Raw genomic sequence first — 896,273 nt, 5'->3', positions numbered from 1 at the left:
TGATCAAACTGGGGTCCACAGAGATGCGCAGATCTCTGCCAGTCAAGCCTCCGTACCGTGAGTCCACCCCAGATCTGCCCACCTTTCCCAGGTGATCTAGGTCCCTAGGGGAGAGAGGATTTTTTGTTTGCTTGCTTGCTTGCTTGCTTGTTTTAACATAGGCTCCATGCCCAGCACAAAGCCCAACGTGGAGTTTGAACTCAACTTGAGAACCGAGCTGAAATCAAGAGTCAAACACTTAACCAAATGTACCACCCAGGTGTCCCCGAGAGCATTTTTTAAAATTCTACCTTCAGATAAATATTATGAAAGAATCTGGACTGAGAAGAAATACAATGGGTGTTGGAAAGATAAATAGATCCTGCGTCTCCAAGTTATGCATATTTGTTAAAATAGCCTGTACCCCAGGATCTTTATTTATGATTTTGAAAAGCAAACTGTTTGGAAAGCTATAATAACTTTAACTACAGCATAAAGGAAGGTACTATGTAGCATGATTTGCCTGCCATTATGTTATTTGTACTGTATAGATACAAATTTTCAGAATCAGATGTTTTATGGGAAATCATTACAATTCTGAAAATGTGACTGAACTTTTCCTAAACGTATCAAAACTAGAACAGCTTGTGAGCATACATAATTGACAACAAAGTTTATGAGGCAGTAGATGTCTACAAATATCAACAGAAATTTAACAGAACTATGTCGAAATTTGTTTTGTATATTACAGTCAGAAAAACAAATGCTCTCCGGCATGTATCTACCATTCACGTAGTTGGTGGCAATGAGCCCATTCGCAGAAGGGTAAAATTATTGGATGAGATCTCTGGGGCTTGACACTGATGGGGCTGCCATGGACAGCCATGCAGGTTGTGCACTGAACAACTGCAGGAGACCGCTGGGACATAAAGAATGACGTAAAAGGCGTTCCTGGAACTGCATGGTGCACAGCCCACACAGCGGCAGAGTTCATGAGTCGTGTTGAGGGAGAAGCAGGATCCACTCGTGTGCCCCCCGAAGAACACAAGCAAGAAAGAAGGCAAACTTGCACTCCTATTAAAAACAAAAAACCAAAACAACTCCCTAAACCCTTGTGCACTGTCCGTGGGAATGTAAATTGGTGCAGCCACTATGGAAAACAGCGTGGAGGTTCCTCAAAAAATTAAAAATAGGCCTATCATATGATCCGGCATCCTACTTCTGTGTATATATTTGAGGAAAAGAAAAACACCGACTCTGAATGGGTCACGCACGCGTGCCCGCTGCAGCATTACTTACTGCGCCAAGACATGGAAACAGCCTTGGAGTCTGCTGCTGGATGAACAGGTAAAGAAACTGTACCTGTACAAACACCTGTATACACCCACACATGGTGGGATGTTACTCAGCTGTGAAAACAAATAAAATCTTGCGCTTTGCAACCACATGAATGGGCCTTGAGGCTTTATGCTGAATGAAATAAGTCAGAGAAAAACAAATACTATTTGATCTCACTTGTGTGTACAATCTTACCCAAAAAAGCCAAGCTCGTAGATACAGAGAACAGACTGATGATTTCCAGAAGTGGGGGTTGGAAGAGTGAAAGGAGTGAAGGAAGTCAAAAGGTACAAATTTCTGATTATTAAAAAAAAAAGGAGGGGGGCATCTGGGTGGCTCAGAGATTGAGTTTCTGCCTTTGGCTCAGGTGTGATCCTGGGGTCCTGGGATCGAGTCCCACCTCCGGCTCCTTGCAGGGAGCCTGCTTCTCCCTTGGCCTCTGCCTCTCTCTGTGTGTCTCTCATAAATAAATAACTAAAACTTTACAAAAGAAAAAAAAAAAAGAAGGGGCACCAGGGTGGCTCAGTAGGTGAAGCATCTACCTTCAGCTCAGGTCATGATCCCGGGGTCCTGGGACAGAGCCTTGCATCAGACGGAGCCCGCTTCTCCCTCTCCCTCTGCCTACCACTCCCCCTGCTTATGCTCTCTTGCTCTCTCTCTCTCAAATAAATAAATAAAATATTTTTTTAAAAAAAGAAAATGGATTTGGATCCCTGGGTGACTCAGCGGTTTAGTGCCTGCCTTTGGTCCAGGGCGTGATCCTGGAGACCCAGGATCGAGTTCCACATCAGGATCCCTGCATGGAGCCTGCTTCTCCCTCTGCCTGTGTCTCTGCCTCTCTCTCTCTCTCTCTCTCTCTCTCTGTCTCTCATGAATGAATAAATAAATAAAATATTTTTAAATGGATAAAGAAAAAGATTCCTTACCAATCAGAACCACCTTCAATTCATTCATTCACCGATTCACTTGTTCATTCAGCTCTTAAATATTTGCACTCGTGCACATGCACACACACACACACACACACACTGATACCCAGGGTATCTGCATCTACCAGAGAACACTACTCCTTGGTCTGCTCTCACTCTGGGATCCATGATCTCACCCGCAAACCAAGTATTTTTCATCCTGTGGTCCTGCTCCTGGGTGCAGCTTTCTTTGCCCCCAGGGTTTGTGAGTTGGAACCCGTTGCCTTCTAACAACTGGGAAGGTTTTGTTTGCCTGTTTCAGGTTTGCATTTGAGAAAAGTCTCAAGCACACCCCCGGCCCCCGTCGCATGAGATGTGTTAGTAACTCTACCCAGCAGAACATGAAATGGTTTCTCGAGAGCTGCTCATGATAATAACCTAGAACAATTCCATGAGACATGATCCCGCTTTAGGCCCAGCAAGACCAATTGCATTCCAACAAATGATTTAGAGCTGGCCAAAAAAATCTCTCATAAATAAAATGGAAATGAATAAGCAATGAATTGGCATCTGTTATGGCTTTTGAAAATGTCCAGTTGGCTATGGATAGACTCTGGAGCTACTAACGTTTGTAGTACTTAGGACATCTCCTCGAGGACCACCCCCCACACACACACTCTGGAATTGGGTTCATTTAGCACTGGAAATTTCTTTGCTGAGTCTTTCCTGCCTAACTAGTATTTAATACTATCCCACACATCAACACACATTGAATAACTGCAAGAACTTGAGTCTCCTCTGGAGAAAAGAAGCTCAGGTAATTTACGAGTTAGAAAATGAGACCAAAGCAGAAAACAGTTGATGGAATTGGGACAATTTCACCCAGGGAAGAAACAGACTACACGATGGGTCACTAATTCTGGCAAGTTTATTAAAAGTTATTTCATGTGGGGCACTGACCATCTGGTTTCCCTTTCCTGAGCACTGAGAGGAAATGACTTGCAATTGCATCAGGAAGGATTTTGGTTGGAAAATAAGGAAGGATTTCCAGATGCTTAAGGTTATTAAATACTGGCTGCTGAGAGGCTATAGCATCACCTTCTGGAAATGATTCAGGGAACGACAACTGCTATCAGCCCAGGCCGTTTTAGGAGCAGTCTGAGCAGAGGACGCGGGACAAGTGAGGTGATCTCTCTGAAATGCCTTCCAGAGTTCTTCCTTGTGCTGAAAGTGCCTCTTGCAGGAGGGTACATAATGCCCAGGCTTCCAAAACATTCTTGCTGTTGGATTGCAGAGACCCTTCCTAGGGGCAGAAGGGGGGAGTTATCCGGCCCTGGCCCCACGTCTGTTGTGGGTGAGTCATGGGACCTGTAACATTATCAGGGTCTCTGTGCCCCCTTTGCTCTTTCTGAGCTTCTTAGCAGTGGTCAGGTAAGCCCTCCAGTGAGCCCCACCTGCTGTATGCATCAGTAGCCATTTCTGACCCCCTGGCATTTCCTCCCCTGCACCTGGATCTACTATTCTGCCTCCCTAATTGCAGGGGATGGCACCCACTCCAGGTCGCCATCCCCTGTCCCCTGTCCCTTGCCCACTGTGACTGTTCTAGTGTTGCCTTCAGCTCAAGTCATGATCCCGGGGTCTTGGGAAGGAGCCTTGCATCAGACGGAGCCCAGGGCAGGCCAATCAGAACTTTGCCCAGACTGTTCTACCCAAGGGTGCTGCTTCCTTTGTGGAGACAAGGATGGGGTCCCTGATGCCTGAAGCCATGTCTCCACTACCTGGAGAAAGCTGTTTTCAGAAGAATCCCAGGAGCTGGGAGGTAGAAAGGATGAATATGGAGAAAACTTTGCCAAGCCTCCAGGTCAGCCTGTCGGCCAGCCTCTCCTGCTTTTTCCTTTTAGGTTTCTCGAGTCAAAGAATACTCTCTTTTTCCCCTGAAGCTAATTTGAGTTGGCTTTCTGTTGTTTGCAACCCAAAAGTCCTGATGAATATGGAGTAGGAATGAGGTCCCCAGGATGTGGGTGTTAGCAAGAGCCAAGGGCATTGAAGATAGGGCCATGCTGTTCTGTATTAGAAATGTCCATCAGTGGGGCACCTGGATGGCTCAGTGGTCGAGCATCTGCCTACGGCTCAGGTCATGATCCCCAGGTCCTGGGATTGAGTCCTGCATCAGGCTCCCTGCAGAGAGCCTGCTTCTCTCTCAGCCTAGTCTGGGCCTCTCTCTCTATGTGTTCCTCATGAATAAATAAATAAAATCTTTTTTAAAAAACAGAATCCATCAGAAGTGTCCATTCATCTCTGGAGAGAAGAAGGAAAGGATAGAAAGAAGAGGGAGAAGCAAGGAGTCAAGAGGGCCGACTGCAGGTCACCACCCTGACTGAACTTGCAGAGGATCCAGCGTGCTCCCAAGAGCAGCAGGAGGTGACGCAGGATTTCCAAAAGCTTGCTGCGTGCTGGGGAAGTGAATATTCCCTTGACCCACAAACTTTTGGAGAAAGTTCCACTACGTGCAAGCGGCCTATATTCATGGCAGTCGGAAGGTGGGCAATGAATTCAAAAGAAGGAGTGTCGGGCTGCAGTTGGGCTCACCATCAGGTGAAAATAAAAGGCAACCCCCTAAGAGGCAGAACCTGGAAGGAGAACTCTTTAAGGCAGGAAATCAAGAATTCTGGTCTGACTTCCACCACGGTAAGCTGTGGACCATTTGCAGACAGCTAAGGGGTGGGCTTTTGATTTCCGTGGGGCCCAGAAGAAGTATTTGAGTCATTTGAGTCGCTGTTATCTAGATGCCATGGGACCTAGGGGCCCTGGAAGTAAATAAAATGCTTTCCTCTGGTAATAAGGTCACAGTGATTTAGGATCTATACCTGAGCAGCCCTTAAGCCAGACCCGGTCCCATTTGCATGGGGCATTTTATTTTTTTATTTATTTTTTATTTTTTTATTTTATTTATTTATTTATTTATTTATTTATTTATTTATTTATTTATTTATTTATTTATTTATTTTGCGTGGGGCATTTTATAAGCAAAGGGCGGATGGGGAGCAAGCAAGAAAGGTTTTCCCAAGTCTTTGGGGAGCTGAGCAGGAGGCAGCATCAGAAAGAAATTGTGACCAAGACAGTGTCAGTCAAGCCAACACAATTATCGCCCCTAAATTGTGAAATGGAAGGCAGTAGCTTTTGGAATGACATTGATCTGGGCGAAAATTACCCAGAACACTGTTTTAAGGAACAAGCTACCTTTTTCGACAGTGCTAAGCTGATGCCCAGACTACCTTACCATTACCCTTTAACAAAGAAGATTTAATGTGAGAGAAGCTAAACTTCCATTAAGTCATTTCAAACACCCCGATTCATATTTACTAATAACGATGATTTCCAAAAGCTCATTCCTGCAACCGAGCGGGCGGCGCAGCAGGCCAACGCTGCGCACGGAGTAATCTCCGTGAATAATTGCCTGTCAGCGTTGCATATTAAAGAGAAAACAGCAAGCTTACGAGACAACGCTTTGGTCTGATTTCTAACTTGAAGACACAAAGCAGAAAACTCAGCTTGAGGAAAATGCTTTTAGACTTTCAAGTTTACATGACATTTGGGAGTCTCAGCCCCATAGGAAGGGACTTAGAGCCATCGACGGATGCCCTGAAACTCAGCATTGGATTTCTTTTCTGCATGCCTGTATTGTGAGCCTTTTCTAGGAAGAGGGTTGATAGAAGGAATACGACCCCCAAACATTTTAGAAACACTGAATAAATGGACCTCTACTGGTGCTGCCCAGTAGAATTTTCTGGAATGATGGGAATATTTTCTGTCTGCGCCGTCCAGAATGGTAGCCGTCAGCCACATGTCGCTATTGAGCGCATGAAATATGGCTGGTGCAACTGACCAACTGAATCCTTTATTTTGTATAATTTTAATTAATTTAAATCCTGAAAGGCGAAATTATAGAAATACAAAACAGATGGTTGTGAGGGACTTGGGGTTGATAGAAGGTTGACCACCAAGGAGCAACCCAAGGGGATATTTTATTTTATTATTTTTTTTTTCAAGGGGATATTTTAAAGTGAACAAACTCTTCTGGGTCTTCAGGGTGGTGGTGGTTACTTGACTCTATGCAATTGTCAAAGCCAAGGAACCGTGCATGAAAAATACTGCATGTAGGGAATTTGTTGTATGTGAATTGAAAATAAAAATTTTAAAGATTTAATTGGCTGCAGTGGTTAGTGGCTACCAAACTGGATGTGCAGCTCTAGACTGTCGCTTGAAAAGGCCTACACGTGCTGCCTTCAGCTAAGATCGTGATCGCGGGGTCCTGGGATCGAGGCCCTAGTTGGGTTCCCTGCTCAACAGTGACCCTGCTTCTCCCTCTCCCTCTGCCTGCCACTCCCCTGCTCATGCCCCCTCTCTCTCTCTCTGTCAAATAAATAAAATCTTTGGGGAAAAAAAAGGCCTACATGTACGTGCATCAGCCATGATGTACCTGAGCTCACCTGACCAACAGATTCATTAGCTTAGAAATTGTTGCCCAAACCATCACTGTAATAAAGTGCATTCCTGCCTCACTGACAAGGGCAACAGGCTGAGCACAGGATGTTGACTCCTGTCCCAATCCCTCCATCTCTGCTGAGTGGGCCCAACCCGCCTTGGCTACCACAAAGTCCAGCAAAGCAATCTCGTCGTACGTCTACTGCCACCGTCCCAGGTTCCAGTCTCTCGCCAGTGTTGGGGCTGAGCTCCTGCGTTTGCACCATCCACAGAGTCCTGCAGGCAGAGAATAGGCACGTGGCCTGAACACGCAGTGAGAGCCTGCGGAACCTCCCCTGGCAACAACAGGCATCTTCCCCAGAAGCAATCCCACGACCCTGGCGGACACAGCCCTGGCTCTTTCCCAGGTGAGCCTGCATTTGTTTCCTGGAACCTCCCTGACAAAGTCCTGAAAACCTAGTGGCTTAAAACAATAGAAATGGATTGTCCTGTGGAGGCTAGCAGTTTGAAATCAAGGTGTGGGCAAGGATGGCATATTCTTGAGTGTCCCAAGGGAGACTACACGCCACGGCTCCCTTGTAGCTTCTGGAGGGTTCCAGATGTCCTCATTGTTTATTGGCTTGTGGCCACAGCACTCGGGTCTCTGATTCCACTTCCCCCTTCACATGGCATTCTCTCAGCTGTGTCTCTCTGAATCTCTGTGCCCAAATTTCCCTTTTCTTATGAGGACACTAGAAATTGGTGTTGGGCCCCTCCTAATTCATATACTCTCATCTTAATGACATCTGCAAAGATCCTCTTTCCAAAAAAGGTCATAACCCCAGATAACAGGACTTCAATGTATCCCTTTCACAACTGAAACCTAAGAGATCCCAACCATTGTTGGGACACAGTCCCTTTCCCAGGGTGGAATATTCCAGACCAGATACGGCTTCACCTGACTATCTTTCATTTCATTTGCTTGTGTGTGCACGTGTGTTTTCCACTGCAGTGCTTTTGCCATAATGTGAGTGTCCTGTTCAGGGCAAAGTGGGGTGGTGCCAGGCCAGTGTCTATCCTTAAAATTCGGTGGAAACTTCCCTTTGTTAACCAAAGGGCAGGCCCCTGAGGCATAGGCATGGCCTCTCCTGAGTCAGGGGCCCTTGAGCTGATTGGCCCAACTCTGGCCACCTGAGCAACTGTGGCCAGAGCAACTGTGATGCAATAGACCAGAGAAACTGGGATTGATTGATTGATTCTAACACATGCTTCCTACCACAGGTGACGTTGAGTTAGTTCACTTTTGAGCCTTCTTACAGGTAAAACATTGTGCGTCTCTTTGTTTATTGCTCTCAGAAATGTTATAAGGAGTACAAGTACGTCTTAAGTCCACTCTGAAAACGATCACTTCCTAATTTCTTCTTTCTTTTTTTTTTTTTAAGATTTTATTTATTTATTCATGAGAGATTCAGAGAGAGGCAGAGACACAGGCAGAGGGAGAAGTAGGCTCCACGCAGGGAGCCCGATGTGGGACTCGATCCCGGGACCCCAGTATCATGCCCTGGGCCGAAGGCAGGTGCTAAGCCACTGAGCCACCCAGGGATCCCCTAATTTCTCCTTTCTTTTTCTTCATTAGTCATGTGTACATATAATGCCTACTTCTTGGGCGGTTTCACTCATTGGATAATATACATACTGAGCACCTAGTGGCTAACTGGTAAACATTACCTTCCTGACTTTTTTGCTTTCACTCTTCCACACACATAGGGGCCTTAAAAAACAATTTTTATTTAATATAAAAATGAAGACAAATATAAAGAGTAAATTAAAATATCTGTAATTCCCTCACCCAGATATAATTATTGTTTAAATGCTTATGTATTTTCCTTACAGTCTTTGTTAACGCAAATGTTTACACACACTATTTCTGCCAACTTGGTTTCATTCTGTACATATTTGTTTTGCGACCTCTCTCACTTAACAAGACAGTACATTTTCATATTTAATTAAGTGGTCTTCTAAAGCATGGTTTATAAAGGCTGCAGAGTAATCCGTCGTGGATATAACATACTTCTTCAATGCGTAACCTTTCGTCAGCAATGTTGGCTGTTCCCAATTTTTTACTATTTTGAAGAATATCGTCAGAGGCATTCTTACAGGTGGAGCATTGTGCACCTCTTTGTTTATTCTTCTTAGAAATGTTATAAGGAGGGACACCTGGGCGGCTCAGGGGTTGAGCGTCTGCCTTTGGCTCAGGGCATGATCCCAGGGTCCAGGATCGAGTCCCACATCGTGCTCCCTACAGGGGTCTGCTTGTGTCCCTGTCTCTCTCTCTCTGTGTCTCTCATGAATAAATAAATAAATAAATCTTTAAAAAAAAAAGAAATGTTATAAGGAGCAGAGATATGTCTTAAGTCCATTCTGAAAATGATCACTTCTGAATTTGTCCTTTCTTCTTCCTTCTTTTTTCCCTTCTTTTCATCTCAGCCAGTAACCTGCCCTCTGTGTCCCACTGAGCAAGCAGAAGCCGTCAGAACAAAGTTCAGTTCTTCCGCTGGGGCACTGGGACCTGACCTCCCTGCTACTCAGGGATGCTGCTCCTAGAACCTTCCTTCCTCTCCTGCATCCCCAGATCTCTACTGGATCTGGATCATCCCCAATACCGTGCAAACATGCTGACTGCCCTCCTATACTCATCTTCTGTACCTGCTATAACAAATCACTGCAAACTTTCTGGCTTAAAGTAACACAAATATATTATCTTACTGTCTTGGAGGTCAGAAGTCCAAAATGGGACTTCACTGGGTGAAAATCAAGGTATCAGGGGTTGCATTCCTTTGGAAGCTCTGGGGAAGAATCCATCTCCTTGCCATTTTCAGCTTTGACAGGCTTCTCATATTCCTTAGCTCATGGTCTTTCCTTCCATCTTCAAAGTGAGCAACATATCATGTTCAAATCTCTCTCTGGCTGACCCTTCTGCCTCTCCCTTATAAAGATCCTGTGATGGGACACCTGGGTGGCTTAGTGGTTGAGCATCTGCCTTTGGCTCAGGTCATGATCCAAGGGTCATAGGATCAAGTCCCATATCGGGCTCCCTGCATAGAGCCTGCTTCTCCCTCTGCCTGTGTCTCCACCTCTCTCTATGTCTCTCATGAATAAATACATAAAAACTTAAAAAAAAAGACCCTGTGATTACATTGAGCCCACCCAGATAATCCAGGATAATTTCATCATCTCAAAATCCTTCACTTAATCACATCTGCAATGGTACCTTCTGGCATGTAAGGTGAACTACTCAAATATATGGACATCTTTGGGAAATATTATCCTGCCAACATCTACCATCTTACTCCCAGAACCCACTCCAGTTGGACCTTTACCCCCACCCACAAGTGTCCTGCTCCTGCCAGGTCACCTGTGATCTCCATGGTGCCACATCCAGGGGTCCAGGTCTCCTGTGCTCTGATGTCTCTGCTACATTTGATTAACTGATCATTCTTTCCTGCATGGAACATCTTTTAGCTTTTAGGATGCCAGGATTTCTTGGCTTTCCCCTTATTTCACTGGTGGCACCTTCTCAATCTCTCTAACTAAATCCTTCCCCTCCCCTTGACCATTGTGTACCTCAGGATGCAAAATCTTTATCTGCACTGACTCCTGGGGTGACCTCATTTGGTCCTATGATGTGGAACATTACCTACTTACTGATGGTGCCCAAATCCGTATTCCCAGTCCTACCTCTCCTCTGAGCTTGCAGACTCAGAAAGTTCCCTTTGAAACAATAGATGTTGGTGAGGATGTGGAGAAGAGGAACCCTCGTATGCTGTTGGTAGGAATGCAAGCTGATGCAGCCACTCTAGAAAACAGTATGGATATTCCTCAAAAAAGTTGAAAATAGAGCTACCCTCTGACCCTACAATTGCACTACTGGGTAGTTACCCCAAAGATACAAATGTAGTGCTCTGAAGGGATACCTGCACCCCAATGTTTATAACAGCAATGTCCACAATAGCCAAACTATGGAAAGAGCCTAGATGTCCATCGACAGATGAATGGATAAAAAAGATGTGAGAGATACACAGACAGACACACACACATACACACACACACACACCATGGAGTACTACTCAGCCATCAAAAAAGAAATCTTGCCATTTGCAACAACATGGATGGAACTAGAGGGTTGTATGCCAAGCAAAATAAGTCAGTCAGAGAAAGACAATTATTATATGATCTCACTCATATGTGAAATTTAAGAAACAAAACAGAATCATAAGAGGGGAGAGAAAAAATAAAACAAGACAAAATCAGAGAAGAAGACAAATCATAAGAGATTCTTAATCCTAGGAAACAAACTGAGGGTTGCAGGGCAGGTGGATGGGGTAACTGGGTGATGGGCATTAAAGAGGGCATGTAGGGATCCCTGGGTGGCTCAGTGGTTTAGCGCCTGCCTTCAGCTCAGGGCATGATCCTGGAGTCCCGGGATCGAGTCCCAAGTCAGGCTCCCTGCATGGAGCCTGCTTCTCCCTCTGCCTGTGTCTCTGCCTCTCTTTCTCTCTCTCTCTCTCTCTCTCTCTCTCTGTCTCTCATGAATAAATAAAATATTTTTTAAAAAAACATAAAAAGGAAAATTAAATAAACATATTTAAATATATCTCAAAAAATACATATATTTAGAAGAGCCCCAGTGAGTGGGCCAGGCAGTGGTTCTGAGACTGGGCTTGCAGCAGAAGCAGCTCAAGACAGTTTTGACAATATCAATGCCTGGATCCTCCCCAGATTGCAAATCAGAACCTCTGGGACACGAGGTGCCAGGATCAGTACATTTTATTTTATTTTTTTAAGACTTTATTTATTCATGAGAGACACAGAGAGAGAGAGAGGCAGAGACACAGGCAGAGGGAGAAGCAGGCTCCATGCAGGGAGCCTGATGTGGGACTCGATCCCAAGTCTCCAGGATCAGGCCCTGGGCTGCAGGTGGCACTAAACCGCTGACCACCCGGGCTGCCCAGATCAGTACATTTTGAAAGTTCTCCAAATGATTCTGCTATCAGGACTGAGAACCACTAGTCAAGTGTAGGAACATGGATAAGGTGAGAAGGAAAAGATACAGAGGCATGAGCCCAAGCTGTCCAGTGATCATTTATGTGGATACTGAAGTATCCACATGGATACTATACGGAGACAGAGCTACAGAGCAAAGAAATCCAGTTCTAAGTACAGATGCTTTCCTGGTCTGGTCTCCTGGGTGTTTTATTGAGATAAGATGGACAGCTCGTGAGGGGTAGTTGGGAGTGTGATCTGACCAGGGGCATGTGAGCCTCTTAGGCTTTCCCTCAAATTCTTCTGTGGCTGGGGTTGAGGCCCAGGAGTGGGATGATCTAAATAAGATCACTCTGAGGTTGAGGCCTCTCTTGTGTCTCTGGTAGGCAGAATAATGGCCCCGTGTAGTGAGTTAGATGGTGTCTCCCCCCAAATCCATGTCTACCCTGAAACTCAGGAAGAGATTCTTTGGAAATAGGGTCTCTGCAGTGAAATTAAGATCATACTGGGTCAGGGTGGCCCTTAACTCCGATGACCAGTGTCTTGATGAGAAGAAAGGACATGAGAGAGGGTACCCATGTGAAGACCATGGCCAAGATTGAAGTGATAAAGCTTCAAGCAAGGAACACCAAAGATTGCTGTAGCCACCCAAAACTAGAAGCAGGAAAGGGGGCACCTGGGTGGCTCAGTGATTGAGTGTCTGCCTTTGGCTCAGGTTGTGATCCCGGGGTCCTGGGATTGAGTCCCACATCAGGCTCCTTGCCAGGAGCCTGCTTCTCCCTCTGCCTCTGTCTCTGCCTTTCTCTCTCTGTCTCTCATGAATAAATAAATAAAATCTTTTAAAAAATAAAATAAAAGGAAGAAGCAGGAAAGGATTCTTCCATAGAAACTTTAGAGGGAGCATAGCCATAGGGACACCCATTAGTCTCTAGAACTGTGAGAGAATAAATTTCTGTTTTTTAAGCCACCCAATTTTTGGCACTTTGTTATAGCATCCCTAGGGCCCCCAAAGATGTCCACATCTGAGTCCCCAGGTCCTATAAATGCATTATGTTTCATGGCAAGGGGGAAATAAGATTGCAGATGGAATTAAGGCTGCTAATCATCTGAGTTTAAACTAGGGAGATTATTCTGGATTATCCAGGTGATCTCATTGTAGTCATAAGGGTCCTTACAAGTGGCAGAGGAAGACAGAGGATTCAGTATCATAAGGATATGATTTTGGAAAGACTCAATTGATCATTGGCTTCAAAGATGAAGATCTGATGAGAGGTTTAGATGTCACATTTCCAAAGAACGTAAACACATATATGCAAAATTTTGCCTTGATTACAAACCTGCTGCAAGGTCAAGCCTGCTGCAATTTCTTATGGTGGAGAGCATGAAGAAGACACCTTATTTCAAAAAGGGATTCTTGTCCCACTAACATGTCCCATAAACAAAAATTTCAAATACATAATGGAAGGCCTTTTTATTCCCTCAGGATGAAGATTTCACCTCTGGGAAAGAAGGGAAGAAATCTCTTTTTAAAAAAATGGATCTAGGTATATGCCCAAAACAGTCAAATGCAAAGACTCAGAGTCTTATACACAGTGTCCACAGCATGATTCACAATAGCCAGAAGGTTCCAAGGAAACAACTGAAATGTCCATTGACTGAGGCACAGATAAACAAAACGTGGTCCTTCCATACAACGGAATATTATCCCTCCTTAAACAGGAACAAAATACTGACACTGGCTACGACATGGCTGGACTCGAAAACATTATGCTAAGAAAAATATACACACCAGACACAGAAGAACAAATATTATATGATTCCACTTATATGCTGTGTCTGAACTAAAAAAAAATTTATAGAGACAAAAAGTAGAACAGAGGAGAAAGAGAAAATCAAGAGTAATTGTTGAAGGCGTGCAGAGTGTTCACTGGGAATGAAAAAGTTCTGAACACGAGTAGTAGGGGCAGCTGAACAACAGTGTGAACGTGAATAAAGCCAAGTAACTATACACTTAAAACAGTTAAAGAACTATTTTATGTTGTGTACACTTTACCATAAGAATAAATAGTCCTCCTCCCAGGACTATTTCCTGGAAGGACTTTCCCAGGAAGCCCTGGGTGGAGAGCCCAGCAAAGACCTAGAAGAACTGTCCACATTAGTATGTAATATAATTTTAAAAGAGAACAAAAGTAATAGGACTAAAAAAATTCTTTGCAAATAAAAACACAAAATGACGACTGACACTCAGCTGCTCTGGGCTGCTCACCTGTAGATCTATTATTCACTCAGTTGACCACTATTTACTAAGGTTTCACACCTGCCGCAGCCGCGCTAGCCGGGGTAGGCAACCGCGCACGAGTGTACCCACTCCTCCCTACCGGTGGCTGGAGGCTGGGTGCCAGCTACGCCGCCAGGTCCCCTTCACAACCAAGTCACTCTCTCTCCCACCTGCCGGGAGTGGGGGCCGTCAGCTGAGTCTCCCCCCAAGTATCACAGAGGCTGTCACCAGGCAAAGATCATGCCTCCCACCTGGGGGCAGCCGCATCCGGGGGCCAGTCTGTGATGGGTGATGGGGTATGAAGGTCAGGCTGAGGGGGCCACCCCACTCCCTCGCCCCACGTGATGGGCGGAGGCCAGTGTCTGGCCCGAGTCCCAGCTCAGAGCCTTCCTTTGCCAAATCCTGCTTCGCCTGCCCCGCACCCCCTCCACCCTGTAAGAGGTTGAAGGCTTCTGGCCCAAAAGCTTCCTGCCCACAAATCTCCTTCACAGGACCCGTTTCTCAGAACTCGACCTCAGACACAGGGGAAGCAACCCCAGATCGTCAACCATGAGAAGACCAACCCCCAGTGCTCCTCACTACAAGGAGAGAGAAAAGTGTCTCCCTGGATGGTCAGGTTGGTCTTGTTTGGGGCGGTGGGGGTGGATTTCATCTGAGATGTGAAGGATGGAAAGGACTTCTGGTGGCCACAGGTGGGAAGGCATTGCCCCAAATGGGACATGTGTGGGCAAAGATGAGAAGTGTGGGAAGGCAGGGCGTGTCCCCCAGGCGGTGGAGAGCCTGCTGGGGCCTGGGGCTGCCGGGGCAGCAGCGAGGGGAGGCGCGAGCCTGGCTGACCTGTCCCTGACCTCACCCCTGTTCAGGCCCAGAGGCCCCTCCCTGATGAGTCAAGAAGGAGTTACCTGCGAACAAGTCAAGGAAGATGTTAGAACCAGAGGAGCATCAGGACCTTGTGATAAAAGAGCTCAGAGAAATTATATATGCACTGAATATGGATGTCTGAGAGGTGGGGAAGATTCCTTGGGGAGATAAATGGTTAAAGGAATCGTAACATCTTGTTCCGAATGCTTCCTTTTATCCGTTCCGTGTAGATACGTACAATGACCTGCAGGAAAAGATGGCAGGTGTTATTGCTAACACCTCTTTTTATAGATGATGATTCAGACAGAGACAGAGAGAGAGAGAGATTAAGCAATTTGTCTAAGGTCAATGACTTGTAGAATTCTGTTCTTGCAGGGCCGTAGGGAAGTAGAGCAGCATACTTAACGCTAACATTAGTAGAATTTATGAATATAGACGCTTCTGGGAGCTTAAAAGTAACCCACACCATTCGTGTAACAAACAAGAACACTGAGATCCAAGGAGGTCAACTAGCCCGTCCAAGACCACAGAGCTCTTAGAATTAGACTGGATCCCAATTCATGAAAATCCTTAGGACGGAGCAGCTATGGAAAATTCTGCCCACAACATGGTGGGATTTGGTGTTGAAGCCTCCTTTGGCTTCCCACCAGCTGTATGAGCAGCCCAACAGACACGCACTTGGCTAGGTCCCTATGACTGGTGAGCAGGAGCTCTAGACATTATTACTTCTGTGTGCTCCACTGAGATCCAGAAAGCTCTCAATGTGTTCCACTAGGCAGTGAGATGACATCAAAGTACAACTTTTACGATGTGATGTCTTGTGGCTGGAGGCCCTTGCTATAGCATGTGGGCCTGTCAGGATGCCAGTTCACTCAGCTGTCTAGCCTTATGTCACCTTATTCTATTCAACTTGCCTGGGCCCCAGCAGCATGGACGCCCCACACCGCCCCCCTGAGCCTACCGTGTTGTCATGATCTAGCACCTCTACACACACGGTGCTCATTTTCTGGTCTCTGCTTTCCTCTGCTATGCCAGGAAAATCTTACTTCTTCAAGACTCATTTTTTTCTTAAAAATTTTTTTGTGGTGTGCCTGGGTGGCTCAGTCAGTCAAGTATCTGCTTTCAGCTCAGGTCATGATCTCAGAGTCCTGGGATCCAGTCCCATGTCCTGGTCCCTGCTCAGTGGGGAGTATGCTTCTCCTTCTCCCTCTCCATCTGCCCACTTATGCTCTCTCTCTCTCTCTCTCTTTCATGTGGATGAATAAAATCTTTTAAAAAAAATTTTGCGCTCATGTTTATAGCAACAATAGTCACTACAGTGAAGAGGAGGAAACAATACATATGCCCATCCAAGAATGCATGGATAAACAAAATGTGGCCTATTCATACAACAGAATATTATTCTGCCTTAAAAAGGAAGGAAATAGGGGATCCCTCGGTGGCTCAGTGGTTTAGCACCTGCCTTTGGCCCAGGGCATGATCCTGGAGTCCCTGGATTGAGTCCCACGTCGGGCTCCCTGCATGAAGCCTGCTTCTCTCTCTGCCTGTGTCTCTGCCTCTCTCTCTCTCTCTCTCTCTCTCTGTGTGTGTGTAGCTCTCATGAATTAATTAATTAATTAATTAAAGGAAGGAAATTCTGACACAATGCTACAATGTGGATGAACTTTGAAGACGTTATGCTAAGTGAAATAAGCCAGCCATTAAAGACAAATACCACGTGATTCCATATCTGTGAGGTCCCTAGAGTCATCAAATCCACAGAGTCAGAAGGTTGAATGGTTGCCAGGGACTGGTGGGAGGGAGAATTATTATTTCATAGGTGCAGCTTAGGAAGATGAAAAGTTTCTGCAGACTGATTGCACAACAATGTGAATATACTTAACAATCCTGAGCTGTGCACTCAGACATGGTTAAAATGGTAAATTGCATGTTATATGTATTTTGAAATACAAAAAATTTGAATACAAATACAATTTGGGAAAAAAAAAAGCCTATCCTCTGCAAAGTATTCCTTGAGTCCCCACATGGGTGATCCACTCCCACCCAGGTCTCTCCAGGGTTCTCTGGACACACTTCCATTGATGTGCTGGTACTGCTACCGTGTAATTACTTACTGATGTGCTTCCTTCCACCAACTAAGGGATCTATTAAGAAAAGGATGGCCTGATTGCTTTGGTCTCTGTAGCCACAGCCCCTATGCAGTTGCCTGTACATGGCCAGGGCTCAGCCAGTGTTTGCTGATCAATTAGGACCCTAAGTAGGATGTTACCATGAGGTGTCAAGCCGTCCCAGCTCTTTGATATGATCATAGGTCCGTGGAGACACAACCTGGTGCTTCTACAACTGACAAGTCATTTATAAAGAATTGGCTTGACAGATTGAACACTTTCCCCTTGAAAAATGGAGATGAATAAGAAAATATTGAGCATCCTGAAGCAATTGGATGATTTACAGCGACATTAACGAGAGCTGAGCCCTGCCCAGCTCAACTTTGCTTTGTTGGCATCTAATGCACCTCCATAGCCTTCCTCCCCTTATCGAGATCTGCAATCCACAAGCCTATAAATATTGTAGTAGCATATGACCAGGGGTGTCAGAGATGTCAGCCGTGGTGATAAAAGTGTCTATCGAAGAAGCTTGAGGGTGCATCGCGGTGAAGGATGGACTGGAGACAGTCCATGGTGAATGTTAATTACAGGGCTGGGTTTGGGATCCAGGCAGAGAGGCTGCGGTGGAGGGTGGGAGGAAGGGGGGACCAGGGCCAAGGGCTGTCCTGGGTCGTTCCTCATTCCTCCACCCCGAGTTGTTTGCTGCCTCAGTGCTCGCGCTTCGGGCCCAGTTTTGAGGTGTTATTGGGTCTCCACGTAGGTCCCGCATGTTTTCATAGTTCCCCAGTTCTTACACCATCTCCACCTCATCCCTGTGGTCAGCCTCTGGCCTTGGCTGTGAAGAGGAACCAGCTGGCTGGGGCAGGTGCCCCTCAGATGGGTGAGCCGTAATCCCAGGGGTCATCAGTGGGAATGGGGTGAAGGGGTGGGAGCTGATTGGAAATGTGTCTCAGAGTCAAGATCACCCAGATGGTCCGGAACGATTCATGCAAGAACCTCTGGGGAATAAGGGTTTGAAAGGGGTCTGAAAGCAAACAGCAATGCCTGCCCACAACCGAAGGCTTCGCTGACAGCAATAACAGTCATAACTTACACTGGCTGAACTTACTTCGTTCGGTCTAACAGTAATAACCTACATCGGCTCAGTGGTAAGCACTGCGCTACGCGTTTTTAATGGACTATCTCATTGAGTCCTCCAATAACTCCATAGAGCATATTCATTAGCTCCACTTTCCTGTTAAGGAAACCGAGGAACTGAGAGGCCAGGTGACCTGCTCTAGGACCTGTGTGATGCCTGGATGGGGACCAGCTTGGGGAGGCTGGACAGAACCATCATAAATCAGGATAAAGAGCCGCAACCCTGGGGCTGGGTCGCTGTGAAAACACACGCTGGAGATGTGCCAGTGATTGTAGGCAGATGGTCAGATGCTGTGACTAAAATACCATCCAGGTGCCAAGCATTCATATTAATCAGAGGGTAGGTTGATATTTCAGTAAAGGGGCCATAGAGAAAGAGGCTACAGAGACAGTCCCCACCCGAGACAGTGAGTTCCAGGTAGTGAGACCACCTGGCTGCACACAATGTCCGAGTGACCCAGAGCAGCTGTGCCAGCAGGGAAGGCAGGCTCCTACCCCTGGGGTTCACTCACACACACTCCAGCAAGACCTTGGCTGCACACATGGGGTGTCCCGATCTGATGATTCATAGACATTCAATCCTCAGAGGAAAGAAGGCAGGTCCTTGGCAAGAATCCTCAACCTGCCCCTTCTTCAGAATCTGTAATGAAATCTGCCTGAAATTACAGACTTAATTTTTAACGATCACTCGGTAGAACTTGAAAAAGACCAAGGCGCGTTCCCAGTAGATACTGGGGGAGATACATTCACTGGGATGACTTGAGATGGGCCACGTGAGTGGAACCCATACTATGTTTCACGCTCGGCACATATTTAGTTGACCCTGCGTATGCCAGGTGCTGGGCTGGGTCCTGGGGCTACCCGATCAAATAAGACGTGGGCTCAGTTTCAGTAACAGGTCAGTCAGCTGTGAGGTTGCAAGAAGCCCCGTCATGGGAAGTGATGGGAATCCACGTGGAGCTCTGCGGGATCATAGCAGAGCTGCCACTTGGTTTGGGGGCGCCTGGAAGCCGATGGTGAGGCTGGGGGCTACTTGGGAGGCGTGAAGCGTGCAGGCAGGGGAGTGGGGAATAAGACAAAGAGAGGAAAGCACGGATGATCCTGCACTCTTGAGCCAGCTACGCTGTGGGATGAAGGTGCTTCACCCTGCGTGGGGAGCCAGGAGCCTGTGTACAATGCCCCCCTGTGAGCTGTCCCAGGGAGGACGAGACGGACGAGCATTTATGTATCATCTCCCAGCCTTCATCTGCTAAGGCTGCTCCCAAGGGCTTTAATTCTCTGGCACCTCTGACCTGCCACACAGGTGACAGCTCGAGTGGCAAGGAGAACCCCTTGGGGGCAGCGGAGGAGGAGCGTATGCTGGCGCTGGGACTCCAGCCAGTCTGCACTGCAGTGGCAAAGGTGAGGGCACGCGGCTGGCACACTCGGTGTCCATCCAAGGGTCACGCCTCTCCCAATGGTTATTTTTAAGGCGTTCATCTGGCCTCTCAAACTAAAACATAAACCTGTCCAAAGACAAAGGCCATTGCTCTGCCTCTTGGCATCCATTCCCACAATATTGCCACCTGCTTGACCCTGTGCCCTGCGTCAGACCTGGCCGGTATAATTCATAATTCCCCCTAAGGATTCCGCTATGAGGTCATCAGCTGTTTTCCAGAGAAGGAAACGGAGTCAGGGCTTCTGCCTGTGGCCTGTGGGGGTTGTGCACAGTACACCTAGGGGCTGCTATTCGTGCAGACTTCTATATGAATGGAGCCTTCTAGAGTTGAGCAGTGTGTAGCCTGTGCAACATGTTCAGGAGCCCTGTCTGAGAAAGGTTAAGCTGCTTGCCAAGCATCCTACTACTAGGAATAGGCCGCTCCAAAGCCCCAGCTCCTAGTCCCTGTCTCTTCCTGGGGAAGGCACGTCATAAATGCCCCACGACAGCACAGGGCTCCCATGGAAAACCCACCTTAACTCTTTCAGTCCCTCCAGAAGCCGCTGAGTCATCCAGCAAGGATATGTCATTGGTCAAGGGCGGAAGGAGGAGGAGCCGGCACCGGGAGCTGGGAAGGAGCACCCAAAAGATCAGAAGGGAACCCCGAAAGAGTGGGCTCCCAGAAGGCAGAAGAAGGGGGTGTTTCAGCAGGAAAGAGCAGCCCACTGTGAGGACCTCCAAGAAGCTGTATGTGCACAAAGGGGAGCCCATTTGCTTGGAATATGGAGCTCCTGTGTGACCCCAACACAGGTACCATTACTGGGGGGTACACAGGTACCATTATGTGAGGCCTGTGTGCAGTGAGGTCAGGAATGGGAGAGACAGCATAGACGTTTATTTCAAGTGCAGGTTTGCAGGTTGACGGGGAAGAAAGTGGTGGAGCAGGGGATGGGGTGCAGGAGCCCAGCCCTTACTGTGACCAGGGTGCTGGGGCCCAGAGCCCCGGGACTCTTTACTGAATTGGGAGGAAACCCCCGAGAATGTGGCTCCTAGAAGCCAGGAGCACAGTGGGAGCAGGGGGGTGGGTGTGGCATGAGCTCAGATGCAGGACTGGATGGTTTAAGGGAGACCTTTCAGGAGTCCCAGGAGGGTCACCTGTAATCCAGTCCAACATCTACAGGCTGGGAATATGTCCCTCTTCTCGCCTGGGTGCACGCTCTCTTGCAGGGTTCTGTTTTCAGAGCCCCCCTGACTTATTTCCATGTTACTTCAGGGGACCCTCCTGAAGCAACAGTGCTCCCAGCTGATGGGGGGCTGGATGTGGATCATTCAGGTAGTTTACCAAGAGTTACAGGAAGGAGGGACTGTGTTGGTCTGCCCTTCTTTCTGCACTCTCTCCCAGACGACGGCACTGGGCTCCAGGCTCTAAATGCTGTGTGTTTGACGCCCTCTCCTCCTGTCCATATCTCTTGCCCTCAACACCTCCAGAAATTCCAGCCCCCAGATCCGACAGCCGATGGCATGGCTCTTGGATGCCTTGGAATAATCTCAGCCTTCACAGGGAAAACAGAATTTGTATTTCCTACAGTTATGCACCATCCACACCTTCCTGTATCCCTTCCGTCTCTGTATCCCATCCCACCCCACCCAGATTTTCAAGCCAACTATCTAGGAATCCTCGTGGAGATCCCCTCCATTCCTCACTCCCTCTCTGCCTGCAGCCCAGTACAGGTCCTGCCATAACCCCCACTACCAGTGAGACCAGGACACCCTGATCCCCAGAGATCTTCAGCACCTCCTAGTGGGTCTTCCTGCCTGGACTCTTGGACCCTCTTCAATTTATTCACAGTAGAGCTGCTGGTGGATTTTTAAAGAACATTAAACCTGTCACTACTCTTCAGCCTAAACACACAAGGCTGCCTATGACATCTAGAATGAAACTCAGCCCTGTCTCCCTCTCAGGCCTGATCTGCCCCGTCCTCCACTGTTAATTCTTTGCCAGCCATATGGCTGTGCCTCTTCCTTGAACACACCAAGCCCATCCTTCCTGCTGGCTCTGGGCTCTCCACAGTCCCGTTCCTCAGAATGTGCTACCCCACCTAGGCACTGGGGAGTCGTGTCTTAAAGGTCCTTCGGGATCTCTTTTATGTCCCCACCACCACCATCACAACCGTGTAACTCTCTGCAAAGCCCTTAACCCATCTGCTTGGTTTCTTGTTTATATTGTGTGTTTATTATCTGTTCCCTCCCTGCCTTGCTCACCACAGTCATACCCGTGCTTGGGGTCTTGACTGAGCATGATGGTCTCAAGAACCACTTGAAGGGTTAAGATAGAATGGATATCTGAACTGACCCAAACAGAGGGGAACCAGACTGTGAAGTCTCTTTCAAAAATGGCCATCCCCAAGATGAGAACAAGCCATCTACAGGCCAATGAGGTCATCGTTCTTCTAATCCCCAAAGAACAAAGATTAATGAAAGTCATGCCTGCAAGTCCAGACAAGGACCCTTCCTTCTAATTCCTCCTTGAAATCAATCTCATCATTGTAATGAGCACATTTAACATTATGGCCAACTTGAGCTTGATGGTAAATCAATAACACGAGGAATCACAGAGAAGAACGAGCCCATGGTATAATCTGTAGGCTCAAAACTTCAAAGAAATGTTACTGCTACTTTCACCCTTGGCTCTTGGAGCTGGCCGCTGGGGGCTGTGCAATGAGTAATAGCCTCATAATTGTGCCATGGATCAACCGTCTGTGTTCTCTTTCACTGGGATTCGGATTTTGATCTGTCATATTTTAGTAATTACAATTCAGGATTATATTTCAGGAAGAAAATGTGTTTGAAGCCAAAAGTATAGATCTTAAGTTTAGTCATTAAAAAAAAATGCACCAACCCAAGAGAGGTTTTGTGAACCTCTATGGGATAACAATCTAGAAGCCAGAGTGGCCTATAGCTGGGCCAAGTCAAAATTTAATGCTATTCCTATTCAAATGGACGAGTTCTTTGGATGTTGTTTGTGAAAGGGAGATAAATGCAAAAAGACCTCCGAAGGCCAAGGAGCCATATGACCAAGGAAGAGGGCAGGAAGTCCAGCTTGACAAGAAGTGGTTTCTGAAGGGGACATAGGGATGACAGAAGCATGTCGTAGGCTGCCCCAAGACAGTAAATCACCACGCCCCACATCTTGTGTTAGACCCGCTTTTATCATCCTGGAGGTTGGCAACTAGGTGCTCTTAGCCCTCTCTTCAGAGCAGATCAGGATAGCAGGCCCGAGGGTGTCCTTAAGGATGTGGTTAGACAAAAAGAGAGACTGAGGGAAGGGGTCTGTGCTCTAGAAGGCTCCAGATCACAGAGCAGTCATCACGGCGGGTTTGACCAAAGTAGCCCCAGATGTGAAAAGAAGACAGTATAATAAGAACGACTAGGGTTTATTAACAAAAAATATGCAGGGCTTTTTCTCCGGGGGGTCCATTTTGCCCTTTGGCACAGTTGGCATTCTCAGACTCCATACGACAAATAGCTATAGGCTTTCATCTTAAAATTCTGATGTTAAGATCTTTTTTTGGTGGGAGCAGGGCTGAGTGGCTCAGTTGAAGTGTCTGCCTTCAGCTCAGGGTCCTGGGCTCCCTGCTCAGGGGGGAGTCTACTTTTCCCTCTGCCCCTCCCCCACCTTGTGCACTCTCTCTCTTGCTCTGTCTTAAATAAATAAATAAATAAATAAATAAAATCTTTTAAAAAAAATTTTTTTTTAAAGTAGGCTTCATGCCCACCATGGAGCTCAACACAGGGCTCAAACTCACACCATGAGATCAAGACCTGAACAGAGAACAAGAGTTGGACACTCAACCAACTGAGCTACCTAGGTGCTCCTGATTTTAAAATCTTCATGCATTTTCTAGTATGTGCTGGCTTAAAGCCTGAGGAGAATAGCATTATTCGTGTTGTCTTAAGTTCTAATAGTCAACTCAATATCTTTGTATTCTAGGTGTTGGTTCTGTGACTTAGAGATGTGGGTTGGATGGAGTGACCCCTCCTTACCCACCGTGTGAATCCTGCTTTAGGATCCATTCAACAGCCAGAGATCTAGGTAAAGGATCTTGGCTTTTGTGTAGTCTCTTATCTCCCATGTGTTCTACAAATTCCTATCCTTCTTCCCTGTCTGGGGTCAGGCTTTCAGCACTTCTTACCTGGTGAGAATCACCTGCTTCACTGCTCAGACTCCTTGTCCTCCAGACTGGCATCTTCAGTCCAGCCTTCCATTGCAGCCCCTGCTTCTGTTCTAAGGTACAAATACAGGGACACCGGGGTGGCTCAGTTGGCTAGGCATCTTACTTCTTTTTTTTTTTTTTTTTTTTGCATCCTACTCTTGATTTCATCTCAGGTCATGATCTTAGGGTTGTGAGATCAAGCCCTGCATCCAGCTCTGTGTTGAGCAAGGAACCAGCCTAAGATTCTCTCTCTGCCCTACCACCTTCCTCTCCAAAAAAGTAAATAAGGTACAAATACACTCATGCTGATACTCACTCAACATGGAGGGGTGCCTCTAGGGGAATCGTTAGAATGAGAGACTGAATCTGCCATGATTGTCGCCTTTCCCACCTTGACCTTCACCCTTCTACGCTTCCAGTTCCATTTCATGGCTCCCTACCCTTCTGGGTCATCCACATTCCACCTCTGCTAGACCACAGGTGGCTTTGTGGCTATAATCACATTCACGTTTTCTCTTCTGGAAGGGTGTTTCCTCCTCTGTCCAGTTCACTTTTACTCATCCCCCAAGGGGTAGTGTTACCTCTGCTGGGGAGTCATGGATTCTCAGACTTGACTCCAGGTCTCTTCTCAGTGTGCCCATCATCCCCAGAGCATACAATATGCTCCCAATGAACAATTCACTGGTTCACGTGCGGCACTTAACTGTGATCTCTCAGAGGGCAGGGCAGGGTGTTTCCTGGCACATAGCAGCCATTCAACACATGCTGGTTGAATGACTGTGGAGTGGATGAATGGCTGGGACAAGATCTGTTCTTATGGTTATTGCCAAAAGCTTTTTTGCAAAATGACAGTGCCTGTCACCTGGGCCAAGAGAAACCAGAAAAGAAGCCAGTGTCCCAGCCTGGAGGGCAGAAAATTAGAGGGCAGGTGGATGCACTTGTAGGGGCCATCAAGGAGGTGGCCACAGGAATCAAAGGGAGAAACTGTCCTTAAGATACAAACATGGGAGGCTCTAACTCGGGTTTTAGCCTTTAGTTTTCTCAACATGGACATTTGCTCCAAGACACCATAAATAGAAACAAAGAAAAGGATTGGAAAAGGAATTTGAGACAAAGATTTAAAGAACTTTGGTATTTAAAAAGAATAACCAAATTAAAGGAGAGGCCCTGAGGTAAATAAAGAACGTGTTCATTCAACACAGGACTGATGGGGAGACATCCAGGGACTCTGCAGTGCCATTTCCCTGAGCAGGCATCGACACTAGGAGCCGGAGGGAGTGGGATTCCCTCTGGAGGAGTGACAAGAGGAATCTCCATCCATCTAGTTTGCCTTCGTGCCGTCCTGAGGATCAACAAATCACTGACATCTCAAAATTTCTGCTGTAAGAGCAAAGGCAGGCCAGAACTATCACCAGAAAGCCACTAAACATCCCCACTGCACCTGGAAGGGGCACAAGCCAGATATGCTCTGGCTGACGTCCCCATGTGCCAGGTCCTGGACAGCAACACTGCAGGTCCAGAAGCTGAACCTAGGATTGATCGGACATAGAAACACACTCACATTAACAAAATTTCCAAGAGGTATATGTATAGATCAGAACAACCTGAGAAATAAAGTGCTAAGAAATAAAATGCTAAGTAGCCCATAATCCTCATGCCTACAGATCTGTGTACACTCCCTCTAAAGTCACACTGCCAAGTGAGGGGCACTGGGGGACACGGAGTCTAGCAAAGGCTACTGGTTTGGTGACCCTAAGCCTAATGCCAGGGGACTCTGCTAGCCAACAGCCTTGTCTCCACAGTAAGGTGGGATCTCAGCTACTCAGCAGAGACTTGGATTTGGGAGTATCTGGATGGCTCAGTCAGTTAAATGTCTGACTCTTGATTTTGGCTCAGATTATGATCTCAGGATCAGGTTGTGAGATCCAGCCCTTCATTGGGCTCCACATGCTCAGCCTGCTTGAGATTCTCTCTCTCCCTCTCCCTCAGCCACTCTGTCTCCTTCTTTTCCTCCCCCTGTATGCTTGGAGAAATGTTCTCTCTCTCTCTCTCTTTCTCTCTCTCTCTCTCTCTCTCTCTCTCGAAGAAGAAGAAGAAGAAGAAGAAGAAGAAGAAGGAAAAGAAAAAAGAAACTTGCATTTGAATGGACTTTTTTAATTTAATTTAATTTTTTTTTTTTTTGCTTTCTGTCTATACCTCTTCTGGCCCCTCTCTTCCTCAGAAAGGACGTAGGGGATTAGGTTTAAGACTTTTGGAAATAATACCCAAACTAGTTGATGTCATAGTTTGGAGCTCCCAAAAGCAGATACTGTGATAAAGACTTGGGTGAAGATAGTTTTTTGGAAGATGATCCCAGGAAGCACAAGGGAGGACATGAGGAAAGGGAGCCAAGGAAGGGAGAAAAGTCAAAGGTTCATTAATGATCAGGATGCTCCTTGTTCCTCACTAGGGCCCATCTGAGATACCATGGGAAGCAAGCCCAGTAAAGTATACTTCCACTAATTCCCTTCTCCATTGGTTGAAGCTTATTCCTGGAGGCATTTACTATCCCCCGTACCTCCAAGCTATGCTTCAAGTACCAAACAAAGCCTTCAAGCAGAGGGGAAGAGAGAGAAACCAGAGTCCATGGATGCTTGGAATCATCTGTAAGTGCCTAGGAATTCACAGGCACCCACTCGGACTGTGCTGTAGCTGACACCTCCCCGGCCACTGCTCTGGGATCGTGGTCCCACAGCATTCAGCCCAAGAATTCAAGCCCAAGAATGGAAATGATACTCATTGAAAAGGTTGTTCTTTTTTTCCCCAATGGTTTCATTTACTGTGAACTATAAATGATTCATAATTTGATTTTCCCCACTTGTCACAAAATGTGAATTTTCAGTTCATTTTAAAGATTAATTTTTAAACTTAAACCAACCCCTAAAAAAGTAGTGATATTTAAAATCATCTTTCAGTTCATTTCTATTTTAATATAGAAATTAACAGACCTACTCAAGATTTAAGATTCTGTCTTTTTATTCAATTAATAGCTTACAATTAAACATTTATTATTGCTATTAAGGACAACTAAAAAATTATTAATTGTGCCTAAATTACAATCAAGTCAAAATTTTCCAAATGAAGATATAATACTAAAACATTTACCCTCCTTTCTGCTTATGATATAATTACAGAGACAGTCAACCTACTATTTATCTAAAGTATTTATTCAACCACATTATAAACCATTAATTTTTAGAGGAAGTTTAGTTACCAAACACTCTTGGCTTATGCTTGAGTGTCTAGAGTATAATCTTTATTGTTCTTCCAACTGTGATAGTGAGTGGCAGTGACAAAATTTCTGATATCTGCCACTTGTAGCTGAAGTGCTATGATGGAAGAAGTGTACCATGATTTAAAGCCAACAAAAAAAAAAAAAAAAAAAAAAAGCCAACAAAAAAGCAAAGGCATAGGAGAATTCCAAGAACAGTATTTGAAACCTGCAGCGGTATATGCCCCTTCCAACAGATAGTGAACACAGGGGCTTCAGGGAAGAAGGTTGGAAGGGCTGTAGCAGCTCGAGCCCTAGGAATGCTCCAAATGGCCCTGCTGGGATTTGCTTCTAGAACAGGGCACACACAGAGGAGAAACCTCAGGAAATGAATCAAAACTGTCCAGGACGGGCAATAGAGACAAATGTGAAGAGAAGATCCAGACCACAGTGGGGAAGGGGACTGGATCCAGGAAAGTTTGCTCAGAAAGCAAGGCACCGTATGTTTGAACAATATGCAAAAACAACAGAGTGGGGAGCTCTCTAGATTTAGAAAAGCTTTTCTGAACACTTCTTCAATTGGAAAGTTCGGGAGAACCAATTCTACTTAAAAACGAGTAACAGATGTGCTTATTTTAGCAGCACATATACTAAAATTGGAACGATGCAGAGAAGATTAGCATGGCCTCTGTGCAAGGAAGACACTCAAATCTGTGAAGCATTCCATATTAAAAAGAGAGAGAGAAACAGAAAATATTGAGGTCAAATCCCATACAAAATGACTATAATAGAGTAAGAAGCAGAATAAACATTCATACAGACAATCAAAGCATGCCAGAAAGATGTGGCAACGGAACAGATCTGAATTAACCTATTATCTCAAAATAAGCTAAAATGATATAACATATGGGTAAACAATACTTAGGAAGACCCAGAAATGAGATAACAAACTCACAAAACAATTAGAAGTCAAAGAAAAGTTTATATCAAAATGAAGCCTAAATTAGAAGGAACATAGTAGTGAATAGACAAAAATCGTTCCTGAAAAGAAATAGCTGATTAAAAAAAAAAGAAGAATAAGAAGAAGAAATTTAAATCAGAAATAAATTTTAAAAGGGTGCCCGGTAACCCAGTAGATTGGGTGTTTGACTCTTGGTTTCAGCTCAGGTCATGATCTCAGGGTCATGAAATTGAGCCCCACCTTAGGCTTTGCACTTAGAGCGGAGTCTGCTGGAGATTTTCCCTCTTCCTCTGCCTCTCCTCCCATTCCTGCTCCTGTTATCTCTCTCTAGAATAAATAACAAATAAATCTTTTAAAAAAAATTTTTTTAAACCTTTGAGAAAAAATAATGAGTATTGAAAATAGGCAAAGAAGATTAAACATGCAGATAATAGGAGTCCCTTAAAAAGATAATAGAAGCAAGGGAAGAAAGATATTAAAAACATAATTCAAAAAAATTCCTAGAAATTAAAAAAAGGATATGAGAGTCCAAATTGAAACAGCATAGTGCAAACCTGAGACCACTGACCTCAAATAACCAACAGCAAGATACGAAAGTTTAGTAAAATTACTGAGTTTAAAAAGTCAAAATAATAAAAAAAAAACCACTTTGGGCCTTTAGAAAAAAGGACATGGGACTTGTAAGGAAAAATAAATGAGATTACCCTCAGACTTTTTACTGGAATGATTTCATCCAGAAGAAAATACAGCTCATATTTAAGAAACTCAAGGAAAGGAATTATAAGTCAAGGATTTTATATCCAGAGAAACTGACTCTCAGATATAAAATTATTATGGACAAGCAAGAGATCCAGGAATGCTCAGTCATCAGCTTATAAAGATAGTTGATGAGCATGGAATATACAGTTACCTGTAGAAGTAAGCAAGGATGAAGAGCAAGAGGTCAGAGTAAGTCACAAGGGTGTATTGTGACAACACAGATAAAGACAACTGTTTTTCTAATTAGGGAAAAGAGAATGTGGTGAATATTTGCATAAAAAATGTCTTAAATATATTTGTGGTAGTATTAGTACTTTTATTCTGAGGCTGCTGTGTACTCAATATGGGATAAAACAAATGTGTGATTATGGGCTGTATTAATTCTATCATCCCTTGTGTCCTTGAGAACCAGGAATCTTGGTATCAAAGAAAGTACATGTATAATAGAAAAGAACTATAAGAAAAATTACATCAAATTCTAAGTCTTTTTTTTTTTTAAGATTTTATTCATTTATTCATGAGAGACACAGAGAGAGGCAGAGACATAGGCAGAGGGAGAAGCACACTCCATGCAGGTAGCCTGATGTGGGACTCGATTCTGGGACTCCAGGATCATGCCCTGGGCCAAAGGCAGATGCTCAACCACTGAGCCACCCTGGCATCCCAAATTCTAGACTCTTAAATCAATATGAAAAAAAAAAAAAGAAATCAGTATGAAGGGACACCTTGGTGGCTCAGTGGTTGAGTGTCTGCCTTTGGCTCAGAGCATGATCTTGGAGTCCTGGGATTGAGTCCAATGTCGGCCTCCTTGCATCTCCAGCCTGCTTCTCCTGTCTCTGCCTCTCTCTGTGTCTCTCATGAATAAGTAAATAAAATCATTTATTTTATATGCATATGTATGTATATATATACACACATATGATCAAAAGCTATAAGCTTCCAGTTATAAGATACGTAAGTACCAGGGATGAACAATTTGATAACTACAGTTACCATTGCTACATGATATGTGGGAAAGGTCTTAAGGGAGTTAATCCTAAGTGTTGTCATCACAAGAAACATTTTTTTTGGGAAGATATTTATGTATTCCTGAAAAACACTCACAGAGAGAGGTAGAGACACAGGCAGAGGAAGAAGCAGGTTCCATGCAGGAAGCTCCATGTAGGGTTTGATCCTGGGACCCCGGTATCACACCCTGAGCCAAAGACAGATGCTTGACTGCTGAGCCACCCAGGTGTTCCAATTAACATTTTTTTTCATATCTTTTTATTATGTCAGTATGAGATAATGGATGTCAACTAACCTTACTGTGGTAATCAATCATGACGTGTTAATCACACCTTTATTCTGTACACCTTAAACTCACCCTGTGATACATGTCAATTATAGCTCAATAAAACTGGAAAAATATTTTATTTTATTTTATTTTTTTGGAAAATATTTTAAATAAAAAGAAAAACGTTAAAATTATTGCTTCATATATTAAAAATACATTGCTGAAAAGGCTGAGAAATAATAACTAATCCGATTAAAGTGAGCATCTCCAGAGCTCAATATGTCATCTAAAAGAGTTTCTCACTGAAAGAAACTGGTGCTTCTTGGAGAAATTGATTCCAGGCCTAGAGCAGGAAACATATAGGTGACCTGAAACATCTTTTAATGCCAGATGGAGGCTATCTTAGATGACTAGGGTCATGTCAAAAGGACCCAGGAGGCAACATGAAATGCCTCCCTCAGGCCAAAGATGGGACAATGAGCTTCTATAAAGCTAATAACTGCTATTGAGTGAAATACCCCCGTCCCCAATCTACAACTTCAAAAGTTATTACCGAGAAAGGATTATATTTGAAAGATGACAGAGAAAGGATTCATGATCTTGAAAACAGGTGACTACAGAAGAGTCAAGCATTGTTCTACCTTATTCATGTAAGAATCATCCCACTGGGGAACCAAATAGTAGATGAAGGGAGGCATCTCTTTAAAATTGTATTCCAGCTCATAAATGAAAAATGAAATGGCGGAATTAGAATATCACCATTTAGCAATCCCCAATAATTGAACACAGAAAGGCATGAAGGATCAAAGCCTGCTAACATGACAAAGAAAGAGAGACAGCTAATTAAGTGCCTCCTATAATCTGGCCAAAAGGACCTAACCTGAATCTGATCCAGTCTCTGGATCCAGCTACAAATTTTCAGGAGATACAAGGACAAAGGAACACGTTAAACTATACATAAGTGTGCAATCGGCAAAGGACAGACTGTGGGAAATTTTACAGGTCAAAGGTCCTTCAACAGATTAACCTGGAAGAGAACAAAAGGATGGAAAAGGAGCCAAGAGATTAAAAGAGACTTGGAAGATAGACATTTTTTAAGCAAGTTCAATGCCCAAAGGTGGGACTTGAGCTCACAACTCCAAGGTCAAGAGTCGCATGTTCCACTGGTTGAGCCAGCCAGGTGCCCCAAAGATAAGCATTTTTTAATGTAAGACAGTGATTATGACATAACAAAAAATATGTATCTGGTCTCTGCCCATTCTCGGCACAGAGTTTCTAAGACCCTTGGCATCTTCTGAGTACTAGGAGTGTCTGGTATACTAACGAGATGTCTCTAGGCTAGAGGGTCTCTAGTTAGACTCCATGTGGAGGCTGGTTGCCAGGGGAACCAGTCCTGTGATTAGAGGGTTGGAATTTCAACCCCTTACCATGGCCCTTTCACCCCCACCCTGCCCGCTCCCACCAAATCTCCAGGGAGGCAGGAGGGCTAGAGATAGACTCAATCACTGCTGCCAACAATTGAATCAATCGTGCCTACATAGTAGAACCTCCACAAAATCCTTAAATGATGAGGTGTGGAGAGCTTCTGGGTTGGTGAATACATCTGTGTGCCCAGGAGGATGGTACATACCAAATTCCAATGGGTCAGAAGCTTCTGTGTTTGGTACCCTCCCAGACCTTGCTCTCTATGCTTCTTCACCTGGCTGTTCATTTCAATCTTTTACTAAATCCTCTATAATAACAGTAAATAAAGTGTGTCCCTGAGCTCTGTGAGTCGATAAAGCAAATTACTCAAATTGTAGCCAAGTCAGAAGTGTAAGTGACCTGGGGACCCGCCACTTACAATTGGCTTCTGGGGTGAGGTTAACTTTAGTGGGACTGAGCCCTTTACCTGTGGGGTTGGTACTCACACTGGGTGGTTAGGGTCAGAACTGAATTAAATTGTAGGCTCCCTAGGTGGAGTCCAAGAATTGGTGAATTGCTTGATGTGGAAAATCTGCACATTTGGTGGCAGATGTGTTGCGTGAGAGAAACAGTTTTCCTTTCATCGTGGGTGGGGATGCATGTTTGGGTGATAAAGATGCATTTTAAAAAAGCCCAAGAAATATACCACTGTAACAGTCCACACAATGGTTGCCTATGGGGCCACGGGAGAGGTTGTGGCTGGGACAGGGCCTTGTGATTGCATGGGGCTTCGGGGCGGCTGGCCAAGTTGCGGTTCTTCACCTGATGGCGTTTGCTTTGAAATAATTCGCTAAGCCGAAGGTTTGATTTGTGAAGTTTTCTATATTTGTGATTTATTTTACAAGAAAAGGATTTTAAGAAGCAAAACAAAAGCTTATCCCATGAGGACGATTTCCTTTTTGAAAGCTAAAACCTGATCTGTCCTGTGTGCTTCTCTATACATTATGAAATAACTGTTTCGATAAAACAAAGCAGTGTTTTTAAAGCCTCTCCAGGAATTTGTACCTCGTATCTGAATGAACACAGAATTTTCCTCTTGCTTAGTTTCACAAGGCTTAGAGTGGCTTTTCTAGTCTGCAGAATAGAGAAATTCACCTGCACAACTCCCGCTTTCAGTACGGGATTAAGTCACTTTTCTTCAATAGAACAAAAACATACTTCTCTATCATCTCTGCTTGAGAGTGAACAAGGGACATTCTGAGATTCTGTATTTTCCCTGGAAAAGTGTAGCCCAGTTTGGGCACTTAATGTCACCCGGGCCGGGTGCCCCTTTGAACTTCAGCTGGCCGAGGGCTCCCTGCCTCAAACTAATGAAAGGATCCAGGAAGCTACAGCATAGATTGCATTCCGAGGAGGTCTTGGCTCAGCCTGAGCCTCCCTCTCATGCCCTTCGGCTTGATGCTTCCATTTGCACCTTGTTCAGAAGTTTCTAGAGTCAGTCACTTAGCAAACACAGCCCCCAGTGCTCTTGGGAGGCTGGGCTTGAATTTTGACTCCATAACCTCACTGCTGAAGTCAAAAACTTCCCCGTGCATTGCTCAAGGAAAACGAACCAGCTGGAAGGCATGATGAAGATCTGCCCTGCCCATAGCCCCTCCTGCAGTTGTGCTAACCTACACTCATCAAGGTAGATCCTAGTGGTACCTAGTCAGGTGAACTCACCTGCCAGGGCAGTCAGCCCCAGTTACTAGGGGTCTGACGTGAACTTTAAATAAGAGCTCTCGGGACGCCTCGGTGGCTCAGTAGTTGAGCACTTGCCTTTGGCCCAGGGCGTGATCCTGGAGTCCCAGGATAGAGTCCCACATCGGGCTCCCTGCATGGAGCCTGCTTCTCCCTCTACCTGTGTCTCTGCCTCTCATGAATAAATAAAATCTTTAAAAAATAAATAAATAATAAAATAAATACATATGAGCTCTCTAAAGGTTTCTAGAAAGTGGAACTATACCTTTAAGATGCCCCACACAAAGCCTGGGGTGCCGGGTTCAGGGAGCTCCCCCAGAGCCAAAAAGGTTTCCTGCCCTCCCAGCCCCCAGCCTGCACCGCAAACCCAGCACAGCAGAGATCTTTGCAGAAGATAATAGACAATAATAAATATTTACACTATATGAGGTATATGAAGTACACTAAAGCACTCATCTAAATAAATGATCACACATAATACTAAGTAACTTTAGGGTACAGTTTCTGCCCTGGGCAGAGGGTGTATGTTGGGTTGACAAGACTCACACAAAATCAGAAGCAACTAAAAGCGCAACTATACCACCTGCCGCCTCCCTACCATTTCCACTGCACCGCCTACCACCTCGCCTCAAACTAATACTCCATGGGTCTTCGGATCCTAGCCCTCGGACCTTTGTATTTGCCATTTCCTCAATTCTATTTATGCTGCTCCCAGATTTTTGAAAAAAGAAAGAAAAAAATTCAGGTCTTAGCTCACACGTCCTCCTCTCGCAGAGGCTTTCCTGAAAGCCCATTATCCACCTGATTTATTTGCTTGCTGGTTTATTTGCCTCCCTAACTATCAGCCCCATCAGAGCAGGAATCCTTGTCACTTGTGTATCCTGAGCACCTAGCACACCACCTGACTCCAAGAGTGTTCCGGAGACCAGAAGGTGAGGGGTGGCTCCTGGCCTTCGGGGTCACCGTCACCACGTCAGGACCCATCAACCCCTCACCTGGCAGGTAGCCTCACGCTGGAGGTCCTGCACCCCTAGGCCTCTTCTCCATCTGGAGGACAGCCCTTCTGTCCCTGCTCTACACACAACCTCTTGTCTCCCTCGAATCCAGGACACTGGCTTCTGTCTTTAACAAATGCCTTGGACCTACTACACCTGAGGTGGGGAGCCCTGCTTGGTGGCGCTCTGCAAGGGGGTCATGTCAGGAACTGCCATGGTGGGGCGGTCGGGGGGAAGCAGGGGACGGAGGGGACCAGTTCCGGCCTCCTCCCGAGGGGGCTGTGGCAGGAACTGCGCCACAGACGTCCTGCTCAGAGATGTAAGGTCAGCATTTGGAGCCTCTGTGTCTGGGCCTGTGGGTCATTGACCCCAGTCTGGGCAGGGGGGGGCTCCTGGCTCCCACCAGGGCAGGGGGTGGGGGGAGGGCAGCAAGGGGCAACCAGTACTCACAGCCACTGCAAGTAAGGTCACCTGGCTCTTGACCTCCAGCAGCCTCTGCTTCCTGGCCTTGGAGTCCCCAGTGGGGAGCATCACGGGGAGGCCTGCACCCTGCCCTGATGGAGAATGCAAGGACCCTGCACGGAAGAACCCAAATCCACAAGTCAACCCTCACGCCCTGAGGCAAGTGCTCCGTCCAGGTGAGCGCTGGGCTGTAGGTGTGCCACCTGCTGCAGACAGCAAGGCCGCAGTGCCCTCTACCCTTCCAAGGGGCCCACGTGGCCTCTGTGGCCGTGCCTGCTGGGTGGCATGGAGAGCGGGGTGGGGGCGACGCCGTCCCCCACAGCTCCTCTGCCCGAGTCACCTCCTTCAATAGTTTCTTTCACCAGCCCTGGGGGAGCCCCGAGCTACAGGTTTTATAGCCCCAGGAGGTTCCATTCAAGCCGCCCTGTTCCTGCAGAATTTCTCCATGGCTCTCCGCACTTGAGGAAAGGAAAGAAGAAAATCAAGGATGCCTAAAATACACCAAAAGCATCTGTTGCTTAAAACTCTTTCATTCTGCTGATTAAAAAATAAATAAATAAAAAGGAATGAACTTCAGAAAACGAAGATCTCACCCGAAATAGGAATTCCATGCATGTCGCTCCTTAAATTAAACTAAAATAGCTTCAAGCTTAAAGTTTCTATAACATGATAAAAAGCAGGCAGGTCAACCCTGGAAGACACTCACGTGTCCACCGTGGCCCGGAGGTGAGGGAAGTGGTCTTTGCATCTCAGGGCTCAAGTGGAGTGTGGTAGGTGCACAAAGAACTCTTCCTGAACCAATGCCTGCACGAGCGAGCGCGCCTTACCTGGCCTCCCTCTTGTCCGGGGCCTCCCCCCTGCCTGCCCCCTACTCTGGGGCCTGCCCCCCTCCTGTCTGGAGCACCAGCCTCTTTCCAGGACAACCTGCAGCCGGGCAGGGGGGAGCTAGGGGCCAGGAGGGCCCAGCAACAGGCCTTCACCATACTTGTCTGCCAACACCTTGGTCTTGGACTTCCAGCCTCCAGAACTTTGAGAAACGGTGTCTGTTGTTTAGAAGTCACTCAGTATGGTATCCTATCACAGCAGGCCGAATAGACTAAGACAGTTCCCTTCGGGGATCCTAGACTGTGGGGACTTGTAGTGAACACACACACACACACACACACACACACACACACATGCACATGCACTCGGCCCCAGAGGCTTCCCGCTGCCCCTGTGGCCTCTGCTCCCCCTGCTAGTAGGTTCCTCTCTTCCTACCACAGCTTCTCTCTCCAACTCATGGGTTCCCTCTGCTGCCCCCTCACTGCTGCAGGGCTGTGCCCCTCCTGCAAAGCCACTTGCTCCTGGAAACCCTTCCCCTGTCCCCGCTGCCCCTCAGCCCTGCCTCTTCTTGTGGGGGGGGGGGGGCGGGGGGGGGAGGCTGCAGGGAGCACAGAGTGTCCCACAGTGTGGGATGGGAGGGGATTTGAAGTAGTCACACGAATGAACACTTCTTCCTTAAGGTACTTAGGCCTTTATTTTTAGTTACTTTCTACTTATGGCAAGAGATACTGATTCTCCTTTTCAAAAACATCTTCCTTTTTTAAACATCTTGTATTTTTTTAATATTTTTTAAAAAGATTTTATTTATTTGTTTATTTGAGAGAGAGAGAGACAGAGAGAGAGAGAGCATGAGCAAGGAGAGGGAGGGGCAGAGGGAGAGGGAGAAGCAGGCTCCCCACTGAGCAGGGCGCCCACACAGAGCTTGATCTCTGGACCCTGAGATCATGACCTGAGCTGAGGACAGATGCTTAACCGACTGAGCCACCCAGGTGCCCCTTAAATTTTTTTATTAAAAATATATAAGCAGAGCACCCGGGTGGCTCAGTCGGTTGGGGGTCCAGTTGGGTCAGCTCAGGTCACCATCTCAGAGGTGTGGGATGGAGCCATGTTTTGGGCTCTGGTCTCAGTGGGCAGTCTGCTTATTCCTCTCCCTTCCCTGCTTGCTCTCTCTCTCTGTCTCTCTCTGTCTCTGTCTCTCTCTCTCTCAGATAAATACATAAATAAAATGTTTAAAAAATATTAAGCCCATGACGGCACAAGTGGTGGTGGGTGTGGCAAAAGTCCTCAGAGTGGCAGGACAGGGAGTGGTTTTAGAACCCGTGGCCCCAGTTTCACCCTCTCTTACCACTTATGCCTTTCTCTGGAGCTGTTTCCCAGTCTGTTGTCCTCCAGACTGTGCGGCCCTGGGAGTGGGGACAGCTCTTGGCCATTGCTGTGTGCGTCCAGGACCTGTGCTGTGCCTGGCAGGCAGTGGGTACACCACGCACACTTCCTGCCCCGAGCAGAGTCCTGCAGGCTCCCAGACCCTCTGCTGGGCCTAGGATACATCTGGCTTGGCCCAGAAGCCACTTCCTCATTGCCCATGGTCCTGGCCCCTGGATGCTGGCCAAGGGACAGGGTGTGTGTGCCTGCCTGCATCGGGCTATGGCCCGCCTCCGAGGTCCTCACCCACTTATGGCTGAATTCTGCTCTCCCCGTGGCTCTGCAGAGCCTGCTCCTGCACTCAGGAGTGAAGAGTGCTTGTTGCTGAACGTGTTTGTGGGTCTCAGGCTTGTCCTCTTCTGGGGAGAGGGTCTGGGACTGGGCCTTCCATGATGCTGAACACTGGGTGGCTTGTGCAAGTTCAAGAAAAGGCTAATTGAAAAAAAAAAAAAGAAAAGGCTAATTGGGATTGGTCCTGACCCCAGGGTCACTCAACTGCACCCTTGCACAAGCCAGATGGGTTGGTCCACAGGTCAGGGACACGAGTTTGTATTGCTCTAACAGTCCCTGCTGTAAGTGACTCCTGCAGCACCCAGAAGAGAGGCTGGCTGAGTCACCCACGTAGTCACTCACCCATTCATTCATTCGACAAACATCTGTTAATAATAATAGCTAACAGGTTTTTAAAGATTTATTTATTTGAGAGGCAGAGAAAGAGCGTGCACGTGAGCAGCAGGAGGGGCAGAGGGAGAGAGAATCTGAAGCAGACTGAGTGCTGAGCGTGGAGCCTGACGCAGGGCCTGATCTCACAGCCCTGAGAACAGAACTGACCAAGAGTCGGTTGATTAACGGATTATGCCACCCAAGGGCCCCAACAGTAGCAAACATTGACTCGTTATGTTCCAGACAGCGAACAAAATGCTTGCCATACGGGTATCTGCCAATGAGAGGCTGTAATTAAGTGAGATAATGCCTGAGCTCAATGAGGGCTGTCTGTATTATTACTCTCAGCTCACTACTAGTAGCCGCAAGGGCCAGGGTCTGCACAGAGGATGCAGAAGGCTCCCTCCCAGGCTGAGGGGCAGTCGCAGATAATTACAGGGTCACGTAAGTCCAAGTAAATGCTGTCTCAGATGGAAGGGCTTCTGTGAGTACTACTGAGGGGGTGACCAACTGCCTGGGGAGTGGAATCCTCACCTGGCTGCCCTCTGACCTGGGCTGGGCTGGCGTTAGCCCCAGCCAGAATGAGAAATGTGTGGGGATGCAGTATTGGCTGAGGAAGGCTTCAGTTGAGGGGGACTCTCTCTGTGCTTGAGGCACATCTGTGTCCAGGGACCTGGAGAGAGTAGGTGTGGCTGGAGCCAAGTAGAGAATAGTGTGGACCCTGGGAGCCCAGGTTAACACAGTGCTTATTGGGGCGGTGGGGGGCAGGTAGGCTGATGTGTGCCCGTGGGGTGGATAGTGAGCTGGGAGGGATAGTCTGGGTGCAGAGGCAGCCCCAGCAGGGGTGTCCTGGGCCCAGGCCACACCAGGCTGAGAAGAGCCAGCGGATGCCTCTGCCTGGATCTCCATCCAGTCATGGCACCGGGGCACTGACCACTGGTCTCTTCAGGAAGTTTGAATTTCACTATGAAGACACATGCAACTGTGTCTAACCCCTTCCAACAGGACAGGGATGTCCAGGTGGCCCTTATCTGGTCTGGGCGATGGGAGTCCACTGGCTTCATTGTGTACCTTTGGGCTGTTCGGACCTGGAAGCAGGGAGATCCCAGGAGCACCGGTCCCTGAGGGCTAGAAGTCTCAGGTCAGGCCCTGGCTGCAGCCCCTGACAGCCTCCTGGTCTGCAAGGTCAGCATTAGAACAAGGCCTGGCATATCCACGTAGCTTGGCTGCCATAGTCGGTCACATAGTTGAAGTCTGGGGTCTGACATTGGAATGATCGGGTTTAGTCTTGACTCTACTGCTTTCTAGCCGTGTGAACTCTGAGCAAGTGACCGAGAATCTTTAGGAGGCTGAGGTTCTTTTTCTAGACGTTGGGGATAACCGTAGCACATAACGCATAGGTTAGCGCGAGGATTAAATGCTCTTGGGGCATTAGTGGGAACATTCTCAGTAAATTGGCTGTTACCGTGCATGTGTTTAATCGGTGAATGTCGAAACTGTAAAAGACTTTCCAAATTCATCCCCTCCCCCTTTCATCGTAATTTGTTCTCTAGATCCAGTTTGTCCTCTCCCTAGTCCATGTGTCCCAAGCTCACCAGAGTGAGCTTCCTAAGGCACAGATTGGATCATGCTGGCCCCCTGGCTTAGCAGTCGCGGCCCTTCCCCGCAGACCCCATATCCCTCCACCACTCTTCACCGCACCCCCATCCTGCAGTCCCAGGCACGGAGCACCTTCCCTGCCTGGGTTACATCTCACGCAGTTCCTTTTTGCCCAGAATGACATGTCACCATCCTATCTCAGCTTCTCCCCAGACTGTCACCTCTTTGTCCACTTCCTCTGATTCCTCCAGGTAGTACAGATTTCTTTCTTCCAGACATACCCCCAAGCCTCTAGAGGCAGGAGCGTGGGGTGGTGTGTGTGTCTGAGCCCTGGACTGGCATCCCCAGAGCCTGCCCACAGCGGGCCTCCTGCAGGCTGGCTCTCACCGGGACTCCCCCGAGGCGGCTGAGAAGGAACCTCTGGGCCAAGGGATCCAGCTGTGGGGCTCAGAAGAGAAAGTGCTGCCTCTGCTGTTTGAATGTCAGGTGGCAAGAGCCAGGTCCTGGAGTGGGTCCTGCTGTCAGGGCTGCGGCCCACATGCTGTCCCTGGCTTTCCGGGTGACCCCGGGTGACCATGGAAGTTGGTGGGAAGCCTCCTTAGCTTCTGCACAGGTGACCACCACCAGCCAGGGATGAGACACTTATTCTCACAGTTCTGGAAGCTGCAAATCTGAGGTCAAGCTGTCTGCAGGTCGGGTTCTCCCTGAGGCCTCTCTCCATGGCCACTGTCGTGGCCTTCCCTCTGTGCACATGCATCCCTCATGTCCGTCTGTGTGTCCAGATCTCCTCCTCCGGGAAGGACACCAATCAGGTTGGATCGGGGCCATCCCTAATGGCCTCAATTAACTTAATCATCGGTTAATGGATTGATTGAAGTATAATTAGTTTCAGGTGTACAGTGTAATGATTCACCAATTCTATATATTTCTCACTGTTCATCATCATCGGTGTCCTCTTGATCTCCTTGACGGATTTCACCCGTCCCCCTGCCCACCCGCCCTCTGGCAATCACCAGTTTGTTCTCTGTATTTAAGCATCTGTTTTTTGTCTCTTTTTTTTTTTTTCTTTGTGTGTTTCTTTTCTTTTTTAGGATTTTTATTTTTTAGGAATCTCTACACCCAATGTGGGGCTCGAACTTGCAACCCCGAGATGAATGGTCACATTAATGACATTAATGGCCACTGCACCAGTCAGGCGCCCCCATGTTTTGTTTCTTAAATTCCAAGCGTGTGTGAAATCATACAGTATTTGTCTTTCCCTGACTTATTTAAGTTAGCTTTATTCTCTCTAGATCCATCACATTGTTGCAATGGCAAGATTTCATTCCTTTTTTTTTTTTTTTGCCTGAGTAATATTCCATTATGTATACACTGCATCTTCTTTTTTCCATTCATCAGTCAATGAACACTTGGGCTGCTTCCACATCTTGGCTATTGTAGATAATGCTGCAATAAACACAGGGGTGCACATATCCTTTTGAATTAGTGTTTTCTTTCTTTTTTTTTTTTTTTGGATAAATACCCAGTAATGGAATTACTGGATCATATGATATTTCTATTTTTAATTTTTTGAAGAACCCTGACACTGTTTTCCACAGTGGCTGAACCAGTTTGCATTCCCACCGACAGTGCACGAGGATTCCTTTTTCTCCACATCCTTGCCAACACTTGTTATTTAGCCATTCTGACAGGTGTGAGTTGGCATCTTGTCATGGTTTTGATTTGCATTTGCCTGATGATGAGTGACGTTGAGCATCTTTTCATGTGTTTGTTGTTCATCGTGTGTCTTCTCTGGAAAAAAGCCTATTCAGGCCCTCTATTTGTAATGGAATTATTTTTTTTTGGTTGTTGCTTTTTTGTTGTTGAGTTGTATAAGTTCTTTTATAGTTTGAATATTAACCCCTTATTAGATAGATCATTTGCAAATATCTTCTCCCATTCAGTAGTTTGCCTTTTTTTTTTTTTTTTTTTGTTATTGATGGTTTCCTTTGCTGTGCAAAAGCTTTTTATTTTGGTATAGTCCCAATAGTTTAATCTTGCTTTTGTTTCCCTTGCCCCAGGAGACATATCTAGAAAAATGTTGCTAAGGGCAATGTCAGAGAAATTACTGCCCATGTTTTCTCCTAGAAGTTTTATGGTTTCAGGTATCACATGCAGGTCTTAAATCCATCTTGTGTTTGTTTTTGTGTATGGTATAAGAAAGTTTCATTCTTCAGCATGTGGCTGTTCAGTTTTTTCCCAGTGCCATTTGTTGAAGACTCAATCACCTTTTCACAAGCCTTATCTCCAAATAAAGTCACATTCTGAGGTACTAGGGGTTAGGGTTTCAACATATGAATTTTAGGGGATGCACAGCAGTGCCTAACAGCGAGTGCCCAAAGGATAACCAGGATGGTGTTGTCCAAAGAAGTAAGGGGGGGGGGGGAGACAAACCCAACAAATGCCCACTCTAACTCCTGACTACCTCTTCATGGAGCCATGAAGCCTATGACCCATGCCCACAGCAGTGAGCATGTGCAGAACCAGAGACAGGAAGGGTCTCATCTGAATAAGTTTAAAAGGAAGAGGCTAAGAGAATCTCAGAATTTCCCAGATGGAATAGGCTACCTTAGAGAGATCTACCACCAAACCCACCATGACAGGAACAGCTCCCAGTTCTAGGCACTTAACTCTGATTTTATGATCTCCGTTTTTTTCCCCTCAATATTTTTTGTGTTTCCCTCTACCATTTGGGGTATACGGAGCATATTGATAATACTGCTTTAAGGTCCTTGTATCTGTGTCTGTTTCTACTGATCGATATTTTCCCCCTGGTTATGGGCCATATTTTCCTGTATCTCTGCACACCTGGTCACTTTTGGTAGGATGCCTGACATCATGCCCTTTTACATTGTCGGGGGCTAGATTTTATTGTATTCTTTTAGATAGCATTGGACTTTGTCCTAGAGCTATTAAGTTACTGGGACTCAGTTTCATTCTTTTGAGCTTGTTTTTCAGCTTATTGTTGTCTAGAGCAGCCTTGGGTTTGGGGATAATGTAGCCTCACTGCAAAGGTGTGATCCTTTGGAGGACCATCCCTGTCCCACTCTATATTTTGAGCTCTTTGCACCCTGCGCGGAGGGATCATTAAGTACTGTGTGAGCTCTGGGAATTATGTGGGGCCTGCTACTTTCTGGTATTTTTTTTATGAAGTTTTAATCCATATATGCATAGTATTCTAAGACTCAGGGCAGCCCATTTGCAGATCTCTGGGATTCTCTGTGTGGGCAGGCCCATCCTCCTGGGGACTCTGCCCTGCAAGTCCTAGCAGCTGTGACTTCTTTGAACTCCAATTTCCATCTCCAGTGAGTGACCTGCCCCCAGGCTTGGTAGAGTACTGTTCCCTGGGCTGCAACCCCAAAACTGCCTCTAGGAAGCGAGTAACTGTACAGCACACTCCATTCATTCACCTACTATCAGGGATCATAGTTGGGGACAGCCTAATATCTGGTGCCTGAAAACCGTTCATTTATGTGGAGCCCACACCATCATTAGGCTCTGCTACCATTATCTCATTAAATCTTCACAACACCTTAAAAATCAGACTATTTTAAAGAGTGGCCAGGTACCTTTCCCAGAATCAGACAGCTGCTGAGGTCTTGGCCATGATGTCTGGTAGATTCTACGACCACTGTCCTGCACCATCAGAGGACCTTGAGGTTCACGGGGTGGGGGGCACTCCACTTGTGAGGGCATCCAGCCTCTAAGGGCAAGACCTCGATGGCCTTGACACCCAGATCTAGGGCTCCTTTGATTTCAGGACACTCGATCTCCTGCAGGTACCCTGTCCCCTGGCTCCGGAGCTCATTTCTTTGTATACTCAGTGTGGGAAGGACTGCTTGGTGTGCATTTATATTCACAGTCACATTAGCCCACAAGGTACACTGGTACAGGAGGCAGCATCCTCTACTGACCTACATATTTGCTTTATGGCGCTGGTTGAAGTTTAACATCCGGGGTCGGCCTTCATAATCTTCCTGGAGGATGCTGAGCAGTGGGAGGTGAGGCAGAGGCTGAGCTGTCAGAGCGAGGTCAGTCCAGGCTACTGTTGGGTTTTAAATCTCCGACCCTTCCTTTCTCCCATTTTTATTTTATTTTATTTTATTTTATTATTATTTTTTTTTTATAAATTTTTTTTAAATTTTTATTTATTTATGATAGTCACAGAGAGAGAGAGAGGCAGAGACACAGGCAGAGGGAGAAGCAGGCTCCATGCACCGGGAGCCCGACGTGGGATTCGATCCCGGGTCTCCAGGATCGCGCCCTGGGCCAAAGGCAGGCGCCAAACCGCTGCGCCACCCAGGGATCCCTTTATTTTATTTTATAAAAAATTTCAAACATATAAAAAGTAGAGGTGAAACACTCATAGACCTTCCACCTAGATTGAACAATTTCATTTTTTTTTTTTTGCTTTCGTTGCGATATTTTAAAGTGTACGTGACGAGCACAATGACAGTTCACTTCTAAACACTTCAGCAGTCACCTCAACAGTAGAAGGGCACTTTTTGACACAACCACAATAATACCACAATCACCTTTGATAAAATAAATAATAATTTAAAAATATCATCTAAGACTGGTTCATAGTTAACATCTCTCTTGTCTTTAACATCTTTTAGCGTGTGTTTTAAAAAAGTAGCAGGCGGTCAACAGCTGTACTTCGCATTTGAGTGTCATATTTCTTAAGTCTTTCGAAATCTACAATGGTTCTTTCCTATCCGTCCATTTTTTTTTTTTTCTGTAAGATTTTCTTGTTGATGACATCAGACCGGGGTCCTGTAGAAGGTCCCACCTTGTATCTTTGTCTGAGTGTATTTCATGTTATGTCATTTAACTTGTTTCTTGATCATCTCTGTAAACTGAATGTTAGATGTAAAATCTTGAGGATACCTTTTTTTGTGCTAGGTCACCTTGTGTACTGTGCCCACACACCTGGTCATCTAATATGACAGGATATCTGTCATTGGCTCAAAGGGGCAGCAGCTAGATGCCTCACTGCAAGACCATGTTCCTCCCCAGCCTGTAGTCACGCCCCTTTGTTGAGGTGTATAAAAAACCCCATATCCAGGTCCTGTTCTCCTCTATATCACCCACTGCCAATAATTTTTTTTAAAGATTTTATTTATTTATTCATGAGAGATACGGAGAGAGGCAGAGACAGGCAGGCAGAGGGAGAAAGAGGCTCCCCACAGGGAATCCCAACGTGGGACTTGATCCAGGGGCCCTGGAATCATGCCCTGAGCTGAAGGCAGACGCTCAACCACTGAGCCACCCAGGAATCCCCACCCACTGCAAATAATTATTTCTCCCTAATGACTGGCATCTGCAGTGGGCAAGATTTTGCTGAACATACCTCCTGAATTTGTACTGTAAATAAGGAAGTTTTTTCAAATTGAAAACAAACAATTTTCAAAATTTAAAACTGTAATATAGATTATGCCTTTTTCACGGCTCCATCTCAAGATTCTGCGGTATCTTGAGGAGGTCACTAGTCTGAACTCCCACTGATGCTTAGGAGTGGGACATTTGGGAACTCCAGAGCTCTTGGACAGATCACACCCACAAGCACAGCATACACCTAAGTCCTGCACGAGGCCTGGCAGGTGTGGCTGAGATCTGTGGCCCGGGCTTGTGGACTCAGGAGTTAAAAATGCCAACTGGCCACAACACGCGAGACTCCCGGAACTGGAGATGTAGCCAGTCCCGAGCTCATGTAACCGTGGGGCCAGGAGCCAGGGCCATGGACTTGATTTAGAACCACTGCTGGAGTCGGCCAGGGAATGCTGACAAACCTCAGAGCTGCAAAAACCGTGGCCACATGCACAAGATCTCAGCCAAGCTCGGGCATACTTTTCAATAATGGGACCAAAGGCTTCGTGTCTCAGGCACACAGTCCATGGTCCATCTGGAGTTTTAAAGATCCGATTTAGAAATTCATTTATATGACAGTCTTACAACCATATGCAAGTATGTATTTGTTTATATATTTGGTGGGTCACCTTTATCAGAGTGCCAGTGGCCACTGTTCTAGAATGTGGACCATGAAGTTATTAGGCAAAGAACCTAGAGGTAGCATGCGAGGGGGAAGCCAACCATAGTCACGGTGTCTTATGTGTGCAGCCGGTCTCCTGTGATCCTCAGAAGAGCCCCCATGAGGTTGGCATCATTACCCCTAGTTTCTATGTAGGGAGCTCAGAACAGAATGATCAGAAATGAAGACAGAATGGCCACCCTGCTGCAGCGCAGGCCCAGGCCTCCTGAGTGTGTGTGTGTGTGACTCTGTGACTGTGAAGCCTCTGGGCTTTCACTTTATCGCTCATCTTCCCCAATGTGTAGCCGCACAAGCAAAACTGAAATTGGTCATAGAAGATAAGGTAAGTACCACCAAAATTTGTTTGCCAGGTGTTCTCTGCAGAATCAGAATTCCTAGCAAGACCCTTCCTCTGCAGGCTCATTTTGTGTCCCTTTTCTCATTTTTTTTCCCCAGATGCTTCAGTCGTTCAGTTCCTTGAAGGAGATGTGTTCCTTTCCACCCCAGGGCCTTTGTACATGCTGTTCCCTCAGCAGTTCACCTAGTTAGTTTCTGCTTGTCCTTAAAGTTTGGGCTTGTGTTGCTTTCTCCCGGAAGCCCTTCCTGACCCGGATGGAGGTCAGGCCACCATGCCACCTGTCTTGGGGCACCCTTCTTCTCTTGGACAGCCCCTTTACAGTTGCTTCTCTTTCAGTGGTCAGAGTCACAGGCCGTGTGTTCAGGGCCTGAGCCCCTGAGGTTTCTCTTTCTCCACAGGGGCTTCGAGTGCATGCAGGAGCCCAGGTGCCTTTCCTCTGTGGGATTCAAGTTCCTTACTAGTAGAATAAGGACCGTAACTTTCTGTGCATCTGTGGTTGACACCCCCCGGACTCTCAAGTCACACCTCATCCTCTCCTATGCAGCAGGTTCTCTCCCCCACGCAGACTGAAAAGCTCCTAGGGCTTCCAAAGTGTATTTAGTCTGCATCCTGGGTGGGATGCTGAGATTTCCCCGGCTCAGAGTAGCCCCAAGGGCAGGCAAGGGCACCCTCTACAGCAGAACGGTGGCCCGCCTGGCTTTCCCCAGGCCCTTGTGGCGCCCTCCCCCCCAGCTCTGCCACCCTATGCCCTTCCTACCCCGTGGAGCCTTTCGTCCTTTTACCTAACCCTTCCTCCAAGCCTTGAAGACTCCCAGCCCCAGGGTCATTGTCATGGTTCTTGGCAGGAGAGGACAACCAGTTAATACGATTCCGAATTAACTCCACGTACTGAGCTGCCTGTATTCTGAGGATTTCTCCTTTCTCTGTTTCTTGGTTTTAACTTCTTGTTCTTTCCTGAAATCATGGTGAAAAATAGAGACGTGTATTTTAAGTTTTTTTTTTTTTTTTTTAAGATTTTATTTATTCATGAGAGGCACACACACAGAGAGGCAGAGACACAGGCAGAGGGAGAAGCAGGCTCCCCGTGGGGGGCCCGACGCAGGACTCGATCCCAGGACCCCGGGGTCACGCCCTGAGCCAAAGGAAGACCTTCAACCCCTGAGCCACCCAGGCGCCCCTGTTTGAAGTTTTTCCTTGGAGAAGTGTGAAGCCCCATTATTTATTGGTGTGGACACGGCCAGGGTGTGAGAACCCGCCTGCAGGGTGAAGGCCCCTTTCCACAGAGCCCCTGCGCGTCTGCTCTGGCTCCTCTCCCGCTTCCTCAGTTTCCCTCCTGCACACACTCGCACTCGTGTCTGCGAGCCCAAGGAGGACGGGGTCGCTGGGCCTCGGCGAGGCTTCTCTGGGTCACTGCCCTCATTCCACACGCAAGCGAGGGGTCACGTCCCTGGGAAGCCCCCGCGACCAGCCCCGCGCCCCCCCTTCCCGCCCCGAGCTCGGAGCTCCCCTTCCCACCCGCGGCTCCTCCGCGCCTCCTCCTCCCCCAACGGGCAGGTGCTCACTCTGAGTTCAGAGTGGGGGGACCCTGTGCGCCGCTCCGGGAGGCCCCCCTCGCGGTCCCCGTGCCCGTGCGGGGAGGACCCCAAGCCCCGCAGATCGCCCCCTTGTCGCTGCCCCCCCACCCCCCCACCCCGCCCAGGGCGCCCCCCTGTCGTGCTGGGACCGCCTGGCCCCCAGGAGGCCTCCGGGACCCGGGGTGCCCGCGGGTCGGGGTCGACGTACCCGTGGGTCGGGGTGCGGGTCCCCGTGGGTCGGGGTGCGGGTCCCCGTGGGTCGGGGTGGCGGTCGGGGTCCCCGCGGGTCGGGTCGAGGTGGGGGTCGGGGTGGGGGTCCCCGCGGGTCGGGGCAGGGGGTCCCCGTGGGTCGGGGCCGGGGTGGGGGGTCCCCGCGGTCGGGGTGGGGGTGGGGGTGGGGGCGGGGGGGTCCTCGCGGGTCCAGGTGGGGGTGGGGGCGGGGTCTGGGCGGGGTATCCCCGCGGGTCGGGGCCGGGGTGGGGTCGGGGGGTCCCAGCGGGTCGGGGTGGTGGTCGGTGTCGAGGTCCCCGCGGGTCGGGGTCGGGGTGGGGGTCAGGGTCGAGGTCCCCGCGGGTCGGGGTGGGGGTCGGGGCTGGGGGTCTCCGCGGGTCGGGGTCCGAGTGGGGTTGGGGTCGGGGCGGGGGGGTCCCCGCGGTCGGGGTGGGGGTGGGGGTGGGGGCGGGGGGGTCCTCGCGGGTCCAGGTGGGGTCGGGGTGGGGGTGGGGGCGGGGTCTGGGCGGGGTATCCCCGCGGTCGGGGTCGGGGTGGGGGCGGGGGGTCCCCGCGGTCGGGGTCGGGTCGGGGGGTCCCCGCGGTCGGGGTGGGGGCGGGGTCGGGGTCGGGTCGGGGGGTCCCCGCGGTCGGGGTGGGGGCGGGGTCGGGGTCGGGTCGGGGGGTCCCCGCGGTCGGGGTGGGGGCGGGGTCGGGGTCGGGTCGGGGGGTCCCCGCGGTCGGGGTGGGGGCGGGGGGTCCCCGCGGTCGGGGTCGGGTCGGGGGGTCCCCGCGGTCGGGGTGGGGTCGGGGTCGGGTCGGGGGGTCCCCGCGCAGGGCCGGGGCTCGGGGCCGCAGCCCCGCCGCCTCCCGCGGGCGCTCCCGGCCGTTCCCATCCGGCCCGCGACGCCCCGCCCGCCCCGTCCCACATGACGCCGCCTCCGCCGCAAACTTTTTCCTCCCATCCTGGGGCGGCTCGGAGGGAATGGAAGATGGCGGCCTAGGCGCGGAGTTTCCTGCCGGGCGGCGGCTGCGGCGGCGCCATGACGCGCTGGGTGCCCACCAAGCGGGAGGAGAAATACGGCGTCGGTGAGCGGGGGCGGCGGGGGGGGCGCCCCGAGCGGCTGCCGGCGGCCCCAGAGCGCGGGAGGCGGCCGGGACACGCGCCCCGGTCCCCCCGGTCCCCCCGGTCCCCCCGGTCCCCCCCGTCCCCCCGGCCCCGCGCACCGGCCGGCGGCGCAGCCCTGCAGCCTCGGGGCCCCGCGGGGCGCGCTCGCACCCCCCGCCCGGCCGCATCCTTGGGGGGCTCTGCGGGGCTGCGCCCGAGGGCTCGCTCGGGGAGGGCGGCGGCTGCAAGCGGCGGGCGGGGGGGGGCGGGAGCTGCGGGCCCGCGGCGGGACAGCCTGGGCTCGCCGCCCTCTGGGGTCCCCGCAGCGCCGGGGCAGTCGGGCGGCGGGTCGCGGGGGAGCGAGCGAGGCCGCCCCGACGGCGCCCTCCCCCTCCCCCCTCCCCTCCCCCCTCCCGGGGGCTGCCCCCCCCCCCCACGCCTGACTTTGGTGACCTCGGTCCCTCCCGGGGCCCCTGTCGCCCGCTCCCGGGGCGCCAGGCCTGGCCCCACAGCTGGGCTGCTCCGACCTGGGGAAGCCTCCGGGCGGCCCTGGCCCTCGGGGCCCTCAGTGACCGGCTTGTCCCCACCCCCAGCTGTGGACAGTGCCGCGGTGGGCCCCGATCCACCTGCTCCACCTGCGGGGCCGCGGGAGGGGAGGGGAGGGGGCCCTCCGCCTCGCTCCAGGGACCCCTGTGGCCGGGCTCTCTTCCCTCCCCGTTTGTAGCGACGAGGAGGCGGAGGCTCAGGGGCACAGAGGTCAGCGGCACGGGTGGCCTTTAGGGCTCCGAGTGTGTAAGCAGCGCCCTGGGTGCCTCCGTGTGGCTTCGTCTCAGCCGTCCTGATAGACACGTCAGGTCCCTCTGCAGCTCACGGAGGAGGTGTGGGGTGCACATTCTGTCCGTCCAGGACTGCTTCAAGGTGTGGTGGCCCTGGGGGTCCCCGCCGTGGAGAGCTCGCCGGAGGTGTGTGAGGAGTGAGCCGAGGACGGGGACACGGCAGGGACAGGTGGAGGGGGGCCTGGAGTGCAGGGGCAGGGAGCAGAGGAGCCCGACCGCAGACAGCCCTGTGGAGGAGGCAGGCAGCAGCTCTAGCTCTGGCCAAGGGCTTGCCTCCCCCCTCCCTGTGTGCACTGGGACACTGCAAGTGTCAAGTGTCAAGTGCCACTCCCACTTGACAGGGGCAGAGAGAAACTCCAGTGTTCACACCTCTGCTGAGTGCTACTTCTGGGATGGGACTCTGGCTGGGGAACTTAGGCCATCGCCCGGAGGCCAGGAGATGGGGAGGGGCTTCTCCCTGGAGCACAACATTTTTGATACCTGACACCTTTCCTTGGCTCCCAGGGTGACCTGCTGGTGTCAGGGAGGACACTGTAGGTGTGGCACCTGTTGAGCTGCATGACTGTCCCGTGGAGAGGACCAAAGGGAGCACCCCGTGACAGAGTGAGCGGGGTCTCCTTGCTGGGGAGGTGACCCTGGGCAAGAACATGGCTGTGTCCCCTCCCCACGAACCTCCTCCCACAACTTCCAGAAGTTTCGCTAGCGTTCACTGTGGTAACTTCTGACATCACACCTTTGGCTAATTGTGGTTTTAAGAAAAGTCTGTGCTGGAAAGTTTCCAAAGGACAGCGTCCTGGATGGTTTTGCCAGGCAATGCGAGGAACCAGGTGCGCACGGCAGTCTGGTGGAGGAGAGAGTGGCCCGCTAGGCTTGGTTTCACCAGGGCAGAGCCCAGGCAGCCGAAGGCACTAGAAGGCCCTAGAAGGGACAGGACAGCACAGCACAGCGTGTTCAGCATCAGAAGGAGCTTTCAGTGACCAGAGTCCCGTCAGGCAACTCCTGATTCTGGGCAGAAGGCAAGGCGAGCGGGGATGCGCACATCCGGGTCAGCCCAAGCTCTTCACTGTTCTGGGAGTTGGCACTGGGGGGTCCCATTGGTTCGCCGGAAGGGAAGCCAGCAGTGCTGGGGGGCAGGGACTCATTCGCATTAGCTAACAGGCTGTTTCCGCCCAAGGGAAAAGTACTGGCCATCCCCCTTACCAACCACAGCGTTTTTTGGGGGAGCCTAACAACAGGGCTGTGTTTCCTCCGAGGGCTGTGGCGGGTCGTGGGTGGGCCTTGCTTCCACTCCGGCCACTGGATTGGCGGCATGAATGAATCACGAGGGGAAAGAAAATGATAAAACTCCATCTCATTTGGAAACATGAATCACAGCTCATTGTTTGCATGTACTTGGAATCTGTCAGAAGCATTGTTTGTAAATGAGACACTTTATTTTTTTGCAAAATGGGGAAAAGAGTAAACAGCTGATCTGTTGCTTCCTCAGCAAGGCAGGAACTGCTGGTCTCTCCCCAGGCCCCCCATTTATTCCAGTGTGGGTTGGGGTTGCCCCCAGGAAATTTTCCAGCCTGTTAATGGCTCCCCCTGGGCTTGAGTTGAGTGGGTCAGTGTTTACAGATTTGGTTAATTAACACAGGGAGGAATTTTGACTTGCCTTCACGGGAGTGCGGTGGTGGTGGTGGGGGGAAGCTTGGCACAGGTGAACTTTTCCATCATCCCCCAGCTAGGCAGAGTCTGAGGTCTCAACGCTAATAAAACTATTATTGGTCCTGTTCCTAAAATGAGGTAAAAAGATGCAGTGTGTTTTAGAGTCACACCTGAGAATGGTGCGCTCACCTCTCTTGGTGTGAAGGTCAGAATAACGGCCCTCAAAATGTCCATGCCCTAACCCCCAGACCGCGTAAATGCGTTCTGTGACATGGCCGAAAGGGCTTTGCAGATGGGGTTAACGTAATGAAACAGAGTTGGAGAGATGACGTTGCATTAGCTACATGGGCCCCCAAAGCAGAGAACTTTTCTCTGGCTGGTCACAGAAGAGTGGAGTAAGAGGTTCCAAGCCTGGGCAGGGTCCCACGCAAGGTTGCTGGCCCTGAGATGTAAGAGCTTGCTTGCAGGGACCAGAGGAAGCCCAGGGAGCTCAGGGCAGCCCCCCAGCTGGCAACCAGCAAGGAAATGTGGACCTCAGCCCTGCAGGTACAACCGGATCCTGCTCGCACCCCGACTGAGCCTGAAAAGGGATCCATCCCTTCCTGAGCTCCCGACGAGAGCCCAGCTGGCCAACAGCTGGACTTGGAGACCCAGAGCCACTGAGTGTCTGACCTGGGGAGCTGTGAGATTATCCCTGGGGACCCTTTGAAGCTGCTCAGGGAGTGGTGGTTAAGACGGCAATAGAAAAACCAGCAGAGGGATCCCTGGGTGGCGCAGCGGTTTGGCGCCTGCCTTTGGCCCAGGGCGCGATCCTGGAGACCCGGGATCGAATCCCACGTCGGGCTCCCGGTGCATGGAGCCTGCTTCTCTCTCTGCCTGTGTCTCTGCCTTCTCTCTCTCTCTCTGTGACTATCATAAATAAATAAAACTTTAAAAAAAAAAAAAAAAAAAAAAAGAAAAACCAGCAGAAGCGTGGGAGAGTGAGGTTTGTTATGGAGGAGGTGGAACCCCAGTGGATCCAATGTGGGTGCTTAATTCTGGCCTTTCGACGGAGAGCTCAAACGGGAGGTGGGTGTTGGTGCTGCAGACACTTTAGCTCCTGGCTCTTACTCCTTCTGTGGCCCCTAAGCCCCTTCCTGTTTCCCCATCTGGAAGGTGGAGCTAAGCCTGCCTACCACAAAGACTGAGGACGATGATGCCTTGAGATGATGATGTTGGCAGAGCAGGGGGGCATCATGTTTGAGATCAGCCAAGCGCTCAATGGCGCGTTGCTTTTATTAATTTTTTATTTAATAAAGTGCGGTTCAGAAATGTAGTGACAACTGATTTTGGATTTGACAGGCACGGTTGCTGCAAGAATACTTTTCTTCAAAAGTTGATTTCTTAGTGGTGTGTTCTGCCCCTCTATTGGGGGAAAGGCGCGTGTGCTTGGTGCTGGGGAGCATGACTTGTGTGTATTTAGATTAGTTCTGAGTGATGATAACTGCTAGCTAGGAGTAGTGTAATATCCAAATAAATTTGGGAGTGTGGGAGTTGTGGAGAGATCTCTTTTGTTATCTGGAGTAGCAAGCAAGCTGCTACTTTGGGGAAAAAAAATTAGATTTGATTGTAAGTAAATAGAAATGCAGGCATTTTCATTCACTGGAGTTGCAGAAAAACCAAATTAGGGCATATTATATTTCCTACAAACCCTATTTTGCTTTGGAAACATTATAAAAAATTTAAATTTATTGTGCCAATGTTTGCCTCGAATATCACATCTTATCAGGGCTGTCTAGGATTTGTGAATAGTTCCTTGTTACCTTTCTTCCATCTATGAGTACTTCCTTATCTTTTTATTTATTTCTTCTTTAATGCTGTATTTTCAGATAATTATAAGCACATACCTTTTTAAAGAAATAATACAACTGGGACGCCTGGGTGGCTTACTGGTTGAGTATCTGCCTTTGGCCCAGGGAATGATCTTGGATTCCCCGGGATCGAGTCTTACATCGGGCTCCTTGCATGGAGCCTGCTTCTCCTCCATCTGCCCGTGTCTCTGCCTCTCTCTGTCTTTGATGAATGAATAAAATCTTAAAAAAAAAAAAAAAGAAATAATACAACAGAGACCCCATAGACCCCATTACCAGTTTCCCCCAAACCAGAGCCCAGGATATTGACCTGGATGCAATCCAGGTACAGAGCATTGCCATCCCCCAGGACCCTCTTCTTGTCCTTTCATAGTCACACCCACCTCGCCCCTCCTTCTTGCATAAACCCTGGCCACTAGTAGTCTCTTCTCTATTTCTTTAGTTTTATCATTTCAAGAATGTTCCACAAGTGGAATCCTACCGTATAAAGCCTCTTTGGATTATTTTTTTCCACGCCACATAATTCTCTCGACATGCATCAGGTGGTTGTGTGTATCCGCAGGTGGTTCCTTTTCAACGCCGAGTGGTGTTCCGTGGCATGGATGTACCACAGATGGATTAACCATTCACCTGTTGAAGGACATCTGGGTTTTGGCTGTTATGAATAAAGCCACTATGAACATTTATGCACAGGTTTTCATGTGAACACAAGTCTTCCTTTTCTGGGATAAGTGCCCAGGAGTGCCATTGCTGAGATGTATGTGGTTGCGTGTTTGGATTTTTAAACTGCCAAACTATTGCAGACTAGTTGCAGCATTTTGCGTTCCCACTGGCAACATATGGTTCTCCCTGCCAGACTTCCTTGTTGTCCCTCTTGTCTATTTTAGCCAGTCTGATCCAGTGTGGTCGTACATCGTTGTGGTTTGCATTTGCATTTCCCTCTTTGCAGCCCCTCCTTGAAGAGTGTCTTGGTGTAATTTGGGAGATGGGCCTGTGGGCTGCTGCATGAGCTGCGCTGCTGGGGGAGGCTGCTGACAGAGGAGGTGCTTGCAGAGGTGCAGAAGGAGCGGGGCCACCACGCTGTGCAGTTGTCCAACATGTTAGGGAGCTGAGTTCTGTTGGAAGAGGAGATCATGGGGTGGGAGGCCAGTAGGGCTGTCCAACAGTGTGGACATAGAAACACTGCCTTAGGGCAGCTCTGGTGGCTCAGCGGTTTAGCGCTACCTTCAGCCCAGGGCATGATCCTGGAGACCCTGGATCAAGTCTCACATCAGGCTCCCTGTATGGAGCCTGCTTCTCCCTCTGCCTGTGTCTCTGCCTCTCTCTGTGTCTCTCATGAATAAATAAATAAAATCTTAAAAAAAAAAAAAAAGAAAGAAACACTGCCTTACACCGCTGGCTGATCGCCAGGCACGGTGTTCAGACTCCTCCTGGGTGTCTGGAGAAGGTCTCTGAGAGGTAAGCCCTGAGGAGGGGACCCAGAATTTGAGTTTTAGCCGTGGTGTGGCCACTCTTTGTTGATGTGACCTGGGGCATTGTCTTTGAGGCTCTCCTGGCTGGTTCCAAGTTTTCAAAATGGAAGGATGATGCTTGGCCTTGTCTGTAAGGTCAGGCTGATGGGAGGTCCCAGGAGCTAAAGACCTTAAGGCTCCTTGGAAACATTGTTACACCAATAGCAGCAGCATTGTTCCTAAGTTTGCTCTTATTTATAAGGTGGGAAGTGCTTTGGGACCCTCCCTCAAGTCCACATATAAAATGTGTATTAGTTGGCTGCCGGATCAAAGTACTGCTCTGAGGGGCTTAGGCAGGAATTTATTTTCTCAGTTCTGGAGGCTGGGAGTCCAAGGTGTTGGTGGGGTAGCTTCCCTCAGACCTTTCTGTGGTGTGTGGATGGCTGCCTTCAGTGGGCCCTCACGGGGTCTTCTCCGTGGGGTCTGTGTCCTCACCCCCTCTTCTTGGATGAGGGCCCACCCTCATGACTTCCTTACCTTCATCATCTCTTTATTTTTATTATTTATTTATTTATAGATTTTATTTATTTTCATGAGAGACACAGAGATAGAGGCAGAGACACAGGCAGAGGCTGATGCAGGACTTGATTCCAGGACCGCGGGATCATGAACTGAGCCAAAGGCAGACGCTCAACCACTGAGCCACCCAGGCATCCCTTCATCATCTCATTAAAGACCCTATTTGCGATACATTCTGGGTTAATGGTGGGGGTGGAACTAAAGCGTTTGAATTTTGGGCGACATAACCCATAACAGGATTGTCACAAGTCAGACTTTCCCTCTGAATCTTAGTGATGCTTTTGGTGGTCACCATCTGAGTGAATTTGTTTTTTTCTTCTGCAGGGTTGTGGGTCCCCAGTTCCTTGGGGATGCCTGGAAGAAGGGAGGAGGGAGCTGGGAGCTTGGAGCTCCCAGTGTAAACCCTGCCCCCCCCCCCCCCCCCCCCCAAGGCTCACAGAATCTAATTTAAAGAATCGAATTAGTGTCTGTGTTCAGCCCTGGAAATTTCTTGTAATCAAATTACTGACAGAATGATACAGCCAGGGAGTTTGAGACCTACACAGGAAGTGGAACAGGTTTTAAGTGTGGTCACTCACAGGGAGGGCACACCTGGGGAAAGGCTCTCCCTCTCCCTCGGGCTGTGGGGCTGTGCCGTCACACCCCACCTGCTTGTGCTCACCTGCCTTTAGCTTTAGGAGGCAGAGACCTCCAGCTGGGACGTGTTTCCAGTTTCTCATCACTTGTCTTGGGATGTTGTCGTTTTGGCATGTGGGTGGGGTGGCCCGGCTCCCTGTGGTTCTGGAATGCCAGTTGTCCAGCGATGGCAAGGAGCACCTCTGGCTGTGGCATCACATGCTCATTGTTGGGCCAAGTGCACAGCTCCAGGGGGTGCTCCTCACTTTGTGGGCCTGAAGCGGGCTCCTGCACCCCCTGTTACACCTGCACGGTCTGCAGGGGTCATGGGCAGTCACGGGAGTGCTTTAACTTCGGTAGCTGATGGGGCGAGGGCAGGTGTTGACATGTGACAAATAGGTGGCCGCATGCTTCTTGCTGATCACTCAGAGGCACAGGGTTAGCAGGGCACTGGGCAGCCCCCCCACATCCCCGCATGCACCTCATTCCACGTTGAAATTTTGGGCACTGTCTGTGAAGCAGGGGAGCTGGGTTCTTGTTTCACGGAGTCGAATCTCGGGGACCAAGAGTGAATAAAACGATAGTTTATTAAGCAAGGATCCAGAGAAAGCTCTCTGGGGTGAGAGGGGTCCCCACAGGGTTGCCACTGGGGGCTTGCAGGGTTCATCTCTTATGGAAAGCCAACCAGGGAACTTAAATCCTTTTAACATCTCTATGGATAGCATCAGTGAGTAAGAACTAGTGCCCTTTTTAGGGTCCTGGTAAACTTTGTTGGTCACAAGTAGCTGTTCTAACAAGACCCCACCTCTGATGCCTGGAGGCCTGGCTTGTTTATCTCTGGTTCCTTACACCTCCACATTTTTGGAATTTTATGAGCCTGATCCCGTAGCCCCTACTTGTCTCCCTACCTAGCCGCGCCTCTCCCTTACTCATCTGTCCTTTACTCATCTGCTTAAATATATGTGTATATATACATATATATAAATAAAAAAAGATTTTATTTATTTAAGAGAGTAGAGTGAGAGCAGAATGCAAGAGCATGAGCCTGGGAACGGGGCAGAGGGAGGAGGGAGAAGCAGACTCCCCGCTGAGCAGGGAGCCCTCCAGGGAGCTAGATCCTAGGACCCTGGGATCATGACCTGGGCTGAGCCACCTGGGCACCCCAGGCACTCTCTGCTCTTTGTCAGGATCCCCTCAGCCCCTCAGTCTGACCGTGTGCCACGGGGTCCCATTACCTCTGCAGCCTTGCAGCCACTGTGCGTTGTAAGGGAGGGTCCCAGATGGGGAGAGATGTTTGATGCCTTTGCTAGAATTTTAGTGTTCACCCTGAAGTCCTATCAGGGGTTGAAGTTCCCACAGATCCCAGAGCTCCTGAGGGGACCTGGTGAAGGGAGCCCTCTAAAGCTTACGTGGAGAAATCTTCTCACCAGAAGTCTTTGTCCTGGTGGGATTGCTGTTCTGGGTTGCAGTTTGTTGCAGGAATGTGACACCAAATTCCTGTGCCATCTTGAGTGATTCTGTTTAACTGGCCTTGTAAGGAATGCTTTTATATGTAAATATTCCTATTGTGATTGCTTTTCTGAATCAGGGTTGGCTGGCTGCTGTAACACACAGCCCCAACGTTTCCGTGGCTTCCTACAGTGCAGGTTTGCTATTTGTTTATGCCGCAGTCCAAGCGGCTGGTGGGAGGGGGTGCAGACGCTCTGCTGCCTCTAGCCATCTGGGAGCTCAGGTTCCTTCTGTCCTGTGGCCCTGCCCTCCACTAGGCTCTTTGCCTTTCAACTTGTGGATAAGGAAAGAAAGAGACAGAGGACAGTTTACAGCCAGGGCTGGGGGTGGGTGCGCCTCCCTCCATCCTTTGCCCAGAGCTCAGTACCTGGCCAGACCTGACAGCAGCACCTGGGCTTGGGAATAGAGTCTGACTGTGTGCCCTGCAAGAAGAGGGGGATGTGCACATTGGGTCTCCTCCACCGGTTCCCATCGACACCTGCTTTCTCCTAATCAGGAGGAATTAGAACCTTCAGCTTCATTGGCCTCAAACACAGAGATTGTAAGTTATAAACACCATTTTGTCCCTGAGAGTCACTTGACAGCCGATGTCCAGATCTCTCCAAATACATGAAGAGCTGCAGATGAGAACAGGTGCTGCCTTTTCCTGGGCCTGTTTTCAGCTCCTTTATGTTCTCTGGATTCCGGGATGTCCTTCACTGTAGACCTGGCCCAGAGAGTACTCCTTGTGGGGCGGGGTAGCCCCCGCGAGTCTAAGGGAGGCTGCCTTCTAAGTGAGTCATCTTCCTATTTGTCTGGCAGTTCCTATTCTCGCCATCCTGAAACATATGCGGCACCCCCGGATCCCATTCCTGTGTCTTTTGAATTCTTTTGGCCTCAGAAAAGGGTGCACCAAACCCTGCTAATTAGATCTGTGTCTAAGCGTTGGTTTTTGTTTATTAGAACGGAATCTTTAATCTTTATGATTAAGCCAGGCACCGAAAAAAGGCTGCCCTAGTAAATCAGTCACAGCTATAGTAACTTAAATTTTGGGTGGGGGGTGGCATTGTGGTATAGGGTGAAGAGCACTGGACTGAGAGTCAGAATGCCTGGAATCCAGGCTAGGGCACCACTCCTCTGCTTTATCTACCCTCCCCAGCCTCAGGCCCTTGGAGATGGGGAAATAGTGTCCTGTTTGCCGAGGTGCCTGGGGGAGCTAGCAAGATGACACATACGGTAGAGCTTCCGCAAGGAGAAAGTACTACTTTCTGTTATTTCCCCTTTCAGAAGGAGAAAGTACTACTTTGTACTGTTGATGTTAACCTGTTACAGAAAAGATATGCGATTTCTGGTGATGGTTTAAATCATTTACTGGAAAAGGGTACTGTGGCAGCAGGAGCTTGATTTTTCCCAAGGTTTTGTAATTTTCGTTTTATCACTAGACAAGTTGGGTAGTCATTGATGAACGCTGCGAGCCGGAGAGCCCATGATGCGTGGGGTGGAGAGTGATGAAGGCGAGTGTGCCCCAGCTTCCCTGAGCACCATAGTTGTGAGCCACTGAGGAGTGATAGAGCGAAGAGAACTGTGCCTTCAGATAACCCTCCTTTCTTCCAGTTTTCTTGCTGGCGTTGTTCTTAGACGTTGGGGATCCAGAGCCGCCCTCCTGGTAAGTGTATGTTGTGGTACAAGTCAGTCTCCTATGTGACATTCTTGGAGATAGTGGTGTTTCTGAATTCAGGTTTGTCTTGATGTAGAGGAGAAGATGGTCCCCGTGCAGACGACCCACACCCCCAACCGCACACCCCTGGCAGGTCTGAGGACCCCCCGCCCCCCAGTCACATGTGCTGATGAGACCGCGGGGAGTGTAGGGTCTCTCCCCGTGTAAGGGAGGTGACCTGTGATGAGCGTACTACTCTCATTCAGGCTCAGTTTTTGCCATTAAATGAATAATAAAAAACTCCTTTAAAAAAAAGATTGTTTCAAAGAAGAAGAAAGAGAGAGAGAGAGAGAGAGAGCGCGCGCACAAGCTGGGGGGAATGGCAGGGAGAGGGTGAGGGAGAAGCAGGAGAGCCTGATGTAGGTCTCAACCAAGGACCCTGGGATTGTGACCCGAGCTGAAGGCAGATGCTCCACTGATTGAACCGCCCAGATGCCCCCCAAAACTCTGTTTTTTTGAGCTTTGGGTGATTGCAGGGACATGGATGTGTTGGATTTTTTTTTTTTTTTTTTTGGTGGCGAAACCAACACATTTAGCGCTTGTCAGTCCTGGGCTCTCAGGTTCTCTCAGAGTTTTCAGACTGTGGTGGCTGCTGGCTGCTTGGAAACCCTTTAAAAAATGCCCTTCAGAGCCGTCTGGCCTCATTTCCTGCTGTCCTATCCATCTGGGGGTCCGGCTGGACCCAGTCTGTGATTTGCCCATTCCTGCCTTAGCTTCTTAGGACTTGTGCCCAGGGCTGCAGCATTGTAGGCCTTGTCCTCCCTGCCTCCTGACCCCTTCTGGAAGAAACGGCCTCTCTGTTCCTAACCCGGGTTGTGGGGACAAGTGTGTGAGGGCTGAGGGCCTAGCAGGAATGACTGAATCCCCAGGGCCTGGGAGTCTTGAGGCAGAAGGAGGGTAAGGGGGGAAGGGTAGAGAGAGAGCCAGGGGATGGGGCAGGTGCACCCCAGGGTCAGGGCGTCAGGGTTGAGGAGCGGCCTGCCTTCCCTCAGAGCTCACAGCATTGAGGTTTTCCCTTCTTAATTGCCGTAGCCAGAGTCTCCGGATGCAGGTTCTGGGCTGATGTAGCTGTATGGCCAGGAGGCTGAGCTCTAGGCAGTGGTGCGCCGCACGGGGCCTGGGGCAGCTGGCCCTGAATTTGGGTGAGAGAGGCCCAGCTCAACCCACTGGTCCTGGTGGTCATACCTGAGAAGTGACCTGTTTGAGGCTCAGTGCCTTCTCCTTGTGAATATTCGAGGGCATCACTGCTGTGGGGGCTCCCCGGGCAAAGCCAGGACCAGTGCCCAGGTTGGGATGTATGCATGGGGGACTCTGCACCCCTTCTGGGCCCCAGTTGGCTCACTTGTCGACTGTGAACAACAGTAGTTGCTGCCTTGCAGAATTGTTTGAGAGTGAAATGAGCTAATTCAAGCAAAACTGGGTTTCTGGACCCATGTACAACTGACATTCTGGGTCGGATAATTTTTGCTTGCGCGGGGCTGCCTGGTGCATTGTTGAGTGCTCAGCAGCTTCCCTGGCTTCCACACTAGATCTGAGTAGCGCTCCCCTTCCCTCAGTGTGACAACCTGTGTAGCTGCAGACGTGGCCCCATATTCCCTGTGGGCAGGATGGTTCATCTGCTGGAACCACTGGTATGACGTGCAGGGGTGAAGCTGGACTCACGGGTGACACCCCCTGGCTGTTGGCATCACAGTGATGTCTCCTGCATACCTGGGCAGGCCAGCTGGAGCCCTATAGGACTGACTGACTGCTGGACGGTGTGCTGGGGGAGGCAAGGGGGAGGCAGGGGGGAGGGAGGGGGGAGGGGTACAGCCTCTGGCCCGGTATGGCTGTAGGAAGGTGGTCAGGAGCCAGCTGTGTTTCTTCTCCCTTCTCCCTTCTGAGAGACACCTGTGAGGTCAGGTCCTAGACAGATGTGCCGATCCCCAGGGGAATCACGGACTCTTCCCCACGTCCTTCCTGAGGGGTCAGGCTGCCCCCAGACCTCCAGAAATACTGGAGCTCAGGCGTTCGCTGCTGGAATTGTATTTGCTGGAATAAAGGCCTTCTCAGGACTTCGTGTCCCCCCCCCCCCCCGAAAATAATAACTTATTTTCTTTAACATAATTGACTTTTCCAGGGGCAAATAATGATTTAGCAAGGAGGGAAATGTGATTATTTTTCTTCCAAATTGCTGTGCTTCTATTAACTTCGCAAGATTTATTTTCAAGTCCTTCTAACGTCATGTGTGTTCTGCTGCCTATTTTTCAAAGGCAGGAATGCGTCTTGGTCCTCCAGGCACTGTGGCCAGGCTGCCAAGTTTCTTTAGATGTTTCTCGGGGAGTGTTTTGGAGGATCAGCCTGGAGCGGCCAAGGGGAGGGGGAGGTGGGGATGGGGAACCGATACCGGGGACTCCCCCATACACAAAGGATGGATGGGACTTAGTCCGGCTGACCTCCTTGATGTCCGGTGGTATTTCTTTACCCAACTTCAGTCACCGCTGCGTGTCGTGGCAGTGCCACAGTGCCTTTGCATGTGTTCTTCTCTTTGTCTGTCAATAGTCTTATTTACTTTCCACCTCCAGGGCCCCTTCATCTTGTAAACCTTTCCCAACTCATCCAGGCTGCACGGGGCCCTCCCCGATGCTGCTCTCTGCAGTTCTGTCACCTGTGGGAGCCGTGGGGGCACCTTACCCATGTCCCCTGCTGGACAGAGGGCCCTGGAGGACATGGGCTGCGTTGTGTTCCTTTCTCTGTTCCCTGTGCCCAGTGTGACCCCCGGCATACCTGTTGAATGAAGGCAAAGGTACAGAAGGCTTTTATCTCAGCCAGGTGTTGGGAGCTAACTTGAAAGCCGCAAATCTCCTGGTGGCAGAGAGTCATGACCCTGGGTGTGCGGCCCCTTCTGGGACGTGTGGTAGGAGCGCTCAGGAATCCAGTGCAGGGTCGGGTCAACTGGACGTACAGCTCCCCCACCCTGACTGTGGGTGGCTCCCTGAGATGGGGCTCTGTCCTGGATGGAAGTGGGTACCCAGTGCCCTGCTGCTTACAAACTTGGTGACCAGACAGCTCAACCGGACCTCAGATAATGGGGGGCATCACCAGCATGTTGTTCCTAGATCTACCCCCCTGCCAAGCTTTCCCTTCCTAATGTGATGCTCCAATAACCTGCTTTCTCAGTTTAGTGGTTGGGGTCAAGGGCAGGGACTAGATGAGCAGGAGGACAGGAGAAGGAAGACCCAGGTTGCAAAGGAAGGTGGCAGGGGGAGCCCCGGCTCAGGGTCCTGGTGGCCGTGGAACCCCAGGGAGGCTCCGGGCAGCTTCTGGGGCCTGAGATCATCTGTAAAGTGGGGATCCTGCCGCAGTGTCCCCTGCCATGCAGCATGGTGGTGAGAGGCCAGTGAAATCAAAGGGGATCGTATGCGCAAAGTACTTGGTGCCTGCAGAGCAGCAAAGAGCTGAAAGGAACCTCCAGACATTTCTGTTTAGAAGAGAGATCTGGGGCAGCCCGGTGGTTTAGCAGTTTAGCGCTGCCTTCAGCTCAGGGCCTGATCCTGGGGACCTGGGATCGAGTCCCACGTCGGGCTCCCTGCATGGAGCCTGCTTCTTCCTCTGCCTGCGTCTCTGCCTCTCTCTCTCTCTCTCTCTCTCTCTCTCTCTCTGTCTCTCATGAGTAAATAAATAAAATCTTAAAAAAAAAATAATAGAAGAGATACCTGTAGCCTTTTTTCTGTCGAGGTCCAGGTAATAAATAACTTAGGTTTTGTACCCCCCGAACCCCCTGAAGGCAAAACGGAGGGTGCCATGTGGGTATTTATATAATTGTTAAAAACATGGGACCCCCCCCGCAGGGCGCCCGGGTTGCTCAGTGGGTTAAGCTAAGTCTGACTCTTTTCTCAGGTCTTGATTGACCTCAGTGTTGTGAATTCAGGCCCTGCATTGGGCTCCCCATTGGGCATGGAGCCTCCTTAAAGAAACAAACAGTGGAACCACTCAAAAGTGTGTAAGAATCAGAAGACAGTTTGGCAGTGCCTCAGAAAGTTTTAATTAAACACACACCTACCATATCACTCAGGGATTCCATTTCTATGTCTGTTCCCTGAAAAGCTGCAAATGGGCATTGCATAAAAACTTGCATATAAACGTCCACTGTGTAGTATTTACCATATGAGACACATGGAAACCGTCCACATGTCCATCAGCAGATGAGTGCGTAAATAAAATATGGCGCATCCACACAACGGAGGGTTATTCAGCCACAAAACGGAACACCAACCCAACACTACAACATGGGTGAACCTAGAAAACATTATGCAGACTGAAAGAAGCCAGTCACAAAGGGACATATATCTTAGGATTCTCTGCATAGGAGATGTCCAGAATAGGCAAATCCATAGACCCGGAAAGCAGATTACTGGCTGCTGGGGGTTGGGGGAGAGGGAATGGGGAGTGAATACCATAAGGGGCATGGGGTTTCTTTTGCAGGAGACGAGAATATTTTAGAACTAGAACTGCATAGAGTTGGTGGTTGCACGACATTGTGAATGTACTATATGCTACCAAATTGTACACTCACTTGATTTATTTATATATTCATTTACTTTACTCCTACAACCTTCCTGGGAAGGGAGTACTATTTTTGGTCTCTATTTTGCAGAGGAGACCAAGGCACTGAATATTTTGTTAATGAATTGTTTTAACCAAATCATACACTTTAAAATGGTTAATTTGGGGGCACCTGGGGGGCTCAGTCGGTGAAGTGTCTGCCTTCGTCTCGGGTCATGATCCTGGGGTCCTGGGATCCAGCCCCACGGGCTCCCTGCTCAGCGGGGAGTCTGCTTCTCCCTCCCCCTCAACCTGCTGCTCTCCCTGCTTGTGCTCCCACTCTCCCTCTCTCTATCAAATAAATAAATAAAATCTTAAAACAAAATAAAATGATTAATTTTATGTTACCTGAGTTTGACCTCATTAAAAGAATGGTGGAAAGCATTCTCCGTGTACAGGCCGAACAAAGCCGGGCTGTCCGTGGCCGGATTGGGTCTGCGGGCTGTGCTTTGCCAGCCCCTGGCTCAGAGTCTTAACGATCCTTTCCCTTTAGGATAATGGCTATTTTGTCAGTGTTCTGTACTAATGAGAGAAGGATGCAAGCTTTACGAAAGGGAGAAATCTGCCCGAAGCTTATCTCTAAATAGCGTACCTTTCAGAAATGTCCACCCTTCTAAGCCTATGTGTTCCTGTGTTGCATGTGGGCAGAAAAACGGGAGATCCGTCGACTCTTGAGGCTGAAAGGACACCCAGCCCCCCGGTGTTTTGGATCGAGTTGCTGGGGGGTGGTGGAGGCTGAGCGGGGACCCTCTCTGGCACCCCATCCAGAGCCTTAGTGAACGCGGAGTGGGGGAGGGCCACTCCAAGTGATTTAACAGGAATCCCAAATCTTTAGGGTCCCTGCCCCTTCAACCGTGTTGCTTCCAGTGGAACAGAAAATAAAATCTCCATTTTGCACTTCATCCGACCAGCAGTTACCAGTGGGGACCGGATGTGGTCAAGGGCCGTGAAACCTGTGTCTGCACCATTTCCCGCCTTGATCGCTGTGATTTATAGGGCGGCCCTTAGAGGTGGGATTACCGCGGAATGGGCCTTCAGAGTGAAGAATCTAAGCCCCCGGACGTGAAGGAGTGGATGAAAGTGTTTCTTGAGGACAAAGTTTTAATAATCGTGGCATAAACAATATTCCGTCAGTGCTTCTATTTTTAAAGTCGATGTTTTATTTACCTGCCAACGTCCGCTGCTTACCCGCAGGTCCATGCAGCAGCTTTGCGAATTTTCTGGGTCAGCCTGCAACATTCTCTCTTCCCTCCCTCCCTCCCTCCCTCCCTCCCTCCCTCCCTCCCTCCTTGCTTTCTTTTCCTTTTCTCCTTCCTTTCCTCCTTTCCTTCCTCCTCCTTCCTCTTTCCTTCCTCCTTCTTCCTTTCCTTCCTTTCCTTCCTTCCTTCTTCCCAGCCTCCCGCAGCTCCCTTCCTTCCACGTTTCCTCTGGCCTCCACCTCTCAGTGACCCGCGAAGGATCCCCCCGCGGCTGGGAAGGCGCCGCAAGCCCGAAGGAACCGGATGGTTCGCAGTTTCTAGAACGGTTCTTGTTTCACACAGCCCGCCGGGCTGGGCAGGAGGCCTGAGCGGCCTTGCGCTGGTGTTCTGAAGTACCCTTAATTGTGTGTGTGTGTGTGTGTGTGTGTGTGTGTGCGCGCGCACGCGCGTGTGCACGTCGTTGGAGCCGCGTGAAATCCTGGCCCCCCTAGTCCTGCTGCTTCCTTCCCTCTACCCACGGTCTCTCACACCCGGGGGCTCGCGGGGATGGCTCCAGAGTACACCCCTTGCAGAGGGGCCTGGCCGCATCCCTACGGACAAACCCCAGACCTCGGGACGGCTGAGGCCCAAGTTATTAGAAATTATTAGTTATTAGAAAGCCTTTCCTGTGATATGTCGAGAGAATGGAAGCTTCTGGTTTCTCCCTCTTCTGAGAAGATAAGTCAGGGGAATATGTAGAATGTCAAGTAGAGTTTTTTTTTTTTTTTTTAGATTTTATTTATTTATTTGAGCTAGAAGGAGTGAGGGGGAGAGCATGAGCCGGGAGCAGAGGGAGGGGAGAAGCGGGCCCCCCACTGAGCAGGGAGCCCGACCTGGGGCCCCGGACCCCGGACCCTGAGATCACGACCTGAGCCGAAGGCCGACGCTTCACCGGCTGGGCCCCTGGCGCCCCGAGATCGCTCTTAATGATGGAATCAGCCTTCCTGGGCGGCCGGGGTTGGTCAGTGACGTGACCGTCGTCTTCATCACGGCGGCAGAGGGCCTGAGGAGCCTGCGCTGAGCACCACACAGGTGGCCGGCTTTGCCCTTTGCGGCCGCCGCGCCTCGGGAGGCCGCCGGTGGCACGGGGAGCTCTGGGACGGGCCGCTCTGTGGCATTTTGAGTCAAAGGTTAAAAAGTTATCAGTGACCTGTGATACCCAGGGGAGTGTGAGGGCTGCTGAGGAGTTAGCCTGGCGGGTTGTCGTGGGGTGACCGCGGTGTGTCAGGGGGGCCCTGGTGGGGTGACTGCGGTGCGTCAGGGGGGCCCTGGTGTGGTGACCGCGGTGTGTCAGGGGGGCCCTGGTGGGGTGACTGCGGTGCGTCAGGGGGGCCCTGGTGTGGGGACCGCAGTGTGTCAGGGGGCCCTGGTGTGGTGACCGCAGTGTGTCAGGGGGGCCCTGGTGGGGTGACCGCAGTGTGTCAGGGGGCCCTGATGTGGTGACTGCAGTGTGTCAGGGGGACCCTGGTGTGGTGACTGCGGTGTGTCAGGGGGCCCTGGTGGGTGACTGCAGTGCGTCAGGGGGGCCCTGGTGGGTGACTGCAGTGTGTCAGGCTGGTGCTGGCGTGACTGTGGTGTTTGAACAGACTAAACAGCACAATGTGTGTATGGTGTTTAGTGTAATGCCTGGCACCTCGTCAGCACTCGGTACTTGGAACACCGTCACTGGCATAGCGTCAGCCTGAAAATCCATCCCTGGTGACAAAGCAGCCTAAGTTTAGTGTACTTCTGTCTTCCGTTAAAAAATTAAAAAAAGATTAGAGGGCTGTTAAGTAGAATCGTTGGATTTCCACAAAAGTTCCTTGATGTTTGTTCCCCTAAGTTCAAAATTACTTACAAGCTTTGGTCTGAATTTAGAGACCCAGGAAAAGTAGACAAAAGAAAAAAAAAAGCTGTGAAAAACAACATTTTCACATACGTATTTGCATATATTTACATGTTAACTTGAAGGAAAAGACAGTTCTTGATGATTCTAATATCTTGAGTGGATCATTTAATAAATATGATAGACAATGGAGATGTTTTGGGTTACATATCTCTACCCTCCCCCCAAAAAAAGGTAGGTTGGAACCCCTGTGCCTCAGAATGTGACCTCATTAGAAAATTGGGGACATTGCAGATATAGTTAAGATGAGATCATTCTGGATTATCGCAGGCCTTTAATTCTGTGTGACTGTTGCCGTTAGGAGAAACGAGACTCATGAGGAGGAGGCCATGTGAGGACAAAGGTGGAAGTTCTGCTTCCAGAAGCCACTGTGCCCTAGGGCCACCTACAGCTACGGGGAGCTAGAGGACCCAGGGAAGGAGCCTCTTCTAGAGGGGGAGCATGGCCTTGCCTACACCCTGGTTTCAGATTTCTGGCCTCCAACACTGTGAGGCACTGAGTGTTGTCCTGGGTCACCAAGTTTGGTGGCAGGTCATTGCTTATGGCAGCCCAAAGACAGAGGGTGAGGGCAGAAATGCGTTTGAGGAACAGGTGAAGAGGGCCAGTGGAGAGAGAAGATTGTGACCTTGGAGCGGCCCACTCAAGACCCTGCACCTGTCTCCATTCAGTGAGCCGCAGCCTCCTGACCCTCAGAGGTCGTGCTCCAGTCTTTCGTGTTCTTAGAGAGTTCTCTGGAATCCGAGGTGGTTAACTATGTGGCAGGTACGGGATACTGTTAAGTGATGTCAGTTTTCTTTGTTGTGAAAGTTTATGGACCAGAACTTGAGGTGAATAGGAGATGCTTAATTAACTGCCATCCCTGCAAAGGGGTCAGGCACCGAAGCGTACACTGGAGATTCTTCTGGAGCTGTTAACTTGGTGCTTAGTATATGAGTAGATGGTCTCTCCTTCCCTCCCTCTGTCGGTGGCTTACTACTTCCACCTTCATGCAGCAGATACTGCGTCACAGAGGCCTCCGTGGCTGACGCCCTCCTCGGGGTTGGGGAGCCAGGGAAGAACGGGGCAGCCTGGGTGCGGCCCTTGGGTTGCCCGCCGTCTAGTGGGAGACACTGGCTTGGGAGCTGGTGGTTATGATGCTCAGAGTGCGCGCTCTCTCAGGACGGGGACACCTGACGCGCAGGTGAGGGCCACCGACTCGGGTCGGACGCTCGGGTAATGCTGTCCCGAGCAAGGATCCTTTACAGACACCTGCGGCGCCTCCAGAAGAGACCCCGGGGCGATGGGGTGACGAGCTCTTGGTGGAGGGAACTCTGTGTCTTGAGGTTTGGGGTTCAGAGGAGTGGCTTGTTGGAGAACGTGAAAGAATAAAACACAAACTGAGTAAGAATTCCCCGGATACAGAATATAAAACCTGAGCGAGACGGAGGACTCAGAGCCCTCCGGGTTTCCTGGGAGGGCCTGAGGAAGAGCGAGGGAGCGTCAGACCCATGTCCCTGGTGCGTCCTGCTCCATAGCAGGCTTCGTCCTGGCTCTCAGCCCTGATTAATTCTGGAGAGCCGTGTCCTGGCCTGGTGGCCGGGCCCTGTCCCCTGGGGGCCTCAGCTGAGCCCGCAGCCTGACTGGTAAACTTGGCCGGCATTATTAAGTCTCCCAACTTCCAATTTAGCTGAAACTAAGGAGAAATGGGCTTTCGTGCTTCCATTTATAAGCGTTATTTTGCACAATTGCCGCACAGGCAGTATTGCCCTGAGCCAGAAGGGCTGATGTATTGAGTCTAGACTGGAATTACGGTTAAGTATTTAATCAGGTCATTTCAGAAGCTTGGCCGTGGGCATTTAATCTCTTGAGGCATTTTCATATGTCTTGTTTGAGGATGGCATCTCTGTCCAGGAGACTGCAGGGAAGAAAATACGCTAACCGTGAAAGCTGCCATGATCCGGGGAGGCAGAAAGAACCGGGGCTTACAGCCACATATAGATCTATTTAGGTACAGATGAAAACCCATGCAAGTTTATTTGTGTCCGAATTGATTCTGCAACTCGTTGTCAGGTCCTGTTACGGGCTGGATAGTTACTGGCCTGGATCCCACAGGGTTCGGGGATGGTGTGTAGTTGCCCCAAACTGGGGGTGAGGCCGGTTGGGAAGTATTTGGAATTAACCTCCCCCTCCGCGCTGTGGTTTGCTCATCTGCAAACTGTGGATGATACTGGTTGCTGCCCCTTGGTGTTGCCATGGATTACAGGCCGACACCCAGGGCACGATGTCATTTATTGGCCTCGCTGTCAAGAGTCTAGTGGAGAAACGTACTGTCCAGGGTGATGGTTGCAAGCCTGGGGATGCAGAGCGATGCTGGTCGTCTGAGAAGGTGTCCTGGCTCAGTTGTAGGTGGTGGGCTGTCTGGGGAGCCTGGAAGGATGCTAGGATGAGAGGGGAAGCACAGAGGGACCCCCCGATGGCGGGGAGCCCACAGGAGGCCCTGGCTGGGCTGTTGCATGGGACATGGGGACATCACTGCAGAGTAAAACCCATCGAGCAGTCCCCGCTCCCTCTGAGGAGGCCCGGGCAAGCAGTAGCCTATGCTCTGACTCCACGGATTTATCCCCTGTGGATGGTTCATATAAAAGGAGTCAGACAATATGTGGCCTCTGTTGACCGGCTTCTTTCACTTAGCGTAATGTTGAGATCCTTTTACGATGTGTACCATGTGCCAGTGCTTCACTCCTTTTTATGGCTGAATAATTTTCCACAGTGTGGACGCAGATACAATTTATCCATTTAGCTGTTGATGGACATTTGGGTTGTTTCCACGTTTTGGGTATTGTGAATAGTGCTGTGAGCATTCAAAGACAAATGTTTGTTTGAACACCTGTTTCGGTTTGTTTGGGTACAGGCCTAGACGTGGAATTGTGGGGCCATATGGTAGTTACATGGGGTCTGGGACGCATCAGTGGATGCCTGCTGCGCGATAAAGGTGCATCTCCCCTGCTGCGACATCGCTGACATCAGAGAGTCATAGAGTCCAGAGGTCAGTTTTGGAGTTCGGTGTTCTCTCGAGTCAGCTACCACACACCCCCTGCTGAGCAAGGTCTCTGGGTCTCTCGGTGGTCCCGGAGCCCTGCTCTGCCTGGTGCCCTGGGAGTCAGCGGCTCTGACATTCTGGACGGGGGAGGAGTGGCCGTGGCTTCCAGTAATTGAAGAGGAAAAATGACTTGGGAGAAGGATGAGGGTAGTACTGGGTCTCAGTTTTCAGACCAGTGCTTGGAGCAGATATGTCAGCTGATGTTTGTGCACCCTCCCCCGGGTATCACAGACTCTGGGGTGCCAGCACTCAAATTGCAAGAGGGACGAGTTGATGAAGGGAGGGAGGACTTGAGTCTGCACCCCACCTTTACTGTACTCTAGCTAAGTGGTTGTGGGTGAGTGACAAGTCCCCGAGCAGTGTGATTAGGAACCTGCCTTGTAGGGTCATGGAAGGGATGATGTGAGCTAATGGGTGTAAAGTACATGGACATTGCCTGCCACATGGTAAGTGTGTGATTGATTAATGGTGGCTATTGTCTTCGCTTCCTGCCGTTGTAACAGGCCAGGCGGCTTCAACCAACTGAAGTATATTATCTCAGTTCTAAGGACTGGAAGTCTGAAATCGAGGTGCTGTGGATTGGTTCCTTCTGGAGGCTCAGAGGGGTTATCTGTTCTTTGCCTCTCTCCTAGCTTCTGGTGGCTTCTGGGAATCCTTGGGGTTCCTTGGCTAGTGGTAGCAACATTCCAGTCTCTGCCTGTGCCTTGGCTTGGTGTGCTTTCTGTGTCTGAATCTTTGTGTCCAGATTTCTCTCTTTTTATAAGGACACCAGTCGTTGGCTGAGGGACCACTCTAATCTTAACTTGATGACATCTGCAAAGACCCTTTTTACAAATAAGGTCACATTCACAGGTACCAAGGGTTAGATAGCTGGATGTAACTTTTGGGGGATAAAATTTCACCCACAACAGCTTCTCATTATGAACATCTCAAAATAAATGGATCTAACCAAGGGCTGTAGAAGGTGTGGAAGGCTGTAAACGTGGGCGAGCCCTGATTCCCTGGAGGGAATGTGCTCCTGAGTGACAGTGCCTTCCTAAAGCGCATTGGGGAGCAGGCCTGGGCAGCAAGTTCCCAAACTCTTGACTTTCTGGGCTGACAGCTGTAGCTCCCAGGTGTTAGGGGGACCAGTGAAGGGGAAGAGCTATTTGGATCCTAGTAAAGTGAAAGTGGGTATGGCTGGGACCAGGGAGATACTGACCTTCATCCCACAGGTCATACCTGCCAAAGGAGCCAATCAGGGATTCCAGGAAAAGGATATGAACAGCTTCAAAGATGAGACGGGCATAAACTTGTAATAAAGGCTCTGAAAGATCCAGTGATCCCAGAGGGATTGGAGATCCTCAGAAGTCAGACGTAGACAGTGTATTCTCAGATGACCCTTCAGGGGAGAAGGTCAGCAGTGTGTCTTCACGGGGCACCTCTCATGGCTCCAACACGGAGAGCTATGGATGGAAGTCGAAGGGAGGAGCCTTTGTCCTGGCATGGGTCACTCCTGCTTCTGGTTCCTCATCTGTTGAATGGGATGGTTGGCTCATCTGCAGTTTTCTCCGGTTCTGTTTTTCTGTGTTTTTTTTGTGGAAGCCAATGTGAAGTGGGAGCTGGTCCAGCACAATTTATGCATTCAGGCTGTGGAGTAAGACAGTCCTTATCTCTAGGAACTAAGCATTTTCATCTATCAGCTCACGATGGGCATGGATCCTACCTTCCCTAGCCAGTGGGGGACTCAGTGAGAGAATGGATGGAAAGTGCTCAGTGGGGTACCTGGGACACAGTAACTGGTATTCCTGTTGGTGAAGGCAGCTCAGATTCAGTGCCCTTTTTCAGAAAGTTGTAAGAAAGGTAAAGGGATTATCAGATCTTAAAATGGCATTAGGTCTTTGTTTAACAAGATAGAGGAAAGGTGGGGACATGTTCTTAGGGGCTGGAATGACCATTTTTAGAGTATTGATGGATAGATGATGATTCTCTGGAGATCCTGCCTCTTGGGTTCTAGAAGGTCCAGTCTAAGCTGAGTGACAGGTCAGCATTCCCAGAGGTCTTGACTGTCCAGGGCCACAGGCCTGAGCACATTGGATGGACGCTTGCCAGACCAAAGTTGGAGTCTTACAGTTAGGGCACAAATCTGACAAGACAGGCAGTGTGGGGTCTTCGAAAGCCGCCTCCTAGGGAGACCTGGAGAGTGCTCCTCAGTGAACTCCACCACCGGGGGGTGTGTGTGAGGGGGTGTTGCGGACACGGGACGAGATTCCTCGGAAAGCAAAATTCACTGCATTCCAGGCCGCCCGGAGAAGCAGATGAATGACGTGTAGCTGGAAGGTTTGGAGGAGAGATCTGAGGATCTGTGGCTGATTCCTTGTATGGAAGTGTGTCCAGGAGCCCCAGATGGAGTCTGGTGTGTGACACCAGAGGAGGTGCCAGGCCCAGGGACGCAGGTTGAAGGAGCCAGAGCCTTGCTGAGTCCTGGGAAGCTCTTCTGGCGGATTGGGGGTGGACTGTCCCCTGGAGTTCACGAACCCGCCACGGATGCCTGTACGCCTATGATGCATGGAGTGGTTGTGACTCCAGAAGTCCAGGGACCGGGGGAGGATGGAATCAGGTCTCTTAAGTTTCTCTCTCCTGGGATGTACTTCAATTACTGCTGGTCTTGGGGGGAGCTTTTTATAACAGCAGGTGCCTGGGGTGAGGTCACAGCACAGTATCATCATGGGCAGCCTTTCTCCTTTCCTGTATTTAACATCTGTCCTGTGGCCTGTTCTCCATGGGCTGACTGGGGTGGATACTGAGGCAGCCTGTAGGCACTTTGTGGCTGGTCAAGGCAGCCAGTGAGGGCTTTGCCTTTGGACAGGTGGACGAGCAGAATGCCCAGTCACCTGACCTGTTGCAATAAATTGGAACAAGCCTGGGCAGCCACTTCAAATCCACTTTGCAGGTCTTTAGACTTTTATTTCTGCTTAAAAGATGGATGTCAACTTTATTTTCCTACCCTCTGTGAGTTGACTTCTTTGTGGCTCAACACCATGGCTGGCCATGACCTATTTGGAATTTGTGGGTTTTTATTTTTAATTTTTGTCTTGTCTATTTAGAGGGAGAGGGTGACAATAAGGATTATGAAAAGTATGAAACTTTTCCTTTGGAACATGGACTGTTCCATCATAGCCATGGAAAAAGCCCCAATTGGGATGTTACTGATTTTGATCTAGAATTTTCTACCGAGAATGTCATGAAGTTTGAAGAGTAGTTGTGATATTGGTGCATTTCATTGGTTCGTGATCAGGGATCGTGTGGTTTTATCAAGACAACCACTCAGTGTGTGGTGGCTGTGTACACCCCACTGGAATAGGGCGGGAAGCTGGAGCTCATAGCTCTACTGCCCACTGGGACAGGGTGGTTCCCAGAGGAATTCTGGCTGCTGTGTGGATGAAGGACCTGCCAGGGGATGCAGACTGGCGGCTGGTTCTTTACAGAGTTAGCAGGGCTTTTCTGGGCTTGCCCTGGCCTCTGTGGCTGCCCCGGCATGCCTTGCCATTGTTCTCCGGCCCAGCTGAGCTCTGTCCTTGCAGCTGTCACTAAGCAAATGTATCCTGTTCTCTCACCCTCCTTACCTCTCCTGCACTTCCTCCTTCCTCCTGCCCTCCCCATTCCTCTCTCTGCCTGATTTCTCTCTGATCTTCTCTCGGGGTTGGGGGCCTTCACGGCTGCCCACAGCACCAGTGCATTCGGGCCCAAGGTGGCAGGCTGTGTTGTGACCACCTGGTTACTGCACCGTTTCTGCCGTGAAACCAGAAACTCTGTGGGGTCAGGGACTGCGTCTGGCAGCCCTTCTTTATGTCCCTGGTATCTGCTGCTGTCCTTGGCACAGAGCCGGTGCTTGGTCAATATTTGTTGAACGTACAAAGTTGGAATGTTTAAAGTTCTGGAAACCTTTTGATAATTTGTGGGAGCAGCGTTGCAGAACATTTGCATTTGGGGCTGCTTGAGAAAGAGTTGGTGAACTTTTTTTTTTTTTTTTTTTTTTTTTTTGCTAAAGGCCAGAAAGTACATATTTTAGGCTTTGTGGACTACACAGCCTCTGATGCTACTTCTCATTTCTCCAGTTTTAGCCCCAAAGCAGCCACAGATGAGGCATCAGTGTCTGAGTGTGCTATATTCTAATGAAACTGTGTTTCTGGACAACCAGATTTGAATTCTGTATAATTATCGCATGCCACGAAATATTCTTATTTTTATTTTTTCCCCCAACCATTAAAAAAGGTAAAAACTGGAGAGCCTGGGTGGCTCAGTCAGTTAAGCATCTGCCTTTGGCTCAGGTCAGGATCTCAGGGTCCTGGGATAGAGCCTCATGTCAGGCTTCCTGATCTCCAGGGAGCCTGCTTCTCTCTCTCCTTCTGCTCCTTTCCCCTGCTGTGTTCTCTCCCTCTCTCTCTCTTAAAAAAAAAAAAAAATCTTAACAAAAATGTAAAAGCTATTTTGGAATCATGGCCATGCCAAAACTGGTGGTGGACCAGATTTGGCTGGGGGAGGCAGTTTGCAGTTTGCAGACCGCAGATACATGTGGATACTAGAGATTAGGATCGTGCTCACAATGTCGCCTGACAAAAGCAGAATTCCCAATTAAAAATGTCAAAAAAGGGATCCCTGGGTGGCTCAGTGGTTTAGCGCCGCCATCGGCCCAGGGCACGATCCTGGAGTCCTGGGGTCGAGTCCCACGTCGGGCTCCCTGCATGGAGCCTGCCTCTCCCTCTGCCTGTGTCTCTGCCTCTCGTTCTCTCTGTGTCTCTCATGAATGAATAAATAAAATCTTAAAAAAAAAAAGTCAAAAAACATTAGTGTAAAATCAAAGAGAAATGAGTAAATCTACCGGGTCCGGTGTGTTCCTCAAACTTTCCATGGCATGCTTCTTTACTGACTTTTGCTTGTGTGTATTTTGCCCCAGTAAGTGGAACTGTGATTCATTTCTAGTTAGGTTCGTATATGGTGTTAGGCAAGGATCCAGCTCTGCTGTTTTGCATGTGTATATCCACTTTTTCCAGCAGTTCTTGTTGACAAGACTGTCCTTTACCCATTGAATGGTTTGGCTCTCTAATTGAACAGCATTTGACCATAGATGTGAGGGATTGTTTTTGGGCTCTCTTTTCTATTGCCTTGGTCTATATGTGTACAGTTTTTATGGTGGTACCACACTGTTTTTTTAAAAAATTAGTTTATTGTTACTATTTTAGTAAAGTCAGTGCCCAATGTGGGGCTCAAACTCATAATCCAGAAATCAGAAGTTGTATGGTTGAGGCACCTGGCTGGCTCTATTGACTAAGCCAGCCAGGTGCCTCAACCATACTGTTTTGATTATTGTAGCTTTGTAGTAAGTTTTGACATCAGGAAATGTGAGACCTGTGGCTTTGTTCTTTTTTCAAGATTGTTTTGGCTATTCTGGGTCCCTTGAGGTTCCTTATGAATTTTTGGATAATTTTTTCTATTTTTTCACCACTGATTACTTTAGCTATGTCTCCTGTGCTGATAGTTTAATGGACATCGGTGTTTCTATTTATTGTATTTTAAATGTATTTATCTTTTAATTTTTCCTCATTGGTTGTGGCTTGATTCAGTAATAATTCACCCTCAGTCTTACCAGATTAGTGTTCTGTGATGGACCAGCCCAGGCAGGAACCTGGATTTGGTGTAGCTGCTGTCATTCTTCCAAGGATGCTTTGGTTTGGTATCTGATAAACCCAACATTCATAGTATTTCTGTATTTGGATCCCTTTCCTGGTGGCCACAAGTGCATGCCCCTGAGTGAAGGGGATGGCCTTATTTGGAGCCTGTGTCCCCTGGGGGCCCCTCCACCGGGGGAGCTGGTGGCTGGCCCTAGCACAGGGTCAGGCCTGGAGTGACAGTGTCTTCCTGTCCTATGGACAGATTTAGAGGAGGAGCAAGAGAGAGAAGAAAGTAGGCACGATTTATGTTTCCTCCCAAATGTTCCTTTCTAACCTTTGAAAAGTCTGCTTGTCTAAATTAGAGGCAACAATAGCATGTTTCTATGTAGTTTCTATAACCAACAAGAAATTGACGCAGTGAATTACGCATGGTTTACGTGAATGGTGGCGGACCAAGGGGCATTTGAGGACTCGGAGACTTGCTTTGTTTTATAATTTTGGTTAATTTGTTGGGAGTTGCTTGAGAATGATTTAGAATAAACCTGTCCTAGGAGGAGGAGGAGATCCATGCAACCATTCTGCTTATTCTTTCAAACCAGGGTGATTTTCCAAATTAGATAACAGAGGGAATCTGGGGCATTTCATACTCAATATAATTTTTCAAAGTACCTATTTCAGTAAACAAACTCATCACTCCAAATAACTCAGAGTGCCAACTTTTATAGTTGGCCAGGGTTTGTTTAATGAGGGTATCAAGTAAAAATTTGAATCGTATTGACAAGAACTGGAGTGGTGATAACAAACAGTAATTGCTGACTCTTTATCTTATCAGGGAAATCAGAAGTGTCTATTGAATTATGGTGACTCTATTATGTTGCTCTGTGAACTTACCAAGATAATCCTTTTGAGGGTGATTAAATGTAATCATGAAACCATATATATGAGAAAGCAAACAGATGGATAAACAGCCAAAGTAATTATCAGTTATACAATTACATTTTTCCATCACAATATTTCAGGGGCCCGCTGGTCCAGAGTAACCTGTTGGGTCAGTGTCTGTAAGGATAGTCTTCATAATGTTGCCTGATTGATTTATCTGCCCTGAGATCTGATGAGAGGGCATATTAGCAGTTTAACCTCCCAGATACTGTTTGGAACTTCACGCTTGTCTTGGTATTTAGTGGACAGAGAGGAAGAGAAAGTTTGATATAGTATGTATTTCTGTGCTTATGAAAGGAGATGCTGTATTGTATAAAGAAGTCCACCTGAAAGAAAGAGATAAAATAGATTACATTTTATAGGTATATTATACCTACCTAGATCCTGATGAAATTTTTCACTTTATGGTGCCAGTTTTGACTCCAGTCATCCTTTAAAACCTAAACACAAAGTAAATCATTCAGCCAAAAACGGTTACAACAACAGAAATGTGGTAAAGTCATAGTCAAACAATTTGTGGGTTTTACTTGTCCGAGTAATGTTTAATTGCCTTTCCTGGAAACTTTCTCCTTTCCCACTCAGCCTTTGCAGGTGGGGTGCCAAGAGTTCAAAATCCCTTGTGAAGATATTGTTTGCCTGTGGTTCTCTGTTAGGGCCTTTAATTGAAGCATGGTCGACATATACTATTGTATTAGTTTCAGGTGTGCAGCAGAATGATTCAATATTTGTATACATTAGGAAGTGATCATCCCATAAATCATCTGTCACCCTATAGAGTTGTTACTGGTTATTAATTATATTAACTACATTCCCTGTGCTGTACATTGTATCTCTGTGATTTATTTTGTAACTAAAATTTTATATCTTTTAATACCCTTCTATTTGCCTCTCTCCTGCTGCTTCTCCCCTCCTGCAGCCACCTTATTGTTCTGTGTACCTGTGAATGTTTTGTTTTGTTTGTTCATTTGTTTCGCTTATAGATGCTACATGTAAGTGAGCTCACATGGTATTTGTTTTTCTCTGTCTGACTTATTTCACTTAGTGTAAGACCCTCTAGATCCATCCAAGTTGTTGCAGATGGCAAGATTTCATTCTTTTTTCATGACTGAGTAATCTTCCATTCTGTATGTATATGTGTATATGATTATATATGTGCATGTTATATATATAATGTATCATTTGCACATCTAATTGATCCATTCATTCATTGGTCAGTGGCAACTTGGGTTGCTTCCATATCTTAGCAATTGTAAATAATGTTGCAGTGAACGTAGGGTACATCTATCTTTTTGAATTAGTGTTTTCTTCTTTGGATAAATGCCCATGAGTGGAAATATGATAGTTCTTTTTTTTTTATTTTAAAGATTTTATTTATTTATTCATGAGAGACACAGAGAGAGAGGCAGAGACACAGGCAGAGGGAGAAGTAGGCTCCCTGTGGGGAGCCCGATGTGGGACCCCATCCCAGGACCCCAGGATCACGACCTGAGCTGAAGGCAGATGCTCAACCACTGAGTCACCCAGGTGTCCCGAAATATGATAGTTCTATTTTACATTTTTTGAGGAATTTCATACTCCTTTCCTCAGTAGCCGCACTATTTTACATTCCTACCAGCGGTGTACAGCGGTTCCTTTTTCTCCACCTCCTCACCAATACCTGTTGTTTCTTGCCTGCATGTCTTTTGAGCTGCTCTGTTTCGGGTATTCTAGGATGTGGATGGAAGCTCGCATGCTGAGGAGCTGAGGGCCAGAGGGTATGGGTATGTGCTGGCGCTCTAATGTTTGATCATTGTCCCAGTCCTTCTTGCACCCTAAGTAATAGACACAGGGAGAGTGAGATCAGCTCCTTTCTCCTTAGTTTTTTAGTGGAATGAAGATTACTTTCTATTTCATGTTGAAACTGTGCACTGAATTCATTGGGGAGTGGATTGCCTGATGTTACAGGAGGAGTAAATCTTGAAAGACCTATGGACATTGGACTCAGGGTAATAGATGAATCTGCTCCTTGTTTCTGATTTGCAGGAAGCTGCCTTAAGGGAGTGAACTGGCCTCCAGGGACCTGCCATCTCTGGGAACCTGGGACCTATGATGAAGCAGAGAAATATCCTGCTTGTTTTTACTGTAAATACACTCATCGTTATACAAATTGATTAAGAGATAACCACGATCTCTCCTTTTGGGAAGCTTGTAATGGAAAGGGGGGGATAGCTGATGATTCCTCTGGCTGGCTGTTTATTTACAAGGCGTTTCTTTCCAGAAAATACGTATATAGATTACGTGTTTCACAACCTCAATATAGACTCTTTTACTTTTCATGAGCACTTGTGATTTTAATTACTATCCTAAAAAATATTGATTTCCCTTCGTTTTTCATCTAGAAATGATCATTAAAATGAACAAACAAAAGTTTAAGAGTTTCTTTGGACCTTACTGCCTTACTTTCTTTGAAGGGCTAATGCGCTTGTAATCAGGAGTTGCACACTCATGGAGCCAGACTGCCCAGGATCAAATCCCAGCCCTGCCAGACTGCTGGTTGACCTCAGGAGGGTCAACCTGTGCATGCCTCAGTTTCTTTTTCTGTAGAGCGGAGATGGTGATAGTGGTCTTGGCATAGAGCTGAGGTGATGGTTAAAGGAGTTAGAGTATGTAAGCATCTACCAAATGTTATTTATTTATTTTTTTAAGGTTTTATTCATTTATTCATGAGAGACACACAGAGAAAGACAGAGACACAGGCAGAGGGAGAAGCAGGCTCCATGCAGGGAGCCTGACGTGGGACTCAATCCCGGGACCCCAGGATAAGGCCCTGGGCTGCAGGCGGCGCTAAACTGCTGAGCCACCCGGGCTGCCCATACCAAATGTTATTTAAGCTTGCAGTCACTGAGTGGATTTTGGCTAAAGACGTACGTTCAGGAAATAATTTCCAAGTGCCTACATAATGCCAGTTACTGGGTGAGGCTGTGAGATACAGTGTGGACTGTAGAGGTAGAGCTGCAGGGATGGCAGGTAAGTAGACAGCCATACAACAGAGTGGTGGATAGTAGGAGGGAGAAAGGCCTATCATGGAAGGCTTCCTGGAGGAAGTGACATCTCAGTGGGTGATTTGAACAATCAGTATGAATTAATGAGATGAAGAAAGGCAGGTGGGAGTCACGTAAATATATCCAAAGGCCCAGAGGCATGAGAGTGCCTGGGACATTGATGTTCACTCTGGATCATTCTGAGGGTGGGTGGAGGATGGAGCAAAGTGCAAGGTGGGCAGGATGGCTAGACTGGTTCATAAGCTTTACTGAGGGATCCGAGTTGATCTTTAGATCAATGAGTAGTTATTAGAGGGTTTCTAGAAAGATCCCATGGGTAGTTTGAAGAACAAGAAGGAGGAAGGAGAGGGGATGAGGGGTTAGGCAGCTCAGGCAACAGTCCAGCTAAGAGGTGGCGGTGGCCTGAGTGACAGCCATGGCAGGAGGAGTGGGAGAAGCCAGGGGATTTGACAGACATGGGGGGATCCACGGCGCAGTGTGGTGAGTGTCATGAGGGGAGCGGCAAGAGAGGCATGTAGATAGGGTGGGCGGTGCAGCCGCTGTCTGGGATGGGTAGTCCCGGAGAAGGGTAAACTCCATGAGGGCACAGGGCCTTGCCCGTGGCAGACATTCAGGAAGATGTGGCTGCTTTATTTGATGAGCAGCGGCCCTGTTTGGAAAGACTGAGCGTGATGTGCCTTCACACCTCGAGTGTCGGTTGCCAGGGGATGTCTGTGTTCATGGGGGTGGGTGGGGGGGAGTTGCAGAGGTGAAGTGAGCTGGAGCCTCAGTGGGTGGCGTGGGGTCAGAGGTCCAAGCTGCGGGAAGGAAGAGCACTGAGTGAGTAGCTGGAGGGAGGCGTGTGCGTAGGGGATGCTTTGGGGCTCGAGGTGGGAGGCTGCTGGTCTGAAGAAAGCAGAGAACAAAGCCCAGTTTTGCCAGGTCGTCCGTATTCGTTATTAGCTGCTGCGTAACAAATGACACCAGACTTGGTGGCTTAAACAATGTTTATCATCTCACGGTTTCTGTGGGTCCAGAATGTGTGCACAGCTTTGCTGGGTCTTCCAGCTCAGGCTGTCTCACGAGGCTGCAGTCAAGGTGAGGTCATGTCACGGTTCAGCCGGGGTGGGGTCCATGTCCGTGGGCACAGAGCAGTTTTGGCAGGATTCCTCAGTGGCTCTTAGCTGACGGCCACCTGCAGTTCCTTGCCACCTAGGCCTCTCCGTAGGGCGGCTCACAACACAGCAGTTGGTTTTATCAAAATGCATAAGCTCTGAGAAGGAAACACAGACAAGCCAGAGTCCTCTATGTGACCTAATCATGGAAGTGACATCCCGTTACCTGCTGCATTCTGTTGGCTAAAAATGAGCCAGTAGGTTGAGCCCACACTCAAATGGAGGGCACCACCAGGGCATGAGCACCAGGAGACGGGGATCATAGTAGCCGTTTTGGAAGTCTGTCCATCTGGTCTTTGAGTTTTGGGTCCTTGGGCTTGAGATGCCTTGGTGACCTCATGACCTCACCCCATCTGGCTGTCAAGGGTCCCCAGCACAGGCCCTCCACAGCACTGCGATGACTGTACAGGAAGCTTTGGTTCCCTGTTGGGGTCCCCTATCGAAAAGGTGCAAACACTGACCCGAATTGCACAGGGGCTGTGATCGAGGGATGTCCCCTTGGAAAAAGAAAACTCCGCTTCACGGAATTCAGTCTCTTTTATTTTTATTTTTTCCCTTTCTTGTCCTAGTCTTTTATTTGTTGAACAGTAATCTTTAACAATAAATGCCAAAGAAAAACCGCAAACAAAAGCAGGGGATTTGCATGGTGGATGGGAAATGGCTGTAAGCCCTGGCCCGACCAGAAGGTCCTGTTTGGTTCTGTGGGGCCAGGAGTCTACAGTGTGGCTTGTTCATCTTCTCCCCCTCACCCCAACAAAGGTCGGGAACAGCTTAGATGGGATGGTGAACGCGATGACTGGTCCTGAGTTTTGCTCTTCAACCATTTTTCTTGCTTTTGCTCTTACTCTCTGACTCCGTACATTCCAGATTGTTCAGTGGGTTTGTCATAAACTTGCAGTTTGAAGGGAAATTTCTTGCTCATTGTTTGCCCGAGATCTTGGCTTGTGTTCATCTTATTAAACAAAAAATATGCTCCAAAAGTGCCCAACAGTTCAACTACTAATACTCCCTTACAGATCTTTGCCAGGGGCTCCATAGTGTGGCCCATCCTATAACCAACAGGCACGGGTTGGGTGCAAAGGGAGAGCTGTTCTGCTGTTTACGGTGCTGTACTGGACGTGCTTACATGCCAGTCTCTCTTTTATAAACTATCTTACGTTGAATGGGGTTAGTATTTGGAGAGCGTGAATCACGGACCCTTCGTGGGGCTCAGGTGAGGGCCATCCTTGCTCCAGGATGAGTTGGGTGTGTTTCTCAGGAGCATCGTGCCCATCCCGACCTGTCGGCAGGAACCTGGAGGGTGTGGTGGGGAGGGATGGAGATGCTCCCTGGATGAGGATGTGGGTGTAGGATGTCCCCAGGGCCCATCAGCTGTACTGTTCTAGGAGTCCTGGAGCATTTGGGGCAATGACTCAGTTGTCTTCTTACACTGTAAAAAAATAAAACTTTATTTGTACAAATAGGCATCAGGCCAGATTGGCCTACAGGCTGTGGCTGCTGACTCCTCAATGGAACAAGCAAATAAAATGCCTCAAGTGCTTTTCACTGACAGTCATTGATATACATTTATAGTTTTATGTTGTATTTTATTGTCCACATTACAGTGTGTGCACACTGGGCTTGTGGAGATTGGATAGGAACCTTTGAGAGACGCTGGGGAAGCGATGCTGAAGGCTTTGCTTTCCTGACATGGCTGCTTCTAAGCTTTGGGACCTCATACAAATAACCTGGGTTTATTTTAAAAAATCGAGCTCTCGGGATGCCTGGGTGGCTCAGCGGTTGGGCCTCTACCTTCGGCTCAGGGTGTGATCCCGGGGTCCTGGGATCGGGTCCTGGGATCGAATCCTCCATCGAGGTCCCCATGGGGATCCTGTTTCTCCCTCTGCCTGTGTCTCTGCCTCTCTCTCTGTGTCTCTCATGAATAAATAAATAAAACCTTAAAAAGAAAAAACAATCGAGCCCTTGCTCACTCTCTCTCTTCCTTCCCCCTCCCCATTCCCCATTTCTCTCTGAAGTCCTCTCCATCTGTAGCTGAACTTTCTCTTGCCTTGGGAAGCTGAACAAGGTAGATTCTCCCTGGCGAAGTTTATTGCCGTCGCCCCTTTGTCAGGAGTATTCCCACTCTGAAATTGGTAGCTTAAGAAGCAGAGCCTGAGACTGCATCTTTGTTTAAGTGCTTGACCAAGGAGGCTCTCGGGAGAAAGCTGTAGGGGAAGTGACAGGGACAGGATGGGGAGGAAGCCTCAGCCTGACCCCACCGGGAGCTCTGCAGCCCGAAGAGCATCTGGGTTTTGATCCCCCCTAGGAATGGAGCCTGGCCTTCTGTGCTCTTGTCCCAGTGAGTCACAGGCTGTGGGTCATGCTCGGTGCAACCCCTGGGTATTTCCCGGCAAGGATGTGCCTGGGGGAAAGGTACCTGGCACAGCTGGGGATGTAACAGCTCACAAGGTACAGGCTCTGTAAGACCCCCTCCCCAACACTGCTTTGCTCACTAACTTCCATGTCAGGCTCTAGGGTGGGGACCACACAGCCATGTGAGGGTCCTTTGCCCCTTCCCAGAATGCCACGGAACCCCTGTATTTCCTGAAAAGATGAGGTGCTATGGAAACCCCTCTTCCCTCCATGCAGAGAGCTGGGCCAACCCCAAGGACATTCCTCCCAGGATAGATCAGAGGATGATCAAAAATGAAAAGAAATCTTTAATTTTGAATGCAGGTTTTTTTTTTTTTTTTGGGGGGGGTGTGTGTGTGTATTCTTTAAAGATGTAAACATTTATTTATTTTAGGGAGAGAGAGAGAGTGAGCACAGAGCATGGGGAAGAGCAGAGGGAGAGGGAGAGAATCTCAAGCCGACTCTGCACTGAGTGTAAAGCCCTACATGGGGCTCTATCCCACCACCCTGAGATCATGACCTAAGCTGAAACCAAGAATTGGGTGCTCAACCCACTGAGCCACCCAGGCTCCCCTGGCTGTGTTCTCAAACAGCCGGGTGCAGATCACACTTGGATCACGATGTTCGAATGGGTTCTCTGGGAAAACACATGTATGAATGAAACACTCCTTAAAACCGGCCTTGCTGAGCTGTGCCCTGGGTCCCCTCTGCTCTATCTTCCTTTCTGGTCCTGAGAAGCCCGTTGGTCAAGCCGTCCTGAGTGCAGATTGAGGCTGTGCCGCTGGTGCTTTGTGTTCTATTGGCCGTGGGAGGCAGTTTCTTGGAAGCCCTGCTGGTCTGCTGGTGGAGGCAGCCCAGTGTCGGGGTGGCTGTGCACAAAGGGTCATCAGCCAGTCACTGTGATGTCTCAGCGATTGCTGGTGAAGTTTCGTGGGCTGGACCGCCTGCTGGACGGGGCGACCACCTACATACTCTGTTGTTCTTAAATAGCTTTATGGAGATATTATTCACATATCATGCATTTCACTTATTTGAAGTGTGCAGTGGGATGGTTTTGGTGCATTACATTATTCATTCTTAAATGTTGGTGGCATCTGTGTACTGAACCTTTCCTCCTTGCAGCGGGCTCAGGGATGGAGTGCAGAAGGAGGCCTTCCAGGCCTGAGCTGGAGCCAGGAGATTGCAGTGCCAGGTCAGCAGGTCAGCGCACTGGACCAGAGGCTCTGCTTCCCCAGAGTCTTGGCCTCATAGGAGACCATGATTTGTGTATTCAGCTATTAACCTATGATTAACCCCAAACTTCCCATCCCTGCCAGTGTGTCTGAGTGACCCTAGTCCCTTGGGCTTGATTTTCCATCCTCTCCCTCACAAGGGACCCTTGCACCTTTCTGCCCTCTCTAGGTGGGGGATGTGTGCTGGCGTGCCTCGTGTTCACCTGCCCTCCCAGGCACCCAAGGCAGCACTGGAGCAGGTGGGGAGGCTGGCCAGCTCGGCGTGTTTGCCAGCAAGCTGGCATCATTCTCTTCTCACCCAGGCCTTCCACCCTGCACATTTTTACTCTCGATCTTTCTCCCTTTATAACCACCTTTTTCCCTTTGCCCCAGGACTCTGGGCACCTGTTTGGGTCCTGCCCACCCTTCCTGGGTGGTGGCAGGTCTCAATGGGGTGGGAGGGCTCTCCGAACTCCAGGGTTCCACCTGAATGGATCCTTCGCTGCCCAATTCCGGCTGAGCCTTGAAGATGTATAGGTCCCATGTGCATGGTGTGCTGGGCCCCAGGTACAAGGAGGTAATAGCTCCTCACTCCTGCGCTCCTGTAGGCCTGGACGGGGAGTGGGGTGGGGGGAGGGGGGCTTCAGAAGCTCCTGAGCCACATGCTACCTTTGTAACTTATAGAAAGGCACCCCCTTGGGGTGGGCATACTACTTGGCAAGCACAGGAGCCTGGGTTTCATTTCCTATTTGCCCCTGAGTATTTTTGGTGTAGTCAACAACCTACCTGACAGTACACAGGACAGTCCTGAGCCCTGAGCGTGGGTGGGTGAAGGTCGTTTGCATGACAGGGCTCATCCTTGCAAACCCTTTCTCTCCCCGGGGCATGGGTATTTCCTCTGTTTTAGTTCAGAGGAGCAGGACACAGAGCTGGGACATGGATGGATTTCTCTGTGCGATCCTGTTTCAGGAGCATGGGGTATTGAATGTCCTTTTCGTGCAGTAACGATAAATTCGTGTTAGACAGGAAAATGTAGGAGTTTGACGGATGCAGGAAGGATCTGCAGCGGAAAAGTATTAGTAGAGAATATTTCACCTAAAAAGGACTTGGTGACAAGGTTTGCTTGTGACAGTCCTGGTGTGATATTAGATGATATTTTGTGTGACTTTTGTTTTGACGTCTTTTCGCCTGGTTTTATGGGAGCTATTTAGGAAGCGCCAGAGGGAGAGGAGCCAGGAAGGAAGAGCCCTGGCCAGCCGCCGGTGGGGGGCAGCGCTCCTTTGGAATTCAGGTCGGGTGTTTGTGGCAGCTCGCGTAGGACACGGGCTCCCACGCCTGAGCTTCCCGGCCTTCCAGACCTGGGACTTTGAGAAGGCAGCTTTCAATCTCTAAGCCTCATTTTTTTGTTTTAAAGATTTTTATTTATTTATCTGAAAGAGAGAAAGGGTATGAATGGGATGCTGGGGAGCAAAGGGGGTTGAAGCAGACTCCCCCTTGAGTAGGGAGTCCCACGGGGGGAGGGGCTCGATCCCAGGATCCAGGGATCATGACCCGAGCCGAAGCCAGACGCTTAACCCACTGAGCCACCCAGGCGCCCATCGAAGCCTCATTTCTTGACCTGTGAGATGGGAATGGTGGCAGTCATAGCACCCCAGGAAAGTTGTGATTATCGCATTGGATCGTGCTCAGGAAGCACGCAGCCGTGGCCATTACACGCTAAGGGCTTCGTAGCCCTCGTTGTCCTTTGGAGGGTCCAGGGGCAGTGTGTCTGTAGCAGATCTGTCTCTGCTTTTTGGACGGAGGGAGATCGTCTGAGCTCTGAGCTGTCTTGAGGGTAAGAGTCTGGTCTTGTGAGTCTCCAGCCGCTCTCTCGGCGCTCACCTGGGGGCTTGGGTGGTACCTGCTGCTCCTTTGCGGGGCTGGGTCCGCCGATGGTCGTAGAGGCTCCGGTGAGCTCGGCCAGATGTGACGCAGAGAGGCAGTTTCGCGTCTGGACTGGGCTTCCCCTCGTGAGATTAATGGATTTGTTACTTCACTATGTCTCAAGGGCTTCCTAGGGGGAGGGATGGGGGCCTTTGACACTGTTCACCACTGTCACAGCCCCTTTGAAGCACCAGGGAGCTGGCTCTGGAGGAGGCACTGCAGCCCTGGTTTGTGAGGAGCAGCAGCATAGCTGCTCTTTGTTTGGGAGGCCAGAGGGCTGGTCTCCCAGCCAGAGGTCACATGATGCCCGCGGCTGCCCCAGCAGCTCAGCCTCCTTCCCCGGTTCTTGGCTCAGCTTTCTGTGCAGAAACGGCCCGATGCTCTTAGGACCCACATCATGGGGCTAGTAGGGGATGAAACGAGGAGATACACGAAGTCTTTAGTGGAGTGTCTGGTCTTAGTAAGCACAGAATGGAAGGTAGCTATGATTATTACCGTGGCGATGGTGATGGTGTCCTCACTGGTGTTGGTAGCAGTGGTGGTCATGGTGGTGGTGGTGATGATGATGCCGGTGGTGCTACTGGTGGTGGTGGTAGTGGCGATGGTGGCAGCATTGTCGGTGATGATGGGGGTGATGGTGAGCCCCCTATCTTTCTCCCTGTATGCCTTTGTGGCAAAGGCCTCATGGGAACAGCGTGAGAAGATTGTCCCTGGTTTGTGGTTGGGATTTTTTTTTTTTTCTCCCCCAGGAAACTGGTTTGGTGGAGGAAATATTGTCTACGTGTGTTGGGGTTGGAGGCTGCTGTGGCTTCTCAGTGGTCAGCTGCAGTGTTATCTAGAGCATGCTGTGTGCAAGTCGGATGGAACAACAGGGAATTATAGGGAAATCAGCGTTTTCCACTGTCAGGCTTCTAAAAGTTAAAATGAAGCAAACAGTTGAGACGTATTCAATGGTTTGCTCGGTGCATTAAGAAAAAAATACCCAGTGGATCTTGTCTATGGAGTATCATGGCGGACACACTGTTGCATGCATTTTCTGGGATGGATTCTCTTTTGCCTTCCTTTTATCCTCTTCTGCTTTTGTCCTGTTCAGCAGCGACTCTATAAGCAAGCAAATAGGTTTTTATGGCCTCTTGCTAAGTATTTCTCATCTCTTGCTAAGTATTTCTACCACGGTGCAAAAGCAATTTTGTTATGTGATGCTGTATTTTTATAGTCAATTGAAATGACTATTAAAATATAACATAGCTCGTCAGGTTCACAGTAGCTCTGCTGGTGAAGCACTGCCCTTGCAAGATGGGGCAGCAGCTGCTTAGAAAGACAGACCTTCTGGGAGCCAGAGCCCGAGACCTGGGCATGGACCTGAGCAGTCAAATCATGGGCCTGAGACCTGTGTGGTCACATAGGACCGTGCACTTAATTTTTTTTTTTTTATTATGGCAAAATATACATAACATACAGTTTTCAGTTTTCAGTGTGTCATTTAATGGCATTAAAGACATTCACGTGGCTGTTCAGCCATCACCACCATCCATCTCCAGAACTTTTTCATCTTGCCAGACTGGCACTCTGGCCCCACGAAACACGAGCTCCCCAGTCGCCCTCCCTCTGCCGACCACCATTCTATGTTCATCTCTATGAGTTTGACTATTGTAGGTACCTCATGTAAGTGGAATCATCTAGTATTTGTCTTCTTGTGATTGGCTTATCTCACCGAACATAAGGCCTTCAGGGTTGATCCATGTTGTAGCAGGAGTCAAAATTTCCTTCCTTTTCAAGGCTGAATAATATTCTGTTGTAAGGATGGCTCTTATTTTGTTTATCCATTCGTCTGTCCACGGGCACTTGGGTTGCTTCCATCTTCTGCCTCTTGTGAGGGCTGCTGTTGTGAACCTGGCTGTACAAATATCTGTTCGAGTTCCTGTTATCTATTCTTCTAGATATCTACCCAGAAGAGGAGTTGCTGGGTTGTGTATCATATTTAATTTTTTTTTTAAGGGACCACCAAAGTGTTTTCTGTGGCCACTAGACCACTTCACATTCCCATCAGCAGAGCACAGGGGGGGCCAGTTTTTCCACATCCTTATCAACACTTGTTATTTTGTTCTTATTTTTTCTCGAATAGTGGCCATTCTAATTATCTTGAATTTTTAAATAACTTTTGAGCAAAGGATTTTGCACTTTCACTTGCACTGGGGCCCTGAAAATCATGTAGCCAGTCCTACTGGGGACTGCTGTTGCCTTGCGCTCGCTGCAGCCACATTTAAGAGTGTTAAGGTCTAGCCACGCATGGGTTTAGCAACCCAGTGCAGAGGACAGAGGCTCATGCTGTTCAAGCCTATTCCTGGCTGGCCTGGGTCTGGGCGGAGTAGCATTTTGAGACATGGAGAGGCAGGCAAAACAAGACTGCTGGCATCTGTTGGGTTGCTTAACGTCTCGACTTAGGTCTGTATTCAGGCCTGGGTGTCCACGGTCCATAATGTTTGTGAGCAGAGCCCGTGGCCTGCTCTGTAAAGGGCAGCCCATCTGCCAGCACCCCTCTCCATTAACCCACACTGTCTTCTCCCATCTTTGGGCATTGCCTGTGGAAGGCAGATCTATCCAGTGCTTCACTGAGGAGGGCTTTGCCTTGTGTCCTCTGGGAACTTGCAGGGCATGCCAGGTGGTTCAGACAGGATGCTGGAGGAGGCTTCTGGGTCACACTTGTCCACACGCCTTGTGAAACAGAGAAGGTAGCACCACATAGGTGTGCGTGAGATACACAGGGGGGAGCCACCCAGCTGAGGCTAGCCCCTAACACGTGTACTGTAAGCGTCAGCCTCGCTTTTGAAAGGGTTCAAGTGCAAAGTGACAATCTGCTTTCCTCCAGCTGCAGTGCATGTGGGGAGCAAAATGAGCGCTCTCTGGCCATCTTCCAGGAGGCATCCAAGCCATCCGCCCCTTCCCGCTCCCTGCCCTCCTCTTCCTTCTCTGTCATTGGCCCCTTTCACAGAGAGAGAAATGGAGCCTCATAGAATTTGTGTTACTTGCTCAAGGGTTGGAGCTGGGGTTTGGAGTTGAGCCCCAGTTTCGATGCTGGGGTCTGAGTGCCCTGCTCAGAGGAAATGGCTGGCTGGTCTGCAGAGGTCAAGAGAGTGTGACCTGATGCACTGAGGGGTCAGCCAGCCTTGAAGACGGGCCTGTGCAACAGGACAGGGGGCGTGAGCTGCCCTAGGGTTGGGGTCCTGGGTTGGGAGGTGTTGGGTGGGGGGCCCTTTACTTCTCAGGTACATCATACAGGTCTGTCTCCTTACACGTATCTGTGAAATGGGGTCGTAGCGCAGGACTGGCTGTGCTGTCTGTCCTGTGGGAGGGGCAGGTCAGAGCACAGCGGAGGCCTAGTGCTTTGTCACCTGAGACCCTCCTATGTGGGAGGGGATGGTGGCTGTTCCCTGGAGCACATGTCTGGAAATGCAGGGCTGCAGGGGGCTCCCCTCTAGCAGTGCCTGCTGCAGTTCCTTCATAAACACCCCATGTGTGCTCAGCTTTATTGTTTTTTCCTCGAAGAGTGCTTGATTGTTTTTTAATCTTCAAATTTATATTTTATCAAAGCTAAGTAATGTAGCACTCAGGAGGAAAAAGTGCAACAAACTACAAAGGAGCCAAATGTTTCCTTGGTGCTAAGTGCGCCTTCCCTGGGAGTTCCAGCACCGAGGTGGGTGCCCGCCCTCCATGCCTGCCGGCACCTGCTGGGCCTGGGGGGCTGCTCGCAGGTGCTGGATGCTTTTCAGAGAGCAGGGGCACCTCTAATCAAGCCTGAAATTCCCATTGGTAGAAAACACGGCCACTAAAAGATTCATGAGGGAAGGTTCAGTGCAGCCTTTTTTAAAAAATAAATACCTGCAAATGGGAAATAAATAACCCAAATGTCCATCTTCAGGAGAATGGATCAATACATTGGGACATGTTGATACCATGGAAGACTATATACCATTAAAAAAAAAACAACCCACTTCTGAGAGGGCACTGTGGATCAATCTGAAAATGTTGAGCCATAGAGGGCTGCTGGCATAAGGGAGTACGTGTAATATAATTGCCCTTACAGCCAAGAACCGACCACATTCATTGGTGCTTTTAGATTCCATTAAATCCAAGAGTTGTCAGAATTGGTCTATGGTGAGACAAATCTGAGAAAGTGGTGTTGTGGGAGGAAAATTGCCTAGAGGCAGGCACGGGAGTACTTTCTGGAGCTCTTATGTTGGATTTCTGTATAGAAAGATCTTACACTCACTGAGCTGATGACCTGGGATTGTGCAGTCTCTCACGTTCCTTAAAATGTAGATGCGGTGAGGGCCCCTCTGCAGATAGGTGAGCGTATTCTCATTTGCTGTGGGGCTCCCTGCACTCATTTTGTTGTGTGTTTAGAGATTCCGGATGCCACTGTGTTCATGCAGTGCCCAGGGATATTGCTTCTTTTACACGTGGCTTTAAGCCCCCTGTGGCTTCCGAAGGACAGGTTGAAAGGAGGGAGTGGCTTGTGGGGACCACCCGTGGGGCTTTGTCGTTCGACACTTGGCGCAGTAGGTTTTTCCATGTCTCTGCAGAAGCCCATCATGGGGTGATGAGGATGCCTTGACTTAGGAGACAGGAAGATGGAGAGTATGCAGATGATGTTGGAGGTGCAGGGCCCTGTTAGAAAAAGCAGGTGGTTAGTTCTCAAGAAGTCTGGAGTAATTTGGGGACCAGCGTATTTGTGCCCTGGAATATTTGCCACTCAACGCCGGTGACTTCATCCTGATTTTAGTGGTTTTTCCTTGTCAGGTTGGTGCAGCTCAGCTCCTGCAGGTCTTCCCCACCCAGCTCTCCTTGTGGAGGGTCACCAGGGAGTGGTCAGGGCAAGGGAGACCATCAGTGGGGGTGCAGGGCAGCATCTCTCCCAGCAGAAGCCCGCTCGGAGTGGACTCCACTCCGTCTCTGCCCCCCTTGGAGCCCCTCATGGTTGTGTGGTTTGCCAGCGAGGCTGAGCGTGTGCAGGTGCCCGGGTGGGATCTTGGCACCACTTGTCCAAGTGAAACTGTGCTTTATTTCTGGGCAGATGGCTGGACCCCATGACGTGCCTCCCAGGTTTGGCTGTCAAAACGGAGGTGCAGGGAGCTGGCTCTGCGGAGACCCTGGTCTGGTCTTCGATTTTTTAATGTGACACAAGTGAAAACACAACTGCAGTGTTTTCCAGTGGATTTAAGATTCAAGTAATAGTTTGGCCGCCTTGGATTCTTCCTATGTTGATTTGTTAAGCGATTCACTCAGTCAACGCTTGTGTCACTCTGGGTGCCGGGCGCTGCAAAACCTGGAAGCAAAGGTGGAGAAGATGCAGGGCAGGTGTGAGAGGAGATGGGTAGCAGAGCTGTGGGGGTGAACCGGTCTCCGGTGTTTCAGAAGGACTGCTTGCAGGATGGGAAGCTAGAGGAGGGAGGCCCTCTTCACGGCTCCGTTTGACCCACGTCGGGCACCGGTGATGTGATGGGCGCATCAGCATGAGTAGCAAGTGGGCAGTTCTCTTCTGGCGTTTGGTCAGGGTGGGCAGGGGTGCCGTGGAGCGCCGTGCATGCCCCCTGAACTTCCTGGGTGCGTGGAGGTGACAGGAAAGCTTTTCCCCTAGGTATAGGTGAGCTGCAGGGCCCAGCCCCACAGGAGGGGGAGAAAGGGCATTCCAGACGGAAGTAAGCTTTTAGACAGAGACCTGGGGTAGGTATGGGGCGCCTGGGGTTCAGTTCCTTGGGAACACCTGCTTACATTCACAGAATGACAAAGGCTTCTTCCAACTTGATTGCTACCTTTATTTGTGACTTTCATATATAATATGAATAATATGTAAATGTGTGTATTTCTATATATGTTTATAAATACATATGAAATATACATTTACACACATGCACATATTTTTTTTGAGAAGAACAAAATTGTTTTTTGAGATAAACAAATTAACAAGGAATGTTCTGTATGTCCTTCCCTTTCTTTCTTTGTCACTACTAATATTAGAGTGTTGTGAAAACAGGAGAAGTGGCCTTATTCTACAGAAGAAATCACCTGAGACTTTCCACTGAAGCCCAGTAAGAGGAATTTGGGGATGTGACAAAGTGTCGTTATCCTTTAGTATCACAGAAAAATGGATCCTGGCCCATTTTTTTCTCTTCCTTCCTCTCCCCCTCATTGCCTCTGCCCCTGATGCCCTTGGGCCTGGGCGTGTTTTCAGGGCGCCCTTTTTAGGTGGAACCTGTTGGACCAGTCAGGGATGGCAGTGGGGGGTGGGCAGGGGGGCATGTCTGGCCAGGTCTGCAGCACTGAAGCTGAGCCCTGTGTCCAGTCAGACACTGGAGAGGTCCTGGCGGCACATGGTCCCATCAGGAAGCTCTCTGGGACCAGTCCCTGGTTGTGGAGTCCACTGGGGTTTGCCCAGCCCCGTAGGGTTGGGTGAGGTCCTTGTCAAGCCCCTATGGTCAGGGGTAACAGCTGGGCTCTTAGGTCTCTAGCATATATTTTCCTAGGCAGCAGTAACCTTTCTGTCTTGGAGAAGGATGATTAAAGAGATGGAATCTTTCCCCCATCTTGTCTCTATCCCTCTTTGCTGCTGAGCAGAGTGAAATGCAAAAATAGATAGTTTTCAGGTCAGCCCGTCTTTGCTTATTTGTGGGTAGATTTGCAAAGACTGCCCCGTAATGATGTCAGTGGTTTTTCTCTCCTGGCACCGAGTTTATGAGAGACAAAAGGATTGAAAAGTGGACTCTTGATTTTTCCTGTCAGGACAAAACAGTAAAGCCAACACCCCTCCACACGCCAGTGTCTTTCCTCAGAAACCCGTGTATTGTGGACACTGTGACCTCCTGGGCCGGAGAGAAGCCAGGCGGTCGCTGGCTCGCTGTGGGCCAGGCGCACGGTGACATTTCATTCTGAGAAAGACATTAAAATATCTCTGAATTGTGTCTGTCAGTTCCATTAGAATTTGAGAAAGGACTCTTTTGTACGTTTCTTCTCGCACTCTTATCTTCACCATCCCTCCCACCTGTTTCCATCCAGAAGGCAAGAAGAAATCCTGAATAGCAAACAACAGGTCCTTTATCTTGCTGTGCCCCTGCTCTGTCTTGTAATTATTTAGATGAATTCCTTGATTCTGTTATTCAAACGTTGCAGGAAATCCTGCCATGGGGGATTTTCTTGGCTGAGAAACAATCTCTGTTCCTAAGAAGGAAAGAAAGGAACCCAAAAGAAGTAACTCTGTGACTTTGAAACTTTGAAAGTGGTATCCTTTTTAGAAATGTAGTGCTCTCTCTCTCTCTCCCTCTCTCTCTCCTCTCACATACACACACACCTGGAGGTGTTCTTTGATCTTGAGCCCATCACCCCTAATTTCTCCTTGCTTCTCCTTCCGGTTGAACCTCATGTGTGGAACAGGTAAGGGAGGGAAGCCGCTACACCCTCAGGGACCTTGTAGGTGCAGCCACTGGACCCACTGAATATTTCACAGCTCCCAGTAATGGGAGATGCTAAATCCACTAGGAACCTTCTCATTCTCTCTAGCAGCCTTTCCTTTTATTCTTTACATCCTTTAAAAATTATAATGGTAAACTATATGTAACATAAATATACCATTTTAACCACTTTCAGGTGTGCAGTTCTGTGGCATGAAGTACATTTGCATTGTGGTGCAACCACCACCACCATCACCACCCATCCATCCATCCCCAGAACTTTCCCGTCTTCCCCAGCTGAAACTCTCTCCTCCTTAAACACCAACATCGCACCCCCTCCCCCCGCCAGTCCCTTATGTAGGTGCAATTATGCCCCATTTGTCCTCTTGTATCTGGCTTATTTCTCTTAGCATCATGTCTCAAGGTTCATCCCTGTGACAGCTGGTGTCAGAACTTCTGTCCGTTTTAAGACTGAATAATATTGTTATATGGACAGAGCACATTTTGCCTATCCATTCGTCCCTGGGTGGACACTTGGGTTGCTCCCACACTTTAGCTATTCTGAGTAGGGCTGCTGTGAACGTGGCTGTACATATTATCTCTTCAAGTTTCTGCTTTCAGGTCTTTTGGCTATATACCTGGAAGTGTAATTGCTGGGCCATATGGTAATTCTAAGTTTAATTTTTTGAGAAACAACTAGACTGTTTTTCACAATGGCTGTACCAACGTACAGCTCGACAAACAATGCACAGGATTTCCCATTTCTCTACAACTTTATCAACACTTGTTGTTTTCTTGTTTTTTAATACCAGTCATCCAGCGAGTGTGACGTGCTACCTTATTGACTTGACTGGTGGGTGATGTGGAGCATCCTAACGTGTGCCTGTTGGCCATTGGTATATTTTCTTTGGAGAAAGGTCTATTCAGGTGCTTTGCCCATTTTTTAATTGTGTTGTTTGTTTTTTGTTGTAGTTGTTGAATTGTGAGAACTCCTTAAATATCTTGATGATCAGTTCCTTTTCAGATATAGGATTTGCACATATTTTCTCCTATTCTGTGGGTATCTTTTCACTCTGTTGATAATTTCCTTTGGTGCACCAACATTTAAGATTTTGATGAAGTTCAACATCTATTTTGTCTTTTGTTGCCTCTGTTTTTGGTGTCCTATCCAAGAAACCATGGTGAAATCCAAGGCCATGAAGTTTCTCTCCTGTGTTTTCTTCTAAGAGTTTTATTGTTGTAGCTTTTATGTTTAGGTCTTTCATCTATTTTCATCTTCCCTCCCTACTTCCTCCCTCCCTCCCTCCCTTCCTTCCTTCCTTCCTTCCTTCCTTCCTTCCTTCCATCCATCCATCCATCCATCCATCCATTTTAAAGGTCCTGCTGTTGCCAGGTACTTTTAGCTGCTTGGGAAAATGAAGACTATTGGCAAAAGCAGTGTTCTGATTCAGTATGTTTCAGGGCTCTGGAAAACTCTAACCTTGCCTGAATGATATGCTTCCAAATCGGAGTGGGGGGCCGGGGTGGGGACTGGCTTAATGGCCATAGAAACTAGTAATGGTGTGGCTGCCAGTGTCTTTTTGAAGAAGTAATTTAGGAAACCTAGTCCCCAGTTCCAATACAGACTTTGGATACAGGGCTGGTCTCTGTCCAGAGTGAAATTCAAAGGAAATATATACAATGATGTTCTGGTTCTTTATGCACTAGATATTCTAAATGGGCCTAGCATATCTCTCAAACCCCAGCATGGTTTGAGACCATGCTCTCGGTGCTAGACCAGAGCAGGAGTCCTCTAGCGTCTTGGGAAATACCAAGTGTATATGTTTGGCATGGACTAGACAGCGGATGGATGGCCCTTTAGAATGAAGCCCTGTAGCAGGCAGACGGGCCCCTTGCCCCTGTCTCCTTAAGGATATGGTTTGCATTTCCCCCAGCTCTGAGAAGCATGCCAGTGAACATTTATTTTTCCAACTGAAGGCAAGACAAAGGGAATGAGATCAAAAACAGAGCAATTAATTTTCACAAATTGACTTTTTAAAAGAATTAATTAACTTTTAAATTGCTACTTGAAATCTTGAAGTCATATTTCAAGGAGACCCTGTAGGATAGAAAGAGCTGAGCAGATTTTAGAAGTAATGTGTGGTCAGGCCCATACCTTGGATGCTTTAAGGAGGCTTTGCATCTGAGCACTGATGGTGAGTTCTCTCATTAGATGCAAAGAGACCCAAAGCAAAAACAGGAAAGCTAACGCTGTGTCTCTCTTTCTTAGTGATTGAATAAGTTTTGGGCTCCTAGATCTTTCTGTAGAGGGCAGGGTTTTTGCTCTCACTCTATGGCAGACCATACAAGAAGGAATACATGGTGATCTGGTTTAATTCTGTGAATTTTTTATTGAGTTACCTGCAAGGCATGGTATTAACCACTGTGGGAAATCCAGTGATTAATAAATGTTTACTTTCCTCAAGGAAATCTGGTCTGGAGGGAGAGACAGATACAGATAAGCATTCCTGCAAGGCCATGGGATGTCAGAGAGCTTGTAGGAAAAAGTTGTGGAACAAGCAATTAATTGAGGTATGCACATACCTTTTTTTGGTCAACGGAGAAAGTCAGAATTCAGGAAGGATCTGGAGAAGGATATGAAATGAAACACGGGCCTTGTAGACAAGGAGCCTTCAGACATAGAGGGAGGGAGGAAGGCATTTCCAGAGGCAGAGCAGCTTTCAGAAGGCCCCAGGGGGTGACATGGGGTGGGGGGTGGGGAGCTGGAGGAGTGTGAGTGGGGAGATGAGATTGGAAAGGTAAGTTCAAATCCCATCCCTCAGGCTTTGGATGATGGAGACTTTACCCATTATTCACAAAGCCAAGGGAAACAGTACAGTGTTTTGGAGTAAGATTTCAGGAAGGTAACTGGTGATAGAAGAAATGAGAGCTTATATAAGGAGATCAGCTAAAATATTATTTTTCATTGTGGGGAGAGGTGGAGAAGGCTTGGGTCAGCCTTCCAGCCTTCCAGCTGGAGACAGTCTGGAAGGGACACCATAGGGTCTCAGGGCTGTCATCAATCCCTGCGTCACCTGGAGCAAGTCAGAACTTCTCTGTAGGGTTCTGTGTTTTTATCTGTTAAATTGGTTGATGGATGTAGTAGTTTTTTTCCCTAATGCCAGATTAGTCAAGTTGGTTTTTTGTTTTTCCCTGAATAGGAATTACATTTCCTCAGCTGCTTTTTCTGTACCAATTGGGGTGGTCCTGTGACTGTTCATCCTTCACTCTGTTAATGTGATGAATTACCTTGATCGGTTTTTGGATATTACACCAACCTTGCATTACTGGAATTACCTCAACTTGAGTTCTTCTTTGTAAGGAATTAGAAGTCCATTAGCAGGATGCTTTGGACATTGGTGGACCTCAGAAATGCGCAGGCATGTTTGCCTGTCTGGGAACTGCAGGCTGGATGTTGTGATTTGCAGGGGAGCTACCAGGAGGGCAATCTGAGGCCCAGGGAGGGCTGTGGTTGACACTGGCCAGGGATTGAGGAAGAGTCTGTGCAGGTGTTGGCACGGAGGTCCTTCATTCAGGCTGGCCTTGGCCCTGTACAGCCCCTCCAGGGGCTGCTCAGACATAGCAGACTCCAAGCTGCTGTAAGCTCTGATGAAAGAAATAGAAAAATTCTATTTCCCCCTCATAGGACTGTTGTGAGGGTGAAATGAGTCTGAACATGTGAAGCTCCTTGTCTATTGTCTAGCTCATAGAATATAATCAGTTAATGTCAGCCAGAATCAGCAGCAGCATTGTCACCATCAATACCACTGTCACCACTGTCACCACCACCACCACCACCACCACCATTATTGTCATCACCATTGTCACTAACACCACCGGCACTACCATTAGCACCACCACTGCCACCATCACCACCACCACCATCACTGTCACCATGATCACCAATATCACCATGATCACCACTATCCCCACCAGCATCACCATCGTCCTCATCACCACCTTCATCACTATCATCACAAGCATCACCACCAGCACCGTCGTCACCATCGTCACCACCGTTGCCATGATCATGATCATGATTCAAGGTATCCCAGTGTTGTACCATCAGCAGCAGCAGCAGCTTCATCCACAGCATCATTGCTGTTAGCATTAGGAGTGATATGGGTGTAGGTGGAAGCCTTCTGTCATTTATGAGCTACATTTCCTTCCTTCTATCCCCAAGCAGCCATTTTTAGGGTGATTAGGAGATTGAGCAGAGGTGATGACTTTGCCTTTTCGTGTCTCTCTGATCCATTCAAACTAAGTGAGGCACAGACCAGTGTGCTAATTTTTAATTTTGGGAAAAAAGACCCATATGGTTACTCACTCTGGGCTGCTGCTGACTCTTCCAGAAAAAGAAAAAACCCCGCCATTCTGGGGAAGAACCTTCATGCTGGGTTCATCTCTGCATCTTTCTCATTTCACATGAGCAGCGTAGCAAGCCGTTGCACTGGGCTCCACAGTCCAGGATTGAGAAATTCTGCTGAACGTGCGCGTATACCCAGTGACAGCCGGCTTTAGCCAGGCTATTAAAAAAGGCAAATGGGTTTGAGGAGGAGGAATATATTAAGTACACGGCCCACCAGCCAGATGAGGGTGGATGCAAAGATATGAGTGGACGCGGGATGACCACATTCTCTTGTGGAATCATTCCCAGATCTTAACAGATCCGAAAAATAAGACAAATGGGCAACTTGCAAAGAGGTTGCCTTTGTGCTTCTATCAAGTAAAGACATTTTAAAACCCAGATGTCTTCCGTCATTGTCATACTAATAAAGGAGAAGACGTTCCTCCTCTTTCTCAGCCTGCTCTACCCCTCAAAGAGGGACCGCTTTAAAGGTCAAAGAACCAGAATTCGGAATAGTCTCTTGTCTTGAATACTTCTGGGTTTAAGAAAAATTCACTGCATTGTATTCATTTTTCCATCACCCAAGAATTGGGGAACCGTAGCCACGGGCTGGTCAGGTTCAGATGCTTGCAGCTGGGACCTCTGCCCCAGCTGCCTTCGGCAGTGAATAAATTAGCCACAAAACACTCCTTTTACATTGTCCTGCACATACCTCCCTCTGTGTTTCGCATGGCTGTTGTAACCAATTACCACACACCCAGGAGCTTAAAACAATATGTATTTATGATATTGCAGCTCTGGAGGTCAGAAGTCCTAAAATCAAGGTGTGGGCTGTGTTTCTTCTGGAGGGTCCTGGGGGATTCCACTTCCTTGCCTTTCCTGGCTGCCAGGGTTCACCTGTGTTCCGGGGGGTTTGTGGCTCCTTCCTTGACCACTGTAACCTTTGCTGCATCATATCTTCTGACTCAGGCTCTCCTGCCTCCCTCACACGGACCCCTCTGATTGTACTGGTCCCACCTGGATAATCCAGGATTAGCATCCCCACTTGAAATACTTACCCTGGACAATCCTGCAAGGGCCCCCTTTGCCAATGTAAGGTAACACCTCACAGGTTCCAGGGATTCAGATGTGGATGTCTTTTGGGGGGACATCATTCTATCTACCACACTTCTCCCTCCCTCCCACTCCTTTGGCCAATAATCTTACGTAGTAAAGTGTTTCAGTTTGCCTTTGAAAGATTTTTAAGGCTGTGATAGTAAGAGCAAAGGGCCAGAGGCTGCGCAGCCACTATAGTGGTCTTAGCTCTTCTGTGTCTTTTGGGGCCCCAGGCATGAACCTTCAGAGGCCTTTTCCCCTTTCATCTATAAAATCGGGTCTTTAAGGCTCATTTCATAGTTAAATTTGAAGTTCCTCTTCCCACAACTGGTTTTGTCTGCCTTTTTCAGAGAGGAAGAGGGCAGGTACTTAGAGATTTTTATGTATGTGCCTTACAAATTCACATGAGCCTGGATGTGTTTATAGTGGACGTGTTCATTTTGCTTTATTTTTATTATTTTTGATGTGTTTATTTTTTGCACATCTCTAACAGAATAGGCATGCTGGCAGGGATGCTGTTAAGAACTGTGAGAAACGCATTTATGACTCCTAAAGGCTTAGGAATATAGTTATGCTGAACCAGGAAAGGCTGGCATATGCTCCGAGCTTCCTTTACCTAATGCAGTTATTTCTCGTTAAACTTCACCATAAAATGCTAAATAAACTTAATAACTACTAATAGCCATTTATGTCAGTTGAGGACATTTAAATTTTATGAATTTTGGTGGAAATAGAGGAAAATACCTATGAAAATAGAATTTTCTACATGCATGTTTTTTGATGTTTTAGGATTTTCCTGATCGTGTGTTTATCTCCTCGCTTTGGCTTTTTAAAAAGGATTCTGATAGTGTTAGAAGTCTTTATTGCAGTAACAGCAAAATGCTCCCAACCACAATTAGAGTCTTTATTATTTACTAAGTGTTCACTGCAGGACACCCAGTGTTCCAATCACCAAATCTGCCAGTGGCATCATTGTCTTTAAGACACAAAATGCACATGGTCATGCAAGGTGTAGATATCAAGAGGCTTATTTCATGGGGAAAGGTGAATATGGAGAGGATAGGTCATTTGCTGGAGGTCCCTCGGATCTTCAGGCATAGAAACGTTACCTGTGTATTTTGTCTGCCGGGTGGACATGGGAACCAGGGAAGGTACCTAGGCCTACACTGCCTTCCTAGCCACGGGTAGCTCAGGTATGGGGCAGACAGCAGCAGGTGTGCTGTGGTGGAGACGTTTGGAGAAGGGGTTGATGAGAGAAACATAGTGAGCCTGGCTTTCTGAACAGGTGCACCTGGTTGGAAGACCGGTCGATGGTGGTGGTGGGGGGTAAGTTGGCCCATACAGGTGTGGGACAGGCTGGTTACTGTCGTTCAGGGAGAAGAAGCAGGGACAGGGACCCTCCTAAGGCCCATACTGTGTGGTTGGTGGAAGGCACACCATGCTTGCTGGAGGAGTTTGCACATGCTATGATCAAGGAGAATTTTAGAGATGGACACAGTGAGAATAACTTCATCTGGTAGGGTGTTCAAGATGGATGGATGAGACGATCAGAATTTTGAAGATGAGTTTTACATTTGGTCTGCTTTCTTTTTAAGTAAGATCCATTGGAAAGGAGGAGCATCACTGTATCACTGTATTTTTCTTTCTTTGTTTCTTTTTGTTTTAATGACTGGAAGTTTGTACCTCTTAGTTGTACCTCTTTCTTCTTTCTTTCTTTCTTTTTCTTTTTCTTTTTTTTTAAAAAATTTTTTTAAATTTTTATTTATTTATGATAGTCACAGAGAGAGAGAGAGAGAGGCAGAGACATAGGCAGAGGGAGAAGCAGGCTCCATGCACCGGGAGCCTGATGTGGGATTCGATCCCGGGTCTCCAGGATCGCGCCCTGGGCCAAAGGCAGGCGCCAAACCGCTGCGCCACCCAGGGATCCCTCTTTTTCTTTTTTAAATATTTCATTTATTCATTCATCAGAGACACAGAGAGAGAGGCAGAGACATAGGCAGAGAGAGAAGTAGGTTCCCTGCGGGGAGCCCGATGTGGGACTCGATCCCAGGACCCTGGGATCATGACCTGAGCCATAGGCAGACGCTCAACCACTGAACCACACTGGTGCCCATTAATTGTACCTGTTTCAACCATCCTGCATCCAGCTCCTCTCTGGCAACCTCTGTATTTATGCATCTGTTTTTTAGTTTCTTTGTTCATTTGTTTCGTCTTTTAGATTCAACATAGAAGTGAAATCTTGTGGTATTTGTCTTTGTCTGGCTTATTTCACTTAGCATAATACCCTCTAGGTCCATCCATGTTGTTGCAAATGGAAGGGATCTCATTCTTTTTTATGGATGAGCAATATTCCATTGTGTATATATAGTGCATCTTCTTTATCCATTCACGTATTGATGAAAACTTGGGCTGCTTCTGTATCTTGGCTGTTGTAAATAATGCTGTTTATTTTTCTAATAAACACAGGGGTGCATATATTCTTTTGAATTAGTGCTTTCATTTTCTTTGGGTAATACCCAGTAGTGGAATTGCTGGATATGATTTTTTTTTTTTTTAAGATTCTATTTATTTATTCATGAGAGACATAGAAAGAGAGGCAGAGACACAGGCAGAGGGGGAAGCAGGCTCCTCACAGGGAGCCTCATGAGGGATTCGGTCCCAGGACCCCGGGATCATGCCTTGAGCCAAAGGCAGATGCTCGACCACTGAGCCATCTAGCCGCCCCATGATGTTTATATTTTAAGTTTTTTGAGAACCCTCCATATTATTTTCCACAGTGGATGCAATTTACATCACAACCAACACTGCACAAAAGTTCCTTTTCCTCTACATCTTCCCAGCATGTGTTACGTCTTGTCTCTTTGATTCTAGCTGTTCTGATTGGTATAAGGTGATATTTTATTGTGGTTCTGATTTGCATTTCCCTGATGATGAGGGTTGTTCAGCATCTTTTCATGTATTCGTTGGGCATCTGTATGTCCTCTTTGGGAAAAAAAAAATATAAGTTCTCTGCCCATTTTTTCTTTGGATTTTTTTTTTTTTTGTATTGAGATGTATAAGTTTATAGTATATTTTGGATACCATCCTCTTAACCAGATGTGTCATTGGCAAATATCTTCTCCTATTCAGTAGTTTGTCTTTCTGTTTTGTTGATAATTTCCTTCACCGTGCAGAAGTTTTTTTTTTAGTCTCAGTAGTTGATTTTTGCTTTTGTTTCTCATGCCTCAAGAGACATATCTAGAAATGTGTTTTTATGGCCGATGTCAGAGAAATTACTGCCTGTGCTCTCTTCCGGGAGTTTTATGGTTTTAAGTTTCACATGTAGGTCCTTTATCTATTTGAGTTTATTTTTGTCTGTGGTTCCAGAAAGTGGTCCAGTTTTCCCAGCACCATTTGTTGAAAAGACTGTTTTTTCTCCCGTTGCATATTCTTTCCTTCTTTGTTGTTGGCTAATTGACCATATAAGCATGGATTTATTTCTAGGCTCTCCATACTTTTCCACTGACCTATGTGTCTGTGTGCCAGCACCATACTGGTTTGATGACTACAGCTTTGTTATTCTTTCTCCAGTATTTTCTTTCTTTTCTTACTTTTTTTTTTTTTTTTAAGAGAGTAGACTACTTGAGTATTTTAGCATCTTAAACACTTCCTAATGTCCTTTTTCCACTGTGATAGTTACCTTTATCTCATCATGCTTGAGCAAAAGTGTGGTCTCCATTTAATGGTATTACTTTTTTAGGTGCTTATCTGAAAGGAATAGGAACTGCTTTATGTCAGGATACGCATTGGTGATTTCAGAGATTTGTTGAGTTATTGCCAGTTTAAAGAATTTCTTACAATGTTGGACATATTTTTGCCTATTTGATTGTAATGTAAGCTTTTTGGCTTAGTATCAGCATTGGTTATACGATTATTTTATTTTTCTTGTAAAATTTATTTATTTTTTTGTTATATGATAATTTAAAAAATCAGGTTGGTTTCTAAAGTTATTCAGCCCACGTGTAATTGATTCATAGTTAGAAAGTATTTCATGAAATGTATTTTTCTTTTAAGATTTTATTTATTTATTCATGAGAGACACACAGAGAGAGGTAGAGACACAGGCAGAGGGAGAAGCAGGCTCCCTGTGGGGCGCCCGATGCAGGACTTGATCCTAGGACTCCGGGATCACTCCCTGAGCCAAAGGGAGATGCTCAACCACTGTGCAACCCCGGTACCCCTCAGGAAGTGCATTAATGGAAAATACAGTGTATGAAGTGATAATTAAAATGTTAACAGTATCACTTTTCTTTCTATTATAAACATTATTCAGCTATAAAAAGGAACAAAGTTCTGATACATGGTGTAGCATGCCCAAACCTTCAAGTATTAGGTCAAGGAAACCAGATAGGAAAAAGGACACTATAGTTTGATGGTGTTCCTATGAAGCAGGTAGAGCAGACCTGTTCCTAGGGACACAAAATGGATAGAGGTCGTCCTCGGGCTGCGGGGAAGGGACGGGGGTCCTTGCTCCGTGGGTGTGAAGTTGCTCTTTGGAGGGATGAAGAAGGTGTGGAAGGTGACAGTGGTGATGGTTGTACAACGTTCTCAATGCTGCTGCCGCCGCGCTGGACACTTAAAGCTACTTAAAACGGCAGATTTCCCATCATCTCTATTGACCATGTCAGTGTGGGTTTATTTCCAGGCTCTGCGCCGTGTTCTCTTGGTCTGTGTCTGTTTCTGTGCCACCACCACACTGTGTTGATCCACTAGAGTGCTTCAGGGCCACACTTAAAAAACAAACAAACAAATCCCAGTTGCATGGTGTTCCGAACTTCGTCTACTTGAAGAAATATTTGTGTCTTGAAAGAAAAGGCTACTATAGGTTATCAGAGAGGCTGATCTAGGCAGAGTGAATGTGTTTCAGCATGAAAAACAAGCAGACACAAGCCAGCAAAGTCACTTCGACCTCTACTAATGTCTTCTTACCTCTGTTTCTCCTTCGCAGCATTTTATAACTACGATGCCAGGGGAGCGGATGAGCTTTCTTTGCAAATAGGAGACACTGTGCACATCTTGGAAACATACGAAGGTGCGTATAACTTTGGTGTCTTACCATTTTGGGCAGTTTGCACGTTTTCAGGTGTTTCAGAAATAGGTGTCCTCGTGACTCTTGTGCCTGTGATCCGTCTTCCTGTGTGAGGGATGCCATTTCTGGGGAGGGCTGTGGCGAGGTCTCTTCATTGTTCGAATAATATACTCAAGATGAAATTAAAGCTAAAAATTCTAATTTTTCACCTCTAAAGTTTTCTGTGGAAATAGCTGTTTTCATTAAAAAACAACAACACTTTGGTTCCTTTGTTGCAAACGTATGTGGATCTTGATTGTAACTGACCACTTGGAAAACTATGAAAAAAATACATTTAAGACATTTTCGTGTTTAAGTTACTGTTTTGATGTGTTTAATGCAGGTGGTGAGACTTCTTACTTTCTCACTTAGATTTGTTAACAGAGGAACCAAAACTGTTTCTTTTTTTCTTTGACCCCATTTTCTTAGGGGTGAACAGACATTGTGACAACTGTGTGGGATGTGGGCCAGCGAAGCAATCATTGTCCAATAGGTTAGAAATCTAGTAAGTACACTATTGTGATGGTAGTTTCTCAGTGTCTTTGGATTTTCACACAACTTTTTTTTCAAATTGTTTTTTTTAAAGGCTTTATTTGAGAAGGAGAGAGAGAGCGAGAGAGCGCGCATGAGACTGGGGTGGGGGCAGAGGGAGAGGGAGAAGCAGACTCCCCGCTGAGCAGGGTATCTGATGCAAGACTCGATCCCAGGACCCTGAGATCATGACCTGAGCCCAAGACAGCTGCTTAATCGACTGAGCCACCCAGGCACTCCATGCAATCAGTTTTTATCTTTAGTGTTTTGGATAGCATTAGAACGGCCCACCCTTCCTTTTTACCCTGTGGTTATTGTGGCACATACAGAAGGGAAGCAATGATGGGCTTGATTTCTGAGACTCCGCGGATCTGGAAGTTTTGTAAAATTGTGTAATTAGCGTTGGTGGCTTTATTTCCTGCTGGAAAGGGTGACTCCCATATAGCAGATGAATGAAAAGAACTGATTAAAATGGATCGTTTCAATAGAAAAATTGCTTTGAGGGTGGTAATTTAGCTAAACCCTTCCAGTAGGAGGTGGGGCTAGGAGAGGAGAGTGCAGCCATCCCACAGTGATTGGCAAACTGGACTTCACACTCAGTCTGCAGAATCTACTTTGCGCACGAGTGAAGCAGCCGTGAGCCTCCGTGCACTAGGCAGGCTGCAGCTTGTTCCTCTGGTACTCCTCCCAGACACCTCCGGGAAGCACAAACCTATTAAAACACCCATGGCCATGTCCCTTACTTCCCCTTGTGTTGTGTTCAGACTTAGAATTCCAGTCCATTTGCATCTTCAACCCTAAAATCTTCCTACTGGGGAAAAAAAAATCAGCTTTAGTGGCGTATGCCTGGAAGCAGATGTAACTCTGCAAAAACAGACCCTGTCCTTAAGTGAATGAGTAGTTGTGATGGGTGCCTTCTGCTTGTTTTCAATTTTTATAGCTGACAGTTGGATTGCCTTATCTGCTCTCAGTATATATTGCCAATGTTTGAGAGGAAACAGAGAAATTAAGTAGAGGTTAAGGATCAGACCTCTCATCTCAGACGCTTTACTGATCTGAAGGGAAAAATGCTCTTACATCTTTTTTATGTTTGCCCTCTCTCAGTTGAAGTTGAAATCCTGGTTAATAAACACTGGGCAATGACGTCATTCCCGAATAGATAGCAATTTCCGGTTGGCCTGGGTATGTGGGGACTGTCATCTCTTGTTCTTTGCTTCCTAAGGAGAATGTACTCTTTAAGCAGTGGGATCCTAGGATGAGCCAGTGATCCTTGCATACATTTGACTTAAAAAAAAATTGCATAGGGAGCATCACGGTAGAGGCTTCCTCATTGAGCATTTAGTTTCCGGGCTAGTCAGTCTTCCAGATTCTGATTAAACTATTCCAGTCTTTGTAGAGACCTTCTAACGCAAAACAAATTCCTTTTCTTTGACAACTGTCATTTTGGTTTTAATCAGAATCTGATCAGAGAAAGGCCTGTGGGAAAGTAGTTTTGACTTTGGGAGACTTGGTGTCTTTATTCATCAAATAAAAGTGGAATAATTGTTTTTCTGCTCTTTCCTTTTGTTCTATTTTAGTTTCACGGCTCATATCTGAGTTTGGCCTTTTTTTTTTTTTTCTCCTCTCCCCTCCTACGTTTCCTCTAAGAAAATGTATTTCTGTTTGTCAAACTTAATTTTCCTTTTCTGTGTGATCCTTTTCAGGATATTACTTGGCTTTCTGCAGAGAATATAAATTCTAGATGATCACTCTTTATAGTAAGGTTCAAAGAACAAATTTACCTTTAAGTTATGGTTAATTTCCCTCTCGCAGGCTCATGAAGGCCTGGAGCAGAGGACAAAGAAGAAGCAGTGTCCAGGTCACTGTGGGGGTGGAAGGAGCATGGAGGGGTCACTGAGGGCACGTCCCTGCCATTAAGCAGTGTCCTGGCTCAACCAGACAGGAGAGGTGAGCCAAGATCCCGTGTTTATAAAGTGACTCTTGAGTGGCCGAGGGCATGTGCCGATCCTGCCACCTGCTTGTTTCCACGCTGGGTGCTAGATGCCATACGTCAGGGATCTTGCAGGCAATGTGCAAAGATTAGGAAGTTAATCTTTTGATTCAGCCACTACACTGGAACTGAAAATATCTGTATTTTTTAAGGGGGGTAATGATGTGTTTTCTTACAAAACGCACCTCACTTCTTTTTTTTTTTTTAAAGATTGTATTTTTATTTATTTTTTATTTATTCATGAGAGACACACAGAAAGAGGCAGAGACACTGGCAGACAGAGAAGCAGGCTCCCTACGGGGAGCCCGATGTGGGACTTGATCCCAGGACCCCCCAGGATCACTCCCTAAGCCAAATGGAGATGCTCAACCACTGAGCCACCCAGGTGCCCCGTACCTCACTTCCTTTTTGTGTCTCAGCATCTGTTAACTGAAGGTCTTGTGAGATAGCGTGAGTTTCCTGGGGCATCTATAACAAAGGACCACACTGGGCAGCCTCAACGGCAGAGGCGTGGTCTCTCCGGGTTCTAGAGGCCAGTCATCTGCAATCATGGCATCTGCAGGGTTGCTTCTCCTTTTTTTTTTTTTTTTTTTTAAGATTTTATTTATTTATTCATGACAGACAGAGATAGAGAGAGAGAGAGGCAGAGACACAGGCAGAGGGAGAAGCAGGTTCCATGCAGGGAGCCTGACATGGGACTCGATCCTGGGACTCCAGGGTCATACCCCAGGCCGAAGGCGGTGATAAACTGCTGGGCCACCGGGGCTGCCCAGGGTTGCTTTTCCTGAAGGGCTTTGAGGGAGGTGCTGTTCCTTACGTCTCCCCAGCTTCTGGCAGCTTGCCAACAGTCTCTGGTGGCTTTTATTTTATTTTATTTTATTTTATTTTATTTTATTTTATTTTATTTATTATTTTATTTATTTTATTTTTTCTGGTGGCATTTAGATTGTAGATACAGCACTCTCATTTCTGTGGCAGTCTCCCTGTGTCTCTGCTTTCCCTGTGTACGTGGACACCGGTCATTTTGGTTTGTGGCCTGCTGTAATGAATTCATTTTAACCTGATCGTCTGCAGAGACCTTATTTCCAAATAAGTTCATGTTCGCAGATACAGTGAGGACGTCGACATCTATTTTGAGGGACACAGTTTAACCCATGACAGATTGGAAGAGGCAGTCAAATTGATAAGGTTCACATTTCTTTGAGGACCTGTGAGCCCTCCAGCCCGGCCTCCACTCAGCAAGCATCCCTGTGACTGGTCGCAGCTGACTGGCCACCTGGCCCTGGCCCAATGGAAGGGCCCCGTAGCTGTGGTTACTGTCTACCTGAGTGTGGTCATGTTGCTTCCAGAGCCTCCAGCTGTGGGGCTGGGTCTGCCCCTGTGGTGCCTGCAAAATGTTACATGCAGGACACCTGTTGGTTCTTTCTCCAGAATGCCCACCGTGCACGTGGATGCTGTCCTTCAGGACAGGATTTGGTCGCCTCTGGAGTTGGCTCTCTTGCCGTTCAGTACTTAGGGCACAGGGCACAGGACACCGTACACCTGACACAAATGAACGTCCTGTCCATCTTCAGGCAGCTACTTGTGAACTGGGCAGATCCCAGGACCCGGTGATGTGGTCCTCACCTGTCCATCCTTGAAGAAAGTCCAGCTGCTTCCTCGTGCATGTCTGGGTTTGCTGCCTGGTTTCTCAGGGCGCAGTGAATGCACCTGTCCACACGCTGCTGTGCCTGGCGTGACTCCACCCTCCTCCATCTGACTGACCACAAGTCCTCCTTGAAGACCCAGTCCAAGCTCACCTGTCTGGGTGACAGCTCCTTGCTGCCTGCCTCCGGCCTCCCTCGCTCGGCCTGGTCTGTCCCCTCCTGGCACCACCCCTGGACATGGATGTGCGTGTGTTCCTCCTGTTGTTCTGCTGAGAACGCTGTATGGGGCTCGCTGACTTGGTTTCCATTTTCCTGTGGTGGATTCTGTGCCCCCTGAGTTTCAGGGCTGTGTCTTGCCCATCCTTACCTGTCTCTGAGGTGCGGGACTCTTGCTGGGAGCATGCCAGTTGACTCCATAGAGACCATCTGTGAGCCCTGCCTGGGAGAAGTACTGCTACTGACTGACCGTGGACCCTCCTGCTCCTAGCCTCACCCCCTCTTGCTCATTCCCCTTAGAGCAGCCAGGACTATGTTCTCTTAGATCCCCTCCCTCCCCTGTGAGAGACCAGGGCAGGGATGTCCTCTCTCCTTCATGCTGACATCTCTGCCCTGCAACGTGGTTTGGCCCCTGCTTGTCTTAGGGGGTCTTCCCATTTGTGAGCTCACGGAGGGCAGAGACTGGGTCCCATCTCTTTCTCTAGTTTGCTCTGTCCAGTGCAGTCTCTGGCACACAGTGTGTGGGCTCAGTTGGTTGAAGGAAGAATGTAATGCAAATAATCTTGGGGAGGAACAGGATAGATTTTCATTTTGCCTAGGAAGGCAATTAAAAAAGAAACTCCCTCTATTATTAAAACATTAAAAAACCAAAAGGACTTCCTACCTTTTATTCCCGTGGCTCATCTCTCTCTCCTCCCTCTTCCCACAGAAAACCGTTTAACTTGTGTTTTAAGTGGATTTTTTTGTTTGCCTGTGTTGTACTGTGTGGCATGCCTGTGTACTTTTCATGCATATAGATGTGGGTGTAGCTCTATGTGTGTTTGTTACTTTGTTATTCTGAGCTATATTCTAAGATGCACCCCTGTGTATTTTTAGTATATGTTTAGGTCACAGCTCCCACTACTGTGTGTGCGCCCCCTGTGTTTTACCCACAGCCTTCTCAGTTCTGGGCACTTGGATTTCCTCCACTTGCAACCCTCTGCGTCCTGCTGCCGTGAGCCTTGTGCATCCATCCCGCCGTGCACAGATGGGTGTGCGCATGTCTTCCCCAGGGATGCATTCCCAGGTTGGGGGTGCTGGTTGCAAGCTGTGTGGACGGATAGTTCTGATAGGTAGGGATGGCTGCTGCCTTTCGGTTGCTGTTGGCTCCACTCTCCCCCAGCGCCCAGGGCTGTGCCTATATCCTACATCATTACCATTTTTACCACTAAAATTTGTGCAGTAAAATTGTATTTGATTATTATTAGGTTGGAGCCGTCTCTTCATACGTGGTAAGCCCTTGGACTCCTTTTGTACACTGTTGATAAGTATGACTCTTTTTTACTTGGCTTCTGTCTTTTTCTTGTTTCTGTGCAGTCTTTCCATATACGTTCTAGAACATCCATCCCTTGTCAGTTTCAGAAAAGAAAGGGCACGATCATAATGAAGATGTGGGAAGGCTATAATGACGGGATGGAAGACCGTCCTTAAAACCGAGTAACTATAGCTTTGGTTTGGCTCTAGATGTGGGCTGGTGACTGCATCGACTTCCCCTCTTTCTCTGTTGCAATGTCTGTGAACGCCGCCCTAGATGAACGCAGGTTCTGGGCCGGCACGCAGGAGCCAGCGAGGTTTAGACAGCATGGCTCTCAGAGATCATCTCCACATGTGCAGCAGAGATCTAGACACTTAGCATCTGCAGGGCTCCCAGTCGATCTCTGAGTCCCATTGTCAAGAAAGCCAAGCGGTCACCATTAGGTCTTTGCAAGGATCCTGGGAATGTCCATCTCCTGTTCTGAATGCTTAGAAAGCATCTGTTAATAATCCCTTGAGGACTTTGCTCATTTCCACTGCATCACTTTCTGGTCTGTGATCACCCTCCCTGCCCCGGGTTGGTAACATGATTTGCTCTCTAGTGGGGCAATCTTCTGAGCTCACTCAGACATCGCTAGCTTCTGAGCTTTGAGTTTCTGATACTGTGTAAGACTCTAATATTTGGTTATTCTCTGGGAATTTACCCAACTTGCACTTTTGGGGTGCTCCTGAAATTCTCAGACCGGGTCCTTGTGTTCCTGTGGGCAGAGTTAGAATGTGTCTGAGCTTTGGATTGACTTTTCTGAGCAAGGTGGCCAGGGTGACTTGGGAGTGTAAGGAAGCAGCCACGACGTCACGTGAGATGGGGCTATTGGGAGGCTGGTCACTGGCCCTGCACCCCCAGAGCTCCTGCAGGGACAGTTTCTGCCCTTGACTTGATGGGAGGTGCCAAGGGAGCTGCTCTGCCGTCAAATGGTCCCTTCCGGTTAGCATTTATATCGTGCTAGCTATTATAGAAAGCCTGGCTTTAGCTTCCTCCCCACATGGAGGCAGTGAGAACTTGAGTCTAGGCCAGATCCCAGGGGCTAGGTGGGTTCATGTTTCTGGGCCTGGTGCTTCCTGCGGAGGGCTTAGTCTTTGCCACAGAAGCTCTCTGTGAGATCACAGGCTGCTCCGGGACACAGCGTCTCTGGGTTGAGGAGGGAGGAAGTTAGCGCTCAATAGATGCTCTGTTGTGGGGCACTTGATGATCTGGGGATGCTGGTATGTGCACTTGGCAGGGACCCCTCTCCTTATCACTTAGAGGGAGAGATAGGGCAGTGTATCCCCAAGGAGCCCACTCCGGGATGAGTGGTCCCTAGGACGATGTTCCCTCCTGGGACTGTGCTGCTTAACTTCAGATTGACCGCTTCGGGATCTCTAGCAGCCGACGGAGATGAGAGAGCTGGCGGTGTGTTTGGGAAGGCCACTAGCCTGGCGGTTTCGAGACCCATTCTGGAACCTCCCAGTCTATTTCCACAGTGTTAGGGTTACTGAATACTGGTGACAAAGTGATCTCCCTGGATCTGCAAGGCAGTGAATTCTGCAGGACAGGAAGGTATTGTGGGGGCCCTGTGATGTCTCCTCCTTCTCTAACTGTTGCAACTTTGTGTTTGTTTAGGGTGGTACAGAGGTTACACCTTACGAAAAAAGTCTAAAAAGGTAAGTCCTTTTGCTGAACCCCAGTGCCTTTCTATTCATTCTCCACACTGTGAAAGGAGATCATTCCCATCTCATTTGTGTCTACGGGGTTTCCTTATATATCTCCTTCTCTGAACCTAAAACGCTTGTGGGCTGACATGTGGGCTACCCCGAATTGTTTTTTGTTTGAACAATACATGTACCCAGGATGGAGCCGCTGGGCTGCGGTGCATTGCTGACCTGTCATCACGAATGGTGCAATCTTCTTTTCCTGGTACAACATCAGGTCCTCTTTAAGTGTGGGAGGCAGGAGAGAATGACCTGGTATTATGACTTCAGAAAAAAAAAATACTCATGATTTTCAGTCTTAGTATTATCCTTGATGACAACAGGTTTGCAAAGCTCACGCATGCTGGTTTTCCTCTTGGGTATGACTATTTTCAAACTAAGTCACCTGCAAAAGAAAGGTTCTGCTTTCCAGGGCAGTATGCGTGCGTGCGTGCGTGGTGGTTTGAACTCCTGAAGCCAGGACCTGCAATTACACCTCGATCCTTGTGGTGGACACTCCCACACACAGTTCTGTGGTGGCTTCTCCGTTCTTAGCTTCACATAGCCTAATTATGGCCCTTCTGTTTTATTCCATGGTTTTGAAATAATGTCCAGTCGAAAGCTGTGATTAGGCTCTGTCCACGTTAACTTACACACTTTAATATCTACTTAGGCTTGACAAGATGGTTCATTTTACTTCTATTTCTTAACGTTGCCTCTCATGGTCTCCTTACTGGGCTGGACTCCTCATGTGGTCCTGGGCCTGGAACTTAAGGCTTCCAAAGTCTAAGTGGCTCAAGCATGGGACCTGCCTGCCCTGCTTCCCCCAGAAACCCTGCAGCCAGGCCCTGCTGGGCAAGTCGTTTAGGAAGGGCCCAGGTTGCGCTGCAGGGCAGCCCTCCTCTGGCATAGTGCTGTGGTGTTCTTATAGGAGAGACGCAGTTAGGAGTATTGGCAAGGCAGATTCACACATTGGAGCAAGGACCTCCTACCCTGCCCTGCCGGCCTCAGACTGGGCTGTGGGTCTTACACATCCAATGACCTAGAGACCTGAGGTTTGAACAAGGTGGATTCGAACCACGTGGGTGGTGGGATAGATTTCTCCAGGGAAAGTTCTATTTTCACACCGATCTCCTCTCCTGTAATGAATATATTCCCCCCCCCCTTTTTTAAGATTTTATTTATTTATTCATGAGAGACACACAGAGAGGCAGAGACACAGGCAGAGGGAGAAGCAGGCTCCCAGCAGGGAGCCCGATGCGAGACTTGATCCTGGGACCCTGGGATCACGACCTGAGCTGAAGGCAGGTGCTCAACCACTGAACCACCCGGGCATCCTAAAGAATGTTTTCCTGCAGATGAAACTCTACTTTTATATGAGAAAGCCACAGTTGAGGATTTTATTATAAAGAGAGGAGGTTCTTGACACTGTCTCCCTCCATAGCCACACAGCATAGCTGGAGCTCCACGTGCTGGGCTCGCCCCAGGCAAACTGTTCACTTTCCTTTGATGCTTATTTGGTGTTTGGTACCACCTTCCTCAGCTTGGGATCCTTTCTACCATCGTCATCGTGTCCCTGCCATGCCTCCCTGAACTGCTGTCCTTCCTGCCCTTCACTGGGGTTCCCCGGCTTTACAACTCATTGGTGCAGTACAGCTGGGTGGGGCTGTATTCATTTCTTCTTCTAAAATCCTCATTGGAAGATGAGGCAGTTGTGAAGCCCTTAAAGATAGTATGATTTTTTAAAAAGGATTTTTATTTATTTTTTCATGAGAGACACAGAGAGAGAGAGAGAGAGAGAGAGAGAATGGCAGAGACACAGGCAGAGGGAGAAGCAGGCTCTCTTAAGGAGCCTAATGCGGGACTGGATCCCAGATCCCGGGATCACGATCTCAGCTGAAGGCAGCCACCCAACCGCTGAGCCACCCAGTTGTCCCCATAGTATGATTTTTGTAGTGGGCTCTGTCCAGGCAATGCAGAGAAGGGACTTGGCCCCCAGTAATCCAGGCTCCCAACTGTTCTGGAACCATCCCCTGTATAGCTATTCACACAGATGTCGTTCATCTGGACCAGTTTTAAACTGCCCCAGCTGGAGAGATTGCTCATTTCAAGCCTCCACGTGTGTCCTCGCTCTGCCTTCTACTTTTCCTTCCCTGGCTTTGTGCTGCCCCAGAGCAGGTTTACTGAGATGGAGGGGTATCTTTGCTTCTGGACATGGACGAGGCTGGCATATTTGTTTTCTTCCCCCCTCCATCCGAGTGCAGATGTTGACATCACATGTGCTGCTCCTGGAGGCATCCTGGGGATTTGGAGGTGTCCGAAACAACTGGGACCTGGTGAAGCTCCCAGCTTTGGGACCCTTTGGCCCCTTTTGTTGCTCATAGACAGTGGCCACTGTCTTTCTGTACAACTGTTGCCATCTCTGTGATAATTCTTCTTTATGTGAAATTCAGGCTTTCCTAGTAGGCAGGAGGAACATGAATCCGTGGTACCCATGCCCCTCCTGAACATGGTTAGTAGTTGTGGTTTCTGGTCCACCTGTGTAAATCCTTTGGGGCCAGATGCCAGGGAAACGCAATCAGAAGTTCCTGTTCACACAACAGGTGCCTGGAAACCACCAATGCCACTGAGTAGATTTCTGCTGCATGCACTAAATCCCATACAGGAAACTCTGGCTGGCTGTGCTGTGCTGTCCAGGGTCCCAGCACCTCCTGCCCCACTGCCCGCTTTCAGATGCTCATTTCTGCCTCATGTCACAAAGGGAGCTGTTTTGCTTGCTCAGGAAGCAGGACAGAAAGTCTTGGTAAAGCTGCTAGCACTTTACGGACCGTGCCTGACACTGAACTTGCCCTTGAGAAACTGCCTGGCACACCATGCTGCTAGGCCCCAAGTGAGCTGCACTTGGGCAGTGCAGAGCTCTGTGTTAACGGAAGCTGGTGTCTAGTAGTCTTGCGAATTTGGGCAAAATTTGCCCACTTTCTGCATTTTCTCAGATGGTCCCTCTGTTGAGACCCACGTCTTGCGAATTTGGGCAAAATTTGCCCACTTTCTGTGTTTTCTCAGATGGTCCCTCTGTTGGGAGATTGATGAGAAATCTGTGGGTCAGGTAAGTAGTCTTACATGCATACGTGACGATAAATGATGGTGGAAGTCAACTTTTGATGGCCATTTTAGATTTTTTGAAAGAAAGAACTGTCAAAGACCATCATCAGAGATTGTTTTAGGCATCCGCTGGTTTTTGATTTGCCCATGTCAAGGGCAGCCCTGGATACAAGGTGCGTCCTATGGAGAAGACAAAGCCCTGTGCGCTTCTTTCCTTGCACACAGATTGCTTCTGTTTTCTTCCTTTTGAGATGTCTGTAGTCTCCATGAAACAAAAACAGGCTGAGTTTAAACAAAAACAGGAATGTTTTCCCCACTATGTTGTATATGAGACTTTACTGTAAGACTCGCTGAATTAATAGTGGTCCACCCATCCCTATCCACATGTTTTCGGGGTGGTTTTTGATTTTTGGTTGGGATTCAAGTTGATAATAAAACTATTGTTTTTTTTCCTCCAAAGGGTATATTTCCTGCTTCATATATTCATCTTAAAGAAGCCATAGTTGAAGGAAAAGGGTGAGTCTGGTCTTAATGTTTAAGTAAAGAAACGTGATGATTGTATTTGGCTTTGCTGCTCGTCTGTATGGCAGGGCCTGTCAGGGTTGGATGCGGGCGTGAGTGACCGTGATGGGACAGGAGTTCTGGGGTGAAAAAGGGGACTTGGAATGGAGACGTATGTACAAAATGGCCTTCAACCTTTGAAAAGTCTGAAGTCAGCACTGTACCTGCAGTCGTGCTCTTTATACCCAATGTCGATTTTGGGTAGCGTTGGTCCAGTGCTCTCTGCTTCTCCATGAGCAGTCCCACCCGGTAGAGCCTCCAGCCCCCAACTCCGAGTCCGTTTTTCTGGAAAACTTTGCAGGCTGTGACACAAATGGAGTTTAGGGTGAAGCAACAGGTGGTAAATTGGGACGTGTGTGAATTTACATTTTGTCTAATTGTGATGTATGTTTCTTAGAGGTCATAAAACTGATGTATAAGATCATTAAAAGGACTTTTATAGAACGAGAACCCATTAGGCAGGAATGGCAAATGAATAGCCAGGTGTGAACTTGGAAGAAGGAGCATTAAAATGTTTTCCTTTTTTGTCTCTTCTACATCTTCACCCTCAGTTAAATATGTAAATTATAAAATTACTAATCATATGATTACTGCATAATGACATCTCTTTGGCTGATTACAAAATTGCCTTCCCAAGCACTGTACTTTTAACATATGAAAAGGACTAGCTCAGGTTCTGTAGTTGCATGATGCATAATTAAAATGAAGAAAAAAAATAAAATGAAGAAAATAATTTAGAGGCCTAGATGGTGATGACCTGTAATACAGTATATATATATTTTTATATAGATTAGATGTTTTGTGTGCAGAGTTTTAAAGGGAAGGAAAGAAAAAAGGAGAGTTTTGACTCTTGTGGAAATAATGAAATAAAGTATGCATTGATTGTATTTTACATTTCTCCATATCAGAATCGATATAGAAGTCAGACTGTGATTAATGTTTGTTAGAAAGCACCCTGAGTATACAAAAGAATATATGGAGAATCTAATTGTGAAGCATCATACTAATGTGGACGGGAGGTTATTTTGATTCTCAATGAGTGGAGTCACTCCCATGCAGGCAGACAGACAGACAGACAGACACTGGTTCCCATTACTGGGGCTCCTGGAGATGCCCTGGGGTGAGCGAGTGAATGGTGTACTGGGGACATGAGCACTTCAAAAACGCATTCCTGCTGATGCTTTGGGGCTCCCTGTGTTTGCTCTGCTGCTGCTCCCGCCCATGCCAGCTGCCCTCTGCCTCCCTCCTTGTAAAGACCCTCCTGCCTTCAGACTTGACAGGTGGTCTCACTGCTCCTCCTTTCCTCTGGAGATCTGTGGACCTTCCCCTCCCCTGCTCTCCGCTCCCCTCCCCTTCCCTCTCTTCCCCTCCCCTGGGTCCTTCCTCCTCTATGGGGCAGGCCACTCTGTCATCTCACCCCACCTGCCTCCTTGCTCTCCAGGGTTATTACTCCAACTCTTTTGCAGGGTTTCTTCTTTCTGTGCTCCCTTCGCTTTCAGACATCCCACATCATTGCTGTGTGCCAGCTGCCAGTGATTCCTTTTCTCCCTCTAGCCAAGGCAGTTCCCATTTGTCCCCTCTCCCACGCTCCCATGGCTGCAAGTGCCTCCTGATTTCCAAGCTTCCAGTGTCAGGGCTGCTCTTCTGGCTCTTACCTACAGTCTTGGACACATGGCTGTCCCCTTCACTGAAGCTCCTTGTCTATTTCTGTTGCTGCCATTATAACCTATGTCCCCCCTGCCCACTGCTCCCAGGGGGCTCTCCTTGCCTGTGTCCTAGCCTTCTGTTGCCCTTCCGTTTGAGGGTGCCTATGTTGTTGTGTTTCCTCTCTGTGGGTGATGCTCAGATCAGGGCCTCCAGCCCTGACTTGTTCCCCCCTTGATCATTTAGAGCCAAGTAACTAAGGAGCCACCACCATTGGCCGAGTGTCTGCTGTGTCCTGGCCTTTCTTCCATGTGCCCTGTATGATGTTCTCTCCGTAGGTCTTACTGAGACAGCTGTTGTTGGGTTTGTACATTGCTGACTGCTTGCAGGTAGTGAGGTGGTTACAGAGATGATAATATAACACAGCCAGATCAGATACATTAGAGCCGGTTGGCATGTTAGTTCCAGGGACAGATCAGGCCTGCAAAGAGGGAGGAAGTGAGAAGGATCCAGAACTGAGACCAGGACACGGGATGAGCATTGAGGCCCTCTAGTCATAGTGCAAGCAGGGCCATCTCGTTGAGCTCCAAGCTTCTGCAAGCCAGTGTAAGAGCCCAGTGGACTCAGCATGAAACAGGATCTGGAGGACAGAAGCATCGCAGTTGCTGACACATATGCTCACCCTGTGAGAGAAGAGAAATCCTCCCAGAGGCTTTCTAAGGATGGTATTGCAGAGTGTAATGAACCACATTTTCATCAGGATCCTTACTGGGAACCTTGGTGACAGGCTTGGCAGGGCTGCTGTAATGACCACATTCTGTAATAGACACTGATAATGTCCCATGAGAGGGAAATTCCTAAAAGGGTGTGTGTGGGGGGTCTCATATGCACCCCTGCCTCAGACATCTGATTCCTGTTGCTCCAGGTGCTACATGTGGCCAGCCCTGTCCACAGAGACTGATTTTCTCTCAAGGACTTCACGGTTTCTTCCTTTGAGAGTCCCCACCATCAGTGGGCTATTGCAGGCCTAAACCCCAATGTGAGCCAAACCAAGAGTCCTACCCACTGATCTCAGCTCCAGCCAAATCAAGATATGTAGGTAGAACCTGTCTCGGAATCCCAGGACATTCCATGCTGGTTGGAGTCCTATCTGTTTGGGACCTCTGGGGCCAGGTGGCCTAATTTTACAACCCACCTTTCAATCTCTTACTTGGTCTCAAGGATTCTGAGTCTTCTTCATCATCGGGCCTGATGCAGAGCATGTGACCAGAAAACAATGGCTGATATGATTAAAAAAAAAAGCATAAATAGATAGCAAGTTAAGAATAAGTCAAGGGTTCACCTTTCCAGGTGCAGAGAAAAGGGAAAGGATAATCCAAGTGTTGGGATCAGATAAAGTGTTGGGATCAGATAAAGTATCTCTGGACATTTGAGAGCATTTGAGAGCTGTCGCCTCATTTGTATTTCACCAAGGATAACTGCTTCATGTATTACCATATAATGAGTTTTATGCATGATGGAAATGTAAAAATCATCTTAACTCAAACCTGCGTTTTAATGCCACACAGATTGGTTATAATTTATGGCATCTATAAGATAGATGGGTACACATATTACGAATGTACTCTCAGACCTTGACGTTTTGAAGACTTTCAGTGGGATATTATTTGCCTCCTTCATCTTACCTTGACACATGAGGTAGACGCCTTTACTTGTAGGATAATACATGAACACACTCAGGTTCTGTACAAATATTACCTGTCGTTCTTAGAGGTGTGTGTATTCCTATGTGTGGACACAGTCTTCCTTGTATATTTTCTCTCCATTGGCTTAAATATTTAATTCTGTGGACTAGATTTGGAATTTACAAGGTACAACTTGCAGACTCCATTGAAACCATGAACTTGGCTGTCCTTTCCTCCTTCTCCTTAGGCAACATGAAACGGTCATCCCAGGCGACCTCCCACTCATACAGGAAGTCACCACGACACTCCGAGAGTGGTCCACCATCTGGAGACAGCTCTACGTGGTGAGCAAACGGGATGTTGCATCCAAGCTCAAAAATAGCGAATGGTCTTTTTGGACCTTGCTGTACCGATGGCATATTTTTTTCCCCTTTCCCTGGGAACCTCAAAAGCAGAACACCTCGGACTGAGTCATAATCAAGGCAAAGAAAGCAGCATGGCCCATTATTCTGGCCACCCTGGGTGGGGGGCATTGTACTCTTGGACCTGCTTTGTGTTGGGGTACAGCCATGCTCACTGTGACAAAGCAGTGACTGGTAAAAGGAAGGGCCAAGAATTTCACCCTCCTTGTGCTAAAACAGGAGAAGGGCTGCTTGAGTGCTTTGGAAGACAGGATTAGGGAGTCTGCACTGATATAACCCCCAGCGTTTACATTTTGATCATGAAAACTAAAATCTGCTTTTAAGCTGTAAGGAGTGCTCATTTATGGATGCAGTAGAGAGCAATTGCTGTTTACTTTTTTTTTTTTTTTTTTTGCATTGTCTGTCTCTTATTGTTGGAGTAAAACCACATAGTCTTCTAGACCTAAGTGTGCCTGTTACAGAGGTAGGGAAGGCATTTACATCTTGGCTCCGTTGTGCAACTGTCCGGTTCTCCCAATCATAGAAGAAGCCTTATTAACGCAGGGAGGTTGAGACTCTGACATCTTCCATTTTCTATTCCCTCTGGGCATTTCTTTGCACATAAATTCATATTTGCAGAAGATTACCTTTTGTTAAGCCCGTATTTCTATTCAGAGTGTTGATTTCTCATATGCTAATGTTGTCAGCACAAAGCAAGGGCTCTGGAGGGAAGTCACTGCATCGATTTCTTGGGAACACAGAAAACTTGCAAAAGTCCCACAGCTGCTCTCTGGGCAGGCTTGTTGTTTTTGATTATACAGTGGTTTCTTGTAAATGCACAGTAATAAGCAGTTGCAGTAATTGGTCATCAAATGTTCTCAAAAACCGAAAAGCGTAAAGTTAGCCATGAATGTTTTGTGTAAATCTGAGCAATTTTGTAGTCGGTCTTTCATGTTCAACTTAGCAATTTTTAAACAAAAATATGGCAGCAAAACAAACAGGACTGATGCTGACTGATCCGTTAGTGGGCATGGTGCTAGCCTTTCCGCTTGGGATAGGCATGCCCGGCCGGCGGTCACCTTGGTTTCCTTTTTAGAAATGTAGGTTTGCCTCTTGTGGATTTGCATTGTTGGATTTGCACAAAGCTAGAAGAAGAAACCCCTTACGGTATCTTTCTGTGAATTGTTTTTTTGCTATGCTCTGTGATTGTAGACAAGTTAGCAAAATATTACGGAGCTTAGATATTTGATAGGCTTTAGAAAAATGAATTAGTAAGAGGAAACAAACCTAGTTGTGAAATAAACCATTACGTTTGGCTATTTGCTTGTTACTTAAGAAATTAACATGAGGATGATGCTATAAAGAGGAGCTTGTGGGGTGCAGAAGAGTCTTTTGGGTGTTCTATGACAGGTTGGTGGTAGGGATCTTAGAAATTGCTAGAAAAAAGGTCACATGCTAGAAATAGTGGGATGAAAGGTTCACATATATGTACAGCAGAAGTTATTTTTTAAAGATTTTATTTATTTGAGAGAGAGACAGATAGCAAGAGAGAGAGCACAACAGGGAGGAGGGGGAGAAACAGATTCCCTGCTGACTTGGGTGCCCAACTTGGGGCCGATCCCAGGACCCTGAGATCATGACCTGAGCCAAATGCAGATGCTTAACCAACTGAGCCACACAGGCACCCCAAGCAGAAGTTATTTTAAAAAGCAGCAATGGCCACATTTTAATATTTGTAGCGGCCATGTTTAGAATTTTGTCAATTAAGTGTCCCCTAGATTTCTTTTTATAGAGGGAACCACTGGCTTCTTTTAGGAGTTAAGGGGTAATCCCTAATTCCCTTGATGAATTGTACTCTCAGCTGTTGCAAAACTGTTGCTTTTTGTTTTTTGTTGTTTTTTTTTTATACCATCAGCTCCCTTAAAATATATAGAGAGTGATAAAAATGTGAATTTTTCATGTTTTCCTTTTGAGGTAAATGCACGGAGAGCTTGTAGATTGAGATTTTACTCCTAGCAGAACTGCTGTGTGTGCACTGAAAAAAGCACAGTGTGTGTGGGGGCCCAGTGTGATGCTGTTCCCTACAGCTCAGCTGACAATACACCCAGTTGCCTGGTATGCGAAGGATGGCACAGGGCACAGTCTTCAGTAGTGAAGACTCCATGGCAAGATCTGTAGGCTCACGCTGATTCTGTGGGAGTTTCAGAGTTGCCTATCCACGGGCTACCTACTAGAAGCTCATGGGCTGTGTTTGCAGCTCCACATCCAGACCCTGCTCTGGTTAACTTCTTGATTCAGTGGCACATACTCTGGAATGTCAGATGGAGTATTGAAGATTGTGCATTACTTCTTATATTTCTGATCTTTTAGTGCCTGATAGGAATCAGACTCCATATCATGTGTTCCCGTTCCATGCTAAAAACATCTTCTGATATTGATTGAATCCCATCATATAAAGTATATACTACATGTGTATTTGAAAAACAGTCTACAGTGCTTTTTTTATACCAAAAGCTTTATACTTGGCATTTCTGCCCTCTGTGTAGCAAGACAACAGGGAGATGTTTCGAAGTGTGCGGCACATGATCTACGACCTTATCGAATGGCGATCACAGATTCTATCTGGAACTCTGCCGCAGGATGAGCTCAAAGAGCTGAAGAAGAAGGTCACTGCCAAAATTGATTATGGAAACAGGTTTGTTTATGTGAAAGATGATTTCATGCTTAAGTTATCCAATATAATAACATTACTGTAAGCCTCGAGGAGGCTAAAATCATATTTTATCATAAAAAAATGTCTAACATCAAAATAAGGGCATAGTTTTCATTTTTAAAAGGATAGGTTATTTTCTATTGGATTCTAAAAATCAGTTTTCAGAGTCATTGTTGAAACTTGTTCTTGTCTCCAAGGAGCTGGGGCAGTCTGTCATTTTCACTCTTCCGTTGGTGACAGTGCCGTGACTCCCCTTTCCCTCTCCCCCGACAAGGGATTTTTATTTTCTGCTCACAGTACTTGTCTTCGAGTCCAGTCGTGGTGGTACTTTGTGCAATAACAAGCACCAGGTTTCTCTGTGGAATCGTAAGTTCTAAGAATTGGAAGGGACATCAGAGGTCACCTTGAAACTTAGCCACCAGGGCAGGGGTGCCAGGTGTGGCACACCAAAATCCAGCCGGCTAAATCTGAATCTCAGACAAATAACACATAATGTGCCTTGTGTAAGGATGTCTTTTTGCAAAAGTTCCCATCTACAGCGAGCCTCCACTGAGCTCTGCTTGACTGCCCTCGGCAGTGGTGCACTCCCTTCCCCACAGCACCATGAGTTCCAGTGTTCGGAAGCCTTCCTCAGGCCGAGCAGGGGTGAACTGCTTCATTCTGATTATGCCAAGTCTGTAACCGGAGTGAAGCCACGCCCTTTCCCACGGGATAACGATTTGGTTATTCATGTAACGTCAGAGCTGCAAGAAGCCTTAAAAATTATCCTGGTCACATGATTCCCAGATGCTGGTCTATATCAAAATCACTTGGAGAGCTTTCAAAATAATAGATCTGTGGGACCCACTCCTTATGATTCTGATTTCTAATATGGGGAATGCTGGCAGGAAATCTCAGTTTTTAAAAATAGGGTTGGACCATGCTGGACAGCAGATTGGGGAAACTTCTGGGTTAGTCCAAACCTCTCATTTTACATGTTAGGATGGTATGCAGAGAATGGGAGAGGTTTGCTCCTAGCCATTCAGCTGAAGGATGCCCTGGGTAAACTAGAGAACCTTTCTGTACAATCAGAGTTACAATATAATTTTACTTTTTAGTACTTCATCCTTTCTAATATGGAAAGTCTCTAGAAACAACATTAGTTAGATGTAGTATTTGAATTAAAAAGGCTATAGGTGTCCCCCTCCCCCCACCTCGAAATTTAGAGACTTCTGGGTGTAGGTTATTAGATATGTTGCAGGGAAACCCATTTCATGAGCACCTGCTTATTAAAATACCAGATTTTTAGAGCTTTTGATTCTGTTTTCTATTGGACTATTGTATTTTGAACTTATGTTCAGAAACCACCTGCCCACACAAGGGAGGCTTCCTCCCTGCCTCATTAGCATTGGCCACGCCCACACCCGGCAGGGCCCCACCCACACAGCAGGGCCCTGCCCACACAGGGGAGGCTTCCTCCCTGCCTCATTAGCATTGACCCCGCCCATACCAGCACTGACTCCTCCCCAGGGACAGGTTCAGGGCTTCTATGAGCAATAAAATTTGGGAGGGGGCTTTACCTTATTAGAGAAATATGTTACAGAAACAACTGATGAGAGCCTAAAAGGCTTTAAAAAAATGTCTTTCTTTTGCTCTTGCGGCACCCCACAATCATTGCAACTACTGAGCTGTTTTCATGCAGAGCGAAAAGCCTCTGACTATTTGTTTAAAAGCCTGTTTACCCTCATGTTGCTGACAGGCCCAGTTGGCTCTGCCTCGCCATCAGTGGATTTGTTCAATAGATATTCACAGGGAAAAAACAAGGTCTTTGTGACTGCTTTGCAAATGGTGCAGTGGCCCAGCATATCTCTCAGAATGAATCCTGTGTGACAGGGCATCAGACTCCTATCCAGTGTTAAGGTGTGTGACCTTCAGGGAAGAGAAGTCAGGGACGAGTTTGTCTGGTTGGAGTCTTTATTACCAAGTCAACTTTCTTAAAATTGTAACCGCTAAAGGCATTATTTAATTGAAATTTATCTTTCTTTCAGCAGACTCTTTACGTTGCCGAATGGTTAAAAAAAAAAAAAACTGAAAGTTTCCTGCTTCTATAGACTTGTTAATTGCAGGAAGAAAATCCCAAAGGCAAAGTATAAGCCATCGGTGGTTAAGATCCTCATATCTTATTAAAAAGAAAACCATAACACATCAGATAGCACAGCTCCTGGTTTCTTTCTTTACATAATGGTCTTTGTTTATTCTTTAAATAAAAATTGTGCTAAAAATCACTTAACGATTTTGTTGGATTTGGGGAAACAGAGAATGTTGCTAAAAAAACATTTCCAGATTTAGATGGACAGATTTATTAGACAGATGCTGCTCGTGTTTTAAGTTGGCTACTACATCTAGCCATCTGGCCAGAAAGTTGCTTAATGTTATTGTGGATAACATCCACATGTTTGGTGTCGAAACACAATAAAATGTCTTTATTGAAGAACTTCTGATGGACTAATTTTAGGATTAGAACTGACTGCAGGTAGAAGAAAAGCTATGTGATAGAATTTACCAGAACGGAAGGGTGGGGATGCCCATGCTCCAGCTCTAACCCCCTTCCTCTTCTCCCCAGCTCAGTGATGATGTCACAACCACCAATTTTAAGTATTTGGGCACATGTGTTTGTATGTTTGTATGTGTTTGTATGTATGTATGTTTGTATATATGTATGTCATACATATATATATGTATGTGTGTGTATATATACATATATGTGTGTATGTATATTCAATCTATATATGCTATACATATACACACACACACACACACATACACACCCCTCCCCCAAATATGTATAGCATGTGTATGCTTTAAACTGTCCATGCTGTTCACATAATAGTAACATACATTTCTTTGGGTTGTGTACATCTGTGAAAGTTCTAACTTGAAGACAAAGTCATTACTGCAAAAGAAGTAAAAATTGAGTAATTTTTTTTTTTAAGATTCTATTTTTAAGTAATTTCTACACCCAATGTGGGGCTCACACAACCCTGAGATCGAGAGTCACATGCTCTACTGGCTGAGCCTGCCAGGAGCCCAAGTGATTTTTCTTTTTTTTTAATTCCATTGGAATATGTTTTTAAGTTAAAGTAAGTGGTGCATAATATCTCTGGTGATCCTGACTTTCTATGATGTTTTCAACTGTGCTCAGTTGCTGGGACCAAAATTGTGTCAAGGAATCAAGGAATTCAAAGCCTATGAAGTTCTGAATTCTTGTTCTAGAATTCTCGATCTGGACTTGGTGGTGAGAGATGAAGATGGGAACATTTTGGATCCAGAACTAACTAGCACGATTAGTCTCTTTAGAGCTCATGAAATAGCTTCTAAACAAGTGGAGGAAAGATTGCAAGAAGAAAAAGTAAGTTCTGTTTTTTCTGTAACGTGCCATTGACTTTTGGAGTATCTTTGCTCAGAAACTGTTTTCAACATTAATAAAACACCAGTGAAGCCCAGAATTTGCACTAGAAACCCCCCCAAAAGGCACAACTAAACCATATATTTCATACAGTGATGAATGGAAAGGAGCCCGGCATCAAAACATGCTGCTGAGGGCCAGAATGGATTTCATTCCTTGATGGGGGAGGGTTGTATGGCACTCTGCTTTGTCCTAGGAGGCAAGATCTTAATGACATTGACTTTGTGTTCTCATCTCCTGGGAAACAGTACTTGATTCTGCATTTCCTCTTTGATAGGAGCCCAGGGAGCAACATATTCTAAGCTTGATGAGGGCAGGGAACAAATGTCTTATTGATCTTTTTTATCTTCCCTGGTCTTTAATGGGATCTTCTGTAGAACAGATACTCAGAAATCGATTGATTGAGTCAGCCATTCATTCAGCAGGTCTTTATTGAGCACCTGCTGTGTGCCACAGACTGAGGACATAACGATGAATAAGACAGAAATATCCTCGGAGGATTTAGCCTAATGGAGAAACAAAAATTAAGCAGCTATGCATGTAAACACTATTGTGATTGATTGATTAGACACTTGAGTATCTGAAGTCAGTACTCAGTACAAACTCTTTCGGGATTGCGACCTTTGCCCTGGGTGTAGTTACTTTCAGCTGGGTGCATGCATGTGCTGAGAACTCCCGAGTGGGACAGGGAAGTAAGTGACTTGTGGCATTGCTGTGTTATGCCAACTGGTTGCAGGGTTTCCTATTCTGTTGAGAACAAAGAAAGTGAGGGTTAGTGGGGAGTATTGCTCATGTCAACTTTCTGTTTTATTTCTACTTACAGTCCCAAAAGCAGAACATAGATATTAACAGACAAGCTAAGTTTGCTGCCACCCCTTCTCTGGCCTTGTTTGTCAACCTCAAAAATGTGGTTTGTAAAATCGGAGAAGATGCTGAAGTGCTCATGTCTCTCTATGACCCTGTGGAGTCCAAATTTATCAGGTCAGTGACGTTTCCCTGTTGCTGCCTTTCCTCTCTGGTTAATGTCAGGAAAATGGTACTGGAGTCACCGCAGATCTTGCTCTCACAGAGAGCAGAGAGGTGATCAGCTGGCCAGGCTTCCCCCAGCAGCTGACCCCCGTACTGTTTTGGGACGGTGTGATGGCAGGGCTTGGGCTCTGGGCCAGGGTCTGCTTTTCCACATGCACACAGGTATTTGAATGTAGGGTTTTTTGTCTGGTAACATTTCAAGGACCTGGCAACTAAAGATTGAAGTGATTGTTTCCTATGATGTCTTCATAGAGTTTTATGTTTCCAGACTCCCACCCCCCTAAATATTATCACTCTTGTCTTAATCTTGCTTTTTCAAACTTCTGTTTTTTGTCAATGTCATATTTGCAGGTTTGGCCTGTTGTTATTTCTGCAACATGACTGGCTGGAAAGTGGCATCTGGACCAGTGCCTGCTACATAAAGGCTCTCACTTTATTTGTTGAATAAAATATTATAAATCTTGTCTCTGCCATTTCTGTCATTTCTAATGTGGCTTCTTTCTTAGTTCTTGCTTTTGTCTCTCAGTAGAACTTTCTATTTATCCAGATGGAAAAATTATGGTTAGATTTTGTGTGAAGTGTGTGTATGTATGTGTGTGCTTGTTTAAAACTGAAATATCTTCATTTTATTATTCAAAAAATTTTTTTAACCGAGATTGAGAGAGGCATGTGCTTGCGAGGGTGGGGAAGGGCAGAGAGAGAATCTTTTTTTTTTTTTTTTAAAGATTTTATTTATTTATTCATGAGAGACACACGGAGAAAGACAGGGACATAGAGGGAGAAGCAGGCCCCCTGTGGGGAGCCCCATGTGGGACTTGATCCCGGGACCCTGGAATGACGACCTGAGCCAAAGGTAGATGCTCAACTACTGAGCCATCCAGGTGCCCCAGAGAGAATCTTAAGCAGATTCCACGCTCAGTGCATAGTCTGGAGTGGGGCTCAATCTCATGAGCTTGAGGTCTTGACCTGAGCTGAAATCAAGAGTCAGACACTTTAAAAAAAAAAAAAAAAAAAAAGAGAGACACCTAACCGATTGAGCCCCCCAGGTGCCCCTATATCATCCAAAATTTTAAAAGTTAATATGTAAGTTAATATGTGACAGAAAACAGAACAAATGGATGAATTTCATCCTCACTTCTGATATGGACTTAACTTCTTAGGATTCATTTTGTGTATTTGACATGTTTGCTTGTTCTAGGCTCTGAAATAGATGTGCAGTGTTTCTTTTATACTATACAGGAATGAATGGTGAATTTTAGATTATAGTCAATCTAAATAAAACAATGCTTTTAAAATAATAAACCTTGAAATGACATTTGCAAATGATTCCACTGCAGTTGTAACCCTAGACATCCAAAATTACAACCTCTCAAGGGTTTTGTACTGACCGTTCTCTACTGTTACCTTGTGTGGAGATGACTTACGTTTTAATGGAAGAGCAGCTCTGTGTGGCTTGGCTGACATTTCTGAGCTCGTATAGTTCCTGCGTCCTGGACCTTCGTGGTGGTCATCATAAATCAGTGTGGGTGTCTGTTTAGTACCCCGCTGTATTTGGAAAATGAATCTGCTTTTATTTCTTTTGTTTTCAAGTGAAAACTACCTGGTTCGCTGGTCAAGTTCAGGATTGCCTAAAGATATAGACCGATTGCATAATTTGCGGGCTGTCTTTACTGTAAGTACACCCAAAGATGTTCATTTGAATCATTCACCATTCTAATGATTATTTTTAATGACCTCCGTCTGTCTTTTCTCCCTACTAGAGCATGGATCCTTGGGATGCCTGTAATCCATGTGAATTCAGTAATAATAAAACGCCTTCCCAGAACTGTTCTGGGTCTCTCACTTCCCTCTGCATCCCCCTGAAGGAGATTTACCTGGCACTCTCTTAAACTCCTATCTGAAGTTTGCTTATTGTTAATTGACTATTGTTACCGGGTTCCTTTTTGTTATGTGAATGACTTATTAAAATGCTAAAAACTGGTCAGAGAAGAGTCTCAATCCATCTTTTTACTATCTATTTCAATTGAACCTGCGTTGAGTAATGGTTCTCCGAAATAATTTATGGAAATTAATATTTCCAGGACCTCGGAAGCAAAGACCTGAAAAGGGACAAAATCAGTTTTGTTTGTCAGATCGTTCGAGTGGGTCGCATGGAGCTGAGAGACAACAACACCAGGAAGCTGACCTCGGGCTTGCGGCGGCCTTTTGGAGTGGCCGGTAATCCATTTCTCTCCTTTTCCTGGGAGTTTCAAGATCATCACATTCACTCTGAATTCGAGCTGCTGCTGAATATTGGACAGTGGGCTGCTTTGATTTATAAGCTCTTCTGTTAGGAAAAAAAAAAATCTCTTAGTTCTTTTCTGTGTGGTTCCTGTGGACGTGCAGCTCAGGATGCTTCAGCCTGCAGGTTTCAGATGTAAATCATACATTTGGTTTTAAAGCAGATCACATCTCCTGAGGGAGACCCTGACCCACATTCTCAGCCTGGAAGAAAGCCAGTCATTGGAAGTTTTCAGTGTTTCTGGACTTGGTGATTCATTGATTTAGGAGTAAATTTGCCCTAAAGAGTCAAAGTGATGAAGAGGTAGAAGGAGAACGGACCATGAGGAGGACACGGTTATCTTGAAATAGGTGGCATTTGTCCTCCATATTTGTGTTCTGCTATTTTGGTGACAGCCCAAGAAAAGGGAGAGATTAGTCACATCGCCAGGGAAGGTGAGGGCGTCCCCCCTCAGTCTGCTGGGGAAGGTGAGGGTATCCCCCCTGGTCTGCTGGGGGAAGGTGAGGGTGTCTCCCCTGGTCTGCCGGGGGAAGGTGAGGGCGTCCCCCCTCAATCTGCTGGGGGAGGTGAGGGTATCCCCCCTGGTCTGCCAGGGGAAGGTGAGGGCATCCCCCCTCAGTCTGCTGGGGAAGGTGAGGTTGTCCCCTCCTGGTCTGCTGGGGGAAGGTGAGGGCGTCAGTCTGCTGGGAAAGATGAAGGCATTCCCCCCTGGTCTGTTGGGGAAGGTAAGGGCGTCCCCCCTCAGTATGCTGGGGAGGTGAGGGCATCCCCCTTGTTCTGCCGGGGAAGGTGAGGGCGTCCCCCCGGTCTGCTGGGGAAGGTGAGGGCGTCCCCCCTTGTCTGCTGGGGGAGGTGAAGGTGGTTCTATGTTTTTGATGCAAAAGGTAAATGTTTTATCATAGTGATTCTCGCGCCTAACTGTAGATGAGAACGGTTGGGGAAGTATTAAAACATATATTCTTGCCTAGCTCCCACAGCCTGCCAATTAAATTAGAATTGCTTCTTTCACCAACATCACCTGTGAGCCACTGTGGGCCACGTGGCGCCTGGCGGGACGCTGCCGTCAGACTGCCTTCCTCCTCGTGTTCCTCCTGCTCGTGGCACCGAGCAGGCCCATGGGACTGTGTTGCTTAGTGTGCGCCTCTAATCTTCTCAGGACCTCCTCTGACCTGCTCTTCTCTTTCTGGTCAGAAAGGATACCTACCTCTCCACCTCAGAAGGTTGATCCCCCTCTTTTGGTAATCAGCTTCTGCCCCTTCTGGTGCAATTGCAGTTCCCACATCTGAACTTAATTTTGAGGTTTTGTCCAGAATAACTTCTGCATGTTTGTGTCGACAGAGCTCAGATGAACAATGTGTTCATGGACTTTTAAGCTTACATTTCTCAGCTTCCTATGGAAAATATTATGTCACGTTTCTTTTTTAATAGACTGTAACAGCGGGGATATAAAAACTATGAAAAAACCAGCGTAATTAACACATACGTCATTCATAATTTTGTGTAGCCGGGCTCGTGCCAGAGCCCCAACCGGAGCAAGAACTTCCTTGGCACGGGCTGCTGTGCCGCCGAGCAGCCCTAGAGGGAGTTTCCCTGCAAAAGCTGTCCGCATTGTTGCAGCCTTCACCTCCCAGGATCCGGGTGGTGGTGGCCCTGGGAGGGCTGTTGCTTCCAGGATCTTAGAGGATTAAGGCTGCCTTCTCCCAACTGGTGCTTGGATGCGACTTGCATTACCTGCTCCCTTGCTGCCTTCCTGCGAGACTCTGCTGGGCTCCTGATGGGTTCCCGGGGCCAAGTACTGGGGTTGTACGACCAGGGAGAGACACTCCACTGGTGGGGTGAGCCCCACGACAGAGGAGACAGCTGTGCAGACACACAGGCAGGCTGTCTGTTGTGGCCTGTGGGTGACAGGTGTTGTCTGAGGCTCAGACTCACCTTGCCGTGGCCCAGAGCCACATGGTTCTGAACTGGTGGTGGACGTGTGGTCTTGGGCATAGGTGCACCTTAATAGGCACGTCTCGTGCTCATCAGGTGCCCCTAAGGATACTTAAAGCTGGAAGCATCCTCTAGTAGGTGGAGACTGCAGTCCAGGCCATGCGTTTCAGAGCACCCACAACCTCATGTTCAGGTTCACTTGTGATTCTTTGACCTGCATGTCTAAACACATGCATGGGCTCTTTGCTCTGTGGGGAGCGCTGGTTCCGCAGAGTGTGTGTTGGGGGCATACTCCCTCAGGACACACTCAGGAGGCTGCGTGGGATCTCTGCAACCAACCAGGAGGTGGCATTGCTTATCCTGGTCCTACGGAGCCCTCCCCCTTTTGTGGGGGCAGGTGGTAGAAATGGAAATTGCCCACATTTTTAGTATATGACCATAGTCATCGAGGAAGAGAGAATCAGGCACGTTGCTCACCTCTCTTGGGTTAAGGGTGGCAATTGAGCAGAGACCGAGTAAGTGTCCAGGGCTGTTCTTGGGGTTTCTGACTGTGTTGGTCAAAGCTTGAGCATCAGAGACTTTCTGGCTGACTTGGGGCAAGGTCATTCGATTGTGTCCTTGAGCCTGAATTTCCTCAGTTGTGCAGAAGGTGATTGTGAGGATTAGCTGTCTGGTATCCCTTGAGAGAGTGTTTGTCTCCAGATACCGGCACGGGGCAGGTAGGTGGCGGCAGCGACTTGATTATTGTGATGTCACTTGGAGGAATGTGGCAGGAACTTACAGATGACCCAGAGCAGTGCCGAACAGTGCCAACCAGTGCAGTCGGCCCTGGCCACATGTGGCTATTATGTAAATGAATGCAATCAAAGGAAAAATTCAGTTCCACCACCACGGTCCAGGTGCTTGTGGTTCCAGAACATTACATCATCAAACGATGTTCTATTGGGGAGTGCAGGTCTAAACTGTCCGTGGCATCCTAAGCAAAAGAATTTACTTTAAAAAAAAAATTAAAAAAGATTTTGAGAGAGAGAGCGAGAGAGGGAGAGCGAGCAGAGGGGAGGGGCAGACGGAGAGGGAGAAGCAGATTCCCCACTGAGGTGGCAGCCCGACCTGGGGCTCGATCCCAGGACTCTGGGATCTTGGCATCACGACCTGAGCTGAAGGCAGACACTTAACTGACTCAGCCATGCAGGTGCCCCCAGGCAAAGGGATTTATGAAGTAGAACTCTACCATTTGAACCCCACTCCAATTTGGGCCAGCATTTTCAGATAATTTCATTTTTCTTTTGAACATGAAAATGCTTTAAACTTGGATATTAAAAAAAAAATGCCACCGTGCAGTTTATGCTGTTGTTTTGTTAGAAGACAATCTGGTGTTCCTCTGTTTGTTTGTTTTCTCTGATTATAGCACTTAAACAATGTCTGTTTTTTTCTTGTCCCTAGTGATGGATGTAACGGATATAATAAATGGAAAAGTAGACGATGAGGATAAGCAGCATTTCATCCCCTTTCAGCCGTAAGTATGGAGCAATCAGAGCACTTAACTAGATAGACTATGGAAAACGTGTGTAATAATTCTCTACAAAATTAAGTTTATGAATTCAGCACAGAGTTTGGTTCTTTTATAATAATGACAAATCTGTGTAGTCACTGCATTTTTGTAGCCGCATGAATCTGAGGTTAAAGTTGCTTTATGGTCTTAGACGTAGAAGATTTTCCATGTGATTCAGGGGAATCACCTTATCATATAGGACACGCAGAAGTACCATTCCACTCTGAGCATGCATATTTCTTTGCATAATTGATTTATTCTAGTAGCTATTCACATATTCAAAATACAGCACTTTGAAATTCATCACGGGAGGTTGCTCTTTTTAAAATAGAAAACCAAACAAAATAATGAGGCCTTCTTTTGTAAAGCGAGAAGTAAGGCTTGAAGCAAATAATCATGCTGCTGACTTTCTGCCTCTGGTTGCTCAGAGTGGACTGGGTCTGTGCTCCCCATTCTTCGGGTTTATGTAGTTCTGAAGCCAGGTGTATGGAGAGGTGTGGGAAGCTTGGAAAACATTTGGAGAAGATTTGTCAAATTGATCCTCTGATTGGAAAGCAGATCCCGTGGAAAAGGTCGGAAGAATTGGCGTTACTTCCTTGGGGATTAAAGCGAGAGAGTACCTACATAACATCTCTGGCCACTTCACCAGGCACTTCTCCATCTCAGGCAGCCGTGGAGAGACAGAAAGGGGTTGGAGTGGTTTAGGTAATCAGAAGAGATAGTTTCCTCCTGGGGGTGTGAAATCTTAGAGGAGAAGACCATAAGGTGTGTTAGAATGACCTGTCACAGTGCTCTGCCTTCTGCCTCTTCTCATTTCTGTTTTTACTTAAGTGGTTCCAGGCTTGAAACGAATTTTATTTTAGGAATTTTACATTGTCTTCAGGTGTCAGTCGTGGAGGTTTGGAGGCTGGGGTTACTCAGGAGGTGGCTGAAGGAGTCTCTGGGGCACGGTGGGCAGGAGCTGTGAGCTTGGCTTCCCTTTGCATCACCCATTCTTGCATGGGGGATCTCCTCACTCAGCCCCAGGCTTGAGAGCCACTTGGTCAGGATGGGGTCAGAGTGATCAGAGTGGTTTTCTTTGCAGGCGGGTGATCTAGTCAGATAGCATCCTAAAGCGTGGCTCAGTGGAAATTTTTCTAATCCTCCCCGTGTGTGAGAATAACAGAAAACCCTGCATTAACCAGCTTGAAATGGGTATCTCACCACACAAAACCGGAGGCTAACAGGTCTTCTGTGGCTTCATTTTGGTAGGGTTGCTCTTCTGTCCAATATGGTAGCCTCTGTCCAATGTGGTAACCATGAGCTACACGTGGCTATTTAAATTAGGGAAGATTAAATAAAATTAAATACTTAGTTCTTCGATCGCATTTAAAGTGTGTTCAGTACCTCAGGTCAGTGAGGTCAGTGAGGATCTAGAACATTCCCACCAATGCAGAACGTCCCGTTGGTTAGTGCTGTCTCGGAATCACACCTGGTGAAGATAGTTACAAAGGAAGCACAGTTCTGCAGAATCTGGAAGTTTCCTCAGTAAACAAGGGAAACATCATCTTTGAACATGGGTAGATATTGAGGTAATGAATAAAATATACCCTTATAAAATGATAATACTAAGTTGCTTCTTTTGCCCGTGAGAAATAATGTAGCCCAGTGCTGTTTTGAATGCTGTTTTATATATTAGACCTCAGAGTTTCTTTGATGCCCTAATGTACTACTGACTTGAAATTACCTGTTGCCTGTTAGTATCTTCTGGGAAAAGTCAAGGAGAAAAAACAAAACAAAACAAACCTGTGGGTTATTGTTTTGAAAAGTTAGGGGAGTTATTAGTTTTAGATTCACTAGTCTAAATTTCACTGGGTTGTGTTAGGAGCTGCCTGAGATAGCATATTGTCACCATCTTTTTCTGTCTTATCGCAAAACACCCGTTTTAAAAAATATTATTACGTGTTTGACTCTTATTATAATTTGTGATTCCTTGCTCCATTAAAAGAAGGCTAATACTCAGATTAATATTTCGAGTGTTTGTAACAAAAGAGCAGCATGATTTTAATAGCAAAATAAGCAATGAAAGCAGTTCTTTGGGAAATGCCATGCTAATGAAACCGTTTTTTGCTCCATTAAAACTGATTTATTATATCGCAGGATAAGTTTTAGGGAAGCTAACACAGTGTACATCTTTTTCTTTCTGTCTTTTTTAACTTGGTGAAGTAAATTAAAGTAGTCCTCAGCTCTCTTGAGTAATGTGGGCTCAAGTGATGAATAATACTTGGCCTTGGTTCTGGAAATGATTTTAAACATTATGTACATGACGTACATTTTCTCGCTTATTGCATATTGTGCTTTGTTTTGCTATGTGGTATTTCTCTTTGCACATGTTGCCTGTTTGTACTCTTGGTCTTAGTATAGCTTTTATGAAAAAAACTCATGATCCATGGGACCCTCAAATATTGATGATTTACATTCATAATTGTGTTGTCACAGTCTCACTTCTCAGACATAGTAGTATGTTCTCCAAAGACTTTGCCATTCTTCTCGTACTTAATTATCTGAGGCTACACTGAATATATAATCTGATGGAGTAGAGTGGTCACCACCCAAGTTCCCCAAGCAGTTAGGTTCTAGGGATCCCTTTTTGGTCTTGATTTTGCTTTTCCCTTCACACCACCTGCCTCTTGACCTATGCTATGGTCAGGAATTATTAAAATTGAAGAAATGGACATAAACATTCCTTGTGATTAAATGCTGTCCAAACACATTGTTTTCAGATAAGTGTCCTTTTTTTATTATCTGATAGAAATGGAGTGGAGGCTTGGTGCATGTTTATTTCCTGGGGATTGGGTCAACCTCGTTTGCTTTACTTCTCTTGTGTGGTTCAGCATTTTCCTGATCAATGCTCTTCCCTGTCTCTCTTGTCATCTATCCTGTCCTTTGTCGTGCGTTGACTCATGATGACTCTCTCGCATTCGGTGACGATGATCTCTTGTGTTCCCTTGTTACCGTGACCTCTGGGTCTCTGTGCCCCTTTGTCTCCTGTGGTCTTGGTCGTCCCGTGCCCTCCAGGCTCGCGTTGGACGACGCCATTCGACACAAGCCGCTGAACATGTCATCCCGTTTTTCACCCAGGGTGGCAGGGGAGAATGACTTCCTTCAGACTGTTATAAACAAAGTCATTGCTGCCAAAGAAGTCAACCACAAGGGCCAGGGTATGTATTCTTTTGTTTTATTTCTACACATGTTCAGTTATTACATGAACTTGAGACAATGCTGTATGGTTTGCATTTTAGTTTGATGATGATGATAATGGTGGTGGTGATGATGTTGATGGTGATGATAATGGTGATGATGGTGATGCTACTGATGATGATGGTGGTGGTAGTGGTGGTGATGTTGGTGATGAGGATGGTGATGATGCTGATGGTGATGACGAGAATGAGTATGATGATGGTGGAGATGGTGATGCTGCTGATGGTGATGGTGATGCTGGCAGTGTTGGATCACAATCTACATGTACGGTGTATGTACAGTATATAAAGGGTTTCTTGTTGATCTCCCTTGTCAGCATTGCTGAGCCCCAAGCCCCTGGATGAGTAGGGGAGGCTGTGTGGGACACAATGAAATGTTTGCAAAGAGCCCAGTGTTGAGACTAGAAGCAACTCATTTGTTTGCTTTCCTGAGTCTTCTGCAGCCCTCCCTTCTTCTCCTAGCCATTTTTGAAAGCACTTGAAGGACTTTACAAGAGAATACGGTCACTGTCCACTGGCTGTTACTTCACTTTTGCTGCTCAGAGAATTGCGGAGACATTCGGCACAGCCTGGCTCCCTGTGTTCCTTACTCTCTTCCTTGTCCGTGTCGCACACTCAATGCTGGCACGGTTTGCTGGGGCTCCCCTTCCTCTCTTTGAGGAAGTGGCTTCGTTTTGCAGATGGATCTCTCTTCAGTTTTGTAATGGAAGGGATTTCTCCTCCTGACTCCACGTCTTGCACTCCTCATTTTTAATCCCCCGCTGACAGGTTTCCCAGCAGCTGACCTTCTGTTGGCAGAGGCAATGAATCAGTCACCCCAGGCTGGTGACAGTTGGCACTCGGGCTGGCCAGGACCGCTGCCAGAACACAGCTGCTTACGGAGGCCTCCAGCTCGAGGGGAAGTCACCTTCACAACGTCTCCCACCTAAGGCTGTTTTTTGCGCCAGTGGGAGAACCCACTTTTCAGCCCCTGATTAGATGGCGACTTATCATAAAGTCGGTAGAGCTTAAGTGGAGCGACTTCTCTCATTGTCTAGTTACCTTATGTCACTATCCTTTTAAGACACAATTCTCTTGACTCATTTTCCATTGTTATAAAGGGCAGTGTGAATTGAGTTTGAAGAATGTTCGGGAGGAGTGAGTAGCTTTTGGTGTTCTGCGTTGTGAACTAGCCAGCTCTGTCCCTGGCAAACAACAACAAAACAAAAACCCCGACCCAAAGCGTTAATGAACCGTGGCCTCTGTAGACAGAGCAGTTTAAGCTGACCCAGGACCCACCTTCTCATCAATTACCAGCTCTCTGATTTACACTTAATTGAAAACCACAGGGAGATCCAATTAAAGCTGTTTTGATTGGAGCCACTCTTAGACTGGGAGTGCCAGTCCCCAGACCCCAGGCTCCTGTTGGATGGAGTCTCTCTGGCAGAGCCATTGGATTTTGATAAACTTCTATCACGGAGTCACACAGGAGAAGTGGAGATTGGTGTCAGGCCAGCAGGAGGACCCACAGCCTGCCTCTGTCAGGCTCCCTGGTGTTGGGGCGCAAATGTGTGTCACCAGAGGCCATGGGACTCATACCAGGGGGCCCAGGTCCTTGGTCTCCAGGAGACGGATGGGGTGTTTTAGGTCACAGTGAGAACTGAGAGACTAGAGCATCTTTTCTCAAGGGGACCACAGGTGCCTTCCTGAACTGCGGTGCCCCCAAGCAATGTCACTAGCTGGGTTTTTTTTTTTTTCCTCCCCGAAGGAGCATTTCTGAAGTGAACATTTCTCTGGGCCTCATTGCATCAGTTGCCTGCAAGGCCTGTGGGTTGGCCCAGTGGAGCTCTGTGTTTCCCCAGGTGGTGACCCAGGCTCACCCCGGTGATGTCTGCTTGCCTGTCAAGCCATGGTGAAGAGTACGGGCTGGTGGGAGGGACGTGGAAGCCTGGGAAGTCTTCACTCCGGACCAGGGTGTTTCCTGTGCTCATCTGTTCTGAGCTCCTCTCTAGGCGCTGGCCTGTTTGGGGTTTAATGTCCACATGTTTACTTGTCCCAGTTGACATTTTTTGTATTTAGCCCAAATTATTCTGCACCCTGAACCCAGAGGTGCTGGGTGTTGTATGCGGACAGTGAAGCCCCAGACACCCCCGGACATCTGTTCTCTATTGTTTGAGATAGAATGTGTGCTAATCTCTTTTGTTTTTAGCTACTCTGGTTAAGCAAAAGTCAACCTAAAATACCCTTTTTCTTTGGAAATGGGCCTCATTTTCTCTTTTGAGGAAAGTGTTTTAAACCCGGTGTAATCAGGAAAGCTTAATCTCCGTGTTTAAATCGCTTTCTAACAAATTGAATTGTGTCATTAAGTTACTTGTTTATGAACTAAGATCGTTGAGTGAGCTGGTATTTGTGAGAAAGGAAAGGTGTTGGGAAGGCGGCAGGGTTTTAGAATGGTGTTAAACGTTTTTCTGCCTCTGACCTCTGTACATGATCACCACGTCTTGCAGGTCCTTGAAAAATGTCTTGGAGTCACATTCCTTCTGGGGACAGTCATTCCTTTGGCAGGTTTTGGGGACCTGAGTGAGAATTGAGAGCCCATCAGCGGTGCCTGGGTATCCCCAGGAGGGACCACGTCTGTTTGTGTCACCTGCAGTGATAATCTCCCCTTGCACTTCTGCAGGCGTCTCTCTTACTTGGTCTGCTCTACTGGAGGCCACAGCCATGGGTTAGGTGCCTGGCCCTTCAAGGGACCTTGCCTGCAGGTCCAGAGCAACACCAGCCTGTGGTGCCTTTGTGTTACTTAGAGAAAGGGTGCCCATCCTCTGGGTGAGTGAGGACATGCAGGCAGGGCCTGGGCACACGGCTCGGTGAGCAGAGTGTGAGCTGGGTTTGGCTCTCACTTGCCTTTCTTTGCCAGGGCTTTGTGCAGTGCGCATTCTGAGCAATGATACACATGCCCCCGGTTGGGTGTCACCTGCTGACATCTCTTTAGGGACCTCTTGTTACTGGTTATGCTTCTCTCCTCCTTCTTCAGACTCTCCCTCTCATGATTTGGAGTTTTATATCTTGAAAAGAAAGAGAAAGGAAAAAAATATCAAAGTAAAGAAAAAGGAAAGTACTATGCATAAAACAATCTACCTTAGATAATACATCTGTCTCTGTTTATTAACATTTTCTTTGCAGAGGACAGATGTTTCTAGGCCAGCTGAGAGGAGATGGGAAGCTCGAGGAAAAAGGTGTGAGGTGTGGGGTTTCATCAAGCAGGGTGGCTCTGGGCAGGAGCCACGTGGGTGGCCCTCCGTGTGGGAGCGTCGGGGGTGTCCCAGTTCTGCTGGGAGTGCACGTTTGTGGACAATGTCTGTGGTTTACCCATCTGCCTTCTACTGAAGGCTGAGCTAAGCAGTGGTGAATGGTCCCTGTGTCCTGGGGGAGGAATGGCTGGACAGACACACACTAGTAGTGTTAGAGCAAATATTTTTATATTCTGATGGGCACTTGGGGTCCTGCAGGGCTGAGTGACCAGGGAGCAAGCCAGCCAGGCCCCCAGGGTCCCAGGGACAGAGACCCGGACGTGTCAGCTGACAGTGACAACTTCCCTTCCCTGGGAGAAAGGTCCTGTTTTCAGAGTGGCCACGAGTGCCAGGCAACTCATTTATCTCCCGCCTTTGGTTTCATTACAAAGTGTCTTTTATTTTTATTTCCTGTTTGCTTGCTGCCCAAGAGTATTTTACACAAAATGCAACTGTCCATCAGCTTTGTGGAGCGAGAGGATGGTACACACGCTCAGCTCTCAGGTGCTAGAAAGTTTCCCATGTTTTGTCCATGGAAGCCCTTCCGTCTTGCTCAGAGGGTTTCAGGGTCTTCGCTTTCTCCCCCTTTGGAGGCAAGAGCCAAGTGATGGCCAGAGCATTTATTTCTCCTTTGCTGTGACGTCGTGAAACATAGGGACCAGGCTGCCCTGGCTGTGCGGACTGGCCTGGCGCTGTGCTGCCCACTTGAGAAGCTTCCTGGGTCAGAGGAGCTGTGAATTTACCTCCCGAGCCCTCTGGTGTGGTCATCCTTCTGGGAAGAATGGAAAAGGATAGCTTTCTCAATCACTCCTAGAAAAATGCTTCTTCCTGATTTATCTTAAATGCCTATCAGAGGAGTCATTGGTTCTGCACAGCTCTGCTAATGTGCATTCACCTGGGCATTAGGCACCTCCGGGGCAGGGTTTGTATCCCAGCTAGTCAGACACAGGTGACTCACCTGTGCCAGGTACTTTTCTGGGCCTCTCTCTTTCTCACACACCCACATTTTCTCTTAAGTTGTTGGTTTGTCAATTAACAGTTGCTCCTTCGTTGAGGTTGGTTTCCTGAAATTATCTTTCAGAAATGAAGCTAAAACATGACTCATGTATCCATTGTTTTCCTAGGTTTGTGGGTAACCCTGAAATTACTTCCTGGAGATATCCATCAGATTAGAAAAGAATTTCCTCATTTAGTGGACAGGACCACAGCGGTGGCTCGGAAAACGGGGTTTCCGGAGATAATCATGCCTGGTAAGAATTGTCCGTCCACACTTCCGAGTGTGGTGTGGATGTGGCCAGCGTTTGGGGCATTTGGCTCGCCGGCCACCATGAGCAGTGCGGGGACAGTAGCCTGTAGGAACTCTGGCCAGCAGAGGGTGGAGCTTGTGGTAGGTGGTGTGTAAACCCCAGCGTGGTTACGGATCATCCGTGTAGGCAGGAGCTGTGGCCAGAGTGAGAGCTGACCACCTAGGTTCAGGCTGCGGGGAGGTGGCTTCTCTTGGTTGTAATAACCTGCTGGTGGGAGTGGCTTCTGGCAGCATGGTAATAAGGACAAGCCGGTGAAACAAGCATTTCCAGAAACCCAGCCCTAAGGGCTTGAGATGGGTTTCCACCCCGGCTTGAGTGAACAACGGCTTGAGTGAACAACGTCCTCTTCATTGTAAGCAAACCCTTTACTGTCACATGTTCTATTTTTTAAAAAATATTTTATTTATTTATTTGACAGAAAAAGAGAGCATAGGCAGGGGGAGCATCAGGCAGAGGGAGAGGGAGAAGCAGGCTCCCCGCTGAGCAGGGAGCTTGACTTGGGGCTGGATCCCAGGACCTCAGGATCATGACCTGAGCCGAAGGCAGATGCTTAACTGAGCCCCCCAGGTGCCCCTCCTGTATTCCATTGTCACCCTTAATCTAGAAGCCTTGCACTTTGTCTCTGCCCCACATCATGTGGTGGAAAGGAAGAACGGGACTTAGACATTCCACCAACCCTGGCCACACGGACTGTGTTTGCTGCGTGGGGTAATACGTATAATGTGATTAAGGGCTGTGGAGCGTGGGGCATAATGTGATTAAGGGCTGTGGAGCGTGGGGCTGTTTCAAGGGCCATGTGGGATTCACTTTTGGTTCTGATCAACGGCTCAGTCATGGTTGGTTCCCTCTAGGATGAAGGCAGCTCTTTTATGATGGTAACATAGGTTCACAATGAAGATCCATTAACAGCTCTGGAATCATCCAGAATGTGTTCAAAGTTAAGGGGGCATGATTTAGGTAAATGGACCCTACTATGTTCCAGGCTTAAAAAAAATGGCCCTTAGGGTGGGTTGTCTCTTCACCACAGTGGTCCCCAGCCTGGAAGCCCAGCCTTCAGCCCTAGAAGTGAGAACATGGGACCCCGAATCTGTCCTGTGTTTGGAGTTGCGCCACAGCTCCTCTGTGACCTCGCTTGGCTGTGGTCTGCTGCTCTGAAGAATGAGTGGTGATAATCTCTACCTGTGGGGCGGGTTAGAGCTGGGATGCTGTAGGGGGTAAAGTGATGGAGAATGCAAGCCCCACTCGCTCGAATGGCCAAATGGCCGAACCCTGAGGATACCCATCAGCTCAGGCACCCGAGCGGCAGAGACAGCAAGCTTCTGAGTTCCCCGGGGAACCTGCTCTGTTTTTGCACAGTGACCTCTGCTGGGTTGTCTCCTGTGCATATTGACTTCATCCCCTAGGTAAGGCCCTTTGATGTCTCCCGTCTTCTTCCCAGACGTCAGTGTCCTGAAGAAGATGGCTTGCTTTTGACCCAGTGTTTCCCAGCAAGGAGCCTGAGCATCGTCCAGACCGACCTGCTCAGTCCGCTGCCCTGCGGCCCCCGGACAGTGAAGGGCTGGGTGGTGCAACGTTGCACATTAGCCACCTAGACGTCAGCTCTTCCCTCCTAGTGCAAGGGTGGTATGAGGGAGATGTGGACACCTGACAAATGTTTGGATAGACATCTGCTCAAAACAAGGAAGGAAGGGCAGAAAGTGAATGTTTACACCTGGTACCTGCACGGTTCATATTACTTAGTATCGCTCCGGCCTGATAATGGATTTTAAGCTTATTAAACCAATAATGGAATTCCATGTTACGATTAATCTCATGTTTACATAATACTTTTCAGTTTCCAAATAACGTTCTTATTAATAATCTGATTTGATCCTCACGAGATCTTGGGCAAGCACGTTAATATTTATCCTTTATATCTGTGGGATACTTTCTGGTTTGCAGATAATGCTCACATTAATAATGTGGCTTGATCCATCTGAGGATCTCGGAAGCCCACACATTGGTGTTGAACTAATTGTGATCAAAATTAAGCCACAACCTGAAGTTACACAGCTAATGAGCAGTAGAAATGGGGCCAAACCACCCTCCCCTTGGCGTGGGTGAGATTCCCCGTGGCGTCCCTTTATCGGGCTCCACGGTACACTCGCAGGAAGAGGTATCTGCTCATTGTGTGTGTTGTCAGAATTACTGCTTTGTTTATTTTAGGGCAGGTGGGGAATGTTCTTTCTGCTACCTCTATCTTTCAGGGCTGTTGTGGGTCACTGTATATTCTCACTGGTGAATTAATGGGAAAGACATCGCAGATTGGTTAGGCTGGGTCATAGTGGCTCACCCGTAGGGGAAGAAAGCATGATCTCCAGCGCGCTGCACAACCTTGGGATGTCTTCTATGGGCAGGAGTCAAGTCTGTGTGCAGCAAACTAATTTGGAGCTCTTCGTGGGTATATTGCTTGCACGTGAGCTTGAGATGAAATTTATAGATTAGGATGACATTGTGCATTCATCTTGGGTAGCCTTAGGATGGCCTCATGTTCAAAGGGAGACCCAGAAATCTAGCTTGTACTGGTCGTGTTTCCTTCTTTAATTGGTCAACTTAAAAGGTAAGGCTAGACCTCTAAAATAACCTCCTAATGGATTCCCGGGGAAGCCATACAGCTGACCGTTGTTCCCGCAGGTTCTGTGTGCTAAAGTTGGGGGTCAGGGTTCCTGTAGCATGGGATTCCAGCTATAGTTGAGTCACCTTGTTCTCTCTGGCCGGGGGATCACTAACAGGCTGTGGGCGCCGCTTTACACCCTCTGGGGTGGGGGTGGGGATGGAGATGAGACAGCCTGGGGTGTTTTCACTCAGATCTCATGGCCTTCAGTTTGGTAGAACTGTGCATTGTTCCATCTTGTCTCATCTTATGGAGATGCTTTTTCCAGAGACGTGCACCTCTTTTGCGCAGTGGGAGAGCCCGCTGTGTCACCTGTGCCAGCGGCTTTTCTACCTTTCTGTGAGCTGCTGGAAATCCTGCAGTTTTTCTGAAGGATCCTGGTGGGGAAGCAGAGTTTTCCTCTGAGCTGAAGGAGGCTGGAGGCTTGTGTGAGTCCATCCATGTCTGCTTCTAGTTCTTCTCTCCCCAGAATGAGGACCCTGTAGCCCTGCAGGCATCCACGGAGGGCACTCTTGTGAGTGTGCGTCTGTGGGGTCTATCTACTGCAAGTAAGGTCTTACATCTGGGATGGCCCTGAGTATGGATGTCTAGGCCAGTAGGAGAGTAAGACCATGGGGTTCTCTACCTCCCTGCCCCCAGCGTGGGATGGCATCTGGCTCGTGAGGCCTTTGTGACGCTCTTGCAGCCCTGTTTTGATTATTGCTTTTGTGCTTTGGCGGAATGTGCAGGCTGAGGGCTCATACACACTACCCTGCCTTATCGATGAGGCTGTTTAGCTGTGGGTGGCGTGGGAGGTTAAGTGACTTGTCTGCGGTCACACAGGGATTGGTGGCAGGTGCTGGCCTGGCAGCTGTGCCTCCCGCCCCGGCCCTGGGCTCTATCACTCTTAGCTTCTTGCACGGTCGGTATTACTGACTGCAGCCGTGCTTCCTCTCCCAGGAGCGACTGTGGCTGTGGTAGCAACCCCCTGGGATTATTACAATAATGACTTTTAAATGAAACCTTAATTTAATAGTTGGATACATTAAAAGCCAGAGTAGAGCAGTTAAAAGAAAGAAAGAAAGAATGAAGGAAAGAAAAAGCAAGAAAGCAAGGGGACTTGTTCTTGACCCACGTGGACCTTTCACTGCTCTTGATGGACCGGTTTCTCACATCCCCTGTGGGAGAGCAGGGGGGGTCAGACGTGGGACGTGACCAGACAGACAGCAGAGGAGCAGTCACTGGGTAGTGATGCTTGCTCTAAATCATGCTGCTAATGAAGCTTGCTAAGTTTTCCCAGTCGGACCATTACCAGGGGCCTCACATGCTCTCAGCAGGAAGGAGCGTCTTGAGTTTATTTGTTGTGTATGGGTTTTGTTTTGGTTTTGGTTTCTCCCAACTTATGGCCTGTCTCACTTTGAAATGCATGGGTCTGTTGCTCCGAACAGAACAGAACGGAATGGGTCTGTTGTGATTGTGACAGCTGCTCACCAGGAGGAGAGGAGATCCATGCAGAAGGCTTCTCTCTTGACTCACTCCTAGTCCCTGATCCCGGACATCACCTCGGAACATTGCCTGTGGTTCTAATTCTCAAATCAGCTTTTTGTTCAACTCCTTAGAAAAATGTAGAGGAAGCCAATATTGCCAGTTGTTACCCTAGGTATGCCATTTCATGTTGTGATGTTCTTCGGCTACTCAGACTCCGAGAACACAGCCCATGGTCCGCCGTGAGACAGTGATGTGAGTCCCGATGGGCCGTGGACACTGGAGAGGAGATGGTCACTGCAGATCCATCGACAGCATTCAAGTCCCCGTGGGCGTGGGCTACCCACTGGGGAGAAGACCGTGCACATAACTAAAGGCCTTGAAGTTTTTCCTCCTTGTCGTACTCTTAATGGTTATAATGCTGAAAACTGCTTTTGTCATGTCTTTAAAGGCTGCGACTGTTTCGTAGAAAATATATTGTAATCATCTGTACCGTATTTGTAATCCTCTGCTCGGAGAGGTACCAGTTTAGACAGTGTTGGAGAATTCCCCGTTACATTATGAATAATGGATTGGTTTTAAAGGTATAATTTTTTTTCCCCCAGGTGATGTTCGAAATGATATCTACGTAACATTAGTTCAAGGAGATTTCGATAAAGGAAGCAAAACCACAGCAAAGAACGTGGAGGTTACAGTGTCTGTTTACGATGAAGACGGGAAACGGCTGGAGGTATTTATGGTTGCAAAGCTTAATCTGTGGTGTTGAAACTTTATTTTCCAAGTGTGTCCTTGACTCTGCTGCAGGATAGGGAAGCCTATAGCTGGGGCTGCGCGATCCTGTTTCTGAGAACCCCCTCTGTTTCCCGGCCCTGTCACAGGGCCTCCTTTGCCAGCATAGACCCAGGGCTCAGAGGTCTGATGGTCACACAAGAAGTTCAGACGTCATTATTATCGCTGTCTGTGAGATGGGGAAACTGAGGCCCAGGGAAGTCTTGTACAGGGTCAGAGAGCTAGTGGGAAGTGGAACTAGGGTTTGAATCTGGGCATCTAACCTCATGCTCTGCTGGGTGGTGGGGGTTACCAAGACCTCCCCCTGCATGGCCACAGCAGCCTGGCAGTGCTCGGGGATGGTGGCCAAGCCAAGAGCAGGTATCCCTGGCAGCTACCACTCTGGACCATGGGTGACAGGCTGGGCTCCCCTGAGCCCACAAATCTGAGAGTGGTGCCCTATGTGTGCACCTAGGCTCAGCTGTATGGGTGGCCCGTGTGTAGAGTCCTTGCCCCGCAGTGCTGCCCTCACCACTTGGGCTTTACCAGCATTGCTTCCGCTGGAGTCGAGCGGTCAGTGTTTGTGGCTGGTGGAATGGGAAGGAGTCCCGCCACCCCCTCCTTAGCCTGTAGCTCTTTATTCTGGACCTACTGAGTGGATCAGGCATTCTTCCCGCAGCTCTTAATGTTAAAGCTGTTCGGGGTGAGGGCACGAAGGATGGACAGAAGCATCCCTCTACTGATAACCATCAAGATGCTTAAATGTCTGCGAGCAAGATTGTACGCTGGCCGCGCTTTCTCCAGATGAATCCGTCCTTCCATTGCTGGGAGCATATTCCATTTGTGATGGGGTTTATTGGCATTCCTGTAGTGCTCTGCTTAGCTCATCTACTGGGGGCGGGAAGTGGGGAGATGGATGCAGTGTCAAGCTCTATGAGGTCTGATGCGAACCCTTTATGCCTTCTTTTAAAGCATGTGATTTTCCCGGGTGCTGGTGACGAAGCGATTTCAGAGTACAAGTCTGTGATTTACTACCAAGTAAAACAGCCACGTTGGTTTGAGACCGTTAAGGTATCATTTACATGGTCATTTTATCCCACAGGGTTGATTATGAAATGCTCATTTGTATCCCAAGGAAGTCCCCAGCTCCCACCCGACCGGGGGCTGCTCGCCAGCGGGCACCCTAGGCAGGCAGAGGAGCTCTCCCAACAAAGTCGTTCAAGGTTGCTAAGGAACCATGCCGGCATTCCGTGGAATACATTTACTCTCATCTCCTTTTGGACATAAAAATAGGACTTTCATGGAGACAAATGACAGAGTCCTTTAAAGATAGCTATTATCTTTCTCTTCTTGGGTCTGTTTTATGTGTGGCATGCTGTCTTTACACCAAATGGGAAAAAATAGAGGTGACAATATATGGAGGACATTGCTGGGGAGACAGGTCCCGGGCCATGGTGTGGCACTCTGCTCTCCTGGTGCGTCAGGTGGATGTCACCCCGGCAGCCCACTGTGGCACACACACCCCAATCCCTGAGCCAGCAAGGGCTTGAATGTTGGAGAACCCATCTTGGGGTTGGCCTTAGACTACAGATGTGAGATAGGAGAATTTGGGGCCATCTTAGCTTAACGGCAGCATGGGGCGGGGGGTATCTTCTTTGACTGAATGTCACACCTGGAAAGCTTAGTTCCTGTTGCCGAGGGCAGGTCCCCGCGGCTGCGGCGGGACCATGGATACCGCCGCCAAGGGCTAGCCTGAAAATGGCAACTTGTGAAAATAGGCTCTTAAGAGCGAGGATGTGAAACGTCTACGAAAACTTCTGTGGGCTTGCCGAGTCGGTTTGACGTCCCTTGCAACATTGTCTTATTTAAATTTTCCAAAAGCATTTCTGCCTTTGGGAAAGTCCTACAGGGGGTTAGGCCTACGTGTTTTCATCCCTGCAGGGAGGAAGGGTGTACAGTTGCACAGCATCTCCAGGTAAACGAACCATTAACGTGAGTACTGGGTACCCGTGCTGAAACTTCCTCTTTCAACTGTGCAGGTGGCCATTCCCATTGAGGACGTCAACCGCAGTCACCTTCGATTTACCTTCCGCCATCGGTCGTCCCAGGATTGTGAGTAATCCCTTCATTTTGGCCCATGTCATTTGCGAGGGAAAACTGGGGGAAAGCTCAGCAGGCTGCTCTTGCCACTTGCTCTGGATTGTTCTCAGTTGTTCTGGATCGTTCTAGAACTCGGTTATCCTAACACAGTGCGGTCTTAGTCCTTTAGCTCATTCCTGCATTGACCTGTTTCCGGAAAATGTTATTGACTCTCATGGAACTGATTACAGGAGATCTTCATTTTCTTCTTGAATTTTTCCTGCTGCTGCTTCCTGTTCTTCCTTTCTGTTTCCTCTCTTCCGTGTGACTTGTAACGCTGTTCTGTCCATCAGAAAAGTCACTGAGACACGAGTAGGTTTCAGAAATTGGCCCTTACTGCCCTTTGTGTTGGAATGGAAAACCTCGAGATCCATTTTGTCTTGGTGGGCAGCCCCTGATGTCTGGCTTCAGGCCACGCTTCTCTCAAAGGAGATCTTACTATAGTGCTGAGTGATGCTGAGAAGCTGGGAGGAAGGGACTGGGGTTCGAATCCCTCCCCTTTCAAAAGAGTTCTTTATTGGTGACTGGAGTTTGTCTTGTCACCCTTGTTATTGTCTATAAGGACGTAGCCCTGTGCTAGACGCTAAGACATCATGACAGGCAGCTATATCCTTGCCCTTGGTGGTCTGTATCCACTGGGGAGGGAGCTGAGATTTGGGGAAATAAGGAGAAGATTGGCTGCATTGTGTGTGCTGTAGCTTTGAGGGAAGGGGTGGTCTGGGGGCCCATATTTGTCACAGATAGCCCCATGGAGGTTGGGGCTGCTTGGGTGGGGATCCTCAGCCCTGGCTCTCTGTGTCCGCAATACTCTCTCTGGAGGATAAGAGTCCCTAAGGGTCTTGACCAAGTAGTATGGAGGCTGCTGAACCTGTGGCACGATGCCCGGTGTAGGGCAGGGGCTCCTTAGAAGCCACTGCAGTGTGGTTACGTGTCTATCCTTCGTACTCTTTCTGCCCAGGGGCCTGCCTACCTGGGCCCTTTTCTCAGATGTGGCACCTGCAGTGGTAGGGGTGCCGGAGAGCGAGTACCTGTGCAACGGCCTGATGCTGGGTGAATGTAGACTCCTCTGTGGGTCTGGTGAGGAGGCAGGTGGACCCTGCTGGTCTTCAGAAGCGTTGGGGAGGCATGTTCATGCAGTTTGTAGGGCTGGTGTGGAGAACGTGTATCAGCCCGAAGATGTGCACAAAGGGTGGGCTGAGGCCACTGAAGAGGTTGAACCAAGGGATCTAGATGGCCCAGGGGCATCATTCCACTTTCACTCCTGTCCCACTGTTGAAGCATAGCAGTGATCTAGCTAACAACGGGTTGGGGTTCCAGGGCTAGGCAGCATGGAAAGTGGTACCTGGCCACTGCATGCTTGCCTGAGGACCAAAGCCAGCCCACCCGGTGGCAGATGGAGGTCTACTAGGTGTGCATGGCACCCCTTGATGGCCAGAACTTTGGGGTTAGAGCATCTCATGTATTAGCTACCATTCACACGCTCTTACCGTGCTCCTGGCACGAGCAGTTTTACCATGCCATCTGGATGAGTGTTCATGACAGTCCCCTATGCCATCACCGTGGTCATCCCTCTACACTTTACTGTGGAGGAGCCTGAGGCTCACAGACCCCACCTCAGTGGCCCAGAGTCACCCAGTTCGTCAGTGGGAGGGCTCTGGTTCCAGCCTAGTCTACGTGCCCAAGTGTCCCACTCCCATGCCTTGTAGGCACGGCGAGGCCACCTCTGTCTACACCTATCTGCTCTTAGTTTAGCACCTGCTGTCTACACCTCACCTAGAAGGTTCTCGGAACTTCAGTTTGAGTTGAGGTGTGAGGTCAGTCTCAGAGTATCATGGAGAGGATGGAGCAGGGTGTGTTGTTGGAGACACTCAGGGCAGGTCTGTCCTCCGTCAGGGGGCATGTGGGGAGCGTGGAACAGTTGGGGTGGGAATGGGCCGCAGCGGGGGAGGTGGGAGCACTGGAGGGGCAAGGACAGAGTTCTGGGGTCAACAGAGGACTGTATCAAAGGCACGTTCCCCGTCTCCAGAAGGCTTCTTCTCTCTGGTTAATAAATTGCATTAATGCAGAGGGATATCTTCTGTAGCATTTTAATTTTCAAAATCCTTGTTTTTCTAGTTAGTTTTAAGTACTCATCATAGACAAGATGCTGTCACCCGACAAACCACCACACATTTGCATAATTAATGAAGCTCCGTGGCCATGGCTTGTGTGGTCTTGGAACCATGTTGAGCATCAAGAGTGTGAGGCTGATGCAGTCCTGAGCTGTCTGCTGCGGGAGTGACAGCAGCCACTGGGACCTCCGCAGGCTCCCGGAATGTGGACACGCAGGGTCCGGAGATAGGACATGTCTCCTGTGCAGGCCCCCATGTCCCCCAGGCCAGATGAGCTGTTTTTCCCCTGGAGGGAGGTGAGCATAGGGCCCAAATCCTGGGCTTTCTCAGGCTGGGATCCATCCCTTGGGGTGTGAAGTTTGGTGCTGATGTGACACACAGTCCAGAATGTCATTGGTCATTCCAGATGCATCTGCTCCTATTTTACCCGGACTCGAGAATCTGTGCGGCTCCGGGTCCAGCCGGCCAGGGCCTGGGTTTCCCTTGGTCATAGGGGGCCTGCCTGGGTCTGGCAGCCCTGTCCCCCATGCCCTGGGCATCCTGTAAACTTACTATCTGCTCACAGTGGCTGCTAATGAGCATGTAATAAGTGAGTCCGTGGCCTTGATGTAAACGGTAGGATGTTAATAAAGGTGCTTGCTGTTGTACTACTTAATAGTAGGATCAGGGGAAGCCGGGTGCTAACGGGGATGCTCATGTGTCCTCTTGAACCATGGCTGCTTTCACGAAGACACGTTTATGTGTTTTCCACATGAGCTCAAACCTAGAAGGATCTGTTCTTTGTCACCTGAACATGGAGATAGTTTACGTTTTGTGAGGCCCTTTTGCAAAGTTATTTTTTTCCCCAATTCCTAGGATACATGTTTTTTTTTGCCTTCATCCTTCTCTTTATTTTGATTGTTCAATCATTCCTTCATTTATCTAATGAGCTCTCATTTCTTGAGCACCTACTGTGTGCCAGGCACTGCTGGACACCAGGACTGCAGAGGTTAACGAGATACGTTACCTTGTGCAGTGGTGGTGACTCAGGGAAGATATTTTGAGCCCCTGACTCAAGGTGGGTGGATGTGCTCCTTTCTACATTGACCTCTGTCTTTTCATCTCTCTCTTTTTTAAAGATTTCATTTGAGAGAAATGAGAGAGCATGAGCGAGTAAGCGAGCACAAGGAGGGGGAAGGGGAGAGGCAGAGGGAGAAGCAGACTCTGTGCTGAGCGGGGAGCCTGACATGGGGCTGGATCCCAGGACCCACCCTGAGGTCATGACCTGAGCCGAAGTCAGAGACTCAAGTGACTGAGCCGCCCAGGCGCTCCTCTGTCTTTTCATCTAAAAAGAGAATGTGGGATGTATAATTTTAAAGATTACAGCTCTGAAACTCGTTTCCATGCCGTACTCAGTTACATCTTGCGGAATCCATGCCGAATCTCCTTCTTCAGTGGAGACTCCTTATCCGTCCCTCCTACGCTGGCCCCTGCCCCGCTACTTCCCAGCCAATTGGCCCTCTACCCTCCGACAGGCCAAGCCTGGGTCCACTTAGGGACTCTGCATTTGGCCATGACTGTCCCCGGAAGGTTTGCACACTGGCTCCCGTGTTGTCCGTCTTCTCAGAGACTGTGCCCGCCCATCCAGCCACTCATCCCTGTTCCCATCATTCCCCTTTCACACGTCACTGGCAGCAAGTGAGAGAACCAGTTGGTTGGCATGTCCCCAACTAGGACAGATGTTTACAGAGTGCCTAATAGATGGCAGGCACTGGGGAAATAGCGGTGACAAGTGTGCAGTGTCCCTTTCCTTCCAGAGGCCTGCAGATGAAACTTAACGAAAAGCAGCGGTTTCTCTCTCTCTCTCTCTCTCTCTCTCTCTCTCTCTCTCTCTCTCTCACACACACACACACACACAAACACACACACACACACGTGAACCTGGCGGGGATAAGGACTGTCGTCTTGGTTTCCTCCGGCCACCCTAACAGAATAGTCCAGGGGGCTTGAAACAACATAAATGTGTTTCCTCACAGGTCTGGGGGCTTAAGTCTCAGAGAGTACCAGGGCTACAGCACCCTGGGGTCTGGTGGGGATGCTCTTCTAGGTTGTGAACTCACACAACGAGGAGAGCTCTGCTGTCTCTTTTTTTTTTTTTTAATTTATTTATTTATTCATGATAGACATAGAGAGAGAGAAAGGCCAGAGACACAGGCAGAGGGAGAAGCAGGCTCCATGCCGGGAGCCCGATGTGGGACTCGATCCCGGGACTCCAGGATCACGCCCTGGGCCAAAGGCAGGCGCTAAACCGCTGAGCCACCCAGGGATCCCCTCTTTCTTTGTTTTTGAAGGGCACTGGTTCCATAGGCTCAGCACTCCCCTCTTATGACCTCACTAACCTTAAGCCCCTTCCTACAGGCTTCATGGCCACTGTGGTCACATGGGGGCAGGATTTGGGGCTCCAGCACCAGACTGCAGGGGACACCATTCAGTCCATAGCACTTAGGAAGAAAAACGCATCAGGGCATCAGGGGAAGGGAGAGAGTGTGACCAGGTTATAATTTACTGTGTTAGATGGGCTGGTCACCAAGGAGCAGGTGATCCGTCAGCCGAGACTTTGAGTGAGGGAGGGAATGAGTCTCACATGCAGGTATCCGGGGAGGAGCGTTCTTGACAGAGAACGAAATTTCACATCCGTGTGTTCACTCCACTTGGATTTATATTCGTGGATGCCACGAGGAATCTGTTTTTTCATACCGAGAGCCAGTTTTCTTAGGGAATCATCTGTCCCAACTGGCCTGTCCTTCGTCGTGTGTTTCCAGACCCTGTGGCTCCCTCTTCTCTGCGTGTCCCATTGTTAAGCTGCACTGTGGTCTTTGTGGTCATTTCCAGTCACTGCTGGTTTCTAGGGTTGCAACCTATCCCCCGCCTGGGCTCTCCTTCAGCATCATCCTGCTGCTCTTGACCGTGGGAATCTGTTGTGTTCATGACAAAATTCTTCCATGAGATTTTGATTGGAATTCCTTGGAATTTGCAGATCAGTTGGAGCACCGGTGGTCCCTTTGGGAGGAGTCTTTCTTCTGGTGAACACTGTCCATTTTTCCATTTCCTTATATTTCCTTTGATTCAATGCGGTTTTGTCATGTTTTCACAAAGGTAGCCTTTTAATGTGATATTGCCATGACGGCAGTTAAAGATGATTGATTTCTCTTGCAGCCAAGGATAAGTCTGAGAAAATATTTGCACTAGCCTTTGTAAAGCTGATGAGATACGATGGGACCACGCTGAGGGACGGGGAGCATGATCTCATCGTCTATAAGGTACACACCGCTTGCTTGGAGCAATATTGCTGGTATGGACTGCTTCGCTCCTCTCTGGGCTTCCTGGCCTCAGCTGACTGTTGCCCGTCTTTGAGAGAAAGCATCTCTTTAGCTGCAGTCGGTTATGCAAATGCCCGTTTCAGATGACCAGCCTTTTTGCTGATCTGATGAGAGAGGATAGTGTGCAATAAATGTTAACCTGAGTGAATCTACACGACTAAGGGAAATCGTTAAAATAAACAGTTTAGCAAATGATAAAGAGCAAACATCATGATGGTTAAAAGGATAAAGGATAGCAAGGGAGAGAGGAAAGCATCAGGCGGCGTTGATTTTGTGACTTGCTTTCGACGTGCGTGTCATCAAACCCACAGGCGGAGGCCAAGAAGCTGGAGGACGCCGCCACGTACTTGAGCCTGCCCTCCACCAAGGCAGAGTTAGAGGAAAAGGCGCACTCGGCCACGGGCAGGAGCATGCAGAGTCTTGGGAGCTGCACCATCAGCAAAGACTCTTTCCAGATTTCCACGCTTGTGTGCTCCACCAAGCTGACTCAGAATGGTGAGTGTGGGGACGGAGCCTTGTTCACCCGCAGCTTTCCTTCTTCAGCCCCGTCCTTTCCATGCTCCCTGTCAAGGAGTGGAAGTCCTGCAGGTGGTGGAGTGGGTGCTGGCCCGTGTGGGTGTCCACGGACCAGAAGGGGGCCTGGCATCCACTGCACTTTAAAATTCGCTACAATCGAGTCCCACATCAGGCTCCCTGCAAGGAGCCTGCTTCTCCCTCTGCCTGTGTCTCTGCCTCTCTCACTCTCTGTATCTCTCATGAATAAATAAGTAAAAAACAAAAACAAAAACAAAAAACACTACAATTTTGGTCTAATGATTAAACTTAAAGCGAGGTAAACCAGTGGGGTTGCTGTAAAAGAAAGGTTTTTGGCCACAGGAAGGTGGCATGGTATAAGGGAAGACACACGGGATTTGGAGCCAGACTGAGGACCGGGTATTGAGCCCTTGAAAATGTAACCCTGGAAGTGACCTTGAACCGAGGCCCTGTGAAACTGTTTGAACCTCATTTCCCTCATCTCTGCACCCATGTAGGTGTAATGTGTGCCTCAGACGGCTCCGTGAGGATGTGAGCGTTAGGCAAACTGTATGATCTGAGGCGCCCACTCTGTGTACGTCTTCCCATCTCCCAGCTATTCACTGACATAATTACCACTTATCTTTACTTTTAAAGGTTGGTTTTAATGCTATTTCTGGTTCCCCTGGCCGTGAGATAAGGCACCTGGCTGATGGAATCACACCGAAGCTCAGTGTCAGGTGGTGCCTGCTCGGCCTGTGCTCGGCCAGCCAGGCTGCCTTGACTTGTTAGCACTGCTTGCAGACTCCCCAGCAACGTGACTGTGTGGCCAGGGGCACTTCTCATTCACAGCACACTGTCTGGACGCAACAGAGGCTCCTCTGCACACTTCCTACGTTTAAAAATTGCATCCCCCAAATGTGACCATATCACGGCTGTGCAGAGTGACTTACTTTATGCTCTCTCGAAACTCAGCTTGAAAATCCAATTGTTTTCCTCTTAGCAACCCAATATGGATTTCGATTATTAATGTTTGTTGGTATCTTGAATTGTGTCCCTGGGGATTGTCCGTAAATCTTGGTGGTAGTCTTGGATTTGCCTGAGGAACGGTCATTGTTTGCACTGTAACAGGATAAATGCAGCACAGAGTAACCTCATCATCGGGAAGCCATGGCTTTGGAGTGGAGAGCAGGCCTGGTGCTCGGTGCGCAGGGCCTGTTCACGTTTTCCGTGTCTGCCTTCTCCCCTTTGCTGTACAAACTGTGCGTCCTCACTGCTTGTCTTGTGAGTCAGCTGTGGGGAGGAACGTGTCTCTCAAACGCATGAAGACCATTTGGACACATCTCTCTGATGCTACTTCATCATCATGGTTTGCCCGAAGCATTATGAGTTACCCTTAGCTGGTGGTGTGCAGTAATCTCCATAAACAGACTCGAACCCTTCCCTCAGCATCGGGTTCTGTGCAAGCAGGGAGAGGGCTGCAGAATGCCCAGGGAGCACGTGGTCAGCAAGGCAGGTGCTGGTATGGAAAAAAGGGGGACTCCACAGGTCAAACGTTATTCTCTGGATATGGCTCTACTAGTTTGCTAGCCTGACAGCTACACGATCCAGGGCCTCACTAAACTCAGGGTAATGGCATCCTCTCTGGTGAGTCGCTGCCCTGTATATGTGGCGCTTCAGCTTTTCGTTATGTGCCAAGACAAATGAGAGCGGCTGTGTATTGCCATTGTCTCTACAGGCAATACACAGGATGGGTAGGAAGCCACCCATCTTATGCATCGGTCATGCTCCAGAAGTATGTTTGGAAGTTGTTATTTGGGGCTTGAACATATTTTCCCATCAAAACAATGTTCCAAAGAACAGTTAGGTTGGGAGGCCCACCCACGGAAGTCTCAAGCCATATATTGCTAGAGAAGGGGACAGTGAACCAGAAATCTCCCAGGAGTGTGATGTCGACCCTCCTCGCACCTCCTGGCTCCTTGGCTGTCACCAGTGACAGGGTGGTTTCCTCCCTGGAACCGAGGGAGCGAGTGCCCAGCTCTTGGCAGCAGCTGTTGCTGGGCAACAAGGAGATTCCGGGGTGATCCTGCTCATCGAGAGCGAAGGGGACATCTTTTGGCTTTCATCGCACACCAGCCAATGATCCCTCTTTTCGGGATGGTGGTGTGGCAGGTGGTACACAAGATGGAGCTGCCCCGCTTGGCATCTGAGCACTGAGTCCCAGATTCTCATTCCGGGAGTCATTTTTTCTGTGACCATGATTTGTTCCATGGGAGTTCCATCACTTGGGGGAAAGCGGTGGCTGAATTATTCATCGAGGTTTATATTAAACATCTCTGTTCTCAGCACTACCGGATGCTTTCGGGGATAAAAAGAGAAGTATAGGATGGGATTCCTCTTCTCAATTGGCTTCCTATGTAATTAGAAGTCACGAAACACAAGATGACCATGGGCCAAACTATGGGTGGCTTTGGGGGAACAAGGGCTGGGACGAGGAGGTGTGCCGGGCTGACCCGGGTACTGGGGCCACCACTCACCTCTGTTTTCTTAAAATGTGCTCCCCCTCCTCAGAGGCCTTCTTCCACTGTTCACTTCCCAGTTGTTCCTTTTCTCAGATTTATAGTACAGAGGTCAGCCTCCGCCTTCCTCCTACCTAAGGCACCACTAAACTTTGCATGAATGGAATCCAGATTATTATCTACTTTCCATGAAAGGAAACTCTTCTGACATGGAAATCTCCCTTAACCCTGGGACCAAGAGCATGTCCAGGCAGGATGTGGCCTTTGTCATCACTTCACCATCCTTTAGAAAGGACGATGACTCGTTACCTTTCATTTAGAAATGAGAACACGTTAACTTTTACCATGGGTGGCTAAAATCTTCACATCCAGATCCTCTTGTTGACCGACCGGTGTTGTCTGTCTTCATGCTGGGCCTCTTGCTGAGCATGTTCGCTACACGACACCATTTAATTCTGGCACCAGTCCTGCAATTTGGCAACATTGTACCCCGTCGTTCAGATAGGTAAACTGAGGTAAGGTTGCATGCCCAAGGTCAGGGAGTGGTAGCGTTGCCTGGTGGGCATTTGAATTCTACTTACACATGGCACGGTGCTTCAAGTTCTGTCCTCTCTTCATGTCCACGGGTCCCCTTGTCAGCTGTACTTGGGGGTGAGGGCAAATAAATGAAAACAAATGTTTGGTGCTCATCATGTGAATAATGCCTTTTGTGTGGTTCAGCCCTCAAATAAGTATTTTGTGTTCCCGGAAATCCTACCTATTGCCAAAATTGTGTGTTTCTCCTCAGTATTAATCAGGGTTTTTTTTGTTTTGTTTTGCTTTGTATTTATGGAGACACTCTGTGTAGCTAAAGTTTGTTCCCATTGAGTATAAAAGGTAAATTGGATACACTTGCTAATTGTGTTATTTTCTTCACATAATGGGATATTAATATAAGTTCAAGTGAAGATTGTGTGGGCACATGTTCTTTCCTAGAGATGCTTTGGCTTCTGTCTTTATGCCTTAAGAACGTCTTGCTGCCTTAAACAAAATCATTTCTGGACATTGTCTTCCACATTTAGTCTATAAAAATCCATCTATTCAGCCCGTGTTTTTTTCTATTAGAAAACAACAAAAATTCAACCATCAGAAACAAACAGCCATGGAAGGCCAGGCCAGGGTGAGGGCAGCAGTTGCCCTGCAGTTCAGGCTTCCTGTCACCTTACAGTTTCTGTACCTGAATGCACATTTCTTATTGTATGTTATTTAATTAAAAGAAAAAAAAAGCCATGTTCTCAAGTAGGAAAAATCCACTTGGTAGAGGATTTCAGGGCAGGACTTTATGCGTGAGCAGCCTTCTTCCAGACTCTCTGCTGGGCAGAGTTTACCTTCTTGCAGATTGGAAAGGCCAGCCCTTTTTTCTTAAGCTCCCCAATGTATTTTTGTTTTTTATTTTTTTGAAAGATTTTATTTATTCATGAGAGACACATAGAGAGAGGCAGAGACAGAGGGAGAAGCCAGCTCCTCACAGGGAACCTGACTTGGGACTTGATCCCCGGACCCAGGATCATGCCCTGAGCCAAAGGCAGATGCTTAACCACTGAGCCACCCCACCCAGGTATCCCTCCCCAGTGCATTTAAAAAAAAAAAAAAAGATTTATTTATTTGCGAGAGAGGGAGCGAGAGAGAATCATTGTGAGCACTTGTGAGTGAGAGGAGGAGCAGAGGGGTTGAGAGAGAGCATCTCAAGCAGACTCCCCACTGAGCGAGGAGACTGACCTGGGGCTTGATCCTCACACCCTGAGATCCTGATCTGAGCCGAAATCAAGAGTCACTACCCAACCGCCTGAGTCACCCAGGTGCCCCACCAGATGCATTTTTAAGCATCACTGTGGAAATAATTTCACGGGAAATGCAGTTTCAAATAATGAATTCAGCCATACCAGGTGTCAAGCATGTTCTAGAAGGTTATGAAGTCTTAAGTGAGCAAATGTTTCCAAATAGGGCTGATTTTTTTCTGTTTCAAAATTGTGTCGAGACCCTCCCCTGATAGGTGACTAAGGGAGCTGAAGCTCTTTGCTAAAACTTGTTCTGTGTTTTCAGTGGACCTGCTGGGGCTCTTGAAGTGGCGTTCCAACACCAGCTTGCTGCAGCAGAACTTGAGACAGCTGATGAAGGTGGATGGCGGTGAAGTGGTGAAGGTAACACAGACCAGGGGTTGCTTGTTATGTTTTTCTTCCACGTGTTAACAGATCTGGGCACTCCCTCCATGGTAGCATGGGGTTCTGGTTATAATCCCTCCAATGGATGTTAACCCACACCTGTAAATGGACAGACTCTGGCTTGGATTCCAGTTGAGGGGGCTGACTGGCTTCACAGTGAAGGAAATGGGCTCTGGGATCAACCCAGTCTTGGGTTCTGGCTCCTCTTCTAGTGGGTCCTCAGTATGGGACGGAGGAAGGTGAGATCACCTCATCCAGGCTTACTTTCTCTTGCTGTATAATGGAGACAGCAGTAATACCTGCTCATAGGGTCGTTTGGAGGTTAGTGAGACACGTAGCCTGGATCTGGTACACAGGGGGCGCTCAGGCAGTGTTCAGTTCTCTTGTTACCATCTTACCAGTGTCGTTACCCATTCCCAGTATCAGCCCAGGCTCATGATTCACCCAGAACTTCTGCAGTTGACCTGGAGAGATGGGTGGTGTGTCAGGAAGGTCACAGCCTTGAGAGTCTTGTCTTGGCCGTTTCTTTCCCCCATGTGATCTGGGACGCATAGCCTCACACAGAGCAGGCTCTGCAGAAATGTCAGGTACCCTCTTGATTCCTTATCTGCCTGATAGGACAGTCAGACCACCGGGGTGATCTGCGATCCCTTGGAGCACTCCAGTTCTGTAATTCTTCATTAGGGAAACGTTGCTTCTCATATTAGACCGTTCTTGTCTCTCATTGGCTCCAAGGACTTTTCCTTTTATTTATTTAGTTTTTAAGATTTACTTATTTATTTGAGAGAGAGAGATGCAGGAGCAGGAGGGGCAGAAGGAGAGGGGGAGAGAATATCAAGCCGATTATTCACTGAGTCGGGAGCTCGATCCCAAGACCCTGAGATCCTGACCTGAGCTGAAACCAAGAGCCTCAAGCGACTGGGCCACCCATGTGTCCTTTATCTTTCATGTAAGGAAACCTGTTTCCAAATTTAGCATGTCCCATTTGGCCTGCAGACGATAAGCTGGTCCCCACTGGTGGTGTTCTGTGAACGAGGTGTCTACAGCCCGGTCTGTCTGTCCCTGGCTCAGTCCTTTGCTCTCCATGAGAGATGCTTGCAGAAGGATACTGCCTTATCTCTGTAAAAATTAATTACTTAAAATGGCCTTAATTAAGCAGCAATGTGGTTAACTTCAGTATAAATTAATTTGGTTGCACCACTTTCTGAAATTCATTGTATAACCATTCAAACATATCCTTGCTAATCTTCTAATTTTAATCATCTTTTGAGGTTCTTGTCTGCTACCTCTGGCTCGGACAATGTTAATTGCATTTTAAACTTCCCTAGGTTCTGGAACTTCCCTGATCCGGATGGAAACTGAGTGAATAAGTTAATGTAACTTTAGAAGATACACAGTTAATGAGAGTTTTGTCCTTTTTCATTTTTAAATCCCTGTATCACATCAGGAATTAGCTGTATTTCTGTTGGCCTGTTGTTACACGAAAGGAGAGGACCCAGAACCATCTTGTCTTCTGGTTGTCCTTCACTCCCCTTACCTCATCTGTTACCAGATCCTGTTGTTCAGCCCTGGAAATGTTTTTCACCAACCTGCCTCCTTCCAGTGCACTCGTACCCCAGGTCTGGATGGCTGGTCTGTCCATCACTGGCGCATCTTGTGTACCCAGTAGGTCTAGAAAGAAGGGACTTGCCTAAGGCCGCACGGCTGCTACTGGGAGCCAGTGCTGGAGGGATTCCTAGCCTGCATGGGGCTCCTTTTTACTCTTTGAGGGTGCTGTAGACTGAGCTTATTCCATTCATTCAAACCCCCTCCCCTGTATATATTTTTGACTGATAGTAGAGAGATGACATTGATTGGTGATGAACAGTATTTGCTTAATTAGTAAAAGATACAGTTGCCCATTTTGATGGAAAATGAAAATGATGATTTGGGGCCTCCATTGGCTAGTCTTAGAGAGCGGGCGGGTGTCCGAAGAAACGCGTTTATGGCTCTGTGTGAGGGGCCTCCTTCAGGATGTGGTGTCCCTGTGCCTCTGAGGCTTGAGAGCCAGGTCGGGGAGGCTCCAGCTCTCTGCCACCATGTTTCTGTGCTCCTGATGATGTCATTGGTCTGGCTGGGATGGGGAGACCTACTGCAGGGGCTCTGTGTGAAGCGAAATGAGCCAGGGGTTGGCACCTGGTGAGTCCATTGGTAGTAATGTTGGGCAATTAGCAGATGGCGTAAAGTTTTGACCTTTGCAAAGATTTTACAAACTGTACATGATGGGAGATAATACAAAAGTGATGAGCTGGTATGGGCCCCAATGATTGAGGGCTTGGTAAAGCCCTTGATGTTTAGACCAGAGCACCTGCTGGATGAGGTGGTTTCATTTCCCCGCTGCTTGACTGTGATGATGACACTTCCTGGATAAAGTAGGTGGTGGGTGGTGGGTGGCACAGATGAGGGTTTGGGGAGCCTGGCTGGCCCAGTCCGAGGAGCCTGTGACTTCATAAAATGCACTCTTAATTCGCTCAGGTCCATGGTGGTAGTATATTCTAGAGCTGTGCAACCATCTTCACTGTCTGATTCCAGAACATTTCCGTCACAAGAAAAAATAACCCTGTAACCTGTCATCAGTTACTCCCTACTGTCCCTGCAACCATAATTTACTTTCTGTTTCTATGGTTTTTACTATTTTTGGTTATTTTATATCAATCAAATTATACAATATATAGCCTTTTGTGACTGCCTTCTTCCAGTTAGTACAATGCTTGGATTTCAGAGCATGACGTGGCATGTATCAGAACTTCATTCCTTTCTATGGCAGAGTAATAAATATTCCAGTGTATGGATACGCCAGTTTGTTCTTCCGTGGACATTTGGGTCCCACAAAATGTTTCCCACATTTTGATGTTTATGAGTAAAGCTGCCATGAATATTTGTGTACAAGGTTTTGTGTGGACACAGGTTTTCCATTCATTTGGCTACATGCCTTCGCATGATTGCTCACGGGGCAAATGTACATTTAACCCTTTGAGGAATTGTCACAGTGTTTTCCGACACCATTGCACTGTTTTACATTTTCACCGGTGACATGGAAGGGCTCTGGTCCCCCCCCCCCCCCATCCTTGCCCACACCTTCTGTGCTACTTGCATCTTGATGATAGCTGCTCAGTGGGTGTGAAGTGCTACCTCACTGTGGTTTCGATTTGCAGATCCCTAATGACTAATGATTTATGTATAGTTTATTCTCTTTTGGGGCCATTGTTCTGTCACGGGGCATTCTGTGTATTCTTGAACTCCTCCACCAACGGGGAACTCATTCCCTCCAAGATAGTCTTTCTTGGTCTTTCGCTTCTTTCAGGGGAAGGTGGAGGTGAAAAACTTGGAAGCTGATTTCTGGGTGTGACATACCTTTGGAGTCTCCTAATTTTTTCTTTCCTTAATTAATTCCTGATGGTTTGTCATTCTGTATTCTCATATTTATTTGGTGAGTTATCGTAGGCTATACAGGGAATTTCTAAATTACTCTTGAATGCCATGTGCTTCCTGGTGTCCTGCTGGGTGCCCCAGTTTCAGAGTCCCACACCTCCTCCATCTATGGGCATCTGGGTCTGTGGAAGGTCCTTTATTATCCTCAGCTGGAGGTTTGTCCCTGTGTGGCTTCTGTCCCCTCCTGAGCTCAGGTCCTAGACTCAGCATTCGGGAGGAGACAAGGCCAGTCTTCCTAGAGCTGTTATTGAGCTGTTTGTCACCAGACTGGTGAAGACCAGAGAAATGGTTGGAGGAGTCTTATGGGGAAGGGACCATAGGGCATGTCCCTGTTACAAGTCCTCCTCTGCTCGGCTCAGGGTGCCGTGTCTTTGGTTCTGAGTTCACTCATCTCAGTTTTCATCCTGTGTGTCTAATGGCTGGGAACAGTCTCTAAAGTGCACAGCTTCATTGGTGACATTTGGGAAAGGTGGGTGCCTGGGGTATGGCCACACCCCACGTGTGATAGTTATTCTAGGTTGGGGGACAGTGAGGTGAGTTTACTTTGTCTGCTGACATTTGGTGTGTCTGCAGTTCCTCCAGGACACCTTGGATGCCCTCTTCAACATCATGATGGAGAACTCCGAGAGCGAGACGTTTGATACACTGGTGTTTGATGCTCTGGTAAGAGGCCTCTACTTTTTTTCTGCTCAGATGTTGAGGTGCTTTTCATGATGCAGCCTTTGAAGCCAGGGGAGAGGATCCCTCCCAGTCACCTTGGAAGTGTTTTCCACACTTCCAGTGCAGATGATTCAGAGGAGGCTTGCAGTATTTTACTAATGAAAATATTGATTAATTGAACAGGTGTTTATCATTGGACTAATTGCTGACAGGAAATTTCAGCATTTTAATCCTGTTCTGGAAACCTACATTAAGAAACACTTCAGTGCAACATTAGCCTACACGTAAGTTCATTTTTGTTGTTTTAAAACCAATACTTCATTTTCTGTGTTTGTTATTAAGTGCCTTTTTCTTTTCTTTTTTAAGATTTTATTTATTTATTCATGAGAGACACAGAGAGAGAGGCAGAGACACAGGCAGAGGGAGAGGCAGGCTCCCTGTAGGTAGCCCAATGTGGAACTCCATCCCAGGACTCTGGGATCATGCCCTAAATCAAAGGCAGACGCTCAGTCCCTGAGCCACTCAGGCATCCCGAAGTGCCTTTTTCATATACTTTTGTCTCTGGTTGTATATTCGCCCCGCCACTCCGCCCTCCCCCCCCCCCCCCCCGCCCCCAGTCCCCCAACTCTGAATTTACTGGGATAATTTTTATTATTGTTTCCCTGTTAACAGATCTGAAAATCTTGCTGAAAGGTGGTATGTGATAGATTATCCTAACACTCTGAAATAAATTCTTGTCCTCCTCTATACCTTCCATTTGTCTTTGAAATTTTCAGTTTTTGTTCCATGAAACTGATGTAGGCCTCACTGCAGCTTCCCAACCAGCTTTTGGCAAATGAGTAAATGGATATGTTCCTGATTTGAGATTATTGGTTGTTTAGTGTGAATAAAATTCAGTTCTGTACTTCTCAGTGTATCTTTTTGCTCTTTAAAGAGGTCCTTCCTTTTTGTTCTAGATGCTTCCGCTGCAACTCACTTGGATTCTAACTGCCCACCCAGGTGTTCTTGACCTGTGCCCGTAGCCCCATTCCTGTCCCCGGGTGTCTATTAGCAGCCGGAGCAAGTGTGGGATTTCCGGGACTGAGAAGTGGCTTGCCTGTTGTTGACCAGCACAGTCTAGGAACCAGCTTCCCCTACAGCTCTGTCACTTAAAAGTTTAAGTTTCTTAACCTCTCTCGGCCTCAGCCTTCTTATCAGTAAGATGGGCATGGTCTTAGGGTTTGTTGAGAATTTTCCTTATTAAAAAAAAAAATTTGTTCTTAAAGATTTTATTTATTTGCGAGAGAGTGAGAGAGAGCATGAGTTGGGGAAATAGCAGAGGAAGAAGGAGAAGCAGACTCCCTGCTGAGCAGAGAGCCCAATGCGGGGCTCAATCCCAGGACCCTGGGATCATGACCTGAACCAAAGGCAGACGCTTCACTGACTGAGCCAGCCAAGCCTCCCCTTTCTTGAGAATTTTAATGAGTTATTACATGTTAAGTGTTTGGAGTAAATCTTGGCACTTAGAAAGCACGAAGCAATTGTTAGGTTTCATTATTATTAGAACGATTAGGATGAGTTCCCTTGTGCCTCTCTCACAGTGGGATTTATTGGCGTTTATTCCAACTTTGAGATGTGAGAGTTGCAATGAAAAAAGATTTATTTATTTATTTTTTATTTTTATTTTTTGAAAAAAGATTTAAATAATTTCCTTAAGAACATCCTCCCTTAGAATCACTGGAAATGGTGTGTCTTGACCATATTCAAGTCAGAATCTGTTTCCTTGCCTGTATCCAGCCACGAGGCTCAGGGTCAGAGGTCTGATGATGCCTGCTATGTGTGTGATGTCTGTCATCCTGTCCTGGGGCTCTTTCCATGCCTGCCTCTGGTGCACATCTATGCAAGTCGGTGGGTAGAGCCCCAAGTGGGCAGAGAGCTTTGTGCTTGCTAATAAATGTTTGTTTAAAAAGATTTGTTCTTTTAGTGGAGACGTCCAGTTTGCACTTGGGACAGGTCCTTTGAGACCCCAGGGAGGGCGGACCACATGGCGTCCTCTTGCTTTGGCAACCAAGCGGGGTTTCCTGGAGTGGCCTGTGAGCTGCTCCTAATGAGGCGCAATCGCCAGCCGAGTCATGTTCACATTTCTGCGTCTTTGTTGAAATGTGGCCAAACAGCTCTTCTCAGATTATCTCTTGTATTTGAAATTCAGAAAATAAGCACAGTAAGTAAGCTTGCCCTGCTGTTTTCCAGACCTTCGGTTGGCACTGCTCTTTCTGTGCCTTTGTCACATGGGGCGAAGGGAAGGTTGGGGACTCTTTGGCAAGTTCCTGAACGGAAGAAACAAAAAAGTGCTGTGTATCTTTCAGATAGGATGAGACTGGGTTGAGAATCCGTATCCTCCCATCCGGCCACTGTAATCTGCAGAAAAGGAGATTCGTTTTGGAAAATAACTGTTTTTACCATGTTTTGATAAAGTCGCCAGCCCCAAGCGGTTCCTGGGCATGTGAGTCTGATAGTTAAGCCATGGCATGCCAAAGGAGGTAACTGTGATTCATGCAGCACTAGCCTAATTGTGGAAGATCCTCTGCGCTGATGGAGTGCTCACGGTGGTCTCTGGGCCGGGGACTCTCCTCATGGAGGGCCTCCCAGCCACTGCCCCGTAGAAGCCTCGGCAGGCATGGACCTAGGCTTGACTCTCTCCCACATAGTTTATCTCTTTCCTCTGATGCTGTTGAGATCATCAGCCTTTCTTCACAGAGGACTCTAGGAGAAGAACTAAAAGATGCCTGGGCCGCAGCCGCGACCTCCCGGTTCTGTTCTCTGGCTCCCTGCATGGGTGGCCCAGGTGCTGGAGCCCCAGCGGAGGGACCAGCGCCCAGCCAGGCGAGAAGGGAGGGAGGCATTAGCTTTGGGGACCCTTCTTTCAAAAGACCAGCCGGAACGGGCTCCTTTCTGTCCACAGAGCTTGTTTTCCTAGAGCTGGTTTAGGGCTTGCCTCCACTTAAGTGATGCTCCATTCTGTCTGTTCCTCTCAGTTAGTGCCAGGGGGAGGCTCGATCTTTCTGCCATTACAGACGGCCTGGCTCATGCGGATCTGGGTCTTTGGACTTCCTCATTAATTTCCTGGGCCTGGGTCATTGTCTTTGCAGATCATTCCTTCTGAATTCTATTATCTGTCTCTCTCTCTATCATCTATTTATGTATTTTTGATTAATCTGTTGGGAAAATACCTAAGACGTGTTCTATGGAGTATATATTTATTGGGATATCCATGGGTTTAATAAGAAATTGTGTCTGCTCAGTAAGTATGAGAAAATAAGTTAAATCAGGTGAAACAGCTTTTATGGGAGGGCTTCGGATGCTCTACTGTGCCTTGAGAACCACCAGAAGACCTGTGTGGTGAGCTGCCCTTCCCAACAGGGGAGCCAGGGGAGCCTCAGGGGAGAGTGCCCTTCTGGCCGGGCTTCTTCCCAACCACCTTGCAGGGAGGCTCTTCTGGAAGTGTCAGATTTCTTTGCTAGGGTTCTGCAATGTGATGAGTCTTAGAAATGACTTCATGTCCCCTTGGTCACCCAGAAAGCTTATTGTTGTGATTTATCAGGACAGTGGTCATGCTCAGGACTGTTGTGGGGTCATCCCTAATGCCAGTTACAGTAGCTCTTAACAGGTATCTTAACAGTAGTTTCAACTAACAGTCTGGTGTATACGGGCTCACGACTTAGCTGGAAATGCTGGCATTGCCCTACCAGGTTATTTTTATGAGCATAATGAATATTTAAAAAGCCACAGTGAGTTCTTGTTGATGCCTTGAAAAGTTGGGGATCAGAGAAGTTTGCTTAAAGGGGTAATCTTGTTGGTTGTTGTCATATAGACTGCACATAGGGGGCTAGTTTTTGGAGAATAATAGTGCAGCCCAGTACCCTAAAACCAGAAACTGTATTATAGTTCATTTAGCTGTTATTATATGATTTAGAAGCATTGCTTGAGGGTCAGCCTTATAAATAATAGACAACGATTATTAGTTTATGGGCCAGTAATAGTAGAAAATGTAGAAGTTTCTGCAGAATTAAAAGTCATTTATTGTCATCACTGCCTCTGTCATTGGAAAATAATACATGCTTGATGTCAAAAAAAAAAAAAAACATCACAAAACGGGTATGGCTATGAAGAGAACCTCTTCAATTTTATGTAGCTGTTTATCTGTCTAAGCCTGGGCTTCATCACTTGTAAATTAGGGATAATATACCTGCTCTTATACCCAATTATTATTGTTATATTCTAAAGTAAAATTGTTGTGTTGTTGTGAAGGTTAGATTTAAATGTAACTTAAATTACATTTAAATGCTTAGAACAGCAACTAAAACTTAGAAAAACACTTTTTCTCTGTTCAGATCTCGCTCCTCTGAGTGTTACCTCATGGCTCCCTTTTAATCCGTTTCCAATATGTTTTATAAATATTCATCTACTGACAAGTGTGAAGCAAAATAACAATAATCCACTTGTGTATTTCTGCCCCAGTGAAGAACTTGAGATACCGTAATCTTCTGAACATATTAATTAATTTGTGATCCCATTGTGAATAGGAAGCTGACCAAAGTTTTAAGGAACTATGTGGACAATGCCGAGAAGCCGGGAATAAACGAGCAGCTGTACAAAGCTATGAAGGCTTTGGAGTATATCTTCAAATTCATCGTGCGCTCCAGGATCCTGTTCAACCAGTAAGTGTTGCCCATGCCGGGCCTCTGAGAGGATCTTAGGACATCTTTTCCTTCCTTCCTTTTCGTTCTCTCTTCCCCTCCCTCCTTCCCTTCCTCTCTTCTTTTTCCTCCCTTGCCTTGCTTTCCAGAGTGGCAGAACAATAATAGATAGCTGTTCCATGTTGGGGTTGCCCACTTGTAGTGTCACTACTCCCCGTGCCGTGAAACGTAAGCACAGGTTTGAGTAGCAAGCCCTGTTCCTGAGCCTGAAATGTGTGCATGTGAGTAAATCACTGACCACTGGGAGGTATTCCATATTCACCAGAGGTAGTGCAGGGTGTATACCGAGGGCTCTGAAGTTCGTTTCAGTATATCTTCCTCCAGAGAAAAGCCTTGAAAATGCAAACAATTAAAATAAGCATCAACAAGAGGCCAGGGATCCCTGGGTGGCGCAGCGGTTTAGCGCCTGCCTTTGGCCCAGGGCGCGATCCTGGAGACCCGGGATCGAATCCCACGTCGGGCTCCCGGTGCATGGAGCCTGCTTCTCCCTCTGCCTGTGTCTCTGCCTCTCTCTCTCTCTCTCTCTCTGTGTGACTATCATAAATTAAAAAAAAAAAAAAAGTTCAACAAGAGGCCAAAACCAAGTTAAATTGCCTCACTCGGGAAGACTGGGGGGCTTCCTCTCTTTCCTTCCTTCAACCAGAATAATATTTTGTTTCTAGAGAGACGGTCTCATGTGTGGAATTGCCAGGTGAATGGACACTTAGTTGATTAGCTCAGTGACTTCTTTTTCATCCTATCTGGATGAATTTAGGAATTGTTTTTGAACCTGAAAGTGGCTTGGGGTGTTGATAACTTTGTTATTTTATAGAGAACATTAATATGTTTCCAGGTATCTGTGATTAAGAGCTGTGCTAAAACCAGAGCTTCCTGGTGGCCCACAATATGTAATTGTATGAATGAAGAGATGTGGAAACGGGAGAGATTGAGTGTTGAGTGTTGAAGTGGACTCTGCTTTTTTTCTGTGGGAGGACAGCTAGCTGCATTGGGTGACCTACTGTGAGTGATGCTGGTGCACGTTGATTATTCAAGGTTGATGTTCTTGTCGTGAGGTCTACACACAGAGATGGAGTTATACAAACCGACGTCCCTCTCATTTAGACAGCACACATCATCTTTTTAAAAGCACGATGCTCTTGAAATGTCTGAGTGAGAACTGGTCATTGAACCAGTGTCTAGACCCAAATTAGCCCCTCATTATTCCTCTTTATCATTGTTGCCCTGAGCTTGCCTTTTCCAGAAGCTCTCAGAAGGAAGGGAGGGTATTCAGAATCCAATCTTGTGTACACCGTGGTGCAAATAAAGCCAGAGGAGCAAGTTATTGACTATGTGTAGATCTGGAAAAGTCATACACAGGGTAGGACCCATGTTGATTACAGTGGTGATCAGTGGTTACAGCCTCTATGTTATTGGTTAAGGCTTATTGTCCTTGTGTTCTCTCTGAAGTTGACATGATGTAGACAACAATCTCTACACATTCACACATTGTGTGAAGACACAATGGTTTGAGGTCACATGCTGTCATCCTTGACTCAGGCATCCAAGGCATGCTCTTCTATTTTGCTAATTCTGGGTAGGCATGAATCTGGCTGTAGACCGAGCTTTCTCTTTGCTTTCTTTTTTCTTTTTTCTTTTTTATTTTTTTTTATTTATTTTTTATTTTTTTTTAAAATTTTTATTTATTTATGATAGTCACACAGAGAGAGAGAGAGAGGCAGAGACATAGGCAGAAGGAGAAGCAGGCTCCATGCACCGGGAGCCCGACGTGGGATTCGATCCCGGGTCTCCAGGATCGCGCCCTGGGCCAAAGGCAGGCGCCAAACCGCTGCGCCACCCAGGGATCCCTTTGCTTTCTTTTTTAAAAGATTTTGTTTATTTCACAAAGAGAGAGAGCATAAGCAGTTGGGGGGAAGCAGTGGGAGAGGGAAAAGCCCACTCCCCGCTGAGCTGGGAGCCTGACGTGCACAGGGCTCAATCCCAACCTCAAGACCATGACCTGAGTTGAAGCCGCTTAACTGACTGAGCCACCCAGGTGCTTCTGAGCTTTCTCTTTTCTTAAGGTCAAAGCCATTAATGATTTTTCCACTGTCAGTTGTGAAAGCTGACCAAGTAAAGTAGGTTTGTTTTCCTGGATTTAATTTTTCTTCCAATAAAATTAATTCTATGAAAATGCACTTCTTGACACCCTCTTTTTTTTTTTTTTTAAAGATTTTATTTATTTATTCATGAGAGACAGAGAGAGAGAGGCAGAGACACAAGCAGAGGGAGAAGCAGGCTCCCTGCAGGGAGCCCATTGCAGGACTCGATCCCAGGACCCCAGGATCATGCCCTGAGCCAAAGGTGGACGCTCAGCCACTGAGGCACCCAGGCACCCCAACACCCTCTATCTTGCTTTTGTGTATTTCCCCACTAACTTTAAATCATTAATTACTCTAAACCAAAACCTACAGTGAGGTGAGAGCATGAACTTGAAAGAACAGAATAGTTAGGGGATATGGATAGATTTTTCATGTTTTGTTGGAAGAATCTTAATCTTGTACAATTTATAATCAGTGTGACATTGAGTCTGGGGTTTGATGATGGTCATTTCCGTCTTGAGCACACTGGCTGACTTTCCTTCTCATTCGGAGACTAGGAATCAAAAGAAATCAAAAGAAATTTCAAAAGAAATTATGCATTGATAATCTGTGTTCTTATTATTGTAGTAAACGCTGTAATCTTGTACAAAATCATGCAGCTAGAGAAGACTGGTGTCACCCAAATGGACCAGTGGCAACGTTATATCTTATTCTTGATCTCTTTCAGTCTCCAGCTACAAATGACATACCTTAGACCCATGGTCCATAAATGTTGTTGAATTTGATCACTCTTAGAGAGGTTAGGACTAGGATTGCCTGCTGTTACAGAAAAACCTAGCTTAACATGGCTTAACCAGATGAGCTTCACTTCTCCCCACCAGCATACATAACATGGGGTCCAGAGGAAGATCCTGGAGTTCATGCACTTGATCCCTGGTTTCCCCATGTCCTTGGTTCCTTTTTCCCTTCTGTTCCACCACCCTTAGGGTCTGTGTCTGTGTCTTATGGTTTCAAGGACCGCATTCCAAGCAGCATAGAGGGGAATGTCTGGTGGAAACAGCCTTCCAGTTACTCCCCTCTTAAAGAACTTTCTCAGTCCCTATGAAGTGTCATATGCTCTCATCTCAGAACTATGTCATATGACCACTCTAGATGCAAGGAGGTTGGTAAGGAGTTTTAGATGGGCTTAGTGATGCTTTCAACAAAATCAAAGTTCTTTTAGTAAAGGAGTAAGGGAGAAATACCTATTGGATAGGTGATTAACATTCTCTTCTCATGCTTTTAGCCTGAGTTTCTGTTACCTGACAGCTCAGAACGCCCCTCGCTTACTCTGGGTTCCAAAGTCCTACTTAATTAGGCCACTGAGAGCTTCTCTCCCTGTTAGTTTGGGGGTCAATTTCTGAGACTCCTGTCACTAGAGTCTCTTTGGCTTTAAATCACTGGAGCCCTATGTGACCCAAAGATGTGGTTCGGTCTTACTGTGCTACGCAGAAGTGGAGTGAAATGCTCAATTGATCGTTGCCTGCGACCCAGGGAAGCGTTTATGTTTGATGTCCTTAGGAATGCCTTTGCTTTGGCACTTGGCAGCATGGTGTTGGCACAGACCGTGGTCCTGCTTGCCTGCCTTTGTTCTGGAGTGGCCCCTGCAGGAGCCATGGCCTGATGGCCAAAGGAGTCCTTTGCTGGGATAACTTATTTGTCAAGAGCTGACACTGTCCAGGACAAAAGTGCAAAGAGGTCATAAGGCAAGTAGCAGCAGTTGCCAAAGGGCAGTGAGGCTTCCTAAGGCTTCCAGGGCCCGTGTCTGGGCATTTCAGACCTCATCTGAATACTGTAGGGAACACAGAGATTTTGATGATGAGGTCCCCTCCCTCCCCCCTTCCTCCCTTGTCCCTTACTTCTCCTTTCCATAAGTACTTAATGAGCTTTGGAGTCCTGACTGTATCCCAGACTTTAATAGTTTATTGACCTTATTTTTTTCCTAATTGCTTCCTAAATGTGTATCTTGGCTGCCTTCTATGATTCCTGAGGGCAGAGAGGAACATATGTTTCCTTTAAAATTTAGAACACAGTTGCAGCCACATTATGTAGATAAGAGAATATTTCTTAAATTTAAATCCGTAGTCTAAAACTGCTGAGAACCCAGATTCTGAGGGGGGAAAAATCATAGCCTTCAACTCATGGACTACAGGACTAAAGACTTAAGAAGGGTTTTATTCTGCTCACCCCCACTCCCTGTTGTCCCACTGTATGTTTCAGTAGCTCTTCAGCTGTGATACCAGAGGGATGAATTTTAGATGAAATAATATTCCTGTTTCGTAGAGGCTGCTTAAAGAGAGAGCGGTCCTGTGTCCTACATGGGTGTCGGGAGTGTTTGCTCCTTAACAAGTTCTGAGCAGCTCTCCTGTGTGGTGTTTGCAGAGCTGGGGGAAAAAGCAAGCAAGGGCTCCCATATTCTTACCTGCACCACATTTATTAGCTTGGGAGAAAGACAATTGTGCTCACAGCTGGAGTTGACAAGAGTTGTTTTTCTCTTTGCAGTTGGAATAAACGTTAGAGTTCTTTATTTTCCTTCTCTTTTCAAAATGGTGTGCTGTGTTTTCAGGTGATGTAGTAGCTTTGTAAAATTCCCAGATAATTGACAGTCATTATTCTTCCAAAGAACAAAGAGGTGAAATGTTGGAGATGAAGATATGGAAGCTTATCCCACTATCTTTCTCACTATGCAAATCCATACTTTCTGTTTTGTTTAGAAGGCTCGTTTTGTTTTGAAGTGAGAACAGCAATTTTAAAACTCTGGCCCAAAGACATTGGTTCAGAACCCACAGAAAGATTCCTGACAGCCAGGGGCACTTCTCCGCTGGTTTTTGTTGTTTGTCTGTGTTTTCTGTGTGGGTGGATCACATTAACTGGAAAGCCAGAAAACAGACACATCCTGCATCAGACCTTCTGAAGTAAATTACTGAAGCTAGTTATTGCTGTGTTCTTCTTCTGTCTTCCGGTGCTTTCTGGAGGCTTTGCCTGTCATCTGGTGTTAGCTTTGTGCATAATTAGTTATTGATCATGAATAAGTTGTTGCAGATCTGTCATTCTGCCATCATTTCCTGGGTCACAAAAATAGAATGTAGTTAATAGACAACAATCTTGTCATTCCCTGATAATGAAAACTTACCATGTGTAAATAGAGCAAGGAATGATAACTAGGTCTTACTCATCTATCTATTTACTGATATCCCTCTGAGTTCTTTCCTCACCCCTTCCTTCACCTCAAGGTGGGTCAAACAAGTGACTGTTCTTGGTGTATGTGATAAAACCAAGAGGTGAGACTCTAGAGGCGTCCCTTTCATTACAGAAAGGTGCATCAGTGGGAGTGCTGTAAAATACCAACCATTTCTGTGTTTTAAGCATGTTGATTGGCAGCAGAGAAACTAATCATTAAATTTTCATCTTTGAGGGATTCTTGGTAGAAATTTCGATATAATGAAGACTCATGCCTCACACCTTACAGATTTTGAAACTGTGTTATTGGAGGCATATGGATTTAGGATTGTGATCTCTCTCTTGTGGATTTACAGGCACAGCTCACTTTATTGCTCTTTGCTTTATTGCACTTTGCAGATACTGTGGTTTTTATAAGTGGAAGGTTTGTGGCAATCCTGCATTATGCAAGTCTGTTGGCACCATTTTTCCAAAAGCATTTGGTCACTTCCTGTCTGTGTTGTGCTTTGGTAATTCTTGCAATATTTCAAACTTTGTTTATTATTGTATTTTTTATGATGCTCTGTGATTAGCAATTATCAGTGGCTGAAACCCCAGGTGATTTTTAACATTTTTTAGCAATAAAGCATTTTTGTAAATGAAGGGATGTACTCTTTTTTTTTTTTTTTTAAGATTTTTATTTATTTATTTATGAGAGACACAGAGAGAATGAGAGAGAGAGAGAGAGAGAGAGGCAGAGACACAGGCAGAGGTAGAAGCAGGCTCCATGCAGGGAGCCCAACACGGGACTTGATCATGGGTACCCGGGATCACGCCCTGAGCCGAAGGTGGCACTAAACTGCCGAGCCACCTGGGCCGCCCCCCCCTTTTTAATATATATATATATATAAAATGCTGTCACACATTTAATAGACTGCACTACAGTGTAAATATATTTTTCATATGTACTGGGAAACCAGAAAATTAATTTGACTCTATTGCCACACTCATTTAATTGTGATGGTCTGGAGACCAAACCTGCAGTGTCTCCCAGGGATGCTTGTACCCCTTTATCTATATGAAAACTTTCCCTTTATCTTTTGGTTAATATTTGCATGGAATATCTCTTCTCTTTTCCTTTTAAGCTTTCTTTGTCCTTATATTTAAGGTCTGTCTCTTGCACACAAAAACATAGCTGTATCTTTTATTTTATCCGGTCTAAAACTCCTTTTAACTGAAGTTATAGTTTATTTGTATGTGATGGGTTTACACCTATTGTCCCTTCTGTTCATTTTCTCTTTTACCCATCTATATTACGCTGTCCTTCTTTGTGTTCTTTTGTACCAAGCACGATTTTCTTTTTATTGTCTCATTTTTCTCCTCTTTTAACATGTTAGTGACACATTCTTCTACTATTCTTTTAATGATTATCTTACACATGACAACACGTGTGTTTGAATTCTTTTTTTTTTTAAAGATTTTATTTATTTATTCATGAGTGTCATAGAGAGAGAATGAGGCAGAGACACAGGCAGGGGAGAAGCAGGCTCCGTGCAGGGAGCCTGACTTGGGATTTGATCCTGGGTCAAACGCGGGAATTGATCACGGGTCCCCAGGATCAGGATCTGGGCTGAAGGTGATGCTAAACTGCTGAGCCACCTGGGCTGCCCATGTGTTTGAATTCTTACAGAATAATTGAAATTATTACTTTTGCCACCCTTCACATAATACCAGATGTGACTAGAATAGAACACTCCATCTCCACATGAAATCTCTTTTTTTATTGTTATTGTTATACATTTCAATATACTTGTATTTTATGCCTTGTAAGACACAACTGTTGGTATCTTGTATAGTTAGTATTCATTCAATATGTTTTATATTTATTCTTGTTTTTTTTTCATTTTTCTTTCAATTCCTTGTTTCTTTATGGCTTAAGTTTCCTTCTGCCCCCCAAAAAACTCCTTGTATAATTTCTTTTAATAAAAGTCAGCTACAGGTTTTGTTTATATGAATATCCTTTATTTTCTCCTTGTTTTTAAAGGATATTTTTATTTAATAATAGAATTCTAGTTTGACAGTTCTTCTTCCAGATACTATTTTCTTCTCTTGTTTTCCCTCAATTTCTTGTGAGAAGTTGGCTTTCAGACTTCTTGTTACATCTTTGAAGGTGATAGTGTGTTTTTTTGCTTGTTTTTCCTCTAGGTGCTTTTACAATTTGCTGTTTCTTTGGTTAGGAGCGGTTTTACTATGGATTGTGTAGGAATGCTTTGGTTTCTACTTATCCTATATTGGATTTTCAGAGCTTCTTGGACTTTGGGTTGATTTCTCTATTCATTTTGACAAATTTATGGTCGTTAACTATTCTAGTGTTGTATTTGCCACATTGTGTCTCTCATTTTCTTCTGGAACTTCAATTACACGTGTATTTGACCTCTTTATTATACCTTATGTCTAACACATTTTTCTGTGTTCTGTCTCTGTGCTTATTTATTTTCCTGTTGATCATCTTCCACTTCACTAATTCTGCCTTTTACTTGGTCTAATTTTAGTTTACCCATGTAATGAATTCTAAATTTTATATATTATATTTTTTAGTTTTAAATTTTCATCTGATTATTTTCTGTAGATTTATTTCTCTACTAAACGTTCGCATTTTACCTTCTGTTTTCTTCATCTATTTCATATTTTCATCTTTTTTCTCTATTTTTCCCCTGTTTTAAAACATAATAATTGTATTTATGTTGACGTTCTTGCTAGCTAACTTCAATATCTTGACCACCTGTGGTTCTGTTTTTGTTGTCTTTTTTTTTTTTTAATTTTTTCACTTGGCCATGTGGTCTGTTCTTTTCTATGTTTAGTTAATTTTTATTTAAATGTAGCTTCAGATGATGTGTTCTTCTTTCAGAGATGATTCATCTTTTCCTCTTCTAGGCAGAGACAGTGGGGGTGACCTTTTACTCCACAGAAGCTGTGCTGAGTCAAGGCTGTATTTACTGAGCCTCCATGTATATCTGGTTTGCTCTTGCTTCTCCAGGGTTTTCAATTGCAAGTCTGCTGTGTCATTTGGGACCTGTCTCCCTGGCATTTTCTAATTCATTATCATTCATTATCTTTGGAGACTGATTAAAAACCCACTCTACCAACATTTTCAGCCTCCTACCCCACGTAGTTCTAGGAATTGGCATATGTCCTGAGGAGGAGACCAACTGCATGCTTGAAGCCTTCCCAAGTGTTTGGACCAGTCTGTAAAACATTGATCTGTTGCTTTGTGTTACCTGCAAGCAGAAGTTCATGACTCCATATTTTTGATTGTTTGCTATGCACCATTTAAACAAACTCCTATTGAATAAAATCCTTTATGAAACAGACACACTAGGTTGCAATCTCCCAATTTAGACAGAATTTGTTGGTTTACAATGGAACTCATTTAAATATAAGATTATCTCTAGGGTAATTAATTATCACTTAGTTTATAACATTTTCCATTGTACACAAGTTTTCAGGTATGGTATACTTTTAATTAGGCAGAAAACTAGTCTATATTAAGAAAACATCTGCGTTGCAACATTTTAAAATGCAAATGCATTGCTTTTTAGTAACACAGCAACTTGAAGTAACTGCTAATAAATAATTTATACTTGAAACTTATTTATAATTAGCAACATATATTTGTATACATGTAACCAATGTACAACTTCCTTATTACCCATTTATTGAACAAATGCTCCGCCTCTCGAAGATTTTCCCATTCCCATCAATTCTGTGATGAATACATTTATATAGTGTCATTATTCTGAAATAAAGTAATTTCGAATTTACTTTTTTTCTAAAGATTTTATTTATTTATTCATGAGACACACACACAGAGGCAGAGACAGAAGCAGGCTCCATGCAGGGAGCCCGATGTGGGACTTGATCCCGGGTCTCTAGGATCAGGCCCTGGGCTGAAGGCGGCGCTAAACCACTAAGCCACCCAGGCTGCCCGAATTTACTCTTCTTTCATTTTCAAATGGCTACAAGATCGTGTTAAATTCAGGAAATTAAATTTATCTTAATTATGTGACACCGTGGGTTTAAAAAAACACTGGCAAGAAATACACCAAAATACTAATGGTGTCATTTCCGTAGGTAGGATGAATTTCTCTGTTCCTCCTTCCTCTGTTCCTTTCTTCCTCTTTCTCTCCTTCTTTCCCTTTCTATACATTTCTGTGTTTTTCATTTATAAAATGTTATGTTATGTTACAATGAAAAAGGCAATAGATGGTGTGGTTAAAAACCAGCCTCTTGAGCGTGAGGACATCTCTCCCTAGCCCTGTGGTCCAGATGAACCCCATTTCTGAGCTGCCTCCTGTGTTCCATGGACGTGGAGGATCTTCCCCCACATTCTCACCTGCCACTCAGGCAACACCTCTCATGGCTGTTGATGTAGGAGCCAGGAGTGGTGAGGCCCTGTCTGGCAGGTGCCAGAGAGTCTTTTGTGCTCCTTTGCAGACTGTACGAAGACAAAGGAGAGGCGGACTTCATGGAGTCTCTGCTGCAGCTATTCCGATCCATCAGCGACATGATGAGCAGCGTGTCGGACCAGACTGTCAGGGTGAAGGTAGGCCCGCTGTGAGCTGCAGGGCTCCCTGGGAGGGATGAGAGTGGCAGAGGCTCTGCTTCCTCCAGGCGTGAGCTTGGGGGACAGCCCAGGGCTGGCCCTTGCGGTTGCTCCTTGGCCAGGAGACGTTCTGAATGGACTCTTCGTAAATGTGAGGATGCCAATGAGAATAATGTTTGCACGTCACTGTTCAGGGTGTCTCCGGGTCTGGACAGAGGGTAGGTGTCCAGGCATCAGTCGAGTTACCTTGTGGGAATGGTCATAATGTCTTCGTCCTGCTGCGAGGCTTTGGCTTGCACAGAAGAGCGAGGATCCAGCATTTCCCTGGTCCCACTGTTCTCACCACTGGGATCATTTGTTCTCACCCTTATTGCCCCGTGGAAGAAAGATGCCTTCATCTCCTGTGAGGTCTGCTGGTCCGTGGGTTTGGAGTGTGGAAATGCTGGGAGGCGGAGCATGGGGAGGGCCCCTGGAGCAGCCCCAGGGCCGTGTGTGCTCTTCGGCTTTAGCCCTTCTGGAAGTTTCCATGGGGCCAACCAACTGCAGTCAGGTATGGTGTGCAGTTGGCAGCCCAAGCTGATTCCCGCAGAGGACAAGAGTCTTCTGAGTGATTAACTCTCAGCTTTCACACAAGTGCTCGCCATAGCTGTCTTTGCTACTCTCTTTCCTTCATGCTCTCTTAATGCGTGATTTCAGAAAACATCTTTATGGCTTTTGTCTTGAAGATGTTTTGGGAGTGATTTCCGTTTCAAGCTTAACCATTCAGTCTGGAACGAAGACGTCCATGTGTCAGGTGTGTCTGATGGTTGCTGTGACCAGGGGAACCCACATAACTCAGCCTGGCGGAGCCCCACTGGCCCTTTGATCTCATTGCTGCTGGAGCCTTCAGTGGAATTGCTTGATCTTATGTGAATTTCTTGTAAAAAAAAAAAAAAAAACAAAACCCTGGTGATCTATACAGGAAGCGATGTGGTTCATATATTGAAGGTTTAGGTCGACTGTTTTGGCGCCTTGGTGCTGCCCCACGCTTCCGTATGGCAGCAGGGTTAAAATTAGCAATGTGTTGGGGACTTTTACTACGACATCCTGTGGCATTTTAGAAAACCAGGCGCGGCGGGTGTAAGAATAGATAAAAATTACAGGAAGTTTGAGCCCAGCAGTAATTTTAGATTTCCAAATATACCCTTAAATGTTATTAAATTTGATTGGGCTTGACTTTTGTCTGCCTGCCTCCCTCTGTGTCAAATTAGTGACTGAAGTCTTGCAAGACCTTCCTTCCAGTGGGTGTTTTATTGTGAGGCGGAAGTGAATTCAGGGATGTTCATGTGTGGATGCCAACTTTACATCTGCGAGACGGGTGACGGAGTCTTGTTCCAAACGTTACCTCCCTTGCTGCTAATTTTGTACTTTGTTCTTGCACAATAGGTGCTCTCTCTATGGGTGAGATTGAAAGACTCCCATCCCAGGACCATGATTTTTGCATTGTTCAGCCTCTTTACGTTTTGCTCTGTGGAAACAAATATAGTTGTGAATCATCTTCTACAGAGAAAATATGGAAAAGCTAAGCGGCGTTTCGTAGGGGTTACATGTTGTTTCTCAAAGGGTGGCCCTTGGCGGCCGTTTTGCTTTTTGAGATGATCTGTGTGCCCTTCTCTGTGACTGAGATGTCAGTGGGCTCTCGTGCCTTCTTGGCATCATGTGGGGTGAGCCGATGGGCTTGGTGGGTGGGGGTGGCGACGGGCTGCCCTGTCCACCGGAGCCCGCACCCTGCAGTCACCTGCCCAAAACTGCAGCCACCACCTCCATCCACCTGGCAGATTAGAGTCAGCTCCCATATTTCATGCCTCAAGGGAGAGAGGCAAGAGGAGTTTGGGGCAATAATTAACTGCAGGACGAACTTGGTGTCTATGTAGTTGTCAGCCGCGCTGCCTTCCATTTGACTCCGGAGCAGACGTTGTACGTGAGTGGTTGAATGAATGTAAGTGAGCATGTGTACGAAGGGGACAGTATGTTTTTATTATGTGGGAGAGAAACCTGCGGGGTTCAGGGCTGTGCTGCGCTGTCCTTCCCTCTTCTGCTGGGGGCCGTGGATGCCTGTGCTTCTGGACCGTGCTCTGGGGCATCTGTGTATTTCTGGAGACAGACTCACCTTTGTGCTGCTTCACTGTCCCTCAGTGAATGCCCCTGACCTCAGGGCTGCTGCCAGACCCTTAAATTTTTTTTTTTATTATGGTAATGAACTTAAAAATGACCATCTTAACCATTTTCAAGAATTCAGTTCTGTGGCATTAAGCGCATTCACACTGTTGTGCAGCCATCGCCACCATCTATCTCTAGAACTTACTTCATCTCTCCAAACAGAAACCCTGTCCTCGTTCAAGAATGACTCCCTGTTCTTTCCCTCCCTCAGTCCCTGGCATCCACCATCCTATTCTCTGTCTCTGCAAACATTCATATTCGGGGTTCCTCATGTAAGTGGAATCATACAGTGTTTGTCTCTTTGTGACTGGCTTCAGGACTCTTCCATGGAGTGTGTATCAGGTGTCCAAGCCCCTTCCCCTGCGTCTCCTGGACTCTTCCATGGTGTGTGTAGCAGGTGTCTGAGCCCCTTCCCCTGCGTCTCCTGGACTCTTCCATGGAGTGTGTAGCAGGTGTCCGAGCCCCTTCACCTGCGTCTTCTGGACTCTTCCATGGTGTGTGTAGAGGTGTCCGAGCCCCTTCCCCTGCATCTCCTGGACTCTTCCATGGTGTGTGTAGCAGGTGTCCGAGCCCCTTCCCCTGTGTCTCCTGGACTCTTCCATGGTGTGTGTAGCAGGTGTCCGAGCCCCTTCCCCTGCGTCTTCTGGACTCTTCCATGGTGTGTGTAGAGGTGTCCGAGCCCCTTCCCCTGCATCTCCTGGACTCTTCCATGGTGTGTGTAGCAGGTGTCTGAGCCCCTTCCCCTGCATCTCCTGGACTCTTCTATGGTGTGTGTAGCAGGTGTCTTGAGCCCCTTCCCCTGCGTCTCCTGGAGTCTTCCATGGAGTGTGTAGCAGGTGTCTGAGCCCCTTCTCCTGCGTCTCCTGGACTCTTCCATGGAGTGTGTGGCAGATGTCTGAGCCCCTTCCCCTGTGAGGCAGAATTGTATTCCCTCCTATTTGTAGACCACACTGTGTTTATTTATGCGTCCACGGACGGACAGTATGAATAATACTATTCATTGTGAATAATGCTGTGAACATGAGTTTACAGATCACTGTTTGAGTCTCTGCTTTCACTTGTTTTGGGTGTATGTCAGATGTGGAAATGCTGGGTCATACAGTAATACTATTTATTATTTGAGGAATTTCCATATTCCTTTCCATCACAACCATATCAGTTTACTAAAAAAAAATTTTTTTTAATGTTGAAATTCCTTAGTGAATTTACCTTAGCAGCTATTTCCGGCAACTTCTCAAGCTTGAGGTTTATCACCAACCCCCTGCCACCACCTTCAGCAAATGATTGTAGTCTGTCTGCTTTGCTGAAAAGATCCTCTGCGATCTGTCTAGTGTCACCTTACCTTTCTCACTTCCTGTCCTGCTACCTGAAACTAACCTTCCACCTGTGCGGAGGTCCTCCCCACCCATCTCTGCCTCTGGGGTTCTGATCAATCCCTTATGCATCCTCTCAGTCTAGAACCTTCTGTCTGTATATCAGATTGCTTTTTCCCTTTGTCTATGATCATGCCTAGACATTCTCAACCCTCAGCAGGTGCTTGTGGGACCCTTCACTGCCATCACACTTCTCTCCTTCCCATCCTATCCTACAGGAGGGGCCTTGTATCGTTGCCAGGGCCCTCTGGTTCTCTCTCTGCTCTCGCCTGAGTGATCGTGGTCCACCTCTCCTTCACGTATGACTCAGTGGCACTCAGATGTGGCTTCTGCGAAGCCAGATGTGGCCATTCTTCCTTTTCTTCTCCTTGGCTCTAATATCACACATGTGTTTGCTCATTCCACAGTTATTCTTGATAAAATTCTGCGGAAAGTTTCTTAACTCTACTCCCTTGGTGCCGTACCTGTCCTTTCTTATTTCCTGACTGTGTGTCAGTGTTTTCCTAAAACTCACATCTGGTGGTGGCCTTCTTTTTCTCAGAAAGCTGTGATGTTTTCCAGCTGCCTGGAGAAATGGGTCGGATTCCAGTTTCTGCCTTTCAGAAATCTTCTTGGCCGACCCAACCAATTCTCCTTTAATTCTTAGAGACTCAAGTAGAGTGCCTCCCCTAGAGAACACGAAACATCTGGATGTTGGGAAGCCTCCTTGAATTAATTCCGATAGTTGATAGAAAAAAATCATGAGCTCCACGTGCTAGAATAGCAACAGCTGATATTCATTGATCACTTTCTGTCCTAAGTGCTTTACATGTATCAGCTTATTGGATCCTTATGATGAAGCTATTAAATAGGGACTATCATTGCTTTCAGATGCAAACAAACAGAAATATTAGCTAACTTGTCCAAGGCCACATGGCTAGCATGGGGCCAAGTGACCGTTGAGGCCTAGGCTTGCCTGGTTCCAGAGCCACATTACTTTGTCTTCAACTTCTCTGGAGAATGCTGCTAAGCACCGGTCATTGACAGTATTCAGAAACAGAGCCCACATGGTCTTCCCCTTCGGTGGACAGCAGTTCTGTGTCTGATGCTTTGGAGCCGTAAAGTCATAAAAACCCTCTGGTGGACCTTTCCATCTAAGTGGACGTACTATATGTTCCTGTGTAAAGCAGTTAAAAAATAACTTTGACCAGGGGCACCTGGGTAGCTCAGTCGGTTGAGCATCCAACTCTTGATTTCGGCTCAGGTCATGATCTCGTGGTTGTGAGATCAAGCCCTGCACTGGGCTGCATGCTGGGTTCTCCTTCTGCCTCTCTGTCTGCCTCTCCCCCTAAAGAAACAAAAACAACTTTGACCAAATGCCTCTAAATTGAGTGTGTTTGAGGGGAGTAAAGGACGTTTGATGGGGCTGGTCATGCAGTTTTTGGGGAGGACAGGATCTCGGTCATGATCCCTCTGTGATGGCAGCGGGTGGTTCTCTTTCTTGACCACTCGTGGGTAGCAGTGCTACGTTTGGGGTGTTTGGGGCTTTACAATTAGAGTTAACACAGGCTTTGCTGTTTTCACTGAATTGCAAAGATACTACTAACATTATTAGCTCTATGGACTAATCTTAGAGATTAGTCCACCTTGCTTCTGAGGCATAGTCTGCTGGTGTGTCTGGGGCTGAGAAATCCAGAATTTTCTGTAGAGGGAAACTCTGACCATGATCCACAATAAGAAATAGATTCTTGGGTGTGGGTGTGTGTGTGTGAAGCTGAAAGATGTTTCACGAGAAGGTTCTTACCTTTATTCCATGTAATACCCTCTGGCATTTTCTGTTCTAATACCTCTGGTCTATTCTGAACTAATGTATTTCAATAAAAACAAAAGAAAACAACCAAACTGCATCTTGACAGGCACTACGGTGTTTTTCCTGAACGGCGAGTGTATCTCACCCCACATTTAAAAACGCGCTGTCCCTCATTCTTGAGGTTTCATCTCCTGTATCTCCTGCTCAGTGTAGGGTGAGAATAGGGTTCGTGTTCTGTGTCTCCCGCGTCTCATACAGCCTCGGGCCCCTGCAGCTCAGCAGACTGCACGGGGGTGGAGGGGGCCCGAAATCGAGGTCCTCGGGCTGAGGTTGGCACCCAGATGCGAGAGGTTGGCACCCAGATGCGGGAGGCTTTGTCTTCCTTGCCGGGGGCTGCTCCCTCATCATTCGTGGTGCTGCTTCGTCTGGCCTTCTCTGGAAGGGACCATGCTTGTGCTCAATGCCGTTTGGGCGGGGGGGGGGGGGGACTTTTGTCCTCCGAGAAGCACCGTTTCAGTTCCTTAAACCCCATGTCCTGACTTGAAACGAGCATCACTCACTCACCGTACGGCTTGTCTAAACTCCTTCCTCATCAGAAGACTTCGTTGCTACTTGTCCATTTCTAAGCTAGTGTCTGGGGGCCACACCACCTGTCACAGGTTGGGAGTTTAGAATTTTTGGTCCCCAGGAAGCATTGTCTCAGTGTATTGAGGATGATGCCAAATCGGGGTCAGGAGTCATCAGACTCTTGATGTCAGGTTCACGGGGGGCTCCTGACCTCCCAGGGCCTCGGTGACGGAAATTGCTGCTTCTTGTGCTGGGTGCGAGATTTTGAGATTTCCAAAGGATGTCATCTTACTGGTTCTCTTAAACAAAGCAGCATTTTATTATGTCCTTGCCCTCGGTTTTAAATGTAATTGCGATCTTGTTAGAAAAGTGGAAAATGCCAAACATTGATTAAGAAAAATAAGACTCATTTATCTTTCATCTCCCGTGGATTAATTACACTATTTAGCATGTTCATCTTTTATTTTTTTTAGCATGTTTGTCTTTATAATGGTGTGCTTTTTCTCCTTATCTCCTTAGTGTCATCAGATATACTTGAGCTTATGTGATATATGTGATCTGTACATACACGAACATTGACAGATACGTACGTGCATCTACACATGCTTTTACAACCTTCATTTTTTTCCATATATATTTCCCTACGTCCTGTACTATTTTTCAAGAACATCGTTCTTAAGGTTGCGTATGACCTTGTGGTTTTGTCATCCCTGGTTGAACCAGTTTTCTGTGTTTGGGAACTTGGATTGTTTCTCGTTTTTGACTCCATAAACAGTGCTTTCGTAAGCCTCCCTGGCTGGCCCTCTCTGTGTGGCAAAGCCCTGGTTCCATCTGGTTTACTGGGGGGCAGCCAGATTTCCTAATGCTTGGAAGGCCTGTGAAAGTCCTCACCAGAGCTGTGAGGACACGCCCCCGGGTTATGAATCTGTGGGCCTCTCGTCTGCTTGGTTGTGTTCAATGCCACTGTCTGGCCTTGCTTTTCACTAGAGCCCTGGTTCTCCCTGTGATTGCACATCACTGCCCACCTCGCGGGACCAGCCTCTCAAGTTCAGTGTTGTGTGGCTGCAGAGCCATTCTGCCCACGGGAGCCACCTGCTTCTGTAGCGTCTGTTGGTACGGGGATTAGTGGCTGCGTCGGGCAAGGATAATCTGTGCTAACCACCCAAACTAAGACAAGCACCCAGAAGGGACACTGAGGAAATAAATTTCTGTCTTAAGAGGCCACGTTTGTGGTATTTCGGTACAGCGGTCCTTGGAGACTGTCACCACTTCCAGGCATGGCACATTCCTACAGCGCCTGAATCCCAGTCCTCCCCTCTCCTCTCTGTGTCAGCAGAACTCTCTAGAAGGCCTGGCTCGTTGCTGATTCTCAATCAAATGTAAACCTTCCCTTTGTGCTGGCTTCTCCTGGGCTGCAGACCCTCAGCACCCAAATGTTATGGTTCAACAGGGTTTCCCCCCAAAGCAGACAGTATGACCCAGAAGGTCACCACCCAAACCACCCACCCCCCCATCCTTGTCCACATGGGTGACGAGAGACAGGCAAGCAAAGCCCTGACTCGTATCTCTGGAACTCTTGGATTAATCAACACAATCAATAACCATCCCTAACCGGAAAAGGGAAAAGGAAAAGGAAAAGGAAAAAGAAATAGAAAACAATGTTTCATTGTTTGCTGTTAGTACACCTTCCTGGCTTGGGTGCTACCAATTTCTGTAAGCTGCATACTGGTCCCTCATCTCCGTGGCCAGTACCCTCATGACCCAAAATCATCTGGATTGAAGAGCTCTCATCTCCTTGCCCTACTGAGGATGCCAGTGGCTGAGGAAGGGCTAGAGGGGTAGCGCCCAGGCCTCAGTGTGTGCCCACAGATCGCCTGCAGGTCTTATTAAAATGCAGATTCTCACACAGAAATTCTGGAGAGGCTGCCCAAGATCATTCATGTCTAATCAGTGTGGGGTTAATGCTGACGGTGTTGACCCCTGGGCGACATGTGGAATTGGAAGTGGCCAGGGCTGCCCTCGTGTAGAGAGCATTCCGGCTGCCGTGTGAGCACCAGTAGGAGGGGACACATGGAAGTCGGGCTTGGGCAGGTATCCCTGCAGGGCTGGCTTCACCCGGGCTTGCAGCCCTCATCTGCCTCATGTTCTGGGTTGTTCTGATTGTGCGAGCTTTCCCTGTACACAGATGACGAGACGCTTGGAGGTGAAGTCATGACTCATGTCAAAAAAGAAAGCAGCAAAAACAAAGCCACAGAAAGGTGAAGAAAATATTTTATGACTTGTTCTTAGTAAACCTTCACCTCCAAGTACTTTCAATTTCCTCATGCTGCTTTGTGGTCCGTGGCTTCCAGACTCTGCAGAGAGTTCCGCAGTCTGGCGGAGGGATTTGAACACATCAGACTCCTAGCTTCTGCCAGAGTGGTTGGTACTCAGGAGAGCATTTGCCTAACCTTGGATTTCTGGGGTCTCTTCTGGCCTCCGTGCCTTTCAGGGCAATTCCACCGTCTTCTTGGCTGCTCCCCTAGGATGCTTGAGGTACTGCCCACAGGGCAAGACATTATCTGAAGCTGCCTGTGTGGATATACTTGCCCCCTTAAGCCCCTCCCCATGTCCAGCACAGCACATTGTAACAGTAGCAGAAATGAAAAGATGATAAGTCCTTTCTGTCGCTGCTCTGCTTCAGCAAACCAACCATTTGTATTGGTTTTCCACCAGTTGTGGTGCATGGTCGTGAGCATTTTGATAGTTCCAACAGAGATGCCATTGGGTTTCCTGCTCCTGTATCATTAGATCACAAGCATCTTTCCATATTAATGAGCAGTCATGATTATGATTGTGATGGCTCTATGCCAGTTCAGAACATGGACCTGAATTGATGTGCATTCATTTACCTAATCAAGTGATTTTTCATCATATTAATTTTTCCATTGTTGAATACTAGCAGTTTGCTTTTAGCATTTTAAGCCTGCGGTAAATGATTTCATTGATAAGTAGTTGTTGGCATTTATCTTTTCAAAAATTCCGTGGCAGGTTTCCTTTGTCCTGATTACCCCTATGTTCCTATCTGTGTCAGAGGACAAGCCTTTAATTTGGGATTGCAGAATTCCGGGCATTTCCTGGCCATCCCCTCTGTCCTGTCCTCCTTATGATGCTCACTGAGGGGGAAAGTGCTGCTTTGAATTTGTGGCTCCAGCAAATTCCTTCTCTCCATCCCTGACCTTGACCTTCAGAGGTCTCTCCCTCAGCTCCCCTCCCCCATCTGTGGCCTCTGCCTCTGGGTCTCCCCCCCATATACCTTCTGCCAATGGGCATGGTGTCATCTGGCCTTCCATCCTCTATCACAGTCAGGGTTTATTCAATGTCCCTGTGAGTGTCAGCAGGCCTCATGGATAGGTTTATGACTAGCACCTCATCCTTCATTTATTTGGTCATGTATTTTTAAAATGCACTTAATAATATGTTCATTCTGTGTGCCAGGCACTGGGCACAAATAACAGAGATATGGCTTTTGTTCTCATGGTGATTGCATTGAAGAATGAGCCAGAAACTAACCAAATAACTACACCCATAAACATAGTTATAGATGGCAATACATGATTTTAAGCAAAATAGGCATAAGCCTCTAATTTTAGATTATAATGTTTTTTTGGGAAAAGTAAGAGATAGAATGACAACGTATATCAGGGTGGGGATTGGAAATAGTTGAGGCGTTCAAGGATGGTTCCAAGGAGGAGCTGGTTAAAGAAAGTACAAAATGGGGGAAGTCCCAGGTAGAGGCAGCAGACAGGCAGGTATTTGTTGCTGTTGTGAAATGCAAGATGAATTGTGGGTGTGGCTGGATAGAGTGGGAACGGGAAGGCCAGGACTGTGAGGAGAGGAGGGACAGGTGGGTGTGGACATATTGGGCCGAGCCCTGTGGCCCTGTTAAGGGTCCAGAGAGCCACTCAGGTGCCCTGGCGAGGGTTTGGTCAGATCAGATTTGGCTTTTTAGAGGATCACCTTAGCTGCCATCCGCAGGATGGATTGGAGCAGCTGAGAGAGGAAGCAGTGGGGTGAAAGGCTCTCGTGGAATCCAGGTGAGAGACCATGGTACTGGGGCCAGAGCAGCATTCTCCACCTCAGCACTCTTGACCTTTGGGGCTGAAAGTTCTTGGTCCTAGGGGCTCTCTTGTGCAGTGGAACATGTTTAGCAGCTACATGCATGCCGTAGCATAGACAACCAACAGTATCTCCAGACGTCCTGCCAAATGCCTCCTGGGCTTTGGAGGGCACAATTGCTCCTGGACGAGAACCATGCAGTACTGGTGATGAGTTTCGAGAAGGAGATGGAGAACCGCTGGTATAATTTGCAGGCCATGGTAGGAGATCTGATACAGGAAGTGAGGAAGATGAAGGGAGGGGTCATAATCACCTACCAAATTTTTGGCTTTAAGCATATGAGTGATGGAAGTATGTGTAGAAGCAGGTGGAGGTTGTAGGGGGCCTAGACTTTGAGCATATGGGCTTCTCCTGAGACCCCGCTGGATGCCTCTTTTTGGAAATTGCTGTGTTAATGACTCTGCTCACTCTGTCATGGGAACGTCTTTATTTACTCCTTGTGGCACATTCTAGGTATCTTCCTCATGTGTGTCCTCCTGCCATTTCTGACTGCATTGCTATGTTTTAGGATTAGGTTTTCATTTCCTTTTCTCTTTGGACAGCGTCCTGTTTCCTCCCAAAATCCAATGTCTGCTTACTGGTGCTGCTGGCCGGTTGGCTGTTGGTAATTATGCAGATACAGAGCTTGTTGCTACTGGATGCTTGGTTACATAACGCAGTGGAGGGAGATACCAATCCCAGACTCCCATCTGGTGTGGAGGGAATTTATTTGCTGCTTTTGTCCAGCTGGATTGTGGAGCGTGAAATAATCGTAATCCTTCGTATTTGTGGCACTCTCACTTATCAAAGCCTTTGGATGCCTGCCATCTCTCTGATCCTCCTGGTGCCATGCAATGTCCGTTAGAAGTAATAATGGAAAAACTTTCACAAGGGATGGGCAGGAAGCATAATCATGTAAAAAGTCTATATTTTAGGAGCTGAGTTGTTGAGGGAAACCTTTATATCCCATGTCCACTGGCTCTTCTCTGTCATCTTCAAGGTGAAGCTGCCCCATGAACCCCCTTCCCAGAGATTTATTTCTAAGAAGGATGAGGGGGCCTTCTTAGAAAGACCATTTTAAAATGGTCTAAAAACTGTCCAGTCAATCCTAAACAAAATCTTCTCAAGTGAAAGGAAGAGACAGGATCTCCAAAGGCTTATTATGTGCAGGTCACTTGTGGAATGGTATTTATAAATGCATTTGCTGTAGGTTTGTAGATTTATTTATAAATGCATTTGCTGTGTGTTCATTTTTGTATTTTGATTTTCTGTGGTGAGGCCTCTTTTACTGCAAATTGCATAAGCTTCAAACAAGAGGTAAATAAATGGGAAGTTACCCCAGCATATGGGTAAAAGGACTCAATACTGTTAAGATGTCAGTTCTTCCCAGCTTGATCTATTCATTCATTGTAATCTCAGTAGAAATCTTAGTTGATTCTGATTTGTGCAGAGTCAGAGGACCCAGAATAACCAGCCCAACGTGGAGGGAGGACAGTGTCACAGCCCTGCCACTACTTGACTTCAGGTCTTAAAGGTCTTACTGTAAAGCTGCAGTAATCCAATTGCATACACCCAACTCAAATTAGGTCCAGAAGGAAGGAGAATAATTGATTCATGGAGCTGGGGAGTCCAAGGCATGAGGCAGGCACGGCCGTGCCCAGGGGTTAGAATATCTCCTCCCTCGGCTCAGTTGTCTGTGCGAGGGGCGAATGGCCACCCGTAGTCAGAGGCTCGTATTTTCATATTGTTTATAATCCTAGAAAACGCAGAGGGCCCGTCGCTCTCTTTAGATCCATAACAACTCTCAGAATGAACCCTTGCCAACCTTCTTGATGTGAAGGAGTGACCATTCCTGGAAGGAGCAGACTCGGAGAAATTGAAAAGAAAAATAGCTTCGTGATGCAGAGTGTGCAGTGAGGGAGCTGGAAGGGCCAGCAGGACGGAGGAGGGCCCGTGTGACGTTTGTAAATGTAGCTGAGGCCAATTCAGATTTGTCACTTTGTGCAATGGGCCCTGCAGCTCTGCCCTGGACTTGTCCACTGGCGGATGGAAAGATTATTTAATGCCTTCATGTAGGATTGGTGTTCCAGCCGGCATGCCAAGTAGCCCAAGCTGAGACCAGAGAAAAGACCAGATCTTAAATATGCCCAGCAAGAAATTTATTTCTTGTTGGCTGGTTGCTCTTGCATAAGCAAGTGTGAAAAAGGAGTGTATCCTACGTGTGCTTAAAAAAATCATCAGCTCCATCATAGCGAATAATTACGAATTTCATTAAAACTATTGGGCAGAACTTATGGTGGAAAGAATTATTTTTTGTATATGTACCGGTGAAATCATGGACTTTATGTGGAGTATGTGGAGTCCAGTTTCAAAAGCATTCAAGTAGGTAACACTGTGGGATCGGGGAGCGGGAAAGTCACACCTAGAGCTGTTGTCACTCACGCAGGAATAGAGTGGTTCCCGTGAGGGAGGGTCAGCCTGCAGTTTAACGTCTCTCAGCCCAGTGCTCTTCTCACGACATCCTGAGTCAGATAATAAGTTTGTACATTACGCTGGCTTTATTTAGAATCCTGTGCTAGGCAGTATAATTTTGATGAGAACCTGAGCAGTATTATTCTCTATGAACTGTGAATGTGACACTTTTATAATTCAAGCAGAATTATTTTTCCCTTGGGAAATCCTATGCATTCAATATGGTACATTGAATTAGAGAAGAGGTAAAGGGGGAAAAAAAGCTATAAAAGGTGCATCTTATTAAAACAAAGCAGGTTTTATTCTTGCCTGCGTAACCTTTAGATACGGTGATTGATTCTTAGAGACACTTTTTTTTTTTTCTTTTTAAAGCATAAATTCTCTTCTCTCTAGTTTAATGATTGAGGAAGAATAACAGTCCTCATCGTCTGGTGAGGTGGAACATAACAAAAGTGTAATCAAAATTTGAAAATGATATTTTTATAACATTTCATATCATGGTGACATTATACATTTTGTGTGGTCACCGCTCAAGATTACACGCAGAGTTGCTGTGTTTGAGAGGTTAGGTGTCTGGCAAGTCCTTTCATTGTTTTTCTTTTAAATGATTCATTTTATATTAAGGTAGAAGAAAATACTATTCCTCCTGCCATTTGTCAGGCCCGTCTTCTTCTCTGATAATTCCTTGGTAGGTCATGATTCTGCTTACATGTTCTCATCAGTGAATCCTTCAGAGAAGTAGCTTTGTGGATCTGTCACCCCTTCAAAGGAGTAGCTTTGTGGATCCTTTACCCCTGGAAGTCACCTTGCTGATGTATGTGGTCTACCAGTTGGCCCCTTCTTCCTTCTGCTGCTCTATTTTTCCAGGTCCATATAGTGGGTGCAACAGCAAACCACTGGTTCAGCAGGATGTCGGTGCGCTCCAGGTTATACAATTGCATTTCCCCTTTGGGTGGGTCTATTATGTGTCGGGGACTTAGTGTCGTCACCTTCCAACTGCAGCCAGAGTTACTCTGCCCACGGAGCAGTGGGCAGCCGTGTGTGGCAGCAAGCTGAGGTAAGTGCTCAGTGTTCTTTGTGGTTCATTATTAAAACTTTGCCTATCACCAAATCTCGATCCAACAAAACCGGTAGGAGGACTATTTTAATTTTAATTTTAATTTTATTTTTATTCAAGATTTTATTTATTTGAGAGAGACAGGGACCGTGAGAGAAAGCATGAGTGAGAGATCATGAACAGGGGTTAGGGGTAGAGCAGACTTCCCGCTGAGCAGGGAGCCCAATGTGGAACTCGATCCCAGGACCCTGGGATCATGATCTGAGCTGAAGGCAGATGCTTAACCCACTGAGCCATCGAGGTCCCCTTTGTCCTGAGAGTGGGGGGTTGCAGGAGTCCATTGGTTTTTTTTGGAAGACTGGAACCTAGGGGCTGGAGTGGAGAGTTGCACCAGGAGCAGGAAGCATGGGGTGGGGGCGTTCTTGGTCCTCCGCTGCGTCCTCAGAGCTGGGAAGGGGAGCATGATGTATTCCCAATCATCAGATGTAATATCTGAGATTCCAGGTGGACTGAGAACTGAACTATGGGTTTATGTTTTTAATCTAAAATTACATTTTTAGAAAAGGACAGGATCTCCCAGAGAAGAAATGGGGTGGGGTGGGGGGATGGTGGGCAGGGAGGAAATGGACTTTTTCTCCAGGGATCTCTCAATATGAAAATTACATGAGTTCTTAGAAATGTTATCTTATGATGTTCTTTATTAGTTCTTTTATTTTTGTCCTGGGATAACTATTTTCATTTACATTTTTAAGTAAAATATGTTTTTAATTGAAGAAAGTTCTCCTGGAATCGGGCAAGTTCCCTTTTGGAGTTTTGTGCCTGTCCTTAGGAGCGCCTTCTTGGGGTGCATGGCCAGCAGGTGCCCTGCCAGGGACTTCCGATAACCTATCCCTAGGAAGCCACTTCGGGGGATCTGTGGGGCTGGCACTGTTTTCACGCAGGGCGCCCTGATCAGCGGAAGAGGTGTTAAAACATACAAGTGACATGCTGCGTTTGTGGAAGGTATTTGTAGAAGACCGCGATCATTTTCTAAGTGTGTCCATCGTTTTCTCTGGAGGGTCTGGTGTGGCCTGAGTCACCACTGTCCGACATGAAGATGGCTCCGTCCCCTGCACTGGCTTCCCATCACTTGTGGGATTCTTGGTGCTCCTTAGCCTGCCCTGTGGGCTCTCCACTCTCCTTCCACACCTCCTCCTGCTTCTCTGCCAAGCTTCCTTCTTGGCAGGGTGGAAGGAGCACTGGATCAGGGCATGGGACCCCGGGAGAGTCCTTTCCTCACAATTTCATCTGGGAAATATGTGCAAATGGTGTTAACCAAGGCATGAAGGGTTTGATGACTTCCAATCCACTAAATCACCCGCTTCTGTTCGTTGTTGTGGAGCATCTCCTTCCTCCAATGTTTCCTCGTCCCTTTGTTTGAGGACAGCATGTTGTAAGCAGCGTATTGCTGCTGTTTTTCCCAAGCTGACAACCTTTGTCTTTCGTTTGGAATATTTAATCTGTGTGCTTTAAACATTTTTAAGATCCCTTTATTAAAAAGCTGAATTTTAAATTGTGGGGATAATTGATACGCATTGAAATGCCTAAATGGGATGCTTGTGGCCTACTTGGTTTTGTCAGATGCTTACATCACGTGCTCCCCCGCCCCCACCCCCCACCCCCGCCATCAAAGCGTAGAACTTGCTCACCGCTGGTCCCTGGGCTTTGGCTTGTCGGGGGGCACCTCTTCTGATCTTCGGCCTGGAATCTGAGTCTCTGAATCCCAGTTCCTTCAGACAGAAACTTTCTACTCCACTGAATTTGCTTGTTCTCTGTCTGTAGAATAAAGGAAAGGGTTTTAGACTGTATTGTGAGGCTCTCTCTCTGCATTTACGCTCTGTGATCCGCTCTCTAGAAAGGAAGCGGTCACCTCTTTAAAATAGACAGTGAACAGCAAAAGAAACTTTGCATAGGCTGAAAAGGATAAAGATGCCATCATTTGCTTGCACTGGGAAGTAATTGTTTTAAAGTGTGCACAGAGACAGATTTTTAAAAGAAATCTGTTGAGTGTGTAATGCAGTAGTCAATCCTGTAAACGTGATGTGTCTTTGTTTTAAACTAATTGTAGCTCCCAAAATTAGCACACCAGCTGTGTGATACTTCAAATCTTTTCCCTAGTTTTTTTTTTTTTTTTTTTTTTTTGACACTGTGCTAAGTTCAGTGGAGCATAGTTTCATTCACACCCCCACTTATTTATAATTTGGGATAATTATTGTAGTGGCTCTGCTGCCATTCACCTCTCTGGTTAGGAAAGTGAGGCTTTGCCTGACAGATACGCAGCATAAGTGGGGTTCAGTCGTTGCTGGCGCTCTTAGACCTGAGGTGTCCTAGACTCTAGGAGGTGGACTCAAGTCTTATTTCCACCAGGTCACTTCCAGGGAGTTCAGAAGTAATGGATTTCTAGTAACCCACCCCCCCACCCCCGCTCAGAAATTCTCAGTTCTTGCCAATACCATGCTAAGCCAGGTTGTTAATTTCTTTTAAAAACTTGAAAGTGACAGCATTTCATCGTTTTGAAAATTTAACGCTCTCACTTCCCAGACTTTCTACTACCTCCCCCCCCCCACCCCGGGTTTGATTGATGATTGCTTTTGTATTATACTTACTACTTAATATCCAGCCATCATGAGGTTTTTTCCCTTCACTGCAGCTTCTTTCCATTGGATTGGGGAGTGTGGTGTCATCTGGAGATGCTCGGGTTGCTGTGTTTGTCCTCTGAGTTTTTGCTGGCACCTCTGGCTGCTGGCATCTCAGAGCTGAACGAGCATATTCCTCCTGGAAGGAGCCCTCAGTGGGTTCTTACGTATCACAGTTGACACCGAGTCTGTCTCTACCAGCCTGTCGTTAATGCCAGGCTATTAAAAATTGGTTTTATTTATTCTGTTTGAATTTGGAGTTTCCTACCCAATAATTTAATATTTTTTAAATGACACCTTTGGTGTTTTACTTGTCATGAGCGAGGATAGAGTTAGCCAGCCTGCAATTTGCCTCTCGCCTTCCCAGTGTCTACTCATTAGCTTCCTAATTGTTTTCATAACCTCCTCTGAGTCTGGTGTGAGCTCACTCTCAACCTTTGTCGCCCCTAAGGTAGTTAAGTGAGGTTTTGCTGTCTCTATGAATTAAATATTTCATCTCTTTTTGAATGTTCCTGAACCCGTGGGCTATATTTTGGCAAATAAGTACTATTTTCAGAGAATTAAAAAGCCCATCCATTTATATTTCCTTTCATTAGGAGAAATCATGGTTTCATAGCCATGGAACTATCAGCTGGTGTTCTCTTGGGCGGCTTTGGGATCCGCATGTGTGACGATTCTTGCTCACGGATTTGCGCTTGGGTGGACTCTAACCGTGGGGTGTATTTGCTCATTTGAGACTTTTACCTTGAGGGGTAGATAATGACTTTTCACACTGCGTGCTGCCTCGTGGTCCCCAGAGCTGAGCAGGGGTGCCCCTGGGTGCTCTCCTTACATCCCACCAAACCCAAGGGGTCAGCGTAGTTTTTGTCTCCTCACTGACTTTGCTCCCTGTCTTCTGCTCTCATCTCTTCTCTGGTAGGTCTCTGCACTGTGACATGGAGATAGATCGCTGTGGTTGCCACCTGCCAGTGACAGCCATTCCTCCCCAGCCACCTGGGGAGGAATGCCTGGGTCCTGGTTCAGAATTTTCGGTAGTCTCTTCACTCTGTCCTCCCCCGGACCAGCAGAATCAGAGTCCCGATGGGTTCCTTTTAAAATCAAGTTTATAGAGGTTTTATAAGTGCAGCCTCTCCTCACAGCCCAGCCCACAGTCCAAGCATCTCAGGACCCGCTCCTCCCCGCTCCCCCTGCCCTGTGGCTGGGCTCACAATGCTTCTTCACAGAAATGCACCTGAACCCAAAGAGGGTGATGAGTGCCCCAATCTCTCTTCCCTTTGTCTTCTACTGTGAGCCTTGTCTAAGCCACAGGGTTTTGTTTCTTAAAGATTTTATTCATTTGACAGAGAGAGAGCATGGACAAGCAGGGGGAGAAGCAGGCTCCCTGCTGAGGGGCTCGATTCCAGGACCCAGGGATCGTGACCTGAGCGAGATCATGACCCGAGTCAAAGGCTGAGGCTGAGGCATCACCTACTGAGCCCCCCAGGTGCCCCCCTGGGGTTTTATTGCTTGAGTTCCTCTCCTCTCCATGACCCAGAGGGGCTGCTGACACCTCAGGCAGGGGGTGGTTAGTTGTAGAAACGAGGAGGAGAGCCTTCCCACCAGGCATCAGTTCTCACCCCAGACACAGGAACGTGCCTTTCTCCTTCTCCAGGTGTAAAGCGAGTGGTACCCAGCCCTCCTACACCTGGGAGGCTGGTGTCCGCCTGGGTCTGCTTGTAGGGAGGGGACAGATAGAGGCTTCCACGGGGGAATAGGAAGTGACAGCTCTGTCGTGCTCTGGAACGTGCCCTGGGCTCCTTCCCCTGGGCTCCTTCCCCTTGGCCCATGCATGTCCCCTCCTGAGTGGCCCCAACACCCATCAGCGTCAGCTACCCTCCTCCCTTGCTTTCTGTTTGCTCCCTCGTCTTTCCACACGTGGCCCCAGAAGACTGTTCATTTCCTGCCTGCTGTGCTTTTTGCCTGTCCTGCTGTCTTTGCGTGCAGAGGCCTCTCTCCCTGGAATGCATCCTCCCCACGTCTCTCCAGGGGCCCTGCTCGGTGTGGAAGCCGCTGGTGGAGGATTGCCCGGGCATCCTGCGTGTCGTGCTGTTGGCTCCCAGAGTCCTCTGCAAAGGACTCTCCGTTTGTAACTGAACTGCGGTGAGCAGGTGTGTTGGCCATGGCCGTTTGCACGGCCGCTTCTCCAGCAGACCAGGTCTCTTGGCGGTTGAACACTGGGCCTGGCATGCCGTGGGCGCCAGTTCCTTATGAACAAATGAGTAAGTTGGAGATCAGGAAAGTACTCTGAAAATGCACCTGCTGCTGGCATTCAAGGAGAGGTAAAACACCTGGTGCCTCATCCCCGAATACCTTGAGGTGGCCTGGGTGGCGCCGGCCCTGCGCCGTGCTTCCTCCTCGCGTGGCGGGGTGCCGACTCCTTACTTGACTGCACAGATTGGAGAAACGCTTTGGGTATTAAAATAGGAGTTAATCATACCAGAAACTCACTAACTGAACGTCCTGGTGAGGAAGTATGCTTCCTGTTGATAGATAATAAAACAGAGTGGAATAATTTGAATTCTTTATAATGGATGTGATTATAAATGATTTCCCTATTTACTCATATAAAAGGCTAAATGGAAGATGATTAGTGAGTTCTGTTTTCTGTTTTTTCCTAAGGTGATTTCTTAATCTTCCAAACAAATACCTGTGATAACATGGAAGAAAAAGAAAAACCCATTAAAAGTTACTTAGAATCTTTAAGAAGCTTTTAAAAGCTTTAGAACGGAGTCGTCTTTCTGTCCTTTGCTATGTTATGACACAGGAGAGAAGATATATTCTCAGCAACCATGTTGCTGTGCTTCATTAACCTGGGGTCAAAATTGCTGGTGTTCTTCTGATCACAATATTGGGCTGCTGGCTCTGGTCATCAGAGGAATGATGAGATTTTAGATACAGCGGATATTTATACTTTTCCCTCTTTTATTGTCCTGCTCCTAAGATATTAGTATTCCTCATGAATCTAAATCTTTTTTAAAAAATATTTTATTTATTTATTCATGAGAGATACAGAGAGAGGGGCAGAGACACAGGCAGAGGGAGAAGCAGACTCCCTGCGGGGAGACCCTGATGCTAGACTCTATCCCAGGACCCCGAGATCATGCCCTGAGCCAAAGGCAGATGCTCAACTGCTGAGCCGCCCAGGTGCCCTGAATCTTAAATCTTTTTAAACCTCATTACTTAATATTGTCTCGTCATTGGGTGACCATAGGATGCTGTTTTCTTTTTAACCTTCCTTATCCCTAAATCCTTCCTCCAGTAACCTCCTGGCCATTTCGTGGGTGTTTCTTAACTTGTAATTAATTAGTTCTTCGTTGACGAGTGATGGTTGCACATTGTGATTAGGAAGATAATATATAAAGCAATGACAAGCTAAGTATGTGAACGTTCTCCACCATGTTTGGGTTCCAGAGGCGTCTGGTTGCCTCATTATAATTATCTCCTGTTTTATTTTTGTTAAGCATAGGTATCTGGTTCACAGTGTCTCTCACTAGCATGGCAAGCCATTAACTTGAATTTTGGTATAGAAGACGGTCTCCCTAGATGGGCCTCCGAGGAATAATGAAGTTAGGGCCATCCTCTTGGTGTCCAGCACCTTCTCCCTGGGAGCCCAAACGGAAACAGAAATGGTGGGGAGGCCCCCATGGGTGCAGTGTTGCAGGACTGCCTCCCTGACATGGTGAGGTGGGCAGTGTACCACCTTCCTGTTTCCTATGGCATGTGTCAGTGAGAACAAAACACAAGTTACTATTGCATCAAAATACTAGTTTGCTATATCTTTCAATGAGTCTTCATAAGGAATTCCATATTTAAGAGGTAGAGCTCAAATGTTACTGTACTGTGCAAAGTCCATGTGCCCTCAGGGATGCTCTGTGGTTTTCCGTGGCACACCCACCGTGGGGATACAGAATCTTGCAAAGGTGAGGAAGAGGGTGAGGTAGTGCTCAATCGGGGATTGCTTCTGAGAAAGGCAGTGGTCAGAGGCACCCTACCTCATGGAGACCTGGGGACGTGTGAACCGGAGGCAGCTGATGAGGGAGGGCAGAGAGCTCCTTAGCCCAAGCTGGGATGCAGGACTAAAACCCACTGCCTTTTGATTTCCTGGTTTGTTCATCATCTTCTATTCCAGTCTCTGGATTTTTGCCCAAACCTAATTCTTACTCAACCTCTGCAGTATGGAGAGAAGCCTTGGGCCTAGAGTTTGGGGAAGGATGAAGGAAGAAAGGGAGCTTAAGAACCCTTCTTACCCTCTGGCCATCTGTACTGTGTGGGCTTTCTGGGTCTTCTTACACAACCTTCAGCAGTTGCTCTTAGGCCAGTGAGAACAAATGGTCACCAACAAAAAAAATTGTATTCATGAGATATGTTTGAGCCCTTCTGTATTTGCCAGGCACTGTTCTAGGTGTGGAGGTCTGTCAGTGGTTCAGAGCATGCAGAGGAAGGCGTGTGAGCTGAGGGGTTATGTTCTTTTTGTCATGGAGACAATGATGTCATCCATCTGCTGGTGATCATTGGCAATAAAGATTAACTACTGTTTATCATCACTATCATTTTATTAAGAACTTCCTCATCTTAGAGTGAGAGGAAGCCAATTTCATAATAGAGAGCAGGTCTAAATTTTTAAAACTTCTGGCTCTTATAAAATTACTTCTTTTCCTTCATTTTTCTTATATTATCACAGTCCAGTGGGGAAACTCTGCTCGATCATCCTGTGTCACACACGGGTGATTGGGACTCATGACTCTGTGTTGCTCAGATTTCACCTCTAGGTACTATGCCCTTTCTTTCTTCTTTTTTAAAGTGTTTTAGTCATTTTGTGCATACATGGTTCATTCTGCAAATGTTTCCTAGCACCAGCTCAAGGCCAGATACTATGGAAGGTTCTGTGGATATGGAAAGATGATTAGTTTCAGCTCTTGGGGAGGTCCCGAGTGAGCAAAGTGATGCAGGAGGACCCCCCCACTGAGAAGGACACGGGGTTCCACAGTCCTGGGGCCTGCAGAAGTTGGAAATTGTTGTCATGTCTTACCTCCCAGGTCTGGAGGAGCCCGCGTATGCAGGGAGGGAGACTCGACCTGAACTCTATGAGGTAACAGCCCAATTCTTGTACACACCATGGTTGCCTCCCACAGTAGGCATGCACAACTATGCGGCCTTTTCTTTGAGACCTTATGAACTTCTTTCTCAATATTTTTTGTTAAACCCCACTAAAACACATTAGCTTAAAAACGTGATGTTAGTTTGCCATGATTTTAGAGGTTACCTAGCAGAATTGATGAAAAGGACTAAAGAAATACAACATACTTTTGACAATTTCCTGCTTACATGAACACAAGTGTTAGATGTCATTATAATAAACCTTTCCAAGATCATTTTTTTTTAAAGATTTTATTTATTTATTCATGAGAGACACACAGAGGCAGAGACATAGGCAGAGGGAGAAACAGGATCCCTGTGGAGAGCTTGATGCGGGTCTCAATCCCAGGACCCTGGGATCATGACCTGAGCTGAAGGCAGATGCTCAACTACTGAGCCATCCAGCCGTCCCTCCAAGATTATTTTAAATAAAATAATTGGTCACATTGCAGAGATCATGAAAGATCGTGAATGTGAACCTAACATAAAGTAAAACCCTGCTAATATTATATATGTGGGGACTTGTGGCTTGGGAAGTAATTTACCATAGTTCATAAAAAGTGCCATCTTGTAAATATTTTAGATGGTTGTAAAATGATGATCAAGAACTGGGTGTTGGTGGTAATTAAGGTAATGATATCAAAGGTGCATGTAAAAAAATAGCATAATTTTTTTACATGGGTAAAAATATTTCTAAATTAATATTCATATACTATGATGTTAAATAGGAATGTATAGTTACATTAGCGAAGTATTGTGAGTGGGCTCTTGGCTTTTATCTGTATTTATCCAAGTAGATAGATTTGAAGTGGACAGATGTAAAATTCTCTCACTCGGAAAATGAGGGACTGTTGTATGTCCAGGGTCACCTGATTGATAGGGACAGAAGGCAGCTGGGTAGGTGGGAGCAGATGTGGCAAGAGATATTTGTGATGGTCTTTAGAACGTTCCAGAAGGTTCCAGAAGGTGAAGGTACATGATGGCGTTTGGGTGGAAGGAAAGGCACTCAGCAGATTGTACTTAGAACAGTATCCATTACACAAGGGCTTTTGTGTATGCTGTGTGTGTGCTTAGAGTCACACCACACTTGTCAAAGTAATGAGAGTTTTCAGAATATGGGCTTGTAATTTCCTAAGCAGAGCATATGACACATTGACTTCTCAAGTGGATGCAGAGAATTTCTGCAGTGTTCAGAGATGGGTCATTGCTTTATAAGATTTAACCTGGCGTTGACCAAGTTCCAGAAGTTCATGCTGAGCTCAGTGCCTGGTAGTCATGTGGTGGGGGAGGGGGGCTGCTCCATGGACCCACCCTGGGGAGACTGTTGAGTGTGGGGTTGATCCCTGGGGCTATTAGGATGCATTGTGGTCCAGGGGGTCCCTGAGAAATCTGGTCACTCTCCCAGAAACCAGGCAAGGGTTAACCTTGGGTAGGAATGAGGACTTCTCAAGTGTGAGGGCTTTGAAAGAATGTTAGTTCACAGACTTCGTTCTCAAGAAACATTGCATGTCCTCTCTCCTATTTGTCAAATATTCTGTGGGGTTTTGGATTGCAGTAAACCTCTTCGAGGTTACTCTGATGGAATGCTAGGAATTTGCATCCTTCAGGGCCATCTATATAAAGTAGAATCGAAATAATATTGATGTTGGTCTTCAAAGAGATAAATGATGCTTTAGTTAAAATATAAATGTTGGGAATAAATGAGGAATCTCATCCTGAGCTTTTTCTTTTTGTTTGTTTTTACTTAAATTTTAATTAGATAACAGTGTAGTAAGGTTTCACCTGAGCTTTTTCTCCACAGCTTTATTGTTTTATACACTGTTATGTTTACGAAATTCTAGACTTTCCCAGATCCTGAGGTGAATTGTTGAGCGTTCTCAGATGATCACGTCATTTCATTTTCCAACAAATAGAATTATTTTCTTGCCATTGCTTTCGAAATTTCAGAGTTTTCTCAGATTCACTCTGATTTATCCTTTACAAATGCAGAGTCAGAGCTAGCTGGCTTTCTAGCGTGATGGTGGCAATTATAAGTGTCGTTGTAAAATTCATCCCAAATTTTATTTCACTCGATAACCAGTTAGCTGCCATCATGTACCTCAGATTTTTTCTTTGTCCTATGGTCAGGCATTTTGTGTGGAGTCTTCAAATAACAAATCTTTTATAAATTGGAAGTTGGTGCTTTTGTCCTTTTCGCTTATTATTGTGGTGTTTGCTGTCATTTCCTCTGACATTTGCTCTATCCTTCCCACAATTGTGGGAGTAGCATCGTGTTCCTCTGGAGCAAAATACCACATTTCCCCCAGATTGCAAACAGGGTCTCCAAGCTCATGTCTGTGCTAAACATACTCATCAGAAATTATTAAGAGCTATTAAGTTGACTACTGTTGATGTGCACAGTAGACACCTCAACATTGTTTTTTTTATTTGCTCTGATTTTATGCCTTCATAGGAACTCTCGTTTTATTTAGTTGAAAATAATCTTTCGTTTCTGTCCTTGCTTCCGAACGTGACAGTGATGATGGCGTTTTCCAAATAACTCACTATTTATTTGAGTTGTGTCTAGGAAAGGAAGCACGAGAGGTACATTTTATTCCTTTTAGTGTCACTGGCAAAACATACTTGAAGCCAGGTTTTGGGAGAAGTCAATTTGAATGAATTTGTGTTGCCTTTTCTGTGATTCTCATGTTTGTCCACGGCGTGCTCTCGAGGCACTCGGGCCCGAAGGGGACTGCTGAGTGGTCAATGACTGCACCTCGGAACTTTTATTAAAAAGCAAAAGAAAACCCCTGTGTTTGGCTATAGATGGTCTCGTGTGTCAGGGAAGGAAGCCAGGACTTGGGCCTCTTGGGGTTGCCGTCCCCGAGGCCCTTAGCAGGTTGGTGACTGGGCTTGTCAGGTGGATCTCTCTGTAGGGCTGTGGCAGCTGTAGCCACACGGAGCACACAGCCAGCCTTTCAGGGCCTTGCAGGCAGTATAGCACCTGCTCCCTGTACCCCTGCCTCTGTACCCTGGAGGAGTGTGGAGGGTGGTGGGTGGGGGACACACGGAGCACATGAGGTGTTGATGGCAGAGGAGTCTGGGAAGGAAGAAGCCTGTACCTGGAAGCAGTGTGCCCACATGTGCGGGGGTGGCCTGGGCGCAAGAGAAGGTGGGCTTTGAAGGAAGCTAGTCTCAGCTCGTGAGGTCCATGAGCTAGCGTGGAGGGCAGAGGGGAGGCTTGTGAGGGGAACAGTGGGCTGAGCGTGGGTCGGGTGGCCGGGGCTGGGCACGGAGGCATTTCCTTATCCACGGCCCATCCGTGCTGGACCTGCCCTGTACGCCGCCGCAGAACAAGACAGCGCAAGCCAGAGCCCTTCCATGTGGCCCACACATCCGAGTGCCTTGACTTGCTGCCTGTAAATGGGAACGTATAGCTCTCTTGATTTGTAGCTTCCTGTCAGCATGCTCTGGGCTTCATTCTTTCTTTCTCCAGCAGCCACCGAGAACTGAACAAAACACCCAACACGACAGTCTTTTATGAGTCATTCCACAGACGTTTGTTGACCTTCCCTGCCTGCCAGGTGCTGGGAGTGGTGTGGCAGGTGGCATCCCCAATACGAGCAGGGTCTCTGCCCTCAGGACGCTGAGTCTAACGTCTCAGAACCGGTAGGTTCTAGTTGCCAAGTACTGATTCCCTGGATCGTTCAGAGGAGTCGTTGCCTGTGTCGGTCAGTCGGTAGGAGGTCTGTGTGTCCTCACGGGAGCCCATCTTCTCTGTGGCTGAGGGTGGTGATGTTTGGGGAAGGAACTTTTGAAAGAAGTTTTGTTGGCAGAATCTGAACTTTCCCTTGTAGTTGCCTTTCCTTCAAAGGACCCCTTTTCAGTGGTCTACATGGAAATAATTTATAACAGCGAGAATGCCATCGCATAGAAGAAAAATATCTCTTTTATTAATCCATGCATTTGCGTAAAGGAGGGAGCCCGGGGAACAGCTGTGTTATGGGTTGAATTGCATCCCCCAGATTCCTATGTTGCCTCATCCGAGTCCCTCCGAATGTGATTGTGTTTGGAGATAAGGCTTTTTGAGAGGTAATGAAGTTTTTGTGAGGTCATTAGAGAGATCTCCGATCCAGTCTGACTGGTGTCCTTTTAAGAGGAGATTAAAGAGACCATGTGAGGACCCAGGGAGAAGGAGGCCATCTACAAGCCAAGAGGAGAAGACTCAGAAGGAACCGACCCTTGGCCTTGGGCTTTTAGAAGCCGCCTGGTCTGTGAATGTTGGAGCACCTCCAGCAGACTGCTGCAATGGTTACAACAAAACCCAGTGAGTTGCCTAAACTTGGGTTTGACTTCCAGGCCTAACCTCTTCTCATCACCTGCCCTGGCCACCGCCCAGGGAAGGGGACCCTGCCCACCTGGCCAGACCTTGATAGAAAGAAGCCCTAGTCCTTGGCCTCCCCCAGTGACTCAGCCCTGCTGGCATTTCCTTGCTGTTTTACATCACTGGTGCCAGACTCTGGGGGCTTCTCCCCCTGCACCTGTTCCTTGTGTGCTCAGAGCCCCTCCCTGGGGCCTCTTTCCCGTCGTTGCTCCTCTCCTTTCTCCTCTGCTCCCTCATCCTCTGTGCCTCCCTGGGTTTCCTTCCGTTCTTTTGCTCTCTCAGCCTCCCCCATGCCTTCCTGCTTTGGGGGACCACAGGATAACAGAGGATTCGGACCCTGACATCTAGGACAATAGGATAGAAAACCCCACTCAGGAGCAGCTGCCTTGGAGTCTCGACCCCGGGCCGGGTTTGCCTTTGCAGGTGTGGGATCTGTGGGGTCAGGGGCGCCCTGGGAGTGAGGCACAGATGTTGCCGGGGGCTAGTGTCTGGGCTCTGTGATAATTTGTCTTCCTGACCAGCTTTTCCTGTGGAGGAGAAGAGGCTGACCCATGGAAGTATTTTTAATTGCCTAACTGAAGGTTTTTCTTTTTTTTTGGCAACATTTATAATGTTCTGTGTCTCTGAGTACATTTTTCAAAAGTTGTGAATTTGGATGTTCATGTTTTAAATCCTCTGACCTACGTGGCAAATGTTTGCTGAGGCACAAATCAGAGATACAACTATAGAACCGAATGAAAGGGCATTTAGGGGTGACATTTGGGACAATGATGGGTATTGGGGACATTTGGGTAGCTCTCCTTTTTGGTTTCCTTGGATTTCTACCTTGGTAGATTGTATTACATCTTGCTTAATTAAAACATTGGCATTGATAGTGGCTTGCTTCAGGCGAGTTGTAGCTGTCCCAGTGAACCAGTGACAGTGGGATCATTATTATGATGACTAATTTCATGCCTCATTTTAGAAATAGTTGGAGGCACCATGCTGTTTCCAAGCTGTTGGTCTGTCACCACTAGAAACCGTCGTGTGGGTCAGTCACACGTGTTACAGTGATTCGGAGCTGCTAAGAGCAGTCCTGTGATTATTTTAATGAAAAGTGCCATTTGATAGTTGAGGGCAGGACTTTATTTTTTAAAATAATTAAATTTTTGTGGTGAAATAAATTTTTGTGGTGAAATATACATACACGTAATTCGTCTCAACCATTTTAAAGTGACCATTTGGTACTTTCACCGTATTTTGCAACCATCACCATTATCTGGTTCCTAAACAATTTTGTCATCCCAAAAGGAGGCTCTTTTACAGTCCTGTTACAGTCACTCTCCAGAACTTTCTCCTGTGGCCTCTGGCATCATTCATCTGTTTTCTGTTTCTGTGATTTTGCCTGTCTTGGATATGTCATATCCGTGATGGCATAAAATACCTGGCCTTTTGTGTCTGGCTTCTTGTAGCACATTTTCAGGGTTCATCTGTATTAATAGCATGTGTCGGCACTGAGGGGGGGCACTTGATGGGATGAGCACTGGGTGTTATGCTATACGTTGGCAAATTGAACTCCAATTAAAAAAATATTAAATAAGTGAAAAAGATTGCTCAATAAAGACAGAGTGCTTTTATTTTTTTAAAACTTTATTTAAATTCAATTTGCCAGCTGTATGGGACAAAGAGCTTTTAAATGTAAAAATCATTGGAATAGAAGTCAGTATTTCTTGAAAAAAAAAATAGCATGTGTCAGTCAGTACTTCTTCTTGTTTTATAGGGAATCACAGTCCTGTGAATGAGCATCGTATTCCATGTGTACAGTTTGTGTATCCATTCATCAGTTGATGGACGTTTGGGTTGTTCCCATTTCATGAGTATTGTCGATAATGCTGCTGTGAACATTTGTGTAGATGTTTTTCTTTGAACACCTGCTCTCCATGGTTTGGGTATGGACCTAGGAGTGGAACCAGAGGGTCCTGTGGCTCTTGTCTTAATTGATCGAGGAATAGACACTCTTGTTGCTTTATTTGCATAGACTCCTGAATTGCACATGCAAGTTGGTCTGTAAAGATTCCCCTCCTCCTCTTTTTATATTAAACCTTCCTCTGTAAGGCAGTTGGAGGACTGTATATTATATTTTCACGTATCTAGGGCCTTCCCTGTGTCAAGATTCAAGGAATCCAACCTCCTGCTATGGTGTTCTCTGAGCAGGAGAGAGGGCTGTCTAGCAGGAAGAGAAGAACACTTAGGGTCGGAGTCCTGGGATGGCAAATCCATCTTGAGATTTTAGAAACTGTGATAGATATGCACCTTTTCCAGGAGTATTTTATGTCAAAATACAGCATTCCTAATACAGCAAAATCAGTGTTTGTTTATAATCTAAACTGTTGAACCTGTGACACAGAAGAGTCTTAGGATGGCTAAGAAGACTCAGATTGTGTCCTCAAGGAAGTGATTGAGCACCAACTGTATGCCAGACCCCTCCCTGCAGTGTCCCCGTTAATTCTCACAAGATGTGTCTTCCAGCAGAAGCTGAGAAATCAGCACCAGTGAACCTGAGGGTTCAGGGACCCACTTCGGTGAAATGAACGGACAGCAGAATGCTGCTACGGCCTATATTCTAGATCTGCATTAGTCTACTTAGATTTAGGTCCTTTCCAATTAAATAAAGCTAAACCTTCTGCTTCTCTGTCCCCTTAGCCATATTTCCTATGCGGAACAGACCCAAGTACCAAGGGCCTACTGTACTGGACACAATGGCGGTAGAATGTTGCCATGGGTGCAGGCAGTTCTATTGGCCAGGCCTGGCCAGACCATAAATACCAGAGTGACCGCAGCAGTTGTTGATGCTCCGGGGCAGAGGGTGGGAGGGGTGGGCGTTGGGTGGGGAAACAGGTGTCAGGATTTGATCCTAGAAGGGTGGAGTCATAATTCTGGTTCCGAGCTCTCTGATCAAGGAAGGCATATTTCTACCCCCGGGGCCTCCCCCAGTGTCTCAGCTGCTGCGGGCCTGGAACGTGCTGCTGTTTCTGCCACTGCGAGTAGGTGGTCTCTGGCCCTCGCCTGTGCAAGGATGCTTGTTCTTCCTCCCTAGTGAGATCAAGGCAGGCCTTGACAGTAAACGCTTAGTGACTTACATGTGAATTTGACACCACTATGGCTTCTGAGTGGCATTTCAGCCCATTAGAAACTATTTTTATTGTATTTATAAAGCTCTTGGTTGGGAAGAGATGGAAAATGAAAGCAGAGCTTCATCTCTGCCTGTGGGTAGTGGGAGGACCCTGCCTTTTGGTCCTGGGACAGGGGCGCTGTGCATCGGTTTCCCAGGCACCTGTAAAGAGTGAACACAGTCTGGATGCCTTCAAACAGCAGGGATTTATTCTCTCTCTGCTCTGGTGGTGTTGGTAGGGCTGTGCCCTCTTTGAAGGCTCCAGGGGAGGATCATTTCCCGTCTCTTCCAGCTTCTGATGGCTGCTGGTGGTCCTTGGCATCCTCGGTTGGCACCCTGCCCTGCATCACACGTCTGTGCCTCTGTGCCCCATCTCCCCACTTCTTTTATAAAGCTACCGACAGTGGATTCCAGGCCCGTCCTCATAGTATGACCTCTTCTTAATTTGGTTTCATCTACAAAGACCCTCTTTCCAATTAAGTTCATAATCACTGGGACCTGGGATTAGGACTTGAACACATTTTGGGGGAATACACAGTTCCACACACTATGGGAGGAAAGTATTTGGGATGCTGGGCAGCCACCATGCCCGGGGCTTGGGGTTGAGGTCGGAGTGGGGAGCTGGGCCCCCCTTTGCTTTCACTGCGTCTCTCCCCAGAGGGTCCTTCTTCACCCCGTCCAGCCGCCTCTGCCTGTTGAGTGTCTTCCCCCCGCCTTGACCTTCATCTCCAATGCTTTGAGGGTTGGTGTGTACCAAGCACAGGAGCAGTGGGCAGTGGAGGGGGGCGCTGAGGCCTGCCTGTGCTCCCCCTTTTCCTCCTGTATCTTTGTCCTTCTTCCCTCCTCTACACTGGCCCTTCAGCACCTCTCGTTGCTCCACACCTACTCCATTTTGTGAGATCATTCAGACCAGGAGGAAAACACAAGTGTGTTGTGTTGTATTCTCTAGCTGCTGATTTCCAAAGTGCTTCACTGCAGGTCAGGCCGTTAAGGTGCTTCCAAGCTGGACCATTTTCCTGTATATGTCAACCCCTGCATTTCAAGTGATTTTTAAAAAATAGCCATTATTTGTAACTTAACGCTTTGCTTCTTGGAAGCTGTCTAGACGGGTAACCAATTTTTGCCAATTTGGAGCTGTGGAGACCTGTTCAGAGGATCGCTCCCCTTCTCCCCGTCTCCCTGAGCCTTTTAGGTACGCGGCTGTGCTGGTAAAGTATGACAAAAAAAGTTGAGTGATTTAATTCAAATTTGTTCTTGCCTAGATTACGGTTAATACCCCTTTTTAGCATGACTTAATTCCTGACAAATGGATTTCCAGAGGTTGAGGAGAGCACGGTGGTTCCAAAGAAGAGGGTTTATCCTCGTGTGTGTCGTGGGTTAATTTGTCCCTTTCTCATTCTTTGTCTTGCACTTTTTGCTACATGATCCTGCTCCCTAGCTGCAGGTCTGCAGGCACCTGTGTTGTGTCCTCACTCCCTGAGTCATGGTGGCTCCACTCTGGGCCCTTTATTGTCTTATATTTCATTCTGTTCATGACCAGAGTCCGTCTTGGTATCCTGTGTGCCCAGTGTTGGATAATGAGGGATGAAACAGGTGCGGGTTTCAGACCCTTGTGGTGACATGGAGAGAGGAGGTAGCCCAGAGACTGGTTGTTGCTGGTTAGTGAGGCTTCTTGTGACCTGAGCAGACCTAGGGGCCCAGGTCAGGCCAGGCTGACCCAAGGGCTGAGGGCTCCTGCCTGCTGGGGACCTGACGGTAGCACAACTACCCGGCCGGGAAGGTTCTTGTCTATCCTGGTGGTTCTCAGCCAGGGGCTGTTTGGGAATTTCAGGGGCATCATTTGCTTGTGACAGTGACTCTGTGTATGTATGTGTGTGTGTGTTGTGTGTTTACAGGGGAGTTACCTCTGACATTTGATGGGCAGGCACCAGTGGTGCGGCTGTGCTAAGAGCAGTCTGCCCAGGGTAGACCCTTACCTGACAGTGGTGGTATCTCCAACGGAGGGAGAACAAATTGTTTTGTGGATCTGTTTGTTTCTCATTGTGGTCAAAGCCACGTATTAGAACATCCCCTGAACAGTTTTTACAGTTCGGTAGAGTTAACTGTATTCATGTTGTTGTGGAACACCTCCAGAACTTTTGTCTTGTGCGACTTAAACTTTGTCCCCACTAAACTATAATTTCCCATTCCCCGAAGCCTGGAACCCCTGGTGCCTACCCGTCCTGCAACCCCCCCCCCCGCCCCCAGCTTTTGTGTGTCTGTGATTGTGACTGCTTCAGATTTTTTGTGCAAGTGGAATCATGCAGACTCTGTCTGTTTGTGACTGGCCTGTTTCACAGAGTATAACCTCAAGGTTCATCTCTGCTGCGGCATATGTCAGAATTTCTTTCTTTCTTAAGGCTGCATTCCATTCCATTCCATGTGTGTACCACCTTTTCTTTTTTTCTTCATCCACTGATGGACATTGGGTTGCTCTTACCTCTTGGGTATTGTGAATAGTGCTACAGTGAACAGGATCCTGTTCCATTGCCTTTGGGTATATTCCCAGAAGTGAGATGGCCGGATCATATGATGATTCTATTTTTGATGTTTGAGGACCGTCCTTACCGTTTTCCTTGACGGCTTTACCAGTTTCCATTCCCACTAACAGTGTACAAGGGTTCTAGTTCTTTGAGTCTTTGCCAACACCCCTTCCTTCCTTCCTTCCTTCCTTCCTTCCTTCCTTCCTTCCTTCCTTCCTTCCTTCTTTCCTTCCTTCCTTCCTTCCTTCCTTCCTTCCTTCCTTCCTTCCTTCCTTCCTTCCTTCCTTCCTGGCAGCTATTTTAATGGATATAAGGTGATATCTCATTGTGGTTTGATTGAGTTAATGATTAGTGCATTGTCTCATATGTTTGTTGGCTGTAACATGGATCTTTAAACGTAAGGAGCTTATATTGGATTTATTGAAGAATCTTAGTAAGTGTGTACTTTCAGTATTTTTTTGGTTTAGACTTCATGATGCTTAACCATGAAACTACTCCTAGGAATGATTTCTTTCAACTGCCAAGCTGTCAGTTGGGATTGAATGAACCAGCGTTGGTGGTAGAGATGGGGATGCTATTTTAAAGACCAGTGTCTGCTTAAAGGAAGCTTGATTATAAAGAGAAGAGTTATTTTTAGATTTAAGATACATTAGATGTAAGTAGTCTTTTTTAATAACAGAGTATAAGGAGTAGAAACACTCACTGTCATCATCTATTTTGTTGTTCTGGATTCCTGCAACCTGTAAGGCAGAGTTCTTCTCTCCAGAGTGCTCCCTGTTTCTTCCATTCCCCCCGAAAGGCACAAGCTCAGTCTAGGGCCACCTGTTGGCTAGACTGGTCTGGCTCCACTTTCCGGATCAGAATGCTCTGGTTCTTCTGCAGCTGTTTGGTTGTGCCCTGAGTCTTCCAAAGATGGAACTTTTAAGTTTGAAAGGAGAATTTGTGGCCCATATATATTTTAGCTCAAAACCTCCAAATGGAATCATTTTAATATGCGTTTTCTTGAGAAATATGTAAATTAATAATTGCTTCATACATTATTCAAGGAAAACTTATTTTGTATCACCAATAGCTCTTGTAATCTTATATAAAGATATGCTAATGGATTTAATTAAAATAATTATACTGAATAATGTAGCCTGAACTTTACCCTAAAATAGTGTCTATTAATCATCATCAGTAGTAACAGTTTTAGCCAGAGAGACACTTACAACATTAAACTGATACTGGGTAGAAGGTACATTTTCTGTTTTGTTTTATGGCTTGGATTAAGTTGGCATTCTCGTGAGCTGCATGATGATTAAATTTGCTTAGAGAAGAGTATACAATCTATTTAATTTCTTCAACCTGAACTATTTCAGTGGTTAGAAAACTTTTAGCATTTTCTGCCACTTCAAAATCCTTCCTATGTATTTAATTTTCTTTTCCCCCTCCAAGCTGTGGCTCCAGTATGCTTCTTGTCCATTTGATTCAGGTCTGACCTTACCTTCCTCCCCCAGAGCTGCGATCGCTGGACATCAGGAGTTCTCGATTGCCAGGATGGTGGGCGATGGACTCACTTTTAGGAGGGGCCCTCAGCAACTTGCCTATTCAATAGGCAAGTTCTTTTCTATTTAATAGAAATAGAAATCACTGGGACGCCCGGGTGGCTCAGCGGTTAAGCGCCTGCCTTCGGCCCAGGATTGAGTCCCCCGTCCCACATCAGGCTCCCTGCATGGAGCCTGCATCTCCCTCTGCCTGTGTCTCTGCCTCTCTCTCTGTGTCTCTCTTGAATACATAAATAAAACCTTAAAAAAAAAAAAAAAAAAGAAATAGAAATAGCTTTCTTTACCGCCGGCCGAGATTCTCTCTAATTTTGTTTCTGGTATCTTTCTGCCGCTCGCTGGCTTTCAATCAGTGCTCAGTGGTGGGGAGCCCTTTGTTTTGGGGGGTGATTTCCGTTTCATGTGCCACGGTGTGCTGGGGACTCAGGTGGGCGTCCCCAGCAGGCCAGTGTCCACGTGTCCACCGCCCAGAGGCCCAAGTGCATTTAGAATTGGACCGGTCCATCCGCAGGTGGGCAGATGAAAGCTTTGCCAAGTTCAAAGAGAAAAACAAGCTAGGACTTAAAATGCCTTTACATTAATTTGCTTAGGTTTACAGTCAAACCTGAAGAAATAACTTTCTTAGAAAGCAAGCATTGGTTTGATCATCACAGTTAAGTCTTAAAACACAGGAGATGAGTAAACAAAGCTAAACACTGCGAAGTCCTCTAAATCCCTGTATTGTGCCGCTCTCTTTCTGGTGAGGCGTGTCAGAGAGGGGGTGGTCTGATGGATTATATGGCCCCTTGTGGCCCAAGGCCCACGGCCCCAGGAGGACCAAGGGAGGGGGCCCCACTCCACATGCTGCTCTGTCTTGCTCTTTCTTAAAAGATTTTAATTAGTTAGTTAATTGAGAGAGAGTGCATGCACGAGCAGGGAGACAGGGAGACAGGGAGAGGAAGAGAGGGAATCTCAGGTGGACGCAGCGCTCAGTGCAGAGCCCGAGGTGGGTCCCCATCTCATGACCTTGGGGTCGTGACCTGAGCCAAAATCAAGACCTGGATGCTTAACGGCTGAGCCACCAGGCGCCCCTCAGCTCTGTCTCTTGATGCGTCCTGCTGGCCTGTGCCCTTCCCACTCCCGCCGCGCAGGCCACACCCTGGAGAACTAACTGATGGGTGATTGTCACCCTGGCGCGCAGAACCCACCCAAGGCACCGTAAGCACGGGGCTGCAGACATGCCGCCCTTGCGTAGCCTGAACAAGATTTTGCTTAAATAACAAGACAATTATACAGAATAATAAACAAAATAATAAAAACATAATAATAAACATAGGACAAACGAAAATAATAAACATAGGACAAAAAAAAAAAAAGGAAAATAAGAAAACCCTCCTCAGATCCCTCCCATTCCTGTTATCCTGAATTCTGTGATTTGGCAAATTCTTCTACTCCACGTTTACCACATCATATAGGATAGGATGCGATAAACGAAAGCTTCCACTGAATTGCGGGGTCACGTCTGAGAGTTTGGCACATTCAAGAGAGTTTCCGTGCCACCGTTTGCACACATCCCACGGTCTCCCACCACGTCCTGGCGGCAGCACTGGCCACCGTGTGTTGAACACCCGTGATGTGCTTGGGGTGGCACGCTGAGCGTGGCACGTACACTGCGTCTTTCCACCCTGCCGGCAGTGTCTGGACGCCGGTGCGCTCCCCCGGCCGGTTCACCAGCGGGAACCCCTGAGCACATGCCATCTTCCTGGGTTCACGCAGCGAGTGGTGGACACGAGCTCTGGATGCAGACAGCGAGGCCCTGGAGCGTGTGTCCCGTGTCCCCCTTGTGGCACCGCACCCGTGCGTCCTGCCGCCGTGGCTTCTCTTGCCTGCACCCGGGCCTTCCTGTTCTGGAAGTGTCTTTCTGCAGAGACGATCCCACCCGGCACTGTCCTGTGCTCTGCGTCTTGGGAAGCCCTCGAGCCAGCTGCTCCTTGTACTCGGAAGCGACCTGAGTTGAGTGAAGCAGCCCGACTCCACAGGGAAAATGAAGCCTTTTGCGGCAAGCAGGAGCAGAAACCAAAACACTTGAGGTTCTTGACAAATCACCCCTATTAGAAGCGGGCAGAGCTTGCTTTTTCCTGGTTAGGAGAGTTAGAGCCTGCGGGAGCGGGAGCGTCCGAGTCCCTGGCTCTTCTGGCGGCTCACCAGGCTGTTCTCTTGGCTGAGGATGGGGATTTCTGCGGGTCCAAAGCAAAGACGTGGAGTGTCTCTTGAGAATTAAGAGGTGGTTTTGTAGAGAGCTCCGTCAGTCCGATGTCTTGGAGTGTGTGTTGTGTCTGAGAACCTCCAGGGCCTCAGGGAGCCCGGAGCGAAGGGCTAGCCCTATGTGGCGCACGGGCTCTGGTGTGTGGCACTCGGACACGGCCCAGAGCAGGAGCCTCTCCAGACGCCCAACCCGAGGTCCCTGTGTCTTGAAGAACATGATGTCTTAGCTAAGGACCCGGGCGTGATTGGGGGTTAACTCTTGGGTGTTTGGGGCAACAGCCGGCGTGCGTGGCGTGCAGGGAAGCAGTGGCCCAGGAAGACGGAAGACAGGTGCACCTGCTGGTGAAAGAGGCTCCACTGGTGGGAGAGCCTCCTGCAGGGGGAGGTGGGGGCCGCCGAGCTCAGACACTGGGGAGGAGGAGCCCGAGCCTCTGAGGGCGCCGGCTAGTTGGATTGGTACCCCAGGAGTCGGGCAATGCCTCCAAAGCATCCATGTTAGGTTTGCCTCTTGTTTCAGGACAGGCACTCTGGCTGCCGCCTGGGGTGCGGACTTGAAGGGGTCCGTGTGGAGGCGGGAGGTCCGTCAGGAGGCTGCGGCAGCGGTGCCAGCTGGGGACAGAGGCACCCAGACCTGGTGGTAGAAGCTGTAGAGACCGAGAAGGTGGTAGAACCAGGGGCAGTTCATAGTGAGGCTCCACCCGCTTGAAGAAGAGGGAGCAGGGAGGCTGTGACCTGGGGACGGGGCCGTGCGGCACCCTGAGCCGAGGTGTCCCCGGGGAGGTCAGGTGTCGGGCTGGCCTGTGGCGGGTGGGGTCTGCAGCGCCCCTGGGCCAGCAGGGCTGCCGCGTGTGGGTGGGACGCCCACCTCTACCCGGGAGCAAGGTGAGCCTGGGCAGTGGGCACTAGGGCTCCGCGGCCCGGCGGAAGGGTGGGCTCCCTGAGGGGCATGTGGAGGAAGGGGAGAAGCCTAGAATGGGACTCCAAGGACACCCATCTTTAAGGGGTGGTGGGCACAGGGCCCTGCGCAGGCAGCTGGGGAGGGGTGGGTGCAGAGGAAGGCAGCAGGTGAGGGCTCGCAGCTGGGTCATGAGAAGGGGCACCTAGGGAGAGGCCTGGGGCCTCTGCAGGACCCGAGCCAGGGTGCGGCTGGAGAGGTGACAGAGGGCAAAGCCGGGAGCATGCTGGGCAGCGGGCACCGTGAGAGCCCCCAGCCTGGACACTGCCCGTGCGCCTGGGCCGGGGCATTTCCCTCTTGAGAGACAAGCGTGGGCTCCCACGCGGAGGGAAAGAGTGGCTGGGGTGAGGACCCAGTCACCCGGAGGGAGGAGGGGTGACAGAGGGCACAGGGTCCCTGCCGAGCCCAGGCGCGGGATGCCGTCCTTGGGAGCTGGGTGCTCCCCCTCTCCGCCTGGACCTTCTGGTGCCTCCGCTCCTTCTCCTGGTGGATTTTGTTTTTCTCCAGCGTAGGAGCTGAGGTGGGTGGGGAGGGCTGAGGTCCCAGGCAGGCTCCAGGAGAACCATGGAAGAGCCCCATGGGAAGCAGGGATGGGCAGCAGGTGCAAGAGGTGGCTCCTTGCTTGTCCTGTTCTCTTTGTTCCATCGGCTCTGTCCTCTGTTCCCAAGCTGAGCCAGGGTTGGTGGCAGGTGCGTGAACCCCTCTGTTCTCTCCAAACCCCATGTGCTATAAATTCTGTGTTAGGCAGCATTTTGGGGTTCTGGTGGGCACATGCCCCTTTCTGTGGGCATCGCTGTGACCTCTGGATGGGCGGAGGCCCTAGGGACCCCTGGCCCGGTGTGGCTGTCTGTGTGCCTGGTTAACGCAGCGCCCGGAGGCCCCCGGGGAACAAGCGCAAGGCGGGCCATAGAGGCCTGTCTTGTTTGTCACCTGTCTGCTTCATCCTTGCGAAATGGGGGTAACCTGCAGTAACTTGATAAATTCCAAAGTTGAATTGCCGAGGAGGTAATTGGGATCCCTTGATCTGGCTGGTGTGGGAGGACAGGGCCCACCCCTAGGAAACAAGCCTCAGTGATTGTGCGGCGCAGAACACTGCTGCCCTGCCTGTCTCATCCGGACCGAGCCGCACTGAGAGAGACAGGGACAACTAGTGTGCTCACCGTGGGCGTGCACAGCCTTGCTCCACATCTCAGCAGCATGAGTCTGGACACATGACTTCGCTGCATGCCTCTACTGTGTCATCTGTGAATGGGGATAAGAGATCTTTCTCATGTTGTCCTGCGGATGTATTGTGTCCATAGAGTCCAGCACCCAGGAGATCCTCAGGCATGGACATAATATTCCCAAGCTATAGATTAGGAAACTTGAACTCATTTGAAGTGACTGGAATCGACCACGTACCTCTTAGGCACCAGCGTTGAGATTCAGGAACATTCTCTAAGGTTTTTCCAGGCCCGTCTGTCTAGGACTTATGTTTTTATTCATTCTGAGAATTAAGGTACAGATTGAGTACAGTCATGTAGTAGGGTGCCATCACCCCTCCCCTGCGTTCCTCTTTCCCTCAGTGTACACAAGCTCCCCCTCCTCCACCCACAGAGGTGGTCTCCATCCCTATAGCTGTGCCTTTTCTGGAATGTCTTAAAGATGGAATCACATAGTACGAAGCCTTTCGAGTTTGTCTTGTTTTACTGCTCCGAGCACATTTGAGATCATCCATGTTGTGTGTAACACGGGATCGATTTTTTTTTTTTTTTTTTTTAATTACTGAGTAGTGTTCCATTGTATGGATTCACCTCTTGAGGGACTTTTGAGTTGTTTCTAGTTTTTGACGATTGCAAAGAAAGCTACTGTCAACATTTACATGCAGGGTTTTGTGTGCGCATCAAGTTTGCATATCATCGAGTCCAGACTCAGGAGTACAATTGCTGGGCTGTATGGAGAATGCATGTCTCACTTCATGAGAAATCGTCTTGTGCTTTTCCACAGTTGTTCCTGACCTTGTTTTGCATTCAGCCCAGCAGCATTTGCAACAGCACTTGATATTGTCAGGTGGCAGGGTTGGTTTTTTTTTTTTTTTTTTTTTTCCTTTCTAATAGGTGTTAGTGATATTTCACTGTGGTTTTAATTTGCATTTCCCTGGTGACTAATGATGCTGAGCATCTTTTCAAGTGCTTATTTGCCATCCATATATCTTCTTTGGAAAACTGTCTTTTCAAATCTTTGGCCTATTTGGAGGGAAGATTGTTTTCTCATTATTGAGTTTTAAGTGTTCTTTGGATATGCTGGATACAAATCTTGATCAGATAACGATTTGCAATTATTTTCTCCTAGAGTGTGACTCATCTTTTATTATCTTAGCAGTAAGTTTTAAAAGTGCAGAAGTTTTTATTTTGATGAACCACAATTTATTGATTTTTTTTTTCTTTTACGGATTAAGCTTTTGGTATCTTATCTAAGAAATCATTGCTTAGCCCATCACAAATGTCTTCTGGAAATTGTGTAGTTTAAAGTTTTATGTTTAAGATTTATGAACCACTTAAAGTTAATTTTTGTATAGGGCGTGAGGTATGGAACTAGTTTCATTCGGTGGTGAGGTGGCGGGGCCTGTGTTCCATTATTGCAAATTTGTGGACCATGTATATTCAGGGTATTATGTTAAAGTGAGCTTTTGCTGTTAAAGAATAAAATTCAACTCAGTAAATTTGAAGATCTAATAGGCTTTATTCGATGATTCATGAATTGGGCAGCATCCCAATCTAGCAAGTAGAAAGGAGCTCTGAAGAGCTGGACAAAATGAGACTTTTATAGGCAGCAGGGGGCAAGGACAAGGGACGAGCAGGCTACTTCTTTCTTTGAGGGTTGGAAGAGGTCTATCAGGTGGATTACTTCAGTAGTGCTGCCCAGGGAGTTCCAGATTGAGTAGTTTTTTTTTTTTTTTTTTTTTAAGATTTTATTTATTTGACAGAGAGGGAGAATGAAAGAGCACAAGCAGGGGGTTGGGAGAGGGAGAGGGATAAGCAGACCCTCCCACTGAGCAGGGAGCCCTACAGGAGGCTCAATCCCAGGATCCCGAGATCATGACCTGAACTGAAGGCAATTGTTTCACCGATGGAGCCACCCAGGTGCCCCTCCAGATTGAGTAGTTCAATCTTATGTTCCTGAGAGAAGCTGAAACTGCAATTAGTTTAGGTGTGAAGCCTTGGTTTGCTGACATGGAGTTTAGCACAGGTGACTCCATTTTGGTTTTTTGTTGTTGGTTGTTGAAACACCACTCTTGCTTTTGGAAAATAATGTTAACAATTGTTTATGCAATAAGTGCAGTATTTTCCAGCGTTCAAAGCATTATCCTGTTCTCTTTTCAGCTTGAGTTTGAACTTTAATGTAACCTCTCATGTCCTTAGCATCAGCATTATTTCCCCCATTTCATTTTGGGAAGGGGAGCCCAACCTGGCAGGAGGAGTTACATAGAGTCACAGATAGAGGGGGAGGCCCACCATAGTCAGAACACTGAAAATCTATTAACTTTTCCCGTCAGGCTGTGTAGCTGAGGGTGCTGGGGCTCTGGCTGCCCACAGAACTGGGTTTTGATTCTGTCTTTGTTCAGGTCTAGCGGTCTGATCAGGGGCGGAGTAATTAGCGTCTCCATTGCAGTTCCCTGGCTGTCCAACACAGCCAGCTCTCTGTCGGAGGTCTATTGGAATGAAAGATAAAATATATACAAGGTCCCAGTGCAGCACATAGCATGTAGTACGATCTGTCATGATAAGCATCACTCTTATTTTTTTGAGAGTGTGGATTTTCTGGAAAATGCAAAATAGGAATATAAGAGATAAGGCTACTACTGAAGAAACAACAGATTCCTAATTAAGGGATATACAGATATACAGAAATAGTTTTGGAATGGAACAAAGACAGTCATTTTAGATGTTGAATGTGAAGCAACTGCAGGATTTGAATGGTAGGGGATTCTTCTGAGGGACACGGGGTCTTCCTGTGTCCACTATAGCTTCATTAGGGTTAAGGAGAAAATCACACAAAAACTTAGTGCACTATAGGCATTTGGTCCCCAGGCAATAACTGTAGGCCTCTGTTAAATTATTATGTGTCAAGAAAACCATCTAACAAATCACCATTGTTTGTGGATCAGAGGCTTTTTTTCTTTGCTCTATTTTTGTTGTGTTTGATGATCTCATCTTCTCGTCTAGAAAGCTATCTTTCTCTTCTTGGTATGTCTGTGGTTCTTCATAGTAATTACAGATTTGTGTTAACATTTGCCAGACTGCATTAGGCTCAGCATTCTTTGCTCTTGGTTTGCAGGGGGCGGCGTTGAAGTACTTGCCAACTATTGTCAACGATGTGAAATTGGTGTTCGATCCCAAAGAGCTCAGGTAAGGAAGCACCTGAGGGGCAGGCTTCCCATGTCCTTCACTTTGCCTCCTTTCTGTGCATGGAGGTTATGAGACTCAAGGTTCAGTCTCATATTGGCAGGCGTCAGTGCCCTGGATCATTCCTGAAGACATGCTGGTTGTCGTATCTGGGATACTTCCCTAACGATGACTTTATATTGAAAAGACCCCATCGGATGGTGTCTTTTGACCAACAGTCAAAGTATTTTCTTTAGCAGTTTGTTAAACACTCAGGGGACACATGGGGTAGATCATACAAATTTGACATTTTGCATTCCTTCGAGAGATTGAATTTCACTATGTAGTGGTTGGGTTTTTGTTTTGTTTTTGGCACCTAAAATATCTGACACAGGAGATTTACTATTCACTCCTCTCCCCTGCACGTGCACAACTGCTCATCGTGAGCTCCTCCTGACAGACTGCAAGCCTCAGGCAGGATGGTTAGGAGTTGTCACCTAAGATAACATTAACACAATCAAAGCAACCTCAAGGAAGCTGGTTGTTGGGCTTTCAGACCAAGGAGTGAGGCTGAGGACTGACCGAATCCTTCCTTTTTCCACCTGTTTTTCCCTCCTTGGTTGCTGAGTCCAGGTCTACTTGTGAAATCTGTAGACGCCCTGGGTTCTGCATGACTGTTGAGAGCCACTGGGATGTGCAGCCTTTCTAACCTCAGACACCTAAAGCACCGCCCTTGTCTGCATTTGATTGTGGTTTTGATTTAACATTTGACATCATAAACTACCTGCAGGAGATGGGACTGTTTTTAGCAGCTGAAAAGCCCATTTAAATATTAGTAAAGGTCCATGTGTCCCCCGAGTGTTTAAACTGAATAAACAATGTTCATCCTCCCCTTTCTTTGTGTCTACTTTAGCTTGCTCATGCCTGGGAGGTGAAGGGTGAGGGGCTTTCTGGAGGAGGGGGGTGTACTCTCCTCCACGAATCACCAGGTTTCTGAAATGCCTGAGGATTTAGTGTCCTCCATGGACACATTTATTTTCTGCCCCCCAGCACCGACAACACTGGGCATAGCTTAGCACACCCTCAATGAGAAGAGGAGATGTGAAGGGGCCATGTCTGCCCTGTCTAGGGAGTGTGTCCCATCCCTACGGCATACACAGAAGGTATCAGCAGCCCCTGCGGCCTTGTCAGAAAATGCTGAATCTCAGGCTCCTTCCCAGGTCTCCCCAGTTAGAAATAGGGCCTGGGGCCCAGCCCTTGGGTTTCAGTGAACCTTCTGGGTGCTTTCAGTGAGACTTTTGTTGGAGAGCTTCAGGTCTGGAGAATAGGAGAAGTGGGGCAAGCTGTGGTTGGGTGGCCCATGGGCATACTCTGGGATTGTGCTTCTCTCGAGGCACAGGGGTCAGACTCTAACCAACTAGTGGGGCCGCATCCACGTTCACAGTGGGTGCTTGCATCAGTGCTTGGAGAGCCAAGGGAGACCCCCTCTCTGGAGCCAGCCCCGTCTGCTCTTGATCCCTTGTCTCTTGATGCATGCCTGTGTGCTGCTTCAACACCTTATCTACTGATATTTCATATATTTTTTAAAGATTTATTTATTTATTAGAGACAGAGTAAGGAGAGGGCAGAGGGAAAGAATCTTGCAAGCAGATTCTCCACTGAGCCAGGAGCCTGATACAGGGCTTGATCTCACAACCCATGAAATCATGACCTGAGTCGAAACCAAGAATCAGTTGCTTACCCATCTGAGCCCCACCCAGGCACCCCACCTTATCTACTGATTTTTTTTTACATGACCTTGTAAATCATGTAAGTATTGTATCCTTTTTAGAAAACTGATTGATGTTTTGATGATACAGAAGAGACCACAGAGGAGAATAGATCAAACTTAATTCCACTGCCTAAAAATAACTGAAAGGATGTGGATTTGCACACATGCACAAATATTCACATGCATATGTGAACACATATTTCCTAAAAAAATTCAACACAATTATTCTTTATTTTACAGGCAGTTTCTGCATGTAAGACATTTTGTTTTCCCACATTGGGGAGTAGTCTTCTACATCATAATTTTTAATAACTTCCATGGTGTTCGATCCTATGTTGGCCCATCATTTATTTAAGTAGCAACAGTAGGCACTGACATCGATTATGTGCTTTCTCCATATAGAAGAGGCTTCACGCAAAGCACTTTCTATGTATTGTTCAATTAATCTTTCCAACAGTGGTATGACATCGGTTCTGTTATTAGCCTACTTTTATGCTAAGTAACTTGTCCCTGATAACTGAGCTGGTCAGTGGTGGTGCTTCAAGGCCAACCCAGGCTTTCTGACTACAGCAAAACAGGCCACTGTGCTATAGTGATGGGTACTGGGTTCTGTTCGGTTTTTATTCTTATAAAATATGCTAGGATACATGTTTTTGTAGCTTAACTGTAGGATCTTGCCCTTATGTATATCATTAGCAGAAACAGTGAAAAACAGTGAAGTGGGATTACCATGTGTTATATTTTCTTTTTTTGCATTTTCTTAAAAGATTTTTAACAAATACTACTCAGTTGCTCTCTAAAGGTCAAAGCAACTTTCTACTAAAGTATGTTGGTGTCTGTCTTCCCAAACTTTGCCGGTACTTGAAATTATTATTTTATAGAACCTTTGTTATGATTGGTGAAAGACTTTTCTTTGTTACTAACAAGAACCCTTCGTCTAAGACCCCTTCATAGTTTTATCAACTGTTTGTAAAAGTAATGTTTAAAAAGAAATTTCTAGTGAGATGTAAGTTGCATCCTATAAAGTGTGCCAGTTTTAGAGTATTTAATTAAAGGGCATTCAGTATTTTTACGGAGTTGTGTGCCCGTCATCGTAATCCAGTTGTAGGGAAGTTTCATCACCCCTTTCAGATCCCTGGTGCTCATTAATAATCTGTCCCTACCCCAGCCCAAGGCAACCACGAATCTCCTTCCTGTGTCTACAGATCTGCCTTTTCCAGGCATTTTATACGAAGGAAATTATATAATATGTGGCCTTTTGTGCCTGGCTTCTTTTACTTGGCATAATATTTTCAAAGTCTATCTGTGTTGTAGCCTTTGTAAGAACTTCATTCCTTGTTAGGGATGAATTCTATGGGTATATGTTGTTTGTCTGCTCCTGAGGTGATGGACATCTGGGTTTTTCTCCTACTGAATATGAAGAATAATACTGCTATGATTCATGTGTCAAGGTTTGTGTTGGATATGTATTTTCATTTCTCTTGGGTATATACCTGGGAGTGGGTCCTTAAGTAACCGGTTTAACATTTTCAGGAAACGCCAAGCAGTTTTCCAAAGTGGCTGCACCAACTTACATTCCCATCAACGTGATATGAGGGTTCCAGTTTCTTCATATCCTAGCCAACACTTGTTATTGTCTCTCTTTTGGATTATAGCCATTTGAGTGGGCATGAAGTGAAAAATAACATTTTAAAGCATCATTTCGTTGGGTGAGATTTTGGTCTCTATTATGGGCAGTATCCAACGTTCTGGTAGAGCTTAATCACCATTTAATGACCTTGCATCTCAGTATCATCTTGAACACAGTGGCTCATTTTGCTGTTATATTCCTAAACTCTTCACTTGTGTTTTTCATTATAGCAAAATGTTTACTGATTTCATCCTAAATGTTCCCATGGGTTTGCTGACCATTCAGAAGCTATATTGCTTGATTGAAATCATTCACAGTGACCTCTTCACACAGCACGGTGAGTGGAACCCTGAGAATCATTAAATTGTCCCATTATTCATTGTCTATAGGCCTTGTCCCTTCTGAATTCTCTCCTCTATGCCAAAAGGAGCGGAGGTTGCAACCAATTAAGACAGCTCCATTACAAGACAGGAAGATTTAGTCCTTACAAGAGAATGGTAATTGATGTACAGTGGAGTGATAGATCATTGAAAGATGAAGGGGAAAGCCTCGTAGTTTGTAATTTAGGTATACACTAAAGCCCTAAGATAATCAGCGTACATTGTAGCCTTTAAGATGTGTGATTGTCTATCCTGGGGAGGCAATCACCTGCCTCCATTCAGATGATTGCAAAGAAAAATGTCAAGTTTTCTTTAAATTTAGAAATAATGGTACTGTCTTTTCCTGAACTTTGCATTCTTTGACAGGGCTTCCTCAAACCCTGCTCAAAGTAATAAGAATTTTAATGATTCCTCAACTCATTTATCCTGAGGAACACCTTCTATTTCCCCACGTTATCTCCCTACCCTTTTTATTAATCATTTTCTTTCTATTTGGACAGATTGAATTAATATTTTACACTTGTCAAGCAGTTTTATTGAAAGCTTAAAACCTTTGCATAATTCCACAACCTTTCTCATTTAGTGGAGGCAGATGTGGGGACCGTTGAGTGACATTCTGACCGAGAGGCACAGATCTCTACTCTTCTGTTTGTGTCCAGACATTTGGCTGTTCCATTCATTTTCTTTTGTCCTCGAGTGTGGCGTTTTAGGGACGGAGCAGCCCTGGCTGGGGGTGTCCTATTGGGCTCCTGGCTGCATCTAGAACTCAGTGTATGTCCAGATTAGTCTTTCGTAACTTCTGGGCTCCTGGAGCCTCTGTATTCCTGCTGGCTTTAACCTGATTTCTTGATCGAACTTTATCATTGCACTGGAGTCTACACTTACAATGAAGGTTTATGTTAAGAGAAAATGCCAAGACTTCACTTGAGTGGGAATGTTCTTTTTGAGAGGAAACATCAAACTAAGAAGTGAATGGGTTTCTGCAGCCCCTCCAAACATTTCTATCTGGGCCACAAGCCCATAGCTGACTTGCATAATTGAAAGGCAGCTCCGTTGCCATTGTTTGGGATTCAAAGCACAGGAATCTCCTTCAGCTAGCAATCCCGACTGTCCATACTTCAGGGCCTCATTGGAGGGCTGGGTCTTGAATTACTCATTCCTCAGGTGTCTTCTAAAGCTTGGTGAAACTATGGGGTTCAGGAGGGCGTGATGATGAGGTGATGGGTGGGGACCACTGCATCATTGTTTCTTTCTGTATCGACTACATTTTATACCAGAGCAAGTAAAACCCCCCAAAAGTTTTCTATTTGGATTATATTAGGAGAGTTACTGATGTCCCTTCTCCTAACCCTCCAACCCAAGGATGCACACACCACCACCAGCACCGACCTACACCACTTCGTTGAATGAACAATTACCAATGAATAGCAATTGTCGATGGATTGATTGTACTTTTATTGACTGTTGACATCGGGATGACCTCCTTCCCTATGTCACATAATTTCTATTACAAAACTCTGTACCACCTATCACATAGCTCTCTTTGAATGAGGACCTAAAATATAAAAGGTTCGATTAAAAATATTTAAAATAGAAATTCTTCTAAGAATACATTTCAAGGGAGTGTTTTCTTCTATTGAAGCGTAACTTTATTTCCTTAGCTAGTAGAAAGCTGGAAGGGACTCTTCGTATTTATTTTTGGTAATTCCGTCAGCCTGGGAGTCTGGCGATTCTGATTTTCTTCCTTCCTGCACCGTTTCTCCTTTCGCTCTTGTTCTGTAAGTCTTGTATTAAAGACCGCCTCAAGGCCTGTTGTGGAAGTTTTGCAACATGCTGTTAATTATTAACCTAAAATCTTAAGTACAAAGTTAGGGACTTAATTTTCATAGCAAGCTGCACCAACATGGAAAATGAGGTCATGTGAAATAATGTGAATCGAGACTGACTTTGTGCTACAAGAGCCACAGCTCGCCTGAAGCCTCCTGTCTTAGAAGCAGCTCCCCAGCTACCCAGTCAGTGGGCCTTGTCTTAAACCAGCATTGGCTGCCCACATGTGCTTCCAGATGCTCACAGGCCGTCTGGAAATGTTTCAGAATACACCGTCCCATGTCCAGTGTGAAGAAGGAGGACCCCCTGTCCCGTCATACAGGCTTTGAGCATTAAGAAACTTTCTGCGAAGGGATAGCAAAGACAACCCTGATTTTTCTCATCTGTGGGCCGCCTGCTTTTTCAAGGCAGCCTACAGCCATCTCACCTCCTTCTCAGGAAAGACTAATCAGCGGAAGTCTTCAGATATCATTACTTTTGCAAAATATTCTGTACCATGTTTGGTATAAATCGTTGAAGTCAAAGTATTTTCTGATGTGATGGGATGGCCCTGATTTTCCTGCTTTGTTCCAGTTTTTATTAGTTTGTGATGGTCCTGGTCTGTGTGCTTTTCCTGATCCCAGTGGAACCAGTCAGATGAGCGCCCCACATGTCCAGAGTTCTAGAACTGTACAGAACTGAAGTTGTGTGGTCAGGGTACATCACCGTGTGGCTCCTCTAGGTTCCCCAGTGGGGACTCCAGGGCCTGTCTTTGCTCACCAGCATGTGGGTTGCCTGGCTCCTAGAAGGGATTCACTGAGTTACTTTGCTCTAAAACATTGCTTTCCTCCTCACCACCCCGCCACCCCCCATATTGAATACGTTCCATAGTTTTAAGAATCTCCGTTCAGTGGGAGTGACAAGATGATCTGGGTGCAGCAAGGCTAGGCATACTGAACTGGAATTGTTTCTCTGCAGAGAGGCCTGCCTTTGCCAAGTTGGGTCCCGGTAGGCTGAGGCTTGCTGTGTCCTGTCGTTGCAGCCTTGTTTTCCTGATTGCTGCTTCTCTGTCTTCTGAAGGACCCGGAAACTGAGGTCGTATCCAGCTGAGTGTGCGAGGCCATCGCAGGGGATGTGTGTTTTGGCAGAGAGGGTTGTTTGACCCTGTTGGTGTGGAAACTGTGGCTCCTGTCGCTGCTTACTCACGGGTGTCCCAGCTGCCGTGCTTCCTCTGGGTCTGGGCTGTGCTATCCTGCTGCTTCTGTGGCCACTACCCTGGTGGAGGGAAATGGGAGTTCTTCATAGAGCTGTCCCGCCCACTGCTTGTTTCTAGTTGCATCAGAGCTCCTTGGCAGGACCTGCCTTCCAGGTGCAAGAGTGCCTGTGGACTTGTTCTGACTTCTGTACTGGGGAGGCACAGCTTGTCATATGGAGATCTCTCCCAGGTATAAGAAGGCTTTTCAGGAGCTGAGATGGACCTGGTGGCCATGGTGGGTGCCTGCCACATGGTCTGCCAATAAAGCCTGGGTACCAGGCCCTCTGGAGACTCGACTACTCACAGTAAGCACCACTGAGTGCATGAGCCTCTCCTTTAACTGTGATTTGTTTAAAAAGGAAAAAAAAAATAATGGTTTGTGTCATTTCTCCTACAAATTATTTTACTTCCTCATTAAGAAAGAACTATGTATTTCTGGAGGCCTGTCTGTGATGAGGCAGGGTAGGACACAGCAGGACTGAATGTGTGGGTTTTATGATCAGACTACCTGTGTTCAAATCCTACCTCTATCACCTGCTATCTCAGTGACCTTCAACAAGTTACCCTCCTGGCTTCAGCTTTCTCACTGCCTTGTTCTTGTTTCCTCCATCATGCATTTTGTTTTTTGTTTTTTTTTATTTTATTTTTTTTTTCTCCATCATGCATTTTGAAGATGAAAGTATGTATAGTGCTGAGATTTTCATCTCACGTCTAAGGCACAGTCAATCAGCATTAGCCATGTCTCTCATTTTTACAGAGGATTCAGTAGAGAATGGCAGATAAGATCCTGCCCTCATCGAGGAGGGTAATTATCATGTCAAATATGAGCTAAAAGATAGTAAACTTGGATCAAAGAGAGAAAAGAGAGAAAAGTGTTATAGGGAGTTTCCTCTGAGAGGTACTCTGATCACCCTGCATGGAATACCCCCAGCCCCAGTGCCCCAGGCCTGACACTCCCCACTACCTGAAATCATTGCCTATTTTTTCTTCTTTGGCTTGCTTACCTGTGGTCTCTCCCTAAAATGAGAGCTCCCTAAATATGGCTTTCTTTATGCTGTTGCTGCTTGATTGCTGGCTCCTAGGACAGTGTGCTTGTCCACAGTACGGACTTATTGCACAAACAAAAATGGCCGTGGATTTCTGAATACAGCACTTCATTTCTCAGGGGGCAGCAGAGAGGAGGAGGAGGCGTGACCAGCTGCATACATACGTAGTTCACTAGATTCAGGGGAGGAGAGGTTTTGTGTTTGTACAGAGAAACTGGCTGGCTCTCTTCCCTTAGCCCTGTATGGATTGATCATGGAAGAGGAAGGAGAGATGGGAAACAAAGACTTAGGAGTGGCTGAAGCTGTGGAGGGTCATCCATGAACAGTTTTATAAAATTAGGATCACCTTTTTGCTTCTGATTTAGTTCTTCCTCAGTTTTGTGGACATGTGAGGTGGGAAAGGAGTACAGTTCAACTCTACCTCTGGATTCAAGGTAGCTTTTTGTTAAGATTATGGTAAGTTTTATCCCAGCCGCCATAGCATGCCATTAGGATGTCTTTTCACAAGTTTGGTGGTATTCAAAGAGTGAATGACTTTTTTTCGGGAAAGGGAGGATGCACAGAGGGGCTGGTTACCAGTCTGGTGTCTCCACTCCACCTTGGATGTTCCCGCTCCTGCTCCTGAGCTGAGGCGAAGGGCGTTTGACTCCTTAGCATGCTGTGCACGGGAGCCAATGAATGGGCGGTAATGGCTTCCAAGCGTTGTCTCGCGATGTGACTTGACTACTTGAAAGCTGGTTAAATAGATTATGTGCTTCACAAAAAGATGACTCTTGCATATAATCTGTGGTGTGGAGTGAGCAGATTTTCAAAGCAAGATGCAAAGAGACAGAAAGGTCAGAGCTTCATAATTTGTGCATTTGTAGCTTTGTTCCCCTGTGATTATATTGTTGCCCACATATCTGACAAAAGCTGCGAAAATTAAAGCTTAAACCCTATTATAGAAATGAAAAGTTTCAATGTAATTTAATTAAAATAAACACTAGGACACGAAGGTTTAGGATTTATGCCCACAAAAATGTTTTACATTAATGTTACAGCAATTGGGTAAAAAAGGAGTCAACCTGAGATTGCATTCAATTTCAAATTAGTCAGGAGCATTGGACATACTTGCAAGATGCCTTTGAGTGAAGGTGAGAGAGCTTCTGGAACACATGCTCTCATCCACATGGGCTCCTTTCCACCGTGGATCTGAACCTGAGAACTTTGGGAATCCTCAGTCCGGGTAACACTGCATCTTTTCAGGAACTGACCTTTCCATATTTCCATATTGAAAATGACCAAACCACCTGACAGATTTTCTTTAGAGCCCACAGTGTACTTACCATTGTGTCTTAAGTTTTTTTTTTGCTTCTGGAAGGTAGCATAAGATTTGAAGAGTAAAGATTTGAAGACTTAGTAGCAAGATAATCCCTTTATAGTCTTGACAGTAGTTTAATACTCTTGGTGGATTACGTTGTTTAAGCTCACTATTCATTGGCATCCATTTGTTTGTTTTTCATTTTTGGGTTTGTCTTTTTCCCCTGATGGTTGGAATCTAGCAGTGAGTATGAATGGGAAATGTGCCATTCCCTCATTTTCTGGCCATTCCCATGGCTCTTTCTTTCAATATAGCAAACAGGCTCCTTTTAAACAGTGTTCGTCAGCCTCATAAAACTTCATTTGTGTTCCATTTTTGAACAATACAGAGCTTCTTCAAAATGTAGGCCTAGAGAGCTTAAATTATTTTCCTCATTCTTATTTTCAAGGTGAATGATTCTTCCAGTTATCAAGCAGAGTGAAACTCTCCTTTTTAATGGTAGAAACATTAGTTACAGCAGCCCTTTGAAATCTGAGGGCAAAGGCTCAGATACCAATGGGACTAGCTATTAGGAAATATTGAAGTCAGATTTCCAGACTGTTTTTGTTGTGATTAATCCCAGTTCTAAAATTTATATTTCTTAAGATCACTCTATCAATCAGCCTCTACTTTAAATTGTAGAAAGAATAGCTATATGTTTAATATAGATTAAATTTATCATTTAATAATAGATTTATTAATAAAATATACCTTCTTAATGCTTCGATCCATAAACAAATCAAAATAAAAACTCTTGAGCTTCTCTACTGTTGGAAGTGGAGAGAGATTTGTCTTTATTGAAGGGATCTTAAACCCAGAGCTACTCTACAGTAATTTTGTTAACTTGAGGGATATTGTACAGGAAGCAAAATTGGAGTTGAGTGCCACGGTCATGTAACATACCACGCATATCTCATTCCAGGATGCTTTAATTAGGTGGTTGTGTGATGATTTCTAAAGAATGTTACTTACTGGCTTTGAACCCGAAAGACCCATTCTTGAAATAATGGTGGAATGTGAAATCATTTTCTCCTATTCTTGAGAAAATTTTAATCTTTATCTGTAAAGTACTGTACCTTTTTCATACCTCATTCTGTATATCACTCTATATCATTCATTATATGAGTGTTTGAAAAGAGTATTTGTTAAAAGAATGCAGCCTTTCAGAGAGGGCTTACTGAGTCTAGGAGAGTGAACTCAATTTCAGTTTCTCAATTATATCCATTTCCATTCCATTATAATTTGGTAAGCACCTGTCATGTGCTCAGGACTCTTGGTTAGCACATTTGATTCCTCTGAGAAGCTTCAGAGCCATCAGCTTAAAAATATATAATTGGAAAAGCATAATTCTCTTAATTTCCAGATAAGGGCCCAGGGGTTAAACAGCAAGTCCTACCAATCAGCGAGGAGAATCCCGGGCAGGGTGCTGTCCACCACTGTGGTGCTGATTAAGGAGCTGTCTTGTTAGAAATCCATCACCCCACTCTGTTCTTAAAACTATTTCACACCCCACTCTATGAGTAATACATTCTGAATACTGAATTCACTTCAAATGCCATATGGAACAAGATAAAATACAAATATATGAATAAACTAAAACAAATGTAAACAGACTAGGCAAAAATAAGCAAAAATGTAGTGTTATGCTCATGGTGTTTTCATACTTTTTTTTTTGTTGTGTGTGTGTGGACTCTTAAGTGTGATCACATTGGTAGTGCCAGTAGTTCCTCAGGGTGTAGTTGGTCCTACCTTTATCATAGTCTGTTGATCCCTTGTTCTGTACCCACCTCTGGGTGGGCTCCTATCCCTATTGCTTAATGTTGGGAGCAAGAAGAGCAGCTTTAGAAGAGGCTGCCTCGATTGCCCTGTATCTAGTCATGCTCACACAGGGCACGAGGACTGCAGGTAAGTCTCCCCAGTTCATGATTCCTTCCAAGCCCTATGAGATAAGCTCTGTACCTCCATGATATGTTACTTGCCTGGGACAGTTGGAGGAGCACCAGGTCAGTCTGTCTTCTTTCAGATTCTCCTTGAAGACTCCTTTTTTTTTTTTTTTTTTTCCTGTTGTATAAACCGTTTCCTGAGTGCATCGACCATCCCTCAAGATGGAGTGGACTGGACCATATAGTTTTTACATTGTTTTTAACATATACATTTTATTGTCAGGGGAGTCAGGAATTTGTAGGCTTTTTGTTGTTATTTTTTGTGGGTTTTTAAAAAATCTTAGCTGGTCAATTCAATCTTGGAAGCCAATTTATTTACAAAGAATCTACCACCATGAAAAAACATTGATGAAAATCTTAATCAGTAGAAAGCCGAGAACCCCCACTTAGGTACAACAAACATAGCTATGATGCTAAGCAACTCTAGTCTTTTCCATAAAGTGAATAAGATATAAGTTTGACAGAGCATAGTAATCCTTGATGCAGCAATCCTCAGATTTCAGTATGGTCCTGTATATTTTTAAATAAGCAAGGCTAGAATGAGCTATAGAGGTTTTAGGTTTTAGGAATGTATTGAGTGACAGATGGCAGTTACATCAAGTGATTGCAGCAGACATCCATAGTAAAAAAAAACACTGTATTTGCTGGACTACATTGACCAAGACCTACTTTTTTGTCTACCTTCACCCTCCTGGTTAAAAAAATGCATACCACACCCAAGCCCTGTATATTGTCTTTTTGTTTTCTCATCCTCCACGTGGTAAGATTCTGGCCAAGGACTTGGAGACCTGTAGCATTCTTTCCGAACTTACCAAACCACCTCCTTAATGCACTTCATTTCTGGCCTGACTGGCTGTTCCCACATAGACTTCCCCAGGATTTTGCTTGACTCCTTAATTTTTTCATCTGCTTGTAAATGAGACTCATTTGTGATTCTTCCCTGTTGATGGTTCTTTCATTTCTTTCTTCTGAAAAATTCTTTTTTTAAAAAATATTTTATTTATTTATTCGTGATAGACCTAGAGAGAGAGAGAGAGAGGCAGAGACACAGGCAGAGGGAGAAGCACGCTCCACGCTGGGAGCCCAATGCGGGACTCGATCCCGGGTCTCCAGGATCACGCCCTGGGCCAAAGGCAGGCGCTAAACCACTGAGCCACCCAGGGATCCCCTGAAAAAGTCTTTATTACTACAATACTAATGAGTGTTTAACTTAATTATTAAACATTTCAAGACTGGGGGATACAACATATTTGCTGTCCCATCCCTTCTTCCAAAAAGATGACACCTATTTTACTAGGTCCAGTGGCTTCATCTAGAAGATATCTTTGATCAGCTTCTTTTCACATTGCCATACAGTATATATCCTGTCGTGTCCTTCCAATTTCCAAGGTTCTTTTAATTTCTTTTTTTTAAGGTTTTATTTATTTGAGAGAGATAATAGAGACAGCATGTGCAAGAGGGGCAGAGAGAGAGGTAGAAAGAGCATCCCAAGCAGGCTTCGTGAGTGTAGAGCCCAGCGTGGGGCTTGCTCCCACAACCCTAAGATGATGACCTGTGCCAAAACCAAGAATTGGACGCTCAGCCAACTGCACAACCCAGGTGTCCATGGATTCTTTAAATTTCAATGTCATCTTATCAATTAAAATTCTATGGCATTGCATACCTCAAAGCTGACATGCATATTATCTCATTTCTGATCATTTCAGCACTCAGCTGAGTGGCACTGAGGAGTTTCTGACCAAAATACTTATGAAGGTGTTACCAGGTAATAGAAATAGAAACATGGTGCAGGGCAGTTGTTTTTACTTCATTTCACAAAGAGAAAATGGAGAAGAAAATCAAAAAGGAAAAGTGACATACTTAGGGTTACTCAATATGAATTGATTCTCCTGGTACTACCAGTGAGTATGACTTGTTGCATTTAAATGATACTTGGAAAAATGTAATCTGCATTTGACATGTAAAGATACCTGAACCACATGTAGTCGCATGCATGGGTCATTTATTTTAAGGAGTGCTGGCTTCAGAATCAGGCACCTAATTCTGGCTTGGGTGCTTAGTGGCGCAATCCCCATACATCCCTGGTACCCCATCTGTCAATCTGGACATAAGTACATGGCTCCTGTGATCCCTTACAGTGCTGACTACATTTCCTGCATTTCTGTTGTTTGAAGACTTGAGGGAGAAAATCATTCGAACAAATTGAATCATGTGGGTACAGAGTTCTTAGATAGTTGAAAAATAAGATGAGTGTCTATAACAAATGAGTAACAAGCATCCCCCATTTATATAGCTCCTACTGTTTAATTCTCATTAAAAATGTTAATCTGGATCTCAGTTCTTTGTAACAGGCTCAAGGTTATTAAATGCACTTTATGGATCATTTGTTTAATGTGACCAAACTAAAAATTAAGCAGCACATTACTCAGTGTTCATAAAACGAATGTTTTAAATGGACAAATTCATTCTCGTATTTGCATCTTGCCTTAATGTAGAGCTGTAATGGGGTTATAGACGGATATTCTATTTGGACATTTATAAGCTGATGATGCCTGTTGAATACCTTTTATAAAGATTAATATTTTTTACTTTGTGCCCATTACCAGGGCATTAATCATCATGGCTTCAGCCTGCACAGCTGAGCATGAACAGATGTCGAATTATTGCTGTCTGTAATCATAGTGGATCACACTGGGAGAGGGGCTTGTGGAAGGGTGGCTGGGACCTCTGATCCCCATAGCTCATTTGTGTGAATCTGGATCCCCTGGGCTGCCTGCCCCTTCCTGGCTGCCTGTGCCGGGCTGCCTGCATTTCCCTCATACAATGGGAAAAATCAGGAGAACTGTGCAAGCTTCCCTTGCACAACTGTTCTGGCTTCCCTGTGGGTCCTGTCTCTGCCTCGACTCACACTAACCCGGCGCTCACAAGCCTGGTGGTCACATCCATGTGAAGAGAGATCTGATAGGAGAGATCTGCTGTGGCCTTGATTCTCCTTCCAGGGCTGAACACCAGTTCATTAAAATGAGAAACCACACAGGAGGTCTTTAACATCTGTTTCCTAGTGTACTTTGAGACCATGCTGTCCAACACAAATACAGTGTAAGCCACAGGCACACTTTATAATTTTCTAGAGACTACATTAAAAACAAAGGACAAAGCAATTGCTGAAATTAATTTTAATGATTTATCTAAAATATCTCAACACAACTTCAATCTAAATATTACTAATGACATGGTTTCCATTCATTTTTTTTTTTTCCATACTGGGTCTCTGAAATCCAGTGTATTTTTGACACCCAACAGCACATCTAAATTTTTATCATACATACTTAATCTGGATTTTGAACATTTAATAAAATTTACCACTGAAAAGTAAGTTTGCATACCTGAATTGTTCCATTACAGTGTTTCCAGTAAGCAAGTATAATTTTTTTTTACTTTTATGTTTTAATGTCTTAAAAATTAACTGAATTTGAAAATTCTGTTCCTCAGTGGTACCAGCTCTACTTCAAGTGTTCACTGGCTGCCCTGTTGGGCAGTGCAGCTCTGAGGCATTCCTCTTTATGTACCTCTGTTGAAAAAGCTGACTTTGTATAATGATATTATTTCTATTACTGTTATTGGCAGCTCCCATTTATTGAATGCACAAATTATATCATCTGATTCTTGCAGGGAAACTCAAAGGTAAAGACACAGCCCCATTTGGCAGATAAAGGCTTATAGAGTATAGGTAACTTGCCCAAGATCCAAAGAAAATTGTAAGCAGGGTGGATTTCATCATTTCCTAATGTGGTGGGTAAACTGAACCATCGTGAGAGTAAAATCTTTCTCAAGATTGAAGATTGACCCAGGTTCCTAGGCTTCAGTCAGATATTTATTGTAGCTATTTTCCAAGTGGTTATGTGGGGCTAGTTTATTTAAAATGAGTTTTCTGTTAAAAATGCAAAGGTTTATTTGTTTGTTTGTTTTGGGGGGGGGGATTTTCGGTTTCCCAGGCCATCTGTCATGAACTTAATTCTTAATTGGACTATTGGCGTCGATCATGGTAGAGAAATGGCACTCTGTTCATGGCGAAGGGTATTCAGGACATTGAGCTGGGACATTCAGAATATGACAGGAGATTCTTCTTTCTCAGCTGCCAGAGATGGCATTTGATGCTTTAAAATTCTGCATTGCAGGTATGAATGTGTGTTTGGTGTGTGTGCATGTAGTGTGTAAGTATGTGTTGTGTAGTGTATGTATGTGATGTGTATGGTGAGCTGTGTAGTGAGTCGTGTGTGTTTGTGGTGCGAGTGTGTGTGGTATACTTTCTTCTGTGCTCTACGTTTTTTGTTTCTACTTGATGGTAAAATTTGAGAGACCTGGGTGTCACTAGACCTTGTGCTCCATGACTTCTTGAAGAAGTTGGAAGTCACTGAAATGTGGAGTAAGTGACGGTCTTTGAGAGATGACGTTGGGGAACTTGTGTCACTTGTGCCCTGGCGGGGGCGGTTAAACAGCTTGGGCAGCACTGGGAGGCAGACTGGCTTCCCGCTGCACATCTGTCACTCCATACTGTGCACCTGGAATTGCACGTGACCCACACCAGCTCTTGTATATGAGTCTGCATGTGCGCGTGCATCCCTGCACACTCCTGTCCAACTGCTTTGGACACTGTCCTGTGAAAAGGGAGAGAGAACTTGTTATGATGCTGTCTTCCCTCTGATGTCTTCCTAGGACAGGACAGGGTGGCTTGGACCAGGTCCCTCCTTACCACCACACAGGAGCCACGTGCTGTGGTTTATAGACCACGAACAAGTCCTATGTATGACAGCTGTCCTGCTAGGAGGAGCTCACATGCACACACAGTCAGGTCTTAGTTTACATGTGGGAGCTCCTCTCCTTGAATGGGAGCAAGACCTCTGCTCTCATGGAGATTGCATCCCAGCAAGGACCGTAGAACCAGTCATCATGGATGGTGGTCCATGCACCAGGCATCTGGGGCCCTTCTGCGTGCAGATCTGTCTCAGGGCCATGTTGGGGCCTGCAGATCACAGGTCACCAACAAGATGTGCTGATTGCTTTGCCTCCAGCTTTGGTCCTCCTGGCCTCTCAAGGTCTCTGGAGCATTGCCTTTCTTCCTGGGACCTGGGGCCGTGTTTCTGAAGCGTGCTGCTGCCCTGTGACCCTCTGTTCTTGGGAGCCTGCATGAGATGCCTGGTGAGGTCAGCGAGGTCTGAGGAAAGCCTAGGCACCTTGGCAGCCTGTCTCTGGAGCTCTGCTCTGGGGCTGGGAGGTGGTGGTCCTTTACATTGGAGTGTCGGGCTGCTTTCATAAAGTCCTTCTGCCAGCATTGACTCCTTCTATCCTCCTTCCAAGGAAGTGTGCTACTCCCCATTCCCCACTTTACCGTTACCAGCCTTGGGTGGGGAGGGTGACGAAGGATAGATGAGCTACGGTTCTCCTGGATACCGGAAACGTCCAACTTGAGGTTGCGGGTCCATCAGGACGTATTTTTGTGTTCTTGGGGGGAGCTAAGGCAATGAAATGTCTTTCTGTGTGACAAAATGGTAATGAAGTTTCCAAAAAGTTTTGTCATTTCTTATCAAGAGAAGCTGGATAACAAACAAGTGCAGCTAACACACGGACCCCTGGTTTGGGGAGAAGGTGGGCGTTCCCGCCAGGTAGCTGAAGATGGCTGACAGCATCTCCTGCCGAAGATGAACAGGGCAGCTGTCACTTCTTCACCCTGGAGTAATTCTGACAAATGACACTAACACACTCAATTACCTCTGGGAACGGTGAAGTCAACAACTGCCTGTCCAGGATGACAGATAAATGGGGTGGCAAGAGATCGATTTTGGCCAGGGCATCTGGGTCCCAGAGTCTGGAGGGACATGTCTGCTATCTCTGAGTCCAGAACTGTGTTCCTCTGATTTTCTAAGACTGTTCACAGACACACTCCTCCTCCCAACCCGGACTGGCCTTCTACCTCTGTTGGGTTCCTCTTATGCTTGTTTTGCCCAGCGACATTTGTTTTCCTTTATCGTATTGTTAGGGTCCAGGGCTTCATAGCCCCAACTTCTCCCTCTGATCTAGATGTCTTGGAAATCTGACCTACCTCCAAGATGGTGGCAGTGATAGGGATGACCCAGTGAGCAGGGGTGACCCAGTGAACAGGCTTGCCCTCCAGGTGAGGGTTGTCAAGCTGGGTGATGTGTTTCAGCAGAAGGGATTGAAGACCGTCATCCTGGAGATGTCCTGCCAAAGGCTGTGAGGATGGACGCAGGCATGATTGGACCCGAACAGGATTGCCAGGAGATCTTCCCAGCCTGTTGGATTCTAGGAGGTTGCTGTGTAGTCTTTATGCTGGATGTGGTCTTGTGGTTCAGGTTAGCATGTCAAGAGCTACTGAGGGCAAATGTCATTTGTGAGCATTGGGTTTCTGTAGAAAAGACACTGGGCTTGGGGTGCTTGTAGGATTCATGTGTTTGGTGGGTCAGCATTTGGAACTGATGCATTTTCAGGCTGGCTTCGCTGCCATGGGTAATTTTCTTGTGGCATTTCCCTTGGAATGTTTTGGTTCTTCATGCTCCTACACCGACGGCAGGTCTCGGCTCTTTGGAGCACTTCCCTTGTGAGTTTATGGGGATGTGGTATTTGGGGAGATGCTCTCCATGGGAATCTGACTTCATCCATTGGCATCACAGGGAGGGTTGGCTGAGTAGGTAAGGGAATCACATGAGGGCACTTGACATCCATAAACACAGACATGGAGGGCCATGATATCCATAGGATAGGACCTCTTCATGTGTTCTGTGTCTCCCTCCCTGACCACTGTTAATTCCTGATATTAAGCCATAAGGTGAGCCTGGCCTCCATCCAGAAGATGCACAGCATGTCAGCACCTCATGCATTAAATATTGGCTATTCTAATTGTCAGAAGTAAAATCATTGAATCACTGAACAAAACTTTCTGGAAAAATGGAATTGCTATTAGTCTTTTTCAGAGGATAAGTCAAAAGGGGTTTGAAAAAGCCTTGGTATGAGCTTCCCATATGTGGTTCCCTGGAAGTAGGTGGAACAGAAGGGTTTGTGCTATTTCAGCATCCTTGTGGCTCCCACCTGCAGTCCTGGACCTTTATTACTGTGTGGTCCTTGGGGAAGTCTTCTAACTAAGTGGGTATCAGCATGCCTGCAAGAACCATTTCAATGTTGCATGCTCCATTTTTTCCTACATTAAAAAAAATTCAGGAAACATTAGTGCAAAACATGCTTTTATGTGTCATTAACGTAAGCCCTAAAATGTAAAATCTAAAAACAAGCTAAGTATATCTAATGTTTCAGAGCTCTGCCGTCTTCTCTCTCGTGCTCTGCATTTTAAAGGGAGCAGTGGTGGCTGGGCCGGTTTTGCCAGCAGAACTATGGTGGTAAGAACAGATAGTTCATGTTAGAGGGAGGATGATACTGGAGTCAAATGGGATTTCCCAACTGGAAGAGACCATTAGTAATTGCATTTTTGTCTTTAGTCTCCTTTGTGTTTGTTTCCTTATTGCTCTTTAATTTTCTGAACATTCTTTTCTCTGCTCCTATCTAAAAAACAAACAAAAACCTGGTAGTTCTTTGGTCCTTACACTCCAGTCCCCACCCCCGCCCCGTTACACGGCCATGCTCCCGGGGGCTACGTCTATGTCCCTTATATCCATTTTTCACCCCTGCTCACTCAGCCACTCCTGGAAGCCGCCTCATGGAGCCTGTGTGCCTCTAACTACCACATCCCAAACCTGTTCTGTTTCATCCATTCTCGCTGCCATGTTTGGCCATGTTGTCCACTGTCCTCCCTTATTTGGGTAACGTCACTTGTCTCTGCCTCCACATCCCTGATCCCTCCACCTTTCTGTCCCATGCATCTCCTGTTCTAGTACCTACATTCTGATGGTCACAAGCTTTCTTCTTATTTTTCACATTCCTTTTGATGGTCCTTTTGGCTTTCATTACTGCCTTGAGGCTGATGATTCTTTAATCTGTTTTTCTAAGCCAGAAATAATGTGTAGAACCCTTCTTCCATTTGCCTAGTAGAGGGGGCTACTTGGGCGTCCAGCCAACAACTCAAAACTCATCGTGTCCAAAACAATCCGGATCCTTTTCTCCTCCTGTTTAAAATACACTTGTTTTTCTCATTTCCTTTCTGTGGGTAGCATCACATGGCTCCTTGGCTCTTAGGATGCTGGGCATTGGGTTTGATTCTCCCTTTTCTGCCACCTTCCAGCCTCAAGCGCCATGTCCATCCACCTGCCTCTGGTATTGCCTGTTCAAGGCCTCTTTCAAACTCACCATTGCACATGAAGTCAGGCCTTTGCTTTTTCTCACCTGGACGATCACTGGAGCTAACTGGTTTCTCTGCCTCCTGTCCCCACTGCCATCCCCATGCACCATCCCAGAGGGTCTCTAGCCTTTTCAGTCTGATCACATCTCTTCCCCATCAGCATGTCTGATTTCTCAGCTTCCTACAACCTCAGCCACCATGTTCATGCTGGTATCCAAATGCCTGTATTGCCTTTTATCCTGCCCCTCGCCTTGCCCCCACCCCCTGCAGCAGTGCGTGTGCCTCTCGAATGTGCCATAGGTTCCTGCCTGCCTGATTTTGTGTACAGATTTTCCATTCTTTCACTGCCTGCCCCATGTGCAAAATTGTGATTCCTCTTGCTAGCAGGTGAAGGAGGCCTTCCTGACTCTCCTCTCCTGGCTCAGTGCTTGTTCACCACGGCTCCCTCCTTTACACGCCTGTGCAGTAATTAGGATAGGGGTCTGAGAAGCCAGAGAGGCTGTGGCTCCTCACTTGGATTTGTGTTACGTCATAAGAGCAAGTACCTTGTCCTGAGCATCTAACTAGGCCCAGGTCTTTGTTACTTAACCTTGTAGGAGTACGTTGTACCGCAAACCTGTGGGTAGCTAATGCCATGTGTCCATGAGCACATGGCACATTAAGGATGAGCAATCGGAGAGCTAACATGAGCTGTTCACAATGGCCGTGCAAGTGGGGAATTGAGTTGGTTATGACTTGGCTTGAGCTCAGAAACCTTTACTAGGCATATGGAAATAGAAGGAAGCCATGCTTTGGTCCTCCTGTGGAAAAACAAGAGTAGCTGCAATTAAAATACTTTTTGTTATAACTAGTGTTTCTTTTAAAGCTATAAATCGAATTTATAATTCAGCACACAAAACTAGTCAAAAGCCCCCAACATGTACATTTGTGTTTATATCTACGTGCATACTCTGTGTGCAGCGTGCTGATGCATGTCTGTGGATTATCATTGTATATTGTATTTGCAAGGAGAAACACACCTAGATGTGTGCTTGTGTATAACGAATTCACAGAGCAGGATAAGTGATTTCCGCACATCCAGCCTTCTGACCCCCTCCAGCTGTCAGTTTCACATTTGGAGGAAAGTAAATGTAACATGCTTGAAAACAAGGTAACGTGCTAAGAACACAAGCTTCTAGCAAGTAGAGTTGTGTCTTGGTGGGTCTCCTGCTGACTGGCAGCCCCATGTCCCCTGCAGACTGCAGAGAGATCCTGCTTCCCATGATGACGGATCAGCTCAAGTACCATCTAGAGAGACAGGAAGACCTGGAGGCCTGTTGCCAGCTGCTCAGCAACATCCTGGAGGTTCTGTACAGGAAGGATGTGGTGAGTGAGGGCTGTGTTTGCTCAGGCTGCCTCTGCGGGCCCGGCGGGGGGTGGTGGTGGTCCCCTTATGATCCACAAGAGCCCCCGCCTCACTGCACAGAGGTGCATTGGATTCAAAAGGAATGATCTTAATTTTAAAGGTTAGCGCCTCTCTCTCTCTCTGCTGAGTGGTACCCTTAAACTGTTTTTTATTTATGTATAAAGTATCATTCTAATACTAAAATGTCTATTCTTCCAAGTTAAAAATCTGTAAGTTTTTCCTGTGCCTTCTCAAGTGAATGCCTCCCTGGGACAGATTTTGGTCCTTAAGGTCAGAAAAATCACTTTGATGACCAGAATTAAAAGTAAACAAATGGAGGCTAATTATCTACATTCTTTATTGTCAATGCTTATTTTACTTTATTTTTATTGTCAATGCTTATTTTACTTTATTTTTTAAAAATTTTATTTATTCGAGTGTGAGCGAGCTTGAGAGAGAGAGAGAGCAAGCAAGCATGCACATAAGAGTGGCGTGGGGAGCAGCAGAGGGGGAGGGAGAAGTAGATTGACTCCCTGCTGAGTGCAGAGCCAGATGCAGGACTCGATCCCAGGTCTCTGAGATCATGATCTGAGCTGAAAGCAGACTCTTAACTGACTGAACCACCCAGGTGCTCTCAATTCTTATTTTAATATAAAGTAAAATATGCACAGTTTTTTTGTTTGTTTTAAGTTTTTCGTATTTCTGAGTTTTGAGAAAAATGGCTCTTCCTCTTTTCCCACGTTCCTCTCCCCACAGGCAATTTCCCTCTGTGCTTTTTTACCTAGTTTTTTTTTTTTTCTTTTTCTTTTTCTTTTCCTCTTTTAAAAAATATTTTTTAAATTTATTCATAAGAGACACAGAGAGAGAGGCAGAGACATAGGAAGAGGGAGAAGCAGGCTTCCTTCGAGGAGCCTGATGGGGAATTTGATTCTAGGACCCTGGTATCACAGTCTGTCCAAAAGCAGATGCTCAGTGACTGAACCACGCAGGCACCCCTTTTTTTTCATTTTATTTTATTTTATTTTATTTTATTTTATTTTATTTTATTTTATTTTTTTATTTTATTTTATTTTATTTATTTTAATTTAATTTAATTTAATTTTATTTTTTTTTAAAGTCACATGAATTTTTCTTTTAAAGATTTTATTTATTTATTCATGAGAATACACAGAGAGAGAGAGAAGCAGAGACACAGGCAGAGGGAGAAGCAGGCTCCATGCAGGGAGCCTGATGTGGGACTCGATCCCAGGTCTCCAGGATCACACCCTGGGCTGAAGGCGGCGCTAAACCGCTGAGCCACCGGGGCTGCCCCTTTTTTTTCCTTTTAAATGGTATTTCCTTTTGTATTGTAAATTTTATGTTGAGTCCATTAACCTTTTTTCTTAATCAGAAGTTGTTATAAGTGCATATGGAACATCTGACCTTATGGCTTCCCATCCCCATATGCCCCTCATACACATTTGTCCACACTTGTGCACATGTGCAAACATGCGTGAACTCACTGATTCTCCAGGTGTGTCTGGAACGGCGTACAGATCCTTGTCCATCTACCTGTACCTCCAGCAGAAAACACATGGGCCAGGTTTTTAAGGTCAATAGGACTTACTCTTTGCTCTGCCCTGCATGGTCTCTGGATACCTTCCCAGTCAACACGCCCATGCCTGTCCTTCCCACTTCCTTCCCGCATGGGCACAGTCTCTCAGAGCCTGGTTAGTACCATCAAAGAAAGAGATTGTATTAAATCACTTCCTAGCAAAGGTGGCTGGGTGCATCGGCTCTTCCAGGGGAGTTGCCTTTGAAAGGTGTTAGAAGCCTTAATCCAACAGCCGGTCCGCGTGGCCCCATGGCAGGGCTTTCCCTTTCTATGAAGGGGTGAAGTTTGGGAGTGAAGTGGTGGTAGGGCCCATCCTCGTGGTGGAGGTGGTGCCTGCCCGGGCCAGTGTGTGAGCATCTAGAGAACATATTGAACAAGTTCCAAGTTCATGAAGAAGAATCAAGAATCCCATCACATTCAAAATAAAAGAGCAAGTTTTTACTGCTGGAAAAATCTGTGGCGCTGTGAATTTGTCCTGAAAAAAATATATTGTATTCCCAGCGATTATTCCCCAGGTTATTCAGACTTGAAATGCAGAACAATCTACGGTTGCTCTCTGCCTGCTTTCCATTTACAAATGGACAAGTGTCTCTAGGAAACTAATTGGTGGGCTAATCAGGGATCATAAACATTATATTGTTTAAACAAATTTGTTTTATTTTTAAGGTTTGCTTAAATTAAATTACTGTGATTACATAACAAATTATCATTAATGGACTATAATTAATAAGATGCCTTGTGTTTTCTTTGTGAAGGCTTTTGCCTTTGACAAGGGCCATTCTTCATCTCGTTAAGGGTTATAATTGATTTACTTTTTACAGGGTAAATGGATTCAGTGACAACCACCAGGGCTTGCATGTTAATGATTGTCTTAGGTGTTGGTTTTCACTGATGTGTCTTCCTCCAGGGGCCAACTCAGAGGCATGTCCAGATAATCATGGAGAAACTTCTCCGGACAGTGAACCGAACCGTCATTTCCATGGGGCGGGATTCCGAACTCATTGTAAGTGCTCAGTGACGTACGCTTGGGTGTGTGAATGTGGCTGACAGCATCTTTCTCAGGCATGTCACTTAGTCTGATGCTTGAAAATCCACCTGGTCCCTTTCCAACTGCCTTTTGACAGTAAACTTATTTTACTACTTTGTAGCATGCAGCTAATGTGCATTTATTTACAATCTGGTATATAAAATATATGCTGATTTTTTCCCCACGATTCTAGAAGCAAGTATCAAAGTTGAAGTGTCAGCAAACGAACATTTTGGAGACAGAAACATTTGATTCTAGTTTACTCATAATTTACTTTTAGCAAAGGATATGTATTTTCTTCTCAGTCTTTTATTCTTCTGGCAGTTTAGTTCTACGTATTTACATTTAAGATGCCGTTAATAAAATTTTATGAAGGACCTTAAAAAGTAATTGAGGTGCTCCAACCCAGCTATTTTACTGTCTACTCTGATATATAGTTCATGTTTCCTTTCTACAGATATGACTGAGGCTTGCAATGACATTTGTGATTTCTTTTTTTCCAAGAACGTTGTAATAATAATTTAGACAGTTTTTCAAGTTTTGTATTATAAGGCTCTTCTCCACCCCCCAGAGTTTTCCAACTCTCCCTCCCTACCATTATTCTTAAGTTCGGTTTTTTTCGACAAAAGATGCACACATAGATCCCTCTTAATTCTTTTCATTTCTAGTGTACGTTACCATGTCACTAAGTTTGGTTGATGGCATTTCCAGAAAGATTTTTTTTTTTTCAAATCCAGGAACAAACCATCCAGTTAAAGAGTTTTCACTGGTAACTAGACTAGCTACACTGGTCCTCCTTGTGGGACCACAGTTCTCCCTACATATCCTGGGAAGGGGACGAGGAAGGTGACACATGTGTCTGTTCAGGCAGCAGGGCAGGAACATAGGTAGCACTGGAACTGTTTGGTTTTTGTGGCTGGCCTCAGTAAAGGATGCGGTTTTAGGTGAAATCACAGATGGGTAGCACAGAAGTGGGACAGTGGCTGCCTTACTATTTTCCCATCCAGTAAAACAGCCTACTTTATACTTCAGAGTTTCAGCATGTGTTATGTTCAGATTTTTCCTTTTTAAGGTATGTCTCACTTAGGTTTGGACGATCACATGTATGAATTAGGAAATAAGATATTTTCCTTGTAAGTTGGCTTTATTTGCAGTGGACTTTTCCATTTTTCTGCCATAGTGGATTTGTCTACCTTATCATGTGCTTTTCTGTAATCTTAACACCTTTGTACAGGTGGGTGGAGACTGGGCCCCATGGAGTAAGATGTGAGGTATCTCCAGGATCACCCCTAGGGGCTGGTGTTCCTGACTTCTTGTGGTGTTACCTGGGTGTCCTTGGACCACTCTCATGTTGTGAAATGCTGTGGGACTCTGAGGTGGGATGGATGATGTGTGGCTTGAAGTTGAATCAGGTTTGGTGCCATCCTCTTAAGATGACCCCTATTGGAATGGGCTGGAGTACGGAGGTGGGGGTGAAATGATGGCATTGTTGGGTTTTAGGGAGTTAGTGATGGGCACTGGTAATGCAGTGTCCAGTGTGGGGAACTGTGTGGTTCCAGTGTGTGGTGAACTGAGGAGATAGTTCTAGGGTTAGAAGTCTAACCCTAACATAGTGTTGACTTGGGTCATCCCCTGCTGGGAAACTGGGTTGAGGAGGACAAGGAGGAACTCATACAATTTTGGATGGTGCTTGGAATGTGGAGAGATTGTAAGGTGTTCTAGAAGAAGGTAGACCAGAGCGTGTGGAGTGGGGTGTCTTCTCTCAGACCATGTGGTCCCCAGATGCCTTTGGGAAAGTTCTCCTCTCAGGCGTGATGCCCATAGTGGTAATCATGATGGCAGCACGTTACCAAGTACATATTTCTGTGTGGCCACTGTGCAATGAGTGAGAAGATTCTTGTTTAATTCTCAACTTTACCATGCATTTGCAATTGCAGAAGATGTCCTGCAGAGGCGTAAGATGTGGTTCTAGATCTCAGCACTGGCATGGAAGCTATGATTTGGTGCCTTGGTTTGGTGCCACAGCTGGTTCTCCTAGACTTTTTTGTAATACTGATACTCATGCTACTGATCTCAGTGGTGTTCAGGAGGTACCAAAGGGGACTGTGAATTGCTTCTAGGTTTTCATCCCTACCATCCCTAACTAGGGAGGCAGCTGTCCAGAGAAGTAGGTAAGCAGCTTTCAATTTAAGACCTTTCCATGATCTCTATGGGCCACACGCTGGGATCTCCTGGAGATAGAAGGGAGGATTAGGTGCCCCTTTCCTGATGGACTTGGAGGAACCCTTAGGAGTTCCTGAGGAAGAGCCCATGTTCTAAGAAGAGGGTGTGTGACAGTGATGACCCACACTCAGTCTTACCCAGCAGTCAGCAGGGGTTCAAGGCACTGTGTGGGAATGGGGATACAGAGCATGTCCAGGCCCATTTCCCACCATCCCGACTTTGTCCTACAGAAGTCTCTAGAAGTGGAAGGGGATTTAGGTCCTAAGCTGATTGCTCCCAGTTCCAACATCTTCAAAATCTATAAAAGGAGTTCAGAGATTCCTTTTGTACAACCGACGAGGCTGTCATGGAAAGAATCTCAAAAGAAAAAAAAAAAAAGATTCTGAATAAGCTGTAATTACTCAGTGAGCAACAACAACAGCATCAAGATGTTTTTATGAAGGACGATTACCTTTTAAAATGAATTACCTAGAAGAATCTTTAAGTCATCAAGGAGCCCTTGTGATGTCCACAGAGTGGGAAGACGGAAATGCTGCTCTGCTTGGTGTGCTAACCTTGCCTTTCCGATTTGCTCAGATGTAGATTTATGCCTTAGCTTCTTAATGTCACTGTTGTTGCTCTGTGAATTTAGATTAGAGGAAGATCTGGGGAAAAAATGTCTCTGACAAGGTGGAGAACAAACTCAATCAGTGGACCTTCTAGAGTAGAAGAAGAGTGGAGAATGGTCTACAGACCCGCCCCGGGTAAGCGGTGATAGCGCAGTGCAGCACAGAGATTACAGTCCCTCTGTGCTTGCTGCTCGTTGTTGCATAAATGGAATGGGAATTGTGTAACTATGAATCAGCTTAAGGATTCTGAGTAATCACTGGAAATGGCTTTAAAAATTAAAGTGATTAAAAAATGTTGAATAGTTATGCTTCATGTAATGATCTATTCCACGATTTTGTCAACAATCATATCCGGAATGTGGCCTCTCCTTCCATCGGAATGTTATTAGTTGGGAATGCTCTTGTGGGCTGACAGTTTTCCTATCTATTTATGTACGGAATTGAGAAATGAGGGACTTACCATGTCATTGGAGAAGCTGTGATGTACAGTGTGAGCCTTGTCTTTTTTGTAATATTTAATTAATTTCTTTATTTGAGAGAGCACGAGCAGGGGAGCGGCAGGCAGCGGGAGAGGGAGAAGCAGACTCCCTGCTGAGCAGGGAGCCCGATGCAGGGCTCCATCCAGGACCCTGAGATCATGACCTGAGCTGAAGGCAGATGCTTAACCAACTGAGCCACCCAGGCGCCCCAAGCCTTTTCTTTTATCTGTATCTGTGGTATTTCCTAAACACTGTACAGTTGATTGTATATTGTTTGTTTTAGTTCATTTTATACCTTTCAGCATTCTGTGTGAAATGAGCTATTGAAATGCATCTCATGCATAGGATAAAAATGTGCCATAATCCTAAGTGTCATACTTTTTTAACAAATAAAATTGCATCTGGCAAGTATAGAATCATAGATCTTGTGAATGCCTGAAACAGGCCCTAACCCAGAAGCCTCGTGGTAACCTTGCCACAGCGTTGAGATGCCATTTTATCTTCATTCCATTGTGATGTAGTACTCAGGAATAATTGAGTGAAATGCTTAGTTTTATATTGTCCGTTTTCAGAATCTATGTTTCTCTTCTCTTTTGGAAATTTTCAAGTTCTTTGTTATGGAAAATGGTTCTGAGCCGGTTCGGAGTCGTTCTGGGTTAGCTGGTCTTGTCTTGTGTACAGATGGCATGACCTGCCTTCTGGTGGGTGACCCCCTGCCCCTCCCCCCCATGCATGTGTCTTTGCTGGAATAAAGCAACTGTTTACAAAGCTGGGTTGAGAGAAGACCACATGAGTAATCCACAGGGATGTGCCTTCTCCTGTGATATTAGGTGCTGCTGCTTCTCCCAAGTGATGAGATTCACATTCTGTTAACGGGTCCTTTAAAAATGTAATCGAGTGATAAGGCCTTTTAAAGATTTTTCTATGGCCTGAATACCCACCAGAAGACTGGCAATTGCTCATTCACTAAAATGAAAATGTGGGCCTTTTCTAAGGAAAGGTTCCCTTTGGAAAATTCACCAGGAGGGCTTAGGAAAGGGGAAGATGGTGCCTGGACTGTCTCCTTGCTCTTGTGACCAGCACATCTCCTGATTCACTACACCCATGTGACGGAAGTTACTCTGTCTCCACTCTGAGCACCAGCTGTGGGGGACATTCATGGGCCGGGGGTGCGTTTCATCGTGAGAGCAGCATCACTGGTGGGACAGATGCTCTTAGTGAGAACCCAGTGCTTTCTTTGAGCCTTCGTAATTTATAAGAACCTGACACGTTTCTTCACCTGGAAAAGAGTGTAATAGAACTGGCCTCCCAGTATCGAGAGCCCGTTTTACCAAGACTGCTGACCAGTTATTTTCCCAAAGCTGTAATGAACATTCATTTTTGTGATGTTTATTCTAATGGAGTTGAGGTATGAATATGCTTTAAAAAAAATTCTATCCTTAATCTTCCATTTGCAAAAGAAATTAATACATTATAAAAGTTTCAAATGGACGGTGTCTGCGTCTTCTCTATGAGTATCATAAAAAGTGTCTCTAATGGTATGTTTGCTAATAAATCTGCCTAGAAGACTTGTGGCTTGTAGGAAAGCATAGCCTAACAGGCATGCGTGTGTGAGCTGTGATGGCTTTATATATGTTCATTTTTATTTGGTATCGGTACAGCAACACCAACCCTTTTCAAGGTTGGTCACTGACTGTGGATTTACTGCAGAGGAAAGAAACACCACATCATGCCTGAGTAAAATATGTGTGCAGTTCTTGCATATTCATACTAAACCACAAAGGTATCTTAAGTTAATTATCGAGCTACTTAAAAGGCAATGTGCTGCTTTCATAGGACCTTCTCATCTGCCAAAATGTATGCTGCACACCACAGCATGATTAGTTAATACCAATTCACAAAATGGAATGCACTTTCTGAATCCTATAGCTCCTCCAGTAAATAAATTGGCCGCACACTTATCTCATGCCAAATGTGCCAGTGATAGAGTTTTTCTAGATAAAAGGAGATATATCAGTACGGAAAGCAGCTGCTGTGATCTTTAGGTGACACTGCGCCAATGAAACCGCCTTGCTTAGTAATCAAGTCAAATTTTACTTGCTGATAAAAACGCTCCCGAGGGCCAGTCCACTCGCGGTGGCTTCATCCATGCGCCGTGCTGTTCCAGATGGCGTGGAATGGACACGCTCACAACCCGGTTCTTGTTGGTTTCATCTCCTCTCTTCTACAAAAGGCACAAAGCAGGCACTTTGATTTGATGCTGTGTCGTCTGAGTTGTAATCCAGGATTGTGTACCTCAGCTCTGCTGTGCCTACGATCCCCCGCGCAGGGAGAATGGCTTTTTCAGGCAGCTCTTGGTTACTGTCTGAGGCTGGAGGCAGCGTGGTGCTCCTGAGCTTCCAGAATTCTGACCGCATGTAAGCCCCACCCCAGGTCTCCCCAGCCAGGGACACCTCGCCAACCCTGCCCACATCCTACACCCTTTGCGGATTAGAAAGGTTTTCCCACACCTTGATTCCCTCCCCATTTACACTCCATGGGGGTTGGGGGAGGACCTGGGATCCAAGGAGCAGATGCAGAGGCCCTGGGACCTCTCCTTGTATGCCAGTCGCAACCAGTCACTTGGAAAGTATGCACGAGGCAGGATGCCCCTTCCTGTATCTAGTTAGTAAGGGGAGACCTCTGAGGCAGCACCAGTAGGTGGTTCAGAGTGAGTATAGAATGAGACCTGGAGAATTATTATTTCCCAGATGCTTCAGGCTGGAGCACGGGGTCTTCCTCCCTACCCTGCACGCAGGTTACTAACACCCATCCCTTCTTTCCTTTCCCTGGTGAGTGTATGAGGGCAGCAGAGCCTCTGTCTCAGCTTCACTGGTCCTACCATCCTATTAGTGCAGACAGCAGGAAAGGGGGTGGTGACGTCCTCTGGCTTCCAGGCAGACCCCTGTTTTGGGAGAGGGCATGAGTATTGAGCTGGTCTTTGCCAAAGAGTGGGTGCTCAGCCCAACTGGGGTGTAGGTCTTTTACCCACACTCCCCACCTCCCCTCAAAGAAGAAGAAGGAGATGGCCCATCCCCTGGGGCTGGGAGCCTGCTTAGTGGCTGATTTAGAGAGAAGCTGTCTCCATGGGGCCATTACAAGATTTGGCATGGGTACACTGATGAGTTCCCTTGTCTCTCTGAGGTTCTTTAAAAATTGCACGGAGTTAGCCAGATCCTGCTGTGAGCCGCTATGGTACTTTGTGCCCTTAAAAAGTCTCCCTGTCCTCCTGGTGGCTGAAGCCTCTGTCAGGATCCATGGTCTGGTAATTCCAGCCCTGCCCCCTCCCGCCAGGCCTGGTGAGCCTGCAGCTGCCTGACCATCATCTTGAAGATTGGAGAAAGCTCTTTTAAGCCCCAACATCCTCCTTTATTATTCTTTTCTGAGATTACTTCTACTGATTCCCAAATTCTCGAGACCATGAAATGAGTTTAAGAGCCACACAAAACATTACCTTTGATTTTTTATTTAAAAATTAATAAAGAACTTAGTGACAAGTATCATAATTTAATCTCTATACGTAATGCCATGTGTACATCTACATATGAGGGAACACTGTACTTTTTACCTCGGTTTTGTATCAAAGTTTTTTACTTAAATCTTTCTAAGAGAAGAATCGGCATCTGTTAGTGACACATTGCAATTAAACTATGAAATGATTTTGAAAATATTTTTTTTTCTATTCTGAAGATACTCTTATTTTTAAATAGGGATTAGGTTATCTTCAGTTTTCATTTTGACTCTGAAAATTTTATTTATTTTTTTGGTCTAGACTGCTTTCAAACAGTGATGTCAGTTTACTAGGATGCCCTCTTGTTGAGACAGATTTATAGCACTAATTGGAAAGCTGCTAACACCCTTATTTCAATTCACTGAGATAGTCGGGATTCTTAAAACACAAGGGGATATAACTTGTTGCAAACAGTTTTATAACTTCAGTTAAAAACAGTATAAAATACATGAAACACATTTTTTTTGAATTTTTGTCTACATGAAACAATTGCACTTCCTTCAAGGTACAGGATCAACGTGTCTAGCCTTTTCCTCGCACAAAAATATTTCTCAATTCTGTTTAACTAATATTCAAGGATTTCTATCCTCATGTAGTGTTTCCACAAAAGATGTGTGTTTTTCTTTTAATTAAAGCATACATCTGCAGTATAGTGTGAGTAACCCCCAAAGGATGCTTACATGATACACTCTTCATTTTTATCAAGTCCAGGTCTGACTGCTGATCACCAGGTCCTCGTAGAATCAAAACACTTAGAACTAAAATAGATTTGCTGTTGAGTCAGGAGGAAAACACATGGCAAGAAATAGCTCCAATGTGAAAAATGCAGGTAGAGATCCTTTTACCAAGGGCAGCCACTTTGTTTTTGGCATCTAATCAATGAGATGTGCATGTCAGCACTAGATTAGATGTGAGACTTCTGGACAGAAACGTGAAGACTGCATTTCCTGGTATGTTCACAAACTATTCAAAATTTAAGTCATACAAAAAAAAGGCAAAATAAAATTCCCTATCTCTTATAATGTAAAGCAGAAAGTTGATAGACCAAGTCATTTGTAGATGAGGGGCTTTTGATTTCTATAAAAAGATACTTGCAAAGGTGCAAAAGAATGAGTGGAAAAATAAAGGAACTAAGATTTATATTGCAATGTGTAATCAAAAGAACTCTAAGTGTCACTGTTTATTTAAAAAATACCTAAAAACGTTTGATTCACAGCTTTCCCCTAGGTATGTCATTGAGTACAACTTACTAATACGTTAAATGTAGGTGACGTTAAGTTTGTTTGTTGGTAGCAGCTAAACTAAACACGCGGTTTCTCTTTGAGATGGTCGGGTCTTCCACAGTTGTTTCAGAGCAGAACAGGTTGTATCAAACGTCCGGTCGTGCTTTTCGTGATGAACCGTGTCTCAAAGATTGATCCACAGAAACACTTTCCGGTGGCAGAGAACACCTGTGATTTATTGGTGACTGTATTAACCATTGTGTATCTCTATGTGTGTTTTCAAATTCTTGCCAGAATTTATCATTTGGCCTTTGGGTACCAAAAGATTAAAAATGAGATCTAAGAAAGCTTAGTGTCCAATAGCTCTGACCCTGTCAACTTGCAGTGATTAAAGGCATGTCCTGACTTTGGGGGACTCCTGGCTGCTGGCCATTTGGAAAATGAGCAGTAAACATGTCGCAGGTCTGGAGATGAAGAGAATGCTGTTTGAGGTGTCAATGTGACACTGAGATGTGGTCACTTGGCTTAGCGCTACAGCACATGAAGGCAAATATACATATAGTCACATTTTAGAGATTATTTATGGTCTCCGACCACTTGAAAAAATTGTGCTTTCTCCAGAATTTGATGTGCTGAAAATTGCACTCGCCCCCTGCTTATTTGCAAAATTAAACATAAAAATGAAGTCCTTTGCAAACATAAGGCTTGCTTTTTCTTCTCATTATTTAAAAAAAAAAAAGGCTTGAAAATAATTATGAGTTTTAGCTGTGTACAGAGTGACAGCCCACCCTCTCGTGAGCTGATAACGTAACACTTGCCGATCTGGGGGGTGGGGTGGGGGCATAGAATTTTTTTTTTTTACTTATCATCTTTGACTATATAAGCTTCATTTCAGAGTTTACATCCCACATCCGTGAACTGCAAAGAACAGCTGGCAAGGTGTGACCTTTACTACCTTGCTTCTGAAGGTCATTATCTGTTGGTACAAAGGCCTTTTTGGTAAGCAGGGTGGGAAGTGGGAGGCGCCCGAGCCAGCCATGGCTCACTCGATCCTGTTCATTTTGGAAAAGGATTTACTTAACTCCAGTGGGTTTTAAAGACGGCCTTTAGACTCCACACGCCATGAGTTTTAAAGAAACCAGAGTTTCCATCTTCCGTGCTTTTTAGATTCGGGTTTGGATTTTTGCTTGGGAGTAGCGGAGTAGGGCTCCTGAGAGTAAGGCGAAGGTGCAACCTGAGTCTCCTCAAAAGGATGGAGTTTCTTCAGAACTGGCTGGAGCTTGTCTTCTTGCTGCTTAAAGTCCAGCTCCACACTGGGAAGAAGAGAGAGGGGAGAATTTAGTGCTTGATCTTTCATATATAAAGATCCCTCTTAGTGACTGCAAAATGTGGCAACATCCTACCAGGGTGATGATCGTATGCATTGTGTTTATTATGAAATTTTATGGCTCAGTTGTAAGTAGTCAGCTCTGATCTGTTTGAGCTCTGTGTCACTGTGAACCATCTCAGATAGGTTCATTTTCTTTGAGAATAACTTACTTGGCTTTCGTGGAGAGCCTTTGAAGTTTTATTTAATGTATTCAGTTGGTGTCAGAGTATATAATGTGTTTGTTGTAATGAAAAAGATGACATCCGAATAGCCCTTTTGCTTGTCCGTAGACTGCACACACGTGCTTCACAGAATAAACAGGTAACCAAAAGTATGAGTGTTCAGGGGCCGTCCAGACACAGATAGAGCAGGGGTGGGAAAGCCCTGTGCCCGTGCACCTTTTCACAAGATCAGAGAAATCCACGGATCTCACCTCAGACGGTTGTGGCATGACATGACCTTGGGTTATGTTCTTATGAAATCTCATTGCCTACCAAAATGGTAAGAGCCACGATATCCAACCTCAGGGAGATTAGCGTGTTTATAGAGTCAGTGCCATTGAACATCACTCAGTTGTGATCAGAGACAGGTTTTTAAGCAAGAACACAGTGTTTGGTGAAAATAACCAAACATCGTAATGACATTGCTGAAGCCAAAGTGTGCAGACATGTAGCCATGTGGAAGGACCTTCAGCAGTAGTGATGATGTTTGTGTTAGAATGGCAGGATTCAAGGCAATTTTTTTCTTATGAAATTTCTCCATAGAATACTGCAGCTTGCCTGGTGTCCTTCCTGTTCTTCGTGGCCCATTGTTGGATCCCCTAACTTCTAGAGGGTCCCCTTGGCCTTTGGGATGGAACACCCTGGTCCAATGACACTTTCTGTGATGGTCCCTGTAGTGATGAGCCTTGCCTCCCTTCTTACCACCCCCATTCCCTGGTTATTTGAACATGAGCGCTGCATCACACCAGGCCTCCAGAGAATTCCGCCCTGTGTTCCTTCCATGTCTGGTCTGGATGCCGACTAAATGTCAGTAGATTTCAGTAAAGGCTCAGCAGTGATGATAATACATGAGCTCATAACATTTTATATCTAGTAGAACCGTAAACCATTTATAAACATGAAATCCTATTGATTTAGAGAACCATTAATCCTAGCCAAATTTTGACATTTTGGAAAGACAAAACAGCAAAGCTGTATTATCCGGAGTTTTAAAAACAAGTTCAAGACCCATCTAATGGACCATTTTATGTCTGAAATCCACTGTTCCATTTTTCTTATCATCGAAGACTATAATAGTACTGGAAAAATTAAAAATATTGTCAGAGAAGTTTATGGCTAGTTAACCCCTGCTCCCAAAACAAGAATTATTTTTTTTCCCCTTCATTTCAAAGGGCCTTTTTGAGTTATGCTGCAGTTTATAGGAGGCAGAATGAAAACCTCGTGAACTCGTGCCTTGCTAATCGAGAACACGTGATCACGCAGGCACAGTTCCCCTGCAGGGGAGTTGCAGACGGTGGAAACCTGCATGTATGAACCACGAGCACAGTTACGCGGTGCGGTGGGAGGGACAAGGACCCACGCTGCCTTTCTTCTTGTTTCTCTGGGGGGCTGTGGGGGCTCTGACAAGTCCCTGCCCCTTTCTTAACGTTCAGGGTCCCTAACTTCAAGGGGTATAATAATGACTGGCCTGATGATCTCCCTGAATTATGGTGAGGATTTCCGACCCCCACTCCCCGCTAAGAAAAATCAGTGAAAAACTTTATACTAAACTATAAGATGCAGTTCACATATTACTTAAGCCTTATTATCTGTTGATCACTCACCCTGTAATGGGAGCAAGAGCTAGCAGTGATAAAGATGCCTATGGAGGAATTCTTCTGCTTGGACCCTTAACGAGGAGAACCAAGGACCTTGCAGTCAAGTTTGTGAGACATTGTGGTAGCCACCACGGTAGGGTAGGTACCAAAGGGTAATTTTATCAGGTGCTTGGTTAATCCTGGAAGCGTGCTTTCCAGATCATAACCACCGCAACAGTTCCAGGTAGGTTTTGAGTTATTAGATTGGCAGGCGGGTGCTGGCGTTTCCTAGGCTAACAGTACAATTCTGGGTACCTGTAATTATTGAATTCCCATTAAGCCGCTACATTGGGAATCCTGTTATTAACCAATTTATCACACCGCGGAACCATGTAATCACAGAGTAATCTAATCTGAGTTCTTGTTAACAAAATGACTCGACTCTGTCTGTCGAGTTGATTCTTGTTTGCCCTCCCCCGTTACTGAGAAGCTGCCCTCAGGAGCAGCAGTAGGAGCAGGCTTCTTTATGGCAGGAGTGTGTATGGGCCACCATTGCCCGTGGGACAGCCCCTGCTGGGGCTGGCAGTGACCTTGAGCCATGTCCCTCCCTCCCCTCCTGTCACTCACAAGTGCCAGTGCATCTGCCTGTGAGACGTGTGCCCCGGCTGTCAGACACATGATGTGTATCACTGTGTACACTCTTTTCCTCTGGGGGCCTTTGGTCATTATGGAAGGAACACACCAAGTCACCGGGTTGATTGGAAGCAGACAACTGGCTGGAGAGGGCAGTGTCTGAAGGTTAGTAGTCTGGCCAACTCTGGCAGACACAGAGCAAAGGTCCCTTTAGTTAAGAAAGGAGCACCTGCTGTCCTGGCTAGAGCAGAGGACTGGGACGGAAGCTACCACTGGACACAGGGCGCTTTGACTCTATGCACAGACCCCTTCGTCCCCCGAGTTACCCAAACAGCGCCAGGGGAGGCTGCCCTCACTCTGGGCTCTGCCGCCGATGCTTGCGTGACACTAGGTATGGGGCGAGGGCCCAAGCATGCTGCCTGGCAGCGGTGTAGTGGGGAAGTGGTCGCCACTGCTGCTGTCTTTGTGGCTCTTACCTTTCTCCCTGCCTGAAACACCTGTCCTTGCTGCTGGCGTGACTGGCCACTCCTCATCCCTTTGTCCCCCTAGGTACCCATTTTTTCCTCATTCTCTAGCCACCTTCTGACAGATCCTCTAGCACCATGCCTTTCTTTTCGCCTTCTCTGCCTCACCACGAATAATTATTTGTTTCTGTATTATTTTGCCTCCATCCCTCAAATGCAGGTGCCGGGATTGGCGGGCGGGATATTGTCCCACCCCCATTCCTAGGACTTACACAGAGCTTGGATCATGGCAGTTGACTCTGTAATATTTACTGAATTAAACAAATGAGCACAGAGCCTTAAAAGACAGATTCTCCTTGGCTTTGGTCCCACTTGCCCTGGGCTGCTCTGGTCGGCGCCATAGCCCATGCCCTCTCTCTCTTCCCATGCTGAGCCCACTCCTTAGCCCAGACAAACAAGGCTTCTCCTGGAAGAAGTTGGTGGGCCCACTCCAGGTGGAATCTGGCCCAGCTCCATTCTATCAACTTAATTGAAGAAGATGGTAAAACATTTTCTGCAGCACACACAGACCAGGATCTTTTTGGAGCTTGGTCCCTGTACTTCCAGTTCCTACTTCTATTTTTCTGGAAGAGTCTGCAGTAGGATCTTGGAAGGACTGGATAGGATCGGTAGGGGGCTCATGAGTGGCCAGCTGTTTGCAAACTCTGCTCAGGGGAACTTAGGAGTGGCATTTTATTCTTCCCGTGGGCTGGAGGCCCTGGTGGTGTCTTCCCCTCTGTCAAAGGTGACTTGCCTCCACCATGCAGTTTGGTTCTGCTTCCCCAGCTCAGAGACTTCTCCTCTGGTGGACCGAACAGATGAGAAGGTTTGTATTGCAAGTCTGAGCTGTAGACCTCATGACCCTTCAGGACCTGTGGGGGTTTAAACAGCTCCCCGTACCCTCCAGGGCCTGTGTGCCCAGCAGCACACACGAGGCCGGACGCTGCTGATGCCGCCACCCATCTCCTGCAGGCGGGGGCTGGTGTTCGTGATGCACTGTCGTGGGGAGACGTGCATGATGCTGAATGCTGTGTGTCAGGAGGATAAGCAGCCTGGAAAAAGTCCTGACTCTTGAGTTTCAAGACCGAAAGGGGCCGGAGCCAGGCCAGCCTTACCTGTGCTCCGTGTTCTTAAATGCCTGAACAAAACACAGGCTGCAGCTTGTGCTGGGAGACACACGATGCCCAGAAGTCCCGGGGCTGCATAGGAGGCATAGCTCCCCAGGAGCTCCTGTTACTTACCTTGACGTCTCTCCTTTCCCTGCATCCCCTTCTCCCTTCAGACAACCAAACCATTTGACCGAATGCTTTGTGTTGAGAACACCCTGTGAGCTGAAGGCGCGCCACGGTGCTATTGCAAAGCCATTTGCCGAACTCCCCGTGACTCACTGTGGTAAACAATTAAAGCGGCGGGCCGTAGATTCAATTTCTTGGGTTAGTCTTTTTCTCTTTTAAAAATGGGAGTCTTAGGATGGAGACTTTTTTTGCAAAATTATTATTCAGTACATTTCCAAAGAAATAAAAATCTGTCCTCAGTCTCAGGCTGCTCCGTCAGCTGGCACCCCAGCTTTGTTCTCTTCCTGGAGGCTCTGCTAAGGCTTTATAGTAACACCTCGTCCCCTCCTCTTCCCCCACTCGCTTTGCCTTTGCAGAGGAGTGTGGTTGTAGCTTCTCCAGTCGGTGCTCTGCTCGCTTGATGCTCCTATAAATACTTGGACCCTGCCACAGTTTCTTTAGCACGCTGTCGCCAACTCCTCAAGTTAATTTAAGGGGAATGTAGTTAAAACATCCCTTTCTTCAGTCCTCTGTGTGCAGCCGTTAGGAGTTAAAAAGCAAGTGAGTTGGGCTCCCAAGCACTTGTGTTTTCCGCAGTGGAGGAAAACCTGGAACCTCAGATTTCTCCAGCTTCGGCCACCTCGGCGGGCTCTGTAGATTGCAGAGCAGGAACGTCTGTTTTTAATTCTCCCTGAATTGGATCACTGAGTTCCCCCGGCGCTCTCTGTGGCTCTGACTGACTCACGCTCGGCCACTGTGGATAAATCATCTCACCTATGGGGACCTGAGCTTGCTGGGTCGTGAAACAATAGTGGAGATATGCTCTTCCCCCACATGGGGGTTCTGCGGCACATCCTCGAGTGCAGGGAAACAGCACAGCGTGGGGTGCGGTGGCTCTTGCTGTGTAGATCTAGGTGGGACAGACCGAGTTCCCCGAGGTTCAGCGCTCCGTGTCTAGGGCTGGAACCTGGCCGGCTCCGTGTCAGCACCACGGACAGCTCCACCGCTCCGAGGGACCCTAAGGTTAGGCTCCGAGTTGGAGGCTGGCTGTTGCCCTTGCAAGCTGGGTGAACTGAGGCAAGTCTCTTCCTCCTGGGCTTTGATTTCTGTACATGACCCTGCCCATGCCTCCAGGTAGTTGAAGAACTGGGACCCCAGACAGCCATCATACTCTTCCCAAATCCATCTCCACTTGAATATTTGAGGGGCACCATACATCCAGCTTGTCTCCAATCAAATCTTTCCTTGGGCCCGCTGCCCTGTCCTCCCAAACGCAGCCAACATTCGTCCAGGTGGCCAAGCTTGCACCTTGGCATCAAGCTCCACCAGTTCTTTTTGCTCGATCCCACCACCCGCATCGGGGGATTTGCCCTCTGCAGGCTCCAGCATCCTTCCTCTTGGGCCAGCCACCACTACCCTTTTCGAAACCTTCAGAAGTTAGTCCTCTGACCACTCAAACAGCCCAGCAGTAGGCCTGCTTTCTCCCTCTCCCCCTCCTCTGTCTCCTCGCTCTCCCCTTCATTCTCTCCCCTCATCCCCATCATTCTCTCCCCTCTTCCTCCCTGTCTCTCCCCTCTCCCCCCTTTCCCTCCTCCTCATCTTTCCCCCTCCCTCCCTGTCTCTCCCTCCTCCCTGTCTCTCTCCCCTCCCCTTCATTCTCTCCCCTCTCCCTTTCCCTCTTCTCCTGCTGTCTCCACCCCTCCATCTTTCCCCTCCATCTCTTTTCCCCCCTCTCCCCTCTCTAACCCATCTCCCAGTTACCTTCCAGAGTCACCTTTGGAAATCCTGAAACTCCTTGGCACAGTCCTGCTCATCCTCCAGCCTAGCTCAGGTCACCTCTTTCTGTGGCGTTTCCAGAATAACCACACCTGCCCGCTCTCTGTCCTGTCCAGACTCTCCTCATGCATGGTTGTCTCCCCATCTTTACTAGAGCGAGTCTATCTCACATTGGATTGTAGCTGTTTTTTCTCATGACTGTGAACTCATTGAGGGACAGACCCTATTCTTCTGTTCAAGATGCAATGAATAGTGTCCGGCTCAGAACTTGCTTTGTTACTGAACTGAAATAAACAGATGAACTGGACCCAAACCCCCTCACTTCTTATCTCTGCAGAATGCTGTTCTTTTATTTTATATTTTACCATCAAAATGAATATACGTATATAAAATATGTCTATGTATTATATACCTATGTTATGTATTATCTGTGGATCCCATTCCACTAGTTTCAAATAGTAATAATTTGTATTACCAGCTTTTAACACTTTGAACATAGAAATGATTCATCATAACTTTAGATCCTTCTCTCACCATTATTTCACATAGTAGGTGCATAATTCAAGTTTATGGAATCACTATAAGATATAAAATACCAGAAGTAGATGAGTATTCAATAATATTAATGCCCAGACTATAAGATCTCTCCCCCTTCCCTGCTATGCTATGGCAAGGAAATTATGATTACAGTTATAAAAACCAATACACTAGCCTGTTGTTGTAGCTATAATTACATTGTTATTGTTATTAGTTAGTGACTTTTCTGAACGGTTATATATCCTGACCACACTGGAGAACAGTCCTCCTCTTTGGTGCTTGGCTAAGCTCCATCCTTGGTCTCCATCTTATCTTTGAGTTCCTCTGGAATACAAATAACTAGTCTGGCACCCACGCCTTCTCGAAGTGCCTGAGTTTGTGGGCTGGCCAGATGCACCAGGATCAAGGAACCACGTGTTAGCTTCCCATAAATTGTACCGCAGAGAGGTGAAAGTGGAAAAGACTTCAGCTCTATTTATAACCTCCACCCATAATAATTTCTTGAGTAGGAAAGGGACCGGATCACTAACAAGAGTGTCACATGTGTATTAAGCATCTCCTATGCCACACTCCTGGCCAGCCACAAAGAAGCTACATAGTAATTACAAGAGTACAATAACTATTAAATGCAGCCTGCCACTGTGCTGCTGTCTCTGGCCCCACCGAAGGCCATGAGTTTTTTGTTTTTTTGTTTTTTTTTAATCTTTGGGCAAGGAGTGCATTGGAACTGCAGTTAAAAGGAGAAAATAAAAAACTCTTCAAAATTGGTTGTAGTGAGTCCGGCAAGTGCCGGAATGGACCACTAGGTTAGGTTACTGAGGGTTGGCCAACACCTTGGACTGTCACTTCATCTGCTCTTACCATTTTCAGGATGGGCACAATTCTGCTAGGAGGCAAATGACTTCCTAGGGTCATAGTGCTGGAGGTAATATGCAAAGCAGCCCGACCCCCTGGGCCACCAACCCAGGACTTGAATTCTAGATGCTCCAAGGAGCTCTCCCTCTATTGATCTGAGCTGAGCTATGCCATCTGTGCTGATAGGAAGCAATGAGAGTCGCATCACTCAGACCGGAAAACCATTAGCTTCTTGTGCGAGTCCTCTGGTGTCACCAGTGACCATGTAAATCCTGGGCTCCCCACTCAACCCCCAGGGATGTGGTGTGTAAGAGAGGAGCTCTTTCAAGAGGGCTGATGGGAGAGTCTGTCGTGTGGTCTTAGCAACCAATATCCTCTCTAATCGCCACGTTCCCTGTGGAATTTCAAATGATCTAACTCAGGCATTGTGGTAGGAACCAAGTCCTGCATCTGGCCCCTAAAAAAAAAAACAACACTTCGTATTCATGTAAAAATGAATTACATCCATTTTCTCATGATACTGACAGTGCAACCTCCTCCCAAAGGTTTGGGACATCGGTGATGCCTCCTTAATTATTACCTCTGGGTATAACCAAGGGTGAGGGTTCTAAGAGGAGGGTGATCAGTGTAATCAACCTTTCTTTGCTGAATACATTTTAACTAATTGCTTAAAAACAATATGTTGAGATAAGTAGTTGGTTTTCAGTTTTCTAATCTCTAATACATATCAGAGTTCCATGTTAGAATGAAGGTGTTGGTATTACAAAAGCCTAAATCCTTGTATATTGGGGAAAAAGAAATAATGTATTTTACAAATTCTGATGGAATGGGAAAAAACTCTGATTATTGGCTTTGGGAATTTTCAAGGAGAATTCTGAGGTCTGTTAAATCTTCTGTTCTGACTTTTAATTTACTTTATTAAAAAAAAAAATACTTCCTTATGCCAGAGTCATACTATGTAAGGTATTACCCTGGGACTCCTTCCTGTCATCTTCCTCCCATACCATCATTCACTGTAAATACAAAGAACAGAACACTAAATATTAGACAAAAGGCTAATTTCCTCCACATCAGTTCATGTTGTTAAAGAACTTAATATGCACAAGTGGCAGTAATTAGAGCAGGACTGGAAAGAGCACTTCCACTAAGAGATAATCACTAAATGACAAAGGCTGCAGAGATCTCACTCCAAGTGGGCTCTGGACAGGCTAGACTTGGCACCATTTCTGCATACAAATGCAATTACCTCTCTTAACAATAAGACTTCATTAGTCGTGAGGCTTTCAGTGCTGGTGGCTGTCCTGATCATGCGTCACCCTCACCAGCTCTTTGCAGTTTGTGCACTACACCAGAATCGGTAAAATTTCCATGCACAGTTTTATTTAGAATCTTTGCATCCTTATATTCTGTGCTCTTAATGGCGATGCAATGAATTACCAAGGACGATATGAGGAAGTGCCACCCGTTACTTCTGTGGATTCCTCCTACCATCTCATATAAGGGTAATTGATTCATCTTCCCTGAAATCCTCCAGTCATTTTGGAAACAAACGTGCAGAATTTAGGAACTTCCTGCCAGATGAGCAGTCAGGGATCGTGAGGTCCCAGAAGGTTCCCAGATGCTGTAAAGATGAGTGTGCACATGCGGTGAGGCATCCCCTTCCGCCCCTGGGGAAAGTCTGGCTGTTTCTCTCCTTGGTTCCTGCCCCTTGTTCCTGACTCTGTAGCCTGGGGGATGGGGGTGGGCTCTAGAGCACATGACTGAACCCTCCCCAGCATGCTGTCCTTCCCAGATGATCCCACCACCTGTGAGTTGGCCCCCTCCCAGGTCAGGCATCCCTGCTTCCTTCAACTTTATCTGTCTTTTGTCCTTGTGTCTGTGGCACACACCATTCCAGCAGAAGGTTCTCCTTTGTCAGAGCTCTGCTGTTGCAGAGTCATAGGGTAGCGGGTGTACGTGGGGTTATCTTCAGCCAGATTACCGACTTCTTTCCATCTCCCAGTGACTGGGGTGAAGCCTCCCATTTCCTAGGCATCCTAGTGAAAATGCTTGCTGCAGAAATGCCTATAAGCACCGCATGGAAAGGGCTTGGGTATTTAATCAAAATGATTGGTTGAAATCCTGCCCATGCTTGACCATCAGTGGATCATATCAAATGACAAAAATAGGACATAGACAACATGGCCTTAAGATCCCCCTCCCTCAGTGGGACTGAAAGCAAAGCAGACCCTCAACATTCCTGTCCATACAGATTCCTGTCCCTTTCCTGGTCCCCCACATAATTAGTGTACCTGGAGGCCAGCTGTGTGGTGGCCTTGATGTGTGGAAATGGAGCATGTGTAGGCAGCGTCCTCCTGGAGGGAACAGTAGCATCAGGGCTTCTGACTAATGGTGGGAATTCTAACACAGGGAAATTTTAAATTCTGGTAAAGATCCTATTTAATGAATCCAAATCAGCATCATTATTACCTTTTAATTTTGCTCTCATTCTCAAAAGCCTTAGAATTGAGGTTGGCACGTGCTGTTTTCATAAAAACGTACAGATTTGAATTCAAGCCATTTTGTTGTGGTATTATTTTACGAATTAACCACTTCAATAAAGGAGGGAAATGGTGTATTTCATTGTTCCTTTCTGAAACACAATCTGAAAAGGTGAATCATCAGTAGTGTGACTCATCAGATTCGTCTGACAAGAGAATTAACCAAGATAGGCTGGGTACAAAGCATCTGAACTGCTTATGAGCAAATATTATATTAGTAATTTATCCTTAAAACATTTTCTGAAATAATTACAGCATATTGTGACAGGAAATATGGATGATTAGCCAGAAAAGTTTTACTAAAGAAAACTGAAACCTGTATTTCTGTTAATCTTTTTTCATGCCAAGATGGTCTTTCATTAGAAATTCATTGTTGGTCCAGATCACAATCCAAGGGATGTCATCTTAGGAAAAAATGTAATCATGTCAACCACTTCAAAATTCCCGATTATGGGAAGTGTTACTTTTGATGTTGGAGGTTTTAGTGGACCAGCGAGCAGGGCCAGCTATTGGCTGCCCAGGAATGGTTGTTGGGCTCTACATAAATCTGATTTGCTAACGCAGGGATGGATGTTACTTGGTTGAGAAATGCCTTGTGACTGTCCACACTTTTCCTTCCATGTATACTTTCTGTGGAAGCTCAGAGTCCTGCAGTAAATCGCTTGTAAATCACTCAGTCAGCAAGCTTTCAGAGCTGGAAGGGACCTATCTGATCCTTGTGTGCTGTTGTTCCACGTGACTTTAGAGATTTAGTGGCCACCCTGACAAAGAGAGAGAGGGTGGGGGTACCTCTGGGGCACCTGGTGCCTGAGCAGCAGGCTCTCGTAGGCTGATGGTACCAACCTTTGGCTTGTGGTACTGGCAGCCTTTTCCCCTGAAATTGCTTCAAGACCTTTTGTCCTTTTGATGTTTCTTCCAAGTTTTGTATATTTCCACGACAGACTTATTTTTTACAGAGAAATATGTACCGCCGCCCATGGCAAAGGTACACATTTATTATAGGACCGTGTTGATAAAACTGCAGGCAGCCAGGTCTTGAACACGGCACCCTTTGCATCTCCCTGGGCCAAGTGTTACTGGAAACACAGTGGATTTTTATGCTGTTCGGAGAGGGTAATTGGGTTTTGAGTGAAAAGTGGTGTGTACATGCAGGACAGGGAGGGTCAAATTCATTGACCTCCAGGGCTCTCTGCCTACCAGCGAACAGGCACGACAAATTGCAACATGTGGCTATAGCAGCCATGATGGCCTCTTGTGTGCTCTCAGTTTCTGGGATAACCACTGTCTTTTGGGATCTAAAAATTTCTTTATTTTGAAACTCCTTTAACCTGTTCAGTCTGGAGGTTCGCGAGGCACCTCATGGGAAAGACCAAGAACAGTGGCTGAGATGGTGGTATGGGGACTGAGGTCTAGGATGCAGGCGCTGGTATCTGAGAGCTCGGGTGCCAGAGCCACACTTGGAACCCGCTGCAAGGACCCTGTCCTTGAGCTACCTCGGTGATGGGGCCCTCTCTCTACACAGTTGTGTGCAGGAACTGAAGGAGGATTTGCTTGCAAGTTTCCTTGGTGAGAAGAAATGGCCTTAATAAATCATAAAGCCTCTGAAATCTGTGCCCTCCCTTTGTCTCACTTCTCAGATATTATGGCTGCCCATGTGCACTGTGACCGGGTCCCCCGAACAGGTGATCTCTCCTGCATAAGGACTATGAGTTCTGAATGCTTTTCTACCAAAGAAACCTCTGTTCTTCATGAAGCATTTGGCATTTGAGGATTAAATCATAGGGCTGACCGGAAACTGAGAAGCCACCTAGCTGAATTCCTCCTTGATGTCCTTTCTCTTTTGACAAAAGGGAACCCTCCAATAGGGAAGTCATGTATCAACCATTGCCAGCCATCAGGGCAGTCTCGGAGAGATGCGAGTCTTCAAGGAGCCAGACCAGTATCCTTTTATCATTGTAGGTTACTCTTTGGTATTCAGACAGTATGACGGAAGCCCCCTTGGTGGCTGTCCTGAGTTAACTACAGAGAAATATGTGGTTCCCCCGTGACACAACTGATGCCCACACAGGCCATTGCTCCTGCTGAACAGGCTTCCTGTAGGTGACTTCCTGTAGGGTCGCCTACAAACCCTTTATTCTTATTCTGCTGCTGAATGCTCACCAAGAGGATCTTGTGTTTGGATCTGTTTAGGTCATTTGTGCCTATCACTGAAATGATATCATTTATTTGAATGTTGCATAAATCAACGTCATAGGACATAAACCAACAACGTAGAACTTAGGCAAGAGAGAATTATTTCTGTGAGTTAGGTGCTTTGAACAGAGTAGGGTGTGACCAGATATCAAGTGTGAAAAAGGTACAGGCAGTCAGGATCTAGAAGTGTGAAATCAGATTCCCCCAGCAAGGTGGTTCATGGAAAATCCCTTGGAACTTGAGTGGGGTGCCCATATTCATAGAAAACATCTGGGTTGCCCTTCAAAAGCCTGGCATAACTTTAAATCAGCTAATTGTTAGATCTCAATCTATATGAGTCAGATTAAATTAATAGGTTAAGTGTGTGATGTCCCTTTTGACTGGCTTTTCAGTGAGTTGACTGGAAGTGAGCTCTCACCTGACTTACCATCCATGAAGCTCAGAAAACTTGGGTCCAGGGTCAATAACCAGCGTACCGAGTGTTACATTTTTTGTTGACCTGCAACCTTGTGTGAGTTAGTAACAGTTAAATTTTAGTGATTACTAATGTAAAGTGACTAAAAATTGGGAACGGAGCTTGATGAGCTGTGGTGTTCAACTTGGTAGTGATACTGAGATCCTTATTAATGGCTGGAAGTCTAGAGGCAGCGGGAGTCCAGCTGAGATGTTGTTCTTAAGCCCTTCTAGAATAACATCTGTTTGCAGCACAAGTTTGGGGGTTGGGGAGTTGGTGTTGCCATCACTCTGACAGGAGAGATTTTAAAATGCTTTCCTGAACAAGGGATCTCACATTCCAGTTTTTCTAGTACCACCTCTCCAGGGATGTTTGCCTCATTTAGAGAAGGGGCTGGTGGGGGGGGGGAGGGGGTGTGCCTGGCTCTGGAGGGTCCTCTGGGGCAGCTCCTGAAGATGCACACCAGCACTCTAGCAATCCCTGCAGTCGCAGATCTGACGACAAGGTCACTGTGAGGGGACGTGCATTGTCCTTGTTTTGCAAGAGGTAACCAAAATGATCACTGTGGCCCAGTCCCTCTCACTGGTGAGTCTTTGCTCAATTTGGGCAATTTCCTGTGGTTCTGAGACATTCACAGATCTTTCAGAAAGTGGGCCAGGAGCTGGTGTACTGGGGTTCGTGCAGAATGTTGGTTGAGCCAATTCTAAATTGCAAGCACTCAAAGCTAATTCCTGAAAAAGACAAATTTCTGTCCTTCACGGGCTTGTTAAATCACTTTTAATATCACTTTTAATGTAAGTTACTTCTGGATTTAGAGCTAAATTTACTTAAATTACTTCAGTTACACTGGAGAGTGCCCTAATAAATTCTTTTTTCAATCACCCACAAAATGTTAAATGGGTTTGTGCTCATCAAGCTCACTGTGAACCTTCTCTGAAAATCTTGGTGCACTTCTGCTCTGTTGCATTAAAAGGCTGGGTGAACCACGGCTCCCAGAGTAACAGAAGCTAAATAAATAGTGAGGGTATATGCCAGGCCCTTTACGGTCTTCACTTCTTTTCCTAATGACTTATATTAGCGAAGGGTTATCTTGAGTCAGAGTTACATCCCCTCACTGTTGATTCTTAGTTCTCTTCCACAATATGAATTTAGTGAAAATATTCCTACTAAGCAACTTCTCTGATAAGTAGATGTCTCTGAGGAGGTGATTTGCAATTTGTGGGAGTTCTTGACAAAACTTGCCTGGGCGCTTGCTTTTCACCTCTTCTTTGTTAAAGGTGGGAGGATAATCCAGCAGCTTGGTATGCTGGGCCGGGGCTCCTGCCGGGGTCCAGGCTGCCTGCGTACTGCCAGGAGGCGGTAGCAGCTGGCGTGTGCCTTTTACAGACCTTAACCTGGTGATGGTTCCAGCAGGGCGGGCTTTGTCAGTCTCAGAGGGATCAACAATTTGGACGGGATGAATTCCTGTGGTGGGGCTGTCCTGTGCTTTACAGGATGTTAGCAGCGCCTCTGGCCTCTACCTACTAGATGCCAGTGGCACCCCCCTAGTTGTGACAGCTAAAAACGTCTCCCTCCAGACCTTGTCAGATGTCCCCTGGAGGCTAAATTGCCCTTTGTTGAGAACTTCCACAGTAAGGAATGTGCTAGTGTGACACCTGGTGCTCATGTCTGCCTTGACCCAGAAGATGTCACCAAGTGACCCAACTCTGCTTTTAAACAGTCTAAGTCCCATCCTGGATGTTCTGCTGGGCTGGAGATGTGTGATGAGCCCAAGAATGTGTCAAGCTTTTTGCTACATTGAAGACATTTACACCCTCTCCCTGTCTCTACCTTGTTGATCAGAGAAAGGGGACTTTGAAGATCTTTTTAGAAGGTGTATTTTGTTGGGCATGGGTCGGGGGAGAGGAGCGATGGGAGGTCTTTTATCCATTTCTAGATATAGAACTATGCAGTGAGAATTGTTTTTGATAATTGGGTAAGTCAACTGTAATTGTCCTTCAGCCTTAGGTTTTAAGCAGCGAACTAAATCATAGCATCTCTTAACTGCTCTCGTGTGGTTTTGTGAAAATTATATTTCCGAAAAGAAAACAGGCAGTCACCTCCCTGAAAGTTGTGACAATATCTGAAAATCCTAAATTTCCACAAGAAGCCCAATGTGGTTTTTCCCTATTGAAAGTTTGTGCTGAATTCTTGTTGATGCAAGCAATCTAAACAAACTTTAAATTAAAAAAAACAAAAACAAAAACGTGATGAACAACAGCTGTAGGGATTCTAGACTGGGGATTATGTCCCAAGGGATGCCAGTGCCACAGTCTTTGTGAGTTCCTAAGGAAATAAATTACACGTTTGGTCCAAGCAGCCTGGGTTCTTCCGTGGTATTCCTAGTGCATCCAGTGTGGTTTGCAGTCTTTGATCTATACCATCTGAAGGACTTAGCTTTCATAGCTTTGCTAGAACACACAGTACAGTGCTCATGGCTATCGATTCTGAGAAAACAAGCCATCAAACTTATACCGGTTTTTGAAACCACTAAGATGCATTTGCAAGATAAATGAGTTCAAGCTCTCCCTCATCCTGGGATCATACACCTGGGGTTGAGTATTTAGGAGTAGCTTAGAATTATGGTCAAGTAAAGCCCTTTACTTTGTGTCTGATATAATCATCCCAGCATGGCCCCCAATGATTCTTGCATCCGTGGGTAAACATCATTTGTCACTCATAATAGAAAAGTGGGAGGAGGAGAACGTTAACATACCTATAGATAATACATGCACTGTTCCTGCATGTGTCACAATTAGCTGTGTCTTGCCCAGTCCGATATGAAAGCCTACAAGATAAGAACAGGAGAGCATTACAAGTGGTGGCTGGTGGTCGCTGGCTGTTATAGAGCAGACACCTCACATCAGATGCTTTCCCAATGCCATTGCTTGTCATGGTGATGGAAACTGATTAATGTGTGTTTCCCATTTTGCTCCTGTCTGCATTTATCATACAAAACCAATGCAACGTCTACAGCTAAGATGATATTTAAAATAAATCCAGAATGTGAACGTAAGCTACTGGATGAAATAGATAATCTGATTTTGCTAAAAGAGAACTTGGGATGTTTCAGTGAAGCTCTGTGTTTATGGTATTTTGAAGACACTTTGAGGGAAGACCAATGCCAGATATGTTGACTCCCTGGCTTAACTTTGCCCTACAACCTCTCACTGCAGGTGAGAGTACATGTCTGCAAACTTCAGTTCATGGGCTGAATCCTATCCCTCATTCTGACTTTGTCCCCCAAGAATGGATTTTACATTTTAAATGGTTGGGGAAAAAGGGAGAAAGGATAATAATATTTGGAAACTGTGTGCATTAATGAAATTTAAATTACAGCGTCCTTAAATATTTTGAGAGTAAAAAATATATTGAACATTTTTTTCATAAATATCTACACATGGTATCTTCCATTTTTGCTTCTTGGTTTCCAGATTCCAGATATTTATTCTCTGACTCTAGAAAGAAAACAATTTGCTCAGCCTTGTGGCAGAGAATCCTAGTGCTGCTGTTATGCCTTCCACTGACCTTGTCTGGCTCTATTATCTGTGAGATCTATCAGTCCTATGAGGCCACACAGGTTTGCTTTTTGGGGGGAGTGGGTGGCAAGGTTACTTTCTTCCTCCTTAAAAAATAACCTTAGAGTATTTTTTGGAGCATACTGTGGAAGGTTGAGTACCCTAAAACGTTTGACTATTTCTTGGCCCTCTTGCCTCAAGAAATTAGCATTAGAGGTGGTTTTATGCTCTTTCTTCTAACGACTTCAGCTGACCTTTCTTCCCTGATATTTTTAACAGCCAGGCATAGTTTTTCCGAATATTACTTTGTACCCAGGGGCAAACATGATAACCACAGTCTGTTAAATTTGTGGCAGAAGAAAAGCTTCCATCTGAATTGGCTTATGTACACTGAGGGGATAAATTTACATTTACATAGAATCACTCAACATAGTAATAGTGTGCACAGAAGGTTTTCCGTCAACATCAATAGTCAGTATTTTTATCACCTTCACTGTGTAAACTTTTCTGGTATGCATCATGGATTTCGAATTGAAAATAACTTTTGTTTTCCTCATTATATTTTGTTACATAAACATTTGACAAAAAGATTTCCCACTCAATGTCATGTTGTCTCAGTGAGCTTTGGTAAACTCAGGACTTGACCTTTGAATTCTGTGCATTTTACTTAATCAAGTGACCATATCCTGCCTTAAGGTGCTGCTGATCATCGCCTGTGACCTTAGTGTATTTGGGTGAGGATTGGAATCGTGGTGTGGCGGCTTGTGTGTTGATCTTTGTCCACTATCACTCTCTGCATTGGGCTCCTTTGGAAATGCACGTCTCGCATTTTACTCTTCCCTTGGCTTAGTCAGTAGAGAGGAACAGCCAAGAGCTTGTGCATCACAACCTCCCCTTTCTCTTCACTGGACATGGCCACTTTTTTCCTTAGACTTTTCCTCTTGTTGACAGACCCCCAAGAGTCTCATGTACCTTCCCACCTGGCTCCAGATTTGTCAGACCCATTCCAGGGTTCCCCTGTGTCATGACATCGACCATTTTCCATTCTTCCATGCCTTACATATGTACAAAGGGACTTTCTCCATTTGGCATATTCTCCCAAAGCTTGCCCTAAGCTCCTTTCTGACTGAGGTCATTTTTGTACAATATCATGCACAACATGTGAGCCCGTGTCTTAGCAGTGACTAGGCTGGTGCAAAACATGTCACACTGTTAGGCTGGGTTGCAGATGAGGTAGTGTTTTGCTTTTGTGTTGCATGAGCATGTGCTAACCACCTACCAGGACAGCTGTTTATAGGTGCTAGTCACATTCCAAAGGTGAGGCTTTTAAAAGAAAGCAGGTAGCATCAGAGACATTTCTTAGCCCTTATCTGAGGGTCACTCTTTCTGGAGTCTGAGGAGAATATGAATTTCAAACTTGTAGAACCTTCCCGTCTTAGACCTCAGGACAGAGCTCTATTAAGCCTCATCAACACCAACACTCCTTACTTGCCCAATATCCTAGAGTTCCCAAGTGTCTCACATTAGAGCCTTGAGCCTTCAAATTAATTATGGTATCCTCATTTTAAAGAGAAGAATACAGTAACATTTCAGGGCCAGGATCTCATTATTCTTAGACCCCAGGCTTCTGATTCTCTGTGATGCCTGCCTTCTACCTTGGGATTCGTATTCGGCACTATGTATAATTGGCAGCTTGGGCTAGTCAATGAATCCAGCAATGACAGGACAAGGGCTTTAGGTACCAGAAATGCACAAGAGGACTTTCTTTACAGGACCTTGGCATTTTTCAGTTAGAAATTGCTTTTTAAAAGCATTTTCTGAAAAGACTCTATTCTAATCCCCATCTAAACACACACACACACACATATTTTTTAACACTATTACAGTCAGTAAGTAAATAGCTATTAAGTGCCTATTAAGTGTTAGACATTATTTGGCTACCGAGGAGACATTTTTGAATAAGACACAGTCTTTGTCCTCACAAAGCTTGCAGTAGAGTGGCAGAGGCAGACAAGCAACACATGAACACATGGATGGATGCATTGGATGAATGGGATGGGCAGATGGATGAATTTTGATAACATTGTGTTAAGGAAGGGTTGTGGAGAGGTGGCTTTAGCTAGCAGACTGAGGACCCGGATTCTGAAGCATGACCTTGATGATAATAAAAGAAGTGAGTCATCTGAAGATCCAGGGTGGAGTGGTGCAAGCAGGAGGACCATCACATGTGAACATCTTGCAATGGGAATGATGTTGGCATGTTTGCATGACAGAAAAAAAGGCTGGCATGGCTAGAACAGATGTTGCATAATGGAGTTGCGGGAGATGAGATGAGATCATGTAAAATACGAAACTCTTTGGATATTAATAAATTTAATCTGGAAAGCCATTCCAGAGTTTTTCTTACACTTGGATGAAAGAGTGGTGCGGAAATCACTTCTTGACTTAACTCTCCCCCATGGCTCCAACATCACTTTCATTCAGTTCCCTTTCTCTTGCTTCTTTTATTTACAACTCAACCTAATTCACTTACTCAATCCTGAGATATAGTATGGTTTGACTGATGTTTATTGATAAGAGGCAATAAACATGAGACATCATACCTACTTTATATGGAGACATATTTGTGGTCACTGGTTTTTAGCTAATTTAAAAGAAAAACAAACATGTGGTCAGTCGTATTTCTACAGTGTCTGGGAAGTTTTAATTTCTCATTGCCATGAACTTTTCTTAGAGACCCCTCAGTATGTTTCTAAGATTTTTTTAAAAAAGATCTTTCTTTTGTTTAAAGGATCCAAGAGTTTGGTGTCCATAAAGGTGGCTTATAGAAATAGAGGTCAATGAGAAATTAATTTGCAGATAAAATTTAAAATGTTGCCCTTGGGTCATGTGGTTAAGTCACAGGCTGCCTCCAGCAGCTAATATGAATCAAGGTATACCTGCTAAAGTTTTATTAAGCATGAGGGTGTTTTCAGTAGAGGGCTTAAACTATGTAATCCATTGTGCTTATTGCTTTGATAATCCATCTAATTGTCCTTGGAGCTTTCAAGCTGTAGGGTTTGGCTTCACTGATAATTTTATGGTCACATTAATAATTGTGTTACAGCATCTGAATGAATGTGTTCTCTAAATATAGATGAAACAGATAAATTCTTTCTATAGGACAGGGAACACAAAGTGCTTATGGAATTTCCCTAATTTTTCCTTCTCACTTGGAAACAAGTCATAAAACCAATACTTGGAATGATTATCTTTCTAGATAGCCATTGCTGTGAAGAAGAGCAATCCAAAAACGTTGGGCTGCTGGAGCAGAGACTTCTCCAGTGACAGTAGGGCTAGAGATCTTTTGTGATTATAAGTTTGGAGAAGAGAGAGTTTACGTTATTGATGTAAAAGCTATGAGGAAGAATATCTTGACCAAAAATTGTGTTTTCTGTCTTGCAAGTTAATTTCTCTTTTTGTAAAGCTCTCTTTCCTTTTGAGGAGTTACACCGTATATAGGTTTATAATTCTATGCCTGTCACAATGCCCGGTACACTGAGTATTTGGTTAATATTAACGTGACCAAATAATAGAATCATTCTTTTGGTTCTCATATTGAAGTTCAGTAATAGACAAATCTAATGAAAAAATTCCAACCAAGTGCAAAAAGCAACCAAAAAGCATACATGTGAAAAGCTCTGGTCCCCACTTTTTTCCCAGCAGGAACTCCTTTGGACTCCAATAATTAGCATGCTCATTGTAAATAGGATTTTTAATACACTTATATTTGTAGCACTCACTATTGTCCATTGCAATTAGTTGCCATTTGTCAGTATTTTCTGTTATTAACTTGGAAAGAACACAGCAGTCAGCACCAAGGACAACGCCAAGCACCAAGCTGTCTTGGGTACTTGTTTTTCTCCTCTTCCCTTGATTCTCTTGCCTCCATCCCTCCAGAGCATAGTTCTAACCAAGGAATGAATTCCAGAACCTGGAACCTCTCCTCATTTGATACCTCTTTGACACTTATGGTCAGGGAGGGTTTTGCTGAAACCTAAAGGAGACTAGACATGAGTCATGAAATGAGTAGTGATGTAAAGAGCATGGACATGGAGGAGGACTTGCTCCAGATTTGCTAAAGCAGAGGGATGAGGACAAGTTTATTTTAAAATGTAGTTTTGGTGGAGTCCAGGTGTAGAGCCATTTCTACTTCTGCTTTGTGGATTTCTTTACAAGACCTTGCTCTACTTTCAAGAAAGCAAGATAAGTACCATTTACAGAAGATAGTGTGGATCTCTAGTTGGGGCACCTCCATTCAAACACAACACTGGGGCCTCCTTCCTGGAGTGGCCTTGAGTTCTCCAGGTTAACCCTGTATATGCAGTTCACCAGTTTCTCCAGCTATCTTAGGCTTCTGCAGTAACCTGCTCTAATTTTTAATTATCAGTTTCAAAAATTCCTGTGTATAAAAGTATACTTTTGTATGCCTATACAAAAAGGAGAAAAATGGTGACAAATTTGGGGGTTTGCAAGTCTTTGGTCATTTCTGCTGATCAACAAAAGGTAACGGAATGTAGAATTGACAATGAGCAACAAAGGGGGTAAGGCACATGGCAGAGCCAGTGTGGCAGTTGTTATAACAACGCCATGGGGATGATGAAGGAAGGATGGCTGCTGGTGTCAGCCTGAGCTATGTCCTGGGATGCAGGGGTCCAAGAGCAGGGGTGGCCATGACAGGCAGCATCTGCTTTCTCGAGAATGCATCACAGGGAGATCTAAGATAGCAAGGCCCTAGGTGGTAGGAAAGGGTGCTGAGAAATGTCATAGAAAGGTCATGAAAGCTTTCTTCCTGGCCACATATCCAAGCTGCTCAGTGTCTCTGAGACCTTGAAGATAAAGCCTGAGAAGCAGGACAAACAACTCTGATCCTCCCCCCAACCCCTCCCCCAAATTAATTGTTTGGTTAAAAGGTCAGGAAAGGAAAGAAAAATGCCTCTCACTGTGCCTATTATCAGAAGCAAAGTCCAACAAAAGTCATAAGCACCTCAGAGAAGAAAGGCTGGCAAGTAGAAATTAATCCTCTGATTTAGTAGTAATTACTAGCACTATATTATTGGATTGACTCACACCATGCTCTTCCTACTGCCACATCCCACAATGCGATTTTCTCCACAAGGTCTTAATTTCCCAATTGAAAATTTTTTCCCTTCATTCCTGGATGACCGTGAATGGGTTTTGACTTCAGAAGAGCATTCTCCTCTCAAGCAACGTCACAAGTGCATTAGCACGTGGCATGCTGTGGGCCTGTCCCCCAGAGCTCGGCATTGCCACACAGTATAGCTGACCCTGTTGCTAAACTGCTGGTCTCTTAAATGGCAAAGTGATTTTCAGCAAGTTCAGAATTTCTGGCATGCAAGCAGATGGTGTCTCAGGTGATGCTAAACTCAGGGCATGATCCTTTAATTGTGGTCTTCAAAACACGTACATTACAGAGGGTATTGGAATGGTCACTTTGAGTTAACTCAAAGGTATGTAATGGGCCCTTTGTTAGAGATGGCGGCTGCTTTAGAAAAAAATGGCACGATCTCTATTCTCAGTGATAATTTTATGCACTTGTTTAATTTATTCTTATTCCGATCTCTCTTGTTCTTTTGGCTTTCTCACTGGGTGCCAAGAAGTGTTTTTTCTATCACATTCTAGCCCAGGTTTGTGCTCCAGCTGTCCCTTCTTGATAACTGAGCCATCACTTATGTCAGCATCTTAAAGGGCTTTTTCACTTAATAGTCTCAAAGTGACTGTAATTAGAAGCATAAAGTGATACCACAACTATTGTTGGGAGAAACTAAACTTCAAAAAAATAGTCAAAGGCAGCTGTTTTCAGTGACCCCCTATGATGTTTTAAGACCACCCCTGGCAGGGGTTTTGGCTCATTCCTAAGGCTGAGTTGTCACTAGGAATTTGCCAGATCATGCCCTGGAAGTGCAGTTGCTTCCTATGTTAGCTGTTCCATACTGAGAGTGAAACTAGACTTTCCCATATAGATCCATGTAATCTCAACTATATCTGTGTTTTGCATCTAAGCTATTAAATGCCAGGATCTGGGGAACGTCCTGTTTAAGTTTGTTAAAAGAATGTGAAGTCAGGGGCACTTGGGTGACTCAGTCCATTGGGCAGCTGCCTTTGGCTTGGGTCGTGATCCCAGGGTCCTGGGATCAAGCCCCACACCAGGCTCCCTGCACAGTGAGAAGTCTGGTTCTCCCTCCTTCTCTTCCTCTGCCGCCACCCTGCTTGTGCGCTAGTGTGTGCTCTTTTGTGGATAAATAAAATCTTTTAAAAAAGTCGATTTTCCCAACAAACTCCCAAGATCATCTGTTGATCAGTAAAAGGCAGTGCTGGCTTTCCCTGGCAGTGGTATGACTGTTTCCTCTTCCCCAGAAGCTGAGACGAGCCGTCTGTTAGCCAGAGGCCAGCTTCCTATGTTAGGCTGTGTCCATCAGTGGCCTGGGATCCCCAGCTGACTAAGCATTTTGTGTCTTTTAGAAAGTGAGGTGGTGTTTTAAAGAACACAAAATAAGTGACCACAACTCTTTGTGGCACCCCCATTTCCTCCTGCCATAGGGGGTGTCTAAGAGGGCTGACTGGTTGGAAGCCTTCTTAGTTTCTATAGGAACAGCACAGTCATCTGCACCCAGGTGCCTTTGGGCAGGTCCTAGTACCCTTCCTCTACCACAACGTCTCCCATTTGGTATTATCTTGGTACGCTTCATAGTCTCCTTTGTTTGCCCGGCTTGCAACGTGCACAAGAGTCATGGGAGAGGTGGCCATAAAAGTTTCCACCACGAATGGAAGAGCAAATAACAAAATTAATTGGGAAGGTAACTTTGCTTCAGTAGATCTATGAGGGTTGGATTGATCTCAGTCCTGGTGAAATTTAGCAGCTCTTACCTCATTTAAATAAAACTCAGACTCCTGTCCACGTTTTCTATTCTGTATCTTGAATATGGTATAACCGCTGAGTTATTTGTGTTTTAAGAATTTTAACCAGCAAATATTTGTTAATTATATAACCCTGGTTTCTCTCTTTTCCTGTTCTTATGCCAAATAGGACATTAGTAGGTATTGGTTTTAGTATTAGTTCAGGTAATAAGGCCAAACGCCTTCACTCCTGCTTTCCTCTCTTCACCTAGAACTTCTTTTTGGAGAAAAAAGGTCTCGTTGATGAAGAACATCAAACTCTTCTTTTCCACACATACTCATGTGATCCTTCTGAAAAGAATGTGTATGTTCCAAACATCCTTTGTGTAAAAAATAGAGTTGTCCTGGCTGACTCCCCAAGGGTGATCTATTTTTTGGGTTCCACATTAGAATAGAGGAGGGATATCCTATTACCAACATGATGGTTAGATTTTGTAGCACTCTCTAGTTGAGTTGCAGTACAGCTGAAAAAACCTGGAGGGCTAGCCTGGGAACCCCAACACCATGTAGAAGTTAGGCTAGCTGGGAATTATGTTGTGGTCCAACAGATTCCTTAGATACGATGTTTTATAGCACAACCCATTTGGAGGTTAAAGTAGTTCTTTCTTCTTCCCATTTGTCTTAACCTTAACTAACTTTTTTCCTACCGGAGGGTAAAGTTCTCAAAGTTGTTCATAGCCTGTTCTCCCAGAGCCAGGAATTGAGATGTTGATCCTTGAAGAATTAGCTCCACATGCAAGCCCCATGGCATCTTACAAAACACATCCAGTAACCTAATCCTGGTTATTTCCACCTTGTGTTCTAGTTAGGAGACCTCTATTTAGGATTTGGCTGTGGATTAGCCCAAACAACTAGCTGGCCTTCAGTATGCTTGCATTTCATGGTTCGTGGAGTGCTTCCTCGGCGTCAGCTTGGTGCTTGGCCTCTTCCTGGGGAGCAGTTGCTTGGGTGAATAAATCACAGTCCTTGCCTTCAAGGCACTAAAAATCTAGAGGACATATGTCTCCAGTATGAAAGAGCTGCTTCTGCGCGGACTGAGTAGAGCTGTAGAACTTTGAAGAGTTGTGCTACTTCTCGGGACAGTTTCTACACTCATTCAAATGTACATGCTTGCTCTGGCCCAGATGCTCTGTTCCCTCGTGGGCAGCTCAGCGTATCTTCTGGCAGATTCCCAGTACCTGTTTGGGTGCTTACAACCTTGTGACCTTGTGACCATTTTTTGGTGCATGTTGATGATGTGATTAAGGGTCTTTGCCCCACATGCCTGAGAGCATCTTGGTGGCCACGGATCCATCTTCCCAGTCCTGGCTCAGAAGTCACAAGAGCTTTCCCTGTAGTAGGGCTTGAGGTATATATTGTAAATATCTGTTTCTCCTGTGACTCACAGAGAGTGAGTGCTGTACTTCTCTGCTTTCACCGTCGGCCACAGTGCTTATCAGCGTGGAACATACCGTACGTTTTTGTTATTATTTTGCCTTCTGTCTGCCCCCCGTCCCTCCGAGAATGTCAGCCCCACTAGGGCAGAGATTTTTATCTGTTTTTTCCCTGATGAACACTCACTGCTCACATTGGGGCGTGAAGGATGGTGGACGCTCAAGAAACAGTTTTTGAATAATGAATGAGGAAATGAGTGAATGAATGAGTGAAGAATCCATGTGAGGATCCTGGTGGGTTAACTGACATCATACCCTGTGCTTTGGATATGAAAACAGGACGGTCGGCACTCTGCTATTCCCATCCAGATCAGGTGAGAACATCTGTCTCGAAGTATTAACATGATCCTATCTTAAATTTTCCCCACAAGTGGAAAAGGTCAGTCATCTTCTGCTTCCCGCACCCAGATATTCAAATAGATGGTTCAGCCTGTACCTGACCCGGCCCCCTCCTCTTCCAGGGGAAATGCCATCTCTCTATCCCAGAAGCAGTCCTGGTGAACGAGCTTCAGTGAGAAACAAAGACCTTATTAATAATGAATGCAGGTGCTTTCTTTATATGATGTTGACAAATGAGATTGTATTGGCCTAGCAGCTCCCCAGATGTGGTGACCCTCTAATTCTCAGGAGGCTCTGGCTCTTAGGGCAGCTTGCAGTGCTTGTTTTCATTATAAAGGGAAACAAAATGGTGGCCATTGGCGGAGCATGGCAGCCCGGGGGACACTTCAAGGGCGCGGGAGTCCATGGGGGCCAGCAGGTGTCCCCTGCTTCTCCCTCCACCCTCTGCCTCACCTCCAGCAGTGCTTCCCTGCTCTCCCTAAGGATCTGCCTCATTTCCTTGCTCACTTCCCTTTACACGGAGCCATGCATGATGAAGAAACAGGAATTTATTATTATTGTTATTGTTCCAGATACATTATTATGACTGTCAGAAATAGGGTGGGCAGCACGATACTGCCCTCGTGGTGCTCTCTCCTCTGACTCGGACAGAGATGGACACAGAAGTAAACACTATTATTAGGGCAGGACTTTTCAGAGTTTTATAATCAGATTTCCATAATATAAAATCATAGTATGTAGGAATTAGGGAAGATAGTACTTCTTATTTTGTGTGTGGATGGTCCGGTTACATTACCAACAGGGCAAAGCTTGCATTTTCTTTCTTACGTTCCTAAGCTGCAAAATGATAACCGTGATGACAAACAAGTCGCTCACCCCAAAGGGCATCAGGAGTAGCTATTAATAAGGAAAACAACTTTTTAGGGCTGAGCTGAGGCTCAGTTGATTAACTTGTTTTCCTGGAAGACAGATAAAGCTTAAGCTATACCTTATTGAAAATTAATGAAAATGAATTATGGTGGCAGTGGCTACCAAACTAGAATGAGAATAGGCATCGGGGTATGTTGCACTGAAGCAGGTTTTCCTTGGCTTGCCAAGTTTCCCTAGCACTAGTACTGCTACATGGAGTCTGACTTAACAGAGGTTTTAATTTGAAAGCATTAATGTGCATTTGCTAGTATAGTTCTGATCATAAATATCCACAGAGCCCTTCATTTTTCATTTACAATTTCTTTTGATGTGTTTTTTTAGAGCAGTTTAGTTCATTTTAAGTCAGAACCTCCTCTTTGTGAAGCGTTTGTGCTTTGTTTCAAAAGTCTGACCTCGTGCTTGTTTTTTTAAACAACCGCTTCAGAGCTCTTGCAGTTGAAGATTAAAATCTTGAACGTGTAGTGTCATCATTTATGAGATTCTTGATGTCCATTTATGAGACTTTTATCTGGGGAGATAGTCTAGTGCCATAACCAATGAGACCGCGATAGAAAAAAAAATTTATTCTGTTTTTGGTGCCTAGGACCTCCATTCCCATAAATGTCCTTTCAAATCCGGCCGTTAGAATACACACATGCTTGTTTTGGTTGCATTGAAAACTTTCCACCAACCTGTTGTTCACATGAATTGAGACGTACATTCGAGGAAGGTAGAGCCAGCTGGGCCTGTGGCGGTCACTCACAGAGCCACTGATGTGACACATGCAATAGGAAGACCTTGGAGGGTTCTCCCCAGGATGGTTGCCTCTGGATAGATTTTTGTACTCGGCACTTAGGTCCCCCGACTTCAGAAGGTCAATGGCTCTGATTTTTTTTTTTTTTAAATTACCTCACGGAGGACATTCCTCTTACTGATTATGAATCCTTAAAAGCATGTGCCAGAAAAAAAAAAAAAAAAAAAAAAAGCATGTGCCAGTACTGGCATCCCTTTATACGGTGCTTTCTGCTTTCTCCATTACGTAAGTTTGCAAAGATCTCGCCACTTCTAGGCCCAAGAGCCTCTTCGTCCCTTCAAGAAAAAGGAAGAATCCAGATTTGCAGTAGCAACAAGAATGCCTGCTATTTAATTCTCTGTAAACATACCAGGTTTGCCATTTTCAGAGGATGAGAGAGCAGGTGCTCAGGCCTGACATATCTAGATGTGAAGTCTTACTTTGCCATTCTCACCAGCCTTCTGGCATTGGGGATGTCACCTGCATAGCCAGGCTTTGGTTTTCTGGTGCAGATAATTCTTACCTTCAGTGTTATTTTGAGAATTCAGTGCCACAATGCAGAATGCTCACATGTTGGAGGGGCTCAGAATCGATGGGCTTTATGGGCATTTTGCCCAGAGATACTCACTTCCTTGAACTCTTGCAACATCCAGTGGGCAACAGAGCTCATGCCATTTTTGCATAGCTTTAGCAGAAATAGAATGGGATTTTAAAAAGTATTTGAAAACTAGAACTTGCATTTCATCTCTTTAAAAAAAAAAAAACCACCTGAATTCTGGGACACAAATCCATAAATTCCATAAATGTTCATGTCATGCCTTGAATTGCTCATTTTATCTGCAAATGGGGTATCTGGATTGCCTAGTAGCTCTGTGGTGAGGCATTTATTCACCTACCAACTTAAAAGGCCGGGGAGGTATTTGAAATCTATTTTGGCATTCTGCACAGGGAGATTATTTAAATTACATTTTCGAGTATGTGTGATACCTACATGAAGCCCAAAGCAAGAATTTGGAATGTGTTTTATATTCTTACAAATATATTTGCTTCATTTTTCATATTAAGGATGGAAAGACATTATTTTTCAAGAACTTAAAAAAAGTGTTTACAAAGTTACATACACACAAGCTGTAGCAAAGACTCACCCCGGCCCTGTGCATTAAGGGAAGAGAAAGCTGGATAGTCTGTGATGGGTGCTTCTGTTGCAGAATCACAAAACATAATTTCTACTTGGGACTTGAAACTTGAATGTTTGATCACAAATATATAAAAGCCATTAGTTGTAACAGAAAAAGAAAACAGAAAGGTGTTCCGGAAATCTGTTCGGAGGATGGAAGCCAATTCGAGCATGTGTAGCAGGTGAAGAGATAAGTACTAAAGTGTCAAGAGATAAGAAAATACGACGGTGGGATCCCTGAACGCATTTATTGCGGAACGTTCGTAGAGAGGGCTCTCCTGCTTTATTCTCTCTTTCTCCCTCTCTGTAAACTTTTATATGTATTTGAAGGCAGTGGCTGAAATGACGATGTTGTTAAGCCTCTCTGGAGGATTTGTGTCTCGAGCCGAAAGGAGCTGTGGGGTCCCTTGTGTCATCGGGACTGTCCTCTCAGAAGGGACCATGTAGCTGGGAGAGGCTTGGCCGGGGTGTTCCCGACCCCGCACCCCGCCTTGTCCGAGACACCGGATCCAAGTGGCCTGTTTGCGTCTCTGAAAACGGAATCAGAGCTGATGTCCCCCTTCGTAATCCTCCCTCCCTCCTAATCTTTGGAAAGAAACCAGCCTGTCTAATAAAGCAGGAAAGTCTCTCTTGACAGTGTTTATTTCCGCTCGCCTCCTTGCTTAACCTCCCGGCACTTTTGTACTTGGAAGGCTTCTTCTCAATAACAGAGTAATTTGGAAGGAGGTAACTGGTACTGTGTGCAAACACCAGCCTGGATTGAGAGCCTCGTCCTCCGTCTTCCATTTAATCTGCAAGAGAAGTCCACGAGGCAGGTGCTCTTAGCTGTCTGTTACAGAGACAGAAGCTGAAGCTCAGAAGAGGTTCATCGCTGTGCCTAAGCACAGCTGGGGGAGAGGGGGGCAGAGCAAAGTCGCCAACTCAGGACCGGCTGACTGCCGAGCCCTGGTGGTTCCACTCCCCTCCCCTCCTGGATCTCCTTCCCAGAAAATGGAAAAATGAAGGGAGCGGGAGGCAGACCTCGGCCGGCTGGCTGGAATGCCTGGGTGACGACAAATATGCAGAGGCACCGAAACTGATTTATCAAGAAGATTAGAAAATGAAGTGCTGACATTTTCATCCTGCTCGGGTAGGGAGTGCAGAGGGATAGGAGTGCATTTGGCAGGGAATGAGGAGCTTTGTGCTCCTGATCTCGATGCCGGGTGCTGCGTTCCCTCTGCTGCTCACAGTGGCCCGCTCTTCTGTGATGCATCGTGCCAGGCGCCGGAAGGCGACACACAGGACTCATTCCAGAGGAGACCCACAAGGGTTGTCTGCGGAACCTCTAACGGCCACCCACCTCCCGTCTTCGAAATGCGGCCATTCCAGCTAACCAGGTGGAAGGTTTCCATCTCAATAGGTGGGTGGGTTTGGCAAGAGCAAGCCCAGCCCGTCCAGAGGATGCCCAGTCCCGTGGAGCCGGGACTGCCTTCCTGTGCCCAGCTTCTCCCTTGGCTCTTGGCAGGGGCTCTCGGATGTTCCGAGTCAGTCTCACGCTGAGACTCGGTGGTTCTGTGTTCATGTCCTGGCTGCCGCGGGGGTGCACGGATTCCCATGTTGGCCCATCCTGCTCTGTGACTTCAGCTGTCCCCTTATGCTTCCCCTGTAATTGTGAGGCAGTATTTATTTATTCTGTTTGGGCATGGATAATGAAGGGAACTTCGGAGAGATTTCTCATCCCCTGACAGGTCCTTCTGAAGAGTGCCTGATTCTGAGGGATTTGTCAATACAGGGACATAAGAGAAAGCAAGGATATCACTTCTGTCCATCTAGCATCGATATCCAGGTGAAAGCACGCCACGGCACACAAACATGTGCTGGGATGACCTCTTATTCCTGCTGGTGGGACGGTGACACCTTCACGTTTTAAACAAATGCTGTCATGTATGTAAACGTGCAAATTACGTGCAAATTATATATACATGAATGACCTACACACACGGAGTTCGCAAGCAGAACCCTGCAGGTTGCATGGGCTGATGATGAACAGTCAAGCGTAGGCTTGGAACAAACTGACCAGCAGTGGCCTGGGGATGCTTCCGCCGCGAGCCTGAGCTCATCGGACTTGTTTCCTCTCCTTGCCTGGTCCATGGCTCAGCGGGTAGGAGACTCTTGGTCGAGGCCTTCCGAACATGCAATGAATGGTACGCCTGTCCGTCTGCTAGTCACACCCCTGGCGTTGTCCCTCACCCGTCTTCTGACCTGGTTTTCAGCTGAGTAAATGTGGTCCTTCCGTTTACAAGACCATGTGGCAAACTGTGCTTATGGCCCAGATCCGGCTACTGGCTGTTACGTGCCTAGTTACACGGGAACACAGCCACCCTCATTTGTATACATACTGCCTGTGACTGCTTTCATGATACTGTGGCAGAGCTGAATCGTTTGAACAGAGACGGCTGTGGCCTTCAAAGCCAAAAATATTTACTATCTGGCCCTTTGTAGGAAAAGTGTGCCAACATCTGCCAGGTCGAAAGGTGACTCCGAGGTCTTCAAATAAACATAGATCCTGAAAGCCTGATTTTTTTTTTTCCTCCCCCTCTAGATGTGAGTAGCTGCACATACCTTCACCCGCTGTGTGGCCGGCCTCCTTGCTTTAGTGATTAAAAGCAAAGCAAAGCTGGACCAACAACACAGGATTCCACGCTGGGTTTGCATTAACTTGTTGCTGCCCTCAGGTCTTTATTCCTACCTGTTTTGTCTTCAAAGCCACCGTGAGCACTGCCCTCAAAGGGTCCCTGGTCTCAGGGGGATTCCCTTGGCTTATTTTTTCCTTGCTCTCCCCGTGTGCCCTGGACCTCCCGTCACAGAGAAAGACTCTTTCTCGGTGAGGCTGACCCGGCTGGACAGGGCCCCGAGAGTGGTAGCAGGGATGAACGGGAGACTGGGTCACTGGGTTTACAGCCCTCCCTGCAAGCTGCTGGAGTCCTTGGGCTGGTTTGTTATTTAGGATTTTCTTCTTTAAAGTGATGGTCTCACATTTGCTCTGACTCAGTACAGCTGCAAAGCCTCCGGGCTTCAAGATTTCATCTCTGCCTATCCATCACATTTGACGGCCCGGAATGGCCCGGGTTCTGCTCTCTCCTTTTTTGCCCCCCAACACCCAGGCCTGCAGGTAACACCCAGCTGACGCCGGGAGAGATGTGACCGGTGAAAGGGCCCACTTCACTCTGGGTAGCGACAGATCCTGCCCTCATGTATGATAGCTCGACTGAAGCGCCTCATGTTGTTTCGGGTCTTCTCTGAATAGAGTAACATTAGGCTGTCACCACCACCAAACCCACGGAGACGCTCAGTGTGCCGGGGTGCCGTCTCAGAAGTAAATAACCGTCTCCCCATGGAGTGCCCATCCCATTGGCTGGTGATGGCACAGCAGGAGCATTTCAGATCCGGAGCTCGTGGGTCAGAGTGTCTCCTGCCCGAGCAGCCCATGGCTGCTCTGGGGGAATTACAGCTGTTACAAGAAGTACTTGGGTTTTTAAACTCAGTGCCCCGTTTGCTGGGTTCTCGGCCTTCGACAACTACATTAGTGGCCTATTGAGGCAGCCTGTGTGACCCTGAGCTTTCTGGGAAGAGACAAGAATAATACGGAGAGCTCTGAAATAAGCAGGATAATTCTTGGCATTCATGCAAGCAGACTGACCACAAGCTGCCCGCACTGCATAAAGTGAGCGATTTTAGCGAACTGCCCAAACGTTTTACAAGGGACTAAAAGACATGATTTGGAATACTTCTTGCACAGCTACCTACGTATGGAATGCATCCTCTGAAATGCTATTAGGACACGTCCCTTCCTCGGTGCCCACTGGGTGCTGGTTTCTGCTTCTAGCTTTTGCAGACATCATCTTTAAGCTCCTAGTAGCCTGGCTTGGTAGGAGAGGACCTTGAAGCTCCCTGAGATTAAGTAACTTTCCTGAGCAGAAAACACTGCCACGGCCTTTTGGAAATCTACATAAGCAAATGAGATTAATGAACCTCATGAAAAATACTTTGGAAGCTACTGAATGTGGTTGGGGTTGGTGACATAGGAATTCTCACGCACAGAAGAGCTCAAGAAGCTTTTCTGACAGACTCAGGCACACAGTTTGTGCAAACTCACTAGTGAAAAGAAATCCTATGGAAAGGTTATACTTTCGGTGTTCTTCGAGAAACAGAAGTTGGGCCCTGGACGCTAGCCAAGTTCCAAGAGTATTGCCCTCCCTGGCTCTGTCCTAACATCATAAACCAGAGCAGGCCCTTGGCCTCACCGTGCGATGTGGGTTTTGGAGGGAGATCTGTACTGGGACTCAAAGTCGTGTGTCCCAGAATGCACGTAAGATGCCTGTCCTCGGGATCCCTGGGTGGCTCAGCTGTTAGCGCCTGCCTTCAGCCCAGGGTGTGATCCTGGAGTCCCGGGATCGAGTCCCACATCAGGCTCCCTGCATGGAGCCTGCTTCTTCTGTCTCTGCCCCCCTCTCTCTCATGAATAAATAAATAAAATCAAAAAAAAAAAAAAAAAAAAAAGGCCTGTCCTCACTAGGTCTCCTCCCAGTGTGGGCAAACTCTTTACAAAGTAGGCTCTCCGTGCTTAATTAGGGGTGGAAGACAGGGAGAGAAACTGATTTTACCCAGCTTCTGAGCATCCTCCACTGTTGATGATTTTGTAAACTCTAGAAAATTCTACTAGTATTTTAACTTGGTCATGAAATTCTTTGTCAGTGTTACATAATGACTATATAATAATCTGTGTAGTTTTTTTTTTTTTTTTTTAAACCATGAGATGCAACGAGAACACCTATTCCACTGGCTTAGATGGAGTACGTACAATAAGTCCTGCAAATTCCTCCTTTAGCGTGATGGTCCTGGAGCATGCCCTTCAGGGGAATGGCTTAATGCTCAAAAGAGCGGAACGTTAAATTTTCCAGATTTTGTGATCTGGTTGAAATTGGCCACGACAGCAATATTTACACCACGGAAATCAGCAAATGCTGTTGCCCCACCCCCAGTACCAGTTGTTATAGATGAGCCAACACACCTGTCTTCCACCCTCCAGCTCCGTGCTGGTGTCAGAAACCCAGGAGAGGGATAGAGAAGGAGCTTGCCTCTTCTCTGCACATCTGTGAGGCTGCTGGCCTCCCACATCCTGCCATGGTAAAGAATGGTGGAATTTGGCCAAATTAATGACCTCGGGCATTGGCAAGAGGGCCCACCTCTAGGGTGGCCTTGGAGTTTGAAGTCATGTGACTGTTACCCAAGTCCAGAGGGCTCAGAGATCGAGGTGGAAGGGAACGTCTAGAAGAGATGTGGGAATTCACCAGGACACTCAACTGCTGTTCTGCAGCAAGCTCTTCATGTGCAGGCAGCAGTTGAACTAGGGATTGATTTTAAACTCAGTCACCCTTTGCCTTGATCTGTGGTGCTCAGTCCTCATACAGTTAAGAGCCAGGTGCTGTGCCCCATTTTGGGGAGACCGGGGTGAAGGATGTCTTATAACCTTGGCAGTGCTCGTGTACTATGCAATGGCCAGTCATCACGTATGGCTCTCGAGCACCTGAGATGTTCCCAGTAGGACCGAAACACTGAATTTACAATTGTAATTAATCTGAGTTGTAATTAATCGGAGTTTGTGTCTGGTGGGTACTCTACTGGATAGAGCAGCTCAGGGCTTGAAGGAAGAATATTGGTGGAAGCCTATGTGCTGCGAGTGTGGCGGGTACATTTGTCACACTGGACTCAGATGTGGGGCTGCTAAGTGTTCCCCAAACCCCAGCATCTTTGACTAGACCAATCAGTGCTCGTGCCACTGCAGTTATCAACCCATTCAGATGCACCTGGCTGTGGGCTAACTGCATTAGAGGGTCACCCCACATCATCCTCTACTTCCATCTATAGGATGAGTGATGATCTCCAATCTATGGGTGAAGACATGGAAAACAGAGGAGTGGAGCCCTTGGCCCAGGTCCTCAGAGTCAGAATCCCCACCCTAAAGATGTCTCAGTAAGTGCAAGAGCACCATGTAGACTGGCAGCGTTGCAGAGAACTCATGTAAAACAAATCTCTACACTTGTTCTAATAGTATAAGGAGGACACATCTAAATGTGATTCTCCTTTCATGGCGTATCCATGTGTGTTCAGCCTTGGCGGGCTTTTAGCTTGGCACCTCCCCTTGTGAGCATACACATTTAGCATATGCATTTGGCTTTATACCGTTTGGTGGCTTGGTTTTAATCTGGGGGGGGGGGGATGCTCCAGCAAGTAATGTTGGTATCTTCCTATCTCGCTGTCTGATTCCAGTCACTACAAGCTGTATCGAAGTCAGGGAATGGGTCCCTATTGGGACCCTGTTAGGCTTGTTCAGTCTTCGGTGGGAATGTGGTCTCCCGATTGCCTAGTCCCTTGTTAGACCCACCTGAGCGTGTTGCTTTCGGATGTGTACGTATTCAAGTCTAAATGACTGAAATGGGATGAAAATGGAAATGTAAACCCAAGGCTGAAAGAGGCCTTTTGAAAACATTCTATAATGTTAGGTTATCACTGATCTCCACAGAGATTAGCTTATGATTGGCTGACAGCTAAATACCATCAAATGCAGACTGTACTTTGCATGGCGGGGCGGGTGGGCGGGGCGGGGAGGCGTGTGGAGTTCTTGAGAACCAACTCTTCTTACAGATGGGTCACCTGCAGTCAGTTGGAAAAGCCAGAAACCAGGTGCAGAACCTGCACCAGGCACCTTGCCTCTGGAGCCATGGCCTAAGCCTCACCTACTGCTTTGGGCCGTAGAGACCGTTTCCTCCCCCTTGTTTGCCATACGCAAACACCAAACACGGTACAACCAAAGCACAAAAATCCTCCTGAGGAAACTGTGCATCGGTGATCTGCTGCCCCGGTGATGCATTTCTTGGCTTCCCTTCATGCTGGCTTCTAGCTCACATAACCAGGGGTAGAGGTCCCCAGGGTGGGAACTAAGCACAACTAACTAACCACATGCCTCAGAACCCCCCTCCAGACCACAGGCTGCAGGGAGTCCAGACTGTGCCGAGGGGAAATGGGAAACAGAAAACCTGGCAGTCAAGATGAAGGCCAGAAGCCATGGGCAATGTTTCTCGAGAAGCGTGGCACTAGAGCACTGCTGGCATATTTGTTTCCGTGAAGCACACTGCCGGGTCCTTCTAGCTAGGGGGCTCACGGCCACCATCCTTACTGTTAGGTCAGCTGCCTTTAAATTTGCTGCCGCACAATTTCCAAGTTCAAAAGATGGAAAACAAAACTCAGCACTCTGTTATCAATGCTGGGTGGTCTTGGCCGCCAACTGGGTATGATTCCCTCTCTAGCCCAGCTGCACACAGAAGACAACTCATAGGGGGAAAGGCACAGTCTCCTAATCACACAGACAGGGCTTGCCTAAGGCTAAGCATTGCTTCTAGGAGCTCCACATCGGGACAGAGAAACATACCCTCTATTGTGTGAGGCCTTGTACAGTCCTGAATATCAATGTTACTCTAATGATTTAATATAACCAAGTCAGCATTTGCTTTGCAGATGCCATTTCAATTCTTTTTTTCTTCTGTCATAGGATTCCTAAGAGGCGAGTGGTTCTCTCATTTAGCCCTTTTGGACTGGTGTACCTGTTATACCTCATCCATATCCTAATAAACCTTTTGTCCTAGGACATCCAAAGTTAAGACCCGTCGTTTCATTCATTCAAAACAGAGGTATAGGATTTAAATTCCAGGCCAGGCAGATGAATGCCAAGCACCAAGTACGTCTTCACGGCGAGTATACAGTGAAGTCCTAGCCTCACAAAATAACCCAGGCCCCCCCCTCTGAGCTTGCGCTGTCCTCGGACTATCACCTGTCCGCATGCTGGCACTGCTCTGGCTACGGGTCTGGGCACTGGAGGCTACATGGGGCCCCTGCGGGGGGTGAGCCCGCACAGCTTCACGAGAAACGTGGGCATACATACCCTTCCCGGTGGGCTTCTCCTTTCTCCAACTCCTGAATGACCCCCAAGAGCACTTTGATGGTTTCCTGGCTGGAACTGATCAGGTCCTCCATCACCTGCAGCTGTGCTTTCAGGTCGACCACCTCCGTGTGAGGCACGATTTGTCGGCATTCTTCGCCCGCCGCGGCGGCCGGGGGGCAAAGCTGGCTCTCCTCCCCCGGCGGGGCTCGAGTCTGCGGGGGCTGCTCACTACATTCGGGGGACAGGCACTGCGTCGGGGGCGAGCAGGCGGCCGTGGGGCCCGGGGCGGCCCGGAGCCCGTCGAGGCGCGCGGCCCTCCTGGGCTCCTGCTCGGCCGCCGGGCAGAGGGGCCGCTCGCCCGGGGCGCCGGGGTTTGACCAGGCGGCCTCGGGGCCCCGGGGCCCGGGGGCAGGCGCGTACACGGCGGCCACCTCCGTCTTAAACAGCGTCCCGTGGGCCGCCGGAGCGGCCTCGTCGGTGTCCGGCGTCGCGCGGCCGGGCCTCGGCTTCCCGGGCAGCGCGGGCTCGGGCCCCGGGGCGTCGGGCAGGGCCCCGTCTGGGCAGCTGGCCTCGGCAGGGCCACCGCCCGGCTCCGCACAGTTGACCGCGGCCGGCCGCTCCAGCGCGTCCACGTGCTCGTCCGAGTGGGCCACCGGGGCCGCTGCCTTGGGCACCCGGCCGCCTCCCCACGGCCGGCCGGCCTCCCCGGGGCCCTCCTCGCGCTGGTCCTTGGCGTCCGGCCCGAACCCGTTGTTTTGACTTTTAAAGGCGTCCGCCGCCGGGATGCCCTTGAGGTTCCCTTTCTTGCGGTCCAGAGGGAAGGTCTGGTAGCACTTTTTGAGGTCCGGCGAGGTCTGCACGCCCGTGCTCTTGGTGACATTGGGGATGGACCTGCGAGCGGGCACGGTCATGTACTTGCGGTAGGCCGCCCTGGAGGACGCGGGCTTGGCCTCCCGCCTGTCGCCCGGCGGCCCCGCCGGGAGCTGCGCGTCCCGCTGCTCATTCTGCGCCTCGCAGATATCCTTAAACCGCACCTGTAGGGCTTTATTCCGTTTTTTAATCTGCCGGTTGGGATCCAGGGCATACTTCATCTCCAGGGCCAGGCAGGCGGCAGGTTCCACTTCACCCTCGGACGTCGTGAGTACGCATTTGCTGGTTTCCTTACTGACCATGATTCCTGCGTTCAGAAACAGCAACACAGACGTCAGGGACACAGAAACACACACGCGAACACACGCGCCGCACCGACTTCCAGCGAACGGGACTACCGCCTGCTTCCTAATTATTTTTTAAACAGGTGAGGCTGGCCTTTATGTTAAGGAAAATCAGACAGGCGGAGAATTGCTGGCAGGCACAGCTTGAAATGCTTCTCAGATATTAAAGCCTGCTTGCTTTTCCATGTGGGATACACTCGTTTCTTTTGATAGTAATGCATGTTTCCCCATTAGACAAACCTGTTTTACTATATTCATCAAGAAGCCCAACGATGCTGCCTCTTTCCGCTTTGCAAATTATCATTTCACATACACGTCCCCACTTCATAGGCAGATGGTTTTCCAAATGCATCTTACTCGGTTTGGGTTTTTACTAGTTTTTGAGGATGACGTGATTAATCTATTATTGGAATCCAAGAGAATTGCTGTTTTCTTATTGGAGATTCGAAGTCCTGATCAGATAAATGTGGAGAGCCCTACACGAGGGACTCAAATGAATCTATTTGTCTTAGCCGCTATGGATGCCATGGGACGACACGGCATCCTGCTCTATGGGGAGACCAGAAAGGATGAGTCTTTGCGCTGTGGCTTGCCTCTAATGGGTTAACACTAGCCCTAGAGAAGAACACTGGGTTTCCCTGCGTCTACAAGGACAGCGTTAGCAACTCTTTTCTTTGATTCTGGGGAGAGTGGTATTTGAAAATACTTTTTTTTTCTTTAAAAGAAATTATTCATTCTAGAATCAAGTTTTGTGTTTTGATCACAACCTCTGAAAATGAAAACAATGGTGGTTGTTTCAGTATTTAAATCCTGAAAGAAAATAAAATCACAAGGCTTTATGTTAATCATGCAAATTCATCTTGGGCTGAATTATTAAATGCATCTAAAAAGGTGCAGGTGGCCGACGATCCCTCTGGGGAATACCAGTGGGGTAAATGCCTTCACTTTATCAGGCAGATTCACAGCTGCTCATCGCACGTGGAAGAATTTTCTTGCGGGCTGAACTTAAAGGAAGAAAATATAGTTATGTTGTTTGTGAGTTTGTGTTTGAGAAGAAAATAGATGGGGGGAACTGGGGTGTGCAGGGGCCTGGCGTTGGAGCACCGTGTGCAGAGAGGCAGGGTCATGGACACGAGCTAGCAGAATGAGAACCAGCCCTGGGCGCACTGCCTGGTCCACCTGTTGACAGGCCCTTTGGTCTGTCGTGGGAGGAGCCTGTGAACCCAGGACTGAAACCTCCAGGGTCGCTTCTCCAGAAATGACCAGGGAACTGGGTGAGTCGTCACAGCCGCTCTAGAAGTCAGTGAGTGAGTGGGCCGCCAGGAGCTCCGCTGACGTATGAAGACTATACCTAACACCTTCCGTGCCGTGCGGCCCATTTGAAGGAGCAAAGTGGGGATCAGAGAGGTTATGTCATTTGTTAATGTCACACAGTAAGTAGGACATACAGGCAGGAGCCGGATCCTTATCTCCCAGATGCCTGAGGTCATGCTGTTTATCATGATGTCAAATGTCCAACACAGGCAGGACACCTCCCTCTACTCTTAGTTCTTATTGGGTTAGGATTGCGGGCCAATGGGCATGGTGGTCTGGTGAAGGAAAAGAAGTGGGGAGAAGCCCAGAGTCCTCATGTGAGACTTTGTTCTAGAACTGCCTCTCCCTGCAGTCTGGACACTCTGTTAAATTGGCCTCTGCATCACAAACCAGCGTGGCCCTGGCACTCTGCAGGTCTCCACTAGACTCCCTGAACAAAAAGGCTTAGAGAAAACTTAATTATTTCATCACTTATGCCATGACGATGAACTGGCAGTCATGTTGGAGGACAGCAGAAATCCGCTCTGCAGAATTTGGTGTAAGTCAGAGGGCCAGGGTTTGTCAGCCTTGGCGCTCCGGGCATTTAGGCTGGGTGACTGTTCTCCTGTGCACGCAGAAATGTCGAGCAGCATCCCAGCTCCTACCCACTAGATGGAAGGAGCAGCCTCTCAGTATGCAGCTAGAAAGGTCTCCAGACATTGCCAAAGGGCTCTGGGGGGTGGCAGAGCACAGCCACCCCTGGGTAAGAACCACTACACCAGACCGTTCATCGTGGGTGCTGGAGTGTGTCCCTGAAAGGGACGGGCATAGGAGAGCAGAGTGAATGACCAGGAACAGATGGCAGTGTCCTGACACCCGGGGGCATGGATGATCTAGAAGGTGCCTGTTCTCAAGGGCTCATCTGGAAAAGGCCCAGCTCTGTGCTGAGCCAGGAGGGAGCCACGTCCTCGTGCCACATTCTGCATCTGTGTGTCCTCTGACTAAGGAATTACCCAAAACGGTCCATCTCCTAGGAAGTCTGGAGAAGACCGAGCATAAGCCTTCTTTGGCTTCTGGAGCTTTACTAGGTGCTGAGGATAGCTGGAGGCCTCCCGGCAGTTTTGGAGAGACCTGTAAAGGGAAGGAATGGAAAGGAGCCGCATCATCTCCTGGCGCTGTGTTGGGAGAACTAGATTCTGGAGAGTGGGGAGGGTAGAGCATGGCTGCTGAAGGCAGGTAATATAGATCTTTTACAGACACTTACCCCAACAGGTTAAAGTGGACTTGGTGTGGGGAAGGCACGTGGGTGTGTTGGGGGGGATAATGAGAAAATTAAATCTCAACCCTCCTATCTCATAATCACTCTTGAACTGCCTCTTTGTTGTCCAGCTCTGTCACACTATATTGTGCCATCATTCTGCAGAAGACCTTCCTACTAGGGAAAATTTGAAAGGGAGAGCATTTTTACAAAAAGCAATTTACTAGTGATTTTTCAGCCTTTTCCCTGCCACTCCTGAAAAATGTGTGTCTGAATAAGTTTGTCCTACCATGCTATTCATCACCGCGATTTGCCAGGAACTGCACTGAAATAATTTTCTTACATCAGTCTGCTGGTTTGGAAAGATATTCTGAATCTTGGACCCAACCATCAACCTAATAAAACAAATCCGAAAAATTAATTGCCAGTGGCAAAATAATAATAATAATAAAGCAATTCTAAGCTCTTCTCAGTTTTACAGGGAGTTGCTAAGTATATAAAAATCATTTTCCTATTAGTAAAAATCATGGTGGTACTTGGGGATTTTTTTTTTCTTTTTTCCTCAGGGTAGTTTGTTGGTGAATTCGGTTTTAAAGTGGTAGAAATTGAATTGTCCTCATCCCACTGATAAGTAAGACATCAAAGGATTCTTAATAGTTGACTTATTTGGACTTCAGATGGAGATCTGTGCACCTTTTGATGCCTGGGTGGCGTTTTCTAAAGCTTTAGAATGCAATTTTCCTGGACGTTAAGAATTACTTTTCATATGAAATGGTTACCCCTTTCCAGGGCGTTCACTTACTGTTCATGGGGCGGGGGGATGCGGGCTGGTAGAGATCATTAAGGAAATGTTTTTGTCAGGAAAGGAAATATGGGCGTTCTAACAGAAGACATCCCGCCGGTCATACCTTGTGGCACACTTCATTCATCCGTCGTGCCTGCACTCATTCATTCAGCGATTAGTGTGCACGCGTTACGGTGTGATGTCAACGCGCAGTCCGCGTGCACTTCTCTTATCAAATGCCAGCACTGTCTGCAGGGCACTTGCATCTCCTCCTTGACCCTCAGGGCAGCCTCACAGGGGACGCATTATTGCTGTCCTCAAACTACAGATTGAGAAATTGAACCTCAAATTTTTTTTTGTTTTTTTGTTTTTTTTTGGTAATTTGCTGGGAGTCCTGCCCTTTGAGGGCCCCTGCCTGGATCCCTCTAAATCCCAAGGCACTGAACCACTGCCCTGCCCAGGGAAACCTGTAAGCCTGAAGGAAGTGCCCTGCAGTGAACCTCAGAAAGCATCCAAAGGCTGGAACTTGTCTGAGTAATTTCCTCGGCCTGTCACAGGGTCTCCGGGTGCAAGTTGTGCAGAGAAGCTCCAGGTGGGTCCCAGGAGCGCACCTGTCCCTGGGCACAGACGTGGTGGGGGCTGCCCGGAGGGCTGGACTCCTCGGGAAGCCACATGGGCATGTTCTGTGCTGGCTCGCCCTGGCCATGTCACCTCCGAGGACCGTGGGCTCTGGTTCTTGGAGTTAATCTCTTGGCTCCCAGCAGCGGGAGTTCATCAAGTTTATTTTTCATAAGAAAATGGTGTTTTGGAATTCATCGGACTGTGCCGTCTTGAGGTGAATACGGCGAGTCACGGTTGAGCCCGTCTGGCTCGGGGAGAGCTCGATGTCGAGGAGCTGTTCGGAATGTAAATGTCTTAATTACCCTCAAATTAAAGTGCATAATCAAATGTGAGTTGTAAATATATAAACCTTGTATTTTTAGATTAGTGATGGAGACTCATCTGTGTGCTGCTTTAAATTAATAGCTTATATAAAAATGTTCATTCCAGCTTCAAAGAGTGGAAAATGGAAGCAACTAAAAGCCTAACAATAGGTAAACGGTTAAGTAAATGGTGGTGTACGTCCACTCAGTGTGGCCATTAGAATGATAATTATAAAGATTACTTAGTATCCTAGAAAAACACTTATGAAATCATGTTAAGTGAAAGGAAGCCATCTACCAAATTGTGCTGGAAGAAAATGAACAAACATGGTCATCATCACTGTGGTTTTAAGAGAGTGCATTTGGGGAGATCTACTTTCCATTCTGCATTCCGCTTTTTGTTGGGGGAGCTGCATTATCATTATTTGCCAATTAAAAAAACCACAGGGCAAAGTGGGTCCACACCTTAGGCAGGATGACAGGACCGGGCAGCTGGAAAGTATAAACACTGGGATCAGAAGAAGAAAAACCCAGAAATGATTAGATTTGGGTACGCGCAGTCTCCCAAAGGTCATCTTTTACTGTTTTGAGGATGCTCTGAATAAAGAAAGAAAATGAATTTCAGAGGATTGGTGGTGCCTGCGCGTGTAGCACAGATGCAGATGCCGAGCGTGTCTTCGCACGTACACATGTACACGGGTGTGCGCGGGTAGGTTAGGAGAAGGGGTGTTTAGTCGCAAATATGTCAATACATGAGCAAGCTTGCTGCTGGGAGGAGACCTGCCATCTGTTTTAATTAGAAATAAAAATGGATTTGACGTATCCTCTGCATTTATTTTCTGAAGCCAACTGGAATCTCAGCAGCTGACAGGAGACTCTCCACCAGATTAGCCCCATTCCTAACGTGTCTGTGCTCCCGAGAGGTTTCTGCTAGGGCCCCATGCGGGGCTGTCTGTGGCCTGGCGCGGCGGACCGACCGTGGGGGCTGGTGAGTGCCCTGGCTTGCCAGGACACCCCCTAGTGTCCCATCTGACAGCGGAGATAGCAGAAAGAGCTAGGCAAGCAATCTGATGAGTCTGGAAGGGGACTGTATGATATTATTGGTTTTTCTAGTGGCTTTCCCGCTGTTGAGACACCTTGGAGTCACAGATGCTGGCTGGAATTCAAGATTAATTGGGTCAGCATTTTATTCCATATGCTGAGGGAATGCCTGAGCATTAGGCTAGTCAGGACGGGGGAGGGGGGCCAGTGAACCTACCCTTCTTTTAACACTCAACTTCCCGGAGGGAAAGGAAAAGGCCGCATCCCACCCCTGCAGTGAACTCATTTGTGTCGTGAAAGAGTTAAACTTTGAAGGCCTATTTCATAGGCGCCCATTGATTCTTCCAAAATGGAAGTCCTCCCTTCCTAGGGGCAAAGCTAACTGCTATAGATTTTGGACTGTGCCTTGGTTAGATTCATTATCCCGTTTAATTTCCTTTAATACACTGAAATGATATTTTTCCAGACATTTGTTCACTTCTTCAAAGGTCATTGATTCGAGAGGACTGAAATGGGGTAACGAAATGAAAACACACACCCCTCCGAGATGGAGCGCTTAAGGAGGAGGCTGCCCCAGGTCTCCGCGGTGTGGGAGGAATCGGGGCCCAGCCATGCCCCCTTCCCTTGATTTGTGGGAGACGGCAGTAAGGCCTCCAGCATTAAGAACTGATGAGCGTCCAGTCAGAAGTAGCGGAAAGGGGCCCTCGTGCAGCTCCGATGCAGGCTTCACGCAGATGGAAACCAGCTTAGGGGGAGGCCCCGGTTCATGCGTATCTGTGATTTCCGAAAACACATCGCCAGCAACAGAAAACGTACCGTCGATCACTTCAGCCACATGGTGCAAATTGCTTTTGCCACACAGACTCACACTGGACTGCTTCTGATGAGTGGGGGACCACCTAATGAGAGGAAGGGAACCATCCATGTCATACACGGATGCTTGGGGTTTGGCATTGAGGTTTTAGAGAAACCAAGAAATGGTCCTCGTCCAAGGAGGAGCAAACCATCCTCCTTCATTTGCTTCACTACGTGGTTCTCTGATCTTTAGCTTACACTGATGTTAACCTTTGCTTATCCTCTGTCCAAGTGGAATCTCAATTAGTAGAAATGAATTAGCAAAATTTTATGATGTCGGCGAAAACCAACTAGGGAAAATGCCTCCTCCAAGTGAGATGCTACATCAGCGTAGAGAACGGCTTTTATTTGCAGCAGTTAGCTTTGCTAACTAATAATGTCCAAAGAGAGTCCAGAAAAACTGGTTCCAGCAACCCATCAAAATCATATATAAGATTAGTATAAGGAACTAATTTCCCTGCTCCTCTTTTCTCACCAGCAAGCAGGACAACTGGGCAAGGTGTTAAATGTAAGGGCTCTGGCTTTGAATGTAGCTCTTAGGTAGGCATAGACTATTGTAGCACAGGTCCGGCCCGCTCTATTGCCTGTGTGGTTCTGGGCTATCAAGCAGCAACCAGCTGGTAGTTTGGAGCCCAAGACCAGGAGGTTGGAGTTGGTAGGATTTGGAAGAGGTGGCCTCCTTTGCTTAGACTTTGCGGGAATCTCAAGTGAAAACATGTACATCATGGAATGAACTTTGGGATGGTTCTGTCTTATCAATGATGATGAATCCTTATGTATTATTATTATTATTATTATTATTTTACTAAATGGCATGTTTTCCACTCATGATCTATCCTTGAGCTAAAATTATTACATTGATTTTTCCAAAAAATAACTATGTCAAAAGAGTATATGTTTTCCCTGCTGTTTCTCGAAGCTGAATCTCAGGATACCATTTGGGAACACCCAGGGCAGGATTTCTGCGTGGAAGTAACCAATCACTGCAGATGAAATGATTTAGAGCTGAAGATGCGATCTGTCTTACTGGCAAGACAGTGTGAGTGCCCATCTATTACCATCAAAACAGGAATCCCCCCCCCACCCCTTGTATTTTTCTCTGTAGTGCATCTCCTGTGTTTCCCTGGTCCAGCCAAACTATAGAGTTTGCTAGGTCTTGAGTTTACCTATGGAGGTAGCTAAGCCAAGAAAGAAAGGGAGAAATGAGCATTTCTTGTAATCAGCTTCTGCTTCTAAGTGGGCAGCAAAACGTAGAGCAATGACAGCCCCAAGAGCCTATGTACAAAATCCTAACAAGAGGCCATGGGCCATGACCTATGTGTGACCCTGAGGTGGACCAGACTGTACCCAGAAACATAGCTGCTATGCCCCCCTCGGCCGCGCGTGGATCAGGGGCACCCACTATTACATGCAGGACTGAACTTGGCTTGCAATGGGGCCAAAAGCCCCATGCCCCATCTTAGGATGGTGGCGAGTCCCCGGCGCTCTGTTGTGAGGGCACCCTGGCAAGTGGTGGCAATGCTCTCAGCCTGATTCATTCTCTGGCTTAAGTCTTTGAAGCCAGTCTTCTCCAGGTCTCAGGAATTTTTGTTTTTCCTTTCTGTTGCTTTACCCATTGGCTTTTTCCTTCCTGTTCCCACTGCTCCCATCCTGACCTTGGCGTTCTCACGTCCCCTGCCCTCAGCTCTCCATCCTCCCCTCCTGCAGGTCCTGCTCATCCAGGCTTCAAGTTTCTGTTCTGTCTCTAGAACACGCCATGGTCTCTCCCTGCTTTGTGTCTTCGGTTCCCGTGGTTCGTGTTCTAGGACTGTGCCCCCAGCCTCCCCTCCCCAGGTGATGTCTCTGTGATGGTCCAGGTCTACCCCTCCCTTCTCTGTCTGCTCCAGTCCTCGTGCTGCCTTCCCTGCATGGGGAACAGCACCTGCCTGTCTGGGGTGACCTGGCACCGTACCAGGTGCTGGGCACGCAGGAGAAGGAGGCACAGTCCTGAGCAAAGGCATGCATCCGTGCCTCCCCGGGGGACTCGGAAGAGCAGGCCTGAAGCATGAGTCACTCTTCTTTGATATGTATCAGTTCTCTCCTTACACAAATAAAGTGATTATAGACGAGGTCCCTGGAAGCACCTCTTTCCCCCTAACTCAGTCAGTTTTGATATTTGCTAATTGGTGTAAGAATATAATGATCCATGTTACAGGATCCTCACAGCTGGGGCCTCACCCATGGTATTTCCAGAAGGCTGACGATGGGTCTACCATATTATATTGGTGGCTGCCAAGGATTCTTTCTGTGTTGCCTCGATTTTCAGACTGGATGGAACATGGCTGTTTTCTGAAATTTGGGTAGGAATTAGATGAGTGGAAGGGAGAGAGGCATACGGTTTTCTGAGGCTAATAAGTAAAACCATGTCTGGAGATTCTGATCTTCTGAATCATGGCATAACTATCTTGAGTTTGAGTGTATTCAGGATTACCTTAAATTTTCTTCTTTGCTTACGGAAGAGAAAGAGATGACCCATACACTCAGAAAAATGAGTATATGGTTCAGAAATGGTGTATGTAGGTGACCCATGAACCACACGAAGCATAGAGATGCCAAACCCTGCAGAGTCAAAAATCTGCATCTAACTTTTATTTATTTATTTTTTAATATTTTATTTATTTATTCATGAGAGACACACAGAGAGGCCGAGACACAGGCAGAGGGAGAAACAGGCTGCCTGGAGGGAGCCTGATGCGGGATTTAATCCCGGGACCCCGGGATCATGCCTTGGGCCAAAGGCAGGCGCTAAACCGCTGAACCACCCAGGGATTCCCTGCATCTAACTTTTAACTCCCTCAAGACCTAACTACCAGGACTTCTGGGTGGCTCAGTGGTTGAGCACCTCCCTTCAGCCCAGGGCGTGAGCCTGGAGTCTCGGGATTGAGTCCCACGTCAGGCCTTGCATGGAGCCTGCTTGTCTCTCTACTGCCTATGTCTCTGTGTCTCTTATGAATAAATAAATATATTTTTTAAAAAAGACATAACTACCAATAGCCTTTTGTTGACCGGAAGCCTTACTGATAACATGATGTTGATTAGCACATTTTGCATGTTGTATATATTACATACTGTATTCTTAAAGTAAGCTAAGGAAAATGGTATCAAGAAAGAAAAAAAAATACATTTATAGTACTGAAAAAGAAAAACCCAAAACTCGCTTATAAAAGGACTCGCACAGTTCAAACCCACGTTGTTCAAGGCCGAACTGTGTGTTATATGCAGTCATGCAGTACAGTGGGGTCCTCATGACATCTGCGTTGTAGTAAATAGGACTTGCTGGGGAGTGCCAGTCCATTAGTTCTTACATCATCCAGCTCTGTGCTCAAGAGCGGGATGTGGTAGTAGCAAAATTCGTTCAGAATTTAATTCAAAAACTTCAAGAGCTTGGGATGACTAAAGCATTGTAAAGTGTGGAATCTTTGCTAATCTCGGCCTTCTCATTGGACTCTGGGTTTTTGCTCTAGAGAAGGAGCCACGGACCTGCGGGGTGGGGATCCATGGAGGGTCTCCAGCGCACCTGTGAGTCCGGTTACTTGAGAAGGGGGTGTTCGGCACAGAGCTTTTGAATGAAATAACTTTCGTTTCTCCTTACTTTGAATGGAGTACATGCTATATACAATTATTCTCAATAAATAATATCAATACTTAGAAATGGAATTCTACACCACATTTTGTTCACGATGAACGTGGAGAGGAGGTAAGAGGGGAGCGGAGAAGTAGGAAGAGCCAGACGACAGGAGGGGAAGGGTAGGGTGGGAACTGCCCAGAGAGAGAGACACAGGAGAGGAAGGGTGGTCCTCAGGAAAGTTGGTCCCACCACGCCGCGTCCCATCCTGCCTGCTGTTACTTACTCAGAGCCTTTGCTGTCAGCTTTTGGTTCTCTAGGGCCCCCTGGAGCAGCCCCCTATCCTCCTATCTAGAGTGGAGCGGGCCAGCTCATCGGCGCTAGGACAGGCCTCCGGGGCAGGACATCATAAGGCTGCGTGCTCCCTGAAGCCCCTAACACAGTCCGTGCAAGCATTAAATTTAATGAATAATCCTATTTTAAGTTCCTTTTTCTGCATTCTGCTTCTCCTTGTTCATCTCTCCTTTATCTTCTTGGGTTGGGTGGTCCCTTCCTTGACAAGGGATGCGGGAAAAGGGAGTGAAAGGGCACGGGAATGGATGGTGAAGGGTCATGAAGAGAAAGAAGTTGGCACCACTGTTGAGTGAGCAGTCGTGACAATGAGGAAGCGGGGCTCTGGGTACATGGGGATCCTAAAGGTAGTTTTTAAAAGGAAACCGTAAATCTTTCCAAAACCTCAAGTGACCCTTCTAGGCTTGGCCTACTTGAAGCTGTGGGCGGGAGCATAGGTGTTCGAGAGGTGGAACCTTTTTAGGAGTTTTGGTTTCTTTTGTTTTCTTATAGGGCATTTCCAGTTATGTAGGAGAAGAGACTGGAGGGAGACATGCTCTTCCTGAAGGCTTCTACCCCTGAGCCCAGCTTTTGTAGAAAACGTGTATTAATCCCCACCCTAGTCCAGGTCACTCAGAGTTCCTGGGGATGGAGCCATGGAGACGGGGCGGCAGAGATCCACGTACTAATGCATCCTTTCCGAAGATCCACAAGGCCACCCCTCCTCCTCTTCTCTTTCCTGCTTTATTGCTAAAGCACAGGGCAACATGTGGCACATAAAGTGCCCATAAATATTTATTGAACGAAGGGAAGAGTGAGGGATGCCCCCGGGGAGCAAGGAGCGCCAGCCCCTTCCATTTTGTCTAGAATGAACTTGGGGCTCAGCCAGGTGTTGGGCCGATCACCAACACGGCCCAGGCCGCAGCCGGCATGTGAACCTTTCCGTGGCCTTGCTTGTGGGGCAGCCGTGGGGACAGGTTCACATCCCTAGTGACCAGTCATTGTCAGGGTTTAAAATACAAGGTGTTTTGTTAGGTTTTTTTTTTTTTTTTTTTTTTGTATTATTTTGTTTTGCTTTCCTTTTTTGCCGTGTGGACAGATGATTGAATGGCAGAGTCCAAATAAAGCGTTCCCTGGCAGGTGAATAGCAGGAAGACCCGAAATAGCAGGGCACCTTCACACCTTTGTTCTTCTGCTGTTTCTGGCTGGGGATGCAAAACATCCACAGTTCGGCCTTTTCCTAGGAATTCCGTGGCTGGGGGCAGCTCTTCAGAACCAGAGATCTGAGTTAACTAGGAACATTGCCAGACTTTTCAGAGGGTGATTTACTTTTGGGTTTTCCACGTAGAACTTTGTGAATTGGTGAGGTGGCGTGTCCTCAGGCTTGCCTGCTTGGCATTGTCACACTCCGTAGGCTTTTCGGGACGTAGCGGTTCCTGGCTACGCAGTCTCACCTGATCCTTAAGAACTGCGGTGTAGAGACCGCCTGCCTGGTCTTGAGTTCCGGCCCAGAATCCGGGGCTCGCTACACAGTCTGGGGGAGTGAAGGTGGAGTGGGAGCTGATGCTTCTGTGGTGCTTGGCAGAGCTTCGGTGCCATTTCACACTTTATGTTCTTGCATCGCGTTCTCCAAACACCCTCTGAAGGAGGGGGTGCCTTATTTTGTAAAGGGGGTGCAATCGAGGCATGGATAGGCGGGCGAATCAGCGCCCATGGCCACACAGACAGCGCTGGCACAGTACTGGGAGTGCAGATGCAGGCAGTGTGGCTCGGACACTGCTCTCACCGCTCCAGGCTGTGACGCGGGCACAGTAGGTCGGTGCCGTGAAAACCTTCCGTATACGGTCCTGGTGAGGCTGGCAAGGACAGGCACACTGAGAGCATGTTCTAGTATGTGGATGACACTGGATACCATCTGTTCCTCGACAGAAACATGCTTGAAAACCAGCTGGAGGGTTACAACCTTGGATGGCTGATTAAAAGTATACAGTTGTCCCGGTTTTCTGCTTCAAGCTGGGTACGCCATTGGTCATTCTCACGGACTCTTTGGGGCTAGACTTAGAACTATGCTAATGCTTCGATGTAGAATTTAATGATCGTTAGGTGTGAACTGGGAGCCTGGAGCCCTGGATGAGAGTCCTTTCTCTACCACTCACTCATCACCTGACCCTGCACCGTGGAGTAGCACGTCTGCCCTGCCCAGTAAGACTGGGTGTTACGAGACCCAGTGTTCCAACCACGTGATAAATTCCATCATTCAGCCTCACCTTGGGTATTTTTGGAACACCAGCAAATCTGACAGACACAAGAAAGTGGGGATACACTTAAAGGGGAGTTAACTTCATCTGTGGAGACCAATATTAATAGCAAGAACAAAGCGACTTAAGCAAGGCTGGGAAGCACGTCTCTGAAGCCACCGTGCTGACAACTAACATTAAAACAAACACAGACAGTGAGTGATTGAGAAAAGTAGTTACCATTGGGCTTTGCAATGACCAGAAAAGCCAAATGAAAGCTATGGTTTGAAAGTCGAGGAACTTCTTTGTTTCGGCCATTTCTTCAATGTCAAGCATGTGGCACCAACTTTTCTGGGGAATGATTCCTGTCCACACTTTTCAGAGCTCTGTGAGTCTCATGGGCACGATTAGCAGGAAACTGGTCATTTGCACCATGTGATTTCAACAAAGAAAAAAGAAAAAGAGCAAGTCTTTAAACACCATTCTGGTGCTGGTAAACAAGAAGTGATAAATTGATGAGCCTGCCCCAAAGATCAGTGGAGTTGATGTCGTGATGTCAGATGGAGTTGTGAGGTCAAGGCCGAGAGGCAGACACATGTCTTCCGGTCATCTCGAGGTGACCCAGTGTATTTTGGTAAAGCTCCAGTGAAAATTCCTTCCAACCAAAAATGTCAGCATTTGGGGTATAAGTGCACCGAATCTGTCTGATGGAGGCAAGTTAGAATCTCTAATTTTTCCTTGTTTCTTTTATCCCAATACTAAGCCATTAAATGCAAACACCTTTTTTCTTTAGAAACTCAACTTCTACCCAACTGAATTTTTACCAAGGAAGACTCTAAGGCTGAGTTTGGTGGTAGAAAAACCCAAATCTTTGATACCTTCTTCTTTCCTAAACACTGTGCGGCCACATGTAAGAACCATCCATTTCGAGAAGCAGGCTTCCTTTCTACCACCTTATGTGTTTCCTTTTAATTTCTACTACAAAAAAGGTACAACTGGAAGTCAAAGAGAAAAATTAATGTCCAATCTGGATTCCCTGAATTTCTAGCAAAATCATTGACTAGGTTTATTACTAATAGCCTCATTAAATATTTATTAAGCATCTGTTTTTAGTACTATTCTTAGTCCTTTAAGAGTTTCTTTGTGTGTTGAATCCTTGGCCCATTGTTCTCTGCTTTGAAAGTATTTCTCCTGTTAGTTTTAAGAAGTAAAAGATGGTGAAAAACCTATTTTTTAAAATAGTACTCCTGGTTGGAAACTCAAAATCAACTTTCTAATGGCAATCGCATCGTTTCCCCCAAACCTGCTGGTTCCTTGACAGAGATTCTCTGTTTTCACTTAGATTACCCACCACCCGGTTCCCATCTTTAATCCCTTCTTCATGTTGCCATGTTACAAAGATGTGCCATGCAGGATGTTTCTCTCGCAGCTGCCCCCTTACATTGTTCCCTAGTGCCACCAGTTACCCTTGATATCATTTAGTCGTCACCTATTACACCCTCTCAACTGGTCTCCAGGTCCTCGTCTCTGGTTTATCTCTAGCTAACAAGACGCAGTCTTCTGGAAATGCATATTATTGTTCCAAGTATTCAGGGGTCCCCCATAGCCAGGCAGCGCCTCCTGTCTTGCTGGTTCTTCCTCAAGCTGGCTTCACAGTCCTGCTTCACTCTCTGATCCCCACTCTTCCACCTTTTCCCAGTGTCACATCTCACTCTTCCCATACAAATCTCTTGCTCTCACCACCCGGCGAGTGGGCTCAGCTCCAGGATTTGCACATGCTGGGCTTAGGAGTCCAGTCTCAACCTTCATCCTGGGCAGGGCATCACTTTTTCTTGGGAACCTCCAAGGGTGCTGTCTATCCTATCCTGATTCTACCTCCCACCTCCTCTCGTCCTCCCGGACTGGAGCTTCTCGAGGACCTGTCACTTGGTTTCTTGACACTCACACGCTGCCTTGGCCACTGCTGCTGTTGCTCAGTACGTTTCCATGGACAAGCAGTCCTTGGTGGACAAAACCATTTTCATGTCAGTCTACTTTCCCTATGTTTGCCCATGTTCAGAACCCAGATTTGATAGTTCCACTACATTTCCCAGGACATGAAAATTGCTTACTATGAAAGTACATTACAGCTGATTTGAGGTCTTTAGTCTAACCATGAAGGACAGAAGCAAAAGCTAGAGAAATGAGAAGTTGACATACACAGGATGCTTCCCGGGGAACAACCAGTGTGGAGGGACCCACATCACCACTGGAATGACCTAGAAACACGAACAAAGACCGGTCAGTTCCATTAAGGTTGAGTGTGAGTGTGACACATCTCCATGGTGGCTCCTTAGCAGGGCCCCAGGCCATGAGCCTCCCCTCTCTGCTCTTTCCCTCTGGAGTTCTGAGGGGAGAACCACTTTCATTTGTGGCAGCCCACAGCCTCCTCCTCACATCTCTCGTATGCTGTAGTTTACTGCATTTCATTTTATGCCCAGGGCTAGATTATTAAGGTTTGAATTGGAATTTCCCATAGTAAATGTTAACACAAACTTTGATTAGCATTTTGCCATGCTGTGACTATTTTTAAAAAAATTTCTTGGGCCCGGTCATAGCTCTAATAGCGTAACTCAGGTGAACAGACAACGTGTCCACGTGATCCCCTCTCTGATCTTGCTCAAGCTTCCCCGACAGCAAGATGACATGGTAAAGAGAGTGCTGTGGATGTAGAGTATTCTGGATAATCTGATCAATACCCTATACAAGCAATACTCATGAAGAATGACTTTGGAGATAGTTCTTTCCAAATTCCTTTGAAATATGGTATTAGCAAAAAGGTTTTTACTGTGGAAACATGATTTCCTTCTTGTCCCTAATATCTGCTTTTCTGTATTCAACTTAATTTTTTCACTGTCCCAATATGAGTTTGAGACTCTGCCCTCAGCAGGAAGACGGGGAGCTATCAGGTTAGAGGGTTTTGTTTTTATTTAGATCAGCGGTTCGTCTCTGGATAATATCTTTGTATACCTCAGAGTCCCTCAACTCATTCATTATGGTATGAATGATGTCTGAAGTGCATATGACTCACACCCACACTGAATATCCTGATGACTTATGGTAGAGGAGCCTCTGAATGAGTTTATATCAGGAATTGAATTTGGAACTAGGAGATGTCTCTGAAGTTATGGTTTCTCTTATTCTGATAGGTAAGATTCTTGGTTGCTTGGAGACACTTTAGTGCCTCCGGATCCGAAGCAGAGACATTATCATATGTGGTCGAGAGGTTTGAACCTGTACTTGGTGTGGTTTACTGTTTAACATGAGAGCTTCACAACTTGTTTGTATGAATCCCGGCAGGGTCCCCACAACTTGGTATCAGTCCCTCTAGACTCTCCTTAATATATTAAGATACATTAACTTTTAAATCAAATGGATTAAAAATGATGATGTTTTACTATATTCATGCTATGGGATAGCTCACATATTGGAGAAAGACTTATCCAAATGTTTGTATGCGAATTTCATGGTAATAAAAGTGTTGTCATGTAATATCAATCATATTAAATTTTCCTTTAAAATATTGAAGTCACTCCATAATGTTATGAAATATTAAAATCAAATATGTGAGGAGACTGAAAAGGATCTGCCTCATAAATTATGTCAGCTAATTTTGGGCTGGAAACAAAGGTCTCAGTGGAATTATGGTAGGGAAGGGTTCTTCACATTTATGAAGGAATTGTTTAAAAGAAAGCGGCCAGTGTTGTCTGGGGAGCTCCAATAACCTCACTTTACCCAGATGGCTGTGGTTTGCCTCAAACAGGCATGCTTTTAAAAAAAAATATATTTTATTTTATTTTTTTGGTTAACCACTGGCTGGTTATGCAGTAACCTTGACACACACCTGCTCAGGTGTCTGGATGGCTGGTCCGAGGGCTCTAGAATAAAATATTCCCACTGCCCCTGCCCCTGCCTTTCCACCTGGATGCTGGTCCATAGACCATCGCTTTGTGATCTAGCCGTGATTTCTTTATCCTTATTCCCCGAGAAGCAGCCTGTCCCCAACAGTAACTAATCTGCTCCTCATACAAGTGAGTTCGGTAGTTGTCGCTCTAAATGAGACAGCCATGGGTTAGAGCAGCCAGGAGAATACAAATGTCTAGCTAAGTGAACGCATCTGTCCAGCTGCTCGGCTGTGATCAGCTGTTAGTTCTGAGAATCGTTTTTATTTTCTCACTGCTTATTTCAATGTGTAGGAGTCTTCCTGGTAGACTGATGCCTTTTCGTGCACAAGCCTTTCACTTATGTGCTTATTTAAATTGCCTTTTCCTCTACAGAGGGAGAAATGACAAAAATTCTCTATCCTGCCATGGGGGGTGGGGGGGGAAGACAACTGTGGCAGAACAGAGAAGCCCCCAAGTAAACAGAGGAATGAGAGGATCCAACTCTCCATCGGGCTCTTTGAAAAGCTCTCTTTCCAGCTTTTGCCTCTTTAGCTAATTTCTTAACCAGTAGCTGTGCTTCTCAACAGGAGAAGGGGCCTGGTTTAAGTAAAAGCTCCAAGTCTTAATCACAATAATGAAAAATGAAGGTGTGACAACTGTAGTAAGTTTAAAGGCATACTTGGAGTTTCAAGGGCATCCTGCCTTTAAGTGGAGGTCTTTCCTTTAGCTAAGGAAATTAAACGGACTCCTCCTCTCTTTAAGGAAATGATGAATTTCGTGAAGAAAAGCACAAACTCTCTGTAGCTAACATAATTTATGCAAAATCATGCAATTAGTGATAGCCGTGCTAGACATTTTTTATCCAAATGCGCCTCTAATAAAACCATCATGAGTAGCAGTGCCATCTAATGTAAGTAGTAAACATGGGTAGTAAATTATTAATATCTGGTGAGGCATGCAGATGGCAGGGCTTCCATTTTTCCTTTGAGCTGCCTGTGCCCATTTGCTAATCTTTCTTGCAAAAAAAAATGGCAAAGATAAATATGAACTTTTCTTTGGAAAGTAACATTCAACAGGATATGAATGCAATAAATAGCACAATGTGAATAGTAAAAACCGGCACTTGCCGCCTCCGCAAAGTGAAATGGTGGTTACTTTCTGCTCCATCTGTAGCATAAGCTTAATAATAACGTTAGAGCATTTTCCTACAGTGCAGGACTGCCTGGGAATGGCCCCGGTCAGGTGATTTGGGTGGTATTTTTCAGTCAAGTCCCCATCCCTGTAACCTTGACAGTCCCCCACCGGCAAATGGAAAGGTAACCCCTAGCAAGTCCCTGTGCAAGGGAAAACCTCCGAGTGCACTGACCTCCACCCTCTCTGCTAGTCCGAGCTGTAGTCCTGTGAAATGATAGCGTGGCTTCCTGGCCAAGGCAAGGCTAGCCCAAAGTTCCTTCCCACTCCTGCCAGCTCCCCTCGGGCTGCTTCTGCAGAATGTAAGCGCCTAAGCAAGACAAGGTCAAATTAAAGTGCTTCATTGCCGCCTCTGGCTCAGGGGCCCAACAGGGCTTCCAGCCCCCCAGGCACAGACCTGCAGCGGCAAAGGGGTCAGGGCGGAAGCCCTGCCCTGTAGACGAGCCAGATGCACGGATTGTCTCCCCTACTGACTCCAGAGGCGCCTCTCCTCCCCCACTCCTGGCATCCCCTTATTGCTAGCTCCATCTCCCTGTGGCATATTTCTGGGTAGTAGAATGCTGAGGTCACAGGGACAGGTTCTTTCATCCCAGTGATGCTGGGAACCCTGAGCATGAAGCAGCAAGACGCAGACTCTCAGCAAGACGCTCTTGACTTTGGGCTCCAGGCGCTGCCCCGGCCGGGGGGCCGGCCCGCGGGCACCCTCCTCCCTCCTGCCCTCGCCCTCGGGCAGGCTCGCTCGCTCCCTCTGCAGCACTGGTCGGGTTCCCACGCCTGTCCCGGCCTGACACGGGGTGCCACGCACCCGGGGGCCCGGCCCGCAGCCCCGGGAAAGTGCCAACCGGAGCGAGCCCGGGCGCCACGGGGGGGAAACGCGTTATTTCACGTGGGCACCTGCCTTCGCGGCTGCTTGCGGCCCCTCTGCCCGGACTTACCCCCCTCCCCGCCCTGCCCCCCGAAGTTAACCATCCGTACTTGCCAGTTCGCTCTAGTTTGCAAGACACTTAAGCAGCTCGCCACGTTCCGGAGCCGCGGCCGCCCGCGGTGCCCGGGGTCCGCCCGGCCGGGGCTCTGGGGCTCTGGGGCTCCCGGGCTCCCGGCGCTCCCGGGCGCTCCCGGGGCTGTGGCGTTTGCCTAGAGCCCGCGGCGTAGACCGGCGGCCCCGCTCCCGCTCCTCCCAGGCCGTCGCCAAAGTTGCCGGACGCCCCTCGGCGACCCGGCCGCGCCAGCTGCGGTTGCATAACGTCGCCCGCCGCGCGGTGCGCTCCCGGCCCCGGAGCCGCGGGGTCCCCGGCGAAGCCGCGTCCGGGGGCGCGCGGGAGCTCCCGGCCCGGGTGGGCGCCCGTCCGAGCGGCCGAGTGCGGAGGCGCCGGGGCGCGGAGCAGGGCGCGCGGGGCTGCGCTTACCTCCGGCTGCTCACAGGGAAGTCGAGGTCGGTGCAGCGTCGGGCTCGGGCATGTCTCTCCGCGGACCCGGGCGAGCCTGGCGCGGCGCGGAGCGCTCCGGGCAGGGCATCCGCGGCGAGGCTCGCCGGGCTCGCGCGGAGGAAGGCTCGGCCCCCGGGACCCGGCCGGCTGCGCGCCCGCCGCCCGCCGCCCGCCGCCCGCCCCCTCCACCGCCGCCGGCCCGGCCCCCGCCGGCCCCCGCCGGCCCCCGCGCCGCAGCTCGCGTCCGGGCGGCCCGGCTCAGCGGCGCGCGCGGGGAGGCAGCTCCGCCGGCCCCGGGGACTCCGCCAGCCACGGCCCCCCGGCTCCGCGCTCCTCCGATGTCCTCATTTACTGCGATTGTCTCCGGCGAGCCGGGCGGGGGCGGGGGCGGGGGCGGGGGGAGGGGGCGGGGGAAGTCCTTGCAGCCGCCCCCGGGGCCCCGCTACTCCGCGGAGCCCGGCGGCCGAGGACAGGGCGCCCGAGACGCGCGCCCGCCGCCCGTGCGCCCGGCTGGCGGCGAGGCGGGCGGAGCCCCGGGCCCCGCGGGGCGGGCGGGGGCGGGGCGGGGCGGGGGTGGGCGCTCCGGGGAGGGGGGCCCCCGCCCGCCGAGCCAGCCCGAGCCCAGCCCGAGCCCAGCCCGAGCCCGAGCCCGAGCCCGAGCCGGAGGAGGCGGTGGAAGGAGCCGCCGGCGGCCGCCGCCTGCGCGCGGGGCTGCACCGCGGCGCGTCCTCGGGGTTCCTGGGCTGCAGGCGGCGCTGCGCGGCCCGGGAACTTGTTGAGTCTACCCCGGGGCCGCCTCCCGAGCAGCTGCAGGGAGGGGGCGCCGGGGTCGCCGGGCACCGTGGCCCGCTTGCGGCCGGCCGAGGGCTCTGGAATCCTGGAGCGCGGGGGGCGGGGGCGGGGGCGGGGGCGCGGGGCGCGGGGCGGAGGCGGCGCCCCTCACCTGCGGCTTGCTCGGCGCGGCCCAGGGCCGGGCGCGTGCTCGTGTGCGGAGCCCCAGCCGGGGGCGGCCTCGCCCAGGGGAGGCTGGCAGGCAGGCCCGCCGGGAGGGCTGAGCACCGACGTGGGAGTGCCCCCTGGGTCGGCCGCCCGCTGGCATCGGAGCACTCCCGAGCCGGGCGCCAGCTCCGCTCCCCATCAGACCCCCTCCCTCCCTGTCGCTCACACCACCCACCTGCAGACGCCACCGGGGTAGGTGTCCTTTTCCTTGCAGGGCACAGTTGAGCGCACTTGGGGAGGAAGAGATCTGGGATGCACGGGGAGCTATACCCCACCCCCTCGCCCAATCCACCCGATCCACCAATGGGTACTAGTGGGTCTTCTGAGTGAGCTCACAGCAGCTGGGCCCCCGGGCCTCCCTGAGTCCTGGCTGACCCTGGTGCTCGGGCCTGAGACTAAGCAGCCAGCCGGCCACAGCGGGCTCCCTGAATTTTCTCAGGCTTGGGGCTCCGAGTTCACTCTTCTTGAACATATTTGAAAGCGGCCACACTCATGAGTGCGTCTGTTTCCCAAGGAAGGGCAGAGAAATGGTGGATCCAAGGGCAGCCACATGCTTTGGGGGGTGATTAAGGGGGAGGAGAGGATAAGCACCGTCACCAGTCCTTCAGACAGAGCTGCAGGTGCACACACCTCTCTCTGCCAGCACATCCCGGAGCCCCGGCCTCACCACCAGCCCCGTGCCTGGGACCTCACCATTGCTAGTTTCTTGTTCACCGAGCTGAAGTGAACCTAGCACGATGCCTAGTATGTTCTGTTCTACATACGTTACTTTATATGTAACGCTTTATTTGTCTGTACGTGGTGCTTGGGGCATTGCGTCCAATCGCTCCAGAGGAAAAGCATCCTAAGACCTCCTCCTTTCCCCTCTTACCTCGCAGCCTCCTTTGGGACACAAGTCGGCAGTCCTCTGGCATCCAGATGTGCACAGGAAGGGAGCCCTGAACCTGGGTCTCTAAACTCTGTCTACTTTCTTCGATGCTTTTCTACCTCCAGATCCCCGAGTCTGTTTTTTCAGACTATTTACTTCTCTGGCTGACCCACGGTGCTCATGAGAGCTGGTGTATGCCAACACATGTGCAAGCAGCCTGAAGACCTGTACCCCCTGTTCCGGCTGGAAGGGACCTGATGTTGGGGATGTGTAGGACTTGGGGACATTTGAAGCCAGGTGAAAGGGATCCTTGCCATGGACCGCTCCAAGATACATCCCCTGGGGAGGTACTGTTGCTACGGCAGGCCCAGTATTTCTCCCAGTGGTCTGGGGAGCTTTCTGTAAATCTTGCTTTATTGCTAATCCATAAAATCGAAATCTGCCTTCCATCCCTTAAACATGTCACTGTAAATAAAACTGCCGGGAAATACTGGGATTGTGCTGGTAGTAATGGGCAGCTATGTTTTTAGGGACCCGGATTAAAAACAGATAAACACAAATGCATGCACAGCAGGACAGAACAGAGCCATGGGGGGCAGTGTTAGCTGGCAAGACAGTGGCTCCAGGGACAGTGTTATTTGAGATACACATGATGTGTAAGTAGGAAGAAAAACTGTAAGTGGCAGGTTAGAAAACCCACTTATGTGAAGAGGAGAGTTTAATGAACTTCTTAGTATTATCAAGACTATCTCTGGGTGTTCAGTGGTTTCCTAGACTCTTAGTTTTTCAGTTAATCCAGGTCATTGGTATCCTCCTCCTTTTTTGAAGTAGGAAGCCTTTTGTTTACCGTATCACCTAATTGCAAATCTTCACATCACAAGCGTAAACACTGGCAAAAACTTGTTTCACTTTGCCTATGGTGGGATAGTCCACATGGGTGAGGCTGATGGATTGTCACGTTCTCATCTTGAAAGCAGACACTGTGAGGGGCTGACCAGGGAGACAGGGGATTCGTGAATGCCATCTTCCTGCCTGAAGATGCCCCGCTGCATTACCACTATTGAATTTTTTTTTTTTTTTTTTTTTTTTTTTGCAGACAAGACTGGTGCATGTTTTTAGGGTCTAGGATTAATTGTGATGTTCCGTTTCTGCAGAAGAGTTAAAGGTGGCAGAGAGTAGGTTCATTTTAGGACTCGATTAGGTAAAAATTGGTTCCTTGCATTTTGCTTCTGATTTTTGCTGAAAAAGATGGGCTTGTGAAGGGACAAATAGCTACTCTTTAAGTAGGGTCTTCTGAAAGCAGAAGCCCCCAAAAAATAAGAGACAAGAACGTACAAGAGAGATGGCTAAAAGCCTAGCCGAGCCTCTCTCCTTTTGCCTTCTCGTGCAGAGAATTACCAGATGCCAGCCCTGCTGTTGAGTTGAGTCACCGGAGGTCTCAATTTCCACCTTAAAAAAGACAAGAATATGCAAATCAGAGATGGATGATGATGTTGGTAACAGTTTTGCCCCCCTGAGTTCCAAACTGGAAATAACTCAGGTATCTATGAGCAGTAGAATGGATAAGAATTTCCGGGTTTCCTCATGCAGTGGATGGAGTACCACACAGCAAGGGACAGAACCGGTGGCTGATGCGTGCAGCAACACGAATGCCGTTCACAAACATGCTGCAGAAGCAGCCAGACCCGAGAGTGTACGTGCTAAGATGCCATTTCAACGAGGCGCGAGAATGCAGAAAAAGTAACACGTCAGTATGGTGGTTACCCCTGCCCTGGGCCCCACCACCCCACCTGGTGCTGGGTTGTCTGATGTTGAACTCGGTGGTTGCACACCTTGTTCGTATGGGAAGGTTCACTGAGGCGTTCTTTTTGGCACGCGTCCTTTCTGTCTGGGCCTCCTCACTGCCCTTGCAGCATCCACGCATGTGCTCCCCGGTCATGTATCCTTGCAAAGGAACCGGCCTACCAGTCAGTGCAGTTCGCTTGCTTTGTTGCTGATTTGATAAAATGGCTGAAGCCACTTTATCTCCAAAACCCAAGGTGGGAGAAAAGAGGGTGCCTGTACACACACTGCTGCGATAGGTGAGACTTTTTGTCCAGCTCTGGACTAGAACTTTCCTCGTCGGGAGGCTGCCACTGAGCACCTGCCTGACTCTCGCAGGCCGCCATCATGGCGTTCTCTCTGGACGGGGTTTCCCTCCCTTGTCCTTGACTGTTCTGAGTGACTGTCAGGTGCGCCGGTGTCTGTGATGGTGGGTTACATCCTCCCGTTCAGAAGCTGTGGTAACAGATCGGCTGCACTCAACCCCTACAAAGGAGAGGTAACTCAGGGCGGCCTGGGCCTCGAGGAGAGATCAGTCACACCTGGACGCTCCTCTTTTCTCTTTCAAGAACAAGACATCCTGCTCAAAGGGGCTCCAGCCAGACCTCATCTTTTGCCTAGAAGACTTGAGAGAAGCCCTTCTGAATCACTTCCTTTGTCATATTCTGCTCAAGCATTTACTCTCCGCTTTCTGGACTGACTTTCTGAGCAAAAGAGTCTCCCTCTGTGTGAAGCCCCATGCCTGTGGCTCTTCCATTGTCCTGGCAACAAAGCTGTGTTTCCTCCTGGTGGGCAGCGGAGCTGTGTTTCTGAAGTGCTGGTCCATGCTCCGGGGGACTCTTCCCCACCCCAAATTTCTTTTCCTTCCATGATGAGCGACTAGAGATGGGTTTATTGGCCTGGAATACAATTTGGTTTGGAAAAACTGAGCATCACACAAGATTAGTTGAAATCCCTGGTTTTCTATTATGCATCATTGTGAATCTGATTTATCTGTAGAAAATGGAATGGTTTTATTTGTCAAGAGAACAAAGGTGGCTCTGGGTTTCCTTTCACGCATCGTACAACAGGGGCAGTAGTATTTAGAGATAGTGAAGAGGGGACATGTGCCTCTGGCTCGCTCCCTTCCTCCCTTTAGCACCCCTGATCAGACCCAGAGGCTTCCCCCTTCCCCCCCCATTAAGTCAGTAACTGCCCCTCATTGCTGATTGAGGAGCGCGTGGACTGTGTTTTGTTGGTGGGGTTGACAGGTCTCCAGGGCTTTTTCCTTGTCCAACTCTGACCGCCTCTGCACGAGGAAAAGGCTAAGGGGCTTTTCTGAATCCTTTCTGGGAACACCGGTATCCATCTGAGCTTGCCAAGGGCAGCTGCTCCTCATCCAGCAGGTGATGTGCCAGGCCAAAGAATGATACCTTGGACCAGAATTAGGTCAAGAAGGGATAAAACTTGCTTTCAGATTTCCGTGTCTGCTCTGCTAATCTACTTTGCGGGTATCAGGACCATTGACGGCCCTCCCTTCCACGGCCGTCTGCCCCCACGCACACAAGGCCTCTCTGCGTTTGGGCGGCCACCGCGGGGAGGCCTGAGGTCTGGCACAGCACCTTCTGGTAGAGGTATTCCTGCCTGCCATCCATATGCACCTGAGCTTCATAGACCTGAAGGTGGGATAGGGAGAGGGGGAGAGAGAAGACAGCGGGATGCTCTTCCGTAGAACTTCTCTGACGGTGACAGGTCACTTTGGTTGTTCATCTGCAGTGCTGGGTACACTACGCAATGTCTCTTTTTCTCCTCGCAGGACAACCATGAACTGGATATTGTTAAATTATTTTCATAGATAAAGAACAGAGACTTATGGTAATTTCTCCAAGGTCACACAGCTAGGAAGTGATGAAGCCTAGATTCAAATCTAATTCTGCTGGATGCCCCAAAGCAACAACCTGCCCAGGTTCATTATTTAGATAGGAACTTGAGTGTTGTTCAAGGGCACATGTTAGAAGTTAGTGTTTCTATAAATTACTCGGTGCTATTTAGACACGATGGCCCTAATTGAGAATGTCATTAACCACTGGCATGCTCTCCTGGCACTTACCTGGCCCCGAGCAACAGCAGGTACCTGCGTCCAGAGCGTCACCGTCCCTTCCACTCCTTTTGTGGTATTCGTGGAACCCTCTCACGGGACAGATCCTGACTAGAAGTGTTAACTGTTACCATCAAGCAGATAATACATCTAGGCTGACTAAAGAGTGTCTTTGAGCGAATGTTCTTTTACCTTTCGTAGCTATGCTTCATCTTATCACTGTATCAGTTATACTTTGAAGTCAAAACAGTCACTGGAACAGCAGTGTACCATAATCAGGGCACGTTTGGGTAGCCCTTACACTTGTCCAGTATCATCTCAATATTGTAACACATTTTCTTCATTGAATAACAATAGTTGTCCTTCTCTATTGATCAATCGACCAACAAAGACCATTTCACATTCTTTGGGTGCCAGTGGTGGTCTCATCACCTGACTTGAGATGTATTGTTCAGTCCTGTCGATTATGGACGACATGGTAGCAAGCTACCGTATATTGGAAAGCAGGCATTTTGCTTTTTAAATGCTGAGTTCCAAATGGGAGTAGTACAGAATTGTTTAAAAATCTCCAATTGCACCTGATGACCTCTAAGGTCACTGGATTTTCAGTTCCGTATTTTTTGATAAACAGTTGTTTTTTGTTTTTTTTTGTTGTTGTTGTTTTTCATATCATTGAATCCTTGGAGAATTAAGTAGGTCATTACTTTAATTCCATTGCTCTGTAGATTTGCAGGTCTCCCATTTCCTATTTGCCTAATTTGTGGTTTGGCACATTCTGGAGCTTTGCTGAGATCTAAATGCGTGCACTCCCTTACATGCTCACTTCGGGGTTGCCATTCATTAATACTAACGTCCTTTTAACGGATGGTAAAGCAATCATCAAGAACACATTTTAACATGTTTCTTATGCAACTTTAATTGTCCCTGGGATTTTAAGAAAGCCGGACATTTTGATTTTAAATGTTGCTCAGTAGTCTTTCTTAAACACAAATCCAATTTGGCTCATTGGTCAGTGTTTGTGCTTGGATAGTAGATGTCCCGGTTTTCTCAATCCCAGTATCCCAACCATCACGGTTCCGTGGTAGGTCCTCTCCCTTCCCTGGAAGGAGAGCTCTAAGCGGCCCCCAGGCCTCTCAAAGTCAGGAGATGGAAGCATCTTCATATCCCGGAGTGTGCATTTCTTTTCAGTGAAGGAGGCAGATCACACAAAGCTTGCCCTGTTGGGGCTCATTGATTGGCTCTTTTGGTAGATTAAGAGAAGAAACTCGAAAATCATTGTGTTTCTTTAACAAATATATTTGAGATGTGAATTTGGAGATGGTCACTGATAAGATGAAATAGCATTAGCGGAAAAATCAGTTACTCAGCAAAAAATTGAGAGGAGGGCAGCCCCGCTGGCACATTGGTTTAGCGCCGCCTGCAGCCCAGGGTGTGATCCTGGAGACCCGGGATCAAGTCCTACCTTGGGCTCCCTGCATGGAGCCTGCTTCTCCCTCTGCCTGTGTCTCTGCCTCTCTCTCTCTCTCTCTCTCTCTCTCTCTCTGCGTCGCTCATGAATAAATAAATAAAATCTTAAAAAAAATTGAAAGGAAATCTTAATTTGCGTTACACGTGTTCTCAACCTGAGCCCACACAGAATTCGGTGAATATGAAATGTTCATCTGGGGTTGGACAGTTAAGCTGTAAGTTGAGGATTCAGAGGCTGTGACACGTGGGTCCCTAAGAGGCCACTTTTGGACACAGTTCAACGTGTCATCATTGTGCGAGATTTGTCCCTGCTCTACCCATTTTGTACGTGAGCGCTCTCTGCCCATTTGAATGTGGATCACTTTGCTCTGTTGGATCAGCATAAGCAAATGCAAAATTGCCCTTTTATTAGGATGTCTTAGACCGTGAGCATTGTGCCCTCAAGTTCTAGTAGAAGATGAAATTTATTGATGATTTTGTTCACTGCATCCAAGTAGGAAAATGAAGAAATTTATTTTAATGGTACCTCCCCCTCCCCTTCCCAGCAGAGTAAATATTGTCACATGAAATTGCTGATGATACTTCCGAGTCCCTTAAAATAAGACTTGTGATTCATTCACACCATGAAAATAGTAAAGAGCCAACAGCTTCACCTGCAGATTCATAAGTTATCGGCTCCTTCCTTTTTGGTCTCTGGGTGTTAATGAACATTTTCACTTCTGGAGCTTTCTCTGCTTCTCACTCCAGCAAGGACGAGGAATAAGGGTTCTGGATATCTGGTTCAAGCTCTAGGACTCAACCACAGGAATCCCATGTTCAGACTCTACGGTTGTGAGCAAAGGGAAGGAATTCCATTGGAAATTTTGGACAGCCTCTCATAAGAAAATAGAGTACCCCGTCCTGGTTGCGTGAGCAGACTGAGGCCGATGCCCACACCCTAGAGCAGATGACTTTCCAAAGAAACGGTTTCCTCTTGGACCTTAGGCACGTACAGAGCTCTTTGTTGAATTCTTGCTTTATTGATGGAATATATACTTTGTTAGTACTTAAAGGACATTTTAAAACATTGCCGACGTGAAATCAGCTTAAGGTGTGAGACATATGACAAGTGTTGAAATGTGGCTGATATTCGCCATGAAATTTAAACAAGCTCTGCTAAAGCAGAAATAATATCTCTATACCATGTAAAATGCAAAGATCTCCTGTAGACTTGCCTATTCTCTATTTCTTGACAAGCATGCATAATCTCTACATTTACATACAGAATAGAATCAGTATTTTTAAAGTTATTCATTCATGGGTGTAGCTCAGTTTCAACAAACCCCTCGAATGAGAGTATGGCTTGGCAACAGGTCCGCGGTCAAGTTTCCCCGTAACAAATGCTCATTTTGAATAAGGCTCCCTTCAAATAACCGCTGCCTCTCATGCACTTACAGGGTTCCTGCGTGTCAAAAATTACTTAATATGTGACTCTGGAGATTTGCATCTCTTTTGTCAAGTGTGATCTACCATATGTTCTCATATATGTGCACATAAGAATGCATGTGCATGCTGGCGGTTTCCAGAATTGTTTGTCCTGGATTTCTGCACATGTTCCACTAGGAAGATGGTCCAGGCGTGATTAGGGCTGCCAGAGGAGGATGTGGGCCAAGTTCCCGAAAGTCTCCTTCTAACTTCTGGGTGACATTTCCTCAGGAGAAACCAGAGCTCAAGAATTAAAGAAGGCAGCGCATCTCCCACAGGGCCAGGCTCTGTGCTCGGAGCATTACACATTTTTCTCCTGTTTTCATCCCCTCAGCGATGTTAGGAAGTCCTAACACATGACATGTTCATGTGATATGTAAACTGAAGGGCTGGTTGTGTAGGTTGTGTGAAGGAATCGTGGAAGATTCCTTGCCAATACCTCCTGTCAAAGTTTTAGTAAATTGGAACTTATAATGTGCTTTTCTGAATATTTCTATAGATCTCGTCCAGTTCGACTCAGTTTATTCCTGATTTTTTACGATAGCCAACACCCTGTTCTCCATAATATAGGCACAGTGGACCCGTGGACAATGTGGGTTTGAACTGCATGTTTCCACGTTGTGTGGATTTTTTTTTTTGATACAGTACTATAAATATATTTTCTCTTCTGAGTTTAACTTATTTCTAGCTTATGTTATCGTGAGAATATATTTGTTAATACAGCTAACGTATAAAATATGTGTTAATTGGATGTTTATGTTATTGGTAAGACTTCCAGTCAGCGGTAGGCCATTCGTAGGTGAGTTTTTTGGCGATCACAAGTTACACGTAGACTTTCCTCAGCGTGTGCATCACCGTACGTCATCTCATGTTGTTCAAGGTTCAACTGCAGACTTAATGACTTATTGAATATTTTCTTTAAAATTTATGCTAATTTCTTCTGGATAAAAGATAAGTCTTAGCATCTCAGGGGCCTATTTTCTATGAGTGTAGGCTGGTTTTGGGTACAGTTCCTCCATAACTATTATTACACTCTGGACCTTCATGACGAAATAGAAAACACTGCTACCCTCATTCTCCAGTCTTCACTGAGCTAACTCTATTTATGCCAGTCGGTCCCCCCACGCCAATCGGTTCTTCTATGCCGGTGATTGTTTTACAGTCTTATGTGAATCAGCACCTTAATCATCCTAAAATCTCTGTATATCTAAATACTGTTATCAACAAGGTTTGTCAGATGAGGAAGGAAGCACACGAAGGTCAACAAATGTGACGATGTAAGCCTGGAACCTTCCTTAGAAACCACTGCCGAGGAGTTGTGGAGGATTTAGGAATAGCCTCTGGAAGTATTCGGTAATAATTTAACTTTCCGTGAAGCAAAATATAGACATATTTTGGCTTTGTGTGTTTTTAACTTGTACCTGAATGAACCAATGCCACTTTTGGGAGACCTGGAATTGCTATCTCCTTTTTCCCAGGTAAACAGAATAGCATTCATTCTTGAACATGTTAAGAATGTGGGTTGAGTGTCACACTTTGGGATTGCCTTCATAGACAATTGACTTTACCACCTAATTATTGATGGGAGGAATGGTTTAAGGCAGTGGTTATAGACTCTTTCTTAGAGAGTTACATAATAAATATTTTCGACTTTGTCGGTCATACTATCTCTGGCGTGAAAACTCATCTCTGCTGTTGAAGCAGGAAACAGCCATAGAAAATAGATAAATAGTGAACATGGCTGAGTTCCCATAAAATTTTATTAAAATCAGAGAGTGGCCAGATTTGCCCCACACTGTAGTTTGCTGGCCTCTGTTTTATAGCATTTGTCCTTCTGAAGAATTTTGGTGCCATACGTGGACCTAGTTTTAAGGATGAATTAATAAAGCATTTGATTCATTATAGGAAAGCGTTTTCCTACTTTTTGCTTCTCACATGTGCTAGAATCTAGGAAACCTGCCTCATAGGAGATTTGAGCAGAATTCGATCAGTGTATTCTATCAAGGATGACTTCTGGTGAGGGGTACAGTGATGGAGCTCTTTGTGTGTCTTTGAGTAACAATAATCGGGTGCCTCAAGACTCACGTTCTTGGGAAAACAAGAAAAATTAAAACTGGGAATGGCAACATCTTTGTCATTGCGTGCTAGAAGAACTTTGCTTTGCTGGTTATGAGAATATTGGAACTAAAATGCAGTAGGTTCTTCAGTGGGAAAGCCATGTATGCCAGGGGCCTTTACCCTATTGCACCCTCCTTCCCCCCCCCCCCCCCCCCCCCCCCCGCAGAGAACACTCTGTAAGTCAAGACAAGACAATATTGGACAGTTAATATTGGATTTTCATCTCTGGCTGATTTATTTAAGTACTTCGTGAAACCAAATGGAATATCTTTGCTCTAGGCTTTTAATCCTAGAGCTTTTATGGTGACTAATGTATTTTTTGTTGTTTTGATAGCTTCCAAGCAATTGAAATAAATAGTTAAGTTTCTGTAATTGTTCTTTGTACACAAGTGAAAAATGCTTATTAGCTTAATACGAATTTTCCACTAAAGGATCAATAATCAGTCAAATATCTTCAGATTTGACTATCACAAGGGAGCAAAGATTCCATGACCTATACTTTTTACAACATGCCAAAAAGGCGATGTAGTGATTGTTGCACCGACTTTCATTTTTGTCAGTACTGTGTCATCCGTTAGTACTTTGCAAATTCTCTAGAGACATAAGATAAACTTTTGACTTTTATATAGCAGCATTTTTGTGTTGCCTGTCATGAGGACTGTGGAGCGCCTTTATTGATTAAAATTAGTTCCTGGTGGGTCGTGCAATAATTTGCCGAGTGGTCGTTAATATAATCTCTGTGGTGATGGCCTAGTGTTTACCTAGCAATGAGAAGCCGAGCCTACCTTCCTTTCTCTCACGTGGGCTTAACTGAAGGAAATGTTTTAAAATTTATCTTCTCGCTGCATAACTCTTGGAAGCACTGAAATTCTGTTGAATATCCAGAGGCAATTCTTTGGTTTTATACTTTGCTGCTGCCGACAACGAGTGGCAGCTTTTGAGAACCGATGAGTCAGGATGTTGAACTCACAGAAGTTAGGAGAAGGGTGAAGTTGCCTTGGGAGTTAGGAACAAATCGGCGTATGTGTGTGTGTATGTGCGTGCGTGTGTTTTAGGGCTTGATTTGGATTTTCATAAAAGAAAAAAAATCAGAGGTCGTTTTGCATGGGAAGATCTCACGTAAGATTTTCTGTCGGTTGGGGAAAGGAGCCTGGACAAGCTGAAGCTTGGAGGAGAGCAGAACCGAGGTGGACCCTGTGTCCCCTGTGTCTCCCTGGTGGCTTCCAGGATTTGCTGGACGTGAGGGTGAGGGCAGGTGTCAGCCCATCACCAGATCGGACAGTATGTTACGGTGCGTCCTGCGGGGAATCGGCGGAGGAGGAGGGCTTCCCGGGGCTCACCAGATCCATCCTTCCTTTTTCCTTGGGCAGAGCTGCCTTGCATTTTATAGATGATGGGTTTGGAAAATGGAGAAATAGTATAAAGGCAAGAAAGTGATTCGTACCAGTCGGTTGGTCCGTCAGACAAGTTGTAAAAATAAATATGTCCCGCAATTGGGCCATTAAGTCTCAGATGTAGGATTTCTTGAAAGAATGTTGCCCATGCCCAGGGGTGGGAATAACAGTCCCGAGTGGGCCTGCCTGCCTCTTTCGGGTCCCATGTGCTCCCAGATACGCAGAACCCGAGCACCTGCCTTCAGCCGGGGGCCGCTTACTGAGCCGCGTCATTTCGACTTGACTTCGCCCTCCTGGGGCTGCAGCCTCCCCCCACCCGCTCTCCTGTTTTCCCGGGACCAGGGCACTTGGCTCAGGAACCGCAGGCTGGGCTGCTGCGAGGCCCGTGGAGTCCTCAGTCCCTCCCCATCGTGGCTCGGACACGTCACCCTGCTGCGTGCCACTCTTCTTCTTCTGAAGTTTTCAATCAGGAAAAAAAAGATAAAAGAGAGGAAAGATTTCTGTCTCAGTTTCTTGGTTCCCTCGCAGTGAGAATGAAACTTTTTATGAAGTCTTAAATTTGGTGGTTCTTGTCCTGTTACCTCCGGAAACCAGCGTCAAGACTCCGTTCTGCTGCCGGCCACAGGCGCAGTGGGCCCCGCAGCCCGGAGCGGGGGGCGAACGACTCCCGCAGAAGCCGTGGAGCACCGCGGAGGGGACAGGAGGCCCTCGAGCCGCTGTAAAGGGACCCGTGCCTGAGAACTCATCCTGCAGGAGGGAGGACCCCGTGCAGTTGGATGATGCTGGTGATACAGTCGGGGGCAGGTGCTCTCTGGGATTACCGGGAAGGAAGTCTCCGGTTGAGCTCAGGACTGCAGACAGGCGGACCTACCGGGAGCCACGTCAGGCTGCTCCTTTCTCCCTCCTCCTCTCCCTCCTGGGCCTCAATCGGGCTGCACCTCTGGAAGCTGAGGGCACAGGCCCTGGGGTGCGCGCCACTGCTCTGTGCTCTGCTAGTGGAGGTTGGGAGCAGGATGACCTCTGCTGGTCTCTCTCTTGGTTTTCTTCCCCAAGGATTCCTCCCTGCATGAGATTGAGAGCCTGATGCAGATCCTCTCCCTCTGCTGCATTGTCCAGGGCATTACTAAAATTTTTTTAAAGGCATGAATTCCAAGCTCCGGGGGTCCCCGGGGCCGATTGCAAGATGGGACAGGGGCTTCTTGACTTAGTGCATGACAGCCGGCCCCCCTCCCTCTCGCCCGTCAGAGCTCCAGCCGCCCACTGAGCCCCGCACACCTGGGGCCCGGAGGCAGCCAGGCAGGGCCAAGTGCGTCATGCTGGACAGAAGGGGGTTGTGGGTCTGCCCTGTTGGGCAGGACATTGCTCTTGATTTACTCGATGGGTTACAGGGTTGGTCCAGGGTTCCCGGCAGATGGTATCACATATTTTTAGGGGGAGAAGTGCTCCGGTCAGGGTGCTCTGAAGATTGACTCACTGACCTGGGCAAAACCTACATCCAGTGGTCTTTACAGAGGTCTGTGGATGACTGCGTCTCCCTCTTCGTGAATCTGAGGCCTTGAGATGGGCTCTGACCAGTGTCTGGTATTGTCTTATTTGTCTCTGACATTTAACAGCTTTTATTATTGAATTCTTAATACATTGATTTTTTTTATCCTCATAGAAATGGTTTCCTAGTAGAAATGACATAATTGGCCAAATGAGAAAAGTTTGAACACAACATTATGAAAGTTTTCATAATTTCTGTGAAAACACCTTCAAAAGTAATGCATGTAGTTGGTGACACACGAAGGTGGTGTCGCCGGGGTTGGGGAACCTCTCTGCTCACCAGCCACCCCGGGGTGGGGCCCTGAGTCCTCCCAGAGATGTGCTCTGGTGGCAAGTGCTCTCACCCTTTCCTGACTCCGGTCCTTGCCCGTTTCCACATCTCCTCGAACCTTGCAGATTATTTCCCGTCAGCACGACAGCCAGCTGCGTGCACCAGAGCACACTACAGGGCATGTTGTAGTTCCCAGGTTGGAAAATAGTGCCACTTAATAGGATTCAAACCTGCAAACAAACATGCATTTACTTTTTGAGAATACGATGTGTTTTCCTCCTTGAAGAAGTCAATGCTTTGGAAAAATAAGCATTTATTACAGAATTATTCAAAACTAGTTTTCATCTTGGCAATGTTTGAAAATCAATGTTATCTCACTTAGCTTTTAAGAAATACCCATCACAAGTGATCACAATTTTGATTATGGGCATTTTTTTTTCAATGACGTGAAGGTTAATGTCCTGAAGGAAGAAGCATCATGTAACCCTTCCACGGACTTCCCAGCTGCTGCCTGCCCAGCCCTCCCCTTGTGTGTCTGCTTGGATCGAGTATGAAATTCTTTCAAGATGCAATTTGGTCTTTGTACTCATGTGAAAAAAAGTCTTTAGAAGCAGACGTACACAAGGCCACTATGTGACGACCCTGGTTGCATTTCAAGAAAAGTGAGACTTTATTAGTTATTTTCTATGTTTGTATTTTTGAGGGGCTATGTAAGCATGTGATAGAATCCAGATGGAATTTGAAAATGAGTTTCCATTAAAAGGTAGAAAGGCTTCCAATTCAGGCATGTGCTGAGTGGGGCAGACTGGGTCCCTTGCTTCCAAGAACTCTTGCTTTATATTCCCTTTGCTCCTGTGTGCTTTTTCCGATCACCTGGTTGAGCTACGCCTTTCCCTGTGGGGCTTCCCTGAATCCCAGTCACTCAGAACCTCTCGTGTCCTATATGAATGTTTTGAGTATTTGTGCAGATTCTTTTTTTTCTCTCACCAAAGGATGCATTGATTGTGTCTATAATGTGCGTGACCATAATGTCAGCTCCTCTCTTAGGGTCTCTGAATGACTTCCATCAGGTCACTGGCTTGTTTGTCAACATCTTTTCATTCCCCACCCCCTGTCCTCTCCCCAAAAGGATGGAGAAGATCACCTTGACTTCCAGGCTGAGTTCCTGCCATCTCCATTCCATAATGATGTTCTGCTTTTTTTTTTTTTTAATTTTTTCTTTTCAAGATTTTGTTTAAATTCAATTTAGTTCACATAGAGTGTGGTATTAGTTTCAGAGGTATTTAGTGATTGATCAGTCGTATATAACACCCAGTGCTCATTATTTCACATGCCCTCCTTAATGCCAATCACCCAGGCACTGCATCCCGCCCCCTATCCCTCACATCCAGCGACCCTCAGTTTGTTTCCTAGAGTTAAGAGACTCTTAGGTATTATGCTAAGCAAAATAAGTCAGAGAAAGACAAATAACCATATGATTTCACTCATATGTGGAATTGAAGAAACAATGATGGTGTCTGCTTCTTAAATTTCACTTAGAGAAGTGCTTTCAGTTAAAAAAATATATATTTTTTTTACTTTTTGCTGTCATAGGTGCTTTTTATAATATGTGATAATATTACAGTGAAAGGATGCATGAAATCAAATCTCCTCACTTCTCTGCCCAGCACCCCTTCCCGCCCACTCAGGTAGTTAACAATGCGGACAGCCTGGCATTTTATCTTTACGCACCTGTCTTCTTGCTCACGAGCACTTAGGCAGTATTTTTATTTACATATATAAATAAGCTCAGATTATTATTGAGAGTGGGAGAGAGGGGTTTCTTTGCTTCATTTTGTTTTTACAATCACCATATTCACGTTACTCTGCATTTTTTGAGTTTCCTTTTTTTTTTAACAGCAGTTTTAGGTTAGGCTCACAGCAAAATTGAGGGGGGAATGCACAGAGATTTCCATGTACACCCTGTCCCCACACATGCACAGCCTCCGTGACTGCCAAATCCTCCAACAGAGAGGTACATTTGTTAGGGTTGATGAACCCACACTGACATGTCATCATCCTCCCAAAGTCCATAGTTTATCTTAGGGTTCACTCTTGGTGTTGAATATTCTGTGGGTTTGAACAAATTTATAATGACCCCATAATGACCCCATATCCACCATGATGATATCCTACAGAATAGTATATCATTGCCCTAAAAATACTATGTGTCCTCTCCTGCTCATCTATCACCAAAACTCCAGTCTCTGGTGACTGCTGATCTTTTCACTGTCTCCAGAGTTTTGCCTTTTCCAAAATGTCATATTTTTTGGAATCATACAGTATGTCTCCTTTTCAGATTGGCCTCTTTCACTTAGTAATACGCATTTAGGGTTCCTATTTCTCTTTTCATGACTTGATAGCTCATTTCTGTTTAGTGCTGAATAATATTCCATTGTGTATATCATAGTTTATACATCTTTCTACTAAAGGACATCTTGGTTGCTTCTAAGTTTTGGGCATTATGAGCAAAACTCCTATAAACATCTATGTACAGGCTTTTGTTTGTATATAAATTTTCATCCAATTTGGATAAATACCGAGGACCACAATTGCTGGATCTCGTTGTAAAATGAGTGTGTAAAGATTTTCTTTTCTTTTTTTTTGTGTGTGAAGATTTTCAAGATTGCTTTTTTTTTTTTCATTCAACAATACAATGTGCACAATCCTGCAATCCGTAGATAGAGGTCTACCCCTGGTTTTATTCTATCAGAGTATTCTTTAAACATTTCTCATCATAATAAGCCAAAGGCTATCGTTCTCCCCTAGTTTATCAGAACAAATTTATTAGTACTAATTATCTTTGCTGCAGATACATCCATGTTTGTTCTTCCTGGTGGAATGAATGATTTAAACATACTGCTTACGGGTTAAGCATTTTGGGATAGCATCATAAGCAGCAGGTAGGATCCTAGATAAAGAACATGACAGTTCTTCTTTTTTATTCAAAGCAATCAAATGATTAATGCTTCAAAAAGGTGATATATCTAGAACATTCCCAAGGATGATCCGATTTATTCTTCATAATATATTCTTATCTCCTTCTGGGCTAGGGTAAAATTTATATGATTTGGAATCCTATTTGGGGGTATTGTCAAACACTTACTGGTCGATCGTGATCAGTTCTACTTAATGGATTGGTCACATAAGATGTGGATTGTGTCACATAAGACCATAAGCTTGTATAATCACAAGCTGAACCGTGTGAAAATGTTTCCCGATAGCAGTGTTGGCAGAAACTTTACTACGTTAATGTACGTTGTGACTTTGCAAAAGCTGAGATAGACCTTAACATTACAGTGTTTCCTGACTTTGCTTACCCGAGAGCTCTTTATTTTTTGTATTTTTGTGAAGCATGCCAGGGCTGTGTTCCAGGGAACACACTTTGGGAAATGACCTCCACTGTTAGCGCACTGCAGGTAGAGCCGAGAGCCTTCCTACTGCAGAGCTTTCTGCCTTTCCCCACCTCTTCGTTCGTGCTCATCAACATCCTTCCTTGCTTTCTTTTAAATAAAAATCTATTGCGCACACGAGAGGATCAATGCAAGTATGTACAGTTTGTTTATTTAAGTTTTCATTTTAATTCCAGTTACTTAACGTACAGTGTTAGATTCACTTAGGTGTAGTGAGTCCACAGTTCCATAGGAATACGTACATTTTAAAAAATAATAAAACGGGCTGTCTGCCACCCCCAGCTCAAGATCCTCAGATGTTCCTTCGTCCCTCAACAATATGCCTCCTCCTTTTTCTGATGTAGTCTTTAGTCAGGTTTTTGGGTTACTTATCTCCTTACTCTTCTGAATAGTTTCATCACATATTTCCATATTCCTTAACAGTATTTTCTTAACGTTTTGCCTGCTTTAGCCTTTCATCCAAATGGAATCATATAATACACGTTTTCCTGTGACGTTATGGTTTTGTGATCTATCTGCTTTGATGGATGCAGCTGTGGCTACTTCCTTTTCTTTAGAGAATACAATTCGAGGCCTAGGATGACATCGCGGCTGGGTTATCCCTTCTTCCTGCATGGATGTGTGGGTGGTGTCATGGTGTGGCATCGGAACGGAGGTGTTAAGGCCACCCATCTGACCATGTCCCTGGCACCCCTATGCCGGGGTTCCTCTATGCTACAAACCCCAGGGTGGAATAGGGAGTTAATATCTACTTAAGGCAGATGCGTATGTAGGCAAGGAGTCCCCAGAGCTTCTTAGGGCCCCCACATCTACTCTGTTCAGTAAAAGTGGCTCTTATATCTGCCTCTGTGATCACCCCTAGGGCTACTTCTCATTCTCTTTTTCCAACCCAGAATTATTATTATTTTTTTTAAATTGTATTTATTTATTCATGAGAGACACAGGCAGAGGAGAAGCAGGCTCTCCGTGGGAAGCCTGATGTGGGACTTGATCCCAGGACCCCAGGATCACACCCTGAGCCAAAGGCAGATGCTCAGCCACTGAGCCACCCAGGCATCCCCCGACCCAGAATTGTATTTATGCTATTATATTTTCACCTCTCTGTGGGTTGGGGACATATTGGTGACCTGAACCTGGATGTGGTCCTGCTGTCTCTAGCTCCCAGCTCCTCTGGATGCCCAGGGCCTGTGACTAAGACAGCATCCAGCAGCCTCAGCTCACGTCTGTACCCTGTTTATCTTGAGTTCCTGCTAGCAGGGATGAACAGTGATGGATTGTGAACAAATGGCTCTGCCTTGTTTTTTTAGGCCCTGAAATAGACAGGATGGCTCCGGTAATGCTCTTTGACTGATGGGCACTTTTTGTAACTAAAGCTCATTCAGAAGCTTAAAATATGCTTCCACAAGGTTGATTTCAAGATAAATTATGCAGAGCTAAAAACGAAAAGGCAGGAAACCCCTACCCACACATGCGATAACTTACGGACATTTTCAAAATAGTCTAAAGCCAACTTTTTGTTGTTGTTGTTGCAGATGCAAATGAACAAAAACATAAATCCCCAAAACCAACAACAGCAAAGACATCTAAATGGCAGGGCAGTGAGAGCCAGACTTCCTTTTTTATGACCCTAGACCTTCAGCCTAAAGGAACTGCCCTGTCTGTTCTCGTGAGGCTCTGCACATTCATTTGTGTTTCTGCGTTGGCTTATCTGTCCACCCCTTTCCATGTGACATGGAAGCTCGTGGAGATGTTGCTCCCTGGGCACCGTATCCTAGCTGTCCCAGGAGGATTTATTCACAGGGGGTTGGCATTACAGAATCCTTGGTCCCTGGGAGTCCGGGAAGGGAACGGTTGTGCGATTCACTAGTGAAATAATTTTCTAGAAGGTGTACAAGGTGCCAGATCCTTGGGCTGCACCAGGGAAAAGTAAGAATAAAAACTCCCCTTTGGATACAGATGTAGTGAGATGATGGAACACCTGCACCCCAGTGTCCATAGTAGCAGTGTCCACAAGAGCCAGACTGTGGAAGGAGCCCAGGTGGCCGTCGACAGATAAGTGGATAAAGATGTGGTCTATGCACAGTGGAATATCACTCAGCCATCGGAAAGGATCAATACCCACCATTTACAACTGAGGGATATTATGCTGAGTGAAATAAGTCAGTTGGAGAAAGACCATCATCATATGATCTCACTCATATGTGGAATATAAGAAATAGTGCAAGGGACCATAGCGAAGGAGAGGAAATGGAGTGGGGAAAAATTAGAGAAGGAGACAAACCGTAAGAGACTCCTAGCTTTGGGAAACAAACTGAGGGTCGCTGGAGGGGAGGGGAGGTGGGTGGATGGGTGACTGGGTGACGGGCATTAAGGAGGGCACGTGATGGGATGAGTACTGGGTAGTTATACTATATGTTGGCGATTGAATTTAAATGACAAATAAATGGGCTGCCTGGGTGGCTCTGCGGTTGAGCCTCTCCCTTTGGCTCAGGGTGTGATCCTGGAGTCCCAGGATCGAGTCCCACGTCAGGCTCCCTGCATGGAGCCTGCTTCTCCCTCTACCTATGTCTCTGCCTCTCTCTCTGTGTCTCCCATGAATAAATAAATAAAATCTTTAAAAAAAAATTAAAAATAAATTTAAAAAACCCAAAAAACATACAAACAAAACCATTCCCTTTGGAGTCTCTGGTGAGTCACTCATTCGAACCTGTGTGTCAAGGTGTCATTCATCACATCGAGTCTCAAGTTCTCGAGTTGGGAAGTGCCTTCTGTGAGCTTTTCTACTAAACTTTACATAGAAATGAATACTCAGTCCAGAAAGAAAGAAACAAGGCGTTGGAAGAAATCTTAGGTGCAGATGCTCACTGGGCAGACACCAAGGCAAGATTGGTCAGTGTGTGTCTTTTTTTTTTTTAATAATAAATTTATTTTTTATTGGTGTTCAATTTGCCAACATACAGAATAACACCCAGTGCTCATCCCGTCAAGTGCCCCCTCAGTGGCCACCACCCAGTCACCCCCACCCCTGCCCTCCTCCCCTTCCACCACCCCTAGTTCGTTTCCCAGAGGTAGGAGTCTTCCGTGTTCTGTCTCCCTTTCTGATATAGAGGGGAAGGGAGAAGAAATGGGCAGTGTGTGTCTTTAGAAGCATTGCCAGCTTTTAAAGGGAAAACCACTTGCGACTTAGTGGAAACCTGTTATTTTTCCCACGTCATCATGTCTCAGGAGCCCCTACCCTGGAGGTGTTCTTTATGACCATGTGTGGCAGTCTCCAGGCTGGGCAACCTCACTGTTCCATCTGCTGGAGAATGAAGAGGCTAAAATTCACACTCACGCATGAGCAAAAAGCTGCTGTTGATAATTCAAAACATCCCCAACGCCATAATAATAATAATAATAATAATAATAATAATAATAATATGCCCTACCCTCATCTGCCACCGAGCTTTGCATTTGAGGAAAAAGGGGCGTATCTCCATGTACCCGCCTCTATTGCAGACGTCTTGTCTTTTCTCTTTACTTTTCTATTTCTTTTTTTTTTTTAAAGATTTTATTTATTTATTCATGAGCAACACACACACAGAGAGAGAGAGAGAGGCAGAGACACAGGCAGAGGGAGAAGCAGGCTCCATGCAGGGAGCCTGATGTGGAACTTGACCCCGGGACCCCAGGATCATGCCCTGGGCCCAATGCAGGCGCCAAACCGCTGAGCCACCCGGGGATCCCTTCTCCTTACTTTTCAATGTGGGTGAAGTTTTGAGACACAAATTAAAAAAAAAAATCCCAAATTGCTAATTTACCAAAAGATTTAGCCCCGAGTTGAAAGGACTTGTGTGTCAGGCATGGCTCAGTGCTCTCCTTTTGGAGTGATTGCAGGTCCCCTGCGGTGTAGGCTTTCCCTTGGAGCTGCTGTCCTTTCCCTTGGGGTAAGAGCACAGCCCCAGGATCCAGCCTGGAGACCCGGGCCCGACCCTCGCATTTGAGAGGTTGGCACATGCCCGTCAGTGCCTAAGCTCTGCTTTGCCAGGTGGCCCTGCAGGATACGCATGTTGGCCGGATAGGACGACTTTTATCCCCCTCTTGCTCTTCTGGTATCCAGCTGTGTCCCCCAGCGGCTGCCAGGTAAGTGGCCTGACCGTGCACGTGGGCCCCTGCACGGGGGTCGTGCTTCCTCCACGCATTGAGTTCCAGCCCTCAGGTGTGAGCCGCCTCGGGCTCCTACCCTTCGCTGTGGTTTGAGAGTGACACCTGTCACCCCAGTCCTGTCCGCGCATCTCTCCTGAATGGGAGACAAGTGTGTCCTCTCCCGTTCAAAGCCGGTTGTGCTTGATCCTTCTTCTTGCTCCCCCACCTCCCCGGGACCTGCCTGTTCACCACTCCCCGTCCTCTTGGCGTCCCCTCCAGTCTTTCTGGGGCTGCGAGCGCCCCTACCCCCACCACCAGCGCGCTTCTCCGGCCCAGGCTGCTCTGTTCTTTCCTGTACCATCGCCTTTCGGCAGCTCCTTGAGAACCACCAGCTGCTGCCTCCATGTCTTTCTTTCTTCAAGATTTTATTTATTTATTTGAGAGAGAGAGTGTGAGTGAGAGCAAGAGAGAGCACAAGCGAGAGTGGGGGAGAGGCAGAGGGAGAAGCGGGCTCGCCCCGCTTACAGGGAGCCCGAAGCGGGGCTCGATCCCGGGACTCGGGGATCATGACCTGAGCCAAAGGCAGGCGCTTCACCGACTCAGCCCCACAGATGCCCCTGCTGCCTCCATTCCTAACCACACCTCTGACCTTCTCCCCTCTCAGTTCTGGAACAATTCTGTCTTGGGGACCCTGACAGTGTCCTGATGAGCACGTCCGATGCCCTCAGCACAGGGCTCCTCCTCTGGGTGCCTCCCGGGCCTTTGGTTAACCTTTCCCTGTTGCTGATGCACAGACACGAAGGACACGCTTGAGTATTCACTAGGTATCCGACAGTTGCAAAAACAACACTTGAAGGTAGGAACGGTCGCCCTAAATGTATGCTTGAATAAGGTGATAACGCGGAGAGATTAAGTAATTACCTTGTGTTACATTATATATGAAATTATGCCACCAAAATATATGTGTTTGTGTGTGTGTGTGTGTGTGTGTTAAATACACTGGAATCTCCTATTTTTTACTTCAAGTCCTTATTTCTTTCACCTCTCCGAGCACTTCTTCTCCCTCTTTTCATGGCATTGCTTGGTCGGCCTGCCTCCATCCTGGGCGCTCCCATAATATATATGTATTTTTAAGATTTTATTTATCTGTTCATGAGAGACACAAAGAGAGGTGGAGACACAGGCAGAGGGAGAAGCAGGCTCCATGCAGGGAGCCTGATGCAGGACTCGATCCCAGGACCCCGGGATCACGCCCTGAGCCGAAGGCAGATGCTCCACCACTGAGCCACCCAGGTGCCCCTCCGTAATGTTTTCTCTTTCACTTTCTCTTCTTTCTTGTTACTCTCTAGCCGCGTGGCCCTTGGCCTTTCGTGCAAACTTCCACATTCTCCATCTTCATTCCCCAGCATTTGCTGGAAGCCCTCATCCGTGTTTCTCACTGGTATTCATCCCGAGTGTCCTGCGACTGCCTCTTTGCTCCATGTGATTGCTTCGCCTTCCTAACATCGCTTTGCAAATTTTATCGGCCAAAAGAGTGTTCCTTATTTTTCTTCACTCTTTTATAACTAGGGAATATTTAGGTTATTTCCAGGGGTAAAGGAATGCTGCCTAGACCATCTTTCTACCCCAAACACTGCTCTGTTTAGGTTTGTTTCCTTAGGATCTGCTCCCACAAGCAGTATTGCTGAGTCAAAAGCATTTGCGAGGAGTAGTTAAAGATGTCAACGTGAGAGATTGGATGAGCAAAACAGAAAAACAAATTGAGACTGCAAGCTTAAAAGCTAAAGATGAAATGGTATCTGTAAATCAGAAGTAATTTAAATGCCTATTCATATATCAAATATTATTGTTTTTCATGTCCACGAGCAGCGTGTTGCTTTGACGTTCAGGTATTCACAGGTCTCTGGAAACGGTCAGGGGCTTGCGTTTCTACGAACACGTTTGAATGCATCACTCGCCCTCGTGGTGATAATCCACATTCCATTCTATCAACTGTGGAGACACCAGATCCCACCGTGGGCACCCAGATTGGACCTTACACTAAAGCAGGGTTTTACTGGTGATAGGATTCGGGTTCATTAATTTCGTAAATTAATTCTCGCCTGCCACCAGCAGGTTTTTGGCCTTCAGAACAGTGTTCTCATAGCTGCAGTCAGACAGAGGCTAGCAGCCTGCAGTTGTCAGAGGGAAGCGCTCTCCTAGGAGTGGTCGAGTCAGGTGGGGATTTGAGCTTCTCTTTAGGGGAGGAGTGCCTGGTACTCATTGTGGGGTGGGGGCATGGGGGGGGGACTGTCCTCCCCCAGGGCGGTGGCCTCTCAATGGCTGGCTGCCTTGTTGCCTTTCCATCACTGTGTCTGTGGTTCAGCCAGGACTGGGGGGCAGGAGGGGCCATTAGAGGCAGGATTTTTTCATCCCCCTATGCACCGTCATTATAAGGTACTGTCGCATGCCCGCATTCTCAGTTCTGAGCGTGCAGTGCTGCGTGCTATAGCCTTCTCCCTGCCCTCGTGGGCGCTGTGTTGTCACACAGGGAAGGGGTGTGGGCAGGAGAAGCAAGAAAACTTCCCAGACGAGCATCTCAGGACCCCGCACCTAGGATGAGCATCTGCTGATGGCATGCCCGCTTACACCTTCTTCTTTCGCTGCGCCCCAACTCTGTCCTTGGTTTCCAGCTTTCGGAGAGGAAAACCGGTTTCTTTAATTGGATTCTGCACATTACTTCCGTGAAACTGCATAGTGTAAGCGGTTTAGGCAGTTTCACGCTGGGTTTTATTTCATTAGTGACACTATGTATGGATTATAATTCTCACACGATGGCAATATGCTAATTTGCTGGCAGCCAAAACCACGAGAAGCCTACTGTGTGTATGGGCAGTCTGTGGAGCATACTGTGTTCCTAGGGAGACTCAGAGCTCCTATGGATATCTTCTCCTCCTCTAAAATTTTTTTTAAAAATGATAATAATAAAAGCAAAGATGTATTTAAAAAATATTTCTACTTAATACATTGCTTAAGTCCACATGATACTTTCTTATCTGTTTGGAGATCTTTAAGGAAATATTGGTACAGTCATGCTTTAGACAGGTAACGCCAGCGTGTTGGCAATCCGAGCCGGCTCACACGGGCCTTTTGCATATTGAAGAGTGAAGTTTTGTTGCACACTGGTCTAAGGGGGGGGAAATGCCATACGGAAAAGATTTTTATGAGTTCTTTGTTTCTTTGTTTTTTGTCTTTTTAAAAAAATATTTTTTCTTTATTTGTGATACAGAGAGAGAGAAGCAGGCTCCATGCTGGCAGCCTGACTTGGGACTCGATCCCGGGTCTCCAGGATCACACCCTGGGCTGAAGGCAGCCCTAAACCAGTGGGCCACCAGGCCTGCCCTTTATGAGGTTTAAGAACCGTGGAGTATAAATACTTTGATTAATCTGCAGAGAATCTTCATTAGGATTTGTGGTGATTTCCTTTATAGAAATTTAAGCATAATTTGACTTAGTACGCAGTTGTGTCAGTACGACTGCAGAACCGACCATCTCACTGTGTCCACGTGGAATCTGCTAATGTTCTTTGGGTGTCGCTAATAGTAGGGCCAGATAAATAACCCTCCGTTCGAAAATGGACTCATCAAGTCATAACGTTGTGAGCTGGAGAACTCTTCCTATTTGTTTGATTTTAGTTTAGTTTAATTGAAATACCCTTGACATACAGTGTTACGTTGTTTCGGGTGTACAGCACAGTGACATGACAACTCTATATGTTACGCGGCGTTCGGCACAACAGGTGTAGCTACCATCTGTCACCAGACATGGTTATTACAATCCTATTGGTTATATTCCCTATGCTGTGCTTTTCATCCTCATGACTTACTTATTTTATAACTAGAAGTTTGTATGTCTTAACCTCTTCAGCTATTTGACACTCCCCACCCCTACATGCAACCACCCGTTTGTTTTCAGTATTTATGAGTCTACTTCTGTTTTTATTTTTGCTTTTTTTTTTTTTTTTTGGTTAGAGGTAGGAGGTAGGACAATCTTCTTAAAATGAGAAAAAGAGGTCCCTTGCATAGCTTGCTGGCCAGTGACTGGGACAGAGGACATCGACTTCTCTCTAGTCCAGTCTCCTACCCATAGTTGCATGTCTCACGCTCCTTCCAGCTCACCAGCCAAGAACGCTCCTTTGCCAGTGACCTCCAGCAGTTGGCACTGAGATAAGGCAGTGCTTTCCCAAGTGCACGTGTCTCTGCCTGCTGCACTGCTCATACCCATGGTCTGTGCTGTATTAAAATTCAGGGTCCTTTCCCCGTTTTCTTCTGACTTTTTGCTGTTATTTTCCAAGCAAAGGACGACCGCGTTATTAAAGTCTAACCTAGAGGATATTGTTGACTTAATCCTCCAAATTCAGAGCTGGGCCTATGGATTTGTTCTGGAGTTTCTCTTTTTGGTGAAAAGAGATCAACAAAGGGTAAAGCAGAAGCCGTTATCTTGCTGTCGATGAACTAGACTTGCTGCAATATTGCACAGGTCCTAACCAGTGTGAACATGGAGTCGCATGATCTGTGCAGAGCAGCCCTAAAGAAGTGAAGATTTTGGTTAGGCTTACTGCTACTTCAGGGGTACTAACTTCGCTTTTTGCTAACTTCTTCAACCTTCGTCATTTTACTTGCCATTTGGTCTGTATTAGGGTGCTAGGTCATGTCAAGGCTGATTTTTTTTTAAAGATTAAAAAATATATTAATCATGGTAAGATATACATAACAAAATTTACCACCTTAAATTAACTTTTTTTTTGAGAGAGAGTGAGAGAGTGGAAGGGGAGGGTGGTAAATGCAGAGGGAGAGGGAGAGAGAGTATCTTAAGCAGGTTCCTCACCCAGTGCAGAGTGCGGCATGGAGCTTGATCCCACGACCCTGAGATCATATCCTGAGCTGAAATCCAGAGTCGGACACCTAATGGACTGAGCCACCCAGACTCCCCGACATGTTAACTTTTTTTAAGTGGACTGTTCAATGTCTTTGAGTACATTCACATTCTTGTACAACCTTTGCCTCCACCCATCCGCAGAATTCATTTTATCCTGCCAACCTGAAACTCTTAACTTCCTATGAATTAATAAGTCTCCCTTCTGCCCTCTTGGCACCAGTCTTCCCTCTGCCTCTGTGGATTTGACTTCTCTGGTTAATGAAGCTGATTTTGACAGCATTTCCGGATGTGTAATCCCATCCAGGGCTGAGTGCGACCCTGTCTGTGGAGCCTGCCCTTACAGGCTGTGGCAACTGTGTCCCCAGCCCACCAGCTCCGTGATCCTCACCACCCCTGAGCTCACATCCATGGAGGTGAAGCTGGCCCTTAACATTCTGACTCCCACGCATGCAGCACTATCCTGTGGTCATGCTGTCCTCTTTCTTACGGATTGAGATTCTCACATCTTGAGACTGTGTCCTCATATTTCAATGTCCTTAGCCTTCTCGTTCAGCCTTTGGCACAAAATAAATACCGAGAGCATTAGGGATAAATTACAGGAAAAACAGTTCAAAGATTTCATCTGGTTAAAGATCCTTCCTGTCATGGGTCCTGGAGTGGCCTTCCTTGTTTCTTCCTGGGTAAATGAGCCATTGCCTTTCTTTTAATTTCTTTTAAATGTACAAAAGTTTAACGTTTGCCCAGAGAGAATGAAGAGAAGCTAAGAAAAGGGGCTTGGGGAACACCCAGACTGAGCAAATGGGAGGAGAGAGAGGAGGAAACAGTCCGAGAACCAGGAGGCTCAGGGATGTGTGTGTTAAAGCAGCTTTGACTTGATTGCTCATGAGTGAGCCGCAGGGGGGCTGCCACAGTTAGCAAATACAAAAACGGGCCAACCAGTTAAATATGAATTTCAGGTAAGCAATGATTTTTTTTTTTAAAGGTTTATTTATCTATTCATGAGAGACGCAGAGAGAGACGAAGAGACACAGGCAGAGGGAGAAGCAGGCTCTACATGGGGAACCCGACGTGAGACTTGATCCCGGAACTCCAGGATCACGACCTGAGCCAAAGGCAGATGCTCAACCGCTGAGCTACCCAGGTGCCCCTAAGCAATGATTTTTAAGTGTAAGTATGTCCTAAATATTGCGAGACATACTTATATTAAAAGTGATTTGCTTTTGGGATGCCTGGGTGGCTCAGTGGTTGAGCATCTGACTTTGGCTCACGTCGTGATCCTGGAGCCCTGGGATCGAGTCCCACGTCAGGCTCCCTGCAGGGAGCCTGCTTCTCCTTCTGCCTGTGTCCCTGCCTCTCCTTCTGTCTCTCATGAATAAATACATAAAATCTTAAAAAGAAAAAAGTAATTTGCTTTTTATCTGAAATTAACATCTAACAGGTGTCCTGCATTTTGTGGCAACCCTAATTGCAGAGGGAGGAGGCTCTGTGCGGATGGGTGAGCAGAGGAGTCCCCAGCAGTGGGGGTGGAGATTACAGGAAAGCCTAAGGAGATGGGGACGTGGAACTGGATCTCCCGCCCTTTAGGAATTTGCTTTTGTTTTCCCTCTTTTAATTTGTCTTTTTGTCTGTTTTGAGCTATTTTCTTTTGAATATTTATAAAATCTGTCCCCAAACAGCTAGTGTTAAATATCCTCTGCTTGGTGCCCTCAGTGTACTCAGGGCAGCACTGGTGGGCGTGTGCTCTTGAAGAATCCCTGGTGTTTGTTTCCAAACCTGGTGATAACACCTGTCCCTGTTGAAATTATTTAGCTTTGTTACATGCCATAGGAAGATATTTTCTTTTCAACAAGCTATGGAAAGGTCAAGAAGAGACAGTCACTGAACAGTTGTAGAATTGGGTGCAGAGAGACCACTGTCAGAGGTTGGGGAAAATCATGAGAATCTGGGAAAATTTTATATTCAGGTTGTTTTTCATGTGTCATCAAGTTTTTTAAAGGAACTGAAACAGAAAATTGTAGAAAATGTCTTGGGGGTATGATTTATGAGACAAAGATGAGCTGGTGTTTCACCCACAGGGCCTGCACTCAGAGAAAAAGGAAGTCTGGTCCTGTTATGGACCAAATTGTGTCTTCCCCAAAATGCAGATGTGAAGTGTCAACCCCCAGCGCCTCAGAATGCAACCTTATTTGGAAATCAGGCCCTTAAAGAGGTGATTAAGTGAAAACAAAGCCATTAGTTTGGGTTCCAATCCAATCTGATAGGTGCCCTGGTAGGAAGAGGAGATTAGGACACAGAAGAAGGGGACCAGGTGCTCAGAGGGGTGGCCCTGGCAAGCCCGGCAGAGAGGCCTCAGGAGAGAAGAGCCCGCCGATACCTTGATCTTGGACATCCAGCCTTTAGAGCTGGGAAAATAAATTTCTGCTGTATAAGTTCACTCTCTGTGGTATTTGTAATGACCAGTAGTAGACAGGGCCAAATGAAGATAACTGGTAACACATAGGGAAGTTACAATGAAAGGCCCGTGAGTATATTGTGTCCAGGGTCTCTCCGGTTTAAGCTGTGGTTTCTTCGTCAGATCAGAGCAGCTAAGAGAGGTCTCCTGTGTGCCTGGTGGGACCACCCAGCACCCTTGTAGCTTCCTTTCAGCATCAACTACTCCCATCCTTGGACTCACTGCTCCAGTGCTCACAATAAACCACGCGAATGGTCGAAAATGGGGATGCCCAGAAAGTCTATCTGCCCTCAAGATCACTTGTCGCTTTCTTTGAGTTGTCACTGTGAAATGGAAGCACTTAGTGGATCTGGCCTCTGTGCAGAGAATAGCTTCCAGAGGGCTTTCTGGCACAGTTCACCAATCCGTCTTAGGGAAAGTCGTGTCATGAGCAGTTTCTTGGAGTCAGAATGTGTCTCAAAATCATGATCGCGTGCGTGGAACCTGCACATTATGGCTTATCTTTCCTTTCAGTCATCTCCTTAATTTAATGCAGAGCTTAGTGCTATTTTAATTGAAAAATATTGAAGTTAAACATTTGAGAGGACATTCCGCATCTTTGGATGTTCATTCCGCTTTTCCGTTCCTCGCTCAAAGTGCTGTGTCGCGTGGACTGGCCTGCTGGGTAGCAGAGTACTAAGTCGGTGAGTGTCTGGTAGAGGCTCTTTAATTTGATGACATTCCATCAGAATGCAGTTCCGACAGCATATTCCGGTGGCTTTGTCCTTGTAGTCCCAGACGTGGGCATCAGGCGTCATTTCGGTGAGCCTCCAGGAGCAGCACAGAGGGTACACACCTCCAGCTTTGTTCATGCTGATAATTCCAACATTCATTTTTAAGCAGGATTTGTACTTACAAGTGGCTGTTGGAAAGTAATTGCATAATTAGCTTACTAAATCACCTTTTGGTCATTAGTGCCTCCATATCTCTGAAAAATACACCCCGTGTTTGAGACACGCCATCCTTCAATGTAGTTTACCTTCTTTTATGATCAGCTTCTAGGAAGAAGTATTTAGCATACCCACAAATCTGGGTTTGTGAGATTTAAACATCTGTCTTCAAGCATCAGTTCCTTTGTTGTATCCAAGTAGAAAAAAAGGCTTAAATCAGAACGTGTCACTTTGACGATCAGGATGGTCCTCACTGGGTGGCGGTAGCTGACTCATGCAGGGTTCTTTTTGTTCAAGCTTTTTGATTAGACAGTTTGACATAATTTAAAAAAGAGAGAGAGAGAGAGATCTTTACATGATAAACAAGTTTTTTTCCCTAGATGAATTTTATAGTTTTTCTAGAAAAAGAGACACCCCCCCTTTTTGGACTTGCACCCCCCCCTCCTTTTAATACCTTTATAATTTGGAATAGTTAGACTTATGGAAAAGTTGCAGAGATCCTACAGAGCATCACATGTACCCCTCACCAAGTGTTAGCATCTTATGTCACCGTGGGACATGTGTCAAAACTCAGCAGTCGACCCTCCGAACCACTTTGAGTTCGTGAAGATGTTTGATCATTTCGTTTTATGACTGTACAGATTTAGAACAATACAAATCAGTGTCTTTTGAGGATATTTTGAGTAAAAATAGCTTAGACTTGTATTCAAAAAACAAATGAACTATTAAATTTTGTGTGCTTACTGTTTAGAAAGCTAAAAATCAATTAGTCCTAGCAAAATGATCTTTTAATGCCCTTTTATTTAATAACGTGTTACTTAACTCACAAATTTTTGAGCCTAATTATTGCATTTTGCTAATATACCTTCAGTTCCTACTTCTTTAGTAGAATACTAATAATATTCTCCACCAAGGAACCAATGGAGAAACTGAGCATCAGAATTGAGCTGCTAATGAGCACTTTGCTCCTTTGGGAGTGGTGTCTGTCTCTCCAAAGCAGTGTCATTTGTGATGCCATTGGTCCATTCTCCTTTACTCTCCCTCTCTTGTTTCAAAAGAGCCCTGGAAGTCTTCCTGGGAGGTGAGGGTCCGGGGAGCTCTGCTTCCTGGTGACGCCCTGGAACAAGGGTAAAGTGAGTCGGTGCGCGAAGCTGTCAAGAGCCGAATGGGTTAGCGTAACCCCGCGAGAAGGCCGCAGCTGTGGGTTGTTCTCTGCTACTGGGCTTATCAAAATGAGTTGGAGACTCACAACACAAGTAAGATATTGATATTTTTTTGGGTATATGTTTATAACCATGCTTTGGGATTACATGCTCCTTCTTAAAATTTCATGTATTTACTTTCTGTCCCTGGAAAATCCGTTTTTTTAATGAGCCATTAATTATTTAATAAGAAAAGATACCCTGTTTTATTATATACAAAAACAACTGTGGACCATGCTTTTCAGGATGGAGAAAGACTAGTATGAAATACTACTGTTTTAAAATGTATATTATATATATACACACACACATATATATGGACATGTATACATATATACATATTATACATATATATACACATAAAATTTTTTTACCATGGCTTAAATTATTTGAAATAAATAATTTCAAATAAAAGGAAATGAAGATTTGAAGCAGGCATTCCTAGAAAAGCAGGGAGGTGTGTATATAACAAAAATTCTTTTAAACTCAAAATAGTAGGTAGTTGATGTGTATTTTAATGAATCCAAATATGTTAACAGGGCAGTTGGAATGGAAAGCAAAAGCTGTACATAACCATCAAACTGGAAGTAGGTATCAGAAAAATCACTGTATATACTTTTGCAGTCTATTTTTGACTATATATACATAAAATCTATTTTTACAAAATATATCATGAAATTCACGTTTCCCACCAATAACTCAGGCTCTCTTTGCCTGTAAATCTGAATCAGAGAGATTTGGAAGTCATATGTTATTATATGTCAAAAATACGAAAATAATTACTGGGAAGGAAAATAAGAATTGTGATTTGTTAGCAGGCCCCTTGTAATTGAATGTTCTAAGCACTAAACTGACTTTTTTTTTTTTTTTTTAATAATTGAATGTTTTATTGGCAATGACAGGAAAGGAGTAAGTTTTAGTTAGTCAAGCAAAGAGTTCTCCCTGTTGCTCCATCAACGCTATAGGCAAAGAGGGGCAACTACAGGTGTGTCCCAAAGAGAAGCAAGTAACACCTGGTGTGCCCTCTGGCTTGTCCTCTGGATGTTTTCTCTGATCATTGTTTTTTCCATTTAGATTCCAGAGAAATGACATGACACAGAGTGCCACCAAGCCCCCTCTTGTTGATAATCTTCCCCACCTCCCGTTGTCCCACACTGTCAACAACCAAAGGCAGGGCCTAATCACCTGTATCTTTCCACAGAGTTAGCTTTCTAACTGTTGGATCCGTACTTTAGAAAATTATGAGTCGTTCCAAAGATACCTTTTTCCCCTTTTCCCTTCTGTAATTGTCAGGAAAGGAATGGCATTTGTGTGTACAGATGTGCAAACAGAAGCCACAAATAAAAGCTGTCATCCATAAGAAGTAGCTAATATAAGACGCTCTTTTCTAAGTGAACATCCACGTTGTCGGTGTTCTGAAGTTTCCCTGAGAGGCAACTTTCTTTCCTGTCATGTTGGTTGTACTTGTGGGTAGGAGTAGTGTCCCATCTGCCCTGGGAATGATTAGCTGTTAAGTCATAGGAGGCTTGAAGGCAAGTAAGATTGAGCAGTGCCCCTCGCCCATTATTCCTTGGCTCCTGATGAAGGCTCACCTGTAAGACCAGGATGGCTGATTGACGCCAGCCAGGTGCATCGGCCTTCTGGCTCTGCAGGGCCCACTGCATCCCGTGCCTGGTGCCCACAGCCTTTTCTTTAGTCCTCCCTTCATTTCTGCTTCTCTGACCTCCTGCCATAGTGAGGCCTGTTGGGCTCCCAGATCTCAGGCTCCTGATGCTTTCACCATTATGACTAAGCAACACCTCTGCCTGGACTGCATTTATCCCCCTACCTTCCCTGCTGCCTCCACCTGGCTAGTTGGCCCCTGTTCCATTTCCCTACAGCGCTGAAGGGCCATCCTGGCCCTGTCCCACTGCATAGATTGATTACTTAATGGCCGTTTCTCACTGGACATGAGCAGGTACCATGTTGCCTTATTTTCACTCACGTTCCAAGCTCCAGCACGGGACCTGGCCTATAATAAGGGGCGCCACATTTGTTGGCAGCAGTGAGTGGACCATCCCAAAGACCTCAATTCTAGCAAATCCCCCATGTGGCCATTCTTGGCTCCCTCAGCCCACTTGTGGCTTGGCAGTGGGCCCTGAAGCTGACATCCCACCTGTCTTCTTTTATCCTCTTTGGCCCTGCTTGTCCTATTCCTTGGTCCTGTTGCTCCAGAGCTTCTTCCTGGACACCCTGTGGATACATGAGATAGATGGAGAGACACCTGGCTATCACGGAGAGCCCCTGGGGCTGGGGGTAGGAGGAAGGTGAGGCTAGACTCGTCAGGCTCTGCCAACATCAACTTCTGAAGCTCTGCGGATAGTTGGCAACTGTTTCTGTGCAATACGTTTTATGAGCAGAATTCCCAATGCCTCTGCTCCATATCCCCCAATATGTCCTGAGCACCCACCTGCTTAGCAGGAAAGAGACACCAAATGGGTATGAGCTGGCCTCACTCGTCCCCTGCTGTCTTCATTCTGAGCCACCTGCCAGCAGCCCTTGTACCAAAATCTCTGGCTACAGTGGCTGGTCTGAATACTTTGCACAGATTCTGATTCTCATAGAAACGACCTTCCTGGACCTGAAATGGGGCCCTCTGATTGCAAAAGGCTTACGTAGACCATGCTAGGTCTTAGTGGAAGGTAGTGCATGGAAAGAGGTGAAGCCGCAGTGATGTTTAGCTCCGCCCTGTGGCCTCCCGGCTCCAGGCAGTAACAACCTCACAATCACTCCAAGGCTGGCTGCAGTCAGAACGAGGCCTGCTTTGACTTGTGACCTGATATTGGGGCATCAACACTGAGGCTTTTCACTGTGGCTCAGACACACTCAATTCTGGAAGCCACGTCTCGGAGTGACTGTCAGACTGCTCTGAGATGGATGCTCAGCGATCCCACTCACAGCGATGTGAGAAGGGAGGAATTTCGGAGCCTTTCTAAAACCTGGCGTCTTGACTTTTTCTGAGCTCTGGCTGTTTCTCCCCCGTTACCCTCATAGCCCTTACCTTGAAATTTTACTGCCTGACTCATAACTGATGTTAGTAATCAAGTAGATTGTCCATCTGGCAAAGTCACAAAAATATTAGCAATTGGAAGATAATTTTAATGTTTCAAAACAATCCACATTTGCCCTTGTCTCCTTTCCTTAATGAAGAGACTATGCTCTGGGGTGGTAGCATGAGGGGGCATTGAGCCATTTGGCTGCACGACCCCACCGTGTCCTGATGCATACAGATGCAGGGTGCCCAGGACACCCTCCAGAAAGTTGTGTCTGAGTCCCACCAACGCTGCCCAGGCCCGTGGTGGCGGGAAGGCTCACTTTGTTTTCCATCGGCTCGGCAGCACCCAGCACAGGGCACCAGGCGTGAGCTTCTCTCAAATGCAAGAAAAGCCCTTTAGCAAAATGAGGTTTTCTGCTTCTTCATGTTTCCTGGATTACAGGCCTGCATTGTGTTGGCCGGGTGGGCACCAGCGCACTCCCTTTGGTCTTAGCCTTTGCCGCATGTTTTGATGGAGGCTTATAATGATCTGACGTGGCTGGGCCCCGAGGGGAAGCTCTGCTGGGAGAGAAGCCACAGGCTGTACTTGGATGCTGGAGCAGAACCTCGTTACTGCCTGGTAAATAGACTCGCAGACCGTGCTTTTGTCTTACAGCGGAGCCCAGTGCGTTTGCCGTACGTACAAAATTGCACAAATTCTCCAGCACATCGGATTGTCGTTATTAATGCAATTTCTATTCAGTGAGCGGCCAGTTTTCTCCAAGACTCATCCGGCAATTCCTTTTCCCTGGGCATTGTTTAATTTGCTTTGAAAATGATAAAATGACAAGAGAGAGAGCACACTTGAGAGGAAAGAGAACACCTGTGAATACGTGTGACTCCAAGGTGGATTCTAGCAAACTCCAACACGGAGATGTGTTGGGATCGTGAATTCAGGGCCAGCTTCAGTGCAGAGTGCTGGCACCGTTGTCTCAGAACATGCATTTCGAGCTTATTGTAAAAATTGCTTTGGTGCGTGAATTTCTTTAGAATGGTACACATTAGCTATCGGTTTAGGGATCTTTCTTTTGTTTTGTTTTGTTTTTTTTTTAAAGATTTTTATTTATTTGACAGCATAAGCAGGCGGAGCAGCATGTAGAGGGAGAAGCAGGCTCTGTGCTGAGCAGGGAGCCCAACATGGGGCTGGATCCCAGGACCCCGTGATCATGACTTGAGCCGAAGGCAGATGCTTAACTGACTGAGCCCCCCAGGTGTCCCGGTTTAGGGATCTTTAAAAGGATTGGAAAAGCAGTGAGTAACTTCATCAGGAGTACATTCTCCTATCCACTGGTAAAATCAGTCTCTCCTTATTTCAAGTCATGGCCTTTGCTGGATGGAACAATTTCCCCTTCTACTTATTTCTGTTAGGCCTTGTCCTTTTCTCTGACTTTAAACATTATTTCTTAAAAAAATGACAGCTGAATTCATACATGGATTCATTGTTCTTTTCTAGAAATGAGAGAGGTCTGTTGTTAGTAGCCAAAGATCTCTGTCCTTGTGCAGTTCATATTCTAAGGAGCAGAGCTGATAGATGAGGATGATCATAAGTGGGTGGATCCTGTATTGTTCCCGAAGAAGGCAGGGTGCAGGCTCAGGTGTCCTGGTGCGGAGCCAGGCTACAACTTGAAATGGATGCTGTAGGCTTAGCTCTTAGAGAAGGAGGTCTTATGGGGAGAATGGCTAAAATTAACAAGACAGGAAACAACAAATGTTGGGGAGGATGTGGTGAAAGGGGAACCCTCTTGCGCTGTTGGTGGGAATGCAAGCTGGTGCAACCACTCTGGAAAACTGTGTGGAGGTTCCTCAGGAAGTTAAAATAGAGCTACCTTATGACCCAGCAATTGTACTACTGGGTGTTTACACCAAAGATGCAGATGGAGTGAAATGTGGGGACACCTGCACCCCAATGTTCACAGCAGCAACATCCACAACAGCCAAACTGTGGAAGGAGCCATGGTGTCCTTCGACAGCTGACTGGATAAAGAAGATGTGGTGTATATACAATGGAATCTTACTCAGCCATCAGAAAGGATGACACACCCAATCACAAGATACTACCATTTCCATGGATGTGGATGGAACTGGAGGGTATGATGCTGAGTGAAATAAATCAGTCAGGGAAAGTCAATCGTCCTATGGCTTCACTCTTATGTGGAATATAAGAAATAGTGAAAGGGACCATAAGGGAAAGGAGGGGAACTGAGTGGGGAAATTTAGAGAGGAAGACAGACCATAAGAGACTCCTGACTCTGGGAAACAAAGAGTTGCAGAGGGAAGGTGGGTGGGAGATAGGGTGACTGCATGATGGGCGTTAAGGAGGGTACATGATGAGATGAGCACGGGGTGTTATACTATATGCTGGCAAATGGAATTTAATAAAGTTAAAAAATTAAAAATAAAAAAATTAAAGTTTAAGAAAGAAGAAAAAGGAGGGGGGGGGGAAGAAAAGGAGGCCTTGAAGCCAAGCTCAAGGAAGGGGAGGGAGGGAGTCAGGTGGTCTTCTGGCTGAAGAGCCTCTTTCAGGGGGCAAAGGCAGGCAGTCTCTGCAGGGAGGCTAGGCAAGGTTCTAGGACCCCGTGGAAGTGTGGCTGGAGCAGGGAGGGAGGTTGCTAGCTCTGCCAAAACAGAACACTGCAGAGTGGGTGGCCTAACCTACAGAAATTCGTTTCCCCACAGTTCTGGAGGAAACCCAGCAATCCTAGATCAAGGCTTTCGGCAGCACTGCTGTCTTCTAAGGGCTCCCTCCTTGGCTTGCGGCATCTTTGTACGTTCCCTCCTCTGCACATGTCTCTGTGTATCTTCTCTTCTTATAATGACTTACTGGGTCAACTGCCACCCACCCCTGGCCATGACCTCATTTAACCTCAATTACCTCCTCTAAGGCCCTCTCTCCAAATACAGTCCTGTTCTCAGGTGCTGAAGGTTAGGACTTCAACATAAGAATTTGGGGGGCGACAATTCAGCCTGCAGCAGAAGCAGAGCTGGAGTTGGGCGGTGTGCAGCAACTCAAGGACGGCCTCCCAGGGCCATACCTGTACCTTGGTCCACATTAATACTGCAGTTTTGCTTTTTATGTGTCAGAATGGTTTTATGCCAAATAATGGTGATTTCCTTACCGGAATTTGCATGTAGTCACGTTTGAGGTCTGTGATTCTCTCAAGCAAATGCCTCCTATTGACTGTGCTTCTTTTTAATTGATCAACCTAGATTTCTGCTTTTTGCCTCTTCCTGACACCTAAGCAGTTGATTTAAATTCAAAACAAGTGGGCTTCATTATCCTGTATGCTTTTTCTTTAGATAGAAACTAGGAGCATTACATTTTGCAAACTTTTAACTGTGTAGCCAGATAATTAGCTTGTGGAAAACATACTCAATTTTGCAAACAAGTAGTGATTCTGGAAAATAATTAAAATTAGTCATTATCGTACCACTTTGTGGATTTACCTTCCACTACATGCTGTTAAGATCTTGCCTAAGCAAGATTAATAAAAAATAAAAAAATCTTGACGGAACATTTGTTGGAAAGTGACTTCCAATTTGCATCTTCTCTATGTGACTTGTGATTAGAGTGTTGGGTTCAGGTAATGGGAAAACCAATTTGATTTGCGATGCTTTCTTTTTAATTTTATGTGCGTGGTGAATAACTGCAAGGCCCATGATTGTCACGAGATAAAGACATTAATTTTAAAAATATATGAATTTTGTTCAAGGAGATTAATCTCGACAAACTAATGTTTTTACTCCCTAATTTAAAATTATGGCGGTCACTGTTATGATCAAAGCTAAGTAATTTGGTAATTATAAAATGCGGCTCTAAATTTTAATCAGATTAGTGGAATGGGTTCTTCTAGTATTCTCATTATGTCTGTGTGGAAATAAATAGGAGATATGAAAAATGTTTCCTTAACTCTGGGTAATTGCTACAGATTTTAGCTGATCTCCCCTTGAATGTTTTCTCCGAGTCGACATCCGAGGAGGTTTTTTGTTTTATCTTTACAAAATTTGACATGATGACATCTGCAGCGTGTACTTGCCACGTGCGTGATGTCACCAGAGGGTTTCCTTCACGTGCTAGCTGACCTCAGCTCTGACAGGTGAAGCTGATGTTTAAATTTCACTTCCAGTAGGCTCCCTCTCAACATACTCTGTCCAGTAGAATGTGAGCTTCGTGCGGGCTCCAGATTGCGCTGCACGTACAGCAGCCCTCTGTGAATGCCTATTAAATGAATGAATTAATAACATGGCTCCGTTACCCTCCTAGGAAATGAGATTTGTGAAAAGTGTGGCTGTTCTAAGTTCTGTTTTATTATATAGCTTGTCCTTACATATTTATGAGTCCCAGGAAGTCCCATTTTTACCCATTAATAAGAATTTACCAGCATACCTATGTGCTTTTCTTGATGCTTAATTTTTAAATTATTTTTATTTTTTATTTAAATTCAGTTAATTAACATATAGTATATTATAAGTTTCAGAGGTAAAGTTGAGTGATTCATCAGTTGCTTATAACACGCAGTGCTCATTCCATCACGTGCCCTTCTTCATGCTTGTCACCCAGTTACCCCATCCCCCCACCTCCCCTCCAGCAGCCCTAGAGTTTGTTCCCTAGAGTCCATGTCTCTTATGGTTTGTCTCCCTCTCTGATTATGCCTTGTTTTATTTTTCCCTCCCTTCCCCTATGCTTAATTGTATTGCTGATCCAGTCTCTCTTCCATGATAAAACTCTATTATAGTAATATCCATAACCATATTTGTTTAACCTCACATATTTTGTTGCAGGTGATTTCAAAGTTAGGAATATGATGATACACAGGTCTGTCATCAATTAACATCCATGAGACTAGATCTTAAACGTTCTCACCTGTTAGAGGTGTTCCTCATGGTATGATGGTGATCATGTTGCAAGAAGCGTATAATGTATCAAATCAACACATCTTGCACCTTGACCTTACACCATGTTATTTGTCAGTAGAAAAATAGAAATAAAAAAATCAGACCCTAAAAGCATGCTAATTAAAATCTCTAAAAATCAAAGATCCCAGCAGTTACTAGTACAACTTGATGTTGTCTTGGTAGGGATGGACTGGGTCATAAAAGTCTAGAAACAGGAATAAGAAAACAAGGACCACAATCACAAGGGATAGCACAAAATTATTGATAGATATTTGGTTTTAGAGGTCTCCCCGCCCGTAACAACCACTGTTGGGAGGAATAGCCGAATTCTGTAAGTTTAATCGCAAAACACATGCATTAAATTCAGTCATTTCCCAAATACACAAATAAAGATATAGAGAAAATGTCAAAGGTTTTTGAAGCAGGCACCCCTCCCAATAAGAGCAGCAGTAATGAGCTTTTTATAATCCATATGACGAAAACCTCAAAATATTCTTGAATGGCATAAAAATAGACTTGGAACAAATGGACACACATTGTATTTGCGGAAATGAGAAGGCTAATATCCAAGCCTCCTCAATTAATTAAAAAATTCAGTGGAATCTCAATTTAAATTCCATTGGGACCTGTTTCAAACTCAATAATGTGGTTGTAAAGTTCATGTGCAAGAATAAATTGGCATGGATACTCCAGAACAATGTGAAAAACAAGAGTAATGATGTAGGGCTTGCACCGCCGAGTAACAAAGCCATTTGAAAGTGACGATAATTAAAGTATGATCCTGCTTTTATTAAAACTAGTCTCTTTCTATATGTGTAAGAGCAAGAGAGAATCTGATATAATATCAAGATTAGTTACATATCACAGGGAATTTTATGTTTCTCAAATTTTCTTCTTTATATAAATATTTTCAAGATTATACAGGAGCATCCACACTTTCTTGGTTCTGCATTTTGACAAATATGTACATTTGTGTCATCAAGACCAAGTGCAAGGGTTAGCGTATTTCCATTCTCATACAAAAGTCCCTGGTGCCCCTCTGGAGCCCTTCTCCTTCTATCACTATCATGTTTTCGTGTCCAGAATGTCCTATACGTGAATTCATGCTCTATGTTTGCGTCTGGCTTCTTTCACTTACCACAATGGAGAATTATCCATGTTTATGTGTCATTTAATTGATCTATTTTGTTGCTCGGTACTGTTCTATCCTGTGGACGTACCAGTTTGTTGACTCATCCGTTGATAGTAGACGTGTTGGGTGTGTCTCCCTGTGTGGAATTATGAATAGAATTGTCTATAAACATTTGTGTAGATGTCTTCGTGTGGACCCATTTTCATTTCTCTTGGGTAAATACCTAGAAGCAGGATGGTTGTGTTGTATAGTAAGTATGATGAACTGTATAAGAAACCGCCAAAGTGTTTTCTAGAATGGTTGTATCATTTTGCCTTCAGGCCAGCAATAGAGGAGAATTTGAGTTCCTCTGCATCTTTTTTGTTTTTTGTTTTTCTTAGACTCCCTGTTTCTAATAGGTGTGTAGTGCTAGCTTCTTATGGTTTTAATTTGCATTTTTCTATTGACAAGCGACACCGAACCCATTTGCTTGTGTGTCTTGGCCAATTGTGTTTCCTTTTTAGTTGAAATATCTATTTAAATGTTTTTTTGGTGTTTTGTTTTGTTTTGTTTTGTTTTGTTTGTTTTTGCTAATTTTTGGATGGGTTGTTTTTATTATTGACTTCTTGGAGTTTTTATAATTTCTGGGTACAAGCCTCTTGTACCAATTCCACAGCCTTCCTTTTTACTCTCTTTGCAAAGTCTTTCAAGGAGCAAACGTTTTTAATCTGAAGAAGTCTGACTTACCATTTTTTTCTTTTGTTTTATGTGTTTTGTATCTTAAGACATATCTGCCCAGCCCAAGCTCATGAAGGTTTTCTCCTGTGTTTTCCTCTAGAAGTTTTGTTATTTTAACTTTTGCATTTAGCTCTATAATGTATTTTGAGTTGATTTCTGTATGTGGTGTAGGATATGGATTGGGCCTCCTCCCCTCCCTTTTCTTCCTGCTGCTCTACGGTGTCTCACTGTGCCGTTTGAAATACCACTTGTTGAAAACAGTATACTTTCTCATTGGGTTTTCTTGGCACTTGGTTTGAGAATTAGTGAGCCTGATGTATGGTCAGTTTGTTTCATTGATGTGTTCTTTCACCAGTAGCCTGTTCTTTTGATACCTGTCAGTTTATAAGTCTTAAAATCTGGTAGTGTCCTCCTTGGTTCAATATTTCTTTGGCTTTGTCATGTTATTTGCCCTTCTGTATAAAATTTAGAATTAGATAGTTAATTTCTACAATAAACACCTGCTGGTCTTTTGTAATTGTGACTCAATTGGCGGCGTCTAAGCTATGTTGATTCTTCTGAACCATGAATATATTTCTTCATTTTCTTCTAGGTCTCCTTTGATTCTATCATGAATGTTTTGTGAGTTTTAGTATACAGACTCAGTGACTTTAAAATAAGCTGTGTATGTTTTTGTATTTTATTCCTTGTCATCATCACCACTGTCACTGCCACCATAAGCCGTTATTCGGTATGTAGCCAATGGCTGTGCTAATATCCTCATGTATATGACCGATTTAAGTCTTCCAACTTACACCTTACGTATATGACCAATTTAAACTTTTTTTTAAAGATTTTATTTATTTATTCATGAGACACACAGAAAGAGAGAGAGAGAGAGAGAGAGAGAGAGGGGCAGAGGGAGAAGCAGGCTCCACGCAGGGAGCCCGAGGTGGGACTCGATCCCGGGTCTCCAGGATCACGCCCTGAGCCGAAGGCAGGCGCTAAACCGCTGAGCCACCCAGGGATCCCCCTCAATTTAAACTTTTTAATTTAAAGTTATTTAATTTTAAAAGACTTAAATTTAAAAATCCCAGATTTTAAAATCAGTGTTGCCATTGTACAGATGATTAAATCAAGGCTCAGAGAGGCAAAATAGCCTGTTCTGCTTCACACAGCCTTCTTGATCTCGGTCAGGTAATTATTCCAAAATGTCTGCCTCTGGAACATTTACTCCTGAACAAATTTTCTGCTACACAACTATGTATCTTCTACCATGAAGAGAATGGTATTGTAAAATCTCCAAAGGAGTGTGAGTGATGTGAAGATCCATATTTGGTAGAGAAACAGAATATTTCTGTTCTTTGCTTTTGCTTTCACTGTAGGGTATTTTGTTAAGAGCAGAATACATATGTGCAGTGCATGCTCCAAATCAATTAGCCATTCCTGCATTTAAGAAGGATGCATATGGTGGAGCTGTACATGCAAAAGCAAAACACCCCCATTTATTGATACTTCAGCTCCTCAAACATTTTCCTGAGTGAATATTCCTGGCTTTGGGTTGCTTAAAGCTCTTTACTTCCTATCACCCCTCCCCAAGTGTATCTTAAAATAGCTAAATCATTGCTTGTGTTCCTGTTACTATATTGAGTAATAGTTCCTGTGATTGGAAAAGAAACACTTCCTCCTTAGAATTCCCTTGTCAGTCTGTAATGATTCCCTTCTCTAATATTTGTAACATCATATCTTAATTAATTGTTGTCATATGTCTCTTCACCACTAGGTTGTGGGTAGACTTTGTATTCCCTTAGATTTTTCATTTGATATTTTTCTTGGATAAAGCAATTTGAAAAACATTATTGTAAAAACCAATATCCTCATCAACTAGATCCACCCTTTATGGACATTTTGTCCAAATGCATTATCTCTGCCCTTCCTCCATTTCGTTAGAGTTGTAAAATATGTGTGTAATATAAACTTGTTTTTGACCAGACCAGAAGTTCACCACAGGCATCATGGCACATCATCCCCTAATTGTTTCATTTATCTCCTAAGAATAATCCTGCTACATAGTTAATAAGATTTTGACATCTGTAGAAATTAACAATGATCGCCTAATATATAATACATGACCCAAATGGAATTTCCTCATTGATGTTTTTGAAGACCCAGGTCAATTGTCTTGTTAAATGTCCCATTCTTGGATCTGTCTTTGCATTTCCTCATGAGCAAATGTTTTTGACACCTAGGTGATCATGTGTCCTTGGTGCGTGCCATCATAGTAGGAGGAGAGAAGAATTTGCGGGTGGGAGAGAGTACTTTCAAGTTGAATGAATATCTTCCTTTTCAATGACCTTGACCTGCTGGTTTCAGCATCCATGGAGGACCTTGGCTGGAATCAACTAGTCCTTTTAGGTTTGAAAGTGATAATTTTTGAACTCCTCAATTCCATCTACATTTTTTAGTCTTCTATAAGAAAGAGCTTTGCCTTTACTTCTTTTCCCCAACTCCCCTCACTTGTATGTCAGTATGTCAGTGTAGATTCATAATTTTTAAAAATTCACTACTTATAATCCTTCACTCTTTTTATTCTTTTTGATACTTAGATGTCCTGATTGCCCCACTTGTGGCCAGGGGAGCCTCCTCCACAAGCATCCTCTGTGTCCTTTTGACTTCGTCAGGTTCTACTGGTCTGGCAGAGGGTTGTCTCTGGTTCTATGTGTGCCAATTTGGGCAGGGTTCTATTTAGTGCCACCAGACCCCCTCCAGGAGTGCCATGCTGTCAACACCTGCCCACTCTTTAATTTGTTGAGCATTGTACTTGTTAATATTTTGTGCCATTTTGAATTTTCTCATCATTTTGGCCTTATTCCCTCAATTTCTTTTGGTGTATTCCAAGTGGCCCTATTTTTTGAGACTCTATGGAACCTTGGATTTCCTCAGGACTGTGGTGAGGGATCTGGATGGAGCCCCAATGGGATGTGTTTCCTGCTTGCCATATTCCCCTTTACACACCTGCTAGACAGGTACATTCCTCTGCAAAATTTCTCTTGGGTTCCCCCAGATTTAGTCACACTTTCCCATAGCAGCAGATTTTGAAAATAACACCAAGAGCATTTAGCTTCAATATTCCATTAGGGGCTTATGGAGTCATAAAGGGATCAGTTATGAGTGCTGTATCTTGGTGTGTGGTGTTTGAGCATGTATCTGCTCATGACATATGTATATATTTATGTATAAGTATTTCCTAAGAAAGAATATCTTATGACTGAGATTGCTTCTATTATATAATAATCTCGTATTTCAAAATGTTTTATCTTTCTTACGATTCATGAGCTTTCTTTTGGGTAACACTTGACATGTGACATACTTTCCTCCTTACCTACACATCCAACCAATATAAATAATATTGAGGATAATATCCTTTATGATTCATATAGAGGAATTTCATTTTATACAAGAAAGTTTCAACTGTAATCTGTAACTATGATGGTGATAGTATCCTTTATGGACAGAAGTCAATTTAAAAAAATATGTAGGCATATTGATCCTCCCTTCAATGGTAAGATTTTATTATGACTGAATTATTCTTGTTTCTACCACAGTTTACAGATGCTATATATCATGGGAGAAGATTTGGAAAATCCTAAGCCCTCTAAGGCTTTAATATTATTTGATTTACTGAGTTTACGAAAATAAATATAAAATTTTCTGCTTTACTCTCTGACTTGTGTTAGCAATAAATAGATTATATTAAGGAGTTGTATATAAAGTATATATTCCTCATTATACCATAAAGTATAATTGGACATGTAAAATTTTATTGTGATTTATTTTTATTCTCTATAACAAATGTATGTGTTTAATTTATTGTATTGAATAAGTAGCAGATAATTGTTATGGGTAACTTAAGATCCAGATAGTCCCTTTTGGTATATTTGGCCTCTATAAATGTCTTCCTACAATTACTGCCACTGTAAAATTGAAATTGATTTTGTTTTTAAAATTAGATTTCTTCCCTTATAGTGTCTGTGATAATATGAAATACTAGTCCTCTATGAACTCAACCAGGCACTCAATTTAAATTTAAGGTACAGGTGTAATTTTGTTGCTAGGAGTTGAAAAAAGCTAATAGATGACATTAGTGTAGCTTCTCAACCATACTATTTTTAATTTTGTGTGGTTCCTTTTTACAAAATACTCACTTTATGTTCCTTTCTAAAATAAGGAATTGCAATATTTTGGAAACTAAATGAATAAAAAGACCCCCATGCATTAGATAAAAGCTTTGTGGGACTAAATTTATCTTGAAATGAGAAAAGGGAACACCGCACAGCCCTCAGTTTTACCATGGATCATATTTCTGAGGAAATGTACTAAGTTCAAATGATGTGAGCAAATATTCATTTTTCTGAGAACTTTAGTTTTAACAATAGTACTTGATTCATTCTTTCAATTGTATCCATTATATCTTATGCTTCATCATTTTTTTTTAAAAGATTTTATTTATTTATTCATGAGAGACACAGACAGAGAGGCAGAGACATAGGCAGAGAGAGAAGCAGGCTCCACACAGGGAGCCCGAGCGGGACTCGATCCCGGGACCCTGGGATCACACCCTGGGCCGAAGGCAGACGCTCTACTACTGAGCCACCCAGGTAGCTCTGCTTCATCAAATATTTAATTAACAACACATGAAATACCTTTACACAGGGCCAGCAGTGACTTATGTCTCCTGATGTATTTTGCGTGGCACACTTTTTCTTTCATTTTACAACATTGTTCTGCCTGCATCTTCAATGTTCATTTCTTCTTTATAGCCCCTCTCCTCTCGTAAAAGGGTTAAGATATTTTATATGACATGAGAAGTCATCAGTGAGGACATGAAAGCAAAGGGGAAGAACTGTCATTCATTTCTTGCAAAAAATCTGAGGAGAAAGAACAACTTCACAAGGATGATAGAATTTGGAGGTGTTTTTCTAAGTATATTACTATTATTTGATGCCTGAGTAGTACAATTACTTGGCTGATAAGGGTAAATAGTACTTGTCCTGAAAATTGGCTGTCCTGACCCACCCCATCCTCTCCATTAGCAATTCCCAGTGTACTCTGTGACTCTTTGCTTTCTTCTCTTTAATGTTTTAGAATCATTGTTTTATCCCTAGTGTTGTGAAATCTCATGATGACGAGTCTTGGTCATGCTTGACACCTAGTGCATGCCATTTGAGAAAAATTAGTATCATTTAATTATTTTCCATTTTTAAAAGTTTTTGATGGTTTTATTGAGATATAATTCACATACTCTAAAATTCATCTGTTTTAAGTGAACAGTTTAAGTGTTCAGTATAATCACAGAGTTAACTACTACCATCATCAGTTTTAGAATATTGTCATCATCCCCAATAGAAATCTGTATCTGTGAGCCATCGACTCCCCATTAACCCCACCTCCAGCTCTTGCCAATCACTAATCTACTTTCTGCCTTTATAAGTTTGCCTATTCTGGATATTTTTCAGCAACGGAATCATGCAGTTTAGGTTTTTTTGTGATTGGCTTGTCAATTTCTACAAAGCTGCTGGCTGGGATTTTGATAAGAATTGCATAGCTTCTGTAGATTAATTTGGGGGATGCTGTCATCAAGCAATATTAAGTCTTCCAATCCATGAACATGGGGTATATTTCCATCAAATAATTAATGTTTTTGATGTTTTTGTAAATAGAGTTATTTTCTGAATTTCATTTTTTGGAGTGTTCATTCCCAGTCTGTAAAATGGCAGTTGATTTTTGTATTTTGATCCTATATCCTGTTATCAGCTGAACTCATTTATTCTAATAGTTTTTATGTGGATGTTCTGTCCTTTAAGAAAAACAGCTTTTGCTCTCCTTTTTCTGTGTTCTTTCTTTCTGGAGTCTTTGTCTATCAGGCATGAATGTTTTTTGTTTTTTATTTTAACTATTTTATTTATTTTTTTGAGAGGGAAAGAGAGAAAGAGAAAGTGAGAGGGGCAGGAATAGAGGAAGAGAGACAAGCCGACTCTGCACTGATGCAGAGCCCCAGGTGGGGCTCAACCCCATGACCCTGAGATCACATGATTTGGGCCAAAATCAAGAGTCAGATATCCAACTGATTGAGCCACGCATGCACCCCAAATATTGAATCTCTTGAATGGTTGTCTGATGTTTCTACTTTGTGTGTGTGTGTTCCATTTTCTGGAGGATTTTGTTAATTTTACCTTCCCACACTTCTATTGAAATGTTTATTTCTTTTTTTTTTTTTTTTTTTTAAATTTATTTATGATAGTCACAGAGAGAGAGAGAGAGAGGCAGAGACACAGGCAGAGGGAGAAGCAGGCTCCATGCACCGGGAGCCCGACGTGGGATTCGATCCCAGGTCTCCAGGATCGCGCCCTGGGCCAAAGGCAGGCGCTAAACCGCTGCGCCACCCAGGGATCCCTGAAATGTTTATTTCTGCTAACATAGTTTGAATATTCCGGAATGCTTTCTTTGTTCCTTTTTTTAACATTATGTTCTTATTTTATGGATGTGATCTCCTATCTACTTGAGGACAATTATTGTAGATCTTTGAGTTCTCTTTTATATCCCCAGTTGGTTTTCTTTCCTCATGAGGCTGTTCAGTCTTGATCAGACTGTTTCCCATGTGTGCACAGAGTTTGGAGGTGTGGCGAGCCTGCGTGGGCTGAACCTCTGTGGCCAGACAGTGCGTATGCTCCCTTGGGCTGCTCAGTTTTCCCAAAGAGGATTCTTCTGGTCCCTTGTTCCAGTTTGACATGGGGCTAAGATTGCTAGAAGGGGGGTTAGGTTAAACCTTCTTGTGAATATGCTGGGAGTTGGGCAGACCAGAGAGTGGAGTGGTTATAGTGTTTGGTTGCTTATCGCTAGATACTGAAAGTGGTGGCTCCTGCCCCTCTTTCTCTTCTACTTTATCAGGCATCCACTGTCCCCTCCAGGCAGAGAATAAACCAAGTGGTCCCCTGCCCGGGAATGAGTGGGAGCATCCCCTCAGTGGATTGGCTGGGAGTGGGCAAATAGGCCACATGTTAAACACATCGGTGTTCTTGATTTCCCCCTCACGATGGAGCCTTGCTTTCTGAGTCTTCCTAGGATTCTGTGCCTGGAATCAGCAGGTTGCTTTTAAATTATCACCCTCTTCTTGTGTTCAAGGCACTCAGTAACCATTCATGCTTCCCTTATCAGCTTCCAGAATCCTCGTGTTCAGTTGTGTCCTCTCCTCATTCTCTTTGTCCTTATGGCTTTGTGAATTAAAAGATGTTCTTTATTGTCAGCAATATGTGAGGAAACAGGTTGGGCATGTTTTGGATTATTTTTCATTCATCATGCAGAAGCCCCTAGGTATATGTTCACAAATATTTCTCCAGAGACTTTGGAGGAATCTTTTGGGACAGTGAACGTTTTGCAGTACTTTCTGGACTCCCTATTTTTCTTTCTTAAGTTTCCTCATAGCAAATAGAACCCTTACACATTTTGCTTGTGGCTTTCTCTTTTGAAAACAGAAAGCCTTCATGAGCCCTAGAGCTTTCACCTTAACTGCACCAAGAACTCCTCCATTTAAGTCTTGCCTACCTTTGCAATGGAAGACGCTGTTTTCAGTTACTTCCTTTTCCTACATTCTGGTGCTCCTAACATTGCTTTACAGCATCAGTTCTTTGGCTTGAATGCCCCCCAAAATGAAAATCAATTCGAAATTCACCAAGTCATCCATCTTCCCACCTTCACCACAATTCTCGCACAGTGCCACTGAGCAGTATATCACACCTGTCACTGGAAGGTCCCTTTTTTTTAGGCTTTAGTGATGATTATGAGGATTGTTTTCATCACCATATTTGAAACTTAACCTTCTAACTGTGAGTTTCTCTTCAAAGTACTTAAACTTGGTGAAAACATGTTTAAAATTTTTACAAGTCATCCGTGGAAGTCATGAAGTGTAATCCCAGATTTAAAAGGAATTCTTGCATCATTCCTACCAGGAGCCTGCCCCCCGGACTTGGTGCTCCTGGGTCACTGTTCACAGCTTCCACAGCTTCTGTGGATTGGAGCTGCCCCCATCCCTTGCCACTTAGAGCACGTCGAAGAGAGCTAAAATTTCTCCCTATGCCATGTGTCCTAGAGAGAAGAGATGTGCTGCATGCAGAGTGTGAGCTCTAGGGTCATGTGAACCATTTTTATCTCTGATAGACCTACCAAGAGCAATTTCATACGCCTCCTTCGGGTCATGGCTTAGTCCATCTTTATTACATAAAGGAGGCACACCCTCACAACTCCTCAGGACCAGGCACCAAAATCCTTGGGGTTGTTCCTTCTCATTCATGCACTCACCCTTAGACCTTACACTCGGCAAAGCTGACAGTGATACTGTTTAAAAGGTAGAGGTGTTCAACTCAATTCCCATTCTCCAATATCTATCCTTTTAGAATAATCTTTTGCCTTTATATCCTACATGCATTTGCCTGTTTAAGAGAGTACCTTGTCCACCACCAGTGCCTCATCCTGCCCCTTGGTTCTCCCTCTTGTTGGTTCTCCCTGCCTACCATTCTGCCTTTCCCCCTCCTACCTGTCCACCTGCCCAGTACATTGGGAGCCCAAGCAGATTTAACCCTGGAATATGGAGGGTGGTTCTACGAGGTTCAGAGGCCAGTGAAATACAGGACTTGAGGAATGGTGCAGAGCAGTAACCACGTCTACTTGGACAGAGTGGCCCGTGGATGAGATTTTTGAGGATAGGGGAACAGGAAACCTGGAAGTCAAGCACAGGGGGGTTGGTCCCTGCTACCAAAAGATCTCCTTTTCTCTCAGGACCATCTTCTACAATATTAATATATGTTCAGTTTACAAAAGTAATCTAGTTCAGTTCTCCTACCCCTAATGAGTATGTTTTTTCTTCTTTCTTATCCTTATTGTTCCTTCTTTTTCTTTACATCTTTTTTTCCTTTCCAGTGCTACATTCTTTATATTGCTGAAATAGAGATATGTAATTATCTCCATGTTTGGTCCTCAAGCATTTTCTCATGTTATTAAAATAGTTCATATTTGCATAGGTAATGTTTAATGTTTTGGTGGTTGCATAACATTTCATGATCACACTCCGGGATGGTTGCCTGATTCAGCAAGCAGCGGTGCAGGGTACCTGGTTCAACCTGAGCTTTGGCTAAACGGTAAATGGACGTGCTAGCGTATGGATGTCACATGCAATATTTTCCAGGGCAATGTTTGGGACATGCTTACTCTTTGTTCATCTGAGATTCAAATTGAACTGGGCATCCTGTATCTTATCCCGCAGTCCTCTAAAACATCGCATTATTTACACAGTTTCTTGTGGTTCAACATGCAGATGTTTTCAGCAATGCGACAGACATCTTTAGACATCAGAATTTTGTATTTTGAATGAACTTCCTTCGGTGGATTGTTAGCAATGGAATCACCGAGGAGATGAGTGTTTTTTCTCAGACTTTGCAAGCCTACTGCCAAATCGCTTTTTAAAAAGGTTATAGCAATTTATGCTCCCACCAGCAGCGTGTAAGAGTGCTCATCCCCTGCACCCTTGCTAACATTATCCTCACTTAAATACTCCTTTGCTATTTTGGCAGGCAAATAATGGTATATCATTTTCATCTGTGATTGCTAATGAAGTTCACTTCTTTTTTTTTTTTTTTTTTTGTTTATTAGGCATTCTGTGTCCTGATTTTTAAGTTTTCTGCAACTGTATGCTGACTTCTCTGCCCCCGTTTTGCATTGCTTTGAAGTCTAAGGAATATGTCTTATTTTCATTTATTTACTTGTTTTTACTCAGCCGCTGGGGCTGGAGCTTGGTCCCCATGCTCAGGTTTCAGGACGAGTTCTGCACAATTACCACCAGCGTACCTGCCAACCCACCAATTGTTCAAAAGCAAAAGCTTCATAGAACTTCTAAATGCATTTCAAATAAATCAATTAAAAAGCATAGAATAGTAATTTTCTTTTGAGCTTGCAGAATAAAAATTTTCTTTCCATAGTTATCCCCATGTCTACTTCTTGTGTATGACTGGTTTCAAGTACAGCTTCTATAACGACCCACCATGTCTGCCCCCCCAACCCCCCAGTCTGCTGTATGGAGTTCTTTCGGGTTCTTGAGAACAGTAAAGCTTCACGGTCATCACATCACTTCCCTCTGGAAATACGGGTACCCCATTCATGAGACTCCATTCCAAAGAAAAGGGGGAGCATTTCTGTGGATTTCAACAGGTGTATTACCCCATTTCCATAGGGGTCCAAAGCTTTAACGTAGTAAAGAGCAGTAAAATAGCAAAGACTTGCTTCCTCTAAGAAAGAAAGTCTGCACAATACAAATGTTCTTGAACATTTCTGTAGGTAAAGTAAATAGCACATTGGTAACCCCGAGCCTTTTGACTCCTGACTCATGGCAGTGCCCTGCCTCTGTCCCCCTCCCGGGCATACTCCCTTTTAGTCCTCATCCCTGTAGAATAAGAGCCCATTGGCTTTCCTTCCCTGTGACATTCTCTCCAACTTGAAGTCTTCCCGACTGGCTATTTGCATATTCCCAGGACTAGCTTTGTAGAAATTGCTATGTTCTCGACTTCTTCATTTTCTACATCATGCCAGTGGCCCCAGTCTTGGCCTTGCATGAAGTTTGCAGCATTACATGCCAATCTGCTCCCTAAATTGAGTATCTCCATGTCACCTGTTTGAGTATCTGCCCAGACTCCTTATGCGCTGCTTTTCTCATCTGTGCTACTCTGCTCTCCCGCTGTTGTCATTCTCGAAGCTGCTCTGGGGTCTTGCTTTTCTTTCTTTCTACTTGATGTTTTAAGTTAAGTACATAGCTTTCCTGCATCTAATAAACATAGCTGGCTTTGTGATTTGGGCGATTCTAATGTGGAAGCCCCCATCTTTTAGACCTGTAGAAAATTCACTCGAGCCCCTGCCAGGTGCGTCTTGGCCGATATAGGCGTCTTCTTGCCTTAGGAAACTTCTTGTCTCCTGAGAAGGAGACCAACTACAGAAAACTGTGTTAGGGAGGGGACTGGGGCCCTGTCTGTGGTGGCCTCTTCTCACCCTCCTGCAACTTTCTCTGATGCCTGCAAAAGTGCAAGAAAGTGAGTCTCCACCTCACGTTGGCCATCAGCAGCATCCTCAGATTTCTCAGAAAGAGAATTAAAATGCACATCTGGGCAAGAGGAAAGAAATCAGCTCAGCTACTAAGCAGCCACCTTGCAGCCTGCCACGCTGGGTTCACACCCAGTTTTTCCACTTTCTCATTGAGGGCGATCATTCAGCCTCTGTCCCAGTGCCTGTAAAATGGGACAAGAGGAGAATCAGTGGTGGGGTTGAATGGGGACTCAGCACACCACTTGTCACATGGTAGGTAGTCCATCAACATGTAATATTATGAAGACCCCTCCCCGAAAGATGGCATCTCATGAAGAGTAGAGATATGAAGACAGCTTCTCCTGAGCTCACGAGGATGCCAAATATTTACATATCTCAAAAGTTCATGTTCACAGACATTGTGCCATTTTATAAATCATTCCTCAAGCGGAAAACAAGCATTCTTTAACTCTTTCTCTGAATACCAACTCGGAATCCAAATCTGGGCAATTATCATCATTCACAAATAATTTTTAATTCATTAATTCATTTTTAATTCATCATTCATAATTTACATTTCTGTGCAAATGAAAGGGACCACATTGTCATTCTTGTATTTGTTCAATTTGCATAACGCACCCTTTGAGGACTCATTTGGAAGCACACAAGTACGCTGTAGAAATAAAATAGGTCGGGAAAAATATTGGACTGTAACATTTCATGGTAGAGAGTGTGTTCCAGATTAATATAGAGGACATGGACGTATTTGAATATACTGCTTGTAAGATAAGAGTAGGGTTTGTAAAAGAAGGCAGTTTGGGAACTCATGGAAGAGGCCAAAATTGGGGATATGTCTCAAAGTATGTCTCATCCTGTAATTGGACCAGACTCTTACTGGTTTAATGGGAAAAAGTGTATGTCCTGTGTTTCTTAAAACGTCTTTAATTTAGGGACAAATATAGAAAAGCAAGGAAGGCTTTTAAGATGTCCTTCGCCGTGACCCACAGAAGGGATCAATTGCAGTCAGTGGCAACAGGACCACTTGGCCTTCCTCCCACCCTTCAGCGCACGTGTACACACACACACAAATACACACACACCTGCATGTGCACACCGACAGCTGCACACATACCGGCTGCCTCTTCGTTAGCTGCATTGGCCTGTTATTTTCTCCATGTCATGATTCTGTTTGGTGGTTTCTGTTTTCCCTCCCTGCTCTGTCTGCTAGGAGAAACTCTCCTCTCTCCCACTTTACATTCTGATGAGCCTGCATGCCTCCTCACATTCTTCTTGTGGAAAAGAATTGGACCATAACTCATTGTGGAATCGGTGGTGATTGCCTCCAAATTGGCCAAGGGGGACACAGGCAGATTTTGAGAAATAAAAGGCCTCTCTTTGCCACGGCCCAAGAGGAAGGGCTGCACACACATCTCGCCTGGTAATAAGAGAGCAACTTTCCATGGAGGACAAGACATGAGTGTCAGTGGTTTCAATCTTGTCTTTAATTTTTGCATATTTAATGCAAAAATATTTAGAGCTTGTTTTTCCAGGCTGGACAACCATGTGTCAGGAAACATTTAAGGCAGAGACAAGGAGATAGAGCAAAACTCAAGATCATGAGGTGGGAAGGACTGGTCCTCTCATGCTGGCCAGCCAGTCGGGGTGCCAGAGATCGCAGGCCCCCTGCCCACACTCCGTTGCTTCTCCTTGACCGTTTCAACACCAGACTCTTAGTTGATAGCAACTTTTCCTGTAAGTGGTGTTCTCTTCCCATCTCATTGTTCTTTTGATTCCTTTACAGGGAAACTTTGTGGCTTGTATGACAGCTATTTTACGACAAATGGAAGATTATCATTACGCCCATTTGATCAAGACTTTCGGGAAAATGAGGACCGATGTTGTGGTGAGTGTAACTTTGGCCCTTTTTATATGACTGTGTTTGGGGGCCAGCATTTTAGGCAAAACATTGACATCAGTATTTCATGTATGATTTTGCATGAGGACTTGGCTCTAATTGGTTTGATAACCCATCTGGCAAGGGAATCCATATTTCTTAGAAGATGCGGATCCCAACACACGGCCTTGTTCCTAATGCTGAGCTAGGGAGTGACTCAGCATGTAAGCCCAGAAAGAGCTTCCTTATGCTATGGAATCACTGGAGATGTGGAGACGCTACCCACGGAGAATCATCTAGTAACTCCTGTTCACTTATTGATTGACTTCTCAATAGCAGAAGCCAGAGTCTTTTCAGCTTTAAATTATACTCTGGTATTAATTAGCTCTAATCATGGGGGCTCATCAGCGTTTCTCCAAATAATTCTCCAGTCATCCTCAATACAACTGTGTTACAGCTTAATTAGGAGAAGCATAATAGAGGGGAAGTGAGTGCTTTGGAACCACCTCCCTTATGACCTGAAATCCCACGGCCATACGGCAGATGTCTTCCGCAAAGCTACGACCACCCTTGTTGGCAGAGCTCTCGGTTAGATGTGAACCTAATCTCTGGAGTAAAGTGGCACAGATTTCATTTCTGAGACCCCCTAGATTCCTGTGGGATCCAGCAGATGCTACTAATGTTTCCAGAACAAGGTTGGTTACACTTCACATCATTGTATTTACCTTACTAAGGGAGGCGAAGAAGGATACATTTAGTGGTTGTTTTTCAAAGGATCATTTCTAATAAGAAATGACCTTCTTCGTGTTGCCACCCCAAGTGTGTGTGCACGCATGCATGTATTTAAATTTCTAAGGAGACAAAAATGGATCTACACCTTCAAATCATAGCAGTTTTCCTTAAACGAAAGTGAAGGAGCAAGAACGTATAATGTATTTGTGTCTCCGGGTGTTGACTTTTCAAAAACACGGCGTGCAGCCTAAAGGAGGTATACGCTCAGGTACCTGATCTGCATTATATTTGTGTCCTGTCATCCCTCAGCAGTCATGGCACAGTGAAATCATATTTGATACGTGGAACGTCCCATGCAGCCAGTGAATCTTAACTGTATCCCTCCGCCCTGTTGGGGTCAGTGTAAGGAGGGCTGTAACTGAACCTATATGAACAATTTCCTAAATAGCATTCCAGGCTGAATAATACAGTTCTCAGACTGAGAAGCATTACCCATCATGATGGAGGGTATACTTAGGGCTCCTATTAATCATTTGCCCTTTATCAGAATAGTCATAGGATCCAAATCCACACATGCAAACTGTGAAAAATATTTCATCCGAACCATTAAGAGGTGCCATTGGTAGGGAAGCTTCAGTACATTGTGAAAAGTGATTCTACAGAATGGATTTTAAAAATGACTATAATTTTGCCGAAGTCCAAGTCTTGTGCCCTCTCTCCTTGCACGGAGCAGATGATCAGATACTTACTACATGTTGTGGTCCTGATTTCCCGAGAGATTTTTTTTTTTTTTTCTTTAGACACAGCAGTTCAGAAAATCAATTATTTGCAGACGACTTGATTTCCGTTTTAAAATGGCATTTGTGGTTTGGATATCACAAATTCGTATTGCAAGGATTGTAGGCCCTTTTTATTGTTGTTAATCTGTCAGAACCTTTGTAAAATGTGTTCCTATCCATTAACTCTACACAGAAAGTATTGGACTATTTTTCTACTCTGACAAGCACTTACAAAAATGATAGATCATTTTATGTTAAATAATTGAAAGTTAGTTAGTACTACTGCAATATGAAAATAGCCTCGACCGTTTTCTCAGGACTACTTCCTTGTAACAAGTGCCGCTCCAGGTTTTCTGATTTAGCCTTTGGTTGGCTGGATGAGCGATTCCCATCGAAAACCGCAGTTACTATCAGCACCAAAGTCGTATGCTTCAGAGCTGTTACTCTTAGTCTCTCGGATGGCCCCTTGGACCCCAGGACAGGGAGAGAGGATGGAGCACTGTGTGAGGCAGAATGAGTGACCCAGAAACAAACAAAAACGGACACGTAGGGTTCCAGACACTCAGGACAGACCCATCTCTTTAGCATTGGGTGCCTTGCGAAATCTTTACATTCTTCTGCGGTGGAGATGCTGAGCTGTAGGATGGGCTGCTAGCTGTCATGTTCCTGTTGACATCAGGAACGTAAGTAGAGAACTTGCTCAGTCTCCATAATAAGATCGAGGGTGATGGGCAGTGCCCTGGACCGTCTGGGGAACAGAGCTGTCTTGCCACTTGTCTTAAATTGCCACTAGGTGGCCCTTCAGAAATGTTTGTCGAGTGACTGAATGAACAGTGCTGTATCCAAGGATGATGCAGGTAGAAGTAATGCTTGCTGGTTCAATGTTGAGTGAACGCAGAACCCGAGGGCTGTGGGCCTTTTGCCTCCACCGTGGACTCACGGCTGATCGTGTGTCCCCAAGCAGCCTCACCTGTCCTGGTGGCCTCTCCACTTCTAGATTCTAACCTCGGGAAGCCAAATTGACAGGCTTGTGAGCGAGCAGGTTCCTCCATCTAGAACACCCTCTTTCCTTCATTCAGTGTCAGTCCCACCCCTTCTGAGGACCTTGACCTGATATCTGCCCTGGTCTCACCAGGCGGATGCACGCCCTTTGCTCATTTCTCCTTACCTGGTCTGTGGCACTAGGCCACCAGCCTCTACGGAGGTGGTCCTGATATCTCCCAGCTGGGTAGTGATGAGCAAAGGTGCTCATGGGGGTCAGGAAAGCAAGGATGTCAGGTGACCATCCATGCCTATGAAATTCTCTGCTCGTGGGTGAGCCTTGAGCTCCATATGAAGTAGCCGCTGCAGGTTGACTTGCAGCATCCTGAGTGGGAGGAGGAGCCTTGTGATAAACACATTTCTTATTTCTTGTGACCATTTCCTTTAAATGAAGCTATAGCAAAGATACTCTTTACCAGGTGATGAGTCTGGGGAGTACATCTTCTTAGTGAATTCAGTCAATAGTTATTGAACACCAACTTTATTTTAGCTTAGTGGAGGAAGTAGTGGGCAAAGCAGACAAGTTCTGCCCTCGTGGTGCTATAGTCTGGTAGAGAACGTCACCGTTAATCAGGGGTTCCTTCCAACTAACCCTCATTATCCCTGCTGCAAAGGCATGGTTCTTATAAAGTAGTCAGATTAGATGGGGTCAGCTAGTTGTGAAGCCTTTGCAAAGGAGAGGATTGTGGGATATTGAGGAATAGAAGGAAGAGCCATGTAGGGGGGAGGAGGGCATGTCATGTACAGGAACCTGTGCAGGAGGCGGTAGCCAGTGTACCAGGGATGGGATGAGCCTGGACAGGGTCACCAAAGCACACAGGACCCCAGACGCCATGCTGAGAAACTCTGTTCTTTGCTTGCTTTCAACTTTCTACACCATTTGTTTGCTCCTCATTGTTTTAAAATTATTTTTCAAGCATGTATTGTTTTGAGTCAACTGTAGAGGTAATTTTGGAATCGCATGTGGCTGTAAAAAGTAATACTATACCCAGTTTCCCCAGTAGTAACATCGCGCAGAACTATAGCACGGAATCAAAGCAGCATGCCAACACTGATATGGTCCATGGTTCTCGTTTGCATTCCCCCAATTTTACTCGTACTCTTTCCCCTATTTGTGATGAAAAGCTTCAAACATACAGAGAACCTGAAAGAATAGTACAATGAAAACTACTATTCCTAACACCCCAGTCCACCAGTTGCAAGCACTTCGCCATACCTGCCCCTTCTGTGTCTCTTCTGTTTCACTAACTATGCAGCCAAACCTCGTTAAGTGTGTGAGAAACGTGCCTCTCCACTAGGGTCTCAGCTGACCCCTCTCAAGAATCAAGAGCATCCCCAGTGGCCTCATTGTCTTTTCAGAACATAAAATACATAATGTTCATACTCTGATTTTCTTTATTTTCTTTTTCTTTTCTTTTTCTTTTCTTTTCTTTTATTTTTTTCTTTCTTTTCTTTTCTTTTCTTCTTTTATTTTATTTTTTTCATACTCTGATTTTCTTAATTTTTCCCATTCTTTCTGGTCTTTCATTAGAGGCCTCCTCAAATCAGGATCCAGTACAGATTCACTTATTGCATTTGGCTGCGCCTCCTTTATTTCTCTTTTTTTCTAGAATAATCCCTCACCTTGTCTTGTCTTTCTTTGTGCTGCTTTGTAATGGCTTTCAGCGTGTTCCCCTGTCCCTCCACATGTCCTGCAAACTGGAAGGTTGGCCTAAAATTCAAGTTCATCGTTTTGGCAGGAAAGCTTCAAAGCTGGTGTTAAATGCTACCCATCATGCCCGTTAGGTGGGTGGGAATGCCGAGCTGACCATTGCTGACCGTAAGTTTCGTTGCGTGGTTGAGAGTGGGTACCAGCCTGAGCTCCCCACTGTGAAGATATGTGCCCCTTCACAACTATCATGTAATCTTCGGCTGATGCTTAGGCACCCATAGAACGTTGGCAAATGTCCAATCCCCTGACCAGTCTTTATCTGATGAATTTAGCATCTATTGAGGGTCCTTGTCTGAAACACTCTTTTGGCTTAGCAGGATTTTCTTCTGCTGTCAAGACACTTTGTCTTTAGTCTAAGAAATATCAGAAAGTCCCTGGAGATATAGGTTAAATGGGAGATTGGGAAGTGTCAGTGCCTTGACCAGATTTGAGTTTGAGAAGACCGTTCTGGGTCACGGGTGGGGGATTGCGAGGGACAAGAGTGGACATGGGCAGATAGGCAGGGATTCCCCGTTGACAGTTCAGGTAAGAGAGGATGACCTCAATTTAGGTGGATGGGGATGGGGGTGGACAGAAGCAGATGGATTCGTGACAAGAAGATTGTGCCTATGGATTGATGGCTATTGTTAGAGCTGCCCACTTATTATATGGGGCATCCTGTGAATAATCAAACAGAAAAATACAGCAGAAATGGATTCTCACTGAAGGATGACATTTTCCCAGAATATCTCGTATTAGTCCTCTGTGTCCCCTTGTTGACTTGGAGATCCCCGCGTAATAGTCTGCTAAGCCTCATCGGCCGTGGCAGGAGCCATCGGCTTGGCTAGCAAATTATGCAGACGGACAAGGACGCCTTGCAAAACCTCATCTTCCACAATATGCAACATTTTGTCTGATCAGCAAAGTACTGAAATTTAACAGCTGAGCCATACTAATGAAGGATGGGACTGTGTTTCCTAGAAAAAAAAAATCAGGGAGTTGGGAAAATATGCTTCTCTTCCAGAATAATAAAACCCAGACCCTGTATCTCAATTATTAGGCTTTGAGGAGTGATCAGCAAGAAAGCCAGCAATTTCATGCAAATAGAGATGTGGCCAAATTATGGCACTCAGCCGGCCAAATATGCAACCTGGTCATTAAAATGTGAAACTCTAGACAAAGTGGGAAAACCTAAGTGGGGAAATATGAATTGCAGTTATTAGCCTGGGGAGAGAGACCCTGTTCGTTGTGTCCGGGGCCCGGAGCACTCCTGCCTGGTGTGAACTCGAGGTTTGGTGGTCACAGCACGGGCGAGCATAGTCTGGAGGACACGGGGCGGACTCTTCCCTCTTGAAGAGGTCCCAGTCCTGATTCTCGTCTTGCCTGGGAGTGTCTGTTGTAAAAAGGGGGTCACCGTTGCTCCCTGAGGTTTTATTCATGGGAGGGCGCACACAGTAGGCATGACCTGCCAGGACGTGGCACTGCTGGTAAGGTTGCCAAGGAAGTATTTCCCTTGGCACCTCAGCTTATTGATGCCACCGAATTTTACTTGCTCCTTTTTGCAAGAAGCGCTTGTTTAGGACTTTGCTGGGAGTTGCTTCCTTGGCTGCTTAAATTCTGAATGCCACCTTGGGCTTCACAGCCATTGCACCTAATTATGATTCCATAGATTAAAGAAATGAGAAATATCCACTCATTTGGCAACCTCTGGCCACGGCCTCATTTTTCTAAGTGGAGTCCCTGGTGCTTTTCCCCTGCCTGCCGCACAACTTGAGGGAGCGTGTGGACTACCGGGGAGGTGTGCTTTTCAGGATAATTGCTGATTTTGTCCTGGTCAGCTCAGAGCAAGCGCCAAGCCATCAGGTTGAAGAAATTCTCCTAATTTTGCCAGGCAGAGGCTGGAGCCCCTAGGAACCGGGGTACCTCTTCCTTAGGCCTCGAGCAGAGTTATCAACGTGGAAGCAGGGTAGCACAGTGGAGGATTACCACGGAGTACAGCGGGTCATGTCCAAGGTGGCACAGGCATAACTGAGTAGTTCATGGGGTCGGAGCTGCCCTGTGAAAGTGGCCACATGACCACAGGCTCAGTTGGGTATGGTGAACTGACCTGGTGCTGATGGTCAGGAGCTCCCGCTTGAATCCTTTTTTTTTTTTTTTTTTTTTGCCGTTTCTCAATTACATAAGAAAAAAGAATGGCTATTAATACTTGATAGCCTGATGGGCCCTGCTCATAATGAAAAATGTATTTAGAGTAAACCTTACATGTTATATGCGCAAAAAGTACCTATTCCTATCAGCAGAAAGAACGCACATTTGTAACCTGGAGATCTATGATGGCTATTACAGAGACCTACCCAGGTACTGTTTCTGAATATATCCCTGAGAAAGCTATCACAAACAGGAGGTGCTCTGACAAACGGGAAGAAAAAAAAGCTCCTGTGATATATCTTCATTACTTTTTAGAATGTTTTCATTCAGCTTAAAAAAAAAAAAAAAGAGGTCATTTTTTTTTTGTAATTACTCAAGAGGGGATTGGTTTTCTCCCTCTCTTGGTGGGCTGTTGCAATGTTCTGTTTTTTTATTTCAGGATTTCCTGATGGAAACATTCATCATGTTTAAGAACCTCATTGGGAAGAACGTCTACCCTTTCGACTGGGTGATAATGAACATGATGCAGAATAAGTGAGTAGAGGGAGAAAAGCTCCCACCTTTTTACAAGGCGTCTGATTCGTGCCTGGTGGGAACAGTGGTGTTGCCTGGATACCGTGGGGGCTCTCCGATAGTGAACACATCCTCCCCACTCTGTGATGCAAACAGTTATTGTGAGAAACAGACCTGGAGATTGGGTGGTTTCCTTACGCTGGCGCAGGGCTTTGCATCCTGGAGAGATACAGAGCTGAGCCCAAGCCCCCCTTAGCGTAGGTCCGGGGCATCCTCTGTCAAGAGGACGGTTTGCCATCAATGTGCCATCTTGTAACCACATGTGTTTATTAGCCCAAGTGATTTTCACTCTGTCTAGGTTCTTGAACGGTGTTTGCATTTGTCCTATTTCAGCTTTAAAAAGTGAGCATTTTCTTCATACTTATTAAATATTAATCTTGTGCCTTGTTTATCCTTTCCCTGTGTAGGCTGTTGGGTAACTTTCCAGGGCTTGTGTTTTATAATTTCTGAAAGCACCAACAATGATCGTCTGTTCTCAATCGCATAAGATTCCTGGAAGAAATTCCCATTGACCTCCTTTTTAATTTTTTTTTCCTTCTTTCTTATTGCATTTTTTTATGGAGATAATTGTAGATTCATAGGCATTGCGGTTATAAAAGGAAATACAGAGAGATCTGTATACACTTTACCCAAGTTCCCTTAGTGGCAACGTTTTGCAAAACTAGAACACCGTTCTGCACCCAGGGGCTCGGCATTGATGGAATTCACAGATGTTACCCAGATCCTCCTGTTGTAATCGTGCTTGTCCGTGGCGCTGCTTCTGGACCCCGCCACCACAAGGGCCCCTCTTGCCGCCCATCTATAGCACCGCCTCCTTGCCCCTCCACCTCTCCCCTCTCTAAACCCGGGCACTAATTTTTTCTCCACTTGTAAAATTTTTGTCATTTCAAATGCGATGTATTATGCATCACATCAAAGATAACATTTTAGGGTTGGCTTTTTTCACGCTGCTGAATTCCCTGGAGATTCATTCAGGTTGTTGAAAGTATCAGTAGTTTGCTCCTTTTGATTACTGAGAGGCTGAGAGGCATTCCATGGTATGGATGTATCACAGCTGGTCTAACTATTCACCTGCTGAAGGACATCTGGGCTCTTTCCAGTTTGAGGCTATTAGAAATAAAGCTGCCATGAACATTCGCATATAGAGTTTTTTTTGTGAACATAATAAGTTCCTTTCTTTGGCATGAGTGCCCTGGGGTAGGTATGCAGGGTTGCATGCTCTCTACATTTTTAGGTTTTTAGAAACTGCCAGACTGTGTCTGTACCATCTTACATTCTCACTAGCAAGGTGACAGTGATCCAGTTTTTCTGCATCCACGCCAGAATTTGCCATGACCACTATTTTGCATTTTAGCCCTGGTGATCGATGTGTAGTGTGTCTCATTATAGTTTTGATTCGCATCGTCCTTGATGCAGCAAACGATGGCTTGCCACATCATTAAGGAAGCCACAGAGCTGGTTGTAATGCTGACCAGAGTGAAAGGCAGGCCTGGTGCAGAGTGCGGGAGGTGGTGGGTGTGGAGTCTGTTCTCTGCCTTGTGACGCCACATGTGAACTTGCCCTGCATCTCTCTGACGGAGTAGCCGTGGCCTGGTACCCAGCCTATCCATTCCACATCCCTGGGATGGGGCAGTGGGGTGCTGCTCCCTTAAAGGTCAGATGTGATTCACATTTCAAGTTGTTGGACTCGTGCCTCTGATCCCCGGGTTCCCATGGGGTAAGCTGTGAAGGAAGGCACAGCCCCACTATTGATTTATGCTATTTTATAATGAGTGAGTATCTGTTTTCAGTTCTCACATGATGATTGCTTCCTTCCCTCTTCCTTTTATTTTGTGAACTATCTGAGTATGACTTCAGAACCACATGGACGTGAAAGCCATATGGCCTTTGGCTCAAAGTGTGGAGCACCGTGCTCAGAGTCTCCTTCTCTGGATATTTGATCCAGCTTCTCCTGATATGTTCCACTGTTTCTACAGTGAGAAGGTAGCTTGACCTGTGGTCTCCAGAACTGCGTGTTCCCTGCACATCAAGCCAGCCTTGTCCCTGTGTCCCTACTCCCTAGTGCACGTCTATAGCGCCTGGATGCAGGACAGAGATGTAGATGTGTGGTGGCATCTGGGACCCAAACCTTTGCATCTCGCCATAGGGAGGAGAGTTTTGGGGGCAAGGAGCCATCTACGAGGGAGAAGCCACGATCTAGCAAGGGATCTGATGGCCACTTCTGAGGATAAAGTCTGGTGTAGGTGATAATAGAATTCGAGTCTGGAGCGGGGAGTCCATCCTGTTCTGTTGCTCAGGGTACACAGAGGCTGCAGTTTCAAGAGACAGCTTGATAAGGGACAGACCCTGAATATAAAATCCCTATGGTTTATTTTATGTTGTACATAAAATGTAGTACGGAGCCATCTAATCTAAAATCCTAGTACTCTGAGGCCGAGCCATCCTGCTGATACTGCTGCTTCTGGCAGAGCTTTCTAAGATGAGCAGCGTTTGTGTGCGTATGTGTATACTTGTGTGTGCGTGTGTGTACGTGGACGTGTGCATTGGAGCTTGTTGGTACCAAGCCAAAGCCCTTTGATTTGCGGAGATTCTGGCTGTGTGAGGCTCAGACCCCTCTGGGTTCCCATCGCACTTGCCACATTCCGTAGGAACAGGTCCCCAAGCCAATGTGGGTAGCAGAAGAGGAAGCCACAAAGGAGTCGTGAACGCACAAGTTCGGGCAGCAGTGATTGTAGTCTTCACTCTGGAATCCCACTGCCCCCGAATGCTGTCCCCTCTCTTGAGTAAATAATACTGGTTTTTAGAAGCCGCATCAGTTGGGTTTGGCAGGAAAAGGTATTACCTGTGCACCAGCAACTAGCTAAAACCTCAAGCTATCTCAAGGCATCTAGGTTAGTGACTCTTCAGTTTTCTTTAATGTTCTTGCTTAACTGCCAGGCTCAGAACGAAGATTTTATTTCCTTGTTCATTGAATCCAGTCATTCTTTGTGATGTGTTATGTGTTTGCCTCCTAGGACTGCAGATGAGCATTTGGCGCGCTTTCTGTGTGCCAGGCGCTGTCGTGGGGAGAGTACAGTAATCGTGCCGTGATTCCCACAGCAGCACTCTGAGACAGCTGGGGTTTTATGCCCATTTTACAGATGGGGAGATTAAAGCGTGGAGGTTTGGTAACTTGCCCAAAGATACAGGGCTGGCAAGTGACAGGGCCAGTATTTAAATCCAGAGCCCACTCTCTAAAGCATCCTGCTTCCTTGCATATCTCCTGCTTTTCAAAGAGTATGTTGTTGTATTTAACCCTGGTGTTCTTTCAAGTGTACCTTTCCTGAGAGATTTGTTACTTATCCGAGTGGATGTTAAGCACAGAAGTCAAAGTGTTCTTACCTAGCTTTCTTCCCCGTGGAAAGTTTATGCTGCTAAAGAGGATATCATTTATTGCCGAAATTCATGGAATTTTGCTGCTGTAAACTTCTAGAAGAACAAAAGCTCACTAATATTGAAATAAAATAATTCCCTGTAGAAATTACATAGATACCACATAGCATTGTTTCTGTGATGTTATCTATGTTTGTCTTTTTCTTTAAAGATTTTATTTATTTATTCATGATAGACACAGAGAGAGAGAGAGAGAGAGAGAGAGGGAGGAGGGGCAGAGACAGAGGCAGAGGGATACGCAGGCTCCATGCAGGGAGCCCGACGTTGGACTTGATCCCGGGTCTCCAGGGTCACGCCCTAGGCCAAAGGCAGGCACTAAACTGCTGAGCCACCCAGGGATCCCCTATATTTGTCTTTTTAAAAAACCTGTAATTTGACAGCTCAATACCTTCTCCGTTGCCAGACTTCCATGCTCTTCCTCTTCCTGGCATGTGTCAGAGACCTCCTTGCATCCATAGGATAAGCAGTGATTCCCAGAAGCTCCCGCAGTTCCGTATTTATGTTTTAATGGCACAGCTGGACGTGCAGTTTTACCATCCACAGCTTAGAAATTGACAGACTCAGCCCCTGCGGTCTCTTAAATGTTTGTGTGCTTGTTCAGCTTTGTGTCTGCAAATGTAGACATGGGGCTTGTCAAATGTAATTAAAGATGGTGCCCATCAGTTCTAGAGCAACCACTTGTAAATCAGGAATCAAAGTTCTAAGATCCAGTGAAAGTCCCAAGGACAGGAGTTACTTGATTGCTGTGTTCAGAACAGCAACGGACTGGTGATGGCCTGACATTACAGCTCTGCTCTCAGATATGACAGTGCCAGATGGTAAGATGACATTTAAGATAAGCACGGTTCAGATATAGTAGAAGTGTGCTTCCGTGTTATCATCCAGAAGTGCTTTATAATCTTCCCCGAGGCAAGGAAAGGCTAAGTCTCCATGTAAGATCTGAGGCTATATTGGAAGCAGAGACCTTCTCTGTTAACCTTTAAGTACTGGTATCCATCCTTGAGCTCATATTAGCCAACCTTTTTGGATTTATTCTTCGTGGTGTGCACAGCAGAGTCTAATATTGAGGACTCATGCTGTGTGGCTATCATAGAGTTCTCTTTGGTTGTTAGGAGAAGGGTGACCACTTGTTTGAGTTTCTGTGTCTCTCTTTTAGTCTTAGGACTTCAATTCATCCCAGTAGTGTGTTTGTACACTAAAAATCCCAAGCTAGAATTTTAAGGCATGGGAGTGTTCTTGGAGGCAGTGAATGTACTCATTGGTTTGACTGAATTCCTTTTTCACCTTGGAGAAAGCATTTGTTGTAAACTGCCATAATTTCACTTGGGAAAGGCATTTCTATAGTCCACCCGGGGTGGAAAAAAGGGCAGTGGTGAGTTTAATTTTCAGATTTTGAAAATTTAGACTTTCTAACTCATATAATGTGTATAACATGCAACAAAACCCTTTCCACATTTGTCAACCGTTCAGTCAATCTTGCAACTGAATTTAAAAAAGAAATTCAACTACCCCGATTTGGATTCTCACTAGGCCTTGTTGCTTGTGTCCCTCTCTCAGGATAAAAAAATAAATGAAACCAACATTTTGACCCTCAGGTCATTCATAGCTTAGGTCATAAATAGTGATGATGCATCATTTTTAAGTGTTCCTCTGTATTATCACTGATTTGGTATCTTGCGTTTCTTGCTTTCTTACACATTAAGCTGGGGCCTCTTTGTGATTTGTGGTTTATATCCTACATACTTTCATATGAGACTTGGTCCGTTTTACAAGGAAAGGTTTGTAGACCCTGAAAATAGAATAGAGCATGGAAAACCATAGAGAAAACATGAAACTCTCTAGAAGCCAAGAGACGCGAAACTGCCTGGAAGACAAAGCAAAAAGGAAAATATAACGGGTTGCAAAATCGTCACTCGGTGATAAAAGAGTTCCTTGCAATTTGTCAGGGGAGACTGACAATTTATGATGTAGATCCTCAAATGACACATCAAGCCAGAGAATATCACAGTTAAGGAACCAGATGAGAACTCAAAATTCTGCCCGCAGTAAATGGAAGAGATTATCATTTCAAGTTTGAAATGCTTAGGATGTTGCCAGTTGGCATATATTGGCCGTACCAGAGCCCGGTCATAATTGGACCTGTCTGAAAGACTAGCTTATCAAATACAGAGGATTTTGCTGACTTGCCAAATATAGTCTTGTCTAATTGTTGACCATTTAAACATTGAAGACCATCGGTCAGAAATGATGGCCTGGTTTTATTTTACCTGGAATCAAGTTAATCTTATATTTGTCCTTAGAAACCCTGAAACTGTGTCTCTACTCGGAATTTTTGAGATCATCATTGCTACTTTTTTGATGGGTCTAGGTCATGTTTTTGATCATGGCCTGTCCCAGGACAGTCCAGGCTGATGCTTGTACAGTCTGCGTTTTTCATCAGTTTTCTGTCCGCTACAGCGTCGGTGCGTTTCAATGTGGCCTCTTCCGTTCCTCCTTCTCTTCCCTGTGATTCAGGAGTCTTGTGACCAGGTTGCGTTTGCCTCAGTCCATTACGTTTCCACCAGCCTAACATATTCACACACTCATAATCGCATGTGGCTCCTTGCGTGCGGTAAATTTCCCATGCATATTTTTATAACGTAGTCATTTCTCTCCGTTTAAATACAGCACATTTCCCCCACTCAGGAGCAGTATCCATCAGATGTATCAGAGTCCAAGATGGCAAGCTCATGGATGTTTCTGCCAAAATTAATTTGGCGTGTAGTCAGGACAAGAAAGCGCCTTAAGCCTTAGAAAGGTATTTCTACCTTTGAGATGCCAGGCTTCTTAAGGATAAATCATGATAATGCTCAGAAAGCAAATTTGCAGGCTACGCTGTTTGCAGGGACAGCGCCATTTGGTTCCATTGCCGTGGAAGGATTTTTGTCCTTGCTAGCACTGTGCCTTGGGCTCAGAGCAGAACAAATGTGCCATTTGCCTTAGGGCAAAAGAAAGAGAGGTGGAGAGGTCCCCACTCGCTGGGAATCTGCCTCAGGGGTTAAGACACCAGCTAGCTGAACGTGGTCGAGTCTGGGGGGACTGTTTTCCTGCTCAATCTCCTCTTCAGGAAACACCTCTCTCTTGGAAGGGCACACAGCTGAAATCTTTTTGCAAGTTGAAAGCACAGATATAAAGCATTTGGGGCTCAAGAGACTGTTGGATTATTTCTCCTCAACATCTTTTTTTCTTTCCTTTGAAGCCTGGGGTTTTAGTTGATGTTGTTACTTTTAATTTAATTTATTTTTTCAACTTCCTGGTTTCCTACTGAGGTTTTGCATATCCAATGGCTTGAAGATTTTAAGCACACCCTAAGAATCATTTTTTCCCTTTGAAACTGTACACGGCGCTGTTGACATAAACACCGTCACAACACACTTGCTGAGGACCACAGGAAAAAAAAGTAAATATTGTTCTGCAGGGAAGAAATTGGAATTCAAAGTCAGTATAATGAAAATATTCTGGAATGAAAATTTCCCCAGAGCTCAGCATGGCCACGTCTTACCCAGCTCACACATGTAATAATGTCGGTCTTTGAACCTTGATGCTCTCCACAGAAATTGGCGTAACCTGAGATGTTTTGCTGGTCAGACCCCGGTTTGCACACACAGAGGCACACGCCTGCCTCCTTGTTTGGGCTAAGCCAGTGTAGACCTGAGCACATTTCTGTCAAGTCTCCTGGAGAAACACATGAGGTGTTTCCCTGGGGCTGAGTTGGCCATCTTCGGCAATGGGATTTCAAGACGGAGATGGATTCCAATCTATTAATGGCACCCTGGATCCCCCAGCAGGAAGAGGACCCCACCTGCATGATACTTTGCTACCAAATTAAATACTATGGCATTTCCATAAATTATTTTCGTATTTTCCATATAGTTATTCTCTGGCATGCGTGCTTTTGCTCTGTGCTTAATAATTAAGCTTGGCCTGAAATTAAAGCAAATAATTCCAGATCTTACCTGGTTATTTATAACCAATTTATTGCACGTAACATAGATCTTTTATCCAGTTGGGTTTTATTCAGATTGCCTCTTTATTTAATTCAGAGATGAAAACTCAAACTACTCTCAAAGGAATGGCAGTGATGAAGAGCTCTTAGCCAGGACTCTCATTTAGGGAAGCTGACTTCAGAGGAAAGTTTTGAAAGGGCAAAGTCTGTTTAAGAATTCTCAGAGCTGGTGCACACCTTGCTGCGAGCTCGTGGCTGGTGTTGATGAGGCCGTCTGCTGGCACTTAATCCTGGAGGACGTACTTCACTTTATAAGAAATGAAGCCAAGTGCGCTCTCTGTTTGATGCATGAAACTTCTCTCGATGCGCAAGACAAAATGGAGGAAATACATTTTATTAAGGTCAATCTCCAGACCCTGCCGTCCTAAATGTTTACCTCCAGCGCTCCTGGGACTTTGAAGAAATCATGTGCAATGTAAGACCCTGTGCTGGTAAACTTTTATTGTAAGGCTAGGATGGGAGGAGGAGGAGACAGCCAAGGTCAATTGAATGCCTGCTGAGTTGCTGGCATGGTCTTGGTACCTTTCTCGTGGTTCTCAACCATGGGGGATTTTGTTGTCTCCCCGCAGCCACGCCCCAGAACGTGGCAGGGTACAGACACATTTGTTGCTTCACTCCTGGGGGAATGAAGGCTGCTGACATCTAGTGCGTGGACACCAGGGATGCTGCTAAACATCCTTCTAGGTGCAGGATGGCCCCCTTCAAAGAATCATTCAATTAAAAAATGTCAATAATAACCACATTTTGTAGATAGAAAAAACTGAGTTTCAGTGATATTAAATCATTAATAGAAATATATGTGATTCATTTCGGTGATCTTCTCTTTATTGACACATTTCTCAGCCACCCCTCCCTGTTGTAGGACCCCAGCAAAGATAGCATCCCTTACAATAAACGCCAGTGGCCATCCCCTGAAGATGCTGGGGATGACCTTTCTCTTACTGAGGAAGCACCTGTGAACTGGAGGCAGTTTCCTCCAAGGTGCCCTGTCAGGTGCTCCAGCTTGCAGAGCCAGCCTTAGGAGCAAGGAGGGTGTGGGGTTAGGGTCACACTGACATGAATTTAGATCCCAGGCTCACCACAAACTCACCAGTATTTGTCTCTTATATTTTTGATAATATCCATTCTAACAGATGCAAGGTGATATTTATTTCACTGTAGTTTGATTTGTGTTTCCCTGATGATGAGCGATGTTGAGCATCTTTTCACATACCTGTTGGCCATTTGTTTGTCTTCTTTGGAAGAACGTCACTTCTTTGGAAAAAGGCCTGTTTTTACAACTGGATTGTTATTTGTGACTGAGTTATATGAGTTCTTTATATATATTTTGGATAGTAACCCCTTTTTTCTGAATATTTATGCCTTATCCCACTTTCTGTCCATACAGGATAAGAACTTTGTTTCAGATAAGCATGTTACAGATATGTTTTCTTATTCAGTGACTGCTTTCTCTCTCTCCCTCCCTCCCTTTCTCTCTCTCTCTCAATAGTGGTTTTGTTGGTTGACATTAAACATTTTTATTTAAATTTTTTTCTTAAAAAAAAAAATCTTCAAAGACACTTGCACAAAGAAACGGAGCAGACTTCCTGCTGGGGAGTTGGTTGTAACCAGCATGGTAACTGTCCTGATAGAAAGGGAGGCTGATGTTACAGATTCTCTCCATAGGGGAACCTCTGAAATAAAATCATCTTGAAGACAGAACATGGAGTCACACCATTCATTACCATACTCTGGCTGTTTTCTGGACAGGAGATCAGAAATAAAATTGAACAATAACTTTATTATGATTTCCCTCCCCCCGAGAGTGGAATATTTAAATTTTTAAAAGATCACATATGTAATACATTTTCAGACTAATAAGGAAATGATAATAAAATTTAATATCATTTCTCCGTAGAATCAAAATGTCAACAGGATTGTGGCATCTTCTGTACATGTTTGTTCATAGAAGATGCTTTTCTATTTCCCTTGCTTGCTCTATTTTTATGGAATTCTGTACACCTGTGTGTGGATCTTTGATGCCGTGGTAGGGGGAATCGCCCCTTGTCATTGCGGTGGCTGGTCCGTGCCCAAGACCCTGCCTGGCCCAGAGCAGGTGCTCGTCAGACAGAAACCACCCAACTGGAAGATGGTCAGTGCAAAATACTGTCTTATTACGAAGTCAACCATTAAAGTCCGTGATATGTTTGTAGCAATGCTTTTCCAGGAATAAAATCCTGTTCGCCAGTTTATATTTGGGTCCACAAGGAAATAATTCCAGGTACAGGTATCCAGTGAACAAAATAATACTTCTTACTCTCTTGAAGATCTGTTAATGATTTCCTGAATTGAAAGTTGTCCTAAACTGACCACGGACGTGTGAGGCTGATGCCCGTTGGTCCCGGCGGGGCCGGCGTCTCGAACCTGCAGGGAGGCTGGTCTCTTGCTCCTGTTACCTTTTCCACTGAGACTTCCCGGGAGGGTTTTTACTTAATACTGTACCTGTCAGATTCCCAGAGCTGCAAGTGAATGGAAGATACAAATTATACTGTAAAGTGAAATATTTCGTGTTATCCTACAGTTTGGTTGATTTAGGAAGAAAATGAACGCTGACAGCTCGGTCTTTTCAGTTCACTGGATTCTAATGACTCAAAAACAAAAGCCGAAAGCCTCTTTCCCCTATCGCTGTATCAGAGATGCTCTGAGTCACTCTCGTGCAGAAGACCCACTGCCCTGCAGCTCCGTGTCAATGATACAGAGGACCTGAGCAAGGGACAGGCAGTGCTAAGTGCAAATATTTGTAAATATAAATATTAAGCGTGCCCAGCAGGGGAAGGAGCATGTTAGCTGTCTGGCCATCTGGGCAGCTTTTTAGCACTTAACACTTTTCTGTGCATGCAATCTATTTTTCATAGCAGCCGGGGCCTTTGCCCATTCTGTCTGATGTGTTGCCCTTGCAGCATGGGGCTGCCTGGGATGCTGAGTTTGGGGAGAGTCGATTAGAGGAAGCCCCCCTATCTCTCCTGTTCTGTGATTGTTCTCGATGGCCTGTCTTCTCTTCCTGATGCATTGTGCTCAGGGAAAAATCCCTGAGGTTTCCTGTGAAAACTAGCAAATCCTAAAGGGTCGGTGACGGGCACGGAGGGGGCACTTGATGGGGTGAGCACTGGGTGATATGCTGTATGTTGGAAAATTGAACTCCAATTAAAAAAAAAAAAAAAGAAGAAGTCCTTTGCATTAAGAAAAGAAAAATCCTAAAGGGTTAGAGTGAGTTCTTCTCCCATGATGGAATGGGACGGGATGTCTGTTTGAAAGAGGTGGGTGACTGTTTGGTTAGGCTGTGCTCCCTTGACCGAGGCCAAAACACAGACACTCCCCAGTTCGGATTTGCTATGGGGCACTTTCTGTACCTTGGTCCTGGCTGCAGAGGGGTTGGACAGGTGGCAGTCTGGGAGCTGGCCTCCTCGAAGCTTCGCTCAGCCTCCAGGGGATTAAGAGGTCAGAAATCTGATTTGATTCTTCAGAAGGAATGTTATTGCTCAGCTAAAGTAAACGGCCATCTCAATCCCCATCTGAAGCTGCAGCTTATTGTGTGGATGGTATTTTTAATTAGCCATTAACCTGCCGATGATTCGGAAATGGAAAACAGGAGTCAAGCTGAATATTGGGCCGATTGCTTTATTTTTGATATGAAACCTGAGAATTAAGCTTGATTTAAAGAGAATGGAGTGCTTCCCTTTTATGAGACACCCAGAGGTAAACACGGTCTGCCGGTAATTCACGAGGGCCTGGCTTTTCTGAGCAGCATTTGTCAGACAGTTGGTATTCTGTCTTGGATCCTAAGGTCTCCAAAATGTGGTGCATTATGAAGTGAGTTTCTAATACTGAGAAAAAAACGTGAGAGAAGGGAAATGCCCTACTTGTTATTTATATCCTGTCTATAGAGTGAATTTGGGGTGGTTCTCCAGCTTAAGGAAACCATACATACAACCCAACACCTTAAAGTAACCACATGGATAGATGGGAATCATTGGGGGACGAGTGGACCGGAGGGAGCTCTATGGGAACCCCGCACGTTGTAAAGCACCTCATTTTGCCTCCAAATCTGGCCAAGCCCAGCCAGATGAGGGACAGTGTTGAGTTCCATCATCCCTGGGGTCTGATCAGAACGGTTCAGACTTTCTCCCACTGTATTTTAGTGTTTTCCTGACACTAATTTCTTTCTTCTTTTCCTTTTTAAAAAGATTTTATTTATTTATTGAAAGAGAGAGCAGGTGCACATACATGGGAGAGGGTAGAGGGAGCCCAGACTCTAGCTTGGCTAGATCCCAGGACCCTGAGATTATGACCTGAGCCAAATCCCTGATACTAATTTCTAAGGAAATTTCTTATGCCATCCTTGGAGGCTGGGCAGGAGTTGTTTTGTTTTGTTTTACATAATTGAAGATGCCCGCCATGGCAGATTTGAAGAAGTGGTACAGACCTTCTTTGTGTTTGATTTGTTGTAATCACCTGGTCAGAGTCAGGATGGAGAAGTGGATGCTGGTCCCGTGATCATCTTTCCCAGGTTGCTAAGGTAGGGTCATACAAGGAGCTTGCTTTGCAGGTGGGGAAGCATGCCCCCTTCACAGCAGGTTATATTTTGTTTTCAACACACCTGGGAGTTGGATGGCCGTCGGAAAGTGGTTTGACCTCCCCGGGGCTGCTTGTGGGTGAATAACAGTCTCGGAAGATTCATGGTGGTGTATGCCAAGAGCCCAGCACAGAGTACCTCTCCACAAAGGCTGGAGGGAGTGACCTCCCCAAGCTCAGATTATCATTACTATATCATTCTTGCGTTAAGGGGATGCAGGGGTCAAGCTTTGGGAGCCTGGAGAGCAAGTGGCTCATGAGGCTCTGGTCTCTTCCTCTCCATTGTTAGCTGAGTGGCCTTTGGTGGTGGTGGTGGGGGGGGGGGGTCAGTGCAGCCAGCTGTCTGCACTGAGCACTCAATCCAGTGACTCCAGTTAGTGGATGGACAGCAGTCCAACATGTGAACCGCAAGTGGTAAACTGTTGTGACTCAGTGTGTTCCTTCCCTGGGAGATCCTGGCCCTACCATGCCTGGGTGGACTGGAACCCCTTTGTATTTAAGTGCAGTGCCACTGACCTGGGAGAGCATCCTCCTTCACTTTAGCCTTGAGTCTCGTCCTGGCAGAGGGGGCGAGGGCGATGGGGTCCAGCCATGGCTGCATACCCCCTGAGATTCTGGGAGACCGTTCTCTGCAGTCCCTCCTAGTTGCTCCAGTTTCATTTACAGAGCTGCGGGGGGTCAGAGCCAAAGCCCTTTTCTGGAGGGACAGTGAACTGGTCCCCAGTGGCTATAGAGGAGCTGTGGGCCTCCTCATCGGTGGACTGGGTCCACTGCACAACACGCCCTTTCAACAAGCAGCATCAAGTGTGCCAGGGTTGGGCCGAGTGAGGCCATCATCAGGGCTGTGAGCATTTCAGGGTTCTGGGCATGAGAAAGAGGAGGAAGAATCTGGTTGCTTTAGAACAGCCTCCGATCAGCTACTTAAAGGACCCACTGGGTAGGATCACCTGGCTGTGACCCCAAATGATGAAGCTTCAGGCAGATTTTGCAGCAGTTGCCTTGAGACTCGTTAAAAGTCTTGAGTCTAGACTTAAGGGGGACTCTGTTTACTTGGTGGGGTTCTGATTTGTTCTGTGAGGGACAAGTCAGGATCACAGACTCCCAGAACAGCATGTCCGAGGCTGACAGGTTTGGGAGGCAAGGTCAGAGCTTTGCACCCTTGGTCACGTGGCATCGCTGTGATGAAGGGGAGACGAACAGGCGAGGTGCCACCCTGTGCTGTATCCTGGCCATTTCGGGGGTGTGCTTCCTTTTCTCTCTCTGTTAATTGTTTTAATAATTCTGTTGCTCATAAAAAGAATATTTACCTATTTATTAAACTTTTGATTGTGTTAGTGCGCTGTGGGAAGCTGTGGTTGGTGCACTGAGCCCCGTAGGTAGCAAGAGAACGTACTTTAAGTCCTATCGTGAGGGTGTCAAGTACATGGTGACATCTCTTTTACACAAACAGATCCTGGTCGGCCTCAGTGCCGAATTTTCACTTTTCTTGAGTCTTTGTTTTTTTCAAGTGATTTCCCTTTAGATTTCTAGATCCACCTTCTTGGAAACCAATTTCTGCTTCAGAGTTGAGCTATTCAAGGACAGATCTCCTCACTAACGAGAGCTGCACACAAACTTGTTATCAAATGGATGGATGTAGGGATAAAGGGGGATCCAGAGGTGTCTCCAATCTTCTGGAAATCCTCCACAAGGAGAACAAATAAGGGATAAAAATAGCATGAAGCTTTCAAGTTTGCCAATTCCCAGCCTTTATAATTGGCAGTCTATTTGCAGAAATTACACTTTCCACAAACTGCTTGGGGTGACCTTCGTTTTCCTTCCATGAACATTGGCCAGCGTATGGCTGTGTGTCCCACCGCTGCGTTCACTCTGTCCAGCCGCGGCTTACCGGGTTTGCTAGGTCTCCTCCCTGTTGTCCTCACATCACTCATGCTCTTCCAGTTGCTGAGATCTCTCTGTTCCAGACCTCATTTTTTTTTTTCATACCTTCACGGTACTCATCATCTGGGTTTTTTCTCTGGGTTTTGTGCACCTTTCCTCCACCTGAGATTATTTGATACGCATCATGTTCAAGTGAATATTGCAACTCCTCGGCACACAGCTGCTCCAGGGGGGGAAAAAAAACCAACCAAGAGGCAGTGGGTGGTCTCAGAACATGTAGAGGGATCAGCCCCAGGGCCCAGGATCCAGGCTCTCATAGAAGGCACATCGTCTCAGGTGACTCCCGTTAATTCTGGAGTTTCAGCTTCTTCATTCCTGAAGTGGAGAAAATAATGTTTTGCAATGAGCGTTTCAGAAGACGTAGAGCTGAAAACTGGCCTGCAGCAACTCACACTATATTAAGGGAAATAGCAAAGAATTTGATGCCTGTGAATAAAGACTTTTCTAAAAGCACGCTGACCCTCGCTGCAAGAGAAGACAGAAAGAAGTCGCAAGTAAACAGAGGATAGAGCTTTTGTCTTAACTACATGTGAACATCTTTAACTCAGCGTGATGTCCTCAGGCACAGATGTATGTGCGATTTTTGTGTGATGCTGTGTAATGTGAGCAAATTTCACTTCGCTTTTTCACGCGGCTTGGATTGTGATGTGCGCATATATTCTTGCTCGTGTGTCAGTGCCTGTCGATTGATGGTTTATTATGGGAAAGGTATGGTTCTGGCTCTGGGGACATAGAAAGAAGGAGGCAGAGCAGACCCAGCCACCAGGAGCTCCAGGCATTTCAGAGTTCGGGGTATCTGGGAAGGATGGACAAGAAAAAAACTGACGAGCAAATTAATAAAGCTGAGTCTGACCATGAGAAGAACTTCAGACAAACCCAGATTGAGGGACCTTCTGCAAAGTACCTACCTGCCAGGCTTCTCAAAACCATCAAGGTCCTCAAAGACAGAAAAAAATCTAAGAAACTGTCACAGCCAAAGGGGCCTGAGAAGACATGATGACTGTGAATGACATGGTGTCCTCGGTGAGGTCCTGGAACAGCAGAAGGATGTTAGGAGGAAACCAGTGAGCTCTGGGTGGGTCATGGGGTTTTAGTTCATAGCAGTCAGGCATGGGCACCGGTGGCTCAGTAGGTTAAGCATCAGGCCCTTGATTTTGGCTCAGGTCATGATCTCAGGGTCATGAGATTGAGGCTTGAGTTGGGTTCTATGCTCAGCAAGGCATCTGCTTGAGATCCTCTTGCTCCCTCTGCCCTTCCTTCCCCACCCCCACTCTCTCTCTTTCTCTCTCTCAAATAAATAAATCTTTAAAAAAAATAACAATGAGGCAGTGCTGGTTCCTTGATGGAGTCAAATGTACCACAGCAACCAGGGAAACTGAGTGAGGAGCGTAGCCTGGAACCCTGTGCAACTTTTCTATGAATCTACAACTATTCTAAAATTTATGTTATTCCAAACTAAAAAATAAATAAATAAATAAATAAATAAGAGAGGCGCCTGGGTGACTCAGTGGTTGAGTGCCTGCCTTCTGCCCAGGGCATGATCCCAGGGTACCGGGATCGAGTCCTGCATCGGTCTCCCTACAGGGAGCCTGCTTTTCCATCTGCCTCTGTCTCTGCCTCTGTGTGTGTGTGTGTCTCTCACTAATAAATAAATAAATCTTAAAAAAAAAAAAGGAGCAAGTTGGCAAGTATCAGGTGTTGATGAGGATCGCTCAGATGATTTGAGTCGGGGTGCTGTGATAGACTGGGGGGTCATACCTGAGATCTGGCTCTCAATGAAGGGCTCCCAGGGGTGTGGCAGTTAAGTTGAACTCTAAGTGGTAAGTCGATGCCAGAATGTTCCAGAGAGAGCAGGTGCCACCAAGCTCTCGGGTAGAAGGAGCAGAAACAAGGCTGCTTTACTGTTTTAACAGGGCTTTATTTTGAGGTGGAAAGTTGCACACTTTATTTTCATGGTTTTAAAAATATTTTATTTACGTATTAATTATTTTTAAAGATTTTTTTTTTATTTATTCTTGAGACACACAGTGAGAGAGAGGCAGAGACACAGGCAGAGGGAGAATCAGGCTCCATGCAGGGAGCCTGACGTGGGACTTGATCCCAGAACCCTGGGATCACGCCCTGGGCCGAAGGGAGGCGCTCAACCGCTGAGCCACCTTATTGTCCCTTATTTATTTATTTTAGAGATGGGGTGGGGTTTGCAGCAGAGGGAGCTAGAGTCTCCAGCAGACTCCTGCTGAGTGCACAGCTCGACACGGGGCTCAATCCCATGACCCTGAGTTCATGGCCTGAGGTGAAATCAAGAGTCTGATGCTTAGCCGACTGAGCCACACAGGTGCCCCAATGATGGACACTTCAAAACAGAGACGTGGCATCACTGATCTGTCTTTTCACCTACCTGTTTGGTCGGCAGCTCAGAGCACAGGGCCCAAGCAGAAACCGTGAACTGGAGTTAGAGCCCACAGAATAGTCTGGGGAGGAGAGGCCGTGGCCAGGGCTCAGGTGGTCTTTGGAGAGAGAAAGAAATGAAGGATTTAGGGCATGTTTTGGAGATTGGTCAAGTGCACTGTTCCAGACTGTATGCAGGGAGGGAAGGAAAATGAAGAATCAGGAAAAGTTGTAGGGTTTTGGAGTGGAGCTAAAGGATTGATGAAGGATTCAGTGCGAGAACCGAGAACCGGGTTTAGGGGTGAGGCTCACTCACTCTGTCCTGGACTAGCTCCGTGGTTCTCAGCCTGGTTTTCATTATCACCCTCCTAAGGAGGATTAGATTAGATTTACATTTAATTAAGAGACATTAAATGCTAAGAAACAAGCTTTTGTAGGGGAGGGCATGCTTTAGAGGGCTGCAAGCCAGTGTAATGTCTAAGATGTTCTTTGCCTTCCCTGAGAACCCATTCTCACCCCCTCGGGGGAGACGTTGACCCCATGGAAAATGCAGGGCCCAGTGAATTATGAGGTGCTTGGGAGGGCGGAGGAGGGAGAAGTTCGGGAGCAAGTGGAAATTTCAGCCTGAAGTTCAGAAGACAGGTAGTGTTAGAAGGTCCTGAGTGGGGTGCCATTAGCATTTAGATGATGACTTTGAGGCCACCTGGCGAGTGACCGTAGCTACAGAAGAGAAGCAGACCAATTGAAGCCCGGGTCACCCTCATTTTTAGGGGCTTAGCAGTTGCAGGTAAGTCAGCAAAGCAGTTTCAGAGAGCAGTTACCAATATCAGGAAAAGTCAGGAATGAGAAGACGGTGTTACAGTGAAGCTGCTCGTCCTTTCTGCCACCCGGGTCACTGCCATTAGGGACCAGAGTAGCCCACCAACCTGCAGGGCTCACACAGAGTGTGGAATATGAAGAAATGGGCCCCTCCATCAGGATTTTGAGATGGCCAGGGGTCAGAGAGATGGTGTCTGGAAGGCTCTGCGCTACAGGCCGGTCTTTCCCATTGTTGCTGTTGTTTTGGGGCATGTTGGGAGAGAAACAATGAGGGGGCATTGAGGCGGCCAGTGGGAGCTGTGAGGTCCAGGGTGGGAGCCATGGAAGGGGGAGGGCTGGCCATTGATGGGAACAGGACAGCCAACCCCCTGGGAGAGATGTCAGCATGGGGTAGATGTAGGGTTGGATGAGGAGAATAACTGTGGATTCTTTCTGGCATCTCCCTAAAGTCTCAGGTGAGAGAGAAGGAGTGTAGGGAACAGAGATTAAAATACAGCTGTATCTACATGGTGACCACGTGAATCTTTCATCCGTATCCGTTCCTGCTAGAGCGCACCCCTGGGTCCTGAGCGTGAGTAAGGTCCCTGTGGCTCATGCCGCCCTCTTATGTAAGCCTGGGAGAGGCCTCATAAGCAGACGAGTCTAAAAGGATACATTGCTTTAAATAACTCACATGAAATCATCCTTCTGTGAACATTTCTAGATGGATCTTGTCTTTTAAGCTTCAGCGAACCCTATTAACCATCAAAACCGTCCGATCTCTCAAAATAGCCCTCCTCCAACTACCTCCCACACACCTGCCCCATGGCTGCGTGGCCCCTGGAGAGCCTGGGGTGGGATGCTGGCTGTGCAGGTAGGGACCGGAGCCCACGGGAGGGGCGGCGTGTGACTTTGGGCCACCACCGTTCTGCAGGTGTCCTGGACCTAGGGGCCCCCTGGTGCCTGAAGTGTGGGCTCTCTGAGGCTGTGTCTCCTCTGTTGGACTCCCCTGAGGGCTTTCGTCTTTGGGGATGGAGCAGCATTAAACCGGTGTTGGCAGGTGCCTTGACCCGCTCACTGCCTTCCCTTCCCTTGGCAGTGAGTTCTGTGATGCTCAGGTGCCTTCCACAACCACTTTGCTCTGCTGCTGCTTCAGTTCACACATTCCTGCAGGACGGCGGCCCTGTTCCTCTGCTTGTGTGTCTTCCTCACCTCCTCTCCTTAGTGACAACAAAGGCAGGACATACTCTGGCATTTGGACATTTCAGGTCTCAAAGTGAGATGCTTCAGGCTTTTCTGTTTGTTTACAGGTGTGGAATATAGAGCTCTGTGCAGAGCTTTATCAGGCCCAGCAAATCTTGGATGCAGCAAAAATTTTAAGAACCAAATTCTTCCTCTCTCACCCCAATTACTCTTTGGTCTCCATGAGGCCGCCACTCTTCCTACTTCTCTACAGCAGAATGCACGGAGGGACTTTAGAAATCATGTCCTGGGCCATTTCCTGGTGCTGACTTCACCTCCCTATTCCTCTGTGACCTAAGATCAAGTGTCCTGGTGCCAGCGAGCAGCTGGTCAGTGTGTGCCGTGCTCAGAAAGCTAATGGCCTCAATATATTTTACTGAGCACGTTCCTACGGAAGCATCTCCTCTGTTGGCCCAGCTGGGGCAGCCGCGATGAAGGGCTTCTTACCTTAGCTGCTGTAGTGGTGAAGGTTGGGAGCAAGCTCCACAGGATCATAATCAGTTTCCCTGTTAGGAAAGATGATGATGTAGAAGTATCTACTGACCACCAGTGATCCTGATGGTCTTGGAAATTTGACTTGGAAATTTTTTCTGTCTTCAGTATTGCAAAAAAACCATCTCACCTAATTCAGTCACGTAATTGATTGTTAATCAAAAATTTTGTAAGGTAGTGAATATCTAAAACGTACAGCACATATACCACCCAGCACATATACACTTAACTTACAAGTGGTCAACCCACATCCGTTTCACAAGCTATGCTTATCATGCTGCTTTACTTTGGCAGATTGAAGGTGGGTCTCCGTTTTTTTTTTTTAATATTTTTATTTATTTATTCATGAGAGACACACACACAGAGAGAGAGAGAGAGAGGCAGAGGGAGAAGCATGCTTCTTGAGGGGAGCCCCATGTGGGACTCCATCCCAGGACCCCGGGATCACACCCTGAGCCAAAGGCAGACGTTCAGCTGCTGAGCCACCCAGGCGTCCCAAAGGTGGGTCTTCCGATTAGCTTCTCACATCATGTTTCTGGCCAAGAGCACCTCCAGTAACAAGCTCTCATCCCTTCAAACCGAAGAACTGATGCCAGTGTATATGGCATATATGGCGTATATGGAACTGTTTTCGGAGTGCTTGGACTCTCCCAGGTGGCTCATGCCCACCTGATTTGACAGCGAGTTTTAAGGTGACTCATCTTTTTACTCTTTTCAAAGCTGCAACTTCATTTTCACATAAAAGTCAACTTTCCTTGCATAGCTCTATGTTATCATTTTATATAATGTTTACGTAAAGCAGACAGTTATGCTACCAGGTATAATGGGTATCAACCAGGTGGAGAGCACATAAATCTGTGTGTCCATATGTGTGTGTGCTTTGTTCTTACCTGCAGACCTTATGTGGTACCATCGCTCGAGTAGCTGTTGAATGGAACCCGTGGTGTCATTGTTGGATGGATTAAAAAACAAAAAAACCCAACAGCTCTGTTAAAGTAAAAGTTAGATCTTCCTTGGTTAGTGCTGGGCATAAGGGATTTTTGCTTATGGATGTCTCTCCGATCCATGGCCATTAAAACAAAGAGATGTGCACTAGGCCATGTTGGAGCTTCCCAGGCCAAGACATCCACATCCTTCAAGTAGCATCAAGCCAGTACTGGCAGTGGTGTTTCCTGTCACTAACTAGCCATCGCTGAGCTCTGCGGCAGCGGGTTGGTAAGCTCTCGGACTCTCTGAAAGTAAGACCAAGTTTTTTTAAGATCTGGGAGAAAAGTAATAAAGTAAACAGAACTAGAAGTCAGTGGACCAGCAGGTTTTGTTCTCATTTTTCTCCTAAATATCCCTCATCCAATCCTGGGGAGAATTACATGAGGGAGAGAGAGTTCCAGCAGACTAAGTTTGGAAAGTTATAAAAGAAGGTTGATTTAAGGGGCACCTGGGTGGCTCAGTGGTTGAGTGTCTGCCTTCATTCAGCTCAGGTCGTGATCCCAGGGTCCTGGGTTCAGGTCCCACATCGGGCTCCCTGCATGGAGCCTGCTTCTCCCTCTGCCTGGGTCTCTGCCTCTTTCTCTCTGTGTCTCTCATGAATGAATAAATAACTAAATAATCCTTAAAAAAAAGAAGAACGTTGATTTAACTTTAAAGGTTTATATTCCTCCCTCGCCCTGGGTATTGAACCCAATCATGTGTTTAAGCAGCAGCTGATGACATGGTAATTGCTGTGATCAGTGGTGCCTGATGACAGGGAAACTGAGGTCGCATGGTAGCCGATCACATGGTAAAGGAGTCCCTGGAGGCTGTGAGATGGCAGGGGAGGGGCTGGGCAGTGGGACATGGAGCGAGGAGAGAAATTTATTGTTTTCTCTCAAAAAGGTGGTCTTGTCAAAATGTAATCATCCATGTTAGCAAACTAATGAGATGCCCGTTGCATTTTTCGCCCAAATTGAATGTTTCCTTCTGTAAGACAAACAGAATGTTTGCTGCTTCCAAGATGATGGGGGCAAAAGTAAGTATCTAAATAAGAACTCCCGACGTATGAGCCTGCGGAAACTCCAGCATGGGACCTGCCACCTGGTGTTGGGACCGTGCACCCAGGATGTACACTCGGCGCCCTGAACATCTGGGTTCCCGGCAATATTTGATGAACTGATGAATCTTGCTCCTTCGTCATATTTAATTAATAATTTTCCAACGTAGAGTCTCCCACAGAAGGGTGTAAATCTGTGTGCCTGGCCTTTTCACCATACAGTAGCGTTCATGATGCTTTACGAAAGCTTTGAAAAGCCCAGATTTTTTCTTAGAATTCCAGGTGTATTCTGTGGGAATTATTGTCCAGGATGACAAAAATCATCATCTTTAATCTTCACCAAGCCGTTAGTCTGGGCTACACACTGTACTCGCATCATTTTGTTTAATCCTCTCAGTCGCAGAAGGTGGATCATATGGTTCTTACTTTGCAAGTGAGGCTGCTACTGATTTAAAAGTTCACGCGAGGTCACACGGCTGACCAGTCAGAGAAGACGGAAATCAGACCAGGTTTGCTTGGTCCCCCAAGCACCCCCAAACTTGTGCTCTGAGCTTTAAATCTTGTGACTTTTCACCTCTGCTGTACCTTCTTTTCCCTTGTGGGGGTAAGCGGGGTGTAAAGGCAGGAGATTATCCAATGATGTAACTGCTCGGACTGGCCTCCCCCCACGTTGTTTTGGCGTTGAAGCTCCAGTACCAGTGCTCCCCCTCTGCCGGCTGGGCACATATTTGGGACGCTGGAGAAGACAATTCTTCATGACACTTGTCAGAGATTGGTGGGACAGACTTTATTCAGGACGGCCCTGATGGGTGTATGGACACTGCAGTGTGGGTTTTGCAGTGGAGGAGAGAGTTGGGTTTTCCCCCACCACATGCAGCAGGGCAAGTGGGGATTTATTGCCAAGGAGTCGGTAGGGGGTCAGAGGATGGAGAAGCACCAAAGAAACCTCACAGGTGAGGAGGGATCTTGGCTAACCCGACCTAACAGGATTCCTGCTGAAGGCGGGCCAGGTGATCAGCCCTTGTCCCTGGCGATGGTGCGGGTGAGGACCTCATCACAGATGGAGGGTGGGGGCTTCTGGCTGCGTGGGCTCAGCCGGATTCTTGCTAGCGGTCAACGTGGAGGTGATCACAGAAGCCCAAAAGTCAGAGGACAGTTCAGGAGAGCCTGAGATTGCTCGAGGAGATGATCTTGGTCAGGGGATAGAAACTTTTTTTTTGGGGGGGGGGGCTGTCAAATAAATGTGTTAGCTTTCCCTGCAGAGGCTGCTCTCATCCTTTTGCAATGTACTTTGGAAAAACAGCTCAGATAGGAGTTCCTGCTGGCCTGGTACAGACAGACAGAAGGCCCCACAAGCCCAGTGCAGACAGACAGAAGGCCCCGCCGGCCCGTAAGCCTGGTGCAGACAGACAGAAGGCCCCACCGGCCCGGTGCATGACCGTATTAGTTCACTTGCACGAGCTTGTGAGCTCAGGAAGCATGGAGAGGCCGCAGTCTAAGGGAGGATCTATTTTATTCCATCATTTGTTCTTCCTCAAGGTGGCTTTTCCTATGTAATACCTTCCTGTAACTGAATTGTGGGGAAGTGACCTTAAAATTGAGTCAGACGTCCTACTTTGAGAACACATTCATTCATTGAGAAATTTCTGTGGCCTTCCAAATGAATTTCATGTATTCAGTTTTATTTTTTAAAAACGGAGAAACCTTTGTTCTTTGAGTAAAATGCCCTGATAGTGAACATCTCTCTCTCTTTTTCCCCAATGTAGACAAAAATACCACACATTTCACAGAGTCTATCTATTGTCACCTTTCTCCTCACCCTACATTCAGCCAGCTTTCAGGCCCTTGAAAAATCGAAGGCCAAAATGAAGGGGATCCACTCAGCCTTGATAACCACTGGGGATGAGGCTGGCAATTTGTTCGATGTTCTCGTAAGCACTTAGGCTCCGTGGCGCGCTCGGACATCAGAGCGTTCAGGACATAGCTCAGTGACTACAGAGCCCCATGATGGGTGGGGAAGTTAGGGGCTTGCCCCAGGAATGCAGAATGCCATGCTTCTCCAACATCTGCTGAGAGATGACCCAGGTCGCTTCACATCAAAAATGCCTTACCTGGATTTTTTTGTTGTTGTTCCAAGTTGGGGAAAAACCAAGAGTACTTTCAACTTTTCCATTTGCAAAATGGTACAGAGGAAACAAAGATCACTTCAGGGTCATGGTCCTCGTCTTGAGTTAGCGAATCTCTGACACTATTTAGTTTAGCAAGTTACTCTGTTGGAATTTACAGTACAGCCTTATTTAATATATTTCCATTTAGCGAGTATTTGTTTTCAATAACTGCCCTGGCTTCCTTGTTTGGTTTGTGCCGGAGACTTTGTCTCTGTGTTTCCAACGTGGCTGGGAAGGGAGGCCCAAGGGCTTTGCCACACTGATACAGTTTTATTTTTAAATTGAAAAGTGGATTTGTTTAATGTCCTTCAAGAAGCAAATTCATAAAGCCGCGGCATTCCTAAAATGCTTTGCCAAAGTCATAATTGGTAGAAAGTTAGCAAGAGAGAGGGATTAGCTCATTGAGCCATGGCACAGCAAATTGTAATGGTCTCAAGTAGTTTTGTGGCTTGTTGAGAAAATGATACAAGGTTTAGTGTGTGTAAGCACCCAGGCATTGACATAAAGACTGCCTTTACTGGGAGAATTTCTAATAGGACAGTTCTCGACCCTCTTGGAAGAACATAAAAGGACATATCATTCCAGAAAGGATTAGGAGGAAAGTCTTTGGTCGTTTGCCAGGCATCAGTGCTGGTCCTTGAGGATCGGTATAGCAGGTGCTGCACAAAGGTGTGACGTCCCCGGGAGGCACATGTTTGGGACCGGGTTCCCCCTTGTCCCATGGCTCAGGGCTCCACTGGCATCGCTGAGAGGGGACCCAGAGGGCCTGTGGTGGTCAGAGGCCAACAGAAGCCACCCGACCTCATCCAGGACTCACACATTCTCCTCGCAAGAGTTGGGTACCTATTTTAAAGGGAGAGTAGGATTTGGTTGGCAGAAGGTGTGTGTGGGGAGGGTCCCTGTGACTCAATGATCTATGCTCAGATGGAGAGTGACTCGGGGGCCTTTGTTAGGGGATCACTTGGTAACCGAGGACTACTGAGCAGAGAGGGCCATGGGGTTTAGCAGCATAGGGCCATGGAGCGGGGCTCCCAGGCCAGATCGCAGGACTCCTGAATGTCAACCCCATGATGCATTGTTTCCATAGGAACCATGAAAGAGTTTCTCACTTGGGAAGGCAGGTGTCCTCGTCCCCTGTGGCTGCTGCAACAAATCACCAGAGACTGGTTCACAGCACAGTCAGGAGTCCTGGGGGTCAGGAGCCCAAAATGGTCTCCTGGGCTAAAATCAGTTGTCGGCAGCCCTGCAGTCTTTCTGGAGGCTCCACAGGAGAATCTATTTTCTTGCCTTTTCCAGGTTTTTTTTTTTTTTGGCGGGAGGAGGGGGTGGGGGGCTGCCTGCATTTCTTGGTCCATGGTCTCTTTGCATCTTCAAAGACAGCGGTGACCAGTTGAGTCCCTCTCACAATGTAAGTATGACTTGACCCCTCTGTGTCTCTCTGCCACTTGGAAAGGCTGTTGTGATTACACTGCGCCCAGCTGGACAATCCAGGACAAGCTCCCATCTCAAGGTCAGCTGATCGGCAACCTTAATGCCACCTACAACCTTCTAGTCCTCTTGCAGGTAACATGACCCACACTCAGCTTGTGCCGAGCATGGCAGACAGCTCGGGGTGGAGGCTGCTGTTTTGCCCAATGAAACAGGCATGGGTTGTCCTGTTGGCCCCAAGATGTGCATTCTAGAATAGGGCTTGACACCTAGTAGGTGCTCAGAAGTATCCTGGAAAGCATAGTCGGTTGGCCACCAATGTTGCTTTCCTCTTTCTTTCCTCCCTCCCACCACCAAATGTGCTCAGAGAGATAGGTCTGCTTTTTACTGGGTGAAGTGCTCTACAGGGCTGACGAGGGCACTGACTGAATTCTGTCCTTCTGTACAGATTATAGACAGTCGGATCCTTGGTGGGGGTGGTCCCCCTTCCTTTGGGTCTCACACGCAGGGAAAAGCGAGCTGTCTCTTTTGGCTCAGACTTTCTCATCAACTGTAAAATTTTCCATGCGTGTTACGTCGTATCACACCATTACGTTGGCGAAGAACCCAAAACATCAGAAAGACTCCATTGCTTTGACTGTTGTGAGACTTTTACCCAGCAAAGAGGATTAGCTTCAGAATTGGTTACAGTATGTGAAATTTTATGTACCTAAATAAGTGCAATTTAGGCTTGGTGGTTTTTATTTTTATTTTATTTTTATTTTTTTAAAAATTTATTTATATATTTATTTATTTATAAGAGAGAGAGAGAGAGAGGCAGAGACACAGGAGGAGGGAGAAGCAGGCTCCATGCCAGGAGCCCGACGTGGGACTCGATCCCGGGACTCCAGGATCGCGCCCTGGGCCAAAGGCAGGTGCCAAACCGCTGAGCCACCCAGGGATCCCCAGCTTGGTGGTTTTTAATCTTTGGGGTGTGGGGGAGCGTTATAAGTTTCTTGAAGGAAAACCTAAGGGAAGAAGCAGTTACCTCTACTTCCGAAGGGGAAGCTCATCCATGGTTGCTTACTACAGAGTCACTTTCTCAAAGGAACGTGAGCTGGTTCTCTTTAAGCGACTTCTTTCTTTCATCAGGGTTATGGAGGTATAGTCTCTGTTCAGTGCAGCTCTCCCACGTTAAGTGTGTAGATTGTTCTCAGAACCTTTTTGATTCTGAGACCCCATTGGGAGAATGAGTATGAACGACCGCTACCCTTTTGCATGGCTTTGTGGAAAGGTTTGTAGTTGATGATTATTGTCCAGAGGAGCATCTTTATTCGCCATGATTCTGATTCCTTGGATCAGTAGCATCACATTTGCCTGAAAATACAGCTGTTATTTCCTCTTTCAGTGACGTCCCATTCTTCAGGACTTCAGGTGTAAAGGATCATAGAATCTTCCAGAAGGCTAAAGTTTCTGGTCCTTTCTGTTAAGCATGGAAGACCTCAGGGCCTTTTTCCTCTTCCTGCTTCACTCTTTCCTCTTTATAGAGGGAAAGCCACAGGCACAGACTGATGTGACTTGCACAGAGCTCTGTTGTCCCCCCGCCCCCCTCCTGATGGAGCTGGTGGTATCTGTGAACCTGAGGGACTGGCAGGGACTTCTGGCAAGCAGTTCCATCCCAGAGAGTGGGTGCGAGAGCACAGCTGGCACCTATGTGCTCTGCAGGTGACCTGTGACCAGCCAGCCTCTGGCTGAGTTGTGCTCAGAAACCTTGAAGCTTTAGCCACCAGATGGGGTCTGCCCAGGAATGGACAGTGGTCAGATTTCTGTTGCCAAGATTAATTAATTTTATTTTATTTATTTATTCATGAGAGACACAGAGAGAGACGCAGAGACACAGGCAGAGGGAGAAGCAGGCTCCCTGCGGGGACCCCAATATGGGACTCAATCCCAGGACCCTGGGATCACACCCTGAGCTGAAGGCAGATGCTCAACCATTGAACCCCCCCAGGCATCCACCAAGATTAATTTTAAAAAGCCCGTGTAAGCCCACAAGGCGGTCACCTGGGGAAGGCCCCAGTCCACCTTCACCTTTCTATTCCACACATGCCACGTGTTCCCACCCACTTTTTTCTTCTCCTCTCTCCTCTTGGCCATTTTTTTTCCGTGCTTCCTCCGCAGCAATAGGTGTTCATTTGGCTCCGTATCGTCTTTACCAACACCTGCTCCAGAGTTACGCCGAGTCCTGAGAGCAGGCGGGCTCTGTTTGGGTGACATAGAGTTGTCATTTCTTAGTGGCAGACTTCTATAGAAGAAAAACAAGAAGAAAAGGCCGTCTCTGCAGAGCGTCCTTATGGACCTGTCATGGGGAGAGCCAGCGCCACTCATGGGTTGTCAACGATTTCTGTTTTCTTTCCTCCTGTCACCGAAGGATGGAGACATGTGCAGAATTGCCCAAACGAGGGTGATGTGTCCTGGGAGCTAAATGTGCGGGAGAGGAGCAGGGCCTTCCGGGGGCCGTGCTGGCGGAGGCCGGGGAGCGTGGTGGGTCTGTGCTGGCCCAGGGTGCCCGTAGCCTGGCTGCAGGAGCAGGCCTCGCATGCCTGGTGCGACGTTCGGCTCCTGGAGCTCAGCCCTGGGCTTTTGCTCGGCTGCACCGAGTAGTGACTCATCAGTTTGCCTCCGCCAGCTGTGCTCTCACGCCCACACTCTTGACTGGAACTGCTGGCTTGTCTGCCACACGCCGGAGTCGGTGTAAGCAGCAGGTCAGGCGAGGGAGGGAAGTCGGCCTCACAGGCAAGCAAGTCGGTGAGAGGAGGGCAAAGCCCTTAGCATGGGCTCAGCCCAGTGTTGCAGCCTTGACCTGATTTCTCACCATGAGGTTCACGGAAGGCTCCAGAAAGCATGCCATCTCTGGGTGGTGGGGCGGCGGGGGGGCAGGCAACCTCCCAGGGCAAAGCACACGGACTAGTGGTCCTTTCACATCACTCTGCTCATTAATTAGGGAAGGAATAAAGCCATCCTCCACCTACCCAGAGAGGAGTGAGGAAAAGTACATCCACTCCTATACCGCCACAGCTCCTCTCACTTTGGATTTCTGCAGATCTTTATGCATGTTTATTTTACTTTCTTATCATCGTAGTATAAATATCATCTGTGTGCTGCTGCCTTTTTTTTTCTTTCTTTTTTTTTTTTTTTAATGTCCCAGTCTACCACAAGGATTTCCCATCTTACTACAGACCGTTGTCATCAGCAACTTTCTTTCTGGCTGCATGTGAATCTGTCCGGTGATTTGCCAGCACATTCTCTCATTTTGTATCCTTTTCGGTTGCTTTCAAGTTGTATCTGTTACAGATAACATTGTGGCGAGTGCCTTCATGCATATGGTTTCTGTATTTTGGATTATTTCCTAGGATGCATTCCCAGAAATGGGATTACTGGGGCCTGATACATATTGTCAAATTGCTTTCCAAGAGGATTTTACCAATTTTATTGCGCCCTTGCCAGAATTCAGGATTATCTTCCAAAGGAAAGTTTTGTTAATTTAACAGGTAAAAAGTTGCCTTACTTTGTTTATAACTATATTTTTTCCTCCTTCTTCTTCTTCGTCGTCATCGTCGTTGTCATCATCGTCATTTTCTTCTTCCTTTTGCAAGATATTATTATTCCTATCCATTTTATTTCTAACTGGAGCTTCTGTTCTATAAACTGTTTGTATCTTTTGCTTATTTACGTATTGGGTTTTAATGTTCTTTTCTTAAAAATTTTATTGGCATTTTTAGACCGTGCTCATATTAACCCATTTAAGTTTTCACGAATACGTTTTTTCCGTGATGTTGTTTGCCATCTCATTTGGTTATATGTATGTGTATATCTATATATCTATATATCTATAGATATGTTTAATGCTTAGTATGTTTATGTTACTTTACATACAAATACTAACTTTTCGCATCTTTCCATCTATCATTTCTCCTGTTTGGCACCCTCTGTCCACAAATTTAATATTCAATTCTATGGTTTATATTATTTTATTATTTCATAGTTACATTTTTCATTTAATCTGTAATTTGGCTCTGTGCTAAATATATCTGAATTGATTCTGAAATTGCAAATAGTTACTACAACACCATTTATTAAATAATCTTCTATAGTTTTCAAATGATCTTCCAATTAAAATTTTTTAGGTCACATTATTGGTCATTTCTGAGCGATCCATTGCTTTCATGCTTGAGTCAGAACCACATTGTTTTGATTACTACGGGAAAGGCATGTTTTAATATTTGGCAGCTCTAGAAGCTCTCTTATCCTTCTCTGTTTCTTCTTTATTATTCTCAACAATTGTTCTACCAAATGAGATTTAAAGTCATTGTCTTAAAAAAATACTGTAAAATCGTATTGTCGAATCTCCTCTTAAAAATAACTATTTTCAGATTCTGATTGAGTTTGTATTAGATATGAGCGTGAAACAGGTACAGTTTATAGCGCTGAATTTTGTGCTTGGTGTATTTTGTTTATTTCATGAAGGACATTCATGTTTATTATGGAAAATATTGGAAGAGAGAAAGTAAAATGGATCATCACTCACTAATGACCTTGCTGACCATTTTATGTAGAAGTTTCTGTTTTATTGGTATGTTTCCTCTTTACTGGTGTTGGCGGTGAGGGTTCCCCACCCTGCTTCACCCTCAGTGTGGAGGTCAGACAGGGACTCCATGTTGAGGACCCCAGATGTCATCTGTTCCATCTGCAGGGGGCTGGGCTTTGGGAGTGAGGAGTGCAGGCACACTCACATGGTGAAGGTACAGGTAGACCAGAAGGTTGTCCTTGGGGTCTTGGTGGTCTTTATAAACTCCTGCTAGAGCAGGGTGGAGGGTGTGGGCATTTGAGGATGCTCTTCAAAACACACTTAAGCCACCCCACCACCGTGCTTGACAGGCTGTGAAAATGGTGGCTTTGCAGTAAGGGATTTACCTGAAAGTCCCCCCTCTGGCCTCAGTGGAGCTATCTGAGCAGACTCTTCAGTGAACTGATCTGATAGAGTTGGGTTCATCTGCAAATGCCACAGCAGGTGACCTCCTCTGGTTGCTGTGTGTTTCTGGGGGGCTTCCCAATCCACCCGGCCCCCAGCATGCTTCACCAGACGCAGCTGCCAGCCTGCTGGTCTCTACTTCTCCTTTTTCTGCCTTCCCTTCGGATAACTTCCAGTGTAGACCTCCACCTCACTCCTCTTCCATGGTAATTAAATGATTCCCTTCATGTACCTCTTACTTCCCATCTGGAATGTTTTTTTCCCTGCTCAAAGAACACTTGAATCTGCTGATTTTGAATTCTTTAATTACTTGTCTAAAAATGTCTTCAGTTTGACTTCATTTTTGAAGAATAATGTAGGTAAAGAATTTTAGACTGGCTGTTATTTTTTTTTTTCAATAACTTGAAGATAATTCTGCACTCGTTTGGCTTTCATTGTTTCTTTTATGTCTTATTACTACTTGGAAGGTGAAGTATCTTTTCCTCCAGTGGGGTTTTAATCCGTGTGTGTGTGTGTGTGTGTGTGTGTGTGTGTATTTTTTTATTTTTAACTTTATATTATGGAAGCTTTCATATGTATGCAAAAGTAGAATAATACAGTAACTCCCTGTTACAGCTGCCATTCAACCATAACATCATAAACCATGGCTAAACTTATATTTATCCTCCTAGATCATGGCTTAGCATTCTGATATAACAGAATTTCCCTGGCTGATCTGGTATATTTCCTGCTCCATATCTAGAATCAGCCAGTGACCTGTAGTTGCTTTTTGTGGGAATTGGTATTTAGAGATCATAAGCTGGGCAATAAGGGTGCTCATTGCAACTGAGTTTGTCAGTGCGTCCAAGTCTTCTAGGAGGCAGGACAGGGAAATATATTTTCAATAGAAAAAGCAACAACATGAACTGTCTGATATTTCCAATTCCAATTTAGGATAATGGAGTTTTTACTTATCTTTATTGAGTCTTTATTTGTAAATTCCTTTTCCTTCCTTGGAAAATCTTGGTTCCTAATTATGCTAGTATAATTACTTTTTCCTTTATCCGTATCTATGTGTAGTTATACATGTATATATATGTGCATGTGTGAATAATGTATAACTTATAATATGTAGTATATAATATAGAACACATAGCACATAACATTTATTTACCACATACACACATATAAGTATGTGAAATAGTTTCAGAATAGCAATACCAATACATTACTAACAATGTGATTACTTTTTTTTTTTTTTTTATGTATCCCACGAGAAATAGTCAAATTATTTTGTTTTTCACAAACTTGAAGTGATTCCCCTATGTGGCTAAAGTCATCATTTTGATATTTAGGGTAATTTCATTTTATTCTTGATTTTTATTAAATGCTCTTTTATTTTGTTTAATAATTATGTGTATCAGATATACTAAAGAGATATATTTAGGTTACCTTCATTTCTGCCCCCTCTTTCTCTCTACAGGAAAATATTTTATTAATTTGCTGTTTTTCTATACATTACTTAATTTTTATTATAAGTAAATACACAGATACTAATATTCCTCTCCCATTTCTATTCTTAATTAAATGGAGGCATGTTCTGTAAACTTTTTCTATCTTGTTCTTTCCATCTAACTTTACGTTCTGGAGATAAGTCAGGAGCAGTACATAGAAATATTTCTCATAACTGTTTACCACTGCATTGTACTCTATTGTGTGGATGTCCCGGAGTTCATTCAGTCAGTTCCGTTAGTGGACGTTGTGTTGTTCTTAGACTTTTGATCTAGCATGTGGTGCTTCGAGTAATGTCCTTGTGCCCACATATTTTCATAGTTCTGCCAGTGTGTCTTTCTGAAAGATTCTTTGCAATGGGTTGATTAGATGAAAGGTATGTGCATATGTAATTTTGGTCAGTAATACCGAATTGCACACCATAGAATAATTGGATTGTGCATTCCCACCAGAAACAAATGGCCATGCTTATTTCCCCAGTCTTTCCAACATATTATGTTGCAAAACTTTTATATTTTTGCCAATTAATCAAGTAAAAAATGGTATCTCAGTGTCAGTTTGTATGTATAAGTTTATGTGTATGTTGGGTGGGGATTGTTTGCTTGTTTTCTACAGTGCTTTGAATTCATAATGTTTTGGAAAATCCTCAGTCTCTCTATTATTATTGCTTCTCTCATTTTTCTTTTTTCTGAAACTCAGTTACATAATTTTTAGACTTTTCAGCATATTATATGTATCTCTTATGCTTTTATTTAGTTGATACTTTCCCTCTATTTTCTGTCTATGCTTTAGTCTAGACTTCCTTTTTTGAAAATATCTTCTAGTTCCATATTTTATCTGTCTTATATTATGCTGGTAAACTTATGTAGGTAAATCTATGTATTATGTTCTAAATTTCTGTTATGGAATTTCCACTTGGTTATTTTTGCTAACCAAAAATAAAATTATTCATCCATTCTTTTAATCACTTAAATACTTTTGGCAGGCCTGTTCTATTGTCTTTTCTCTTGGCCTGTGGTTGTATCATGATTTCTTACATGCCTAGATTTTTTTAAATTAATGCCAGAGATCACATGTGAAAAATATATAGAATTAATTGGATCTGGATGATGTTACCTCAGATAGGACTTACTTTTTCCCCCCCTCATTTCATGTGTTTTTATAGTGTGTTTATTTAGACAGTGTGATCAAACCCCTTTTCTGTGATATTCACAATGAGGGTGAGAGTACTTTGGAGGAGAAAACTTTATTTTTAAGATTTTATTTATTTATTTATTTATTTATTCATTCATTCATTCATTCATTCATTCATGAGAGACACACAGAGAGAGGCAGAGACACAGGCAGAAGGAGAAGCAGGGTCGCTGCAGGGAGCCTGATGCAGGACTCAATCCCAGGACCCGGGGATCACTACCTGAGCCAAGGGAAGGCGCTTAACCACTGAGTCACCAGGTATCCCCAAAACATTTTTTTATTGCATTTCTTCAGCTTGTTCCTTTCAGATAATTACAGATTTCCACGCAGCATTAAGAAATACTGCAAAGGGATCCACATACCCTTCACTCAATTTCTCCCATTGGTAACATCTTACAGAATGATGCTGTATCACAACCAAGAAACTTGACATTGATGCAATCTGTGAACTTTATTTAGATTTTACTAGTTTTACATGAGCGCATTCGTTTGTGTGTATGGTGTGTGTATTTAGTTCTGTGCAATTTTAGCTCACATATAAATTCATGTGACCAATACCACAGCCAAGATGTGAGTACTTCCACCGCAGCATCCTTTCTATCACCTTGGGATAACCACATTCACTCCCCTCCTCCTCACCCTCTCTAACTCTTGGCAAGCTCCAGTCTCTTCCTTATCTCTGTATTTTTTTTTCACTTTATGAGTGTTCTGTAGATGGTGTCATAGAGTACATAACCTTTGAGAGTGGAGAGTTTTTTCATTTAGCCTAATGCCCTTGAGATCATCTGAATTATTGCATGTATTGTTAGATTTTCCTTTGGTTGCTAAGTACTCTTCCATAATATGGATGTAGCTCGGTTTTAACCAGTAAAGGATACCTGGGTCATGTCTAGCCTGGGGGCTATAATGAATAAAGCTGCTGTGGTTGTTTGGGTAGAGGAGTTTGTGCCTACAGAGTACAGTTGCTGAGTCATATCACTCAGGGTGGCTGGGCCTTGGGGATGTATGTCATAACTGAGACTTTGCCTCCCCTTCTTCAACTGTGAACATCTATCTGGAACCTGGCTGCTGCTCATTTAGGGGAGAGAATGGGAAGCAGACACATATCTTCTCATTTGAATCTTTTGTGTTACTCAAGACCCTTGGTTACCAGGGTCAGGACACGGGCACAGAGTAGCTTAGGTACAACATGGATTTACTGAGAGGATTGTTGGAGCATATGAAAGGCAGTAGTTTCAATGGGCAGCTGGGGATAATCAGAACCAGCGACTTGAATGCTGTCTTTCCTCTTTGCCTCTTAGTGTGTGCCAGCTGCATTCCTTGCTGCCTTGTCCCTTCCTCTTGATGGCAGACAGAGAATGTGGCCACTTGCCATGCTCAGCTCTGGCTCCCTACCTCCTGTTGTCAGATGTCAGAGATCGTACCTGACCCTTGTTTCAGTTCTAGAAACCCTGGATGGAACTCTGAATGTCCTGGGGGATGGGGGGGTCAGACGCCTAGTTCACAGCCCTGGTATCGACCAAGTGCCAGAGGTGGGGGCACTGCTGTAAGCCAGAAGGGCCCCCGGTTGGGTCAGTCCACTGTGAGAGCATGATGGGGTGGGGGCTTGCTCCGGGTCATACAGGGCTCAGCATCCCAGCCACAGTTGCCTGGTATTTGCCTCTCACTTCATGGCTTTGTTTAATTCTCCCTGTGTAGGAGACAGAGCTCAACCTCCCTGCTCTACGGTCGTGGTAGGGGTATGTTGTTTATCATAAGTGTAAGTAGATAGAACAGCATTTCTGGTCACAAGCCAAGTGGAGTGACATGGAGGCCATAAATAATTAAACAAGGGGTCCTTGCCAGCAGGAGTGTCTGTGTGAGGAAGTGGGTGGGGCTGGACTCTTTCTGGGCTCCTGTGACCTGCACTGTCAGGCTTGCCCCTGATACCACTCGGGAGCAAGTATCTGTGGCCTCGCAAGGACATGAGCTACAGCGGGTCCTTGGAAAGTCTGCACGTCCAGAGTGCCTCCGGATGTATTTCATCGATTTGCCTGAGCTGTCACAGTTGGCCTCTGACAGCATTTCTAATAGACCACTCTGATTTTGGACAGTTTTCATTATGTGTATTCCCACTATGACCACTCCAGGTCGGTCTCTCTCTCTCTCTCTCTCTCTCTCTCTCCTTTTTTAATCCTCTATTAAATGTTTGCTGGGTACCCCATGTCGCCCAAGATGGTAGATTTCCAGACACCATGGGCTCTGTGGACCCTTTATGTCGCCCCAAGGAAGGCATCTGGGGGTTCTCCTGGCACCAGGACCTCAGGGATGCGGGGAGCTTTACTACAGGTTGGGACCCTCGCTGCCGCTGGTGGGTCAGTGGCCGCCTCTGCTGCAGCTTAGCGGCTGCCAAGCTCTTCTGTGTTGCTTCGTAGGACCTGGGAGTGTGAAACTGTGCTCTGGGTCTTTCTGCGTCTTCACGAGAGAGCTGGGCCACCAGCCTGTGTCATAGGGCTTCAGGGTAATCATGAATAGAGGGACAATGTTGGAAAGAAAAGAAAATTGGTGACAGACAGATCCCAGGTGTTGTGATATTACTGTCTGACTCAGTGGTTTCCAGGTATCCTCTTGCGTCCAGCTTTGTTTGCTTTTGCATCTCTGTCACTTGATGAAAGCTGTGGCCTGACTCCGCTTCGTATTTGTCACATATGGCATTGACCACATTTATTTCAGAGGGAATGAGGTTATTCTCGTCACCCATGCACAGCAAGGGGTGTTGTGTGTTGCACTTGCCGAGGAAAACCTGCTGATGATGCAAAGTGACATTTGACCAGCTGACAGTTGATAATGGCACAGCCTGTCTCTGACCCAAGCTTGACAGGTTCATTTTGTACCGTGGGAGGCTCTGGGGAAAAACCAAACAAGGTCCCCGGCGGTGCCCCGCCAAACCTGATCAGGAACTAAGCTGGACACGAGAAGGGGTGTTTAGTGGAAGAGTGTGAGAGAGACCCCTTGTGGGATGCCCGGAGGCTCCCCTGCAGCACTGTGATGAGGGCAGGTGGCTACCCTGGTCAGGAAACTGCAGAGGAAGCACAGACTTGGGGGGAGTAGCCTTTTCATGGGAAGAGGGGGCACCGCCACCTAGTCTTCGGTCTCTAGGAGCATCAGTACAGGATGAGAACAGAAACATTGCCTCCCTCTGAAGAGAGGAGCCTGGTGTCCTGCAGGTGGCCGTGGCTCTCCCTTACCTATGGCTTGGGGCCCCTGTCTGGATGCTGAAGGGCCGGGACCAAGAGTCATGTGTCACCTGCACTTGCATCCTCCCTGGGTGCATCCAGCCCAGACTGAGTGCACGACCCCATCTCAGTGAGCAGAGCAGTGGCTTTACTGCTGAGCTGGACATATATCCTTCACCAAGGCACACTTCTCTCCCTCCCCACCCCCATCAGGGCCAGGTCATCGTCTTCAACCTGCTGAACAGCTCTGGGAGGGTTGAGTGCAAGACTGGGGGTGGGAGAGGGGAAGGCACTTGGCTGCCAAATGAGCCAGGTGCTCAGCCCCTCTGAACCTGGCAACAGATTCTGTGACCAGATTCCTCTTAGATACTGCCAAAGACCCAGCAGGTAGATGGTACCCAGTATGTATTTGTGGATGACTACACAAGGAAAAGGAAACCAGCAGAAATGGGAGGGTTCTTCGTTTACTTAAAAACCCAGTGAGCATAGCTAGGAGTCCTCTTCCTGCCAGACTCCTTACCTCTGACTTGCCCTTACAACCGTCCTGGTCACCTGGTCTACCTCAAGCTTTCGAGTGCACTGAGCCGCCTCAGTTCTCAGGGAGGCTACAGTGGCTGCAGCCGTTTCCATTCCCACCAGTAGTGCCTGAGGGCCCTTTATCTCCACATCCTCACCAATACCTGTTGTTTCTTGTGTTTTGATTTTAGCCATTTTGACAGGTGTGAAGTGATAGCTCATTGTAGTTTTGATTTGCATTTCCTGGAGGATGAGTGATGTTGAGCATCTTCCCCGTGCCTGTTGGCCAGCTGCATGTCTTCTTTGGAGAAATCTCTGTTCCTGTCTTCTGCCCATTTTTAAATTGAGTTATTTGTTTTTGGGGTGTTGAGTTGTATATGTTCTTCACATATTTTTACATCTCCTTCATTAGAGATGTTGTTTGTAAATACCTTCTCCTATTCCGTAGGTTGTCCTTCAGTTTTGTTGATTGTTTCCTTTGCTGTGCAGAAGCTTTTTATTTGGATGAAGTCTCAATAGTTTATTTTTGCTTTTGTTTCCCCTGCCTTGGGAGACATATTTAGACAAAAGTTACTGTGGCCAGTGTCAGAGAAATTACCGCCTGTGCTCTCTTCTAGGATTTTTATAGTTTTAAGTCTCACATATAGGTCCTTAATTCATTTTGGATTTATCTTTGTGTATGGTGTAAGCTAGTGGTCCACTTTCATTCTTCGGCTTGTAGCTGTCCAATTTTCTCAGCACCATTTGTTGAAGACACTGTCTTTCCCATTGCATATTCTTGCCTCCTTTGTTGAAGATGAATTGACCATATGAACATGGATTTATTTCTGGGCTTTCTGTTCTGCTCCATTGATCTATGTGCCTATTTTGTGCCAGTAGCGGACTGATTTGATGCCTGCAACTTTGCAGTATAACTTGAAATCTGGACTTGTGATGACTCTGGTTTTGTTTTTTCTTTCTCAAGACTGTTTTGACTATTGGGGGTCTTCTTTGGTTCCATGCAAATGTTAGGACAGTTTGTTCTAGTTCTCTGAAAAATGTTGGTCTTCTGATGGGGAGTGCCTTAAATCTGCAGATTGCTTTAGGTGGTATGGATGTTTGAACAATGCTCATTCTTCCCATCCACGAGCATGGAATATCTTTCTACTTGTTTGTGTCATCCTCAATTTCTCTCATCAGTGTCTTATAGTTTTTAGAGAACAGGTCTTTTCACCTCCCAAGGGTTGTATTTTATGTGAATTGTCCTCTTCTTGAATAAGGATGATAGAACTGATGAAGAACTTCGGATTGGGTAAAGGAACCCTTTTAGCAAACACAACCCATAATTGTGTGCTAATGGAGGCTCAGGGTGCCTGCCTAACTGCTAGATTACAAAATCAGACGGTTATAATATATTCTTTTTGTTCTTAAAAACAGTTACAGGTGTAACTAAGGTCTTGACAATATGACAAATCTAAATCAGGTTTGTGAAAAATAATTAAACCTTCTCCATTGGATACTGATAATTGGTCTCTTAAGTTAAATTTGATACAGGGGTCCTGTGTAGGGTTGACAGGTTCTGGCTTTCTTACAGCATGCCCTGTGGTTTTGGGCAAATTTCTTAACCTCTCTAGGATTTCTTTTCTTCATGTATGAAATGAGCAGACGTTATACTTGCTCTATGATTTCTGAGGGCTCTTCTCACTCAGAAATTCTGACTCTACTTCAAAGAAGTGGATTACCTCTCCATACCTGACTGATTATATGCCATGCAGCACCAGGTTTCATTACAGAAACAGACTAGCCAATTATTTTTCACATAGACCTTTGCAAACCACTGAAACATGAGTTACTTACAAGGGAGAACGGAAGAAGAGGGAGACGTGGTGCCTGCAGCTAGAACCTTCCCTGAGCCAAGGTGGCCGCACCTGCCAGCTCCCTGCAGGGCCCCATCATCCTCCCAGGGCCTGAGTGTACGGACCTGCTCTTGGCACGTCGGTGTCCAGTGGATTGACCCAGACTAGCTGTGCTCTAATTTGCAAAACAAATTACCTAGCAGTTGAGTTTGCTTTTGTCTCTTTACCAGGCTGTCACCGCAGGTGAATCAGAATCCTGTGGTTCTCTGTGCAGTTGCCACCGAGGCCCTGTTCACAGGAGCTGAAGTTGACCCCGTCCTGTGTATACCCACTCTGCTCTGATTCAGCACATTTGCAAAGTGGTCGCTGTACAGAGTAGACTCTGCTCATCTACCTCAGTGCTGAGCGGCTGAAAACCCCAGGTCCCTTGGATGGACCGGGTCTGTGCACAGCCCATTTCAGGACAAGGTGCTGAGGGTAAGAGGAGAGAGGCCAGCAGAGGTAGTCTTTACGTGGCAAGCACATGAGGATGGAAGGTAGTTCACGGCTCCGGGGCAGGGTTGATATGTGGAGAGGAGCTGGGCCCAGAGGGCTGACTCTCAGGGGCACTGTGAGGAAGAGAACAGTCTGGAAAAGTGTCCTGGGGGGCCTTGTCAGCCTTGTGGTGAGAGAAGGAGCTCTGTCCCCTCAGTGGCTGGAGGTAGAGTTGTCCACGTTCTTCCCCAGGAGAAGGATGGGGCGGGGACTCTGGCGCACTTGCTGTGGCCTCGGGTGAGAATGGGTCTGGAGACAGGGATGCCAGTGGAGGGGACGCGGCAGCCGATCGCAGTTCTTGGGATGCCAGCGGCTGGAGAGCATCCACAAGGGGTGGGAGTCTGTTGTTTCAGCAGTTGCCCAGTGGTTGAAATCAAGGAAGGGGCTGCCAGAGGACAAGTCTGGATGTTATGACCAGAGCTAAGTAGATTCAAAGGGAAGAAGGCCACCACAGATTTGGATTGGGGTTTGCTTAGTTTGAGAAGCCTCATGTAAGATGGGCGGGCCGGCCAGCAGGACCCCAGAGCACATATCCCAGGCTCAGAAGCAAGCAGCATCTCAGGAGTATGTTGTCCTGGTCAGGGTGAGACAGGAGATGATGGGTCACGAGAACAGTGAGCCCTCGTTCTTGGGGCGAGCAGAGGGATCCAAGACGTAGGACACTGTCATGGGGACGTCCTAATGGAAGGGGACGACGAGGACAGATGGGCAATGAGCACTGAGGGAGAACCATTCTGGCGCCACTCAACTTACATCGAAGAAGGAAGCATTCGACGGATTGTTCTCATGAGTTCTTGTAATTTGGCAACAGAATGATAGGCCTCGGACATGCATAGTGCCTCTGACTCTCTGTCCCTCCCCAATTTTACAGTTACAAATTCTAGCTAACTCTGCAATTATGTTTGAGAATCTTAGAATGTTGAAACTATAAACCAAACCCTCCTGGCATTGGCTTGGGAGGCCCTTGCAATGACAATCAGCTCAACAAAGAAGGGAATAGGGGAGTGTTTTCATGGTAATGTGGTGACAGCGGTGGGCATTGTGTTGGAGCCGGGGCATGGGATCACCACCCATAACCTATGGTGCCTTCTTCTCCACTGCCTGGTCTGGACAGCGCTCGTTTCAAGGTTTTGTTGGTATTATCATGAGGGGAAACAAACACTACTTAATTAACCCTACCAAACCTAGTATTGGAAAAGCAATATTATTCCTACCACATGTAATAACCCATCTGTAGGGAAAATAATCCATTAAATGTGAATCAATGTGAATTTAAAAACTGTTATTAAGATCGGATTGGTTCCTTAGTTACAAACACCATAATTTTAGTGTTTGCACATGCATACTTTGTGATACCATGTTCTGTGCCCCTAAAACCTAATACCCATACAAATAATATCCATAGCGTAATTAGTGTCAAAAATCACAGGTAAGCCAATCACATGTTTCACAGATGAATCCTTTTGTTGAGGGTTAATTTAAATCTGTGACTAATTAGACAGCGATCCCCTGTTTTGAAATTCTAGTGATAATTGTAGCAGAGGGTGCATTTGTTTGCATTTTCAATAAATCATTCATTAACTGAAATGAAATCTTTTCATTAAATTACCTCTCATGGTTGAGTTAATGGGGAGTTCTCCTTTCTTTTTAAATTTACTGGAGTATCCTTCAGTTCTCCTTGAGTGAACCAAGCAATTGCTTTTGACCATTGTCAACTAGAAAGCATTTCCCCTCAGCATTCTCTCTTCCCCAACTGGGCCATAAATTGTCTTGCAGCTGAGATTGCTGTCTGCTTCCGCGGAGTGTGGAGGCTGACGATCTGCTCAGAGCTGGTTCTTGTTACACCTTCCGCAGATGCATAAAACCTGCTATTGGTTGATTTCAGGAGAAACACCTAGCAGTCTTCTCTGGGTTTCTATCACAAGACCCAAGGCTACAGTTAGAAGAACACGACTTTTGGAAATCCGCTGGGCATATTTGTCAGAACTTTCTGGCATTTTGAGCATGGAAGGGACATGAAGTCTCTGCTTATGAGAGACCAGAGGAAACCTACACAACCCAGATAATCCGGAGGTGATGAATTATGTCCCTCAAAATGTATGTGGAGTCCCTAACCCCTGGTACCTGTGGATATGACATTATTTGGACATAGGGTCTTTATAGATGCAATCACGTTGAGATGTCATACTGAAGTGCATGGCCCTGATCCAGTGACTGGTGTCCTTAGAAGAAGAGAGAGTAGGGCCAGACACAGGGAGATACTGTATGGCCTGGAGAATAGGGAGGGAGAGGGCTGGGAGAAGGGAGAAGGCTGTATGATAATGAGGACAGAGGCCGGGGTGATGTATCCACAAGGGACGCCAGCTACACCTGGGAGAAAGTAAAGGAAGGGCACAGAACAGTCTCCCACACAGGCTATGGAGAGCGTGGCCCCACCGACACCTTGATTTTCACCCTCATGAAGGACAAAGTTTCTGTTGTCTTTTGCCACCCGTTTGTGGTCATTTGCCATGGCAATCCTGGGACATGAGAACACCATCTATCACCAAGTCTGGTTGAGTCCTGGTGTGGCCTAACCAGTCCCTTCTGGCCTAGCTAGAAGGTCCGCCTGCTTAGTCAGGTGGATGGGACTTAGTTCAACTAAGGTGTTACGCTCCATACTCAACCTCAAACCTTACCCCAGCCCTTTTCTCCTGCCTTCTGGAGATAGGGTTTTAAAAAAGAACAGTGTCTTTGTGGTATTGTTTATTTCAGACTCTGTATCCTTTCTTGGAGCCTCCTGGCCTTTGGACTTGACTCTTTCCCCCACAGTAGTCGTGTGCTGGGAAGAGGTGAGCCAGGTACAAAAACTGCAAGAACCATGGAAGGGGAGGCGCCTGCAGTTTCTTCCCCGAACGCCCAACAGGCCAGCAGCTGGCACTGTCTCCTGCTAGCAGGTGCTGCTGGGCTGCAGCCCCAGAGCCCTTGCCCCACCTGAGCTTTGGGAATGGCAAGATAGTGGTCGCAGTGAGACGGGACGTTGAGAGGTGAACCCAGAAGGCCTCTCTTGCACCATCTGCTCCTCCCTGCACTTCTGGCCCGTGTCTGTCCCCATCGGCCTCTGCTTGCCTGATAATTCTCTTTTAGGAACTAGTTGGAGAAAGCCAAACAGGAAATGAGCCACTGAGCCAAAGTAGTGAAGGTCAGTATGTTCTAGAGTAGAGGGCCACAGAGAAGACAGCCAGGATCTGGGAGATGGGTAGACCCTCAGGGATCGCCCGCTCGAGGATCCTTAGACCACGAAACAGAGAAGCCAAGCCCCTGCCTCTGGGCTGTGAATTTTACCCGTCGTGCTGGTGCCAGGGATTATTTTCCTGTGTGTTCTCCCCTTTCCTTTACAGGCCCTGGGATTTCATATCTATCTGCTCCGAGTTCTTCGTGATTGTTAGGGGGGGGGGGGGGGTGGTCTGTTGGCTGGTCACGGGGATGGCTGTTGCAGGCTCTTCCCTCCTGCCTTCTCCAGGCTGACCTCCCTGGGCACCAGCTGGCTTCCTTTACATGTGTTGGTGCTCAAACTTGTTCCATTCCTTCCTCCTGGCCATTTCGGAGGCGTTGACGGCAGCTTTCGGCCCCCCATGAAGCCGGGCCTGCTGAGGGCTGGTGCACCCACTTGTTGCAGTCTCCTGAGCAGAACTAGTTTGCCCTAATCTCCCAGCCTCGTCCAGGTCCTCAAACTTTTGGAGGGATGTCAGAATCATGCCTCCCCTGGGAAGAGGAGTCCGTGTTTCCATCTTAGCAGAGACAACAGGCATCTGTGCCCTGGAATCTCTGTAAAAGAAGCCAGGACCAGGGAAGGGTGGGTGGGGCTTGAAGCTTTTTCCATTTAGGGTGAGAGGCTGCCATCCACTTGCGAGCATGCGCTGGGCCTCGGTTTCTGCACCGCTGTGTGCAGGGCCAGAGTGCGGGTTTTGTTCTAGATCAGAGGGTTAATGATTGAGTTTCTCCTAGGTGGTTTTACACACCGGCATGATTCAACAAAAGCTTTCAAAAGTAAATTTTGCTTTCTTTGTTTGAGCTTCTAGCCATGTGTATTGATTCTAGCAAAAATGACCCAAATGTTTGGTTGATTTAACAAATATAAGTTTGTAAAACTAACTTTAATGAGGACTATACTAACAACTTTTTTTTTTTTTTTTTGAAGGGCTAGAAGGATGGCTGTTTGCAAAACAGCTTCACTTTCATGGTGTGGAATAATAATTTTCATCAGTGTGGAATGATAATTTCTCAAGGCTTTCAGTCACCTATGAATATGCACATCCAGGTTTCAGTATTGGTAAAAAATATAATAAAACAATAGCAAAAACCCAAATGTATTGCAAGTAGGAGTTTATACTGAGTCCGCTACTTGAGGATCCCTGAACATCCGCTGCCACCTGACCTCTGTTTCTGTTTGGTGGTAGTCTCCTGGGCCTGTTTCCTGCTGGTGGTCCTGTGGGTCAGCACAGCAGGATCTTCAGTGGCACGTCTCAAAATCCACATCCCTTTTGGTGTAAAGCAGAGCTTCAAATGTCAGTCTAGGCCCCCTTCTAGCCCAGCTGTTGTCCAGTCTGTTTTCCTTCTCCAGTCTTCCCTGGAGCATGTCAAGTGAGTCTTGACTTCTCTGCGTAGCCAGCTTGAGCCCGCCATGCCCCTGAGGTCCTAGGTGCACCCATCTGTGAGTGGGGAGGGATGGCAGGTGGGTGAGGGATGTGCTTGAGACCCGTGGGTTCAGGCATCACCGAAGAGACAGAAGGGCACCAGGAGGCTATTCTTGGGGGGCCAGAGCTCCTCTCCAAGGGAATCCTGGGGCTGTTCTGCAATTCTCTCTTAGTGTTGCTTGACTCTGCATGAGAGCTGTGCCTGCTGTCCATAGTTAAAATTAATTTAAGGATGGGAGATTTAATATCACAGTGTCATGTGGTGCCAGCTTTGTGTGCCATGAAAAGGGAGGTTTGAGGTTACTAGAGAAGCTGCATTGTTCTTTAAGTTTCTGGCTCCTTGACATACCAGTGTAATAATCATATATATATATAGTGTTTTGTTTTACCAAAATGTATTAAATCCTGTGGTTAAGTTTGGGATAAAAATAAAAAACACTATAGATTGCTTAAAAAAAAAAATTATCCTGACTCTTGTCAAGAGGGTGAGAATAACTTTATTCGGGACTATTTTGATGGGCGTCAGGGCCCAGGGAGGGAGATGAGGCTCAACTCGGAATATGACAAGAACATCTGGGGAGGGAGGTGTGGTCAAGGAGCAGGTGTGCAGGTCAGTGGATGGAGCAGTATTAAGAGCTGGGCATTCTTGTACGCCAACTTCACACAATTCCTACTGAAGGGAAGCCAGGGATTTGTACTTCTAAGGTGCAGAGGAGGATCAGGTATTGAGCGTGGGAGATTCTCTGTCCTCTGACTGCAGGATTCTTGATGAAACCTAGCATGTGAAGGCCCAGCGAGGTTGGGGGCGAAAGTCAAGGATTCGTCAAGAAGGAGACACAAGGGAGCCTTCCTAAAGTTTGGCCAATGAGAGAGTCTGTGTGCTGGCGCTTGATTTAAATCTGATTGCTCAACAAACAGTTGCTGGTGTTTTCTGGGTTAGGCACTGGGGTTTAAACAATTTTTCGTGGAAGATGAAAAGGAGAGTGTCATGCAAACGTAGTGCATGGAAAAGTGTAGTGTGCATTCCTCCTTTGGAAGCCTTCACTCTGGGCCAGCCTGATGCTGCTGGAGTTCAACAGAGAGGCTATTTTGGGGATTGTCCTTCCAAGATTTGCAACAATATTTTGGAGCTGGGTGTATTTGAGAATGGGAAGGGTGAAGGGTGAAGGTGAAGGGAACAGCATCTGCAAGGCAGTGAGGAGCACAAGCGCCTCCTTGTCTCTCCAGATGCAGAGGTCCAGGTGGGCCGAGGGAGTGCTGGGGGTTCGGGAGCTGAGACTCAGCGGTCTCAGAGGTTAGAGGGAACCTTTTCCCGTGTTGGTGGATGAATCCAGACCATGCTGTTCTGTGAGGTTCCACCCTGCCCAGACCTGAGGCCCTCTCAGAGGTGCTTCAGAAAATAAATTCCTCTTTTTGATGAGCAACAGTCTAATTAATTCTACATTCATACCAAAGAGAAAACCACCATGCCTCTTCCTGAAGTCTCTTATGCCCACTTATGACATTCAGTTAAATTTTAAAGCCTTCTGGACTAGGAGGGGGCTTCCTCTGGGTGGTTAAACCAGAAGTTAGGTGATGGGTTGAAAAACTGGAAGGTATTTTTGGGATGCCTGGGAGGCTCAGTCAGTTAAGCAGCTGCCTTCGGCTCAGGTCATGATCTCAGGGTCCTGGAATCAAGTCCTACATCGGGCTTCCTGCTCAGCAGGGAGTCTGCTTGTCCTTCTGCCCCTGCCCCCCTGTTTGTGTGCACTCGCTCTTTCTCTCAGTTAACTAAATAAATCTTAAAAAAAAGAAAAAAAAGAAAAAGTGGAAGGATTTTTAGGACTATCTTTTTCACTACCCCTCCCCCTTTTTCCTGATTCTTTTTTTACGTAGGGCCAATGCCTGTTTTTAATGTGGTTCCACTGATTCACGTAAGGTTCCTTGCACGTGGAGTTAGATGAGTTTCACATTTTCTAGTTTTTCCACTTGTCTCCCCTCTGCCTAATTTTGCCGAATGTTTAAAGCTATTTACCTTTGTAATCTTTCTAAAAGATTCTATTTAGTTTTCTGCAAATGATTATTCCTTTATTGGCACTCATAAGGCCTCGTTTCATATTGTATTTAATTACTCATCTGACCTTGGGACTGTGAGCTCGGGGGGATGCAAGCAGACAGAAGAGCCCAGATGTCTGGACAGGAGCCTCTGGCTTCGGTGGTTAGTGTGCCGTGGAGACTGGTCAGCATATTTTACGAGGCTTTGCAAAGCATCCGTGAACTTGGGAATTTGTTTCCCTGAAAATACCGTTAGAGGATTTCTCCTGTACTTGAGCGCCCAGCACATACGTAGCCCTGTATGAGTTTTTGAGAGGAACACCTGTAATTTTATGATCGGGTCCTGCCCTCAGGGATGGGGTTCCGGTAACACAGTGCAGGAAATGCGATGTCCCCTCAGGGAGACCAGACAGGGAGCTCCCAGGGACAAACAGGGAGGAGCGGCGAACATGTGCAAGCCTCAGGAACACAGTTGTACGGTAGATTGACCATCTATTTGCAATCAGAAAAGAATCCAGAGGGACCGCCTTGAAGACTGGAATTGAGATGTGTGTCTGCTGTGGCATCTCTATCCTAAGAGGTAGGATACAGATGCCACTATCTCTGTCTCTATAGATAGTTCCCTGGTGTCTCTTCTGGTCTGTTTCAGAGGTGGCTTTTCCAGACCTGAACACCTATTCATGTTACGTCCTAGACCAGGCCCCTGACCTTTTAAGGACCCTGTTGACCAGATGGCTTAGACCCTGGTTTGTGTTGAAATCAAGGTGATTGTAGATTGAATGTTTTTGTCTTTAGCTCAGGTGTTCTCTAGATTGACATTTGAATTTGAATTGATATATGAACTTGAAAACCCCAAAAGTACTTGTCAGAAACACTGGAACTTTTTAGGGACACATCTCCATGTTCACTTACTCATCTCAGTAGACTCCTGATGTTCTGTGCTGTTGCCCTGCCTCTTGCCCACACATTCGGGAGCCGTGAATGGGAGTGTTCCTCTAAAACCTGGTTCATCAACAAGTAGATAAACACACAACAAACAAACGGGCTCTTAAATGCAGAGAACAAACTGGTGGTTCTGCAGGGGAGGGGGACCAGAGATGGGTGAAATAGATGAAGGGGATTAAGAGGTACAGACTTCCGTTTATAAAATAAATAAGTCACAGAGAGAAAAAGCGCAGCGGAGGGAATATAGTCAATGATATTGAAATAATGTCGTCTGGTGACAGATGGTGACTACACTTCACCGTGGGGGGCACCGAGTAATGTATAGAAGTGTCGAATCACTGTATTGTACACCTGAAACTAGTATAACATAGGGTGTCGACTGTACTTTCACAATAAATAATAATAATATAAAGAACCCTGGTTTATAACTGCATGCAGAAGCAAAATGCTTGGTATCATGGGGGCTCTTTGGGGCATTTGAAAGCATGTTTGTATTGATGAGAATGGGAATTTTTTCTAAATTCAGTGTAGTTCAGTGTAGGGCCTACTTTCTCTGACTTTGACATTTTATGGTGTTAGGAAATTTATCAGAGAAGTGTGTTTTGTTTATACTGATTGTTTTACGGGGAACGTGGATAACTGTTTGGGGGGCTTTTAAATTTATCTCTCTGTGCTAGATTTTTAGCTATTATGAAATTAAACCAAAAGGAGAGCAATGGGGGGCATTAAAATTGAAGTTTGAGAATCTGAATATCTTGATTTCTTAACAGGAATTTTGCCATAATCTCTCTCTGGATAAGAATTAAGAAAAATATTTACATGTATTATATGCAAAGTGTAACAGTTAAATTAGCCATAATTGAAAAGATGTAATATGCTGACGATAATTTGGAACTGTTTTAGGATTAAAAGTAGGATCCATTTATAAGAAAATGTTTTTCATTTGGTTTTTGTAACGTTAATTTGATAAGTTCGACATATTGCTTTGAAAGTGGGTCAAGAAGGTGGGAGAGCCCGCTGGCACTGTGCTCCTCAGATTGGTGGCGCCTCTGGGCCTGCTTTGCTTTGTTTGAACGTTTCAGTCTCTGTGTGGACAGTTTCGTCATTTGATGAAAGATGAAACTCCTTCCTCATATGCACATGTGGGCAGCAAGGTCCTTGGCACAAATGACATCGTCACGCAAAACATCGCGTTGTCCCAGCTCACCATTGTGCCTTTTCAGGGTCTGCACTTTTTCTGCGGGACTGTCCACTCTCCCCTCCCACCCTCCTGTCTCTGAGATGATTTAGATCTTAATTTGGTCTCTAGAACTGACAGCAAATGCCCAAAAGATGTTCTGGGGTGCGATGCACTGTGTCATGCCTAACGGCACCCAACTGGGAAACAAATGTGCTCTGCTGTCTACAGGCTGCCGCACCCTTCCAACATCCTAGGTGGGTGGTGGGCATGGTCGTGGTCCTTCCCTAGCCCTGTCCTGGGACAGAAGTAGAAGCCAGACATCTCTGAGGCCCCTGGGAGGGAGGAGAGTCCTGCCTTCTGCGGGGGGGCCGGAGGGCTGTCTTCTCCTGGGTAAGGCCCTGCTCTGAGCCTGGTACTGTTTGGATCCCTTCTGCTGCAGAGTTCCCGGCCCACTTGGGGTGTCACAGGCTTCCACGTACACGCGTGCTTTCCCCACCCTCTGAGTGTCTGAGCATATGACCATATAAATGCCACTGTCCCTGGGAATCCTGCTGTCCAGACCTCTCTGCCTCTTTGTCTCCTGCCACCTCTCTGTCTTTGCTTGGGAGCTGCTCTTCTCAGGAGACCTCTTATCTCTTCTGCTACCTGTCTCCCCGGAGTTGTCACAGCCCAGGTGAGACTCTGTGGTGTGGGGCTCCAGGTTGGGCAGTCCTCTGGTTGTCACGGTAATGGCCCCAAGTGTGGTAATAGGACACACACCTGCTGGGCTGGTTCCATTTGAAATTGCATTTAAGACTGCTTTTTGAAGCAGGAGAAGATCCATGGGGGAAGTGGCCAGCATTGTCATGTCTGCTTGGTGGATAAGGTGACTTTGTTTCTAGCAGCACCACCAGATGAGTCTCAGATTGCATTTCTTGATCCAATCCTGTTGGCTTTGTGGTTTGTGGAAATTAAAAAACCACTTGACTTTCTCGCCTGGCCTGGCAGCACTATGAGCTTTACATTTAGTTTTGTTAATCCTCACCAGTATTTCAGGACCTGACTGAGACACGCTTGTGTGTCAGGCAACTAGCCGACTGCTGCCGTACTAGGGGACGGCAGAACCTGCTTCCTGGTTCTTCAGTCCTGGAGGAGGTGATCTGGGATGCTGAGCCCACTCTCTTGTTTGATCTTGGTTTGGGATTATCTGCAAAGTCTTAGGAATGACGCAGCTGCAGTCATGTTTCTCTGATTCTCTGAGCATCGCCCGGGCTTGTTGGGACCAACCTTGGGGAGAACTTTCTTACTTCTCCGTGTTAACGCTTTTTAATCAATGAGATAGCTCACAGTGTAGAAAAAGTCCTTTCACGTCTTATGTCCTAGGTCAAGGGAATTCTGTGTTTTGTATTTCTTTTAAAGTCCTGGTGATAATTAAAATCGAGGGCTAGGACTTGGGATGTTCTATGAATGGGAGCCCGTTGCACGTCCCACCCACCCGTCTGGCTAACATCCAGAAGAGCTGAAGCAGCCCATCCAGCATTAAGCAGGCACCCTGGGAAATGAGGGAAATGGGTATAATGCTCTCCCCCAGTAGCTGGGTGCTAAATTAGCTGGAACAACTGGATGGCCAGTAAACAGTTGAGCTTTGTCGCCGCCTTATTCTGGGTTTGTTGATAGGGGACAACTTTTCAGACTGTTTACATCATGGAAATTTGATAACCCATTTGTATTACTTAAACTGCATATTTTGTAAGTGTTGTCAAAGCGAGGGAGTAATTTGTAACAGAGGCAGAGTATGTAGAAACTGTTCTCATAAAAGTGTTCTCTAAATTGCTTTGCTTGCAGCTATGGAGGTTGCTATAAAGAATTATTTCTCATATTGGATTTCTAAAGCCGCAGGAGTGGTCACAGAGCAGGCAAGGGACAGCGTGATGATTTAAGACTATTTAATGCCTCAGTTGTCATGAAATAGAAGAAAATAAACTCCAGTGGGCTGCTAGAACACATCACCACAATCTCTTAATGCCCCAAACTAGGAGGCTGATTTATCTCTCCGTTATGTCTTATTAGATGGCAATCGGACGAAGAGAAATAAAGGGACAACCAGAGCCAATGGCAGAAAATTAATCTGAAAAGAGTGTGATTCAGAACAACACGAGGGTGTTGTTCTTAAGTTTGAATCAAGCTTGGACCCAATGCTCCTCCAGTACATTTATTTCTTTTAGTCGCGTTTAAGTGCATACAGTGGAACGGGAGTAAGCGCGGGCCAGAGGACCAATCAATGCCCCTGCTTCCCAAACCCTATTGTGCATAGGACTCTCCTGAGGATCTTATTAAAAGGAAGATTCAAATCCAGAAGATCTGGGAAGGAGCCTTGCACTCTGCACTTCCCGAAAGTTCCCAGGGGCTTCTAAGTCAGCTCTTCCAGGGGCCACAGTTGGGGGAGTACGATCCTAATTCCCCCCTTGCTGATGGCAAACCAGCTGTAAGTCCTGTTCAGAGGGCCATCCCCGTCCACATCTGATGAGGATGGAGCCCACCCTTCCAGGCCGCACACCATCCTGCAGGTTTGCTATTCCTTCCCGAAAAGGGACTGCCTGTGTCTCTTCAGTGAGGTCTGTTCTCTTACTGCCTTGTCCTCAGTGAGGGGAGAGAAGGTTCCCCCACCTATCAGGGGCAGGCCCATGATTTATTTAAATGATTTAAGGAATTGTATCCTTCCCAACCTCCCCCAGGGGTGAGTCAGCCTTGCTCCTTTCCTCAGCAGTCTTGGGCTTTGTTTTAATCACTCTAGAAGAGGTGGTCTTGGGTTTTCTCTGGATATCTGGAATGGTCTTACAGTCTTACAACCTGTGATGAGCAGCCGATCTTATTTAATCTTGTGCAGTGCTTCTGGCACCCACAGCAGATAAGGCTTTCCCAATTTTACAATGCAGAAAAGAGGCCAATTAACCTGCCGTTCACTCACCTAGAAAAGTAGCCAGTGGAGATCCGCAGTGATGGACTTCTTGGTACCACACAAATCCATGTGCTGGAAAGAACAAAGCAACGCTCTGAGCCTTTCCAGTATCATAAGCACATTGACTGTGTGTGGTGTTGGGTTTTTTTGTTTTTGTTTTTGTTTTCTAAGAGAGATGAGAGGGGGTATGGGCAGAGGGAGAGGGAGAAAGAATCCCAGGCAGGTCCCATGCCCAGCCTGGCGCCTGACGTGGGGCTCCATCTCATTGATATCATGACCTGAGCCTACATCAAGAGTCGGACGCTTAACCTACTGAGTCACCCAAGTGCCCCGACTATGTTTTTTTTTTAATTAAAATTAATTTTTAATTGTAACACAGTACCTAGGACATAAAATGTGCCATCTGAAACATTTTTAAGTGCACAGTTCGCTAGTGTTAACAATATTAGCATTGTTGTGCTAGAACTTTTTTCATCTTATAAAACGGAAACTGTTTCCCTATTATACACTATAACTATCCATTTTCTTCTCCCCCCTGGCCCGTGGTATCCACCATCCTACTTTCTTTTCCTGTGAATTTAACACTCGGGATATCTCATATAAGTGGAATCCTATAGTATTTGTCCTTTTGTGACTGGCTCATTTCACTGAGAATATTGTCCTAAGGTTCAAACATATTGGAACAGGTGTCAGCGTTTCCTTCCTCTTTAAGACTGAATCATATTCCATTGTATGAATGGGCCATATTTTGCTTAACCATTCATCTGTGGATGGGCATTTGGGTTGCTTCCATGTATTGACTGTCATGACTCCTGTGCTGTGAACAAGAGTGTGCCAATACTGTTTTTTGGCCTAGCTCTTTATTTTTTTTTTAGTATATCCCCAGAAGTGAGACCGCTGGATCACTTGGACATTCTATTTTTAGTTTTCCAGAAACAGCCGTAATGTTTTTCATGGCACCTGCTAACATTGGACATCCCCACCAAAGGTGCACAGAGGTTGCAATTTCTCTACAAGTGCTTGCCAACAGTTTTTTTTTTTCCTTTTTTTTTTAATAGTAGACATCCTAATGGAGATGAGTTGTGTTTTGTTTTGTTTTCTATTTAAACATATTGACTTCCCATTAAAATCTTTACACAACTCCTCAGATTGCACTTGTTTCATAGATAAAGAGTCTCTGAGGTGCTAAAAAATTTGTCCAAGGAAACAGAAGTAGGGATGGTCAGGGATGGAGCTAGACTTCAAGTCTCTCTTCCTCCTCGTGGAGCATGCTGGCAGCATCGGACCCCAAGTCCATGAGGCCGTGAACCTAAGGACACCTCAAAGGGCCTGAAAGGGCAGTTGTCTAGTGACTGCTCAAGTGTAAGTTTTTTGAAGTCAAGAAAGTGACCAGTGATGTTTCCCAAACCCCTATATGTTATCAGAGACTTTGTCAAATGAAGTATTTCCTCCTTGAGTCAATGAGCTCATTTCTCATTGTCTGATGTTATTGTGGGTTTTCTCAGGTCATGATCATACCATCCCACACCTACGCTGTGTAGTCTTGACCCCTCCTTCCCTTGCTCCCTATGCCCATCCTCAACCAGCTTTCTCTCTCCTGCTCCTCTCTGGCTTCCCTTTGGAGATGCCTGTCAGTGCTCGTTCTTGAGACCCAGTCACCCAAGGGTGTAGGGTAGGGACCTAATCTAGAACAAAAGGCCCTGCCTGGCAGTTTGAGGGACTCTTGGCTCCCACGGGCTCCCAACTACATGGTTCTGAGTTTGTGGGTGTTTGCATTTGGTCTGTGTGTGTGTTATTTTTGTATAGCAGCTCCCAGTGATGTACACAATTAATTTGTTTTGTGAAGAGTGTGTGTGCAACAGATTTTAGGTGGCAGTTTTTGGAGCTTTGCACCCTTCAAAGAAAACAACTTTTCTTGCCCACAAATACTGAAACTGAAAATATTTCTCTGGACATAGAAGCATCTTGCACACACTTGTTTTTACACTTTGGCTGATGAGCCTGCTCATGACCTGAAATTCCTTCAGGGACCGGGGTGATCATACTGATGACTATTTTTAGTGGATCTTAAAAGCAAGAAAGAGCAGACCATAGAAGTGCTTTCCTTTGGAGTGGGAGTGTTTAGAGTTGGAGAGATTGTGGGTACATATATGTGTCTGGTCTGATAGAACATTTTTCTCATGATGAGCTAAAGAAAGGGGGAAAAAAAAAAGAATAACAAAGGGCCAAAGCCAAGAGCCACTTGGAAATGAGTATGGTTCCTTGGGGTAGGCTCTGGGCGACCTGTGGTTAAGCTTTTATCTGCTTTTTCTGAGATGAACATCACATTGGTGTTGGACGAAGTCTAAAATAGCTTTAGCAACTTCCATTATAAATGGGTTTCGTTCAGTTGTAAGTTATTTTGAATGCTGTCTGGCCCCAAAGCTGCTGCCTTTGTAAGTAATTTTGAATACGTGTGTGTTTGTAGGCAAAGCCACACGTGCCCTGTCTCTGTTAGGTTTCTGTTAAAAAGTTGGAACTGTGATGAGACTAAACCCTCTTGCTCTCAAATTGAGAGAGATCCCCTGGGCCACAGACACACATTAGGGAGGCTGGTTTTCAAAGTGTCCGCAGGTTCCTCTTAGAAATGGCTGTGGGGGCAGGAACCTTGTCTGTCTGTCTCATGTGGAAGTTCCTTTAGTGTGAGCCCTGGCCTGGCTTACCCCTCCTAGGGGCTCCTCCTAGGACTGGCAGAGGGGCTCGGCACCGGTGTTTATGAACACACACACTGTAGGGGTTTGTTGTGTTCAGGAAGCATGTGTGGTGTCTCTGCTGTGTGTGTTGGGGATCCAGAGACGAAGTATTTGGGCTCTCCTTTCAAGCACTTGCTAATTCAGATGGGCAGATAGACATAGGTAAACGGTGTGGACAATTGTGGTCGTGATGCAGTGACTGCGTCAGAAGTGAGCAGTGCCAGTGGAGGTGCAAGCCCCCTGGTCCCCACCAGCTGGCCCTGGGCCAGCTCTTTTTCCCTTATGCCTCTTGGGAGTATCCAGTTGGCAGAATGCAGAGCTGTCCTCCCCTCCATGAGAGGACTGGAGTGTGGTGGCATGGAATGTAGGTACTATATAAACCACATCGGTACCTCACAGGAAAGCCACTTGTGGTCTCCTCAAAGGGGATGTGGAGTCCACGAGCCTGTCACAGGCTGAATTATGGCCCCTCCTCCCAAATCCACTTGTGGAGATCCTAATCCCCGGTACCTGAAGAATGGGACTGTACTTGGACACAAGGCCTTTACAGTGATAATCAAAGTCAAAATGAGATCCTTAGAGTGAAACCTGACCCAATGTGATGGATGTCCTTTGAAGAAGGGGAGGTTAGAACACAGACACACACAGAGGGAGACCATGTGAGGACGTGGCTGTCCACAGGCCAAAGAGCTCTCTCTGGGGAAACCAACCCTACTGCCACCCTAACCCTGGATTTCCAGCCTCCAAAACTATGAGAAGACAGCCTTCTGTTTAAGCCTCTCCATCTGTGGTACTTATACTTACGGCAACCCCAGCAGCCCGACAGGGAGCCTGTTATCTTCATCCTCTATGAGGGCTGCCCCTGGAGTCCCATTATGGAGTTTCAGGGTGCCACATACCAGCTGGGGACAAGCATTTGCATACTCTCTCTTACTTAGAATTTGGGGGAATGGTAAATGACAGACTCTATTGATCTGTTGGTAGAACTCCACAATCTTGGTTAGAAAGTAGGAGGTACTATTGAATTCTTGTTTTTAGAACTCAAAATCGTGTTGAGAGAAAAGGCCATCTGTGTTCTGTTTCATTTTGTTTTTTGATTCATTTTGAGTAGAGCATTAACACCGAAAAGCTTTGCTTCCTTTCCTCTCTCTTTTTCATATTTGAAAGGACTGTGCTTGTGTTGTGATTTTTGTGACACTTGGGCTTATTTCTCTTTTTTGGACCGTTGGCGATTTGAGACAAGAAGGATGACTTTTAGCTCCAAAGGGCAGTGGTACCAAGATAACTGGAGGTGGGCCTAGGACTTGGCATCATCCTCCAGAGAAGCCGAAGCAGAGATGGGGAGCCACTCTCCGCCTGCCGGTCACCCCTTCCCCGGCCCCGCCCCCAGTGCACCTGTGTGACACACGTGAGGTCGGACTTGGTAATAGCCAATCCCCGACCAAGAACGAAGACCCCTGTCCACCCCGGGCTAAGCCATAAAAAACACATCAGCACGGAACATAGAAATTCCCCTTAAATAATGAAATGTTTCGCTTAAATCTCGTTCACTGCTGTCATTAGCTAAAATGAGCTGATGCTTCTATGTACATTCTTGTATCCTTTCCCTGGATGATTTCCCAACATTTGACAGACCTTAGTAAAGCTATTTTGAGACTTTGCTGACAGTTTTTCTGGGCCCACACTATGTATTTCAGCCATTTCAGTCTTAACTCTGTGACCTCATTAAATGTGTATTTTTGTATAAGCCTGTGGGTACGGGTGCAGTGACACGCGCTGAGTTCTTATTCAAGAATCCAAGTTAAAAACAACCCTGCTCTTTTAGTGCACTCTCTGTGCCTTTGAGTTTGGGCCAGGAGGGAAAGGCTTAGTCCACTACAACCTTTTACAAAAAAGCATTGAAACAACGTTTTTTTTTTTTTTTTTTTTTTTTTTCTAAAATTTCCTGTAATGTGCAATCCTTTGATTTGTTGAAGTCATACAGATTTTTCACTCTTCAGTTGCTTGCCGTGTTCAGAGAGGCAATTCTCAAATGTCCAACCCCGGATCCAGGTGTCCTGCTCCACACACAGGGCACTGTCCCTCTGATCGCCTGACATAACTAATGATTAAGGATTTGATGGTGCAGTATCGAGACTGCGTGTCATCCAGAGTAGGCACTGTGGATTCTAGATCAAATTTGCTCATTGGTGATATCAAGAAGGTTATTCACTAAAACACCTTGTGTTGCAGCCTCCTGGTGGGCAGTTAACACAATGACGTGTCTCATAGCCAACTCCTGGGGTTTGGTTCGGTGAAGGAATGAATTTGGCAGGCTTTAAAAATCTTGCTCTAAGCCTTTCAGACTTCTGAACATGCCCACGTATTGTGTGCATGCCACTCACACGCAGCTGGGGGCACCTTTCCTGCTCTGTGTGTTACCAGAGGACGCCTGAGTACGTGGACTCCCCACAGGTGTCTGGACAGCAGCAGCCACCTCGCCGTGACCCAGCCGTCACTGCCAATGGAACTTGCTGCTCCTCGAGCCCCCATTGGCTCTGCCTCAGTTGTGCCAACAGACGAAGAACACAGCAGCTTTCAAGCTCCTAGATTGAAGGCAGGCAGGGCCTCTCGGGTGCCACATGTCTAGGGCACAGACCCTGTTCAGCAGTTACTAACCTTCACTTTTCCCACCTTAAAGTAGAATGTATATAAGGACGCAACCGGAAATGGATTTGCTAATTCCAGCAACATTCAGATTTTAAGCAAATGAGCTTAGAAATCGTTTCCATGGCCACATTTTGTTCTTGCTCCATTCAAGGGTTTTATTGCATGCCTCCTAAGGGCCGCGTGGAGTGCTAGCTACTGGGGATGAGCATGAGCACAAGTGGGTAGGGAACCTACTGTCCGGGAGCTGAGAGTCCCAGGGGAGATGCGAGACTTGCTCTGCCTACCAAAGGAGAGAACCTGTCCTGACAGACGTGACCCAAGCACTCTGACAGAGATGCATGTGGGCCCATAGGAGCGGGTGTGGGAAGGCTGGGAAACAGTAGAAGAAGCAAGCCAGGAGTTTGGAGGCAGGAAGCAGAAGTGCTCCAGGGAGAGGGAACAGCATTTGCGAAGGCCCCGCACTGAATAAAGGTCAGTGGGGCCTAGCACGGAGTTCATCCTATGGGTTTCCCCATCAGGCCCCCAAGGCCACCTTCAATAAACGCTTTCCCTCCCTACGCCTTCCATGCTTTGAACTCAAGATAGGGGCATCATCTCTTTTGATGAGGTGTTCTGACTATTGATGCACATGAGTGCCAGTCCCTGTTGTAGACGTGGACATCTGATGCTGAATGAGGCCGACGGGGCCTCGCCTTCATGGAGTTTGCCTTCAGATGACAATCTGGCAAGCACACAATGAGACCGTACAGCGTCAGCCATATGATACAGACGTGGCCGGGGCCGGAGACTGCCTGGGGGCCACGTTGCTCCTGGCAGGGAGGTCGGGATCGCTCCCCCGCGAGGGCGGGAATGGGCTGCTGTCCCCCACCAGGGACGGGGATGCTGATGCGGCCTTGCCAGGGCTCCCCCTCCCCTCTTGGGCCTGCTCCCACCTGCCTCCTCTCCACCCTGGAAACCCAAAGCTTCCCCAAGGACGACGGAGGGGAGGGAAGGAGAACTAAGAAATGAAAAGGGATAAAACCAACAGAGATCGCCAAAAGCGTGTGGCGCGCACACTGATCACATCAGTAAGAAAATCGTTTCCATCCCTGATTTGCTTTTCCTTTAAATAGGACATTCAGTCATAGCTTCACCATAAAATTGATTTATTGTGTGGAAATAATTTCCGTAGCAGGGGAACTAATTTGATTGTGTAGCATAAAGAAAATGTATGTGGGACAATAGGGAAGAATAGAGCCAAAATGAATCCAATATATTTTAATCTCTGCAATACAGATTATATTTTCAATTAAGAAGCTCAACTTGCGTGTGTTCGGCTGGCGGGAGCTTCCCGGAGCACTTTCCGTGTGTGTTTATGGGTAATAAGTCGCTTAGTGTTAAGAAGGTAGACGATCATTAGCCCATGATCACCCAATTGCTCCCGTTAATAGCAAAGTCAATGGGCGCCGTCGCCGTGGCCGCTCTCGGGTGTAAAAAGTGGAGTAGCACGGACGTCGCAACTGTTGTGTTGGTGAACGTGACACGGCAAGACAGAACAAAGAAGCCCTCGGTTCCGTCCCCTTCGGCCCAGGCAACGTCGGTGGGGAGGCAGCGTTTGGATGACCGGCCCGGCTCCCCCGGGCAGAGCGGAGCGCGGCCTTGTGTCTACGCAGCGTGGCTATTGCGTCGAAGCAACGTGGGCCTTGAGGCAGAGGGACCCGGGTCTTGGTTCCCCTGCGTCCTGGGTGTTGCTCACCGCCTCTCAGCCTCACGGGCTCCTAGGCCGAGGGCAAGTGAGGATGCTGGCCCTGTTGGCTTGTCTCGGATCTCATTTAATCTTGGGTCAGACCCATGAGGTGGAGCCGTGATCCTCTGACAGGTGGTGGAATCGGGCTTTTTAGGCAAGAGTAGGTGAGACAGCAGCCAGCGCCCCCCTGCTGCACCTTAGCCCACGCCCCCCGTTTCTCAGGAGTTCCCTTCTCCTTCTGCCTCCCAGTAGCCGTCTACTGAGCCAAAGATTCTGGGGCCTGGCTCTGCAGACTCGCACTTTGACCATCTCCCCTTTTTAGCAAGATAGAGGATTAGGGGACGTGCAGGAAAGAAATAAAGGGGTCATTTAGAGAGAGAGAGAGAGAGAGAGAGAGAGAGAAGGAAGGAATCTGGCAGGAAGAGCAGAGGCAGATGTGGAGTTTGTGGGATTTTTTTTTTTTTTTTTTTTTTTTTAATAATCTATTTCGAGCCTTTCCAGAAGGCTGACTGGGAAGGCTGGGGCCGTGGACACACAGGGGCTGGTACAGCCAGAGAGCAGTTGTGTAAGTGGCACGAGATGCCCAGGGCTCCCTCCTGCGCAGCCACGTGGCTGGGATCACATCAGGTTTGATAGCATCAAATCGGACACCATGGAGCAGGATGGAGGGGGAAATGAGGTCAGAGCCACGAGGTGGGCCTAGGCCTTGTAACGCAGAAGACACGTGAGGGCTGGGCCCAAGGCGGAGGCCGTGAGCTGCAGGTGTAAGAAGCCCAACACAGATGTGGAGGAGAACAAAGATGTCAAATCCCAGGTTCAAGCTCTGGGCTCCTGTGTGCCTTTGGGCAGTCATTTGTTCTAGAAATGTGTATGGAGCAGCTCCCTGCTAGTGTGGAAATGAGTCAGCCCCAGGCCCAGCCCATAGGAACCCCACTCCCCTCCCTGTTCCTCCCTCCTCTTCTCTCCCCTCTCTCCTCCCCCTTCCTCCCTCCTCTCCCCAGCCCTCTGTCCCCTCTCTCCCCTAGCCTCCCTCACAGATTCATCCTCTCCTGCCCCAGAACTGCTGGAGTTGTCCAAGGCTTTTTGCTTGGCCTGCCTTTTTTTTTGTTTTTTTTTTTTTAATTTTCCTATTCTAAAAATCTCTCTTCCTTGGATTCTCACCCATTCTTAAGGATTTGTTTATATGTGGACTCAGATCCTGTTCCAAATAGACATCCCACCATTGACTTTTTCTCCGATCCCAGACCTTGCTGGCACGCGGGGCACCGACGCCTGAAGCCAGGGGCACTCTGAGCGCATTCCCCACCCCCATAACCACTGCTGGCCTGCCTTCTGTCTTCTTGCTCTGCCAAGTTGTCCTCCCCCCACCCCAAATCCAGCCCATCACCCCTTCCTGACCCACTCAGTTCCCGGCACAGTGTGGGTGCACGGTCTTGATAAAGAATGAGTGGGTGAGAGTGGGGCAGTGGCAGGTGGGCCCAAATAAAATTTTTTAAACCATAGATTGGCAAACCATCATCTGTGGTTTGCCTAAGTGATCCTGCCCCTGGTTTTTGTTGTTCTTGTTTGTGGTCCACAGGAGTAGGCGTTGCATTTTTTAAAGGATTGAAAACAAAAAGTCAAAGGAAGAGCAACATTTCATGACAACACATAAATTATATGAAAGTAAAATTTCAGTGCCCGTAAATAAAGTTTTATTGGCACAGAGCCATTTCCCTGTTCATTTGAGTTTTGCCTTGGGCTATTTTTGCTAAAACAGCAGAGTCAAGTAGTTGCAACTGAGACCATATGGCCTGCAAAACCTAACTTATTCACTATTTGCTCTTTACAAAGAAAGGTTGCTGATCCCCGAACTAAACTATTTAGTGTGTAAGGTGCCACATCAATAACAGATTGTGATTCACATGCTGTCAGCAATAATCAATAATCAATCATTCCGATGTTAACTGGGAACCTATTATGTACGAGGTGATATGAAGGACACAGAAAGTGGCTTCCATATGGATTTGGCCTTCCGGGAGATAGGATCACTACCATGGAAGGAATAGTGAAAACTGTAAACCTTGGGAAGTAACTCCAGTGTCTGTAGCCGGAGAAATACACCATATTGATATCTTGGGGTTCGGGTGGCCAGACTGTTTGATTATTTCAATGTGGGAAGTGCAATAAGGTTCCCCAGGGGTGTCCATAGCCTAATCCTCAGATCCTGGGGCTGTGTCATGCTAGAGGGCAAGGGGACTGTCTGTTGCACCTGCTGATGGATGTGAGAAGCCAGAAAAGGCAAAAACGTGGAAGCCTCTGGACATCTGTAAGATAACACATTTGGGTGGCTTTAAGCCACTGAGTTGTCGTAACGTGTCACAGCAGCCGTGGGAAGCTCGTACACTCAGGAACGTAGCCTTTGAACTTCCGACTTAACAACAAACACGACGCCGGGGCTCCTTCTGGTCTCCCATCTGCCGATCGCACCTCCGCTTGGCGCTCCTGGCCGTGGCCTTCCCTCTTTCCGGGCTCAATCAGGCAGGGGCCCGGGGTCCCGGCTGCTGTGCTGGCTGCCTGGGGCCCCCAGAGTAAATCGGGGGCCGGATGGCTGCGAAGTCCCCATGTCGTGACTTGACACTTGTGGACTTTGTTCTATGGGGCAGTTTATAAGGATTTTCTGCACCTCGGTGTAGAAGGTCATTGGACCTGTTGCAGCTCTGCTGCTGCCTCACACCATCGGCCAGGGGGCCGCTCGGTGCCTCTTCTGCTGTCCCCCCGGCTCTTGAAAAGGCTGCGCTCCTCTGCGGAGCCCCGGGCCCTCGGCCCTCGGGCCCCCAGCCCTCCAGCCCCCTGTCCTGCTCGAGGCCGGGCAGGCTCTGGCCAAGCCCATGTTGCAGCCCTCCGTGAGCGCTCCCCTGGTGCCCTTCGCCGTCCGTTTTGCAGATTCTCACTGCTCCAGATGTTGCCGGGTCACCCCAAATTGGAGCCCCCTCAAATCCCAAAGAATCATCCAGTGGGACACTTAACCTACAGGGTGAACCGCAGGCACTTCGCACAGGTAGAGGGTCCCCCCTTCTCATGTCGCTTCTCCTGGAGCCCGTTGTCTCCCAGGCCGGGCCACATGCAGGTGTAAGCGGGGGAACACGGTGTCTGCACGGGCTTCCCGATGACCTTCTGGAGTTCGGCGACCTCTCCCCAGGCACAGCTCCCGGGGCAGGGCCGCGCGCTGCTGCTTTGTCCAGGGGGCCAACTCCTCTTTCGGGGCGAGGCTGGACGTGTGACCTGGCTCCTCAGCCGCTTCCCCAGCCTCCCCCCAAGGTCCCCTGCAGCCAGGCCTCTCTCACCTCTCTCCCCAACAGGTGCTTGGCTGGAGCAGGGTGCCCATCTTTCCTTTCAGCTCGCTGTGCTAGCACGAAGGCAGGCTGTTCCAACGGGTTTCCCCGACGTATCTTCCCCGGGCCCCTGCCAGAGCCCCTGTCCTTATCTGTGGCGAGCGGGAGCCTGCTTTTCTCCTACCGCGCATTCAGCACCTGTGTCCACTGTCTTGCTGCTGGGTGGTGTCAAGGTCGACTGTGAAATCAGCCACCGTGCGTCTGACTCCTGAGTGGTCCCTCCAGGGTGAAAAGAGCCGCTGTAGAAGGGAGCCACTCACACGAAGCTGGTTCTTGATTCGTGAGGAGGCGGGCGGGGTCCTCGGCTCTCTCTCCAGCTTTGCTGTGTATTGTCATGGGATCGACGCAGCCAGAAAACAAAGATACTCAAGGCCATGGAGAAGCGGTGTCATGCAGATGCTGACTGAGCAGAGACCCTTGTGGGAAGAAGAATCCGCTCCCAATGCCTTCAATCCCTGGTTCTGAAATGACAGAGAGACGGGCTGAGCAGAAATAACCCATCTCAAAGGCAGTTGACAACCTAGCACCAGCCACATCTCCTGGGCGACAGGAGGCGGCCCTAACTGTCATCTGCCTGTCATCTCATACTTGCCATTAATTGGGCACTCATTAAACAGTGTGCCAATGTTAGAATTCAGAAATGCCTGGAAAGTATGTTTCCTCAGGGGCAGCTTGAGAAGACAGCACATGTCTGGCCCCCCTGAGGCTCCAGGTGGGACTGGTGACTCGTGAGTGTGTCATCCCACGGACAGCCCAATCCAGCACCAGGTCACCTTCGTGTTGGGGGCAGAGCCACACTGTTGGGTACCAGCCAAAGGCAGGTTTCAGCATTGTTTTGTCCTTTTTTCTTTCTCTCTCTTTCTTTCTTTCTTTTTAGATATTGTCGGTTGTTCCTCATTAAAAATGGGGAAAAGTTACCTGTTCTCTTTGCTACCAGATTATAATGAAGGCCAGTCCCCGATCAAAGCCAGCCACGCAGACAGTTATTAAAAAACACCTCTTCACCAGCTGGTGCAATCATGAAGCCCCACATCTCTCTAATTTTAGGTGCTGAGAAAGTATTCCGAAGGCAAAATTCACTGAAGCTTGTAGTCATCATCAGGCAACCAGGGTCCTTCAAACCAGTGACATGACGCTAGAACATGGGCTCAAGCTTTGGGCCTGTCCCTTGACACTGGGCTCCTAAGATCCATTGGGGAGAGTCCCTAAAATACTTCAGCTCGTTCATGTACCTTGGATAGCATTGGTTTCAATTGGAAGAGCCCATTTCTATTACCCATTATACTCATTAAGAAGGCACAAATTCCCCAAAAGAAAGTAATTTCCAACGATTGTTATTCCCCTGCTTCCCCTTTTGATCAAAGCACTCCTCTGGAATGTGGTTTTCCCATTAAAGGTTAGTGGCTGGTTGGTTACTAGAACGTATCCCTCAAACCGGTGCCCCACTGAAGTGCTTGAGAGTGATTTGCAGACCTCCCAACAATTACGTGGTGCTCACCATCTGCGGGAACTGTCCTAGACATGACACACATTTTATAGCTCATTGAATCTTTACCACTGAGCGAGGAAATGTATTCTTGATGCCCATTTCGCAGACAAGAGAACTAAGGAAACCCACTCAAGGTTTCCAGAGCTGGTCAGTGGTAGAGCTTTGATTTCTTCTGGGGCTGTTTATCCCTGAAGCCCCTGCTCTAAGCAGCACACTCAGCTGCCTCCAAAGCCAACCGAGGCTGGAATCCCAACCTTCCAAATGTCATCCCAGGGCTTCCGTTGCCGGGAAAGCACGGGGTTGCTTGATAGCCTTGGTTGAGGTTAGAGAGATGCTGACTGATGTAGCCAGGAAAGAATAAACAAGATCAAATGGTCTTAAGAGTGAAAGGAGTAGATTTTAATTAAAAAATAGGGAAGGATTAATTAAACCGTTGTTAGAGGTAGGAATAAGTAGTGAGAGCTATTCTCCTTGAATATCATTTGATGGAATAGTAGATCTCATTCTCATCTTGGTGGACTTTGCCTTCTCGGTCGCAGCATGCGAATGAATGGGCATGACTGTGTGCCTATAATACTTGATTTATAGAAAGAGGCAACGGGCCAGAGTTGGCCCAGGGGCTAAGGTTTGCTCACCTCTGAGATCTGACACTGTGCAACGTTGGTCAGGATACTGTTCAATTATATATTTCCCTGTTTGGGTTTGTAACATGGGAGTGGAAGTGGTACTTCCATTATTCAGTCTTCAGTACTGTGCTACTCTCAATAAAAAGACAGCCTCATCTCTTTAGTGTGGATCAGAGGAATTATGTAAATGTGAAGGACTACTTAAGTGCATATCATGGACTGTATGGGGAAGGAAATCATTATTTGGTTCTTGAGCTCTTTGGTCTGGGTTGTTACACTGAATCCAGTGAACAAATGAGGTTGGTATTGGATGACATCACAGGCTTAGAATAAGGTTATATCTGTTAATAGAAAGTGTCACTCAGCAGATTGCAGACAAATGTCCTCCTGAAAGAGCCACTTCATTCTCACAAGACCTGGCTCAGGTTCGTATTCCTAGCTCTATCTTCTAACCTCCCCTTCCCTATGCCGAGTTTTTCACCTTGTCACAAATACTCAGAACAGCCTAAGAGCTGACAAAGGAAGGAATGCCGTGATGACATCCTGTCCGTCTGGGCTTAGTCTCAGGCTGCAGGAGACTGGGAGTAGGACCCAGAAAAGCCAGGCTGGCACTGGGGTTTGGGTCTCTAAGGATCAGTGAGGGTCTCTAGGACCTTCCTCCTTATGGAATCTCCTCTGCTGGAGTGTGGGTGGAACCATGAATATGGGTCCTACTCCCAGTCTCCTGCAGCCTGGTTATCCCTCGTTATTATGATTTTGTTATGGACAAAGAGATCCTGCATATGTATTAATGATAATAATTAGCCTTAAGACAGGGATTATCCAGGTGGGCCTAACGTAATCAGGAGAGCCCTTTAAAAAGAAAGAGTTTTCTCTGGCTTGTAGCAAAAGAAAGAAGCAAGAGATTTGGAGCATGAGAAGCATACAACATGCCCTTGCTGATTCGAAGATGGAGAGACCATGAGAGAAGAAATACAGGCAGCCCCTAAGAGCAGAGTGGATCCTGGTTTGTAGTAAGGAAATAGGGACCTCACACGTACAGGGACCTCAGACCACAAGGAACTGGTTTCTGCCTACAAACTTGGAAGATAAGAACTTCTGGATCAGAACCCAGCCTGGTCCACATCTTTACCCGAACCCTCTGTGACTTTAAGCAGAAGATCCCACTGAGCCTCAAGGAAATTCTGACCCATGGAACAGTGAGATAATCAATGGGTGTTGTTTTAAGTCATGTTTGTGGTCATTTGTTATGTACCAGCAGAAAACCTACCAAGATGGTAGCCCACCCCAGAGCAGGTAACCTTCACCTGATACCTATGAAACCAGGAGCCAGGAGTGAGCTGTAGCCCTGCACTGACACCCTGGCTCTGGTACCGTTAAGAAAATGGTCTCCGATTCTGAGCACCAACCTCATCAGGCCACCCATTTCCATCTACCTTGGGAAGTTAATGCCTTCCATGAAAGTCTTGGAGCTACTCTTCATGGACAAAGATGGTTGAAGAAATCTCCATATACTTGACATGTGAATGATGATAATTCTGAGCCACAGTCAAATCAAAGAGCTGGGAGCTCAAAGTTGTAAGACTTTCTTTTTTTTCTGAGAGCCTGACAACAGGTGAGCTTTCATGAACGTTGATCTCCTAATTTTTTTTTTCTTTTTTTTTTCTAATTTTTTATCTTCCTTCAGACACCTCTTCTGAAACAAATAGCAAAGAAGAAGACTGAGGCATTTATCTTTTGTATTATTATCATAACCAATAGTAGCTGCCAATCATGGAAGAGCTAGTACGACCCAGGCCCTTTACAAACAGGCTCCTCTAATCCCCCCTACCCACTGGGAAAAGTGAGTTCAGAGTTTTTAGTTTACTTGCCTGGGGTTGCACAGCCTGTGAATGAGGAACGTGACATAGGCACAGATCTCAAGGTTCCTGCACCCCTCCACTTCCCCACCTCATCATGTAGTTCTCTGTGGGGATACACCACAGACAGAGGCCCACTTGGCCTAGTGAGAGGGAAACGAAACCAGTAGTGAGTAGAAGTAGCCAAACACCTTGTGGCTGGGGAAATGTGGAGAACATTACCCACTGCTAGGTAGCCACTTTCAGAACATTCTTGAGCCCCTAGGCCCCTGACAGGGCAAGGAATGTATCCCAATTTTTAGCCTGTCACAAATGAGCCTAAAGCAAATTACATTCATTTGCTAAATGATGGCAGTACCCTTTAGCAGGTTTTGAAAATGAACCAGAATAAATTCTCGGCATGACTGGGATATTCCAAGCATGAAATAACTAGAAAGAAGCATTCCCCTTTGTAATTATCCTAGATTCTCTTTAGAATTTCTGCCTTGAACCCTACAGTTGGCTCAAGGCCTCTGACCACTTAATTTTTCCCTGGGCTTACTGTGTGGATTCAATTATACTATATTTTATTCTATATGAGATACATTGCTCAGTGCTGTAGGGGATAAAGATTCAGCACAGATGGCCATCAGAGGACTCACAGTAGATCTGGGACACGCCATGTCCACGACCATCGTCATGTGTCAAGTTAAGTGACAAGTGACATACCAGGGCCATAAAGGACTCTGGATGGATGATTTTTACCATTATTATTCCTGCTTATTTATGTTTATGCTTATTTATTAATGTCCCACCCCCCTTGAAGACACATCTGAACAGCCTTATTCTTTGGGAAGCAAAGGGCAGAGGTGTATGAAATCGTGGAGCTGAATCACACTGATGGTAGCGTTTAGGACAGAGAAATCATGACTCCCACTGCTGCAATATCTGGAAATGTCTGGTTCCCTTTCCTTCTCAAGTTTTCCTCTTTATTGTGGTAAAATATATATAACTTAAAATTTGCCATTTTAACCATTTACACACAAACAATTCATTGGCATTAATTACATTCACAATGTTGTACAACCATCACCACTACTTATTTCTAAAATGTTTCATCACCAAACAGAAACTCTTAATTCCTCATTCCCACCCTCCATTCTCCATTCCCACATATTTAGAACTTGAAAAATACTCCAGTGATACATAATCTCACACACACTCTTATATAAGCTGTGTGGGCCTAGGCTTCCTCTGCCCTCTAGCCTGTGTGGTGAAAACCCCCCCAAAACTCTATAGAGGACAGATAATTATAGCTTCCCAGGGATGATAAAATGTTCTATGAAGGGCCAGGTAACTTAGTAGGCACAACTACTCAGCAGTGCTATTATAGTAGGAAAACAGACACAGAAAATCCCTGAATGAGTAGGTGTGGCTGTGTTCTAATAAAACTTTATTTATATCACCTAAGACCCATTAGGATGGCTATCACCAACAAAACAAAAAACTAACAAGTGTTTCTGAGGGTGTGCAACCATTAGAATCCTTGTGCATTGTTGGTGGAATGTAAAGTAGTGTGTTAGTTCCTCAAAAAGTTAAAAATAGAATTCCCCTGTGTTCCGGCAATTCCCCTTGTGGGAATATCCCCAAAAGAATCGAAAGCAGAGGCTTGAACAAATATTTATGCACCCATGTCCACAGCAGCATTATTCACAATAGTCCCAAGATGGAAGCAACCCAACTGTCCTATCTGCAGATGAGCAGATAAATGAAATGTGGTCCATTTGCATGATGGAATATTATTCAGTCTTCAAAGGAAGGACATTCTGACAGCTGCAGCAGCATGGATGGACCTTGAGGATGTGAAATAAGGCAGTCACAACAGGACAAGTATTGTATGATTCCACCTGGAGGGACCCGGAGTAGTCAGACTCTTGGACAAAGGCAGTAGAATGGTGGTTGCCAGGGCTGGGGCATGGGGAGGGTGGGGAGTTGTTTAATGGGCTCAGAGTTTCTGTTTGGGAAGGTGAAAGGGTTCTGGGGGTGGATGGTGGTGATGGTGGCACAACAGTGTGAAGGTGCTCAATGCCACCCAAACATACGCTTCAAAATGGTTAAAATGGTAAATTTATGTTATGTGTATGTTACTAAAGTTTTTATTAGAAAGAACTCTATTTACAAAAACAGGCTGTAGGGCTTAGTTCACTGCTTTGAAGGATGGGAAGGGGACGGGGACGGGGGTGGGGATAGTAGCCAGTGTAGGAAGCACAGTTCCGACGAGCAAGCTTGCTGAGAAGTAGCCAAAGTGGGATTGTCTCCCAATGGGCCTATAAGGAGAGGGACACATATGTGTATGCACTGTATTTGTCATCAGTGCCATCCATGGGACACCTGCTGTGCTGTAGACACGGGACTTCCTGAAAGCCTACTGCGGTTGATGTTAATAGCTCATTTTACAGAGGTGAAGACCAAGGCTCAGAGAGCAGAGTGACCTACTCAAAACCACACAGCTTGTTAATGGCAGGGGTGCGTCCTGAGCATTATTAGGTAGCAGTACGGGGGCACTGTGTTCCCTGATGCTGGGAATGACCCATAAATTCTTTGGAAGGCGGGCACTCTCCACTGCCAAGGTGTATAAGAAAGGAGCCTCATGAGAGAATGTGTCATACGCCCTTGCTGTAAAGCTCCTTTAAGCATTAAGGATCTGAAACCTGGCAAAAAGGGACTTAGAAAATATTATAATAATATGAGCCAATCTGAAAAGGCTACTTATTGTATGATTCCAACTCTATAATACCCTGGAAAAAGCAAAACTATGGAGACAGTAAAAGGATGAGTGGTTGCCAGGGGCTCAGCAGGAGGGAGGAATGAGTGGGTGGCGTGCGGAGGATGTTTTGGGCAGTGAGACTGCTCTGTAGGATGCTGTAATGGTGCGTTCCTGTCCTTATACATTTGTCCCAACCTACAGAACGTACACTGAGATGCCCCCTCCTATGCAAACCCCAGACTGTGGGTGATAATGATGTGTCAGTGTGGGTTCATGCACTGTAGGCAGTGTACCCCTCGGTGCAAGATGCTGATAGTGGGGGAAGCAGGGGGTATATGGGAACTTTTGTACTTTACACTTAGTTTTGCTATGAACCTAAATCCGCTCTAAAGCTCAAGTCTATTAGGAAAACAGTTAGGCACCTGGGTGGCTCAGTGGTTGAACGTCTGCCTTTGGCTCAGGGTGTGATCCTGGGGTCCCGGGATCAAGTCCCACGTTGGGCTCCCTGCATGGAGCCTGCTTCTCCCTCTGCCTGTGTCTCTGCCTCTCTTTCTCTCTGTGGGTCTCTCATGAATAAATAAATAAAATCTTTAAAAAAAGAAAGAAAGAAAGAAAGAAAGAAAGAAAGAAAGAAAAGAAAGAAGAAAGAAAGAAAGAAAGAAAGAAAGAAAGAAAGAAAGAAAGAAAGAAAGAAAGAAAGAAAGGAAGAAAGAAAAACAATAATGATAATGTGAAGGGGACGAGATGGGGAGAGAGACGGAATGTGCAGAAAGTGATCATCGTTGAAACCCGGGGAAGGGTACGTGAGTCCCTCATGGGGTCTAGTCTCGTAGGTGCTGGAGATTTTCCTTAGTACAACATAAAAGCAAAATAATCTCAGGGTTTTATCTGTGTCCGGCCGCCGATGCTGGTTGAGCTTCCTAAGGAAGGCTGTGTGGCACGGGGACCGGTCATGCACGTGGTCTAAGCCCGCTCTGCCCTTCCAGGCACCTGTGCTTCTGCCTCTTGGAGGCTTTGGGGTAAAATGGGAGGTAATTCATACCCCACAGGCCTTGTGTGCATTAGATGACATAATTTGTATCAAAGTGACAAAAGTCACTGGGAATGTGCTAGGTGCTCAGCAAATGCTCGCCAGCAAAGCAACAGAGGCGGGAGATGGCCGAGCGGGACAGGGATCCTAGAACTGGGTGGTTCCCGGCCACCATCGGGGCATCTCACCTTCAGCCCACGGTGGCTCACGGCCACAAGTCCTGTGTTGGCGGGGACTGGAGACCAAGTGTGCACCCAGAGTGCACTCTGTTGAGCAGGAGCGGACGGGTGGGCCTGGGCCAGACACGTCTGCCCATGGCAGGGATGATGCCATCTCGGTCCTGAGCGGACACTCCCTGGGAGTCCTGCTTGCACCAGGCTGGCCAGTGCCACGGTTCACAGCAATTTGGATTTTAGTTCAGAGTTTGACAGATGCTGAAGCCTGATTTGAAAAAGAAATCAGGAAATCTTGACAAAAAGGAAGGCCTCAAGTGCATCCAGGAAACCATGGCAGTTGTACCTTTTGACTTCACAGCTCCTTCCCTGCTTTAAGACACCGCTGTGGACTGTACCCCAGCACCCCCAGCCTCCCACAGTCTCCCCAGCCGACCCTCCCAGCCTCATGACCTGGAAGCTCCCTTCACACAGGTCTTCCCACTATCTTCCAAATCGCAAATGTGGGAGGAGGTCCCAGCCAGGCCCCTACCTTCTGTGTGTCACCCCACGCATCCTATCCCAGGGTCCTGCTGGGACGTCACTAGTTTGTGTGCCTGTGGTCTTCACTGCCCCCACCCCCCGCCCGCCGGGGTCCCATGAACGGAAGGGGCTGATCTTGTCTGGTTGGAGCCTTGACCGGAGTGCCCCTCTGCCGAGGCCAGGCTGTGCTGGCGGACCAGGGAGTCCTTCCTCCCCGCGCCTGCTGGTTGAAATGATGTTCTCTGTATCCGCTTATCACGCCTCCTGAAGTCTTCCCTCCTTCCCTGCATTCCTGAATTATGCGGAGATCATTTAAGGCAATTTTCCAACTCCTATGCCTTGTTCTGCAGGGATAGAGTCTGTCACTTTTAATTTGTCTCCTTTTTCCACTCATTTTGGGCAAAACATTTCATTAAATGATGTGGGGTTTGTTTTTTTGTTTTGTTTTCCTTTTTTTTTTTTTTTTTTTTTTTTTTACCCCAAAGCATCTCTTGCCTTACTGCCAGATGCCCTGATAGTGAACTGTACAATCTAATTACGTAACTTAAAGCAAGCGTAGGGGAGGAATGAAATACTCCGTAGCTTCACCGTCTGAGAAATGGGGCTTTGTTTTCCACTGGAAGTTCAGTGGCTTTCTTGCTTTCCTCGCTGTTTTTCCCTGTGTCATAATAAGGCACCTCATCTTCCAGTTTTATTGGCAGTAGACACTGGGTAGCAGAGATGCTAGAGAAGCCTGAGGCTCCGTCATGATAAAGTCATTTTAGCGACTGTAATTGTGCCAGGAACTTCTAATAGTTAAATTGGTTCCTGATTATGTTCCACTTGCGAAGTTCCCCTCCACTCAATTAACACATAATTATTTAGGACTCTGCTACTTTTATTGCTCTGCACACACTGCCTTCCAATAGACAGCTTATTGGGAAGGTCCCTGTTGGAGCCCACGCAGCAACCAAATCCCTTTCTGTGCAAGGACACAGCAGGGATGTGGTCCCAGAGGCGAGGCCCACAGGACTCGGTGAAATGCTGGTGGTTGAAAGACCCGGATCCCTGCAGGTGCCTCCTGCCGCCGAGCCTCACCCTATACACCCAGCCTGGCTCCTAAAGACATATGCAGAGTGTAGAGCTCTAGGGCATGTGTTCTCCTTTCTATCAGATGCTTCTGAACGTTTTGTAAAGTGTCGGTGGATCATGGTGTTAAAGTGACTTTGTGCTATGTGGTGATATCTCTTTGTTACCTTTAATCTCAGAGTTAAGAAACAAGACCCTTTGATTCAAAGTTCAAGGGAATGCAGAGGGCTCTCCGTCCCAACTTTCACTGGCTGGTTGAAAATAGGAGAATCTCGAAAACGTGAGCCACTCTCTGAAGGTCTGGTAGCTAAATGTTTACATGGATGTGAAAAGATAGGTAGAGTGGGAGGGGGGAAAATAATAGATGATAATGTATAGAAAGAAGTGGATCAGGACTGTAATTGGATGTGTGTGTGGGAGTTTGGACAACAATCCAGCTCATAGCTGACACCGTAAGGAATAACAATAGGCATTTTATTTCTAGTGGGAGCTCGCTGTGATGAGGTGTCCAGGTAGAAGAGAAGGAAGTCAGGAAAACCTGCTGTTTGTTTGTTTTAGTTGTAGGAGGTTCGGGAATGAGCTTTATCTCACGCTGTCCCCTAAATGATTGAAAATGGGGAACATCATAGCAGGATTGGTACAGATGGTGACTCTGACTTTGGGGAGACAGGAATCAGTTACCAATGAGAGTGAGATCAAGTCCTTTCCTTGCAGCCATTAAAAATAAAATTTCCAGTCGTTTGCTTTGAATAAATTGAGCATCTTAGAGAAAGTGCATCTAGACCTCATGGCTTTTTGAATCTTTTTGAGATGACATAATTTGCCTGTGGTTCTCCATATATTATTGATTTGTGTGTTTGGTTTTTATCTTCCGAGATTTTAGGTTATAAATAAAGCCATTCAAAGATTAAAAATGATGGAAAATAACTCTATTGCGTACGGGCTTGCACTTTTTCCTGATGGTTTTGACCATGTGGGAGAGCATCCACGAAAGCATTTCATTCTCACACCATTAGCTTTGTTTTTAGAAATTACTTAATCCTCCCGGCTGGGAATAGACATAATTTGTTTGGCTCACAGAGTTACGAATCTTTTTCCCCCGAGCCCTTCACTTTTCTGGCAGAGTAGAAGCAGTGCTCATCTCCACTGTTTCCCACCTTCACCTCCCCCACATTCTCTGTCCCCAGACATCTCACTCTCCTTGCTCCTAGACACTAGGAACATGGGCAGCATTATGCATGACCTCTCTTCATTGTATCTGTGCTGATGTGGAGAAGTGTCGCATGGGGAGGGTAGATGCTCTCTGCACGAGGGAGGTTCCAGGTGTGTTTGTTTTGTTGTGTTTGGCTGGTGCCAGTCCTGGACACACTGCTGGCTCTGAGAGATCTGTTAGCAGTGCTGGTAGAGACTAATGGATCCTCAGATCAGAATGCTTCAGAGTATTCTTAGTGCCGAGGGGTCCTTTTAAATGCTTTGGAGGATTCTGATATGTAAAAGACAAGGTTCCTACCATCAAGGAACAAGTTCTAGAGGTGGAGAGGAGACCGACGCACCAGTTGTGGAGGCAGAAAGGAGAATGGTGGACCAACTCTGAAGGTAGAGAGGAGAATGGGGGACTCGCTCTGGAGGTGGAGAGGAGAATGGTGGACCAGTTCTGGAGCTGGAGAGGAGATTGAGGGACCAGCTCTGGGGGTGGAGAGGAGAATGGTGGACCAGCTCGGAAGGTAGAGAAGAGAATGAGGGACTCGCTCTGGAGGTGGAGAGGAGAATGGCAACCAGCTCTAGTGGTGTGAAGGAGAACGAGGGAACAATGCCCACTCATAAATGCCAAATGCTTAATGAGAAATTTGGTTAACAAGAAACTCAAGAGCTGAACCCCACAGTGGAAAATCTCCTCTGAATGTAAGAACTCCATGGAGATTAGGGGCTGCTAAATATTCTGGCCTCCCTGAGCCCTCTGATTTGGGGTCAGGGCCAGATCTTCTGGGCTACTCATCCCTCCCCCCCCTCCCTCCATTATCCATCCATCCATTGATCCATCCATCCATCCACTCATCCATCCATCCATCCATCCATCCATCCATCCATCCATCCATCCATCCATCCATTCCTGTGACTGACACCTCGGGGGCATGTGAAACCATGCTGGGTGCTGACTTAGCATTGTAGGCATGTGAGTAAATAAGCAGACAGGACTCTTTGGGAACACTTGGACAGCCTCTCTTCCCTGAGGCCAGCTCCAGCAGTCACCAGGACCAGAGAGCCAGCCCATTCACTTTGCCCTCCCTCTCGTCGTCTCTTACAAAAAGGACTTAATCTTAAGCTGTGTTGAACCTGCCTGAACTCTTCATTTCAGACTGGGAAGGTGTCCTGCCATCCAGTTGCTCAGCTTAGTTCGTGATCCTTTCCATATTCCTCCGGGATTGAGAGCAGATTTTTATGCAAAAGCTTCTAATGTAATTTATTTATTTTCTCTACATTTCTTACATTTATTAGAAATAACCAATGAGTTACAGCAGATAATAGATGTTCTCATGTAAAAGCTAACCCCCTTTATGTCCCTTTTTCCCTAGTTAGATCATTGATTCATCCTCAGATGGACTTGGCATTCCTTAGTTTTTAATCCCATCAGGTGTGGGCTACCGGCTATATACAATTTATGTGTGTCCCAGATGGTTCTGTAGAAGACGCATGGTCCTGGATGCACTGAGCCTGAGCAGCTCGCCCTTGTTGATGGCACTAATGGCAGTTTTTTATTTGATCTTGCCTTTAGTTATCCTGCTACAACTCACATTCTTTGTTATTTGTTTTTTGTCTTTGCTTTTTAAAAAATTTATAGTAAATCTAAATTATAGAATCTCTCTCAGCTCTGCTCTTTCTCAGTTGTCAGTTCATTAAAAAGTTTTTATTTGGCCTTCATATTATTTCAGCATGGCATATTTAAAAAAAAAGTCATTTTGAGAAATATCTTTATTTAACCAGCTGAAATTGTTCCAGAGCTTAATTAGAAGTAGCATATTGCAACTGTTTGGGTGCTATCTCGAGGCAGAATAATTACCATGTAATAATAATGCATGTTCTAGTAAACTTGCCTTTATTGTCAGAGTGGGCTGGAGAGAGGGTCTTCCTTAAAGCTCAGAAGGACCCTGGGGGACCCTAGTGAACAGCTGAGTTATAAAACTGAAGGAAAAATTAGGGGGGGAAATGTGTCTGTGGTCATTAGCCCAGGGTTTTGGGCTGCATGAGGGCCCCCCACTGTAATGACAGGGAGTGGTCTCGCTCCACTGACCCTCAGGGGACTTCCATTGGCTGCTGAGGGTAATGCAGAACAGGTCCCCAGATGCTCTCTGAACACAGTCCCCAAGGGGCGGATGAGCCAGGCAGACCATTTTCTCTCTAGCCTTGCACCTCGTACTTCTGGGAGACCCCAACCTGGACCTGGAGGGCTGATTACAGTTGCCAGGTGTGCTAGATATACGAGGCATGTCCTAAATTTAGTGATTTCCATCCTGGTCCCGTATTAATTCATCAAAATGCCCTGAGTGCCCTGTATTCAGCTTTTCTCAATAAATCCCCAAATGAAGCCAAAAGAGCTCCTTTTTACATTTAACTGGGCAGCCCATGGTTGTAATATCTGGCAACCCTCTGGCTGATGGATGCTGCTGCCCGTTCTGTGCTCCTGGTTAATGGACGAGGCTGGGATCCCCATGTCCCTCTGTTGATAGTCGCTTAAAACACTGATGCCTCCTTTCTGGTTCTATTTAATGTCACTAGGGGAGAATTCAGATAACTCTGGGCACAGTTTTCTTCAGCAACTAGGATGGCCGACTTGATCACAGGCCATTTGTCACACCTGTTTTGGCCCTGGATCCAACCGAGAGGTTCCTTAATGAAATGCTGTCTGCAAACCCCCTTTCTTAGAGCTGTCTGCAGTCCGAGTGTGAGAGAAGCTGCAGGGTTGGGCAGGAGGTGGGGTTGGAGACCTTACAGCCCCAGGCGGAGAGTCCCTCTCATCCTCCTCCAGGCTGCCTAGCCTTCGGGGGCTCTGGGACAGTCTGGGATGTGGAGCTTCTCCAGGCACACACAGCTAAAGAGATGATGCTTTCGGAGAGCACTGGTTCCTGGGAAGTAACCTAGATTTTTCTTACACTCTCTGGCTGCTTCCTGCTGTCTAAACAGAGGAAGTGTAATTAAGTTTATTATCTGTGACCTAATGCTAATTCCTCTTGCACCCTGCCTTCGTGCAAAGGGAGAAGGGTCATTTAAAAAGAAGTATCTGGCCTGAGCTTTATTATTGAGAATACTCTCAAGGGCAGTAAAACAAATCTACGGGATGAATGGGCTGGTCTAAGGGCTTAGTGCTCGGGAATCATTCATAACCTCTCAAATCACATATCTCAACATGGAAAAGTAAAAGCCGAGGAATTGAAGGATGTGACATTTTTCTCTGGGCACTTAAAATTGTACATTATCGATGGGTCAATAATTAAAATTCCTGCTAACCTTCTTGTCAAATCACACATCCACTACAGCTTTTTTATTTTAACAAGGAGTTAGTTACCAAAAACCAACATTTGGAACAGAGGACAAATGACACTGAAGTAAGACATGCCTCCAGATACGTCACCAAATACTCCAAGCCTGATAGATGGTGTATAATAGCACTTTTAAATGCTTACCTCTAAAATGCCAGCTAAGCAAAGACCAGTTTAATAATGTTCTGTGACAACATGGTGACTTGAGAAGAGGATTTAATTAGCACCTTTTCTTTCTTTTTTTTCCCCCTAAATTAGGCTTTTTAGTGATACTTTTCATATGTTACTTTCGGATGCTGTTATTTTGGTCTGTTTCTTTTATTCTGCATGTGCTAATTTCCTTGATTAATTTGGAGAACATCTGCATGTAATTCTCTGGGCTTTTTATTGGCACAACCTCATAGCTTATCCCAGGACTTGGAGAGTTTACTTTCCAGACAGTCTCGGGTTGTATCTCATTGAAATGCCAAACCTACAAAGGTGCCAGAGCCTACGTGTGTAATTATGTAATCTTCTCTTGATCTTTCAGAGTCTTCCTGCGAGCGATTAATCAGTATGCAGATATGCTGAACAAAAAATTTCTGGATCAAGCCAACTTTGAGCTACAGGTAAGAAAAGAGGTAGACCTGCCCTTTGTTGGGAAACCATGCTAAAACAAATTGCCAGTCTGAGCCAATGTCTTACAATTCCAATCCTCGAACCTAATGGGTTCCCCATCCAAGGTATGGAAATGGAATTCGTAAGATGTACCACTGGAACCCGAGAATTGAAAATTATGCCTTTGGAGTATTTGCTCAATTTAGCAAGGATGGAGATGGAGCGGTTTCAGAGCAAAAGTACAGGGTCAGAGTGATGAGTAGGGACTGAATAGGGAGGCCGCCCACATCTGTTGTAGCCCAGTAGACTGTCTCAGACCCAGACCGTACAAATGTGGGGAGAAAAGGATCAGGAGAGGAGGAAAAGCGCGTTTGCATCCCTGAACTTGGCTACGTTTGTGCTACCTCCAGTGGAGTTTACCAGGCACAGGCCCTACCCCACAGGGCTCTGGGTTCAGTGAGGTTCTTCAGTGGTTGCAGAGATACCGGGGAAGGAGGTGGAGGGAGGAAGGGTGTGTGTGTGTGTGTGTGTGTGTGTGTGTGTGTGTGTGAGAGAGAGAGAGAGAGAGATAAGGATTGATTTTGCCTGGCACGATTTACCAGGCACCTGATGTTTGTGGGTCTCACTTCCATTGCACTCTAGGTGTATTTCTGCTAATCATTATTTTTTTTATTACTTAGTTTACTAAAGCTTGTTAATAATAATTTGAAAAAAGCATTCAGATGTACAGGGCATTAGTTTCCTAGGCAGGATTGTTCACTGAGAAGGAACCTAGACCTGTATTTCTTTTATAAGTTTTACATCATAAATGTCTGTTTTCTCTGCATTGTGGAATGTAAGAGTACCGTGATTTTTTAAGTTATCATTTTCTCTTCTTAATGCTTGTTTTCACACATCCTAAAACACAGATAGGTTCTCATCGTAAAGTATCTGTGCACTGTACGTCAGCACGTACAGTAAAATAGGAAAGACCCCTTCCCACCCTTTTCCCCTCTGCAAGGTGACTTTTAGCTAATTGTCTGCACTTCTGATGCCTATTTAAGCCTGTATCCAGGCATGTGCAAATAGTCCTTTGGCTTTTTTTTTTTTTTTTAAATTGGTGTTCAATTTACTAACATACAGAATAACCCCCAGTGCCCGTCACCCATTCACTCCCACCCCCCGCCCTCCTCCCCTTCTACCACCCCTAGTTCGTTTCCCAGAGTTAGCAGTCTTTACGTTCTGTCTCCCTTTCTGATATTTCCCACACATTTCTAGTCCTTTGGCTTTTAACACAAATTGGACTAGAGTCTGTATTCTTTTTTCTGTTCCATCACATTTAGCAGTATGAATGTACCAACATTGATGCAGGCACCCCAGCACTCATGACCTGCAGGCCTCTTCCAGGTTGTTTCCATTACAAACACTGCATCTCAGTGCTGCATTGCCGTAGACAGGCTCCTGGAAGCAATAACTGCCAGGCCAAGCGGTGAGAAACTGTACATGAATGGACATTGATAAATTATCCTCCTGTAGCAATTTGCAATCCCATCAACCTTTTTTGAGAGTAGCCATTGTCTAAAATCATCTCCAATACCGATTTCTTTAAAATTGTTGATTCTTATTTTTGTTGGAATTTCTCTGATTGCTACTTAAGCTGAAAATACTTACTGGCTATGTGATTTCTACTGAGAACCATCTGATCCTTTCCTGTACTCATTTTTCTATTGGGCTAGTTGTCATGCTTTTCTCTAAGTCAAAATTCTTAACAGAGCCTCATCATGAGTTTAGGCTTATCATACAGAAATTTTAATTTTTCTGTAGTTGTATCTCTTTTCTTCTATGCTCCTTGGGTATTATGTTTTGTGTGGCAAATCCTTCTTTGCCTCCATGTTATAAATGTAACTGTTTTTTTTTTTTATATATATAGTTAGTATCTACTCATACTTTTATAATTCTGCTTTTTTTTAAAAAAAAAAACTTCCTGATAATTAATCTATCTGAGATTTCTCTAGTTACTGTTGGGGCTAAGTGCTTAAACTTCACTTTTTCCCCATATCATTTCATGAATACATTCATCTTTCCCAGTGATTTAAAATGCCACTGTAAAAGAACATAATTGCAATTGTGTGTGTGTGTGTGTGTGTGTGTGTGTGTATCCATTCTATTTTCTGTGTTACTGACTTCTGGTTTTATACCCTGCTAGTAGAGCCAGGACTTCCCTATTGATGTGCCATTGCAAAACTATCTCGGTTCTTCTTTTGTATTTCCTCTTCCATGTGAAATGCAAAATCAGGGACACCTGGGTGGCTCAGTGGTTGAGCATCTGCCTTCGGCTCAGGTCATGATCCCAGGGTCCTGGGATCAACTCCTGCATCTGGTTCCCTGCAGGAACCTTGCTTCTCCCTCTGCCTGTGTCTCTGCCTCTCTCTCTGTCTCTCATGAATAAATAAATAAAAATCCAATCTTTAAAAAAAAAAAAAAAAAAACAGAAAGAAAGAAATGCAAAATCAGCTTGTTGACCTTACTTTTTAAAGATGCTGCACTTATTTTAATTGGGAGTCCATTGAGTTTATAAATAAATGTGGGGGAAATGTTACAGTATTGGGTGGAATACTTTGCAGTATTTCTTTTTTTCTCACCCCATACAGGAATATCTAGGCCTTCTTTTTGTGTACTTCATTAGGGTTTTCCTTTTTATCCACATGAGCCTCACCCATTACTTGCTGGGGCGGTTGTTGTGGCTACTGTGAATGTGGGCTCCTTTTTCCCAGCATGCCTGTCTGTTACTGCTGCTCGTGTTCACTGTTTCCCGGGGAAGGTCCCTGGGATGCTTCCCTCACACCCGCATACCTCAGCAGCAGTGTGTTCTTCGGGTCGCACATAGCATGTTGCCCCTTGGCAAGTATGGAGTGCGTATGGATTGCTGGTCCACCCTGATGCGTAGCACCCTCCCGCCCTCCAGTGGGGGGCTATGGCGCAGGGTGCCCTATGGCGCAGGCAGCCTTCAATGTGAGCTCCAGGCAGCTGGTGCTCCGACCAGACACATTTTTATGTTCTTCTATCATCATGTTCACTGCACTGTCTCCTGGCATTTCCTTCTCCTTTAACTCATCAATGAACCCTGAAGGCTGCCTGCCACTTCCCCTCCTACTCCCCTGGGGTCTGGTGCAGCCTGCCTCTCTCTCCTGGCACTACAGCATGATGGACTCTTAACCTCACATGCCCCAGGTTTGTAGTATGTATTTCCTACAAACAGCAACTGTCCCAAAATGACTACAGTAAAACTACCCAAACCGAACTTATATTGTTACTACCATCTCATCCTTAGACCCCATTCGAGTTCAGACGTCCCAGTCACAGCCGTCACAGGTCAGCACTATGCAGGTGCAGTTACTTGGCCTACCTCAAATCATGCATTGCATACCATTTTTCAGGTTGTATTTTTATGTGATTTTTTAAGGCTTTTTTTTTTTAAAAAAAGACTTTATTTAAGAGAGAGAGTGGATGGGAGAGTGAGCTTGAGCAGAGGTAGGGCAGAGGGAGAGGGACAGAGGGAGAAGCAGACTCCCTGATGAGCGGGGAGCCTCACGCGGGGCTCGATCCCAGGACCCTGAGATCATGACCCAAGCCAAAGGCAGATGCTCAACTTACTGAACCACCCAGGTGCCCCAAGACTTTTTTTTTTTTAAAGATTTCATTTATTTATTTGTGAGAGACACACAGAGAGAGGCAGAGACATAGGCAGAGGGAGAAACAGGCTCCAATGTGGGACTTGATCCCAGGACTCTGGGATGGTGACCTGAGCCAAAGGCAGACACTCAACCACTGAGCCACCCGGTGCCCTCACCCCCAAGACTTTTTTTTAAAGTCAGTTTTAGGTTCAAAGCTTTAGGGGCACTGAGAGGAAGGCATAGAGATTTCCCAAACCCCCTGCCCTGACACATACACAGCCTCCCCAGGAATCACCATCCCCCCAGAGCATCCCTGTGTTACAGTCTGTGAGCCCGCAGCGCCAGCTGAGCCCCCGCCCATGACTCCTGGGACAGACCCACAAAAGGTCCATGCTTCCTGGCAGTGCTGCAGCAGGAGGCCATGGCCAGCAAATGGGGCACCTGGGATGGGAAGTGTGAGCTCCAAAAACAAAAGAAGCAACTTGTGTCTTATAGACTCTTTTAGTACAAATGGAGCTAAAAGAGAATGTACCTTTGTGGGCGATGAAAGAGCATCAGCTATGAGGTTTGGGACCTCGACTCGAGACCCTCCATCCACTTCACGTGTAACCTGTGGCTTTGGCCGAGTCTCTTCCCCTCATCTGAGAATCAGGGCCACAGGACTTACTGGCTGATTCGGCAGCAATCCAAGAAGTTGCTATGTTACTAAAGAAAGTGCCCAGTTCATGAAAAGTGATAGAGAAATGGAAGACCACACACCCTTACAGCTATGCTTTCAAATTCCCACTTACTTCACAGGTGACTACAAAACAGAGTCAATACCGTTCACACATTATTTTTTATAGAACCTTTTGCAGCTCTGTCATTTGATAGATAAATATGATCCCTGTTTTGTAAATGAGAAAACCAACAACCCCAGATTTCTTCTAAAGGCCATGGAAGGCCTTTTGAGCTTGGACGTGTGCTAGGAACTCTGTCCAGGCTCTTTCCCTCCAGGAGCGGAAGCTCCCGCAGACTGTCCTCTGGCATAAGCATGGTGGGTGGAGGAGTGATGGGCAAAGGCCAGGAGTATGTTTAAATCATCCCCATGTGTGATCCAAGAATTCTTCCTGCATCTTCGTGTTCTTGACTTGGTCTTACACATTGACATAGCCACAGGGTGTTAGTTCCATAATTTTAAGAATCTACCCATAATGACGCCTTTGTCTATTTATTTATTTGGTTATTCATAAAGATTTATTTATTTATTTATTTGGGGAGGGGCAGAGAGAGAATCAACATGCAGACTCCCCACTGAGCACGGAGCCTGACACTGGGCTCGATCTCATGACCCTGAGATCACGACCTGAACGGAACTCAAGAGTTGGGTGCTTAACCGACTGAGCCACCCAGGTGCCCCAATAATGACACTCTTATAATGGCAAGTCTAGGTTACCGTGTTTAAGTAGATGGAGCTTCCAGCATGCAGAGCTTTGTAACAAAGTCATTTCATAGTAAATTGCCTGTTAAGCCACATATAGTCTGTAAGTCTTTGAAATATAAAATGTTTGATGTTTTTACAACTCTTCGCCTTAGTTATCTAGTGTTTATGTACATTTTTAGTATCTGAAGAATCGTAAATTATATAAATTTATATACTATTAAGGAAGGCGCCCCACGATACTCTAGTAATAGGAGCCCACATTATTGTCCTTACCGTGGGCTCGGCAGCCCCCTGACGCGTCTGCACGTATTCAGTCCCATGATCCCCTGAGCACCCCAGGAGTTGGGCACGTTGAGGTTCCCACTTTACCACCCAGGAAAACGAGGCACCAGGAGGTTAGATCAGTGGCCTGCAGAGTAGGATTGGAGCACATGCGCCATGTCCTTGGTGCCCACGCCCAGTGGCTGGCTGACCAGCCATCTGTATACAGTGAGTGTGGATTTCTAAACCTTTCACAAGTGTGTACATGGCAAATGAGGAAAGTCTCAGGGCGTTTTGAGATCCGATATTGAGCTGTTCAGCATCTCAGCATCTCCCCCTTCTTGGTTTTCAGCTTTGGAACAACTACTTTCACCTGGCTGTCGCTTTCCTCACTCAGGAGTCCTTGCAACTGGAGAATTTTTCAAGCGCCAAGAGAGCCAAAATCCTCAACAAGTAAGTCTGTGTCCAGCCCCGAAGTCACGGGCAGGTGCCTGCCACTCTGTTGGCATAATTTCTGTGTTGTCTCTATGCCAACTTGGTGTACAACTTAAGGTGTAATCATGGTGTCGTGAAAGGTCGGTTTCAAACCGCAAGTCTGCTGTTGCCTTTCCTAACCCATGAGTCAAGGTCGAAGACTGCAGAGTTCATTCTGGTAAATTCAGAGTCCGCGTAACGCACCTCCGTTAGCACCACACATGCTGGGAGTTTCAGGAACTCCTTGCTTTTGCGGTGCGCTCTTCTGGTGTCCTCCCACATGTGCTCTTACCGTCTGCTGGTGCAATGCTCCTTCGAGAAAGGAAGCTTCTCGTGCAAGCCGTTGGCACAGTTGGGATTGTCGAAGAACTCTGGAGTGAGAGGTGCCTGAGGTTTCCTTCTTTGCAAGGGGTTACCCGCGTCGTGGTCCCGGTGGGCGATCCGAAGGACCGAGCTAGTCCTTGGATGATCCTGACAAACCTGTCGGAAGCCCCGCGTCCCTGTCTGGGTCCTTCAGCTCTGAGCCTGTCCTGCACGGCTCCTGGCCCAGGACAAAGAAGAGAGTTTGTGCTCACTTTCTTTGCACACTTTGGGTGCCCTGAGGTTCTTGCTGTCTCTCTTTCTGCCTCAGTTTCCCTGACTTCTCTCTTCTCTGAGTGCCCCTTTCATGAGGAATTCTGAGAAGAGTTCTCTTATTGCTCCCATGTCTCTGTGTCACCGGTCTCTGTGTGTTTATTTCATAATCCCTCTGCTTCACATTGACTCTTCCAAGGCGTTGGGACTCCCTGACATTAGCAATGCCAGAGGGAGTCTCAAAAGGTAACAGAAGCCCCCCTCCAACGCTCCTCCTGTTATGTGAGTGTGTCTCTCACTTGCTGGCCAAATCAAAAGCACGTCATCCCTGCAGAGTAAGAATTATGTCAGCAAATATTTATTGGAACATGTACTATGTGCCAGTGACTTTCTAAGCCCTCCGAGAGCATTTTTCATGTATAATCATTAAAACAAAAACAAAAACTGTTTATTGGGTTCCCTTATCACCCAATAAGGAGGGTGAAACCCGTTTTGAACAAGTCACATGGCCAATGTCACACACCCGGTCGTTCTAACCCAGGCAGCTCAGGACCCAAGATGTTCACCTGCTCTGCTCTGAGACCCTTAAATCCTTGTGTTGTCCCATCTACATAAAGGTCAGCTTGCACCTGGTCATATTCCTTCAAGCTTCCTCAGTTGGGTGGCTCCAGCCAGTTGGCCATTGATGCAGATAACTGTCCATTGTTCAGAAAAGAGGAATGCCCCAGAAGGTTCAGGCCAAGCGAGTGCCCACCAGCGACTACTGGGAAGGAAGAGCTTGCCTTTGCACAGCCAATGTGGGGTCTGACATCTAGTCCTGGCTCAAGAAACAGACTCCAGGGGCACCTCCTAGGGACTGGCTCCATCGGGAAGCTCCCGCTTTGCCAAATTTACATCTTCTCGGGGCTCATATGAAGTTAGAGGTGGAGACTAATGGCTGTTGCTGGCCTGATTGTTTCAATACTCTCATGGTGGAAATTTCTTTAGTAGAAGCAGAAATAACTGGCACACTCTGAGCACCATACAACTTATTCACAGCCAGCCCCAGACACCTGGGACGCCTCGTTATCCAGTCTGGTGGAAGGACAGCTGGGCCGTAGCAGGTGGATGCCCCTACCTGCATGTGCACAGGGTTCACTGTGCGGTGAGTTTGGAATCCAAACCCAGCTCCAGCTGACCGCAGAACCCACTCTTTGCCAAGCACACAGCGTGGCCAACCCTTGAAGATGCCTGCAGGACAAGGGAAGTTAAACCAGAAATCTGTCTTCAAAGAGCTGGCATCTCCAGTGAGGTTTTTAGAGTAAAACAATTGATTCTGAGCATTCTCCAGGCCAGGGCCGGGTGGCTGTGCACTGGGCCTTCTTTTGTCATGGGAGTGTTAACAGTCTAAGCTAAAGCAACGTCAATAAATGCATTAACCACACAGGGCCTTGGCCGCCAAAGAAAACGTTTGTTTCCCACATAGCTGTGTGCATTCATAGGCTTCAAAGCCAAGGAAAATTAAACACAGCCAGCTGGTGTCTCCCCTTCCAGAGCCGGCAGGGCTTCTGAATCGAGCTTTGAGTATTCTCTTCCTCATAACCGTGGCAATAAGAGATTCTGGATTTTCCTTTTGAAATTTTCTCATGGATTCCCCAAGGGGGAGGGGGAAATAACCTAAGCATTTTAAACTTTTATTTTTTTTTTAATTTTTATTTATTTATGATAGTCACAGAGAGAGAAAGAGAGGCAGAGACACAGGCAGAGAGAAGCAGGCTCCATGCACCGGGACCCCGACGTGGGAATCAATCCTGGGTCTCCAGGATCGCGCCCTAGGCCAAAGGCAGGCGCCAAACCGCTGCGCCACCCAGGGATCCCCTAACCTAAGCATTTTAGAAGTTGCCTTCGCAAGACTTTGGTAGGACTACCCCAGCTCCAGCTCCTACGCAGCCTCAGGGCCCCTCTCCCAGGGGCCCCAGCTCAGCGTGTGGCCATGACAGGCCACCGAGGAGACAAGCGCTCATGGCTCGGGAGGCCGTGTGGCTAAGACGCGTGGCGGGTTCACCCGTGTTTGTTGTATCCGTCATGCTTCTTTCTGCACCTTAAACACTGTAATCACTGTGCTGTTTTATTTCTAAATACCAAAATCTACATGAGACACATTTAGAGTCGTCCTACCCCAATACTTAAAATTTCCAGGGCCTAGAAATGTTTTAATCCACTTAAAATTGTGCTAGAGAAAAGGGATTGAGTGCCTGCTTTGTGCTCCGGTCCAGGTGCTAGGGACCCAGAGGTGGGAAGTTCACAGTCTCGGGCGGGCGGGCAGATGTGCCAAGGGAACAGCGATCCAGTGGACGGCAGTGCTGACCGGGTGCCTGGGCAGCCTGCAGATGAACATTCGGGAATGACATGGGGTGCAGGGGAGCCCAAAGGCCTCTGGCGGGAGGGGCTTCCTGGCCGGATGGGGAAACAGCAGGGAGGTTACCAGGTTGGCTGACTGAGCCAAGGGCCAACCAACAGCCAATACCCAAAGGGCACATCAAGTCCAAGGGTCATGGCCTGCTCTGTGAGCAGAGAGATGCTCTGGATTGCTTTAGCCTAAGCTAGGCCTTGAGGGCTTGGGGCAGAGCGAGAGGCCCAGTGATCTGCAGGTCTCAGCACAGGGCTGGTGTCCATGCAGAGCACAGTGGACTATAATTCAGTGGGTGTCTTTTTCTAGCAGGAAGGCCTGGGGCCTCTGAGGGCAGACGGGGCAATGCCACTCCCATTCAGTAGCCTCTGGCTGCCTTCATTTGGACCAGTTGACTGCTCTGGGGTTCCTGAATCCAACCCAATGCATCGGAGTGGGGGCTTCATTGAGGAACCTCTCCTGCCCCCACCCTCACACCCCCCAGCACCCCCCACACACACCCTTTTCTTCTCCCCTGCCAAGCCTGCAACAACTCCTATCTGCCTGGTTAACCCCACTGTGGCCTCAAACAATAGAAAATCCCGATGTCAGGAGATCTGCTCGCTCATTCCCTTTTGTGAAACTCAGTCCTCCTGATGACTTAGGTTGGCAAGATAATTAAGATATTCATTCCAGCAACATTCCCCAAGGTACATGGTAGTCACGTAAAATAATGGACCACACCGTGCAGAGAACTGATGATGTCAAACCCAAATGGAGGATAAGATTTTCCAATGAACCACAGAATAAATAACCACCAGGAATCAAAGTCTATACTAAGAGAATTTAACTGACTCATCCTTGAGGCCTCCTTGGTGCTGGTCACAACCCACAAAGGACAGAGGTGCCGGTGGCATGAGATACCTGGCCGTGATTTCTCACCCCCCCCCCCCAGCCTTTTTAACATGACTGGGAATCAGGAAACATGAGTCAGATATCAAGAAGTTGGCTTTTCTTTAGCAGCCAGCTTGACCGCTTTAGTATGCAGGGCATGTGTGTCCGAGGGTGGGACAACATGACCCGTGACTGCACACAGGCTTCTGTGTCCAGCACCAGACTTCGTCCTGGAAGAGAAGGGGATTCAGGCACTGGGCCTCCAGCAAATCTAAGCATAAAATGCTCGACTTAAAATTGTCAGCCCAAGAGAGTCAAGTTTGAAGGCCAATCCCAGGTCAGTGTATTTGAACCTGTGCACAGAGGACGCCCCCCCCCCCTTCCATGAAGACCCTCGTCGGTCTCCACGCCATTTCTCATCTTTCTTTCCTTATTTATATGTATATTTTTAGTGCAGACCCCTGCCCTTAGCCTGTCACACCTTCTGAGAGGACAGGTTCCACAGCCACCTCGAAATTCCACATAAACAGGTCCCTCCATCTTTCCGAGCGTGGGGTTCTGAGATGTTCGTGCATTGAGTCAAACTAAAGCCACTGCTTTTAGAGAAACTGGAGGAAACTAAGCTGTGACAAGCCCCCCGCCTTGCCACCTGGCCTTACCTGAGGCTGTGACTATGTACCCCAGGTCAGCACAAGAAATAGTTTGAAAAAGTAGAGCTTGTGTTTGTGCTTGTTTTTTTAAGAGACCCCAATAATTCCAAAGAAGTTCACTATAAACCCGGAATTAGCAGGGGGCCCAGGGAGACAGATTTAACAAGCGGTGACCCCCATGCCCAGTTCCTGTTGGCAAAGGTCAGTGTCCCGTGTGCCTGAGCGATGCTGTGTTCGTCCAACCTGCGCAGTGCACGAGGCTGCGGCACATCCAAGCCCGGCGTGTCATAAGCTTCACTCCCTCGGTCACAAATGGGGTCACAGATGGGGTCCCACCTCCTTCTCGTCGCCCATCATTCCCCTCCAGCGACCTCCACGCCTGTCTGCATCTCTCAGCCTGCACCCACTCCTGACACTGTCTCCCTCTCTTCTTTGTTTCCAGAACTCCGTGTAAGTTTTCCTCCTCCTTTGTGACCTCTCTGTTCCCTTGTCAGGCCCATTATCATCCGTCGGATCCTTCTGACTTGGGTCTTCTCATTTTCTTCTCCCTCCTTCGGATGGTGTTTCCAGCTGCGCCTCAGCCCTTTCTCAGGCCACGACAGCAGCTCAGTGGGTCTTTGTATTAGTTTCCTACCTCAACCACTGAACCACCCAGGCCTCCCTTCAGAAAGATTTTTAACTTAAACTTTAAAATGCTGCCTCTGTGGCTTTTGTTCACACTGCATTCCCCTTGGCCTCTTAAGGGAGAAGAGCAGACTCTGTCCTCTAGCCACACTTCCTCCTTTGCTCTGTATACTTACCTACCACCCACTTCCTGCCACAGGGCCTTTGCACCTGCTGGTCTGGTTGCCCAGAATGCTCTTCTTCCCTTCTCTCTGGATTTCATCTTTCCTTCTTCAGATCTGAGAGTAGACATTGTTGTACAAGAGAGTTGCAGCCACGGCCAGCCTGGCCCACCATTAAACTCTCACCCCTGTTTTTCCTAAAGGGCCATGATCACAACCTTCATGGAACTGTACTTACATATGTGTGTTGATCTTATGTTGATTATTTGTTTGATGTCCATTCCTGCTACCATGCTAGTGGCCCCCACAAGGTCTGTGGCCTTTGTCTGTTCTCCATATTACATTAATCTTCCCATCCTAGCTCTGCACCTGGCCTCTAGTGAGTCTTCAGTAATTAATGAATCACTGAGTAATGTTCTCTGAATGAAGCAGTGTGAGTGCTGAGATAAGCTCCCAGAGACCAGGTTCATGCTATTGTAGGTCAGGGTTACAGGCCTGGATGTGGATCCTATGTCTACTTAGGCTGTGGGAAGATCGCCTCCGGCACGGGGAGCCTTGGCTCCCAACCTGTGGGGTCGCTATGGGGGGTGCTGTAGCTTTGCAGAGCCAGGCACGGCGGCTCCCCACCAGGAACCTCTGCTTCCTCAGTCTCATTGCCAGAGTCAAATGAAACCAGTGCCCTCTGAGAGTCCTGTGCTTTGCCGTCAGGGATACCCCGACTGGCCAGGCCTCGGGATGCACGCCGTGGCACAGAGCATGCACTTGGCATCTCAACACTTGGGTTCTCTTTCTTCTCTCCTTGCCTGGGACTCAGCCCAGTCCTCTATCTCTCCCTTCAGGACCCGTTCCATCCCCTCAGGTGTGGATTCATAGCGGTGGACTTAGCTCTGTAAGGCTGCCACCAGGCCTGGGAGCCCGTGGCCAGGGAACAAGCATTACCCCCCTGTTCTTGAGCACTGCTTCTTTCTCCTCCACCAAAGCTGGGCCCCTGCGTGGCTCAGCGGTTGAGCGTCTGCCTTGGGCCCAGGGCATGATCCTGGGGTCCTGGGATCGAGTTCCGCATCGGGCTCCCCACAGGGAGCCTGCTTCTCCCTCTGCCTGTGTCTCTGCCTCTCTCTCTCTCTCTCTCTGTCTCTCATGAATAAATAAATAAAATCTTTAAAAAATATATATAGGTTCACCAAAGCTTCTCTCTTAGTAAAGCTAAAGGCTTTACTAAGTCTCGCTGCCAGAGAGACTCAGTCTTGCCCTCACCTTCCAGCTCCCTGCCCCTCTGGTTACCTTTGTTCTGGCCTTCGGCACCTTTGTCTTATTGGAAGATGAAAACCACATTTCCAGCCCCTTTCTACAGTAGGGCCTCTCATGACGGATGTGCCCCGGGATCTTGGCTGATACCCCCATCCTCAGATGCTGTGAAGGCAGGTCATTTTCCATATAGAAGACAGCACAGTGTAACTAGAAAACGCAAGTGGCATGCCCATGAGCATCTCTCCCGCTGTCAGCACCATAAGGAGAGGTGACCTACGGGGAGAGGCAGGAGTGGCGGAGGCTCCCCGTCCGCGTGGACCTCCTGGCATTCAGGGGTCAACCCCAGCTCTGGAAGAAATGGCAAATCACTGTAGGTCACTACAGACATTGGCTCACTCCTGAATGACCCAAGCCACCTAGCATTTTAGCCATTCTTTTTTCTTTTAAGATATTATTTATTTATTCATGAGAGACAGAGAGAGAGAGAGAGGCAGAGACACAGGCAGAGGGAGAAGCAGGGAGCCCGTGCAGGGAGCCCGACGTGGGACTCCATCCCAGGACCCCAGGATCATGCCCTGGGCCGAAGGCAGGTGCTAAACCGCTGAGCCACTCAGGGATTCCCCCATTTTTAGCCATTCTTATTTGTGAGAGAGATTTTTCCAGGGTGCAAAGGAATCCCTTGGCTGTTAGAAGAGTATTTAAAGCTTGAGTTAGTCCTGCAGTGGCAGGCCAACCGCTGTGACCAGCATCCACCACCTGGCCGGCTCAGTGTGTTGAGATCTGAACACCTGCTGGCAGGCCCTGCCCTGGGGGGGGCGGGTGTCTTTATGTTCTCGGGGGTCCTGCCTGGCACGCAGAGCTCTCTGGCTCGCCAGATGCCCACTCTCCTGCCAGGCGACTCCTCCACCTGCACAGCGAGGAGCTCACAACCTCAGGAGGAAGCACCAGCACTAGGTTTGCACTTGGCTTTAGGCGCCGAGATGCTTATCCCCAGTGAACGGTGGGAGGGTGCCCGCGGTATCCTCTCCGGGCCTGGCCTACGGCGGCTGCTGGGGCCCCTTTGTCATTTGCACAGGAGCAAAATGGGAATGGGGAAGCTGGATCTCCAAGCCCAGGAAGGGTGCACAATTCCATGGGGCTTAGATCATACGGACCTTGGGCGATTTGGGGTGCCAGTTAGACCCTGAAGGACGCTCTCTGTCACCGTCTGGCCTGGTCCAGCAGCTTTGCTGACCGTGGACAAGCCTCTCGTCGTCACTGTGGCCCTAGCGATGGGTGCTTTCCCTGGTTGAGATCCCCGCCCCCCCCAAACACTGAATTGACCCCCATCAGTGCTCACCTGGTTGGCGGGCTAGGCTGTTAGGTAGCTCGCTTACCTCCGAGGACAATCTTGTCCTCACAGGAAGGAGCTGATGCTCCCAGCTCAGTCTGTCTGTTGGTACAGCAGGCCAGGGCATCCGTGCCAGGGCGGTGGCCCCGGGTGGACCTCTGTGAAGGGCCTGCCAGGCGGGTCACCCTGGTTGAGAGTATGAGCATCTGCAGCCCTCTCCTGCTGAAGGTGACAGACGGGTGCTTCGGGCACTGGAGACTTTTACAAGGTGGCAGACAGCGACGGGTGTTGGTTTACCAGGAAGATCTTTGCCTGGAGAGCCACAATCAGGTCATCTATAAACACAGCTTCCCTTTCCACATCAGCTGACAGGAGGACGAAGAGAGCGGCCTGATGACCCAGATGCTAAACCGTCATACCGTACGATAGTTTTGCAGATTATTATTTTTAACATAATCAGTTTTTTTTTCCTTAGGCGGTAGAGGAAAAAGTTAAATTGCTCACAAACTAATAAACGTTTATCTTCTGAAGCATCAAATTCTGTTTACTCACGAAACACACACCTCCTCTGCTGACCCGGTGGGAGGAAAATTAGCATTTATTTTCCCTGATAAACAAAAACAGAGGAATATTTATTGACATCTTTTAGTGCAAAGTCCTTCCTTACATCGAAAATGCTAAAGAGGGATCCCTGGGTGGCGCAGCGGTTTGGCGCCTGCCTTTGGCCCAGGGCGTGATCCTGGAGACCCGGGATCAAATCCCACGTCGGGCTCCCGGTGCATGGAGCCTGCTTCTCCCTCTGCCTATGTCTCTGCCTCTCTCTCTCTCTGTGGGACTATCATAAATAAATAAAAAAAATTAAAAAAAAAAAAGAAAGGGATCCCTGGGTGGCGCAGCGGTTTAGAGCCTGTCTTTGGCCCAGGGCGCGATCCTGGAGACCCGGGATCGAATCCCACATCGGGCTCCCGGTGCATGGAGCCTGCTCCTCCCTCTGCCTGTGTCTCTGCCTCTCTCTCTCTCTCTCTCTCTCTGTGTGACTATCGTAAATAAATAAAAAATTAAAAAAAAAAAAAAAAAAAGAAAATGCTAAAGAAAGATGGGAGATATTTGAAAGAGGCCTTCCCCGCTTGGGTTGTCCACTCCAGGGCTTAATTTTAACAGGTGAAAGCTGCTTTTGTGAGCAGGGTTAAAGGATGTCATTTGGTGTTTGCAGTGCCTGGATGCTAAGAGCCCTCTCTGAAAACAAGCTCCCCCTGAGGCCAGGGAGCCAGGTCGTCCTTCTCTTGCCATTTAGAGATCTGAGAAGGAAAATACTGTCATTACTGGCCACCACCACCTCACCTGTGGTCCCACCGGAGTTGGGGGGGGGGTGGTGGTGGGAAGTAAAATATTACCTAATCTGTGGTGATGGGTAGGTGAGACTCTCTCAGCTGGATTTTTTCTCCTTCGGTTCCCAAGAGAAGTCAAAGCTTTGATACTTTCTTTGTTTGTCTCCGTGCTGGGAGACTTTCATTGCACTTAAAAAGAATCTAAATCTGATTTCCATATGCTCTAAAGAGTGACTCAGCATTTCCCCTGTCTTTGGTTCTCAGGTATGGAGACATGAGGAGACAGATTGGCTTTGAAATCAGAGACATGTGGTACAACCTTGGTGAGTAGCCTGAGTTTCTGGGCATCATGGTGACTCTCTTGAAACCGTGGTGGGCGCGGACAAAGGCCCTGGCTGTCTATGCTGGGGCATCTGGAAAATCTGAATTGCTTTTCTTCCTTGAAGGGCAATTGCTACCTTTGCAATAGTTGTTTTCCGTAAATAAGAGGAAAGGAGAAAATCTGATCTATGGGCCAAATAGAAGAATCAGTCCACTGCTCCCTTATGTCAGCTGAACACAGCTCTGCCTTGAAACTTCTTTGTTTCTGGGCATCACTGACATTCCTCCAGCTTCTCAGGCATCAAACCATGTATGTAGCTCATCTCACTGTCACAAGGGCCCCTGCTTATTGTACTCAGTTGAACACATTCTGCCCTCAAAAAGGTTTTTTTGTTTTTTTTTTTTTTCTTGCCTGCTCAAAACTGGGCCCTGAATATAGGTAAACTGCCACCAGGTGGTGATAGTAGAACATTCTAGAGCACTGGAAATCCTAGGGGCTTCCTGGGTTGAAGATGAGGAATTAATGTAGGTGTTTGTCACTACAAACTTTCCTCTTCCTGCTGCTTTTGCTTCATCTCCAAAGTTGTGGTATAGTTAGTTTTCATTTTCATTTGTCTCCATAGATCTTTTCTGATTTCCCATTTTATTTCTTTAAACCATTAGTTATTCAGGAGTATGCTTTTTAATTTCCTCTGTTGGTGAGTTTTCCAATTGTCCTTCTGTTTCTGGTTTCTGATTTCATTCCACTGTAGTCAGAAAAGACACTTGGTATGATTTCAGTCTGCTTAAATTTGTTAAGAATTGTTTTATGACCTATGATGTGACATATCTTGAGGAACGCTCCACGTGGCCTTGAGAAAAATGTTATTCTATTGCTTCTGAGTAGAATGTTCTATCTGTCTATTAGGTCCATTTGGTCTATCATGTCACCTTCATCAGTAAATATAAACAACCCAACTTTACACCTCAAGGAACTAGAAAAAGCACAAAGCCTAAAGTCAGCAGAAGGAAGGAAATAATAAAGATTAAGAGCAGAAATAAATGAAATGGAGGATTAAAAAAAAACAATAGAAAAATCTAACACAATTAGAGTTGGTTTTTTGAAAAGATAAACAAAGTTGACCAACCTCTAGCTAGATTAACTAGGAAAAGAGGAGACCTAAATAAATAAAATCAGAAATGAAAGCAGAACCTTTACCACTGATACCACAGAAATAAAAAGGATTGAAAGAGAATACTATTAATAATTATATGTCAATCAACCTAGAAGAAACAGACAAATTTCTAGAAATATGCAGCCTACCAAGACTGGATTATGATAAAGAAAATTTGAACAGACAGATGACAAGTAATCAGCAATCAAAAACTTCCCAACAAAGAAAAGCCCAGGAGCAGATAGCTTCAATGATGAATTCTAGCCAACATTTAAAGAAAAATTAATGCCAATCTTTCTCAGACTCTTCCAAAACATTGAAGAGAAGGGAACACTTCCAAACTCATTTTATAAGGCAAGCTTTCCCTGATATCAAAGCCAGATAAAGACACTACAATAAAAGAAAACTGTGCAGCCTGGGTGGCTCAGCGGTGTAGCGCCTGCCTTCAGCCCAGGGCATGGTCCTGGAGACCCGAGATCGAGTCCCGTGTCGGGCTCCTTGCACAGAGCCTGCTTCTCCCTCTGCCTGTGTCTCTGCCTCTCTCTCTCTCTCTCTCTCTCTGTTTCTTTCATGAATAAATAAATTAAATCCTAAAAAAAAGAAAAGAAAACTATAGCCTACTGTCTTTGATGAACATAGATGTAAATCTCCTCAAGAAAATCCCAGCAAACTAAATTCAATAGTATATTGGTAGGATCATACCCCATGATCAAGTAGGATTTATCCCTGGGATGCAAGGATGGTTCAACATACACAGATTAACAAAAGTGATGTACTACATTAACAAATTAAAGTATAAAAGTCATAGAATTTTTTCAGTAGATACAGAAAAAGCATTTGATGAAATTTAATACTTCATGTTAAAAACAACAGACTAAGTATAGAAGTAATATACTTTAATATAATAAAGGCCACATATGACAAACCCAAAGCCAAGATACTCAGGGGTGAGGAACTGAAAGCTTTTCCTGTCAGATCTGGAAGACAAGGGAGCCCATTTTCACCACTCCTATTCAGCATAGTACCAGAAATCCGAGCCAGAACAATTAGGCAAGAAAAAACAGTGAAAGCCACCTAGATCACAAAGGAAGAAGTGAAATTATGTTTCCAGAAGACATGATCTTTTATTTAGAAAACTCTGAAGACTCCATCAAAAATGCTAGTAGAACTAACAGATTAAGAAAGTTGCAGGATACAGAACAAACATATCAGTTCATATCAGTTCATCAGTTGCAGGGACACCCGGGTGGCTCAGTGGTTGAGCATCTGCCTTTGGCTCAGGTCGTGATCCCAGTGTCCTTCAGGCTCCCTGCAGGGAGCCTCCTTCTCCCTCTATGTCTTTGTCTCTCTCTCTGTCTCTCATGAATTAATAAAATATTTTAAAAAATAAAAATAAAAATCAGTTGCATTTCTATATACTAAGAACTATCTGAAAAGGAAATTAAGAAAACAATCCCATTTCCAGTAGTGTCAAAATGAATAAAATACTTAAAAGTCAACTTAAACAAGGAGGTGAAAGACCTGAGCAGTGAAGGGGAAAAAAAAAATTGATGACAGATTAAGGAAGTAACAAATAAATATAAAGACACTTCATCTGTATAGATTGGAAGACTTGATATTGTTCAAATGTTCATATTACCCAAAGCCTGTAGGTTCAATGCTATTGACCTCAAAATCCATTTTTCACAGACATTGAAAAAAATAATTCTAAAATTCATATGGAACCACAGAAGACCCAAAGTTGCCAAAAGTCCTGACAAAGAACAAAATAGGAGGCATCATAGTTTCTGACTTTGAAATATATTACAAAGCTACAAGAATGAAAGCAGTATTTAGTACTGGTATAAAGGCAGACATAGAGACCAAGGGAACAGAGCAGAGAGCCCAGAAATAAGCCCACACATATACAGCCAATTGATATTAGACGAGAGCCAAGAATACACAATAGGGAAAGGATCGCCACTTTAATAAATGCTGTTGTGAAAACTGGATATCCACATGCAAAAGAATGAAACTGGATCCTGTCTTACATCATATCCCCAAACCAACTCATACTGGACTAATAATAAAGACTTAAACTTAAGACCCCTGATCCTCAAAACTCTAAAAGTAGCCATAGGAGAAAAGCTTCTTGATATTGATCTTGGCAATGATTTCTTGGAAATGACAGCAAAAGCAGAGGCAAAAATAGACAAGTAGGACTTTATCAAATTAAAAAGGTCCCGCACAGTAAAGGAAACAATCAAGAAAATGAAAGCCTGTGGAATGGGAGAAAACGTGCAAACCGTCTATCTGCTAAGGGGTTCATTTTCAAAATGTAGAAAGAGATCCTACAACTCAAAAGCAAAAAACCAACCAATTAAAAAAGGGCAAAAGACTTGAATGGACATTTCTCCAAGGAAGAATTACAAATGGCCAATAGGTTTATGAAAAGATAGGCAACATCGCTGACCATCAGGGAAATGCAAATCAAAACCACAATGAGATGTCCCATCACACCCATTAGGATGGCTATTATGAAAAAAATAAAACCTACTGAGTGTCAGCCAGGGTGCACGGAAGTTTGAACACTTGCGCAGCGTTGGTGGGAATGTAAGGTGAAGCATGTGGAAAACAGCATGGAGGTTTCTCAAAAAATTAAAAATAGAATTACCATATGATCCAGCCATCTCCCGTCTGGGTATACATCCGGATGAATTGAAATCAGAGTCTTGATGAGGTATCTGCACTCCCATGTTCATTGCAGCATTATTCACAATAGCCATGATATGGAAGCAACCTAAATGCCCATGGATGGATCGGTGGGTGGATGGATAAAGAAAATGTGGTATATGTATATTCAATGGAAGATTATTCAGCTTTATTTAAAAAAAAGAATATCTTGCCAAATGCAAAAACATGGAGAACATTATGCTAAGTTTATAAAATAAGCCCGTCACAGAAGGAGAAATACCGCATGATTCCACTTATATGAGGTTTCTAAAGAGTCAAACACACAGAACCCTAGAATAGAATGGTGGTTGCCAAGGGCAGAGGGGAAGGGGGAGGAGGAAATGGGGAGGTATTGGTCAAAGGGTACAAACTTCCAGCTAGGCAAGATGAATGAGTCCTAGAGATCTGCTGTACAGCGTAATACAGGTGACATTAACAATACTGTGTCCCACATTTGAAAATGTGGTTAAGAGGGTAGATCTCATCTTAAGTGTTCTTACCATGATAAGCAATAAAAAGAAAAAAGAATATAATTAATAAATAAAAACTTAAGATTTTTTATTTATGAGAGAGAGAGAGAGTGAGAACATGGAAGGGTCAGAGGAAGAGGCTCAATCCCAGGACCCCGGGATCATGACCTGAGCTGAAGGCAGACACTTAACCAACTGAGACACCCAAGCACCCCAATAAAATTTTATTAATTAAAATAACATGGAATTCTCTATGAAAGTGTTAGTCCTTATGCCATGTAATTCTGTTAGGTAAACTCCTTGAATAAGGAACTGATCACGGGGCATCCTGTCACCATCCTGAGTGGGTCCCCTATGACCCTGCGTCTCTCCCAGAGGAGATTAAGCTCTTCCTGGCACCTGTTCTCCACTGTCAGCTTGCTTTGTGCAGAGGCATCCAGGCACCTTTCTTGAGCGTCATGGAGGGTTCTGTGCAAGACTTCAGTGATATTTCCTGCCTGAGCCACCTGGGCCCGGCTTCTTTTGCTTAGATTGGTACCTGAAGCCTATAGTGGCCACAGAGGGCCTCTGCTCCCCCCTCCCGCCTCTCCCCAGTGACTCTGTTCCCCTCTCCAAGTAGACACCTGTCTACTTCTCTCTGCTTACCACACAGCACGCAGGTTAAATGTGTTCCCCGAGGGCCAGAGCACGTTAGCTGCATCCCACTGTGCTCAGTTCTTGAATAGATTCCTGCTCTCTGTGTAGTGACCAGAGACCTTGGCTAGAAAGATGCCCTGGTGCATCTATATTCCTTGGGAAGAATGAAACAGGGTGATGAAAACTGAACATGGTTTTCCCTGGTGGGGAACTGGACTTCATCACCCTCCCGAGGACCCTTCCAGCAGCCAGGGGTGGGGTTTGGGGGGACCACACCTGCAGTCCGGCTCTGCGGTCAGCAAGTTCTTGGCAGCTTGTTTTCAGCCCGAGCAGATTTTCTCACAGCGGGATTGATGCCTAATCCTTCTTGAGTTCCTGGATGTCAGCAAACCTGTGTAAAGGAGGGGCTCTGGCACACCTTTAGGGAGAGTTAGGATTTCCGAATAGCCTTTGTCCATCTGTTTATATGAAGCATGGAATCTTTTTCGAGTAGCTATTACACGAAAAATAAATGCGAAAAGCTCAGGGGAAAAACACTGTAAGATATTCTATGGATAATACTAATAACATAGAAATTAAGAAGTGTGGTTTAACGTGAGGCACAAGCTGGATTTTCAGGAGTAAAAATCCAGCATAGAAGCTTCCAGGTGATGATGAAGAGTTGGTTGGAATGGCTCTGTCTACTTTTATGCTCTCCATGGACGTAGGAGCTGCATCTGGAATGCTGTTCTGGTCTCAGGCACTTTATCGTCAAGGGACCCAATGATCCTTAAGGGTCATTGCAAGCGACTTTCCCACAGCAGCTTAGATGCCCAGAATCTGAGTTACGGCTCCAGGCTGTCAATGGGCTTCCTGCATCTCCAGCACTGAGCCTTCCGGGGGCTGCTCTGTGCTGGGTCTTCCTGCTGCCCCAGGGGAGAGAGGAGGAGCCCTGGCTCCAAGTGAAGAGATTTGAATCCTACTAGAGTTTTCTTCCTCTCTTGCCTCTGCCTGGCTGCGTGGCCTCCCGCATGACCCCGTCTTTCTGGGATTCCATCAGTTTTCCAGGCTGTAAGATAAAGAGGTTGGACTCAAGTTTTCAAGAGCCTTCCAATCCTGACGCTCCATAATTCTTTATATATGTATGATGATCTCAGTAATGAAATGCCAAGGCTTCTAGAACAGGGAGGAGGGCCATTCATGATTCATTTTAATTGATCATGGTCTGACAGATGCATTTGTCATTTGCCCTAGTAGGCCAGACACTGCAGGCTTCACGCCAGGAGAGGACCAAATACAGCCCCATCCAGGACAGAACAAGGCAGAGAGGGATTGTCAGAGAATGGTGTGGAGGGACTGCTCTCTGCTGTACGAGGGGGACTCTAGGGCTCTTCTAGGTCCCAGCACCCTCCGGGCCGGTGCTGGGGGCTCCGCCTGGCACCCGTTTGCTCAAGAGCCCCTCCAGGCAGTCTCCCACACACGGCCCTTCCTAAGAGAATGGCAGCACCTTCTTGTAAGTTGTTCAGTTTCACCTCTCAAGGACAAAGTGGGAATTGTGTGTCTCCCCCCAAAGGAGAATTTTAGGTATGATTTCAAATGACAATACTTCGTTCTGAAATGCCTTAATAATTTGTACATCATTTAGGGTAAGTAGAGGCATCCACCTTGGCAGATATTCAGACTGATGATTAGCGTATTAAAGTGGTTTTAAAATAAATAAATGCATAAAATGGTTTTTCCTTGCTTGATAAACAGTTGCTGCCCCACGTCGGCCCACTCTGTCCCCTTAGCGCTCCCCAGAACCCTCCCCTCCTCTGTGAGGTCACTGTCTGCCATGGAAGGAGGCTGCAAAAGTCAGCTCTAGCCAGGACTGGCCTGACTGATGGGCTCTCCTGCCTTTTTGGCTTTTCTTCCTTTCTATAAAAATTATGTTCCTGGTCACTGCCTTAGTCTCTGAGGCTGACATCTTGAGAAACTGGCCCCATTTCCACGATTGCTGCAAAGGAAGGTACAATGGGCCTGGGGTAATGTGAGCTGCTTCGTGATGCCACCTCCAGGCCCTGGGAAGGCTCCACCTTCTGAGGATGCACTCTTAGGTGTAAATCAGATCTTTAAAGCTGTTTTGGAGCCGTTGGTTCCCTCGACATTATCTGTCATTATGCTCCAAATAGGCTGAGTCAAGCGGGAGATCTTTGATTTGCAACGTCAAGGATGCAGTTAGGAGAGCAAATGTCCCATTGCATCCTGGCAGTTGCTGATTTGAATACGGTGATTAATGCAGAAGATCTGTGTTCTGCAGCGTTTCAGCCAGGACTATCGACTGGCCCGAGCCGCGGCCAAGAGGTCAAATGTAAGCCATGACCTTGGTCAGTTCAAGGTATGAATCTGTTTACGGCAAGAAATAACCACCAACCAGCATGCTTGGGTTCCTTGCTTGTAAAATAATTAAGTCATTTTTGAAAATTAAAAACCTATAATAAAAGTATCTGCCCCAAGCAGCCCCTTGAAACAGCTAAGAATGGCTCAACGGGGTCACCTCAGGCTGCCTGGCTCTTTGCTGCTGTGAATCTCAGGTGTTGGAGCCTGCCACGAGTGCCATTGCCAAGGCCACCACTCTAGAAGTTTATGACAGCACATCTCAGTGCCCTAAAATGTACACAACCTATTTCTACTCGGCTTTTTTTTTGTTTTGTTTTGTTTTAATGGGCTCAGGTTGGTGGGAACATATTGGCAGGTTGATCCAGCCAGCTCTGCCAACAAAATAAGAATGGAACTCAGGTATATTTATCATCTCACAATTAGTCACCTATCACTCGATCAGACCTTGAGCCTGTCAAAAGGTCACAAATAACAGAGGTAAAAACCAATGAATCACTGGAGTAGTAATTGTGCACATACCAAGAAGACAATTTGCAGGCCTAGAGCACTCAAACCAATACGTGGAAGGAGGCTTAGGGGTATTATCGTTATGAAGCAGCTTATATCGTGAGAAAGCAGTGACTGCTTATGACTTACAACATTAGTGAGTGCTTATAATTTTAGAATTCTCTTCAATGAGAGGGAATTGGTTAGTGGTTTGGAAAATGTTTCTGTTTTTGTTTTTTGCTAACGATTTCCAGGGGCATAAGCAAGAAGTGACCCAGGTCAAGTTAGCCTTGCAAAAGAAGCTAAATTAAGCCTCGCTTGTAGGACTAAACTGGTTTTGTCTGCTCAGAGAATTTTCAACGCTGATCTCCATTTGGTTTTTATTTTAACAAGCCGAATGTTCCACGAGACTCTTTCTTCCCTGAGTCTTTCCAATAATATGTGTGCTACGGTGAGATGAGTGTCTCTGGATCTCCCCTCCACGAGGTCTGTTCTGCTCGATTTAATGCAAGTGCAAGCACGGCGTTGCCCCATGGGACATAGCAGCATGTTTTCCCCCTCCCAAACCTGTCACATTTTGAGTCCAAAAGGAGAAATCAAAAGCTCACTCTCTCAAAAAAAAAAAAAAAAAAAAAAAAACAAGGGGGGAGGGGAATGTGCTTCTTTCCCAAGCTCTTCAGTTATTTATCAAAGCGCACTCCGTGAACCAGCCGCCAGAGCACCTGCTCTCACCTTGGCCTGCGCCGCCTCCACTTGCATTTTGTTTGTGACACACGGCATGTCGGCCAGCGTGGCGCAGACAGTCCCGCCAGAGCCAGCGTGCTCACAGCAAGATCTTTATCGGCCAGGTTTTGTCTGGAATAGTTTTCATCCATGGTGTCCCTTTGTGGATGATTTTGAGGACTGGACAAATTATGTGCTTTCATTAAAAGCCACATATGTAAGGCCTCCTCAGTTTGACTGGATGAAGGGCATTTTTGCTTGGTCTACCTGTGTGTATGTGGAGATTTTCCTGGAGTAAGAATGGGTTTAATGTCCTGGATCATTGGACCCTCGTGACTGCAGAGATCATCCTAACACCCAGGGGAGGCAAGAGAGCACAGCCCAGTGTTTGGAGGGGACGAGACAGCTCCTTGTTTTATAACTAGGAGAAAGACTCTCGGTGGGTTTTAAAGAATTTGGGAGTTGTAAACTAGGAGATTGGCAAGGTGACCGGAGGTAAAGTATTCTTATTGTGACCTGATAATTAGCTTGTTCTTCCTTTGTCTCAAAAGGGGAAAAAAAAGTGCATCCTTCTTTTCTTGAAGTCTACACTGCAAGAGTCACCTTGATACTCATTGATTCCAAACCTGAGTTCATCATTAAATTTGAGCAAGATATGCTCCAGGGGAAATCCATAATGCAAATGCAAAAAAAAAAAAAAGGGGGGGGGGGAAACAAGAAACTAAAGACGATTACTAGAGAACACACAGGCGTTGCTTACCTTGAGGACCATTTGTTTGCAGAGGTTAAATCCCCAGGGATGTCACTATAGGTAAAGCTTAATGATGGCCCCTGGCCAGGTTTCTGTATTCATGGAAGGTCAATAATCAAAGATTAGAAAACCATCATTCTTATAACCTATTTTTCCAAGCCTTGCATCTACGGCCACTTGCGCCTGTCTTAAATGCTCCTCCCAGCTTGGAACAGTAAAATCTGTCAGTGACAGACAGAGCACTCTGTGACACCCAAATTGTGTTGATGAACGACTTGGTGTCACTATCATCTGTTTTCTGAAACATTGGCTCTGACATTTTTTAGGCATAATACAAGAAAAGTGTCACCTGAGAGACTGAATATAATAGCATTTTTAAGAGAATGCTTTGCCACAGTTACATGCCTATCAGAGACATTAAGCATTTGGGGAAGTGATGAAAATCACATTATTATAGCTGTATTCAAAATACTATGTATTTAGTAAAAATTGAAAGTAAGATTTTCGTTATATTCAGATTCCTTAGTGAAGGTTACATTTTGCATGTGTGTCCACTTAATATAAATTTTAGAAATCTATTAAGTTTATTATGAGGGTTACGTACCTCGTTAAATCTGGTCATTTGTAACAGCCAAGTTTGTTTTATGGTTCTTTTTATAGAAATTTGTATTCACTGAGTAATAAAGATAAAAAAAAAACCTAAATTCTTTAGAGGATCCATTCTATTTTCTGATTGTATAGAAATATGAGTAAGATTGATTAACTCTGGATAAATTGCTAGTGTTAATAACAAAATGTCACAAATGAGGTATCAGGTATTCTGTCTCCCAGCCCCGCTACAGAGCCCCGCTCATGTCCTTGATTCATGTGATATAATTGTCTATTTGTGAAATGGTATTTATCTTATATAACAGATAAGTCATGACTACAGGTATTACATCATATGGATACTGTAATAACTTCCCTTACAACATTTAGAATACAGTCCACTTTTTTTTTTTTACAGTCCACTTTTTATATGAAAGGCTGGACACATTCAAAATGTCTGTGGTTGAGAAATGGATACATGTCCCCAATATCCGAGCATTCAAATTACACTGATCTGTGCTGTTTTGTTTGGTCCATCGAAGCTCATTTTAGAATCCTTTCTCTTAAAAAATAAAAATTTTCTGAATAATGCCTTTCTATATTTAAGGTCAACACAAGATAAAGTTCATTCCAGAAATGGTCGGCCCGATATTAGAAATGACGCTAATACCTGAGACTGAACTGCGCAAAGCCACCATCCCTATCTTCTTTGACATGATGCAGTGTGAATTCCATTCCACGCGAAGCTTCCAGATGGTAAGGGCGAAGTAGGTGTGTGGTAAGTGGCTTGGGGAGAAGGCACTCGAGCTTGAAAACCTTGGAAAAGACTTATAAATGGCTCTGGAGTTAAGGGTGTTGAAAAACATGAAAAGCGTAATTTCCTACAGTTTAAAAGAGAAAAACCCTGGGCTTCCCTTCTTGAAGAAGCCCATCATCCTTTGCCTCATCTTTTGGAGGAAGTATTACAGATTATTATTGGCTTTTACTTACTTATTTTTATCTGGATTTACTTACACATTAAACCCTGAATAAAAGTCTCTTTCCCTCCTTCCTTGATCTGTACCCTCAGAATGTTTAACCAGTTGTGACCACGTCCTCGCAGACTGGCTGCTTCCTGCCGACGTATTATTTTCAAGTCAAAAGTCTTTGCTCTTCCTCTTTCATATGCATCTTGGTCCTTTTCAGTGGGACTCATAAGAACTCCTTGAAGAGAGTCTGTGTAAAATGCTCAGGATATACTGTATCAGTAGGGAAGACAAAATCTGAATATATATGTTGGAGGATTGACAAAATCTCCTTCCCTGAATTCTATGAAAATAAGTGTGGTGTTTACATATTGACTTTGGGGACATGTGCACAAACATACAAAGGCTTTCTCCTCAATGGGCCGCTGGGTTGGCTAGGATGCTTTGCAGAAGGCATGGAGAGAACCCAAATGGTAGTGGGTCCACCACATTGAAAGCAACCTTTGCTTAAATATTATAATAATTCAAGTGACTAAGTATCTCTTTCACAGAGAGTTTTGTAGAATTTTAAGAAAAATTCCTCTATTGGAAGGAAACCAAAACTGTATCAGGTAGCATGATCGTAGTGGGATCTAATATTCAAAGAGCAGATTTTCCTTCCCAACCTTTATCCTTTTCAGTTCGTAGGTTTTAAATAGTTTATAGATTCCTACTGGTCAGTCTTCATTATGATGGCACGAAGGTGGTAACCAAGAAGAACAATTTTGCTACTTGCTGGAGCCAAAAACAGATCCAAAGCCAAAAGAACTTGCGCTCTGTTGAGTACCAGTTGAGTTTGCACACGAAGTCAGGTAGTAGACCATGACTCCCGACTTAGCCTGGAACGACCTGGATCTCCAGCAAATGAGTGAACGTCTTTAGTCTTCGATTCAGAGCTGTAATAGTGGTATAGAATGGAATCTACTCCAGAGGGATGTTGTGAGAGGTGAACAAAATAAACTTGTGAAGACCGACTGCCTGGCTGCCCACCTACCCACCTGTCCACCCTCCCTCCCTTCCTTTGCTTCTCCCTTCCTCTCTCTCTCTCTCTCTCTCTCTGCACAGGGGAAGGGGGCTTCCTTACACTTCTTTTATTTATAAAATTAAAGAGATTGTTTTAAAAGAACAGCTGTTTTTATTCACCCTGGTTTACAATCAGCCTTTGTACACATGTAATGTAATGTTGTAAACATTGTCCAAATTTTTTTGGTTCTTTTTGTTTGGCAGTCTATCACAGACATCTTTCTTGATTACAACGTAGTAACCATGATTTTTGTGATGGCATAACATTTCATAAACTGAAATGGGTAATCTTCTCCTACCCATCCCTTTAGCTGAGCATTTAGGTGGTTTGCACATTCTCACTACTATGAGTAAATGCGCAGTGAACACATGCATGCATATAGCTTGAGTTTCTTTTGAAAGTTTTCCTGGTATGCATTCTCAAAAATGGAATTGCCGATTCAAAATATTTTTGTAAGTTTTGACATCACCATTTTTTTTTTAATATATCTTTGTTGTAAGATTTGACCCATCTCACTGCCACGGGCACTAAATTATGGTCTGATCTCATTGCCAACTCACCACAACTAGGAATTGTCATTTAAAATGCCTTTTCCTAGGCTGGAAATACATCTGATTTTTTGAACTTTATTTGAACCCAGCCCCAGACAAGGACCTTATGAAAAAATGCTATTAAAGAATCAGGTAGTGGTGCCTGGTGGCTCAGTCAGTTAAGTGTCTGACTCCTGATTTTGGCTCAGGTCATGATCTCAGGGTCATAAGATTGAGCCCTGTTTTGGGCTCCACATTGAGCAGGGAGTCTGTTTGAGAGCCTCTCTCCTCCCTCTCCCCCCACCTCCCCGGCATGCACTTCCTGGGTCTCTCTCTCAAATAAATAAATCATATAAAAAGAATCAGGTAAAGGAGAAAAATGCATTTATGTGAATAAATGTTATGAGCCCAGGAAACTAAGATCAAAGCCCTTTAAAACACTGTGTCATTTGTCATTCTTTGAAGCTGACTTTGTTCAGGTCAAAATAAGGTCGAGCAATTGGAACTAGGACAAGGGCGTGAATGAGAATTTGGTCCTGAATTGTTCCTCTTCTTCCTTCCATTCTTGTGGTTCTGATTCCTGCAGCTTTAAAACATCTTACACAGTCTTGTAGAAGTGCTTCATTTTCACCAATTCACAGGATCTCTGGTTTGTCAATAAATGGCACAAAGTTAACGGAGAGTCATGGTGTTTCTACCTTCATTCTCAACAGTGACCCCCGCCCCCCCCCGCGGTAGGTTCAAAAACGGTCTTATATCAGGACACCTCTTTCCAGAAAACCGAACTGTTTGAGGAATATCGAGAATTAGTTAACACATATTTAATTCTATTTCACGTCCTTAAATCATATCTTGCTTGGATATAGGTAAATAAAAGCATAAACATAAAGACTAGGTCCACAAAACCCATGGTCAGGCCAAGCATGGCCAGCTACTTGGATTTTTTTGGTCAATAATCATTGACCCTTTGATCATCTGTGTTGTCATCTGCTTTTACCTTCAAAGACAAGCGGTAGGACGCACCAAAGGTTTTTAAAATAAAAGCAGAAAAACTAAAACTTGTGGGGCAAAGAAAAACCCTCTCTGCTCTATTAATCTGTTCTTGTGACCTCGGAGAAAGATCAATCTCCTTTTCTCTTGCGATATCTCAATTTATTTTTTCTCTTGGTCTGTCTCAGCCTCCCAGGTGGAATGTCACACAGAGTGTCATGCTTCCTAGACCTGCTGCTTCCCTGTCATCCCCATTTTTGCCAGGCTCTTTGTCATTTGGTTTGATAGATGCAGGTTTACAGTGCCCTTCTCTTTGTTTGCTCTTCTGGCCTCCATGATGGGTTGCAGTGACTTGTCTACCCTTCCTCTGTCTCTTACCTAGCATCTAGCTGCTTCTCTTGGGCCCTAGTCCAGGGCTCTACTGGACCACAGCATCTGTCTCTTGACTTGTTATATCTTTACTAACTCTTTCCTAGTCTCAAGTCATCTCTCACCTTCTACAGGCTGCTGTTTCTGAAGCACAGGGCATGCCCTCTGTCCTTGGTGGTGTTAGTCCTGTTGCAGCGAGTATGCATGTGCACTGAACAGCAGGGCACAGACAACCCTGCCTCCATCCCAGAGAGCCTCCAGGTTGGGGCTGGCTGGCTGCTGTTTAACTAATCCGCCACCAATCCAATTACCTAACCTTATTAGTCACATCAACAAGGGCTTAAATTGGCTTCACTTTTATAGCAGCTGTGCAAACCTAATGAAGTGAAGGGAAGACATTAGGGTTTTTCATTTTTCCAAAACATTCATGTTTTGAACCTATGATGTAGTTTTTTTTTTTGTTTGTTTGTTTTAAATGTGCTGTGTCTTCCTGAGTGGGGCTGTTACTGTGCTGTTTGTGAAATATGTGTCATGTCTGGGCAGTAGTATGCTCTTGAGGCTGGAGTGGAGAGCGAACCCTCTGGATTCAGAAGAAAAACCTGCCATTTTGCTGAAGATTAAACTGCATCAAACCATTATTGGAATTTCAGAAGCAGGTATTACAGATTGGCTTTTCTACAGTTCCACAGAGTTGCAGCTCCTGTGTTCTTCAGCTATAGTGGAGGGACTTGAATTCGAATGTTCTTACACATATATTTCCCCAAAGTCTACTTTTTTTCTGGTCTCTACTTTTGCAAGAAAGAGCATGAATCTTCATCTAAAAGAGCATGTCCAGGCAGCCCAGGTAGCTCAGCAGTTTAGTGCCGCCTTCTGCCCAGGGTGTGATCCTGGAGACCTGGGATCGAGTCCCATGTCGGGCTCCCTACAGGGAGCCTGCTTCTCCCTCTGCCTGTGTCTCTGCCTCTCTCCTCTCTCTCTCTCTCTCTCTCTGTTTCTCTCATGAATAAATAAATAAGATCTTTTAAAAAATAAATAAAAGAGCATGTCCTTGTCCTCATCCGTGGTGCTACTGGCCCTGCCTCTCCAGGGTCCAGGCTCACCTCACTAAATGGGCTCACCTCATTGTGGGATTGGGGGCATGGAGTTATGTTTCACATGTTCTGTCCTCCTGCTGGCCTGGGACACCCTTCCAGGGCTCCAAGCAGTGCCTTATGTCAGCCTGATACCATTTGTGCTGGGCAGATCCTCACAGGTTATGAAGAAGCCCTGCAAGGACCTGCTCGGTTCTCCTGGTTCTTCCATCCCTTTCTAAGAATCTTCTATCATGTGGATCCCGCATCTCTTCTCCTCTGTTGCCCCTTCTACTGACTCTCTCTTGTCCACTAGCCCTGAAGGACGCATTCTCTAGTCTCTCCCCTTGCAACCTGTCTTCTCAAGTCATCCCAAGAGTGTGTTCACTGTCCCCCGGGCTCACCCATCCCCACCCTGACCCATTCACAGAGGAACATGTTTACATTGAACTGGAGACTCAGGGATATCTTGACTTTTTTTTTTTTTTAAAGATTTTATTTATTTATTCATGAAAGACACAGAGAGGTAGGCAGAGACACAGGCAGAGGGATGCCCGATGTGGGACTTGATCCCAGGACCCCAGGATCACGCCTTGAAGGCAGATACTCAACCACTGAGCCACCCAGGCATCCCATGACTTTTTTTCCACAGAGAGCTCCTTACCCGTGGCGATTTCAGGGTCTGCTCGGCTGGCATGCAGAGGTTTGGAGGCATCGGCGTCTTGGTGCCCCTTTCATCATCCCCGTGTCACTGACACCTCCACCCCCACATCAGTAACACTCTGAGTCTCAGCCTCACTGGATTTTGCTTCATAAAGAAAGTAAAGGTTCCCTCCTGGCACCTTTTTAAAGAATTCCATTTGTTATGTCCTTGGAAAAAAACAGAACTAACAGCTGAGAATTGCGGCAAATAACCGTTTGGGCTGTATACCATTAATAACAACGGAATGGAAAAGTCTCCACAGCAAAATGATATTTTCAATCATGGAGTTATTTTCTGTCATCTTTGCGAGGGGCAGTAAAATGCCCCACAACTTCCGGAAATTCCCATTTCATTGTAAGACTATTAGAACATGAGTAATCTTCACTTCTTCGACGTTTTTGAGGTCCTGTTTGAATAATCTCTGTCTACTGCCCATGGCTAAGGAAATAATCGAATAAGCCAAGTGGGTGTTGATGGCTTCTGCTACTTGGTGGGAGAGCCAGTACATTGTGTACTGTCCTAAGGATGTAGGTTTGGTGGTGATTTTATCCTGTTTAATTCTTTGGGATTATGTTTGTTTATTTTTATTTTCAGTTTCAAAATTGAATTTATTTATTTGCATTTATTGTTCTGGACCCTGAAAGGGAACACACAGCACAAGAACTGGGCTTTTATTTCATGGTGTCCCAGACCCAAGAGCCTGAAAGATCCATGGCAACTAACACTCTTGACTCTTAAGAGTTCTGATTGCATTGAATTCTATTCTTCAAATCCCTCCAGCAAAGAGATGCCCACATTCCAGTTATCTCTTTTAACCAAATTAAACAGGACTCACTCTGAGGGCATGTTCCTGGAGTCCAGTGTCATTGAATACAGCCCCAGAGTCACTTCTTGGTGTGTGTGGTGTGGAAATGAGGAGCAGCTATGTGTGTTTGAGGTGTCGACGGCCGGCCAGGCAGTGGACAGGTGCCCAGCCGTGGGGCTCCTGAGCTGTAGGTAGAAGCTTTAAGGTCAGCAAACAGCCTTCCTTTTGGACTTGGAAGATGTGGGGATTTTAGAATGTGAGATACGGGGTGCCGGAGATTAACTGTGTAATTAAGTTTACAGAGCAGTTAAGCAAGAGGAATGCAATATACATAAAAATATTAGTGTGTCTGAGCAGAGGGATTAAAGGTTGTGGCAGGCTGGGGAGAACTCAGTGACATTTAGGATGTCACCATGGGAGCCCCCAGCCCTGAGGGTTTGGGAGTGCCAGGCTGCTCCCTGCAGAGCCATGCCCTTTGTTCCTTGGTCCTGTTTTCCCTGTAAGTATAGTTCAGTTACATCTCCCCCCAACCCATCGTTTCGACACTAATGAGAAGGGACATGGTTTTGCAATCCTAATGGATTGGCCCAGTTCCTTCTAGAAATTCAGAAATTGAGAATCTGATTCCTTGGAGGTCTCTCATGAACCAGGGAGTGCTCTCAGATCATGATCCTACCCCCAGTGAGCACATTTTCTTGAAAAATAGGAGAAAGCAGAGCACCACTGGACAGAGTATTCACTAAGGCTTATTTGTAGAAAAGACAGAGAAGCACTTTTGCTGACGTCCATAGAAGACCATGTTCCTAGATTTCAGATTTCATACTGCCCTTGATAACCTCCAAGCACTTTATCGATGGGGTCAATTATCTGTGCAAACCTTTCCATCCTGGTCCAGCTCCCTTCCTTGCTCTGACGTAAGTTCAGATCTCTTGTATAAATGTGTTCCTCAGTGCCTGCAAAGTGCAGGTCTGGGTCCATACCTTTATAAATACATTATATCCAAAATGGTCAATCTAACTCCCAACAAAAATGATGCATTCCAAACCAAATAGAATTGGCTTTTGGATTATCCACTACTGAGATCCTTCACTCCATGATCCCTTAAATTGGAGCCAATAACCCGTGGTTAACTGTGGCGTCGAGTGGCGAAAGCAGTCATTCCTTTCAGAGTTAATTGAATTAACAACGCTGTCAGTTCACAGGGCTGTGAGCATAGCCCCCTGCTCCACCACATTTGGTTTTACAGCAACCTTCCAAAAAGTCCAAATTTATATGTGGACTCTGTTTCGTGTTCTTGGAGGGCTGCTGGTGTTGGATGCTTAGAGATGCTCTGTTCAGCACTTTAAGTTAGACACCCTGTGGATATTTTTGTAGTGATGCTGGTGATTCTGAAAAGAGAGGAAGTAGAATGATTTTGCTTATCACATGAGTGAGCCTCTGCCACCTTTTGAGCAACTCCGTAAAACCTTGCTAATTTTAACCTAAACATAGAGAACCCTGCTGCAAATTACCAGACCGCATGCATTTAAGTCAGATAATCCGCATAGTTTTTATAAAACCAGCTCTGCTCTATCAGCATATGGACTTTCTCCAGTTTATTTGGACAGGATCATTTAGTTCTGATGATGATAATGGTTCGTAGAACACTAACAAATTGATTCTAGTATATTCTGTGAAAACTAACGCAGACCCTGGAATGAGAAGCTAGCTGCAGGTCTGGGGTGCTGAATCCTTGCCGATAAACAGAATAGGGTTGCCAGGTGTTTGTGCAAATTACTTAGTTTAGAGGTTAGTAAAATTAGAATCAGCTGTGTTCTTCTGATCTACTTATCATTCATCCGCTCATTTTAGGAAACATTAAATTCATCAGTCAAAATTTGATAAGCAGCATACTTAAGGAGCTGGAGTTTCCTTAGTGCCCTTGTTTGTGACAGCTAGGTTTACGTAGAAGCAGAGAAAACATGCCATTTCCCTAAAGTAGACTCCCAAGTTCAAATATGCCTGATTAACTAGGGATGAACGGTTGCAAATGGCTGTGTGTTTGCCCACGTTAGGATAAAGCATGTTCTTCTGCATTCTCCGTGCCTTCCTCATTGTATGCTCATTCAACATGTGTGGCATGCAGTCCTGTGTTTTAATTAAGTTGAGTCTTATTTTGTACCTCAGGTATTGGTTCCGAAAAATCAGCCGTCACCAAAGAGTTGCTCTATGGTGCTCCTATCATGGTTACCTTCTGGGAAATGGGACTGGCTCACAGCATCAATGTTTGGACTAATGGCAGCCGATCTCCTTGTTTTTGATTCCAAAAAGGCCCACCTTCTGCAGAATTCTTGACTGTAAAGAATAGAGTACAAGTGGGTTAGTATCAAAAGGTGGTTATTTTATAGAAGAGTCGCTGTCATGAGGCTTCAGGTAAAAACAATTAGATAAGTTATTTTTTCTTCTTCACTAGAGCTGCCTTTTTTTCTATGCCCCTAAAAATCCCTGAATTTTTCAGGCCAAATAGACTAAAATAGAGGGCGTCTGTTTGGGGAGGAGACAGTGGGGAAGATCAAGGAGAGAACTGTGCGATGTGCTGAGGTCCGGGTTCTGTGCTGTGGCCGAGTCCTTGATGTCAAGCAAGAATCAATACTCCTCTCGAGTCCTGTTTCAGCCTCCACTTCATCTGTAGTGTGATAAAATTGTGGCTCCAGGCAGCAAGTCCTGATCAAGGTCAGGCCGGTATGTGCCTGTTTGAGGCTCCTCCCTGGGTCTCCCCAGACACCCCTTGCCTTCTGCCTCACAGAGGCCACAGTCAGCGGCCTCTACAGCAGGAGCATCCTGAGTGCCCAGTGTGGACCAGGTGCCCCCAGTTCCTGTTGCCAGCCCTCAGATGAGTGTGTCCACCGCTTGGCTTACGTGGCCAAGAGCGTGTGCTGTGTCTCAGCAACCTGTTGGAACGTGCCTCTGCTGACATGCAAAACCCTCCCCAGCTCCAGTTTAGCACTAACTCCGCAGTGATTCATGTACACACAGCACGTTCATGCCATTACAACATCAGCACCACGCAGTGTCCTAGGAGAGACCCAGAGAGACCGAAGTTCTTGTTGTCGTGCTGCTTAAATAATTATAGGATCTCTGTAATAATGGGAAACTTGGGTGTTGTTGCCTGGGAAAGCATTGCCTGAGAATGTATGTATTTTAATGGGATCCTAGGGGCGCCTGGGTGGCTCAGTTAGCTAAGCGTCTTTCTTTGGCTCAGGTCATGATCCCAGGATCCTGGGATCAAGCCCCACGTTGGCCTCCCTGCTCGTTGGGGAGTCTGCTTCTCCCTCTCCTTCTATTCCTCCCTCCTGCTCCTGCTCTCTCTCACTCTCTCTCCTTTCAAATAAATAAATAAAATCTTTATAATAAAATAAAGGGATCCTAGAGATCCCTGCCTACATGCAGGGTGCACTTGCTTTCAGAACTCTGAATTTGGCTGTTGTTTCCCTCAATTCCTCCTATACCTGTCTTCTTTTGGTCTGGTGTGGTTGTCTCGCTCTGTGGGAACTAACTCTCTCACAGGCCTCCTTCCCTGGCCCAAGTCGATGGGTAATTTCAGGGCCCCTGCAACATGGTGGCCATCTATCCAGAATCCCATAGGGAGGTGGCCCTGAGTTCTGCTAGCCATGGGGGACTGGCAGCGAGGATGGGCACTCAGATCTGTCATTAGCAACGTAGTTATTTCCAGCCTGGGCAGCCCCTCTGAAAACAGTCTGGAGGTTTATACCTCTCCAGAATTTAGAGTTTTCGTGAAAACTCCAAGGGACAGGGCTTGGGTCCAACAGATAGTTCTAAGGATCCTTTCTTACCTGTATGCTCTGGAAATCTGATCAGAAGCTTTAGGGTATTCAGGAGAGACCTGGAGCTGGACTTTCTTGAGATGTCTGCTGGTCTTGCAGAGACACTGTCCCTCCTGGATTTTACAAGATTTTTTTCAACCAAAGTGAGATATTTCACTAGATCCGTCAAGAAACGGCAGTGAAGTGGCCCCTTGCATGTTTTGCGATTACAGAGAACTCTTTGCTGGCAAGTGCAATGCCATCTGTTCTTTTCCAGGAACTACTGAGCTATTTTAGATGTTACTTGTTCGTGGAGATGAAGTTTGAGACGCTTTTTCATGTTGCTCTTTGATTATTTTTCCTTCGGTTCCCTTGTCTTTCTTTCTCTGGCTCTTGCTCCTGCTATCAGAATATACATGTTTAGGCTCCATTAACCAGGGAGGGAAATGAAAGATTCCCCCCTGTGGCAGGGGATCATCGGACATCTCCAGGGATCCAGGGACGGCAACTCTTAAATGAAATCAGGCTCCAAAGGCTTTAGGTAGCCAACTATCTGATGATGATCTCTTACCAGTTTACGTACTATTGATGCTCAATCATAAAATGAAATATCCGCCATGCTGATTATTTACGCTTCCTGTGTTTAATTATAGTTTGAAAATGAGATCATCACCAAGCTGGATCACGAAGTGGAAGGAGGCAGAGGAGACGAACAGTACAAAGTGTTATTTGATAAAATGTAAGTGTTGATTAACAGTAGGATTTATGTCAGAATCAAGACAGAGAGACCGTAATTAGACTACAATGAACTTTGTAGCCCAGAAATAATTAAAATGTGTTAATAATGGAAAATATTTTAAATTGCACCTCAGTCAACTTTCTTTTTCTGAGCGTGATTAACAAGGTGTGCATAATTATTTTTCAGCCTCTTGGAGCACTGCAGGAAGCACAAATACCTCGCCAAGACAGGAGAAACTTTTGTAAAACTCGTGGTGCGCCTGATGGAAAGACTCCTGGATTATAGAACCATCATGCATGATGAGAACAAAGAAAATCGCATGAGCTGTACTGTCAACGTGCTGGTGAGTGAAATGCAAGTTAATTAAATATCCAATCTTCACAGTGAGGCAGAAACTGAACCAGGAAGTTCAAAAGCCTTATGCCAGCTGGCCTCAGAGCTTTCCGAGGCAGAATGGAGCTTCCTCTGCTTGTTTCCTTGTCTGTTGTGGGGAAAGGAAAATGAAGAAGTGTTTTGTAGCTCCACTGTAAACAAGTCTATAAAATCATCTCCCCCCTGGGAGTTTCCAGGTTGTCCTTCCTGTGGCTGAGAATGGTGAGCAATTCTCTTTTGTCACCAGGGTGGCACCCTCGTTTATTCTAAGTCCCAATTATAAGGTTTCATCATTAGGAGATTGCAAGCATGTCCTGTAGTGGGTTGAATGGTTGGCCCCAAAAAGATAGGTCTCACTCTCAATCCTCAGAACCTGTGAATGTGATTGTATTGGGACAGAAAGGCTCCTTGCAGATGTGATTTACTTAAGGGTCTTGAGATGAGATCATCCTGAATTACTATCCAAGTGGGCCCTAAATCCAATAACAAGTGTGAGAGACAGAAAGGGAGATGCACAGAAGACCAAGAGAAGATGCAGGTAGAGAACAAAGTGATGGACCACCAGTCAAGGGGCACTTAGAGCCACCAAAAGCGAGGAGAGGCACGGTAGGATTCTCGCCTGGAGCCTTTAGTGGGAGGGCAGCCCTGCTGACGCCTTGATTTCAGACTCTGGCCTCCAGAACTATGAGAGAATATATATCATTTTAAGCCACTAGATTTCCAGTTTTTTGTTAGAGTATCCACAAGGAACTAGCTCATGGCCACATGGAGAGCAGAGAGCTTGGGGAAACTTGGCTGCTGCCATCCACAGGCCTCTTGCATACCTGCTGTCACTGTGACATGGCCAGGTCCTACAGACACCCGCTTCCTGATAGAGTTGTGGTGTAATGATTTCAGGACACTACTTTCAGGAAGCTTATGACAAGCTCAACCAAAGTGAGTGGTTGGCAAAGCTCATCATTGTGGGGAGCCACATGACGCCCACATCTAGCGTCAGAGCTCTCTGACTCTCTCTGCATCCTCCTCCTCTGCCACTCCCACAAGGAGCCAGAAAAGCAGACTCTTGGCCCTGAGAGGGCCTTCCTCAATTTCCCCTGCCTATCCCAGGGCAGGAATGCAAGAAAACACTACTTCTGCTTCATGCTACTTACTTCACTTCTATAGACTTTGTATATCACCGTCTGGTCATTAGATGACACAGAGATGCTCTGCCTTTACTTCGAAACCCCTCATCGGAATGGACTTATAGGCACTCTGAGCTCATGAAAATGGACCAAGGGGAATATGACCTGTCATTCATTCTTTAGAAAAGCACCAGAGATGCAGGGAGTTTAAATGCAAAAGGGGCTACTTTCATCTTCCATCCAGTTTAGTGTCAATACTGCCTTTATGCTTGACATGAGGACCTGACAGCTGAAAGCTCATGAGCCATCTAAGCCCCTGCCTTCTGTGGACAGGCGACTGTTTTGATGAATGATAAACACCATCTATAGCAAGTTTTTTGTTTTGTTTTTTTTTTCCTTAAAATGGGGGACTTCTGGTTTCTTGTGTAAAAGGACTTTGGACTCTTCTCCATAAGAAAAAAACCGGAAAACCAAAAACCAACAACTCTTCTTAGATCCATCTTCTCAGATCTACTGGAAAAACCGCTGCACCCCAAATCAGAGAGACAAGAGGATACAGTGATTCACAGCTTACTGGAGCAGAAGCCCAAGAGCAAAAAACCACCACTGGAGCTTGAACTAGATTAGATTCCTCTTACCCGGTGTATCATGCCCACTGTCAGCATAAAATTACAAGGCATACTGAAGGCAAAAGACACAGTTTGAAGATTTAGAGCAAGCATCGGAGCCAGCTCCGGCTCAGATATCACAGAAGTTCTGGAATTTTCAGAGTGGGAATTTAAAATAACTGTGATTAATATGTTAAGAGCTCTAATGGAAAAAGTAGATGTATGCAAAAATAGATGAGTACTATAAGCCAAAAGAAGCTAGAAATCCAAAACACTGTAACAGAATAAAGAGTGTCTTTGGTCTCATTAATAGACTGGACAGAGCCAGTGAAAGAATCTGTGAGCTTGAAAGATCTAAATATGTTCGCATGTGTGCCTTAAGGGTCGTGAGCAACTGTAAGTAGTATTGGCTTCTGGCTTCTGTCCATGAGCTCTGCCCTGGGTGAGGGTGAGGGCCCCAATCTTTTGCCCAGGAATGCCCTAGCCCTTGCTGCATTGTCTTCCTGCATTCTCGCCCCTGTTCAGAGGAATTTACTTTTGTGATGCTAATATGGTTAACATGAAATGGAAATCAATATTTTTTTCTGTGGGAGAGAAATGGAAACCTTTTAAAAATCATTTCCTTCTATGGACACACTTTTTTAGTGCTCTCTCTGACTTTTAAGGGGATCTATGAAGCTGATTTGTGTCCAGAGGGGAGAATTATTATTACGTTTATTCGCTTTCCAACTTTGATGATTGAGAATACTATTTCTTTTTTTTTTTAAGTAAGATCTCTCTTGTTCACCAGGGCATGCAACCTAGTGGAGATGTGTTCTGAATGTGGCCTTTTATCATAAGAACCCAGGGTCAAAAAATCAGCTCCTGAAATGCCACCTGCAGTCACAGTTTCTGATGTTAACCTGTGTTCCTCTGTCATACGGAGCCTCACTGAGTACCTACCTGTTGTTACTGCTCTCAGCAGGAGCCAGGCTTTAACCAAGAAATACTCCCAGGATTCCTGAGATTATCTGACTTCATTAACCTCTTTGAACTTGGAACATCCTGCATCATTCCATAAAGAGTCAGATGTTCCATTCTTAACCATTTCCTGGGGATCAGAAGATGGATCCCAAACCGTCACAAATCTTTCATTTAAAAAGTAAAATAGATCTGCGATTAAAGAGGAATAAGAAAAGTGGGGTTCTTCTACAGACAGATGTTCTGTGTCTTAATATTCACTACCCAGTTCACATACCATCACATAAATAAAAACATAAATAAAAAAAAAAAGTTTTAATCTCCTAGCCCATTTTCACCTTTTCTCCTGGTACTTTCTTATGAAACAAATAGAGTTTCATAGAGATGAATATGTATATCCATCTCTCAATGAATATAGACATATAAGCATACTTTAGTGATATATAAAATGCACTCAGTTTATCACTAACCTTGAAATCCTAAAGCTAACAAATAGAATAAAGAACATAGGATTTATTGATGCCCTTTACGTCCATTGCCAAATTTCCTTTAGAACCAGTGCTATTATTGTTGTTGTTGTTGTTTTAATGGAATTAGTGGAACATTCCAAATTGTGTGGATTTATTAATGTGTTACTGTTCCTTACATTCTATACAAAAAATAAGAAATAAACAGTCACTCTCTCTACCGACCTAAGTCCCCTACACGTACCAACCCCTGAAGCACATCTGGATTACACTGGATCCTAGTTGCCACTGGACCAGAATCCACATTTGTGATTACGTAGAATTTCATTGTAACCTCATAATCGTGCAGTCTTTCATGACTGGTTGGTAATTTTGTTGTGTGTCACCACGTTTGTCTACACAGTCTTCCAGATAGCCCTCTCAGACCAATAGACTCATTGCTATTTTATAGACTTGAGTCACTTTTTTCATGGCCCCTTTATAAGACTAATTAAGGTGGTTCTCAGAAGAATTCTATAAATCTCAGTATTTGCTATCATCATGAAGGAATACAGAACTGGAATCTAATGCAAATGTATAAGTTTTGGAAGATTGGCATGCAGTGGTGCATTAGCGTTGGGGGGGGTCTAGTTCCGAAAGTGTTGCAGAGATCCACAGAGATCCGCAGAGATCCATAGAGCTTGAGCCTGGTACAGGCGGCAGCACTGGGTGCAGAAGAGACGTGAGAGAGGAGATGCGGGGGAGGGGGAGGCGGCACTGCCTGCAGAGCCCAGAAGTGGAGCGCCAGAACAACATGAACTTTTACGTAAGAAACCCACAGTTTTATATAGAAACTGGGGTTTGAGATGAGCGTCCTTCAGTTCTAGAGAGGTTTTGAAGTCCTAGGAAGGGAACAGAGCTAAGCTCAGGCAGGGAATAGAAGACATTTCCATATCCATAAGAGAGGAATAAAGGTCGCATGATATCCCTATTGTGAAATTGTAAAGGAAAATGATCAGAAGCTTGGAGAAGGATTAAAAATACGAGTGCAAAATAGGATGGCATGAAAATTGTAGCTTGTAAATACTGGTGAGTTAGAGCTGGAAGTGAAGGGCTCATCCTCTACCTTTGATGCGGATTCTCTTTGTTAAGTCCCCCTGAGTTGTCAGCTGAAAATATCCTCATTACTGAGCCATAGCATATGAACCAGAGGACATTAAAACCTCAGATGCAGCAAAATATGAAAATCCTGGAGCATTTTCTAAAGGTGCCCCCCTCTTACTTTCTGTATTTATTTATCACTTCCTTTCAGAGAGATCAGTTTCGGAAACTGTCCTTTTTTTTTTTTTTTTTTTTTCCTAATGAAACGAAACAACTTATTCCTTCTTGTGGGATAATTGGAGTCCTTGATAGTGGTGGTATTCCTATTATCTCAGGCCCTAATCCCAGAGTCCTCACGTGGTACTCAGGTGCTAAATTTCACAGTGAAAGTGGCTACGGTGAGGCCTGCCATTCTTTTGACCTGGTGAGGCGATTGTTCTGCACCTTTTTGGGGCACCGTGTCTGATAAAGATTTTAAAGTGTTCATAGAGATGTTGACATTTAAGAAATACCATTTTGATAGAAATGTTCATGCTCAGCCAGGAGATATTTTACAATATGTAGAAATAGCCCATTGCTTCTAGCCTGCTAATTAATCTCTTCATCGGTGCTGGTACAGAAAATGCTTTCAAGTGGCAGCCAGTTTCTTTAGTATCATTTATAAAGTCTTTCTATCTGGAACAGCGTCATCCAATAGAAACCTCTGTGATGCTAGAAACGTTCTATATCTACATGGTTCAGTACAGTAACACTAGCCCCACGTGTCTACTGAGCACTCAGAGTCTGGCCAGCATAGCAGAGAGAGCCTGGAAACACAGGAAAATGGAAACACAACAGTCCAGAGCCTTTGGGCTACAGCAAAGGCCGTCCTAAAAGGGAAGTATCTAGCAGTACAGGCCTTTCTCAAGAAGCAAGAAAAGTCTCAAATACACAACTTAACCTTATACCTGAAGAAGCTGGAAAAAGACCAGCAAATAAAGCCTAAATCCACCAGGAGAAGGAAAATATTAAAGATAAGAGCAGAAATCAATGCTATAGAAATTGAAAAAAAAAAAAAAGAGCAGTAGGACAGAGCAATGAAACTAGGGAGCTGGTTCTTTGAAGGAATTAACAAGATTGATAAACCTTTCACCAGACTTATCGAAAGAAAAAGAGAAAGGACCCAAATAAAGTCATGAATAAAAGAGGAACAATCTCTACCAACACTGCAGGAATACAAACAATTATAAGAGAATACTATGAGCAATTGTATGCCAACAAATTAGGCAATCTGAAAAAAAGTGGATAAATTCCTGGAAGCACATAAACTACCAAAACTGAAGCAGGAAGAAACAGAAAATCTGAACAGACCTGTAACCAGCAAAGAAATTGAATCAGTCATCAATAATCTCCCAACAAACAAGAGTCCAATGTAGGATGGCTTTCCAGGGGAAGTGAATGTTTAAGTTTATTTAATTTTTTTTGAAGATTCGTTTATTTTATTTGAGAGAGAGAGAGGTGGGGAGAGAGAGAGAACCAGAGAATCTCAAGCAGATTCCTTGCAGAGCTGGGACCCTGAGATCATGACCCAAGCCAAAATCACGAGTTGGATATTTAACCGACTGAGCCACCTAGGCAGCCCTAACTTTATTTAATTTTAATGAAATTTAATTTACATTTGCACACACGTGGCTGGTGGCTACTGTACTTGCCACCTCAGGTCTAGAATGCCACACTGCCTTCTTGTGCCCCTAGCCGAGGCTGGGCCCAGCGTGTTTCAATTCATGTTGATGACTCTTATTGCCAAATTTGGGATCTTTCATGTTTTTTTCATCTTCTAATGACTTTACATTGATAAGAATGGCTAAGGTGTGATGTCTTTGGAGTAATGCTTTTATTTAGCTAAAGATTGCTGACTTTCAAGTGACAAAAGTAGGTTTTAGTCCTCACAGTGTAGGAAATGGAATCATTAGAATCACCCCCCAAAAAAGGTGAAGACCAGTGTAAGGCTTTGTGCTTTATGTGAATTTATGGTTCTAGACCAAAGAGCTGGATCCCTTTGGGTGTGTGACCCAAATGGAAGAACCATGAGTGTTTAGTGCTCACATGATCCCTTTTGTAGAACAGGTTTCTTAAAACAGTATTATGATTTGATTTTTCAGAATTTCTACAAAGAAATTGAAAGAGAAGAAATGTACATAAGGTATGTAGGCATCATGCTTATCCGTACCCCCTGCACGTTTATTATAATTGCTGTTTGTCAAGTCTATGCTAACAAATGTTTTGTGGCCACAGGGGTTTATCTTGTAAGAACAGTGAATCCTAGAGGTTGAGTTTTATATATTCTGACTCCTTGGGCAAATGCCAATGCAGACATTTTGAGGGTCATATTTAGCCAAACTAGAGCAAAGCCATAAATAATTATTTCACAGGGTTTTTGTATCTCGATGGACTCATGTGGCCCTTCCATAAAAGAGACAACAGCACAATTTTCATGTTTTACATTAATCCATATGATCAAATGAGAAATCAGTTTTAATTTTATCAGAAATAAACAATAGTATAATTTTTCAGCCTATTCTTCCTTTAACTGACATTATATTATGATATTTTATATTGTCTGACTGGATTTTTCTCCTTCACTTGCCTTTTCCTCTAGAGGTGGGCTGTGATGGATGCCCTCTCTCTCGGTCACTTCCAGAGGCCAATGTGAACATTTAGCAAGATTATAACAGCAGAATAGAATAAGGATATGTCCACATGGGTTGGTGTTTAATGATGTGTTTATTACATCAAGCTTGATTTTCTAACTTGATTTCCAAGAATTTTTTTACTTTCTCCTTTATAAAAATATATCATATAAATGTAATAAACTTTTGGGAAAGCAACCAGATTCCTTTAGCCAATATGTAGTTTGCTTTATATTAAAAAGCAATCTTTATATCTCTATGGCAGAGAAATTCTTTTGATCACATTCACTATGGTCATTGGACCTCTTTATTTTTATGGATTTGTATTTTTATGGATTTGGGGGGTGTGTGCATTTGGATTCAATAGAAATGTAAGAAATCACAACCCAACCTCGTGATCTCATTTCAAATGTAAGAAGAAAACTCTGGAAAGGGGAAAAGGAATGAGAGACCCTTGAAGTACAATTCTGCCTTCTTGGACCATCTTTGTTTTCATCCTGAAAAGGGGAAGACTTAAAATTATTTTACCAAATATTGTATATTATTCTTGTTGGTTTTCCTTAGTGCTTTCTGCACCAAACGTATATGAGGCATTGGGAATTGTGAACATTGTGAAGAGAATGTGTAGATAAGATTTACTGTTGAAGGTAGATATTAGCTCTTGCAATCCTTAACACAAATTATTTGTGGATGTCTTAAGAGCCTCACTGTGTTTTGTCACCTCAGGTACCTATACAAGCTGTGTGACCTCCACAGAGAGTGTGACAACTACACAGAGGCGGCCTATACCTTGCTTCTCCATGCAAAGCTTCTGAAGGTAATAGAAATTACTGCACACTTTTATGATTCCATTGTTACAAAGTGTAAGATGATCTAAATTTTATTTTTCCATGATAAATTTTAGTAAACCTATAATTTAAGATCTTGCGGATTTTGAGTAAATGCAATGACCTAAACAAAGATATATAGAAGGTCATTTGATGACAGACTTGGCCCTACTGAATGCAGATTTAACAAGACGTCCTAGCAAATTATCACTGAGCATCATCAACACCCATCATTGGGTTGTAGGCTAGCAAAGACTTAAGAGGTTCTACAGGTCCTTATTCATGCCAGCAGGACTCAGTAGTAGAGGATAATATCATCGGTAAAAGGGATTTCTGTGGTAGACAGCTAAGGGATAGGATGAGATATATCCCTACTATCTTAGCCAAGAGTTCACACTGAGATCTTCTGTTAGTCCATCAGTTCATGTGAGACCTTGCATTTGGTTCTCCTGGAGCGTTGCCCCTGAACACAGGTCTGGCATGACAACTTTCAGCTCCAGTGATTGTTTTGTTGTGCACATATCTTTTGACATTGGCTTGTTTGTTTGTTTGCAGTAATAGACTCATACTCTTCCCTCCTATCCAATTCTAGCCCAGTTAATTCTACAGAATAAGCCCTCAGTATATACCTGTGTGGATGGATGGATGGATGGATGGATGGATGAATGGATGGATGGTTGGATGGATCAAAGAATGAAAGTGTGCATGTGTGAGTGGGTGGATATATGGATGATGAATGGATAGGTGGAAGTGTAGGTGGCTAGATGGATAGATGTGTGTAGATGGATGGAAGGATGGAAGTGTAGGTGGGTAGGTGGATAGACAGGCGGATGGATGGATGGATAAGTGGATGGGTAAATAGATTTATCCAAATGTGTAGATGGCTGGGTAGGTGGGCAGATGGATGAAGGAGTGGATGGATGAAGAAGCTGCTATACAACCTCTAGTTGTACGTTTTAAAACTTTAGCTAATCATTAGATCACCTTTCCCATTGTATCCTTATAAAAAATTGAAAAGTTATAAACTAGAGAAACAAGAACAGTTAAGAGAATTAGAATTTAGTTGAGTGACCCAGCATAAAGACCACTCATTCAAGGAATCCTGTTTTCAAAATCAAGCCAGCCCCTTGAGCACCAAAAACTGAATGAAAGAAAACCAGTAAAGACTACATTAAAATGAGCATTAAGCAATGTCTGTGGGTGATGAGAAGCATTAAGGAGAACACTGTTAGGAGTAAAACTCCAGCAAGATTCTTCCAGCCTTTGGCCCAACTCCAAAATCTCCAGTATCTCTTAATGCTACCAATGTACCCAAGCTGCTATAGAGACATTGGAGTATGGACATTTACCTTTGTGTGAAAACAGAAGGGTCCATTACAGAAAAAACAGGAAGAGGCTCAAACTGGGGCCTCATCAGTAGACCCCCTTTGGCTTCACACCACAGAAAGCTCTCCCAAGGAATGTGATTTATGACAGAGATTTACTTTGGCACACCTGACACAAGCCATACTGCTAGGAACTCTAATGGCGTTCATTTGTTAGAAACCCAAATTTCGGTAATAAGGCATTTTTGCAAATGTGGAGGTATTTGTTGTCACCGGGGAAATTAAAATGGGGTTGACAAAGTGCTTACTCACCCTCACTCTCTCATAGTACATACACGTTTAATTGAGCACAGATGGGGCGTGTTTCATATCCCAAGTCGGTAGGCCCGAATGCATTATCTTTTCCACTGGGAAAAGATAAAGTTTAACTGAATTTTCCAGTTAAATGGCGAATGCTCCATAATTTCTCTCCATGTCTTTTACACCATGACGTTTCACAATTTTTCCTAAATACGTTTTGATATTGCATTCACCGTGAACTCATGCTGGTTAATCAACTTATGAAAGGATTATTTGTATTGTTATGAAAATTGTTCTTCAATGTGACAAATATATTCTTGTTCATTAAAAATTCTCAAATATAGTCGTTTTTAGTTATTTTGTCAAAAACAAGAATGATGAAAACGTTAGCCTTGAGCCCTTGTAATCAAGTAAAATCGTTTGAGTGTTTAAGTGGAAGGTGTAGAGGGATTTTTACTTCCCTAGTCAATATTTTTTAAGTGATTTTAAACTCCAAGGACGTTATTTGAGATCTGAACTTTCTTATTTATTTGATTTTTAGTTACAGGCCAGAATCACCTAAAATTTTTACATTTATCCCCCATGAAGGTAGAAATCTAGCTATGCCATGAGAACTCCATAATTAATCATTTTGTGACAACTGGTTGTAGTCAGGATCACAAGTCTAAGTTTAAGAGGAACCTGCAAGGCGTGACTGGTATGTGAGATCTGTGTATCTTCTTTGCTGTTGAATAAAATGTTGAGCACCTCAAAACAGTAGCCAGCACCCCAGGATGCCTCACTTGAGAGAGCTCCAATCGCCTGGCTCATAATTTACCTTAGGAATTATAAGACATTATCAGCAAGCTGACAGTTCTCTGCTTTCCAGAACCTGCTGGGTTTCTCTTCTGTATGAATGTAGGACCAGCTTTGCCTCCCTCTTGTCTTTCCTTCCTCGTGGGGCTTCTGCACGAGGCTTTCCACCCTCATTTCCACACCCCAACAGCCTGTTGACAGCAGCCCTGGTTGTCCCCCAAACCATGGCCTGCATGCGTGTAGGACACACAGGGCTCACTGCGGTGTATTCTGACCAAGGGTGGGCAAGTGGTACCACTGGATGCACCATCACCTGACATTTCTCATGCTTTGCTTTGGTCTCAGTGGTCAGAGGATGTGTGCGCGGCCCACCTCACCCAGCGGGACGGGTACCAGGCGACAACGCAGGGACAGCTGAAAGAACAGCTCTACCAGGAAATCATCCACTACTTCGACAAAGGCAAGGTAAAAAAAAAATGGGGGGGGGGGGCGTGTTTTTCATTGTGTTTCCCTCTTTATGTGTGCCTCTTTATGTGTGCCTCCCCACAGTGCACATTTTATAACACGTGATGTATGTGGAACCAGAAAGTGGTTACAAATTGTAGATTGGAAGGACTTATGCGTGGTGGTCCACCAGTTGGCACTTCTAGGTAGAAATCCTACCCCAGAACCCTACAGTCTTCCCTTTATATACATGCTCTGGAGGGAAGAACCTAAAAGCACAAGTATGTTACCAGTCCTTGCCTCAGGGAACCGTGTCCGGGACCCTGATTTGGAAGGAGCTTCTGAGCACCTAGAAGGAGTGGATTCATTCCTTTGAGAGTTTCCATTTTTCTACTACCACTGAGAACGGAATCCTGTGGTTAGACAAGGATTGCTCCATTTTGGCGGATTCTAGATTAATTGGCTTCCACAACATTATTTATTCCATTGACTTCTATGGAAAGGAAACCTGCCATCATTTTAATCAGCCAGTAATAGATCTCATCAGTAGTTTGTGTGACTCACATAAGCTGTAACTATTCAGGGGGGGTTGGGGGGAAAGCAAAGGAAAGGAGCTCCTTGAGCTTTGGAATGTTTGAAAATCTGCCACCAGAGTGACTTGGGAGCTCTTTCTGCTGCTTCGTCAGGACTCATAACTCACCTTGGTTACCTGCTCTTTTCTTCACTCTGAGGGAAGTGGCCAGAGAACCCCTGGAGGCGCAGTGTGAGCCCTCTAGGGCTGCTGTAATAAAGCACAGCCAATTGAGTGGTTTTAAATGACAGAAATGGATTCTCTCCCTGTTCTGGAGGCTGTAAGACTGACACCAATGTGTTGCAGGGCCCTGCTTGCTCTGTGAGAATGACAACAGGGAGAATCTGTTCCATTCCGTCCCCCTTACCCCCTGGGGTTGCCGGCAGTCCTCTGAGAGCCCTGGCTCCACCTCCACTGAAGCAGGTGGTGTCCGCCCTGTGTATGTCTCCATGTCCAGATTTCTCTGTCCCAAGCCCACTGGTCACTGGATTTACCCAGTCTGCCATGACCTCATCTTTACTCATCATATCCAAAGACCATGTTTCCAAGTAAGGTCATATTCACAGAAACCAGGATTAGGACTTCAACATACGTTGGGGCTGTGGGGGGGCGGGGGAGGGGGTAGAAGGGAGGGCACAGTTCTCCCAAAACAGCACTTACATGGCCACCTCTTTTGGTGCCTGTCAATATAAACAAAACTCTATTGAAAAGATACTGTGTGTTTTATTCATTCCCTATTGTCCTTGACACAGGACAAAAAATCAAACTATTCAGAAAAGCATGTAGATTGCCCAGAGGCCACTTGGAAATGTCTTATGGATTACACCTTGGATTACACCTGGTCCTGCAGTGGAATGGAATATATTTCTTTATAGCAATGAGACACTTTCACAATTTAGGCCGATTACTAAAATTTTATTAGTTTAGCCGGGGGAACCCTATTTCTCAGCAAACTGCTAGAAGAAATGGGGCTGATTCAGCCATTCCTCGCCCTCTGATGACTTCCTGGCTTACCGTGTTCTGGGCTGTGGGCAGAGCTGGAGGGCCAGATGGCATCGGGGCATCGGGAACGTGTGCCTTTGCTCATGGCCATTCTGGGCTCTCCCAGTGGCAATGATACATCCTCTGGCAGAGTCGGCCCCTCAGACTTCTCCCACCATGTCACCCCTTGTTCCCTCCCATACACCTGTATTTCAGCCACATCGCCCAAATGTGGGGGCCTCATACATAGCAGCCCTTCCTGCCTCTGCCTAGCTGGCTTCTGCTGCTCCTGCCCTTGGCTGGTTTCTTCCCATCTCAGCTTGAATGTCACCCCTCCTCTGACCCCCACGGTGTCTTCTTCTCCCTATAGCACTTCCCATAGTTTGCAGCTGTAGGTTTGCACATGTAAGGCCTTAGTAGGTTGTCAACGCCGTGAACATAGTGGCCACACATTTTCCTCCTACAATGCATCTAATTCTCAAAACAATGCCTGGCACATAACCCGGTGGGCATTTGTTGGTTGAACGGAGAAATCAGTGAAAGAGTGGATGAATAATCAGCATTTCAGAGTGACTCCTGACACTTGGAAATGCTCATCTATAGCAGGACAGTGGCCTTTAATAAATAATGAATCAAAGAACAGAGGCCTTTTCATTTTTTGCAAAGGCGGCTTTGTATGGGGGGTGGGGAGAATGTGTTCAGTTTAGAACAGAGTGGTTCTCAACTGGGACCCACAGGAGACATGGTTGGCATGATGGGGGCCATGGACTGCCCTGGCATCTAGTGGGCGGAGGCCAGGGATGCTGCTGAACATCCTACAACATATAGAGAGTGACACAGCAAAGAAATATCCAACCCCAAGTGTAATATTGCCAAGGTTGAGAAATCCTGATTTTGAAAAAGCTCAGGTGACAAAGTATTGTAGGCAAAAAGAGGAGTGGGTGGAGAGAACATCCTGTGTTCTGGAGGAGACACAGAGATGGTTATGGTCAAGGGATCAGTCGGCTAACCTGGAGTCCAAAGGAGTACTTGCTAATCACAGGTTAGGAGGGCTGCCTCCACAGTAGCTTTTGGAGTTGTCTTGGCAAAACAGATTGAAAAGCCATTTCTGAGGATTTGTAACTTTTTCCGCAAGAATGTTCAAAGAAACAAAGTCCCCTCATCCCTCTAAAGCTAACTTGGAGAGTGAGCACAGGTGAGCGAGAAAATTCATCAGATGAAATCTGAAGTACTTGGGTGATTAGCTGCGAGGCACAAAAATGTCGTTCTGACATCAACAAGCATGACATTTCCTGGGAAGAAGATAACAGAAGGAAGCAATTACTCATCTCCTCCATCAGGACTGATGGGCAGGAAGATGCTGGAGTTCCAGCCTCCTGACGTCTCAACGAGTCTACACCAGCCGGCACCCAGATGGGTACAGGTTCCGCCACAAAGAGATGCAGCCAAGAAGGGACAGCACATCACCAGCCTGGCCCTTGCACGCCTTGTCCAGAAACGACTCACGTGTTTCTGTTCATGTCATTGGCTAAAGCAAGGAACCAGGCCATAGCGGGCCCCAGTGGAAGTTCCCAGACATGCAGCCCCTCCTATGCCCTATGAGGGCATTTAGGGAGACAAGCGAGCCAGGGTTCTAATGAAGGGCTTGCAAGGCACGTAGAAATGACCTAAGTAGGTGTATGTTCTCAAAAAGATAATATTCATATAAATCCCCCAAATAGTATAGCTCCCTGCAACTGGACATGTGAGAATAGAGATATCTTACAGAACTCAGTGTTGGGCCTTGATCCCCATTTCTCCATAGTCAAATTTCCTTCTTCCATCAGGGCAGGGGCTGGGAACGGTGAGCGCAGCAGGAGGAGATGGGCTCCTGTTCCCTGTGGCTAGGACACTGGAAATCACAGTGAGGTCACAGCAGAAGATATCAGAGTTGGGCACTTTGTGCCAGAAGTAGGATCACTTTCATTTAGGAAATAAGACTGCGACACGGGTGTCCCTGCCAGTTCTGGGTATATGCAGTATTTGAGAAAGAACATCTTCTCTGCCTTTTCTGAATACAATGGAGTAAGACAAGTGGCTATGCTCATTGCTGCAGATCACCAGACTGGATTTTGGGAGGGCCTCATTGTACACATTTCCATACTCCGTTCCCAGATTGCAATCACTTGGGGAAAACGTATCTCACAACAGCTCTTGGGTGACGATGGGTGACAAATTTTGCAGCCAATGGGAACTTGAGAAGGGCCTCCGTTAATGCAGGGGGACCTCTGAGCAGGTGCCCCAGGGAAGCCAGTGCTCAGACAGAGGGGTGAGACTCTAGCCTACACAGTCCGATCCTGGAATCATGAGGAACATGTGGTCAGTAACGTTTGAAGTGTGGCCCATCCAAACCAAGATGTGCTGTCAGCGTGAAATACCCACTGGATTTTTAAGACTCTAGTGTAAAGTAAAGAATGTTGTTGAGGGCTGAGTTGTTTCTGCCAAAAATTCATACATGCAAGTCGTGAACTCTAGTACCTCAGGATGTGACCGTGTTTCCACCTATGTCCTTTAAAGAGGTGATTAAGGTAAAGTGAGGTCACTGGGATGGGCCCTGATCCAATCAGGCTGGTGTACTTCTAAGAAGAGATTAGGACACAGACACACAATAAGAACAGTGTGAGGACACAGTGGGAAGAGGTCCATCTACGAGCCAAGGACAGAGGCCCCAAAAGAAACCATCCAGCCAGCGACTTGATCTTGGACCTCTAGCCTCCAGAACTCTGAGGGGATAAATGAATCGAGGGTACCCAGTCTGTGGTACTTTGTTAATGGCAGCCAGAGCGACTAATGCAAGCGTCAAGTTTCTCACTGATTTTTTTGCTACCGATTACATGCTGAAATGATAGTATTGCAGATGTTATTAAATTTTACTAAAATTAATTCCACTTCTTAAAAACGTGCTGCTAGTAATTTAGCAATACCTGTGCGCCTTGCATTATGTTTCTTTTGGTCGGTGCTGATCTGAGCCAAAAAAGGCTTTGTTCTCATTGAGCATCAAGACTCTTGTCCTGCTGGCACATCCCTCCACATGCTGGTGTGAAGGGAGACTTTTCTGTTTAGCCTTTGAGGCCACCACAGGCAGCGAGGGCTGTTTATGGGCCTGTTGGCATATATTCCTAATGCTGAGTGAATATCTGAAAAACTAAACAATATCCAAAAGAATGAGAACATGGGGACCAAAGCCAGGAAATAATAGAATTTATGTTAGAACAATGAGGGAAAGCATGATAACAAGCATTAAATTAGATTTTTTTTTTCTTATGACCCAATGTCATATCTAAAGTTTGGGGGGAAAAAAACTGTTGGAGTGTGGTAATTACGCACATTAGAGGATTTGGAGGGATGGACGAGTTAGGGGCTCCTTTATGGCAGAGGAAAACACACAGGGCAAACGTTAGAGAAGGAAGGAGGCAGAAACAGAGGGAGGTAGGAATGAAGATAAACCCTTAGAAACCAAGAAAAGGCAACATAGCTTTGTTGCAGCAAGATACAGCTTTCTGATACTATTTTATCTTATTTTATTATTAAAATTTAGCATTATGCCCCTTAGGTATGTTGTTTTCTTCTGTGTTTTGACCAAAGTCAATTATAATCTCATTATGGGTTCCCTCTTAAGGATGAGTCACGTTTTCTCATTGTGGTTTGTACATCTGAGTGCCTTCGGGAATGAGAATTCCTGACAAACTCGCTCTATTATCTTCCCTGGCTTGGTCAGGATCCACCTGAGGCACTGCTGAACCATTCGGGTCTTTGGATAGAAGAGCTGCTGCTAGAGCCGGTCATCCAGCGTTCTCTTCCTCCTGAAGTCCGTCTTCCCAGGTTTCTGGTCCGAGGTGTATCACCGCCACTCTATGTTCTAACAAAGGGGCCACAGTATCTATCATGGCTTGAATCCCTTCAGAGATGCCCAAACCTCTGGGATCCCCCTACCTCCTCTGTAGGCAGATCCAGGCTTCTCACCTGGCAGGTGAGGCTCCTCCCCTCACCTTCGTAGAGTAGTCGGCGCTACCCTACCGATCAATCCTCTCTCTACCCACAACATCTTGCCTTTTTTTAGAACATGCTCTTTGATTCCCAACCTTGTGGACTTTCCATGGTCTTTCCTGGGTGTGGAAGGGCCCTCTGTTGCCTGCTGTCCTATTCCCATGCTCTCTCCAGCGTGGAGCCTCCCTGCCCCCACCATCCAGGAAGACGTCTCCCTAGACACTCTTTGCCCTAGCCTTGGAACTCTTTATGTGTACCCTGTATCTCCCTACTTTGAGTATCTCGTGCTTTCTAGGCCCCCTAAGTGCCCTGGGGATCTTGGTAAATTGCAGATTCTGATTCAGCAGGTCTTGCGCGGGGCCTGAGGCTCTGTATTCCTAAGCAGCTCCCAGTAATGACAAAGGAGCTGGTCCAGGGACCACCCCAGTCACCAGGTCCTGCTTCGACTGAAGCCACTCGAGGGCAGGACAGGCTGTGTGTGATGCTTCTGTGTCCCTCGGAGGGAGACTGGTGCTGCATCAAAACTGGACACTCGGTGAAAGATTTTTTTTTAGTAGACTTAATCTTTTAGAGCAGTTTCAGATTGACAACAAAATTGAATGGGAAGTGCTGGGAGTTCCCACAAACCCCTGCCCGGACTCGTGCACAGCCTCCCCCACTATCAGCACTGCCATTGTGGTTCATCTTTTATGGAATGGAGCACCTTCTGGCCAGCGCTGGGGCAAAACACTTGCAAAAGGCACCATCACTCAGACATTCCACAAAGTACCTTCCATTATGCCTGTTTGTCTCCTCTGTGCGGCCTTGCCTTCTGACCCAGACTCGTCAGCCCCTAAGGAGGTCTAAAGGGGCAGATCCCTGACCTCATTTCTGCAGTGTGTAGGATTTGGGGCTGGGGGTGGAGGGGTGGGGCATGTTCCACAGGCTCCTTTCCCGAGCCTGATGCTAACTCGACCTCAGTACCACGTTCACTGCAGAGCTATAGATCACACAGACAGTCCTGCGACACCTGGGCCGGCTCTTCCTTCCTGGATTCTGTGCATCTTTCAGAAATGACAGTCCTCGGTCAGGATGTTGTAGGAGGTCATGCAGCGAGTGAGCAGGGCCGCCACATTGGGAGGGCAGCTGGTATTGGCCACGATCTCTGATTGAACAGCTGACCCAGCTTCCATCCTAGACCCCACGTTCTGTGCACGATCCGGCGGCACAGGATTTAAATTCTTTAAATCACAAGAATTGGGTTTGATCTTACATTTATTCCATTTTAAGGGGAAAACATTACAGTTCTGAATACATGAAAACATGTATTTGAGCAACGGGACTTAATGGCACAGTTGAAGTTGAAGGCTGAGGATCATGAAATTCTAAAATGGAAATGAAACAGGGCCTCAGTCTGGCAAAAGTATGACTCCATCGATACAGGCTGTCACCACGTGGCTGTATCCGTGGGTAATTAAGGATATATTCATTATGTCCTTAATATATGGACACTTTACTCATCCAAGAGCTCACTTGCACTGTTAGAAATTTATTCAGCTTCCTAGGGGACCTGGGGGACTCTCAGAATCCGAGGCAGGGTTGTCCCCCGAAGACTTTGGGGGCAGTAAAGGAGCCGGTGCCCGAGGAAGGCATCTTAGAGGCTGCGGGGACAGCGGAAGACAAGGGACTCAGGCCGGACCGTATTAAAAGTTCCTCTGCCTTTGTGCTCTGAAAGCTGCAACGCTGAATGGATTTTCTGCTGCTTTATATTGGACAGCCCGGCTTTTGAATTATGTTCTGTTATCTTTCCATATTTCTTCCACACGAAGTCATTCTTCTATTTTTGCTTTTCTACCGTTTTAAAAAGTTTCGAATGTCTTTCAGCCCAGCTCTTGGGCTTTTCATCTTTTTCTTTCTCTCCATAAAACGTCATTTCCATCTGTTTCCCCTTTCATTCTTTTACGGTTCTTCCTTCCTGGGCTAATAACCACTCCTAGCTCCTTTCCATTCTGTTTTTACCACCCGTTTGAGCGTCCCCCTGCAAGCCTTCTGTCGGGTTTTATCCTGGCAGACGGGCGCTCTTTCCCGAACGTGCTCTGCATTGTCTGTCTTATTGTGTTTGGTTGAGGCCTAGTAATTTTCAATAAAGCCCTTAATCCAAGTGCTTTGCTGAAAATTACCAGGCTTCTCTATGGAGGATGAGTCAAAAATAGAAGCCCTGCTATCAGGAAAATGTAGTCAGAGCGAGGGAGCCCGTATTAACCAGCGTTCAGCTACCTCTGCAACCAGGAAGCCGCCTGGCAGCGCCTGCAGAGGGGGCAGGCCCGCGGGCCCACGTGCTGGGGGAAGCTCTCTGGTTCTTTCCAACTGGAGCTCCGTTTCCTCTTCCCTTAAAATAACCTCGCCTTGACAAAGTTCGCGCTTTGCCTTGCACCCAAGTCAGAAATGAGGCATCTCACATCTTCCTGTGAGCTAAAAATAGGGATTTGGGGAGTAAGTTGCTGCAGTTGGTGGAATGGTTCGATTTCTTAAGTATGTGGGGCGAAGTTTTGTCATTCGATGAGTTTCCCTTTTAAAGCACAGTGGTTATTCAGAGGAACGGCAGGTAGAGGCGGAAAGACACCCGCTTCCTGGACTGTCCTCGGCGTTTCTAAAGTTTTGAAAATCCGGATATGGGCCAGAATCTGTTCAGTGAGGAGGAAGCGGGCCTGCTAACGTGTTCGAAGGGATCATGTTAATATTGATCTGCTCCTATAAAATAAGAAACCTTTTTTTTTTATTTTTTTTTTTAATTTTTATTTATTTATGATAGTCACAGAGAGAGAAAGAGAGAGAGGCAGAGACATAGGCAGAGGGAGAAGCAGGCTCCATGCACCGGGAGCCTGATGTGGGATTCGATCCCGGGTCTCCAGGATCGCGCCCTGGGCCAAAGGCAGGCGCCAAACCGCTGCGCCACCCAGGGATCCCACCTTTTTTTTTTTTTAAGCAAAGCGTGCGCAACATAACATCAGTGCTCAGACTCCAGAACCACACTCCTCCCCACTCTCTGCAGGGTCCCTAGCAAGTGTTCCCACCACCAAGCGTACTGGTGCCAAGGGCACCCGTGAGTGAGAGAGGCCTGCCTCCAGGGCTGCCAGGCTGGCCCCCGGGTTCGTGGGCACGCAGATAAATAACAGAACCTTCCTCCGGTCTATCACACTGGTGGGTGCTGGGTCTACCTGTCTAGCAAGTATGGGAGTGATTGCTTCTTCTGGGGAGAAAGGAAAGGCTTGAAGGAGGTGACACGTCGACTGGTTCCTGAGGAGTAAGATCAAGTTTGCCTGGTGATGGCTGGAAGGAATTGCAAGGAGTAGGAGTAGCCCGGGGAAGGGCAAGGGCTCCTGGGACCATCTTGGGTTTCTGGGGAAGCTAAGAAGTGGGATAGGAGGTGAAAGGTCCTGAGACACATGGACGGGGGGCCTGGAGAGCCAGTTTGCCCTCGGCCTTGTACATCTCCTGAAGGTTGGATTTACTCCCTCAGGCACAAGGAGCCAATGAGACTTCATGAGAAGAGGCAACAGTAACTTCATTTTCCTCTTTTCAGAGAGTAATTCTGGCTACTTGATGGCAGAAGACTAGCAGGGGGGGTGGTGTTGCTGGGGGGGTGGAGGGGCCGGAGACCCGCTGGGAGGCCACAGAGAGGGAGGTGATGTCTCCAGGGCTTGAAGTCAGCTGGTCACACAGGGCCTCTTTAATGGGTCAATGCCAGGAGGAGCCAGGGTGCCCAGGACAGCCCAGTCGCCCAGGGTAGGGTGAGGGGTCAGCATCCTCACGTCGCTGCCAAATTGGAAGAGACCAAGTTGCTAAGTCCAGTGATTCAGGTTTTATTTCCTGCAAGGCAGTTAAAGCCGTGCGGAGACATGAGGCTCCAATTGTCACATGTTAATTCTTTTCTTCAAAGTAGTTGACCCTCCAGCTAGCGGGTACGCAGGCAGTATGACACCACTTCGCCCTCCACGCGTCCCTGGCATTTCCTCGTCCACTGGTCTGTGTCTGTCCCTGTATATTCTGCTTCCGTCCTGTCTGAGGGACGGGCTCTCCACGCACCTACCAGAGCCCCGGAGCCCCTTGCCCACCCCAGGACATCAGGCCAGCCCATCTACTTGACCCCTGCAGTGTTGGGGAGTTTTGCTCTCTATTGACTAACATACATTCCCCTACAACTGTGCCCTGTGCCCTTATTTCTCCCTCCTTTAAAAGAAGTTCTCTCTTGTTCTGACTCTTCTCTCCAGTTACTGCCTATCAACCTTCTCCTTTCTACATTGTTCTTCAAAGAGCTGTCTGTACTCCCCTCTGTCCCTCTCCATCTGGTCTCTCTGGAGCCTGTCCCCGTCCCACGTGCCCCAGAACCACCCAGAATGAAGGCGTGAGAGTGTCCCTTCTTTGCAGCCTGATTTAGGCTTTTCAGAGATGTGCTGAACTACAGATGTCCTGGAGAAGAAAATGCAAAACCTCCAGGTTTTAAAGAAATGTTTCCTTCCTCACTTCGCCTTTCAAAAGCTGAGCAAGTAGTTTTTCTGTTCCAACAGGTAAGGAATGTCTGTGGGGAAAACAAGCCCAGAACCAAATCAACAATAAACCCCGCCGTTTTGGTGCAGTCGGGTACTCAAGGAATGCACGTGACTTAAATGGGCAGTGCTTCCTTGAGTGAGTGCTTCCTCGAGTATTTGACTGCACCAGAGGGGCAGGGTTTATTGTTGATTCGGTTTGAGAACCTTGTCAGTAAGGCTTCCTCCGCCAGGCCCAAATCCCAGATCCCACAGTTTTCCCGGCATGTCTGGCCAGCTCTGTTCCTGGGCATGCCCAAGGAGAGGACGGCATTGTTACTCCCACATGGGGTGGCTTTGAGCTGCACACCACAGAGGCAGTGCCCCTGCTGGGATGGGAGACTGGGGCCTGACCACTTCTCCAAGAAATGTCTTTGGAAAAATGTGGATCCTTTGATCTGATCAGCCAACACCAGTTGAAAACATCAGGGGGACCAAGGATGGGGTCATTGGGTCAAGAAATTGCCAAGAGGCCTCGAGAGAGGGTGGTGTCTGCAAGGGTCTCTATTCTTTCAGCTGAGCCGCAGCCCTTAGAGTCACCATAGCCCTTCTTATGACATACATCTTCCCTCATGCCAGAGGGACTGGAAAGAGACTGTCCCTCGCAGGCTTCTGGGCTCGCTCGCTGGTCAAGACCTAACGCTCGTTCTGAGCCACCTCACTCCCCTCTGTGCTGAGGGGCCTCAGCCTTTGCTCTGGATTCTTCTGTACCATCACATCCTCATCCATTCAGACATCAAAGACCATGTGGGACAGGAAAGTCACAAGTCATTGATGATGAGTCTTCTCCCAACAAATGCCTGGAGAAACAGCTGAATTATGGAGGAATGATGAAACTCGGGCGTCCCATAAAACATCCTCACCAGTGAGTCACTTACAGCTAGTAAGTGAATTAAACCAGAGTTGTCCACGCTGTCCCAGTGAGTAATTCAGTAACCTGAATTACTGGTAAGGGGCAGTTGTCCTGGCTGGCATCTTCTCTCTCATTCGCCACGGCTTCCTTACCTGGTGAGGTCAGGGTTGTTGGCCAATGGGACTGGCCCACCGTCAACTGTATAGTTTTCTGTAGGAAATGAATAGCTGATCTGTCCTCTACAGCCATGGACATCAGGGTGCTAAGGAAGGAGTTTCATCAGAAGAAGAGAAAAAGAAAAAAATTTGGGGGTGCCTGAGTGGTGCAGTCAATTGAGCTTCTGACCCTTAGCTTCAGCTCAGGCCATGATGTCAAGGTTGTGAGATAGAGCCCTGAGTTGAGCATGGAGTCTGCTTCAGATTCTCTCTCCCTCTCCCTCCCACTAGTGTGTGTGCATGCATGTGCTCTCTCTCTCTCTCTGTCTCTCTCAAATAAATTGTTTTTTAAAAAAAAGAAGGGAAAAATAGTTTATATTCATGAAACTTGATGAAATGAGACTTCCTGAAACTGGGTGATTCGGAATGATGGAGACAAGACGGTCATCTCAAGAGTGGGTAGGAGCTAAGATCGTCTGATGGAAAGAGGTAGTGAGATGAACGTGTTCCGTACTGCGAGTAACTAGTGATGTCAAGAAGGCAATAAAGTGGATTAAGGATTTCAAATCAGGGAATGAGGTTATGTGAGGATCTGGTGCTTTTCTTCAGGGCTGTGGTAAACCTCAGAGCCTAGCACAGGAGCTGAGGCAGGATGGTCAAACTCATGGGTTACAGTGATTCTTTCACGGAGGTCATCTGAATCTCGATCACATTGAATCTGTCTTCTCCCTGGTACTGAAACATCTTCCAAGGTGTTCACATCAGAAATATGAATTGCCCACACTCCTTAGAGCCCTATCCAATTAAAAGTAGATGAAAATCTCCCTAATGCAGAATCCTGTAAGACCCTGGAGGGAGTGGGGGGAAGGTGTATTTATAGAAAATCTGATAGAAAACACAACCGTGTCACCTAAGGGTGATTCGGATAAGATATTTATTCAAGACTAACATTTCTTTTAAAAACAATTACTTTTGATATGTATCTAAAGCATCTCATCTGTCATTTAGGATAAAAACAGATTAAGCTTTAACTCAGTAATAAATGAGATGCTCTAACATTCTAGGCAGCTAATAGAGTGTGTGTTCGCTTGCAGAAAACTCAAAGAAAAATCTTGTGACAGAGAATCACAAGTAAAAATAGTGTTTTCTTTGAAATGGAAATGGAAGGAATTGGTCACTAGAGCTTAAAAGAAATATTGAAATTGCAAGAGGCTTCCCCTTCCTAGAAATGTGAGCTTGGACCCCCAGCAGAGGAGCCAAGGAGGATCTTGAGCAGCAGATTAAATATTCAGAGAATGCAGGGCAGCTCTGGAAGCACCAGCAGGACAGAGACCATGGCGGCTCTGGAAGGGGAACCAGGTGTGCAGACCCAGGAAGGGCATCTTGGCCTCTTTCTCTCTTCCCTGGGCACTAGTCCCATCTCAGAAATCTGTTTCTACTCTGGACTTATTTTTATTTTGTCTTGAAAAGTATTAAAGTGTAACTCATATTCCAGAACAGCCTTTTTTCTTTAAAAAAAAATAGCAGATGGTTTATTTAGGCAGTAGCTATAAAGAGTATTTAAGTCTTGTTGGGCTGTTCAGTAATAAGTAAGGCCCTTGATGGGGTCATCCTACTAAGAAGCGAAGACCAACCAGCCGATGAGTCCTCAGTGACAAGAGTGTGCCACATATGGGACTGACAGCTTGTGTTCTCAGCAGGAACCTGGAATTGGTGATTAGCCTCATATCCTTTAAAACCCATCCCAGTAGGAAGGGATGGGAGAAACTGGAAGTGCTGGCACATGATCACTGTTATGGTCTGAATGCTCACATTCCTCCTGCACCTCCAATCACCACATTCATATGTTGAACCACCACATGATAGTATTTGGAGATGGGGCCTTTGGGAGATAATTGTGTTTATATGGAGTCATGAGTATGGCTGGCCCCCCACAATGGGATTACTGCCCTTCTACGGAGAGAAAGAGAGCCTCTCAAGGCCGTGTGAGCACACGATGAGCACATGATGAGAAGGTGGCAGTCTACAAGTCAAGGTGGCAGTCTACAAGTCAAGAAGAGGTCTATAAGCTCACCAAGAACCAAACCTGCCGGCACCTGGTTCTGAAACTTCCCAGCTCCCAGAACTATGAGAAATAAATGTCCATTGTTTAAGCCACCCCATCCATGGTACCGTTTTATAACAGCCCAAACAAGACAGTCAACAGAAGCGAGAATTCTGGGAAAAGATCACGCTGGGCCAAGTACACCTCTCTGTGCCCTTAGGCAGATTACTGACCTATCTCCTCCCCCAACTTCCTTATCTGTGAAATGGGTATAATAAAGTCCCGCCTGACGAGACAAGGGACTTGCTGGACGGAGCAAGCTCAGAATCACCTGTCTTGACTTCAGTTCTACCATCTTGTGGGAATGGTGGCAGTCGGGACGGGAATGGTTTCTGGCTGGGGACACAATGTGTGGGATGGTGTGGTGCTTTCCTGATTCTAAATCAACAACCTCCAGTTCTTCTGATCAACATCCTTGAGCCGGCCCTCGGTTGTGGTCTAGTGTTTTTAATAATGCTCAGTCTCTCAAGGGCCTTGTGGTCTTTGAGGAAGAATGGCAGAAGCACTCCAGTTTCTGTATGTGACCAAAAGGTTAGAAGTCAGGGGGATCCTGGGTCATCATGGGAGCATGAGGAGCATTGGCACCCAGAAAGACTTCCTGGAGAAGATGATGGCTCTTCCATATTTAACATATTCTTCTCGAGTAGACCACATTATTTTTGCCAGGAAAAATAAGAGAAATTCAGGCCTCACTATATGCATCAACGAATTCTCCCAAAATGTCAAAGTTTATCAGCATTCTAATAAATCATTTACCTGATTGGAAATCCACTCTCAAACTACTACCAAAAAATGTTCCCCCTTTCAAAATAATGGCAGGCGTTATAGTCTCACGGTATTTGCACACATAAAGCAACGTCTTGCAAGCTTTAATTTGGAGTTGAACTATATCCTGTTCTTTCTGACAGTCCAGTCTTTATTCAATGGTATGATTGGGAAAGTCACAAAACCAGGCTCTTTGTAACCTCTCGTGCACTGCATTTCCTTTTCCCCCCGCCCTGGCACTGCTGCTGCGATGGATGGGCTTCAGCCGCCGTACTTGGCAGCAGGAGAGAGGATGGAGTGGGCCAGAACTGGCGGGCAGACTGCTCTGACCCTGGGCAGAGGCCAACATGACCGATGAGCCAGTAGTGGACCAGTTTAGTCAACTGATGTCTGGTCATGAACCAAAGGACATGAGCCTCTAGAAAATATTTGTATTTTTCTAACGTTATTCTTGTAGCGTTCTCCGATTCAGCAAGCATATTTCCAAATTGTTTTATTATGAACAGTCGTATTACTGTTTCATTCCTTGACTGCATGATTCAGCTTTGAGTTTTGCTTTCTCTTTTTTCTTTCTTTTTCCTTACAGATGTGGGAGGAGGCCATTGCTCTGGGTAAGGAACTTGCCGAACAGTATGAAAACGAGATGTTTGATTACGAACAACTCAGCGAATTACTGGTAGGTCTCCTTTTCTTTCCATCTAAATGAACACAGGCGATCTACACTTGTTTTCCTGGGATTTCTCTTTCCATTTTAACTTGGAGATTCTCTTCGGATCCTGTGACCTTGGCCATGGTCCTCCATTTTACCCAGGAGGACAGTCTTGAGTGTTTGCTCGTTGATTCGGGCCTTCGAGTACTCACTTTTATTCCCAGCTGCACTTTGGGAACCAGACTCAAGATTTCTCAGAGCATTTGTATGTAAACGACTATTGACCCCCTGTGTACTGTACTCTTGATGGCCCAAGAGTCTCTCAGAATCTCTGCTGGTTTAAAACTGACCCATCTGTGGGGTGGGGGATGAAGGAAGAGTAGCCCAGGCCTTTCTCTTGCCATTAATTTAGACCAGATTTCTCCCCTTTTAAATATTTCTGTAATGTATCCCAGTATCTAATAGATACCAGTTTCAAAATACTAAAGACCAGCCATTTAATCATAAGAAAAACCATTTCTGTGGCACCTCTTTGGTTATCAAAAACATAGATAAATTATACCAGTTATTGCATTTGGCTCTTTTGGACAGATTCCCTGCTAACCACTGCGGGTGAGTGACAAATTCTAAGCCGTGTGGCAAGGTGACCAGATGCCTATCTGCGCGGTCTCCCCCACATCCTCACCTTCCCACCCAGTTGGAACCTCCAAAGCTTGAAGAGCCCACTGGAAGATTCTAGAAGAATGGATGCTCAAATATTCTAATCAAACCTGAAATTTTCTTTCTTCTTTTCAGAAAAAACAGGCTCAGTTTTATGAAAACATCGTCAAAGTGATAAGACCTAAGCCTGACTATTTTGCTGTTGGCTACTATGGACAAGGATTCCCCACATTCCTTCGGGTAAATTTTGATTCTGTTTCATCTGAGCCAGGATTGCTCCCTGGACAGAGAGCCCCTTCTCATTGTGAGGAATGATTTGGACTTTGCATCCATGGGTCAGTCTGAATCTATGCTCTGAATAGCTCTGTGCATAGCTTAAGCTATGAGAGAAGGCCTGATAAAGTTTTCTTTGATTGTATAAAAGTTTCCATCTGATTTTTCCTAAATAGAGCTCTCCTTCAGAGATTTATGTGTGTTTTTTAAACTGTGGTCAAACACAGATGATGGAAAATTTACCAAGTTAACCAATTTCAAGTGTACAGTTCGGTGGTATTAATACTCTTGTGCAGTCATCCATCTCCAGAACTTCTTCATCTTTCCAAACTGAAAATCCATACCCAATTAAACAGTAAGTCTGCATTACCCCACCTCCCAGCCCTGGCAATACCATGCCACTTTCTGTCTGTGAAATTGCCTGTTCTAGGTACCTCCTAAAGTGAAATCATATGGTGTTTGTCCTTTTGTGTCTGGCCCATTTCCCTTGTCTTAGGGACTTTAGGGTTTATCAGTGTTGGAGCATATACCTGAATTCCATTCCTTTTCATGGCTGAATAATATCCCATTGTACAGCTAAACCATATTTTATTTATCTATTTGTCCTTCAATGGACATTTGGGTTGTTTTGGTTATTGTGAGTAATATCACCATGAACATGTCTATTTTTAATTCTATGAGAAATTATAAGTGAATTTTCATGGCCACATTGCTGGGGACTCAGAATCACACTCCGTCCCTTAGACAGATGTGTTCTGTGTGACACATGATGGAAGAAATACTATGATAATCAGCCAGATGCCCATTCCCTAGCACTCATGAGGCCAGAAGAGAAATTGTATAAATAAATGCTGCTTGACCTACTAGTAGAATTGTTTAAAGCTTCTCTTGGATGCCATTGACACATGGGTCACGATTTCTTATGATTTTTTTTTAAGACCCATGGTTTTCTCTTATGCTGGGAGACCATGGATGATTCCTCTGGTTTCAGTGAAGGGGGAACTCTGGCCTAGAACACAGCTGTCTTTGGCCCTCGTGGCTGATTACACATAAGTCCCTAACAGCATGAGATATACCCCTTGATGTTGCCAGCAGGAGAAAGGACTTACTTGCTGAGGACTTGTCATGGTTTCTGTGACATCAACAAGTGAGCCTCATAGGCCTGGTCTGCTCCAGAAGGTCACCAGTTGGTTTATCCACTCATTCAAGGTCCTTAGTGACTGGGGCATCTGGCCCTGTCCTGTCACTGCTGGTCCGTCCTCTCTTCTTTTTTTTTTTTTTTTCTTAAAGATTTTATTTATTTACTCATGAGAGACACACACACAGAGAGAGAGAGAGAGAGAGAGAGAGAGAGGCAGAGATACAGGCAGAGGGAGAAGCAGTCTCCATGCCATGGAAGCCTGACGTGAGACTCGATCCTGGGTCTCCAGGATCACACCCTGGGCTGAAGGCGGCGCTAAACCACTGAGCCACCCAGGCTGCCCCTGTCCTCTCTTCTTAACACCGCTGCTCTCCTTGTGGCAAGACATGCCTAAGACCGCGTTTGATCAGAAACCCAGATTCCAGAGAAAATCTTCCCAAAGAATGAATAAAGGACATTTGGTTATAAGCCCTAAATTAGGGAAGGTTTTGAAATTATATTTTAAATTTGAAATATTTAAAATTCAAATATTTTAAAATATTTAAAATATGAAAAAATTCACCCAGCTGGAGATTATTATGAACCTGGAGTTGGTATTATTAAAGGCCTTCCTTAACACGTGTGAATCCGTAGGTGTGCCCCTGTGTATGTGTCTCTAAGAAACAGAGAGACTGACCCTAAGTCATGGCTGATCTGGGCTGTGCTGAGATGTTACGGAGTGTGCATGGCCCTCCGTGGATCGTGCTGTGACTTAGGGCCACTCACTATGACTCTGCCCTGACCTGCTGGCATGCAAGTGGGTGGGGTGGGCACTTCGCAGTGAGCATTTGATGCCTGGCGTGTGCTGGGAGCACAGCACGTGTGCTCCAGGGACTGCACTGGGTCATCTACCCTGTCAGAAGGACAAGATGCAAAGTGTGAATGAGGAGTTTAATAGGCTTGATGAATATTGAATTGATTTCCCTGCCACACCTGAATAATTTTGTGGGACTATAGCAATATATTTATTATGCTTCACAGATCACCTGTCAGGGGTCAATTTGACAATGACATTAACAGTTACAAAAAAGCGGGTGAAATGTTTGGCTATTTAATGCCTCTGAGAACTGACTGTCCCTTTTGCTTTTTCTTTTTTTTTTAATATTTTATTTATTTATTCATGATAGACAGAGAGAGAGAGAGAGAGAGAGAGAGAGAGGCACAGACACAGGCAGAGGAAGCAGGCTCCATGCAGGGAGCCCGTCGTGGGACTTGATCCCTGGTCTCCAGGGTCATGCCCTGGGCTGATGGAGGCACTAAACCGCTGCGCCACTGAGGCTGCCCTGCTTTGTTATTCTTAAGAATTGGTCTCATTGGGTTGTTTTCTGAGTTTGTGTTTTTTTTTTTTTTTTTTTGCTTTCATGTTAATATTTATGGTTCTTAAAAGGAATAAATATCTTTGACTGTATATACATTTCCCCCTTATTTTCATGTTTGAAGGGACTGCTTCAGAATGCAAAATAATTGACATTTCTAGAAAATGTTAGTAGTGTTTTCATCTATAACTCACTAGTGTTTTTCTATTAAAGCCTTTATATACATTTTATTATTATGTCTTTCTTCTAGCGTAAAGCATAATAAATGCATGCGAGTATGTAGTAGCCTGCTATACATTAAATCTTCCTGAATTTCTGAAATGTTTGGCTTTATATAGCCTTAAAAGATGCCCACACTGTGTATTTATATTTCTAATTAAGACTACATATTACTTCGGTTTCTGCTTGACATTATTTTTTTGGAGAAAGAGAACATTTTTCTTCCATAATGGGTACTTGAAGACATACCTAAGCACAAAGTGAAAAAAATATTCAATTCTTAAACTGTTCCTTCTTTAGTGATTTATAGGGACTCAGAATAAGTCGGGACTAGGGAAAGAAATGAATTGAGTACCCTAGGATCTCTCTTTATCTTCTGAAAATTCATTAATTAGACAAATTTTCATTTGACTTCGCACCTAGTCTCTAGGAGATGAATGCAAAAATAGACAGCAGGATGCTATTTTGTGGTGCTGTCTGTCTCTCCTCCTCTGTGGCATCTGGCCTGGGTCATGACAGATGATAGGGCTGCGCCTGACTCACGGCCAGCCAGTCTGGGGCCTCTTGCTGATTGGAATAACAGATCCCATGAGGAAAAGCATCAACCCCCCAGCTTCCCGTTTCTCAGGTCCTGTGGCATCTTTCCCTTGTTACACTTTTACTGTAGGGTCAGACAGTCTTCACGTTGAGCAGGATGTTGGGGGCAGGGGGTGTAGGTTCAGGAGCTAGTGGTAGCATCACACTACCCATGGCCACCTTTCTGTGACTCAGCTGATAACTCGGAACACACTGTTGAATCTGTGAAGGTACAGAGACCTGTGACATTGTAGAATCAGGGAATTCCTTAGAGGTGCATTTACTGAGCCACCATGTCACCCCCAAACAGAAATGGCCTCAACAAGGCAGCCCGTGCAAGGAAGAATGCTCACCTGCCTGACACCCACCCCAAGGTCACCTAGCCATCTAAAACCAGCCCCAGGGGGACTCTCCAACTCAGGAGTTATGGAGGCGATAACGTGTCATCCACGATGGACAAGAGCCAGCCTTTAGAAGGAGAACTCTGATATTATACCTGTCACTCATCAATGGGGGCAGTCCTTCCATAGCCCTGTCCCGTCTCTCACCACCGGGGAGGCCACGGTGCTCACAACTCTCTCCTTTGGTCTCGACATCTTCCCTGGGGTTCAGCCCTTCTCTTGGCTGTGTCCTGTTGGAGACGGCTTAGAATGTGATGCTCAGGCTCTCAGCATGGAGGCCACACCTCAATCCCATGCTCTCTTAATATTCCTCCTGGGGGATGAGAGCTATTTAATTAGAACCTACCCCAAAAGAAAAACATGAACACCATGATCCACTTGCCCTGGTGCCTTTACCCTTTTTAGCCACTTCATGCCCCCTACAAGGTGGGCTTCCAGTGCTCACTTGGCTCTTCCTGTTTTTTTTTTTTAATTGATTGTTACTGTTAAGACTGAAATACATCATCAGATGTCAGTAACGTGTTCAGTGCTTCTTAAACACTATTAACTTATGTGGCTCATGTTTGTGCATTCTTAATGAATAAAGCCAGTGCAATTACAAGCTGTTCTTCAGTTCAGCGACTTTATTAAAAAAAATTTTTTTAAATAAAAAAAAAAAAACCTCTCAAGCATATTTTGAAGACCAATGCATTAGTGCGTGAACTGGTTGGTCCTGGCCTTCCCCCGTGGTGTTATTTAATGAATGTCATTGTTTCCAGGGGAAAGTTTTCATTTACCGAGGGAAAGAGTATGAACGCAGGGAAGATTTCGAAGCTCGACTGTTAACTCAGTTCCCAAACGCTGAGAAAATGAAGACAACATCTCCACCAGGCGATGATATTAAGAACTCTCCTGGCCAGTGTATCCTTTACGACAACCCTGTGGAACATGACACGATCGCGATGCCGTGCGCCTGGGTGGCGGGGTGCACCTGGGGACCTCATCGTGGCTGCTGTCCTCCCTCCCTGGTGATCCTTAACTCTCTTCATCTTCAGATATCCAGTGCTTTACCGTAAAGCCCAAACTCGATCTGCCCCCCAAATTTCACAGGCCTGTGTCAGAGCAGATTGTAAGGTAAGCCATCCTGGTTCTCCCACCACCAGTAGGACGGTGGCAAAGGGCTGTGCACTCAGCATTTCACCTTAAAAGGATGGACTTTTGCTTTTGATTCGCTTTCCAGTTGATCTTTCCATTACTTACAAGAGCAAAGAAGCATATTATTCCCAGCATCAAACAGTGAAGGAGGAAGTTAGTATATGTTGCTGGGGGGGCTATAAGAATTATTCGTTCCCTGATGTGGGGAGACCAGGAAAACTAGGGAGGAAGCAGGGTGCACTCAGGTCTCCTAATAACGGGCCAGGTGTGAGGGTGCCCACAGAGCTTCTCAGCAGAGCACCAGCCCAGCCCACCACTCGGCACTTCTGAGTCCTGCCTGGGGAGGGCGGGAGTGTTTGCATGCTGTAAGCCCAGAAAAGGGACTGGGACTTTTGCTGTTTTGGATGGGGAACCCATATACCCTGCCCCTGCGGCACCATGATTATATAACATGGGATTATGAGGCAGATTTTTAGACTCACTTGTCAGAGGTCCAAATTCGGAGGGCTGATGCCTCCCGTTGAATTGCACCTGGCCTAGCAATGCTGTAGAGACACTCTGCTTTTAGATGTTTCTTTAATGTTAAGAATTTTCCACATGATCCATGTTCTGGTTAAGAAATTAACCTCTTCGATGGCCTCATAATGCTCAGAATCTGCTTATTTCACATCCTGGGTTGCTGTGTCCTTCCACAAAATTCACTACCGTTTCTTTAACCTTTTATCAGCCATAATGGAAAGTAAGCTAGGACTCTGTTTATTGATGGATGATTGCTTCCCCGAGGCACATATTTTAAGTTTTGCAACAGTTTATTTCAGAGAGGCCTTAAAGCAGATAGTGAATCATAACTGATGATTACAACTGATGGGCTGTTTTGCTGTGACGTGCGGGGGTGCTGCCTGCATTTCCATGCTGGGTGTGAATCAGTCCGCCTTTGGCACACGCCTGGAACCTATCCCTTCCCCACAGAAAGAAAGTACATGCGTGGTCATGCGTGCCCCTTTTCATGGTTGCAGACTCTGCCTCTTGTAGACATGAAATTAAGGTATATAAGATCTTTTTAAAAATAATAAACACATGATTTTAAGACTTTTTAATAAAAATTTATTAAGTAATTTTAATAAATTAATTGTTGAATCACTGCATTAAACCAATAAGTGATTAAAATTTTGAAGTCATCAACACAAGAGTGGGGGACGCAGGCCTGTTGCTCTCCTTCACTTCACCTTTTCTCTGTGCGCCTGTTTCACTCTTACTCAGCATCTCCTCTCCCCTGGGGGTTTTCAGGGACAGGAAAGAGGCAGAAACCCAAGGTAAATTTTCCACCTGCCAACATCCCTCTTCTGAGGCCGCCGGGAAAGGGAGCCTCAGCTATCCCTCCAGGTCAAGGTTGCGGAGATTTTAAGGGATGCAGTGACCTCTCGGGAGGCAAGACCCCATGTCTAAAAGCAAATCGACTGCTTTGGGGATTAAATGTCTAATGATATGTCTGTCTCTGTACAGTTTTTACAGGGTGAACGAGGTCCAGCGGTTTGAATATTCTCGGCCGATCCGCAAAGGAGAGAAAAACCCGGACAATGAATTTGCGGTAAAAAAAAAAAAAAAAAAAAAAAAAGAGGGCACCTGGGTGGTTCAGTGGTTGAGCATCTGCCTTTGGCTCAGGTCATGATCCTGGGGTCCTGGGATCAAGTCCCACATCAGGCTTCCCGCATGTAGCCTGCTTCTCCCTCTGCCTGTGTCTCTGCCTCTTTCTGTGTGTCTCTCATGAGAAAATAAATAAAATCTAAAAAAAAAAACAAAAAAAAAAACCACTAGATAAACTCTCAAAGAACCCATTCCATCACCAACAAAACCGCCTGTGGAAAACTGGCCTCGGAGATCACCACAGTGCAGTGTCAGATGTCTCTGTGCCTTGTGCGCAGAAGTCCAAAAACAAATCCTAACCCCTTCAAATGTGGTGAAGCAATGAACCTTTCACAAACAGTGTCACTAAGGCCTCGTAATGCTACCAGAAGGGGACGGGTGCTGTGACCCTGCACCTTGTGCTCGTGACACACTCGCTTCCCTCCTTGGCTTCTCGGAGCTATCTCCCTCTGAGCCCCGGACCCCGGAGCACCCTGCTGGTGCCTCTAATACAAATAGACACATGGAGGGGCCGATGGCAAGCAGTCAGAGGTGAGCAGGGCAGAAACCCAGATGCTCATTATCTATCACCTGAGTTCCCCGAGGCACAAGGAGTAGGTGTTCCTGGGCAGCACAGAGTCATGGGCCAGGTAATTCTCTGTGCCGGGGCCGCCCTATGCATCAGAGGATGTTGAGCAGTGTCGCTGACCCTCTACCCATCAGATGCCAGTAGCACCTCCCTAGTTGTGACAACCAATCAAAAAGGTCATCATGCACTGTCCCCTGCATTAGAGGCATGAAAATATTAACACAAATTTTTGCAGCTTTTTAAAAAATATACAGTTGGTTTAATGGATTCCGTTTGCGAAGGATAATTCAATTTTTTTAAATAAAGCCCAATTTTTTTTTTTTTTTTAATGTTAACATTTCTCCCTCCTTCTGTCCTGCAAACCTCCTCTGGAAATCCCTAGATAGGCCTGTATTTTAAGGAAGCTGTTAGCCACGGGCACCTCCGAGGAGGACCAGCAGCACTGCTGGGGACTGCATCCCCTTGCCTATCGTCAGGAGGTGTCTGGGGGTGCAGAAGGTCAAAGGTGACCTGACTCTGAGTAAAGTTTGGAGCACTTCCAGCCAAGTTGCTGGAAGTTCCAGCCAAGTCCATACAACCTCCCCCCTTGAAGCCCTCAGTTTCCTGGTGATCCTCCAGGCAAACATCTGCCTGAGAGTCTCCAGTCTCAGCACTGAAAGGCCCTTCCTACCCCAAGCCATCTCCCAGGGTCCACAACGAGCTTACGTCCCGTGGATTCGAGTCATTCCGACTCCCCACACTGGTTATCTCCAACAAAGACCCTATTTCTTGGTTAGTGCCAGCATCCCAGGATAGCCTCCTTGCTAACTGGTCACTGAGTGTTGGCTGTAGCAGTGAGGGAGGGGACAAGACCCCAGCGCCGAGGAGGTGGCTTTCTGAGCCGTCCCTGGTAGGGCGCTCGTGGCAGCAGCGCTACCCTCTGTGCAGCGTCTCTGGGCCGCGGGATTTACAGGCAGTTCTTGAACTTCCCTCACACAGCTCACATCCGGCAGCTGTGTGTGTTCTCAAACCATAAAGAACGAGGCGCAAGGAGGTCAAGCAAACTGCCGATGGGTGTGCAACCAATTGGGACAGAGCTAAGAATAACCGAGACCCCTGACATTCGGGGCCGCACTAAGCCTCTGAGGCTGTGCTTCTTCTAAATGGCCCGAAATTCCCTAATGGCCCCGTTAGGCCTTCGCACTTGGACGAGGCTTTCAGAAGCCACAGGATTTAGTCCTTCACACGCCTGACAAAGCCTAAGGCTTGCGGATAAGCGTGGGGCTTTCTGCAGCAATGGGAAGCCAGGCTCGGCCCTACTGCAGGTGGCCTGGCCCCCCTGGGTTGGGGGACGCGGGGAGGGCTGCCCTGCCAGGCCGAGTACTCGGCGTGGCCGGCCAAGGAGGGGGCAGGTGGAGAGATAGCACCTGACTTGGCCGGAGTGGGCTTGTCCAGAAGGCCCTCGGTGGAACCCAGGGCCCCTGCCCGGGGGTGCTGGGGGTGCGGCCCGGATGCTCTGAAATGCACCCTGCTGCTTTCCAGGGAAGGTCCCGAGGGAGCCACATCCTCGAGCAGCTGGGGAGATGGAGGCCCGGCCCCTTCCCTGGCCCCTCTGGAGCCTCAGAGGCGGGGGAGAGGGAGAGCTGCTCCTGTAAGATCCAGCGCAGCTCTCCAGAACTGCCTGCTGTGTGTGGCAGGACCACTCCTGACAGACCCGTTATTGGAATGTCTAAGTCGCCATCTCTGGGTGGTGGGTGGTTTTTTTTTTCCACATCAGTATTTTCTATCGTGAATATACATCAATTGTGCAAGATAAAAACGTAAGCCTGAGATACTGACCGATCGGTCTCAGGATGTGAGCGGTCACTTTCATGAAACCCACTTTTCCTTAATACCTGTCTGTGCACCTTTGAGTTTCTTTCTTTTTCTTTTTCTTTTTTTTTTGAGTTTCTTTTGAACGTGAAGCAAGGCTAACGGAGAACCCCTGGAGCCTTTGCAGAACTCTGTTTGCTCAGAGGGAGCTCGCCCTCGTTTTGACGTCTAGAATTCACCCAGAATCTCCTGTTTTATTTTCTTTGCCAAATGCCAGGGCGGCTGGCGCCGCTGGCCAGGGGACACTGCTGCGTCTCATGTGACCATCCGGCCCATAGGCAGAGCATGGTGTGCCACACGCCGAGCACAGAGAGGGCCCCGTGCGACTCCTCTTGGGGAGGACTGTCCCGCACGAGCACCTGCCTCGCAGAGAGTGACTGTCCCGCCGCATCAGGGCAGAAACTTTCAACCTGCCGAAATCCTTCTCCTGACAAGTGCCCTGTGTGTGTTCCCTTTGCAGAACATGTGGATCGAGAGAACCATATACACAACCGCGTACAAATTACCTGGAATTTTAAGGTGGTTTGAGGTCAAATCTGTTTTCATGGTAAGGATACCCCCCAGAAAGCATCGTGCTTTCCCCTCCGTTCCTTACAGGGCTTGGCTCACACTCTGCGACCCCAGGTCAGACGGGACTTAACCCATCATCACCCCGCGTGGTCCTTGGGGCATCGACTCCCCTGGCCCACGAATATTGTGCTGGAAGTGCTGTGTAATCACAACCAGCTCTAGCTGACAAGAAAACCAGAATTAAGATCTCCTTTCTTCTTACAAAATATTTAAATCTAGTCATCGCTGTGCTGTTTTGACAGTTCTTTCTGTTAACTAAATGAAAAGTTTAAGACAAGTTCCAATTTACATACACTTTTTAAGATCTTTCTTCCTGATGCTTTTATTGCCATTTACATGACAAACAACTTGATTAATAGTACTTGCTCATTTCAAGTAAAAATAGCTTGAGAATATACCCCTCACTGGCACTTTTTAAAGAAATAATGACTCGCATCTCATCAGCTAAACTTTGCTTTGCCTCCGTGGTGAGCTACGGGACAGTTTCATCTACATGAACCGGAGCCCGGCGGCAGATTCTCACTGAATATATGGAAGTATCAGGGAGTGGCAATTGCCCGTATAAAGAGATATGATTGGAATATGTATGTTGATGCGGGAGTCGCAATGCCTTTTGTGTTCAGCCAGCGGGATCTTCTCCAGAGCGGTGGTGCCTCCCATTTCCAATGAGTCCCCTTGGAAACTTCTGACTTGGTTCCAGAACCTGGCTGGAACCTCTTCCCCAGCCCAGTTTCCACTCTTGTCCGTCATCCATGCCCATCTGAGCTCGGGGCACATCCCCCGCACCCCCATCCCAGGTGCCCCCTCCTCCTCTGAAGCCCTGGATCTCCGTGCCTGTTCCCACCTGGGGCACTTGCATTTTCTGCTCTAGGAGCGCCCGCTCCGAGCCCCCCTAGCACCCAGGCGGGAGCAGTGGATGGAGAGGCCTCAGAAGGTACATGGCAGGTGGCAGAAACGCAAGCCTTTGCTGGCACCATCCGGGGCTGGCGATGAGGAAGGAGTGGGGGGACTTCACATAAACAGCACTAATCTTCCTAATGAGCCCCTGCCCGAAGCCCTCAGTAAGCCGGGATTTCGAGAGCCAGCCAGATCGCGAGAGGAAGGAGCTTAACAGCTCAGAGGTAGAGAGGGGTGAGCCCTGACTTCCCGTGAAGACGTGCTTCTGCCCGCCGCTCTGCTTGCCGTTTTTAACAAACTAAGAGGCTGGAAGCCGAATAATCCCGGAGCGCATCACCGAGAGCCGCTCTGGACCCCCACCTCCGCCCCTGCCTCATGTGTGCCTCCTGGGCCAGGCCGCCGCCGTGGGGCGCCCAAGGGGTGGCAGCTAGCCCTGCGGTTGGATTAAAAGGAAAACTATTCTTTCTTGAGGCAAACGGGATCAGAAGCAGGGAGTTAGCAGGCAGTCAAAGCGGAGTACGTCCCCGGAGTGGGGATTTGGCGAAGGTGTGAGGTGTGTGCCTGGGATGCTGCAGGCCAGGACCTGACCCCGCCGGGGCCCGGGTGAGAGCAGCAGCCCTGAGGTACGTGCTGCTCAGGGATGAGCGCAGCGGGGTGGCCAGCACGGGCCCAGCTGCCCCTCTGTGTGTGACCACCTGTCTGTCAGCTCCCAGGCAGCACAGAGTATGCGGAGCAGAAGCAGCCGGCTTCCTCCACAGTGGCTCTGAGGCCCAGCCAGGCCCTTCCTCCACGGTGACTCCAAGCATCGCTCTAGAATCTGGGACCAGCCACGAGCAGAGTTGTCTGTTCTGAAGTCCCTGCCCCCACCCCCTGCTCCCCCCTGCCCGGGCAGACAACACCCAGGGGCTATGGGGTGGAGAGGGGGAAGCAGGCTGCTCTGCTTCATCACCTGCTGCAGGCACCCATCCCACCTCCTTCGGGGGGAACCAAAACTATCATGTGTTGAGATCACCCTGGATGTGGGTCTGTGGCCCAGCTGAGCATCTGTTAGAATGAGGCCTGGTGGGAAGGGTTCGCTCTTGTTGTGGCCATGTCTCCCTGGTCCTTAGGGCTGAGCCAGAGAGGCGTGCTTGGCTGGGCCTTGCTGGGAGCTGCAGGGTCCCCAGAGAAAGGAGGACATTTGCAAGATGGGCAGTGGTCCCTGCGTCCTGCACAGAAGGTCCCACTGACCAGTGGCAGGTGTTCAAATGGAGCCTGTGAGGTGCTATTGGAGGTGGTGACATGTTCCCACCAGGTTTGGGGGGCTCTTCCTTCATAAGTGAGTATGTGGCCTAATGTGGAGACCAGGGCGGGGCCCTCCGCCCCTTCCCCGACCAAACAGGTACAGGAGGCTCATAGAGTGTCTAGGCCTCCTGCCTCAGGGGGCAGTGCTAGATTGCTCAAAATTCCTTAAAATCCTACCCATTTTAAAAGAACCAGACCACATGTGGTTGTGTGCACACATATACACGTGTGTGCATGTATAGGAACACATGCATATACACAGACACCCCTCGCAGAGCCAGACAGCCTTGTATCAGCCCTTGGAATTTGCATGTGAGGGCCACACCTGGAAATGCACAATGATATTAAACACCCAGCTGTTCTTGTTTGGGTGATGAGGGACACCCCCAGAAAACTCCCTGGGAAGAAAGTTGTCCAGAGGAATAGGAAGCCTGGCCCCACTTGAGAATGCTTCCCCTTGGCAAGGTCCCACAGGCCAGAGAATCAGCAGAAGATGGTGGTTGCAGCCACTGGCCTGAAGTCACGTCTTCTCCTTGCCCTGCAGGTGGAGATCAGCCCCCTGGAGAATGCCATCGAGACCATGCAGCTGACCAACGACAAGATGAACAGCATGGTGCAGCAGCACCTGGACGACCCCAGCCTCCCCATCAACCCCCTCTCCATGCTCCTCAATGGCATCGTGGACCCCGCCGTCATGGGAGGCTTTGCAAATTATGAAAAGGTACGTGACGTGCCGGCGGCACAGGCCTGGGAGCTCCTGGAGGCACCAGCTACAGGAGCCTGACCCCAAGCAGGGCTCCCCGGGCATGGTCCCCGCAGGTGGGGGGGGCTACCCTCTAGAGCTGCCCTCGGGTGGCTTTCAGGAGTCCTTGGATCAGTAAAAGCCAAGAGATACCATTTTAGTGAAAGACAAAAGGATCAGAACGTTTGGGATCGGCAGGCATGGCAGGTACAGGGGAGACGCTCGTCTCCCCGGAAGATGTCTCAGTAGGAAGGAGCAGAAGTTGAAGGGCGTGGGGTGTGGACACACCCAGGGGTCTGCACGACAGCTGGCTCTCCATTTCGGTTACCAGGTTTGGAACGTGGCCACGGCCACTCCTCCCTTAGCGTCTGTGGCAGTTTCCCAATGTAACGATGGCAGAGTAGAGGCCGTTCGCAGACAAGTGTGCTGACTCCTTGTGCAGACGGAGTAAAAGCTGAGGCAGAGAGCAGGCCCAGGGCAGGGTGCCGGGTGCGAGTCAGGGACCTGTGAGCCGCTGCGGAGCTGCTGCCAGCAGACTGAGCAGTCAGGGTCAGCTGTGGCTCTGCTGGATTCCAAGGACAGGGGTGCCACCCCCAACGCCCCTCCTGGCTGCCCGTTGGCTCCGTTTGTTGTGTTTGATCTAACCAGACCTTTTGCCCTCAGTGCTGGGGAGGGTCCATCCCGCGGGGGGTGGGTCTATTTCGTATATGGCTCCATCCCCAGGGTCTGGTGCACGGTCGGTACACAAAATCACGTGTTGGGTAAGCAGTGTCCTGAGTGGCTCTCCCTGTCTCCACCAGGCCTTCTTTACAGAGCGGTACCTGCAGGAGCACCCAGAGGCCCACGAAAAGATTGAGAAGCTCAAGGACCTAATCGCGTGGCAGGTAAGCATGAGATGGCAGCCCTGCAGGGCTGGAGCCGGGAGGCTAGACCCACACCCACTGGGCCGGCTCTGCACACATGCCAGCCCGCACGGAAGCCTGGGACATGAGCCAGAGGGCATGTAGCCATGTTTGCCCCCAGATAAACCCACCCACCAGCGCCGTGATTCATTCAGCTCCGAGGCTGCGGTCCTGAATTTGAACACACAGAAAGTCCTCCCTTGCCAACGGGCCTGGTCCATGTCTGCTGGAAGATCTCTGTCTGGTGTTGACAGGACAAGATATCAGAGGCAAGCTCAGAACTTTGATGTCCCCAAGAGCTCATTTTGTTATATATATTGCTGTGCCACCAGCCCCTCCATCTATCTCCAGAGAATTTTCCATCTTGCTGGAAATCTCTGTGCTAACTCTCCTCTGGAATCCACCATTCCACTGTCTGTCTCTATGAACGTGATTGTTCTTGGTACTTCACGTTATGTGGAGTCGTATGGTCTTTGTCCCGGAGTGACCGGTTTATTTCACTGAGTGTAATGCCTTCCGGGCTCATCCGTGTTGTTAGCCTGAGTCAGAATCCCCCTTTCCTTTTTGGGCTAAGTAATATTCCATTGCGTGGATGGACCGCATTGTGTTTATCCGGTGATCCATCAGTGGACACGTGGGTGACTTCCACTTTTCAGCTGTCGTAAATAATCTAGATGTGAACACGGATGCACACGTATGTCTTTGTTTCTCTGCTTTCGGTTATTTTGGGTACATAGCCACAAGTGGGATTCCCGGATCCAATGCTAATTTTGTTTGTGGTCTTTTAATTCACATCTGCCACATCCCAGTCAACACTGGTCATTTTCTGGTTTTGTTTGGGTTTGTTTTTTTTCTTACAGTAGCCATCCTAACGGGCGTGACTGTGCCACAAATCTGTAGACATTGGTTTGCATTAGAATTATTCTGTGGGAGGAGCACCTGGGTGGCTCAGTGGTTGAGTCCCTGCCTTTGGCTCAGGTCATGATGCTGGGGTCCCGGGATCGAGTCCCGCATTGGGCTCCCTGCATGGAGCCTGCGTCTCCCTCTGCCTCTGTCTCTGTCTCTCTGTATCTCTTGAATAAATAAATAAAATCTTTAAGAAGGAAAGAAACAAACCAACCAAGCCTGGGAGCTGGCGCCAGGGACTTCATTGGCCAGGGATCGTTCTCTGCATGGAATGTAAGCCTCGTGTAGACAGTCTCCCTCTGTTTCCAAAAAAGAGAGAGTTTAAAAGTCCGAGTGATTCCATTTTAGATGTAGAAACCAAAGAGTACAAAATTCAAGACTCCATTGAAGGCTATAAAATCATTGCCACACAAAAACTAGTTTGGTCTGCAAAAGTTGTATTGATTTTTTTTTTCTTGTAAGCTTTTACAGCAAATTGGATTTTAAGAGTTTCAAGTCCTACAGAGGAAAATAATTTGTTCCCCAGAGAGAACTTTATGTCAGCACTATGTCATCACCCCTAATAACTATATTAAAGGATGAATTTTAAAGCAGCTCACAGGAAAGCTGAAAGAAAGAATCCATTTTCTAGCAACTTCATTAAATCAAAGAGTGATGAAAAATACATATTCAAAACATTACCTGTGATTTCACTTTCATTTGCAAATGTTTGGAAACCCATAGTTTAGTATCAGTGATTGAGTCATACGGTCATTAAAATTAAGGAGTTTGGGGTTATCAGGATGTTGTCTTATGTTTTCGTTTGTTAGTTTGTTTGGTTTGGTTTTTTTTCTGGAAACTCCATCAGGACAGAGTGAGGTTTTCTCTTGGGAATCCCAAGGGCTCGTTGGCAGAGTTTCCATCAGTGATGTGCAGTAAGCATAGCCCGGTGCTGAAATCGTTTGCGAAGGCCGGTTAAGTTCTAGGCAGCTCTTCACTCTGCTCTTGGCACCCCCAAACCAGGGTGCGGACCTGCCCCTCCCAGCTGGGAGCCATTGGTGCAGGCAACATGGGGCCTCTTCAGGGTTTACAGCTGACACCAGGTCAGAGGAGCCCCAGCCCCTTCCTCAAAGGCCGAGCTCTGTCCTTGCCCAAATGGCAGCTGTCTTGTGGAGCAGCACTGCCAACGTCCAAAGATGAATCTGTACAGACTCCCACTAAACCGCTGTGTTGTGTACCTATTCTCTTTTGAAATGCACAAAGATAAAAGACCAGACCCACTCATCATTGCCAGCTGATGACAGGCGCGACCATTGTCACCGGGGTTGGTGCTCCTAGAGCACTGAGCAGTGCTTCCAAATGTTCTGTGCTGCTGGCAGGCCATGAATTTGTGCAGGGGCCACAGAGGAGGAAACTTCACATAAGGCACCGCTGCTTAGAAGGGCGTCTTTCGAGAGCAGGCTGCGTGCTCACCTTGAACAACTCAAGGTGTGACTTTGGGAATGTCTCTTCCCTCTCCCTCTCCCCTCTCTGGGCTCTGGGAAACTTTAAGGAAATGCAGATTCCTGAGATCTACCCCAGCGCCAGTCAGGGCTCCCGGGGTGGGTTTGAGGAACCTGCCTGGGAGTTTCTGATGCCCATCCAGGTTGGAACCCACTGAACTATGGGGTCCCTGAAGTGAGATCACTTCAGGCCTCATTCGATGGCTGGTGTTTGTATATTAAGCACCCAATGTGTTGGAGTGTTGGCACAGAGCATCTGGTTGTGCGTAGCTGTGGTCACCCCTACTCATAGAACAGAGGCGAGATCCCTTCCTAGAAAAAGGACAACGTCAGGCACCTGTTGAAGTGGTCAGTTCTCATACCCCAGAAATCTCACCTGCCAGCTTGCAGTTCACGCAGTACCAGGGACCCAAACCAAATGGTCTTAACTTTAGTCCAGCAAGTGGCATCTTTGATGTCAGAGAATCTGGCCAATTAAGGCTTTTAATCAAGCCAACAAAAACTGCAGAGACATCTAGACTGCGTATTGTATATTTGAAGAAGGTCCATTCTACAAGGAAATGCTTGCAGGATCTCAAGTGGCTCTGTTTTAACCTTGAGGCAGCATCCCCATCCTCGCCTTCACACTAGATAGAGAGCGTCCCACCAAAAACTGCCCCCAGCCTGCCTGTGCCGTGCCCCAAAGCAGAACTCAGGAAGCAAAAGGATTAGAGTGAGCGTTTTCTACTGTTGTACCCGACCACGCTGCGGCCAGCTCTGGGGAAGCTGCCATCTGCAAGAGTAATTCATATGAAATATTTAAACATCTCAGCCATCGTGAAATCTCACCTGCACACTGTCCTTTTGGCGGTGACCACCCGGAAGGGGATACTCAGGTGTAGGCCCAACTGTCAGCAAAACAAGCTTTGTGCCCATGCAGCCCAAGGGCAGGCTGGGTGGGCTGTGACATGGGAACACTCACTCCTTCCCTCTTTCCCTGGAGACCACAAGAGGCAACAGCTGCATGCTATAAATGGCAACCAAATACATTCTATGCATTGATTCATCTTGATAAGATTTCTTGAATTTGTTCACATGAAATTCAATTGTGTACTTATTATCCTTCTCCCTAATAAATCTGCTCATTGAGGTTGGTGTTCTGTTGTATTAGGGAAATCTGTTTTTAATCAGTATTTTGATTTAATTATAAATTATTAAGAGGAAGCCTCTTAGCTTGATTGCATTGAAGAATGTCTAACTCCTGGTCCGAGCATTGTGGAAAAGCAGAAGCTGGAGAAAGAAAGCCCTCCAAGACCACCCCCCCCCACCCCAACCTCTTCCCAGAGCAATGCTCGAGGGTCTCTGGGGCTGGAGAATGAAAATGTCTCCCTGCGACGCTTTTAAAGGTCAGCTACATCTCTGCGCTTGGAAGTGAAGTGTTGGCATGGATATTTTGTGACAGCAGTGTTGGCAGAGAAGTGATTATTTTTAGTTTTAAGGAAGAATAAATTTGGTTTTCCTTTCCAAATAAGAAGATCCTTCAGGACTATAGATCACAAATAATTAGATTTTTAAGCTTTAGAATAGGGCTCTCAATTGCCTATAAAGGCAATATCCTGGGCAAAAAAAAAAAAAAAAAACCCTTTGCACTGTGACATGACCCTTTGCTAATAGATCAAGTTACAGCTAAACCAATTCAGAACCACAGTTCTTCCTGAATTCACGTGGAAAGCACAGATGAGTCTATTCTGGGATTGGTCGACCAATGGGAGTCAGGCAAAGTCACCGAGTGGCCATCGTGCGCTGAGCACTGCACTAAACGTGTCCAATTTAAAACACAAATGATTTTAATTTGAACATTTTGGTCTCTGGGGGTAATGTGCCTGCTGATGAGTTTGATTCACGGTTTGATTTGGAAACAAAGCCGTTGCATTTTGCGCACGGTGCCGCTTTCTGCCTGGTGTGCGCTCCTCTCTCTAGACCATTAACCAGGAAATAAGGAGTGTTGACTGCTATGTTTTTCAGATTCCATTTTTGGCTGAAGGGATCAGGATTCATGGAGACAAAGTCACAGAAGCACTGAGGCCCTTTCATGAGAGAATGGAAGCCTGTTTCAAACAGCTCAAGGAAAAAGTGGAAAAGCAATATGGTGTCCGAACCATGGTAAGGGGGAAGCCTTGCAGAAGGGGAGGTGGGTGCCTTTGCGTCACACTGTCCAACTGGGACAGGCTCACAGGCAGAGTGAGTTAGATGTTATATGTGACACCTGCTAGGAAAGTGGGATTTGAAGGGCTTCGGCACCCTCGGAAGTCCATCTGCCGGTAAACCAGCAACCTCCTCCAATAATTGGAAATGTCAGGGTGAGTCAGCGTTCAGGCGTTTGCTTGATCACCACACACCTTGCTCACCTGCTGTGGACACAGCCTATCCTTAATCTGGTGAGGCAACAGAGAAGCCGCGCAGAGGCCCGTGTGACTCCAGCTTGGCTGGCCGTAGGGGCCACACCTACAGCCATATACCCCACACAGAGGGCTAGGTGTCGCACAGGGCAACGGCACTCATGTGTCCTAAGGCAGACCTGGAGCCTATGTCTGGTCCAAAGTCCCAGTCATTGGAGAGAGTTGCTGTGGGTTACTGAGACCTGAAAGTGTTAGCAAAGACTAACATCTTACAGCAGTGGTCATTGGTTTGGGCCAAGAAAGGTAAGCTGGAGACAGTCCGGGGAGGAGTAGGGACAAAGGACTCACCCGGCAAAGGCTGGGAGGCCAGAATTCGAATGCAGGCCAGAGGCCATTGCGGACATAGCCATGCCTTGGACAGAGGAGAAATCCCAAGAGGAGCCATAAAGGTGCTCAGCCCCCAAGAGCCTGGAATGGCGGTCTGGGGCAGGAAGTTTTGCTCTGGAATAAGGGCAGAACCGGGCTTTTGTTAAGAGTTTGTGGAAGTTTCTGAGTAGGGACTGTGGGATCAAGATCATGATAAAAGAATGGCTTCTGCTAGGTAATGACACAAAATATCTGGCGGTATGAGCCCTGCAGAGGCCTGGGTGGCTGTTCATGAGCCATGTCTTAACACCATGGGGACGAGGCCACCGCAGTGGTGTGCAGCTCTCTCCTTATGGTCTCCGGGAGCCTTGGTGGGTCCTGACCATGACTGCCTGGACTCTGGAGACGTCAGGCACAGCAGATGACTCAAGGCCCCCTCTCCCTGTTGTTCAGAGGAAAGCAATAATGTGACAAAAAGCCTTCCAATCTAGAAGCCTTCCAATCTAGAATCCCAGCCCTTGGCATGAAGAGGGTGAGGGCGCCCATGGCTTCCGTCTTCCTGCAAACGAAAGGCGTGCTGTAGGAAGGTGCTCTGCTGCTCATGTCGCACAACACTTTTCTCTCCTTCCTAAAGAACCAGGTGTCCAATGTAGGGCACCATTTTGGGTTCTTTTTCGGCCCAATGCCATCTGTCTGCTGTTCCCTACAGTTCTCTGTTGCTCTTCCTGTTGAACTCACTTCTTTTTTTTTCACACATTTCTCTCACTTAGCAAACACTAATTTAAGTGCTTGCCATATGCCAGGGACCTTTCCAAGTGTTTTGCAAATACGAACCTGCTTAATCCACTTACCACTGTGAAGGAGGCACTGTGGTCATCCTCATTTTACAGATGGGAAGGGGGACATGAGGTCCCACCCTTGCAGTGGCCACTGCAGCCCCTGGTGGACTTCGAACCCTGATAGTCTACCTCCAAGGCTGTGCTTTTAGCCACTACACTAATTTACACGGCAAAGCTTTTGCTTCTCTTGTGCATGTGATCAGAGGCTCAGGAGGGACAGAGAGCCCCCCAGAAAGGGGCTAACTGGGTTTTCTTGCACTCCGTGCTGGCCCACCCTGCCCCCCTGGCCCACTGTGCTGGGCTCCCGTTTCTCAATGCATCACCAGCAGGGTGTAAACCTGACAAAGCCAAGAGAACACAACCCCTCCGCTGCGGTCTGAAAACTCGCATATGGGGAGCTGCTCCAGGGGGCCGGGCTTGAGGAGCAGGGTGCCCTCCTGCCAGCTACGCTGGAGGACCCTCAGGGCCAGCCAGAACCCTGGGGCCATGCTTGATCACTTCGGGGCCTGCGACTCACTACAGCTCAAAGTCGAGTGGCAAGAATTTCGAAGTGCATGGTCACGCGTCTCCTCCAAAGTTTTGCACCACCTTGAAGTCTGAGAAATGAACTTTGGAGATCTCAAGGTTTTTGGACTAAGTGAAAGACTTCCTCTTTTATCACTCATATGATTTGTATTTCAAAACGACAGAAACCCATCTGGCTCACCAAGCATCCTTCGTGTTCCCTTCTCTGCTGGGATTGCATTACTTGTGCGGGTGCTTGCTGCCGGACACGGGGAGAGGGAACACAAGGGCGGGAAGCAGGGCCGTTGCGGAGGTGGCGAGGGTGGCTTCCTCCTGAAGGACAGGTTTCCCCTGTTCTGACGCAGCCATCCTTGGCCGGAGATTAGTGGTTTCCACCACAGCCTGAGACATCATGCCCACCGTGCCGCCCGCCTCTCCGTAGGGGCAGCCAGGGCACCTAGGGGCTGGGCAGGCTTCTTGGGAGGACCATCCAGGAACAGAGGGGCATTTCCTCCCCCTGGCTGCATTCTTTCCTGGGGCTCCCTTCCCGCGTCCTCCATCCTGGGACCCCAGAGGCAGGCTCTGCAGCCCGCGTCCCTTGAGCAGAGAGACAGGAAGATGCCCCTGTCATGCTCTGAGAAATGTGGCAATAAAAAGCAGTCTGGTGTGAGCCTTTCCTGCCTTATCTACTCTGAAAACTTGCAAGCATCTCAGAATACTTTGAAAAGCAATATAGTATCATCCTGTTTAAAAAAAAAAAATGGATTTAAAAATAAAAACCCCATAGAAGAGACATAAACCATTTTGTCAATTTTTCGGATCCAGCCAGAGCTATAGATAGAAACAGAAGATGTGGACACCCTCGGACTTCTTAATCCACAGGCGGCTCCCCCAGACCCGGTGCCCTTCCTGCTGGCCTTGACCTTGCCTGTGCCGGGACTCTAGGGGCCACCGCTCCCAGGCAAAAGCTCACAGCCCAGCCTCTCCGGATGCATAGGGAGTGAGGAGTGCAGACCCCGGGATCCCTGAGCAAGAGGACACGAGCACCTGCTGCAGCTGCATTCAGCACCAGCCCCTGTGTCTTCACTGGCAGCACATGGGAGGCTTGTGTTCGACTTAAAGCTCCTAGAAACAATTTCCATGTTTCTCATGCAGTTACTATTCCTCTTCCTTGAAGTCCATTGAGGAGCAAGAGAACCTCACCAGGGTCCACCCCTTCTCCTCTGTCGTCCACGTCATCACTTTATGCATCCTCTCCCTCTGAGGCTGCTTCTCTCCCGACTCCTCCCCAGAGCCCCTTCAGCCCCCGGCTGACGTGCCCAAGAAAGGCACACTGACTCCCTCCCTGCCCTCCTTGGCTGACGGCACAGCCCTCACCGGTCAGCGGATGAGAAAGCCACCAGGCATCCTTCATGCCTCGCACCCTGTGCTTCACCTCATCACCTCTGCTGTCCCGGAGGCCCTCCTGCCTCCAGGATCTCCCTCTCCAGGGCTTTCTCCATACCCATTCATGTGGTTGTCATACCAGGATCCGTGGAACCCTGGGGTCCCCCAGAGGCTGCTCCAGAGGCTGACGCAATAGCCCCTACCTGCGGGGAGAAATCCAGCTTCCCCGGTTCTGTGTGCTCGTGTTCAGTGGAGTGCTTCACCAGGGAGAGGACTTGGTTCACAAGGCTCACGGGAGCGGTCATGGCGCTGAGCCTCTGTGGGAGAAGCAGGGCTGACCCTGTGACCTCGGGTCCTTCCATCCCCAGCTCCACCCTCTGTTTGCGGCCTCTGAAGGATGAGGTCAGGCTCCTAACAGCATGCACACACTCTCCCCACGGGCCTGCCCACATCCCCAGGGGCCCGCATCCCCACGCAGCCCTTCCCAGGGGCCAGCATGTCACCCTCTGGATTTGCCACCCACACCTGGCATTTGTGCTATAGCATTTGGAGAAGAACACTTCCAGAAAACTAGGAAACCTACCTGCTTCTCATGCTACCCCATAATACACTGGTCGCCACCATTAAAATTCAGCTCTGCCCACCCCACTCAGATCCACTTGCGTGGGGGTCAAGTGGAGGCATTTGGGCTCAACTGTAAGACAAGGACACAACACGTGTCAGAGCCTTTGGGGCCGGACAGGGCTCGCTTCTGGTAAGAGCCAAAATGAGTGTTTGCTTCAGGCCGTTATAATGACACCAGCAAGGACATGGGGAGCTACTGGCAGAGCGTGCCAAGGCCTGTGGGCTCCACCTGCGTCATCCCGTTTCGTCCTCACACCAGCCTCTCGTGGTGGGATGATGATTCCCTGCGTGCTCCAGAGGAAGCTGAGGCACAGACAGGTTCCATATGTTATGCGAGGTCACATTGTTGGTGCCAGAGCCAAAATTCTAGTCTAGTCCTACCTGCCCCACCCCCCACCCCTGCCAGCCCTGTTGCTGGGACACGGAGACATCGTTCACTCACAGTGTCCTGGTGCTCGAGCCACACCTGTCATGGCTGGGAGAAACTCAGATTGCTTCAGATGAAAAAAAAAAAATAAGTCCCAATTCTTCAATTTCTCGAGGCTCTGCTCAGTCAAGAAGGAATTGTAAGACAAATGGCCTAGAGCATGCCCTGTGTGGGACCCAAGAGTGGCTTCTGTCCCTCCTCGGCCAGAGCCTGCACCTGCCACCCCCTCCCCTTTATTCTTTCCAATCTATACATCCACCCAAGACTCGAGGTTGCCTCTTGAGGGACACCACCAGGCTTTGTGGCCACAGGTAGGATGTTCAGAGTCTTCTGAGCCTTTCCAGGAGCTGGAGTGAGGTGGTTCTTGCTCAGCCTCTCCACCTCCTGGTCCATGACCGGCTCCCTCCTCTGCCCCTGCGCACTCAACACTTGCACTGCTCACATGGAAACCATCAGGCAGGGAGTGGGACTCACAGCACCCGGGTGTCAGACAGGTCACATTTCTTCTCTGCTAGGTGCTCGGCTGCATGTCCTTGAATGCTACGACGTCTCCATGTGCCTAGTAGATGATGGATATAGAGGCGGCACACTCCCGACCGCAGAGATCACCTGACCCTGTGGTAGCTGCTTGTCTGCCCTGCTGCTCCCCTGCCGCCCCCCACCACTGCCAGGTCCAGAAAGACAGGTGGAGGTGAAGGCTGCGGCTGTTGCAGGGGGAGATGGGAAGGCAGCACCTCCGGGGCTGGTAGGCGGGTGTCCACGTGCCCACCTCCGAGCTGTTGTGGAAGAGATGGCACGGGGTAGTGTGGGCTACGCAAGGCAGAGGCTGCCGGCCATCTCATTCAGAGTGTGAAGAGGGGCCGAGTCCCACAGAGATGCCAGAGGGAAGAGCGGTGGCCGAGCGGGGTAGCAGATGAGGGGGTCCGGGCCCTGCCAGTGTCAGGAGCACTGGGACATGGGACAGTTGGAGGCCCAGCCGAGACGCTGGGATGAGAGCCATGCATCAGAGAGCCAGGCCTTGGCCTCCTGTCTACACGTGTCCCAGAAAGGCCGAGAAGAGCCTTCTGTAGACTTTGAGTTGCTAGATTTTGTACAGGAAACATTTCCACAAATTGGACTAATTTATGCTTCGCTTCCTCATAAAAGGCAAGTTAACGACAAGGGCCGTCTCCTTAAAAGTCTCCAGTGGCACCTTCCTTGGTGCCAAACCCAAGACCTGCCCTCCGTGCTGGCAGATTCCAGTGACATGAGGCTTCGAACTAGTGGTTGGCACGTGGCCCACTGGCCTTTTTGTAAAACCGGTGTTATGAGAGCACAACATCCCTGCCCTCCCTCATCTCTGTATTGTCCCTGGCTGTTTTCATGCTGCAGTGGCCAAGCTGAGCAGTGCAGATGGAGACCTTGTGGCCTTAAATACTTATTATCTGGCCGTTCACAGAAAAAGTTTACCAGCTCCTGCTTTAAACTGTGTTTCCGTTGTCGTGAGCATGCAGATCAAGTAGTATTTCCCGTGCAAGACGCCTATTTAAGAAACAGGCCCACTTTTCAGATGTGGAAGTGGTGTTGGCTGTGTAACCAGCCATGGTCCCGGGCACGTCGTGTACGGGTGATTGCCCGAGGGCCAGCTTTGGTGGTGTGGGGCTGGGAGGATGTGCCTCCGTCCTCTGGTTAAAGGAAGGAGCTTCTGCGGCAGCTGGTCTTGGGGCGCAGGTACACTAGCATTTTCTAGGTAATTAGAGAATGACACGACCTCTGTTCCAGTGACTCATGTTTGGATGATATCAAAGAGAGGATGGAAAACTCTGTCCAGAGACCATGTTTCTCCAGAATGCATCTCTAGTTCACTCCCTGACCGGGAAGAGGAGCTTGAGCAGCTCCAGCTGTGGCTTCATCTAGCTCACTGTACCAGTCACTGGCAGGGGAGCAAATCCATCTTTAATTAAGCGGCAGGAGCAAATTCTTTTATTCTAGAGAAATTCAATCAGATACATCCTTGTATTTTGGTGATCTGCATGGGTTATCCACACGCAGAGATGTGCAAAGTTCATCGAATGATCTTGCTACTCTATAGATTTTGTGGTCAGGACATTCTACGATGGCTTTGGAACAGGTTGTTGGTAAAGAAAACTGCACTTAAGATTAAAAAAAAATGGGAAAGTTGTGATATTTTTCACAGTATCAGGTAAGATTTCAAAAAGCCCTGAAATAACCATCATTTTCATCTTTAACTCTGAACAAGAATATGCACTGCTCATAAAGTGTGGAAGATTTTGGTCTAGAATCCAGGCTGCTAAGACCACTTGGCCCCAAGAGTCTGACCAATCCAGGCCAGATATCTTTTGGCACAAGAGCATCAAACAAGCTTCTCTCTCTCCTTTTCTCTCTCTCTCTCTCTCTCTCTCTCTGTCAGCCTTCAAGTCTGGATGACAGAAGAGGCAACCGTCCCCGGTCCATGGTCCGATCCTTCACGATGCCTTCATCATCCCGGCCTCTGTCAGTGGCCTCCGTGTCATCCCTCTCATCAGACAGCACCCCTTCCAGGCCAGGCTCGGATGGGTGAGTACAACTCAGTAGCAGGGAGGGGGCTTGGAAGGTCTTGTGAGGAGCCACCCAGGCCCTGGGTTTATTTGATCCCAACTTGAGGATTTTTTTTTTTTTTAAATCGAACCTGTCTTTGAAACCGAAGCTCTGGGACGCCTGGGTGGCTCAGTGATTGAGTGTCTGCCTTGCACTCGGGGCATGATCCTGGGGTCCTGGGATTGAGTCCCGCATCAGGCTCCCTGCGGGGAACCTGCTTCTCCCTCTGCCTGTGTCTCTGCCTCTCTCTGTGTCTCTCATGAATAAGTAAATAAAATCGAAGGAAGGAAGGAAGGAAGGAAGGAAGGAAGGAAGGAAGGAAGGAAAGAGAGAGAGAGAGAGAGAGAAAGAAAGAAAGAAAGAAAGAAAGAGGAAGAAAGAAAGGAAGGAAGGAAGAAAAGAGAAAGAAAAAGAAAGGAAGGAAGAAAAGAAAGAGAAAGAAAGGAAGGAAGAAAGAGAAAAAGGAAGGAAGAGAGAAAGAAAAAGAAATAAAGAAAAAAGAAAAAGGAAGGGAGGAAGAAAAGAAAGAGAAAGGAAGGAAGGAAGAAAGAAAGAATAAAAGAAAGAAGAAAGAAAGAAAGAGAAAAAAGGAAGGAAGGAAGAGAGAGAAAGAGAAAAAAATAAAAAAGAAAAAGAAAGGAAGAGAGGAAGAAAAAGAAAGGAAAAAAGAAAGAAAGAAAAAGAAAAGAAAGAAAAGAAAAGACAAGACACTGAAACCCTCCAAGACTTTGTGAGTCTAGCGCCCAGTATGACTTTCAGGATCTTGTGAGTTTTTGAGAAAAAGTTATTTGGGTAAGATTTCCATCAGATTTTAAAACCTGCAGTGAGTGTTCATTCAGTTCTGTTCTGGAAGTTCTGGAAGGAGTATAGTACGTTCCTTGCTGGCTGGGGCTCCTACTTTTCATCCCCCGCTCACTTGCATGGTGTCACGCCCACGCAGAACTGTCTCACGCGGTCAGTCGGCTTGCCTGACGGCCAGCAGGGCCACCTTTTTCCTACAAGACCTCTTTGGAGACCCCGTTCTTGCTGTTGACCGCCCAACAGCACAAAGTGACTAAGCGGAGCAAGGAGCTAATAGACTGGCTAGTTTGGGTTGAGCTCTCACTGTATCTCTTGCTTTAACTTCGAGTGCTAAAAGGTATCAATAATTGTTTTGTGGTTTTGAGCAGCAAATATGTAAAGTTTGCTCGTATTAAACAACAAGAACGTGTCATGCAATTTAAACACCAGGGAACAACCGCTAATTATTTTAACGTTGAGTTTGCAGTTCTGTGTTTGTACAACCCCATTTGGTTTTCCATCCTTCGCCTTACGCAGCCCACAGGCTCCTGGCCCCTGCCGCACGCAGACACACTCTTCCAGAGCGCCCCACGGAACAGCTCACAGCTAAGCGTCCTTTGTTGCCGATGACCGGTGGGCCCGATGGAAGATTGAAAACTAAACCCACATTTTTTTTTTTCCTGACAGTAATTTTTATCACTGTCTGCTGCTTATAAAGCCAAATCCATATGGAAATTCTCAATTTAGAGGTATTTAAATCATGTGTGCTTGTCACTGAGAGCAAGATTGCTAAAGAAATTTAATTCAACTTTCCCCCAAGAAAATCCCCAAGCTAGTTATGAAAAGGTTTTTACATTTCCGAGAACACAGGGGGCGAGGGTAGAAATTGATCTAGAGGTTTTAGAGAGAGGTGTGGTGTACCAGACGCGTGAGCACACGCCTCCTTCTCCCAGGAGGCACTGTGTATCCTTGAACTAGAAGACATCTTTATTAGAATCCAGATTTTTGTTCATTCTAGGGTTACCACCCTTAGCCATGTAATTAATGTGGAGGAAATGAGACTTTGGTCCCCAATGGCACAGATTACATGAAGAAGAAAGTTCATCTTGTTGGCAGGTGCTTCTCATAATGTGAAAAATTTTCAACGTAACCTGCCTTTCTCTTGGCCCTTGGTGTGCTCCCTAGATGTTTACAGGTCTTCCCCTTCAGCTCAAAGATGTCCACTGCTCTTATTTGTTTTCCCCTCCGTTAATTGTCCACAAAACCTAGAATAAAATCTTGAGGATTATTTTGTTTTATTGACGACATTCTGTATGCTCTCACTTCAGCGTTGTGCTGTATTTATTTTGTAACTGGACGTTTATAAAGTTTTGCAGGCTTTTTCATACCATTATCCACGGTCGCCCTCCCTCCTAGCTCCTTCCTACTGCAGAGGATGTAACTCCAACCTTAGAACTGGAATCATTTCTTCTCTCTCCTGATATAATTTACTAGGATAGAAACAGGATGGACCACCCCCCCCCCCATTACCACCCCAGTCTTATATTAAAATACCAAACCACCATTGCACGCAGATGTATGTGCACACTCAGCTTTGACACGTGCCTTAGGAGCTAGCCCCAGGTCCACTTACTCGGTAAGTGCCCAGTGGAGGCACTAACCATTAACTTGCTTTTATACCAGTGCATTGGCATCAGTAGGCACCAGGGTGGTGATGTCTTCCTTTCGTCTTGAGCCTGGGGACGTCCAGCCCACAGTGATTTGGGGATGTCAAGACTTCTCAGGAGATGGTGGAGCCAAAACCCAGGTCTTCTAGCTCAGCGCTCAGCTGAAAATCTGAGGGCATCTCCATGTACCTACGAGCTGGAATCAGCTTGCTTCTCACGGAGTCATCCAAAAGGCTTCCAAATTGAAGCGGCGGACATATCTGTAATCTTGAGGTGGCTGTAGGAACTTGGTCAGAATCGAGATACCAGGAATCTATTTGCTTCAGCATCTGCCTGTTTCCCCTATTATATTTGTACATATTTTTGTATGAATCTCCACAAGACAAGGGCTCCCCTTTTGAAACCTACCCCAGATACCATCCTCCCATCAGGAATCTGCGATAATCCCTTTATGTCAAGGTGTCCTGTCCACTCAGACTCCACATCTCCCCCATCCTCCTAGATGTGTTCTCTTTCTTCCCACTGTTGTCTCTATCTCTTGTCGGTTACAACCGGCTAATATATATCTTCATCCCCCTTGACTTCTCTTTATAAATCATTCCTTTCCTGTAAGACTGTGCAGCTCCCAGCCCACCCTTACGTTCCTGTGAACAGGTTCACGTTTATCTGCAGGCCGTGAAGCAACTGTTCTCCTCTTAAGTCATGAGTGATTTAAAGGACCATTTCTTCTAGGTTTGCTCTGGAGCCTCTCCTGCCCAAGAAAATGCACTCCAGGTCCCAAGACAAGCTGGACAAGGATGACCCCGAGAAGGAGAAGAAGGACAAGAAGAAGGAAAAAAGGAACAGCAAACATCAAGAGATATTTGACAAGGAATTTAAACCCACCGACATTTCCCTGCAGCAGTCTGAGGCTGTGATTCTTTCAGAGACGGTAATTTCTTAGGGAACCTGCCCCACGCTGCGGTGGCTCCTGGGACCTACCTTTGCTCCATATTTAGCCAGTGGAGCTGTCAGTTGGTTTTCACTGAATTTTCTATAAAATAGTTGCTTAGAAAATCTGAGGTCCCCCTCGGCCCTTCCCTGGTATAACCCAATGCTGTAGGGCATCCAGAGGCTCAGAGCGGAGCTTCCCTTCTGGAAGGTTACCTGCCTTAGCGTTCATCCTCCATCCCAAAGGGACTTGGGTGGTTCTAGGATTTCTGCAGCAATGTTGAACTTGCTTCCAACACACAACCTGACATCTCAGGAGATGAATAGGAATGCTTCTGTCGTCTGAAAACAGTACTCCCCGCATTAGAATCTGCTCAGAGGGAGTCCCAAAGCCCCTTCTGCTGAGTTCAGCCCGCAGGACGGGCGTCCAGCATTGACCTTCCTGCCTCATCGGCCCCACATTGACGTCTTTGCCATGTTTCAGAAGGCCTTTCTGGGATTTAAGCTGACATGTGCTAGTTAGCTGACATGAGAAACAGCTCCCGGGCAGCCTCAGTCACTGCCCAGTCCTGGGCGTGTGAAGGCGGGGGAACCCGTGCCACATACTGGCGGCCTGAGGCTGGGCCGAGGGGCTGCAGCTCACAGGAGTACTCAGCAGCGCTGCAGGCTGAGGGCATCTCAGAGGAGGCTCGGGCAGCTTCTAGGGTGAACTTTATTCAGAACCTGCTATTTGTGGACTAGAAACAAAATAAAAGGAGAGGCTCTCACAGGCTGTCAGCTTCAGAGGTTAAGTCGGGCTCAGAGCCACCTCCCCCTAGAAACGATGGACACTTGTCTTACGGCGTCCGGGAATGTGCCCACCCCGGGCAAGAGCCCATGACCTGTCCTGGCTGTGATTGAAGGGTTGCTTGACAAAAGGGCTCACATGGGACCACCTTTTGATAAGACATATTTATATTTCCTGGCTTATTTATATCTTAAACTCAGAGGGTACGTTTCACCCACACTGCGTGCCATTCAGAGAGGTGGTCACGTGTTGTTTGGCTGTCCAGAGACAGAAGGCATATTCGAGAGCCACACCATGGCCCTCAGGAAGGCAGATGCCCTGCTAAGGCCTTCAGGCACAGGAGGGTGGCCAGGGGTGTCAGAGCACAGGAGGGGGACTGGCCAGAGGCTGGCCTTCATGCCGAGGTGCTGGGCCTTCAGCAATGGGAGGAAGAAGTCTCTGATGAGCCTCCCAGCATGCTCCATCCACGACTCTGGAAAGCTGGGGTGCCAGTGACCTTGCTGACACGAGCCGAGGTCGCCTTCTCTCAAGCCCAGGATAGAGATCTCAGGTCCCAAACCCTCAGAACTGGGTGGGGAATTAACAGAAAAGTGAGATATTTACCAGGTGCCAGACACTCTGCATGTCTCTCCCTATATTTTTATTGAAGCTCCATTTTAAGCTGATACAAGTTGAACCACACGGCAGAGCTGGTCACAGTGAAGTTGTGTGAAAAGAGGTCGAAGGTCGGGCCAGGCACTTGGCCATCACATGCAGGTGTGTCCCTCCCCGCCGAGGCCCTGTTTGCTTGCAAGGACACTAGCAAAGATGGGCCGAGTTCACTCAAAGTGGGGCCCCCCACAGCTGGCCTGAAGCGCCTTCAGCAGGTCCACAGGAACGCACCAGGGTCAGAGCCCAGAACCCGGCCCCTGGTCCGCCTCTGACGACCCTCAGAATAACCACAGCTGCTGTGGCTCTGGGGACGGGAATCCCGACCTCTTGCTGGGCGCAGGCTTACTGCTCTCGGGGCAGCCCAACTACCTGTCTCTCCAGATGACAGGTGTCAGCAAGGTCTGTGAGTACATGCGGACACCTGCAGTTTTCAAGGAGAGCCTCCATGGGCCCGCAACCAGCCAGGTGCCACGGGGCGGAGCAGGTGGGCAAGTCAGAGACAACTTTAGTGGAGTCAAAGCAGCAGCCCCACTCCTGGAGGCAACACCGGCACGGCTGGTGTTCCCGGGCCCGACGGGATGGCCTCAGCTTTCTGCCCCGTGCCCGGCCCCCCGCGGCTTCCACAAAGGCTATACCTCTGCTCATTCCCAAGGGGCTGGGTTCAGCCTCCTGCTTGATGTGGCATCATCAACAATCTCATGACCTTCGGCTGAGACTCAGAGCCTGGGGTGGGAGCGAGGGTCCTCCAGGTGCAATTTTCTTGGCACCAGGAAAGCACGCTTCTATTCCCGAGTCATCAGAACGTGCCTCACGGGATGGGACTGTCACCAGTCCACGTGCACATTTGCCCTGTCCCAGGCCTCCCTCACATCCTTGCCCCCAGCAACATTTGGCACACAGTGGCTCCTAGAGGCATTGCCCTCATCTCTGTCTTCATGTTCACTTGGCATTCTCCCTGTGTACGTGTATCTGTGGCCAGATTCCCCCTTTTTATAAGAACACCAGTCATACTGGGTCAGGGCCTCTCCTCCCTCCCCCCCACCGTCCCGTGACCTCCTTTGGAGGTCAGGTATTTGCAGAAGACCATATTTGCAGGTAAGGTCGTAGTCACAGGTACTGAGTATTGTGGGGGACACAGGTCAGCCATGGCGACCCTAACTCTGCTCTTTCCTCCAACATAGATAAGTCCTCTGCGGCCCCAGAGACCGAAGAGCCAGGTGATCAACGTCACTGGAAGTGAAAGACGTTTCTCTGTGTCCCCGTCACCACCATCCTCCCAGCCAACACCGCCTCCAGTCACACCAAGGGCCAAGCTCAGCTTCAGTTTGCAGTCGAGTGAGTGGAACATTCTCCACGTTGGAACTCCTGGCATTGCTCTGTGACTCCCTCCTTGACCAGAGGCTGGAAAGTTAGGCTCGCTCCTCCCCTTGTAGCCGTTTCCACAAGCACCCCGGGTACAGGGAGTCCCCTGCGCACTTGGGCAAACCAGTCTTCCCAAGTTCCCTGGAGGGACTGTGTGCTCCCAGAACCTTCCTTGAGCCGGGGAAGGTGTGAGAGGCACATGGACAGCCCCCCTCTTTGTATCACAGGATACGAGTCACACACGAGTCACAAGGAAGTCTTGGCCTTCCTGTGTCTGGGAGGAACGTAAAGTGAAGAGGCATTTCCAGGCTGTTCTGAAGAGCTAAACACATGACTAATTTTTCTAGTTTTGCCTGACTTCTAGGGTTCCATGACTTATTACCATAAACTTGTTGGCTTAAAACAACAGAAATTTATTTCCTCTCTCTTGTGGGGGCCGGAAGTCAGAGGTCCGGATGACAGGGTTGCTTCCGGAGGCTCAGAGAGAAGACTGTTCCGTGCCTCTCTCCTAGCTTCTGGTAGCTTCTGACCATCCTTGGCCTTCCTTGGCTTATAGATGTACCCCTCCAGTCTCTGCTTCTGTCTTCATGTGGCCTACTCTCCTGGGTCCTCTCTACATCTTAAAAAGACACCAGACATTGGCTTTAGGGCCCACCTTAAATCGAGGATGATTTCCTCTTGAGATCCTTAACTTAATTTCATTTGCAAAATGCCTGTGTTCAGGTAAGGTCACATTCCGGGCTTCTGGGTGGACATGAATTTTGGAGGGACGCTACTGAACCCACAGCCAGTGGTAATCAACTCTTCACCACTAAATTCAGGCCTTCCAGAGAGGGGAGGTCTTGGTGGCAGGGAGTGCAGGCAGCAACAGAAAGGGGATTCCAGGAGAACCCACCTTCCGTCCTCTGCCCCGGGTAGGGGCTCTGTGGACCGTTGTCCTTTGCACCTGTTGTTCTTACTGAAAAGGGGCAGGGACCATTCTGGAGACCACCATATGGGTGGTGTGTGGTCAGTGCTGCCGCCATGGATGAGCCTAACTGAGGACACAGTTTCCTGGCCACCGGGTGTTACAGCTTCACATCCTTACACTATTACCACAGAATCTTTTCCTAAAAATATTTTACCATTTTCTTTAAATAGTTAAAAACAGGCACCATTGCAGCCGGTGTGGAAAACACTTCGGTTGCATCTTGATGTTAAACCTAGGTTCACCCTAGGCCCCAGCAAGTACGCTCCAAGCCCACGCCCCAAAGAGGTAAAAACAGGGACTTGTTGTATGTGAGCGTTTGCAGCTGCATTCTCCACGGTAACAACAGGTGGAAACAACCCAAGTGTTCCTCAGCTGATGGTTGGATAAAGGAAGCATTGCATCCAAAGAGATAGCCACACAATGGAATATTATTCAGCCACAAAGAGGAATGGAGGGAGCTGTGACACAGGCCACATGACGAATGAAACTCCCACATTATGCTCAGTGAAATAAAGGACAGGTGTTCTGTGATTCTGCCTACAGGAAAGCTCTAAAACACGCAAATTCGTTGAACAGGGACTAGATTCGATGTATCCGGCCGGGTGGAGGGGGATTGGTGGGCAATCTTTGCTTAATGGGGACAGACTGTGTGTTCCAGATGATAAAAGAGTTTGGGAAACCAATAGTGGCGATGGTTGCCCAACATCATGAATGTAATCAATGCCGCTGATTTATACAACGAATTCTGGTTAAAATGGCAAACTGTGTGTTGTGTGTAGTTTACCGTGACACAAATAAGCAAGAAGTCACGAGGGCAGTCATTCTATCTCTCGCAGGCCCGGATTCCCTGGCAAGCCTCCCTCAGAAACCCTCAGGTCCCCCAGGCAGCCTTTCCCCTCCCCATTCAGTGGGTCAGTGGGGAAACCTCAAAGAGACCCATCAGTAAAGATGTCAATTTTCCTCTAATGTAAAGGAAAAACAAATTTTTCCTAAGAGTCTCCACAAGGGTTGCGAAAGTTTCCCGCCTTAATGATTCTCCTTCCATTTGAACCTGGCTGGTTTTTCAGGTCACTTTAAAAATCAATTGTACTTCCCCTCGGCTGCTTTCAAGTAACAGCCACAGGGCCCGTGACTGCTAATAACTTCATTTCATATGGTCGTGGGTTTTCCTGTCGAGAGAGATGTGAAGGGTGGGTGACTGGCCGGCCGTGTGCTGCTTTGTGGGCTTTCACGTCGTGCAGGCGTCCAGGTAACAACCGCAGGACGCTGGCTGCGAAGACCTGGCCACGCTCTGAACACGCTGGGCGTAGACGGGCCTTGTCCAGCCACTGTGTAGACGCCACCAACGCACAGAGGCACAAGGAGGGGTTGTTAGGGGCCCGGGGATGGCATGGCTGTTTTTACAGTGGATTGACGGCTCCTTTAAGCTTCAGATGTCTTTATGGCACTTGGTATTCTCTTTCTAGAATGTGCCTTTAGGAAGGGAGCTGACCCTTCACCTTCTCTACCCCTCCCAGCTCACTTCTCTTCTCCGTCTCTCCATCGACAGGCGTTTCTGCCCCCCACCCGCTCCCGGACAGCAGGTGAAGCAGCCACATGGGCACTCGGGCGCAGTGGGGCCCTTTGATTCTAAATCGACCCATTTTTCCAGGTCTGGAGCTGAACGGCATGACCGGCATGACGGGGATGGACACGGCCGAAGTCCCGCCCCCCCTGCCTCTCAAAGGGAGCATGGCAGATTATGGAAACTTGATGGAAAACCAGGATTTGATCAGCTCGCCCACCCCCCCGCCCCCTCCTCCTCACCAGAGGGTAAGTCAGCCAGAGACCCGAAACACCGGCTTTTAAAGTCTCTCCTTCCACAGAGTGGAAACCCCTCCTTGCTGATGTTGGCGGGCTTGCTTTGGGCCAGCCCACATCTGGTTTTGACAAAAGAGGTCAAAGCAATAAGAACTCTGTCCACAGGATCTTGGTTCAGCGTCATCTGTCCCGCTGATGGGGCCTGGGCTCCTACCAGATGCCAGCCTGGCCTCTGAGAAGTTCTGAGCCCGACCTCAGTAAAGTCTTTAAAAGCCATTTAAACCAGTGCGTCTGGTTACCAGTTGACAGTTCTGGAAACGTTCCTTTGAGGTCTCCTGGTTCCTTTCATCTCCTGGTTCTCAAGGTTGCTGTCACGGGTTCTCTGTTCTAGGGTGACCACAGGCGGAGACCAGTGTGCACACTTTACCCCCCACCTTAAAAACCGATATAAATCCTACAAGCCCTTTCTTTCTTTCTACGGGTGCTTTTGTATGGAGTGTCCTGTGAGTTTATTATCTTCTCTTATGAGAGGGGCAGACAAGAGAGGGGATTTTATGTGAAAACACAGAACAGCAGCGAGGCTTCATCTCGGGTGCTGAAGGCATGACTGACCTTCTGAGGCCATAGTTTCAGATCAGCCCTCCGTCCCCAGAGATGCCACGTTGGGGGACCGGCCATGGAGACGGGGCCGCGTTACCCAATGATGGCTTTTCAGGAGGCCGGAATGGTTTGTTGGAACCACCGAAACGGGGGCCTGACCTATCCCACACACTTTTCACTCTAAGGTAGAAGGAAAGAGGCCCAGGGAGTCGAGTGAGAAATTGATTGGTTGGGTGTTGTTTCCCGAACAGCTTAGTTAACCGATCACACCTCTGTTTTCATACCTTTATTTAGCTGGGGAAGTAAGAATGTCCCCCGAGTCTCCCCGAACCAGTGAACAGAAAATTCCGAACTTGGAAATAGGACCACATCCATTTGGTGACAGATCAGTGCAGGGGCAACACTTTACCATCTCCGCACTGTTGCTACATCGCTCGAGGTGACTGTTGCCACATTGATGCCACGTGCTGTTGGGTCAGGAAGGAACCCGACGAACCTCGGCTCCATTTATAAACGGGTCGTGAATTCTATTAGATTTAATTACCCCAGTCTCTGTGCTGTTTGTTTCTTGTTATCAAACATCATTCCTGCAGCAGGAGAGTGAGTTCCAGTGACACGCCCGTGGCGTGGTGTGTCACAACCCGTCGGAGGCATCGGCGCTCCCTCTCCGCAGGCCCTACGGGGCTGTGGTAGGATACCGATCGCTCGTCTGCCTTGGGGGGTGATTGATACCTCCTGCCACTGTCACTGATCAGCCTCGGGCTTGCAGTCACCCCTGTCCCTGGTTGTCACCACGTCAAGCTGTCATTTCTTTCAAAATGGCCCGTACGAGCTGTGATCTGACCTGTCATTGGACTTAGTGGCAACAAACCTGCCACCTTCCCACCTGGCACAGAGGGTGTCGGCCGCGCTGTGCTTGCACCCGTCTATGTTTGCCTGTCTCGCTCCGACCCATCGTCCTGGCTTCCACACGTCCAGAAGCACCCGTTATATCACATCTCGAAATAGGTGTTTGCTTTGGTCTTTTTTTAAATGTTCTTACCAACCTTGAGAAAACATAGAGACTATTATTTTACTTCATTTCTTATAATGTCTCAATGTCAGTACCTCGGTCCTATTTTTCCCGATTGATTCTCTCCCGCGTGTTAGACACTACGTCGACTTTAGCATCTCCTTGTCTGCAAAATTGGGAGGAAAGTTGGTCAACAGGGGAGAGACTGCTGTGTCACCGTCCTGTCCTTGAAACTTCTTTCCTCGCATTGTGCTTCCCGTGAGCCTCCACGCAGAGGCTGCTACAGAGTCCACCGTGCTTAGGTGATAGTGTTCTGCGATTTCCCTCTGGTTCATTCTACCTCTGGCACATCTGCTCATTTATTCATCCGTCCATCCATTCATTCAGTGCTTCGTTTCCTCCCCACGTGCACTCATTCATTCACTTACTCATTGTGTGGCCCACACTTTTTTATAGAGCATCTCATGTGGGGCTGGTGTCTGTGGTGGTCGGGAGGGTGCCACTGACTGCCCTCCATCATCCATGCCCTGGAAGGTTCATTAAGTAGGGGTCTTTCTATCACCTTGGCAACTGCCAAATCATTTGTAGGGATTCAAGGGTGAATGATGGCCCAGGAACCAAGGACAGCCTGCTGCCTTCTCCTTTTCTTTTCCAGAGAGAGAGAGCGTGCACACATGTGAGGGGAGGGCATGGGGGAGGAAGAGCAAATCCAAGCAGTCTCCCTGCTGAGTGCAGAGCCTGATGCAGGGATTGATCCCCTGGCCCTGAGATGGTGATCTGAGCCAAAATCCAGAGCCAGACGCCTAACCGACTGAGCCACCCAGGTGTCCTGACCTGCTACTTTTTGTTGTAAATAGTTTCATTGAGACACAGCCACACCCATTCTGTATATGATGTGTTTCCCTCACAAAGAGTTCAAACATCCCCCTCAGTTTGCAGTTTTGGAAGAGACCAGACAAAAAACTGTCCTTAAACGGGATAGCGGATACCTGGATAGTGGCCACATGTACCCGGCTGACCTTCTCTCCCATGACTTTTCCAGTTCCAAGAGCAAAGGAGGGCTTCTCCCCCAGAGAGCCTCTCCAAGGGCCTGTTTGTCCCTGAACAGTTTAGGGGACATCTTCAGGGGGCACCAGCAAAGGGCCATGGACCCTCATCAAGGACAGCGCCAGGCCGCCTGGGTGGCCCCCGGTCTGCTCTGCTCCTGGACCATTGCATTTAACCACTTAACCTGTCCAGTTCTGAAATCAGTCCATTTCCAGGGGCACCTGGATCAATAGTCCCGGGAAGTAAAACTGCCAGGCAGAGAGCAGTGGTTTCCCATCTCAGGGGCTGTGCCAATGTGCGATGCGCTTTGTGAAACGCAGTTGCTCAGAGATGCCAGAGAGGCCTGTGGCTGCCAGCTGCCCAGCCCCATGGGCAGCAGCCCTGCCAGCCCAGGTCACACAGGGAGGGCCGGCCCCACCCCGAGGGTGCAGAGTAACTTACCCTTGTGGCCACTATGCCAGGTGCTCAGGCCCTCAGGCCCTCACCTTGAGATTACCAGTAACGTGGCCCCTGTCCTGTGTCTGTGTCTTCTAGCATGTTCCGCCTCCACTGCCCAGCAAGACCCCACCTCCGCCCCCTCCGAAGACGACGCGCAAGCAGACGTCAGTGGACTCCGGAATCGTGCAGTGAAGGCCGCAGGACCGCTGGGAGGTTGCAGCTGCACCCCCCCTGCCCCACTCCCCACTCTTCTCCCGTGCGTCCTCATTACCTCATTGGGCCCGTGATGTCTCATCTGTCGTGCAATCGCTTGTCCTGAGAAGGAGCTCACTTCCAGCCTCTCGCATCGGGGAGCAAGGTGGATAGGGGTCTGGAACGGTGGTCAGCACGATCGAAAGTGGGGGCTTCTGACTGTGTCTGTCCTGAGAGCCTAAGTCTTGCCCAGAAGTCCCCTGTTGGTGCCAAATGACAGGTGAGCAAAGACAGCGCTTGCCCTGGGTTTCGGGCAGCAGGAGAGGTTAGGCCATCGCCGTGAGCCCGTGAGGCCGTGTGGCGAGTGCTCAGCTCCTCCAGAGGCTGGCTCCCAGCTCCCCCTGGAAGGGAGGGTCCTCAGCCCTCCTCCTGCGGGTGTGACTTGCCGTCAAGTGTGGCTTCAACCCGAGTCCGGCAGTTAAGGTCCACCCTTTCAGGGAAGTTCCTGTTTCCTTTCCTATAATTTAAAATAGGATTCTTTCTCAGCTACTGAACAGTTACTAATTTATGCAGTAGAAACACCGTTAAAAATCCTGGATCCACTGGGAGAGCAAATACACGTTCTTTCTTTTTAAAAAGAGAAGGCCTGCAGCACATCGGTGGCTTTAATTGGGTGACTTCTTTCTGTCCTCATTCTGTACAGAAGTTTGTATATATGATGGTCCTTAGAAGTTAAGTGTTCATGTTTTTGGTCCTTCCCGTGTAACAGGCGTCCACAAATGATTCTTGGTATGTGTTCTTAATTTTTTAACTGCTGGAAGTATGAACACACACAAACAAAAAAATAAAATTTTGTTGATTCCCCCCACACACACACCCAGCTCCAAAGTCCTGACAATGTTGGTGGACGATGATTAAAAAAACAAGAACAACTAACTTTGTATAACCTAATATTTTTATTCTGTAATCTATATTTTTTTATCCACTATAATCACGATACTCTTCTAGTAGGCTTGAAAGTTATCCATTGACAACAAAAAAATAAAAAGCCATTTAAAAAAGATTCCCAGCGTCCAAATACTACGTTTTTATCCCTTGATGTAAAAAAAAAAAAAAAAAAAAAAAAAAAAGTATATATAAATGCCATTGCTGTTGCTCTTTTTCTTAAAAAGCTTCGTGACCCGCGCGAATGTGTGTGTGCATCTTTCTTAATCACCTCTGTTGTGTCATGTGGGGCCCAGATAGACAGCACCAGTCTCCCTCTGTGTGTCCGCACGTCCTTACGCACAGAGCAGAGCTCAGCACCTGCTGAGACTTTCTCCCCTCAGCCCAGCCTGGCTCTCTGGCTGCATTTCTGCCCCTTGAGGCCTTCCAGCTGCTGACTTGGGAGAGGGTTCTGTTCAGTGCCATGTTTCACTTGGTGTTGCAGAGCTCTCTCTGGATCTTAGGTGGCGAGAAACAAAGAAAGCAATGGGGTCCCCTTGTCCACGTAAAGCACATGCTCGCCTATGCTCCTTCCTGACACCTCCCTGTTGAAACCACAAGGACATGCCCCACGGCCCCATTAACCAGACCTCAGGGAAATCTGCTACAGAACCTGAGGCTCAGAGGATCCTTCCCTCTCACTCGATCACTGCTCACCACCACCACCACCACCCCCAGTTTATTCATCCTTGCTGTAAATATCCAGCCCATCCCCAGGAAATGTCAGACTCATGTGAATATAGAATTTTTTCCTTTGTCAATTCTTACCCTTCGACTGAGATAGATACTCATCCTCCACTGAGTATATTGGAAACTGCATACCATCCGAGATCCTAAAATAAGCCCATTGGCACACCTACCTGGGATGGGAGCACACGGGAGAGGCCGGTCTGGTAGCCAGAGTGGCACCCTGCATAAGCTGTCGCCCAAAATTGTAAAATGAGTTCCTTGGTCCTACAAATAAATTGTTATTTTTCTTCTAGAATGGCATCTGGGTTCCAGTTCTCTCCTCACATAGCCTCCTCCTGAAAGTTTTCCTGGATAATTCCCAGACTCTATACTTTGGTGGATCCTCCCCGCCCTCCCCGCTGGATGCTCCCCAACTGCTGGGAACTTCACACTGGTGTCCAGAGTTAGAAAATATGCAGACACAAAATGTCTTCATCTTTTAAATCAAGGGCTGGGCTGCAAAACTAGACTCAAGGAAGAGCTGACTTCTGTGTCATCCAGTGTCTTCTAGAGACACTGCCCTGGAATGAGGTCAAGGGGAACCACTTGCCTATCTAGATGCAATGATACATTTTTTTCCTCAGGGAAAAAAAAATTCTGAACCTTTCATCATTAACTTCCAAAGAACCTTTTTAGGCATTTTTTCCTAATCATTTCCCCATCAAGAAATTTTAACATACAGATATACTATGTATGTGTTTATGTGCGTTGTGTATATCTATGCTTTTTACATGAAGAAAGTAAGATTTTTTTTTGTCCCCTAAGCACTGGTTTTCACCCCCTTAGGGGTGATACTGCCTCGTTGAGAATGCATGCTCTAAAACAGGAATGATGAGGATCTTCTGTTCTATTTTTGCTTTGGGTGCCAGGAAGCTCAAAGCCAAATTTAGCTCTCACACATTCAGTTACATTTCGGTTTTATTCTCCTGCATTCGAGAATGCTCTCCAGTCTATTGCAAGTCGATCTTTATTTAACCCTATTTAACTTTTATTTTTAACTACCCAGTTTAATATGTCTTCTCAAATCTCCATTAAAAGAAGATAGCGCATAAACTGTGTTTTATAAATGTCTTTTTTCTTTTCTAAAAAGTACCCTTGGTGCTTGAAGGGTGCTTGCTAATATTTAAAGAAATTAGGTTTTAAATCAATGTTGAGGTTATTCTTTCTTGGAGAGATTTGATCATTTTACGTCCTTACAGATTTCTTCAGCTCTGATTCTTTTATGGTGTCGGGCATCACAGCCCACGTTCGCCTAAGTCTTGGTTGGCATTATGGAATTTTGCTCTTGTGTTTTCGTTCTATCTCTTGATTACGTTTTAGCATTTAATGAATTTTTAGGGTCTTTTTCAAGACTTTCGTGGGTTTTTTTTTCTTCAATCTGCCCTTTCCGAATTATTTAAACATCTACTGTGTAGTTGGTGATGCCTCTGAAAAACCTAACAGGAAACCTTATGAGCCAATAACCGGTTGCACCCAAATAAGCCAAACTGGTGCTCCTCGTTCATCTCCCACCAACACAGAGAAGCCAGTGCTCCATGCAGGTTCTGTGACAGGCTAAACAGCAGCTCAGGCGTGAGACGGGAGCAGGGACTGTGTGGGGTGTGCTGCATGACAAAACTCTTTTTGATAATATTGGTGGGTTAGTTTCAGCCGCGAGCAAAACACTTGTGATCATTAATCTGACATGTCAGCTTGGCCAGGCCGTAGCATCCAGTTAATCAAATGCTAATCCAGCTATTGCGTTGAAGATACTTGGTAGATATGGGTCCCATTTACCATCAGTCGACCTAAAGTAAAGGAAATCACCCTCAATGATGTGGGTGGGCTTTGTCCAATCAGGTGAAGCCCCTAAGAGCAAGCACTCAGGTTTCCTGGAGAAGAAATTCTGCCTCAAGACTATAGTGTGGAAACCCTGCCTGAGTTTCCAGCCTGTGCTACAAATGGTGGACCTGCCAGCCCCCAGAATGACATGTGCCAATTCAGTAAATAAATCTCTCCATCTCTACGTATACATGCCTCCTATTGGTCCAGTTTCTGTGAAGAACCAGTTTCTGTGATGTAAGAGGATCATGACATTTTCAAAGCAAAAACATTCTCACGAAAGACAAGGGATGAAGCACAGCAAACTGCCTCCAGAAAAGCGATATTTTGACAGACAGAGGTGACTTTAGAGTAGAGGCACCTGGATGGATACCCAGAGCCTAGAGAGCCCGGGCAGCCACTTAGCCTGCTCATCAGTCTGGCGATAATACCAACCACCCACGTTGTCCTTTGTGTCCTGGGGCTGGAGTGTCCGAATGGCTTCCTCCACGGGTCTGGCCCTGGGGCTGGCTGAGCACACTCCATCTCTCTAACTCTCTCTGTGTCTGTGTCTCCACCTCCCCTCCTCACCCCCACCCTGGCTGCCTTTAATCCTCCAGGGCTGTTTTATCAGTAGGAGGAGACTTTGCATGGCCAAGTTTCTCCTTTAAACTGCACAGAATGTCCCTTCTCTGAGAAGCTATTGTGAGATTATGGTGTGACCTTGCCCCTGGCCCAGCTAGAGTGCAGGGTGTGCACCTCCGAGCCCACCCGGTCAGGTTCTGCACATTCCCACTGAGTCCCAGCCTCTCGTGGGCTGCGGAGGCCAGTGCTGCCTGACGCTCTGCGGGTCAGCTTTGGAGCTGTCGGTGCTGGAAATGCCTCACACAGCAGCCCTGCTTCTTTGCACATTCTTCTCTTCACTACCTTTGCAACATCTGAAGTCTCCATGAGTGTCCTGTAATCCTCCAGCGATCTCACTGCCCTTCCTGCCCCGGGGAAGGAATCCCATTCCTCTTTCCAGCCTCAGAACAGCATTTCCACATCTCGCTGGATTCCTGAGTTTTGTTCACCGATGACTGCCCGTTTAGCTGATGCTACTAATGTTTATTTTCACTATTGGGAAGTGCTGGGTTTCATCAGCTGTTTGTCACTTCTCTTACTTCTCTTAACTGGGTGTGCCGTTTTATGTTCATTTGGATTGTGTCTCCAGTGACATGCTGGATACGTTGTCAGGCACAATGGTGGATAATGATGGAGCATAGGGAGTGTGGTGGAGCATGGAGAGCATGTTGGAGAATAGGGAGCATGGTGGAGCATGAAAGGCATAGGGAGCATGATGGAACATGGGGGAGCATGAAGACCATGTTAGAGCACAGGGAGTCTGAAGAGCACGTTGGAGCACAGGGAGCATGTTAGAGTACAGTGGAGCATGAAGAGCATGTTAGAGCATAGGGAGTACGGTGGAGCATGGAGAACATGTTGAAGCACAGGGAGCATGGAGATCATATTGGTGCATAGGGAGCGTGGAGAGCATGTTGGAGCACGGGGAGTATGTTGGAGCACGGAGAGCACAGGAGGCATGGTGGAGCACGGGGAGCATGGTGGAGCATGGAGAGCTCAAGGGGAAAGCGATGGAACGTGCTGGAGAATGGCTGATGGACCCAGCGTGGTGTGAGCTGGGACCTGTCAGGGACCATAAGGGCTCAGGGCACGTGGATCCCATTCCCGGGGGGCCCTGGCTGGGAAGGCGCCGCTCGCCAGGCCTGCCCTCATCAGTGGTGTCCCGACGCCCTGGCGGAGCTCTCAGGAAAGGGCCTCGGGAGTGGCCCAGCTCTCCCTCGGTGGCTTTGATGAGCCTTCCGGCGGAGTCGCGCTCTGTCCCCGGCGTCGCCCCTCGTCGCAGGCTGTGGGGTAGCAGGGTTCCTCCTACGGATCGTGCCTACACCGTGCAGCTCGAGACATAGAGCTCAGCTTCCCTTCCTTCCTCACCAGCTTGGGCCTAAGGCAGGCATCCGTGGGTGTCGGAGCCACGTGCTGCGGGAGGAGGACAAGACCTGCTCTACCCTGGGTGAGGGCCACGCGAGACCGTTGTCCCCGCAAAGGGCCGCAGGGAGGGGGAAGGCGTGGCTGCCGTGTCTCCCGAAACGCACCCCATCAGATGGAGAGGCCACACTCCGCCGTGACGGTGGCTTTGGGTCTGTGCCACCAGCAGAGTCTGTGATGCTCTCCCGGGGGGGGGGGGGGTAGCGCCCCCAGGAGGGGTGGATGAGCAAGCCTGATCCCCTTCCTCTCTGTGAAGAGCCCACCCCGGCCCCCCATGCCACCCTGACCTTGAGGGACAGGGCTGGTGGCATCCTTCCTCCCACCCAGATGACGACAGGTCCTATCCAGGGCACACAGTGCCCTGCTGGGGCACAAGCAGCTACGAAACCACCCGTGGAAGCGGCCGGGCCATCGAGAAGCCACCTGAAACATGCTGCGCTGCGGTGCCCCGAGTCCTCAGCCGCTAACGTACAAGAGCAGCAATTGGGGAAGTAAAAATAATCAGTTTTGGAAAGGAATATTTCTGAATTAGCATAAATTATACCATTTAAAAATACTTGTTAACAGTTAATTTAGCATTATGAACACTTGTGCTGGAGAGGAGGGCACTTAATATCGACTAACGAGCTACCTGCAAAAGGCAGGGTTATTTTTAAGCTCCTACATATTTGGGGTTTCTCCGCGGGGAGCACAGTCGACCTCCACGGGCTTTCGCTGCCTGGCGGGAGAAGTGAACTTTGGAAGGTGGGACAACATCGCCCTCATCCCTCAGTTCTTCAGAAGCGTTAGGGGAATAGCTGTTCTTCTCTGTACAAAGAAAACATATTGTTTCAGCCTCGGGGTGAAGAGGCTGCTGCCTCCTGGTTCCCAGACCAGCTCCCAGCAGCTGGGGGGTCGGGATGTGTCCGCAGAGCTGGAACGGGACATGCAGAGCCCCCTCAGCTGCCAGCCAGCCTGGAACCTTCCAACCTGCAGCGCCTGCGAACACTGTCTCCAAGATGCATTGGCCCTGCTCCTGCTGAGCGTTGCCGTCAGAAGAACAAGAAATGGGGAGCCCACAACTGAACAGGCTCATGTTCTGCAGAAGTAGAAGATGAATTCTGGGATCTGTCTCGGTAAAGACCCTTAGAGCTCACATGACTTGGAATCTCCGTTTTGAGATTCTTCACTGGTCAGAACACTTGCTGCGAGCCTGGCAGGCAAAAGGCACCGAGCTAAGGGACAGGCAGGTCGCACGACTTAACCAACGTCACCCTGCTGGCTTTTCCAGCTGGTGACATTTAAAAAACTCACTTTGATGAGCACAGCTTTGTAGTACAACCTGAAATCTGGCATTGTGATGTCCCCGGCTCTGGTTTTCTTTTTTAATATTCCCCTGGCTATTCGGGGTCTTTTCTGATTCTGCACAAATCTTAAGATGATTTGTTCCAACTCTCTGAAGAAAGTGCATGGTATTTTGATAGGGATTGCATGAAATGTGTAAATTGCCCTGGGTAGCATTGACATTTTCGCAATATTAATTCTTCCAATCCATGAGCATGGGATATTTTTCCATCTCTTTGTGTCTTAATTTCTTTCAGAAGTGTTCTGTAGTTTTTAGGGTCGAGATCCTTTACCTCTTTGGTTAGGTTTATTCCTAGGTATCTTATGCTTTTGGGTGCAATTGTCAATGGGATTGACTCCTTAATTTCTCTTTCTTCAGTCTCATTGTTAGTGTATAGAAATGCCATTGATTTCTGGGCATTGATTTTGTATCCTGTCACACTGCCAAATTGTTGTATGAGTTCTAGCAATCTTGGGGTGGAGGCTTTTGGGTTTTCTATGTACAGTGTCATGTCATTGGCAAAGAGGGAGAGCTTGACTTCTTCTTTGCCAATCTGAATGCCTTTTATTTCTTTTTGTTGTCTGATTGCTGAGGCTAGGACTTCCAGTATTATGTTGAATAGCAGTGGTGAGAGTGGACATCCCTGTCTTGTTCCTGATCTTAGGGGAAAGGCTCCCAGTGCTTCCCCATTGAGAATGATATTTGCTGTGAGCTTTTTGTAGATGGCTTTTAAGATGCTGAGCAATGTTCCCTCTATCCCTACACTCTGAAGAGTTTTGATCAGGAATGGATGCTGTATTTTGTCAAATGCTTTCTCTGCATCTAATGAGAGGATCATATGGTTCTTATCTTTTCTCTTGTTGATATGATCCATCACATTGATTGCTTTATGAGTGTTGAACCAGCCTTGCATCCCACAGATAAATCCTACTTGGTCATGGTGAACAATCTTCTTAATATATTGTTGGATCCTATTGGCTAGTACCTTATTCAGAATTTTTGCATCTGTGTTCATCAGGGATATTGGTCTATAATTTTCCTTTTTGATGGGGTCTTTGTCTGGTTTTGGAATTAAGATGATGCTGGCCTCATAAAAAGAGTTTGGAAGTATTCTATATCTTTTGGAACAGCTTTAGTAGAATAGGTATTGTTTCTTCTTTAAACGTTTGATAGAATTCCCCTGGGAAGCCATCTGGCCCTGGGCTTTTGTGTCTTGGGAAGTTTTGGATGACTGCTTCAATTTCCTTCCTGGTTATTGGCCTGTTCAGGTTTTCTATTTCTTCCTGTTCCAGTTTTGGTAGTTTGTGTTTTAACAGAAATGCATCCATTTCTTCTAGATTGCCTAATTTATTTGGGTATAGCTGCTCATAATATGTTTTTAAAATCTTTTGTATTTCCTTGGTATTGGTGGTGATCTCTTCTTTTTCACTCATGACTTTATTAATTAGAGAAGACAGTGTGGTACAGGCACAAAAACAGACACATAGATCAATGGAACAAAGAATCCAGAAATGGGCCCTCAACTCTATGGTCAACTAATATTCTACAAAGCAGGAAAGACCATCCATTGGAAAAAAGACAGTCTCTTCAATAAATGGTGCTAGAAAAATTGGACATCCACATGCAGAAGAATGAAACTAGACCACTCTCTTTCACCAGACACAAAGATAAACTTAAAATGGATGAAAGATCTAAATGTGAGACAAGATTCCATCAAAATCCTAGAGGAGAACACAGGCAACACCCTTTTTTAACTTGGCCACAGCAACTTCTGGGAAGATACATCCATGAAGGCAAGGGAAACAAAAGCAAAAATGAACTATTGGGACTTCATCAAGATAAGAAGCTTCTGCACAGCAAAAGATACAGTCAACAAAACTCAAAGACAACCTACAGAATGGGAGAAGATATTTGCAAATGACATATCAGATAAAGGGCTAGTTTCCAAGATCTATAAAGAACTTCTTAAACTCAACAGCCAAGAAACAAACAATCCAATCATGAAGTGGGCGAAAGACATGAACAGAAATCTCACAAAGGAAGACATAGACATGGCCAACAAGCACATGAGAAAATGCTCTGCATCACTTGCCATCAGGGAAATACAAATCAAAACCACAATGAGATCCCACCTCACACCAGTGAGAATGGGGAAAATTTAACAAGATGGGAAACCACACAGAGAGGATGTGGGGAAACCCTCCTGCACTGTTGGTGGGAATGCAAACTGGTGGAGCCACTCTGGAAAACAGTGTGGAGGTTCCTCAAAGAGTTGAAAATAGAGTTGCCACGACCCAGCAATTGCACTAATGGGTATTTATCCCAAATATAAAGATGTAGTGAAACACCAGGATACCTGCACCCCAATGTTCACAGCAGCAATGTCCACAATAGCCACACTGTGGAAGGAGCCTCGGTGTCCATCGAAAGCTGATGGATAAAGAAGGTGTGGTCTATGTATACAATGGAATATTCCTCAGCCATTAGAAACGACAAATACCCACCATTTGCTTTGACATGGATGAAACTGGAGGGTATTATGCTGAGTGAAATAAGTCAATCGGAGAAGGACAGACAATATATGGTCTCATTCATCAGAGAATATAAAAAATAGTGAAAGGGAATAAAGGGGAAAGGAGAGAAAATGAGTGGGAAATATCAGAGAGGGAGACAGAACATGAGAGACTCCTAACTCTGGGAAACGAACAAGGGGTGGTGGAAGGGGAGGTGGGCGGGGGGTGGGGGTGACTGGGTGACGGGCACTGAGGGGGGCACTTGACGGGATGAGCACTGGGTGATATGCCATATGTTGGCAAATTGAACTCCAATAAAAAAAATGATTATAAAAACTCACTTTGGATGAGAAACAGGTGGGGTCGTAGGCACGTCTTCTGTTGTTCTTAGGGCTCCAAGCCTTCCCAACCTGCAAGTCAGTACCGGAAATCCACAGCAGACTGTGCTGCTTTATTGGGCCACTTTATTAGAGTTATAATAAAATCGCCCACGGGGCCGTGGTTGTATTAGTATTAGGAGCCAAGGTTGCAGTTTACAAAGATGATTGTCCGCTCCAGGCCCCTCCCCAAATGTGTACATGTTAACTACCCAAAGTTCTTATCCTGCCTTGTAAGAATTTGGTTAGCAGTCGGTTCACATCACCTCCCGTGCGTCACCTCGGTGAAACAGAAGGCTTCCTCGCGAGTGTGGGTGTCGGTGTGGGTGTGGATCTTTCCCAGGCGAGGCGTGGCTTCCCTTTGCTGGCGGAAGGGGGCACATCCTGCACTGTGGCCCCACGTGAGCCAGTCTTTGGGAAAAGTGGAAACACTTGGAAACAGGATTTGGGTAGAAAAACAATTGAAACCAGCGGTCTTGCAGAAAGCCACTGAATGGAAGGGACGAGGAGGAGCAACAGGTTTGAAAGCCCCACGACACAGTTTGAAAATACCCTGTCCCCAGCCCTGTCGCTCTGTATCCTCCCCCCAGTAGCAGCTGTGCCCCAACACTCTCTCCCCATTCCCAGTTCCCGCCACAACCCCCGGGAAAGCCCACGCCTTGCTGTTCCAGTCACTTATCCATGCATTTCGGCCCGTCACTCTGCTTACTTTGGGATGGGGTCTGGGGGTCTCCCCCTTCTTCCAGGTCTCGGCGGTTTGCGCACAGGATCTGGCAGCCTCCCTGAAGCCCACAGAGGCCGTCTCACAACCGTCTCACTGCGGTTCCTGCTACATGATGCCGGCGCATATGGAGGCAGAGAAGAAGGGATGAGGCCTCTGGGGAGGGAGCTCGGCATCCTGCCTCCCCCACCTGCTTCCAGGACCACTGGCCCCCTCCTGCCAGACACCACCCTGCTCCCCCGGCATCTCAACCCTCCCCTCGGACAGGGGACCCTCTGCAAATCCTCAGGCTCCTGCTAGAGGTGGCAAGTGGCCACCTACCCTATTTCCACTGCCTGCCTTTGCCTCTCATCCCCTGTTCTCAAGACCACCTGCTTCTTCCCTGGAGGTAGGGAAGATTCCATCCGTCTACACTGGCTTGGGTCCCCGGTAGCAGTTCATCAAATCAGGGAACCCTCCTGGCCTTTGTTCTGCCCCCTGTAAGACCAGGGGGCGTCAGCTGCTTTGCCCCTTGGGTGCTCAGTGATTTGCCTCGTCCTCATCTCCCAGGTTGTAGGTTCATCCAGCCTGAGAGAGACTGTGGGGGATTTAGAATCCAGTTCCCATTGGTTTATTGCTGCCCTGGCGGGGGGGAGGGGGTGGGGGGGTGATTACCACCCCACACTTCCAGGTTTGGGGAGCAGCTTTCAGAGAGGCCCCAGAGGCATCAAAGCCAAGGACACAGGGCAGCCAGGTGGGTGCTGCTAGTTGCGCAGCTGCGCTGAGGTCACCGCTGGGCCCCGAGGCCCTGGCAGGACAGCAAGGGGCGCTGAGAGCACCCAGCACAGGGTGGGGCTGAGGCTCGGTCGGGAGTGATGGAGCCCGCAGAGTGGGGAGCGGGGCTTCCGCCGCAGCCCCTGAGGGTGAGGCCAGGCTTTGAGGAGGTGAGAGACTCAGCCCCCGGCGGCAGAAGGAGATCAAGAGGTCAGCAGGTGACAAAAACCTCAAGGGTCTGGGGCTGGTGGGGGCTGCGAGGGTAGGTTCCAGAAGGATGACGTGGGAGGAAGGATCCGGAAGCGGCCGCCAGGAGCACCCACCCGAGGAGAGGGCAAGTGGGTTCCGTGGGAGGTTGCAGGGGAACCGGGTTCGGGTTAGGGAAGGAGGCAGGTGGAAGCAGCAGGTGTGCGTGCGCAGGTGCGCGGGACTTCCAGGCCAGGCCGCATACGGGCCAGTTTCCTCTGCAAAGTCCTGTTCTCCCAAACCCGCCTCCCAGGGACACTGGAAATCTGAGAGGGAAGCAGGGAGGACAGAAGGACAGCATGAGGGACATTGGAAGTCTGGGGGGGAAGTGGGGAGGACAGGACAGCACGAGGGAGAAGAGGAAGCGCTCGCCCCGGTGCACAACGGCAGCTCTGCAGGATTTGCACACGCAGGGCACGTTCCATCGGCTTCACAGATGCAGAGAAGGAGTGAAGCGGCAGGTGCCCAGTCCATGTCCACCGGTCCGTGTCCATCGGTCCATGTCCACCGTCAGGTCCATGTCCACCGTCCGTGCCCACTGTGCCCCGGGGCGCCCCGCCCGCAAGGAGGGTCCCCACCCTCTCTGCGCCCTGCTCCCTCCCCCAGAGACTCCTTTCTGGGGACTGCAAACACCATCTGGAGTCCGGGTGGGAGGAAAAGTAGAAAAATCTTAACCCAACCCTAATCACTGCTTCTAAGAGGTAACTCAGCAGTGAGCCAAGAAAAAGATAATGTTGGAGAATTAGCATCATAAATACAATCTAATAAGAGTGACTTATTTTTATCATTAATCTTTTATACTATCCCGAATATTGTCCTATTTACTATCTCATCAGACCTTACTTACAAAACTGCGTCCTAAGGGATAGAGTACCGGGTTTCCCCCGAGGTCTGCAGAGGCTGCGAGGCAGCGGGGCCGGGGCCACCTGGCCAGGTGTGCGGGGAAGCTGGGGCTTCAGCGCCCTGTCCCGTGCTCCCCACACGCCCACCCGGTAGGCAGCTCCGCCTTCCCTCGGGGCTTCCGTGGCCCTAAGGATGCGGCTCCAGCCCCGGGCTGCCTCCTTCAAATTCCAGCTCAACCACCTACAGAATTTGTGCAGGTACTTGACCTTGAGCAAGTTAAGCAGCCCAAGCCTCTTCCTCCTCCTCCTCCTCCTCCTCCATCATCAATATATGAGTAATATGAATAGTAAAATGAATGTAAATACTGGAGTTTGGGGTTGGTGCCCCAGGAGACCACTGCCCCACCCATGAGCATGGGCAGCCCCTTGGCAACCGTCGTCGGGCCCGAGGTGAACACAACATGCAGTGGGCACTGCACTGACCCACTCAGACCGAAGAGAGGGATTTCTTTTTCGTGCTTGCAGAAGAGGTTGTGAGAAAGAAGGTTAGGACTGTGCATGGCCCCGGTGCATGGCTGTCTTGTGGCCGTGAGGACCACCAACCTTGGCAGGGTGCCGGAGGCCCTGGGGTAACCTAGGAGGTGCACGCAGCTGCCCACCCCGTGACCCCAGCAGCTTCAAACCACACACGGGTCATTCTCACTCATGCTGCGTGACCCCCCACCCCACCCAGAGCAGGAGGGGGCCCCGCTCATCGCGGCCACTCCGCAGCCCAGGCAGCTGGAGGCTCCATTTCAACACCAGCTCCCACAAGTGTCAGAGCAGAAGAAAAGAGCATGGGAAGAGTGTGCTCTGGCTCTTTTTCTTTTTAAGATTTTTAAAATTTGTTTGAGACAGAGAGAGAACACAAGCCGGGGCGGGGAGGAGGGTAGAGGGAGAGGCAGAGAGCTGCAGACTCCCCAAGGAGCAGGGAGCCTGACACGGGGCTCGATCCCAGGACCCTGGGATCAAGACCTGAGCGAATGCTTTTGCTTGTTCCTTGAGCCCAGTGGTGTTTCTGTAGGTTAGAGACGTCCTCCCTTCCCATTGAGCCTCCTCCCTTCCGCTCCCCGTCCCTTCTCGCAAGGGCTCCTCAACTTTGTTTTCTTCCCAAAGAGCATTTATTTTTAGTGATTTTCTCTTTTGTTTTTCTACTCTGTTTCCTTTATTTCTATTCTTATTCTCCTTCCTTCCCTCCCTCCCTCCCTCCTATCCTCCTTCCCTTCTCTCCCCCCTCCCTCCTTCTCTCCCTTCTCTCCCTCCCTCCCTCCCTCCCCTCTTTCCTCCTTTCTCCTCTTTCTCATGGCCGTGACTGAGGACACTAGGGGACGTAGGCGGCAGGGCGTCCCGGCCGTGCTGGTGCGGGGCACAGGCTGGTGCGGGGCACAGCGACCATCTACCTTCAGAGATCAGCACCCCAGGGCAGGGTGGGCGCCGCCACTAACCCGGCTTACAGTGGAGGCAGCTGTGTCTGGGCAGGTTACATGCGGAGACCCTAGAGCTCATTGGGGAAAATCTGGGACTTGAAGCAGCAGCGAATTCCTTTTTTTTTTTAATAATAAATTTATTTTTTATTGGTGTTCAATTTGCCAACATACAGAATAACACCCAGTGCTCATCCCGTCAAGTGCCCCCCTCAGTGCCCGTCACCCATTCACCCCCACCCCCCGCCCACCTCTCCTTCCACCACCCCTAGTTGGTTTCCCAGAGTTAGGAGTCTTCATGTTCTGTCTCCCTTTCTGATATTTCCCACTCAATTTTCTCCTTTCCCCTTTATTCCCTTTCACTATTTTTTATATTCCCCAAATGAATGAGAACATATGATGTTTGTCTCCTGGGAAACACTGCGGCAGCTTATATCCTGTGACCCAGGGCATTCGGGAGTGTGTGTGATTGTGTGTGTGTGTGTGTATGTGTGCACAGGCGCACAGGTGCAGGATGCTCTAGAAATCACTGATAACAAAGAGTTATTAAAATAGAAAGGCCTGGGCAGCCTGGGTGGGTCAGCAGTTTGGTGCCGCCTTCAGCCCTGGGTGTGATCCTGGAGACCCTGGATCGAGTCCTGCGTCATCGGGCTCCCTGCATGGAGCCTGCTTCTCCCTCTGCCTGTCTCTGCCTCTCTCTGTGTGTCTCTCATGAATAAATAAATAAAATCTTAAATAAAATAAAAATAAAATAAAATAGGCCATTTGTTGAGTGCCTATGTTCCTTGGTGCACCACTTTCTCTGCATCATTAGACAAGATTATATCCACTTGACAGGAGAGGAAGCTGAGTGTAGACCTGGCCCTGCCATCCAGCTCTAACTGGCTTCGGGTTGGACTCTCTGCTCTTCCCACTCCCATACCCCCCACCCCGGGTTGTTTCCAGGAGGTGATACAGACCCTCGAAAGCCAAGTGGGACCCAGGGGGGATTTCAGCCTCCCTCCCTGCTCCTCCCGGGGCTTGGCCCCAAGATGCAGACTCGCAGAAGGAGACCTTTTATCACCAGCAGCTGGTAAGTGTGCATGTGTGTGAGCTGACCGGCTGACACACACTCGTGTCCGAGGCTGGGCAGGTGGGGCCTGGCTCCGTCATCTCCTACATGTGCACAAATCACTTCTCAAAATTAAACTCCCTGTCTCAGGCTCTGCTTCTGGGGGGAACTTGAACTAAAATAGAGGCTGTGGCCCAATGAACAGGAGGGGACGTAGGCGGCAGGGCGCCCGGCCATGCTGGTGTGGGGCAGCTGAAAGCAGCAGGTGGCCGCACGGCCTGGCACACCTGCAGCACACACAGGGCCCTGAGAGGCACGGCTGTCGTGTTCTGGATGGAAGGTGGGAGTCCTGGCTCAGGGCTTGGGTTTGTCCACGTCCTTCCACCCCCTGCACATCTCCACACCGTGGCTCATGCTCCACACCTGCCCTTACCCGCCACACCTTTCTGTGTCCATCACTCTGTGCCCATGACTTGCTTCCAAATGCAATACAGACTGAGCCTGGCCCCTGGTCCCACCTTCCCCTGGCCGCATGGCTCGTCCCTGCTCCACTCTTGTTTAAACTCAGCTTGGCTTTCGGTGACTTTTTCTTGGACTCCCCTTAGCTCCTCAATCCTAGCTCTTGATACGGCAAGCACACAGCTAGCTAGTAATTGCTGAATGGGTTAAACCACTGCGCTAAGCTTCTAGAATAAAAAAGAAATCAGCAGAAACCTGAGTCAGGAGTAATGACAAGGAAGAAACCTTATAAAATACATAATCTTTACTATATAGCTCTCTCCTGAGCATATCGACTTTGGAAATGTCCAGCAAGCCTATCTTGCTGGACTTCTTATAATAAACTGTTAAGCTCCTTAGTAATGAATTCCAGAACCTAAAGTATGTCTGTATTGAGCCCTGCCCTGCTGTAATAGTTCAGGTGAGTCTTACCAGGCAAGGGGTATACGCTGGACAGAGAGTCCGCTCTTCTGTTTTGGGTCTTGCACAAATTCATGGTCAACTTCGCGTGTCCAGGGAAATACTCTGGATTTCTCACCTTACAAACTGAGTTAAGGTCCAGCTCTGGTTCCTTCTCTGCCCATCCTAGAACCTGCTTGCTGGGTGTGGGGAGGGGGTTCTTGCTTCAAGTCCTGATCAAATGACATCTGGGTCCCCAGAGCAGCCTGGAGAGAGCCATGGGTGGAGGGCATCCCCAGCTGTGGCCGTGATAGCCGCCCTGCTCAGCACCAGCCAGGATCCATCACATCACCATTGTTTGAGCTTGTGTGCGCTGACTCCTGTTTCCTTTGAAGGTCTTCTGGAGAGCTCTAGGCAGATCCATCTCACTCTGGTCAGATAGCAGGCCTTCGGGAGACCTGGCTCCTGAGTCAGGAAGCTCCTCAGGGATGGTATAGAATCCTGCAGGGCTTCCCAGGTGGGCTTGGCACAGAGAAAGACCTCGCCCCGCAGCCTGGATATCCCGGCCCCAATGCACCAGCTGAGACACACAAGCAGCAAAGGAGATTTCCCAGCATCTCATGGTCTCTGATCTCAAACCTGGCCCCTTCCCTCAGAGTCCCTGAGACCCACCTGATCCGAAGTGCCCTCTCTGCCCAACAGGAAAGCAGTGCTCTTAGGAAGTCTGCACGCTGTATCCTCAGGCGTTATTAATAGACCTAATCTCCAGGGGAGCCTCCCAGAGTACCAAGGCCTCGGTAGTATTTGTCAATAAGAAAAGGGTTTGGTTGCTCTAGGGTGTGTATCACTATTATTAGAGGACAGAGGGCACGGAGTTGCCTGGTTTTTGCCACCAGAGGAGGGGTCTACCTATCAGGGTGGGCCAGGGGCTGGTTTGTCTTTATAGCTACCCAACACCTGGCTCCCTGCCCATAATGGGTGGTTGGTCAAGATGATGGAAGGGTGGGTGAATGGATCGATGGTTCGAATAGCATCCTTCAAAGTGGAAGATGTTGGAGAGGAGGACTCCTTCCCTGGAAATAGAAATAATGAGCAGAAAAGAAATGCAGGCTTGAGCCAAAGGACTGCACAGGAGACCACTTGGGAGGAAATTTCTGTTCTCATCTCCGTTCTGGGAATTCATACAATCTGGACTCAAAACTGTCCTCCTCGGTCCCACAGGCCAACCACCCAGGGAATGCCTTGTTGCAGGGCTCCATTCTCTGGGTGGTGGCACTACTGGCTGCAGAGGGGCGCTCCTTTCTGTGCCCCTCCTGCCGTGACACACGTGAGGAGGGTAGAGCACCAAAGTGTGGAGCTTCATTTGAGGGTAGTGCGCACTTATTGAACAACTGGGTTTCTCTTTTTCCTTTTTAAATTAAAATATAATGAACAAACAGTGTTGTGTTAGTTTTAGGGGTACAGCACAGTGATCGACAATTTCTACACATTCCTCCTTGCTCATTAAGAGAAGTCCACTGGTTTTATTTTATTTTTTTATTTTTTAAAAGCTTTTATTTATTTATTTATTCATGAGAAAAACAGAGAGAGAGAAAGAGAGAGAGAGAGAGGCAGAGACATAGGCAGAGGGAGAAGCAGGCTCCATGCAGGGAGCCCGATGTGGGACTCGATCCCGGGTCTCCAGGATCACGCCCTGGGCTGAAGGCGGCGCTAAACCACTGAGCCACCCGGGCTGCCCAAGTCCACTGGTTTTAAAGAGAAGCAGCTTTTGGCCACAGATGTGTTCCTAGAAATCCACCTGTAAAGCAAGGTCTGGATAAATCAAAGCAAGTCTGGTCGTAGAAGGAACGGTACGTGGAGTGGCGTGGGGACATCCCTCCCGCTCACTGACACGGCTGCATGCATCCCCCCCAGTTCATTTCAACGCAATGATTCGTTCGTTGTAAAATAAACCAAGAATGAAATTCTCAAATATAAGAATGTAGACTAATTTCTATAAAATTAGAAGTGAAGACGTACATACACAATGTCACTTGCTTGTTGAAGGCTGTAGGGCTGGATCCATAGGGCTGTGAAGGAGCCTGCTGGAGAGGAAGGCTCTGGTAAGGGATGGCGGTGATGCTGGGTTGGAGATGGACACAAGGGAGATGAGGTGGAGGGAGGGGAAGGGTGCTGGGGAAGAAGAGGAGACCACCGGGGAAGGGATGGGGGAGGCCGAGAGAAGCTACATCTGTGGGGAACACCAACATTCCTGGTGGACAGTGATGGAATTAAATATGATGAACAGCCTCGCTCAACAGCACCAGAGCTTGATGGCTTCAAAGACTCTTCCTTGGGTTCCAGAAAGCATCAAACATCATGCTCCTCTCTCCACGTTCATTCCAGAATGATGGTTATGGCACAGTTTCAGTATTGCCCAAGGCATGCCTGATGGCTGCTGAATGTTTGAAGAAAAAAAAAAGTGTCTTCCTAGAGATTTTACCGTGTGAGTCCCTCTCATTGCTCTCCTCTTAACCTCTTCTCTTGGCTGTTATTGCTAACTTAGCCTTCCAAATGTATTTTCACTCATTTATTTTTCAAAATCAATTTTGAGATAATGGAGTCAATTTGTTGGGGGGAAAAAAGATGTTCGTTAATTTTCTAATATTGAATCACCGTTTCACTTCTGCATGCGCCTTCCTTGTTCGTGGAGTAGCATTAATATTCATTTAATGCACCTGCAGATTCCATGTGCCAATACTGTAGTGAGAATTTTTAATTTTGTCTTTATAAGAGACTGGTTAACAGGTTTTTTTTGTTGGTGAACCACGTCCTGTTGGTTTCACACTTTGTTCTGTTTGGACTTTCTGTGGCCTTCTATTATATCAATTTGGCTAGGTAGGATGAGGTTTTTCAAACGCGTTTTCCTCATACGCTCTGAGCTAAGTAAGGTAAGCCACAAGATATTTTTGTATAAGATCTGGAAAGTAGAAATGAAGCAGCAGCCTGTGTGTGTGTGTGTGTGTGTGTGTACACTTGGAAGGTCAGGCAGGTGTTTTTGTGGCTCACACACATCGTCACTCATCTGCTGATTCACCTCATTGGCACGGGGGCAGCAGCTGGGCCTGCGGCTTCCTATCCTCCCCAGAATCCTCCTTAGCTTCCGTGACCGGAGCCAGATGTGTGATTGATTAGGTTTCTGATGTGGGGTCCCAGCTTCCCCCAGAGAAAGACACGAGGCAGTAAGCCTGACAGAGGTTCTAGTCAGTCCTCGTGGTTCGAGCCCTCTAGTGCTCGTGGACTCAAGCTCTTCTTTGCTGCTCTCCACTTTGTGCCCATGTGCTCTTCCCAACTGCCCATATGGTAGGCCCCAAGCTCCACCACCAGCCATGGAATCAGTAGTCCATAGCCAGCTTTCACAACTGGTCGGGTCAAGTGCCTTAAGATACATTCTAGAGGTCTGCTTTTCTATCCATAGTCGATACGAAATTTGGTACCAAGGGTAGAGCACTGTCATAACAAAAGCTGCAAAGGTCATGGTGGCTTTGGAACTGGACAGTAGGCAGAAGCTGAAAGACTTTGAGGAGAGTTAGTGAGAGCTTCAAAAGCCTTAAAGGGGCTGCTTGTGCAAGCCTGATGGCCTTCAAGGGGTGGGTGCGTAACAGGAAGCGAGGACAGTCTTAGGAACATGGGAAGAACAGGGATGCCTGTTGCAGCGTGGTAGAGAATGATAGAGCTTTGTACACAGTACAGATCGTCGTACGGACACATGCCACCTGTGGTCACGTCAAAAGTAGAATACTGAACTGGATGATCTCGCCAAGGAAATTTCCAGGCCAAGTGGTGAAAGCTGCAGTCTGGTTTCTTATTGCTTCTTATACTCCAATGTGACCAAGGAGAAATAACCTGAAGAAAAGATCATAAACGTGACAGGAGCTAGGATTTCATGTTTTCAAAACTTCTTAGTCTCTCCAGATGGCAAACGATGCTGGAATCAAGAAATGGTTGCCCGGTAAAGACTAAATTCAGAGCACTCATGGGAAAGCATGGCCTCAAGATGAACACAAGGGTATTACCGATCATCCTTTGGTAGACCTCAGAAAGATGGAATGGATGCCTCAGAGAATTGTTTAGTCAATTAATAAACAGAATCTTAATAAACAAGAATCTTAAGGGAGTTTCACCTTAGCAGAAGCTCAAGGAGAGCAGGATTTATCTCAAAGATATTTACAACTGCAGCTTTTGTCTAGTGGATTAAACCTCCAATAAGATGTGTAGGAGAACTACAAACTTTAAAAAAAGATATATTGGCAAGAATAACACCAACTTGGGCTGGAAGGGATAGAGACAATACCAAGAGAAGGGAGGCAACGGACCCTCAAAGTTCCACTGGCAGGAAGCAAGCTGAGAAAATTTTATGACTGCAAACATGGTTGCCTTTTATAGAAGAAGAAAGGATGACTCGGAAAGCAGAGCCAAGAGCCCAGAGGAGAGAGCCAAGAGCCCAGACAGTGGGAGGACTGAGTCTTGATTTGAAAAACTCCCAACATTTTCCTGGCGGGATTTCAGAATTGATAGGGTGACTTCTCTGGGCCTTCCAGTGTCCCCTTTGGAACAAGAGTGTCAATAGCAATTTTTCCATTCCATGGCTATATGTTGGACCTGTGAGGGCTGTGCAGCTCTTCTCTGTACAGATTCCGAGTTCACTAGGCTCCAGGAACAGGAAGTGTCCTTGAGGTGCTGTCTTAAGGAACTGCATGGGAGGAGCCTTATCGGATCTGAAAACTCAGATGACGACATTGTGGATTTAGAGATAAGTTGCTAGGGAAATGGGCTTTGGGGAGGGGTATAGGGAAGAGGTGAGGGTATTTTGCATGTGAGAGTAACGTACATAACTTGTGGCCCGAAGACAGACTACGTTGGTTTTAGAATACGTCCACAAATCCTTTGATGCTCCTTCCGTCAAGATGTAAAACTTAATCCCCCTTCCCTGGAACCTGGGCAGGGACTAAGTGAGTAAGGTGGAAATGGCAGCGTGTGACTCCCAAGCCTACATCAGAAAAGTCGCTGTGACTGTCTCCTTGTTCTCTCTCAGATGGCTCATTCTAGAAGCCATCGGCCCTGTCATGAAGACCCTCGAGTGGCCTTATGGAGAGCCCTACATGGTGAGGAGCTGAGGCCACCAGCGAAGAGCCAGAAAAGAAAACCATCTTGAAAAGGGCACCTCCAAGTGCCAGGGAAGGCTTCAGAGGACTTACAGCCCCCACCAATGCCTTGGCTGCAGCCTCACCAGAGACAGAACCATGGAACAACCCGCCCAAGTTGCTTTTGAATTCCTGACTCACAGAAATTGTGAGATAAGAAGTGTTTGTTGTTTAAAGACCCTAAGTCTTGGGCTAATTGATTAAGCGGTAATGGATAATTAATGTAGCTCTGTTATGCTGGAAAATTAAATCGGAACACTTTGCAAAGCTCTGGATGGTTAAAGGCACATCGAAATTATCAATTTCTTGGGAATTCGGTAGAAGTCTCTCACAAATCCATTTGCTGCAAGAAGCTTTATTGCTTTGTGTTTTAAATTTTGAAAGTAGATCCTTGATAGATTTTAGATTTCCCTTTCGGCTCATTTGGGTTTTTCGACTTTTTGGTGGCTCCTTGATAGAAGTAAAATTATTCCAGCTTCTTTTAAGGGTGATTTGCGTTTATTCGTGCTTTCCCAAAACATAAGCCATTTCATTTAAGTTTTAAAATGTCTTATCTCAGAGTTGCTTATACTAAAGCTTAAGTTATTATAACTGTATGTGTATCACTTTCTCATTAATAATAATATGCTTCTGTTGTCAATCGTTTTCCCTGGTTAGGGGAGAAATAACCTGATTTTTTTTTTAGAGGTTTGTTTTACTATTTTTTATAGACACATTGCTTGGACCCATCAGCATTTTCTAATATATTCCTGGTCCGTTATTTGGTTTCTATTTTGATCTATTTCTCTACTATGTTTTCTCAGGTTTCCACCCCCCTCCCTTCAGTTCTTTAACTGAACGATAAGTGTATTTAGAGGTTTTTGACTTAATAGTAAAAAGCTTGTGAGCCTATGACTGTTTTTACCTTTAGAGTTCCTATTGTCATCATTATATAAAAATCCTGTAATTGCAATTCTGATTTCCTATTGTCCCGAATGTTAGCCAGAGGACTGATAGGTTTTGCTTCCAAATGGTTGATTTTTCTTTTTATTATACATATACTTTGGTCTGAGAAGGTGACCTAAGCTTTCTCTACTTCTTAGAATATTTTTCATTTTTGTACATGGTCCATGGATTTTTTTTATTAGTTTCAGAGGTAGAGTTCAGTGATTCATCAGTTGCCTATAACATGCAGTGTCCATTCCATCACATGCCCTCCTTTTTTTTAATAAAGAATTTATTTATTTATTTATTTATTTATTTATCCATGAGAGAGAGAGAGAGGCAGAGACACAGGCAGAGGGAGAAGCAGGCCCCATGCAGGGAGCCTAATGTGGGACTCGATCTCAGGACCCTGGGATCATGACCTGAACCAAAGGCAGAAGCTTAACTGCTGAGCCACCCAGGCATCCCACATGCCCTCCTTAATGCCCATCACCCAGTTACCCCATCCCCCTGCCTCCCCTTCAGCAGCCCTCAATTTGTTTCCTAGAGTTCAGCATCTCTTATGGCTTACACCTCTCTCTCTGATATCATCTTATTTTATTTTTCCTTCCCTTCCCCTATGTTCCTCTGTTTTGTTTCTTAAATTCCACATGTAAAAATGTCTATGCTACCCAAAGCAATCTACATATTCAATGCAATCCCTATCAAAATGCCATCAGCATTTTTTACAGAGCTGGCCCCTGGATATTTTGAAATAATGTATATTATCTACCGAGTATAAAGTTTTATATGTTTATATATTATTTTATATATTTAGTTATACATACATGTATATAAGTTCATAAAATCAGTAACAAAATTAAATATATACATCTATAAAGCCACCCTGCCCCTCCTGCCTCAAATACTGCTCCCCCCACACTCTGTCATCTTCTCAATTTTTGCAGAGATAGAACCATACGTAATCTCCTCTACAAAGCTTTATCTGGCGCTGTGGCCTGGGAGACGGCCCCCAGATCACCTGTTGGGGCCCATGAGGTAGTGTCACTACATCCGTCTCCCTCTCTGGGGGCAGCCACGTCTCTGTACTCCCAGCAGGTTAGCACCGTGCTGGGCACGGAGGAGTGGAATGTCTTTTGCACAATGTACCATTCCCATAAGGACATCAGTCAGTGTTTACTGAGTAACGGATTTCCAGAGCCAGTAACTCTAGCGTCAGCTGGGTACACATTTTCTCTGCCAAGTGTCATGTTTTCTAGAAGAACACAGATTAGCTACCTTTTCACTCAACACACAGTATTATCTCCTGTGTTAAAACTTAGCCCTTGTCCCAGATCCGTTGTTATGAACCCTTTTGCAACTTCAGTCTTGTCAAGCTTCATTATCCTCAATCTGATCCGACAGTTGGAGGTTAAGAAGACATCCATTGCCTTGCACAGATTACCTGGTTCCTACAGGTAGCAGTCTGGGTGAGTGGCTGCTGCCCGTGCAGGTCTCAGAGCGTTCAGTTTGCACCTATTTACCCAATGCTTACCTATTGGCACTAACTGTTGTTCCATATGTTATATGGGAGATACCATATGGTATATGTGAGACACTTTGTAAGAAAGAATATTTGCCATTTTCTCAAATGTCATAGGAGGACAATTCTTTATATTATATTTTCATTTTATTAGGAAGAGCTTAGGTTGTAACTTGTCTTCCTTTCACTACTCATTATCGAGGAATTTTAAAATTCCGAATTTCCTTTTGGGATTGCTTTTATTCTTTTCTTTTCTTTTCTTTTATATTTATTTATTTATTTATTTATTTATTTATTTATTTATTTATTTATTTAGAGAGCAAGTCAGAGGGGCCGAGGGAGAGAGAGAAAATCTCAGGCAGACTCCTGGATAACTAAGGAGCCCGACATGGGACTGAGATCACGACCTGAGCCAAAATCAAGGGTCGGACACTTCACTGACGGAACCACCCAGGTGCCCCTTGAGATTGCTTCAATTTGCGAAAGGGTCCATGGGCCAAAACGTTGAAAGGCCACGGACATCCTGCTGACTCTCTGAATGCTCATTGGATCAACCCTATCAGGGATTGAAGGGCGTAATTAGGGGGGCTGTACATGGAAAGTATCTAGTCATGGCTTCAGAACTTGACTTGAGAGCTTTCATCCTGCAGAAGAGAAAGGACAACCTTTGGCTAGAATATGATCATATTCTAATTCCCGTCGTCAATGCTCTTATGAGAGATGATGACATTTATATGCAAAAGGAAATTTTCAATTTACCTCATGGTGTAATAAAGCCACCGTGGGGTATATAATCCTCCTCTCCTGTTTGAGAGCACTCTAACGGGGATTATTGTCCGAAGAGGACAGTGTAATCAGCTCGTTGGACACGCATTTTGTCTTCTAGTAGTTTATAACGGTTGTAGCGATGCCCTCTACTGCATGCCAGAGGTGAATTGTGGTTATGAAAAGTAGATTAACCAATAATAATTTTGGGGTGTTTTGACCAACGATGGAATGTAAAGTGTTTAAAATATGTATCCATGGAGAGAACTTTATTTACCTTCCTTTATTTTTTTTTATGTGGTCACATCATTTCTTTCACTTTCATGGGTCAATAGGCATGACTAATCTCATGGTGCTTCATTCTATTTATTGTATTATGAAGATGACTTCTAAACGTCCTAAATATTACGCTCCCATCCACAGACACGAGTGATGGTTCTTGCAAAGTCCTGCAGACTACATCATCCTCCCAGGAACCTTCCAGCGGAGGGTGGGGGAGCTGCCACGTGAGAGTCTGCTTTGAACAATTTCTTCAAATTCTTTCAACAGAAAATGTTCCCCATGCAGCAGAAAGAGGTTAAAATGGTTCATAAATTTGTAACAAATCTGTTGACAATAAAATAATTCCTGTCGAATAAGAACAGTTAAGAGATCCTGGAAAAAATAGAATGCCCTCTCCCTGCCCTCTTCAATTGCTTGCTAGTAGCTAAACAGTTTTTTGTTTTTTGGTTTTTTTTAGCAGGCAGGCTTTAATTTTTTTTCCTCTAAAAATTTAGGTAGCTAGAGCCTGAGCTAATTAAAACCAACATTAAATAAGAATTGAATAACCTGACAAAAGGTTTATTCTGTTTTTCTTTTAAATACCAGCTGAAATGCTATCTGATAAAGCATTTTTCTTTTGTTCCTCTACATCATTAAAGATTTCCACCGTCAGGATGACTGCAGAGTCGAGCACCCCTCCAGAAGAGACACTGGGAAGGAGGGTGAACGATTCTCTACCTCTGGCCCTACCGTGATATTCAGGTTATTCCCTTTGACCTTACAGGTTGTAAGTCTTCTTCCTTGTTGGAAGGGGCAAGGCAACCATTTGCAGAAACATACAGGGGTCGGGAGAAGCAATTAAAATGTATCGTGAGGGATGCCTGGGTGGCTCAGTGGTTAAACGTCTGCCTTTGGCCCAGGACACAATCCTGGAGTCCAGGGATCGAGTCCCGCATCGGGCTCCCTGCATGGAGCCTGCTTCTCCCTCTGCCTGTGTCTCTGCCTCTCTCTCTCTCTCTGTATCTCTCATGGATAAATAAATAAAATACTTTTAAAAATAAAATCAAATAAAATGCATTGTGTGCCTGTTTTGTGCCAGTGCCTTCTTGGCACTTGACCATCACCATCCCATTGAATTGTCACCATAACATTCTGGAGGGGGTATTGTGATCTTCAGTTAGTGGATGAAGTCAGGGCAGGACCTGGAGGGGCCAAGGAATATTTTTAAGGTCATATTATGTATACAAGTGGCTCACATCCCTAGGTTGCAACACGGCCTGAAGAACCTCGTGTGTTCCATAGTCAGTGCCTTACCATCCTCCACGAGGCTCTGCTTTGGTGCCCCCCTTGTTCTGTATCCCCCTCAGCATAGAAAAAAAGGAACTGGACAGGGAAGGAAATGTTCAAATGTCCTTTATGTCCGGTTCCAGTGTTTTATTTGGACCCAAATCCGCGGAGTTTGCTGAGTCAGGGAAATGGGGGTCTGTTAGGGGTTCTCGGCCCTACTCGGCTCTCCAATGAATTCAGGAGCCTTTTTCCTGACCCCGCACCGACCGCTGGAGCCTCACGCTCCGGCGTCAGAGAGACCCTCCCACTGTCCCTGAGCTCCTCCATCTCCTCCCTTCACGACCGAACCACCTTGACACCTGTTCTTCCTTAACACCCCCCCACCAACTCCGCCACTGAGTCCAAGCGAATTTCCCCTCCCCGGCCAGGAAAAGTCCTAGGGCTAAGGTCCCCAGTGATGCCCCTGTGGTGTCGGGGGGCTGCGGTTAGTCTCTGCTGCTTTCTCCTCTTACCACCTTTCTGCGCAGCAGACTTTTCCCTCTGAGGAGCAGCCTCTTCTTGGTCTCCTGATGGGCTCCCCACCTCCCTGATGGCTCCTCTTGAGAACCTCCGAGGGGTCTTCCTCTGCCCACCCCAGGTCCCAGGGCCAGGCTCATGGCCCCTCTCACTCTGCCTCTCTAGCTCAGACCTCTCTGAGCTCCAGATGCGCGTGTTCAGCCCCTCGGGACCAGGTGCACGCGTGCACCCTGCAGGGCTTCTGCGCCAGGGGCACGTGGCTCATCCTGGTCTCTGTCTCCAGGGCATGGGCCTGGCTGGGCCCCTCCCCTCCGCTTCATCAGGCCTCAGAGGCTGGGGGGTGGGGGGGTTCTATCCAGTCCCCTCCCTCGGGGGCAATGGATTGGCCTCTGCCCCCTTCCACGTCCTTCTGACTCGGGTAACTGATGCTCTTTTTTACCTTCTGGCCTTGAGGTGGTGCAGCCCCCCCCCCCACTTCCTGGCACCTTTGCCATCGCTTCTTGCCCCTCAGAGCCTGCCCGCCCTAGGGCCCTTGCTGTCACCCCTCGGTCACCCCGACGCTGTGCCTTCTGTTCCCTGCGGCCCGCATGACCACCCCATGGCTCTAGCTTTCCCTGCCTGCCCTCCCATCCCCTGGTCCCCTGAGGGCTCATCACGGCCCAGGAGCCCCCCGGGACCCTGGGTTCCTCCTTGACTTCACCCTCTCCCTCACACTGGGCCCATTCCACCCAGACTCCTCTGGACCCCGCAGCTGCCGGCTCCCCCGCCCCGCCTGGGCCTCCCCCCGCCGCTGGCTGCCCCAGGGCCTGCTGCCCGGTCGCCCGCGCTCCACACTCGTCCTTTTACTGCACTTTCGGCTGCCACCGGAGCACTGGGTTTCTAACACACAAGCCTGATCGTGGCACCTCTTCCACAAAACCCCTATTGAGTTCCTGTGCGCCTCAGGAGGAACCCCACAGGAGGCTTGGGTCTCCCGGGCCTGACGGACCCTCCCAGCCTCGGCTCTCGTCTCCACCGCCCTGGCCACGCTGAATCTGTGTCACACGCACCGGGCCTTTACTCTGCCTGGGAGCTGCGCCTCACCTGGCGATACCGACCGACCAGCAGATTACACCTTAGACGTCACTTCCTCCAGGAAGCCTTCCCCGATGTCCCCTCTAGCTGCTATTTCAGTGCTCCTTTAGCATCCTGGACATCGTCCTTTCTCCTCCTTCCCTCCTCCTCCTCCTCCCTCCTCTTCCTCCTCTTCCCTCCTTCCCTCCTCCTCCTCCTCCTTCTTCCTCCTCCTCCTCTTCCTTCCTTCCTTCCTCCTCCTCTCTCCTCCTCCTCCTCCTCCTCAAGAGCTGTGGTTTACCAGACACCCACTCCATGACAAGAACTGTGCTAAGCACTCAGTGTTAATTGGCTCCTTTCGCGTGTACAGAGCCGCTGAGAGGTGCTGTGGCACCTGAACGCTGTGTGGTCACAGGCATTTGCCCACACACGGGGTGCATCAGCAGACTTTTCCTAAATGTAAGCACCTCAGGCTCCGTGGGCCACACGGTCCCCGTCGCGGGTACTCAGCTGCCAACTGCAGCCCGAAGCAGCCGCAGACACATCGGCGTAAAGGAGCACGGCCAAGTGCCAGGAAAACCGTCTACACAGTCAGCGGGCGGCTGGGTTGTGGCTTGCCGAGCCCTGGTCTCGAGGAGACTGTGCGGCTTGTGAAGGCAGGGCCTGTCCGTGCTGGTCCCCGCCGTGTCGCCAGCACGAGGACCGGCTGGCACTTGTTACTGCCTCCAAGAAGACGCTCGGGTGGGACAGGTGAGGAAGAACCAGGTGCCCAGCGCGCCGTCGTCCCCCAGGAGAGGCCCCGTTGCTGAGCCCAGGTCCCCGTGACTCCATGTGACTCATCCGTGAGTCCTGCCCTGGCTCAGGAAGCTCTGAGTCCCCGCCGATGGGAGACCATGGCCACCGGTCCCCATCTCCATGGTGGCCAGACTCTCCTTCCCCATTTGGTAAGGTCCCCCTTAAAGGATACTAGTCTCTCTCTCAACCCTCCACATTCGGGGGATGCCTTGGTCTAGACCCCCCCAACCCAGGAGGCAGTCCTGCCCCCCTCTGCCCCGAGAGCTCCTTACTGGGGTCTCCCGGGGGTGCCTGCCAGTCCTAATGAGGTCGGGTTCTGCACAACCCGGTCCCCTCTTAGGGGAGCACCTTCGAAAGCAGGACTCCACCCTCGCCCCCCACATTTTATTGAGAATATCTCTCTGTTCCATCGATGTAGAAAAATTTTAAATGCACAGTCACTGCAGGATTTTGATTCGGGAGCGACACGATGAAAACGGTGTTTTAGGAAAACCCATCCTGCCAGCCCTGGAATTCAGGATGCGTCCGTCGTCCACCGCGGAGAGGGAGGCAGCGGGGCCTCTAACCGCAAGATCACACGTTCTTAGGGAGTGGTGTTAAAACAATTTCATGCTCGAGAAAAGGGAAAATCATCTCATATTTCAGAAAGTCGCGCCGCAGCACCTCCCTTCACCTGAAATCACTCTCATGGGCCAAGGTCCCAGCGGGAACACCCAGGGGCTCCGGAGGCCACCGTGGCCCTCAGGCTCCTTGTCCTTCTCTGTCTCAGCCCGTCACACACCCGCCAGCACCTGGCTTGCGCTGGAGCTTGTTAGATGGGGGCTTTCAGATCTATGGGTCTGAGCCCCTTGAGAACCGGGACTGTTCTGGTTTCTCGCCCCTGGTGGCTGGCCCGGCCCAGGGTAGGGGCCCGTCCATAGCAACGGACCCAAATGGACTTTCCAGAAAGTGCTAGGAAGCACGCACGGGCAGAGAGCTTATGGTTGCCGCCACAGCCCAAGGCTGCCTGGGAGCCGGCCCCGGTCCCCTCCTTGGAGCCCCTCGGCCCTGCCCCGCAGCGCTGGTGCCTCGGCCTCCGCCTGGCCGCCTCGGTGCGGAGCCTCCCGGGGTAGGTCGCCGGACTCTGTGGCCTGCACACAGCTCCGACGCCCCCACCGCCGAACCACGCGGGAGACAGTCCTGAACTTCCTGGCCCGAATCTCTTGGTGAAATGATTTTGCAAAGGTGACGTCTTTATGTTCCTGGGACTCAATAATGCAATTCCAGATGCTTCTACACGTTGGTGACAGAGCTTTGCGGTGTCCTCAAATGCTGCTTGGATTTCCTCGGATTGCCCAGGTGGGCGGCGTAGACAGTGCTTGAGACGTGAGGTTTAAGCAGATCTTGTGCACAACCAAACACCTGCCCCGCACGGAGTCAATCCTTATTACACAGGAGGGCGGCGAACGAGGGAGCAGTTCACGCCCCAGCGAGTACTTTCTGAGGATGGCCCTTTAGTGCCACAGCCACGACGGCACCCACAATCGAGCGTCGCATGCTGTGTGGGGCGCATCCATACCTCTAAACAGTTCCAAGATCCTTCATTTCTAAGGACTCTGTCGCTGTTCTGGAAATCCATTAACGAATATTTTCCCGTATTTCCTGTACTGGTATTTCTGCTTCTCTTAGGTCTCCTTGGGCAATTGAGCTCCCAGATTAATTTTCCTGGAGTGCAGCTTCCATCCCAGAATGAAAGGATTTCTCACCCAAGCACCCAGCGGCCCCTCGGCCTAGCCGCTCACCCCGCTCCCGGGACAAGTCCTTGAGGCCACACGTTTTGCCCAGGCCACCGTGCCAGCCTTATGGCACCTGCTCCTTGCTCATCTGAACTGCCCCATGGACCCGCTGCCTGTTCCCTGGAACTTCTCTCTGCTTGGCTGCCTCTGAGCCTCTGCTTGGGCTCTTCCCCCGTCTGCATCTCCATCACTGATACCACAGATCCTCCGCAGAGCACCTCTTCTGCTCCCCAGCCTCCCTCCTGGGGCAAGCTTCCACTCTTGGTTTACATCGCTTTGGGGGGACAGGGCATCAAGAGGACAGGGTTCCAGGCCCAGGGAACTGCATGACATGGATGAGTCCCCTGGCCTCGCTGGGTGGGGTTTGCTCCTGTACGTAGGACTGGTGGGGCCGCTCTTGGGTAGTGCTTCGTCCGTGTTCGGATACTGCAGCCGATGGAGTCCTTCCCTTGGTAGGTGTTCTTTTTGTGTGTGTGGTTATAAAAGTACGATATGCTCATTTAAACATTTAGAAAGAGGGGGATCCCTGGGTGGCGCAGCGGTTTAGCGCCTGCCTTTGGCCCAGGGCACGATCCTGGAGACCCGGGATCGAATCCCACGTCGGGCTCCCTGCATGGAGCCTGCTTCTCCCTCTGCCTGTGTCTCTGCCTCTCTCTCTCTCTCTCTCTCTGTGTGACTATCATAAATGAATAAAAAAAAATAAATAAACATTTAGAAAGATACAGAAGTTTCTAAAGAAGAAATTCTCCCTTAAATCCCACCACTATAGGTGATTACTAGAAGCAGTTTCTAAGGCTTTCTATATAAACTCTCATTTTATTTTTTAGCACCAGAAAGTGGACATAGGCTAGAACCTGTTACTTCAGTCAAAACCAGCTTTTTCACGTTAGAGGTTACGGGACTGCCTCATGTCCTGGGAGAGTTGGCCCTGGATGCCGGGCTACGCTGCCCAGAACCTCCTTCAGAAACAGGGCACTCAGCCCCCCGCCTGCGGCTCACAGTACCACGAGCCCAGCCAAGCACTGGCTCAGCGTCAGGGCCTGTGCTCCTGGCCCCACACACTCCGGTGATAGACCCAGGTGGTGAGAGAGGGCAAGACCTGTGCCCTTGCCCTCCGGTGCCTCCGAAGGGTGTGATGAGCTGAAGCCTCTCTTGCAGGAGCATCTCCTCAATCCCGCTTCCTCCCGGTTCTCACAGAGGTGCTGGAGCTCACTTCCCAGCAAACCTCCAGGATGCCAATCTTGGTCTCTGGTCTGGTTCCCCTGACGCCCAACCTGGTTTTAGTGTCATTTCACGGATGCACTAACGTTTAAACAGCACCCTCCTTAGAAACATTGGGATGTTCATTATTTTAACTCCCAAATATAGTAGCTTTTAACATTGACCAGACAATGAATTGTATACCTTCAAAATTAAAATATTACTAAGGCCCAAGAATTGGTATTTAGACAGAGATGGGTATTCAGGAGAGCACTTGTTGCAATGAGCACTGGGTGTTGTAAGTTCAAGTGTACATCTGAAACCAGTATTACACTGTTGTTAACTAGCTGGAATGTGAATAGAACAACAACAACAACAACAACAAAAAAAAACCCAAAATGAAATAAATAAAGTGATTGGAATCACTTTATTTCACAAAAAAAGAAACATTGGGATGATTTCGATTTTTCACTGTGTCCAAGATGTTGAAATCGACATTCCCGCCCATCCATTTTCGAGCAAACTTCTGATAGTTTCCTTGGAGCAGCGCAGCCCCGCGGCCCAGGGTGTAGACCCTAAGATCCCAGAGACCCTCAGAGGAGATCTGTGAGGTCAAAACTGTGTTTGGAATTATGCGAAGATTCCCTTTCTCTCCTTCACTGTGTTGGCATCACACGGCGGTGCTGAACGTCGTGGTGGGTGAGCAGCTCGCGGGCTCGCAAGGGGGCCGCAAGCCACAGGCCTGCTCCTCCTGCGTACTCGCAGGTGAAAGAAAGGAAGCCGGTTCACCTAAGAATGCCCTTGAGGAAATAACAAAAATGATTAATTTGATTACATCTCGACCTGATGCATGTCTCTTGCATATTCCGGGGGAGCGGACTCGAGCCCTCCTGCTGCCCATCCCGGTGTGTGCACCGTCTCTGGGCCTGGCAGGTCTGCGGAAGTTTCCGTTTTGAGTCCAATGAGCTGCTTCTTCCTTGAAACACCATTCCGACTTCGAAGGATGACTGACAGACAGGCTTGGCTATTCAGACCGGGGTATTTGCTAGACATTTTCTCAAAAATGAACAAAGTGAGCCTGTCATTTCGAGGTAAGTGACTGAGAGCGGTTTGTTGTCTTTTGATTGTGTGTGTGTGTGTGTGTGTGTGTGTCTTTTGCCAGTGATAAAATTCAGGCTTTCAAGTGAAGACTGGAATTTTGGAACGCTTACATCAGCCACCCTGGGCTTGACAGCTTCCCAGGACTTACGGGCTTCATCAATGTGATTTTAACAAATACAATTTTTTAATATTGTCTAATGAAATGTTTCAACTCAGTGAAACCAACATTTTTCCAAATGACCAACGCATGATGATACAAAATCATGGATGGATAAAAAAAAATCCACTGATAGTACAAAATGGACCAAAGTGTTTAATGTAGTGGAGTAGAAAAGGTCATTGCTGCATTGAGGGGGTTTCTGTTTCTATGTCGCAACTAATTTTATGAGGCTATAACTTTTTGAGTTTTGGTGTCGGATGTGACCATATCCATAATTATGTGAAAGGGCTATTAAATATTGCTCTCTTCTCTAATGACATGTCTTTGTGACATCAGCCAAAACAACATATGACCACACATGTCATGTAGAAGCAAATACGACAATCCACCTGTCTTCTGGGAAGACAGACAGTGAGGAGATAACAGAGACACATACTCTCCTCATTACCCTTTTGCGTTGAGAAGCATAGCTAATTTTTATAATTTGTTTGTGTTAGCACATAATGAGTTTATTATTCTTCTTTTAAAATGTATTAATAGGGACGCCTGGGTGGCTCAGCGGTTGAGTGTCTGCCTTTGGCTCAGGGTGTGATCCCAGTTTGGAGATCGAGTCCCACATCAGGCTCCCTATGAGGACCCTGCTTCTCCCTCTGCCTATGTCTCTGCCTCATTTTGTGTCTCTCATGAATAAATAAATAAAACCTTTAATAAAATAAAATTACAGTGTATTAGTAAACACAGAGAAGCATTCTTAGCTTCGATTTCTGATACGGTAAATACGGGTGGATATAACCCATAAGAAACAGAAAAAAGGCTATTTGGTCCTCAGTAGTTTTTTTAGATTGTAAAGAGCTTCTGAGATGGAAAGGTCTGAGAACTGATCACATAGTAGATCTTCCCCCTCATTCCCCAGCCTTCTCTGAGGAGGGGAAGCTGCAAGCTCACAGACCACTGATGGCTTCACATTAACTGCTGAGCCAGGTGGCCACACAGCAAGCTAAATGCTCGAGGAGAGGATGCTCCCTGCTGCCCTGGCTCGTGTGGCTGGAGAGTGGGCAGCTCGTGAGGGAACCTTCTGCCTGCCTACCCCCCCATCTTCCTTTCCAGCAATTTCGACATCCACATGGGGCTGACACCCCATCTTCTCCTTTCCTAGATGTCCTAAGGTTCAACAGTTCCCATCCCTTTTTCTGTTCACTTCCCAACCCTTGGACAGTGTTTCTTGTGGGGTTCCATTGTTTGCCAACTAAGTTGCACTTTCCCCAAATTTGTTGCTTATTTTGAAACTTTTTGATGATACTTTAAAAAAAAAGATTTTATTTATTATTTATTTGAAAGAGAGAGAGAATGAGTGAGCAGAGGGAGAGGGAGAAGCAGGTTCCCTGCTGAGCAGGGACCCGATGGGAGACACGATCCCAGGACCCAGGGGTCATGACCTGAGCTGAAGGCAGATGCTTCCCCGACTGAGCCGCCCAGGTGCCTCTGATGATACCTTTTGATATATATAAAGTGTTTGAAATATTTTATTGAAAATATATAGAACATATTTTAATCTTTTGATTATACCCTTGCTTCACTGTCATGAAGCTTAAATTATTTTTTACCATAAGGTTTTAAAATAATCTCCTACATTATCTTTTGGCATTCTGATGTCAAAATTTTATTTTTTAAAAGATTTTATTTACTTATTTGACAGAGAGAGAGAGTGCAAGCAGGAAGAGCAGCAGAGGGAGAGGGAGAAGCAGACTCCCTGCTGAGCAGGGAGCCCAACATGGGGCACGATCCCAGGACCCTGAGATCATGACCTGAGCCGAAGGCAGACACTTCACCAGCCAAGCCACCCAGGGGCCCCGTCCTTTATTATTTCAGTTTTATTTCTTTAATAGATATAGGATTTTAAAGTGATTTTATTGAAGTATAGTTTACATACAATAAAAAGAATGCATCCACATTAAGTGTAGGTTTATGAGTTTTATGCTCCTAATGGATATATTTTTATATATAAGTATGTATGCCACACATGTGTGCTCTGTCACACGTGGCCACCATCGAATGACTGTCCACTCTTAAAAGACATTCAACAGTTGATGGATATTTGAGTTGTTTCTGATTTGGAGACGATTGTTAATAAAGCTGATATGAACGTCCAGAGACAAGTCTCTCTGTGTATGTAGTCTTTAAAATTATATACTCAAGTTGGTTGTTACTGATGTAAAAGAAAGCTGTTTTGGAGAATATTTCAATGTGTATGCAGGAATCTTAAGGAATGCTCTTCTTGCTTTGGATGGTGTTTCAGGTAATGCTCGTTGATTTTCTGTGTAGAAAATAAGATAATGTTCCAGTGACAATAGTCTTTTTTATTTTTTATTTCATAGAATAACCTTGTCTTTCCCTTCCCAGTATTTAAAGATTTTGCTTCTCTTTTTTGCCTTATGACATCAGTTAGAAACTTTGGAACAAAAATTGAATGATAGCCCTGGTACTTGCTCCCACTTGTATACATCATTCATTGTGTAATGTTATGGGTTGAACGGTGTGACCCCCCCCCCATTCATATGTTGATGTCCTAACTCCCAGGCCCTCAGCATGTGGCCTTATTTGGAGATGGGGTCTCTTTACAGAGGTCCTCAAATTAAAATGAGGTCATTAGAGTGGACACTAATCAAATATAACTAATGTCATTATAAAAAGGGGAAATTTAGATGCAGACATATAGGGAGAAAGGGATGTGAACATGAAGACGGCCATCTACAAGCCAAGCAGAGAAGTTTCCCTCCCACTCCTCAGAAGGAATCAACCCTACTGACACCTTGACTTCAGACTTCCAGTTTTCAGAACTGTGAGACAACACATTTCAGTTGTTCATGTTTAAGCCAAGTGTGGATACCTTGTTGCGGCAGCTCCAGCAAAGTAATAATACATATAGCAAATTATCTCAACACCTAGTGGCTTAGAATAGCCCCTGTTTTATTTGCTCACTGTGTTGTGGGTCAGCAGGGTGGGCTGGCCTAACTGGACTGCCCCTTGCTAGTCTCACCCAGGATCCTTCTTGTGTCTGTGGTCATTTGTAGCTCTACCAAGACAGAGTGGCCTAAGATGGCCCATTCACATGTAGAATGGTGGGGCTAGCCAACAGCTGAGACAGCTCAACTCTGCTCCATGTGGCCTCACAAGCTCCTGTAGGGGAGACCGGGTTTCTTCATGTGGTGTTCTCAGAGCAGTGCTTCCAGGGGCCGTGAGCAGGAATTACAAGGTCTCCAGGGTCCTAGGCACGGACTCATACATGTCTAGCAAGTTCCATCATCAAAATATGTCACAAAGCCAGCCCATATCAAGAGGTGGGGCCAGAGACTCCTCCACTTATGAGACAACAGGCAAAGCAACACTACAAAGGAGTGTGCACCCATGTCTGGGGAGAATGTGTGGCCATTATAGCCATCTACCACTCTGACTTTAATGGGAAAATCTAAGAATTTTTTTACATTTTTAAAATTTAAATTCAATTTGCCAACATTAGTATAACACCCAGTGCTCATCCCATCAAGTGCCCTCCTCAGTGCCCATTATCCAGTTACCCCTTCCCCCCCACTCCTCCCCTTCTGCAACCCTTTGTTCATTTCCCAGAGTTAGGAGTCTCTCATGGTTTGTCACCCTCTCTAATTTTTCCCACTCAGTTCCCCTCCTTTCCCTTACGGTCCCTTTCAGTATTTCTTATATTCCACATATGAGTGAAACCATATGATGATTGTCCTTCTCTGACTGACTTATTTAACTCAGGATCATACCCTCCAGTTCCATCCACTTGGAAGCAAATGATGGGTATTTGTTTTTTCTGATGGCTGAGGAATATTCCATTGGTATACACCACATCTTCTTTATCTATTCATCTGTCGAAGGACATCGAGGCTTCTTCCACAGTTTGGGTATTGTGGACATTGCTGCTACGGACATTGGGGTGCAGGTGTCCAGGCGTTTCACTACATCAGTATCTTTAGGGTAAATACCCAGTAGTGCAATTGCTGGATTGTAGGGTAGCTCTATTTTTAACTTCTTGAAGAACCTCCACACTGTTTTCTAAGGATTTATTATTAGTATGGTGCCTGCCCAATGTTTCTAATAGATACTCTTCATTTTATTTTTTTTTATTTTTTTTTTAAATTTTTTTTTAATTTTTATTTATTTATGATAGTCACAGAGAGAGAGAGAGAGAGAGGCAGAGACACAGGCAGAGGGAGAAGCAGGCTCCATGCACCGGGAGCCCGACGTGGGATTCGATCCCGGGTCTCTAGGATCGCGCCCTCGGCCAAAGGCAGGCGCCAAACCGCTGTGCCACCCAGGGATCCCAATACTCTTCATTTTAGAAAATTTATGTTTACTCTCCAGTTACTTAGAATTTTTATCAGAAGCAGATGTGCAGTTTTAGTAAATGCCTTTCTGGCATCCCTATAGATGACCATATGGTTTTCCCATTTGACCTCTTAATATAAGAAATGGTAGCAATGGGATTCCTGGTGTTCTGCTCCGGTCTGTATACAGTTTATTTTATCTCTCCAATAAGGAGTGAGCTTCTTGAGGGCATAGATGCTCTGTATCTGTGTACTGGCACACAGTAGACTCACAAGTAGTGTCTGTTGAAGTGAGTTGTATTGATGATCACTTAAATTCGAGGCACGTTCTGTCGGTTACATCAGACAGGGCGCTGGAGGTGGCATTTCCTTCTCCAGCATTCATGCAGCCTATTCCTGGACATCTCATGAACATTGCAGGGGCTGCTGCGATTCTTCCTTCTACTCCCACCCCACTGCTCCCTTTCCCCTCTCCACTGTGGTGCTTCACTGTCCTGCCAACCCAGAACTACACCTCTTCTCTATCGTTACCCAATAACAGTGGTGTCTATAGAAACAGAAAAGGGGCGATTGTTTATCTTTACAATGGCTGCTCTTTATCTTCTGCAGGTGCATGCTCCACCTGCCCCCCATTAGTTTTGGTAACTAGTCATTCTCTAGAGTAGTCCCACGTTCACAAAGATGGAGCCTCTAGGTGAGTTCTAGTGGGTGTTGTGATTCCCAGATTTTAATTGTATCCTTACAATCTCAATGTTTTCAAAATTTCACAGGAAAAAAAAATTGGGAGCAAAACAATACAATTTCAAACTCGCTAGCAGTTGAATCACTGCTGTAACTTCATTAGAAGAACAGAATATTATTTCATCATTGTGAGTCACTACAACAGCTGGGGCAAAGCTTTCTGGAAAGATGCAGGCCCCGGGCTTCATGCAGCTCAGATGGCTGCACAAACCAGTCCTTGACCTGAAATAGCAGCTGAGGCCCAGGACGGTGTGTGCACACTGATTGTGGTCACACGGGCAGAGCAGGGACTGGAACCCTAGCATCCTGATTCCACAGCTGCACTCTGTGGGACGCGACACAGTGAACTTCCGTTGAGCTAACAGATGTAGATCGAAGATGGATTTGGAGGAAGGAGGTAGGCTGTGAGCTCACGGGCCCATGGAAGAATCAGGCAGCAAGAGAAGACACCCGCTAAGAGCGTGTCCTTGGGATACAGAAGCCAGGGTCCAGCGCTCCACCCACAGGGATGCAGGGCATGCTCTGCACACTCTGTCTTCCTCCTGTCCATGAGTCTCATTGTCTTGAAGAGTCAGAGCCTCTCAGATGGCTGGGGGCCTTCCCACCTTCTTCCTTCTCTCTAACCACAATCCCTTGGTGTGAAACACGTGGACTCCCGAAACCCACCTTCCGATTCTCATCCTGGCACCTCTCTACTCTAAACAATAACCTGCTTATGACTCAGTTTCTTCAGCTCTAAAATGGGGTGGAGAAAGGTGCTTTCCTTCTGGAGTTGTTGTAAGGATGGAATAAGAAAGCCCACGTGAGCCTGGTACATGAAGAGCGTTCAATAAAAGTTTGTTGGGTCAATGTCATGTCTGCTCTATTCATTTTTTAAATTTGCAGTAACAAAGTACCACCAATGTAGTGACATAAAACCAAATAAATAAGTAAAACACATTTATTATCTAATAGTCCTGTAAGCTAGAAGCCCCACCAGGCCAAAATCAAGGTGTCAGCAGGGCCGTATTCCCTTCTGGAGGACCCAGAGGGGAACCCATGTCCTTGCTTTCTCCAGCTTTTAGAAGCTTCCTGCATTTCTTGGGGCCCTTTCCTCCATCTTCAAAGCCAGAAACACAGGCCAAGTTTTTCTCAAAGAATTTCTCTGATCTCCTCTGCTGCTTCTGTAAAATAATAGAAAATACATATATTGGTCTCTGTGCCCTCTTCCTGGCTTAGATCTCTAAACATCTTCATACTTTCCTAGAGATAAGAGCACAAGGAGCATCTTTTGTTCCAATATTTGGTTTTTGACCCGGTTCCTGACACAGAGCTCCCAAGTCCCTTGGAACTTCCTGGGTGATGGGAGTGTCTTTTGTTCTAATGGAGTCACTCTTACTGGATAGCTTCAGGATGGGGGCTAGCCACCAGAAAGACCACACCTTCATGAGAAGCTTGGAACTTTCAGCCCCATCCCCATCCTCCAGGGAGGGAAGCAGGACTGGAGATTGAGTTAATGATCAGTCATGCTTATGTCATGAAGTCTCCATTAAAAACTCACAAAAGTACAGGATTTGGAGGGCTTCTGGATTGGTGAACACATGGAGGTGCTGAGAGAGGGCAGGGGAGCTCCATACCCTCTCCCCACATCTCATCCTCTGCACCTCTTCCTTCTGGCTGTTCCTGAGTCATTTCCTTTTTGTAATAAACTGGCAATTAGTAAACTGTTCTTTTGAGTTCTGATTTGGCAAATTAATTGAACTTGAAGGAGGGTCATGGGAACTTCTGATGTGTAACCAATTCTGCCAGAAGTTGAGGATAATCTGAGGACCTACTACTTGCAATTGGTGTCCTAGGTGGGTGCAACCATATGGGACTAAGCCTTTCACCTGTGGCGTCTGGGCTAACTCCAGTTAATGTCAGAATTGAATCGAATTCTAGGTCACCCAGGTGGGGTTGCGGAGAACTGTTTGGTGAGGGGAGACCATCCCCATCTGATGTCGGAAGTGTTGAGTGTGGTAGGCGTGGGACAGCGAGGGAGAACCAAAGGGAGGAGTGGAGGCTTTTCTGATGCTGCCTCCCCTTGTTAAAGACTCCTGTGATCACATCCGGCATTCCCAAATAATCTAAGCTCATTTCCCTATTTTAAGGCCAGCTGATTAGCAACCGTAATTCCATCTGCAACCTTACTTCCCCTGTTGTGTAACCTAACACACTCAGTTTCCAGAGATTAGAACGTGGACATTTCTGGTGGCGGGCACTCTTCTGCCTACCATACCATAGAAGTATTTCTATAATTGCTAAAACAAAATAATAAAAAATATCATAATAAATATGGTAAGAATTGCATTGCGCCGAGCTCCTGGCATGGGGCTACTGTTCACGGTGTGATGGCTGAGGGTGAGGATGCAGGACCAGGCCGAGACACAGGGTTGGAATCCCAGCTCACATGGTCATCGACGGTTCACTGTCCAGCTTAAATGATTTATTGAATCCCTTTGGGCTTCTGTTGCCCAATTTGTAGACTGGGGTGACAATTACAGTTCCTGTCTGATATGGATGGCAGGAGACGCTCTTAAGGACTTCCGAGTCTGGCACTTGTTAAGTACTTTGTAAGGATTAGTTATTATGTGTTAAATGAATGAAACTTAACTCATATATTTACTGTCCTTTGTTCATTATAATGTTTTGGGGTCTCATGTACTACAGTTTTGATGGGCTATGTGTACTTTCTTGCTCTTTTCTTTTGCTAGACGTGTTTTTTGGCTCCTCATCTTTATCCAAATATGTACCACCTTTCTGCAGACATTATTCCCTCCAGTGTCTTTGGTCAACTCTGCCCTCTTTTACAGAGGGCCTGGCCCCTGTGCCGGCCCCAGAACATCAGGGGGCTGCTTAAAGCTGCAGTTCCTGCTGTTTCTTTAGCAAGTGTTCAAGGGACAGATTCAGCTTCTTTGCATTCCATTCCGCTTCACTGTCCTCATCCCTAATTCCAATGCCTTCTTCTACACAACCCCTCAGGAGGTTACTGTGGTTCTCACATATGTGAATCAAAATTCTTGCCATTCCCAAGAGTCAACAGATATAAATGCATATACACAGATGCTCATTCTAAGGACTGTCTCCAGGACCACAGGGCTATATCTGGCCATACAAAGGCCGTGTATACAAGTGCGTATGTGCATACACGAACATGCCCTGTGCTCACTGCTGTTCACTTTGAAGATCACCTCTACTATTATTTCCATCATAACTGTACTCATTCCAAGTGTCAGCTTTTCCTTAGGTTCTGATGGCTCTTGTGCTTACCCAGCACTAGGAAGTTGGAGCTGTTATAACAGCCCTCAAACTGGGGCACCTGGGTGGCTCCATGGTTGAGCGTCTGCCTTTGCCTCAGGTCATGATCCCTGGGGTCCTGGGGATTGAGTCCTGCTTCTCCCTCTGCCTATGTCTCTGCCTCTCTCATGAATAAATAAATAAAATCTTAAAAAAAAAAAAACAGCCCTCAAACTTGAGCCCCAACTCATCCAGCTGAAGAGCAACCCAACGGAAGAGGGGTTCAAGACAGAGCATGACCACTGACACCCTCTGTTGGTGGCGGGCCAGTTGGCATGGATGCTGATGCTGTAGTTTTTTTCCTTGGAAGAAGAGCCTGTGTGCAGAGCTGTGGCCCTCAGATTTCACAGCAGGTGATGGGGAGGGGGGGTTGCTTCAGCGGGCTACTGTGAGGGTCCCGAGCAGTTCCGGGTGTATTTTTAGCATATCACTGAATAGCTCTGTCTCCTCATCAGGGCTTTGAGGGAAGTGGGGCATCTTACTGCCAGGCTCCAATCATGTGCCCTCTGCCACAGGGACATCTCCTAGTCATCACGATCCCCAAGGGGTCCTAGGTGAAAGACAAAGGAAAACTGCAGTGCGATCTAAGCTCAGGAGCACAAAACCAAACCCGTGCGCTTAACCACACCCATGGTTTACCAGAAATAAAACTGTTTCTTTGAGATAGTCACTGAAAGAAAAATCATCAGTGACAGAATATGGGCTTTTCATTATCCCTAGTAGTTCTCCGCAAATTAGGATTATGTCCAGTCTTCTCTGCGTGCATTTCTGAGTTGACTATAGAACTGACGTCATGAAAGTTCTAGAATTTTGCTAAATTGCTCTTTAGGCTTGTTCATGATTCCAAATGAAAAGTTCCACGAAAAGGTACAGTTTTAACAAGATACTCGGTGGGAGGAATTCCGTGTGCTTTTGGGGAAGAGTTCTGTCTCCTTCCAGCAGACGGAAAAAATGACGCCACTATTTTGTAAAAGTCACCCTTGTTTCTGTGTTGTCTGTCCCACAAGGAGACAGACCCCTTCACAGAGCAGGGAAATACAAATGCGAAATCTTGATGCGAGCGCTTCAGAATCTGCAAAAGAGAAAGCCAAAGTAAGTTCACGTCTTCAAACAGGGGGCTGGTTTCCTAATAAGAAGGTGTTGAATGAGGTTTCCTGGAACTGGGATGACTCGGGAGTCACTGGGTGAGGATGTGACTTATATGTCCACACCACCTTGTCACGCTTAGCACCTGGATGCAGACATCACTTGGATCCTCTTCCTTCCCTTAGGACTGCCTGTTTAATATTTTTTCAGTGAATAGACTTCTTTTTTTTTAAGATTTTGTTTATTTATTGGAGAGAGAGAAAGTGAGAGAGAAAGAACACAAGCTGGAGGAGAGGCAGCGGGAGAGGGAGAAGCAGACTCCCCACTGAGCAGGGAGCCCAACTCGGAACTTGATCCCAGCACCCCAGGATCATGACCTGAGATGAAGACAGATGCTTAACTGACTGAGCCCCACCAGGCACCCCTAGACTTTATTTCTTGGAGCAGTTTTAGGTTTACAGAAAATCTGAGCAGAAAGTACAGTGCCCTTATGCCCTCCCCATCCGAAGTCGCCCCTCTAACTGCCACCTTGCGCAGTGTGGTGCGATTATTACAGCTGATGAGCTGGCGTTCGCCCATTATTAGCAACAAGTCCATAGCTCACATTAGGGTCCCTCTGTGCACTGTGCACCCTGTGGGTTTTGACAAATGCGTACATCATGTATCCACTGTTACGGGCTCACACAAGATACTCTCACTGCCCTAAAGAATCTTTATGTAGGCCACCCTTTTTAGGGTTCTGGTGGCAGGTGTCCCTATTTGTTTTGTCTCAGTCTTGGAGGAGTTATCCATTTAGGGCTTTTGGTCCTTCAGGACCCTACTGAATCTTGTTCCACCCCAGTCCTCTGGTCTTTGCACATTACACTCTGGTTTGGTGCCCCCAAATTATTCAGAGGCTCACTCTCCCTCCCTGGCACTACCTTGATTACTTTGGCCCCTGCCGGCTGCTCTGCACTGCCCGACCCGGTCCCTTGAGGGGCTTGCTCCTGATGGCTCGTCCTGACAGCCTGACAGCACTGATGCCCATCTGGGCCTCACCAGGGTTTCCAGCAGCGGCTGTGGCCAGGCTCCGTTGGGCTCCTCTGCGAGTGAGTCACATCTGCTTCGTGTCACAAACCGATCCTTTCTCAACTCTCCTGGCCCGGCCCGTGTTTCCCGGGTTCATTTCCTGGGAGCTTGCGGGGAGGAGCAGCCCATCCACGTCTCCGCCGAAGGATCCGAAGGCTGACTGTGTATGTGCTGTCCCTGTGCGCTTACAGCCCACTTCAGAGGTGGGGACCTGAGCTGGGCCCCGGCCACCCGGGCCACCTGGCAGGAGAGGCCGCACTCCCTCTTCCTCTCCTGCTCTTTGGAGCACAACAGAGGGACTTGTTTTGTTGTTCTGCAGGGAAGTGGCCGGGCCTGAATCTACTCTGGAAGCGCACCCCATGGCCGGATGTGGTTCCCCCTCAGCCTGCTGAGTCCCAGCTCCTGGGGTCCAACTCGGTTCCATGGTGGCCCTGGGCCTGGGGTCCTGATGTGGGGTCCTGGAGGGACCTTAACTCATACAAACGTGGTGCCCTGTAACCGATCCACTCTCCTTACCCCCATGGGTTCGTCCTCTGGAAAATTAATCTTGTCCCCCAGGAGAGGCTTGTTAGCCCCCAGCCCTGCAGCACCTGTGGGTGGCCAGGGTCCGCGGGCCACTCGGTTCCCCCAGGCAGGCCCGGTGATCACGGTGGCTGGAGGGGACACTGCCGGGGTCTTCCGCGAGCTTCGGCTGCTGGGGACCCGGGCAGCCAGGCCGAGTGGAGATGGCAGGCGGCCCCGCCGGGACTTCAAGTCTTCCTGGCCCTGATGTGACGTTTCCAGACAGGAGACCGTCTGGCTCTTTGCTAATCTACATGGCACCTTCAGCAGCCTCCTCACGTGTCCCTGCCATGACAGCCCGTACAGCGGTCTAGGGGACAGGCACCCATGGTGAAGACCCCTGAGCTGGCCGATGACCGCAGGATCAAGTGGAAGTGTCTGCAGCAAAGGAGAACCCAGGGCCAGGGAGATTTGCCATCTCATCACTCCTGGGGTGGAATTTTGTGCCCAAAGCAGGACACAAGCAGCTTGTCAGGGAGATGTGGGAGGCGAGAGGCATCCTCCACAGGACTCTGCAGGTGAAGGAATGAGGCCAGGTGTCTGAGCGGAGATGGAAGACGTTCTGAGATCTCTTTTTTTAAACCAGAAAATGCCAGCACACTTTTGAGACAGGGAAAGGATTCGGGGGTGTGGGTGCTCTTCCCTCAGTGGCATTCTAAGTGAGGGCTGAAACCAGGACGCCGATTTTTCACATTCCTTCCAGCAGCTGGCTGAGGGTTGACCAGGCCAAGGAGCCTACAGGATCTTCCTCAGCTGTCTGCCTGGGCCTTAGGACTCAAACGCCATCAGGCTTATTTGAGCAGGGAATTCGCATAATCTACATGGTGTTGCAGAGATTTCACCCAGTAGTAGTGTGCAGGATAAGTCAGAGGCAGGAGGAGAGATGGCAAATGCCTGAGTCAATGCAGGACAGCATAGGGGGAAGAAATGTGTGACCTTGAGAGCCACCAGGGGACAGTTCTAGTGCACTAGCAGTTATTTTGGAGACAGGTGGTTCGATGAGGAAGATGGCAAGGCTTTACCAAAGTCAGTAGCTCAGGATGAGGGGAGGGATTGGAGAACAACAGTAAGAGTGAAGAATTGAAGGGTCTCCCTGTGGGAACCGCCAGAAAAGTGGTCCTGGAGCTCAGAAGACACGTCGGGAACAGGACACTTGGATGCCAGAGGGAGGAATGGAGTTCATGGTTGAAATGGGGGGTGAGGTTAGGGGGAGCATGTGACTATCAGTGACTGTAGACTAGCAAGCCAAGTTGATGGATAAAGACACAAAGTACAGAAGGCCTCCAAGAAGGAACAACAATGACCAGAGAGATGGGACAGGGTCAGAGGAAGAGAGTCTAGGCAGGGAGGCTTCCAAAGACAGAGGGGTTGGCCGTGTCCTGTGTTTTTTGTGGGTCAGAAAGTCAGGCTCATGAGGGGCTCTGGAGAGTTTGCTGCAGCCTGTGTCAGGGTCCAAATGCTGGTGGACTGGGAGCTGGGACGGGGGACAGGGATTCAGAGGTGACATGTTGCTTGTCTCCAGTGAGTGCCAAGTAAGCACTTAGGAATTATGCAAATCACTGCAAATTCAAAGGAAAAGATACCGTGAGTGGTGGCCCTGCTTCCCAAGGGCTTGTGTCAAGAGAGACAGACATCAAAATAAAGAGAGACCAGCACACAGGGTATGGCGGGGCCACAGCACTGAGGCAGGCAGTTCCCTTTGGGGGAATCAGAGGAGCATCTGTTGAGCTGAATGTTTCAGATTTCTATCAAAACTGGAATTAACAAGGATGCCTGCCAGTAATACGGATCTTTGCTCGATGAGCTCAGGCAAGTGCCCACCCTCTGAAGACTTGAGTTTCTTCATTTAAAATATGCGATGCTTAGCCTGTGCTCCACATGGGCATTCCTGCCTCCAAAAGTCAATCTTTCTAAAAGTCTTTGAAATATGGAAAACGATCTGGTAGTTGCTCAAAGTATTCAAGTGGAATTACCACATGATCCCCTAATTCTACTTCTTGGTGTATACCCAAAGGAATTAAAAGTTGGATCTTGAAGAGATATGTGTACAGCTACGTTCACAGCAGCATTATTCACAAAAGCCAAAAGGCAGAAGCAACCCAAGTGTCCCATCTGCAGATGAACAGATAAACAAAATGTGACATAGCCACACACTGGAATATTATTCAGCCTTGGAAAGGAAGAAAATTATGACATCTGCTACAACGTGGGTGGACCTTGAAGACATGATGCGAAGGGAAAAAACCAGTCGCAAAATCAAATACTGCATGATTCTACTTTTATGAGGTGTTTCTACTAGTTGATTCATAGAGACAGCAAGCAGAGTGGTGGTCATCAGGAGCTGGGGAAGGGGGGAATGGGAGTTGTTTCATGGAAACAGAGTTCCAGTCTTGCCAAATGAAAAGAGTTCTGGAGATGGTTAGTGGTGAATGCACAACAATGGGAATATACTTCATGCCCCTGAGCTGCACATTTAAAAATGATTAAGATGGTAAATTTTATGTGATATATATCTTACCACAATTTAAGAAAAGTGATATGAATACAGCTATAACTCATTAAGAGTTCTAAATATTTTCTAAAAAATTAGGATTTTGAATTTTTACAAAATGTAATGCCATTGGAAAAGGCAAACCACATTAGACTAGGAGTCAGAGTTTGAGTTTTATTAGGTTCGTTTGAAAAAACAACCTTTGAAATGAACAGTGAGGTGAATCTACACAAGGTATGGCTGGACAGTTCTCTCACTGGTGGGTGACTTGCCATGGCTCCAGGCTATGGGTCAGGTCAAGTCTTCTTAGTGGGTTGCTCCTTGAACCAGCAGCTACCTGAGGCATGACTTCACATGGCAATGGCAGGACTACAAGAAACCAGAGCCAATTGTGCTGCACAGTTGTGGCTTCTGCTCATGTCATACTAACCAATAGTTCATTCGCTCCATCAGTCCAGCTTGCACGGCCAAGGCCAAAATAATGCACAGGGAAAGAATATTGTTCTGAGAGCCAGAGGGGACTGAAAAGGCTCTGGTCGTGTTTGCATATAATGGCATAATAGAAGTGTGGGGTCAGTGCTCCAATCTACCTCAATCACATTTCAGAATTGAAGCCCATTTCAGAGTGAAGACAACCATTTCTTAATGTTGCTCCATACTTATCTGATTTCTTGCAAAATCTTCTCTATAATGAGCCCTTGTTTTCATGACTGTGTTTGTATTGCTATTTGGGTAAACAAGTCACAGCCTTTCTGAGAAGCCATTTCTTTTCTGTTTGTTCTATTTCTGTCGATGAAAGTGGTTCACAGGATCTGAACTCTTCTGGCTAGCATGCGTTCCGCCAGCATCCTTCCTGTCTGCTGGAGTCACACTTTTTAATTTTTTGCCAGTAGATGTTTTTTTTTTTTTATTTCCACACTACATCAATTTCATCACTGTGCAGTAGCCTGACCCTGGTGTCTAGCTCTCGCTAATTTCCTAAGACCATCTTGGTCATTAGTTGGAAATGGATCTAGACATTAAGCATTCCTGATAATGCCTCTGACATGTAATCATTGACTGCATCCATCACGTCCACCTTCATTATGCTATGTGTCAGGAAAGTTCCCCAATTAACATTGGGAAAGTTGAAATCAGACATATTGTCATCACAGCCGAGTTGTCTTATCAGGGTTTTCCTGTTTCAATGTAACTGCAGGGGAAGACATGCAGACAGCCAAGATTTTATTAGATAGAATGGCCCAATTTCCTTGGCTCACAGGAAATAATAGAAGTGGAAACTCTCAGGATGAACCTAAAGTGCTAATACTCCTACTCAGTTTATCATCAATGACAAACATCGGCAAACGTCCAGATGCCATTTTGTGTTTCAGTACTTAGAGCCTCACCTGTTAATTCTGGGCTTCAAAGCAATGTTTTTGGAAGTGTTGCCTTGATTCTTTGTAAAGTAAGTGGATTTCCAATGAGAGGGCTTTCTTTTTGCCAGGATGCAAACATTGCTTGTGGAGGCACACACCTATGTGCCTGATAGTTGAGCAGCAGGAGAGTGTAGCATGGGTGCCAAGAAAGAGCACAGACTGCGCAGATGTTGCACAGTGAACCAGGGTCTGCAGGACCAAGTGGCCAAACTGTGGAATCATGGGTTCTGGTGGAACACCTCTGAGCATGTTGTGACATTGTAGAGTCCCAGGGAAGGCAATGCTGAGTCAGGACTCATGCAGACATAGCATCACTGCAAGAAGATTGTTTGAGTGTTAAGTGCAAGGTATTAACAAAGACAGTGGGTGGTGATCGGCTTGGCAGCTGTTGATTTCACTCACAGAAAAGATATAATCTTTATGTTACCACCAGAAGGACCTGCCGCTTCTCCGTGAGCCAGGCAAAGCTCCCACTTGGCCAGGGCAGACATGTGTCTTGAGGGGAGATTGCCCAGTGGATAGGACACTGTTCTTCAATTCCTGTCTCAACGCACTCTCCTGACCCACCCTCTGTGCCGTATTTGAGCAAGGGCCTGGCCTTGGAAGGACTCACTTAAAATGAACAGCAACCAAAAAAGGAAAAGATGTGGATATCAGAAGTAAAAGTGCAAAATAAAATGATACAAGGAACACACTAAATCAAATGTTGGTCCAAAATACACAACCGAAGAAGAATTGTGCCATGGAATGGCATATATTTCTGGACAGACACTTCTCTGTGATAACAAACAAATAAAAGATGATACAGTCACTCTGAAACAAGCACACCTATATGAGCTATAAAACCTCAAAAGCAGATGATAAGACAAAAGAAGGTGGTGAAGACTGAACTGGAAGAGCTTAGGAAAGAAATGGAGAAGAAAAATCAAGTAATTACAGAAATCAATGCCAAGTTAGAATAAGTATAGAGGAAACTGAGATTGGCTTGAAGGAGAGAACTGAAGAGAAAAGGAAAAAAACGGTGTTTAAAAATCATAGAAAACATGTCACAAATGAAAAATAGAGGGGATACATACTACAAAAAACACATCCTTGGAGAAGGGAAAAAATCAAATGGAAATGAAAACATATTCAAGATATAACAGAAGAAAAGTTCCCTGTGACAATGAGATTCCTGCACTTGAACCTGGAAAGAGCAAGAAGAAATGAAAACTTGAGAGAGATGGCCAGAAATTTAATGATAAAGAACAAATTGTGTGGGTATCAGACAAAAGGGAATAAAAATCAAGTTCACAAGGACATAGGGAATATTTGAGCCTTTCTTTAAAATATGACATGATAACAAAAATCCAGCAAAATGAAAAAATTGTAGTGAAGGTATTGGTGATGAGCTTTGAATCTATGTCAATGTGATAATTATGTGTACAGAACAAAGTAAATACTGCAAATCTTGAAATTTAGAACAATCTAAGTATAAACATCAGGAGGAAGAGGGTGCAGAGAAGGTGGGAGAGGTGTGAATGTATGAATTTTTCATTTTCAATAGATGCTTGCAAAGATGATAGGCCAAGTAAAAATGGTAAGCACGTCAAGGTTTAGACATGCTAAGGTTATAGGTTTAGTCCTAAAAGAATTAAAAAGCAATATAACTCATTAAACTTCCAAAAAAGTGGACGTTTTACACACTGCAAACACTGATGAAAATTAAATAAAACAAAGCATTAATAAAGAAACATTTCTCACCTGGGCATTTAAAAACTCTCTCTTAAACACAAGTGGAAGAGGGGATTATAACCAAAATAACCTGGGTAATTATAATAGGTAAAGAATTGTATACCAAAACTTACAAGTAGTTAAAGGATGAACAAATCTGTAGCTTTAAATACCAGTGTTATGAACAAGAAAGGGTGAAAATAAATTATTATTTAAATAGAGACGTGTAAAAACAAACAGTAATGCAAAGGAAATTGGAATGTTAATAAAGATAAATGTAGAAATTAATGTATTATAAATAGAAAAGCAGTGGAACTAATAAATTATTCCAAGAGATGTTTCTTTACAGAGGGGGAGATAGACTGTAACTAACATAATTACGAGAAAAAGGACACAAGCATAAATATAAAAAATGAAAAAAGAGATGGAAAAATTAAGGCAAATAAATATACTTAAATGTCTAGATGGAATGGATGACTTATTATGGGAAAACATTAATTACCAAACTTGATAATTAATCTCTAGGTGATTGTAGTAGAATATCCAAAATGGCCTCCCCAATATATTCTATTCTAGTACTTGGAATCTGTGACTATGATGAAGTATCACTGCCATGATTGTATTCTGTTATGCAGCACAGCTACCCCTAAACCAGGAGATCATGTGGGAGGACTTTATCTCATCACATGAGCCCTTAACACAGAAAACTTTCTCCATCTGGTGGTGGAAGAGAAAGTCAGAAAGATATGAGGTGTGAGAAGGACTCAATGCACTGAGTTGCTGGATTGGAGACGGAGGGGCCACAGAACAAGGAATGCAGGTGACCTCCAGGTGCAGAGTGGATCTCCAGCGACAGATAGTGAGGAAAGGTGGTCAACAGTCCTACAACCACAAGGGGCTGAATTCTTCTGACACCTTGAATATTCTTGGAAGCAGATTTTCCCCCTATAGTTTCCAGTTAAGAGCCCAGGCCACTTGACACCTTGATGTTTAACCTTGTGCAACCTCAGCAGAAGACTAGGTGGAGACCACATGGACTTTTGGCCTACAGAACTAGAAGATGGTGAATGGATATTGTTTTAAGCTGATACATTTGTGATAATTTGTTATGGCAAGAATAAGAAACAAGTACAAAGATACAAAATATCAAAGAAGCTAGATTTCCATAAAAGAAACAGGATGGTTAGTAAGTTTCAGAGACAAATTCCACCAAAATGCCAAAGTACACATAATTTAGATTATTTATTGAAACTAGAATAATATATAAAATAGACTTGACTAAATACAACATAACAACAAAGTCTTAAGGCAATCTCCTATATGAAGATGGATGCAGTAAATGTAAAATAAAATATTAGCAATAGATTACAGCAACAACATATAAAAAAAAAACCTAAATCTACTACTATCAAGTATTTTCCTTGCAGGAATGCATGGAAGATCTGACATTAGGAAACCTATTAATATAATTCAATATATTAATTGATCAGAGAAGAATGATCAAATGATCTTCCTGGGTGGTAAAATATCTATGTTAAGAAAATTCACATTAAATCTTGCCAATATCAAAAGATCTTCATGAACTAGAAAATGATAGCAGGTTTTTCCATAACATAAAGCCAAAAGCTACTATCCAGATAATAGGGAGCCTAGAAACTTTTTCAACAAAGATACAAAATACTCTGTCAGGATAAAGGTTACTTTTAAAAATCACACGACAAATAAAGAAATAACTAAAAATCCTATTAGTTTTGAACATAAAATATGAGACTTACATGCTAGGGAACACACTTTTCTTTGCAATACCTTGGAGGGTGGTTTGAAAGGCCAGGAATGCAGTACTTCCTAACTTGGGCTCCATCGAAATAGCAAAATAATAATAGATTAACTACCTTTTATTATGGAGCACTGACTGTGAGCCTTCTGTCATGCTCAGTACCTTATGTCCATCCTTCCAGAGTCTCTATAAGTAGTCCCTGTTATTTTCTTTTTGCCAGTGAGGAGATTGAGGCATGAGGACAGGCTAGGGGATACACCTGAGGCCATCTAGCTAGCATTAGATGTGGAAAGAATTTTAAAGATTTTATTTATTTTATTTTAGAGAAAGAGGGAGAGAGCACTTGAGCGGAGGTGGTGGGGGTGGCAAAGGTGGAGGGAGAGAGAGAATCTTAAGCAGGCTCCACACCCAGCATGAAGTCATACAACCTTGAGACCACGACCTGAGCTGAAATTAAGAGTTGGATGCTTAATCAACTGAGCCACCCAGGAACCCCAGTGGAGACAGGATTTTAACCCCCAGTAATTTAACCACCACATCTAAGCCTTTACCCTATGGGGTATTTTCTCCTACTTTTAGAGAAAAATAGTAGGGCAGCCTGGGTGGCTCAGCAGTTTAGCACTGCCTTTAGTACAGGGCGTGATCCTGGAGACCTGGGATCGAGTCCCACGTCAGGCTCCCTGCATGGAGCCTGCTTCTCCCTCTGCCTGTCTCTGCCTCTCTCTCTCCCTCTCTCTCTCTCTCTGTCTTATGAATAAATAAAATCTTTTTAAAAAATAGTAGATGTGAATGGCAATTTTCCAATAAAAATGACATGCAGGGTCCACCTGCACTCACGTGGCAGCCCGTGATGTTGGAACATCATGAGGTGGAAAGTGTCCATGAAAGCAGCTCCTCCTGCTGCTGAGGAGCCACACACATGGCTGTGGACATTCCAAAGGGAACGGAGGCCCCAGAGAGTCAACCCAAGGCTGTGGTTCCAAAGTGCTCCTGCAGTGGGATGGCAGGGAACTGTGGGGCCGAGGGGAACAGCTGTGGCTGGGGGTTCCCTGAGCATGGTGTGCCAGAAAGAGGTGTGCTCAGGGCTGGGGGCAGAGCTGCCTCCAGGGGGTGGGGGGGTGCAAGCAGGAGAGGATTTTGGTACTACTTTTCTCTTTCATCTACATTCCTTTAGTGCAGCCTTGGAGTAGAGAAGCTTTGAGTCCTGTGGCCAGCCAGCCTGGGTATGAATCCTGCCTCTACCGTCTCTCTCATGTCCAACTTGTGACCCAAACTCTCTGTGTTTACAGTTCGGGGGAGAGGGAGAGGGGGTAACAGTGCTACTGCTTATGCTGTAATCCATGAAGATGGCCCAGCACTGCTACCTGAATCATAGCAGTCACCCAAGAAGGCTTCCTGTTGGGTTAAACAAAAGCGTGGATTTAAAAAGTTGCACAAAGTGGCCCTGGGACACAGTTGGTCCTCCTGCCCACCATTAGGCAACACACACCTTCAGGGCACTGGAGGGCAATGACAAGCAGCTGACTCTGTGGAGGTAGTGACAGTTCACCAGGGGTCCATGCCCATCCTCTCTCCCAGCTCACAATCACTTGGAGGCAGGTATTACTATTCTCATTTTATAAGTGATTTTGTTTCTCCCCCAGTCACCAAAGGGATGAGTGGCAAATCCAGAACTATTTCCAAAGCAAGGCTGCCTCTAGATGTTCGAGATCCATATTCATATTTCAAGATCATTTCCCAAGATCTTATTCAGTGCTAGTCAGCGAGGCTCCATGAAATTTACTTATGTTATCATATTTTATTCCATCTTGACAAAAATATGGAGGTAGGAGCATTTTTTTTTTTTACTGCTACATTGCAAGTTCAACTCCATTTTGACGATGAGAAAAAGTAAGTCTCAGCAAAGCTGAAGTGACTTGCCCAAGTGAAATAGCTAACAAGGGCAGGAGGTGTGATTTTAATCCTGAGGGTCCTCATCTTGGTTAGATTATTTTATCTTTCTTCTCTTGTCTTCCAAGACAATAAATTAGTGCCTGTCATTGGTTCCTGGATTTAAACATGTTTGTTGCAGGTCAATCCACTGCCATTCTTATTTTTATTGAAACTTATACTGATTGTTCCATATCTGGTCAATTGTAGGACGTAGTCTTAGGAGCTTCCTTGTTATCTGGTATTACCACATGTCCTAGGTTCATCTTATGCCTCTTCTATTCCAGACCTGAAACCAATCATTTCTCTAAACCATGGTTGCTTTCACTGAGCAAAATTTCAAGATCACAATCTGTGTTCTTGGGGTGATCATTGCTACTGGATGTCATAGTGGACAGAGTTAGGAGATATATGGTATTTCTCCCCCAAAATAAAGACACAACGTGTGACTCATACTGATATTTCCAAGTTATATTCAAGGCTACATTTTTAAAATTGTTTTCCATTTTGTTTAAATTCAATTTACCAACATCAAGACTATAGTTTTCGTTTGACCTTGACTATATTACATCTGAATCTCTTTTTTTTTTAATACTGAAAATCTTGGTTCTGAAGCACACAGGATGATAAAAGTAGAATACTCCTTAAGTATTGATTTGTTCAGCCCATTTATACATGTTAGCATCTTTTGATGATAATTCGAAAGCTACCACCACCAACTCTGATTATTGCAAACATCTTAATTACTTCTTATGCTTATACTCTTAGTTATATTTTCAGGTCATATACCAATTAAATACTATTATACTTTTCACTTATTTACTCTTATTTCTACAAGTAACTATAGGTTTAATGCTCACTGCTAATCTTTACGCTCATGATTCTCTGTTCATTTTGACTATGTAAAGCTTTTTCTACTAGGTTCCTTAGGAAGATCTCATATGAACACTATTCCCTGAGTTCTTCAGTCTTGGTAACCATTTGCCTATGCTTTTGATACTTGAAGATCAGCTTTGCTAGATAAAAATCCTGGCTCATATTAATGTTTCCCTAAATATCTTAAATATGTTACTTCATTTTCTGACATAAAAACAGTGCTGGAAAACTTCTCTGACAATAATCTAATTTTATTCTCCTTCTAAATCATATTTTCTTTTTGCCAAAGGATTTTTTTTTCTCATTTTTTCATTTAATAAATCTAGTGATTTTACTAGAAGGTATCTTTTTATTGGTTAATCTGTGTTAATATTGTTTTGCTTTAGTATTTGGTTTCATATCTTTTTCTTTATTTCAGGGTTTCTTTGCATTCAAGTTTGTCTTATTGATCTTCATTTTTCATTTGGTATTTTCCTTCAGATACTGCTATGATCCGCATGTTGGATCTTCTTTGCCTATCTTCAATACTTGTGCTATCTTGCATCTTTTTAAAATATCTTTCATATCTTGTTTTTTTGTGCCTACTATTTTTATTAAGACATTATTTATGCTTGTTTGTGCTTGCATTCCTTCTAGTTTAATCTTCCTTTCCAACAATAGTTTTAAATTATTATTTCTAATTGTTTTTGAGTTCTGTTAACATCGTTCTGAGTTTTTTTTTTTTAATTCTGACTTAACATTGTTCTTTTGTGTCTTGTGTCATTTTTAAAATACCTTATAGTTCCTTTTGAAATAATGTTCCTTTTTTCTTAGTGTGGATTGGGGAGTACTTCCATTGTCTGTGGGGATGTTACTCTGCTTCATAATCTACTTTTCCTCATTGTAACTCCATGCGGGGTTTGATCATAATTGTATTCTGTGGCTTTTATGTATGTATGAGATTAGTTTTCCTGAACTTTTAGAAAGAGGATTGGTTCAAATGTAGCTTTTCTAGCTTCATGGGGCTCTTACTCCTGTCATTTAGATATGACGTTTAAAATAGGGCTGCTTGCCTTCTGATATTTTTCTGGCTACATTTCCTCCTCCTATACCTTATTTTACTTTATATTTCTACTATCCTATGACTCCTTATCTCCTGAGTTTGGATGACACTTCTAACAACATCTTCTCAATTTGGAACTCCATCCTAGATGGGAACCCTGAGGGCCAGTTTCAAAAGTTCACAGGGACTCAATTGCATCAGACCCTTCAAACCTTCCTAACATCAAACTGGCCCTCACTCATTACCAGAACAGTCAACTTACGCCCTGCCCCACATTCAGCTGCTGTTCTCGGATGGACATATGGTACTTACCAGTAAATATCTGTTAACAATTTGAGGCCTTCCCATTCTCAGATCTTCTGCTTTTTTTTGACACTGACACCAGAAATCTGGTGGCTTTTGGAGATGTTTCTCTACTTGCTTGCATTTTGGGGTTTGCAGGAATATCTTACTGTCTAGTTTTGTTATGAATTTTGTCTGTTAATTTTGACTTGCAATATAGTTGCTCTGTTTCTATGCACAGATTCTGGAAAACCTAAAAAATATACCTCCTGCCATCTTCCCTGAATTGTATTCTTTCTTTTTTTAAAAAAGAAATAGTGTTAGGTTTCTTCAGAGAAACAAAACCATTAGGAGATTCACACACACATACGTATATGAAGAGATTTATTCTAGAAATTGGATCACATGGTTATGGAGGCTGACAAGTCCCACTATCTGTCATCTGCAAGCTGAAGCTCCAGGAAAGCCAGTGGTGGAATTCCATCTGAGCCCGAAGGCCTGAGAACAGGAGGCTACTGGTATCTCAGTGTCAACCTGAAAGCCTGAGAACCAGCAGCATCAAGGGCAGAAGAACATGGATGTCTCAGCTCAAGGAGAGAGAGTCCTCACTCACCCTTCTTCCGCCCTTTTGTTCTATTTGGGCCCTCAACAGATTGAATGGGGTCCACCCACAATGAGGAGAGCCATCTGCTTTACTCACTTCACCAATTCAAATGTTAATCTCCTACAAACATCCCAGACATAGTGTTTTACCAGCTATCTGGGTATCCCTTGGCCCAGTCAATTTGACACATAAAATTAGCCATCACAGAAAGTATAAATTATTTCAGATGAAGGAAAATATGAAGAATAATGTGACAGATATTGTATAATCACCATCTAGGTTAAGAAGTAAAGCATCACAAAAACAGTAGAAACCCATTGAGTATTCCCCTTCAGGCACATGGCACTCAATCCACACCAATGCTTACCACTTCCCAGAGGCAGGCACTAATTGATAAATTATTCTATATTCATAGAATAGAATATACAGCCATGCAAATGAATGACTGAACCACGATATCAACCTGGATAGATCTCAGGTACTCTGGTGCTATTTCCATAATAAAATGCATATTTCTATCTTTGTTGAGCATAGAAGCAGCTGTTTTCATCTTTCCTCCAATGACACTGCTCCCCAACCATGTGGGAAGCTGATGAACTGACCAGTATTTTCCTTCAGGGAGGCCTCACAGTGCCAGCTAATTCACTTAGATTGGAATTTTTAGTAGGCCAAATTTGGTATTTTCCCATTAAAAACGCAGACCTTTCTTACACTTCATGGATTGTAATTTCTACAGGTTAATACGCTTTGCACCAAGAAAAAAAACCTAATTACTTTGCACCAAGCTGTAAGGAGCTGTACCAACTCAAGAACATAATTATTGCTGTGTTGTGAGCACAGCAGAGTTGATTCTTATTTGTGATCCTGAGTTATTATGCTGCAAGTCTGCAAAATTATTTAGACAGAAATAATTATACCCAATGTAGTCAGATTCAGAGTACTACAGATTGCAGTAAATTAGAAAGCCTGATCCTAAATATATATATTATCTTGTTTTCGTTCTCTCTTTCCCTGAGTCATTTAGTCTTTTCCTTGCAAACTTTTGATTCACTTAACTGCTTGTCTTTGAAGACTTTTTTTTTCTTTTTATATCATATTTTAATAAGATGTAAATTTTGAGCATCACAGAAAATCAGTCCATCCTTGGCTGGCTGTCTTCTATGAGAGTATGTGGTTATGTTGATCTTCACCCCTGTCCTGGACACACACCTGCCACTCAAAATCAAGGTGAAAGACTCACATGGGTTTTAAAAGACCATAACCAAATAACCTCTAACCTGAGAAAGCTCAAACTCAGCAGTAAACTTTTTTTTTAGCAGTAAACTTTTTTATTTTTTTATTTTTTTTTTAATTTTTATTTACTTATGATAGTCACACACAGAGAGAGAGGCAGAGACACAGGCAGAGGGAGAAGCAGGCTCCATGCACCGGGAGCACGACGTGGGATTCGATTCCGGGTCTCCAGGATCGTGCCCTGGGCCAAAGGCAGGCGCCAAACCACTGTGCCACCCAGGGATCCCTAGCAGTAAACTTTTTTAAATGCGCAGATGATGTGGTGCAATGGCAAGACTGCTGTACGTGGGGCTATAATCCTACAGGCTAGTTCTGTAACTTGCAGCTGTGCTAACTTGTGCAATACCTTTCTGAGAATCACTCTCTTTATCTTGAGAAGTGGAGTTGGTAAGATCAGCCCTCCCTAATTCAGAGTGTGCCTGTGTACTTTGCAAAGTATAGACTATTATTAAGGTAACAAGCAAGCGGGACAAATTGACATGAATTTGAACGAGATTTTATTTAACTGAATCATCCTCAACCTTGGCTGCTCTAGAATCTTCTGGGGAAGCTCTAAAAAATTGACAATGCCTAGGTCCCACCGCAGGGATTCTGACTTAAGTGGTCTGGAAAGAAGGCAAAGCATCATGTTTTTAAAAACCTCTCCCAAGTGACTCGAATGAGGAGCCAGGACCAAGATGCTTTAACTACTTGATTCCCACCTGAGATAACCTAACTTTGATCTTGCAATGAATGAATCCTTCTTCAAAGTATGCTGACCTTGCTGACCTTGCTACTGGCTTTGAATGATTATAAATTAGTGATTCCCGAAAACGGCTTGCTCAGAACCATCCCAAAAGGTATTTAAAAGTGGAGACTCCTTGGTTAGGTTTAAGGAGTCTCCACTTTTAAAGGATCTATACCCTAAAAACTATAGAATACTTCTGAAAGAAATTGAGGAAGACACAAAGAGATGGAAAAATATTCCATGCTCATGTATTGGCAGAATTAATATTGTGAAAATGTCAATGTTACCCAGGGCAATTTACACGTTTAATGCAATCCCTACCAAATATCATGGACTTTCTTCAGAGAGTTAGAACAAATTATTTTAAGATTTGTGTGGAATCAGAAAAGACCCCAAATAGCCAGGGGAATTTTAAAAAAGAAAATAATAGCTGGGGGCATCATAATGCCAGATTTCAGGTTGTACTACAAAGCTGTGGTCATCAAGACAGTGTGGTACTGGGGATCCCTGGGTGGCGCAGCGGTTTAGCGCCTGCCTTTGGCCCCGGGCGCGATCCTGGAGACCCGGGATCAAATCCCACATCAGGCTCCCGGTGCATGGAGCCTGCTTCTCCCTCTGCCTATGTCTCTGCCTCTCTCTCTCTCTCTCTCTGTGACTATCATAAATAAATAAAAATTAAAAAAAAAAAGACAGTGTGGTACTGGCACAAAAACAGACACATAGATCAATGGAACAGAATAGAGAACCCAGAAGTGGACCCTGAACTTTATGGTCAACTAATATTCGATAAAGGAGGAAAGACTATCCACTGGAAGAAAGACAGTCTCTTCAATAAATGGTGCTGGGAAAATTGGACATCCACATGCAGAAGAATGAAACTAGACCACTCTCTTGCACCAGACACAAAGATAAACTCAAAATGGATGAAAGATCTAAATGTGAGACAAGATTCCATCAAAATCCTAGAGGAGAACACAGGCAACACCCTTTTTTAACTTGGCCACAGTAACTTCTTGCAAGATACATCCACGAAGGCAAAAGAAACAAAAGCAAAAATGAACTATTGGGACTTCATCAAGATAAGAAGCTTTTGCACAGCAAAGGATACAGTCACCAAAACTCAAAGACAACCTACAGAATGGGAGAAGATATTTGCAAATGACATATCAGATAAAGGGCTAGTTTCCAAGATCTATAAAGAACTTCTTAAACTCAACACCAAAGAAACAAACAATACAATTGTGAAATGGGCAAAAGACATGAAGAGAAATCTCACAGAGGAAGACATAGACATGGCCAACACGCACATGAGAAAATGCTCTGCATCACTTGCCATCAGGGAAATACAAATCAAAACCACAATGAGATCCCACCTCACACCAGTGAGAATGGGGAAAATTAACAAGGCAGGAAACCACAAATGTTGGAGAGGATGCAGAGAAAAGGTTGATGGGAATGTGAACTGGTGCAGCCACTCTGGAAAACTGTGTGGAGGTTCCTCAAAGAGTTAGCAATAGACCTGCCCTACGACCCAGCAATTGCACTGCCGGGGATTTACCCCAAAGATACAGATGCAATGAAAACGCCGGGACACCTGCACCCCGATGTTCATAGCAGCAATGTCCACGGTAGCCAACCTGTGGAAGGAGCCTCGGTGTCCATCGAAAGATGAATGGATAAAGAAGATGTGGTTTATGTATACAATGGAATATTCCTCGGCCATTAGAAACGACAAATACCCACCATTTGCTTCAATGTGGATGGACCTGGAGGGTATTATGTTGAGTGAAATAAGTCAATCGGAGAAGGACAAACATTATATGTTCTCATTCATTTGGGGAATATAGATAATAGTGAAAGGGAATAGAAGGGAAGGGAGAAGAAATGAGTGGGAAATATCAGAAAGGGAGACAGAAGATGAGAGACTCCTAACTCTGGGAAACGAACTAGGGGTGATGGAAGGGGAGAAGGGCGGGGGGTTGGGGGTGAATGGGTGACGGACACTGAGGGGGGCACTTGATGGGATGAGCACTGGGTGTTATTCTGTATGTTGGCAAATTGAACACCAATAAAAAATAAATTTATTATTAAAAAAAAAGTGGAGACTCCTATGGGGTGCCTGGGTGGCTGAATCAGTTAAGCATCTGCCTTTGGCTCAGGTCATGATCTCAGGGTCCTGGGATTAAGCCTTGTATCTGGCTACTGGCTCTTTGGGGAGTCTTCCTCTCCCTCTTCCTCTGCCCCTCAGCTCTCTGATTGTGTGCATGCCTGCGTGTGCGCACTCTCTCTCTCATAAATAAATAAATAAATAAATAAATAAATAAATAAATAAATAAATAGTCTTAAAAGAATAATAAAATAAAAGTGGAGATTTCTGAGCAAGGTCCCAGATCTTCTGAATCAGAATTTCTAGGACAGAAGACCAGAAATGAGAGCTTTTTTAATAAGTTGCACAGCTCTAAATGATTATCTGAATGCTAACAGGGCTTGCTTACTCATGGAGGGATTGCCTCAGGTTAAAAAAAAAAAAAAGAATATGGGTCTGGATTTCTCCTTTGGAAAACCAAACAAGGGGGATGAATTTAAATGGTCTATTTGAGTGCTTGCTAAATCATTCTTTTGTATCTCAGTTTCCCCTGAGAACATTTACTTGTTCAATAAAGCACCTGAACACCTATGCCAGGCAGCCAGTTTGTGGGTCTTTACTGGGAAACACTGATGAATCAGACATAAATTTTTCCTTATAGCATTCTGGTGGAGAAATAGTGATCAAGGAACCTTGAGAGTATTTTTGCATTTCCTTCTTTTCTGGTATCCTCGGGAGAAAATAAGCACATAAAATATTTTAATACATCCTGAAAATGCACACTGTTTGATGCCTACGTACATCTGTAATTATGAGCAGTGTGGAGTCATTGCTCTAAGTCACAGTGAGCTCAGAGCGTCCACCCCGCTGAATTCCAAAGCACCCACTTCCTATCATCTGATCAGTAAGGCAGAAGTTCATGACTGCTGCGTGGGTGCCCTCTACCTCTGTCCTCCTGAGATTTATGGGAGAATTTTTTTTTTTTTTTTTGTCAACACTCCTTTTATAGATGCTCTAGCTGCACAAGGATTGACTTGTCCTCATTCTTCCAAGTCCGCTTCTAAGGTGCCAAGATTGTAAGGGACAGTGGGAGGAAAAATCTTACTTTAGAGAAAATGTTTTCATAAATGGGAATTTGTGACAGGTTTTAGGCATCAAAGCTACTCTCTCCTTTGTGATGCATTGTTTGAAAATCTTGTGATGTTTGCAAAAGGATTACAAGATTACAGCAAGTTCAATGCTGCCATTCGTGGGATAGATAAGTCCTCCTGAAGGACAACTTGGACTGACCAGGTGTTAAAACTGGTCCTAAATCTAGTAGTTTAATGACCCCAAAGATGGTCATTCATTCATTCATTCATTCAAGAAATATGTGCCCATGTGCCAGCCATCATTACAGGCTATGGCAGAGGGCTACCTTCGCTTAGCACCCACGTTTCTGAGTCTGCACTGAGGCAGGAGAATCATGCCATGTGTTGGGAGTCTAGAGAAGTCAAAACATTGACTTCATCTTCAAAGAGCCTGTGTTCTGGTGGAGCACACTGGCATCAGGTTTAGAGCTTAGGCCTTAGAGACAGAAAGAGTAAAAATTCAGGTGAAACCCCCTATGTGCAGCCTTGAGAAAATGACTGACCTCTTCTAAAGCTAGTGTCCTCATTTGCTAAATGGACATAGTAAGTGTCAGGATGTCTTCTTATAAGTCGCTGTGAGGATTCCATGAGACAATGCACATAATGCATTTAGCACAATTATCAGGCTCAATGTAAATTCTTACCATAATCTTATATAAATTGCATAAAATTTTAAAAATACATTGGAAAATATGAATTATGAAAGCTTGCTAATCTGTCAGTAAGGAACAAAGTAAGCCACACTTCAAGAAAACAATCAACAATCCAGAACACGGGACATTCTTCAAGACAATTAGGCTTGTCTTTTCAAAGAGTCAACGACAGTAGAAACAAGTGACAGACTTTTAATTAAGAGACATAACAACTGCATGCAATATATGAAACTTGGTGGGATCAGGCTAGAAAAGTGACTGGCTATAAAAGGCTTTTGGATACCACAGATTAAATATGAACATGAACTGGGCATTGGACAAGATTAGGAAATTACCAGTCTTACTCTCAACTGTGATAATGATTCATATTTTCATTGTTTATGTTTTCTATGGATACAAGTTGAAATATTTAATAATAACATGTCAGGAACTATGTGACATATTTATTTATTTATTATTTATTTTAAAAGATTTTATTTGAGAGACAGAGAAGTACAACCATCTATCTGTAGTCTTGGAGGGAGAGGGGCAGAGGGAGAGGAAGAGGGAGAAGAAGACTCCCTGTTGAGCAGGGATCCCAGGACCCTGAGATCATAACCTGAGCCAAAATCAGAGTTGGATGTTTAGCTAACTGAGCCACTCAAGTGCCCTACAACATACTCTTTAAAGATTTATTTATTTTTATTTATTTATGATAGACACAGAGAGGGAGAGAGAGAGGCAGAGACACAGGAGGAGGGAGAAGCAGGCTCCATGCGGGGAGCCTGACGCGGGACTCGATCCTGGGACTCCAGGATCACGTCCTGAGCTGAAGGCAGACGCTCAACTGCTGAGCCACCCAGGTGCCCCAACGACAGTAACTTCTATCTGGACATGTAACTATTGACAATGGTTAATTTAGATGGTGGCTACTCATTTAGACCTTTCAGCTTTTCCATTTGTTGATTTTGCTCAAACTTTTTGTATGTTTGATTTTATTCTTAATAAAACATTGAAATTATTTTATAATTAAGTACTTCAGTGTTCTCTAGCACATCTTGAGGAAGATGTGTAGTGTTTATTCGGAAACTTTAAGAACCACCGCCTCGCCCCCCTGGCTGGCATAGTGATGTCAGAAGCAGAGAACAGGTGGCAAATTGTTGAATAGGTGACATATGGGGCCTCACATCTCCAGGACTGAGGGGAATTAAACCTGAAGCCCCAACGCTGTGTCACCCCCCTTCTTGTGGGCTTCCCCATGTGGTCCTGGCCAGCTGCTCTCTTCAGAACCATGTGAAGAACTGATGATTATAAAACCACATGGAAGATGGAAGACCCCAGGTCTTGGTTCCCACATCCCTCCCCACAGGACACCCTCTGTGAACCCGTGTAGACCAGGATCCTTCCTGAACACTCAGCACTATTTGCAAGAATTGTGGTTTACCACCTGTGATTTAGGTGGTCCCTGTAACCGAATCCTGCCTCCCACATTTGCCCTCAGTCCTAGGAAAGGTAACCAGTTGGCTCTTGCTTGAAACATGTCAAAATGGGGCTTATGCCTAAGCAACTCAGGATCCTCTCCTTCCTTCTCTGTGCTCTACTTTCTTGGTGTGCAGCCCAGGTGCCATCAGGGTGGAGGAGATCCTGTGTCACTTGGAACCAGAGGTGGCACCTGGGGCCTGGGCTGCCTTCATCCTTGCTCTGATCCAGTGCTTGTGCATCAATGGCAGCTCCTGGAGCTCACACTCCTCTTGTCCCAAAACAAGAGTTCTTTGGTTCCTTTTTAGGGCCTTCTGCTCCCATCTAGAGGGAAACAAGAATGTCTCAAGTGCCTTCCTGCCTCACTATGGGGTGCATAGAATGGCAGAACCGGGAGGACAGGACAGCTGAAAGAGCCCATAGGTGCATCTGGCTATCCAGAGCCTGCAGGTGACTGAGGGTGACTCCACAGTGCCTTGGAGGCCCAGTGGTCCCATCAGCTCATCCTTCTTCTGGAGTTCTGATCTGAGCAGTGAGTCAGGGCTGCAGATGTCTCAGGGACCCATGGTTCCTAAATTCATACCAGTTGTCTCTGATCTCTTTCTTGTGACCAGTAGGGCAAAGCTTTCTCCCCTTTTGGACAGAAACCAGTGGGTTCTCTTTCTAATCTATTATATGCGGATTAACTTTTTGCCCTCATCCTTCAGACTTCAGCTTTTGATTTTCCAAATGAAGGTTTTTAGAATTCAAATCAGCTTTTCTCTCCCAAGAGCATGGCTCTTGCAACTGAACACCATAGTTTTTGAGGTCATCATCTCATGGCTGCTCTGGGTGGGGGAAGGGAGTTTATGAGAAAGCCCTTCTTGCTGCTGGAATGTTGGGGGGAGGAAAAGAGTAAGAGGAATTCAAAGGAAAAATAGGCAATAATTATTGCAGGCTGAAGATTAGCCACTCAAAGGTGAGCACATCCTTCTCCCTGAGACAGGGATGTCACCCTAGATGGCAAAAGGGACTTGGCAGTTGTGGTTAAGCTTGAGATGGGAAGATTATCTTGGACTACTTGGGTGGGCCCAATAGAATCACAAGGGTCCTTGTAAAGGAGAGACAGGAGGGTCAGAATCAAGAAAAGATGTGACAAGAGAAACAGTAGTTGGGAGTGATGAGCATTGCAGATGGAAGAAAGGGCCAGGAGTTAAGGAATTCAGGCGCCTCTGGAAGCTGGAAAAGGCGAGAAAATAGATCCTCTCCAGCCTCCAGAAGGAATACAGCCCTTTTTTCAAAGAAAAATTAAGTGCGTTTTAATTTATTCTTTATGTATTTGTTTTTATTGAGATATAATTGACATATATTGTTGTGTAAGTGAAAGGTACACATGTTGATCTGATATATTTATTTGATGCGATAGGATTACCACTGTAGCGTCAGCTCACACCTCTGTCATGTCACATAAATATTGTTTCTGTTTTGTGGTGATAACAATTAAGAACTTTCAAGTTGATAATATAGTGTTATTGACTATAATTACTATGCTGTGCATTTGCTGTCCAGGACTTATTATCTACCAGCGACAAATTTGCACCCTCAAACAACAGCCCCCCTCCCCACCTTGGTACCAGTCTACTTTCTGTCTTTATGGTTTGGCTTTTTTCGATTCCACACAGAAGCGGTATCATGCAGTATTTATCTTTCTCTGGCTTATTGCACTTAGTGTGATGCCATCAAGGTCCGTCCATATTGTGGCAAGTTGGAGGATTCCCTTCTTTCTCATTCTGCTGACATCTTAATCTTAGCCCAGTAAGACTCATTTTGGACTTCTGGCCTCCAGAACTTTAAGATAATAAATTGGAATTGTTATAAGCCACTACTTTTGTGGGGATTTGTTACAGCAGAAAAAAGAAACTAGTACAATAATATATCAAGATGTTACCCAGTGGTCTGTCACCATCGGTGGGGTTGGGTGAAGAAAGCTGTCTCTCTTGAGTGCACTATAAACCCCATGAGTGAACCCCAATCTGTTTTGCTTGCTATTGTGATCTGTCTGTGCTATTGAACGAGTCAATGAATTAACTGTTTCTTTTCTCCAAACCTCTGCTCTCAGGAGAACCATCTGTCCATCTCAAGGACCTGTACCTTTTCCCTCTGCCAATTCTTGGCCTCTGGTCTCTGCAACATTTAAGTAACTTACCTCCTGCCATGTTATCTGTTTTTCAAGGTCAAACACACCCATGTCAGCCTTACCTTGCAGATCTTGTTTCTGTCCCAAACATGCTTTACCTCAGCCAGGTGGTAGGACCAGGATGCTGGACGTGGCCATGAAAATGCCCCTTCCAGGCAAGTCTACACTCTCTGCCCGTCTTTGGAGTTACAGGGACTCAGATAAGATCCCTTAGCCTATCCCCCACCAAATGGCTTAGAACAGGTGGCCTCATGTCTCGGCAAGAGGGAATCACACCTCAGACCCACCCCAGCCTAATGCCAGAGAACCTGAGCTTGTCCAGAAGAATCGTGGTAGCTCTTCCACACTCAGGCATTGTGCTTCTAAGGATTTTAACCATTGTCTGTAACTTCTGGTTCATCTCTGAAAAGGTGGGCAGACTGGCCTTTGGAATATCAGCAACTTTGAACTCATTCATGGAAGTACCTCCTTCTCCTCCCCAGCGTAGATCATCTGCACCAGGGAGGGCATATGGGTGTCCTTGCTCATGGCCACTGCTACTTATCAGCTGTTGCCTAGAGGTCCATGCTGGGAGCAATTCTGAGGCTGTATCTCAGTTCAGACAAAAAGAGTACTGTGGCTGATTAGCAATGACTGCTGGGGGCTCTAGGGGTGGGAGTGGTGGCATCATGAGTTTCCCATTCGTATGCCATCCAGCTGGCATTTCTATGCAGTTTGAACCACCCATTTTCTTAGTGTGTGCCTCTCTCCAGCTATATTATAACTCTTTTGAGGACAGAAATTGGGACGCAGACCTCTTTGAGTCCCCAGCACCAGGCACAGTGCTTGGCATAGAGTGGGGGCTTTTATAGACAAATATTGAAATACTCACTTAAACAGAACCCAAATTTCTTCTCTATGTTAATAAACCCCTAGGAGAGCAGACTTGTCTGGTGTTTCTCCTCCTTTCCCTGCAGAGAGCCCCAGGCATATGAGTGAACCCGCCTTGATCACTGTTGCTTATGTCCTCCTGCTGATTTTTCCCCGTCCTACTTGGACTCCTTTTATCTGCCCTCTACAAGTTAGAAGCCTCTCCTCCTAGGGTTTAAGACATGCACAAATAGTCGTTTTCTAATTCTGGCGTTGAAGTAGTTGTGAACAGGTTAATTTTCTACGATGACATCTCTAAATCGGGTAGAGGCACGGGTAGTTAGCAATTTGGGGAAACAACTGCCGAAAATTTATGTACATGCTAATAGAGTTTTTTATTACATACTTTTTAATTGAGTATGTGGAACAGGATGCTGATAAAATGGCAATTGTGATTCTGGATTTAGCTGAAATAATGATCCCAACTTCTTAACCATGTTGTGGTTAAGAATGAATCGACTATCATACAAATTTCAATGAGGAAATTCTCTTCCTAATGATCCTTCCATATTTAACCATCATTCACAGATGACTCAGCTAAATGAATCGATGGAGTTTAATTCCCCCCAACCTTTCTTTAGAGTGACTACTAACCAGCTGTCTTATCTCACAGAGTTCTTTCTGGTTTACTAAGAATCCACCAGATGGCTTAAATCCTATTCCCGCCACCCCCATCCCCCACTCAATGCAAGTTGGAAAGTGAGAGAGAGGGGCCTGTAACCAAGATGCTGTATTAGCTCTTGAAATGAGTTGTACTCATGCCTAAAGCTTTTAGCGTTGCTGTGGGTGTCAGGAAGTGACAGTTAATGCTAAAAAGGGTTAATCAGATTTAGTGGATTGCCATCCAAGTTTTATCAAATGTCAGGGTTTTCTCAATATGCTGCACATCGGCAAGATGAGAATATCATTGAGAGGAAAATTTATAGAATATGTCTTTGCTGATCCCAGGACACAAAGGGAGCTGTTTCCCGGGCAACAGACATGTCTTCAAGCTCACCAGGTTCGTGATGCTCTCTCAGCCTCCTCCCTCCCCCGACTTGTGGGTTTTGTCAGGGGCAGGACACATCCTTTTTGTCTGGGGTGGGTGGGTGGGGGGAATGCAGGGCTGTCCTGGCTGAGTTGGCCTGGGCTCCCAGCTGCCTCTCCTTCACCTTTCTCGCAGATGGGACAGAGAGGATAGTGGCTGGGCAGAGTGCGAGGTGGATTGAATCCAGCCCAGGAAGGTCATTACCCTCTTGCTCAACTGTAGATAAGTGGACTTTGGAAACAGATGGTGCCATCTGCAACCCAAATTATAGGAGGCAGATTCAATGGAGAGGTAAATACTACCTACCTTCTTTGCCAACAGATGGACAACCTTCCACTTATTTCCAAGCTACAAGATATGGTTTCAATTACCTATATTTAAAATTCCAACTGGGAATGGTTATATGAGTCTAAAAATAAGAAGGATGTGATAGCAAGTGAGAGCTTAAGTATTTAGTTAGGAGAAAGAAGAACTTTAAAATTAATGCTACTCATTAACCGTTTTAACCACAGATATTTTTTTTAACAAGGGACAACCAGAGAGAGGAATTTCATGACAACAGTCAAAAGGCCAGCTTTAAAGAAGCACTGCCCTAAGCCCTTCCGGACGTTTCTGAAGTGTACCAAACATTGACCATTGTTTCTTCGAACTTAGACATCGTCTTTCGAGGCAAAACTCTCTTGGCCTTTTGGTGGGTAGTGAACCTGCAACTATCCTGGGGCTGAGACGGCTATTCTTTATGCAAACACATTTCCTCTGCTAGGCTTCTCTCCCAGCCCACTTGCTGCCTCCTGACTGAGTTCTAGTGAATGTATGATGGGGAACAGTTCAGGGCCCAGACTTCTTTTTTTTAAAGAGTTTATTCATCGATTCATGAAAGACAGAGAGAGAGAGAGAGAGAGAGGCAGAGACACAGGCAGAGGGAGAAGCAGGCTCCATGCAGGGAGCCTGACGTGGGACTCGATCCCGGGTCTCCAGGATCATGCCCCGGGCTGAAGGCGGGCGCTAAACCGCTGAGCCACCCAGGCTGCCCAGGGCCCAGACTTCTAAGCAGTGAATGGCTCCTCTGTGCTCTTGTCCTCTTCTGCCAGCTGCACACAATGACAAGGCTCTAGGTGACTTTGGAGTCCTGGGACGGAAAGAGCTTTGGCCCCTTCATCACCACATGGAGGAGAGCCACCTATGGACCAGGAACACCCTATGGGTGACTGCATGAGCAAGACCTGTTGTATTTGATCTGAGGGACATATTTGGGTCTTATTGCAGCCTGGCCTAAGCTGGTGAATATACACATCATTTGGTAAATGGGAGTGGCATCCAAATGCATTTGTGTAACAAATGTTTGTTGAGTGTTATTTTGATTGGTTCTGGGGATATCCAGGCATATAAAGAGGATATGATTTCTGCCATTGTGGACTTGTGAGTTATGTGGGGGCAGCCGGATGAAACTCATGTCAATGAAAAAACATTACAAACTGCTGTAAGATCTATGAAGGAATCAGAGGGGGGCCGAGGGCACTTCAGATGGGGAATTCAGGGAAGTCATTTTCAAAGAGACAGTATTTGTGCTTCCCTAAAGGATGAGGAAAACCAGACCCACGGAGAGGGAAGCAAAAGTGTTTCTGGCAGAGAGAATAGCATGTGTTAAAGCTCAGAGGTGGAAAGGAGTGAGAGTTTTTGAGGGCTACACAGAGGCAGGGCTAGGACCATCCTGAACACTACAGACATTCCAGGTCAGAGCACATTACAGAGATCCAGCTGAGCAGGGGTGGGGCGTGGACTCCAGTGTTGCCAGCAGAGACAAACGTCAGCTATGTCTTGGAGTTAAAGGACCAGGGCTTATTGATGAATCGAGTTGGGGAGAAGAGAATAACTTTCAGATTTTAAGCATGAACAACTAGGTGGTTTATTTACAATGAGAGAGAGAGAGAAAGAGGACAGAGTGGGAAGAAAGCCAAAGTTCAGTCTTGAACACATTAAATTAAGATGTCCCAGAGATATTCTTGTAAACATGCCAAATAGATAGTTTGAAATATGAGCCTGTAACTCAAAAGGGAGCTTGGGCTTTTGATGCACTTCTGAGGCCGTCAGTATGTGACTCCAGCTATGGGAATGTGCACAGTCCCCTGGGGAGAAGCTACAGATGGAATAAAGAAAGAGCGGGACCCAGCCAGAGGCACACTCCCATCTGAGGACATGCAGAAATGTGGAGCCACCAAAGGTGACAGAGAAATGGAGAGAGAGGGAACTCTGGACACGATGGTATCTTCGAAACCAAGACAAAACTGCAATTTCCAGTAAAGGACACTTTGTTCCTCTCTAAGGACTGGAAAGGATGGCACCAGGACACCCAGAGCAAGGGGTGGCTGGGTAGGGGATGAGAGTGTGCAGGAGGGCCAGAGGATGAGGCTGGAAGGCCTGGTGAGCCCAGGGTGAAGGAACTTATTGACCGTGATAAGGATTTTTCATGTGACCCTCTAGCCAATGAGGAGCCAGCAATCTTAAAACATGGAAGTGAGCAGCTCACACCAGTGATTTTGGAAGATCGCCTTGGCAGGCATGGAGCAGGTAGGTACATCAAGGAGGGCTGAGGGTAGCAGCAACCCAACAGTTAGGAGGGTGCTCTCACCGTCCAGATGGAAGGTGATGGGCATGGGAAGTGCGACGGTGTCAAGGAAGACAATGAGGCCAAGAGTCAGCATAACCTGGGTTCAGCAGGGCTTGGGGTGGGGTCCCAAGGACGCAAACACAACTGACATTGAAATGGGGTACACTGTTGAAGCTGTAACCCCTAGAACTTGATTTTAGAGGATCAAACATCAGCTCGAACACCAGAAAGTAATTTCGAAGTCAGCCAGATTCTTTGCTTATACTTTCCGTTCCTGGGAATGGCGCTCCAGTGCATGGGGACGTGTCTCTAACGCCTCCTTCCTTCTATCTGCTTGGCTCCCATGCTCCGGGCCCCGGCATCTCTCCCCTTGCACCTGTCTCTACAGCCACTCCGTGTGCCTGTCCCACCTCTTTCCTACACTGCAGCGCAATGCAAACCGCCTCACAGCACTGGTTGGCCATGCAGAATGTTCCTCAGGGAAAGGAAAGAAAGTGGTTGCTCCAACCAGAATCTAGGAGTGAGACACGCTGTCCCAGCAAGTGAGCAACAGAGCGCCACTGCTCACATGTCCTCTGGGTAGAGCAGAGGAGGCTCCCGGGGACAGCTGGTCCCGCCACATCGGGCACAGGGGCCCACGGAGAAGACAACCACTCTTAGCATTTTCTCATTGTTCACCTGCGGCCAACAAAACGGCTGCAGGAGAATCGCATCCGCAGGAAAAAGCCCAACAGGATGCCCGAGAAGGTGTTTTGCATCTTTCTGCGGAAGCTGCTCCCTGTTTCAAGCTGCCGATGCTTGGCGGAGAGGGAGTTGGTGCAGGAGCCACGCGGTCCCCAGGCTTTCCGGACAGGGGAGCCCATAGGGAGCAGCACCGCCAGGCCCGCATCACGCCGGGGAGCCCAACTACGGGCTCATCCCACGGGGAACTGTGCACCTACCCCTCGGGAAGATCCTTGGAAGCTGGTCCTTGTGAGCAGAGACGTGTTACCAGGAGAAGAAAGTAATACAGCACTTCTGTGAAATCACAAATTAGCACGCCAGTGTGGAAATAAGATTTTAGAATATCGAGCTGCTACAATGAAGGAAAGAGCAGAAAGTCTGCGTTGTAATCACTTGCCAAATTGGAATGAAGCCTTCGTCTTCACGGGAATCAAAAAGGCCCACGCGCCGTATCAGTGGAAAAACTTCCTGCTGCCAGCCGTCGGGGCCTGTGATAACGAAGCCTTATGAAGTATGTGTGCGTGTTTGTGTGTGCGCGTGTGACCAGATTTCCACTTTATTACAGAAATAGGAAGTCAGAGAGGTCTCGGGTCCTTGTTGGTGATTGCTGGTGTGTTTGAATAAACTGCAATTTTGTTGATTTAGTTAACTCTGAAAAGTGCATCGCATTTTTAAAGAACTCTCAGATCATCAACACATGCCACACTTTCAGAGCTGTAATGAGGCATGATTACAATGGGATGAGAGTGTGATTTTTAATATAACCTTAAACGGATGTGTTCAAGAGCGTGCCATCCCTCCTCAAAATCATCACTTTGTGAGTCTGCTCATGTTTTCCAGCTTCTGTGATTGCTCAAACAATTGTTTGATCTGGTGTTTGGAGCCATATTATTTGAAACTCCAGAAAATCATTCTTGTGGCTTCCCAGCCATGCTTCATTTTTTGACCCTAATAGTAGGGCTTGGTTTGATCTCCTACTGAATTTGCAGCCCTGGTTCTGAGTGACTCCCCCCCCCCCCCCGCTTTTTGAAAGTCATTACCATCGAAGGCGAGATGGTTGAGAACAGCAAGGAAATGCAAAGGAACGGTTTGTCTTATCCTCCCAAACTTGGAATTAAGGTTTGGGTTTTTTTCTAAACAATTGTCTTTGGGTTGAAAACCAAAAAAACCATGAAAACATGCCTGCAGACCTCAATCTATCATGAAGGATTATTAGGAATGAATGGACGGATGAAATTGACAAGCAGTCAGTGTCTGTCACGTGTCCTTTGTTATGGGTCCAGGTAGGTATTGGGACCCGCCATCGGATAAGCAGTGGCCATTGATCTTCTGGAGTTCTTAGACTGATGAGAAGATAGATAGACCCACTTATGGATAAGCATTGTGGGACATGCATGTGGGCTGTCTGGGGTGGTGGTGGTGGGCATGGGCTGGGGTGTGAGTGCTGGCAACCCTCCCATGGAGCCAAATCCAGCCAGGCAGTTTATCCAAGAGTCCCAGCAAGGCCAGTGGCGGGGGCCTGCCTTATGTGCGGGGCTCCCAGAAATGTTTTAATTTCTTTTAAAATCAGAAGGATGTAACCCAGCCTGGAATGTATTCATCTATAGACACATGCAGTTGTAAAATATAACTTTTTTTTGGTAAAATATGACTTCTAATATTTCTTTGAAAGGAATCATTATCTCTCTTCTCGGGGGAAGGGATCCATGAAGGCAAAAGTGCCTCTAGCCCAAGAAACGCATAACGTGGGCCCGCTTCAGACCGATTCTCTGAAGTGATGTCTCGCTGTTGCCCAAATGGGGCCAAGGCAGCCAGGCTCGCGGCCTCGTGCAAGGACAGTTCCTGCTTGGTGACCGTCTGGAGTCTGTCCACTCCTGGCACTTGACCCTTTGCTCCTGGGGTGCTGGCCATCGAAAGCTCCTGGTACAGAATCAGCAAAGTGGGGCAGGAGAGCTGCTGAGCAGAGAACTGACTCGTTGTTTGCAACCGAAAGAGAGAGAAGCCCCCAGAAGTCAGGTGGGGATCAGGGAAGACGGCAGGAGAAAGGGGGGTGCTGTGGTCACCAGGGAGCTTAGCCAATGAGAACCAGAACTGAGCTCCAGAAGGCAGCCACTTTGATTTTTCTTTCCTGAAAAACTGGGTTTAGGGATGTGGGAGAGGGGACCAAGTGCACCGGTTCTCCCCGCCCGCCTTCCGACGCGTTGTCCCAAATCACTAGCGCCGACAAGATGTGGTCAGGCCATCCAGGGCCAAGGGGAGATGCTTGCAAGGCAGGAGTCTCCCATTTGGGGCGAAGGGGGTGGGGTGTGAAGCACTCTCTCCCCTGAGTGTCTAATATCCTGGAACAAGAGTCTATACACGCGCGGAAATCCGGCCAGGGGCTCAGACCCAGACAAGGCTCCGCACACGGGCCAGCTGCTTTCTCTGGGAGGGACCTTCGGCGGAGGATGACAGGCTCCTGCTGACACTACTGTCCTCCGGCGGCTCTCCCCTGCCAGTCACTTCTTAATAAAGCCTGTCACCCGGAGATGGCGGGATGCTGAGCTCCTGCTGCCTCTCTTCTCTGCACCTGGCCTTCTTCCCATCATCGATGTCGGACTCGGCCCCAACAGCTCTCTCCCCAGAACCATAGGCCTAAGAGCTGGCGAGGTGGCTGATTCTGGTTTCTAGGCCCTCACCACCGTCTGTTCCCCATTGTCCGAGTTGGGCTGCTCACCCCCTTCCAGGGAGTGGGGAAGACGTCAGCTTCATGCTCCTCCTCCCTGATGTTGGCTAATTCCTGAGCTCCTAAGAGAACCCAGCTATTTGCTAGTAGCAGTTCTTTCTTTCTTTCTTTCTTTCTTTCTTTCTTTCTTTCTTTCTTTCTTTCTTTCTTTCTTTCTTTCTTTTTTCTTCTTTCTTTTTTCTTCTTTCTTTCTTTCTTTCTTTCTTTCTTTCTTTCTTTCTTTCTTTCTTTCTTCTTTCTTTTTTTAAAGATTTTATTTATTTATTCATGAGAAACACACACACACATAGAGAAAGAGACAGTCAGAGAGACAGGCAGAGGGAGAAGCAGGCTCCATGCGGGGACCCCGACATGGGACTCGATCCTGGGTCTCCAGGATCATGCCCTGGGCCGAAGGCAGGTGCTAAACCACTGAGCCACCCAGGCTGCCCACAGCAGTTCTTTAGAATGAGAAGATGAGCCGTGCAGGGAGGCGAGCTGGGGGTGACATCGCAGGCCTTCTGTGTGGTCCAGGCGGGGCTGCTCTGCACAGGTGCATCTGTGCCATCCATCCCACAGGGCCTGGGGCTCAGGAGGGCCTGTCTGGGCTGTGCTGCTCTCCTGCTGCTGCCTAGAAACTCTTACTACTTTTTGAACAAGGAGCCCCGTATTTTCACTTAGCCTGGGGCTCTGCGAATATGTAGGGGGCCCTGGGTCTTGGGCAAGATGCTGAGAACAACAGCAAACCCCATGGAGCAGCGCCAGGCCCTGTTCTGACCTCTGTGTGCATCAACACATCTCACCCAGAGTCTAAGAGGTAGTTCCTGGGCTTTATTGTTAGTTCCATCTTACGGATGAGGAAACAGAGGCACAGAGAGGTTAGGCCCCTTGTCTAAGGTCACAGAGCTAGGGTGTGGGAGGACGGGGATCCCTCCAGACTGTCTGTTCTCGTGGCCCTACATCTCGGAGCTGCCCTGGCAGGAACTTGCCCTCCCCTGAGTCTGTGCCTCTGGGCCCAGACATTCCTGGGGTTCTTGTGGTAGCAGCACTCTGCTCCACCTCTGGGGAAGGGTCCTGCCGCCTTTCCAGATGGTTCTGGTGCACCAGTTCATTCCCTGAACCCAACGGAGTGGGGTCTTCTGACCCAGCCAGGTCAATCCAACTTTCTCCTCTGAGAGTTTTCCCCCAGAGCAGCAGCAGCAAGCGGCCTCCCACGTCCCAGTGTGGACCATGAGATCCTGCGAGCTAGACACTGGTCTGTCTGGTTCCCGCCCCAGGCACACTGGCTCAGCTCCTCCTCGAATTCCATGCTCCTCCCCATGATTCCATGGCTCTGAATCAGCCTGAGCCCCTGCCTGTGTCTCATGACCACAAGACCCTAACGGTGCAGGGTCGCAGGTGCTCCTTGGCGGCACGGAGACGATGCCTGCCCCCTGGTTGTGGTGACAGCGACGCTTGCTTCCTGCGGGGCGCAGGCCTGACACACAGTAGGTACTCAGAGGAAGGTGGTAGTAGCCATTCGAGCTGAAAGTTAAGGAGTCTGTTCTTCACGTTCTGGAAACTTGGCGTCTTCACGGTGTTACTGGGAATTCGTTCTTGCGGCTGCAAGGAGAAATTGCATGTTTACCATACGCTCAGCTGAGGATCCAAAGGAGCTCTTTATTCTAAAGCGAAATGAGCTTTCATCTTTGACAGGCGTCTTTTTGGTAATGCTGACATCTTTCTCAAGCCGCAACTTCCTTCAGAATCTCTGCGAGCAGCTCGTGAATGTGATCCAGGTTGGCAGAGGCAGCCCTTCAGCTTCTCCAGCGGCTGCCAGGAAGAGGTGCTGCAGCCCGGGCCTCGCATGTCACATCCCAAACACCGCTCGATTGTCCCATTTCCCGCCTGCAAGCCCCCCGCCCTCCTCCCAGAGCGTCATGTATGAATGTAAAGGAAATGAACGGTCTGCCATGGGCATGTGTTGATGCTCTGGGCTGAATCGGGCAAGTCTTTAACAGGTTTTCATTGAAAAGAAGTAAAATGATTCCCAAAGAAGTAGCATTCACAAGTCCTCATGAAGCTTCCAAAACCAGATCATTTGTGGTGTTCAAATCCGGGGTTGAAGTTGATGGCTGGAAGGCCTTCCCAAGCTCCCACTGCCCGGTGAGGGCCAGCCGGGGACCCAGGGAACCCAGCAGGACCCACCTGGCCTGCCTCTGGTGCTCAGTGTCCTAGTTAAAAATCCCTCAAATGTAGTCCTTCCTTTCTTACCCCTGCCTGTTCTTTTTTTTTTTTTTAATATTTTATTTATTTATTCATGAGAGACACAGAGAGAGGCAGAGACACAGGCAGAGGGAGAAGCAGGCTCCATGCAGGAAGCCCAACGTGGGACTCGATCCCAGATCTCCAGGATCAGGCCCTGGGCCAAAGGCAGGTGCTCAACCAATGAGCCACCCAGGCATCCCAACCCTGCCTGTTCTTGAGGATTCACCCAGAAACCTGTGTTTCAAAGAAGACAGAGCAGGCAAATACTAAAAGGACTTCAGGGCAGATGACTCTTCCGGGCAGCCCAACAGACAAGAAGGGACAAGCAGCACCAAGAAGCCAGCAGCATGTCCCCAAAGCGTAAGGGAGGTCCTGCAAGGTGGGGTGGAGGGCGAGTGGTCGGGGCGAGGCGGGAGCAGGGCCCTCCACAGCCTCGGCCCATCCGCTTCCCTGCAGGCCAGTGGGATCCTCCGGGCTTGAACCTTGTCTTCGTCTTCAGCAAAATCCCCGCATGGCAGTTTTGTCTCCACTTTCTTGAGCAAGCAGAGCTCAGCTGTCGGCCCTTCCTTTGACCGAGTGCGGCGGCGCCCGGGGCGGGAGCAGGTGCCTGGGAGCTGGGGCAGCTGCAGTGGCAGGTGCAGGGCGGCTGGGAGTCCCGCAGGGGTGGGGGCCGTAGGGGGACAGCGCAGGCCTGGTCCTCTCCCTCCTTACTCAAGGCTACCGTCGGCTCAGACTGCACTGCGGGGACTCGGCTCAGGGTCTGCGGGGAAGTCGGCAGAGCTCAGCCGGGGCTGTGGAAGGGGCGGCCGGGCATGGCGATGGGCGGCGGGGCGGGCAGCAGACCCTCAGGTCCACGCTCAGCAATTCTTTTTTTTTTTTTTTTAAGATTTTATTTATTTATTCATGAGAGACAGAGACAGAGACAGAGAGAGAGAGAGAGGCAGAGACACAGGCAGAGGGAGAAGCAGGCTCCATGCAGGGAGCCCGACGTGGGACTTGATCCCGGGACCCCAGGATCACATCCTGGGCCGAAGGCAGGTGCTGAACCACTGAGCCACCCAGGGGTCCCCTACGCTCAGCAATTCTAAACCAGATCCTCGGTGGCCATCTGGAGCTTTCTTTCAATCTTCCGATCTTCGAGGACCTTCTTGATCAAGCGGAAGCTCCAGGACGTGTCCTTGCCAACAGCAGAGAGCCTGGACACCTCCTCACACCTTCTTTGTGCATCAATCACGCGGGCCGGCCCCGGGGGCAAGCTTAGAAGAATGTAGGCAGAGCAAGCCCATGTCAGGGCCCCTGGCCGTGCCCATCGGGTCTTCCCGAGCCCTGGGGGCTGCAAGGTCCCGGTAGAAGGCAGCCCCCAGTCCTTCTAACCAAGCCCTGCTGGTGTTTGTTTCGAGAATGTCGAATAGGAGGGAACAAAACTGTCACCCTTCCTTCGTGCTGTTTCCCCTGGGAAAGGGGAGCACCTGTGCCCACTCAGGACACGGTGTCCTTTGGCAGTGCCTTGCGATTCAGAAGGTGGAGGTGAGAGCAGATCTTTTGTGCTCCCCCAGGAAAAGGAGGCCAGGGCAAGATGTGCACAGTGAAAACTGGGCGTAGACGGGTCGGTCGCAAGGCCTCTGGTAAACTGAGTGAAAACCAGAAGCAGAGGAGCCCGACCTCTCGGCTTAGTCTCTGGAAGGACTTCGTTGGGGGTGGCCGTGGGGGCCCAGAACGTGCCACTGGGTGTTCCAAGCCAGAAGGAGAGCCGGAGGTCACTCTTCGGGGACTCCATGAGCCATCGGAGGGAGAGGGAGAGATCCAGAAGCTCGGACCCCGCAGTGGAAGCCCCGGAGGGCCGGGGGCCTGGTGCCGCGTGGTCAGGGCCCTCCGGCCAGGAGAGGAGGCTCTCAGATGCGTGCAGGCCGCCCCTTCCCCACGAGGCACCGACCGTCAACAGTGGCCCCTTCTCTACCAGCTGCCACCTCACCCAGATGCCGGTGCGCCAGGGCAGGAGGCAGCAGAAGCCCCAGACGCGGGGTCCTCGCCCCAACTCCCAGCCCACCTGGCGATGGCTCTCTAACCAGAGGAGCTCTCGTGGAGCAGCTGAGTTACGTTCAAATAGCAAGTGTAACACATTTCCACACCCTCCCCCTGCCCTAGGAGCCCGGGTCGGGTCAGGATCCTGCAGGGAAAGAAGCCGCCAGCTGGAGAGGATAGGAGGCTGTCGCCCACTCGCCTCTCTCTGTGGCTGGCTGCCCCCTCCGCTCATAAAAAGGAGCTTTCCTAGATCTACAGAGTTGCTCTAAGGATGAAATGCTGCACTTTTGGAAAAGTCCAAGTGCAGATCACAGCGACAGATGCCCAGCCTGCAGAAGGGAGGTGCAGGGAATGAAGACGAGCGGCCCCCCTTCCTTCCGTGTCAGTCTCCTCCCGGCGCCCCCGGAGCCAGGCCTCAGCTCCTGGCCTCAGCTGAGCAGTCATGGGCTCAGACTCTGCTGTCCCGGCTTCATTAGATTTTCTGATGAAGTGGCTCCTTGCCTGAACCTTCCTGTTCTCACTTCCTTCCTCCCACACATCCACACTCCTCAGGTATTAAATTTTCCCTCTGGCCAGCATCTGACCCGGATTACAGATGTTTCTCAACTAAACAGCTGACAAGACACCGAGCAATGACACATGGGGCTGGTGAGATGCTTTCCGTGAGCTCAGAAACTTTCGTTAGTTCAGCACAGAATTGTGGAGTCTGATACTAATTGTGTGGCTAGAATATTAGCCGGATGCCTTTGAAGTGTTCACAGGCAACCGTATTTAAATAATTAGCCTAAACAGGCGAGGTGACAGCACAACAGCCAGGGCATGGGGTGCTGTAAACCGCCCACCCCAAACCCAGACTACATGTAGTGTGGATTTCCTGTTTCTAATTAGGCTAATACAACTATTTGCAGAAAATTGAAGCATCCTTAATATTCACTGACAGCTTCAGAATTCTTAGTAAAATAATTCTTTGAAATGGTAAAAAAAAAAAAAAAAAAAAAAAAAGGAAAAATCTACGAAACAAGAAACGTTTCGGCGAGGCAGAAATTTATCTTTTCCCTGTTTAGACATCTGAAGTTCAAAAGGCTCCCTCTTTTAAGAGATGGTGATATGAAATTAGTTTAGCTGGGGGATCAGGATCGTTTTGTAAGCCACGGTGGAAGCTTCCAGTAGATAAACTTTCAAGGGCCTTGTATTTATTTGCCCATGAATACAACCCTAATAAAAGACTGTAAAGTTTAAATGGGTACATAGTTGGAAAATGACTATAGTGCTCATAAAAACTGGATGGTAGGATCCAACGGTGAGACATCTGAACCTCAAGTGGGAAAAGATGCAGGGAGAGGTCAAGATTAAAGAACATATTCAGCAGGTTGGTCCGAGAGATAAGGTTTATGGGAATGACCCTGGGAATAACTGGGGGCTGAAGGGTTGCCTACAGGGAAAAGCCTGCTCTCTGCAAATCTAACAGGTTCTCTGGGCTCTGAGGATTTTTTTTTTCCCCTTTAAGCCTTAACTGAGGAGCCCAGGCAAAGTCTCCTGGCCCAGTCCCACGATGGGGGCTGGTGGGACCTCTGTGGCTGCTGGGCAAAGGCTACACTTTTTCCTCGCATCTGCTTTCCTCCTGATGATACTCGGAGAGTCGGTCTGGGAAGTGACCTCTACCAGGTGCAGGAGGGGAGCGGGGAAAAGAGGCAAGGCTGGGTCCCTGAGCTGGCTCATTATAATGAGGATGGCACAGAGGGTGGCAATGAGGTGGTGCATGTGGATGTTTACCACGATGCCTGGCACCTACTGTTCTCTTTCCTGGAGATCACCTGAGCCTGGTCCCCTCTGGGGGCAGGTGGGAAAGAGAGACTCAGAAGGAAGAGACAGCCATCTCTTACCCCGGCTGTTCTTCCCTCAGCTTCCAGGCTTTCCTCTCCACCTGGCTTCCCCAGGGTTGCCACAGCCACCAGACAAGGGGCCCCCAGTTTCCTTTCCGTTTCCTTTCCGACCTTCCTCCTGTCCTTCCCCCTCTGCCTCCTCCTCCTTTCTGCTCTTCTGAATCATGCTCTCTTCCTCTTCATCATGCCCAGTGCTACAGTTAATCAATCAACGTCTCCTGGCTCCACTGGGCCATGACACTCTGCACCGTGACGTCTGGTCAGCCATGGCAGGGCCGTCCTCCTGGGCACCCTCGATCACCTCTCAAGACTCTTGGATAGCCATTGCTAATTCCCAGAGGCAGGAACCCAGGCATTCTGGGTGTCCTTGGTCAACCCCCTGTGTCCTTCTTTTCCCCTGCAAAGGTGACGGGGGAACCGGGTCGGTCACAGGTTGATGCACGCTGATCCCACCCAATCCTGCAAGCTTTGCCCGCTGGCAGGCAGTGCCATCAATCTTGCGTCTACCTGCCACCCCGCCCCCCAGGCTGGGAGGGAGTGTGGGGATGGGTGACTGGTGATACATTGGACAGGAAAAGCAGGAAGAAGACAACCCCTGGCACACACATACTTTATGTTTCCCCCACAGCCCACCCTGGGATTGATGAGGACAGGATGTGGCCTGGGGAAGAGCTCATAAAGTATTTGGTGAATAAACAGATTTTTTCTGGAATAAAACTGAACAGGCTATTTTCCTTATAAAGCAAGACTTTGCCATAGTCCCCTCTTACTCTTGATTTTTTGTTTTGTTTTGTTTTGTTTTTTAAGTAGGCTCCACACTCTACATGAAGCTTGAACTCAAGGCCTGGGGATCAAGAGTCAGATGCTCTACTGACTGAGCCAGCCAGGCGCCTCTTTTGCAATCACCCTTTTGAAGTCCTTTTGGACTTCAGTGGCTCATTTTCTTTATTTCTTCATTCATTCATTTGTTCATGCATTCAACAAATAATTATTGAGTCCTTACTATTCTCTGTGTGGATAGCGAAGAAGTGAAGAAGATAGTAAACTCCCCGTTCCTGGTGGGTTTGGGGCAGAGTCCAAAAAGCAAACAAAGAAACAAAGGCATCAGATGGCCATGGTGATGTAGTAGAGGCTTCCCTGGGGTTTTGTGGGAAGTGACATTTAGACCAAGTCTTTTTTTTTTAATTTTTTATTTATTTATGATAGTCACACAGAGAGAGAGAGAGGCAGAGACACAGGCAGAGGGAGAAGCAAGCCCCATGCACCGGGAGCCCGATGTGGGATTCGATCCCGGGACTCCAGGATCGCGCCCTGGGCCAAAGGCAGGCGCCAAACCGCTGCGCCACCCAGGGATCCCTAGACCAAGTCTAATGCAGGTAGAGCCAAGCATGTAGAACCAGAGGAGATTACACCCCAGGTAGAGAACGGCATTCCAAGTTCAAGGGAACGAGAGATGGACAGTATGGTGAGGAGGAGAGGGTAAGTGAGTCTGGGGGTGGGCTGAGGGCAGATTGTGTGCATTGTTTCTCTTTTTTCTTTTTTTTCTGTACATATATATATGTATATATATATATTATGGAGTCGATTTGCCAACATATACTATAACACCCAGTGCTCATCCCGTCAAGTGCCCCCCTCAGTGCCCATCACCCTGTCACCCCCACCCCCCGCCCACCTCCCCTTCCACCACCCCTTGTTCGTTTCCCAGAGTTAGGAGTCTCTCATGTTGTGTCTCCCTCTCTGATATTTCCCACTCATTTTCTCTCCTTTCCCCTTTGTTCCCTTTCACTATTTTTTATATTCCCCGTATGAGTGAAACCATATAATGTTTGTCCATTTCCGATTGACTTACTTCGCTCAGCATAATGTCCTCCAGTTCCATCCATGTCGAAGCAAATGGTGGGTATTTGTCGTTTCTAATGGCTGAGGAATATTCCATCGTATACATAGACCACAGCTTCTTGATCCATCATCTTTCGATGGGCACTGAGGCTCCTTCCACAGTGTGGCTGTTGTGGACATTGCTGCTGTGAACATCGGGGTGCAGGTGTCCCGGTTTTTCACTGCATCTGTATCTTTGGGGTAAATCCCCAGCAGTGCAATTGCCGGGTCGTAGGGCAGATCTATGTTTAACTCTTTGAGGAACCTCCACACAGTTCCCAGAGTGGCTGCACCAGTTCCCATTCCCACCAACAGTGCAAGAGGGTTCCCCTTTCTCCACATCCTCTCCAACATTTGTGGTTTCCTGTCTTGTTAATTTTCCCCATTCTCACTGGGGTGAGGTGGGATCTCATGGTGAGACATGGTTGACATTTGGGCCAGGTCAGTTCCTCACCGTGTGGGTCTGCATCTGGGTTTGAGCACTAACTGCAAACAGCACTTGCAAGTCTTTGTGACTATCGTAAATCCACGCCTCTTAATCTCCAGCCCCCTTGAGAGGCCAGCACCGGCTGAGTATGGCATTTAGGGTAGGGGCAGGAGCTCGGCCTTCATTCTCAGCGTGATGGAAGACACTGCAGTGTTCAATTTACATCATTAGGCGTTGTTACCGATCAGTCTGACTACTGTATGTCAAAGATTTTAGGGAGTAAATAGTGGCAGTGGTGAAACCAGGCAGGAGGCTCTTTGCAGGCTCCATCAAGCACGTTGGCTATGTACATACGGCACCTTAGGGAGTGTAAGAGAAGGAGACACAAACTGGAGGTCAGAGGCAAACGTCAGGACTCTACAAGGCTGTTGAGGGACATTGTGTAGAAATATGAGAAAGGCATCCAGGATGGAACCTGGGCACTTGGAACATTCAAAGTCTAACGAGAGGAGGAAGAGCTGGAAAGAAGCAGTAAAGGAGTAATCAGCGGTGGATGAACAAACCAGGAGAGTGTGGCATCATGGATGGTGAGAGGAGAAAGCATTTCAAGAAGGAAAGAGGTTGATAATCTGTGTCCAGTGTGGCTGAGAGATCAGGTGACATTGGGTCAGGGGGTGACCACATGTTTGAAAAGATCTTTGGTGACTTTAACAGAAAAAGTCATGGTGAAGGTACAAGCCTGCAATAGGTAGAGGGACTTAGGTGGGCTATTTTAAAAAAACATTCAGATTGGGACACCCAGGTGGCTCAGCAGTTGAGCGTCTGCCTTCGGCTCAGGGCATGATCCTGGAGTCCTGGGGTGGAGTCCCACATCAGGCTCCCTGCATAGAGCCTGCTTCTCCCTCTGTCTGTGTCTCTGCCTCTCTCTCTGTCTCTCATGAATAAATAAATAAAATCTTTAAAAGAAATAAATAATAAAAAACATTCAGATTTATTTTATTATAAAATTGTAATAACATGTTTGTAAGCTGATGGTAGTAATCTCTGAGACAGACAGGCAGAGAGAGAAAGAGAGAGAGAGAGAGAGAGAACACAAGGGAGAAGGGGAGATAACTGTGGATGCAAAGTCCTTGGGAGTTGAGGGGCTTGGCCTCTCATGGGAGCAGAGGACTTTCACTCACAGCAACCAGGCAGGGACTGTACATGGGAACAGACATGAGTGGGTTGACAGGTTTCATGGTGAGAAGATGACAAAGTGCCTGACTCATTGTGTCAGCTTTCTCAACGATGTAAGAGGCAAAGTCATGAGCTTTGTGAGGGTTGGTGGGTGGAAGGGTGGGTACAACGGGGCCATAAGAGGGTTAGGGGAAAGGGTACAAAACCCTCCTTTGATATATTGAGAAGATGGGTCTACTTACCAGGTAATTCGTTCTCATCGGACAAAGTGGAGGCCACTGGGGATTTGTGGTCATGGATTTTGGCCTGAGACCGGGACACACTATTGTCGGATTTTCCTTTGGTCATAACCTGAGTGAGGTTCACAGATGGAGTCATTTGGGTTTGCAAAGGTTGTATTTTTGCCAGTCGTGTTTGTTAGAGGGGAAGAGGAGCACTTCTAGGGGTGTAATTTGGAGGATGGAGGGTGGGCTCTGAGCTGCTCAGTGGGGAGAAGAACCCCCAGTGGGTGGTGGCTAGTGAGGATGTGGCAAGAACACAGACTGGAAGCCTCACGCGGTTGAGGGGTCTCTGGGGCAGGAAGGGGGCAGACAGCGGCTGGGCTTGGGGGCAGTGGCACTCTGGAGACACTGCATTTCTGAGTGGCTACTTGAGCTGGTGAGATAGATCACCCCTGGTGGCTCACCACCCCACCCATCCAGCTGGGACGGATCCCAGCAACAGGGATCCTGCTCCACCTTCCGACCTGGGTCTCTGCAGCTGCCAGCCTGAGCCCCTGGTGGGCCCTCAGGTGACTGTGGTTCCTCCTGTGTCCTGCTGGGGCAGTTCTGTCCCTAACTCCTCAACAGGACTGAGCTCTGGCAGGTGCCTTTACCCTCCCCCGCCACCCCCATTCGGACTTTGGAGTTCCCATTTCTCTCTTCATTGACTCCTTTGTGGTGTTCTCTTATCGCTGCACTCCAGAGCCTCACACGGGCCCGGCATGTAGTGCGCCCTACTGATTCTTTGACGAATCCGTAAATGAAACGTTGACCGGCTGCAAAGAACATTCCCTGAGATGCTTTCAGGAGGCTGCCCAGCCTCTGCCAGAGCCCGGCGCTTCATAACAGGATTTTTCACTCTCACGGTCATTCCTTAGAAAGGCCAATTCCGGCTGGTATTCATCGGGTACCTAAGTAGTATCCTGCAAAGAGCACATCAGTGATTAATGGGTTTATTAAATAAAATGCCATTCATGATATAGGGAACCGATGTCTAATATAACATCTGCCTTCTTAAAAAAAAATCAGAGTATCATTAAAATAAAATCAGGGTGTAAGGAAAATAGAACCATGTGCAGAGGTTTGTGACCAAGAACATATGTTAGTGGGAAAAAACCCCACCCTAGTAGCATATTTTATTACTAATTATTTAAATCAACATGTAAAATATGTCATTTACCTCAAAGACTGTTTTGGATGGTTTCTAAAAAGAACTATCTCATTGAATCCAAGACCCTCTCAATGAGGAGATATACCACTATGTCGTGCAGCACCGAGGAAGAAAAATATGCTGCCAATTACCTCTGATACCTTTATCGTAGGATGTATACCTGCCCCAAATGTCTGCCCCCAACAGAAGACCGAGCCTAGAGCTTATTTATTTCTTAACAGTGGTTCTCGACCGGGTGAAAGAGGCCTGCTCCCCCAGGACACTTGGTAGTACCTAGAGACATTTTCCATGGTCACAGGGAGGGTGGTGGTGCTATTGCTATCTATTGAGTAGAGGCCTACCAAACACAGCTTCCAACACCCGAGGGACCGTCAGCCCGAGACGTTAATAGTGTCAATGCAACAAAACCAGGCTCTAAACAAACAAGAAGAGTTGCTTGTGCTCTTTACATTCCACCATCACCTGCCAGATTTTCTTTGCCTTTTATTTCCATAGAACATGGATTTTTAAGCACTGGGTCCACTCTGAATGCATATATGAAAACTATAACCATGACTTGGAGCAACGATTTATTTCAATAAATTAACCTAAGCCCTATGCAAGCCTTTGTTTTTCCTACTCTAATATAAAACCAGAAAACACACTCAGTCACGTTCTATGTTCTAATTACACTTTCGGAGGGTGTAACAGTCATATGAATTAAGAAGCAGTAAACGTACATTGATTTTTTTTTTACATATTCCGAAAGATGCAAGCCTCAATGCGTGTCCTAAAGCATGAACAATGGAATCAATTGTAGAATTTTTTTAAAGACTCTCAAACGCAGAATTATATCAAGCTGACAGGCCTTTCCAACTTGTGATGTGTCTCCTTAACATCATTTGGACACAATTCAATTCACATCCTTGGCTTAGCAAGGAGCTAAACCCAGTAGCAAAAACGCTGGTGCTTGTGGGAAGTTTCCGGGGGTTATAACAGGAAACTCTGGAAATTATAGAAGAAGAGGCCTTCTTTCATCTTTTCAGATCCAGATCTGTCTGACTTGATGAGCCTGAACTTCTGAGGCATGATTCAGAAAGTGTCACCCAACTTTAGGGGTGACCAAGGAGAAGCAAAAGTCAAAAAGAATTTGTTCTTTCTGTCTCTGGCTTTCACGCTGATGTCACAAGGACATTTGTGAGAAGGGCATGGGTGTCCCTAAGACAGTTACCTTGTGACAAATAGGAAGTAAACTTTCGCTGAGAAGTCCATTAAATTCCAAGGCTGAGTCGAGTGCTAACCTGCCCTTTAGGTGTGGACAATGGGTCTTCACATGTTCTAATTGAACCATAAGTATTCGTCACAGACATCTGACTACAGGCCCGGTCACTGAAAGAAATGGTCCAGTTCCTGGGCCAGGCAGCACTCCTGACTCCCGTCTCATTTCCCCCTTGGGCCCCGTTACATGTCTGGAAGCCACCACCCCCATTCAGGCATTCAGTGCTTGGCATTCTATTGCCTTCCTACAATCAAAACCAGGTTGAAAGAAAAGTCTTGCACTAGACATTTACAGATTAGGGTGGATTTAATTTGGTGATGATGCTGTGGATTCAAACATTTTGATTCTAGACTCTAATTAAGCAGCAAAAGGCTCTGCTTCTGGTTCATAGGAATTCAGGCTTTCATTGATAGTTTGGAAAGGAAGTTGAGATGGTGGAGCTTTGGCCCTGCCTCAGACATCAGAGCAGTTTTGGGGCGTCTGGGTGGCTCAGTTGGCTAAGCATCCAACTCTTGATTTCGACTCAGGTCATGATCTCAGGGTTGTGAGATCAAGCCCTACCTTGGGCTCTGAACTCAGTACAGAGTCTGCCTGAGATTTATTCTCCATCTCTCCCTCTGCCTGAGCCCCTGCCCCACTCATTTTCTCTCTCTTTCTCTCGCTCTCTGCCCCCCCTCAAATAAATAAATAAAATTAAAAAAAAAAAAAAGAAGTCAGAGCTGTTTACGTGACCTGAGCCCCAATCCTGCTCTCTCACAGGGTCTGCCTACCTGCTGTCTGGGTCCTGTTTTTTAATAAGCTCAAAATGCAAACGTAAATCCTGCTAATGGAACTTTAGCTGAGAATTCAGTGAAGACAAGAGACAGAGTCGTCTTGTTCATTCTTGTGTCTCTTGGGCCTAGATCAGAGCAGGTGACCGGAATATGGATATCCAGTAAACAAACGGTAGACTGAACACCTCTTAAATGAAACATTGTTTGGAGGGATTGATTCCTGTAGTGTGAGTTATTTTTGAAGGCAGAAATCTTTCCTGTGGATACATGCAGGGATTGAACAATTGATTTAAAACTGTTCAACTCTATAATTTTGAGTATCGTCTATGAGAGGTGACTGCTCTGTGGCCACTTGTCAATGTGGGAGGACAGTTCCCTACCCCTCAATCATGGTAGTACTGTCAGATGATCCTTTGAGTTGGGGAGGGAAGGCTAATATGCCAGGACTAATTACAGGGCTAGATTTGAGAAGGAATCCTGATTCTTTCATACAATGTTCAAGGCTTTTTGTGGTTTATTCCCTTCAATGAATGTTTACTGAACAGCTCCTGAAGTAGTTTGTATCACAAAACATCCCAAAACGCACTGACTTAAAGCAATAATTATTTAGTATTGCTCACATTTCTGCAGGCTGGGGTGGCTAACCTAGGTTCCTTGTCTTGGACCCCTCTACTGACCTTGGCTAGGTTTTTTCACATGTCTGCAGCTGACCACTGGCCGGAGGATATAGGCTAGGTGTGTCCAGGCAGCTCTACGACACGAATCTCTAATCTTCTTCTGAGAGTCTCAGGTCAACACCGGTGTGCTCTTCTCAGGGCAACAACAGAAGTGCAGGAGGACGAGCTCAGCCTTGCAAATGCTTTTCACGTTTTTGTTGTACTATGTCTTCTAAGTCAATTGCAAAGTCAAGGAGTGGGGAAGTGCACTCTGTCCACGAAGAGGAGAGAAAGGAGGGAGTAAATATGTCCGAACAAAGATTTAATCTACCATATCAAGCATGTATCAGGAATATCCCATCAGCCTCATTCACTAGTAAGTCTTTGTCCTCTTACAGTTCCAGCCTTCCAAACAAATGAGTAAATGAGTGCCAAGAGGGTAGATGGCAGAGGGAGGAAGAACCACCATCTGTTTGACTTTGTCTGTGGTGAGATAATTTGGACTTGTTATAGATTTATGTCTAAATCAGTAATTCTTATCTGTAGAGGAGGAGGATAGGCTAAGGATCTCAGAAAATCGAGAATGTGATGAAAGCTCTCCTTCCTCTTCCCAGATGAATGTCCATATACACAGAAGCACAATTATCAACATATAATTTTAGAGGAATTAAGGGCTCTGAAGCCCATCTGTGGATCTCCTTGGGATTTCATGGATGTCTAGCCAAGAGCATCTGGTCTAATTGCTTCTACATGAAAGGCCCAGAGAAGTTGGGATAGGCCTGAGTTATCAAGAAGGACTTCTGGAAAGCATGTTGACTTCAGACTCCTTTGGGAATCTGTTCTAACTGAGATTAGAACTTGAGGGACTCCAGGGTTTCAGATCTGATAATGTCCCTGGATCTCCTATACTGAGCTGTTTCCGAGTGATATGGACCTATTTCAACAAACAAAAAAGGCACCAGCAATATACTAGCTCACAAGCAGTTCCCAGGCGACAAAGCAAACACTGGAAAAGAGGAGAAACATTTTAAAGCCGCTTAAGACAGTATATGGTTAAGCATTCAAATGATGCCATTGAGGTGAGTGTAAAATGTGTCTCAGACAGTTGTCTTGCAGGATCTCTGAGGATACAAAGCGGAATGTGGGTCTTAAAATTAGGGAGGGGTGCTCTTCCCTGAAAAAGTAGGAGAACAAGAGACCACCAGGTAACTCACTCTCATGTCTACAAGAAGGACCAGGCCATGAGCTGGGGTTGGGGATGGGAATGAAGACATATAAAAGTTGCCAAGTGATAGGATAGGGAAGTGGTACCAAGAGAGTTCGTTAACATCTTGTTTCCAAGACACAGAAGATTAGACTTCAAGTGTGTGTGTGTGTGTGTGTGTGTGTGTGTGTGTGTGTGTGTGTGCTGGTCGGTCAAGGAGAGGGGGTCTTCACCTGAGGGTGAACAGTAACAGCGCTTTCCTAGAATTGTGATGAAGGCTTACTGAACTGATTCAGAAAAAGATTGTGTGTTCTACAGTGTATAGTGAGCACTTAGTAAATAAACACATCCTCGGGTGTGGTACCTAAACTTCCTTGTGAAGTGACTACTCCTGTGAAAAGGGGGGTTTGGCTTATGTAAATGGGGTGTCAGAAGAGAGAAATTAGTTTCAAGCACAGATCCAGAAGTTTAACAATATCATCAGATCTTTCTCTCTTTCCCTCTTTCTCTCTTTCCCTCTCTTTCTCTCTTTCCCTCTCTTTCTCTCTCTCCCTCCCTCTCTCTCTACCTCTCTCTCTCTCTCTCAGTCTCTCTCTCTCTCTCTCTTTTGGTTTCCCCCTCTCCCTTCATCTTCTCTGACTTTGGACATGAGGCTCCTTATCAGGCAATCTTTCTATAGGTAGTAGGAAAGATGTTCTCTGGCATCTCTGGGTTTATCTGGCCCATAATGACATAATTTTTTTAAGTTTTACTTTTATCACATGCATCTGATTTAAAGGATAGACTAACTCTTAAGGGAGCACTTCTATGAAAACAACACTTTTTACCTCCTGTTTCATTGCCTCTCTTGGAGTCATCACTTTTCAAACTTTCTGGCTGATTTTCTTTCTATTTATCTCTCAATAATATGATCGGTTTTGATTTTTTATTTTTCAACATTATAGCATGAATTTTCTCTGTACAAATTAGACAATTTACCCCACTATAGAAATCCACTATTTCCAACATCTAGCTCCCAATTTAGTTAAATTACTCCTTGGTTAGATCATTGTTCAATAATTATATTACTATAACTATGCAAATGATACTCTGCTGAGTCAAGTAGTTATGATTACTTTTGCTTCTTACATAACTTTGTTTAATTGGAACAAATGTCTTTTTCTGTACTTCTGCTTTTCTTTTCCTTTTTCCTTAGTTTTCTATAGGTTTGCCATCATGTCAACCCCAAATTCTCCTGTTGTCTAATTCTCCTCTCAAGATGTGCAGATATTCTATGGCTTTCGTTTTCTTACAAGAAATCTCTCCCAGAATCATCTAACACATACCAATCTGGACTCTTTTACCCTTCAGGCCTGGTGTGCAGATCTCACTGGGGATCTCTTCTTACTGTCATCCTGGGAATTGTCTTCCTTGTTTCCTGTATTGATCTCCCATTAATGTATCTCTCACATTTTCTTCCTTAGAGGTGCATATGCTTATTTTTGGTGGAGCATATCTTGAATTGCTTCCTGGCCAAGGGTGTGAGGGAAGTATAATTTGGAGATCTTATATATCTGAAAATATTTATTATAGTCGTCCACTTAAAGGATAGTTTGGTTGGGAATAAATTCTAGATTGGAGATCATTTTTCTTTGCAATTTTGAATGCATTGCTTTATTCTCTTTCCAAGCTCTCAGTGTTATTTTTGAGAATTCCAAAGTGCTTCTGGTGTCTGAATCTTTGTAGGCAATTTGGAAGCTTGTAGGAGATAATTTGCTGAAATTTTATAATGATATATCCTAGTATGGGTCAAATTTAGCCATACTGCCAGACACTTGAGTCCCTTCCTTCCCAAAAGTCAGTATATTCTGTTATGGAAAATGTTCTTCTATTTCTTTATTGATGATTCCCTGTCCTCTCATTTTTTTCTCTAGAATCCGTATTATTTATATGTTGAAACTACTGGGGGTGTGTACTATTTTTTAATTATCTTAATTTTTCTCCTTGTCTTTTTTCTTTAATGTCTGGGAGATTTATGCAACTCTATCTTTCAATCCTTCTACTGAGTTTTTATAGTTTTAATTTTCATGAGCTCCTTTTTTGTCCTCTAAATGATTTGCTTTCTATAGCTTTTTTTTTCTTTCTTATTTTACGGATACAATATCTTCCTTTTTCTCTGGGGAATATTAGTGGGTTTTTTTTAAGTTTTCTTCTCTTGCATTCTCTCCTATTTCCTTCAAGTATTTTTACTTCATGTTTGTTGGTTTCTATCTTTCAGGATAAAACACTGTTGCTATGGAATTCTATCCAATTTTCTTTGTTCTTATCAGTTCTGCCTTTATAAATGTCCTGTACTCATTTCAGTTGCATTTTTGAGTTGTCTGTTTATATTAAGAGTGAGGCGATAAAATGTCCATAAATTCAGTGTGTGTGTTAGTGGGCATTGTCAGCCCTGGACTTCAGTGGATTTCACTTGGCTGGGCTGCTTTTATGAGGGAACCCTAATGTCTGTATCTCTAGGTTTTTCATCTTGAGCTGGGAAGATTATCCAGAGAAGGTCTTCCATTCACTTGTCCTGAGGGTAAAGACCTAACAGTGTGTGGGAGCTGTGCCAAGGATGAGACCACATGGGTCTCAGCACTGATTATAGTACTTGTTCAACCTTTGGTTTCAGACAAGTAACCCTGTAACACCACTAGACCTGATTCCCTCAGTCAGGAAACATTCTGTTTTACCATTTACATAAAATAGATCTATAGTCCTCTGCTGGAGCAGAAGTTGTCTAGACATGGGAAGTGGAGAGGTGATGTGGGATTGAATTGAGTCTCAAACTTCTAGCTGATCTCTTCTTACTAGTGCACCTTCATCACATCCAAAAGCAACTGGTTCCATGAATACTTAAGACTGTTGAGGATCTGTTACTAAGCTATCTTGATAAGAATTTTTCTCAGATCTACTTAGACAATTGCTCATCTCTCAACAAAACACTCGCAATCATCTTCTCTTCCATTCTTTTTGTTCTTATGTGTTTATTTTAGCTGGGTTTAAAAAGACAACAAAAGGAAATGTGTATGTTCAGTTTTGGGTGTTCTTAAAACTCTTTATCTCCCAACCTTCATGTGATATCCCCCCAAAAGACTGATAAATTTGTTGGATTATATGCCCAGGTCCTCAACTTGGCACTAATCCCTGTGATCTTTGTTCTCTTGAGAATCTGGATCACCTGCTTTTCCTTGTGGTAGGCAAGGGGTCACTATATATGATCAACAACTACGTGAGAATCATACTGAGCATCAGTTCCCTAAAGAAGGGGACGTAGCACTGACAAATAGGTAACAAATGTCCCAGACACAGGGCAGCTTTGTCCTCCAAAAGGTGCTGATCTTGAGGAAGCAAGGATTTCCCTTGGTTGCTTTGTATTCAAAAAATGTTGGCTCCATCTCAGAAACACTAGTTATCCAAGCAGAAAGCACCTCCCTTGATGTATTTCTCCATTGTAAGCCTCAGCAACATCTGTTCACACTTAGCGCTTCTGAATCAATTTATTAATGTGGATGCCCATTGGTTTGCAAGGACAGAGAAGGCTTCCCAGAGAAATTCTATGCCCTGGAGAGAAAATGGAGGCTAAGGTAGGCAGCTCTTCCAGAGCTCAGGGCCTGGACTCTGGGTATACACAAGGAAAGGGGTAAATGTAGTGCTCTTCTTTTATTGGAGTGACCAGTGACAAAGGGACATGATATTTGTTTCCCTGCTTTCACCTCAGAAGTCCTAAAGGAGGGGAATCCATTGTGGAAAACAATCCATGCCCATTGTGAGGGTAGATGTTCTTTATTCTTGTAAGGATTTTGTGTTAGTTTCTGAAACATGATGCTAGGACATTCAAAATAATGCCATCCCTCTTAAGTGTTAAACCCTAAGTGGGACAAGCTTGTGGTTTCTTTTGAGACCTCTAGCTGTCTATGTCACAATGACGCAGTTTAGAAGACAATGTTTCTGAAGGACATTTTTAATGGCAAACTTTAAATGAAGTCAATCCTTGATGGCTCAATGACAATGCCTGTGTGTTTTTGTCCTTTTCCAACTTAACAAGAACAAAAAAAGAGCCAATTAGTCACATATGATGGGACGTGATGACATTTTTACTTCTGAACTTTCCTGGTATAAAAGGGTCACCCAAGGAGGATCTGACAGTAAGTGTGAGGAATTTGGCAAGAAAACCACTGATCTGCAGAGATTTTGGAAAATCCAAAATGATTAGGTAAAAGACTATCTTTTTCCACAAAAAAAAAACTGTTGAATTTACATATTTTTTTATTTATACTTGCCTAAATGAAACTAATCTTAGGGGTTTTTTTTCCCCCTACCCTACAGCTCATTAAAATTCAGCCTCATTCTACTTCTGCTGAGTTCTACAATGCATGTGATCTGGTGTTATCCAGTTTCACCTTCTAAGGTAAGAGTTTTGCCTGTATTTTTGATGTTTTACTAGATGGCTTATATGTGTTTATGTTCAAAATAATCTCAAGAAATATGTGACAGAGAGTAATTTCTCCTATTATTAGAGCTTTCAATGAAAAAAATATAAGCAGTCATAAAATTAGTAAAGAGAAGCATTTATGTGACAAAAATAATGCTAGACTTGTTAAAATTTGTTTTTAAATATTTAGAAGTTGGCTCCTGCATGGAAAAGCATTCATTTTGAAGTAAAATGTGCATAGTTTTGCCCATGACAATTTAGTTATTCCACATATGTGCATTCATGATCAAAGTGAACATTTAACCATTGAAACCATATTACAAATACAATAGATCACTTTTTTAAAATAGTGAATTTACCAATATTTTTAAAAAATGCTAACTTTTCAAATACAGAATATAGATAAAATGACATATATTGATGAAACATCACATAAAATATTAATTCCTGTGTTTATTCAAGAATATTGATTGAGATTCTAATGTTAATCATTGAACTGTTCAGAATATTCAGAAAATGAACATCTTTCTTTGGAATATTTGATGCTATTTTTACATGATATTTCAGGTGTTTTAATGTCAATACTTTGTTTAAAATATTTTAAAATATTTGTGGTCCCTGATAACATTTTGTATTCACTGAGACTTAACCTGGCATACTGCAATTACTGAATCAATGTAATTCATGAAACTATTTTTTGGATAATGAGATGCTACACAAATCCTAAATAATAGATATATGTCCAAACATAATGATCTAGCTGTTTATATTATTGGTCTTCTTACTAATCTTTGCATCTGTCATTTTTCTTTTTCTTGTTTACTTAAGTTAGCTTCTTTTTTCCTGATTTAGTCCTATGAGCATTCAACACTAATTGAGTCATTGATTCTATAAGACATCAACCATATTGATCAAGTTGATGAGTCACAACCCATAAATTGGTATATTTTCTCAAGTGTCTTCCTAATTACTTTCTGTTCTTTTCCCGAAGGTTTATTCATGACATTTCTGTTGAAAGAGAGGCATTTGTATGCGGCTTCTTCTTCTTCTTTTTTTTTTTTTTTTAATTAAGAATGTACTTTCTTCTAATGTACTTACAAATCGGCTTACCTATAAATGAGATGTTTCTTCTTTCCATGCATTTTCCATATTTCTATTTTTGCATGTGACAATTTCATTCTCATTATAACTCCATCATGTAGCAACGGTATCATTTTGACTGTTTAAGGTGAGTAATTACACAGACAAACGATGTATAGGCTCTTGTAGTATTTGTTGTTAACTTCGTAAAGTACATCAATTAGGCAAACATACCATATTATTCTGTTTACAAGTCAGCTCTGGCAAGGACTCCCTTCAGTGATCAGCGAAGTACATCGGTATCTTTTTAGGGATGTTTCCAGGATCTTATAATCAGAAATGATGCATTTCTTTTGCAATACAATGGTGGCCTCACGAGTATTTCTGGAAAGAACTGGAATGCTTCCCTTCCTGAAATGACTCATAGGCCCTCCTTGCTGGGGATTTAAAATAGATGGCATTATATTATGCTTAGATTTCCTCCATTAACAGAAGGAAAAACACATCGTGGGCGTTCAAATAAGAGTTTTGATTGGTTTTCCATGACCAATATTTCTGAAATTCCCTCTGACTGTTCCCAGGTCCAAAAAAAAAAAAAAAAAATGCTCATGATTTTTCCAGAGGCCAGCGGGAATGATTTACCTGGGTGCTCTGATTACTGGAACCTTCAGTAACCTATCCAGGCATGGGTGAAGCATTCTAGAGAACATTTTTTTTTTTCATTTTGTCCCCCTTTCAACTTCCAAAGTAACCTGAAACCATGCCTGTGTTCCTGCCCCAGGAAAGGAAAATGTGTAATTTTTTTTTACTTTGTAATATGTTTCTTTCCAATTAAGACCTGTCAGCCTCCTTTTCCTCTTACTGCTCTCATGTGTTGAGAAATGGATTGGAGTCAGGTGCTTCCACTCAAATCCCTTCTTAATCTACAAGCCATTTAATTTCTCAATTTAAAACTGAGGAAATGATAATATCACTTCATCCATAGAGCTTTCTGAGAGGATAAAATGAGATGATACACATTAAGGATTTACCACAAAGATCATTGATAAATCTTTGGTCCATTTATTGATGAAACTTGGAATTGTAACTCATCAGCATTATACTTCCTCTGAAACCACAGAGGAGGGGACATAGGACAAGTGCTGAAAATTCTTACTTGATATCTGTGTCAGGCCCATTTCTTGGGACATGCCCCTCTGCTCTTTACTTGGTTTCTTCATCTGGAAAGTACGGGGTTGAACTGCACATTCTAGATGGCCAGATCGAGCTCTTAAGATTCCAGACATGTGCTTCTTTCAAGACTAAGTACCCCCTCCACTATCTGGGCCTTTAAACCACTGATGAGGAACTGAACCAAAGTCAAAAGATGAAGATGCTATTGTTCAAGAAGCAAGATAGCTTTGTGGAGAATCTTGGTAAATGGCCCACGACAAATCCCAGAAGAAAAAGTGTTTCCAACTGAAACCTGAAGCTTGGTTATCATGGGTTGTTTTTTCTTAGTAAATTTTAAAAAACTTCCCAGGACTAATTAGTGCCACTTGAAAGATTCTTTATAAAGTAATAGCAACAAGATAACTATGTATGGTGTATGATGCAAATCCCGAATAATAGCGTTTACATAAGTAGCATAAAAATTAGGAGAGTAGATAGCTCTGAATAATATTTTGTATTTAGATAAAGCATATGTCGTGTTCTCGTAAAATTTCCCCCTTGAAAGGTTAGAGACATTGAACTTATAGCCTTAAGGTTTTGAAAATTGTTACTATTGAAATAAGTTTTTAACCCTAAAGTTGTATTCTCTCCCTCGTCCCCCATCTGAATTGCCAGGTGTCTGGAAAATCTGATTATTTTCTCATCCTGCTGAACACCTGCCCAACCAGGATGGACAGAAGCGAGGGACTAGATTTTCTAAAGCCAATTTTCAAGAAGACGCTTATGAAAAGGTCCTTTCGCAATGGAGTTGGCACAGGGATGAAAAAAACTTCCTTTCGAAGAGCAAAATCATGAATAAGTGTGCAAAGGACTCTGGGAATTAATTTCAAACTTTGTAGAGTGTGACTAATGTGCTAAAAGTCAGTTATATCTTTATCATTAAGTATTGGTGTGCTCTCAATTCTTAAATATCATTTCTCTCTGAGCTAGTACGGAGTAAATTGAGTTTAAAAAAATGTAAACCTGCCTCAAACTTCCCCTGCAAGAGAATAAACTATTTATGTGATCAGTTAGCAACTTCCCTGGCTAAGGATGGACACATTTGCTTTGATCTTAAATTGGCTAGAAAGTATGAGCATTTTTACTGTAATGACAATGGTATGATTACTTTCCTGCCTGTAATACCGTAATATCATAATTCTGATTTCTTTTTCTTTTAAATATGACTTTCTGAGATAACTCAGCAGGGCCAATTCTTTTAGGATGTGCTTTTTTAGTTTCAAAGAGAGTCTTGTGAGATTAACCAAAGTTAAGGTTCATGCTACCACAGTATTTTCCTTAATCGATTGATTGATACCAGAAACAAACATCACCTGCACCCTCTGGGAGTAACGCTTGCTGTTCTTTCCAACAAATATACTTGGACATGGATTTTTGTTTTGCCTTGGAAGTTTGTTATTTCCTTTTACCTTAAAACATAGAAACCCTGCTAGTAACAATAATTGCAACAGAGAGACTGTTGGTTGCCCTGTGGGGTGGGAAAGTCCTTTGTGAGCCAGTTCCCCCAAACTGTGCTGATGAACAGACCACTCCTTCCCTCTCCAGGAAAGACCTGGACTCTCCTTCCACTGAAACTCCTGACATTTCTCCTCCTCCTCCCCCTCCCCCTCCCCTTCCCCCTCCTCCTCCTTCTTCTTCTTCCTCTTCTTTTTTAAGTAGGCTCCATGCCCAGGGTGGAGCCCAGTATGGGGCTTGAACCCATGACCCTGAGATCAAGACCTGAGCTGAGATCAAGAGTTGGATGCTTAACTAACTGAGCCACCTAGGTGCCTCCTGACATTACTTCTTTTAAAAGGATAATACATTGGTTGACGTGTTATTTCTTCAAAGGCCTAACTTTAATAAATGTGTACATGCATGTCTGATTCTGCATGTGTGTGTTGCACACACTAAAGGGTGTTCTGACTGAGAAAATCATTGTGTTTTCCACTTCAATCTATGTGTATAGGCACAGATGAGGTGAAAAAGTCCTCATGCACTTTATTTATTTTATTTTTTATTTATTTATTTATTTATTTATTTATTTATTTATTTATTTATTTATTTTTTCCTCATGCACTTTAAAATGGACTAGAGACCCTCATGTCCTTTTGCTTTCTATCCCCATGATCCTGACCTTTGTTCCTCTGGGGACAATTTTAGAAATCTAAACAGCTGGTCAGTGGTAGCTCCACCCTCCCTACCTTCTATGACTGAACTTCTTTCAGAGCATCTGGAAATGCAATGAAGGGGTTTATCTGTTAGTAAAGTCCTGCCTGCTGAAAGGCTCTGTAGCACCATGAGGCCTAATGGGTGAGATACAAAGTGCTTCCAATAAACTGGAAAATTGAGCAGTAGACTGTCAAGGAATCTAGTTTGGTTTTTTTTTTTTTTTTAAATCTGCCTGGCATTATAGGCAGGGAGGCTAATTAGCTAGCCCAATAGGTGTTATTTACTCCTGCAAAGTTGAAAAATAGTTACTGCATTAATATGCTCATGTTAAGTGTGGTGTTGATTGGGCATCTTGTGTAGGGAAGAGTTTATTGTTGCAAAGGAATCTTCCTGATTTTCTATTTGCATTTATATGAATTGGTTGGAGTAATAAAACACTAAAAACATAATTGGAAAAATTCTTTTCCCATTTCTGGATCTAAAATATCATTCTAACCTCAGGGGGAAAAAGGCCTATGAAAAAGTAGTGGCACTCTAAAAAACATAGCAGAGTAAAAGCTGGCAGTGGGGAAGTTTACTTTCTGATGCAGAATTGTACCTCTTGCTAGGGTTTTAGGAATAAGTGTTTAAGATGAAAAGTACTTCCAAGTCCTGTTTGGACAGTGTCATTAGAGAGGTGACCAAAGGCTAATCATGTCAACCTTGAGGAAGCGAATCCCAAACCAGTGTAGAAACCAAGTGGCCAGGGGACTATATGCAATCCTGGACACCTGTTTCTGCTCAGGCAGTATGCTCCCAAGGCTGCATGGAGAATGGCCTTAAACGATGGAAAGTGCAGGTGAGCTGGTCACAAGATGTTAATGACGCTTTGCCCTTTCCCTTGTCACCTGGGGGTGTTGATGGAGGTCTGAATCTTACTGTTAGAGCCAGCTGCCTCAGGCAAGGCTTTGGAAGCCCTCAGAAGGCACATATCCCAAGGGATGAGTAACATTGTTAGTTAGTTTTGGTCAACTGCACCTTAACCTGTTTAAGTTTCATTTTTCATTTGGAGAGATTTTTTTGAAGGTGAAGGAAAACAACTCTTGAGGTCCATGGGCACCTGGGGGGAGGATGCTGATGTGGAGAAGGTGTACATGAAGCAGGACTGGGCAGGCAGGATGCCACAGACCCCTGGGCCACATGGAGCTGCTTGGATCCCAGTGCCAGCATTACTCAGTTGCACAACCTTGCCCAAGCTTCTAGAATCTTTCTGAGCCCAAGTTTCAACATCTGTGAAATAAGGCTGGTACCACTGTCCTTTTAGTATTGTTTATTTGCTTAATCATTTATAGATTCATTCACTTGACAAATATTTATTGAGTACCTAGTACATTTCAGGGAGAGTGTTCTAGGCAATGGGAATGTAATCATTAAGAAAACAAACCAAATTCCTGCTCTTGTGGATCTTCTATTGAAGTGGGAGGGGAGTTGGGGAAAACACGATGATAGTTTTGTTAGATGGTGATAAATGATAAGGACAAACAGCAGGAACAGGGAGGAGGGTGGAGGGGTAGGGGTGTCAGTGTGATTTCAGATACGGTTGTCAGGGAAGGTGTTGCTGAGAATGAGTAGTAAGAATCTTAAAATTTGTACAGTGGAGCGATCAAGGAAAGGATGGAAAGGCTGGAACCAGACAAGTAGGGGATTTATGCAAGGGCTTGTCAGAACTTTTACTTTTCCTCTGAATGACGTGGGAAGCCACTCAAGAGTTGTGGGCAGAGAAATGATGTTATCAAATATATCTTTTAGCCTTCGTTAATTTGTAAGCATGGGAAATAAAATGCATACCTAGTAGATCTCGATAATAGCAGCAATAATTCCTTCTGTGATTGACATCCAGGAACTCAGATTCCCTTCCTTCCCTGCCTGTTTCACAATTCCACCCTGGGAAATAATTACACTGTGAGCTGGAGCCTGTGGTTTGGGCCAGGATCCTGGGAAGAGAGCTCTGTCACTCTCCGAGGTACTGAAAGAATCTTGATGAGAGATCAGATTGCCCTCCCATCAACCAAAACTTGTCTTGAAGCTGAAATTTCACTGGATTCTCTTTTATGTAAGAGTGAAGAGAATTTTGTTCTTACAAACATTTACGGAGACTTCCACAGAAGCAGGGAGGGATGAATGGGTAGGTGACTTTGTGGGTGGAAAACCCAAGGAAAGAAATTCAAGAATTAAGATTTCAACTCACACACATGAATTTTGGGATACTCATCTCATTTTCTTTCTCCTGGCAATTTATTTCTAATGCAGAAACATTAAAGACCAAATAAGGATGTCTGCTACAAAATCTCCACTCCAAACACTTTAGCTTCATTCCTTTTTGAGCATTCCCAGGAAGGAGCAATATTTTAAGGAAAGAAAATCTGAAAACAATTAGATTTCATTTTCCACATAGACTAAGACCCAGAATACAGCAATTTGACACAAACTCTGAATTCTACAATCAACATTCTCAACTCTTTTTCACCCATCAGACAATAACAGCAAAAAAGAAAGGTCCAGGTGGCTGCTCTCTGCCCCTCCCCTCTGGACTCATTTCTCTCTGCTAATATTCATGTGAACTCACGTGTTAAAGTAGAGGTGGGTTTCACTGTCAATGGGAAATTATTGCTTTACTTTCTGTCCATGCAGGCAAGATTATTTTCTGGGTGGCCTGACAGCAACTCTGAGCTTCCTGGGATTGACTGTGTGGACCCCACCTCCTCCTTTTCATGAGTGCTGTGCCCACTTTCAACAACCCCCCTTCTGGGGTATGAAGCTTTCCTGAGCAGCTGACACTCCAGTTCAGTCTGTTCCTCCCCGGCTAACAAATCTATTCTCCTGCTTGCCCTACAAAAAGTGAGGCAGCAGGCAGGATCTCTCTCCTGGAGCACAAACTATGGTAGATCCAGCCGTACAGGTGCAAGATGCCTCTCTGTGGGATAACAAAGACCCACATCAAGTCCTGCAGACATTGTCCAGCTGCTGAGCCTTCTGTTCCTGAGCTGTGCTTTCCATGGTGTGGTGTTGACACTGAACCTCAGCCTTTTGGCTGACACCTTCCCGGCTGACCTCTGCCCATCAACTGCTAAAGCTCTAGATGAGGCAAACTTGCAAAAAATCAAATCTAAAGAGATCTTTCATGAGAGACTCCTAACTCTGGGAAATGAACAAGGGGTGGTAGAAAGGGAAGTGGGCGGCGGGAGGGGGTGACTGGGTGACAGGCACTGAGGGAGGCACTTGATGGGATGAGCACTGGGTGTTATTCTATATGTTGGCAAATTGAACACCAATAAAAATAAATTTATTAAAAAAAAGAGATCTTTACTAAGTGAAACTCAATGTGTGGTTACAAACAGATTCCTCCACAGTAATAAGCAAGCTCCCACTTTCCAGGTTTGGGGTTTTGTGGCAAGTGCTTTCCATAAACTATCCCATTTAGACCCTCCATAGCCCTTGGGAAGACACTGGGGTATTGTTATTCCCGTATATAGACAAGGACACTCAAGTTTAGGCTGATCCAGGGATCTTTCTCATGGGGGATCAAGGTCAAATACTTGGTAAATGGCAGGTTTACATTGCCCAGAGGATAATGTCAGGCAATGAAGGGAAGAAAAGGAAAAAAAGAAATCAGAGAAAGGTATATGTAATTGTTAATTTTGTGTGCCGACTTGACTAGGCCATGGGGTGCCGAGACACTTGGCTAAACTTTACTTCTGGGAGTGTCTATGAACATGTTTCTGGATGAGATTAGCATTTGAATCCTTGGACTAAGTAAAGCAAATTGCCCTCCCTGTAGTAGATGAGCTTCATCAAATCTGTTGAAACCCTGAATAGAATACAAGGCTGAGTAAGAAAAGAATTCTCTCTCTCTCTCTCTCTCTCTCTCTCTCTCCCTCCTTGCCTCCCTCCCTCCATCCCTCACTGTCTTTGAGCTGGGATATCAAGTCTTCTGCTCTCAGACTCAGATAGACTAGAACTTACACTATGAGCCCTCCTGCTCTCAGGCATTCAGACCCAGACGGGGACTGTGTTACTGGCTTTCTGAATCCGGACTATTGCATGCGCCAGTTGCTTATAACTGGCTTATCTCTTATAATCCCTCTCTTTTTTTTATTTTTTATTTTATTTATTTATTTATTTTTATAATCCCTGTCTCTGTTACTCTCTTTCTCTCTGTCTCTCTTTCTCTCCTTCTCCTTTTATATCTTATTGATCTGTTTCTTTGGAGAACGCTAATACAGTGTATTTGTTTTCTTTCTTTCTTTCTTTCTTTCTTTCTTTCTTTCTTTCTTTCCTTCTTTCTTCTTTTTAAAGATTTTATTTATTTGAGAGACAGAGTGAGAGAGCAAGAGAGAGAGAGAGAGAGAGCACACAAGCAGGGACAGAGGGAGAGGGAGAAGCCAACTCCCCACTGAGCAGGGAGCCCGATGCAAGACTCAATCCCAGGACCCCAGGATCATGACCTGAGCTGAAGGCAGATGCTTAACCAACTGGGCCCACCAAGTGCCCCAATGTATTTGTTTCCTATTGCTACATAGAAAATAACCAGAAACTTAGTGACTGGAAACAATCTGTTATGTTCTGAGGGTCAGGAGTGCAGATATACCTCATCTGGGTCCCCTGATTCAGGGCCTTACAAGACTGTAATCCAAGTGTCATCTGGGGCTGTGGCCAAGTTTCAAAGCCCAACCAGGGAAGGATCATGCAATTGTTGGTAGAATCAGTTCTTTGTGACTGTGGACCTGAGTACCTCAAATTCTCGCTGGCTGTTAGAGGGAGACCACCCTCAGTTTTTAGAGACTGCCATTAATTCTTTACCAGGTGGGCTCTCCACCATGACTTCCAGCTTCATCAAAGTTAGCTAGGGGGAGATCTTCCAGAAAAGTCACATTGTAATGTTATGTAACATAATCATGAAGTTGACATCCCATCACCTTTGCTGTACTCTACTTGCTGAAAGTAAGCCACAAGTCTTGTCCACACTCACAGGGATGGGTTTCTACAAGAGTGTGAACACCAGGAGGTGGAAATCATAGGAGTATGACCACCATAGAAGTTATGGCTGACTACCCTGGCTATGGGAGCTAACCATCTATCTCTAAACTGGAGCCCTAAGAAGGAGGAGGAACCATATCAGACGTGACTGACTAAATGTGGACAATGTCTGGAAGGAAGTGTCTGTGAGATGCTTTATCCACACATTTATGCACCTCAGCCAAGCTTCTTCTCCCCTCGTGTGGCTGGCTGACCCACACACTGTGTCCTATGGAACAACCTTGGGACAAAGACTTAGATTCATTTTAAAGTTTAAGCACACAGTAAATTATGTTATTGGAGTCCTACTATTTGCCAGGCAGGGAATGAAGAGTTTACATGTATAAGCTCATTAGATTCTCATAACAACTTTAAAAATAAATACAGTAAAACAGCTCTGATGTAAGTGCTCTTCTTAACCCCATTTCACAGAGAAGACATTGGGTGTAATAATAGGCCTGCCCAAGGTCACACAACTTGGGAGCAGTAGAGCCAAGATGCAAACCCGAGTGGCCTTGCTCCAGAGAAGGAGCACTTCTCCCAGTATCAGTATCTGACCATTAGACTTAAGAGGGATGCCGTTTCCTGGGAGATTTCAGGCATTTTGTATGGCACGTGCTGGTTAAGATAAACTCCTACAGCTGGAGTTTGGGGAGACATTATGGTGAATAAGTAAATAAAAAAGGAAAAGGATCCAGTGAATGAAAATGAAGATGTATTTGAAATTTCCAGGATATGCTTCCCATGGGGAAGTGTGTTCCCAAGGGAGAGAACCAAGGAGCAATTACAAAATGACTGGATCCAGTTCAAATAAAAAAACTTTTAAATTATGAAGGAGCTGCCTATGCGCTTGGTAAACATGGACATAACATTGTAAAGTAACCTTGCTATAAATGACGGAGAAATCGTCCACAACAGTAAAAGTGTTAGAAGTTTTGCTGGAGAAAACAGCTTACAGGAGGTTTGTAACTCTCGTCCTCCTGTCCGTGATGGGACTTCTCGCATCCTTGGGCAAGCAGGTTAGTAATTATCAAACTGAATTATAGTCACTGCCAAAGGATGACATTAGCTAGGATCCTGCTTCCTGCCACCACGATGGAAACCCTCCAGGTACATAAAAGAATTATGGGTTAAGTTTTTTATATAGCCTTTGAGAAGCAAGAGCTGCAGCTCAATATTGGTGCATTGCATCCTCCCCACCAGTCTGCTCTGGGCTTTGGTAACCCAGCCGTGTGGCCAAGTCAATCTGTTCTGGGGTGTCTCATGCTGCTTGAGATTCATGGGCACAGGCTTTGGATTCAGACATACGTGAGCCCAAAAGCATTCCACTCAATAAGCTATGACTGTGCACAGGATCCCGGACTCCTCGAAGCCTCAGTTTCTTTATCTGTAAAATGGAACCCACAGTGACATCTCAAGAGAGTTGTTGTAGTAAGAGATACGTGAACTAGTACACGTGACGCACCTAACGCAGTGCTCTATCTTGTGAATAGTCCGTAAATGGCAGGCTGCTACAGCAGAAGGACGAACATCCCATTTTAACAATGGATAGAAATTGGGTGTAGGGGCACCCAGGTGGCTCAGTCTGTCGAGTGCCTGACTCTTGGTTTCAGCTCAGGTCGTGATCTCAGGGTCATGAGATCAAGGCTCACACTGGGCTCCATGCTCAGTGTGCAGAGTCTGAGACTCTCTCTCCTTCTGACCTTCTTCCTCCCGAATAAATAAATAAACCTTTAAAAAAAAAAACTGGGTGTATAACTCACCTTACAAATTAAATCAGTAAAGCATTGGAACAGCTATAATTTGTCAATGATGGAAAAATAGATTGGCTATTATTCCAAATATATTACCAAGATAATATAGATGCCGGTAGGACTGAGTCCAGGGAAAATTTCCTATGTTCCTTAGAAATAGTGTGGCCAGGGACATCTGGGTGGCTCAGTGGTTGAGCATCTGCCTTTGGCTCAGGTAGTGATCCCAGGGTCCTGGGATCGAGTTCCGAATCGGGCTCCCTGCAGAGAGCCTGTTTCTCCCTCTGCCTGTGTCTCTGCCTCTCTCTCTGTGTGTCTCTCATGAATAAATAAATAAAATCTTAGAAAAAAAAGGAAATAGTGTGGCCAAATTTAGTATATTTATTGAAGTACATTGGGAGAACCATATATGACAATGCATCCTCTGCAGCAACCAGCCCAGGAAGCTGTTCTTGCAGGAATTGGCCCAGAATAATCAAGACTCGATTAACAACCTCAAGTGTCTCTATTTCCCCTCTATTTTCAATGCAAAGCCAGCGGAGAAAGCCAAATATGCTCCCAAACCAGTTACAAGGGATGCCCTGCGTTAGGTACTCCACCTCTAGCTTCCCCAGGTCAACTGCCTCCAATTAGGGCTCACCGAAGCCTCCCTTTCCCCCTTCTAAAGCTTCCCTGCTCCTCTGCTTCCCTGGGAGTCTCTGCCAAATGCAAATGACGGGGCTGACTCCCTTGATATGGAAGCTCCAAAGGAACAGCCTGCTTGTTCTCGTTCGGGTGGTCTATTCATTCCGACAACCCTGATAACACCAAGGTGGAAAATATCAAGAAAAACTTCACAGGAATTCTACATTACTGATTGAAAGTAAAAATCTATTGGCATAAACTTTTCCTTTTTTTAAGATTTTTAATTTATTTATTGGAGGTGGGTGGGTGGGTCGGGGACAGGGTAGAGCAGAGGGAGAGGGACAAGCAGACTCCTTGCTGATCCCGGAGCCTGACTCAGGGTTCGATCTCAGAACCCGGAGATCACGACCTGTGCCCAAAACAAAGACTTAGACGCTTTACTGACTGAGCCACTCAGGTGCGCCTCAAGTGTTCCTGTTAAGACATTTTATTTCATCTTACTATAAATCAAAAAATTAGAGATTTAGAAACTTTAGAAAAAGGACAAATGAGCTAAAAATAGAATCCTAAGCTCACTGCTGTAGGTAACCCCTCAGCATTTTCAGATGCCTGTGTGATGTGAATGCGAATGTGCACACTCATTTTTATATAAATGCGATCACACAGTTCTTATTCCGAAATCTGTCTTTTTTAATTCCACAGAATGCACGGAGAGCTTTCCATGTCTGTGAATGTTAAACTATACCATTGTGCTTAACGTCTCTATGGTATTCAATTGTGTGCATATATCACAATTAGCTAAACCATCTCATTTCCTATTAATGGACATTTAGATCGTTCAATATTGTGTTAATGGGGAAAAATGCTACAATTCATGCTTCTATACATTTGGCCAATTGCCTCATAATGACAAATTGCTAGAAGCGGGAAAGCTGGTCAAGAGATACACACATTTGAAATTTCCACATATATTGATAAATTGCCCTCCAGAACATTTATACCATTGTAGGAACATTGGACATTGCCCTTCTTCTTCAATTTTGTTGATACAATAGGTAAAAAGCATTGTTATATGGTTTAAACTCACACTTTTTGTTTTTCCATTACTGGTAAGGATAAACATTTATAGATCTGTCTGTCTGTCTCTCTACACACACAGGTATTTGGAATTCTTTTACGAATCGCCTTAATTTGGCCCATTCTCCAGTTGGATTTCTTTTCTTACTGATGTTAAAACTTCCTTATGTAATAGGATATCAAGCATTTTTGTCATATTTCGTAATTACATTTTTGTTTTATTTGTTTTTTTAGCTTGCAAATATCTTTCATTTTTTCTCCTTCACAGTTTCTGGCTATTGGGTTACAGGAAAGAAAATGTTCCCATTCCAAGATAATAAAAGGTTTTAAGGTTTTGTTTAAATCTTTGATCTAGGACCTCATCTCTTGCTGAGTTGGATTATATCCTCAAGTGTATTTTCATAAAGGTATTTCAATCCTCTTTGCATATTGAGAATGTCCTTCTGCTGACTTCTCATAAATAACAGTTTTTTGGGTATAGCGTTCTGAGGTTAGCATTTTTTTTTTCTGTCAAAATTTTATAGACATTTGATTGCTCCATTTTCTCCTAGAATCCTGTTTTTGGTAAGTCCCAGCCAGTCATTTTTTTTTTTTTCTGGTAAGATACCTATTTCTTTTTGAATATTGGTAAGATTCTTTTAGTTTCCTTAAAGTTCAGTAGTATTGCCAGGATAAATCTCAGTATTTATCATTCCCTATCAATTTTCTGGGTTATGGTGCTTCTTCAAAAATTCTCTTTTCTGACATTTTTATGTTGTTCAATTCTTCTCGCTCATTCTCCAGCTCGTAGAACCCAGTATCCACCTTGTCTCCAATGCCAATCCCATTTTGATCACTGTCTTAGTCCAGATTTCCCAGGACATAGAATAAGGGCAAAACTTCACGGCAACCCCTTGTTTGGAGTGCCATCCTGAGACAGCAAGGATGAAAACAAAACAGAGGTGAGACAAAGACGGAGGAAAAGCAAATGCAAGGTTGTGAACCAGGAGCTGACCACTGAGGCATCAGAAAACAGTTGGCATCTGTGGCGACATGAGCTGCTGGGCCTTGCAGCAGGTCGTTGGAGAGGGGGTGGAGGTGCAAGTTTTGTGTCTACTGAGCCTTTGGTCAAATTTGTCTACTTGCTTCTTTCCATGGACGTTTGCCCAGCAGGGCGCTCACCCCTCCACACTCCCAGGCCGTGTTGCCCTGGTGCCCCGGTGGGGGCAGTGGGAGGAGCAGGAGCTTCTGGTCTCCGTGGGTTCCCTGCAGACACAGACCCGGTGGCATTGCCTGGTGGCACTGGGAGCAGTGGCTGAGGGTGGGCCCGGGATCAGGCCTGTGTGCTGCCTGCTGATCCAGCCTGTCCGCCCTGGCTGAGGGCAGCACCTCTGGCTGAGGCTGCCCAGGGGCCCTGAGTAAGCAGCCCAGAACCCGGGAGGCTCATATCTCGGGTCCAGTACAATCATTTTCTCTGTTATTCTTCTGTTCCTTCCTCTTTCTTCACGATGCTGTGACTTCGGATTCCTGTCCTGAATGTTAAGCCAGTTTCTATAGGATCGATTCTGTTCATTGCAGCTTTGAGAACATTTTCAATTTCTGCAACAATACTGTTTCTTTCTTTATTTTTATTTAGGCCAACCAGACCTATTTTAATCTCATTCTGCGATCTTCCTTCGCTTTTTATCTTTTGTTCTTCCTCCCCTCTAAGAATGAGGAGAAAATTCCCTGGTTTGTTTGACTTCCAAACATGACTGCTTTGGGATATTTATTCTCTCTCTCTCTTTTTCTTTTTAAAAAATAAAATTTCAGAACAATCATGCGTTTTGAGGGCTTGTGATGGCAAATCTTTTGTCAGGCATTTAGCATAAGTTATCTCTTAATCCTCACAACAGAACGATGACATCACTAGTATTATCTCAATGTGGCATAGAGTGATTAATTAAATTCCCCAAGGTCACCAGTGAGAACACAGAGGAGCCAAGGCTGCAGCCAGCTGTGCCTGACTCCAAGCCCTGTTTCCACTGACTGAACGGTTTCTCCTTGTGAGTGCTTACAATGCTCTCCCAGATAGGCCGTGCGTTGCCTTTTTCACCTTGTTTTTTCATCAAATTAGCTGCAGATCCTTGACCAGGCAATTGCACTTCTTGCGTTCAGTTTCCTCATCTGTGACACAGTTTAAATTGTGTTCTTTCTAGCCCTGAGCATCTTGGCTCAATGTTCTCCGTCTTCTGTTAGGTTTTGGAGACCTAACCCACACTTTTAATTTGGGCTGCTGTTTGTCCACAATTGAAGCAACGAGACTTCAATCTTAGCATCTCATCTGCTAAAAAGAGGTTTTAAAAACCAGACACAAATGCCAGGCATTCTCCCTGCCACATTTTCTTGATTAGGTAGCAGAGTGCAATGGATCACTGATTACTAGAAACAGGAAAAGAACTAGAATTTTGCTTCTCAGAGCTCAAAAGTTAGAACAAATCTTTGGTGCAGACCTTAAGGCTCACATCGGGAAGCCCACTTGACCACCACGTGCGGGTCGCGAATCCTTATTCAGCATAGCTCCAGGCCCTGGCTTAATGCAAATCCCCATCCAAACTTTTCAGACTAGGGTCATGATAACATAAATGCTATCCTGTGGTGGGAGCGTACATCTCTGCAGCTAAAAATAGCATTTTTTAAGTTCTTTTTATTGGCAGTTTCCTTCAGTGTTCAAGAGATGACATTTGAGAATGCTGGGGATGTGGGTAGCGACAGAGCTGATAAAATGGGCTCTTCCTTGGGGACAGGAGATGCCTAATCTTTAACTACCAAGTCCAGAATTTGGACGTCATTTCCAGGAATCAAGGGGATGTCGTGAAGCGACACCGTCACGAGGTCCTTAAGCTGTCTCCAGGTGTGTGGTGGATGTTGGCGGTTTGTCATCACTCAGTATCCACTGCCCCTTCTGATAATGGTAACAGAGGATTGTACTCTGGGGACTCCCAGTCTCGTATACTGGGCCCTGTGGTCCCGATGAGGCTGGGCTCCAGGTCCAGAGGTGGCCAGTCAGGCCACTTAGTTCCCCTCCACAGGAATGGTTGCAGGAATCAGCACATAAAATGCAGAACTTTGTTGAACTTGCCTGGAGGGACAATTCTTTTCCTTCCATGGCTTGGAGCTGTGAGGACGGCGCCGTTGGCATCTTTCCATGATGAGGGAAGACGTTGCATGATCCTGAGTGATACGGGGACCTGGGCAGAGGCCAGAGGCCAGGCTCTGAAGGCAAGGGCTGGGGCCCTGGAGTTTCTCATGCCTGAAGACACATCTACCCCAGCCCATCCTTCAATGTGAACCAATAAAATCCTCTTTTATTTCAACAGCTTTGAGCTGAGTTTTCTGCAGCTTGCCCACAAGCACTTCTATCCCACCGTGTGCACGTCTGTGGCTTGGACGCCTGAACAGGAGGGCCATTGTTTTTCATTTCTGCTGAAGTCAGATGTCAGCCCTTCCTCCCAGGTCTTGGTTTCTACTAAATAACTTTGATGTTCTCTAATAACTTGGTCATAGCATTTCATTTGCCCGAGGAACCTGCCTTAGGGTGCTGTTTCACTAGAAGTATTACATAAAGCTTTCAACAAGCAAAATTAATATAAAGTTATCCTCTTCTTAGGTGGGAGAACTTCCTTCCCTCAGCTTCAGAGTGAATGCTAAAACACTCCCAGAGCCAGAATGGGTATGAGAAGGCTCTGAATTATGCTCTCTCTCAAATGTGCACTAAATGTCTGCCGTGTGCAAATTGGGAGTGGTGAAGAACAATAAAGGCAGTGGCATCTTCTGTTATAAACTCCTGCCAATGAACATGAAAAAGGGTGATATAACAGAAGAGCAGGAAGAGGAGGAAGAGATTTTAAATTTTCTTTGGTTTAATTCTGTAGATAGAACCATAAAAAACAATGACTTCCTTTTGGATAGGGCTCTTCTCTATTTTTTTTTTTCTGGTTTTTTCCTTAAAAGAGAGTTCACATCAATATCTGAATTGACATAGTAGAAAAGATCCTATAATTTCCATTTTACAGTTGATGAAACTGAGACCCATAGGAATAAGCCAAGGACAAACGGCTAATCATCAGTCTATAATTTTTGAGTAGTCTAACTCTGGGGACTCTCATGATAAGCACTGTCTTACTGTTCTGATTTATAGAGGATTTTAGCATGTTAGATTTTGAGGGGAGTATGCATGAAAACTTGCCACTGAGCACATGGAATGTGTTGGCCAAGTGTCCTGGAAGTTTCCAGTTCATGGAAGGACTTTGTGATGGGCCAGCATTCCAGTTGATGTTATACTTTCATTAGTAACTTTTAAAAACTAATTAATTTTAAAGGTCCATCCAATATTTTAATATTTTAGAAGAACTTTCGAAGGTTAAATCATTATTTAATTTGTAATGTCTTGAAGGTGACCATTTCAGGGAAGCACATGGTATCTGGTAGGGGGAACAAACATTTGCAAGGTGACAGTTAAAGTACACCGTACCTCAATTATGGAAGAGAAACAGCTATGTCACTGCAAATCAAGTGTGGGCAGGCAGCTCTCCCTGGGCTCCTGGCCTCAGATCAATGAGTACCATTGGGTGGGATTGGAATGTATTGGATTCCATCCAATCCCAGTCAGGGTCATGGGCTTTGCATCAAGACCTCAGTTAGCAAACCCATCTTGGCATTGACTAGCTGGCAGTCTGCCACATTGCTTATTTCTCTAGGATATAGTTCCCTAATCTGCAAAACATCCTTGATAACAGTAACTGTTTTACAGGATTTTATAAAGATTAAATGAGGTGATACCTATAATAGCTCAGTACCACGCCTGATGCTCAGAAAACACCTTTACTCCCAGCATCATACTCAACACGGCACCATTGCTTTCAACACCACTATTGTTGTCATTATTGACATCAAAACTCAGTTAGGTCTCTCTTTTGGGGGACCTAGCTATCCGTCTTGTGATACACTGCAGTTTATTGTCCTGACACCAGGTTCCATGACCTTGCCTGTCTGCCCATGATGGAGAGATGTGCTCTGCATAGCACACCTCAAGCATCACACACAAGGGTCAGGATGAAATATGACAAGACATGTAATTTTTACATGAGCATTGTGTTTTATGTCATTCAAGCCAAATGGCTCAGTCACTCTACAAACACTGCACTAACACATTAGAAGGTCATGCGGGCCATTGTTCAGACGTGATGCTAACCACCTTCATTCTCTGCCAGGAGTCACCACTCTGCTTTTCCCTCCCTTTACTTCCCATGGGGCCCCATTGCTACACAGCCCAAGAGGGAACTCAAGGTTCCACATTAGGACTCTGCATGTTAAGGGGTATATTTTACTTGGAGCTCCTTCTAAGTCTAAATCATAAGGCTTCATTTGCCATGGTCCTGCTGATTAATGCCACCTGTATAGATATAGAGATATAGTTCTTTATAGATGTATATATAGTTATAGATATACATATATAGCTATATTATTTTTCAATCTATGGCTTGGAAAATCATTTACTGTTAGGAAACCCCTTCATCTGGGTATGTTTACTATGCTGAAAAATGTTGCTAAAAGCTCTTGAGTCTCCAAAATATAATTTGATGTAATGAAAGAAAAGAAAATCTTCCTGCTTGGTGAAATAATCTGGGACAGATGGAACAAAATACATCAAAAATTAAGAAAAATAGGTTTGAAAAGTTAATTTTGATCCCCCCTCCTTCCTCTCTCCTCCATAGTAAGGTATTCAGTTTCTGGAAAGAAGAAAAGTAATTATAAAATTTAGACTGCATATTGTAAAAAATCATAAGGGTTTTGGATTCTTATGGTAGAGTGGCTGTGTGGGATGTCTATTTACTTTCAGTTAAATTTTCTTTGCTTAAGTTATGTGCATAAGTTTCATTTTCCACATTTAATTTTAGGATGGCACTCAAGTTTAAGAAAATATTTACACAAAGAAAACTAAGCATATATTGCACTATTATTAATCCCAATCCTGTTGACACTCACAACATTTCTTTCTGAGTATCAAATCCAAAATTCTAACCCTTGTGAAACTGTGGGCACAGCCCTCTGAGCTGTGTGTTAGGTATTTTTGTGGGGATTTTTTGGTTGTAATGTAATTGGTTTTGGGATTTGATGCAGGAGAAGCCACTAATACAAAACACTGAAATATAATAATTCTGGTGTCTTGGGATATAGATATAATCATATAAGAAATTTTTCATATTACCAGGCATCAGGAAAAACATTTGACTTATTGCATGGCAATCAGATCCTTGGTGAAGGAAGAGATTTGATAATTTATGAATGTACAAGGGTCTGTGTGTACCTCTTCTGTGACATAGGAGTTAAAGAAGAGGGAGGGAGGGCAGATGACGGAGGAGAAGAGACATTCCCTGTCTCTAAGTCGCTGCCATTAAGTAGGAGGCTTATTGAAATATTTCAGTAACCAAGTAAGTAAGCAAGTAAACCAGTGGAGAAAGAAATGTGACAAATCACCGTCAATTGGTTCCATGCTTCAAAAAGAAATTTTCTTGCAAATTGAGGAAGAAGTGGTCCTCCTTCTGAGGCTGGAGTGACCCCTCACAGCAGCTAGATTTCCTCATTGTTGCTAGCTCAGAGAGTGGTGTTCTGTGTATTTCAAAGCAACTTTGATCCCAGCAGACTCTCTTTTCCCTTTCTTTTCCCGTTTTTCACTCTAATTTGAAACATTGCTTTAAGTGAGTGCTCAGAAAGAGCAACACTCGAAGAAAGAGGCACACAGGCCTCTCGAGACTTTTGGTTTCACGTATTGGAGGCAGGAAGAACCACTGGCAATCAGCAACACCTGCTTCTGAGGAAAACCAAATATCATTTGCTGGGGGTACGGTGGGAGTATGGGTGGAGAGCCCTTTTTGAACAAGAACCTGACCCAAATAAGCTTCAGAAATAAAGGAATGTATCACGAGGATACTGAGTAAGGAATATGGCTGGAGCCTCAGTGAGGGTCTCTGTCCAGGCAGCTTTCCTCATTCTACATGTTGGCTTCAATCTTCTCTCACTCTGTGGAAATGCTTTCCTCACAGAGTTGGATGTGGGACTACCTTGAACTCACCACCTCTTCAGTGAGAGGCACCCTCCCCTGGATCAGCTGGCTGCAGCCAAGAGTTAAAACTCCTTGTATGAACATGGCGTATATCTTGTTGAACCTTATATGTGAACCACATGTATGTACTCATGAACCTTATTTACAAGTAACAACCATGAAACAATGATGTGGAGGGTCATTCTTAGAAGGAAGCCATTCAGGGAAGACCATCCCATGGGAATGCACTAGAAGGTGGACTGTCCATTCATCTTTCATTCCAAGACAGCTAGGTCTTCTGTAAGGTCTACAAGACATCAAAATGTTGGGACAAATCAGTAGGGGAAAAAATTAAATCATAGTTGCTTTCATATTATGTAGACTGAACTTGGTCATCAGGACTGGTTATTCTTGATGTTTAAACACCTCCTCTCAGCTTTTTGGAATAGGACAGGTAACCTGAGTTATAAGATGTGACAATGTCGCCTCCATAATCTGCCTGGGCCAGCTGTCTTTCTTAGCTCTTCCTTGTGCACAGACATTCTATCCTTTACTGGAAAAAGGATGTGTGGATAGTTAATTTTATGTTATCTTGACAGGCTCAGGGATACACAGATAGGTGATAAAACATTATTTCTGGGTGTGTCTGTGAGAGTATTTCTGGAAGAAATTAGCATTTGAATTACTAGACTGAGTAAAGCAATCTGCCCTCATCAATATGGGCAGGCACCATCCAATCTGTTGAGGGTCCAAATAGGGAAAAAAAAAAAAAAAAAAGTAATGGCAAGGTAAATTCTCTCTCTCTTCATGAACTAGGATGTCCATGATTCTTGGCTTCAAATATCAGAGCTCCTGATTCTCAGGCCTTTTGAATCAGACTGAATTATACCACTGGATTTCCTGGGTCTCCAGCTTGCAGACAGCAGATTATGGGGACTTTTCAGCTTCCATTACTATATGAGCCAATTCTTATAATAAATTTCCATATATATACAGAAATATATATACCAATATATATCCTATTGGTTCTATTTCTATGGAGAACTCAGAGTGTTTCGGGCAGAAGAAGAAGCACCCAGTGTTACCTGCTTCAGAAAATATGGCTTTTCCTTGGTTCTTGCCATGTACAACAGTGAGCCCATTTGGCATGGGTGGCCACTTCCATGGAGTGATTAGGAAATATTCAGGTAATTTTTAAATTAAATATGCCCACAAAGCCTGCATAGGTGCATATTTATTTCTAAGCTTCAATATGGTTCTCTTATTTCTGGTTAGGTGCAAGTTTTATGCCAGTTTTCCAGCCTGATAGAAAACTATAGCAGTTGCAATTGATTTGTTTCATATACCATATTCTCAATCTTTATTTTATGTCCTTAATAATAACCATGTCCCAAACATGGTTCTTATAAATACATAAATATTTTAGCATAATGTTTAATGGCAGGAAAATCTAAATATATTGAAATGTACAATGTTTGAGTTAAAAAATTATAGGTACATATCATAAAAGAATAGAAGGAAATGAGTTGTTACTTTTCCATTACGTCCATACTAGGATCTGGAAAGATAAGATTTGTGAAGCAGCATTTCCATGTCACATATAACAGATAACTAACGTGCCAAGAAGACCAGAGATGTTCCCATTGCAAGTTGAAAGGAAGTGAATTTAATCCCATCTCCCAGGCAAAATGTCATCCAAAACGATTATTTAGTTTTTTTGTGAATTTTTTTGCGATGTTACTGTGATTGTCACACTGAAGATGAAAACCTCAGAAGAGAATTTAAAGTTACCACAAACACATTTGAGAAATAGCCAGTCAGGAGAACACTAAGATGTTAAATTTTGGTGATTGGTTTAGAAAATGACCACTAGAGTTTATGCAACGGGATATGAAGTCCTTGGGGACAAGGTATATTTTTCTTATTTTCTGTTGCGATCCTTGTACTTAACACAGTGACTGGAAAATCATAACCACTCCATTTGTTGACTAAATGAATAAATTATTTACTTACCTATATCTTGCTTCATTTTTAAGAAATGATTAGCTGGAATAAATAGAGCTAAGAAAAAGGCTTAAGGAATCTCAATGAGTCATAAGGTGCATTTAAGTACAAAATAAAAATTAAGATAATTCTTTTTTGGGGGGGGAGGGGCAGCCCAGGTAGCTCAGCGGTTTAGTGCCGCCTTCAGCCCAGGGTGTGATCCTGGGGACCTGGAATCGAGTCCCACGTCGGGCTCCCTGCATGGAGCCTGCTTCTCCCTGCCTGTGTCTCTACCTCTCTCTCTCTCTGTGTGTCTCTCATGAATGAATAAATAAAAAAAAATTTTTTTTAATCTTTTTTTTTTTTTTTTTTTTTTTTTGAGGAGGTGCCGGAGAGGGGCAGAAGGAGAGGGAGAGAGAGAGAATCCTAAACAGGCTCCATGCCCAGCATGGAGCCCAACACAGGGCTGGATCTCACAACTCTAAAAGCATCACCTGAGCTGAAATCAAGAGTCAGATGCCCAACCAATTGAGACATCCAGGTACCTCAGAAATTAAGATGATTCTTAGTGAAAAGGGGTTACTTCCATTTATGTTTGATAGTGTCTTAATAGAGTACTTGACAATGTAAGCAGGGAAGACATTGATTAGCTGTCTTTTATCTTCATGGAAAATGAGACAAGAGAAAATGAGTTAGACATTAGTATGTGATATTTGAGGTAGACATAAGAAAGTGATTTTTGGTGACATTGATTTTTAAAACCTTTACCAGAGAAATATCGGTTGGCCTTTCAGCTAAACATGGAAGATGGAAGACATATGTCTACATTTATATCCTCTGGCAACTGCACTGAAATCACAACAAAGGAGTTTTTAAAATAGGCATAAACCCACAAGGCTAAGGAGGATGAGAGAGAAAACAATAGCAACCAAATCTGAGAAGTTGGAAAAAAGACAGAAAAGGAAAAATGACCTAGAAGACCCTAGAAAATTTAATTTTAATCTGGCAGTGGAAAAAGACTCAAGTTGACTTATACTGCATAACTCTCAAAAGGCCTAATAATTGGCGGCTCTGGGTATCTCTGAAAGTATATTAAAGTAGGGTGACTAAAATAAGGAGGTTTTTAGAAATCTGTTTAAGAAACAATCAGACCTCCAGGTCATGATTTCCTCTCCCATGTTAGGTGATCACCTCTCACCTGTATCTTGCATAGTCCAAGACTGGAAATTTATTCTTTGATAAGGATGAAGAAGAGGGTCTCTGGATTGGAGAAACCAAGCATCGTTGAACACAGGGTACCTACTGAAAATTTAGGGGTCAGGAGCATGTGGACATCCTGGATGCTGAGAACCTTGCTCAACTCTCTCTTCACATCAGCAACTACAAGAAACAGCCTCACCTCCAGTCAGAAGGCTGGGAGATTCTTCCTTTGGTTATTTGGCAAGCCAGAAGGACAGACACAAAGATGCTAGCATGGGAGGTTTCCCAACTAAGCAGCCAGCTCACCGAGCAGTAAAGCTCATGGAAGACAACCTCCAGGTATGTCATTAGAGCTTCCAGTCAGCTCTTCAGTGTCCTCTACTTAATAGGAGCAGACAATCAAAGATTAAGAGCCATCTGAGAGAAGCCTTGAACATGGAGGATAGTTACCACAGTTTCAAATAAGAAAGAGCAACTTGGAGGAAGTTGGACTATATAGCAAGAGAAAGCAATATCAAATACCAAAGCAAATCAAAACAACAACCAAACTATCAGTGATATTATTACAGAGATAGGAGGGTAAAATGAAACCACAAAATAAGAACTGGATGCTATAGAGAGGAATATTCAAGGAACAACAGTAGTACAAAAAATTATCAGGAAAAAAAACCCCACACCAGTAGAGCTCACAAGTCAATGGGAAGGTTTGAAGAGAAGTTGAGAAAGCAGAACCAAATGATGAGGAAATGTAACATAAGAGAAGAGAACTAGATGACCACTTCCATAGGTTCAATATTTAAATAGTCAGAGTCCCCAAAAGAAAGAACAAAGAGAAAAAAATGATCAATGAAGTTATTCAAGAAAATTTCCCATAACTGAAGGACCCAAGTTCCTAGTTTGAAAAAAGCACAGCAAGTATGCAGTATGGTAACTAGTACATAGACCTTGCCAAGGACACACTACCAAATTTCAGAACATTCAGGACACAAAAAGATCCTGATTCAATGAAATAGAGAAAGAAAGGTCACATGTAAAGGATTGAGAATCAGAAAGGCTTCAGACTTCTCAGTGATGCCTACAAACAGCTAAAAGCCACAGGAGTTCAATTTTTACGATTCTAAAGGAGATGGTTTCCTACACAGAGTTCTATACCCAACTAATATATCAATAAATTATAAGGGGAAAATAAAGACATTTTGAGAAAAGTAAGTCTCAGAAATGTGCTTCTTATATGTTCTGTTTCAGGACCCTACAGCAGGATGTGCTTTACACCAGAAGAGAGTATAGACCAAGGATGCGGAACACAGGTAAAAGAACAGGTGATACAGACAGAAGATAAATGAAGGGAGCCCTGAGTAGGACAGGGAAGGGAGATCCAGGAGACAGTTGTGCACAAACATAAAGGGCAGCTGTTCCAGATTGGGGCAAGTCAGAAGGCTCTGGGAAAGGCTTCATCAGGAAGTTTCAATCGATAACAATCCTGATGTGTCCGAATGTCTTGAGAGGTTATAGCCTGATGAAGCTTTCTTGGTGGGATTAATGAAAATTAGGCAAATTAGGGAGATAAAATATCAACTCAAGGGAAAACAAAAATTGTGCAAAAGAGCAAATGCAACCTTACTGTATGACTCACCTGTGAACAGGGCTACAAAGTTGAAAGACGTAAATCTCAAAGACTGAGCTCCTAAAATTGTGATTTAACTATATAATGCCTAAAACTGAGAAATGAAGACTACGAGCTTATTTTTGGAGATATGGAGGTGAAATTAAAAAAATTATCTGAAGGTGTTGAAAGAGGTGGCGTCTGGAAAGCGGAAAGTGGCAGTGAAGTGGGAGATCACTCTTTTATAAGGAAATGGGTATGACTAACGGACTCTTTTATGGATACACTTGCTTGAGTTTGGCAAAATTAAAAACTAATGGAAAGAAAAAGGAAGAGGGAGGACGGAAGGAAGGAAGGAAGAAAGGGTAGGAAGGAGGAAGGGAGGAAAGAATGAAAGAAAAGGCAAAGGATGAAAGGAAAGGAGGCTATGTAGATCCTTTTCTCCCGGCAGATAGCATTTTGGTTGATTAACATATGAACTCGCTGGTGTACAGGCCTCTGGACTTTAGGCAGCAGAGTTTTCAGAATGCAAAGCTTGGTCCGCCGTGTGTCAGCACGTTTCCCCTCCTTTCTTCACAACACTAATTGTAGGTTTTAGCTCACTCTTGAACTGACTATAATCATTCATTAACCAACCAAACGAGTATCACAGGAAAATTCTCCCAATTTAGGCTGGGCTAAGACGGACATGTCTGAGGTGAGTCAATTAACACCAATGTTGCCTTTGCCCAGCTGTTCACACATTCATGGTACACTTGGGAGATCACAGCGATGTTTGTGGAATTTACAATTCAGATTGAAGGAGAATTTTACAGCTATTTAGAACAGATTTGTGAAGATAACCCTTTGATCTTCCCCAGCTTTATGCATTCGCAGGTGCAGCCACTGGATGGGACAGAGGAGCAGGGCAGCTCTGTAGAATAACAAGAGGCAAACAACCTTGAAATTGATGCCAGTCTCCTGGATGTTCTTTGACTTCAGTGGGAGGAGACTTGTCACAAGGCACACTTTTGTACCATCCTCCCATTTTGCATTTGCAAGTGGTGCTGTCAGAACGACTGGATATTAACCTCTTGCTTGATGAAAAGGAGCAGGTAAGAGACTGGGGTCAGCTAAGAGTAAGGAGAGTTAAGGGGCCCGTTGGTCTTGGGTTCAGATTTCAGCAGTGTCACTCATTTGGGCAATTTACATTCCATCTCTAAACCCCGATTTCCGATTTCCGTACCTGCGTACCTGCGAGATAAGGATTACAACATCCTTTCAAAAGTTCCTAAGAGGATTATCTGAGATCGTGTAAACAAGCAGTGCAGGGCTAGTGTACTGGGTAGTCAATGAATGAAACTTCTATTACCTATGAATTGCCTCATCTGCAACCTGGGTAGCCACTCGTTCTACTTCATCTTTAAAAAGAAGACCCCTTCAAGCACTATCATCTGTGATTCCATTCAGGACCCGTCACACGCATTATTTGGCCAGCATAACAACTCTAAGAAGTAGGATGAGCAGATAAAATAAAGGATCCAAGGAGTTAATAACTTCCAACTGGTCATCCAACTGGTACGTAGGTAAACAGAGTTGAATCCAGGACTCTGAATCATTCGAAAGCCTCATGTAGGAGTGTTCTCACCAGTGTAATTTCTGGGGAGCAGTGTGAATTATTAGAGAGCTCTTCCTTGCACTGAGCTAGATTCAGCCACCTTTTGAAGTCAACTCCTTTCTTTGATCTGATGACTCTTAAGAGCATTTGAAAACAGCTATTCTGCCATTCAGGCTTCCTGAATGGTTCCAGTCCATGGTTAGAAGCTCAGACTCAATTACCACCATTTCCAGGTCAGGTACTAAGTGTCCAGGCACCAACACCCATGAGGACATGAGCATCTTGAATCATTGGCCAAGGTCGCTTTCAAGGGCATTTGGAAAGTTTCTCCTCTCTGGTGACTATTTTGTGAATCCTGTAAGATAGTGGGTTCTCAGATGCTCAGGTGGTCTTACCACAAAGGTCTCTGTGACAGCCTTTGTTATAAACATTAGACTTATTTAGTCAACTTTGAAAGCTCTTAAGAGCTTGAACAGTGTGAAGATTGGAGTAACCACCCAACAGAAAGTTGTCCAAGGCCCATTTGCTCTTGGCCTTGGCATCCTTGTTCTGGGAGAAGGCTTTGCACTCCTTATCTAAATCAGCAAAGTGCATTTCACTCACACACAATTTTTTTCATGCTGAAAACTGTAAATCCAAGGCTGCCAGGTTCATCTCCTTATAATCTGCTGTACAACCCTGGGCAGGTGACCCCGATCCTCCATCCATATGGAGGCCTTTGCATCTGACAGCAGCAGGAGAGGGCAAGGGAGCTTTGCAATACCAATTAGCAAAGATCATCCTAAATACAATGCCAATTAGAACAATATACCCTTGGAAATAAAACTCTGCACACAAAATACCACAATCCTGGTCCCAGAGAGGGTAAGAAAGCACAGATCCTAGATCAGGAGGGACAATAGAGACGGACAAATTGCTATGTGCTGCTCAATATTTCCACTGGACCCAGGGGTCAAGGAGTCTGCTGGGTACAGGCACTGGCTTTGAGTACATCTGTGTGGGTTTAGGATCTGATTCCCAGATGGAGACGGTGCAGATGGTGCCGGCAGCACATACGGGTGGGAGGATTTAGTCCCTTGGAGAAGGAGTAACATCATATTCCCAGATGGAAGGGTCAAGGCTGTGGATATTTTTGGTGCCTTTCAGTAGGAGGACAACATTATTCCCAGACCTGATTGGCAATCCTTTTTGGCATAATGGAATTTAAATGTTGGCAAGGATACTGGCTTGTTTGTCACCTGATTGTGTTACAGAAATAAAACTCGGGTGCTCTGCTTGTCTGTGACGTATGACTCAGTGGTGCTGTCTGCAGGGAGTAGATGAGCAAAAGATTCATTGGATAATTTTAGAGAAGAAAGCAGAACACAACTCTCTCTTCCTCTTTGATAGAACGCGAAAAAGTTGTCAAAAATGCACCTTAGCCGTACAAGTCAACTGGTAAACCAGTCAGTGGAACTATAACCCTAGCCAGTCAGTACTGTAGTCCATCTCTATAAACCTTAACAAAGGGGCTAGCAGTAGAAAAGGTGTCAAACATTTTAATTTTGCCTCATATAATTTACCTAATTTCCTAGTGGTAGGAACTATCAAAAATGATCAGGAACCTTCTGAAACCCTGCCTCCCATTGTTTAGTTGGAATTTTAAGCATTTTAGTGAGAAGGACCAAAAATCCATCCTCCTAAACATTGGATAAAATGGATCAGAGGAGTGCATAATAACACTTTATCTTTTCTTAATGAAAACACTGCCACCATCTGGTTAATAAATGGTTTTGACTACTCTTTTTATTGAGTGAAATAAGCAAGTCATGTTCCCTTCATTTAAAACAGGACCACAATTTCTAGTAAAGGTAATCTTTCCTCTTTTCATAAAAATTAATAGCATCTCATAGTGTCTGTCATTCTTCAATCATTTCCATGCCTGTGCCTGCCATTCCCGCAGCAATAGTGGGAAGCGTTTTATAGGGCACTGATGGTTCGCAGAGAGGATTTGAATCTTGTGATATCTGGATGGTGAATTACACGGTGCACTTCATCCAGTTCACAGGACAGTTGTCCTCACTTCCATAGAAAAGGGAGAGTCTGGGTTAGGGACCTGATGACCATAGCAGCAAATGTCCTCCAGTAGCCTTGAAACACCTCAAGGCTTGATGGGTGGTCCTTCATTCTCCAGGAACAGGAGTCCAGGAGTCCATGCATTTGTACAGGACATGCTTTGAAGAACTTATTTGGGCTTCAGAACATCTTTTAGTGACCTGAGCTTTCTTCAAATGTTAGGACACAAAACAACAGAAAGAGAACGGAAAATTCTAGATCTGCTACATCTGGCAAGTGTGAAATAGAACTCAAGACCTGATCGAATTTTATAAAATGGGAAGCATCATCTCAATACTTTCATGCATTTATTGAGGTCAAATGTGGCACCAGGATCAGGGGCTGTGCCTGTCACTTTGTTTAGAAACATCCTTTTCCAAGGAAGGTTGGGAGCCTTTGAGGGAGGCTCCCAGTTCATAGAGCATATAATGAGCATGTTCCATATGCCAGGCACATTTCAGGCTCTTCTTCATAGAGGGCAAAGTTAGATTTTCAAGGTCAGGAAGTGCTGGGCTCCAGGAAAGGGAGTGAGCAACATCACACTGGGAGCCTCCTCTGATGTAGTACCCCAATTTTAGCCAGGATCACTGAAGGTGGATAGGGCTCACCCATGGGGGCTGGGAGCAGAGGGCGTGTGTGAACAGGAAGCAGGAATCCCTCAGCCATAGTGATTGTAGAATGGGGTGCAGGTGATCTAAAGTTGCCCATGTTGGAGAATCTCAGCCATGAAAGTGGTTTTTGTTTTGTTTTCTTGGGTGTGGTTTGATTTTAACTATTATAACAAAGCCCGTGGTGTTCCTGACTGCCCTTGTTCAGCAGGGTGGTGGTGGATGGGATCCAATCATTTTAGGAACTGATGAATTAACTGGAGTTGCCCCATGTATAGTGTTACCCAAACTTGTTGCATTACAAAGTCCCTTCTTACCAACCATGGGGCAGGAAATGTGCACACAGGATGCCTGGCAGGGTTGACTGAGTGGTCTCCACCCTCGGGACAGTGTCAGCATCATTGGACCCAAAATGCAAAGGCAGGGGAATGAGTCTAATATTTCCAGGAATCTGCTTCCAATGGGGCTCTACAAGAAGTCTGAAAGACGCATCACCCCTTCTAACACCTCCTGGTGGGGGGTGTGGGTGATGCCAGCCTCACTCTGGGGACAAGAAACCATCTTGAAGAAAAAGGAAAATGATCTGCTGAAACTCATATAGTGGGCAAGCAGCAGGCTGATATTCAAACTCATGAGTTCCTGTTTCTTACACACCACACAGCGGGGCAGAGTGCGAGAAGACAGGGCAGTGACCACAGGACTGCCTAGAACCTGATGGTGACCTTGAATGCTTTACTTGTCCTCTCTGGACTTCAGTTTGCTGATGTGTAGAACAAAGGAGTAGGGGAGAATGATCTCTAGGGGACTTTAGCCTTTCTTATGAGGTTTCCCACAACCACAATTGTGCATGTGTGTGGATGCATGCACACGTGCACACTCATCCTTGCACATGGGGTACTCACTATAGTAAGAGCTAAGGAGGGGAGAGGATGTAGACATCCCACCTTTATACCGTGATCATATCAACTGAATTTTCACACTGACATTTAATTCTAATTCTATCTGACTGTTCAGTTGAGACAATTGAACAGTCAGATAGAAGCCAGAAAGAGAGAGAGAGAGATGCTGGCATTCACTGGGGTCCCTTTCCCTTCAACTAATGAGGAAGATGTTAAGGATTTCCAGGACAAAAAGATTCATTTCTCCAACAGGCTTTAATAAGAAAGGGGGAGGGATCATTAAGAATTTAAAATATGAAGATAAAAGCTCTCAAAGGTTCCTAAGCACCAGCATTAAGCTGCAACATCATTTATTAACTGCATGATTTTGTAGAACTCTTTATACTTAATACTTAACTCAATTGAGTTCACAGGCATGAAAGTATTTATGCAACACTATTATGTAACGTAAGGGCAAGTGCCCATGTCAGGATATTATGAATGCCTGATGGCACGTGCATTCCAGGGTAGAGTTAACATTAAAATAAGGTGCAAGCCAAGTACTTCTAGTTTCCCTCTGGCTTTCAGAGTGGTCTCCAGAAATAAAGTAGAGAAAAATATATTTTTTTCTTCCAAAATGTCTATTTGAAAATTTTTATTCAGAAAATGGGGTTGAGGGAATTTGAAAAGAAAATTTAAAAAATATATATATATATTTTTTTTGTTTGAAGAATTCTTGTTGGGCTACTGCCCACCTTTTCTCCACACTCAATCGACCTGATGCTCTAATGATACCAAGACCTTAGGGAATTCATGGCATTGATTTTAGCAAGAAATGGTGATCAATTATTAAACATCCCAGCTCTTCCACATGCATCCCGGGTCCTCTCTGCCACAGGCCTCTGGCTCTCCTCGCCTGTTCTCGGATACGCAGAAGGATGCACTTGACTTTCTTGACTCTGCTGAGGCTCAGGCTGGGCTGCTGGGGCTCTTCCTTCAGTCCAGGAATCAAATCTTTCATTAAAAGGAAACCCCAAAGCAAACATACCCCCAGTGCTTCCCCAAAGAGGAATTTTCCCCAAGTACACACTCTTGGCCTCCATTTGATCACCTTCTTCATGCAACCTTGGGGGTTTGAAGAAAGTAGAAGCAGCATCTTACCAGCCTTATCATCCCACACTGCCCTGGGCCCTTCTGCCCAGCTCCCTGTCCAGGAGGTGTGCACACAAAAAGGGATTTTTTTTCCAGCAATCCAAGGCCCCCGGGCTTCCACTTGATGACCCAGACTTGATCTGGATGGACAGGATCCTGGCGCCAGGGCCGCCTCTGGCTGGACGATTTTGACAAATAGCTCTGCATTTTCGCACATTTTTCCACCTGACCTTTTCACAGTTTTGCTCCTGTTTTGTGCTCACTCCCTCAAGCTGTATGATTTCAAAAAGAAACTTCTCATCACTATTTGAACATCACTCAACTGGCAAAGAATAATCGAGAGGTGGAAGTTTATTGGAAAGGGCTCTTCAAAAAAAAAAAAGGAAAAAGGAAAAGGGCTCTTCTTGGATGCCCCATGTCCAGCTTATAGCAGAACCTGACGGGGGTCAAGGGAGTCAACGTGAAAACCCTGAAAGACAGAACAACTGGATTTTTCCTACTTCATCTGATGTAAGGTTTTATTTCATTTTGTTCTTATGTTGTAAAACTAATGCACAATTAGAAATTACTATCGTGTTATTAAAGCATATTTGAAAATGATTTCTTAGTGAACAACTCACTTTAAGTCCAGAGGCTTTGCCATAATTAGGTAAATGATTGTGAATCAATCAGTCCATGAGGCATTTACTGAACTCATTCAGTGTGACTATTGTGTCATCCCTATTGTCAAATAACCTACAGATACTTGTTCTGAGAGATTTTTCTGGATACACTTTGTTTCCTTTCTGATGCCCTGCATTGCTAAACTCAAAATATTTTCAGACATTGCAGAAAAAAAGAAAAAAAAAAGAATATGCTCAGTGTAGAAAATTGGAAAATAGGACAAAATATAAACAAAAGTAAATCCTATTGCCAAAGACGACCTCCTTTAACTTTTAGTTTATTTCCTTCCAGGTTTTTCTCTCTGTTTTTTTTTTTTTTTAAATATGTTTTTAGAAAATAGCCTTATCACTGAGGGGGTCACTTGATGGGATGAGCACTAGGTGTTATTCTATATGTTGGCAAATTGAACACTAATAAAAAATAAATTTATATAAAAAAAGAAAATAGCCTTATATATATATATAGGTTTTGTATCTTGATTTTTTATTTAACATAGCATAAGCATTTTCTATTTAATTAAATATTTAGCAAAACACATTTAATGTTTGCATAATATTGTATTATGTTATTATCCTGTAATTTATTTACCCATTATCCTTTGATGCAAATGCTCATTTTTTAAAATAAAGATGTACTGAGTGCCAGTCTGAGTCAGGGGCCATGTGGTGTTGGACATCTCCACACTTTGTAACATTTTAGCTTTATGAACTTTATAGTGTGGAGTATATTTTCCTTACAACAGTGTGTATAGCTTCAATTATTTTATTAGAATAAACTTCTACAAAGCTCATTATTGGATAAAAAAGGATTAACACTTCTTGGGGCCAACTTTTTGTTTGAAAAATTGCAAACGTACAGAAAAGTAGAATAATATAACACTCATTTTGCTTAGATTCACCAGTTGTGAACATTTTGCTCACTTTCCCTCTCTCACCACCTCATCTTCCCCCACAGATGCTTCCCTTTGAACAATCTGAAGCTTTGGAAAGAGCCTTGCAGAGGTCATGATATTTCACTCACTTATAAACACTTCAGCCTGCCTCTCCAAAGAGAGGATGTTCTCTTACACAATCCTGCTACCTTCGCCACATCTAAAAAATTTACCACTCATACAATAACGTTAGCCAACATGCAGTTCACTGATTTTTTCCCCCAACTGTTCCAGTAATGTCCTCATAGGTTTTGAAAATGTTGTGGATTTGTTTGTTTGTTTATATTTTATTTTGGCTCAGGATCCAGTTGAGATCACACACCACACTTGGTTATCATGTCTCATTCCTCCCCTACCCTACAGGTTTACTGTAGCAGAGTTTACACTGAGTAAAATTCAGTCTTTCTGGGTGTATAGTTCTATTAAATTGGGGCAAACTTATATAGTAATGAAACGACTTTGGTGATAGTTTCAAGATATAGAGGATTTCCATCCATCCTGGCCTCGGTCCCCTTGTCCCTGGCAATCACTGATCTAATTTCTGTCCCCAAGGCTTTGCCTTTTCCAGAATGTCATATAAATGGACATCACCTGTTAAGTTTGACTTTCTTCAATTAGCATTATGCTTCTGGGAGTTAGGTTTCTCCTTGCACAGGTCACTGGTGTGCTCCTGTTGGTCATCAAGCAGCATTCCATCATGTGGATGAGCACAATTTAATCATCCATTTACCAGCTGATGGATGTTTGAGCTGTTTCCAGTTTGGGGCAATGATGACTAAAGCTAGGGATGTCTGGGTGGCTCAGCGGTTGAGCGTCTGCCTTCGGCTCAGAGCGTGATCCCGGAATCCCAGGATTGAGGCCCCCATCGGGCTCCTTGTGTGGAGCCTGCTTCTCCCTCTGCCTGTGTCTCTGCCTCTCTTACTCGCTGTCTCTCATGAATAAATAAATAAAACCGTAAAAAACAAACACACAAACAAAAAACCCTACTCACACAGTTAATTTTTGTATGTGGTATGAGGTATGAATCAGTGTTTCTTGTTCTGGATGTAGATGTCCAGTTACTCAGCACTGTCTTTTGAAGAGTATTTTTTTCTCCACTGGGTTGCTCTGCTTTATAAACAAAAGGATACACGAGCAAAGATTGTACGAAGAGAGGATTCTACTCAGGGCTGTTAGACTCCATGGTACACACATTGGAAACGACGTAGTACTTAGAATTCTAAGGCTACGGATATAAGACTGAGAGCCAAGGGTCCATTCTTCTAGGTTCTCATTTGCTTGAGGGGATTTTGGATGAATAGAGTATTTAATTGCCACTCCTCAGTACTAGAATTTAATGCTATACATCAAATTTTAATAAGCCTTTATCTAACTCCTGTTTCTTCAAAATATTTATGCTAATATTTTTTTATAAACTAAAAAGAAATAATATATAGAAAATGTGAAATTTTTCTGGAAAACGAGAAGTTTTCAGAACCATTAGACATTAAGGACAATTTTATGTCCATGGGGCCTCTTTGCACTTCACCATACACCCCCGGGGATACCAGTTTGTTGTATCATAGGGATAATTAGATAGGAAAAAACCTAAACTCCTTTTGATTTTTTCTTTCCCAATTGTTTTCTACCCCACCCCATCCCAGGAATTTCTTATTGCCATTCAATCACAAGTAAATTCCGTATTCTGATTCAGTGTTTATTTAACATGAAAAATAATAGTTTAAATATACCATGAAGGAACAAAAGATTTCTTTCCTCTTTGTTGTTTAGCAGATGAAATACTGGTGCCGTGAGTCTGCCAATTTCCCAAAACTGGACTGAATTGCAAAAAGCTGTCCCTGTCTATCAGGTTCTATATCCAGTACCTATTTCCTCCTGACTCATTAGCTCAATATTTCAAGGATCCAGGCTAGCGTAATGGGTAAATACCAATGGCATCATTGTTTATCACTTTTCTATCACCAGTGGGAGAGTAATTCTGATGAGAGATGCTCTCAACGCCATGCGGGATGCTGTCAAGTGCAGTGCCCAGGATCTCATTGGTGGGATTCTCAGTGAACACGGATTGGGAGGCTAATTGTCTGTGCAGGTGGCAAGCTAAAGGAATCTCTGGCCCTCTCTGTGATTATTCATCCATGATATTTGCAGGTCCTTCACGTGGCTGAGGAAAGGGAGGAGACAAGGAATAGAGATGCATCCTACCCTCCTGGAGCTCAGGGCTTGGTGGAGAAGGCTGGCAATGGTACCTGCTGCTGTCACGCAGTGGGGGGCTCTGGGGACTGAACACATGGCAATGTGCCCTGGTCAGTCCTTCATATGGTCACAACTATTTCTTAGTGAAGAAAGACAGTTAATGATGTACTTCATTTTGCTGCAAATGCAGTAAATCTCCTCTCATGTAAATGAGCCGACAGTTCCCAATGATTAATCATCTTCATGATCAATTGTCTTCATCCAATTCCCGAGCTTATCTTCATTTCAACAATCTTGTCATGTGCAATAAACATATTCCATTTTGCCTTGCAATTGTTGATTAAGAATGTTAAACATCTGCTGAAATAAACCAGATCTGTGAGCCACTCTTTATCGTTTGGATGAACAATGAATTCATTCCCCTTATGCAAGTAATGTCTATTGTTTTTCCTCCGTGGAGAAAAACATCAATTTGACCTTGAGTTGGAAACCCTTACCAGGGCCTTCTCCTATCTGAGTCAGCTATGTCCGTGGAGCAGCAGGACAAACATTCAGATTCCCATTTTATTAAAATTCCCATTTTATTAAAATTTGACTAAAAACAAACAATAAGCCACCATCTACTTCAGTCGGTGTATCTTTACTCCTACATTTTAATGCTTCATTCGTTAGGAACTTTTCAGCTGCAAATAACACTCTGATTAGCTTGGGATATATTTCAGCCATAGCCCAAGAGTTTAGGAAGTGGGCACCTAGGGCTGGTACAGATGCCCCTGAGGCCCCGGACAGTTTACATCTCCATGTTTGCACTCCACTGCCCTATGGCAATCCTCCCCATCATGCTTACCAGCTCCAGTCCCAGGATGATCCCTCCCTGCAGCTTAGCGTCAAGCAGAAAGAATAAAGCAAAGGGAAATATCGAAGGAGCATCATATCAGTATTGAAGGAGCATCACATTGGCCGCTTCCAGCTGCAAGGAGTCTAGAAATGTGTGCATTTATTTAGTTGACAGCTGGGGATGGAACTCAGAGTTCCATCAGTGAGGAAAAAGGGGGTGTAGACACTGGCTAGGTGACTAGGAGATTGCCATAAAATGCAGAAATGAGGGGATGGGCCCTTTGAGGGTACACTTGCTTAATATACTTAGAGTATATTGGATGGCAGCAGATACACCGGCAAAGCTCACACCCCCTCATCCTCTACCATTTTCATGCACGCTTATTCTCACTCCTTGTAGGCAGTCCCTACATCTCTTTGTCAGACAGCTGCCTCCGGCTGCCAGAGCTGTACTTTGCGTGGGGATTTGCACCCTCTCAAATTAGCACTCAGCTCTCTTCACACTAGTAGATGTGAACTACTCATTTCCCCAGCTCCCTCTGGGGGTTGGGCCAAAGGTGCACCTCTCAAGGCTCCACCTGCTGCCCACCCTCAGCAGACCTCCTTGCCTTCCTGGTCCCATCTCCTCCTCCTCATCCACTGTCAGGTTGTCTGGAAACCCTTTTTAATAAACCACTTGCACAGACACCTACATTTTGAGGCATGCTTCAGGAAGCCAAGCTACAACATCAACTGCCATCGTTTTAGCCTCATCGGTGCATCCAAATTAATTTTTTTCCCTTAGTCTATCCAGCAATTACTATAAAGATATTTACACAGAGTCAAAAATTTCTCTACTGGATCCAACCATCAGGTGCTCTGTGGCACACAGTTAGTGTTTATAGGTATCACCACCACAAACGTGGTGAACAAACCAACTGCAAGGTAGAGAATTGAGCTAAGCTCAGTCACTTACTCATTTATTTGAGGAAAGGGTGACTTTTAACGGGAATAAAATGTATTCTTCTCATGCCACTTGAGAGGGGTAGGTTTTCCAGCAAGGCTGCTTGTGTTGGCTCCAGACTAGAATTCATCAAACTGATCATATGGGGCTTCACCAACTTTTCTCCTGGCACGTGAATGTCACCATTCAAAGGATTCTGAAACCAAGCTTGGTGGAAGAGCCAAGCAACTTCTTATTCTAAATTATATGCACTTGTACTTTTCATTCATTGTTTCTGGTCAAACCCTCTCTAGATGCAAAATGATCTTAAACTCTCTTCAAAGCTTGCAGCTTTGTTCTCAAATATCCCATCATGATCTTGACTTCAGGTCATTAATTGTTCAGTTTTCCTCAACAGGAAACAAGCAGTTGTAAGCATATTTGTTTGCCACAATCATAAAATTCATCTCTGAGATAACTTTCTAAGAACACGATGCCTTCTATGTCAGCTGGTGCTCCTGACTTCTTGCAGGCAAGCTGTGCTGGAAGCAACTTCTGCCGTACAAGTTCAAGGTCAGAATCTTCAGAGACAAAAGTATGTTTGTCTCACTCTTCAGTGACTCCAGAGGGCTCTGGATGTCTTCATTATCTGGCATATCTTCACCCATTTCAGGTTTAGGCTTCTAACTTTCCATTTTGAAAGGAACACGTTTCAAATTCCCTATTGAAAATAAAATTCTTAAATTATAATAGTTTAACCAAACAAATGAAGAGTGCCACCAGTGCAGCAAAAGCCAGTTTGCAGTCCTTTCTATCATGAGAATTCATTGCAGCTGGAACCTGGCAAAGTTGCATTTTTGATAAACAAAACGTTTGAGCCAATACAACAATTGCAGGAAGCTAAACTGGCTTGTGTGGGCCAATTTTATTTTCTGTAATCAAACACTGACTCAGGAAGTGACACATTCACTTGAAAAATGGCTTTCAGTTCAAGATTTTGCACCAAGGACATGTCTTTACTTCCTGAGAATAAACCTCCAATGACAGTAAAACAAAAAACAAAAAACAACAACAAAAAAAAAACAATCCAAAAAACAAACCAAAAGAACTACAAAAGGGAAGAAATCTGTAAAAAAAAAAAATTATTACACCTTAAAATGTCAAATGAAAAATGACAGGAGCTCATAAAATCCACCATTTTTAGTATACTCATGTCATCAGGGAAACTCTCTGTAGCTGACCCTTAGCTAAGCCAGGGTTTTGTTTTTTGTTTTTTGTTTGTTGTTGTTGTTGTTGTTGTTGTTTTGTAAACAGTGTTTGCAAGGAGATGAACTAATTGGCAGACCCAAAGGCATTTTCTGAATCCAGCACCAGCTCATTTCCAGTTCACTGGGGATCTCATTGCTCCCCAAACCTCACCTTTCAGTTAAAGATGGTCCCTGAGCTCACAACTACCTTTGCTAGATCAGCAGTGGAAGGATCTGAAGGCACGAGTAGTTTAGGACTGTCTGTTCCTGGGGTTGATCCCCACTTCCCCTGTGAGCTATGTTGTATATTCCCCAAAGTAAAAGACTGGGACTCCCCACCTTAATGAAACAATCAGCAGCAGGGGAGATGCCCAGTTCTAAACACATATTAAGCCCAAGAAAAAAAAATACAGTCATGAAACGGGCAGTAGACACGAACAGAAATGTCACCAAAGAAAACCTACACATGGCCAACAAGCACTTGAGAAAATGCTCCGTATCACTTGCCATCCAGGAAATACAAATCAAAACCACCATGAGATCCCACCTCACACCAGTGAGAGTGGTAAAAACTAACAAGACAGGAAACCACAAATGTTGGAGAGGATGCGGAGAAACCCTCTTGCACTGTTGGTGGGAATGCAAACTGGTGGAGCCACTCTGGAAAACAGTGTGGAGATTCCTCAAAGAGTTAAAAATAGAGCTGCCATGACTCAGCAATTGCACTAATGGGTATTTATCCCAAAGATAAAGATGTAGTGAAACACCAGGATACCTGCACCCCATGTTCACAGCAGCATTGTCCACAATAGCCAAACTGTGGAAGGAGCCACGATGTCCTTTGACAGATGAATGGATAAGGAAGATGTGGTATATACATAATGGAATATTACTCAGCCATCGGAAAGGACTAATGCTCACCATTTGCTTCAATGTGGATGGAACTGGGGGATTCTGCTGAGTGAAATAAGTCAGTCAGAGAAAGACAATCATCACATGGTCTCACTCATATGTGGAATATAAGAAATAGTGAAAAGGACTTAAGGGAAAGGAGAGGAACTGAGTGGGAAAAATTAGATAGGGAGACAAACCATGAGAGACTCCTAACTCTGGGAGACAGAGTTGGAGACGGGGAGATTGGGGGGGTGGGGTTGGGGTAACTGAGTGATGGGCACTGAAGAGGGCACTTGATAGAATGAACACTGGGTGTTGTATGTTGGCAAATCAAACTTAAAAAACAAATGTAAAAATATAATAAATAAATAAATAAATAAATAAATAAATAAATAAATAAATAAAATAAACACATATTCAGCACCTACTGAGTGTCGGGTACGTGCTAAGCCCCAGCAGGTGGAACGAGCTGATGTGATTGTCTTCCTTCATCCTATGCTCCCTGTGGAGCAAGCAGAGCAGATTCAGCTCCTAGAAGCCACCTTCTACCCTCCTGGAGTTCAGATTGGTAAGTCCACAGTGAGAACCTTTCCAAACATCCATCTATTTTTAACATGAACCAACTGGGCCATCTGTTGGGTACCTTTTTAACTACTGTCAATGTGCCAAGAAGTTCTCTGTCCAAATTTATATGCAGCAAAGGGTTACTGGTTCATGCCAATCAGCAGAGTTCAGAAAGCTCAACTCACTTTAGAAAACTGAGTCTTAAAACAGAAGTTTGTGCTCTTCCCATCTGTTTTGAGGCAATTTAAGCCATCCCATGACATGAATAATGATTAACCAAGAACTTACAATGAATTATACCTTTAGAATCCCCATTTGATTGATTTTTTTTTTACATTTGGAATTGGTCACACACCGATACCCCAGAATGCTCCGAGATGCTCCTTGAGAACCTTGTGTGGGGTGGTCAGTGCATTTCTCACCCACTGAGACTCAACTTCTAGTTCCACTGGTTCCTGGGGGGCCTCTGAGAGAAGTTTGGGTGTCTCAGGACAGCTCCAGATCGAAAAAAAAACACCTATGTCTTTTCAGTACCGTCTTCTTAATGTGAAGAAAACTCTAAATTCCTGTTGCCAAAACTATGAAAGATACAAAAGTTTGGTCCAGCTCCCAAGCACATTCCTTGCGCTTTCACCTCTCTTCCTGAGGTTGGTCTCGAGATGGCCTGTGGCTTGTCCTTCTCATCTTCCAAGGATCTCAGCATCCTGAAGGCTGTCAGTATTCCTGACAGTGCAGGATGTGTCAGATGGTGTTAGAGAAGAAAAGGGTCTTTTTGTTATTATTCTTGTTGTTGTTTGAGTTGTTTTGTATGTTTTCTACTTTAAAATTTTTTAAATAAATTAGTTAATTGTTTAATTATTATTTTGAGAGAGAAAGAGCACTTGTGAGTAAGGGGAGGAGGGGGAGGAATTGAGGGAGAGAGAATCCCAAACAGGTTCCATGCCCAGCAGTGAGCCCAATGTGGGGCTCCATCTCATGACCCTGAGATCATGACCTGAGCTGAAACCAGGAGTCGGATGTTCGACTGACTGAGCCACCCAGGTGCCCCTGTTTGCTTTCTTAATGAGAAAAAGTCTAGTGTGTTTGGTGTCGGTATTTTGGGAATGTTCCAGAGATCTGATGATTAGGAGAGAGAGAGGATGGTGGCTGGAGCATCCTCTTGAGTGGATGAAGGATGGTCTGCTGTATGTGTGTATATTTATAATAAGTAAACATTTTCATTAGGATAAATTTAGGAAAGCTACCAGGAACATTACAGATGACTAAAGACTGGATGCCTTTCACTGAGCAATTTGAAGGATAGGACTGTCATCCCTGGGGCAAGGAGGAGTATGGGTAAAGAAAGTTTGAGGACCAGAGCCAGGAGAATAGGAATTCAGGTGGGGGAAAGTCTCAAACAGGTATAAGAGAAACCAGAAGACCCAAAATAAAAACAGGAAAAGAATCCTAACAGGCTGAATTAATATTATCAAGTATTGTACAATGAAATTATTTCAATTTTAAAATGGATTAAACTTTTTTAGAAAGTAAAATATTTTAAGTAATAAGATTTTGTGATTTGTTGGTCTTTAATGAAATATTAAATTGATCCTAAGTTATTCACTTTAAATTCTGTTCTGTATAGTCAGTGTACTTCTAGTGAGTAATTCAGTCTGTGTTCTTCAAAAGTTGTTTGAATTTTTGTTCTATTAAGAACATCTGAAGTTAGATCTTTGGATGAACCTAATGGAATTAAGAATGTTTTCTTAGATCATTGAAGAAGCTACTAGATTTTAACTAAGACATATCAAATCTCCTTTGATTTGGATGGTAATATTTGAATGGTAATTTGAATGGTAATATTCCACAATAATACAAAACATTTTTAAAATCCTTCTAATATAGAACATGCCTATTTTGGTCCCAATCACTCCTAAATTTACAATGACTATATTCTTAAATATTCTAGAGAAAAACATCTATTTTCTTATTGGAAAGTTATCGATATTTCAAAAACAAATACACAAAAAGATTCTTTAAAAAAAAAAAAGAACCCTAACAGGCAACTAGTTGATAAAGAAAAATAAATAGGCAATAAACCAATGAAAAAAGAAAAGAACTTAAAAAATGCATATAAACATTAATGAGCATGTGTTTCTTTTCCAATCTGATTGTCAAGTTATAAAATAGTAATAATAGTAATAATCATAATAACAGTAATAATTATATTAAGTGCCAGTGAGGATGTGGTTATGTGGGCAACTTCACTGCCTGTTTAAGGAGATATCAATTGGTACAAAGTCAGAAAATGCTTTGGGAACTAGTTAAATCACTAAACTGCATGAGGTAAATTGTCTTCACATTGATTTAGGTTTTCAAGTTTTACTAAACTCTGATGATCTAACTTTTTGAGAATAAAGATCTTCTACTAATTGGTTGCATTGTTTGATTTGGGCTACTTCTAGACTGGAAAGTTAAATTGAATTTCAAAAATAACTAATACCTTATTCCCTTTGCCAAATTTGATTCCCCTGGGTAAGTCATTGGAATGTCAGAGAAATTTAGTGTCAAGGAAAGTGGCGGGATGCATATTGTTCATTCCAATCTTGAAATGACAGATTCTTGAACCACACACAATTAGGCAAGAGGATATGGCAAGTGGGCATAGAAACAAATGAGGCTTAGGGGTTAAGTCTAGAAGAAATCACTTCCTATTGTAACCAGTGCTGCTAAATTAAGCCTAGAGGATGGTGGGGGTCTAATTACAGTTAAGTGTAGATAGCCTCTTCCAAATGTGACATCAGAAGAGATTCTGAATTACCTAGTTCTACAGAAACCATAGTCACTAGATGTATTTATCTAATTCTACTAGGGGAGACATAGCTCTGGTGGTCTTAGGAAGGCAGTGGATGCACACAGTCCCTCACTAAGACTGTAAGGTCTATGTCATCCCTGAATCTCTATACCTATGATAGTGCCTGGCATAGAGAAATCCACTCAACTAATTTCTCATGAATGACTGGATAGATCAATGAGTGGATGGATAGATGGGTAGGTGGATGATGGGTGGACGGAAGGATAGACAGATATGACAAGAAACAAAGCTAAGTTTTCATGGCACAGCTAAGTAGGTTCTAAATAGCCCAAGGAACATCTGGCTCTGAAGAATCTTTGGAAAGCATGTGGTCAGAAAAAAAAAAAGACCCAGCTAAGCAACCAATTAAGAGAAGACATTTCCAGAACTATTTGCTTGTGGGGAAAGCTGAAGTTTCAAGGTATTATTACATTAACAGTGTTTCTATGAACTGGTCCTTTCCTGATTCTGGAGATTTAATTATGAAGGTGTGCTTTCTTATTCTTTTCTTTTTTTTTTTTTTTTTAAGATTACTTATTTTAGAGAGGGAGAGATAGATTGGGAGAGAGAGAGGGAAAGAGAGATAGAAAGTGTGCTGGTGCACAGGTGAGTTGGGGGGAGGGGCAAAGGGCGAGCATCCACTGAGCGTGGAGCCTGATGCGGGGCTTGATCTCATAACCCATGAAATCACAAGCTGCGCCAAAGCCATGACTCAGACGCTTAACCAACTGAGCCACCCACGTGACCCTGTACTTTCTTATTTTCAAAAAACTGGAGTAAAAAAAACAAAAAAAAAAAGGATTTTGTTTTAACGTACAAAATTCCCGACTTATTTTCAGAAAAATGCTAGCACAGGCTTTTATTTTAATTCTTATGATTTCATGAAGGAAGGCGAGCTGAATTTGTAGTTTATTTTGAAGCAAATGACATTTCTTTCCTGGTCTTATTAGTTAGATGATGCATCTTGTGTCTTATCTGTGTGTGACAAATTCAGTCTAAGGGCTGTTTGAAAATGCTTACCGCATCGTTAGCCATGTGCCCTTTACTCACTGTCTATGGTGCTACTCACGGGGCACAAATGAAGTATGTGTGAGCGACTCCTGTATATGTCACACTTCTCTGAGATTTATAGCTCTGTACCTTCAGTGGAAATTTGTGGAGCAAAGTCTCTCCAAACTTTGCAAAATCAAATGTTTATAATGTCAGTGTGAATACAAACTGGAGTTAAAATAACTTGGCAGCTTCGGTTCCTTCCCTTCTCCTACAAAAAGAATGATTTTACAAAGGAAGACTTGAAGTATTAAAGACAAAATGAGATATTCTTCTCATAAGCTGTCTGTGGCCTCAGAAATCCTTTATTTGATTAAGGAACATGGAAAGACCTTGAAAACTCCGTTGAAACAAAAAAAATGGACCGGCTCAATGCTCTGCAGAAGGGGAGTGTTAACTAAACTCTTGTTCGTTAGATTTGAAAATATTTTGGAGGAAACTTTTAAACACGTGATCTTTCAAATAAAATCCTTGCATGTTTGTGCTTAGATAGCTTCTGGAAACGACTTCTTCTCTCCCAGTTTAAGGATATCGGTGGGTCACAATTTGGGAGACAAATGGAGAGTATATGAGGTGATGGGATAGAACCGTGGGCCTCAACCAGGGAGATTTTGCTTCCCGTGGAGTGTTGGCAAAGCCTGGAGACATTTCTGGTGATCACAACCTAGGTGTGAGGAGTGCTATTGGCATCTTGTGGGTGGAGACCAGAGACACTCCTAAATGTCCTGTGATGCACAGGATAGCCCCACGGAATAAAGAAGGATTCAGGCCAGAATATCAGTTGTGCAGGATTGACAAAGCCTGGTATAAAGGTTTTTGGAAGAGTTGAAGGCCAGGGCTGGGCAGCCAAGATTCCACGGCCGTGGAGTGGGGGAGGGGCTCCTAACTCCAAGCCCCCATGTCCAGGCAGGAAGGTCAGAATGGCTGGTCCATCCCGCATATTTAACAATCAGCCCATGTTTCCATGTACGTTTTTGGTCCCAAACCCAAACATGACGCCATATGTAATTTTAAAATTTATCTTTACCCAATCATGCTTTCTCTTATAAAATTAATTGAAGGCCCCCTAAAGAGTGCGCACCTCCTGCTAAATGGAAAGAAGTCAGACATGATATAAATAACATTCAACTGTAGGGATCCCTGGGTGGCGCAGCGGTTTAGCGCCTGCCTTTGGCCCAGGGTGCGATCCTGGAGACCCGGGATCGAATCCCACGTCGGGCTCCCGGTGCATGGAGCCTGCTTCTCCCTCTGCCTGTGTTTCTGCCCCCTCTCTCTCTCTCTCTCTCTCTCTCTGTGACTATCATAAATAAATAAAAATTAAAAAAAAATTTAAACATTCAACTGTATTAAAATTAACTTGGATATATTCATTAGTCCTACAATCAAAAGTCAAGTGTTCTACACATAAAATACTTCTTAAAGGTAACATATTGACCAAGAAACTCGAATGATTACAAGCCCTCAGGGATTTCAAGAGACAACCAGGTCTTAAGAACGGGCACTGAGGGGGGCACTTGGCGGGATGAGCACTGGGTGTTATTCTATATGTTGGTAAATAGAACACCAATAAAAAATAAATTTATTATTAAAAAAAAAAAAGAATGGGATCAAGGAAGGTAGATCAGTGGGAAGGCGACAACCCAGAGGGACACCCAGGAGGAGGGATTTCTGTCCTTCTATGCCTCACACCCCCATCCCACCCCACCTGCTTACCCAAAGCCACATATGTCATTTATTTACTGAAGATATTATATACATCACAATCAAGGATGTTTCCAACATACATGTTCTCTAAAAACAAAACTTTTAGGAAAATAAAATCCATCGTTCAGCCTAACCCCCCAAAATGTATATTGCTTATCAGTCTCCTTACTCACTTCCAGTAGAGTGAGCTTCCTTCTCCTTGTGTGCCCTGGAATGAGCTCTTCTGCGTCCTCAGTTGCCCTTTCATGATGCTCCTGCCTCAGGACCACGGGTCAGTAAGCCTACCCACCACCACTTGGTGCCCCTACAGATCGTGGGGGCAAATACTCTCAAGTTAATAAACTGCTTCAAACGTACGGTCTCTTCAATGGTGACTAATGAGTCCAATATTCATTCATTATGTTCCCATCATTCCAAAGGCAATAAAAGCCCTGTTTATACACGACCTGCCAGATAACTTCATTTGTGCTTCTGCTTATTGCTCATCCTTAACGGTTTTTAACGCACGCTCACGCTTGGAGCCAGGTAACATTCAGTGACTGAGGAGTCGTTATCGGGGTCAAGTATGATGATTGCCTTTGGGGTACTGAGCGGTGTGCCCCTAACTAAGGCGTTCCCTGGGGCTGAGCCATAGAACAAAAGTGACGATGGGAGTCTTCTGAGCCCTCGCCCCACGAACCGGAGAGATTAGTTGTCTGCCACAACGTTGTCCATCGCTTCTCCTTCCTTTCCTTCAGCTTTGAAAGGGACGCTCTAAGCCACTGTGTGCACATTACCACGGACTCTGCTGTATACACTGACTACACGCTGTGCTAGCATGCGCTGTGCTCTGTACACACTTACTACACCGTGTGCTCTCTATGCATACTATGCAGTGGGCTGTAGATACACCTGCTGCACACTGGGCTATGCACATCCAGTGTACTGTGCTATGTACACTTACTACACGCTGTGCTGTATATACACCGACTACACGCTGTGCTATATACACATCCCAAGTACTGTGCTATGTACACTTACTATACGCTGTGCTGTATATACACCTATGACACGCTGTGTATATACACATCCCAAGTATTGTGCTATATACACCCACTACACGCTGTGCTATATGCACATCCAATGTACTGTACTATATACACTTACTACACATTGTGCTATATACACTACTACACACTGTGCTCTGTATGCATACTATGCAGTGGGCTATAGATATACCTACTGCACACTGGGCTATGCACATCCAGTGTACTGTGCTATGTACACTTACTACACACTGTGCTGTATATACACCGACTACACGCTGCGCTATATACACATCCCAAGTACCATACTATATACACTTACTATATGCTGTGCTGTGTATACACCTACGACATGCTGTGTATATACACATCCCAAGTGCTGTGCTATATACACCCACTACATGCTGCTATATGCACATCCATTGCACTGTATTATATACTTACTACACGTTGTGCTATATACACTACTACACACTGTGCCTTATAGACATGCTATGCACTTTGGTATATACACTTACTACACACTGTGCTATATACACTTACTACATGCTGTGCTATATACACATACTATGCACTGTGCTATATACACTTACCACACGCTGTGCTATATATATACTTAGTACACGCTGTGCTATGTATACATACCACACATTGTGCTATATACACATACAATGTGCTGTGCCATATACCTTTATTACACTGTGCTATATGCATGTTCTAAATATGGATACTATACCCGGTATTCAGTACACATACTGGCCACTGTGCTACATACACATAATCAATATGCATACCATAACTGTATTACGTAAGCATACTACACTCTGTGTTGTACACTTAGTGCACACTGTGCTGTATATGTGTACCACATGCTGTGCACTAGATATACTTACTACACACTGTGCTACATACACATACTAAGTATGCGTACTATACACTGTATCACACATACATAGTATATGCTGTGCCACATACACATACTACACACTGTCATGTGCTGTACACTGCGTCTCTGGATTAATTCATATGCCAGAATGCCTGAGCTCACCTTCGCGTCAATTTTTGCTAGCTTCTCACTTCCTATACCACTGGGGGCCAAAGCACAGCCCCTACTCCAGGGTGTTCAAACTTAAAGTCTCAGAAAATCTCTGATTCAGTGTCGCCTGGCTCTCTTACTTCCTGCTTCTGCATTGTCCTTAAATTCAATTACTAGAAATTTTCCAATTGCATCCTGCAGAATAAACTTAGATTCACAAATGAGCTGTGTCTGACTTCCCTCATTACTACTCCTGCCCACAAATTTGCTCAGCCCTTTTTATACTAACATTTTTCCTTCCTTTTCAGAGGTGTTTTGTTCTCGTTCCATTTGCACAAACAGAATTTTCTTAACATATTCTTTCTTATTCTTTAACCTCACTGCAGAGAAAAGGAAGGACTTAACGCTGCAGAAGCAAGCCATTGCTCTCCAGTTGCCTAAGGAACTCAGCCCTCCCTCCCCCTGCTGGCCCTGCCCTCCATCCCCCCTGGCAGTACCTCGCCCCCCAACCCATCTCAGGTCTCCCACCCTTCAGCTACTTTGAACCTCCTAAAGGCAAACTGAAAACAGTACACTGAAAGATCTCTTAACTTTCAGGAACTGACCCCAGGCTAGCTAATGTTGCTAAAGCCCCCCTCTAAAGAACGGTGCCTGAGTTCCTGGGCAGATCCAGGTTCGAAGGGATGAGAAACATACAATTTGAGGGTACTTCTTCGAGAAGAATACAGACTCATAAACACATAAGTATGAAAGTAAATGTTTATTTAAAATGATCAATATCACAATAAATTACACATTTTAAAGAAGCTGAAAAATCTGCAGACATTACAAAATCCCAAAAAGGTAACATGTTAGCCTATATATTTGGCTGCCTCCTCTGATTATCTTTTCACACAAAAACAACTTGGCAATCGTTTCTATAAATCAATGGTATCCAGTGCGCACCTCAATGGGAGTCACGTTCATGATTTTCGGTTTTCTAGTGGTCACATTGAAAAAGGTAAAAACAGAGGAAATGAGGATGATTTTAACTCTGTGTTTCATTTAACCTCATATAGCTGAAATACATGGTCTATACAGTTTCAGGGCCACCCCCCCCCCCAGCCTTTCATTCTTTTTCTTTTTCTTTCAGATAGAAATGCCTATGCCTGGTCAGTGTAAAACTGACCCCACTGGACTATAGTAACTCTCCTAAAAAAAAAAAAAAAAAAAAAAAGAAATCCTAAAACCCTAGCGAGGTTGATCTGCTTTACAGCTAGCCCAGAAATGACTGTTAAATATTATGACAAGAGTATTAAAGCAAACCAGTCAATGGCAAAGCCTGGACGTCCTTTCTTCTCCGTGCTCCCACTCAGGGCTTGCACCACCAGGCGTCGAGCCCGTATTCCTCCTCCACTGCTGCTATCGGCAGCCACCACAACTAACCCCTTGGCCTTCTATAGGACAGATCTCTGACAGCGTTTCTCTAGGCTGACAGGAAGGGGTCTGCAGGGCTGTGCTCCTGCTGGAGGCTCTAGGGGAGAATCTGTTCCCTTGCTTTTCTGGCTCTAGAGGCATCCGTGTTCCTCAGCTTGGGGCTCCCTCTTCCATCTTCAAAGCCAGCCACCATGTCTGTCCCTGCTCCTGCCTTCCTGCCACCCCCACTTTACCACCATTTTCTGCCTACCTCTTGCAGGTTTAAGGACCCTTCTGGTTACCTTGGGCCCTCCTGGGTGATTCAGGGAAACTTTCCCATCCCAAAGTCAGCTGATTAGGAACCTTAATTCCACCTGCAACCTCATCCCTCCTGCTCATGTAAATAACCTAACATTTTCATGGGTTCTGAGCACTGAGGTGTGGTCATCTTTGGGGACTGTCACTCTACCTACCGCAGCACACAATTTTGAATGAAGTGAATTGTGTGTGTGTATATGTGTGTGTGTGTGTTTTAAGATAGTCCACACCCTTGCGAGCTGCAGCCTCCTTCTATCACAAGTGTCCAGAGGGGTGAGGCTCTGGAAAGAGATGATCAAGGTGGTCCTCAGCACCTGCACATCCCCTTTCTAGGTGGACCTGGTGTGGTGGGGAGAAGGGAGGCATGGAGGCCCTCCCAGTGCTGTCTCGGCAACTCCCATGAGTCTGAGTACAAGCACCAGTCGAGGGTCAGAGGGTCAGACAATTTTAAGTGGAGTGACTGTGAGTGACTGAGTCACATGCAGAGCTGAGTAGAAGGGTCAGGGCTCTAGCTAAGCAGCGTGGTGTGGGAAGGGAGCCACCCAGACGCAGACAGAAGCACCGTTAGGACTCAGAATGCAGTGATGGTGCAGTTTTAAAAGCAGGGAACCAGGAGAAGCAGAGCCCCTGTCCTTCCATAGGCCCAAGAAAACTGGAAAGGATGCTGGATGCTGGCTTTCCCGCCAGCCCCAGAATGGAGGGGAAGGCAGGCTAGGCACTTCCACTTAATTCTCTTTTTAATGTAAAATCAATATACAAAGGCACGCACAGATCCTAAGTGACCATCTGCTGTTTCTTGACAAATGCATAAACCTATCTAACCCGAATCTCTATCAAGGTACGACGCGTTACCGCTGCCACCACCCCACAGAGCTACCTCGGGCCTTTCCCCAAGCAAACTCTCTTCTGCTTTGAGTTTTAAAAATTTAATTAAAATTTTTTACTTTGAGATAGCTATGGATTCGTGTGTGGCTGTAAGAAATAACACAGAAAGATACTGTGGATCTTTTACACAGTCCCCCCGACAGTAGAATCGCTTAAAACAGTATCACGAGATCCAATATCACCACCAGGGGGTCGACATTGAGGCAGCCAAGATACAGAACCGCTCACTTCCATCTTGGCAGGGACCGTCTCCCCCTTTTATAGCCACGGCCCCCCTGACCCCTGCCAACCACTGTCTTCTCTCCATTTCTGTAATTTTCAGACTGTTATATAAATGTCATCATACAGTATGTTTGGGATTGGCCTTTCACCCCCCTCCACATAATTCTCTGGACATTACTCTTGGTTGCTGCGTACGTACTTCAATAGTTTCTTTCCACCGTTGAGTATTGATCCAGGGGCCATGTGGGTCCCCGGGGCCGTGCACAGGCCACAGATTTTTCAACCATTCACCCGTTGAAGAACACCTGAATGGTTTCCTGTTCTGGTTACTGCAAATGGAGCTGCAATCAACATGCATTTATGTGAACAATCATCCTCATTGCTCTGAGATTAATGCACCAGAGTACATCGCTGGGCCATGCGGTAATTGAATGTTTGTTTTTTAAGAAACTGCCAAGCTGTCGCCCAGAGTGACTGTACTATTTTGTATTCCTGCGAGTGACAAATGCAAGGTCCAAATTATCTGTTTCTTCAGCCCCAGGCCTAGGTTATAGGAGGCAAAAAGGAGACGCAAGGCAGTTCCCACTCTGTAGTTTCATGGGTCCCAAGGTCCCAGGCTCGTCTGCTTTCTTCCTCCCACATTTTAGAGTTTCCTTTCCTTATGTTTGCTTTATATATGGAACATCCAGAGCAGCTAGCTGTATTTAGTGGGAGGAAGAGGGAAATTATGCCATCTTTCCAGAAGCAGAAGTTCTCACTCACTTCTTGCTTAATAGGATTTTATTAAGGTACAGTTTGCATACAGAAAAATTCTTACATTTTAAGGGTGTAGCTGGTCAACATTTCAAATACATACACGCCGTGCTGTGACCACCTCCTGGCTTAAGATACTGAATTCCCGATCCATCGCTCCAGAAAATTCTCTCTTAGGCTCCTTAGGGTCAGTAACCATCACCTCCTAGCTGGCCACTGGTCTGACTTTTGTTGCCATGGATTAGTGTGGCCAGTTTTCAACATTCACATACGCAGAATCATAGGCATCACTGTGTGTGGCTTCTCTTCTGCACAACACAGCGGTTTTGAGATTCACCCATTACTGTTCCATGCATCATTCTTTTTTACTGCCGAGGAACAGTTTGTTAGAGAAATATACCACTGTTAACCCATCCTTTTTTAAAATTTGTCTTAAAGGGCAATTTGATGCCGGCAAGCTAAGGGGTCAGAAGTGAAATTCGGGCCGATGAGGCCCACCACATTCAGGTTCTACAGGTAAAGATTAAAAAGAAAAAAACATAGCTGTTTCTCACACTTTGTAACAGGTTAATATGAAACATACAGCTTACCTTCCTCAAAAACAGTAATTTTAGGAAATTCTATTAGGCAGCCGCGGATATCTGTCCCTTTTGAAATTCTGATGCGCTGAGAGCTAGAGCTTCTCTGAAATCTGCTATGTTCAGAACCTCAGGACTCGCCCCATGCTCCCCACCAGCAACAGGCCTGAGAGAACCTGAGGAATCAGCAGAATGTGGTGCAATTACCGACGAGAAAAGATTTTCACTTCCTATTTGGCTTTTAAAAAAACATAAAAAGCCATATCGTGCTGCTCTTCTTGTAAAGCAACACAAAACACTGGAAGAAATAATGAAATGTTAAGTCAATGACAGAGATGGATTTTGTTTGCAGAGATTTCCACCCATAAGACATGATGACAAATGCCGCTGCGGCAGACAGGGAAGGGATCCTATGCCTGTGGTCCCAGCCCGCGGAAATAGTACCCATGAGCCACCAGAACAGTGATTGGTTCCAGAAAGCATTCACTGTGCACTGGTGATGTCCACATTATGGGACAAATTGCTCTGCACACACAAGGGAAACAATGGCAAGGGCCCTGCCTGAAAAGAGCTTGAGAATTAGTTGGGAGAAAAGACAAATGCATGGAAAATGCAATAATGACCCAATGACCATACTCTGTGTGAATCAATCTGTCTACGCGTTTACAGGTTCTTCACAGGCGATCTTACCCAGCAATCCTGAGCTAATGAAAAATGGGAGAGATCTCTTTCATTTTTTTGTACTTCTTTGGAGTGAGTGGGACTTGAGGGAAACATACAGCTTGTTCCAGGTCACATCAGGTGAGTGTGGCACAACCAGGACCATGGATGTCCTCCCTCAGGCACCCTCGTGCTGAATCACACCTGGAGAGTGGGATGAGAATGAGGAGGCAGGAAAGGAAGAAAAGGCACCTTCCAGGGTGGATCGGATCACGGAGGAGGATGAAGAGGGTCCCCGACAAGGTTGGGGTCGTGTGAGCCAAGCCTTGGCCGCCCGCGAGGACAGTCAGGTTTAGGGGAGGGTGTTCAGGAGATAGAGTGGTGTTTGGATTTCCTGACCCATGGGGCCCAGGGAGGAAAGATGAAATGCTGAGTTTGTCAAGGAGGGTTGGCATCCTGGAAGGAGGCCCAGCTCAGAGAGACGATGCTTGTGGGGACCAGGACCATTTCTGCTGCAGAGATGGGAAGACGCACCAGAGTCCCATTCTAGGCACATGTATGGTCTTAATCCACTTCCCTTTGCTTTGATTCATTGTCTAGTTAGCTTTCATCTCTTTGTTGAAAGGAAGACAGGCTGTCCTGGGTAGAAGGAGGTGAGGGAAGTGGCCTCCGGTGTGAGGCTCACGTTGATCCTGTCCGTTGCTGGGCTGTGCTTACAGCTGCCTTGGCTGCAGGTGTCACAGGCTACTTTCCTTAGGCGTTCCTTCTCGTCCCACTTTGTCTTTGGGAATCTCTAGAGATCTCTTCTTCAGTGAGGGCTGAGACATGTGGTTCTTCATGCTGGAAGGCCCTGTAGTTAGGAGGAGCCCAGGGATGCAGCAGCGAGGCTTGGGGAGAAGTCCTACAGTCCTGTCCTTGCGTCTTGGTTTAGTTGAGACCGTATCCCCAGGGTGTGACCTTCTCAAGTGCTGCTCAGTTTTATCCTGCTTTTTCCCCCTTTTGCCGGAGCAGGAAGTTTGCAGGGGGCCAGAGTGGGGTATTTCCCTTCCTCCAAGGAGACAAAGCTGTGGTAAAACCCAAGGTCTTCAGGCTCTACTGGAGGGCAGGCTTTTGTGAAGGAGAGAAGAAGGCCTTGAAAGTTCATTTTCAAGATGATCGCTTTTCCCTCGCTCCAGCCAGAGTGGTTTTTCTCTCCAGTCTACACATTGATAATTATTCAAGTTTGGTGACAGAGTTAAGGAGCTTCTCTGATATTATATTTGTTAATTTGTTTCACAATAAAATGATTAAAAACTGCATTCTCTGGTCTGACATGTAAGGAGATTGGCAGCTGTTTATATCTCTTCCTACAACAAGAAAAAAGCTGAGCCAACTCTTCTGAGATCCATCAGAGAGCCATGGTCCCAGGGCAAACTGCTGCCACCTAAACTGGGGAGAAAGACGGTGGATACCGAGAATCACAGCTTCCTGGAACAGGTGCCCAGGAGAAGACTGCTCCTGGAGCCAGTGCATGGTGAGAACACCTACGTTATCATGTGTGCACAGACTTCAAAGTTACCAACTCCCAGGGGACCCAGTTGTAGGGGACCCCCACACTTGCAGGAATTACCTCTAGGACCCCACAAGGTTCTCAGGGTATAGATCAGAGAAAAGGGTTACATCTCAGCTGTGCAGGGCTTCTCTAATGTTCCCCCACTTTTATGGTTTTTTAGTGTGAAGGCCTTGAACTCCTTTGTCAGATTTATGCCTCTATATTTCATGTTTTTGATGCTACTGTAAATGGTATTATTTTTACTTTCATGTTTTCATCCTTATTATAATTATATTCGACTTTTATATATTAATCTGTACCCTGTATATTAATTGTATAAATTATATACATTTGATGCAATGTATATTTTGTATATTAATTGTAACCTGTAATCTTGCTAAGCTCAGCTGTTAGTCATAATAGCTTTTGGTAGATTCTATAGCATTATGTACATAGATGATCATCTTGTCCATGAATAAGGACAGTTTTTATGTCTTTGTTTCCCATTTGGATCACTTCAATTTTTTCTTGCTTTACTGCATTGACTAGAACCTCCAGAACAATGTTGAATAAAAGTGGTGAATTCCTTCTTCCACTACTACGTGACGTTTGTCGGATTGAAGAAGTTCCTTCTTTTTGTGGACTACTGAGAATGTTTTTTAAAAAGGAATAAGTGGAAAAAAAAAAAAAAAAGGAATAGGTGTGGAGCACCTGCGTGGTTCTTGATGGTTAAGTTTCTGCCTTTGGCTCAGGTTTGATCCTGGAGCCCTGGGATTGATCCGCACATCAGGCTCCCTGCTCAGTGGGGAGTCTGTCTCTCCTCCTCCTCTGCTCCTCCCCCTGTTCATGAGTACTCTCTTTCTCTCACTCACTCTCTCAAATAAATAAATAAAATCTTAAACAAAGGAATTGATGCTAGATTTTGTCACATGAAGTTTCTGCATCTATTGAGATAATCATATGGCAGTGTTTTTTTATAGTATGATAATGCATTGAATTGTATTGATTAATTCTCCACCATTAAATCAATATTGTGTTTCTGGGATAAGAACTTCACCTCCTCATAATACTTTATTTTTTGCATATATATTCATTAGAGGTATTGGTGTTTCATTTTCTTTTCTTGTAATGTCTTGGTGTAGTTTTAGTACCAGGATAGTGAAAGATTCATAGAATGAATTAGGAAATAGTCCTTCCTATACAATTTTCTGGAATAGTTTTGTACACTTGGTATTATTTTTTTCTTGAAATGATTGGTTGATCATCAGTAATGCCATTTGGGCCTAAGGTTCTTCTTTTTCTTTTTCTTTTTTTTTAATTTTTATCTGAAGCATAGTTGACACAGTTACATCAGTTTCAGGTACAACATAGTGATTCACCACTCTGTAAGTTATAACGGGCTCCCCACATTATCATCCATCACCATAAAATGCTGTTACAAGACCATGGACACTGTTCCCTATTGTGTGCCCTTCATCCCTATGACTTATTCAGTCCATTACTGAAAGCCTGTATCCCTCCCTTCACCCATTTATGGGAGCCAACTTATTCTCTGTATTTATGGGTCTATTTCTCCTTTTTAAATATGCTTGTTTATTTGTTTTGTGTTTTAGATACAATATATTAATGAAGTCATAAGATATTTCTCTGGCAGGTTTTTAACTACCAATATGATTTCTTTCTCAGTGGGCTTTGATGGCTTTTGTGCCTTTCAAGAAATTTGTCTATTTCATCTCAGCTGTTAAATGTACTGGTATAAAGTGGTTTATACTATTTCCTGGGTTTTTTTTAAATACCTATAAAATCTGTTGTGGTGTCATTTGTTTCAATCGTGATATTGGTAATTTGTGCTTTTCTTTGTTTTCTTGGTCAGCCTGGCTAGACGTTTAGCAATTTTATTGGTTTTCCTGAATAGCCAGTTTTGGGGTATATTGGTTTTCTCTTTTGATTTCCTATTTTATATTTCATTGGTTTCTACTCTGATCTGTATTATTTATTTTCTTCTGCTTTCTTTGGGTTTGAGTGGCTCTATTTTTTAAATTTTCTGAAGGTGGAATCTGAGGTCCTATATTGTACTCTTTCTTCTCTTTGATGTAGACATTCAGTGCTACAAATTTTCCTCAAAGTGTAGCATCGGCTGCATCCCACAAATCTTAGCATGTTGTGTTTCCAGAGAGTTTCAAAATATCATGTTTTTATTTTTAAAATGCTGTTTTAAAATACTTTCTAATTTTTTTATTTCTTCTTTAATCCATTGGTTATTAAGAATAAGTTATTTAGTTTCAAAATATTTGAAATATAATATAATCCCACTGTAATCAAATAATATAGTTTGTACAAATTGAATCCCTTAAAATGTATTAAGGCATTTTATTTATAGTTCAGAATTTGATTGATTTTGGTAAGTGTTTTGTGGGACCTTGAAAAGAATGTGTATTCTGCTAATGTTGGGTGTAGTATTCTAAAATTGTTGATTATGTCAATTTGGTTGATAACAGACTCTAACATACTTTCCTCAACTCTCCTGCATGTTAGAAATATACTTTAAATATAAAGACAGAAATAGGTTAAAAGCTTAGGATAGTAAATTCATATTTATTTACACTGATCAAAAGAAAATTGAATTGGCTATATTAATATCAAAATTATTTTCAGATTTTCTTACTGATTTTTTTGTCTATTTGTTCTGGTAGTGATTGGAAAGGAGGATTGAAATCTCTGACATATTTCATTTTTTAAATTTTTTTTACTGGAGTTCAATTTGCCAACATATAGCATAACACCCAGTACTCATCCCACCAAGTGCCCCCCTCAGTGCCCATCACCCAGTCACCCCAACCTCCCACCCACCTCCCTTTCCACTACCCCTTGTTCGTTTCCCAGAATTAGGTGTCTCTCATGTTTTGTCACCCCACTGATATTTTCACTCCTTTCCCCTTTATTCCCTTTCACTAATTTTTATATTCCCCAAATGAATGAGACCATATAATGTTCGTCCTTCTCCAATTGACGTATTTCACTCAGCATAATACCCTCCAGTTCCATCCACGTTGAAGAAAATGGTGGGTATTTGTCATTTCTAATGGCTGAGGAATATTCCATTGTATACACAGACCACATCTTCTTTATCCCTTCATCTGTCGATGGACACCGAGGCTCCTTCCACAGTTTGGCTATAGTGGACTTTGCTGCTATAAACATTGGGGTGCAGGTGTTCTGGGGTTTCACTGAAGAATGAAACTAGACCATTCTCTTACACCATACCCAAAGATAAACTCAAAATGGATGAAAGATCTAAATGTGAGACAAGAATCCATCAAAATCCTAGAGGAGAACACAGGCAACACCCTTTTTGAACTTGGCCACAGCAACTTCTTGCAAGATACATCCATAAAGGCAAGGGAAACAAAAGCAAAAAAATGAATTATTGGGACTTAATCAAGATAAGAAGCTTCTGCACAGAAAAAGAAACAGTCAACAAAACTAACAGATGACCTACAGAATGGGAGAAGATATTTGCAAACGAGCTATCAGATAAAGGGCTAGTATCCAAGATCTATAAAGAACTTATTAAACTCAACAGCCAAGAAACAAACAATCCAATCATGAAATGGGCAAAAGACATGAACAGAAATCTCACAGAGGAAGACATAGACATGGCCAACAAGCACATAAGAAAATGCTCCACGTCACTGGCCATCAGGGAAATACAAATCAAAAACCACAATGAGATACCACCTCATACCAGTGAGAATGATGAAAATTAACAAGACATATTTGATTTTGATTTTGCCTATTTCTCTTCCTAATTCTGTCAGGTTCTGCTTTATGTATTTTGAAACACTCTTATTAGGTGCATATATGTTTAGGATTGTTATGTATTTTTCTTGAACTAATCCGTATATGATTATGGAATGACTTTATCTCTGATAGTGTTCTTTGTTCTGGAATCTACTTTGTTGGAATTTTTTTTTTAATTGGGCATTATTTCATCAAATATTTTTCCTGTTTCTCCCTCTTTCTGTTCTTCTTTGTAGACTTCAATTATACATATAGTGGGGCACTTGAAATTTTCACTTGAATAGCTCATTGATTCTCTATTAAATCTTGCAATCTTTTTTGCTCTGTTTTATTTTGGGTAGTTTTGATCACTATCTCTTCTCCCACTCTTTTCTTCTGCAATGTCTAATCTGCCACGAATGCCATCCAGTGGCTCATCACAGGCCAGGCAGCAGGGCTTGACCAACAAGGTGGGCAGCAATCAGAGCTGAGAAATCTCAGGGATGTGAAAACTGAGCAGCAAGATGGAAGTGGATGGGGCTGACCCATGACCAGGCAGGGTGAGGAGAGTTACAGGCAGGTGCTGAGCAATGCAGCATGCACATAGACAGGCTGACATATGGGTAATAGGTTAGCATCAGAAATACCAGAGAAGAAAAAAAGAAAGAGTAGGGTCACAGAAAGACTGGAGATTCTCTAAACTCATGGGGAGCCAAGCCTTGAGTTATTTACCTGCTGTAAGTCCACCTCCTTGGACAGACTGACCCATGAAGGCAGAGACAGGTATTTGTTCTGTTTGTGCCAAGTGCTTGGTACAGAGAAGCTGCTCACAATATTATTATTTTTTTAAGATTTTATTTATTTATTCATGAGAGACACAGAGAGAGGCAGAGACACAGGCAGAGGGAGAAGCAGGCTCCATGCAGGAAGCCCGATGTGGGACTTGATCCCAGGACCCCTGAATCACCCCTGAGCCAAAGGCAGATGCTCAACCGCTGAGCCACCTGGGCATCCCGGCATCCCATAATATTATTTTTTAAATAATTGAAAGAAGCATAGATTTGACGTCAAAGCCCTAAGAGCTGGGGTGAGGGCAAAAGGCCGTTGACATAGGCTTTTGGGGTTTGGGGTTTTATGACCTGGAAGTGAAGAGACAGATTAGCTCTTGCCTCTAAGAATTTCCCTCCAACTCTGGCTTTCTGGCAATTGTTATATTTTTACAGAGAGAGGGGGGCCTAAATACAGGGTAGTTCTAATTATGCCCATAATGTATAATAGCTACCCAACCAACTCAATATAACTGGATTATGTTTATAATTGGAGTAAATTGTAATTTTAAATAAAATAAAAATTGGGGTTCTACAAAACATCTCAAATACCTAATTACCAGGAAGCAGTTTTGCATAAAACGTTCTAATCTATTATTAACCACAGCACATTTTCAAAGTGTAACTACCAGCCGATCACAGTTGCTTTGACATGGTATTACAAGCCTCTTGCAAAGTCTATTAAGGCACTTTTAATAATGTGTAGTGGTGTTGGAGACTACCGTTTTATAAGGAGAGGTGATTAAAAATAGGAAGGCTGAGAAGTGAAGCCATAACAAGATGTGGAGTCCTCAAAACTGTCAAAGTCATCAAAAACAAGGGACATCTGAGAAACTGCCACACTCAATGTTCTATGGGATCCTGGGATAGAAAAAGGACGTTGGATGAAACCAAAGGAAATCTGGATAAGGTATGGAAGTAAGTTAATAATAATGTATCAATATTAGTTTGTTAGCCATGACAAACATACCAGAATCCTGACTCATCAGGGAAAGTGACACGAGGTATATGGTAACTGTCCTGCCTTCCCAGATTTTATATAAACCTAAAACTGTTCTAAAAATAAAATCTACTAAAAAAAATAAATAAATAAAAATAAAACCTACTTAACAGTAGAGAAAATGAAAAAAACCTATGGAGGCCCAGACAAGCATCTGCACCGAAGCAGCGTTGATTGGCTACTCCCATCACTTAGTACCTGCAGAGCTTGAGCTGCTTTTCTGCGGAGCATCGCAGCTGTGCAAGTACTAGCAGATGCATTAAGTCACTCTTACTGTATTTTGCTTAGCCCTTCAGGTATCTGTACACACATATGTGGATTCACATTCACTGACCTTTGAGTTCAATTATTCATTTACAAGATTTTAAGCTTGCTCGTAATTAGTCGAGCGGGCGCTGTTGAATGATTCTGTGAAGTGCAGGATGCCTCTTGGTTTGGGGTAAAGCCATTTTTCTAGGACAAGTGTGGAAAAAAGACCAGAATGTGCCAGGGAAAAATGACTTTTAAGCTTTTCTGTCTGTCTTCAAATCACTCATGTTACGTTTGTGGCAATTTATTGTCACAATGAAATGTTTCATTTGTTTAGAAACTATAAATTATAAAAAGGACAGTAGTGCTGCTGGTACAGCCGAAAGGACAGTACTGTTTCACCCCTTACTTGAATTAAAAAAAAAAAAAATTAAACCAAATGATTATCCCACTGAAGGCACTGACATTTGATCTGAATATTCAAAATCTGCTCCTCAGTGGAATTTGAGAGGTCCTTATGATATGTAAAGTTGGACCGGCAAAGCATCTTGTCTTGTCTTGCCTTTTTTAATTTACATGTTAGTTAACATACAATGCAATATGGGTTTCTGAAGTAGAATCCAGTGATTCATCACTTACATACAACACCCAGGACTCATCATAGCAAGTGCCCTCCTTCATGCCCATCCCCCATCCAGCCCATCCCCTGCCCACCTTCTTCCATGGACCCTCATTCTGTTCTCTAACGTTAGAGTCTCCCTCCTTTTTTTCGTTTCCCCCTTCCTCTATGTTCATCCATCTTCTTTCTTAAATCCCATATATGAGCCAGGTCATATGGTATTTGTCTTGCTCTGACCTACTTCACTTAGCATTATTCTCTCTAGCTCCATCCACATCGTTGCAAATGGCAAGATTTCATTCTTTTTGATGGTGGAGTACTACTCCATTGTCTAAATACACCACATCTTCTATATCCATTCATCTGGCGATGGACATCTGGGCTCTCTCCATAGTTTGGCTATTGTTGAGAATGCTATTATTATCTACCACAGGATGCTGTGAGTGTGATCCATCAGCCCTTTGGGAGGATGGGGCATCAGCAGGGCTGTCGGCATCCCTCCCTGAGCCTGCAGCAGTGATCATGGGCGCTGGGCAGAAATACAACTGCACAAGGTTTAAGCAGAAAGCTCAACAATAGTAGCAGGGATTATAATAACCTGCACCATTTTCTGAGACATAACATGGGTCAGGCCCCACGTCAAGTGCTTCAGACACCAGTTCTCTCCTTAATCCTCCAGCGTCCTGTGGGCCAGCAGGTCCTCCCGTTTTCATCTGTTGGACAGATGCTGAAACCAGTGGTCAGGTGGCTTCGGTGTCTTGCAAGGAGAGCTAAATCCCAAGACCTAGGATACATACAGAGCTGGGACAGTATTACCAACTAGTGTTCTCTTTGGTAGATGGGCTATTCTTTTCTTTTCTTTTTAAAGATTTTATTTATTTATTCATGAGAGACACACAGAGAGAGAGGCAGAGACACAGGCAGAAGGAGAAGCAGGCTCCCTGCAAGGAGCCTGATGTAGGACTTGATCCCAGGACCCCAGAATCACGACTTGATGCAAAGGCACATGCTCAACCAGTGAGCCACCCAGGTGACCCTATTTTTTTCTATTTTCTATTAGAAAAAATATTTAGAAAAAATGTTTTCTATTTTTTTCTATTCACAATCTTTATCAGGAGATCTTGCAAACTTTCAGAAAAGTGAAAACAGTAAAATGAACCCCCACATATCCTTCTTCTGGATTTGACATTTGTTGATGTTTTGTCTCTTTGTGTATGTGTGTGCATGTATGTGTACCAGTTTTTGCTGGACTATTTGGGATTAAATTTCAGACGTCATGAGGCTTCCCTCCAAAATTCCTCAATATCACCTCCTAAGAATGAGAATATCAAGTGAAGGATATACTGGGTCAATTTTTCCAAAAGGGAAAATGAAGCCAATATGAGCAGGGAGCGATGCCACTGCCTTTGGAAAATGCCCAGTCTCCTGAGCTGGTGTGTCAGGTTCTCCCTATCTGGCCTGAGTAATCACAGCTCAGCACCTCCACTGTTCACCGCATGTGGCTGACCACCCACCGTTGCCCAAAAACACTGGCAAGTTGAGGCTGCTAAGTCTGGGCGCATGCATTCCCTTCTCTGCCCAACTAAATCCTGCTCCCTCTTTAGGGCCCAGATAGTGCTACCCCTCCCCATGGCACATCCCCTACTGTCCCAGTCTGTGGGGACAGCGGCTGTCTCTAGCAGATAACCCTAGGAGTGTTCTGCTTTGCTTTGGGGTAGCTGTCTTCCCATCTGACTTTCTCACTGGGTAGCAAGCTCCTTGAGGGCACGGGGTGGTGAGCGATTCATCTTTGAATCCCCCCAGCATGGGATCCAGAGACCTGTACACAGCAGGTGCTTGATAAAGGCGCACTGAATAGGATGGGTCAGCTTGCCCGAGAAGAACAACCCATTGCAACCACTTCAGAGTTCAAGACACTAGAAATGCTCCTTTTCATTACAAGGGGTAATTATTTGGATTAATTCACAGTAACGAACACAGGAAGACCCAGAGCAAAGCTGGAGTGGTCTCGCTGTCTCAGGTGGTAGCACTTAAGGATGGAAGCGCTTTCACTTCTTCTCAACACCCTCCTAATGAACAGAGCCGGCTGTGTCACCGTCATCCCGGCTTTACACGCAGCAGATAGCTCCATCCTGTTTACCCTGCGGATCTGCGACCGCGCGAAAGATGAAATGCTATTAAAAAGGAAATAATGATTGACAAAACTACAGAAAGGGGAAACATGTCGTTCTTCAAAAGTGCGTAGAGCATCAAAAAAATGCCACAAAAAGGAGCTTGTTAACCGCAGGGAGTTCAACAGTGACATTATTATAGCCAACTGCCAAAGTTTTGTAGAAAAAGGCAGTAAATGAAGCGGTTGAGATGAACAGAGCCCATTTAGAAAGGGAAAAAATACATTGTATTGCTGAATGCAACAGCTGCATGGAAGTGCAACAAGATCCTGGCTCAAATTACAGCTTTGGAGCCGCCCCCTCGGCGGGGGCTAATCCTGGCAGAGGCTGCGGGAAACGCGGCGAGGACGCCCCCCCCACCCCCGCCCCCGCACGGCCCCCCAGCTGGGCCCAGCGGCTGCGGGATGCGGGATGCGGGATGCGGGAGAAGCTCCTGCCGCCGCGCCCGCCTTCCCCGCGCGGCCTCCCCACCCCCGCGCGCCCCCCAGCCCCGCGCCGCCCCCAGCCCGCAGGGCCCCCCCCAGCACCGCAGGCCCCCCCCAGCACCGCACGGCCTCCCCCCATCCCTGCGCGCCCTCCATCCCCGCAGGGCCCCCCAGGACCGCAGGCCCCCCGACCCCCGCACGTCCTCCCCCCACCATCCCCGCGTGGACCCCCTCAGCACCGCATGGCCCCCGCAGTACCGCACGGCGTGCCCCCTATCCCCGCGAGACCCTCCACCCCCGCGCGGCCCCCCTCAGCACTGCGCGGGCCCCCCCTCCAGCACCGCACGGCGTCCCCCCATTCCCCGCGCAGCCCTCCATCCCCGCAGGGTCCCCTAGCACCGCGCGGCCCCCACCCCCAGCACCACACGGCGTCCCCCACCATCCCCGCGTGGCCCTCCATCCTCGCAGAGCCCCCGAGCACCGCGCGGCGTCCCCCTCCATCCCCGCGCGGCCCCCCCCAGCACCGCACGGCGTCCCCCCATTCCCCGCGCAGCCCTCCATCCCCGCAGCGTCCCCCAGCACCGCACGGCCCCCACCCCCAGCACCACACGGCGTCCCCCACCATCCCCGCGCAGCCCTCCGTCCCCGCAGAGCCCCCGAGCACCGCGTGGCGTCCCCCTCCATCCCCGCGCGGCCCCCCCCAGCACCACACGGCGTTCCCCCACCAGCCCCGCGTCCCCCTCCATCCCCGCAGGGTCCCCCAGCCCTGCACGCCCCCCCCAGCCCCACACGCCACCCCCAATACCGCAGGGCCCCCCAGCCCCGCGCGACCCCCCCCACCCCGGGACGGCCCCCAGATTCCGAGACAGCCCCCCACCCCCGCAGGACCCGGGGCTGCACCGCAGGCCTCCTCGCTGCTCTGCTGCAAACCCGCAGACAATCTGTTCCCTCCCCAACAGGACAGGAACGACCACCAGCTTCCTGTGGCAACGGGTCCTTGGTGTTCATCCCGGATGGGCCCGTGGACATGGCCCTGGGGTGGGTCGGGCCGGGGTGAAGCCCCAGGACCCCCCCTTCCCTCCCCAGTCCCGGACAAGGCTGGGGGAGGAATGGGTTCCCAGAACCTGGTGGCCTCCTTTCCTCATGCCAGGACACGTGGCATTCCCCAAAACGACGGTAACCCCTACCCCCACCCCCCCACCCCCGCCTGGCGTCAGGTGCAGCCAGGCCGGTGGCCCTCCCCGCCCTCGAGCGCTGTCCGTGTCTGGAGGAGGCCACGGGGGCGCCCCTGGGACCCGAGGCTTGTGCAGCGACATGGTGTCGTGCAGGTGAGAACCGCGTGGCGGACTCGTTACTCTGCTCAGAGGCCCCTCCTTTGGGCCTCAAGGCCTCCCACCCCGTACCCCCCTTCCTACCCCGACCCCTGACCCCCTACCCCCGGTTCTTTGGAAGTCAGGTCAACCCCTTTGCCTTGCAAGAGGTTAGGCTCACCTCCTTGCTCCCAGGAGTGAGGACCTGACCCCAACTGGCACCCCAGAGCCCCCGGGCCACAGTGATAGGTCGGGAGCTGGGCACAAGACCAGAGCAGGCCAATCAGAGCCCCCCTGGAGAGGCTGGAGGGGGCAGTAGGGTGGCCACAGCCAGGTGTTCCCCCCTCCACCACCACCACCTTCCCGGTGCGCAGCGGGATGTCAAAGAGAAAAAGCCAGCTCCAGGACACGGTGTTCCTAACGCCAGTCGCTGCTTTAGCCCCTGGACTTTCCAGTGACATGACCCAGTCACTTGAACTGTGCTGCTGTCGCTTGCGTCTGAAATCATCTTGTTTAATCATTTGCTCCCTGTTCTGTGGCCCCTCCTAGGATAGGGGCTCTGGGAAATCAGGGACTTGACCCTACTCACGGTCTTTCTCAGCTCCTGGGACATTTCTTACACCCAGTGCAGGTGCCTACCCCGTTCCGGGAGCAACTAACCTTAAAGGGTGACAGGAGTATGGTGGGTGCCCAGGGTTTACATTGGGGCTTGGGACCTAGGGTGGGAGTTAAGGTTGCTGCAAAGGGAAAAGCCACCCCACAGCACTACTGCTTCCTTCTCTTGTGCCCCACAGGGAGCTAGGCTGTCACCTGTGCAGGGGGGCAGGGGACTTCCAGGGCGCAGAGGGGAACGGAGGGCAATCCTTCAGCTGGACTTAGATTGGGAAGACTTGTTCCCAAAAGAGCAGCCAGGAGGTCCTGAGCCCTTGATGATGGGGATGGTGGATGTCTAAGGAGCAGAGATGCTCCTGGTCCAATCAAAAGGGCTCGCCATAGGGATCCCTGGGTGGCTCAGCGGTTTAGAGCCAGCCTTTGGCCCAGGGCGTGATCCTGGAGTCTTGGGATCGAGTCCCACATCGGGATCCCGGCATGGAGCCTGCTTCTCCCTCTGCCTGTGTCTCTGCCTCTCTCTGTGTGTGTGTGTGTCTTTCATGAATAAATAAATAAAATCTTAAAAAAGAAAAAGGGGGGGGGGTGCTCGCCATAACCAAAATGCATCAGGCCCTGAATTTGGGTCCTGGGGCTGCTCCAACAATTAGCACAATGTGGGGGACCCAAAGCAACAGAAACTTGCTCCCTGAAGGTCCTGGAAACCAGAAGTCCAGAATGAAGATGTCAGCGGCCAGTGCTCCCTCCCCAGGCCTGGAAAATCTGCTCCCCGCCTCTTCCAGTTTCTTGTGTTCCTCGGCTAGTGGCTGCAGCATTCCAAACTCTGCCTCTGCGGTCACACTGCTTCCCCTCTTCCATGTGTGTCCCCACACTCCCTCTGCCTCACAGGGGTACATAGGACAGCGTTTAGAGCCCACGGCAGATAACCCAGGATCAATTCCTCTCGAGATGCTGAATTTAATCACATCTTTTGCCTTTGAAGGTGACATTCACAGATTTTGGGATTTGATGTCGCTATCCCAGGGGGGCCATCTCGCAGCCTCCCAGGGATGGAAGAGCAGGACCTGGAGGGCCAGGTGGGATGTCCAGGTTCCAGCGCAGAAGGTAATCGGCAGGCTAACAGGAAGTGAGTATGCAGACCCAGCCACCAGAATGTGAAGTGAGGCCCCTGGGGACCCCAAGAGCATGAGAATACCTGGGACTTACCCCTGTCTTACCAGACTCAAAGTTCACGGCAGCCTTCTGCCCCCAAGCCCACAGGATGGCTGGTGGGGTTGAGGTTACTCACCTGTATCCCGCTTTGAAAGGATTGAGCTGGTGGTCTGTGGGTGGGAGGGATCAAAGGGCAGAGGCGGGTGTGGGTGTGTGTTGGGAGGCTGGCTGCTGGAGGGCGCGGGGTGAGAGTGAGTCTAGACAAAGAGGATCCTGTAGCTGCCTCCTAGCTCTAGAGGTGTTTACATCCTTCACACATAGGATGACTCCAGCAGACGTCTGCCCTCCCCATCCCTGGTGTGAGCCACAGAAAGCTATCCCGGGAGGCAGAGTGAAAAGGTAATCCAGGTAATTCTGGGCAACATTTATCTCTAGCCACAAATGACGTTCTTCTTCTGGAAACAAAGGAAGATGGATCTGTTGCCTCCTCTTTCTTGTTCTCAGTGGCTGAGAGCACAGGGGTGGTGGCAGAGCTGTGCCACCGAGAAGTCAGGGCTGCACATCATAATGGTCTCGATTCCAGCTGCTGCACTCACTAGTGGTCTAACCCTGGGCAAATGACAACCCTTGTATTCAGCTCTACAACCTGAAAAATGACAATATCTACACCATTGGGTGAGACAATTAAAATAAGTACCACACTAAGAATAATGGTTGGCAAATACCAAGACCCCAACAAATGTTCACAACTCCTGTTGGCTGAGAGCTTAAGGACCCAGATCACCTCCCCTGAATGTGAGGACGATTGCAAGTATTGATTGAACACCAGCCAAAGGCAAAATCCTCCAAGGATTCTGATGTAATCCACTTAGCACCTGCTCTCAGACCACTCGCTGGCCAGAGGGGGACCAGGACATAAATATGGGAATGTTTAAATGAAAATGGAATTTAGAGATTGTTCAATGCAGTAATAGCTGGACAAGTGCACTTGGTTCTGTCTCCCAAGGACATCCAAAATCTGACCGCTTCTTACTGCTTTCCCTTCCACTGCCATAGTCCAAGCTCCTGGCCTGAACCATCACAACAGCCTTCACATGTGTCACCCTGCTTACAGTCCATTTTCCCTCACAGCAGCCAGTTTTTCTCTTTTAAAATGCAACCTGATTGTGTCACCCCTTTCTCATGGTCTCCAAAGGCTCCTGTGATATAATAAAAAACAAGTATTTGCTCTTTGTCCCTAATTCCTATAATCCTTACAATTTCCAGAAAGATCAAGCCTTGATTAGAAGGTTGAAACTTTCAGCCCCACCACCCCAATCTTCCAGGGGAGGGAAAAGGAGCTACAGATTGAGTTAATCACCAATGGCCAATGACTTAATCAGTCGTGCCTACTAATGAAACCTTGGAGACTTTATGGGTTGGTGAGCACATCAAAGTGCTAGGAATTTTTTTTTTAAGTGCTAGGAGCGTGGGGTGCCCAGAGAGGGCAGGGAAGCTCTGTTTCACTCTCACCTCTCCATACCTTGCCCTATGCATCTCTTTTATAATAAAATCAGCAATAGTAAATAAAGATTGTTCCTGACTTATGTGAACCATTCTAGAAAAGCATCAAACCTGAGAAGGATGAGAGGGCAGATTGTAGAAGATCCCAAAGTTTGTAGTAAAGTTGGACAGAAGTGTGGGTAACCTGAAGACCTACTAGTTGTGACCAGCGTCTGAGTGGAGACTGTTTTGTGTGACTGAGCTCTTAACCTGTGGGGTCTGAGCTAACTCGGAGTAGTTACTGTTAGAATTGAATTGAGTTAAAAAAAAAAAAAAAAGAATTGAGTTGAGTTAAGGATATCCATTTGGTGTCTGGAGAATCAGAGAATTGGTCACTGGTGTTGGAAACATCCCAACTTCCCATTTGGAATCAAACATTCTATCCTTGGCTATAAGACCCTATATAATCTTCTATTATCCTCCCTTTCTCTCTAGACACATCTGGTCCTCCACCCCCAAACCCCCTTCCTCTTTGTTGTTCCTCAAATACAAGAACACACATCCATCTTGGGGCATGTTACCATGGTCTTTGCCTAGAATACTCTTCCCAGAATGAAATGATGGCTCATTCTCTACTGTCATTTCACTATCCCTTGAGCAAGAAAGTATTCCCTGTCCAGCCCATCTGAAAAGCATGACTGCATCCCTGCACCTGTTCCAATTTTTTTGCTTAGTTCTTAATACCATCTCACATTATACTTAGTATTTGTGTATTTTTCATTTGCTCACCCCAACTAGACTATCAACTCCACAAAAACCCGGACTTTGTTTCGTCTATGATTTATTCCATTAAATCAATAAAAATTTTTGAATGAAGATGTTAGTCAAAGGAATAACTTTCATTCATTTGGGCAACCATTAAACTTTTGTGAAACCTGGGCTCTGCCCTCAAGAAGCCCCCAGTAGGTGAACAAATTATAAAATCAATCAATCAAATCAATTTTAAAAGTAACAGGATTAAGGAAGTTCAGGGGAGAAAATCTTACAAGTGGGGGAGAGGGGGGAGAGGGGATTCCAATGAGACTCTTGATGGAGGGCAGGTTTAGGGGTTGGGACTTCAGACATTGGGTGAGGGGGGCTCGTGCATCTCAAATCAGTGATACCACTACACCCCTACTATGTGCAAGGGGTCACAAGTGACATGGAGAGGCTGGAAAAGTACCCAGGATTATGAACCAAACAATACTTTTGAAGGGAAATCAACATTTTAGTGAAATTAATAAATGTTTAATCACAAGTTAAATCTGAAAGCTCTTTATTTGGAAAATTTTAATGGTGAAAAGTTACCCAAATACAGTTTTATGCTTTACTTTATTCTTTATAGCCTAGAATTTTAGCTCTAAGGAGAAAACAGTCAAATCGATGTTTTCTGCAGGTGAATCCAAGGTCAAATACCTGGCAAAGCACGTGAGAAAGGGGAACCCTCTTACACTGTTGGTGGGAATGAAAACTGCTGCAGCCACTCTGGGAAACAGTATGGAGGTTCCTCAAAAAGTTAAAACTAGAGCTACCCTACAACCCAGGAATTGCACTACTAGGTACTTACCCAAAGGATACAAACATAGTGATTTGAAGGGACACCTGCACCCCAGTGTTTACAGGAGCAATGTCCACAATAGCCAAACTGTGGAAAGAGCCCAAATGTCCATTGACAGATGAATGGATAAAGATGTGGTGTCTATGTACAATGGAATATTACCCAGCCATCAAAAGCAATGAAATCTTACCATTTGCAATGATGTGGATGGAACTAGAGTATTATGTTAAGCGAAATAAATCAGAGAAAGACAAACATATGACTTCACTCATATGTGGAATTTAAGAAACAAAACAGATGAACATAGAGGAAGAGAAAGAAAAATGAAATGAGATGAAATCAGAGAGGGAAACAAAGCATTAGAGATTCTCGACTCTAGGAAATAAGCTGAGGGTTGCTGGAGGGGAGGCAGGGGGAGGGATGGGGTAACTGGGTGATGGGCATTAAGGAGGGCACTTGGTGTAATGAGTCCTGGGTGTTATATGCAACTGATGAATCACTAAACTACCTCTGAAACTAATAATACACTATATGTTAATTAATTGATTTTAAATTTTTGAAAAGATATTAATTGAAAAAAAAAAGGCACATGCACTCAGAGCTGAGAATGGGGCCCAGTGGATTCTGCTAGGCTCCAGGGGCAACTTTGCAAGTAAGTTCCTCTGTTAAGAAGGCATGAAGAGCACAATGTAAAAGTGAGATCAAAGAAAACCTCATTAGCTCAGATGTTTCTATTCTCAATGTGTGACCACTTGAATTTTACCTTGGTGATGAAGAGTTTGCAAGGCAAACTAAGAATATAAATAAGATTAGAGGCATTATTTAAATCACTCAGGAGAACAGTGTTTTCATGAATCCATTTACATACCAACTTGATAGGTTAATTAAAGTATCATCTAATTAATGAAATCACCTACTGTACATTAGCCTGATAAAATAAATTTGCTTGAAAATAAGTAAATTTTATGTTTCTTAAAATAGGGACTTTGGTGTAAATTCATGAGGTATAGTATTTGGGATAGAAATTCAAATCAGGGCAGCCTGGGTGGGTCGGCGGTTTTAGCGCCACCTTCAGCCCAGGGCCTGATCCTGGAGACTCGGGATCGAGTCCCACGTTGGGCTCCCTGCATGGACCCTGTGTCTCTGCCTCTCTTTCTCCCTGTGTCTCTCATGAATAAATAAATAAATAAAATCTTAAAAAAAAAAAAGGGGGTTCCATTTCTCCATATCCTCACATACATCGTACTTTCAGGCTTTTTACACTTTAGCTATTCCTGTAGTCATATGTCATCATATTTTGCTGTAGTTTTAATTTGCATTTCCCTAATGACTAATGAGATTGAGCATCTTTTTATGTACTAATTTGCCATTCAAATATCTTTTCTGGTTAAGTGTCCAAATCTTTTTATTTTTTTCATTTTTATTTGGATTGTTTATCTTATCACTGTATCCTAAGAATTCCTTATACATTCTGATAGAGGTTTTGCAAATTGTTTTTCTGAATCTGTACCTTGCATTTTCATTTTCTTAAGTGTCTTTTCAAGACCAAACATTTTAAATTCCAATAAAATATAAATTACACATCTTTTAAATAGTTGGTAGTTTTTATGTCCTATTTAAGAAATTTTTGCCTAAGCAAAAATCACTGAGAATTCTTTAAAATAATTTGCTCCACAATTTTATTATTTTTGTTATTTTTTGTTATATGGTATGAAAGAACCTTTGCTCTTTGCTTATGGCAATCTAATTGTTCTGGTATTATATATTGAAAGGATTATCTTTTCCATTGTTGAATTGCCTTGGAAAATTTTGTGTATGTGCTTATTTTCTGAACTCTCTATTCTGTTCCATTGAGCTAAATGTCTGTCTTTTGCCAATGCCACAGTCTTATTTACTGTAGCTTTATAGGAAGTTTTGATGTCAGGTATAGTATGTCCTTCAACTTGTTTTTTCTTTATAAAACTTCTTGGTTAATTTTGGCATTAGCTTGTCTGTTTCTAAAAATAATAATAATAATTGGTACTGCCTGTATCTATAGATAAATTTGAAAAAAAGGCATGTCTTAGTATTGCATCCCTTGGTCCATAAATATGGTATATTGCTCCTTTTATGTCTTCTTAATGGGTTAACCCTTTATCAATCTGAAATGTTTCCCTTTAAAGCATGTCTCAAAAGTATCAGGTTGATTTCATGTAACTTAACTGCATCCCAAACAAAACCAAAATATATGTATAGAAATAAAACAAAATCAGCATCTAACAATGTAAAATTCATGACTGGCATCCAATCAAAAATTACCATGCATCAAAGAAGCAAGAAAATGTAGTCCACAACCAGAACAAAAATCAGTGAGCAGTAACAGACACAAAATGACACAGATAATAGAATTAACAAACACTGGGGCACCTGGTGGCTCAGTGGATTAAACATCTGCCTTTGACTCAGGCTGTAATCCCAGGGTTGTGGGATCAAGCCCTGCATGGGGCTCCCTGGTCCATGGGGAGCCTGCTTCTCCCTCTGTTTCTGCTGTTCCCTCTACTTGTGCTCTCCTGACTCTCTCTCTCTCTCTCTCTCTGTCAAATAAATAAAATAAAAATCTTAAAAAAAAAAAGAAGAATTCGTAAACATTGATGTTAAAACAGCTATTGTAAATATTCTCCATTTGTTCCAGAAGGGAGAGGAAACATGAACACAACAAGGAGGGTGGAAAATATCAAAAGACCCAAATCGAACTTCAGAGATAGAAAACATTACCTGAAAATGAAAAATACACTGGAAGAGATTGTCAGTGGTTTAGACTAGAGAAGAAAAGATAGATAATTTGCAATCCACTTGAAAGCTTCCATTCCATGTGCCATGGTATCAGGATTGCTAACCGGTACCTCCGTGGGTAGCAACTTAATCAACTTACGGGCAACATTTGTGCACAATTTCTTTTGCCTTTCCTCTTCTAGAAACATTTCCAACCTCACTTCAGAGGCTTACCGCTCATCCCCTTCAGTGAGATTGTTTCATATACTTGTATACAATTAGATTCCTTTATCACATTCTGCATTACATCCTGGATCCTCTGGTCTCCTTAGTGGTTTAAAAAAATTTTTTTTGCATTCATATTCATTGTTTGTGCTGTAAAGTTCTAGGAGTTTTGACAAATACATAATATCATGACAAATGCCTCACAGTATCATACAGAAACATTTCGCCACCCTAAAAAAAAAATCCCTTGTGCTTCACCCACTCAATCTTCCCCTTTTCTATCCTAAACTCCTAGCGACTACCAATCTCAATATTATTGTTCCAGTTTTGCCTTTTCCAGAATGTCATATAATTGGCATGATACAGCATATAGCATTTGCAGATTCACTCCCTCCACTAAGCAAAATGCATTTAGGATTCATTGGTACCTTTTCGTGGCATACTAACTCATTACTTCTTACTGTTCTGTACTATTTTTAAAAACCCAGGTTTCCACTGGGTGTTATACTATATGTTGGCAATTTGAATTTAAATAAAATATTTTTTAAAAATAAAATAAATATGAAACAGTTTTTTTTAAATGCCCAAGTTTCTCTGGACTGGGACAGATACATGTACATGTATGTGGAAAACAATAATATCTTCTTATTTCAAAATATGTTACCACCATTCATCTAATCGCTCAGGCAGGAAAACTGAGAGCCATTCTAGCACCTTTTTCATCCTTCTTCATAGTCAATCAGTCAATGTGTCACCAGTTCTTTTGAATTTCATCCTCGATGTATATCTTGAATGCATTGATTTTTCCTCTGTTTCTACTCCTATTGCCCCATCCACATAACCATCATCTCTCAGCTCGGCTACTTTAATAGATTTCTAATTATTATCCCTACTTCTCCTCCTAGCAATTCCCTAGGCAGCAGCTAGAGACACAACTGGATGTTATACCCCTGCTTAAGATCCTCCCAAGGCTCCTCCATCTCTTGGAATGAAATCCAACGACAGAGCAGTATGATCTCTGCAGACTGAGTTCCTGTCCACTCTCAAAACTCAGTAGCCATCACTCTCCCTCTTGCTCACGACTCAGTGCTGGTCTTTAAGCTGCTACAGCAAACTCCATCTCACCCCACGGAGCCCTTGCATACAGTCACCCCTGTAGGAATGTGTTTTCCCTAGTCGTCTGCATAAATGCATTCCTCTATTTTTGCTCTTAGCCTGTATTACAATTTTTAATTATACATATTTTTATGTTTGTCTTCCTCACTATCTTGCGAAAGCCATTAGGCAAGGCCGAGTGAGTTTTGTTTCCTCTGGACGCCAGCATATAGAACTATGACTGGCACATAGTAGTTGCTCAAGAAATAAGTGTTGAATTAATGGAAGGATGAGCTGTACTGACAAGAGAAAGAGCTCAGGCCAACTCAGCTTCAAGTTCTCACTTTTATTCTTAGTGATCTTGGACACATTTTGTAAAGATTTCTGATTCACAGTTTCCTAATCTATTAAGTAAATATAATATTCTTTCCTGGAAAACTTAGGGAAAGGGTAGAAATAGTAAGTATAATATAGATAGCCTAATACCTGGCTATACTATAGAAATGTAGCAGATGCTAGTTGAAGAATCAGATCTAGAAACACAGAAAACAAACTGGTGGTTGCCAGAGGGGAGGGAGTGGGAAGATGGAAAACTCATTGAAGGGAGTGGGCGATCCAGGCTCACAGTTATGCAGTGAATAAGTCATGGGAATAAAAGGTACAGAGAATGGAGCCAATGATACTGTTATAGTGATATATGGTGACAGAAGGTAGCACACTTATGGTGAGCACAGTGCAATGTGTAGGGATGTTGAATCACTATGTGATACCCGAAACTAATGTGAACCTGTGTCCAGTAGACTTAAAAATAAATTAATTAAAAAAGTATAAATGCTAGCAAAAAACATCTTTCTAGTATTTTCTTCCTTAATTATAACATGGTCAGATGCTGTGGACAATACTTTTTGGTTTGGGGCACCTGAGTGTCTCAGTCAGTTCAGCATCCAACTCTTGATTTCAGCTCAGGTTGCGATCTCAAGGTCATGAGATCAAGCTCTGCTTCAGGCTCCATGATCAGCGTGGAGTCTGCTTTAGGCTTTCTCTTCCCCTCTACTGCTCCCACCCCCAACATGTGCACCTACTCTCTCTCTAAAATAAATACATCTTTAAAAAATTATAAAAATGATTTTTCCAGGGATCCCTGGGTGGCTTAGCAGTTTAGTGCCTGCCTTCAGCCCAGGGCATGATCCTGAGTCCTGGGATCAAGTCCTACATCAGGCTTCCTGTGTGGAGCCTGCTTCTCCCTCTACCTGTGTCTCTGCCCCTTTTTCTCTCTCTCTCTGTGTCTCTCATGAATAAATAAATAAAATCTTTAAAAAATGATTTTTTCTTTCTAGGTATTATCAAATCGATCATTTGTTTATTTTATTATATATTAGATGCTCCTAATTTTTGTAAATGTTTACTAATTTTAAGATATAAAGAATGCTGGAAAGGAGGAGAGATAAAGAAAATTTAAGGGCTCTCATAATTTCTTAGTATTTTGTTTTGTATACATATATTTTTAATTTAACATAGTTCATTAATTATTATATTCCTTGGGAATGACACCTTTTATCAATATCAAATTACTCTTTTCCTATTTAGTGGTTTGGACCTTAAACTCAGCTGTGTTTGTAGCAGAGGGAGCATAGTCAATAATATTGTAATAACATTGTATGGTGACAGATGGTGACCACATTTATTGTGGAGAGCACTGAGTAATATATGGAATTGTCCAATCAATATGCTATACACCTGAAACCAATATAACATTGTATGTTAATTATAATTCAATAAAAAACCCAAAAAAATCTCAAATGTGTTTGAAATTCATATGGCTACTCCTTTCTATGATTATATTTTCCTAATAATTTTTTACTCATCTGTTCATTTCTAACTTTCCATCATAGTGTTGTTTCAGGGGTGTCTTTAGCCAGTGTGCTGCTGGATTTTCTTAAATCCAATACCAACTCTTGGAAATACATAAGGTAAGGTTCTAACAGAACTCAAACTTCCCCGAGGATTCATTCAACTACAAATTCTTGTTCTCACTTCTGCAGACCCTACTTGAGCACAGCCTGCGTAGGGCCCAGGAGTCTGCATTTTAACGATGAATACCAGTTTCTGAAACATCCGATCCATAGAACATTGTTCAGGAATCATGAATTAAAGAATTTTGCCTCTTAGCTACAACCAATCATTTCCACTTCACTTCTCTCATCCTGTTTTATACATGGTTTCATTTCATGCTTTTTTTTACTTCATTTTCTTTTTTGGCCGGGGCTAAATATATTTGGTTAGTTTTCCTCCATTTGTTGCTTTTTTTAAACTACTAAAATCTACCTTTAAGCATTCCCAGAAATATTTAAACCTGTGTTTCTCTATGTACGAAGTCAAGCATTAATTGATTCCATTTCTCCTTGCCCCAGGTAAAAGGAAAAATTAAACATATTCTTGGTTTGAGGCCATAATTATTATTATCAGCGTATGCATTTCTTATGGTATAGCTCTCTGGTTTCAAGAATGTTTATTTATATTTGCAGTCTTTTTAGAGCCATGATTGCAGGTATTCACATTTAGCTGTCTGTTTAATTGTCTTACCTCTTGCCAGCTGTTTTATAATGACATACCTAACTGCTGCATTTAATGAGGCCACATCTCTTCATTAGCTGAAGTGTGTATGTCAACATGAGTTTTTTAAAGAGTATATCTCAGACCTTGGGCAGGTTGAGAACATTCTTGTATTATTTCTGCACACAATCAAAATTTGTCTGGGTATAAAGTCTGACCTTACAACATTTCTCTCCAAGAACCTGTGGACAGTGGTCCTTTGTTTTCTGAACTGTGGGTTTCCAGAGAAGTCTCAGACCAATTGAGTTTTCTGTCCTTATGAGCAACATGCCTTACCTATCTAAGCCGCTTCTAGGATTTTTGCTTTGATTATATTCTTCAAAAATGTGATTATTTTCTAATCAATTTTGCCTAGAACAAGGTGGCTGTTGTCAACATGCCTATAAATAGATTTTTTTAATTGAGGAAATGTTTCTTTAGTTATGTTTATCTTTAATCATATTCTCTGCCAAGCCTTCTGGTTTCTTCGTTTGATACATTACTAATTCTTAGGGTTTCTCGCTCCTGTGCATGATGTGAAGTTTCTCAGTGGTAATGACCACCTTATGGAACTGCTAGTTACGTGTCCAAGCTTGTGAATCTGACCTCTGCCGATACTGCAGGAGAAACCCACTGCCACTCCACACGATACCTTGACGGCCATCCTCAGCATCACCAGGCTAAGGGAGCCTCTATGATGAGGAGGGCAGTTAGCATCTAGAAGGATGAGTCACGGAAACGCAACCTGAGAATGGGAGGAAATGTTTGCAAACCACGTAACCTATTAGGCATTATTTATATTTAAGGTGGTTATACAACTCAGTAGTGAAAAAGCAAATAACTTGACTTAAAAATGGAAAAGCAAACTGTACTGTACTTTTTTTTTTTTTAAGTAGGCTCCATGCCCAGCATAGGCTTGAACTCAGGACCCTGAGATCGAGACCTGAGCTGGGATCAAGAATTGGATGTTTAACCAATTAGCCACCCAGGTGCCCCAGATTGTATTGATTTTTAAAACAATGTAAGTCAACATGCTGTGTCTTTCTTATTACTTAAATTGTATCAGTACAATAATGTGCAGCTAAAATTATAAATAGTTATATGCAATAATTAATATGTAACTAACATTATAAGTCAGTTATATGGGGAAGTGTGAAAGGCTCTTGAAAATAAATAAGTTAGATATAAAGTTAGCAATAATGCCGCTGATTTCAATATACTTCAAAATTAAGCTTTTCTTATATGTTTAATTAAAAAGAATATGATATAGTGCCAAAACTCTATCTGTCCAACAGCTATCTTATTTTTTTTTAATTTTTATTTATTTATGATAGTCAGAGAGAGAGAGAGAGAGGCAGAGACACAGGCAGAGGGAGAAGCAGGCTCCATGCACCGGGAGCCCGATGTGGGATTCGATCCCGGGTCTCCAGGATCGCGCCCTGGGCCAAAGGCAGGCGCCAAACTGCTGCGCCACCCAGGGATCCCAACAGCTATCTTATTTTATTTTTTGTTACCCAAAGTTGAAAATATGAAGGGTTTTATGAGTGAAAATTTATGCAAAAAATAACAAATTTTTAATTATATTATTTGAATAGAATAGGCATTCCTTTATTGAATAATATAAATTCTTAACATCACAGGTTTTATCTATGGGTTTTACCCCATGTTTTGAAAAATGGGGTAGTCCCAGAAAGAATCAGTGTTTTTGTTGGTGAGGCTATGTGGAAACATTCTTACATATTGTTATATGAGGGTACAAAATAATAGAAACCCTATAGTAGGCAATAACTAACCAAATTACCTCTGACCCAGCAATCCTTCCTTTAGGAAAATACTGTGAGGATATACCTTAACATTATAAGGCAACACAGACATAAAGTTAGTAATTATGACAACATTTGTAATAGCGACAGGTGTGAAACAATCCAGATGTCCCTCAGGAGGAGGCTGGTTGACAACCCTGTGGTACGGCCACCCAAAGGAATATTATAGAGCCATCTAAATAAATAGGATGTCATCCCTGTTCCATTTGAAGTAATTTCCAGGATATAATGAACAACAAAAACAGGATGCAAAGCAGTATATGTATCATGCTAAAATTGTAAAAGAGACAAGGAGAAATAAGAACTCATAATTGCAAAAAACAAGGCCTTCAGAAAGATAAACACAGGATAATAAAAATGACTACTACATGGGAAATAATGGAGGGGATGCAGATGTAAGACACTTTGAGACCACACGGCTTGGGCTTTTGAGCCAAGTAAATATTATGCATATTCAAAAACTGAAACTAGAGCAATAGAAAAAAGCAAACCTAAAACTGCAATGAAATGAGATCAAATAAGCCCAACGGTATATGCAATAAGCATTATTTCAAGTGACTTTTGAACTTAGTACGTTGGTTGCACATCATTAGTGGGATGTATTCTAAAGATAGAATAGCATTCCCTACCACGGAGAAACAACCAACCAAACAAAACTTAACTCCAGAACCGAGGCAGGAAAAGTACACCATCTTCCTGTGTCAGAAAGCAAGGTGGCCCTCCAGCACTCATGGGGAGGGAGCACATCACAGGGATGCAGAGAACAGGAAAAGGAACGTTTTAAACATCATCCCGTTTGTGAGAGAATCTTAACTGTCTTATACTCAGGAGTAAATTTAACATCAGACATGCAGGATGTCTTTGCTGAACACCAAACCACACAGCTGAGAGAAATTAAAAAAAACAAACAAAAAAAAACTATTCCTGGTTTGGACTGGGAGAGTTTACATTACTAAGATGTCACTTCTTTAGGATTCAATACATAGATTCAGTATAATCTCAATCAAAATTCCAGTAGGCTTTTTTTTTTTTTGGTATAAATTGTAAAGCTGTTTATAAAATTTACAGGGAAGAGCAAATGAGCTAGAATAACCAAATATTTGAAAGAATAAACATATGTTACAGGACTGCAGACTTGCCATAAAGCTACAGTAATGAGGTATGATATTGACAGAAGGACAGACACAGAGAGCAATGGAATAGAATAGGGTCCAAGGCAAACCCACAATTATATAACCAGTAGATATTTGACAAGGCTACCACAGCAATTCTAGGAGAAAGGCAAAATCTTTTCAACAAATGGTACTGGAAAAACTGGATATTCATATAAAGAAAAAAAACCCCACAGCATTCTTGACCCTTCACTCACATCACAGATAAAACAGACTTACATGTAAAACTGAAAACGATGAAACTTCTAGAAGAAAACATAGAAAAAATTCTGTGGCTTTGATTTGGGCAAATATTCCTTAGCTAGGACACAAAAATGTGATTAATATTGGAAAAAAATTATGAATTGGTCTTTATCGAAATTTTAAAATTGTGATATTTGAAAGGCACAGTTAAGTAAACCATGACAATGGAAGGAAATGTTATATAGTATATAGTATACACACGTACATACATACACACACATATGTATGTACATATCGCATATCTATGTCACTTGCTATGTGTTGACCTTATATGATTCTTGATTCAAGCAAAAATATCTTAAAACAATTATGGGACAATGGAGAAATTCAAATCCTGGGTATTTGATATCAAGGAATTGTTATCAATTTTTCAAGTATGACAATGATACTTTAGTGATGTTTCCATAACAGGTATTTTTGGTTTTAGGAATCCATACTGACATTTTTATAGATAAAATGATACTGCCAAGATTTGTTTCAAAATAATCTATGGGGGGAGCAGATGGAAGTGTAGTTGAGACAATGCTGGGCTGTAAGTCATATGTATCCTACGTGTCTTCCTCATCACACACCTGTCAGGTGGCCATGATCGCTACACCTCCACGACAGATGAGAAATCCAAGGCACAGAAAGCCCTTGATCTTAATGCTTGTGTGACACTGCCCTTCACTTTCCTCCCTTCAGGGAGGATCCTGAAGAAGCAAGAAAGGACCACTCAGTAGAACAATGGCAAGCAGGAAAAAGAAGCAGGTTCCTCATCAATCTGGATATACACTGGATTGGTATCCTCAAAAGTGAATGACTGGTTTGGAGGGGGCAGCGCATGCTCATAGGCAGGTCTCACCGCAGGACCCAGCATCCCTAGGCAGCTGGACTGGTGAGAACTTTGCAAAGGAACCAGACTAGGAGAATCCGAGTCCACATTTAACGGCAGGGCTTGGTGCTCCTTCTCCCTTCCTCCCCCAAAGATCTGGGAACAGTGGAAAAATCCCACAGGCTAATGGACCTTTCAGCAGAAAGGCAGCCTTGAGACAGACAGCAGGCCAGAGCATCGTGCCTAGCCCTGAAGGCTCTGGAAGCCTGCCTTCTCGAGAAGGGAGCCTTGCATCTGAATCTCCCTGCTGCCCTCTTTCCACTAGATGGTAAGCCCCTTCCGGACAGGGGCTGTGGCTCTAGCATCACTGTCCCCAGCAGGTAATTAAAAAGTTTGCTACGTGGATAGGCTCCATTTCACTCCATTAAAATAAGGGGAAACGTTAATTTTATTCTGCTGGCAAGGGCAAGGTGACACAGGCAGACTCAGACTTTGTTGGTGACAGTGTAAAATGGTACAACTCTTTAGGAAGCAGTTTGGCAATAGGTATTAAATCTAGAAGATGTTTATACTCTTTAATCCAATAATTCTGGTTTTTGAAGGTAGCAATTTTATTTTATTATTTTTTTAAGATTTTATTTATTTTTTCATGAGAGACGCAGAGAGAGAGGCAGAGACACAGGCAGAGAGAGAAGCAGGCTCCCTGCAGGGAGCCCGATGTGGGACTCCATCCAACGACCCAGGGATCACGGCCTGAACTGAGGGCACATACTCAACCGCTGAGCCACTCAGGCTCCCAAGGTAGCAGTTTTAAATCCGGGGGTGGGCAGGTGGGGGGAAGTATATTCAAAAGGATAGATAATATAGCATTAATTATAATTTAGGAGAACTAAAAGTAAGTTAAATGTTGAATAATGTGGGAAGAGCTGAATAAATTTATGCACTCTTGAAAATTTATGGTTAACTCTGTATGTGTTGTGAATATGCACGTGTGTGTGTGTGTGTGTGTGTGTGTGTGTTTCAATCTAGGCAACAAAGAGAAGTGAGCAAAATATATTAAAGTAGGATTAGGTTATTTTGTTAGAGTCATAGGACCTTGGATGGTTTTCTCTATTTTTAACTTTTAATTCAAAGTGATTATACTTTTAATAAAGATAGATAGGAAAAAAAGATAAGGATATATATTACCAATAACATTATATATATATATATATATTTATATATATATTTATATTTAGGAAAGAGAGGGAGAATAGGAAACAGAAAAAGGAAAGCTGACCTATAGCAAACCCAAATCCATCATTTTCTCTAATTTTTTAGAAACGTAAAGGACAATGTCAAGAGAAAGTGTGGCTCTGGTGAATTGCTGGCACTTCACATTTTTAGAAGCTTTTCTTTTATATAACCTTTCTTTGGGGCATCACAATGTTCATCCTGTCAAAAAAAAACATCCCACTTCTTGTTCAGGATATTCTATTTATTATACACTGACCTGCTTGCTGTGTTTAATGCTTAAAGGACTATATTTTAGTACCACTTACAGAGTTTTAAATAATCCCCTTGTTTTTTTCCTTTTCTTGTTGAATGCTCCTTTAAAATATGTTTTGAAATATAAGGTTGGGGGCTTTGTGCATGAGAAATAATTACCATATCACTTATTCTAGGGCCAAAGCAGCCCTCAGCAGGCAGGTGCTATTCCTAAATCCAGAACCTGTCATTTCCTTGGAATTGTTAACATACTGGGCATTACTGGTGTGAGATGCTCTGAAATGCTCAGCTCATTAGAGACTTTAAGATCTGGAGGGTGTGCTTTATTTTTCGTGATATGAATGTTCGTGTATGTGACTATGAATGTAGTGGAGCTGATGCTAACAGTTTACTTAAATGTACTTATAAAGAATGTTTGGTCTGCTTATTTTTGTTAAAAATAAATTATTTTCACTGATAAGATATATCAATTACAAGTATATGAAATAAGCAGGTTTGAAATTTCATTAAATAAAATTTAGTTTATGGTCAGTTGCAAATTTCAAGTTTGATAAACTGAATTTTTAAAAAATACCTAGATTATGAAGTTATAACTGTAAATTCAAGGTATTTTCTATATAGATATACATAGGTAAATAGATTAAAGAGACAGGCTTTTGGTAAGTATTTGAAAACAACTAAAAAAAAGTCTTTCGAGGGGTCCCAAGGTGGCTCTGTCGGTGAAGCATCTGCCTTGGGCTCAGATCATGGTCACAGGGTCCTGGGATTGAGTCCCACATCGGGCTCCCTGCTCCAAGGGGAGCCTGCTTCTCCCTCTCTTTGTCCACTGCTCCACCTACTTGTGTTTTCGCTCTGTCAAATAAATAAATAAAATCTTAAAAAAAAATCTCTAAAAAAATTTCTGTCTATATATAGAGAGAAATTACAACCTGGTCAAGTGGACCTTGTGAAAAAAATGTCCTGTTTTTTCAGATATAAATCTCCCTTACAGTAGATTGAAAGATTACTCTCAAAATGTGATCAAATAAGACCTCAGAAATAAATCTGAATCACAAAAACAACTTATATAAAATATTTCTTTGAAATATTCACGTAGGAGAGAATATCCATTTTATGCCAGTTACATGTACAGATCTCTAGTTCCTGTTTTGATTATCTGAAAAAAAAAAAAAAGCTATTGTTTAAAACTGCAGTTTTGAATGTAAATTTTGTTTAGGGGCAAATATATAGAACAAGGCAAAAAAAAAAAAAATCCAAAACACCATATTATCATGTATCCTAACCCTAGAAGTGGTAAACTGTAACATCTACTGTTGGAAGCGAGATCTGCCCTTTTTTTTCCTGGACATTTTAAAATGTTGTTTATAATTGTTTGTTGAAAACAATTCAAGGCCAAACCATTCAAGTGGTCAGGAGTCGCTCCTGGTCAAAGTCCTCTATTTGAATGATACAAATGTTTACAAAGTACCACGCAGGCACTTTGCTGGACCCCGGGGGCAGGGAAACCAGCACACTCTGAATTTCACACAGGACACAGCTGCTGCTTTATGAATTTCAGGGCCTCTCACTCCTGTCTGAGTCTCATTATTCACTTAGCAAATGTTTCCTGAGCTCTTCCCATGACCACTCACTACTGCAGCCCTGGAGTGATATAGGTGAGCCAACAACAAGGCCGCCTTCTGCCTCTTAGTTTGCATTAGTCTCGTCTATGCCTGGTGGTTTCAAAACATGTATAGAGTGTAGGGTTTCCGTTTTGCAAGTTGAAACGGTTCTGGAGATCCGCTGCACAATAATATGAATATATTTAACACTACTGAATTGCGCATAAAGATGGCTAACACGGTAAATTTCATGTTTTTTTTTTAACCGTAATTTAAAAAGTATTGCAAAAACAGATTGACTAATTTTTAAAAGGTACAAAATCTATGATACTCCTCCCTTCAAGTGCTGGAGCCTGACTTCTCTTCCCTTGAATGTGGACCAAACTTAGTACCTTGCGCCCAAGGAGTGGAGTGTGGTGGCAGTGGTGCTGTGTCCTTTCCAAAGGGAAGTCATGAAAACAGTCACACCATCTGCCTGCCTCTCTTGCTCTTGGGTCTGTCACTCTGAGGGAAGATGAAGGTCTGCAGCGAAAGCCCTTAGCAGCCCTTGGAGAAGCCCGTGTACAGAGGGGCTAAGACCTCCCACCAGCCCAGCACCATCTTGCTGGCCAAGGGGATGCACCATCTTGGAAACAGATCCTCTAGCCCAGTCAAGCCTTTTGATGACTGCAGACCTAGCCAACATCCAACTGAACTGCAGAGACCCCAAGCCAAAAGCATCCACTGACCTACTCTTGGATTATACAGAAGGATAATAAGCCATTGAGTTCTGAGGTGATTCTCCACACAGCAGTAGGTAGCCTCTATCAGGCAAGCTCCTTAGATGAGGAAAAGCTAGGCCTTTGCCATTGCCCTGGGTTCACATCCTTTTCTGACCCTTAGCATCTATAGCCCATTTCAAAACCTCAGAATTCCCCCTTTGAGAAATGGGAAGACGGCCATCTATTTTGCAAAGCTGTGGCTGACATTAAATGAAACCATGGATGACAGGTGCCTAATAACCGGTAGCTATTGTTACTTGAATTCACAGGGCACATCAGAGCTGGGAAATCTTATTTCTGTCACCTCAGTCAAATTCAGTGTGGTCCTTTTTTTCTACTATTCAATACAGACTAACCCAAAGTCTCATCAACAATTTGAGGAACCCTGAGATATCTGGGCTAGAGGGGACCAGAGAGCTCCTTCATGCAATGTCTTCTCAGTACTCTAAGACCCGGACTGGCTAACCAGTCTGCCCCAAATCCACGCCAGGCCAGCCAACACTAAGCTCTGGAGAGCTGAGTCACAGGCTGGGGTGCCAGGCTCTGCAAGTTGATCTACATTGAGTGTTAGATTGATGTGCCCGTCACACTTTCTGTGACTGAAGACACCTCATTAGCTGTGACAGAGAGCCTGTTAATTAGTCCCATAAACCATCCTCTGCTGAGCACCCACAGGAGCCCCTTATGCACAGAGGTGCTTCAAGTGAGTCCATGCACGACTTCCCAGGTGGGGCTATGTGGCACAAACGAAATGAGCTGAGAGGAGCCACATGGTAAGTCTGGCCCACCTGCGGCCAGCCATGCCGACACATCACTATAAATATACCTTCAGATTTTGATAGACTTGTCCCCTGCTCTAATCCCTTTATCACTCCTCTGCTGACCCCCCAACAGGGACCAATAGGTGAGAATTCACCAGGTAGCAGCATCCTTGACTGATATCTGCATCCTTGACTGATGCCCCAGGGCTCTTCCTGAGTGTTCAGGCTAAAACCTTAAGCTTGGGTCAAGAGCACCCAGAAACTGCATTCTGTGGTCATTTTTTAAAGAAATTAGAAATTTTAATCAAGTTCATCATTTCTAATATCTGAAATCAACTCAATGAAAGCATTTTTGAAGTTTAATGTCTTCTACGTTTTTATTTATGAAGGGTTATATGATTTCTCTTCTTCCTTTCTTCTTTCCTTCCTTCCTCCCTCCCTCTCTCCCTCGCTCCCTCTCTCCCTCCCTCCCTCCCTCCCTCTCTTCCTTCCTTCCTTCTTCCTTCCTTCCTCCCTCCCTCCCTCCCTCCCTTCCTTCCTTCCTTCCTTCCTTCCTTCCTTCCTTCCTTCCTTCCTTCCTTTCTTCATGTTTCTTGATTTTTATACCTTAGTCATTTTTGTCTAGTTGTTTCTTTTTCTTTTAGCTGGTTATTTATTTGCCCTTATTTCCCATGGCATGCTTCTGGATTTATTTGTCTTCCTACTCGAGTACATCCTTCAAGGGAATTTCCAAAGAAAATCTTGGAGAAATAAGCTTTCTGACCCTTCTGTGCCTAAGAATATATTTGCTATGCCTTCACACTGAAATTATAATTTAGCCAAATATGAAGCACGTTCCTGCTTCCAGGACTACTGTTGGAAAATCTAGAGTTGATCTGATCCTTATTATCCTGTGGGAGATCAGCGTTCCTACCTAAAAGCCTTTGGGAATTTTGTTTTTGCCTCCGATGGTCTTAAATTACACGGTAGGGTTTTTCCTTATTTAGTTTGCATTCTATGAGGCTTTGCAATCTGAGATCGCCGCATGTTTATTTCTAGGAAATTTTTACTCATTATTTTTGCATATATTTTCTCTTTTTTCCTGGGACATCTTTTATATATATTATGCTAATATAGACTGTCTATTACATCTCAACTTTTTTGTTGAATTTCTCACTTTTGTATTCCTTCCTGATGCCTCTGGGGATTTCCTAGATTTGAGTTTCTAGATCACTAATACGTTGTTTGTCTATACGTACTCTTCCATTTATTTGTTTTATTTGAATTATTTTATTTTTTGCATGCAGTATGTGCTTCGGTTCTTGTTCAGAATTGCTTGGTCCTGCTTTGTGTTACCAATATCTCTTCTCTATTCTTGTTGCATTTATTTTAGGTCTTCATGATCCTGCTCCATTAGTTCTGGCTTGTCCAGTACCTGTTGCTCAGTTTTTCTTTCCTTTTAATTTGAGGGTCTGCAAAAGCATCTGATTAATTTTACCATTTCAAATCATTTTGTGTTGAGAATACCTTTGAAAGGGTAACTTTCAGGAGTGCCTGGGTGGCTTAGTGGGTTGGGCATCTGCCTTCGGCCCAGGTCATGGGATTAAGGATCTCAGGGTCCTGGGATCAAGCCCAAGATCATCTGGGGAAAATCCTTGCTCAGTGGGGAGCCTCTCCCTCTGCTGCCTCTTGCTTGTGCTCTCTCTCTTTCAAATAAATAAGTAAATCCTTAAAAAAAAAAAAAAAGAAAAAAAGAGGTAACTTTCACCCTGGAGTATGGGATCGAGGTCATTCTTTGTTTTGATCCTAATGGGTTTAAGAAGGGAGGGTACCCAAGGAATAGCGTTCAGAGAAACCATCTAGACTTGACCACCAGTAATAGTGTGATTAAAATAAGAAATAGATATTTGTTGCTCGCTCCTTTCTGACACAGATCTCCAAAACTCTTGAAATTTCCTGTGATGAGTGATAAAGACTGGTATTGTTATGCTAATGAGGTCGATCTGGGGCCAAACCTAAGAATGGGGGCTGATTGCCTGGGGAGCCAACCTGTGATTTAAAGAGTCTTTTACTCTTGACCTCCTGGGAAGGAAGAGGGCTAGGAAGCTGAATTCAATCATCAGTGGCCAATGATTTAATCTAACTGGCCTACATCAAAACCCCAAAGGGGAGGATTTGAAGAGCTCCCAGGCAGGTGAACATGTGGAAATTTGGGGAGAATGGTATGCTCGGGGGAGCATGGAAGCTCGGTGCCTCTTTGCCCTATGAATCCCTTCTGTCTGGCTTTTCACGGGTTTTATGTGTTCATAATAAATTGGTAACCTATTAAGTAAAATGTCCCTCCGGGCTCTGTGAGCCACTCTAACAAATTAATGGAACCCAGAAGAAGAGGTCAGAATCTCCCATCTATAGCTTGTAGGTCAGAAGCTTGGGTGACAAGCTGAATTTGCAATAGGCATCCGGTGTGAGGCTTGGGGGTGCAGTCCTGTGGCCTGGTCCCTTACCTGTGGAATCTGAGCTTTCTCCAGCAACAGCATTAGAATTGAATTGAATTGTAGCCACACAGCTGGTGCCCAGGGGCTGCTTGTTGGTGTGGAGAAACCCCACACTCCTTGGAGCTGGGTGAGTGGAAACGTTCCCCACCCTATTTGCCACATCTTTATCAGAGACCCGAATACCCACAGCTTTCTTTTCCCTCCATCCCCTTACTACTCTCTTTAGAGATACTTTCCCTTGTACTTTTGTACTCAGCCTGCCAAGGGGCCATCCAGAATGTCACACTTGTTATCGGGTGGGGGCTCTCTGCTGTTCCCACCACTACCCCCATGCTGCCGGGCTGTGTCTGCTGTGTTTCTCTCCCATCTTGGTGAAGGAGAGGGTGACGCTGCAAAGAGATGAGAGGCAACAAACAGCCCTTGCCAAGCCAGTTCCTCCCCAGGCCCAGCCCACCATCTGCTCCTTCTCTGCCTCACCACTATTTTCTCCCAAATCAGGTCACAACTTCATCTGAGTCCCCAGGGGGGCCTCATGGGCTTCATTATCTTTCTCTGAAGCAATATAGTTTCCTCTTTCTTTTTTGGCACCTTCAAGTTTGGACTGGGAAGAGGGCCAACAGCCCACACTAGCTCTCTCCTCCTGATAGTGAGCAGTTATAAAATAATATTAACTGTGCATCTCTTTAAATTTTTATTCTCAAGGCAAGTTATTAATTCAACTAAGGCTTTTTGCCTTGATTGGAGTGAGTGCATTGATTGAGCTTCAGTCCATAGAATATTCCAAGGAAGCTAAACCCTGCTTTTATTCACCAAGGAATACGCCTGAACCATTCGCAATTACTCGTTCAATCAATGTTTATTGAGCACTTACCAAATGTCAGACACTGTTCTAGCTGCTGGGGATGCATTAGTGAACCAAGAGTTAAAGTCCCCTGTCCTGTGGAACTTGAAATAAATATAGACATAATAAATAAGTTTTAGCAAGTTAGAAGGTGCTAAGTGCTATTTTTTTTTTTAAAGAAAAACCAGGAGCAGAGGGGGGATGTGGGTTGCAATTTTATACATGTAATCAGAGTTGTTTCAATGAGAAGGTGACACTTGGGCTAAGACAAAAGGAGCAGCAAAGAATTGAAGGAAGCCCTGGGTCCTACTCAATGTGAAGGTCAACTGAGATCTTTTAGAATTAAAGGAAAGCAAAAAGATGAGCAGGAAGAAAAATGGTCAGCCATTCAGCGGTGGTGTTATGATGGGGACCTGGGTCCCATGTTGCTCCTCTCTGCCTTCTTTTCTTTCTTCTTGTTAAAGATTTTATTTATTTATTCATGAGAGACGCAGAGAGAGGGACAGAGACACAGGCAGAGGGAGAAGCAAGCTCCATGCAGGAATCCCGATGCGGAACTTGATCCCGGGACCCCAGGACTCGGGATCACAACCTGAGCCAAAGGCAGATGCTCAACCACTGAGCCACCAGGTGTCCCTCCTCTTTGCCTACTAAGGAGAGCTTCTGACTGAATGGAGTAGAATTTATCAGAAGGAACTGAAAGTCAAGATGGGAACACGTACTGTTCTTAAAAAGAAAACAATAAGGCGGTTTTGAAAATGCCAAGTCTCCTACCCAGGCCATCTGTGGACTAAGATCTTGGGTGGAGGGACAGTTAGTGCGCACACATACTGCTCACTTCTTGCCTCTGGGCCTCCATCCATCCCCGTGATGCGGATCCAGATGGGGGACCTGCCAGGTTCTCTCACCCTGCAAATATGGGGAGTAAACAGTCATAGGGGACAGAGTGCTCCTACGTTTGACCCCAGGTAGGTGGTTGTGAAACATCTTTCCTAGGGCTCTGAAGAAAGCCCCAGTAGAATGGAGCATTGTCATTCATTGCAGTGGCCAACTCAATAAAGCATCCTTATTCCCTGGCCCCACCTCAGTCCTTTAATTCTTGCTTCATGGGATCGCTTTCCAAATAAGCCGCCTACACAAAAGGCTTTGTCTCTGGCTCTATTTGGGGAAAAATCTAGGCCAAGCAGAACTTAGCTGTTAAGACCGAGCATTTGGGTTTGACCATACGTAGCCCAGCTTAATAGCCTGTGTGCTTCACCACCGTGAAGTTGCTCCTTCATCTCTGAGTAAGTATGGCAAATTTCTGTCAGATTTTCAGACAGTCAGGAAAGGTGACCTCAACATTATTCTCTGATGAGACGCTGGAGAGTATTATTAATGGGTCACCTTGAGTTCACTCGTAAGAGTCAGAATGCAATCTCTCAGAGATGGTAAGTCGCAAGGTCCCCAGGACACGGAGAGAATCTTGTCCTTTGGCATCTCCTGTGCCTGGAATGTGGACTATGATACACTGGGTCCTCACCAAAAGTTTGTTGGAGGCTGTCAAAACACACTATTTTAAGACTATCTAATTTGAGAACCTGAGAGATAAAGTGTCTCAAACCCTTATATCCTTGGGGACAAGGTAGGGACATATGGTCTGAATGCCAATTTTATTAGGTAAGATGTTTGAATAATCAGACTCATTTAATACTGTCCTCTTCAATACTGATGGAAAGACCTAGGTCAATGTAGAGGGAAGTTTCTTATGATTTTACCTCAGTTTTATCATTTCTATCCATTTGTATCAGCTTTTATTCAGAAATTTCTATTGAGCCCCTAAATCTAAGAACTAGAATATAAACATAAATAGCATGTTGCCAGCCTCAGATAAAGGGAGGGACAGATTAGGAGATTGGGGGAGAAAAGGGAAGATAGTACTTATCGAGAATTTCAGTGCTTGTCCTGAACCAGCCTAACACACATTATTTCACTAAACCCTCACCGTGGTTAACAGGTGAAGACATCACGCTCAGAGAGATTTACCTGTTGGCCCAGGATCTTCACAGCTAAGGCCAAAGTCCATCCTCTTACCTGTGATCCAGTGTCTCTGAGAGGGCAATTTACCTGTGAACTCCTGCAACAAAATCTCCAAAGGGCCTTGTCCAAACTGCAGACTCCTGGGCTACCCTCCAAGTATGAGGGACAAGGGAGGACAAGACGAAGGGACCAGTCCACAAGCTTGTGTCACTTGCCTCTCCTCACCCCAAACCCAGGACTTCTGGGGACACCTTGGTTTATGAACCTCGGTTCCCACCATGTTGCCTTAGCTCCGTCATCTTCTGACCAGGGACTTAGGGCTCCCGGCTCCTCAAGGGGTGAACAACCAACAGTGGTTTGAAGGGGATCTCCATGTCCTACTTACTCTTTCCTAAAAATGGCCTTGTGGATGCAGGTTCTCTTTTCTTTGCTTTTCTATCTCAACCATCTTCTCTCTTTCATAGAAAAAAAGGCACATCCCTTGCTGTGGTATATTGTTCTGGTGTTAAAACCCAGCTCTATGCAAAGGGGCAATTGAAAATATCCAGGTCGCTGCAGGGACAGGAATGAGTGTAATGAATGGGTACCAATTCCTTTTCCAGTTCAGGTTTCCTCAAGCCTTTGCTTTTGACAAATCTGAAGGAGAAATTAATAGAGCTGAGAGCTAAGAGCTTTTTTTTTTTTTTTTTAACTTCAGGTCACTAAGATGTTTGGCATATAACTCAGGAGCATTTCAATGCATTACTATCGTGAAACTCCTTTACCTATTTATTTATGTCGATAAGCTCTCTCGGCACTTATATCTATTTTTAAATAGATGCTGAGCTCCGCCTCTCTTCTAACAATGTCATCTTCAGCCATATTCATTTATGCATACTTAAACCAACAGTAAAAATCCCTACCCGTTTTACCAAAGGATGTGTTTCCAATAATATTTTACATGTGTTTAATTATGCCTTGGCAGAATGTATACTACATGTTATGCTGTGTTGATTAATTGCATATTAATAATCCTGTTAATAGTAGCTTCAGCCAGGATGAATTTTTAAACCCAGCTTTAGTATCACAAAAAGCGTTCTAAAAAATTTAAATGTAAGGATATGTGTATTTTTGTTTTTCACAAAGAAGCATTAAATTGATCAATAAAAGACTTTCAATCATAGGCTATATTAGGCCTAGAGAAAATTGTGTCAGAAGTGTAATACAAATCCAAGTTCAAATAGAAAAATAAAATGTAAACCTGAAATTTCTGACTGTTAAAGCTGAGATTATATATCTTGTAAATAGATGATGATGGGTATTGAATCACTTTAGCATCAGATTCCATTAGACCCATTACATAGAATGATAGACTACTTTTGATTCTACAATGTAAACTTACAAAATTCTGGAAGTTATACCTGTTTGCATCTTTCACACATCTGATGAAAGCATTTGGATGTTGAATTAAAAGTACGTTGGGGGTTGGCTATTTTGCAAAGTTCTTATTTTCGAATAAATGAGCCAAACCCATCAGAGGCCAGTGCCAGTGTACAGTGTTCACAGCTCCCATATCTCCCACAGCTGAGACAACGTTGAGTACCCAGGGGAGGGGCCCTGGGTAGGGGGGGAACAGTGGGAGATGTAAGATGTCCTGGGGACATCTGAAAGTAGGTTTTTGAGGCTTCACTGATGACCTTATGCTGGAGTGCTGGTCTCAGAATTTGGGAAAGCTGAAAACTGACCCCAGTAAAAGATTTGAAGCCCCTAACTTCAAGAGAAGTGATGTAAATCTAGTGATAGCAAATGGAAGATGTTAAATTGAAAATATTCCAACTGAATGTATAATAGTGTTTAAAAGAGGTTGCAGATAAAAGCACACATAGCTAGACCTTACCTTTAAGATAATGCAGTATTATTGAAATTAAAATCAGAACAAGGTAGAAAAAGGTGTCATGAAATGTCCCAATTCTCCAACCTGCTGGAGCACAAAGGGATCCTACTATGGTATCCACTTACTTTTTTTTTTTTTTTAGATTTTATTTATTTATTCATGAGAGACACAGAGAGAGGCAGAGACATAGGCAGAGGGAGAAGCAGGCTCCACACTGGGATCCCAATGCGCAACTTGATCCTAGGAACCCAGGATCATGACCTGAGGCAAAGGCAGATGGTCAACTACTGAGCAACCCAGGCATTCCCACTTACTTCTTTCTAACCAGCTTTAACTTCTCACACATATTATAATGCCTACATCCAACCCCCTGAAAATGAATTTCCCTGATTAGAAGAATTTCAGGCAGCATTCTGGAATTTCAGTGATTCGATTTGAGCCTAGGCAACTACTTAGAATGCTGGCAAAGCTATTTTATGATCTAAGTATAAATTGAAAGCTCTACCATTCCGGAAAAGTAAACTTAATGCTTATCAAGAAGCATATATATCTTTTGCGTGATGAGCATGCTGCATATAGAAATAAAATGTGTCTGTGTGCCTGATTTATTCTCACTTTTAGACCAGTGGGGAAAAAAACAGGATTTTTATCTTTACAAACTTAGATCAAAATATTATTTAAAAACATCCTGGAGAGACCCATTTAAAAAATATTAATTATAGCTGCTATTATAACACAGCAAGCAATAAGGTGACCTAGAGAATTTGGCCCTGAATTTTCAAATATCAAATTACTATCTTTGAAAAATACTTAAAGTGGATTCTAATAAATCAGCGGTTATACCATGTGTCAAATATCTGTCTGAAATATATTCCTCTGGGTAAGCTATGAATCAAAAATTGGGTCTTAACTTTCAGTACACAGTTCCCAGTATGGTGTAAAAGGAAGAGCATCATATAACTTTACCTCTCTGAATACTTTCTCTGAAATTGTGACTTTGTAGCCCAAATTATTGTGTAAGTCAGTATAAAAATGCTGAGTAACACTGAGTCTGCCTAATGCCGTGAGATCTTTTCATCCTCATTAATTCACATACTGTGTATGTGTGCACACGTGCGTGCACTGAGTTTCAGACCTCAGTACCAGACCTTTAAGCATTGACCTTGCTTAAAGAAGGCTGACTAGGGATTTGAAACTCATAAAGTTCTTATTACTGACCCTTCCTTACAGGAATCAAATCTGACTCTTCCCTAGGTAAAAATAATAAGTGTCTATTACACATGACAAAAAAATAATATGACTTTCTATGTGCACTATTTTGACGTGGAGAAATATACTTTACCCCTGTCTTAAAGATAGATTTTTCCATAGTGGAAAAAGGCAAAAAATGATTTAGATGAATGTGTCAGAAAGTGTGAGCATTGGGTTCATATTGATCTGATCAAGACTTATGAGGAGAGGTGGAATTTGGCCCAGAAAACAGTTTGGAAAGAAATGCACCCAATGACTTCAGACATTGAAGGCTTCATAAGAAATTGCCATTCCTCTGTGGGCTGAAAAGTGATTAGGCATGAATGGTTTTAGACGTCTGGTGTAACAAGGACTTCTGCTTTGTTGATGAAGCATGGAAACTCAGCTTGTCTTCAGAAGAAGGGGGATGCCCCAGCCAGCCATGCTGGGTTTGTGTGAGTATTAAAGGTCTCATCCATAACGGAAAGATCAATAATTGATTCCATTCCTTCATTCCCCTTTTCCTTGTCTTCATCCATTTCCCAAACCTCTCTTTGAAGTAGAAATAATTTAAAGTCTAAGTCAATAAAGATGTCTCAGTTGTGAGTGAAGTTTTAGTTCTAGCTTCCTAAATACAATCTAATAGTGAAGGTTGGATCAGTTTGCAGGCAATTAAGTGGAAAAGTATACAGATCTTCCTCATCATACAATAAGGTCATGACCTGATAAACCCACTGTACTGTTGAAAATCTGGTAAGTTGAAAATGCATTGAGTACACCTGACCTCCCAAATATCATGGCTCAGCCTCGCCTACCATGAAGGTACTCAGAACATGTACATTAAGCTACAGTTGGGCAAAACTACCATATAGACCCTGAGTATGAATAAAGTGTCGAATACCTGGTGCAATGTATTGAACGGTGTATGGAAGTGAAAACAACACTTTTCAAAGGGTGTTGACCCTCATGATCACAGTTGTAGCTGCTCAAGCCAGCATGCTGAGGGAGGATTGTCTGCATCCTGCTAGTCTGGGAAAGGGTCTAAATTCAATATCGGAAGTACAGTTTCTACTGACTGTTGTCACTTTGACACCATCATAACATGGAAAACTCCTAAGTCGAACCATGCTTAAGTTGGAGACCATCGATAGTTGAGAAGACACTGAACGGGGGGAGAGGCAGAGGTTTCTGTTCCAGTCCCAATTATCTTTGCCAGCCAGCTGATTTTAGTGTCACCCTAGCTTAGGTTCCCCATATAGTAAAGGGAATGATAATATCTGTTCTGCATAATTGACAGGTTTTAGCCGGCTTGTATAGACGGCACATAAATGCTTCTTTATGACATGAAAGCATCTCAGGAAGTTTTTAGAATTAGACATTTTCTTTCTATCCACCTTTATCACACATATTCTCAATGTTTCAGAAAAAGGTGTGATTTAATAGAAGGTGAACTGATCTGTAGTCAACACTTGATTATTCATGGTTAGAGAATAAACGTCACACATAGATAGTGACTTTTTGTCAGTAAGTTTAATTTTCTTCCTCAGGTGAAATTAAAATAATTTGAATCAGACCTGTCACAAGGACTTACGAAGTTCCACAAGGAAGATCCATTTAACCAAGATTTCTCCATGATTGTGAACAAAATGCCTCAAAAAACTTCAGATGTTGCTCAAAATCACTCTACTGTGGATTCATGCTACGCTCAAAGATTCATACACAAAAGTATCACTTCAACTTCTAGTCATATGTTTTACATGGACAAGGCTTTCCTTCAAGTTTAAATTTTCCTTATTCACAATTTTTTGATGGTAAAGCTAGAACGTAGGCTATTCTATTGTTAGGAAGATATGCCTGTTATCCCTACCATGTTTCCATTTTACTACCATTATGACCCATGCTCGTAATTATTCTCATAAGGTGCCTGTTTGTGTGTGTGGATGTCTGTGTGGATGTAAAAATGTGCATGTGTTTAATAATAATGTTACACTCTGGGAAAAAGTCAAGGAAGATTAATAGGGCATAAAATTTCTAATAACAACAGGATATTAGAAGAAAATAGGAGAATAATTACTTGAGTACATAAACAATATGGTTCAAACTTATTATTTTGCAATTGTTGAATCCATAATTTATATCTTTAATAAACTTCAGCATTTTCTCCAAAGCACATCCCGGTTGTCTTTATTATCTGCATAACAGGAAGACTCATTATGCAATATAATTATTTTGTATAAACAAACTTCTAATCACTGTTATGAAATTATTTATGAACATGTAACACTAAAGAAATCTCAACAAGGTTAAATCCTGCAGATTGTATAGTTTAAATCTCTTTAATCCTCTTTGGTTCCTTTGTTGTACCATATCTCTAGAAAGCATGATGAACGCTATATTTAAGAATCCTGTGTTGAGACGTGGTTCCACTACTTCAGAGAGGATTCCCATATAGTCCACAATTTCAAATGTCATGAAATAGAGAAATTTTAACTAAATATGTCATTTTGAGTTTTTCAATAGAAGAATATACAATATTGACTGTTAGCCCATTTTTTAAACAACTGAATTTATATGTTAATTAAATCTTACTAAACAAATGCACAAGTCAAATTTTCAAGAAACGTATTTCCACTTATTCTATAAATACATATATTTTTCCTTATATAATGACCTTGCATGAAAAGAAGGGATAAATGTGAATTAAAACTGCATTGAGGGAATTTCCAGGCAGCAAAGGTACCAAAGTAGCCAAGGAGACTCCTCAAAGATGAGGATCTCCACACATTCTCCACAAACTTCACCAGTCAACAACAACAAAAAAGAACTTAAAACACACAAATCCCATCCTTTCTGAAAGCAAAACAAAGCAAAACAAAACAAAACAAAAACAAACAAAAACCTCCAGAACACTGAATACTTCTAATTAATGTGAAAATAAACATTAAGATCCAGCAGACCAATCTTTCAACGTTTCAAATGATTACCACAACCCTTTGCCAGAGAACCAGCAAAGCCTCCGAAAAAGCTGCACAGGAAAGAACAAAGGGGCTGAGATAAATTATCTTCAGAAATGGCAGGTTCACAGTAAGTGTGAAAATCCCAAAGAAAGAATCCGTGTAGATAAGAACACTGCCTAGACTTGGATGGCCAGTTTGAAAAGTAATTTTTCTTTCTTTCTTTCTTTCTTTCTTTCTTTCTTTCTTTCTTTTTTTTTTAAGAAGCTGCAGGGTTTTCTTTTTTTTAAGATTTTATTTATTTATTCATGAGAGACACAGACAGAAAGAGAGAGAGAGAGAAGCAGAGACACAGGCAGAGGGAGAAGCAGGCTCCATGCAGGGAGCCCGATGCGGGACTCGATCCTGGGACTCCAGGATCATGCCCTGGGCTGAAGGCAGTGCTAAACTGCTGAGCCACCTGAGATCCCCAAAAGTAATGTTTCTAAAGGAAAAAGATGACAAGGAAGAGACTCTGGACACTGGGTAAGGGAGGAAGTTTGGGGTTCTGCAAGACAGAATAAAGTAAAAATAAAATTAAAATGTGCACTCCCTCTCTCCAAAATGAAGTGACCCACTGAAGACTCTGTAGTACACATAAGAAAAGCCTGCTTTTGTAATCATCCCAAACTGCTAACTGTGTGCATGAAGGATGGAAATATAAGAAATCTTCCTCTGAAACCTCCCCAGGAAGAAAAAAAAAAGAATCATAACATTTCAGCTGATAACAATTCTCCTTTCTTTTTCCAAACAACCATAAAACAAAAGAAAAAAATGTAAGAAAAAGCCCTAAACTGAATTAAATATCATTAGGCAAGCATTTGGGGAATATGGAAAACCAGCATGAAGCAGAAAAATTTTAAAATTTAATAAAAAAAAGGATGTAAACCAGGAATGGAATAAAGTTGGAAAAGAAATCCAAGACACAGACAAATCAGTCAGAAATGACAATTACATTCCATGGTGCCCAAGAGAGGAAATACTTGAATAGAAATGTGATGACGAGCATAGAGGAAAATTAAAGTATAAAATACAGAGGGGGAAGAAGTGAGAATAAAAGAGGAAGAGGAGAAGGAGGAGGAATGTTCAGAGGGAAAGTGGTTGAAATGGAAACCAGGCAAAAAAGATCTAATATACATATAATTGGTGCCCCTAAAGTTGGACAGCAGATAAAGAACCAAAACTATTATTTAAAACTACAATCCAAGTGGCTCAGTTGGTTAAGTGTCTACCTTCAGCTTAGGTCATGATCCTGGGGTCCTGGGATGAAGCTGCACATCAGACTCCCTGCTCAGCGGGAAATCTGTTTCTCCCTCTCCCTCTGCCCCCTTCTCATGCTCTCACACTCCATGTCTAATAAATTTTTTAAAATCTTAAAAAAAATAAAACTATACACCAGTTCAACTCTCTGAAAGAAGAAAACCTGAGTATACATAATGGAAGAGCTCATGGGTACCTATGAGATCTGACCCACAATGGTGGACTCTGAGACAGAGCTAAGGAAAGTGATTAGATTTTAAATGTACAGAAAAACACTCAAAGAGTCTTTGAACAAAAAGATCAAACTAGTTATGAGGGCAAAAGAATTCAAGTGGTATAGGCTTCTAAAAAGTATGAGAAGCCAAGCAAATTTGAGCAGCATTCTCAGGAAACTCAAGGAAAGAAATGATGAGCCAAGAATTTAAGTCTGCTCTTCAAATATCAAAGAAAAACATAGAAAAGCAATTTTAAACATGCAAGAATGCAGGTAATTCATGCCCATTAGTCTTTCCTGAGGAATGTACTGGAGAATGAATTTTCTCCTGCCAAGATAAGACTGAGGAGATGTAGCAGAAGAACTAATTGTGAGAATTTAATGACAGAGGTAAGACCAAAACAGGCGGGAAAATAATATCCACATGTTACATGTTTGGATGAAATAAAAATAATGCAATTAAAAATGAAGACACAGGAAAGAAGGGAAGAGAAAATAGGATTAGCTCATTTGGAATTGTATACATGCTATGAGGGAGGCAGAGGGTATGATGAAAGACAACAACCAGAAAGCAAACACCTAAGGAAAAAAAAAAAAAAAAAGCAGGTAACTAAGTGCATTAAAGAAAGCAATCAAAGAAAAATACAGACTCTCTGAAGCACCGGAAGAAAAGAGCAATTAAAACACATTTTATAGAGAATAAAATACAGCAAATGTTACATAACGCACATAGAAATTACATAATTTGATGAAAAGGAGACCAAGTATATCAGTAAATGAAAATGGATGTAAATCACCTATCAAAGAAGACTTTCAAATTTTGCTCACAAAGCAAAAGCCAGATTAATGATGTGTATAAAGGACACACCTAACAGCACATCCAGAGCCCTGGAATTTAGGAAGAGCTAACATGGATGAGTGGGCAAAAGAATACCAGGAAATGGAAGAAATAAGGAATCAGATTACACTCCTTATGTTTGAAAAATGTCATATTCAAGCTAAATACATGAAATGTGACAAAGGACACTTAAGTATTAAAAATTACAATTAACAATAAAGCTGTAAAAAAGAGCACCAAAACCCAATGCAACCACAGGTATAATGTACATGCTGTAAGAGAAACATAGAAACAGGCTCACAACAAAAACTTTAAAATACTCTCAATACAAGTTACAACAAGGGGACAAAATACATAAAGATATAAAATGGTGCATCCTCTGGATATTAATGAAACTGGGTCCATTAAAGTAGAGAATATGCCTTCTCAAGTGCACAGAGAATATTTGTGTTATGAGTGAATGTGTTCCCACCAAATTCCTGTGTTGAATCCCTAACCAGCAATGGGACTGCATTTGGAGATAGGCTCTTTATGGAAGTAATTATGATTGCATGAGGTCAGGGACACCTGACCGGTTAAGCATCTGACTCTTGGCTTCCGCTCAGGTCATGATCTCATGGTCATGAGATGGAGCCCCAAGTCAAGTTCTGCATTCAGCATAGAGTATGCTTCAGATTCTCTCTCCCTATCCCTCTGCTTTTCCCCAGCTCTCTTTCTGTCTCTGTCTCTCTCTCTTTCATAAATAAATAAATAAATAAATAAATAAATAAATAAATAAAATCTTTAAAAAACAAGATTGTATGACATCACAGGGTGGGGCCCCAACCTAACACAATTAGTACCTTTATAAGAGGGGACACCAGAGAGTTCTCTGTCTCTCCTTGCACACAGAGGAAAGGTCATGTGACCAGAGCACCCAGTGAGAAAGCAGTCTGCAAGCGAGGAGGAGAAACCAGTCATGTCGGCACCCTGATCTCAGACTTCCAGCCTCCAGAACCATGAGAAAATAAATTTCTGTTTTTTAAGCTACCCACTCTGTGACATTTTATTATGGCAGGCTGATCAGAGTAGTAAAATCCACAAACATTAATCATTTATTAGCTAATAAAGATTTGGTAAATTTTCTAAAAAGTAGAAATATTACAAACAATTACTGTCATCATAATTCAACAAGACTAGAAATAATATCAGAGCTTAAAAAGATCCTTCCACTTGGAAATTAAGAAGGCTTCCATAAAACAATTATTGTGTAGAAACGCAAATATAATCAGAAAGTAGAAAATCTGAAAAGTCATGTTAATGAAATGTGTATCCGTTTATATGGAACACATGTGAAGTGGTAATGAGTAAGGGGCAGTGAGGCTAGGCAGGGAGAGACAGGTAGGGGACTACCTAACCAGACTCACAGAAATCCCAGATGTGGAGAAATGTTATAGATAAGAAATTAACCAAAGAGAAGGGAACATAACAAATCCACCTTATTTGTCCTAAATATAGTGAAATATTTCATAGTATTTACAAATCCAAAAATGTTGGTCTTAAATGTTATAGACAAGATATTTACCAAGCTCCCTGGTTAGTTTTCTTTTTTTTTTAATTTTTTTTATTTATGATAGTCACAGAGAGAGAGAGAGAGAGGCAGAGACACAGGCAGAGGGAGAAGCAGGCTCCATGCACCGGGAGCCCGACGTGGGATTCAATCCCGGGTCTCCAGGATCGTGCCCTGGGCCAAAGGCAGGCGCCAAACCGCTGCGCCACCCAGGGATCCCTGGTTAGTTTTCTATAAAAGACCAACCATAAAAGCCCTCATTGGCAACCCATTTGCGACCCTTCTCACTGTAGAGAGCTCTTTTCCTTTCCTTTCTGTTCTCACCTTCCCTTAATAAACTTTTGCTTCACTTCACTCTATCATCTATGAGATTCATTCTTCAACTCCATGAGACAAGAACCCTGTAACTCTGCAACAGTGATAAAAGGAAAATATACAGCCTTAAATACTTATACTTTTAAATTAAAGGATAAAATAGGTTACCCAAATTTATAACCCAAAAAGTTGAAAACCAAGAAAAACAAAGCAATTCATAGAATATGAAGAAAATAATAATGATTAATACTAAAAGTTACCGAAATAGAGAAAAGTCAAGCAATATATCTAATACACCAAAATCCTGTTTTAACAAAACTGACAAACCATTGGGTAATATAATCAAGAGGAAAAAAAAAAAGAAAGAACTTTACAAAACAAGAAGTAACAAATGGAAATAACCATAGAAACAGAAGAAATTTAAAGAAGTTTAACATACTGTTTTACTGACTTCTATACAAATGAATTAAGTACCTAGATGAAATAAGTAGCTTACTAGGAAAATAGCATTTGCCAAAATTGACCCTAGTAAAGAAAAAATGCTTAATTAGACCAATATTTGTGGAAGTAATAGAAAAAAATCAACAAAGAGCTACTTCACAAAGTAGCACCAGGATCAGATGGTTTCACCAGGGAGTATTACCAAGCCTAAAAAACCTTTAAAGAGGGAAAAAAAAAAAAAAAAAAACAAAGTACAGTATCAGAAATATAAGATAAGCCATTCATAAGTTGAAAGTAACTATACCAAGGGACTACTATAAGAAACTTTGTAGCAATAAATTTGTCATTTAGATGAAATTTCTTTAAAAAACAACTTGTAGGGGCACCTGGGTGGCTCAGTGGTTGAGCGTCTGCCTTCAGCTCAGGGCATGATCCAGGGGTTCTGGGCTCGAGTCCCTCATTGGGCTCCCTGCAGGAGCCTGCTTCTCCCTCTGCCTATTTCTTTACCTCTCTCTTTGTCTCTCATGAATAAATAAATACAATCTTTTTTTAAAAAGCAAAAAAACAAAACAGCAAAACAAAACAAAAAAACCCGACCTGCCAAAATTGACACAAGAAGAAAATATAAAAACACAAACAGCACTGTTTTTATTAAATAAATTAAATTTATAACAAAAAACTTTTCTATAAAGAAAATTAAGCTGAAATAAATTCATTGGTGACTTCTATTAAACATCCAATAAAAATATTTTGCTAATATTACACAAATTCTATCAGAAATACAGGAGGAAAGATCACACCTTAATTCATGACCCTAACTTGCTTTATGAAGTTGGCATAATTCTAATACTAAACCCTGACTTAATAAAAAAATTAGATCAATGTAACTCATCTGTGCAGAATGGAAAATGCTAAATAGAACATTAATAATTTGAATTCAACTGTCTGTGAAATATAATGTCACTTGAGCAGCTGATTTTAAAACATATAAAAATGTAGGGAACCTAGAATAGCTAAAATAATTTTTTAAAAAGACAAAATTGAAGAATCTTAAGATTTACTATAAAGCTATAGTAATTAAGAAAACTGAAATTACTATGGGGTGAAAGAATGCAGGGTCCAGAAAGAGACCCACAGGTATATATCCAATTGATTTTTGATACAACTTCTAAAGAAATTCAATGTGAAAAGGATGATTTTTTTTTAAATGTCACTGAAACAATTGGGCATCCACATACAAAAGTATGACTCTCCATTCTTACCCCATATGTTCACAAATATTACCTCAAATTGCATCACAGATCTAAAAGAATAGCTAAAGACATAGAATTTGTAGAACACTTATTAGGGTATTATTGTAACCAGGGGGTAAATACATCAAAATGTAACAATCATTAAAAAAAAATTAGGTGGATTGGATGTCATCAAAATGAAAAGATTCTGCTCTTCAAAGTATGATATTAGGAAAATGAAGACGAGTCACAGAATAAGAAAATATTTGCAAAACACACATCTGGTAAAGTGGCTATATTCATGGTATAAAAAGAACTCTAACAATTTAATATTTAAAAAAACTCAAAACATGGGCAAAACATTTTAATTGACCTCTCTTGAGGAAGATAAACAAATAGCTAATAAGCACATATAAGATGATCAACATTATTAGTCATGAGAGAAATTAAAATAGAAGCTTCAATAAGATGCTACTGCACATCTACTAGAATGGCTAAAATTAAAGGTGACTAAGAATACTAACTGTTGGTGAGAATGTGGAACATCTAGGACTCTTGCATATGTTGATTTTAGCAAATTCATAACTGAAAGATAACTACAAAAACCTCTAAAGAGCTGGAAATTAAGCTCCCTACTTCTGCTTTATCCATTGGTCCAAGAGATGTGGCAATGGAAATTGGAAAGTGTTTTGAACTATATTGTAATGAAAATACAACGTATTAAAATGTGTAGAATACAGTTAAAATTGTTCAGAGAAAAAGTTTTAGCTATAAAGGCACATGATAGAAAAGAAAGAAAGCTGACAATAAATTACATAAACTGTCTTCTCAAGAAGCTAGAAGTACAGTGAATTAAGACGAAAGAAAATAATAAAAATTGGCATGAAAATCAATAAAATAGAAATCAAATGCACAACAGGAAGCATCAACAAAGTCAAAAAGCAGCTTCTTTAATAAGTTTGTAAATCTCTAGCGAGTTTGATCTGGGAAAATAAAGAGAAAACAAATGTTTTTGGTATCAGAGGCAAAAAAAGATGTCCTAAAGGATGCTGTGGATGTTTAAAATATAATAAATGCATGCCAATAGATTTGACAACTTTAATGACGTACACGAATTTCATGAAACAAGATTTACTGAAGCTCACAAAAGAAAACATAGAAAATTCAAACAACCTTTCATGTAAAAATACGTTGGATTCATGATTTAAAACCTTTCCAAAAAGAAACCTCTGGATCTCAATGGCTTTAGTGGTGAATTATTCCAAACATTTATAGAAGAGAAAATATTAATTTTGCATAGATGTTTTGGTATAGCATAGCTACTACAAACTCTAAGAAAGCATTACAAACATAGTATTGGTGAAAGGCAGACAAAGGGGAGGCCTGGGTGGCTCAGCGGTTTGGTGCCTGCCTTTAGCCCAGGGTGTGATCCTGGAGACCCAAGATCGAGTCCCACGTCGGGCTCCCTGCATGGAGCCTGCTTCTCCCTCTACCTGTGTCTCTGCCTCTTTGTCTCTCATGAATAAATAAATAAAAACTTAAAAAAAAAAAGGCAAAGTACAATGGGACAGAACAGAGAGTCCAGAAACAGATTCGTGTCCATATTCACATCCATATGCATCTGTTACGGCAAAGTCCCCACTGCAATTCAGGAGGAAAAAAATGTCAGTTGGAAAGCCACGTAGAAAGGAATGAGCCATATGTCATACTATATATAAAATTAATGCAAGATGTACCATAAACTTAATAGGAGACGTAAAGCAATTAAGCTTCTAGAAGAACGCATAGAGGAATATTGTACAGATTTCTCACACAGAATACAAAAGCACTAACATTAAGAACTGTTATTCATCGAAGAGAAGAAGAGCCCCACGTCCTGGGAGAAAATATTTCAGTTCATATATTTGACACAGGATTTCATTCTGAATATACAAAGAGCTCCTACAAACTAAAAAGAAACAGATATCCCAGTAAAAAGTTGGGACACAGAGTCAAATCACCACGAGATCCACCTCCACTCCCTTTTTAATGGTTAAGCCTATAAAGCCTGGCAGCCCCAAGGGCTGGTGAGGCTGTTGGTGATGGGCAGGTGAAAGGGTATAATTATGTTCTAAAATTCCTTGGTGGGATCCAATGAAGCCGGAGACACATGAACCCTGTGACCTGGCACCTGCATTGCTGGAGGAAAGAACATAAAAGTCCCACAGAAGACATGCATACGAACCTGCACAGCCATGCTAGTATAAAGGCTAAAAACTGGAAACTACTTAAATGTTCATCAAAAGTCAATAGATAAATAAATAAATATCCACACAATGGAATTCCACACAGCCATGAAAAAGAAGGACCAGGCAACAACAGGGATGGAATTCGTGTTGATATATAATATAACATTTTGAGGGAAAGAAGCAAGACTGAAAAGGACATAGGATTTCCTTCTAGGAGGTTCAAAACCAGATAAGACTGGTCTCTGCTAGTGTCCTTTGGGGAACAGGACCCTGGGGAAACATTTTGGGGTACTGTAAATATCCTGCATTTTATTCTGGATCATAGTCATGTATAAAAAAAATGTGTCAAGCTATACACTTAAGACGTATGCACATAACTGTGTGTAAGTAAACATCAATTTTTTAAAAGACAGAAGTAGAAGCTTTATGGATTAGAGGCGAAAATGAGGGCAAAATAAAGATATTTTCAGAAGGATAAAAACTAAAGGACTTTATGACTCGCAAGACTGCATTACCAGTAACAGTAGAGAATTCTCCAGGCTGAGGGAGAATGATGTTGGTTGGAAACAAAGGCCTGGGGCTGGAAGGGGGAGCTTTGGAGATGCCAGCACTGGGGACATAGACATTAATATTGCCTGTGAAAAGCAGCGTTCAACGTCACATGGCGTTTAGAGCATATGGAGGAGGAAAGCAGAAGACCGCAAACACAAGGGGTGGGCTACGAGGGAGGGAGCTCAAAGGCCGCAGGGCTCTTACCTTGTCCACAAAAATGCTAAGAGCACGAAACGTGTGTGGATCACAACAGATGAATGATGCGGGTGTGATCTCTCGTGTAACCATTATAGGATAGCAAAAGAATTTATCTGTCAAATATTTACATAATATTTAAAGTCGATGTGTCAGGAAACAAAGGTATATGCACGGTATCCAGGGTGATGAGGGTAATTCTGGAAAGAACTAGAACAGAAATGCTGACAAGAGCTCATCCTGGGAAACGAGACTGGGAAGAGGAGATGGAGACAGGGACCTTTCCTCTTTGAGTTCGTGAATTCTCTGTAACTTTAGGGCTATGGACAATGGACACGTGATACTTTGATTGGGTTTGGGTTCTATGACCACCTGATCCAAACTTTGGTTTCCACCATCGTTGCTGAGAAAGTTCACATGTTCCAGGTTGTGCGGCTGCCTTGGTGGGCATTGACTTTGAACCCTCCTATGCTAAGCGGCCAGTGTGCCTGAGACAGGAGACGAGGGAGGTGCAAACCGTCCCAGAGCCAGCCAGTCTGCTCGCTCCTGTCAAAGTGGGAACCGGGGGGTAGCTGTCGTGTTGATGGGGAAAGTCTTGAACCCAGTGGGTAGATTCCCAGAGGTGCTGAGATGCCTGGAGCGGTGAGCCGGCATGAGCAGCTTACCTGGGCAGCGATGCCCAGCAGGGGCTGGTAACCCCAGGCAGAGAAGCAGACCCACAGGAGGACCAGTATCCCCGGAACACAGCCCTGATTGAACGGAAGCGAAGCCGCAGTCTGAGAGTTGGGCATTATTTATCCATGGGGGGCAGAGACTAAGATTGTGTTAGCCTGTCAAGTTTCAAGAATATTTCGAAGTGGAAAAGAGTATTTTTGCACTTGGAATCAACATAGATTTTAGGTGAACAGGTGTTTTGCTCTGACTTTTCACCAACTTTGAGTTTCTCTAGGTCCATTGAGATTCTTGGTTACTTCACTTCAGAGATAACTCAAGTGGCTCCAGCCAAATATGTCTACGCATGACTGTTTGACGATGCTGCTGCTGACTTCTCAGGAACTGCCCTCCAGGAATGTTTGGGGGCACAGGGATGTGGAAGCGATTCATGGGGTGAAGACAGTGGGCACATGATAAAGATGGGATGTGCCGCCTCATAGGCATGTGTCCAACCTTGGCTTTGACCCTAAGGACAAAGCCCTTAACCCCTCGCATATCTGTTTCCTTCTTTGTAAAGGGGAATCCTAACACGTGCCCACCTCTGTGACAAGTTGGTGTGAGGTGAGCCTTAAGGATTGGAAAATAATGTGAATAATTTCCAGAATTTAAAACACTCCAATAATATGAGGTCATCATTGTTCTTAATCATTTCAGTGATGATTCGAAATGTACAAATCAATATATTAATATATTTTATTATATATATATAATGCTACTCCCTGAAATACTCTTAAACTGGGGCAATATTCAAAGACAGTTAAAAAATGTCCCCAGTTTGGTCTTGTACTATTAGCTTAAAAAAATTCACGCATAGTTTTGAGGAAATCTCATTAGTTGATACATTAAACTTCATTATTTCATTTGCTAATGAACAGCAAAGATTTACTGGGGGTGAATGACGCCCATGTACGAATATGGGGCCCCTCTCCTGCACTCAACTGGATCTGCCTGTAATCCATAGAAATCAAACCCTACTTAAAATTGAGAGAATCTGACTTTTAGGAATATCCTACTTACCCAAGAGTGGATCTAATCTATTAGAAAACAGAGCTGCTCTCAAAATAACATACAGGGCACCAAGAGTGACACATTCACTGAAAATCAAAGAGAACCCATTGTTGCCTCAATGGTTGAGACATCCATGTCCTAAAGAGGCCATTCCCTTTAAAACTTTAGTACAGCTTTCCCAAGATCCTGACTTTTTGGAATCTGGCTAAATGCTAGATTTATATGCTTTTGTCCTTTTCCCCCCCTGACAATCAGAGTACAAATCATACTCTGGGTTGATCTATAAGGAACATTCTACTGTAAAGAGCTTCTTTAAACAAAACCCACTCTGAAGTCTGCCCTCTGCCTTCACAAAGGATCCACTGGGCAGTACTGTGAGTATATATCAGAAAGAGGGGCAGTTCATCATTGCGTGAATTGTGCCTCCCAGGGTCTATTATGCCATCCATCCCCAGAGCAAATTGTTGCTTTAATGATGTATTAGTATAATAACCTGCACAGGACACACCAATGAAGTATTACTCAAGATGGCCCCACTTAGGAAAGTACAGCTCCAGGAAGAGCCTAAATAACCCAGAAGGTGATTGGAAGGCTTTCGCCAAGTCTAAAGGCAGCCAACAAGGCACTTTCCTAGGAGCAGAGAGAAATACCAGTTTTAAATTAAACCTCCTGTCATCCTTGTAATATATCTGCAGCCCTATTTGACCGTGGTGTCTTGGCTAATTCTAATTTGCAGGCACCATCTTGGTTGGTGGTGAGGAATGTGGAATTTTGCTCCGGGGAGTTTCTGAATCAGGAGATGGCCAAGCTCTCTCCTGCCTGTCTCTCTCTCTCTTAGAAAAGCCGTAGTGCGGAATACCTTAGAGATTTTCCAATTAGTTTGGAATAATTGAAATCACCTATAATGATAATCTTATTGAACACATACTTGGCCTTCTCACATGGTGCTTCATTGCCTCTCCTGCTCTATAAAAATAGATTTATCCTCCTCCCCGTTTCTCTCTTCCCTCAAAATGTTTCATGTTATTAAAAACAGAAGATTGCTTGTCAGATGTTTTATTTGCCACATGTGTGGGGCCATCGATCATCTTTAGTTGCTGTGTGCGCATGGGCACCTCATTAGCCGAACACCACTCATCACGCTCATGTGAAAATGCTGCTAATTGGATTAACATATATATAAGAACTAATTAAAACATAGCATTTACATCATGAGAAGTGCACTTGTTGGAGGAATAGTAGAAGCATCATGGTAAGTGAAAAGCCCACCCTACAAATTGTCCTTTATGGACATAATTGCTCCTGTGGTGGCGGTGAGTTCTTTAGGCGGCATCTACAAGGGTAGAGGCATTCATCTCCATCTGGCCTGGAATCAGGCATATGAAGGCCATGAAGGAAGCACAGCACATATGGCCCCGTGTAAAGGAGGGACGCATACACTCTAACAGCTCTCTGAGTGCTTCTGTGGGTGGAGCTGGTCTGTGCTGTCTCTCTCCAGGCCTCCATCTCTGCCTTCAAGTGCACAGGAAACCAGCCCACTTTACTGCACTTAAGTCCAGAGGGTCCCTAAACTGTGCTGAGTTCTAAGGAAAGCACGCCAGAATGGCTGACCCATCGGATGGTGCCTAGGTGAGGGATCACGGAGAAAGCTCTACATGAGTTTACTCGGGATAACCATGGAGCTACCCTTTGGTGCCTCAATTTACCTGAGAGGGGCACTCTGGTGATCCTGATGATAATAATGACGGTAATGGTGATCATGGCAAAAATAATGACAAAGGAGATGAGCCACAGAGCAGTTGTGATCAAGGACGTTAAGGCAGGCAGTCAAAGAATAATTCATCTTGATGAAGCAAGATTTATGCCAGGAAATCAAGGATGGTTCAAAGCATGGAACACAAATAGATTACGAAAACCCCATAGGAAAAGATTTACTTGTGCAATGCTAATCTGTGGCATGGAAAATTGGTACAGACCCTCTGGAAAGCATTTTGGCCACACAGGTTAGGAGAGGTCCAACTCACGGAAGCGGAGAGTAGAATACAGTTACCAGGGGCTGGGTTGAGGGAGAAGTAAGGAGTTGCTGTGTGATGGGAAGAGAGTTTGTTTTATAAGAAGAAGTTCTAGAGATTGGTTGCATACCAACATGCACATAGTTAACACCACGACAGTGTATGCTTAAAAATTGTTAAAACGGTAAGTTTAATGCAGTGCGTGTGCATTTTTTTTTTACCAGAATTAAAATAAATAAAACCCTATTGAATCAAGTACCTCCACAGATAAACTGACCTTCCTTGCCATGACATGTTTGCTCATGTCGCTCCAGCTGGCCCCCGCGGCTGGGTAGGTCAAGTCCCTAACAAATCGTGCTTCCTCCACTGGTGCCCCGCTAGAGTAATGCATCACACCATTTCACTGGAAGACTATTAGAACTGATCACTTATGTGGTGTCTACCCAGCAGTGCCCCCACCCCCCAAGGCCAACGTTAGAGAGGTATGCATTCACAAAGATTCCAAAGCTGGGAGGTTAAGACATTTCTCTCAGCTTTCCCCAAGTCCACTGACCTCCTCTCCTTCATCTGGGTGGTCCCCACATAACAAAGGAACGGAAGGAAAATTTTCTGACCCAAGATTGTCTAGGAGTCCAGTGTCACTCTTTGAAAGTCCCATGTGTGTCACAGCAGCAAAGCCCAGGCAATGCTCTGATCGTCCTAAGTCACCCAGCTGTCTGCATCGGTGGGACCGAACCCCAACAGAAGGAATTGGTGCACATGGTGATTTCTGAAAAGGCATGGGGGTGGGGCAAGAACCAACAAAAACATATCATCAACCGTCTGGCCTTCTGGTAGCATTTTGCTTTAATGCCATGTGAGGGAGGGGGAGGCAGCCCGACAAATAAATACATGAGTCTGAGTTCACGTCCAAGTATCTTTTAGATTCCGTGTGATTAATAATAACCCTGAAAAAAGTCCTTCTCTGTCTTTCTAGTCAGAGAATTGCTGCTTCTGCTGTACAGCCTCAAGAGATTCTTTGACTGGCTTTTTATTATGGATTGTTTCGCCCCTGTCTCGTAGGCAGGCCACAGGTGCCTTCGGAGAGGAGGCCGAGCTACTAGAACATCCCTTCAGAACCCAGTGAGTGGGACTGGGAACGCAATGGGGGGTGGGGGGCAGGGCAGGATGTGTGCAGCATCAGTGCCCACTGCCTCCCAGCGTGGTTCTGCAGCCGACCCTGCGAAGGTGACAGCCGTCTTCTTGGAGACCCCGGGGCAGCCAGGGATGGGGATGCAGACGAGGGCCCTGTGGCTCCATGCATCATGCGCTCACTTAAGACGAGGGACACAGAAGGTGGATGGAGGCCATGGTGGATCCAGCTTTTTTGACTCTTCCCCTGGTTGGGCCAGGTGATGGGGACACAGAGCTTAAGAAGGGGCAGCAGCAGTTGCTTCTGAACCTGGTGTCTCAAATACAGGAGTTCCTGTCAGTCTCCAATTCCTCCTCTGTGAGCCTTTACCCCCAGGTGTGGACGCACCTGCTTCCCTGGACTAAATCTCTCTGTTTAAACCACCTGCTGTGTTTTTCTCTCCTGTGCTGAACCCTGAGTTACAAATGGTAAATTAGCCTTGGTTTCACCCCTTCCGAGTTTGTAGTCAGGCATGGAGGTTCAAATAAAGGGACTATCTAAATACACCAACGGGAGAGTGTTTGAGGAGTGATGGCGTGTTAACCCGAAGCAAATAATTGAGGAGATATTTTGCGGACATTAAAATGTATAAAAACGAAGAGAAAGCATTGAAGGTATTTTATTTGCTAGATGATGATCTGATAAATCAAACATAAAAATTTTTATCAGGATTTCATCTCTCCATATTAAGTTTTATACATGGATCAATATTATTAGCGAACAGAGAAATGAAATAATTGCTTTTGAACTGTGGTATGATCTATTACTTGAATTGTGGACATTTTTATCCATTTGAAGTTTCATTTAAAGGGGACGTAAGTTGTTTTGGTAAAAAAAAAAATATATAACAAATAGAGAGAATGCATGGCAGGTTGCATAAGACAGTCGTAAAGATGATGAAGTGAGCTGGAAAATTAACCAGAGGAGCCGTGCTGTAATTGGATTTAAAAGTTCTATTTATAAAACGTCTAATATCATATTCTGCTTTTCATATATAAAAGTGTGCTTCTTGGCTCTCAGCATATGTACCTGCTGACTTGCTTCTCCAGGGTGTACTCATGAGGAAGTGTGTGCTCCATGCACCGATCTGAGGCCCTCGTACTGTTTGCTCCCCCGGTTGTCCGCACTGCCTACCTACCCTCTCGGATCAGTTCACCATCCACTCATTCCCACCCACCCCTTTGCCACAGAGCAGCCAGGTCCCAGACAGGTGGAGGAAATTCCTCAAGGCATGCGGTTGGTTGGCAGCCCACGAGGAATTAAATCCCAGGGCTCTCAACACATCCTCCACCCCTCTGAGAAAAAAAAAATGAGCAAGAGCTTCGACCGTTGAAGAGCACTCAGGTTAGAAACCGAGGAAGGTGCCCAATGGCAAGGGCTAGTGGACATCGTTTCAAGTCGGGCAGGGCCAAATTGCCAGAAGATGAAACAACTTACAAGGAAAAACACACGTAGGCGAGAGAAAGGGAAAGCAGAGGAGAGGCAGGCAGAAACGAGAAACGGTGGAGTCTCAGGCATTGATAACTGGATGTAACTAATTTAGCATTTATTGCTTTGTTTATTTTTGTCTGGAGGGTAGGAAAATAATTGCAAATCTGTACAATGCGAAAATATCTTTTATAATCTAAAGCCCTGTGGCATTTCCTTATTTGGGAGTCAAAGAAAAAGGACAGAATGTTCCTTTTCTCCTTGGAAGCAGGCAAATGCACTACATTTTTGCTCAATAGAATACAGAAACATTTTAATGTGAAAGCATATGGATCCCCGGGGATACAGGAACCGTCTAGGTGCAGAGCACTAACCCCGAGCGCTAGCCCCTACCAGGGCCCTGCTCTGCGTCCAGCGCTGGGGATGAAGGCGCGCCCCTATCAGGCAGCGTGGGTGAAAGGGACCCCTCGGGCTAAGCAATGCCAAAGCCATAGGCACGCTTCCCTGGAGACCTGTGCCATGGCTCAGACTGTTTTGGCTTGAAGAACAGCAGAGCAAAGCTCTTCTCCATGCCAAGAAGCTGTGACTCATGTCTCGAGACTCCATCGAAGCAGCTGGTAAACCACGAAGAGTGAAGATCTTGGTGCCTGAGAAGTTCCTCCATCCACAGGCCGTCTGCTTCTGGAATGCAGGATCAGATCAGCCTCTCCACCAGAGGTCTAAAGCTGTAACTCATGAGCTGAACTCAGCCTGCAGAAGCATTTTGATTGACTTTCACCAAATTCCAAAATCAAATTAGTTATTGATTGACATTTTAAAATTTAGACTCTCACACATGCATTTGGTTTTCCGCTGCCTTTTTTAAAGGAGAAAGAAGCCATACCCTGGCCTTGCTCTCCTATGGGGCAGCGACTGATAAGGGCCGGGCGGTAGCTGTCCTTTTTGGAGAGGGCATGAGCCCTACCATTGGCTCAAATCCTCACCACCCTCTCTATTTCTTGGTGACGTGAGATTAAGAGTTGCCTCACACAGGCAGACCTTTGTGCTTTGCTAATAGCACTTCACAAATACTGCATTTTTTTTCTTATAAATTGAAGATTTATGGCAACCCCACATTGGGGAGGTCTATCAGTGCCATGTTTCCAATAGAATTTGCTCACTCTGTGTCTGTGTCCCCACATTTCAGTCGTTTTGGCAATTTTGAAATTTTTTTCATGGTTATTTTATTTGTTATGGTGACCCATGATGAGTGATTATGACTGGAAGCCCAGACAATGTTTAGCATTTTTTAAAGGTTTATTTATTTATTTTAGAGAGACAGGGAGAGAAAGAGTGCATGCCAGTGGGGCGGTAGGGCAGACGGAGAAGAAGAGCAAGACAGTCCTCAAGCAGTCCTCCTGCTGAATGTGGAGCCTGACCCGGGGCGTGATCCCAGGACCCCAAGATCATGACCTGAGTCAAGACCAAGAGTAGGATGCTCAACCAACTGAGTCGTGCAGGTGCCCCAATGGTTAGCATTTTTAACAATAAGATGTTTTCAAATTCACGTATTACATTGGTTTTTTAGACATAACACTATGGCACACTTAGTAGACTACAGTAGTGTGCAAATACAGGTTTTGTATGCACTGGGAAACCAAAGAAGTCATTAACTTGCCCTGTGGTGGTATCACAGTATTCTGGATTCTTAACCCGCAATATCTCCGAGGTATCCCTGCATTGGCGCAACCCATTCACTCTATGTGCTAGATTTTGCCAGGTGTGAAAGTTTGTGACCCCCTATTGTGCTACATCCAGTCCCTACCTCTTGGAAAAGGTCCAAGCCTTTGTACTGAGTATTGAACAGAGTTAGTATATAATCACAAGGGCAAGCTTGCTATGTGACCTCCATCATTTCCCTTTGCAGGAATCAGTTTGCTCATTCATGAAATGGGGGAGAAGCCCTGGGTACTTTTTGAAGCCCTTCCTCATCTAACATTCCACAGGCTAAACCCCCTCAAGCTCCCCTTTTTCCTATCCATCAGCCCGGTAATATTCACATTCATTAAAATTGGATTTCTCCTCTTTCTCTGTGTTTGCAGAAATCACTTAATTACTTGAAAGCTCCCCAAGCTGTCAGTGACACAACACTGCTCGTGTAGACAACCAGGAACCCCTCCTGAACCTAATCGCCATCCATTGGACGAGAGGCCGCCATATGCACAGAAAGCTCCCCCAGCCTGTCAAGGAGCTCTCCCTGCAGGACTGGTGGGTCTTATAAAGAGGCCAGAGATTCAACGGGCCTGAAAATTGAGCTTTTTTTTCTCTCCTTGGAATTCATTTGCTGTATGCTGGTTTGAGGCAGCTTGACGTGGGAGAAATGGAGCCTGAAAGCCCTACTGTATGAGTTCCTATATCCAGCATCTCGGCCGTCACTACGGTGGCCTGTGCTCCAAGAGCTATTACACACTACCCATGGCCCTGGCACTCGCTCAAAGCACTGGGGGAAGCAGCAGGAAGGTAGGCAGAGGGCACCACTCTTGCAAAGTGCTTTTGGGGGAGGCTGTTAATGAAAAGGAAGGTTCCATGGAACATCACAAATGTATTTTGCCTCATGTAAAAACATTTTTCTGGCAAGTAATGTCCTTGACTTTTTTTTCCCTTCAAAAAATGCCCAAGAGTACAATACATCTTGCGGCTTGTTACTAGTTATGCAGCATGTGGTAAAATATGAGCTAAAAGGTATAATTCCAAAATGCACAGCACAATAGATCTTCTTTCCTTGGAATGAATTTATTTGGTCATTGCCCAGCTCAGGTCTGTTTTAAATGACTCTGTAATACATAGTTCTGACAAGGAATTGAAAATGAAGCCGAAAAATACTTCAAATTAAATGTGGCATCAAATGAGAACATTTTTTTTTTCAGCACTAAAAAATCTAATGAGAAGAGTGGAATCTAGCTTTGGAATTTCTATATACTTACTTTTGCACTTAGAGTGCTGATCACTATAATATATAGTAAAAATATAAAAATAAAAACCCACAACTTAATGTGTTTATCTGTACCCATGAATCATTCTAAATGATCGTAGGTGAGGCAATTGTTTTTAAGTACAGAATATAGAAAGTTTCTAAACATTAACTTCAATGAATGTAATATATTAGATCAACATTTTTTCTGGAGATATTTTTTTTCTTGGAAAAAAAAACATAAACTACTTTGTGGCTCCCTTGCAAATAAAAATTCTTGTGGTATAAATTTTATCTACTGAAGTTATCAGTAGCATTTGGGCTAAAAATGATTTATTTCTCTTGTGCCTCTTCAGATCTGCTTACTTTGGCTTCTCTGATATATATCTGCCTTCAACAAATCACTGGATCGTCAGGATAAGGGGTGTATGGCTATTTTTGAAAAAAAAAAAAAAAAAAAAAAAGCTTCCAAACACAGTATAAAAATCTTGCCTGACGCTTTAGTCACAATAAAAGAACTAACCAGGATCCTTTCACTTTAAGGGAAAGCTGAATTGAACACAGGCCATGAGCTAAGTGAAATTGAATCCAAGACAATTTTCTCCTGTTCTGCCATTTTTATTCCATTGTTACTTGATAAAAATTAGAATTGGCTGTCTGCAGAAGAGCTATGTGTTAAAGAGACAATCAGGTGTGTGAGTGGGAAATCATCCCACTTGGTTCTTCATCAGTAAAATGAGCATATTGAGTGAGATTATCTCTACTGTCACTTCAAGCTCAGAGGTTCCTTGACTCTCTGGCTATTTCCCTAATGTCCCCATAATTCTGAAAAGAATTAATCTGCCTTCCCTGATGCTGAAATTAGTTTCCTGGGCATTTCATTAATTGTACCATCATTGAAATTCATGCTTCTCTAAATACAGAAATCTTACCTTTAATATACTTGATTTTCATGCTTCCCTCTTTTTAAGAAGTAACCTATTTTGATTAAAGTTTCATGGTTTCCTATAGGAATAGATTATAAAATGCAAAAATCTAAAAAAAAATGCATTTTTCAATGGTAGGTCATTTAAGCACTTTGTAAGTAGTAATGGCGATGAAAATGATTGTTTACCCTATTGAGCCAAAAGTGAGGGTCTTATGTGCACATCTAATGGCAACATGTGGGGGTCTTTACTACAGGAGGTGCAGATGTGGCCTGGACTCTTCTTCAACAGTACACATTTTGAACTGTGATTGAAGAGAGGTCATGGACATGGCCTCGTTGAGCCTTAAGATCATGCCTAGATTTTTTATGGGTTTCCATAGGGTCAGGGGATGGAATTCTATCTCAAGTCCAGCAAGTAAGATTGCTTTTGAGAGGGTGGTCTGGATTTTGCTTGACCTGGCCAGCTCAACCATTTATTTTCTGCATGCCCTGCAGCAAACTATCTAGGTTTATTCAGTTTGTGTCCTCACCTACAAAGTGGCAATGATGGTGTCAATTAAATCCTGTTGAGTCTTTATACAGATTAAATGAGGAATCACCTGTAAAGTGTTGGGCCCGTTGTCTAGCATGTGTTCAACACCTCTTCTTTCAGATATCAGAATTTGTCACTAACCAACTTTGTAGGACCAAGGTCTTAGAAACTCCCCTTAAAGAGCCTAGTTCCCTCTCCAATCAAGTCCATGAAGTGCTCCTAGCCTTATCAGCCTAATGTCAACAACACCTTGAGGATCTTTACATGTAATGTAAGAAACCTTTCAAGAGAGCTCTTTATTAGTCACATTTCAGATCTAATAATAACTTGAATAATTATTCATGGGGCATAAAGGTAATCAGGAAGCAAACTGATTGCTAGTTCTCTCCGAAAGGACACATCAAGGCCATGATATGAATTGCATCACCTTGCTGGAAGGAATCAAGTACCAGAAGCCACCAGATTGAGAATGGGGCTGAATGTTTGGAGCCACAGGGACAGCAAAGCCAAGAGACCCATTTCTGTCTACACTCAAACCATTGAGACTTGGTCAGTTCTTAAAAGCTAGCAGTGTTGGGCATATGGGCCACTTCTAGATTTTTCCAAGAGGTCTACATCTACTTTATGCATTCATCCATTCATATGTACCTTCATTTGTTCACTTACTCAATATCTACCATGCGTCCAACCACAGGAGGATAGATTATTCCTTCAGAGACTGATATTACACAAATAAATATCTGGTTATAAATGACAATAAAGATTATCAAGAAGGACAAGGTATTACAAGGATATCATGGGGACTATTTTTTGAAGGGGGTCAGTGAAGTCTGCTCTGGAGAGTGCCTCTTTTTTAAAGGATTTATTTTATTTATTTGATTGATTGAGAGAGAGAGAGAGAGAGAGAGAGAGAATATGACTATGGAGAAGGGGCAGAGAGAGAGAATCCTCAAACAGACTCCTCCCAGACTGTGGAACTGGACATGGGGGTCGACCCCAGGACCCTGAGATCATGACCTGAGCTGGGATCAAGAGTCGGCTGCTTAACTGACTGGGCCACCTGGCTCCCTGAGGAGTGACTTAAACAAACCTGCAGAAAGAGTAGGACTGGGTAGGTAAATCTTGGAGGAAGAACATGCTGGGCAGATGGCCTTCAAGGTGGAAAATTTGATGGCTTTCTTTAAGAAGCTGGGAGATTGCTGATATGTTTGAGGCTTGGGAAGGGAACTAGAAGAGCTGGAAACAAGGTCACAGCCACAGTGGTGGTTAGGAACAAACCAGTAGGGCCTTGAGGACACAGTGTGCATTTGTGGTTTTGTCTTCAGTGTCAACAGTAGCAACTTACAAGTGTCAAGGAGGAGAATAACATGATCATAACTGCAGTTTAGAAGACCCCCAGTGGCTATATGAAAGCTGATTCACAGGGGGCAGCATGGCAAGCAAGGATAGGGGGTCAGATGGAATCCAGGAGTTGGGGAATGTGTAACAGAATCATATTGTTAGTTATTATTTTTGATTTTTAGTCCAACCTCCATCCAGACTACAAGGGAGTAGCATCAAGATGACCCATCATTCCAGAGAGTCACATATCCAATTCTGACTGGGCCCTACACACCTCTTCTGGATTGAGAGGTTTCTCACATCCAAACCCCTTGCAAGTCAGAGACCATCCACAGAGTCCTTCAGGGATGGCTGTCTGTTCCTGACTCCCAATCTCACATTGATTTACTCCTTCTACAACTGTTCACTAAATCCAGAGAAGTAGGAAGACGGCTTGTCTCCCTGTTGTCCACTAACACAGGGCAAGTAGACTGAGGATTGAGATGAAAACAAAAACTTTAGGGGCAACTAGGTGGCTCAGTGGTTGAGCATCTGCCTTTGACTCAGGGCGTGATCCTGGGGTCCTGGATTCAGTCCCCCATCAGGATCTCTGCAGGGAGCCTGCTTCTTCCTCTGCCTGTGTCTCTGCCTCTCTCTGTGTGTCCCATGAATAAATAAATAAAATCTTAAAAAAAAAACCAAAAACAAAGAAAACAAAAGCTTCAACCCACTATTCAAATGGCCTGCCTCTCAGCTGGAGTCTGGTCAGGAGGCAGGAACCATTCCAGTTTAACAGGAGGATATATATATATATATATATATATATATATATATATATATTATTGGAGTTCAATTTGCCAACATATAGTATAACACCCAGTGCTCATCCTGTCAAGTGCCCCCCTCAGTGCCCGTCACCCAGTCACCCTGTCCCCCGACCCACCTCCCCTTCCACTACCCTTTGTTCATTTACTAGAGTTAAGAGTCTCTCATGTTTTGTCTCCCTCTCTGATATTTCCCATTCACTTTCTCTTCTTTCCCCTATAATCCCTTTCACTATTTTTTATATTCCCCGTATGAGTGAAACCATATAATGTTTGTCCTTCTCCAATTGATTTACTTCGCTCAGCATCATACCCTCCAGTTCCATCCATGTTGAAGCAAATGGTGGGTATTTGTCGTTTCTAATGGCTGAGGAATATTGTATATCTAGACCACATCTTCTTAACAGAAGAATTTAACATAAGGATTGTTAGCCAAGTATTATAGAACTGAAAAGGCAAAAAATAAACACTAAGGTACAGGACTTGTGGAACAAGTGGAAGCTGTTGGAATTGTCGAAGTTTGGAGGAGGGTCCTTTTGGGGCTGAGACCCAGACCTTTGAGGAGAGAAGTTGATTGGTGGGACAGTTTTCCCTGAGTGGAACACGAGGAGGCTAATTGTCTAGATGTTGGAAAAACTGCAGACTGGAATCAACTTCTCCTGGAATACAATAATGCACAGGAAGTAGTCTCTTCCCTATCCCCTAGGCCTGCTGCTTCCTTGTAGTGCCACCAAGTAGCAGTTCCCAACAGGGAGCAGCGGCCTAAACAAATCTGGAGAGTCCCAGCCCTAGATCATAAACCAGAGAAAAAAGGGTGTGTGTGGCTGAGAGACAAGAGCTCAATTGCTGGCAGCGTCCCAAATGATCATTTGGCAAAATACAACTCCTAAGTTCAAATTTTAAAATATTGTTCGTTGTTTTGTAGAGATATATGCATGTACTTTCATATCTACATTTTCAGAAAGGTATATAGACTAAATAGATGATAGATGATAATATTCATAAAATGTTACTGTCCCTTATTACCTAGTAAATATGTCTGCCTCCAGGATTTTTTTTTTTTTTCCTCCAGGAGGTTTTCAAGTACATCGAGTATGTAAAGAACTCTCATAACTCAATAGAAAGAGAATCCATTCTAAAAATGGTCAAAGTATCCAAATAGACATTTCTCCCAAGAAGAGAGACAGATGGCCAACAAGCACATGAAAATACAATCAACGTCATTAGTCATTAGGGAAATTCAAATCAAAACCACTCACCCACTAGGATGGCTAGAATCAAAATACAGTTAGGACAAGTTGGCAAGGATGTGGAGAAATTAGAACGCTTGTACGCTGGTCATAGGAAGGTAAAATGGTGCAGCTACTTTGAAGAACAGTCTGGAGATCCCTTAAACAGTTAAGCAAGAGAAATAAAGCATGTCCACACAAAACTTGTACATGAATGTTTACAGCCACATTATTCAAAAGGGGCACAAGTGGAAACAAACCAAACGCCCATCAACTTATGAATGGATAAATAAATGTGGTATATCCATTCAATGGAATATTATCTGGCAATAAAAGGGAATGGAGTATTGATTCATGTCACAACACGGATGAGACTTGAAAATGTTTGCTACGTGTAAGAAGCCAGTCACAAAAGGCCACATATTTTATGATTCTATTTATATTAGGCATCCAGAATAAGCAAATAGAGATATAGAGTAAACTGTTGGTTATCTAGGGCTAGGGGTGGAGCTGGGAGCTTGCAAAGTGGTTGCTAAAGGGCACAGAGTTTCTTTTGGGGGTGATGACAATGTTCTAAAATTGGTTGAGGTGATGGTTGCACAATCCGAAAAAAACTACTAAAAATCACTGAACTGTGTACACTTTAAATGGGTTAATTATATGTGAATAATATCTCAATAAAGCTGCTACTTAAAAAAAAAAAAACAAAAAACGAAGGCCTCAATGCTTCCAGGCATTTTCACCTGAAGAGAAAAACAACAGGAAACCCAGTAACTCTGCAAAAGTCATATTTATTTTTATTTTTTTTTCAAAAGTCATATTTAGACTTTCTTTTCATCTAGTTAAGAAGGAGCTTTTAAATATTTTGCTCCAAATCCCATAACTACCAAGTGACTGGGGCGGGAGATTAAAGAATCAGTTAACCAACTCCAAAAAATTAAAAAAAAAAAAATGTCTTGATTAGAGTCATACTCACCTTCTAGGATTCTATAGCCTCCCTCAGGATCTGTGTGTACAGTTGGAGGGTTTGTGCAGGGAGCAGTTTTGCCCAACCAAGCCCCAAGGAGGAGAAGTACCTTCTCAAGCAGCTTACCGAGCTCTGGTGTGCTTGGCAGGAGAGTGGCAGCAGAGTGTTTCTCTGCTTCAAACACTATTTATTCACAATGACATGCATTAAGAGACCATGCCTGCCCCTGATCTGTTATTCCTTGTGCTATTTTTGTCATAAATATTATATCCAACTATGGTATAAACCACACAGCACAGTGTGGCAATTACTATTTTAATCGATCATGTGTTTTAAAGAAGTTAAGAGGAGAAAAAAAATTTTAATATTTACTCCCATATTTACCGTTTCCAATGCCCCCCATTCCTTTTCACAGACCCAGTTTTCCATGTGATCATTTCCTCCAACCTGAAGAATTTCTTTTAACATTTCTTATATTGCAGTTTTGATAGTGAAAAATTCTCTCAGTTTTCATGTATCTAAATACATCTTTATTTTGTTTTTCTTTTTTGAAGAATATTTTCACAGAATTCTGGACTGACCATTTTTCTTTTGGAACTTTTTTTTTTTTTTAAAGATTTTATTTATTTATTCACGATAGTCACACAGAGAGAGACAGAGAGGCAGAGACACAGGCAGAGGGAGAAGCAGGCTCCATGCACCGGGAGCCCGACGTGGGATTCGATCCCGGATCTCCAGGATCGCGCCCCAGGCCAAAGGCAGGCGCCAAACCGCTGCGCCACCCAGGGATCCCTTCTTTTGGAACTTAAACGAAATATCATCCACTTATCTCTTTACCCCTATTGATACTTACGAAAATTTAGTTGGTTTTTATATTATTGTTCTCTTGCATGCAATATGCAATTTTTTTTCTTTGCTTTCAAGATTTTCCCTTTATATTTGATTTTCTGCAATTTAACTATGACTTACTTAGATGACTTTTTTTCTTTGTATGTATCCTTCTGGACATTAGTTGATCTTCTTGGTTTAAGATTTGACCGATTTAGAAAATGTTAGCTCTTATTTCTTCAAAATATTTTTTTGTTCCATTCTCTTTCCTCTTTGTCTGGGACTTGAATTACAGATTCGAGTTAGATTCCTTGATGTTGTCCCAAAGGTCATTGAGGGATCTGTTCTTTTTTTTTTTTTCTTTTTAAAGATTTATTTTTTTTAATTTTTAAAAATTTATTTATTTATTTTAAAGAGAGAGAGCAAGAGCACGAGCAAGAGGGGCAGAGAGAGAGGGAGAGAGAGTCTCAAGCCAACTCCCTGCTGAGTGCAGAGTCCAATGTGGGGCTCAGTCTCACGACCCTGAGATCATGACCTGAGCCAAAACCAAGAGTCAGGTGTTCAACCATCTGTGACATCTAGGTTAATTTTTTCTAATTTTTTTTGTCTTCATCTTTGATAATTTCTCTTCATTTATCTTCAGGCTTAGTGAATCTTTTCCTGTTGTCTCCAATCCACTGTGAAGCTCATTCTGTGAATTTTATATTTCAGGTAGTATTATTTTCAGTTCTAAAATGATTATTTCATCCTTTTTGAAGTTTCCATCTCTCTCCCAAGATTGCCTACCAGTAGATTCATAATGCCACATTTCCTTTAAGTCCTTGAATGTATCTATAATAACTGTAAAAGCAGTTATTATAGATACATACTACAAACTAATTCCAACATTTAGGTCAGAAGGGAGGGTCACTCTCTATTGCTTTTCTTTCTTCTGGATTCTGACTTACATTTTCCTGTTTCTTCCTCTGTGTAGTAATTCTTTATTGTATGTTGAACTATGTGGAAACTGCTGATTCTGTTATTTTTTTTTTGAAGATTGTTGATGTTTTTCCCAGCATTAAATAAACTTGAGTAGATTAAATTCCAGACTCTGTCCTGGGGTGAAGAGAAGCTAAAAATCCCACTCAGTTCTTTCAATCTTTCATTTTTCGCTGTCTGCTGGGTCTCCTGGTGTCTTCTTCCAAGTATATGTAGTTCAGGAGTCAGTCAAGCATTTGAGTGGCATTTAGGTTCAGATTTTGAGTCTCTTCCCTCTGTATCCCTCTCTATTTCTGGATATCCTCTCCTACTTTTTCCGCTACCCTTGCAAGCCTAAATTCCATTTTGGATATTCTAGGGAGTGAACCTGTAGACTTCTGTTTCACATCTAGCTATCTCACATGGTGATGAAGGAGAGCACTCTCAAGCAAAAGGCTGCCATAAATGCAAATCTCACTCAATGCATTTCTTTCATTTTAACATTCAAACCTCCCCACCTTCTGACTTCTCTTGAATACTTTCTGATATATTCAAATAGTTATTCAAAAGATATTTTTTAATTGTTAGTTATATGTGGATTAGGTCTAAAACAAGCTACCCCATCATTATTGAAAGCAGAAAATTTGGTTCGGATTTTTTAAATTTTAAAATAGGAGAACATATAGCCTTTAAAAAATTATCCTGTTTTCTTCAAAGATTGTTGATGTTTTTATATTTTATATTTTATATGCTGACCATCAGTAACTAGGGTTTTAGATTTCACAATTAGACTAGCACTGGGTACTGTCAAATTTTTAAACACTCAGATTTTAAAATGTTATATCATTATATTTCCTTGCATTTCTTTAATTATGCAAAAGATATTCTTAAATTAATTAGTCAGTAGGTTTTCTTTGCCATGAACTCCATGTTTATTCCCTTTGCTTGATTTTCTATTGGGTTGTCTTTCTTTCATTCATTTTATGACCTTCTTGTAAATTAAGGAAATTAGCCCATAATTTGTCATACAGGCCACAAATGTTTCTTCCTAGTTTGTCATTTGTCTTTGACTTCACTTAAGATATTTTATCCATACTGAAATTTTTATTTTATAAATAATAAAATCTCTCAATTTTCTTTTATGGCTTCTGAGTTCTGTGCCCTGCTTACAAAAGGATTTCTGCACTGAAAAATTATAAATAAATTCATTCGTAAGGGTTTGTGTTTTTTATGGCTTTATTTTATTTAGCTTACTCTTCAATCTATTCACAAGTGATTATGATTTAAAAAGTAGAGAAAAGTCCCTCTCTCCTCCCCTCTTTCTTTCTTTCTCTTTTGCTCTCTTTCTCAATGTCAGTCTATAGCTTAGTTACACGTTTTAATAAATAATCTTCCTTTTCTCTGTTTATTTGAAGTGTTTGCCATATAATACAGTAGTGCTCTCTTATCCACTGGAGATGTGTTCCAGGATCCCTAGTGGATGCCTGAAGCTGTATGGTACCAAACCCTATATATGTTATGTTTTTTCCTATACATACATACCTATGACAAAATTTAACTTACAAATTAAGCACAGTAAGATATTTACAACAACAATAAAAAATGAAACAATCATAACAATATACTATAATAAAAGTTATGTGAATGTGGTCTCTCTCTCTCTCTTCCAGAATACCTTGTTATATGGTACTTACCATTTTTCTTGCAATAATATGAGATGATAAAATGTCTATGTGATGAGATGAAGGAGATGAATGACAATGGCACTGTGGGATAGCATGAGGCTACTGCTGACCTTCTGATGATATGTCAGGAGGAGGATCATCTGGTTCCAGACCACAATTGACCCCGGATATCTGAAAAGTAGGAGAGCGGAACCATGATGAGAGGGGACTGATGGATCATGAGTTACCTTTTGAGTTTGATCCTTTTGTTGATCTGCTGTTCACACATTATGTGTTCTTCTCTTTTTCATCACCAAACTATGTTCATTATCAGGACCTCATTTAACATGTGATCATCTCTTAGGGCTACTCTTGAGGAATAATTACTTTAAATGTATTATACTTTAACGGTGCACTCCTGTGAACATTTTTCTCCATTTCTTCACTTTAATTATGGCCATTAAGGTGTCTGGCTGCAACATGTGGCTGCTTCCTGCTGACAAATGTTTGTGTGGCATCTCATGCTGTCCCCATCCCCTCTCATGCTGTAGGCTACCGATACTCCTCTCAGAGCTTTCTGCTGGTGAAAGATGATGATGACACTTTTGGAGAGAAGAACACTGTTTTGGAGTCCCCAGCCAATCGCCTTCACTTATAAATAACATCAATTACATTCCCCAAGCCTATTTCTTAAGTGTAACAAAAGTACTTCTAATGTTACAAAAGTACAAGAGCTATGGAGTATATCAGTCATAATAAATGATCATTATCAAAGCTCAAATGAAAATAATTTAATGTGTCCATAATAAACTCATTCACTAAGTAAATGAATGTGACAAATGCTCTACAAACCTGTGAATCAAACTAAAATATGCTAGAAACTAGAAACATAGAATAAAAGCATTTTTAAAAGATTACAGACTTAAAAGACAATACTGACTTTTGTATGCATTTCAGAGGCTTTATTTCATTCCAACATAAGATGTTTGTTTGTTTTCTGACATTTATTCAGATATAAAAGCATTCCTGCTAGACAGCATAACCTAGAGGCTGGGAAAGACACAGCTAAATTAGTTATAAGCATTCAGAGAAATTTTATTTTTAAATGAAATCTACTTCTCAATAGGATGAGTGAAAACATGAGAGTTAAAAGGAATTCAGGATCAAACTAAATAAATAAAGGTACATATGAAGTCTGAGGGGGATGAGAGTCATTTTTCCTGTCGATAGTTAATATTTTAAGTTTATATTCAAACCCAGGCCCAAGAGAAAAATAAGTCAGGGTTTCAGTAGCAGCAAATAAAATGTAATAAACCCATAGGAGTATATTAAGAAACCAATCCACCCCTGCAAAGGTGATTGATGTCTGAAACCCTGTGAAATCAGGAAACCAAAATGTCAAGCAATGGAAATATTTTTTCAAATCTATAGGTGCACAAATATATTTATGTATATGCAAATATATGTCTATGCATATGTATGTGTTTATACACATGTATGTGTCTTTATAAATAGATGTACATATATTTTTAGTTTTATCTACTACTGCTTTTTCAAATGGCACTTCAGATTTTATTTGACTTTTCACTAAGAAGTATGTTACCTAGGCTTTTTAAAATACAACTTACCATAACTTATCAACATGCCAATATTACTGATATACAACGTAAAGGCTTAGAAGACAATTGATAGTGGTAGATACTGCTTACCTATAGATCTTTTTACCTTTTTTTTAAAAAAAAAAAGCATACCTAAAAATGGAATTTGAGTTACTGGCTCATCAACTTTGAAATACTAATACATAGAATACTTTTAGTCATTTTCGAAAATGATAGAACACTAGCATCCCATAAATAATGATTTAGGCAACTGCGTGTATAAGTGTTTATCTGTACTTCACAAAAAGTCTTCAACATTCTGGGGGGTGTACGGTGGCAGCGGCCACCTGCCCACCCATATAAAATACGATGCCAGAGATGCTGAGAGTCGCCTGTTGAGTACCTATTAGATTAAGCCATTGAATTGTATGCTGAAAAGAATGCTTGGCACCAGACATATCCCCCATCCAAAATACAGCTCTGGGTGTGAGCGCCACTGGGAAGGAAAGGAAAGAGTGGAAAAGAAAGAGAGAAAGGGAGTGCCAGCTGCCAGTGAGTGAGAGGACTTCCCAGCCCCTGGGCTGCCAAAAATGACCCCGTCGAGAAATTATAACTTCCATGGGTTGATGTCAGAACCTGGAGGCAGAGAAAGCCAGTCCATACCATTGGAACACTCCAACGGTGGCCACTTGGAACAGGCAGCAAGAACCCGAATCCAGGGCTTACTGCAAAATTATTCAGGGGGCACCGGGAGAGATTCTAAAATAGACAGTGTTGATCTGTCCCCTGGGTACTTTCAGGTCCTGGTCCTCAAAGCAAGATCTCCATCCCCTCAAATTCTCTTCAAATCAGAGTGTCCTGCTGCACTACTGTTTCCAACGTTCCCCAGGTTGTAGCGTTATTCACGAAACATGAAGAAAAACCGGCCCCAAGCAGTGATACATGTGCCACTGCTCCAGGGCCGGGTAAGCTCTGAAGCATCCTAATTCTGCCTTGGGTTCTCCATCACTAAGCAGAGCACTGACGATGGGACATCAACCACCCCAGAGTCTGAAGGCTTTTTCCAAGTGCCCACCAGCCACTCCTACCTCTCCTATTTTTAAAGGTCCTAGAGGGGGAAAAAATGCCATTTCTTTGTGTTGGAACTTGGGGCCAATGTGGAACATCCTCATGGGCAGCTGTCCCCGAGCCATCTAGCATCTGTTCTGCTCTGCTCCTGTGTGGGTGGTTTAGCCTTCCTGCCTGGTAAGTTCAAGCCTGATTGCCAGAGAATTCCAGCAGAGCTAGAAGTTAGCGCTGATGTGCAGTTTTCACAGGACAAGGGCCAGCTGGGGGGGGGTGGGTAGGGTGTGAGGGGTGAGGGGGAGGATGTGGCAAATGAAGCCTGAAGTCATTTCATAGAAGCCACATGATGAAAATGGCCAGGACCATTAGCAACCCAGCTGGACCTGCTTTGTGTCTGCCTTGCACCAACATTCCCGAAGCACCTCTCCCACCATGACAGGCCTTGGCTGTATATTTTAATTCCTGTCTTCGATTAAACATTGATCATAATGCGTCACCACATGATGTTTCATGGAATGAGAGTTCTGCAGTTACCTCTGAAAAATTTTATGACCATCCTTTGCAGAGAAATTGATCGTACAGCAGCTCACTAGCCAGGAAGACAGATGAGTTGTAGGGGTGCCATATCCTGGGCATCAGGAGCTCCAAGAGAGGCCCTGATTTAATGAAAACGCTTCTGGACTATGGCCAGCTGCACAGTGTCCTGCTTCATCCAGAAAACAAAGCAGGGCTCACCTGACTCCATGCTTTGCCATCTTTACATTACTGTTATACATGCCTGTAGAATCCCGAGCTTCACTTGGTTCCTAGACAACATACATTTTGGACTCGTACTGACCCCATTTGCATCACAGTTGACTATTACTGAACTGGTTTTAGAGCACAGGACTGATTCTGACCTGAAAGTGAGAGAAATGATATAAGTTCAAATTTTACAAACTCTGGTACCTGGATTTTAAAGCCCCAGCTCATCCACCAAAATATTGGTGTAAGAGGTCGCTGCATGGCTTCGTGTATTCATCAGTCCTCATTTTCCCAGTGCTGAAAAGTGGGTGACACTCTATTCACAGGCGAGTCTAGCAAACTGTGCAGGGGACATCTGTGGCTTCTCAGATTTGACATTTACCAACAAGCATGCCATTCATGTGGATTTGCACATTATAGATCATTTCTGGCTTCCGTTCCTAATAGAACCACAGATTTCTGGGACCAGAGCGTAATGAGCGAATTACAAATCTATGCACCTCTCAAGCAATTTTAGCGCTGCTGTGACTTCTAAATTGTGAGTTCTTTGCTTCTGATTCCTGTATTTGCATATCTGTTCAAATCCAAATGATTAAAAAGGAGCTATCAAGGTTGATAGGCCTAAAATTAGACTTGTCTGTTCATTTTGAATGTACACATTAATATAGATGTCTCTACTTCCTGTTTTTTTCTGAACCTTCAGTGGAGGAGAATGAAGTGCGCCAGCGGTTTGAGACATTTTATTTCTTTTCCAAAGGAGCCACTAACAGCATGTAAATCAATCAACAATGAAAAGCTACTCCACTTTAGAAACATGTACAGGACATTTTTAAAACCCCAGCTTTAGGAAAGAGTAAACTTCCACCAACTCTATTTAAATTGCACTCCAGTGACTTCAGTCCAAGAAAAAATAACAACAATCTCTTACAATAAGAATTATTATAGGTGTTTTTAAAAATCATTTTATCCAATGTGACCAATCCATGGAAAAATGTATTTTAACATTTGTCTTTAAGCCCACAAAATGCATTCTGATTACATGCCCATTCACTGTAATTCCTCATACATTTAGTCACCAGGAAAATTACTAAAAAAAAAAACACTTTTTAAAATCCTTTCTTTTTTTCCTATTTAAAAAGAGTAACTCATTATTTAAAGGAATTAGACAATATTTATGGACCCCTCTTTGAAACACAGTGCGCAGAAATAACACTCCATAAATAAATAGCTTTTGAAAAAAAAATCACTTGGTTTTCTACATCCACAAGGCAGTGGGGGACATGTGGGACCTGTCCTGCTCTTCAAGGGATGGGATACTGCCCAGAACTTCAGGGCTGCTACCTTACATCTGGCAACATATGTGCTTTTCAATCATGCCTCAGATAAAATCAGAACCAGAAGGATCCAGTCTGGCTTTTGACAGCTCTTCCATCAGTTACTGGATAGGACACATGATACGGCTGTTCGCTTTTTCCAGGAAGCCTCAATTTTGTAAAGAGCCAAATAAAGTACATCCACCTTGCTTAAGCAAAGACTAAGCCTGTGACCTTTCCTTTAGAAATGACTCTGTTGTCAAGTAAACCATTGTCGCCGCTGCCTTCAGAGGATTGAGGTCTGTTTGGGAGGTTCCACCTGCTGTAGCTACTTGCAGAATTACAGTCATGCACTTGGTAGGAAGTTAATCCTGCAAAAGTTCAAAGGTGGATTGGGTTGTTCATTCCAAGCTGGGGCTGTCTTTTGTATTTAGTAACTTGAGCATCTCTGCTTTTACAGGAAGGTACTTGGAAAATAAAACCATGATTCCTTCAAGGCAGATTCTGGACCCCAGGTAACTTCTTGAAAGAATTTTTGTATCCATCTTGCTTTGACTTGATAAGAGTCCTAATTATTTTTCCCCCTTGAGTGATTAATTGTTGAAAAGAAGAGTCCTGCCATCTGGGACATCAGCTCACCAACAATGAGTGATTCTTAGTGTGAGCAATTAAACCGTGTCCATGTTTAAGCTTTCCATTCTCTGGTCTTCTGTACCATCAATTAAGGTGTCTTGCAGATTAAGTTACCTGAGGCTGGCTTGTCTGTTCTGAGGGAGGCTCCCCATTAAGGACAAATGCTGTAATAACTCCCCAAAAGTATCCAACCGGGTTATTAAATGCTTGGAAGGAAGTGTCAACCTCTTCCTTGGAACAAGGAGGTGTTCTAGTATCTACACCCTGCTGTGCCCTGCCAAAGAATTAGACAAAGAATCTTTCCCTAAAGCGTGAGAGGGATTCTTTTTCCATCCATTTCCTCCTCTGTGACACCAAGTATCTGGGAATTATACCTCCTTCTAACAGAAGGTTACAGACACTCAGGTCTATACACTTTTTGGTTCCCACACAAAATTATTATTATGATAAAACGATCTTTGAGTGCTAACTTGGGTGGGGCTTGATCTAATGCTTAGATCAGCTATTTTACAGGAACAGTTCAGAAGATCGGGTTTCAGCAATTGCTTTATAAATACCGTAACTTCTCACAAGTTTTAAAGCTTAGATAGGCAGGGACGGAGGAGTAGGTAATTAAGGCAAGGATGGAGTACAGTAACTGCTGAGAATAGAATCCCCAAATGTTTAAAGGACTTTCGGTTCTATGGTAATTAGTGAACTTTGCTGATCCTTACAAAATATTAGATTCAACATGTTATTAGGAACAAGCCAATACATCCTGAGAATTGAAAGTACCAATTACTAAGAAAGACAGGGATAAGGCAGGAGACTAAAGAGAGAGGGATGGCTTGAAAATCCCCATAAGAGAGTAATTACACCTCCTGTTCCCATCTGGTGTTTCTGAGACCCTGTACCCATAAAAGAAAGGACATTTAATTTCTGGAGTAACTAAATCAGAGAGTTCCAGACTCAAGAGCATCAGGCACAGAGGGAGATGGGAGTAAAATGTCTTACTCAAACCAGGGAAATTGAGTGAAATTCTATAAGATGAACAGTGAGGCAGGAGTCCTGTCTCCCAGGCCCACAACATCACAAGCAGGCTCTATACCCAGGCAGAGCACTGGGGCATCTTTCTAAGAAATTTGCCTCCATATTGTTTTCTGAGTTGATATTCAGGGGTCAACTCCAAAGTTGCCTTGGTTTTGCGCATGTGTGCCTGTGTGTGGGCACACATGAGCTACCAACCAACTTTTTTTATTGCTTCACTCCTAAATATACATGGTCAGCCAAGAATCACTAGACCTTTAATGATAGACTCCAACATGAAAGACAAAGATTGAAACGATGAAAACATAAAAAAGTGTAAATGAGCTCAAAGGAAAGAGACAACACAGAATGCAGAAGATAATTTCAAAATAATTATAGTTAATATCCTAAAAGATTTAAGAGAGAATTTTGCAACCATGAAACAAGAACAAGAAACTATTACAAGGAACAGGCAAAAAATAAGAAAGTAGTCTGGTTTAAGAAATTGTTGAGAATATCCATGAAAACTAAACCAAACAAAAATAGAACAATTGGAACATAAAGTCAAGGAATTCTCCCAGAAAGTAGAACAATAAAAAGAAAGGTTTAATAGGACAGAGAAGACAAGAAAATAGTGGATCAACATAGGATGTGCAAGGGAAGACCTTAAACACTCCCAAGGAGAAAAAAAAATGAATCAAGAATCTTAAATAACTTTGCACTTCACAGTAGCTTTTGAAGCTGGTGTATAATGGATAAATATCTTCAAAATTCCAAGTAAAAATAATCTCCAACCTATGTATCTATACCCTGACAGACTAGTAATCAAAGTGAAGGTAGAAATTCAGTGCATAAAATTCTCAAAAACATGTAGTTCTGTGAAGTAGCAAGATGTGCTCTAACATAAAGTAAATACTCCAAGAAAAAGAAATATATGAGACCCAGAAAGCAGGAGGTTCAAGAAGGAAAGAGGAAAAAGAAATTCCCTGGAGAATTGCAAAGGAAAGTCTATATGAAAACAGAGAGCAGGTTTAGAGATATTAATTAAAAGAAGGACTTCAGAACGATGATTTCTCAGACACATACACAAAACAGGGTAATTTATTATCAGACAAGTTAGACTTTGTAAAGAATTATACTCATATGCCTTGTGGAACATATTGAAGGTATGGAAAGACTTAGATGTTCAAGGAAAACAATGTGAAATTTTAAAACTGAGGCAGTTGTTTTAACTCTTGGAAAAATAATATTTTACATAAAGGAAAATGTAATCATACCACTCTGCTTGGTCAGCAGTACATGATAGTTACCTAAGTAAAATAGTTAAAACCCTGAGAATGAATTTAAATAAAAATTAAGATGCTAAACTGGGAGAATGGGTTGGAGGATCAGGTATAAGTGAATCAAAATCTCATCTCTTTTAAAATGAAGCCAATAGGTACTGCTAAAATTGGTGAGTTAGGCAATAACAGTATCTGCATATTATTTAAATGTAGAGGTAAAAATTAAGATATCAGGCTATAGAGTTTAAAAATTATTACTCCTAGGGCAGCCTGGGTAGCTCCATGGTTTAGCACCGCCTTCAGCTCAGGGCATGATCCTGGAGACCTGGGATCGAGTCCCACGACGGGCTCCCTGCATGGAGCCTGATTCTCCCTCTGTCTGTGTCCCTACATCTCTGTCTCTCTGTTTCTCATGAATAAATAAAATATTAAAAAAAATTATTACTCCTATGGAGCAGAATAGAGTAGGAGGATAGGAAAGCATATAAGTTCTTGCCATAAGGTCTTTGTATTACTTTGATTAAAATATTAATTAAAAAAAGAAAATGAATACTAGTATGTACTATAGAATTATGGAGGAAACCTCAGAATGGCTAACAGAAAAAACCAAAAGTAGTCACATCTGAGGCATAGGGAAGGAGCTGGGAAAGGAGGATGGTGGGAAGGAGATCTTTATGTTTTGCTTTCACCCGTTTAGCATCATGCACATTACTTTAATAACAAAAACAAAGTAACTACAGGATTAAAATTAACACATTTAATTTCATTATAGTAATTTGAAAAATATCCAGTATCGCACCAAAAGGAAAATGTCCTAGCTAACAAACACTGAAAGCTTACTGAATGCCAGTTTACTGAGCTAAATGCTTTTTTATGAGTTAACACGTTTGGTGTTTAAAGTGCTATGAGGTAGTCACAGCCAACTTAACCCCAATTTAACGCATAAAGAAGTTAACGTTTAGCAGGGTTAAGTAACTTGATTACTTACAAATCACAGTGGAAGAAGATTCAAGACTAAGTAATCCCAAACTCAAACACTATGGTTTTAACCACCATATTGCATTACCCCTGTGCAACTTGAAGTCTCCAAAATGTGCTCACGCCCTTTCTTTTCTTCATGTCAAAATGGCAGCAGCAGTGAGTAATGTTTGGAAGACATTTATGGCTAGATTTTCAAGTCCTACATTTCACTTTTGCTAAAGTTCTTGTTCACATCTTTCATTTATACTGAAACATTTTCCCCCTAGAACTTGGATTTTGGGTCTGTGTTAGAGTATAGAGCTGTGTTAGGCTATAAAAAGAAGCTCTAGTTTCAGAAATATGAGCTCTCAGGGAAGAAAATGTCAGAGATTTGAAAATTCAGTGGCATCTCACAAAACAAAGCCCATTGCCAATGCTATTAAGGATCAGGGTGAGAGATTTTGTTTATGGATCTATAACAAATCCTGGAGACAAAATCTTACACTTACCACCCACCCAAAGTGTACTGAGTCAGTAAGATGAATAAGTTGGACATCTAAAGGGTTGGTGAGGACCAGAGCAACTGGAATTCTCATGCAGGACTGGTAAGGAGATTGGTGTAATCTCTTTAGAAAATGATCAGTATATAATAAATCTAAACATATACATACCCTATGAGCAGGTAATTCTACTCAGAAATTCCTAGGTATCTTCGCCAAAATATTTGTTTTTTTTCTTTTTTTCATCAAAATATTTGTATAGGATATTCATAGCAGCACTATATATAATAACCAAAATACTGGAAATAGTACAAATATCCACCTATAGGAGGGATAGATAAAATGATCCCACAACAGAATGTACTGCATCAAAAAAAAGGGGGGGGGGGACTATAAGTACTTGCAACAATAAAACTGAATTAAACCAAAGGAAATATTGAATGAAAGGTCTAGACAGAAAACAGCATGCAGTACTAATTGTATTCATATAAAGTTCAAAACCAGGCACAACTCATTCATGCTAGAAATTAACATAGGGGGCGCCCATGACAAGGAGGAGAGGAGGTTCCATCTGGAGTTCTCTGATGGGCTGTTACCTTCCAGGTCCTAATGGATGGATGAATTCACTTTGAAAATTCATCAAGTTGTGTACCTGACTTAATGGACTTTTCTGTAGAAAGATCAATAACATTCACAAAAAAATAAATGGAACCAAGGAAGAAGCCTTGATACATTTGATACATTCTTAGACATGTGTACCCTCAGTTTAACTTGAGCATACTATAAAATTCCCGGCTTAGAGGAGAAAATACTGCATACACATATTATCACAAGCTTAGGTAGCCTTACGTGCTCTAAATTTTTCTTCCAGCTTGCTCTGTCTTTGAGCCTTTGCTCTTTCCACGCCTCCTTGCTATGGTTTTAACCACCATAGCACACTCTTTCTTGCCCTCCCAATCCTGCCAACATCCTGTCTCCATGGTGAACCAATATGGTGCCTCTGCATCATCCTGTCCTTTTGTGTCCTGCACTGCACTTAGATGTTTGCCTCAGTGCTTCCTCACTTGTGTTCTTCCTTCTAGAAAGTTTTGTCCCTGCACGACTTAACACAGACCCCTGGCGTATGGTTAGGTGTTGAGTAAATTCTTGTTGACTAAGCATTAACACACGTCCTTCCTGTAACTTATGAGAACTACGAAGTGTGGCCACTGACGGAAAATCACAGGAACTGGCATAACCTTGCTCCACACACTTTCATGCAGGGGACACGTTGTTAAAATGATGATCATGGACAAGCCTTGGGGAAAAAAGAAATGATCCAGAAGGGTATTGTGCAACCAAGGGTAGAGGAGAGAGGTAAAGTTGAAAGTGGGGAAGTCACTTTCTCCTGCTGGGAGTGTGTTCTGGAGGAGTGTTTTCTGCAGCTGAGCTGGGAGTTTGCACATCAATCTCTGACAGCCGGACTCAGCCTGAAACCAGGAGACTGAGAATTCAGACTTTACTGAACCACCCCTGGTTTCTGTGCTTTTACCCGCATAAAGGTGATCCACTTGTCCTACCTCACTGACTACTGGAAAACCTCAAATGAGACCACATCTGTAAGGGCGATTTGTGTGTTCCGAAGCACACATAGATATGATGAGTTATCATTTTTTTGCTGATAGCACAGATTGAGAATCATATCATTAAAAAGTAACACAGCACAGCAAAAATGATCCAATAAGTAGAACCTAATTAACTGGCAGGGTTTCACTGCCCAATTAAGAAAACAGATAAACAGAGAAGATCTAACAGAGAGAATTTGATGATGAAATTTTTTTTTTAGATTTTATTTATTTATTCATGAGAGACACGAGAGAGAGGCAGAGACACAGGCAGAGGGAGAAGCAGGCTCCCTGTGGGGACCCTGATGTGGGACTCGATCCCAGGACCCCGGGATCATGACCTGGGCGGAAGGCAGATGCTCAACCACTGAGCAACCCAGGTGTCCCTGATGATGAAATTATTGGATAAAGGTAATATTATAATGACACAGAAAGCTGTCACATCCCTGCCGGAGCCAATGCTCCTTGGCCCACAGTCCACTGTCTCTGCTCTCCTGAGCTGCACTCCAGGAGCCATCTTCTGCTGGCTGCCACCTCTGTGGGACGAACTCAGCTCATCCGCCACTGCCGCGGGTTTTCCTGCCAAAGCCTGCAGCTTCCCATAGTTCCCTACTGCAGCCCTTGACCTATGGCCTTGTGGGGGCTGGAGGCACCACCTGGCACAGAACAGCTCACATGTGCCTCTGCCGGATGCAACCTTGCATTGCCAGGCGCCGTCAGGAAGCCTGACGGCATCTAGGGTCCTACCCTAGCAGAACCAAAGAGCATAGAGAAGTCTAGAAGGACAGGAGTATAAAGGGCTGCAACAGACAATATCTGGCACCAAGTTCACTACCTGTTATTTCAAAAAAATATCTAGCCCTGATCATTGTAACCACACAGATATATAAGAAGAAACAGATCAACGGGTTAGAATTAGTTTCTAAAATGATTCTTTTAAAAATAAGTGTTAAAAAAAAAGTGGTAAGAAGATATTTCCGATTTTCTAAAAGTTTCATTGAACCTAACTTCTTACTTGAGAGTCACCTAACTCTGGGAAATGAACAGGGGGTAGTGGGAGGGGAGGTGGGCAGGGGGTTGGGGTGACTGGGTGATGGGCACTGAGGGGGGGCACTTGGAGGGATGAGCACTGGGTGTTATGCTAAATGTTGGCAAATTGAACTCCGATAAAAAAATTTTAAAAAAAAAGAACCTAACTTCTTAAAAAGCATACATATTTAGTTCTCAACAAAGCTTTTTCTGTAGAGAAAAAAACACCATAAATTGCACAGCATATTGCAAATATTTCTACAATATCTTTTTTATTTTTTTAATCCCTCACAGAACCTTTCTGAGGCAGGGCATGTTTTATAGACAAGAGGAATCTGAGGTTTGCAGAAGTTTGGGGGGCATGTCCAAGGGCGCAGAGACGGTCGGTGGCCTGAGCGTTGATGGAGATTCGTCTGCTTCCCTGGGCTGGGCTCTTCGCTCAAGAACACCTATGACATAGTCCAGAAGCAGCCAGACTGGGTGGGCAAAGAAGCCCGACTACCAGCCCCATCCTTTGTAAACTAAGTAGCGTGCTTGGAACCTACCACCCCGGCGACGCCACAAGGTGCATGAGCCAACCTTGAACGGATGCCCTGCTCCACTGGGCCTGGAGAGACACCCAGCTAATTATCATCTGGTAATTAGATTGGCTTCCTTTTTCCTTAATGCAATTCTCTGCAGATGTGTGACCAAACTAAACAGATGCTGGGTGTTTGTCTCCATGTCTGCAGAGCTGCTGTTCTGTTGGTAGCTTTCTAAAGGTAACTGAAGACACAGGGGACAGTTATAAAATGCTGAGAAAATTACTTCTTTTCCACCAGGCCCTGGGAGAATCTGATGGAAACTGAGCTAATACTTAGGCTTTGGCTGGGAAGAACACAGTGCCTGGCATGGCAAAGAGTGCGGGGTGGAAGTCCTTCGAACGCTGTAAGCTTTCCATCAATTCCAGCCCGTCATAGACAATGCGTGAGCTGAGGTGGGTACAGGGAATCTTCAGATGAAGTCCATGGAGGGCAGAGGGTGTGAGCCAGGGGGACCAATCCGCTCCAGAAAGCACCTGCAATACAGACAACATTGCCAAAATTGCAGAAATCCATAAGTTTAAAAAACTGTACACTAGCAAATTCCAAGGGGGTCATCCCTGGAAAAATCCCTGTGAAGTGCAGCAAGAGGAAGAGCCAGCCTCGTCTAACTGACACATGCAGACAGCAGAAACAAAGAACCAAATGACAGGCAGTCACCATGTGGAAATAGGAACATGATTTCCTTTGACCGGGTGTCCCAGAAAACCAATTAAACAAATAAAGAAATAGAATTTAACAGATTAATATTATACTCTATAATGTATCTTTAATTCAGTATTTTAACCTAATTTAATATACTATAAAAATATATAAGTAATGTGTGCTTTATTATATTACATAATATAGTAATATAATTATGTTATATAACATGTAACCTATATGATACAATATAAAATGTGATTGCTACATTAATAATATATTAATATCGAATTAATTTGATATTTGCAATAGTTACTCTTTAATAATGACGTATTGAGCACTAAACAGGTGCTTCGCATGTATTACCTCATTTACCCGCCATGACCCAGTGAAGCAGACACTATTATTACGTAGGTTACCCACAGGGATAAGGAGACTCAGAGAGGTGTGGTCACTTTGGGAAAGGGACAGAGCAAGGAAGTGGATTCCAAGCCAGGACTGCCTGCCTCCAGAGGCCATGCTCCTAAATACTAATTTCCCTGCCACTTAGGCAAGGTGTGGGCTCCCGTGGCCTGTTGGTTCCTGGCACCAGCATTCTTGGCTCACACTCTGTGCTGGGACAGAACCGCGAGAGGCAGTCTGAGCCACAGCAGGTACTGGAAAGCCACTCAGGCCTTCCTCACTTCTGGAGGGGCAGCAACCTTCTCTCTGTGGCACCTACACAGAGCAGACGTGGCGGGGGCAACTGCACCCTGCCCCTGGATGTTTCATATGGTCTCCACCCGCATCCCTGGCGAGGAGGAGCCAGGACCCCCCTTCCGTCCACCTGCATGTGCTGGCCCAAGTCAAGTCTGAACCAAAGTGGTCAGGAATCAGGGTACGTGGATTACATTTAAGGAAAACGAATAATAAGAAATTGAAAATAAAGGGATTTTCTAATGTTTTGTCATTAGAGGATGTAGCCAGAACTGCATCTGGGCAGCAGCAAGCAAGAAGGTGCAAAGCGCTAGTAGTCAAGAGCATCTTCACCTCTACCCTGGTTCATTATACGCATATTACCGTATGCATTTCATAGTGAAAATAGGGTTTAGATGCTCATATGGTTGGCAAGTTAGACTCATAAAAAGCAGATCTCACTTTTACAGACTTGATCGTTCACACGTGAAGCTGGAGTGGGGCTTCTGCCCAGATGAGGTCACACAGTGTGGGAAAAGAACAGCCCAGAGGGGAATTCGGGTCCACTGGCTCCCGGGCACTTCCTGCCTCTGGCTGGGGACTGGAGGTGCTTAGCTCAGTAATCAGCGAAACTTGAAATTTATTCCAGATACATTATTATTTTTTTAAATCAAGGGGATATTTGTGGTGTTCAGTTAGAGCAGATCTTTCTCTGAAATAAAATTTTTACACTTATTATAAAGTCCCATGTATTTACTAGCATTTTGTTTAAAAAAATTCAATAGAATTTACTATGAAAATCGACATTACAATTTTTAATTCAGATTCTAAAAATATAAGGAAGGAAAAATAAAATAAGATGAAAATTGAGAGGGAGGCAAACTGCAAAAGACACGCACTCTAGGTAACAAAAAGGACTGCTGGAGGGGAGCAGGTGGGAGGATGGGGTAACCGGGTGATGGGCCTTAAGGAAGGCACATGATGGAATGAGCACTGGGCGTCATAGGCAACTGATGAATCACTAAATTATGCCTCTGAAGCTAATTTTAAAAAGTTAAATGAATTGATTCCTGAAAAAAAATTAGATATAAAAGAAAACTATATTATAAAACAAATTTACTTCATGAGAAATCTTTCTCGAGGAAAGTTTATATCCTTAAAATTTTTTCATTCAAAAATATCCTTACCATGGCTATGGATTTGGAATATTTCATTCCTCTTACCTGTTTCACTACTTTCTAACAAGGAAGTAATGGAACTTATGCGATATAAATGTGGGATTTTTCTTATCAAACGGGTCTACTTGAGGAAACAGATTCTAGCTTCCCACTAGATGGCATTATAGTCACATAATTAAGGATGGGAACACTCCCAAGAGAAATGATCAACACACACACACACACACACACACACACACAGCCACCACGTGGTTACAAAGAGGGTGACTTTTTATCTCAGCTTACTGGAGTTGGAGGTCTGTTTATTGACTACAAGGAAGACAAGGCCCACTCATTATTTTAAAAAATATGTATATATTAGGAAAAAATTCCAGACTAGTGAGGAGAAAAAAATGCACTATTATTTGCCACCCTAAGTACACTAATTGACATGTTTTCTGCTGGAAAATGTGCAAAGTGCCTCTTATGCATAATTTCATTTTACCCCAGTGGGGCGAGGAGGACCTGGGACATAGTTATTGTTGCATTAGAGGTAAGGAAGCTGAGGATCCAAGTTAATTCATTCAGGGTCACACAGATAGTAGTTGGCAGGACCAAGATTCAAATCTGACTCCGTGGGACATTACAGGCTGGCCTGTTTTCGCAGCCTCATTGCCAAAGCCAACCACTTGCGACATTGTCCTGTCCGGCGTCTACAAATGTCTGCCTGTCTGCAGAGACACAAGACAGTGTTACCATAAAACTTAGACCATCCTTATATGATCCCAATGGCTGCTATAACTGTTAACATTCAAGTAACCCTATATAAATTCCATCACACCCGTTTACTAAATATATGCGTGAAAGAAAATGAACATTGCGCAGTTAACCTACCAAGCGTGTTTTCCAGCTTCTTACTCTTCAGCAAATTCAAGGCTTTGAACTTACATGGAATGAAATGAGAAGAATCTACCTGCCAGCACAGCTACAGACCACACAGAGAAAAGAGACATTTCAAGTGATTTCACAACATACACCTTTGACTGTACTTCATTAGTGGAATGTATTTTAAGGATAAAAAGGAATTGCAAAGAAATCTTCAATCTCATTCTGTTAATAATGATACTGGTGTAGCTATTTGAAACCATAGAAATATACTGTGAGATAAAGCAAGAAATAATTACGTCTATATTATGAAGAATGAGGTTTCCAGTGTAACAGAAATGAGACATGGGTATAGAGTAAAAGTTGAAAAAAAAAAACCCTATAAGTTAAATTTAAATAAGAAGTATTTTAATTAATGATTTAAAAAAATATATATTTTCTAGGGGCGCCTGAGTGGCTCAGTTGGTTAAGGGTCTGACTCTTGGTTTCAGCTTAGGTCATGATCTCAGGGTCATGAGGTCAAGCCCCTCATTGGGCTCTGTGCTCTGCGGGGAGTCTGCTTGAGATTCTCTCTCTTTCTCTTTTTCTACCTCTGCCCCACCCCCTCCCTTTCTCACATTCTCTCTCAAATAAATCTTTAAAAACATAGAAATATTATATTTAATATATAAATATTTAAAAAGACATAAAAGGCATGTATATGTATATGTATACATATGTATAAATATTTCCCAGTTTTTTCCACTAAAAGGCATAAAAACAATGTTATCCCTTTCCCAGGAGGCATTTTACTCCCAGGAGTATGGAGCCAGAGTCCATGGGAGAAATAGCTGACTCAAGATCTGCATCAGGGAAAGTACAGAATAAGCCTGAGATACCTTGTGGCAGAAAGCAAGGAAACGTTCAAATACTAGCAGGGCCACGTCAGGAGGACACAGCGGCCAGCTCAAAGAGACTCCCAATGCCCCAGTTTGGGGACAATATAAGCATCACAAAAATAATGAGAATTCATTAAAATGTCAAATACATAAAATTCCTGACTACATAGTGATACTCAAAAAAAAAAAGAGAAACTCCAAAAAAGTATTGTTCCCAATTAGGAATGACAGTTTGACCAACACCTTATTCTTAAAACTGATCAATAAGGGAAATAATCATGCTTTGGTTTTGTATTTCTAATAGGAATTGTAGTTCAGAGAAGTCCAGTTGATGATAGAAAGCTCTATTTTACAGAGAAATGGCAGCTAACCAATGTTAATGGAGTGATGGAATTAGGAAATTTCTAGATTGCAACTCCCAGTAGAGTGATTCAGGCAGCAGCCACCAATGGAAAATAAGATCAGTAGCAATTTCTACGCAGAGATCCTTTTATTTGCAGAATTGGATTTTTGTTTGTTCCTAAAAAAATTATTTAAACTCAATTTAGTTTCAGGGGTAGAGTTTAGTGACTCATCAGTTGCATATAACACCCAGTGCTCATTCCATCAAGTGCTCTCCTTAACGCCCATCACCCAGTTACCCCATCCCTCCACCCACCTCCCTCCAGCAGTTTGTTTCTCATAGTTAAGAGCTTTTTATGGTTTATCTCCCTGTTTTTATCTTATCTTTTCCCTCCTTTCCCCTATGTTCCTCTGTTTTGTTTCTTAAATCCCACAGATGAGTAAAATCATATGGTATTTATCTTTCTCTTATCTCTCTTAGCATAATACCTTCTAGTTTTATTCCTACCTTTACAAATGGCAAGATTCCATTCCTTTTCAAAATATATTATTTATTTATTTGACAGAGAGAGAGAGAGAGAGAGAGAGAACAAGCAGGGGGAGCAGTAGGCAGAGGGAGAGGGAGAACAGGCTCCCTGCTGAGCAGGGACCCCAATGCTGAACTTGATCACAGGACCCTGGGATCATGACCTGAGCCGAAGGCAGACATTTAATTGACTGAGCCACCCAACATCTAAAGATTCCATTCTTTTTGATGGCTTTGTAATATTCCATATCTATCTATCTATCTATTTTTCATCTATCTCATATCTTCTTTATCCATTTATCTGTTGATGGACATTGTGGACATTACTGCTATAAACATTGGGGTGCATGTGCCCCTTGGAATCACTATGTTTGTAGTGATTTATCCTTTGGATAAATATCTAGTAGTGCAAATGCTGGGTGGATTTTTTTATGGTATTCATCATGCCACAAATTAGTTTCTAGTTGCCTTTACAATGGAGAGTTCTAGCTGTCGCTCTCTTAACCCAATAATCAAACTCAATCAGTGACAGGGGACTAAACTGGCGTTGTGTGCCTGCTGATATGATGGGGTAAAACCACTTAACCATGGGACACCTGGGTGGCTCAGTGGTTGAGCATCTGCCTTCAGCCCAGGGCGTGATCCTGGAGTCCTGGGATCGAGTCCCATGTCGGGCTCCCTGCATGGAGCCGGCTTCTCCCTCTGCCTATGTCTCTGCCTCTCTGTCTCTCATGAATAAATAAATAAAATCTTTTTTAAAAAATAAAAAAAAATAAAACCACTTAACCACTATACCAATCTTGAAACCTACCTTCCAGCGTAAAAGAATTGCAGGGGATGACAAGGTTAACATTACCAGGGGAAATAATCAGACAGATCCAGATTGTGGCACCTCCCACACATCAACTGGACTGCTCTTTTTAAAAAGCCAGTATCTTTAAATAAAAACTTCAGGGTGGGGGAGCAGAGGGCAAGGGCTGTTCTAGAATAATAGAAACAGAAAGGACATGACCAATACATGAGAGCTGTCATAGGTACACTGGATTCTGATTTGAGAAGAAAAAAGCTAAAATGTTATTCATGACAAATTAGGAAAATTTCAATACGAAGTGTGTACTAGATAATATTATAGAAGTACTGGACAGCCCGGGTGGCTCAGCGGTTTGGCGCTGCCTTCGGCCTAGGGCGTGATCCTGGAGACCTGGGATCGAGTCCCACGTCGGGCTCCCTGCATGGAGCCTGCTTCTCCCTCTGCCTGTGTCTCTGCCTATCTCTCTCTCTCTCTCTGTCTCTCATGAATAAATCAATAAAATCTTTTAAAAAATTATAGAAGTACTGCCAATTTGCTAGTTGTCATTATGAGATGCTGTATAAGACAATATCTTTTTTTTTTAAAAGATGGATACTGATATGTTTCAGAGCAAAGAATCAAAAGGTTTATCATTTATGCTTTAAGTGCTTCAACAACAAATACCCCTGTGCACAGAGATGAAGCAAATGTAGTAGGAGTTTACAAATTTAATTCAATATTTGATCTTGGTTAGAACAAAAGTGATTATTTTTGGCTATTATCATTTAAATAATTTAAAACTTTAAAAATTATTTATTTAAAACTTTTGGTTAGCAAAAGTTTAAAAATGGGTGAGTTGTCTTCTATTTAAATATTATATTTAAATATAGGCAGGTTTTTCCTTAATAAAGGGAAACTAGAGTATATTAGGGGAAAAAATATGAATAAAGCCTTTGCTCAGTTACCCATCAGAAATAGAATATATTTGAGTGTGTGCTAAACCCAAGATTCCTTCTCTAGACTGATGGATATTGATTAATTGAAAGAGAGATTACCCATACATATCACAGTAACTACTCACTAATGCCTGTTTTATGTGTGTCACCTCATGTAGTCTTCAGAGTAACTATGAGATGGGCACTATTAGCTCCCTCTGCAGATGGAGGGGGTTAGCAGCCCACCTGTTCAGGTGCTTGGAACTAGAGCCCACGCTTGGGTCCAGGTCTATCTGTAGCTAAAGCTCTTACCTTCTACATTTTTCTGCTGAAAAAAACGTCTTGGCAATCTGCAGAGCCCCAATGTTGCTTTAGCCTTTTCTCGCAGTGATAAGAGTTTGAGGCAAATTTCAGTTATGAACCACCTTGGGGGGGGGGTGATGGCACAGGTCGTGTATGAACTGAGAAACCTAATATGTCAAAGCACTTCACAAGTGGGGGGAAAAAAAGGGAAGTCAGAGGTGGAATCACTGACTGAAGATCCATGGCTTGAGGCTAAGGTTGAGTTGACTCCCTCCTGAGCTCTTGGCTACAGTGGCCCCTGACCTGACCTGACCTCTTCTAGAGCAAGACACTGGAAATCCTTATACAATTCCAGAACTTGGGGCATTCTTTGGAAGACAAGAACTGCAAAGTCAAGGACGGTTTTGGGGGATGCTGTAAATGATCCATTCAAAGACCAAGAAGCTTGAGTTCTCCAATTTTGAATGTTTTAAGAAGTTGTGTAGACTCCTCCAACCAAGTTGGGTCCTGCCAATCAGGCTTGAATATCAGTGGAAGTGCCCTTTTTGGAGTCCCACACAAGAGCTAGTGAGAAGTTAGGGCATGGGGGCAGGGCCTTGCCATGGAGAGATCCAGGTTCAGTGAGAAGTGGGAGCCTCCCTCTCACCACAAAGAGGGGGGGGATGATCACTGAACTGGAATGACATGGCTTTGTTTATTTTTAAGTTTTCTATTGCTGTGTGACAAATTACCACAACTTAGCAGCTTAAAACAATACCCCTTCATAATTAGCTCATGGTTCTGTAGGCCAGGTGTCTGGAAGGCATGGCTGGGTTTTCTGCTGAGGCTTAGATCAAGGTGTTGGCTATTGTATCTGAAGCCCTGGCCCTCTTCCAAGGTCATTCCTGTTAGTGACAGAAGTCAGTTCCTGGTGGTTATACGACTGAGGTTCCTGCTTCCTTGATAGCTGTCAGCCTGGGGTCACTCTCAGCTGCTAGAGGCTGTGGTCATTGCTCATGTGGGAAAGATGAGGAATTCGGTTTGGGACATGTTGACTTCAGAGGAGGACATGCAAACAGCTGGCAGAAATGAGAGAATTTTTAGTGAATTCAGGAGTTTTCAACTGGAAGTGACTTGGCCCCACAGGGAACAGCTGGCAATGTTATAAGACACATTTAGTTGTCACGCCAGTTGGGACTGCCAGCATCTAGGAACGAGCCACCAGGGACACTGCTAGACATCCTACAGTGCACAGGACAACACAGAATTAGCCACCCCAGAGTGAGTAGTGCTGAGTCTAAGAAACTGTGAGTTACTGGCTGGTACTTGGCTCCCAGAGCGAGGAGAAGAGGGCTTCCAAAACACAGCCCTAACAGGAGGGCAGGCCAACCCAGAGCCTGAGAAGAAGCCAGGAAAGGGGAGGTAAGTCAGAGAATAGAGGTGAGAAACAGGGCGAAGAAGGGGTGTTGGTTCTGGAAGGCGTCAAGAGCTGCAGAGGGTGAAGCAGTGAGGAATGGAAGTAATCGCTGGATTCCTGGAGTCGGAGGCCACTGGAGACTGTGCCAGAGCAGCTGCCCGTGTGGGCTGAGTGACGAGGCTGTTTTCCAGAGGGGAAGACAGAGCAACCCTCAGCAGAGGCAGGGGACAAGCAAAGAGAGGGAGCAGCATCTGGAGAGGGACTCAGGCTGAAGACATTAAGATATGTCCTGGGGTGGGGGCTGAGGGGGGGGTCACATAAGGAGGCCCCTGGGAGGCCCCCTGGGAGAAGTGTGGGCCCAAGAACTGGAAGAGTGCATCTCTCACTGGGGGTCCTGCCCCTGGGACTGGGGTGCTTCCTCACATGGTGCACCTCAGGAGAGAGATCCATGTGACAAAGAGGGACACCTGTCCCAGATGGTCAGAGGGGAGGAAAACCAGGTGTGGGTGCGGCTGCAAGGGGGGCTTGGAAGTGTGATGGGGGAAGACTGGAGAGACCTATCCTCAAAGGAGGCAGTGGGGTCACTTTTGAGAATAAAGGGGAAGGGGGGCAGGGGTTTGAGGGAGGGACGGAGTTGTGTTCGGAACCCTAGTGGGGCTGAGGGTGCAGGGGGAGCTGGGTACCCTGGAGATGGAGACTTTTTCCCTATTCTTTCATCCCCTTGAGCTTTTTTTTTTTTTCCCTCTTGGAAAAATTCTCATCAGAGTTCCATCCAAGTCTGACTCAAGTGTTAAGACATTTCTTCCCCCAAATGACTGTACTCCATCTACTGATACTCATTTTATGAGTCCAATCTGTTGAGAGATAGGGAGGCTGAGACAGTAGAGACGCAAGATGGACACTGGGCTCACGAAGCAAAGAACGGTGTTTAAAATATGGGCATTCCTGCACAAACTGTAGTGATTTTTTTTTTTTTTACAAAAGCCAAATTGAGAGAAATTACATGAAGGTTCATCTGATTTTCTCAGAAGTCTGAAGTGCACGCGTGTTAAAGAGTGACAATATTAACAGAAAGAAAGGCTGTTCAAATTAAAGGGGATTTGGAAAGAACTATCATCTTTTTTTAAATTCCTTTTCATTGTTAAGAGATGAGCCAAAATGTTCTTTAAAATTCTGTATCTCTGATTTTATTATCCCAGTAAAGCAGTTCACGGCGATCACATTAATGCTTCTTCCCAAATCACAGTGTTACTCCACTAGGATAAGTGTCTTGTACATTCAGAGCCTGGAGCAATCAGACCCCCTCCCACCCCCCCACCCCCCCAGGGAGGAGCAGAAGGTTCCTGACTCTGCAGAAGCTACACACCCACATCTGCTGCTGGAACAAAGGGAAGGACCCTAGGTCCTGTGGATGCGGGCTGTGCTGGGACGCCCACCGCATGGCTGCGCTTCTGACCCTGATGCTCCGTCTCCACTGCTCCTGTGGTTCGGGTCCTGATGGAGCTGTGTGGCTTCCGAGGTGCCCCGGCCTCACGAAGCCTGGTTTCTGGAAAGCTGCCTCCTAACCAGCAGTCTTTTCAAATGTCAGGTGTGGAAACCTGCTTAGACTTCCAGCAAACTAAGGATCCTTAGGGAGGGCGGGAGGGGTGCACGGGAGCGCAGACAGTTTGCTTCAGAATGAACACATCTGAGTCATGCTCGCAGCCACAGTGGCTGATGGAAAGACTTTTTCTTTAAGATGCTGTTACCAAAAGCTTGTCGCCTCCACAGAGAGCAGCACGTGTTTAAAATTGTGAGGACATGCTGAAAACCGCTTAGCCGACAGGCAGATGGTTCTGGCTGCTGTTATGAGAGAAGGAAGAAAAAGCAGGTAGTGTCTTCCCACCTGAGTACAGCCCCCGCCCCCAGGCTGTCCTGGGAGCGATGGGGGTGGGGAGAGAGCTTCTGAAAGGTGCCTGGGATCCTACAACAATTGGAAATCTTTAGGGAAGGGAGAGAAGGGCAGGCGGGTACAAGCTGGCCGAGGAGCTGGCCTCTACCTTCTAGAAGCCCAGAACCACGGCCTGAACCACCCCCTGAACTGCCTTGAGGTCTCCTATCACTTCTTAGGGGCCATCACTTTTAAGGGGAGAGGCCTATGTTGCAATGGAGGGACTCTCCCTTCTGCCCTTAAATTGTTCCACAAATTGGCTGTTTTACATAAAATTTAAAATCACAATTTAAGAGGCCTAAGGCCACACCAACAGTGTGACCCAAGATGAGACCCTTAAATCCTAAATCCAAATCTTTCCCTCCCTCCTCCGATCCTTAACCCCAACCCACCGCCCTCCTCCTCTTCCTCCTCCTCCTCCCCACCACCAAAGAGGAGAGGAGGCGGGCTGTAGGATTGAAACTTGGGTCCCTTAAATGAATTTAAATATATTTGCTTTGTCGTTCCACAGACCCAGGGCGAAACCAGTTTCAAGGAGACTGGCTCTGCTGCAGCAGGCGCTGGTTTTCGAAGTGATGGGGCCCAGCTCCTATCTCGGAACCTCGATCGGCGGAGACTTTTCCCGTCTCCTGCAGGTGGCAGGAACTCGGGGGTCCAGGAGGCGGGCGCTCTTCCCAGGCACCCAGCCCCGGGGTGCCAGGCGCACCGGGCGGGGGGTGGGCGGGAGCACGGAGAGCCGGCGGGGAGCGGGGAGGCCGCGAGCGGGGAGGCTTGGGGAGCCAGAGGGAGCCGGAGGCAGCGGGAGAACCGCGCGGGCGCGCACGGAGTCCCGGGACGGCCAGGGGAGGGTTTCGCTAATCCCTGCACCCCGCGGCGCCAACAAGCCAGGCGCGGTTTCTGCGAAAAAAAAAAAAAAAAAAAAAAAAAAGGCTTCCCGGGACAGCTGGGGAGGCTGGAGCTTCCAGCCTGTCTCAGGGTCAGGGGTCCCGCCCGCCTCCGCGCACTGATGGAGCGGGGACCCCGTAGGCCTCCAGCGCCACTGTCCCGGCCCAGCCAGGCCTGGCCCCGGTCGCTCGCGTCCTCCCCGCGCTGCCTCGCCTCGTGGCCCAGCGCATCGACATCCGTGGGCCTCATCGCGACTCCTCCCCGTCTGCGGAGCGCGCGGGGGGATGAGACATTCCGCAAGGGCAGGGTCCCCCAAGGGCGAGCAAGGGTGCCGTGCGTCCCACTGGGGGCCTGCGGGAGACGTGGCACCTGCGCGAGGAGGTCCAGGGCAGCAGGGCAGCCGGGACTTCGGGGCCCTAGAGGCCAGATGAGGCCGGGACCGGTGAGATTCCCGCCGACGCCGGTCCGGGGCGCAGGACGCACCGCGGGCTGGAATCCCCGGGGCGGCGTCTCCGGAGTGCGCCGGGGCCGGGGCGGGGCGGAAAGCGGACCCTGGGGCGGGGATCCAGACGGCACTCGGGGCCTCGCAGTCGGGGGGAGGGGGCTCGTCACCGCGGGCACCGGGGCCAGGGCCCCCGACCGCATTTAAAGGGCGGAGGGCGGGGCCCGGGAGCTGCCGGCGGCGGGGCTGGACGGGGCGCGCATGAGCTTCGGCGCCGAGCCTCCCGGCCCGCCCCGGGACCGGCTGGACATGGCCTCGTACTGCGACGGCTCCGGGGTCTGCCCCGGCGCGCACAGCCAGGCCCGGGCCGCCGCGCCCCCGGCGCCCTACGCGCGCGGGGACCTGGGCGCCCCCGGCGGGGCGCAGCGCCTGTGGCTGGACGCGCCCGCTCTGGGCCCCGCGCCCTGCGCGCCCTGCCCGGGGGCGCCGCCCCTCGCCGGCCCTGGCTACGCGGCCCCGGGCGCGCTCCTCGGCGCCCCGGGCGGCCTGGCGGGCGCCGACCTGGCCTGGCTGAGCCTGTCGGGCCCGCAGGAGCTGCTGCGCCTGGTGCGGCCGCCCTACTCGTACTCGGCGCTCATCGCCATGGCCATCCAGAGCGCGCCGCGGCGCAGGCTGACGCTCAGCCAGATCTACCAGTACGTGGCCGGCAACTTCCCCTTCTACAAGCGCAGCAAGGCCGGCTGGCAGAACTCCATCCGCCACAACCTGTCGCTCAACGACTGCTTCAAGAAGGTGCCCCGCGAGGAGGACGACCCAGGTGAAAGGGCGCGCCCCCGACGGCCCGGGCCGCACCCCGCGGACTCCCGCAGCGCGGCTGCTGCTGGCGCGCGAGCAAGGGGGGAGGGGTGGGCGGCGGCCCCGGGCATCCCAGCTGCAAGGCCCAGCTGGAGAGGAGCGGTGGCTGAGGGGCAGACAGGCTCCTAGACGACCCCCGGGTCTCGCGGGCCCCGACTTCGGGCCTAGCGCCCTGTGAGGCTCGAACCCCCTGTGCGCTCCCGCGGAGGACGAGCCGGATCGCTGGTCAGCGGGGCGGCTTTGGGGGGCGCGTCTCCGGGTTTCGGGGTCCTTTGCTGTAAAACGGGGAGGACGGTGCCCACCCCAGAATTGGGAAGTAAGGGGGCAGCCCGGGTGGCTCAGCGGTTTAGCGCCTCCTGCAACCCAGGGCCTGATCCTGGAGACCGGGATTGAGTCCCATGTTGGGTTCCCTGCATGGAGCCTGCTTCTCCCTCTGCCTGTGTCTGCCTCTCTCTCTCTCTTTCTCTCTCTCTCTCTCTCTCTCTCTCTCTCTGTCTTTCATGAGTAAATAAATAATACAATCTTTATTTTTAAAAAATGGTAAGTAAGGCCGAGGAGATGCCGCTCGCGGAAGCGCGGGACACGACGCAGAGGCCCAGCTGGCTCTGCACCCCGGGGGCTGCTTTCTCCCTGGCCTTGAACTTAGAGGGGCTCGGGATGCCTCGGTGGGGGCCCTTCCCGGCCTTTCTGGGATGTCGCTGTTCGTCCCAGTCCCAGGCACAGACCTCGAGGCGTGGGGGACGAGTTGGGGGTGAGGACGGATGGAGGGAGCGCGGGGGGATCTTCTCGAGGTTGACCTGCGGTCGCGGCGTGCACACCAGGGGCGCTCAGACCGCACCTGCTCTGAGCTGCGCCCTCTCTTTACCTGCGCAGGTAAAGGCAACTACTGGACCCTAGACCCCAACTGCGAGAAGATGTTCGACAACGGGAATTTCCGACGGAAGAGGAAGAGGAGAGGAGAGGTGGGCGCCGCCGGGTCGGGAGCGCGGAGCCCCGGGGGAGCCAGGGCGCCCGAGCTGCAGCCCCTGGGCGCCCCCTCCCCGGACCCGCGGGCCCCGCCGTCCCCGCCCGACGCCGCCTGCTTCTCCAGCTTCGCCTCGGCCATGGGGGCCCTGGCTGGCGGCCTCGGCAGCTTCCCCGCAGGCCTGGCCGGAGACTTCTCCTTCGGGAGACCCCCGGCCCCCGGCCCCGCCCCCGGCCTCGGCGCCGGCCCGCAGGCAGCGGCCGCCGGCTTCCGCCTGGGCCCCTTGGTCTACAGTCGGGAGGGGACCGAAGTCTGAGCGGACGCGGGGACTGGCCCAGTGTCGTCCGGAGGACCTGAGCTCCAGCCCGGTCCCGCCCGCGTGGCGCCCGCGGAGTCGGGGCCGGGGCGGGGGCGCGCGGGGAGCGCAGACGGGCGGGGCGCGCACCTGTCGAGCCTCCCCCAGGTGACCCTTCCGAGGGGCCCTGCTCCAGCTGTTGGGCCTCCAGCCTGTGCTCTGATCCGGAGCCGCGCCTTCCAGGGGTGACAGGCTGGCACCCAGCCCCCGCTTTGTCGAGGGGAGCCTGGCCCAGCCCAAGAGACTTCTAGGTACTTGTGGGAGGGCAGCCGGGGTGCTACCCGCGGCCCCTTTCCTCCTCCAGGCCAGCCTGGGCCACCTGGAGGCTCTGGGTCTTCCCTGGGTGCTCCAGGGAGGTAGGGAGTGGCGGTGAACGGCAGCCCTGAGGGCCGGATGGCTTCTCTTCACCCTGACCAGAGTGTGGCCGAGGGGGATCTGGGACTGCAGGGACTGGGCCAGGTGTAAGAGGGACTTCCTAGTGGTGGTGAGGAGGGAGGAGGGCTGCCAGAGGCCAGGGGCAGCAGCTCCTTTCCTGGTCCTCCCCTGGCCCTTACTGACCTCCTCCTAGGACCAGGAGCCTCAGGTGGCCACGGCAGCAGTGCCTACCACCCACACTCACAGGATGGGTTGGGGTTTGCTCCCTACCCAACTCACACTCACACCCCACTCACTCTTGCTCCTCACCCCGCCCCCCCCAGTTTGGGCCCCGGCTGCCCCCACATGCAGAGGGAAGCAGCAGCCTCCAGGTACATGTAAGCCACTCTCCTCGTTTGTATCTACCCAGAAGGTCCTCTTTAGACCCCACGGCCATTGGGAGAGAAAGGGTGGCCCTGGTACCAGACTTAGGCCGTCTCGAAGTCTCTGGTCACCTAGGGGCACCAGTCATTTCAGAGAGCCTCCTGGTGCTGCAGGTGCTCCGTGTGCTCACCCACCTTCCCCGCACCCGGGGACCTGGGAGATGCACCTTCCCTGGGGGAGGACAGGGACAGAGGAGTTGGAGCAAAGCGGATTAGGGCGCTAGCCAGAGCCCCTGCCTCCACCCCTGGTAGGATTTCCGTGCTTGGTTCTGAATCCCAGTGCTGCTGCAGCTGCTGGAAGGGAGGGCTGCCCTGTGTCAGTTCCCCCCGAGTTGACCAGCAGTGGTCCTGATGAACACTAGTGTGTGTGTGTGTGTGTGTGTGAGAGAGAGAGAGAGAGAGAGAGAGAGAGAGAGAGAGATATGGATGGGAGAGAAGGAGAGAGGGAGAGACAGAAGAGGTTGGAGGTTGGAGACCAGGGTAGGACAACCAAGAGTTGGGTGAATTTGGATCCTGGGGCGTGTGTCACTGAGCCTTCCTGGTGGCAGCCACAAACTCACTAACTCCTCAGCATCGCAAGGCATCTTGCTGCTGGCCAGGCAGCCCGAAGGTAGGCAGCATGCTGGTTCCGTTTGCGATACCATGTTGCCCAGCCAGACTTACAGGCAACGCCAAATCTCTCTTGGAGAAACACTGCCCAAGTGTAATATAATGCAAGAAGGCCAGAAAAGAGAAAGAAAACCCTTCCCTTATAAATCGAAAAATTTTATCTCAAGCCTGTTTTAATAGACTATCATGCTAAAAAGAAACACCAATACATGGAGCTTGAATGTACATGCTGTTTTGTATATGAGAAGAGTTCCAGCAGTGTTCTTCAACGTCCCCACTGGAGACCCCGAGTTTGCAGGAAACTTAGAAAGAAAGAATTAAAAAAAAAAAAAAAGTTTGACAACATTGGGAAAATACTATGTACAATCTGACAATCAATGGAGCTTTCAGAAAATTGACAAATGTGTATATAAACGTCGTTATATTATACCTCAGTATGTGATGGCTAGAAATTGGTGCAAAGCTGGTTATTTTCCTTCCAACAATGGTTTCCTGTTAAAAATGAGAAAAAAACAAAATTTTTAAAAAATATTTTTCAGTTTTTGGTTTGTCACTAAAAATCAGTTTTGGGTATTTAAAAACTGTTCATCTGGGATCCCTGGGTGGCGCAGCGGTTTGGCGCCTGCCTTTGGCCCGGGGCACGATCCTGGAGACCCGGGATCGAATCCCACATCGGGCTTCCTGCATGGAGCCTGCTTCTCCCTCTGCCTGTGTCTCTGCCTCTCTCTCTCTGTGTGTGACTATCATGAATAAATAAACAAAATCTTAAAAAAAAATAAAAAAATAAAAAAATAAAAACTGTTAATCTGTTCAAGCTTTTTAAGCTTAATACGTAATTGTGTAATCAAACAGAGGGAATCTTTCTGACAAATGCATAATTAAAAATAATTCTAGCCAGGTGGGGCATTTAGAAATCAGAGTCCATCTCTCCTCCATGACGGTCCATGTGTCTGGATGTATTTGCACAATGGGTGTGGGGTGGGGGTGCGGGGAGGAGCAGCCCAAATGCAGTCCCTGGGCCCTGGCACAGTCAGCTTGAGGGCCACTTATTATCCCAAAGAGATGTTTTCCCAGAGAAAGGAAACTGTGCTGAAATCACAATAAATAAACAGCAAAGCAGCTTGTAATCAGTTTATAATTAAATCCTTTCTTCGGTCAGGACTCACTGAACTTGACCATAGTTCTAAAAGCAAGCTGCCCACGGGCTGCTCAAGGCCATTCCCTGTGCCTCAGATGGGGAGCAGCTACCAGGAGGCCAGGAGAACCCCCTCACCTTTGGACTTAGAGCCCTGTCACGGCACTCAGGCCCCATCTTCTCCACCTCTCTCCCCCTTTGGTCTTCAAAGTAACAAAGCCTATGGAAATTTCCAAAATATTCTTTTAAATAACTGTAAGCCTTTACAAAAGGAGTGCCTTGCATGATGTTACAGGACCATGATGGTATGTCCTCGGAATACTTTGTTCTTCGTTTGAACAAACATTTCGGTCGTGCCGAATAATTTAAAAATAAAAACAATGTGTTTCAAATTTCAGAAGGGAAAGACAATTAAAATGGCCAGGATATCACATTATTTGGGAGTTTTTACCATTGCCCAACTGTAGTGGAAGTTTTCTCATTGAAAACCGAAAAGCACAATAATAAAATAAATTGTAATCCCCACACTCCCCCCCCCCCAAACATGTTAGTCATGGATAAACAGGAATCCCCAAAGAACGATTGGTGATGAAAATTCAAAAATATGTTCAAAGTGTTTTTTAAAGTGTAGTGACTAGTGCTTTAAAAGGTGAGCACTGGATTTCAAGATAGGGGTTTACATTTCACATATTAGTTAAACGTGGAGTTCGTTTATTTACGATGGGCGAAAGTTTTGCACGTTAGCAGTGCTGCCCTGGGATGTATATGTTCAACTCTGAATCTTTTAATTTCCTAAGCGTACCCACTGCGATCAAGTGGCATTTTTCACTCAGGGAAATAACATTACAGTAATTATTAGAACTCTTCAGGGAAGCAGAAAACTGAACTTCTTCGCCATTCTGCTGAGAGAACAGCTGAGTCAATGGGCTAAGTGATCTCCAGAAGCTCATCTAATGAGAGCTAGAAAGGACTCCTGATAGACATGCAATCTTCCGATGGCCCATACTCAGAAATGCACCTGCGAATGCCATATTCCCACACACACACATCACAGTGTCACGCTGTGCCTGGGATTCTCATGAGAGAAGCGGTGGATGACAGTACCGACCCCTGATACGCAAGGGCCTGGTATTTTCAAATTAAGACTGAGAATGTCACATTTGCATTGAGGATTTGACTTCAGATGGAGAGGACTGCGTGCGAATATCACAGAATGCAGCAGAGGTCAAGTTGCATGTCTCCTAATAAAATGCCGTGCTTTCAGGGAATCTTTTCAGGTGCCAGATACGTACTGGGCTTGGCGTTCATCCCTGCGGCGAATTGCCTGGGCTCATTGCTGTTTTCCTAGGACCTCTTTGCAGTGGGCGAGACAGAGATGAAGGAGCAATTATCGCCCGAATCTTGGTTATTTGGCTCCAAAATGATGACTTTATGATCAAGTCAGTAGGGCGTTTCATTTGTGAACACACGATTAGTGCATTTTGTCTTTAAATACACCTCACTGTGTTTCCCACACTCGGCTAACTCGGGATATGTTTGTTTGATTTCTCAGCTTTATAACTACATTGTGATTAAGGCCAGGGGTCGAGCCCTGCCCCGGGCTGGAGCCAGTCCAGTCCTCTCCCTTCTCCGCAGCATCATTCAGGAACCTTCACATAAAACCTGTCGTCTTACTAGAAGATCTATCGTCTGATAGTGACAGGAGAGAGCAATTGTGACCAGAGCTGGTCCTTCCTCAGGGCTCCTGGGTACGAATTCCTTTTGTGAACCTCTGCATCCATTAGTTGAAATTTGGGGAACTCTTTCTCTTCTAATTTAATATAAAATTTGTAAAACAACATTATTCAAGGCAAACTGCCTGCCACCTGCAATAAATTGACTTATTTCTTTGATCAGTTGTCATCAGTGGCTGAACACAAAGAATGTGAAATATTTTTAGTTTCACTCAGCTCACAGAGGGTAAGTGAATAGTATATCGAATTGGATTTTCATTAAAAAAAAAATCAGAATTGTATCCCGCCTTAACATTGAGCAAGTTGAACTGATGAGTCATTAAGGCTTTCTCTACCCCTGAGAATCCCCCATCCATCCATCAGACATCGATTGAACATCAAGGTGACAAGGATTCTGTTAGCTGCTTAATGGTCATTATCTCATGAGGCCCCCACAGCCACCCAGTGAGGCAAATTATTACCCCCATTTTACGGATACGGAAACTGACCCATTAAGCTGCTTATCTCCCCAAGGCTGCAGATAATACTGAGTGATGTCAGCGGGAACCTGCCTACCCTCTGCCCCTGACTTTACTGCCTTCCACTTCATCTCTGAGGTTCCAGAAGGATCTCACTTTTCAGAAATCTTTCCCTGGCATCCAAAGTCAAAGTTTGGTATCCTTCTGTTCTGCTTCTGCAGCTCCTGGATGGTCTACCTCACTCCTCCTCCCACCCCAGATTGTTGTCCATGTGGGGAGCAGCCTGCCTGCTTTATTTCGCAGTAATATCCCCAGTGTAGACACCCAGCTAGTACCAGTTGAATGAATGAATGAATGAGCGAATGAGTGTGTGAGTGTAGTTGTACCCTAAGCTTTCCATACACTCTCCATCCCATCATAGGACTCTCCCCGCAACCAGCGTCCCCTGTGATGGGCCAGATTCCCCCATACATAGGGTCAGGTCTTTTTCTGAACCCTTCAGATATAACAATGACTGAATCAGGGCGGTGGGGACAACTGCCATTATGCAGAGTGAGCTGTGCTGGAGGGCTGTGTGCAGAGGAGGCTGGAGCTGGAGGTTGGGGGGTAGGAAATTCGGATGCCAATTAAGTTTGGTTAGTTAGTCCACATGAGCTTCACATTTGGATTATGAAAGCCATCAGAACAACACAAATGATGTTCCAGATAATGAGGCCGATACTTGGTGGCCACTTCTTGATGAGAGGTTAACCACACAGTCCTTAATCTAAGGGATGATTCCATATTTGCCAGTGATGCCTGTGCATTTTCTAGGCCACTCCTCCCTTCCACCTCTGCTCTCTTCAGAGCTAAGTCCCCTTGTCCAGAACGAGGCTTAGCTCCCAAGGTGGCAGGAAGAATTTGAGGACAGGAATTGTGTCATGCTTCTGAGTTTCTTCCACAGGGTCTGGGCTTAATAAGACTTAACAATGGGGAGAGGTAAAGAATGTGTGTGCAATAGATAATTTTCACTACCTACTCCTGGAAGAGCTCAGAGGTCGGCCTGTCTCCTGGCCCCTGATCCATTGCAGTAATCCATCACTGTGGCTGGCCTGCACGTGTGCATGCACCAGCGGTTTGGCTCTGCCTAAGGCGCACATTAACTTCTGCACCTGAACCAAACAACCTGCTGCTTTGACTGGACCTCACTTTGCTGGGTCCACTTTACTCCAGGAAGCCTGAGGGCAGGTTGGTGTACAGGAAGATGGACTTCAGGAGTGAGCAGAATTAATACTTTAATGAAAGGTTTCTGTTTCAGGATTCTTGAAAAGTATGGTGCTTAATTCTTTATGCTTTTTTTTTTTTTTTTTTTTGTAATCCTGAGTGGAACAGGACTGCTTCATTGCTTTATTTACATCACCTCCCACCTCCTTTGATTTTTTTAATTTTTAAATTCCTGCTAAAAAGAATAAATCACGTAATATTTAATTGGGGAATATTAAAAATTGATCACATTAAACAGAATGGCATAACAAAGGAAATATAAAAAAGGAAGGGAAAATGTTCAGTAATTTGTTATAAAATTCTTTCTTTTATTGAGATATAATTGATATGTAATTATGTCAGTCTCAGGTGTACAGCATCATGATTCAATAGTTGTGTATATTGTGAAATGATCAACACAAGAAGTCTGGTTATCATCCATCGCTTCGCATAGTTAACAAACATTTTTCTCTTGTGATGAGAACTTTTAAGACCTACTTTCTTAGCAACTTTCAAATATACAATACAGTATTATTAACTACAGTCATCACACTGTACAGTACATCCACGTAACTTATTTTATAGCTGGGAGTTTGTACTTTTTAACTCCCCTTTATGCGATTCTTAAGAGATTTATTGTCCCTAAATTTTTTAGGGGGATCATTTACTATTGCTTTAATTTTGTCTGCTATGTCCTGGTTGGTATCTATAACCAATGAAAGATATGTAAGAAACATATGAAATATAAGAACCCACATCAATAATACGTTTTTATTAACAAGATTTCTTTTTTCATGTGCCCTTTTTGACAACAAGATTTCATCGTTCTTCATTTCCAGGGTTTGAGCATGTATGTCTGTTAGTACACATAACCATATTTATGCACTTATTGCAGGCACAAAATTAAAATGAGATTTATAACAGGAAAAGGTCATACATTCTCAAGCAACTAGTAAGATGGATGTTACCACATTCTTCTGACCTCTCAGGAGGGACCCCACTCTTCGGCTCAGATTTCACATGGGCTCATTCATACAGCAACCTCAAAGCTCCCTTGATGGCCTAATGGGGCGTCCTTAGTCAAAAGGACTGTCAGCATAAGCGAGTGTAGAATGACGGCCTTTGCTGAGACAGCACGTCCAGCTCACCACCTGCTGGACCAGCCTTTCACCAAACCAGACACGGTGCTGTGGCCATTGTGGAATGGACACATTCAGTCTAGAAGTGACCAAAACAAATGCTTTATAAATGCTTTCCCACTTACAGACTGAGTGAAATCCCTGCAAGAGAGCAAAAGTATAGAGCTGGGCTTTTGAATTTAAGAGTGCAGAGCCCTGTAGTTGTAATGAGCCCTGCTGAGATGCACCTGCTGGGACACGAGTGAAGTTCATGGTGGTGACCCGCTATCAAGGCCTCTGTGAGCAGGGGCTTCGAGGATACCAGGTCTACTAAAAGCTCATACGCAGGGGAGGTATTGTTAACTAACCTTTACAAGTGAGAGAACTAAGGCTTGGAGAGGTTCAGTGATTTGCCCCAAAGGGGGTGGGGCGGGAGACCAAGGTTAAAAGCCACAGGTGTCTTGACTCCACGGCCCATGGTCTTCCCATCATCTGCGCTGCCTTTTCTCTAGCAGATGGAGGTAGCAGAGGAACTCAGTGTCTCTGTCCTCAAGCTTGGCTCTTGAGAACTGAATCCTTTGTGTCCCACTCCTGTGAAAGATCAGACACAGGACAGAAACATGACTGACTCTGGACATTATTATAAAAAATATGTATAATTTAGTAAAATGATTAAAAAAGAAACATGACCAACTTTGGACTTTCTTGTGAGAAACACGACTCAGTAGGCATGCTTTTTTAAAAAATTAATTAAATATGGCTAACTCAGGGGCACCTGGGTGGCTCAGTCGGCTCAGGTCTGCTGAACATCTGCCTTCAGCTCAGGTCATGATCCCAGGGCCTGGGATCGAGCCTGGCATCAGGCTCTCTGCTCAGTGGGGAGTCTGCTTCTCCTTCCCCCTGCTGCTGCACACTTGCTCGCTCTGTCTCTCCTTCTCAAATAAATAAATCTTTAAAAAAAAAAAGACCAATTCCTCTTTATTATAAAATGTAATTTATTAGATATAATTTTTAACATTAAGGGAAATCACTAAATGAATAAGATAAAATCAATAGCTTCCAAATAGAACAAAAAGAACGAAAAATTATAATGGGAAACTCCAAATTATTTATCATATTTGGCCCACCACTAGTCTTTGTGTGGCCCACAGGCTAGGAGTGTTATTTCCATTGGTTAAAGAAGAACACAAAGGAATATTTCATGACATGTGAAAATTACATGAAATTAAAATTTCAGTGCCCATAAATACAGATTTACTGAACACAGCACGCCCATTTGTTTATGTGCTGCCCACAGGGCTTTGGCACTGCACCGCAGCTCATCACAGACCACAGCTGCATTGGACACGATCACCGCTATCATAGCCACACACTGCAAATCCCAATGGCAGCCCCGTGCAGCCTCTTGAGGACCACATATGTTGATGTTCCAAGACTTTTTTTTTCCATCACCAAGGCATACTCATTTATCAAAAAAAGAAAAGCGTGGACTTCAAATGTTGTGATTTTAAGGCATGGTAATGTGGATTGTTTTGCTAATGAGTTGCGTGGTGAGACATGGTGTATATTACACAATAACACCATACGTGTGCTAAGGGCACACATACTACATCCGAATTACTAGACTAAGCACTTCCTCATTCAGGACAGTGATGCTCAGAGGAATTAGCAAATTTACAACAGGTATATCAGCGCAGCAAAATTTCTTCCCCAAAATAAGAAGATGAACACAAGGCTGCCATCACAGTAAGTTTCCAAGTGTCTCATTTGACAGATAGGCAAGGAAGGCCATTAATTCATGATAAATTCATTAAGCTGGATTTTGTGCAGCAGTTGAAAAATGTGCCCAGAAAATGTCCAGAAAAAAATAAACTTGTTTAAGACAATTAGCTTCTGCCCTCAATTTTGTTCTATTATAATCATGTTTTATAATTTGAATGTCATCGAAAATGTTTTCACATTTGTTTTCTCTTTTATAAAAGTATCAAAAAATATCCTTTCCAGAAAAAAAAAAAAAGTTGTTAACACCCGATTTATCAGATAAGAGGAAAGGAGAATGGGAAAGAATCATTAAGAATGAACACAAAATAAGATGTAGAAATTAGCCAAAATACATGATCAATTATAATAAATGTAAATGGCTAACTAATAAGGACAAAGGATTGGATTTATTTTTACTGTTGCTGATTAGAAATATACCTAGAATAAACCTCAAGGAAAATTAAAAGTGAAGAAAGAAAAAGACAGAGAGTCACATTCTAAAAAGCTGGAATAGTACTATTAATACAAAATAGAATTTAGGTGAAAAAATATTGAGATGGGCTAAGAATAAGTCTACATAGTAATGAATTCACATCAAGAATATATAAGGAGGGGCACCTGAGTGGTTCAGTTGGTTACGCACCTGCCTTCAGCTCTGGTTATGATCCCATGGTCCTGGGATCGAGTCCTGCATCAGGCTCCTTGCTCAGCAGAAGTCTGCTTCTCCCTTCCCCCACTCCTCCTTCCTGCTCATTCTCTCTTTTCTCTCAAATAAATAAATAAAATCTTTTTAAAAAGAATATGTAAGGAATATGAACAATCAACAATATTTTCTCATAATTCAGTAAAGAAAAATTGACAGAAGAAGACACATTTGACCAATCCACAGAGTAACTGATCTGAACCCACTTCCACCTAGCTCAAGTAGACACACACATACACACACGCAGATTAGTAACATTGTGGCCTTGAACATTGAAATTAGCCAATCTGATATACCAGAGATAATTAGAACCATATGCTAAAAATGATGGGACCCATTTTACACAAGTGTTACTTTATAAATTAACCACAGGCTACATCTCAGAGGGGAATTTCACAGTGATGGAAGAAGTTTGTCACAGAGACCATTTCTCTGACCACAACACAATTAAATTAGAAACTAACAATAAAAGATAGTTAAGAAAATGTCTGAATACCAAAATGAATTCTTAAAATTCTTAAAAATGTTAATGGGTTAAGAAGGAAATTGAAATGAACAATTATGAAAATGCTTGCAAGATGGTTGTTAAAGCAGATATCTAGCATTATATTTTTGATGAATTTATTTAGAAAAACAAGGAGAATAAAAATAATTGAGTTACATGTTCAATAAAGGTAACTAGAAAAGAGAAAGTACGTTAAAGAAACAAGAAGGAAGGAAATCATAAAATTTCCTAATAAGACTGGCCTAATTAAAAGGAAAGCAAAACAATGGAGACAATCAATAAACCCAAGTGTGCATTCCTTAAAGAAAATGAATAAATTGGACAAAATGTTAGCAAGGTAGATCAAGAAGAAAAGAAAAAGGAGGTGGCCCACTAAGCACTCCTGGGAAGGATGCGTGCCACAGTCCCTTCTACCACCTTACCCAGGAGTGCTGAGGCCCAATTCTGCAGAGCTTCACTCCAGTTGCTCCCAGGGATCTTGCTGGCCCACGACTATCACATCACTGCCTCCTGACAGGTCATGTGGTGCCTGAGTCTGCTTCTTCACACTTCACATCACTCCTGAACTCCAGACATGTATATCCAACTGCCTTGTGGACATTTGTGTGTGGATGACCTCCACGTACCTCAAATCCAGTATGTCCCAAGCAGAGCTCACCATCTTGGAGGCAAGAGTTTCAGCACTGAGACAGGAACCAGTTTTGGAGGGCTGGGAGGCAAGGCACCAGTGTGGGGGTCAGAGAGTGTGGACATCTATTTTAAATACTTATCCCAAAGAAGAGAGGGAAGGAGGAGGTCAAAGTACTTTTAATTTTGTTGGTGTTTAGCAGAAGCATGTTCAAATGTAGAAGGTAAAGGGCCAAATGGCAGGGCAAAGGGAAAAATAGAGCCAGAGAGGGAAGAGCAGAGAGAGGAAGTAGGAGGCTGCTCAGAAGTGGGGAAGGGTTGGCCCAGAGGGGACAAAGGCCATGTCCTCCTTTGAGACTCCAGGGAAGGAGCTGGGGGAGTGGGGGAGGGGGGCAGTTGCTATGGGAGGCTCTATTTTCTCTGAAAAGCAAAAGGTGAGGTCAACCTGTCAAGAGGTAGAAGTAAGGAGGGAGTGAAGAAGTTAAGGAGGAAGTGGTCTTAAAAGGGAAGGAGCCGAAGAATATAGGGGCAAATATCAAAAGGAGATGAGTAGGTATCCCTAAAAGTTTTGGGAAGCATCAACAAGATTCCAGATGAAGGCAGGGACAGGTTCCTTACTCAAGCGTGTATCCTGGTCTCAAGCAGGGGTGGTGGGGCAGAAGCATCAAGGCCGCACCCAAACCCTAAAAACCTATGTCAGGGGTCTTCAACTAATTTTTTTCCAACTAAAAACTTGAAGTTGCATTGGCGTAAAGTAGGTTAAAAATTTAAGCATTTTAGAGCCTGAAAGACCCTTGATAATATTCTTCCAAGGATGGCTAATACACTGCACTGTTGCCCCGTTCCTTACTTCCACGGCAGACATCATCCATCACAGGGCTCTTATCTTCTCCATCTTGACTCATCTTCAGAATCTTTCTTACCACTGTCCTTCAGGAAGCCATCATCTGTCATTCAGAGTTCACACAAGGAGTTAAATGTGTGTCCAGCCATGATAACATAAATGAAAATTGAAAAAAAGTAAAATGATTTATTCAAAGTGGAACTTGCAGTAAGTGGCAGAGCTATGCATAGATTCTAGGTTTCTCAACTCAGCCCACCATCTTGTTATGCTAATATACTGTGGAAAAGGTAGCCTATCCCCCCTAAGGAGTGGTTTTTCATATTTTCAAATATTCTTCCCTCTTCCCATTACAGAATGGAATAATCCACCCTTCTCACCAACTTTTTCTTCATCCAAGCCTGGAGGTGACGTGGCTGATTTCCTGGGTTGTCACCACTCACTCGACGTTCTCATTGCCGCCTCATCTGATATACACAGGGGTAAGCAGTCAAATGTGTTAACCAGTAATCCAGTTTAGTAGACGTAAACAGAATCCCATGAGTCTTTAAATGTTTGCTTGTCTCATTCTGCGTGTTTTCATTTCTTGAGTAAATTATTTGACTTAAATGTTTAAGATTCAACTTGAAGGAACCCTGAGTGTTCTCTGAGGAAGAAAATAGTGGGATAAACAAACCCTCCATTAATGTATTTTCAAATTGAGTCAGACACGCCTCATAAAACAATAGACAACAGCTTCTGGTTAATTAAGCTGGAGTCATGTTATTTTTTAAATAGTTGAGAGGGTGAAAAAAACAGGCAGATTAATTACTGTTTGACTGAATTATTGTTATTATATTGGAGGGGCTTGAATAAAGTTTATCAAATTATGTACAGGTCTGTATATTTCTTCTCTCCACAAACAATGACTGGGTGCTCAGCATATACCTGGGACTCTATCAGAACAGCTTGCAGGCGAGTCAGGAAAAGGAGTAAGTAAATCAAGGAAGGCCATGACCATGGGAGACAGGGTTGTATCCATCTCCCATGGCAGCGTGTGGCCCAAGAACACTTCCTTATGAGGAGCCCTACTCATGGATGCTGGAAGGTGGAATAGTTTCCATGTGAGCTGAGTAGGAGGTCCTTCTAGTAGCGGAAACTAGATGAGCAAAGACCTTGGAGTCTGGAAACAGCAAACAAACGTCAGGAGTGTGAGGGTGAAGGTGTGATCTCCATCACTGAGGTTCCATTAGGTGAACAGAGGGGTGGAGCAGAGGACTGAAACGGGAGGTGGCTTTAGTCATCATCTTGATTTTTGAAAAGAACCAGAAATCAAGTCCAAGATGGCGCTGATATTTGATCAATGGGAGAAGGAGCCAGGTTAACCACCCAGGAGAACTTCTCAGGGAAAGGGCTTACAGAGCTAGAATTTTATTCTATGTGAAACTGGGCTCACGTGCCTTTGCCGTGACCCAGAAAGACCACTTTGGGGTCCAAGCTCTGGTTGCAGGCTCTGGAAATATGCAATGCCTGGTCTTTTAGCTGAGATGACAAAAACCCTACTTATTCTTTCCAGATCCACTGGTGGTCACTCAGCTCAGATTTAAATCAGTGCTATTATTCTTCTGCATTTTAACGCAGCACTTTCTGTGCCTCCCCTCACCCCCCCCAAAAAAAACCCTTCATTAGAACATCTCCGTAATGGAAAGCTCCCTAATGTCTATGCTGTGGTCTCTGGGAAGACAACTGGAAGCTTGAGGTATGAATCCAGGTGAAGAGTGCCTCTGTGATACGTGACATGCACAAAAGGTAATGGACATCCCCCAAAGTCAATATAGTGACAATGTGTTCATATCACATGTCAGGTCAGGTCACCTTTCCTGGGCCCCCTTATTGGGTGAACCCTTCCCCCATCAACGGGACACACTCACTTCCCGATGAGTCCCTTTGCCCCCGCATGCCTGTACCACTCACTATACCAAGACTTAATTGCTTAAGAATCTGCTTCCCTAGTCGGTCATCTCCTTCTTGCAAGAAAAGCCTAGAACCTGTTGTGCTTCTCTGTCACCCAGCGTGCAGCTTTGTCCCTGGCATCCAGAAGATGCTAGAAGGGTTTATCTTGTACTTACCTGACATCCCTCTGCCCCCTTTTTATTCTTAAGCTGAGATGTTTCTGACTCATTGCCGTTATCTTATCGGCCCCTGCCAAACACTTCGGATCTATTCATTCCAGGCCCAGAGCTAGAATCCTTTCTTCACCAAAGTTCCTGCTACCGGCAACATGACAACCTTTCTGGATAATTAATATTTTAATTCCCCTGTCACTCATATTTTTAAATTTTACTTCAATTTCAACTGGGCCTGGGCAATTTTCACAGGTCTGTTTACTCTGCCAATGGACTGACACCCAGATTTTGTATGAATAATGAGCCAACAGTCAGCAGCTAGATAAGTACTGCTCTGCTTCTTTTTGCTACATGTCCCCACTCAGGCCGTGGGTGGCATCACCATGACCCAGATTGAACCAACCTTGAGCACTGAGCATCACCAGAAGTAATTTGGAGCTGACAGGACAACACAGCTTCTGAAGTGATATTTCATAGACAAAATTTCTTTCCTAAATGCAACCTACTGGTTTCAGATAGTTAACTGAAAATAAGCATACTGTGGAACTCAAAGCTTGTATAGGTTTACAGTGAAAAATCTGATCAGATTACATATGTGATCAAGCTTTATTGTTCCCTTGAAATTGGAAGGGGTAAAATGAAGTCAAAAATGAAAATATTTTCAGAGACAATTTCTCCCAATGTCATTTCTCTGAAGAATAGCCTTCGTTTTTGCTTACAGATAGGGTGATAAACAGTGGAAATAAAAAGTGCGTAACTACAAAAACCTCCTTTAAGCTGAATTTATATGAAATATTTAGGATAGCGCTCTTCAGCTGTCCTGGCTGAAAACCAGCCTTCCCCCTCTCCTAGCTTGTCTAAACAGCAATGCCAGATACGCAGAGGATCAGTCTGATGGGGACGCTGTGTGCTGGTGACAGGATGTGGGGGAGGTTCTCAGGTGGAAGGTTGCTTCTCTCTTCCCTCCAACCCAACTTCCCTCCATCAGGCGAGGCCCCAGACAGCTGGTGCCAGAGTGTTCTATTTCTTTTCCATCCCCAGCTAAAGGCTTTATGGGTCAAGTGTCAACCGCACTGGGTTTTACAAATAGGACTCATTCATTCTAACAATGGGAATGAAAACAGTGTTTCCTGTAAGAGCCCAGGCCCACCACCTGTAGGGACAACAGGGTGAAATGGCAAGAAGGTCCCACTGCATCTGGTCAGTCATAGAGTCATCCATAAAATTTGCCTCTCTCCAGGGTCTTCATTCTCCCAGGAGGGGTGCAAATGGCTCTCTAACGAATATAGAACGTGAAGCAGTATTGACTTTGGCCTTCTCCTGTACCCAGTTCAGCATCAGGCTGACAACCATATAATTTTGGAGAGAATACATTTCCAAAAAGCATAATCAGAGGAAGGTTCAGCTGAATCATGCACATTCCTGCGCATTTCATGTAAGATCCAGAAGTTTGTATGTTTTTATTCATTATAAATCTAACTGATTCTTTACAAGTTTTATACGAAGAACACAAAATTGGGAGAAGATTTTTAATGACCTCTTGCTTTCTTTCAAGCACCGTCAAACACCAGTTTGGCATCAAGTTCCTTGTTCGAGGGAAAGAGACATTTGTCATTATTTTCCCTTGAATCATTACTATCTCTCAGTAATGAATGTGACTCATTATCATTGAATTGCTCTCGTCTCTCCAGCCCGGGCCTGGCTAATGACTGCAGCATTGGGACAGAAGCTGCGTGGCATGGAATAGAACAAGAAATGGAAGATTCAGTCACATAACCACCTTGCATTTCGGGTGCAAAAAGATGGACAAGTAACTAAATTAATCAAGGTGAATGAGGTACCGATTCAAGTTAGGTGGATTCTCTGCCCCACCGGCCATTTTTCTTCCCAAACCATGATGCATGCCATGGCCAAGGTTGGTTTCCCAAAATAGAGGTCACCTCATCCACTTCTGAAATATCCAGGGGCACCAGAAAACAGAAACTGCCTGGAACTCAAGTTCCACTAGAAGAAGCAGTCAAGTCTTTCCAGCTTCAAGAGCCGAGGCCTTTGAGAGGTTGCTTCCCCATCAATCCATCTTTCTGTCTCTTCCCATAGGACTTTTCTGCCTAATACCAACTATTAACCTTATTCTATTCTTTCTTACATGTTGACTGCATTGCCTACCTGTCTCTTTAACTAGATTGTCAACTCGCTGTAGACAGTGTTGGCTGATTCATCTTCTTTTTTTTTTTTTTTTTTTAAGATTTTATTTATTTATTCATGAGAGACACAAAGAAAGAGAGAGGCAGAGACACAGGCAAAGGAGAAGCAGGCTCCCCGCGGGGAGCTTGTTGCGGGGATTTAATCCAGGACCCCGAGGTCACAACCTGAGCCAAAGTCAGATGCCTTTGAGCCACTGAGCCACACAGGTGCCCTCATCTTATTCCCAAGACCCAGGAATGGTGCATGTTGGTGGACTCTCAGTAAATACAGGACAAGGGGGGATCAAAGGATAAAGTGACTCACTGTGTAGTGTCATGCTGAGAGCCTCTGGACCCCAGAGGAGACACTGTCTCTGTATTAGCAGAAACCTGCTTTCCACCCCTAAGCTGATAGGGAAGAGGGGGTGCTTGATTCCTCTTTGGAAGCTACCCCCTCCCCAAACAATTCTCTTATGAGGAGAGAGCTTGGAATCATGTCCCATACATGCTGTCTAGCCTCTAATTTGCCTCAGAGGGGCTGGCAAACTTCAAGGTCAGTGGAAAAGTGCCAGCCCCCCCTCTACCCTGTCTCCTGCATCCCTCCCCTGTGTCCCTCCAGCCTCTCACCTGTGTAGCCCCAGGGTCATGACTCCTGGCACCTGGCTGAACACATTTCAGTAGCTCCATCCTCCTTTTTTTTTTTTTTTATTTTTAGATTTTATTTATTTATTTATTCATGAGAGACAGAGAGAGGCAGAGACACAGTCAGAGGGAGAAGCAGGCTCCATGCAGGGAGCCCAATGTGGGACTTGATCCTGTGTCTCCAGGATCACGCCCTGGACTGAAGGCAGCACTAAACTGCTGAGCCACCCGGGCTGCTGCCCTCCATCCTCCTTTTAAACCCAGTTTGCTGACACTTCCTACAGGACTCTGTCTTTCCTCAGACCACACTCACATGCCTCAGCCTGTGGGGTGCAGCCACACAGCCACACAGTCATGCTGGGCCTATCCCATCTATTTCTCTCCTGCTTCATCGATTTTGCACACATAGCTTTTTCTGCCTGAACCCGCTCACTGATGCATCTGCTGTGGTCATTCCTGTGACCCCACTTACTCCCTAAGCATTTCCATCCTCCAGGAAGCCCCCTCCCAGGTTTAACCTATTCTTTATCTTCACAACCCTGACTTCCTCTTGTAGATGACTTAGCATACTCTCCACTGCTTTCTGAGGGGGGGTCATGCTTGAGTTTTTCATCACAGCGTCATCTGGAGATATCACAAGAGTCTGATCCAGTCTACAGCCTGCTTCTGTATAGCCCTGAGCTAAGAATGACTTTTAAGTTTCTAGAAGGCTGGACACAAATCCAAGCAAACAAACAGGCAAGCAAATAAGATAAAGAATATGTAGCAGAGACTCTGGCTTAAAAAGCCTCAAATATTGACTCCCTGGCCCTCTTTAGGAAAAGCATGCCAATCTCGGCTGAGGACACTGCTGCTCATCCAATATCTGCTCAATGCATGACTGTGGTTGAATTCACATGGGGTGCTGTTGGGGGGCACCCTCATTAGCAGTCCTCATTAGCAGATTGGCACTGACTATGCCTCAGATTCTGGGAGAGACAGTTGGGAGCTTCAAGAAGTAGTCCCTGACACAGGATGAGAGTATTTAGGGGATGGGAGAGAGATATCTATCTTGTTAAGTTTGCATCCCAAACCACCAGAGACATTTGATACAAGTTGCTGGAGGTGGGCGCATTTTCCTGTCTCTAGGGGGTGCCCAGATAGAGTCAAAAGAGGAGTCAAGCATCTTGAAAAGAGGAAAGGGAGAAGGGTCAGGTGCATTTCTTTCAATTTGACCCCGTCCTCACAGCCATCTTTGTGGACTGTCTCTATACATCCCGAGATCCTATAATCAACACTTTCACGACTTCATATGGTTTTTCCAAAACATGTTTTTCCAACTTTAGCATTAACATAAGCCTTTGCTTGAAAGGTTATATTCCTGAGAAATTAAAACGAGCTCTGCAGTAAAATAATTTGACATTTCAGGGAGCCATTTCTGCCGTACACTGAATGTCAAGGAACACAAAAGAGAATCTCTAATTAATGATAAAGAACAAAGAACAGCCAAGTTTATTCTTGAGTCCGTTGCTCCAGCCTGATTAGTCAGATAAACAGCTTTAGAGTTCAGCCCACTGAGTGATGAATATTCTATCTCCTTCTCTTGCAGAGAGAGAGATACTTTTCAGCACAGCACACTAACACACAAAATAAATTTTGGTCCTCAAGAATTTTCCAGGCCTTTTGACTATGTTTCATTGTGACTTATCATTTTGTTTAAATAAAAAGCTGAGGGGTGCTGGGGTGGCTCAGTCAGTTAAATGTCTGGCTCTTGATCTCAGCTCAGGTCTTGATCTCAGGGTCAGGAGTTCAAGCCCCACACTGGGCTCCATGTTGGGTGTGAAGCCTACTTAAACACCAACCAATCAACCAACCAACCAACCAACCAACCAAAAATTGAACAAGAATATAAGAATAGTTCAGACAGCGGGGGCTCACAAATGTTGGAGGTGAGAGAGAAGTTGGCATGTTTCAGGGAAGTGAAAGGCCAGTTTGGCATGGCGCCCAACTTGGGAGCAGCACGAGGAGGCTGGAAGGCAAAGCAGGGGCCAACTCCTCCCCGCAGTTAGGACTTGACCGGAGGGCAAACTAGCAAAGGAGTGGGTACTTATGGTAATAAGAGAGGCTGGCCTGGTGAGGAGGGCATTGTGTGGAAGTGGTGTGCTTACTTGCTTTTGGAAACAATTATGGTATAGTGGAGAGTGTGAGCGTTGACTTCCTATACTGGCTCTGTGTATACCGTCAGGATGACGTTGAGGCAGTTGTTGAGTTCATAAGCTCCCTGGTTTCTCACTCCCCCTTTACGGACATGCTACCTGGCAAGCTTTTTGTGAGGACTGAATGGGGAACCAGACATAAAGTCCTTGGGAAATGCTTGGCACCTGGTGGAGGCACAGTGTAGGGTCACTCTTTATCTTGCAGTTCCAGACTGTCTCTGAAACTTCCTCCATTTGTAATAATTGTAGCTAACATACAAGGTGCCAGACTTCATTCTTTTTTTTTTCTAATTTGTGGAACCCTCCCACCCTATGAAGTAGGACTTATTGATTCTGTATAGATGATGATACTGAGGCATGAGAACGGTTGAGTAACTTGCTCCAAATGACATAACACCTAAGTATAGAGCAGGGATCTGGACTCAAACAGTCTGGCTTGAGTCCTCACTAGATCAGTTTGTCCATGGTTCATAAACGATCCATCTGAGCCCCACAAACAGCCTCTAAGTGAGGTAGATTATATTCATCATGATTTTTCATTTGAGGAAGTCGAGGCTAATAGTCTCAACAGCTGGTCCCTACCTGACCATTTAGCAGGGATGAGGCCATGCCAGGACTTAGATCTAAGCTAGAGGACAACTCCTGGGCCCTTCTCACCACCTGGGAGGCCTACTTCCTAAATATGAACCATAAGCAGAGTCCAGTGTAATCACTAGGGTGGACATCCATGTACTAATCTGCTAAAGCATTGTATAACTGGAAGATACTCCAGGAAAACCACTTTGGTGGTGTTTGGTGCTTGCCACACCCCAAGGTCCTTACATGTTCCAACACTTACAAACTACAGGAGCAGTGGTTTATACATATGTTGTTATGTATACATACATTACAAATAGGCTTATACATACCATTTCTACATAGTGTTTGGTAATAACTGTGAGTATCTAAATCAGCCTAGTTTTCAAAAGAAACAACACGGCAGTAAATCTTGACTTATGAGCCAAGAAAGATAGAAGACAAAAGAGGTATATGTGCAACATATATGTATGTATCCTAATCCTAGAAAAAGCTTCTCTGAAAAGACAAACACTATTGACTCTAGAAACTTAACCAGGATCCCGCTAATGCCATTAATAAATTATAGTGGTGCGAAGGCAGGCATGGGAAGCCCTTGGAATCAAGCACGCCTCTGCAGAGATTCCTCACCCCCTACTGGTGTGTCTGCCTGTCTCATTACCACTGTATAACCTGACCCGTCTTCATGCTTTCAGACTGGGCTTAGCACAGAGCCACACATCACCCGGGCTGGACAGTTACGAGAGACACTCTGAGAGCTGCTAATAACAAAGAGGGACACAATGAGCATGATCATGCTGGGAAACCCAAATCACAGCTCTGTCTTTTCCAGAAGTGATCCATGTCCAAACCATGCCCCAGCAGCTTCCTGCTGACTTTAAAGTAACCCAATCAGAAAGCTGTGAGGAGCTGGAGCTATTTCATGCTTGTGAAATTTCCCACCCTTTTGATGGCGAAAAGAGAGCGTATTTGCAGAGTTTTCCTTTTATGCCCCCCACCAAATTTCATGCTGATTATTTACCAATTAAATGCACAAGAAGATCAACTGAAAATACAGTCTTAACTATCGAGTGTCAGTTTAATTCAGTTACAATGAATCAAGATCTTTAGTACATTTTGAGGCAAAAATGTCTCCTGAGTATTCGATGTGCTTAAATGTCTGTGAAAATGAATAAAAAAAATGAAACCGTGTAAGTACAAGACAAAAAACATGAGTGATTTTGTCTACGAAGTGTGATATAGGTTGAGTGGGGATAATTCAAAATCCGGAACCAATAAGGAAAAAGATTGATAAATTTAATGTCACAAAAAATGTTTCTTCATGGCAAAAAAATAAGCTTATATTGTCCTGATATACAAAATATCATCCTTCATGGTCATATTCTTTGTCTTTAAATCCAGGTTGTGTGATATTAATGCAGCTGCTTATGCTGAAAGTTTTCATAGAACATGTCTATTTAGAGTTTAATTCTCAATCTGTACTGAATGTACTTAAATTATTTATCTTATAATATGTATGTTATATAGTTGGTTCCTGAATTTTTAACCTGCACTTTGATAAGAGCATTCAATCCATTTACCTTTAATTTAATTATTGGTAATGTTTTAAGATCTCCATTTTACTATTTGTTTTTTATCTCATCTGTTTATTTCCCATATGTTCTTCATTCTCCCCAATGTGTGTATGTGTGCGTGTATGTTAATTAGAGATTTTAATATTCTGTTTTTATTCATTTTGTGGCTTTATAGCTAGGTCTTTGTATTATGTTTTATTGGTTACTTTAAAAATTACCTCATACATCTTAGCCTTGCATCAAGCTACTGAGAGTCAATATTTATTTGTTTTAGTAAACTTAAAAGAATATATTTTTGTTTATCCTCACATACATTCTCAGTGATATTGTTATAGATTACATCTATAGATATGATAAACGCATCAATACAATATTAATGTATTTCCTTTAAGAAGTCACATGTCTTTTAAGAAAGTTAAGAGAGACAGTACATGAATAATATTTATATTTGCCCATGTATATAACATTTCTGGTACTATCTATTCCTCTAGTAAATCCAAGTTATTTGTGCTCTTTCCCTTCACTCTGAAAAACTTTCTTAGGCATTTTTTAGAGTGTTTTTAAAAAAGATTTTATTTATTTATTTGAGAGAGAGAGTGTGAGCATGCACATAAGCAGGGAGGGAGGGGCAGAGGGAGAGGGAAAAGCAGACTCCCTGCTGGGCAGGGAGCTGGACATGGGACTTGATCCCAGGACCCCAGGATCGTGACCTGAGCCAAAGGCAGACACTTAACCCACTGGACCACCCAGGTGCCTCTTAGGCATTTTTTGTTAACATGTTTGATGGACTCTCTGTTCTTGTTTATTTGAAAATGTTTTTATCTTGTCTTCATTTTTAAAGGATAACTTTGATGGGTATCAAATTCTTAGTTGACAGAGTTTGTGATTTTTGTTTTTAAGCATTTTAAATAGGCTATTCTGATCTTCTATTTCCATGGTTTTGAATGAGAAGTCAGCTGTCAATCTTGCCATTGTCCTTCTGGATGTGATGTGTTTCTTCATTTCTGCATGTTTTCAAGATTGTTCCTTTATCTTTGGCTTCCAGCAATTTGTCTATGGCATGGTTAGGAGCAATTTCTTTGTGTTTATACTTTTGGAGGTTTGTTAAAATCCTTGAATTTGTAAAATATTGTTTTACACCAAACTTAGAGCATTCTTTCCTCAAGGAGACTATTTTCTGTTTCTCTCTCTTTCCTGTGATTCTAGTTACACATCTGCTGGGCCACTTCATATTTTCCATATGTCTCAGATGTTTTGTTAATTTCTCTACTTATATTATTCGCTTTTCTGGTTAGATTAGATCATTTTTATTGCTCCATTGTCCAGTTTACTAATACTTCTGCTATCTCCAAAGGGATGTTGCAGCCAGGTAGGAAATTTTTATTTCAATATTGAACTTATTAGCTCCAATATTTTCTGTTGTTTCCATTTCTGTATTGAGATTCTCAATCCATTCATTGGTTGCATATTTTCTCCAAGTATTTGAACATTTTTCTTTTAATTCTTGAACGTACTTATAATAGTTCACTTGAAGTCTTTTTTGCTAAATCTAACAAATGATTCTGCTTGATGTTTATTTTTTATTGACTGCTTTTCTTCTGGAGTATGGGTCTTTCCCCGTGGAGCAGGGAGTCTGCTTGTGTTCTCTCTTTCTCTCTGTCAAATGAATAGATAATATATTCTTTAAAAAACTTAAAAAATTTTTAAAAAGCATCAAACTCACTTATCTGTTTTGAATATCGTATCTCTCAAGAATCTGTTTTTCTTTGTCCTCTTATTGCTTTTCAAGGGTTTTCCCCTACATCTGTGTGTTCAACTATCAGCCAGAATTTTGGAGTTTATTCTCTGACTTTGGGGCTATACTTTTTGAGTTCTCATATTGCCATAATTTCCACTTTCAATTTTCAGCTGCTTTCTCAGCCAGCCCTGAACTCTCTTCCCTGGAAGTTAGATCATATTTTGTCCAACTACCATTTCTTACAGCCATAGCCTTGGTGTGGATCAGCATGCTTGTTCCAGGAAGCCACAAACAGTTTTTATCTCTTCCATTTGTAGTCTCTTGAAATTAAACCTGTCTAGTTTCTGTTTTTGGATGCTTTCCAGTGTCTTTAAATAGTTGGTTATTTTATTTCACCCATTTCTTATACTATTATCTGCAGAGAGTCACATGACCACTTTATTTCTTGGCCAGTAATGGAAATAGAGAAATTTTTCTGAAGTTTTAATTATTTTATTATTGTTTGCTAGAGGTTTTTTTAAAATTTATTTAGCTTTCTATCTATTAAAAGATTACAGGTATATTTCATTATGTCAGAGGGTCTGAATCCATTTTACATTTTGGAAGGAATTTATTGAGAAGTTATTTGTAGCCTAAGATACAGTCAACATTTGTTCATGGTGCCCCACAAGCACCGGACTAAATAGATATATTCATAGATAAAATGGAATAAAGTTTGATATATGTGTTAGGTAATGTTATCTATTATGTTTTTAATGTTGTCCATATCACCTACTGTTTTTTTGTCTTCTAGGTCTGTGTTAAGCTGTTACAAGTTACAGAAATCTCTCACTGCTATTATGCTTCTGCCCACTTTTTTCTCTTATTTCTTGGAGTTTATATTTTATGCATAGTGGTGCTATTATTATTACATATTACATGCATGCTGATGCTAATAATATTGCAGATTATTTGGTATATAAAATTTATGGCAGTTATAGCCTTATTATACAATATACATTTATTGTTGTAAAAGACTTCTCAGTACTTCATTTCAATCGTAAATTTTTTATTGTCCTACACATTCTTCCCATTTGACATGATTTTAGTTGTTTAAAACTAATCTGTGCATTCCTTTTCTGATTCAAAATAATCACAAAGTAGAATTTTGCTGCAATATTTTATAGGAACATTGTAAGATGGAAAATATTCTATGTCCTCTTCAACTATTCATCTCATAGAATCTCTTGTGTCTAGGACTGAAATGTACATCAGACTCAGCACATATCCCAAGCAGTGAGTTGCTCAGCATCACTGGACATCACATGAGTTCATATGACCTTCTTATTCCATGAGCATTCCTATTTAAGTCAAGTTATCCTTTACTCAGCCCTTTCTGTAAGTCAGAAGCCATGATACACACTGTAATGCTATGACATTACTGAATCCTTACAACAACTCTGTGAGAAAAGTATTATCATCACCATTTGTACAGATGAGGATATTGAGATTTAGAGATTGATTTGCCCAAGGGTACAGGTATTTTTGAGGTAATTTTCAAAGTTTACATGCCAGTTAGGCCATGCATACACTCATAAGGGTCACAGCCAGATGGAAAAGACTTTTAACTTCAGACAATCTTACTCTTCCACCTGCCTGTATCTTAACCACCATCTACCCTCCTCTCTCTCATACCACTTCCCAAAGAGAAGCTTTGAATTTTGCAGAGTTCTGGTAGGAAACCTCCAAGTATGATTTCCTCCTGCTAATGCACCAATTTCTGGTTTGCTTAGCTTTGGCCATAGTACCAGGAAAACACCTACACATGGTGATTAAGCATAGCAAGATAAGCCATGAGGAATCATTGGGGACCATCTTCCTAGGGAAGAAAGCAGAGTTACTAGCATCCATCTGGAAGCTCCTGAGATACTTTATGGAGTTTTCCTGAGCCCATTTTCAGAGCCCCTCAGTTCATTGCATTACTACCTACACCATGACTAGCTCTTCTAGGGCAGGGTCCTCCTTTCGTCACCTTCATATTCCCAGAACCCAGCACAAATCCATCCCAGAGTAGGCACTCAGTGCATGCTTGTTGAGTTTTAAATACAGTTTGTCATCAGAATGTGTTTTATGTACAAGAAAATTTCACTTAGATTAGCTGAAAGAACAGCAAATATGTGTTGGTTAGAACATTGTATTATAGTCCTTTATGCTATTTTATAAATTCTAAGTCTAAATAATAGCTTATGTCTAAATGGAGAATTTATGTTAAGGCTTTTTATATGATATATACAAACTTCAATAAACACAACTTTTAAAATAAAAATGATGCTGTCAACACATAGACATAAAGAGATCACCTCTACAAATAGTTACTTGTACTCATTGCCACATCACTCCACCTTTGGGCTGAAGTTTTGGGTCTAATGTTTTAGTGACCATTTTATCTCACAGCATTCTTCTACAGATTTCTTTTCTAACAAGAGGTCACATGGAATGTAATAAATCTTAGATGCAAAAGTATGTTCATCATGCATTTGAAGAACTTTTGTAATTCTAACTTCTTTGTTTTTTCAATATCTCCTTTTAAAAATGCCCAGCAATATTGCTCAACTGGTTTGAAACTTTCTTTGCCTATATAATTGAATCATGACAGACATCCCTAAAGTTTTATTTTCATATATTTTTTTAATTTAGTGGGTTATATACTTTGAATATCCTGGTGATAGACTTTTGTTCTCCAATGTTTGTCACTTAAACGCTTTATTTTAAAATGGAGATAGTTAATTGCCTTCAGAATAACTAGCCTCTCCTCTTTCTTTATCTACAAGATCCCAATATTTTTTTAAAGATTTATTATTTATTCACGAGAGGCAGAGAGAGAGAGAGAGAGAGAGATGCAGAAACACAGACGGAGGGAGAAGCAGGCTCCATGCAGGGAGCCCAACATGGGACTTGATCCAGAGACTCCAGGATCAGGCCCTGGGCTGAAGGCGGCGCTAAACTGCTGAGCCACCTGGGCTGCCCCAAGATCTCAATATTATTATGTAGGAGGGTGCTGGAGATATACCTGGTTAAAAAAAAAAAAAAAAAAGAAAGAAAGAAAGAAACCAATATCATCCCGTGAAAATATGGTAGCCCTGTAACTAAGTTCCCTCAAAGAAATATGATCAGAAGTAGTTTGGTGAAGATCTGGAAAATCTTAAAATTGGGGTGAGGAGGGGCCTATTCAGATTGTGTGCTGCCCTTTTGCTTTTGTTCCTTGTCTTCTACTCCCAAACTCTGCTTTACTTACCTGTGATGCTGGGTCACAGCAAAAGTCCCCCTTTAAACCTCCAAAGTCTCCACAATCCACTTGTTCCTTCCTCAAATGTTTGGTGAATGTCTAACCCTTGAAGCGCTGTGCCTGGTGTCTAGAGCCTGGATGACAAGCAGGGATATGCAAATCCTGCTGTCATATCATGCAAGTTAAATCCAAGTTGTGTTGGCAAAGAGACCATGGTGCAGTCATTATTTTATGCCTGGCCTGGAGAGATACTGCGTAGTGTTTGATGAAGGGATGTGGCAAGGAAGAAAGAGACATAGAAGAGGGCAGAGGAGGAAGGTCCTCCTTATCTTCCAGGGAAACAATAGCTTTTGAATTCTACTTCCCCTTCCCCCCGACACACACACACACACACACACACACACACACACTCCATCTGGGCCAGCTCTGCCCAGGGATGCTAGCCCTGCTTGACCACTCAGAGCCCTTGGCTTGCATTTCCATTAGCAATTTGCATACAACCAGAGCGAGCTAGCTGTTGTTGCTCAGCCTCCTAACCCAGTATTTATCTACAAAGCAAATGTTATTTACTGATACCTTTCAACTGAAACTTGATGCTCACAAGCACTTAGGTCAAGAATGAAGAGTACTTTTGTCTTTGAAGGGCTTCAAGCTTTCATTTTTCATTGCCACTTACTGACTCTCTCCTCTGGCTGAGCCTTTTTTTAGGGCATCTGGAGGACAAAGAGGAGACGTCTCTTGCTGTCACGGACAATGTTCTCTGTAAGTCAAAGATATTAGACATCCTTCCTGCTGAGAACATTTCTATGCTTAGTGGCGGATATTTGCTTTTCCTTAAACTTTCATACTAAGTCAATAGTGTGAAAAGGTGACAGGAGGCGAAGAACACTCCTAATCTACATCCTTGCTCTAGAAGATGTCAAAACATGAGGAGAATTGCACACAAACCATAACTCGTGTGCCCATAAAAACTGCGAAGCAATGGCAATGCATGCATTTCCTCTCAGATCTGAAAGCCATGTGCTGGTTTTATGATTTAAGATTCACAGCTACCACCCAGGAAGAGGCTTCCATCATTTTAATGATTGTGTGAATCAAGGTATGGAGGAAGGAGGAACATATGTGTGCACAAGGTCAGCTACGCCATGTATCTCTTCAACATAAGCTGTCTTCCTTGCTTACATTTTCCTTTAATCATAAGTGAATCTGCAGATGCTCAACTCTAGGTCTTCTAGAAGTTTCTAGAAGACTAGTTAGTATAAAAGCATCTTCTCTCTTCTGGCATTGAACTTCCAACCACTTTGATAATTACTCCACTTGGTCCAAACCATGTGTCTCCCCACTCCCCAGCCATACCTCCACCAGCCACTATTTAAAATATAACATGGAGACAGTCTGCCTTGGTTTAGCAAGCTCTGGATGAGGCTCAGGAGATGGGGCCTAGTTCTGGCTCTGCCAACCACTAGCTGTGTAACTGGAACCAAAGTTGACCTCTCTGAGAATTATTTCTAAAACCGGGAGAGCTAGATTATATTCTTTATGAGATGTCTTCATCTCTGAAGGATGTCACCTGGTTGATACAATAAATTGTCAATGATTAAGAAGTGTTTTTGGATTATGGCACCAGATATGTCTGCTTTAAGGATAGTGCTGTGAAGAAATGGAAGGAGTGGGGAGATGGTGGGCCCCCAACAGGGCCTGGGGAAACCTCATTTTCCAGGAGCAGAGCAGAGCCTTCCCACTGGAAAGTGCCAAAGGATGTCACATACCCGCCGTTCCTTCTGCCCAGCAGAAGGAAGGCTTAGGTTAGTAGGGTTTCCTTGCCTGCAAGAGGGCAGGAGGCCATGCCTTCCACCCATCCCACCGTGGACCTCCAGGCCCAAGGCTGTCTGAGCACATCAGGGAACCACCCGATGTCCTTCAGTGAAGCCCTCGATGTGGCCTTCGGAAAGCTGGGGACTTGGGACAGGCATTCATTGATCTAAAATGGCAGTTTGGGGACTTTTGTTGTTATTTTTGTTTTGTTTTACCTGAAGTTGATTTTGCAGAGAAACTGGTGATTTTTTTCAGAAGAAAAAGGCAGCCCTGGGAAATTTTTCTTCTTGGGGATTTTGTCCAAAGGCTAAAATCACACTCAAAATTGCTGAGGCAGGTTGTTCCAGTAGAGGAGTTGGCAGCTTCCCCAGAAACACAGAGAAGTTTATGAACTCAACAGGAAACGAAACGTGAAAAGCAAAACTCTGCTGTTTGCTCACGCCTCAGTGAACCAGGGAGATGGTGCAGGAGACACAGGGAACTCGATGCTTCTGCCCCAGACATCATTCCACTGGGGTCTTCCTGGAAAGTGTGTCCCAGCCCAGCCCGACACACCTCCACCCTCTAGGTGGGGGAACGCCGGCCAGTGGTGGCCTTAGGTGTCCAGTTCCCACCTCTGGCTTGGTGAAGGATGGGCAGGCACGCTGGACAGTGACAGAGCAGCATGGCCGGAAGTCAAGGCACGTTGGAGGGATTGCCTGTGTCACCCTGGCAAAGAGCCCTCCAAAGAGGTGGTGGGGCCTTCAATATTTCTTCATCACTCAAAACAGCAAGCACCCCAAGACGGAGAGGGAATCAATCACTCTATATGAATGTTCCTTGCTGCTCAAGCTGTGCAAATACTTCACACTTTCAAATCCTGCTGCCAGACACACAACAGCAACAAAATTAATGTGCGTGGTGATTGCGTCACCTCAAAACGAGACTATCTCTGGAAATCAGTCAGACTCAGGGTCCTCCAGCACTCAATTCCTGCCAATATACAATTTCAGCCAGGGCTTCAAAATAATCTATTTTTTATTCTGGGGACTACTGCAATGGCTTCTCAGAATGAATTCCTTGTGGAGAAGGGGTCAAGTTGAAACCAGAGACAAAGGAGCATGGGAGAGTCCATCCAGGCTGCCCCCAGCCAAGTCTTCTGCAAAATGGGGTACCAGAAGCCTTGTGAATTTGGGGGGGATTTCCACCCCTGATATCATGCAATTCTCACCTAACCTCCATGCATCCTCCCTACCACCTTGGCTGGTCGCCCTTCTAGACTGCTTTTTTTCTGGAATTTAAATGTATAGGTGAATTTTTATCATTAATCAAACAGCATCCCGTCAAGTCTCAGCTTGCAAAGGACGAGAAGAAAAGTGCATAACCTCACATTTTTAGACTACATATTCGATTGTTTTGTTCTAAGTTTCTACCAAAACACTTGATCCTCTGTGTTGTTGGTAGAATAATTTATATTATTATAAAATTGTCTTCAAGACATTTTTATGCCATGTGATGATATATTACATAGATAGCAGGAAAAACACAGATATTGAAGCCAATCTCTTCAAATTCAGTTTTTCTCCAGTTCCACAATTTACTGTGTGACCTTGGGAAAGGTACTTAATGTCTCTGAGCCTCAGGATTCTCTTCTACCTTTTTAAGTACCTAACACAGTGCCTAACGCATAATACACACTCACACTGAAAGTTGCTTTCTCTTCACTTATTCATTTCTAGATAGAAAAACCACATTACTGAAAGTTAAGCCATTTGCCTAAGATTGTAGAGTAATTATACGTAATTATAACTGTTATTAATTAATACTGTTGTCTCCATTATTATATTATTATTGTGTCCATTATTATAACTAACAACTCTGGACACTTTTTTTTCTCTCCCAGGCAATATGGTCAGTTACTTATGTACAGCAGAAGTACCCAGAGGGCTGGATTACCTGAAATTTCAAAGCCATTTGTAAATCAGCTTCAAAAACATAAGCAAGCAACAAAAGAATAAATAGATAAATTAGACACCATCAAAAGACTTTTCTGCTTCAAAGGACACTGAAAAGAACCCACAGAATGGGAGAAGAATTTTGCAAACCATGTATCTGATAAGGGACTTGTCTCTGGATTATATAAAGAACACTTGCAGCTCAACGGGAAAAAGACAGCCTCGTGAAAAATGGGCAAAGGATCTGAATAAACATGTCTCCACAGAAGATGTACAAATGGCCAGTAAACATATGAAAAGATGCTCAGAGTCATTAGTTAGGTTTTTTGATGTAAATCAAAACCACAATGAGATAGCATTCAGCACCCTGTAGGCTAGCGAAAATAAAAAAGAAGCCTAATAAGATTTGGCAAGGACGGGGTGGGGAGGTGGGGGGGTGGGGGGAGAAAAACTGGAACCTGGCACGCTGGGAGTGGCACTGTAAGATGGAGCATCCAATTTGGAGAACAGTCTGACAGTTCCTAAAATGGGGAAACACAGAGTTAGTTACTCTCCCACCCGGAAATTCTATCCTACGTGCACACCCAAGAGACACGAAAACATACATTCACACAAAAACATGACCATGAATGCTTCCACCAACATTATTCGTAATAGCCAAAGGGCTGACACAACCCGGTATCCCCCAACTGATTAGTGGATACACACGTGTGGGGTGTCCATGTGATAGAATATAATTCAGCCACGAAAAGGGATAAAGTAGTGACATCTGCTGAAACAATCACATGATATAAGAGACAAGAGCCAATCACAAAGGACCACATATTATATGATTCCACGTATATGAAATATCTAGACCAGGTTGATTCATAAAGAGGGAAAATAGATTAGCAGGTGCCTAAGGCCGGGGATCGGAAGGTAAGGGGAAGTCGCTGCTAATGAGTACAGGAAGTTCCTTTTGAGGAGATGACAATATCCTAAAACTGACTATGGTGATGGTTGCACAACTCTGTGCGTGACCTACAAGCCATTGAGATGCATACTTTATTTATATTTGTTTATTTATTTATTTATTTATTTATTTATTTTAATTGAGATGCATACTTTATTTATATTTGTTTGTTTATTTATTTATTTATTTATTTATTTTAATTGAGATGCATACTTTATTTATATTTGTTTATTTATTTATTTATTTATTTATTTATTTTAAAGATTTTATTTATTTATTCGCGAGAGAGACAGAGGGCCAGAGACACAGGCAGAGGGAGAAGCGGGGTCCGTGCGGGATTCGATCCCAGGACCTGGGATCACGCCCTGAGCTGAAGGCAGATGCTCAACCACTGAGCTACCCAGGCGGCCCGAACTGCATACTTTAAATGAGTGAGTTGTATGGTATGTGAATTATATCTTAACCAAACTATTATTTAAAAAATAAGCAAGTGGTTAGCATATGTTGATTTTTTTGGACAAACTATACTCATCGTCTCAAGACAGTCCGCAGTCCCTGAGCACCCTCCATCCCCCCCCGCCCCCCCCCACACACACCTCCTGCACAGTGATCAGGAGACTGTCCAGGAGGCTTCGGGTGACTGCCCAGGGCACAACCTCATCCGGCCACCTGAAGCTCCCTGTGTCCCCACCTTCTGCTCCAGTGCCATTCTGGCCTCCTTCTGGTAAGTTCCAGCTTTTTGTAGGGCATCGTTTTGGGGCCACCCTCTCTGGAGCCTCACCCAACTCTTCCAGCAGGGTTGGCCAGCTTGTCCATTCTCTGCTCTCAGACCGGTCACACAGCATCAACATTAGATGAATACCTATATACCACCCTGCCCCTTTGGGCTTTCACCTCCTTGAAGCACGAATTGAAACACGTTCCGTTGAGTGTCCATATCACCTGGCAATGCCCAAAAAACAATGAATGAAAAAACAATGAATGAGAAAGCCAGGGAGGTCACCGAGCACTTCCTGTGTGTCACACGTAGGGATCCAGAGCTCACATGAGCTGTGATACTCAGTCCTCCCAAACTCCTGCAGGAATTAAAATTATAAACCACACTTTTCCATTTTTTTAAAAAGATTTTTCTTATTTATTCATGAGAGACACACAGAGAGAGGTAGAGACATAGGCTGAGGGAGAAGCAGGCTCCGTGTGGGGAGCCTGATGTGGGACTTGATCCCCGGACTCCAGGATCATGACCTGAGCTGAAGGCAGATGCTCAACCACTGAGCCACCCAGGCGTCCCTAAACCACACTTTTCCAATAAAACACCTGAGTTTTGGAGAGGTCACGTTACCTCTTCAAAGTCACAGTATTAATGCTTCATACAACCTGTATCAAGCCTAGGCCATGTCTTCCTAAAGACCAGAGCTTCTACAGGAGAATTAGAAACCATGGAAACCATCTCTTAGACTCTATCTGTGCACTATTTGCCTAAAAATTTTCTCTTTCTTCTTCTAGCTGCTCTGGCTTTTCCTTTGGGGTTTCTGCCTCCTGTGGCAGAGGCTTCAGGACTTGTGCTGGTTCTTGGTTTTTTTTTTTCTTAAGGTGACTTCATCTAGGATGTATGACAAATGGCTGCTCATTTTCTGGGGCCAAACTCATGCCTTTTCATTGGAAATGTCCTGACCTTTTCTCCTGCCTGTGGCTAAGTTAGATTTCCATGGGCTTTTGACTGACCATCACTTTTTGGGTTGTGTGTGTGTGTGTGTGTGTGTGTGTGTGTGTGTGTATGTGTGTGTGCAGAGGGTAGGGGGGGAAGAGGTGGGAGGGAAGCAGTTTGGGCAAAATTCCCAAGTCTGAGCATTCTTGAATCTAAGATGCATACTCTGTGTGCATTCTCTGGCTGATGTTCTGTAAATACAATGTCAGGTTGAAATGTCCACTGGGAAATAACCCCCTGGACACTTTGGAAGATGGTTCAGACAAAGCCAAGGTGGTGTTGCAGAGAGATGTGAGGGCCTCTGGTTGCCACGGTAACAGCAGTTGAGCTTCTGACACAGCCTGCAGCCTGGTAAACACCAATATGCTGTCTCATTTCCAGCGAAAACACAAAACAACCTCCCTAAATGCATCCCACTCCCTCGGTGTGAACTCTGATACGACAAAGACTCAGGTCAACATGGTTTCACTTCCTCATCAGACTGTCTCCTTGGAAACTGAAGTGTTGGGCTATGCAACCTCTGAGATTTCCTGTAATGACACTGGAGTCGGGATTTCCATAGAACTTCCTTTCTTCCAACCATATGCCGAGAGCCCCTGGGATAAAGAAGAGTTTGACCCACACAGTTGCGTATCTGGGATACAATTCTTATAATCCAGCAGAGAACCCGATTTCCTTTTCAAATGTGTTTAGAAGATATGAAGCAACCCAAATGATTTACAGTAAATATTATTTTTACACTGGCCAACATAGCACCGAGGCACCTGCCTTCACTGACATTCTAAACAGCTGGGGCAACTCTTCTCGCTGTTGACTGTCAATACAGTAGGACGGGAACAGAAGGATACTTCCCAAGGTCACCCGGGGGCGGGGAACATAGGTAGGACCTCAGCCTCCAGAGGTTGCGCTCAGACCCCTGGGTTAGTCACATAGCCAAAGGGATGGTTTTTCATTCTAGAAGCTCTGATGGCCTTCCTTCCCAGGTTATCTGGGGGACCGAATCCAGAAGTGGACTGAGGCAGGAACAGTGAGATGAGATTGTAGCTGTTGCTGTCTTGTGGCTTTCCTGAGAGAGGAGGGAGCTGGGAACCCATTACTCTGGATTCCAGCAGATGGGAAGAGCATGCAGGAACAGAACCCCAGTTCTGCGTGGGGCCTGCGGACCTGCTGCCGTCTCTGGGTGAGGACTTCTGCTCATCAGCGGCCACATGGCCCCTTGGCTAGACTGGTCTCTCCCTCTGCAAACTCCTTAGCAGGCCCTGGAGCCTCCCTCCCCAGCCCCCTGAGCCTTTCTTCCTGCGATGTCTACGTGTCTCCCAGTAACCACAGAAGGCGGGTCTCAGCGGCAGGCCCCGGTCAGAGCCCCTTCTAGACACTGCCCACCACGTGACCCACACTGTGCTCCATTATTTGCCTGGTATTTATAGTTTAGACCTGAACACACTGCTGTAGAAAAGCTTATTCTCCTACTGGGTAGGGATACTTTCTTCCTCTTTATTTTAATCCTAGGCGATCGTGGCATATTCAGGTGTCAGTAAATCTTTCTAGAGCTGATGGACCGACTGGGGACATCTGTACCGCTACCCGATTTTGCTCTTCCCCATGCGCATGTTAAAAATGCCACCTCCCTCTTTCACACACGCTTCCAGCTGAGCAGCCCTGTCTTTTTGAGCCAGTGTTTATGCTCAACCTCTGTGTGCTTTTGAATAGACTCTAATTTTTTAAGACATATTTATTTATTTAAGAGAGGGGGAGGTGCAGAGGTAGAGGGAGAGAGAGAATCCCAAGCAGACTCCCCGCTGAGCATGGAGCCCGATGCAGCGCTCCACCTCAGGACTGAACCAAAACCAAAGGCAGATGCTTAACCAACCGTGCCACCCAGGTGCCCCTAGACTTTTAAGTTTTTAATAAGATTCCTTTTTAAGAAAAAATTAGTCATGAAACTCATGCTCTCCGAATAGTGTAAAGAAGTATTTTTTTTTCCCCATTAGTTACTTGCAGTTAGGGTTACGCTAAGGGACTCTACATGCACGTTTGGTTTCCCTAGGAAGGGATCAGCCGGGGGTGGATTGCCTGTGGTCTAATGCACTGCCTGGCCCCCCGGAAGGTGCAATCACAGAGGGAGGCAGGGGCAGAGGGAAAGAGAACGTGATTCTCCTGCTAACCGTCCCCCACCCAGGCGGCAGCACGTGAAGGATCCCACAGTGGGGTCCTCCTGTCACATTTACTGCAGCTTTGCCCACCCTCTGCTCCTGCCCAAGACAAATTCAAACGGCTCTGCTGTTTTGCAGAGAAGGTGAAAACCACCCCACGCTGGCCTTTCTCGCTCCTGTGAAATTACTGCAGCAACCTGGCGGTGGTGGCGTCGCAGGGCCAGCAAAGCTGACCCGGCCCCCAGCTCCCAATTAGCCCCGACTGCCGGGGACGCAGGGGACAATGATGTGGGGACCTGGGCACCGGGCTGAGCAGACTTTCCCCAGCTGCTGAGCTGGGTCTGGTTCGCAGATGGAGGGCGGCCCGCCCCCGCGATGGTAACCATCCCAGCAGTCAGCGGTGAGCGGGCCTGGCAGCCGGGGCCTGGAGGGCTGGTGGGCAGCGCGCGTCCTCGGGGAAGAGGAGCGAAAACTCAATTCCGGAGCAGCTGCGGGTCTGCTCTGATGTGGGGAAACGAGCCCATGATCCTGGGAGAGAAGGGGCACGTCCGGGCAGCAGGCTTCCAGGTTCCTGATCCACCCACAGGGAGCCTGAGACCCGCTTCGCCTCAGGGAGGGGGCTCTGTGCAGGCGCCACCCCACCTCCCCAAGGCTCAGCAGGTGTGCAGGCCCTTCGCAGGGGCCTAGCCCGCTTGGGGCTTGGTCCCCCACACCCTCCCACCTGGACTTGCCGCTCTGGCCACGTGCAATGACCTGTGGTTCCGACCGCACCCCTGCTCTTGCACATCCCCGTGCCTTCCTGCCTGCTGCCCCCGCTGCCTGGAGTGCCTCTCTCTCCTTCTCACCGACGAGTGCCCGTGCATCCCTCAGGAGCACCTTCGATTTCACCTCCTCTAAAAAGCCCTTCCGGGGGGGCTCGGGGGGCTCAGTCGGTTAAGCGTCTGCCTTCAACTCAGATCATGATCCTGGGGTCCTGGGATGGAGCCCCACATCAGGCTTCCTGCTCAGCAGGGAGCCTGCTTCTCCTTCTCCCTCACTCTCTCCCTCTGCTGCACCCCCTGCCTGTGCTCTCTCCCTCTCTCTTTCTCTCTGTCAAATAAATACATAAGAATCTTAAAAATAAATAAATAAAAAGCAGGGCTGGTCCCCTCTCCTCTGTATCCCTGGAGGAGTTTGTGTCTTATCTTGGTTATAACACCCACCAGGCTGACCTATAGCTATTTATCCTGCGACCTGACCGCGGCCCCCCAGCACTGACTACAAACCCCGAAGAGAGGGAGGGTCTCGTGTTTTGCCCTGTCCTCCTCGTATCATCTGAGGTGGAGTCTAAAACATATATGGAATTAAGATGATTGGACCAGTATGATGGGTTCCCTCTATTATCCAGTTAACACTATGATGGTACGAGCTCGCTAAGGGAAGGGTGCCTTCTCTCGACCCCTGAGTCTTCTGGATGGTTGGATGGACGTGCACGTTCTCACTTTGCTCAGATATATCATGACAGGGACCCCTGGGTGGCTCAGCAGCTGAGCGTCTGCCTTCGGCCCAGGGCGTGACCCTGGGGTCCCAGGATCCAGTCCCACATCGGGCTTCCAGCATGGAGCCTGCTTCTCCCTCTGCCTGTGTCTCTGCCTTTCTCTCTCTCTCTTTCTGTGTCTCTCATAAATAAATAAATAAATAAATAAATAAATAAATAAATAAATAAATAAAAATCTTTTAAAAAAAAGAGATATCGTGACAGTCTCCCCGGAGCCCCGTGGGCTTCCTTTTTTTTTTTTTTTTTTATTTATTTATTTTTATTGGTGTTCAATTTACTAACATACAGAATAACACCCAGTGCCCGTCACCCATTCACTCCCACCCCCCGCCCTCCTCCCCTTCTACCACCCCTAGTTCATTTCCCAGAGTTAGCAGTCTTTACGTTCTGTCTCCCTTTCTGATATTTCCCACCCATTTCTTCTCCCTTCCCTTATTTTCCCTTTCACTATTATTTATATTCCCCAAATGAATGAGAACATATAATGTTTGTCCTTCTCCGACTGACTTACTTCACTCAGCATAATACCCTCCAGTTCCATCCACGTTGAAGCAAATGGTGGGTATTTGTCATTTCTAATAGCTGAGTAATATTCCATTGTATACATAAACCACATCTTCTTTATCCATTCATCTTTCGTTGGACACCGAGGCTCCTTCCACAGTTTGGCTATAGTGGCCATTGCTGCTAGAAACATCGGGGTGCAGGTGTCCCGGCGTTTCATTGCATTTGTATCTTTGGGGTAAATCCCCAACAGTGCAATTGCTGGGTCGTAGGGCAGGTATATTTTTAACTGTTTGAGGAACCTCCACACAGTTTTCCAGAGTGGCTGCACCAGTTCACATTCCCACCAACAGTGTAAGAGGGTTCCCTTTTCTCCGCATCCTCTCCAACATTTGTTGTTTCCTGCCTTGTTAATTTTCCCCATTCTCACTGGTGTGAGGTGGTATCTCATTGTAGTTTTGATTTGTATTTCCCTGATGGCAAGTGATGCAGAGCATTTTCTCATATGCATGTTGGCCATGTCTATGTCTTCCTCTGTGAGATTTCTGTTCATGTCTTTTGCCCATTTCATGATTGGATTGTTTGTTTCTTTGGTGTTGAGTTTAAGAAGTTCTTTATAGATCTTGGAAACTAGCCCTTTATCTGATATGTCATTTGCAAATATCTTCTCCCATTCTGTAGGTTGTCTTTGAGTTTTGTTGACTGTATCCTTTGCTGTGCAAAAGCTTCTTATCTTGATGAAGTCCCAATAGTTCATTTTTGCTTTTGTTTCTTTTGCCTTTGTGGATGTATCTTGCAAGAAGTTACTATGGCCGAGTTCAAAAAGGGTGTTGCCTGTGTTCTTCTCTAGGATTTTGATGGAATCTTGTCTCACATTTAGATCTTTCATCCATTTTGAGTTTAGCTTTGTGTATGGTGAAAGAGAGTGGTCTAGTTTCATTCTTCTGCATGTGGATGTCCAATTTTCCCAGCACCATTTATTGAAGAGACTGTCTTTCTTCCAATGGATAGTCTTTCCTCCTTTATCGAATATTAGTTGCCCATAAAGTTCAGGGTCCACTTCTGGATTCTCTATTCTGTTCCACTGATCTATGTGTCTGTTTTTGTGCCAGTACCACACTGTCTTGATGACCACAGCTTTGTAGTACAACCTGAAATCTGGCATTGTGATGCCCCCAGATATGGTTTTCTTTTTTAAAATTCCCCTGGCTATTCGGGGTCTTTTCTGATTCCACACAAATCTTAAAATAATTTGTTCTAACTCTCTGAAGAAAGTCCATGGTATTTTGATAGGGATTGCATTAAACGTGTATATTGCCCTGGGTAACATTGACATTTTCACAATATTAATTCTGCCAATCCATGAGCATGGAATATTTTTCCATCTCTTTGTGTCTTCCTCAATTTCTTTCAGAAGTGTTCTATAGTTTTGAGGGTATAGATCCTTTACATCTTTGGTGAGGTTTATTCCTAGGTATCTTATGCTTTTGGGTGCAATTGTAAATGGGATTGACTCCTTAATTTCTCTTTCTTCAGTCTCATTGTTAGTGTATAGAAATGCCACTGACTTCTGGGCATTGATTTTGTATCCTGCCACGCTACCGAATTGCTGTATGAGTTCTAGCAATCTTGGGGTGGAGACTTTTGGGTTTTCTATGTAGAGTATCATGTCATCGGCGAAGAGGGAGAGTTTGACTTCTTCTTTGCCAATTTGAATGCCTTTAATGTCTTTTTGTTGTCTGATTGCTGAGGCTAGGACTTCCAGTACTATGTTGAATAGCAGTGGTGAGAGTGGACATCCCTGTCTTGTTCCTGATCTTAGGGGAAAGGCTCCCAGTGCTTCCCCATTGAGAATGATATTTGCTGTAGGCTTTTCATAGATGGCTTTTAAGATGTCGAGGAATGTTCCCTCTATCCCTACACTCTGAAGAGTTTTGATCAGGAATGGATGCTGTATTTTGTCAAATGCTTTCTCTGCATCCAATGAGAGGATCATATGGTTCTTGGTTTTTCTCTTGCTGATATGATGAATCACATTGATTGTTTTACGGGTGTTGAACCAGCCTTGTGTCCCAGGGATAAATCCTACTTGGTCATGGTGAATAATTTTCTTAATGTATTGTTGGATCCTATTGGCCAGTATCTTGTTGAGAATTTTTGCATCCATGTTCATCAGGGATATTGGTCTGTAATTCTCCTTTTTGGCGGGGTCTTTGTCTGGCTTTGGAATTAAGGTGATGCTGGCTTCATAGAACGAATTTGGAAGTACTCCATCTCTTTCTATCTTTCCAAACAGCTTTAGGAGAATAGGTATGATTTCTTCTTTAAACGTTTGATAAAATTCTCCTGGGAAGCCATCTGGCCCTGGACTCTTGTGTCTTGGGAGGTTTTTGATGACTGCTTCAATTTCCTCCCTGGTTATTGGCCTGTTCAGGTTTTCTATTTCTTCCTGTTCCAGTTTTGGTAGTTTATGGCTTTCCAGGAATGCGTCCATTTCTTCTAGATTGCCTAATTTATTGGCGTATAGCTGTTCATAATATGTTTTTAAAATCGTTTGTATTTCCTTGGTGTTGGTAGTGATCTCTCCTTTCTCATTCATGATTTTATTAATTTGAGTCTTCTCTCTCTTCTTTTTAATAAGGCTGGCTAATGGTTTATCTATCTTATTAATTCTTTCAAAGAACCAACTCCTGGTTCTGTTGATCTGTTCCACAGTTCTTCTGGTCTCGATTTCGTTGAGTTCTGCTCGAATCTTTATTAACTCCCTTCTTCTCTTGGGTGTAGGATCTATTTGCTGTTTTTTCTCTAGCTCCTTTATGTGTAAGGTTAGCTTTTGTATTTGAGTTCTTTCCAGTTTTTGAATGGATGCTTGTATTGCAATGTATTTCCCCCTTAGGACTGCTTTTGCTGCATCCCAAAGATTTTGAACGGTTGTATCTTCATTCTCATTAGTTTCCATGAATCTTTTTAATTCTTCCTTAATTTCCTGGTTGACCCTTTTATCTTTTAGCAGGATGGTCCTTAACCTCCATGTGTTTGAGGTCCTTCCAAACTTCTTGTTGTGATTTAGTTCTAATTTCAAGGCATTATGGTCCGAGAATATGCAGGGGACAATCCCAATCTTTTGGTATCGGTTCAGACCCGATTTGTGACCCAATATGTGGTCTATTCTGGAGAAAGTTCCATGTGCGCTTGAGAAGAATGTGTATTCAGTTGAGTTTGGATGTAAAGTTCTGTAGATATCTGTGAAATCCATCTGGTCCAGTGTATCATTTAAAGCTCTCGTTTCTTTGGAGATGTTTTGCTTAGAAGACCTATCGAGTATAGAAAGAGCTAGATTGAAGTCACCAAGTATAAGTGTATTATTATCTAAGTATTTCTTCACTTTGGTTAATAATTGATTTATATATTTGGCAGCTCCCACATTCGGAGCATATATATTGAGGATTGTTAAGTCTTCTTGTTGAATAGATCCTTTAAGTATGATATAGTGTCCCTCTTCATCTCTCACTACAGTCTTTGGGGTAAATTTTAGTTTATCTGATATAAGGATGGCTACCCCTGCTTTCTTTTGAGGACCATTCGAATGGTAAATGGTTCTCCAACCTTTTATTTTCAGGCTGTAGGTGTCCTTCTGTCTAAAATGAGTCTCTTGTAGACAGCAAATAGATGGGTCCTGCTTTTTTATCCAGTCTGAAACCCTGCGCCTTTTGATGGGGTCATTAAGCCCGTTCACATTCAGAGTTACTATTGAGAGATATGAGTTTAGTGTCATCATGATATCTATTCAGTCTTTGTTTTTGTGGACTGTTCCACTGAACTTCTTCTTAAAGGGGAATTTTAAGAGGCCCCCTTAAAATTTCTTGCAGAGCTGGTTTGGAGGTCACATATTCTTTTAGTTGCTGCCTGTCTTGGAAGCTCTTTATCTCTCCTTCCATTTTGAATGAGAGCCTTGCTGGATAAAGTATTCTTGGTTGCATGTTCTTCTCATTTAGGACCCTGAATATATCCTGCCAGCCCTTTCTGGCCTGCCAGGTCTCTGTGGAGAGGTCTGCTGTTACCCTAATACTCCTCCCCATAAAAGTCAGGGATTTCTTGTCTCTTGCTGCTTTAAGGATCTTCTCTTTATCTTTGGAATTTGCAAGCTTCACAATTAAATGTCGAGGTGTTGAACGGTTTTTATTGATTTTAGGGGGGGATCTCTCTATTTCCTGGATCTGAATGCCTGTTTCCCTTCCCAGATTAGGAAAGTTTTCAGCTAGAATTTGTTCAAATACATATTCTGGCCCTCTGTCCCTTTCGGCGCCCTCGGGAACCCCAATTAAACGTAGGTTTTTCTTCCTCAGGCTGTCGTTTATTTCCCTTAATCTATCTTCATGGTCTTTTAATTGTTTGTCTCTTTTTTCCTCAGTTTCCCTCTTTGCTATCAACTTGTCTTCTAGGTCACTCACTCGTTCTTCCACCTCGTTAACCCTCGTCGTCAGGACTTCTAGTTTGGATTGCATCTCATTCAATTGATTTTTAATTTCTGCCTGATTAGCTCTAAATTCTGCAGTCATGAAGTCTCTTGAGTCCTTTATACTTTTTTCTAGAGCCACCAGTAGCTGTATAATAGTGCTTCTGAATTGGCTTTCTGACATTGAATTGTAATCCAGATTTTGTAACTCTGTGGGAGAGAGGACTGTTTCTGATTCTTTCTTTTGAGGTGAGGTTTTCCTTCTAGTCATTTTGCTCAGTGCAGAGTGGCCAAAAGCAAGTTGTATTGGGAAAAAGAGAAAAAGAGAGGAGAGAAAGAAGGAAAGAAAAGAGAAAGAGAAAAAAAAAGGGAAGAAAAAGAAAAAAACAAAAACGAAAAAAAAAAAAAAAGAAGAAGAAAAAGAGAAAGAAAAAGAAAGGAGAAAAAAGGGGGTGGGGGAAGGAAACAAATCAAAAAGCAAAACAAAACAAAAACAAAAACAAAAACAAACAAACAAAAAAAGAACCACCGGGGAGTATCTTCTGATTCTGTGTACTTTAAGTCCCTTGGCTTCTCCTGGAAGTTGTCCGTCTAGCTGGTGTTCTGGGGGAGGGGCCTGTTGTGCTGATTTTCAGGTGTTAGCAGTTGGGGGAGCTGCTGTGCCCCTGCCTGGTGCAGGGCTCAGTGGGGGTTGTTTACCCCGTGAGGCCGCAGGAGGAACAGCCCCAGTGGCGGGGCAGCTCTGGAAACCTGGATTCAGCTCCGGGAGGAACTCCGTCTGCAGGGCCTGGAGGCTCCGGGGCGGGGCCGCTGATGTGCTCAGCTGGGGCAGGAGCGTCCTCGCTGTCCTGGGCCCTCCCGGCCTCTGCCTGTCCCGGGGCAGGCGGGATCCTGGGCTGTGTCCCGGCGCCCTGTGCTCCGGAGCCTGCGCTGGTGGATTCGCGCTCCCGGGCCGCCGCCGCGCAACCCCCTCCGCGGAGCCGCCGCCCGAGCCCCTCCGAGCTGCTCCTGGAACCGCGCAGGCCCCTCCGCACGGAGCCTCTTCCTCTGCCCGAGCCCCTCCGAGCTGCTCCCGGGGCCGCGCAGCCCCCTCCGCGGAGCCGCCGCCCGAGCCCCTTCAGCTGCTCCGGGTCCCGCCGGGTCCCGCCGCCCGCGCTGCAGCCCTTAGGGAGCTCGGCGCACTCTCCTGGGGCGCAGGTGTCTGTTAGTGTCCCAGGGAGCCCGAGGGCATCCCCGCCCTCCTGGGTCCTGCTCCACCTCCCTGGAGCCCCTTTCTGCCCGGGAAGGTCGGTGCAGCTCCTGCTCCTCCGGGACGGGGCTCTCCTGTCCTGGGGACACTCGCCCCGGCCTCAGCCCGGCTCCTCGCGGGGCCCCTCCCCCTTGGAGGCCTTTGTTTCTTTACTTCTTTTTCCTTGATAGAAGCGCGAACTCTTCTCACTGTTGCATTCCAGCTGGTCTCTCTTTAAATCTCAGGCCGAATTCATAGATTTTCAGGATAATTTGAAGGTTTTCTAGGTAGTTTGGTGGAGACAGGTGATTTGGAGACCCTACTCTTCCGCCATCTTGCTCCTCCCCCCCCCCTAGTCAAATTATTATTATTTTTTTTTTTAGTCAAATTATTTTTGAGCCTCCTTGTCCTAAACTACAAAATAAGGAAAACCACAGTATTCTTGTAGGTTGGCAGAAGGATTGAGGAGTAGGTATGAAGGGTGAAAACAAACTAAGTCCTAAAGTGGTGTTATTGTCTTGATCCTTCCCCTCCTCCTCTTCGTCCTTCTTCCCGTCTTCTTAATCTTCCTCCCGAGGCTCTTCTTCCGAGCCCGGACTTCCGGCCTCAGGAGCCAGGCCGGGAGCGCCCCGCCTGAGCAGACCCGGCGCCCCTCCGGATGACCGAGGCCTACGGACCTCCGGGCACCACGGACCGAGGTTGGGAGCAGGCCCCGTGGGCTTCCTGACGGAGCGCTGATGACTCCCCACTCTGTAGAACACAACATTTCCAGGAGAAGAATCTCAATTACTTCTCCACGTCAAATTCCGCATCTGCTCTTTTCAAAGCAGATGGAAAGAAAGCATTAAATTAATACTCGAATTGCATTCTGAAAGTAAAGAGAGAAGAAGAGGCAGCCCTTTTGGCGTTGGGACACCCGTTGGCCACTGATGCTTGGGTTCGTAAACGGGTGTAGCGGGAGCGTGCAAGGCCTTCTTTTTCCAATTCTCCTTCCTCTTGCAGGTTCATGCTGGTAGGAGTTGACGTGACAAGTGCATGGGGGTGGCGGGGAGGGGGCGCTACACCTTCTACGGAAGCTGAATGGGTTTGTCTAACAACCCTTGGAGTTCACTGCCACGGGGAAGACGGACGGCTCCATGTTCCGGTGCAGAATTCCAGCCACTTCTGAGTCTGAGACAGTGCGCAGTGTCCAGGTGAGCCTGCTTGCCTTTTGTTCAGTGGTAACCATCAGGGGTCGCTCCATAAGCAGGCTGCGTGACTACGGACGGGGAGTGGGTTGACTCTGGATTCTCACGGAAGCATCTACGTTGGAGGCATAGTGCTCAGGCCCCGAGGCTGAGCAGAGACTCAGCCGGTCAGTTGACATTTCGGAGGCCAGTTTCCCCACAAGTAGACTGAATGGGGCTGGACAACGAGGTTTGCAGGGTCACTTCTTGCCTTAACCTTTTATTGGTTTTACGCCCTAGACCTGCATCTATCTAATCCAACCCAAAATTCGAATGCCCAGGCTCCCCCAACACAGGAAACTTGACCCACTGATGGGGGACATCTACCACGGAAACTCACTTATCACCTTCTCAGGGAGGCTCCTGACCCTCTTCTCTGAGTTTTTGCCATAAAACTTACCACCACCTGGTACACTGTGCGTCTTCTTCATGTCAAAGGACGAGTGGTGGCAAGGACTGGCTGGCTGTCTCCACCTAACCTCGCCCCCAGCACATAGTTGGTCATCAATAAATATTTGTAGAGTGAAGAAATACCCCCACCCAACCTGCTTTGAAAAACCTGCATTATCCCAGGAGCAAATGATGGGGAAAAAATATTTTTTTTCTATCTCCATGGAATCGGTTACTGAACAAAAACCTTCAGAAGTTAAATTGTGGAGCAAACCGTGTGGTATGGCCATTACTCACTAAACAGTCTGGAAAAATCTGAAATGGTCCATATAAAGAAGGCAAAAGGTACACAGTAAGTTAGCATTTGGTTGGACTCTTACAAATAACTGAAAAATGAGTCCTTTTCTGCTTTGGTCAATTTCTGGAAGAGTTGACGGAAAAAGCTAATTTGAACCCTTATGATCACACCCAGGTCTCTATGTCCTGCGGCTTCTGCTCTTCCCAGGTCTGGGCTCTACCTGCCTGCACTTTCATCTCAGGTTTGCACAGATGAGAGAAGGATAAGAAGGAAGATAAAAGTCAATTTCTTGGTTCTCCCAAGATCCATGTAATGACTCCGTAAGCACACAGCATAATTCCTTTAACATTTTCTACATGATACGCACCCCACTGTGCGGACCGGAAAATCTCTGAAAGACGCAGCAATGAGCTCCTGCTAGCAGCGTGACATAAGATGTAAGGTTAAACCCCAGGCTCCTCCTGTGTCACCTCCCCAGCCCCAGGCCTCAGCTCTCAAAAGTCTTAGCAGGACTCTGGGGGCCATGGGATCTGAGCCCCAAGAGCGAGGGTGGTTGACCAGGAGCAGGGTTTCTGCAGAAAATAACCTGAGTCTCACCACTCCTTAGGCTTCACTCTACGGAGAATCGTGAACGGGGGCGCGGGAAGTCAACAAGTGATTATTTCGCAGAAAGGTGTTGGATGTGATCATTATAATAAAACAGAACACACCCCGAAGAGATGACAGGCTGGCCCAGCAGAATGCAGTCCCCAGGATTTGAAGAGTGAGGTTTGGGGGGAATTCACACATTAGGTCAGGGACTCCAGGGCAAACAGCTTCTTTGGGAAGGGACCCGGACCTGGTGTCCCAACGAGATCAACCCTTGGAAGACTTACCCTCCTAGAGCTGCTCCAGGTGACCAGGGGTTCTAGACTGCTCCAGAAAAACCACCCTGCCTGCTTCACAGAGATATAATTGAATGATTCCAATGGGTCTGGGCACTTCGAATCTGAGGCTTGGTTCACTGGACACTCTCCACACAAAGGGGGTGCTTGGGAGTCTCCATGTTCAGGCTACTGGACTATCCAGTCTTTCCTTGTAGTCAGTATTTCAGACTTTGCTCGGGATTGCGGTATTAACTAGGCACCCTGTATGTGGAGGATCTGTCTACGTAGGACCTATGATGGAGGATAGATATTAACCAGAGGATCCTGAAAGGTAGGATTAAAGTCTAATTTTTGTCTCTTCATTCACTCATTTAGCAAATGTTAACTAAGTGTCCACCACAGGCCGGAGCTTTGTAAAGAGTTGATGTCCTTGCACAGATGTAACCTCCCTCTGATCATGACTGGCCAAGATACTAATTTTCCAGACACATTTACTCACACACTCTTCTCAACAACCTTACCCATCTTTGCTAGGCCAGACGGCGATTTGGCCCATAAAACGGGCACAAGGCATAAAACACTCAGATTAGAAATATCTGTTCCCTCATGTACACAGGGTCTGTCTGGTTTCCAAGACGCACACGGGCCCTGTTAGGACAAGCACACAGGAGGAGAGTTTTGTTTTGTTTTCTGTTTTGCACCAGAACCTTGACTGTTGTGGTTATATGGAGATCCCATGGGTAAAAATATAAATGCTTCCAGGGTCATTTCATTTAAGGATTTAGAGGTGCAGACAGAAGGATCAATAGCCGATGACTGTGCTCCGGGCAGTTCTTGATGGGAACCATGCGTGTATTACCTGGCGAACCTTTATGCGAGGTGGCGTGAAGGTGACAGGAGGTGCTGAGGATCCAGGCCAAGCCTCACCAGGGGCCGAGTCGTCTCCTGTGCACACTCTGTCGGTGCGTCTAGCCTTGTACACACCTCGCTCAGGCCTCTTGAAGCACATGCCTGTATTCCTCACTTCTGGGGACAAATGTTCTGTGCCACGAGCTCCCTGGAATAAACCCTCTCAGATCTTCGGCCGTGAGCCAGGGTACTGCAGGCTGCGGTGAAGGGGGACACCGTGAGTCCTCGCAGAAATCGGTGGAACCTGGGCCCTCTGCTCCACAGGTTAGGCAGCTCATGGCACTTTCTGTGTCACCCCTAAACTCTCCTCCTCTCCCCCAAACAGACAGCTAAGGATCGTTCCTTCTTTGTCGTCCCACATACCCTGAGTGCAATGGGATCGGAAATCCTATCAGGAGCTGCTCGAGCTTATGTGGAATGAAGAAACGTGGAGGAAGTGTTAGGGGTGTTCGGGGACCTTCAGTCTGTAGACATGTGACATCACATCGTTACTAGCCAAGTGCCCAAGGACCAAACTCCAGAAAGCTGATCTCTAGCCCATTTTAAGTTGTGAACATTGGTAGCTGTGTGTGTGTGTATGTGTGAATTGAGTGTAAAGGAGTTGAAAGGAACTAGGCGGCGGTACTGGGGAGCTGGCCGCGGACTAACGTTGCCCTAGCTCATGCACACGAGACACTGTGGCCGTGGGTACCAGCCCCAGTGAGGTTAGAGACCGTGTTGGGACCCGCGTTGATCAGGAGGGTGGGGTAGCAGTTGTAAGTTCAGTCTGGTCAGTGCGACATCTGGACGTGACCCCAGACTCTACTCCTTAGAAGCTGCGCAATCTCGGGCAGACTATTGAACCTTGATTTCCCGACTCTAGAACCAACACGAGACAATGTAGGGAAAGCACTTAGGTCAGAGGAGTGGGTTTAGGGAGCTCTTTGAATCTCAGCTCTCTAGGCCATATTTAGTGCTGGAAGCCAGTGGACTATCGCCCAGAAGAAACATCCCACGTGACTTTGCAAGCAAATCGCTCAGACTCCTCCTGAGCGGTGGTGTCTTTCCTCTTCCCTCCGCCAGTTCGATTCCTACACACCTCCCCCAGGCCGGCCTGGTCCTCACCCTTCCTCCCTGAAGCCCCTCTACCTGTATGCATGGTGCTTTCACACCCCAGCAAACTGGAAGCCCCTGGGAGGCACCCGGTGAGTCTAGACCCTTCTGCAGAATCCTGCGACGACCCTGCAGCCATAGCCCCGAGGGGTCCGTGAAACCCCTGCAGCCTATGGACAGGTGAGCTTTTGATAAGGAAGCCCTCATGATGCTCAGGCCCCAAGGGGAAGGCTAATGTTCAGGCGACCCCATCACCAGTTTAGCCAACACATCACAGGGAATAGATGCTAATAGCAGCATGAGGGGCCAGCGCCGGGGACGTGGACAGTGCAGTATGGTGCCACCCGCTTTGTCATGATGTGTGATGTGCAGCTGCCTGGCGGCCTCATGGCTCTGACGGTGTCTCCCACACCTCTCCGTGGCCTCGTGCCATCGTGGCATCTCTCCACGCACTGTGGAAACGTACAGTACAGCCCAGAACAATCAGTTCTGTTCTCTAAAATAAAAATTAAAAAAAAATTACCTTCCATCATCACAAAGGCAAGTGTGACCTCTGCTGGAAGATTCTTGAGCCTGACTATTTTTGGGATGGAAGGAAGGGAGGAAGGAATGAGGGAAGGAAGGGAGGGAGGAAGAGAGGGAGGAAGGAGGGAAGGCAGGCAGGCCGACCCCTGAGGCCAAGCGTGTCCTTTCTGTGCGCGATGCCAGGCTGCTAGAGCCCGCCTGTTGGCGTGTAGCCCCGCGGCCCGGGTGTCTGCCCCCGCGGTGCGCCTGGCCTGCTCCCAAGGGTGGAACCAGCCTTCGATCACCCCCAGGAAGCAGAGCCTCTGTAAGCTAATCTTGACCATTCTTTACTATTAAAAAACCTTTTTTTTTTTCATTTTCAAATAAAGATTTGGGGAAAACCACTTACGACTGCATTTTAGGGGTTTGACACGCAGTCAGGACCGGCAGCCTGACGTGCTGAACATCATGCTGACTTTTGGTAGTCTCCCGTCGCCAAAGCTCCCGGGGCAGGGGCATGAGGGCCACTTGCTTCCCTCTGAGAAATTCCGTCCTGGTAAGCAGGCCTGCTGCGTGTTCCCACGGCATCAAGCAGCCGCCTAGTATCGATGCCGTGAGCGGGACGGAGCCCCCGGGCCCGCAGACCCATGCCTCCATCCTCGGTCACGGAGGTGGCAGCAGGGGGCCATAGGCCAGGGGGCTGCGGACGCGGGGATTCGGTTGCACCTTCTGATGCAGAGACAACAGCCCCTGGAAGGTGCCCGTGAGTGCCTTTGGAAAAGAAAATCCACCGCGTGGACACGGACCCCGCACACCGTGTGGGTCCTCCGCGTGTCTCCAACTGTCCCCTGTGTAGCGATGCCGTGCCATCCGCTACCCTCGTAAGTGCGACAGGCAGACAGAGCGGACAGACGGGGAGCAGGGGAGCTGCTGGGGCCCACCGCTGGAAGAGCCTGTGACTGTGGAAGGTGGACCTGAACGCGCCCCAGGCCCCGTGAGGACAAGCTGGGGAGGTTGAAGCCCTGTGGCTGAGCCACAATTTCTCAGATCCCCACTTGGCTCGGGTGTCTGGTCCTGTCGACCGACTCCGGCCCCCGAGGTGAGCAGAGCACACACAAGGGCCCAGGAGAGGGGCCCCGTCCCATGGCCTGGAGCCCACGGGCCAGGGCCTGGCCCACGCTGGCCGCCCCTCCTGCGGATGGGTAACACCCACCCGTGCTTACCTGCTGCGTTCCTCGGCAGGGGTGAGGGTACCCCAGGATGGATGGCGTCAGACCTAGAAGGCCGCTTGGCCTCAGTGCCTGGGGAGCCGGTGCACCAGGGTCAGCGTAACATGGTCAAGTTGCCCCAGACTCAGTTTCCCCTTCTCTCAAATAGTGACAATCAGGACACCCACTTCATAGGGTTTTGTGAGTACTAATGAGATCCTAGTCGTTATTTTTTAAGATTATATTTATTCCTGAGAGACACAGAGAGAGGGGCAGAGCCACAGGCAGAGGGAGAAGCAGGCTGCCCGCGGGGAGCCCAATGCGGGACTCGATCCCAGGTCCCCGGGACCACGCCCTGGGCCGAAGGCAGAGGCTCAACCGCTGAGCCCCCCAGGCGGCCTCCCCCCACACCAGTCATTGCTTTGATTTTATATTTATCATTTGCTGATCTAGTGCCTGACGCTAAACGAATGGAAACCACTTTTGTTCTGTTTTCATTAACCTTTGAGTCTCTTGCAGAGTCCCAGCCGGGGGTGTGCCGTGAGTGTTGAACTCACTGACGGACGGACCTTTGGATTCAGGTAGGCACTTCGGTGCTCGGCCTCGCCGGACGCCCCTCGAGGTGGATGTCGGGCCTCAGTTCTCCTGCCTGGGGCCCGGACGCGCTAGGAGCTGCGCATTTGAGGTTTTCCAGCATCAACTCAGCTGTTTATCTGCAGCCACTTTCCAGACTTCAGAAACAAAACCAAAAAGGCCCTTGATAAAGCCCAGCTGGAGACGGGCGATGGGCAGCAGGAGAGCGCGGGGAGCAGGCGGCCAGCCCCAGTCCGGCTCCGCGGGGGGCCCGTGGCACCTGTCGCGGTCCCGCCGCCCTTGCCACCGCCGGGGCTGGCGTGCCGAAGCCTGGAGGTCAGCCCCCCGCAGGACGTTGTGCCTCCTGAGAGTGCAGGATCCATCACCAGAATAGCTTCATCTCTTCGTGGCACGCATCAAAAATGTTTGTTTGCAGACAGCAGGGACGACCAAGCCCCTCCCGACACCTCCCACAACACTCACTCCTCCTCCACGCGGCCCTGATGGCCGTGACGTGTGTCCCCGTCACCCTCCCCGGCCAAGCAGCCAGCTCCCCTGTCAGGGCTGCCAACCTCGCTCTGCTTTGAGTGACAGAGACCGGGGTGTTCCTCACTCGGGCAGCCTGACCCCCACAAGCCTCAACTGGTTGTTGTTTTTTTTTTTTTTTTTTTTCCAGAATCCCTTCAACTAATGAACAGTCTATTCACTGGGCTGCGGGTTCCAAATAATTGCTGTGTGATTGTATATCACAGTCCTTGGCAGCTCAGTATGGGAAGGAGGGGAAAAAAAAAACCAAACCTCAGGATCGGGGTGAGGGCATCATCAGGCGACTCTCATTTTAACTGACACACGGAGCGCCCCCGAGGCACACACTGTCTCTCTCGGTCCACGACCGAAATTCTCCTCTTAGCCAATTTATAGCCTGGTCAACTCTAACTCCTGTCCCTCATCTTCAAGTAGTTGATCTAACAGAGTCACGCGGGCAGGAGGGGCCTTTAGCAATCCCACCTGCTCGTGACCACGGGATGCACGGAGCTCTCGTGTAGCTGGAGCGCCCGCCGTGAGCCAGGCGTTGGGTGGCACCTTGGGTGTCTCATCTCAGCCTTGCCAACTGTGACCTTTTGAAATCTGCCCCACCTCCCCACTCACCCTTCACTGACGTCATACAGATGTGTGCCCCGGGCCAATGCTCGCAGTCTTTTAGAGTCCAGCTGTCCTTGTAGACATTTACATGTGTGTTCTCTTCTTCCACTGAAGGTCACTCAATCTTAACAATTTTTATTGAGCAGCTACTATGTGACCGGCACTGTTTGCAGCCCTGGGGCTCCAGCAGAGAACAAGTCAAAGTCCCTGCACTTAGAGAGAGACCTCACAGTCTGGGGCAGAGACCGGAAACAAGCTTAAGTCTGCAGATCCTGTACTGTCAAGAGGGAGTCAGTATTGAGAAGAAAATGAAGTGTATGGGAAAGACCAAAAAAATTGCATGAGAACGGAGTGTGCTGTTCAACACTCATAACGTGCCAGGAGTATCCGTCAAGGTTCTGGAAAGGAGCAGGTCCAGCCCTCAAGAAAACATTGATTGGAAAGCCACGTAAGGAAGGAAGGGGTTGAGGGACCACCAAGGAGGCTGAGGCCCCAGCAAGTAGCCACAGTGGGAAGCCAGAACCTTCCTGGGCCTGGAGGGGTGGGGAGGGTCGTGGAATCAGCGGGCCAATCAGCGGGGCCAGAGGAGAGGCCGGGGGTGGAAGAGACAGCCGGAGGCCCAGGGCCAGCCCACGGGTGAAGGCCCGCACGCCTTTAAAGGGATCTGTCGAGCTAACAAATTGTTAAAGAAAACATGTTCTGTTCTCCGACTGTGATAAATTTTTCTTCCTGATGACGAAATAGAAAAATACACGGGAATTATTGTTGTTTGTATCTGAAAGCCAACCAGGTGTCACCAGCGGGGTTTATTGCATTCCCATCTTGCAGACAAGGAAACAAAGGCCCCAGAAGCCCTGGAAGTCAGCTCAAAGATCACTTCCTCACGGAAGCCTCATCTGACCACCTTCGATACGGAGACGTCCCCCCACCCACCCCCACCCATAGTGGGCACGTGTGGGTGGCTCAGCGGGTTGGGCAGCCTACTCTTGGTTTCGGCTCAGACCATGACCTCGTGGTCATGAGATCGAAGCCCCCATCAGGCTCCGTGTTCAGTGTGGCTTCTGCTTCGGCTTCTGTCTCCTTCTCTCTTTCCCTCCCCCTCCTGTGCTCACCCCCTCTCTCTCTCACAAATAAATTAATAAATAAAATCATACAAAAGTAAAAAGGAAGAAAAAAAAAAGGGAGAGGTCCCCCCATGACAGGCTCCCTTATGTCCAGGCAGAGGGAATATAACTAGATGGGGCTGTGTTACCTCAGTGCTATGAGATGGGCCCTCACGGTTCTGTGCACCCCTGCTCCCCCAGCACCTGGTGGGGATGGCGGTGGGGGGCAGGGTGATGGAAAGAATTAAGTAAATGGATGAATGAATGAATGAGTGAATGAAGAAATGATGCACTGAGCCAGGATTAGATGTTGCATTTCTCTGCAGCAGAAGAGAAGAAACAAGAGCTGAGAAGCCAGGCCAGCTCGGGTTCGAGTCCTGACTCTACCACGTTTTTGCTGTTTGGCCTGGACCAAGCTGCTCTCTGAGCTCTGGGGTCCTCGTCTATAAAGCAGGGTCCTAAAACCAGCTTGTTGGATGTTGTGAGGACGGACAAGGGAGTAATGACACACTGACCATCCTGCTTCCTGTTCTTGGTCAGAGGAACCCCCGCCCTATGTCCCTCGTCTCTGGGTTTCTGGGGGCTGCTCTTTCCAGACCTTCGCCCGGACCCTGGGCCCACAGGCAGAGGCGGAGAAGTGCCAGGTGAGCAGGTGTGGGTATAAGCAAAGCAGAGCTGCCCCTGGGCCCGAAGCCCACAGGAAGGGGCTGCAGCGGGGTCCTCCCGTCCCCAGGCTGAGCCTGGCTGACCTGCTCCTCCCGCACATATGGGCACCAGTCGGGGAGCTCTTCTGGACCTTGGGGTCCTGGCCTCTCTGACTGGCACCCAGGCAGGATGTCTGCTGTCTTGACAGAAGTTGGGAAGGTCCCACCGGAGTGCGTCACTGATTTTTTTGGTGGTCAGCAACAGTTTTAACTCCAGGCCTGTCAGCAGCAGCCTGGTGGGCCCTCAGCCACTGCTGGAGAACAGATTCCAGACCCCTGACCTTTAGGAAGCAGCTGGAGGCAAAAGCCCAGCCTCACAGCGCAGAGCATCCTCCTGCCCACAGCCACAACCCACCAGGGGGCCCAGGTCTCCTTTTGGGGCCTGCTGCAGGTTAGCAAATCTTTCTTCCCAGCTGACACCCCGGAGACCCTGAATGAAGGGGCAGCCTTGGGATCACACCCTGCCCCCCCCCCATGACATAGGAGCTTTTGAAAGCCACGCTAAGCAGTGAGTCCAGGTGGTTTTGGTCTTTCCCACTGAAGCACACAAGATTGCACGACTTGCAGGCACCTCCAGGCAAGAGGTTTAGGCAGCAGAGTCAAAAGGTCGGTCGTCCTCAGGCCATCTGGAAAACCCAAAGTTGCATGTCAAGTGTGACTATTTTTAAGTGAAATAGCGATCAGGGGCAGGAAAACACCAATTTAGGCTAAATTGGCAAAATGCGTCCGATTTACGAAGTTATGCACAAAGAAAAGTCTTCAGTTTCCCTTCCATCAAGGCATATTCTTCGAGAAAAAAAAAAAAATCAGATCCCCTCACACCTCTGCATTCGTGCTGTGAGGTGCTGGGGGTAATTTGAGGGTTTTTTGTTTTGGTTTGGCTTGGTTTTTGTAGCACTCTGAGCTGTTTACCCCGGGACGGCGTAGAGTCAGGACTCGAACCCGCGCTGCCTGGCTTCTCAGCTCATGTTTCTATTCTCATGATCATGGTCTGAGCCGAAACCAAGAGTAGGCCGCCCAACCCGCTGAGCCACCCACACGTGCCCACTATGGGTGGGGGTGGGTGGGGGGACGTCTCCGTATCGAAGGTGGTCAGATGAGGCTTCCGTGAGGAAGTGATCTTTGAGCTGACTTCCAGGGCTTCTGGGGCCTTTGTTTCCTTGTCTGCAAGATGGGAATGCAATAATCCCCGCTGGTGACACCTGGCGGGGGGCTCCCCAGAACTTCTCCTGGGAGGCAACTGTAAGGGGCTTTGCAGACAACCTTAGGCCCCCCTGGAGGTGGAACTGCTGAGGCTCAGAAAAGAATGTGGAGTCAGAACTTCCCACCGTCTTGTTCAAAGCCCTCTGAAACGCCCTCCCGTACCTTCCCCTTCCGCACACCCTGAGCGCACTGGCTTCAGAGGCTGGGCTCTCCCCGGAGTCTGTGAGGACCCCGAACCCCACGTCATCTCCACCACCTTCCCTTGGGCCTCTTTGTGACTCGACCCTCAGTCGACCTTCAGACTCTGCCTCTGGTCATTTCCTGCTCCTCTTTTCTCTCTCTCAAACCCCAGCTGCCCCCAAAATGTCCCTTCCATGTGCATCAAGGCTTCTGGGGCCCCCCTACCCTGTCACCCCGCTGGGTGAGCGCCCTCGGCGGGGAGGTCAGCTTCCAACCCAGGCTCCCAAACCAAAGGATGGGAGACTCCTGCCAGTCCAGGGTTTCCAGAGACACCCCTGCAGGCCCCCCAGGAGCCATAGCTTCAGGAATCTACATGCCCTCCTTCGGGCTGAAAACCGAGACCCCATCGGTGTGAGCTTTATTTCTTTAGCTTAAGAATGTGTTATCCTTGCAATGGTTTTAAACTAAGCCCAGAAGTTTGTTAGCAGTCCTCTCTTCAAGAGGCGGAGGCTAATTCCTCTGCCCTTGAGTGTGGGCTGGACCCAGTGACTGGCTTCTAGCCAATAGACCTGGTGGGTGGGACTAGGTTATAAAAGACAAGAACTTGCTTTTTTGGTGTTGCTGCTTTTGTTTCAAATTTTTATTTAAGTTCTAGTTGGTTAACGTATAGGGTGATACTGGTTTCAGGAGTAGAGTTCAGTGATTCATCCCTCACATACAACACCCAGTGCTCATCACATCAAGTGTCCGCCTCACACCCATCCCCCATCTAGCCCCTCCCCACCCACCTCGAACAGCCCTCAGTTTGTCCTCTATTATTAAGAATCTCTGGGATCCCTGGGTGGCGCAGCGGTTTGGCGCCTGCCTTTGGCCCAGGGTGCGATCCTGGAGACCCGGGATCGAATCCCACGTCGGGCTCCCGGTGCATGGAGCCTGCTTCTCCCTCTGCCTGTGTCTCTGCCTCTCTCTCTCTCTGTGACTATCATAAATAAAATAAAATAAAATAAAATAAAATAAAAAAGAATCTCTTATGGTTTGCCCCCATAAGAGGCAAATATGGGTATGTTTACCTGTTTTGGTTCTTAAATTCCACGTATGAGTGAGACCATACGGTACCTGTCTTTCTCTGACCGACTTATTTCGCTTAGCATTACGCTCTCCAGCTCTGTCCACGTCGTTGCAAATGGCAAGACTTCATTCTTTTTGCTGCCTGAGTGATACTCTATTGTATATACATACACCGCATTGTTATCCGTTCATCATTTGATGGACATTTAGTCTCTCTCTATAGTTTGGCTATTATCGATAATGCTGCTATAAATTCGGGGTGCGTGTACCTCTTCGAATCTGTAGTTTTGTATCCTTTGGGTAAATACCTAATAGTGCACTTGCTGGTCATAAGGTAGCTCTGTTTTTAACTTTTTGAGTAATCTCCATACTGTTTTTCAGTTTGCATTCCCACCAGCAGTGCAAGAGGGCTCCCCTTTCTCCGCGTCCTCGCCAACACCTGTTGTTCCTTGTGTTGTTAATTTTAGCCATTCTGACAGGTGTGAGGTGGTATCTCATCCCGGTTTTGATTTCCCGGTAGTTGCCCTAGGATGAGTGATGTCGAACATCTGTGTGTCTTCTTTGGAAAAATGTCTGTTCGTATCTTGTGCCCATTTCTTAATTGGATTATTTGGTTTTTGGGGTGTTGACTTTGATAAGTTCTTTGTAGATTTTAGATTCTAACCCTTTATCAGATATGCCTCCCCTCCTCCACAAGGGGCCCAGCACCTGGTGGGAGCAGGGATGGTCCACTCACACCCTTCCATTTATACGACTGTTTTCCTGTGGGAGAGAGCTTCAGGAGATCATTCAACAGTTTATTAGGTGCCTAGTATGTGCCGGCAACTGTCACCAAAGGAATCGACCAAACAGGAGCACTAATGTGATGTCTGCCCACCTGGAGATAGAGTCTAAGAGGGGCAGCCCCTGGTCACATAATCCCACTCCACAAAAATCACACCTGCCAAGGGCCTTGAAGGAGAGAAACGTGGTCCTCTGCTTGCCTCCAAGTGGCCGTTTGCCCTCCTTGAGGTGTGCAGAGGTCTGAAGCTAAGAGGTTAGCATGGTTCTATGGTGTGTGATGGACTGGATTGTGTCCCATCCCCCCACCCCACCCCCATCAAATCCATATGTTCAAGTCTCAACTGTCACTTCCTGAGAATGTGACTATATTTGGATATCAGGTCATTAATGAAGCAATTTAGTTAAAATTAGATCATTGGGATGGACTTGAACCCAACACGGCTGGTGTCTTTAAAAGAAAAGAAGGTTAGGACTCAGACAACACAGAGGGATGACCATGTGAGTAGACGGGGAGATGGCAGCCATCTACGACCCAAGAGAGGCCTCAGAAGAAGCCAATCCTACCAACACCTTGCTCTTGGACTTCTAACCTCCAGAACTGTGGAGAGAGAAATTTCTGTTGTTTAAGGTACCCGGTCACTGGGTACCTTTGTTAGCGCTGCCCAAGGAAACAGATACACACAGGGAAGCAGGAAGAGAAGAGCTTCTTGGTCATTATATAGCGTGTGCTAAGGCCCTGGGGTAGAGGACAGAGGGAGGATACAGAAATCTAAAGACTGGGCCACAGAGAGTAAAGGAGACTATAGCACAAGTTGGCAGGGAGAAGTGGTGGGCCAGACTCCAGGGCCCAGGGACGTTAGTAAAGAAGCTTCTTCCAAGAAGTGCAAGAGTGTCTGGTGTTGTGAGGGAAGAAGACTGGTAGGATCAGCTTGCATTATGAGGTCTCCCTGGAGCTGCTGGGTGGAGAAGAGGCAGGAGAGGGCAAAGGCGGGAGAGGAGTCAGGGAGCTGGTGAGACCCAGAGGGCGGGGTGAGGATGGAGGGGAGGAGTGAGAAGTCAGGTCTGGTTTCCATCGGTGGAATGAGGGAAGTGATGTGCCCAGTGCTTTTTCCAGGGCAATTTCCTGGACGGAAGGCCCATTTGTGATGTATTTGCTTGTTTGATCTCATTAGACTAGCGAATGGGGTCTTTCTTGGTTTTCCAATGTATAGTTGAGCTCTAAATGAATGCTAATGTTGATATTAGGGTAATTGAGATAATGTAAGAGACTTACACAGATGCCTTGGGTTTGTTGTTATTGGAGTTTTTACAAATGCCTTGGGTTTTAAGCATGACTACTACTGAGCTCACCAAACAGGCCTGAGGAAGCACTGGATTTATACGACTCTGGTTCATGGGAAATCCTGTTCTGTGTCCGTTGGCAATCTCACTCTCTTCTTATTTGGGGAGGAAGACTGGATGCTCCATTTTATAAATAAGGCTACAATTTCAAATATTAGAAACATTCACATCAAAACATGTTGACTAAGTCCATGTTGGTCAAACAACGGGCTAATTCAGTTAAAAAAAAATAAATGCATGAACTTTATTAGAGGCAATATGGCAGGGCAGCATCACCAAACTGTATTCCAGACAACATTGATGTTTTACAAAATAATACCATTAATAATAACAATTCGCTGCATGTTTACTTTGGCCTGAATATCCATTTGGGGTTTGCAAGCATTACTTACTGTTGATAGGCAGCTTTTTTTTTTTTTTTTTTTTTTTGGAAAGAACATTGTAGAACATTTTCTGTTTCCTCTTGGCAAGTTCTTATTGCAGTTTTGGGGGAGAAAATATATTGCGTTTTGTGTAACTTGTTTGTTGTCCTAAAGAACACAGTTGGGGGAAAAATGATGTTGGATCCGAACACTTGGCACCTTCATTGAAGGTTTTGCTTTATATCAAGTTGTATAGGCTTTAATATAATGGATGGTACAAAGCAAAGGGAGATTAAATTATTATAGGATGATAATTTTGGAGATGGCCCAGGCAAGTTTTCCTTGTCCAAAAGCAGAAGCCAAGAGGCGAAGTGGCCCATTCCTGGCTCTTTGGCAGCAGGTTAGAATTTGGTTGAGATGGACACTCACCTTCCGAATTGTAGCCCGGGACCCTCAGCTGACCGCTGGGGTGAAATTAGAGCCTTCCCTATGAGTCAGCTGACCCCAGGAAAGTCGGGGGGTAGGGGGTAGTGCTACATGAAATGCAGGAAGCCTGGTTAAATTTGATTTTTTGATAAGCAATAAATAACTTTTATGTAAAATGTCTTATTTGTTGTTTATCTAAAATGCAAATTTAATTTGGCCTCCTATGCTTTTATTTGCTCAAATGGGCAAATCTGGTGCCCAAGACGTGGGCTGGTCGAGGCCTCCAGAGGCAAAAGACTTTCCACCTGAGCTGCTTAGGATGTCACGTTTCTACTGTGCTCTATCCTCTGACCAAGACACTGTGCCTCTGATAAGACCCAGAGGTCAGCCCCCAGGGAGCACGGATAAGAAGAAAATCTTCATGAAAATTCACCTTTAAGATGTAGAGAAAAAAAAAAAAAAAAGATGTAGAGCACCTCTCCTCCTGGGTGCTCCCTAGGGTACTCAGGCTAGTAGTTCTTTCTTTAAATAGCTGCTTGCATTCCTCAGCGACACCAAAGGTTCTCTGCAGGACCCTCTCCCAGGAGCACAGAGACCCGTGTCTCTACCCACCAGGCTCAGAGCCCCTCCGGGCTCATCCTGGCTGGGACAGATGGCAGACTTTGCCAGGGGTTGTGGTTCTGAGTTACCTTCCAGGCCCTGGCTGGGGGGCCTGGCCTCCCCACGGGAGGGCTCCTTAGAGTGAGGCCAGTGCTGTTTGTCTCTCCTCCTCCACAAGGGGCCCAGCACCTGGCGGGAGCAGGGATGGTCCACTCACACCCTGAGCCCCGGCCCCTGAGCCCCTCCACCCTGGTGCCTGGCACGATGCTTGGTAGACAAGCAGCCTATGACTTGCAGCTCCGTGCTGGATGGCTCAACGAGAAAGGCCTTTGGAGATACATGTGGGCCTTCTCACCACCTTGGCTCACCCCACTCCCATCTGCACACTGTGAGGTTCCGTCTTCTAGGCAAGGACGGATGGCTCACTGCCCTCTGCGTTCTGGGGTCTGGTCCTCAAAGGTGAGCAGGGAGGAAGGCCGATGGCAGCACTCAGTGTGCCTTTCTTCACCTGCGGGTGGCACCAATCCCTGGCTTTCTGGAGGCTGAAGGGAGACAGAACAGGCCCGCCTATCATGGCAAGCCTGTCCACACTCGCTGCGGGATCCTGAGTGAATCCCAGGCTCAGTTTCCCTGTTTAGCACTAACCTTTTACAGCTTTATAATCTGTAGTAACAGCCCTCAGGAGCCCGAGAGCACATGGCTCTTGGGGTTGGGAGCACAAAGAATGGTGGCCTAGAACCTTCCTTGTTGGTTTGCAGAGAGGTCCCTGAGGAGAGTTCTCTCTGCTTCCAAAGGACGCGAAGGCAGGAGCCCTGCTCTCCGTGATCAGGAAAGCCGTGTCAGGGGCTTGGAGAAACTGGCTGGTGGGTTAGGGCCGAGGCTGGGGATGTGGGCGCAGAGGCTGGGAGTGGCCCACGGAGCCCCCCGAGCTCCTGAAATCAGCACTCCTGTCACCATTGTCCCAGAGATTCCTGGACCAGGTGGGGGTCCAGGAGAGGGAGTGACAGGGCCAAAGGCAGAACCCTGAAGCCAAAGTGAGCGCAGCTTCTCCAAGACCAATCTGATGGATCTTTCTAGAAACACCAGCTGTCCACCCATTTCATAAGGTAGACAGGGCAAGAGAAACCCCTGTCCCGAGAACCACTGCCCCTTAGACAAGGACCAGATGGCTTGGAACCGACCCCACGGAGGGCTCCCCAGGGTGTGTGTGCAACCGTGTAACTTCCCATCACCAGTAACACGCACGCACGCACACGGGCACGCGGGTCTCTGCACCAGCTGACCTCGTGCAGGCCGACTTTGCTCCTCAGGGACGTGTGGCAACGTGTAGACACATCTTTGGTCGTCACAGCTTCAGGGTGGCAGGGGCGTGCAGCCGGCACCCGGTGAGTAGGAGTCAGGGATGCTGGTAAACCGCCTATGACAAGGGGCACTGCCGCCCGGCAAGGAATCCTCAGCCCCAACCTCAGTGTCAAGCGTGTTGAGGTTTAGAAATCCTGCCTCAAAGGATGAAGCTGCCTGCAAACTTGTGTTTTTTGCCAAAAGACCTTGGAGTTTCCCATCGGCGTCACCGGCTAGACGGCTCCCAGGGGTCCAGCTGCCGCGGGGGTCAGGTGACATAGAGGCCCCGCGACAGATGCCTGTTCCTGATGAAGCCGCCCTTCTGTTTTCCGTGGGGACGCACACACGCGCCGCCTTGGCCGCGCAGACAGTGACCACCGAGCAGCTCAGACGCGCAGCAACTGCCACCGGCTCAGGGGACAGGAAACTCGCAGGAGAGTAGACGTGCGGGGCCGCGCTGGCGTGGAATCGGGGGCCTGGACTCTGGTTTCCCTTCGATGCTCAACATCTATTCTTCGGTCTGAAACGCCCAAACTTTAAGAGACAGACGAGAACGTAAAGACATTTGAAATGTCACCGGACGGCTGGCCAAATGCTTCTTTTCGGTAACGTAGGCTAATTTTAATTTTTCGCTGTAATTATGCTCCTTTCCCCCGGGGACACTCCCGGGGGGCCCCTAACTCTTGATCCCCGGGAAGGACTCAAGCAATTCGGTGCAGAGGGACAGCCTGTGCCTTCTCAGCTCGAGGACCTCCCCTCCCGGATGCGTCTGGAAGCCCGGAGAAGAGCCCAGGTGCAGCTCGAACATCTCCTCCGCTCGAGGCCAGACGTACTTTACACAACATAAAGGTGCGTTGCCCTTGGTGACGTTTGGCAGAGAAAGTCAATTCCTCCTCATCTCTGCAGGCTGGTGCTGGCGGTTATTACTGGGGACAGGAGCGTGGTTGACCTCATGGAGGCTGGTGGTGACCGGTTTCCGTTGAAGGAGGTATACCGTAGAGGGGCCCGGAACTTTCCCATCTGTCCACTTTTCCTTTGCTAACAAAGCTTTTCAAATCCTCAAGACAACAGTTGAGAAATGCTGATGAAGTCGCCCAACTGAAATCACATAGCACGTAGGTCCTTGGACACTTGCCCACGGCCCTCTTTTTTTTTTTTTTTTTAAGATTTTATTTGTCTATTCATGAGAGACACACAGAGAGAGGCAGAGACACAGGCAGAGAGAGAAGCAGGCTCCCTGCGGGGACCCTGATGTGGGACTCGATCCCAGAACCCCGGGGTCATGACCTGAGCCGAAGGGAGATGCTCAACCGCTGAGCCACAAGGGCGTCCCCCCCTTTTAAGGAAGGAAAGGGCTCCCTCGCTGGATCTTCTTGGAACACAGGCACCACAGAGGGGGCGTCTGGGGAGGATGTTTTCGTGCCCTGGGTGGTGACGAGCACTGCAGTAGCCATCAGAGTGGGGCCAGCAGGAGACCCAGGACCCAGATGTGGGGGTGGAATGGCTTCAGTTCAAAGGGAAGAGTGCACTCAGTCCCCAGTCCTGTGAGGGAGTTGTCTGGATCTCCACTTAGGAAAATATAGGACCCAAGGAACCCACCGGAGATGTGAGAAGTTGACAGTTACCGGAATAAAACCAGTCACCCCTGTCAGAGAGCAGGCAAGGTGTGCAGGGCGTGCATCAGCCCATCACCTTCCCTGGATGCAGGTGCATCTCCCCGGCAGCCAACTACAGCCGCTCTTCTTGCAGCACCACACTCTGGGCAGCCCGTCGGCGTTTACTCTTGTTTTAAAGCATCCCTCGTTCCACAGTTCTCAGCTCCGAAGTATCTGTATTAACGTCATCACGCTGAAGATCTGATCTTGATCTGGGGAGCGGAAAAAAAAAAGATGCCACCGTATCCTCCTAAATAGTCTTACTAACATAGTATCTCGGCAAAAGGGTCTTCCTTAAAAGAAACGAGTGTGGGGATCCCTGGGTGGCACAGCGGTTTGGTGCCCGCCTTTGGCCCAGGGCGCGATCCTGGAGACCCGGGATCGAATCCCACATCGGGCTCCCTGCATGGAGCCTGCTTCTCCCTCTGTCTGTGTCTCTGCCTCTCTCTCTCTCTCTGTGACTATCATAAATAAATAAATAAAAAATTAAAAAAAAAAAAAAGAAACGAGTGTGGACTCGTAAATGTTTGCTTTGTCTACCTTTCTCTCAGGATATATTAGCTATGTTAGTCTTGAATATAAATTGCTTCAAACACGTCCCCGGTCTCTCAATTTGTAATAGGAACAGCAGTCTCTTTCCTAAAGATTAAAGCAAGGAATGGCATGAAGTCATTGGAACGAGAGGGATTGTTTTCGTTTCACTGCGTCAGCGAGCCCGACATTCAGGCCAATGTGTTTCTTGTCAGCGGGAGGAGAGTTCAAGCCGGGAGATTCTGGGAGGGGTTGCCCTCAAAAGTTTTGTTTTGTTGTTTTGTTGGGGTGGGGGAGCACTTCTAAAAGTCACTTAACCCAGGGTGGGTGGGATAAGCCGGAGGCCCTGCTGGCCCAGTGGTTCTCCTGCGTTCGTGAGAGACAAATGGAGATTGATGAGGCAGGGCTGGCAGGTTTCCCGGTCAGGCTGATTTAAGGTGCCACCATGTGGCTTTTCACCAGGCGGCCAGGTAAATCAAACAGCACAGGTCGATAAGGACATTGGAGGGACACCTCGACTCTTCATCCAGAAGCCATTTGTCTGCTAACCGCACCTGTCAGTGCCAGGGGAGGCGGCGTTACTGGTTCACACAGCTTTAAGTTGGGTTTACTTCCCAGACCTTATTATATACATAAAACAAAACAAAAAAAAAACCCAACCACTTCACTCCCTGGAGGACGGAGCTGGCCCCTGTTTCCATAAGTCTTTTAAGAGTTGAGAGTGGCGGGATCCCTGGGTGGCTCAGCGGTTTGGTGCCTGCCTTTGGCCCAGGGCGCGATCCTGGAGACCCGGGATCGAATCCCACGTCGGGCTCCCGGTGCATGGAGCCTGCTTCTCCCTCTGCCTCTGTCTCTGCCTCTCTCTCTCTCTCTCTGTGTGTGACTATCATAAATAAATAAAAAATAAATAAATAAAAAAAAGAGTTGAGAGTGGCATCTGTGGGCAGCTGGGTTATTGATGGTTTTCTTGCGCTCAGAGCACACCTGTTGCCAAGTGGGTGTCTAAGCAATTAGGAGGCCAGCACCCAGGTCTGTAGCACGAGGCTCACTCAGCCCAGCAAAGGAGAGGGAAGCAGGTAGAGCCAAGAGAGGACGCTGGGGCTCTGGCAACCTCGTTGGGTCGGCACGTACCCCATGGCCTGCGCAGAGGAGGCAGATGGGGAGGCCATGCCGCAGGAGGATCCGAGAGCCTCGGAAAAGGAAGTCTGTTCAAATTATCCTCCCAGCACTGGGGCTCACGCCTTGGAGAGTAGGTCAGCCCCGACAGGAGCTCTCCCTCTGGGTGGCGGTCTGAGTCTGCGCCGGCAGTTCCGGTGCTCTGGAGCCCGGGAGCCCATCGGGGATGAGTGTCACTGTCTCAAGGGCAGCTGCTGCTCTGGAGGGCATTTTGGGAAGACACTCGGCTCAGGGCGTTCACCGCAGGCTATAATTTTCCTTGGAAGGCGTCGTGGGAGTTGTGTACACTGTCAGCAGTCAGGGGCCGCACCCCCCGCTTGGAAGGTCTGCCGACCCCCGTGGCTGGCTTCAGGGCCACTGCCCTTGGCAGGCAGGAGAGAAAAAGGACTGAGTTTATTTGGTCGTGTTTTGCCAAAGGTATAGTTTGGACCAGATGGGGGGTGGGGGGTGGTGGTGGTGATGAAGCCAGTTTAGATCAATAGCCTTCAAGGTAAGCAGGAGGTCACTGGGGAGGGATCCTGGGCTGCGGGAGCCTGGGCAGTGGGTACACACGAGATACGGGAACCGGAGTGAGCAGGGACCAGGGCTGGAGAGGGTCACACAAGATGAAAGTTCAAAAATGGCTTCAGGTGCCCTTCGGAGTCACCCCACCGCCATCCCTCCCTTGCCTATCACTATTGCAGCTCCAACAGAGAGATCTCTGCAGACGGCCTGGGCGCTTCTCCACTCCGCTACTACCTAGCTAGCCATGTGACCTTGTGCATGCTACATAACCCCTGTAGGCCTCATTTACCCATTTGGGGAATGGGGATCCTTAGAGCATGTACATCACAGATATCATACACAATGTCATGTATAAAATGCTTAGGGCGGTGCTGGCACCTGGAAAGTGCTGTTTAATTGTTGTCAGTCACCATTTTTTAAATTTATTGGTGTCAACCAGAAAAAACGAGATGAGAAAATGGCATTGTTGGAACCGACCCTTAATTATATACAAGGAACAACATACGGAGGCCACAGAATCGACGTGCCCAAGGTTCCAGGCCTGGTAGTTGGCAGACCCAAGGCCAGACTCAACCCTCAATCACTTGCGTCCAGCAGGCTCAGTTCTGGAAAATCATTCCAGCTCCTTCTCCGCGCTGCCCAACCCTATCCTGGTTGCTCTGCCCACAGGAAGGCTCCGTGGGCAGCTGACAGCATCTCTGGGCTGGGCCCGGTAATTTTAGACCATGCCTTCTCCACGGGCCAAGTCTCAATTCCTAAAGCCCTCCTTTCCAGGTAGATGACCCATTACTTCTTGGAATTCTGTGAACACCTGTTTCCGTCTGCTGATTTTATTGCAGTGTTTTGGGGGTTGGGGCCTGGTTACAAATATCATCTCATCATCAAGGTGGTATCTCCCATGAGGATGGAAAAAAAAAAAAAAAAGCTGCTCTCAGGGGCTGGCGAAGCATCATCCTTGAGCATCGTCCTTCCGGGGGCAGGAAGTTGCCACTGAGCAACCTGGTCTGGGGAAGGCATTTTGGAAGCATGAGGATGCAGGTCCTGTTGAGGATCTCACGTGCTCTCCGTGGTGTTTGTACAGACAGCACCCGGCACCACGTGACACAGGCTTCGTGTTTTCGCAGCACGTGGATGCCACCGGGATGCACAGGGAGTCTTCCTAACTGACGTCTGGCTGCGCAAACCTGATTCCGGGTGTGTGCTGACTGCAGCCCCAGTCCACTGAGTCTTCGCTGTCGGGCAGTGCGTCTCTCTCTGGAACATAAGTGTCCCCTTTCTGTTTTATGAATATGTGTTTTGGGAGAAGGAAGAAAACCACAGATGAGGGTCCCAAGATTGAAATAAACGTGGCATTTGGAAATCTTTGTACAGACGTTACGATTAAGTTTTCTGGGGAGCCCGAATGACTCATAAACAGAGCCCGTACGTGCATGTCTCTGTGTGATTTCACAAGTTCTGGCTCTTTAGACCGTTTTCATTTAAGACTTTATCACTGCTCTGGTTACCTCCGGGTAACCATCCTCTGGGTGAAACCACCTCCATGAACCTGGAAGGCCAGTGAGCGTGTAGGGGGGTAAGGACAACGTGTGTGATGCCAGCGGGGTCCCTGCAGCAGAAGTTATGCTTTGTGCTTTGGTGCCGTCCTAGTCCTGTGTACCCAGGAGACGGCCCTTGACGAAGGGTGAACAGATGAATGAGTACGTGGAAGATTCATGTAGTGAATGGTGCTGTGAGCACGGCCATGGTTTCTGGCTGTCGGTAGTGTGCATGATACAGGGATCATGGACTGAGTGCGTGAAAGCCTTGTGCCAACCCACATGCTGTGTGCCCAGTCATGAGAAATGAGATGAGAAGCATGGGGAAGCTAGATCGTGGCAGGTCTTGTCAAGGGGGCCAGGGAATTAGGGGGTGGGAAGGAAGCTGTTGGGTCCCGTCGGGGCCTCTCCACTTAACGCCCGCCCACTGGAGCCGCTGGGCTGGGGTGCTATCTCCGCTGCACAGCCCAGAAGTCCAGGGCTCAGGGAGGAAATGTCCTCAGGGAGGGAGTAGGTGGTGCTGATGGGTTCCCAGGGCTGTGAGCAAGAGGGAGGTGGCTATGACCTGGCCCTGGGCGTTGGAAGTGTGGCTCCTTGGGTCTCTCTCTGCAGTAGAGTCAGGGGTGAGAATCCTCACCCTGAAGCTCTGGAGAGGTGATGGGCATCTCCTCGGAAAACGTGCAATGTCTTCCCAGGTCCAGAATGCCAGTGATAGCTGGAAGTCCACACGCAGGTGGGTCACGGTCCCTGGTTGACCTTTGAGAAATTCAGTGTCCCCGGAGTGCAGGCATGCGAGCTCTCCCACACCGGGCATCCTCTGGGTGAAACCAGTCATCAGCAGGATTCCCACCTCCGAGCACCGCCGGCGCGAGCGATCATGCCCGCAGACCCCCAGACACACGCGCACACACCACGGCAGGGGTGCCCGGTGTCCAGCGACCGCTGCCCCCAACGAGGGCTTCTCTAAGTCCCCTGCTGAGGAGCTGTCCCAGCAGGAGCCACCAGAGTTTGCAACCGGTCGTGGGGGACCTGGCTCATCCGTGGGAGGCCTTGGCTGACCACACTTGGCCTTGCGTCCGGCAGGCTCAGTTCTGGAAAAACATCTCAAAACGGGACAGACTGCCCTGTGTGAGGTGGGACGTGAAAGAGGGTGCGATCATGTGGTGGGGAGCCCAGCGGTGATGTCCCCGAGACCCTGCAAACCCTCCCCGTTGGTCTCTGTTCCCTGACCGATGGAGGGAGGCACTTGGGTCCCAGGGCGTCCCACGCGGTGGAGGTGAGAGAGGCGACCTGGGGAGGCCACCTGGAGCCCTACGAGAGGGGGCCCCACCGCGACAGTGTCCTAGCGGCAATCTGGGACCTGCGAGGCCGTCAGCTGTGTCCTCCCCTGCCCCCCATCGCCTCCAGCTCGGGGGCTAAGCCGAAACACTCTCTGCAAAACACGCAGTGCGTGTGCATGTTCGTGTGCCCACGACCAAGGCTCAGCTCGAACCCAAGCCGGGGCTGCAGAGATACCGGTGGGAGCCTGGACTCAAGTCCCCTGGGGGGAGGCGGTTTCCAAGCACCCAAGTCTTTCTCGGAAAAGGACAAAGCCCGCCCCCCCACTCTCACCTCTCTTGGGGCCTTTTGATCCCTGTTATCTTTTGCTTAAATGAAGGGGCAGCAGAGGAAGAGATTAGTGGGGTATTCATTCGGTCCCTGCGGGGTTTCTGTTGACAGGTAAACAAGGAGAGATCTCTATCACCGCCTGTCACTCATCCGCCAGCTCTCAGCTCCCCAGGTACTGAAACCGATCTGGGGAGATTTTCGGCCTTTATCTTTCCCGGGCAGTCGGGTGGGGGGAGAGGAGGCGCCCCGCACCGGGATGTTCCTGGGGGGGCTGCAGGGTGCGTCCCACTCTGTCCCACCCGGAGCTACAGTGCCTGGGAACTGCTTCCAGCCCCCAAACCAGGCGGAGGGTCCTCCTGGGGGAGGAGGGGCTGTGATTTCTGGGCCCAGCCCTCAGCCGGTCCATTCCCTGTGCTCCGGGCTCCTCGGCACACCCCTCCCATGCTTTCCCCTGCTACCTGTTCCCAGATGTGCAGCTCCCCAAGCCTCGGCCAGGCCCTTCTCAGGGCTCCTGGCTGGCCTAGCCGAGTGGCTCCTGGATGGAGTCCCTGCGATGTCCCAAATGCCCCTAAATGCTGCCTGTCTGGAAGCCAGCTCTTCCCCACTGGCCCACACCTGCTCCCCCTTCCAAGTGAAGGGCCCACCACCCACCAGCACCCCTTCCCTCCCACCTCCAAGAAACCAGGAGGGGCTCCTGTCCTGCCTCTTCCCCACAATCCCCTCCAGAGCCCATCAGTTCCATCTTCTTTCCTCTGCCGACTTACGGCCTGTGCTCCCCCTCCACGTCCCTCTGTGGCTCACATCATCCCCTGCTGTCCTAGGCCCACGGCCACCACGGCCTCCCTGCTGCTTGCCGTGTTCTCTCTGCCTGCCCCTTACCTCAGTGGTGTTGCACCTGCAGCTCCTTCTACCTGAATGTCCTTCCCTCCCTTACCTGGCTGACTAGCTCCCACTGGCCATCACATCACCTCCTCCAGGAAGCCTTCTCTGATATGCCCCTGCATCCCATCCCAGCCTCCTTGTCCCCCAGTGACGCTGCACTTTTGCCTTCTGTTCCCTGAAGGGTAGCAGACAAATTCCACCCAACACGAAGTTAATCTAAGTGGGGGCTTACACCGGAGGCCACGGATCTGCTGGTTCTGAGATTTGGAGTAAGGGAGCCCATCACCAGGGTTAATATCACCGCAGCCTACAGGATAACCATGTTTTTAAATTAAACATCTTTTTTAAAAAAGATTTTATTTATTTATTCACGAGAGACACAGAGGCAGAGACACAGGCAGAGGGAGAGGCAGAGTCCATGCGGGGAGCCCGACGTGGAACTCGATCCCAGGACCCCGAGATCACGCCCTGAGCTGAAGGCAGATGCTCAACTGTTGAGCCCCCCCAAGCGCCCCTTAAATTAAACATCTTTTTTTTTTTTTAAGATTTTATTTATTTATTCATGAGAGACACATACACACAAAGAGGCAGAGACAGGCAGAGGGAGAAGCAGGCTCCATGCAGGGAGCCTGATGCGGGACTCCATCCAAGGTCTCCAGGATCATGCCCTGGGCCCAAGGTGGCGCTAAACCGCAGAGCCACAGGGGCTGCCCCTAAATTAAACATCTTAAATAAATTATGCATTTAAGAGTATAGCTGTGACGCCTGTACAGCGCGTGTAGACCTATGTGTGCTGTTGTTTTATTGTATATTTACATATGCAAAACCAGTTGATTCTAGTCCATCTTTATCACATATATGTTACCAATATACTTAGACACAATATAAATTTTATCTATATAAGAATATACATGTAATACGTGTATGTAATAAAGATGGGCTGCCAGAGGCTCCAGCCTTGAAAAACACAGTTCTGTGGTTTTGTGTTTTTTATTCCAAAACCTCGGGACGGCTGGGTGGCTCCATCCAGGTGAGCATCTGCCTTCAGCTCAGGTCCTGAGATCGAGTGACCCCGGGGTCCTGGGATCGAGTCCCTCATGGGGCTCCCTGCATGAAGCCTGCTTCTCCCTCTGCCTGCTGTGTCTCTGCCTCTCTCTGTGTCTTTCATGAATAAATAAAATATTTTAAAAAACCAAAAAAAAAAAAAAAAGAAAAACAAAAAAACCCCCCAAAAACCTGCATTCATTCCTGTGTAGAGCAGCTCCTCACAGTGGAAGGGGGGGGGGTTCTGTGCCACCCAGGAAGTTGCCCACAGTCTTCTCGAACCCTGGTGTCAGGTGCACGGGCAGTTTTCGGCGGGCAGTCACAGAATTACATTTCACCCAGTGAGTGAGGCTTTGCCTGATCCCTTTTCTAGCAATTTTTACTTAGACTCTGTCTGTAGGGGAAGCTGGGAGGTACTGTTCCAGCGGCAGGGTGTCACCGGCTGCGCATCACCTGGGAGCTGCCCGAGGGTTGGGGTGGCAGGTGGAGGTGAGGACTCTGCTGTGGGTGCCCGGCTGTGATTGAATGATGCCCGGCCTCCGGCTCCCCGTCCTCGCGGTTCTCCCCACCCCGCAGGGACACGGTGCACGGGGACAGGCGGGCACCCCGTCCTGCTGCTGCAGGGCCCCCCACACTCAAACACGTACAGAATCAACACAGGCTGGTGGGGGGCCTCCTGCATGCCCCCCCCCACTGGACACCTGGAACACGGAGGTGAACGAGACCCCGCACCTGTGGTCATAGAGACACCGATCGACAGCACTGACCAGACCAACTGTCGTGTGACAAGCGTGCCCAGCAGCGTGCCAGGTGCCCTGGGCATCCAGGGAGAGCTCCCCGGGAGATGAGTCCTCCAGAGGCCTCCCCGGCCCTGGCCTCCACTCGCCCGTGGACAGACCTCTCAGCTTTCCTCCCTGCCCTGTGCCCTCTGAGGACCTGGGGAGGAGGAACCTGTCACCCCTCACAATCCAGCAGGACCCACAGTTGGCTCTGGAGCAGCTTACCGGCCACCCCGAGCCTGCAGGGCAGCTGAGATGCCAAACCATCTGAGCCAGACCCCAAATCCTTTCTCATCCCCCACTCACCCCAGCAGCCGCCGTGGGTGCCGACTAGGAGCCCGGGGTGGTAGCAGGTGCATTCAGCCCTGGGTCTGCCTTCACGGAACTTAGATTTTAGAGAAGGAAGGGAGAGAGGGGGAATCGGACAAATCAGAGATAAGCGCTAGGGAGTCCGTGAAGAGGCGTAAGGGACGTAGAGCAAGTGCGGAGGTTCTCCTGGGTGAGGGGGCCAGGAGAGGGCTCCGGGGGCACGTGGCACCTGCTCAGACCAGCTCGGACCAGGGGACAGATGGAACCCACGGGTGCATGAGCGCACGGCCTCCGCAGGGTTTGGTCCTCACGTCCCTCCAGGGCCCGCTCAGCGGCCTCCGATATTCACAGCATGTGGATTCGAATAAGACATCGTCGTACTCCGAATATTGTGAGCCACCTGTGACCCCAACGCCGTCCTCATGCCCAGCGTTCCGAGACGGGTCTGCTGCATTACCGCGATGCTGGCTCCTTAGGGGGCGTTGCTCATAGAACTAACTCCCCCGTGTTCATTCGAATACATCAAATACAGACACTGAACACCCCACAGGAAGGACACCAAAAAATAATTACACTAATAAAAAGAATCCACCTTCCTCCCTCGAGTTTCTTGGAGAGAAGGATGAGCTTATTCAGAGGTTGATGATCCCCAAGAGCAGCAAACTTATGAAACATCCCCATCGAGACAGAACTTACGCCGAGTATGAGAAATAATTTTTCAAGAAGAAAGAAAGGCTTCTTGCCTCGGGCCCTGGGAGGTTTCCGAGGTGACCCCGCCAAAGGCCATCGGTCAGAGCCTATTAGGTGAAATGGATCCTCCGCAGGCCCCAGTAATCCCATCAAAGGGGAGGAGGGTGGGAGGAGCTGGTGTGGCCGCCCCCAGCCGCCAGGCCCCGGAAGGAAGTTTGCTCCCAATGCAAACAGGTTTCCACTCTAGGAGGGATTAAGGGAGCCTCATATTAACCTACAGCTCACACTCACCTGCCCAGGGATGCTCTGATCAGAGGGAGGATGGGCAGCGCCTTGGAGAATATTCCATTGGAGGGGTGGTGGTGGGGGGACATCCCCAGCTTCTTGAGATGCTTCCTCATTACTTTCTTTTAAAAACAATGAAAAAAAAAAAAAAACAATGAATTTCCGTGGTGCAAATTGCAAAGGTGGAAAATTCTATAGGACACATGATCTGGTTTCTTCAAAAAATAGTTGTTAAGAGAGAGAAAGAGAAGCATGTGGGTACCATTGTAGATCTAGGAAATATATCTAACCATTTGTTTTAGATTCTTTTTTTTTAAAGATTTATTTATTTATTCATTCAGAGAGAACCAGAGAGAGGCAGACACAGGCAGAGGGAGAAGCAGGTTCCATGCAGGAAGCCCGATGTGGGATTCGATCCCGGGTCTCCAGGATCACACCCCGGGCTGCAGGTGGTGCTAAATCGCTGCACCACCGGGGCTGCCCTAGATTCTGATTCAAACAAACCAACTATAAAAAAGACATTGGTGAGATTTTTTAATTTTGATTATATTAATAAATTGGTGACCATTTTTTTAGGGGGAAAAAAAACCAATGAATTTATTATCAAACAAGGAGATGCGTGCTTGGCCTTTGCTGTGTCAGCCTCTAGAGGGACCAGGACACAAATCTCAAACCACCTCCCCAACCCGGGACTGGCGGCAATCAATACCAAGTGAAAACTCGTTCCGAAAATAAATTAGGAAACAAATCCTGTCTGCTGGTTGCTTTTCATTTTTTTAAGCCCAATAAAGTAATTGACTTTTATGTCTCAGTTTCCAGCGCCAGAGAGCTGGGTTCTGGAAGCAATGCTCAATGCTCGGGGTGGCGGGGAGTTCCGAGGGGAGGAGGTGGGGGGAGAGCTATGGGGCAGCGCTCCGGGGCCTTGCTGCTGGGGACTGTGCTTCTCAGGAGGCAGTGACCCGGTTCCAGCCGTGGCTGCCACTCTTCAAGGCAGAGAAGAAGGGTTTTTGTTTTTGTTTTTGTTTTTTATAAATCTCACCTCCTGAGATGGACAAAGTGAAGGTTCAAACCTGAGGGTGAGCGTAGAGCCAAGCGTGCATGCCCAGAAGTGAGGTCTAGGAACCCTGACTGCTGACTGGGGGGCACCCCCTGCCACCTTCTGTCCGCAGGGCAGCGTGGGGCCTGGCCGGGCAGGGGGACACACTTGGGTTGGGCTGGTTGGCGGGGGTGAGGGCCCGAAGCCGGTGCTCTGGAGGCCGTGTGGGCGGGGAGGTGGCCTACACGAAGACCAGAAGGGACAGCCGCAGCCTGCAGAGTGTCCCCAGCAGCACATGGGGGGCTGCATCTAGCCACGATGCTCAGGAAGGTGGCGGGAGGGGCAGGCAGGGTGGCACCTGGTCCTGGCCAGGGTGCAGCAGCGGGGACCCCGGGCGGCTGAGCCCGACGGCCAGGCCAAGCAGGGATGCGAGCGGCAGGGGTGCGGAGGCTGTGCAGAGCCGGGCAGTGGGCAGGGCAGTGGGCAAGGCAGGGTAAGGCAGGGTGAAGGCAGCAGGGCCGCAGGTGCGCCCAGGGGTGAGACACGGGAAGCTGCTCGGGGAGACCGAGGAGAGGTTTTAGGGGAGAGGAGGCGGGTTGGACAGGTTGGGGTCTGCAGGCCGTGCCTTCCGGAGACTTCTCTGACCAGCCCCCCTGAAGAGCCTCTTGAACTTCCACTCTGAGCTGGGAGTGGAACGAGAGGTGCTTGGCCTCTGCTTTGGCGGAACATTCCAGAAGGCGGGAAGGACAGGGCTGCGGGCAGCAGGAGGGGCTGCAGAGGAAGGCAGGACTGGGATGCGGGGGCACCGGGCCGAGGGAGGGAAGGGCTGCCCCAGGCAGGGGCCGAGGGCCCAGAGGGGCCGGCACCCTGCAGGAGGTGGGACCCTTCCCAGGGAGGCCGGCCAGGCGGGGAGGGGAGCAGGCCAGCGCCTCGCCGCTGACTCCTGACAGGACCTGAGAACCGCCTGTCCACAGCGGGCCTGGCCACATCCTCCTGTTGGATGTCAACACTCCGGCTGCTTCTGGGCAGCTGTGAGGAACGTGTCCCCGCTCAGAGGTCACCTAGTTTCAGGGGAAGCAGATAATTTCATTGATGCATGCTTAATTTAGTCCATTTGCTCTGTGCGAGAAGGATCCGGGGCTACCAGCCTGTCCTGGTGGGGGGATGACCGTGCCCACACAATGCAAATAAAATGCTGAGGGTGTGCGGCCAAGGGCGCTGTGGAGGGCTGCGTGAAGGAGGTGGCCTGATCTCAGGGCCTCCGGTGACACAAAGTGGGACATCAGCCCATCATGTAGCTGAGGTTGTCACAAGTCCGTGGGTGAGGTCGGGGGGAGAGGGGGATTCCCAGAATCTACAAGGATATAGCACGTGTGGCACCTAAAAGGATTTCGGCACAAATGTGAGTTGGTGACACTCGTTAATGACGAAGGGGACGCTCAAGGGCTGGGTGTCCGCCGTGGCAGATGATCTGCATCACCGAGGCGTGAGGTTGATCCAGCTGCTCCGAGGCTCGTGCTTCCTCTGGCTGCGTTCACCCAGCGATGTGGTCCTACTGCGGGGGGCTGTGTTCTCAGGCTGGGGGGCGGGGTGGGGGACAGAGGGGAGGACCTCACTGCCGTCCCCTCTCCCAGCCTCCAGCCCAGAAGCCTGTGGTCCAGCAGGCAGATGCACCGACTCACATGGAGAGGAAGAGCCTGAGGTGTGGGGCCTCTGCATTTCTTCAATGACTCTGTTGGGTTATAATGATCAACATTTGGCTGCTTTTTCAAGTAACAAGAGTTTCCCCAGACAAGGGGCCCAAGGGAGACCCAGGGATCAGGACAAGCAAACTCGCCCACGGGCCTGACGGATGGGTCCCCAGTGTACTTAGACTCTCTGATCCTGGGGCACCTGGGTGGCTCAGCGGTGGGACGGCTGCCTTCTGCTCAGGTTGTGATCCTGGGGTCCTGGGATCGAGTCCTGCATTGGGCTCCTGCAGGGAGCCTGCTTCTCCCTCTGCCTGTGTCTCTGCCTCTCTCTGTGTGTGTCTCTCATGAATAAATAAATAAATCATCAAAAAAAAAAAGAATCTCTGATCCCCAGTCTCCTCTTGGCACACCCCCCTCCACCCCGAGTCTGCTCCTCCCAGTCCCGCAGGGGGAGGCACTCTGCTGGGTGGAATCAAACCCCATTCTGGCAAAGGCAGCTTGCAAATGAACGAGAATTCAACTTTTTAAAAAAAGGAGCCTCCCCCCAAATGCCAAGTCAGCGTTTGCCAAGGCCTGCCTGGCGGTGTAAGTCATCGTAACCCACACAGAGGCCTCAGGAACGCACCCGCACGTCAGGGACATGGGGGGAAGGGTCACAAGAGCTGAACGGGGCACATTTCTCTGTTGCCTGACTTCCTGGAACCTTGAGGATGCAGATGAGCACCGGGACTGCGGGAGGGAGGGGGAAGGCCGAGCACCCTGTGAAGGAGCATCTCTGAGACAAGAGCATCTCCAGAAACACAGGGGGTGGGTGGGGTGGGGTGGGGGGGTTTGGGGACACTCTGCTCCCCCAGGTGCCCTGGACCCTAGGATCGCCCCTCCACGGTTGGGCCCCTGCACTGGGGCCCCTGACTCCTGAGAGCCCCGCACCAGCCCCAAGATTCTCGGAGCCCCCCTCCCCTCCTCTGCCCGGGTCCCCAGTGCGAGGTCCTGCTCTGGCCACACTCACGGGCTTATGCTGCCCTCTCGTGGTGCCGCGTTGACACGGCCGCAGGGATGCGGATGCAGAGTCTGTCCCAGGGCTGGAGACGCCCTGATGGGGTGAGATTACCCTTCAGAGCCTCCCTAGGGACGCCCCGGAGACTGCCACCTGCTTGTGCTCCCAATCTCAAAATGATAAGTACGATGCCTTAATTTTGCATCAACTGGGACTACAAGAACTAAAAGGGTAAATTTTTTCAGGACGCCTGGGTGGCTCAGCGGTTTGGCTGTCTTGCCTTTGGCCCAGGGCGGGATCCCGGGATCCTAGGATCCAGTCTGGCATCCAGCTCCCTCTGCCTGTGTCTCTGCCTCCCTGTGTGTCTCTGATGAATAAATAAATAAAATACATTTTTTTTAAAAAAACTAAATTTTTCTTTTTTGCAGTCTTCATTTAAATGTTAGTTAACACACTGTTAATATTGGTTTCAGGTGCACCGTATAGTGGTTCGGCAATCCTATACCCTCCTCAGCGCTCCTCACGGCAAGTGCCCCCCTCACTGCCCCCCCAGCACCTGTTTGCCCCATCTCCACCCTTGCCCTCAACCTCCCCTCTGGTGACCCTCAGTGGGCTCTGGAGAGTTCACAGTCTGTGTCTTGGTTCGTGTCTCCCTCTTTTCCTCTCTGCTCATTTGTTTTGCTTCTGAAACTCCACTTACGAGTGAAATCACTTGGCATCTGTCTTTGACTTCATTCTGTCAGCCCCATATACTCTAGTTCCAGCCATACCGTTGCAAATGGCAAGATTTCATTTTTATTTCTAAAATATTTATTTACTTATTTTTTTAAAGATTTTATTTATTTATTCATGAGAGACACAGAGAGAGAGGCAGAGACACAGGCAGAGGGAGAAGCAGGCTCCACGCAGGGAGCCCGACGTGGGACTCGACCCCGGGACTCCAGGGTCACACCCTGGGCCGAAGGCAGATGCTTAACCGCTGAGCCACCCAGGCGTCCCATTTTTTATTTTGCTTTTTTAATTTTATTTTTATGTCATTTAAATATATATATTTTTTATTATTAGTGTATAGTCGGCTACAATGTTGTGTGAGTCTCAGGCGTGCAGCGCAATGACCCGGCAGTTGTATTAACAGGACATTATCCTGAGTACCTCGTGGGCGCCGCAGACGTGCCATTTCCAAATTGCCCGCAAGGAGGCGGCGCTGCTCCCGTAGAGAAGGGCTCATCCGGAGAGGGGGCAGCGGTCCCAGTGAACACGGGGGATTTGGGGGATTTGGGGGATTTGCAGGCTGCAGGTTGACACAACTATTCAACCCTGCTGTGCTGGGCGGGCGCAGGCCCTGCATAAAGCGCAGGCGCGGCCGGGGTCCAATAAAGCTTCTTTTACAAAAGCAGGTGCCTGGTCGGAGTTGGCGCTGACCCCTGGGCCGGGGCAGCCCCTTCAGGTCACAGGCGAGCAGGCGGGCTGGGGAGCGCAGGGGTGGCAGAGAGGGGCCAAGGCTAGGACGTGAGACCCTGACCCAGTGAGAGCAAGGCCAGCTTCCCTGACACCCTCCCACCCCCTCCTGGCTCCTCCCTAAGTCCCCAGGCTGTCACTCCTCAGCTGTGTGTGTGTTTGGGGGGGGATGGGGTGAGGGGGGCCTCGGGGAGGGATGACAGGTGGTGCAAAGGGAAGATCCGTGTTCAGTTGGGACACCTCCAGTTCCCCCCCACCCGCCTGAACCCTCACCAGCTCACGTCCACGGGATGGGTCCTGCGGTGGACACTCGGCTCCAGGCCCAGAGGACGGCCCCCCACGGGGCCAGGCCCCTGCAGTCACGCCCCGGGGACCCTGTGCCTCTGACACCTGCTTGCTTCCAGACTCGCTGCGGTCCAGGGCCAGTTTTGTTTCTTGTTTTCAGTTCATTATGGCCTGAGAGTTCTATAAAATACACTAAATAAGAAAGTTGGAAAATGAGGATGACAAGACACATAACACACGTCATTAGATCCAGCAGATCCGATGACCTGTGTGCTGGCCTTGCCGTGGCCTCGCTGGCTGCTGCTCCTCCGCCTGGAGGCGTGTCCCCTCGGGAGGGGCCATGGGGCATCACGAAGCTCACGGGGACCCTTGGCCCTGCTGGAGCTCTCAGGTCATGCTCTACACGCACAGTAGGGTGAGCAAGGCCCCAGGCTCGGGGCCTCCTGCCAGAAGGAGGCTCGTCAAGGGTGGAACCTCTCAGAGGGGCCAGGAGGCCCGCAGGTCCCAGACACCGTCCCAGCCTTAGGGGCCTGGACAAACCCTGGAACCAGAGTTCTGGAAAGAGACAGCTGCAGGGGGCCAGGAAACAGCAGGGGCTGGAGATCGCTGAGGCCAGGAGGCTCCTTGGGGCCAGGGCATGGTGGCTTGGGGTCCCATGACCTCTTGGGGTCCTAGAAACAGCTGACCGGTGTCCGCCGGCCTGGGGCTCCTTGTCTGGACCCTCGACTCAGACCCTGGGATTACTCAGGAGGTGGGGGCAACTCAACTCTGCGTCCCGTCGCTGACAGAGCCTCTCAGGGAGACGCCGCAGAAGCCCAAGAGCTCGGCGTCTCTCCGAGGGGCCCCGGGTGAAGCCAGGCTGGGTTCGTGCAGACGGAGTCAGGGCTCAGGAGCAAGGGCCAACCTAGAAAAGCAAGGGTGGGCAAGACCCATGTCCAGGACCCCATGCTCAACAAAGAGAAGGGGAGGTCCTTCCCTGACCCCTCGGCTCCTGGGGCCCCAGGCCTCCCTTGGCTGGGCCATGTCCCTCCAGTCCCTGCCTCGTTTCCACCAGCTCCATTCTCCCTTCTTACAAGGACACCAGCCATATGGGATTAAGGGTCACCCTCGTCCAGTCTGACCTCCTCGTAACTCATCACACCTGCCGTGACCCTATTTCCACATAAGGCCACATCCACAGGTGCCGGGGTTAGGACTTCCACATCTCTTTCTGGGACTTCCACAATTCGACCTGCAACCGGGAGGTTCACGCCTAGATTGCCCCGAGCGAAGTGGGTTCTATGGCCTCGAGCTCGTCCGCCAAACACGCTCCCACACGGCCTGAGGCGCCCCAGTTAGTTTGTGCATCTCTGTTCCCTCCTGGGTCTAAAGAGTATCTAAAAACCCTGCTATTTTTCACTATTATGGGCCGACTTTCCATAGGAAACCACTCAACATCAGTTAATAAGGATATCGCGCTGAAGGCGAGGGCCAGGTCTCGTCCATCACTGGGTCTCCTGTGACACTTTGCAGATACTGGGCCCCACAAGGCCGGTGGGCTCAGCTCTCATCCCCCAGGCTCAGAGGCTGGTTTCTGAAAGTGAGCAGTGGGACGTCTGGGGGGTCAACGGTGGAGCGTCTGCCTTCGGCTCAGGTTGTGACCCCGGGGTCCTGGGATCGAGTCCCACATTGGGCTCCTGGCACGGAGCCTGCTTCTCCCTCTGCCTGTGTCTCTCCCTCTCTCTCTGGGTCTCTCATGAATAAATCAAGAAAAGAAAAAAGAAAAACAAATAAATCAAGTGAGCAGCAGGAGTGGGGGGGTGATCAGAGGCTCCCCGCGATGGGCCTTCCCGAAGTTTCTCTGTCGACCTGTCCCTTTTTCGCCAACTGCTTCACGGCTCCCAGAGGGTCCATCCCTATCGTGATGGAGTATCTGAAATGCGAAGCATCTCAGCTCCTCTCTGTTCTTCATCCTTTGCCGACGAAAGTAGTAACATTTTCGAGGCTTGTAGGGAGATTTGTGACATTTGTGGGTCTGGGACGTGAGAATTAGCTGAGTTCTGCTGAAGAAATCTCGACAGTCTGCTCGAGCTGTTCGGCATAGCGATTTTTCACCTTTTAGACAAGGACTTAGGAAATCACCTTGGGATTCTAAAAGTGTTTCCTGGAAAATACCAGAGATGTTTTGGGATTTCTGCGAGCAACAGATTCCCTGTTAATGTGACTTGCGATATTCTTTTCAGATCAGTGGGATCATTTGTGAGGTTTGGCCAAAGACGCTTGCTGGAGGAAGCGGGAGCGGGCGTAGAGTTTGTAACCCGGACGTGGAACAGGAGCACCCGGCCCTGGTCAGCCTGGCTCTCTGACCCCGGGGGAAGCTCAGTTTTGACCTGTGTGACCTCAGTTTGTTCATCCGTTAAATGGAGGTGGTCATGGCACCGTCTCCCAGCGCTCTCGCATGTGGCTAAATGAGGAAGGGGAGAGAGGGGCATGACATGGAACAGTGTTTTAGAGCAGACTGGAAGGGAATCCTCGCTCACGACGAGGAAGGGAGGGAAAGAAAGGGGACTTCCACGTGTTTCATAACATTTTGGTCCTTTCATACGAAAAACATTGGAGAAGAATATCGCGGACTTTTTTTTTTTTTAATCGCGGACTTTTAAGTAGCCTAATGGAGCTACAATTCACATACCGTACAACCCACGAGCGCATTCGACTCAGTGCTTTTTGCTCTGTTCCCAGAGATGTGCGACCATCACTGCGGTCGATTTTTAGAACATTTCCGCCACCTCAGGAAGAGCCCTGTGCCTTCAGCAATCAATGTCTTCTCTGCTCCAAGCAAACACTTTCTGTTTTTCCCGATTTCCCGATTCTGGACATCTCACACGAGTGGAATGATGTGACGTGCGGGCCTTGGTGTCTGGCTCCTGTCACCGAGCATCACGTGTTTAGGATCCGTCCATGTCATAGCAGGTCGGAACTTCATTCCTTTTTAGGGCCCTAATCACGTTCCCTTGTAGGGATGGACAACATTTTCTTGATGTATCCATCACCCGATGGACGTTTCGATGGTTTCCACCTTTTTGGAGATCACGAATAATGCTGCCATGGACACTCACATACAAGCTTTTATGTGGACGTGTGCTTTCAGTTCTCCTGGGTGTCTCTACAGGCCTGGAGTTGCTGGGCTGTGTGTAAATCTGTTTCGTTGTTTGGGCAACTGCCAGACTGTTTCTCAAAGTGGCTGCACCATTCCGAGTTCCCCCCAGCAGTGCAGGAAGGTTCTAATTTTTCTACAACCTCTCCAGCACCGACTATTGTCTGACCCTTCGATTGCAGCCGGACTAGAGGGTTCGAAGTGGATGTCACTGTGGTCCTGATGTACGTTTCCCTGGTGATTAATGAGGTTGAGCAAAGACTTCTAACATTTTAAATTCTGAGTGGTGGGAGCAGGAGCATTTGGCACATTATTCTCTCTCTCTCTCTTTTTTCCCGATGTGTTTCATGTTGTCTAAAAATGGGTTGCTGACATCTGATTAGCAGAGTGTTTATGCACAGTCCACCCCCAGAAAATGGGAATGATGCCTCAGCCATGGAGGAGTCGGGGTGCGAGCAGGCTCCCCACGTGCGCCCCCAGCCGCCCTGCCTGCGGCTCACTCAGGGAGGCCAGCGGGCTGTTCCCCATGTCCCCAGCCCTGAGAGCCCCCCGGGCATCTGTCTTCCCAAGACAGAAGGTCACTCACTCAGTTCCCGTAGCAAGACTCCCCCAAAGGTCAGCTACGCCATCCGCCATCCGCTCAGTGACGATGCTCAGGGAGGGCTTTGCATCTCCCAGGAGCACCTGCCCACTGTGTCTCTGCCCTGCCCCCGCCGCCCCACGGCTCCCCCAAACCACAGGCCTAGAGGGAAGGAAGATCCTTTGGGGGCCTCAGGTCTTCAGCAACAAGGAGTCCAAGGAGTTGCTCGATGGCTTTCCGCCCTCCTGGATCAGCCCCTCCCTGGGCCCCGGCGATGCCCCCCAGCCCCTCAGAGCCCTGACCCCGCCTGGCCCAGGGCCCAGCACTCTCCTCCCCTCCTTCCTTCCCACAGAGACCTACCTGGACGGGAGCCAGCTGGGGGGCTCACTGGTTCACTTGGGGAGCTGCCGTGATTTCTCAAATCAAAGATTTCTTTCTTTGCTACAATCCGTCCTCACCCCTGGAGGACACACACCCAGGGTTAGCTGCTGGGCACTTCCCTCCACCCCACTCCACGGTCACCAGCCAGTTCACTGCTTTCCTGCACCCGCTGCTACTTACCTACCGGTGCTTCTGGAAAGCAGTGACCTCAGAGCCTTGCTTCTGCTCACGTTCCCCCAGGCTCCGTAGCTGAGTGGCTCCAAAGAGCCTGTCGTGGTCAGCTAGGGCTGCTGCCATAAAAGGCCATAGACTCGGGTCCTGAAATAGCTGACACTTGTTTCTCAGGGTTCTGGAGGCTGGGAAGCCCAGGGTTCATGCCTGAAGATTCAAAACCCAGCCCAGATTCGTTAAAAACATTTTCTGCGGGACACCTGGTGGGCTCAGTTGGTTAAGTGTCTGCCTTCAGCTCAGGTCAGGATCCTGGGGTCCGGGGATAGAGCCCCACTATGGGCTTTCTGCTCAGTGGGGCGTCTGCCTCTCACTTTGCCTGCTGCTCCCCTGCTTGTGTTCTCTCTCTCTCTCTCTCTAGTAAACAAATAAAATATTTTTTTAAAAACATTTTCTGCCGTATAAGGAGTCAATAAAATGATCCTTTCTTTGTTTTCTTCATTTCCTGCATTTAAAGATTAAAAAAAAAGAAAATTATGGATTACCTCGGCCGGAAACTAAATTTACAGAAGCCAGAGCTTTCAGAGAACATTCTAGAAGCAGTTTTCCCTCAAGATCTAATGAAAATCTCATGCTAGGGGGCTTTGGGTGAACCTCCCAGAGGGAGTATCCGCTCCAACAGGAACTGATTTGTGATTTTAAAGCCAAAAATCAGATTCCATATGTGGAACACAGCTTATTTCTATATCACTAGATACACTTCCCATTAACTCAGGGCAAGGTCTTTAAGACAAAGGAATTATGATTGTAAATGTCTTGCAAAAATTTGAATTTTTGTAAAAACATCATGAAGCCCTCAGAAAGAAAGTTAATTGTAATTTATGGAGCAGGGCCTTGGGTCGTAAACACATGGAGATTGACAAAGTCGTGGAGGTGAACCCACACAATGATAGTAGGGGCCCCATAGACTAGATGCAACCCAGACGCACTGGAAATGTTGACTTCAAACTTCCTTGTTGAGGACCCATGAAATGATGAGCTGATTTTCTCTAAATGAGCAACCATCAAAATTATTTTTAATAGAAAGATAAACTCCAGATCATCAAACTTGACTGGTCCAGTTCTTGACTCGTCTCTATGGATCACCTCTTAGGGAAGGGGCCTTTGCCCAAGGGCCGGAAGACACTCACCCACTGGGAAGTGAATAGTAACAAACTAATTAGAAGGTTTTCTTAAAGATCCAGAACCTTTCAACTCCTGGATATCAATCCTACACTGAAACCTAATCATTGGAAAGATCAAAAATCAGGTTTGTGACATTGACTTAATAAGCTTCATTCAGCTCAGTTATTCTCACATGACAGACTTATGATGGAAAATATCTATAGAGGCCATTCTCAAAAGAATGATCCCAGACTCCTGGGGTTCTTGAGACTCCCACGGAAGGTCTATGAGGTCAGAACTATTTTCATTATAATACTAAGACATTGTCTTTTTTACTAGGTTGATACTTGAATGAATGGAGGAAAGGCAACGGTGGTAAAATTGCTTACACCTTAACACAAATCAAGTTGTACACATCAAATTGCACTAGACATTGCATTCTTTGCCACCACACACTTGCAGCGGATTAAAAAAAAAAAGACCACTTTTAGTTAGGAACACTTTTGATCAAAACAAAGATATGCATACAGCTTGTTTGCTGCATTACTCAAGTACAGGATAGTCTCCAGGAAAAGCATTTGTGTGATTCATTGAATTGTGAGCTCTGCTGCCTTTTTCATGGAATTTTTATTTGGAAGAATGACTAACCAACCACGGTTATTCAGCATTGAGTATTTGGCAACATTTTCTCCAAAATGAATAAAGTGAGTCTGTCACTTCAAGGAAAACAACTGACAGCATTTGTTGCCAATGATAAAATTTGAGCTTTCCAGTGAAGATGGGAATTTTGGAAAACTTGCTGCTAGCTGCCAACTTGGGCTCACTAGCTCCCCGATACTTACATATTTTTCTGATGAGATTGGTGGCAGTATTTACAAAAGTGAGTTTTCAATGTTTAGAGTGAATTTATCAGCTTTTGGAAGAGCCACACAATTCAGTGAAACGGCGTCTTTTACGTGTCCAATATTTGATGTTACAAAGTCATGCATGGGTGAGAGGTCCGTCCATTCACAGCAAGGGAGACCAAAATAAGGTTTTGATGTCACAGAGAAGGAAAAATTCGCTCATATAGCTTCAGATTTCACATCCCAACTGACCTTTAAGCAATGGCCCTCTGTTGAGTTTTGGTGTAGCATCAAAGGAGAAAACCATATCTATGGTTTTCTAAAAAGTCCATCAAAATACTCCTCCCTCTTCTGACTATATCTCTATGTGCAGCCGGATTTAAAATAACTTATCATGACAGATGGAAGACGGAGCAGACATGAGGATCCAGCTGTCTTCTATCATGCCAGGTACTGATGAGATTCATACTTTTCGTTCTAAAATTTTTCATGGTCTTCATTAAGATGTTATGTTATGCTATGATTTTTAAATAAATAAATAAATATTACTGTGAATACTTGTAATAAGTTTAATTTCTAACGTGGCAAGTATTGGCGGAATCAGCCCAAGTAAACAAAAGTTCTTTGGGGTCTTCAGTGTCACTAACCTCTGCAACCCTCTCAAAAGGTGATGCATCACCTCCCGTGCTACCAAAACTCTTTACACGTTTTTGATTGGACAAGTCCATAATGGACACATTTTCATGGAGACATTAAGCTAGACAATTTACATGGCTGACACTGAAGTTGGCAATTTCTTAGTTGGTGTGGCATTCATTGACTCGGGTCAGAGAGTAGCTCTGAAAGTCTTGCTGAGGCTGCAGATAGAGCAGGATGTGAGATGTCCGTGGGTCCGAATGCTCAGTAAAATACCATGGAGCTCCCAGAGGGATGATCCCGGAGTTGCCTCGACAGCACAGTACCCCTGGATTTTTGGCATCTAAACATAAGTGTAAAGGGAATAAAGAGTCTGGAAAGTAGACTTTTGTTTTTTTCTGCTCAAAGATCCCCTATTCTGGAGCATGAAATGAGCTTTTCACCTCCTATCAATTGACATCATTCATTTATTGCTTTTGTTAGGCAAAAGCTGAAGATCAAGTTTCAACAACACTGTGCAGCAAAGTAAGCTCCCCACAGAGTAGGCCCATTATATCCCTTTGCATTCGCCAAAATAAAATGTTATAGGAACATTCTCTGGAAAACACGTATTACATGTGTCCTCCATACTTGAAAACTTGATCTGACCACATTTGGTGTTTATATAAATGTTTCTTTAAAAAAAATCAACTCCATGAAATTAAAACAAAAAAAAGAAAGAATTTAGAGGCTCCTAAATCTTCTTCTGCCCATTAATTTTTATTTTTCAAATGAGGAAGCAGAGACAAGAAAGCTGTGCCTTCGCTCAGTATGTTTCAGCTTCCTTTACTCCTAACCCTGAGACCGGTGGGTCAGATTAGATCCCCTCCAGAGCCTGTTGTAGTCCTTGCTCAAGGTCACAGAGTTTGGAGAGGAGAAGGCCAGGTCTTTCTCAGGGAAGCCTTCCGGTTGTCCATCGGGGTGCTCCCACAGCACCCAGAGGTTCTCCTTTGAAAGCCAACTTGTCATGGGCTTGTCTGTTTGTCCCACTGCACAGGAAGCCCCATACCTATCATGCACTGCTGGGTCCTGACCTCCCACTTCGTGTCTTTTTTTTCTTTTTTTTTCTACTTCATGTCTTAAGTAGACTAAGCACTCAATAAATATCCGCACACTGCGTCCTCACTAAAACTAAGTCTGTTAACACTGAAGCATGTGTTTTCTGTACTATATGGCCGCCTTTAGTAGGATACTCACTCCCTGCTCACAGTTGTGATGGGGCCAGCCACAAGAGGTTAGTCCTACCTTACAGACATAAAGATTACACACAGCGTGTAGTGTCTGGTGAAAATGGTTAAATTTTTCATCAAAATGGTTAAATTTTTAATCAATGAGGGGCGCCTAGGTGGTTCAGTTGGTTAAGTGTCAGCCTTTGGCTCGGGTCATGATCCCAGGGTCCTGCTTCTCTCTCTCCTGCTCCCCTTACTTGTGCTCTTTCTCTCTCTCTGTGTCAAATAAATAAATAAAATCTTAAAAAAACAAGTCCAAAAAAACACCAAAAAAATAAAAAAAAGGTGAATGATTACCCAATTAAACACTTTAAGAATCCAGCAAGTCCAGTTAACGTCAAATGCCACATGCCTAGGGGATGCCCAGCGGAGGCCAAGGTCTAACGCTTGTATGTGCACTTGAGATTTTTTACGACCCTTTCATATGTGTGCAGGGTGACACTGTGGGGTTATTGGTCTCAGCCGTGTACCTCTCAGGAGACCTGGGCTGAGAGGCTAAGATGGAATCTCTGCTCAGCCTCTCCCTTATCTGGCGTGGTGGACATACCACCTCAGCCTTTTGCCTTAAAAATGGGATTAATTGGGGCAGCCCGGGTGGCTCAGTGGTTTAGTGCTGCCTTTGGCCCAGGGCATGGTCCTGGTAGACCCAGGATCGAGTCCCAAGTCGGGCTCCCTGCATGGGGCCTGTTTCTCCCTCTGCCTGTGTCTCTGCCTTTCTCTCTCTCTCTGTCTCTCATGAATAAATAAAATCTTTAAAAAAATGGGATTAATTGTAAACCAACCCATGCTTGGGCTTGAGGAGCCAACGAGCCCTCCTGCAGAGCATCTAGAGGAGGGCACACGAGAGACAGTGCCGGGTGCTGTGCTGCTGCTCCTCTCAGAGCCGTGAGGACCACAGCCCAGCCATCTGTGAGCCTCACCTCGGCTGCGAGGAACTAGAAGAGCGGAGACTTCCTCTTCCGGAAGAGTGATTTATCCATTGAACATTTTGTTGAAGTAGCTTACTTCCACATCACCGGGCGAGCAGAGCCTCTCCCAAAGGGTCATGGCTAAAAATGAAAAGTCTAAGCCTCTTGCTAAGGAGGGAGGTGGGCAGCCGGCGGAGCGCTCGCTTTCCGAGCTGTGTGTCTAAGACTAATAGTCCTAGGACACAACGCAACTTCTCTCTGACTTGTCTTTCTGCCTTAACAAGTAAACGTTTTGAAAAGAAAACTCTCATGATCTGAAGCCCATCACAAACACAAAAGGATGGTCGTAGTAGCTGGGATGTTGTCTGAAATTCTGACAGCGTGATCAATTTTCCGTCCCTGGGTGGGGTGAAAACACTCAGCAGAAAGAACGTTCCAGAACGGGAACAGAACCTGGGCATGCTTCGGGGCCTCCCACTCAGCGCACGTCATGTGTCAGGCTTCCCACCTACCTCAGTTCCTCCTTGAGCACGACGTTCGAAAGCCAGTGACCCTGGTCATCATGAGTAATCGGGCCTTCCTTCTATTTTCAGCAGCACAAAGTCCTTTGGTCACAGGATGTGTTGCCTTCTCTGGGTGTGTCGTGTCACCCAGACCCCACCCTCTCCAGCTCAGGTTAGCACCCAGGCCAGCTGAAGGTTTTCTTCAAAACCAACTGGCTGCTTTGTTGGAACAAGCTGCTCCTTTTGGTTCTGAGTGAACGGGAGCCACCCTGAGATTCACACATGCGGTGAAATGTAACGGGGACACCCAGTAGGCCGTGCCTTCCGTGGGGACCGCCTTCCCTTCCCACTTCTGTCCCGGAGCCCCACCGCAGGTCTGTGCCACCAGCCTGACGAAAAGCAGTGTTTTGGGAACTGAGTCAGATAGAGGCCGGAAAGCATACCCGTCCGAGTGTTGCTTTGACCTCTGCCTTGCCACCTGCCACCTTCAGACGCTCAGTCAAGTTTACCAACTTCCCTAGTCTAGGTTGTAGGGTCACTTACCAAGCACAAGAATGGTGTGGCCTGAAGTAGCTAAGGGTGGGAGCACGAGCTCACCTTTAATCCGGATTACAGTTTTTATACTGAAGGGTCTGTGAGGGAGGATGGTGCCCGTTATCGGGGACCAGGAGCCTCCACACACCTCGGCGGGGTCCATCTCGCAGCCCTGAGAGCGAATCCTGCTTTTGTCGTCCCATCTCACAGATGAGTAGAGGGAGGCTCTCAGAGGTTAAGTAACTTCTCCACACAGGCAGGCAGCCTGACTCCAGAACGGCCCTCTCTACCCTGTGCTGACTGTCATTTCTATTATTTACGTTTTAGTTTTTGGTCGTGAAAAAACAGATAGAAGCTCAGAAGGGGCCATGAGTGGGCCGGCTCTGAGATCCCAGAGCAGTTTACACGTGGAACCTCCAGCTGTGTCTCCACGCCCTGGGTGATGAGGTTTTCGGGGGTGAGGATGGGGAACAGGGCTGTGTGGACGGATCTGCCTTCCACACTTCTGGCTGAAGGATTTATCTGCCCACAGCATCCCCCCACCCAGTGAGGGGGAGGGAGGTTCTGGGTGCCGGGGTCAGGAGAGCACAGTGTGGCTCAGGGACCAAGGCCCAGTCTCTCTGTGCTGCAATTTCAGAATCAGAAAGCCTCCTGCCTCTGAGCCATCCACTCCCACACACGCTGGGCCCACGTCCTTAGTCAGGCTGCAGAAGGACATCAGATCAGGTGACTAAGAACCTGCCTTCAAGTCTGTGCTCGGTGGCAGGTTTCAGTGAAGGAGGAAGAAGGTCACTGGGGGGGCGATGTGCAGGCAGGAGAACCTGTTCTGGAGCTCTGCTTGGTGGCCGCCTGCCCTTTGCAGAATCTGCAGGCTCCCAGGGCTTCCAAGAGCACCGAGCAGGCCCTGAAGGCAGCAAGCAGCTGATTTGTCCACCCGTATGGCCACGTGTCACTTGCAGGAATACCACTACTGTATGGCCATGGAGGGCTGGCTGCTGGAGCGCTGCATGGACCCCGAACAGTCTCATATCCATGGACACAATCCTTCCCGCCCTGCTTCATCCCCAGGGTTTGTTGAGATGAGCAAATAAAACTCTAATAGTGAGAGCAAACCTTACCTTGGGTGGGGGTGGGTGTCCCTGTCTCCCAAAGTGCTTTGCAAACATCAACTCACTGCTGGAGAGGGTGGGGGGTAGGGGGGTGGGGGTACTAATCACTTTGACTTTATTTATTTATTTGTTAAAGATTCTATTTATTTATTCATGAGAGACACAGAGGCAGAGGCACAGGCAGAGGGAGAAGCAGGCACCATGCATGGAGCCTGATGTGGGATCCCGGGTCTCCAGGATCACACCCTGGGCCAAAGGCGGCACTAAACCACTGAGCCACCCAGGGATCCCCTCACTTTGAGTAAAGAATTAATTTCCCTAAAATTATCATCATAGACCCTGTGTTATTATGATATTGAAGAGGACAATATTCTATGTGATTTATTTATTTTTCAAGTGTGCATGAATCTTGTCATCCAGCTCATCGTCATAAGACCACATGGGCTAATTGTGGGGGGGGGTGTCATATCATGACCGCTGGAACCTTCTAATTCCACAGAATAGTTCAGACCTTCAAAATCGTGCTTCATGTGGTTCCATGACAACAAACATAATGCACATTCATGAAGTAATTTTAGAACAGCCGATCACGGCTACGTCTAGGAGAAGTCTGCAGACTTCATTCTTCCTTAAGATTTCTAAGGAACACACAGAGTTTCTACCTTCAGACACAGTAAGAGTCAAGCTCTTCATCCCCAGAACTGTGAGCTGTACTTCCACATACCAGATTCCTGTTTTGAATGGTTCTTTAAAGGTCATCTGTGATATAAGGCTTGAGATAGTTCACACTCTGAGATGAGGAAAATGAGGAAACATGGTCTTTATATTTCGTAGTGTCCTTTGCATTAACATGGAGTGTGAGCGCCTACCTATTCAGCGATGATTTGCATGATTTGTTACCCATACCTGTTTCCTCTTCTATTGCTTGTCCACATTATCCAAGCTCGACATAAAATCCAACCTTCAAAGAACATGAATGTTTTCAGTTTCAAAGAGCTTAGAACCTTTTCACTGTTGAGAATCATATTTTTAATACATCCAATGTTGCACAGCAAGTTAATTTATTAGCGTAACCTGGACTTGGGGGTGGGCGGTTATAGAGGACCGACCTTTCAGAGAATCAGCACAGTCTGGTGACTAAGTACCTGTTTTATGTGGAATTTAACAACTGCGTTTGGAATGTTTGTCCTGACTTCTCCACAGTAAGCTCTGCCGCGGCAGGTACCTGGGTTAGCACAGTGCTAATTGCATCATCATAGGTAGTCAATGGGCGTTTTTTTGAATGAAAAATATTATTTCTAAGGAAGATTGTTGGAATATAGTAGATAAGAAGGTCATGAATCTCTAACAGCTTCATAAAGGATATATCTTTCTGTCCAAAGAGCTGCTGCTTCAAAAATTACACTAATAGATTTCTGCTCTGTTTGGCTTTGGTTCAATCAAGACTCGACGGGTCATGATTTCAGGATCCTGTCAATGCAAAACCTGACTGATTTGTGGGACATTCAGGCCCAAAAGATCCTCAGAGGGATTTTCTAGAAGAATATCCTACTGGGAAAGTAGGTCTAATCCATTCTGGAGTTTTTCAAAAATTTCCTGATTGGCCATTGTGTTCTTTGGAGTCTGCGAACGCATTTTACTCACATGTTCTTAGAGGCCAACCCAACCTCTGTGTTCTGCATCTGCCTAGCCTTGACTTGGGGAATGCCTGCAAGCTCAGAGCTCGAAGCCACAGCTTAGCCTTTGGCTGGGCAGGAAGCCACTGATGGCTGATACACTCCCATCCGGCCAACTATACTGTGTCAACAGCAAAGGGCTGGTTACTAGAACTTGTGGCAATGTTATATTTCCCTTTTTGACTAATTAACCACAATCCTTTTAAACCAGAGATACATATAGACTCCCTTGTGTGAAGGCTTTAGGACTGTAATTTTTATCTTTCTTAAATCTTCTCACTTCCTACTCTCTTCCATACAAAAAGTGCACCTTGGCACCTCAAAAAAATGCATTTGAAGGTCATATATCAGCACTTCTACCCACTACCAGGCTTGAATTATGTTGACAACCGAGGGTCCAGAGGACCAGGGCATTTACTCCCAAGTCTCACCCATCTTTTGCCTCCAATACCCGGTCCTGGAATGATGAGTTCTGATTCCCTCTGTCCCTGGAAGTCTTCACTCAAACAGTGGCATAAAAATACCTGGTCCCTCCTGAGGAGGAGGAGATCGTAGGTGCTAAAGTGCTTTAAACTACTTAAGGGAAAGATCCATACCACAAACCTTTATTGTCTTAGAGAGTGAGACCAGCTCGGGAGGGTCCATAGTCTCATAATCATTTTACGGCTTTGAATCGTGCATGGACTGGAGTGCTTTCCCCTTCATCTTCCCCACCCTAGTGGGAAGAACCCTTTCCAAGGTGACATCATTTATGGAATGTCCTGAGATACAAGACTATCACAAAGTGACAGTCAACCAGGGTTGCATGCTGATTGTCCAGACAAGCGAGCCGGTCGCTGCTGGGGAGCTGATGGACGGTGCAATAGACCTACTGACAAAATTACAGAACACTGGCTTCAGAATAGAATTCCATCTCTTGGAGCAGATTCCATGGGCTTTCTCTCCTCCTGTTTTCGCTGGTATCGGGCCTTCTGGAAGAAAAAAATGATGACCACGGTGACAACATTTAGAAGAATGACGAGCAGCGTGAGCCAAAACGAGTAACCATAGCTGTGGGTCGCTCCTCCGTAGGTGGCTGCTGGATATACAGGGTACAGCGTCTGGGCCAGCTCTTTGGAGAGATGGTTGGATTGTGTGTTCCCCACGAACAGGATCATGGCCACGAAAATCAAGAACGCTGGAAAGAAGATTCAGTCTCATAAATGATATGATACTTTTTTTTTTTTTTTTTTTTGCTGTCACTTTCTTTCTTGATGGACCCTGTGCTCTGTGGACAACTATGGACTGTCTACATGGGGATTTACAGTCTTCTAGGTACCGGAGCTTAAAGGAACCGTAACACCTGAGCTAGATTCTAGGCACCGACCACTAAAGATGGGGGGCAGTGTCCAGCCAAAGGCAAACATAAGGTTCAAGACCTTTTGCGGAGCCCCTCCCTCAGCCCGTGCCCACACAGCTGCGTGGAATGAACCCTGGAATGAGCAGACAGGAGAGCCAACAAGAAGCTTTCTAGAGAGGAGTGGATGGATGGATGACAAGTACTGAAAGGTCAGAGCATTGCAAACAGAAGAGACCAGGCTACATGAAGACACACAGGGGGCAGTGAGCTCAGAGCCGCGGGGGCCACGAGACAGGTCCTGGCTGATGGGAGCTGCTCTGAGCATCCTGAGCACTGCCCACCAAGGAGGCCACCTCCCTGCAGAGCTGCAGACATTGCCTCAGAGCCCGGACTTGCATCCTGCTCACAGTGGAGGGTGGCGTGTAGCCAGGAAGGGTCTCCTCACTAAACTCGTGTGGGAAGAGAATTTGATCATTGTGTTCTCATCCCTTTTTTTTTTTTTTTTTTAAATTCTTCACAACATCCTCCCCTGGAGAGTGTGTCTGGGTATTGACTTTGGACAGTCACGTTGGCCCAGGTGAACAGAGTTCTGGAGTCAGAGTGAGCCGAGTTCCAGGGCTCCAGCCACACGGTCCCACACGTGTGCTTCTCTGGGCCTCATGCCTCACCTTCCAAAGGGGATCAGGCTGACCAAGGCAAAGGGTAGACTTGGGGTTGTTTGGAACAGGGCTGGGCTGGGAGTTGGGGAGGCGATGATGGCCAGCGGGCATCGGGTTCTCTCTGAGCTGATGGAATGTTCTAAGAGTGATGGAGGGGAGGGCTGTACATGTCTGTGAACATTTGCCCAGCACTCAACAGACATTCCGGGGTCAACGTGTCCAGGCTGTAGCCCACGCCCAGGGACTTTTCCCAATCCTCCAAATGCCCTGACTCCAGGGCTTTGGTGTGAGGAGAGAGCTTTGACCTTGATGACGGACTTTCATCCTTAGCGTGATGGTTCTGCTTCACAATAATGTGTGCATACGAGAGTCCCCTCCTCTGATGCTCTACGCGTCTCACACTCCTTAATTATCCTTCATTACGCTCTTGTGAAATTTCTTATAAAAGCTTAGTCACAAAGGAGTAGGTGAACACAGGGTTGCACTTTTCTCTGCAGTGGGACGTGCTCGGCTTTGATATCAGTTGGGAGGGGCCGCCGCAGACAAGTGCTGACCTGAACCCCTGCACGAAGGAGATGCCTCTCCCTGACTGCTTCTCCTGGGCTCTGGAGCAGGGGATTTAGAGAGGGATACAGGGGGCCCCGTGGCAGGAGGGGGGAGCTCCCGAAGGCTCAGGAGGCTGTCTCCAGGCCTGGCCTGCCCGCATCAGGCCATGCGACCTGCCCCATCACTTTCTGCTCTCTGGGTTCCTGGGCTGAGGATCACATGTGTTGGGACAATCTGCAAAGTCGTCTCAGGCTCCAACATTTTCTCCATCTACAGTGATATCCCCTGTGGTCAGGGTCGGGCCACCCCAGACCGCTGTGGGGCAAAGGGCAGCTGGGGCTGGAGGGCACGGGAGCTGCCTGGGAGGCTGTGATGCTGTTGTTTCCCTCAAAGCACAGTCTGCTCCTGTTCCTTCAGAACCTTGCTAGGGAGCCCACTTCCTCTTCCCTGCAGCCACGGGGAGCTTGTTCCAAGTCAGCCTGAATGGGGATTTGCGGCACTTCCCTCTGGCTCCAGAGCCCCTGGAGCCAGCCTGACCAAGGTGACCAAGGCTCCTGCCAAGATGACCCGAAGCAAGGGTGTCAATGGCATCTTTGTGCATAAAAGCTGTGTGCAGGCCGAGCCTCACATCATCAGGGTTTTCACTACATGCTGCACACTCGATGCACGTGTGAGGAAAATCGGGAGTCCTCAGAGGCACACTCAGGGAAAATCTGGCTTCACAGGGCCCTGGGATCAAGAGGCTATGGGACACGGGGGGGCGTTCAGAGGAGGCCAGACGTGAAGCCCGACGCCACACACATCTCCCTGCGACCCCTGCTAGACTGCAGACCTCCTTCTTACACATCGACGTCTCCCTACATTTCTCTGCCCCCCAACAGCCTCTTCTGTGTGTTAGAACTTGCCCCAAGCAGGGAAAGGAATGCTGCACAGCTCTCTGCTCTCCCTGGCAGAGGATACTTTGTTGTTACAGGTAGGTGGGGATTGAGGGGAAGGCCGTCCGCCCTGCGTTTTTCATGTTTTCCTCCACAAACACGCATCGGCCTCTGCCGCTTGCAAAGTCAGCTTATACTCAGCCGTGGGGACAAAGAGCTGGAAACTCCAGCCTTGCAGAAACAGGGTTTATGAAGCAATGGGCCTTGAGCCCTGCAGGGTGTCGAGCAGCGACGTGGTCCCGGCTTGTCCCTGACGCCCCACGCCCAATCCTGCTTTGGTACAGGCACCTGATTCCCCAGCCCCAGCTCTGAGGGGTCGGGTGTCCCAGGACCAGGTGGTCAGCCAGGGAGTTCAACCCCACTGGAGGCCACGGAGATTGTTTCAGGGACGGGAAGGACAATTCTAGCTAGAGATTTGGGGGGAAAGAAGTCCTTTCTCATGGGGCTGCTGGCAGCCATCCTGCCTCCGAGGGGACCAGCCTCCTGCCTAACGCCAGAGAGAGCACTGGCAAAATCAGGAGACAAGCACTGAGGGGAATCAGAGTTCCGAGGGTGGAGGCCGAGAGCCTGAATCCAGCTGTGCCTGAGGCCACCGTTTTCTTTAGCTGCTTCATTATATGAGCAAAAATTAAAATAATCCTTTTTTTTTTGCCTTGGTAAAGAGTGCTGGTGGGTCCTGCCTTTGGTTCGACTGGGGTGACGGTCATCCTAGGAATAGTGGGGGGAAAGGAAGCTTGGCCTTGGGGAGAGGGTATCTGAGTTTGTAACCAAGTCCTCGGCTTGGCTGCTGGTGCCTTTGTGAGACCAGAGCTGGGCACACCGTGTGGCTGGCCCACAGCCGGTGCCCATTCAATTGCTGGGGGGGGGGGGGGGGGTTGGTTGTTTTTACCACCAGGTAATAAGACCACAGGAAGAAAGGAAAGGGCAAGTCATGTGTCATCCACACATGCTAAAGCAGCCCGGCCCCAAATCCTCAGAGCCGAGGAGCGAGCCTGCCGTGTGGCCGTACCTGCAGTCCCAGTTCCCACCGCTGGCCTGGCTTAACGATTACGAATTGCACCCTTAAAAGCATCCCCTTTAGGGGCACCTGGGTGGCTCAGAGGTTGAGCATCTGCCTTTGGCTCAGGGCATGATCCCGGGGTCCTGGGATGGAGTCCCACATCGGGCTCCCTGCAGGGAGCCTGCTTCTCCCTCTGCCTGTGCCTCTGCCTCTCTCTCTGTGTTTCTCATGAATAAATAAACTCTTTTTAAAAATCCCCTTTTGAGCAGTGAATTGCATGGATTTCCCTTGTTCTGTGCCATCTGAGGTGAGCTCATGCAGCTCCTCAACTGTTACTTTGAAGAAGGCCACAGTGCTCCGGTCAGGGGTCAGGGCGCCCCTCCCCTGGGAGCCACAGCCCTGCGGACGGCCACGGCACAAAGCCCCGGGGATCTCTTCCCACCACCTGCCCCGGGCTTGGGCAAGGGTGGCCCCTCACGGAAAGACAAGAGGAAGCTGCCCACTGTCCTCCTCCAGGTTTCCTGTCACCTTAATATCCAGACCCTCTTGCCTGTGCTTGAAAGTTCCTGGCCTCTGTTGAAATGTGCTCCCTGGAACGTGAAGCCACCCCCAGAGGCATCCCGCAGGTACGACAGGCTTCTTCAGATCCGCTCTCAAGAGCAGGTATTCATGGGGGGTGGGGAGAGCAGAGGAAATCTGGCACCTGGCGAGCCAGAGGGACCCCACTGGACCACGGTGGCCGCTGAGCCTCGCGGAGACCCAGGGAGAGCCGCGGTCGCGTACTGTGACTGACGCTCAGATCGGCTCCCCGGCGGCATTCAGCCCCACCCTGACCTTTACCATAAACAGATAAAGCGACCTGGCCACACCGTACAGAATCACCAGGGCTCACAGGTCACCCACAAGAAGGGTGTTGGCCTCAGATTCTCTGGGTGACCTTTGTGGTTCTCTGTGGGGCAGCCATACAGCTGTGTCATGTGTGGATTTTAGCCCACAGTGACTTATTTGGAGGTGAGGCTCCGTGCGGGGACCCCGCCCGATGTGGGACTCGATCCCGGGACCCCAGGATCATGCTCTGGGCTGAAGGCAGACACTCAACTGCTGAGCCCCCCAGGCGTCCCAGCCCACCCGTGCGTTTAAAACAATGTCATTTCCGAGGGGCTTAATAAATGCTGTAGGCTTATACGAATAACCCCCAGGCCCCTGCACACAACTTGGCACAGACTAGGTCTGCTTAATCTCCCCGGCTCTCGCACACACCCTGTGTGTGTTCGTCGTGTGCCCGAGCAGCGGAGAGACGAGACGCGGAGGCCAGCTCTCCGCGGAGCGCCAGGCGTTCCCGGGGACACTCACCACCAAGCCCGCTCCAGGTGTACACCCCCACTGGTCCCAGGAACGTCTGGTAGGGGTTGCTGATGCTGTTGTAGAACGTGAGCCCCGAACTGAGCAGCGAAGCGCACAGGCTGAGGACCAGGAACAGGATCGTCACCAAATGCAGAGTTCTTTGGGAAGAGGTGTTCAATTTCTCTAAAACTAAAGCAGCGTTTGGTAAGCACAGAGCACAGAAAGCAAACACCAAGGCCCCTAGACCAGAGGCTACCCCCCCGCCCCCCCACGCCCAGGCAGGCCTCTGCACTCGGGGTTAGGGATGGCGGGAGACACCCGCCAGGTGCTTGGGTTAGGGATGGCGGGAGGCACCCGCCAGGTGCTTGGGTTAGGGATGGCAGGAGGCACCTGCCAGGTGCTTGGGTTAGGGATGACGGGAGGCACCCGCCAGGTGCTCGGGGTTAGGGATGGCAGGAGGCACCCGCCAGGTGCTCGGGGTTAGGGATGGCGGGAGACATGTGTCAGGTGGGTGGGGACAGGAAGGGGCGGGACCCCAGGATCCGCCTTCCCTGCTTGAATGTGTGTGGCCTCGGGGCTTGGGATAAGCGGCTCGCTATCCCAATTGTAATTTCCCCCAGAAAAGAGGGCGCCCTCCTTGATAAGCTGCCGCAGGGCTGGACAACGTTCCTCGGGGCATCCTGGCCTCAGATGCTTGCCAGTGGGCATTGCCACAGCTCCTCGTGGGCGGGGGTCCCTTGCTCTGAGCATTACTGGGCTTCCACTTGGGGACACCTATGGGGGGGCCACCCTGAAAATCTGTGACAGAGAGGATCTGGTCAAGCCTGAGATTTCTGAGGTGAGCCCATTACACAGAAGGTGGGGGGAGGGGCTTATGGGGGTGACCGGGTAGCGGGGAGCCAGAGATGGCCCAGAGACAGGAGATGACAGCCGTGTGTACACCTGAGGTGTCGGCCGCACTTCCCGACTTCACTTTCCTTGGAGCCGGGGCGCCCAGGGCCCGTGTGGCTCAAACGCAGAAGGTGACCGCAGGGCAAACCATCAGAATTCTTTCCAAGCTCAAGTCCTCTCAGTTCTAACAGCATTTTATAAAATGTGCATATTTCTTAAGTGCAAAGGAGCTTCCAGGCATGGATATGCACTCGTGCCCAACGAAACACAGATGCCCTGCGCTGTTGGCCACGGGTTCCTGCTTTTGCCACATCCTCCTGCTCCGCCACCAGCCGAGGTCCCTAAGCAGCTGTTTCCTCTGCGCGCGCCTTTGTTTACAACACAGAATGACCAGACACCAGGGGCACGCTGTCCCCACACTTCCCCGTAACCCCAGCCGCGCATTTATAAAACATCTCCAAAGGCTGCCGGTGTGTCTTGGGGTCTTCGGTGATCGCCACCACGTTAAATAAAGTGTTTACCAAGATGTTCTGTGGAAAGCCACAATGACACACGGGAAAAGCAACCTGGGGAGAGGATTTCGGGGTTCATGGTCATATGTTCACGAAGTCTTCGGGAATTGTGAGTTACGAGAACCCTGACAGGGTGGGGAGGTCTGGTAAGACAAAGTCAAAACCTTCTTCTTTCCATTCCTGTTTCTCAGGCCCTGGGAGAGATCGGGAACCGCTCACAGCCTGGCCACAGCTTTAAAGAACAGAAACCGGGCAGCCCGGGGGGCTCAGCGGTTTAGCGTCACCGTCGGCCCAGGGCGTGATCCTGGAGACCTGGGATCGAGTCTCGCATCGGGCTCCCTGCATGGGGCCTGCTTCTCCCTCTGCCTGTGTCTCTGCCTCTGTCTCTCTCTGTGTCTCTCATGAATAAATAAATAAAATCTTTAAAAAAAAAAAAAAAAGAACAGAAACCAGAAAAGCCAGGAAAGACATCCCTTGTTCTCAGGCCCAGGGGCTCCTCATCTCTTCTCTCTCTCTCTCTCTCTGTGTGAACCGGATTGCTTCAAAGAACAGGGTCCCTGGGAACCAGAGGGGGGCCCCGGGACGTGGTGCGCACCAGGGGAGGCGCAGCCAAGCCTGCTCCTGACCTGCATCCTGGCAGCAGGGGGCCCTGTCTTTGCAAGGTGGTCCTTTTCATGCCCTGTCGCCTTCATTACTTAAAAGCTCTTCACTGGTGGTGGCTGCAAGTGATGAATCACTGAATTCTACTCCAGAAACCAACACTGCTCTGCATGTTAACTAGCTAAAATTTACATTAAAAAAAAAAAAAAACACCCACAAATAAATAAATAAATAAATAAATAAATAAATAAAAGCTCTTAATTGTGTCGTGCCCAAATGGGCATCTCTACGACCTCTGCCTGGAGTCCTAATGCTTCCTCCAGAGCAACACAGAACCCACTTGCTCCTCTCTGGTCATTGAAGAGAGATGTGAGCCCCCGTGTGATTAACAGCCCACATCTCCAGAATGTTCTTTGGAAGGCGTGATTCCAAAGCTCCCACCAGCCTGCCCCCTGCTCTGTACATATTGACTCTGACTCTAAGCCTCAAAACATGCTGGACAGAGCGGCACAGCTCTCTCTGCCCAAACGGATACCACCCCTCTCTCTTCTCTTCACTTCTAAGCATCTAAATTGTTAATTCTGATTTTTTTCTTTCTTTTCTTTTTTTTTTTTTTTTTTTTTTTTTAAGTCAGCAGTATGCTAGGAGGGAGACAGATTTCCTGTTGCTGGACAGTGGACATTGAGAGGCTACAGAAACCAAACTGGTGGAAAGAGGAGTAGAGACTTGCATGCTGCCCCGTGCAAGCACGACCACGCATCCCTGGGGACCCCGAGAACACAGGGGCCAGAAAAAGGGAGCTATCAGCCCAGCGACATGGCCCCGATGACCTCACCGCCCTTGGCTAGAGAACATTCTGCTCCTCGGCGAGAGAGGCGGGCCTGGGAGCAAAGTTCAACTCACACATGTCCAATCTTCTTGTACCCAGTGGGGACTGGACTGTTTCACAATTTCCGCTCATGAATGACCCCCAGGCTGGCCCAAGTCCTCAGCACAGGCCTCTGTGTTATGCATCTCACGGAAGAAACCTCATGGCATAGGTTAAACTAAAAATGTGGTCCTGCCTGTCCCCACCTATTGCCTGGGTGGGGATGGCTGAGGTCCAATGGGCCACTGCCCCCTGGGTGCCACCTGCACCAGGGAAGCCCTTGGCCTGGGTCTTTCCGAAGGGTCTGAGCACAGGCTGAGACTCTAGCTCTTTGGGTCGCCCTGGAGATGCTGGGGTCGGCGCCTCCTCCTGCATCTGTTTTGAAACCAGTGGATAGGGATCCCTGGGTGGCGCAGCGGTTTGGCACCTGCCTTTGGCCCAGGGCACGATCCTGGAGATCCGAGATCGAATCCCACATTGGGCTCCCGGCATGGAGCCTGCTTCTCCCTCTGCCTGTGTCTCTGCCTCTCTCTCTCTCTCTCTCTCTCTCTCTCTGTGTGTGTGTGACTATCATAAATAAATAAAAATTAAAAAAAAGAAAGAAACCAGTGGATGATGACCTCAGAGTAGAAGTAGATAAAAAATGGGAAGTAGGCACACCTGTTCAGAGGTGGAGGGTGGGATGCTGCAGAATTTCCAAGTGTGACCATGAGGAAGAATTGCTTCCCATTCCAGTCACCCTGTTTGTCCCTCCCATCAAGGAGGAAGCTCGGAGCTCTCATCAGAAATTTGCTGGGGACCGAATAAACTCTGTGTGGAGCCAATAAGAAATAATTTGGATACTTAACTAGAAAATAGCCATTTTGGTGTGAGGAGAATGTCATCCCTGGAGTGTCCTGGAGAATATTTCTGCCTCATGCGCTTATTAAAAGCTATAAATGGATGTTCCTTTGCAAATGGCGAACATTGCACTTTTTTCAGATTAAACCAGAAAGTGACAATGAGGTTAGGCTTTGTTTTTGACTGTTGGTAACATCTAACAGACATGATTTTTCAGAAGGGCTTCAATTTGGAGCCGACTGACTCATACTTCTCTTTGTATTAATGTAACAATTTAACTTAATTTTAAACTGCCGTATTTTAAAATTCTATTTCAGCCTCTGAGTTTCCTGCCACACAGGTATGACAGCTGTATCTCTCAGCCCCCTCCTGGCTCAGAACTCAGACAATGAAAGCTGGAAATTCAGGGAAAGTTAGCAAGAATGAAGCAGAATAACCCCCACCCGCCCCAGCCCCCCCCCCCCCACTAGCATCTGACAGCTGCTCTCTGCCTACAAAAGTAGCAAATACATTCCGTTCTTTCCTCTTCCTTTTCAGGGCCAAGCGTTGGAATCAGGAAAACCACCTCACAATTGGAACTAATTGCCCGGATTCTGGCAACCTCAGGAAAGAGGCCACGGCTCCCACAGCTGGGACGCAGAAATGTGCTGGGGGCGGTGGGCTGCGTACAGAAATGGGTCATCTGGACATCGGGCTTTCTGTGCGTGGAGATTTAACCCTTCAGGATCCTCTTGCTCTATGGTCTTCCTAGCTCTGGTTTTCCATAAGTTCTCAGAGCCTGGGGGAGAGCCAGTGGCTTTGTGGGTGGGTGCGACCTGCCTCCACCCTCCCTTCAAGCGCTTGGGTCATCAGGGAGGCTGACTTGGTGGGCTCCTCAACCCATGGGCTGCAGTACACCCCTGACCAGCTGGGCCTTCCAGGTCTTCCAAGAAGTCCCCGTTGGCATGCCCAACCTCTGAGAACTGTATCTGGGTTCTCTCACGGAGAAGCAGGGGGAGTGCATTTCCTGCCCTGTTCAACTCCATCACCCAGCGTGGTCATGTCTCTGGGGACAAACCAGTGGCTCCTCCTCCAAAAAGTAGAGGTGTATAGGGGGAGGGGGTGGGTAAGCAAGAGTACTAAGGAAGAAATCAGCCTCCTTTGTCTCCTCGCAATGAATTTTTTTTTTTTTTGCAGCAGATTTACTGTTCTAATTATTTTTATCTTGGGCCAATAGTGCAATTTTGATTCCCCTGAGAACAAACGGGGTGGGTGGAGAAAAGGGACTGGCGGGTTGGGGGGGGGGGAACAGACTGGGCGAAACTCCCTGTCACTCTCATAGCCACCTGCACTGCCTGATTCAACTGAAGGGGGCCTTTCTCTAGACAGAAGCTATGGCGAGCCCACCAGGCCCAGGAGGCGTGCGCAATGCCCCTCAGCATCCCAGCCCCTCCTTCCCGGACCAGCTGCTCAGGGAAGTGTTTTTGGATTGAAATTCAATATCCAGAACTTTAGGAGCTAGCAAAAGCAAAGTGTCTACTGGTAGACACAGGGGCTGTAAATTTACATCTGGATATTGGACAGATTGAGAGGCCACTAGATGAAGCTAGTAGATCTCCTGGTCGGGCTGAGCTGGCTAAATAATCCAGTCACATGCGGGAGAGTTTCCTTAACAGGTTTGACCGATTATTTTCCCCAGCCGTTGACCTATTGGTGGCCGGGTTCTTTTGGCTTGTTGAAACCAGCCATTGTCACCTCACACTGTGCTGTCATCTCAAAATCTACAGCCAGAATTGGCACAGTGTGCGGAAACGTAGCCGAGCTTTGCGATACAAACTACCTTTTGGCGATAGATGTTCATTGTGATCTCATCCTGGCCAGGAAGCTGATAGTGTTCACATCTTAAAAGGAAAAGTTAATGTATCACTGCTGGGGAAGGGGAAGTGGCATTTTTACGGATTTTATTTTACTGCCAAGGATTGGTTTCTGATTTGAGCTGAGCCCCGTGTAGTCCTGAGAAACCAGCAGGGCAGCAGCCGTACCTCCAATTCTGCTCTCCAGGGAACACAGGCCCGGGTCTGCAGCAGCTGAACACCATGATATACGTCCTCCTTATGTGACTATCCCCTATCTTACAGAACTGCTTACCAGTCTTCCAAATTCAGTGATTGCTAAAACCATCAGCAGTGAAGACTCCCTAGGCTCTGGGGGGGCCCCAATAGACATTGGCCAGAGCACCTCTGATGTGCTCTTACTGATTAGGGGGTGGCTTATTTTCTACAGCACCTGGACCCTGGGAGAGTGGTGACTTCAGAAAGTTGAACGTGGCTCTGCAGTAACAAAGAATAAAAGTAGAGAGCCAGGCAAAAAAAAATGCAAATAGTGTGCCTCCTTCACGCTGCCATATGGCGCTGCAGTGCCCACTTGGCCCTGTGCCCTTGGGGTCGTCCAAGACCACGTCTCTCCCTGCTAACTCCACACTGTTGTGCTCACTGCCCTCACCCCGGGCTTTAGAGCCAGGCCTGGACCTCCCTCGCCTCCCCTGAGCTCTCCTGACATAGGTAATCAGGGCTCTCACTGAAGCCATGGATCTCGGCTTGGAACCGACTGGTTCCAAACAGACAGCATGAAAATCAAAAAAATCACCGGCTGTTATCTCATATTTAAAATTTTTTCAATGTGTCTGGAGATTTAGGAACTAGTACACATTCTGGTTTTGAAAATGCTATTCACATACTGAATGTGTGACTGTGTGTTTGAAAGTCTTAGTTTCTGGTTGCTGCAAAGGGAATATTCCTTGTCTTTCTGAGATGCTGAGGCCGGTACTGGAGGAGGTGTGTAACATCACTAAAACACCGGAGGATACCTTGCTCTTGCTAATGTCAAAAGGACAAATTTCATAACTTGGAGATACAACTATGTTGCTCAGGGCTTAAGGCTCAAACTCAAACTAAATATTACATCTATATGAGGTAGAAAATGACCCACATTTATAAGTCAGCATGTAATGCCTGAGTCATAACCCATAATGCTGTCTACCTGCATGCAACACTCCTCAATGCAAAGTCCACTCGAGGTGCTAAATAATTTACAAATGTTGCTTTTAAATTTTGAGAGCATCATGGTATATATTCAGTCTTCGAAAGTCAAATAAGTAGCTAAATTCAGTTTATCATTCTTAATGGATCTTTGTGTTCCACTCCCTAAGAGAGGAGGGCATTATGATGTAAGAAATCAGGAAACAAAATTAGGAATTCCTATAAACCATGCAATTAATAGAATTAATAGATATTTAATATCATGTCCGACACCAGTGAGATATTTTGGAGGTTAAAATCCAAATTCAAGTTGATTAAAGAAACGAACTGCAGATCTAGAAATGAGAGCTGGACTCACTCATATTTTCCACTTCATTTTTTTCCTCACCAAGATGCCACTAATGAAGTTCTGGCCAGAGGCTATTGTTCCAACTAAAAATCCACCGTGAATACAATGAAAAATACTGTTCCCACTATCCTCTCATGTTGGATACCATATCCTGGCTAGATAGACTTATTTATTTGTCAGTAAACTCGATAGTACCGCTTCAACACAGCCTCTGCCAGAACTATGTAGACGGTGGTGCTAATAGACACACCCAGAGTGAGGAAGCTAAAATAATAATGTGGGTGAATTTTCAAAATTTAAAATATATATTCATATCTATGAGCCAGCTCAGAGCTCACAAGGAAATCAGTTTTGAACAGGTATTTGGCCCCAATAGAGGATGACATAAGTCTTACCCCAGTTAACGCAATCTCGCTGTACCCATTCAAAATTAATGTCTCATTTACCTCCAAAGTCTTTGTCTGATTCCTCGAGTCCATGACTGAATTCTTGACGGCTCTTGCCACGGAAGAGTCCGTAGGTGACAATGAGACTACCGTTTGAAGAAGAGTCACTGATAGCGATTCTGCTGCTGACCCATTCTTGGGTCCCGAGCATAGAGCAGACTACGATGAAGGCCCCAAAGCTTGTTAAAAAGCTTGATAGGAACATCAGTATTTTCTTTGTCGTAGGCATCTTCTCGGGAAAGTAGAGGTCCTAAGGTCACAAAAGAAAGCAACGGTCTGCTTATAATATGTTTGGGCCTTATCATTTGATGTCCAGTATTTAGAAATGGAGTCGAATGAATGCTTCTTGTAAAATATAAAAGCTTGCTCTTCGAGGGACAAAATGCCCCGAGGAACATTGGACTATGAATATAGTCGTAAAGATTTACAGTGGCTGAACTTTGGTCTGGAGTTAGGGGTTGCTATGGTTACAGCCAACCAGCAGAAACAAGGGAGCAGGCAGTCTTCCTGAGGACTTCCTTGAGCACACGGTTAATTTATAACTCTTTGTCACATGCCGTCGAAGCAAGGTCGGCCACCGCGTCAGGGCCAGGACCCCTAAAACACGAGGGCCTGTCCTTCCCAAAGGTCGCGGACGCTAGCAGCCAACATCCACTTGCTTTACCCGTTAAGGACGGGACCCTAACAACAGTTCAAAAAGGAACACGAAGAAGATTAAGCCTTTGCTGACGATGCTGGGGGATGTAAAGAGCAAAGTCGACAGCCTCCTTACTTTTAGACCTTCTTAGAGAGATGCACCATTCAAATTTCCGCTCCCAAACTAGATCATAGTCGTACATTATTCAAATCCTAACTTGAGAGGGTCCATCTTTATTTGTCTTTAGTACTCCTTCTACATAACCCTTGTCATAACTCTAGGTATTTCCTGGCTTAGATTGCTGGAAATGAGTCAAGGCACTGAAGGTGAAAGTGTAGCAACATGAGAAAGATTTGTACCAATCTGACCACTCACCTTTACGCAATTGAATGGGCATGCTTTATCTTTGCAGCATTGTATATTCTTGGGAAAATTGATTTTTTCCGATAAGGTATATTTATTTTGACGACATTTTTAAGGGATGGGACGGAATTTCAGTAGTTTTTTCCTTTGAGCCCATTTTCCAGAGTGAAATGATTTTGTCTCGTGATATGCACTTTAGATATGCTCACACAAAAAAGATATCAAATAGAACTAACAAAAATAAAGAAAGCAAATATAATTAAAACTTCACCCTAGGAGAAGTAATTCTGTTCATACGTGGGCAGAGACTTTCATCCCCACGTCTTTATGTCTATGTCTACATTCACGTTAAAATCAAGTTCTACTTTATGTTCAACTCTGAAATGCGCTATTACAGATCTCAACAATTTGTCATGGGACTCTTCACCAATCGATCAAGTTTGCCAAGTAATCATAATTTACTCACACATATCTTTTTGGTGGGACATTTTAGTTGTTTCCAGTTTTTCGCTGCCATATCCACGGTGTGATGATGCCTCTTCTGTGTTTAATTTTGTTAGCCTTTCCAGGTGTTTTTGTGATGAATTCTCACACGTAAAACTGTTAAGTCAACAAGTACATGTAGACCCACGGAAGGTTTCAGCCAGTTTAAACACCTGCCAACAGCACTTTGGGCAGAGAGCTCATTTTCCCACAACCCCATCACCACACACTATTACTAATCCTTTTCACCTTTCACAAGCTAAGAGAAGAGAAATAGGTCGTTGGTATGATTTTTTTTAAAAAAGGAGCAGTAAGGTTAACTCCTATTTGCATTTTGATTGTTCGTTGGTTTTTTTGTTTACACAAATGTGTGTTGACATTTGTCTGTTGACAGTGTTGGTTCATTTATTATATAGGGATGTTCTTTTATATATGATTGTACAGTAAGGGTATTAACCTGTGTCAACTCCACATGATAAGTATACGTGTATATATATGGATATGTGAGTCTACATATTAATTTTGTGGTTTGTATTTCACATATTGGCAGGACTTTTGTGTACATCTTTGTGGATGCTTTGCTGCCTAAAGTTAAAAAAGTCTATGTAGTTAGTCAAATATTTCAGTCTTACACATTGTGCTTCCTGGATTTGGTATCTCAACTCCCAAGCCATAAGGCTGTCTACATATTCAAACCAGCTCAAGCTTGCTTAAAAATGGAAAAGTGACGTACTCGGTAAGGGTACGTGGTTATCTCGCAGTCCCCCAGGGGAGGGTGACAATGAGGACTCTGGGTGTCTCCCGAACTAGCGATTTCCATTTTCTCTGCTCCTTTCTACGTATGTTCCATTCTTCTGGGTTTACTATTTTAACATTAAAAGTCATTTTTGTCAGTATTGAATTTCTGTCCTTACACTTGTTTTTCTCTTTCTAGATTTTCTGAAATAAATGTTTTATTTCCTTAATTATTTTGTTGTTGAATTAATAATGAAAGTATTTAAAACTGAATTTTGTCTCAACATAGGACTTTGCCCAACTCCCACAGATTTTACATAGAGTCTTTTGTAAACAGACATGTAATGTCTTGATATTGCAATCTTTGTTTCTTCCTTATTGAGGAATAAATTTGTAAAATAATTATATGGTGGTATTGTTTCTATTTTTACTTTTCTGTAATTTTGATAAAAGAATATAGTCTTACAATATTTACGCCTTGATTTTATTGATATTTTCTGTGCAAGTCAACTTATAAGCCTCTTTTATAAAGGTTTGTAACATTTCATGTCATTTGATGCTATTCCATTTCATGGATTTGCTATCATTCATTTAATGGTGTTCTATTTTGGACATTCGGAGTGTTGTTATTTTCTTTCCTATATAATCTTGCCTGATTACAGACTGTTAATTATAGCCTCAAGATAAATTCCTGGAGAACTGCTGGTTCATATAGACATTTTTGGATTTTTTTAATACCAAATGCAAATTGGCCTTCAGATGTGTCTCCAACTCCTGATCCCACCAGCAATGTATGAGAAAGCTTTCTCCTCTATAGAGCTAGAGAAGACTGGCTATTATGTTTTTTATTTTCGTCATTGTTGTGGGTAATATTGAATCACCTGTACATACATTGCATTATCTATATATTTTACGTATGCAACAATTATATGGTCTACTTTTCTGGATCCCTACATTTTTGCCTTTTCTAGAGTTTCATAGAACTGATATGTTCCAGTATGTAGTCTTTTGTATCTGGCTTGCTTTGAGGTTCATCTAAATGCACCTTATTTTGCTAATCCATTCAGCCATTGGTGGACACTTGGGTAGATTCAAGTCATCAATTATTATGAATATGCTATTATGAAAATTTGCATACAAGTCTTTGTGTGGATATTTTCTTTCCTTTCTCTCAGATAAATAGATAGGACAGAAATTGCCAGGACATGTGGTAAATACATTTAACTTCAGAAGAAGCCAACAGAATGTGCTAAGTGCATTCCCACAAGCAATGCGCTTGGGGGTTCCAGTTGCTCTATATCTTCTCCAACACTTGTTGTTATCAGTCCCTTATAATTTTACATTATACTGAGTGCTTTGTAGTGTCTTACTATGGTTTTGATTTGCATTTTGCTAATATTAATAATAGGGCATCTTTTTATGTGCTAATTTGCCACTTGTATACTTCCTCTGGTGAAGTATCCATGTAAATATTTTGCTCATTTTTAAAAAAGATTATTTATTTATTTATTCACAGGAGACAGAGAGAGAGAGGCAGAGATGTAGACAGAGGGAGAAGCAGGGAGTCTGCAGGGAGTCTGATGCGGGACTCAATCCTAAGACCTTGGGATCACAACCTGAGCCGAAGGCAGATGCTCAACACTGAGTCGCCCAGTTTCCCCTTTTGCCCATTTTCTTAACTTGGCTCATCTTCTTGTTGAGTTCCATGGGTTCTTTCTTTTATGTTTTCTGCATGGAAATCCTTTATTACATACACGCTTTGCAACTATTTTCCTCATCTCTGACTCACCTTTTCGTTTTCTTAACACCGTTCTTCAAAGAGAAAAACAATTTTTTTTAATTTTTTTTTATTTATTTATGATAGTCACACACAGAGAGAGAGAGAGAGAGAGAGAGGCAGAGACACAGGCAGAGGGAGAAGCAGGCTCCATGCACCGGGAGCCCGACGTGGGATTTGATCCCGGGTCTCCAGGATCGCGCCCTGGGCCAAAGGCAGGCGCCAAACCGCTGCGCCACCCAGGGATCCCGAGAAAAACAATTTAAATTTTAGTGAAGTCATATTTACCAATCTCTCTATTTTACAAATTGTGATTCGAGTAGGAGATTTAGAAAATCTTTGTCCAACCAAAGACTGCAAAGATTTTTTTCTCCTGCATTTTCTTCTAGATGTTTTACCATTTCAACTCTTACATTGGTGGTTATTGTGTATTTTAAGTTACCTTTTGTATATAGTATAAAATAAGATCTAAGGCTCATCCTTAGACATGTGGATGTGCAACCGTTCAAGTCTGATGTCACGAACAGCTCATTTCCTAATGAATTGCCTTGACGTTTTTGTTGAAAATCAGATGATCGCATTTGTGTGCGTCTCTTTCTGGATTCTCTGTCACAAGGTCTTTCTTCCTAGCTGTGTATAAGTTCCAGGAAGTGTTTGTCACACTGATTTCCAGTGGGTCTTTTGCTGGCCCTACGTAGCTACCTCATAGGTGTGGATCAGCGCTCAGCCAAAAATTCTAGGGATCCCTCCACAGCTTACTCTCCACAGTACTATACTGCTAGTTCTAGCTGCTTTTGCCTCCCCAATTTCTGATTCCCCTCTTTCTGGGCTCTTTATGTCTTCCTCTTCTTCCTTGGAAACTACCTGGGGCAGTGATCAGTCTCCTCTCTTTTGTATCTCCTCTTGGAAATGACGGCCCTATGCTGCCCACTGTCTGGTGTCTAGACATTTTCTGTTCAGGGATCATGCCCTGAGCCAAAGGCAGACACTCAACCACTGACCCACCCAGGCACCCCTTATTAAACTCTTTTTATTATCAGTTCTTACATAGCACAGTGTATGCAGGGGAAACTGCTTTTATTCATGGGATTGAGTGTTTTCCATCCTGAAGAGGGTTTACTCTGTCTTTCTCCTCTTGTTCTTTGTTTGCATAGTTCCCTTGGCACTTTTTCCCCCATAAGCAATGGGGAATGACTTTTCAGCATAAGCTGAAAGTGGACAGGCCTGTCCAACCATTGGTTTGTTCTAACAGATTTTGAGTGATTCACCCTGACATCCTGCTCACCTTATCTGGGCCTACTTGGTTGTATCTTCTCCAAGTTTTGGTTTTTGGCTAGATGGCTTTCTGTCTTATTTTTTTCCAAATGCATGCAGGAAGGGAAGAACATACAGAGCTCTGACAAAAACACCTAAGTCAAGTTAGCTCAAGTTCACGTTAATTTGGAACAATTGCAACCTCATGCACAACCTGACACAGGGCCTCAAACACGGTCACCTTGTCTTGCTCTGTTTCCATCTGCTGGTTGTGTTTCTTGAGGCTCTGCTCCTGAGTTCACAGACTCTCATCTTTGTCCAGAACTTCTATCCTGTCAGCTTCATGTTCTTGTAAAACAAAACTAAACAACCCCCCCAAAACATAGCAATGACATCACCCTCAGACCTCTACCCCAGAAGACTGTTGGCATTTTGTTGGCTTGAATGTTGTCCGACACCCTGAGGCCTAGAGTTCAGGGGAAGAAGTCTTGTTATTGGAGTTGCTTTTGACTCATTTTGAGTTTGGGGGGGTAGAACCTGTGACCTTGCCCCAAATCCAGAACCTTTCTCAAAGAGGTTTAGGAGTCTCCTGGGCGTGGCAGGGATACAGCCTTACCTCTTTGTTGGAGGACAAGGAGGCCTGGCACCCCTCCAGGAAGGTGGATGCATAAAGGCAGACCATGACAGGGAGAGGGGACAAGGAAAGGGACGTTGGGGCCTGGGCTGCGGAGCCCACCACACTTAGAACCCAGTCTGGGACACAAAGCCCTCACAGGAAGGGACAGAGCAAGACCAAAATCTAAGACAAAGGCCGGAGCAGCAGCTGGCAGGTGGCGCTGAGTTGGTGACTTCAACTCCACTCGGGATTTTTAACACTACCATCTCTAGGCCCTTGACAATTTTATCTAAATTAATTGTGTCTGTATTAATCAGCATGACACCATTTACATCAGTGTAGTTGTAACAGAATCTCAAATGGCATATCAATAATCGTTTTCTAATACGTGAAAGTAAATATGCAATTTGCATATGAAGTAAAACCTGGCCACCTTGCAGGATCCCCGTCTGCAGTCATCTCTGAGGTCCTCCGCACACGTCTCTGCTAACCGGATCTTACTTTGGGAAATGCTAGTTGGACGGTACGAAGAAGGAAATGCCCTCGGTGTGGCCAGAATGCACCAGGACAAGCCGCTACCTTTGTTCCTTTACAATTTGAAGCCGCTGATTCCTTTCTCTGTTTGTCACGGGGGTAATTAAACATGAGTGGTTGTTTATTTTCTTTTTTCTTCTTTTTTCTGGTTTATTTTCAGAATCACAAATATGCACCTTGTGCACACAAAGCTCTAGAGTGCATAATAGGATTTATCTTACTCTTTTAAATTAATTCATATCCATTTATGTTTTTCTTATAAAATGTATGTAGTTCACACATACCTTTGGGATATTTCAGTAGAAAGAGTGCCTTGGTATGATCCTAATTTTCCATTAAAGAGGCACTTTTTTTTTTAATACATAAAAGCCTTTCCTAACATGACAAAGCTTCAAGGAACCAAGCATTAATTTTTTTTATCCTTCTTTAACAACAAGTAAGAAATAGCTACCTATATCTTGTTTTCCAAGAGCATTGACATAGTACCTCACTGCTGTGTTATATCTGATCACCAATTTTTCCCTCAATTCCGAAGAGCAAAGTGAAAATATATACAAGGCAAAAACTAGATGGATAATAAACTATTCCATAAGTGATAATGTTCTGTGGATTACATACACCGATTTCATGGTGAAAAATGAAGTCATTTCCTTCTGTTAAAATTCTGTTGCAGGTCACAAGGCTTTTCAAAGAGGTTGGGGGAAAAATACTTTTCCTGGAGTGTAAGCAATTCTGAGAGACTGTAATTTTTATTTAATTTTATTTTTTATTTCTTAAAGATTTTATTTATTGATTCTGAGAGACACAGAGAGACAGACACACACACGGCAGAGGGAGAAGCAGGCTTCCTGTGGGGAGCCCAATGCGTGACTCGATCCCAGGACCCCGGGATCATGACCTGAGCCAAAGGCAGATGCTCAACACCTGAGCCACCCAGGTACTCTGAGATACTGTGACTTTTAAGTGAGGAATGAAAGGATATTACATGCATTATGAAATCACTTTAAACAGATCACAGAAGTCTTGTGCTGGATTGTTTTGTTACTTGGCCTTCCAAGGGTATCAGCCATAATTTTTAGACATGGGTTTACTTAAGGGATTGAATCAAAGTTTCCTAATCACGTAAGAAGTAACTAAGATATTTGTTACTGTAAATGGAACAATAACGTGCCCTCACACTTACATACGTGAAAACTTATTTCCAAAAGAGTCACACACACGTATTGTTCATCTATTAAAAAAAAAAAAACTGGTATTCTCTATTTAAAAAAAAAAAAGATTTTTATTTATTTACTTGAGAGAGACAGAGAGACAGAGATAGCAAGCAGGGAAGACAGAGAGAAGCAGAATCCTTGCTGAGCAGAGAGCCCTGACAAGGAACTCGATCCCAGGACCTTGAAATCATGACCTGAGCCAAAGGCAGATGCTTAGCAGACTCAGCCACCCAGGGGCCCCTGTATTCCCTAATCACACATACTCTCCTATGTGAGCCTTGATATATGAACAAGGACGTTCCTCACAGCATCTTTGTATTAGAAAACAGCTGGGAACCACTGAAGTGGCTTATGACAGAAGCGTATTCGAATAAATGGTGGTGTATTTGCATATCGACTTCGGTGATTACAATGAATATGATTATGAAAAATATCCAGAGAGTACAATTCAGGTGGCAGAAAATTCATATGTATATACTTTTGTAAATGCCTAAGGTTCTTCCGGAAGGACAGAGAAGAAACTGGCTACTGACCTGGTCTCAGGAGATGTGAACTGGTTGTCTGGGGAACAAGGAAGTAAGCAAGACTTAGGTTTTTCAGTTTTCTTTTAAAAAGCATTTTGGATTTTGAATCTTGTGTATGTATCCCTAATTTTTTAAGCATCATGTTCACTGCCATTTAGGTAACATAACTACATCACTTCACTACAATTACTAATTGCGACTCTGAACGGCACATACACAGCACTTGAATTGCTACATGTATGTATAATGTACATAATATTGATTTATTTGAAAGTCTTTCACTATGTGCGATTTAAGTTGCTTTCCAAGTGCTAACGATGCAAAAATGAAGGGGACTCAGCCTCTGGGGAAGTAATCCATGTAGATGGCTATAGACCAAGGTAATAAGTATTTGAAGTAAAGGTGGTAAATACGGTTATAACTGTGACAAAGGGACAGATACTAAATTTATCCTGCTGTCATCAAAAAGTATAAAACCAAGGAAAAAAAGTATGTGGTAAAGGGTTTTGGGGGGGGGGGGTCAATGGACAGCCATGATCCTTGAGAGGAACAGAACATGAAAGATGGACACATTAGTCCCTGCGAGCTGCCAGGGTCACTCTCTGAAGGGCAGCATGGAGAGGTAAACTCACGCGGGGAGCGGGGAGCAGAGGACAGAAATCCAGTTTGCATCCAGGAAGCCAGGAATACACGAGGCAGGGGACCCAAGCAGTGCGGGCCGGGCTATAAAGAAGCTCTAGCGCTCTTCCCAAGAGCCCTGAAGGTCTTCCATCTAATAGGAAGCTGTGCATTTCCAGGATGAAACAGTGCATCATAAAACACATACGGGGGTGAGCGTGGGGGGTGTGAGATTGGAGGGCATTCCGGGAATTCCAATCGGCTAGAGTGGAAAGACCTTGTCCAATGCCTCCCAGCTTCAGCTCGGACCTCAAAAAGTCCATGCCTTGGGACCGAGGATCCTCTAGCTCAAGAGATCAGCATAGCCATCCTGCGTGTCCTCATTGTGGGCATAGGTCCTAGAAGCAGTTTTCCTTGCTTGCCCTGCCCTGTGGCCAATGGACCACCAACACCTGATTTCATCTCCTAAAGTCGTGGAATTTTATGTTAATGTCTCTGCCCAACACTGGCAGGCAAACCCCTATGTGGTTTCTACATCCCAAGTCTGCCTGTGTTGTTTATCCTCCTAGCGAGCATCTCTGGCCTGAGTGTTTTAATTTTAACTGACGTCTACCGGGCCCTTAAGGCGCAATGAGCGTAATCGGGCTTCCCCTGACCTTGAGCCCAAAGTCTCAGTCCTCAAATGAAACAGAAGACAAGATGCATAAAGAGGGTTAACAGTAAGAGTCTCAGGAAAACCGCCTCCAGCCTCCTGCATGTTCAAGGAAGGGAGCTGGAGGGTGTGGAGGAGGGGAGGAGGGGGAGAGCAAGTAGGAGCACTCCCTGGGGGTGGGGATCAAACAGGAATGCAGAGGAGGGGCTGATTTGGCAAGGACCGTGTCCTGGGGTCCTAAAGCATGACAGCGGCTCGATGGATGGTCATGATGGCAAGGAGGGGAGGGGAGGGGAGGTCCTTGAAGCCTAGGATGAGAAGAGAGGAACTGACCCAGGTGTCAACAGGGTCCTTGAACTGGAGAGAAGCGGAAGGAAGAGAAGCAGAAGAAGGTTAAGAGGGATCATGGGGCTTCCGTCTGGGAATGAACATGACCCCAGCATCAGTGCCCCTGACAACATGCTTTTGTGCGACAGTGATGAATGTCTTTAGACTTTAGAAGAAGTTAAGGGATATTGCTTAATTCCTGGAAGAATCCAACAGAGAGGATGTTACCAGGAGAGAGGAGCCATCTGCCCCTCATCATGTTACCAGGGCTGTTGACTTTCCAATAGCAGATGTCTGACAAAGGCAACTTGTTTCTCTCTTCTTGCATTACAGACTGTCTCCACAGCCCTGCAGCGTTAACAAGCAGAACTGTGCTCACCAGAGCTTTGACACGATGGCCTTCATGTGCACAGGCCTGGCTCCGCAGGCCACCGCAGCAGGCACATTGAGAGCAGGGTGATGTCACTGGCCTACCTGGTTCCACCCAACCTGGGTCCTCCCTGCAGGCACCTTGGGGGGGGGGGGGTTGCTGCAGAGGTAGAGCTGCCTGCCGGTCTGCTGGGCCCTCCTCCTCTGACCTGCCAGCCCACACGCCTTCATTGACACCTCCTGGCTCTCAGGGTTGTGCTAGGGGCCCAGAGATGGAGACGGAGAGGTGATGTAGTCCAGCACGGCGTGGACTGTCTTGGAGCCCAAAGCCCCGTGGGGGTGGCAGGCCAGAATGACGGCCACCGAACAAATGAATACATCGCAGAGAGAGGAGCAGAGCACAGGAGTGTGAAGGGAGCTTCCAGGGCAGTCAGTGAGGAAATGCAAGCCAGGTGCCAAGGGGAAGAGCCCAGGGGGGGAAGTGCTGGGCTCTCACACGGAAGGCATTGTGCACAGGGGTGAGGGCTCAGAGCAGCTGTGCTGCCAGGCAGGCAGAGCCACCCAGGAGTTTGGGCTTTATTCTGAATGGAGACTCTTAAGCAGGGGGCTGGCGTGTCCTGGCATCATTCGTAAGGGTCCCCCCGGATGGCACGTAACGAGCAGACTGTCTGGGAGTGAGTCTGGGTTGGGGACCAGTGGCAGTCACCGAAAGATGAAGGCAGAGGAGAGGAGAGAAGGGGATACATTCTAGAGGCATTTCGGAGCTGGGCAGGAGGTGGGCTTGCAGGTGATCAGAGGTGGGGGAAGAGGTAGAGACAGGGATGCTCCTGGGGAAGCGGAGTAAGAGCGAGGCCGGCGTGGGATGGAGGGAGAAGGCGCAGGGCCTGTGTCAAGGCGCTGGGCTTTACGTGAGTCCCCTGCGTAGGGATGGTGCATAAAGCCCTGGAGCGGAACCACAAGCCCCAGAGACAGCGTGGGGAGGGCAGGGAGGGAAAGCCGAGCTCAAGATCTCCACTGGTTTCACGGCGCTTTACCCTTGTGGGAGGGAAGTAGCGCTCTGGGCAGGTCAACTGTGGATGGTCTGAGCCAGTAGGTGCCAATCCTCAGTCCTTGGGGTCTACAGCTCGGCCTGGAACAGCTCCCGCACACCCCAGGAGTCGCGTGGGGGCTCCTGATGCCGGGTGGGCTGCCATGACCTCACCGCCCCCTTCTGGCCGTTATTCCTGCATCCACAAACCCTGATGAGTGAGGGCCTTATAAGCAGGGATGCGAGACCCCCCAGGAAGGCCAGGTCTAGAGCATGGCACACAGCTTCAGCACCCCAAGGAGGCAGCATGCAGCCTCTCCGCGCTTCTGATGGAACTTTCATTACTCGGACCCCTGCCTAGTAGCTTCCAGGGGGTCACCTGGGAGGCAGGCCGCCAGAGCAGCAGGTCCAGGCCCTTCCTAGCAGTGGCTCTTCCTCCACTGGGCGTGCAGGGGTGGGTGTTTAACCTTCGCGAGAGACACTGCCTCCAGGTCAAGCAAGCCCTTTAGCACCCCAGGGGCCACCGCTGCCCCCTCTTTACGGAGGAGGACACCTGCTGGGGGAGGC

General features: G+C 46.0%; 5 protein-coding genes, 4 long non-coding RNA genes and 1 other non-coding gene across 18 annotated transcripts; 7 read left to right on the top strand and 3 right to left on the bottom strand.

The window, feature by feature from the left end:
• Window positions 1-3,135: 3,135 nt before the first annotated feature.
• On the bottom strand, window positions 3,136-7,841 carry LOC140620521 (uncharacterized). Its single transcript, XR_012020277.1, has 3 exons — window positions 7,648-7,841; window positions 6,908-6,986; window positions 3,136-3,528 (listed from the first exon to the last, which is right to left on the bottom strand). It is a non-coding gene; the product is annotated as an uncharacterized lncRNA (long non-coding RNA).
• A 75-nt stretch (window positions 7,842-7,916) lies between these two features.
• On the top strand, window positions 7,917-15,061 carry LOC140620520 (uncharacterized). Its single transcript, XR_012020276.1, has 4 exons — window positions 7,917-8,008; window positions 13,216-13,276; window positions 14,502-14,626; window positions 14,874-15,061. It is a non-coding gene; the product is annotated as an uncharacterized lncRNA (long non-coding RNA).
• Window positions 15,062-27,623: 12,562 nt separating this feature from the next.
• LOC140621259 (U6 spliceosomal RNA) lies at window positions 27,624-27,730 on the top strand. The gene has a single exon (XR_012020986.1). It is a non-coding gene; the product is annotated as a U6 spliceosomal RNA (small nuclear RNA).
• Window positions 27,731-48,246: 20,516 nt separating this feature from the next.
• DOCK1 (dedicator of cytokinesis 1) lies at window positions 48,247-542,084 on the top strand. 2 transcript variants are annotated; one of them, XM_072804887.1, is made up of 52 exons: window positions 48,247-48,404; window positions 103,617-103,700; window positions 111,073-111,113; window positions 114,703-114,758; window positions 118,380-118,476; window positions 121,080-121,228; window positions 124,499-124,634; window positions 125,515-125,672; window positions 127,311-127,392; window positions 127,802-127,937; window positions 131,377-131,449; window positions 134,606-134,685; window positions 139,118-139,243; window positions 144,023-144,147; window positions 145,158-145,256; window positions 146,225-146,297; window positions 151,631-151,734; window positions 152,106-152,289; window positions 156,909-157,006; window positions 161,072-161,161; window positions 161,342-161,442; window positions 165,721-165,855; window positions 175,665-175,773; window positions 216,314-216,384; window positions 219,992-220,098; window positions 237,073-237,200; window positions 239,721-239,816; window positions 358,896-358,997; window positions 365,818-365,912; window positions 441,150-441,228; window positions 446,907-447,007; window positions 456,469-456,527; window positions 467,011-467,159; window positions 477,355-477,440; window positions 477,627-477,783; window positions 484,193-484,233; window positions 485,447-485,537; window positions 488,313-488,432; window positions 503,018-503,107; window positions 503,876-503,980; window positions 508,464-508,605; window positions 508,740-508,818; window positions 510,343-510,427; window positions 513,363-513,449; window positions 516,198-516,374; window positions 517,196-517,279; window positions 521,689-521,826; window positions 528,619-528,764; window positions 531,965-532,163; window positions 534,782-534,935; window positions 537,584-537,744; window positions 540,926-542,084. In XM_072804887.1, exons 1-52 carry the CDS (start codon window positions 48,359-48,361, stop codon window positions 541,019-541,021), a joined length of 5,607 nt encoding a protein of 1,868 aa, XP_072660988.1. In that variant the 5' UTR covers window positions 48,247-48,358; the 3' UTR covers window positions 541,022-542,084. The 2 variants fall into 2 exon arrangements, with proteins under 2 accessions (XP_072660988.1, XP_072660987.1); XM_072804886.1 differs by having other exon boundaries at window positions 134,543-134,685.
• LOC140620702 (uncharacterized) lies at window positions 48,961-51,657 on the top strand. 2 transcript variants are annotated; one of them, XR_012020417.1, is made up of 4 exons: window positions 48,961-49,385; window positions 49,764-49,862; window positions 50,070-50,304; window positions 51,445-51,657. It is a non-coding gene; the product is annotated as an uncharacterized lncRNA (long non-coding RNA). The 2 variants fall into 2 exon arrangements; XR_012020416.1 differs by having other exon boundaries at window positions 48,964-49,385; window positions 50,070-51,657.
• On the bottom strand, window positions 246,640-305,207 carry INSYN2A (inhibitory synaptic factor 2A). 7 transcript variants are annotated; one of them, XM_072804888.1, is made up of 5 exons: window positions 304,627-304,875; window positions 303,827-303,961; window positions 284,999-286,175; window positions 264,611-264,682; window positions 246,640-249,236 (listed from the first exon to the last, which is right to left on the bottom strand). In XM_072804888.1, exons 3-5 carry the CDS (start codon window positions 286,168-286,170, stop codon window positions 249,053-249,055), a joined length of 1,428 nt encoding a protein of 475 aa, XP_072660989.1. In that variant the 5' UTR covers window positions 286,171-286,175; window positions 303,827-303,961; window positions 304,627-304,875; the 3' UTR covers window positions 246,640-249,052. The 7 variants fall into 7 exon arrangements, with proteins under 7 accessions (XP_072660989.1, XP_072660991.1, XP_072660990.1 ...); XM_072804890.1 differs by lacking the exons at window positions 303,827-303,961; window positions 304,627-304,875 and adding exons at window positions 288,519-288,636; window positions 288,770-289,001; XM_072804894.1 differs by lacking the exon at window positions 246,640-249,236 and adding an exon at window positions 257,567-257,681.
• Window positions 542,085-607,250: 65,166 nt separating the features above from the next.
• Window positions 607,251-609,703, top strand: LOC140620518 (uncharacterized). Its single transcript, XR_012020275.1, has 3 exons — window positions 607,251-607,990; window positions 608,153-608,308; window positions 608,547-609,703. It is a non-coding gene; the product is annotated as an uncharacterized lncRNA (long non-coding RNA).
• Window positions 609,704-633,117: 23,414 nt separating this feature from the next.
• On the top strand, window positions 633,118-637,129 carry NPS (neuropeptide S). Its single transcript, XM_072804717.1, has 3 exons — window positions 633,118-633,247; window positions 633,361-633,442; window positions 636,374-637,129. The coding sequence occupies exons 1-3, from the start codon at window positions 633,120-633,122 to the stop codon at window positions 636,551-636,553; spliced, it is 390 nt and encodes a 129-aa protein (XP_072660818.1). The 5' UTR covers window positions 633,118-633,119; the 3' UTR covers window positions 636,554-637,129.
• Window positions 637,130-780,530: 143,401 nt separating this feature from the next.
• FOXI2 (forkhead box I2) lies at window positions 780,531-782,404 on the top strand. Its single transcript, XM_072804704.1, has 2 exons — window positions 780,531-781,086; window positions 781,998-782,404. The coding sequence occupies exons 1-2, from the start codon at window positions 780,531-780,533 to the stop codon at window positions 782,402-782,404; spliced, it is 963 nt and encodes a 320-aa protein (XP_072660805.1).
• Window positions 782,405-869,924: 87,520 nt separating this feature from the next.
• On the bottom strand, window positions 869,925-885,003 carry CLRN3 (clarin 3). Its single transcript, XM_072804884.1, has 3 exons — window positions 884,577-885,003; window positions 877,063-877,242; window positions 869,925-872,407 (listed from the first exon to the last, which is right to left on the bottom strand). The coding sequence occupies exons 1-3, from the start codon at window positions 884,803-884,805 to the stop codon at window positions 872,127-872,129; spliced, it is 690 nt and encodes a 229-aa protein (XP_072660985.1). The 5' UTR covers window positions 884,806-885,003; the 3' UTR covers window positions 869,925-872,126.
• Between the last annotated feature and the right edge of the window lie 11,270 nt (window positions 885,004-896,273).

This window comes from Canis lupus, chromosome 29, assembly GCF_048164855.1.
Source record: "Canis lupus baileyi chromosome 29, mCanLup2.hap1, whole genome shotgun sequence".
NCBI lineage: Eukaryota > Metazoa > Chordata > Mammalia > Carnivora > Canidae > Canis > Canis lupus.
This window is presented reverse-complemented; position numbering and strand designations above follow the sequence as displayed.

What these genes read in the sequence shown, in the direction of transcription:
- DOCK1 (XM_072804886.1), top strand. Translation starts at nt 48,359, where the DNA reads ATGACGCGCTGGGTGCCCACCAAGCGGGAGGAGAAATACGGCGTCG. An exon ending in GTGGAGTCCAAATTTATCAG is followed by an intron (nt 125,673 to 127,310) that starts GTCAGTGACGTT and finishes TTTGTTTTCAAG; the next exon opens with TGAAAACTACCTGGTTCGCT. An exon ending in TTCTGTACAGGAAGGATGTG is followed by an intron (nt 237,201 to 239,720) that starts GTGAGTGAGGGC and finishes GTCTTCCTCCAG; the next exon opens with GGGCCAACTCAGAGGCATGT.
- INSYN2A (XM_072804889.1), bottom strand. Translation starts at nt 286,170, where the DNA reads ATGGTCAGTAAGGAAACCAGCAAATGCGTACTCACGACGTCCGAGGGT. An exon ending in GGAGAAGCCCACCGGGAAGG is followed by an intron (nt 264,683 to 284,998) that starts GTATGTATGCCC and finishes CTTATCTTGTAG; the next exon opens with GCTTTCATATCGGACTGGGC. An exon ending in AGTGCATGTATTATCTATAG is followed by an intron (nt 249,237 to 264,610) that starts GTATGTTAACGT and finishes TCTTCTTCCCAG; the next exon opens with TGTGGAGCTGGACTTTAAGC.
- NPS (XM_072804717.1), top strand. Translation starts at nt 633,120, where the DNA reads ATGACATTTTTACTTCTGAACTTTCCTGGTATAAAAGGGTCACCCAAG. An exon ending in GGAAAATCCAAAATGATTAG is followed by an intron (nt 633,248 to 633,360) that starts GTAAAAGACTAT and finishes CCTACCCTACAG; the next exon opens with CTCATTAAAATTCAGCCTCA. An exon ending in ATCCAGTTTCACCTTCTAAG is followed by an intron (nt 633,443 to 636,373) that starts GTAAGAGTTTTG and finishes CTGAATTGCCAG; the next exon opens with GTGTCTGGAAAATCTGATTA.
- FOXI2 (XM_072804704.1), top strand. Translation starts at nt 780,531, where the DNA reads ATGAGCTTCGGCGCCGAGCCTCCCGGCCCGCCCCGGGACCGGCTGGAC. An exon ending in CCGCGAGGAGGACGACCCAG is followed by an intron (nt 781,087 to 781,997) that starts GTGAAAGGGCGC and finishes TTACCTGCGCAG; the next exon opens with GTAAAGGCAACTACTGGACC.
- CLRN3 (XM_072804884.1), bottom strand. Translation starts at nt 884,805, where the DNA reads ATGCCTACGACAAAGAAAATACTGATGTTCCTATCAAGCTTTTTAACA. An exon ending in ATCAGACAAAGACTTTGGAG is followed by an intron (nt 877,243 to 884,576) that starts GTAAATGAGACA and finishes ACGCTGCTTTAG; the next exon opens with TTTTAGAGAAATTGAACACC. An exon ending in CACCTGGAGCGGGCTTGGTG is followed by an intron (nt 872,408 to 877,062) that starts GTGAGTGTCCCC and finishes TCTTCTTTCCAG; the next exon opens with CGTTCTTGATTTTCGTGGCC.